Here is a 1,153,433-nt window from a genome sequence, read left to right as displayed (position 1 = left end):
GAGTGTTATGAGCTTTTCCTGCTGCAGAACAGCTGGAAACCTCCAAGTTGGAACTGTCCGCCAAGTTTATCCAGCACCGAAGCACGTGTGACTTTTAGGTGTGGTGTTTTCCTTACTTATCAGAGCACGGCTCCATCATATAGTCTCAGACAGAATAATCTTATTTTATATCGCAGTGAGTTCAAACAGCAATAGTTTTCCGGGGTGCCTTATCCTGTTCCATAACATCAGCTGCTTTGATGTCTATTTCCTGAATTGTCTCGGGAGGATAGCTCGGGGGCATCGCGCTCGCCTTGGAAGCAAGACTACGCGGAGCAGCACAGGTACGATCCCCGGGTCCGCACTTAGAAACCTCTGGGTATTAACCGCATTATAAATAACCAATTACAATTACATTTACAATTACAAACATCTCAAGAGTTGGGTGCAATGTCATTTCATCCCCTGGCATTTATTTTTTGTTTGGGGGGTTACACTCCCCATGCCCGCTCCCCCATTTATTTTGAGCTATTCCCTACCCCCCCAAACCCTTATCTGCCCTTTCCCACCCCCCCTAAAAAATTGTATGAGCTTATTCATTGTAATATGCACATTAAAATGTCAGGGGATGAAATTGCAGGCGATTAAAGGACGTCCTACCAAGAGTTGCTCCCGAAAGCTCCTCTTGGCTCCATCGATGACAAGATTGCAAATTCGCACAACAAGCGGTTTTAATAGACTCTATGGCACGATATCTGTCGCCCCACTTCCTCTTCAGAGCGTTGAATCTCTCTCCACTTTTTAATTCATCCTAGATAATACCAACGATAGAATAAGGGGCTTGATGTATTTTTCATATCTGCTGGGACGTCACCTGCTTCCATAGGAATAGAACTTCCCATTTTAGGGAAAGGAAACTTCCATTGCAGGCAGGCTGGTGAATCGAGGTTTCGGAGGGAGGGTACGTAAGCAGAGGAACAGGGTAAGGAGGCTGCACGGGATGCGGGTAGATGGAAAGCGGGACAGGGTGATCTATTTTCGCATTCGAAATAACAGAGCACGCAGATCCGTGACAAGAACTCCTTTTGTCAACCCAGCCTCCCTCCCCTACCTGAGCCGTCTTTCAATGGCGCTTCCCAACTCGGGCCACACCTGCTGTGGCTGGGGTGACTGACACATAGGGTGACCAGACGTCCCGGTTTTTTTCAGGGCTGTCCCGGAATTGGGTGCTCTGTCCCACTTGCTCGTGATTCTTATTCCATTGGTAAATGCAGTGGTCCGGGGTTTTGGTAGTAGGTCTTCATAGCTGGCAGGAATGCACAATTTAACGCAGACAAAATGCTGCGTTTTACGAATTCGGATAGTGGTAGTTTGTGATAAATTAATTATAATATGTGTTTATTTCACTTTCAAGCGTTAGACCTACTTTTATGTTAGTTGCCATGCCCCGTTTTGTTTACTTTTCAAATCTGGTCACCTGTCAAAACTCATTGTACGAAGTAAGCCTGCTCTTCCTGCCCCACTGCTCCCGCCATAACATGGGCAGTCGTGTACCACTCCCACCCCCCCCCCAACTTCCAACCGGTAAGCTACCTACCATCCTGTTGTAGCCCACTTTGTCTAAATAACTGAGACCAGACCAACTTCTCCATTTGTGGCATAATGAGACCGCGGAACAATGTGGCCGCGGTTTTACTATCACGTCTTTCACACTGTCACTGCAAACCAAACAATAACATATTCAATACATTATTACACCCCCACACGATCGGCAGCACCTTTCAGTTTTCACATTCCTTTGCACCCTGCTTTCACCTTCCTCTGTTCCTATATTTATTTCCAGCCAGCTCTCTTTTACTTGTCCATTCCTTTCCTGCATACTTAGGCCAACACTCCCAGAGCCTCTCAGTCAGGGCGACATTGGCAGCCGCCGCTGATGTTCTGCAGCGAGCACTGTTATGCTTTTATTTTTCCACCAGCCCAAGCTGGAAGCTGACGACCACGGGTGGTGCCCCTCCTCTTTATACCGCGCCAGCCCCCCGCCATGTTAGGATGCTGGGGAGGAGGTTAGTTCTAGGCACTGCTTGATCGCCTGAGTTACTACCACAGCAGAAAGGGGTTTCTGCCCCTTTGCCGTGCCTGCCGAAACTGGCCTCCTATTCACAACCTTTTCCTCTCGGGACGACCTCCAAGTTTAGCAAAAAAAGGTACCAGCCCATGTCCGAAAGGTGCACCCCATTCTCCTGATAATAGGCGGGCATGCCTAGATTTATGAGCCCGTGCTTGATTGTTAAGAAGCCGGCCCCCTTGTAAAATGTTGACACCGCCACATTCAGCTTTTTTTCTGGACTTTTCAACCACTGCAATTGATTTGGCATCACTCCATATTAACCTCAGAATCATTTCTGACCACATCAGTTCGCACGCCCCCAAGGTCTTAATCAACGCCCACATAGTGCAGCACATTTCGCACACCAGGATCCCTCTCCCCAATTGGGCCTGGTCATTTTCTCCTTGGTGGGTAAACGATGTGTCGTGGACGGTCCCTCTCCTCCAGTAATGCTGCCTCTGTTTCCTCCTGCTCCTCCCATCTCATTCCTCTCTTACCAAACCATAGAATGTCCGTATTGCTCAAGGCCTTGTATCTTCCATGCCTCCTGGTGTCCGACCACTCCGCCGCCCTCGATATGAACGAGTGGCCAATCACTGATACCACTTTTCCGTCTTGCATGGCATACCCTAGCATGGGCGAAGAGAAATTATAAACAGGCCATCAGTGGTTGGCGCTACATTCTGTCGGTTCTGATGTACTTTCTGTAAGCCCCTGATTTCCAACCACAATCTCTTTAATCCCCTGGACGCTGGCTCCTGCCCCCGCTGCCATGAATGTCGCTCCTATTCCGAAAAAGTGGGTGCTGTACTGTGGGTCCATGCCCACTCTCTTTAATACCATGCCCAACACTGCCCTGAACTGAAAGACTGTCAACGGCAGACCGTCCACGTGTATGAACAGATTTGTTGCAGACGTACAGTGTAGCAGCTGTTCTCGCTTATGCATCGCAGCCGGACCCATTGCCCTTTGCCAGCCTGGTCTGTCTTTGACCTCTTCAGCAACATGGCCACTCCTTGCTCCTGCAGCACCACATCAGCCTCCCTGAGGCCACCCTGGCCATCCCCTGCTTTGTTTGCCGCCGCCAGCTCGCTAACCCTAAAAGCCTCAAAGAATGGCGAGCTGAAAGCTGCCCTGGAGAGGCTGGCTTTATAAGCTCCATGGCCTCGCTCATAATGCCTGCCAGATCTAGGAAGGTGATGGGCCGCCTGTGATCCAGCTCCCTTCCTTCCTACCTCCCTCAGCCCTTCATGGCTGCCCTTATGACCTCGCTCTTAGTGGAGTCGGCCTCCCCTTCGGTCGTGGTGAAGAAAGTCCCTGCCGCCATGGTGGTGGCTGTCCATGACCTGCTTCTGCTGGCCATACGGGCCCCATTACGAACTTCAGCCCATCCTGCTCCCCAATGGGCTTAGCTATTTCCAGAAAGCTCCTCCAATGCCCCTTGTACTGTTGCAACGTACCTGGGTCACAGAATTGTCTGCACGTGTTCTTAGAACCTCTTCGCTATCCTCCAGAGCCACTCCGGTGCCACTGACCTCTGCTCTTCTACACCTGGCACACCTGAATCTCTGCCACTGTAAACGAGACAAAGCGTCAGTTATACTGTTATGCATGCCCGGGATATGCCTCGCCCTCACCTCTGTGTTCAGTCTCAGCAATGTCACTGTTAAAGACCTTAGCAGGGCATGCACCAACGGGCAGCTAGCTGCGCTGCTATTCACTATCTGCACCACTGCTTGGTTGTCGCACCACAATGTGACCTTATTGACCAACCTCTCCTGCCATATGTGGAAGCTGACTGTGATGGGGAACAGTTCCAGGAACGTTATGTTCTCTGTTAGCCCTACTTCAATCCATGCCCCTGGCCCTGCTCTGGTGCACCAGCTCCCTGCCAGAAATGCTCCAAACCCCACGCCCCCAGAGGCGTCTGTGAACAACTCCATTTCCAGGCTGGATGGCCATGGCTCCCTCCCTACTGACAGCACGTTGTACGATTCCAGGAGCTCTTCCACACTTGGGGGTCTCTCTTCACTCCTGCCCCCAGCCGCATGTGGTGGTGAGCCTGCACCAGCCCTATTGTCTTAAGGGCCAGTCTTCTTGCAAACACCCTGCCTGCTGGTATCACCCTGCCTGCACAGCTGAGCCGCCCCATCAGCTTCTGCAACTCGACTAGGGTTGCCTTCTATTTTTTTCCACCAATTCTCTGACAGCCTCCTTGAACTGTTCTATTTTCGCTGCTGGTAACCTGCAGAGTCCCTCGATGGTGTCGATCTCAATACCCAGGAAAGGCCGGTTTGTGGTTGGTCTAAGAGTTTTTTCCCCGACTAGCGGGACACTCAATTCCTCGGTCAGTTGCCCGAAAGCCCTTAGCGCAACCCCACAACCTTCCAAGCCTCTCCTTCCTACAAATAGGAAGTCATCCAGGTAATGAACCACTCTTTGCCCCTGCACACCTTCTTCTAGCTGCCCACTCGAGGAAAGTGCTGAACAGCTCGAAATAGTTGCACGAGATAGCGCAGCCCATTGGCATGCACTTGTCGAAGTAGAGCTGTTGAGGCGGCAGGCGCGGTGTAGCGTGCCCATGCCATCCGCCCTGTTATACCTCGCTGCTGCAAGCCCCTGTGGGGCTGCGCCTGGGTTTCTGTAAGTACTCGGGCGAGACAAAAACAACAAAGATGAGTGACTCGGGCAAACAGATTTACAGGAGACTCCTCGCCTGAGCAAACGGAGTGTGTTCTGAGACACAAAGCGGCGGAAGGAGACTAAACCAAATGCATTGCCTGGTTTACTTCCAGCAAATGCGAGGCTTGGGTATGCCTCTCAAACCTGCGGGAATAGAAAATGGAACCGAGTAGTGACTTCGAACTCAAGAAGGAGGAGGGAGGGAGACTTTTTTAACAATTTTATTTTAAGGGGTGCAAATGCAAGCGATTGGGTAGGCTTTTTGTGGTATTGCAAAGCTGTGAGTGAACAAAGACACAGGGAATTCTTTTTTTTTTTTTAGATTTTTGTAGAAAAATTTTACTAAAAAAATTGTAAAAAGTAAGGTATAAAAGAAAATGCAACAAAAACGGACTAAAATATGGAGACAGCCAAAAAGGAGCACATAAGGATAAAAAAGCACCGATTGGAACATGCTAGAAAACAACGCAGAGCTCCTTGGAAGCAGACATGAGTCGACCCTTTTCTCTTCTACTCTCACAGCTACGTAAATCCTACGCAAGGAACTTTATCATGAGCCGGGCCTTCTAATAGGACCACGGAATCTCCTTGGAGAGCCTAGGGCTCAGATAACCTGCCAAAATCTCTCCCCAGAGATCTAGCAGTTCCCATTGACCCAACCAAACTCTGAACCAACCACTTTACTAGCGCGTTAGTTCCCCTGGGGTTTTGAACTTCTGAGTGTGCTGTTTTTTCCAGCTACCGGATTCGTCCTGACTTGCAAATTAATAGGGGGTTCCAGATTTGAGGAGATGAGTCAAAGGAGGCTATTTCCTGGTTATTTCTTTGTGGGTGTGTTGGGTTTCTAGGAACATTGCAGCTAAGAGGAGGGTGGTGCATTTTTGTGCGTTTTGAGCAGCCGCTCTCCTCCCAGTTTCCCCCTTGATGCCCCTTGCGCCCCTCCAGCCAGCGCCCTATTGGCCGCCGACCGGCTCCAAAAGCTGCCTCCGCTAGTGGTCAGGAGGTGCTTTTTTTCTTAAGGAGGCCTCCATGTTGTTGTGGAGTGCTTTCAAGATGATGCAGAAGTACCTGAACTGTATTCCCTTTACAAGGGAGCAGCCATTTTGTTCTGTTTCCCCACTGCACTTACAATTGTGTCTGCCATTTTAGGTCCTTTTCCTCTACTCTGCCCTGCTCTACTCTTAATGACAAGGTTGAGATGTCCATCCTATTATTATTATAATGTCAGTTCCTGCTGTTTGAATGGATCTGGGTATTGCAGGCGCATGAATAGCCCTGATTCACCCCCTGCGATTCTTTGGCTGGACTCTAGGAATGTTGAGCGACACGTTCTTCTGGCCTTCTCTGGAACCGTACCCGCAACTCCATGAGCTCTACAAAAGCTGTATCATCTGCAGGTTGGCATCATCTCCTAACCAATCCACCTGCTCTGCTCTATTACTGAGTCACCTAGGATTATTCCCTGCACCCCTCGAGTGCTGGGCAGAAGGTGGACCCATGCCCAGCACAGTGTGTTCTCGCGCGGCTTCTTATCGCCGCATTACGGATATGTAGGCCAGATCCTCCGGAAAATGGCGCCTCCATGGGATTAATGGGGTTTCAGCCCTCCCCTGAGAAAGGAAGCCTGCATTCTGCTGCGGACGCGTGCGCCCTAGATCGCCCCGTCTTCAGGATATATCTCGACTCTTTCCACACAATGAGGGCAATGATTAATCAAGTTAGCCTGAATGTGAAGGTTGAGAGGAGCTCCCCATTGCCCGCTGTCTGACTGCTCTCGTGTACAATGCATAGCCCCATAGCGGCGTGCACACCGAGAGGAGGCTATGCATTGCAGTCTGATCGCTACCTGGTAGACCATAGATACCATTAATGTCCGTCCTTCATCACTTGTGGACACTATATATCCTCCTTCCGCCATGAAAGGTGGCGAAGCACTTGCATACTCTTATCTGCTCGCTTTGCTGCTGGGAGCCCCTGTGCAATGACTTGTGAACACCTCATTTACCCATATTGCTTGGGATGTTGGCGGCCACCTCGTGTACAGGTATCTCCCCGATTGGTATATAGAATCCCTTGGTAATTGCATATCAGGGACTTGTGAACACCACATTTACCCATATTGCTTGGGATGTTGGCGGCCACCTCGTGTACAGGTATCTCCCGGATTGGTATAGGGAACCCCTTGGTAATTGCATATCAGTGACTTGTGAACACCACATTTACCCATATTGCTAGAGATGTTGGCAGCCACCTCGTGTACAGGTATCTCCCGGATTGGTATAGGGAATCCCTTGGTAATTGCATATCAGTGACTTGTGAACACCACATTTACCCATATTGCTTGGGGTATTGGCGACCACCTCGTGTACATGTATCTCCCCGATTGGTATAGGGAATCCCTTGGTAATTGCATATCAGGGACTTGTGAACACCACATTTACCCATATTGCTTGGGGTATTGGCGACCACCTCGTGTACATGTATCTCCCCGATTGGTATAGGGAATCCCTTGGTAATTGCATATCAGTGACTTGTGAACACCACATTTACCCATATTGCTTGGGGTATTGGCGGCCACCTCGTGTACAGGTATCTCCCGGATTGGTATAGGGAATCCCTTGGTAATTGCATATCAGTGACTTGTGAACACCACATTTACCCATATTGCTTGGGGTATTGGCGACCACCTCGTGTACATGTATCTCCCCGATTGGTATATAGAATCCCTTGGTAATTGCATATCAGTGACTTGTGAACACCACATTTACCCATATTGCTTGGGGTATTGGTGACCACCTCGTGTACATGTATCTCCCCGATTGGTATAGGGAATCCCTTGGTAATTGCATATCAGTGACTTGTGAACACCACATTTACCCATATTGCTTGGGGTATTGGCGACCACCTCGTGTACATGTATCTCCCCGATTGGTATATAGAATCCCTTGGTAATTGCATATCAGTGACTTGTGAACACCACATTTACCCATATTGCTTGGGGTATTGGCGACCACCTCGTGTACATGTATCTCCCCGATTGGTATAGGGAATCCCTTGGTAATTGCATATCAGTGACTTGTGAACACCACATTTACCCATATTGCTTGGGGTATTGGCGACCACCTCGTGTACATGTATCTCCCCGATTGGTATAGGGAATCCCTTGGTAATTGCATATCAGTGACTTGTGAACACCACATTTACCCCATATTGCTAGGATTCTTGGCGGACACCTTGTATATACCTGTATCTCCTATTTCAGTGACTGATCAAGGCCACATATCCCCACATATTGCCCTGATTGTTGGAAGGCACCCGGTACATGGGGGGGGGGGGGTAGATCTCACCTCTGCCGGTGTCTCCCTCTGGAATGGCCTCCTTCCTCCTCTCAAACTTGAGCCGGACCACCTGAAGTTCCGGAAGCAGCCCAAGATATATATATCTCTCCCTCTCTCCCTCTCTCCCTCTCTCCCTGACCTATCTGTCTGCTGCACTGACTGGTTGCCTGTCGACCCTCTGAGCATAATGGGCACCAGGCTCCTCCATGATCAGTCTCCCCTGCACTGGCGCCGCACTTAGGGGCTGTAACTGTAACCTCTACAGCCCCCTGCCTCCTTGCTCTTACCCAGAGGCGCCACGCCCTGATCGCACCCCCCCCCCCTCCCTGGCACTTCCCACCTCTGCCTCCCCTCTGCACTTTGGCATTGTTGCACTCAGTGCCATCTTAACCACTTTGGGGCCCTGGGCATTGATATCTTTGGGTTCCCCTCAACCAAAGGAATTAAGTGATCAAGAATATCTGGTTGCACCCCTGACCCCCTCGTCGCAATCGCAACCTATAGGTTGATACGCTGCCTCGCCGCATTCAAAATAAACATGTTTACTCCCTTTACGTCCCCTTACTCTCTTCATTCTTGCTCTTATCAGAAAAACAAGTAGCATTTGAAGGTCAACATTAGCATTCTACGACCAGGTTACTTCTGTTCTAGTATAGATACAGGATACGTTTTATCAATAGCATCCAGGAAGGTATGCAGCCTCTAGTATTAATGCAGGACCATATGTAACCCAGAATAGACAGAGAACTCAATAGCTGCCGCACAGAATGCAAAAGTGATCATGCATGGATCGAGAAAACCAATTGGAAGGATGGAGAAACCTACACATACCATAGCATGGATAGTGGGTGCAGATTAGAAGCTACCAGGTAGCTGTCTGTATCCAGACAGAGCTACTTTCGTTCAACACAGTCCAGTTTCTTATTGGTTCTCCCCTCGACTAACCGGCTGTGATGAACCGCTTGGCTTTTCTTGTCTCTGGAGTCAAGGCCAGTACCATGGGGGCAAGTGTCTCTCCCCGGGTTTGGTTGTCAGCGGAGGAGGGCTCTGTGTACCGTTGACATTGACATCTGCTGCAACACGCGCTGGCTATTGTTTGCGGTCTTAAAATTCCTTTTGCAGAGGTTTCATGTGCCTTAGTCGGAAAGGGCAAGGTCGCTTCTCTCCTTGGCACTGTCTCGGTTTGCACAGTCTTTCTCTCCCTCTTGAACTGCCGTGCTGATTTAGCTCTCTCGCCGTGCGGTCTGCCTTGCTCGCATTGTGCTCTCATGCTCCAACATTTATCCCAGTAGGGAAGGGAAAGGACCGGTGGGTGTGTGTGATTCTGGTCAATTGCTTGACTTTGCCTGATCCTTGTGCTGGGACATGTCAGATAAACGTCTCTGGTGTTTTTCGATTGTCTTTTGTGGTGTGTGAAAGTGTTCATGTCGGAAAAGGGGAGGGGGGCATAAAGTATTAGAGTAATCCACGGGGCAAGATGGGGAAAAGGTGGTCTAAGAAGAGGGATACCGCGCCTCACCCGTTGGCATCCCACTTCCACTCCCCGAGGGCCCCCCATCCAGGTGATCTCCCACACTAGTCCACCCCCAGGAACTGGATCCAATAGCGATGGCCGTGTCCTGGCCACCTGGATGACTGATTTCCCCCGGGGACTATTAAGGGAGACACCTTCAGGTTTCTCACACCTCCCGCTGCATGGCGACTCGACTTCCATCTCACTTAAGACCGGTCCCCCGACTGTTGATCCATGAATAGGTCCCAGCAGCTGAAATTTGAATAAGAATAATAATAATAATTTGCATTTATATAGTGCTACAAACCCTCAGATCCTGTGTTGGCAGGCTCTGCACGGATGCCAAAGCGAGAACTCTACTGGCTGTGCTATCTGACCGGTTCACAGGACTGAGATACTTGCACCCTTTTTCTCCTCAGGATTTCTTTCCAGTATCCAATCGTTTGTTCCTCGTGTTTTGGTCTCGGCCTCCCGCTCTCCTGTCCCCAAGGTAAAAAGCTTGAGCATCAAAATTGAAACTGCACTGTCCCTGACCTCTCGGGAGGATAGCTCAGGAGCAACGCGCTCTCCTTGGAAGCAAGACGACTGGTTTGATCCCCGGGTTCGTGCTTAGAAACCTCCTGGGTATTAAGCACGTTATAAATAGCCAATTACAATCTTGCAAATCTGGTAGAAACCTGTACCCTCCATCTTCGGGCTCTACCTCGAGTCTTGCTCTTCTTTATTCATGTAGTCCTCCCACCCTCCACCAAGCAAGAGATGGGATATGAACCTCTTTATGTCAAGCAGCATGGCTGATTGCATTGCTCTCTTTCTTGGTCTCCCTAAATCATCCATGTACCGTCTCAAGCGATGAACGCCGCAGCACCACACTGCTCCTAAATCTTCTGAACTCTGATTACATCTCTCTCCCGCTGGAGAAACCCATCAAGTCGAAGGCTCTTCGCCCCGTCTTCAAGGTTCTTCATTTTTGAGGTCCATTATTATTGATGTAAAAAATGCGCCATTTTGTGGCTAGCCGGGGACTCACGATTAGCCAACATGCTTGTGGGTCTCTAGCAGCGACTGTGTGATCCAGTCCTTTTGCACTTCAGTCCACAATATTGTGGAATTCTCCCTCTTTCCCTCTCTCTAGCATCTCACTTCCTTTTCGGTTAACTTTTCCATGAATCCAGTAGTGCTGGTGCAGGATTAAACCCTGTGGAGGCCCCTTGGCAGTTGAAATTTCGGGGGCCCCCCCTCACACTGCTTTCCCGGGGCCCCTAAAAGGGGTGGGGCCCATAGGCCGGTGCCTAATTGGCCTAATGGATAATCCGGCTCTGATTAGTCCTCGTTGAGTGCCAAGAGGCCAGTGATGGTAGAAATCGACTTTTAGAAGTGGTAGTAAATAGAAATAAATACTGGGTGATAGAAGTGATTGTTCCCTATGTCTCGGGAATAGAAGTGATTGTTCCCTATGTCTCGGGAATAGAAGTGATTGTTTCCTATGTCTCAGGAAAGGGAAATTCCAATGCTTGAATGTTGATGGATGAGGTTTCGAAGTGGTGGTTTTTTCGAAGTGAGTGGAGAAAATGGGAGTCCATAAGCCGTAACGGCGTCGGGCCACTATAGGATAGGTTAGCGCGTGGATTACACTTAGACGAAATGTGCAGATAGCCCTGTACCGCACTCATTAGAACTGCAAAGGTTGGACCTTGTTCTGCTCCTGGTGGGTCTAGGCCGGGTGGCTGCGCTTTCACCCTCGGAGGTATTGTGAAGGTTATACCACGTATCACACTTAAAAGAACGGAGTAAAATGCACCCAGTGCATGTTTTCAAGGTCAGTGTAGACTAGATCGCGCAAAGGTCCGAGGTGAACGTTGAATGTAACTAGCTCACGGATGCATCCACTAAGTTATAACCATCGCTGTTTAAACCTGTTGCACTCCAGGCTTATGGAACTTTAGCCGAAGGCACGGCCGCAGACCCACACACGTCTGCCATCTTGCACCACTGCCATAAGAATGCAGCTATTGTTCACGACAAAACATTTGTTACATAGCTGCACATATAATCACTATCCCGCTCTCGCAATGCCCTCTAGACTGCCTCTCGCCACCTAGCCACATGCTGACTCGACGTGGGTGGCCGCCCCTTTATAGCTTTGTACTGCTGGCCGTTATGCACACACGCGTACTAGCACCTCTCGAATGTTTCCATACCTTGAGGTCGGTCCTCTGAGGGCGTACAACCTACAGCGTGTTGGGACCATACCAACGGTGAAAGGCGCTATTCAAATGTTACAATACAATACAAAGGCGAGGTACCATTTTTGCAAATGCTTAACTGTACACCTATTTTTCCGTGAAGTTTTTTGCTCTATATCATTTCTACCTTTTTAATAAGAGTTTTCTTGTTAATGTTGTCCTCCACTCAGTAAGTTCAATCCTTTACAGAGGAAGTGACATCAGAGGAGGCGGGGACGTGCAGTCTGCAGATCCTTTATAGCAGCAAAAGGGCAAATTAAAAGGGGGGCATCTTTAAATTGACACTAAACTGTTTACCTGACTCTATATCCTGCCCCACCAATAGTAGTGCTCTGGCTACTATTAGTAAAAGTACTACAGACAATAGTAGTACTGCTGCAACCAGTAGCAATTCAATGACTGCTTCAACCAGTAGTAATACTTTTAGAAATGTTAGTACTACCAATAGATGCAGCATTAGTACTATTATTATCAACAGCAACAGTAGTAGAAGTACTGCCACCACCAGTACTACACAACAAAAAACTTTTTTTTCCTTATATTGCGCTTCATGCCGGACTCCAGCCTCTAAACGTGGGACTGAGTATCGAACCTGTGTTGCTCGGTGTAGTCTTGTTTCCTAGACCAGCGCTTTGCCTCAGAGTTATCCTCCCGTCCCTACTGACAGTACTAGGTACAAAGCTTGCTATTCGCAGTAGGCGAGGCACTGGAGGCGTTTTCTTTTTCGATGCCCACATATCGCATTCTGAGATTTTTGGTCTTGTATTCTTCTTGGTGGGTCTCATATTTTAGTGATTTATTTATCGGCAGTTGCCTTTTTGGCCAGATACCAATCGGTGTACATTGGAGTAACGTTTATTTGCTTTAATATTGAAGAACTTGTCAGTGGAAGAAGTTTTATACTGTCTAATTTTGTTTATTAATTGTCATTGATGAATGTGTTTGTGCAAGACTTTTTATGCACATGTGGGTGAGGGCGCCTGGTCAATCAGGTGGCTGAGAATGTGGGCGGAGTCCATGTCGGCCTTTATGCCCACCTCCCCAGGTGTCTGCCATTTTATTCCTGTCCACCCAGACCGATTTCTCCCCCTCTCCTCCACCTGCCCACAAGGAATTGCACAATCTGGCCCCTACCCGTCCGGGACCACCCCACTTACCTGCTCACCCCCAGCAGCATTCGGCCCTGCGTAGGCTCGGCCGCGCACCTGCCAGAGATGGAAATAGTACAGAGCCATATCATATATCATATCCTAGCCAATATCTATTTCCATATTGACCATCTTGTTTTGGGTTACATGTCTTAATAACGACACATTTTATGTAGAATGCACTTAAACCGAACATTTTGCAATGAAAAACGTAACACATTTTATTTTCTGGCGGGGTGCCCCCCCAAAACCCCCATTTCCCACCCCTAAAACCCACCCCCCACATGCATGTTTTCTAGTTTCAGTAAATGTGCATGTCTCTATACAGCTTTCGTTACAAAGACTGGACACCCTTGTCTTGTAAATTTTTTGGCTGGGAAATTGGGCATGCATAATATGTGCAAAGCCATATCCACAAAAGGAAAATACTACAGTATCCTGGGGGTATAAACGGCATTCATCCCTGCATTTGCAGATGGACGGGGCCAATAATTGCCCCGAGCCCTCGCAGAGGGCCCTTTACCGGCTTTCTACGGCCCTGAATGCAAGGATCATTGCTATATTATGCAACTTGTGAAAGGTTTACTTTTAAGCCAAAACACAATATAAAATATTAGCAGTAATATAGTATTACTTGTGGTACAGGTAGTAATACTACTCCTTACAATATAGCTAGCGACCGTACTACCATCAGCCAAAGTAATGGTAGTAAGACTGCCTGTAGTAGTTCTTGTAACAGAACCACTACTGGTGCAGGAAGTAGCAGTGCTTCTTGTAAAGCTATTGTACTTGTACTACCACTAGTGGTGCTAGTAATTGCACTACTGCAGTCAATGGTAGTATCCCCTGTGGTATTATTGCTAATAGTACTATCAGTGGTATCCCCTGTGGTATTAGTACTATTGGTAGTATCCCCTTTGGTATTAGTCATAGAAGTACTATCCGTAGTATCCCCTGTGGCATTAGTGATAGTAGTACTATCAGTAGTATCCCCTGTGGTATTAGTACTAATAGTACTATCAGTGGTATCCCCTGTGGTATTAGTACTATTGGTAGTATCCCCTGTGGTATTAGTACTATTGGTAGTATCCACTGTGGTATTAGTCGTAGTAGTACTATCAGTAGTATCCCCTGTGGTATTATTGCTAATAGTACTATCAGTGGTATCCCCTGTGGTATTAGTACTATTGGTAGTATCCCCTGTGGTATTAGTCATAGAAGTACTATCCGTAGTATCCCCTGTGGCATTAGTGATAGTAGTACTATCAGTGGTATCCCCTGTGGTATTAGTACTATTGGTAGTATCCCCTGTGGTATTAGTACTATTGGTAGTATCCACTGTGGTATTAGTCGTAGTAGTACTATCAGTAGTATCCCCTGTGGCATTAGTGGTAGTAGTACTATCAGTAGTATCCCCTGTGGTAGTAGTACTACTGGTAGTATCCCCTGTGGTAATAGTGGTAGTAGTACTATCACTGTTGGTACAGTTAGTAGTACTACATAGTTTGGTGGTTGTAGTAGCATTGCCAGTCCTTGTGAAATGAGTACTGCTGTTGTTGGTAGTAGTATTGAAAGTTACTACTTAAACTCAATGTAATAGTGCTACTTCTCTTCATAGCCGGGTGGCCACTCCTACTCTTGGTACTGGTGGACCAGGATTACTGGCTATGGACATTGCTGCTGGAAAGCCATCACTTCCGTTGCCCCAATGCATTCACAATGGCTGTACAGACTGAACGTCCTTGTTGCACATGATGGCAGCCTTTACTTTTTAATGGATTGAACTCGGCTGAAATAAATGTTGGACAAAAGAAGTAAACCACCTTCAGAATTTGTGGAAGAATAATTGAAATAGATGATGGAAAATCCATCATGTGTAAATCAAAGAGGAAGGTACATACCCCCTTGCTTTCTTGACAAGGTGATCCATCGCAAGATTGGAAGCCTGACAATGCTCTGTCGCAACCTTATTCTTTGCTCATTTTCCTCTTCTGGTATCGAACCACTGAGCGTCTCCCAGTATGGGGATTCCCAAATCCAACCCTTCGACTAGTCAGACACACTATCAAGAAGAGCTGGAGGATTGGCCTTAAGAACTTATAGAACGTTTAATGTCCGCCCATGAGAAGTAGATCTCTCCTATCCAGTTTCACCTGAAGCAGTCCTCTGAAAGAAAAACCGAATCGAAACATGTTGCGGAATTCCAGCAAAGCATTGAATCTACTGTAGTGCAAACCTCAAATAACCGCGTATGTCTCTCAAATGCAGAAGCTGTGTTGGCCAATCAGCATGTTTGGTGGCTCGGCATGGTCATGGGAAACTGGTTCTAGCCATTGACGGTAGCGAAAGTTCAAAATCTGCTGTCTATCAGCCAGGAGGGGCATTGGTTCTTGTTTACTTCCAACAATATGGAAGTCGGTGCCAGGTCTGGCCATGTGGAAAGGTATTTCATGTTCTGCTCGGTTGCTGTTGGCATCAAGTCACACATGGAGAGCGGCCGATAGGCTATGCAAGATATTTTCTATTCCTTTGGAAAATATTTGGTTTCTAATATATGTTATGTCTGACGGCTGTGATGAATCTAGCGACATCATCACTGCCTCCCCGGGGGAAACGTTCCCCCCCCCCTATGGCCAGGGAAAGGCAGCCGCTACCTGATCATGACCCTGAGGGTGGCTATCCGAGGGAGGACCATATGCGGGGAGACCACCCTCATGGGAAGGAGGTGGTCTCGCTAGCTGGAACATGGTATCCCCCTTTCCACTCTGGGTATGCCACCAACCCCTTAATTTCCCAATCTCGTATGGCATACTGTAACATAAAACCAGAACCTCCAGTCCGGACTGACAACAATACTCTTTCATAACCTTGTAGTAGAATGACTGAGATGAAGAAGAGCACTAGAGCAATGTAGAGCTCTGAAGCCAGAAAGTTAAAGACTTGCTCTAGTTGTTGGAAGGATCAGATAGGTGATGGGACATTTTAAATCATCAAGAACAAACGTGGAGAACCACTACTCCCGACGCGGTTCTGGAAACCAAGAAGAAGCCAATTGCAGCGGGGAGCAAGGAAGTTCCTGGAGGCGTCACAAGAGGCTCAGAAGCTGGAGGTTCACTGCGTAGAGGCTAAGAGCAGAGGAAGCTGTGGAAAGAAGATCGAGGCATTGTGGGTGCCAGGGAGCCGACGAGACGCCTGCAAGAGGCGGAAGTGAGCTGCCAGGAGAATTGCAGACCACAGAGAATGCTGAAGCAGCCAGGAGAAACCGGTGAGCCCAGAAAGGGGAGTTGGGATGCCGGGGCACTTTGTGGCATACACCACACACCATTGAAGGAAAATGACATGGACTGGGTGAAGCCGAGCAGGGGAGCTGGGACGCCAAAGCAATTGTTGAATGAACAAGTGAAAGCGGGTCAAGGACCCAATGGTTGAGTGAAGAAAATATAAAAGCGTGGTACGGTTACACATTAAGAAAGTCCTGGCAGGAGAGTACACCAGGCAAACTGATTGCAAGTCTGGGACCCGCACCCAATTGTGTTAAGACAAGTGTTTTATCAGACTGACAGAGGACTCACTCTCGTGCTTTCCAAAAATATGCATATAAACTGAGGCGATAAGGAGGAGGGAGTCATCCTCTCAAGTGTGTTAAATCCAGGGGAAGGGAGTCCTTCCCCCTGGAGTTGGAACTTGGACATTGTGAGTAGGGGAAAGGGGGCATTCCCATAGTGATTGGAAGCTGTGTACTGTGAACATTGCAACCAGAGGAAGGGAGTCATTCCCCTTGTTATCATTGGAAAAACTCTGAGGAGCCAAGAGAAGAGAAATAACTTCTTGGCATTGTGAACGTGCGAAAGAGATCATACCAGTTGAAAGTGTGAATTGTTAAGAGCCTGAGAGACTGAGGGGAAGGGAATCTTCTGAGACTTGTGAAACGTTGTTTGTTTATTTCTTTTTGCACCTTTTAGAACTTTGGAAAAGAGATGCAGATGATTTGCCTTTTCACTTTATCTTGCGTTTAGCATGAAACGGTCAGGTCGGGTTAGGATTTGGACACAGGACGGAGAACTTTATTTTGGACGTTCGGACACAGACATTCTTTTGTTTTGTTGAGGCAGGGAAACCACTCTTAGAGTTGGGGCTAGAGGGGACTTCTCCAACCCTCTTTTTACTTTCATAAAAGTCTTCGCCAACCACCACAATGCCCTTGTGTCTGCGTCTTACTGCTGGTTCCTTACACAGCTTGTTGGAGGCACAGGTGACAACATGGCTGCCACTTGAGGCTAGAACACCAGTAAACCTAGCCATAAAATCACATGTGGTTGGTTAGACGTGCCAGAATGCGCCAGAAACCTGTTGCAACAGAGCTAATACATTTCAAATGTGCAAGTGTGGAGGCAGAGAAGGGGGAATCCTCTAGAAGGACACGTAGATCCGAAGCCCGGCAGCATGTCACATGTGCGAAGACGAGCATCACTGAATAGAATAGAATGCATTTGGGGAAACTGCTGCCTGGTAGGTCCGGGGCAGGGCCAATCACATGTGGGGCATGCCTAACGCGCGACTAGCTTTCCTGAAATCATAGTGGCCTTAAAGTTGTGCTGGAAATTCATGAATTCTTTTATATGCACGTGTGGGCCAGTGCACCTATGGAATCCACAGCACACACCGGGTACACTTGCCAAACAACACACATTTGCAACCCCAAAAACACTGGAAAGGGAAGTACTTATTGGCCAATGGCGGCAACTTTTTTGAAATGTCCAGGGTTGGATTAGAGCAAAATGTAGGCCCCGGGAACTCACAAATGTGGCCATAGACGCAGATCGATTCAGGACCTTTCGCACGAGAGTACTTTTTTGAACAATTTAACAGGCTTTTATAGTGCACCAAAACACCCCCTTAGTAGTTTCACAGGTTTGTCCCTGAGTGGAGTACTGGGATATATAGACCTTACTCTCCTGGAGGAAAGGAAATGAGCAAGAGGGTGATAAAAGGATGGGAAACTGGGAAATGGATGCTACTACAGAGCGAGGGAGGGATGCAGCGGAGAGGGGGTTATTTATGATCGCGTGGGTCCATATCACCCTTGCTAGGTCGGGAGTGTGCAACCCCTGGCTCTCCAGATGTTTTTGGACTACCACTCCCATCCGCCCTAACCAGCGTAGTCAGTGGTGAGAGATCATGGTTTTTGTAGTCCAAAACCAGTTGGCGAGCCACAGGTGGCCACCGTGGTTCTGTGAATGAAGAGGAGGGGGAGGAGGATATGTCCTAAAGTGCTGTGATAATTGGGTTGTGTTTCCAAGGCAGATTTGGAGGATTGTAAATGAGTCTGCAATGCAATGTTAGGGGCACGAGAGCGTGCTCAGGCAATCCAAGTAGTTTGGTGGCTATTTGTCGGGGCACCTGTGTAGGTTATACGCCAGGGTAAACTCCAGAACGTTAATCCTGGGGCTGTCAACGCGGGCTACGAGTGGCAACGTCGAGGGTGGACTGTGCATAATGGCGAATGTTGTGAGAAACGGAAGGTAAGGGAATGGAGTGGTCAAAACGTATCCAGTGAAATTGAAGGAGACTGACACACCTTAATGTCATGAATGGTATCATCAAGAGTTTGTTCTGTGTCCTGCCATGCTAGACTTTATTTGAGTTTGTGGTGAGACAGTCCCATGCTTTACTTGGGAGGAGATGAGCAAAGTATGGCAATATGTACCCGCGTATGTTTAGGACATCTGCCCTGAGCTGACTAGTGACGATCTATTCGTTAGACTGTGTGAAAGCCAGATGTGGATGCGCGACAGACAGATTGGGTGGGTAGGGAAGAGAGCAGATCGGTTGTTTCTCTTCGGTGTGCTGCGGCAACCAGGCATTCTTGTGTACAATCTATTGTAATGGTGCCAGCTTGTCTTTGGCTAAGGGTGGTGAGGCTTTTAAGCCTTCCACGATGCCCGTGCGTTATTGTGAGCCTGGGTGTGTTGAAACCATACACGAGGAAATATGTTGACAGCCGCCATTCGCCATGCCCCCTAGGCCCTGATCGGCCGTGAGTGGCCAGGTTCCATACACGGGAAAGCTGGGATGAAGTGCAGGCCCTCTTAAATGAGGGTGGGCGTTGAACTGTGGCTTAACTCAACAAACCCAACAACAAGGTGAGTGCTATCTCTTCGCACTCAATCCATCGTGTGCTTGTGCAGTACCATCTACCACTCCCCGGTCGCTTCCTACCTCCTATCAACGGCAACATACCCAGCGTGTACTGCGGTGAGCCCAAGGACCACCTTCCGTTAAGCTGCCTTGCCCGCGCTCCCACCCGTCATGCGTTCGCTCCCATGAATATCCCTACTCCCTCCCCTGCCCCAACCGCAAAGCCTCCCCTGACCCAACCGCAAAGCCTAACACTCAAAACACCCCTGCTATCGACCTGCCGCAAGCTATATCCCTCCTCCCAAGTCTACATCCCTCCCCACTCCATTCCTGCCACCCCTATCCTGCCCTAGTCTCAGCCCTCTTCTCACCAGCACTACCGCCACTGCTCATACCAAGGGCCACTACAAGGCTGGCAGGACGATCTGCCCCAGACAATCTTCATTCTCCCACCCACCCCCCCAACCCCCACTCCTATACTACCTAGCCTCCACGTCTCCTCCAGCATAGGACCATAATTCCGGTGCCTCCACAACCCTAGCAACGGGTACTACAGCCAGCAGGACCCCCCACTGATCAGTCATCCCCTCCCCCAAGCATTGCCGGTACGACGTTCATTCATTGCCCGTTTTTTTTTTGTTCGCAGCACTTTTTGACCTAAAAGTTTTGCCGGGAAAAAAAACAATGTAAACAATATTTTATGGGGGAGCATATAAGGGGTAGGATGGGGTGGTGTATACGGAATAAATAATAGGGGAGGGAGGTTTGGGGGGACCACCCCCCCCCAATAAAGTAAAAAAATTCAATGTTTTTTTTGGGCAAAAAGTGCAGAGGAAAAAAAACCAGGCGATGAATGAAGATAGAATCGCAGCGCCAACCTACTCCGACAAGCCGGCCCAAGCAACATGCCAAATGCCCGCGCAAACAACCCTTCCACACATGGCGCACGTCCCAACAGCTGTTGATTAACCATTCACCCTCCGGCCATTGCCCCAGCCAGAATTAAGCCCAGCACCCTCTCAGAGAGCTCTCTTGGTGCCCTAAGAGAAAGCTAGGCTCAGATCCCAGAATTCCAAGTGCCCTCTATCCTCGCCATCTTGGAGATGGAAAGAAACACCTGACTCGCAGCTCACACCCAGCACCACTCTTCCCACCCCACCGCTCCCCGCAGCAGGACCCTCTGAATGACTTACTGCCTCAGCCCAAACCCCAACAACACTCCCATTGGATAAGAATCTAGCTCTCTACAGAGCACTGATTAATGCTGGCTCTCTCTGCACACATGTTACCAATATCCACAACCTCATTGAAGAACACCACCTTGACTTCCTAGCAGTAAAGGAAACCTGGCTACACAGTGCAGCAGGTCCCTTACTCTCTCTAGCCTTACTTGCCAACTATCCCATCCTCAGAGCTGACAGAACAGACAAATTAGGAGGCACCGTCGTCCTCATCCGCAAAACCTCACTTGCCCCCCCACCCGGCTACGAACTCCTCCTCTCCAAGCTCCCGATCAACCCACAAACTACCTTCAACTTCCTAATTGTCTACCGCTAACCAAATCAACCAAACTGCCCAGAACTCAACATCCCCTCCTCCTGTCTTCCCTCATCAAACCAGCCACTAAATTTGTGTTACTAGGGGATTTTAACCTTGGCTATAACGACACTACAGACTCTAAAGCCAAAGACCTAATGAGAACACTCACTGAGCTAAATCTCTCCCAACTTGTCCACTCCCCAACCCACTCACAAGGTCACACTCTAGAATGGGTGCTCTCCTTGAACACCACTGTCTCCAACACTGCCATAATGCCTGTGCCCTGGTCTGATCACTCAGTCATCAACTTCTGCCTCACCCACGCCCAAACACCATGCAAACCAGATGCCAAGCTACCGCTTACCCTCTCTTGCAACACGTGCAGACTCGCTGAAGCCTGCCTAGCCCCCCACACTGGTGGAACACCTCTCTAAGAACACTCTCTCACGTGATGACCCACAAGCCCTTGCCTCCATGATCCTCAGAGCCCTGTCACAGACCATCAACAACATGCCAGTTCAAACCTAGAATCCCCAAACCAGGCAGAAAAGCCAACACTTGGTTCAAAGAAAGTCGCACCTCCCTACAACGACTAATGCGCGCCTAAGAGCACTCCTGGAGAAAATATCCCAAAACACTCAACCTCGAGTCATTCCTTCAGAAACACCCTTTTTTCTACAAAAGCCAACTCATTCAACACAAGGATCACCAAAGCCAGTTCCAGCTCCCGAGAGCTATTTCCCTACTCAAGGAACTAGAACACCCAGCCCCCACCCCCTCTCTTGTTCAGGCCGACAAAGCTTGGTGTTCACCATTCAAGCAGCCCTTGAAAATAAAATGAAAAACTGCCAGGCCCAATCCTCTCTAAGCAACAAATTCTCATCTCCAAACCCCTTCCCCAATTCCACTTCACAGCCATTTCTACAGAAGACATCACCACCGCGGTCCAATACTTCAAGCCTTCAAACTGCAGAGGGGATGCCTGCCCGGCCCACACAATCCAACTTTGTGCTACCGCTCTCGCTCCAGTCCTAGCCGACTTTGTCAATGCCTCCTTCCGCTCTGACATTTCAACCTGCCCCAAAACAGCATGGGTCTCCCCCCCTCATCAAAAAGCCATCCCTTCATCCTCCCCTCCCCACCAACTACCCACCCACCACCATCCCCTTCCTACTCAAAATCTGTGACCGTGTTGCGTATTTCCAAATTCAAAACGACCTCGAACAACACCAGCTTCTAGGCGCCAGACAATCCTGGATTCAGACCCAAACACATCACCGAAACTGCCCTCCTGGATCTTAAAATCCAACTAGATCTCACCCGCGACTCAGGCAATTTGGCTGTTCTTTTCCTCCTAGACCGTTCAGTGGTATTTGACCTTGTGGACAACTACAACCTCTGTCAACACATCCTCACAAACTTTGACTTCTCCCACCAGGTGGCACACTGGGTCAAATCATTCCTGAGGGAGCGCACATCCAAGGACTTCATAGGTGAATACTCTGCTGACCACATCCCCCATCCCATGCGGCGTCCCTCAAGGCTCTTGCATTTCTCATGCATTATACAACTCCTGCACCAAACCCCCTCCTTGATCACCTTGACGCCCTGGGGATCCCATGCACAAGCTTTGCAGATTCAGCGCAAGTCCTCCTGCCGATCACAGGGAACTACGCTCAGGACGTCGAAGTGATCAACCCGGCATACAGTGTTATACAGAATTGGATGGCAGCCCACAACCTATGCCTTTATGACGATAAGACAGAGCTTCTCATTGTAGTTCCCTCGACTCTTCCTACTCCTCCTTCACCATTGATGAAACCACCATCTAGGTCTCCGAGCGCGCCAAGACACTCGGCGTCCACCTTGATGCAGAACTTAACATGTCCTGCCAAATAAATACACTGGCCCCCTCAACAGCCTACACGGCTAGGCTCATCTCCTTGAGCGGGACATTTATCTCACCCTCCAATTGCCTCACCCTCGCTCGGGCCATCATTGGTAGCAAGCTCGACTACTGCAACGTGCTGTTTCCCGGCATTTCCTCCAGGACCTTGGCGAAGCTTCAGCTGTTATAGCATAAGGCACTAAGAGCAGCACCTAGGCCTGAAAGACTCTGACTACATCACGGCAGCAAGGAGGGGAGTTCATTGGCTTACCATAAAAGCTTGAATTGACTTCAAAACGCGTGTCCTAGCGCACCGATGTCTCCATCAGAACGCTCCCTCCTACCTCATCCCCAAACCAGTGACTCGATGCCTCTGGTCCTCATCCAGCCGATCATTACTCGCCCCCGGATTCAACCACATGTGAGCATGGGGCGCCAGCTTTGCTGTTACCACATCCACCCTCTGGAACACTCTCCCCGGCCACATCAGAAACTAACTTTCACTCTCGATGTTCAAAACACTTTTAAAAACCTGGCTTTTTAACCAATATGCTTAACTTAATGATTTTCACTGCTATTTACTGGGTCTGACTGTTTGTTCTTGCTGCAATTCCTGTGCAAGTGCTGTGATACCTCTGGCTCAGGGCGCTATACAAATGAAAAAATAAAAATAAATAAACTCTCAGCAGCGCCATGGACCAGTCTTCCTCCGAGTTTTTGAGGCCTGCTGGGAAAGGCGTGCCCATGGTTATGGGCACTGCGTGGGAGGGAGGGTTCCTCTTGCGCTGAGTCTGGGCTCTGTGGGAGTCAGTCTGCGTAATCCAGCCTTGTCAACCCTTCTCTGATGTGAGTGGGGGGCAGCCTTCGGATCTTGGGCCCAATAGGGGTGTATTGTGGTTACATGTCTTTATAACGAGATATTGTATTCCGAATGCCCATATATCGAAACGGTTTATAGTGACATTTTCAAACGTCACATTTTCTAAATGCCATTTTGTCGACACCAAAATGCCGATTCTTTTTTTTTTTCGAATGATTTAAAAAAATTTAAAAAAAAACAAACCTCTGTTTCTTTTTTGACACTTTTTTTTTTACTAACTAAACAAAAAGAAAACATATAAAATAATACATTCAGATTTTTTTTGTTGGCATTTTGGTGTCGACTAAATGGCATGTTGGAAATGTGTTTTCAAAAAATATAACTGGATACCTATCGAAACATATATCTTGAAAAAAATTAACCCTTTACCCCGCCCTAAATATATCCGATGTAAAGGTTTTCAAGAAGTTTAAATATATGTAGGATTCTATGTACATTTTTTTTTCGATATAAACACTGTATACCGTGTATTGTGTGCTTACATTTCCAGGTCTACTTCTGGTGTTGGGACCATGTTCCTCAACTGCGCGTCGCTCACGTGTATTTATGTGTCTGAGTGTTTAGTGGCGTGCTGCGTTCCACCTTATGGCTGCTTCATAGCGCTTGACAATAATGTGAAATGACCTAAAGAGACAGGACATAACATAGCCTGGCCTAACCAGCTAGTATTAAAAAAAAAAACTGCACCATACTCCAAAAATAAAATGAGGGGGTAAATACAAAAAATAGAGTAAATGAAAATGGAAAAACGCAAGGATTGCGCAGGGTTATGGTGTGTGGCTCATCGGGCCTCTACTGAAAATCAAAAGTAATTGTGATTGGTTGTTTATAACGCGCTTGATACCCAGTGGTTTCTAAGCACGGACCCGGGGATCGAACCCGTGTTGCTCCGTGTCGTCTTGCTTCCAAGGCGAGTGCAAAAAGGAAGGTGTACATCAAAAGCACAACCTCGTGTTAAGCTTTCTGGCAAAATGTAATTGGGAACAAAATCAATGGGCCTCATTACACGGTAGGCGGTGAGCCATGGCGCATGTCGGTAAAATACCGGCACCGCCTTGGTGGAAAGGGGATTTACCGCCCCATTCCAAGGTTGGAGGGGTGGTAAATCCCCCTTCCACCATTGCCCTTCCCCATTCCCATTTCTGCCCCATAGGGCTCTATGGGAATGGGGAAGGCGCTAATTAAGGCACCGCAATTTTGCGGTGTCGTAATTAGCTCCGAGGTCCCTTTGCGGGTTGGATTTTAACGCCTGCAAAAAGCAGGCGTTAAATCCCCCAACCCGCAAAGGGACCTCGTAGTAAGGCGGTAAGGATTTACCGGTACCGGTATTTTACCGGTACCGGTATTTTACCGGTACCAGTAAATCCTTACCGCCATCCGTGTAATGAGGCCCAATGGATCCTAACGGAACTCCATTGCACACGATGTCCCTGCAGCTTAAACATGACGTGGTGCTGCATAGCAGAGCACAGTGTAGCATAGCATTCCATAGCGTGACAGAGCATCGCACAGCTACCTAGCAAAAACGTGCCCGAGCGTAACATAACAAACGCATGACAATCTAGCCCCGCGCAACCGCACAATAAAGGTCGCTTGTCCGAAATAAAGTGGGCGACACACGTGCATGTGCACACCACATACACATCTGAGATCTAAAGCCGGTCTCTGCAACCTTTGGCTCACCAGATGTTTTGGACTACAACTCCCATCAGACCTAGCCAGTCTAGTCAACGTTGAGGGATTATGGGAGTTGTAGTCCAAAACATCTGAAGAGCTGCAGGTTACAGACCCCCTGATCTAAAGTCTACTTCTCCGGGGATTGATTGGTAAAATGGATATGAAGAGCTGTCTTGGGAGGGTGGGGGTCGGGGGGACGAGGCCCGGAGATCAAAGGCAAGAGGACATCACCTCTTCTTACCTTTCCCTTATAGCACCCAGAAGCAAGCTGCTGGCACAGGATGCAACATTTGGGCCCATTTTGGTAATTGAGGCAAGTCTCAAATTTGAAAGCAATGGTGGCTTCCATGATATGGTGCCAATTGCCTGTGTTGTGTTTTTCAATAGCGCTAACATGCTGGCTTATTTTCCTTCCAGGCACGTTTAGAAAAATGTAGCATGGTACCAAGCCTAGGAAAGAAAATATAGTGATTTAATAAAATTAAAAGTTCATGGGTGAGAAAGCTGCAACAAACTTGTTCACTCTGACCTGTAACCATAAGCCCTGTAACCAATCTCTTAAGCAAAAGCGCCTAGATGCCTCCGGGTTTGGTGCGCTATATTTAATAAATAAATAAACCGCAATATTGCCCCCACAAGGACTGTGCCTGGGCCCCAGAGTGCTTGGGGTTGTCCAACTCCAGCCCTTGAATATTCGAGATATGATATGATGTGGCAGTTATAACGCGCCCATACACAAGTGTTTCTAGGCGCCCCAAGACAAGGAGGGGGAAACGAGGGAGGACAAAATAGCTATTTTACTAGGCCTTGTGTCCTTCAGATTGCGCAAGTGCAGGGGGGAGAGGTGGGGTTACATTTGCATACGGGTCCTAAAGCAAAAAGCTGCAAAGGTAGCACAGCAGGCCGAGTTTACTAAATGTGTTCCGGCCGAGTTTACTAAATGTGATGTGTGTTCCGGCCGAGTTTACTAAATGTGGTGTGTGTTCCGGCCGAGTTTACTAAATGTGATGTGTGTTCCGGCCGAGTTTACTAAATGTGGTGTGTGTTTATGGCCGAGTTTACTAAATGTGGTGTGTGTTCCAGCGGCCTTTCAACCCTAGGGCTTTCAAATCCCTCTGAAAAAACCTGCTCTAACATGCACCTTTTTGGACATGGGAAATTTTCGGGCAGGAGAGTTTCTGCCCCCTGGCGAAAATCACAAGCTGGCTCCCATGCCCGGCCAAACCGGTTCTCCAGAGGCACCGGTCAAACCTTTCCGCTATTGGCTGGCATCCACCAGAACCTGCTTTACTGGAAGTTTGTTATAGGCGCCAAAACGAGATCCTTCCTGCTTCCTGGAAAGAAATGTGGAGGCGCACATGGCCCCTCCCCGCGCCATGGCCGAGAGAGGGTGCTGTGGCCCGGAGCCAGTTTGAAGCCGGAAGGTGGAGATGCCAAGTGGCTGGTGGGGCACTCTGTGCCCTTCCAGGGTGGACTCTAGAAGAAGAACTTCCGCCCGGGGCCAGATGGAAGACCATGATCCCTAGAGTTGGCCATCCAGTGACTCCAAGATCACCGCCAGCGCGCTTTACCCAATCCTGCTCCCCAACGGGAGGAAGGACCAGAATTCACATTTAATGGTCAATTTACCACATTTTCTGTGGCATTTTTCAGTGGTGTCGGCGGTAATGTTTTCATTTGGATTTTTTTAGTATGGTAGGGGAGGGGGTGGAGTATAGAAGGGGGTTTTGCGGGCTGCAGAAAGATGTGGTGACATCGCCACCGCAGTGCATTCTACCGGATCCCTGGGCATTATAGGGGCATCACTATGCAGCTCTCAGGGCTGCCAATGCTTTGGTTATTCACCCGCCTACCTACCCCGACGCACAATATATCGACCGGGCACCCCAGTTTTGGGGTACTCTCATTCAGCTCTCGGGGTGGGAAGTAGATTGGTAATTCCCAGACTGCACCCAGGATGTTATAGGTTCTGGTCCTTAAAGGCAGTATTAGCACGCAGTTCTTATGGTGGGTTACAATTCTGCAGCTCTTTGAGTGGGTAGTTGGCAGGACTTTAAGTGGGACAGGGCTAGCCCGGGCTCAGCCCCGGCAGTTTTCAAATATGGACATTTGAGCCAGGGCTATGCCAGGGCTCCCCGATCTGACTTCCCCCCTACAACATTTATTCCCTGCAGTAAGTCAGGTTAAACAGAGTGCTGTTACTGCTCAACAGTTGGTGTTGCTTTCAGCCACATTTAGAATCCTAACAAATGTTCTTGTTTTCAAAAACTGAATGTAAATTATACCAGAATAGATCGTTTTTTGTTTTTTTAAAGCATGTATTAAGAAATTGTCATTAGAATGATTTTAATTAGTAAGAATCCTGCATTACTTTCAAAAGAACTCTGGGATCGCATGATCCACTGACCTATTTTGAGTTCATTTTCTATTTGAATACATATATTTTTTTCAGCATTTGTGTACACAATTCTATTTTAATACATAGTTTAAAGTAAAATGTACACCTTTTCATTGCAATTATGAAAACTTTATTGACTCTGTTGGGTCACTCCTTACAGAGGCCCACCTCTTTTCAAGGTTTATTATCAACTTGGTGAGTGAAGCTGCACGAGGCCGTTTTAGGACCCGCCCCCAAATATTGCGCCGCAATGCGTTAGAGCCCCCCCCACCCTCCCTCTATTTCTTAGCCCACTTAAACCACTGGTGATTGGTTATTGAGAGACCTTCATCTACTTCCCAGAACCTTTTTTTAATTTTTTTATCTGGATGGTTAACCTTGGTGAAAACAGCGCTCCCGCCCTCCGGAAGGTCCACTCTCCTCCCTGTATCCGATTCCGCCCTAATGCGGTGCATTCACCTCCCGTGCCATTGATTTTTGTGGTGGCAGCGGGTATAAATAGTCCGGCCATGTCTGATGCGCTGCCGTTGTCCTCCCGGGCCGTGCTCCTGGGACCCGTATACTCTACCGCCGCGCTTCACTTTGGCAGGGTCAGGAGGATCGACTGTAGCTGAGAATGGCGGTGAGGAACCGGAGGCAGATCTTCAATGTGACCTCTTCATTGTTAACGTTACCTCTTGGCCCCTTTGAGACGCCATCTTAGGTACTTGATTTTCCTTTTTCTTTTCCTAATGCCCCTGCCTAGCTGGGGGCTGGGCGTGAGGGGCAGCCATCTCCGAGCTTTCTACTGTAGGCTATTCCAGGAACTATCCCTAAGCATGCACTCTTGAGGGGTGGGGCGATGGCATGAGTTGGCAAGGACCAACCACCCTCGCTGCCTGCCCTCATACAGACACAGTAATTTTAGGCTACCAAGGCAAAGAGACACTTCAAATTGGACTGGGTTTAAAATTGGCTGAAAATAGTCAATTGGCATTAGTGGGTCAAATTAATAGGGGAATAGATCTCCTTCCCCTAAAAGTCCCCTGGTACCAAGATGGATGCCCGGGGCTTTTTAACTAACAATTCTGCTTCGTGCTTCTGCCACCCTCGCCCTCCTGAGCCTCACCCGGCCTTCCCTTCTGGATCCCTCTTCTTTACTTAATAGTTAATTGGTACCCTTATGTGACACAAAAGGGGCCTTGCCAACCTACATAGGTTCTGCTTGGCTCTATGTGGCACAATAGGAGCTCATGGGTCCTGGATAATGTCATAACTTGACCACCAGGTTTTGGTAGCTCAGTGAGCCTTACCCTGGCAGAAGTTCAAATAAGCGCTCATTGACTCCGGAGAAATTGGTGTCAGCACGCGCCTCAACTAGTACCGCCAGGAGCCGGCAAGTCGTCGTCCCACTGGCCCTGTTATCATGTCCTGCCTCTTATCTGTTTACATCTGCAAATGTGCCTGTAAATATTCTCTGTACCGGTCTATATCTGTAACCAAGCTCTAAGTATTCTTGTCATGTTGTGCGCCCAGCTACCTAAGGGTTTAGGGCACCCTATTAATAAATAAACAAACACCACCCCACTACACAGAGAACCCTCTCTGTACTATCCTTCATGGTCAACGAATATATAAGACACTCCCAGCCATTAGGCCTTCCACATTCTGCTCAAAAGAGCTTCGTTCGTTCGTTCGTTCGTTCGTTTGTTCGCTACCGTGCCCCACAAATGGTGGCAAAATCGTACTGACACAAAATTTCAAAACTCTCTGTCAGAGTGGGAAGAATCTTGTGAATGACAACTTTTTTTTGGCCCCTTGTGGTGCCACACTTTACTGTGCTGCCACTTCAGACTGCTTCGAATTGCTCCTTGCTGCGGGGGAAACCCCCAAATTCACCTGCATTGCCCAGTTGGAGTTGAACATCTCCTCCAAGGAGACAGCTAATTTACTTGGACACCAGTAGAGGAATTATTTTCTGTGCTTAGGCTGGGAGGGAGCAAACCTATTCCTACCCATCGCCTTGCTTTACGATCCATTACTTTGCCCCATATCCGCCTGACCCAGCCTCTCTAAATGCTGCCCCAATGTGTCCATTCATTATCTAGGTCCAGTCCAATGCAACCCAACATCCAGTCCGCCGCCGACTTGATGATCCAGCTGCCCTTCTGGGCATCTGATTGGCACAGCCAAGCCACTATTTTCCAGCACGGGCGTGGTCTTCATGAACACACGTTATGCACCACAACCTCACTGATACGTGGTACACCACTGAAGCATCATTCAATCTGACCATCGCCACCATAAGCTCCGGATGGCTAGCATCTTGAGTACCTCATGGCTTACATACATAGTTGCCAGTCGAACGCCAGGATCTTCTCCTGTCGTGCAGTAAAGCCACTCTTAATTCCAATACTAGCCCTCTCCACATCAGGGTTCTAATAGACTTCCTAGAACCCACTAGCCCAGGGTTGTCCAACTCCAGGCCTCGAGGGCCAGAAACCTGATGGGTTTTCAGGCTATCCCTAATATTCATGAGCAAAAGGTGCATACAGTTAGAATAATTTATGCACATTTGTCTCATGAATATTAATTAGGGGGCATCCTGAAAATCTGACATGGATCTGGCGTTCAGGGCCTGGAGTTGGACAACCCTGCGACTAGCCTTTGCCTTTGAGATCGGCAAGAAAAGTTGCCATTCTTATCCCGGCCAGTAAAAAAGAGTGGGCCACCTCTGTGACCTCTTACTACCCGGAGAAGGTCTAGCTAAACCTGCAGTATCATCCATGGGATGCCAATATCCAAGGCTGCCGTCAAGGCACCTGACCCATGGGTGGTAAATGCTGGGGGCATTTCAGATACTGGTGCCACTACGTGTTCAACCTAGCTGTCCTTGCAGATCCCGGTTAGCTTTGTACCTTCTGCTACTCGGAGCTACTCTGTGACATCAATCCTGTTTGGGAGGGTACACCGGAGCATAAGAACACATCTGAAGGGCTTGCAAAGCGTGTTCTGCACTGGTGGTGCCTTAATCCCCAGAATTGGCTCCTACTTTCTTGGTGAGGCCGGATACCCAGAAACTGCTTCTAACTCCTGCTCCTCAAAATCTTTACTACGATGCACAGCTCTGATGCATTTATTTTATTTATTTAATTGTTTTTTTATAACGCGCAAATACCATACTCGAGTTCGGTTTCTAAGCACGGATCCGGGATAGAAACCTCTGGTGGTCTGCGTGGTCTTACTTCCAAGACCAGCGTGTTGCCCCTGTGCTATCCTCGGATATGGAATTCGAACCTCTGTTGCTCTGCGTGGTCTTGCTTCCAAGACCAGCGTGTTGCCCCTGTGCTATCCTCGGATATGGAATTCGAACCTCTGTTGCTCTGCGTGGTCTTGCTTCCAAGACCAGCGTGTTGCCCCTGTGCTATCCTCGGATATGGAATTCGAACGTCTGTTGCTCTGCGTGGTCTTGCTTCCAAGACCAGCGTGTTGCCCCTGTGCTATCCTCGGATATGGAATTCGAACCTCTGTTGCTCTGCGTGGTCTTGCTTCCAAGACCAGCGCGTTGCCCCTGTGCTATCCTCGGATATGGAATTCGAACCTCTGTTGCTCTGCGTGGTCTTGCTTCCAAGACCAGCGCGTTGCCCCTGTGCTATCCTCGGATATGGAATTCGAACCTCTGTTGCTCTGCGTGGTCTTGCTTCCAAGACCAGCGCGTTGCCCCTGTGCTATCCTCGGATATGGAATTCGAACCTCTGTTGCTCTGCGTGGTCTTGCTTCCAAGACCAGCGCGTTGCCCCTGTGCTATCCTCGGATATGGAATTCGAACCTCTGTTGCTCTGCGTGGTCTTGCTTCCAAGACCAGCGCGTTGCCCCTGTGCTATCCTCGGATATGGAATTCGAACCTCTGTTGCTCTGCGTGGTCTTGCTTCCAAGACCAGCGTGTTGCCCCTGTGCTATCCTCGGATATGGAATTCGAACCTCTGTTGCTCTGCGTGGTCTTGCTTCCAAGACCAGCGTGTTGCCCCTGTGCTATCCTCGGATATGGAATTCGAACCTCTGTTGCTCTGCGTGGTCTTGCTTCCAAGACCAGCGTGTTGCCCCTGTGCTATCCTCGGATATGGAATTCGAACCTCTGTTGCTCTGCGTGGTCTTGCTTCCAAGACCAGCGCGTTGCCCCTGTGCTATCCTCCATTCAGGGGAATTGCGCCAATAGCTAAATAACATTGTCTGTTGCTGGTTGAGCTGCTGTGTTTTTGGAGAAAGGCTTCAGTGTACCCTCCTACCATGCCTTTTCCAGAAAAACTGCTTATTCGCCTGTTTACTAAACTAATCTTCTTATTAAGGACTTTCCAGTGATGGGATTAGACCTGATTTTCTGGGATCTAGCTGAAAAATATCCCCCAGGGTCTCCGCTCCGGAAAGATCCATTTGCCCCCGTCAATTGGTTTAGGGTGTTCAGGCATCTTTAAAATGTGCCGAAACCGGGATTTGAACCCAGGTCGTAAGGACCAGGAATGAAGCAGTTACTCGCAAGACCCCTTGAGTGGCTCATTGGGGTGTCTTTGGAATAGCCTGTTAGGATTGTGCGCAGCAGTTAATCTTGAAATACAGATTTTTAGGTTCCGATGGTCTGCACCCTTTACACTTCGACCAGCAACATTATAGGAAACTCTCTGCTGAGTCTATTTTCCAGGTGTTCCTGATTAATCTTCTGAGAGCGGAATGCGTCCTGGGGGCGCAATGCTGCACCCCCTTGCTGCTAGTGGCATTCCAGAGTATGTCATTTTCATATCCAGCCCAGGTGGTCTCCCGGGCAACATGCGGCCGGGCGATCGTACACTCCCAAGTTAATAATCCACCTCAACCCTGGCACCGGGCCTGATGCCATGCTGTGGTTCACCCTGGCGGTACCGCGCGTCTATATCTACATCGCATGACCCATTCCGTGTATGACGGGTCACTCTAACTTCTGGTGGTGAAGGTGGCCCGGGGCCTGTATAAAATTCACTTCACATGCATTGTTCGTCATGTAACCTCTAACCCCATCACATGCATTCATTCACACTACTTGATGAGGCTCTCACAATCCAAGTTCTTCATCGTAGGTCCGTGGCGTAACATGAAATGTGGGGGCTTGCGTGCAAGCCCTGCAGAGGGCCCCCCCGCCACTGGGCACTGTCAGCTGGGCATGGGCAGCATGGGGGCCCCCGTTACGCCAGTGTCCTAGGTGGGCTTTGTTAGTAGCAGAATTACTGGTAACCCATTGCCAAGGTGCCGTGCGGAGTACCCTCTGCTGGGTCCCCACCCGGGAGCAAGGTTGCCGTCGCTCTTGGATGACCTGCAAAATGTCAATTGCTGCTGCAAAAGGAGAGGAAAGTTGGTTCCTTCCGGAGGGGATTGGGAATTAGAAATGGCCATAGAAATGTGTTTCTAAGTGGCCCCATGTTACACCATGTGAGCAAGCCCAATCCCTAGAAGTAGGGGTTCAGGGGTTCCCCTCCACAAGAAAATTCAGAAAAAATGTGTCCTACTATTGAATTGTAAAGCACAATTATCGATAAATGGAGATTAAAATGTTGATCATAGCAAAAAATGTGATATAACATCTAATCTAATCTAACAACATAATAAAAGACCAGATGTATGTTTGTCCGATGTAGTAGCTACGCCTGTTGTCACCACTAGAGGGAGCTGTTGCCTTAGGATATGTAGTTCTCCTATGTCAATGAAAACCTGCACTTTGACCCGTGTAGACGGGCTCTTACACTAGTTTGTTAATGTTGAGGAATAGCAAACTGGAAGGTTTATAACCAAGTATTTACTTCAAAGGGGTGTGTGGGGATTTGGAGAGATGGTAGGAAGGGCCAGGGCGCGCAGGAGCGAGGATGAGAAGAGTGCATAACCAGTGTACCCAGAGCCCACCAGCGAGTCGCCAGAGTCCCCTGAAGGCCAGTCCATCGCTGGTCCTGGTTGTGGCCCCTCTAGTCCTGCCGCGCCCGCTCAGTGCCCCAACCCGTTTACCGCAGTCTGCCAGAGTACACCTTGTCCCCACGGTGAGCTCTTTCTTGTACACTGGAATCTTATTCTAAGGCCCTCTGCCAGCAAAGGTAAGCATTCCTTTAGCATAAAGATAAAATGTTTTAAAAAAAAATAGATGGAACGTGGCGATAATCGTGAGGATAGCTCGGGGGCAACATGCTCGCCTTGGAAACAAGACAACCAGGGGCACCACAGGTTCGATCCCCGGGTCCGCGCTTAGAAACCTCTGGTTATTAAGCGCGTTATAAATAACCTATCGTATCACTCTAATAAATGCCACCTTGCTCTGCTCATAAATACATTATTCTGCAATTTAGGGCATCTACGAATGCAATATACACACAGTCGCAGGAACGCCATCAACCCGGTTTCTCCATAGCTCTGGTAAGCAAGTTTCAGCTTTGCCTTCATCAGGCATTTGTTCGTTTGTATCAATGCCACGGTATTGGGGCAGGGACGCAAACCACGTGCACAGGGTACCCCATATGTTCTTACCATTGAGGCTGTATGCGCTGGACTACCCTGCCCGGCCGATAATCGTGCTAAAATCGGACAGGATGTTGCCCCCCCCGCTCCCCATTTATGGGGCGAGTAATGAAGTGCCATCAAAGGAGCTCTTTTAGACCCTATGCCAGGGTTCTCCAGCGTGCAGCACTCCAGATGTTTTGGACTATGAATCCCATGATCCCTCACCATTGACTATGCTGGCTAGGACTGATGGGGAGTTGCAGTTGAAAACATCTGGAGATCCAAAGATTAGACACCTGCCATATGGGTTACAGTAAGCCCCGCCTTAGATTTAGGCGTATACCATCACATTGGCAATGCATCCTATTCTGTCCCTCCCATATTAAGGGGGGGCGTATATAGAAAAAGCAAAGTTAAAAGCTACCCTCGAAAAAATATTCATGCTAAGGACAGATGTCAGACTGCAGTCCCTTCCAGGGTCAGGCGGCCAAACTCTGGGACGCCACCCGGAAGATGTCCGTCCGCGGGATGGCGCATCCTGCTGAGCTCCTCGCCGTCTTGTGTTCTCTATGGTCTCTCAGCTCTCAGCTGAGCAGTCGGGACCTATTTGCGCTATACAAATGGGCACAATCAATAAGCATTGGCAGTGCCAACAGTTTGGGCTTTTATGTAGGCATTTTTCAGGCACTGCAGTGATGGTACTAACTGACAATGATATCAGCTGGAAACTAGAGCAGGAAGCTGGGCATCTACCAGCAGTGCCTGGCAAATGCCCAATACCTATACATAAGCCAAAACTGTTGGCTGTGCCAATGCTTGTTTTTAGTAGCACTTCACTGAAAGACAGGCATACTGCTTATAAATTTATTTTTATTGTATGTGGTTACAAAGTATAACCTTTCACAAGCGTACAAAATATTCATAGGCATTCAATTATTTAAGCTAACAATTTAAATCCAAGACAAATAAAACATTATTTAAACATTATGTGAAGAGAAAAGAAAGAGGAGAAAAAGGAAAAGAGTGAACAGAGTAAAAAAGGCTGAGGGGAAATAGAAGAAACTGCCACAGGAGATCAAATTAACCATGCTTTAATACTCCTAGTGGGCAACGTTTTATTTTTTTATTTTTATTAGTTTTTTTTTTCCTTTCTCCAGGACTCCAAACAGACATTTGCATAGATTTTACAGTTCTAACTTACAGTCCTCCAACATCTTAACTACAGCAATCGTCTTTTGTTGGGATTGACCATCAATCAGGCTTTCCCAAAAATGGTCATGTACCCAAAGCGTTGATTCAAAAATGAACCTGCTGAAAAAATGTAAATTGCTGAAAGCATACTTGGTTAATACATTTTTATTACACCAGTGGCACACTGAAAGCTACAATTAAGCCATCAACTGTCAGAAGACTGCTTTGAAATAATGCACGTAGGCTCTTAATGCACAAAGTTTGATGTTACTGCTTGAAAACGCTAGCTCAAAGGGATCTCGGGAGGATGTGTTTTGGGCGTGGAGGGTGAGAATGGCCACAGGGATTTGCATCTCCATGGCGTGTCAATGGGTGGGTAAATACACAAGCAACACCGACAAGCTGTGTGTCCCTCCTCATCGCCCATCTCCCTCCTAGCTGTGCTCCAATGCAATAGTTCCAGGATGTAGGAGGGGCTTTAGTGTAACCTAACAGCCAAAACTAACTAGATACCGCTGTGTGGCAACAGGACAGAATGTTTGCAAATGCTTTGCCTGGTAGCACTTTCCTGTCACACTTTCATTTCATTGACTCAATAATATGCAGCCAGTGTCCCCGCTTCCTACGGTAAGATGGTGCCCGAAGCTTGCCTGGATGCTGGGGGCCCTTCTGCCATCAGGTTGCTTCATCAATGCAAGCAGCAGTGCAGATAGCGGAAGGAAATGCTTCTGGTGCCCTATATGTTGCCCAGTGTAGGCTGCACCCAACTAACATACATGTGTTCTTAGGATTGAGAGGCCCACGTCTAGAGCACAGGTCCATCGTGAGGAGTTTTGGGGGCCACGGCCAACCACCGGAGGGTCCGGAGGCTCGCCGTTGGCGTGCTTCTCGATGGTATTTAGGACGTGTGTGTACACACATCCTAAGGGCCCACAAGGGGTTAATCAAATGGGCAGGTTCCACCGCACGGTCTCAGCCTATAGTTTTGTCTCGGCTCCAGCCTATAGTTTTGTCTCGGCTCCAGCCTATAGTTTTGTCTCGGCTCCAGCCTATAGTTTTGTCTCGGCTCCAGCCTATAGTTTTGTCTCGGCTCCAGCCTATAGTTTGGCTCGGCTCCAGCCTATAGTTTTACCTCCTGATTTTTTTTTAGCCTGAATTTGGGTATGTTCAGACAGAAGGTTTTAGCCACTTTGGAGGGATGGGTAGATGTTTTTCTAACCATTCTTTCCGTCAGGTATGGGCGGGGGCTGACGGAGCTGCTTGGCTCCGGCCTATAGTTTTGGCTTGGCTCCGGCCTATGGGTTTGGCTTGGCTCCAGCCTATGGGTTTGGCTTGGCTCCAGCCTATGGGTTTGGCTTGGCTCCAGCCTATGGGTTTGGCTTGGCTCCAGCCTATGGGTTTGGCTTGCCTCCAGCCTATAGTTTTGGCTTGGTTTCAGACAGACGTTGGGCTGATTCCGTGGGAAGTTCACCACTGGCAGCATGGTTGTCTATTATGAGCAAACTGGTGTCCTCCTATTACCCCAATATTTTACACACCCATAATGTGTCCTACTGTGGGGGAACGAAGTGACAAGCATCTAGTTTCTCCAGGGGGGAGAAATCTCCAGAGAGGCCTGTATTTCCGGTGCTGGGAAGGAAAAACCAATTGGGAAGCAGATTGTTGAGTCCCAGCCAATGGCTGGCCAATGAATGATTCCCTCTACCCAAGCCATGGCCAAAGTAACAATAACTTCAATAGGCACCTGATTTGCTGCCGGGCAATGGGAGCTGCTGAGCCAATCTGGGCCTGGCATGTCCGATTTAAGGATCCCTTGGCACGTGCTGTAGGAACCTGCCCTGGGTTCACCATCCTCTCCGTCGTGGATTGGTGGGCTCCACCTGTTCAACCGCAATGAAAGATGGAGGGAAAGCTTTGGGGATTCTGGGCTCTAGCAGTGGAGCGGTGCCAACCCGCCGCCCCTAAAGATCCCACTGAGCTTTGTCTCCTGGCCCTCTAATACTACTACTCTGGAGATTTGGTGCAGTATAAAACCATAGTAACATAACCAAACCGAACGACCACCGAGACGCGTGCTGAATGAGTTAAGATTGCCCCGTTGGACTCTGAGGGTTCTATGTTCTTAGATCGACAGGTTTATTCTTGCAGAGTTTTTTGCCGAATATTTTTGGCAGAAAAATGTTTTTTTATTTGGGCGGGGTTGCCCCTCGTCCCTATTTCCCAACCACCCGTAACCCCTTATATTCCCTCCCCGCCACTTTTTCCGATGAAGATTTTCGGCATACAACTCTAGAAGCCTGACGATGTACCGACGTCGTGCCACACAGTGAGCGTTGACTGTGGTTGCTTACCCTCGCCAAGTGTGCAATACCCTCTCTTCCCCTTTCAACTTCCCTCCCTGCCGTCTTCTCCCCTCTTTGTGAAACTACCACTTTAATGTCGCTTCCCCGCAGGGGTGTTGCTAGGTCAGGGGCTACGCTAATGTCGGGACTGGCGGGACTCTGGGCTAGCTAGCATTTTGTAGGCCCCTGAGCTTCTATCCGGGGCTACAACCAAAAGACCCGGGGCTATAGCCCCCAACGACTCTGCTTCCCCGTGATCTCGCCAGAATCCTGGAATCGCTCGTTTAGGATTTCACTGCTGGCCTCTGTATGCCTCTTGCTGACGGTTCAGAGGTTTCTGCGTTGGGACATATGTTGTGCTAGTACATTTTCCAGATGGGGCCGGTTTATGAGTTTGATGGCAGTGGTAAACGTATATCATCCAGTGTTTTCGTATATCAGATGTTTTGCCACTCCAACAGATTCCAAATTTAGTTTACGAAACCTTTCTTTTACACCTGCTTTTGTGTGGTGGTTATTACCACATGCGGTGATTATCAATCCCCATGGAGTCCTATGAGAATAACAGAAGGGTTAGTGCCTCCTCTACTTTTGCTCCTTAACCGTGGCACTGACCCCAGCAGGCATCCCTTTGCAGCAATCATCAGCCTTTCACCCAGGGTGATGATCCCTGCATCGCTTAATAAAAGGGAATGCTAGCGACGCTTGGCTTCTAGCAGCCTGTTTGTCTAGGGATACCAGCAGGCTTGGGCAGCTCTGAAACACTTTTTGAAGCCTGCCAGGACGCACACCTGGCTAGCCCTAGCCCACTTAAAGCTCTGTGTACTCCCCCTTCCATGCTACAACAGTGCACCATATTCTCTACTGTCACTGAAGGCAAGTCCCCCTCTTTTTTTTTCTTCTTTTTTTTCAATAACTGGCTTTATAATGGGAGATATCTGAGTTTGCCTCCTTTTTCCACCCTGTCATCCCTTTAGACCTTTTGTTATCTTGTACCATATTTTCTAAGATCGCATTATAGTTTCCAAACCGTCACCGCTCAACCGACATATTTCAGACTTGAATGTGCAGCCCAGCTGCTGTAGTGTGGTGCCGGTGGGGGAGGGTTTGCCCATGCGCTAAACCGGTTCTGTGGTTCCTGGAAGCGGACCAGGATGCGGTAGCCTGGCTCCAGCACCTCTCACCAGCACTGGCCTCCCAGCCTCGAGTTCCGGCCCTTTGAACACCCAGCGAAACTAAAGCAAACTGCAGAAACTTCCCTGAGACAATAGGACGACTGTGGCCCTGTGTGCAGAGGAGCTGTGGTTTCCCCCCAGGGAGAGCTTGGCACGGCCAGTGCCTGGCAGCTGGGAGGCGTCGGCGGGTGGTGGCCCCCGGCCATTGCTTACTGGACATGGCACACTTCAAGGCAGAAGGCCACGTCATCAACTAGCGCTTTACTAATGAACAGCAGTTTCTAGCGCCAACATGCCCATATGGGGAGAGCATTGCACTCTACAAATTCCTTATAAGAATAACAAAATAACCCGGGCCTGGAGGTCCGTGATGGGCATAACTGGGCGGATGTGGCATTTGTGTGCATTGTTAAGGAGAAGGTTTCTCTGATTCCCTTAGCTGTAAGCCACTTTGTATCTAGCAAGGGTGTGGGAGCCCCTCTACTGAGGACGGACATGGGTCAAATACCCTGTTCTATGGACTGTCTTCCACTCGGGAGGGTCTACAACCACGCTTTAGCTCACTGCGCCCTTCACAGCGGAGACCTATTGATCTACATATCAGTCTGGTCCCACCTGGGCAGTCCAGCACCGAAATGCCAGACAAGTCTCCTCTGAACAAGAGTACCATCAGCCACCTCAGACACGTGTTTCGGCCTAGTTGGGCCTCCTCAGTGAGGTGGAGCTGAGCCTCTCTAAAGCACATCGAACAAGGGGTCCACGTCTGCACTACCTTGGGTTACTTGGGGCGAAACCCCAAGTTTTACAAATTCAGCAAGGGCAATCAAGATTTGGTGGTCATTTGAAAAATACTGCTCCCTTTTACACCTAAAATTTCAATTTGCCACCCCAAAATGACACTCTTAATTTGGAGCTACTGGACAGATCCGGGTGTCTTATTTTCATTATTCAATTTAATACCTTTCGCTGTTCGTGGGCGGCGCATTGGCGGCTTTGCGCTTTACTTGATTAGACGGGGGTTGTAGTTTACGAATTAAAAATCCAGGCACAGATTTGCTGTATAAAGCAGTACTCTGGACTGGATTAAAAGTGGGTGGATGGGCCGAGAAAAAAAAATGAAAAACGATCATGCTTTTGCTCCTAATCTGGGATCTATCGAGAAATAATGTTCTGACCAAGAGGTGAGAGCACAAACAAAACTAGGCTGCCTCCAACACCACAGACTGGATCAAACCAATTTCTAAGGGCACACACCTTTTTATATTAGAGGGGCAATTAAAGGTTGCATTACATATTTTAGCTCACTAGTCTGAGAATCGTGGCTCACGCTGCCTTGAGTGAGCGAAGAAGTCATTCAACCATGTGATCTGTGGCATATAGCCTCTATCATTATTATTTCTGGCACACTGTGTTCTCTTAATTCACGTATGGGTTAGGCTTTTTTTTTTACAGAGCACAATAAACTAAATGTCTTGTAGATGGTCCCAATTTTGGGAGTTAAGGAAAATAAGACCCAGCAAGATCAAGGAATTTGCTGAGGATCAATCAATTTGGGGAACTGGAGAAGCTAAGATTTGCATTGTGTGCTGGTTACACTATTTGCCTTTTTTTTTAAACCAGGCGATCACAGCCCCACCATCCAATCTCTAGCTTTACCACACCAATGCATTTTGCACAGTTGTTTCAATACGTTCGCTAGCACTTTCTTCAGTGAGGCTCGCGTGCAAAGCCTCAAATCACAAGGTAAAGCAACCTGACGATATACAATGCATCTGTTCTGATTTCTGCACCCAAGAGGCCAAGTGCAATGCAAGGCATTGATATTTGCAAAGTGATTACAAGGCAATCCAGCAAACCTGTGAGTTGGCTGATAGAAGCATGTGCTTCCCTGGCCCCTTGGGGGTGAATATTCACATTATGAGTTGTCGCGGCTTGGTTTTCCCGCGCACTATACGGAGCAAGGGTCTGTAACCTTTGGTTTGCAAGCTATTCTGTATTACAACTGCCAGTAGCCCAAGCCATCCTAGTCAATGGTGAGGGGGGGGGATCATGGGTGTGGTAGGTCAAAACATCTGAAGAGGCCACATGTTGCAGACCCCTGCTATAGAGACGGCCCCAGAATGAAAACCACTGAAGGAAGTGTACCCGACTGATCTGTTTCCCATGCAAAAAAAATAATCAGAAGCTGCTAAGGGGCAGAAAAAGTGGGTCTACCTCTTCAGCTCAAGTTAAGAGCTAGAAGCTCTTTTCATTGAGCAGAAATGTTTGAATCTAGTGCGTACGTGAAAAAAGCACTTTCCCATTCAACATCATGGGAACCGGACCAAAATGTCGCCCTCCCAATTACGACGGCTGAAAATGCCTTATTTATTTATTTATTTATTTATTTTAACCCCCCTTACTTCACATATATATGTGGGGGGGGTATAGAATATAATATTAATATGGGGGGTTGCGGGGGTCTCTTCCCTCCCCCACCCCCCGCATATATATGTGGTGTAAAGGGGTTAAAAAAAAGTCTGCATTTTCGGCCGTCGCAATAATCACATAGATCCTCCTCTTGCAAATGTTGCAGCTGGTGGAAGTTTATGCAAATACCACAAGCCTGAGCAAGGAAGTTTCATAAGGTCATATGGGAGGGAAAGGAAACCATGAAGAGCCATGCATCAGAACCAACCGGGGCTGCCCTTTATCACTACAGCTTCCTGAGTCAGTGAAAGAGACAGAGAATGGGGCCTCCAGACAAGGGCAAATGCACAGCGAAGATCCCAGTTTGAAGTGCCTGCAGGCCTACAATGTAGGGTTGGAGATTGCTGGGAGCACTGCAGCTCTTGCTTGTCGCCTAGAAGAGCCTGGTTAGTATGACGCCATCGGCTACCCACAGCTACCTTTGACTCCCCATGCCAACTGGTGATACCTAACTAACATTAGCTCAGTATGTTTGCAATGTGTATCCAGGAACATTGAAACACATGCACTATTTTTAAAGCATGATCAGTGATCTATAATTAAAAACAAGTTATAGTGTGCCTCTTATGTGAAATAGTATGTTTGCAGCACACTGTCCACTAGCTCCTGGTTCCCCAGCGGTAGCTCCTGCTTGCTGAGTGATGCCCAGGACCTGCTTCCAGCTCTTGCTCATCGAATCCTTATTTCGAGGGGATTGGGTCCTCCGACGTATTCCATATCTATGACAGGTAATCACCGCAGCTGTGCTGCGGTGATTACCTGTCATAGATATGGAATACGTCGTCGGACCATCCCATCGAAAGAACGTTACCAGGTAAGAAAGTAACTTGTTCTTCGATCTCTGTGAAGGAGTTTTTAATTGAACGGGCTTATCTGAAGACTTTGAGGCCTGCCACCTGATCACCGAGACTTCCTCATCGAGGGCCTGCTTGCCTGCCTTCAGATCTTATCTTGGAACATCGAGGACATTTTAGACACCCTTTGGGTCTGCTCCCTGGCGATGTGCCCTCGCAACTTGCCCCCTGCATGGCATAGATTCTGGTAAGGGGTCTTTAAAAAGGGAGACCTGCACCAGCAAAGCTCTCCCATTGAAGAACAGTGAAGTGTTAACATTCTCAGCTCCCCATCCAGCTCGGCTGCCCGTCTAATTTCTCAGAAATCCTCAAAGCACTCCCAAGAAATAAGAAGAGCGGATTCTGGAATATGTTTGAGCTATGTTGTTAAAGAAGATACCGTCATAGAATAAGACGCTTCTCCTTTTGAGTTTCTGAACTTAAAGAGGGGTGCGTTCCTTTGGTATCTGCATTCACCCACCTCTGGGCCTTGAACGTTGGGGAGCATTCGTGGTAAGAGGTTGCAGAGCAAGTGAAAAAGCATTGAGGGTGATTTCAGGTCTGTTTTACTTCTTTCCTGAGGGTGGGGGGGGGTAACCATAGGCTAGGAAAACAAGTAGGGGGGAAATACAAAAATGGCTACCAAGAGATATCACTTTAGGGCCACTGCAGATGTCTCTGCCCCCCCCCAACCTCCAAACAGATCCATGGCAACCCACGTACTCTAGCCTAGCCAACAAATCCTTCAAACCTCCCAACCTTTGAAGAGTTGTGTCCTGTTAATGGGAACTACCGCTGCTGTGCCCAGTACTGCTCTCTTAAGTGCCAAGGACGAGTATACCCATCCTTTTTGCATAAACTTGATTAAAGCTCAGCAGTTAAGGGGTTAAAGGAATAGAACGCTTCCTGTTTTTCCAAGTTGTTTAACGTCGGATATTTTTAGCAGCAAAAATGGAAAAGGTTGTTCTTTTTGATAAACATGTTGGAAGTGTTCAAATTGGTTCCCCCTTTAGGTGCCAGGCTATTATGCAAGTCTATGCAAAAAGGACGAGCATACTCGTCCTTGGCACTTCGGAGCAATCGGCATTCAAGTATAAGGACCACTCCTTTTAGAGCACCGTTACCGGTGTGTGCTGGGTGACCACGTAAGACGCCGCCTAGAATCCACTGGGAGCAGGTGAATGGGTGCCCCTGTGGGTGAATGGGGTCGGAATGAAGGTTAGTGCGAATAATGGGGAGACTGGTTTTGGAGTGAGAATGTAGGGGTAGGTGAAGCTTCGGTGACCACTAACTAGGCAGATGGGAGTAAGCAGTTTCCCGGGAGGTCTCCATTTATTCATGTATTTTGTCATTTATAGAGCGCACTTAACCCAGAGGCATCTAGGCGACCGCACCTCTGCCACACGGTAGGAGCACCCTGGCATAGAAAAGCAATTCTGATGGCAGAGTATTTTCGGGCGCACAGGTTTTCAGGAGCTATTAAATGGCAAAGCCACTCATTTGATTTCCCAGCCACCACTCTGCTCCGACTTTGTTGAGCTACACACTGGCACACTCTGTAACCTTCATGCCAGGCGTCATAAACCACCCGCTGCATGGTGGGCTCATGCCATATCATGTTGTTAGAAGCACACGGTTTCGTTTCTGTGCCTCTCCAGTCAATGTTGAAAGTACCTTACGAGGATGGCACCTTGGCATCCAGCAGCCGCTCTGTCCCCTGCCAGACAGTTGTGTTTGCGCAGTTTCTTACTGGGTCATTTTATGATGAAATGGGGCATACTGCCCTATAATGGTGCAACCGTCAATACTTCTATTGCACGTTCTCTTATCTGATGGCCACATGCACAGTTTGCTGCTGGGCTGAATCCACTCCACACATCAGTAACATTACAGACTGTTGTTGAAGTTATTTTCATCCATTTGGGCACCTGCAGGATTTAGGTTCGAGGTCTTTGGTTTTGGTTTGGTTCAAAGGGTGGACAGTGGGCACATGCAAGTCTCCCAGCATGCACGACAGAAGGTCTTGTTGCTTGAAGACTGGGACTGGATGCTGGTTTTCCTGAGCCCACTCAACAAACTCTCAATGTAGCGTAGATTCCAAAGCCGCAAAACCGAATGGAGCTTCTCTCGGCCGCGGGATGGAGTATCTTGGAAAATCTTCAGAGGGCATCGCCCGTCAAGATGTTTCTAGTGGGTGCGTTCAGAATGCCGTTACTTTCAGAAACTCAACCGGGCAAGTGGTGTCGCTTCACGCCGAGCTGGCTGCCCAATGGCGAATGCGCGTAGCCTACGTCTATCCGTCATTTACTCATGTAGTGATCTGCCATCTTTTGATGAGGTTTCTTCAGGGCATCAATTCACGTACAACCAAATTGGCAATGTATACACTTCCTGAGAGAACCTATGCATTGCTGGAGAACTCCTGTTGATGGGATTCTGGGGGGGTCCAATGACCTGGCACCATCGGTCCAGTTGCCTCTTTGAGGGCTTGTGCCTGCATACCCAATGAAGCAGTCGTTATTCCTTGCTTACAAAGGTCCAACATTGCCCCAGTCAATTATTAGAGTCATTATCAAACACGAAGAGCCGAGGGGCCCGGATGTCTTGGACCTCATCGAATTCATAACCCACTATTTCAACAGTTCTACTGGTGTTCCATTGGTGCTAGCACTAAGCTGGGGTCGGCAGATGTTTTGGATTTCAACTGCTGTTGGTCCGAGCCGGCACAATCCATTGTGCGTGATCAGGGGGAGGCGTAGACCCAAACATCTGGAGAGCCATATGTTGCAGATCACTGCACTAGTACATGCCACCAGTAGACATTACATGTGGCCCGTGTGCTATGGGCACACAGTGCGGTATACGGCTGGGGGAGAACCCGGACTGCCACGCATGCGTCTGGTAATCCAGCTGTTAAGGACACTGGCCTAGCTTTCCCTAGATTTGCTTTTAGGATTTCTTTAGGTTTTTATTGTCGTTGGGAGTGATTTTGGGATCCAGGGTGTCCTTTTGAGGTGGCTTCTGCAGATCACCTGTTTGATAGAAGGTGGAATAGTTACTCCCCGCTCCGATGAGTCCTGTGGGCGTGGAGTCAATGGGCGAGATGTGGTTCTTGAAGATCCTGAAGGGGGCTTGGGAGGTAATATTTGGGTTGGGTGTAAATGAGAGTTTGGATTGATGGATGCTCGGCCTAGGTGGGGAAATTGGGAGGACTGTTGTTGGGCTTTGAGGGTGACGTGTTGGGGAACTTTGGTGATTTGGGAAAAAGACGCTAGTTAATTTGCTGCAGAATGCTTGGGATTGTATCTAGTGGAACAGACGGGTCTACACGGATGGGATTTGTAGCCTCTGCCATGGTTTTAAGCGTGTTAATCGGGCGCAGTATTGCTTTGAATAATGATTGCTTTGTGGCAGTCTGTTGTGGGTGTTTTTGTGTGGCTTGTGGTTGGAAGTTGTGGAACATTTTCTCCCAGTTGATTAAGCACTATAGTGGTAATGTAATGGTAATGTTTATTTATATAGCGCCGATACTGTACAGGCAAGTGTACCAAAGCGCTCAAGGAGGGAAGGAACATAAGGGGTGCGGGGGGGAAACAACAGTCGCTCAGAGCCCTTGAGAGCAGATTAAGTGACTATGATACATTTAACAGTTTAGATACAGCAAAATGGCCTGATGGCGATTTCTGCAGTTTTTTTCAAGTGCACATTAAGGGAGGAAGACAAGGGAGAACAGACAGAATGATCTTCAGGCAGAGCTGTACACAGATCATGCAAGTGCGGGAGGGTAAAGGAGGGGCAAGGGACCAAGTGCGCCCAGCAAGTGGAGACTGGTGAAGTGCGGAGAGAGAGAAGCTCAACAAGGTTTTGTTATTACAAGTGTAGTAGGGTGTAGGGCCTTGCGGCAAGTGCAGAAGGACTGGCAGGGGGGCCTGGGACCTGTGAGACTCTGAGGTACACCAGGCGGCCAGTCAATAAGCTGTGTGGAGGGAGGGAGGGAGGGAGGGAGAGAGGAAGTTACCAGGGTAGGGTGAGTGAGAAGGAAGAGGAAGGTCTTGAGGAGTGGAGAGGAAGGTCTGTGTTCCTTTTCATGAAACGACATATTCCGTGAGGCGACCAATGTTTCTGTCATGGTATTTTTGATATCTGGACGTTCCTATGGACGTTGAGTGTAAAATGTGGAGAGCTTCTACAGTGTGTGGCAGCAAGGAGGCAAGCAGTTTGTTTTGGATACTGATCTGTTGGAAGATGAGGCAGCCATGTTGCTCAGGTCTTGGATCCGCTGGTGAAGTCCCAGTAGATCTAGTCTGATGATGCACATTGAGACCCTGGGCTTTCAGGGTGATCTTCCCAAGTAGGGTCAGCCTGCATAGTTTGGCGTATGGTTGAAGAGGATATCCACGAATGAGGTTTTTATTTCTCTATAGTGGAAGTTGATAGAAGATCAGCATTTGCAGCACATCGCGGTAATTGATAGGAGCTAAAGGATGTGGTCTTTCGTTCGAAGTCAATGATCGGTGTAGAACTTAAGTCCGTGTCTAAGATAGCTTGATACCGGACAGTCGCTATATTCGTCAATCATATATAACCAATAAAAAATGCAACTTCCGTAAGAAACGGCTAGGTTAGCATCAGTTTGTCAAACCGACCTACAATTAGCAGAGAAAATGGCTGTAAAAAGCGTGGCTTATCAACAGACAGAATAATACTTGTGCAGAGGGGAGTACAGGGGAATTGGTTTATCGATCTGTCGGTCGATCGATGAACGGTTTCGGATAGTTGGAGACCGGACCCGATGACAAGCGACTGGGGGAGGAGTGGAAGGCAGCCATTCTTAAGCGGTCTCAGTTTACGGAAGTAACTGATCAGAATAAATGGATGACCGTTTGCTGAAGGAGATGAATTTTGCCATTACTAATTAGACAACTGGAAATGTTACCAGTCCTGAGGGGATAGAGTTATCCTTCACGTAACTGTCAATACACATTTTGCTTTAAGATGCTGACGGAAACCTTCCCAATTTAGAAAGAGCCTTTGCAGAAGTACTATGCAATTTTTTGCTCTTTCATAATGGTGGATTTGAACTTGCGTTTAATTTTATTATACATTTGTATGTAGCGCAAAACAAGGCACAATTGCATCTGGACGTGCACATGCTCTTTCCTGGGACATTTTTGGAGAAATTATTATTTTTGAATTTTTTTATCCTGATTGGTTAAACTCTTCCTTCCCTGCGGGATTGTGCCAGGGACCCTTATTAAAGGCAAAACGCATAATGGCGTTGCTGGAGCCCGTTGATTTTGGTCTAACCCAGCACGTTCCTCATGCACAAAGAATTAATTATTGATGCTAGACACAACCTTTCATACCTAGAACCAAAACTTAAATAGTCAAAATAGATCTTGAAACGAAGCGTAAATGCTTGAGAAAAGCAATTGTTTGCATGGTCTGTGACCCTTATGATGTAACATAAGTCTGGCACCTGCGGCTCTCCGGGTGTTTCGGACCACACTCCTGTGATCCCTCTTCATTGTCTAATTTGCTAATCCCAACTGTCTGGGAATCTCCTAGTAGCACTGCCTGCCGGGGATTCCAATAACACTCATGAGCTTGATCAAGGCTATGCAATTATGCACTATGCAATCAGTCCAAGAAGGGACGTGTCTGCTAATTCTACGCACCAGGAAATCCAAGAGCAGAACTTGGTGCTGGGGCCCGTCTAGCAGTTATTCTGCTAATCGCACATACCAGTGAATCCATATAGCAGAACTACCTGCCGGCAATATATCTAGCTGAACTGTCAAGCCAAGCACTAATGGCACTTATGAGCGTGATCATTGCCCTGCAATTATGCACTACGCAATCAGTCCAAGAAGGCACGTGCCTGCTAATTCTACGCACCTGGAAATCCCTGAGGAAAATGATATGATGTGAAATTCATAACATGCTTAACACCCAGAGGTTTCTAAGCGTGGACCCGGTGATGGAACCTGTGTTGCTCCATGTCCTCTTCTTCCAAGGCGAGCGCGTTGCCCCTGAATTATCCTCCCGAGATATAGCCAGGAACGTCCTAGCCCTTATTCTTTGCCAATCCCAACTTTCTGGGAACATTCCAGTAGAACTACCTGTCGGGGATTCCGTTTAGCAGAACCTCCGACTGAGGATGTCGCTAGCGCCTATACAGTAACAAGGTGAGTTTTGGGACAGATCTGCCTGTGGCCATTTGTCAGTCCTCAACCAAAACAATCTGATACAACAAGAAACAGGGGGATACCAGCCCCTTGACAGGCACCGGAAGCTCACCAGGAACAAGGTCCCCCTGGAAAACACATAGACACTCAAACACACCACAATGCTAACTCTTGCCTCTGCACCAACATACAAGAGAATACACCTAACCCCTCAATTAATTCAGCCTAGCTGCACACATACTTACACACCTCCACGTTCACCTCCACCATCTTCAGAACACCGCTATACCCCATGAAATCGGCCTAGCTGCACACATGACATCATTCTCAAACACCAGCGCCGCCAGAATGCACATACTGAAGTCCATTGGTCTTACTGCCCCCATTCTACTGATCTTGCATAGCCACTACATCACACCTAGCAGTAGTGTGCAGCTGCACACCACCTATTGCACACTGGCTGCAGACCTACTGCGTGCACCCAAGCAAGTTTTACTGCACTACTCTCTCCACTGACCTGGACAGCGGTCCCTGAGGGTGTTCAACCCACAGCGCTTTGGAATCCTACCAATGCTAAAAGGCGCTATACAAACGCTACATAACATAGAATAACATAACATTGACCGGAGCTGATGAGAGTTGTAGTCCAAAACATCTGGCAAGCCAAAGGTTGCAGAATTCTGAGCACGCCCAGCTCAATGTGTCTCGCCAGGGGAACGGATTCTGAGATTGTGACTGAACTTTCTGAGTTTTGCCAAAAGGTGGCCTGTGCAGTATTTTGTCTGTGGGCAATATTTCTTTCCTGGACACTGAATATTGAATTTCTGCCATTTGTTTAGGCACCTTCCACCCAACACACCTTGATAGTGCGGGTTTTGCGTAATCTAGATTGGTATACAGTGATATTAACCTGACTTTCCTGGTCCAAACCTTGGGTGCCAACAAACCAGTCTCCATGCTTCCTTTTGGCATTTGATGCTGACGAGCTTTTCATTATTGAAAAGAAGCACGTTTTGAAACGGTGCCTTTATTGTGCAATCTAATGGGCAATCTCCCTACATTATGTGCAGCCCGTCTCCATTGCTTGGGCAAACCGTGTGATCTCTTCCATGTGTAAGATCAGAAAAGAAACCAAATGTAGCGGTGCCACCCCCCCCCCCCTGCCACATCGTCTTTCTATATGGGACCATAGACGTTTGACATGGTTCATGGGAATGGAGGGCCTGCACCATGTAGATGAGGCTTTGCAGGTAATCCAGCATGCAACGTCCTCTCTGGAACACATGGATACTGAAAGGTAACAGAATGAGCCTGGGCAGCAGAGGAGGAGGTGAGATAAAGTGAGGAGGGGAGCATCCCAGAGCATGGATGGCAAGGGGAATGAGGGTGGCACCTGGGAGTGGTGGATGGTGGGAGGGGTGGAATGAAGGACATGGCAGTGTTTCCGAGGGTGTCCCCCTGGAGAGGAAGAGGTGGGTATGGAGATATAGCAGGAAAAGGAATCCTTTTTGCAACTCCCATTGGGCGATGGAGCCGCGTAATCGGAGCATTGGTGTGTGAAAAAGATTAATTTAGCAAAGAAAACATGGGACTGAGTAGAGGGCCATTATGTGCCGATTGTACTTTTTAGCTACACCTTCACGCCTGATGGTGAGTACATTTCATGTGTCCCTCCACGTTGCTCATGGTAGCTCGCGTGTTCGTTGCATCCATACGTTCACGGCACTTGCGGCGTCACCGCAAATCTGCCACCCACAACGCAGACCAGGGAATAACTCTGCCTTGGAAAATTACAAGTAGGATGCCACAATGGGCGTGCACACTGAAGAAATGTACCGTATGACCCTTATTGTCCTGTGCAAGGTGGTGAGGATCCAACCCTAGCGGTCCCCGTTGAGTGCCAGGTTTGGGCACACTCCAGTTAGTGGCTCGGCCTACAGCATGGGCAATACAGGCTGGAAGTGGACAGGTCAAAGGCCTCTATGCCCAGACCCTCCCAATGGCTCTTCCTGCAATACAAAGTCTAAAACTATACACATGGCCTTAATCAATACTTAATAAGCAAAAATGAAACATTTCACGAGGACTCATCCAAAGTGCGGCTAGAAGGTTAATCTGAACGCCCATCATTTGAGCCAGACTGCTTCCAACAGACAGCCAACTAAGCTCTTCAGAAACCTCAATCTAAATTAAAGGTACCTTTTTAATAAATTGTGTGATGAGCCAAACCTCTAGCAGAATATTCTATTGCAGCTAACTAGGCTCCTCGGAAGCCACAAACTAAATGAAAGGTACCTTTACTAAGTTGTGTGATGAGCCAACCTTCTAACGGAATATCCCATCACAGCCAACTAGTCTCCTCAGAAGATTCAGACTAAATTAAAGGTACATTTACTAAGTAAGGTGTGTGATGAACAAACCTTCTAGCAGAATATCCTGGATTGGCCAACTAGGCTCATCAGAAGCCTCAAACTAAATTAAAGGTACATTTACTAAGTTGTTTGATAAGACAACCTTCTAGCAAAATATCCTGTCATAGCCAACTAGGCTCCTCAGACGCCTCAAACTTCATTGAAGGTACCTTTACTAGGTTGTGCTATGAGCCAACCTTCTAGCAGAATGTCCTGTGATATTCCCATCTCACAGCATCAGCTCGGCGAGACACAGGCGGGGACAAATGGTGACCACAACTCACCAGTGTCTAGATTACATTCGGCAATCGGGGCTAGGGGGGGTTTAGATCTTCAGCTTTCTCCATCCATTGGCACTGTACTTCGGCACTGATCATGTTCAAAACTCTATCCATAGTGTAGTGTACTCCGCTCTGCACTATAACTCTAACACACATGCTTTGAATCCAGTAGCAAACCCATGCACATCTTGGTGGTCGCGTAAGCCTCAGTAGTCGATCTTCATTCGGTAGTCCCACTGGAAAACGGTTTCCACTAGACGTGCTTACTAGCCCCGTCCATTTCAGACGCATCCTGGGCTCTTTCTCATGGCCATGAAGCGATGTGAACCCCACGTCAGGGCTCATGAGTGGGCGGACGGGGTCTTCTAGTAGAATACAATGCCCTGGAGCAAGGGCTTCTCAAGGGGCCATTCACTTAATTTTTTTGAGATAGGTTGTTTAGGTGTAGGGTGGCAAGGTCCTTGGTGGCTGTTGATACCCCTTCCCTACTAACAGGCTTCTTTTTCGTAACCGAGGGGAAGGATGCGGCCAAGTATCGGGTGAGTGTATACGGCCAAGAGGGACATGGCACAATGTGTCAATTGGTAATACAGTGAAGGGGCACCACGGATGCCAATAGAGTCGGTGTGTGAGTGAATCTGGATATGGGTTCAGGGTCTTCTTGCTGAGTCAGTTTTTGGCAGACCCATTTTCCCCCAGTTGGAGTTTCGATGCAGACCTATTCGAACATTTCCAAGCAGACCCATGACCCTTCTGATTCTGTCACCGTCCTGTCTGCCACCCTTCAGCCCAGCCCCTGGGATTCAGCTGCATGTATCAGAGCTGTGTAGAACCCACCGTAAACACTGGGTGCGGAGCATAGGCTGCAGAATCGGCATCATAGCAAATTGACCGAGAACGTGGATCGACTCGGCCAACGGGTAAATTGCCAAGAGAAACGGAGTAGGGTGAGCAATCCATACTATGGTCAAAATAGTCAAAGAAGTTAGAGCGGAGGGACACGAGAATTTCCACGACTAAGTGATAGCTCGGCGATGAACAACATCTGCTAAACGTTGCCGGAGAGATGCAAGTCCCAATACTCCAAAATGAAACCAGCCAGGATCATTCAGAAAGTGGCTTAACCCTTTCAATACAATGCTCTAAAAATAATTAGACACGCGTAATGTGAAAAAACTGAAATGTGGTTACGCTATTAATGATGCGGAAATGTGGACGCTCGTCGCGTATGGATTTTCTACTGCGCCTTATGGGCCATGAGTGTGTAATTATGGGTCTGGTGCTTTTCATAGAAGGGTCACATTGTGACAGATCAGTTTCAGCCCATTGCCGGGAAGCTCACGGCTGTGAAAGGGAGACGGTGGCATGAATCAGGGCCTTCGCTGCAAAGTCTACTGTTGCATTCCATTTAGCAGCACCTCTTGGTTATACAATGTGGCTGGCCATGAGATTTGTAATCTGTTTCATCAATTTCTGGGGGGAGTCTGAGGTGTTTGGTTGCTTGGGCTGCCTGGTTGGGTTTCTTCAGTGGCTTGCTTCTAGTATCGGGTGCTGAGCCTTTTCTCGTATAGAGCTTGAACCCTCTCCTCACCATCCGAAACGAAATAAAGACTAGACTGGCCGGGACGGTGGAGAACATGATGGCTATAGAGCTACGTGGGTAGATACCCGCTATATTGAGTAATGATCATGCCGTGCAGTGCCGCTCACTCGTAACTCCCTGCTCACTTACGGCTTTGCTGTTGATAATACCCAGGCTCCCTCTGACCTATCTTCCTGGTACTGCCACACACCATTCGGTGGTCTGCTTTCGGCAATTTTCAGATCTACTCAGAGTTCTACTCCTTAAGATTCTGAAGAGTTGGCCCAGTCGCCACCGATAAGGATACACCAGCCATCCTGCTTTTCATTGGATGGTTGACGTACTGAGGTTTTGGTGCGATAAATGAGGACGGACAATGGATAGCAGCTCTAGTACAGGGTGAGGGTACAGGGTGCCACAGGCTTGGGTGACTTTACCTAACTGAGCAAAAGGAAGGGCATGGACAGCCAAGGGCAGGGTTACCGGTGGCTGGCAGGTTCCTTAGCTTGGCGACAAACCAGATAATTGAAATGGGACCAAGAGGGGCTAGAATAACCTGCATGACAGGCTGGAAAAACGGAAGCAAAAGAGATGGTCCAGAGGAAGAATTAGAGTCACAGCTCAGCTGCAGGACAAAGAGTAACTAAGATGGCGGTCTTACATAGGCATTGGCCCCTCGGATGCAGGCAATTGGCGATAATGGGGAATGGGTTGCCTAAAGGCGATGTGCGGAGGATGTCATAGTCTTCTCTTCTGAGGTTAGGTGGGAGGCTGCTCCTTATCAGAACATCTGTGGAGAGCGGGGCGGAGGAGAGGGGTGTCATGTTGGAATGAGCTTCCCTGGCAGCTCAGTCCTCTTCTTGTTCATCGCTCTGGGTGGTGCATGGAAGCAACACACGGGGCAAGAGAGGTCCATCAGCCCCTGAACCTTACCTCCTAGATTGGCTCCAGGATGTCTCGGGTTAGTCCTCTCTCAGCTACAGGCATGCACCAGTCTGCACATGCTCACATCTCGGAGTGTCAAATCGCTCCAGAGTAACAGGTTGCCTAGCTAGCAGCGCACCGCTTCATCCCTACAGGAGAGTGAGGTTGTAGGGTCTGGTGTGTGGATCATTGGGCAGGCATGCTGCTGTGCCTCGTGGCACAGACTTTGGCCGTGTATGGGAGCACTCCTCTAAACCGGACAGCCGAGGAGTCTGCATTGTGTATCGGTAAAGACTCAGCCGTAACGGGTGGTGGGGCACTGCCTGGCCACCTATTATGGAGGAGCCACAACTATTTATTTATTTAATTGTTTACAGCGCGAACCTGGCCCGTAGGCAGTGGAGTGCTTTACAGAGTTCAGGAGAAGCCCAGAGGCTAGCGTCGAGCTAGTGTTTTTAACAGTAACGCAGTACTGTGGGGGATTGTTAGGGTTTGTCAAGGGGAAGTTTTATCTTGGTATTACTCGAGGAATGTAGTTTCATTCTATGTGGCAGCCATGTTGCATTGCCCATGGACTTTGTGCTGCATGCGGCGGCCTGAATCGAGGTTTACCAAAACCTTGTTCTTCGCTTTCACCTCCAAGTGACCGGAGGAATGCCTGCATACCTTTTCAGGGGGCAACACCCGGTGAGCAGTAGCGGGCCATGTCGGCAACCATTGCCAGTTCACTCGTCAGCAGAAACTGGAAGCAGAAGAGCACATTGCCAGAGAACATAGCAGACGAGGCAGTGCAGACCAACGAAGGAACCAGAGAGGTCCACAACAGAAGTGGGACTCTGGAGCAGAACCATAGTTGCAATCCTTTGGCAGCTGTCCATAGTAACACCTTACTAACACAGATATCTAATCGGTTCCATGTAATAATGTCCACAAAAGAATGTCCCTTGACAAAAATGTTGCTGTTTTTTGCAGAGACATCACATTGAACATGCGGGGGGACACCTTCGCAACCCCCAGTTTTTAAATGGGAGCAGGGGACATCCCCCACAACCCATCCCCATACAGTCACCATATATAATGTCGCCAATGGCTTTTCCCGGCAACATTATGTATGGGGACATTATGTATGGGGACATTTATTACCTGACACCATCTAATTCTGATATTGCTCAGGGTTTCTTCTGGGTTCTCTTGCTGTGCATAACAATTGGGCTCATGCGGGGCTCTGCTCCTGGTAATCCCCGTGCGCACCCAGAACTTTACCTCTTTCACTTTACCAGACGTGTTGACCTGTTTGCCTTCTAGCATCTAGACTCCATATACCCACAACCGTTCAGAGTAATCTTTGCAGTGAAACTCACCCGGTGCTTTATCACACGTAATGCCAAAGCTCACTCCTAGCTCTGCTCAGGATGCATTGACGTGCACTGCGCGTGCCTTCTCCTTCCACCAACACTCCATCCAAGTACTGCTAGACCTAGGAGGAGTTCTGCCAACATAACACCAGGACCGATTTTTATTTTTAGGGGTCCTCACCCCAAGTCCCCTGTTTCCCTAGGTCTATAACCACACACAACCCCCCCTCCCTACCATTTTTAATCCCTTACCCCACCCGATAAATATTTTTACAAAAATGTGGTGTTTTTTCACAGTTTTGGTTTCGTTTGAATAGTTTTTCGTTGTTATGTATTCGATAATATCACTGGATACCGCGATTCACACCCACAAACTGCATATTCTTATCTGGTGTCCTTCAGAACCTTTTTCCTCACGTTAGGGAGGGACTTGGCCGAGAACCTCTGAACATTTCACTGCATGGCCTAGTTCACCTGAAGCCAGCCACATCGTATTGAAGCTCGGTGGACTTTGGTGGGTTCCTTCCTCTATCTTGGATCCGTCATATTCCCTGGTTCTGGGGTCATACTGTCACAGGTTTCTCCCCTTCTCACCTGTTTTTCCTTTCTTGTGACACTCTTGGACTTAGCTTCTTTTTTCCTTACTGTCCGGGACTTGTATAAACCTGGTCGCCGGTCTTCAGAGTCCAGCGTGAGGTTGCAGCCTTCCAAGCGGAAGTGTTCAGTCTCCGGGCGAGGAACCAGGATGCCGACGAGAGGGCTCGAAGGAGTCGGGCTCCGCGTTAGAGCGCAAGGAAATTCCAAGGAAGAGTCCACGAATACAGGTAATGGGAAAGGGTAATATGGATACCAGGAAGGAAGGAAGAAAAATAGGATAACTAGGAGAGTGAAGGGAACTTCAGAACGCACGTCTAGCTACACCAAGCAGTAGCGTTGAGACGCGCGGCGCTGCAGAGGCGTGGCCTTTTTCTAGGAAGTTGAACGTAGTAAGAAAGGACTGGCGCACAGCGCTTTGGAAACGCCAGCCATGTTGGTAGAACTGCGGAGTAAACACTGCGGCACATCATGGACCACGAATTCCAAAAAGGGCGTGCTCGGCGGATCATGACAGCATGCCTCCTCGTAAGCCCGGCACCACCGGGTTTGCCTGGGTGGATCCGATGATATCTTTGTAACAGGCGAGGGGCATTCATGTTTGAGACTGGTTCCCAGGTGCGCTCACTGGCAGGGCATCCCTTCCATTCAACCAGATACTGGAGTTGGCCGCATCTGTATCTGGAATCACATATCCTGGAGACCTCAAACTCCAGTTGTTTATTGACGAGTACTGGAGGGGGTCTAGGAGCAGTTCGGGTAGAATGCACAAACGGTTTCAGCAAGGAAGTGTGGAAGACTGGATGAATCCTTTTCCATGAATCCGGAAGTTGGAGTCGGTAGGCCACTGGATTAATGATTTCTTTTATGAAAACGGGTCCATAATACTTGGGGGCCAATTTATTTGGTTGTAGATGCCGGGGAAGAAGTTTCGAGGACAACCAAACCTTGTCTCCGACTGCGTAAGGAGGACTTGGTCTTCTTTTGGTGTCTGCATAACGTCTGACATCTTTCCTGGCCTTTTCCAGTAGTTCTTTGGCGTCTTTGTAGACATTGATTATCATTTCGATCCAGGAATTGACTGTAGGGAGCGGGGTTGGATAAGGCAGGATAGATGTTAGAACTGAAGGATGAAATCACTGGCTACTGAAGAATGGGCTGGTCTTGATGGCTGAATGATCCGAATTGTTGTAAGCAAACTCAGCTACAGGAATCGGAAGTGACCAATCATCCTGGACTTTGGTGGAAAAACAGCGAAGATACTGCTTTAAAGTCTGGTTGACTCATTCTGTTGCTCCGTTGGTTTGTGGGTGATATCCTGATGACAACGCACGCTGAATTCCCAATATTTGACATAGTTGTTTCCAAAATTGTATTGAGGTCCTCTATCAGAGATGGTTTTGGAAGGCAGTCCATGAAGTCTGAATATGTGTTCCAGGAAAATACCAGCCAATTCTGATGAAGATTGTAGATTGAGCAAGGGTGTAAAGTGAGCCATGTGATTAAACAGATCAATTGTAACCATTATGGTCGTGTATCCTCTGGATGGGGGTAATTCTACGATAAAGTCTGTCTTTGGCAATGATTTCCCAAGGCCATGTTGGCATTGCTGGTTGGTGTAAGAGACCTGTTGGTCTTCTGTTATCATTTTTGTTCTAGTTACACACTGCACAGGATTGGATATAGGTTCTTACATCATCTTTCATCCGTGGCCACCAGAACTGTCTTTGTAGAAGATGGAGGGTGGTGGTGATACCTCGATGTCCTGAATGGAAGGTATCGTGACATAGTCTTGTGATTTTTGTCTGAGTTCCTGTGTGGGTACTGCCAGCCAGTTTTCCTTGAAAAGATATATCTTTCTGCTGGAAGTTCCTAAGATTGTTCCTTTTGTATTCCTTTTAGAGTTCGGAAGAAGGTGTCGTAGCACAAATGTCCTCCAGGAAAGAAATGGCTTGGGCTACAGTTACTGTGTCAGGAAACATCTTGGGAAAGGAGCGTGCTTCGAGAGTCTCATAGTCGGGACGTCTGGACAGGGCATCAGCTATGATGTTATGTGTTCCAGGAAGGTGAAGAATTTGAAACTGATATTGGGCAAAAAAGAAGGCCTAACGGGCCTGTCTGCTGTTTCTGCACTCCAGGGACTGTAAGACTTGAAAATTCCGATGGTCCGTATGAACATGTACTGGGTGTTTGGCTCCCAGAAGGAGATGGCACCAGTCAGTGAAGGCTTGTCGGATGGCTAGCAACTCCTTCTCCAGGACGGAATAATGAGTTTCACTGGGAGTCAAAGTACGGGATAGATAGGCAATGGGATGTTCCATCTTGTCATCAAGTTCCTGTTTCAAGACTGCTCCGATGGCGTAATCGGATGCATCAGTCTCAACTAGGAAGGGTCGGTCTGTATCAGGTTGAGCTAGTATGGGAGCCCGAGTGAATTCCAATTTCAATCGTTGAAACGCCGACTCCAGAGCCGAGGTCCACTGAAACGGAGTGTCTTTCTTCAAAAGTGTTACAATAGAGTGTATAATGTCAGAAAACGCGGGTATGAATTTCCTGTAAAAGTTAGCAAGCCCCAGGAATGTTTGGATGTGTTTCACAGTAGTAGGAACAGGCCAAGACAGGATGGAATCAACCTTGGAAGTATCCATTCCGATGCCCTTGGAGCTAAGAACAAACCCAAGGTAGTGAACGATTGATACATGGAAAAGACATTTTTCGGGTTTGTCTAGGAGCTTATGTTCACGGAAACGTTGTAAAACTGCCTTAACGTGTTCTTGATGTTTCCGAGGTTCCTTGGAGTAAATCAGTATGTCGTCTTGGTATACAATGATGAAAAGGAACAACATGTCAGAAAAAACCTGATCCATGAAGCGTTGGAATACAGCGGGGGCATTAGCAAGACCAAAGGGCATTACCACATACTCAAAGTGGCCAAAGGGAGTTCTGAATGCTGTTTTCCACTCATCGCCGCCTTTTATACAAATGAGATGGTAGGCACCCCTGAGATCGAGCTTAGTGAAGATGACAGCACCCCTCACTGCTTCCAGGATGTCTGAAATAAGAGGGAGTGGGTAGCGGTCCTTGAGGGTGCACTGGTTGAGGCCACGGTAATCCAAACATGGTCTGAGCTCCTTGGAATCGTTTTTTGGGACGAAGAAGAGAGAAGTACCAGCTGGGGACTTGGAAGGTCGAATAGTTAGGTTTGTTAAATTGGTGTCCAAGTATTCTCGGAGGGCCTTTTTTTCCAGTTCAGAAAAAATGAACATTCTTCCAAAGGGAATCGCTGCTGAAGGCTCTGTATCAATGGCACAATCCTTAGGTCTGTGAGGTGGGAGAGATTGAACAATGGCTGTTGAAAACACATCGGAGTATGGTTGGTAAGTTTGGGGAATCTGGATGATGTTGGAGACAGTTACTGAGGGTTGCTGAGGTTCCTGGAGATCTTCTGAAGGGTTTGACAAGGTGGTAAGAGATAAACAATGAGACCTGCAATGTTCTGAACCGAGAAGCAAGGACCCTGCCGCCCAATTGATGTATGGAGTGTGCTTCTTTAACCACGGCATGCCTAAAACCAAGGGATAATGAGCCGATTTAATGATGTAAAATTTGAGAATTTCCTGATGATTATTTATTGACAACAGTAAGTCCTTGGTTTGGTGGGTTATGGGTCCAAAGGACAAGGGTCTGCCATCAATGGCTTCGACCGGTTGGATAACTTCTTTAGCTTTTCGTGGTATGTGATGCTCAACAACCCAATCATGGTCTATGAAAATGCCCATGGCACCACAGTCCATTAAAGCCAGGATGGGGTAGGAATCCTTTTTGGCAAAAGGATAGGATAGTTTGCAGGATCACAAGAGTGTTCTGTCCAGGAGATTTCAAGGAGGGAATAGACAAGGAGTTAAACGTCTTTCTCCCGAAGCTGTGCTCCGCCTAGGATCGGGAGCCGGCATTTCCCGAACGCCGAGGTGGTGCTATAGGACATTGCCTTACAAGGTGTTTGTCAGAGGTGCAATACATGCATAGCCCAGTGTTGATCCTATGGGTCCTTTCCTGGGGGGAAATAGGTCCTCGGAAGGCTCCTAATTGCATTGGCTCAGGTTCAGAGGTTTGAGTAATGGTTGCTTCTTTTGGACCAGGATAGTTCGTGGCTGGCTTAGGAGATGTTGATTTAGATTTCCTCTTCTCCGCCTTCTTTTCCTGGATCCGGAAATCAATCTGTAGAGAGAGATCCATGAGGGCTTGAAAGGAGCGGGGGTGAGCTACTCTGGCTAATTCGTCCTTTATCTCCTAATTTAAACCTCTTCGAAAGAGGGTAAAGCTGGCTTCCGGGGCCAATCAGCCTCTTTGACTAGCTGTTTGAAGCATGTCACATACGTGAGCATGTCCTGGGTCCCTTGTTGGAATTCGGGCAATCTTTCCTGAGCACTGTATACGAGCTCAGGGCGGTCAAACATGGCCTTAAGGGCTTCCACAAACCCATCGTAGTCATCCAGGAGAGCATCGCCAGCACTGACTAAGGGAGTAGCCCAGGTTAAGGCATTGCCCGTGAGATGAGATACCATGAAGCCAACCTTAGCTCGTGGAGTGGAGAAATAGTATGGTTTGAAAGTGAAGTGTACCAAACAGGAATCTAGGAAGGCACGTAGAGTCTTTGATCCGTCGTATTTGTCTACTACTCCCCCTAACAGGACACTTTCCTTGGCAGCAGAATCTCTGGACAAGACCAGCTGCTTTAATGCAGCATTCTCAGCCTTAAGGTTCTGAACTTTAGTGGTTAATTCTTGCATGCCTCTCATGAGGTCCTGGACTGCGGCTTCCATATCTGAATTTGTATCAGGTTTTAGGCGTCTCAATCTGTCACAAGTTTCTCCCCTTCTCACCTGTTTTTCCTTTCTTGTGATGCTCTTGGACTTAGCTTCTCTTTTCCTTACTGTCCGGGCCTTGTATAAACCTGGACGCGGGTCTTCGGAGTCCAGCGTGAGGTTGCAGCCTTCCAAGCAGAAGTGTTCAGTCTCCGGGCGAGGAACCAGGATGCCGACGAGAGGGCTCGAAGGAGTCGGGCTCTGCGTTAGAGCACAAGGAAATTCCAGGAATAGTCCACGAAAACAGGTAAGGGGAAAGGGTAAAATGGATACCAGGAAGGAAGGAAGAAAAATAGGATAACTAGGAGAGCGAAGCGAACTTCGGAACGCACGTCTAGCTACACCAAGCAGTAGCGTTGAGATGCGCGGCGCCGCGGAGGCGTGGCCTTTTTCTAGGAAGTTGAAAGTAGTCAAAAAGGACTGGCGCACACCGCTTCGGAAGCGCCGGCCATGTTGGTAGAACCACAGAGTAAATACAGTGGCGCATCATGGACCGTGAAGTTCAAAAAGGGCGTGCTCCGCGGATCCTGACACAAACGGGCCCAAACTTGACGGTGTGCTTTAGATCCGCCGGCCTCTATCTGGCTCTGTCCCATATAGCTGTGGGGGCACAACACTCCAACTTCCAGACAAGCTTTGGCACTTTGACCCCAGTGCAACAGTTATTTAGTGCAGTATTAAGACAATTCGGACATAACTTAACCAAGCCTCTTTCTCAACCCCATCCCATCTTCCCAAGTTGTTCTTTTCAAACGTACTCCCATGTCATCCATTCTCTTTCCTTTTCCCGTTTCTGTTCTGCTTCAGACTATGATATGTTATTTATAACGCGCTTAATACCCATAGGTTTCTAAGCACGGTCCCGGGGATCAAACCTGTGTTTTTTTTGTGTCGTCTTGCTTCCAAGGTGAGAACGTTGCCCCTGAGCTATCCTCCCTCTGCTCTGGATGCCCACAATGCAGTCACAAAACCCCAGCTTTTGGAAAAGCCTCGGTGCTCTGAGACCACTACGGTGCAGAGTAAGAGCGCAGCTACCTAGCATAATATCACACTTTGTACTCTGCCCCCTGCCCCAGTTCATTGTTCTCTTCCCTCCTTGGATCCAGGTGGACATCCCTTCTATCGTATCCCCTATATCGCCCTACTGTACTCGGCCCCCTGCCCTTGTTCATTGCTCTCTTCCCTCCTTGGATCCAGGAGGATATCCCTTCTACCGTCTCCCCTATATATCACCCTACTGTACTCTGCCCCCTGCCCTTGTTCATTGTTCACTTCCCTCCTTGGATCCAGGTGGAGATCCCTTCTATCATGTCCCCTATGTCGCCCTACTGTACTCTGCCCCCTGCCCTTGTTCATTGTGCTCTTCCCTCCTTGGATCCAGGTGGATATCTCTTCTATTTCCTCCCCAATATCACCCTACTGTACTCTGACCCCTGCCCTTGTTCATTGCTCTCTTCCCTCCTTGGATCCAGGGGGATATCCCGTCTACTGTCTCCCCTATATTACCCTACTGTACTCTGCTCCCTGCCCTTGTTCATAGTTCTCTTCCCTCCTTGGATCAAGGTGGATATCCCTTCTATCGTGTCCCCTATATCACACAACTGTACTCTGCCCCCTGCCCTCGTTCATTGTTCACGTCCCTCCTTGGATCCAGTTGGAGATCCCTTCTACCGTCTCCCCTATATCGCCCTACTGTACTCTGCCCCCTGCCCTTGTTTATAGTTCTCTTCCCTCCACCTTGGATCCAGGTGGATATCCCTTCTATCGTGTCCCCTATAGTGCCCTACCTACCTCTTGTCCTTTGCGCTCTTGCCTTTGAAAGAGAAGAAAGCAGACCATGGCCACCTCTTTCTCTTCCTGCTTTCCCTTTTTGCCCAATCACTGGACACCTTTCCAACCACTTTCTTCTTCTCTTTTAACTTTCTGATTGATGTATTCTTTCCTTCACCTCTAGTTCTTCCCCAATCCTTTATCTGTTCCTCCTGTCGCCACCCCTACGCCCCCATGGCTTTCCGAAGCTTTATCACTCATCGATTCCTTGATTTTCAAACTGTGTTCATTTGATTTTATGAACCGAGAACGCAGGCTGGAGGATGTGTGCTGGAGGAACCCTGCGGGGGCAGGATCAATAATTCATTTTACAACAACTAGACGGTCCTGCACACGCCCCTCTCCCGCCCTCCTCAGCCGCTCAAGCTGCCTCTGAAGATCAATCCAATTGAAGCATTCTGCGAAAACAGCCTTGCAAACAACCCAAGATGAGGCACCGAAAGCGGGCCACAATGCAGGTCTCTCTTGCACGGTGCAGTTGCTGACAGGGCTGGAAATGGAACAATGTACTTCGTGAACCCACCACCGGTGGCAGTATAGTGAGTCATTGCTGTGGAGCTAGGGATTGAATTATGGCAGACAAGTACATGGCTTGGGGCGGGGCTGCACAGAAGGGTCCACCAAATGTTCTAATGCATGGTGGCAAACAGGGACTTCCTTTACTGGGTTTACCATGAAATGATCGGAAATAAATACCAAATGAGAAATTACCAATTTGTTTAGGTCACATTTTCTTTTAATATTTTAATAATGCGCGGGAAGACCCTGCACAGATCCCCCCCACTTCCCCCTACCTTCACCTATACCCTTACCCCACCCCACATCTATATATTAAAAATTTACAAAAATATCTTACCAGTCGGCCAGATAAATTCGGTCATTTCATATTAGATATTTTTGGCTTCAATTATTTCGGTGGATACCCTTTACTGATGGGACCAGGGTGGGAAGTGAAGAGCAGACAATTTGGGGGGGCGGGGGGAGTGGGAAAGATGTACTGCATTGTATGATCAAGTTCAGATGAGTGTCCCCCCCCCCCCTTTTTTTCCATCAATCTGTTTATGGTTAGAATTGATCATTTTCATAGAAAACCAATAAGACTGAGCGCCGGAGCTCAAATTTCATAACACTGATGTCACCAGAACTCCTCAGCAGGGCTGCTAATGTGAGAACATTACTGAAACCATATGCTATTTAGGTAGAAGTACAAATAATACTGATACTGGTAAGGCTATTAATAAAACCTTAATTTCTAGGCACATTTGGGATTGCATATGGTCCCAATTCCAATTAAATTACAATTCCCCACGTTCAATTTTAATTTGTATAAATTCAGATTCAGTGTTTTGATCGCAGGACATATCCATGACTTTATTTTATGGACTGAATTTTGTATTGATCTTATGGCATTGATTCATTCTAACTGATTATTTGTTTGACAGCTTGTTTCAGCGCATTGAAGATGTTAAATATGGCGCTCTTGCAGTTTATAAATGAGCAGAACTGTGTACCCATGTAGAAGATGATCAAAGCCATAGCAAGAGTGGTGCAGAAGGATGCCATGCTGTATAGAACCTTCAACTCGAATAAAGATAACATTTGATGTAAAATAAAGAAAACCTTTTTTCTTAAGAAACTCTGGGCCTGAATCACAGAAGCGTTTTATAATGGCACAATCCCATTGAAAGGCACTCAGTGAATCAGGCCCATATATGTTTTAGAGCGCATGGGAGACGAGGAGTGATGGAAAGCAAAATGTCATGCTGGCAACACTTGTGGCATGCATTTTCCAAACCACGATTACTCTTTGTTTGTGTTTTCCGGCACAACAGCCAATGGGCGTGCGCTATTCTAGTTGTGCTAATCCAGAGGTAGGACATAACATGTAATCAAAAATAGGCGTCCCCAAATCCAGAGGTAGGAAGCAAGGGTGCCCAGCTCCCATGTCTTACCTCGCAGTGATCAGACTCGCTTCCTTTGTCCTTTTGGACCAACTGGCGCGCGACAGGAGAGCTGGGCCTGCCATTAGTGCTTGGAGAGAGTGTTTGCATTTGCCAGTGGCACGGGCCTCCCATTGCCTGGCATCCCCCAGATGCTTTTTGCATTCACGTGGAAGGCCTTGCCGCAGCATGAACTGGGCTGCTTGTAATGGTGCGCTGATGTGGCTACCGGCGGGCAAGGTACGAAGATTCATGTTGGGTGTGGCGCAGTGGGAGCGGGGGAGAGCAGTGCTGCTGAGGGCTGTCTGGTAGGGCACAGGCACCCAGCACTCAATTCTCACAGGCAGCTTGGTAGCCAGTGGGCCATGTGAGGAAGATGTTCTTGGGAGGCAAGGCAAGTAAAAGCGGCGCCATGCCTCACCCCTGCTGCCCAGCCTGCACTAGCTGAAGTTGTGACACAGCGCACTAATTGGAGGAAGACATGTTGAAGCGTATGATAAAGCTAATTTGTTACTGATAAGGCGGGAGGCTAACCTGATGAACTGCCATCTTCCTCTGTGGTAAGTCCTCTCCCTTTGTGATCATCCGCGTATGCCATCATTTCCCAGGAGTTCACATATTGCCCGGCCCTGCCGCAGAGAGTATGCCTGTTTGCAGGTTTAAAGCATCAAGGCCGTGCAGCTCATGAGACGATGAGTCTCACTCATGTCAAATGCTGGCCTTCAGTATGGTTGGTATTACTAGCTGTAATTAACGCCCATTGCTTGGAATCGCTGCATGAAATGGGGCCGCCAGGCCCAGTTCATGACCGTTCCATCTCTGCAGAGGACTCTGCACTCTGGCACCTGCATTTTGAAAGACGCCCACTTCTGCAGCTGGTGGGTACACAACTCTGAGCTCAGAGAGCTCGTTGAGGGGGTATGTGAAGGTGACTTGACCTGGGTGGGCGCCCCATCTAATTTTTAATTAAAGTGCTAGTGTTTGAACAGCACTTTGAGACGCGATGTGGCTGTCCCCGGGTGCCGCAGGACTTTTTCATGCTTAGACCACTCCATCTCCTTACCCTGCAGTTTGGGTGTAGTCACTTTGGCTGAAAGAATTGCCCCAAGGACTGGTGTCTGAGGCCCTGGCACTGTACCGGGATGGGTTAGGAGCAGGATTGGCGCCGTCATGGCGCTTACAATGCATGACGCAGAGGTTCCAGCAAGTGGGCCAGATGGGGTCTATAAAGCGATTGTATGGTGTACCTTCGCCAGTAGAGCAGCCTCTCTATGCCTTACCCCACAAAATAGAGGAGGGAGCACTCGTGGGCTAGAGAGGAAGGCAGATGCAAATTTTGTGGTGTTGGATGCGTGAAGGATGGAAGCGCGCGTTGGATTCTGGCATGGTTGTGGTGGAGACACTTGAGAATCCAGGTATAATCAGCTGAACTCGGCACAGTGAGGACTTGGTTAACCACTGGCAAGGGGAGGGGATAGAGGGGGGGTTATAGGGCAAGGGGATGCGCAGTGGCCTTGCTGCGTTAATGTAGTGTCATAGACGCACATACTAGAGTAACGCATTTTGGGGTTTCTCTTTTATTTCAACAGTAAATATATGGAAAAGACTTGGGGTAGTCCGGCTAAGGAAGTCTCAGTCTTCCTGTGGCATCTGTAAACCCTTGGTCAGGGGTCCCTAACCCCACAATGACGCCCGGTGTTGGCGCCTCCTGTAGGACTATGCCTTAGTGAAAGTAAATCATGTCGTTCCTGTCCTCTATGGCAGACGAGTGACACTGACCGTCGTAATTGACGACCAGCACAACCCCTGGCACCAGGGTCATCGGTGGCGTGGGCACGCATTGGGATATTGACAGCCAATCATGTTGATGCCCCCGCCCCCAGTGTTTCCCCTTTGTTTTCCATTCCTGCAACGCGTAAACCACTAAGTGGCAAACCAAGGGTTTGTTTTTATTAACAGACCACGTGATCCCAGACCAGAGTGACACCTTGCACTGGCGCTCAGAGCTCGGGATCTTTCGATGTAGGGTTGGCTGGGCCACCAACCTGTGGGTCCCTGGCCCTACCGCTCCAATCATGTAAGGGGGCAAGCCAGTCGGAGTGCACCCTCTCCCCTCACATTGAGTAAGGCCATTCTCAAGTTCTTTCGCAGCACGCTACTCCCCCTGGGAGCAGCTCTGCCAACTTCTCCAATGTGCTCCTGATCTCCATCTTATATGGCAAAAAACTCAGTGACCCATCGCAATGAGGAGCCCCCCCTTGAGTGATATTGAGGGTAACCGCAAGGAGGCATTGCTGCGAATCCACAGCACGTGGCGGGTCAAATCGCTCTGGATTCCAACATGAATTTATGCCGACTAATACTGGCATCCAAAAGAAATTGCTTAGGGAAACGTTTGTACCCAGATTAGATGTTGGCTTAATCATTTTTATTTATTTTATTTTATTGGTTTTTTATAACACGGTTAATTACCCGAGTTGGGTTTCTAAGCACGGATCCGGGATTCGAACCTCTGTTGCTCTGCGTTGTCTCACTTCCAAGACCAGCGCGTTGATCCTCCATTCACACTGAATTGTCCCTCAGTACGTTGATGAGATCGTGTGTGTGACTATATCCATTATCCTGTCGGGTCCGATTTATATTTTAATATTAATGCTTCTTAACTTGGAATATACTGGGGCGGATCAGAAGGAGGACACTGAGTCCTTGAGGACATTTGACTTGTGTATTTATTAAAGGATAAATAGAGCGCCTAGCTCTCCCCTTCTCTATGGGGTGTTCCCTGCCTATTAAACTAAGGTGCTCGTCAGTCGTCTTCTGAATGTCCAAAAGAAACGTGTCCATGGTCCAAACTAATCCGAACTGACCGTACCACTATTCCAACTAGTAAAGATGGGAGAGAATGCCTCCCTTTTCCTTGGGCTTCCTTCTGGCAGGTTTCCTCTTCTCGGGTCTCATTACTACGGTAGTTTCAAGTAGTCTCTTGTGACTTCTTTAAACAGGTGATATAGTCCCTTTAAGACTTCATTACACTCCTTTCCCTTCTCAGAGGATGGCTTCTTGAACTTTGTTTGCTCATATAGGGGTGCTTTCCTCTTTCCCAGGGTAGTGATACCCAGTCTCGGTAAATCTCTTTCTTTATATCCTCTTTTCCGTTCCTTAGGTCACAATACTTTTTTTTTATTTCTTTTTTTTATTGTGATTTTGGTTGCCAAAGCAACCTTACACAAAAGAGACATATATATTTATACAGAACTATACAAAATCAAAAAGAAAACACACAAGTCTCACTATATAAAACAGAAGCACATTTCACTGTATAAGAGCAGACATACTTAATAAAAATTGATGCAAAGATAAAATAAGGGAAACATTATGACCCCACATTAACCGAGACCAGAATAGGTCAATAGAGAAATCCTGTTCCCCTGGTGAATTTCGTTTGTCCTTACTTTCGGGAAAATAGCGAAAGAAGTTGCAGACAGTGACACCAATGCTTGAGGGTTTCCAGGTCACGCGTACTATCACGGAACCTGCAGCGGATGTTATCAAGTAGGGGCCGTTGACCTTTCCAATGCTAGATACCTTCCTTAGAGTGGAACTGGTTGAGGCAAAAGCATGGATAAACCTCACAAACTCTACTGTAGGGTAACCCTGTAGATATCAAGCGATACATTCAATTTTGTGTGCAAATTCAGGATACGTACTATGCAGATTATTTGCATCAACTGTTTCCACCCAGTTAGTTTGTACAATGTAGCCTTTAGATATCCAGGTCAATGTACTAATTCCTCTTCCGTTCCACCAAGGAGAATCAGAATATCCTGCATTCTTTTAATAAAGGAATTGACAGAGGGAACTGTGGCTTCTTTGGTTATACTGGGCAGATCCATGTACAGACTATTGGGCGATGGACAGAGTATCTTAGAGTAGGAAGCCAGCATACGCCAAGTAGAACAGGCCTTGAGCGAAATAAGGCAGAATACATGCCTAATGAAGCAGTTAGGAATAGCAATAGAAAGACCAAGGACCTGTTTCCAGAGTGTACCTTGTACAACATTAAGATAATCCCCCACGTCTAGTAGGTAGAAATCTATCACAGATTCAATCTTTGCCAAGTAGAAGCGCAGTACTGGTAAGACAGAAAACTTGCACACCCTTCTGTAGAGACATTTCATTTGAGAGGTCAAGGGAGATAGCCTGCTCTGGAAGACGGATTGCTCTGGAAGACGGATTGCTCGATTGTAACGATAGTACCGAAGGGAGTCCACATGATCCAGTCTCTTCCCACCTAGATTCCATGAAAAGTGTTTTATTATCTTTCGTCTCTTGGAGAAGATGACCATTTTAGATTTGCCCCCATTAGGGGATAAATGATTGATTGTAGGTACAAAACTGAGCAAATAGGTTTAACTTGTATTGAAGGCCCCTGGGTGTTCGATCGAAGAGGATAAAGTCATCAGCGAAGACTAACCAGTCAAGCCTAAAGCCACCCAAACTAGCCGATGACATCATCTCACCCCTCCACAAATATTCCACATCCCGCACATATAGATTCAACAGGACAGCCCTGCTTCAAACCCACCCAAGTTCGAATTTGGGTTCACGGAGAACCCTCACACGTAAGGCACACCGTCACAGACGTGCCTGAATTGGAGCAGCGCCAAGAGCTGAACCAACTTTTTTAGGGTACATCCCAGCTTCGGAGTTTATTCTGCAATTGGGGTCTTAACACACAGTCAAAGGCACGAGAGAGATCTAGGGATGCTGTATAGACCTCCCCCCACATCTTTATTATGTATATTATTTAAAAGATGCACAAGTATAGTGGCGTTAAGTGGCGTGCCTGTGTTTTTTCTAAACCCACCCTGGAATTTTGAAAAAAGACCCAGTTGCTAATCTTCTTTCTCATCTGTCTTTTGACAGATCTTCCAGTTTTCCCTTTTCCTGAGGCGCGGCTCTCCCGCTCTTAGTGTGCCTTAAAGTTCCTTTTGCATTCATGTTTCTTTCGTTAAACACTGTTAGTTTAGCGATACCTGGTGGAGCTTTTAAAAACTGTTGCTATGGTATGGTGGAATTCCTGTAAAGCGCAGAATCGCTGGGACCGGCTACTAATCGCTGAAAGCGCAATCGGTAGTAGTAGATGGCAAAAGTTTATGAATACACGCCGGCCTAGTTGGAAAGTTTTCGATGCTATGATCATAAACGCTCTCCGACTGCCTCCTGCTGGACTTCATTATACTTACTTCTAGGAACCAATCAATAGCACATCCTTGAAGCATCATTAGGTGGTTTTCTCTGTTTGACCACTTCCTTGCAAGAAGAGAGGTTTCCCGCTCTTTGTGCTTAACTTTCCTACAGCTAAAAACACTCTCTGGGCGGGGTCCAAGAGTGAATTTTAGTGATCCTTTTTGATGGAGCCCAGCGGCTGGGCCTCAGCCAGGACCACTTAGTAGTGCAGGTCCAGCTCGACTGACCCATTCCCTTGTGGGTACCCGTTAGGGGAGGGTCAACGCCGAGTGGTGGCTGACTGTTTCCTTTGGGCTGGTGATGGTACAGATCATGAAACAATTACAAAATGGCTGCAATGCTTACATTGATAATTATGGGGATTCAACACTCCCATTTATATAGTGCTTGGAAGACCTCAGTTTTGCATTGAACGCTCTTGGCAGTGGAGTAACTTTGCCGAAAATGTTGGGGGGGTAAAATGGGGGGTATGCCATCTAAATGAAAGGGGTTCCTGCCAAATGAGTGGGACCAAATGGTGTGCCACAAAAGATGGGCGGGGACAAACACCCTTAGCCCCCCTTAAAATGACACTGTGACTAATCAACTTCCGGGGCACCAGTGGTCCAGGGATGAATATCGGTTTCTAAACCTTCAATCAACCCCACACCTCTAGTACACCAGAAAGGATACGAACAGATTGCAATGCAAGTAAATTATAAGACGACCTTGTCCAATTTTGGTAACGTGGATGGAACGGCAGGCTTATCTCTGCATGGTTGTGGATCGTTGGTTAGTTGCAACACAGCAAAAATACAATTATTACCCGATGATAAAAGGGACTGTCCAGTTAAGTTGTATACAAATATCTACTTCCCTATTATTACAACAGACAGTTCTAGCACACTACAAAATACAACCCACCCTCTAAAAGAATGCAGAGGACAGACAGTTTCACAAAGGAAAGGGATGCACTCTGGATGCTGATAGGAGGGTAGATGTTAAAGCAATCAGTTTTACTGTTCAAGGTCATTTGGTTTCAACACCAAGTGGGAAAAGGGTCGTAATTGTCTCTATGGGCCTTCAGAGAAGGACCAGAACCACCATGTACCGGGTGCCGAAGAGGTTCTTGGTGCTCGACAGCGTCAAGGCGGTTCCAGGGTACTTTGCAGCCCGTGAGACACAGTTAGTGGTGGGAGACAGCTGCGGGTACCAGGCGGCAGGCAATTCGGCAAGCGAGGCTGGACGGACGTCTGCAAGCTGTCCGGCGCGGCGGCTCGGGGCCAAGAATCATTGTCTCTGTGCTGGTTGGTGGATCTGGAACGCTGGTCGAGGCATCTCTGACGGCTCTGGTGACTGCGGCATGACAGCAGTTGGAGGTGCTGCCGGATGCGGTTCGAGGACTCCACTGTCTCAAAACTGTCCTTAAAAGATGGACACTGGCTGATGCTTGTGTGGCACTCCTGCTAGCTTCTTTGCTGGCCTCAAGTCCTTTCAAGGCGGACGATCCAAAGCTAAGGAGGTTGATTGCAGGCAACGGCCTTGTCCTTTGTCCAGAGACTCCGGCACTTCCCACCTAGGAAGCTTGCTGGCAGAACCTAGCAGGGCATGCTGTATGCTGGCTGGGTACCGGTTCTGGAGCAGCTGGACAGGTCCTCTGAGTCTGGTATCTCCCTCTGTTCCCTGGGAGATCTTTAGAGGAGGGATCTTGCTTTCCTCTTGGAACTCCTGGCCTTCCTTCACTGGCAGAAGATGTAAGGTAGACTGTACCTTCAGCTTGGGTCCAAATGAGTCCTCCTTATTTTGATGTTCCCATAGCTGTCAGGTGTCAGATACATATGACAGCGGAGGGCGGCACTGGTAAGCTGTGTCCTCCCAGAGTACATGACTATTTTTCTGCTGTGCAGTGAGTGTGGAAAATATGTGCGGGAATAGCCCCACATATTTTCCGGAAGTTTATCTCCCATCATTCATTTTTTTAAATAAATAAAAAATCAAAAAGCCCAGGCGAGCGCACTCTCCCTGTGCAGATGGTCAAATTCCTCACATACACCCATGACTATTGGCTTACAGCTAGAAAACGCAAGCACATGGTTGCCCAGGGCGGTAGTCAGGGCTTTAAGTGGGCCGGGGCCTGCTGGGGCCAGGCCCCGGCAGTCTCCAAAAAGTGGGACTGAGCCGGGGCCCTGCCGGGGCCCCCGTCCCACTGCACGCAACGTTGGCGGCAGGGCTTTAAGTGGGGTAAGAAATCGAGGGGGGGCCCTCATTTGGGGGCGTGGCTTGTGGGAGGGGAGTGGCCTAAAAAGTACGCATATCGTAGGGTATACACACAAATATATATAAATGTTATATATTTGTGTGCGTACCTTACTATGCTTTGTGTACTATGCAAGCCATCTTTTCTAAACATAGAGATATGTAACATATTTCTACGTTTATAAAAAATGGCTTGCAAAGTACACACACCATAGTAAGGTACGCACACAAATATATAACATTTATATATATTAGTGTGTATACCCTATGGTTTGCCTAGTTTTCAGGCCATCTTTTTTTTTAAAAGATTTCGGGTTTATAAAAGATGGCTTTGAAAGTTCACAATTCAAGCCATCTTTTATAAAGCTTTGACTACGGACAAAATTGTCCGTCGAGAAAGCTTTATAAAAGATGGCTTGAATTGTGTACTTTTCAAGCCATCTTTCATAAACCTCGAAAAATGTCGAGGAATCCCCGGGTTCGCCGAGGGTTAAAGACGCCTCGGCGACCTGGGGAAACAAAGGGACAGTAACTGCCTCTGGTGACCTCTGGCGCGAGGGTTCACCAGACGCAGTTACTATGAATGACGGCAGTGGCAGCCAGTCATAGCGTCGCTGTGGTTGGCTGCCACTTCTGTCGGCTTGCCTGACTTCATGGCAGGCGCATCTCCCGTCGTGGCTGCGGCCGCGACCGGATAATGCATCCCGCCAATCAGTGCGTAGTACTGGATGTCCCCATCATGTCCCCATCATAGACCCCACCCCCCGGACTTCAATTCCCAGAATGCAACGTTAAAACTGGGACTGGACTAGCATTTCCAGATTGGGATATGGCATGTTTGCATGTATGAAAACAATAGCACTATAACGTTCATATAACTGTGGCGGTCTCCTGCGGTGGTCTCCGCTCACACCAACCCTGCATGAAGTGTGAAGGTCGCTGCCGCAGGGTGCACCGCACCCCTGGCAAGGCGAGCAAACCCGCCCACGTTAAACACTGCTTTCGGGTGTGGCAGGACCCCGGGGTGTGGGCCTTTCGCACGGTGCACAAACGGCATCTCATTAATTTGACTTGCGCAGGCACGTGACGACTTCCCAGATGTATTTTTTTTTTTTTTTGCAGACACGAAATTAAGTTGTTTTATTTTTACTAAGATTTAACTTTGCTGTTGAATAATGTCCTAGGTGTGCATGTTGCAGAAGATGGTCTGGGCTTTGTGTGGAATTGCCTGCCTGCTGTGCCCCCCTGTTCCCTGGTGATTAAGCATACTTTGGCCTTGGAATGAAAAAAAACGAGATTCAGCCTAGAGTAAAAAAAGCAGTTTGGAGTAGTTTCTTTTTGGTTTCTTTATCCAACAACCGGTTATCCCAGAGTACTGCATCATAGGTTATCCCGGAGGAATTGGGGACCGCCCTGTGTGTTATCCCAGAGGAATTGGGGCGTGTTATCCCAGAGGAATTGGGGGCTGCCCCGTGTGCTATCCCAGAGGAATTGGGGACCGCCCCGGCTGTTATCCCAGAGGACTGCCCCGTGTGTTATCCCAGAGCAATTGGGGACTGCCCCGTGTGTTATCCCAGAGCAATTGGGGACTGCCCCGTGTGTTATCCCAGAGGACTGCCCCGTGTGTTATCCCAGAGCAATTGGGGGCTGCCCCGTGTGTTATCCCAGAGCAATTGGGGGCTGCCCTGTGTGTTATCCAAGAGGAATTGGGGACCGCCCCGTGTGTTATCCCAGAGGAATTGGGGGCCGCCCCGTGTGTTATCCCAGTGGAATTGGGGACTGCCCCGTGTGTTATCCCAGTGGAATTGGGGACTGCCCCGTGTGTTATCCCAGTGGAATTGGGGACTGCCCCGTGTGTTATCCCAGAGGAATTGGAGGCTGCCCCGTGTGTTATCCCAGAGGAATTGGGGACCGCCCTGTGTGTTATCCCAAAGCAATTGGGGACTGCCCCGTGTGTTATCCCAGAGGAATTGGGGACTGCCCCGTGTGTTATCCCACAGCAATTTGAGACTGCCCCGTATGTTATCCCAGAGCAATGGGGGACTGCCCCGTGTGTTATCCCAGAGGAATTGGGGATCGCCCCGTGTGTTATCCCAGAGGAATTGGGGACCGCCCCGTGTGTTATCCCAGAGCAATGGGGGACTGCCCCGTGTGTTATCCCAGAGCAATTGGGGACTGCCCCGTGTGTTATCCCAGAGCAATGGGGGACTGCCCCGTGTGTTATCCCAGAGGAATTGGGGACTGCCCCGTGTGTTATCCCAGAGCAATGGGGGACTGCCCCGTGTGTTATCCCAGAGGAATTGGGGACTGCCCCGTGTGTTATCCCAGAGCAACGGGGGACTGCCCCGTGTGTTATCCCAGAGGAATTGGGGACCGCCCCGTGTGTTATCCCAGAGGAATTGGAGGCTGCCCCGTGTGTTATCCCATAGGAATTGGGGACCGCCCCGTGTGTTATCCCAGTGGAATGGGGGGCTGCCCCGTGTGTTATCCCAGTGGAATTGGGGACTGCCCCGTGTGTTATCCCAGAGGAATTGGGGACTGCCCCGTGTGTTATCCCAGAGGAATTGGGGACTGCCCCGTGTGTTATCCCAGTGGAATTGGGGGCTGCCCCGTGTGTTATCCCAGTGGAATTGGGGGCTGCCCCGTGTGTTATCCCAGAGGAATTGGGGGCTGCCCCGTGTGTTATCCCAGAGGAATTGGGGACCGCCCCGTGTGTTATCCCAGAGCAATTTGGGACCGCCCCGCGTGTTGTCCCAAGGGAATTGGGGACTGCCCCGTGTGCTATCCCAGAGGAATTGGGGACCGCCCCGTGTGTTATCCCAGAGGAATTGGTGACTGTCCCATGTGTTATCCCTGTTTGATTTCACCCCTAGATATTTCATTTGTGAATTGTAACCGTTTTTTAAATTCCAAGCACAGGGGAACCCTCGCAACCAACCATTAACTCCCAACCCCCACCCTGCACACCTAAAACAAAACTCCTTCTCAAACATACTCCCTACCTTTTTAAAATTATATATTGTAGGTTACATTTCTTGATGATGACTATGCTTCACAGAAAAATGTGGTGCTAAGTTTGTAAGAAGATAAGTGCCTGGGCCCAAATATTTTCTAGCACGCTTGTGACACTGGGACACTGGGGGGGGGGGGTTTGGGGGAAGGGGCAGTTCCCCACCATTGCTGCCGCCACCCACAGCTGCTCGACACATTTGGGTTTAAACTACAGCTGGCACCTGCTGATTGTGGCTGATGGATGCTCTGTCTATCATTACTTCATAATCAACCTGAGTCTGCGACAGTAAGTGCCGGGGCTCAGAAATAAGTGCCAGGGCTGAGCCCTGGCAAACACCCCCACAAATGACTCACTGGAAAAATACACGCGGTGAACATTCTGCAGTGACATCACTGGGGATCATTCGAGACAATAAAAGACATAGAAACCCCATAGGAAGTAGGGACGGTGGCAGCACCAGACAGTGCTTTGTGAATTTGGGCATTAGCAAGGCCGGTTGCTGAAGGTGTGTGCTTCACAAGGTACTCTGACGAAAGACTACCACGAAGTGCGGTATCCCTTGCTTCTCTATGGTTGGTCATAAAAGTCTACTATTTGCCTCGTCATGTATATAGTGCTACAAACCCTCAGGTATCTGAGCGCTGCTTATTACCCACTGTATGTGGTACTCCTTTATCGACCTTGGAAGAATGAAATGCTGAGTTTGGCCCTGCCGGGATTCGAACCTGCGTCCGCAGGATGTCAAAGCGAGCGCTCTACTTGCTGTGCTATCTGACAGGCTTTCCTATCGTTTCCCTATGGGTCACGTCTCCATCTGTATCTAGGGATTGAGGCCTTGTCTCAACCTGACCAAGCTGCCAGGTGGGTTAAACGCGATGCCTTTTGTATGTTCCGTTCTCGATCCCATTGAAGTATATGGGTCGGTGCAGGGCTTGCTGTGACGGTTGACACCCGCCAAATGTGGCTGAGTTGAGAGATATGGGTGGACGAGGAAACCAGAGGACAGTCAGGGCAGCCAGTCTAAGTGGATTTTGGGGCAGAGGAAGCTGAGAGCGTTGCCTAGGAGACTGGATGAGTAGTAAAGACTTGCCAAAGCCAAGGGAGATGACCAAGGGATTGGTGCAGGTAAGGCCCTGAAGGTCGTTGCATCCTTACTGGCGATGGGTGCTGGCTCATCATCTTAGGCTTTCAACGATGGTAGTTTAGCCGCAGAGAAGGAGTTTGGCACATAAAAGTGTAAGCTCACTTGAGACAAGTTGCGAGGCGGTACACGTGTAGGAGCAACGTTTCTAAACAGATAGGATCCCCCAGAACTTTCCGAAGCAAGTAGAGGGTGGTAACGACGGGTAGAAGAATACTCCAGCACCGAAATAGCATTGAACAGCGCACTTCCATCTACACAGGAGCCGCTGACGTATTCAACGGAAGCCAATGACGGAAGAAGCTGCCTCTATAGCCATGGTAACATGGAGAATTGTTGGTGCCCGGACCTTGAACACTTCCATCAAGAAACCACGAGAGGCAAGAGAGAGGCGTACTACACATTGGTAACGCTGGTCTCAGGCGGATAGCTCAGTGGCAACGTGCTCGCCTTGGAAGCAAGACAACATGGAGCAACACAGGTTCGATCCCCGGGTCCGCGCTTTGAAACCTCTGGGTATTAAGCACGTTGATAACCTATCATATATCATATCAATGCTTAACATAGGTAAAAACCACAATAGCAATGTGTGGGGACCCAGTATCCCCCAAACACTGCGTACTGATGCTACCCCTCTGTCCAATGTCTACAGAGGACGATGGGTACATTTTGATGCTGCACGTCATGCTGTCCCCTACTCCTTGGAGGCGAAGCTCGCACACATTGCCCAAAACACCAAGCGACCCCCACAATGTAAGACTCCTCAGTGTCTTGAAGGAAATCCCTCAACAAAACCTCATTCATAAGGAAATGGTCAAATCGTTAAAGGCTGGAAATTAACGAATGAGAATTTGTCCCGTGATCTGTCACTAGTGGGGTAACGGTTCCAAACACCGCCGACAGCCCAAAAAAAGCTGTGCATCAGAAATCTCTCAAATTTCCTCTGGCCAACCAACAGCGCCAACTCTGCGTGAGCCAAGCTTGAGAAACAGAATCCATACCATCGGCTTCTCTCGAGATGCATGAAACCTGGAATAGGTCATTCAATTGGAGGCGAGCTTGAGTAACCTATGGCTAAATGTCATGGTTCTATGTACCACGAAGAACCCCTCGGACGAACTCCTCTCCCATCGACAAGTCACCCGTCAAATCTCTCCCACTGACCCAATCTATCTGGGGCATCCTCAATTAACCGGGTTTACTGATTCAGGTCTCCCCCCACTCCCTGGCTAAATGGTGGGTCCGCCACATACCAAATTTTTCTCTGGCTTGTCCCTCACCGACCCCTTTTCCCTCCATTTCTGACCTTCTCTACCCTCATCCCATCACCAAAGCCACTCTATAGCACTGACCCTGTCTTACAGCCTCCCCCAGCCCCTCACAGCATTCCTTCCCTTCTTCCCTTCTTCCTCCTCTGCTTGCTCTCCCCAACACCACCTTGCCCTACTTCCGCACCCCAAAATCGTACAGCACCCAAGCCGCTGAAACAAATGGCCGCCTGCACTTAGTGCAGTGGGCCATAGTTCAGCTCCAAATTTGCCAGCCGCGGCTTGACCCTTCTCGATGCGATAAAGAGGAGGTCAATCCAAGAAGGTCAATCCAAATTTCACTGGTAAAGTGCAAGCTGGAATAAAGCATGACAATAATTGCATTTTATCCATCGCAGCATTTCCCACAACAGTAGTTTGTCAATTATTAGCTGTTCACTTAATTCCTTTTGAGAAATTCTTAGATGAACAGGTTTGATCTTGTTCTTGTAAAAAAGGAATGTGAAGGAGCACATTTATGCTGCAATCGCAGTACATGAGGAAAAACCTGCGGGTCCATATAGCATGAAAAATAGAAGGGGCTCATTGCAGAACACAGACTTAGTATAGTTGAAGAGCACTTTTAAAAGGAGCTCTTTCAATTCCTCTGAGTGGCATTTACAAAGCAATGCAAATATTGCTCCGTTGTCTGATTCACCCTTTCTGTCTGTGCATTAGTTTGAGGATGAAAGCCAGACAAGAAGGTCTCTACATGAAGAATACATGGGAAATAATGCCACCAGATCTGGAAATGCACTGGAAGCCCAATCATATGTGCCTTTTGTGAGGAAAGATCAAAGGACACCGCCAGAAAGGGAAGGGGGGGAAGTAGAGCAGATAAAACAAATACTGTTTCCTTCAGATAGGCAGAACAAAATGCTTGGGTGGAAACTGTGGGTGCTGCATGCATGGGAAGTGTGTACGCATAGTCAATTGTGCGTGGGGCGATGTGGATCATTTAAAATTGTTAAAATCTTTTCGAGGAGCTTTTTCATGCCCTGTCTGCCTGCATTGCAACAAATGTTTGGCCAATTGCGGAAAGGGAGAAAGTATGTAGAATGAAAGAGCAGCAACGTCCATTAACACAGGATACACTATAGAGAAATGCACTTTTACTCAGACAAATCCTAATGGACACTGAGTTTAGAAGGCAGCTGGAAGCTAGTTGGTGCATGGAAAATGTTAACCTCCATTTTTTTTTATCAGAGTTCAGCTATAATATTTTGTCAGAAATAAAACCTGTAAATACCCTGTTTCAATTTGTTTGCATATGGTTATGATATTGTTTGTGTTATGGTAGTTCCGTATAAATAAATAAATTTTAAAAAACCTGACTTAGCAGATCTGCCATAGGGCTTGGTGGTTGTGGTAGGCTCCGCGTTGCCGTCCATGCAGAGCAATATTTGTTTTGCCTGAATTTAAACCCATCATGTGGCCTGCAGGAGCCAGTGGATGCAAATACGGATTTAAAAGTAGAGAAGAAATGGCCAGTCTCCAGCAATGCTTCATTGGTCGCGGCCTGTGTAGAGGATTGAGGGGAAGCCTTTGTTGCGCTTGTTAAGATGGAGTTCTAAACTCTGACCTGGTGGGCAGAGGTTTAGGGGCTCACCCTCGGTTAAGTGAAACAGGGGAACCTTCTGGACAAGCCAGACCAATCTAGGCTGCTTGGCAGGCAGTCAAGACTAAGTCGCAGGAGGGGTGAGAGTGATTGGAAGCCCACAATGAGCACACACAGTAACAAGCCACAAATTACTCTTAGACAGGTGTATATGAAAAATATCTATACATTTGTTGTCAGCCGGACCAATAGACACAAGTAACTTTAGAAATGCGAAAACAGTTATCACACAAAATCCTTATACTATACAATATATATACATTGTGTTTCTTAATGCACTACAGTGGTAAAATCTAGCCACAACCTGTAAAGAGGGATGAGTAAACGCAGTTATAGCATAAGGCAATTCTTCACAGTTCGTTCCCTAACTTTCGAGTTCAACCCTAAGAAGAGGGGAGCCTTGTGCTCCACAGTACAGTTGTGTGTAAAAGCACACGATTGCGCAGGTGAAGCAAAAAGTGGGTCTTCTTGGGAGGGCTGCAGCAAGTCTGCAAGGGGCTTGAGGCAGTGAAGAATTGATTCCCACTATTCGAGTAGGCCCTGCCCTTGGCGGCAAAGCAGTGTTGAAATGGTGAGATTAGCTAGGGAGCACAGGCTAACCCAGCCAAGTTTGAGTACTTTTAAGGGATACTCATGCGTAAAAACACTCGGCTGTGCCAGGTGGCCACCGGTAAGTTATGCAAGTACTCATCGACCCTCGGCACAGTCTGGACCAAACTTCGCCAGTTTAGTCGCGGTCGCTAGTAGGTTTGAGTCCTGCATCTTCACAGACCTCCAGTTCTCAGTGGCTGTGGGGGAGAACGGTCGTCTGTGATGGGGCAGTTTCCTTTTCTCATCTGTCGAAGGAGGTATGAATACAATTCCTGTGCAGAAGGCTTCATGGCACAGGAGAGCAGAAAAGCAAGAGCTGTACAGTGACAGTCACCACCAGATAGGGACGCGGGAATCACTGATGTGGGCAGCGTTACGCACAGTCCTAATTTGGGACCCAGGGGAGCTAGGCCTGCAAAATTCAGCGGGAGAATGCACGGGGACCACAAGCAAGCGATGTCCCAAGTCTTGGGTTTGAACTGAAGACAGCGGCGGTTCTGCAGGATACCCTGAGGTAGAGCTGGACAGTTCACTGGATGGCCCAGGAACACTTCCGAAAGAGCTCATTCAGTGCGTAAGCAGGGGGCGCCGACAGTCGTTCTTCCCACTACTCTAAAGGGGCAAAGCGCCTTGGCAGGCCTTGTTGATCCAAGAAGAAAGCAGGGGTCCGATGGGACAGCAGAGGGTAAAGGGTGCCAAAACCTTCCAAAGCATCCCTTGCGGTTTCACAAATCTGTTTCTTCGTGCAGGAGGCTTGGCTTCTTCTGTAGTTTGATGAGAACTCAAGTGATTAATAATAATAATAATTTAGCATTTATATAGCGCTACAAACCCTCAGGTATCTGAGCGCTGCTTATTATTACCCACGGTGTGTGGTGCTCATTTATCGACCTCGGAAGGATGAAAGGCTGAGTTTGGCCCCGCCGGGATTCGAACCTGCGTTAGCAGGCTCTGCACGGATGTCAAAGCGAGCGCTCTACTCGCTGTGCCACTTGACCGGCTTAATTGACCTGGAATGGATGCAGAGCCCCTTCGCTTATCCAAGATTAGCTTTGTGCCAAAATCGAGGACTTCCAATCAAAGATCTGCTCTCTTGCAGGTATCCCAGTCGTGGACCAATCACGGCCCACAGTGGTCTGTCATTCAGGCACTCCAGACACCCTGGCACCAGCAGTGTGGATCGGGACCAGACAGTCCCAACCCACTTCCTGGGTGCAAACACATGACGGGCAGAAGCCTGCGAAAGAGATCAGTTTTCATGGTAGGCTGCATGCCCAAATAAGGAAAACCCGGGCTACTCGTCCTGGGTGAAGGCAAGGGACAAAAATGGCAATGGGACAGAACAAAAGGCTTTGTGGCTCGGCCATTTTCAGACCTGGCCACAGTCTTGAACCAAACGCGGTAAACCTGATATGATTCCGTAAAAAGAAGTAAAACATAAAAAGCAACTGCTGCCACCAGTTCATCGCAGGCACACTTGTACAATCACGAAAAAATCCTTTGAGGGTGTCTAGGGCCATAAAACAAAAAGGGACCCCCGCGCATAGTACTGGAAGGTACATTTGCACTGTTAAAAAGTGACCAAGAAGTGGCAACATAGTGCAAGACCAAGGGAAACATAGTTTCCCAGTACTGACAGTCTGAAGGACGTGTCAGTTTCCCCATGATAAGTGAGCGAAAGCCCAGAGGAGTTCAGCTGAAGACTGGGCTCCACTGGAAAAAGTCAGGATAGGAAAGCCAAACAAAAGCAAAAAGTTTGGGGGAGGTCCATAACTGGAGGGAAAATTGCACATAAATAACATCTTTCCTAGCAGCGCTTTCCTTCTCTCCTTAGATCTCTGACGTCTCTAATAAGTCACACTACCAGCTGCACCTCCTCAGAGGTATTCTTCCTTTCCTCTCCTTCCCCCCAGAAGCTCACTCTCTGCAGAGCTCTGGTTCTCTCTAGGCTGGACTATTGCAAGAGCCTCTTTCTAAATCTGCCTGCTTCTACTCTCCGCCCACTCCAACTCACCCAGAACAGGACTGCGAGACTTGTCCTTGGCACTCAAGCCCAGGGATTGTATCTCTCAGGACTGCAATCTCTGCATTGGCTCCCAGTGGCGGCGTGGTTTAAGTTCAAACCCCTCTGCATTGTCCACAAGGCCTCCTGGGCCTGGGGCCTCAATACCTTCAACTCTCTCTTCCTAAATATCTTCCTTCTCGAGCTCTTCGCTCATCTGCCTCCAACTCCCTCGGGGTCAGTCGATTCTCCAAGCAACAAGTTGGTGGTAGATCGCTTTCTTCAGCTGGGGCCTCCCTCTGGAACAGCCTCCCTGCCTCCCAGAAAATTGGGGAAAATCGTCTCTGGTTCCAGAAGCACCTCAAAACCTTTCTCTTTGCTTCTGCTTTTTTTCCTCCTCTCCCCTGCTGACTTCCTGGCTGAAACCGAAACTGCACTGGTTACCTGGCCACCCTCTGATCTCGAGCCAGGTCATCCTCCGCCGTCAGTCACACACCTGCACTGCCTTCGTGGCAACCCCCACACTTGGGGACTGTTTTCTGTATCCCTACAGTCCCACTACGAGCACTTGACACTTGTTGGCTGCACTTACGCCTGCTGGCCTTACTTTTACTTATTGTTTATTTATTCTTTTATCCCATGTACTGCACTGTCCCTTCTCCCCTTCCCACGCACTTGTGTGATCTGAATGACACCTGGCCTAGTAGGAGCGTTGTCTGTCTTCCCTCTGTTCCCCCTCCCTTGCCTCGTCGCGCCTTGAAACACTTGTGTATAGGCGCGTTATAAATACCATATCATATCTTTCTAGGTGAGTGAGGGGAAACAATTAAAAGCAGTTTAACATAACCTTGCATAACTTTGTTGACTCTTTAGCGGTCGGCTGATTTCCCCCCCCCCCCCCAAAAGGCCAGTCCTGGAGTGGCCCATCTTGATTTGATTCTTGCAATAGTGGTTGATGGTCAACAGTGTTCAAGAAATCGCAAGAGTGCAAAGCAGCTAGACCCCAACACTGCCGTTAGCCACCATCATACGTAGATCTTCCAGATGGCAACCCCGGAAGGCCCAAATTTATCCTGCAGGTAGAGTTCCTTGATCTGCAGGCTAGAGACTGCTGCCAACGGAAACACTTTTTTTTCTGGGAGCTTTTGCTAGTTCTCTCAAATTTGAGATGGGACATAAATTTAGAAAATTTGATTTATCCAAAATATTATGTTTTTAAAAGTGTGACCCATGCGTTTTCTTTTAGCCCATTGGTGTGGTTCTCGGCACTATAAGCAAATGATTAACATTAAGAATAAAAGCAACGCTAACTGCCATCAGGCACTTGATCATGGCAGTAGGTGGAAAGAACAGTGGAAAACCCTTGGCTCTAAAATGGCCTTCTCCCTGAGTCAACAGGAAGCCCATGCCAGACCTTTCTGGGGTCTGACCCCCACCAATATTCTCAAATGAGCAGGGATTAAGATGTGTATGCTCCGTGGGTGCTTCCGGTAAGGGACACAACGAAACCTACATTTTGGGGGCGGGGCTAACGGGTGATGGGAGGGGTCACTTCATAAACTGGACAGGGCAAACTTAGAGGCTCCACCCCCTCTGTTACTCACGCCCCCATTCACTGTGCAAATGCTCGTTCACACACGCGCCCAGTGCCCCATTCATCATGCACTCATGGCACCCATACATACATAATGAACTAGCTAACACGCAACAATGCTTCCCTCGCTTCTCTGCTTAACAAAAAGCAAGTGCGCACATCAGCCCTCTTCCCAGAGGATATGAAAGAGCCCACGCATTATATATTGGCCCGCATCCATGTGGTGGGGTCTGGCTGATGTCTGCATTTGAGAGAAGCCTTAAGCTTTAAGGTTTAGCTGCGTTTGTGCAAATGCTTTTTTCTGCATTAACACAGTAACACTTTAACGCTGCAAGTTTCAGGAAAGGCTTCCCTCACCGCTGCGCTTAACAAAAGGGAAGTGCACACATTAGCCCCCTGTAGGGGTGCCCCTAGGCTAACATTTTGGGATGGGGGGGGGTCAAACCCTTCAAATGTTGGGAGAGGCACTAACTTCAGAGAATGTGGGAGAGGGGCAAACCTACTTGTGTGGGGGCATCTAACGTCTTTACGTATTCTAATGAGACCAGTCTAGTGCTGCATCAATGTTACAAGCAGTTAATTCTCTCCTTCACATCTGAAAAAGGACTGCTGCAAGAATGAGCGTTTGCCTGCCCCCCGCCCCCAAATCCAATCACTCGCCTGGCATGCAAGTACTAATCCCACATCACGATTTCAATTGCCGAAAAAAGTAGACCTATGAATGCAGGTGCTATCAATGAAATGCTTTGATTGCAGGGCCTTTGTTAACAGCAAGCCCAGGCGCAGTTTAATGTCGGTGTCCTGTTCTGTCCAGCCACAGCTCTGTAGGTCAGCTAGGTCGAGTCAACGCAGCCCAAAATTTCAGGGGGCTCGGGGGGGGTCCTAGAGCCCATTCAGTTCAATGGTGTTGCGCGGTTATAGGTCATGGTTTCGAATCCTTTTGGTAGAATGCCAAAAGGATCGAGTCAATAGGACCGAAAAAAAGGGTCAACATTTTTTATTTTATTTTTTTGTTTTTTTGGGGGGGTTCCCCCCAAACGCCCGTTTTTCTTGTTAAAAACACCTTTTTCAGGTATACCGAAGCCAAAAAAATATATACATGTAAAAAAAGTTTTCGACCCTTTTGTTTTCGACCCTTTTGTTTTGGGGCCTATTGATTCGATCCTTTTGGCATTCGACCAAAAGGATTTGAAACTTTAACTGGACACCGTGTTGCGCCACTGCTTCCGGTGAACCCCTTTTAATTTCGGCTGCCCAGAGCCGTGCATAGACAGTTTCTGAATCGACCGGAACTTTGGCTAAAGGAGAGGAAGTGCCCCCCACTGCCGCCACTCCTATGGCATGAAGCGGAGGCATCACTAGGGGGCTATAGCCCTGGGTCTTTTGGTTGTACTCCGAGATAGATGCTCAGGGGGTACAACCGAAAGGCAGCTAGACCACGAGTGCCAAAATTAGCAGAGACCCAGATCTTTTCAAGACCTAGCAACATCCCTGGCATGGAGTGAACATGGTTTCTGTTCCACCACGTGATCCTGGGCTTACTGTATATTTTCAGCTCTTCTGTTATGATATGGTGGGTTATTTATAACACGCCTGATGCCGAGACGTTTCTAAGCGCGGACCCAGGGATCGAACCTGTGCTGCTCCGTGTCGTCTTGCTTCCACAGCGAGCACTTTGCCGCTGAGCTATCCTCCCAAGTTGTGGCCGAGTGCATGACCGGACCTCTTCTACCAATAAATTAATATTCGCAAATATTTCCAACTGTGATGACTTGTATATGTATATATATTTATATATATATTATATATTATTTTTTAAGGACCAGCCCCAATACTTTCTGAGAGCCTGTAAATCTCAATAGCGAGTCGTAATATCCACAGAATTTAGGGGCCTTCAAAATACCCAACCTTAGTCGATCTTCACCCCATGGCTCGGCGCCTCACATTGAGGTTCTTGCACCTCCGCTACGCTCTACAATCTATTTACCCTACCACTCTTTAACAACTTAGAGGAATTCGCACAACCTTCACCAATTATGCTGATGATGCACAAATTCTTCTCCCACTATCTGTTGATTACAAGCAAGACCTAAAAGCTTTACAAGACACCCATGCTATCATCCAGGCCTGGGTGGCAGCCATTGGCCTCTGTCTCAATGGGGACAAGACAGAGATCCTACTGGTGATCCCTAAAGAAACCCATAGAAAACTAGACAGCAAATCCTGCAATTTCCAAAGTGAGAACTCTGTAATTGCCGTCTCCTCTTCTGTAAAAACGCTGTGAGTGTACCTAGACTCAACCTTGTCCATGGATCGACAAGTGAGCTATATCTCCTCCGCAGCAGCACTCCCAACCAGAATAATCAATGCTGTTAAGCCCCACCTAGCCACTGAAAAAGGCCTCAACATTGCCAGGGCCACGATCAAAATTGGACTATTGCAACGTCCTCCTACTGGGCACCTCCGCAAAAAACATGAACAGATTACAAATTAAACAGAACGACGCGCTGAGAACGGCCCTCAGTATCTCCAAGAGGGAGCACATCTCCCAAGCAAGGCAAAAGGCCCACTGGCTCCCAGTCAAAGAGCGCACCTTGGTCAGGACTCTCACTATCAACCATAGATGCCTTTCCCAATCTGCTCCCAGCGATCGAACTGAACGAATACACCAAGCACACACACTCGGACCCAAAAGGGACATGTACATACTCTCAATTCCTACCTTCAACAGAGCCAGAGCCGGAGGGTCAAGTTTTGAAGTTCTAGCACCAAAATCCTAGAACTCACTGCCACCTAAATTGAGATCGGAAACATCCCTCATGGCCTTCAGAAAGGCACTGAAAACCACCTTATTCAAGTAAACATGCATCTGCCCCACTGTTCCCATGTAACCTTGGAACGCCAGCAATCCTGTAACCAATCTTTTACTGTATATTGTACCCACGCCACTGTTCCCATGTAACCTTGGAACACAAGCAATGTCTGTAACCAATCTTTCTAATGTGTCGTCATACTTTACCTATGTCAAGTGAGCTTTCTGTAACAGCGCCACGATGCCCGGTGGCAGTTGTGCGCTTTAAAAATGCAAATAAAGTCAAAATAAAATAAAATGGTGACCACAGCCAGATTGTGTGGTTTGTGATTCTATTCTCTTCACAAACCCTGGAGCAGCAACCAGTGGAGGGGAAACGTGAAGGGGTTGCACAATGAGCGCTTGGCGCCTCCACACGCGATGCTTATCGCCTGCCGATCAGCCCTTCCTGGGCTAATGGGGCTGAGAGGCTGGTGTCAGCAATGCAATTAGGGGAGTCGCTCTAAAATCAGCTGCCAAACCGTGTGTGTAATTGCAGGCGCGTCACAAAGCGAGGAACTCCAGTACTCTCTGTGCGTGGGAGGAAGTGCAGGGCGCGTGGAACAGGTCTTAAGCACTCCCCAGGCTTCCTGAACCGATAAAGAAAACAATACACAAACATGAATGGAACATAGAACTACATAAAAAAGCTGATGAAAATACAAAATATAGGGCCTTAAACTGCAATAAACCAGCGTATCTATAATACTAATAAATAGGCTACTGATTCCAAGAAGCAAGTGGTTTACAATTGTGATGGTTTATTAACAGGCCACCCTCAACGCAGGGAGTTCCTTCCTTCCCCATTCTAGGTGTCACACAATAAACTGTTTAATGTCAGTTCTTTGTTCTGCCCTATTTCCAATTCATCTCATACCCTTTGGATCCCTCCCCGTGAGCTACCAGGGAGCCAAGAACCAGGCCACTGTACAGGAAATATATATGCCTTTATTTAAATGATAGGTAATAGAAACTTCCACTAAACTACACACGCCACCTTCTCTGTGGCTCACAATTAAACTTCTTGTTACACAAATAAATCACACAAGTTGTTTGGGAAAAACACATCTCAATACTTTACTTAATCCGAATTAATTCAAGAAATGATCTCCACTGGTCAAGGAAAAAAATTAATTTACATATGCAATGCTGTGCAATTTCGATTTTCCTGCATGCTTAAAGAGCTAGCAGTTTGTTTTACAGATTTCTACAAATGCATATGGCAATTAATATTTCACCCACACTTTTGCTTTAAAATAACACAGGTTATTTAGCAGTTATGTATTCAGACCCTCCCACCCTGCCTTTGATCTGTGTTTGGGAAGTCAGACAGAAAAATTGGGATGATTTGAGAATTTTGTTTTTCTCACCCCCACCCCCTTTGGTCTGTGCTGGAGAAGCTGGGAAGAATAAAATTGGGATTTGAGATGTTTGATTTCAGACCCCTCTCCACTTAAAGGCCTGTGTTGGGGAAGATGGATGCTAAAATGGGGATGATTTTTTGAGTTTCAGTTTAGGAACAAAGACAACCCTCTAACTAAAAGAAGTCGGGGTTAACAGGCAAAATTGGATTACCCAATTACATTAGTCTATACTTTTCAGCGCACACTGGGAATGAGCTTTGTTAATTTCACATTTTAATAAAAATCACCCTGTGGTGTTCTGCCAAGGAAATTAATTAAATTAATATTTGTAGTTGAATAGGATAAGGATCTGCACAGTTTTGCCTCCCCGCCCCCCACCCACAATAAAAGGAAAGGATTTAAGGCCAACAGATTCCCCCACCTTTTGGTTTGAAAGGACTCAATTCTACTTGCATTGAAAACCTCTGTTTAAAGTTCACGAAAGCCAAATGGGAGGACAGGGCAGAGGTCTGGTCCTCCACTCTCAAGAATGTTCCCTGACTCTTCAGCATAGACCCAGTCAGCTTTTAGGCCTCTTCAGCAATAGGCAGCTCCACCCAGATGCATTTACAGCAAAACCTCCTTTTGGTGTTTTCCTTGCGGTTGTCTGATGATATTTAGCAGCTCTCCCATTCATCACAGGTATATAAAGTGGATGCACTATAAAGATTTCAATATTGGGCAGTGCCCTACAAGAGTTCTCACAACCAGGATTAGACAGTTACCCCTTCTCTCTCCTCCCAAGTCCACCATCTCTCTAAGGATTGGTTTAGGAGTCTGGAACAGACACATGGCAACTCTCATTTGTTTCCAAGTCCTTTTCTTGGCAAAAAGACGTTATGTTGAAAGATGTCATTATTTACAAGTAACTGCCATTATATTTATTTATTCTGCTTCAGCTAATCATGGGGAATTTAATAAAACGACAGCCAGGTCTGTACTATGTGGCTATTTTCCTGTGTTTATACAAAAAAGCACAAGCTATGAACATGCAATTTACTCCTCACATTCATAATTTTACCCTCAACCCGTCCGCTAACTCTTGAATTTGGGACATGTTCAGAGCAGCCAGGAATACCTTTTAGCTGCCCATCACAATTCCCTTAGTCACAGGTGGATGAATTTTATTTCAACAAATCACCTTGAAATTATCTAAAAACTGATAGATATGTGTATGCAGTGTGACGTGTGGTTGCTGAGAAAATGGATCAATTGTGATAGTCCATTTTAAACTAATGGGAAATCATCATGCTATGCAAATATGAGCTCCCCTTCCTCCAGGCCACTTCCCATTCCTGACCCGCATGTGACCAGCACTTCCTGGACTGTGTTTCTATTAGCCTCTTTGTCATTTGAAGTTGGCAGGCTGTAGGTCGTAAATACTTGGGATGCATCGGCCAAACACAGATCCCCCACGTCAGATATTGAGCTCGTCCAGCCCTGTGATGTCACAAGGCTCTGCTGCCATCTGGCATCCTGTTCTGTTGTCTGTAGTAGACCGTCATTTTGATCTGAAAAGCTTCTATTTTCTTTTTCTTTTTTTCAGAGTTGCAGCCTCCTTTGATTGTAGCCCCTCCCCACATTCCACTCACACATTGGCTTGGGCCATTTGTCCTGCACAGAGCCGGGGCTTCGGGACAACAAGTCAGGGGAAAGTTTGTTTTCAACACCGTTCAGGCAGGCCTCATTTTATTGCAGTTGTAAACAGTTGGGATGCACAAACCAGGCTTGCAGTGTGGGAAGCCATTTGCGAATTCTGGCCAGAGACCCACTGAGTGTCCTTGGCTGAAGGGAACTCGGATTGCATTTTTTTAACATCAGCCTTTATTCTTTGATATACGGTGTGTTTTACTGATCTGGGTTCACTTTACTTTTGCACTGAAAGTACAGGGCTGTTTCTTTCAGTCATTAATGAAATACACTTTTCATTATCCGCTGGTCATTTTTCTGCTGAAAAGTGGGTCTGAAGTGTCACAGTGCACCAGTGGGTGACGGTTTCAGTGAAAAATGCTGCATTTATTTCTCAGCCTGCAATATGATGCGCTTTTCCAATCTGCACTTGGATCACATTTTTGTTTTAGCTTTCTCTGGATTTACATTGCAGAAAGACACCCACATAGTCTGCCTAAATAGGCCAATTTTCAGCGTGATGGTTTTTTAATGCTGGCAGGTCATTTTCCTGCCGATTAACCCTCACAGTCTGAAGCTATTACATTATAGAATAAACCTGCACACTTGCAGGTCCTTTAGAAATCCATCACAATTTTCAGGACAAAAGAGGCGTTGGATAGAAAGTTATAGGTGCTCAAAGTCATCCACCGCAATACTCCATTTCGAGTTACCTGTCCCTTAGCCAACCGATTTATAAATACTCAAACACTGACAGGTTGCTTCTGCCCCAACGAACAACAATGCAGTACTTATTTTCAGCTGGAAACCATCCTTCAATTTGAGTTGTAAGAACCAATTTGAGATATTGCAGTCTTTGGCAACCAGGTCCTACATTTTGATGATGCCATGCTAGTGCCTTGTTCTTCAGAGCGCCTTTAGGCTCTCTACAGATGGCAAAATTCCTCTTGCCCCGTATCAGATTGTTTATACTTCCATTTGCAGGTGTGGGAAATTTTGCAACACAACTCTGTGAAGACATGAGAAGACATGCCATCGTATGGCTTTGTACTGTTATTAATGCTTGAAGATGGTATGGGCTGTAAACCTTTTCCTGAAGGGCCAGTGTGGTTACTCCTCCTTATATTCACACTCAATAAGTCTGGCAGACTTTATCCACAAATTCAGGACCCTCCTTGTCCCTCCTAACTGGGGGTGCGGGCCTACTACCACCAGTCGATTCTCCAGACGCCAGTGAGCCCGAGACAGCCCATGCCATCGGATACTGGTGTTTAGAATATTTCTCATTAGTCGGCAAGTTACCAGTTTCGATCTGAGTTGTTTGACAAGATATTCCTATCCTCTTGATTTTGAGCAGTTTGGTAGTTTTTATCAACTTTTTCAGGCCGGAGCTGTGGTACACATTTATCTAGCGAGACCACCCATGAACAGAAATCCGCGAAATGGGTACAGTGATTATGGCCGCGTATGATGTTCTGGACTTATTTGCTTACTCTGCACATAATCCATCCCGGGCTGTCCCAAAGGGGATTGTAACAGGGTCTCGCAGATAACACGCCCCATACTAGAATGATGATTGTAAGAAAGTGGAAGAAGGTGTAGCCATTGTATCCACCGTTTGCCAACCCACTATCCTACCCGTTGCATCCAGCTCTGCACTTATTACAGGTGCAATAGTACTTTGATCAGGTTCGGCTTCATCGTCAAAGACACCAGCTTTCCAATTTTGGAGTCGTTGCTTCCTGCCAGCGCTACGCGCTAGAATTTCAGACAGTCGATTAGATACTTAAGACAGTCGATTGCCATTGGGAACCGGCAAGGCACAGAGAGTATTCTACTCTGAGCGGGCCGGATCCAGTATATTAGAGTTAGATACTTCAGTTGATTGCCATTGGGTAATGGCGAGGCAGAGAGTATTATACGCGGAGCGGGCCGGATCCAGTATATTAGAGTTGGATACTTCAAGGGATAACCCTTTTCTTACCCCTGTGCCACAAAGATTTGTTTATTTCTAAAGGAATGTGGGCACGCTTCACTGACAAAAGTGAAACAAGTCGCAATTTCCTTGGAAAGAAAAACAAAACATGTGGAGAGCCCCCATCCTGAATGGAAAAGGCGATCGCCAAAGCAACCGGTAGGTAAAACGGTGTATGTATGTGTTTGTGTGTGTGTGCATGCAAGATTTTGAAAGTGTCTGCACACGTGCATCTGTTTGAGTGTGCGTGTATGTGTTTGGCCGCATAAGGATGTGACCGCGTCATACTTAGAGTGGCAATACAGTATTGTTTGATGTGCAACATCATCAAAATGCGGTATTGGGGATTTTGGCCACAACCTTTGTAAACTCATGAAGCTGCCCCCACAATATATGCCAGTATGCCACTGTAAATCCAAGTTATTTACAGTGATCATACTGGCATAGATTGTGAGTGCAGCTTCGTATATGAGTTACATTGATTGTGCTGGCATAGCTTGTGGCCACAGCTACATGAAAGTTATTTCTAGTGGCAGTATTAACATGGATTGTGTGCAAAACATCACCGTTATTTACGCTTGAAATGCTGGCATATATTAGGGCACAGCTTCATGAAGTGATTTACAGTTGCACTGTGGACCTATATAGTTGTTGCAGCTGCATGAAAGTGACTTACCCTGGCAATGATGGCATATGTTCTTCTACACATCCCTCTCCTTGTATTCTGTCATTTTTCAGTGCATCCAAAGAAGACTATGCCCCTGCTTTAAACTAACCATACTGGCATAGATTGTAGCAACCGCATCATTGAGTGTTTCGAGTGGCAATTTTCGCATTGGAATGTGGGCTCAACTGAAATGTGATTTATACAGGGAATTATGTCATATGTTAGGGCACACTTTCATGAAGTGATTTACAGTTTCCCTGCTGACCTGCATAGTTGGCTCAGCTGAACGAAAGTGGCTTACAATGGCAATGCTGGCATATGTTCTTATACTCCTCTCAGGATAAAAATGCTTTGCGACTGTGGTGAGCTGGGCAGTATAAGAAACCTAATTATAGTTCTGTGTTGTGGGTACAGGCATCATGAAAGATACAATGCTCCTGCATGCTGTTGGCGACATGGCATATACTGTTTTATTCATGTATCATCTTAGAAAAACTGTTGTAAATTGTATGGCTTTTTACACATTTTTTCTCAAACATCTTCAAAATGCACCATTTAAACTTATTATTTTGTATATTTCCTTCGGGGGGGACCCTCCGAAGTTCCCAAGCTCCCTCGCCAGTTTGTAGGAGAAGGGATTGCCCCTCCAGTGTGACCTTGGGCCTTTCACAATGCTCGTGGACGGCCTGCCTCCCTGGCACCACTGGAATACATAGAACAGTGATGCTGCTGGCAAATAATGGTGGCTGGTGCATTTGAGTGCCCGGTGCCACCTGCCCACACCCCCCTGAAAGATGTAAGCTTTGAATAAAAAACATACTTCAAACTTTCAGCTAGTGCGCCCCCTTGGGTGTATGTTCATCATAACATAACAGGCGTATTTGAAAAGCTCATGGTCACCCCCAGAGGGGCATCTTGGCGCTATGGACAGATAACAGATGTTTATTTTTGCCCAACTCTATGGTACTCATTTTATCGACCTCGGAAGGATGAAGGGCTGAGTGGACCTGCCGGGATTCGAACCTGTGACCATGAGGTAAAACGCAGGCCTCTGTAGTGAATGCATTAGTCCACTGAGCCACAGACCCGGCATTATGCGTTGTGTGCATGTGTGGAAGCCCAGCACGGCCGGGGGAGACTGTGACGCGGCCTGCACTTCTATGAAGAGCTTGGCAGCCCCCACAGAACGGCATGCAGGAGAGCCCCCACATTTTGTGTTAGCCACTGCGTCAAAGTCCAAATGGCCAGTGGTGTTGCGTGCCCGTGTAACACCCGCGTGACTAGTCGCTTCACCTATTATTTCCAGTTAGTGTCACGTGGTTTATCACCAGGAAGTGCATGCCAAGGAAGGCTACTGTCCGAACCCGCACGGATGCCCTCCCCCCTAACCTAGTCCCTCAGGGCGTGAAACCTGAGGCTGAAGGATAAATCCGGCCACATATCGATCACCACTTCACCCTCCCTTCTCCTCTCACTCATCAGCTGCCAGCTCAGCATCTTCACATCAGCATTTTCCCAGAGCTCCCCATCAGCAAAAGAGGGGGCTGGGGGTTTGAGATGATGGCCGTGAGAGGTAGGGGTGTTGCTAGCTCTGGAAAAGATCCGGGGCTACGCCAGTGTCTGGACTGTCGGGACTCGGGGCTAGCTAGCCTTTTGGTTGTAGTGTCTGAGCTTCTATCCGGGGCTACAACTAAAAGAACCGAGGCTATAGCGCCACCCCCCCCCCCAGCACCCCTTTAGCAACGCCTCTGGTAAGACGGACCAGAGGTGCTACAAAAGCCTCTTGGCATCCATCAGCCTGGTTCCAACTTCAGCTATAGGGCAATGCCCGCAGTGCAGGTCTGGCAGCCCAGTCTGGGCTGATTGCTAAGTGCACTGCCCAGCTGGCACTTTTGACCAACTTCACTGACCACCCCCTATGCTTTCATCTGCACCATTTGCCCCGCGTTTTCCTAGCAATGACCACCAAGGCCGCGTTACTAGCGTAGACCCCTGGGATTTGCGAATGACCGGGTGGCCATTTTTGTCCCAGTCTGACCCTCACAAGATGACCAGGAGGTACAGGGCATGGATATCGAGATCAGACGCTGGTGCAGGGGTCTTCCATCCTTATTTTATCTGTTGTGCCATTGCCTGTGGTAAGTGCTCGTGTACCCACCAAGGGCCTTTCTTTGTCGTTAACCAATGGGGTGAAAGAAGCTTGCCTCTTCGTAGTGCCTAAATGTATTGTGATGCGGGTGCCCGGAGCGCGGACTCACTCCGAGGAGTGGGTATTGGCGCGCATCTCGCTGGAGGTGAATGCGCCCCTTCTGCCCATACCCCCAATCCTTGCTGGAGGAACTGCAGCTCTAGGGTGAAGCGGTCTCCCTGGAGGCCCGGAAGAACGTGCCTAGGTCTGCGGTCTCCCCGGGCGTTCTCTCATGAACATCAAGTGGGTGGCGAGTGGTAGCTGCAGATGGAAACCAGCCTCCTTCTCATGTAGACGAAGTTTCTCTTGAGGGTTGGGTGTTGTGGCCTCAGGCTGGAGCCTCAGACCATTATGAGGGTTTGGTGGTGTGGTCATAAGAGGTGATGTATTCAAATCCTGGATATGTCGCAACATTTTCCACATATGAAAGTATACAAAAATAAAAAGCACGTTTAAATATTGTATAATCAGTCGTTCATAAGATGTACTAATATAAAAAAACTAAAATAAATCCGAAATAAAACCAAAATAGATCATTGTGGGGTTGAATCCATGCCTAGAGGGTTAACGTGCCTGCGGCAGAGCTGTGTCTCATGCCGGTGAAATGCTCAAGGAGTTGACGTGCCTGCTCCGAAGATCGCAGCAGGTAATTGCTATGGCAGTAAGATGTTGAAGGGGTTAACGCTCTTGCTGCGTAGATCCGTATGTGATGTGCAAGACACAACTTCTTCCAACAAAACAGCAGAAACCTGTGGTCCTGCGCCCATTGTTCCGGCCCACAAAAACAAAACAAAAATGTACTTTGAAATTTGATGAATACACACAGCAGTTGAAAAATAGCATTGCCTAGCATGAGGATGGATGCAGGGCTGTGCGTCGATCAGTGGCAGGGTGGGGGTATTTAACAGCGCCTCTGTCGAGGGAAACGGCGAGAACCCTCCAGGTCACATTTCAAACTTGGCCAGGGCCCCGGTCCACTTAAAGCCCTTGCGTTTCTGCGCACCTGCTCTCCGCGCGTCTTCTCGCGACGCGCCCTTGGCTGCGCGCCTTATTTACCGTTCCGCCGCGCGCCTGCCACCATCTGCCGGCGCTGGAGGTTGCCGGGAGCACCGATAGGAGGAGGCCTTGCTCCTTCACACACGGTCCTGCTCCTGTTGTCGAGAGACCCCGCATGCATTATTCATCTGCGCAGGAAGCCAGATGGGCCGATATCTGCGACATGTAAACAGGGAGCGCGGTGGGTGGGGGGCGCGGGGGGCCTGGGGATGGAGTGGAGCATCTGGGCTTTCTCTGTTTAATGAGAGTCTGGTACGAAGCCGCAGCTGCCCGATAGGACGCTTATTACAGTGCTACGAATTATTGTTTGTATAGTTCATTCAGCGGTTCTGTGGGGCAGAGTCTAAGGAGAGGAGGGCCTAAAGTGTGTGGGGGGAGGGCCTAAAGTGTGTGGGGGGTGGTTGAGTTACATATGGAGTAAGGAGTGAGCATGAGGGATTAACTGGGGGAGGTGTGATGGACATGCAATGATGGGGAGACCCGGTCATTCAATTGTAGGACACTGTCTAGTGCCCAGCAGCAGCTTGGACAAGGTGGGATAGCATGTTGGCGCTAGAATTGTGCAATCTGGCCTAGTCTAAGGGACGGGCACCAAATTGCCACTTTCTAAATCCTTGCACCGGCCCTAGCTTCAGTGGCGTAGTCGGGAATCAAATTTAGGGTGGCACAGACAAAACTAGGGGGGCCGCCTATGAAAGGTAATGTGTGCCGTCACAAGCACTCCTGCAGAGAGGCTTTTTGTGCACGCCAACTACCAAACCCCGCTGCATCTCTCCTCCCATCAGAATGTAGGCACAAAACCATTCAGCCTCTAACGACCCATCATTCACAGTTTTGTGCGCTACATTCTGATTGGAGGGGCTGGTCTTGATGGCGGAAGGAACTTAACAGCTCTCTGTTGTTGATTGCGGCCCTGTGCGTGTGCTGTGCGGGCGAACACAGCACAGAAGACGGTGCAGAGTGAGGAGCCCAGCTGACGTAGAGTGTGCCCAAGGAGTGGTCCAGGATTCCAGAGGAAGGGCCCAGCCCCCCCCCCCCCTCCCCTAGCGACGCCACTGGCTAGGTTGGGGAAAACCTGAGCAGGCTGCGTCCTAAAGCTCACTGAGGAATAAACCTCCAGCGCTCAGTATGTGTTTCTGTAAAGTGTCCTGAAGGAGGTGTGTGTATGTTTTAGACTTGGGATGAGCGGTGTTGAACCAACCTGCCATGGAAGGTATAGCCTACTTGCAGTGACTGAAAGTAAGGACGTACTTTGATTACACTTTAAACCTTGAGGAAGCACCATGCAGTGCGAAACACATATCGGCTGACGCATGTTATTCATGAATAATGGAACCCAAAAATAAACATTAGGCCTCAAAATGATAATTTAGGGAATGCCTATTCACAGGGCATAAAGGTATTGAAGAGAAAATGGCTTTTTGGTCTGCAGATTCATGCGCCTTGGAGGGGCTTCTTGGCACATGTGTTTGCACTTTCTGGCGTCGGCATGACCTTCACACATAGCAGAGGAACTGTGCTGCTCCAAGCGCATTGCCGAACAGTTATGCCATTGGCACAGTATTCTGCTCTTTCCTCTTGAAATATAAATCTCTCGGTGGTAAAAGTGTACCGAAAAAAGTAGTGGAACTGTGATCTCGGCAGGGGAGAGGGTAGGCGAAAGCATAGTGCAACATGTGACAAGGTGTTGCGGCCGCAGCATAACTAAGGCTCCTATTACAACTTACTTGCACAGGGACATGAACGGACAAATCCTCGGTAGAGAATGGTGAATATGGTCGTAAAAAGTAGAGGAATGGTAAACGGAAACAAAAGTAGTGGAACACCGCTCCCGACCGTTCCCGCTCACTTCGATCGCTGCTCTCTCTATAATACAGTAGGATAGTCCATTCAAGCCAAGTCACACATTCCACAACGCCACCTAGTAGCCATCGCTGGAAGTTCACCTCCAGTTCTGAGCCACAAAAGCAAGGCATTGTGGGTATGCAAATTATCCCAGGAAATTGTCTTTGTCTTAGAGGGCAGTGCTAATATATATATATATTATATTGTCCGGGGGAAATTCTGCCGGGGTCGGCCGGGCCGTCCGCAGACCTCCAGGCAGGGAGGCCCCAACTCCTCCCGTGTATATCCCAGATGAGATAGAGTATGAGACACACACAAGGAGCAAGGTGACTCTGCTGTTTATTAGACAAAACGGCAGGGATGGGTCAAGGAGCGTACGCGTCCGTCCTGACACACACACAATCGTGGGGCTCGCAGGCCCTTTTACTGTATTATGACGCGCTACTTGCGTCACTTCAGAAAGTTAACAAAAAACCTATCGCCACTCTTAATTGGTTGCTCGAGTGGTAGGGTTAGTATAGCACACATATAGAGAACGATGTTAGTGGACAGGTGGTATATCTGGGTTGTCCCTACAATTAGATACATGAGAATTGTTACATGAAGACTCCTGGGGATTGGTTAACATTACTGGCGTCCGTGATAAGAGCCCCATGTTCTGATTGGTGCGCCCGTGAGCTTCCCAGCCTGGGACCACCGCTGTTCCCAGCTCTCGGTTTACCTGCAAGTTGCAACAATGTTTCACTATGGGTACGTGCAGACAATGTGAGGATTTATTCATAGCTGGAAGGCTTACCGCTCCCACTGTCGCAGATGTCCATTGAGCCTTTCATGTGTATCTGCCTGTGTCTCGTAGCGAGAGATCCAGACGCCTCTTCTCTCCTGGGTTTGGCATCTCGTCAGGTTCGGCTTGGTCACGTGGGGAGGGACCGTGTTTGAGGCAGAATTCTGCACAATTAATATTGCTTTTCCACTGTGCGTCTGGTTTAATTTGCAGGTGTGACTTTAACGTTGGTGCGCGGAGTGCGAGGTTGCAACATCGTGCCTTTGATGATTTGTTCTTGGAATGTGGGTTTGCAACATTGCGACCTTGGCTGGTTGCTTCACCGGGCTCTTTCTGCAGGATCAGCAACCTGACTCTTGCTTTGTTAATGTCCACGGGAGCTCTTATTTGAGGCCTACTTGGGCCTGGTGCATAAGTGGTCCGTTTGGTGCATAGGTGCTTTAGGTTATAGTAGCATATAGTTCCATGACCATTATCGTGTCTTCATTATACCTCTCATGGTGGTAACGGGTTTCAAGAGAAGCGTGAGCAAGCTTTATAGATGAGTTCATGACGCGTCTTGCGTTTCTGCATTCTGAAAGCCTATGTAAAAATAATAAAGATGCACGTCCGTGAATATGCCTGTCGCCTACGTCATAGCACTGAGTATATTCTTCGTGTAGATCGGTGTGGGAATGTCCAGTGTGTATATTTGTACAGATGTGCTTCCCGTTGTCTAGGTCGTCATGGCATCTCTAACGACGTGTAGATTTTAGTCTAGTTGATCCGTGCCGCAGGTGTCGGCATGGCCAGTGCGGGCTGCTGGGCAGGCAGATGGACACATCCGTATGTTCCTGTACCAGGGTATCTGGTCGTCTGGTAAATGGACAAACTCTTCTCGTGGCGGGTGTCTGGGTCGTGACCCTCTAGGCCAAGCGCGAGAGGTGAAGGACGGGAGCCTGGTCTTCCATTCTCCCACTTCAATGTAATATATAATATATATGTGTGTGTGTGTGTGTTTGTATGTTCAGGGTTGGCTCCAGCGGCTGACATTTTGGCCCAAAATCAGCATACGAGTCCGAGGGATACTGGCGATAGTGAAATTTACCCAACCCGTTCTCCAGTCCTGTGCAGAGATAGACGATTTTGTGACTTTTCCAATAATAGGAAGTTAGTACACAAGGTTGTCGTACCAGTCTGGGGTTTACTGGCGATAATGAAATCTGACCAACCCCACCCATTCACCCTGCACAGGGCTGGAGCGGGGTACGGCCACGCGCTATCAGTATAGGCGATTTCGGGAGATTACCGATTTTGTGATTTTTCAAAAATAGGAAGTTATGGCACAATAAAACACACACAAGGCTATAGCAGACCCCCCTAGTGGATGTCGCTTCAGACCCCTGCAACGCTAGTGGTGCAGCTAACACATATATATATATATATACACACACACACACAAAAACCAGTTGTGCAATGCCAAACTCTCGCATACCAAAATATAGGCTCTGCCCATCTCCACAGTTCAGCCATTTGCATATATTCATGCACTGCATTCACCCATTAAAAGAACTACAGTGAAGGGAACGGGCAATATCGACACTGCATTTGGAATGGTGCAGCAGACCCGTATATATTTTAAAGCGCAAGCCTAGTTAGGATGGCTGTCGGCAGTTAGAGACTTGTACAAAGTAGAGTTGCACTTGGCTAATACTCCAGGGATTAAAGCTCCAGATGTCCCGACATATAACCCCCATAGACCCATTGGTACAATGTGTTGGCCTTATGCGTTTCCTTGAAACCCTGCCTTTTAAACGTTCCAATCCCACCGGCCGCCAATACCCAGGCTGCATCTCCAAACAGTGCTGAACCCTTTCCCCAGGCCCTCTGCAGAACCATCCGACCGTGGCAAGTACTGTGCCCCTGAGGCACATGCCGAGCGTGGTGAAGACCTTCATAACAAGGTTCCTGGGTGAATCTTTAATGAACAAGGGAGATTATCAGAAGACCCCCCCCGCCCCCACGGCGAACATCATCTCTCCAGATGGAAATCCCCAGCTCCCGCCCTTGAAGAGCCATCCCAAGAAGAAGACTTCCCTGTCCTAGAGATGCCGCCATCCCAAGAAGACCTCCCTGGCCTAAAGAAGCTGGCATCACAAGAAGAAGACCTCCCTGGCCTAGAGAAGCCGCCATCCCAAGAAGAAGACCTCCCTGGCCTAGAGAACCTGCCATCCCAAGAAGACCTCCCTGGCCTAAAGAAGCTGGCATCACAAGAAGACCTCCCTGGCCTAGAGAACCCGCCATCCCAAGAAGACCTCCCTGGCCTAGAGAAGCTGCCATCCCAATAAGACCTCCCTGGCCTAAAGAAGCTGGCATCACAAGAAGAAGACCTCCCTGGCCTAGAGAACCCGCCATCCCAAGAAGACCACCTCCCTGGCCTAGAGAAGCTGCCATCCCAAGAAGACCTCCCTGGCCTAAAGAAGCTGGCATCCCAAGAAGAAGACCTCCCTGGCCTAGAGAAGCCGCCATCCCAAGAAGACCTCCCTGGCCTCGAGAAGCCGCCATCCCAAGAAGACCTCCCTGGCCAAGAAAAGTCGCTATTGCAAGAAGAAGAATATGACCTCCTTGGCCTAGAGAAGCCGCCATCCCAAGAAGACCTCCCTGCCCTAGAGAAGTCGCTATTGCAAGAAGAAGAATATGACCTCCCTGGCCTAGAGAAGCCGCCATCCCAAGAAGACCTCCCTGCCCTAGAGAAGTCGCTATTGCAAGAAGAAGAATATGACCTCCTTGGCCTAGAGAAGCCGCCATCCCAAGAAGACCTCCCTGCCCTAGAGAAGTCGCTATTGCAAGAAGAATAATATGACCTCCCTGGCCTAGAGAAGCCGCCATCCCAAGGAGACCTCCCTGCCCTAGAGAAGTCGCTATTGCAAGAAGAAGAATATGACCTCCCTGGCCTAGAGAAGCCGCCATCCCAAGAAGAAGACCTCCCTGGCCTCGAGAAGCCGCCATCCCAAGAAGACCTCCCTGGCCAAGAAAAGTCGCTATTGCAAGAAGAAGAATATGACCTCCTTGGCCTAGAGAAGCCGCCATCCCAAGAAGACCTCCCTGCCCTAGAGAAGTCGCTATTGCAAGAAGAAGAATATGACCTCCCAGGCCTAGAGAAGCCGCCATCCCAAGAAGACCTCCCTGGCCTAGAGAAGCCGCCATCCCAAGAAGAAGACCTCCCTGCCCTAGAGAAGCCGCTATCCCAAGAAGAAGACCTCCCTGGCCTAGAGAAGCCGCCATCCCAAGAAGAAGCCCTCCCTGTCCTAGAGAAGTCACCATCGCAAAAAGAAGACCTGGCTGGCCGAGAGAAGCCGCCATCGCAAGAAGACCACCTCCCTGGCCTAGAGAAGCCATCGAAAGATACGCCAACCAACTGGCACCCCGCATTCACGTATTGGCCATCTTAAGAGGACTGCTCTTGGTCTGCACTCCAGCCCAGTGTTTCTCCCCCCCACCCACTTCGGGTAAGCATGTGATGGGCAGAGCTATTGAAGCCCATGGTCAAACTTGGAGTTTGGGATGGTCCAGGGTTATGAAAACTCTACTGCACCCGAGTGAAATAGGTAATGTACTAGTCAATATTACTACGGAAGGTACCATAATAGAGGTACCCCGGCGTCTATGCTTGCCCACAGTATGTATTGGGGTAACCACCCTGGGGTCAATCAAGGTGAAAAGGGAAATAGGGAGCAGTGAAGGAAGAGACTAGACATTGATCGCCTAAAGGGGGGCAATTTAGATCGAAAGATGTAGGGGAGTGCTGATTCCTGCTTGAATATCTGGCATCGACTGGGTGGCCAATTGGGCAAGAGGTGTGGGTGAGGAAATGGTTGGCAATGCTTTTATGCAGTTCTATGTACTTCATGAAGGTACAAGGGAAGAGTGAGGGATTGTGTGATGGCCTCAGCTGCGCTCAAGCCAAGACTTCATATATGGAAGAGGCTTTAAGGCGGGCCATTGTACGAGTTGTCCCTGGTCCAAAAAACCAGGCTGTTCAAGTGTGTGCCTTCTCTCACGTAAGATGTGAAAAACCGCAGAGTCAATGGTTCTGCATTAAAATATCGAAGCGGACAACAACGCAGCATTCTACGCCGAAGCTGAATGCTTCGTGTTTCGAAGATATCGACTGACATTTCAACGGTCAATTGTCCCCCCGCTTTCCATGTAATGGAAGGGGGGCCACACCTACAACACTGAACATATACTGCCGAACTAGGGAAGCGGGGCACACCCCTGCAACCCCCGCTCTGCTTGTTCGCCAGTTTGGGATTCTAAAGTTTTCGTCCATGCCGAATGCGCACTAAACGCACGTTCATTTTTCCCCTGCTTTGTTTCGGGGGATGCAGAGTCGATAGGTGGCAGGAGGTGGCAGTATCGGAGGGAGAACGAGGCATGGATTGGTCATGCCCCCACCCCCCAAGAGCTAATCCTGCTTGACAGGCTGCGGTGTATGATCCGAGTAATCGAGACAAGAATGACCAGGCAGTGATATAGTGGGAAGTCCGCAAAATGCCTAGGCCCAGACTGACAACTTGCAGAGTAGGTTCTGTGACCAAGAAGAAGGGGCATTCTGCAGGTAAAGAGATGCACGACCTCGGGTATGGGGGCCTCCAAGAAACCTGTGGACGTGGCTTTACTGGACTACAGACGTAAGATGACAGACCCATGGTCTTTAGACCGTCTTTCCCGGGTTCTATGTCCATTCATCGACAGTCATTTTTTCAATGTGTTTTTCTGATTTTTTAAAATTTTTATTCATCAAGTCATTTGTGTTTTTCTCCGATTTTTAAAATTATTTTTATTCGACAGTCATTTTTTCGATGTTTTTCTCAGATTTTTATTTTTTTGTTTTTTACTCATTGAAAGTTTTGTTTTTATTTTTGGGACGGTTCCCATCCAACCCCGCTTCTTGTAATTGTACACTGATCCTACCCCCATCCCTTATACCCTTGCCCAGCCCCCATATATTTATCGATGAGTTTAAAAAAAAAATTCGTGAAAGAAACATCGAAAACTCTCAAACACTTGTAGACCCTTCAAGTACACAAAAGAATTGCATCCCATCCACTCACCGGAGAAGCAACAAAACTTGCCAGAAGAAGGATGCATGGCCTTATAAACAGCTCCCTCACCAAAACCTGCCTGCAGAAGGATGCATAGCCTTATTAACCACACCCTCACCAAAACTTGCCAGCAGAAGGATGCATAGCCTTATTAACCGCTCCCTCGCCAAAACTTGCCAGCAGAAGGATGCATAGCCTTATTAACCGCACCCTCACCAAAACTTGCCAGCAGAAGGATGCATAGCCTTATTAACCGCACCCTCACCAAAACTTGCCAGCAGAAGGATGCATAGCCTTATTAACAGCTCCCTCACCAAAACTTGCCAGCAGAAGGATGCATAGCCTTATTAACAGCTCCCTCACAAAAACCTGCCAGCAGAAGGATGCATAGCCTTATAAACAGCGCCCTCACCAAAACCTGCCTGCAGAAGGATGCATAGCCTTATTAACTGCACCCTCACCAAAACCTGCCTGCAGAAGGATGCATAGCCTTATTAACTGCACCCTCACCAAAACCTGCCTGCAGAAGGATGCATAGCCTTATTAACCGCACCCCACAAAAACCTGCCTGCAGAAGGATGCATAGCCTTATTAACTGCACCCTCACCAAAACCTGCCAGCAGAAGGATGCATAGCCTTATTAACTGCACCCTCACCAAAACCTGCCAGCAGAAGGATGCATAGCCTTATTAACAGCTCCCTCACCAAAACCTGCCAGCAGAAGGATGCATAGCCTTATAAACAGCGCCCTCACCAAAACCTGCCTGCAGAAGGATGCATAGCCTTATTAACCGCACCCTCACCAAAACCTGCCTGCAGAAGGATGCATAGCCTTATTAACCGCACCCTCACCAAAACCTGCCAGCAGAAGGATGCATAGCCTTATTAACCGCACCCTCACCAAAACCTGCCTGCAGAAGGATGCATAGCCTTATTAACCGCACCCTCACCAAAACCTGCCTGCAGAAGGATGCATAGCCTTATTAACCGCACCCTCACCAAAACCTGCCAGCAGAAGGATGCATAGCCTTATTAACCGCACCCTCACCAAAACCTGCCAGCAGAAGGATGCATAGCCTTATTAACCGCACCCTCACCAAAACCTGCCAGCAGAAGGATGCATAGCCTTATTAACAGCTCCCTCACCAAAACCTGCCAGCAGAAGGATGCATAGCCTTATAAACAGCGCCCTCACCAAAACCTGCCTGCAGAAGGATGCATAGCCTTATTAACCGCACCCTCACCAAAACCTGCCTGCAGAAGGATGCATAGCCTTATTAACCGCACCCTCACCAAAACCTGCCTGCAGAAGGATGCATAGCCTTATTAACCGCACCCTCACCAAAACCTGCCAGCAGAAGGATGCATAGCCTTATTAACTGCACCCTCACCAAAACCTGCCAGCAGAAGGATGCATAGTCTTATTAACAGCTCCCTCACCAAAACCTGCCAGCAGAAGGATGCATAGCCTTATAAACAGCGCCCTCACCAAAACCTGCCTGCAGAAGGATGCATAGCCTTATTAACCGCACCCTCACCAAAACCTGCCTGCAGAAGGATGCATAGCCTTATTAACCGCACCCTCACCAAAACCTGCCAGCAGAAGGATGCATAGCCTTATAAACAGCTCCCTCACCAAAACCTGCCAGCAGAAGGATGCATAGCCTTATTAACAGCTCCCTCACCAAAACCTGCCTGCAGAAGGATGCATAGCCTTATTAACCGCACCCTCACCAAAACCTGCCTGCAGAAGGATGCATAGCCTTATTAACCGCACCCTCACCAAAACCTGCCAGCAGAAGGATGCATGGCCTTATTAACCGCACCCTCACCAAAACCTGCCTGCAGAAGGATGCATAGCCTTATTAACAGCTCCCTCACCAAAACCTGCCTGCAGAAGGATGCATAGCCTTATTAACAGCTCCCTCACCAAAACCTGCCTGCAGAAGGATGCATGGCCTTATTAACCGCACCCTCACCAAAACCTGCCTGCAGAAGGATGCATAGCCTTATAAACCGCGCCCTCACCAAAACCTGCCTGCAGAAGGATGCATGGCCTTATTAACCGCACCCTCACCAAAACCTGCCTGCAGAAGGATGCATGGCCTTATTAACCGCACCCTCACCAAAACCTGCCTGCAGAAGGATGCATAGCCTTATTAACCGCACCCTCACCAAAACCTGCCTGCAGAAGGATGCATAGCCTTATAAACAGCGCCCTCACCCATGCAGAGAAAGCTTTGTTCCGGCATAACAGGAGAGCAATGGCAAAAGAGCATTTAAACCCCCCACCTCCCTACTCCATGCACACTGGTCCATTCCCCAAAAACGCACTCCTTCCAGTTGAAAAGGGCCCCTTTGCATTGCTGGGTAAGTGTGTGGCTTATGGAACGTGATTGAAAGATATAGTTGCAATCAAGAGATGGCAGGACGGGGCGAAAGCGACGGAGCCATTGAGTTGTAACGGATGAGCCGTGATGAGACCCAATAGCGACAATGTAGGAGGCGCATTTTAGGCCTCTCAAGGAATGTCACATGCAGTGAGTGCGGAGTGCTCCATCCTGTTGCCTGATCTGTAGACTTGCCCCCTCATGGTTTTGCTGACCGGAGATGTGTAAGGTGCAGGGCCATCAAGAGCAAAGCAGCCACAGGTAGATGAGTCCCAACATTTTCAGAGGGAGCTTTTCATTTTGGATGATTGCCACTGTGAGAAAGAGAATAATACAAACTTCATAGGGTATACAAATATTATTTAAAACAATTATCCTGCACCTGGCAATTTATCAAAGCAATTGTAGGGGTTCTGTGTTTATCAAGGCCGTGCCTAACAAAGAATGACCAGATTGATACTTTTAAAATTCTCTACAATGGTCCCTTCCCAGAAGAGATTGTATGAGAGAAATCACATCTGTTACGGTCATGGATTTATAAGAAAGAAGTAGTTATAGATCATTTGAGGGATGGCCCCTTAAGTCCATCGCGCATGTTTGGTTGTAGTATAACATGTCATGGTAGGGCATCATATGAGATGATATGATAGGTTAATTATAACGCGCTTAATACCCAGAGGTTTCTAAGCGCAGACCCCGGGATTGAACCCATGGTGCTCCGTGTCATCTTGCTTCCAAGGCGAGCACGTTGCCCCAGAGCGGTCATCCCAAGACCATACTGAGCTAACACATGTTTATGGCACTCTAAACCCATAGACCACTCTACGTTCTTGACTTAAATCCAATATTTGTTGTTGGAATACTGTGCTAGACCTATTGAAAGGCAATGTTTTAGTAGTTTTTGAAAGTCAGCCAAGAAAGAAATGGTGCCTACAAAATGTGCACATTATTCCATAATCTGAGCCCCAGCACTGAGACCCCCCCCCTCCCATCTCCCATTATTATACACTGAGATTTGGGTATTGTCAAAAATGCCCCTCTCTCCACTAAACACCCCTCTTGGGGTGGGGGGATTGGACTGGAGTGGGGCATGGACCTCTCCCCTTGATATGTCTGGGAAGAAACCTATAGCTAATCTCCAGAAAGACTATTGCTGGTAAGTAACGTTTGTCATCTTTAAACCATATGCCTCTAGTAACTCTGATTGGATCCCTTTCCGACATCCTCTGATAGCCACAGGTGGTGCATTACAGTACATTGAGCTTATTGACGTAACTCTTAGAAAACCCTCTATAAAGGAAAATGCTATATAATATATATATATATATATATAATATATTCTCCTTGCTTCTTTGCGCTTATTTCTAAGTGTAACGGAAATGATTTATCTCATTGTCCTGATTAGAATATAATCCCCTCCCCTCCCCTCCACGACCGATTTGAATCCCCATGGTATGAAAGCACTTAATGAAATATCACTCCCATTACCTTTTGTAGTGACTGGTGGGCAGAGTACATTTTCTGAAAGTTGTCTGGTCCCCCTTGTTCAGCCTCACCTGTCCCTTTTTAATTCTTTTTAGGCCACCAAAGCAATGGCCTCGGTTTCAGAATTGTTTAGCTGCAACCTGCTTTGCCCACCCAATTCTGCAGATGTTAACTGTCTGGATTTGAAGGACTCTTTGTGAGGAATTGCCATCTGGCAAGGGTGCAAAGCCCTGGCTTTTAAAAAAAAAAAAATCATGTGTACATAAAATGATACAGGTGGTTTCTTCTCCAAAGGGGTAATCTGCTTAATTCCAAGCCAAAAGTATAGTGCACTTGTGCCCCTCTGCATCAGTAGCCTGATCTGTAGCACCCCTCCACTCATGGCACAGAGCAGGTTCAAAGGTCACAAGATACTCACTTGACCACTGCACCAACAGCAGAGTCACTGCAGCACCGGGGCAACATTTAAGATATGCCCCCTATACCCAAACTACGATGATCATGAGTACCCCATGCTGGTGGCAGGGTCATCTCTAGGAATAAGCTGTGCCAGAGTTTGGGCATAGTGCGTGGCAATACTTATGATCATGGCCACCACATCCCAATTGATATTGCACATGTCCGCTCCCGTGAGTCGGCTCTGCAGTGGAAGGGAATGTGTATTGGGGCCGATACTGCCACACGGCAGGACAGCAACCCAGAGTACCCGGCCTCTCTTTGATTATCTTTGTGGGGGCTGGTAACCGCCCACCGCAGAGACAGCCGCACAACAAGCAGCTCTTCTGGGCCCAGGATATCAAAGGAGCACACCCATTCCGGAGGATTAGCCTTGCACCCTGGTACTGCGTATCCAATGGTCTTTATTGTGAGTAGGAGTGAAGGGGGTGGGTGTCACAGTATCTATCAATAATCTGTAAAGGATACTGATTAGGACTATAAAAGGATACAAGTTGTATGGGCAACTTCCGGATCCCTTTACAACAGGAAACGGCTTTAAAGTAGTGAAGTAAAGAGTAGACCTTCCAAATGATGTCAGTCTATGACTGACCCTCACAGCCAGAGAGAGAAATCACTGGAAAGGGCGTGGAACAACAAATAGACATCAACCTGTGAGAAAATAATGTATCGTGAGTATATAAATCAATACTATGAGATCTCTTTCTCTGAATTAGGAATGCGGCTACCACTAACCTGTGGAAGTTGAATAGTTGGTCCAACCAAAACTATCCAAGTAAGAACCAACAAAAAGGAGGGAAGGTTAGTAAGGGAATCTAATACCGAACGGCAGGAGGGTCACGCTAGATACCGGGTTGGTGCACCACAGGATAGCGTCCAAAGACTTGTGCACTAATGTCCTTCCTTGTAAACAAAATAAAGTACTATATGGAAATAAATGACCCTTGCCCTTGAAGAGCCAGAGAGGAGCTTAAATAAAAAACGAATGTCTTCTTCAATGTATACACTGTTTTGGATTTGGTTTTATGAGTTGTGGCGGAAAGCAGTCTCCCAAGAAACGCTGTTAATCTGGAGCACATATGGTGAAATACACCCAGGGGGGCAGCTGCAAACCAACACACGCGGTATACAAATTTCAAGGAAACCGCTAGTGACATAAACACAAGCAGCAAAGAAAAAACACTCTCTTTGGATAACACATGAAGCAGGGAAAACAGTTCCAGGACGCCGCTCGTACACGCGGTGATGAAGTAACTTCCAGGAAGCCACTGCGTAGTTCGAATCACAGATGGCTCCCGGTGCCTGCTTGGAACAGGAATGAAGGCGGCGGGATAGATGTTCCAAACTCCATATGAAAACAGGGCTCAAGGAGACCAAGAACACAAGCCCTTCTGAAGTACATATGCGAGGATGCAGATATAGAGCTTCAGCCAAACAATTCAAAGAACATGATCAGAAGCAGCGATCGTGACTCCCATGCTAATGAACGTGGCTGGGGAATCATGTGGATGACGTTAATCACGTGACTTCTAACGGCTTGAGTAATGCAAACGCTGTTTTCCGGGTAGAGTATCAACCTCCATTTGGAATAGAATGGTTTGGACGTCCTGTAGGCAAAGCATGTCCTAGGAACAGGTGTAACCAGGTTGCCATGCATGACAGCGGGAGTAGAATAGGCAGGAGTGCTCTAAACACTGGAATAAGTCTTCCTCCATCTTGTTTCTCACTGTCTATCTTTTCCTTTTCTGTCTTCTTCACTTCCTCTGGAGCAAAGCACTTTGGGTGCAAGATCAACAGGGCATGGACCACTCCACTCCAGCAAGGAGCAGGGATTGGTCCCCCAAAGCAGGCTAGCTTTAGACCAATCACCAGAGGACTTATGCCCTTAAAAGGAGTCATGCTCCCCTTCATCAGAATTCCCTAAGGTATCCTTTAAGGCGAAAGAGACATTCTGAACATTCTCACCTGGATTTCCTTTGGGTCAGTTGCACTGTCCAAAGCCCTCCGCCGGAGGTGAAGAAGGAGCCGTCCAAGACGGAAGGAAGGTCTATCCCGTAACCACTCCCAGGGAACATTGGGAGTGGCCAGTGCTGTGGACCAGAAACAAACATTCTGCAGCGGATCTTCTGTGTCACAAGAGCAGGCCCTGGACTGAAGCATCCTGCCCTGAAGTCCTTTGCGAAGGCCTCACAGCAACTGGCGGGCAAGACCAGTCTAAGCTCCCTGTTCTCCCTCACCGAACCGGCCGCTCTGTGTTCCGTGCATTTTGGGTAATAGGGAAGGAGCTGCTGCTGGTATCTGCTTTCCTCCAACCAGCCGAACAATTGCACTGCATCTAAATCTGTTCGACGCTGCATCGTGTCCTAGCGAAGCACATGATCTGCTAGGCCTGAAGCGCCTGCTCAATGCCAGAACCCAAACCAAACCTCTGGAGGGTCACTCGCTGACAGGGGTTACAACCACAGCTCAGCCCAGCTAGCCAGAGAACCGCTGTCTTACTGACTGCACATCGACGCGCCGTCGATCAACATTTCAACGACTGTCGCCTGCCTACTCGAACCGCTGGAGTGTCACTCGTCAACCTCTCCAAGCAGCCAAAGCCACACTCGGCTTGGCCAACTGTGAAGCATTCTTGGATATGCCCCGACCTGCATCACTTGAATCACCGCTGTTCGACCGCACAGAGCACCCGCATCTCCACCCTACTCAACGACCGATTGCTGCCAGGGCCTTCACAATCCCACATGCCCGACTGAGCCTGATCAGCTTGCATCAACGTTCAAACCAGGGTTTGATGCGTCAGCCCACCAAGAACTGAATCCAGGTAATGTGACCCTGACCTGCCCTCACGGTTCACTAAGGCCCTAGAAACTGGTTAGGTCACGATTGCTCCTGCTTTCATCCCAGTATCCTTTTTATGATCGTACCTTGCCCATCAACCCTGGAACTACGCTCAGAGTGATACTTTCTCCATCCTGTCGCATCTTCTCTGCCTTTCCTTTGGGGTGGCTTTTTGTATAGTAATCTCTCTTTGTTCTACTTGCAGATGGAGTGTTTAAGTGTTTATATTTTTATAGACACCTTGATTGGACATTCGCTTTACTTTGGACTGTGATATTCTGTTGTTTGGGTCACTACTTGTTCACTTTCACACCCCTCTTATGAGTATTGTCTTCCCTCGGCCCGTGTTACCGCAAAAGGCGAAGGAGGTATATCTCGCGATTGATTGCGTTTTGCCTTGGTGGGAGGACCGAGTGGGCCATTTTGCCCCTGCTCATCCTTGTACTCCTGCGAGGCAGAATGCAATTCATCACACGTGTTACTAATCTTTGTCCAGATAGATGGATGGATGTATGTATGTATTTAATTTTTGTATAGCGCCGGTAGCCCACGGGCATCAGGGCGCTTGTACATATAACACTGATACTGCGTGACGGACGACAAATATGAATAGCTGCTGCCTTATGAGTGCCCCTGAAAAATAGCCATCACCCGAATTCTCATCTAAAGAGGTGTGTCTTCGGCAGCTTCCTAAAGGCGGAGTGATTAACTTCCGACCTCAGGGATTCAGGGACGCTGTTCCACAATTTAGGAGCCAGCCCAAGAAAAGATCTGCCCAGCCCGGTTTTTAACTTGAACTTGGGCACGATCAAGAGGCATTTTCCCCCCGAGCGTAGATTTCTACTGGGATTGTAGGGCACTACACTCGTTTTCAAGTAGGCAGGCGCTGTGCCAAAAAGGCACTTGTGTAGCAGGCAGAGAGCCTTGAGCTTTATGCGGTCCTCTACTCTAAGCCAGTGCAGAGAAAGCCTCTCTTCAGTCACATGGTCTTTCCTCTTCAGATTTTTCACTAACCTAACCGCGTTGTTCTGGATCACCTGACAGCTGGATAGATCCTTGGATGAGGCCCCCAGCAGCAGGGCATTCCCGTAGTCGAGCCGTGAGAGGATAATGATGGCTCACAAGTTCAGCATTGGTCTCCAACATACAACAAGCCTTTCCTTGCAAGTTCGAACCCGAGCACAGCTGACTCGGTCTTCCTTTCAAGTTTGATAAACTTGCGTACCGTTACATTGAATAATAATAGCGGTATTGGAGCTCTTAGAAACAGGAGGGATCAGTCACGAAGCGCTATATAACAACCCGCTCTCATTCATTGGAGAGATGCATGTGTGCATAGTTTGTAGGATATTAAATCGAGCCCATGTTCTTTTACCCGATTGGTGAATAGATGAGTCCTTGGGGTGACTCCAGTCCTGCCATCAGAGGGGTGTGACTGTCATGTACAAGAGACTGGTGTGAAGAGCATGGAAGGATGCCCGGTTGCAAGGCCTTTTCCATGTGTTCTTAAGAGTTCTAATGCTTTGCAATGACGTGCATGCCTTTTTGTGTGCCTTGCTATGTCATGTATGATCTGCTGTGTGTGGTTCCGGGACTGTCTGCCCTTTCAGGTCACTGACTGCCCCCTAGACCAATACAATTAAATTCGACCCCGAAGCACAGTATGCAGACCATCTAAGACACCTACGCGTGGAAATTGAAGAACCCGCCGAAATGACATGGGAATGAAGTCCCTTCATGACGTCCTTTCATCGAGAGTCTTTATTTCGATGTTTTTTTTTTAAAAAAATGTACGAGAATGCTTCTATGGAAGAACTCAAAGAAAAATATGGGGGGGGGTGCATATAAGGGGTGGGAGTGGTGGGGAATAGAGAAAAAAACAATAGGAGAAAGGGGCTGGGGGGGGGGATTCCCCCCAAAAAATCGATTTTGATGTTTTTTCATAGAAAAATATTCATTAAACTCGTCAAACAAAACTGTCGATGAAATGACATAGAACCCAGAGAGAAAACATCTGAACAATACACCTCTACAACCGACTTAGAACCCACACCCTGGCCCACTGCATCCTAGCACCACGGGCACAAGAGGCTCCCCATTGGACAAAAACACCTAGAAGCGATCGCACGCCGAGCTCCGGGTACTTCCAGGAGGCACGCTCAACGCAACAGCAAAGCAATCTTGCCTTTTTCCCCTCTCGCCCCACTGACCTCTGCCCATTCCGCTCTTGCTCAGATCTGCCAGAGCGCGTGGAGACCATGCAAATGGCCGCTGGGCGCAGCATGAATCCCAGTAGCGGAACCTGTCCTGTCATGTGACCTGTAAAGCCTGACCGCTGACTGCCGCTCTAGTTTTGGTAGAATATCATCTTTTGTGGCGGTGGGATGCAGTAGCGCGCGTGGTTAGGTTTGCGGACATTGTGTTAGGCCAGCATGCACTGTGATGGCTGAGGTGGGATGCCACACTTTACAGCAGTTCTATAGCACCCCACCCCCTAAAGGAAGGACAGCAAGCCTGCTGGTAGAGCACTTCCTGTTGTTGTCGTCGAGCATGCCTGGTAGGCACAATCATTCGTAACTGTAAAGAAGCCGGCGTGGGCCATGACTCTCCCGTAGGCTAAGCCACCATGAACATGGCCACTAAGACGCAACCAGCCACCACGCAACTCGTCACGCTCACCCTTCCCGCTTGACACTGGTATCCAGTCAAAATAGCTGAAACCAAACCGAGTGGTACATTTCAGAGTAGACAAAAACACAGAAAAACACAGCGACCATTCATTAAATAAAGGGTAGTGGGGTAAAGGGGTTAAAATGAGTCTGGATGGGGTAGGGGGGTGGCATTTTAAGGGTTACAAAACGGAGGGTTTGGAGTGGGAAAACCCCAAATTAAAAAAATGCCAAAATAAATCCGTTTTTGATGCTGAGACAAGGGAACACATGCATTGTCAGAATGGGATGCTGAGACAAGAGAACACATGCACTGTCAGAATGGGATGCTGAGACAAGAGAACACATGCACTGTCAGAATGAGATGCTGAGACAAGAGAACACATGCATTCTCTGAATGGGATGCTGAGACAAGGGAACGCATGCACTGTCAGAATGAGATGCTGAGACAAGAGAACACATGCATTGTCAGAATGGGATGCTGAGATAAGAGAACACATGCACTGTCAGAATGGGATGCTGAAACGAGAACACATGCATCGTCAGAATGGGATGCTGAGACATGGGATGCTGAGACAAGAGAACACATGCATTGTCTGAATGGGATATTGAGACAAGGGAACACATGCATTGTCAGAATGGGATGCTGAGACAAGAGAACACATGCACTGTCAGAATGGGATGCTGAGACAAGAGAACACATGCATTGTCTGAATGGGATGCTGAGACAAGAGAACACATGCATTGTCTGAATGGGATGCTGAGACAAGAGAACACATGCACTGTCAGAATGGGATGCTGAGACAAGAGAACACATGCACTGTCAGAATGAGATGCTGAGACAAGAGAACACATGCATTGTCAGAATGGGATGCTGAGATAAGAGAACACATGCACTGTCAGAATGGGATGCTGAGGCCAGAGAACACATGCATCGTCAGAATGGGATGTTGAGACAAGAGAACACATGCACTGTCAGAATGGGATGCTGAGACAAGAGAACACATGCACTGTCAGAATGAGATGCTGAGACAAGAGAACACATGCATTGTCTGAATGGGATGCTGAGACAAGAGAACACATGCATTGTCAGAATGGGATGTTGAGACAAGAGAACACATGCACTGTCAGAATGAGATGCTGAGACAAGAGAACACATGCATTGTCAGAATGGGATGCTGAGATAAGAGAACACATGCACTGTCAGAATGGGATGCTGAGGCCAGAGAACACATGCATCGTCAGAATGGGATGTTGAGACAAGAGAACACATGCATCGTCAGAATGGGATGCTGAGACATGGGATGCTGAGACAAGAGAACACATGCATCGTCAGAATGGGATGTTGAGACATGGGATGCTGAGACAAGAGAACACATGCATTGTCTGAATGGGATATTGAGACAAGGGAACACATGCATCGTCAAAATGGGATGTTGAAACAAGAGAACACCTGCATCGTCAGAATGGGATGTTGAGACAAGAGAACACATGCATCGTCAGAATGGGATGCTGAGACATGGGATGCTGAGACAAGAGAACACATGCATTGTCTGAATGGGATATTGAGACAAGGGAACACATGCATTGTCAGAATGGGATGCTGAGACAAGGGAACACATGCACTGTCAGAATGAGATGCTGAGACAAGAGAACACATGCATTGTCAGAATGAGATGCTGAGACAAGAGAACGCATGCACTGTCAGAATGGGATGTTGAGACAAGAGAACACATGCATCGTCAGAATGGGATGCTGAGGCCAGAGAACACGTGCATTGGCAGAATGGGATGTTGAGACAAGAGAACACATGCACTGTCAGAATGGGATGCTGAGGCCAGAGAACACGTGCATTGGCAGAATGGGATGTTGAGACAAGAGAACACATGCACTGTCAGAATGGGATGTTGAGAAAAGAGAACACATGCACTGTCAGAATGAGATGCTGAGACAAGAGAACACATGCACTGTCAGAATGGGATGTTGAGAAAAGAGAACACATGCATTGTCAGAATGGGATGCTGAGGCCAGAGAACACATGCATCGTCAGAATGGGATGCTGAGGCCAGAGAACACATGCATCGTCAGAATGGGATGCTGAGGCCAGAGAACACATGCATCGTCAGAATGGGATGCTGAGGCCAGAGAACACATGCATCGTCAGAATGGGATGCTGAGGCCAGAGAACACGTGCATCGTCAGAATGGGATGCTGAGACAAGAGAACACATGCATCGCCAGAATGGGATGCTGAGGCCAGAGAACACGTGCATCGCCAGAATGGGATGCTGAGACAAGAGAACACATGCATCGTCAGAATGGGATGTTGAGACAAGAGAACACATGCATCGTCAGAATGGGATGTTGAGACAAGAGAACACATGCATCGTCAGAATGGGATGCTGAGACAAGAGAACACATGCACTGTCAGAATGGGATGCTGAGACAGGAAAACACCTGCATTGTCAGAATGGGATGCTGAGACAAGAGAACACCTGCATTGTCAGAATGGGATGTTGAGACAAGAGAACACATGCATCGTCAGAATGGGATGCTGAGACAAGAGAACACATGCATCGTCAGAATGGGATGTTGAGACAAGAGAACACATGCATCGTCAGAATGGGATGCTGAAACGAGAACACATGCACTGTCAGAATGGGATGCTGAGACATGGGATGCTGAGACAAGAGAACACATGCATCGTCAGAATGGGATGCTGAGACAAGAGAACACATGCATCGTCAGAATGGGATGTTGAGACAAGAGAACACATGCCTCGTCGGAATGGGATGCTGAGACAAGAGAACACATGCACTGTCAGAATGGGATGCTGAGACAAGAGAACACATGCATTGTCAGAATGGGATGCTGAGACAAGAGAACACATGCATCGTCAGAATGGGATGCTGAGGCCAGAGAACGCATGCATCGTCAGAATGGGATGCTGAGGCCAGAGAACGCATGCATCGTCAAAATGGGATGCTGAGGCCAGAGAACACATGCATCGTCAGAATGGGATGCTGAGGCCAGAGAACGCATGCATCGTCAGAATGGGATGCTGAGGCCAGAGAACACATGTATCGTCAGAATGGGATGCTGAGACAAGAGAACACATGCATTGCCAGAATCAGGTTTTTTCGCCAGGATACCACACCTTGTTGGCGGATTCTGTTTTTTTTTGGGCATGATCGCGTATTGCTATCCAGTGATGTTACCGAAATGGCTTTACCGAAAAATGTTTTACTCAAAAAATATTACCGCGTTTTTTTTTCTCGGTATTTTCAAAAAATAGATGCGGTGGGTGAAGGGGTTCAAGGGTAGTTTGGGTAGGGTTACAACTAGAATAAAGCAGGGGGTTTTGGTGGGGACCACCCAAAAACAAAAAATACTGATTTGTTTTTCCGGTAAAATCTGCTCGGTTAAAAGGTTTTCTGTAAAACACATTTCGGTAAAACACATTTCGGTAACATCACATGGGACCTAGCGTTTTCGGTAAGGAAACTCCTTCTTTGCAATGATAGCATATTGTGCCAAAACTAACCCACATATTACTAGCAAAGCACATTGGGGCAGAATTGCACTCGTTTAACCAGCCTCTTATGTTGCATGTTACTACATGTTGTGGAAATATGGCCTGTTGCCACCATCGCCCATTGTTCTATAGTTGCACACATTGCCAGGAGTAGCCTACTGCACCAGGCTACAATACATTGCGCAAAGAGACACACAACTATCTGTACCAATGCGGGTGTATCCCCACCCACACCACCCTTCCTCTTCCATGTGCTTTTTTCAGCAACGCCCCCCCCACGTCCCCACAGGCAATGTATACAAATATATATCCTTTGCACCCATTATGACCTCATATGTACCTGATGTGGCTTCTCGCAACAAGAGGCGAAGCTTTTCATGTATGTATTCTCCTGCACTACCTAGGCCCAATGTATGCCTGCCTTTGGAGTAAAGCGCTATATAAACCTAATAAATACAAATGCAAATAATTATGGTAACTTTGTCTGCCTACTGCACTTATTATAACCATATTCTTAAGTTAAAGCGCCTAGATACCCCTGGACTTTGTGCGCTATACAAATAAAAAACCAAACCAAACCAATGGTGTGGATCCTGGAAGGGGCACAGCAGAATACTGCTCGCACACGCCTTGGCACTGGTACACCGCTAGGGTGGTGATCATTGTAATACAAAATATGATTAAAATTACCTTGCATGTTGCTAGCGCCTGCTTTATTCAGGGCGGAGTGTGTTGGCACATTGCCCCAATGCCATATCATTGAAATGGACCTCAGAATGCCCAATTGGCAGAGGGAATACGTGACGATCTTGGGGAAGGAGAGATGCGGGCAGTTCTTAACTGGGCATGTTATGTTATGTTAGCAAGACTTCTTAAGCGCGGCTATGGCCCAAGGGTATCTTCTTCTCGCAAACATGACTTCTGTGCCACAGATGCACCTGTGATCATGCCTTACTAAATGTCATCTCTGTCGTTCCACAGGTGCCACCACCAAAAGTGCCTCCGACCACGTGCCCTGCAGGACCTCTCCCGTCCCCTTGAATCGGCTCATCCAATCCTGGCGGAATGTGACCTGACTCTCCGTTGCCCAGAGTAGAATGCCAAGGCACGGATCTGCCCAGCTCGCACGCGGCTCAGGTACCGTACCATCCAGCATAGTCATCTCTGCACCAGTCTACCTTTGCACTCACACTCCAGTGAGTTGGAGATCAGAGACATTCTAGAGTACTAAGGCACCCATTGCCATCAGACACCCTCCCGGCAGGAGTGAAGAAACAAGCAACTCCCTTTTAGTAAAAACGTAAACGACCTAATTAACAACCGTACACAGTTAAAAACCGGCACAAGGGGTGTCGAATGTGAGTTTAATTATGCCAGGTTTTCAGAATGACCACTTACTACATAAATAATTCCCATTTAGAAGAATGGTGTAGCCCTTTTTCAGTAGCGGAAATCCTGAACAATCTGGAAGGATTGCATCGTCGAGAACTGGAGTTTAAGATTCACTATTTTTAGGTTTTTTTGGAAGGTCCAGTCTGAGACAAACTTTAGAAAGCCCACATTTAGTGTACTGGGCTCCACCCCTTAGGTTTAGACTGAACTACCCAAAGGTTTGGTAGCAATGGCTGAGCAGCCAGGCTTAGTCTATGAGGGAAGGCGAAACACGTGTTAGCTGCAAACAGTCACTTACCACGTTTTTCTTGATTAAATTATGTATTTGAGAAAACAGAGCTCTCATTGGATGAATTTACACACTAACCATTGGCTAGTATAACTCTCCATGGGAACATAATTTGTTTGCCCTCCGTGATTTACCAATCCAACACCAATTTGCACATTTCCCTATGGAAGACTTGGATAGGTCTTCTAGTCTTTGGTGACGCTGTGGGCTGGGTTAAAACACTGTATTACACATAACTATTTTGCGAGCCAGCGTGACCCTACTGGTGTTTCTATCCCACCAGTTCTAATACCTCCTTTTGTCCCACAGTATGCTACTACGTCAACCAGCTTTAGTGTAAGATGCACTGACAGCATTATACACAACCACAGTTCTGGTAGTTCTACTCAAACTTGATACTTTAGAATCGTTGGGTGTTTTAAAGACCAGACTCTTCGACCTCCACAGGTAGGCAAGTCACTCTTCTTTCATAGGCTTTAAGAAAAGGGGAGCTTCTTTGCCTCTTCGGTCTGTCTTACTGCCACCAATATAATCTGCCTTTGCTTCCAGACGGCCTCACTCTCAGGTTCAACAGTCTCAGCATTACAGATTGTTGACTTAATCATCTTACAAGCACCCAGCTCCCTCCCCCAGCTTTATTCCCACCTTCTTAGTTCCAGTAGCTACACTGAAGCTGTATTGCCACTCTTCCAGCTTTGGATAACTATGTCACACTGGTATCAGAGGACACTGGTACTTTAACAACCGCAGAATGCGGGTGGATAGATTTCAACAGGGCTGGTTTCACCTATAAGAAGGATTCACCTACTGGCTTGGGCAATGCTTGTTCTTGTCAGTTCAACAACTTCTACATTTAGAGAATATTAGTTCTGGATATTACAAGCTTCAATCTTTAAAAGCGAAAGATTTAGGTGCACGCGACCACTCTTTAAGGAGGATCTTTAGCGTTAAAGACCCATAAAGAATTGTAATCCCCTTTATCAACAAAGAGTTATAATCTGACTCTGGTCGGGAATCACAATTGTTCTCACGCGACCTCTTTTTGATGTAAAATGCCTTGTAACAATTTGTGAAAGTCAGGTTTAGTTTCCTGAGTGATTTGGAAAGCATTCTGCTTCTTAATTGTAGAGACGCGACCACTCCAGTAACGTTCAAACAGTTGAACTATGGAAAATTAAAGCTTTTCTTTATACGTGAGCACTCCAACTTGCAAAAGTATGCGTGATACATTTTCACTGTAGCAGTTCTCTTCTCAATGACGAACAGCTTCTTCTCGCTCCCACTCTTACACAAGTTAGTTCAGAGCTGGTAACTACCAGCAAGGTTTTCAGAGTGAACCTGAATACGGAGCTTCACTCACCGGCCCCAGGAACACTGCGGTTGCGGGCTGCTTCCACTTGCTGAGTTCTTCTGCTACTACTTTAGGCACTCTTGGGACCCACATCCCTCGGCAGCATGGGTGTCTCCAGTCCGGCCTTAACCACGGGGAGTCTCCTTCAGTCCTCTGTCCCTCGGCTTGCTTCTGTACACGGGACTCGCGTTTCAGCACAGTCACGGCTCTGCAATCACAGCCACTAGGCGCACCTGAGAAGACTTTCAACCTCGGCACGTCTCTCTCAGTGCAGCCACGACACAGCAGGGTTTGTGATCACATGACTTGCTCAGGACTTGCAGGTAAAATCTGCTTTCCTCTTGCCCCAGCGCCCCTTTAGTGAACACACTTCCTCCTCAACTGCCAGCCTTGTGCTCTTCTCCTTCTGCTACTACTGCCAGTGTTCCAGCTCCTGCTCCAGCACCATTCTCCTTCCCCCTCTTGCTGCAGACTTGTATGCTTCTTAGGTGGTGCAATTGATTTCAGGTGCAGGACCTTATTGTTAATTAGATAAGAAAGTGAGTGGGTTTGAATCGATACCTGTGCACTTAATGTCCACCTTTTGATATTATAAGGGTTTGACAGGCAACGTTCTCCCCACCACAAAGCCCCGCCCAAACCAGGGCCCTGATATTGTACAATTGCGAATAAGGATTGAAAGGGAGTATATTGCGCGCACTCTATAATTTCAAAAGATAATCCAAAGTAAATCTTTGATTATCATATTCTAAGAGAAAGTGCTGTAACTGATCAATGAGATTTATTCCAAGTTATTTAGCCGACACGTGTTTCGACCACAACGGTCATTGTCAAGGCAAAATCTCTGTTAGGTCATTAAGTACCGTCAAAAGTTGGCGTAGCGCGTAGATGGCAATGTCTTGGTAATATTATTAGACTTCAATATTATACAACAAGTCAAAGTGTATTCAACATCTTATATGACATGATAGGCTATCCAGCATACATCTCTTATAAATAACCTAAGTTGCTATGCTGTTAATGAAACGTTGTTTGTTTCTGAGCGATATGAATGTTGACTAATGCTCACCTCAAATTACTTGAAGTAGTAAAGGTATCCTATCTTTTGAACTTACAGAATCTTTTGAATTTACAGAAGGTGCACGCTCTACTCCCTTTCAATCCTTATTCGCAACCCTTATTGTTAATTGTCTGACCCTGGCAAGGACTGTTAGGTCTGCTTGCCTGTCCTTCACTTCTACATTCTTCTTCAGCCCTCTTCTTCGTCTCAGTCCCTGGGGGGTTCTGGGACATGTAGTTCACTTTAGTGAAATTCGGTTTTTCTGCTTTTTATAGAATTAAGGGTAGATTTAATTCCCTTGGTATTTTCAAAAGAGGGGATTGTAGGTTCAGCCTTATTAGAGGAAGACTGTGTACCTTAGGTATTGAGGAGGGCATTTGATTTTAAGGGATAACGAAGATTGATTATTTTCATGTAATAGGTTTGGATGTTACAACCTTAGGTTTTACCACCTCAGTTTTGCTAAGAGGCTGAGAGATGTTAAAATGACAATAAGCCATAAGCTCTTCTGGCATGTTGGTAGGAGTATCCATTTTAGAGGGAAAATACTGTGCCTTATCCCACGGATTCTCCTCACTATCCTGGGCCCCGTCTCCACCCAGGTGATCCGCCTGCAGTACACCACCCCCAGGGGTTGGGATCAGAAAGCGTCAGCCCTCCCCAGGCCACCTGGGAGGAGACTTTAAGCAGGGTTTTGGTGAGCGATCTGCAGGATTCTTCACACCTGGTACCATGTGTTAAGACATGTAAAATAAAAAGGGAAGCTCAAGGAGCTCCCAGCAACACTCCACAGAAAGTGCCGAGTGCTGCACTAATGCCAGAAAATATGGAGGAAAGCATAACTCCATTCAAAAGTATCAAAAAGAGATGAAAATGGTTGCCACTGTTAGAGTAAAAGAATGAGATAGTGTGGAAAAAGGTTCACACTCAGGAGAATCAGTCTGAAAATCCAAGAGTTCGGAAAAAATGCACAGTGGGGAGAATTTCCCTCAAAAAGGAAAATCTACCTAACAACTATGTTTGAAGGTAGAAGCAGATCACTTGGTAGTATTTTTTTCTCATTTTTATTAACATCTGTTCTTTGTGGATTGTAACGGGAGGATGGGCAAGTGGAAAGGAGAGTATCGTTTAAAGGTGACTGTTTCTGGGGCCTTCTTTGGAGTGATTCTGGGAAAGCATACATTTGACAGGCCAGTTGGAGCTATTTTCTGAAGAATGTATTCCAGACTTTTTCTGTATATTTTCCACCAGGATGTTCTATTTGTGTTGGCTAGGATTTGTTCTGCGTTTTCTCGCACACTGATGTGCACTGAATTCGATGAGTAGAGGTAAGGCCGACTCCTATTGGAAGCCACAATGCTCCCTGTGAGAAACCTGAGGGCGTCCTCACATACACTCCCTTTGGATCTTTTGCTCATGTGGCCAGGGAAAGGCCATCACTCTTGGATCCTGACCATGGGGGTGGAGAAGAGAGAGAGGATCACCTGGGTGGAGGGTCCTTTGGGATTGGGGAACAAGACGTCCTCAGGTGAGACAGTGTTCCGCATTTCTCTTTCATGAAGAATACTCTATCCCATGGGCAGTTATGGGGTATTAATACCCAGGTCCCATTAATCAATAAAATTACAGGCGGTATCACCAATCCAGAAGCATCAGAAAGAGGATGAAAAGGATTAAGGGTAACACAGGGAAGACATGGTATCCTCTTTTACCTATAGAAGACCAACCTAACCCTCCCCATCCTTTATGGACTATTGTAGAACCTCTCCCCTCATTTCCCACATTCAACTTTTGATAGTACTGGGACGAGGAAGAGGCAACTGAGAGTAATACACTGAACCGTCCTTTCACCAATTTAGTACTAGGACGGAGAAGATGCCTGCAGAGTACTTGTAAGAAGGTCAGGCATGTCCCTTTTAATCACAGTCAGGCAGCTCCAATTGGGAATCCACACCTGCAACCTGTCAATTGGTTGCAGGTGTATAAAGGGAGAGCAGTGCAACAAGGAAGAAGAGCAACAGGGAAACCAGCAGGGGACCCATGTCGTGAGGAGGCAGCCGTGGTGGGACTTGTGAAGGAGCCAGGATGCCAGCCGATATCCCAGAGAGCTTGTGGAGCCCAAGGCAAGTGGACCGTGCAGTTGACAGGTGTGGGAGCCTCCAGAGTGGAAAGCGAGCTTCCGGAGCTGCGAGCAAGTAAGGAGAGAGAGAGGACACTGTGTCTGTTCAGGAGCACTGAAAGTGCTACCAGCGTGCAGAAGGCATCACCTGGCATGCGAGCAGGGCTTGCGGAGAAGCAGAGAGCAGCTGGAGCCGACAGAAAGGAACACTAAGGTCCGGCGGGTATCAAAGGAAGACACTCACAAGCTGGAACGTTCCTAACGGACCGCATCGAGGTAAATTGAATACTGTACCAAGTACAAACTTGAATTAAAACTGAACTAAGCATGTTGATTAAGAGTTTACTCTGAACTCTGCATATTGAATACCGACCCGAACACAAACTTGAAACTAAGTTGAATTATACATATTGTACACTGAACTGAATGAAATTGAGTAACTAAGCGGGATTACGCATATTGAATATCAAACTGAATGAAATCTTGAAATGAAGCATTATGAACAATAAATGGAAATATAACTTTATGGGCAAAGCAAGCAACTGATGAAAGCTAAAACAGGGAAGTACCCACGTGAAAGTAGCCTACTGAAAAGAGCACAAGTGTGAACAAGTGTAACAAAGGTGGGGCACGAATTGGACCACCTGAAAGAGAACTTTATGAACAAATGCATTGTGGCAAGGGCAAAGACTGGCAAGAGGTGCGTTACATGCAGTGGCCAAGCTAAGGGGCTAACTGAGAGAAGCCATAGAAGTGTAAGCCTGCACATAAAGACAAGAGGCCAACAAAGAGGAGTAAAGTGAGTGTGACCCTGAACACAGGGGCAAGTACAGAAGAACTTGTGTGGGCCTGAGGAGCCTAGCGAGCATGGTTGTGCGACCTGTGACGGGTGGAAAGTGTGGTCTAATAACTGTGCCTAGACCGGTGAGCGTTACACAAGCCAAGAGTGGTGTTGAACCTTTTTGAAAAGACTAAAACAAATACCGCTTATTTATTTATTTAGTCATTTGTAGAGTGAGCCGAACCCTAGGGCAACTGGGCTTTGGTTACAGGGAAACATAATGTGATCCTACAGTGCTGTTACTTGAACACAGAGGGGTTTTACATACACAGTGGTACTATGGATCAGTGTGCAGTTTGGTAGTGTGGAGGTTTCCTTTCATAAGACAGTACATACACAGTAAAGTGTGGTTAAATAGGCTGATTGAGGTCTTGCTTGAATAGCCATGTTTTGAGGCTTTTACGGAACGACCAAAAGGATGATTCTGATCTTGCCGAAGGCGGGAGGGCATTCCAGTGTTTGGCAGCCACCACTGGGAAGTTACAGCCCCCTGCCTTTCCCAACTTGAGATGGATAGTAGGTTTGAGTGGTCAGCTGTGGTTGGTCTGTTTGATTGTGGTTTAGTGAATTTTCTGGAAAGTTATTTGGGGGCGGTATTTGACAGGCATTTGTGTGTTAATTTGAACACGATCGCGAACAGGCAACCAATGGCCGTTCTGTCTAGTGGTAGAGATATGCTCTTTTTTTGGGATGTTTAGAGCTGCTCTGCGTGCGTTACTTTGTATGATCGGAAGTTTATTAATGTTGCGGGCGGTCGGGCCTGCGAAAAGCGCATTGCAATAGTGTATGCTGGAGAGAATGAGCCCTGGCAATAGTGATGCAACTTTCCGAGGTCAGGAAGTGTCTACAGGCGTTGATGAGTTTAGATGTATAGGCTGCCACAGAGGCAATAGCGTTTGCATGTCTAGATAGCGAGAGCAAGGAATCCAGGTGGACCTCCAAAGTTTCTCCATCTTTACATACTGGGATAGCATTACCATCAATGCTGAAGGATTTGTAGTCTTGGTTTAGTTTATTTAGTCGTTATTGATTACCGAAACGGAGCAACTCGGTTTTCTCATCATTTAAACGTATGGCATTTAGAGCCGTCCAGGCCAGGATGATTTGATACATTTTACTTAACCCGCTAGAGTGGGTTTTGTAATTACCTGAGATAGGAAGGAGGATCTGGGTATCATTTGTGTAGTTAGTTTAGATACCCGAGTAGTCCAGGAGGTCGAATAGTGGTTTAGTAAATATGTTTTAAAGCATCGGGGAGACACAAGAGCCTTGGGGAACTCCACAGGTGACTGGGGCTAGAGGGGCAGCTGCAGTGGTAGAGATGACTCTCGTAGTTCGGTTGGGTGGGAAGGGCTCGATCCAGGCTATGGCTTTGGGAGAGACGTGGGCTGCTGTGGAGGGGTGTTGGCATAGGATTTTGTGATCCACTAAATCAAAGGCAGTGGAGAGGTCACACAAAAGGAGGAGGGCCAGATCACCTTTGTCTAGGATCTCATCCATTTGGATTTTTAGGTCGAGGAGAGCTGATTCCATTCGTGTTCAGGGCAAAACCCTGATTGGCGTAAGCCAAGGAGGTTGTTAGTTTCGAGAGATTTTTTGGATTTTCAGGTAAGCTGCTCTATCCAGTATTTTGAGTAGGATGGGGACTGTTGTTTTGGGGCGGTTGTTGGTAGGGATGTTAGGGTCCAATGTAGGCTTTTTAAGGAGTGGAAGAACCCAAGCATCTTTTAGGTTGTATGGTATATTACCGGAGGAGAAGGAGTTATTGATGAGAGAAGCGATGAAGGGGGCCAGCTCGGCCATGCAATCTTTAGTGGGTGGCACTGGACAGATGTCGCCTTGGCATCTGGAAGGCTTCAGGCCTTTGATGATTTCTATGACTTCTGGGATGGAGACATGTGTGAACTCAAATAGTTGAGAGGATGGAGGAAGTGGGGGTAGGATAAAGGTACTTCAGTTGGAGTTAGTTTGATTTTTGTCTGCCACAATTTTAGTTCGGAGTAAGGACATTTTGTCCAGTAAAGCCTTTTGAATGTGGGTGCACCAGGTGATGTCTTTGAGGCAGCCATCTTGTGGGGAGACTCGTGATTCGAGTTCTCGCAGGATGGCGAAGAGTTCTCCTGTGCTTGAGTTGGCCTTTTCTATTCGCTCATTGTAGGTTGAGCTTTTAGCTTGGAGGATGGCCTGTTTGTAGGATTTAGATGGTGAGTTGAAGTAACCATCGGTCTTCTCTATAGACCTCCTGGCCCCGTGTTATCCTTCAAGGAAGACATCATGCATATCCTTTCATGTGACCCCAAACCAACCTCCAAAATCATACTACTGGGTGATGCAACTCTAGGGTTTAATTACCCCTCTGACGATGATGCACTTGCCTTAACCAACTCTATCAAAGCCTCTGGCCTTAGCCAACTCTATCAAAGCCTCTGGCCTTAGCCAACTCTATCAAAGCCTCAGGCCTTAACCAACTCTATCAAATCCTTGGGCTTCACCCAACGCATCACAACCCCCACTCACGACAAGGTTTGCACGCTAGATTGGCAGACGCCAACTGCAATACCAATATAACGTCCAACACCCCATGTCCTTGGTCTGACCACAATGTCATTTTATTTACTATCCCTAAGTATAGCCAAACCTTTGCCGCTCCTCAACCTGCCCCAGCCTGTCTTTCAAGAAACTCTTGCAACATCACCTCAGCTAACATGGTCACCCTATTGCAACCTCTTACGGACTACCAACATTCAACTACTGATCCTAGTTCCACGCTAGAACTATATAACCAAACACTCCAACTAGCGATTGGCAAGGTGGGCAAGGGTGTGGAAAACCTTTCCCAATCAAGGTGGCACAATGCTGGAACAAATTGCCATTTACCCTGCGGCGGGAAGTGAATTATCTGAAATTCAGGAAACCACTGAAAACTCATTTTTTCCAATGATAATCATCCATCTTGGCCCCTTCCTTAAAAACACATAATAACATGCGTTTTGGATTACTCTGGACATTCCCGCGCCGTGATGCCTGCGGGCTATCGGCGCGTTACAAACATGCACATAAATATAAACATAAGGTAGCCCTCATGAGTACACGAAAACCAAAATCAATAGCTCACCTGAACTCTTGGTATACACCTAACCTCAAAGAACTTCGTTCCTCTAAGCAAGCAGCTGAAACTCTGTGGCAAAAGTCTCCCACAGATGCAAATAAGGATTACTGTGGCTGTGTCGGAGAGGGTCAGTTTGCTTGAGGGCAGCTCGCCTGCCTGGAAAGCTTGGTTGGGTATTTCTCTGGTGGCCAGTGGATTCTTGGCTATGATGGCAACTCCTCGCCCTTTGGGGAGTAATCTGTCCTTTCTGAGGATAGCGTAGTTGTTTGGGATGGCCAGGGAGAGTGAAGGTCCAGTGGCTGCATGTAGCCCCGTTTCTGTGAGGACTATTAGGTCTAGGTTGTTAGCAGTGATGAGGTCCTCTATATCAAGGGCATGGGATTTGGTATTGATAAGCGATCCCTTGAGATGTGTTATTATAATGTCTGTATTGGTGTCAGGGGCATTGTCCGTTACTTGCACTGTAGGCGAGGTGTTTATGGTGCCAGTAATTACAGGGGCAGCAGGCTTGGAAACACATGTGGCATCAACAGTTGCAGGGGTAATAAGTTTTGAGCTGCAAGTTAAATCGGCAAATACAGGGGCAGCAGGCTTTGAAATGCAGGCTACATCAGCAAATACAGGGGCAGCAGGCTTTCAAATGCTAGCGACATCCATAATTACAGGGGCCGTACGCTTTGAAATGCTAGCGACATCCATAATTACAGGGGCAGTAGGCTTTGAAATTCAAATTAAATCTGCAAATACTGGTGCAGCAGACTTTGAAATGCAGGTTACATCAGCAAGCACAGGGGCAGTATGCTTTGAAATGCATGTTACAACGTCAATGCAAGTTCCCCAAAACATGTGGCCCTAATAAAGGCCAGGGCGGCAGGCCTGTGAGTGCAGGTGGCAGCAGGGGTGACGGGATCCTCCGGCGTTGCGATACCTGTCGTGTAGGCAATGTCAAGGGTAGCGTGCTCAGGTGTACAAGTGGCATCACTCCATGCCGTGGAGGCATGTTTTAAAACATAGGCTGATATAGTGGTACTAGGTGCAGCGGGCTCCGTTGAGCCTGAGGCCTGCGATATTGCGTCATTAGGGCTTGCAGTATAGGACGGGGTTAAGGTACATGTGTTTACAGTAATCGCAGGTCTGTCTGACTTCAGCGAGGTCTTGGTAGTTGCAGTGGCTGAAGGTTTAGGTGCAGCCCTGGCCTTGAGTGCATTTGCGGCAGTGGAACTGTGCATGCCCATGAGTGGGGCGTTGCCTATTCTTGGTGGCACCCTGTTTGGGGGACCGGTACTGGGCCGCTGATGCGTACGGGTATCTGGAGGCTGTTGTGTGAAGGTCGCCGAGGACGTAGAGGTGCATGTTCTTTGCGCCCTGATCGGCGTGAGCATCTAAGGGCTAGTGCGGTGGTAGGGATAATGAGTCTTGGGCTAAGGAAGAAAGAAACCTTTCTCTTTGCTTCTGCTTTTTTCTCCTCCTCTCCTTTGCTGACTTCCTGGTTGACACTGATATTGCACTGGTTGCCGGGCCGCCCTCTGATCTCGGGCCCAGGTCCCCTACCCCACCAGTCGCACTCCTGAACTGCTTTCCTGGCAACCCCCGCACTTGGAGACTGTTTTCTGTATCTCTACAGTTCCACCACCAGCACTTGACACCTGATGTCTGCACTTACCCTTGCACTTGCCACCTGCTGGCCGTACTCAGTTATTTATTTTCGTATCCTATGTACTGCACTGCCCTCTCCCACTTGCCCCCGCACTTCTCTTCCCTCCCCATGCACTTGCGCAATCTGAATTAACCCTGGCCTAGTAGGAACGTTGACTGTCTTCCCTCTGTTCCCCTCCCTTGCCTCGTAGCGCCTTGAAACACTTGTGTATAGGAGTGTTATAAATGCCATATCATAAGGCATTTGTTTCTACTGTAGAGAGGAGGCGGAGCAGCCATTTGGTAAGGGTAGCTCGTGAGAGTGTGTGATGCTCTGCTCATGTCACTGTGCTTCCTGGAACAAGGAATGGAGTCCCAGGGCACCATACGGCAGTGGAGCTGTGATCTTGCTGAGGGTCAAAGGATGGGGCTGGGCATCGGGGAGAAAGTAGGTAGGCGGCACACTAGATTTTGGCAGAGTTTGCGACTTTTTAGAGTAATTGTATGTTTGGGCACATATATATGGAGCAGTACATACTGTGTAGGGCGGTCTCGCGTATGGCCTCCAGTGGCCTGACTGGACCAGACAGGACTCTGAGCAGTCCTTAAAGGGGGTCGATGGAGGGGGGCTGTTGCTGAATTAAAATCTTGTGGAAGGGAACCCTGAAACTTGAGGAATTGCAAGTGCTGTCTTGAGGACGCACTCTCTAGACCTATTTCTTTTGAACTGTGTTGCTTGGAACTTGGGGAAGGGAACCCCAAGGACTGTGTGGAACTTTATTGCCTTGAACTGGAGAAAGGTAATCTTGAGACTTTTGTGGAATTTTTTTGAACTTGGGGGAGGGGAGCTGAAGAAGAAGCTAGAGAGGGAAGTAGCTCAGAACTTTGGGTTGATCACTATTTCTTTGATTATTGACATACCTACACGTTGTTTAGCTTTAGTTGTGAGGCCAAGTATAGGTTTTGGACACAGGCAGACCTTTAATTTGAACTCTTTGACTCAGACTATCCTTAGTTTTGTTCAGGTAGGGACATCCCACCTTAGCATAGGGCAAGTTAGGCCTTCATCCATCCCGATATTTGATCTAATAAAGTATTTTAGTTTGAACTTTGAATCTGTTGTCTGTGTCTTGCTTCATGATGCCTTCACATCCCCAGCAGTTCAAGATGTGTTGAGCTCAGAGCAGTCACCACCCTGGGGTTACTGGTCCCTGGAGTAGCCGAAGGCAAGCAGGAGATGAGATGCAGGAAGAGCCGAAGGCAAGCAGGAGATGAGATGCAGGAGTATCCGAAGGCAAGCAGGAGATGAGATGCAGGAGTATCCGAAGGCAAGCAGGAGATGAGATGCAGGAGTATCCGAAGGCAAGCAGGAGATGAGATGCAGGGGTAGCCGAAGGCAAGCAAGAGATGAGATGCAGGAGTAGCCAAAGGCAAACCAGAGATGAGATGACGGAGTAGCCGCAGGCAAGCAGGAGATGAGATGCAGGGGTAGACGACGGCAAGCAGGAGATGAGATGCAGGAGTAGCCAAAGGCAAACCGGAGTAGCCAAAGGCAAACCGGAGATGAGATGCAGGAGTATCCGAAGGCAAGCAGGAGATGAGATGCAGGGGTAGCCGAAGGCAAGCAGGAGATGAGATGCAGGGGTAGACAACGGTAAGCAGGAGATGAGATGCAGGAGTAGCCAAAGGCAAACCGGAGTAGCCAAAGGCAAACCGGAGATGAGATGCAGGAGTATCAAAAGGCAAGCAGGAGATGAGATGCAGGGGTAGCTGAAGGCAAGCAGGAGATGAGATGCAGGAGTATCCGAAGGCAAGCAGGAGATGAGCTGCAGGAGTATCTGAAGGCAAGCAAGAGATAAGATGCAGGAGTAGGCGAAGGCGAGCAGGAAATACGATGCAGGAGTATCAGAAGGCAAGCAGGAGATGTGATGCAGGAGTATCAGAAGGCAAGCAGGAGATGTGATGCAGGAGTATCGGAAGGCAAGCAGGAGATCAGATGCAGGACTATCCGAAGGCAAGCAGGCGATGAGATGCAGGAGTATCAGAAGGCAAGCAGGAGATGAGATGCAGGAGTATCAGAAGGCAAGCGGGAGATGAGATGCAGGAGTATCAGAAGGCAAGCAGGAGATGTGATGCAGGCGTATCCGAAGGCAAGCGGGAGATGAGATGCAGGAGTATCCGAAGGCAAGCAGGAGATGAGATGCAGGAGTATCCGAAGGCAAGCGGGAGATGAGATGCAGGAGTATCAGAAGGCAAGCAGGAGATGAGATGCAGGAGTATCCGAAGGCAAGCAGGAGATGAGATGCAGGAGTATCCGAAGGCAAGCAGGAGATGAGATGCTGGAGTATCCGAAGGCAAGCAGGAGATGAGATGCAGGAGTATCAGAAGGCAAGCACGAGATGAGATGCAGGAGTATCAGAAGGCAAGCAGGAGATGAGATGCAGGAGTATCAGAAGGCAAGCAGGAGATGAGATGCAGGAGTATCCGAAGGCAAGCAGGAGATGAGATGCAGGAGTATCAGAAGGCAAGCAGGAGATGAGATGCAGGAGTATCCGAAGGCAAGCAGGAGATGAGATGCAGGAGTATCCGAAGGCAAGCAGGAGATGAGATGCTGGAGTATCCGAAGGCAAGCAGGAGATGAGATGCAGGAGTATCCGAAGGCAAGCAGGCGATGAGATGCAGGAGTATCAGAAGGCAAGCAGGAGATAAGATGAGATGCAGGATTATCAGAAGGCAAGCAGGAGATGAGATGCAGGAGTATCCGAAGGCAAGCAAGATATAAGATGCAGGAGTATCAGAAGGCAAGCAAGAGATGAGATGCAGGAGTATCAGAAGGCAAGCAAGAGATGAGATGCAGGAGTATCAGAAGGCAAGCAAGAGATGAGATGCTGGAGTATCAGAAGGCAAGCAGGAGATGAGATGCAGGACTATCCGAAGGCAAGCAGGAGATGAGATGCAGGAGTATCTGAAGGCAAGCGGGAGATGAGATGCAGGAGTATCCGAAGGCAAGCGGGAGATGAGATGCAGGAGTATCCGAAGGCAAGCAGGAGATGAGATGCAGGAGTATCCGAAGGCAAGCGGGAGATGAGATGCAGGAGTATCCGACGGCAAGCGGGAGATGAGATGCTGGAGTACCAGAAGGCAAGCAGGAGATGAGATGCAGGAGTATCCGAAGGCAAGCAGGAGATGAGATGCAGGAGTATCCGAAGGCAAGCAGGAGATGAGATGCAGGGGTATCCGAAGGCAAGCAGGAGATGAGATGCAGGGGTATCCGAAGGCAAGCAGGAGATGAGATGCAGGAGTATCCGAAGGCAAGCAGGAGATGAGATGCAGGGGTATCCGAAGGCAAGCAGGAGATGAGATGCAGGAGTATCAGACGGCAAGGAGGAGATGAGATGCAGGAGTATCAGACGGCAAGCAGGAGATGAGATGCAGGAGTATCAGAAGGCAAGCAGGAGATGAGATGCAGGAGTATCAGAAGGCAAGCAGGAGATGAGATGCAGGAGTATCCGAAGGCAAGCAGGAGATGAGATGCTGGAGTATCAGAAGGCAAGCAGAAGTTGAGATGCTGGAGTATCCGAAGGCAAGCAGGAGATGAGATGCAGGAGTATCCGAAGGCAAGCAGGAGATGAGATGCAGGAGTATCCGAAGGCAAGCAGGAGATGAGATGCTGGAGTATCAGAAGGCAAGCAGGAGTTGAGATGCTGGAGTATCAGAAGGCAAGCAGGAGATAAGATGAGATGCTGGAGTATCCGAAGGCAAGCAGGAGATAAGATGAGATGCAGGAGTATCCGAAGGCAAGCAGGAGATGAGATGCTGGAGTATCCGAAGGCAAGCAGGAGATGAGATGATGGAGTATCCGAAGGCAAGCAGGAGTTGAGATGCTGGAGTATCAGAAGGCAAGCAGGAGATGAGATGCTGGAGTATCAGAAGGCAAGCAGGAGATGAGATGCTGGAGTATCAGAAGGCAAGCAGGAGTTGAGATGCTGGAGTATCAGAAGGCAAGCAGGAGATAAGATGAGATGCAGGAGTATCCGAAGGCAAGCAGGAGATAAGATGAGATGCAGGAGTATCCGAAGGCAAGCAGGAGATAAGATGAGATGCAGGAGTATCCGAAGGCAAGCAGGAGATGAGATGAGATGCAGGAAGAGCTCCAGGGGCAGCAACAAATGGTCCCGCGGAAAAGGAACCACAACAAAAAAATCCTGGCAGAAGCTGGACTCACTGGGGCACGTAGGTTAGTCCGGAGACGACCAGGAATCGAACGTGATAACCGGATCATAGTGAAAGGGAGAAAAAACAGGGAGGCAAGGGCACAGTAAACACCAGGAGTGTCCCTGTCAACGTGCAGGAGGAGGCAGGATTCACCCACAGTGTTGCCACATGCAGCGTTGCGGTTCACAGCCCTTATGTCGCGGGAGGGATAGCTCAGGGGCACCGTGCTCACCTTGGAAGCAAGACGACACGGAGCACCACAGGTTCGATCCCCGGGTCCACGCTTCGAAACCTCTGGGTATTAAGCACGTTATAAATAACCTATCCTATCACATACGTAGACTCCGGAAATCGCCTGAAAGTCAGCCAGTAGAAAGACTAGACCGCAACCAAGCATTGCATGCAGGGAGTAACGGGCTGACGGGGAGGGGTGCGACGCCACTGTCTCCGCGCGGGTGACTCCTGACACATGCAGTCCCCATAGCTCACCGGTGAGTCCTTGCCAGCACTCAGGAGCACCCTCACCCCAGTGACAAGGACTTGCCTGCAAGCTTGAGTCACTAGCCATGTGCTAAGGTAATCTATACGGTTCCATGTGATCTTAACGAATACAACAATAACGAATACTTTTTTTTAATCAAATTTAAAATAACGAAAACATGTCTAATTGTTTTTGTTTTTTAATTTGGGGGGGTGCCTCCCCAGCCCCCGCTCCCCCAGCTTTCTTAGCTTTATTACTACACCCCAAACCCCTCACCACCTGTTTTAATCCTTACCCAACCCCCATATATACTTTTATCAAATAAAATAATTTGTCATTTTTTCCTTATTTTGGATTTGTTATTGTGATATGATGTGATAGGTTGTTTATAACGCGGACCCGGGGATCGAACCTGTGTTGCTCCGCGTCATCTTGCTTCCAAGGCGAGCACGTTGCCCCTGAGCTATCCTTCCTTGATAGTGAATAGGTTAATATCGCTGTATACCATCTATATGACCTCAAGGTGATAGGTTTCCATCTGGTGGTGGGGAAAGAGTGCCCGCCCCTTCGCCAGCTCCCATCCAAGCTGATGCCGCACAACACCCCAAGGAAACCCCTGCATACTGGCATCACTGCCTCTGTGGCAGTGTGATCCCTGGAATCGTAGTGTGCCAAGCGGGTGGCAAGCAAGTCTCTGCATGCGTAGAGCTGGCTCCTTTATATGGGAGTCCACTTCCGGTCACTAGGCCACCCACCTGCCGGGGAAGTGCCTCCCGCCCTCAACACCAAGGTATGCCCTGCAAGCCGGCATCATTAAACCCCTTGACCAAGCATCCCGACTGCCAAAGTGTGCTAGCCCACAGCTAAGATTCATAGTACCAACCTTCTCCAAGACCTCTGGGCAGACCTTGGCAAGGACACCCCTGTAGGCCTATAGCCCCTTGGCAAGGACACCCCTGTAGGCCCATAGCCTCAAGTCCACGCCAAGAATAGCTGTGCAAGCCTCCCTTATTGCCAGTACTGGAAACGGCGAAAATGTACACGTGGGTGGACTCCGCGCCCCCCCCCTACCCCCTCCACGGGTTAAATGAGAAACATTGAATTTCCTCTTTGAATTCATGAATTAAAGCTCGAACTACAGTAGTCCGGTTTGCAGGCCCGACACTTCACCATTAAACGGTATCACCTGAAGGAAGAGAACAATCGCCTAAAGGTGAAATGTGCCATTTCGGTGCCGCAAGATCCAGGGAAAACATCTGCATTGGTTCTTGGAGTTTAAACCATGCACACATGTTAACGTTTTCAAAAACACTATTACAAGAAAATATCCTTTTTGTTTGGGTGTTGACTTTATGAAAGGCAAATGTCATTCGTCCTGCGCAATTTGGTGGTTGGGCAAAGCCAATTTAATGAAATGTGCAAATTTCACCTTGATATGATAATTTCTGGCGATGTCAGTGTCCCTACTGTCCCACTACCAGCACTTGACACCTGATGTCTGCACTCACCTTTGCACTTGCCACCTTCTGGCCGTTATTTTCACATATTGTTATTATTCTATTCCCATGTACTGCACTGTCCCTTCTCCCCCACCCCCGCACTTTTCCCCCTTCCCACGCACTTGCGCGATCTGAATGACACCTGGCCTAGTAGGATCGTTGTCTGTCTTCCCTCTGTTCCCCCTCCCTTGCCTCATCGCGCCTTGAAACACTTGTGTATAGGCGCGTTATAAGTGCCATATCATTGTGTTTGTAGATGAGTCCCCCCCCCTCTTTAATTTTTAGGACTTGACTCGTGGTCCTTAACCCCCCACCTCCCGACTTCATGCAGGTGAGGTGGGAGGGTGGCCTCGAGCCTCACAGCGTACGGCAAGACACCCTTTGCTGGAGCTGCACCCGGTCTTGTTCCAGCCCAATTCCTCCCCTGCTTATTCCAGATAAAAGGGCCTGCATCCAAAGGGTGGCCACGAAAGCGCACAGGACCAACCCTGTGCCCAGGAGTCTCGCTACTGGTCTGTGCCCGAAAATCAAAGCGTTCTGTTACACCTCAAAACGTGGCCCACTCCCCGTGGATGTCTGCATCTCTGTGATATCAGTTATTTGGGAGTGGTCTAGAACTGCTTTGTTGAGAGAAACCTTCTCTCATTTGGTTTTTTAATTCCCTCCAAATTCAGGCTTGGCAGCCAACCGGAGTGCGAGGACTTTATTCCTGAGCCGTGTTTTGTGCCCTTCGGGTACATAACACGCAGTCTGGTCCCATTAGTTATTCATGAGAACAACTAGTCATTTGTGGCCTGTGACATGGGAGGGTGCGAGACTGAGGGAGGGAGGGAGGGAGGGAGGGAGGGAGAGAGGGAGAGAGGGAGCGAGAGGGAGGGAGTCTGAGCGAGGTATGGAGAGAGAGACACAGACTAATAGAGAGTGGGAGAAGGAGAGAAATGGGAGCAGAGAGACGGGGGCAGGGTCGTCATTTCACCAAAATGCCACTGGTTGCGGAAGTGACATCACATGACCCTTGACCTCTGATGACCTCACAGGAAGTGCTGTCATTTGACCCCCACCCTGAAGTGACACCACCGAAAACGACGGAACACAACCTTTCACCCCTTGACAAAACAGGAAGTGGCATCACATAGCATTGTTTCTAAGTACACTACGAAAAATATGGTTGTAAAGTGATATACATTTCATACAAGAATGGATCACCATATGTATCGTTGACATCAGTGCGTATAGGCCCGCATTACCAAATTACTGTGAATGCAAGCAGACGTCCAAGGCCAAACGATAATGGTGTGTTATTATACAGCACTTAGGCTAAAGCGCTTCATATAGAACAAATATACATACAATATCGCCCAACATGTATCGGTACTCATTTATCAACCTCAGCAGGATGAAAGGCTGAGTTGACCTTGCTGGGAGCCGAACCAGCAACCTGCAGATCACACGCACATTGCAGCAGTGAGCGCTCAACCCACTGAGCTATCTTGGCGGCTATAGCTATCAGAAAACCAGTCACTCCAGAAACAAAGAGCCACATGCTGCCAGCCACAGCACAGGACAGGATCCTCAATAAAAAAAAAAATCAGTAAAAAGGGGTAGCAAGGGAGATCTCTGGGGTCGCAGTTGCGACCCCTGGCGACCCCTAAATGACGTCTCTGGGGGGGCTGAGAGGGAGGGGACAGAGGAGGGCAGGCAGTCGGAGAAAGAGAGAGGAGCAGAGAAACGGGGGCAGAGAGGGAGAGAAGGACAGAGGGAGAGGAAGGGATTGAGAGAGGGGGGCAGTTGGAGGGAGAGCGAGTAGCAGAGAGACAGGAGGCAGAGAGGGAGAGAAGGAAAGGGGCAGAGATAGAGAGGGGGAGACTGAGCGAGAGAAAGAAAGAGGTTGAGGGGGGACTAAATGGGAGGCTGCGAGAAAGGGAGACATGGGGCCAGAGAGAGGGAGAGCCCAAAACCCAAAAAGAGACATAGTGGGGGGAAAAAGCTATCGTCAATGGAACGATTATTCGTCTACTCGTATAAATCACAATCGGGCATTCTGGCGTTTAATAACGTGCTGAAAATGTCATGGTTTGCCATTAACGTAAAGTGTGCCATTTCAGCGTCCCCAGAGGACACCATTACAGACGATTTCTAACACCACCATGCAAGTTGGTCCTAAAAAATAACATTCGGTCCCAGGCCAGGTGTGCAGTGTCTTGTTTTGCGGAGGCGATCCAGGCATGAGTAGTTGCACACTGTACCTTTGAAGCCTGGCCATCCTGCGGGCACATTGAAGGACAGTTGGCATAGCTTGTGTGCCCGTTCGTAAACACTGAGGCACCCTTCTGTGCCGAGGGTACGACGTAGTTACATCGCCAGGCTTTTTTTTTCTTCAGTTTTTTGCCAAAAATATTCGACCGAAAAAACCAACTAATAAAGAATGTGGGGGATGGGGCTTGGGTAGGTAAGGGGTGTGCGGAATAGGGACTAGATAATAGGGAAGAGGGGCTTGGGGTGGAAGCCCCCCCAAAAAAAACTATCAATGAGTTTTTTTCGGCCAAAAATATTCAGCAAAAAACTCTGCAGGAAAAAAAACAGCAAATCTAAGAGCATAGCACCGTGCCGAGAACTCAAAAGGAGAACTCTACGGCACATGTACGACTGCCGAGATCCTGGATAAGGTCCCTGTTAACCACAGAGAAGGCCAAAGTGTTTTCTCCTGAGACTGTGGCCACCCTTCCTAAGGCCTTTTAGAGTCCGCATCCTCTCCCAACCCAGGCCTTTGGTGCCCCTACCCGCCCCTTGGGCCCGGGTTCGACTCTCGCACCCAGATTGCTTCTGGGTTGTCTTCTAGTCTTTAATTCGTACGTCATTGGACAAGATGTCAAGAATTCATTAAAACTTTATTTGTGTCAAGGAACCTTAAAAAACACGCTTCAAATTACAAAAAACTTTTCATAAATACAATGTTAATATATGAATACAAAAATCGATTATTTTTTTAGCATTTGGTTAAAAAAAAACGTAAGCTTTTTAGAAAGTTTTAAACCAAGAAATAGAATTCTGATTAAAACACAAACGAACAGGAGAGTCCTAAAAAAATAAATAATCCAAATAGCATAGAAATTCTAAAATTCCAAAGCAAAATAACATCATCAACTTCAATTTTCAAAGTACAATCACGTTAAAAAAGCTGAAAAATCAAGAAAAAAGGGAGACTCCCCGCACTCTGCTCAAAATGTCAATATATGAATACAAAAATAGATATACAGCAATTCCTCGCAAATACATACATTATACTTTTAAAAGATGGTGTCACACAGCAGACATCGATCGACCACGGGACAGACCAGGGCATAGGATTAACAGAGGGTTTTATTACTAAACGTGTACAGGATTAGCCAAGATAAACAGATTGTGCCTTAATTACGCGGAAGGTTGTCGGGCTGGTGGTTCTTGTTCGCGGGGTAGTGCTGTGGGATCGGGTATCCTAGGCAAATGTCTCTCGTGAAAGTAAAGTGTTCCAACACATGTTCTGCTGGTGCTCCCCAAGTCCAGGGCCTGAATGCTCCCAGCAAATCCACACAATGCTTGTAAACTCACTGTCCTGGGTCCTAAGGGGTTCCCATGCCCTATCTTTTTGTACAGTTTTTGGGGGTCCCTTTTCCTTTTCTCTTGATGCCAGGCGCTAGCGCCATCTTTGTAGACCGTGGAAAGGTTCTTTAAGGGAGGCCATGAGGTCTGGGTCTTCCAGGATAAGCCGGTAACACAGGATCACAGGAGACTGCCCTAAGGTTGGGGCAGGCTTCTCGCTGCACCCCCCATGCCCTCCCTGTGTCAGGGTTTGGCTCCTCCAGGCACCTAGCCCAATCCCTCCCTCCTCCCCAGCATCTCGTCTCGAATCTCACCCCACAAATGCTTAGCGTTTGGATTTTGTCTTCTTGGATACACCCTTTTTGTCTATAGCTCCACCCTAACAATTCTCCACTCCCCCCCCCGTGCCCCAATAGCCCCCTTCTAATCCATTAAAAGCCCCCTTCACCTCCTGCGTTTCTCCTACTACCCCCCACACCCCCCTCTTCACCTCTTGGAGGATACCCATCGTGCTCCTTTCACTTATTTCCGTCACCCCCTTTTCTACTTTCCTGAGGTTTCTCCACTCCATCTCTTCCTTCAATACTTCCTGTGCCCCCTCTGATTCACTTCCCTCTATCGCTTGTTCTTTCCTGATCCATCGCTCATCAATAGTTTCTTGCAATCGCTGTTTATCCCCCACTCCTTCACCCCTTTGGGCCCCTCTCTCACACCACTTAAGTTAGTCCCAATTTCTTCCAATTCTCCTAACTCGTCATCCCTTTGGGCACTTTCCTCATAACCACGGCTGTTCTCGGCTTCTTCCCTGTTTCTGCAACTTTCTGGACTTCCCTGTCTCCTAGGTCCTCCTTCTTACCCCAGCCTTCTGGGTCTTTTAACTCCCCAGTTTGTGGGCCTGTGTTTACCCAGCCCCTAGGTCCTCCCTCCCTGCGTCTCCTTCTTACCCCAGCCTTCTGGGTCTTTTACCTCCCCAGCTTTTGGGCCTGTGTTTACCCAGCCCCTAGGTCCTCCCTCCCTGCGTCTCCTTCTTACCCCATCCTTCTGGGTCTTTTACCTCCCCAGCTTGTGTGCCTGTGTTTACCCAGCCCCTAGGCCCTTCCTCCCTGCGTCTCCTTCTTCCCCAGCCTTCTGGGTCTTTTACCTCCCCAGCTTTTGGGCCTTTGTTTACCCAGCCCCTAGCTCCTCCCTCCCTGCGTCTCCTTCTTACCCCAGCCTTCTGGGTCTTTTACCTCCCCAGCTTTTGGGTCTGTGTTTACCCAGCCCCTAGGTCCTCCCTCCCTGCGTCTCCTTCTTACCCCAGCCTTCTGGGTCTTTTACCTCCCCAGCTTTTGGGCCTGTGTTTACCCAGCCCCTAGGTCCTCCCTCCCTGCGTCTCCTTCTTACCCCAGCCTTCTGGGTCTTTTACCTCCCCAGCTTTTGGGCCTGTGTTTACCCAGCCCCTAGGCTCTCCCTGAAGCCTGGTGTCTCCTTCTTACCCAGCCCTCTGGGTCTTTTAACGCCCTGGTTTTTGTGCTTGTGTTTACCCAGCCTCTAGGTCCTCCCTGCAGCCTAGTATCTCCTGCTTACCCTAGCCATCTGGGGCTCTCCTCCAACAGTCTGCCCCCTGCTCTGGCCAGGGCCGAGGGGTTCTGCTCGCGTCTCCTGCCTTTACCTCCTTCCCCGGCGTCTTCTCTTCCTTTCTCCAGCCAGCACTGATGGCGCTCTTCCTCCTGCTGCCAGCAGTGATGCCGCTCTTCCTCCTGCTGCCAGCACTGATGCCGCTCTTCCTCCTGCTGCCAGCACTGATGCCGCTCTTCCTCCTGCTGCCAGCAGTGATGCCGCTCTTCCTCCTGCTGCCAGCACTGCTGCCGCTCTTCCTCCTGCTGCCAGCAGTGATGATGGCGCTCTTCCTCCTGCTGCCGGCAGTGATGGCGCTCTTCCTCCTGCTGCCGGCAGTGATGATGCCGCTCTTCCTCCTGCTGCCGGCACTGATGCCGCTCTTCCTCCTGCTGCCAGCAGTGATGCCGCTCTTCCTCCTGCTGCCAGCACTGATGCCGCTCTTCCTCCTGCTGCCGGCAGTGATGATGGCGCTCTTCCTCCTGCTGCCGGCAGTGATGGCGCTCTTCCTCCTGCTGCCGGCAGTGATGATGGCGCTCTTCCTCCTGCTGCCAGCACTGATGCCGCTCTTCCTCCTGCTGCCAGCAGTGATGCCGCTCTTCCTCCTGCTGCCAGCACTGATGCCGCTCTTCCTCCTGCTGCCAGCACTGATGCCGCTCTTCCTCCTGCTGCCAGCACTGATGCCGCTCTTCCTCCTGCTGCCGGCAGTGATGATGGCGCTCTTCCTCCTGCTGCCGGCAGTGATGGCGCTCTTCCTCCTGCTGCCGGCAGTGATGATGGCGCTCTTCCTCCTGCTGCCAGCACTGATGCCGCTCTTCCTCCTGCTGCCGGCAGTGATGGCGCTCTTCCTCCTGCTGCCGGCACTGATGCCGCTCTTCCTCCTGCTGCTGGCACTGATGATGCTGCTCTTCCGCTCTTCCTCTGCTGCTGGCACTGATGTCGCTCTTCCTCCTGCTGCCGGAACTGATGCCGCTCTTCCTCCTGCTGCCGGCAGTGATGCCGCTCTTCCTCCTGCTGCCGGCAGTGATGCCGCTCTTCCTCCCGCTGCTGGCACTGATGATGCCGCTCTTCCTCCTGCTGCGGGCACTGATGATGCCGCTCTTCCTCCTGCTGCCAGCAGTGATGCCGCTCTTCCTCCTGCTGCCGCTCTTCCTCCTGCTGCCGGCAGTGATGCCGCTCTTCCTCCTGCTGCCGGCAGTGATGCCGCTCTTCTTCCTGCTGCCGGCAGTGATGCCGCTCTTCCTCCTGCTGCCGCTCTTCCTCCTGCTGCCGGCAGTGATGCCGCTCTTCCTCCTGCTGCCGGCAGTGATGCCGCTCTTCTTCCTGCTGCCGGCAGTGATGTCGCTCTTCCTCCTGCTGCCGGCAGTGATGCCGCTCTTCCTCCTGCTGCCGCTCTTCCTCCTGCTGCCGGCAGTGATGCCGCTCTTCCTCCTGCTGCCGGCACTGATGCCGCTCTTCTTCATGCTGCCGGCACTGATGCCGCTCTTCCTCCTGCTGCCGGCACTGATGCCGCTCTTCTTCATGCTGCCGGCAATGATGCCGCTCTTCCTCCTGCTGCCGGCACCTGCTAACTGAGCCCTTGGATAGTGCACACTTTTGCCAAATGGCAACTTTACTGAATTCATTTTTGCCACTTTTATTTTTACAGGCAGATGGTAAGGTATATAGGAAGGAGGGGGTGGAGAGTGAGGGAGGCCTTTGGGAGGTCTCCCTCTGTTGCTTGTGGTAAAAATAAAGCGACAGAATTGACCCCAAAATCTTCAGCGAACTTACCATTCGGCCGAAAAAAATAAAATCACCAACCCTTCGTAGACCTGCACCCTTCGGCTTGTACAGGTCCCTGGCCCCTCCTTCCAGTGAATGGGGATCTTATGGGGAACTTGGGAATTGTGTGTCTGGGCCGCAGCTTTGGGAACCACGTCCACCATATTGGAGTTCCTAACTCCCTCTTGCTCTTTAAGTTGCTGGCTGACTATATTGGAGCCCCCCCCCCTTGATTTAAATGGATTCTAGAGCAGCCTCAGCAAGGGGAGCCGAGTGTGCTGCTACCATTTATCCTATGATGATGGGTTATTTATTATGCGCTTAATACCCAGAGGTTTCTAAGCGCGGACCCGGGGATTGAACCTATGTTACTCTGCCTCATCTTGATTCCAAGGCGAGCACGTTGCCCCTGAGCTATCCTCCCGAGACCAAGTGTCCTTTTTGCAACCCCACCATTCACCCCCTCAGTCACACAGGGCACTTTGTCACAATAGTTTAAAACCTCTAACAGAATTTAAAGGGGGCAGTGGCAGGGACGTCATTTAACCAAAATGCCAGGGGTAGCGGAAGTGACATCATATGACCCTTGACCCCCCTGATGACATCACATGAAGTGATGTCATTTGACCCCACCCCGAAGTGATTTCGCAGGAAGCGATGGAACATGACCTTTCACCGTTTGACAAAAGCGGAAGTGGCATCACATAGCATTATACACTATGAAAAATATGGTTACGATATCACTATAATGTGATGTACATTTCATACAAGAATGGATCGCCATATGTATTGTTAAGATCAGTGTGTATGGGCCCATATTACCAAATTACTGTGAATGCAAGCAGACGTTCATGACCAAATGATAATGATGTGTTATTATATAGCACTTACGCTTAAGCGCTTTACATAGAAGAAATATACACCCAATATCACCCAACCTGTGTTGGTACCCATTTATCGACCTCAGAAGGATGAAAGGCTGAGTTGAGGCATTTAAGAACAGACTAAATCAGTGACTCACCCCCTGAAGTGTGCCTGAAATAAACCTATGAGTCTAGCAATTATTGTACAGAATTCCAGAAAGACACATTTTTTGGCATTCCTATTCTTTCTTATTTAGGGTCAGTGCTGCAAGTGTTAGACTTGTGGCACTCCTGTTCTTATTTTTCTTCTTTTTTAAGGGGCCTGAACAAGAAAGCCAGCCAATCCAGAATTAAAGAGCCACAATCCAGGAGCTTGCATTACCAAAAAAAAAAAAAATCACATTTTTTTTTCATTTTTTTATTAGAGGTCGCAAGGGAGACCACAGAGGTCGCAAGGGAGACCACAGAGGTCGCACTTGCGACCCCTGGCGACCCCCAAATGACGTCCCTGGGCAGTGGTGGAGTAATCGATCAGTCTCGGCTTTTAGGCTCCCACTACTCTCTTGGAAACGTTCACACTCGGCAGTTATTTTGAGTGTTGACTGTTGCCGCAACCAGATGCGAAAACATTTACCTATCTTTTAAGTCTGCGACTCCTGTAACTCGAAACCTATCTAGTAAGGAACAGAGTGCTGTACAAACATTTATTGGGAAAGTGCTTTGGTTCGGCCTTTGCCCCGGACTGCCATCAGTGTTCCTACCTCCCATATGGTGGCAACAGCTGGCAAATGGCACGATTACCTATGTGCATGGTGGCAGTACTGCGTATCCGATAGTTGGACACAAACCAAACGTTTCGGCTTTGCCACTGCTTGCTTTGAACAGGACATCAGTACAAGAACTGAAGGCAGACTTGGTTAAGAACATTGTATTAATATATTAAGCTATTAACTCTCAGAAGACTGCTTAGTTATAATACTGGTAGGCCAAAGTTTGATGTTACTGCTTGCTTGAGCTGGCTCAAAGGTCTCCTTGGGGAATGGGGCGGGAATGGGTGTGAACGGTTTTGGGATTAGCAGGGCCCTGTTCAGTCAAAGGGTTTGTAAATACCCAAACTCCTATAAAGCTTTGTGTTCCTTCCTAGATGTGCTCCGTGCAATACTTTCAGCACTAGGTGGGGTTTGAGCGCCAGAACATAGGAGTTCCTAGAGGTGGGCAATTCCCCCACCCCATTTTCTGCTTTTCCCCCCAATTGGTGGCCTGCCCTCCCACCCCTCTTGCAAAGACCTCTTTCCAGGAGTCATAAAGATGCTCCTTCGTGTGTTTGCTTAGCCTGTATTTGTTTATTTATTTTAATTCTTAGTAACGCGCCACCTCGCCTGTAGGCCTCGAGGCCTATGGGCCTTGGGGTTCTTTCTTAGCACAGCAATCAATGGGCCATGTATAGCACTGGGGTGGGGGTTATCCCTGTTAAAAGCCGGCTTCCTACATGCTGGGCACACTACTGTTTTCCAAGTCTGCAGCTTCCACTCTCATTGGGAAAAAAACAAAAAAGACGTTTCCAAACTGAAACATGCTTCTTAAATGGGCATTTACCAGTTTTCTTTAAAGTGTGTTTAGTTTATTGTTTGACTCCCACACAAATACCCTGTGTGGTTTTTTTCCCCTTCCTTTGTGTTTTATCACACGACACATTGCTGAAGATGTTACATGCTTGTCACACTGCTTATTCACAAATCAATGCTTCTATTGTGCTGACAGCGATTATTAGGAAATTAAACTGTGGGCTGATGGGTGCCAACTTTTCATTTTCACTACGGGGGCAGAAATTCCCCAACCCGGCCCTAAATATAAGCAAGCGACCAGCCCAACCCGTCCCCTGGCCGGACACATTATATAGCACTTGTTTTTCATAAGGGAATTGCAAAGAGTCATGTGATTAACAGCCAGTTTTAAATATATAACATCTCGGCAGCAGTCACTCAACAAGCTGAGCAACCCCCTTCTTCAGTGGGGGGGAGGGGGTGCCTATGGATCCCTTGATCTGCTCAAAATAAATCCCTGCATTACCAGCAGTGCAGTTCATCTACATGACTTCCAAGTCCACAGTATTTCTTCTCCACTCTGACCCACTGAGGATGTACCAGCGGCGGCTCTTCCATAACGGGTCAAGGGGCCCCGATGCACTGGCACCCCCCCCCCCTCCTGCCCATTATGGGGGAGTCGAGGAGCCAACCCAGTGTAATCACGGAGCGCTCCCTCAGCTGCTTTTTGCACTCCTGGGCTGGCTTGAACACGGTTTCTCTTTGACAATTCTGTTCTCCAGCCGGCCGTGTCCAATGGCATTGCTTCCCCAGCCTTGCATGGCCCATTGGGGATGCTAGCTGGCGAACTGCATGTTTGTATGTGCGAGCGGCGGCTCCTGCACCTCCCCCCACACACCAACGGAGCATTGAGCTTCATCCTTGGCGCTCCGGCTCTTACGTGGATGTGCAAGAACAAGTAAGCGATCTTTGCTTCCTGGTTCCTTTTTTCGTGTTACACAGGAGCTGGACCGCTGAGAGGAAACTTGAAGACCGGGGCAGATGGTGAGTTAATCTGATGTGTGTACGCGTATGCTTGTGTTGTGTGTAAACAGTGAGTGTATGATGAGTGCGTGTCTGAATGAGCGAGTGCATGCTGCGTGTGAATGTGTGCGTGTGTGTTTGTGCTGGGCCAGGGAACTGATTCTGGCGGGTGAGAGGGAGGAGGGTTGTGCATCAAAAGCATTTTTAAAATGCCATTGTTGCAACCCACCATACCCCCAGTCACCCTACTGACTAAAATCAGCTCTCTCTATGCAAGGGGTTGGGGGCCTAGGGGCAGGCGTGATATTTTTGTACTGGGCATCTATGATAGATGCCCTGTAAAAAGACCTTGTCTGACCCCGGGCCCCCCAGTGCCTCGCATGCACACTATTGCATTGTGTGCATCTGAGGCACTGGGAGGCCTAGGGGCCCAGGGGTCAGGCACAGCATTTTTCTACTGGGCGTCTATGATAGATGCTGAGTTAAAAATACCATGGCTTACATTGATCGTGTGAGGCACGGGGGGCTATGGGTCAGGCATGGCATTTATTTTTACTGGGCATCTAATATAAAGCATGCCTGGTAACTGTTATTATGTTGCTAGACTGGCATTTTAATGCAGCCAGTCTCTCCATTTCACATGTGACCAGGAAGCCCATTTATTGGCCTTTTACAGGCCATACCCTTGCCTGGGCAGCCAGCAAAGGGCCACAGCGAAGGGCAGCTCCTCTTGGGCAGCCCATCCCTGTTTACCCCCTGCTGCGGAGATGTTATATATATATATATTCAAAACTGGCCGGTAATCACATGACTCTTTTAAAAACAAGTGCTATATAATGTGTTCGGCCAGGGGACGGGCTGGGCTGGTCGCTTGCTTATATTTAGGGCCAGGTTGGCGAAAGTCTGCCCCCGTAGTGAAAATCAAAAGTTGGCACCCATCAGCCCACAGTTTAATTTCCTAATAACCGCTGTCAGCACAATAGAAGCATTGATTTGTGACTAAGCAGTGTGACAAGCATGTAACATCTTTAGCTATGTGTCGTGTGATAAAACACAAAGGAAGATGCACAAAAATCGCAGGGTATTTGTGTGATGGTCAAAAAACGAAAACACGCTATAAAGAAAACGGGCGGATGTAAGTTTAAGAAGCATGTTTCAGTTTTGGAAACGTCTTTTTTTGTGTTTTTCAATGAAAGTGTAAGCTGCACACTTGGAAAACAATCGTGTATCCAGCATGTAGGAACAGCGATAGCCCAGGACGACTGACGCAGACAACCTACAGTGACAGAAAAGGCAAGTGTGGCATGGGCTGGGTGTACAGCCATTATTGTACTCCAATAAAACCCCACCACTCTCATGGCCTATTAACATATGCAGGCGAACATGTTTATGCCAGCCATGTCTTGTATCTAGCCTGTTTGTTAAAGGAAGTCCCCCCCCCCTGATAAAGCCTCCCACCCTCTGGCAGCCAGCCTTCCAGGTGTGCCCTCTTCTGCCTCCAACCTCACCCGCCCCTGCTTTCTGTGCTTCTCCCAGAACACTTACCCCCCTCCTCACTCCCGCCTACACAGTGGCAATTATTTTTACCGCCACTGGCTACCTCCCACCACCCCCCCCCGCCCCAACACCTGCACAATCTGTGCCCTAAGTGCGACCACGTGCCAAACCACTGCCCATGCCCTGATTGTTTCTGTTCACCTTCTGAACCCAGGTGTTTTGTCTCGCATTGTGGTTGCCCTGTGCACCTCTGAAGCTGCCGGCTTTAGCAAACAATCGTCCTGTTGGGATAATCTCTGCTATTTAGGTCCTGTGCGCTGTCTAATTCTAGGTGTTTTCAAACATTGTTCACTTTGTTATTGTGTCTGCATCTTAGGCTGTTCATATTGTGATTGTGCCCACATTTCGGGCCCGGTGCACATCTAAACCCCAGATCACATTAGTCATTGCACCCCTTAGCCCCTCCTTGCACGCCGCACCTACTCCTCCACCATGCCAAACAACTGAAGGGCCAGAGTTTTCCCTCTGGAGTATCAGAAACCAGAAGACCTTCCCTCTTCCACACTGTCCTCCTCTCCTTCCCCCCCCCCCACCATAGCAATCCTTGGTTGGCCCCCACCAGGCTCCTCACCCCATCTCCCACTCAAGTGCCCTCTTCTCTCAGCCCACCTCCCCTGATTCCCCCCCCCCTCCTCCATCCTTCGGCACTATCCCAACTTTGTCCAAATCCCTTTTCTCTCCCCTGGTAACTCCACTGTCCCCCCCCACTCCACTATCACTCCTGCCCCCTCCCCATCTCCCTGCCTGAACCCCTCTTACCTGACGCACAACTTTTACTTCCGTAAGCACAGCTCGCGCAGCCCGCACAGCCCAGGCTAAAACTCCCAATTTAGCAGGCCCTCAGCCAAACACCACTGACACCCGTCCATCAGCCCAGCCACAGAAGACCCTCTTTTCCCAGCCCCTGCCGCACTTCTCCCACCCTCCCCCACAACCCCATCTTTCTCCACTCTCCTACATCCCTACGCCCTCCCGCTCTGCCCAACCCTTTCCATCTTCTCTTCCTCTAACCTAGTAACTCCTCCTCCCTCCCGCACTCCTCCCCATGCTGCAAGCATCCATGCTCTTCCCTCCGCTTCATCTCCCCTCCGCCCCCCGCTTCTCCCTCTCCTACCCCTCCCCCGTCACCCCATGCCTAACCACAGCATCTCCTTCCACAAGCCCACTCCCCCCTCCTCAGAACACTGCCCTCCAAACCCTCTCTTGTGCATCCTCATCAACGCCAGATCAATCGTCGGAAACAAACCCATTATCTTTGACCTTCTCTCCGACGAAAACCCAGACATCTTCATCACCAAAACCTAGTACTCGGACGACTTCCACCCCCTGCACATGTGGCCTTCCCCCAGGCTACTCCCTGATCACACACAACAGTTGGTTGCTCCTCCCCCCCTGCTTGTTAGGCTGCTGTTTACAGAATTGAGTGTGTTGTAAAGAGAACCACATTCTTTGTAGAGAGTCAGGGATAGTCTCTCCTCCTATCCCTCTTAGATGGGCGTTGCACCATCCGCTGTCTAGGGATAGGCACCCCCCCTTGCAGGGATAGGGTGCCCTTCCTGAGGGCCAGAACAGCTCACCATCTTGGTTCTCATGTTTGGGGCTATTTTTCAGTCGCCACAACCACTCCCTTTTGCCTTCAACTGCAATCAGACCTTTGTACTCCCAGTGAACCGTTTTTTGTGTACCAGTACGTTTGTTCTACGGTTTGGGAAGGCAGTAGCATTCCCGGATTTTCAAGCCTAATTGACCCTGTTGTTTTTTCTTGATTTTCACACACAACAGAGCCAGACGAGCCGGTGGAATAGGCATCCTCCACAAACGACACCTCACACGTGGAGAAAAATCCCTGCTAGTCCAATTCCAACTGTCACCCACTTTCTCCCTCAGTTTCCTCCCCCTATACAGACCCCTGGCCTACAACAGAACTTTTGCAGGCTCTCTGAGTGATTTTGTAGCAGCCATCCCGATCTCATCGCATGCATACCGTCCTTGCTGACCTAAACATTTGGATCAACACCCCCGACAGCTCCATGACCAGTCATCTCCTTGACATCCTGGAAGCCCTCAATATGACCCAACTCATATCAGGCTCCCACACAGATTATAGGTCACACCCTAGATGTAGTGTTCAGCTCGTCCAACCTGATCACCTCCCCCCTCACCCACACCCTGATCTGGACTGATCACTCCTATCTTTTACTCGGCTCTATCTCCGAGTTCAAGACACCCCTCTGTGCCTCCTCTCCGCGCCCGTATCCTAAGCACTGTGCGACACCCTGTCTGACCACTCCTTCAACATAGCCGTTGAAAGGAACCTCGCCATCAGCACTTAATGATCCCCTCTTGCCCCTTGCCCCTTGCTCCTGCCCGCACCCCGTCCCATGCCCCTGACACGCACACTCTTCAGCTCCTTATCAGCAGTCTCCCATCCTGAGTTCTTAAGGCTTCCCTCTAATAGCCGCCGCTCAGGAGCCATGGGAGACCCTTGCCCCCTTCCCCTGGCCCTCCTAAAAAAACATTCTCTCCACCTGCGCAGGCGCCCTCGCCAGATCTATAATCAACCACTCATTAACATCTGGGAGATTCCCAGCAGCATACAAAACCTCTCGCTTCAAACTGCTACTAAAAAGCCCTGCTTTGACCCCCACCTCTCCTCCAATTATCGCCCCATTTCTAATAATCATTTCATAGCCAAACTGATAGATCACACAGCCTATTCCCAGCTCGGGCTCTTTGCAGAATCCCACGGCCTTCTTAATCTTCCCAGTCTGACTTCAGACCCCTCCAAGGAACTGATTCCTCCCATGTCTCGACCTGGGACGATGTGAAAAGAACAGCAGACTCTGGGGGCTGTGCCGATCTCATCCTCCTTAACCTCTCGGCAGCCTTTAACACGATCAACCACTGCATCCTCACAAACACTCTTCGACCTAGGCATCAGGGACTCCGCCCTCAGATGGATATCCTCTTTCCCTCGGACTGCTCCCAAATCACTGTTCTCCATCCTTTCTCCTCTGCCCCTGCCCAGTCCCCCACATAGTCCCGCAGCGAGCCTGCCTCTTCCCCCCTCCTCTTCAACCTCTTCCTTTCGCTCCTCCCCACGCTCATCCGCTCCCACAATCTCACCTGTTACAACTATGCCGATGACACTCCTCAAGATTCCCAACTACCCATCTTCACCATAACTCGATCTGGCATCTTGCCTCTCAGACATTGACCACTGGATGACGAACAACCACCTCCTCTTCAACACCAGAAAAACTGAAATCCTAATGTGCGGCAAAACTGCTCTTTCTCCAACCTACCCCTTGGACGCCTTCCTTAGGAACTGCACCCATTGCATCCCCCTAACTCAAAAACCTAAGATTCACTTTTAGCTCGGACATAACCCTCTCTCGCCCCTTCAATGCAGTCTCCAGATAATGCACCTTCCACCTCCAGATTCTCAAGCACATTTTTCCATATCTCTCGTACCCCCATAGAGTCTCTGCAATCATGGCCATCATCCTCTCTCGCCTCGACTATTCTAATACCCTCTATCTAGGCACGCCTGCAGCTCAACTCAGAAAGTTCCAACTGATCCAAAACTCTGCAGCAAGGCCCCTCCTGGCACTCTTCTTCCAGAGAACACATCTCTTCACTGGCTGCCCATCAGCCGACGGGCCTCTTTCAAAGCCATGTGCATTACCCACCGCTCTGTCCACAAGAAAGGCCCTGTATTCCTCCAAAACAAGCTCACACTACCACCCCACCCAAATCCTCAGATCAGGCTCTGCACACCTCCTGTAGTCCCCCCTTTCAAGTTCTCCAGACTAGGAGGTGCCTGCTTCTCCGTCCTTGCACCCACCTTCTGGAACTCCCTCCCGTCACTCAGTCTCCTAGAGGATCGCCTGGCCTTCACCCCCCTGCCACAACGCACGCATCCCGCCAAACACACCAGGTACATTGCAGCAGACAGACCCGCCCATGCACACTCCTACCTGTCCATCTTTCAGTTACTTTGCCTCGTCTCTCATTTATGGTCTGTGCACTGCCATCTCTATCCCCCCCACAACCCTCCCTTGAGCTCCAGCACCCCGTACTGAGGACTCAAGAAAGTATCCAGTAACTTGAACATGGTTAATTAGAACCCTGACAGTGGGCCGGGTATTGCACTCAAAAAGCTCTTAGTGAGAGTGGTCAACTGACAAACAACATTAAGTGCAGGCCTGTGAGATGGCACAGGCCAGTGGGGGCCAAACGGCAAGTGCTGGGAGTGGGGGGGGGGGGGGCTGAAGGCTATTGGGGTGGGGTGGGGGGACAGGACCCAGAAGGACACCTAAGGGCTCTGGTCACCATTATCAGCAATGCAGTCTCATGCCGAGTGCTTAGTGCATTTTTGCAACTGTCGAGAGTGAGTTAACTTTTTAGGATGTACATTCACGTGATGCAAAAATGCATTTTCTTAAACCTACTCTGAACATGTTTCATGTCACATTTGTGTAACCCGCTTGGTAAAATATAGATCTTTTTAACGCAGTTTGACCTGTTGGCCCTTATTTGATGCGACTCACTATCAATGTTTTTTGTCACTAATATTGAAACCATGAGGTTGAATGATTTGCTGGCTGCTCAGGCCATTGCACCAGTCAGCACAGCTCCGACAGGGGCTTTAGCTGTGTGCCCCCCCCCCCCCCAAATAGTCGTCATTCCCCCGATTTTCAGAGGAGACAATCAGCAGGTCAATAAATCAACTTAAATCGGCAGCTCTTTCAATCCGGTGCCCTTGTCTGTGCTGGAGGACGTTTCCCATGACCTATTGTCAGAGGTCACCCAGGCCATCAACGTGTCCCTTCAATATGGTCACATCCCCAGAGCCCTGAAACAATCCATAAAGAAACGCTCTCGACCCGTCAATCCCTTCAAATGTTCTCCCTATTTCTTTGCTGCCTTTTTTTTATGAGGCTGTTCGAGGCTTTGATTTCACAGCTTCTCTCGTCTTTTCTGGAAACTTCAGGATTCTTTTACCCTTTCAATCGGGATTCCGGCGAGCCAGAGCACGGAGAGTGTCCTGGTATCAGTGCTGGATGACATGGCCAGGTTGGTTGAGGGGGGTGGTGTGGGTGCCCTGATTTAGTTGGATCTATCAGCGGCATCTGATACCGTGGACCACCCCACCCTGCTGGCCGCCAGACCCATGCCGGCCTCTCTGGCCTGGTACTAGCTTGGTTTACATCATTCCTGGTGGAAAGGGGCCAAGTACTTTCACCCCCCCCCACCTTTCTCTTCACTCCCCTGCTCTCTTTCCTGTGGTGTCCCTCAGGGGTCTGTCTGTCTCCTACGCTTTTCAAGCATTCAGCCTCTTCTGTGTCTCGTCCGCTCCTTCGGCATTAGATGCTATGCCGACAACACCCAGATCCTTATCCGATTAGATCTTGATCAGGCCGGGATGTCGTCCTGCCTCTCTCGTTGCTTCGCAGCCGTGGGAGATTGGATGAACCACAATTGGCTGAAGCTTAATGGAGACAAGACAGAAGTTTTGGGGCTGGGTGCCCCGCCTGTTCCTTCACCCTGGGTGGCCTCTTTTTGGCCACCGTCAATGGGTTTGTCTTCCCACCCCTGTTACAGTTGTAAAAAATCTTGGTTTATTGTTCTCCTCCACTTTCTCTATGGCTCCTTGGGTCCCTTCAGTCTGTAATGCGGGGCACTTCCATTTGAAGATCCTGAGGGAAGTGCTTTCTCTCATACCACCTAATTTACGGCCACCGGCGGTAGCGGTCCAGGCCCTTAACCCCCTGGACTATTGTAATGCGCTATACGTGGCCCAGCCTAAGGGCTTAGTTCAGCGCCTGCAGCGCCTTCAAAATCTTGCGGCGCGACTCACTACTGGTTCCCCCCATGGCATGCTTATTACCACAATCCTGCGCTCTCTACATTGGCTGCCGGTGACTCTGCAAATTCACTTTAAATCTTTGTCTGGTTCACCGGCCGCTACAGGGTCACGGGGCTGAATACCTTCGTGACAATTGTGCGCGTTACCTCCCAAGCCTCGAGCTTCGCTCGCGGTCTGCTGGCTTGCTCTCGGTTCCCACTTTTTCGTCGTCCCAGAGTGGGCGGCCTAGCTCTGTAATGCTCTACCTCTACGAGGTATTACCCACCCCTTGGAGTTTCGACGCTCCCTGAAGACCTTTCTTGTGGAGCCTGTTGTTAATTGCCAGCCTTGTGACGTTCCACCACCATGATACCTCCTGGGTGAAAGTGCGCTTTATAAGCATTAACATAACCGGATACCACTGCGCCCGCCTTGTTTTATGTGTGCCCCCCTGGTTTGCCCCCCCCCCTTCCCAATACTGATTTCTAGTGACGCCAATGGCACCAGCTACTGACATTCAAAATTGGAGAGTACAGAAGGTGGGCGACTATAATGTTTTCTCTCTTGCTCCCCCTCGACCCTTGCCCTTTTTGTAACCTGCTGCTTCCTGCGGGCTTCTCGCGGTAACAGCGCCTAGGTGCCTTCGGGCTTGGTGCGCTATAGAAATGGCAAAATAAATAAACAATGGACCTCGTTAACTGTGTTCAGCAAAAATCGCCTTTCTCTCCGGCGCTGCTTCATACGGCAGGTGTTATCTGCGCCGTTATCGTCTCCCTCGAGGCTAATTGTTATCCAGTTACTGGAAGGCTGGGCCCAGCATTGAGCCGAGGACAGTCGTCGTGCACCTTTAATCCCAGGCTTTGCCCTCGAGCGCAGGAACACAGAGTTCCCAAACGGCTCAGCGCCGCCCGTGGGCGGCTGGAGGGGTTACCTTTGATTAATACCAGCTTTTTAGCATAATTGAAGCAGATGGCGATTTCACATTAATGGGAAACTGCCCATTTTGACAGTGCTGAGTAAGGCTGATATGGGAGTTGTAGTTCAAAATTACTTTAGGCCCAAAGTCGTTCTGGCCTTTTGATCAGCCGTCTGGGGCTTTCAGCCCCTGGGGGCTACTGCTGGGGAAAACCCAAGCAGCTGACTGGGCAAGATAATTGGTCTGTACACAGTGGAGTAACTTTTCTCAAAATGTTGGGGGGGGGGGCATGGCATCTGAAGAAAAGGTGCCCCAGCCAAAGGAATGCTGACAAAATGGTGTGCCATCAAAGTTGGGGGGGGGAACACCCCTGTCCCCCCCCCTAAAATTACGCCCATGTCTGTACAGCTATGTGGCCTAGCGTACACTGCGGGGAGAATGCACGATGCGGAGGCAGTCTCTGCATCACCTAACTGCACATTACCCCTGTCTCGGAGGGTCCTGCAAAGAGGGCCATTGTTTAACCCCTTCCTGCACTATATCCTCACTGTCCCCAAGAGCACATGCCTTCTTGCACCCGAGGATGGGGGGAAACCTAACACGGGCTGTTCAATATAAACTATAGGTTGTATCACCAAAGCAGAGGTTTCCAGTGGTTTTTAATCCTAAAGAAGGGGTCTGAAACCTTTGGCGCTCCAGATGTTTTGGACTAGAATTCCCATCAGCCCTAACCAGTGTGGTCGATTGGGAGGGATCAGGGGAGTTGTAGTCCAAAACATCTGGAGAGGCGCAAATGTCAAACCATGGCCTTAAGGCAAGGCCTATGCTTCGACGGTGTGTTCCTCTGTCCACCTCTTACTTGAATGCGTTTCACTTTTCTCCCCACACAGAATAGGGCCCCTGTGGCCCCGGCGGCCGTGGGATGGACGACAGCGAGTACTTCCAAGATGCAAACCTGGCCGGCCGCCCAGTCTCGCTGGACATCTTCACCACCCCAGATGGCTTGGGCAACAGCACGGAGGAGCAATGCTACAGCGTGCGGTCCCACAGCACCGTCCTGCAGGGGCTGCCCTTCGGGGGCGTCCCCACTGTGTTGGCTATCAACTTCGTCCTGTGGCTGGTAAGTGGGGTGCCATGACACCACCCAAGCTATGCCCCTTATATGCTTTCAGGACAAAGGTCTCACCACCCCAACTCAAAAAGCCCAACTCTACTGTGGTGATCTTTGGGGTTTCAAATGGATGGTCAATTCTAGCTTTGGTGTCCTAGCAGTTCCCTAGGGTAGAGAAATATTCCGAATCGTCAAAAAGGTATTTTACTTCTGCTTTACTGCGTGCCCAAATTAGGGCTGGAAATAATACAGAGGGCAGGCAAGTGGATCCCACTCCCAAGTCCCTGATTGTTAGATACCTGTTGATCAGGGCTCTGCAAACTTTGGTTCCCACGATATTTGGCACTACAACTCCCATCAGCCCTATCCAGCATAGTCAATGGTGGGGAATAATGGGAGTCGAAGTCACAGAAACCTTGAGAGCCGCAGGCTAAATACCTACCATGTACATGGAAGACCTTGATGAAGGGACTCAGACATGCATCCAAGTACAGGGGAAAACGGGAAATCATGCATTGGCTTCTTTACAACTGTTTCCACCAATGGGATGCAAGCATGAATTTCTCATTTGTTATACAGGTTATTTATTTACAACTTGCCAATAGTACAAAATGGAAATGTTCCTTCAAAGTGGGCATCGGGCAGAAGTGCAGTGCCACTACTTATGACTGCCTCTGCATGCATCTTCTGTGGTCTTAAGGGGGGGGCGGCGTAGAAGCAGCACCAGATGCCATGAGGGGACGTGGTTGACCCCATACCTTCATTGTTCAGACATTAATTTAAGCGCCAAGGTACCCCTGGGTTATGTGCGCTATATAAATGTTCAAATAAATAAATAACATAATTAGGCCACAAAAAAATCATATGTAAATGGTGCAGGAAAAGGGCAGCATTTCCCCAGATCAAGAATCCTGGGAACAGTATTTCTCTGGATGTAGGGAAAATGAAAACCCATGGACCAGCTTCTATACAATACCGCCCACTGGCATGAGCAGCTATTCCGACCCCAGTTTCTATGAGCGCGGTCATGTGAGATTACTCGATGGTGGCAGACACCTCAGTGTGCAGTTGGTGCTGGTGAGGGTCCATAGAATCCCCCCATTCTGAGTTGCCAAGGTTGGCTGATAGGAATGGCAAGGGATGCATGAAGTTGCAGGTAGTGTTAAACGATGACTAGAAGCAGGCGACTGTATCACGCATCTCCTTTCACTTAGTGGCTTGATGGCACATCTTAAAACGCAGAGATTTCCTCGAGTATCATTATTTTGTAAAGGAGTGTGAGAGCTCCTCTACTGGGGATGCACATGGGTCAAATATCCTGTTCTGTGGAATTTCTTCCATTCTGGAGGGTCTACAACCAGGTTTTAGCTCCCTGCACCCTTCACAGGGGAGACTTATCTAGTAATCGCAGGTGGCCATTGATACCAGGAAAGTACATCTACAATCGTGCTCTTTTCGTTTAACATCCTTTATATATATACACATCATTTTCGAAGGAAGTCTGAGCAATGAGGATTGCGCGCGCACCCGCGCGCGCAGTGGATTTTACCACATGGCTTCCTCTCCGACACTCCCCTTCTAAAATGCATCATGGGGACTGAAGGGTGCCCCCTGGATCCCAGTGGAGTGGATCCCAGGGCGCACGTTTTGTATTTACAATAATGCATGCATATGGAGGCCATAACTTCATCTAGTGCATGAGTTTCTGGAGGACAATAGGAACTAGGTCTTGCCCCGTAGGCTGGCGACTTGCTCGAGCCACTCTGAGTATTTCTGTCCATGTGAGCGGGAAGAGGTTAGATTCTGGGAGACATGGGGTTAATATCTGGATCTCTAGGCTTTCCGGGCCAATCGCGAGGCCCGTTCCTGGAGACGTGCGCTGTCTGTGTCCAATCGCAAATGGAAAAGCTGACGTTGTCTGCCGAAGTTAACCCTTTGTGCTCTCTTCCTCGCTGCAGATTCTCCTGCTGGTCTTTTCCTGCCTCAGGAAGGCCGCCTGGGACTATGGGCGCCTTGCCCTCCTCATGGACAATGACAGGTAAGAAAATCTCTGCCTTTGCCTCTCAGCTCCCATCCCCAGCCTGGTGGATTCTGGGAAGGGGAGGATTGGAGCTGAGGGAGTGACTTGGTGCGACTGCACTAATTTAGGGCAATGTTCTGGGATTGTGTTGTAAATATACCCGCCTTGTTCCCTCTAACACATCTACAGTGCCCCGCTGCCCCCAAGCGATATTGGCACCATAAAACACAATGCAAACCGAAATAAGTGCTGCACATTTTGAGGAGGGGACGATTTCATCTGAACTACAGACATCCCCCCAATCCTACACTTCAGAAAGGACCTGAAGACCCAGCTCTTTGCTCCCTTCAACCAACCCCCCCCTCCAACCCCCCCACAGGATTCTCACGTTCTTAATCCCCCTTGCCATTCCTGCCACATCTGCTCCCCACATTCCCTGCCCGTGGCCCCCCCCCCCTGGGTATGTGGCAACCGTACAGCACTCGGATGCTTCCCAGCTGGGTTCACACTTTATAAATCCCACATACGACCACTTTCAATGTCTGACCTCCACCTGACCGCAGACGTTCTCAAATACCAACGCACTGTTGGCAATGAGGGCCGCGCGGCCGCACAGAGGAGGGTCTGCAGAAGGATGGAGCGGGAACACAAGCTTGGGATATAAGCAAATGGGAAGGCGTGCTGGGAGGCTGCTGGGCGTGCTTGACCTGTCTGCTCGGCTTTGACACATCTACACACTCTCATACCCAGGTACCTGGCCAACTACGACACCTCTAGCCACTTCTGGTCTTGCAGAGATTGTGGAGTGGGTGGTAAAGCCCCACCACACTGAGGCACACCTCCCTCTTGCATTTCTCAATGTAATATTGTTTAATTAGGGGGTCAATAATGCAGTTGGTCAGATGTTTGTATGTCTTTTTGCGCCATTCTCCATTCTGGCCGGATACAGATTGGTAATACATTAAACGTATGGCCTGGTGACACCCTAATCACCAGTTCTCCAGGCGGAGGCCCACCTTAACGCCTGTATTTCCCCTCTTTCCATCCAGCCCGAGCCTGCGCAGGAGCCTGGATTCCTATGAGTAATGTTATCTTTGCTGCTGTTGGTGGATGGGCTGGGCAGTGGGACGGGGAGTCTAATCCACCACTTTCCGCAGGAGGAGCGATCACGTGATTGTAATCAGTGTGGTGGTCTTTGCACGCTTCCTCTCTGATTCCGCCTACGCTAGAATCCAGCAAAGGGGCGCGCGCCACATCTGGACACCCTCGGCACATGTCTCTGAACCTGGCCATTTTCTGTTGTGGGGGTGAGATCATGTCATGGCATGTTTCTGGCATCTACCATTCACTCTGCTGCCGTGTGCATGGTCTCCGGGGACTCTGGCGGATCTGATAGAGTGGGGACGGGGGGAGGGGGGGTGAAAGATAGCATTGACGCTGTGTTGATGCGCGCAGTTCAGCTAGTGTGTGGGGGTCTGTTTCTAGGGGACCTGTCTAAGGCATAGAGGCAGTAGTGCCCAGATGGGATCCAGGTGTGCCAGTGGTGCCCGGGTGCAATGGCCGGGGTGGTGATATGAAAGTTGGTTGTAGAGGTCTAGAGGTCTGTTGTTGGATGGCACAGTTGGTCAAAAGATGGTGTGTTTGGGCGTAAAGAAGAGAGTGTTCGAATTGGGACACTGGAAACTGGAAACTGGGGGACCAATCAAGAGACCCTGTCCTTTCAGAATCTGGGCGAAGGTGAAAAGAAAGACCCCTTATTACTCGGGGAGGAAGGATAGCTCAGGGGCAACGCGTTTGTCTTAGAAGCAAGACACGCGGCGCAACACAGATTTGAATCCCGATCCCGCGCTTAGAAACCACTCACTGGTATTAAGCATGTCATCAATGAACAATCAAATACTGACGAGAAATAACAAAACTCGATCCATGAGCTCGCACCAGATGACTACCTGACCTACACAGACCCTAAGGTCCAAGTATTTCAGCGCTTCCAAGAAGCCTAGATATGATTTTGAGCAATGAAATTGTGTCCTAAACCTCAGTCACTACCTCATCCATTGGTGGTGTTCTACTCCAAAGGTCCGACTCTGCGCACGACCCTAGCCTGCCATCCGAGCAGGAACTACACGCTGAGATCCGACTGCCCGTGCCCTGCCTGATCATCTTTTAGGTTAGGTGATCATCCCAAAATCCCCGCTTCAGAACCTGCCATTGTACGCTCTCACTGGCTTCCCCGCACATTGCGGGTATCCACCCGGGTGGGTGCGTACCCAGTGACCCTCACCATCCTTCTTATCTGATGGATTATTGGTGATTTTGATTTCTTATTCTAGGTTCTTTGCTGGGGTGGCAGACACGCGGCAGCCGCGGTTGTTGGCGATGCAGGTGTCGATCAGAGCTGTGCTTGCGCACCGATGAAAAATTGGCCCACTGTCTCTAATGGCAATTCTTTCCTTTTGTGACGGACTGTTGTAATAACATAACCGGTGCACTTGAGGGCGCACGTTCAGCCCTAGAGGGGCATCTTGGCACTTTTGACTGATAGTAGATGTTTATTATTACCCAACTCAATGGTACTCGGGAGGATAGCTCAGGGGCAATACGCTTGCCTTGGAAGCAAGACAACAGAGTAACACAGGTTTGATCCCCGGGTCTGTGCTTAGAAACCTCTGGGTATTAAGTGTGTTATAAATAACCAATCCTATCATACTCATTTTATCGACCTCGGAAGGATGGAAGGCTGAGTGGACTTTTTATCAAGTGGACCTAATATCAAGGAGGCAGAGGGCTGGTAAAATATCAAAAATGGTGCATTTTAAAGAATGTTTGTCCAGTATCAGTGGTCAACACTAGTAGCTGTAGCGTGAAGTAACTCATCGCACTACCCCACTTTGGCCAGATGATTGCCCTATCATCCAGGCCCGGCCTGGTGGCAGTAGAAGATAGGGGGCACTCTCCTGGGGCTTCTGGGGCAACCTCTGTATCACGATGCTCCACCCCACAGATGAATAGCCACGCGGCAGATGCCTCTGTAAGGCCGGCACCTGACCTTCAGCGTTGCTAGGTGCCTGAGTGCTCAGCTGGTACTGATCTGCAGTGCCGCTTCCAAAGCCAGCCAGCGAGGCCTTCACAATCCCCTCTTAGATACAAGGTTGCGCATGGAGCGACGCGCGCTAGGTTTCCATCCTCCCTCGTTGGTCGTCACGACTCTGCAAATACTTGGGCTCCTTCCTGTTGTGGCAGCGAACCCCACAAAGATGAAGGCCACAGAGGAAGACAAGCTGCTCTATCTCCGGGGTGATGGGGGCTAGTGTGCACAGTGATGGAAGGTGTAGGGGTGGGCTATCTAATCCCTCACGGATTTCAATAAATTGGGTATGTGGAGAAGTCTGGCTACATCATCAGAGAGGGTGCACTCAAGCCAAACAGACCGAGCATCAATTTCAGGTGATGGTAAACAGGGGTGATTAATTCATTGGCTTGAAAGCCGACGAAACTGCATCCTGTGCCTAACCTGGACCCCATTTAACTGACCAGACCTGCCTGCCAGACCCCTTACCTTTATATCTCACTGGTTACCTGACTAAAGAAAGTTTGAGAACGCTATGACTAGGCCTTCTGGCACACTCATTCCACCGCCTGCCAAACCAATGAGCCCATTAATAAATGAGTTGTCCGTCTTCCATTTCCATTTCTGGTTATGTTGTCACCTGACTCATTCCGGTCGTACATTCAGTTCCGAGGGGCATTGGGCCTCCACCTCACAATCATTTCCAGCCCGGAAGGAGCAGTTCCACTATCGGTACGTATTTGAACCAGTTATTCCAACCATATGGGCGCCGGCGGCCTTGGCACCAGTTTCTGCTGATCAGCACTTCTCAGTCTGTGTATTTGCACCTGCTCATGATGTCCACTGAGGCAACAAGCTATGGCAAAGCCAAAAGGAAACCATGAAAGCCTATTATGTGAGCTATGAGAAAGCCACAAGCGTATGTGGGTGATACGGCAAGTCGGCCTCTCGGCAGAGAAATTCCCGCCCCTCATTCTTTATCTGGAAAGGTCTTTATTTATTAAAATGATCTGCTCTCACCCCCCACCCCCAATCTTTAGGGAAGACCATCTACCACCTATGTAGACTGGTGGCCTCTGCGTTGGCTTTGGAGGAGCACCTACCAGAATTCGGCTCATGTTTTGGCAGCTCGTCGCTCCAGTACATTCAATGCCCGTAGGCCGGACTGACCGTCCATTGTGACCCGGTTTTGTGGGCCAGTTTGATGACCCAAGGATGCTAGCCCAGGGTGCTTTAACATACACCACTTGCTGCAAGAAATGTGCACAAGGTGCTACTTAAACAGTTTACCTGCAACCTTCTAAATCAGTGGGGGAAAAACAGGAGGCAAAACTTTGTGAGATCCAAAGCTCGAAAAAAGAACTGATTGAAAATCCAACAAAGATCCAAAAGAAAACAAATGAATAGGACTGCATCTCAACGTCTGACACAGCCGCAACATACAAACTGGTTGCCCACCTGCCACCACAGGCACGGAAACTTCACGAACCACAAGCCTTTGTGGTAAAATATCCAAATAGAAAGCTCAGAAACACATTCCTGAGAGCCCGTTTGAATCTCCTCCACGCTAACTAAATTCTAGCAATCAGATGTCTGTCGACATCTAACAAATGTAGATTCTGTAAAAACCAGAATGAGGTTGAAACAACAAGACATCTCTTATCATCATGCCCAGGGGTCGATCATATCCGGAAACCTTACGTGAGAAACATCCGAGCTTCAGCTCCTATCTTCAAAGAAGACATCTGGTGGACACGGCTGATCGGAGGAGAAAAGACAGCGTGGGTGACGGCTACGGCCAAAATCATGCAACTGATTTTAATAACTACGACGATCGACAAAGAAAACCAAAATGAGACCGGGGTCTGAACAAAAGTCTGTTTGATTTATCTTGTAAAAACCACGTTTGCGGTTAAACCAAGAATAATAATTAAAAAAAATATATATATATATAGTTTATTATGCAAGGTCACACATTGTGTTGGGCATATCTGGGCCTCTTTTTCCAGGTCTATTTCCTGTCCCGGTCCGAAAGTGGTAATGGGGGAGGCCTCTTGCCTACGTGCCATTGACGGTCACCCCTGTGCACAGGTAGGGTCTCCATTTGACCACTTGTGCTACATTGTTGCTTTCTGTAGGATCGTGGGGCCTCTAATGTCCCGGGCAGAATGTGCTCACTCGCCTCCCTAGGCACGGATTAGGATGAGGAGCACCGCTGGGATCCGCGTCAGATCCCCCCTTAGAGATTTGAATCCCGGCAAGGCCAGCTCAGCCCTTCATCCTTCCGAGGTGCATAAATTGAGTACTATTACATTGGATAATAAAATCACAATTTTCACAGCGCTTTGAAGCGAGAGGGACCTGCAAAGTGCTGCATAAAAAACATTGTCTCACCGACAGATTCTGTTGCTGTGCTATGGCAAAGTGGAGGCATTCACAAGCGTACTCGTCGCGCTACTCTCGCAAGCATTTAAAGAGGCGCCATGCCTTGAGTTTTACTCGGTAGTAAGAGGTGAGAACACCCTGCAGCAGGGATTGAAATTAAGGTTGGATAAGCAGGAGCTAAAAGCAGCTCCTTGGTATCCAGCACTAACCAATGACGAGGAGCTGCGGCTGGGGAACGAGGCGCTAGTACATAGGATTACGCAAGTCTAACTTCCACATAAGAGGCTAACATATCATTTTGTTCATTATTTAGAACCCCTTATGCTTTAAATATTGTATAGATGTACCCGTATGTTTATTTATGGATTGTACCAAACTCACAGTTCAGTTCACATAGGTGCATTTGTTCGGCATCATTTGGCTGAGGAGCCAAAGGTAGCTCCTCGTAGCTGTTGGTGCCAAGCTAACCAGGCTTTTCTAGGCTACAAGCATGAGCTGCATAGCTCCCAGCTCCCCTCAATGTCGAACCCTGCTGCAGAGACAGTGCTCCACCAACCCAAGCCCCCATTCGTCCTGCAAATCGGACCTTTGCCATTAATATTAACACAGGGAATTAGAATGGTCGAAATGTGTGTCTGTCTGTCTGTCTGTCTGTCTGTCCTTCCTCAAATCCGGTGTGTGGCAACGATTTTGGGGAATGGGGCAGGACCCTGAAACCTGAGGCAGCAAGGGAATGGCTGAAGATGGGCCAGAGTCTGTCTGTCTGTCTGGCAGCCATGAAGGTATTCCCTACAGCACTTATGTGAGGCTGGCATAAGGGAGAAGGAATGCCTTCCCCCCCCCCCCCCCCCCACAACTGAACCTTTGCTTATCAACTATAGGCTGAGTGAGGCGGCCATCTGTGGCACTGGGGAGGAACCCTGAAAACTGAGGCAATGAGGGATTGGCAGAGAGAGTGGCAAGAGTCTAGGCAGTACAGCTGTGAGGAGGGAGGCAGGGTGTTTGACTTTGGGTTTACCCCAAAAAATTTGAGAAGGAAGACTGAACGCACAATTATTGTGCATTCGATCTGGTATAATAAATTGAATCCCATAATACCAAATAAGGGGAGTGGGACTTGCGGGGGTGTCCCCTGCATACATCAGATACCCAGCGGGGGGGACACACAACTGAAATACAGTTTGAATTACAAAATGCAAACCAGTGGGCTTCGCAATTTTGTAATTCAGCATTTTGTATTCATTTTTTTACCCTAGATCCTTTGACTTCTGCATAGGGTGACCAGATGTGCCAGTTCTGCTGGGACGGTCCCGGTATTTTCACCTTGGTCCCAGCGTCCCAAGAGTCTTTTACATTTCAAAACCCCGTCCCGGGATTTGAGGGATGGATGGCTTCTGTTGCAGTTTTTGCCAGGAAGTGATTAACAAATTCTGATATCGGGCCCGGCACCACTCGCTTTTATGCCCCCATTTCTTCCCTGGCCCCTCTCCTCCAATGAGAGTGCTGTGCCTGCAACATATCCCATACTCTGCGTTGGAACAGGCCACCGACAAAGGAGTAGGACTACCGTTTTATCAGAGTCCTAGTTTTAGTCCATCTTTTGTGTTTGTCAACTAAAACGGTTGTCCCACCTCTATGTCTATCGCTTGTACCGTTTTTGGGGAGGTGGCGGAATTCTGGCCACCCTATTTCTGCAGAGTCTGTGTGTTTTAACCATGGAGGAATTAAAAGTAACCTATGACCTCAATGAGGCAGGATGTGTGGTTGGAGGGCGGGGGATACAGGGAAACCCAGAGTTTGAGGCAGACTGCCATTGGGGAATGCAGAGTGGCCTCCTGCAAAGCAGCCATGGGGGAGAGAGGGAGTCTCCAAAGGCTGTCACGCAGCCCTGGGTTCGAGATGAGATGGATAGTGAACGGCTGTAGCTGCTAGAGAGTGTGTGTGTGAGGGGATTCTGGGTGCATGGGGAGACCCTAGAGGATGTGGAAGGCAGGGGTGTTGCTAGGACTGGAAAAGATCCGGGGCTACGCTAATGTCAGGACTGTTGGGACTCGGGGCTAGCTAGACTTTTGGTTGTCGTCCCTGAGCTTCTATCTGGGGATACAGCCCCCCCTTATCAACGCCACTGGGGGGCTTTCATGGAAGATCAGGTGCAAGCATGCGTCTGTGTCGCAGAGCCTTTGAGAATAGAAAGGGCCCACAATAGATTTGAAGTGACGCGTGTGGGCTTCAGTCTGGCTTTCCTCTAAGCCAGACATTGATGCAGTAGAGGTTGTCTTCTAGGGGTGACGGTGGCTTTGCTGTGAGTGGGGGGTTGTGAATGCTGCTGTCTCCTATGTGTGTTCCTCTTACGTGACTAGCCTTGCTCCTCTCACTCCCGCCTCCACAAACACATTCTTGAGAAGGGTTGAGGAGAGCGACCGTCATCCCCAGCCCTTCAACCCATGTGCTGTGCATATTGAAGCCGACAGTGGCCAGGAGGCATGTGCCGGGGCGTGGGCGGGGATGTCGGGTGTGGTGACGGTGCTGTCTGGTTCACTTATTCTCCAATCACCTTCTGCCTGTCGATTCTCATTCGTCGAGGGCCGGCGATGGACGCGCCAACAGGAAGGCGGCGATTCTGTCTATGATTTGCCTTCACCCTTTGGAAGGGCTGGGGTGGTTACATGTCTTTATATCGAGGTAATATATAACAAATGCCCATATATCGAATTTTTTTATCTTGAAAACCTTTATAGTGAATGTATTTTTTTTTTGGTGTGGGGGTACCCCCCAAATCCCTGTTTCCCACCCCTAAAAACCCATCCCAGCCGTTTTCCCCTCAAAAATGTGACCCTTTACCTAACCACAAATGGATTCACTATAAAGGTTCTCAAGATGGAAGATCCGCTATATGGGCATTCAATATATAGGATTCGATATAAACACTGTATACGGCTTGGGTCCGCTGCGCAGCATGGAGTGTCACCTGAAATTCTGGGATTGCTTCGCGTTGCATCAAATTCTGCAAGATTTAGATGGGGTTGCATTCTCGCGCTCTCCTGTGCAGTTGTTTGTCCCTTCTCTCTTGCCTTCCTGTTTCTTTCACTCCTTCAATTCACAGTTCCCATCTTCTCCTCCCCTCCCCTTCGGTTGTCCTTTCTCCCCTCCCTTGCTTATTCCTCTTCTTCCTTTCTCTTCTCCCCTCTCCTTCCATTCTTCCCACTTCATCCTCTCCTCTCATTCCATTGTCTCTTCCCCCTCCCTCGTTTGCTTCTCATCACTCCTCCCTTTCTCCTCTCAGCCCACTGGCTTCCCACTCCCCTCCTCCCATTGATTTTTGTCACTCCATTCTCTTCTCTTCCTTGTCTTCCCTCTCCCGCCTTCTCTCCCAGTGTCCTTTCTGTGCTCCCTTCCTCTTCTTCCACTGTCTTCCTACTCCCTTCCTTCTCTCCTCCCATTGTCCTTTCTCCCTCCCTCTTCTTCCACTGTAATACCTCCCTTTCTTCTCTTCTCACATCCCTTCCTCCTCTCTTCTGTCACTCTCCCCTCCCTTCTCTCGTCCCATTATTCTTTCTGCCCTCCCTTCCCCAACTGTCTTCCTCCTCCCATCCTTTTCTCTACCCGTTGTCATTTCTCCCATCCTCCTCTAGTCTTCTACACACTTCGCTCGACCTTCCTTCCCTCCTCCCATTGTCCTGTATACCCCCTGCCTCTCCTTCAGTGTCTTTGCCATACCTTTCTTCTTCCTTCCCATTGTCCTTTCTCCCTCCCTCGCTTCTCCCTTCCTTCACTTATATTGCTCAGGATTCCATCCTTACATCTCTGCTCCCTTCCATTACTTGTCTCCTTCCCTCCCACTCCTCTACTCCCTTTCTAATTTCCTCCCCCTCCTTTGCACCTCCTTCCCCATTCATTCGCCCCTTACGTGTGTCCTCTTTGTACTGCACCTCCACACTCCCTTTCCCCCCCATCTCCTCTAATTTCCAGTGTGTTCCATTTTGTGCTCCTCTCTCGTAGCCTCACGTCTCTGTTCTACGGGGAACAGAGTGAGAAAGAAAAATCCCCTTCTGAAACCAGCCCATCGGATCTAGACAGCCGGGATGTGGTGAGTCCTCTCAACGCGAGATGTTTGGTTCGTCTAGTCCATAAAGCTCATGACCCAATAATGCTTCCTTCCTTTATAGGATGATGGGCTGGTTGTAGGACAATGCGTGTATGATACATCGGTAGAAGTTGAGTAATTTGACTTTAGAAGGGATAGATCGAACGTTGGATGATGGATTGTAGGGTATGTGGATTGAATGTTGGATGATGGGCCATTGCATTGGACAGATAAATTGAACATTGGTTGATTGATGGTAGGTTGGATAGATTGAATGTTGGATGATGAATAAACTCTTAGTAGGATGATGTGTTGGGTGTTCGACGTCTTGTAGAGTGGATAGGCTGCCTTGCGGTTCATTAATTGTTCCTGGACTGGGATGACTTTTGGATGGATTGTACGATGGGTGGTCTGTAGGATAAATGGGTTGACTGTTGGACAATGGACAATTGCATTGAACAGATAAATTGAACATTGTTTGAATGATGGTAGGTTGGATAGACTGAATGGTGGATGATGAATAAACTCTTAGTAGGATGATGTGTTGGGTGTTTGACGTCTTGTAGAATGGGTAGGCTGCCTTGCAATGAATTAATTTTTCCTGGACTGGGATGACTTTTGGATGGATTGTACGATGGGTGAACGGTAGGAATGATGGGTTGACTGTTGGACGATGGGCCATTGCATTGAACATCAAATCGTATTATGGTAAAGGCTTGCTTTGGTGCATTTGTTCTTAGCATACTTCATGGTAGGAGTCCCCACAAAGACCTCCAACCAATATTTAGTGAGTTTTTCTCTCTAGGTAGTGATTGTATCAACCTTTTTGAGAAGCTGAGACACTGGATCAGAACTGCAGAATACACTGGACTGTATCTGGAAGTGTTGTGATGGTATTCTGTGTAGGTACGACATCTGTAGTGTGCCCTCTGTTCTTACCACATGCGTTATGTCCCATACAGGGTAGGGAAGGTTCCAGCTTCCTCAAGCTTTTAATGGGGTTTAGTGTAAACCGCCCTCTGCCGTGAGAGGGAACCATTGGTGTCGGTTTATTGGAGTATGCAGTCCCGCCCACCTCATTTTAATATAATCTTCTTGATTCCTATTGGCTATTAGGTGGATAAAGATAATGATGGCGATATCGAATAGGCTTCCTTGCTGCATGTTCAGCTGAAGCACAAGAGGAGCCAGGGATATTCTTCTGTGCGACTGGTGCTCTAACAAAACTGTCCAAAACCCACTTGCGATCGCAGCCCTCACCCCACAGACAAGAACACAAGGAGTACAGCATGATAGACCCCTTCCCAAACAAAGCGAAGAAAGTCATTTTCCATGCGTTAATAACACAACGTGGAGCAGAACTACAACTGCCTCATTCATAAAACTCTCAAGCACCACAATATCTCACCTCAATGCCACCAGGATGGAATGAATGAAGAAAGAGAGTTGCCACAGTCCAGAACTAGCAGGGTAACCTTTACAGTGAACTAGATACTGAGAACCCACTCAAGGATTTTACTAAACCAAATCTTGGAAACTTTCAATTGCTCAAGGCAGTCCACCATTTCGAGAGCAGTCAAATTAAATTGTTGCCGAAGGGAACTGGCTTTGTCTTTCACGTGAGAAACCTGAAACACTGCCCCTCTAACCCCCCCCCCCCCCACCCTCAAACCTCCTAATAAGAAGGCAAAGCACCAATGGGTTAACAATGCACATATCCACCCAGAGCCAACAAAACCAGGGTCCTATTTCAACAGGTAGAAACTGGAAAGAAGCCATGAGGATAACCAAATCACCCACAGAATATTTCATACTCTATTTTATCTTCACATGCTTGTAAACGTGTAATCTCTAGGGACTAATGAGCAAGTCTATTACAGCCTCTGCAGAAAGCAGTCTGAAGCAGAAACCACTTCTGAAAAAATTCACGTGTGCAAAGCAAGTAAACTCTGCCATTGAAAGGAGCACTCTCCAATGTTATTTACATTTTATTTTTTAAAGGGGGAATATTGTTACCCTGTGTCGTTTACTCTCTCTGTTAATCCATTAGTTTGATGATGATAGAGGAAAGGGGCTTCTCTAGACCGTGTTCCTAAAACGTACCCTTTCCTAAAACCTAGAAATAAATTGTGTGTCCATCAGGAAAAAAGTCTCTAGGCCATCTACGAAGCCATAAAGTATACACCAAAAAAGTACTACAAGTAGGCAACTTCTCCAATGGATTAAAATGGATTAAAATATGCACCAACTCTCGGTAGCCTCCATACTAGGGGTATACAGACATTTTCCAGAGGGGCCAAATGTTTGGTTTGGTCTTTGGCCTTTGTCTGGGGGCTACATTTATCACTGGCCACTGCCAAAAACAGAAAGCCACTCAACACACTAATATTTCCATTGCAATGATAATATGAGTTCCAAGTCACGAGAAAAATAATGTGATATTCTTCCAGACAAATACAAGGAATTGTGGTTGCTTCTTGCACTAAATAGAGCATTAGAAAAGAGGCAAGTAACATTTTATATTAAATGGAAGGATGCACATTTTAATTTGTAGGAAGTTTGGGGGTTAAGGAATAATTGTGAAAAAAATAACATTGGGCACAAGTATATAGCACTTTGAGGAAGTATCACTGACCAAAAATGAGATGGGATTCAAACATATTTTAGAAAATAATTGTGACTTGAGACTTTGCTTGGCATAGGATGGTAAACTATGCACGTTATCAGGGTCCGGCTTGACTGAATTCCACAGGAGTTGATGCTGGCCCCACAGACCCCTCACCAGGAGTTCACCTCTCAACCCTAAAGTAAAAGCTGAGCTGAGAACCCCAAGAAAGGGAAATGGGAATTTGGATAAAATAACAACGGAAACATTGCAGCCCTGCAACCTTCTGGTAGGCTCTGGTATCTGTAGTAAACAAATACACTTGGTTACTTATACATTATCGTAAACCTTTTTCTCTATTTTTAAAAACAAACTCTAACTTTACCTCTTATACCTCTGTTTAAGACTTAGAGGTTAATTATCTTTATGGAATATCTTGTAAACTGTTGTAATGTTTTAGTGCATATTGTCACTAGCCATTCCAGTCTCTTTAATATCCTAAAGAAAAATGACTCTTGAAAACACCTTACAACCTTAGATATTCTTCTTTGACTTTTAAGTTCATTTAACTCCAGTAAGTTCGAATTTTCAAATACTCTTGAGAAATGCAGTCTTTCTTGAAGTATTGAATTCTCTTTTGTGTGAAAATTGTATTTAAGTAGGAACTCATAAACTTTCTTGAATGCTACTGCTTCTTCTGCGTGTGAATCTTTTCTTTGTTACACATATGAATATATAGTTACTTTCTTGAATAACTTATACACTCTCTGCAACCATGCGATTAACATGCGAAATTGCAAGACGTGAGAAATTGTCCTCGCGCTAAAAAATTACACGCGCACCTTATAAATACACGCGCACGTGAAACACGTGCACCTTAACAAATACACGCACATGTTAACAAGTTCACGTGTACGTGAAACACGCGCTCGCACTGAAAAACTATGCGCGATAGTTCCAATGGACCCACGCTCAGTTAATATGGGCTCGCGCTCTATCGCAATCCAACACGCGCTCTCATACGCACGCGCTCCCAACGACGTTGCTGAAGACACGAAGACTTGCGCGCACGTTAATCAGTCTTGAAACACATTTCACGCTATTAACAACTTTATAACTTGCGCGCACAGTCTTTTCAATTATTTTCCATATTGTATATAAACTGTAAACGTTTTCTCTTCTTATAGTAAACTGTAAACTTCTAAACTCTTTAAGTTTCTGATGTAAAATGGAAGTTCACTGTGAGAATCTTTAAGCTCACCTGATGTCTTCTTGATCACTCTGGCTCAGCAACGATTTTCTCACTTCTTTAGTAAATCTTCTGAACTCTGAAAGGCCTCACTTAAGGAGCTTAACTAATGTACAACCAGCCACTGAATTACTTTGGATGAGAGGCAGTTTAGAATCTTGCTCACCTCCCAAGAATCTAACCCATTATCCTATCCACCAATCAGAAAAACCAAACATACTTTTATTCCTTAAACCAATCAGATTAAGTTTCTTTCTCTCCATCTTGACTAGGGCAACCACAATGTTAATTCTATGTACATACTCTTCCTGATTACTACTCCAGCCAGGCCTGACACACGTGAGGCTGTACAGTACCTGGTGTGTGGCAACTATCCTTCGGGAGGGGGGGGGGGTAGGTCAGAAGTCCTAGCCTCTCATATGGGGCCAGTCTGTCCTTTGCTAATTTGAATCCTGAGCCAAGGCCGACTTAGCCTTTTGATCCTATAATAATAGTGGCTCTTTTGCAGCCCCCTGGCAGAATGCCAAATATAAGAAAATGAGAACACAGGTTATTGCACTCTGCCGGGGCTCCCTGGCTCCCAGGGCTTGGGGACGGTAGACACACATAGGAAACAAATGGCCAAGGCTGGTGACATCATCCCTAACCGTCCTGGAGTTCTGGCTGGGAGGGATGGGCAGCCTGCCAGGGGTCCCTGTGACCCCCGCTGCACTTGGGGACTGTCGTATAAGAACACTGGTTATTACACTCGGCCGGGACTCCCTGGGACTGCCGCTCGGGGCTTGGGGACAGTAGACCCACATGGGAAACGAATGGCCAAGGCCGGTGACATCACCCCTGACCATCGTGGAGTTCTGGCTGGGAGGGACGGCAGCCTGCCAGGGGTCCCTGTGACCCCCGCTGCACTTGGGGACTGTCATATAAGAGCACAGGTTATTACACTCTGCCGGGGCTCCCAGGGACTGCCGCTGGGCTTGGGGACAGTAGACCCACATGGGAAACGAATGGCCAAGGCCGGTGACATCACCCCTTACCATCCTGGAGTTCTGGCTGGGAGGGAGGCCAGCAACTAAACATACAAGGGCTGCAAATTGCATCAGGGAAGGATGCATATGAGACGTTAACGAACACAGGATGGCACCGGTGGGACATTTGAGGCTATGCTGTCATCTGGCGGCAACACAACACAACACATGCAGATGCAATTCTGCACCAATTCCAAATCCAAAACATATGGTTTGCCAATGCTCGGTATGTCATGCTTTTATCTGTCTTTTACGAGATATATCCATTTATATATTTAATTATTGTTAGCCGCTGGCACACATCACTTGTTACTGTGGAAGACTGGCCTTCTGCCTTGACCCGGAAGTTGATGGTAAAATAACACTTGAGAGGTTTAGCAGAGAAGCTGTAAACTTATCAATCCATCGGGCCTTTTGGCTTCATGGCTGCAGCGTTGCCTGGCTTTGCAGCAAAGGCCGCAATTGGCCCATGTGCTCCACAATGAGTCGCCATGTCCTAGTCCAAGCATTATCCTAACATTACATGTGCTGGCAATCTAGATGATGCAAAAGTCGTGCTGTGCATAAAATAACGCAGCCTGCCAGACATGCATCCATTCCAAAGCAGCGCATGCAAACAAATTGCGGGGGACAGTTTGAAATGTATAAAGAAAGTTAGCTCGCAGCAACAACTGCCTCTATGGCGGTTTTCCAACTCCAGGCCTCGAGGGCCGGATCCATGCCGGGTTTTCAGGATACCCCCCATGAATATTCATGAGCTACAGTTGCATACAATGATTCTAAATGCATGCAAACTTCTTCTCATGAATATTATTGAGAGATATCCAGAAAACCCATCAGGATTCCGGCCCTAGAGGTCCGGAGTTGGACATCCCATCTTTTTATGAAGGATTTCTTATTTTGCCACCTGTTCGCTGAAAACAGAGTCTTTAAATTGCTTTCTGCCAGAAGAAGCTGCTGCAGACGCTCCAGGCAATGAGCTCTCCCAGGGACTCTTTATTTTCTTTGAAAAGTTTCAAGAATGAAAGGCTCCGTTCTCTTCACCCCTGGACCAGTAAACCAACTCCACGAGAACGTCTAAAAAGGTTTGTTCAACTGGCAATACTCTGCAAATTCGGGTTGTATGGTGTTCGACCGAATAAGTTCTCTCAGGCCTAGTACTGGATGCATGCATACAGTTACTTTTGCTGGTCGTAGAATGGAGGTGTTGCTATTGCTGGCTGAATAAAGGGTTTGTAGGCCTAATAGGATGGTGGTTCACTGCGCGGATGTAATGGCAGCGCTCGTGCTATGTAGAGGCCAGTGGTTGGTTGTAAGCTAGTGGGTTGTCCCATGGATGCTTGAAAAGTAGAATGGTGGATGGTGCAACTTCAGTGATGGATATGTTACAAATTGTGGTGCTATGTGGATTGTGTGCTGGCTTTACAATGGTCTGTAGAACGTAAGAGTCAGCAGCGTGCTGTGAATTGGACATCTCCCTCCCCTCATCAACCCTCCTCTACCCCTCACGGCAAAGTATTTCTGACACAAACGTCTATGCATCATGCGCTCAACCTACTAAGCTATCTTTTTGTCTGGCCTGTAAATTATTGACCTGGCGCGTATGTCCCATTGCAGTATTTGAACCTCTGTTGTCTTGCAGGGCTTCTGCTCATGGCTGACTTCGATATACCAGATGAAGTGAGTATTATTTCGGGTGTTCCAACTGACCCTTCCCCCCTTCTCCCTTGCAAAGCATGTAAAAAAACATTTCCCCACACAAGAGTCCTCCCCAGATTCACAGCTTTCAAGTAGCCCCATGTCTGTCTTTTCCCATCGTTTGCTAGGACTTGTAGTTTAGTTTTTGCCACTAGAGGTCTGGGCCTACAAATCCCAGCATGCAAAGTGAAAATGCAGGACTGGCTCTTGGTGTCGTGCAGGACATGCGGTCACTTGGCAGCTATGCAGATTCCTAAACCTGGGTACCTGCAACAATGGAACATTGTTCCACTAATCCGAGAAAAAGGTTTGTGAGAATTCCTGAGGTGATGCTCTTGGGCAAAGGTCTGTCTACAAGGAAGCCATTTATTTTTTGGCACTATCGAAGCAGGGCCCTAGAATGCAAGGTTCTGGTGAGACTTGTTATTTAGGTCACTGGGTGAGGTACATTTGACCCGTCCGGAGGGTTTTGTGTCTCTTTTTCCCCCTTCAATATTTTTCACTTTCCAAGCAGATTTTTTCACTCAAATGTTCTTCCACTCCCCCCCTCTTCCCCCTCCCTGGTTAGGATGTTCTTCAACGTTTGGCTCGCCAGATGTTTTGAACAATAACCTCTGTTAGGAGAGACTTTCTTTTGCAACTTTGGGGTCTACTTCAATGGGACCCGAGCATTTGCGCTGAATGATTTGGACCCTAACCTGACTTTTTAGGGAGTGGGATCTGTTTTAACCTCCCTCCCCCTTTTAATGGTTTGGGGTGCACTTTTCAGTCCCCATGGTTACCAGTGCAGTACCTTTTGGGGCAATCCTCCTACCTTTCATCTGGTGAGTACTTCAAGGAAACCAGGTTTCTCCGTATTTTCTTTTAAGTGCATCTGTTGTACTTTCAAATGCAAGGTTTGGTGGCAGTGTTACCTCTTTTTAACATTTGTGGGTGCACTACACCCCCCCGTTATATTTTCACCACAAAGTGGGCATTTCTACCACAATGGTGGTCAAAAATGGCTACTGCTTCGTTTTTAATCCCTGGCTTGTCGTTTGGTATTAGTTGCCCATACAGACTAGGAGGAACATTTTATACAATTAATTTAGTTTGTATTGAGATGATCTGTGGAAATGCAGATTTAAATATTTGCTTTCATGATATTTGTACATTAATAAATTATTGTTTTTGATTGTCATTATGATTGTGCTTGTTTGGAACAAATTTGTGACGCCTGATCGAAATGTAATCAAGTAGCTGATCGAATGGTGATGGTTGGGTAAGTGAAATCTTCTGGTGCAAAATGTTTTGATACTATGTAGGATTTGAACCAGAAGTACACAGGTGCACATGAGAACGTTTCTTCTATTTTGGTTCCTTGGGGAAAATGCCTGGATCTTAAGAACAGGCCCACAGACAGTAAACCCAATCTACAACCTGAGCATTGGTGCTCCTCTCTTGCAGGGATGAGGAGATCCAAAGCAAGTGCGGAATCGACGCCACAACCTACCTCTCGTTCCAGCGGCACATTCTCGTGCTCCTGATGATCATGTGTGTCTTCTCCATTGCCGTCATCCTGCCCGTCAACTTCTCCGGAAATCTCCTGGGTATGCGATTCAGATACTTTGTTGTGAAATTGAAAGCATTCCTACAGGACGCCATTAGAGTAGTCTGTGGGTCTCTTTCCCTTTCTATAATTTTCTATGCATATACTATCCATAAACCCCCCAAAAAACAGTGTATCAGGACAATGCTTATCGCTAAATAGGCTGCTTCAATTTTTCAGAATTTTAGCATACAGTCGGCACTGAACTGGAAAAAGTGCAAGTCACGGAAATGTCAAAAATCACAACAGCCTATCTCGATGAATTCACTTTTTGAGAATTTTAAAAAAATCTATCTATAATTGGGCCTGCCAGGAGGTTGTGTGTGAAGAAATGTGCTGTGATTCTGTGGACCATTCCTGTGCATCTGCACACAGTCTGAATACCAATATTGCACTCAGAATACATGTTGGCACAAGACATACACACGTGAATACACACGAAATATGACCTGCGTATATGTTACGCTCAGAAGCACAATATACACATACACTAAGCAAAGAGGGTAAGTTTGGAGTATGCAAAAAGAATATGCGCAGACACAGGAACGTGAGGAACCACAGTATGTACACATATATAATGGACTACTATACTGCAACGAGGGGGGCCTGGTTCCCTGTAATACTCTGAGTTAACCAGGTAGCCAGTCAAGAGGAAGACAGGGACATTAGCAGGGGAAGGGGAGGGAGAAGGCAGAAGAGAAAAGGGAAGGTCTTGTGAAGCTTCGCGGAACTTAAGGAGATGCGGCTCAAGTCTGAGAGGGGCAGGGAGACGCCTGTGGAGGAGCGAGATCTACCCCTCACTCTCTGCCTGGAAAAGCATCTGATATGCAAAGAGTTGGAGCTAGAAGACTGAAGGGCTTTAGCAGGGAGGCATTAGGGAGAGAGTGGGGATATAGTGGGGTCCCACGCCCCGGAAGTCCTTGTGGATGATGCTGGGGGTCTTGAACTTGATCCATGCAGCAACCGGGAGCCAGTGGAGAGATTTTAAGGCTGGAGAGATACGGTCCCTGGGCTTCAGGCAGAGGATAAGTCTCGCAGTCCTGTTCTGGATTGGTTGAAGGGGGTGAAGGGTGGAGTTGGGAATATTGAGGAAGAAGCTGCTGCAGTAGCCTTGCCTGGAGAGGACCAGCGCTTTGGAGGCATTGGGTTTCTGGGGGAAGGTGAGGAAAGGGAGAATGCCCCTGAGGAGGTGCAGCTGAACGTGGGCCTTCTTGATAAGGTATGTGATGTGAGAGGAGAAGGAGAGAGAGGAGTCAAAGATGACTCGGAAGGTTTTTTGTCTAACAAGAGGGTGAGGGGCCCCATGGAGGGCGGCCAGAGTGTGGGAGGGAAAGAGGCAGCATTAAGCATCTTACTGGCATTACGGCAGAGATCGTTAGCAGTGCACCATGCCTGAATAGCAGACAGGCAGTCTGGAATGAGAGAGGAGGAGGCAGAGGAGAGCAGCTTGAAGGAGCGCTTTGTGTTGTCTGCATAACAATAGAAGTTAGGAGAGAAGGTAGAGCTCAAATGGGCTAGTGGGGCCAGCCCAGGTAGACTTTAAAAAGCCAAGGCGAGAGGATAGACCCCTGAGGGACACAGCAGGTGGAGAGAAAGATGGTGGCGAGAAAAGGGCCCAGTTGAACCTGGGAAGGTCTGTCCGAGTGGAAGGGGGTCAACTAGTCCAGAGTCAGGTCCGTGATGCCAAGGGTATCACGGAATCGATTTATCAGGATGGCATGATTGACCGTATCAAAGGCAGAGAAAAGAAGGGAAGGAGAGCTGGAATCGTGATTAGAGAGCAAGTCTTCCCGGGGGTTCAGGAGAGCAGTTTGCATGCTTCTGGCAGCTCTGAAGCCAGAAACAACCAAAAGATTCAGTGTGATGGATAAGCTTCTCCAAGAGTTTGCCCAGGAAGAGGGTAATGGAGATAGAGTGGTAGTTTGCCGGACAGGAAGGGTCAGATGAAGGCTTTTTAAGGGGAGGGTGCACAAGGGGGTGCTTGAGGAGTGAGGGGAAGGATCCATTGGCAAAGGAGCACTTGCAGAAATCAGCCAAGGCTGAAGCAAGGGAGACAATGTTGTGTTTGATCATTCTGGAGTAGCAGGGGATCACCTGTTTGGATGAGACTTTCATCGAGCAGACTTGTCAGGTTTTATGGGAGAAAAAGAGGATAGTAGGAAGGGAGAGGAGAGGGGGGCCAAGGAAGGCCTGAGAGCGGTTAAGGGACAAGGATGAAGAGTAGAGGAGAGTGAGGACAAGACGTCATTAGTTTTAGAAAGGAAGTGAGAGGTCAGAGAAGTACAGAGGGCCAGGGAAGGCAGAGGAGAATTGGAGACTGCAGCAGGATTGGCAGGGTTTCCTGCAGATTTTGAAAAGTTGCGCCTTTTTGTGAGGGGCTGCAAAGATGAAGGCTTGAATATAGGCCCTTTTCCTTGAACAGGTGGATAGTCTGTATTGCCTTTGGAGCAGACTGCAGGCCAGTTTCTCAGAGGATGTGCTCGAAGCCTGCCATTTCCGCTCAGCCGCCCTGCACTTACATTTCAGAACGGTTAAGTCAGAGTCACACCAAGAGTTGCACTTGGATGCAGGTTTAATGTTGATCCTCATGCCCGGGGCAAGGATGTATAGAGAGTTGGAGATGGAGAGTTGTAGATTAATAAGGGCCGTGTCGGGGTGAGAGTCCTTGGCAGGAGGAGAAGTAAAGGTGACGGCAAAAGCAGCAACTGATACTCGCTTCATACATCAAATGACGGAGAGGGAGGCTGACAGTGGAAGCGGGGGCTCAGTCGGGGAACCCAGGAGGTCCACGTGAGCGGACAGGAGAGCATGATCAGACCAGGAGAGAGGAGTAACGAGAGGGTTGGAGATGGGGATGCCTGAAGAGATGAGAGCCTCCAAGGTGTGTCTGTCTGAGTGCGTTGGACCGGAGGGATGAATGGTGAGGGAAATGGAGTCGCAGAGTTTGCGGAAGAGACCAGAGGCTGCATCAGAGGAATCGAGGTGAATATTGAAGTCTCAGAGGAGGAGGTGCTTCAAGGAGGAGGCCAGGAGAGAAGAGGTGAGGTCAGCCCATCTTGGAGGAAGTGGGAGACCTGTGCAGGGGCCTGTAGATGGTGGTCAGAGTTAGAGATAGGACAGGAGAGACACCAAGCTTGCAGACAAGGCATTCAAAAGAGAGTAGTGGTTATAATACTAGCACGGAATCACTCAAGGAAGATCAGGGCAACTCCGCCGCCGGGCCGTTTAGGGCTTGGCTTAGAGAGGGTCTTGTGCCCCTAAGGGAGGAGTGTGTCAAAACACGTGACGGAGCTGGCAGTGAACCACGACTCGGTAAGAGCGAAGACGTCAAGGTCTTCAAGGAGGTTGCAGATGTCAGAGGAGTGTTTGACGGCAGAGCAAGAGTTGAGGGTGGCTAACTGGAGCAGGTTACCACTTTTGAAGGACTTCCCAGGAGGGGTACAGGAGGGGTATAGGAGTGTGGTACAGGGGAGGAGGGGTAAAGGAGTGTGGTACACCCATCAGAGGTGGCAGAGGGGCAAGAGGGGTGGCAGAAAGAAGAGTGGCAGGAGAGGGGAGGAAGTTGATGAGAGACGGAAGACGTCTAGCGAGAAGGAGGAGGTTGGGCTGGGAACCCTGGACCAGGACAGTGCCATTAAGGTAGACATTAATGATGACACTGGAGGACAGGAATGATGCCAAGAGTACTTCCCAACAGGTACCACCATTAATGGGACAGGAAGAGAAAGGGGAGCGCACAGAGACCTTAAGGGGGATCCAAAGGTCCCGAGAAGGAGCGACAGAGGATGTCGGTGAAAGTCTGTCTGGAGGAAGCATTGACATGGGTGTCGGAGATGGGCAGGCCTGGATTGGAGACCAGGAGATCCTTCCTGAAACTTTTACGTCCTCCAAGTGATAGGATAGGAGATAGAATAGCAATTAGAGAAGATGGGGGAGATTGAGAGCACGATTGAGAGAGAGTGTGGAGAGGAGGAAGGAGAGAGGGAGGAACTGCAGATCACGGCGCCAACTCCGACCAACAGCAATGAAACAATCTAGAGTCCAGTTTCCAGGACGAGAAAGGGTTTAGGTTACATCCTATAAGAGAAAACAGGACACCTAGAAACAAGTTATCGGGACAGGGGGGAAGATCCTAGAAAGAGGGGAAGAGGGAAAGGCCTTGTTTCTATCACAGCAGTGAGCACAAGAACACACAGATTACACTCCTAGAAAAGGGGGGGGGCTAGTTATTCTTTTTTTGTTTTATTTATTTTGTGTTGAGAATTACACCCCTGCCAACCACATGACATAACCACCTCTCTGAATTCCAACATCCAGCTTTCTGCCCTTTGCCCCCTTGGTTCTCATACACCTGCCCCATTGGTGCCCTTGGTTCCCCACAATTCACAACTTAATTCCCCAGCACCAGACCCTCTAGTAATCCAGCCCCTGCCCTTAGCATTCCACGCTGCCCACATGCCCCACCCACGGGCTTTCATGGGAGTGTCGGGACAGGACGCCCAATTCTGCGTGGAAATGATTGCATTAGCCTGCCCCCCTGGGCCATGGATATAGAGTGGGGGGATCAGAAAAGCAATAGAAGGCCTGTCATGGGGAGATGGGGTTTGTGACACTGGGATCTCCAGCCCACATATCAATGCTTGTGAGCTCACGCTGACCTGTTCCCTTTTTTCTCTTGTGCAGGAGACAGCCCGGCTCACTTTGGTCGCACCACCATCGTCAACGTTCCTACACAGTACGTATACCAACCTTGCTGCTCTGGGCTGAGGGAGTGCATTGGGGGGAGAGGAAGAGAGAGACAGGGTTGAAATGGTCCCTAGTTGTTTGGCCTAGCTCCTACCTCTTGCCTCTCAAACCGATGATTTTTTGTGCGACGTTAGCCATGTGTCAACGCCTCCCTGGTCTGAAGGGTCGCTTGACAGTGGAATGGACTACGGTCTTATCCCACCCTCCTTTCCAGATGCCATTGCATTTCATGTCAAAGGTCTACGCAAGGTTGTCCAACTCCAGGCCTTTAGGACTGGAATCCTGATGGGTTTTCAGGATATCCCTCATTATTATTCATGAGAAAAAATGTGCATACATTCAGAATCATTGTATGCAAATTTTGCTCATGAATATTAATAAGGGAAATCCCGAAAATTTGACGTTTCCGGTCCTCGACGCCTGCAGCTGGATAACATTGGTACAGGTTTTGCAACCCAGTTTTTCCTGCACTCTGTTGATTGGAATACATTGCCCGTGGCACAGCCAGAGAGGATTAGAGAAGTGACGCTGTAGTCCCTGGTGTGACCCCCCCCAAGGCAGAGTTCTGCAAACTCTGCTCTCCAGCTGTTTTGGAATACAAATCCCATCACCCCCTAGCTTGCTGTATCAATGGTGATCGATCGGTATTAGGCAAGGGGCTGGGGCGAGCACCGCTCTTCTTATAAATACAAGAGTCCTATTATTAATGAAGAGTTCCAGGCTTCTCCCAGAAGCCTGATCACACCCAATCAGGACACAATGAAGCAAAATAACTTTCTGGTGGACCAATTCACCAGATCTGGGGACGCCAATTCTCTAGTAAACGCTGCTAATTGTATAGCCAACGATATCATGACCGAAGATTCTTCATGGGCATCGGTTTTATTGGTGCAATTTCAGCCGTCTTCACTGTACACCTGGAGAGCATTGCTGCACTTGACTTACTCGCCCACCACGATATGCGGATCTCAGGATATCTCCTTCATTTGTTGGGCCGAATCCATGAAAACCTGTGCACCGGGAACTGTGCCAACTCTAAACGGGGGGAAACTACCTACAACGCCCCAATGCACTTACTGCTCTTTTGGCCCTCGAGGGGCCTGTGCCTCTGAAGTAGGGTCCTTGACACTCAGAATGTTTTGGTGTTTTGGAAGGTCAGAGTCAGCCCTGAAGATGGACCACTTGGTCCGAAACACATAAGTTATCGTCTCTACTGCTGTATATTGATAAAGACTAAAATCGCACCTATTAAAACCGATGCACATGAATAACTTTCTCTCATGATATTCTGACTATACAATTAGCAATGTTTAATGGGCAGTAGTGTCCAGATCTGGTGAATTGATTCTCTTGATTGATCGGTATTACCCACTTTTGCCAATTGACAGTTTTGTCCAATTATTTTTGCGGCATTTGTTACCACATTTTTTGCCAAAAGATTAAAGATGGTACATTTGGGAAGGGTATATAAAAGGGGGGGGGTCGAAAGGGGAGATGTGGGGGAGGGTCACCCTACACTTTCTTGCAGTTAAAAATAAGTGTTAAAATTTAGCAAAAGTTTATTCGGCATATAAAGTTGGCAAACCTTCATAGATCCGATCGATAATGACAACCTTTGTTCAAAACCTCTGGAGAGCCACAGTTTGCGCACCCTTGCCCTTGAGTCCTAGCTGGACGTAGATGCCAGCCTGATTTCCACATGCAGTTGGGGGTGAGGGGAAGTTTTTTCCATGCAGGTTTTTCGTCTGGTTCCTGCTTCTAGGACATCTGCTGGTTGAACTGTTTGGACATGACTGTGGTGCCTGGTTGTGGAGCTTTTCCTGGCTGGTGATGGCATGTTGTCTGGTTTTTTTAGATTTTTATAGAGCTTTGCATGGTATGTTGCCGAGTTTAGGGACACTCTTTGCTCTGTAGTGCCAGCAAAGTGGGGTGCTGCCTTCTTTCCTGGAACTCCTCCTTGCTCTGCAGTGCTGGGAAAGATGTGTTGCCTCCGCCTAAGCCCCTCCTCAGTCTGATGAGTTAGTGAATTTGAGAAGTCAGAAAGGAGTCAGGCACAAGGCAGTCATAGTTTTGGTTAAACACTTTTATTAAAAAATATGGTGTTGGTGAAAGGCCTCTGTGTCCCTGCACTAATAGGACTTTGCCTACCTCAAACCAAAAACTATGTTGGGATATCAAAACAAAAACTGTCCAGTGTCCAAGCCTCTTTTCTGACCCTCACACTAAAACTAAACTCCAAGGTTAAAGCCATTTCCCTAATTTCACCTTAAGTAATTTCAAGAAAAGTATCCATAAAGGAGAAAGGACTCAAACAAAAGTAGTTTTTTCAATGTTGAAATTCTTGACTGCAGAGGGTAGTTCCCTTCCCTTGGATTCTTCTTTATTCCTTGAAGGGTTTTTTACACACAACTGTCCATTTGGGCCTCTCTTTTGGTGAGTGTAATGCTTGCACAAAAACTGTCTGGCTTCACAATCTTGGTTTTTCTTTTTTTAAAAAACGGTTCTTTGGCCCTCTTTTGACCAAACACAACGCTTGCACAGTGACCGTTTAATTTCACAATTGCATTTTCTCTTCAAACAATTCCTTGGCATTTCTTGTGCCAAAGATACCATTTACATAATGAACCTTGTTTGGGTGTTGTTTCTTTCAGAAGTGCTCCTTGGGGTCTCTTTTGACCAAATGCATTGCTTGCATGTCAAACTGTGTTGGCTTCTTTCCGAACAGTTCTTTATTTCACACAATCCTTTTCCCAATTGCCTGGTAGATTTACATACCAGGACTTTTGTTTCATACACTTAATACTGTCTTGTATATTCTCCTGCCAGGACTTCTGCTTTCTGCATTTTGATATTGCCTGGTGTACTCTCCTGCCAGGTCCCATGCTTACCACACTTTAAATTGCCTGGTATACTTCCCTGCCAGGACTTCTGCTTATTTAGGTTTTCCACCTGCTCCAATAGTTGTTCATATACATGGTGATGGTGAGGATTGCAAGTGAGTGGCCAGTCCGGGCAAGGTCGGTGAGGATGGTGATGGTGAGGATTTCTGAGCAGCCTGTCTGGGAAAGTTCGGTGATGATGGTGATGGTGAGGATTTCTGAGCAGCCTGTCTGGGAAAGTTCGGTCAGGATGGTGATGGTGAGGATTTCTGAGCAGCCTGTCTGGGAAAGTTCGGTCAGGATGGTGATGGTGAGAATTGTTAGTGAGCGGCCGGTCTGGGCAAGATAGGTGAGGATGGTGATGGTGAGGATTTCTGAGCAGCTGGTCTGCATAAGGTCAGTGAGGATGGTGATGGGCTGGATTGCTAGTGAGCGGCCTGTCTTGGCAAGGTCGGTGAGGATGGTGAGGACTGCTATAGTGAGCCGCCTGTCTGGGCAAGGTTGGTGAGGATGGTGAGGATTGCCAGTGAGAGGCCTGTCTGGCAAGGTCGGTCAGGATGGTGATGGTGAGGATTGCTAGTGAGCGGCCTGTCTGGGCAAAATCCGTGAGGATTGCTGAGCGGCCTGTCTGGTCAAGGTCGGTCAGGATGGTGATGGTGAGGATTGCAAGTGAGTGGCCTGTCCGGGCAAGGTCGGTGAGGATGGTGGTGGTGAGGATTGCTACTGAGCGTCCTGTGTGGGCAAGGTGAGTGAGGATGGTGATGGTTGCTGACGGCCTGTCTGGGCAAGGTCGGTGAGGATGGTGAGGACTGCTATAGTGAGCCGCCTGTCTGGGCAAGGTTGGTAAGGATGGTGAGGATTGCTAGTGAGAGGCCTGTCTGGCAACGTCGGTCAGGATGGTGATGGTGAGGATTGCTAGTGAGCGGCCTGTCTGGGCCATGTCAGTGAAGATAGTGAGGATTGCTGAGCGCCCTGTCTGGTCAAGGTCGGTCAGGATGGTGATGGTGAGGATTGCAAGTGAGTGGCCTGTCCGGGCAAGGTCGGTGAGGATGGCAGTGGTGAGGATTGCTACTGAGCGTCCTGTGTGGGCAAGGTGAGTGAGGATGGTGATGGTGAGGATTGCTGAGCAGCCTGTCGGGCAAGGTCGGTCAGGATGGTAATGGTGAGGATTGCTAGTGAGCGGCCTGTCTGGGCAAAGTCGCTGAGGATGGTGAGGATTGCTATTGAGCGGCCTTTCTGGGCAACGTTGGTGAGGATGGTGAGGATTGCTAGTAAGAGGCCTGTCTGGGCAAGGTCGGTGAGGATGGTGATGGTGAGGATTTCTGAGCAGCCTGTCTGGGAAAGTTCGGTCAGGATGGTGATGGTGAGGATTTCTGAGCAGCCTGTCTGGAAAAGTTCGGTCAGGATGGTGATGGTGAGGATTGCTAGTGAGCGGCCTGTCTGGGCAAGGTCGGTGAGGATGGTGATGATTGCTAGTGTGCGGCTTGTCTGGGCAAGGTCGGTGAGTATGGTGATGGCGAGGATTGCTGAGTAGCCCTGTCTGGGCAAGATCGGTGAGGATGGTGAGGATTGCTAGTGAACAGCCTCTCTGGGCAAGGTTGGCCAGGATGGTGAGGATTTCTAAGCAGCCTGTCTGGGCAAGTTTGGTGAGGATGGTGAGGATTGTTAGTGAGCGGCCTGTCTGGGCAAGGTTGGTGAGGATGGTGATGGTGAGGATTGCTAGTGAGCAAGGTCGGTGAGGATTGCTAGTGAACAGCCTGTCTGGGCAAGGTCGGTGAGGATGGTGATGATTGCTAGTGTGCGGCTTGTCTGGGCAAGGTCGGTGAGTATGGTGATGGCGAGGATTGCTGAGCAGCCCTGTCTGGGCAAGATTGGTGAGGATGGTGAGGATTGCTAGTGAACAGCCTCTCTGGGCAAGGTTGGTCAGGATGGTGAGGATTTCTAAGCAGCCTGTCTGGGCAAGGTCTGTGAGGATGGTGATGGTGAGGATTGCTAGTGAGCAAGGTCGGTGAGGATGGTGAGGATTGCTAGTGAGCAGCCTGTCTGGGCAAGGTCAGTGAGGATGGTGGTGGTGAGGATTGCTAATGAGTGCCCTGTCTGTGCAAGGTTGGTGAGGATGGTGATGGTGAGGATTTCTGAGCAGACTGTCTGGGAAAGTTCGGTCAGGATGGTGAGAATTGTTAGTGAGCGGCCGGTCTGGGCAAGATAGGTGAGGATGGTGATGGTGAGGATTTCTGAGCAGCTGGTCTGCACAAGGTCAGTGAGGATGGTGATGGTCTGGATTGCTAGTGAGCGGCCTGTCTGGGCAAGGTTGGTGAGGATGGTGAGGATTGCTAGTGAGAGGCCTGTCTGGCAAGGTCGGTCAGGATGGTGATGGTGAGGATTGCTAGTGAGCGGCCTGTCTGGGCAAGGTCAGTGAGGATTGTGAGGATTGATGAGCAGCCTGTCTGGTCAAGGTCGGTCAGGATGGTGATGGTGAGGATTGCAAGTGAGTGGCCTGTCCGGGCAAGGTCGGTGAGGATGGTGGTGGTGAGGATTACTACTGAGCGTCCTGTGTGGGCAAGGTCGGTGAGGATGGTGATGGGCTGGATTGCTAGTGAGCGGCCTGTCTGGGCAAGGTCGGTGAGGATGGTGAGGACTGCTATAGTGAGCAGCCTGTCGGGCAAGGTCGGTCAGGATGGTAATGGTGAGGATTGCTAGTGAGCAGCCTGTCTGGGAAAAGTCGCTGAGGATGGTGAGGATTGCTAGTAAGAGGGCTGTCTGGGCAAGGTCGGTGAGGATGGTGATGGTGAGGATTTCTGAGCAGCCTGTCTGGGAAAGTTCGGTCAGGATGGTGATGATGAGGATTTCTGAGCAGCCTGTCTGGGAAAGTTCGGTCAGGATGGTGATGGTGAGGATTGCTAGTGAGCGGCCTGTCTGGGCAAGGTCGGTGAGGATGGTGATGATTGCTAGTGTGCGGCTTGTCGGGGCAAGGTCGGTGAGTATGGTGATGGCGAGGATTGCTGAGCAGCCCTGTCTGGGCAAGATTGGTGAGGATGGTGAGGATTGCTAGTGAACAGCCTCTCTGGGCAAGGTTGGTCAGGATGGTGAGGATTTCTAAGCAGCCTGTCTGGGCAAGGTCTGTGAGGATGGTGATGGTGAGGATTGCTAGTGAGCAGCCTGACTGGGCAAGGTCGGTGAGGATGGTGGTGGTGAGGATTGCTAATGAGTGCCCTGTCTGTGCAAGGTTGGTGAGGATGGTGATGGTGAGGATTTCTGAGCAGACTGTCTGGGAAAGTTCGGTCACGATGGTGAGAATTGTTAGTGAGCGGCCGGTCTGGGCAAGATAGGTGAGGATGGTGATGGTGAGGATTTCTGAGCAGCCTGTCTGGGCAAGGTCAGTGAGGATGGTGATGGTCTGGATTGCTAGTGAGCGGCCTGTCTGGGCAAGGTCGGGGAGGATGGTGAGGACTGCTATAGTGAGCCGCCTGTCTGGGCAAGGTTGGTGAGGATGGTGAGGATTGCTAGTGAGAGGCCTGTCTGGCAAGGTCGGTCAGGATGGTGATGGTGAGGATTGCTAGTGAGCGGCCTGTCTGGGCAAGGTCAGTGAGGATTGTGAGGATTGCTGAGCGGCCTGTCTGGTCAAGGTCGGTCAGGATGGTGATGGTGAGGATTGCAAGTGAGTGGCCTGTCCGGGCAAGGTCGGTGAGGATGGTGGTGGTGAGGATTGCTACTGAGCGTCCTGTCTGGGCAAGGTGAGTGAGGATGGTGATGGTGAGGATTGCTGAGCAGCCTGTCGGGCAAGGTCGGTCAGGATGGTAATGGTGAGGATTGCTAGTGAGCGGCCTGTCTGGGCAAAGTCGCTGAGGATGGTGAGGATTGCTAGTGAGCGGCCTTTCTGGGCAACGTTGGTGAGGATGGTGAGGATTGCTAGTAAGAGGCCTGTCTGGGCAAGGTCGGTGAGGATGGTGATGGTGAGGATTTCTGAGCAGCCTGTCTGGGAAAGTTCGGTCAGGATGGTGATGGTGAGGATTGCTAGTGAGCGGCCTGTCTGGGCAAGGTCGGTGAGGATGGTGATGATTGCTAGTGTGCGGCTTGTCTGTGCAAGGTCGGTGAGGATGGGGAGGATTGCTAGTGAACAGCCTCTCTGGGCAAGGTTGGTCAGGATGGTGAGGATTGTTAGTGAGCGGTCTGTCTGGGCAAGGTCGGTGAGGATGGTGGTGGTGAGGATTGCTAGTGAGCAAGGTCGGTGAGCATGGTGAGGATTGCTAGTGAGCAGCCTGTCTGGGCAAGGTCGGTGAGGATGGTGGTGGTGAGGATTGCTAATGAGTGCCCTGTCTGTGCAAGGTTGGTGAGGATGCTGAGGACTGCTATAGTGAGCCGCCTGTCTGGGCAAGGTTGGTGAGGATGGTGAGGATTGCTAGTGAGAGGACTGTCTGGCAAGGTCGGTCAGGATGGTGATGGTGAGGATTGCAAGTGAGTGGCCTGTCCGGGCAAGGTCGGTGAGGATGGTGGTGGTGAGGATTGCTACTGAGCGTCCTGTGTGGGCAAGGTGAGTGAGGATGGTGATGGTGAGGATTGCTGACGGCCTGTCTGGGCAAGGACGGTGAGGATGATGAGGACTGCTATAGTGAGCCGCCTGTCTGGGCAAGGTTGGTGAGGATGGTGAGGATTGCTAGTGAGAGGACTGTCTGGCAAGGTCGGTCAGGATGGTGATGGTGAGGATTGCAAGTGAGTGGCCTGTCCGGGCAAGGTCGGTGAGGATGGTGGTGGTGAGGATTGCTACTGGGCGTCCTGTGTGGGCAAGGCGAGTGAGGATGGTGATGGTGAGGATTGCTGAGCAGCCTGTCAGGCAAGGTCAGTCAGGATGGTAATGGTGAGGATTGCTAGTGAGTGGCCTGTCTGGGCAAAGTCGCTGAGGATGGTGAGGATTGCTTGTAAGAGGCCTGTCTGGACAAGGTCGTCAGGATGGTAATGGTGAAGATTGCTAGGGAGCGGCCTGTCTGGGCAAGGTCGGTGAGGATGGTGATGGTGAGGATTGCTAGTGAGTGGCCTGTCTGGGCAAGGTCGGTGAGGATGGTGATGGTGAGGATTGCTAGTGAGCGGCCTGTCTGGGCACGGTTGGTGAGGATGGTGATGGTGAGGATTGCTAGTGAGTGCCCTGGCTGGGCAAGGTCGGTGAGGATGGTGGTGGTGAGGATTGCTACTGAGCGACCTGTGTGGGCAAGGTTGGTGAGGATGGTGAGGATTGCTATTGAGCGGCCTGTCTGGGCATGGTCGGTCAGGATGGTGACTGTGAGGATTGCTAGTGAGCGGCCTTTCTGGGCAAGGTCTGTCAGGATGGTGACTGTGAGGATTGGTAGTGAGCGGCCTTTCTGGGCAAGGTCTATCAGGATGGTTATGTTGAGGATTGCTGAGCAGCCTATCGGGCAAGTTTGGTGAGGATGGTGATGGTGAGGATTGCTAGTGAGCAAGGTCGTGAGGATGGTGAGGATTTCTAAGCAGCCTGTCCGGGCAAGTTTGGTGAGGATGGTGAGGATTGCTAGTGAGCGGCCTGTCTGGGCAAAGTTGGTCAGGATGGTGAGGATTTCTAAGCAGCCTGTCTGGGCAAGTTTGGTGAGGATTGCTAGTGAGTTGCCTGTATGGGCAAGGTTGCTCAGGATGGTGAGGTTTTTTAAGCAACCTGTCTGGGCAAGTTTGGTGAGGATTGTTAGTGAGCGGCATGTCTGGGCAAGGTCGGTCAAGATGGTGATGGTGAGGATTGCTAGTGGGCGGCCTGTCTGGGCAATGTCGTGAGGATGGAGATGGTGAGGATTGCTAGTGAGCGGCCTGTCTGGGCAAGGTTGGTGAGGATGGTGATGGTGAGGATTGCTAGTGAGTGCCTTGTCTGGGCAAGGTTGGTGAGAATGGGGATGGTGAGGATTGCTGAGTGGCCTGTCTGGTCAAGGTCAGTCAGGATGGTGATGGTGAGGATTGCAAATGAGTTGCCTGTCCGGGCAAGATCGGTGAAGATGGTGGTGGTGAGGATTGCTAGTGAGCGGCTTGTCTGGGCAAGGTCAGTGAGGATTGTGAGGATTGCTGAGTGGCCTGTCTGGTCAAGGTCGGTCAGGATGGTGACGGTGAGGATTGCAAGTGAGTGGCCTGTCCGGGCAAGGTCGGTGAGGATGGTGGTGGTGAGGATTGCTACTGAGCGTCCTGTGTGGGCAAGGTGAGTGAGGATGGTGATGGTGATGGTGAGGATTGCTGTCGGCCTTTCTGGGCAACGACGGTGAGGATGGTGAGGACTGCTATAGTGAGCCGCCTGTCTGGGCAAGGTTGGTGAGGATGGTGAGGATTGCTAGTGAGAGGACTGTCTGGCAAGGTCGGTCAGGATGGTGATGGTGAGGATTGCAAGTGAGTGGCCTGTCCGGGCAAGGTCGGTGAGGATGGTGGTGGTGAGGATTGCTACTGGGCGTCCTGTGTGGGCAAGGCGAGTGAGGATGGTGATGGTGAGGATTGCTAGTGAGCAAGGTCGTGAGGATGGTGAGGATTTCTAAGCAGCCTGTCTGGGCAAGTTTGGTGAGGATGGTGAGGATTGTTAGTGAGTGGCCTGTCTGGGCAAGGTCGGTGAGGATGGTGATGGTGAGGATTGCTAGTGAGCAAGGTCGTGAGGATTTCTAAGCAGCCTGTCTGGGCAAGTTTGGTGAGGATGGTGAGGATTGTTAGTGAGCGGCCTGTCTGGGCAAGGTCGGTGAGGATGGTGATGGTGAGGATTGCTAGTGAGCAAGGTCGGTGAGGATGGTGAGGATTGCTAGTGAGCGGCCTGTCTGTGCAAGGTCGATGTGGATGGTGAGGATTGCTAGTGAGCGTCCTGTCTGGGCAAGGTTGCTCAGGATGGTGATGGTGAGGATTGCTAGTGAGTGCCTTGTCTGGGCAAGGTTGGTCAGGATGGTGATGGTGAGGATTGCTAGTGAGCGGCCTGTCTGGGCAATGTCGTGAGGATGGAGATGGTGAGGATTGCTAGTGAGCGGCCTGTCTGGGCAAGGTTGGTGAGGATGGTGATGGTGAGGATTGCTAGTGAGTGCCTTGTCTGGGCAAGGTTGGTGAGAATGGGGATGGTGAGGATTGCTGAGTGGCCTGTCTGGTCAGGGTCAGCCAGGATGGTGATGGTGAGGATTGCAAATGAGTTGCCTGTCCGGGCAAGATCGGTGAGGATGGTGGTGGTGAGGATTGCTAGTGAGCGGCCTGTCTGGGCAAGGTTGGTGAGGATGGTGATGGTGAGGATTGCTACTGGGCGTCCTGTGTGGGCAAGTTCAGTTAGGATGGTGAGGATTGCTAGTGAGCGGCTGGTCTGGGAAAGGTTGGTAAGCATTGCTATTGAGCGGCCTGTCTGGGCAAGGTCTTTCAGGATGGTAACTGTGAGGATTGCTAGTGAGCGGCCTTTCTGGGCAAGGTCTGTCAGGATGGTGACTGTGAGGATTGCTAGTGAGCGGCCTGTGTGGGCAAGGTTGGTGAGGATGGTGAGGATTGCTATTGAGCGGCCTTCATGGGCAAGGTTGGTGAGGATGGTGATGGTGAGGATTGCAAGTGAGTGCTCTGTCTGGGCAAAGTCGATCAGGATAGTTATGTTGAGGATTGCTGAGCAGCCTATTGGGCAAGTTTGGTGAGGATGGTGATGGTGAGGATTGCTTGTGAGCGGCCTGTCTGGGCAAGGTCAGTGAGGATGGTGAGGATTGCTAGTGAGCGGCCTTCATGGGCAAGGTTGGTGAGGATGGTGATGGTGAGGATTGCTAGTGAGAGGCCAGTCCGGGCAAAGTTGGTCAGGATGGTGAGGATTTCTAAGCAGCCTGTCTGGGCAAGTTTGGTGAGGATTTCTAGTGAGCAGCCTGTATGGGCAAGGTCGATGTGGATGGTGAGGATTGCTAGTGACCGGCCTGTTTGGGCAAGGTTGGTAAGGATGGTAATGGTGAAGATTAATAGGGAGTGGCCTTTCTGGGCAAGGTCGGTGAGGATGCTGATGGTGAGGATTGCTAGTGAGTGGCCTGTCTGGTCAAGGTCGGTCAGGATGGTGATGGTGAGGATTGCAAGTGAGTGGCCTGTCTGGTCAAGGTTGGTGAGGATGGTGATGGTGAGGATTGCTAGTGAGTTCCCTGTCTGGGCAGAGTTAGTGAGGATGGTGAGGATTGCTAGTGAGCGGCCGTTCTGGGGAAGGTCGGTCAGGATGGTGATGGTGAGGATTGCTAGTGAGGGGCCTGTCTGTGGAAGGTCAGTGAGGATGGTGATGAGGATTGCTGAGCAGCTCTCTGGGCAAGGTCGGTCAGGATGGTGATGGTGAGGATTGCTAGTGAGCGGCTGGTCTGGGTAAGGTTGCTGAGGACGATGATTGTGAGGATTGCTAGTGAGCAGCCCGTCTGGGCGTGGTCAGTGAGGATGGTGATGGTGAGGATTGCTAGTGAGAGGCCTGTCTGGCAAGTTCGGTCAGGATGGTGATGGTGAGGGTTGCTAGTGCGCGGCCTGTCAGTGAGGATGGTGATGGTGAAGATTGCTAGGCTGCGGCCTGTCTGGGCGTGGTCAGTGAGGATGGTGATCGTGAGGATTGCTAGTGGGGGGCCTGTCTGGGCAAGGTCGGTGAAGATGGTGAGGATTGCAAATGAGCGGCCAGTCTGGGCAAGATCAGTGAGGATGGTGATAGTGAGGATTGCTGAGTAGCCTGTCTGGGCAAGTTCGGTCAGGATGGTGATGGTGAGGATTGCTAGTGAGCGGCCTGTCTGGGCAAGGTCAGTGAGGATGGTGATCGTGAGGATTGCTAGTGGGCTGCATGTCTGGGCAAGGCCGGAGAGGATGGTGAGGATTGCTAGTGAGCGGCCAGTCTGGGCAAGGTCGGTGAGGATGGTGATGGTGAGGATTGCTAGTGAGCAGCCTGTCCCGGCAAGGTCAGTGAGGATGGTGATGGTGAGGATTGCTAGTGAGCTGCCTGTCTGGGCAAGGTCGGTGAGGATGGTGAGGATTGCTAGTGGGCGGCCTGTCTGGGCAAGGTCGATCAGGATGGTTATGTTGAGGATTGCTGAGCAGCCTATCGGGCAAGTTTGGTGAGGATGGTGATGGTGAGGATTGCTTGTGAGCGGCCTGTCTGGGCAAGGTCAGTGAGGATGGTGAGGATTGCTAGTGAGCGGCCTGTCTGGGCAAGGTCAGTGAGGATGGTGAGGATTGCTAGTGAGAGGCCTGCCCGGGCAAAGTTGGTCAGGATTGTGAGGATTTCTAAGCAGCCTGTCTTGGCAAGTTTGGTGAGGATGGTGAGGATTTCTAGTGAGCGGCCTGTATGGGCAAGGTCGATGTGGATGGTGAGGATTGCTAGTGACCGGCCTGTTTGGGCAAGGTTGGTAAGGATGGTAATGGTGAAGATTAATAGGGAGCGGCCTTTCTGGGCAAGGTCGGTGAGGATGCTGATGGTGAGGATTGCTAGTGAGTGGCCTGTCTGGTCCAGGTTGGTGAGGATGGTGATGGTGAGGATTGCAAGTGAGTGGCCTGTCTGGTCAAGGTTGGTGAGGATGGTGATGGTGGGGATTGCTGAGCGGCCTGTCTGGTCAAGGTCGGTCAGGATGGTGATTGTGAGGATTGCAAGTGAGTGGCCTGTCTGGGCAAGGTCGGTGAGGATTGCAAATGAGCGGCCAGTCTGGGCAAGGTCAGTGAGGATGGTGATGGTGAGGATTGCTAGTGAGCGGCCTGTCTGGGCAAGGTCGGAGAGGATGGTGAGGATTGCTAGTGAGCGGCCAGTCTGGGCAAGGTCGGTGAGGATGGTGATGGTGAGGATTGCTAGTGAGCAGCCTGTCTGGGCAAGGTCGGTGAGGATGGTGAGTATTGCTAGTGGGCGGCCTGTCTGGGCAAGTTCAGTAAGGATGGTGATGGTGAGGATTGCTAGTGAGAGGCCTGTCTGGACAAGGTCAGTGAGGATGGTGATGGTGAAGATGGCTAGTGAGTGACCTGTCTGGGCAAGGCTGGTGAGGATGGTGAGGATTGCTAGTGAGCAACCTGTCTGGGCGAGGTTGGTGAGAATGGTGAGGATTGCTAGTGAGCGGCCGGTCTGGGGAAGGTCGGTCAGGATGGTGATGGTGAGGATTGCAAGTGAGTGGCGTGTCTGGTCAAGGTTGGTGAGGATGGTGAGGATTGCTAGTGAGTTCCCTGTCTGGGCAGAGTTAGTGAGGATGGTGAGGATTGCTAGTGAGCGGCCGCCCAGGTCGGTCAGGATGGTGATGGTGAGGATTGCTAGTGAGCGGCTGGTCTGGTGAAGGTTGCTGAGGATGGTGATTGTGAGGATTGCTAGTGAGCAGACTGTCTGGGCAAGTTCTGTCAGGATGGTGATGGTGAGGATTGCTAGCGCGCGGCCTGTCAGTGAGGATGGTGATGGTGAAGATTGCTAGGCTGCGGCCTGTCTGGGCGTGGTCAGTGAGGATGATGATCGTGAGGATTGCTAGTGGGCGGCCTGTCTGGGCAAGGTCGGTGAGGATTGCAAATGAGCGGCCAGTCTGGGCAAGGTCAGTGAGGATGGTGATGGTGAGGATTGCTGAGTAGCCTGTCTGGGCAAGTTCGGTCAGGATGGTGATCGTGAGGATTGCTAGTGGGCGGCCTGTCTGGGCAAGGTCGGTGAGGATTGCAAATGAGCGGCCAGTCTGGGCAAGGTCAGTGAGGATGGTGATGGTGAGGATTGCTGAGTAGCCTGTCTGGGCAAGTTCGGTCAGGATGGTGATCGTGAGGATTGCTAGTGGGTGGCCTGTCTGGGCAAGGTCGGTGAGGATTGCAAATGAGCGGCCAGTCTGGGCAAGGTCAGTGAGGATGGTGATGGTGAGGATTGCTGAGTAGCCTGTCTGGGCAAGTTCGATCAGTATGGTGATGGTGAGGATTGCTAGTGAGCGGCCTGTCTGGGCAAGGTCAGTGAGGATTGTGATCGTCAGGATTGCTAGTGGGCGGCATGTCTGGGCAAGGTCGGAGAGGATGGTGAGGATTGCTAGTGAGCGGCCAGTCTGGGCAAGGTCGGTGAGGATGGTGATGGTGAGGATTGCTAGTGAGCAGCCTGTCTGGGCAAGGTCGGTGAGGATGGTGAGTATTGCTAGTGGGCGGCCTGTCTGGGCAAGTTCAGTAAGGATGGTGATGGTGAGGATTGCTAGTGAGCGGCCTGTCTGGACAAGGTCAGTGAGGATGGTGATGGTGAAGATGGCTAGTGAGTGACCTGTCTGGGCAAGGCTGGTGAGGATGGTGAGGATTGCTAGTGAGCAGCCTGTCTGGGCGAGGTTGGTGAGAATGGTGAGGATTGCTAGTGAGCGGCCGGTCTGGGGAAGGTTGGTCAGGATGGTGATGGTGAGGATTGCTAGTGAGTGCCCTGTCTGGGCAAGGTTGGTTAGAATGGTGAGGATTGCTGAGCAGCCTGTCTGGGAAAGGTCAGTCAGGATGGTGACTGTGAGGATTGCTAGTGAGCTGCCAGTCCGGGCAAGGTCGCTGAGGATGGTGATGGTGAGGATTGCTAGTGAGTGGCCTGTCTGGGCAAGGTCGGTGAGGATGGTGATGGTGAGGATTGCTAGTGAGTGGCCTGTCTAGGCAAGGTCGGTGAGGATGGTGATGGTGAGGATTGCTAGTGAGCTGCCTGTCTGGGCAAGGTCAGTGAGGATGGTGATGGTGAGGATTGCTAGTGAGTGGCCTGTCTGGGCAAGGTCGGTGAGGATGGTGATGGTGAGGATTGCTAGTGAGTGGCCTGTCTGGGCAAGGTCGGTGAGGATGGTGATGGTGAGGATTGCTAGTGAGCTGTCTGTCTGGGCAAGGTCAGTGAGTATGGTGATCGTGAGGATTGCTAGTGGGCGGCCTGTCTGGGCAAGGTCGGTGAGGATGGTGAGGATTGCTATAGAGCGGCCAGTCTGGGCAAGGTCGGTGAGGATGGTGATGATGAGGATTGCTAGTGAGCTGCCTGTCTGGGCAAGGTCAGTGAGGATGGTGATGGTGAGGATTGCTAGTGAGTGGCTTGTCTGGGCAAGGTCGGTGAGGATGGTGATGGTGAGGATTGCTAGTGAGCTGCCTGTCTGGGCAAGGTCGGTGAGGATGGTGAGAATTGCTAGTGGGCGGCCTGTCTGGGCAAGTTCAGTAAGGATGGTGATGGTGAGGATTGCTAGTGAGCGGCCTGTCTGGGCAAGGTCAGTGAAGATGGTGATGGTGAAGATGGCTAGTGAGTGGCCTGTCTGGGCAAGGCTGGTGAGGATGGTGAGGATTGCTAGTGAGTAGCATGTCTGGGCAAGGTTGGTGAGAATGGTGAGGATTGCTAGTGAGCGGCCGGTCTGGGGAAGGTTGGTCAGGATGGTAACTGTGAGGATTGCTAGTGAGTTGCCAGTCCGGGCAAGGTCGGTGAGGATGGTGGTGGTGAGGATTGCTAGTGAGTGCCCTGTCTGGGCAAGGTCGCCGAGGATGGTGATGGTGAGGATTGCTAGTGAGCGGCCTGTCTGGGCAAGGTCGATCAGGATGGTTATGTTGAGGATTTCTTAGCAGCCTGTCGGGTAAGTTTGGTGGGGATGGTGATGAAGAGGATTGTTAGTGAGCTGCCTGTCTGAGCAAAGTCATTGAGGATGGTGAGGATTGCTAGTGAGCGGCCTTTCTGGGCAAGGTTGGTGAGGATGGTGATGGTGAGGATTACTAGTGAGTGGCCTGTCTGTGCAAGGTCAGTGAGGATTGCTGAGCAGCCTGTCGGGCAAGTTTGGTGGGGATGGTGATGAAGAGGATTGTTAGTGAGCTGCCTGTCTGAGCAAAGTCATTGAGGATGGTGAGGATTGCTAGTGAGCAGCCAGTCTGGGCAGGCTCGGTGAGGATGGTGATGGTGAGGATTGCTGAGCAGCCTGTCTGGGCAAGTTCGGTCAGGATGGTGTTGGTGAGGATTGCTAGTGAGCGGCCTGTCTGGGCAAGGTCGGTGAGGATGGTGATTGTGAGGATTGCTAGTGGGCTGCCTTTCTGGGCAACGTCGGTGAGGATGGTGAGGATTGCTAGTGAGCAGCCAGTGTGGGCAAATCGGTGAGGATGGTGATGGTGAGGATTGCTGAGCAGCCTGTCTGGGCGAGTTCGGTCAGGATGGTGTTGGTGAGGATTGCTAGTGAGCAGCCAGTCTGGGCAAGCTCGGTGAGGATGGTGATGGTGAGGATTGCTGAGCATCCAGTCTGTGCAAGGTCAGTGAGGATGGTGATGGTAGGCATTGCTAGTGAGCGGCCTGTCTGGGCAAGACTGGTGAGGATGGTGAGGATTGCTAGTGAGGAGCCTGTCTGGGCAGGTTCAGTAAGGATGGTGATGGTGAGGATTGCTGGTGAGTGGCCTGTCTGGGCAAGGTCAGTGAGTCGTGATGGTGAGCATTGCTAGTGCGCGGCCTGTCTGGGCAAGGTCGGTGAGGATGGTGATGGTGAGGATTACAAGTGTGTGGCCTGTCCGGGCAAGGTCGGTGAGGATCGTGGTGATGAGGATTGCTACTGAGCGACCTGTGTGGGCAAGGTCAGTTAGGATGGTGAGGATTGCTAGTGAGTGCCCTGTCTGGGCAAGGTTGGTGAAGATTGCTAGTGAGCGGCCGGTCTGGGGGAGGTTGATAAGGATTGCTATTGAGCGGCCTGTCTGGGCAAGGACGGTCAGGATGGTAATGGTGAGGATTTCTGAGCAGCCTGCCTGGGAAAATTCGGTCAGGATGGTGACGGTGAGGATTGCTAGTGAGCGGCCTGTCTGGGCACGGTCGGTGAGGATGGTGATGATTGCTAGTGAGTGGCCTGTCTAGGCAAGGTTGCTGAGTCATGATGATGAGGATTGCTAGTGAGCGGCCTGTCTGGGCAACGTCGGTGAGGATGGTGAGGATTGCTAGTGAGCAGCCAGTCTGGGCAGGCTCGGTGAGGATGGTGATGGTGAGGATTGCTGAGCAGCCTGTCTGGGCAAGTTCGGTCAGGATGGTGTTGGTGAGGATTGCTAGTGAGCGGCCTGTCTGGGCAAGGTCGGTGAGGATGGGGATCGTGAGGATTGCTAGTGGGCTGCCTGTCTGGGCAACGTCGGTGAGGATGGTGAGGATTGCTAGTGAGCAGCCAGTCTGGGCAAGCTCGGTGAGGATGGTGATGGTGAGGATTGCTGAGCAGCCTGTCTGGGCAAGTTCAGTCAGGATGGTGTTGGTGAGGATTGCTAGTGAGCGGCCTGTCTGGGCAAGGTCGGTGAGGATGGTGATCGTGAGGATTGCTAGTGGGCTGCCTGTCTGGGCAACGTCGGTGAGGATGGTGAGGATTGCTAGTGAGCAGCCAGTCTGGGCAGGCTCGGTGAGGATGGTGATGGTGAGGATTGCTGAGCAGCCTGTCTGGGCAAGTTCAGTCAGGATGGTGTTGGTGAGGATTGCTAGTGAGCGGCCTGTCTGGGCAAGGTCGGTGAGGATGGTGATTGTGAGGATTGCTAGTAAGTGGCCTGTCTGGGCAAGGCTGGTGAGGATGGTGAGGATTGCTAGTGGGCAGACTGTCTGGGCAACATCGGTGAGGATGGTGAGGATTGCTAGTGAGCGGCTGGTCTGGGCAAGGTCAGTGAGGATGGTGATCGTGAGGATTGCTAGTGGGCTGCCTGTCTGCACAACGTCGGTGAGGATGGTGAGGATTGCTAGTGAGCAGCCAGTCTGGGCAGGCTCGGTGAGGATGGTGATGGTGAGGATTGCTGAGCAGCCTGTCTGGGCAAGTTCGGTCAGGATGGTGTTGGTGAGGATTGCTAGTGAGCGGCCTGTCTGGGCAAGGTCGGTGAGGATGGGGATCGTGAGGATTGCTAGTGGGCTGCCTGTCTGGGCAACGTCGGTGAGGATGGTGAGGATTGCTAGTGAGCAGCCAGTCTGGGCAAGCTCGGTGAGGATGGTGATGGTGAGGATTGCTGAGCAGCCTGTCTGGGCAAGTTCAGTCAGGATGGTGATGGTGAGGATTGCTAGTGAGCGGCCTGTCTGGGCAAGGTCGGTGAGGATGGTGATCGTGAGGATTGCTAGTGGGCTGCCTGTCTGGGCAACGTCGGTGAGGATGGTGAGGATTGCTAGTGAGCAGCCAGTCTGGGCAGGCTCGGTGAGGATGGTGATGGTGAGGATTGCTGAGCAGCCTGTCTGGGCAAGTTCGGTCAGGATGGTGTTGGTGAGGATTGCTAGTGAGCGGCCTGTCTGGGCAAGGTCGGTGAGGATGGTGATTGTGAGGATTGCTAGTGGGCTGCCTGTCTGGGCAACGTCGGTGAGGATGGTGAGGATTGCTAGTGAGCAGCCAGTCTGGGCAAGCTCGGTGAGGATGGTGATGGTGAGGATTGCTGAGCAGCCTGTCTGGGCGAGTTCGGTCAGGATGGTGTTGGTGAGGATTGCTAGTTAGCAGCCAGTCTGGGCAAGCTCGGTGAGGATGGTGATGGTGAGGATTGCTGAGCATCCAGTCTGTGCAAGGTCAGTGAGGATGGTGATGGTAGGCATTGCTAGTGAGCGGCCTGTCTGGGCAAGACTGGTGAGGATGGTGAGGATTGCTAGTGAGGAGCCTGTCTGGGCAAGTTCAGTAAGGATGGTGATGGTGAGGATTGCTGGTGAGTGTCCTGTCTGGGGAAAGGTCAGTGAGTCGTGATGGTGAGCATTGCTAGTGCGCGGCCTGTCTGGGCAAGGTCGGTGAGGATGGTGATGGTGAGGATTACAAGTGTGTGGCCTGTCCGGGCAAGGTCGGTGAGGATGGTGGTGATGAGGATTGCTACTGAGCGACCTGTGTGGGCAAGGTCAGTTAGGATGGTGAGGATTGCTAGTGAGTGCCCTGTCTGGGCAAGGTTGGTGAAGATTGCTAGTGAGCGGCCGGTCTGGGGGAGGTTGATAAGGATTGCTATTGAGCGGCCTGTCTGGGCAAGGACGGTCAGGATGGTGATGGTGAGGATTTCTGAGCAGCCTGCCTGGGAAAATTCGGTCAGGATGGTGACGGTGAGGATTGCTAGTGAGCGGCCTGTCTGGGCACGGTCGGTGAGGATGGTGATGATTGCTAGTGAGTGGCCTGTCTAGGCAAGGTTGCTGAGTCATGATGATGAGGATTGCTAGTGAGCGGCCTGTCTGGGCAAGGTCGATCAGGATGGTTATGTTGAGGATTTCTTAGCAGCCTGTCGGGCAAGTTTGGTGGGGATGGTGATGGTGAGGATTGTTAGTGAGCTGCCTGTCTGGGCAAAGTCATTGAGGATGGTGAGGATTGCTAGTGAGCGGCCTTTCTGGGCAAGGTTGGTGAGGATGGTGATGGTGAGGATTACTAGTGAGTGGCCTGTCTGTGCAAGGTCAGTGAGGATTGCTGAGCAGCCTGTCTGGGCAAGGTCGATGAGGATGGTGAGGACTGCTATAGTGAGTGGCATGTCTGGGCAAAGTTGGTCAGGATGGTGAGGATTTCTAAGCAGGCTGTCTGGGCAAGTTTGGTGAGGATGGTGAGGATTGCTAGTGAGCGGCCTGTCTGGGCAAGGTCGGTGAGGATGTTAGTGGTGGGGATTGCAAGTGAGTGGCCTGTCTGGGCAATGTTGGTGAGGATGGTGAGGATTGCTAGTGAGCGGCCTGTCTGGGCAATGTTGGTGAGGATGGTGATGGTGAGGATTGCTAGTAAGTGGCCTGTCTGGGCAAGGCTGGTGAGGATGGTGAGGATTGCTAGTGGGCAGACTGTCTGGGCAACATCAGTGAGGATGGTGAGGATTGCTAGTGAGCGGCTGGTCTGGGCAAGGTCAGTGAGGATGGTGATCGTGAGGATTGCTAGTGGGCTGCCTGTCTGGGCAACGTCGGTGAGGATGGTGAGGATTGCTAGTGAGCAGCCAGTCTGGGCAGGCTCGGTGAGGATGGTGATGGTGAGGATTGCTGAGCAGCTTGTCTGGGCAAGTTCGGTCAGGATGGTGTTGGTGAGGATTGCTAGTGAGCGGCCTGTCTGGGCAAGGTCGGTGAGGATGGTGATCGTGAGGATTGCTAGTGGGCTGCCTGTCTGGGCAACGTCGGTGAGGATGGTGAGGATTGCTAGTGAGCAGCCAGTCTGGGCAAGCTCGGTGAGGATGGTGATGGTGAGGATTGCTGAGCAGCCTGTCTGGGCAAGTTCAGTCAGGATGGTGATGGTGAGGATTGCTAGTGAGCGGCCTGTCTGGGCAAGGTCGGTGAGGATGGTGATCGTGAGGATTGCTAGTGGGCTGCCTGTCTGGGCAACGTCGGTGAGGATGGTGAGGATTGCTAGTGAGCAGCCAGTCTGGGCAGGCTCGGTGAGGATGGTGATGGTGAGGATTGCTGAGCAGCCTGTCTGGGCAAGTTCGGTCAGGATGGTGTTGGTGAGGATTGCTAGTGAGCGGCCTGTCTGGGCAAGGTCGGTGAGGATGGTGATTGTGAGGATTGCTAGTGGGCTGCCTGTCTGGGCAACGTCGGTGAGGATGGTGAGGATTGCTAGTGAGCAGCCAGTCTGGGCAAATCGGTGAGGATGGTGAGGATTGCTGAGCAGCCTGTCTGGGCGAGTTCGGTCAGGATGGTGTTGGTGAGGATTGCTAGTGAGCAGCCAGTCTGGGCAAGCTCGGTGAGGATGGTGATGGTGAGGATTGCTGAGCATCCAGTCTGCAAGGTCAGTGAGGATGGTGATGGTAGGCATTGCTAGTGAGCGGCCTGTCTGGGCAAGACTGGTGAGGATGGTGAGGATTGCTAGTGAGGAGCCTGTCTGGGCAAGTTCAGTAAGGATGGTGATGGTGAGGATTGCTGGTGAGTGGCCTGTCTGGGCAAGGTCAGTGAGTCGTGATGGTGAGCATTGCTAGTGCGCGGCCTGTCTGGGCAAGGTCGGTGAGGATGGTGATGGTGAGGATTACAAGTGTGTGGCCTGTCCGGGCAAGGTCGGTGAGGATGGTGGTGATGAGGATTGCTACTGAGCGACCTGTGTGGGCAAGGTCAGTTAGGATGGTGAGGATTGCTAGTGAGTGCCCTGTCTGGGCAAGGTTGGTGAAGATTGCTATTGAGCGGCCTGTCTGGGCAAGGACGGTCAGGATGGTGATGGTGAGGATTTCTGAGCAGCCTGCCTGGGAAAATTCGGTCAGGATGGTGACGGTGAGGATTGCTAGTGAGCGGCCGGTCTGGGCACGGTCGGTGAGGATGGTGATGATTGCTAGTGAGTGGCCTGTCTAGGCAAGGTTGCTGAGTCATGATGATGAGGATTGCTAGTGAGCGGCCTGTCTGGGCAAGGTCGATCAGGATGGTTATGTTGAGGATTTCTTAGCAGCCTGTCGGGCAAGTTTGGTGGGGATGGTGATGGTGAGGATTGTTAGTGAGCTGCCTGTCTTGGCAAAGTCATTGAGGATGGTGAGGATTGCTAGTGAGCGGCCTGTCTGTGCAATGTTGGTGAGGATGGTGAGGATTGCTAGTGAGCGGCCTGTCTGGGCAATGTTGGTGAGGATGGTGATGGTGAGGATTGCTAGTAAGTGGCCTGTCTGGGCAAGGCTGGTGAGGGTGGTGAGGATTGCTAGTGGGCAGACTGTCTGGGCAACATCGGTGAGGATGGTGAGGATTGCTAGTGAGCGGCTGGTCTGGGCAAGGTCAGTGAGGATGGTGATCGTGAGGATTGCTAGTGGGCTGCCTGTCTGGGCAACGTCGGTGAGCATGGTGAGGATTGCTAGTGAGCAGCCAGTCTGGGCAGGCTCGGTGAGGATGGTGATGGTGAGGATTGCTGAGCAGCCTGTCTGGGCAAGTTCGGTCAGGATGGTGTTGGTGAGGATTGCTAGTGAGCGGCCTGTCTGGAAAAGGTCGGTGAGGATGGTGATCGTGAGGATTGCTAGTGGGCTGCCTGTCTGGGCAACGTCAGTGAGGTTGGTGAGGATTGCTAGTGAGCAGCCAGTCTGGGCAAGCTCGGTGAGGATGGTGATGGTGAGGATTGCTGAGCAGCCTGTCTGGGCAAGTTCAGTCAGGATGGTGATGGTGAGGATTGCTATCGAGCGGCCTGCCTGGGCAAGGTCGGTGAGGATGGTGATTGTGAGGATTGCTAGTGGGCTGCCTGTCTGGGCAACGTCGGTGAGGATGGTGAGGATTGCTAGTGAGCAGCCAGTCTGGGCAAGCTCGGTGAGGATGGTGAGGATTGCTAATGAGCAGCCAGTCTGGGCAAGCTCGGTGAGGATGGTGATGGTGAGGATTTCTGAGCAGCCTGTCTGGGCGAGTTCGGTCAGGATGGTGTTGGTGAGGATTGCTAGTGAGCAGCCAGTCTGGGCAAGCTCGGTGAGGATGGTGATGGTGAGCATTGCTAGTGAGCGGCCTGTCTGGGCAAGACTGGTGAGGATGGTGAGGATTGCTAGTGAGGAGCCTGTCTGGGCAAGCTCGGTCAGGATGGTGATGGTGAGGATCGCTAGTGAGCAGCCTGTCTGGGCAAGTTCAGTAAGGATGGTGATGGTGAGGATTGCTGGTGAGTGGCCTGTCTGGGCAAGGTCAGTGAGTCGTGATGGTGAGCATTGCTAGTGCGCGGCCTGTCTGGGCAAGGTCGGTGAGGATGGTGATGGTGAGGATTACAAGTGTGTGGCCTGTCCGGGCAAGGTCGGTGAGGATGGTGATGGTGAGGATTGCTACTGAGCGACCTGTGTGGGCAAGGTCGGTGAGGATGGTGAGGATTGCTAGTGAGTGCCCTGTCTGGGCAAGGTTGGTGAGGATTGCTAGTGAGCGGCCGGTCTGGGGGAGGTTGATAAGGATTGCTATTGAGCGGCCTTTCTGTACAAGGACGGTCAGGATGGTGATGGTGAGGATTTCTGAGCAGCCTGCCTGGGAAAATTCGGTCAGGATGGTGACGGTGAGGATTGCTAGTGAGCGGCCTGTCTGGGCACGGTCGGTGAGGATGGTGATGATTGCTAGTGAGTGGCCTGTCTAGGCAAGGTTGCTGAGTCATGATGATGAGGATTGCTAGTGAGCGGCCTGTCTGGGTAAGGTCGCTGAGGATGGTGATGGTGAGGATTGCTAGTGAGCGGCCTGTCTGGGCAAGGTCGATCAGGATGGTTATGTTGAGGATTGCTGAGCAGCTTGTCTGGGCAGGTTTGGTGTGGATGGTGATGGTGAGGATTGCTAGTGAGCGGCCTTTCTGTGCAAGGTCGGTCAGGAGGGTGATGGTGAGGATTGATAGTGAGCAGCTTTCTGAGGACGTTGATGGTGAGGATTGCTAGTGAGCAGCCTTTCTGGGCAAGGTTGGTGAGGATTGCTAGTGAGCGGCCGGTCTGGGGAAGCTTGATGAGGATGGTGATGGTGAGGATTGCTAGTGAGGGGTCTGTCTGTGGAAGGTCAGTGAGGATGGTGATGAGGATTGCTGAGCAGCTGGTCTATGCAAGGTCAGTCAGTCAGGATGGTGATGGTGAGGATTGCTAGCGAGCGGCCTGTCTGGGCTTGGTCGGTCAGGATGGTGATGGTGAGGATTTCTGAGCGGCCTGTCTGGGCTTGGTCGGTCAGGATGGTGATATTGAGGATTGCTAGTAAGTGGCCTTTCTGGGCAAGGCTGGTCAGGATAGTCATGGTGGGGATTGCTAGTGAGCAGCCTGTCTGGGCAAGGCTGGTGAGGATTGCTAATGAGCGGCCGGTCTGGGCAAGGTCGGTGAGGATGGTGGTGGTGAGGATTGCTGAGCAGCCTGTCTGGGTAAGGTCACTGAGGATGGTGATGGTGAGGATTGCTAGTGCGCGGCCTGTCTTGGCAAGGTCGCTGAGGATGGTGATGGTGAGGATTGCTAGTGAGCGGCCTGTCTGGGCAAGTTCAGTAAGAATGGTGATGGTGAGGATTGCTAGTGAGCGGCCTGTCTGGACAAGGTCGGTGAGGGTGGTAATGGTGAGGATTGCTAGTGAGTGGCCTGTCTGGGCAAGTTCAGTAAGAATGGTGCTGGTGAGGATTGCTAGTGAGTGGCCTGTCTGGGCAATTTTGGTCAGGATGGTGATGGTGAGGATTGCTAGTGAGCGACCTGTCTGGGCGTGGACATTGAGAACGGTGAGGACTGCTAGTGAGAAGCCTGTCTGGGCAAGGTTGGTGAGGATGGTAATGGTAAGGATTGCTAGTGAGCGGCCTGTCTAGGCAAGTTCAGTAAGGATGGCGATGGTGAGGATTGCTAGTGAGCGGCCTGTCTAGGCAAGTTCAGTAAGGATGGCGATGGTGAGGATTGCTAGTGAGCGGCCTGTCTGGGCAAGGTCGGTGAGGATGTTAGTGGTGGGGATTGCAAGTGAGTGGCCTGTCTGGGCAATGTTGGTGAGGATGGTGAGGATTGCTAGTGAGCAGCCTCTCTGGGCAAGGTTGGTGAGGATGGTGATGGTGAGGATTGCTAGTAAGTAGCCTGTCTGGGCAAGGCTGGTGAGGATGGTGAGGATTGCTAGTGAGCGGCTGGTCTGGGCAAGGTCAGTGAGGATGGTGATCGTAGTGGGCTGCCTGTCTGGGCAACGTCGGTGAGGATGGTGATCGTGAGGATTGCTAGTGGGCTGCCTGTCTGGGCAACGTCGGTGAGGATGGTGAGGATTGCTAGTGAGCAGCCAGTCTGGGCAGGCTCGGTGAGGATGGTGATGGTGAGGATTGCTGAGCAGCCTGTCTGGGCAAGTTCGGTCAGGATGGTGTTGGTGAGGATTGCTAGTGAGCGGCCTGTCTGGGCAAGGTCGGTGAGGATGGTGATCGTGAGGATTGCTAGTGGGCTGCCTGTCTGGGCAACGTCGGTGAGGATGGTGAGGATTGCTAGTGAGCAGCCAGTCTGGGCAAGCTCGGTGAGGATGGTGATGGTGAGGATTGCTGAGCAGCCTGTCTGGGCAAGTTCAGTCAGGATGGTGATGGTGAGGATTGCTAGTGAGCGGCCTGCCTGGGCAAGGTCGGTGAGGATGGTGATCGTGAGGATTGCTAGTGGGCTGCCTGTCTGGGCAACGTCGGTGAGGATGGTGAGGATTGCTAGTGAGCAGCCAGTCTGGGCAGGCTCGGTGAGGATGGTGATGGTGAGGATTGCTGAGCACCCTGTCTGGGCAAGTTCGGTCAGGATGGTGTTGGTGAGGATTGCTAGTGAGCGGCCTGTCTGGGCAAGGTCGGTGAGGATGGTGATTGTGAGGATTGCTAGTGGGCTGCCTGTCTGGGCAACGTCGGTGAGGATGGTGAGGATTGCTAGTGAGCAGCCAGTCTGGGCAAGCTCGGTGAGGATGGTGATGGTGAGGATTGCTGAGCAGCCTGTCTGGGCGAGTTCGGTCAGGATGGTGTTGGTGAGGATTGCTAGTGAGCAGCCAGTCTGGGCAAGCTCGGTGAGGATGGTGATGGTGAGCATTGCTAGTGAGCGGCCTGTCTGGGCAAGACTGGTGAGGATGGTGAGGATTGCTAGTGAGGAGCCTGTCTGGGCAAGCTCGGTCAGGATGGTGATGGTGAGGATCGCTAGTGAGCAGCCTGTCTGGGCAAGTTCAGTAAGGATGGTGATGGTGAGGATTGCTGGTGAGTGGCCTGTCTGGGCAAGGTCAGTGAGTCGTGATGGTGAGCATTGCTAGTGCGCGGCCTGTCTGGGCAAGGTCGGTGAGGATGGTGATGGTGAGGATTACAAGTGTGTGGCCTGTCCGGGCAAGGTCGGTGAGGATGGTGATGGTGAGGATTGCTACTGAGCGACCTGTGTGGGCAAGGTCGGTGAGGATGGTGAGGATTGCTAGTGAGTGCCCTGTCTGGGCAAGGTTGGTGAGGATTGCTAGTGAGCGGCCGGTCTGGGGGAGGTTGATAAGGATTGCTATTGAGCGGCCTTTCTGTACAAGGACGGTCAGGATGGTGATGGTGAGGATTTCTGAGCAGCCTGCCTGGGAAAATTCGGTCAGGATGGTAACGGTGAGGATTGCTAGTGAGCGGCCTGTCTGGGCACGGTCGGTGAGGATGGTGATGATTGCTAGTGAGTGGCCTGTCTAGGCAAGGTTGCTGAGTCATGATGATGAGGATTGCTAGTGAGCGGCCTGTCTGGGTAAGGTCGCTGAGGATGGTGATGGTGAGGATTGCTAGTGAGCGGCCTGTCTGGGCAAGGTCGATCAGGATGGTTATGTTGAGGATTGCTGAGCAGCTTGTCTGGGCAGGTTTGGTGTGGATGGTTATGTTGAGGATTGCTGAGCAGCCTGTCTGGGCAGGTTTGGTGAGGATGGTGATGGTGAGGATTGCTATTGAGCGGCCTGTCTGGGCAAGGTCAGTGAGGATGGTGAGGATTGCTAGTGAGCGGCCTCTCTGGGCAAGGTCGGTCAGGAGGGTGATGGTGAGGATTGATAGTGAGCAGCTTTCTGAGGACGTTGATGGTGAGGATTGCTAGTGAGCAGCCTTTCTGGGCAAGGTTGGTGAGGATTGCTAGTGAGCGGCCGGTCTGGGGAAGCTTGATGAGGATGGTGATGGTGAGGATTGCTAGTGAGGGGTCTGTCTGTGGAAGGTCAGTGAGGATGGTGATGAGGATTGCTGAGCAGCTGGTCTATGCAAGGTCAGTCAGTCAGGATGGTGATGGTGAGGATTGCTAGCGAGCGGCCTGTCTGGGCTTGGTCGGTCAGGATGGTGATGGTGAGGATTTCTGAGCGGCCTGTCTGGGCTTGGTCGGTCAGGATGGTGATATTGAGGATTGCTAGTAAGTGGCCTTTCTGGGCAAGGCTGGTCAGGATAGTCATGGTGGGGATTGCTAGTGAGCAGCCTGTCTGGGCAAGGCTGGTGAGGATTGCTAATGAGCGGCCGGTCTGGGCAAGGTCGGTGAGGATGGTGGTGGTGAGGATTGCTGAGCAGCCTGTCTGGGTAAGGTCACTGAGGATGGTGATGGTGAGGATTGCTAGTGCGCGGCCTGTCTTGGCAAGGTCGCTGAGGATGGTGATGGTGAGGATTGCTAGTGAGCGGCCTGTCTGGGCAAGTTCAGTAAGAATGGTGATGGTGAGGATTGCTAGTGAGCGGCCTGTCTGGACAAGGTCGGTGAGGGTGGTAATGGTGAGGATTGCTAGTGAGTGGCCTGTCTGGGCAAGTTCAGTAAGAATGGTGCTGGTGAGGATTGCTAGTGAGTGGCCTGTCTGGGCAATTTCGGTCAGGATGGTGATGGTGAGGATTGCTAGTGAGCGACCTGTCTGGGCGTGGACATTGAGAATGGTGAGGACTGCTAGTGAGAAGCCTGTCTGGGCAAGGTTGGTGAGGATGGTAATGGTAAGGATTGCTAGTGAGCGGCCTGTCTAGGCAAGTTCAGTAAGGATGGCGATGGTGAGGATTGCTAGTGAGCGGCCTGTCTAGGCAAGTTCAGTAAGGATGGCGATGGTGAGGATTGCTAGTGAGCGGCCTGTCTGGGCAAGGTCGGTGAGGATGTTAGTGGTGGGGATTGCAAGTGAGTGGCCTGTCTGGGCAATGTTGGTGAGGATGGTGAGGATTGCTAGTGAGCGGCCTCTCTGGGCAAGGTTGGTGAGGATGGTGATGGTGAGGATTGCTAGTAAGTAGCCTGTCTGGGCAAGGCTGGTGAGGATGGTGAGGATTGCTAGTGAGCGGCTGGTCTGGGCAAGGTCAGTGAGGATGGTGATCGTAGTGGGCTGCCTGTCTGGGCAACGTCGGTGAGGATGGTGAGGATTGCTAGTGAGCAGCCAGTCTGGGCAGGCTCGGTGAGGATGGTGATGGTGAGGATTGCTGAGCAGCCTGTCTGGGCAAGTTCGGTCAGGATGTTGTTGGTGAGGATTGCTAGTGAGCGGCCTGTCTGGGCAAGGTCGGTGAGGATGGTGATCGTGAGGATTGCTAGTGGGCTGCCTGTCTGGGCAACGTCGGTGAGGATGGTGAGGATTGCTAGTGAGCAGCCAGTCTGGGCAGGCTCGGTGAGGATGGTGATGGTGAGGATTGCTGAGCAGCCTGTCTGGGCAAGTTCGGTCAGGATGGTGTTGGTGAGGATTGCTAGTGAGCGGCCTGTCTGGGCAAGGTCGGTGAGGATGGTGATCGTGAGGATTGCTAGTGGGCTGCCTGTCTGGGCAACGTCGGTGAGGATGGTGAGGATTGCTAGTGAGCAGCCAGTCTGGGCAGGCTCGGTGAGGATGGTGATGGTGAGGATTGCTGAGCAGCCTGTCTGGGCAAGTTCGGTCAGGATGGTGTTGGTGAAGATTGCTAGTGAGCGGCCAGTCTGGGGGAGGTTGATAAGGATTGCTATTGAGCGGCCTGTCTGGGCAAGGACGGTCAGGATGGTGATGGTGAGGATTTCTGAGCAGCCTGCCTGGGAAAATTCGGTCAGGATGGTGACGGTGAGGATTGCTAGTGAGCGGCCTGTCTGGGCACGGTCGGTGAGGATGGTGATGATTGCTAGTGAGTGGCCTGTCTAGGCAAGGTTGCTGAGTCATGATGATGAGGATTGCTAGTGAGTGGCCTGTCTGGGCAAGGTCGATCAGGATGGTTATGTTGAGGATTTCTTAGCAGCCTGTCGGGCAAGTTTGGTGGGGATGGTGATGGTGAGGATTGTTAGTGAGCTGCCTGTCTTGGCAAAGTCATTGAGGATGGTGAGGATTGCTAGTGAGCGGCCTTTCTGGGCAAGGTTGGTGAGGATGGTGATGGTGAGGATTACTAGTGAGTGGCCTGTCTGTGCAAGGTCAGTGAGGATTGCTGAGCAGCCTGTCTGGGCAAGGTCGATGAGGATGGTGAGGACTGCTATAGTGAGTGGCCTGTCTGGGCAAAGTTGGTCAGGATGGTGAGGATTTCTAAGCAGGCTGTCTGGGCAAGTTTGGTGAGGATGGTGAGGATTACTAGTGAGCGGCCTGTCTGGGCAAGGTCGGTGAGGATGTTAGTGGTGGGGATTGCAAGTGAGTGGCCTGTCTGGGCAATGTTGGTGAGGATGGTGAGGATTGCTAGTGAGCGGCCTGTCTGGGCAATGTTGGTGAGGATGGTGATGGTGAGGATTGCTAGTAAGTGGCCTGTCTGGGCAAGGCTGGTGAGGATGGTGAGGATTGCTAGTGAGCGGCTGGTCTGGGCAAGGTCAGTGAGGATGGTGATCGTGAGGATTGCTAGTGGGCTGCCTGTCTGGGCAATGTCGGTGAGGATGGTGAGGATTGCTAGTGAGCAGCCAGTCTGGGCAGGCTCGGTGAGGATGGTGATGGTGAGGATTGCTGAGCAGCCTGTCTGGGCAAGTTCGGTCAGGATGGTGTTGGTGAGGATTGCTAGTGAGCGGCCTGTCTGGGCAAGGTCGGTGAGGATGGTGATCGTGAGGATTGCTAGTGGGCTGCCTGTCTGGGCAACGTCGGTGAGGATGGTGAGGATTGCTAGTGAGCAGCCAGTCTGGGCAAGCTCGGTGAGGATGGTGATGGTGAGGATTGCTGAGCAGCCTGTCTGGGCAAGTTCAGTCAGGATGGTTATGGTGAGGATTGCTAGTGAGCGGCCTGCCTGGGCAAGGTCGGTGAGGATGGTGATCGTGAGGATTGCTAGTGGGCTGCCTGTCTGGGCAACGTCGGTGAGGATGGTGAGGATTGCTAGTGAGCAGCCAGTCTGGGCAGGCTCGGTGAGGATGGTGATGGTGAGGATTGCTGAGCACCCTGTCTGGGCAAGTTCGGTCAGGATGGTGTTGGTGAGGATTGCTAGTGAGCGGCCTGTCTGGGCAAGGTCGGTGAGGATGGTGATTGTGAGGATTGCTAGTGGGCTGCCTGTCTGGGCAACGTCGGTGAGGATGGTGAGGATTGCTAGTGAGCAGCCAGTCTGGGCAAGCTCGGTGAGGATGGTGATGGTGAGGATTGCTGAGCAGCCTGTCTGGGCGAGTTCGGTCAGGATGGTGTTGGTGAGGATTGCTAGTGAGCAGCCAGTCTGGGCAAGCTCAGTGAGGATGGTGATGGTGAGCATTGCTAGTGAGCGGCCTGTCTGGGCAAGACTGGTGAGGATGGTGAGGATTGCTAGTGAGGAGCCTGTCTGGGCAAGCTCGGTCAGGATGGTGATGGTGAGGATCGCTAGTGAGCAGCCTGTCTGGGCAAGTTCAGTAAGGATGGTGATGGTGAGGATTGCTGGTGAGTGGCCTGTCTGGGCAAGGTCAGTGAGTCGTGATGGTGAGCATTGCTAGTGCGCGGCCTGTCTGGGCAAGGTCGGTGAGGATGGTGATGGTGAGGATTACAAGTGTGTGGCCTGTCCGGGCAAGGTCGGTGAGGATGGTGATGGTTAGGATTGCTACTGAGCGACCTGTGTGGGCAAGGTCGGTGAGGATGGTGAGGATTGCTAGTGAGTGCCCTGTCTGGGCAAGGTTGGTGAGGATTGCTAGTGAGCGGCCGGTCTGGGGGAGGTTGATAAGGATTGCTATTGAGCGGCCTGTCTGGACAAGGACGGTCAGGATGGTGATGGTGAGGATTTCTGAGCAGCCTGTCTGGGAAAATTCGGTCAGGATGGTGACGGTGAGGATTGCTAGTGAGCGGCCTGTCTGGGCACGGTCGGTGAGGATGGTGAGGATTGCTAGTGAGTGCCCTGTCTGGGCAAGGTTGGTGAGGATTGCTAGTGAGCGGCCGGTCTGGGGGAGGTTGATAAGGATTGCTATTGAGCGGCCTGTCTGGACAAGGACGGTCAGGATGGTGATGGTGAGGATTTCTGAGCGGCCTGTCTGGGCACGGTCGGTGAGGATGGTGATGATTGCTAGTGAGTGGCCTGTCTAGGCAAGGTCGATCAGGATGGTTATGTTGAGGATTGCTAGTGAGCGGCCTGTCTGGATAAGGTCGCTGAGGATGGTGATGGTGAGGATTGCTAGTGAGCGGCCTGTCTGGGCAAGGTCGATCAGGATGGTTATGTTGAGGATTGCTGAGCAGCCTCTCTGGGCAAGGTCGGTCAGGAGGGTGATGGTGAGGATTGATAGTGAGCAGCTTTCTGAGGACGTTGATGGTGAGGATTGCTAGTGAGCAGCCTTTCTGGGCAAGGTTGGTGAGGATTGCTAGTGAGCGGCCGGTCTGGGGAAGCTTGATGAGGATGGTGAGGATTGCTAGTGAGGGGTCTGTCTGTGGAAGGTCAGTGAGGATGGTGATGAGGATTGCTGAGCAGCTGGTCTATGCAAGGTCAGTCAGTCAGGATGGTGATGGTGAGGATTGCTAGCAAGCGGCCTGTCTGGGCTTGGTCGGTCAGGATGGTGATGGTGAGGATTTCTGAGCGGCCTGTCTGGGCTTGGTCGGTCAGGATGGTGATATTGAGGATTGCTAGTAAGTGGCCTTTCTGGGCAAGGCTGGTCAGGATAGTCATGGTGGGGATTGCTAGTGAGCAGCCTGTCTGGGCAAGGCTTGTGAGGATTGCTAATGAGCGGCCGGTCTGGGCAAGGTCGGTGAGGATGGTGGTGGTGAGGATTGCTGAGCAGCCTGTCTGGGTAAGGTCACTGAGGATGGTGATGGTGAGGATTGCTAGTGCGCGGCCTGTCTTGGCAAGTTCAGTAAGAATGGTGATGGTGAGGATTGCTAGTGAGCGGCCTGTCTGGGCAATTTCGGTCAGGATGGTGATGGTGAGGATTGCTAGTGAGCGACCTGTCTGGGCGTGGACATTGAGAATGGTGAGGACTGCTAGTGAGAAGCCTGTCTGGGCAAGATCAGTGAGGATGGTGATGGTGAGGATTGCTGAGGAGAAGCCTGTCTGGGCAAGGTTGGTGAGGATGGTAATGGTAAGGATTGCTAGTGAGCGGCCTGTCTGGGCAAGGTCATTGAGGAAGGTGATGGTGAGAATGGCTAGTGAGCGGCCTGTCTGGGGAAGGCTGGTGAGGATTGCTAGTGAGCAGCCTGTCTGGGCAAGTTCGGTCAGGATGGTGATGGTGAGGATTGCTAGTGAGCGGCCTGTTCGGGCAAGGTCGGTGAGGATTGCTAGTGAGCAGCCTGTCTGGGCAAGGTCGGTGAGGATGGTGATGGTGAGTATTGCTAGTGAGAGGCCTGTCTGGGCAAGGTCGGTGGGGATGGTGATGGTGAGGATTGCTAGTGAGCAGCCTGTCTTGGCAAGGTCGGTGAGGATTGTGATGGTGAGGATTGCTAGTGAGCAGCTCCCAAGGGGCGTGAATGAGTGAAGCTGAGCACACTCAGGGTAGTCTTGAGTTAATGGATTCTACTGTGAGTGACAGTGTCCCTCTTTTTTCTCCCTTCCTCCCTCATTCACATCCCCTCCCTATCTCACATTGATCTCCCTCTCTCATTCATCCTGTTATCACCTTGTCCTCCATCTTCCTAATTCGTTCTTTATTTCGCCCATTTTCCTCCTTTGCCATCTTTCTCCTTCCACCACTTCATTCCATTCACTTTTTCCCATGTATGTCTGTTTTTTGTTCTACTCTTTTGCTGCCTTCTTATCTTCCCTTTTTTCTTTCCCAACATTGCTTCCTCGTCCTCCTCCACTGTCCCACAATCTTCCTTAACTGCCCCCACTGGCTCTTCCCATCTTAATACCTTATTATGCACTACCCCCCATCCCCCCTTCCCCTTTGTCCCAAACACAAACCTTTGCTTTCCCGTCTTTTTTGGCCTTCCTTCCCTTTTTTTCCATGTTTCACCCTCCTCTTCTGTCCTCTCCTGCTCTTACTCTCCTATCCCCTCTGTCTACTCTCTCTCGCTCTCCTATCTCCTAACACTCTCACTTCTTGGTCACACTCACTCGTCTTCCTTTCCATGTCTTTTCCTTGCCCCTCCCTGTTCTCGTTGCCTTCTTCCCTTTCACCCATTTCCCCTGCTCCGCCTTTTCTCTCATAGAGACCGTCTCCTGTGGCTGCACAGCATTTTCTCGCTGCTCTACTTCATCCTCACGGTGCTGTGCATGACCCATCACTCCCTGCAGCTCGAGTACAAGGAGGACGAGAAGGTGAGTGTGGCCCTGCCTGATCTCCTTACCCTCCTACCCGCAACCTCCAGACCTCAAGCGTGCCCAGTGCTTCATTTGTGGGAGTGTTTGGCAGGGCTCAGCCCTGGAACTTATTTTTGAGCCCCAGCACTTATTGTCTTGCACTCTGATTATGAAGTAAGCTGTAGTTTAATCACGTGTGTGTCGACACAGTGGGGAGCAGCAATGGGTGGTGGCAGCCAGGGACGTAATTTCACCAAAATGCCTGGGGTAGCTGAAGTGACATCACATTACCCTTGACTTCTGATGACCTCACAGGAAATGATGTCATTTAACCCCTCCCACAAGTGCCATCACAGGAATCGATGGAACACAAGCTTTCACACCTTGACAAAACAGGAAGTGCCATCACATAGCATTGTTTCTAAGTACACTACGAAAAATATGGTTACAATATCACTGTACAATGATATACATTTCATACAAGAATGGATCACCATATGTATCGTTAATAACAATGCATATAGGCCCATATTACCAAATAACTTTGAATGCAAGCAGACGTCCAAGGCCAAGCGATAATGGTGTGTTATTATATAGTACCTATGCTTAAGCGCTTCATATATAACAAATATATATACAATATCACCCAACCTGTGTTGGTATGAAAAGCTGAGTTGACCTTGCTGGGAGTCCAACCAGAGCTCTAGAGACAGTGAGTTTCTGGGAAAGGTGAGGAAAGGGAAAATACCTCTAAGGAGGTGAAGCTGAAAGTGGGCCTTCTTGGCAAGGTCCAAGATGAGAGGAGTGGACGATGACTCTGAGGTTTTTGGCCTCACAGGGTCGTCTTCGAAGGTCAGAAATCTGTAAAAATGTAGATTATTAACTTTTTAAAGAAATGTATTGTTTTTTTTATTTGTGTTTAGCCAATTTAGGCTTTTACAAAAGGAGTACAAGAAGTCGAAAAGAAAAGGAAACCGTGGTGATTTTGTGGCTGTTTTCTTTTTTAGTTAGTCTCAGTGTTTGTCGGTTTCAGTTTTCTCATGGCGAATTTGAAAATTGTAGTCGCCGCAATGGTCCATCTATTATTTTCACCGGAGATGAGTCGGGACCACCAGGGCTCTTCTTCACGGAGATCACAGTCCAAAAAGAGTGGTGTAAGGTAAATCTTTCGGGCTGCTCGGGTGGCTGGACAGGACATCATCAGATGTTTTATGATTTCCGGTTGATTGTTAGCAGAGCAGAGTCTACATACATTCGTAATGGATTGCTACCTGATCTTCAAGATTTGCCTGGTCTGAAGGAGATTCAGCTTGGCTCTCAAAAATGTTCCTCTGAGAGCTTTGTCGGGGAATCTCTTCACATATGCCATCAGTTCTTTTCTTTTTCGTGGTGCCAGTGGGAGATGGATCAGGAGTTTATTTCTGGAAACTTGGTCTAACGTGGTGATCCAGTCTAATTCCTCCATTTTCGTTTTTATTCTTTGGGGATTTGTGATCAGCTCATTTTCTGTACAGGCTATGCTGATAAGTAAGGTTTTTCTCTTCTCCATCCAAGAGTTTAAGGGCCTACAGGTGCCTTCAGAGACCTCTTCGGCGATCACTTGTTAGACCCGTGGACTGTCGCCCATCAGGATCTTTCTGTAGAGTTGCATACTGCTATGCTCTACCATTACTAACAGCAAGAGAAGACCAAGCTCCCGCTGTATGGCTGCCATTTGAGTGGACTTTGGTACGTTCAAAACGGAACGCCAGAATAAACCTTCCAGTTTAGGCCATATCGATGAAGGTAAGGCCATGGTGGTGTCCTTCCCGTAGACCACTGATGGAATTACTTTTGATTTATAAAAATGTACAGCCGGCATCAATGAGAACCTTCCATACTGTCTGTCAATCGCTCTAGTTTGAGCTGTGAGGTTTCACATTTTTGACCACAGTACTTGTTCCATCTGTACATCCGATTTTGAGGAGTGGATTGTTATACCCAAGTATTTGAAATGGGTAATTCCAACTCGGCTTTGTCGTTCTCCTAGATGCTTTTTCAAGAATCAGGATTTTGGTCTTGCTTATATTAATTTCGAGGTTGTTTTGATTTGTGTATAACATCAAGTTATCCAACTGTCTTTGAAGCCCCACCGGCGGTTGATCTAGGAGTGTCACGTCGTCTGCATAAAGTAGGCGAGATAAAGCTGTTTTGCCGATTTTTGGGGGAAAAGCACGTACCGACTCCGCGGCTTCCTTGTAATCAGGTGATAAACAGTGCTGGGGCCAGAGGACAGCCCTGCTTGACGCCCCTAAATGATGGAATTTCAGCCGAGAGTAGGCCTTGTTGACTCAGGCATACCCGCATTCTAGTATCAGTGTGTAGTGCCATTATAGGTGCCAGCATGGATTCAGGGCACTTCCACGATGTGAGTTTCTCCCCAAACTTTCTCCGATCTACCCGGTCGAAGGCCTGGGTGAGGTCTACAAAAGCTACATACGCTCTTGGAGCTCCAGCTCTGACTTTGCTCTTGATGATGTTGAGGAGCATGATGTTTACAGAGGTGTTTGCGTTTTTTAGGAAACCCGTTAGAAATGGATCTGCGCATCAGGATGTCATTGCACATTTTTGGAATTTCGAGAGGAGGAGTGATGCGAAGACCTTGCCTATCGTGTCCAACAAAGCTATCGGACGGTGGTTGCACAGGTCTTCTCTTGGGTCTTTCTTAAAAATAGGGACGATGTCCATGAAGAGGGCATTGATTTTGTGACTTTACATCGGGTGAAGATTTCACCAATAAGGAGCTTCCATTCTTCCAGGTGGAGTTTTAAATCAAGGTTGGTTAGGCCGTCAGGGCCTGGCACTATTGATGATTTTAAATTCTTTATCACTCTAAGGATGTCATCTTTGTTGGAGAGGTCTTCCCAGATTGCTGCGACCTGATGTTTTTCTGTATGGGTACAACCTTTTACCGGAGCAAAGAGCTTTTGGAAGTGGTTTACCCATTTAGTTTCGCTGACCGCATTAGTTAAGGCTTTGTTTGTTTCAATACCGCTAGGTGCGATAAGTGCCCAGAAGTCTTTTGTTTTTTTAGAACCCACGATCTGGAGCATTTCTTCTGCATCTTGCTGGTAAAGGTTGATACGATAGGTCCTTAGCCATGAGCGGTAATTCCTTGTTGCAATCCGAAGGATTTCTTGCGCTTCCGGTGAGTTGTTCTTCACTGTTTGCCTTTTGAAGTTTTCTTAGATCTTTTTTTTGGTCGACCAAAACCTGGTTGTATGTGTGTTTGCTTTTTTCTGGTCTTTGCACACGATTGATCCTATATTTCATTAACAGTGGTTGATGGTTCACTGCCAGCGATGTTTCTGCCTCGTTTTTTGGTCGAGCTTTGTTGACTGTAGATGTTAGTTAATTCGGCAATATTTGAAGCCATGAGCCAGAGTCGACTTTGCTCCTGGTTTAGGTCTACACTCTGGTTCCATCTGGGATTTGGAGTTCGAAGACTGTTCCTGGACATGGCTAAGAGATTGTGATCACTTTCACTCGTTCTTTGTACCTCGAATGTAAGCACATTTGGTAGCATTTATGCAGAGACAAAGATGTAGTCAAGGTTCGCAAAAAGATGAGTCTCTCTCCCATGTTGGAATTGGTGAGGGTGTTTGGGAAATGGAGGCCGCATTGTGAAAGTTTCTTGAGGACATCAAATCGACCCTCCTCTGCGGATGATATCGGATTCTGCGGATTGACTGTTTCATTTGCGATAGAGCATTTTGCATTCAGATCGCCACATATAATGATGCTGGATACTTGGTAATCGACCATTAGCGTATCGATTGCTGCTGCAGTTGTTGTACAGAACTTTTCTATAGTGGTCCTCTGTGGGTTCCATTATAATGTAATTATGCCCAGCTGGATTTTCTTTGAAATACCAGTGGTAGTACTGTGGTTATTCCAGGAGAAAAACTGTAGATTTTTATTTTTTCTTCAGCGTTTCAGCTCTGCAACATTCTGAGCACAGTGTAAGAGTCACGGGCATTTAGCTCTTTGTTCTCCTCCTGAACTAACTGCACTTGAATTACAGTGCACAGCTGAAGGCAAGAGCGAGCTTAGATGCCTTGTGCTTTGCTTCAAACCTTTCTCTTTCTTCCAGGACCTCAAGGCACTCAAGACACTTCTAAGCAAGAGGAGTCCAAACAGGAATTCAGTGTGATTCCCTTCAGAGTTCTTAGAAGGTTCACATAGAGTTCGCTGTGCTGTCTTCTTCAAGCGTCTCTGGTACAGGCCAGTGGAGAACATCTTCTCCGGTCCCTTAACATGGAGGTCAAGTTGCATGAACAATGCCAGCAAGTTGCTGGACTCCAGCTTGGCCATTTATGCCTGATTGGGCTAAAGGGTTGGATATGATATGATAGGTTATTTATAACGCACTTAATACCCAGAGGTTTCTAAGCGCGGACCCGCGGATCCATCCTGTGTTGCTCTGTGTCCTCTTGCTTCCAAGGCGAGCGCATTGCCCCTGAGCTATCCTGCCAAGATAGCAATTAACGCTCCTTAAACCACAGATCCCCTAATAAGAGTCACCCCACTTTTACTGTATTGCGGAATGGCTAGAATTCAGCGACCATTGGGTGAGTGCCACGTGTCCTCTAAAATTGAACATTGACCCAAGGACCTCGCCCCTTATGGATCCCCAAACATCACTAGACTCTCACACTGCGCCCACTTGGCCTGAAGTCGAGTCTTTTTACTGTCGCCCTTGAACAAAAGGGCAGTTGATGGCTTCATGGCTGGAGATACATTGGCATTTTGTTTGCTCAGCTGTCGGGTGAGTGCATATGAACATTCAAGTACCAAAGAAAGACGATTGTTACTACACCAGAGCTCAGTTTTACAAAAAATGAGGAAACATTATCAATATTGAATGAGTGGATTTATTCAGCCACCTCCTATGCTGTGAAAAATGCCTCCATGGACTAGTGCCTCCAGGACCTTATTCTATTGGTTCCATGTAATAATGTCCCCGAAAAAATGTCTCCTGACAATAAAAGTCGCAGTGTTTTTGCAGAGACATTATTACACTGAACATACGGGGACACCCCCCAACCCTTGAATTTTGTGTTTGTTTAGAAGCGGAGCAGGGGACATCCCTGCAACCCGTCCCCATACATAATGTCACCATATATAATGTTGCCAATGGCTTTTCCCACCAACATTATGAATGGGGACATTATTACCTGATAGCATTCTAAGTGAGTCTGTTGATTTGCGAGAGGTGTGATTTTCGTCAAAGGCCTGCAGGCCTCGCTGCTCTGTCTGCTAGAAGGACACTCCTTATCGAGAGAAATGCTCCTGTCCAGAAGGGAAGGGCTGTCCTCTTCTCCAAGGGATGGACACAGGAAGCCTTGATCCTGTGTAAGAAAAAGGATAGCTTGACATGCTGATGTGTCCTTGGAAAAGGGAGACGTCCTTCCGATGTCACAGAAGTCTGGTCTGTGTTTATTTGTGTTTTATAAAACAGAGCTAGTTAGGAAACAGAGTACTGGTCCAGGGGGTAGTATTACAATAGCAGAGAGAAAAGGGGGGGCCAATAAATTAAGAGGGGTGTGTTGGTCATCGCCCATGGGGGGGTGAGGCAAACAACTCAGACTTTGGCAGACAAGAGTTCCTCACAGAGGTAAAGCTCTGTTTCTTTCATTACGAGAGTACAGCAATAAGGATATTTTGGAAAAGGAAAGCATTTTGTTATTTAAAAAAACACCACCGCCCGTCTGGGATTTAAATCATATATGGGAGGCAAAGAAAATCATTTGAACCTGGAATCTGACAGAAGAAATTGACCAGGATGACAGTGTGGTCCACCCTGTTCCCTGCCTGAGCTAGAAGAACTTACAGGCGCCCCAAAAGATGTTTTAGAGAGCTTAGTGAAACAGTAAAATATGTCCATAGTCCAGCAGAATCCATGTTTAATCTCCAGTGATCGATTCTTGGGGTGATCTCACCTGCCAGCACCTCCTTAGCAAAATGATATGATATGGTAGGTTATTTATAAGGCGAGCGGATCCGGGATTCGAACCTGTGCTGCTCAGTGTCATCTTTCTTCCAAGGCGAGCGTGTTGCCCCTAAGCTATCCTCCCGAGAGTCTAAACACATGCAGTTGCACTTGACCAGCTACTGGGACTATCTCGTCTTCCACAATCCTTTGCAAGGCTGACCAAGGAACTCTGTATACCCAGTTTTTTGGACCGGGAGGATAGCTCAAGGGCGATGCGCTCTCCTTGGAAGCAAGAAGACACTGAGCAACACAGGTTCGATCCCCAGGTCCGCGCTTCGAAACCTCTGGGTATTAAGCACGTTATAAATAACCAATTGTAATTATAGTACCCTTAAAATGTTTCTTTATCCTGATGTGATATATTCACCCTTCCTGTGCTGGGAGAGTGGTCTTATTTCCAACCTTTCACCAGGACCATCCCGTCGCCCAACGCTCGGTGACTCTGGGCTTCCCTGCATAGTTTCCTAACTCGGCGATCTCTCGAGGACCATCACCACCCTAGACCTAGATACAGTTGCACACACATATCCTCTTAACAAACCTGGGCTGAAGGTGTTCGGGGGCTGGCACTAGGACTATGGCCCCATGCAATGGCCACCAACCTAGACTAAAAGGTAATGGGGAGAATTGAAGGGTTTCTAATCCCCATGCCACGATCGTCCCGACGCCCAGCCCTATGACACGCCTCGACTCCCTACCAGAGTTTGCCATTCAGTGATCACACACGCAGTTAATCAGCGGCACATGGTTGCATAAATGGCAGAATGGCAGCGGTACGCTTTACGAATGCCACGTAACATAACATTTGTTTTTTTTTTCCCTACAGGTTGCCAGGACGCTTATGATCACCCAGATGCCAAAGGAGATTTCGGACCCCTCGTTGGTCATCAAACATTTTCAGTGAGTCGATCACTGTAGCTTGACTATTATCTATGGCGTTCCAGACACAGTCGACTTTTTAATTCTAGGCTAATTTAAACTGGCATAGACAAAACATAAGAAATCTTTGAAACCGCACAGTAAAGTCTATTGAAGAAGAAAACTGATTTGTATGGTTGTGAGTTGTTGGTGTGTGGCTGGGTCACGCACAGACGTCATGGCAGACTTGTACCTTTCAATACATGAAGGTATTGTCAGTGGTGTGGAATGGAAATTTGGCAAGTGTACCGGTTGCTGGGATTAGCTTGGTTGGGAACAAGTCGGAGGCAATGAGTAATTCCAGCTTGTGCTGAATGCACTGATCCATAGCAGACCTCAACCCTGTGTATGGCAAATGCTTGCAGAAGAACATGGCTGTGTGCCCAGACACCTTTAATTATCAAATCAGGTGTCTGTGAACTGGTCAGGGGGGAGTGATTGGAGTAAATATATTGTGTAAACATATTTTGTCCTGATGAAGGCCCGGTAAAAAACCTGCTGCAGAAACATGGTTGGGTGGCCGCATCCAAGCGTTGGGCCGAAACACATTGTGTCAACCTGGAAAGACCGGCATTGTCCGGTCCATATCTTTGTTGAAAAACGAAAGATCTATGAGATCAAATAATCCGGCAGTCCACTACTGTAGTATTGTTGTCGATCTGTGAATGTGTAGGTATCCATAGAACATTTCTGAAAAAAAAATGCATGGTATCATTGTTCGACCTTCGGCTGTACTAAAATTTCATACAGTGAAAATGTCCTACAATTATAATACCATACGTTCCCACTATAGCCAACAAGGGGAATGTGGGTTGCAGGGGTCTCCCCCACACTTTATTTGCTATAATGGGATCGGGGGTTTGCGGGTGTGTCCCACGCTTTCTATATAAAGGACCCTGAGGCGCCGGGTCCCATCCCTGTAAATGAACGGAACTGGCATTGCAGAGAGACATGGGAGTCGGCGGCTGTAAAGACTGGAGGGGGGTGTCTGTACCCCTGCTCTCTATATGGCAGAGTGGAAGCACAGAGTACCCTAGCCATGATTCTCTATAGGGTAGCTATGGACGAACAATCAAGGCTTAAGCTCTCAGGAAGTGATGTTGGCTGGTTGTTAAGTACAGTGTAGTCCCAAAGCACCCACAAAGGAATTTCCACACACTATTTAGTGAAAACACAATCTGTATATAAATAAGGTTCACATTATATACACAATCACAATAACACACTTTGTACTCTGGCAATACTAAAATGGCAAATGTATACAGGTCTACGTGGTACCACTCTTAACTATCGATTCCTTTAAAATGCGCCCACGGCTAACAGCCCCAATAACATATGAATCGGATGGTTAAGATGAATCAACGATAGACCACAGAAGGAATGCAAGTTAAATCAAGCAATGGCAGAGCAGTCCCCGGTCTACCTACAGACAGTTCTGTGCGAAGATCCCCCCCCCCCACCTGCGCAACCTGCAAATAAAACGTATTGACAAGCCCAGTCCAATTATGCTTAATATAGTCTTGATTCCTTCTAAAAGGTTCCACAACCCCAAATTACTTGGTTTCGTAGAGTTCTTCGGTGAGTCGGAGACGGGCCCTTCTTGAGTGAACTCCCTTTAAGGCAGGAGCCATGGGTCATCGAGAGTCGGGGAAGAAAAAGGGTGAACACTGTTGTTGCGACAGCAGCTTCGGTTCTTGTGGTGCTAGTTGATGATCGGTCGAAAATGTCCTGCAAGCTGAGGCGTGCGGTGCACCTTGATGACGAGCGTTCATTGCCGCAGAGAGGTAATGAAGAACTTTGGCCCAGCAATGGGCATCGAGTCATTGCTTCTCTGTGGTCTTCGGGTGGGCGGGAAACCCAAAGTCGTATTCTCCTCGGTCGTCGGCACCCTTGACTTTCTCTGGCAGGACGAAAGCGGTCGACCGTGATGAGCAAGGGAGTCCTTCATTCAAAGTGTTCTTAGGCAAAGGAGCACTGCGGCTCCGGTTGGCAACCGCAGTCGTCGACGGTGATGGACTTCAATGTCCGGGTGCTTCGCTTTGTTATTCCGCAGCGGTCCCCGACTTCGGTCGGCAGCCTTTTGAGGGTCTGATGTCCAGGGAGCTTTGACAAAGATCAGCTGGTGCACGATGGTCCCCCGTAGCTCGGGGAGAGGTCTCCTAGCCAGGTCCTCCCTTGGAGGCAGAGCAGCTTTCAGATTGGCAAAGGACAGCAGCAGCAATTCTTTTTCTTCCAGCGGGCTTCAAGGTTAAGCATCAAGTATCAACTTCAGCTTCTGAACGATTTGCATCAGTGAGAGGCCCCCAGATATACTGGTGATCTCCCATTCACTCTGCTGGGTCACACTCTGGCAACCAATCATTCAGAAGGGCATTCATGCAGGCAGGCAGCAAATCGGGCTCGCAGTGCCTTCAGGCCATTCTTCTCCATCCAGACACTCACAACACGGAATGTGGATTCGGACAAGCACTCTGCCATTCAGCACTCCACACTGCATTCATACCAGTTTCGGGCAGGGCTGTCTCAGTCATTGTGTCAAACACCAGATAATAGACATCCTGCATATTGGTCACTCCATTCACCCAGGTCCCACCCAACGGGCATACCCACAACATAGTCATTGGGAAGGCTCCAGCCAGTCTGGCCTGGACTTACCCACACTACCATATATGGAACTTCCACCCAACAGCCAATCAGGGGGAAGGGACAGAGTCAGGGCTTCCCAGGACTTCGGGAAAATAAGAGAACAGGTGATAGAAGCATGAGGCCACAGGGGCCATCTTGTTTCCCATCAGGAATCAACCGATTCCAATGGCAGGGCCTGGGTATCCCCAAAATGGAGGATACTCAGAGCACCTGTCAAACTCAGCATGGAGCTGCCACCAGCCCATACCCTGCTCCCGGGCCACACACAGGTGCCCAAAAACATACACTAGGAGTACAGGGTCGCACTCCCACCCATGGGTGGCATAGGTGTATCCCAAGGGTCTGTTCACCAAACCAAAAAGAGGAAGAGCCGCACCGCCAGGAGTCCCACATGAACTTCTGCACGGAAAACAAGACAGAACACACATGATAAAGCAATAAAGGACAAGGATATGGAGGCCCTGTCCCTCCAATGCATTTTCAGCATCACAGCGGCACACTGCATGATTATAACGTGGCAGGCATTCGTAATTTCACGCCACAGTATAATCACGTACATCCAATGTGTGACAAGTGAAAATTAAAAACTTGTTGTCGAGCAGGAATAGCCTGCTCGTTATGCGCAGTAGAGAGTTTGCCATATCGCCTCGTTCAAATCAAGCAACTGTCTTTATTGTATGAAATAATAGGCTTTTGCACTTTATACTAACCCCCAAATTGCACAATTTGCACATTTTGAAATATGTTGCACTTTTGCTATATTTGCACATTTGGTGTGAGAGGCATGAATTAGTTCATGTGTCGAGTTTTAAAATGTTAAAATAAAAATAAAGTTCGTTTTACACAACAGTTGTTTCAGGCTTAGATGAGTTGCAGTTGTAATTGTGTATGCATCAACCCACCGGTTCCATAATGTATGGTGTAAAAAGGGAGGGGGAGCTTGCTTCACACGTGCTTTTCTATGTTCAGGACACCAGACACCTCTAGGCCAACAATTCCACTAGTAATGCCTAGGGGTGCTCTGTACAGTGCTCTTTACTGTCATGACATCTTTAGGCACTTCATTGTGATGAACAAATGTAATTAGGCAAAAGGCAGTCCTCCAGCTGTGTCAGGGTGAAAGGATGAGCTGAGCTGCTGAAGTCAAACATTCAGGGCAAATAGGATGAGGGGGCATATAGTGCCAGGTGTGCCAAAGAAATGGTGAGTACAGGGTATGGTCAGATGTATACATAGAATGTGCGAGGCCGGCCTGTGCCTAGCCCATAGCAATCAAACACACATTTCTTAAAACTATTGTTCTCAAAGGTATAACTAGAGGCACGACCAACATATGCAGTAGGAGCAGGAGGGTGATTTTCTGAATCAGATTTTTTTTTCTAGCCAAGTGGTCTATGACTCTTTTTTTTTAAATGAAATTTTACATTTATTTACCAAGCCATACCACGCTTACCGCGTTTGGCTCATGACTGTGGCTAGTGTCCGTCACAGCCGTGCCAAGAAGTCTTTTGTCTTCTGCGTTGACCATTTTGTCTGTTGGCCTTCCTCCTGATACTTGTGACTCGCAGAGTCCCTATTTGCGCATGCATTCACCGGCTAAGGCATGTCCATGTGTGGGTACCCAGGAAGTGGGCTGGGACTGTCTGGCCTTTGGGATATGAGGAGAGGGCCTGAGTGCAGACCCACAGATCACCCTGAGGTCCAAATCGACATATATACAGAGCCAGGTATCCAGAGAAACAAAGCAGATCCAAGGACTATCCAAACTGCGCAGAGAAGGTTCGGCACCCTGAGCTTGCTGTTGTCCCGTTAGAGCGCTGCTTTGCACTCGCTTTGCACTCGCTTTCTGGAGGCATGCACTGGTGCTTCAACCCCTTGGAGTGGTGGGACCAATCGCTCTCAACGCTTCCTTGTTGCTCTGGAAACGAGCCTCCTCAGAAGTGTCCCTGGGCCCTACATTGGACTGACCAGCTTGTACCTCGGCACCCGTGCTGGATCGTTGCACCATCGAGTTTCGGCTCGAGCTTTGGGAAAACCCTAATTCACACTGCAAAGCCTTTTCTTGCCAAACCTTGACATCCCTACTGCTTTTGGCCACGAGTGGGAAGCATGCGCCAGTCCGCGAGACTTGGGTGCTCCTGCATCACTGTGCAACAGTGCCAGTCGCTGCTGGTGACTTTTCCACCTTTCTTCAAGTGTCCTGAGACCAGCTGCATCAGTGCTTTCTTTGTCCTGCATTTGTGATGAGAGATCCAGCTCCAGTTGTAAACCAGACTTGCATCTGCCCCCGCAGCGCCTGTGCACTTTGAAGCTTGACCAATGAGGGAATTTGGTACTCCACGCGACCATCTCCAAGCCTGCCAAGTTTGGACCTGGAGTGAGCTAAGGGCAGTGAGTAGTCATGCCACTTACCAGTGGCCCCTATTTCATCCAACCCGTTATTATGCACAAAGAATCCCTTATAGTCCTTGCTTTGGTTGGGTGGCTGTTGCTTCCTAAAGCCGCCCGAAACTTGGGGACAGCTTTGCTCTTCGCTGCAGATACTCCTCTGACTCTCAGAACGAATTTCCACACTCCAGAATCATCTTGCTAACGTTTTATTCCCATTGAATATTGTACGCATCACCAAGCATTTTCATGCACAAACTTGACACTGAGCACAAGGCCCAATCTTCGTAGGGCTTTTTAAGTGAGGGATATTCATGCCTGGAGTTGGCAAATGTATTATAGTTTGTCTTCCTTCCCTTCCGAAAGGTTTTGGCAGGAAACCGCACTTTACCGCATTGACTGGAAAGTGATTGTACATATATTTTACATACTGTGTGTTTAAGTAGTGATATTACTGAGTTTGCCATTATTTGCTTGAACTGGAGGCTTCCAGCCCTTTACGATGAGTAGCGGTACACAGGAGATGGATGGGGATGCAGATTTTATTCATACATCAATAATCAAGACGACACAAATAGTTAGGCAAAGTTTGTCTGTTTTAATGTCAAATATCTTAAAACAGAGAGTACAACGAACATCAGCAATCGCTCGATACACTGACTCTATCTACTTCATTAAAAATGTGGGCTTTTGTACCCAAAAGTGGTCATCACTGATGTGCTGACCTGCGTCATTACCAACATCATCCTACGTGGTAAACTACTAAAAGCTATCAGGAGGTGGGATTGGTTCTTAGTGAATAACTAAACATAGGTTCTATATCTGTATGGAGTAACGGAAAAAGATAATTGGATAGTTAACATCCGGTGCGGCGACTAAGCCCTCCCCTAAAAATTGCCACTATGAACATCACTAAATGTACGATGTCCCATTGGCTAAACACACTATAGGACCCCCAACTACGTGGTCCCCTACAATTGGTTGGCATCTAACCCCCGTCAGTACTTTTCCTACATACGTTAGCAGCATGCAGACTGAACAACCAAGTGCGGGTGAGCTCGTCTTTGCACCAGCTTCCCACCAATTAAAATATCCATCACCTCAATGGTCCAGTGTCAATTAGTACTTTGAAGTTGGCCTCGAGTTTGTACTGTTCTCTGAGAATTTTAAAGGAGTATGGGCACTAGCCGGCTTCCGTGCGTAGGTGTGATCATCTTGCTCGTCCAACTATCCTCTGTCACATGACTGGACACCATGAAATGTAGCCTTTTCGTGTCTTTGAATTTATTTTCAATAGTCCTCTGACATCTTTTGTTTTTGCTTGACCTGTCTGAACAGGAGCTTCTGTTCTTTCACATTAACTGTATCCAATGTCAGCCAATTCCAGTTTGATAAAACCTTGGCCTTCTTGGCTCAGTGAACTGCTTAGCTGCACTTTTACTCTGTTTAATTCAATGGCTTTTCTCAACTGCGACACTGAAATGAGGCCTTCTGGTTTGTTCAGTACTGCTTATATACATAGCAGGAACATTCATCCTTTACTTGTCCATATGTATCTATAGAGGTATATATGTATATGTTGGCGCTTGCCGCGGTCTAATATATTTAAAAGGATGTAGCTAGCTCCATGATTGCTTTGCTGCTTGCGTTTCATTGCATCTGTACACGTTTAAACTAACTAAGCTTCTTCATCAGGTCTGTGGCATAAGTCTTGTCATCTTGATCCCAAGATGTCACTTATCCTTGGCATCTTCTTGTACTTTATAAATCGTCGGCCTCTCTGGTCTGATTATCTTTTTATATGGGTGTCGATTCAACTTTATATGATATCACCATTCATCCTTGTCATTTAGTTTCTCTGCTTCTTCAGGAATCTCGTTCAAATGGCCATCACGTTGTCTTGTATGCAGGTATGGTTTCCTCAATGGGTACTTTACCTCCCCTATTCTCTTAGGTATAGGTATTCCTATGGGTACTGAACACAGCCCACGCTCTTCTCTTTGCTGGTTTATTTGTTCAGTATACGTCACATACTTTAGTTCATACGTTTCAGGTAATGTAAGCGGGGCAGTTGGAGCGGGGGTACTTGTCTCCTCCTCTACACACTTGTGTTTGTTCTGGGCCTAATAAACTGTATATGTTTGATACACTACTGTCCAAGGGTAATTTGTGTTGTCCTATTGTGTGTGCGCTCATGGAAGACCTCAGATCACCCCCACTACTCCGAAGACTTATTCTTGGCTGCTCTCCAAGCTACCTTGCATTGTCCTGGCTAACTTCACAGAAGTGTTCCCTGTTTCATTAACAAGGGAGGCCTCCTGAACATCTGTTCACCAGAGCAGAGTTTAGAAATCCATTCTAACAGTATGACAAGTGCAGTGTGTCTGGTGTAAGACTGATGCAGAGCCACACTAGTGGTCTGAGTGCCGGTGGCTGGCATGAGACTTCCACTGTCGGGGAGTGAAACGGGAACAAAGCCTGTTGCTCCAGCTGTCGTTTGGGAAGCATGCTCTGTGAAGACCAAAGTGAGACTGATCCGGTGTCACACGCGTGTCCCCAGCTCTGTTTCTCCGTACAGCAAATCTGTTATCACATGTGTCCTCTGTCATCACACAGTTGACTTCTCGAAGTCTTGGAGACTGGTATTTTATTGCACAGGTGAGTTTGGCTCCATGTCTCTCCGGTATAACTTCCTTTCATCGCCAGTAATTTAAAAGCCTGGCTTTTAAAGGTGCACAAAATTCCGAAAATGCTAAATAAAATTTTTAGGGAGGGGTGGGAAAGGGCAGATAAAGGGTGGGGGGGTAGGGAATGGGTAATAGGTGGGAGAGGGGGTTTGTGGGGGTTAACCCTCCCCCACCCCAAACAAAAATGTGATGAGCATTTTCGTAATTCTATACACGTTTTAAAAGCTAGGCGTTGAAATGACTGGCGATGAAATGACCTAGAACCGTCTCTCCGACACTGGTCTGTTGCCGCACAGATGACCGCAGCCCTGTCGCTGAGTTTGGTCTGTTATCACGGAGGTGATCCCAGCTTCACATCTCTCTGAGGGTGATCTTTTGACCCCAAGTGATTCTGCTTCCATTTTTGTTTCTAAGGCCGGTTGATGATTGCATGGAATGTGGCAGCTGTTGCTCGTACGAGGCTGGTTATGACACAGGAGGCTTGGACACTATTCACAGTATGAGACTGGTCCGGCATCATATGGGTCTTCTGGGCTCTTTTAGGATTCCATGTGATAATGTCCCCGCAAAAAGGCTGTGTGGCAAAAAAGTCGCTGCAAAACGTCAGTGGTTTGCGGTGACATTATCGCTGTGAGCCTGTGGGGCTCAACCCTGCAACCCCTGTTTTTACTTTTATTTTTTTTTCCTCCAAGGAGAGCAGGGGACAGCCCCGATCACCCCACAAATGGTCATCATACATAATGTTGCCACAGACTTTTCACAGCGACTTTATGTATGGCGACATTTCTGTGGGGGGTAATCTTACTGGATACCCTCTTTTAGCCACTGTATGAATGGCCGAATATAGCTCCACTCACTTGGGCTTTGTTGGCTGGCATGGAACTGGTCCAGTAGCATATGGAGTGCCAGCAGAGTAACGGTTACTATGAGACTGACCTAGCATTACAAAAGTGGCATAAGCGTTGATTTCAAATGGGGGGGAGGTGTGTGTGTGTGTGTGTGTGTGTGTGTGTGTGTGTGTGTGTGTGTGTGTGTGTGTGTGTGTGTGTGTGTGTGTGTGTGTGTGTGTGTGTGTGTGTGTGTGTGTGTGTGTGTGTGTGTGTGTGTGTGTGTGTGTGTGTGTGTGTGTGTGTGTGTGTGTGTGTGTGTGTGTGTGTGTGTGTGTGTGTGTGTGTGTGTGTGTGTGTGTGTGTGTGTGTGTGTGTGTGTGTGTGTGTGTGTGTGTGTGTGTGTGTGTGTGTGTGTGTGTGTGTGTGTGTGTGTGTGTGTGTGTGTGTGTGTGTGTGTGTGTGTGTGTGTGTGTGTGTGTGTGTGTGTGTGTGTGTGTGTGTGTGTGTGTGTGTGTGTGTGTGTGTGTGTGTGTGTGTGTGTGTGTGTGTGTGTGTGTGATGTCTTGCGCCAGTAGGACTTCCAGCCCTAGTGCTATTTTTTCCATTATATTTTAAATGTAAGACTACAAGTCCCAGAATGCAAAGAAAGAAACTGGACTGGTTGACCTACTCACGCATGGGATGGGGAAACTGGAGAGGTCTTCTGGAATCAGTGGCACGTGTGGGTCTGAAATGGCCACTATGCAACTGTTCCAGTATCAGACAGGTGGCTGGGTCTCAGTCGGCCACACTACAACATATCCAGTAGCAGAAAGGGCACTGTACTGGAGCTCTGTTCCCTTGTATGTGGCTGGTCCAATGCGATGCAAGTGTACCGGCATCTCCTGGGTGGTATGGAAGTGTTCCAGTATCTTACAGCTGGCCTTGCGCTTTCTTGGCAGGTGAGCGCGGTCTAGTGTCCTGCCGTTGGTGTGGGCTCTTTCGCCCTTTAGTAGACTGGACCCATGCATCAACATGGCATCCCGCAGTTGTCGAAGACTGTATTGGCTGGCGTGTTTCTGGTCTAGAAACAGAGGCGTCGCTAGCTGGGGGCGGAGGGGGCTATGGCTATGGCCCTGGGTCTTTTGGTTGTAGCCGTGGATAGAAGCTCAACCAAAAGGCTAGCTTGCCCCGAGTCCCAACATAGCTCTCAACTCACACGCTTTTGGCGGGTGTCACCCGCCTTGAAAACAGCTGACTCACCCGCCAAGCCTCCAGCATGCCCATTCGTTTCAATGGGCATCTCACCCGCCAAAACTAAAATCGGGTGTTTTCACCCGCCTTTGCAACACCAATGGTTGAGAGCTATGTCCCAATAGTCCCGACATTGGCGTAGCCCCGAGTCCCAACAGTTCAGACATTGGCATAGCCCCGGATCTTTTCCAGACCTAGCAACACCCCTGCCTAGAAACACACAAATGAGCTGTCCTTCCGGCAGCTGGCTTCCCTCCTGTTTTCTGATTGGCTGTCGAACTTGCCTCGCTACAAAGTCCTCGTATCCAAATGTTTGTGCTTTCCTTTGCTCCACAGTGAGGCGTACCCGAGCTGCACCGTCACCGACGTCCAGTTCTGCTTCGATGTACGCAGGCTCATGAAGTTGGATGCTGAAAGGTGAGTCTGGCCGCTCTCGTCACGACCCTGAAAGAATTGGGGGGGGGGGGATTTACATGAGAGAGTGTCTGACCAAGTGGCTGATATGGAGCGAGTGTTCAGTGGAGTCTGGGGTAGAGAGGTGCACAGTCTCCCTGGAGCGAGGAAGGTGGGGCAGAAATGGAGTCGGTGGGTGTGTGTGTAGTTCAGGGGTAGTGGTGGTGGTCTCCCTTCGCCAAGGAGAGAGTGGTAGAAGTGAACAAGTTAGAGGAGTGGGGGAAATTGTTAAAATCTGCTGTTTTCCTTTGGCACATTCGATTTTTGGGGGCAGCATATTTCTCCTATAGCGCTACACACCCATAGGTCTCAAAGCGTTGACACAACAGAAGACATTATTATCCCACAGAGTGGTACTCATTTTATCGACCTCCGAAGTGTGAAAGGCTGAGTTGACCCTGCTGGGATTCAAACCTGCCACCGCAGGCTGCGCACAGATATCTGGAGGGAGCGCTTAGCTCACTGTGCTATCTGACCAACTTGCACAAACATTGTGGCCAACTGGGGGTTTGCACAATATCTCACCCCGAGCCTGGTCAAAATATTTGTGCGCACGTAGCCAAACCTTGTATACCACGAAATTCACCAAAGAGTCGCCAAACAAGGATGAAATCCCCTCCATCAATGCAGCAGCATTGGATGCAAATTTCACCAATTTCTCTCCGCCGCTGGTAAGTTTGCCGCTCTGGCCGTCCGTAGTGAGTCTCGAGTTTGAAGGAAGGGGCAGGGGTCTTTCTGCACCAAGGGCAGGGTGCTGTAAGTGGCACTGACCGGATGTGAAGCAGGGCAGCCTGACTGCAGTTGTTAGTTGTGTTCCCTGAGTGTTTGCTCTGGCAATGCTTAGCTGACTTGTGCTGCCAATAAAGTTCCTTCTATTGTGCACCTGATTGAATGTATTGTGTCAAAGAGGAGGGAGTACCCGGAATCCCAGGGCACGATGACTTCCCTCCTCCATGAAACATGGCAGCATATGCCACTGGCACACTTCTTGCTGCTTGCTTCAGCATCCGCTTTGGAGAGCATGCGTTTCCTCACCCCTTGATGTGTGCGCATGTCAATCCTGGGTGCCCCCCCCCCCCCGGACCCGCCACTGCATGGAAATATCAATCCTGGGTCGATATGTCTGTGTCGCACCCAACTATTGCAACTTCTAATCCAAATACCTGGGTCCACCAGACCACAAAGGGGGAGGTTAAGGAAGAGACTATTGCAGTAGTCCAGCCTACACAGCACCAGGGCACTACAGACGTTGAGCTTCTGGGTAAAGGTGAGCAACAATACGATGAAGTCATTTATATGTCAAGCATTTGAGAATCAATAGGTAGCCAATTGAGCAGGGTCCAGATCAGAGAGATGCTTTTGAACTTCTAAGATAGGGGGAGGAACGAAGGGCGGATCATAGTGGCCACAGTCTCATCATGGCAGGGGGATTCAACCTTTGCCTTGATAGATGGTTTGGACCACATCTCCCATCAACTCTACCCAGCATAGTCATTGGTGATGGGTTATGGGAGTTGTAGTTCGAAGCATCTGGAGAGCCATTGGTTGTAGACTGCTGCCTTGGTGACTCCGAGCAGTAGAACATTTCCCATCAACATGCCAAAGCACCAAGGCCTAGAGCGTTGACCACAGTAGTGTGCTATGGAGAAGAGGTGTTTGCTTCTGCAGGAGATGTCATTGATATTGGACTAGCTAGTACTTCTTTCGGATATGGGACGCGAAGGACAGTTGGGGATCCAGTAATAATTCCAAAGATCGTAAAGAGCCAGGGACGAAGCGGGGGATACGGCAGAGCACCTTTAGTGGATTTCTCTGAGCCAATTAGAAGATATTCGCTCTTGGCGGAGTTACATTGCCTTCATCATCAGTGACGCGATGTTGGCTAAACCTCTCCCTAGTTGAAAGTCTTTCTCTACAGTTGATGTAGCAAGATGGAGCTGTGTGTCATCGGCATACTGATGGACAGTGATGTTGTACTCTTCCAGTGGGCTCTCCCAGTCGCACCACATAAAGATTGGGCAATGAAACCGTGGGGCACACTCCACGGGCAAGAAGTAGGGCCTGGAGGGAATCCTCTTAACCTTTTGAGATCTACCAGACAGAAAAGATCGAGGGCTAGTCAGCCAGTGCCCCACGCATGCAGAAAGAATCGGAAGTAGTACCCATGTTCCACTGTGTCGAAAACCACATAGAGATCCAACACCGCCATCAAAGCAATCCACCACTAGCCATTCTCCGGAGAACGGCGCCTACAACCTGTAAGGTGCCATCTCGGTACTGCACCAGGCCAGAAAGCCTGGCACATGCAATCTTAGAATACTGTTTTCCCCCATATGGGCCAGCTCCTGACAACTTGCACATGTTTCTATCAACTTTCCAAAGAAACAAGGATTTGTTGCTGCCAGAAACGACTCCAGACCATATTGTCGAGACCGGTTGGCTCAGGTTGAAGCCTTGCCATTGGCGTTGCAGCCCTCAAACCATACGTGTGTGCCGATTCAACCTTTATAATATCTCATTATTACTTGAGGGGTTGTTTGAAGCAATGTGGAAACATTCTCCCAAAGGGGGAAGAGTTTACAGTGGTTTGAATTTCTTTGCCCAAGATACTAGAAAATCACAGACTAGATTTAGCTGCCGTGATGTCATCTATATAGGTTGTTGGTTTTGAGGCACCAAGGATCATTTTTAAAAAACTAGATTTATTTTGAAAAGCGTCCCAAATGGAGAACTGTTATGGCAGAAAAAGCGGGACAGTATTGCCAACCAATAGAACTCTGCTTAAATAGGACTCATCTTCTGCATGGAAAATGAATTGATTTCAGTGCGGGTTTCAGGGGAAGGCGTTGGCGGAGCTGGCAATTTGGGCCAGAACAGTATTTCGTTGCTTTGAAATGCCAAACTGTATTCATTCATTTGTTTAGTGCAACACACAGGTTTGCCTGATGAATGGCTTGGCGGGCAAGCGTACCAGCTTCACGTAGCTGGCTACATGTTTCATCGTGCCAGGTTTTCCGCCAGCTCTTGATGATCAATTCTTGAGAGTACAAGGGGCGGTGGGTGGGTACCTGCTAACTGGACTGTAGCACTCATGGTAAGGTACTTGAAGCAAAGAGGTGCACCGTGGGGACCTTTGGACCGCCTCTCAAGTGGACCACAACAGTGATGAGTGAATGGAAGCAGCGGAGAGGGGAATCTCGATATACCTTAGCACTAAGGGCGAGGGAGAGAGGGAGGGAGAGAGGGAGAGGGAGAGATTGCATCTAATGCCATTGCATTGAAAGTTATCCATCTAAAAAATGTCAATCTAATGCATTTTTAATCTTTTTATTTATTTTGTTATTTTCTTTGGTGGGGGTCCCCCCAAACTCCGTTGTGTACCCTTTAAAATACACCTGAACAAAAATTAACCCTTTACACCCCAAAAACATGCATTAGATGGACATTTTTTTAAATGGAAACATTTCGATGGAAGGGTATTAGATGGAACGGTTTTAGATTAATTGACTAGATACCCCGTAACCCACCTTACCCTTGAATGCAGTAGACCACGACAAGGATGCTGCACCATGATGGGGACGCATCCCACCATGCACCCTGGCTCCGGTCTACACTTCCGGACAATGCACCAGTGTTAAAATGCCACACAACAGGAAGTTGTACACTGTACTGGAATTCTCAGTTCCATGGCCCCATTGGCATGGTCAGTTGAAAGGGGCTGCCCAGCCCGAACTGCTAGGTCACTCGCCTTCTACACAGGACCACCACAAGCAACCCCAGGCAGGTTTCGGCCTCATCGGGCCTCATCAGGGAGTTGTAGCTTTGGTCCTTAGGCATGGCAAGCTCAGCCAAAACAAGTCTGGAGTTACTTGTGTTTCCATGCGGGGAAGGCGGGGCCTAGCAGTTTAAGCTCAACTGCTCCCATTGGTGGCAGTTCCAGACTGATTTGCATACGGCTGCAGTGGCACAGACTGGATAAAAACCGGTGGTGTGGACGGGTGCCCAGGGCAGTGCTGAGGCTTAAGACTAATTCAAAACCTTCAATGCATCACGTTTATTGTTATAGGCACTGAGAGAAGACCTTCATCAAAGTGGGGGGTCATTTGGCCTTTTTTTTTTAACTAATAGTAACGACCTGCAGCACCTTTGAGGAGAGACTTCTTTTTGATTTGCTCCTTGTTTCTTTCCTCGCAGGCGGAAGGCGATGAAGGGTCGGCTTTACTTTGCAGCGAAGGCGCAGAACGAGGGCAAGATCATGATCAAAACCCACCCGTGTGCCCGCATCTTCTGCTGCGCCTCCTGTGGTTTCGAGCAGGTACTGCAGGTGGGGTGTGCATAGGAGGTCCCCGAAATGCGGGGCCTCCTCGTGCGCCTTTATGAATTGCCCACACCCTACGGGCCTAATTCACAGAAGCATTTTATAATGGCAAAACCCCATTGGAAAACACTCTGTGAATCAAGCCTTTGTCTATGCAAGTACAACTCTGAGAGCAAATTTGGGGCTTGCAAACAAAGTAAGGGCCTGTTTATATGTCCGACGGCTTTCCGCCGCAGATACTGCCATGTGGTATTTAAGGTTTACCACATGTGGCAGCTTAAATGGGTGGCATAGTTGTGAGCCACAAGGATCCTTTAGTTATTCCCCCCCCTTTCAGAGTCGCATAGGACTCCCTGGGGAAATAGTTCTGTGTGTAAATGTTGTCAGAAAAATGTTGTCATGTTAAATATTAGTGAACAAAACGATTTAAATATGTGGTCTTTCTAAATAAAAATAAAAAAGCAAAATGTTGCCAGTGAAAAGGTCACCAAAAAAGATATTTTCAAACGCGCAAAAGTACAAGGCAGTAACTTCAACAATGAACTATATCATTACTAAAACCAGGCAATCACCATATCGTTAACTCTTCCCATACCCTAAAGCCAACCGCAATGCTAATTCTAGCCCTAACCCACAGGCTTTCCCTAAACCTAGTCCTGCAGCAGTGGTAGAACTGTACTGAAAAAAGTAGTGGAACTGTGGTCTCGGCAAAGGAGATGTTAGGCGGAAGCAAAGTGTTACATGTGACGGGTGTTGCGGCCGGGGCATTGCAATAGTCTAAGTGACTAGTAATTAAGGCTCGTATTATAACTTTACACTTGCACAGGGACATAAATGGACAAATCCTCACTATAGAAGGATGAATATGGTCGTAAAAAACAGAAATTGATAAAATTAGTGGAACGCCGTTCCCGCTCACTTCGATCACTGACCTTCAGACATCCAAAGCATTTTATTTACATATGACAATGTGCAAAACACCAAAGAAACAAATGGAATATAAACAGTGACCCCAACCCCAGCCCTCCACAAATTCCATAGCCATCGCCCAAACTCATTTCCTTGCTATAATTACTCGAACCCCAATTCTAACTCTTTCCATAACCCTTACTTCTAGCTCTATCTTAACCCCTATACCACCCCAGCATCACTAACCCACCCCAAACTCCCTATTCATTTCTTGAACTCTAACCGAAACCTTTACTCTGGGGACCCTACCCAGACCATTCCCCCTACCCTAACACACTGACCCTTACTCTGTATAACTAAATCCCGAAATTGCCAGGCTTCCGCAAGCAACCGGACCCTTACCATAACTGTATCTAAAATGTTTGCTGTAACGCCAAATCCTCTACCCCCTCCATAGCCATAAGACATACCGTAACCGCGCTGCGTTTCTGGCTACATTACATTTTCCTTGGCAACTTTTTTTTCAGTGCTAAGATATTTTCACCAGGTATTTTTTTTTTTTTACCCACTCAATTTCAGTTGCCGAAACTTTTCCTGGCTACTGTGGAAATGCCACATTACTGTGCGCATCACTACCGTATGCAGTAATATCACAACTGATAACACTTTTGTGCAGCGGCGCTTACCTCCGCACAAAAGCTGGCAGAACTGTAGAGTTTATGCCCGTCATTTGCCAGCTCAGTAAAACATGCAGTGTTTGGGTTCCATGTTCATTCTGCCACAGTTTTTTTTTTTTTTTAACGCAGTGTTTTTTGACAACATTTTTTGCCCGAAAAAAAACTCGTTGAATTTTTGTATTTTTATTTGGGGCTTTTCCCCCTCCCCTATTATTTATTCCTTATTCCCTACTTACGGCCTGTATCTTCATCCCTACAGTCCCCCGACTCTCTGCACTTATGAGCCACCTCGCTGGCAGTGCTCCCTCCCCCCCTAGCAATTCTTGCCCTCCACTCTGGAGGATAGCTCAGCGGCAACGTGCTCGCCTTGGAAGCAAGACAACACGGAGCAACACAGGTTCGATACCCGGGTCCGCGCTTAGAAACCTCTGGGTATTAAGCACGTTATCTGTCGTCCCTTCCGTGCCTAGAAACACTTGTGTACAGGTGCATTATAAATGACTTATCATATCACCCCAACATACCCCTTATATGCCCTTGCCACCCCCCCCACACATTTTTCAATTTGTTTTTTCAGACAAACATTTTTGGCAAAACATTTTGCGGGGAAAAAACTGCCGATGAATGAACGTCCTACCAGTGTTTGGGAATAGTGCATGTGTTACCGTTACCACCAAACTCCTAATCAGGCCCTCAGTGTAATTAATGTCCATGTGGGTTTGGAAGGATAGCTGCGCCTTTTCATATGTTTCTCTACCAATTTCCCTCCCAGCCGTTGTACAGAGGCCATTTTCTTTTTAATTTGCTGTGTCGTCGTGGTTTCTGTCGCTTCTTTTTTTCAACACAAGAAATGTTATGTCGCAATACAGTATGTATTGCTTTGGTATCAACGGCGCCTTCATGACACTCAGTAAATTCTCCTGACACGATATGATTGTGTAAGTATTTGTCCTACTGGGAGGAGCTGCTTACTTTCCGCCCGATATAAATTGTGTTGAATTGTGGACTTTTGTACAGCAAATTTAATGTGTCCTCCTTTTATAGAGCCTCATTAAGAGTTTGCCAGTTTCCTGGTGGTAATACAGCCGGGATACCGGCAAATGGAATTACCGTTACAGGCACTGCCAAACTTGTACTTTGCTGGTGCAGTAACAGGCCGATATGTGTTAAAACCAGCACGTTATTACCACACCGGCAAAGTTGTAATGAGGTTGAATGATTGTTAAAATTCACGTGCTATGGTTCCTGAAAGGAAAATTACTTTTTATGGCCTGTTTGTTTTCCAGAACAGATGCCAGACAAAAATTCAGACCTTCTTGTGGGATTAAAATGTGCGCTCATTTTAATTACACCATGTGACAAAAGTAAACACTTTTCAGGGCTTTACATACATTTCCCCTGCCACATCAAATAACCGCTAGCAGCCATTTTGTTTTCTTAGCACAAGGTCAAAGTGCATGTCTCATTACACATTAGCTTGCTAATGGAGGACATGGTAGATATTGCCAAGGGGAATCCTAGCAACGTTTCCTGGTTTCAACTCCTTGGAGACTTGCAGCGCTGAGAGGTATCTGTCACCTGCTCAGTGTCGCGGCCAGAGGTGATGGTGAATAATGTAATAACCACTGAGTGTATGATCATACAATCATATTAAAAGATGTGTGTCAAGAGGGCCGCATTTAATACAACCTACGTCTTACTACAGCACCTGTGGGTTCTATCAATTACAGTGCTGATACCTTCCAATATTGAGTTCTGATCCTGAGTTGATAAGCAGCTGGTGGGTTGTTAGTTTATAGGCTTGTTTACCATGTTAAGCCCTGAGGAAGCTCTGAATAGCGAAACACCATTGACATGCATAATAAACATGGGCATTGAAACATATAACCTGTATGGATAGTGAGACTTGTTACCATTAACAATTGGATGTCCACTGATAATCTTTAGGCTCCTCTTTAACTCCTTGTATCCACCGGGGGCCATCACACCTCACAGAACATGTCCGTATTACACATATATTTCTTTATAGTGCTTTCATCCATGGCTTCTTGGAGGGTTTGAAGGAAAAATGCCTTGGTTCATGAGCAAACATCTCCTTGTGCACTATTGACACTTATGGGTTTCCCTTTTTGAAGAAATGTATTAAAGTGAACTGAAAAATGTCCAACATGGCTTTTCTAGTCGAAGTGAGTTTGAGTGCGAGTGTGATCTACCCTTGTCAGCCAATTGGTCCTTTTGCTGCAAGGTTGTTTAAAAATGTCAGCCTTTGTTTCTTGGTAGATTTCTTTTGGGCAAATTCTGCCTATCCAGCTGTTGCAGGCTCATCCTGCGCCCCCACAACACCTCAGGCACTCAGACACCAATAATACACAGGAGACCAGTAGTTGAGAGAAATGGGCTGTAATGCAGACGGACCAGTGCATGGGAGTGCTGCTTACTGCTCCGCCTCCTAAGGCCTGACTCATCCTTGTATACAATATCGGAGTGGCTAAATCCATTCTCCACTCTTAAAAGAGCATGTATAATATATAACTACCGTAACCATCATTCCTGTGTAACCCAGCTCCCAGTTACCTCCGGGTTAGGTGTGCTTTACAAATGTCTAAATAAATAAATAATGCGCTTATAATAACAAACAGATCCATGCCTGAGAAAGGGGGATGCAAAATAGTCTGCAGTAGCGAAATGCCTCTGGCCTTGCGGGTTTGAGCCAGCAGTGTCACCAGCTGTGTACTTCTCAGAAGGGGCTCTTGAACTGGCCTGGGCCTGAGGCATCTCACATTCCACAGCTCAGCTCGGCTCTGCGACCTCGCTTGGCATGGGTGTTCATCTGTAGGCCAGTCTCTGGGCTTGGGGATTTGAGCCAGCAGTGTCATCAGCTGTGTACTTCTCAGAAGGGGCTCTTGAACTGGCCTGGGCCTGAGGCATCTCACATTCCACAGCTCAGCTCGGCTCTGCGACCTCGCTTGGCATGGGTGTTCATCTGTAGGCCAGTCTCTGGGCTTGGGGATTTGAGCCAGCAGTGTCATCAGCTGTGTACTTCTCAGAAGGGGCTCTTGAACTGGCCTGGGCCTGAGGCATCTCACATTCCACAGCTCAGCTCGGCTCTGCGACCTCGCTTGGCATGGGTGTTCATCTGTAGGCCAGTCTCTGGCCTTGGGGATTTGAGCCAGCAGTGTCATCAGCTGTGTACTTCTCAGAAGGGGCTCTTGAACTGGCCTGGGCCTGAGGCATCTCACATTCCACAGCTCAGCTCGGCTCTGCAACCTCGTTTGGCATGGGTGTTCATCTGTAGGCCAGTCTCTGGGCTTGGGGATTTGAGCCAGCAGTGTCATCAGCTGTGTACTTCTCAGAAGGGGCTCCTGAACTGGCCTGGGCCTGAGGCATCTCGCATTCCACAGCTCAGCTCTGCTCTGCGACCTCGCTTGGCATGGGTGTTCATCTGTAGGCCAGTCTCTGGGCTTGGGGATTTGAGCCAGCAGTGTCATCAGCTGTGTACTTCTCAGAAGGGGCTCTTGAACTGGCCTGGGCCTGAGGCATCTCACATTCCACAGCTCAGCTCGGCTCTGCAACCTCGTTTGGCATGGGTGTTCATCTGTAGGCCAGTCTCTGGGCTTGGGGATTTGAGCCAGCAGTGTCATCAGCTGTGTACTTCTCAGAAGGGGCTCCTGAACTGGCCTGGGCCTGAGGCATCTCGCATTCCACAGCTCAGCTCTGCTCTGCGACCTCGCTTGGCATGGGTGTTCATCTGTAGGCCAGTCTCATTGCATCCGATGTGCCTCAAAGAAACCAAAAGAAAAGGCAGTATCAGAGTTGGTAGCACCGGCCGTACAAGCGTTTCACTTTCTTTGTCCCTTTTTTCCCCATTTTCCCTCCCTTTGTGCCCCATCCTTTGTGCATCAAGTTGATTGTGTGTCGCGGCCATTGATGCTCTCCCATCATGGCTCTGCCGTATTGTGGTTGCATCTAATGCATGGCTTTGTATGTGCAAAAGATGATGGGCGCATGGGTAGGGACTGGCTGCATCAAGGGAGCCATGTAGATCCTTCGATGAAGCATGTGCTATGGGGTTGTTCTGAGGCCCTCATGCTTCCTGTTCACTTTGTCCACTTCATACATGCCAACATTATCCATTCCATGTGGAAGACCCTGGTCCAGTCCTGATTTTAACGTAGCATTCTGGGATTGTAGTACTTGATTTATAAAGGGGGCATCCAGGACTACAAGTCCCAGAATGCAAATTTAAAACAAGACTGGACTAGCATCTCCCAAATGGAATGAAATTGATATTGTTGGCATGCAACGATAATCTCCTCCTTTGGGTTCTCGTACCAACTCTTTGCGGACCACACCCGAATCACTCTTTTCCTGAACTCTCCTCTGATCTCTCTATCAAAATGTCCAACTGTCTCTCTGCCATTAAATATTGGATGGCTTCTCACTCTCTGATGTTAAACTGTACCAAAACAAAGGTACTTTTTTTCCATGCCAAAAGCTCTCTCTCATCTCTTCCTCTGCCTATCCAGTTCCCAGCTCACACTATGCCCTACCCTAAACCTCAGCGTCATCTATGACCCTTCTCACACATTCTCTACTTTCATCTCCAAAACTGGAACAGCAGCTTGCCTCAGCCTCCTAAATATTGGGGAAATCGAGATCCTGCTTCCTTTCAACACAGCCAAGCATCTCCTAGCTACTGTTCTCTTCTCTAAACTGGACTACTGTGCCAACATCTTCTTTGGTCTCCCCAACTATGCTGTGTCCTCTCGTAATCTCTTTTCTGCCTCTTTGACTACCCTTGTGGCACCTCACCCTCCCTGTCCGTCCTCTCGCTTCCGCTCTTTCTCTATTCTTGTTCCACTTGCATGGAATTTTCTTCCCCCGGATATCCAAGAAACAGTCCGCACAGATTTGTTCAAAACCAAACTAAAAGCCTCCATCCTCGCCTCTGAGTTACCCTCTTAACCTACCTCACACCTGCCTGCTAGCTAACATGTTGCCCTGCCCTCTAACCTGCCTCTGTCTCCCACTGCCCCCAATCAAGCACTTCAACCATCCTTTCTCGTCCCGAGCACAGCTGGACGTACCGCCTACCTGCACTTAAAAATGTCTATGCATGTCCACTTATGTATTGTCCCCGGGGCCTGTTCAATTTACTCCCCTCCACAGTTTGGTCAGACTTTCCCTCAAACTCACCCCATTGTAAGAAGCTCACTGCTTTCCATCAAACTTCATTTCTTATCTACTGTATGATCTTTTGTGATCCAAAAAAAAAGCATTGTTCCTTCTGTAAATAAATAAATAAATGCCACTTCATCTGCACTCAGTAATGGTGGCTTTCTTAGTTCTGTGCAGCAGATCTGTGCCCCTGCCATGTCGGCTGTGTGCTGATCGTGCTGTACCAATCATGACCTTGTTGCAGCCCCGAGGCTCTGCTGGTTACTCTGGGACCAGTGCTCTCTCGTGCTTTATTATTCAGGCTGTAGGCCACCTGGGTCAGACCAAGACGCTTCAGAGGATGGCTGTTCTCCGTGCAGCCAACAAAGTGCACCCTGCCCTTGCCAACTATGTAAAATTTGGGTCTTTTCATGTTGGACTTAAGCCACAGGACTAATATACAAACACGATGCTTTTAAGACCATGGGGGAATGTATTTGTACTGGCTCAAAAAGTGAAAACGTAGAATGGTAGAAACAAAAGCCAAGATTTAATCACTACCAAACATAAACAGGAAATAACTCCAAATGTCTCCAGTTTGGGAGCAACTCAGAAAAGCTGTCCATGCGATTGCTATTTGTTGGGGTTGCTGCCTTCTCTCTTGGTGATAGGACAGTATGCGTGCTCCTGCGGACTGACAGGCGGCCATTTTGATGCGAGGATGTAGCCAAGAGAAATCCCCTCTGTGCATGTTCCAAGCATTGCACCCAGGGGCTCGTCACATTGCCTTGGGGTCTAGGACCCTACCTGGTCTGTCCCTCACTCACTTGGTTCTGTCTCTTAGCTGAGAAAGTCCCTATCTACTCGCCCCAGCTTCCTGCATAGCGCCCTGCAGAAGGAACGCTTCTCTCTGTCTAACAGACTAACATGTGCTCAGCTCTCAACACTCAGCAAAGGCAGTGGCCGACTTCCGCTTTGATTTGTAAACATGCTTTCTTGCGGAACAAACGCTGCTCCCTGGCCAGAGAGCAAGGGGCAAGAAAAATGGGTACTCCCTATTTTTTGTTATCGGGGGTCAGACTTGTAACACAGGAGGGAAATCTGATATGCAACAAACAACAAGAATGACTACCCCTTTCTTGGTCCCAGCTCTGTGATAGCGGGCAATGCACGTTCTACCGCTAATGATACTTCAAGCGGACAACCAAATCCACAAGACAGATGCTAGACTTTTACAAAAATTATAATCTATTTATTAATTCATGCGAACAAATATAAAAACACTTGTTATAATACACATACTAAAACAGAACACCAAGACCGGTCCTGTAACAACAAAGGGTAGATAGGTAACTCGCACTCATAGAGCAAATCAATATTTCAGGAAAACAGAGTAAATCATGAAAGCATTTGTGTTGGACAAAAATCTCAACATAATGACAGAACACAGATATTGCTGTCTATATATCCAGGTTGCGGCACTTGTGTGTCTCACACCTAGAGTGGGTCACACAAACGTTTTTTTGGAAGAACCTTAATTTGGGTTTCGAAGGGATTGTGTCCTCCGACGTATTCCACATCTATGACAGTTGTGTCCCACAGCTGTGCACTTCGGAAACTTTTCAGCAGAAGGCGTCCTGCGTCGATGCCGTCGAGCCGATGTCCCTCCAGGGCCTCTGTCGAGGGTTGACGTCACTGGATGTTATATATAGGACGCACGGCGCCCGTTGCCTCAGTTCTGTTTTTTCCGACAGCGAAAGTAAAACTCGGTGCGCCTCGTGGATTCCATTTCTTCGACCCCTCCGACTCCAAGGTCCAGGTTCAAGACTTGCTGGGACTGCAAGTCCAAGATGTCGTTGACCGAACCGCACCGTATTTGCTTATGGTGCCTGGGTTTGTCGGACGACACTGACGACTGCTCCAAATGCCAGTTTCTAACAGCCAAGGCCTTGCGTGAAAGGAAGGGGAAGCTCCGTGCAGATAAGCCATAGAAAAAGTCCCATAAGACCGGATCGAAGTCTCGAGGGGCGACTCTCCGCGTCAGTAGAAAACTCGAGGTTCTCGGTCCCGGAGTGTGTCCCACCATTCCTTGTCTTTGCGGCACACTCGGAAGCGCCGACACCGGCCGCCTTCCCTGTCCTCTTCCGAGGATGGTGCTGTGCATAAGGTTGCCTGTCCCACGAAGTCCTCGACGCTGGAGTAGTGGGCGTCGTTTAAAGAACAAATAATGGTGATTTTCCAGTCGCAAGGCATAGTTCCCGACGCGCCTTCTCACGAAGCCAGCAGAGAATGCTCTCGATCCGCGGTTTGCACACCTTCAGGCTCAGGCTCGCGCCACGACTCGCACCAGGAGCCCTCAAGGTTCCGTGCGGATAAAAGCAGTCACAAGAGACGTGCATCCAGGTCTCGGTCCTCGTCCCCAGCGAGACCGTTACAGCCTCGTTCAGCGCCGGGCCAGTCGGACTCAGACGATGCTATTCCGTCCCATTAGCCTATGCCTGTAGTGGCATCGACGCCAAAGGTCTCAGCGTTGACACCTCAGTGCCGATTCCGGCATCAAAGCCGTCAGCAGTCTCGACGTCTATGTTCTCAAGGCCTTTGGCATCGAAGCCCTCGGCGTCGAGGCTCTCGGTGCCCTCAGCGCTTTTTGGGCATAATATATCTGAGGAGTTTCCTGAGGCTTCCTCTAGGTCTGGGAGGCCGGTATTAGGCCACAGAGCCTCTTCTGCCCATTTGGCTGGGTTTTCCAAGCCTTTGCCTGACATTTTTGAGGAGGAGGAAAGATCAGACATTGAAGATCCTGTTTCTCATGATGAGGCTCTGGGATTGTGGGTGACAGTCCATTGGAGGAGTTGTGGCAGTCCCTGCATGACGCCAGTGGCCTGGATACTTCTCCGGAAGTTGAGTTTGTGTAGGCCTGAGCCCGGGGGCTCATGCACTTCGTCCTACAGGCGGCTCATGTCTAGGGTTTGCTAATACCTGAGGATTTTATTCAGGATGACCTTACTCACATCTTGGACCAAGGTCCCCCCTCTGATCTGGTATTGCCCTTCCATCTTATATTGCAATAAAGGGTCTCATCGGCTTGGCAGGCCCCGGAGTCGATTCCGGGGATCAAAAAGAATTTTTGCGAAGAAGTACCACCCATCTGTTAGTGACCCCAGCTATTTGTCTGGTCACCCCACTCCTGAGAGTTCAGTGGATCAGGCAGCTACGGCCACCTCGATGTAGCAGGCGTACCCTACCATCCCTCCGAATAGGGACGACAAACGCTTCGACGGATGGGCTCGGAAGGTCTTCTCGTCAGGGAGCATGGCACTGAAAGCTGTCAACGCCACATGTGTCCTGGCAAGATTTACACACACTCTGTGGACCTGTATATCCTACGCGGCTGAGCATATTCCTGAGGGGGAGGAAAGGGATGGCTTCCTTGCCATTGTGCGTGACGGCAAGGATGCTGTGTGTGAATCCCTTCAGTCGGGGTTGGACACGGCAGTCTGTGTCAGCCGGTCCATAGCTGCGAGCACTGTAGTACGCAGGTTTGCGTGGTTGTGGAAGTCGGGGTTTGCTCCTGATGTGCAATTCCGTCTTCTGAACATGCCCTTTGATGGTGTTCATTTATTTGGCATCAAGGCTGACGAGAGCCTTGAGAGGTTGCAGACCTCCAAAGCTGCAGCAAACTCTTTGAGTGCTGCAGTACGTCAACCTCTGCCTTTTTGTCCTAGGGGACAGCAATGGAGGGGAGGTTCCTTTCGGTTCTACTCTTCTTTTGGTAGATCGAGAGGAGCTGCCAGTCAAAGGGGCCACCGTAGGATTACCCGTGGTGGAAAACAGGGTACCCGGGGTGCCAAAGCCACTCAGGCAGTTGCCTCTTTGCCCTCAGTCACTGCCGCAGCCGCTCAAGCTCAGTCATGAGGCCATGTCCCATGGTTCGCCGGTTGGGGGCAGACTTGTGCAGCATCTTAGATAATGGATTGCCATTACTTCAGATGTGTGGGTTCTGGATATCATAGCCCATGGCTACTGCCTTCCCTTCCTTCAGCGGCCTCACGACAATCCACCGGGGAAGCTCTCTTTGAAGCGTCCGGATCCGCTCCTTGCACAGGAAATCCTATCCCTGCTGGAGAAAGGCACCATAGAACTGGTCCCTGTAGCGGAGAGGAACAACGGATGGTATTCCCCTCATTTTTTGATCGCAAAGAAAGATGGGGGATCGAGACCCATCCTGGACTTGCGTTGGTTGAACAAGCTTCGCTTCTCCGGAAGGACAAGTTCAAGATGGTCACTCTTTCTCAAGTCCTCCAGGCCCTTCAACTTCAGGATTGGTTGGTGTCTTTGGACCTCATGGATGCTTACTTTCATGTGCCGATTCATCCCAAGCACACGAAGTACCTGCGGTTCGCGGCTGGCGACTCACACTTTCAGTTTCGGTTCCTGCCGTTCGGATTGACCTCCACCCGAGGGTCTTCACCAAGCTGATGGTGGTGGTGGCAGCGTACCTCAGGAGAGGGGGGATTCACGTCTACCTCTACCTGGGTAATTGGTTGATCAGTGCGCACTCTCCAGAGCAAGCCCTGGATCATCTTTCCGTCACGTGCCACTCCCTTCACAAGCTGGGCTTCTCCCTCAATTTAAAGAAGTTGCATTTGACACCTTCCCAGCGGCTCCAATACATAGAGCAGTGCTCGACACGACCCTGGGGCAGTGTTTGCCTCCCCAGGTGAGGGCTCATCGCATTCTGCAGATGGTGGCCAAGTTTCGACGTGCCCAGAGTCTCCCGGCATTCGAATTCTTAAGGTTGCTCGGCCTCATGGCATTCTGCATTTTCCTGGTGCCAGAGGCCAGGCTGCGGATGAGATCCCTGCAGTGGGCTCTCAAGATGCAGTGGTTGCAGTTCTCCAGCAAGATGTCGGATCCCGTTCAGATTCCGCTCTCGGCTGCCCAGGATCTTCTATGGTGGGCCGACGAAGGCAATCTGATGAAGGGGGCACCGTTTTGGCAACCATGGCCGGAGGTGACAATCGTGATGGATGCCTCCCTTGCAGGATGGGGCGCTCATGCCAACGAGTTGATAGCCAGCGGCCGTTGGTCTCCGTCGGAGTCCAGACTCCACATCAATCTGTTAGAGCTGAAAGCCATCAAGCTAGCCCTGAAGGCTTTTCTGCTTTCTCTACGGGGGAAGAGTGTCCTGATTATGACGGTCAACACAGTGGCCATGCATTACCTCAACAGAAAGGGGGGGCAGGGTCACTCCCATTGTACAGGGAGGTGATGCAGCTCTGGTTCTGGGCCGTCAACAGGAAATTTCGATCTCAGCAGTTCATCTGGCAGGAGACGAAAACACGGCGGCGGACCCTCTGAGCAGGCAGAGCACAGTCTCTCACGAGTGGGAGTTGGCTCAGGAAGTCCTTTTGGAGATCTTCGCCCTTTGGGGACATCACAAGTGGATCTCTTCGCCACCAGTGTCAACCGGAAGTGCGACAGATTCTGCTCAAGGGAATTTCCTCCAAGAGGAGCCTTAGGAGACGCGTTTGTGGTGGATTGGTCATTCCCACGGCTGTACGCGTTTCCCCCAGTCCCTGTCATTCCTGAGGTGCTGCGGAGGTTACAGAGGTTTGGTACCCGAATGATCCTCATTGCTCCGGATTGGGCCAGGAGAGCGTGGTACCCGGACCTTCTCGACATGTCCATCTGCCCTCCACACCGTCTTCCCTTCCGAGATCTGCTCTCACAGGAGGGGGGTCAGTTTCTCCATCCAGAGGTCAGGTCTCTCAACCTTCAATATTGGTATCTGAAAGGTTGAGATACAAGGATTGGGACCTCCCGGATGACGTGATAGAGGTGTTGCTTTCGGCCAGGCGGCCCGCAACTATGTCCCTGTACCGTTGCCGTTGACGGAAGTTCCGCGACTGGTGCAGGGGTTAGAATGTGGATCCTTTCCAATGTTCCATTCCTATGGTGTTATCTTTTTTTACTTTCTTTAGCCCACAAGGGCCTTCAATTGGGTACCATTTAAGGGTTACCTGGCAGCATTGTCTATATTTAAGCGCTCATTTGAAGAGTGTTCTTACTTTAAGATTCCTTTGATTTCACAGTTTCTGAAAGGACTGTCTAATGTGTTTCCACCATCCCCTTTCCAGGTGCCGGGTTGGGATTTGAATTTGGTTTTAAAGTTCCCGATGGGAGCTCCATTTGAGCCCTTACAGTCTTGTCCACTGAGACTGTTTTCTTTTAAAACTGTGTTTTCAGTTGTGGTTACTTCCGCTCGCAGAGTGAGTGAATTGCAGGCACTTTCTGCTAAGCCACCCTTTACAGGTTTCCATAAGGACAGGGTTGTCCCTCGGGTGCAACCTTCTTTTCTTCCGACGGTTGTGTATGAATTTCATTTGAGCCAGAAGGTGGTTATTCCGGCTTTTTATCCTCCTCCGCATCCTGGTAAGGAAGAGGAGAGGCTCCATAGATTGGATCCTAGGAGAGCTTTTATCTTTCACGGATGTCCCGGGTCAGAGTGGCCGATCAGCTCTTTGTAGGTTATGCTGGACACGGCTTGGGTCAGGCTGTTTCCAAACAGACCTTGTCCAGATGGATTGTTTTGACTATCACTGAATGCTACCGTTTGGCGGGGAAGGACCCTCTGGTAGGCTTACGGCCTCACTCTACTTGGGGTGTCGCTGCCTCCACTGCTCTACAAAGGGGTGTTCCGATTCGCAATATTTGTGAAGCAGCCACATGGGCCTCTGTCCATTCCATACTTTTGTTAAACACTATTCCCTGGACTCCATCCATGGGCAGGATTTGGCCTTTGGTAAGGCAGTCCTCTATTCAGCCATTTGATTGGGTTCTCAAAATTTCACATTCTAAATTCTTTCCCTCCTCCACAGTGTGGTACTGATTGGGAGTCTGTCATAGATGTGGAATATGTCGGAGGACACAATCCCTTCGAAGAACAAGTTGCTTACCAAACTGGTAACGTTATTTCGATGGGATGTTCCTCTTACGTATTCCACATCGCCCTCCCAGTATGCCCCTCTGGAGAATTTCCCTTGTGATTACAGCTTCCATTTCCGCAAGGATGTAGGCAGTTATACTGGCAGGAGACTGGTGTCACACGTTCTGGGGGAAAAAAACTAAACTGAGGCAACGGACGCCGTGCATCCTATATATAACATCCACAACTGTCATAGATGAGGAATACGTCGGAGGAATATCCCATTGAAAGAACGTTACCAGTTTGGTAAGTAACTTGTTCTTTCCACGCACTCGAATACATGAAGCAAAAACTAAAGCTCCATAGACAGTCGACATATGTTTCGGCCTATACAATCCATACTGCACTATCCCTAGTGCTGTTGGTTCATAATGTTATAGAGGCCTTCTTCAGGACGAACAAATTGCTTCTATTCGGGAAGTTAATCCTAACCCAAAAGGTCAGATAATTGATTCTTCACTACAAAAAAGACATTAAAAAAGCTAGCATCAGAAAAACAAAACATCTAAATGAACAGACATAATACTCTTGTAGAAATGATTGACAGGGTCAGAAGATCCCTGATGCCCAACATGTGCACTGACCTGTAAAACAATTGCTGTGGGACTTGAGCTTATGAGGGGCAACCCTTTTATTGGTGTCTGATCTTTTAAGGGGCCTCAAGGGCTACCTGCCGATAAGGGAGATGAGTGTAACCCTTATTTTTGTATGATTCACTCTATCACATCATTCAACCGATAGCTTTTACTCACCTGCAGTGTTGCATCAGCAACACATGCAGTGATGTCACAACTGGATATTTGTCTTATTTGTGATGGGGGGGTCTAATTCTTGTTAAGAACACGCCACCTGTAATCAAATGGGATTTAATTAGGGCTTCAATGTTTATTTGTACAATTTCGTTATTTATCATAGGGTTCACCAAAAACCATCTAACTCGCCTGCCGTGTTGTGTCAGCAACTTGTGAGGCGATGCCACTTCTACATTTTCTTTCTATTCAGGATGTGACATCCACGTGCCCAGTGTGCAAGATACAACACGCTCTCTGTTGAAAAAGTGGCATATATTATACTCACAATCTCACACCGAGGAGACGACCTAAACCTGAGCATTGTTCCGCTCTCTTTGCTTGTCCGCTTGAAGTATTATTAGCGGTACAACGTGCATTGCACCCTCTATCACAGAGCTCAGACCAAGAGAGGAACGGAGAGCAAGGGGTATATTTGGATGTGGGTGGAAGACCGAGAGCGCGAGTGAGACGAGAGGCTGGAAGAAGCCCGGGGAAACCGACGTCACATCCGTTTACAGCTGTTCTGAGTTAACAACCTTTGGCTTAACCAAATGCATGTGATGCCAGACATAGCAGAACTAGTAAATTATAGATGTTTCGAACGTTGGAGGTTACGGCAAGGGAGTGCTACTCCTCGCGATTTTACAGCTGGGACTGTTACTCGTGCATCAATTAACAGCTGTGGATGGGATGTCCACGCCTGCAAACAGTGGTCCCACCTGAGTGTGAAGAGCTAAAGACCTGGCTGTGGGGGTCCCATTGAGCAGTTTCCGCAATCTTGTGTCACCCCTTGCGTTCATTAGAGCCATGCACTGGTTATTGAACACAGGTCCATGTCTGCAATGCGGAAATTGCTGCGCTGCACTTACTGCGCAGGTCCTTATCGCGGTATCACTTGCTAATGAATTCTTACTTGAGACTCCCAGCCCGTGGTTTGTTAAGGGGGGGGAGGAGGTTATTAAATTGTCGTGTTGTACCTTTAAGGTACACAGAACCATTTAAGTTATGGCCTTGGAGCAATAAAAGGAGCCACGCTCGGGGACGCACAGGCAGCATGAGCGGGAGACCCAAGGCAACCAGAAGCTGTCTCGGTGTCTTCCTTGCGGCTACCGTGTGCCATACATGCACATAGCACGGGGGATCCTCCAGCGAGAGGCACAACCTCACAATACTGGCGACGAAGGTGGTTGGGAGCGCTGTTCCGCGGGGACGCCACGCGCCTTCCCGGACTGACGCGGAGCAGTGCTCGCTGACCAGAAAGCCGGTTCAGCATAGGTGCGATCACCACAAGCTCGTCGACCGGGAAGCTGGTTTGGTGTGGGCGTACTTACTACTGGGTGCGAGGCCGACCTCTCGCGCTGCTGGTTAGACCTGTGCAATACTAAAAAGAAGAAAGACAACACAGCAGCGTTGCATAAAGACTGTGTTTCACTGTTTGAGCGAGTGCCCTGCCAAAGGACATGTTGGTGGGAGTTGTGGGCGTGTCGATTGTTTCGCTAAGGCATGCTGGGCACAAATGCCACCTCTGGTAGCACAGGTCAAAGACAAACAATGCCAACAGATCCCAAAGATGTGTAACCTACTCTAGGAGTCCCTGTCTCAGGAGGATAGCTCAGGGGCAATGTGCTCACCTTGGAAGCAAGACGGCATGGAGCACCACAGGTTCGATCCCCGGGGCCGTGCTTAGAAACCTCTGGGTATTAAGCGTATACAAATATCATATATCATATCATACAGGACAGGGATACTTGTAAGAAAACACACAGAAACACTGTATGGGTAGATTTAAGAGTTCCAGTGATCAGTTCTTACTTATTAGATATGAACTGGTACTACCGATACTTGTTGCCCTATATATGGCCTTCCTAGACGATGCATGCGTTTCCCCAATGAGGAATAGACTGAGGTGGATTTCTATACCTTTATTCTCATCATATGCTAGACAAAATCGAGAGTAATCAAGCACAATGGATTGCATACGGCCCACATTGGCGGTTACAGTGTCCAAGCACCCATGTGCTTTTATGATTTTAGAAAATGTTAGCACTGAATTTGTCATGTACTGTTACTAAGATATGTATTGTATGTACTGTAAAGAATGTATTTCTCTTTATTGTTATGAATGTTTGACACAGCAGCACAATTCTAGAGGTTAGTAAGAGTACATGACCAATTCATGGTTATGTCACACTAGAATAGCCTCTGAGATTAGACTTCCTTGACAGACACCAAAGTATGTATTTTTACGTTCCGTGGGGCTGCTCTGCCCCTTCTAAAAGGGCTGCTTATAGCCACTGTTGCTCATTGCCAGGTTTTGTGTCGCCACAGTGAGGTCACATTACTGGGTTGTGTGGTGGCAGAGGAACTCCAAATTTTGAACTTGGCTTTCCGGGGTGTATGTGGAGTACATGAATTCCCTCATCCAAAGGTTTGCATCGGTATTTGAAGGTGTCGGCTGTATGGAAGGTGACCCCATCCATGCACATTGGTAAAACAGTACAACCTGTTGTGTTAAAACTTAGCAGAGTGCCTTTTCACCTATGTGACAAAGTAGAGGAGGAAATGGATATGCTGGTTGGCCTGGATATCATTGAGAGTGCGGAAGACCCTACCCCTTGGGCTTCTCCAATCATGGTGGCCCACAAGCCCAACCAGCCAGATTCAGTCAGGATTTGTGTAGATATGAGGCTACCACATAACGACATTTGGAGGGAACGGCACATCATGCCCACGATCGACACAATAGTGTCTGACCTGCAAGGAGCAGCATTTTATTCCAAACTGGGTCTGAGGCTGGTTACCATCAGTTGATATTGCATCCCTTCTCACGTTAGAGCTTTGTTCACCCACATGGGGCTATTCAGGTATAAAATACTCAGTTTTAGTGTCTCCTACTGCACTGAGGTTTTCCAAAAAGCTACCAGGAGTGTTCTGGTGGGTATACAAGGGGCAGTCAACATCAGTGATGACCAACTGGTGTACGCCAAGACTGAGGTGGAACATTTGGAAAGCTTGGAGAAAGTCCTTGAAAGATTAAAGTCCCTAGGTCCAACTCTACGTAAAGAAAAATGTGAGTTTCTCCAGAGGCGGGTTGAGTTTCTTTAGATACATATTCCAGAAAGAGGGCCTCGCTGCAGACTCGCAGAAGGGTCAGGCTCCGGTGACTTGTCGGAAGTGTGGAGTTTTATAGGCATGGTCACATACTGTGGCCATTTCATCCAAGAATTGGCCACCCTGTCGGAACCATTAAAGAACTTAACCAAGAAAGACATTCCATGGCGGTGGGTGCCTTTAGAAGAAATGTGTTGGGTCCTGTCCAATCATGTCCGCGGAAGCTGCTGAACCCCACAAACCCCCTAGAATGTATGGTGAACAACTGATTTTTAAACAGCTGAAACCCAGACACCCAGAGGGAAAGGGGAAGTGGATAAAATAAAAAAGGCACAGGCATCTGTCTTCTTACTTGTACGTTTCTGCCGAGGATGAGAAAATGCACAAATATTATTTCCACTTTCTCACAACTCGCCCTCTACCCTACCCCCTGTCCTCTTTCAGTATCTGTGCTAAACTCCGCAACAACCTAGAGGTGTGTGTCACTTTTCAGATCCAAAGTCACTCAGCTACAGTGTAGGTACTTCCTTTTTTGAACTAGGAAAATGTCAAATTACTTCTTATTCCTAAAAATGAGTCTGTACATAAACTTTCCTGTGTTTCCTGTTGCTGGGTTCTTAAAGGACTGTTACTCTATGCAGATGTTCAAAGATTTGTATTCAGACTGTCAAAAGCATTTCCTCCAAAGAGTTCTACTGAATTTACTTTAGTTCAAAGTAGTTCAGATCCTTCATGGTAGTATTCAGAGAAAAAGGAATGTGTTTCTTGAAAGCACAGGACTTCTGTTTATGAATTCGTATGAAAGGCTTTCACCTCCAGGAAACATTGAAGAATGCTAACCTGCTACGTGCATGCTTGCACCGGGGTGAAAGACTTCTTCTTTGCGCATGTGGGCGTCTGGATAGAGAGGTACTCCTAAACGCATGCGTACTACTTAATAAAAGCACGCACTGAGAAATCAAGGTTTATTACTGGGCAAGAGCGTGTTATTAAACTACTCCATTCATGGAGTGCGAAATGTTGTAAGACGTTACGACTCCCTCGGAAGTGCGCATACTTCAAAATGACTTGTCTTGCTCTCGCTCATGCGCACTCCCAAAACTCCTGAAATCTTGACACACGCACTAGTCTCAGGAATTGTCCTTCAGAAGGCTAATGGCTGTGACTCCTATTGCTGCTTTACAAATGGAAGTAGGCTAATGGGCACGTTAGTACAATAAATGTTTAGTAGGTAGTCTCTCCCTCCCACAGCAATGATTCTTTACAGGACTAACTAAATACCTAAACTTGAACTTTCAAACTATTGAACATGAACGTTTCTTGAGTAGAACCAAAGTCTTAATTTCCTCTGAAACTGTAAACGCTGTGCTCCTACCACATAAATCGCTTGTCCTGTCCCATGCTGCCTTGAATGCTCTTCCTCTGGCGTTTCACATGAAATCAAACTATAATTTCAATGAAGGGCCTCATTTTCAGTGAAACAAAAAACAGAACTTTCTACGTAAAGATGGACAATGGATGGCAGTTTAAAATGTGGATTCCTGCTTCCAGTTGCCTAAAACCACCAATCACAAACTCGGATCAACCCTCACCAATCAGCTCCCAGAATCTTCACTGCCATGATGGTTTAGAAAGAACTCCTTCTGAAAAAGAATGGTCAAGGACCTAACCCAATGGATAAGGAAATAAACAACTGTACAAAAGTATGCGCTCATAACCTGACCCACCTCAGTAAGACGTGACAAAATGGCAGTTGAAGACATCAGACCAGCTCTGACGGATTTTGCCATTGCATTTTTTGATCCTGGTCGTCAGTCTGAATGTGCCGTAGATGGAAGTCTGTTCGGTCACTGATGGAGCTGTACACGTAGTGGCCTGTGCCAGCAGAGCACTGTCAGCCACTGAAAAGGGGTATTCACAACTAGAACGTGAGGCCCTGGCTGTGGTGTAGGGCTATCACCATTAGCACCTTTTCCTCTATAACAAGCCCATCACTGTCATTACAGACCATAAGTCTTTTCTCTCAAATATCTCGGGATCGTCCCTACAGCCCATGGCAAGAATTGAGAAATGTCTGCTGGAGCTTCAGGATTATGATGTCGCACTCTTCCATTGGCTGGTGGGAGATAATCTGGCAGACTATGTATCTAGACCTCCAATGTCTTCCAAGCAGGAGGTTCGGAGTTGCGAGATTCAAATGGAACATTACCTCTGTAATGTGACAGAAGGGGCAATCCTGAAATCCATGTTGGAAGACGCGATCGCACTTGCGTCAAAAAATGACTAGTGCTTCCAGATAATTGGACAGGCCCTTGTGACTTAAGATTGGAAGCAGGTTCTTCACCATATGAAAGAACACAGGATGCCAGGATCACGTTAGAACCATTCTGGAAGATATCAATGCCAGGGTTTTATTGTTCCGCGACTCAAGAATAGTGATACCTGCCAAGTGGATACCAAGAGTGATGGAACTTGCTCATCATGGCCACCAAGGAGGAGCCAAAACAAAGGAACACCTTCATCAGAAAGTGTGGTTACCGATGTGAGAGAACCAAGTGGAGCACTAGGGCAAAGCTTGTTTGTGGTGCCAAGCCGCTTCCCGGGAACTTAGGGCTCCGAAAATTCAGTCCATGCCTAGACGGTGCTAACCATGGTAGGTTGTAAATTTTGATTTTGGCTCAACTGATGCTGAGACACATCTCTTGGCAGCAAATGACCAGTGGTTGAGATATCCGGAAGTAGAGTTTATGTCTTCGAATGCAGCAGCGGTTGTTATGCCGACGTTGGGAAAGATCTTCACAACCCATGGGTACCCCAACTTGGTGTCCTATAACAAAAGCCCGCAGTTCGAAGGTCAACTTTTCCGGAGGTTTCTGGATGACCGGGAAATCATTCATAGGAAAATTACACCGCTGTGGCCAAGGGCGAATGGAGATGCTGAGCACTTTATGAGAACTCTGAATAAAGTCTTCTGGATAGTCCATGGCCAATGACCTGGCCAGACTGGAGCTCTGTATCAATTTCAGATTGAATATCGTACAGCACCCCCACTCCTCTCCAGGGGTGGCACCTGCAGAAGCTTTATTTGGCAGGTGCCCAAGAGGGCTCCTACCCCAACACAAATCCTATGTACCTGTTGGCATCGATAATGGATGAGTCAAAGCTGAAAGGGAGAAGGTAAATGCTAGAAGATCCAACCAGCGTAGACTCTTCCCTCGTGAAGAGCCTCCGCAGAAAGGGTTGACCAGTCAGTTTGATGGTTCATCTAAGGGAACCGATGAGACCTACCGATACCCTAAAATGCGACCAGTACATCTGGATGATTGTTGTCGAATCTGGTACTCATGTACACACTGGTATGTTTGGCTGGTGGACACTGGGCACTTATTGGGGCTCATCGCAGTATGTTGCTTAATTGTTATAGTTGTTACTGTTGGGTTTTTGTGTTCTTGCACCACTCCCTGCTAGATTAATGGCCAATGGTCACCTAACCTTTGGGGTCATTCTCAGATGACATAAGGGGAACTAGTTAAACAAGGCCCACACCGGCTGAGCTTCTCTGTACTGCCGGCACTCGGCCCTTACTTTGAGCAGAGAAAGTGCACAGTGCTGTGCTGGAATTGGGCCGGATTTCCCCGGAACCAGCATCTAATCGGATCCGAAGGAAACCAAAAGGAGCCACCATGTTGCACTGCACCCCCACTGGTCAGACGTTTCCAGCGTCTAAGCTCAAAAGAGCGCTGCTCGTGTTTTTAAATTTTTTATTGTTCTGCATTTAAGAAAATTAAAGTGCAATTTACTTTACATAGCTGCAGGCAGTGTGTTGAGTGGGTAATTTGGGGGAGCTGTGGTCTGTGGCCTGTCGCAAGGTGAAAATGCTGGGGGATTCGGAGTGGGAGGGGTGCATGAAGCGGCATGTTCTGGGAAACAGTTACTGCAAGAATGTGTCGTGCATTTTCGTTGATAGACCTTTGTTTAGGCTCCCTTAGTCTGCATGCTGGTAACTGTGCTAATCGGCAGGTGCGTTGTGAAGCTCTGATTGGACACCTTTTTGATCCTCATGTTACTTTAATGATTTATTGATGGCAGGTTTTATATGTATGTAAGATTCAAGTCGGTGCCTTTAGTGACACTAAAAAATGACCCGGGCCTCATGATGGGGGCGTGGCCTAATGTTTTGGGGTCCCCGGCCGGCTCGTTAGGTCACGCCCCCTTGACAAGCCCCAACTTAATGGGCTACAGGCACCCTTGCCAGGCAGCCCTTTGTAGAGATCAGCACCCTCTTTCCCCCCTGCAGGACATGGTGCTCATCTCTGCATCTATTTGCTAAAGGGTTGCCTGGCAGGGGGGACACCTTTTCAGCCTTAATAGTGGTGCTGCCCCTCGCCGGGCACCACAGTCTTTTTTTCCTAAAGCCTGAAGCTACCACGAATGAGCGGGAGCTTCTAGCTTTAGAAAATAAAAGGCCTGTGCTTCAAGTGGCCTCACCTTTCTTCCATAATGGTGGCGCCTGCCCACGGGCATCTCTTGCTTGTTCCAGCGCCACCATTATGGATTTATAGCATGAGCGAGAGTTTCAGGCTTTAGAAAAAAATGCCTTTTCCTCCAGCCACCGGGGCTGCCAGGGGACATTATTGAGCGCTGTCCTCAGAACGATATTCTGAGCCTGCCGGGGCTCAACCCTGCCTAGCCCTGGCCCACTTAAATCTGATTCAAGTCCTCTTTATAAAACCTTATCTTTTTTTACAAGCCAATCACTCGCCTGCCATGCCTCTGCCCCTAGCCTGCCTCCTCGCTCCAGCCACTCTTACCAATCCACAAGAGGTGGGTTGCAAGAGTTTTTTTTCTTTTTTAAGCCCTGTGCCTCCGAGCAGCCAAGACCAGGACTGTCGGCCACACAGAGTGACTGCAGAAAAAGAAGCCTGCCAAAGCTCCACACTAGCTAAGACTCCCCTCAAACATTCTTCTTCTCTCCTGCGCAGTCTCTTGTTTGCGCCCTCCCAAGGGCAGGGCACACTCGTCCCTCGCGCACTCACATACACACATTTATTCACTAAAAGCCTCTACAGCGGTAGATGGCAGATGTGTATGAATACCCATCTGCCCTTGTGTGCCATCATTCCCGCCTTTTGTTTGTTTCTGACCTTGTGATTTGCTGAAAGGTGAACGTTCTATGTGCACTTGGCTTGCAATCGGTAGCTTCTGACGTCACTTGTGATGGTGTGCGCACTTTATTGCTGTCCGATAATTCTGCCATGAAGTCTGGGGTGCTTGAAGCAGCACTTGACATACGTCAGCCGAGACCTACTGACTATATCATTTATAATTGGTTATTTATAACGCGCTTAATACCCAGAGGTTTCTAAGCACGGTCCCGGGGATCGAACCGCTGTTGCTCCACGTCGTCTTGCTTCCAAGGCGAGCTCATTGCCCCTGAGCTATCCTCCCGAGACTTTGACAATGATGGGTTTCTCTCTCTCTCCCATTGCACACTTTCTCTGTCTCCTGCGCTGCCTGGGAGGCAGGCCGGTTCCGTAACACTCTTGGGGGGGGCCTACCTCTCGTCTCCCAGTCTCCTCTCTGTGCTGGGTGTGCTGACTGGCACTCCTGCAACCGCGCGGAGGATCAGCGGCTTGAACATTGCTGTGTTAATGCTTTTCCTATAACACTCCTGGGGAGAATAGAGAAGGCTCACCCCTTCCTCCGAGTGTCTGTCTCCCTCTCCATAGGCTGAGCGGCCTGTACTAGTTACTGCTAGTTTCGTTCAGGGTCAGTCTGGCCTATAGGGCAATACCCGTAGTGCCAGCCCATGATTCTAGTATGAGCCAGTCCTATTCGCTGATGGAATCTTGTTTACAGACTGGGACTGGTCTATAGGGAATAGGGTAATGCCCGAAGTGCCAGCCCGTGATTAGAGTATGGGCCACTCATTTGGCTAGTGTGGACCGGTTTCATAAGTTACCGCTCTAGTTTTAACCAATGTTACTAAGCAAATATGTTTTTGAGCGCATTATTTGCAACATACTTTACCAAAAACAGCCCTTTGTTCTGGATAGTAGCAAATTGTAATGTGTGACTGTGGCCCACTTTTTCATTGGTGCCTTGTCTGATTCTAGGACCCGTCCGATCTTGGTTCCGTTCCACTATCTAGGCCCTAGGGTTCTGTTAGACACCCCCCGGCCCCCCGAAAGCCTGCTGCCTTGCTGTCACTGTTTTCATTTTACAGATTTTGAAATCCTGCATAAATTCAGAAATCACATGGGTGGACTGGCCATGAAAGACAGCGGGACAGGACCCGGCCGGCCTGCGGAACCAATCCCTCCCTCCCAGGCAGCACCCGCACATGTGATGATATAGGGCTGCGTCCTCCGCGTAATCATCCCCCTATAATCTATCTATTTATGTCGGGGGCAGCCTCAGCCAATGAAAACCGAAATACTAAACCTTTGCTAGCATAACATCAAACCCCCTCACCACCCCTCTATCCTGGTTTTACCACTCCCTCCTCTCCTCTTTCCTTGACCTCCCCGGTTCCCAGTTTCCCTCTCCTGCACTGCCAATCTCCTCCACCGTCTTGTGACCAATGAAGCGTGTGTCAGTTGTGGCCTTTGCCTCCTCCATCCCTCCCCTGTCCCCTTCTTGGGACTCTTCTCCCGAATCTGTCCTAACAAACCTCCATCTCTCTATCACTAACTCCCTAGACATCCTTGCCCCTGCCACGACCATTCACATGAAGCCTGCCACCAAATGCAACTCTTGGTGTGACTCTGACTTATCCACCTTGAAACGAAAGCTGCAGAGTGGAAGTGGCAGACATCTAGCGCATCCCCTGACAAACTGGCCTCCTGCCTACTCCAAAGGCAATACTGACTCCATCTGCTCCAAAAAAAGAGCTTGCATCTCTAGAGCCACAAACAACACGGCTGAACGCTTTAAAATCTGCAAGGAATTTGCCAATTCTAGTGCAGTTTCCTACTCCCCACACCCCTCCCCGGCAAGTGCTCTGTTCTGGCCTCCCACTTTTCCTCTAAATCTCTTGACATCCTGTCCTCTCTGTCACCCCTCCCCCATTCACCCTTTCTCAGACCCACCTGTGCCCCCTTCCTCTCTCCCATTGCACCATATGAGATATCTAGAGTTGTACACTCTATGAAAGTCTCCTCTGGACCGGTGTTTCCCTGCTCCTCCAGAACCATCAAGCACAATATCGACATTCTCACCCCTGTCTTGGCTGGCCTCTGCAACCACTCTTGTTCCACAGGCTCTTTCCCTCAACCTCTCAAGCACTCCCTCGTGCACCCTCTCCTAAAAAAAGCTGTCTGCTGACCCCTCTTGCCCGCTAACTATCGACAGGGTTGGATTGGCCCCTCAGCCTTTCGGTCCATGGCCGGGCCGAAATCGTCCCTGGGGAGTGGGGGCCAGTTTCTGGCCATGCCTGGGCCAGTTTGGAGAAAAATGTTTTTTTTAAAACAATTTTCTCTTTCAAATATTTTTTTTTTTTCAAAAAGTCTTTCATCCTTCTTAGGTCAATAAATGAATACCAACACAGGTTGGGTGATATTGTATGCATATTTGTTCTATAAAAAAAGTGCTTAAGCGTAAGTGGTAAACAATAACATTTAATTTGGCTTGGACGTCTGCTTGGATTCATAGTAATTTGACAATATGGATCTATACACACAGATATTAATGATACATAGGGTGATCTATTACTGTGTGAAATGTATATCACATTAGTGAAATCATAACCATATTTTTCATAGTGTACTTAGGAACAATGCTATTTGATGCCACTTCCTGTTTTGTCAAGGGTAGAAAGGTCGTGTTTCATCGCTTCCCAGGATGTCACTTTGGTGTGGGGTCAAATGACATCACTTCCAGTGATGTCATCAGAGGTCAAGGGTTGTGAGGGGTGGCCCACTTTTTTGAGGTGAGGGGTGGGCCACTTTCTTTGGGTGACCGGGCCTATTTCTTGTCGCAGTCCGACCCTGAGTCGATCGACCTTTCTCTATCACCCCCCCTTCTTTGCAAACTCATAGAAAAGCTGATCATCCCCCAACTGACCCTCCACACCGAATTGGCTGGCTGCCTCCATCACCGCCAGTCTGGGTTTCAGGGCAGCCAGAGGCACGAAAACCGCTCTCCTAAATACCCGAGAAGACCTACTCTCCAATCTAGACTCAAACTCTCCATCAGTGCTGATCCTCCTCGATCACCCCTCAGCCTTTGACACTGTCAACCACTCCATTCTCATAACTCGTCTCTGTGATACCCTGGGCATCACGGACAGGGCACTGGCATGGCTTACCTCTTTCCTCTGCAACAGACCCTCCCAAATGCAAGCGCGTCCGTTTCTGTCCTCCACCTCACTATCTACTGTGGCGTCCCTCAGGGCTCTATCCTATCACCATGGCTCTTCAACATCTACCTGGCCCCTTTGGCCCACCTGATCTCCATCTACTCTCCTCACTTCCAGGATTATGCAGAGGACGCAACTCTCCTTTCGGCTGCCTTCTCCTACCTCCGCCTCCTGCCTTATACCTGACTGCCTGAATACTATTCAGGCATGGTGCTCTGCCAATGATCTCTGTCTCAATGCCAACAAAACGGAGATCCTTCTAATTGGGAAGCCTGCTCTCAGCTTCCCGCTCACTCTCTGGCCTGACTCCTTGGGTCCCCTCCCCTCAACCACTTGTGAAGCAAAAAACCTTGGGATCACCTTTGACTGCTCTCTCCAGGGGTGGACTGGCCTACAGGAAACTCTGGAGATTTCCTGGTAGGCCTCTGAATCTTTTGTGTGATATTTCCAAATGTTCCCATATAGAAAGGGTTGGGGCTTGCTGAAAATGTGTAATACGGGGGGCCACTTTGAAAATTATTTCCAGGGCCTCTTTGGGTTCCCAGTCCACCCCTGCCTCTCTCTCCTTCTCTCCACACTTCGCGGACCTTGCCAGAAGTCCAACTTTCAGCTCCATCTCCTTTGGGGCATCCTACATTTCCTCACCTTCCCCCAGACCCTCAATGTCTGCAGAGGCCTGGTTCTCTCTAAACTTGCAACTGCAACAGCCTCTTCCTCAACCTTCCTCCTTCCTCCCTTCGCCCCCTCCAACTAATCCAGAAGAGTGCTGCGAGACTTATCCTTGGCCTCAAGCCCAGGGACTGCATCTCTCCTGCCCTAAAATCTCTCCACTGGCTCCCAGTGGCTGCAAGGATCAATTTCAAAACCCTCTGCATTATCTACAAGGTCGTCTGGGGCCTGGGGCCTCTTTACATCCTGCTCTCCAACCCTCAATACCGCCCAGCCCGAACCCTTCGGTCCTCTGACTCCAACTCTCTGCAGATCAGACGTTTCTCCAAGCAGAGAGTTGGAGGGAGATCCCTCTCCTCAGCTGGTGCCTCCCCCTGGAACAGCTTCCCTCTCCCCATCAGACTTGAGCCGGATCTCCTTACGTTCTGTAAACTTCTCAAGACCTTCCTTTTCTCCTCCGCCTTCCATCTCCCCTTCCCTTGCTATGGGGGCCTGGTCCCTTCTGAGTCTTACATGGACCAGACCGCCCCTCTACCAGTCCCTCCCAGCATCCTTCACAAGCACTTGCCCTTGGGCTCCCTTTCCCGGACTATCCCTACCCTGTACGCCTGCCCACACTGTACTTTGCCTCCCCTCCCCCTCTTTCCCCTGGCACTTAGTGCCCTGGCCTACGCAGCACGTGCCCCTGCCTGTGGAGTCACCCTGCTATTGCACCTCTCCCTGTACCCCTCCCTCCGGCACTTATCCTCTAGCACTGAGCGGTAGGATTGTCACAAGGTCAATACAACCATATCTCTTCCTTTTGATGCTTTTCATTTAATATCCCATGTTTGACCCCCCCCCCCCCCCGCCCTCCTCTGACCCTCACTTTGTTGTGGCGCCTGGAAACACCTGTGTGCAGGCAGAATACAAATGACCAATAAAAAAGAACTAAAGGGCCACAGCGACACTGACCGTGGTGTAAAGCGCTGCACATGCTAAGAAAGTCACGTGACATACTTTTTGGGACACCTGTGTCCTACAGTCATCATTTTAAACAAGTGACTCGTACCACTGGCCGTCCGCATCTGTGCTGCACATGCTCACCCTGCAGGTCAGATAACTCACTCGGGTATGATATGATATGGCATTTATAGCGTGTCTATACACAAGTGTTCCAAGGCGCGACAAGGCAAGGAAGGGGAAACGGAGCGATCTTACTAGGCCTAGTGACATTCAGATTGCACAAGTGTAGGGAAGCGGGGAGGGGAGAAGTGCCGGGGTGAGGTGGGTAGGATGGATAAGTGCAGCATAAGGAAAACAGGAAAACAACAAGTAGTGCAGCCAACGGGTGGCAAGTGCAAGTGTTCGGAGTGCAGACAACAAGTGTCTGATAAGTGCAGGAGAGGGGGCTGTAGGGTTACACATACAGACCACAAGTGCAGGGGGTGCCAAGAGGCAGTCCGGGTATGCAGCTGGACAGGCAGTGACCTGGGCCTGAGTTCAGAGGGTTGCCAGGTGACCAGTGCATGTAACATGCAGGAGATCAGCAGGGAGAGGAAGAGAGAAGGCAGAAGCAAAGAGGAAGGTCTTCAGGTGCTTCTGTAACCAGAGATGGTTCTGCTCAAGTTTCAGAGAGGCAGGGAGTCTGTTCTAGAGGGAGGCACCAGCCGTAGAAAGAGATCTGCCCCCAACCCGTTACTTGAAGAAGCGACTGACCATCAATGAGATGTAGGTGGAGGAGAGAAGATTTTCAGTAGAGAGAGTTGGAGGTATTGCAGTCCCAGGCCCCAGAAAGCCTTGTGGCCGATGCAGAGGGTCTTGATTGTGATCCTTGCTGCTACTGGGAGCCAATGGAGAGATTTCAGTGCTGGAGAGATACGATCCCTGGGCTTGAGGCCAAGGACAAGTGCCGCAGCCCTATTCTGGATGAGTTGTACAGGACGGAGAGTAGAGGTAAATAGATTTAGAAGGCTCCTAGTGATTGCATTGAATGCAAAAGCATCGAATGCAAAACCATTGAAAAGAAATGCATCAAAAAATGCATTTTTTTAATCGGGGGGGCCAACTGCTGTTTTTTTACCCCTTAAAACCCATTATAGTAAAAAAAAACTTTACGTACAAAAAAAATCATTTTTTCGATACTTTTTTTCGATGCTTTTGCATTCAATACTATGTATTCGATGCAATGCCTGGATACCATTTAGAAAGAGGCTTTTGCAGTAGTCCAGCCTAGAGAGAACCAGAGCTCGAGAGACAGTGAGCTTCTGGGGGAAAGTGAGGAAGGGAAGAATACCTCTGAGGAGGTGCAGCTGGCAGTGTGACTTTTTAGAGATGTGAGAAGAAACAGAGAGTGTGAGGTTCTTAGCCTTGCAGGTAGGAGTAGGAAGAGGGCCCAGAGAGTCAGAGGGAAGGAAGGTGCAGGTGTGCCGATCAGGAGGATCTCTGTCTTACTGGCATTAAGGCAGAGATTATTAGTGGGACACCACTCTTGGATTGCAGACAGACAATCCAGGATGAGAGAGGGAGAAGAGACGGCTGAGGGGAGCCTGAAAAAGAGCTGTGTGTTGTCCGCATAGCACTGAAAGTTGGAGCGGAGTGCAGCTATGTAGTGGGCGATAGGTGCCAGGTATTGGTTGACCAGCCAGGGAGAAAGATTAGACACCTGGGGAACCCCACAGGTAGGGCGAGAGAGATGGAGTAGAGGAAGGACCCAAGTTGGACCTGGGAGGGTTCATTCGAGAGGAAAGAAGTCAGCCAGGCCAGAGCCTGATCAGTGATACGCAGGTAATCGCGCAGCTGGTTGAGCAGGATGGCATGAGTGACTGTCTCAAAAGCAGAAGAAGGGTAAGCACCTGTTGCTGAGATCTCTGTTCACACTGCAGGTCAGATAGCTCACTAGAGTAAGCGCCTGTTGCTGAGATCTCTGTTCACACTGCAGGTCAGATAGCTCACTCGAGTAAGCGCCTGTTGCTGAGATCTTTGTTCACACTGCAGGTCAGATGGCTCAATCGAATAAGCGCCTGTTGCTGAGATCTCTGTTCACACTGCAGGTCAGATGCTTTGCCGGTGTGTGCCCAGAATTGCCTCCTTTCTAGGGTCGATACATTCAGTAATGCAAAACAGAAGAGTGATGGTTGGAAAGTTCTGAGCGAATCCAAAATTATTTGCCAAAATCTCGGTCAATTGAGTAATATTAAACCAGTGCTATGAATGGGGGGCCTGGCCTGCCCACAGGATGATCTTAAATGTTTTAGACTAGTATGATCTCTTTGAATGCGCTTCGTAGTGGAATAAATGAAGGCCTGCTGCCACCTACTGGCCAACTCTACGAACAGCACCTTTGGATTGAAACGGGTCTGTGGATCTGGTCAGTCATCCCACAAAAACATATTTTGGCCCACAATTGTAGCTTTTTTTGTACCAAGTTATTTAAAATGTGTTTATGTCGTTTTATAAAGCGTGAACCACACCCCAAATCGTGACACGGCGCTGCGGAAGAAATGAAAATCTATAGCCAAGAACCACTGTCCAAAGAGGCCTATTCATGGCTGGGGTAGTGCCATTGCTGGGTGTCCTCAAAGTCACGATGTATACTCGTTATTACTTTAAATTCTCTTCTGGTGGCGAAGGATCATGACACAGTAAATGGGGACAGAACAAGACCTACTTTAAAAAATAATACATTGGGTTCTTTTGCTCTGGGTTCTCTTGCTTCCAAGACAAGTGCGTTGCCCCTGAGCTATCCTCCTGGCGGCCATGACTACACAGTCCTTATTTGTCGATATATGCAAAATGCACAAACCATAGGTTGTTCTCATTTGGCCTGAATGCATGCTTATGACCCTTTGGCAATGAACTATTGAATAGGCCACTCACCCACACACATCTGCAACCATACTCCATTCCCAACGACACATTGCACAACACCTCTGCCGTTAGAATGCAGCCATCCCCGATGACAAAAATGTGGTCTCGCTGGACACATAATGAATGTACTCCCCTCACACGCTCTCTTGCCAACTTCAAAGCACCCATCCACTTGCCAGCTTGATATGGGCAGCAAGTAGTGACCCGCCCACCCATACCCAACTTCGCTTTGGCTAAAATGCACACAAACCTTCTAAAATCCTCTGTCGAATTCCCCATACATGCACTTCGGTCCTGCGAGGGCGTTCAACCTACAGCGCGTTGGGACCATACCAACGGTGAAAGGCGCGTTAGAAATGACGGATGATGATTATGATAAATAAATGCCAATCAAAACACACTGGATATGATTTTCCCTGGTGTGGCATGAGGAATGGCAGAAATATTTGCTTTGCTACCAGTGGGCGCTTTCATTTGATGTTGGTCTTGAAGGAACAACTTTGCAGAAAAGTCTTTGTAATCGGCGGTGCGTTCCTCTCTGGCTTGTTGGCCCCTTCCCTCATAGTGGGGCGGTGTTACGAACTGATGTTCAATTAGTGAGTTTTGGCAGCTGCCCTCTTTTAGTGGCTTTGAGTGGGCCTGAGGGCTTAAGCCCCCAACCGTGCAAACACTACTCTCAAGTCGGGCCCTAGTATGGCTCCATAAATGGGGGTTATCAAACTCTATGAAAAGATGTTGGGTGACAATACTGGTCTTGCCCTTTAGATGTCACTATTGCCACATGTTTAGAATCATAACATCTGTTTCAGATATTTGGAGTTAAAACATTTCTTTTAGTTAAGCCCTGAAAGGAAAATGATGTATAGAGAAAAAACATTGTTTGATTTTTGTAACCGTTCACTAAAGTGTTGCCATTAGAATGATTTTAATACAATTAATTAAAAACGAATGATGGATTTCCTTCAAAAGCACTGGAATCTGTATTGACCTGTTTTGATTTAATTTTCAAATATGTGTATCTCCTATTCTGACTGTGCTTAGTCATGTTCTACTTGGGAGACTCTCCATTAGTTGCCCCATACACAGGACGTAGCGTAAAGGCTCTGTAGCAGCTTGCATTTCTCAGGCCGCGCCAGACACATCTTTGGCTCACCCTCAAATACTGCTCTGTGACTTGTTAGGGCTCACCTAAATTGCTTACACTGCTTCAAGAACTGCCTCCATCCTTTGCCAAGTCTTTGCGCCCCAACAACAGGCTCACCCCACTGTAGCAAAGTTCCCCGACAGGCACGGGTCTTTTTGCAAGGTCCCCAAGTCTGAAACATGGGTATCTATGCTGCAAACCGATCATCCTGCCTGTGTTTTTTCCCATACACGGCTTCTCCCCCAACCTACGGTGCCCAAGCTTCTCTTTACGTGCTGCATCTTCTGACCCACCCGTTATTTCTCTTCACCCCCCCGCTTTAGGTGGACGCTGAGCAGTACTATGGAGAGCTGGAGGAAAAGCTGACGGATGAGTTCAACGCAGAGCGCAACCGCATCGGCCTCAAGCGCCTCGACATGGCCTTCGTCACCTTCCAGGACGACCGGATGACCGCTGTGTGAGTGCCAATGTCTCCTTAAGTTATCAGTCAGCCTGCTTGGGACTGTTCTCGCACTCTCAAATAAGGTCCTCTTTCTGTTACTAATGTTGTAAAGGGAGACCCCGTCCCCTTTCAGTTGTTGTGTTGTGTGAGGCAGCCCACGTGTTGGGATAGGCATAGCACCCGCCCCCCAGCGTGCTAGAACATTCACTGGGCGACTCCATGAAACATCCAGCAATCTGGCGCTCCATTTGAACTGGTCATAGCTTGTAATCCAGATGATATCGCTGATTAATGGGTTGGGACCAGCTGCAGTCTGTACAGCTGATATTTTGTGGGCAGGTCAGGATGCCTGGTTAAGTGGTTGGGACCAACTGCAGGTTGAACCAGCCGGGTTTTGTGTCCAGAATTGTAACAGTGGGTAATGGGTTGGCACTAGTTGAGGTTCGTATTTCAACAAGTATCGGATATGGATGGCAACGATTGTTCAATCCATTCCTTCTATAGGCAGGAGCACAAGTCGAATGTTGGGTGCCCGAAACAAATGGGCAGATTACGCAATAACCCGTTCCCCCATGCAAGAACCTCTTGTCCTGTGTAGAATGATGGCCGCCCATCCATGTCCCTCCAACAATTATGGGTTCGTACATGGATATCCGCAAGCCTTGAATGGTGGACAAAGCCATACATTCACTAATGTTTATTTTATTTTATTATTGCATCGTGTGACCTAAGTAAATAGGTCTTAACACAAAAATAATCAATTCCATTTTGGATTATTTTTCACACAAACAACCGTAAAAACATAATTCTGATTTATATTCAGCCGGAATAGATTCTCATATTAAGACAAATTCAATTTCAATTTCAATTTGAATACAAAGCCAACAATGTTGATCTAGAACAAAAATCCGAATGAACCGTTTCCCATAAGGACTCTCAAGGTTGTAGTCCAGAATAGTTAACCTGGTCCCTAAGAATATTCTTTCTAAGCGAGCTTAGAGCTGGACATTCATAAATCGAATGCTGTAGGAACTCAACCGGCCCAACACAATACCCGCATACCGCGTCATTTATACCCGTCCGTTTCCATCTAAACCCGATTTCTTTAGGTGGCAGTACACTCAGACGGAAGTGCAGCCCGGCATCTGGCAAACCCCCATGATGGGTATAAAAGTAAATGGGGGGGGGGGGGGCACAGCTTCCTTTTTTCCTGTCAATTTCCCCGAAATGTTTATTTAGCTTATGCGACCTGTCTCCGGTCTTAACCCAATCAAATTCTCTACTTTCCTTTCTGGCCACTGTGTTGTTCGTCACTAGTGCGTCTTGATGCAGCCTCAAGAAAATCACGGATTGACTGAACCAGGACGCTTTCTTTTAATGCCCTTGATAAGTCCATGTTCGCAAAAATTGAGTATTGTGGGCGTTGACAGCTTGTTGCACATAAAAGCGCTCTAACAAATGTTATAATTTAATGAGTTTAAGCCCTATCGTATAATTGATATAGGAACAGAGCTTGGTAAGCCAAGAATGTATTTCCACAAGAGACCCTCTACCTAATCAAAATCATACGTTGTCAGCTGGTAAGAAATGTCTAAGCTTTGGCATGCCATTGGCGCCACTTTTGCTTCATACATTTTAAGCAAAGGTTTAAGGGAAAATCTTCCAAGCTGACGTTGGAAAGATCTCATTTGGCACGCCATTTGCTTTGCTCTTTGAATTACTTGATCAATTAGCCGTATTTTGTGCCTCCCCTCCCCCACCATAAATATCGAATCCTAGATATTTTTTTAGGAAGCACACTTCTTCCAAATTCATCGAATAAAGGTGCCAACTAGAGGTCTGCTTTCTATGCCCTGCATGAATTACCAGCATTTTTGATTTTTCGGTGTTAATAGTCGGGGCATTTCTTGTGGCATAATGACCAAAGGTTAACAATAGGGGCTCTATTCCTACCCGAATGGATCTGGTAACAACCCCAAAGGTTCTGTATCCCATCACATTTAGTGGAATAAAAGATGACTGCCAGGTCTGCGCCTAGGTCCGACAAAAAAAGATTGAATAACATTGGTGCCAAGACGCATCCCTGATGCAGTCCGCTCTGTACTTGTAGAGGGGCTGTCATCTGACTGCACCGGCCCATTCTGACTTGTAAAGTTAGACCAGAGCGCAGATGCGCCCGTACTGCCAGCATATGTTATGGGATTCCCCAATTTTTTTGTTTTTTTTCACAGCAAGTTATGATCCACTTTGTCTAATTCCATTGACAAGTCGATCGAAACTGCGTATAAACTCGGGGGTTTGTTTTCTCCAAGCTCTCTGCTGAAGATGGCCGATGACAAAGCCTGCAGAAGTAGTCACCACCCTCTTATGAAACCGACTTGATTCGGCTTCAAAATACCAGAGGTATTTGCCCAGGTCATAAGCTCCGTTAGGGTCAATGAGACAAATACCTTTTTGCTGTGTGCCATCCGTCAGGAAACTATTTTCGCTCTAGTGCGGAATTAAACACTCTAAATAGAATACCGGACCAGAAGTCTGGATCACTCTTGAGGACCCAGTTACATAGTCCTCCCGGGCCTGGGGCTCTAGAGTGACTTAGTTTTCGAATTATATTTTCTATGTCTTCTGATTCAAAGAAAACATCCCCAGATGGCAAGACCTCCTCCTTCTCTACTGGCAACAGGCTCGGCCCATACAGATTAGAAAAGTCAAGTGACTAAATGGTTCTTCAGGATTGTCCTATCCCAGAATCTGATTTTGATCTTGATTGTTAATAATCAGCCAAACATTTTGTTCACTTTTATTTAAAATGGCAGACAAAATGTATTCACCTTCCATTCAGTGTTTCAACACCCGCATCCCCTTAGCCTTCCGTTTAAAATTTAGTTTTCCCTGTTTCATTTCTGCCATACGTTTAGTCATAGGCAGATTTGAGTTTTTGACGTAACAAATATTTTTTCTCATTTGTCGTGTTAAAGCCTGAATCTCTGGGATATAAACCCTTCGACTAGTAGTTAAATAACACCTTGGGCCTTTTACCCATGCAATACTTTCTTCCAAAATCTCAGTAAACACTATTTCATGGGATAGCCCCGGATCGAATGTTTCAAGGGATCTTTGTTCAGCATTAGAGAAAAAGGTCCTACGTTTCCCCAAAACTTTTATCATTCCATGTTAAATGATCTTTAGCCATATTAACTGTATGGTTAAAATGTTTGTTGTCATTTAACCCAAACTTTGTACGCTCCAAACTACCTCTCCGTAGCGAGTGATCACTGGGGCTTGCATCAATCACATGAAACTGTTCGATGCTTTGGAACGAACTTTGGGAAACGTACATAAAGTCAATTCTAGAGGAAGATCTATCTCAATGCCAAGTAGGACTACCCTCCAGGTGCCCCTTGACATTTAAATTTAGTAGAAACAAGTTCCTTTCCTTCAAAACCAATTCCCACTTTCTCCCCCTCCCTAGCAATGTTGACTTTGAGTTTGACCTTGTACACAGGCAGCCCGTGTTAAAATACACATCCAATATCAATTGGTCGTGCTTGTTCAAATTCTGACAGTACATACAAATTAGCCCCAGCCACACCCGGATGCAATTTTGGGTCAATTCCTTGTGATTTGCATATAAATTGACCATCAGAATTGACCCCAAGCTACATCAAACAGACTCGCAGCTTGATTGCAGGGTGGGAAAGAGAAAACGTGGTTCATAAAAATCCTCCATTGCTGGCTTATTGATTGCTACAATTAGACCCCCATGAGGACTCCGGTGGGCTTTTCCTATAGCCATTTGTTGACAAATTACCTACCCATCTACAATCACCTCCTTAGTCAAAAAAGACTATTGAATCATGAAAAGTTGGGCTTCTCCACATCTAGTAATGCCATTTTCATTGGAGAGTAAGTGACTAAAGCCTTGTGAGTTCCAACTAATAATACTAAAAACTTCCTCCAGCAGCAGGTACCACTGTGTCTCTTATTTTTTCAGACTCTGATACCCAGACCCAACCCATTCCAATGTTTTGCATCAGTTCAGTGGCTGTTTGTGTTGGTTTTATATATGACTGGGTTAGTTGAACACTTGATAAAGCTGATGTTACTGGTTTAATTTCAAAACCCCCTTAGTCTCAAGTCTTCCAAATAAGGGAAGAAGTATCCTTAAAAAAGTGTCAATGAAACATCGATTATTACGATATCTAAATTATAATCGTCAAAATGATCCACCCTTGTGATATCGCTTGAGGCGATTCCTCGTAGTGCTAGAATCTCATGTAGAATAGTCAAAACGGTCTTTCAGTTCAAAATAAGATCTGTCTCATCGTGGAACAAGTATTCAATTATGAAACGATTTTATCAACAAAGCCCGGTCATAGTTTGGTTTGCATAACTTATACCATACGATGATGGATAGCCTTTTTTCGACACATCGTTATACATTCCCATCGTGATATCGGTCAGCGGTTTCTTCGGGAACTGTGAGATTTGCTTGGGTAGATGCATTTATCTTTAGAAAAGGATGCTGTTTGCTATGGGTTGATTTGACTTAGTCCGAACAATTCGGTCTTGAGTTGCCACGACCCTAGCCATAGTATCTGTACTCGTAGTATTCTCCGTTTGAGGTTTGTTACCACCTATTTGATTGGTCTCCACTGGCACTCTTTCTGTTTGACATGCTATTTCAATCTGTCTCAAAGCATCTTTTTTCACTTCTATGTGAAAATACCTCTTTATTAAGGTCTCATGAGAAAAAGACAGATTTATATATTTTTTTTACAGTTCGGGGGATTTCACCCCCTGACTCCCACTTCTTTGCTCCTCACGCCACCCTGTCCTCATCCCCCACTTTCCCACACTATTACAGTGGCAGATCAACTTCCGGATCGGTTTCCAAACCATCAATCAACCCCCTACCTCTAGTACACCAGAAGGGATCCAAACAGATTGGGATACAAGTGAATTATAAGACCTCCTTGTCCAATTTTGGTAATGTGGACGGAACGGCAGGCTTAGCTCCGCAAGGTTGTGGATTGTTGATTACTTACAACACAGCCAGAATACAATTATTACCCAATGATAAAAGGGACTGTCCAGTCAAGGTGTATACAAATATCTACTTTATTATTACTACAAAAGACAGTTCTAGCACACTACTAAATACAAACCACCCTGTAAAGGAACACAGGGAACAGACATTTTCACAAAGAAAAGGGATGCTCCCTGGATACTCACAGGAGGATAGTTGGTAAAGTAATCTTACTGTTCAAGGTTACTTGGTTCCAGCACCAAGGGGACAAAGGGTCGTAACTGTCTCTAGGGGCCTTCAGAGAATGACTGGGGGGGGGGGCAGAACCACAATGTACCTGGTGCTGAAGAGGTTCTTGGTGCTTGACAGCGTCAAGGCGGTGCAAGGGTGCTTTACAGCCCTTGAGACAGAGTTAGTGGCGGGAGACAGCTGCCGGTATCAGACAGTAGGCAGTTTGGCAAGCAAGGCTGGATGGGCGTATGCAGGCTGGGTGGCTCAGGGCCAAGAATCGTTGTCTCTGTGCTTGTTGGTGCGTCTGGAATGCTGGTTGAGGTGGCTCAGAAGGCTCTGGTGACAGCGGCATGAGAACAGTCAGTGGTGCAGCCGGATGCGGTTTGAGGACTCGGCTGTCTCGGAAATGTCCTTAAAAGATGGACGCTGGATGATGCTTGTGTGGCACTCCTTCTAGCTTCTTCGCAGGTCTTGTGTCGCCCTTTCAAGGCGGGCGGCCCAAAGCTGAGGAGAGTGGTTGCAGGCAACAGCATTGTCCTTTCGTCAGAGACTCTCTGGCACTTCTCACCTAGGATGCTTGCTGGCAGAACCTAGCAGGGCACACTGTGTGCTAGTGGGGTACCGGTTCTGGAGCTGCTGGATGGGTTTTTGAGTCTGGTATCTCCCTCTGTTCCCTGGGAGATGTTTCTTGCTTCCCTCTTAGAACACCTGGCCTTCCCTCACTGGCGGAGGATGTAAGGTAAACTGTACTTTCAGCCCAGGTCCAAATGAGTCCATCTTCTTACTCCTTTCAAGGTCGTCGAAAGATCTGCTAAGTGAGGGGTTCAGCCCTCTCTTAAAGCCAAATGGGCCCCAGAAATTGGTGCAGGCTAAGCACACCTTAATGAAGCATTCCTGGGTCCCCACTAACAAATTTCTGTTATGCATGAGGGCAGGACCAGAGTGCTCTGTAACAGGACAGATGAGGGATGGCAACATATACCCAAGTCCCACCCATCTTCCTGTCTGTTGTAGATCAAAGTTTCTCTCTGGTAAATTGAGCCCTCTGTGACTCTTGATTAAAGTGCAGGTCTCCCTTGAAGTATGTGGCAAGAGCAGCCTTCCTGTCTCCCCCAAATCACATACTTCTCCCCTCTGAAAGGTATCAGCTCTACAGGGGTTTGCCTATGGTAAATAGTGGACCCAGACATGCATTTCACTGCCTTTCATATAGAGGGATGGGAACTAGCTTCAAGTTGACACATTGCATACCAAAGGGGAGTTAGCACCGCCTTTCCTGTTGTCTATTCCGGCAACCAAGCCACTTCAAGGCTTGCCTCAATTATTTCTCATTAGTATGCATTGCCAACCGCGGATTAGACAAAGGGAAAGCGGACGATGGAGCCTTTGATATTTATATTAGGCCACCCATGGCTGGAGGAAGGTGTGCCTTCCCCCTTCTTGAGATGCTTTGATGTACCCATGGCTGTCCCATTCCATCTGAATATGACAGGGGAAGACGGCGCCTGTAGGCTGCGTCTTCCTGGGGTACACATAGCTATGTGGTTCATGCGGCAAGCAGATAAAATCTGCGCGGAATGACCCCACATATTTTCCGGAGGCTGATCTCCCATCATTCATTTTCCTTATCAAAAAATCAAAAAGTCCAGGCGAGCACGTTCTCCCATGCAGATGGTCGAATCCCTCACAATTACCCCCCCGCCACCTCAACACTTCCCTAATCCAAAACACATACATACACACAACAGACAGACCAACACACATGCACCCACACACTTAACCCGTTCTCCTCATCCTGCCCTTCCAGGTCCTGCTGAGACTGTCAGCCACAGCGCACACTCGTGTGCGGCAGGGGCATGACAATTCCATTTAGAAAGACCGTTCGATATGGTCACGAAGCAGTCTTTCTAAATCCATTTTTTAAAAGACCCTAATAAAAAGATCTTTTCACCTAGAATGCTATCTTCTGATGGTCAAATGCCGCAGTTTCCTCCGTTGATGCATTTTGCAAAGTCTTTTTTTTCCTTTTTTCCCAAATAAAGATGCAACTTTTTGTGGCTATGCTCTCAAGTTTTGTAGAGGTTTCGGCTCTTATTGAAGGTGAACATCTCGGTCAGCCATATCATCATTTGTTTTGGTTGGGACATGTGCAGATTTCATTTTTGGCCCGTTCTTAATATTTTTAGTTTCTTCTGGTTTTTAGTGCCTGTTGGGCCCGGCCCCTTTGTTCATAACCATTCACCTCACAGCACTTCTGTTTCTTCTGTTTCCTACAGTTCCCAACCAATCTAGAGTGGGAGATTTTTTTTTTGAACAATTGGTTCCACAAGTACCACACTGGCATTGCTCTATGCTGCCTCTGCTGGTATCTGGGCCAGTCTTATGAATTCCTCCAGGGTGTATATTGAGAGTGGGCTATCATCAAGAGTGTTTGGAATGTTATCTGCCACCAGAGGGATTGTGCTTTTTGGTGCCAATGACATATTTGAGTTGTGCAAATTTGTAAGGATTAGCAAACTTGCCTCGATGTTCAACAAGTGATTATTCATAGTTGCAGATCTTTCAAATCACCCATTGACACCGCTTATACCTTAATTCTGATTTTATTTCACCCAGGCTATCAGTAAATATTGTACTAAATACTGATTTAAGGCCCACCAATGTCGAATCACAACATTATACCTCTTTGGTTGGTTCCATGAGGATGCCAGAATGTGTCTGTACCTCTCCCCTCCATAATTCAAAAACATTGACGAGCGAGTTTCGAACGAAATGTAATGCAGTCAAGGTTTCTTCCCTTGGGCCCTGTGGCTGAGCTGTTTGTTGAACCGAAGTCGGTGATGGAGGTTTGCAACTTTCAGCTGTGGCCAGGATTGCATTTGGCTTCTCCAGTATAGGCTGAGGGTCCATGCATGCTACGGGAGTTATAATGTGACTTAAATTTAATACCCTTCCTGTTCCTGTGCATCCTCAATTTGATTACCAAGAGTGGATAAATCTGTTTGTTGGCTTATCGCCAATACACTTGTTCTTCTGTCCACATTTTCATCCATTACATATCTTGAATTTTCTAGTTCGTAATTGGTTACATCACCCAAACTTCAGCTGCTCCCTCTTGAGAAGAAATCTGAGATTGTCCCTTCATGGATGAAGCCGACAGTCTATATTTGTTTCAATTTTCAAGAAGATGCTGTAGCTTTTTGTTGATTGGCATGGGGCTAGATGCAATGTTCTGTACGTAGGCTCGTTTCCTTCTAGTATCATAAAGTTGATCATTTGTCTATGGCATGTGGTCAAAACCCTCCCGTGCATCTACCTCCCCTGCTATTAAGTCAAATTCCATAGCTTTTGGGTCATCACACTTTCAAGATCCTAAATGGTGTTCATTTTGGCAATATATTCACATACTAAATCAGTATGCTCAAGTTTTTATTTATTTAATTGCATATAGTTTATAACAAATGTTTGCAATGACAATAATTTTTTGTTCCAATACAGACAAACAGATCAAGAAAAACAACATTATTAAAGCAGAGATTAGAAGATCAAAATATCTTTAAAAATCTACAGTTCATAGACAAAACTTTCCCCATCTAATCAATAATTTGTTTTAAGATCAGTTCCCAAAAATTAAAATTGCTATATTCAAAGAACTGTCAATACTATTTAAAATTATCGACCAAAACTGTTCTGTCTTTAAAAAACATAATCACAAACAAAGCTGCCAAAGAATTCATAGCGCAAATTCAATAAGAGCATCACAAACAATTATAAGGTGAAAAAGTGGCTCTGAATCCTCTGCACAAAACCGACAGGTACGATGATTCCTTAGGGTTTTCTCCATAGCCCCATTACCTCCCTAGTAGGAAATGCATTTAATTTAAAACGCAGCATATCGTAGCTGTACTTTCTAGATAAATGCTTTTCCTCAAGTTTTTAGTTTTTCTATCTTCACTATGACCATACACAAAATTGCGTAAATCAATTACCATGTAAATATTCTAACACTGCAAACAATGGTCAAGCCACCGACACACTCTCTGGGTTTTTACCTAGGCAGCCGCTTCCGGCACTCCCAATACGGCCGAACACCTGCAAACCGCTACAAATCTTTTTTAACTGCTTCCCTCCCCTTCAAGAGTAAAAGGCCCAGGATGGTGAGGCAAGCAGGAGCTAGAACACTCCACCAATCAGTGGTTCAAAGGGCGTAAGCCCAACAGTCGCCACTCCTATCCTTTATAATGCGTGGGCAATTCGAGCACAAGATTGTGGCTCAAAAGCTTAAGCACCCTGCACCCACAGACTACTTTGATGTTTTTTGTTTATTTTAAAAAACAAACTTACTATTTAGGCAGGTTTAGGGAAGCAACAAACGGCAGGTGGCAAGTCACAAGCTAAAAAGCTAGAAATGGTCTAAAGAAAAATAGCAAGTAGAAGGCTAAAGATGAAGCAGTTATCCAAGCTTCACATGGCTCACTTGGGTCCTAGTGTTGACAATACTCCCAACACCAACTCCTACTGTAAGCCTCTAATGTAGGCAGTGTAAATAGCACAGTAAATAGCTGTTGTACTGTCTAGCGACAGTCCGGGGGTCCACACAAAAAGCAGGCAGCCCAAAGCAACCACATCCTTACCGCATCTTGGCTCTCATCTTAGCTCTCAGCTCAACAACGGCGAACTACAGGCGTGCTGCTGTGGATGACTGGCGATTTCAAGAGGCTGTCCGGGTCTAATGCAAAAGAACAGCCGGCCGCATTAGCTGCCGTCCTAGCTGGAAAACCTGCTACAGACCCGCTCCTGTGTGGCAATGGCAACAGGATTGTAGTCGGCACACAGCACTCCAACGAAGCTGTTCCTGGCTGCTTTCAGTCCCGGTCTCTCTACACTCCCAGACGAAAAATCAAAGGAAAGAACCTCTGGACGCTCACAGCTCAGAACGTAAACTACTCGTCAAGCCGCACCTCAGGGATCAGTAACCTGGGATCAGTAAGAGAGGCCGCTTATGACACAATCCAAATCCAAATTACTCTATTGCTGCACGTTTGTTACTTTTGGACCAGAGCTGGAATAATTGGTTGGTGATGAGTGAAAAATGGTGAGCGGGAGCATTCATTTTCATCCATTGACCATTTTGTCTGAAAAACACAAACCTTTTTATTTGTTTTTGCTGTTACTCGTGAATTCCCTTCACATTTGTTGATCATTTTTTTTACTCTTTGTTTTATTATTTAAGAGGTTTTTAAAATCTTTATTTTACTTACATTGGTGATCTATGAATGATTATTTAACCATGGAATTTCATTGCAGAGAGAAATTGTTATCCTGTGTTTTGGTTGGCAATCCTAGATTCTCTGAATCCAAAATTAATTTTTGAAATTTAACAAAATATCTGAGCTTTTTCAAATATTTTTATATTAGACAGCGTGATTAATGGACTAGCCTGTTCAGTTTCCAAACACAATAACATTGCTCATGACCTCTTTGTCTATATCTTCTTCACCTCCCCCACAGGGTACAAATCACCTCTGTCCCAAAAAAGGCAGAACCTTACTTTTAAAATAATCTTCAAACCAAACAGATCCGGGGATCTGGGACTCGTCGGACAAGTGAAGTGTTGATCTCTTTAGGTATATGAAAAGTTGGGTTACCCGATCTTTGAGATGGACACTGATTTTTAAAACTCATAAATAAGGACACGAAAAAGGTGCACTTCGCAAGTTCCTATTTTAGATGTAGCGCTTAACCAACTAAATACATCCATCACAAGAATGGATTAAGTTGTACTACTCTGATGAGCTTTAATGAGGGCGAAACTTGTGTCAGAGAGACTTTGATGGTATATTAACAACCCAGAGGCTGTTAGACTTATCCTAGACTGGTAAATCCTTGGGTCCTATTCTCTTCGCGCGGAAGGCATGACACCAATCCAATGCTTACACCATTTGCCAAACACCTGTATTGAGCAGGGAGTATATTGAGTGCAGTTGGTGTGACAAATTCATTTAAGTAGGGATTCTGCGGGTCTAAGATGTGACGGTGTCCAGAGGTCCTTTTCCTGTTTTTATATAACTTTTGTCTCACTAATGCTTCAGAGGATTTTAGTTTATCAAACAATCCTCACCATATGAAACTGCTATGTAACTGGTTCACAGCAAGTCCAGCTTTTTGCACTTCAAAATTATTTCTGCAATTAGCAACTGCATTGTGAAATCTATTATTCTCTACATTGTCCCTTCTATTATTTTATTTTTGTACATTCTTAAGTGTGAAATTAAAGGGGAACTCAGATGTTTGCCAATTGGAGAAAAGTGGAGTTTTCCAGCTTTTCCAAAAAGTATCTTAAAAGTCTGTTCGCTATCAACTCATGTTCTCACTTTACCCTCCATGCCCTCTACTAAAGGAATGGAGGCCACACGCATCTTCATAAAATTGATGGGTTCTCGGGGCCCTCTCTATGTCCCCTAGAAACCACTGGAAGTCACTTTTTGTGTGCAACCTGCTGGGCAGCCATTTTGATTTTTCATCAGAATGCCCTAGCCAATAAAATAACTACACTTCAAATTGTCAAAAAAAAGCTTCATTACCCCCCTACTGAACCCCTCCTACCAGCCCTACTAAAGACACGACCGGACCAGCAGCATTCAAATTCACCAAAGTATCCATCCAGGAAACTGAAAAAATTATCGCATCTCTGAAGCCCTCTAATTGCAAGGGTGATAATTGCCCTGCCCAACTAATCAAGGATGCTGCAAGAGACTTCGCCCCCTTCATCGCAAAATTAATGAATGCCTCCTTCTCAACTAATACTCTCCGAAGCAACTTAAGAGTCATGGGTTTTACCTCTTCTCAAGAAACAAACTCTAGACCCGGCCATCCCGACCAACTACAGGCCTATTACTACGATACCCTTCCTCCTCAAGATAATAGATAGAGTAGCCTATCTACAAATTCAAAACTATCTTGAAGCCAACAGATTGTGGGCTCCCGACAATCCGGTTTTAGACCACAACATGGTACTGAGACGGCCTTAATTGACCTCAAGACACAAAATGACGAGATCAATGACAAAGGTAACACCGCTATCCTGCTCCTTCTCAACTTGTCGGCAGCCTTTGATCTAGTGGACTATGCAGTTTTATGCAAACACCTAGAATCGGCTGCCCACTTCTCAAGCGAGGCCGTAGCTTGGGTTCAGTCTTTCCTTGACAGTAGAACAATGAGAGTTTTCTCCACATCGGCATCGGCGGACCCAATCCAAACAGCACGTGGTGTCCCACAAGGCTCTTGTGTCTCACCAACTATGTATGATATATTTACCAAGCCCCTATTTGACAAACTGGACAGACTGGGTGTCACCTACACGAATTACGCAGATGACACCCAGATCCTCATTCAGCTTTCGGGCAACTTTGTCTCTGATACGGCCTTGGTAAATGAAATATACGTCCTCATTCAGGCATGGATGGCATTCCATGGCCTCTGCCTGAATGACGATAAAACAGAGATCCTGATTCTTGGTTCCGCCACAAACCTAAAAAAACTAGACGCCAACTACTCTGCTTTCAATCTCGTTGGCAACATAATCGCAGTAGCCAAAGAAGTGAAAACGTTAGGATTTTACTTGGACTCCACCCTAACCTTGAGAAAACTGGTAAACTCACTGGCACCATCTACCACCTATACCTGTAAACTTATTAGATCGTGCAGACCTTTTCTAACACAATCTAGCTGTATTATCCTCGCCAATGCCCCTAATACTATCAAAGCTAGACTATTGCAACGCCCTATACCTGGGAGCCAATAAATACATCACTAACAAGATCCAGACACTGCAAAATAACGCCCTGAGAACGGCCCTAAACTTTCCTACGAGAGAACATGTATCTGATACAAGAAGAGATCACCACTGACTAAAAATAAGTGACAGGATCACACTAAAAACAGTCTCGCTAACTTTCAAGTGCCTCAATAATGCAGTTCCCCCGTATCTTATGGAGAGAATAGTCAGAAGAACATTGGCCCGCCCCTCCAGAGCGGCTAACTCCCACTGCCTACAGATACCTAGATTCAGGTTAAAAAAATCAGGCGGACATAGTTTCCCAGTAAAAGCTGCCCAATATTGGAATGTACTCCCACTCGATCTTAGAACAGACCAGTCCTATACAGCTTTAGACGCAACACGCTTAACTGGCTACGATCCAACGACCAGCATGACTAACCAATATGCACTTGCCTCTGAATCTTTCTCCTGCACTTGGCTGTACCCTGATTCTATGTATGTATGTACTCTCCACTCTGTATGATTCGATGTATGTATGTACTCTCCACTCTTTATGATTCGATGTATGTATGTACTCTCCACTCTGTATGATTCGATGTATGTATGTACTCTCCACTCTGTATGATTCGATGTATGTATGTATTCTCCACTCTGTAACTAAGCCTCAACTATCCTTTGTATTCTGCTGCGTCCAGTTACCTAAGGGTTCGGTGTGCCCTACAAATTAATAAACAAACAAACCTTACCGAACGCTGTCAGTCTGCGAATCCCTAAGGTCTTGCAGTGTATGTTTGTATTTTTTTTTTCATGTGTTTGCCGCGCACACAACCCGTAGGTATCTAGGTGCTAGTTTCATTGTGGATGGGCAGGTTATTTATAATGCTTTGGTTTTTTTTTTTTTGCTTCCGAGACCTGCGCGTTGCTACAGAGCTATCCTACCATCCCACACGCAGTTTGATTCTCAGTTCCAAATCACCCCACTCCCTTCTGCAGGGACTCCTTTTGAAGCCGTTCATGTCATTATTCTACTTCACATTGGTGAAGCGGAGAGTTTCTTCTTTTGCTGAAGGTCTAGTCGTCAGGATACATGTTCTTGTTAGCCCTACTCATGGCTCTCCCATGTTTTAGGTTACGACTGCAACGTTGTCACCATTCACTGTGCTGGCTAGGTCTGAGGGGAGTTGCAGTCCGAAATATCTCAAAAACTGAAGGTTGCAGACCCCCATCCTATTGGGCGGTGGGTACCCTGCACATTCCGGTGCCACTAGTTCAACCACAGCCAATCTCAAAACTTGCAGGCCCATTCCCGGTGAACTGCAAGTTTTCAGACCTGTAAGTGCACCAGTCATGATGCTTGAAAGCCTTGCTTCTGTAACAATTGGTTTCACCTCTTCCTTGCAGGATCATCAAGGATTACAGCCAGACGCGCTGTCGGAGAAGCCCCCAGCAGTCTTCCGTGACCACCGTAGTGAAATCTCACACCTGGGGGGTCCAGTATGCTGCCTCACCAAATGACATCATCTGGTAAGTGCACTGGGAAGTCTGGTGTGCAAGCCGCTGCTGTAGCGTGCTAATCAGTGAGAATGAACATTACCTGGCAGGTTGGACATGGAAAGAAATGGTGACCTTTAGATACGGTCCCACCAGGAATGTCAATTGTGGATTTCAAGGCCTGAGAATCTTGAACTCGGGCCTGGCTGAAAAAGTGAATGTGAAATCTACAGGGGTTCCTGGTTTCACATAGATGAGCGTCTTTTGCTTCTCATGGTCCTACACGGGCTTCTGCAGCTCTATGATCGGACTATCCGTCAATTGGACAGGACTGGGGAGCAGGCGGTCGTGGCCTAGCTTTAATACCACCATGACTCACCTTGGAATTTTCTATCATTTAATGTTTAGTTGCCCCTTGGAGACCACGCTGCCCCATAAACCAACACTGCTTCTATATTAAAGCTTTTTTCCTTGTTTGAATTCAATTTTTTTCTTTTTCATAAACTTTTTTATGTTGATCATTTTCCAATTTTATTTGCTGTCCTGTAGTGATGGTATAGATCAACTTTTGTCACTTGTCGCAACCTATTCACTTAGATGGTGATTATAAATTTGTTAACACAAAATGTAAATTCCATTTAATCCAGTCTCCACTCACGCCGAGTGAGCCACACAGTAGCTAGAGTTTCAATTCTTCAAATTTTAAAACTTGATTGTTTCAAGGAACAATTTCCTTTCCGTCTCGTTAGTCTCTTGTTCATTTACAATTCACTTTACAACTAAGGATAAAACTTGAACTACAGTCTATGGCCATAACGACCTTGCTGCTTCCTCGTCAACTCTACGGCCTCTACTGCTTTAGTCAACCTTCCCCTAGACAAATGATTTTTAAATAGACCTCCTTGTTCAGAAGAGACTTGCCTGGCATTTCGGTGCTAGGTGCTTGTGGATGGTAACAGACTGATATGCTAATGTAAGTATCTCCTCTCTGAAAGGTACAGTAGGCTAAAACATGGTTAAAGATCCTACTGAGTGCACACCTTCCGACAGAAGAGACTATTTAAGGCCTGCTCATCCTTGGATAGATTCTCACATTTTCGACTAATGTTAAATTAGGTTTACTTGATATGTCAGCCCCAAGCTTTTCCTTCATTAGTCTTTCGGTGGTAAACTCTGTGCATTCACCAAAATCCTTTCAACTAAGTCTCCAACTTTTTACTGTTTCCGCAACAACACAAGACAGTCTCCTCTTTATGCTTTTTGATGAACCCTAAAAACAGACGTTTTAGACATGGTTTTCGGTGCTTACTTGGGCATGGCCATCAAATGTCGCAAACACTTTTGTACGAGCGCGATATAAAATATCAACTATCCAAAAAATTCCCATCATTGGTTTTTCACGTTAAATTGTCTTCTGCTGCCGCGCCCTCAGATTCTTCTTATTAGCTTTTAACTTTACTTTAAACAGTGGACATTTATGTAATGGTCTCTCTGCAAATTGTGCCTTACCAGGTCCCTAACTAGACACAACACCTCCTCCCACTTTGTCCCAATACTCTCTCCTTATAGATGTGTTATGCATGTCGTGGATATTCGTGCACATCCAGTGCTTCGCGCAGTCAGCCTCTACCTTCTGGTCTTGTTATATCTCCATGCCCACGCTTAGTTCCTGCTCTATAATTGTTCACTATTGATAGATTTTCTGGTTCTTGCTTCAAATGTGCTGTTAATCTGTCCTGGTTTAAAAGAAAAAGACTTGCTGAACATTCACCATTTTTGCCCACGTTCGCCTTCTGCTTATCTGCTGTCTAATATCCTAGCTTTCATCTTGCAAATTCCCGGGACCAAACCCCTTTATGATTTATTCAATCATTTCATTCACTTCTCTATTTTGGTTCCATTTGTTGTTGTTTTTGGCACAGTGGTTTATCCTGTTTTTTAGACTGGATTCTTTAATTTCTCAGTGAAAATCACTGACTTAATCATGAATCCAATATCATATTTCTGGGTGCACTTTGTTTCTGTTTCAAAGAAACTTTCTCCACTCCATGGTCTCGGCCTTTAGTGACCTGTACAATATTCATTGCCCAAACGTTGTTTACTCATCAATTTAAGTTATGGTGATTGAAGATTTACCACCATTTTAAATCTTATTTTAAATTGATTTTGAAGGTATTAACGTACATTTTGATGTACTCATGGATTTGAGTACTTGCATGATTTGCTTTTAAGAATAAGCTTGTAATTATATTAAATGAAATTGGTGTATTTCTGACTTCCCATCCCGGTCCCCCTCGCATTAGTCATTTCAGGATCTCTTTGACTGTCTTAAGGTTGTAGAAGTGAAGCAATCTAAAATAGAAATACCTTTTCCTTTCCCGGTCTTCATCTTTTTGACCAACCATGTGCCTGCACACGTAGGGATAATATGACTGTAACGCCCTACTACTGGATGGTGGTATATGCACCCATGTGATTTCAAACGGACCCAATTACTGGGAGAATGGCTTTTGCCATATCACCTCCACTTTTATAACTTGATAGGGCACATGCAATCTTGCAGTTATCTTTAATTCCTTACTTTAATTCCAGCAACGGTTTTCTTCACTGGTTAAGTCTGCGTGTCTTCAAAATTCAGAAAATGCCATTGCCCCATACTTTCCAATCTATTAAATTATTCAGGATTCGGTTTCATCACAATTTCCCTAGACTTTCTTTCGCTCTGTGAGCCTTCCACAATTGTGATTGGTTATTTATAATGTGCTTAATACCCAGAGGTTTATAAGTGCGGACCCGGGGATCGAACCTGTGTTGCTCCGTGTCGTCTTGCTTCCACTGCGAGCACGGTGCCCCTGAGCTATCCTCCCGAGACAATACACTCCATTATCCTTCCTTTCTTTTTTGTTCTGATTGCGTTCTGTTTTCTCCGTACTTTGTGAATCGCAATCCTCCAGATTTATTTTCGTGGTTTCCTGTAAACGTCTGCATCCTGTTTTATGCATCCTATTCAGAGCTGACCGTTCTCTTGCCTCATCACCAATCCACTCTTCCAAGCCTTCCATCTCTCATCTTCCCGCCCCCACTACCCCTCTGGGATCTTGGATGGTCCTCACTGTGCATGCAAATAGAATACAGTTTCTTTTTATCATCACCAATGAGGTTTAATATGAATTCAGTTTCACCTCATTCAAGATAGCCCTGGCACATTATTGTTAAGAAACAACACACAGAAAACCCTTCAATCTTCTAACATTTAAATAAATGGAATGCATAGGGTTTATTCTTATTGTGCAGACTGATTGATAAAAGCTTTCTTGCTATAAACAGATGGATAACAGATAAAGTGTTATTCCAAATAATAGCCTGGAGTGTACACTTCAAAGAAGATGGAAGGGAACAGTTGAAAGCTGCTGTTAATACAAGAACCCTATTTATGCATTCTTGACACTTTCTGCTCTCATTTTTGAAAATAAAAGGATTGCAAGGTTCAAGGCATGTTACAACTCACTTAAACCTCGCCGTGCAATTGGTCGAAATTTGTTGAAAGTATAGCTAGGCCAGACAACTAAACTGGAATGTATGGTTAACTGTGTGTGGTTTGATGCCCTCAATATAGCCAAAACAGATGTTCAAAATGGCCGCCTCGTTGTATACCTTTTTCTGGATGTCACTTCGTAATGTCGTCATTTTAGTGGTGGCGGCTGCAGGTCGCTTGAATAAAATAACATTTTTGGTCAATGAGGAGTATGCCTTTGTGGTTCCAAAGAAAAATTCTCTTTTATGTTTGTATAGCGATCATCTAACAAATACCCATATCAAGAACATGTCTGCTCTCTAACCTATATATTTTCCATCCATGTTTCTATCTGGTTTATTGGTCATTTAGGGAGAATTTGTCCTTGAGTGGCTCAGTCTGGTGGGCGCGCTTCATCGTCCTCAACATCTGCCTCTTCATCCTTCTCTTCTTCCTCACCACTCCTGCCATCATCGTGAATACCATGGACAAGTTCAACGTCACGCACCCCGTGGAAAGCCTGAAGGTGAATATATGAGTTGAACGTGTGCTGCCGCTCGGCGTAGACAGGGTAGGGCCTGAGCGGGCAAGGACCACACAAAATCTGTAAATGCCCACTCAGTAGCAGTGTGTGGGCATTTACAAATGTTCATGTCATTCCGGTAGGCCCCAACTACATTAGCTTCAGGCCTCAATTGTTAGAAAATCTTGGGTACGTGTGGTAGGGTCACAGTGCAGACTAGTTCAGTAGTTGACGAGCATCAACAAGGCTGAATTCCTATTTAAGAGTTATGGTAGCCAGTGGACAGTCTGAGTGCTGCATACATTGGGTCTCTATGACCTTGGCACAATTTCTGATAAACATTCTAATCATTGGGCTTGGAGATTAGTTCTGCACCTGGCCTTATCCATGATGTGATGTATACTGTACCTGGCCCAGATCATGATATGGTGTCTGCTCTGCGTGGCCCTCCCTACCCATGATGTGCTGTGGTACTGTACCTGTCTCTCTCTCTGTGATGTGCTGTGAACCACATCTGGCTCTGTACATTGTGTTGTGTACTGTAGAGCGCCAGGGGACCACTCCGGTGGTGATAGTGCGTGGTACAAATACCCTTTAACATAACATTAACACCTGGCCTTACCCATGATGTGCTGTATAATGTACCTGGCTCTATCCATGTTTTGCAATTTACTGTGTTTGCCTCTATGCATGACTTACTGTGTCCGTCCGTGTACTGCGGAGAGAAGGAAAGAATGGAGTCGAAGGTGACACCCAGGTTTTTTGCCTCACAGGAAGGCGTAGGAAGAGGGCCCAAGGAGGGCGACCAGAGTGAGAGTGGGAAAGAGGGGGAGCAGGGGTTCCAATGAGAAGGAGCTCCGTCTTACTGGCCTTAAGGCAGAGATCTTTGGAGGCACACCAATCCTGAATAGCAGATAGACAGTCGGGAATGAGCGAGAAAGGAGAGGAGGCTGAGGAGAGCCTGAAAGAGAGCAGAGTGTCATCCGCATAACACTGAAAGTTAGAGGGGAGGTAGAGATCAGGTGGGCCAAAGGGGCCTAGTGGACATTGGAAAATCAGGGTGAGAGGATGAACACCACATGTGGAGAGCGATGTGGCAGAGCGAAAGGAACCAAGTTGGACCTGGGAAGGTCGGTCCAGGAGAAAGGATGTCAACTACTCCCGGGCCTGATCTGTGATGCCCAGGTTCTCATGGAGTCGATTGATCAGGGTGGCGTAATTCACTGTATTGAAAGCAGAGGAAAGGTCAAGGAGGATGAGGACAGAAGGAAGGTGGAGTCAGGATTAGAGAGTAGATCGTCACATGTGTTCAGGAGAGCAGTTTCTGTGCCTCTGGCTGCGCTAAAGCCAGACTGATGGTCATGGAAGCAACCCACAGATTCAGTGTGGAGAGTAAGCTGGGAGATGGCCAGATTTATAGAGTGATGGAGATCGGGTGATAGTTTGCCAGACAGGTAGGATCGGCAGAAGACTTTTTGAGGAGGGGGTGCACAAGGGAGTGCTTGAGGAGAGAGGGGAAAGATCCAGTGGCAAAAGCGTGATTGCAGAAATCAGCCAAGGCTGGAGTAATGGTGACAATGTGGTCCTTGATGGTTCTGGAGGAGCAGAGAAGCACCTGTTTGGACAGCACTTTCATAGATCGGACTTGTCTGGAAACATCGCAGGTGTTATCAGAGAGAAAGAGGAGAAAGATGGAGAAGCGGCCAGAGACGGGTTGAGAGAGGTAGAGGGAGAGGAGGGAGAGCATGGACAGGATGTCCTGAGTTTTAGTGGTGAAGTGAGAAGCCAGAGCAGTACAGAGTGCCTGGGTGGGAACAGGAGAGGTGGAGACTGCAGAAGGGTTGGCCAGATCCTTGAAGATTTCAAAGAGTTGAACTGTGTTGTTAGAGGCCACAGAGACTCAGGCTTGGATGTTGACTCTCTTCTTGGTCATGACAGAGATTCTGTATAGCCTTTGGAGCAGGTGACAGGCCAGTTTGTCAGAGGATGGGCCGAAGCCCTCCACTTCCTCTCAACCAACCTGCACTTGCGTTTTCAGGGCGGCGAGGTCGGAGTCATACCAAGAGTTGCAGTTGGAGGTAGGCTTCAGATGGATGCTCATGACAGGGGCAAAGATGTCAATTGTGTTGGAGATAGAAAGGTACAGGTTTGAGAGGGCTGTGTCGGCAAAAGCATCCATTGATGCACGCTTCATGGATCGAAGGCTTTGCCTGAGGGATAGAGAATTTCAGGTCACAGGAAAGAAGAAAGTGGCCAGTCCAAGAGAGTGGTGAGAGGGTTAGAGAGGGGGATGTCTGAGGAGATGAGAACATCCAAGGTGTGTCCGGCGGAGTATGTCGGACAAGAAGGTAGAACGGAGAGAGAGTGTCAGAGGTTGCGGAAGAGCCCAGAGGAGGGATTAGAAGCATCCAGGTGGATGTTGAGGTCTCTGAGGAGGAGGAGTTTAGAGGTAGTGGAAAGGAGAAAGGAGGAGTATTCATCCCCCTCCGAGAGGAAAAGGGTACCCTGGCCCAGTGGCCTGTAGATGGTGGTCACAGTCAGAGAGAGGACAGGAGAGATCGAGAGCCTGCAGACCAGGCATTCAAAGGAGCAGTAGGCCTGCGTACAAATGATAGCAGCAGGGACCCACAGTGGAAAGATCAGAGCTACTCCACCTCCAGGGCGATTGGTTCTGGGCTCGGAGAAGAGCTTGTAGCCATCAGGGAGGAGAGTGTCAAAACTTGTGACAGAGCAGGCTGTGAACCATGTCTTGGTGAGAGTGAGGAGGACATCCAGGTCCAGTTGTTCGAGGAAGTGACAGATGTCAGAGGAGTGTTTGACAGCAGAGCAAGAGTTGAGAGTAGTGACGTGGAGCACGTTGCCACATTTGAAAGACTTCCGGGGTGGGCTATGGGCTTGAGGTACACCTAAAGGAAGTGGTAGCGAGGCCCCTGAGTGGGCGGAATTGTAGCGCGACGTGACATAGTAGCCGGAGAGGAGGGGGAAGGTGCCAGGGAGGCGGCGGAAGAAGAAGGCAGAGGAGCCAGAGAGGTGCTAGTAGGTGTAGCAGGGGCAGGGAGGAAGTTGATAAGATGCAGGAGACACCGATCGAAAGGGAGGAGATTGGGCTGAGAGCTCTGGACCACGACGGTGCCATTCATGACATTAATGATGGTCTTAGAGGAATGAAGGAGGGCAAGAGTACCCCCCACCAAGTGCCTCCATTGATGGGAGAGGAAGAGATGGGGAAGAGAGCCAAGACCATATGAAGGGTCCATAGGTCTGATGAGGGAACAACAAAGAGGATGTTGGTGAGAGTTTGTCTGGAGGAAGCACTGATGTAGGTATCAGTGATAGGGAGGCCTGGGTTGGAAACCAGGATGTCCCTCTTGAACGTCTTTCTTCCAGACTTAGTGAGGGGATAGGATAGGAGATGGAATAGCAGTTAGAGAAGATGGGGGGGGGGGGAGACGGAAAGCACCATAGAGGGTGCACAGAGGAAAGTAGGAAGAGGGAGCAAAAGAGAGAAGGCAAGGTGCACAGCTCAGTGCTGCGTGGAGGAGGGGTGGCAGGGTTCGCATAGAAGGGAACACACAGGAGGAGCAGAACAGGTGACACAATAGTACAACGGTACCCCCAGAGGGGTGGGAAACTGCATAGTGGGAGAGGAGCTGATGGGACACAGTTCACAGTATTACAGAACACAGATGAAAGGGGACCTAGAGAAGGGACAAAAATACTAAGTATGGCGAACCACTAAGCGGGGAGAGAGCCTAGGATTTTGCATAGACCGAGAACGGTAATTTAGACGATTAGGTGGAAGAACGCGCAAAGGGCGGAGAGTTTAGTAGAGCGCAGTAGTGGCTGCTCCCACTTCCCGCACCTTTTTTACCTTTTGGTCGCTGAAGGTCGACGGCTGCGCTGCATGCTCGCAATCTTCGTTCCAACCCCGTTGTCACCAAACACCTGCGGTGCATAAAACTGTGGCTTTGTCCTGCGAGGGCTTTTCCGCAGAGGGTCCGATCCTCGTTTTTTAAAGGTTTAGATGTGTGGACGTAGGCGCAATGTATTACGTGCCAACAGGCAGCGTCTCCTGTGCACCTGCATCGCACAACACTGCAGCCTTGGCCTGCGAGGGCTTTGCCACAGAGTGTCTGATCCTCGATTTTTAAAGGTCTACCTGGCTCTCTCCATGATGTGCTGTCTACTGTACCCAGCTCTGTCCACGATATGCTGTGTACTGTACCTGCCTCCACCTATGATGAGCTGAGTATTGTACCTGGCTCTACCCATGATGTGCTGTCCACTGTGCATGGTTCTATGCATGATATGCTGTCCACTTTACCTGACCCCACCCATGATGTGCTGTTCACTGTACCTGGCTCTACCCGTGATGTGATGTCTACTTTACCTGGCTCCACCCATGGTGTACTGTCTACTGTACCTGGCTCCACCCATGATGTGCTGTTCACTGTGCATGGTTCTATGCATGGTATGCTGTATACTGTACATGGCTCTACCTATGATGAGCTGTCTACTGTACCCGGCTCTGTCCATTATATGCTGTCTACTGTACCTAACTCTACACCTGGTATGCTGTCTACTGTACCTGGCTCTCTCCATGATGTGCTGTCTACTGTACCTGGCTCTACACCTGGTATGCTGTCTACTTTACCTGTCTCTCTCCATGATGCTTTGTTTATTGTACCTGGCTCTTTGTATGGTATCCTCTGCCCGGAAGTTGCCCAGGACCCCTCACTCACATGTTTCTCGTTCTTTTCCTCAGAACCCCATAGTGACTCAGTTTTTCCCGACGTTTCTACTCTGGTCCTTTTCCGTGTTCCTGCCATTTGTGGTGTACTATTCCGCCTTCTTAGAGTCCCACTGGACCAGGTAATTCTCACTTTACTATTCCTCGTTTAAGACTTGAATTGAGTGCTCTGGGGATAGGCCTGAGCTTTTCAAACCTTTTGAGAACCCACCGCGAATGGTGCCGACTTTTCTTCGACTTATGCCGTTTGAGACAAAGGTTTCGGTTGGCCGGGATCATTCGCGTTCTGAGTGGTCTGCAGAATTAGGATGTATTGTGTCGGATATTGAATGGGAAGGAGCAATTAAAGAAGCTGTCATACTGACCTTCCATCTGAATTTGCGACTTGTGAGGCAGAAGATTTTGGGCCGGTTATAATGAACTTTGGATAAAATGTACTCTTTAGGGCTTCAGCAGGATAATAATTGTTGGGGTTGTGACAGACCGGGTGGAACATTATTGCACATGTTGTGGAACTGCACTGGAATGGAGGTGTTTTGGAAGGAGGTTTTGGATCGCATGGAGCTGGTTGTAGGTGCGGGTGTTTCAAGATGCCCGAAACATACAATATTGTGTCTGAGTAGTTGTGGGAAGGGTGCTGCTTATTGTTTTTGTATTTTTTTTGTGTATTTTTATTTTATTTATATAGCGCACCAGGCCCGAGGGCATTCCGGGCGCATCACTTAGGTTACAACATAGTATAAGCATAGCAAGAAAGTACGCAGTACAAAAGGCAAGGTAACATTTACAAAATGTACAAAATGATATACAGATTCATATTAAAGGAACAGCTAATTACATATGTGCACTCAGAGTTAGGCCGTGGGCAGGATAATGAGAGGTAGCTAGCGAGCGGCCCGATACAGTGGCCGGTCTTGGGCAAGACAGCCAGGCCTGTTGTTGGCAAATGTGCCCGGTCAGAGCACTGGCGGTTGGGCAAAACCTAATGTTAAAGGCGTGGAAACGAGGGCAAAGCCTTGGGTAGATGCTGGTATAAAAGACTTAGTGGTGCTGTCTAAATGTGAGAAAGTGTTCTACAAAGATAAGGACTGCACAGATCTGTATGAAGAGGTGAGGTCAACCTGTAATGCGCTTCACGGGTGGTTTCTTAACTTGCCTGCTGCTAAGCTCTGGGTGGCATAGGTGATGGTGCATCATTATTCTTTCTATGTCTTTTATTTTATTTTTATTTTCTCTTTTCTTTTTCGTTCTTTGTCTCTTTATTTTCCTTGAATAATGTATCTAGCTCATTGTATTATTTTTCTAATTATGTTACTGTGAGTTAATTTTGTTCAATTTTGTGGTTTAATTTCATTTCATGGACTCTGCATTGTAATTCACCTAATTGCTAATTAATAATAATAAGTAATAACTTATTACTTGTTATGATGTTGTTAAAAATGTATAAATAAATATATATTTTTTTAAAACAGTCTAAACGTGTGGCTATGCTCTATCCTCCACCATCATTACCCTCGGGGCAGTAATAGTGACACAGAGGGCAGCAGGTCTTCTTCTCTCCTCCACTAACAATAATGACATTATCACGTGCCACTTTCCCTTGCATCGAGGGTAACTGTGCCTCACCGAACATTGAGGGACGTTGTGATTCGCTCCTTTTATGGCGCGGAGGGCAGCAGTGGTCCATTGCCTCCCTAGAACTGAAGGCAGTAGCGGCTCTTTTGGTCACTCACATCAAAGGCAGTAGCCTCTTCTCAACTAACACTGAGGGTGGTAAAGAGTCTCTGCTTCACTCACACTGAGGGCAACTTTACCTGTCATTCACTAATGCTAAGGGCAGTGAAGGACCTCTCCTGCACTCACACTGAGGGCAACTTTATCTGTCCTTCACTAATGCTAAGGGCAGTGAAGGACCTCTCCTGCACTCACACTGAGGGCAACTTTATCTTCTTTGCTAATGCCAAGGGTGGTAAAGATTCTCTCCTTCACTCACACTGAGGGGAACTTTATCTGTCCTTCACTAATGCTAAGGACAATGAAGGACCTCTCCTTCACTCACACTGAGGGGGAACTTGTATCTTCTTTGCTAATGCTAAGGGTGGTGAAGGGACTCTCCACTCACACTGAGGGCAACTTTATCTGTCCTTCACGAATGCTAAGGACGACGAAGTACCACTCCTTCCCTCACACTGAGGGGAACTTGTATCTTCTTTGCTAATGCTAAGGGTGGTAAAGAGTCTCTCCTTCACTCACACTGAGGGCAACTTTATCTGTCCTTCACGAATGCTAAGGACGACGAAGTACCTCTCCTTCCCTCACACTGAGGGGAACTTGTATCTTCTTTGCTAATGCTAAGGGTGGTAAAGAGTCTCTCCTTCACTCACACTGAGGGCAACTTTATCTGTCCTTCACGAATGCTAAGGACGACGAAGTACCACTCCTTCCCTCACACTGAGGGGAACTTGTATCTTCTTTGCTAATGCTAAGGGTGGTAAAGAGTCTCTCCTTCACTCACACTGAGGGGAACTTGTATCTTTCTATGTCATTAATGGTAGCTAAGGTAAAGTGTTCATGGAGTGACTTCCTCATTCACAATCTGAGGGTAATAGTATCTCTATCCTTCCTTACCCCAAGGGCAGAAGTGGCTTTCCTGTCCTCGAAAGCAGTAGAAACTCCCTTCTATAAAACGGAAGGCCTCAACAGTGTGTTCCTCATTTAAACGTGTGGGCAGCATTACCAGCCCCCTTCACTGACACTGAGGGTAATGGAGCCTTTACCCTTTCCAGTCAGGGTCCGCCATATCGTCCTGCAGACTAGTTGAGATCACACTGATGCGCTCCTGCCAGTTATTAATGGCCCGGTCGCTCTCCGCTAGGAGGCGTCTCACGTCGAAGTGGCCCTTAGATAGTTTCTGTTGCTGACCTTCGAATCCCAATTGACAGCCTGTAACCTGGATTGTTGCACCTCATCAGTAGCAAAGGGTGTCTTTGATAGTGTAGCTGCAATGGTTGCAAATGTGTGCCGAGATAAAGCAACCAGATCACGCGTGATCTGTTTCTGCATTGTCTTGCTTCCAAGACAAACGCGTTGCCCCTGAGCTATCCTCCCTCCCCTGTCTGGCAGAGATACTGGTCTCTCTGTCTAATTGCCCTCCTCAGTTCCCAGGTTACAGCACCATACCCTCTTATGGGCCCACCTTTCTTCTTTGAAACTTTTGGACATATAGTGCCCAGTGCCCCATCAGTGAAGCCGCACAGATGTAGTGCCAGCTCACTCTGCCTAGGGGTATAGTGCCATGCTTGCTCATGCTGCCATCTAGTTGGGTTGCCTTCTCGGGGAGCCCTCCTCTTCGGACATTCCCTCTGGAGACCCAGAGCTCTGCGATATCTCCATGTACTGGGAGAGCTCCAGCTCTCTCGAGCAGGCTTTTCCGAGTCTGCCTCCTCAGGACCCCATGGCTTGCTTTGCTCTGCCAGCTACTTTACTTTACTTCTTGTAGAGCGCCACATGCCCGCAGGCCTCGGGGTGCACACTACTACTATCTGGACTGAAAGAAACAATCAAAGAAGTTGCATGATACGATAAACTGCCTGAAGTCATTGTTTCACTTGTTTAGGCACTCCTGCATGTAATCGCACAACAACCACAGATGGCACGGAACACAGGTTCGATCCCCAGGTCCGTGCTTAGAAACCTCCGGGTATTAAGCATGTTATAAATAAGCAACTAAGAGACATATTCCTGTAACAGCGCCTCGATGCCCCCGAGCCGTGTGAGCGCTTTAAAAAAAAATGCAAATTCAAACCACACTAGTAGGACTATAGCCACTACCACGTCCTCACCCAGTGATGCCTGCAGCAATCTATCTTTTGAATCATACTTTAATGCTTGATATATTATATTTTATTTATAGCGCGCCCATAGACAAGCGTTTCAAGGTGCGACGAGGCAAGGGAGGGATACATGGGAGGACAAAACAACGATCTTACTAGGCCCAATGACATTGAGAACATGCAAGTGCAGAGGAGCGGGAAGGGGGAAAGTGCAAGGGGCAGGAGAGGAGTGGAAAGTACTGAACATGTGATCAAAGCAACAACAGGTAGTGCGGCCAGCAGGTGGCAAGTGCAAGAATTAAGCACAGACAATGGGTGTCTAATATAAGTGCAGGTAAGGGGACTCTAGGGTTGCAGATACAGACCCAAGTGCAGGGGTTGCCTGGAGGTAGTTCGGGTATGCAGTTGGGTGGGCAGGGATCTGGGCCCAAATTCAGAGAGTAGCCAGGTGCCCAGTGCTTCATTGCAAAACAAACATAAAAAGACAAAACCGAGCAGAGCACTTTTTACTAAGTGCTGATCACTGCAAGTGCTGTGTTCCATGGTGACTAGGGATGTGGGAATCCTCAGCCCAATTCTTAAACTGTTGCCTTTAGTATGAAGAAAAGGGGACCGTCTAGCAGTGTGCCCTACCTGCCACCGCATCATTTCCACTCCTATTCCTTAGTCCCATTTCTGCTTCACACCCCAAGCTCCACCCCCACAATAAGCACGGGTCTGAAAATGAATAATAAACATAGAGAAAATAGTTGACTTGTAGAGCTGGGATGTGCAGGAGTGGATCTATTCTCCATAGCACAGAACTTTCCATTCCCCCTGCCACCCCTGAAAAACCCTTCCTAGAATCTTAAAAGTGCTATCCAAAAATCCATAACCCCTGCCCTACCCAGATATCCGAGCGTGTAAGGCCAACTGGCAATATGGCAGCCATCGAATGCACACTAGGAGATATGTTCTGTTTCTATGTTGGCATTCTTCCTTTATTGCTAATTTCACCTTCAGGGCAGCTTCTATTTTGTATTTAGCATTATGACCTTTTAGTAATGGGGTGGGATCTCTTGGCCGCGGTGTCTCTTGTTTCAGACTCTTTCCGCGGAAGTCCTAGTCCTCAGTTTGAGAGCAGTATCTGGCTTCCTCTTTGTCCAATTGAATAATGTATTGCTCAGTAAAACTGGTGCTTCCTCATGTTGGAGCACAGTCTTTCCCCGTAACTATTTAACTCTCGCTCTAGCTCTCTATTCAGCCCACTCGGTTTCTCTCCCACCTCTCCTCGCGTCTTTATCACGGTTACTATTTCTTCTTTATTTCCATCAGCTCCTCTTTCTCTTTTTCCATCGACATCTCACTTCTTTCCACTTTTACCTTTTAGTGCTGTGCGGTGCTTAGTAGCTCCATCGCCATCTCCCTCACTCTTCTATCTCATTCTTTTTCTCCAAATCGCTCCTTTTCAGCCCTGTGGTTTTTTTCCCTCTCACTTCTTTGGTATTTGCTCCCCTACCATTCTCCCTTTTCTGCCTCCTCTCTCTTACATAGAGCTGGGTTAAGCCAAGCAAGATTTTGCACTGACCCGGGCCAAATGGCTGGCTTGGGCTCAATTGAGTTTTAGGGCAGTGTCGTTTAATGCTATAGCATTCTCCAGCATGGGGTCTGGCATGGATTCACATGCTCATGAATATTCCCCGTCGTCAGGCCGGGAATCCTCGGTATAGAAAAAATCAGTATCAGTTTCGTTTCTGATCTGTCTTTCTCAGTAGTAACCAATCACTGGTCTCTGGGTCATACTGCCCCCAGCCAATGACCGCCCTCTCCCTAAACCCCGCCCCTGGCAGCCATCCTCAGATTTTTACCGCACGTTCAAGTGTTGGGAGTCCTCATGCTCTAGCTCTCGAGCTTTTGCTGCGTTTTCGCACTTTTTTCAGGAGATTTTTCTAATTTTTTCAGTCAAATAGAGCTTAAAGCGCCACCGTTTCTACTTCCGATCAACAGGGATCCGTTTCGGAGTTTCTACGCTCCTCAAGGGTTAAGATTTCCTCGAGTTACGCTTTTGGAGGATTCCAGAAGTTCCGAGGCCTACCCCGGACATGGCCCAGGAGAAAGGGAGCTCAACACCCGGGATGCTGTTCAGGACCTGCCCTGGATGCCAGCTTCAGAACGTTTTCAAGGAGGACGAGCATTCGTTATGCCTCTACTGTCTCCATGAGGACAAGACGCACAAGGAAAAGGACTGCGTGTTTTGTGGGAACGTGTCGGAGCGGACCATGAAGGATCGCCACCTCCGTCTAGCCAACTGGCTGGATGGTAAGAGCCCGCCAGGCGAGAAGAAGAAAAAGTCAGAGCGGTGTTCTAAGTCCTGTGAGGGTGCCCCGGCGACGGGGGCCCAACAAAAGGCTAAGCACCGCGAGTCCACGGGCACCGGGAGCGCCGAACGGTCGGGCTCCTTGGCTGCCAGGCAGGGCGCATCCTCCCCGGCGCCATCGACCACAAGCCAACGCTCTGGCTCAGGTAAGAGGAGGTCCGAGAACCCGGCGAAGCTTCTGGAGAGGCCCCGGTCAATCGCGAAGATTTCGGCAGAGGGGGAGCGAGGCTCGGACCCTCCCCTCAAGGTGAAGGCCCCAGGCGTACAGAAGGTGACGTTAGCCTTAATTCACCCTGCTAAGACCTTGATCGAGGATGTCGCCGTGGCCCTGGCTCAGCCTGTGGAGGCTACACCAGTGGAGGCGCCCTCAGGTACCAGAGTCTCCCTGCCACCGCAGAGGGAGTCGTCTTTCAGGCCAATCAAGAAGACCCCCACAAAGTCCTCGTTGGAAAGGGGGGGGGCTGGTGGCCATCGTGGATACGGACAGGAGCTCATCCAAGCCGTGGAGGAGGCCCAGCCCATCGGGAGGGATCCCGACGAGGGCAACGACTAGGGCGATGGTGACACAGACGAGGCCATTTTGCCAGCCATCCAGTCCTTATGCTCGGAGATGAGGACTAGGTTGCCCCTTCCCCTGACGGAGGTACCTGAGCCAGACCTGACGGGGGAACCGGAGCCAGAACCTTCAGAGAGCCCACCACTTAAGAGGAGGAGGACGCATCCTAGGCCTCCTCTCCCGCCTCTGCGGCCTTCTCTGCCTTCCCCCCGGTCCACTACCCACGGGGATGAGACAGGCATGGACACGACTACGACGGGTATGTCCCCCGTCGCCCCCTGCCCGGGCGTCCCCGCCCGACGAGATTGGATCCTTCCATGCTATGATTTCCAGGGCATCCGAGCTCTGCCAGCTCTGCCCCGAAGAAAAGAAGGAAGGGTTCCTTTACCAACGGCGGGAGGCTAAAAGGAAGACGGTCCTTGCCGTACCGCTTCTTGATGACATCTGGATGAGGGGCTCGCCATCCTCAAGAACCCTGCCACGGCTCCTGCGAAGAGGGACCGGTACAAGAAGCAGTACCGGGTCCCAGACGCTGCCCCCTTGTGCCTTAGGGTGCAACCTACCCCGGATTCGGTCGTTTCGGCGGCGGCCAAGAAGAAAGCAGGGGGGGGCATCTGCCTCGACTTCAACCTCCCCGCCGGACGGCGAGGGTAGGAAGCTGGATGCGATGGGATGACGGGCATCTCATCTGCAGCGACGACCATCAAGGCGGCCAACACCCTGGCCATCGTAGCCCGCTACGACAGGGAGTTGTGGTTCAAGATCGCCCCTCTGTTGGACTTCCTTCCGGACGCCAAGAGGGCTGAGGCCCTGGAAATCTTACAGGAAGGTGAGATTGCCTCGGACCACTATAATACGGTGGCTACGGACATCGCCGACAACGGTTTCCGTCAGCTGGGCAACGGCGTTTGCCTGAGACAACGAGGATGGCTCAAGGCGACGAATTTCCGCCAGGACGTACAGACCAAGGTTTTGGACATGCCCTTCGATGGGAACAACCTTTTTGGCAAGGCGGTTGATGAGTCCCTTCAGGCAATCAAGATGGACACGGAGACGGCCCGTGCACTGGATGTGCTCCAACAGCGACGGCTGTCCTTTTCGGAGCTCCGGAGGCAGACAGGGTGCCTCCAAGGGAGCCGGCAGCAGCTCCTCTACGTACCGTCAAGCGGCAAGATCTTCGTCGCTGGAGGCCTACAGGGGACGCAGCAAGTCAGGTGGATCCTGCCGTCATTGCCAAGGTGGTCAAGGAGGCAAGGTGGCCTCCAAGCAAGATTGAACCAACCGTCGGGTCGGGCCTCCGCCGAAGCACCCCGGTGGGAGGCCGGCTGGCGAAGTACGTCGGTGTGTGGGAGTCCATCTCCACCGACTGTTGGGTGCTGGATGCCCTGGCCCTGAGGCACGCCCTCGAGTTCCACAAGAGGTGCCCCCGCATTCCTCCCGTGGCCAGGAAGGAAAATCACGTCCCTCAACTGCTGTTGGAAGTAAGGGCGATGCTCAGGAAAGGTGCCATCGAGCTCGTTCCAAAGAGGCTTCGGGGCTCCGGAGTTTACTCAATATACTTCCTCGTAAAGAAGAAGACAGGAGGATGACGTCCCATCCTGAACCTGCGACGAATGAACAAATACATCAAGGCACAGAAGTTCCGGATGGTCACCCTCCAGCACGTGCTGGGACAGCTGGAGGAGGGCGATTTCCTGTCGTCGTTGGACTTGGAGGATGCATACTTCCACATCCCTATTCTAAAGAGACACCGAAAGTTCCTCAGGTTTGTGGTCAAAGGGCGGCCCTACCAGTTCAAGGCCCTCCCGTTCGGATTAAAATCGGCGCCCAGGGTGTTCACCAAGTGCCTAGCACCGGTGGCGGCGTGGCTGCGCCTGCAGGGGATCCACGTCTACCCCTACCTGGACGACTGGCTCATAAGGGCAAGGACAAGGGAGCTCGCCGTGGAACACACTGCAAAGACCGTCCAGCTTCTCACGGACCTGGGGTTCTCCATCAACTTTCCAAAATCCCACCTGGTCCAGTCGCAAGTCACCCTGTTTCTGGGAGCACAGCTCGACACAGTGGCGCGGCGGGCCTCACCGTTGGAGGAAAGGATAAGGACCATCCTAATTTCGATGACTTTTTTCGGTAATAAAGTGTCAGGGAAAAATACCCATAGAAATTACAATCTTTTGAATTTTTTAAAAAAATCTTATCTTCTGAATGTGAATTATAGACATCTCCACGATCAGAAGACAGGCACACTGGCTACCTATTAAGGAAAGGGTTGTAAATGTATTCACGGCCTCGCCCCCAGATACCTTACGCAAAGGATCTCCAGACAAACAGCCTCCAGACCTGCAAGAACGCCATATGCTAACCGCATCACAGTACCCCATTCACGCAGAGTGCGTGCTGGAGGATCTAGCGTCCCAACTGTGGCCGTGACTCTCTGGAACAAACTCCCAGACCAGATTAGATCCATCGAGTCCCATGCTGCCTTCCGCAAGGCCCTAAAGACAAGGCTCTTTGTCTAAAGAGCCTTTCTGCTCTCTACTTTATGCCTCTACCAATGCCATAATCTGTACTCGACACACCCTGTACTGTAGAACATTGTACTCTGTAATTCAACTTTATAAGTAACTGTATGTTGTTCAGATTCACACATTGGGCCGCTTATTGTAACCCACAAGCAAGCCTCCTTAAGTATACTTATAGCGCCTCGTTGCCTAGAGGGCTGCAGTGCGCTTTACAAATCCAAAATAAATAAATAAATAAATAGGAAAAGGTAACTAATAACTTAAAAATCTGCTTATTTCCTGTATTTGTAAATGAAATAATAATGTTTTACTAGAACAAAATTGCTGGGTAATTGTTGCTGTGTAATTGTTGTGTAACTTGATGAATTGATGTTTTTCTTTTTTGACTGTGTAAAAGATTTTAACAATTTTTAACCAAATGCACAATAAAAAAAAATGTAATTGAGTTTTAGGCCAGTGTCTTTCCAAATCCTGTGGCCTGCCTCGTTTTATCAAATGTCCCGGGAGGATAGCTCAGTGGCAACGTGCTCGCCTTAGAAACAAGACGACACAAAGCAACACAGGTTCGATCCCCGGGTCCGCGCTTAGAAACCTCTGGGTATTAAGCGCTTTACAAATACGCAACTAAGACAAATTCCTGTAACAGCGCCTCTATGCCCCCGGGCTGTGTGAGCGCTTTAAAAATGCAAAAACAAAACAAAAAGTGTCTTTGATCTATATAGACTGTGCATTCTGTTTTCACCAACAATAACGATTGTCTTTTTCTCAGGACTCACGAGAATCAGCTGACCATGCACAAGTGTTACTTCTTCCTGGTCTTCATGGTGATCATACTGCCCTCTTTAGGCCTCACAAGGTATTGCACCCCAGGCGCTGCTCTGCATTCGCCCCTCTGCTTGCACCCCCCCTCCCCCTTGCTGCTACTTTGCCTGCATTGCCTGGTTAGGTTCTCTACCTGAAGCCTGGGCCCCCTGAATATCCATCCAAGCTTGCAGCTCTTTCTCTGCACCCTTTGCCTGCTGTTTTTGCCTGCACCCCATACCTGCATCTTTTTGGATGCCCCCTTGCCCAAGCCCTGGTGAAAGGATTCTCTGTTATTTCATCGATGGGTAAAATTTCAATGCGTTTTTTTCTAAGTATGTTTCATCGAAATTGACTTATTTGTGTTTTTTGGGGGGGTTCCACCCACAAGCCCGCCATCCCCTATTTTTGACCTATCCCTGACTTGCCCCGCCCCTTATATATACTTTTCCAACCCCCCCACCCCCTAAATTGAGTTTTTCGGAAAAATGTACTCAGAAAAAAAAATATCGAAATTTCACCCATCGATAAAAGAACACTATACTGGTGAAATAAGGCTACAACACCTGAAGACCTCTCACCAAAATACACAATTTCCTCTCCATTTGCATGTTTTTTAGATTGTAGCGAGAAGCGATGTTCACATTGCTTTGTTGAAGCACTGGACAATGATCAGCTTTCATTGAAGCACTAATATCCATGTGTGTATATAGCGCTTTATGCCAATTCCTCCCACTTCTTAGCATTGCAATAATAGATTGTAATGTTATGACCCAATTCAATGGTTCTCCATTCTTTGACCTGCAAGGAGGAAGGGGTGAGACATAGTTAGAGGTACTCGAAGCATTGCAGAATATATATGCTGGGAACCTAAAAGTCAAGTCTGTTTGTATATTCTGTCCAGTGGTTTGCAGTACTTTCAAAACAGGAAGGCTACCAAAGAGCCTGTGTCATAGTCACATGCTCGCAGTCATTGTTTGACCCAGGCATGCAGCTTGTTGTGCGTAGCCATCCCTCTGGTCCTTCTGTAAAGGCCTCGAGACTTGGCTCTTCACCCAAGAGCACAACTAACCGAAGATCTGATACATCTCAAGCAACTAACGGCTGAAACGTATGCAATTTCGCAGATAACTAATAGAAGTAATTTCTGTAACATATGCTTATGTGAGCTACTTATGGGTTGTCAGTTTCCTACTTCCTACTCAAATGACCAATAGCTATGTAACCTACCTATGCAACCTATTATCCTGCGAGATAATCATGCAGTGACTGCACCCACCTCTGTAAGTAACCTGTAAACTACTTGCAATTTATTATCCTGCGTGATAATCATGCAGTGACTGCACCCACCTCTGCAAGTAACCTGTAAGCTACTTGCAATTTATTATCCTGCGAGATAATCATGCAGTGACTGCTCCCACCTCTGTAAGTAACCTGTAAGCTACTTGCAATGTATTATCCAGCGTGATAATCATGCAGTGACTGCTCCCACCTCTGTAAGTAACCTGTAAGATAATTGCAATTTATTATCCTGCGAGATAATCATGCAGTGACTGCACCCACCTCTGTAAGTAACCTGTAAGCTGCTTGCAATTTATTATCCTGCGAGATAATCATGCAGTGACTGCACCCATCTCTGTAAGTAACCTGTAAGATGCTTGCAATTTATTATCCAGCGTGATAATCATGCAGTGACTGCACCCACCTCTGTAAGTAACCTGTAAGATACTTGCAATGTATTATCCAGCGTGATAATCATGCAGTGACTGCACCCACCTCTGTAAGTAACCTGTAAGCTGCTTGCAATTTATTATCCTGCGAGATAATCATGCAGTGACTGCACCCACCTCTGTAAGTAACCTGTAAGATGCTTGCAATTTATTATCCAGCGTGATAATCATGCAGTGACTGCACCCACCTCTGTAAGTAACCTGTAAGATACTTGCAATGTATTATCCAGCGTGATAATCATGCAGTGACTGCACCCACCTCTGTAAGTAACCTGTAAGCTACTTGCAATTTATTATCCTGCGAGATAATCATGCAGTGACTGCACCCACCTCTGTAAGTAACCTGTAAGCTACTTGCAATTTATTAACCAGCGTGATAATTATGCAACGTCTGTAATGACCTCTATACGCAACCATTGTAACCAACCTCCTTAAGCAAAAGCGCCTAGATGCCTTTGGGTTATGTGCGCTATATAAATGACATAAGTACATTTAAAAAAAATAACAGTTCCACAAGAAGGACTAACACATGTTTTGTGCCTCACACATGCAAGCATGCAACCACATTGTGTGTCGGGAACCGGTATCAGCACAGCTAGGCTGAGTCCAGTAGGGCAGGGTGGGCCTGGCGCAATGAGGATGAGTTTGGCCCCTCGTGACACACCCTTTCTGCGCCCTCCAATGTTTTTGGATGTGATTGCAACACTGAGTGGAAGTTTGTGGATGAAGAACCATTTGCTTCGATTGAAACGCAGAGTGGTCTTCGGGTGTGGCTAAAGGACCACGTGACGGTGCTATGAAACTTTTGCTGGGAGCTCTGTTTCCTTGAAGCTCCAACACTTGAGATTCTAGACTAGGGTGGTTAAGGGGGGGGTGCTGCTTCCCCCTCTCCTCTCACCTTTGACCCTTGGGGCTTCAGAGTGGTGTCTGACCTTGTTTTCTCTGCTTCCCTCCCCAGCTTGGATCTCTTTTTCCGTTGGTTGTTTGACATTCACTTTCTGGATGAAGCGGACATCAAGTTCCAGTAAGTAACTCCCTGTTGCACAACATTCCGGGGGGCTAATTAACCCGGGGGTGTGCTCTGTCTATTGCAATCTGTGCCAGGGATGTGGATGGTCAGTGTAAACTCTCTGCAGGTTCTAGACCACTCGTAAGTGATATGCAGGGTGACTTAAGTACCTTTAAATCCCTTTTAATGCCAGCCTGTTCAGGGCATCTTAGTGTCATGCATCTGCTGAACCGTGTGAGCTTGGCCTAAGGTGTTCTTCTGGTGTTCCTTTCACCAGAGGGTAGTGGAACATTACTAATTCTAGTAGACCCCATACTTGTGTTCATCTCATATGTCTCCCTGTTAAAAATCGTCTCCATTTTGCTCTTGTATGGCCTAGTATACTTACTGATCCCCTCTGGTTCATTTGCCTAAGATCACACAAGCAAGCAGTCAGGACTGAGCTTTAGATTTGTTTTCTCATTGTGCTGTCTGTATCTATTTCCTCCTCCTCCCTCGCCCAAATGTGCCACGAGCACCATTCTGTGCCATACGCAGAAAAAGGAAAAAAGACTCTGAGATAATTTTCTCTGCTGCCATCTTTAGGACAAGTTACCCCGCAGACTGTGGAATCCTGTGCCAGCCAGATGTGCCCGTTATCCAACAGCAGCGCACACAAGACAATGGCCGACTTCTCGCGAACTCATAAGGCACAAGCCACAGACCGCCATTTGCTTTCTCTATTAAGAAAACTAAATTATACTAACTAGTCTTGATATTCTGATTGAGCCCTGTTCACATTAACCCCACTCTGAGGGTGAACTTAGGCGGGCATTTATCCCGGGAGGATAGCTCAGCGGCAACATGCTCACCTTGGAAGCAAGACGACATGGAGCACCACAGGTTCGATCCCCAGTCCGCGCTTAGAAACCTCTGGGTATTTGGCGCATTATAAATAAACTATCATATCAAATTAATTTTCCATCGAAGCATTTTGAGCAGGGAAATGTCATGAACCGCTTCGCCTACTTTAGCAGTGCTGCGATGACTGTAGCAAGGGGTTAGGTAAAAAATTAAATGGGAGAAAAGGGCCCTGGAGGTACATTCTGGAAACTGTGACGAAAGTGCATTAGTGTCTAAAAGACATTCAGACACTGAGAACCCTGGGAAATGGCCGAGATAATCGAAAAACTTGCGATGACAAGATATTGCCTTCTGTCCGCATTCAAGAAATTAATTTTGGACAAACTTCAAAAATAAAGCCTGTGTGTTTTTGTTCATGTCCTGTTTCGGTCACTGGCAAATAAGGTTATGAGTGGTATAAATAATTGGTTATTTATAACACGCTTAATACTTAAGGTTTCTAAGCGCAAATCCGGGGATCAAACCTGTGTTGCTCCGCGTCGTCTTGCTTTCGAGACGAGCGCGTTGCCCCTGAACTATCCTCCCGAGGTATGCCCCAATATCTCAGTTTCCCTTGGAGAACTACACCGTGGGAGCTTTAAAGATTTGTATCTTTGCAAATACAGTCCTCCATCCAGAAGTCCTGTATGCACAGAGAACCTGAGATATATCCTCGCTAATTCTTTCCCTTCCATGTTTGCCTCCTTCCCGGACAGGTGCGTCTTTCTCCCGGATAACGGTGCCTTTTTCGTGAACTACGTCATCACTGCGAGCCTCATTGGGACCGCCATGGAGCTCCTGCGCATCCCAGGCCTCATTGTGTATGCCACACGACTCTGCTTTGCCAAGTCCGAACCCGAACGCCTTCATGTCAAGCGGGTAAGAAGAAGAAGAGTAGCCTCATGTTTGGGCAGCATCTGGGATAGGTAAAAGCCCTCGCTGTGGGGAGCCCAAGTGAGGTGGCCGATGACTCCTGCTGCTGTGCTCCAAACCCCAATATTAGAACATGCACCCCAAACATTGTAAATACTGAGGTATGGAAGCAGGCAAACTTGTCTGCCTGCTCTGCCAAGCACTGGCATGAGATGTTTCTCTGCTTGGGCATAGCTTCATCTTTTAATAACCATAACTGTATGTTCTGATGGGTCGGATTTAGGGGTAGTTGGCTAAAAGGGTGGAGGCTCTCCTGAATGTTGAGAATGGTGTTAGCGGGGGGATGGCAAGTGACTCTGACTGAATGAATAATACACTTGATGTAGAGAGAGATATGGTCTCCAGGGTCCTATGTCGCCCTTCCCATGAATTGCATGGGAACACTCAAAAAGACAGATTAAGGGCCACAAGGTGGACCGATTTTACCCAATTCCTTTGTTTGCGCAGTACAGTGGCTTCACACCCAGAGATATCTTTTGCATTCCCCAAATTCTTCCTGTGGCTGACGTGTGCTTTTTTAGTCGCTTCTATGTGATTCCAACGAGAATTTTTAATTGTGGGAGAAGTCATCAATTTTCGTGAAGGACCATGGGTACAGTGGACGTGACACTAGGGATAGTATTACTGGCACGCCCTGTCGATGTCCTTTACCGAGTTTCGAAAAAATACAACTGTAATACTCTGCAGCTTCCACTAGATGTCGGCCTAGGCAAAGCATGTGAATCTAAGTAGATCCAAGCATCAGCAATACGATTACAGTGAGTAATGTATCCTATATTGGAAATATTGCCACAAATGCATGCAGGGGAGACTCCTCACATTGCCCCCATACCTACCTTCATTATTACCCTAACCCACCCACCCCAGTTACATTTGCAGCAAAATGTGATGGAAAAGATTCGATGAATTCTACCACGATGGAAAATCTAGCGATGGAATCTTCCTACCCCTTCTAGTTAAGCCCTACCTGGCCTTCTACCCTGTGCCCCATCTAAAGGGGTACCCTACAAATGTGAATTTGAATCTCCGGTCTGGTAGCAGGCACCTGCCCTGTGAACAGGGCCGACTAGTGCAGAACAGCTGTGATAATACTGAGGTAACCAAACAAAAAACTTTCCTCAAAAAACCTTCAATGATACTATGTTTGTAGATCAATGCGTGGTTTGTGTGATTTCTCAGCCCTCCACTAGACCAGTCCAAGATACCAAAGAGGGAAAAAAGCAGGTGGAATAATACCCCTCTCGCCCCCGCTCCCATGTAACCCACATCCCTGTTTGGAATGTATCTTCTGCACCCATTCACTCTCCCAGTAAAGTAGTCCCATCCTTTGTCGGCTTCATTCACATGTATAATTCGCATGTTCATTATTGCATATCTTCTGCTCTTTAGACAGTCAGAAGGTGTAGAATATGCAGAAGCCTCCATTCCACGCTTCTCCAGTGCTTTTCCCACTGTTTCCAGCTCTCTAACCAATCGGCGAGCTTGGAACGGAGGCCGCAACCACCTATAAAGGCTGCATTTCAAGCTTCCATTTGTGATGTTTAGACAATGGGGCATGGAAAAACTCTGTCACAGGAGCCTGAAATGGGTCTTCCCAATGAAGCTGGGTGTATCCTATTGGAGTGTAATAATTTGTGAGGTTCAGCCATTGTGTAGTGCAGCTCTGGATGGGCCAGATCAGGAGAGGTTTGCGTCGTGTGTGAGCAGATTGTTCTCACCCTGCGTAACTGTCTTTCAGATCCAGGCCTATGAGTTCCAGTTCGGCTTGGAATATGCATGGACAACTTGCATCTTTGCAGTAGTCACAACCTACAGCATCACCTGCCCCATCATTGTGCCCTTCGGTAAGTCCCTGAGCTGAAAAGGTGAGTCCTGGGTAAGATTACTGGGTGCAGTGCGTATTCCCACTCTGCTCCTGCACCCTGCACTTGTCTGCACTGCATGTGGTGCTGACACACAAGCACACAGACACTTTGCATTCTGTTGTCACACATGTATCCATTGTTCTTCCATACACTGCACCCCGTGCTTTGCACTTTACTCTTTTCACAGATACACCACACATTCACATTTGCTTGACAGCGCCTCTTCTCTTGGAAGTCACCAAGAAATTCCTGGTGCTGTTTGCTATGGCTTTGTTATTCTGTTTCCTCTGAGACTTATGATTTTTTGTTTACTGCTGGTATTGCTGTGGCTTTTGCTGCTGGGGTCTTTCACCTGCACTGGAGTTAGCTGTTGGTGCATCTTCTCTTCTTTTGAGTCCGAACCATGAGAAAGGTCTGCTACTGTGGGTTTTGTCAATGCATGTCTTTGCCCTTTTCCTGTTTTCTGCCATGTGACACAGATGGCAAGAGTTGTCTACTACACCAACATTTGGATTCGTGCACCTGCCTCCACTGACAGTCTGATTAAACTTTGTTTTTACAGCTCACATAGTCCTCCATTGACCAATCAAAAAAATGATTTATCTTGCAAGTAACTTCACATCTATATATGTAAAACAAAGTCATGTTTGTTTGTGGGTTTGTATGTGGCTTTTGAAAGGGGCCCATAGGGGTCCCTCGCGATATGGAAACAAGGCAATAACCATACACGAAAGGATGCGCCAGACACGAGGTTCAAATTCCCAATGCTAGGGTTTATTGCAAGCAAAATAGTCCCAATTGGCCAACTGTGGTCTCACGCCCCGCTATGTGTATTCTCTAGACCTCGAGGGATGCAAGAGAGCGAATTACATACATCAGTTACATATATACAAAATGCATATCATACAATCAGCTATGACATGTTTAACACCCCCCTTTTATTGAGTTTCTTTGAACTCGGGATGATGATGGACATTTCCGACGAGTATGACAATTATGACACTTTCGATGTCTATGCTAGTAACAATGTGCAATTTAGAAAGTGCGGAGGCATCTTCTAGTTGTTGAACAGAACACGGTGCTTCTGTTGTTGGAAGCAAGCTGCACATGGGGGAAGAGTCACATTCCAAGCTTTGCTATCTATGAGGTGCTATTCGTGTCCTGGGAGCCGACATGCTCTAAAGGGTTTTGTGAAGGGGGGGCCGTAAGAAGAGCATAATTCAAGCTTTTAGCTGCTTTATTCTAACATATTCTACCACAGTACGAGACTGGCTGGCAGCTGTGAAATGATTAAATGCCCTGCAGCTCTCCATCAAGGCTACAGAGAGGGAGCTTGGGCATTCCTTTCTGGGCTGCTCATGAGGAGTTTCAACGAACTCCTCAGTCCCGTGGCCTTGCCCTTTCATATTCAGACAACAATGTTAACAGTTGAGCAGAGTAAGCAGAATTCGCAAGAATTGCAAGCTGCAAAGCAGTTTAGACAGAAAGCAATGAGCAATGGTTAACAAGCAAAATGGCGATTCTTGCAACGTTTAAAATGGCTGTTTGTTAGTCAAGCATAGCAGTCTGTATTTCTATAATTCTGTGCATAAGACGGTTGGCCTTCGGCCATCAAGATACGTCTATCATTCAAATGAAGGGTATTCATTTTTCCAGATTGACAAACCCTCCTTTTGGCCGTATGCCAAACGTCTTATTCATTCATTGTATCCTCCGCTGATGAGGTTAAGTCTGGGGTATCTATGTCTGAACCTTTCATGCTATCATAAGCATCATCTTCATCATTAATGTCTATAGCCATGAATTGTTTTACTGTTTTTGTTTCATCAGTGTCTCTGTTTTTTAGGCCATGCATTTGTTTTCCTCTCGATACCATGTGCATACATCCCTTAGTACATCCCTCAGTTATCTCAGTGCAAACTATTGGTAGGCATTGTATGCAACAGCAACATGTTATGAATATACCAAGTAACACCACTAGTATCGAAATTAGCTTCCATCCCCAGGACCGCAATAGTCCCCAAAACCAGGATCCTATCCCCCAACCCCCTTCTTCAGTAGAGTGTGGAACTTAGGACATGTAATTTCCGGATTGCTTTAAATATCGTAGGGGAGTAATCATCTATAAACACACAGCATGCAGTTTTTACGAGTTTGCAAACTCCCCCACGATCAACTAATATTATATCAAGAGCCATTCTGTTTTGTAGTGCCATTAGCCTAATTCCTTTTTCTTCCAACGTCATGTTGTATCAGATATCCGTTGTTGTATCTATTGTATTTTTTAGTATTGTGGACAGTTTCCTTATGTTATAGGAGTTTTCTATTTGGGCCAAGAATGGTATAAACGATTTGGCTACATCCATTGCTATCATTCCATCTTCGGGTTCTACCTTTTAATCGCCTCACTACTTCTGCAGTTTCTAAGAGAAACACTCCTGGGAATAGTAGACCCATGTAACACGTACCTCCCCAGTTTCTAGGTAACCATGGATATGCTTTTTCCCCACATATAAAGTAAACAGGGTCCCCTACATACACGGGTTCTATTTCGTGCTTTAAAACCACTGTGTTCAGGCAGCTGCTAAACGGTCCTACTTTATAGGAACCTTTTTTCTTTAAACATAGGGGAGCAGTTTTGGGGCTGTAATCCACTGTATAGGCAGGGGGCACAGCATCTTTATTACATTCATCCCTCATTCGAAATGTCATTACTGATGTTTCTTCTGCTGGCGGGGTCGGTCTATTCTGCCTATGTAATCTATCTAGTCTTGTTGTCTTTCGTGTATTTTTCCTCATGGGATCTGGTGAAAACACGCGAGTTTTGTGGAATATGGAACAACCCACAGGTCTCATGATCACTTCCTCAAATTCATTCATATTGGTCTCATCTAGCTGACCCGTATTACTCTTGTTCCATTTCCCAAAGAACATTGCACTCAACGATACTTCACATGAATAAACTAATGATAACGGTTGTACATACCAGCCTATCCCTTTCCCACCGTGCTGTGGTAAATGGGCACAAACCCAGCAATCTTTTTTTTTTTAAAACCGCATGGGTCATGTTCATGATGAGCAACAATGTATTGTTGCCATATCCTTCTCCATGTCTTTCTTCCATTGGGGACAAAGTACCAGTGATTACATGAACCGGGCTTTCAGTAGCTGCTTTTAGCAAAAGTGTTTCTAATGGGTGCGCGGACTCCAGGAACCATAGTGTAATAGCTATTATTGTTGGTACTACCATACTTGGAGAACACAGGACCAATGTCCAAATCAGTGCCTTATTCCTTTTACCATGCTTTTTTCCTAAATTTACAGTCTCTAAAACTATCATCTTTTCAGCAGGGGTGCAGGAGGAGGCTGAAACCGGTCTTGATTTGTTCTTCATCGTCCTTCTTCTTGCTGGCAAAGTTCCTCGCAAATGTCTCTCGTTCTTGATGCCAAAAGTTCAATGAAAATGTCACAGTTCAATTTTGCCAACCCTTTCACAGCCTAGATCACTTATCCCCTCCGAGCAAGATTAGTTGTTCTTTCTCCCACTGCTCAGATGATTTCTGAACAGTTCTTTATTGACAGAGTACTATGTGCATCCAGCTTGTCCCGCTCTGGCTTAGGACACATGTACTCTATCAGCCTTAGTACTTATGTGCGTCCAGCTTGTCCTGCTCTGGCTCCTGACACATGTACTTTATTATAAGCGCACCGAGGAGCCGTGAGTCTTGAAAGCAAGCGTCCCCAAACAGCACGATCCTCCCCACAATGAGAGACAATGAAGGACTCTCCCAAAATGGGAATAAGGCCAAGACAGAGTGCGGGTGAGCGTAAATGGGAGTTTATCAATCAGAATTGGGCATGCAAAGAACTCTGCAAACTCCGAGAGCGCTCTGTCCGACAATCGCAAAGACAGGCGTATATATTTACAAAAAACGTCATCAAAAACCTACATACTATAGGGGGCACAAGTTCATTGGGATTGGGTGGCGACGACTAACTATAGGTGTTGCTGCGGCGTGGTTGGTCTTGGCTGAAGGACGTCATTGGTCACCCTCGTGGGTTGGGCTGGGCCTGGCAGGTCGGCTTGAGTTCATCCGGGCGGTGTTGGTGTGCCACTGCTGCCTGTGGCAGAGATGAATGCCTTTTCTGACTTACTTGCCCTCGGCCATGCACACCGCAGTCATTCAGTCATTTACAGTGTTATTCTCTTTAGTAAATCTTCCAATAGGTTATTTTATAGGTTAATGCAACACAGGAGGAATGCACCTTGTGAGGGGTCTGGAGGTAATATATCGAGGCCTGGTTACCCGTGTCCTGTTGACCGGGGCCATAGGTCGAGGGGCTAAGCTTCGGGGCCTGGGGCGGGTGGTACAGGTCTTTCTGTCTTGTTAGAAGTGGTTATGGATGTTTCTCTGTGTGTTGTCAAAGTGTTGGGTGTCCTGATTGCACAGGGCCATAAGTCTGAGACAGTCCGGTGGGTTGTGGGGTTTACGAGGGGGCGCTTGAGTTTAGACAAAGGTTTACTGCTGTGCTGTAAATAATGCAGGTGGCTGGCCGCGGCCTTGGGTGCTGCAGTGGGGCTACAAATCTTTGAAGCGGCTCCAGTCGGGTCGGGGGAGGCGTGATAGCGCAGAGCGGGCCTCTGTTCTCATGTCTTGGCAGCCTTCGCAGGGTGGGAGGAGGATACATCGAGACCTTGTACGCATTCACAAAGGTATATCCCTCGTGTGTTGCTGAATATAGGTAAAGACATCGCAAACATTTGAATACTTTCTATAATACTTATTTAAAATCACTTCAAAACATGCATTTAACCTTTGCTGGATGCGTCTCGATTATACCCAGTCCGAGCACCATATTTGTACATTATATTCTAGCAGCTACAGTGTTTTAGTTGCATGCATATTCATTCGCAGTAAATGAGGTAGTAGTTAGATCAGTGGAGTACATAGAAAACGACCCGCCACTGTACGTGACGGTGGTGGCACATAAGGGGCTTAGACATACACACATGATAAGTGTATTCTCACGCATCCTTTACATGAGTTCATAGTATAGTTGCATTCGCTTTCTCGTGTACTCTAGCAGCATTAGCTTTAGTTATGGCGCAAAACCATGGGAGGTAGGCTGCCCAGTGATACACGCAACAAACAGATCCCTGGAGCGTTCCTTTATTATTAGCATCCACCTGCAATGGTGTGAGCTCGCCATTGCTTATATCATGGGAGCATGCTCTCTCATTTTAATACATTCTACAGGCGTTTGTAATATAGGAGATTTTGTGGAAGAAAGCATACTTCGCAAGAGGTCTTGACATTTATATATACATATATATAAAGACTGTCTACCATCAGATGACCATTTTGCCGTTCTTCTCATTGTTCAGGCCTGCTGGCCGGGTCATGCTGATAGTGACAGTACACTGCGGGAGGTGAACGGTTACAATGTTAGCGTATTGCGCTAGCTCATGTCCGTCTTGTTCGTGGGAACGTGCTCGCAGCGGATCTGCCAGGGTGCTGCGGCAACAGGGATGTTCTCCAAGGGTGGGGGCCGCGCTACAGTGCGCTGAGCTCACACCATCTTTACCGGGCAAAGAATGGTTTCTGGGCCTAGCTAAATTTGTGTGGCAATCAATACATGTGGGCACTCGATACGTGTGGGCAATGTCTCCAGTGGGTGAGCCCTCCACCACCTGGGCCCGGGTGGCATGAGGGAACGCCCAATGGGCCATAGCCCTCACCTGGGGAAGAAACGCAGGCGAGAGGGGTCTCCTGGACCAGTCCTCCCCTACATTTCCCCCTTTCGTTAAGTAACGAATTCTTTAAATCCTCTATCCTCCTACATTCTGCTTCGTCCATCACTGCCTCATCCCATGCAGGAGTTCCTTTGGTAGGCATCCATGCTCTGCACACCCCCCTTAAGCTCTCACCTCTCCTGGCGTATTCATCTGGAGTACACGTGAGATATATACACCCACCATCTCCCTCCAAATCTACCCAAACTTCCTCGTACCATTCTAGTATGCAGGGCTCTTTGATGGTGGTGTGCCACAGCTTATCTACAATATCCTTGTCGTGGTACATGGGCACCAGTTGGTACCTGGGTGTGTTGTCTACCCCTGTTTGTACTTGTGCTTCTTGCATCGTTTTTATTGTACCGTGTGAGTTGCCCATTGTCACAATCATCATTGCACCATTTGGTACTGCGTTAGCACAGACTCGAAGACCCACCTGGCACAGGCAGAAAATCAAAAGGAGGAACACCACAGCTGGCATCAAAAATTTCACCGTTGTTCCAAGCCATGAGGGGACCCAGGAGAAGATGTTATCGAACCATGTCTGCTCCGCCTTCCATCTTCATTTTTTCTCCTAGGTTGTGGACTGCTTCGATCACATGGGACAGGGAGCCGTTCTCTGCGTCTTCAGAAGGTACGAAAGTGCAGCAGGCACTTCCTATTTTTCGGCAAACACCGCCGTCCATCGCCGTCAACAGGTCCAGGACATACCTATTTTGCAGGGTCATCAGTCGCAAGGCTCTTAGTTCAACCTTTATTATGTTAAAACCTTCTTCAGTGTCGTTTGCCAGCTGAATTAATTCCCAACGGGTTATCTGGAGCCATTTTGCGTTAGCCCTTGCTTGGACACTTGATACGAGCGAGGCAAAAAATGTTTCTGCTGAGCTGAATAATCGATATTTGTCTGGGATCTGAGCCAATAGTTCTGATGATGCCTGTGAGATGTAATTTGATGCTCGTCTATGACGGGTTAACACCTCTCCCTTGCTTCCGGAAGACAGGACATAGATTTGTGACTCTGAAGTTGGTTGGGCCACACTCTGCTGCATGCGCTCCTGTGTCCTTTTGCTCCCATCGATGTGGCTTTCTGGTATTACCATTAGAGCTGAGTGCAGAGTGGCCATTGAGCAGCTGCCACTCCACGACGGGGGGAGGTGTAGGTATGCCTGGTTGCCACATACCCAGTACGTGTCCATAAGGGCCGCAGTCCTTTTTCTTAGGTCTGGGATAGTGGGGGTTTTGTTGCACTTCTTGTTCGTCCCCATGGACGTTCTCCCCTCTCCTTTGAAACATAGTTCATAGTCTATTTCACTCTGCAGCTTGAAAGGCTTTTCGATGGGCGTAACCCAGGTTAGTTTTGAAATGTGTTCCTTCTATACGGGTGTGCACGTTTCTTCTATCCATTGCAATTTCTCCGGTGCCACACCCCTCAGTGCTTCAGCTTTACACATTACTTCTTCGTTCTTCCACTTGTTATCAGAAAAAAGTGTCCCTTCGATTGCAAAAAATGGTTCTTTCAGACATACAACCCCTGACGGTTTTGGGTAGCACGTTTTCTCGTTCTGCAGCATTTGAAAAGTCACTTCGTGTGCCTGGAAGGTGTTCTTAATTCTGCACAACGTGAGATGAAGGAGACATTGGGCATCTATAATCGGCAACTCTTTGGGTAACAGTACTTTGGGTGTACCTGATGCGTGAGGGATGAGGGAGCAAACATAACAGCTCTCGTTTGTTGTTTGTTTAGCTGTGGCACTCATGTCTGCATACCACTTATTTGTTTGGTGGGGGTGTCGTGGGTCTTCCATCTTATCTAGACCTAGCCCATAGTACTCATCATACTTCCTCCTCCCTGCTTCCCTCTTCCGTCGGTTATTATTGTTCCTTTGGCGTTTCCCAACCTCCTGAACGAAGGGCAAAACAGACCCCCCTTTCCCTTTCCCGCCCCCCTTCACCCAGTCATCATATAGTATTTCATGTGTTGCTTTCATTCTTTGATTGTCTATGGCCATGGGGGCAGGTTGGCTGGTGGGGGTATTATACAACCAGGATATAGCAGAGGGGTTTCGGTCGTTTAAGCTGTGAGCATTGTAATTAGGCATCTCAGGTGGGGACAGTGTGTTATTTTGCCTTTTACCCTTTGACCCTCCATCTTGTGAGATGACAACATTGGATGACGTAGTATAGTAGCCCCACACAAGTTTAGTTCCGTCCCATATCAAAAAATCACCTTCCCTTGTAGTTGCATTGACACTTGCAGTTGTATTGGTCCCAGTAGTTGTGTTGCTCCCTCCCCCCTCGTTCATCTCGATAGAGATGAACGCTATGAACCAGTATGTAACCAGACCAAACATTAATGAAAAAAACAATATAATGCACGCAGATAGTCCACATTCATACAAATATATGCATTTCACAGTTAACCACTCTCTAATTCTAGTAAATCTATCCGTTGCAGGCCGCCCGTTAGATGCCATGGAAGCTCCTGTTTTAAGATATAAAAGTGCATTGAGTGCATACATGTAAACATTTTGTTAGCACCATCAGTGCCAATATACATGTGACGGGGAATGGAAAGGGGTGGGGAGACGGGGAGGGGTATTCACAGACAAGGGTGTATACAAGCTATAATTTGGCATTCCATTAACTATACATATATATATATTATTATTATTATTATTATTATTAATTATTCATATATACACTCAACCAGGTAAAAGTTAATATCTTTATCAGTTGTGCATTTATTCAAGTTTAGTACCAACACATACACATAAGTTCATATTCAGTCATTCTGCTCGGTTGCATCGTTTGCTGTTGTCTGTGCCTCCCCATCTACCTCCTCTTGTACGTTGCTATATGCTTTCCGTACGTCGGTCAAGTGCACCCAGTACCTCAATCCCTTGACCTTCACTGCCGTGGGCGTACAAAATATTACTTCGTATGGGCCATGGAATCGTGGTGCATTCCACCGACGCACAAAGCTTCTGACATAAATCCAGTCGCCTGGCAGTAGCTGTAGCTGTTGCCCTGGCTCCGTGACAGCGCCTGTTACATTTCCCTCTTCTCTAGTGAAGGGTGGGGAGAGTTGCTTTGATATCACGCGCGCTGCCTTTGTCAATTTCTTTAAATAATCTGTGAACTCATCTCCCAATATCGCAGGTGCTTCTGTGAGCGTCTGAGTGTTCGCGCAGTGGCGAGTGTGCTGTGTTCATCCGTCTCCCAGTCACGATCTCGTGCGGGGACAAATGGTGGTCTTTGCTTGGCTGATTTCGTAACTCAAATAGCGCAAGCGGTAGGCAGTAAATCCAATTCTTCTTTAATGAGAAGCATAGTTTTGATAGCCTGCCCTTCAACAGTCCGTTCATCTTTTCCACTACGCCATTACTTTGAGGATGATAAATTGAACATAATTTGTGTTTTATTCCCAATAATGTAGTGACTTCCTTAAAAAGCTCATTCACAAAATGAGTGCCGTTGTCTGAGCGAATCACGTCACAAATTCCCCAGCGTGGGAATACTTCTCTTACTAGGAACTTGGCGGCGCTCTTGGCATCAGGTCGTGCGCAAGGTCCTGCTTCCACCCACCTTGAAAATGGGCACACAACCACGATCATGTACCGTGCGCCATTACACCTTTCCCCCATGTCTGCGTAATCTATATGTAGTTCCTTGAATGGGCCAATGGGTTTAGGAATTGTTCCCCGTAGAGTGCGTAATGTCATCCCTGAATTGTATATTTGGCATGTTGTACATTCCATTGCCAATCGAGACACATGCTCCTGGAGACAGGGCACGAACCATTCTTCCTGTATTTCTGCTGCGATGTGTTGTTTGGTGTTATGTGCAGGGAAGTGTAGCTGTTGAAATGCAATTTCTAATAGCTGTATTGGCATTACCACTTTCCCCGAGTTATTTTGCCGCCACAGCAGGTCTGTTCCTGACTTGCTGCACCCTCGCTTTGTCCACAATAGTTTTTCCTCTGCACAGGCTCCTTCCTGCAATTCTATTATTTGTGGTATGGGCATCATATTATATCCCTCTGGGGGCTCTTCGTTTGTCTTGTCCTTAAGCATGTATTCACCTGTGTCATTTTTCTGAAAATAGGAAGCCTCCTTGGCGGCAGCGTCCGCTGCCGCGTTCCCTAAAGACACAACATCTGTGTTGGATGTATGTGCTTGGCACTTTACTATTGCTACTGCTGTAGGGTTTTGCAGGGCCTCAATTAACTCTTTCAATAATTCTGCATGCTGTACTGGTGTTCCGTCTGCCCGCCTAAATCCCCTACGCCCCCATCTTGCCAGTCCTCCATGTACTGTCGTTGTCATGTAAGCTGAGTCTGTGTATATCGTCACTGCACAACCCTTTGCTGCATGTAGTGCTTCTATGAGCGCAATCAGTTCTGCTGCCTGTGCGGAGTAATGTGATGGGAGGCGGTATTGTACCAGTGTTTCATACTCACCGTCTTCTAACCTCACCACTGCCATGCCAACGTGTTTTTCTCCCGTGTCCACGTCAATTGATGCGGACCCATCCACAAAGTACACTTCCCCCTCGCTTAGAGCGTTCTCACACACCACTGTCTCCTCCCCTCTTTCTCCTGTGTAGGTTGCGCAATCGTGGTTCTGCATGTCTTCGAGCGTGCACGCTTCTGTAATGAATGTGGCGGGGTTCACTGTCTTGCATCTCACTACATGGATGTTGGCACTGGACAGTATAATCTCGTAGGCGGTCGCCCGCTGTGTGGTCAGTGTGCTTTTTGATCTCTCGAGTATTGCAAATAATGAATGTTCCACAAACAATGTCACAGGGCAGCCCATTACTATTGTGGCACTTTTTTCAATCGCAAATGCGGCTGCAGCGAGTGATTGCTCGCACGCGAAATGGCCCTGCATCACGGCATCTAAAGTGCCACTATAGTAAGCCAATGGCTTGTGTCCCAAGGACGTTTTTTGTGTCAGGACTGCTGTCATCAGTGTTTCTTTGCAGTGTGAGAATAGGTAAAACTCGCGTCCATAATCAGGGTTTGCGAGTACTGGGGCGCTTGAAATCAAATCTTTTAATGTCTGGAAAGAGGAACTCATCTCTTCCGTCCATTCCATCTTCCTGTTCTCCTGTTGGGCCACCTTTAATGCTTGTAATAGGGGCCTGGTGTATGCCGCATAATCTAATATCCATGCTCGGCAGTAATTGCACATTCCCAAAAATGTCTGCATGTCTTTTACTGTTGTGAGTTCTCTTACTGATCTTATGGCTTCTACCCTGTCTGGTATTATTCTTTTCCCATCTCTTGAAATCAGCTGTCCTAGGTACAGGACCTCTGTCAGACAGTATTGTAGCTTTCCCTTGTCCACTTTGTACCCCTTGTTGGCCAGCAAAGTCAGTAATGTTATGGAATCTGTTCTGCATGTCTCTTCGTTTCGTGCGCAGACTAGTAAATCGTCTACGTACTCAATAATGGTGCTCTCAACTGATAGGTTTCCTAGGTCTTCATGTAATACGCGGTTGAAGATGCTTGGGCTCTCGCAGTAACCTTGTGGTAATCTGCAATGTTCATATCTTTTACCACCCAGTGTGAAGGCGGTAAGGTATCTACTCTCTTCAGCTAGGGGTATAGAGAAAAATGCGTTTTTCAAATCTACTACTGTGAAATGTGATGCCTCTTTTGGGATGCTGCATAGTATTGATGCAGGGTTCGGGACTAGAGGGAACTCCTTCTGAATTACATCATTGAGGGGGCGTAAGTCCTGTATCATCCTCCAAGACCCCCATTTTGCTTTTTTGATTGGATAAATACAAGTGTTACATGGGGAGTTTGAAGGCACTATTATCCCTTGTGCTAGTAGGGCATTTATTATCTCTTTTATCCCTTCTTCAGCTTCACGAGACAAAGGATACTGTTTAACTCGTGGTAAAATTGCGCCTTGCTTTAGCTTTATTACCACAGGCTGTACTCCATGCAACAGACCCACATCATGGGGGCCTGTTGTCCATAAGTTGTTTGGTACGAGCCTCATGTCATCATCAGAAAAGGACGGTGGTGCCCCTATCACTGTCATCAATTGGACGGGGGTCTCCCTTGCTTGTATTAAAATGTCACAGGGCATCGCTATTTCCATTACTATCTCACCATCCCCTTCCGTGTCTGAAAAGAGATCCTCATCTGTTACCTCTCGTAGGGCGATGTTGGCGTTTGTGCACAGCACTGTGCGCCACTCACACCCTTCCTCGTCCACTCCAATCACAGCGATTCTCTTTGTTGACACTTGCACAGCGTGCAAGTCTAATGATACCACTGATCCTGGTGCTGTGTTGGGGCATACTATGGGGCGGAAGAGGAACTCCGCCGGAATCCTCCAGTCCATGCTTCTCAGCTCGGGAATTATGAGGGCCAGAGTCTTCAGCCCTTTGATAAACATTTCCTCATTTTGTGGCAGCCCTCGTATTTCCTGCGTGGTTGTGTAGGCTTGCACTACCAACATCGCACGCAAGGGGCATATCCCGGGTGTGGAACACACTATCCCTCTCTCGGTAAATGACATGGTCATGTTGAGTTTACTCAGGAGATCCCTCCCTAGCAAGTTAATTGGGGAATGTTCGTAATACAATAAGGGTGCCTTCACAGTCTTACCCCCCACTGTTACATCCAAAGCTTCTGTGTAAGGAACTTCAACTACAGCCCCAGAGAACCCCTGCGTCTCTAACTTCCTGTTAGATAACGGGAATCGGCCCTCCCTGATACATGATTTCTCCGCTCCCGAATCAACCATGAATATAAACTGCTTGTCTCCTATCTGCGCCCCTACCAATGGTTCCTCAGCTGCATTGTAGGTGGTGGATAGAACTGGACACGCAAGTGTTCTCTGTGGGCTGTCCTATGCGGGGTATCTCGTCGCCCCTCCCTCACTAAAGACATTCCCTGAAACTACTGACATGCCGCTGTAAGGTGCTGGCGCGGGGGCCCCGTTTGCTGTTGTCGCGAAAGGGTTACCTGGCGTGTATTGCATACTGTCATTGTTTTGGGGGTGGTTCTGTGTCCTATACTGGTGTCCCTGTTGCTGGCCCGTGGTACCCTGGCCGGGGTTTCTTCGTTGCTGCTGTCCCATTGGGAGACCATATGGGCTTCCCGGGTGTGGATGACCATAATTCTCCTCCTCTTGGAACCCACTGTTTTGTCTACTTCTGCACTCCCTGGAGTAATGTCCCCATCGTCCACAGTTCCAGCAGCTCCCCTGGGGGCCCCTGGGACCCTGCCATCCATTTCCTCCCATTCCCCCATGCCCCTGTCCGCCTCCTCTCCGGCCCCTGTACCCACCTCGTCCCCCTCGAGGGGTCCACTCTAGCCACTGCGGACTTCCACCTTGCTCGTGCTCAGTCCACTGCCGCTGTGCTGTTCCTGCCCAATTAGTTGCCACCCTTCCTTGGAGTGCTATCAGCCCCTCCTCCTCATCATCTCCCTCTCTACTGTGTGGGAGCGCGGCTACTGCTGCTGCAACCTTCACTAGCTTTGACTGTACTAACTTCGCCTCGTCTGCCAATCTTTTCTGCGCCACCTCCTTCTCCCTCTCCTTTATTCGTTTACAATGGTGTACTATTATGCTCTGAATTTCTGGCCATCCCTTTGCTTCAATACCTGCTATCTTGTCAAGCGCCTTCTGCACTTCCTTTGGGAGCCCTCTCTTTATAATAAAATAAAATAAAGATGTCGATTGATACCAGGGCGTGCCCATTTCTGCTCTCCACATCTCTTGGACCCGAAAAATGTAATCCATAGCCTCCTCCCCGTCATTCATTGTACACTGCATCACTGACTGTAAGTCCGGTGTGTCTGGGAATGTTTCGCGTAAGGCATCCCACACCCTGGCACGCACTGTGTTAAAGGATGCCCCATCATGGCGGTCACAGTCTAACGTTGCTCCCGGGAAACCGGCCTTAACCCATACCCTTTCAGCCTGATCGCCCACTGCTGATACGAGTAGACTTTTTACATCTCCTATGGCTAGGGGTACCCCGGCAGTATGTTTCTCAAAGGCATATATCCACTTACTTGCCCCCCCTGACAACGGGGGCAATAGCTTTAATAAATTGGCTTTATCCATCTGCGCCCATGGGATATAGTTAGGCCTCCCTCCTCCCCTGTGTATCAACGGGAGCTGTAGCCTTCCCTTTGTCGTTCCGTCCGGACCCGTTTTGGCTGCTGATGTTCCCAGTGATGCCATTTTTCCCACTCTGTTCCTTAGTCGCCCCGACCACTCATCATCCAGGGTTCTCAGTGAACACGTACCTTCCTCCCCCTCGCTTCCCCCTCCCATCGCCATACTCAACCTGTCGCTTTCTTCTACTTCGTCCCTTATATCACACAGCAATTCCTCTCTAATTCCCCCAAGCCTTTCTTCGCTTACAACATCTCCCTCTCTGGGCCCTACTTCTATTATTCGAGTTGGTTCTTCCTCAATTCTGAACAGAATCTCGCCCTTTTTCCACCCCTCTTCGGGCTTTCTATTTTCACCTGGCGCTCCGGACGTACGCCCTGATCTAGTTGCATCTAGTGCTGTTCGGTCGCATATGTCTTTTATCCTCGAGAGCTCATTCTTTGCTATCGTCAGTCTTGATTCTAAATCATCTGTGAGCTTCTCTATATCTACCCTTTGTGCGCCTGCCTGGGCTCGCTCCCTCGTGCTTTCATATGGCGGAGGTGCCGTGGGCCGGTGGGGTGTAGTATCTTTAGGGGGAGGTATGTAAGTGGGGTCACTGTACCCCTCTGCGGGCACAGGCTTCTTTATTATCGGGTACAAACTTATTACCTCTACTGGTGGCGTTACACTTGAGCCTTCTTTGACATCTCTTTGTATTAGTAATGGATTGTCTGTGGTGGGCGGGAGATCAGCATTTAGTGCTGGTGTCTTAGGCGGTGGTATCTCTTCAAATAACCTCCAAAGATCCAATATTTCCCTCCTATTTTGCAGCTGCTTTCCTTTGTATTTTAGAAAAATGCATGTGGCCACCGTATCCAGGACACTTTTATCAAATGACCCTCCCTCGGGCCAAATCTGAGGTAACCCCTCCCCCTTTAGCTCGGTCACCCATTGGTCGTGATATTTTTTAATCCGCTCCACGTATCCCGGGAGATTCTTACAAATATGTGATAAGGGTGTTTCAGCCCCCATCTCTGTGCCCTCCTAGTGCTGGTGTGTCTCAGTGTGTTTGCAACTACAATGTAAATGTGGTATCAATATTATTCTTTATATTTTGCTTCACATTCAATGTTGGGTCCCTTTGGGCTCTTCCCCTCCCTGACTGCACAATACAAAAATGGCCGTACACAATGTCTATTCTGTTCTCTTTGAGGGGCACAGACAAGAACAACCCATCCTTTATTGTGACAATGTCAACCTGGAAATCAAAAAGGTACTCACTCACTTCACTATATCGACGTTGTCTAAAGAGGGACAAAAACATTTTTTTTTTTTTTCGACCACACTTATCATAACCATTTAACTATTATGCATTTATAACCGCTCACACATTCACAACATCAAAATCTCTTCTATCACATACGAGGTGCACACACCTCTTGGCACCATTCACCATTCAAGCTGCCCTCCCTTTCCTCCCTAGCCGGCTGTCCCTGTTCGTCTTATTTGAATATCTAGATGCGTATATATATATATGTAGATATTAACCTGTTTTTCCCCCCTTCTAATAGGACTCTTTTTCTCTTACTGTCTCCCTAAGTTTGTGCTAATCACAGTTCTTTATTCTCCCCCCCCTACCCTTAAGAAAGGAAAAAAGTAATAGCGGTCACTAATGTACTCTCAGTGTCCCCTTTTGCTGAACACTTTTATTTTATACTCCACTTCTTCATATATTCCCAGTACTAGTCAAGATAGCACTATGTGGCGCCGCCTTCCACCCCCTTTCGGAGCTAGGTTCCCGTCACTTTTATCTCTTATTCACCTCTTAATCCTAATGGCCATATGCAAAGAAAAAGCAAGGAAAATTTAAGATGATCCTTAGTAGATCTGCGTACCCCCTCTTCGTTTCCTGTCCTACACTTCACTCCCCGCTCCCTTTAAGATCGCTCGCACTCAGTACTCACGTGCCCGTCTTGAACCGATAGTCTCCGAAACTGGGTCCGTCCAGGCAGTGTCGCCGTCAGCTGAACAGTCAGCCCCGGCTCCGGCGAGCGGTACTCAAAGGGGATTTTTCAACCGGGATCCCGTACCCCCTCTCTATTGAGTGCGCACTTCTTAGTGTACCGGTCGCCGTTGGCGGGCAGCCTCCCGGAGCCGGCTCACCGTGCGTATCCCTTTTCGACCGGAGATTCTCGTGCCACAAGGGGACGGTTATAAGGAGTTAGGAAGAAATAAAAATCACGCTATCGGGGTCACCACTGAAAGCAAGCGTCCCCAAACAGCACGATCCTCCCCACAATGAGAGACAATGAAGGACTCTCCCAAAATGGGAATAAGGCCAAAACAGAGTGCGGGTGAGCGTAAATGGGAGTTTATCAATCAGAATTGGGCATGCAAAGAACTCTGCAAACTCCGAGAGTGCTCTGTCCGACAATCTCAAAGACAGGCGTATATATTTACAAAAAACGTCATCAAAAACCTACATACTGTAGGGGGCACAAGTTCATTGGGATTGGGTGGCGACGACTAACTATAGGTGTTGCTGCGGCGTGGTTGGTCTTGGCTGAAGGACGTCATTGGTCACCCTCGTGGGTTGGGCTGGGCCTGGCAGGTCGGCTTGAGTTCATCCGGGCGGTGTTGGTGTGCCACTGCTGCCTGTGGCAGAGATGAATGCCTTTTCTGACTTACTTGCCCTCGGCCATGCACACCGCAGTCATTCAGTCATTTACAGTGTTATTCTCTTTAGTAAATCTTCCAATAGGTTATTTTATAGGTTAATGCAACACAGGAGGAATGCACCTTGTGAGGGGTCTGGAGGTAATATATCGAGGCCTGGTTACCCGTGTCCTGTTGACCGGGGCCATAGGTCGAGGGGCTAAGCTTCGGGGCCTGGGGCGGGTGGTACAGGTCTTTCTGTCTTGTTAGAAGTGGTTATGGATGTTTCTCTGTGTGTTGTCAAAGTGTTGGGTGTCCTGATTGCACAGGGCCATAAGTCTGAGACAGTCCGGTGGGTTGTGGGGTTTACGAGGGGGCGCTTGAGTTTAGACAAAGGTTTACTGCTGTGCTGTAAATAATGCAGGTGGCTGGCCGCGGCCTTGGGTGCTGCAGTGGGGCTACAAATCTTTGAAGCGGCTCCAGTCGGGTCGGGGGAGGCGTGATAGCGCAGAGCGGGCCTCTGTTCTCATGTCTTGGCAGCCTTCGCAGGGTGGGAGGGGGATACATCGAGACCTTGTACGCATTCACAAAGGTATCTCCCTCGTGTGTTGCTGAATATAGGTAAAGACATCGCAAACATTTGAATACTTTCTATAATACTTATTTAAAATCGCTTCAAAACATGCATTTAACCTTTGCTGGATGCGTCTCGATTATACCCAGTCCGAGCACCATATTTGTACATTATATTCTAGCAGCTACAGTGTTTTAGTTGCATGCATATTCATTCGCAGTAAATGAGGTAGTAGTTAGATCAGTGGAGTACATAGAAAACGACCCGCCACTGTACGTGACGGTGGTGGCACATAAGGGGCTTAGACATACACACATGATAAGTGTATTCTCACGCATCCTTTACATGAGTTCATAGTATAGTTGCATTCGCTTTCTCGTGTACTCTAGCAGCATTAGCTTTAGTTATGGCGCAAAAACATGGGAGGTAGGCTGCCCAGTGATACACGCAACAAACAGATCCCTGGAGCGTTCCTTTATTATTAGCATCCACCTGCAATGGTGTGAGCTCGCCATTGCTTATATCATGGGAGCATGCTCTCTCATTTTAATACATTCTACAGGCGTTTGTAATATAGGAGATTTTGTGGAAGAAAGCATACTTCGCAAGAGGTCTTGACATTTATATATACATATATATAAAGACTGTCTACCATCAGATGACCATTTTGCCGTTCTTCTCATTGTTCAGGCCTGCTGGCCGGGTCATGCTGATAGTGACAGTACACTGCGGGAGGTGAACGGTTACAATGTTAGCGTATTGCGCTAGCTCATGTCCGTCTTGTTCGTGGGAACGTGCTCGCAGCGGATCTGCCAGGGTGCTGCGGCAACAGGGATGTTCTCCAAGGGTGGGGGCCGCGCTACAGTGCGCTGAGCTCACACCATCTTTACCGGGCAAAGAATGGTTTCTGGGCCTAGCTAAATTTGTGTGGCAATCAATACATGTGGGCACTCGATACGTGTGGGCAATGTCTCCAGTGGGTGAGCCCTCCACCACCTGGGCCCGGGTGGCATGAGGGAACGCCCAATGGGCCATAGCCCTCACCTGGGGAAGAAACGCAGGCGAGAGGGGTCTCCTGGACCAGTCCTCCCCTACATTTCCCCCCTTTCGTTACTTAAGTAACGAATTCTTTAAATCCTCTATCCTCCTACATTCTGCTTCGTCCATCACTGCCTCATCCCATGCAGGAGTTCCTTTGGTAGGCATCCATGCTCTGCACACCCCCCTTAAGCTCTCACCTCTCCTGGCGTATTCATCTGGAGTACATGTGAGATATATACACCCACCATCTCCCTCCAAATCTACCCAAACTTCCTCGTACCATTCTAGTATGCGGGGCTCTTTGATGGTGGTGTGCCACAGCTTATCTACAATATCCTTGTCGTGGTACATGGGCACCAATTGGTACCTGGGTGTGTTGTCTACCCCTGTTTGTACTTGTGCTTCTTGCATCGTTTTTATTGTACCGTGTGAGTTGCCCATTGTCACAATCATCATTGCACCATTTGGTACTGCGTTAGCACAGACTCGAAGACCCACCTGGCACAGGCAGAAAATCAAAAGGAGGAACACCACAGCTGGCATCAAAAATTTCACCGTTGTTCCAAGCCATGAGGGGACCCAGGAGAAGATGTTATCGAACCATGTCTGCTCCGCCTTCCATCTTCATTTTTTCTCCTAGGTTGTGGACTGCTTCGATCACATGGGACAGGGAGCCGTTCTCTGCGTCTTCAGAAGGTACGAAAGTGCAGCAGGCACTTCCTATTTTTCGGCAAACACCGCCGTCCATCGCCGTCAACAGGTCCAGGACATACCTATTTTGCAGGGTCATCAGTCGCAAGGCTCTTAGTTCGACCTTTATTATGTTAAAACCTTCTTCAGTGTCGTTTGCCAGCTGAATTAATTCCCAACGGGTTATCTGGAGCCATTTTGCGTTAGCCCTTGCTTGGACACTTGATACGAGCGAGGCAAAAAATGTTTCTGCTGAGCTGAATAATCGATATTTGTCTGGGATCTGAGCCAATAGTTCTGATGATGCCTGTGAGATGTAATTTGATGCTCGTCTATGACGGGTTAACACCTCTCCCTTGCTTCCGGAAGACAGGACATAGATTTGTGACTCTGAAGTTGGTTGGGCCACACTCTGCTGCATGCGCTCCTGTGTCCTTTTGCTCCCATCGATGTGGCTTTCTGGTATTACCATTAGAGCTGAGTGCAGAGTGGCCATTGAGCAGCTGCCACTCCACGACGGGGGGAGGTGTAGGTATGCCTGGTTGCCACATACCCAGTACGTGTCCATAAGGGCCGCAGTCCCTTTTCTTAGGTCTGGGATAGTGGGGGTTTTGTTGCACTTCTTGTTCGTCCCCATGGACGTTCTCCCCTCCCCTTTGAAACATAGTTCATAGTCTATTTCACTCTGCAGCTTGAAAGGCTTTTCGATGGGCGTAACCCAGGTTAGTTTTGAAATGTGTTCCTTCTATACGGGTGTGCACGTTTCTTCTATCCATTGCAATTTCTCCGGTGCCACACCCCTCAGTGCTTCAGCTTTACACATTACTTCTTCGTTCTTCCACTTGTTATCAGAAAAAAGTGTCCCTTCGATTGCAAAAAATGGTTCTTTCAGACATACAACCCCTGACGGTTTTGGGTAGCACGTTTTCTCGTTCTGCAGCATTTGAAAAGTCACTTTGTGTGCCTGGAAGGTGTTCTTAATTCTGCACAACGTGAGATGAAGGAGACATTGGGCATCTATAATCGGCAACTCTTTGGGTAACAGTACTTTGGGTGTACCTGATGCGTGAGGGATGAGGGAGCAAACATAACAGCTCTCGTTTGTTGTTTGTTTAGCTGTGGCACTCATGTCTGCATACCACTTATTTGTTTGGTGGGGGTGTCGTGGGTCTTCCATCTTATCTAGACCTAGCCCATAGTACTCATCATACTTCCTCCTCCCTGCTTCCCTCTTCCGTCGGTTATTATTGTTCCTTTGGCGTTTCCCAACCTCCTGAACGAAGGGCAAAACAGACCCCCCTTTCCCTTTCCCGCCCCCCTTCACCCAGTCATCATATAGTATTTCATGTGTTGCTTTCATTCTTTGATTGTCTATGGCCATGGGGGCAGGTTGGCTGGTGGGGGTATTATACAACCAGGATATAGCAGAGGGGTTTCGGTCGTTTAAGCTGTGAGCATTGTAATTAGGCATCTCAGGTGGGGACAGTGTGTTATTTTGCCTTTTACCCTTTGACCCTCCATCTTGTGAGATGACAACATTGGATGACGTAGTATAGTAGCCCCACACAAGTTTAGTTCCGTCCCATATCAAAAAATCACCTTCCCTTGTAGTTGCATTGACACTTGCAGTTGTATTGGTCCCAGTAGTTGTGTTGCTCCCTCCCCCCTCGTTCATCTCGATAGAGATGAACGCTATGAACCAGTATGTAACCAGACCAAACATTAATGAAAAAAACAATATAATGCACGCAGATAGTCCACATTCATACAAATATATGCATTTCACAGTTAACCACTCTCTAATTCTAGTAAATCTATCCGTTGCAGGCCGCCCGTTAGATGCCATGGAAGCTCCTGTTTTAAGATATAAAAGTGCATTGAGTGCATACATGTAAACATTTTGTTAGCACCATCAGTGCCAATATACATGTGACGGGGAATGGAAAGGGGTGGGGAGACGGGGAGGGGTATTCACAGACAAGGGTGTATACAAGCTATAATTTGGCATTCCATTAACTATACATATATATATATATTATTATTATTATTATTATTATTATTATTATTATTATTATTATTATTAATTATTCATATATACACTCAACCAGGTAAAAGTTAATATCTTTATCAGTTGTGCATTTATTCAAGTTTAGTACCAACACATACACATAAGTTCATATTCAGTCATTCTGCTCGGTTGCATCGTTTGCTGTTGTCTGTGCCTCCCCATCTACCTCCTCTTGTACTTTGCTATATGCTTTCCGTACGTCGGTCAAGTGCACCCAGTACCTCAATCCCTTGACCTTCACTGCCGTGGGCGTACAAAATATTACTTCGTATGGGCCATGGAATCGTGGTGCATTCCACCGACGCACAAAGCTTCTGACATAAATCCAGTCGCCTGGCAGTAGCTGTAGCTGTTGCCCTGGCTCCGTGACAGCGCCTGTTACATTTCCCTCTTCTCTAGTGAAGGGTGGGGAGAGTTGCTTTGATATCACGCGCGCTGCCTTTGTCAATTTCTTTAAATAATCTGTGAACTCATCTCCCAATATCGCAGGCGCTTCTGTGAGCGTCTGAGTGTTCGCGCAGTGGCGAGTGTGCTGTGTTCATCCGTCTCCCAGTCACGATCTCGTGCGGGGACAAATGGTGGTCTTTGCTTGGCTGATTTCGTAACTCAAATAGCGCAAGTGGTAGGCAGTAAATCCAATTCTTCTTTAATGAGAAGCATAGTTTTGATAGCCTGCCCTTCAACAGTCCGTTCATCTTTTCCACTACGCCATTACTTTGAGGATGATAAATTGAACATAATTTGTGTTTTATTCCCAATAATGTAGTGACTTCCTTAAAAAGCTCATTCACAAAAGGAGTGCCGTTGTCTGAGCGAATCACGTCACAAATTCCCCAGCGTGGGAATACTTCTCTTACTAGGAACTTGGCGGCGCTCTTGGCATCAGGTCGTGCGCAAGGTCCTGCTTCCACCCACCTTGAAAATGGGCACACAACCACGATCATGTACCGTGCGCCATTACACCTTTCCCCCATGTCTGCGTAATCTATATGTAGTTCCTTGAATGGGCCAATGGGTTTAGGAATTGTTCCCCGTAGAGTGCGTAATGTCATCCCTGAATTGTATATTTGGCATGTTGTACATTCCATTGCCAATCGAGACACATGCTCCTGGAGACAGGGCACGAACCATTCTTCCTGTATTTCTGCTGCGATGTGTTGTTTGGTGTTATGTGCAGGGAAGTGTAGCTGTTGAAATGCAATTTCTAATAGCTGTATTGGCATTACCACTTTCCCCGAGTTATTTTGCCGCCACAGCAGGTCTGTTCCTGACTTGCTGCACCCTCGCTTTGTCCACAATAGTTTTTCCTCTGCACTGGCTCCTTCCTGCAATTCTATTATTTGTGGTATGGGCATCATATTATATCCCTCTGGGGGCTCTTCGTTTGTCTTGTCCTTAAGCATGTATTCACCTGTGTCATTTTTCTGAAAATAGGAAGCCTCCTTGGCGGCAGCGTCCGCTGCCGCGTTCCCTAAAGACACAACATCTGTGTTGGATGTATGTGCTTGGCACTTTACTATTGCTACTGCTGTAGGGTTTTGCAGGGCCTCAATTAACTCTTTCAATAATTCTGCATGCTGTACTGGTGTTCCGTCTGCCCGCCTAAATCCCCTACGCCCCCATCTTGCCAGTCCTCCATGTACTGTCGTTGTCATGTAAGCTGAGTCTGTGTATATCGTCACTGCACAACCCTTTGCTGCATGTAGTGCTTCTATGAGCGCAATCAGTTCTGCTGCCTGTGCGGAGTAATGTGATGGGAGGCGGTATTGTACCAGTGTTTCATACTCACCGTCTTCTAACCTCACCACTGCCATGCCAACGTGTTTTTCTCCCGTGTCCACGTCAATTGATGCGGACCCATCCACAAAGTACACTTCCCCCTCGCTTAGAGCGTTCTCACACACCACTGTCTCCTCCCCTCTTTCTCCTGTGTAGGTTGCGCAATCGTGGTTCTGCATGTCTTCGAGCGTGCACGCTTCTGTAATGAATGTGGCGGGGTTCACTGTCTTGCATCTCACTACATGGATGTTGGCACTGGACAGTATAATCTCGTAGGCGGTCGCCCGCTGTGTGGTCAGTGTGCTTTTTGATCTCTCGAGTATTGCAAATAATGAATGTTCCACAAACAATGTCACAGGGCAGCCCATTACTATTGTGGCACTTTTTTCAATCGCAAATGCGGCTGCAGCGAGTGATTGCTCGCACGCGAAATGGCCCTGCATCACGGCATCTAAAGTGCCACTATAGTAAGCCAATGGCTTGTGTCCCAAGGACGTTTTTTGTGTCAGGACTGCTGTCATCAGTGTTTCTTTGCAGTGTGAGAATAGGTAAAACTCGCGTCCATAATCAGGGTTTGCGAGTACTGGGGCGCTTGAAATCAAATCTTTTAATGTCTGGAAAGAGGAACTCATCTCTTCCGTCCATTCCATCTTCCTGTTCGGCCACCTTTAATGCTTGTAATAGGGGCCTGGTGTATGCCGCATAATCTAATATCCATGCTCGGCAGTAATTGCACATTCCCAAAAATGTCTGCATGTCTTTTACTGTTGTGAGTTCTCTTACTGATCTTATGGCTTCTACCCTGTCTGGTATTATTCTTTTCCCATCTCTTGAAATCAGCTGTCCTAGGTACAGGACCTCTGTCAGACAGTATTGTAGCTTTCCCTTGTCCACTTTGTACCCCTTGTTGGCCAGCAAAGTCAGTAATGTTATGGAATCTGTTCTGCATGTCTCTTCGTTTCGTGCGCAGACTAGTAAATCGTCTACGTACTCAATAATGGTGCTCTCAACTGATAGGTTTCCTAGGTCTTCATGTAATACGCGGTTGAAGATGCTTGGGCTCTCGCAGTAACCTTGTGGTAATCTGCAATGTTCATATCTTTTACCACCCAGTGTGAAGGCGGTAAGGTATCTACTCTCTTCAGCTAGGGGTATAGAGAAAAATGCGTTTTTCAAATCTACTACTGTGAAATGTGATGCCTCTTTTGGGATGCTGCATAGTATTGATGCAGGGTTCGGGACTAGAGGGAACTCCTTCTGAATTACATCATTGAGGGGGCGTAAGTCCTGTATCATCCTCCAAGACCCCCATTTTGCTTTTTTGATTGGATAAATACAAGTGTTACATGGGGAGTTTGAAGGCACTATTATCCCTTGTGCTAGTAGGGCATTTATTATCTCTTTTATCCCTTCTTCAGCTTCACGAGACAAAGGATACTGTTTAACTCGTGGTAAAATTGCGCCTTGCTTTAGCTTTATTACCACAGGCTGTACTCCATGCAACAGACCCACATCATGGGGGCCTGTTGTCCATAAGTTGTTTGGTACGAGCCTCATGTCATCATCAGAAAAGGACGGTGGTGCCCCTATCACTGTCATCAATTGGACGGGGGTCTCCCTTGCTTGTATTAAAATGTCACAGGGCATCGCTATTTCCATTACTATCTCACCATCCCCTTCCGTGTCTGAAAAGAGATCCTCATCTGTTACCTCTCGTAGGGCGATGTTGGCGTTTGTGCACAGCACTGTGCGCCACTCACACCCTTCCTCGTCCACTCCAATCACAGCGATTCTCTTTGTTGACACTTGCACAGCGTGCAAGTCTAATGATACCACTGATCCTGGTGCTGTGTTGGGGCATACTATGGGGCGGAAGAGGAACTCCGCCGGAATCCTCCAGTCCATGCTTCTCAGCTCGGGAATTATGAGGGCCAGAGTCTTCAGCCCTTTGATAAACATTTCCTCATTTTGTGGCAGCCCTCGTATTTCCTGCGTGGTTGTGTAGGCTTGCACTACCAACATCGCACGCAAGGGGCATATCCCGGGTGTGGAACACACTATCCCTCTCTCGGTAAATGATATGGTCATGTTGAGTTTACTCAGGAGATCCCTCCCTAGCAAGTTAATTGGGGAATGTTCGTAATACAATAAGGGTGCCTTCACAGTCTTACCCCCCACTGTTACATCCAAAGCTTCTGTGTAAGGAACTTCAACTACAGCCCCAGAGAACCCCTGCGTCTCTAACTTCCTGTTAGATAACGGGAATCGGCCCTCCCTGATACATGATTTCTCCGCTCCCGAATCAACCATGAATATAAACTGCTTGTCTCCTATCTGCGCCCCTACCAATGGTTCCTCAGCTGCATTGTAGGTGGTGGATAGAACTGGACACGCAAGTGTTCTCTGTGGGCTGTCCTATGCGGGGTATCTCGTCGCCCCTCCCTCACTAAAGACATTCCCTGAAACTACTGACATGCCGCTGTAAGGTGCTGGCGCGGGGGCCCCGTTTGCTGTTGTCGCGAAAGGGTTACCTGGCGTGTATTGCATACTGTCATTGTTTTGGGGGTGGTTCTGTGTCCTATACTGGTGTCCCTGTTGCTGGCCCGTGGTACCCTGGCCGGGGTTTCTTCGTTGCTGCTGTCCCATTGGGAGACCATATGGGCTTCCCGGGTGTGGAAGACCATAATTCTCCTCCTCTTGGAACCCACTGTTTTGTCTACTTCTGCACTCCCTGGAGTAATGTCCCCATCGTCCACAGTTCCAGCAGCTCCCCTGGGGGCCCCTGGGACCCTGCCATCCATTTCCTCCCATTCCCCCATGCCCCTGTCCGCCTCCTCTCCGGCCCCTGTACCCACCTCGTCCCCCTCGAGGGGTCCACTCTAGCCACTGCGGACTTCCACCTTGCTCGTGCTCAGTCCACTGCCGCTGTGCTGTTCCTGCCCAATTAGTTGCCACCCTTCCTTGGAGTGCTATCAGCCCCTCCTCCTCATCATCTCCCTCTCTACTGTGTGGGAGCGCGGCTACTGCTGCTGCAACCTTCACTAGCTTTGACTGTACTAACTTCGCCTCGTCTGCCAATCTTTTCTGCGCCACCTCCTTCTCCCTCTCCTTTATTCGTTTACAATGGTGTACTATTATGCTCTGAATTTCTGGCCATCCCTTTGCTTCAATACCTGCTATCTTGTCAAGCGCCTTCTGCACTTCCTTTGGGAGCCCTCTCTTTATAATAAAATAAAATAAAGATGTCGATTGATACCAGGGCGTGCCCGTTTCTGCTCTCCACATCTCTTGGACCCGAAAAATGTAATCCATAGCCTCCTCCCCGTCATTCATTGTACACTGCATCACTGACTGTAAGTCCGGTGTGTCTGGGAATGTTTCGCGTAAGGCATCCCACACCCTGGCACGCACTGTGTTAAAGGATGCCCCATCATGGCGGTCACAGTCTAACGTTGCTCCCGGGAAACCGGCCTTAACCCATACCCTTTCAGCCTGATCGCCCACTGCTGATACGAGTAGACTTTTTACATCTCCTATGGCTAGGGGTACCCCGGCAGTATGTTTCTCAAAGGCATATATCCACTTACTTGCCCCCCCTGACAACGGGGGCAATAGCTTTAATAAATTGGCTTTATCCATCTGCGCCCATGGGATATAGTTAGGCCTCCCTCCTCCCCTGTGTATCAACGGGAGCTGTAGCCTTCCCTTTGTCGTTCCGTCCGGACCCGTTTTGGCTGCTGATGTTCCCAGTGATGCCATTTTTCCCACTCTGTTCCTTAGTCGCCCCGACCACTCATCATCCAGGGTTCTCAGTGAACACGTACCTTCCTCCCCCTCGCTTCCCCCTCCCATCGCCATACTCAACCTGTCGCTTTCTTCTACTTCGTCCCTTATATCACACAGCAATTCCTCTCTAATTCCCCCAAGCCTTTCTTCGCTTACAACATCTCCCTCTCTGGGCCCTACTTCTATTATTCGAGTTGGTTCTTCCTCAATTCTGAACAGAATCTCGCCCTTTTTCCACCCCTCTTCGGGCTTTCTATTTTCACCTGGCGCTCCGGACGTACGCCCTGATCTAGTTGCATCTAGTGCTGTTCGGTCGCATATGTCTTTTATCCTCGAGAGCTCATTCTTTGCTATCGTCAGTCTTGATTCTAAATCATCTGTGAGCTTCTCTATATCTACCCTTTGTGCGCCTGCCTGGGCTCGCTCCCTCGTGCTTTCATATGGCGGAGGTGCCGTGGGCCGGTGGGGTGTAGTATCTTTAGGGGGAGGTATGTAAGTGGGGTCACTGTACCCCTCTGCGGGCACAGGCTTCTTTATTATCGGGTACAAACTTATTACCTCTACTGGTGGCGTTACACTTGAGCCTTCTTTGACATCTCTTTGTATTAGTAATGGATTGTCTGTGGTGGGCGGGAGATCAGCATTTAGTGCTGGTGTCTTAGGCGGTGGTATCTCTTCAAATAACCTCCAAAGATCCAATATTTCCCTCCTATTTTGCAGCTGCTTTCCTTTGTATTTTAGAAAAATGCATGTGGCCACCGTATCCAGGACACTTTTATCAAATGACCCTCCCTCGGGCCAAATCTGAGGTAACCCCTCCCCCTTTAGCTCGGTCACCCATTGGTCGTGATATTTTTTAATCCGCTCCACGTATCCCGGGAGATTCTTACAAATATGTGATAAGGGTGTTTCAGCCCCCATCTCTGTGCCCTCCTAGTGCTGGTGTGTCTCAGTGTGTTTGCAACTACAATGTAAATGTGGTATCAATATTATTCTTTATATTTTGCTTCACATTCAATGTTGGGTCCCTTTGGGCTCTTCCCCTCCCTGACTGCACAATACAAAAATGGCCGTACACAATGTCTATTCTGTTCTCTTTGAGGGGCACAGACAAGAACAACCCATCCTTTATTGTGACAATGTCAACCTGGAAATCAAAAAGGTACTCACTCACTTCACTATATCGACGTTGTCTAAAGAGGGACAAAAACATTTTTTTTTTTTTTCGACCACACTTATCATAACCATTTAACTATTATGCATTTATAACCGCTCACACATTCACAACATCAAAATCTCTTCTATCACATACGAGGTGCACACACCTCTTGGCACCATTCACCATTCAAGCTGCCCTCCCTTTCCTCCCTAGCCGGCTGTCCCTGTTCGTCTTATTTGAATATCTAGATGCGTATATATATATATGTAGATATTAACCTGTTTTTCCCCCCTTCTAATAGGACTCTTTTTCTCTTACTGTCTCCCTAAGTTTGTGCTAATCACAGTTCTTTATTCTCCCCCCCCTACCCTTAAGAAAGGAAAAAAGTAATAGCGGTCACTAATGTACTCTCAGTGTCCCCTTTTGCTGAACACTTTTATTTTATACTCCACTTCTTCATATATTCCCAGTACTAGTCAAGATAGCACTATGCGGCGCCGCCTTCCACCCCCTTTCGGAGCTAGGTTCCCGTCACTTTTATCTCTTATTCACCTCTTAATCCTAATGGCCATATGCAAAGAAAAAGCAAGGAAAATTTAAGATGATCCTTAGTAGATCTGCGTACCCCCTCTTCGTTTCCTGTCCTACACTTCACTCCCCGCTCCCTTTAAGATCGCTCGCACTCAGTACTCACGTGCCCGTCTTGAACCGATAGTCTCCGAAACTGGGTCCGTCCAGGCAGTGTCGCCGTCAGCTGAACAGTCAGCCCCGGCTCCGGCGAGCGGTACTCAAAGGGGATTTTTCAACCGGGATCCCGTACCCCCTCTCTATTGAGTGCGCACTTCTTAGTGTACCGGTCGCCGTTGGCGGGCAGCCTCCCGGAGCCGGCTCACCGTGCGTATCCCTTTTCGACCGGAGATTCTCGTGCCACAAGGGGACGGTTATAAGGAGTTAGGAAGAAATAAAAATCACGCTATCGGGGTCACCACTGAAAGCAAGCGTCCCCAAACAGCACGATCCTCCCCACAATGAGAGACAATGAAGGACTCTCCCAAAATGGGAATAAGGCCAAGACAGAGTGCGGGTGAGCGTAAATGGGAGTTTATCAATCAGAATTGGGCATGCAAAGAACTCTGCAAACTCCGAGAGCGCTCTGTCCGACAATCGCAAAGACAGGCGTATATATTTACAAAAAACGTCATCAAAAACCTACATACTGTAGGGGGCACAAGTTCATTGGGATTGGGTGGCGACGACTAACTATAGGTGTTGCTGCGGCGTGGTTGGTCTTGGCTGAAGGACGTCATTGGTCACCCTCGTGGGTTGGGCTGGGCCTGGCAGGTCGGCTTGAGTTCATCCGGGCGGTGTTGGTGTGCCACTGCTGCCTGTGGCAGAGATGAATGCCTTTTCTGACTTACTTGCCCTCGGCCATGCACACCGCAGTCATTCAGTCATTTACAGTGTTATTCTCTTTAGTAAATCTTCCAATAGGTTATTTTATAGGTTAATGCAACACAGGAGGAATGCACCTTGTGAGGGGTCTGGAGGTAATATATCGAGGCCTGGTTACCCGTGTCCTGTTGACCGGGGCCATAGGTCGAGGGGCTAAGCTTCGGGGCCTGGGGCGGGTGGTACAGGTCTTTCTGTCTTGTTAGAAGTGGTTATGGATGTTTCTCTGTGTGTTGTCAAAGTGTTGGGTGTCCTGATTGCACAGGGCCATAAGTCTGAGACAGTCCGGTGGGTTGTGGGGTTTACGAGGGGGCGCTTGAGTTTAGACAAAGGTTTACTGCTGTGCTGTAAATAATGCAGGTGGCTGGCCGCGGCCTTGGGTGCTGCAGTGGGGCTACAAATCTTTGAAGCGGCTCCAGTCGGGTCGGGGGAGGCGTGATAGCGCAGAGCGGGCCTCTGTTCTCATGTCTTGGCAGCCTTCGCAGGGTGGGAGGGGGATACATCGAGACCTTGTACGCATTCACAAAGGTATCTCCCTCGTGTGTTGCTGAATATAGGTAAAGACATCGCAAACATTTGAATACTTTCTATAATACTTATTTAAAATCACTTCAAAACATGCATTTAACCTTTGCTGGATGCGTCTCGATTATACCCAGTCCGAGCACCATATTTGTACATTATATTCTAGCAGCTACAGTGTTTTAGTTGCATGCATATTCATTCGCAGTAAATGAGGTAGTAGTTAGATCAGTGGAGTACATAGAAAACGACCCGCCACTGTACGTGACGGTGGTGGCACATAAGGGGCTTAGACATACACACATGATAAGTGTATTCTCACGCATCCTTTACATGAGTTCATAGTATAGTTGCATTCGCTTTCTCGTGTACTCTAGCAGCATTAGCTTTAGTTATGGCGCAAAAACATGGGAGGTAGGCTGCCCAGTGATACACGCAACAAACAGATCCCTGGAGCGTTCCTTTATTATTAGCATCCACCTGCAATGGTGTGAGCTCGCCATTGCTTATATCATGGGAGCATGCTCTCTCATTTTAATACATTCTACAGGCGTTTGTAATATAGGAGATTTTGTGGAAGAAAGCATACTTCGCAAGAGGTCTTGACATTTATATATACATATATATAAAGACTGTCTACCATCAGATGACCATTTTGCCGTTCTTCTCATTGTTCAGGCCTGCTGGCCGGGTCATGCTGATAGTGACAGTACACTGCGGGAGGTGAACTGTTACAATGTTAGCGTATTGCGCTAGCTCATGTCCGTCTTGTTCGTGGGAACGTGCTCGCAGCGGATCTGCCAGGGTGCTGCGGCAACAGGGATGTTCTCCAAGGGTGGGGGCCGCGCTACAGTGCGCTGAGCTCACACCATCTTTACCGGGCAAAGAATGGTTTCTGGGCCTAGCTAAATTTGTGTGGCAATCAATACATGTGGGCACTCGATACGTGTGGGCAATGTCTCCAGTGGGTGAGCCCTCCACCACCTGGGCCCGGGTGGCATGAGGGAACGCCCAATGGGCCATAGCCCTCACCTGGGGAAGAAACGCAGGCGAGAGGGGTCTCCTGGACCAGTCCTCCCCTACAGTCTTGAATTGTCCTACTTGCACAACTCTCACACTTCTCTCCTCTAACCCCCTGGTTCCTACTCCGTCCGTGAGTGGAACCAAAGGCAAAAGAAAAGCACCACAGATCTGTGGATCACTTTGCCTGTCGAGGCCGCAAATTATACCGTTTCACTCCTGGTATTGTTTGATCCGTGAATAGTGCCGTTGTACTTCCAGTATCAGGCTCAGTGTCAGCCTGCGGCACAATGATGGGTAGCGATGAGCGCCGTGGCAATGATGTAGTTTCTTTCTCTGGCCTTGGTGCGTTTGCAGAAGCTGGTGAGCGCCAAAGGGGTACACGCGTTGTTTCTGCTCGTGTTTGTGTCGCTCGGCAGTGATGTTGTTTCTGCTGAGCAACGTTGGGGCACTTTTCGCCCTTTCTCCTTCCTGGCAGCCTCCTCAGGCTCTGTTTCGAGTTTCACTTCTCGCTTAGGCTTTGTTTCAACTTTCACTTCTCGCTCAGGCTGATGCTGTGGCTGTGGACTGGCAACAGTTTCTTTCGTTTCCGAGACTTTTTCCTTTCTCTGGTCGTCGGAAGTTGTCAGCAGTCCTGGGAATCTTTTGGCATGTGTCGCATGGATCCATGCCTTGCGACCGTCCACTCGAATGGCCGTCTGTGTCGCCAAAAGTACTTGGTAGGGGCCACGCCACCTGGGTGCTAATGACGTCTTCCGTTGAAAGTTTTTAATCAGGACCCAGCGTCCAGGCTCCAGCGCGTGCCCCGGTCCGGTGTATCGCACTGGTAACGCCTCCTGCACCTGCTGATGAATCAAACGCAACTTCTGCATTAAAAGGCCACAGTACGTGCTTAACACAGGATGCTCAACCTCACATAATCTTTTGGGCTGCGGTGCGCACCATACATTTGCCGGTCTCCCCATGATAATTTCATATGGAGAGAGCCCAGTTTTAGCGTGCACAGACGTGGGCAGGCACAATAGCGCCAGGGGTGTAATGCATCCACCCAACTCAACTTGCTCCCAGCACGGATTTTAGCTATCTTTGACTTTAAGATACCGTTATGTCTCTCAACAAGTCCGGCAGAACTCAGATGCCTGGAGCTGTGGAATGGCTTGTCAATCTGCAGACCTGCACAGATCTGTAGTACTACTGCGCCCACAAAGTGTGGGCCGTTATCTGACCACAGGACACGGGGCAGCCCGAACCAGGAAAAATACTCCTTCAACATTACTTTTGCTGTTGACATGGCAGTACTGTCTTTTAAAGGATATGCCTCCACCCACTTGCTAAATGCACAAATCACCACTAACACATATTTGTAGTTCCGGCACCTTTCCATTTCTATGAAATCAAAATGGATCACCTCGAATGGCATAGAGGGTAGGCCAAAACTACCTACTGGAGTCACGGTTCCCTTCCCTACATTGTGTTGCAGGCACGTAATACAATTCCGCACTAGCCTTTCTGCATTCTTTTTTATGTGCTCATTTTTCCATACTGTGGATAAATGCTGTACCATCTTCTTCACGCTAATGTGGGTAGGGCTATGCGCCATTGTAACCATTGCGGTTACGTAACAATTTGGCAACATCCAGTTCTTGGTATCTTTGTCCACCCAACATCCTTCCAAATCTAACTCAGCAGAGCCCTCAGCCCACCCCTGAATCTCTTCGGTCATGGCCTCAGCCTGCATTTCTTTGACTGTGGCAACTCCATTCTCTATCATACAAGGTACTTCCTCAGTCTGTACTGTCATCATTTTATTTCCCAAATCAGTGGCTGTTTTTTCGCGATCCTGTCTGCAAACGTGTTTCCCTCTCCCACTTTACATGTTACTTTTTTATGCGCCTCGCATTTTACTATAGCTAGGCGCTTTGGAAATGTGAGTGCAGACAACAATCGTACAATCAAAGGCCCATGCTGAATCCTGGCCCCATGTGATGTCAAGAAACCCCTCTCAGCCCAGAGTCGACCAAAGTTGTGAACCACCCCGAATGCGTACTGACTGTCAGTATAAATATTCACATTCAAATTCTCAGAGAGGTCACAGGCTCGGGTCAGTGCTATTATTTCTGCGGCTTGTGCCGAATTGTAGGGGATTCTTCTGCTTTCTACAACACTCTCTATGGTAGTAATTGCATATGCGGCCGTTGATGTGCCATCAGGTAATTTAAAACAAGAGCCGTCGCAAAACAACTCCCCATCCGGCTCTTTTTGTGGGGTGTCGCTCAAATCAACTCTTCCCTTTGTCTCTTCAGTGACCATTAAACAATCATGGGGTGGTGATTCGTTGTCACCAATTTCTGCTATGGGCTGTGGCATTAATTCTGCAGGATTCAATGCGCCACACCTCATAATTTGGATGTGGGTTGTGAACAAGATGAGCTCATATCTTGTTAGTCTAGCAGAGGTGAGGTGTTGCGTCTGTGTTCTGTTTAATAGAACGTCTATGGCATGTGGCACCATCAGAATTAAAGTATGTCCCAATACCATTCCTTCCGTTTGTTTCACTGACGCAGCCGCCGCCGCAACAGATCACAAACATCGTGGTAGTGCGCGCGCTACAGGGTCCAGCGCGGAAGAATAATAGCCGCACGGCCCATTTCTTCCACCTTGTTCCTGTGTCAAAACCGCCAATGCACATCCTTCACTCTCGCTCACAAATAGTCTAAATATTTTTTTGTAGTTTGGTGTGCCTAAAACTGGCACTGAACATAATGCAACTTTCAATTGTTCAAACGCTTTCTGACATTCCTCATCCCACTGTAAAGGCATCACTGCATCCTTTTTAGTTAATTTTATCATCGGCTTCACAATCAACGCAAAATTACTGATCCACTGCCGACAATAAGAGGCCATGCCTATTACAGCTCTCACTCCTTTTTGAGTTTTTGGAATAGGCATACTAGAAATACTTTCTATGCGTTCTGGTGTTAATCTTCTCCCTTCTTTCGAAAGTAGGTAACCCAAATAAGACACCTCCTTTTGATTATACTGGAATTTCTTCAAACTTGCCTTGTGACCATGGGTCGCTAGGTGCGTCAATAATAATATAGTACTTTCTTTGCAGATCTCTTTTGTGTCAGCAGCTAGTAACAAGTCATCTATGTACTGCAAGTGTGCGAAACCTGTTGGTAGTTCTAGCATATCTAGCTGTTCCTTTAGTGCCCTGCTGTAAATGCTCAGGCTTTCTGTATATCCTTGTGGAATGCGTGTGAATGTGAATGATCGACCTCCTAGAGTGAACGCGAACAGATATCTACTGCTTTTATCCACTGGAATGCTAAAGAACGCGTTCTTCAAATCAACTACACTAAAGTATTCTGCAGTGGCCTGTATCATTGTCAGTATTGTTGTGACATCTGGGACCAAAGGGAATTGTGGGTCTATCACTTTGTTCAATGCGCGCAGATCAATTATGAAACGATATGGTACTTCATTGCCTCCTTTCTTGTAAACTGGAAGAATCGGGCTGTTGCACGTGCTACCTGCAATTTCTTCAACCACCCCCAATCTCACCAGGTCAGTAACAATACTCTTTAATCCCTTCTCACCTTCAACAGAAATTTTATCCTGGGGAATTCGTGGTAATGTAACACCTTCTTTCAAAGTTATTTTTGCTGGCTCTATTTTCAAGCATCCTACATCGTTATCATGCATTGCCCACAGACAGGTTGGTACTCTACTTAGCTCTTCTGGTAACGCTTTTGACATAAATTCCGTCACCTGTGCATCGTGAGGCCAAATCGTGAGGAACACCCCATCTGCCGTACAATGTATAACTGCCCCCAATTTTCTCAACAAGTTTAATCCTAGCAAGTTCTCCCCACAATTTTCTGTCAGAAGAAATGGACACTGTTCCGTAAATGGTCCTATTGTAATTGGGACAGCTTCGGACACGGGGTTAATTACTGGTGTACCTGCGAACCCTACAGAAACACTCTTTTGCCCTGACAGTGGGATCTCCGGAACCAAGTGGTTGTCTATCGAACACTTTTGTGCCCCTGTATCTACAAGGAAACTGTGCTCCTTATTCCCGACTCTCATTTCTACGTAGGGTCCTCTCTGATTCACGGGAATAGACATTGGTTCCGACCCCTGCCGTGGGCTGTCCTATTGAGAAAATAACACATCGTCCGATGTGTAGTCACCACTGCTGCTATAATACGTGTTTGGCTGTGTATCAAAAATATTCCCATTTCCCCCTCGGTGTCCTCCACTCTGATCATTTCTCTGTTGGTCCTGCCCGCCCTGATTTTGGTTCGGAACACTTTGGTTCAATGCCTGGTTTTGTTGAGCTTGGTTTTGACCATAGGATTGGTTTTGATTACCTCCATTGGTATATCCCTGCTGCTGCTGCATGCTTTTTCTGCTTGGGCCATTTGACCCCTGATGTCCTCTATGAGGCCTTCTCTGGCCAAACCCACCTCTATTCTGTAAGTGCGGGCATTGCGCTCGCCAGTGTCTTTCCTCCATACAGTACGCACATTGATTTAATCCCAATGACACCCCGTGCATATTCAAATTTCCCCTGCCTTGTGCATTCCCTCTACCTCTATTGTATCCAATTACCTGCTGCAGTAACACCCCTACCATCGTTCGCAACGCTTCTTTTCTCATCTCCAATGGGTACCCATTACACATCTCACTTACTTCCTCCACTGACGTTCTTTTGTTCGACATCCATTGCATTGTTTCCACCACCCATGCCTGCAATCTTTGTTTATCACCTATTTGTCCCGGTGCCGGCAAATGCTTTGCACCACCTGGAAAAAATGTCGGCCACGATTTTTGCATATACAACCTCGACGCCTCCTTCCTGCCCTTCTTAATACACTCCTGACTATATTCAGGTGTAGCAAACATTTCAGCATATCTATCTTCCATTTCATTTTTCAGTTCAATGAGTTTGTACACATGTTCTCTTACATCCTCATCTCTTTGCTCACTGCGTGCTAACTTATTCAAATCTAACAATCGTTGTGGCAGTAAATTCCCAAGTAACTTTTTCCATTCTTCCACCAAAAATTTCCCCATGTATTCCAACACTACCTGTCTCTCGTTGCTTCTTCGGTACCCATATAAAGAGGCCAATGCTGCCATCCCATCATTTCCTTCTATGTACTTTTCTGCCTCTTGCTGTAATTCAACCTTTCCTTCTTTGCTGATCGTGCTGCGAGTTACCCGTCCAAATCCTGTTCCTTCAGCCCCGCCTCTCGCCTCCCCGGTCTCAATTTCGACTTTGGGAGGGGCAGATGGTGCTGAATCTGTCTCTGGAGCGGGAGGTGCGGATGGGACAAGTGACACAGGTGGCATCTGTGAAGGGCCTTGCTGGGTGCTGGGAAATTGCGCGTCTGCGGTCTGCGCTTGTGGGAGGGCTCAAGCTGTGGGTGGGGCGTGGGTTAATGCTTGCGTGAGGGGGAAGTGCTTGGGCTGCGGGAGGGGGTATGAGAGCTACTGGTTGGGCCTGCGCAGTCACTACTGGCGTGTTTGGTTTCGATCCTGGTTTTGGGCCTAGACCCGTATGGGTTAACAAATGTTCCATTAATTTGTCTATGTGTAGTTCCTGCTGCGGGTATATTCCTTCTATGTTCATTTGCTCACGTCTCCCTTCCCGTCTTAGACTTGCCGTCCACTCCTCCTCCTCCTTTTCTTCTGCTACCTCAAGCTTCGATTTGTGCCTACGCGCATGCTTCTCTCTACTCCTAAGTCGGAGCATTGCTTCCCTCCTCCAATCTTTGATAGTCTCAAAAGCTGCGGGTCGCGCTTTTTCCCTTATCAACACCCTTTCTAAGTTATCTATCCTCGCAGTCTCAAAGCTACCATTAATCGGCCACTGATGGTCCTGTTGCTTTCTACTTTGCCTATGCCAAATTTCACAAAATATTATCGCACCCACACCATATTTTGCATACATGTCATAAGCCGGCGTTCCCCCAGGCGGTGCACATTGGCCATTTTCCAAGGACTGTCTACCGCAGCGGAATAACCCCGCTAAAGTGGACAGTACTCCAGGCATGTTTTTAACCTTCTCCTTGGTTAACCAACCTTACTCTGGATGTTTGAATTTGCAAAATCAACACTCTACCAATAATCAGGCTTTCGTTTGAATCGGGGAATAACTCCCCTGATAAAACAAGTCGCCTGTGTCCTGACGCAACCCCTCCCAACGTCGTGTCTGCGTTTCTCTGGCTTCTGCCTCTTTTCGGGACCCTCGCCTCCTTTGCCCTCTGGCCCGGTACGTCGATCAGGGATCAGATGTGTGCAGATCTGTGAAGGAATCTCTCCTCACTTCTACAGGGCGCCCCGTACACCTCTTGATCCCGGCTAGATCGTCCCGTCCTCGCCGTTCTTCCGCCTCTACTCCGTTACAACGTCTACGAAGGGGCAAGTGGGGGAGGGTCCCTATTCGGGCGCCATCTTGAAAGGGGCCCTTAGGGGTCCCTCGCGATATGGAAACAAGGCAATAACCATACACGAAAGGATGCGCCAGACACAAGGTTCAAATTCCCAATGCTAGAGTTTATTGCAAGCAAAATAGTCCCAATTGGCCAACTGTGGTCTCGCGCCCCGCGACGTGTATTCTCCAGACCTCGAGGGATACAAGAGAGCGAATTGCCTACATCAGTTATATATATACACAAAATGCATATCATACAATCAGCTATGACATGTTTAACACCCCCCTTTTATTGAGTTTCTTTGAACTCGGGATGATGATGGACATTTCCGACGAGTATGACAATTATGACACTTTCGATGTCTATTCTAGTAACAATGTGCCATTTAGAAAGTGCAGAGGCATCTTCTAGTTGTTGAACAGAACACGGTGCTTCTGTTCTTGGAAGCAAGCTGCACACGGGGGGAAGAGTCACATTCCAAGCTTTGCTATCTATGAGGTGCTATTCGTGTCCTGGGAGCTGACATGCTCTAAAGGGTTTTGTGAAGGGGGGCCGTAAGAAGAGCATAATTCAAGCCTTTAGCTGCTTTATTCTAACATATTCTACCACAGTACGAGACTGGCTGGCAGCTGTGAAATGATTAAATGCCCTGCAGCTCTCCCTCAAGGCTACAGAGAGGGAGCGTGGGCGTTCCTTTCTGGGCTGCTCATGAGGAGTTTCAACGAACTCCTCAGTCCTGTGGCCTTGCCCTTTCATATTCAGACAACAATGTTAACAGTTGAGCAGAGTAAGCAGAATTCGCAAGAATTGCAAGCTGCAAAGCAGTTTAGACAGAAAGCAATGAGCACTGGTTAACAAGCAAAATGGCAATTCTTGCTACGTTTAAAATGGCTGCTTGTTGGTCAAGCATAGCAGTCTGTATTTCTATAATTCTGTGCATAAGACGGTTGGCCTTCGGCCATCAAGATACGTCTATCATCCATATGAAGGGTATTCATTTTTCGAGATTCTTGGGGACGTAATTCCTCATGAACGGTGAGGTCTGGCATCATGAATGTTGCACGGAATAGTCTTTATTTCATTGCCGGATTACATTTTCTGGTGTTCCGCGCACTATCTACAGGTCATTTGTAGAAAGTGCTCTTCATGGCGCTGTCTGTGCTGAACTGGTCTTATTTTTTTTTGTTTTCAATTTTTTAGTGCGAGTGCGTCTTTCTTTTCATTGATTTATTTTGCAATAAACTTGATGCATGTTAATTTCACTAATTAATTGAACACCAATTTTTATTTACCTCCAAATTAAATTCTCACATGAATATCATGTGTGTGCTTACTTTGATTTATTTATTTATTTTTATTTATTTCATTTGTTACACGCCCAGACCCTTGGGTATAACGGCGAGGTTACAGGCAGCTTATAAATTGGTTAAACATTGTTAAAATGATCGAGATAGAAAATAACATATGGCCCAAAGGCTCAAAACACAAGATAGGTACAGCTACAAGAGAGACTGTTAATTCTAAGGAGATCGTACCTGGTTTGTAAGTGTGGTGTAAATCTGAATTGGTTAGTTGCAGGTAGGATGTCTTAATCCCTCAATATTGGTTGAACAACCAAGTTTTCAATGATTTTTTGAAGCTTGCCATGGTTAGCTCGTTTTTAATTCTGAGTGGTAAAGAGTTCCATGAAGTCGGGGTGAGGACTCTGAAGCTGCTCCCTCATGCTTTGGTACTTTTGTGCTGCAAAATTTCTAATAGTGCCTTGCTGTTTGATCTGAGCGCTCTATAAGGTGATTTTTTCTTAATGGCATTAGTGAGGTAGCTAGGGGCTTTATTTGCGAGTCATTTATACACTACACATAGGGTTTTGAAAGTGATTCTGGCTTTGATTGGAAGCCAATGGTTTTCTGGCCTGATGTTAGAGATGTGATTCGATTTCTTAATGCCTAGAGCTGCTCTCAGTGCTTTATTTTGTAGCATTTGTAATTTATTTGTATTGGTATTAGAGGTTCTTAGTAGGAGGATGTTACAATAGTCGAGCTCGCTTAACATCAAGGCTCTGGCTAGCGTTCTGCAATTTGCAGGTGTCAGGAATTGGCGGCTTAAGGCAATGAGTTTAGCTTTGTATGCTGTGGATGAGGATAGGGCAGAGATATGTTTGCTCATAGTGAGATGGGCATCTAGATGGAGACCAAGGGTTTTAACTTGCTTAAGTACTGGTATTAGTGTGCCATCGATATCAATGTTAGTGTAATCTGGTTGAAGTGCACCTATTCTTGTTTGGGATCCTATAATAAGAATCTCCATCTTCTCTTCATTAAGACAGAGGCTGTTCATTGCCATCCAATTTTGAATAATGGCATAGATTTGATTTATGGTCTGAATATCATAGGCGTAGTCGCCAGTGATGGGAGTAAGGATCTGGGTGTCCTGCAAAATGTGTGTAGATGAAACCCATGTCATCAAGAGCTGAAAATAGGAGTTTGGTGTAGGCGCTGTACAGGGTACGGGAGAGACATGATCCTTGGGGTACTCCGATGGGGACTGCTATAGGGTCAGCCGCATCTTTACCAATGGCGACTCTGGATATACGTTCTGCTAGAAACAATTTAATCCAGAGAATGGCATCATTTGAAAAGCTGAAATCTTTACCTAATGTCTCGCAAAGTTTATCATGGTCTATCAGGTCGAATGCTGCTGAGATCTAATAGCAGCAATATGGCAATTTTTCCTGAGTCTCTAATGGTGTCTATTTGGATTTTCAAAGCTGTAAGGGCGGTTTTGGTGCTGTGGTTGGGCCTGAATCCGGATTGTCTAGAGCCTAGGAGATTGTGTTGTTCAAGGTGGGTTTATATTTGGTTATATGCTATTTTATCAATAATTTTGAGAAGAGATGGGACCGTGGTTATGGGCATGTAGTTGGTTGGAATTAGAGGGTCCAATGTAGGTTTTTTTGATAATGGTGTGACACAAGCTTGGTTGATACTGGCTGGGACTAAGTTGGTGTTGGAGGATGCATTGACAAAATTGGTGATGATAGGGGTAAGGTATTTGCCGTGTGTGTTTAGCAGCGACAACGGCCACCACTGCTCACAACACTGCAAATAATCAGAGTAAGCATACACATATGATATTCATGTGAAAATTTAAATCAGCGATAAATTGAATCTGGTGTTCAATTAATTAGTGGAATTAACATGTATCGCATTTTACCTTTGTGGCAAACAAGAATATTTGTTCATCGTTTTTGGTGGAATATTAAAGAAAATCTGAGAATGGACATTCCGGGCAAAGCCGGGTATTTAGGCTAGTAAAATCATAAATAAATTGCCACCATAAAGACCAGCTGAACATATTCTGCAGATGAAACTTCCTTTTTTTTGTTAAATACATTCTCGTGTGACCACCATGGATGTAGAAGTCTCCGGGATGTCAAAAGCTGTTGGAACTACCATCTCAGGTTAATAATTTTAGTTAGTCCAAAAAAAGGTACCTAAACCTGAATTTTGTTAAAATACATTGAAATCCTCAAATTCCCAGTGGCAAGGTGTCGTCCTAAAAGATGGAACACATTTAAAATATATGTCTCTTTCATCTCAGACCTATCACAGCAGCATTTCTTTCCACTGTTCATTAGGTTAATAATATCTGCAACTTTATTAAGCAATAAACCATTGATCCAGATTGACTCCCTTCTTCTAAAGATAAATGCATATTTCAAGAACATTTCTAATGCTATTCGACATTTAAATCGCAGCAATAACGAACAAACAAGCAAATTTGGTAACAATTAAGATTCAAATCTACTTTGTGTGTAAATTGCATTCATATTTGTAGATCATTATCCAGTGCTGATTACCCCATATTATAATAAACGTAGTTATTTTTTATTTATTGTACATTTGTATGGCACCTGTACACATGTTTTTAGACAGCCAACACTCTGATCTGGATGCACTGAATGTTATGTTGCAAGTGCTGTATTGCTGTTTTTCCCTACTTCTTTCTTCCTAACCTGGGTGTATTTTTTTTGTTATTTTTTTTACTTAAAATGATTTGTTTGATTTCACAAACTTTTCATTAGAATAAGAACAAGTCATTTAATTCAGACCCTTTCCGATTCTTTTGTAATCTCTCCAGAATTTAATTATTGTAATAAGCCACTGATCGTTTCCTAGTAGGAGATTAGACCATCTTTCTTCAGTCGTCTTTGCTTTTTACGAGATTTTAAAAAAATCTCTAAAGAGTTCCCTTTTTCCTTTCAGCATCGGACACTCCATGATTATGTGAAATAATGTTTCTGTTGTTTTCACTTCTTTGCAAAATCTACAATTCAAGGAAACGGTGTCAGATTTAACTATCATTGCTAGATAGTCTCTGGTCGGTAGTATGTTCAGGCGAAATCTTAGAAATAAGTTGCGTATATTTCTGTCCGGAAATTGACTGAAATAGTCGGGTAGTTCGTTTAGAGCTCTTGTCTCGGCGTCACATTTGAGGTAACGTTTGTAGGTTGTTTGGCTCTCTACTGTTTTTATCCAATCGTTGTTTTTTAGTTTTTGTTTCGCTTGCTGTTGCATTGTTAGCATTTCTTCTGATATTTCTTCAAGTTGCAATTTTCTTTTTATTGTTGTTGTCCATTTCGAAAGAGCTGTCATTTGAAAATCTTGTGTTTTTCTTTTTAGTATTTCCAGTGATGGAATCTGCTCATCCAAAATTATTTTTCTATACAGGTCCATCTGTTTCCATGAAACTATAGACTCGATAGACTGTAAGGCCAATTCAAATCTGATCCTTGCAATGGGAAACGATTTTGGGAGAGCTAGTGTTTTTCGCCAGTATAGTCCTTCTAGAAAAGACCAATTGATCACCTTCTGGTTGATTTAATGTTTCGCTTGCATAGGTTATTATTAGAACTACCTTTTGTCTGTATAATAGGGTTGTAGCCTTTACTGAATATGTGCCGTATTTCAGGTGAAAAAACCTTCCTTGTCTGGCTAAGGATCTTGTCTTTTCTTCGATGCATTCATACCATTCTTTTTCATTGGTAGAGGGATTAATCTGAGCGTCCAGATATTTTATTGTCTTTGTTGCCAGTATTTCTTCATTTTCAAGAAAGATTTTTACGGGATGTTGGATTTTCCGGTTTTGAGTGACAAGTTTCATGACCTTTGTTTTACTTGTGTTAATTTGCAGGTCATTTGTACACATATACATTTGTGTTTTATCCAAGGTTTCCTGAAGGCCTTTTGTTGTTTTGTCTAATATGATGATGTCGTCAGCATAGATTAGTGTTTGTTTTGACTCATTTTTAATCTTCGGTGGATTTGCTTTAGGATTTTGGATTTGTTCCTCAAAGTCATTGGTGTATAAGTTATATAAACAAGCGGCTAATGGACATCCTTGTTTCCGTCCATTCCAAGTGGGAATGGATTGTGTGACCATACCATCTTTTGTTAGGCGAACTCGAACAGATGTATTTGAGTAGAGCTGTATTATCGGATTGAGGTTGCAAGTAGGACAACCCCATGCTGATAGTTTTTCCCAGAGCTTATGTCTGTTTACAGAGTCAAACGCCATTTTCAGGTCTATGAATATAGCATAGACTTATTGCTTTCTGATGATTGCTTCCGTTTTTATCAAATTCAATATCAATGGATTTATATTGGTTCCAATTTTTGTCACAAATCCTGTTTGTCTTTTCGCTTGTTTTTCGTTATTTGCAGCCCAGTTGTTCAGTTGTTTTTGTAAATAGCTTGCAAATAGTTTTCCTAGCAGATCTAGGAAGGCTATTGGCCTATAATTATTCAGGTTCTTTCGGGCTCCAGTCTTGTAAATCGGAATCAGAATCGCAACTTTCCAAGTGTAAGGAATTTCTTTTCTTTTTCTATTAGATACAATGGATGGAAGAAGAATTTTGCCCAACTTTCCGGAGTAGCTTTGAGGATAGCATTTGAAAGCCCATCAGGGCCTGGAGCTCTGGATGTATTCAAGGCATTAATTTTGTTTGTTATGTCATCCACATCCCAATTAAATTTCCAAGTACTCGTATCGTTTTCTTTGCTTTTAGGCAAGTTTGCTGTATTGGTGTTGTATACTTCACGGAAGTGTTTAACCCAGATGTGGGCTTCCACTTCTTGTATCATAGTTTGTTGGATTGAATTATCATTCATCATTGACCATAGGTTTCTCATGTTTTTGTTTTGTAGAGCTCTTAAAATCACTTCGGCATCATGTTGTTTCATAGTAGCCTTATTTGCTTTTAAATAGTTAGAGTATTTTTGATTTTCTTTTTTTATTTGTTTTTCAAAGTCAGGATCTTTCTTTTTTTTCAATAGCCGTAGTCTCTTTTGATGCTCTTGTTTTTTTAGCTTAATTTCTGGATTGTATTGATGGCCATGAGTAGTCTTGATGTTCGTAGATTTAACCTGAGAATGTTTGTATTTCTCTAGGATCCATCCATAGTTCAACTTTTCCTGGTCATTCAAGGGTGCTTCTTGAAATGTGGAAAGTATTTCAGTGGCTTGATGTCTTTGAATTCTTAACTTCTTCAGTCCGTTCAAGACTTCGATTTCTGGTAAATGTATTCGCTCAGCGATAGTTTTTTGGGCTCTCCATGAAATTGAAATCTGATGGTGATCACTTGAACAGTGTGGAATGTTGTTAGTTACAATTACTGATTTCTGTAGGGTTTCGGAGGCAAATATATAGTCAATTATTGAAGTGTAGGTTTTGCTTGTCCAGGTCGAATATGGTATTCCTTTAGCATTCTTAGGTTGTTCGGCTAAAAATATATTACGAATTCTCATTTCTTTCATCCATTTCCTTGCACAGGGTGACATTTCTTCAAGAGTACAATTATTGCCTTCTTTATTGATTAAATGTATATTGAAATCGCCAGCTATGATGAATTTGTTTCCAGTGTTAGATCTTTCAATGGAGTCAATTTCCTCACATATGGAGCCGATTAATTTATTGTCACTAATCGCAGTAGTGTTCCAATATATGTTAAAGATTGAGATGCATTTGTTTTCCAAACACTGAGTCATATTGTTATCGTTATGTTCTGAGTTATAAGTTGGCATGCTGATACTAATATATTGTGCCCAGGAATTGATGTTCTTTCTTGCTAATATTGACCACGTTGCATTGATTTTCATTAGTATTAGCATCCCTGATGCCGGTCTGCCTAAACTCTACGCTATTGCAGGATTCAGCCAAGTTATATATCCATCACAAAGGACTTCCTCGGTCAACCAAGTTTCTTTTAAGCAGATTATTTCTGATTCTGCTAAGGTTATCGATGGGTTTTCTAAGAGATGTTTGTAACCCCTTGTATTCCAAGATGTTAGGGATATTGTGTTTGTGTCGTTAGTTTTATTCTTTGGTGGTTATAAGTATGTTTTTCTACTTGGTCGGGAAGTTTGATTCTCTCTTTCAGAAACATTTTTCGGCTTGGCGGTATATATATGGTCGCTCTGATTTTTGTTTTCTTTTATCTCCTTTCTTTGGTTATAGTTTTTTCTTTGATCAAATAGTGAAATATTCCTGGATTTTTTCCTAGCCATCATTCTGGATACAAAGATTTCTTCTACTTTAAATCCAAGTTTCTTAAGTTGATGATTTGCCGCTAGGACTCTCTGTATGGTTTCTTCTAAATAGAAGTCAATATGAGCTTCCACCATGTGATTTTTATTCGGGAAAATGATTACTTCAATGTCATCCGTTTCGATTTCGCTAAGATCTGGGATGGCGTTTAGTAAGCGTAAAGTGTTAGATCTGTTGAGTATCACTGCTGCTTCTGTAGTTGTCGTCGTTTTGAAACAGAGCTACTCTATGAGCATACATAGTACTCAAGGGGTTTTGAAACTTTGGTCTCGTAATAGGAGGACTTCTGCTAGACATCAGTGTGTCGTTTTCTTTTTCCCTCTTCTGCTTTTCTGCGGATGACCATTTTTCATCGTTTGATACCGATAAATATATAAAAGATATGTTATTTTTTTGGTTGTCTGATTCTTGGGATTTTGTTGAAGTTGCCAAGGATGTATCGTAGCACTCATCAATGACGATCAATATGTCGTTCTGAGGGTTTTTGGTGATTGAATAGTCGCCCGATGAATCCTCAATTGTTTGGATCTCTGCTACTGGGGCTTGGCTTGTTGTAGGATTTTGGGCATCATGATTGATTTCCGCTAACAGGTCATCCAATCCTTCATTTGGTACTTGTTTAACAATTTGTGATATTGATTTCAAGATGTTTACTATAGCCGAATTGGGGTTTGGACCTTTTTGAACATTACTTTGGTTAGCTGACTTTGTTTTATCACCTAGTGCTTTTTGCACACTTTGCATTTTTCTTAGGAACGCTTGAGATCTGGTTTGCGATTTCTTAATCGCTTTTTTGTGAATTGATTTATTCAGGGCAGCTTGTTCCACCATGCCTCGTTTGGAAAGATCAAATATATCAAATGGTGTGCACATTGGGGGTTCATTTGTGCCTTGAATTATCGGTGGTAAGTGGTTGTTTGTTTCAATCGTCAAAGGTTGCATTTCATACTGTGTTGTCTGATCAGTGTTAGTTCATTTATCGTAGCCTTTTTCCTCAGTTTGAGTTTCTTGATTTGATGATTGTGATTGAGTTGTCATAAGTGACTGTTTTTTCGCTTTTTCATCTGTTAATTTTTTTGTTATTATTGACACTGTCTCCAGTAAATTCCGTTTATCTATGCGGTCCACTCTTGCCATGTCCGCTAATCGTGATTGCCATGTCCTGGATGCTTCTGCTTTGTATTTCGTTCCCTCTTGTATGGTATTCGTAAATGATTCGAACTGAGTTTGTTTCGTCATGATCATCGCTAAAAGCGTCGCTTGATCTTTTGTAGCGTCGACCATGGATTCCTGTATTTTCAAAAATGGAATCATTGCTTGTGATAGTACTGCAATCAAGGTATTTTGCAAATCTAACATTGTGGTAGGTAATCTCTGAGGAGATTTAGGCAGGTCCCTCGTCGGGTCAGAATGATTACTTATGGATAAGGATTTAGTAGTCTCGTTTCTTTGTATCTTTACATGGTTATTTGGTTTTTCGGTACATCCTTTCGTTGTTGTATGGCTTTCTTTGTGGATTATCGGTGTAGAGGTGTTTATTTGATTCGTATGGGGAGTTGGATGGATCCCGTTGAATACTTCTTGTCTTTTTCCTTGAGAGTCCATTATTGTGTCTATTTCAGTAATGTCAAGTGACAGGCGTGCTATCCTGATAGGTAGAGTCTGCATATTATTATCGCAAACTGAGTTGGTCGGACGATATGTTGATTGCCAATGTTGTTTTGCAATCCTTGCTCTCTCTTGCAATGATGGTGTAAAGCAGAAGTCTTGCAATCTTGGTTGTTGTAGATTGTCACTCTTGATAATTCCTTGGCCTGGTGCTACTAAATCAGTATCCGTATCACTATTTGCTAAGATCTCTTTGGTTAGAAGTTCTGTTGCTGTTAGAAGTTCTGTTGCTGGTACGCTTGTCAGCTCCAAAGTACTTCCAATTGCAGACTGTGTCTGGGCTTCCATGTTATCCTCTGTGGTAGCCGCTGTCTTAGGTGCTGTTTCATAGATGTTGTTTTTAGTCTCTGTTTTTTGTGCATTAATCACTTTGTTTTTTGCTAATCTATGCTTCTCCTCCATGAATGTAGTAATGGGCTGATGTTTAATGGTGACCTGTGCCCTGACTCTGTTAGTCATCATTACAGATTCTTCTACTTTTTCTTGGAGTCTTGTACGAGATTTTACAATATCCATCTTTGGGTATTTATGGTTGTAAATAGTCAGTTTCTTACTATTCAGTCGATTTTATGAATAGAGTTAATTGGACACTTACCAGCAGTTTCCGCCGATTCAGCCGTAAACAGCAGTAACAGCGCGCCCTTTCCTCCTCGCGGGCTTCACCCCGCAAGGGTCGCGCTGTTATGGTTTTATGGGCTGGTCAGGGGGCGTGTCCGCTTGATAGCACGGGACACGAGTCACGTGGGAATGCAAATTTGTTCGCTCTCGCTTCCCGCTCTCCTCAACCGCTGTCAGCTGTCTGAAACTGACCGATTACGTGACTCGGAGCGGCAAGAGTGATTCAGCCGTTCAATCTCTGCTGGTCTCTGTAGATCACAGAAGATAGGGTAAGTCTCTCAGCTATTCAGCAGTTAACAGCGTGCCCTTTCCTCCTCGCGGGCTTCACCTGGGCGTATTTAACTTGCTTCCATCTAACGCTAGCATTTTATCTGTTTATCTGAACTCACATGAGGGTGTCTATATTCTACCTCCCTTGTCGAAGCTTGTTTAAAGTACCTTTGCTATAATCTAGGCCTTTTTCACCTTTTTCACCTTATTCCCACTCCTATCTCATTCATGTCATGTTACTACTGATTGCTGTAACTGTAGCCCTTTCCATTGACGTCTGACTTACTATTCTTCTGCTGCCTCTCCCCTGTATTGGCTGCCAGGCCACCTGGTGAATTGCCTCTTGCACAGTGCAGTCCCTCCTCCTGACCTGCCCCCCCATGTACTCATGGTGCTCGCTGTCTCCCCTATCTATTCTAACTGTTATTCTATCACCTATCCTACCTCTCTCACGAAGACTGGAAGGAAAAAGTTTAAGAAAGCGCTCCTGGCCTCTAACCCATGCCTCCCCATTACTGATACCTATATCAATGCTTCCTCCAGACAGACCATCACTGACCTCCTCTTCACTGCCAACTCTCCCCGGACCTTTGGTCTCCCCACATGGACTCTGTCCTGTCCCCGTTTTCCTCCTCGCCCGTTAATGGTGGCACCAGATGGAACATTCTGTTGGCATCCATCTCATCTACGTGCATCATTAATGTCTACCAAAATGGCACTATCATGGCCCAACCTTCTCCTGCTTGGTAGGCACCGCTTGTCTCTTATGGATTTCCTTCCCTCTCCTGCCACCCCTCTGACCTCTCCACCCCCTCCGATGGGTCTACCACGTCCCTGTACCCCACCTTGGAAGACCGTTTAAAGGTGCCAACCAGCTTCACCTAGCTACCCTCAATGCTCACTCTATCTTAAAGAAAGGGGAACAAAATAATGTTCCATGAGAGACAGAAAAAAAGGGATAACTATTAACCTTTTCCAGTATGTAAGATAGGTTGTACTGGGTCTGTGGTCAATGGTAACTTTTACATGTTCTGGGGACAGTAGTCAGTCCCAGAATATGGAGTTTTAGAGTGGGAAGTCTGAAAAAGACAACCCTGTGTCACTGCACTAAAGGTGCTGCGTAACACAGTAAAAAGATTATGCCTAAGGAGTAGTTGAAGCTCCGCAGTCTATGAACACAAAAATGTTAAACGCACACAGCAAAGCATATGTAAGAGTCTGAAAAAAGACTCGCACTCTTACCAGGTGAAAAAAAGAAATCCTAGAAATCCAGCAAAGCTGCTGAGGGACTCAGTAGGTAAGGGAAATTAGCCATTCTGGAGAATTCTCCCTAACAGATTGGTGTACCACGTCCCTGTACCCCACCTTAGAAGACCTTTTAAAGGTGGCAACCAGCTTCACTTAGCTACCCTCAATTCTCATCTGATGTTCAACACTCCTCTGACATCTGTCACTTCCGTGAAGACTTCGACCTAGGGGTCCTCACTCTCACCAAGACGTGGTTCAATGCCAGCTCTCTCCCTGCCTTTGACACTCTCCTTCCTGAAGGCTACAAGATCCTCTCCAAACACAGGACTAGCCGGTCTGGAGGTGGAGTTGCCCTCATCTTCCCTGAATGGATCCATCTCCAGCACTCTTGACATCCTTGCCCCAATCATGAGAATCTGCATGAAGCCTGCCTCCAAGTGCAACACTTGGTATGACTCTGGCTTGGCCACTCTGAAACACAAGTGCAAGGATGCTGAGCAGAAGGGGTAGGCCTCAAGCACATCCTCTGACAAACTGGCCTGCCGCCTGCTCCAAAGGCAATATCGTCTCTCCATCCGCTCCAAGAAGAGGGCTCATCTCCAAGCCTGCATTTCTAGGGTCTCCGAAAACACGGCTGAACTTTACAAAATCTGCAAGGAACTTGCCAGTCCTACTGCAGTCTCCTCTTTGCCCCTTCGCCCCAGGCCATCTCCAGTGCATTGGCCTCCCTACTTCTCCACCAAAACTCACAACATCCTGTCCCCCCTCTCCTCTACTCCCCTGACCACCCCCTCTTGGCTCTTTCCTCCCTTCTCCCCCATTCTGTCCTTCTTCTCTCCCATTGCACCGGATGAGGTCTCTAGAGTAACCCACTCTATGAAAGTCTCCTCCAACAGGTGCTCCCCTACTCTTCCAGAACTATAAAGGATAACATCACCTCTCTCGCCCCTGCCTTAGCCGACTTCTGCAACCATTCCTTTGCCACTGACTCTTTCCCCCAACCACTCAAGCACTCCCTTGTGCACCCGCTCCTAAAAAAGCCGTCTGCTGACCCTTCCTGCCCGGCTAACGTTCGTCCTATCTGTATTTTAGTTCTACCGGCTTGTTCAAAATTAGAAAGCAGTTTCCTACTTTAAAAGTAATTTATAAAATGCTTGCCATAAAATAACAGACCACTACCCTGTTCCAGGTAAAGTCCAGCTTCTAATTTGAATAAAATACCTTAAAAAGACGCTGAATGCTTTAGTCTTATTGGCATCTGAATCTGATACAAGCCACTCTGCATTGCTGGATACTATATCACTTCAGAAGGGCTTAGAGATATTTTTACCATAAGGTTTTAAAAATGTAGACAGAAAGAGAAGTCTGCGAACTGGACTCCATCGAGATCCAATTTCAACTGAAGGTTTGTTCTTCCCGTGGAATTGCTGCACATGGATGGTCATGGTTTCCCTTTGGCATACTCCTGAATCTGGTCTTCACTATCCAGTGTTTTATTGTGTGAAGTATGGCTTGATACATTAACTTTGTAGTAAGAGCACATAGCCTTTCCATGCTGATGAATTTATATTTTCCATGGTCATAAATTTAAATTTCTTATCAGGTATGTATACTAGAACTTAATAATGGTTCTTTAGCTTTTCTCTATCTGATTCTTGTATTTCCCAAAGGTTTCTCGATTCACAATCATAGAGAGCTTATGCTTTACTATCACAAGTAATGTTTAATTGAACCCCCTCCAAAGTGGTTCTGTATTCTGCAACATTTTATGGATCTATAGCGCACAGAGCAGGTCGATAAAGCCTGGTTAAGCAAGTCCACTCTATAGACTTCTTCCTGGTGACCCAGTATCTACCAAGATAGTTTGTTCTGCGGTGTTAACCTTGTTCTTCGGGTGAACGGTATTTTTAAACAAACACTCAGCGTGTCTCCTAAGGAATGCAAAATGTTGGTGTCTCCCAAGGGACATATAGCTTTAAGCCAATAGTGGCTTCTACCATTAGCTTTCCTATGACAACTTCTACTACTTCAACCTCGTCTTCGTTTGCTGTCTTTTTTCGAACGCAGAACTTGGTCACATGCTCAGTGTCATGGAAGACAGACTGGGTCTAAGTAAGTGTCTTCACCGCACAAGTCATCTCGACTCTGCTCTTTATGGTCAAAATCGGGAAGACAAGTGTAAAGTTAATGGGCAAGATGAAGAAGATACTGATCACTACAAAACTTCAAGATTTTGAAACTAGATAAATATCCTCCTATAAATCCGGCTCCCACCTCTCCAGGAGTCCAGAAACCACTCTGATATAAATCTGAGTGGAAATCATGAAAGCTCCAGATCCCAAACAATGTTGGGTTTGGATCCTTCTAGATATGTCAACTACCTGCGATAGTTGATCATAATATCCTGGACTGAATCCATCACACTGCAGGAAGATAAGAGGAGGGGACCCCTCAATTAGGAGACCCCTTCTCTTCAAAACAGGTCCACAGAAGTACAACCTTTTGCCGGTGGAGTTGCACAGGGTTCTACCCACTCACTCTGATGGGTCTATGTCCGCATATGATCTTTAGCTGACACTAACACAGCGTTTTTGACTTCTATTCAATTTCTTCTAAAAATGACCAGACAACACGCTTGAAAGGGAGAAGCTCAACACTAACTGCAAGTCAAGGCTGCTGTTTTCAGATTCGTTATGCCTCAAACTGGAAAAAATTGAAATAATTGTGGGTAATACTACAAAAATGATCTCATCCCTCTCAAATAGCCTCACCCACTGTGGCTATAAGCCAGTGAATAACTCCAATATTGGAATCACCTTTTATTCACTCTACCGCTTTATCTCCCAAATACCAACTTTTGCTTGTAAGAAAAGACCTCAACAAAAAGACAACATGAGCAAACAGAGGCCTTGATCATAACCAAATTCGATTATAGCAATGATGTTGCAATGGAGCAGAAGGAGGAGATGAACACACATGTGGCATGGTTGTTGGCATAAACCTTTATTTAATCAAAATAAAGGGGAAACCTATCTCGCCCCAACTTTGAGGGGTTTCCTTCCTAAACTAAGGAACCATGCATTCTATCAGAATGTCCAAGTAAATGAAGAGTCCTTCGCCGTCTGTCAAAATGCCTACTTCTGGCCTTCACACTTGTGTAACTAAACCTTAAGAAGTAGTATCTTGGTCCAGAAGAATGGATCCCTTCGTCTGAACAATGGGCCATAGTTCCAAAATTTCAGGTGGGAACTTCACCTCAGAGAATGACTCCCTTCTCCAGGTATCTTGCTCTCAGTACCATCACAGTACCAGGGGGAACGACTCCCTTCCCTGAGCCTTCCTCTGCTTTGTGTCACAATACACAACACCATAGGGTACGGTTTCCTTCCCCTGATCTCTCTTGGCTTACCGTTTCACTGTAGTAGGGGGGAATGTCTCCTTTCCCCGGGCCCTTCTCAGGCTTTTTATCCCATTTCACGAAGGCTGGGGGATTGATTCCCTTTCCCAGGCCCGTCTCGAGCTCTTTATCACAATTCACTAAGGTTGTGCATGGACTCCCTTCACCAGGCCCTCCTCGGGCTCTCTGAAGCACTTGGCAATGCCAGGGGGAATATTCCCTTACCCTGGCTTCGGTGTACCAAGAAAATCTCTCATTTCTCTTGGTACTGTATTCTCACAGTTATACTCCACCAGGGAGTATGCTTCTCCTCCCCTGGTCTTCCTTTCACCTTGTTTTACTGGCCTCTAGGTGTGCGTCCCAAACCCTTAGGATTCTGCTGCTTTCCTTTAGCAGACCTGGTTCACTTTCCTGCCAGGTTCTGCGCCGAAGAAGAGGATGTGTGATGATCTTCTCAATTGGGTGCAGATCCAAAACCTGTACTTCTCTCTCTGATTGCTCAGACTGTTCTAGCTCAGCTCACTGCCTGGCACTGTGCCAAAGAAGAGAATGTGTGATGCTCTTCTCAATTGGGTACAGGTTCCAAACCTGTGCCTTTCTTTCTTTTGCAGCCCCACCAACCATACTGGTCTCCCAGGTAGGGTGTTTGTCGGTCATCTCCGGTCGGTCTTGGGATTTCCCGGATTCTTCTCCATGGCTTCCTGTGGCTCTGTCGTGGCTGCAGTGACTCAGCATCATTCCGGTCCTGTGGGGCTTTGCAGCTTCCCTCGGCAGCATGCTTTCTCCACTTGCTTTCGCCTCGACACAGAGCTTCCCCGCTCACCGGTCAGGCCTTCCTCCCTGGACCAATTTAGAACCCCTATGGAGGTTCTCCTGGGTTCCAGCAAAGAACCGTGTTCCTTCTTCGCTCTGATCGGTGTCTGCACTTGAGGTTCCTCCAGGGCGGTTCTCTCTTCCTGCTTGGTTTTCCCTCTTCTATTTTGTATTGACTTTGGACATTCGGAACTACTTAAACACTAGACTGCTCCATAGTGTTTTGAAGATCGCTCTTCATGCCTGCGTACCTCCTACTCGTCCCAGTATTTCCCAGAGAGCTCTCTCTAAGGGTGACCGGACTCTTCTTAGTCACAGTACTTATACCATCGATCACTCTTGGGTCGACTGTTTATCGTCCCAGTAATGGTACTACTATGTACATGACACATGTACATGGGACGGCAAGGTAAAGCAGGGTTAGGTGAGGGGGATTGTGGGGGGGGAAGTATACAGCATTCTCCCTGGATAGACGTCCCTAGTCCCACAGGGGGAGGGTCCCTTCCCATGAGATCCTCTTGCTGAGTACCACCCCCAGGGGGGGCTATCGGGTAGCAGCCTCAACTCCCTGCCCTCCAAATCCAAGGATTCGTCACATAGTACTAACCAAGAATATTTCCCCCACCGCTTCAAATGGTTATGAGCATTGCAGTTAGATACCCCAGGACTATATGACACTGACACTGGAAACCCTAAAATGGCTACATATTGAACAGAGATTCACAGTAAAAGCTATTTACCTAACGCGCACATCAGCCTGGCCAGCAGGATCCAAGTACTTTTCAGACTCTACCACCAACAACCTACTGGCAAAAAGCCTCAGATCCTCATCAATAAAACTACACCCACAGGGAAGACCCAGATAAGCGAGAACAGGCTCATGTTGCCCCAAGCATCCTGACTATAGAACATGCTTTGCTGATTTTCACATTCTTTCTTGTGCATTTCTTTGTGTGTGTTTGTGTGTTTTAAACAGGTCCCTTGATTTACTTGCAACTAGTGTGTTGGTTGTGTTTACTTGTCAAGCATCATAAAATGGCAAGCAAGCTTTTGTTCACCCCCTAGAACAATGAAAGGCATATTACAGTAGCCAATAAATGGTAGTTTGATGTCTTTCTGGTTAATGAAAGGATGGAAACATGTGTTACCTCCCTCAAGTAACAAAGGACCCTTCTAGTCTTCAGTGACCAGAGAGGTAGAAAGAGTAACATCTTACTATCATCAAATATGCAAAAACATAACCCAGCTTTTGGAAAGCAACTTTGAGTTGAGGGTGTGTTTCCAGACAAAATGAGATATGATATGATATGGCATTTATAACGCGCCTATACACAAGTGTTTCAAGGCGCGACCGGGCAAGGGGGGGGGGGGGGACAAAAGGAGGACAGACAACGATCCTACTAGGCCAATCGTCATTCAGATCGTGCAAGTGCATGGGAAGGGGGGAAAAGGAAGAGTGTGCGGGGGAAGGGAGAGGGGAAAGTGCAGTACATGGGGGAAAAAGTGGAATAAATAAGAAAATAAATAAATGGCCAGCTTGTGAGCAGTTTCAGTCAGGAAATCAGCAGGGGAGAGAAAGCCGAGGCAAAGAGGAAGGTTTTGAGGTGCTTCCAGAACTGGAGATGGTTCTCCTCGAGTTTCAGGGAGGCAGGAATGCTGTTCCAGAGAGAGGCCCCAGCCGAAGAGAGTAGTCTGCCACCAACTCGTTGCTTGGAGAAGCGACTGACACTGAGGGAGTTGGAGGCGGATGAGCAAAGAGCTCGAGAAGGAAGATCTTTAGGAAGAGAGAGTTGAAGGTATTGTGGCCCCAGACCCCAGAAGGCCTTGTGTACAATGCAGAGAGTTTTTAACTTAATCCTCACAGCCACTGGGAGCCAGTGCAGAGCTTTCAGTCCTGGAGAGATACGATCCCTGGGCTTGAGGCCAGGGACAAGTCTCGCAGTCCTGTTCTGGATAAGTTGCAAAGGGCGGAGAGTAGAGGCAGGCAGATTTAGATAGAGGCTATTACAATAGTCCAGTTTAGAGAGGACCAGGGCTCTGGAGGCCGTGAGCTTCTGGGGGAAGGAGAGGAAAGGACGAATACCTCTAAGGAGGTGCAGCTGGTAGTGTGACTTCTTAGAGACGTCGGAGATGTGAGGGGAGAAGGCGAGAGCAGAGTCAAAGATGACCCTGAGGTTTTTAGCCTTGCAGCTGGGATACTTTCAGAAACTGCCATATGTGGTGTCGGGCTCATTCCCAAAAATCTGGTGCTTCTGAAAAGTAGCCCTTTGACAGACTTGACTCTGGCAATCTTTCAAAGGCACCAATTTTTGGAAAGTGCTCCCAGTTTCCCACTGAGCCAGTGTCCGGTCCCAGCTTCTGATCCCGCGGAAGCTGAAGATCAACCCGGCTAACCTCCTCGGAGTTGTGGACTCCACGAGTTTTAGTGACTACTGAGTCCACAACCTCTGGTGGAAAGGGAAAGCGGATAAAACAAATGAGAGGACCTTGCTATGATCTTCTTCCTCAAGTCTTCCAACCATGAGCTGTGGACCAAAAAATCGAATACAAGCATGACTTAGCTGTCTCACCTTCCGTTCTCTCAATTGCTCTTTTGTATCTATTTAATTTGATTACCCGTCTGCCTCCTCACAGAGCTAGAAGGCATCTTCTGACTCCTCCTTCAAACTTCTTAGACTTGACTGTTTGCAAAGTCCTTGTCTTTTTCTGCCAGAAGGATTCCCTGTACAGTATTCATGGCTTTATCTTTAATTTATTTTGTTTGTTTGTTTGTTCGCGCCGCCGCACCTCTGTATTAGGCTGTTTTTGTATTTTGATGTGGTCGCGCTTTGCTTGGGCTGAACTTGTTGATAGGGAACTATGGCCTACGTCTCTGTGCACACTCGTGCTTCAAGGTTCTCTTCTCTAATTCCTCGGCCTCATGCTAGCTCTGATCGCCGTCTCCTACAGCTGAAAGTAGATTGCGTGCCTGTAATCTTCCGAAAACATCTGCTTAGCCCCAAAATTACAGGAAACCTTAAGGAAATAATCTGTAACTAAAAACACTTAGATTATTTATTCTTGTCTGGCAAACAGAGATTTCTTCCTCACAGATTTCTTTGGAAACTTCTGCTTTTCACTACATATTCTGGAGTCAAGATTTTCCGGGACCTGCTATGATCATGTCCTGAATGAAAGGCATTTTAGAACCTTGCCAAACATTCCAAGCAGCCTTTCTAAGCCCAACATCAATCGGCCTATCGGGTACTCCCCACCATTTTGGAATGGGATAATCCCTGGCTCCTGATGAGAACTCTGTTAAGGAAAACATTCTTTGTCACATAAAAACACTAACACACATTCACAACATTTCACAAATGAGCAAAACATCCTCCAATCTTATGCACCACTTTCCCTTTCCTGGAGAACCTTCCCCTGACAGTACCCCTCCATGAGGCGCTGAACCCAGTGCCTGTTTATACTGGATTTCTGAGGAGAAAATTCTACACCACTCTAGAGGCGTGCACATCAACTGCCAATTCCCATGATCGAACCTCAAGACCATACACTCTCCAATCCACTAGATACTGTTACCTTCCTCAAACCTTTCTGGAATCCAGAATCACCTGCACCTCATACCCATTCCCAGACCCTCCGTCAGAACTGGCCCTGGACTTCCTTGTAATCTGGTTGTTTGTACACATGGCTTTAACAAACTAACGTGAAATGTTGGATGGATCTTTAGTGCCTGTGGTAAATGCAATTTCACTGTCACTGGAGAGTAAACCTAATCTATTTTAAAGGGCCCAATAGACCATGTAATAAACCTGTTTCTCCCCTTTAAGGCTATATTCTTGGCTGAGAGCCAAACTGAATTACCCACCTGATACTTAGGAGCAATCCTACGCTTTAAGCCTGCAAACCACTTGTTCCTCCCCTTGCTCTCCTGTAGAGCTTCCACTGTCCTTTTTAAATTCTCTCCCATTATCCTCAACCTGCACTCCACTTCAGGCACTTGACTCTCCTCTACCAAGATCTCCCTTAAAAAACATGGGTGGAAGCCTTGGTTAACAAAAAATGGCGACATAGTAGTTAAATCCTTTGTAGTGTTATAACACAATCAGCTAACCACAACAGCTCTACCCAATCATCCCCTGATTAAAAAATCAACCTAGATATTTCTCAAGTTCCTGGTTGACCGTCTCAGTCTGCCCAATACCCTCTGGATGATAACTTGTGGTTAGTCTGATGTTTATTCCCAACTCCTTTCAAAATGCTTTCCAAAACTTGGAAACACATTTGCGCACCTCTAGCCAAAATTACTTCACTATGCAACCCCTAAAGTTTCACAATGTTCTGCAAAAATGTGCCAAAGAAGATGCGGTAGCAGCACCCTTGATAGGAATAAAGTGCCCAGCCTTAGTTAGTAGATCTACTACTACCAAAATGGGCAAACAACCCTTATCTAAAGGTAAATCAACGATGTAATGCATAGAGACTGCATGTTGCAGTGGAATCGGTAAACTCTCTAAAAGACCTGCAGGTTTCTCATTCAGACTGAGCCCGAGCACAGACTTCACAAGACTTTGCATAGTTCAAGGCATCTTCCCTCATTCCTGACACCTGAAATCACGATGGAGTTCTAACATCTTACTATAACCAGGATGGCTAGCCAACATCGAGTTATGACATTATTTCAATGCCTCCTGCATTCAAGGAATCCGGGTAAGGAAGACCCTCCTTAATTTTTCTCACTGCATCCTTTCAGGCCCAATTTTCTAACTGTTCAGTCATCATCTGACCACAGAATTGTATGGCTAAATCAATTATCTTTCGAACTTCTCCAGCAATAACATTATTTTCCGCCAATGAGGGAAGTGGGGTTGTTTCATCCACCTTTTCACTACCTGACTGACATCTAGATAAAGCAGCTGCTTTGTCATTCTGATGGCCTGGTTTAAATTTAATGACAAAGTCATACTCTGCAAAAAAAAACAGACCAACAGAGTTGAAGCGATGTTAACATCTTATCAGATTGCAGAAATGTTAGATTTCTGTGATCAGTGAGCACCGTCACCTTATGTCGAGCTCCTAGAAGATAGAGGGGGTCATTACAACCCCGGCGCTAGCCGTGCCAGTAGAAATGGCAGGATGCCGCCAGATTTGTGCATTTTTTCCGGCACCAGGCTTTGAGGAATTACCGGGGCATTAGAGCCCCACCGGTCCCTGAAGCCAGGCGCTGGAAAATGTCACTCGCCATTCCCATTTGAGTCCCATAGGACTCAATGCGGAGGACGGATGCACCGGCACGGTGTGCAACAGTGCCGGTGCGCCCGTCAAAGTCTGCGGGCGGGTGCCATTCCGCTCACCAGGTCAGACCTGGCGGGCATGAGGGCATCCCATGCCCAAACTTGTACTTTGCCGGTCCGGTTACAACGGTGCTGGTAAGCCTACCGGCACCGTTGTTACTGGACCGGCAATGTTATAATGAGGCCCAATGTCTCCATTCTTCAAACGTTGCTTTGATAGCCAACAATTCTCGATCTGAAATGGTATAATTATTTTCCGCTGGTGAAAACGTCTTCAAGAAAAAGGCTACCGGATAAAGTTGCCCTGTAACTGGATGTCACTGCGACAATACTCCTCCCATAGCCACAACAGAAGGGCCCGCCTCCATGAAAAAGGGTTGCTCCACATCAGGATGTAACAAAATTAGCCCTGTAGTAAACTGTTCCTTAAGGTTTAGAAAAGCCTCTTTACTCCAATCGAACTTCACTCCTTTCTTCAGCAAGTGGCATAAATACCTGTGAAAAACCCGTTATGAATCTGCGATAAAAATGTGCAAATCCAATAAAACCTTGGATGTCTTTCACACTAATGTGTGACGGCCATTTAGCACTGCCTGAATTTTAGTTTTGTCCATCTCCAAACCCTATGGTGAAATTACAAACCCTAAGAACGCCGCCCTTTGTCAGGTCCTCCCTGGAGAGTTCCTCAGAAGCTGCTGAACCCCGCAGACCCATAAAGTGTCTCGCTCTCAACTGATAGGATTCACAGCTGAGCTCTTAACACCCCTAGGGGAAAGGGGAATGGGACACAATAAAAAGAAACTCATATACTGGTTCTTCCTCCTGTAGATTGATATCTGCATGGGCGAGAAAAGACAAAAGATGAGTGTGCCTATCTTTCAATATCTCCTCCCTCTCTCATCCCTCAGTACATCACTGTACCTGAGATTCCTCTGCTGAAAGCTAACACGAAATAATATAGATGTGAAAATGTGGCAATCTGTTCTGTTTCATCCTTTATCAAGTCTTTCTTGACAGTCTCGTAGATACTTAAACTCTCTTACTCAGCAAACTTTAATTTACTTCTTTAGGTGCTCCTCTATCTTTTCAAGAGAAAGAAAATAACTTCCTGGTTGCTCCTCAAAAGGCTTCTCTGAGGAAATGAATTCTCTGTGTTCATGAACTGGAGGTTCTTAATGTACAAAACTAAGAACTACTGAAAAAATGCTAACTTGCCTTTCTATACTCCTAAATCCAAATAAAAAATACTGAAATGGGGGTTTCAGTCCTATTTGATCTCAACTGCTGAAGGAATAGTTGAACCTTTTATCCAGTAATTAGGCAAGCTATATAATATTTTAACTCTCCCCAAGAAGGTCAGTAAACCAGAAAAGCACTACTGTAAATGTGTTGAAACCGAGCTAAAAAAGTTGCACAGGTCACAAAAAGAACTTGGTAAAAAACTGACACTGACTTCCTTGCTTTCCGCTGTGAAAGTCATTGCGCTTCAGTAGTAGCACGTAACTTCTGTCAACAGCCACCACGCTTCAGACGCTGCGCAGCTTACTGTGAGAACTCGCTTTGAAAACAAAAACCGCAGCACCTCTCTCTGCTGCCTCAATACAGCGCCACTGAAACCGAGCAGTCACCTCAAACCCTCGCCTGGAATATCTTCTGAGAGCCTCACAGGAACATGACGCACAGCCCCAGACTTAACCATGGAGCGTGACACAAGCACACAATAACAATTCCTCTACTTTTACTTTACCTATTTAGAATCTATTTAAATCCATTTTTAAAATGAACAGTTATATTTGCATTAACAGCATCAAATCTTAGCTGTGGTTGAATTGAAGAACTCAAATCTTTTCTGCTTCCAGATTCAGTCTTTATCTTCTTTCAGCATCTCACAGACAAAATTATTCTTCTCAGATAATAGGACAATTCTTGATGAAAGGCAATTTAGAATGTCCTGCCTAACCCTGTGTTCTACCTTCATCCAATCAGGAGTCCAGGTCCTTACCACCATTTTGGTTTGGGATAACCCCAGCACTCTGGATTGCGCATGTTAACACCCAAATACATGAAAACGTAAATACAACAATTGTGTATCAAATGATGATGTAAGTAAAGTAAACCAAATGAAAATGTACCTACTGTTCAGTGTGGAATTGGCTTTTCTCCAGTTTTGCAAACAAATTGGTTTCCTTTTTCCAAGACCTTTCGTTGTGTCAGATCTTTGGAGAATATCAAGATGTCATCGATATAAACAACTACGAAAATATCCAAGAACTCTCGAAGCATTTAATTTATAAAGAATTGGAAGGCAACCGGGGCATTAACTTACCCGAAAGGCATCACCTGATACTCAAAGAGATCGAATCTAGTTCTGAATGCCGTTTTGCACTTGTCTCCTTCCCGAATGATGGGCTCCCCTGAAATCAAATTTTGTAAAGATCTTTGCACCTTGAATCCTGTCTAGTATCACCGAAATCAGGCGGAGAGGGTAGCGATTCTTAATTGTGATCTTGTTTACGGCCCTATAGTCAATACAAATTTGCAACATCTTGTCCTTTTTGGGAACACAAAACAATGGTGAAGCTGCGGGAGCTTGCGAGTGTTGAATTGAATCCTTTAGCTAAATTGTCCTCCAAGTATTCTTTCAGATTTTCATTTTCCTTCTCAGTTAATGTGTAAATTCGACTTCACAGGATTGAGGCTCCATCCTCCAAATCAATCTTGCAGTCATAAGAATGATGTGGAGGCAATTCACATGCTTCTTGTTAATTAAAAACATAATCAAAAGACTCCCAACAATTGCCCCTACCGAATGTTGTTCAACTGCTCAACCTGCCAAACAAATCCCCATCTCACACATTCTTCTCTACCCTGCTTTTCCCCTCAGCTCATTCAGACAAACATTGTTTCAAACAATACTGTGAGATTAGCACCACTGTTTTTTACCCCAATGTATTTTAGGATTGTGTAAGATAGGCCATGGCATGCCCAGTATTACCTGCAATTGTGGTGTCTACTAACTCAAACACCATCTCCTCCCAATGCCCACCAACCAACTTCACTCCCAATAATTCTGTTTCTTCAGTAATGGGTCCTGATGATAACGGAGTGCCATCCATCACACTAAACTTTTCCCGGAACCTCTTTCTCAACTATTGGAACTTCAAGTTGAATGGCCAAGTTCTTATCCATCAAATTCCCTGTTGCTTCTGTGTCAATCGCACAAGGGCCACCACACTTTAACTTGTTTTCCCAATACAAAGATACATTTGACGTAATATGTGGCACCGCCATCTCAATTGTATTTGCCACCTGCTGTACCCTTGTTGGAAAATATGAAAGCGAGAATCTCCATGGTGTTCAGGGACATTTACACACAAAGTGGCCACTTTCTCCACAAAACAGGGTTTCCCAGCCCTATGTCTTTCCCTCTACTCCTTGGTTAAAGGGGACCTCAACTGACTCGCTCGTACTGGGCCATCCCTGAATTCTCTAGCAGGAATATCCTCCTTAGGTCTTTCACTTCTTACTGGGGTCCTACTCTCAGGTACACTTCTCCTCCACTCTTACCTTTGTTCATTAATTCTTCACAATATATGGGCCTTTTTGACAATAACTGTTAGAGCATCTTTCAACTCCTCCCATAAACCCCTGTAGAATAGAGATACCCTCTTCTCCTCGGCCAGCCACTCTCCAAAGTCAAGGCTTGATACTTGGGGTGATATAAGTCACTAAATCTCTGACCCCCCTGTCGTAACTCTTAACAATTTCCCATCCACACACTGAGACAGTGTTTCTGTCAAACATTTTACTAAAGTCAGAGTTAAATAAATTCCAATCCTGTAACTTTGCTGCTCCTCTACCAACCAGAGGAACTGATAAAGCCGCTGCTTCCCCCGACACACATGAAATTACAAACGCCACCCTAGTAGCTTCTGCAGGGAACGAATCTGGCCGACATAAAAGGTGCAGTTCACACTGCAATAAGAACGTTTTAAACTTCCGTTGTTCACCGGCAAACTTTTCTGGAGGAGCTAATAGTGTCGCTACAAATGTTTCCCCAAACCTACGGATGACTTACTGTTTTCTGGCTCTAATCTGCTCAAACGACCCTATTTCAGTTCTATGTGATTTTACTGAAGATGTTTCATTTTACCCCTTTAACTCCTACCCCGCCCATACATGTATATTTTAAAAATCTGTATTTTTTTGGTAAACCTTTTTCGGTAAAAAATGACTCGAATAAAACATATTTAGTAAAATCACTGGATACTATTATTTCTACCCCAGGGAATAACTCTGGGAGTTCCGTCCCAGAGACTGCCCCAGAGGTTGACGGTCCCAACTGTTCTGGTACCCAGCCTAACCTCAAACCCAGCTCCTCCATCTTTGCATTTAAAACGTGCATTTCCCTCTGAGATTCTTTAAACTCTTCCCTCATTTCAAACAACATCTTCCCCAACAAACTCAATGGTTGCTCTACACTGGGTCCCATCTTCACCTGGGCAGGAGAATCAACGTAGGCCTTTCATTCTGGCAGATCCCAGCTTCTGATCCCGTCAAAGCTGAAGATGAACCCCACTAATCCCTTCGGGGTTGTGGAATCCACGAGTTTTAGTGACTACTACTGAGCCCACAACTTCAGGGGGAAAGGAGAAGTGGATAAAACAACAAACAATAGGGTTATCCAATGATTTTACCGACAATCTTTTATTTGAGGCATTTTCTACCGAATAAATAACTAATTGTTTAAAAATATACATGTATGGGGTAAGGGATTAAAACAGATGGGGAGTGGGTTGGGGGGTTAAAAACATGGGGAAACGGGGGGCTTTGGTGGGTCAGCCCCCCCAAATGAAAACAAAATGTCATTAAAAAATGCCTCGAATAAAAAATGTTTGGTAAAATCACATAGAACCACGGCAGGACCTTGCTTATAATGTTCTTCCTCAACTCTGCCAACCATAAGCTGCAGACCTAAAAATCAAATACAAGCATTAACATAGTTTTCTCACCTTCCGTTCTCTCTACTGCTCCCTTTTATCTATTTACTGTGGTTACATGTCTGCCTCCTCTCAGAGCTACAAGGCACCTTCTGACTCCTTCTACAAACTTCTTAAACTGAACTGTTTGCAAAGTTCCTTTTCTATTTCGGCCAGAAGGAATCACTGATGTCTTGTAAAATCTTTTCTGATTGAACTGACTGTGAATGTCTATGTGCTTATTCTACTTTCCTTTTCTTTGTAGAGAATATTATTTTAATTTGTAGAATTATTCTGAGGTTAATGCTGCCTCTACTTGCAGATTTCGCTTAACAAACTTTCTTTAGCTCAATGTCTTGTCGTTTACTGGTTTAATCACAGGAATGACTTGCTTAACAAATTGTCTGTGACTTTTCTTGCTTTCTGCGCTGCCGCTTCTCCGTGCAGTCTTTTACTGACTAACTAAAGTCCCACACGCAGCTGCATATCGGTGCTGCTCTGAGCAAACCATTTTCTAGACTTGGTCAAGTTTATTGCGCTGCTGCCGCTCTCTGTACTGTATGCATGACTTTACTTTTAATTTATTTAGTTTGTTTATCATGACGCCATGACTCCCAAATGTATTAGGCTGTATTCGTTTTTCTATGCGTTGCTAAGGTAGTAGGGTATGCGTCTCTGCGCACACTCGTGCTTCAAGGTCCTCTTCTCTAATTCCTCAGCCTCTCGCTAGCTCAGTTTCCCGTCTTGTACAGCTGAAAGTCGATTGCATGCCAGTATTCTTCTGAAAACAGCTGCTTAGCACCAAAACTACACACGCTCAATGTCAAACACCTTTTTTTTTTAAATATTTACAATGGCCCTCATTACGACCTTGGCAGAGAACCATGGTGCTATTAGCACCATGGTCCATGGCGCTAAGTTGCCAACTCCGCCATGGTGGTTGGCGGACTTACCGCCCCATTCCGACCTTGGCGGGGCGGTAAGTCCCCAATCCCCATTTACCCTTCCCCATTCCCATTTTTGCCCCATGGGGCATAATGGGAGTGGGGAAGGCGTTAATTACGCCACCGTAAATTACGGTGGCGTAATTAACATCAAGGTCCCTTAGCGCCATGGATTTTACCGCCTGCAAAAAGCAGGCGTTAAAATCACCATGGCGCTACGGGAACTCGTACTCAGGCGGTAAGGGTCGGCGAAGTTTACGCCGGCGTAAACCCCTTACCGCCTGGGTCGTAATGAGGGCCAATGGCAACAGATTTAAACAAATCTCACCAACATTTTTGATTTCTACAGTAAACCTTAAGGAAATAGACTGAAACTAATTACACTTTGCTTATATATTCTTGTCTGACAAAAAGAGATTTCTTCCTCAGATTTTTTTTTGTAAACATCTGCTTTTCACTACTTATTCTGGGGTCCAGGTTCTCTGGGACCTGCTCTGATCATGTCCTGAATGAAAGGCAGTTTAGAACCTTGCCAAACATTCCAAGCTGCCTTTCTAAGCCCAACATCAATCGGCTTCTAGGGAAATCACCTCCATTTTGGAATGGGACAATGCCTGGCTCCTGATGAGAACTCTGTTAAGGAAATAATTCTTTGACACATAAAAACACTAACACACATTCACAACATTTTACAAATGAGCAAAACATCCTTCAATCCTATGCACCACCTTCCCTTTCCTGGAGAACCTTCCGTGTAAGACCCTGACAGCCATCACTGTCTGCCCTAGTCTCTCACTGCTCTTAATGGAAGGCTGCTGCAGTGTGAATACCTTTTGGGTGTGCACTCTCCCAGATTTAATCTATATTCTATCAACTTGCTATGTTTTCCTCCAAAAATGAAAATATGGTCTCATAATGTGGTTACAGGGAGTCGGAAAAGTGAATGAGTTCATGTTCTCCTCCTATTCCACAGTGGAGGCATCCCCTGTGCTTAAACTCACTCTAGCATGGTGGACAGTTATATTTCTGCTTGTCATGTGACCGTTTGACCCCCCCCCTTTTCTTCCAGGCTTACTCTACATGCTGCTGAAACACCTGGTGGACCGCTACAACATCTACTATGCATACATCCCCACCAAGCTGAGTCAACGCATCCATGCGGCGGCTGTCAGCCAGGTGATCGTGGCCCCCGTGCTCTGCCTGTTCTGGCTGCTCTTCTTCTCCGTCCTGAGACTGGGTAAGGAAGGCCTTCTGCATTCCATAGGGCCCACCAATGTCCCACATAAGGTGGTCCTCCAAGCAGGGTGGGTGGCGGCAAACAGTTGGTCAAACCCGTGAGCTGTATTGGTCAAAGTCCTGAAATCCACGCAGGTCCTTCAAGCCCTATGAACAAAGCCTGCCATCATGGCCCCTTTGCACCAGGCACAAGAGTGGAAAACCAGAGAACATAAGGAGGACATTCTCCTCTCTCTGATTACCAACAACCCAGTCATCACTCACTCATTAAGGTCAGAGCCTTTCAGTTGACTAAATTGATTGCAAATGCCTTTCAGGTAGGCCTCCATCAGCACTTGCTTCTAAAGAGAGCAGAGTGGTCTGCAGAGAAACCTAGAAAGTTAGGGCGTGTTAGAGGGGAAAAAGCACAGCAGGAGCTCTTAACAAGGATTATAAGTTGGACAGAAAACCAAGGTTGGAGCACTTACTGGGAGATAAAGGAGAATTGAGGCAAACAATGAGGATCATAAACCCCAAAATCCACAATTTAAAAATGAAAGGAAAAATGTGACTGCATGGTTCTACCTTCATTGGCTCCAATGTGATTGGACAGCATGAGAATATGCAGAAGTGCAGTCATGGGTGTGTCTAGACGCATGGGAGCATGCATAGAGTAATTGACCTGTATCCTTGAAGGAACGGTGTGTGTTAGGATGGCTATTAGGCGCTATTGGAGAAGGTCAACGCTACAATAGAGTTTCTGCCATTCGAAAGGAGGCTTTGTCATGAGATTTCTAGTTCCATGGGAGCTGGGTTCTCCCTATGGCAACAGTATGGAGGCAGATGAGTCTGCCGTCTCTAACTGCACAGAGTACTCAATTTTGAAGAAGATCCTTCTTGTCCGGCTAACTATCGCCCAATTTCCATTACTCCCTTTTTGAGTAAACTCCTGGAAAAGCTGGCCATCTCTCAGCTAAACCTTCATTCCAATTCTGTTGACTCTCTCCATGACCACCAATCTGGCTTCAGTGCTGCCAGAAGCATGGACACTGCTCTCCTGAACATCCGTGAAGATCTGCTCTCCAATCTTGACTCTAACATTCCCTCTGTCCTCATCCTACTTGATCTCTCCTCTGCCTTCGACACGGTCAACCATACCACCCTGCTCAACTGTCTCTGTGACAACCTGGGTATTACTGATCAGGCTTTGGGTTGGCTGACCTCTTTCCTCTCTGATCGACCGTCCCAGGTGCGACTTGGTTCCTTCCTTTCATCGATCTCCCTCTCTACCTGTGGTGTTTCCCAGGGGTCTAACCTCTCGCCCTGGCTTTTCAACCAATAACTGGCAGCTCTCGCCTACTGCATTTCCATTTTCTGCTCAAACTTCCAGTGCTATGCTGATGAGACTCCACTCATTTTCAGGCTGCCCTCGGCCACCTCCTCGCCTTCCCTCATTTCTGATTGCCTAATTTCCATTCAAAATTGGTGTACTGCCAATGATCTTTGTCTAAATGCCAACAAGACTGAGATCCTCCTCATCGGTAGACCTTCACCATCCTTTCCCTTCACTCTCTGGCCGGCCTCCCTTGGCCCTCCTCCTACCCCCACCTGTAAAGCCAAGAACCTTGGGGTCATCTTTGACTCCACACTTTCCTTCTCCGCACACATTTCTGACGTCTCTAAAAAGTCAAACTTCCTACTTCACCTCCGCAGAGGTACTCTGCCTTTCCTCTACTTCCCCCAGAAGCTCACTGTCTCCAGAGCTCTGGTTCTCTCTAGGCTTGACTACTGTAACAGCCTCTTTCTAAATCTACCTACCTCCACTCTCCACCCTCTACAACTAATCCAGAACAGGACTGCAAGACTTGTCCTTGGCCTCAAGCCCTGGGATCGTATCTCTCCAGCTCTGAAATCCCTTCATTGGCTCCCAGTGGATGCAAGGATTACATTTAAAACCTTCTGCATTGTCCACAAGACTTTCTGGGGCTTGGGTCCAAAATACCTTCAACTATCCCTCTGCAAATACCTCCCCTCTCGAGCCCTTTCGCTCCTCTACCTCGAACTCCCTCAGGGTCCGTTGTTTTTCAAAGAAACAAGCTGGAGGGCAGATATCTGTCTTCGGCTGGGGCTTCCCTTTGGAACAGCCTACCGGCCACCTTGAAACTTGAGGAGAACCATCTCCGGTTCTGGAAGCACCTCGAGACCTTCCTCTTCGCTTCCGCACTTGCCCCTCTTCTCCCCTGCTGACCTGTTTTTTCTCTTGGCACTGTGCACCTGGACACCCTCTCTCCTTCGGGCCCAGGTACCTGCTCACCCTGCCTCCCATTGCACTGGGTTCTGTATCTGTACCCATACAGTCCCCCACTCTTCTTCAGCACTTATCAGATATACCCTATCTGACTAATCTTGCACTTTCGACTTGTTGGCTGCACTACCACCTTTTCATTGCCTGTATGTATTTATTCATTTAAATTATTCTTTATTCTTTTCTCTCCTCTCATCTCTCCTGCACTTTCCACTTCTCCCCCTTCCATGCACTTCCCCCTTTTTCCCTTCTCCATGCACTTGTGCGTTCTTAATGTCACTTGGCCTACTAAGATTGTTCTTTTTATTTCTTTTCTCCCTTGTTCCCCTCCCTTTGCTTGGTTGTGCTCTGAAACACTTGTGTACGAGCGCGATATAAATAAAATATCATATATCAAAGTCTCTTCTATGGGAGTAGCTAAAAAAGGTCCTTGTAGGGTCACTTGCAGCGAAAAGGGGGTTCAAACATATTTAGCTCAATCTGAGCTGTGTGAAGAACGACTCTTGCAGCCAAGAGGGAAAGATGGAATAAGTCTTGCAACCATATTATGGTGCACTAAATAACTGTGCGACTGGAGATCTGTGCGGCCTGGGGTGGAGAGTCTCACTGCATAGTGTCGGGTATGCAGCCCTATAGAAATCATTGCAAGGATTCCCGTAGAAGCACTGGTCTCAGTCTTCTGGAAGATTCAACAATGTATCATAGATGGATTACCCTGGGAGCTATGCAAGGTGACCTGATGTCCCATTGAGCAGAGTCGCACATCCCTCATCTGTTGGATACCAAAGTTGGCCTTACTGGTCATTGTAACCAACCCTGCTGCTTCAGCAGCAGGAATCCTATTGGATATTGTATCCGAGACAGCACTGTTACAGAGTGACTTGGGGTTTCTAAGGAAGATCAGTTCAGGTTAGGTCTTTGCGTGCACCGGCAGCGCGGGAAATGTTGTACTAACTCCTGGGTTGTTGCTTTTCTCTTCTGTTTAGGTCCCACGCGCCCCGTCACGCTGTTCACCTTTGTGGTCCTACTCTGCTGCATTCTTTTCTCCCTGTTTGGCCTCTGTCTAAAGAAGCTGCAGCCAAAGAAGCCCTCCAGCTACCAGGTGAGTTGAACCTCCGGGGAGAGGGAAGGAACACCTTTTGTGCCACTCTCTCTGGAGGATACATTACGGGCAACGTGCTCGCCTTGGAAACAAGACGACATGGAGGAACACAGGTTCGAACCCCGGGTCCGCGCTTAGAAACCTCTGGATATTAAGCGCATTATAAATAACCTATAAATCATATCTCTGCTTTGCCTGAGCTCTCAGACTCCTCTGGAATCCCCACTCTACCTTGTGCCCTCATGCGTCGTCTGGGTTCAGAAAAACTAGGGAGCAACAACACATGATCAGCTCACATGCCTGTGAATCCACTGTCCCTACTATGTAACGTGCGCACCCATCAAATCAACCCCTCTGCCCAACCTTCAGGGAAAGGACACACTGGGTGGCACCATGCTCCCATAACTGCAATACTTGGACAAGAATACAAATCACGAAACCGCTCCACGGCACACTCCTGACCATGCCCCTGTAGACAACACAAATGCAAATTCCAACAAAACCCACCCTGGAGCCACCACAGTAGCCTGTGTGATGCCTCAATCTATGGTTTCCTTTATGGGAATATAATGCCCTGCTTTCTGCAGATTCGCGTTTGATTGGTGGTCTGTGGATGAGGACTCCTGGTCTCCAGCTGGTGAATCCCACTCAATTGATGGATGTTGCTGGATTGGGAATGTGTCTCTAAATTGTGGGATGTCTGTTTTCTGGACTCTGTGACGGCTCTGGAATGTAGGTTCCGGTCTATGCTGATTCCTAAAACATATTTAATTAGTGAAGGACAGGACAGCACATAACCAGTAAAAGAGATTTAAAAGAAAGTTCCTCGAACGAATTAGGAGGCTTCAGAATCCAATTAGAGTGTGGACAGGTACCCTCTTCTAAAGGCTGTGCATTACCCTGTGGTGCAAAGCTTCCCTTTCAGGGTAAAACCATGGGCCAACACCAAGCTGTGGAGGCTGGGAACGTTTTTACTGGATGAGATGATGGTTTGTGAATCCCTCATGGCAAACCTTTATCTGCCCAGATAATAAATGCTTTCAGATAAGGGGCCTCATCACGAGTTGGGCGATAGCCCTTAAATGCGGTGGTAACAGGGTTAACGCCGCATTTAAGGGTCCGACCAATCATGAGTACGGCGTGCTTACACCCAGCTCAGAGATTTTTGGTGCAATTACTGTGTGGTAATACCAACAGCGGTTATTGCGCCCAAAATTCCCCTTTGGGTCCAATGGGAATGGGGAATAACGTTTAGCGCCCAACCGGTGATCTGGCAGTAATACCGCCGGACGAGTGGGCGCTATCGCAAATAAAGTTGTGCGGTATCCCAGTCGGGATACCGTCCAACTCGTAATGAGGCCCTGTATGTTTTAGGAACAATAGTCCAGAAAAAAGTGCAGAGAGAGGCCAGTCTAGCCACATAATAATCACTCATCTTTGCTTTATCCTTGATGCCCAGTTACTGTGCATCAAGGGCAAAGGAAACATGAGTGTTTTTACGTGACCAGTCTCGCCTACATTTAATGCCCAGTAAGTGAGGGCAATGTCTCATCCCTAGCTCACTCTGATAGCCCGGGACCAGTGTGATGCCCAGACGATCCGTGCAGCAGCCAAGAGAGATACAGAGCCAAGAAATAAGTGATGGAAGCGCTATAAAAACCCCAGAGACTGTGAATTGCCATTTGTCTCTTATCCGGCTCATCTACCAGTAATCCAACTCACTGTGGCCGTTTTACAACATTTTTTTGCAGCATTTTCTATGGGGGTGTTTACACCCAGCTCAGAGCTGGAGGTAAACACGATTGAAAAATGCTGTTTTTGGCACAGTTACTGCGCGGTAATACCAACGGCGGGCCTCCACCCCTTCCCCAACTACCCTAAAATATAAAACCTAATCTAAGCCCGCCCGCCATATAAACTGTTATAACATATGTGTTAAAATGGTTGTTTCGCCAAATGTGGTGAAACGCAGACACTGAGTTGGGCATGTACCATTTGACTGGCCCGCTAGGTGTCATTGCACCAAGGAGAAAGGGAGAGAATGAGGGCCCGTGGTCATAGAGGGCCACTTCAGAACAATTCTACATCAGTGGCAGCCCAGAAAGAAGGCTAGTATTCGATATAGCAATTGGCCACCTGATCATGTATATGTAATCTGGTTAGCCACTGGAGGACCTCACTTCCCTGCTAATCTCCTAATTTCTTTTTCTTTGCTTTCTACTCTTTTTACTTGTTCCTTAAATGACATACTTTGTTTCAGAATTCCTTTCACCTTTACATTTGCCCCACTGTTTGATTACTTTACATAGTAGGAGAAAACTATTTTTGACAAAACCGAAAAGATGTATGTTTCCAGGTTGCGGATGTCACGGCAAGTCCACCCGGTTTGTCGCTGGCGATTCCCGCCTGGTCTCAGGGTGATTGCGAGTCTTGCTTGCTCTACGCATGAGTAATCCTGTTCACTCTATGGATGGTGAGCTCCGTCCTGCATGTAGGTGGTGTTTGCTGCTTGGAATGTGGGTGAGGATTCCAGGTCAACAACTGAACATTTGAAGTCTATAGGTCTGGATGGTGTGATATGAGTCATGGGCACTGGCACCTTTCCTCAATAAGGCACATTTGTGAGGGATGAAGGAAATGTTACCCTGAAAGCTTGATTATGGGGTATCGGGTAATATTATCCTCATCAATAATATTGCCATCTATATGGTTGTGGGGTAAGGCCATAGGCGATATTATTAGTGGGAATAATGTATAAGGTTAATGGGAATGGGGTGTGTGGGGGAGTCCCCTGCTCCATTAAAAAAAATATGGGGGTTGCAAGGGTGTCCCCCGCAGGTTCCATGGCTTAATATTGGCACCAAAATATGGCGATATTCTTGTATGGTGATATTTTTGCAGGGATATTAGCACATGGAACCCATTATGGTTAGTTGTGTGGCTGGCTGTCTGCGGTCTCGGACCGTGCTCGCAGCTACATGTCCGCTCTCCCGTGTTCACCCTGTGATGTCTGCCTTCTCGGCTTCTTTTTACAGCTCTCGGAACAGGCGGATGGGACTTACACTGACAACGAGAGGAGCAGTGTCTCCTCAACGCCAAATTCAAATGTAAGTCTCCTTGCAGCATCGTCCTCTTCAATCACCATTTTCACAAGGCCACCCTCATTAGCTGTGAATAGTGGTTGATGGCAGAAAGGGGTGAAGGTCAACAGAGGCGATAGGAGGTAGCTTAGTGTGTCATGATTGTTGGTCCTGTCTTTGATGCAAGTTTTCATGCATGCAGTCATTTACATTTGAAATGGACCTCTCCTCCAAGTACATATAAGTTCCATATAAAAGATGTACATTCATTCGGTGCATGTGTTCTCCACCTTCTATACATTTGTTCCCATTAAAAGTGAAGTCTGACTTCAGTGTGAGTTTTTCAACTCCTAGGTGTATAGGTGTTTCTCATTGTGTTCATATACACAGTGTACATCTCCTGTATGTCTCACATGCATGTGCAAACTTGCATCAAAGTCAGTTTTCATATGCATAGCAGTCTACATGTATGAAATGTACATCTCCTACACGTACATGTGCAGTTTGTATAGAAGTATATATAACAATAAAGAAGGAAACCCAGTAGACACTATATTAGCACCTGCTATTAGTGTCTGTTCTGTCTATTCTGGGAAGAATAAAGTATTATATGTAGGGAAAATGGAACTTAAAAGGACAGGTCAGTGAGTAAATATTTTCACAAAATAGTTTAATAGTACAAAAACATTCATAAAACCAAATTAGAATTTTCTAGCATCTAACCCTTCACCGGCTAGACCTCAATTAGGAGCATAGAAAAAAGGCAGAAGATGATAAATCATTTTTTACAATCATTAATACATTGACAAATGATGTCCCTGTGGCCACTCTGTTCTTTTACAGAGATAGATGATCGTTGTATAGAAGAACACAGGTAAATGTTAAAACTTCAATATCTCAAAATTGGCCATCTTGATATTTCAAAATTTCTTTTGGAACCCATGTGCATGCCAAATATCTCAACAATCGAAGTGGACAATTTTGAGAGATTTGGACTGGAGAAATAAAATGTTTTCTTATGGGAAACTGCCTATGTTAGAAAGTGATCAAAATACTATTAAAGCAACATTTAGTTAAAAAAAAGAAAAAAAGCAGTCAATCAACAATTCCTACTTTTTCCATGTAAGACCGGATGGCTCCAACATTTACTGTGTACATTTTCAAAAATGTAAGATAAATGGCGGAAGCTGGCACCACTGGTAGGTCTAAAGAAGTAATACTCTCACGTAAAGATACTCAATATGTCAATCAGTATTTGGTGTCTACCTGGAGTGCGCTACACCAGGAGAAAGCTCAAACAGATGAGACTATTCATCAGTCCTGGCGATGACCCTTGTGGTAAAAACTGCAGCCTTAGTCACACATGTATTAACATTTGAATAAAGGTCAAAGAAATTGAACAGAAAATTAAACAGAAAATAATCATAAATCTTCTTGGTGTCAATCTTTAATAGAAGACTTCTTCATAACTGAAGATGAAGAGACTGAGGCCGATGGTTTTTGGACAAGTCCATACTTTAGGGCTAGGTCTTCAAGTAATGCAAGAGTAAAAATGATGAATATTACATACACCTTTTACTAAGTATATATGCATACAATGTACTGTTTATAATGTAAATAATGTATTGTATCGAGAAAACTGAGATGGCTGCCTGTTCAAATCCGCTTCCGATTGCACCTTTATCACCTCTAGAAATGACCTAATGAGAAACAATAAAGTAATCAAAGAACAGTGAAACTGACAATAATATCAAAGTAGACTGAAAACATCTAACGCCTGAGAAAACTGAGCAAATGATACCTGTCTGTTGATGTGTGCATCTCACCACCACTTACAAGTCTATGTGAGAAGGTAATGAAAACATGTTCTCGTGATCTAAAGCATTCCAATTGAAAAAATATCTCATGCAAATTAAAAGAAAACTACCTTTGACATGAAGTTTCTGGAGTACTGGTAATCGGAAGAATTCTGAAAGAGTTGTAAACAATGTATATAGTACATATCTACCAGCTATAAGAATCTACAAAGGATTCATTAAAAATTTAAATAAGAGTTAACACTTGTTCTCATGGGCACAGGCTCACTTTGCTAGAATTGGCATTTCCTCCAGAATACAGACTCATAATATTGAGACGCGACAAAGGAATGCTGTTGCGAAGGCAATATTTGCTGTCAAAATGGCATCGAGGTGTGACGTCAATACGCGATGACGTCATCGCGCCAGATCGTCAGCGGGTCCTGGTGGCCTTGAAAACTGCTGTCAGGTACTGCCAGTGGCAGCCTGTATATAAAAAATCTTGCCACCCAAACAACAAATTGTGTATTGATAAAAAACAAAGAACATTGATGATAATGTAGTCTGGTGCTGCCACATGCAGTTTCTGTATTTGTTACCTTGTCACCCCAATAGAACAACAGAAAAATATACATTAAAAAATTGCTAATGTAAATAACCATGATCATGGTAGGCAACAAAAACACTCTTAATGAGAACTAAATACAGACATTCATTTATATGGCAATAATGTAAAATAATAGAAATGATAGGAAAAATAAATGAATTAAAATCAATGCATTTGCTTCAACCATCCATTCTAAATTCGAATGTAACATGCAGTTATGTTAACTATACTGATGTTTCTAATACAAAATATACATTCTGTAAAATGGCATAGAACGTTGAATAATCAAGGAAAGGTTAACATGAAGGCAAAGATTGTACCATGATATTAAAACAGTGTGGCAGTGACAGATGAACACTAAACTACAATGATAGAGTCAATGATGATCCATACCGTATATAACTTCAAATACGGTATCATACATGGCAACAAAATGTCAGACTACATCACTAAATGAATAAAAAAGCAACTCGTACATAGCTAATGTTAAATGGCACTCATGTATGTGACAAGATGTCGTCATGGCTTACATAAATGAATTTATAAAAAGCAATTTAAGCATAGCTCTTCATTCATGCTATTAGGATTGATAGAATTGAGTCTGTCTATCCAAAACTGTTCCCTTTGTTCTAATTTTATTGTAACATTCATCCTCAGATTCTTAGTATCCACAACTTTGAGGATCTGAAAACGTGCCTGTGAAATCTGATGTTTATACTGTTCAAAATGTCTCGCTACTGCGGAGCACGGATTACATAATCTGATAATGGAGTGATGCTCATTCCACCTTAGTTTAGCTTTACGGCTTGTCTGCCCAATGTAACAAAGGCCATTTAATGGAGTATAGCACATGTGCAGTGTTGCCTGTTTAATTATGTAATGTAATGTGTTCTATCATTTTAGGGTGTAACACTTTGTGACCTTTAATCACATTGTTGCATTTGTAAAGACTGAGACATGGATAGGTACCTGTTTTCTTTGGGGGTTTTGTGGTACAATAGCTGTGTGGGTGTTGACCAGTAGGTCTTGCAAATTATTGCTTCTCTGATGAGCAAAACCAGGTTTGTCGTCGCAGGCAGGATAGCTCAGAGGCAGCGTGTTTGTCTTGGAAACAAGACAACGCATAGCAACACAGGTTTGAATCCCGGGCTTGTGCTTAGAAACCGACTCCGGTATTAAGGGTGTTATAAAAGAACAATTATAATTATATAATTATAATGGGTCACGTAATTTGGTATTGCATGCTATTAATGACCAATGTTTGAGTAGTTCAACATTTTCAATGGAGGGGTGCAGAGGTTCTTTGGAAAAGTTCTTATCTGAAACCCTACAGGCAATTCTTCTTAACCTGAACTTGCTAGTGTTGTGCATAGAGCTTTGGCTTGGAGGTTATGGAAGCTCTAATTAGGTGCATGTATATAAACCTTACTGCCACAGATATGTGTTACTGAAGTGTTTATAAATGCCAGATATACTCAGAACTCTAGCCTTCATGCTAAGAGTAACTTAAATTCTAGTTCTACTCCATTTGTAGCTGTAATCTGCTGAAGTCCCTGCTTACACATCGTCCTAAATGTCATTGCAGATGTTTGTTGCCACAGTGCTTCAGGAACCTGAAATGGGGCTCACGCCAGCAGCCTCACCTGCTCACCAGACGTACGGAACTATGGGCAGCCGCTCAGAGCCCAACCCCAACAGCGAGGAGGAGGAGGAGGAGGAGGAGGAGGTTGGCCTGCAGAGTTTTGGGACCGGCCCAGAGAACAGGCAGTTTCAGTACATTGCGGGGCCGCTCATCGACACCGACAGCCATTACCACTAGGGCACTGGCGGCAGGGCTGGACCACACGCTGCCGAGTGGGCTAGAGTGATGAAATGGGCAACCATCTAATGAGCGATGGCCGCCGCTCCCAGAATGGCCCAGAGGTGCTGTACTGTTCTTGCTGCTGTGCATCATGAGCCGGCATGGGGTGCCGTTACCAGCCGGGGCATCCTGGTCAATCGCGCCCAAAGGGGCACAGAGCTTTAGAAGTTCTTGGATTTCCTCAGCCGGCACGCAGAGTGATTGGATATCATTGCCAAAGTTGGTACCACACTACTGGAAATGTTGAAAGCAAAATCCAGGGCCCCCTCCCCTTTTTGGCCCCACTTCGCCGTGTTTTGAGGACAGGTTGCATTTGAAGGTGCAGCCCGCTTCCTCCAAGCCACTTGCCTAGGTCTGCTCGCTATAACCAATCCAGCATTGTTTGAGCTTTCCCGCATTTCAGGTGCAGGCCAGGTGGACCCCATGCCTTTGCTGCTTGTTTCCTGGGGATGCCACTGCACTAGGATCATGAATGGGGGATATGTGCACTGCATACCCCTTCCTGAAGTGACTGTGATGACATTGGACTGCGGACATGGATTACCAGAACAGCCTTTAGTATTGCCTTTGAACTGTGACAGGGGAACTTTAAGTGAACACAAGTGAGCCTGCATGTATGTATGACCAGTTACCAGAAATAAGAGGGGTGTGTGTGCGTGTGTGTGTGTGTGTGTGTGACTAACCTACATAATACCTTGGTACTCTGTCAGTCTGCTCACCTTCCTTCCTAAGTGATTGGGATCCACTCCTTTCAGAAACATGACGCCATTTTAAGTCTTTGTGCAATCTGTCCTTGAGGTCCCTTCACACAGCAAACCCTCTGTGCCACTATTGTGTGACCTTGGTGCTGTTTTTTGCCTAAAGGTTTGGTCGGAAATTCCTTTTTGCTTCTGTTTATTTATCTTTTGTGGGAGAAAATATGCCAAGTGTTTACTTCTTTAAAATTGTTTTAATCCGTTTTTTGTTTCCTATGCCCTTGATTTTTTTTCTCCAAGTGGTTTCTCTTCGTTGTCATTTTTGTTGTATGCGACTCCCACTGCGCTACTGTGGATGTGCTTTTTGCAACTAGTTTCTGAGGCTGAGCCGCATATCGCTTTGGGACATTGGATCTTGTGGAATCCTGTCCTTGCCGGACTCGATACCGGTCCCTAGCGACCTCAAGGAATGGGGATAATCTTATCCATCAGTATTTGATGGGTGGTTATCTTGAACCAGAAGAATAGCCACCAAAGCAAGGGGGGCAAGTTATTGGTCATGGCACTACTGCTGGCGGAACGTCCCGTTGCCGTTCTCTACACCCGATTGATACCGTTCTCTACACCCGATCGATATCCTCCATTCCAAGACTTCTATTTTGGGCTGTGAGGCCTGCTCTTCTCTTCAGGAGACCTAATTAAACCTGAAGGGTACACGGATGGGATGACTGTCCAGTTCAGGCCAATCCCACACTGGAGTGGATTGGCATTATCTGAAACCCTCCCAAAAATGTTACATTGGTGGATCCGCCAGCTATATCTAATCAAAGGCTGTGTGAGGACCATGGAACTCTTGGCACTTCAATTATGTGGAAGGCTCCATAAATCAGTAAAGATATGTAGACCCTTTTGTGGGCAAAGGGCGACACGTTGTTTTGCCGAAGTAAACTACAACGTGCTAATTTACTTTGACAAAATGACATCGATTGGGGGGGATACATATGTATTTTAAGGGTAAGAGGTATAGGTCAGGTTGGGGGGTTTCGAGGTGGTAGTGTTGGGGGATGAGGAGTATGAGGGAGGGACCCCCAATTTTAAAAAAACAAATTCGAAAAAATGGGGAAGTAACTCAAAGTAATTTTGTGCAAATAAATTACCACGTTGCAATTTACTTGACCAAAGAGTCTAGAACCGGCCAAAGCTAAGGGAACGCTTGGGCTTAGCATGGAAAGGCAGCAGTTTTTAAAGTGTTTTTTAGGGTGCGACCTAAACCTTACTCTTTCCACTATGTGGTGAGCTATCCTCTTTTTATTAACTTCTGGAACGCTTGGAAGAAGCCTCAATTAAACCTTGCACTTCTAAGGAAGCCAAACCACAAATGCAAAATGCCTCTCGATGGACCCCTCCGCCCCCAGGTGCCTGTTAGCAGAGTTTTCTGCAGCCACGTGGAAAGGTGCGGTGCTGAAAATGTTGGCGTTCCCCAGTGTTGGCAGCATGGTGGTATGAATCCAGCTCCTAGGATGCCAAAGATCAAAAGATGAATTGGAACCCTGGCTTGGCCATTCCAAATGTATCTGCATCTACACACCTGACCGCCCTACTACGTTTGAATGCTAGGCCATGACTGGATCCACTGATAAATACTTCAAGGGGGGAATGTTAATAGGTACGAACTCATGCAATAAATGGGATGCAGCTAGTGAGCAGTCGTAACTGAACGCAGGTGTGATAGATGAAATTACTTGCGCTCTGACCCAAGGTGTGTCATTGCAGAGACGCCTGGTTTAGGGCAATGCCTCTGCCTCAGGACACCCCGACAAATTCATAGATTTCTTGTTGCAGCGGTAGTAGCCGCCAAGTCATAAAAGGCCATTTTAAGGTATCGTTTGACTCAAGCACAAGACAGCGGTATTGCAAAGCACCTTTGGGAAGCTAAGCTTGCTTCACACCATCCAAATGCATAGGTTTCGAAGCAGAAACAACTTCTCCAGGCTCTAGGATCTTCCATGGAAAAAAATATGCCTGAGTTATTAGAGGACATGCATCCATCGGCTTCTTTCTTTTTGGGGTTCACCTGTCAGTGGTAGTAAAAGTGGCTTGCTCTCGCCATCAGTGGACACTACTCTGCTAGAATTGTTAGGAACTGAATGCCAGAAAGACAGGCTTTTATGAGCTGTTGCAACACTTGAGTCAGTGCGACGTTCTTGCTATCGGCAAATGGCATTAGGCTTTAAAGAATACATTATTTTATAAATAGCCACTTCCTTTAGAAGCTATTGGGTACTTCTCGAACCCGCCAATGGGTTCCGTGATTCTCCCCATCATAAGACGACTGAAATCAAACTTAAACGCTTACCTAAACCTCTGCAATGTGAGCCAGCATCTAACATTAGAATCTTCAAATAGTTGGGGGAGGCCTTATATCATTTTGGAGGTGATATCACCAGGCACATGGGCAGTGTCCTTAAATCTGAGATAATTACACCCTAAGTCCCTTCCAGGAAATCCACCAGAAGGATCCCAGGTTTACAATGCGATGGCACCATCTTTTAGCCCTTGCATGTTCCTTTTGTGCACACCTCTGTGGCCATTGGGCTCCTCAAGAGTCACTTGTGTCGCTGCTTCGATGGCAGGTGGATCAGAGCGCCCTTAGGAAGCGGTCATGAATTTCGGTGTCAACTTCTTTTTAACACGCTGCCTAGTTGATGGAGAGATAGGATACAACATGGTGTTGGCGAATGAATTAAGCCTGCAGGGTTGTCCAACTCCAGGCCTCGAGGGCCGGATCCCTGTCAGGCTTTCAGGATATCCCTCATTAATATTCATGAGGAAAAATGTGCATACATTTAGACTCATTGCATGCAAATTTATCTCATGAATATTATTGAGGGGTATCTGGAAAATCCGACATGGATCCGGCCCTCAAGGCCTGGAGTTGACGACCCTGAATTAAGGTGTGGTCAGACTGTGCAGACTTTCGCTCTCCTTCAGAACCAGAAATGGATCTTCGGGTTCCTCAGTGTCTTTATGTTGCCCAGGCGGGATTCCATGCAATTCTCTCTTGACCATGACATTCCTCCAGCATGGAAAATGTCCGGGTTCCTGAGTTGGGTACGTTTCTGTTTCACAAATTGAGAATCTCCCTGTACCCATCTGCGGCTTCCAGTCATGCTTGAACCTTTCAGAGGTTCTGTATCTGCAGGAATGGCACAATGGCCGGGCTAACGGGATGTGGACCACTCTGTGTTTTGGCTGTACCAAAACTACAAGGGATCAAGGTTGGAGGCTGTGATTATGAGCTGAATCCCTGACCAGGGTTCTAGATCCTAAGACTCCAAGGCCGGGTCCCTGAGGATCTCACTTGATTACAGCGGAATGTTTCCAGTGAACCAAAGCTTTAAAGCAGCAACATCTTTTTGAAAACTATATTTTCAGGGTGTCCTGCCACAAAAACACAGTTCGTAAAAGGAAGAGCAACAGCGATCTAAACCGTAATTGGAGTTTATTTTCTGTCTAGCGAGAAGGTGTATATAGAACAAATGCATTACACGCTAGACCTAATTATAAGATTGCGCCTGCAGGCATGTAGAAGGTCTCTATCGGTCGTCAATATCTTTTTGGGAGATTGGAATTTGGCAAACTTTCCCTTTGGTGCCCGCATATCTGCTTTGGAAAACTTGCCTCCTCTGGCCAAGCATCATCACTTTAGATTTTGGAGTATTGCCTTCCAGGTGATTCGTGATGCGTTCCTGCTGGTTCGCTAGTTGCCGTTGGAGGGCTTTCTAAAATTGGGACTTTGAGGGGATACCTGGTGGAAACACCAGGTCATTCAATTCAACAGAGGTCCATGCCAAGTTTTAACCTGCTGTTTCTAGTTCTTTTCCCTGTTCAGTGCCCACCCAACCGGCACTTCTAGATCCAAGTCCTTGAATGAGGACCTATGAAATATTTAATGAGTCCCTCCTCAATTTCGTCTAGTCCGATGTTCTCCGTCGCGTTCCTCTATTGGCTACGTTTGATGGAGTTGGAAGTCAACATTGCTCATAAGTAGCCTAGTCGGATCGATGTGAAAATATCAAAACAAAACACTGAGAATCCAAAAATACTGAATTCATGGTTTTCTTTTACCCCATTTCACTGCACATATAGGTGGGAGGAGACCCCCTGCATCATCCCATATATATTATAAACCGAACCCCATCCCCCCACATATATATGCGGTGAAATGGTTTTTGGATTTGCAATGATGGTCTGCGATGTTGTGTAGTAATACAGGTATTACCCGAATTGTTTGAGTACAATTGACCGAATGACACAATTGACCGTATTACAGTGGTCCTATTTGACCTTCTGCACAATTGACCATATGGTTATTTTTATATATATATATATAATGGGTTGAGTTGGGGTAATAATACTATAGGGGGATTGGATGGGGGATTGAGGGGGTTTGGATTGGATGGGGATTGCGGGGGGTTTCCCCCTGCATATATATCCTAATTGACCTTTTAAATTTGGTCAATTGTCATTCGAACAATTCGTATACAACCGTAATACAACCTAGTCAACCCGCAGGCTACACAGGCACTAGCATACACTGGTCAACTCTACCCATCCCCAATTGAAATCCAACCCAACACAGGGAATCAAGTGGCCCAATTATACCCAGACTATAAAAGCATCCAATGTATTTTTCCAAATCGAATATTGAGACTTGCCGAGACTGATTATGTAGTTTGATTTGCATTGATTTATATTTTTATTTTGTCATGATCCATCTGAATAACTTATGACACCCTTCAATTGACTCTTGAAATTGACTGCTATGACAGAAATTAGATAAACAAAATTCTATGGGAGTGTGAAGGAGTGAGCAGCAGTACAAGGCCAAGAATTAAGGCACAAAGATGAATTTCGTCACAGAATGCTGCACGATCATTTGCTCAAATCCCTTCCCTATCATGTAAAGGTGTGCGCATGCGTGTGATGGAGAAAGCACAGTGTATGGGCACCTGGACAACTCATTCTCCTCGAATCTAAAATATATATGTGCTAGCAGAAAGATGGAGGAAGGTGTGGCTGTGTGCATGTGTCTGATGGAGAAAGACAGACACCCAAATACAAGTGTGAAACCACGCATGGCTACTCATTATGTGGCCTGCTTGATGTTGTGGACTGCAACTCCCATGATCCCAACTTTTCTGACTAGGAACCATGGGAGTTGAAGTCCAAATCATCCGGAGTGTCACATAATGAGTAACTATGAATTAGTGTGTTTGTGTGCGTGTGTGTGTGCGTAAATGCAACATGGATGGTTGTGTGTTCACTTGTGTAAGGAGGTTATTTGTCCCCCTTCCCACTTAAGTAACTGCACCAAACTGTATGCTGCTACTTTCCCCCCTGACCGGGCTGCCATTTTGCCTGCCTCATTACAGAATCTTGCCTTTTGTGGTGTGGAATTGTACCACCCAGTCCCTCCCAACAGCAAACCGAATTCCCTTCTGCATCTGTTTTTTACTCTTCTACCGCTCATCATTTTGCTCCTTCTCTATTTAACTTTCTTGCCATGGTACTCTTTTTCTCAATTTTTCTCTGTATATACATTTATAATTGTATGCAATGTTGGTGAGAATGACTTTGGCACAATAAATGGTGTTATTTGCACGTTTTTGGTGTCATTGAATACAATCTAATAACCGTGTGTGGATCAAAAAGCCCTTAACACTGCAGTGTATCTGTCAAGCCCCCTACTGGCTCTCAGGTGGACCGGTCAAGCTCATCGTTGGCGCCGCAGTGCATTGGTCAAATGAGTCAAACCCACTGTGTACACTGCAAGGTATCAGGTAATATTATCCCTATATATTTGGTCGCCGTATATAATGTTGCCGGGAAAAGGTTGTGGCGACATTATATAGGTGACCATATATATAGGGACAGGGGTTGCGGGGGTGTCCCCCCGCTCCCTTGGAAAAAAAAAAGGGTTTGAGGGTTGCGGGCGTGTCCCCCACATGTTCCATGTAATAATGTCCCTACAAAAAACGGCAATTTTTCAACTTTTTTTGCATGGCGATATTTTTAAGGGGACATTATTACATGGAACCCACTGCAGTACATCGGTCAAGCTACCATGTACATCCCGGTGCAGAGTTGAAATCCACCGTGAGCACAATCGTGTGTGTATTGGTCAAGTGCCCATTTCTAGCCATATTGATGCTAGAGATTTCAGTGAAGGTGGAATTCAGAGACTTGGGGGTCAACATCGTTGGTAGGTTCTGTGGGGCTCCTCCAACAGTGTTGTTGGGGTGGTCTACTTTCAGCTGGTCAAGCAGCTAGCCGGATAGTTTCTCCTGTATATTATGTTCGAGGGGATTAGGTCCTCCGATGTATTCCATATCTATGGCATGTAATCACCACAGTTGTGCTGCTTTGGTAGATTTCCTGCGTCAATGACGTCGATACGCTTTCCTCAAGGGCCTCCGTCAAGCCGACGTCACCGGATGTTATAAGTACGACGCACGACACCCGCAGCCTCAGTTCTGTTTTTTCCGTGAACGTGTTCGCTTCGGATATCTCGGCGCACCTCGGTTCTTCTGAGTTTTCTATCGGTTCTTCGAACTTGGTTTGTGAAGATTGTATCATGTCTTCCTCTTCTTCTGTTCCGCGGTCGGGTTTCAAGAAGTGTTGGGACTGCGGTTCCAAGATGTCCCTGATGGACCCGCACGACGCCTGCCTCTGGTGCCTCGGGGAGGACCACCTACAGACGATTGGGACGAATGCCAGTCGCTCATGTCGAAGGCCTTGCGGAAGCGGAATAAGAAGCTTTCAGTAGGTAGGGTTTCCAAACCCTGTAAGCCGAGGTCCACTGGACTTTCTACCGCCGATTCGAGGGGCGACTCTCTGCGTCGTCGGCGTAAGTCCAGGGGGGACTCAGTCCCGGAGTGGTTCCCAGCCTTCCTCTGTCTCGTCGAGGCACTCGCGGAAGCACCGTCACCGGTCGCCTTCCCCTTCCTCATCCGAGGACTCTGCCCGATGAAGTGTTGCTTTTCCCGGCAAGCATTCGACTCCTGTGGAATGGGAGGCATTCCATAAGAAAATGATGGTGATTTTTGAATCGCAGGGCTCCGGTCCGTCCGAGCCTTCCAAAGAAGCAGGCAGTGACCGTGCTAGAGCCACCACTTGCACGCCTTCGGGCTCGGGTGGTCGGCGCGATCATCGAGAACCTTCGAGGTCTCGATCAGACAAGGTGGATCACTCTAGCCATGCCTGCTCCAGGTCCCGGTCCTCGACGCCCTCGAGACCGTCGGAGCCTGTGAGGTCTTCTTCGAAGACGTCGATGCCATCGGCGCCATGTCCGTCGAGAGGTGCACTTGAGGCTCCGGCTCTGAGGAATCCCTCGACGCCATCGGTGCCGAGGCCGTCGAAGAACACGCTTGGGGCACTGCCCTCGAGGACTGTCAAAGCCGTCTGCGCCATGCTCAACGCCGATTCCATCGATGCCCTTGACGCCTTTCAAGGCGGTTTTGTCGGAGGTACCCGGTGGCACAGTGGAACCCCCTTAAAAGGCTCTGGCCAAGTTTAAGAATGTTTTTGTCCCTTTTTCTGTGCCCCCATTCCAACCTCTGGATTATATTTCTGAGGTGGAAGAAGGGTCTGAGGACGAAGGTTTTTTTCCTGATGAGGTGCCTGACGAAATATTGTCTGGTCATAGCCAGTTTGAAGACCTGCGTCAGTCGTTGCATGATGCCAGTGGTCTGGACACCTCCCCGGAGGTGGAGTTTGGTAGGCCTGAGCCTGGTACGCGCGCCGAGTCTTCGTACTGGCGGCTTATGTCAAGGGTGTCGGAATACTTGGGGTGGTCTACGCCCCCAGTGGATTTTCTGCAGGATGACCTGACAGCTATCCTGGACCTAGGTCCACCAATTGACCCGGTTCTGCCATTCCATATGGCCTTGCAAAGAAGGGTGGCGGCGGCTTGGACTGCGCCGGAGAGTCTCCCAGCAGTTGGAAAGTTGTTGCCGAAAAAATACCGCCCAACCAGTGGCGACCCCGGCTACTTGTCCGTGCACCCTACTCCGGAGGGTTTGGTGGTGCAGGCGGCTACGGCCCCGGCTAAACAGGCATCGTACCCTACCATCCCTCCTGATGGGGACGACAGGCGTTTTGACAGTTGGGCGAAGAAAGTGTTTTCTTCAGGGGGTATGGCTTTGAAAGCAGTCAACTGTGTGTGTGCCTTAGCCCGTTTCACTCATACTCTGTGGAATTGTGTCTCCTTGGTGGCTGAACATATTCCCGAAGGGGAGGAAGGGGATGGCTTTCTTGCTCTTGTACGGGATGGCAAGGATGCCATGTGTGAATCCGTTCAGTCGGGTCTGGATGTGGCAGATTGCGTTAGCCGGTCCATGGTGGCGAGCACCGTAATGTACAGATTTGCGTGGTTGAGGAAGTAAGGGTTTTCTCCGGATGTACAAGCCCGACTTCTCAACATGCCCTTTGATGGTGACCATCTTTTTAGCAGCAAGGCTGACGAGAGCCTTGAGAGGTTGCGGACCTCAAAGGCTGCAGTGAAATCGTTGAGCGCTGCAGTTCACCAACCTCTGCCTTTTCGTCCTAGGGGACAGCAATGGAGGGGTGGTTCCTTTCGATATTAATCAACCTTTGGTAAATCGAGGGGAGCTGCAAGTCAAAGAGGCCAACGTAGGAGTACCAAAGGTGGAAAACAGGGTACTCGAGGTGCCAAGGCCGCTCGAGCAGTTGCCTCTTTGCCCTCAGGCACTGCCGCAGCTGCTTCAGGTCAGTCATGAGGCCATGTCCCATGGTTTGCCGGTTGGGGAAGGCTGGCGCAGCATCTTGTAGAATGGCGTGCCATTACTTCGGATGTGTGGGTTCTGGAGATCATAGCCCACGGCTACTGTATTCCTTTCCGGCAGAGGCCTCACGACAATTCAAAAGGGTATCTCTCTTTGAAGAGTCCGGATCCACTCCTTGCGCAGGAAATCAAATCACTGCTGGAGAAAGGCACCATAGAACTGGTGCCTTTAGCAGAGAGGAACACGGGTTGGTATTCCCCTTATTTTTTGATTCCGAAAAAAGACTGGGGATTGAGACCCATCATGGACTTGCGTGGTTTGAACAAGCTCCTCAGGAAGGACAAGTTCAAGATGGTTACTCTCTCTCAAGTCCTCCAGGCCTTTCAACGTAAGGACTGGTTGGTGTCTCTCGACCTCAAGGACGCTTATTTTCATGTGCCGATCCATCCCAAGCACAAGAAGTACCTGAGGTTCGCGGTTGGCAACTCGCACTTGGTTTTGAGTCCTGCCGTTCAGATTGACCTCCACCCGAGGGTTTTCACCGAACTCATGGTGGTGGTGGTGGTGGCAGCGTATCTCAGGAAAGGGGGGATTCATGTCTACCCCTACCTGGACGATTGGTTGATCAGGGCGCGCTCTCCGGAGAAAGTCCTGGATCATCTGTCCGTCACCTGCCACTCCATTCACAGGCTGGGCCTCCCCCCTAACTTAAAGAAGTCCCACTTGACGCCAACACAGCGGCTCCAGTACATCGGAGCAGTGCTCGACAAGTCCCTGGGGCAGTGTTTCCCTCCCCAGGTGAGGGTTCATCACATTCTGCTGATGGTGCACAAGTTTCAACATGCCCGGAGTCTCCCGGCATTCGTGTTCTTGAGGTTGCTCGGCCTCGTGGCATCCTGCATTCTTCTGGTGCCAGAGGCCCGTCTGCGGATGAGATATCTGCAGTGGGCTCTCAAAATGCAGTGGTCACAGTCCCCCAGCAGGATGTCGGACCCCGTTCAGGTGCCGCCCTCGGTCCCCCAGGACCTTCTGTGGTGGGCGTCGAAGGCAATCTGATGAAGGGGGCTCCATTTTTGGCTACCTTGGCCGGAGGTGACGATCGTGACGGACGCATCTCTCACGGGATGGGGAGCTCATGCCAACGAGTTGACAGTCAGCGGTCGTTGGTCTCCGTCGGAATCCAGACTCCATATCAATCTGTTGGAGCTGAGGGCTGTCAGGCTTGCCCTGAAGGCTTTTCTGCCGACTGTGCGAGGAAAGAATGTCCCGATTCTGACGGACAACACAGTGGCGTGGCCATGCACTACCTCAACAAAAAGGGGGGCAGGGTCACTTCCTCTGTGCAGAGAGGTGATGCAGCTCTGGTTCTGGGCCATCTAGCTGGAAATTTCGATCTCAGCAGTTCATCTGGCCGGAGATGAAAACGAGACTACGGACGCTCTGAGCAGGCAGAGCACTATCTCTCATGAGTGGGAGCTGCTCAGGAGATTCTCCTGGAGATCTTCGCCCTTTGGGGGACCCCCCAAGTGGATCTCTTCACCACTAGTGTCAACCGGAAGTGCGAAAGGTTCTGCTCGCGGGACTTTCCTCCAAGAGGAGCCTTAGGGGGCGCGTTCGTGGTGGAGTGGTCCTTCCCACTGCTGTACGCGTTTCCTCCAGTCCACGTCAGTCTGCAAGTGCTGTGGAGGTTACGGAGGTTCGGTTCCCGGATGATCCTCATTGCTCCGGCATGGGCCGGAGAACGTGGTACCTGGACCTTCTCGACTGTCCATCTGCCCTCCACGCCGTCTTCCCTATCGAGAAGATCTGCTCTCACGGGGGGGGGTCAGGTTCTTCATCCAGAGGTCAGATCCCTCACCCTTCATGCTTGGCTTCTGAAAGGTTGAGGTATAGGGATTGGGACCTCCGTGAAGACGTGATGGGGGTGTTGCTTTCGGCCAGAAGGCCTGCAACAAAGTCCCTGTACCGTTGCTGTTGGAGAAAGTTCTGCGCCTGGTGCAGGGTTCAGAATGTGGATCCTTTTTCGTGTGACATTCCTGTGGTTCTGTCTTTTTTGCTTTCCTTAGCCCACAAGGGCCTGCAAGTGGGTACCATTAAAGGTTACCTGGCGGCGCTGTCCATATTTAAGCGCTCATCTGAGGAGTGTTCATATTTTAAAATTCCTTTAATTTCTCAGTTTCTGAAAGGGCTCACTAATGTGTTTCCTCCGTCACATTTCCAGGTGCCCGGTTGGGATTTGAACCTGGTTCTAAAATTCCTAATGGGAGCTCCATTTGAGCCTTTACATTCTTGTCCTTTGAGACTGTTAACCACATGGGCTTCGGTCCATACTTTTGTAAGACACTACTCCCTAGATTCTATCCATGGGCAGGATCTGGCCTTTGGCAAGGCCGTCCTCTACTCTGCAATTCAATTGGGCATTCTAAAATTCTAAATTCTTTTCCCTCCTCCATACGTTGGTACTGCTTTGGGAGTCTGTCATAGATATGGAATACGTCGGAGGACCCAATCCCCTCGAAGAACAAGTTGCTTTCTTACCTGGTAACGTTCTTTCGATGGGATGGTCCGACGACGTATTCCATATCGCTCCCTCCCAGCCTGCCCCGCTACAGAATTTCTTATGCTATTGCAGCTTACGTTTCCGCAAGGCTTTCTGTGGTTATACTGGCAGAAGATTAGTGCCACACGTTCTGGGAAAAAACTACAACTGAGGCTACGGGCGTCGTGCGTCCTACTCATAACATCCGGTGACGTCGGCTTGACGGAGGCCCTCGAGGACAGCGTATCGACGTCATCGACGCAGGACGCAGATGCCGAAGATTTTCCGAAGCAGCACAGCTGTGGTGATTAACTGTCATAGATATGGAATACGCTGTCGACCATCCCATCGAAAGAACGTTACCAGGTAAGAAAGTAACTTGTTCTTTCCCCTGCATTCCACTCCATCCCTTATGCCCTCTGCGCCCGAGCGATCCATACTTTGATGTAGGCTGCTCCCATAAGCTTTGTGAATGGGGGTTGCACTTGGAGGCTACTCCACACAAAAAAAGCTCATATGATGCATTCCTTTGTTCAGAGGTGGCTCATTGCCAACCCCCCTCCGCCCCAATCTGGAGGATAGCTCAGGGGCAACGTGCTCGTCTTGGAAGCAACATGACACGGAGCATCACAGGTTCGATCCCTGGGTCTGCACTTAGAAACCTCTGGGTATTAAGCACCTTATAAATCACCCATAACATTACATTATACTCAACCAATTCACTCCTACCTAGCTGCCATGGTCATTGTACACACTCCACCTGTCACCTTATGTGTCCCGTCCACCCAGCACTGCCCAGGCGCCGTGAGCCGGTACACTTGGACTTTACGATGTACAATTCTATGGGCAGTGCTGTTGCATATGGGGCAGACATCAGCTGGCTGGAGAACCTGACAATAATAGCTTCGTTTCATGGATGGTAAACTCCTCATTAGGGACATTAAGGGTCCTCTGCTCTGCTTCTTCCTGAGTGTCTTGCATCCTCTAGAGCAGGGTTGTCTTAACTACGGGCCCCGACGGCTGGAATCCTGATGGGTTTTCAGGCCATCCCTCATTAATATTCATGAGAGAAAATGTGCATACATTTAGAATCATTGTATGCAAACTTATCTCATGAATATTAATGAGGGGTGCCCTGAAAACCCGGCATGGATCCGGACCTTGAGGCCTGGAAATGGACAACCTCACCCCCATTTAAGGGTGCAAGAGTGTCCCACAAATGACGTTGCTTCCCAGGCATATTTTCTCCTTGCTTCAACGCTGGCCTCAACTTTTGCAAGTATTACATGAACATGAAAATGGTGCTCAGCTCGGCTCAGAGTAGCCGTGCTGTGCTTGCCTGAACACTAGATACTCGTGTGTCTGCCTACAAATCAGCTGCCACTATTTTAAAACAATAGGCTTTGGTACACTGGGGTAGATGGAAGCCCCTTCCCTTCTCCCCAAAGAAAACCTATTTCCCCTGTGGGGCTACCAGAGTCCAGTGGCACAGGGATTCATGTCACAAAGCATTCAGGGCAATACTTCATCTGCCTGTTTAGTGACTGCTGTGGGAAGGTGACTGCTATTGTATGGCCTCCATCCATGCTTTGGTACTGTCAGATGCTCAATCGCGTGTTCTTGTGTGGCATTATTTTGCGGAAGGTTATGGAAAGCCAACATGCCTAACCTGCACTTGCAAGGTCACCTGCTAACATTTTGTATCACGTAATTATGGTTCCATGTGTTAATATCCCTAAATAAGAATGGCGCCATATTTTTGTGGCAATATTAACCCATTAAACCTGCGGGGGACACCCCTGAAACCCCCATATTATTTTAAAGGGAGCAGGGGACACCACCGCAACCCCCGCTCCCATCTACCCAAAAAATTATCCCCACTAATATCGCCGATGGCCGTTACCGATGACCATATATATATGGCGATATTATTGGTCGGGATAATATCGGGGCTCACGTCGAGGGGTCATGATGCCTACACCCGGGCATCCAGACCAAGTCCATCAACCCCGGAAGCAGGCATCATGTTACCTGGAGCAAACCCAGCAACCCCTGTTAGGGGCTATCTGGGTACAGTCCTGGCGCCTATGGTGCCAGGCTCATATGGGACATCAGTCCTGGAGGCTCAAATGTTAAAACTTACCTGATGCAGACCATGCTGCAAGGAATCCAAGCATCCAAGCCCATGTGAGGCTTGAAGGGACTATTTTATCTTAGGGACTATTTTGTTACTCGGGTGTGGCTGTGGAGAAATACTTACCTGGGACTACTTTGAAGGCTATTTAAACCACACCCGAAGAGCAGCACATGCTTCACGTTATTCTGCATCCAGCAGCGTAATGCTCACCGTGTCTGCAGTCAGCATCCTGCCACGCCCGCCTCGAGTCCAGAGCGCCTAGAAAGAAGTGAAAGAAGAAGAAAGGTTAGAACAAGAACTTTACTGGATTTGTTACCTGATTTCGGATTCAGCGCATCTTCGAACCAGAAACAGACTTCATTTTAAACGCGTTGCATCGCCAGCAGCAGCGCCGCGCCATACTCGCCGTTCCTCGCAGCATCTCTACGATCCGGTGCTGTCTCCATCACCTGGTTGTCGCATTCCAGCGCCTATGGGGGACAAGAAAACAACAAAACAACAAGGTGAGCCAAGGGAACAAACAAGTGCAATCTCTTGCCACCATATGCTTACCTGATTTTACCGCAGGAGGTATTATCCACCAGCACGCCAAATCTTTCTACGCTGCACCTGCAAGAAAAGAGAAAGCAGCGAGCTAAACCTTGGCATCGTTTACCGGACAGTGTCACAAAACACAGACTCTTACCTGAACGCTTTCAGCTGCCACAAGACGATCATCTTTTGGGTCTAAGCTGCAAAAGAAACAAGGAATTGGACAAGAGTGATTGATCGGACATTTTGAACTCATTAGGACTATATACTTACGGCCTTTCGCCCCGGAGGTTTGGAGCAAAGATTTTTCCAGAACTCTTCCAATAGCCTCAAGCCAGTGAAGTAACTGGCCATCAACGCGCCCCTGCATTCTTCGCAGGATGGAGAGCTCATCATACAAAACTATAAGGTGAGCTTTGTGAAAGGGAATGTCAGAAGTGATAAGTGGGGACGCAGTGAGGTGTTAATACTCAAATCCACGGGTGGCTAATTCCCTTGCCCCGTCTTTAGGAGACTACTTCTACGGGTCAAGCAGACGAAGCTAGGTGGGCCAGTCCAGTCAGTCATCTCTGCACTACGCCTCACGTTGGTGGAGACCGTGGCTGTCCAGTTCTGCTTGACACCCCTGTGGGAGCCAGGTGAGCGTAACAGAACGCGAAGCCTTCCTACAAATTCTCAATCGGGTGTCATGGAGACCTCAGAAACTGACCAACTGGCCCAAATATTAGGGGAATTTAGGGCTGAAGTACATGCCGCTCGCCAAGAAACTAATACACTCAGGAGAGAGTTGATTGTTTCGAAGGAACGCACTGATGATCTTGCTAGACAATTACTGCAAAACCAAGCGGGGCAAACACCCCTACCGGGACTCGGGGTGGGGAGGGGGGGTCAGGGGGGGGATTCCAAACCCTGTTTCACCAAGCAACCCTGTGCAAGTGATTTTACCAGGCAATATCCCTTTAGCCCCACCAGAACGCTTTGCGGGGGACCCGAAAAGATTTGCCGTGTTCATGAACCAATGCCGTTTGCACTTTTTATGCAGACCTGGAGCCTTTCCAAATGATCAAGCCAAAGTAGCCTTCGTATTATCATATCTCAGCGGCAGTGCAGCGGATTGGTCAATCCCACTAGTCAATCAGGATGACCCTATTCGGGATTTTCAGGGTTTTGAAATGAGCATGGAAAGACTATTTGCCCGGCACTCTCAAGGGCAGGCCCTGGATAACAAACTTTTGTCCGTACGACAGGGTAACCAAGACCTTCTAACCTACATAGCAACCTTTAATAGATTGGTGGTGGAAACTGGATGGCCCGAGGAAAAACGGATTACGTTGTTTCATCGGGGGTTTCGAGGAGAACTCAAAGATGTTTTGGCTCAAGTTGTGAACCCACCTCAAGACTGTGCTGAATATATAGACTTAGTGGTCCAGTTAGATCACAGACTTCAGAATCGAAAGGCCGATAGAGCCAAGTTCGAGAACCGAGTGTTGGTTAAACCCAACGCTACCCCCAAAGGAACAGATGCTTCAGAACCCATGCAAATTGGAGGAGTTAAAGGACCCTTGACACAGAAGGAAAGAGAAAAAAGGTGGCAAATGCAATTATGTCTATACTGTGGAACTTCGGGACATTTTCTACGGGATTGCCCTGTAAACCACCCAAGAACGAGGTAGGAGCTGCTGATAAAAGCCATAGGGAGCCTGACTCAGGAAACAACCACACCCGACAAGCGTAGAGGTCCGCTTGCCGAGCTTGAAGAAGGATACTCAGACCTCGCATTTCATCATACCAATGGTCCTTATAGATCCAAGGCAGCCATCACATTTGCACGCAGTTAGGGCATACATTGATAGCGGGGCCATAGGAAACTATGTGGACCACGAATTGGCTTCTAGGATGAATCTACCTCTCTGCAGAAAGACCACTTCGGATGTCATCACCACAGTCGATGGAACTGAAATTGCCTCTGGGCCTGTAACTCATTCCACTGCAGACATGACATTATTGGGTTAGGATGGGCATCGAGAGACTATTGTGTTTGATTTAATCAAAGCCCCGCAGTTCCAAATAATACTGGGGATACCTTGGTTGGAAACACATAATCCTTGTATTGATTGGCGAGAGAAGAGAATAACCTTCCCGGATTGTGCACATACTTGTTACCCAATAAAAACCTTGAACAAGGACCTGGCCACAGTCGCTACTCCAGTTGTGCAGTTACCGCACGAATATCAAGAATTCCAGGATGTTTTTCAAAAAGAACAGGCAAACACCTTACCACCTCACAGATCATACGATTGTCAAATTGATCTCATACTTGGTGCACAACCTCCATGTAGTAGGATCTATGCACTTACGGAACCCGAGAACCTTCACCTACGACAATACTTGGACCAATACCTTGCCAATGGCTTCATTCTTCCATCCAACTCCCTTGCATCTTCAGCTTTGTTCTTCGTGCCAAAAAAGGAAGGTGACCTCAGAATGTGCATAGACTACCGCGCCTTAAATCAGATCACGGTTAAGAACCGATACCCATTGCCTCTGATCCCAGAATTACTAGACCAAGTAAAGGACGCTTGCATCTACACTAAATTAGATCTCCGAGGGGCATACCATCTGGTACGTGTAAAGAAAGGCGACGAATGGAAGACTGCTTTTCGCACGAAGTACGGGTTATTCGAATACCAGGTGATGCCCTTCGGGTTGTGCAATGCACCAGCAGCCTTCCAGTATTTTATGAACGATGCCCTGCGTGAACTCATTGACGTCTGTGTTGTCGTATACATAGACGATATTCTAGTGTACTCCTCTTCAGAATCTGACCATGTGAAGCACGTTTGTGCAGTCCTTGAGAAACTATGCCAGCACAATTTATATGCGAAATTGGAAAAATGCGTTTTCCATACTACAGAAGTTGAATTTCTTGGATTTATCCTGACTCCAAAAGGAGTTCGAATGGACTCTCGAAAGGTGGACGCAATTCTCAAATGGCCATCACCCAGTTCAGTTAAAGGAGTACAAAGCATGCTCGGATTTGCTAATTTCTATCGCAGATTCATTCCGGATTTCTCGCACGTTGTACACCCTATCACAGCGCTCTTGCAAAAAAACAAACGCTTCCTGTGGACTGAAGAAGCTGAGAATGCCTTCTGAGAACTGAAAGCAAATTTCACGTCTGCACCTGTATTAAAGCATCCCCGTCCTGAACTCCCATACATAGTTGAAACCGACGCATCCAGTTTAGCCATGGGAGCTGTCCTGTCCCAGAAGGATGCTGAAACCAGTCAACTTCACCCAGTAGCATTTTGGTCCAGAAAGTTCTCGGCACCCGAGTTAAACTATGCGGTTATCGATAAGGAGCTATTGGCTATCAAATCCCCCTTCAAGGCTTGGCGGCATTATCTTCTCGGTGCCAGGCATACCATTACTGTAATCACTGATCACCGGAACTTGCAGTATTTAAAGACCGCCAAAGCCCAATCATCACGCCAACTTCGATGGGCATTGTTCTTTGCCGAGTTCGATTTCGTGATCACTTAGCGACCAGGCTGTAAAAACGGCAAGGCAGATGCCTTATCCCGAATAGGAATGGAAGAAGCATATGCAAACCCGGAGCCGGTGCCTATAATTTCAGAACAAAGAATTCTTGGCATAACTACTTTACAAACCCTAGAAGATATTCAGGTAAAGATCCAACAACTCTTCGATCCAACAGCCCTGCAGGACTGGGTAAAGAAAGGCTCAGACTACTCTGTCATCAATGACCTACCTTATTATCAAGGGCGTCTATTTCTACCACATATGGAACTACAAGAACTAGTCATCTCCAATTATCATGACACCCTGATGGAAGGGCACTCAGGTATCACAAAAACTGAAGCTAAAATTAAGAGACAATTCTGGTGGCCCACCTGGCGAAAAGACGTAAAGTCATTTGTAATGTCCTGTGGCATTTGCGCCCAAAACAAAAGTCAGAAGAAAAAACTGGCTGGCCTTTTACAACCCTTGGATATTCCACCTACACCATGGCACACCTTATCGTTAGACTTTATTACAGACCTACCTCCATGTAATGGATTTAACACCATTCTCGTTATTGTGGATCTTTTTTTCCAAAATGGCCCACTTTATTCCTTTAAAGGGATTACCTTCTGCTTCAATTCTGGCCAAGGAGTTTCTCGAAAACATTGTTCGAATACACGGATTTCCTTCCGTATTGGTCTCTGACCGAGGTAGTCGATTAATTTCACATTTTTGGAAGAAATGTTGTCAATTGGCGTAAATCGACGTGAGGTTATCGACCAGTCACCATCCCCAGACCGATGGTGAAACGGAGAGGACCAACCAGACTCTTGAACAGTACCTGTGTTGTATGTTACACCAGACTGAAAGTAATTGGAAGGACATTCTATGGATCTCCGAATATGCATACAATAACTCCCCTTTTATACCATATACGGGCAGCACCCTCGAACCTCAGAACATGACTTGCCTCAACACTTAGAAATGCCCGCAGTGAACCATCTGCACGCTACTATTACACAAGCCTTTAAGGAAGCAACTGAACATTTGAAACATGCGAAAGAAAAGTACAAGAAAAACGCTGATCAGCATCGAAGTGATGCTCCACAATACCAAATTGGGGATCAAGTTTGGTTGGCCACAAAACACATACCTCTAAAAGGAAAGCGGACCTTTAACCCTAGATATTTGGGACCTTACCTTATTAAGGTCATTATCAACCCGGTGGCCGTCAAATTGGAATTACCTGCTAGTATGCAAATTCACCCCGTCTTCCATGTGTCACTTCTGAAGCCAGTACAACCTGGGACAAGACTATCCAAGCCACCTGACCCCATCCTTATAGATGGGGAACCCGAATTTGAAGTGAAAAGTATCCTGGACTCCAAAATGGTTAAGTCCAGACTTTTTTTTTATTTAATCGACTCGAAAGGGTTCGGACCACAAGAACGGTCATGGGAACCTAGTGACCACGTTCATGCACCTAGGTTGGTGGGAAGATTCCACCGGAATTTCCCAGACAAACCAAGGCCAAGGGGAGGAACGACTTTAGGAGGGGCCTTGGGGGGAGTGCTGTCATGATGCCTACCCCCGGGCATCCAGACCAAGTCCATCAACCCGGGAAGCAGGCATCCTGTTACCTGGAGCAAACCCAGCAACCCATGTTAGGGGCTATCTGGGTACAGTCCTGGCGCCTATGGCGCCAGGCTCATATGGGACATCAGTCCTGGCGCCATAGGCGCCATGCTCATATGTTAAAACTTACCTGATGCAGACCATGCTGCAAGGAATCCAAGCATCCAAGCCCATGTGAGGCTTGAAGGGACTATTTTATCTTACGGACTATTTTGTTACTCAGTTGTGGCTGTGGAGGAATACTTACCTGGGACTACGTTGAAGGCTATTTAAACCACGTCCGAAGAGCAGCACATGCTTCGCGTTATTCTGCATCCAGCAGCGTAACGCTCACCGTGTCTGCAGTCAGCATCCAGCATCCTGCCACGCCCGCCTCAAGTCCAGGGCGCCTAGAAAGAAGGGAAAGAAGAAGGGTTAGAACAAGAACTTTACTGAATTTCTTACCTGATTTCGGATTCAGCGCATCTTCGAACCAGAAACAGACTTCATTTTAAACGCGTTACATCGCCAGCATCAGCGCCGCGCCATACTCACCGTTCCTCACAGCATCTCTACGATCCGGTGCTGTCTCCATCACCTGGTTGCCGCATTCCAGCGCCTAAGGGGGACAAGAAAACAACAAGCTGAGCCAAGGGAAGAAACGAGGACAATCTCTTGCCACCATAGGCTTACCTGATTTTACCGCAGGAGGTATTATCCACCAGCACGCCAAATCTTCCTACGCTGCAACTGCAAGAAAACAGAAAGCAGCAAGTTAAACCTTGGCATCATTTACCGGACAGTGTCACAAAACACAGACTCTTACCTGAACGCTTTCAGCTGCCACAAGACGATCATTTTTTGGGTCTAAGCTGCAAAAGAAACAAGGAATTGGACAAGAGTGATTAATCGGACATTTTGAACTCATTAGAACTATATACTTATGGCCTTTCGCCCCGGAGGTTTGGAGCCAAGATTTGTCCAGAACTCTTCCAATATCCTCAAGCCAGTGAAGTAACTGGCCATCAACGCGCCCCTGCATTCTTCGCAGGATGGAGAGCTCATCATACAAAACTATAAGGTGAGCTTTGTGAAAGGGAATGTCAGAAGTGATAAGTGGGGACGCAGTGAGGTGTTAATATTCAAATCCACGGGTGGCTAATTCCCTTTCCCTGTCTTTAGGAGACTACTGCTACGGGTCAAGCAGACGAAGCTAGGTGGGCGAGTCCAGTCAGTCATCTCTGCACTATGCATCATGTTGGTGGAGACTGTGGCTGTCCAGTTCTTCTCGATACCCCTGTGGGAGCCAGGTGAGCGTAACATCTTGCGAGTGTACAGAGTACCCCCATTTTTTTCAGAAGTCCCCCCACTTTTTTCTGAGGGCTTCTTGATCTGCTAATTTCTGGTGACCACACATTCAATCGGTATGTTGATGAGTCCCCACCCCCCTCATTTTTTAGGACTTGACCTTATTATAGTCCAAATCCAGCATGAACACTTACGCAAAACCCTCCCTTTTGGTGCAATCAAACGCCTGGCCTTGCAAACCGAAAATATGTTGGTTTTGTAGAGCAAATGCCTTAGTAATCATATTATGCATTCTAAATCCATGCAGAGGTATCTCATGAATATTTGTAGAGGAGGTCCCAGACATGGCCTGCACCCCTGCCCCCCATTTGCTTCCTAAATTCACATTGACGCGCATGTAAATGTGTAAAAAACGGAAACGCATTCCCCTTCGTCTGTATGGAAATTTTTGCTGCTGTTGTGTATTTATTTAGTGTAAGAGCTGAGGTTTGAAATGCAGTAGGTTTGTGGTAGTATGTTAGCATAGGTGCAGCAGGTTTGCATCAAGGTAGCATGTTAGTTTAGGTGCAGCAGGTTTGCAACAGTGTTGGAAGTTGGCCTAGGTATAGCAGAATGGAATCAGTGCAGCAGGGTTCCATCAGTGCAGCATGGTAGCTTAGGTACAGCAGGATTGCATTAGTGCAGCATGTTACCTTAGGTGTAGCAGCAGGTTTGTGTCCATTTAGCGGGTTCGCAGGCACCTTATGTCTTCTTGAAGAGCCCTCCCACAGCAGTCCCCAGCAGGAGGCAGGATTGCTGAGCGAAGAAGACCCAGGTGTTCTGGGTCTGGCACTGCAGGTCCAGCAGAGTGGGCCCCAGGAAGGCGATGCAGAGGCCGAAGCTGAAGAAGATGCTCCAGTAGGTCAGGGTGGGCTGCAAGTTCTTCCAGAAGAGGCCGACAATGCGCTCGTCCAACCCCATCCTTGGCCCTCACGGGGTAACGTCCACTGCAAGAGGTTATCAAAAGCAGAGGCAGCCAATGTTTAGGCAGCAGTGGGAGCTGGAGGGTGGGAGGCTCAGGGTGGCAGCCCCCTTGCAGAATGTGATCTGTGTGCGTGTGTGTGTCCATGTGTACTGAGAGGAGAGCCTCTCTCCCAATCACTCTGCCTCCCTCCCATTCATTCAGTCAGCCCACCCCACCATCGGGGGGCTTCTTCCTTGGCGCACTCCTGTGACAGGGGGTGGTACAGGGAGACCCGAAACAGAAATTAGAAAACAATCGCAGCCCATGCGCCCAGAAGTCATCGGGCGCGCCTCCCGGGCAACTTCCTGATCTGAGCTCTTTCTCTAAACGTGTGTTAGTCTTCCAAGCAACAGTCTTTTCTAATGCATTGAATTCGAACCAATGTCAATGCCACAAAGATCAAGCAACAGTACTGCCCTCACAAGAAGTCAACCAAGACCTGTCCACGAAGAGATCCAAATTGCAGGACCACCCCGAGACAATCGGTTTACCAGGATCATGAAATCTACAGGCCGTACACCTTTAGTCGATTGGTTTCAGTCATGCTTGTATTCAGCCATTTAGCTTTACTATCCACGAGCTTGTGGACTTGCCACATTTACATATGAAGCCTACGTTTGTGAAATGGCAATTCTGTTTTGCTCTTGCTGTCTTGTCGGGGAAAAAAAAGGCAAATGAGGATGACGCTAACTGCATTGTGCAGTATTTACAAACACTGCATGCTTTACTTCACCACGTTTCAGAGGTAGGTACAGCACACAATCACCACAAACAGCAATGCAAAGTTTAATGCATGCGGCAAGTGCGACACTCCATGAGATAAACACTGCATGAGATAGTCCCGATACTGCCAAAAACGGCGTCAAAACCTGCACTAAAAGTGATCTGGGCTCTTTATTTTTAATGTGGTTCTGTGCTTTTTTTTAATCATTTCGGTTTGTTTTTGATCTGTTGAAAGCACCAACGGGAAAGGGTGAAGAAAGGAGCAGATCGGGTGGCCAAAAGGACGGCAGGGCTGATTTTCCAGGCTCTGCGAGCCTCCAAGGATCACTTTTGCAAACTTTTTCCACGTTAGCCGGAGAGGGGGTGAAGGAGATGTCCAATCCAGCGTGCACCTGGAGGGCATCATTTCGGACTTTGAAGATTTGTGGACTTTGAGTCTCTTTCTGTAAAAGGGCGAGAGGTAGCCATGTGGCTGGGGGAGTGGAGAAAGGGAGGAGGGAGGTGGGCATGGGTGGCACAGGAGGAGAGACAAGCCAGGGTGACACGAGAGGGCTTACCACGCAGTGCTTCCAGGTATTTTCCCTTGTGCTATTTGCAGCAGCCAATAAGCTAGCAGCTTACTGGCTGCTGCTGTTCTCCCACTGTCCTACCTTCTAGGATTGGCTACCGTCTCTCACACTGAGAGAAGATTGCCAATCATAGGAGGATGTTTTCAAAAATCATTCGGCCGAAGAATAAATGGTTTTCAGCCGAAATTCAGCCAAAGTCTTAATCGAAGCCGAAGTTCGGTACACCCCTAACTATTAGTGCCATGCCGCTATTGCCGACTTGAGGGGTTGCGTGCCCGCGTACTAGCCGCTATTAGTGGCACCGTTCTTAGCAGTGCCGCTAATAGCGGTTATTCGGGTCGTGATTGGCAAGGGAATTTAGCGATACCGGTAATCCCTTACCGGTATCGTTATTCCCTTAATGCCATCCGTGTAATGAGGCCCACAGTCATAGCAAACTACAGAGGAACGCTGAGAATCAAGAGAAGCCCGCATGAAGATAACATTGAACTTAACGATTACCTGGACAGCACAGCCCATCTCGGAAATAACATATGGTATCAGCACATGAAGGAAGTAGGACGAAGGCGATCAGAAGGAGAATGCTTTGTCTGTGCACTCCTACCGTACCGCATGGGAAAATCCAAGATCTTAGTGGCTGTAGAAATTGATGTCCCCACAGCACACTGTATGTCACACGTAGCAATGTGCAACACCAGAGGACAGTTCATGTGAAGAAACGCCTCGTTGATATCGGCCAACGAAAAGCATTAGCCCGATGAAGATGGCTACATCCAGGACATTGAAACAAGAAACAGGGCGCACACCAGGAATCACGTGATCCGATACGAGAACCCTGACGTCAAATGATCGGGAACAAGATGGGAAATAAACCCGAGACTGATTGTTCAAAGAAAAGCTGCAGAAGATCAAATCTGGAAGAAGAGAGGGCAAATGCAGATCTGGGGAACAGTAGTTCCCCAGATGGATGGGAAGAAGGAGTAGTACTCTGCTGAGCTTGGATGGTCCTTGGAGCCTGCCAAGAAGCAATAGAGAATTCACAAAGGTTGTGCAAACCTCTATGGCCAAAATTGGTATAGTTACTGACATGGGTCGAAAACAGAGGAGGACCCCTGCAAATAGTACCACTGGAAAGCCCGAAACTATGCTTCAGAAGTAACAGCACGAGAAAGATGGGGGAGAATCAAAATTGCAGATGAATTTATGAGGCCCCAGGAATGACACAAGAAACCGCAGAAATTATGGACCATTACTGGGCGTGTGGACCCAAAGCATATATAAGGCTACCGAAGAACTGGGGAGGCATATGCACTGGTGAATGTCCACGTTACCGTACTAGTGATCCCAAAAAATGACCTGAATTGGGGCAGTTTCCCGAGGGCAGATGCTCATCTAAGAAAAAGGAGATTTGTGGAACTGGTATCCAGGATGAAGAGAGACATGCGATCCCATATGAGCACAGGCTGTTCGGCCTCACCTCAACAGTATTCACAACACTACTCCTGCCGCACATTCAAGTTGGAGTGAATGCTAAGTTGTTGCAGATAACCAGATGGGAGTTATTGCAGACCATCAACTCTACCATAAAAGGGTCTAATGTGATCAAAGAGGAACTAAGAGCAATCCGACTGATGACCCTCCAGAACAGATATGTACTAGACATGATCACAGCGATGGATGGAGGTGTTTGTGCAAAAATTGGAGAATCGTTTTGCACATTTATACCATTGCACGATGAAGAAAATGGAACCTTAACAGAAGCCAGAAGTATGTTGACAAACCTAAAGAACCAGGTGATCGATGAAAGTGATGAAGTGGACGATGACAGCTGGTTTGGAGCCCTGTTCTCATGGGTCCCACAATGGATGGCAGATATATTCAAGTTCCTGGGAGCCTTACTAGCAATGATACTGCTAGGATTCTGTGTTATTAAAATAATCATCACACAGTTCCAGAAAACTGCGAAGAAAGCCATTGGGATGAAAATAATGGTCGATGTCGAGCCAGGATGGAAGCCCAGAGATCTGACTGATGAAGAAATAAGAGACTTTGTGAAAGCCAGTGAATTTGCGCCAGGAGGAACCAAGTTTACATATCCCAGGAAGCAGAGAAAGTATGAAGGGAAATTGATCTATTGCAGCCCAAATGGACAATGCCAGCTAATGACATGGAATAAAGATGAACATGTAAAGACCGCTGGAAAGTTGAAGAGTGTGATGAAAATATGGACCCCAAAAACGCACATGTTCACACCATTATGTACAAACCCTGAAAACGATGAACAAGACACTGAAGAATCTAAAGAAATAAATACAAAAGAAGAAGCAGAAGTGGTCGATGAACCGACCAGAGGGGGGAATGTAGAGGAGGTCCCAGACATGGCCTGCACCCCCGCCCTCCATTTTGAGGTACCAGGAGCATACTCACCAAGGTATGTGACGTATGAGGAGCAAATGACCCAACAGAGAGCTGCACTGGGACTCTGCCCAGTGAACATCAGAAGAGCCGTACCTGTTGAAGCGCCCATAACCAGACAGCCATGGGCTGCACGGTACCCTCTTGGACAACCATACCAGCAGCTGAGACGAAATTAAGAGTACCTAGAGACGGTCCACAAAGAGACCCAAAGAGCCTTAATGGATGGCCAGTGGAAATGACACAAGGGCCTGGACAGACTCGCAAATGAACGAAAACGGCTATCAAGGATAACACGCCAGTGCGAGCAGCTATGCAAAAAAAATGTAATGGGCACAGGAAAAGAGACAATATTGAAACGTAGGGAAACGTTGCTATGAGACAAGATGGAAGTAACCAACCAGTTAATGCGTGTAAATAGGCTTGGAACGCAAGAAGCTAAGAAAACGGTACTGCTTGCAATGCTTAGTAGAAGAACAGAGCGGCAAGCGCCAACCACATATCTACCTCAATAAGGCACGTTATACAGGTGCGACTCCATTTTGTTAAGCAGAAGTATGCCCAGGTGGCCAGAGGCCTACTAGGCCAGGTTTCATATTCCAGCTGAAGCCAGAAAGGAGAGCGGAATCGTAACTCAACAAAGAGCAGCTCATGCCTGAGAAGTCTAGGTCAACCCAAGGAAAGGGGGCGAGCGGCAACGCTGGAGAATCGAAACTTCAGAGCATACCAGCCTGCCCCGTGAAGGTCAAGATAAGAGGGGCCCAGGCAGGTGGCGAGGTTAAAGGAGAATCAAATGCACGAAAAGCTGGAAACTGAAGCAGATTCACGGCAAACAGACATGTGACCAGTCAAGCGCGAAGAATTACCAACGTCTGATGTCACCCAGATCCAAGGATGCCATAACTTCTCCAGATAAGAGGCTACAGTTTTGAGGCCATGCCCACTCAACTAATTGACACATAGCTCAAAAGCCCTAATTGAAGGAAGGGAGGCAGGGTGAATCTTGGGACACTAGGCACCTGGGTGTCCAGTCTGCATGCTGCTAATTAAAATGGAGATTTACGTCGAGGGGTGTAACCTGCCCAATCACAATGGACCAAGTTATCTAGGGTCCTATAGATAGTAGAACCAATGGGACGTCGTAGTTGTAGTGACGTCTATCACGCGTGATGCAGAGGGTTGGGCGTAGACGCCCACCCGATAAGAGTTATCCAATCCGCATGCTCTGTTACCATATACAGATATAGCACCTATACTTAAGTTACCTTTCCTAACCAATTATATTGCATGACGAATGTGGAGAGGTAGACGTCGGTGATGACGAGTTTTATGTATAAAGGTTGCTGTTCGACTGAAGTTCGAGGAAGTTGGAGCGAGACAGGTGATCGCAACGATGCTGATTTCCAATTGTTTCCCTGTTTGATGTGCTTGTCATTAAACCGACTTCCATTTGCCAAATTACTGAGTCCTCATTATTGAGTCGTGTTGGAGTAAGTGAATCCTGCACCCCCATCCCTCACATGGTGCAGCTATCTTGTCTTACAGGTAGTAGAGGGTGAGCACTGACCTATGGGCCCGTCAGTGAAACACCGCCCTTCTGTACATATTAATGAGGGATATCCCCCAACCCCTATTTATTTTTGCAACCAGCAAGGCATGGAGTTGGGCACCAGAGTGATCCATGGGGTCATATGGGTTTCCTTTAAACTCCAACATTTCACACGTTTTTCGACTCCATTCATTGCTCAGCCTCTGTTCACTATGCATTGTGTGTCCTCCTGTTTCATGCCCAATTCCTTTCGGACTGAAGATAAACCATGTTATTCTGCCCATGGCCACTGTTGAGAAGCAGCTAGCAGGACATGTCACCCACTGCACCTGCATATTGTGTAGCCCACTGTGCCTTGGGGTGAGGCATTCCAATTCTGCATTACCTGCTTGTACCTGCACTTGCCCCCCACTCTCCCTCTGACCTGCTTAATTGTGCAGCACGTGCACGCTCTACATGGCTCTTGGCCTAGTAGGAATGTTTTTGTTTTGTTCTCCTCACCCTTATCTCTCCCCCGGCCCCCTGCATTCTGTCTGGAGGCCTACTTGTTCTAGCAGTTGCACGATCCGAATGTCTCAAGGCCTAGTAGGAATGTTTGTTTTGTTTTTCCTCCCCTGCTCCCCCCCACTCCCTTTTTGTCTTGATGCGACTTGAAACACCATTTCGCTGTATAGGCACACGATACATGACCAATAAATAAATAAATTAACAAGGTCCTTCTTCCAGTGATTTCGATAGGCCCATTCTTTAAGGTGGTATACATATAGTTTTGATATATGATATGATATTTTAATCGCGCTCATACACAAGTGTTTCAGAGCGCAACGAGGCAAGGGAGAGGAACAAGAGGGGACAAAAACAATGATTTTACTGGGCCCAGTGACATTGGGAACGTGCAAGTGCAGGGGAGTGGAAAGGGGGAAAGTGGAAGAGTAAAAAGTGCTGAGCAAGGGATAAAACAACAACTGGTAGTGCAGCCATCAAGGTGGTAAGTGCAAGGTTAAGGCGCAGACAGGGGGTGTCTGATAAGTGCATGAAGGGTATGTAGGGTTACAGATACATACCCAAGTGCTGGGATGCCAGGAGGCAGTGTGGGTGGGTGAGCAGGTACCTGGGCCCGAAAACCAGAGGCTAACCAGGTGCGAAGTGCTGAAGCAAAGCAGAGTGAATGGCAGTGAAGGCATTCAGCCCAGCGGTGTACTAAAAGGAGAAGTCAAAAGATGGTAAGAACATGTACAATTATATAATTCATCATCAGTGATGTCATCAAAGATGAGGATCATGGCTTACATGTATTCTTGCTGCAGACTGGGATGTTTCGAAAGACATTTGACACTGGACCGAAAGACAAACCTTGATTTGTAAATCAATTGCCTTTGGGGAGGGGTTTATTGTCAAAGCACATTTTTCATCCAGCCTCTGACAGAGATCAAGTCTGAACTGTGGTGTTTAATTTCGTTTGAGTGGTACCCAGGATCTTTCCCAATAGATGTATTCTGTCACCAGCTCCCCTCCCTGTCCTCCTTCTGCCTCCCGCTGGTTTATAATTCACCTTTTCTCTTCTTGTCTGCTCTCTCCCCTCTTTGCCTCTGCACCAGTCCTTCGTTCTTTCTCTTACATCTTCTCCTCCAGCCTCTGTTGGTCGCTCTCTCTTCCCCTCTCGCCTTGTTCTCTTCCCTTCTCCTCTTCAGTTGCTCTCCTTTTATCATCCAGGCCTTGTTTGTTCTGGTCTTTTCTCACTTTTCTGCCTCCTCTTCCGCACCCTACCACATTTCTCCTCTGCCCTACCCCTCCTCCCTGCCTCGTTTTCTCCACCTCTCTGCTCTTTCTCACTTATCCTTCTCTCCCGCCTTCTCTCTTTTCTATCTCCTCCCCCACTGCCTCCAGAGGGCCTGCAAGATGCAAAGAAGCTGCACTCTGTTTGGAACTTACACATCAGTGCACATTATTACCTGAAGGTCTTCAGGGAAACGCCCACGTTTGTTGTCTATTAAGGCTGAAGATCCGTTTCACACTCATGTATTGCTCCTCTATAGTAGGTCTGGCTGGGTCTGTGTTGTCCTGATTGCTGCAAGATGCCATGATAGGGAACGGGGGTGGTGGGTTAGGAGTAGTAGTAGGAGGATGGGGTCCACTAGGTGAAGTAGGGCAAGGATTAGCAGACACAGGACTAGAACGAGGGGGAGTGAAGGTCTCGGACGAGGAGGTAGAAGACTAGAACTAGATGGATGATGAAGACTAGGAGGACAACGAGGAGTAGGACTAGGATGAGGACTAGGAAGGCTAGGACAAGGAGGAATAGGACCAGTTGGAGGATGACGATGAGGAGGAGTAGGACTAGAAGAAGGATGAGGACTAGAAGGGGTACTAGAACTAGGACAACTAGGACTAGAACGAGGAAGAGCAGGACTAGGACATGAGGGGGCTAGGACTAAGACAAGGTAGGCTAGAACAGAGACGAGGAGGGTTAAGTTGAGGAGGAGGACTAGGGCTAGGAGGTCTAAGACGAGGAGGGAGACTAGATGGAGGACGAAGATTAGGACTACTGGCATTAGATGAGGAGGGCTTGTTATAGAAGGAGGAGGGCTAGGACTAGGAGGAGCACTATGGCTAAAATGAGCACCAGGAGAAGGAAAGACTAGGAAGAGGAGTATGAGACCTAGGAGGAAGGGTACTAGGAATAGGATAAGGAGAAAAAGAATGATGATGATGATGAGGAGGAGGACGATTAGGACGAGAACTAGGACTAGAAGGGGGACCAGGTCTAGGATGAGGACAACTAGGAGGAGGAGGGCTAGACAAGGATGTGGAAGAAGACTAGAACAAGGAGAACAGAACTAGAAGGAAGAGGACTGGAAGGCGGAGGGTGAGGAGGAAGACAAAGGAGGACTACGAGAACTAGAACAATTAGGATGAGTAGGAAGACGAGAATGAGGAAAATAACTAGGACTAAGAGTAGGGGGAGCAGGAGAGCTAGAATGAGGAAGGCTAGGAGGATGTCAAAGAAGACTAGGACGAGGAGGAAGACTAGAACTTTGAGGAAGTCTAAGATGAGGAGGACTGCAAGGAGGAGGATTAGGAAGAAAAGGACTAGGAGTGGGGCTAGGGGGACAATTATGCCTAACAGGAGGAGCACTAGGTCTAGGAGGATAAGAAGTAGGAGGGACAAGGAAGGCTAGCACTGGGAGGACCAGTAGGAGGAATAGGACGAGGAGGACTGGGAAGAGGAGAACAAGGACTAAGATAACATGGATGAAGAGGACTACAAAGAGGACTAGGATGAGGATAAATAGTAGAAATAGGAGGTGGTCTATGATGCAGAGGATGATGATGAGGAGGAGGAAGTGGAGGACTAGAAGGAGAAGGCCTATGAGGAGAAGGGAGACTAGGATGACTAGTAGGAGGTGATCTATGATGCTGAGGAGGACGGAGGAGAACTAGATCTAGGAGGAGGACTAGGAGACGGAGGATTTGGATGAGGAGGATTTAGACTACGAGAAGAACTAGGTCTAGGAAGATGGCTAGGAGGAGGACTAGGACGGACAAAGAAGAGTAGGAATTGGAGGGCTAGGAGGAGGAAGAATAGGCCTATGAGGAGGGCAAGGAGTAGGAATAGGATGTGCAGGATTAGGACTAGGGCTAGGGGAGGGCAAGGACTAGGAGGAGGAGGGGCATAAGGATGACAATGTCTAGGAGGACTAACAAAACTAGCACTAGGAAGACTAAGAGGAGGAGGAGGAGGAGATCTTTAGGAAGAGGACTAGGATCTGGAGGACTAGAAAGTGGAGGGGGGCTAGGCCTAGGAAGAGGAGGACTAGGATGAGGTAGACTAGGAGGAGGAATAGGACTAGTAGGAAGATGAGGAGAACGATTAGGAGAAGGAGAACTCTGTCTAGGAGGGGGGAGACTTGTACAAGGAGGAGAAATGGGATGTGGAGGGTTGGGAGAAGGATTAGGATGAGAACTAGGAGGAGGTCTAGGAAAGAGGATGGCTAGGTGGAGGAGAAGGATGAGGAGTAAGACTAGGACTAGAAGGATGACATGGGCTAGAAGGAGTAGGACAAGGAAGAATAGGAGGAGGAGGACTAGGGCAAAGAGGAGGGTGACAATGAGGAGGAGGACGACTAGGAAAATGAGGACTAGGATGTGAAGGACTAGCACGAGGAGGATCAGCCTAGGAGGAGACCAAGGACTAGAACTTGGAGGAGGAGGAGCAAGAGCAGGACTAGAAGGTGGCAGAGGACTAAGAAAAGGATGAGGACTAGGATGAAGATTAGGTCTATGACTAGGAGGAGGACCGGGACTAGGAGGAGGCATATGAGGATAAGGATGAGGAGTAGGAAGACTAGCACTAGGAGGACTATGAGGAAGAGGAATATGATTAGGAGAACTAAATGGAGGAAGAGAACTCAGTCTGGGGAGGATGGGAATAGAAGGAGTAGATCTAGTAGGAGGACTACGATGTGAAGAGAGAGGAGGACAAGGAGGACTAGGAATAAGATTGGGACTATAACTAGGGGGACAAGAATGCATAGGACTAGGAGGAAGGGGAGGAGGACTAGGATGAACAAGAGTATGAAATGGCCTAGGATGAGGACTAGGGTGAGGACTAGGATACGGAGGAGGACACCGAGTAGGAGGGGATTGGGATTAAGCGACAGACCACTGGGAAGACCAGCACTAGGAGGACTACGACTAGGAGGACGGGGCTAAGAGGAGGTGGAATAGGACTAGGCGAAAAAGTAACAGGAGGATGAGGAGGGGTAGGAGGAGGAATGAGACTAGGAGGAGAAAAACTAGGAGGAGGACTAGGAGGCGCAAGAGTACTACTAGGAGGTGGCCTAGGATGAGGAGGCAGCAGTTGACTAGGAGGATGAAGATGAGGAGGAAAACTAGGAAGACTAGCACTAGGATAACTAGGAGGAGGGGTAGGTGTAGGAGAAATATGACTTGGAGGAGTAACAGGAGGACAAGGAGAAGGAGGACTAGGACAAGTGGAGGATAAGACTGTGAGTAGGAAGACTAAGAGGAGTAGGACTAGGGGTGGACTAGGAAGAGGAGGAGGAGGACTAGGAGCAGCAAGCGTTGAACTAGGAGGGGGCCTGGGACGAGGAAAAGGGTGAGGACTAGGATGAAGAGTAGGACTTGGATTATGACTAGGAGGAGGACCAGGACTAGGAGAATCATCAAATGAGAATTAGGTGGAGAACTAGGAAGACTAGCTTCAGGAGGACAATGACTAGAAGGAAGAGGACAAGGGGGGAGGAATAGGACAGGAGAAGGACTAGGAAAATAATTAGGAGGACTAGGAGGATCGGGATTAGGTGAAGGACAACCAGTAGGACCAGGAAGACTAGAACTATCAGGACTATGACTAGGAGAAAGAGGAGGGGGGCTAGGAGGAGGTGGAATAGGACTAGGAGGGGGAGTAACAGAAGGATTTGGAGGGGGAATATCAGGAGGACTTGGATGAGGTAGGAGGGGGACAAGGACTAGGAGGAGAGCTAGGAGGAGCATGAGTAGAACTATTAGGAGGCTAAGGATAAGGACTAGGATGAGGATTTGGGCTATGACTAGAAGGAGGAGTGGGAAGATGAAGATAAGCAGGAAAACTAGGAGGATCAGAAAGACAAGCACACTGAGGGGGACTGGAACTAGGAGGAAGAGGACTAGGAGGAGGTTGCTATGAGGAGGCATAGGACCAGGAGGAATAACAGGAAGACTGTGAGGAGTAAGAGGAGGAGCACTAGGAGGAGGAGGAGGAAGAATAAGAGGACTAGCACAAGGAGGAGGACTAGGGCATGGAGGAAGACTAGGAAGAGGAGACAGAGAGGATGAGGCGAACTCATCTGGGAAGAGTACTAGGACTAATAGGGCTACCATGTGGAGGAAGTGGGCAAAGAGGATGAGGACAATGGCAAGGAGGATGAGGAGGACTATCTTTAGGAGTAGGACTAGAAAGATGACTAGGAGGAGGAGCATGACTAAGAGGAATATGAGGAGGAAGACTAGGACAAAGATTAGGAGGAGGACAAGGAGGATGCCTAGGATGAGAAGAAGGAGGATTAAGACATGGATTAGGACTAGAAGGAAGAGGACTAGGATGCACAATAGGAGGAGGACTCTGAGGGATACATGGATTAGGACCTGGAGATGGCATAGGGCTAGGTCAAAGACTGCTAGGAGTCCACCTGGTGTTTAAGTGTTGGGACGTGGGTGCTTTGCAATGTATAATGCACAGCAAAATACATAAATCCAGAAAGAAATATGTTGCCACGTCACAAAATACACAAGCAAGAACAAAACTTGTGCTGTACCGCCCACATGCTCACAATCATTAGCACAATAGCATGTGTGGCTCTGCACAGATGACAATGGAATGCATACAATGTTTGTTTACTTTCGTTGTGAAGGTAACCGCATGTTCACATCTGCCTGGTTAAACAAAGGTGATTGATTACCTTAGTTCACAGCTGTTACCCGCATTAACCAGCTCATAATGTGCACTTCTGGACATATTATCATGGAAGCCAAGGAAATGCTAGATTATGCTTATTTCAAGTGACTGCCAGGTTAGAAAACCTTGGGTTGGATTGGTCAGGTTATATGAGCTCCTGAGGTTAGAAAACATTAGGTTGGATTGGTCAGGTTATATGAGCTCCTGAGTTTAGAAAACATTAGGTTGTATTGGTCAGGTTATATGAGCTCCTGATGTTAGAAAACATTGTTTTGGATTGGTCAGGTTATATGAGCTCCTGAGGTCAGAAAACATTAGGTTGGATTGGTCAGGTTATATGAGCTCCTGAGGTTAGAAAACATTGGGTTGGATTGGTCAGGTTATATGAGCTCCCGAGATTAGAAAACATTGGGTTGGATTGCTCAGGTTATATGAGCTCCTGAGATGAGAAAACATTGGTTTGGATTGGTCAGATTATATGAGCTCCCGAGGTTAGAAAACATTGGGTTGGATTGGTCAGTTCATATGAGCTCCTGAGGTTAGAAAACATTGGGTTGGATTGGTCAGGTTATATGAGCTCCTGAGGTTAGAAAACATTGGTTGGATTGGTCAGGTTATATTAGCTTCTGGGGTTAGAAAACATTGGCTTGGATTGGTCAGGTTATATGAGCTCCTGAGGTTAGAAAACATTTGGTTGGATTGGTCAGGTTATATGAGCTCCTGAGGTTAGAAAACATTGGGTTGGATTGGTCAGGTTATATGAGCTCCTGAGATTAGAAAACATTGGTTTGGATTGGTCAGGTTATATGAGCTCCTGAGGTTAGAAAACATTGGGTTGGATTGGTCAGGTTATATGAGCTCCCCTAGGTTAGAAAACATTGGGTTGGATTGGTCAAGTTATGAGCCCCTGAGGTTAGAAAACATTGGTTGGATTGGTCAGGTTTTATGAGCTGCTGGGGTTAGAAAACATTGGCTTGGATTGGTCAGGTTATATGAGCTACTGAGGGGATCCAAAGTTAAACAAAATGTACTGAAACTGAAGTCTTTGCTTAATTCATAAAATCCCTTAGTTATGTTATTAAGGAAAATGTGCTTATGGGATGTTTTTGTATTGCGGTTTTATTTAATCTGTACCAAAAAATAAATATGTAGGGCCTTCCTTCATTATGGCCCTTGTTATGGCCTCTGATGTAATCCCCAAAGGCCCATATCCTCCCAGTGGCAGATGGATGGATTTGGATGGCATTTTCCAAAAACTCTGAACAGGATGGACATTTCGGGTGGAAATTGTGGAACGGTTAAAAGGTTATTTGGAAATCAAAAAATTTGCTGTTTTCAGTCTACTCTCATTCTTTTTCCCCATACAGAAAAAGGACCTTTCATTGAAAACCTGTAGTGTGAAAACTGCTGAACGGATTTGCACCAAAATGAAACAACTTGGGCACAGATTTGGGGTAAAACTGTGCAGTAGTTTTTTGAATATTTTGATGGAAAAGGTGATGCTTCTGGTTCCACAAAACGTTCTCCCATGGTGCATTGCACCAGTGGGGCTTTTCTAAAATGGAAAGCTGCCATTGTTTCCTCTGAGGGAAGCCGGAAAAGAAAAGTGGTCAAATGTATATTTGAGGGGACGAGCAGTAGTGATTTTATATCAGGGCAAAGGTTGGGGGTCAGGGGAAGAGGAGCTCATCTCTACCGGGACAATTCTGCAGAAATTTGCAAGACATGCTCAGATAAAAAGGTCACATGAACTGCCAAGGTTTTTGTTTAAGAGGGTTTACCACAAAGGTACTTAACATTTTATGGTTTGGGTCTATTTGACCTAAACATTTGACCTAATCACATTGGATTGAATTTATTTGACCTTTTTTCGGTCTAAAATGTGCAGGGAGACCCCCGCAACCCCCAGGCCCACTTCCCCTCAACCAAAGCTATGCCCTTACCCACCCCCATATATATATTTAATTAAATTTGACTGAAAAAATATCCAATCAAATGTTTTAGGTCAAATGTTTTTAGGTCAATTATGCTAATATCTCATTTTATAGGTGAATATGTTATTGTGTTGTCCGACTCCAGGCCTCGAGGGCCGGATCCATGTCGGGTTTTCAGGATACCCCTCATTAATATTCATGAGAACATTTGCATACACTGACTCTAAATTTATGCCAATTTTTCCTCATGAATATTAATGATGGATAGCCTGAAAACATGTCTGGATCCCGGGCGTCGAGGCCTGGAGTTGGACAACCCAATGCATGCCTCTCTTAGTAAAATTATAAACCAGGTACACAGACGGGCGCAGGTAAACAAAAGTGAATTTCCAAGAGGGGCTATTTAAGCTTTAATGCGCTTATGTTTTCCAAATGCTTCATTTCATCCCTGCCAGAAGAAGGAGTGACATACTACAAAAGCTTGAAAATCGCAAATAAAGGACTTGACTTGTTTTCTTTTGGATCAAAACTCTATTCAACCCTTGGCAAACAAAGTACAAGCACACTGAAATAAGCGTGTGTGTGTGTATATATATATATATTTAAGACTGCATGCAAGTGGAGAATTTTAGATCATTTTCAGGAAGCAAAATTCACATAATTGTAACTGCATATGCGAATGCCTTTGCAAGGGCAGTTTGAGGCGTCTCTGAAAAACTGCAATTTGAGGCCGTGCCCGGGAAGGAGCAGTCCCTTCCTAGAACATATCCCCGATTCTGCAAAGGATGTTCACTGTGATAGGCCTGTGACCGTGGCAATATCTAGCATGCCTGGTTCCCCTGTTGCAAGCAAGACACTAGATAAAGCATACCTGACAAATGGTCTTCTGAATCCCCGCCCTGCATTGCTCTGCCATGATGGAGACGTCCCCCCGCCTGGGTAAAAGGCTGATGGCACACCTCCATGCACATGTGATTTTCAGGAGCACACCCAACTCTTGTATATGCATGGAGGGGTTTGATGGATTTCCTTGTGCTTGCAGCCCATCCATACCCTTGCAAGCAAGTCCACTTATCTAAACTGGGGCTTGCACCAGGAAATGATGGGAGCAACATGCCAGGGGCAATTTACTTCTGTAAATTCTGCTCCAAGCAGGTCTTGTGAAAGTAGGTCATGGGTAATGGATCGCTCTCTCAAGGGAAGTAAGCTTATTTAGTGTGTACAAATGCTGGATAACTGGATCAGAAAGCTACATTTAGGTTCAACACTTAGATACCGAATGCAGGAGCTAATAAATAACAGCCTACTTCAATAGTTCACACCACAAAATGAATTGTCTGTAGGTGCTTGTGTAAAAGGTGTTCTTACCTCAATGATACTATGCCCGACCTCAGAAGGATGGAAGGTTGGGTCTGCTCTGCTGAGACTCAAATCTGTGACCTCGATCTCATGTGGGCACTCAATCAGCAAGTTATTTTTTCACTGGTGTCAGAAGTGGGATCAGGCGCTGGGGTTCCGCACTAGCACCCCATAGTACTTTTGCTAGATGTCTTGCAAATGGTCAAAGACTGTCTACAGTGGTGCCAGTGTGGCTCTGAGCCACTACCTAGGAGTGGTTCTGGTGGATTCCTGAAAAGGATGTGAGTCGGTGTTCACAGCGGCTAATTTGGAATCTGACCAGCCCTTCCCTGATTACTGCTGTTAGCTTCCAGGGGAGTATTTGCCAGATACTCCCTCACGCTAGTCCCAGTGATAGAAGAAAGCGGATCCTGAGCCCAAGCCTCTCATCAACGCTGTTTATTTCTAGAAGAAACATGAACTGGATAAAGAAAGTTCCAGACTAGCTAGAGTATTACCAGATGTGTCACTTAAACCTGCATCCTTTATTAAGCTCCTGCATTAACGCTTAAACCTGCATCCTTTATTAAGCTCCTGCATTAACGCCAGGGAACCGAATGCTCCATCAGAGCTGGATTAAATGGTGTCGTTAGTGAGGTCTGACACTGACCCTCTTTCTAGCATTGCTAAATTCCTAAAGAAAGTATGAACCAAATAACTTTTTAGAACTCTTTTGCAAAATAAGTAAACTCTTAGAAGTTTTTCTTTACAGATACACTATGCAAGGCCCAAGATCCTCTCGGTTTGCCATTGTTGTTTTGCTCCTATAGCACAGAATTAGCTACCTGATTTGGTTACGTCTTTATATCAAAATAATGTATAACGAATGCCCATATCTCAAATCTTATATCTTAAAATCTTTTATAGTGAATGCATTTTTTTGGGAGGGGGCGCCCAAACCCCTGTTTCCCACCCCTAAAAACCCACCCTGACCGTTCCCCAAAAATATTTAACCCCTTACCCCACCCTAAATACATTCACTATAAAGGTTCTCAAGATAAAATATTTGCTATATGGGCATTCAATATATAGGATTCGATATAAACACTATATACCGCTTGATTTCTGTCAGACCATTGTATACGTTTATTTGAATTGTGTGTCATGAGAGATTAGAGGTATGTTTGTAAGGGAAGGAAAAGGGGTGGCGTAGGATGCAGTTAAGGTCATTCATGGCAGGGAGTCCAGGCTGTGTGGGGGCACACAGGGGGAGCTAGTAAACAATGGTGGGGAGCAGCTCCCTACTCGTGTAAAGATTGAACTGCAAGGCGAGACGAGATGTGCAACTTAAATTATATGGGGAGTTTTGTGAATTTGAATCTCACCATTATTTGCCCAAACTATTTCCTATTCGTTAAGAATGGGCGAATGCCCTATAATCGCTTTCCACCAGCAGTCCCAAGAAGGGGCAAGGCAATCTATGCTGGGTAACTGGCATTGCACTCTGTTTGCATTCACAAAATGTTTCTTTACATTTTGGAAATGGACAAATCAATGCAGGATTTGATACAAAAATAGAGGAGGCCAATGTTTCTTTTCTGATTGCTTCCTGCTGAGCGTTTGGATGGCAGCCCCCCTTTATATATTTGCACTTTTAAAGTGCTCATACAGGGGCTGTTACAGGAATATGTCCTAGTTGCATATTTATAACGCGCTTAAGCGCCGACCAGGGAATCGAACCTGTGTTGCTGTGTGTCGTCTTGGTTCCAAGGTGTGCTCCTTGCCGCTGAGCTATCCTCCCACACAATATATATGTGTCAGATTAACCTTCACATGTCTGCCCGCTTATTGCTCCCATGTCTTACCTATTCCTTCAATTGAACTGTTTCCCCAGAAGAACATTTTAAGCAAGAAAATGGAACATTGTGTCCATCTATCGCTCTCAAATACAGTAGTTCCACTTGGAGGCGGTTGATGGCTTCGAGAAGTGCTGTTCATCTCTGGCCCTGGACACTACACACCTCGGGATAAGCACTACATGTGTAAATGAATGTGTTCTCATGTGGATCTGCGGGATACAAATGGATGTGAGGAATAATCAAGGGGGCTGGTATACAGTCTTTTCACCTAAAAATTTTTCATCGAGAGCTTTTTCACCGATAAATGTTCATTGAAAGATTTTTTCATCGAATAAACAAAATTCTGCGAAACATTTTATCTAAAATAAATGTATGTATGTTTGGGTGGGGTAAAGGGTTACATTTTGAAAACAAGGGATTGGGGGGGGGACCCCCAATAAAAAAAAATATAAAAATGATTTGGGAATGTTGGGGTGTGTTTGTAAGGGTGGAAAATGGGAGCTTGAGGGGGACCCCTCCACACCCCAATTAAAACAATAAAAAATCGGTATACATGTTTTCGGCGAATAATGTTATTAATCAACATTAGGTGAAAAAGTTTTAGGTGAAAAAAATTTGATGAAAAAAATCTTTAGGTGAAAAGATTACGCGAAAAGACATGTGGCCATCCAGGCAATTCTTAAGCGGCAAGAGTAGTACAACCAGGTTTAAGCAGTAATGAACCCTTTTATTTTTGGGCACAGAGTTAATCCAAATGCCAGGTCCTCGCACTCTAGTTATCATTCACTACATGAGCATTCGGTACTTTTGATGATAAAGAGGGGTGTGGGTTCATTGCAGAGGTTGACCAGGAAGTCTGGATTCTGGGGATATGAAAGCTATCTTGTTTAAAAGGAGCCTGGTATTTACTTGGTGTTGGGTGATGTATTCGGTGTGAAGCGAGAAGGGAACATCCAAGAGATCAGGGCGTCGAACTCCGATTGGTCACTTTCGTAGTTCAGAATAATTGACCCTATGCTTTTGCCAGCCGCTTGAGTGCGTGTTCCACCATGGATGGCCGCAGAGAAAGGCAAGATTCACAAGTTCGATGGGCCCTGGCAACGGAGGATTGTTACAGTCCAAGTGCAAGACACTTTGGAAGATGCTGCTGTATGAGTGTGTGTGTTGGGTGGTACATTAGCCAGTGCAGTTGTCTAAGAATAAAGGTTCCTGACCTGCAGGTGAGCTGAATGGGCCTCCAGCTGATGCCTGGTGATGGGGTCTTTGGAGAATTGTTGATATGATTCCTACATTAAGGCCACCCTTTGTAATGTGTGGCCACGTTGACTTTGGTCAACGACTGTCCATCTCAAATTTCTCGTTTTCACGTCTGCACCGCGGCCAAATTCTCTCTCCGATCTGATGAGACGCTTTTGAAGCTAGTTATGGAATGCATTCTGCCGTTGAGGGGGGTGCCTCTGAATAGGCCGTGGTTCTGGTCAAGGTAAGTACTTACCATAGCACAAGTTGTGCACTCTTCCATAGTGTACCACCTGGCACCCAACCAGGAACCACAAAGGGGCAACTACTCGGACGCTCATGGCGAGAGTGACCTCACTGACAATATTGTAGCTACTATTTATTTGTTTGTTTTGAGATTGGTTATACAACAATGTGATTAGTTCCTGTCTCATTGGCAGATCAACAAAACTTACAAAATACTTTCATGTGTGGGCCTACATTCCCCACAGCAGTAGGGTCCGCCACCCCCCTTGCACATGCAGAGGTTGCAAACAGATCAAATGCAGAAGTGGTTGTGAGGGATATGCCAGCTGTCGTTCAAGAGAAGGAATTGAAGGGTGACCTAGAACATCAGTTCCTGCTGAGTAAGGCTGACCGCTTGATGCCCCTGTTTCTGCCCCCACCTTCTCAAAAGACAGAAGAGACGCTAATGGCATATGATGTGATGGGAAACGAGTGCCGGCAGTAGGAAGAGAGAGTGGGGAGCTCTCAAACATGCTGTGAGAATTTTGGGGTGAGTCAACACTAGCTACTTCCCCTCCCATTCCTCATATTGTCTCTCCGTCCACTTCTTTCTCCCACTAGCTAGTGGGACTTGACCCTTCATCCACACCGGACCAATCGTTGGTTGTTTTCTGGCTGCGTTCGCTGTGAGTGCATGCAGTGTGCGCCGGGTAGCGTAAGGCCCGGTTCGATTTTTGGGGGCTAGACGGTGGTTAATTCCCCGTTCTTGTCCAGCTGCCACCCGCGGCTCATGACGTTCACCACCACAGCGTAGAGGCGGGTCCATGCCACTCGTGTTTCTGAGGTGAAGGCTTCTCCTAGACCCTTCTCCAAGGCGTAGATCAGGGATTCGCCCACTGTCTGCAAATGTAACACACACAGGCATCCGGGTTAGAACAGGATGTGAGGATGCAATTGACAAAGCTGTGACCAAAGCACAGCCCGAGTACAGCCTTACAACAGCCTCCCGGCAGCCTTGGTAGACACGCCTTTCATTGATTGTGGGAGCATCAACACTGAGGGTCACAGGTTCATGACAGCCCACACCCTTCTACTGATGAGCATGTGAACATAACATGAGAGTACAGCCTCAGCAAATCTTGTGGGAACCTAAGTTTACCAAATGCGCGCGCGCGTGCGCACACCCACACACAACACACACACATGCGCGCTATTGAACAGCCTCATTTGAGATTACAAACCAATATTACAAAAGGTGTAGGACGCTTCAGAGTTTAGAGGAACGACAGCGATCCTCTAAACTCTCAACCGTCCTACACCTTTTGTAATATTGGTTTGTAATCTCGAATGAAGCTGTTCAATAGCGCGCGCGTGCGTGTGTATGTGTGCGCGCGCGCGTGCGCATTTGGTAAACTTAGGTTCCCACAAGATTTTCTGAGGCTGTACTCTCATGTTATCGCTATTGCTTTGTCTGGTCGAGTGATTAGTTGATTCCTGCAGCTTGACACATGGTTTGCTTGGGACAAAACTCTGAAGTTCCCAATCCAACGGTTAAGTATATACTGGTGGGTGGGTTGGCAAACCTTGTTGGTAATGGCGCTGGATTATGGTAACAGTCTGGATATTACAAAAGGTCTTTCCAAACATAATGTCCTGGGACAGCCTTAGAACAACTTGAAACCAGACAGTTTCCATAGAACAGTCAACACCTCAGAAGAGCCGCAGACCAGCCTCCATTCACACACCTACCAATGGGCATCCGAGTATTTTAGGAAAGGGCATAGCCTTGCGGCAGCTAAGGGTCCCCAAAGTTGGGACAGGAGCTTGCTGCTGTCACGTTGATGATCACAAATTGGTCGAACAACAAACAAGTAGGCGTGCTTTTTGCGTATTGTTTTCTCTACTTTTCGCTTACGTTAAAGGAGGCCATCTTGACGCCGATGGCTTTGTGCTTTCTGCCCAGTCCAGTGAGGTATTCCTCCAGGGAGGGTAGGTTCTCCAGGTTGGTCACCGCTGCGTCAATCACCGACATCACCTGCAGGTGGAAAAAGGGGGTGGTCCAGAGGGAGAGAAAGAGAGGGAGGAAGTCTCAGGGTTAATAGGTACAGCACATCTGGAGAGAGAGAGAGAGAGAGAGAGAGAGAGAGAGAGAGAGAGAGAGAGAGAGAGAGAGAGAGAGAGAGAGAGAGAGAGAGAGAGAGAGAGAGAGAGAGAGAGAGAGAGAGAGAGAGAGAGAGAGAGAGAGAGAGAGAGAGAGAGAGAGAGAGAGAGAGAGAGAGAGAGAGAGAGAGAGAGAGAGAGAGAGAGAGAGAGAGAGAGAGAGAGAGAGAGAGAGAGAGAGAGAGAGAGAGAGAGAGAGAGAGAGAGAGAGAGATATATATATATATATATATATATATATATATATCCCTTATTGCACTACTCTAACGTGGGGTGAAATAGCTATTTGCAAATGTGGCCTTCCAGCTTCCTGGCTTCATTGGGAGTATATTCAAGTGGGGTGTTTCTAAATGCTCCGGGTAGGTGTGCTTTTAATGGTCCCTATAGGGGAGCCGGTACCCCTTGGCCACGTTGTGGCTGAACCTTGAAATGTTCATGACACTGAAGTTAGAATAGTACATCAAAAATTATAGGGATATGCAAGTTGTTTCTCCATAAATATTTAAGAGGGGGTCATTTATTATTCTAGATCCAGCTCTAGAAATGTGGGGGAAGGTTTGTTGTTTTGGAGCATCTGTGGTGGGAATACTATGAATTCCCCAGGGGAATTTTGAAGGTACACTTGGGAAAGTGTGAAACTGGAAATTCCAATGACCTTAGGCGACGGAGAGACTTGTACACACGCTCCCTTCCCACCGGGCAAGGAAAGTGGCTCCAACTCAGGCTAGGGCCATTCAGCCCTGCAGGAGTCGGTGGCCCTGTCCTTCTCTTGCACCTCAATCCACACTGCTTCTTCTCACCTTACGGATGTGCTCCAGGAAGTCCGGGGAGGCCAGGCATTCTTCTGGGCTGGAGTAGCGCCGCCCATTGTACTGGAAGAGGGGCACAAGCTCGGGTTCTAGATCAAACAACCTGTGGGAAATGAGAAAACCATGAATGGGAAGCCAGCTGAGCACCCAGAACATCTGAACATGTGCCCTTCATTGGACCAGCCAGCTGAGCATGCAGAAAGTCTCAACAGATGCCCTCCATTGGAGCAGCCAGCTCAGCACGCAGAAACGTCTCAACAGGTGCCCTTCATTGGAGTAGCCAACTGAGCACGCAGAACATCTGAACAGGTGCCCTTCATTGGAGCAGCCAGCTGAGCACGCAGAACGTCTCAACAGATGCCCTTCATTGGAGCACCCAGCTGAGCACGCAGAACGTTTTAACAGATGCCCTTCATTGGAGCAGCCAGCTAAGCACGCAGAACATCTCAACAGGTGCCCTTCATTGGAGCAGCCAGCTGAGCACGCAGAACGTCTCAACAGGTGCCCTTCATGGGCAGGAACAGTTTGACAACTGAAACTCTATTTAGCTGTGTGGAAACCTCAAATCTCACCTCAAAGCGAGAAGAGTGCACAACTTCTCTGCCTGTGCACCACAGACACTGCTGTTAAGGGGGCGTGGTCATCATACACTCTGTACCTACGCATGACTGACATCAACCCTGGAGTGGCGGGACCTGCATAGACGAGCATCACTCACATCACACCGAGCCTGCACCCTAGCATCTTTTTTATCGTTGGAAGACTGATATCCCACCAGTTTGAGGGAGCCCGGCAACTGTGCCTATGAAACACTGCTATCCTCTAGAGCGTTTGGGGTCCTGTGCATGATTAATCTCAACCTCAGAATCTGGCCAGCTTACATCTCAGTACCAATAGCTCATTATTGCCCACAGAGTTTGCAATCGCCCCACCGCTGTACCTGTCCTTGACTGATATCACCCTCAGAATCTGGCCAGCTTACACCTCAGTAGCAATAGATCACTTTTGCCCACAGAGTTTGCGATCGTCTCCCCGCTGTACCTCCACTTGATTGATATCAACCTCAGAATCTGGCCGGCTTACACCTCAGTAGCAATAGATCACTATTGCCCACAGAGTTTGGATTCGTCCCACCGCTGTACCTCTACTTGACTGATATCAATCTCTGAATCTGGCAGGTTTACATCTCAGTACCAATAGATCACTATTGCCCACAGAGATAGCGATCGTCCCACCGCTGTACCTGTACTTGACTGATATCAACTTCAGAATCTGTCTGGCTTATACCTCAGTACCAATAGATCACTATTGCCCACAGAGATTGCGATCGCCCCACCTCTCTACCTGTACTTGCTGATATCATCCTCAGAATCTGGCAGGCGTACACCTCAGTACCAATAGATCACTATTGCCCACAGAGTTTGCGATCGTCCCACTGATGTAGCTGTACTTGACTGATGTCAACCTCAGAATCTGTCCGGCTTACACCTCTGTACCAATAGATCACTATTGCCCAAAGCGTTTGCGATTGCCCCACAGCTGTACCTGTACTTGACTGATATCAACCTCACAATCTGTCCGGTGTACAGCTCAGTGCCAATAGATCACTATTTCCCATAGAGTTTGCGATCGTCCCACCGCTGAACCTGTATTTGACTGATGTCAACCTCAGAAACTGGCCAGCTTACACCTCAGTGCCAACAGATCACTATTGCCCATTGAGTTTGCGATCGTCCCACTGCTGAACCTGTATTTGACTGATGTCAACCTCAGAATTCGGCCAGCTTACATCTCAGTACCAATTGATCACCATTGCCAAGAGAGTTTGCGATCGTTCCAACACTGTACCTGTACTTCGCCACTGGGGTCTTCCCATCCCCCCTGAAGCACTCCCTTGTGCACCCTCTTCTTAAGAAACCCTCTGCTGATCCCTCCTGCCCGGGCAACTTTCGTCCAATCTCCATCACTCCCTTCCTGGGCAAGCTACTGGAGAAACTGGCCATCTCCCAGCCTAATCTCCACACTGAATCTGTTGGTTGTCTTCATGACCATGAGTCGGGCTTCAGAGCTGCCAGAAGCACGGAAACTGCTCTCATGAACATCCGTGAAGACCTGCTCTCCAACCTTGTCTCTAACACCCCATGTGTCCTCATCTTGTTTGACCTCTCTTCTGCCTTTGACACTGTCCACCATGCCATCCTGCTAAAGTGTCTCTGCGATAACCTAGGTATCACCCGTCAGGCCCTGGTATGGCTGACTTCCTTCCTCTCTGACCGACCCTCCCAAGTCCAACTTGGGTCCTTCCTCTCCACTATCTTTTTCTCTACCTGCGGTGTCCCCCAGGGGTCTAACCTCTCTCCCCGGCTGTTCAACCAATACCTTGCACTCCTTGCCTACCGCATTGCCACTCTCTGCCCCAACTTTCAGTGCTATGTGGATGACACTCAACTCATCTTCAGGCTACCTTCAGCCACCTCTTCCCCCTCCCTCATCTCAGACTGTCTGTCTGCTATCCAGGAGTGGTATGCCACCAATGAGCTCTGCCTTAATGCCAGTAAGACTGAGATTCTCCTCATCGGCACACCTACTCCCTCCTTTCCTGCAGCTCTCTGGCCAGCCACTCTTGGCCCTCTTCCTGCTCCCACCTGCAAGGCTAAAAGCCTGGGTGTCATCTTCGACTCCACACTCTCTTTCTCCCCTCACATCTCGGACGTCTCTAAGAGGTCACACTTCCAGCTGCACCTCCTCAGAGGTATTCTTCCTTTCCTCTCCTTCCCCCAGAAGCTCACTGTCTCCAGAGCTCTGGTTCTCTCCAGGCTGGATTACAGAAACAGCCTCTTTCTAAATTTGCCTGCTTCTACTCTACGCCCTATGCAACTCATCCAGAAAAGGACTGTGAGACTTGTCCTTGGCCTCAAGTCCAGGGATCGTATGTCTCCAGGACTGAAATCTCTGCACTGGCTCCCTGTGGCTGCGAGGATTAAGTTCAAAACCCTCTGCATCGTCCACAAGGCCTTCTGGGGCCTGGGGCTTCAATACCTTCAACTCTCTCTTCCAAAATATCTTCCCTCTCAAGCCCTTCGCTCATCCGCCTCCAACTCCCTCAGGGTCAGTCGCTTCTCCATGCAACGAGTTGGTGGTAGATCCCTCTCTTCAGCTGGGGACTCCTTCTGGAACTTGAGGAGAACCACCTTCGGTTCCGGAAGCACCTTAAAACCTTCCTCTTTGCTTCTGCTTTCCCCCCCCCGCTGTCCCCTGCTGAAGTCCTGGCTGACAATGAGACTGCACGGGTTACCTGGCCCTAGCCCTGCCATCTGCACGCTTGCGCTGCCTCCCTGGCAACCCTGCACCGGGGGACTGTTTTCTGCATCCCTACAGTACCCAAACCAGCACTTATGTCTGCACTCTCCCTGCACTTGCCACCAGCTGGCTGTTCTTTATTTATTTTATGTGATTATTTATTATCCCATGTACTGCACTTTCCCTCCCCTCCCGCACTTTTCTTTCCCCCTTCCTTTGCACTTGCGCAATCTGAATGCCACCTGGCCTAGTAGAATCGTTGTCTGTCTTCCCTCTGTTCCCCCTCCCTTGCCTCGTCGCGCCTTGAAACACTTGTGTATAGGCGCGTTATAAATGTCATATCATATATCATATCATATCATACTTGACTGATATCAACCTCAGAATCAGGCCGGCTTACACCTCAGTACCAATAGATCACTATTGCCCACAGAGTTTGCAATCATCCCACCGCTGTACCTGTACTTCACAGATATCACTCAAGGAATTAGGAACTTCTGTACATCTGCATCACAGATGCCACCCGCGGGGCTGGACATCCTGACACTGGGTTAGGGATCCCTGCACCTCCGTACACGTGCTTTGCTGATAACAGCCACAGAGTAAGGGATGCTCGCGCCTCTGCACCTGTGCCCGCAGAGTTTGAGACCCTCTCACCTCTGCACTTGGACACTGCTGATAATTTACACTGATCATTTACATGTATAATTTACAGATCCTTGCACGTCTAGACCTGTGTACTGCAGAAGAGTTAGAGAAGCTTGCACCTTCCTACCTGTGCGTTTCTGATGTCACATTTGGGGATCCTCACATCACTTGCGGGTGCATTATAAATATCGCCGACACAGCCAATGACACGACATCCTTTGAATCTGTCTTTCTCACAGACGGTCCTCAGGGTGTGGGGAATAGACATGGGTTTCTTGGAGTCGCTCGACATTGTTCTGTTTGATTGTTTGTTTTATTACTTGTATTGCCCGCCAGACCCAAGGGTATCAGGGCACATTGCATACGACAACTTACAGCTTGGTTGCCCCCTAGTTCACTCTGCCCCTGGCTCTGTGCAGCTGGGCATCTCTACTTGGGAATCAGTCATTCCAGACATCCCAGAAGCTCTGCGGCAGGTCTCAAGAATGGAACTAAAGCCAAGTGGCAAACCGCTTCCACACCAGAAGGAGAATATTCCCATAAAAGAACTGAACTATGTGGAACATTTTTGTGAGGAATTGTCCTCTGGCAAGGGTGTAGTAGCCCTGGCTTTTACATTTTTAGTATCAATAAAATGATGCTTGTAATTCCATCCCGGGAAGTGAGATCTGCTAATCGGATCCTCCTTTTGTGAGCTCCATGCAGAAGCATAGGGTGGGCATCGGTACCCCGATTCACAGCGCCTGCTGCTCTTCCGGTGGCACAGATATAATAATAGTACTGAAGGGAGTACCCCTACTGACGTTGGCTGGGGTAAGTGCCAACCCGTAAACAGCATGGCAGTGCCAACGGCAGAACTTGGAACCGTGCTTGTTTCTTTCACATTACCTTATGGCCTCGTGGGGAGGGCTATAAGGTCAGTACTCAGGTCCTCATTCAATCACCTGTTTTAGAGCGTGCAATGAATTAATAGGGAACGCTCCGACGGCAAGAAGGTGCTCCTTTGAGAACTCAATGTCTGGACTTGTCAAGTCATTATACTTATAATTGTATTTTTTATAACGTGCTCAATACCGAAGAGGTTTAAAAGTGTGGACCGGGAGACCAGTGCTTTGCCCCTGAGCTACCCTCCCAGCCCAGATGGCCCAGAAGTTCCTTCCTATATTTGGGTCAAAGATAAATCAATATCTACCACAGGTAACTGTGATCGGGTAGATTCTGATATATAAAGATTTTGTGGCTAACGTATCTTATTTAATTTTTGAATTGTAAGTCACGTGGGGGAAGTGGTAGCTCTTCTCTTTTCTTAAGTCTTTTTTCTAAATTCTTTCTTTGCTTTGTTGAGCACCGATTGCTAATCCTTTTTACAACGTAAAAAAAAGAAACAATTATGTTATTTCAATTAATTGTTTTCACGCAAAATGTTTGCGTTGCAGTGTTAATTTCTCCTTGAAATAACGAAAAAACGCTCCCTCTTTCTTGATGTCTCCCTCAATGAGGGTCTGAGAACTGACATTATAGCACTTCCTATGGGGCCATAAGGTAATGTGAAAAAAAACAAGCACATTTTCAAGTTCTCCCTTTCCATGACGGCCTTGCAGACGTTGGAGCTGCGCCGGGAACACTACTGTTCCCAGCACAGCCAACAGACAAGGAAGCAGTAGGTAAGTGGGGAGGGGTGGGCGCCTCATTGTGTGGAAAAGGAGGCTGAGGGTGGGGGATGGGACGCGGGGGCGTAGGAACGTGGGGAAGCACACTTCCATCCAAAACCCAGCGTGGCAAGATGGCGGCCTCCCACTCTGACGAGGTTTCGGAGTGGGGGCTGTACTGTGTGGTAAAGCCCCCGCTCCAAGCCTCCTCATTGGCTGGGAGGATGCCACACCACCCCCTCCGGGGTACTAATATGTTCTCTTTGCCCCTTAGGGTTCTGGAACAGTAGCTGGCTGTTTTTCCCAGGGACTCTGGACCATATTTGTACCAAAACATAAACTCTCACTTTATGTACTATTATCTATGTAACTGTAATCTGACTACTCTGCCTATGTCTGTAACTATTTACTGTGTCCTAATTGTGCCCTGATACCGCAGGGTCAGGTGCGCTATACAAATAAAATAAACAAACAATAAACATTTTAATTGTGGATTTTGGAGCATTCTCATAATGGTCTAATATTCTTTCTAGATGGGGACTCCAGAACTTCCCACTGCAGAATTATGTAGGCGAGGATCATGGGACATTGCAGTGTAATTTGCAAACATGTGCCCTACAACAATGCCATACTATATTTGTATCATTTTAAATTGGGATCTCTGAGCATTGAAACAACCAAATGCCAAGGACAACTTTCCATTCCATAATTTGTAGCCTTTCTATGCTGCTAAGGTAGGGGAGAAATTGACCACAAACAATTCTTGCCCCCACCATCCTCGACTTCTACACAGGAACACGGTAATCCCACAATCCTGCATCATCAGTGGGGTGTATGATATGGCATTTATAACGTGCCTATACACAAGTGTTTCAAGGCGTGACGAGGCAAGGGGGGGAACAGAGGAAAAACTGACAACGATCTTACTAGGCTAGGTGACATTGAGATAGTGCAAGTGCAGGGGAGGGGGAGGGAAAAGGGCGAGGGGAAAGGGGAGGGGGAAGTGCAATACATAGGATAACAGTAGAATAAATAAAATTGAAAACAAACAAAATAAATAAATACAAAAAATAAGAAGTGCAGCCAATTGGTGGTAAGTGCAGGGGTAAGTGCAGACATCAGGTGCGAGCTGCTGATAGGGGGCTGTAGGGATACAAAACCGCCCCCGAGGGCAGGGGATCGCCAGGGGGGCAGTGCAGGTGTGCAACTGGCTGGGAGGGGACCTGGGCCCGAGAACAGAGGGTAGCCAGGTGGCCAGTGCAAATTCAGTTTCAGCCAGGAGTTCAGCAGGGGAGAGGAGGAGAAAAAGCAGAAGCAAAGGGGAAGGTCTTGAGGTGCTTCTGGAACCGGGGATGGTTCTCCTCAACTTTCAGGGAGGCAGGGAGGCTGTGTAGCTTGGACTCTGATGCACAAGGAGGTCAGGAGCTACATCTGAGATTCAAGGCTTTCCAAGCACCAGTGCATTGCTGTTTATCATGTACACGTGACTTCCGCTGCATTCCCACCACACAATAGCATCCTTTCTACTGAAGGTCTACGGGATGCTTCCGTAACAAGATATTATACATGTACGTGAGAACATTGGAGCGTAAGTGTGTTATGTTATGTAATGTTAATACGCTTCTATACTGAGCCACATCACCACTGTAGTTGTTTTGGAGTGTCTAGACTTACCTGTCGAGTGGCTTACTGTACCCCACTAGGTGTATCTCGATCCTGGTCTGCTGCACACTTGACTTGACGCAGCCGCGACAATGAAACTGGGCACCGAGAGAACCAACTTCAATCCAGTCCACTCTGGTGTCCCCCAGGGTTCTGCACTCCACCCTTGTTTTTTATATTCTGACTTCTGATTGACTGCATCGTTCTCCTTTGTCGGGTCTGTTCAAATACCTAGAACCAATTCCGGGCCTCTAAGGCTGGGATCCTTATGGGTTTTGAGGATATCCCTCATTAATATTCATGAGGGTACCCTGAAAGCCTGACATGGATCCGGCCCTCGATGCCTGGAGTTGGACAACACTGAGTCCTAGATCATCCTTAGTAATGCATCAACAAATTGGATCCACAGCAAACGTGATCCCTAAGCGGGACTTGCAATTGTTTCATTGAGACCTGCAGTGGATGAAGGGGGGATGAGAGGACGTCGCCATAAGGAGAAGTAGTTTAAAGCCTCGGGTTTATTTACCTTCTGGGACGAACTCAAAGCACTGCTCCTCTGGTGCGAGAGCGGGCATACTGTTATGAAGCCTCAACGAGGGGGCCGGGGGAGGGGGGCAAATGCACTCATGAGACTCAAACAGGGCTTTAAGTGGGGTAAGAAATCGAGGGGGGGCCATTTGAGGGCGGAGCTTGTGGTATGGGCGTGGCCTTCAAATGTACACAAACCATAGTAAGGTACGCAAACACATATAAATGCATGTAAGCATTTATGTATTTGTATGCGTACCTTACTATCGTTTGTGTACTTCAAGATGGCTTAAAATGTACACAAACCATAGTAAGGTGGGCACACAAATATATAACATTTATATATTTGTGTGCGTACCTTATGTTTTGCATACTTTAAGCCATCTTTTTTAAACGTTTCTATGTTTATAAAAGGTGGCTTGAAAAGTGCACAATTCAAGCCATCTTTTATAAACACAGAAATATGGCACTGAGTCTCAAGGTTCGCTGAGGGTCAAAGACGCCTCGGTGACCTGGGGAGGGGGCGGGGAAACAAAAGGACAGTAACTTCCTCTGGTTACCCCTCGCGTGAGGGTTCACAGCGTCACTGTGGCTGGCTGGCACTTCTGTGAGATTGCCTGAATTAATAGCGGGCTCATCTCGCCCCGGTGGGATAATGTGTCCTGCCAATGTTGCGGTGGGACCGTGGGGGGGCTCCGGCAGGGCCCCGGCTCAGCCCCACTTTTTGGAGACTGCCGGGTTCCGGACCCGGCTGGGCCCGGTCCACTTAAAGCACTGGACTCAAGGATCAAATGGTTGATTGCAAGATTCAGACATTGTGAAACAGAAAAGTTGAGCCCACGCCCTCTTAGCTTTGCCATCATTATATGTTTGCTGGCTCGGTCCAAGAGGGATTACGCTCCCTGTGGCTCCATGTGGCTAAAACATGCTTATGGAAAATGTGAAATGGGCAAGCCGGTTCGGAAATCGGCAGGTTTGGGAACAGGAAAGTGCAGGAGGGTTGTGTTTGTCCCGAGATGTGACTGACTCTATACCTGCCCTAGCGGCCTTTCAGAAGCAAAAGAACATGGGGACTCCTGCTGATGTCCCTGTAGGCCAGTCCACACCTGAACCTGGCAATCGGCTGGCTGAAGTTAAGGGTAAGGCTAATGTTGGCATTAGAGCAAGAATGTGGGTTTGGGCAAGGGCTGTGGACATTTTGAAGGGCTGGTGATGGTGGTTTTCTATTTATTCGGTGTTTTGTATCAAGTCACCTATATATACCTTGATTTGAGCATTGGAGCTTTAGGCCTAGGGGTAGAATAAGGAGCAGGGGCAGGGTTAGGCTGCAGAGTGCCTGGTTTCGTTAGCAGTGATTTTGAACACTGAAGCATTAGGCCTAGGGGTAGAATAAGGGGTAGGGGCAGGGTTAGGCTGCAGAGTGCCTGGTTTTATTAGCGGTGATTTCGAGCACTGAGGCATTAGGCCTAGGGGTAGAATAAGGAGCAGGGGCAGGGTTAGGCTGCAGAGTGCCTGGTTTCGTTAGCAGTGATTTCGAGCACTGAAGCATTAGGCCTAGAGGTAGAATAAGGGGTAGGGGCAGGGTTAGCCTGCAGAATGCGTGGTTTTATTAGCGGTGATTTCGAGCACTGAAGCATTAGGCCTAGGGGTAGAATAAGGGGCAGGGGCAGGGTTAGGCTGCAGAGTGCCTGGTTTCGTTAGCAGTGATTTCGAGCACTGAAGCATTAGGCCTAGAGGTAGAATAAGGGGTAGTGGCAGGGTTAGGCTGCGGTGTGCCTGGTTTCGTTCACAGTGATTTTGAGCACTGAAGCATTAGGCCTAGGGGTAGAATAAGGGGTAGGGGCAGGGCAGGCTGCAGAGTGCCTGGTTTTGTTAGCAGTGATTTCGAGCACTGAAGCATTAGGCCTAGGGGTAGAATAAGGGGTAGGGGCAGGGCAGGCTGCAGAGTGCCTGGTTTTGTTAGCAGTGATTTCGAGCACTGAAGCATTAGGCCTAGGGGTAGAATAAGGGGAAGGGGCAGGGTTAGGCTGCGGTGTGCCTGGTTTTATTAGCGGTGGTTTCGAGCACTGAAGCATTAGGCCTAGGGGTAGAATAAGGGGAAGGGGCAGGGTTAGGCTGCGGTGTGCCTGGTTTTATTAGCAGTGATTTCGAGCACTGAAGCATTAGGCCTAGGGGTAGAATAAGGGGAAGGGGCAGGGTTAGGCTGCGGTGTGCCTGGTTTCGTTAGCGGTGATTTCGAGCACTGAAGCATTAGGCCTAGAGGTAGAATAAGGGGTAGGGGCAGGGTTAGGCTGCGGTGTGCCTGGTTTCGTTAGCAGTGATTTCAAGCACTGAAGCATTAGGCCTAGGGGTAGAATAAGGGGTAGGGGCAGGGTTAGGCTGAGGTATGCCTGGTTTCGTTAGCAGTGATTTCGAGCACTGAAGCATTAGGCCTAGGGGTAGAATAACGGGTAGGGGCAGGGCTAGGCTGCAGAGTGCCTGGTTTTGTTAGCAGTGATTTCGAGCACTGAAGCATTAGGCCTAGGGGTAGAATAAGGGGTAGGGGCAGGGTTAGGCTGCAGAGTGCCTGGTTTCGTTAGCAGTGATTTCGAGCACTGAAGCATTAGGCCTAGAGGTAGAATAAGGGGTAGGGGCAGGGTTAGGCTGCAGAGTGCCTGGTTTTATTAGCGGTGATATCAGCACTGAAGCATTAGGCCTAGGGGTAGAATAAGTGGTTGGGGCAGGGTCAGGCTGCGGTGTGCCTGGTTTCGTTAGCGGTGATTTCGAACACTCAAGCATTAGGCCTAGGGGTAGAATAAAGGGTAGGGGCAGGGTTAGGCTGCAGAGTGCCTGGTTTTATTAGCAGTGGTTTCGAGCACTGAAGCATTAGGCCTAGGGGTAGAATAAGGGGTAGGGGCAGGGTTAGGCTGCGATGTGCCTGGTTTCGTTAGCAGTGATTTGAGCACTGAAGCATTAGGCCTAGGGGTAGAATAAGGGGAAGGGACAGGGTTAGGCTGCAGTGTGCCTGGTTTCGTTTGCAGTGATTTTGAGCACTGAATCATTAGGCCTAGGGGTAGAATAAGGGGTAGGGGCAGGGTTAGGCTGCGGTGTGCCTGGTTTTATTAGCGGTAGTTTCCAGCACTGAAGCATTAGGCCTAGGGGTAGAATAAGGGGTAGGGGCAGGGTTAGGCTGCGGTGTGCCTGGTTTTATTAGCGGTGGTTTCCAGCACTGAAGCATTAGGCCTAGGGGTAGAATAAGGGGTAGGGGTAGAGTTAAGCTGCGGTGTGCCTGGTTTTATTAGCAGTGATTTCGAGCACTGAAGCATTAGGCCTAGGGGTAGAATAAGGGGTTGGGGCAGGGTCAGGCTGCGGTGTGCCTGGTTTCGTTAGCGGTGATTTCGAACACTGAAGCATTAGGCCTAGGGGTAGAATAAAGGGTAGGGGCAGGGTTAGGCTGCAGAGTGCCTGGTTTTATTAGCAGTGGTTTCGAGCACTGACACATTGGGCCTAGGGGTAGAATAGGGGGTAGAGTTAGGTTGCGGTGTGCCTGGTTTTATTAGTGGTGTTTTTGAGCACTGAAGCATTAGGCCTAGGGGTAGAATAAGGGGAAGGGGCAGGGTTAGGCTGCAGTGTGCCTCGTTTCGTTCGCAGTGATTTTGAGCACTGAAGCATTAGGCCTAGGGGTAGAATAAGGGGTAGGGGCAGGGTTAGGCTGAGGTGTGCCTGGTTTTGTTAGCGGTGATTTCGAGCACTGAAGCATTGGGCCTAGAGGTAGAATAAGGGGAAGGGGCAGGGTTAGGCTACGGTGTGCCTGGTTTCGTTAGCAGTGATTTCGAGCACTGAAGCATTAGGCCTAGGGGTAGAATAAGGGGTAGGGGCAGGGTTAGGCTGAGGTATGCCTGGTTTCGTTAGCAGTGATTTGGAGCACTGAAGCATTAGGCCTAGGGGTAGAATAAGGGGTAGGGCCAGGGTTAGGCTGCAGAGTGCCTGGTTTCGTTAGCAGTGATTTCGAGCACTGAAGCATTAGGCCTAGAGGTAGAATAAGGGGTAGGGGCAGGGTTAGGCTGCGGTGTGCCTGGTTTTATTAGCGGTGATTTCGAGCACTGAAGCATTAGGCCTAGGTGTAGAATAAGGGGTAGGGGCAGGGTTTGGCTGCAGAGTGCCTGGTTTTATTAGCGGTGATATCAGCACTGAAGCATTAGGCCTAGGGGTAGAATAAGGGGTTGAGGCAGCGTCAGGCTGCGGTGTGCCTGGTTTCGTTAGCGGTGATTTCGAACACTCAAGCATTAGGCCTAGGGGTAGAATAAAGGGTAGGGGCAGGGTTAGGCTGCAGAGTGCCTGGTTTTATTAGCAGTGGTTTCGAGCACTGAAGCATTAGGCCTAGGGGTAGAATAAGGGGTAGGGGCAGGGTTAGGCTGCGGTGTGCCTGGTTTTATTAGCGGTGGTTTCCAGCACTGAAGCATTAGGCCTAGGGGTAGAATAAGGGGTAGGGGTAGAGTTAAGCTGCGATGTGCCTGGTTTTATTAGCAGTGATTTCGAGCACTGAAGCATTAGGCCTAGGGGTAGAATAAGGGGTTGGGGCAGGGTCAGGCTGCGGTGTGCCTGGTTTCGTTAGCGGTGATTTCGAACACTGAAGCATTAGGCCTAGGGGTAGAATAAAGGGTAGGGGCAGGGTTAGGCTGCAGAGTGCCTGGTTTTATTAGCAGTGGTTTCGAGCACTGACACATTGGGCCTAGGGGTAGAATAGGGGGTAGAGTTAGGTTGCGGTGTGCCTGGTTTTATTAGTGGTGTTTTTGAGCACTGAAGCATTAGGCCTAGGGGTAGAATAAGGGGAAGGGGCAGGGTTAGGCTGCAGTGTGCCTCGTTTCGTTCGCAGTGATTTTGAGCACTGAAGCATTAGGCCTAGGGGTAGAATAAGGGGAAGGGGCAGGGTTAGGCTGCAGTGTGCCTCGTTTCGTTCGCAGTGATTTTGAGCACTGAAGCATTAGGCCTAGGGGTAGAATAAGGGGTAGGGGCAGGGTTAGGCTGAGGTGTGCCTGGTTTTGTTAGCGGTGATTTCGAGCACTGAAGCATTGGGCCTAGAGGTAGAATAAGGGGAAGGGGCAGGGTTAGGCTACGGTGTGCCTGGTTTCGTTAGCAGTGATTTCGAGCACTGAAGCATTAGGCCTAGGGGTAGAATAAGGGGTAGGGGCAGGGTTAGGCTGAGGTATGCCTGGTTTCGTTAGCAGTGATTTGGAGCACTGAAGCATTAGGCCTAGGGGTAGAATAAGGGGTAGGGCCAGGGTTAGGCTGCAGAGTGCCTGGTTTCGTTAGCAGTGATTTCGAGCACTGAAGCATTAGGCCTAGAGGTAGAATAAGGGGTAGGGGCAGGGTTAGGCTGCGGTGTGCCTGGTTTTATTAGCGGTGATTTCGAGCACTGAAGCATTAGGCCTAGGTGTAGAATAAGGGGTAGGGGCAGGGTTTGGCTGCAGAGTGCCTGGTTTTATTAGCGGTGATATCAGCACTGAAGCATTAGGCCTAGGGGTAGAATAAGGGGTTGAGGCAGCGTCAGGCTGCGGTGTGCCTGGTTTCGTTAGCGGTGATTTCGAACACTCAAGCATTAGGCCTAGGGGTAGAATAAAGGGTAGGGGCAGGGTTAGGCTGCAGAGTGCCTGGTTTTATTAGCAGTGGTTTCGAGCACTGAAGCATTAGGCCTAGGGGTAGAATAAGGGGTAGGGGCAGGGTTAGGCTGCGGTGTGCCTGGTTTTATTAGCGGTGGTTTCCAGCACTGAAGCATTAGGCCTAGGGGTAGAATAAGGGGTAGGGGTAGAGTTAAGCTGCGATGTGCCTGGTTTTATTAGCAGTGATTTCGAGCACTGAAGCATTAGGCCTAGGGGTAGAATAAGGGGTTGGGGCAGGGTCAGGCTGCGGTGTGCCTGGTTTCGTTAGCGGTGATTTCGAACACTGAAGCATTAGGCCTAGGGGTAGAATAAAGGGTAGGGGCAGGGTTAGGCTGCAGAGTGCCTGGTTTTATTAGCAGTGGTTTCGAGCACTGACACATTGGGCCTAGGGGTAGAATAGGGGGTAGAGTTAGGTTGCGGTGTGCCTGGTTTTATTAGTGGTGTTTTTGAGCACTGAAGCATTAGGCCTAGGGGTAGAATAAGGGGAAGGGGCAGGGTTAGGCTGCAGTGTGCCTCGTTTCGTTCGCAGTGATTTTGAGCACTGAAGCATTAGGCCTAGGGGTAGAATAAGGGGTAGGGGCAGGGTTAGGCTGAGGTGTGCCTGGTTTTGTTAGCGGTGATTTCGAGCACTGAAGCATTGGGCCTAGAGGTAGAATAAGGGGAAGGGGCAGGGTTAGGCTACGGTGTGCCTGGTTTCGTTAGCAGTGATTTCGAGCACTGAAGCATTAGGCCTAGGGGTAGAATAAGGGGTAGGGGCAGGGTTAGGCTGAGGTATGCCTGGTTTCGTTAGCAGTGATTTGGAGCACTGAAGCATTAGGCCTAGGGGTAGAATAAGGGGTAGGGCCAGGGTTAGGCTGCAGAGTGCCTGGTTTCGTTAGCAGTGATTTCGAGCACTGAAGCATTAGGCCTAGAGGTAGAATAAGGGGTAGGGGCAGGGTTAGGCTGCGGTGTGCCTGGTTTTATTAGCGGTGATTTCGAGCACTGAAGCATTAGGCCTAGGTGTAGAATAAGGGGTAGGGGCAGGGTTTGGATGCAGAGTGCCTGGTTTTATTAGCGGTGATATCAGCACTGAAGCATTAGGCCTAGGGGTAGAATAAGGGGTTGAGGCAGCGTCAGGCTGCGGTGTGCCTGGTTTCGTTAGCGGTGATTTCGAACACTCAAGCATTAGGCCTAGGGGTAGAATAAAGGGTAGGGGCAGGGTTAGGCTGCAGAGTGCCTGGTTTTATTAGCAGTGGTTTCGAGCACTGAAGCATTAGGCCTAGGGGTAGAATAAGGGGTAGGGGCAGGGTTCGGCTGCGGTGTGCCTGGTTTTATTAGCGGTGATTTCGAGCACTGAAGCATTAGGCCTAGGGGTAGAATAAGTGGTAGGGGCAGGGTTAGGCTGCACAGTGCCTGGTTTTATTAGCAGTGATTTCGAGCTCTGAAGCATTAGGCCTAGGGGTAGAATAAGGGGTAGGGGCAGGGTTAGGCTGCAGAGTGCCTGGTTTCTTTAGCAGTGATTCGAGCACTGAAGCATTAGGCCTAGGGGGGAAATAGGGGGTAGGGGTAGGGTTAGGCTGCGGTGTGCCTAGTTTCGTTAGCGGTGATTTCGAGCACTGAAGCATTAGGCCTAGAGGTAGAATAAGGGGTAGGGGCAGGGTTAGGCTGTGGTGTGCCTGGTTTTATTAGCGGTGGTTTCCAGCACTGAAGCATTAGGCCTAGGGGTAGAATAGGGCAGGTTTAGGCTGCGGTGTGCCTGGTTTTATTAGCGGTGGTTTCCAGCACTGAAGCATTAGGCCTAGGGGTAGAATAAGGGGAAGGGGCAGGGTTAGGCTGCGGTGTGCCTGGTTTCGTTAGCGGTGATTTCGAGCACTGAAGAATTAGGCATAGAGGTAGAATAAGGGGTAGGGGCAGGGTTAGGCTGCGGTGTGCCTAGTTTCGTTAGCAGTGATTTCGAGCACTGAAGCATTAGGCCTAGGGGTAGAATAAGGGGTAGGGGCAGGGTTAGGCTGCAGAGTGCCTGGTTTCGTTAGCAGTGATTTCGAGCATTGAGGCATTAGGCCTAGGGGTAGAATAAGGGGTAGGGGCAGGGTTAGGCTGCAAAGTGCCTGGTTTCGTTAGCGGTGATTTTGAGCACTGAAGCATTAGGCCTAGGGGTAGAATAAGGGGTAGGGGCAGGATTAGGCTGCAGAGTGCCTGGTTTCGTTAGCAGTGATTTCGGGCACTGAAGCATTAGGCCTAGGGGTAGAATAAGGGGTAGGGGTAGAGTTAGGCTGCGGTGTGCCTGGTTTTATTAGCAGTGATTTCGAGCACTGAAGCATTAGGCCTAGGGGTAGAATAAGGGGTTGGGGCAGGGTCAGGCAGCGGTGTGCCTGGTTTTGTTAGCAGTGATTTCAAACACTCAAGCATTAGGCCTAGGGGTAGAATAAAGGGTAGGGGCAGGGTTAGGCTGCAGAGTGCCTGGTTTTATTAGCAGGGGTTTCGAGCACTGACACATTAGGCCTAGGGGTAGAATAAGGGGTAGGGGTAGAGTTAGGCTGCGGTGTGCCTGGTTTTATTAGTGGTGTTTTTGAGCACTGAGGTATTAGGCCTAGGGGTAGAATCAGGGGTAGGGGCAGGGTTAGGCTGCAGAGTGCCTGGTTTCGTTAGCAGGGATTTCGAGCACTGAAGCATTAGGCCTATGGGTAGAATAAGGGGTAGGGGCAGGGTTAGGCTGCAGAGTGCCTGGTTTCGTTAGCAGTGATTTCGAGCACTGAAGCATTAGGCCTAGGGGTAGAATAAGGGGTAGGGGTAGAGTTAAGCTGCGGTGTGCCTGGTTTTATTGGCAGTGATTTCGAGCACTGAAGCATTAGGCCTAGGGGTAGAATAAGGGGTTGGGGCAGGGTCAGGCTGCGGTGTGCCTGGTTTCGTTAGCGGTGATTTCGAACACTGAAGCATTAGGCCTAGGGGTAGAATAAACGTAGGGGCAGAGTTAGGCTGCAGAGTGCCTGGTTTTATTAGCAGTGGTTTCGAGCACTGACGCATTAGGCCTAGGGGTAGAATAAGGGGTAGGGGCAGGGTTAGGCTGCGGTGTGCCTGGTTTTATTAGCGGTGGTTTACAGCACTGAAGCATTAGGCCTAGGGGTAGAATAAGGGGAAGGGGCAGGGTTAGGCTGCGGTGTGCCTTGTTTTATTAGCAGTGTTTTTGAGCACTGAAGCATTAGGCCTAGGGGTAGAATAAGGGGAAGGGGCAGGGTTAGTCTGCAGTGTGCCTAGTTTCATTCGCAGTGATTTTGAGCACTGAAGCATTAGGCCTAGGGGTAGAATAAGGGGTAGGGGCAGGGTTAGGCTGAGGTGTGCCTAGTTTCGTTAGCAGTGATTTCGAGAACTGAAGCATTAGGCCTAGGGGTAGAATAAGGGGTAGGGGCAGGGTTAGGCTGTGGTGTGCCTGGTTTTATTAGCGGTGGTTTCCAGCACTGAAGCATTAGGCCTAGGGGTAGAATAAGGGGAAGGGGCAGGGTTAGGCTGCGGTGTGCCTTGTTTTATTAGCAGTGATTTCGAGCACTGAAGCATTAGGCCTAGGGGTAGAATAAGGGGTAGGGGCAGGGTTAGGCTGCACAGTGCCTGGTTTCGTTAGCAGTGATTTCGAGCACTGAAGCATTAGGCCTAGGGGTAGAATAAGGGGTAGGGGCAGGGTTCGGCTGCGGTGGGCCTGGTTTTATTAGCGGTGATTTCGAGCACTGAAGCATTAGGCCTAGGGGTAGAATAAGTGGTAGGGGCAGGGTTAGGCTGCACAGTGCCTGGTTTTATTAGCAGTGATTTCGAGCTCTGAAGCATTAGGCCTAGGGGTAGAATAAGGGGTAGGGGCAGGGTTAGGCTGCAGAGTGCCTGGTTTCTTTAGCAGTGATTCGAGCACTGAAGCATTAGGCCTAGGGGGGAAATAGGGGGTAGGGGCAGGGTTAGGCTGCGGTGTGCCTAGTTTCGTTAGCGGTGATTTCGAGCACTGAAGCATTAGGCCTAGAGGTAGAATAAGGGGTAGGGGCAGGGTTAGGCTGTGGTGTGCCTGGTTTTATTAGCGGTGGTTTCCAGCACTGAAGCATTAGGCCTAGGGGTAGAATAAGGGGTAGGGGCAGGTTTAGGCTGCGGTGTGCCTGGTTTTATTAGCGGTGGTTTCCAGCACTGAAGCATTAGGCCTAGGGGTAGAATAAGGGGAAGGGGCAGGGTTAGGCTGCGGTGTGCCTGGTTTCGTTAGCGGTGATTTCGAGCACTGAAGAATTAGGCCTAGAGGTAGAATAAGGGGTAGGAGCAGGGTTATGCTGCGGTGTGCCTAGTTTCGTTAGCAGTGATTTCGAGCACTGAAGCATTAGGCCTAGGGGTAGAATAAGGGGTAGGGGCAGGGTTAGGCTGCAGAGTGCCTGGTTTCGTTAGCAGTGATTTCGAGCATTGAGGCATTAGGCCTAGGGGTAGAATAAGGGGTAGGGGCAGGGTTAGGCTGCAAAGTGCCTGGTTTCGTTATCGGTGATTTTGAGCACTGAAGCATTAGGCCTAGGGGTAGAATAAGGGGTAGGGGCAGGATTAGGCTGCAGAGTGCCTGGTTTCGTTAGCAGTGATTTCGGGCACTGAAGCATTAGGCCTAGGGGTAGAATAAGGGGTAGGGGTAGAGTTAGGCTGCGGTGTGCCTGGTTTTATTAGCAGTGATTTCGAGCACTGAAGCATTAGGCCTAGGGGTAGAATAAGGGGTAGGGGTAGAGTTAGGCTGCGGTGTGCCTGGTTTTATTAGCAGTGATTTCGAGCACTGAAGCATTAGGCCTAGGGGTAGAATAAGGGGTTGGGGCAGGGTCAGGCAGCGGTGTGCCTGGTTTTGTTAGCAGTGATTTCAAACACTCAAGCATTAGGCCTAGGGGTAGAATAAAGTGTAGGGGCAGGGTTAGGCTGCAGAGTGCCTGGTTTTATTAGCAGGGGTTTCGAGCACTGACACATTAGGCCTAGGGGTAGAATAAGGGGTAGGGGTAGAGTTAGGCTGCGGTGTGCCTGGTTTTATTAGCGGTGTTTTTGAGCACTGAAGCATTAGGCCTAGGGGTAGAACAAATGGTAGGGGCAGGGTTAGGCTGCAGAGTGCCTGGTTTTATTAGCAGTGATTTCGAGCACTGAAGCATTAGGCCTAGGGGTAGAATATGGGGTAGGGGCAGGGTTAGGCTGCAGAGTGCCTGGTTTTGTTAGCAGTGATTTCGAGCACTGAGGTATTAGGCCTAGGGGTAGAATCAGGGGTAGGGGCAGGGTTAGGCTGCAGAGTGCCTGGTTTCGTTAGCAGTGATTTCGAGCACTGAAGCATTAGGCCTATGGGTAGAATAAGGGGTAGGGGCAGGGTTAGGCTGCAGAGTGCCTGGTTTCGTTAGCAGTGATTTTGAGCACTGAAGCATTAGGCCTATGGGTAGAATAAGGGGTAGGGGCAGGGTTAGGCTGCAGAGTGCCTGGTTTCGTTAGCAGTGATTTTGAGCACTGAAGCATTAGGCCTAGGGGTAGAATCAGGGGTAGGGGTAGAGTTAAGCTGCGGTGTGCCTGGTTTTATTGGCAGTGATTTCGAGCACTGAAGCATTAGGCCTAGGGGTAGAATAAGGGGTAGGGGCAGGGTTAGGCTGTGGTGTGCCTGGTTTTATTAGCGGTGGTTTCCAGCACTGAAGCATTAGGCCTAGGGGTAGAATAAGGGGTAGGGGCAGGGTTAGGCTGCGGTGTGCCTGGTTTTATTAGCGGTGGTTTCTAGCACTGAAGCATTAGGCCTAGAGGTAGCATAAGTGGTAGGGGCAGGGTTAGGCTGCGGTGTGCCTGGTTTCGTTAGCAGTGATTTCGAGCACTGAAGCATTAGGCCTAGGGGTAGAATAAGGGGTAGGGGCAGGGTTCGGCTGCGGTGTGCCTGGTTTTATTAGCGGTGATTTCGAGCACTGAAGCATTAGGCCTAGGGGTAGAATAAGTGGTAGGGGCAGGGTTAGGCTGCAGAGTGCCTGGTTTCTTTAGCAGTGATTCGAGCACTGAAGCATTAGGCCTAGGGGTAGAATAAGTGGTAGGGGCAGGGTTAGGCTGCAGAGTGCCTGGTTTCTTTAGCAGTGATTCGAGCACTGAAGCATTAGGCCTAGGGGGGAAATAGGGGGTAGGGGCAGGGTTAGGCTGCGGTGTGCCTAGTTTCGTTAGCGGTGATTTCGAGCACTGAAGCATTAGGCCTAGAGGTAGAATAAGGGGTAGGGGCAGGGTTAGGCTGTGGTGTGCCTGGTTTTATTAGCGGTGGTTTCCAGCACTGAAGCATTAGGCCTAGGGGTAGAATAAGGGGTAGGGGCAGGTTTAGGCTGCGGTGTGCCTGGTTTTATTAGCGGTGGTTTCCAGCACTGAAGCATTAGGCCTAGGGGTAGAATAAGGGGAAGGGGCAGGGTTAGGCTGCGGTGTGCCTGGTTTCGTTAGCGGTGATTTCGAGCACTGAAGAATTAGGCCTAGAGGTAGAATAAGGGGTAGGGGCAGGGTTAGGCTGCGGTGTGCCTAGTTTCGTTAGCAGTGATTTCGAGCACTGAAGCATTAGGCCTAGGGGTAGAATAAGGGGTAGGGGCAGGGTTAGGCTGCAGAGTGCCTGGTTTCGTTAGCAGTGATTTCGAGCATTGAGGCATTAGGCCTAGGGGTAGAATAAGGGGTAGGGGCAGGGTTAGGCTGCAAAGTGCCTGGTTTCGTTAGCGGTGATTTTGAGCACTGAAGCATTAGGCCTAGGGGTAGAATAAGGGGTAGGGGCAGGATTAGGCTGCAGAGTGCCTGGTTTCGTTAGCAGTGATTTCGGGCACTGAAGCATTAGGCCTAGGGGTAGAATAAGGGGTAGGGGTAGAGTTAGGCTGCGGTGTGCCTGGTTTTATTAGCAGTGATTTCGAGCACTGAAGCATTAGGCCTAGGGGTAGAATAAGGGGTTGGGGCAGGGTCAGGCAGCGGTGTGCCTGGTTTTGTTAGCAGTGATTTCAAACACTCAAGCATTAGGCCTAGGGGTAGAATAAAGTGTAGGGGCAGGGTTAGGCTGCAGAGTGCCTGGTTTTATTAGCAGGGGTTTCGAGCACTGACACATTAGGCCTAGGGGTAGAATAAGGGGTAGGGGTAGAGTTAGGCTGCGGTGTGCCTGGTTTTATTAGCGGTGTTTTTGAGCACTGAAGCATTAGGCCTAGGGGTAGAACAAATGGTAGGGGCAGGGTTAGGCTGCAGAGTGCCTGGTTTTATTAGCAGTGATTTCGAGCACTGAAGCATTAGGCCTAGGGGTAGAATATGGGGTAGGGGCAGGGTTAGGCTGCAGAGTGCCTGGTTTTGTTAGCAGTGATTTCGAGCACTGAGGTATTAGGCCTAGGGGTAGAATCAGGGGTAGGGGCAGGGTTAGGCTGCAGAGTGCCTGGTTTCGTTAGCAGTGATTTCGAGCACTGAAGCATTAGGCCTATGGGTAGAATAAGGGGTAGGGGCAGGGTTAGGCTGCAGAGTGCCTGGTTTCGTTAGCAGTGATTTTGAGCACTGAAGCATTAGGCCTATGGGTAGAATAAGGGGTAGGGGCAGGGTTAGGCTGCAGAGTGCCTGGTTTCGTTAGCAGTGATTTTGAGCACTGAAGCATTAGGCCTAGGGGTAGAATCAGGGGTAGGGGTAGAGTTAAGCTGCGGTGTGCCTGGTTTTATTGGCAGTGATTTCGAGCACTGAAGCATTAGGCCTAGGGGTAGAATAAGGGGTTGGGGCAGGGTCAGGCTGCGGTGTGCCTGGTTTCGTTAGCGGTGATTTCGAACACTGAAGCATTAGGCCTAGGGGTAGAATAAACGTAGGGGCAGAGTTAGGCTGCAGAGTGCCTGGTTTTATTAGCAGTGGTTTCGAGCACTGACGCATTAGGCCTAGGGGTAGAATAAGGGGTAGGGGCAGGGTTAGGCTGCGGTGTGCCTGGTTTTATTAGCGGTGGTTTACAGCACTGAAGCATTAGGCCTAGGGGTAGAATAAGGGGAAGGGGCAGGGTTAGGCTGCGGTGTGCCTTGTTTTATTAGCAGTGTTTTTGAGCACTGAAGCATTAGGCCTAGGGGTAGAATAAGGGGAAGGGGCAGGGTTAGTCTGCAGTGTGCCTAGTTTCATTCGCAGTGATTTTGAGCACTGAAGCATTAGGCCTAGGGGTAGAATAAGGGGTAGGGGCAGGGTTAGGCTGAGGTGTGCCTAGTTTCGTTAGCAGTGATTTCGAGAACTGAAGCATTAGGCCTAGGGGTAGAATAAGGGGTAGGGGCAGGGTTAGGCTGTGGTGTGCCTGGTTTTATTAGCGGTGGTTTCCAGCACTGAAGCATTAGGCCTAGGGGTAGAATAAGGGGAAGGGGCAGGGTTAGGCTGCGGTGTGCCTTGTTTTATTAGCAGTGATTTCGAGCACTGAAGCATTAGGCCTAGGGGTAGAATAAGGGGTAGGGGCAGGGTTAGGCTGCGGTGTGCCTGGTTTTATTAGCGGTGGTTTCCAGCACTGAAGCATTAGGCCTAGAGGTAGCATAAGTGGTAGGGGCAGGGTTAGGCTGCGGTGTGCCTGGTTTCGTTAGCAGTGATTTCGAGCACTGAAGCATTAGGCCTAGGGGTAGAATAAGGGGTAGGGGCAGGGTTCGGCTGCGGTGTGCCTGGTTTTATTAGCGGTGATTTCGAGCACTGAAGCATTAGGCCTAGGGGTAGAATAAGTGGTAGGGGCAGGGTTAGGCTGCACAGTGCCTGGTTTTATTAGCAGTGATTTCGAGCTCTGAAGCATTAGGCCTAGGGGTAGAATAAGGGGTAGGGGCAGGGTTAGGCTGCAGAGTGCCTGGTTTCTTTAGCAGTGATTCGAGCACTGAAGCATTAGGCCTAGGGGGGAAATAGGGGGTAGGGGCAGGGTTAGGCTGCGGTGTGCCTAGTTTCGTTAGCGGTGATTTCGAGCACTGAAGCATTAGGCCTAGAGGTAGAATAAGGGGTAGGGGCAGGGTTAGGCTGTGGTGTGCCTGGTTTTATTAGCGGTGGTTTCCAGCACTGAAGCATTAGGCCTAGGGGTAGAATAAGGGGTAGGGGCAGGTTTAGGCTGCGGTGTGCCTGGTTTTATTAGCGGTGGTTTCCAGCACTGAAGCATTAGGCCTAGGGGTAGGATAAGGGGAAGGGGCAGGGTTAGGCTGCGGTGTGCCTGGTTTCGTTAGTGGTGATTTCGAGCACTGAAGAATTAGGCCTAGAGGTAGAATAAGGGGTAGGGGCAGGGTTAGGCTGCGGTGTGCCTAGTTTCGTTAGCAGTGATTTCGAGCACTGAAGCATTAGGCCTAGGGGTAGAATAAGGGGTAGGGGCAGGGTTAGGCTGCAGAGTGCCTGGTTTCGTTAGCAGTGATTTCGAGCATTGAGGCATTAGGCCTAGGGGTAGAATAAGGGGTAGGGGCAGGGTTAGGCTGCAAAGTGCCTGGTTTCGTTAGCGGTGATTTTGAGCACTGAAGCATTAGGCCTAGGGGTAGAATAAGGGGTAGGGGCAGGATTAGGCTGCAGAGTGCCTGGTTTCGTTAGCAGTGATTTCGGGCACTGAAGCATTAGGCCTAGGGGTAGAATAAGGGGTAGGGGTAGAGTTAGGCTGCGGTGTGCCTGGTTTTATTAGCAGTGATTTCGAGCACTGAAGCATTAGGCCTAGGGGTAGAATTAGGGGTTGGGGCAGGGTCAGGCAGCGGTGTGCCTGGTTTTGTTAGCAGTGATTTCAAACACTCAAGCATTAGGCCTAGGGGTAGAATAAAGGGTAGGGGCAGGGTTAGGCTGCAGAGTGCCTGGTTTTATTAGCAGGGGTTTCGAGCACTGACACATTAGGCCTAGGGGTAGAATAAGGGGTAGGGGTAGAGTTAGGCTGCGGTGTGCCTGGTTTTATTAGTGGTGTTTTTGAGCACTGAAGCATTAGGCCTAGGGGTAGAACAAATGGTAGGGGCAGGGTTAGGCTGCAGAGTGCCTGGTTTTATTAGCAGTGATTTCGAGCACTGAAGCATTAGGCCTAGGGGTAGAATATGGGGTAGGGGCAGGGTTAGGCTGCAGAGTGCCTGGTTTTGTTAGCAGTGATTTCGAGCACTGAGGTATTAGGCCTAGGGGTAGAATCAGGGGTAGGGGCAGGGTTAGGCTGCAGAGTGCCTGGTTTCGTTAGCAGTGATTTCGAGCACTGAAGCATTAGGCCTATGGGTAGAATAAGGGGTAGGGGCAGGGTTAGGCTGCAGAGTGCCTGGTTTCGTTAGCAGTGATTTCGAGCACTGAAGCATTAGGCCTAGGGGTAGAATAAGGGGTAGGGGTAGAGTTAAGCTGCGGTGTGCCTGGTTTTATTGGCAGTGATTTCGAGCACTGAAGCATTAGGCCTAGGGGTAGAATAAGGGGTTGGGGCAGGGTCAGGCTGCGGTGTGCCTGGTTTCGTTAGCGGTGATTTCGAACACTGAAGCATTAGGCCTAGGGGTAGAATAAACGTAGGGGCAGAGTTAGGCTGCAGAGTGCCTGGTTTTATTAGCAGTGGTTTCGAGCACTGACGCATTAGGCCTAGGGGTAGAATAAGGGGTAGGGGCAGGGTTAGGCTGCGGTGTGCCTGGTTTTATTAGCGGTGGTTTACAGCACTGAAGCATTAGGCCTAGGGGTAGAATAAGGGGAAGGGCCAGGGTTAGGCTGCGGTGTGCCTTGTTTTATTAGCAGTGTTTTTGAGCACTGAAGCATTAGGCCTAGGGGTAGAATAAGGGGAAGGGGCAGGGTTAGTCTGCAGTGTGCCTAGTTTCATTCGCAGTGATTTTGAGCACTGAAGCATTAGGCCTAGGGGTAGAATAAGGGGAAGGGGCAGGGTTAGGCTGCGGTGTGCCTTGTTTTATTAGCAGTGATTTCGAGCACTGAAGCATTAGGCCTAGGGGTAGAATAAGGGGTAGGGGCAGGGTTAGGCTGCGGTGTGCCTGGTTTTATTAGCGGTGGTTTCCAGCACTGAAGCATTAGGCCTAGAGGTAGCATAAGTGGTAGGGGCAGGGTTAGGCTGCGGTGTGCCTGGTTTCGTTAGCAGTGATTTCGAGCACTGAAGCATTAGGCCTAGGGGTAGAATAAGGGGTAGGGGCAGGGTTAGGCTGAGGTATGTCTGGTTTCGTTAACAGTGATTTCGAGCACTGAAGCATTAGGCCTAGGGGTAGAATAACGGGTAGGGGCAGGGCTAGGCTGCAGAGTGCCTGGTTTTGTTAGCAGAGATTTCGAGCACGGAAGCATTAGGCCTAGGGGTAGAATAAGGGGTAGGGGTAGAGTTAGGCTGCGGTGTGCCTGGTTTTATTAGCAGTGATTTCGAGCACTGAAGCATTAGGCCTAGGGGTAGAATAAGGGGTTGGGGCAGGGTCAGGCAGCGGTGTGCCTGGTTTTGTTAGCAGTGATTTCAAACACTCAAGCATTAGGCCTAGGTGTAGAATAAAGGGTAGGGGCAGGGTTAGGCTGCAGAGTGCCTGGTTTTATTAGCAGGGGTTTCGAGCACTGACACATTAGGCCTAGGGGTAGAATAAGGGGTAGGGGTAGAGTTAGGCTGCGGTGTGCCTGGTTTTATTAGTGGTGTTTTTGAGCACTGAAGCATTAGGCCTAGGGGTAGAACAAATGGTAGGGGCAGGGTTAGGCTGCAGAGTGCCTGGTTTTATTAGCAGTGATTTCGAGCACTGAAGCATTAGGCCTAGGGGTAGAATATGGGGTAGGGGCAGGGTTAGGCTGCAGAGTGCCTGGTTTTGTTAGCAGTGATTTCTAGCACTGAGGTATTAGGCCTAGGGGTAGAATCAGGGGTAGGGACAGGGTTAGGCTGCAGAGTGCCTGGTTTCGTTAGCAGTGATTTCGAGCACTGAAGCATTAGGCCTATGGGTAGAATAAGGGGTAGGGGCAGGGTTAGGCTGCAGAGTGCCTGGTTTCGTTAGCAGTGATTTCGAGCACTGAAGCATTAGGCCTAGGGGTAGAATAAGGGGTAGGGGTAGAGTTAAGCTGCGGTGTGCCTGGTTTTATTAGCAGTGATTTCGAGCACTGAAGCATTAGGCCTAGGGGTAGAATAAGGGGTTGGGGCAGGGTCAGGCTGCGGTGTGCCTGGTTTCGTTAGCGGTGATTTCGAACACTGAAGCATTAGGCCTAGGGGTAGAATAAACGTAGGGGCAGGGTTAGGCTGCAGAGTGCCTGGTTTAATTAGCAGTGGTTTCGAGCACTGACGCATTAGGCCTAGGGGTAGAATAAGGGGTAGGGGCAGGGCTAGGCTGCGGTGTGCCTGGTTTTATTAGCTGTGGTTTCCAGCACTGAAGCATTAGGCCTAGGGGTAGAATAAGGGGAAGGGGCAGGGTTAGGCTGCAAAGTGCCTGGTTTCGTTAGCGGTGATTTTGAGCACTGAAGCATTAGGCCTAGGGGTAGAATAAGGGGTAGGGGCAGGATTAGGCTGCAGAGTGCCTGGTTTCGTTAGCAGTGATTTCGGGCACTGAAGCATTAGGCCTAGGGGTAGAATAAGGGGTAGGGGTAGAGTTAGGCTGCGGTGTGCCTGGTTTTATTAGCAGTGATTTCGAGCACTGAAGCATTAGGCCTAGGGGTAGAATAAGGGGTTGGGGCAGGGTCAGGCAGCGGTGTGCCTGGTTTTGTTAGCAGTGATTTCAAACACTCAAGCATTAGGCCTAGGGGTAGAATAAAGTGTAGGGGCAGGGTTAGGCTGCAGAGTGCCTGGTTTTATTAGCAGGGGTTTCGAGCACTGACACATTAGGCCTAGGGGTAGAATAAGGGGTAGGGGTAGAGTTAGGCTGCGGTGTGCCTGGTTTTATTAGCGGTGTTTTTGAGCACTGAAGCATTAGGCCTAGGGGTAGAACAAATGGTAGGGGCAGGGTTAGGCTGCAGAGTGCCTGGTTTTATTAGCAGTGATGTCGAGCACTGAAGCATTAGGCCTAGGGGTAGAATATGGGGTAGGGGCAGGGTTAGGCTGCAGAGTGCCTGGTTTTGTTAGCAGTGATTTCGAGCACTGAGGTATTAGGCCTAGGGGTAGAATCAGGGGTAGGGGCAGGGTTAGGCTGCAGAGTGCCTGGTTTCGTTAGCAGTGATTTCGAGCACTGAAGCATTAGGCCTATGGGTAGAATAAGGGGTAGGGGCAGGGTTAGGCTGCAGAGTGCCTGGTTTCGTTAGCAGTGATTTTGAGCACTGAAGCATTAGGCCTAGGGGTAGAATCAGGGGTAGGGGTAGAGTTAAGCTGCGGTGTGCCTGGTTTTATTGGCAGTGATTTCGAGCACTGAAGCATTAGGCCTAGGGGTAGAATAAGGGGTTGGGGCAGGGTCAGGCTGCGGTGTGCCTGGTTTCGTTAGCGGTGATTTCGAACACTGAAGCATTAGGCCTAGGGGTAGAATAAACGTAGGGGCAGAGTTAGGCTGCAGAGTGCCTGGTTTTATTAGCAGTGGTTTCGAGCACTGACGCATTAGGCCTAGGGGTAGAATAAGGGGTAGGGGCAGGGTTAGGCTGCGGTGTGCCTGGTTTTATTAGCGGTGGTTTACAGCACTGAAGCATTAGGCCTAGGGGTAGAATAAGGGGAAGGGGCAGGGTTAGGCTGCGGTGTGCCTTGTTTTATTAGCAGTGTTTTTGAGCACTGAAGCATTAGGCCTAGGGGTAGAATAAGGGGAAGGGGCAGGGTTAGTCTGCAGTGTGCCTAGTTTCATTCGCAGTGATTTTGAGCACTGAAGCATTAGGCCTAGGGGTAGAATAAGGGGTAGGGGCAGGGTTAGGCTGAGGTGTGCCTAGTTTCGTTAGCAGTGATTTCGAGAACTGAAGCATTAGGCCTAGGGGTAGAATAAGGGGTAGGGGCAGGGTTAGGCTGTGGTGTGCCTGGTTTTATTAGCGGTGGTTTCCAGCACTGAAGCATTAGGCCTAGGGGTAGAATAAGGGGAAGGGGCAGGGTTAGGCTGCGGTGTGCCTTGTTTTATTAGCAGTGATTTCGAGCACTGAAGCATTAGGCCTAGGGGTAGAATAAGGGGTAGGGGCAGGGTTAGGCTGCGGTGTGCCTGGTTTTATTAGCGGTGGTTTCCAGCACTGAAGCATTAGGCCTAGAGGTAGCATAAGTGGTAGGGGCAGGGTTAGGCTGCAGTGTGCCTGGTTTCGTTAGCAGTGATTTCGAGCACTGAAGCATTAGGCCTAGGGGTAGAATAAGGGGTAGGGGCAGGGTTCGGCTGCGGTGTGCCTGGTTTTATTAGCGGTGATTTCGAGCACTGAAGCATTAGGCCTAGGGGTAGAATAAGTGGTAGGGGCAGGGTTAGGCTGCACAGTGCCTGGTTTTATTAGCAGTGATTTCGAGCTCTGAAGCATTAGGCCTAGGGGTAGAATAAGGGGTAGGGGCAGGGTTAGGCTGCAGAGTGCCTGGTTTCTTTAGCAGTGATTCGAGCACTGAAGCATTAGGCCTAGGGGGGAAATAGGGGGTAGGGGCAGGGTTAGGCTGCGGTGTGCCTAGTTTCGTTAGCGGTGATTTCGAGCACTGAAGCATTAGGCCTAGAGGTAGAATAAGGGGTAGGGGCAGGGTTAGGCTGTGGTGTGCCTGGTTTTATTAGCGGTGGTTTCCAGCACTGAAGCATTAGGCCTAGGGGTAGAATAAGGGGTAGGGGCAGGTTTAGGCTGCGGTGTGCCTGGTTTTATTAGCGGTGGTTTCCAGCACTGAAGCATTAGGCCTAGGGGTAGAATAAGGGGAAGGGGCAGGGTTAGGCTGCGGTGTGCCTGGTTTTGTTAGCGGTGATTTCGAGCACTGAAGAATTAGGCCTAGAGGTAGAATAAGGGGTAGGGGCAGGGTTAGGCTGCGGTGTGCCTAGTTTCGTTAGCAGTGATTTCGAGCACTGAAGCATTAGGCCTAGGGGTAGAATAAGGGGTAGGGGCAGGGTTAGGCTGCAGAGTGCCTGGTTTCGTTAGCAGTGATTTCGAGCATTGAGGCATTAGGCCTAGGGGTAGAATAAGGGGTAGGGGCAGGGTTAGGCTGCAAAGTGCCTGGTTTCGTTAGCGGTGATTTTGAGCACTGAAGCATTAGGCCTAGGGGTAGAATAAGGGGTAGGGGCAGGATTAGGCTGCAGAGTGCCTGGTTTCGTTAGCAGTGATTTCGGGCACTGAAGCATTAGGCCTAGGGGTAGAATAAGGGGTAGGGGTAGAGTTAGGCTGCGGTGTGCCTGGTTTTATTAGCAGTGATTTCGAGCACTGAAGCATTAGGCCTAGGGGTAGAATTAGGGGTTGGGGCAGGGTCAGGCAGCGGTGTGCCTGGTTTTGTTAGCAGTGATTTCAAACACTCAAGCATTAGGCCTAGGGGTAGAATAAAGGGTAGGGGCAGGGTTAGGCTGCAGAGTGCCTGGTTTTATTAGCAGGGGTTTCGAGCACTGACACATTAGGCCTAGGGGTAGAATAAGGGGTAGGGGTAGAGTTAGGCTGCGGTGTGCCTGGTTTTATTAGTGGTGTTTTTGAGCACTGAAGCATTAGGCCTAGGGGTAGAACAAATGGTAGGGGCAGGGTTAGGCTGCAGAGTGCCTGGTTTTATTAGCAGTGATTTCGAGCACTGAAGCATTAGGCCTAGGGGTAGAATATGGGGTAGGGGCAGGGTTAGGCTGCAGAGTGCCTGGTTTTGTTAGCAGTGATTTCGAGCACTGAGGTATTAGGCCTAGGGGTAGAATCAGGGGTAGGGGCAGGGTTAGGCTGCAGAGTGCCTGGTTTCGTTAGCAGTGATTTAGAGCACTGAAGCATTAGGCCTATGGGTAGAATAAGGGGTAGGGGCAGGGTTAGGCTGCAGAGTGCCTGGTTTCGTTAGCAGTGATTTCGAGCACTGAAGCATTAGGCCTAGGGGTAGAATAAGGGGTAGGGGTAGAGTTAAGCTGCGGTGTGCCTGGTTTTATTGGCAGTGATTTCGAGCACTGAAGCATTAGGCCTAGGGGTAGAATAAGGGGTTGGGGCAGGGTCAGGCTGCGGTGTGCCTGGTTTCGTTAGCGGTGATTTCGAACACTGAAGCATTAGGCCTAGGGGTAGAATAAACGTAGGGGCAGAGTTAGGCTGCAGAGTGCCTGGTTTTATTAGCAGTGGTTTCGAGCACTGACGCATTAGGCCTAGGGGTAGAATAAGGGGTAGGGGCAGGGTTAGGCTGCGGTGTGCCTGGTTTTATTAGCGGTGGTTTACAGCACTGAAGCATTAGGCCTAGGGGTAGAATAAGGGGAAGGGGCAGGGTTAGGCTGCGGTGTGCCTTGTTTTATTAGCAGTGTTTTTGAGCACTGAAGCATTAGGCCTAGGGGTAGAATAAGGGGAAGGGGCAGGGTTAGTCTGCAGTGTGCCTAGTTTCATTCGCAGTGATTTTGAGCACTGAAGCATTAGGCCTAGGGGTAGAATAAGGGGAAGGGGCAGGGTTAGGCTGCGGTGTGCCTTGTTTTATTAGCAGTGATTTCGAGCACTGAAGCATTAGGCCTAGGGGTAGAATAAGGGGTAGGGGCAGGGTTAGGCTGCGGTGTGCCTGGTTTTATTAGCGGTGGTTTCCAGCACTGAAGCATTAGGCCTAGAGGTAGCATAAGTGGTAGGGGCAGGGTTAGGCTGCGGTGTGCCTGGTTTCGTTAGCAGTGATTTCGAGCACTGAAGCATTAGGCCTAGGGGTAGAATAAGGGGTAGGGGCAGGGTTAGGCTGAGGTATGTCTGGTTTCGTTAACAGTGATTTCGAGCACTGAAGCATTAGGCCTAGGGGTAGAATAACGGGTAGGGGCAGGGCTAGGCTGCAGAGTGCCTGGTTTTGTTAGCAGAGATTTCGAGCACGGAAGCATTAGGCCTAGGGGTAGAATAAGGGGTAGGGGTAGAGTTAGGCTGCGGTGTGCCTGGTTTTATTAGCAGTGATTTCGAGCACTGAAGCATTAGGCCTAGGGGTAGAATAAGGGGTTGGGGCAGGGTCAGGCAGCGGTGTGCCTGGTTTTGTTAGCAGTGATTTCAAACACTCAAGCATTAGGCCTAGGGGTAGAATAAAGGGTAGGGGCAGGGTTAGGCTGCAGAGTGCCTGGTTTTATTAGCAGGGGTTTCGAGCACTGACACATTAGGCCTAGGGGTAGAATAAGGGGTAGGGGTAGAGTTAGGCTGCGGTGTGCCTGGTTTTATTAGTGGTGTTTTTGAGCACTGAAGCATTAGGCCTAGGGGTAGAATATGGGGTAGGGGCAGGGTTAGGCTGCAGAGTGCCTGGTTTTGTTAGCAGTGATTTCTAGCACTGAGGTATTAGGCCTAGGGGTAGAATCAGGGGTAGGGACAGGGTTAGGCTGCAGAGTGCCTGGTTTCGTTAGCAGTGATTTCGAGCACTGAAGCATTAGGCCTATGGGTAGAATAAGGGGTAGGGGCAGGGTTAGGCTGCAGAGTGCCTGGTTTCGTTAGCAGTGATTTCGAGCACTGAAGCATTAGGCCTAGGGGTAGAATAAGGGGTAGGGGTAGAGTTAAGCTGCGGTGTGCCTGATTTTATTAGCAGTGATTTCGAGCACTGAAGCATTAGGCCTAGGGGTAGAATAAGGGGTTGGGGCAGGGTCAGGCTGCGGTGTGCCTGGTTTCGTTAGCGGTGATTTCGAACACTGAAGCATTAGGCCTAGGGGTAGAATAAACGTAGGGGCAGGGTTAGGCTGCAGAGTGCCTGGTTTAATTAGCAGTGGTTTCGAGCACTGACGCATTAGGCCTAGGGGTAGAATAAGGGGTAGGGGCAGGGTTAGGCTGCGGTGTGCCTGGTTTTATTAGCTGTGGTTTCCAGCACTGAAGCATTAGGCCTAGGGGTAGAATAAGGGGAAGGGGCAGGGTTAGGCTGCGGTGTGCCTTGTTTTATTAGCAGTGTTTTTGAGCACTGAAGCATTAGGCCTAGGGGTAGAATAAGGGGAAGGGGAAGGGTTAGTCTGCAGTGTGCCTAGTTTCGTTCGCAGTGATTTTGAGCACTGAAGCATTAGGCCTAGGGGTAGAATAAGGGGTAGGGGCAGGGTTAGGCTGAGGTGTGCCTAGTTTCGTTAGCAGTGATTTCGAGAACTGAAGCATTAGGCCTAGGGGTAGAATAAGGGGTAGGGGCAGGGTTAGGCTGTGGTGTGCCTGGTTACATTAGCGGTGGTTTCCAGCACTGAAGCATTAGGCCTAGGGGTAGAATAAGGGGAAGGGGCAGGGTTAGGCTGCGGTGTGCCTTGTTTTATTAGCAGTGATTTCGAGCACTGTAGCATTAGGCCTAGGGGTAGGGGCAGGGTTAGGCTGCGGTGTGCCTGGTTTTATTAGCGGTGGTTTCCAGCACTGAAGCATTAGGCCTAGAGGTAGCATAAGTGGTAGGGGCAGGGTTAGGCTGCGGTGTGCCTGGTTTCGTTAGCAGTGATTTCGAGCACTGAAGCATTAGGCCTAGGGGTAGAATAAGGGGTAGGGGCAGGGTTAGGCTGAGGTATGTCTGGATTCGTTAACAGTGATTTCGAGCACTGAAGCATTAGGCCTAGGGGTAGAATAACGGGTAGGGGCAGGGCTAGGCTGCAGAGTGCCTGGTTTTGTTAGCAGAGATTTCGAGCACTGAAGCATTAGGCCTAGGGGTAGAATAAGGGGTAGGGGCAGGGCTAGGCTGCAGAGTGCCTGGTTTCGTTAGCAGTGATTTCGAGCACTGAAGCATTAGGCCTAGAGGTAGAATAAGGGGTAGGGGCAGGGTTAGGCTGCGGTGTGCCTGGTTTTATTAGCGGTGATTTCGAGCACTGAAGCATTAGGCCTAGGGGTAGAATAAGGGGTAGGGGCAGGGTTAGGCTGCGGTGTGCCTGGTTTTATTAGCAGTGATTTCGAGCACTGAAGCATTAGGCCTAAGGGTAGAATAAGGGGTAGGGGCAGGGTTAGGCTGCAGAGTGCCTGGTTTTATTAGAGGTGATATCAGCACTGAAGCATTAGGCCTAGGGGTAGAATAAGGGGTTGGGGCAGGGTCAGGCTGCGGTGTGCCTGGTTTTGTTAGAGGTGATTTCGAACACTCAAGCATTAGGCCTAAGGGTAGAATAAAGGGTAGGGGCAGGGTTAGGCTGCAGAGTGCCTGGTCTTATTAGCAGTGGTTTCGAGCACTGAAGCATTAGGCCTAGGGGTAGAATAAGGGGTAGGGGCAGGGTTAGGCTGCAGAGTGCCTGGTTTTATTAGTGGTGTTTTCGAGCACTGAAGCATTAGGCCTAGGGGTAGAATAAGTGGTAGGGGCAGGGTTAGGCTGCAGAGTGCCTGGTTTTATTAGCAGTGATTTCGAGCACTGAAGCATTAGGCCTAGGGGTAAAATAAGGGGTAGGGGCAGGGTTAGGCTGCAGAGTGGCTGGTTTTATTAGCAGTGATTTCAAGCAGTGGAGCATTAGGCCTAGGGGTAGAATAAGTGGTAGGGGCAGGGTTAGGCTGCGGTGTGCCTAGTTTCGTTAGCGGTGATTTCGAGCACTGAAGAATTAGGCCTAGAGGTAGAATAAGGGGTAGGGGCAGGGTTAGGCTGAGGTGTTCCTGGTTTCATGAGCAGTGATTCGAGCACTGAAGCATCAGGCCTAGGAGTAGAATAAGGGGCAGGGTTAGGCTGCAGAGTGCCTGGTTTTATTAGCGGTGATTTTGAGAACTGAAGCATTAGGCCTAGGGGTAGAATAAGGGGTAGGGGCAGGGTTAGGCTGCGGTGTGCCTGGTTTTGTTAGCAGAGATTTCGAGCACTGAAGCATTAGGCCTAAGGGTAGAATAAGGGGTAGGGGCAGGGTTAGGCTGCAGAGTGCCTGGTTTCGTTAGCAGTGATTTTGAGCACTGAAGCATTAGGCCTAGAGGTAGAATATGGGATAGGGGCAGGGTTAGGCTGCGGTGTGCGTGGTTTTATTAGCAATGATTTCGAGCACTGAAGCATTAGGCCTAGGGGTAGAATAAGGGGTAGGGGCAGGGTTAGGCTGTGGTGTGCCTGGTTTTATTAGCGGTGATTTCGAGCACTGAAGCATTAGGCCTAGGGGTAGAATAAGGGGTAGGGGCAGGGTTAGGCTGCAGAGTGCCTGGTTTTATTAGCGGTGATATCAGCACTGAAGCATTAGGCCTAGGGGTAGAATAAGGGGTTGGGGCAGGGTCAGGCTGCGGTGTGCCTGGTTTCGTTAGAGGTGATTTCGAACACTCAAGCATTAGGCCTAGGGGTAGAATAAGGGGTAGGGGCAGGGTTAGGCTGAAGTGTTCCTGGTTTCATGAGCAGTGATTTCGAGCACTGAAGCATCAGGCCTAGGAGTAGAATAAGGGGTAGGGGCAGGGTTAGGCTGCAGAGTGCCTGGTTTTATTAGCGGTGATTTTGAGCACTGAAGCATTAGGCCTAGGGGTAGAATAAGGGGTAGGGGCAGGGTTAGGCTGCGGTGTGCCTGGTTGCGTTAGCAGTGATTTCGAGCACTGAAGCATTAGGCCTAGAGGTAGAATAAGGGGTAGTGGCAGGGTTAGGCTGCGGTGTGCCTGGTTTTATTAGCGGTGATTTCGAGCACTGAAGCATTAGGCCTAGGGGTAGAATAAAGGGTAGGGGTAGGGTTAGTCTGCAGAGTGCCTGGTTTTATTAGCATTGGTTTCGAGCACTGAAGCATTAGGCCTAGGGGTAGAATTAGGGGTAGGGGTACAGTTAGGCTGTGGTGTGCCTGGTTTTATTAGTGGTGTTTTAGAGCACTGAAGCATTAGGCCTAGGGGTAGAACAAGGGGTAAGGGCTGGGTCAGGCTGTGGTGTGCCTGGTTTCGTTAGCAGTGATTTCGAGCACAGATCATTAGGCCTAGGGGTAGAATAAGGGGTAGGGGCAGGGTTAGGTTGCAGAGTGCCTGGTTTTGTTAGCAGTGATTTCGAGCACTGAAGCATTAGGCCTAGGGGTAGAATAGGGGGTAGGGGCAGAGTTAGGCTGCAGAGTGCCAAGTTTTATTAGCAGTGAAGCATTAGGCCTAGGGGTAGAATAAGTGGTAGGGGCAGGGTTAGGCTGCGTTGTGCCTAGTTTCGTTAGCGGTGATTTCGAGCACTGAAGCATTAGGCCTAGGGGTAGAATAAGGGGTAGGGGCAGGGTTAGGCTGCGGTGTGCCTGGTTTTATTAGCAGTGATTTCGAGCACTGAAGCATTAGGCCTAAGGGTAGAATAAGGGGTAGGGGCAGGGTTAGGCTGGAGAGTGCCTGGTTTTATTAGCGGTGATATCAGCACTGAAGCATTAGGCCTAGGGGTAGAATAAGGGGTTGGGGCAGGGTCAGGCTGCGGTGTGCCTGGTTTCGTTAGAGGTGATTTCGAACACTCAAGCATTAGGCCTAGGGGTAGAATAAAGGGTAGGGGCAGGGTTAGGCTGCAGAGTGCCTGGTTTTATTAGCAGTGGTTTTCGAGCACTGAAGCATTAGGCCTAGGGGTAGAATAAGGGGTAGGGGCAGGGTTAGGCTGCAGAGTGCCTGGTTTTATTAGTGGTGTTTTCGAGCACTGAAGCATTAGGCCTAGGGGTAGAATAAGTGGTAGGGGCAGGGTTAGGCTGCAGAGTGCCTGGTTTTATTAGCAGTGATTTCAAGCAGTGGAGCATTAGGCCTAGGGGTAGAATAAGGGGTAGGGGCAGGGTTAGGCTGCAGAGTGCCTGGTTTTATTAGTGGTGTTTTCGAGCACTGAAGCATTAGGCCTAGGGGTAGAATAGGGGGTAGGGGCAGAGTTAAGCTGCAGAGTGCCTGGTTTTATTAGCAGTGATTTCAAGCAGTGGAGCATTAGGCTTAGGGGTAGAATAAGTGGTAGGGGCAGGGTTAGGCTGCGGTGTGCCTAGTTTCGTTAGCGGTGATTTCGAGCACTGAAGAATTAGGCCTAGAGGTAGAATAAGGGGTAGGGGCAGGGTTAGGCTGCGGTGTGCCTAGTTTCGTTAGCAGTGATTTCGAGCACTGAAGCATTAGGCCTAGGGGTAGAATAAGGGGTAGGGGCAGGGTTAGGCTGAGGTGTTCCTGGTTTCATGAGCAGTGATTCGAGCACTGAAGCATCAGGCCTAGGAGTAGAATAAGGGGCAGGGTTAGGCTGCAGAGTGCCTGGCTTTATTAGCGGTGATTTTGTGAACTGAAGCATTAGGCCTAGGGGTAGAATAAGGGGTAGGGGCAGGGTTAGGCTGCGGTGTGCCTGGTTTCGTTAGCGGTGATTTCGAGCACTGAAGCATTAGGCCTAGGGGTAGAATAAGGGGTAGCGGCGGGGCTAGGCTGCAGAGTACCTGGTTTTGTTAGCAGAGATTTCGAGCACTGAAGCATTAGGTCTAAGGGTAGAATAAGGGGTAGGGGCAGGGTTAGGCTGCAAAGTGCCTGGTTTCGTTAGCAGTGATTTCGAGCACTGAAGCATTAGGCCTAGAGGTAGAATATGGGATAGGGGCAGGGTTAGGCTGCGGTGTGCCTGGTTTTATTAGCAATGATTTTGAGCACTGAAGCATTACGCCTAGGGGTAGAATAAGGGGTAGGGGCAGGGTTAGGCTGCGGTGTGCCTAGTTTTATTAGCGGTGATTTCGAGCACTGAAGCATTAGGCCTAGGGGTAGAATAAGGGGTAGGGGCAGGGTTAGGCTGCGGTGTGCCTGGTTTTATTAGCAGTGATTTCGAGCACTGAAGCATTAGGCCTAAGGGTAGAATAAGGGGTAGGGGCAGGGTTAGGCTGCAGAGTGCCTGGTTTTATTAGCAGTGGTTTCGAGCACTGAAGCATTAGGCCTAGGGGTAGAATAAGGGGTAGGGGCAGGGTTAGGCTGCAGAGTGCCTGGTTTTATTAGTGGTGTTTTCGAGCACTGAAGCATTAGGCCTAGGGGTAGAATAAGTGGTAGGGGCAGGGTTAGGCTGCAGAGTGCCTGGTTTTATTAGCAGTGATTTCGAGCACTGAAGCATTAGGCCTAGGGGTAAAATAAGGGGTAGGGGCAGGGTTAGGCTGCAGAGTGCCTGGTTTCGTTAGCAGTGATTCGAGCACTGAAGCATTAGGCGTAGGGGTAGAATAGGGGGTAGGGGCAGAGTTAAGCTGCAGAGTGCCTGGTTTTATTAGCAGTGATTTCAAGCAGTGGAGCATTAGGCCTAGGGGTAGAATAAGTGGTAGGGGCAGGGTTAGGCTGCGGTGTGCCTAGTTTCGTTAGCGGTGATTTCGAGCACTGAAGAATTAGGCCTAGAGGTAGAATAAGGGGTAGGGGCAGGGTTAGGCTGCGGTGTGCCTAGTTTCGTTAGCAGTGATTTCGAGCACTGAAGCATTAGGCCTAGGGGTAGAATAAGGGGTAGGGGCAGGGTTAGGCTGAGGTATTCCTGGTTTCATGAGCAGTGATTCGAGCACTGAAGCATCAGGCCTAGGAGTAGAATAAGGGGCAGGGTTAGGCTGCAGAGTGCCTGGTTTTATTAGCGGTGATTTTGAGAACTGAAGCATTAGGCCTAGGGGTAGAATAAGGGGTAGGGGCAGGGTTAGGCTGCGGTGTGCCTGGTTTCGTTAGCGGTGATTTCGAGCACTGAAGCATTAGGCCTAGGGGTAGAATAAGGGGTAGGGGCAGGGTTAGGCTGCAGAGTGCCTGGTTTCGTTAGCAGTGATTTCGAGCACTGAAGCATTAGGCTTAGAGGTAGAATATGGGATAGGGGCAGGGTTAGGCTGCGGTGTGCCTGGTTTTATTAGCAATGATTTCGAGCACTGAAGCATTAGGCCTAGGGGTAGAATAAGGGGTAGGGGCAGGGTTAGGCTGCGGTGTGCCTGGTTTTATTAGCGGTGATTTCGAGCACTGAAGCATTAGGCCTAGGGGTAGAATAAGGGGTAGGGGCAGGGTTAGGCTGCAGAGCGCCTGGTTTTATTAGCGGTGATATCAGCACTGAAGCATTAGGCCTAGGGGTAGAATAAGGGGTTGGGGCAGGGTCAGGCTGCGGTGTGCCTGGTTTCGTTAGAGGTGATTTCGAACACTCAAGCATTAGGCCTAGGGGTAGAATAAGGGGTAGGGGCAGGGTTAGGCTGCAGAGTGCCTGGTTTCGTTAGCAGTGATTTCGAGCACTGAAGCATTAGGCCTAGAGGTAGAATATGGGATAGGGGCAGGGTTAGGCTGCGGTGTGCCTGGTTTTATTAGCAATGATTTCGAGCACTGAAGCATTAGGCCTAGGGGTAGAATAAGGGGTAGGGGCAGGGTTAGGCTGCGGTGTGCCTGGTTTTATTAGCGGTGATTTCGAGCACTGAAGCATTAGGCCTAGGGGTAGAATAAGGGGTAGGGGCAGGGTTAGGCTGCAGAGCGCCTGGTTTTATTAGCGGTGATATCAGCACTGAAGCATTAGGCCTAGGGGTAGAATAAGGGGTTGGGGCAGGGTCAGGCTGCCGTGTGCCTGGTTTCGTTAGAGGTGATTTCGAACACTCAAGCATTAGGCCTAGGGGTAGAATAAGGGGTAGGGGCAGGGTTAGGCTGAAGTGTTCCTGGTTTCATGAGCAGTGATTTCGAGCACTGAAGCATCAGGCCTAGGAGTAGAATAAGGGGTAGGGGCAGGGTTAGGCAGCAGAGTGCCTGGTTTTATTAGCGGTGATTTTGAGCACTGAAGCATTAGGCCTAGGGGTAGAATAAGGGGTAGGGGCAGGGTTAGGCTGCGGTGTGCCTGGTTTCGTTAGCAGTGATTTCGAGCACTGAAGCATTAGGCCTAGAGGTAGAATAAGGGGTAGTGGCAGGGTTAGGCTGCGGTGTGCCTGGTTTTATTGCGGTGATTTCGAGCACTGAAGCATTAGGCCTAGGGGTAGAATAAAGGGTAGGGGTAGGGGTAGTCTGCAGAGTGCCTGGTTTTATTAGCATTGGTTTCGAGCACTGAAGCATTAGGCCTAGGGGTAGAATAAGGGGTAGGGGTACAGTTAGGCTGTGGTGTGCCTGGTTTTATTAGTGGTGTTTTAGAGCACTGAAGCATTAGGCCTAGGGGTAGAACAAGGGGTTGGGGCTGGGTCAGGCTGTGGTGTGCCTGGTTTCGTTAGCAGTGATTTCGAGCACGGATCATTAGGCCCAGGGGTAGAATAAGGGGTAGGGGCAGGGTTAGGCTGCTGTGTGCCTGGTTTTATTAGCGGTGGATTCCAGCACTGAAGCATTAGGCCTAGGGGTAGCATAAGGGGAAGGGGCAGGGTTAGGCTGCGGTGTGCCTGGTTTCGTTAGCGGTGATTTCGAGCACTGAAGAATTAGGCCTAGAGGTAGAATAAGGGGTAGGGGCAGGGTTAGGCTGCAGAGTGCCTGGTTTTATTAGCGGTGAGTTTGAGCACTGAAGCATTAGGCCTAGGGGTAGAATAAGGGGTAGGGGCAGGGTTAGGCTGCGGTGTGCCTGGTTTCGTTAGCGGTGATTTCGAGCACTGAAGCATTAGGCCTAGAGGTAGAATAAGGGGTAGGGGCAGGGTTAGGCTGCGGTGTGCCTGGTTTTATTAGCGGTGATTTCGAGCACTGAAGCATTAGGCCTAGGGGTAGAATAAAGGGTAGGGGTTAGGGTTAGGCTGCAGAGTGCCTGGTTTTATTAGCATTGGTTTCGAGCACTGAAGCATTAGGCGTAGGGGTAGAATAAGGGGTAGGGGTAGAGTTAGGCTGTGGTGTGCCTGGTTTTATTAGTGGTGTTTTAGAGCACTGAAGCATTAGGCCTAGGGGTAGGACAAGGGGTAGGGGCTGGGTCAGGCTGTGGTGTGCCTGGTTTCGTTAGCGGTGATTTCGAGCACGGATCATTAGGTCTAGTGGTAGAATAAGGGGTAGTGGCAGGGTTAGGCTTCAGAGTGCCTGGTTTTATTAGCAGTGATTTCGAGCACTGCAGCATTAGGCCTAGGGGTAGAATAAGGGGTAGGGGCAGGGTTAGGCTGCAGAGTGCCTGGTTTCGTTAGCAGTGATTTCGAGCACTGAGGCATTAGGCCTAGGGGTAGAATAAGGGGTAGGGGCAGGATTAGGCTGCAAAGTGCCTGGTTTGGTTTCGTTAGCGGTGATTTTGAGCACTGAAGCATTAGGTCTAGGGGTAGAATAAGGGGTAGGGGCAGGATTAGGCTGCAGAGTGCCTGGTTTCGTTAGCAGTGATTTCGGGCACTGAAGCATTAGGCCTAGGGGTAGAATAAGGGGTAGGGGTAGAGTTAGGCTGCGGTGTGCCTGGTTTTATTAGCAGTGATTTCGAGCACTGAAGCATTAGGCCTAGGGGTAGAATAAGGGGTTGGGGCAGGGTCAGGCAGCGGTGTGCCTGGTTTTGTTAGCAGTGATTTCAAACACTCAAGCATTAGGCCTAGGGGTAGAATAAAGGGTAGGGGCAGGGTTAGGCTGCAGAGTGCCTGGTTTTATTAGCAGGGGTTTCGAGCACTGACACATTAGGCCTAGGGGTAGAATAAGGGGTAGGGGTAGAGTTAGGCTGCGGTGTGCCTGGTTTTGTTAGTGGTGTTTTTGAGCACTGAAGCATTAGGCCTAGGGGTAGAACAAATGGTAGGGGCAGGGTTAGGCTGCAGAGTGCCTGGTTTTATTAGCAGTGATTTCGAGCACTGAAGCATTAGGCCTAGGGGTAGAATATGGGGTAGGGGCAGGGTTAGGCTGCAGAGTGCCTGGTTTTGTTAGCAGTGATTTCGAGCACTGAGGTATTAGGCCTAGGGGTAGAATCAGGGGTAGGGGCAGGGTTAGGCTGCAGAGTGCCTGGTTTCGTTAGCAGTGATTTCGAGCACTGAAGCATTAGGCCTATGGGTAGAACAAGGGGTAGGGGCAGGGTTAGGCTGCAGAGTGCCTGGTTTCGTTAGCAGTGATTTCGAGCACTGAAGCATTAGGCCTAGGGGTAGAATAAGGGGTAGGGGTAGAGTTAAGCTGCGGTGTGCCTGGTTTTATTGGCAGTGATTTCGAGCACTGAAGCATTAGGCCTAGGGGTAGAATAAGGGGTTGGGGCAGGGTCAGGCTGCGGTGTGCCTGGTTTCGTTAGCGGTGATTTCGAACACTGAAGCATTAGGCCTAGGGGTAGAATAAACGTAGGGGCAGAGTTAGGCTGCAGAGTGCCTGGTTTTATTAGCAGTGGTTTCGAGCACTGACGCATTAGGCCTAGGGGTAGAATAAGGGGTAGGGGCAGGGTTAGGCTGCGGTGTGCCTGGTTTTATTAGCGGTGGTTTACAGCACTGAAGCATTAGGCCTAGGGGTAGAATAAGGGGAAGGGGCAGGGTTAGGCTGCGGTGTGCCTTGTTTTATTAGCAGTGTTTTTGAGCACTGAAGCATTAGGCCTAGGGGTAGAATAAGGGGAAGGGGCAGGGTTAGTCTGCAGTGTGCCTAGTTTCATTCGCAGTGATTTTGAGCACTGAAGCATTAGGCCTAGGGGTAGAATAAGGGGAAGGGGCAGGGTTAGGCTGCGGTGTGCCTTGTTTTATTAGCAGTGATTTCGAGCACTGAAGCATTAGGCCTAGGGGTAGAATAAGGGGTAGGGGCAGGGTTAGGCTGCGGTGTGCCTGGTTTTATTAGCGGTGGTTTCCAGCACTGAAGCATTAGGCCTAGAGGTAGCATAAGTGGTAGGGGCAGGGTTAGGCTGCGGTGTGCCTGGTTTCGTTAGCAGTGATTTCGAGCACTGAAGCATTAGGCCTAGGGGTAGAATAAGGGGTAGGGGCAGGGTTAGGCTGAGGTATGTCTGGTTTCGTTAACAGTGATTTCGAGCACTGAAGCATTAGGCCTAGGGGTAGAATAACGGGTAGGGGCAGGGCTAGGCTGCAGAGTGCCTGGTTTTGTTAGCAGAGATTTCGAGCACGGAAGCATTAGGCCTAGGGGTAGAATAAGGGGTAGGGGTAGAGTTAGGCTGCGGTGTGCCTGGTTTTATTAGCAGTGATTTCGAGCACTGAAGCATTAGGCCTAGGGGTAGAATAAGGGGTTGGGGCAGGGTCAGGCAGCGGTGTGCCTGGTTTTGTTAGCAGTGATTTCAAACACTCAAGCATTAGGCCTAGGGGTAGAATAAAGGGTAGGGGCAGGGTTAGGCTGCAGAGTGCCTGGTTTTATTAGCAGGGGTTTCGAGCACTGACACATTAGGCCTAGGGGTAGAATAAGGGGTAGGGGTAGAGGTAGGCTGCGGTGTGCCTGGTTTTATTAGTGGTGTTTTTGAGCACTGAAGCATTAGGCCTAGGGGTAGAACAAATGGTAGGGGCAGGGTTAGGCTGCAGAGTGCCTGGTTTTATTAGCAGTGATTTCGAGCACTGAAGCATTAGGCCTAGGGGTAGAATATGGGGTAGGGGCAGGGTTAGGCTGCAGAGTGCCTGGTTTTGTTAGCAGTGATTTCTAGCACTGAGGTATTAGGCCTAGGGGTAGAATCAGGGGTAGGGACAGGGTTAGGCTGCAGAGTGCCTGGTTTCGTTAGCAGTGATTTCGAGCACTGAAGCATTAGGCCTATGGGTAGAATAAGGGGTAGGGGCAGGGTTAGGCTGCAGAGTGCCTGGTTTCGTTAGCAGTGATTTCGAGCACTGAAGCATTAGGCCTAGGGGTAGAATAAGGGGTAGGGGTAGAGTTAAGCTGCGGTGTGCCTGGTTTTATTAGCAGTGATTTCGAGCACTGAAGCATTAGGCCTAGGGGTAGAATAAGGGGTTGGGGCAGGGTCAGGCTGCGGTGTGCCTGGTTTCGTTAGCGGTGATTTCGAACACTGAAGCATTAGGCCTAGGGGTAGAATAAACGTAGGGGCAGGGTTAGGCTGCAGAGTGCCTGGTTTAATTAGCAGTGGTTTCGAGCACTGACGCATTAGGCCTAGGGGTAGAATAAGGGGTAGGGGCAGGGTTAGGCTGCGGTGTGCCTGGTTTTATTAGCTGTGGTTTCCAGCACTGAAGCATTAGGCCTAGGGGTAGAATAAGGGGAAGGGGCAGGGTTAGGCTGCAAAGTGCCTGGTTTCGTTAGCGGTGATTTTGAGCACTGAAGCATTAGGCCTAGGGGTAGAATAAGGGGTAGGGGCAGGATTAGGCTGCAGAGTGCCTGGTTTCGTTAGCAGTGATTTCGGGCACTGAAGCATTAGGCCTAGGGGTAGAATAAGGGGTAGGGGTAGAGTTAGGCTGCGGTGTGCCTGGTTTTATTAGCAGTGATTTCGAGCACTGAAGCATTAGGCCTAGGGGTAGAATAAGGGGTTGGGGCAGGGTCAGGCAGCGGTGTGCCTGGTTTTGTTAGCAGTGATTTCAAACACTCAAGCATTAGGCCTAGGGGTAGAATAAAGTGTAGGGGCAGGGTTAGGCTGCAGAGTGCCTGGTTTTATTAGCAGGGGTTTCGAGCACTGACACATTAGGCCTAGGGGTAGAATAAGGGGTAGGGGTAGAGTTAGGCTGCGGTGTGCCTGGTTTTATTAGCGGTGTTTTTGAGCACTGAAGCATTAGGCCTAGGGGTAGAACAAATGGTAGGGGCAGGGTTAGGCTGCAGAGTGCCTGGTTTTATTAGCAGTGATTTCGAGCACTGAAGCATTAGGCCTAGGGGTAGAATATGGGGTAGGGGCAGGGTTAGGCTGCAGAGTGCCTGGTTTTGTTAGCAGTGATTTCGAGCACTGAGGTATTAGGCCTAGGGGTAGAATCAGGGGTAGGGGCAGGGTTAGGCTGCAGAGTGCCTGGTTTCGTTAGCAGTGATTTCGAGCACTGAAGCATTAGGCCTATGGGTAGAATAAGGGGTAGGGGCAGGGTTAGGCTGCAGAGTGCCTGGTTTCGTTAGCAGTGATTTTGAGCACTGAAGCATTAGGCCTAGGGGTAGAATCAGGGGTAGGGGTAGAGTTAAGCTGCGGTGTGCCTGGTTTTATTGGCAGTGATTTCGAGCACTGAAGCATTAGGCCTAGGGGTAGAATAAGGGGTTGGGGCAGGGTCAGGCTGCGGTGTGCCTGGTTTCGTTAGCGGTGATTTCGAACACTGAAGCATTAGGCCTAGGGGTAGAATAAACGTAGGGGCAGAGTTAGGCTGCAGAGTGCCTGGTTTTATTAGCAGTGGTTTCGAGCACTGACGCATTAGGCCTAGGGGTAGAATAAGGGGTAGGGGCAGGGTTAGGCTGCGGTGTGCCTGGTTTTATTAGCGGTGGTTTACAGCACTGAAGCATTAGGCCTAGGGGTAGAATAAGGGGAAGGGGCAGGGTTAGGCTGCGGTGTGCCTTGTTTTATTAGCAGTGTTTTTGAGCACTGAAGCATTAGGCCTAGGGGTAGAATAAGGGGAAGGGGCAGGGTTAGTCTGCAGTGTGCCTAGTTTCATTCGCAGTGATTTTGAGCACTGAAGCATTAGCCCTAGGGGTAGAATAAGGGGTAGGGGCAGGGTTAGGCTGAGGTGTGCCTAGTTTCGTTAGCAGTGATTTCGAGAACTGAAGCATTAGGCCTAGGGGTAGAATAAGGGGTAGGGGCAGGGTTAGGCTGTGGTGTGCCTGGTTTTATTAGCGGTGGTTTCCAGCACTGAAGCATTAGGCCTAGGGGTAGAATAAGGGGAAGGGGCAGGGTTAGGCTGCGGTGTGCCTTGTTTTATTAGCAGTGATTTCGAGCACTGAAGCATTAGGCCTAGGGGTAGAATAAGGGGTAGGGGCAGGGTTAGGCTGCGGTGTGCCTGGTTTTATTAGCGGTGGTTTCCAGCACTGAAGCATTAGGCCTAGAGGTAGCATAAGTGGTAGGGGCAGGGTTAGGCTGCGGTGTGCCTGGTTTCGTTAGCAGTGATTTCGAGCACTGAAGCATTAGGCCTAGGGGTAGAATAAGGGGTAGGGGCAGGGTTCGGCTGCGGTGTGCCTGGTTTTATTAGCGGTGATTTCGAGCACTGAAGCATTAGGCCTAGGGGTAGAATAAGTGGTAGGGGCAGGGTTAGGCTGCACAGTGCCTGGTTTTATTAGCAGTGATTTCGAGCTCTGAAGCATTAGGCCTAGGGGTAGAATAAGGGGTAGGGGCAGGGTTAGGCTGCAGAGTGCCTGGTTTCTTTAGCAGTGATTCGAGCACTGAAGCATTAGGCCTAGGGGGGAAATAGGGGGTTGGGGCAGGGTTAGGCTGCGGTGTGCCTAGTTTCGTTAGCGGTGATTTCGAGCACTGAAGCATTAGGCCTAGAGGTAGAATAAGGGGTAGGGGCAGGGTTAGGCTGTGGTGTGCCTGGTTTTATTAGCGGTGGTTTCCAGCACTGAAGCATTAGGCCTAGGGGTAGAATAAGGGGTAGGGGCAGGTTTAGGCTGCGGTGTGCCTGGTTTTATTAGCGGTGGTTTCCAGCACTGAAGCATTAGGCCTAGGGGTAGAATAAGGGGAAGGGGCAGGGTTAGGCTGCGGTGTGCCTGGTTTTGTTAGCGGTGATTTCGAGCACTGAAGAATTAGGCCTAGAGGTAGAATAAGGGGTAGGGGCAGGGTTAGGCTGCGGTGTGCCTAGTTTCGTTAGCAGTGATTTCGAGCACTGAAGCATTAGGCCTAGGGGTAGAATAAGGGGTAGGGGCAGGGTTAGGCTGCAGAGTGCCTGGTTTCGTTAGCAGTGATTTCGAGCATTGAGGCATTAGGCCTAGGGGTAGAATAAGGGGTAGGGGCAGGGTTAGGCTGCAAAGTGCCTGGTTTCGTTAGCGGTGATTTTGAGCACTGAAGCATTAGGCCTAGGGGTAGAATAAGGGGTAGGGGCAGGATTAGGCTGCAGAGTGCCTGGTTTCGTTAGCAGTGATTTCGGGCACTGAAGCATTAGGCCTAGGGGTAGAATAAGGGGTAGGGGTAGAGTTAGGCTGCGGTGTGCCTGGTTTTATTAGCAGTGATTTCGAGCACTGAAGCATTAGGCCTAGGGGTAGAATTAGGGGTTGGGGCAGGGTCAGGCAGCGGTGTGCCTGGTTTTGTTAGCAGTGATTTCAAACACTCAAGCATTAGGCCTAGGGGTAGAATAAAGGGTAGGGGCAGGGTTAGGCTGCAGAGTGCCTGGTTTTATTAGCAGGGGTTTCGAGCACTGACACATTAGGCCTAGGGGTAGAATAAGGGGTAGGGGTAGAGTTAGGCTGCGGTGTGCCTGGTTTTATTAGTGGTGTTTTTGAGCACTGAAGCATTAGGCCTAGGGGTAGAACAAATGGTAGGGGCAGGGTTAGGCTGCAGAGTGCCTGGTTTTATTAGCAGTGATTTCGAGCACTGAAGCATTAGGCCTAGGGGTAGAATATGGGGTAGGGGCAGGGTTAGGCTGCAGAGTGCCTGGTTTTGTTAGCAGTGATTTCGAGCACTGAGGTATTAGGCCTAGGGGTAGAATCAGGGGTAGGGGCAGGGTTAGGCTGCAGAGTGCCTGGTTTCGTTAGCAGTGATTTCGAGCACTGAAGCATTAGGCCTATGGGTAGAATAAGGGGTAGGGGCAGGGTTAGGCTGCAGAGTGCCTGGTTTCGTTAGCAGTGATTTCGAGCACTGAAGCATTAGGCCTAGGGGTAGAATAAGGGGTAGGGGTAGAGTTAAGCTGCGGTGTGCCTGGTTTTATTGGCAGTGATTTCGAGCACTGAAGCATTAGGCCTAGGGGTAGAATAAGGGGTTGGGGCAGGGTCAGGCTGCGGTGTGCCTGGTTTCGTTAGCGGTGATTTCGAACACTGAAGCATTAGGCCTAGGGGTAGAATAAACGTAGGGGCAGAGTTAGGCTGCAGAGTGCCTGGTTTTATTAGCAGTGGTTTCGAGCACTGACGCATTAGGCCTAGGGGTAGAATAAGGGGTAGGGGCAGGGTTAGGCTGCGGTGTGCCTGGTTTTATTAGCGGTGGTTTACAGCACTGAAGCATTAGGCCTAGGGGTAGAATAAGGGGAAGGGGCAGGGTTAGGCTGCGGTGTGCCTTGTTTTATTAGCAGTGTTTTTGAGCACTGAAGCATTAGGCCTAGGGGTAGAATAAGGGGAAGGGGCAGGGTTAGTCTGCAGTGTGCCTAGTTTCATTCGCAGTGATTTTGAGCACTGAAGCATTAGGCCTAGGGGTAGAATAAGGGGAAGGGGCAGGGTTAGGCTGCGGTGTGCCTTGTTTTATTAGCAGTGATTTCGAGCACTGAAGCATTAGGCCTAGGGGTAGAATAAGGGGTAGGGGCAGGGTTAGGCTGCGGTGTGCCTGGTTTTATTAGCGGTGGTTTCCAGCACTGAAGCATTAGGCCTAGAGGTAGCATAAGTGGTAGGGGCAGGGTTAGGCTGCGGTGTGCCTGGTTTCGTTAGCAGTGATTTCGAGCACTGAAGCATTAGGCCTAGGGGTAGAATAAGGGGTAGGGGCAGGGTTAGGCTGAGGTATGTCTGGTTTCGTTAACAGTGATTTCGAGCACTGAAGCATTAGGCCTAGGGGTAGAATAACGGGTAGGGGCAGGGCTAGGCTGCAGAGTGCCTGGTTTTGTTAGCAGAGATTTCGAGCACGGAAGCATTAGGCCTAGGGGTAGAATAAGGGGTAGGGGTAGAGTTAGGCTGCGGTGTGCCTGGTTTTATTAGCAGTGATTTCGAGCACTGAAGCATTAGGCCTAGGGGTAGAATAAGGGGTTGGGGCAGGGTCAGGCAGCGGTGTGCCTGGTTTTGTTAGCAGTGATTTCAAACACTCAAGCATTAGGCCTAGGGGTAGAATAAAGGGTAGGGGCAGGGTTAGGCTGCAGAGTGCCTGGTTTTATTAGCAGGGGTTTCGAGCACTGACACATTAGGCCTAGGGGTAGAATAAGGGGTAGGGGTAGAGTTAGGCTGCGGTGTGCCTGGTTTTATTAGTGGTGTTTTTGAGCACTGAAGCATTAGGCCTAGGGATAGAACAAATGGTAGGGGCAGGGTTAGGCTGCAGAGTGCCTGGTTTTATTAGCAGTGATTTCGAGCACTGAAGCATTAGGCCTAGGGGTAGAATATGGGGTAGGGGCAGGGTTAGGCTGCAGAGTGCCTGGTTTTGTTAGCAGTGATTTCTAGCACTGAGGTATTAGGCCTAGGGGTAGAATCAGGGGTAGGGACAGGGTTAGGCTGCAGAGTGCCTGGTTTCGTTAGCAGTGATTTCGAGCACTGAAGCATTAGGCCTATGGGTAGAATAAGGGGTAGGGGCAGGGTTAGGCTGCAGAGTGCCTGGTTTCGTTAGCAGTGATTTCGAGCACTGAAGCATTAGGCCTAGGGGTAGAATAAGGGGTAGGGGTAGAGTTAAGCTGCGGTGTGCCTGGTTTTATTAGCAGTGATTTCGAGCACTGAAGCATTAGGCCTAGGGGTAGAATAAGGGGTTGGGGCAGGGTCAGGCTGCGGTGTGCCTGGTTTCGTTAGCGGTGATTTCGAACACTGAAGCATTAGGCCTAGGGGTAGAATAAACGTAGGGGCAGGGTTAGGCTGCAGAGTGCCTGGTTTAATTAGCAGTGGTTTCGAGCACTGACGCATTAGGCCTAGGGGTAGAATAAGGGGTAGGGGCAGGGTTAGGCTGCGGTGTGCCTGGTTTTATTAGCTGTGGTTTCCAGCACTGAAGCATTAGGCCTAGGGGTAGAATAAGGGGAAGGGGCAGGGTTAGGCTGCGGTGTGCCTTGTTTTATTAGCAGTGTTTTTGAGCACTGAAGCATTAGGCCTAGGGGTAGAATAAGGGGAAGGGGAAGGGTTAGTCTGCAGTGTGCCTAGTTTCGTTCGCAGTGATTTTGAGCACTGAAGCATTAGGCCTAGGGGTAGAATAAGGGGTAGGGGCAGGGTTAGGCTGAGGTGTGCCTAGTTTCGTTAGCAGTGATTTCGAGAACTAAAGCATTAGGCCTAGGGGTAGAATAAGGGGTAGGGGCAGGGTTAGGCTGTGGTGTGCCTGGTTACATTAGCGGTGGTTTCCAGCACTGAAGCATTAGGCCTAGGGGTAGAATAAGGGGAAGGGGCAGGGTTAGGCTGCGGTGTGCCTTGTTTTATTAGCAGTGATTTCGAGCACTGTAGCATTAGGCCTAGGGGTAGGGGCAGGGTTAGGCTGCGGTGTGCCTGGTTTTATTAGCGGTGGTTTCCAGCACTGAAGCATTAGGCCTAGAGGTAGCATAAGTGGTAGGGGCAGGGTTAGGCTGCGGTGTGCCTGGTTTCGTTAGCAGTGATTTCGAGCACTGAAGCATTAGGCCTAGGGGTAGAATAAGGGGTAGGGGCAGGGTTAGGCTGAGGTATGTCTGGATTCGTTAACAGTGATTTCGAGCACTGAAGCATTAGGCCTAGGGGTAGAATAACGGGTAGGGGCAGGGCTAGGCTGCAGAGTGCCTGGTTTTGTTAGCAGAGATTTCGAGCACTGAAGCATTAGGCCTAGGGGTAGAATAAGGGGTAGGGGCAGGGCTAGGCTGCAGAGTGCCTGGTTTCGTTAGCAGTGATTTCGAGCACTGAAGCATTAGGCCTAGAGGTAGAATAAGGGGTAGGGGCAGGGTTAGGCTGCGGTGTGCCTGGTTTTATTAGCGGCGATTTCGAGCACTGAAGCATTAGGCCTAGGGGTAGAATAAGGGGTAGGGGCAGGGTTAGGCTGCGGTGTGCCTGGTTTTATTAGCAGTGATTTCGAGCACTGAAGCATTAGGCCTAAGGGTAGAATAAGGGGTAGGGGCAGGGTTAGGCTGCAGAGTGCCTGGTTTTATTAGAGGTGATATCAGCACTGAAGCATTAGGCCTAGGGGTAGAATAAGGGGTTGGGGCAGGGTCAGGCTGCGGTGTGCCTGGTTTCGTTAGAGGTGATTTCGAACACTCAAGCATTAGGCCTAAGGGTAGAATAAAGGGTAGGGGCAGGGTTAGGCTGCAGAGTGCCTGGTCTTATTAGCAGTGGTTTCGAGCACTGAAGCATTAGGCCTAGGGGTAGAATAAGGGGTAGGGGCAGGGTTAGGCTGCAGAGTGCCTGGTTTTATTAGTGGTGTTTTCGAGCACTGAAGCATTAGGCCTAGGGGTAGAATAAGTGGTAGGGGCAGGGTTAGGCTGCAGAGTGCCTGGTTTTATTAGCAGTGATTTCGAGCACTGAAGCATTAGGCCTAGGGGTAAAATAAGGGGTAGGGGCAGGGTTAGGCTGCAGAGTGCCTGGTTTTATTAGCAGTGATTTCAAGCAGTGGAGCATTAGGCCTAGGGGTAGAATAAGTGGTAGGGGCAGGGTTAGGCTGCGGTGTGCCTAGTTTCGTTAGCGGTGATTTCGAGCACTGAAGAATTAGGCCTAGAGGTAGAATAAGGGGTAGGGGCAGGGTTAGGCTGCGGTGTGCCTAGTTTCGTTAGCAGTGATTTTGAGCACTGAAGCATTAGGCCTAGGGGTAGAATAAGGGGTAGGGGCAGGGTTAGGCTGAGGTGTTCCTGGTTTCATGAGCAGTGATTCGAGCACTGAAGCATCAGGCCTAGGAGTAGAATAAGGGGCAGGGTTAGGCTGCAGAGTGCCTGGTTTTATTAGTGGTGATTTTGAGAACTGAAGCATTAGGCCTAGGGGTAGAATAAGGGGTAGGGGCAGGGTTAGGCTGCGGTGTGCCTGGTTTTGTTAGCAGAGATTTCGAGCACTGAAGCATTAGGCCTAAGGGTAGAATAAGGGGTAGGGGCAGGGTTAGGCTGCAGAGTGCCTGGTTTCGTTAGCAGTGATTTCGAGCACTGAAGCATTAGGCCTAGAGGTAGAATATGGGATAGGGGCAGGGTTAGGCTGCGGTGTGCGTGGTTTTATTAGCAATGATTTCGAGCACTGAAGCATTAGGCCTAGGGGTAGAATAAGGGGTAGGGGCAGGGTTAGGCTGTGGTGTGCCTGGTTTTATTAGCGGTGATTTCGAGCACTGAAGCATTAGGCCTAGGGGTAGAATAAGGGGTAGGGGCAGGGTTAGGCTGCAGAGTGCCTGGTTTTATTAGCGGTGATATCAGCACTGAAGCATTAGGCCTAGGGGTAGAATAAGGGGTTGGGGCAGGGTCAGGCTGCGGTGTGCCTGGTTTCGTTAGAGGTGATTTCGAACACTCAAGCATTAGGCCTAGGGGTAGAATAAGGGGTAGGGGCAGGGTTAGGCTGAAGTGTTCCTGGTTTCATGAGCAGTGATTTCGAGCACTGAAGCATCAGGCCTAGGAGTAGAATAAGGGGTAGGGGCAGGGTTAGGCTGCAGAGTGCCTGGTTTTATTAGCGGTGATTTTGAGCACTGAAGCATTAGGCCTAGGGGTAGAATAAGGGGTAGGGGCAGGGTTAGGCTGCGGTGTGCCTGGTTGCGTTAGCAGTGATTTCGAGCACTGAAGCATTAGGCCTAGAGGTAGAATAAGGGGTAGTGGCAGGGTTAGGCTGCGGTGTGCCTGGTTTTATTAGCGGTGATTTCGAGCACTGAAGCATTAGGCCTAGGGGTAGAATAAAGGGTAGGGGTAGGGTTAGTCTGCAGAGTGCCTAGTTTTATTAGCATTGGTTTTGAGCACTGAAGCATTAGGCCTAGGGGTAGAATTAGGGGTAGGGGTACAGTTAGGCTGTGGTGTGCCTGGTTTTATTAGTGGTGTTTTAGAGCACTGAAGCATTAGGCCTAGGGGTAGAACAAGGGGTAAGGGCTGGGTCAGGCTGTGGTGTGCCTGGTTTCGTTAGCAGTGATTTCGAGCACAGATCATTAGGCCTAGGGGTAGAATAAGGGGTAGGGGCAGGGTTAGGTTGCAGAGTGCCTGGTTTTGTTAGCAGTGATTTCGAGCACTGAAGCATTAGGCCTAGGGGTAGAATAGGGGGTAGGGGCAGAGTTAGGCTGCAGAGTGCCAAGTTTTATTAGCAGTGAAGCATTAGGCCTAGGGGTAGAATAAGTGGTAGGGGCAGGGTTAGGCTGCGTTGTGCCTAGTTTCGTTAGCGGTGATTTCGAGCACTGAAGCATTAGGCCTAGGGGTAGAATAAGGGGTAGGGGCAGGGTTAGGCTGCGGTGTGCCTGGTTTTATTAGCAGTGATTTCGAGCACTGAAGCATTAGGCCTAAGGGTAGAATAAGGGGTAGGGGCAGGGTTAGGCTGGAGAGTGCCTGGTTTTATTAGCGGTGATATCAGCACTGAAGCATTAGGCCTAGGGGTAGAATAAGGGGTTGGGGCAGGGTCAGGCTGCGGTGTGCCTGGTTTCGTTAGAGGTGATTTCGAACACTCAAGCATTAGGCCTAGGGGTAGAATAAAGGGTAGGGGCAGGGTTAGGCTGCAGAGTGCCTGGTTTTATTAGCAGTGGTTTTCGAGCACTGAAGCATTAGGCCTAGGGGTAGAATAAGGGGTAGGGGCAGGGTTAGGCTGCAGAGTGCCTTGTTTTATTAGTGGTGTTTTCGAGCACTGAAGCATTAGGCCTAGGGGTAGAATAAGTGGTAGGGGCAGGGTTAGGCTGCAGAGTGCCTGGTTTTATTAGCAGTGATTTCAAGCAGTGGAGCATTAGGCCTAGGGGTAGAATAAGGGGTAGGGGCAGGGTTAGGCTGCAGAGTGCCTGGTTTTATTAGTGGTGTTTTCGAGCACTGAAGCATTAGGCCTAGGGGTAGAATAGGGGGTAGGGGCAGAGTTAAGCTGCAGAGTGCCTGGTTTTATTAGCAGTGATTTCAAGGAGTGGAGCATTAGGCCTAGGGGTAGAATAAGTGGTAGGGGCAGGGTTAGGCTGCGGTGTGCCTAGTTTCGTTAGCGGTGATTTCGAGCACTGAAGAATTAGGCCTAGAGGTAGAATAAGGGGTAGGGGCAGGGTTAGGCTGCGGTGTGCCTAGTTTCGTTAGCAGTGATTTCGAGCACTGAAGCATTAGGCCTAGGGGTAGAATAAGGGGTAGGGGCAGGGTTAGGCTGAGGTGTTCCTGGTTTCATGAGCAGTGATTCGAGCACTGAAGCATCAGGCCTAGGAGTAGAATAAGGGGCAGGGTTAGGCTGCAGAGTGCCTGGTTTTATTAGCGGTGATTTTGTGAACTGAAGCATTAGGCCTAGGGGTAGAATAAGGGGTAGGGGCAGGGTTAGGCTGCGGTGTGCCTGGTTTCGTTAGCGGTGATTTCGAGCACTGAAGCATTAGGCCTAGGGGTAGAATAAGGGGTAGCGGCGGGGCTAGGCTGCAGAGTACCTGGTTTTGTTAGCAGAGATTTCGAGCACTGAAGCATTAGGTCTAAGGGTAGAATAAGGGGTAGGGGCAGGGTTAGGCTGCAAAGTGCCTGGTTTCGTTAGCAGTGATTTCGAGCACTGAAGCATTAGGCCTAGAGGTAGAATATGGGATAGGGGCAGGGTTAGGCTGCGGTGTGCCTGGTTTTATTAGCAATGATTTTGAGCACTGAAGCATTACGCCTAGGGGTAGAATAAGGGGTAGGGGCAGGGTTAGGCTGCGGTGTGCCTAGTTTTATTAGCGGTGATTTCGAGCACTGAAGCATTAGGCCTAGGGGTAGAATAAGGGGTAGGGGCAGGGTTAGGCTGCGGTGTGCCTGGTTTTATTAGCAGTGATTTCGAGCACTGAAGCATTAGGCCTAAGGGTAGAATAAGGGGTAGGGGCAGGGTTAGGCTGCAGAGTGCCTGGTTTTATTAGCAGTGGTTTCGAGCACTGAAGCATTAGGCCTAGGGGTAGAATAAGGGGTAGGGGCAGGGTTAGGCTGCAGAGTGCCTGGTTTTATTAGTGGTGTTTTCGAGCACTGAAGCATTAGGCCTAGGGGTAGAATAAGTGGTAGGGGCAGGGTTAGGCTGCAGAGTGCCTGGTTTTATTAGCAGTGATTTCGAGCACTGAAGCATTAGGCCTAGGGGTAAAATAAGGGGTAGGGGCAGGGTTAGGCTGCAGAGTGCCTGGTTTCGTTAGCAGTGATTCGAGCACTGAAGCATTAGGCGTAGGGGTAGAATAGGGGGTAGGGGCAGAGTTAAGCTGCAGAGTGCCTGGTTTTATTAGCAGTGATTTCAAGCAGTGGAGCATTAGGCCTAGGGGTAGAATAAGTGGTAGGGGCAGGGTTAGGCTGCGGTGTGCCTAGTTTCGTTAGCGGTGATTTCGAGCACTGAAGAATTAGGCCTAGAGGTAGAATAAGGGGTAGGGGCAGGGTTAGGCTGCGGTGTGCCTAGTTTCGTTAGCAGTGATTTCGAGCACTGAAGCATTAGGCCTAGGGGTAGAATAAGGGGTAGGGGCAGGGTTAGGCTGAGGTATTCCTGGTTTCATGAGCAGTGATTCGAGCACTGAAGCATCAGGCCTAGGAGTAGAATAAGGGGCAGGGTTAGGCTGCAGAGTGCCTGGTTTTATTAGCGGTGATTTTGAGAACTGAAGCATTAGGCCTAGGGGTAGAATAAGGGGTAGGGGCAGGGTTAGGCTGCGGTGTGCCTGGTTTCGTTAGCGGTGATTTCGAGCACTGAAGCATTAGGCCTAGGGGTAGAATAAGGGGTAGGGGCAGGGTTAGGCTGCAGAGTGCCTGGTTTCGTTAGCAGTGATTTCGAGCACTGAAGCATTAGGCTTAGAGGTAGAATATGGGATAGGGGCAGGGTTAGGCTGCGGTGTGCCTGGTTTTATTAGCAATGATTTCGAGCACTGAAGCATTAGGCCTAGGGGTAGAATAAGGGGTAGGGGCAGGGTTAGGCTGCGGTGTGCCTGGTTTTATTAGCGGTGATTTCGAGCACTGAAGCATTAGGCCTAGGGGTAGAATAAGGGGTAGGGGCAGGGTTAGGCTGCAGAGCGCCTGGTTTTATTAGCGGTGATATCAGCACTGAAGCATTAGGCCTAGGGGTAGAATAAGGGGTTGGGGCAGGGTCAGGCTGCGGTGTGCCTGGTTTCGTTAGAGGTGATTTCGAACACTCAAGCATTAGGCCTAGGGGTAGAATAAGGGGTAGGGGCAGGGTTAGGCTGCAGAGTGCCTGGTTTCGTTAGCAGTGATTTCGAGCACTGAAGCATTAGGCCTAGAGGTAGAATATGGGATAGGGGCAGGGTTAGGCTGCGGTGTGCCTGGTTTTATTAGCAATGATTTCGAGCACTGAAGCATTAGGCCTAGGGGTAGAATAAGGGGTAGGGGCAGGGTTAGGCTGCGGTGTGCCTGGTTTTATTAGCGGTGATTTCGAGCACTGAAGCATTAGGCCTAGGGGTAGAATAAGGGGTAGGGGCAGGGTTAGGCTGCAGAGCGCCTGGTTTTATTAGCGGTGATATCAGCACTGAAGCATTAGGCCTAGGGGTAGAATAAGGGGTTGGGGCAGGGTCAGGCTGCCGTGTGCCTGGTTTCGTTAGAGGTGATTTCGAACACTCAAGCATTAGGCCTAGGGGTAGAATAAGGGGTAGGGGCAGGGTTAGGCTGAAGTGTTCCTGGTTTCATGAGCAGTGATTTCGAGCACTGAAGCATCAGGCCTAGGAGTAGAATAAGGCGTAGGGGCAGGGTTAGGCAGCAGAGTGCCTGGTTTTATTAGCGGTGATTTTGAGCACTGAAGCATTAGGCCTAGGGGTAGAATAAGGGGTAGGGGCAGGGTTAGGCTGCGGTGTGCCTGGTTTCGTTAGCAGTGATTTCGAGCACTGAAGCATTAGGCCTAGAGGTAGAATAAGGGGTAGTGGCAGGGTTAGGCTGCGGTGTGCCTGGTTTTATTAGCGGTGATTTCGAGCACTGAAGCATTAGGCCTAGGGGTAGAATAAAGGGTAGGGGTAGGGGTAGTCTGCAGAGTGCCTGGTTTTATTAGCATTGGTTTCGAGCACTGAAGCATTAGGCCTAGGGGTAGAATAAGGGGTAGGGGTACAGTTAGGCTGTGGTGTGCCTGGTTTTATTAGTGGTGTTTTAGAGCACTGAAGCATTAGGCCTAGGGGTAGAACAAGGGGTTGGGGCTGGGTCAGGCTGTGGTGTGCCTGGTTTCGTTAGCAGTGATTTCGAGCACGGATCATTAGGCCCAGGGGTAGAATAAGGGGTAGGGGCAGGGTTAGGCTGCAGAGTGCCTGGTTTTGTTAGCAGTGATTTCGAGCACTGAAGCATTAGGCCTAGGGGTAGAATAGGGGGTAGGGGCAGAGTTAGGCTGCAGAGTGCCAAGTTTTATTAGCAGTGAAGCATTAGGCCTAGGGGTAGAATAAGTGGTAGGGGCAGGGTTAGGCTGCGTTTGACCTAGTTTCGTTAGCGGTGATTTTGAGCACTGAAGCATTAGGCCTAGGGGTAGAATAGGGGGTAGGGGCAGAGTTAGGCTGCAGAGTGCCAAGTTTTATTAGCAGTGAAGCATTAGGCCTAGAGGTAGAATAAGGGGTAGGGGCAGGGTTAGGCTGTGGTGTGCCTGGTTTTATTAGCGGTGGTTTCCAGCACTGAAGCATTAGGCCTAGGGGTAGAATAAGGGGTAGGGGCAGGGTTAGGCTGCTGTGTGCCTGGTTTTATTAGCGGTGGATTCCAGCACTGAAGCATTAGGCCTAGGGGTAGCATAAGGGGAAGGGGCAGGGTTAGGCTGCGGTGTGCCTGGTTTCGTTAGCGGTGATTTCGAGCACTGAAGAATTAGGCCTAGAGGTAGAATAAGGGGTAGGGGCAGGGTTAGGCTGCAGAGTGCCTGGTTTTATTAGCGGTGAGTTTGAGCACTGAAGCATTAGGCCTAGGGGTAGAATAAGGGGTAGGGGCAGGGTTAGGCTGCGGTGTGCCTGGTTTCGTTAGCGGTGATTTCGAGCACTGAAGCATTAGGCCTAGAGGTAGAATAAGGGGTAGGGGCAGGGTTAGGCTGCGGTGTGCCTGGTTTTATTAGCGGTGATTTCGAGCACTGAAGCATTAGGCCTAGGGGTAGAATAAAGGGTAGGGGTTAGGGTTAGGCTGCAGAGTGCCTGGTTTTATTAGCATTGGTTTCGAGCACTGAAGCATTAGGCGTAGGGGTAGAATAAGGGGTAGGGGTAGAGTTAGGCTGTGGTGTGCCTGGTTTTATTAGTGGTGTTTTAGAGAACTGAAGCATTAGGCCTAGGGGTAGGACAAGGGGTAGGGGCTGGGTCAGGCTGTGGTGTGCCTGGTTTCGTTAGCGGTGATTTCGAGCACGGATCATTAGGTCTAGTGTTAGAATAAGGGGTAGTGGCAGGGTTAGGCTTCAGAGTGCCTGGTTTTATTAGCAGTGATTTCGAGCACTGCAGCATTAGGCCTAGGGGTAGAATAAGGGGTAGGGGCAGGGTTAGGCTGCAGAGTGCCTGGTTTCGTTAGCAGTGATTTCGAGCACTGAGGCATTAGGCCTAGGGGTAGAATAAGGGGTAGGGGCAGGATTAGGCTGCAAAGTGCCTGGTTTCGTTAGCGGTGATTTTGAGCACTGAAGCATTAGGCCTAGGGGTAGAATAAAGGGTAGGGGCAGGATTAGGCTGCAGAGTGCCTGGTTTCGTTAGCAGTGATTTCGGGCACTGAAGCATTAGGCCTAGGGGTAGAATAAGGGGTAGGGGTAGAGTTAGGCTGCGGTGTGCCTGGTTTTATTAGCAGTGATTTCGAGCACTGAAGCATTAGGCCTAGGGGTAGAATAAGGGGTTGGGGCAGGGTCAGGCAGCGGTGTGCCTGGTTTTGTTAGCAGTGATTTCAAACACTCAAGCATTAGGCCTAGGGGTAGAATAAAGGGTAGGGGCAGGGTTAGGCTGCAGAGTGCCTGGTTTTATTAGCAGGGGTTTCGAGCACTGACACATTAGGCCTAGGGGTAGAATAAGGGGTAGGGGTAGAGTTAGGCTGCAGTGTGCCTGGTTTTGTTAGTGGTGTTTTTGAGCACTGAAGCATTAGGCCTAGGGGTAGAACAAATGGTAGGGGCAGGGTTAGGCTGCAGAGTGCCTGGTTTTATTAGCAGTGATTTCGAGCACTGAAGCATTAGGCCTAGGGGTAGAATAAGGGGTAGGGGCAGGGTTAGGCTGCAGAGTGCCTGGTTTTGTTAGCAGTGATTTCGAGCACTGAGGTATTAGGCCTAGGGGTAGAATCAGGGGTAGGGGCAGGGTTAGGCTGCAGAGTGCCTGGTTTCGTTAGCAGTGATTTCGAGCACTGAAGCATTAGGCCTATGGGTAGAATAACGGGTAGGGGCAGGGTTAGGCTGCAGAGTGCCTGGTTTCGTTAGCAGTGATTTCGAGCACTGAAGCATTAGGCCTAGGGGTAGAATAAGGGGTAGGGGTAGAGTTAAGCTGCGGTGTGCCTGGTTTTATTAGCAGTGATTTCGGGCACTGAAGCATTAGGCCTAGGGGTAGAATAAGGGGTTGGGGCAGGGTCAGGCTGCGGTGTGCCTGGTTTCGTTAGCGGTGATTTTGAACACTGAAGCATTAGGCCTAGGGGTAGAATAAAGGGTAGGGGCAGGGTTAGGCTGCAGAGTGCCTGGTTTTATTAGCAGTGGTTTCGAGCACTGACACATTGGGCCTAGGGGTAGAATAAGGGGTAGAGTTAGGTTGCGGTGTGCCTGGTTTTATTAGAGGTGTTTTTGAGCACTGAAGCATTAGGCCTAGGGGTAGAATAAGGGGAAGGGGCAGGGTTAGGCTGCAGTGTGCCTCGTTTCGTTCGCAGTGATTTTGAGCACTGAAGCATTAGGCCTAGGGGTAGAATAAGGGGTAGGGGCAGGGTTAGGCTGAGGTGTGCCTGGTTTCGTTAGCAGTGATTTCGAGAACTGAAGCATTAGGCCTAGGGGTAGAATAAGGGGTAGGGGCAGGGTTAGGCTGCGGTGTGCCTGGTTTTATTAGCGCTGGTTTCCAGCACTGAAGCATTAGGCCTAGGGGTAGAATAAGGGGAAGGGGCAGGGTTAGGCTGCGGTGTGCCTTGTTTTATTAGCAGTGATTTCGAGCACTGAAGCATTAGGCCTAGGGGTAGAATAAGGGGTAGGGGCAGGGTTAGGCTGCGGTGTGCCTGGTTTTATTAGCGGTGGTTTCCAGCACTGAAGCATTAGGCCTAGAGGTAGAATAAGGGGTGGGGGCAGGGTTAGGCTGCGGTGTGCCTGGTTTCGTTAGCAGTGATTTCGAGCACTGAAGCATTAGGCCTAGGGGTAGAATAAGGGGTTGGGGCAGGGTCAGGCTGCGGTGTGCCTGGTTTCGTTAGAGGTGATTTCGAACACTCAAGCATAGGCCTAGGGGTAGAATAAAGGGTAGGGGCAGGGTTAGGCTGCAGAGTGCCTGGTTTTATTAGCAGTGGTTTCGAGCACTGAAGCATTAGGCCTAGGGGTAGAATAAGGGGTAGGGGCAGGGTTAGGCTGTAGTGTGCCTGGTTTTATTAGCGGTGATTTCGAGCACTGAAGCATTAGGCCTAGGGGTAGAATAAGTGGTAGGGGCAGGGTTAGGCTGCAGAGTGCCTGGTTTTATTAGCAGTGATTTCGAGCACTGAAGCATTAGGCCTAGGGGTAAAATAAGGGGCAGGGGCAGGGTTAGGCTGCAGAATGCCTGGTTTCGTTAGCAGTGATTCGAGCACTGAAGCATTAGGTCTAGGGGTAGAATAGGGGGTAGGGGCAGAGTTGGGCTGCAGAGTGCCTGGTTTTATTAGCAGTGATTTCAAGCAGTGGAGCATTAGGCCTAGGGGTAGAATAAGTGGTAGAGGCAGGGTTAGGCTGCGGTGTGCCTAGTTTCGTTAGCAGTGATTTCGAGCACTGAAGAATTAGGCCTAGAGGTAGAATAAGGGGTAGGGGCAGGGTTAGGCTGCGGTGTGCCTAGTTTCGTTAGCAGTGATTTCGAGCACTGAAGCATTAGGCCTAGGGGTAGAATAAGGGGTAGGGGCAGGGTTAGGCTGAGGTGTTCCTGGTTTCATGAGCAGTGATTTCGAGCACTGAAGCATCAGGCCTAGGATTAGAATAAGGGGTAGGGGCAGGGTTAGGCTGCAGAGTGCCTGGTTTTATTAGCGGTGATTTTGAGAACTGAAGCATTAGGCCTAGGGGTAGAATAAGGGGTAGGGGCAGGGTTAGGCTGCGGTGTGCCTGGTTTCGTTAGCAGTGATTTCGAGCACTGAAGCATTAGGCCTAGGGGTAGAATAAGGGGTAGGGGCAGGGCTAGGCTGCAGAGTACCTGGTTTTGTTAGCAGAGATTTCGAGCACTGAAGCATTAGGCCTAGGGGTAGAATAAGGGGTAGGGGCAGGGTTAGGCTGCAGAGTGCCTGGTTTCGTTAGCAGTGATTTCGAGCACTGAAGCATTAGGCCTAGAGGTAGAATATGGGGTAGGGGCAGGGTTAGGCTGCGGTGTGCCTGGTTTTATTAGCAGTGATTTCGAGCACTGAAGCATTAGGCCTAGGGGTAGAATAAGGGGTAGGGGCAGGGTTAGGCTGCGGTGTGCCTGGTTTTATTAGCGGTGATTTTGAGCACTGAAGCATTAGGCCTAGGGGTAGAATAAGGGGTAGGGGCAGGGTTAGGCTGCAGAGTGCCTGGTTTTATTAGCGGTGACATCAGCACTGAAGCATTAGGCCTAGGGGTAGAATAAGGGGTTGGGGCAGGGTCAGGCTGCGGTGTGCCTGGTTTCGTTAGAGGTGTTTTCGAACACTCAAGCATTAGGCCTAGAGGTAGAATAAAGGGTAGGGGCAGGGTTAGGCTGCAGAGTGCCTGGTTTTATTAGCAGTGGTTTTGAGCACTGAAGCATTAGGCCTATGGGTAGAATAAGGGGTAGGGGCAGGGTTAGGCTGTAGTGTGCCTGGTTTTATTAGCGGTGATTTCGAGCACTGAAGCATTAGGCCTAGGGGTAGAATAAGGGGCAGGGGCAGGGTTAGGCTGCAGAATGCCTGGTTTCGTTAGCAGTGATTCGAGCACTGAAGCATTAGGTCTAGGGGTAGAATAAGGGGTAGGGGCAGGGTTAGGCTGCAGAGTGCCTGGTTTCGTTAGCAGTGATTCGAGCACTGAAGCATTAGGCCTAGGGGTAGAATAAGTGGTAGGGGCAGGGTTAGGCTGCAGAGTGCCTGGTTTTATTAGCAGTGATTTCGAGCACTGAAGCATTAGGCCTAGGGGTAAAATAAGGGGCAGGGGCAGGGTTAGGCTGCAGAATGCCTGGTTTCGTTAGCAGTGATTCGAGCACTGAAGCATTAGGTCTAGGGGTAGAATAGGGGGTAGGGGCAGAGTTAGGCTGCAGAGTGCCTGGTTTTATTAGCAGTGATTTCAAGCAGTGGAGCATTAGGCCTAGGGGTAGAATAAGTGGTAGGGGCAGGGTTAGGCTGCGGTGTGCCTAGTTTCGTTAGCGGTGATTTCGAGCACTGAAGAATTAGGCCTAGAGGTAGAATAAGGGGTAGGGGCAGGGTTAGGCTGCGGTGTGCCTAGTTTCGTTAGCAGTGATTTCGAGCACTGAAGCATTAGGCCTAGGGGTAGAATAAGGGGTAGGGGCAGGGTTAGGCTGAGGTGTTCCTGGTTTCATGAGCAGTGATTTCGAGCACTGAAGCATCAGGCCTAGGAGTGGAATAAGGGGTAGGGGCAGGGTTAGGCTGCAGAGTGCCTGGTTTTATTAGCAGTGATTTTGAGCACTGAAGCATTAGGCCTAGGGGTAGAATAAGGGGTAGGGGCAGGGTTAGGCTGCGGTGTGCCTGGTTTCGTTAGCGGTGATTTCGAGCACTGAAGCATTAGGCCTAGAGGTAGAATAAGGGGTAGTGGCAGGGTTAGGCTGCGGTGTGCCTGGTTTTATTAGCTGTGATTTCGAGCACTGAAGCATTAGGCCTAGGGGTAGAATAAAGGGTAGGGGTAGGGTTAGTCTGCAGAGTGCCTGGTTTTATTAGCATTGGTTTCGAGCACTGAAGCATTAGGCCTAGGGGTAGAATAAGGGGTAGGGGTACAGTTAGGCTGTGGTGTGCCTGGTTTTATTAGTGGTGTTTTAGAGCACTGAAGCATTAGGCCTAGGGGTAGAACAAGGGGTAGGGGCTGGGTCAGGCTGTGGTGTGCCTGGTTTCGTTAGCAGTGATTTCGAGCATGTATCATTAGGCCCAGGGGTAGAATAAGGGGTAGGGGCAGGGTTAGGCTGCAGAGTGCCTGGTTTTGTTAGCAGTGATTTTGAGCATTGAAGCATTAGGCTTAGGGGTAGAATAGGGGTAGGGGCAGGGTTAGGCTGCAGAGTGCCTGGTTTCGTTAGCAGTGATTTCGAGCACTGAGGGCATTAGGCCTAGGGGTAGAATAAGGGGTAGGGGCATGGTTAGGCTGCAGAGTGCCTGGTTTCGTTAGCGGTGATTTTGAGCACTGAAGCATTAGGCCTAGGGGTAGAATAAGGGGTAGGGGCAGGATTAGGCTGCAGAGTGCCTGGTTTCGTTAGCAGTGATTTCGAGCACTGAAGCATTAGGCCTAGGGGTAGAATGAGGGGTAGGGGTAGAGTTAGTCTGCGGTGTGCCTGGTTTTATTAGCGGTGATTACGAGCACTGAAGCATTAGGCCTAGGGGTAGAATAAGGGGTTGGGGCAGGGTCAGGCTGCGGTGTGCCTGGTTTTGTTAGCGGTGATTTCGAACACTCAAGCATTAGGCCTAGGGGTAGAATAAACGGTAGGGGCAGGGTTAGGCTGCAGAGTGCCTGGTTTTATTAGCAGTGGTTTTGAGATCTGACGCATTAGGCCTAGGGGTAGAATAAGGGGTAGGGGTAGAGTTAGGCTGCGGTGTGCCTGGTTTTATTAGTGGTGTTTTTGAGCACTGAAGCATTAGTCCTAGGGGTAGAACAAATGGTAGGGGCAGGGTTAGGCTGCAGAGTGCCTGGTTTTATTAGCAGTGATTTCGAGCACTGACGCATTAGGCCTAGGGGTAGAATAAGGGGTAGGGGCAGGGTTAGGCTGCAGAGTGCCTGGTTTTGTTAGCAGTGATTTCGAGCACTGAGGCATTAGGCCTAGGGGTAGAATAAGGGGTAGGGGCAGGGTTAGGCTGCAGAGTGCCTGGTTTCGTTAGCGGTGATTTCGAGCACTGAAGCATTAGGCCTAGGGGTAGAATAAGGGGTAGGGGCAGGGTTAGGCTGCAGAGTGCCTGGTTTCGTTAGCAGTGATTTCGAGCACTGAAGCATTAGGCCTAGGGGTAGAAAAAGGGGTAGGGGTAGAGTTAAGCTGCGGTGTGCCTGGTTATATTAGCAGTGATTTCGAGCACTGAAGCATTAGGCCTAGGGGTAGAATAAGGGGTTGGGGCAGGGTCAGGCTGCGGTGTGCCTGGTTTCGTTAGCGGTGATTTCGAACACTGAAGCATTAGGCCTAGGGGTAGAATAAAGGGTAGGGGCAGGGTTAGGCTGCAGAGTGCCTGGTTTTATTAGCAGTGGTTTCGAGCACTGACGCATTAGGCCTAGGGGTAGAATAAGGGGTAGGGGTAGAGTTAGGCTGCGGTGTGCCTGGTTTTATTAGTGGTGTTTTTGAGCACTGAGGCATTAGGCCTAGGGGTAGAAAAAGGGGTAGGGGTAGAGTTAAGCTGCGGTGTGCCTGGTTATATTAGCAGTGATTTCGAGCACTGAAGCATTAGGCCTAGGGGTAGAACAAGGGGTAGGGGCAGGGTCACGCTGCAGTGTGCCTGGTTTCGTTAGCAGTGATTTCGAGCACGGATCATTAGGCCTAGGGGTAGAAAAATTGGTAGGGGGTATGGTTAGGCTGTGGAGTACCTGGTTTTATTAGCAGTGATTTTGAGCACTGAAGCATTAGGCCTAGGGGTAGAATAAGGGGAAGGGGCAGGGTTAGGCTGCGGTGTGCCTGGTTTCGTTAGCAGTGATTTCGAGCACTGAAGCATTAGGCCTTGGGTAGAATAAGGGGTAGGGGCAGGGTTAGACTGCGAAGTGCCTGGTTTCGTTAGCAGTGATTTCAAGCACTGCAGCATTAGGCCTAGGGGTAGAATAAGGGGTAGGGGCAGGGTTAGGCTGAAGTGTTCCTGGTTTCATGAGCAGTGATTTCGAGCACTGAAGCATCAGGCCTAGGAGTAGAATAAGGGGTAGGGGCAGGGTTAGGCTGCAGAGTGCCTGGTTTTATTAGCAGTGATTTTGAGCACTGAAGCATTAGGCCTAGGGGTAGAATAAGGGGTAGGGGCAGGGTTAGGCTGCGGTGTGCCTGGTTTCGTTAGCGGTGATTTCGAGCACTGAAGCATTAGGCCTAGAGGTAGAATAAGGGGTAGTGGCAGGGTTAGGCTGCGGTGTGCCTGGTTTTATTAGCTGTGATTTCGAGCACTGAAGCATTAGGCCTAGGGGTAGAATAAAGGGTAGGGGTAGGGTTAGTCTGCAGAGTGCCTGGTTTTATTAGCATTGGTTTCGAGCACTGAAGCATTAGGCCTAGGGGTAGAATAAGGGGTAGGGGTACAGTTAGGCTGTGGTGTGCCTGGTTTTATTAGTGGTGTTTTAGAGCACTGAAGCATTAGGCCTAGGGGTAGAACAAGGGGTAGGGGCTGGGTCAGGCTGTGGTGTGCCTGGTTTCGTTAGCAGTGATTTCGAGCATGTATCATTAGGCCCAGGGGTAGAATAAGGGGTAGGGGCAGGGTTAGGCTGCAGAGTGCCTGGTTTTGTTAGCAGTGATTTTGAGCATTGAAGCATTAGGCTTAGGGGTAGAATAGGGGTAGGGGCAGGGTTAGGCTGCAGAGTGCCTGGTTTCGTTAGCAGTGATTTCGAGCACTGAGGGCATTAGGCCTAGGGGTAGAATAAGGGGTAGGGGCATGGTTAGGCTGCAGAGTGCCTGGTTTCGTTAGCGGTGATTTTGAGCACTGAAGCATTAGGCCTAGGGGTAGAATAAGGGGTAGGGGCAGGATTAGGCTGCAGAGTGCCTGGTTTCGTTAGCAGTGATTTCGAGCACTGAAGCATTAGGCCTAGGGGTAGAATGAGGGGTAGGGGTAGAGTTAGTCTGCGGTGTGCCTGGTTTTATTAGCGGTGATTACGAGCACTGAAGCATTAGGCCTAGGGGTAGAATAAGGGGTTGGGGCAGGGTCAGGCTGCGGTGTGCCTGGTTTTGTTAGCGGTGATTTCGAACACTCAAGCATTAGGCCTAGGGGTAGAATAAACGGTAGGGGCAGGGTTAGGCTGCAGAGTGCCTGGTTTTATTAGCAGTGGTTTTGAGCACTGACGCATTAGGCCTAGGGGTAGAATAAGGGGTAGGGGTAGAGTTAGGCTGCGGTGTGCCTGGTTTTATTAGTGGTGTTTTTGAGCACTGAAGCATTAGTCCTAGGGGTAGAACAAATGGTAGGGGCAGGGTTAGGCTGCAGAGTGCCTGGTTTTATTAGCAGTGATTTCGAGCACTGAAGCATTAGGCCTAGGGGTAGAATAAGGGGTAGGGGCAGGGTTAGGCTGCAGAGTGCCTGGTTTTGTTAGCAGTGATTTCGAGCACTGAGGCATTAGGCCTAGGGGTAGAATAAGGGGTAGGGGCAGGGTTAGGCTGCAGAGTGCCTGGTTTCGTTAGCGGTGATTTCGAGCACTGAAGCATTAGGCCTAGGGGTAGAATAAGGGGTAGGGGCAGGGTTAGGCTGCAGAGTGCCTGGTTTCGTTAGCAGTGATTTTGAGCACTGAAGCATTAGGCCTAGGGGTAGAAAAAGGGGTAGGGGTAGAGTTAAGCTGCGGTGTGCCTGGTTATATTAGCAGTGATTTCGAGCACTGAAGCATTAGGCCTAGGGGTAGAATAAGGGGTTGGGGCAGGGTCAGGCTGCGGTGTGCCTGGTTTCGTTAGCGGTGATTTCGAACACTGAAGCATTAGGCCTAGGGGTAGAATAAAGGGTAGGGGCAGGGTTAGGCTGCAGAGTGCCTGGTTTTATTAGCAGTGGTTTCGAGCACTGACGCATTAGGCCTAGGGGTAGAATAAGGGGTAGGGGTAGAGTTAGGCTGCGGTGTGCCTGGTTTTATTAGTGGTGTTTTTGAGCACTGAGGCATTAGGCCTAGGGGTAGAAAAAGGGGTAGGGGTAGAGTTAAGCTGCGGTGTGCCTGGTTATATTAGCAGTGATTTCGAGCACTGAAGCATTAGGCCTAGGGGTAGAACAAGGGGTAGGGGCAGGGTCACGCTGCAGTGTGCCTGGTTTCGTTAGCAGTGATTTCGAGCACGGATCATTAGGCCTAGGGGTAGAAAAATTGGTAGGGGGTATGGTTAGGCTGCGGAGTACCTGGTTTTATTAGCAGTGATTTTGAGCACTGAAGCATTAGGCCTAGGGGTAGAATAAGGGGAAGGGGCAGGGTTAGGCTGTGGTGTGCCTGGTTTCGTTAGCAGTGATTTCGAGCACTGAAGCATTAGGCCTTGGGTAGAATAAGGGGTAGGGGCAGGGTTAGACTGCGAAGTGCCTGGTTTCGTTAGCAGTGATTTCAAGCACTGCAGCATTAGGCCTAGGGGTAAAACAAGGGGTAGGGGCAGGGTTAGGCTGCGGAGTGCCTGGTTTTGTTAGCGGTGATTTCGAACACTGAAGCATTAGGCCTAGGGGTAGAATAAAGGGTAGGGGCAGGGTTAGGCTGCAGAGTGCCTGGTTTTATTAGCATTGGTTTCGAGCACTGAAGCATTAGGCCTAGGGGTAGAATAAGGGGTAGGGGTAGAGTTAGGCTGCGGTGTGCCTGGTTTTATTAGTGGTGTTTTCGAGCACTGAAGCATTAGGCCTAGGGGTAGAACAAGGGGCAGGGTCAGGCTGCGGTGTGCCTGGTTTCGTTAGCGGTGATTTCGAGCACAGATCATTAGGCCTAGGGGTAGAATAAGGGGTAGGGGCAGGGTTAGGCTGCAGAGTGCCTGGTTTTATTAGCAGTGATTTCGAGCATTGAAGCATTAGGCCTAGGGGTAGAATAAGGGGCAGGGGCAGGGTTAGGCTGCAGAGTGCCTGGTTTCGTTAGCAGTGATTTCGAGCACTGAGGCATTAGGCCTAGGGGTAGAATAAGGGGTAGGGGCAGGGTTAGGCTGCAGAGTGCCTGGTTTCGTTAGCGGTGATTTCCAGCACTGAAGCATTAGGCCTATGGGTAGAATAAGGGGTAGGGGCAGGGTTAGGCTGCGGTGTGCCTGGTTTTGTTATCAGTGATTTCGAGCACTAAATCATTAGGCCTAGAGGTAGAATAAGGGGTAGGGGCAGGGTTAGGCTGCGGTGTGCCTGGTTTTATTAGCGGTGATTTCGAGCACTGAATCATTAGGCCTAGGGGTAGAATAAGGGGTTGGGGCAGGGTCAGGCTGCGGTGTGCCTGGTTTCGTTAGCGGTGATTTCGAACACTGAAGCATTAGGCCTGGGGGTAGAATAAAGGGTAGGGGAAGGGTTAGGCTGCAGAGTGCCTGGTTTTATTAGTGGTGTTTTCGAGCACTGAAGCATTAGGCCTAGGGGTAGAACAAGGGGTAGGGGCAGGGTCAGGCTGCGGTGTGCCTGGTTTCGTTAGCTGTGATTTTGAGCACGGATCATTAGGCCTAGGGGTAGAAAAAGGGTAGGGGTTAGGGTTAGGCTGCGGAGTACCTAGTTTTATTAGCAGTGATTTTGAGCACTGAAGCATTAGGCCTAGGAGGAGAATAAGGGGTAGGGGCAGGGTTAGGCTGCGGTGTGCCTGGTTTCGTTAGCAGTGATTTCGAGCACTGAAGCATTAGGCCTAGGGGTAGAATAAGGGGTAGGGGCAGGGTTAGGCTGCGAAGTGCCTGGTTTCGTTAGCGGTGATTTCGAGCACTGGAGCATTAGGCCTAGGGGTAGAACAAGGGGTAGGGGCAGGGTTAGGCTGCAGAGTGCCTGGTTTTGTTAGCAGTGATTTCGAGCACTGAAGCATTAGGCCTAGGGGTAGAATAAGGGGTAGGGGAAGGGTTAGGCTGCAGAGTGCCTGATTTTATTGGCGGTGGTTTCCAGCACTGAAGCATTAGGCCTAGGGGTAGAATAAGGGGTAGGGGCAGGGTTAGGCTGCAGAGTGCCTGGTTTCGTTAGCAGTGATTTCGAGCACTGAAGCATTAGGCCTAGGGGTAGAATAAGGGGTAGGGGCAGGGTTAGGCTGCAGAGTGCCCGGTTTCGTTAGCGGTGATTTCGAGCACTGAGGCATTAGGCCTAGGGGTAGAATAAGGGGTAGGGGCAGGGTTAGGCTGCAGAGTGCCTGGTTTCGTTAGCGGTGATTTTGAGCACTGAAGCATTAGGCCTAGGGGTAGAATAAGGGGTAGGGGCAGGGTTAGGCTGCAGAGTGCCTGGTTTCGTTAGCAGTGATTTCGAGCACTGAGGCATTAGGCCTAGGGGTAGAATAAGGGGTAGGGGCAGGGTTAGGCTGCAGAGTGCCTGGTTTCGTTAGCGGTGATTTTGAGCACTCAAGCATTAGGCCTAGGGGTAGAATAAGGGGTAGGGGCAGGGTTAGGCTGCAGAGTGCCTGGTTTCGTTAGCAGTGATTTCGAGCACTGAAGCATTAGGCCTAGGGGTAGAATAAGGGGTAGGGGCAGAGTTGGGCTGCAGAGTGCCTGGTTTTATTAGCAGTGATTTCGAGCACTGAAGCATTAGGCCTAGGGGTAGAATAAGGGGTAGGGGCAGGGTTAGGCTGCAGAGTGCCTGGTTTTATTGGCGGTGGTTTCCAGCACTGAAGCATTAGGCCTAGGGGTAGAATAAGGGGTAGGGGCAGGGTTAGGCTGCAGAGTGCCTGGTTTTATTAGCAGTGATTTCGAGCACTGAAGCATTAGGCCTATGGGTAGAATAAGGGGTAGGGGCAGGGTTAGGCTGCAGAGTGCCTGGTTTTGTTAGCAGTGATTTCGAGCACTGAAGCATTAGGCCTAGGGGTAGAATAAAGGGTAGGGGCAGGGTTAGGCTGCAGAGTGCCTGGTTTTGTTAGCAGTGATTTCGAGCACTGAAGCATTAGGCCTAGGGGTAGAATAAGGGGTAGGGGCAGGGTTAGGCTGCAGAGTGCCTGGTTTTATTGGCGGTGGTTTCGAGCACTGAAGCATTAGGCCTAGGGGTAGAATAAGGGGTAGGGGCAGGGTTAGGCTACAGAGTGCCTGGTTTTGTTAGCAGTGATTTCGAGCACTGAAGCATTAGGCCTAGGGGTAGAATAAGGGGTAGGGGCAGGGTTAGGCTGCAGAGTGCCTGGTTTTATTAGCAGTGATTTCGAGCACTGAAGCATTAGGCCTAGGGGTAGAATAAGGGGTAGGGGCAGGGTTAGGCTGCAGAGTGCCTGGTTTTGTTAGCAGTGATTTCGAGCACTGAAGCATTAGGCCTAGGGGTAGAATAAGGGGTAGGGGCAGGGTTAGGCTGCAGACAGCCTGGTTTTATTGGCGGTGGTTTCCAGCACTGAAGCATTAGGCCTAGGGGTAGAATAAGGGGTAGGGGCAGGGTTAGGCTGCAGAGTGCCTGGTTTTATTGTCGGTGGTTTCCAGCACTGAAGCATTAGGCCTAGGGGTAGAATAAGGGGTAGGGGCAGGGTTAGGCTGCAGAGTGCCTGGTTTTATTGGCGGTGGTTTCCAGCACTGAAGCATTAGGCCTAGGGGTAGAATAAGGGGTAGGGGCAGGGTTAGGCTGCAGAGTGCCTGGTTTTGTTAGCAGTGATTTCGAGCACTGAAGCATTAGGCCTAGGGGTAGAATAAGGGGTAGGGGCAGGGTTAGGCTGCAGAGTGCCTGGTTTTGTTAGCGGTGATTTCGAGCACGGATCATTAGGCCTAGGGGTAGAATAAGGGGTAGGGGCAGGGTTCGGCTGCAGAGTGCCTGGTTTTATTGGCGGTGGTTTCCAGCACTGAAGCATTAGGCCTAGGGGTAGAATAAGGGGTAGGGGCAGGGTTAGGCTGCAGAGTGCCTGGTTTTATTGGCGGTGGTTTCCAGCACTGAAGCATTAGGCCTAGGGGTAGAATAAGGGGAAGGGGCAGGGTTAGGCTGCAGAGTGCCTGGTTTTATTGGCGGTGGTTTCCAGCACTGAAGCATTAGGCCTAGGGGTAGAATAAGGGGTAGGGGCAGGGTTAGGCTGCAGAGTGCCTGGTTTTATTGGCTGTGCTTTCCAGCACTGAAGCATTAGGCCTAGGGGTAGAATAAGGGGTAGGGGCAGGGTTAGGCTGCAGAGTGCCTGGTTTTATTGGCGGTGCTTTCCAGCACTGAAGCATTAGGCCTAGGGGTAGAATAAGGGGTAGGGGCAGGGTTAGGCTGCAGAGTGCCTGGTTTTATTGGCGGTGCTTTCCAGCACTGAAGCATTAGGCCTAGGGGTAGAATAAGGGGTAGGGGCAGGGTTAGGCTGCAGAGTGCCTGGTTTTATTGGCGGTGCTTTCCAGCACTGAAGCATTAGGCCTAGGGGTAGAATAAGGGGTAGGGGCAGGGTTAGGCTGCAGAGTGCCTGGTTTTATTGGCGGTGCTTTCCAGCACTGAAGCATTAGGCCTAGGGGTAGAATAAGGGGTAGGGGCAGGGTTAGGCTGCAGAGTGCCTGGTTTTATTGGCGGTGCTTTCCAGCACTGAAGCATTAGGCCTAGGGGTAGAATAAGGGGTAGGGGCAGGGTTAGGCTGCAGAGTGCCTGGTTTTATTGGCGGTGCTTTCCAGCACTGAAGCATTAGGCCTAGGGGTAGAATAAGGGGTAGGGGCAGGGTTAGGCTGCAGAGTGCCTGGTTTTATTGGCGGTGGTTTCCAGCACTGTAGCATTAGGCCTAGAGGAATGGGTAGGGGTTAGGGTTAGGCTGCGGAGTTTGGCCACTGTTGGGGAGTCCCAGTTTTGCTTTTTTGTGTTGATAATTGTTGTCTTTTCGTTGGCAAACTTGATTTATTTCCTGCATGTACACCCTTCAGTTTGCTGGTAAAGAATGGCTGCATTGTGGAAACTCCTTTTATGCGGACTTCTTGTGCACATGGCTGCATTTTCCTGGCGGCATTTTCACCCTCAAAGCCGGCGACGGAGCACGCCAGGCGGCTGCACTTGTAACGTTCTCCCACCTGGCTTTTAAAAAGCTTTGCTGGCTCCTCGCCAGCCGTCGGCTCCTACTGAAGCGTGCGCCTCGAAGGGCCTCTGCCCTCCCCACCCAGGCTCTGCACAGTGTCTGAAAAGGAGACCGCTGTCCTCGCGTCGCCCTCCACGCATTCCCGCGCCCTGCCAGCTGCACCCACCCACACGGGCCATGGCATCTCTCTCCAGCGACAGTTCTCCTGAATGCAGCGCCTAGAGGTCGTCCCTCCACGCATTCCTGCGTCCTGCCAGCTGCACCCGCCCACTCTCTCCAGGACAGTTCTCCTGAATGCAGCGCCTAGATGTCCGCCCTACACGTATCCCTGCACCCTGCCAGCTACAGCGGCCACGCGGGCTCTGGCACCTCTCTCCAGAGATACTTCTGCTGAATGCAGCGCCTAGAGGTCGTCCCTCCACGCATTCCTGCGTCCTGCCAGCTGCACCCGCCCACTCTCTCCAGCGACACTTCTCCTGAATGCAGCGCCTAGATGTCCGCCCTACACGTATCCCTGCACCCTGCCAGCTACACCGGCCACGCGGGCTCTGGCCCCTCGCTCCAGAGATACTTCTCCTGAATGCAGCGCCTAGAGGTCCGCTCTGCATGCATTTCTGCACACCGCATGCCCACCTACGGATGCCCAGTGCAGCCATGCCGAAACACTTGTATTTTTGCCTTTGTTGGTAGGGGATGTCCATTTTGATCAGAAATTACTTATAATGACATATTTACAGATAGTGGAGTCCTTCCCAGGGGTATAGCCTTCTTTCATCGAAGGGTGTAATTTCCATGGGTTTTATAGGGTACATTTTCACGAAAAAACTAAATGAAATATATTGGGGAGGCGGGGCGGGAGGGGAGGGGAGGGTTGGAAAAGTATATATAATGGGTGGCCGTGGTCAGGAATAGGTAAAAAAAAAGGGGGGCTGGCGGGATTAGGTGGGCACCCCCCAAATAAAAAAAATCAATTTTGATGAGTTTTTTCGGTAAAAACTACTCTGAAAAAAACCCATCGAAAGTACACCTGTCGACATGACAGACTTCGGCGGTAACCCTTAAATCCGGCGGTAGCGCTATTACCGCCGGATTTAAGGGTCTGCCGAATCAAGGCTTCGGCGGATTTCGCCCCAGCTCTGAGCTGGGGGGAAATCCGCCGAAAATTCGCGCTATTGCCGCCGCCGGGAAATCCGCCGGCGGTATTAGCGCGAAGATTCCCCATTGAGCCCAATGGGGGAATGGGGACTTACATTACCGCCAAACTCGTGATCCGGCGCTATTAGCGCCGGGGAGTTCGGCGGTAGGGCTAATACCGCCCGCGCTAATAGCGTTACCGTTACCGCCCAAGTCGTGATGAGGCCCATAGTCTGCAATGGTACAGTTTAGAACAAGTGGTGAGCCCGTTTATGAGGTTGGGGACATAGTGGGACACGGAACAAGGACAAAATAAAAAAAAAATAAAAGGAAGGCTTACAAAGCATACACATATTTCATGAAGACAACCCTTTTTTCACTGCCCCCCCGTCCCCTGTACAGCAGGTTTATGTTTCATAAGCCAGACAGATGGCCCCATGGGATAAAACACGTCTGACATACAACCTGGAGTTTGCAAATTCCTATGTAGTACCTAAAATTACTATAACCATGTTTGGGCATAATCAAAACTGAATGTACAGCAATTAAAGCTGTATAAATGCGCAGAAAGCACTATCACAATGTAAATTAAACAAGTTATTATGCTACAAATATTTAATAGTCCATATGAACATCCGGTGGATGAATAGCTTAAGAGTTAAGCGCTCGCCTCTGACATGGGACCAGTCTGCACTTGTCAAGTGCGTGCCCCGCTGCGTAGCTGGCGTGGCTCTCCAGCCTTCTGAGATTCATAAAATGTGTACCATTAGTTGGGCAGTATCAGTACATTTTTTATTTTATTTATTTGATATATTTATTTTTATTGCGCTTTCATCCACAGGGCTGTAGCAAACTGAAAAACAGTACACAGTGCATGTGGAAAAAAGTGCACAAAATATGTGACAACACACCAACCACAGATCAGGATGACCTACGAGGTGGGAAAGCTATATTCAATCAATATTCTTTTGCAAGGGTTAAACAGCGATAATGTGGTACACAGACGTGTATCTATAGGTGAAGTGTCCTTTAATGTAGGTGCCAGTAATTGAAATGAACGGAAACGAGATGACGCACAAGGCGGTCGTTTTACATACAGTAATCCTGCGCGGCAGAACATAAGTGCCCAGACGGCGTGACAGGGCCTACTTTCAAACCCGGTCAGGTGGTGGGACTGGAGGGGGGTGCCCGAACCCTGCCCCGGGACGGTGCCTGAGCGCTGGACCCCACCCAGCCCCTTCCTCCCTGAAGATGCTGGCGGCAGGCCCGTGGGTGACCCCGGCCGCAGACAGGTGGAGGAGGCGCAGCGAGTCCCACCGGAAATCCTAGCAATCCGGCCTAGCGCAACAGCCTCCAGCAGGACGCCACAGCAGGATGCACCGCCACAGAGGGCCGGAGGGGGCGGAGCCGGCACCCGAGGAGAACGCCAGCAGACCATCGCCACTATCCTACAACCCGGTATAATAATGTATTTCTTATATAGCGCTACACACCCATAGGTCTCAGAGCGCTCAAATCACAGAAGACATTATTATCCCACAGAGTGGTACTCATTTTATCAACCTCGGAAGGATGAAAGGCTATGTTGACCCTGCCAGGATTCGAACCTGCCCCAACAGGCTGCACACAGATATCAGGGCAAGCGCTTAGCTCGCTGTGCTTTCTGACCAGCATAACGATGCAGCGGCCATGACAACGCCAGCCGCTGCAGAGGGAGTAAAGCCACCCGGGAAAAGGCTTTACAAAGAAAGACCCTTGTTACAATAAAACTAGGCCCGTCCTCAGACCTAGGAAAAGGGGAACAGAAGTTTCCTTCCGGCCACGGTAATGAATTGAGGCAAAAGGGAGTGGGGCTCACCGCTTCTTATCCGTTCCCCCTGACCCTCCCACATCACACACCCTCAGGGAAGGTAAGTGATTCGCCAGGGAAAGTAAGCAATCCTGGGGGAGTATTTAAGAAGGTGTGTGTGAATGGGTTAGTGTGGGTTAGTTGGGTGAGGACAGGAGGTTGTGCAGGACATCCGAGAGGCAAGGGGATGCGAGTGCGAAAGGAGTGCAGAAGTTATTGTAGAGCGGGAGGCTGTGGAGTGTTTGTGTGTGAGAGTAAGGAGTGAGTGAACTAGCGGTAGAGAAGGAGAGAGGAGGTAGTGGGAGTAGTGGTAGTGACAGTGGTGGAGTAGCAGAGGTAGGGACAGGTAGTAAGTAGTCGTAGCGCTAGTAGCGGTTGTGAAGAGCAAGACTAGAGGGGTAGTAATGAAGTAGCAGTAGAGTGGGAGTAGAAGTGAGGGGTAGTAGCAAGAGGAGGTAAGGGAATAGGAGTGGTGTTAAGAACGGAGAAGTGTTAGTAGTAGCAGCGGAGAAGTAGTAGAAGCAAGAAGGTAACATAGGAGGGAGAAGAAGATACCATCAGAGGTAGTAGGCGGGGGTGACAGCGAGTGGAGGAACAGAGAAGTGAGATCAAAGGGCGGGGGTAGGAAGATGGAGTGTGAGACCATGATAGATAATGGACTGGTTCGAGGAGAACAGCTTGCGAGCCACTGTAGGAGAGGGTCAGGAGAGATTGTGCGTGTGAATAGAGAGAGACACGCCTGGCAAAAGGAGCTACCATCCTTAACTCCCTAAGAACACTAAGCAGGGCTTGGTCAGGGACAACTGCAAGACCCTAGGGAGGTAGCCAGCCACCATCTTGTAGCCTAAGGAGCTATCAAATAGTAGGGCTCACCTATCAGTATAATTAGCTTCCCTCTTACGGACGCCTGGGCTAGGGAGGAGGGAAAGGGCGGGGTCGGTGAGTTGGAGAGGGACGGCCCTGGCTAGCGCCAACTTCCTAAAGAACCTGCTCGCCTGGAAGGTCTCCCATTGGATCCAGAGCCAAATCTGTCTGTATTTTTACATGGACTGACAGATCACGCCATAGTGGTTATTTGGGGCGGGTCCCCCCGACCCGCAGTTGAGGCAGTGAAATCCAATCGGAAAGAGAAGTTGGTGTTAAGAAAGAACACATTTAAAGATGAGACATACAAAATGAAAATCAAATATAGAAGTAATCAGAAGTAATCGTAATCGGGCAAGTTCCGCCCAATATGTGTGAATTAAAATCTAAATTAAAAAAATAATACGACAATCATAATGAAGCATATTTAGGTTAACCTACAAAGAGAGACCAACAGTGAGTCAAGACTAGAGTTTGAATGAGCAGCTCTGGCCTGGTCTCGTTTCAGTAACTGGTTTTAGAGTACCAAGATGCCGTAGGAGTCGGGTATGAAGTGCTATATAAGAAAAATGGGGTTTGCCCAGGATACTCGCGATTGGTTTTTGGATTGAAACATTTTTTGATTTTCCAAGCGGTTTTTGCATTTTGTGCTGGTGCAAGATTTTTAATTTGTCTTGCATCTTTTCCAAGGCTATGGTGTTTGAGTTCTTGCCCCTTGTGGGGTCCTGTTTGGCTTGGTGCGGCTTGTCCTGTAGTTTTACAGCTGGGCTCTTGATGGGCCCTGTATAATGTTGGTGGCGGCGTGGATACGTCCTGCTCCCGTGGCCAATCGACAAGCCGCACCAACCCAAACAGGACCCCGCAGGGGGCAAGAAATCAAACACTGTGGCCTTGAAAAAGACCCACGGGTCGAAACACGTGTCGGCTGACCTTATCTGAGACTAAGAGTTCACACTATAAATACAAGACAAATTAAAAATATTGCACCAGCAGCACAAAAACGCAAAAAACGTGTGGAAAATCAAATAAAATTTCATCCAAAAACCAATCGCGAGGTATCCAGGGCAAACCCCATTTTTGCAACCAACAAACGATGTGTGGGCTTCACCTCAACAACCTACCCTGTGACCTTGCAAGAAAATAACAGAAACGGTAGAATAAAAAAAACAGAGCTCAGCACGGACGGTTCCAAAGCTAGGGCCCCAGTACAATTCTTCCATATAAGAAAACTTGTTATTATGATGAACGGAGTCGATAACTCTCAAGAGACTGAAAGCCGGGGATCCCATCGATCTGTGCAGATGGCATGGCCGCTGACAACAGAAATAGTCCCTAATGAGGGGGCTGAAGCTTTTTCATACAAAAATCTAAAAACAAATGTTTGTGAAGCGGTTCAAGAATTAATAGCGGAATGATTCATTAGTAGTTCATAAATTAATAATGGAAGAGTTTTTGTGTTGACATCGTTTCAGTGTCAAGACAGTGCGTACAATCTCTAATCTGAACTAAGTGAATTGATTAATGTCCAAGGAAAACACACTCACGCTTTAAAGGACAAATCAATATATGTTAATGTTAAAGGATATTTATAGTGTGCATTATCACCAGCTGAGTCGTCCCTTGGCGCTCTGGCAGATCTGAAATAAAGGGGGTCGGTTGGGGTACATTAGTAGAACAAAGTTTGGAGAAAGAGCAAGGGAGCTGTGATGTGCTGTTGGCAGCTTCAGTTCAGTTAACACCGTTCGCTGAGCTTTTGCTGTGGTATCTTTCGTGCGCTGTTGTGTAAGGCTATGTGTGGTTTGTTTGTTGTTGCAGTGTAGTGAAGAGTGTGCAGGTTGCTGTGGTTTTTGAAGCATGGTTGTGTTTAGTTAGGGTTTGAGAGGTGTATGCAGAGGGGTGACATTTTAGTGGGGTTGGTTATTAGCATATATGAAACGACTTGCTACTTGTATGCTGTCGTGTCAACAATATCAAAATAAATACCCAATGAATGTTACTTTGCAAGGACAAGTTTCGACTTCACCTGGTATATTTCTGTCAGTCTTCTTCAGGGGACGAAAATGATTGGATTGGGAAACTGTAGTATTTGTAAAATATATGTTTTTGTCTGAGCACGTTGAAACCTATTTCAGACAAAGTCAAGATTAATCACGGAGCAGATGCTCCAGATCCTAGTGGCACAGCAATTGCCCCTTTATCAAGTAGATTGCCCAAATTCTCATGCCTAATGGCTTTTCAGCTTGAGAATTGGGATCACTTTAAACCAGGGTTCTCCAAATCTGGGCCTCGAGGGCCGGAATCCTGATGGGTTTTCAGGATATCCCTCATTAATATTCATGAGAAGAAACGTGCATACATTTAGAATCCTTGTAAGCAAATTTATCTCATGAATATTAATGATGGATATCGTGAAAAGCCGAAATGTTTCCAGCCCTCGAGGCCTGGAGTTGGACAACCCTGCAATATGATTGGTCATTTATTTACCCCCAGGGTGACAGGATTTCACACATTATTCAGATGCACCAATCAGAGCAGAAGGGGGTGTAATGCACCCCGGGTTGTTCTCTAAAAGGCAAGAGGTGATGTTCTAGTGCTTTGTTCATTATATAGGTGGCCGATGCTGAATGACAACTCCACTTGCCTTTTTGGGATTCTGGCATGAAGTATGAAGCTCACGTGCACTGGACGTTAGGCCAACACATAAACATGTGGGAGCCCTGAGCATAGGCCCCCTCTCCTCTTCCACGCAACACGTAACTCCCAAAGAGAGTAGGCTCGCTTATCCTACACTCTCCAAATACTGCACTCAATAGAAGTTTTATTAAAACCAGATGCGCAAATCATGCAATGTTTGAATGGTTATGTACAGTGCTCCAGATAAGATTTCGAATTGGGAGTATTTTACTCCCGATCTTTAAAAGTTGGAAGTAAAAATGAATTTTTAGGGAGTAAAAATCTAAGTCCAATTCCCAATGTGAGTTTTTTTTATAAGCAAGTAAAAATGTTGTAACTGGAAAATGTAAATGTTTTTGTAATTGTTATTCCTTTGCACCTAGTTATTCATACACACCAAAAGATACAGGTTTACTTCTTCCAATCATGCAGTAATAATAGCAGTTTCTCACTGTGGTACTACGTGCACTGCTGGTCCAAATGTATCCATGTATCTGTGTGGGTGAAAGCAGGGGCACAAGGTCCTACGTGTCTGTTGTCTATTGTTTGTTGGGAGTATTTTTACTGCCTATTTTTATTTTTTGGGAGTATTTGCCTATTTATTAGGGAGTAAAAATGGCCGGTACACCCCTTATCTGTAGGGCTGCTTATGTGCTAAAACGTAACAAAATCAGAATATCCTGTTATCATGCTGAAGTATTAGACTGAACTTTGATACATTACAATGTCACTATATTAGAGCAGAATAGATTTAAATGTAAAGTTTTGTTGGAGGTATGCTGAAAATGTATGCACCTCAGTGTATGATATGATATAAGTCATTTATAACACGTCTGTAAGCAAGTGTTTCTAGGCGCGACAACAGGAGACAAACGAGGACAAAACAATGATCTTACTAGGCCTTGTGTCATTCAGATCGCGCAAGTGCCGGGGGAGGGAGGGATAGAAGTGCCAGGGGGGAGGGAAGAGTGCTAAGCGATTCATAAGTGCTGCCAGGGAGGTGGCTCATAAGAGAAGATAGTCAGGGGACTGTAAGGTTGCAGATACAGTCCCTAAGTGGTTGGGAGGCCTGGAGGCAGTGCAAGGGCAAATGGTCGTGCAGGAGCCTGGTCCCGTAGGTTCAGTGGGTGGCCAGGTAACCAGAGTGCGCAGCAGACAGGGACATCAGCAAGGGAGCGGGAGAGAGAAAGCGGAAGTGAAAAGGAAGGTCTTGAGTTGCTTCCTGAACCGTAGGTGGTCTTGCTCAAGTTTGAGAGAGGCAGTGAGGCTGTACCAGAGTGAGGCCCCAGCTGAGGAAAGAGATCTACCCCGCACGCCCTGCCTGGTGAAGCATCTGACCCTCAGAGAGCTGGAGGTGCATGAGAAGAGGGCTCGAGAAGGAAGATGCTTAGGAAGAGAAAGTTGGATGTAGTGTGGTCCCCGGGCCCAGAATGCCTTGTGGACGATGCAGAGGGTCTTGAACTTGATCCTCGCAGCCACTGGGAGCCAGTTGAGAGATTTCAGGGCTGCAGAGATACGATCCCTGGCCTTGAGACCAAGGACAAGTCTTGCAGTCCTGTTCTGGATTAGATGTAGAGGGCGAAGAGTAGAAGCAGGCAGATTTAGAAAGGGGCTGCAGCAGTAGTTCAGCCTAGAAAGGACCAGAGTTCTGGAGACAGTGAGCTTCTGGGGGAAAGTGATAAAAGCAAGAATACCTCTAAGGTGCAGCTGATAGTTTGACTTAGAGATGTCAGAGATGTGAGGAGAGAAGGAGAGTGTGGAGTCGAAGATGACAACAAGGTTCTTAGCCTCACAGGTAGGATCAAGAAGAGGGCGCAAACTGGGCGCCAGAGAGAGAGACAGGAAAGGGAGATTGTAGTCAAGATTAGAGAGCAAGTCTTCACAGGTGTTCAGGAGAGCAGTTTCCATGCTTCTGGCTAATCGGAAGCCAGACTGGTGGTCATGTAGTCAACCAAAATATTCAGTATGTAGATTACGCTGGGAGATGGACAGCTTTTCCAGGAGTTTACCCAGGAAAGGAGTGATGGAGATCAGGCGGTAGTTTACTGGAGAGGAAGGATCGGCAAAGGGCTTCTTAAAGGGGGTGTACAAGGGAGTGCTTAAGGGGGGAAGGGAAGGTTCCAGTGGCAAAAGAGTGATTGTAGAAATTGGCGAAGTCTGGGGCAAGGGTGTCGATGTGGTCCTTGATGGTTCTGGAGGAGCAGTGGAGCACCAGCTTTGACAAGACTTTCATAGATCGGACTTGTCTAGAAACCTTATTGAGAGTTGAACAGGGAGAAGGAGGAGAAAGGAAGAGGAGATGCGGCCAGAGAGGGGACTGGAATGGAAGAGGGAGAGGAGGAAGAGGAGAGAGTGGTCAGGATGTTCTGAGTTTTTCTGGTGAAATGAGCTGCCAGAGCCATGGAAAAGGCATGGGAGGAAACAGGCAAGTTGGAGACTGCGGCGGGATTGGCCAGCTCCTTGCAGATTTTGAAAAGTTTGGCCGAGTTGTAAGAGACCACAGAGATGCAGGCTTGAATTTGTGCTCTCTTCCTAGTAAGGATAGCAGGTCTGTATTGCCTTTGGAGCAGGTGGCATGCCAGTTTGTCCGAGGATGAGCCTGATGCCCTCCACTTCCTCTCAGCCGCCCTGCACTTGCGCTTAAGGGTGGCGAGGTGGGAATCGTACCAAGAGCTGCACTTGGCTGCAGGCTTCAAATGGATCCTCGTGACAGGGGCAAAGAAATCCAGTGTGTTAGAGATTGAGAGATGAAGGTTGGAGAGCCCTGTGTCAGAGTGTGAGTCGCCAAAGGTGTGGGAGGAGCAGAGAAAGTAGCAGCAAAAGCCTCCACTGACACACGCTTCATGGATCGGATTCCAGAGAACATGGGTGGCAGTGCTGGGGTCAGCTTATCCTGAGAGGCAGAGAGCGACAGGTGAGAGGAGAGAAGAAAGGAGTCAGTCCAAGAGAGAGGAGTGGTGAGAGGCTTGGAGAGGGGGAGGTCTAACCAGAACAGAACATCCAGGGTGTGCCCTGCAGAGTGAGTCGGGCCAGAGGGAAGAATAGAGAGAGAGAGACGCAGAGGTTGCGAAAGAGCCCAGAGGAGGGGCTAGTAGCATCCAAGTTGATGTTAAGGTCTCTGAGGAGAAGTTGGGAGGTAGAGGCAAGGAGGGAGGAGGAGAGATCAGCTCACTCAGAGAGGAAGAGGGCGACCTGGCCAGGCGGACTGTAGATGGTGGCCACAGTGAGAGAGAGGCAATGAGAAATAGAGAGCCTGCAGACTAAGCATTCCTAGGAGGAGTAGGCCTGCATAGGAATGACAGAAGCAGGGATCCACTCCGGGAAGATCAGGGCTACTCCCCCTCCAGGACGGCTGGTTCTGGGTTCAGAAAGGATCTTGTAGCCAACAGGGAGTAGAGTGTCAAAACTCGTGACAGAGCTGGCCGTGAACCAAGTCCTGGTGAGACCAAGTACATCCAAATCAAGCTCTTTGAGGAGACGCCAGATGTCCGAGGAGTGTTTAACAGTAGAGCGAGAGTTAAGAGTAGCGACGTGGATCAGGTTGCCACCTTTGCAAGACTTCAATGGAGGGGTACAGGCATGAGATACGCCCTGCGGAGGTGTTAGAGGTGCCGAAGAATGGGCAGTGGAGGAAGGAGGAGATGGCAGAGAGGAAGAAGAGGGTGCCGGAGAGGTGGCAGAGGAAGGAGGAGGCAGAGTGGCCAGAGAAGCAGCAGAGGGTGCCAGAGAGGTGGTGGAGGAAGTAGGCGGCAGAGGAGCCAGAGAGGTGTAGGTAGGAGTAGCATGAGAAGGGCGGAAATTGATAAAATGTGGGAAGCATCTATTGAAACACTTGTGTACGAGCACAATAGAAATAAAATATCAATATCAATATCAACTGAAAAGGAGGAGATTGTCCTGAGGGCCCTGGACCAAGACTTGGGGGAGTGGAAGGGGGACAGGAGAACCTCCCACCGGGTGCCACCATTAATGGGAGAGGAGGAGAGAGAACAGAGACCATATCTGGAGTCTCTTGGCCTGGAGAGGGAACGACAAAGAGGATGTCTGGAGGGAGCACTGCGTGTCGTGCCGTAGAACAACGCAGAATGGTATGGCCCCTGCATGGGGCCACAGTGAGGCCCCAAACGTGTTTGAGTTTGTTTACCACCCAAATATACACACATCAGGGTGCCTTAATGAGAGTTTCTTCATTTTAAATACAATCGATATTTAAATGAATGCCTGTATTTATGACGCTCAATGCACAAACATATATTAAAACTAATACCATTAAAATGACAACCCACATTTGTTTGTCAAACAGAGCCAGAAATGAAGAGTGAATACACTGGGCTTCCTGGGGTTGGACAGGACCTGCATTTAGTGATGGAGGGCGGGCGGACGGGCAACGCCTTTGAGAGAAGCAGCTTTCTAAAAGAATCAAGGTCGGTTACGTCTCTTAAACATTGTCTGCGGCGGTTCATGAACATCGTCCAAATTAGTGTGAGTGATTGTCCGTAGCGAGGGAGCCTATACTAATGTAGAGAGTCTTGCGGGAGTTTCCCCCTGAGAAAAATGTTTAAACAATGGGTTAAAATGGTGCATTTTACTGCACAATTCTTGTGGAAAAAAATGAATAAAAATCCACACCATTTCAATCAGTTATCTACAATCACGCAAGAAAAACACTCTCTAGATACCAGGTCAATAACAGTACGTAGTGTCATTTTGCATATTTCCCAGATGCCTGTATCTATAATATATGCCCACATTGCCACTGTATATTAATTTCATGCTGCTGCGCTTACAATATATTTCAGCATTGCCTCTGTAAGTCACTTTCATGATGCTGTGTCATGATGTGTGCCAGCATTGTCACTGTAAATTGCTTCCATAAAGCTGTGCCCATAATAAATGCTAGAGTAAATCACTTTGAAGAAGCAGGGCCCACCCTGCAAAGCAAGCAGGCATAATGTACTTTGCTTTCATGATGTTATCCCCAGAGGGATTCTAGAAAGACCAGGGTAAATCACTTTCAAGAAGCTACGCCTAGAGCATATGCTACGAATTGCAGGGTAAATAGCTTACATGATGGCTGCACCTACAAGATACGCCAGCATTAATGCAGGGGTAAATCACTTTCGTGTAACTGCGCCCATTCTTTTCAAATTAACAAATGTGTGCCAGCAGGCAGTGGCAGGGGAGGTAATGTCCCCTAGTAAGTCCCCTGGATACCGGGGCTGAAAAACAATGATTTTGACTGTATCTGATGTATGATTGGCCCCTATGCGTTTGTTCTCAACAAGACAATTACAATTTAACAGTTGGACGGTAAATATGATAGGTTATTTGTAACACGCTTAATACCCAGAGGTTTCTAAGCGGGGATCGAACCTGTGTTGCTCCGTGTCATCCTGCTTCCAAGACGAGCACGTTGCCCCTGAGCTATCCTCCCGAGTAAATGTTTCAAGGGCCGCAGCTACACAGTCCACCTCGGGTGGCAGATCTTGCAATGAGCACCCTGACTGCCCCTAGTGGCTGGGGCTCTTCTGTGAGTGGTAATTAGTTCCCCAATTCCAGGGTCTATGTTAGGTATGTCTGATTGTTCATATAGCGCTTAACATGACTCAGAGGGGATCAAAGCACAATGGACGAAGAAGGGCAGGTGTAAGGAGAATAGAAAAGGCTGGCAGTGCAAGTTGCTTCCAGTGGGTTCTGCAGTTGTCTAGCGCACAATATTGCTCTGAAGCGACTTCAAAGCACTTTTAGTTAAGGGGAAAGATGTAGGGGGGTTATAGTGGGGGAAGAGCAGGAGCATAGGGAAATAGGAGTACTGGGGTGCAAACCAAGCTGAAAGCATCTCAGACAATTAACATCACCCTGAGCAGAGTGCTCAATGCACCAGGGGCTGCAAGTCTCCCATTATGACTGTGCTGAGGGCAATGGTCTTGCAGGTGGGGGCAGAATAGGGGTAATCAATGCTTTAAATGGAAAAAGAAGAAGCAAGGGTACTCACCAAGCTGTGAAGCTGGCCACTCCAGCACAGCACCTCTGGCGCAGGTCTATTTTAGGCACACCCTGTTTGCAGGCAATGCCCAGTGAGATGAATTGATGTGCCAAGGAGCACACACTTTGGTAAAGCAGTGATCCGAGATCCTTTCACGCAAACTTCCAGTTTGTTGGTATGCATTGGGTTAAGAAAGTTTGAATATCTCTATTAAATGAGACTTTCTTTTTTGCATATCAAACTAGCAGATATCATAGCTGTACATTTCGCTTTAGAAGGGGAGTTTTATTATCACTCGCTTTCATTGCCTTATAAGGAATTCGGTAGGTGTCTCGAGCTGTGTGAGCGTTTTCAGTTGAAAACCTTCCACCACACCTCCAATTACTTAAACATGTACATATTAGAATAGGCACTGCTAAAAACAAAGAAACAGCGTAATTTATTTATTTAGTCATCTGTATAGCACACCAAGCCTCTAGGCGCTTTTCTTAAGAAGGTTGGTTGCAATGGTTGTTTGCAGTGGTGATAGATTACAAACGTTGCACATAAACCTACATGGGTGTTCAGTTACTTACATTAAAAAAGTAATTTCCCAGGCTTTCCAAATGAATCGCTGCTCCATCAAACGACACCAATGGTGACAGGTGAGGCAGTGTTCCTTGGCTAGTGTGCTAAAAGCACAGTACATGCATGTTTCTCGCCCCATTTGTTCTGCAGGATGGGCCCTGGAGGAGACATTATGGCCACTGTGGGTGGTGTGGAGAGGGAGAGGGCGCTGCTTTTCCCAGCAAAGGCTGCAGAAGCTCAGTTCCTTCATTGTGATAAAGTCAAATGAAAAGCTTTCATTTGTACCTCGCAACATAGTTGAGTACCGGTACTCTCTTTCAGGCGTTAAAAAGTGCAAGTACTCAAGAGAAGTGCAGGTACTGAGGGCTGGGTAGGACCGGCCCATTTAAACACTGGGGGTAATGGAGAGCGGATATATGTGTGTGAGGTCCCCTGGCGATGGTGCAGAAGAGGGCCTGATACCCAATTCTCCCAATCCTGCCCCAATCGTAGCCAATTCCTGCCGGTGCAATTGTGGCTTCTGCAGTTTCCTTGTTTCTGAAGGGCACCTCTTGGGCACGGATTTCAGCATCCCGTAATTCACCAAATGTGTGCCCATTACAGCAGGCGGCCATGTGTGCAGGCCCAACAATGCCCGCTGGCATCCTTAATGAGGCTAATGGCGCCAGAACACGTCCCCACCCCCTCTATGCTGCCAGATCTCACAGAGGCGCCATCTAATTTAATCAAGGGAATTAGACAGGCTGGTTGCGCATGTAGACCGGTACACACAAAGGCCCATGTTTAAGTGCACAAACATAGGACTTTTCTCCACACCATTAACACTGAGCCAGGCAGGGTTCACAGGGGGACGCTAAGTTACTAGGGGAATCCAGACGCGGAACCCTTGCTCACTGTTCTTGGAGAGGCACAGCTCCACCTCACTGACGAGGCCCAACCAGGCCGAAACACGTGTCTTGGGTTGCTGTTGGTACTCTTGTTCAGAAAAGAATTGCCTGGCATTTCAGTGCCGGACTGCCTTTGGGCAAGACAAAGACTGATATGTAGTGGAAATGTCTCTTCTCTGAAAGGGTGGTGAGCTAAAGACTCTGGTTGAGACTCTAATCCAGGGTATTGGCAAGTAGAGAGACCAGGACCCCCATTGTTTGTGCAGCTTAACTAAACGAGCATTGGCAAGTTCAACATTTTTTACCTTTGTGTAGGCATGGGAAAGGCATTTGCCAGGCACTGCCATAGTAGTATTAACTGACCATTGATGGTAGCAGGTGCAACATGGTGCGAGTACTTGGGCATATACTAGCAGAGCCTGGCAAATGCCTAATACTAACACACACGCCAAAACTACTGGTGTTGCCAATGCTTGTTTTCAACAGGGCTTTAGTGGGGGACACGCAATAGTGCTTATAAATCGGAATGGCTGAAGGCAGACTTGGTTAAGACATTTCTATTACACCAGTAGCACGCTTACAACTCCAATTAAGTCATTAACTATCTGAAGGCTGCTTTGAAAAATCACTGCCGGCCACTTCGAGCTCAAAGTTTGATTGTAAGGCTTGACAAACCTAGCTCAAAGACATCCAAGGAGGAAGTGTTTTGGGCAGGAAGGGGCAGGAACTGGGTGGGAATTGCCATAGGGATTAGCATGGCCGTGGGCAGTCAAAGGGTGAGCGAATAACTAACAACGCCACACCATTTTCTTAATCAAACAATCTTAACGGATGGGGATTGTGAGAACGGCACTGAGATGGTGAGCCTCCTACTTTCAAGCATGAACGGCACATTTAGCCAATTCCTAATATCTATGCACAGATCCTCATGTGGAGTCCCCCAAGGCCCTGCCCTACCTCCATGGCTGTTCAATGTGCACACAAGGTCATTGACATGAATCACTGAGAGATGCACTGTCATTTCAACTGTAGGCTGATCTATGAACAAGCACCAGCGACAACCGCATTCAATTCTGCCTCGACATAGAAACAGGACTGGTCATCGGAACTCGGAAGAAGCTGTCTCCCTGGAACACAATTGTGGGAACGAAAAGCTCCTATCCGAACCACCTCACAGTGAGGAGCAGTTCCCAAAGCCTGCAGATGAACTTCCCAGGTTCAAAGAGTTTTGCTACGGTTTGTATTTGTTCTGCATTTAACATCATTGCATTGCTATTAACTGAGACGGCTGCAGTCACAGCAACAAACAAGTGATTGGGAGTGGCTATTGTTCCTTAAAAAGCACACAGAAAGGAGAGGGGTTCTTAGAGCTGCATGCTCCATGAAATAATGACAACAAGCAAGTGATCTCATCATGCATTTTTTTGTGTGTGTTTCTTTGATATGATATATTTTATTTATATCGCGCCCATACACAAGTGTTTCAGGGTGCGAGAGTAGTAGAGTTTAAAACCCAAGCTTATATTACTTTGCATGCTGGTAAGTGTCGGCTGCCACTCAGAATTGGGAAAATAAGGTTACAATCACTCACCTTACTCAGCATACTACCATACTGATTTAACTATTGTCAGATTGCTTTATTATGTGTGTTGTGCACCTTTCATGTCATTTTTATAAAACAGTATTATTATTTGAGCCCTTTGTTTTTTATACTATGTACCAATCTCTCCCTTGCCTGCTATCACTCCACGCCCCGCACTAGCATTCCGCTCTGCCCCTATCCATGTTGAATCGCAAAGTATTTATTTTCACTATTTAGCACTGCACTTGATAATTTGTAGGCAGCTTCACACATTCCCTCTCTAACATACACACACACACACAGACACACATGCACACACACCCACACACCGGCACGCACCCACCTACAGGTGCGCAATCTGATCGCTTCTTTTCTTCCAGCTCCCTGGCATGCATCCCACAAACTCGATTAGAATGCCTGGGTTCTAACCATGCTCCCCGGGGATTCCCAGCTGACAAATGAATCTGCCACCATTCATTTGGGTCCCCGCGAGCTGAAATGGCAAGGATTGGCTGCCGCGTCGAGAGCGGAGAGCTCCAGGGCCGAGTCTTTTGTCTTCATCAAACACAAGCGAGTGAGATGAATTGCCTGTTTGTGAGCTGTCAATGGGCACTTTTGGATTGGCTTCTGAGATGGGCTCCCTTGCGGGGGCATGTTTCGCAAAACCGCCTGATTTCCCGGATGGGCCGGTGCCCCTCTAGGGTGCTAGGGGGCGGGTATACGGGGGAAATCACATAATACGGTTTGCATGGGTATGGCTTTGCCTCAGCCCTCTGGTGAAGTTGCATCCCTTTACCAGGGTTGTCCAACTCCGGGCCTTGAGGGCTGGAATCCAGACGGGTTTTCAGGATCTCCCTCATTAATATTCATGAGGAAAAATGTGCATACATTTAGAATCATCGTATGTAAATGTGTCTCATGAATAGAAATGAGGGTATTACCCAAATTGACCTTTTGTCCTAATTGACCTATTTATAGTGGTCCTAATTGACCTCCTGCACAATTGACCTTTATATTATTTTAGTTATTTTATATATGTATAGGGTAGGTTTTGGATCATAAATAATATAAGGGGATTCGGTGGGGGCATCGGGAGGTTTTTCATTGGATGGGGGGCTGTGGGGGATTTCCCTCTGCATACATGTCCTAATTGACCTTTTAAATCAGGTAAATTCTCCCGAGGTCAATTCTCCCGAGGTCAATTGTGAAAAGGTCAATTAGTATACATCCGTAATAAGGGGTATCCTGAAAACCCAACATGGATATGGCACTCAATGCCTGGAGTTGGACAACCCTAGCCCCTTAGCTGCTGGGCTAGAATGCATGTCTATGCAAAAAGGACGAACATACTCGTTCTCGGCACTTAACAGGTGGTTTTAGTTTTGGGTTCAGTGTCCCCTTTGGCGCCGCCGGATGGCAGCTATTGCATCGTAGCTGAGTTATTTCCTTAGGTATTTATTAGGAGGTTTTTTATTGCTTCAAATGCAAACGGAGTCTCTTCAGAGCACCAAGAATGAAACGGGATAGGAAACGGGAAAGAGTCGGGGGAGGAAGAGGAGGAAAAAGAGTAGGAATAGTAATACTACCACATGTGTTCATTGGCAAGATGCAGCCTAGCAGTGCGCCAGGCACTCCGCTATGTTATGAGATTTCTGGTTTTCGTTCAATAACATCAACATGAGAAGACGCTTTGGGTGGTCCTGTGGAAGTCTGAGCTGTCGTGGAAACAGGTTCCATTATTTTTTTTGATTTTTTTTTTATACTTTGTTTAACCCAAAGGGTTCCATTATTTCAGGCTTCTTCTACAGATTATCTTTCACCAGTACTAGCACTTAAGCTGGCCAGATAGAGCTGTTTGAGGATCCTGTTTACCAAACACCATCAATGTTATGGTGGGTTTTAAAAAAATACAAGAAAAAAACTTAAACTTGTAACCCATGACCAGAATAGGCAATTTTAGTTAACAAGTCACACCTGCCACAGTAGCCACCGCTGGACGTTCGCCACTAGTTAGGAGCCACAGACAATGTATTGTGGGTATGCAAATTAGCTGAAAAGCATGCATTCCTGACTCCATGTGAGATTATCACATGGGGGGGAGAGTGGTTGTACGCTTTTTAGAGTATTTGTATGCCCACTATGCATTGCTTTGGAACTCTCCGATGCAGGTGAACATCAGGAGATGGGTACTAAATGGCGCTGCAGCACATTTGGCTTGTTAACTGAAAAGGTATGTTTGGGGGGGAAGAGTAAAGGTTTGTTGGAAGAGGCTCAACCCTATCCCTACGCATCACCCTCTTGGATCACATGAGATATATATATACCAAACACCAACTATGATATGGTGAGTTTAAAAATACAAGAAAACTATTGTACCCGCAATGTAACAGTAAAAAAGGCAATTTTATTTAACATTCCCCACATGCCACAGCGCCACCTAGTAACCAACACTAGAACTTCACCTCAAGTAGTTCACAGCCAGAAAGCAGTGCATTCTGGGTATGCAAATGAGCTGAAAATCTTGCATTATTAGCTGCATGTGAGATCATTCTCTCTTCCTTATAGGTCAGTTCAAAATTATGAAAGGCTTCATGAACCCAAGAGAAGAGAGCTCTCAAAGATTCAGACAACCACATACATGTTTCACCCTGATTAGGGAGCATCAGTGTGATGCAGTCTGACAACCTTCTCCATATTATGATTATTAATTCTTACCGTCATGGGTAGTAGAGTAGGTTGACCAGATTTTCAAGTTGAAAAACCGGGACGGCCACCGACATAAAGGAAGGACTGCCCCCCTAACCGCACCCCCCTCAATATATTATCCTCCCCAAACCATCACCCCCCATCCCACAGTATTTCCAACACTACTACTAACTATAAATGGCCAAACCAAATAAAGAATATATTAAAGTTTGGCTAAATACGCAGATGGCCAAATTGTTAAACCAATTGCGTAGAATTGATGCTAGGTACAGTACGTTTTCCCTGATCCCTGTTATGACATTTTATGAGGGGAAAATTGTCGCCAAAATTCTATATGGGCTGAAAATTCAGGCCATTTGGGTGTTGGACTTCCTACCGACTCTGGAAAGTTTTATTTGGAAAAAGCTGCTGCGGCCAACAAACTGTACGCCTCTTGCTCTGACTCGGTGTGAGCTGGGGAACTGTTTTCTTAAAGCTGGGGCCATTTTTATTATACAATTTTGTATCTTGCCAAGGATTCCCTCAAAGTAGATTTACGTCATATTTTAGATAATAAGGGTGATTGCTTTGCTCATAATTTTTTGTAATTTCTGCAGCAATCTTTTTGGACAAATTGGATCATCTGTTGTTGAATTGGCCGTAAATCCGGGGAAAGTTAAATTACAGTTATTTCATCATGACTGAGTTCTTACCCTGGATGAGATGCATGCATACAAGTCCTCGATTCACTTAAGTGGAGATTACAAATAAGCCGCCATTCTTGCTCCATTTTGATCAATTTATCCCCACATAAGAACCAGGAGAAATATTCTGCGCTTCCTTGGAGTTTGCTACCAACTAGGGAGGTTTTAATTCACTCTGAGTTAAGTGTGTGTAGGAGGGGAAAGAAATTGAAACACTGAGGCATTCAACTACACCTTGCCCTGCACTAGCAGCCAAAAGACTCCTCTATTCCTAGATATGTCCATTAATTTGGCTTGTGTGATCGTGAGTCTGTCTGGCAGCTCTGTCTTTCGGGTAGAACTGCTGCCATTGTGATTGCGGTGACTGACTACCTAGGTTCTTGGTTGTTAGACTCTTCGGCACAAGCGTAATGCACTTTCGTCACTTTATCTTTCATGAATCAGGCCTAGTGCCATAGTCGCTTGTCTGTCTCATCCCTGTGGGATGATGCAAGCCCTCTCGTTTCCTTTTAACTGCGGTAGTCTGTTGTTTATGTCTGTTGATCACATGACCAGCCGTCCCCTGTTCCTTTTACATATTCTAGTATTGTTTGCTTCTCACCTTCCCAGGGGCTGCTAACACATCCTTTACTGAATGGACCCTTCTTCCAATGCTCTTCATTGTAGCTTTCAGAAGCTCTGGCTGTACCTCCTAATTTGTATACAGCATTATATAATGATCTGCTGTTTCTGTATTGTTGCCTGTGTCACCGTTTCTATAGTCTTTCTCCTACTTTGTACAGCCAGTCATTTAAACATGTGTGCCCCACCCTCGTTCTGCTATTGTCTCACTCTTCTCCTCATTTAGGAGTGTTCTCTTTCGGTGTGTCGCAGAAAGTGCATGGGTGTTTTCAGTTCTCTCCTTCATCTCATCCACTTTGCCATTTCCTCTTCATTTGCCTTTTAACCGGGGACTTTGTATCCCCCCGTACACCGTGCGATTTTTAGATCTGTTTGATAGATTTGTGTTGCCTCTTCCATTTCTTCTTTCCTAGCATTCCACTGTGGCTGGTTATCCAGGAGGTCTCAAGAGGATAGCTCAGCGGCAACGTGCTCGCCTTGGACGCAAGACGACACAGAGCACCACAGGTTCGGTCCGCGCTTAGAAACCTCTGGGTATTAAGCGCGTTATAAATAATACAGATTTTGCAAAAAAACAGAGATGGTGGAAACTATAAGACATCTCCTGCTAAATTGTTTAGGGGTCACGGGCCCCCGTTTGACACACCTGGGGCACTTGTTCAAAAACTTGCATGTCTATGATGAAGAGGAATGGTGGTGTCGGCTTCTGAGTGGGGAAAAGACCACCTGGCTTATGGCGGTGGTGGGCTTCTTCCGAGATATCGACCTACTTGGTGGGCTTCTTCCGAGATATCGACCTACTTACTTGACTGTCGTTATGGTCGGGCAGGGCCGAAAGAGGGTGTTCTCATCTTAACATCTCCTAGGGGGACGTCGACTCCGACTCCGTCTCTGAATGTGAATTTGAAACTGAGCTGAACTGTCTGACTGGGATCTTTCTTTTTCTTCTTGTTCTTGTTCTCTTTTTTTCTCTCCCTCCTTCTCCTTTTCTGTTCCTCGCTTTTTCATTTTCATTTTCAAAGTGAGATTAGGTTTGTTTAGAGCTGAGAGACTATTTGGACATTGGATGAGGAGTGAACGTGTTGGGGATCTGGAACAGCTAATGTGGGGATTATTATTCATTTTGTAAAAATTGTTTTATACAATTAAATCAAATAAAAAAATAAAAAAATAACAATACAAACATGTGCCATGTTTCCTCCCTCGGGCAAGTTTCTCTGGATCTATGTCAGGGTTGTCCAACTCCAGGCCCCCGAGGGCCGGAAACATGTCAAATGTTCAGGATTCCCCTCATTAATATTCATTGGATAAATTTGCATACAATCATGCACATGTCTGCTCATGAATATTAATGAGGTATATCCTGAAAACCAGACAGGATTCCAGCCCTTCAGGCCTGGAGTTGTACAAGCCTGATCTATGTCCACATGCATGCTCGGAACAAAAGCTTGCATTTCCCGCTCCATGTGCGACAAGTGTCTTTAACTTACAGGGTAGCACTATTTTATCCATAGCACATTATTAGAGACAGAAAGCAGAGATGACGAGGAAGGTCTTGAGCTGCTTCCGGAACTTCAGGTCATCCAGCTCAAGTTTGAGAGGGGAAAGGAGACTGTTCCAGAGGTAGGCACCTGCAGAGGAGAGAGATCTACCCCACACTCTCTGCCTGGACAAGCATCTGTCCCTCTGAGAGTTGGAGGTGGCTGAGAGAAGAGCTTGAGAAGTAAGGTGTTTTGGAAGAGAGCGTTGGATCTTGTTCGGGCCCCGGCCCCAGAAAGTCTTGTGGGCGATGCAGAGGGTCTTGAACTTGATCCTTACAGTCCCCGGGAGCCAGTGGCGAGATTTCAGGGCTTTACAGATACGATCCCTGGGCTTGATGCCAAGGACAAGTCTTGCAGTCCCGTTTTGGATGAGTTGCAGAGGGCGCAGAGTAGAGGCAGGCAGACTGAGAAAGAGGCTCTTGCAGTAGTCCAGCCTCGAGAGGACCAGGGCTCTGGAGATCACACATGAACTACTCCTGTAGTTGCTGTATCACCAAAAGTACACTGGCTGGGGCCTTTCACAAAATCCTGAGGCCGTTCTAAACAATATATGCCAGCATTGCCACCGTAAAACACATGTTCATGCTGCGTCTTACCGCGGTTTGCTCCACCTGACCTATGCTGCCAAGTTTTATCATGTGGCTCTTCTTAGCCCAGTTCTTCCCCCATGGCACTCTGACTTCCTCAGGGCTCTCCCAGCCACAGCTAAGCCCCAGTGTCACTCTCAATCCCCAGTTTTGTCTGAATGCCACTCTCCTGTTGGGCCTCACTGCCCAAATTCTCCCATGTGACCCCCACTGCCTGAGTTCTACCAATTCTTTCTCTTTATTTCTTGTTCTGTCCTCACTCTTCGTCTCTATTTCTGTCTGTCTCACGGCGACAAAGTTATGCCCCAATGTGCCACTAAGCACTGCCCGCTGTGGCACCCACTGCCATGGTTCTACCCCAACACCCCTCTCTCTCTGTCACCTGATAATGCCTCAATGTGACTCCCAGAACCTACGATCTGACCTCTGTAGCCCTCACTGCCAGAGTTCTGCCCCAGTGTCGCTCTGTATGCCCCAACCTGGCACTCTGAGCCTGAGCGCTGCCCCAACATGGCCCTCAATGTCACAGGTCTGCCCTCAAACCTCTGCCCAAATGCTGCCACGCTATAGCTCTGGCCCCAGTGCCCCTCAGTGCATCCATCTGTATTCCCCTGCCCACTTGGTTACAACTTTAAATCCTTCCACTGCCTCCCCCCTTGCCCCATTTATGTGCCTTGGACATCTCTTCCCATCTAATCTCATGGAGCGCTCTCTTACTCATTGGCTAGGCCTGCGCTATATTAAGCTATATACCAATGAGTGGGTGAATGAATGAATAAACCTAGGAGCAGCACACTAGGTGGATGTTGATCTCTGTATGCCTCAATGCAGAAACAGACCACAACTCCCATGATCCCACCCCACTGACTATGCTGGCTAAGGATGATGGGAGTTTTAGTCCAAACCCATCTGCAGAGCCAATGGTTGCCGCCCCTGCCTTAATGGGTGGCCAGCCTTATAAATAACCCTGTGTGCATACACAGACCTCTTTTTTATTTTGCCCAAAAGGGGAATAATCCAAATACGTCCGCTGGTGTCCCAGGGGTCGGTTACACGTGCAGTTAATTACAGAGACCGGCCTGACTCCTTGTCTAAACTCCCGCGCTTATTAATAGCGCTGGCGACTGGGAAGGAGCAGGCGGCCCACAGAGAAGTGCCTCATTCTCTCCAGGACCAGTGTGCTCCTCCCTTTTGCATAAACTTGCATAATAGCCTGGCACTTAAGGGGTTGTAAAATAATATGGTTTGTGAAAGACAGCCTTTTTAGTTCTAATGCTTGGCGCGTGAAGGTTCTGCTGCTAGCACCCGTGTGTTTCAAATGAGGGCAGAGATGTAGGTCCTCAGTTCAGCCCGCCTCTCCATCCACGGAAAGCTGGCATGTACAATCTTTCATCTTGAACTGCTTCTATGTATTGCCCATTGGGGGCCCAACGCACATGGCAGTGCTACAGATAGGAATGCACAGTAAAAGGCGCTGAAGAGAACCATGTCAAATATTGCAGATAGCCCTGGGCATCGAGGGCGGACCAGGCTATATGTCTTAGGCAACCATGGGCAATGATGGCGGACCATGATATGTGTCTTAGGCAACCATGGGCAATGATGGTGGACCGTGATATATGACTTAGGCAACCATGGGCATCGATGGTGGACCAGGATAAAAGTCTTGGGCAACCATGGGCAATGATGTTGGACAATGATATATGTCTTAGGCAACCATGGGCAATGATGGTGGACAATGATATATGTCTTAGGCAACCATGGGCATCGATGGTGGACCAGGATATATGTCTTGGGCAACCATGGGCAATGATGGTGGACAATGATATATGTCTTAGGCAACCATGGGCATCGATGGTGGGCCAGGCTATATGTCTTAGGCAACCATGGGCAGTGATGGCGGACCATGATATGTGTCTTAGGCAACCATGGGCATTGGTGGCAGACCGTGATATATGACTTAGGCAACCATGGGCATCGATGGTGGACCAGGATAAAAGTCTTGGGCAACCATGGGCAATGATGGTGGACAATGATATATGTCTTAGGCAACCATGGGCAATGATGGTGGACCAGGATATATGTCTTAGGCAACCATGGGCAATGATGGTGGACAATGATATATGTCTTAGGCAACCATGGGCAATGATGGTGGACCAGGATATATGTCTTAGGTAACCATGGGCAATGATGGTGGACCAGGATATATGTCTTAGGCAACCATGGGCCTCAATGGCGGACCATGATATGCATCATAGGCAAAAATGGGCCATGATGGCAGACCATGTCATAGGCAAACATGGGCATCGATCAGGGACCATGTCATAGGCAACCATGGGCATCGCTGGGGGATTGTAATATATGTCATGGGCAACCATGGGCATCGATGGTGGACCAGGATATATGTCTTAGGCAACCATGGGCATCGATGGTGGACCGTGATATATATCTTAGGCAACCATGGGCCTCAATGGCGGACCATGATATGCATCATAGGCAAAAATGGGCCATGATGGCAGACCATGTCATAGGCAAACATGGGCATCGCTGGGGGATTGTAATATATGTCATGGGCATTGATGGCGGACCATGATATATATCATAGGCAACTATGGACATTGGTGGCACACCATGGCATATGTCATAGGCAACCATGAGCAATGATGGCTGACCATGGTACATCTCATAGGCAACCATCGGCAATCATGGCGGATCATGTCATAGGCAACCGTGGGCATCGATGGCAGGCCAGGATATATGTCATAGGCAACCATGGGCCTCAATGGCGGATCATGATAGGTGTCGTAGGCAACCATGGGCAGTGATGGCGGATCATGATAGGTGTCGTAGGCAACCATGGGCAGTGATGGCGGACCATGGTACATGTCACAGGCAACAATGGGCAATGATGGCGGATCATATCATAGGCAACCGTGGGCATCGATGGCAGACCAGGATATATGTCATAGGTAACCATGGCCATTGGTGGCAGACCATGGTACATGTCATAGGCAACCATGGGCGTCAATGGCGGTTCATGATATGTGTCTTAGGCAACCATGGGCATCGATGGCGGACCATGACATGTGTCTTAGGCAACCATGGGCATCGATGGCGGACCATGATATGTGTCTTAGGCAACCATGGGCATCGATGGTGGACCAGGATAAAAGTCTTGGGCAACCATGGCCAATGATGGTGGACCAGGATATATGTCTTGGGCAACCATGGGCAATGATGGTGGACCAGGATATATGTCTTGGGCAACCATGGGCAATGATGGTGGACCAGGATATATGTCATAGGCAACCTGGGGCATTGATGGTGGACCATGGTCCATGTCATAGGAAACCATGGGCATCGATGGCAGATCATGATGTGTGTCTTAGAAGGGGCAGAGGCTATTCCACAAGACGGCAGAGCAGCGGAGCAAGGAGGAATAATCAGGGCCGTTTTTTATACCAGGCCCAGAACAGAAACACCTGGGACGACGGATCGAAACAAACCCAAAGCGGGAGTCGCTTCTGATCAACCTTTCTGACTACATGCTCACTGAAATGGAACAACAAGTCCTCAACAAGGGACTTGGATACGTCATGACTAAACAACATGATCCTTTTGAATTCCGAATTGAATTAAAAAAATTGATGAGGAAAATTCATCTCAAAGAATTTTTCTCTCTCGAAACTGACAACATTTATGAAGGACCTTCCAATTGTACGGGTTTGCGCAACCCCTCCACATTTTATCCTCCTCCGCAGAGTTTTTCACCGGAATCTTTGGTTTTCGAAAAGAAAGTGACGGCGGCTGTTACCGCCCTCGAGAATAAACATCAGAGACCCTTTCAAAATCTCTCTAAGGCTGAATCTAAAGCCCTGGACTCTCTATCTAAAAATCCTCTTATTATCATCAAGAAGGCTGATAAAGGTAGGGGTATTGTGATCCTTAATCGTAACGATTATATTAAAGAATGCGAAAGACAACTTGGCAATACTCATTATTATCGCGTTCTCACACAGGACCCTACCCCGGAATTATTAATACTTATCTCTGACAAAGTTTCTAAGGCTAAAGATCGAGAATGGATTTCGAAACAGGAAGCAGATTTTCTCATCAACAAAAAACCTTGTGTCCCGACGTTTTACACCCTACCTAAGGTTCACAAAACCCTTATCAACCCCCCTGGCAGGCCTATTGTGGCAGGGATTAACTCTGTCCTTGAACCCCTCTCCACTTTTGCTGACCATTACTTGAAAGGATATGTTCAAGCTATGCAATCCTATTTGAAAGATTCTAGAGATGTCATCAATAGCTATAAAAACCTTGATTTCGACCCTATTACACAGTTGCTATTGGGCCTTGATATTGTTTCTCTCTACACTAATATCCCACAACAAGCCTCTCTGGATGCGATTGAAGAAACACTTCTATCCCGCACAGATGACGATCCGGTGCCTACATCGTTTATTCTGTGGTGTGTGGAACTTGCACTCAAACGAAACTACTTCGAGTTTAACGGTAAATTCTACCAACAAACCAAGGGAACAGCTATGGGGGCGACCATGGCTCCGAGTGTGGCCAATCTTTATGTTGAGACCTTTGAGAAATCCCACATTTACAATGATCTAAATCCATTCAATACCAACATTGTAAAATGGAGTCGTTATATTGATGACATTTTGGTACTCTGGAAAGGCACTGTGGATGAGGCCAATCATTTCTTCACGTGGCTTAACAGTCTTAATACACATCTTCAGTTCACCATGACTTTGAGCAATATATCTACTAATTTTCTAGACCTCACCATTTTTTATCTAACGGGGTTCTTAAAATCAAACCTTACCACAAACCAACTGATAAGAATTCCTTGTTAGACTATTCGAGCCATCACATAAAACATTTACGTGATAACCTCCCATTTGGCCAATTTTTACGCCTCAAAAGGAATAGCTCGGATAAAGAAACATATGAGACCGAGGCTGTGAGTCTCAGTAAAAAACTTAGACAAAGAGGCTACCCCAAAAAATTGGTGAAAAAATCAGCAAAAAGGGCTTTTAATAACAATCGTGAAGCATTACTTGAACCAAAACCTGCTAAACCCAAAGATGATCGTATTGTTTGTATTAACACTTTTACAGATCAGAGTTTTGAAATTACCAACATCATCAAGAAAAATTGGAAAATCTTTGAAACCACTCCTCTAGCTATGCCATTGCCTATCTTTGCATATAAAAGAAGCACCACTATCGGCAACAGAGTTAGCAACAGCAAACTTAAATGTCCCAATATTCCTGTACCTAGACTTACCACTTTATGGGGTTTTCCCGATGCCATCGGGCACTACCCCTGTGGCTCATGTGGTGTCTGTAAATTGACTTCTAAAACTCAAATGATAGATGTTGGCCTTTCAAAACTCTGGACCCAAAAGAATTTAACAAATTGTAACACTGAGTTTGTGGTGTATATTATCACCTGTACATGTGGATTACACTATGTGGGCAAGACCACTCGTAAAGTTAAAACCAGAATCATGGAACATCGAAGCTGTCTGAAGAACAGAACTGAAAATGCTCCTATGGTGAAACACTTCAACTTGCTAAAGCACAGTCATGAAGACTTTAAATGGACTGTACTCATAGCCCTTAAAGGAACTAATTTCTCAGCTCGTGAAAAGAAACTGTTGAGGATGGAGCAAAAAATGATATATACATTACATAGTGATGTGATTGGTCTTAATGAATCTATTGATTGGCAGAATATTTAGCCACTTTTACGCTTTAGTCTTTCTCTATCACAGTAAGGTTGGCACGCTTCTCCATCTAGACCTATATATGTCGAGTACACCTCCGTATAGACCTTCTGTTCACACTTTAGGCCACTGGTTCACAGGCACTCACTCTACTTCTTAAGATGGCCGCCGCCGTGCTCTTTGTTTTCCCAGGTTCTGGCAAGATTCCACTGAACATAGAGGTAGGACTACCAAGTTACTATGACTACCTGTTAGCATCGGCGGCGGCGAGCCTCCTGAGTCACTCGGGGATTTGTTCCCGTTGAGTACAGAGCACTTACCCTCTAGCGGTTATTTTGTACAGGGTAAGCGATATTTAATTATTTTAATAGCGCTCATTTACGAGTTTAAGTGAGATGGGCTACGAGCGAATATTTATGCTAGCACCGCTTGTTTCTCTTTATCCTCTTCTAGTGCCGAATGAAGGATTCCTGCGGAACTGTTGCCTCCTTGGGCTCTCCGAAGGTATATCTGTGTTGCTTTATACCTCACACTAGCACGTCCCTGGGTGTCATCTTTGGGCTCGGGACTTAATTGACTTCCACATTCTTCTTTACCTTTTGGAGCGTTGCATGGCCCTCATAATAATCTTGAGCTATGTTGGGCGTCTGTATCTTACACTGTGAACGTAGCATCTTTCTAACTTACATTACTCTATCAGTTACGAAATGATTTCACCATTTGTTTACTTAGTGATCTACCCTTATGTACCCTCGTATTTCTGATGTACCCTTGTGACGTCTGCCTTACAGTACTTGGCATTTGTATTTTGGTCTCCCATTCTGCTGTGTGTTATACACAATTTCTGCTTTTCGGTAAGCGATTAATTACGCTTACAAGGTATTTATTATCTCTTGTAGGATTGACCATATGATCTTCTACCTCCTACTATTCAGAGTAGCGAGCACCCACAGGCGGCATTTGAGGTATTTGTTTCCTCTTTTTGTATGCCTCTGTTCATTGATTTTGAACTTTTCATAGTATCTTGCTACTCATGAGCTGACTATATGTTTGTTTGTTTTATCCCCACAGATGCTAGAGAGTGTTCACTGTTATGTGCTATTTCAACTGTTACTGGGTTGCGTTAATATCTTCCTCCTGATGAATGTTCCACACTTGTTTTAGGAACAGAAACATGACGAGATACATCTCTGTATTGTAACCAGAGACTTAAACGTATTACACAATTATTCCAAACTGAAGTAGGGTTCTATACAATTTGTTTAATAGGTACCCCCTTGTGCTCTTTTAACACACTGGTTTTGTCACTAGCCGAACTAGTTTGTTCACGTAACTTCTGTTCTAGTTTAGTTTGGTTTTATATTGAATACTGTATGTTTTGTACTGTGGACCACCTCATTTAATTGGTTGTTTTAACTTTTATGATTTATCATTAAAATTTGATCTTAATTGTGATTGGTCCCTGATGTGATAAATCGTTTTCATGTACCTCTAGCATCTACACTTTAGCTTTGTCTCTCTTTATATATACAGGTGTGTGTCTTAGACAACCATGGGCATCGATGGCGGACTATGATATAGGCAACCAGGGGCAATTATGGAAGACCATGATATATGTCACAGGCACCCATGGGCAATGACGGCGGACCATGATATATGTCAGAGGCAACCTGGGCCTTGATGGCGGACCATGATATATGTCACAGGCAACCATGGGCATTGATGGCGTACCATGGTACACGTCATAGGTAACCATGAGCATCGGTGTTGGACGATAATACTTATACCAGACCACCATGGGCACTGATGGAGGGTATGGCACAGACAACCCTGATATTGTCCTCCTCTGATGGACCACGGTCCATGTCACCAAAAGATTTAATTGTAGACCATCGTACATATCACAGATTGCCCCGTGCATGCATTGCAGACCATGGCACTTATCGGTGACACGCATGCGCACTGATGGCAGTCCATGTTACATATCACTGACAACCATGGGCATCGAGGGTGGACCACGGCACTTATTCCGGACAACCATGGACATGTATGACGGTGCATGGTACATATGACAGACAACCACAGGCAATGATGGCAATCCATAGTACATATCACAGGCAGGGATGGTGGTGCATGGCACATATCACAGAAACCCATGGGCATCAATGCCAGTCCAGGGTTAGCATGAGAAGCAACCCGGGGCTGAGATGGTGGGCCAGGGCTGGGCTGTGGCAAACTGGGGTTTCTCAAGGACCATGAAAGTAGGGTGTGTTCCTGTATCCCTTCTGTGTGACTTCTGAGCTGCGGTCCTACTTTCCTGGGCCACCCTCCCCCCCGTCCTACACATGTTGCATCGGGCGCACAACAACAAAAAGGAACTATGACTAAGGTTGTTAAGCACTTTCTGAAATGCTGCTAAAAGACACACGGTTCTGTGTGCACTGCACCTGGCCCTCATCTGGGTGACGCCCATGGGCAAACCAATGACGGCTTTGGAACCCAAAGGGGGCGGGGGGCGATGGGCTTCTTAGCAAGAGGCCACCCTCAGCACAGCCTCACCGCGAGGCCGTGTGCCTAATGCTATTGTACTTGTCAAGAATGCAAGATGTGTGTCGTTCGATCTCCCTTTGCCTGGCATGTGACATTGAATCACTCCCGCCCTGTCCTGGGATTCTCGGTGGCTGCTGTGATCACACACCTGCACTAGTTGCTGTGGGTTTTATTGCACATGACTCCGAGGGAAGCCCCGCCCACGCCCCCCCCCACCCCCCATATAAATAGGCTCCCTGCGAAGTTACTAAATACTCACTCACCTGCTCCTTCAAATCACAATTAATCACTTCACCTTCCCTGGTAGAGCTTACGGAGGACGCAAACTGTCACCCACCCTGGTGGACCCCGGGGCGCTTCACTCCCTCGCATGCCCAGGAAGTTCCTAGGGCAATCACTCCCTCACATGTCCTGATAGACTCTAGGCACTCACTTTCTCATCGGCCCTAGAAGCGCCGGTGGCGTTCATGTCGTAACTGCCCTGGTGGAGCCCAAGGCACTGAGTCCATCGCCTGCCCAGGTGGACCCTAGGGCGCTCAATCCCTCCCCTGCCTAGGTGGACCCTAGCGCACTCACTCCCACACCTGTCCTATTGGTTCCTAAGGGACTCACTCATCACATGCCCAGGTGGACCCTAGGGCACTCACTCCCACACCTGCCCTGGTGTATCCTAAGGTACTCACTCCATCACATGCCCAGGTGGACCCTAGGGCACACACTCCCACACCTGCCCTGGTGTACCCTAAGGGAGTCACTCCATCACATGCCCAAGTGGACCCTAGGGCACTCACTCCCACACCAGCCCTGGTGTATCCTAAGGGACTCACTCCATCACATGCCCAGGTGGACCCTAGGGCACACACTCCCACACCTGCCCTGGTGTACCCTAAGGGAGTCACACCATCACATGCCCAGGTGGACCCTAGGGCACACACTCCCACACCTGCCCTGGTGTACCCTAAGGGAGTCACACCATCACATGCCCAGGTGGACCCTAGGGCACTCACTCCCACACCAGCCCTGGTGTATCCTAAGGGACTCACTCCATCACATGCCCAGGTGGACCCTAGGGCACTCAATCCCTCCCCTGCCTAGGTGGACCCTAGCGCACTCACTCCCACACCTGTCCTATTGGTTCCTAAGGGACTCACTCATCACATGCCCAGGTGGACCCTAGGGCACTCACTCACACACCTGCCCTGGTGTACCCTAAGGGAGTCACTCCATCACATGCCCAAGTGGACCCTAGGGCACTCACTCCCACACCAGCCCTGGTGTATCCTAAGGGACTCACTCCATCACATGCCCAGGTGGACCCTAGGGCACACACTCCCACACCTGCCCTGGTGTACCCTAAGGGAGTCACACCATCACATGCCCAGGGGGACCCTAGGGCACACACTCCCACACCTGCCCTGGTGTACCCTAAGGGAGTCACACCATCACATGCCCAGGTGGACCCTAGGGCACTCACTCCCACACCAGCCCTGGTGTATCCTAAGGGACTCACTCCATCACATGCCCAGGTGGACCCTAGGGCACTCAATCCCTCCCCTGCCTAGGTGGACCCTAGCGCACTCACTCCCACACCTGTCCTATTGGTTCCTAAGGGACTCACTCATCACATGCCCAGGTGGACCCTAGGGCACTCACTCACACACCTGCCCTGGTGTATCCTAAGGGACTCACTCATCACATGCCCAGGTGGATCCTGGGGCACTCACTCCCACACCTGCCCTGGTGGATCCTAAAGGGGCTCACTCCATCACATGCTCAGGTGGATCCTGGGGCACTCACCCCCACACCTGCCCCGGTGTATCCTAAGGGACTCACTCCATCACAAGCCCAGGTGAACCCTAGGGCACTCACTCCCACACCAGCCCCGGTGTATCCTAAGGGACTCACTCCATCACATGCCCAGGTGGACCTTAGGGCACTCACTCCCACACCTGCCCTGGTGTATCCTAAGGGACTCACTCCATCACATGCCCAGGTGGACCCTAGGGCACACACTCCCACACCTGCCCTGGTGTACCCTAAGGGAGTCACTCCATCACATGCCCAAGTGGACCCTAGGGCACTCACTCCCACACCAGCCCTGGTGTATCCTAAGGGACTCACTCCATCACATGCCCAGGTGGACCCTAGGGCACGCACTCCCACACCTGCCATGGTGTATCCTAAGGGACTCACGCCATCACATGCCCAGGTGGACCCTAGGGCACGCACTCCCACACCTGCCCCGGTGTATCCTAAGGGACTCACTCCATCACATGCCCAGGTGGACCCTAGGGCACGCACTCCCTCGCCTACCCATGTAGACCCTGGGCCACTCAGTCTCTCCTCTGTCCTGGTGGGTGTCGTATCTCTCCTTCCCTTTGCCACATGGGTCCTAAAACACTCACTTCAGTGCCCAGGGAGACCTCAGACACTCACTCGCCTGGCCCGACCGATGTGGGAGGCCAGTAGCCTGTCTGGGTCAATGCGCTGGAGTCCATCACTAAGAACTAAGGCACTGATTTCCCTCACTTTATCCATATGATACATTCCCTCCCATTCCTGGGGCGTTCCGGAGACACTCACTCACCTGCCTCGCTAGACTTGGGACCCTAACATATTGGTATCTCCTGAGGCACTCTCCCCTCCAGATCTGAGGCGCGCATAGACCTTCCTAGAAAGAGGCCAATGCACTCACTTATTTTCGCCTGTGGCCAAGCCCCTCATAACGAGGGTGATGATGGAGATAGAAAATGCATTGTGGAGCTACACACATTGTACAACTCCAGGCCGCGAGGGCCCGATCCATGACGGGTTTTCAGGATACCCCTAGTTAATATTCATGAGACGAATTTGCATTCTAAAAGTATGCACATTTCTCCTCATGAATATTAATGAGGGATATCCTGAAAACCCGTCAGGACTCTGGCCCTCGAAGCCCGGACTTGGGCATGTGAAGAGTGTACTGCACTAAGTTGCTCTTGTTTGGGTCTTGCAGTACAGGGGCTGTTAGAGGACCATCACACCTTGTCATGAGTTCCCCTCTGCCAATGCCTCCCAGCATATACTATCCTGGCAAAAAGCTTGCGTGGCCGGCGGGTCCAAGTGGCCTGCAGTCACACAGTGAGCAACATAACGGGGCTGATGAGATGGACCTTGTGCCATACACTCAACTCATGAGACGTCACAAGTATATGTGAGTGAATTCAAATGGCATGAACTCACCTGGTGACAGAAAGCAAGATGCGTCTGGGGGAGTCTGGGTACCCCACAACCACCTGGTAAACAAGACCATGCTGTGAGTAGGGGAGTCTGTGGGGCATTGACTAACCTGGCAGGCAAGGCCGTGCTGTGAGTAGGGGAGCCTGTCAGGCATTGACTAACCTGGCGGGCAAGGCTATGCTGTGAGTAGGAGAGTCTGTCGGGCATTCGCTAACATGGCGGGAGAGGCCATACTGTGAGTAGGAGAGTCTGTGGGGAATTCACTAACCTAGCGAGCAAGGTCATGGTGCATGTAGGAGAGTCTGTGGGGCATTCACTAACCTTGGCGGGCAAGGCTGTGCTGTGAGTATGAGAGTCTGTGGGGCATTCGCTAACCTGGCGGGCACGGCCGTGCTGTGAGTAACTAACCTGGTGGGCAAGGCTGTGCTGTGAGTAGGAGAGTCTGTGGGGCATTCGCTAACCTGGCGGGCATGGCGGTGCTGTGTGTAGGAGAGTCTGTGGGGCATTCGCTAACGTGGCAGGCACGGCCGTGCTGTGAGTAGGAGAGTCTGTGGGGCATTCGCTAAACTGGCGGGCAAGGCCCTGCTGTGAGTAGGAGAGTCTGAGTGGCATTCGCTAACCTGGCGGGATAGGCCATGCTGTGAGTAGGAGAGTCTGTGGGGCATTCGCTAACTTGGCGGGCACGGCCGTGCTGTGAGTAGGAGAGTCTGTGGGGCATTCGTTAACCTGGAGGGCAAGGCCATGCTGTGAGTAGGAGAGTCTGTGGAGCATTCGCTAACCTGGCGGGCAAGGCCATGCTGTGAGTAGGAGAGTCTGTGGGGCATTTGCTAACCTGGCGGGCACAGCTATGCTGTGAGAGTGAGTAGGAGAGTCTGTGGGGCATTCCCTAACATGGCGGGCAAGGCCATACTGCGAGTAGGAGAGTCTGTGGGGAATTCACTAACCTAGCGGGCAAGGCCATGGTGCTTGTAGGAGAGTCTGTGGGGCATTCGTTAACCTGGCGGGATAGGCCATGCTGTGAGTAGGAGAGTCTGTGGGGCTTTCACTAACCTGGTGGTAAGGCCGTGCTGTGAGCAGGAGAGTCTGTGTGGCATTCGCTAACCTGGCGGGATAGGCCATGCTGTGAGTAGGAGAGTCTGTGGGGCATTCGCTAACCTAGCGGGCAAGGTCATGGTGCCTATAGGAGAGTCTGTGGGGCATTCACTAACCTGGCGGGCAAGGCTGTGCTGTGAGTAGGAGAGTCTGTGGGGCATTCGCTAACCTGGCGGGCATGGCGGTGCTGTGTGTAGGAAAGTCTGTGGGGCATTCGCTAACCTGGCAGGCACGGCCGTGCTGTGACTAGGAGAGTCTGTGGGGCATTCGCTAACCTGGTGGGCAAGGCCATGCTGTGAGTAGGAGAGTCTGTGGGGCATTTGCTAACCTGGCGGGCACGGCCGTGCTGTGAGTAACTACCCTGGTGGGCAAGGCAGTGCTGTGTGTAGGAGAGTCTGTGGGGTATTTGCTAACCTGGCGGGCAAGGCCGTGCTTTGAGTAGGAGAGGCTGTGGGGCATTCGCTAACCTGGCGGGCACGGCGGTGCTGTGTGTAGGAGAGGCTGTGGGGCATTCGCTAACCTGGCGGGCACAGCTGTGCTGTGAGTAGGAGAGTCTGTGGGGCATTCGCTAACCTGGCAAGCACAGCCGTGCTGTGAGTAGGAGATTCTGTGGGGCATTCGCTAGGATGGTGGGCAAGGCCGTGCTGTGATTAGGAGAGTCTGTGGGCATTCGATAACCTGGCGGGCACGGCCGTGCTGTGAGTAACTAATCTGGCGGGCAAGGCAGTGCTGTGTGTAGGAGAGTCTGTGGGGCATTTGCTAACCTGCCTGGCAAAGCCATGCTTTGAGTAGGAGAGTCTGTGGGGTACTCGCTAACCTGGCGGGCAAGGCCGTGCTGTGAGTAGGAGAGTATGTGGGGCATTCGCTAACCTGGAGGGCAAGGCCATGCTGTGAGTGGGTGAGTCTGTAGGGTATTCGCTAACCTGGCGTGCACGGCCGTGCTGTGAGTAGAAGAGTCTGTGGGGTATTCGCTAACCTGGTGGGCAAGGCTGTGCTGTGAGTAGGAGAGTCTGTGGGGTATTCGCTAACCTGGCGTGCACGGCCGTGCTGTGAGTAGGAAAGTCTGTGGGGCATTGACTGACCTGCCGGGCAAGGCAATGCTGTGAGTAGGAGAGTCTGTGGGGCATTCGCTGATCTGGCGGGCACGGCCATGCTTTGTGTAGGAGAGTCTGTGGGGCATTCGCTAACCTGGCGTGCACGGCCATGCTGTTAGTAGGCAGTCTGTGGGGTATGAGCTTACCTGGTGGGCAAGGCCGTGCTGTGTGTAGTAGAGTCTGTGGGGCATTTGCTGACATGGCGGGCAAGGCCGTGCTGTGAGTAGGGGAGTCTGTGGGGCATTTGCTGACCTGGCGGGCACGGCCGTGCTTCGTGTAGGTGAGTCTGTGGGGCATTCACTAACCTGGCGGGCAAGGCCATGCTGTGAATAGGAGAGTCTGTGGGACATCCGCTGACCTGGCGAGCACGGCCGTGCTGTGAATAGAAGAGTCTGTGGTGCATTCACTCACCTGGAAAACAAGGCCATGCTGTGAGAAGGAGAGTCTGTGGTGCATTCACTCACCTGGAAAACAAGGCCATGCTGTGAGTAGGAGAGTCTGCATGGCATTCACTGACCTGACATGCACGGCCATGCTGTGAGTGGGAGAGTCTGTGGGGCATTTACCAACCTGGCGGGCAATCACTAACCAGGCGGGGAAGGCCGTGCTGTGAGTAGGAGAGTCTGTGGGGCATTCACTAACCTGGCGGGCAAGGCCATGCTGTGAGTAGGAGCGTCTGTGGGGCATTCACTCACCTGGAAAACAAGGCCATGCTGTGAGTGGAAGAGTCTGTGGGGCATTCACTAACCTGGCGGGCACGGCCATGGTGCGAGTTTGAGAGTCTCTGGGGCATTCACTAACCTGGCGGGCAAGTCTGTGCTGTGAGTAGGAGAGTCTGTAGGGCATTTGCTAACCTGGCGGGCACAGCCGTGCTGTGGGTAACTAACCTGGCGGGCAAGGCCATGCTGTGAGTAGGAGAGTCTGTGGGGCATTCACTAACCTGGTGGGCAAGGCCGTGCTGTGAGTAGGAGAGTCTGTGAGGCATTCGCTAACCTGGCGGTCAAGGCTGTGCTATGTGTACGAGAGTCTGTGGGGCATTTGCTAACCTGGTGGGCAAGGCCGTGCTGTGAGTAGGAGAGTCTGTGGGGCATTTGCAAACCTGGCAGGCACGGCCGTGCTGAGAGTAGGAGAGTCTGTGGGGCATTCGCTTACCTGGCGCGCAAGGCCGTGCTGTGTGTAGGAGAGTCTGTGGGGCATTCGCTGACATTGCAGGCAAGGCCGTGCTGTGTGTAGGAAGGTCTGCGGGGAATTTGCTGACCTGGCAGGCAAGGCCGTGCTGTGAGTAGGAGAGTCTGTGGGGCATTCGCTAACCTGGCGGGCAAGGCCGTGCTGTGAGTAGGAGAGTCTGTGGGACATTCGCTAACCTGGCGGGCAAGGCCGTGCTGTGAGTAGGAAAGTCTGTGGGGCATTGACTGACCTGCCGGGCACGGCCGTGCTGTTAGTAGGACAGTCTGTGGGGCATTCGCTTACGTGGCGGGCAAGGCCGTGCTGTGTGTAGTAGAGTCTGTGGGGCATCCGCTGACCTGGCGGGCACGGCCGTGCTGCGTGTAGCAGAGTCTGAGGGGCATTCACTAACCTGGCGGGCACGGCCATGCTGTGAATAGAAGAGTCTGTGGGGCATTCACTCACCTGGAAAACAAGGCCATGCTGTGAGTAGGAAAGTCTGTGGGGCATTCACTCACCTGGAAAACAAGGCCATGCTGTGAGTAGGAGAGTCTGCATGGCATTCACTGACCTGACATGCACGGCCATGCTGTGAGTGGGAGAGTCTGTGGGGCATTCACTAACCTGGCAGTCAATCAATAACCTGGCGCGCAAGGCCGTGCTGTGAGTAGGAGAGTCTGTGGGGCATTCACTAACCTGGCGGGCAAGGCCATGCTGGGAGTAGGAGAGTCTGTGGGGCATTCACTAACCTGGCGGGCAAGGCCATGCTGTGAGTAGGAGAGTCTGTGGGGCATTCACCCACCTGGAAAACAAGGCCATGCTGTGAGTAGGAGAGTCTGCATATCATTCACTAACCTGACAGGCACGGCCATGCTGTGAGTGGGAGAGTCTGTGGGGCATTCACTAACTTGGCTGGCAAGGCCATGGTGCGAGTAGGAGAGTCTGTGGGGCATTCACTAACCTGGCAGGCAAGGCCGTGCTGCGTGTAGGTGAGTCTGTGGGGCATTCACTAACCTGGCGGGCAAGGCCATGCTGTGAATAGGAGAGTCTGTGGGACATTCGCTGACCTGGCGAGCACGGCCGTGCTGTGAATAGAAGAGTCTGTGGTGCATTCACTCACCTGGAAAACAAGGCCATGCTGTGAGAAGGAGAGTCTGTGGTGCATTCACTCACCTGGAAAACAAGGCCATGCTGTGAGTAGGAGAGTCTGCATGGCATTCACTGACCTGACATGCACGGCCATGCTGTGAGTAGGAGAGTCTGTGGGGCATTCACTAACCTGGTGGGCAAGGCCATGCTGTAAGTAGGAGCGTCTGTGGGGCATTCACTCACCTGGAAAACAAGGCCATGCTGTGAGTGGGAGAGTCTGTGGGGCATTCACTAACCTGGCGGGCACGGCCATGGTGCGAGTTTGAGAGTCTCTGGGGCATTCACTAACCTGGCGGGCAAGTCTGTGCTGTGAGTAGGAGAGTCTGTAGGGCATTTGCTAACCTGGCGGGCACAGCCGTGCTGTGGGTAACTAACCTGGCGGGCAAGGCCATGCTGTGTGTAGGAGAGTCTGTGGGGCATTTGCTAACCTGGTGGGCAAGGCCATGCTGTGAGTAGGAGAGTCTGTGGGGCATTCACTAACCTGGTGGGCAAGGCCGTGCTGTGAGTAGGAGAGTCTGTGAGGCATTCGCTAACCTGGCGGTCAAGGCTGTGCTATGTGTACGAGAGTCTGTGGGGCATTTGCTAACCTGGTGGGCAAGGCCGTGCTGTGAGTAGGAGAGTCTGTGGGGCATTTGCAAACCTGGCAGGCACGGCCGTGCTGTGAGTAGGAGAGTCTGTGGGGCATTCTCTTACCTGGCGGGCAAGACCGTTCTGTGAGTAGGAGAGTCTGTGGGGTATTCACTAACCTGGCAGGCAATCACTAACCTGGCGGGCAAGGCTGTGCTGTGAATAGGAGAGTCTGTGTGGCATTCACTAACCTGGCGGGCAAGGCCATGCTGGGAGTAGGAGAGTCTGTGGGGAATTCACTAACCTAGCGGGCAAGGTCATGGTGCATGCAGAGGAGTCTGTGGGGCATTCACTAACCTGGCAGGCAAGGCCGTGCTGTGAGTAGGAGAGTCTGTGTGGCATTCACTAACCTGGCGGGCAAGACCATGCTGGGAGTAGGAGAGTCTGTGGGGCATTCACTCACCTGGAAAACAAGGCCATGCTGTGAGTAGGAGAGCCAGTGGGGAATTCACTAACCTGGCGGGCAATCACTAACCTGGCGGGCAATACTGTGCTGTGAGTAGGAGAATCTGTGGGGTATTCACTAACCTGGCAGGCAATCACTAACCTGGCGGGCAAAGCCGTGCTGTGAGTAGGAGAGTCTGTGGGGCATTCACTAACCTGGTGGGCAAGGCCATGCTGGGAGTAGGAGAGTCTGTGGGGCATTTGCTAACCTGGCGGGCAAGGCCATGCTGTGAGTAGGAGAGTCTGTTGGGCATTCACTAACCTGGTGGCCAAGGCCATACTGTGAGTAGGAAAGTCTGTGGGGAATTCACTAACCTAGCGGGCAAGGTCATGGTGCATGTAGGAGAGTCTGTGGGGCATTCACTAACCTGGCGGGCAAGGCCGTGCTGTGAGTAGGAGACTCTGTGGGGCATTCACTAACATGGCGGGCAATCACTAACCTGTCGGGCAAGGCTGTGCTGTGAGTAGGAGAGTCTGTGGGACATTCACTAACCTGGCGGGCAAGGCCATGCAGGGAGTAGGAGAGTCTGTGGGGCATTCACTAAGCTGGCGGGCAAGGACATGCTGTGAGTAGGAGTGAGTAGGAGAGACTGTGGGGCATTCACTAACCTGGCTGGCAAGGCCATATTGCGAGTAGGAGAGTCTGTGGGGAATTCACTAACCTAGCGGGCAAGGTAATGGTGCATGCAGGAGAGTCTGTGGGGCATTCGCTAACCTGGCGGGCACGGTGGTGCAGTGTGTAGGAGAGTCTGCGGGGCATTTGCTAACCTGGCGGGCAAGGCCGTGCTGTGAGTAGGAGAGTCTGTGGGGCATTCGCTAACCTGGCGGGCTAGGCCATGCTGTGAGTAGGAGAGTCTGTGGGCATTCACTAACCTTGTGGGCACGGCCGTGCTGTGAGTAGGAGAGTCTGTGGGGCATTCGCTAGCCTGGTGGGCAAGGCCGTGCTGTGATTAGGAGAGTCTGTGGGGCATTCGCTAACCTGGCGGGCACGGCCATGCTGAGAGTAGGAGTGAGTAGGAGAGTCTGTGGGGCATTCACTAACTTGGCAGGCAAGGCCATACTGCGAGTAGGAGAGTCTGTGGGGAATTCACTAACCTAGCAGCCAAGGTCATGGTGCATGTAGGAGAGTCTGTGGGGCATTCACTAACCTGGCGTGCAAGGCTGTGCTGTGAGTATGAGAGTCTGTGGGGCATTCACTCACCTGGCCGGCATGGCCGTGCTGTGAGTGGGAGAGTCTGTGGGGCATTCGCTAACCTGGCGGCCACGGCCGTGCTATAAGTAACTAACCTGGCAGGCAAGGCAGTGCTGTGTGTAGGAGAGTCTGTGGGGTACTCGCTAACCTGGCGGGCAAAGCAATGCTGTGAGTAGGAGAGTCTGTGGGGCATTCGCTAACCTGGCAGGCAAGGCCGTGCTTTGAGTAGGAGAGTCTGTGGGGCATTTGCTAACCTGGCGGACACGGCTGTGCTGTGAGTAGGAGAGTCTGTGGGGCATTCACTAACCTGGCGGGCAAGGCCGTGCTGTGAGTAGGAGAGTCTGTGGGACATTCGCTAACCTGGGGGGGGGCAAGGCCGTGTTGTGAGTAGGAAAGTCTGTGGGGCATTCACTGACCTGCCGGGCAAGGCCGGGCTGTGAGTAGGAGAGTCTGTGGGGGATTCGCTGATCTGGCGGGCACGACCGTGCTGTGTGTAGGAGAGTCTGTGGGGCATTCGCTAAACTGGCGGGCAAGGCCGTGCTGTGTGTAGGAGAGTCTGTGGGACATTCGCTGACATGGCGGGCAAAACCGTGCTGTGTGTTGGAGAGTCTGCGGGGAATTCGCTGACCTGGCGGCAAAGCCGTGCTGTGAGTAGGAGAGTCTGTGGGACATTCGCTGAGATGGCGGGCAAGGCTGTGCTGTGTGTTGGAGAGTCTGCGGGGAATTCGCTGACCTGGCGGCAAAGCCGTGCTGTGAGTAGGAGAGTCTGTGGGACATTCGCTGACATGGCGGGCAAGGCCGTGCTGTGTGTTGGAGAGTCTTCGGGGAATTCGCTGACCTGGCGGCAAAGCCGTGCTGTGAGTAGGAGAGTCTGTGGGGCATTTGCTGACCTGGCAGGCACGGCCTTGCTTCATGTAGGAGAGTCTGTGGGGCATTGACTAACCTGGCGGGCAAGGCCATGCTGTGTATAGGAGAGTCTGTGGTGCATTCGCTGACCTGGCGGGCACGGCCGTGCTGCGAGTAGAAGAGTCTGTGGGGCATTCACTCACCTGGAAAACAAGGCCATGCTGTGAGTAGGAGAGTCTGTGGGGCATTCACTCACCTGGAAAATAAGGCCATGCTGTGAGTAGGAGAGTCTGCATGGCATCCACTAACCTGACAGGCACGGCCATGCTGTGAGTGGGAGAGTCTAGGGGGCATTCACTAACCTAGCGGTCAATCACTAACCTGGCAGGCAAGGCCGTGCTGTGAGTAGGAGAGTCTGTGGGGCATTCACTAACCTGGCAGGCAATCACTAACCTGGCGGGCAAGGCCATGCTGGGAGTAGGAGAGTCTGTGGGGCATTCACTAACCTGGCGGGCAATCACTAACCTGGCTGGCAAGGCTGTGCTGTGAGCAGGAGAGTCTCTGGGGCATTCACTAACCTGGCGGGCAAGGCCATGGTGCGAGTAGGAGAGTCTCTGGGGCATTCACTAATCTAGCGGGCAAGGCCGTGCTGTGAGTAGGAGAGTCTGTGGGGCATTCGCTAACCTGGCGGGCACGGCCGTGCTGTGAGTAACTAGCCTGGCAGGCAAGGCCATGCTGTGTGTAGGAGAGTCTGTGGGGCATTTGCTAACATAGTGTGCAAGGCCATGCTGTGAGTAGGAGAGTCTGTGGGGCATTTGCTAACCTGGTGGGCAAGTCCGTGCTGTGAGTAGGAGAGTCTGTGGGGCATACGCTAACCTGGCGGGCACGGCCGTGCTGTGAGTAGGAGAGTCTGTGGGGCATTCGCTGACCTGGCGGGCACGGCAGTAGAAGAATAGAAGAATATGTGGGGCATTCACTCACCTGGAAAACAAGGCCATGCTATGAGTAGGAGAGTCTGTGGGCATTCACTCACCTGGCAGGCAATCACTAACCTGGCGGGCAAGGCCATGCTAGGAGGAGAGTCTGTGGGGCATTCACTAGCCTGGCGGGCAATCACTAACCTGGCAGGCAAGGCTGCGCTGTGAGTAGGGGAGTCTCTGGGGCATTCACTAACCTGGCGGGCAAGGCCATGGTGCGAGAAGGAGAGTCTATGGGGCATTCACTTACCTGGTGGGCAAGGCCGTGCTGTGAGTAACTAACCTGGCGGGCAAGGCCATGCTGTGTGTAGAAGAGTCTGTGGGGCATTCCTTAACCTGGCGGGCAAGACTATGCTGCGAGTAGCAGAGTCTGTGGGGCATTCACTAACTTGGCGGGCAAGGCCATGATGCGAGTAGGAGAGTCTGTAGGGCATTCACTAACCTGGCGAGCAAGGCCATGCTGCGAGTAGCAAAGTCTGTAGGGCATTCCTTAGCGTGGCGGGCAAGGCCATGCTGCGAGTAGCAGAGTCTGAGGGGCATTCGCTGACCTGGCAGGCAAGGCCATGCTGCGAGTAGAAGAGTCTGTGGGGCATTCACTAACATGGCGAGCAAGGCCGTGCTGTGAGTAGGAGAGTCTGTGGGGGCATTCACTCACCTGGCGGGCAAGGCCGTGCGGTGAGTAGGAGAGTCTGTGAGGCATTCACTAACCTGGCGAGCGAGACCATGCTGTGAGTAGGAGAGTCTGTGGGGCATTCCTTAACCTGGTGGGCAAGGCCGTGCTGCGAGTAGCAGAGTCTGTGGGGCATTCACTAACTTGGCGGACAAGGCCATGCTGCGAGTAGGAGAGTCTGTGGGGCATTCACTAACCTGGTGAGAAGGCCATGCTGCGAGTAGCAGAGTCTGTGGGGGCCTTCTTTAACCTGGCGGGCAAGGCCATGCTACGAGTAGCAGAGTCTGTGGGGCATTCACTAACTTGGCGGGCAAGGCCATGCTGCGAGTAGGAGAGTCTGTGGGGCATTCACTGACCTGGCGGGTAAGGCTGCATTGTGAGTAGGGGAGTCTCTGGGGCATTCACTAACCTGGCGGGCACGGCCGTGCTGTGAGTAGGAGAGTCTGTGGGGCATTCGCTGACCTGGCGGGCAAGGCCATGCTGTGGACCAAAGAGTCTGCGTGGCACACACTCAATGTCGTAATGAGTATGCGCGAGTATTTGTGGCATGTACCCAATCAGTGAATACATTAAAGATGTGGTTGAGGGTGTCTGGGTTTCCCAAAATCACCTTGTGAAGAAAACCATGCCGTGGACGAGGGAGTCTGTGTTCCTGCCAGATAAAGCCAGGCTGTGAGTGATGGAGTGTGTGTAGCCTGGAAGATGTGGTTCAAGGAGTTTAGGTCCCCCACACTCACCTAGCGATTATTGTGGGTAAGAGAGTCTGTGGGGCAATCACTAACCTGGTGGGCAAGCTGAAGATCAGGTTAAGGGTGACTGGGGAATCCAAAATCAGCTGTTGAAGAAGGCCATGCTGAGGGTGAGGGATGTTGGTGTGTGGGTGCTCATGGCACACACCCAACTGGCGAACATGGCCTGCTGTAGACGAGGGAGTCTGTGTGGCAAACACTCAGCTACGAACAAGGCCATGCTCTGGGCTAGGGAGTCTGTGTGGCACACACCCAGCTATGAACAAGGCCATGCTCTGGGCTAGGGAGTCTGTGTGGCACACACCCAGCTATGAACAAGGCCATGCTCTGGGCTAGGGAGTCTGTGTGGCACACACCCAGCTATGAACAAGGCCATGCTCTGGGCGAGGGAGTCTGTGTGGCACACACTCAGCTATGAACAAGCATGCTCTGGGCGAGGGAGTCTGTGTGGCAGGCACGCACATGGGGCTGAGGGATCCTGGGTACCCTACATTCACCTGAATAACAAGGCGATGCCGCGGGCGAGTGGGTGCTCGTGGTACACACTCACCTGGTGAGCAATGCGGTGCCGTGGGTGAGTGGGTGTTCGTGGTACACACTCACCTGGTGAACAAGGCGATGCCGCGGGCGAGTGGCTGCTCGTGGTACACACTCACCTGGTGGTGAGTGGGTGCTCGTGGTACACACTCACCTGGTGAGCAATGCGGTGCCGTGGGCGAGTGGGTGCTCGTGGTGCACACTCACCTGGTGGTGTGTGGGTGCTCGTGGTGAGTGGCTGCTCGTTGTACACACTCACCTGGTGAACAGGGCGATGCCGTGGGCGAGTGGGTGCTCGTGGTACACACTCACCTGGTGGTGAGTGGGTGCTCGTGGTATACACTCACCTGGTGAACAGGGCGATGCCGTGGGCGAGTGGGTGCTCGTGGTACACACTCACCTGGTGGTGAGTGGGTGCTCGTGGTATACACTCACCTGGTGAACAGGGCGATGCCGTGGGCGAGTGGGTGCTCGTGGTACACACTCACCTGGTGGTGAGTGGGTGCTCGTGGTACACACTCACCTGGTGAACAGGGCGATGCCGTGGGCCAGAAGGTCCACGTTTGCCAGGCGCCAGCTTTCTCGGATCAGTTCCTTCTCTGTTTGGGATAAGGCACCCCCCGCCATCGTCCTAGAGGGGTGTCTGGTCTCTCGGTGAAAGTTCAGATATGCAGCGACTCTACAGAAGAGTGTCCAGATGTGCAGTGCCAGTAGGGTCCAGATGTTGACTGACTCAGCAGAGTAGCCAGAAGCTCGGCGACCCGCGGGGACAAGAGAGGACCCGAATGTCTAGCGATAGCGATGAAAGCGTCCAGATGTGCGAACGCTTCTGGGGACAGCGTCCAGATGTGCAGGGGGGGGGCACGAAAAGCGAGCCGGGATTGGGTCGACCCCCAGGGTATTGCCCTGCTGTGCCGCAAATTAAAGGGGTGTGAGGGTCGAGGTGTGCAGCGAAAGCTAAAAACACGGTCCAGATCTGGAGCGATGCAGGGGTGGGGGCAGAAGAGAAATAACCAAAGAGGAAAGGATCCAGATGTGTGGCAGCAGCTCTGGGGAGGGTCCGACCGGGCGACACCAGCTGCGGAGGTCCGGGTGGGTAGCAGTTGAGAAGGGCGTCCAGGTGTGTGCCAGGCAGTCGGTGGGGTGTGGTCCCGGCGCGCAACAAGTCACCCCGAAAAAGCGGCTCAAGGTGTGGCGTGGCTGGAGTCCGCCCGCGCTGGATGCATGCAGTGGTGGTTCAGGATGCGCCTGGCGTCTGGCAGGCAGCGGCTGCGATTGCCCAGCTGCGACTGGGCAGCTGAGTAGACCCTCCCCTCCTACACACGCGCTCCCCGGGGCAGCCCCTGTGCGCCTGCACGCGCTGCCGATCGCCAGGTCTCCGTGTTCTGCGATGCCTTCCAGCGCCGTGTGGGTCTTGAAAGTAGGAGTTTATTTCTGCTCAGACACGGATGGGTGCGATGCCACCACTAGGGAGGTACCCCGTGCATGTGAGATAGGCAGACGCCGGGCACCCCTGGCACCTGCCCTGCGCCGATCCCACGTGCTGCACAACAACGTCTACACGCCTCCTGCGCCTACCACAGGAGTGCAAAATCCAGCGCTACTCCTCCCCAAGTGTCCTGGATTAAAACAAGCACTATCCACTCACTACCCGCACCCATCCAAGCTATGTCGGATACCAAGTACTTCCAAATCCCGGCCTGCGCCAATGACAAGTGTCCAGGATACCAAGTACTTCCAAATCCCGGCCTGCGCCAATGACAAGTGTCCAGGATACCAAGTACTTCCAAATCCCGGCCTGCGCCAGTGACAAGTGTCCTGGATTCCAGGTGCTGCTGGGTCATTACCTACACATACCCCAAGTGTCCAGGATTCCTGGCGCTGCTGGGTCCCTACCTGCACATACCCCAAGTGTCCAGGATTCCAGGTGCTGCTGGGTCCCTACCTGCACATACCCAAGTGTCCATGATTCCAGGTGCTGCTGGGTCCCTACCTGCACATACCCCAAGTGTCCAGGATTCCAGGGGCTAATGGGTCCCTACCTGCACATACCCCTAGTGTCCAGGATTCCAGGTGCTGCTGGGTCCCTACCTGCACATACCCCAAGTGTCCAGGATTCCAGGGGCTAATGGGTCCCTACCTGCACATACCCCAAGTGTCCAGGATTCCTGGCGCTGCTGGGTCCCTACCTGCACATACCCCAAGTGTCCAGGATTCCAGGTGCTGCTGGGTCCCTACCTGCACATACCCAAGTGTCCATGATTCCAGGTGCTGCTGGGTCCCTACCTGCACATACCCCAAGTGTCCAGGATTCCAGGGGCTAATGGGTCCCTACCTGCACATACCCCAAGTGTCCAGGATTCCTGGCGCTGCTGGGTCCCTACCTGCACATACCCTAAGTGTCCAGGATTCTAGGTGCTGATGGGTCCCTACCTGCACATACCCCAAGTGTCCAGGATTCCTGGCGCTGCTGGGTACCTACCTGCACATACCCTAAGTGTCCAGGATTCTAGGTGCTGATGGGTCCCTACCTGCACATACCCTAAGTGTCCAGGATTCCAGGGGCTAATGGGTCCCTACCTGCACATACCCCAAGTGTCCAGAATTCCAGGGGTTGCTGGGTCCCTACCTACACATAACCAAGAGTCTAGGATTCCTGGCGCTGCTGGGTCCCTACCTGCACATACCCAAGTGTCCAGGATTCCTGGCGCTGCTGGGTCCCTACCTGCACATACCCTAAGTGTCCAGGATTCTAGGTACTGATGGGTCCCTACCTGCACATACCCCAAGTGTCCAGGATTCCTGGTGCTGCTGGGTCCCTACCTGCACATACCCTAAGTGTCCAGGATTCCAGGGGCTAATGGGTCCCTACCTGCACATACCCTAAGTGTCCAGGATTCTAAGTACTGATGGGTCCCTACCTGCACATACGCCAAGTGTCCAGGATTCCAGGGGCTAATGGGTCCCTACCTGCACATACCCCAAGTGTCCAGGATTCCTGGTGAGGATGGGTCCCTACCTTCACATACCCCAAGTGTCCAGGATTCCTGGCGCTGCTGAGTCCCTACCTTCACATACCCTAAGTGTCCAGGATTCCTGGTGCTGATGGGTCCCTACCTGCACATACCCTAAGTGTCCAGGATTATAGGAGCTAATGGGTCCCTACCTGCACATACCCTAAGTGTCCAGGATTCTAGGTACTGATGGGTCCCTACCTGCACATACCCCAAGTGTCCAGGATTACTGGTGCTGCTGGGTCCCTACCTGCACATACCCTAAGTGTCCAGGATTCTAGGTGCTGATGGGTCCCTACCTGCACATACCCTAAGTGTCCAGAATTCCAGGGGCTATTGGGTCCCTACCTGCACATACCCCAAGTGTCCAGGATTCCAGGGGCTGACGGGTCCCTACCTGCACATACCCCAAGTGTCCAGGATTCCTGGTGCTGCTGGGTCCCTACCTGCACATACCCTAAGTGTCCAGGATTCTAGGTGCTGATGGGTCCCTACCTGCACATACCCTAAGTGTCCAGAATTCCAGGGGCTATTGGGTCCCTACCTGCACATACCCCAAGTGTCCAGGATTCCAGGAGCTTATGGGTCCTTACCTGCACATTCCCCAAGTGTCCAGGATTCCAGGTGCTGATGGGTCCTTACTGCACATTCCCCAAGTGTCCAGGATTCCAGGTGCTGATGGGTCCTTACCTGCACATTCCCCAAGTGTCCAGGATTCCAGGTGCTGATGGGTCCTTACCTGCACATTCCCCAAGTGTCCAGGATTCCAGGTGCTAATGGGTCCTTACCTGCACATGCCCCAAGTGTCCAGGATTCCAGGAGCTGATGGGTCCTTACCTGCACATTCCCCAAGTGTCCAGGATTCCAGGTGCTGATGGGTCCTTACCTGCACATACCCCAAGTGTCCAGGATTCCAGGTGCTGATGGGTCCTTACCTGCACATTCCCCAAGTGTCCAGGATTCCAGGTGCTGATGGGTCCTTACCTGCACATACCCAAGTGTCCAGGATTCCAGGTGATGCTGGGTTCCTACCTGCACATACCCCAAGTGTCCAGGATTCCAGGGGCTGATGGGTCCTTACCTGCACATTCGCCAAGTGTCCAGGATTCCAGGTGCTGATGGGTCCTTACCTGCACATTCCCCAAGTGTCCAGGATTCCAGGTGCTGATAGGTCCTTACCTGCACACACCCAAGTGTCCAGGATTCCAGGTGATGCTGGGTCTCTACCTGCACATACCCCAAGTGTCCAGGATTCCAGGAGCTGCTGGGTGCCTACCTGCACATACCCCCAAGTATCAAGGATTCCAGGTGCTGCTGGGTCCTTACTGTACATACCCTGAGTGTCCAGGATTCCAGGTGCTGCCGGATCCCTACCTGCACATACCCCAGGTGTCAGGATACCAAGTGCTAATGGGTCGCTACCTGCACATACACCAAGTGTCCAGGATACCAGGTGCTGATGAGTCCCTACCTGCACATACCCCAAGTGTCCAGGATTCCAGGTGCTGCTGCGACCCCACCTGCACATTCTCCAAGTGTCCAGGATACCAAGAGGTCCCAAATACCGATCTGCGCTTAGCCCCCGACCCCCACCCCCACTCACTCTATTATTCTGTGGTAGTGTAATTTATAGCCGAATGAAATCCAGTCAGAAGCATCGATCAAAGGCAGTCAATTTCATTGTGTTTCACTGTCTTTCAATGGTTCTGCCTCAGTCTATATGTCCATGTCTGACGTTGACGTTCACTCTCTCTCTCCCTCCCTCCCTGGCACTATCATTCTCTCTCTAGTTTCTCTCTCTCTGTCTCTCGCTTTCTCTCTGGTTCTCTCTCACACACCTTGCTCTCTGGTTCTCTCGCGTCTCTCTCTCTGATCTCTCTCTCTCTCTCTCTCTCCCCCTCGGTTTCTCTCTGTTCTCTCTCATCTGTCTCTTTCACTTTCTTGCTTTCACTCTGGTTCTCTCTGATCTGTCTCTCTTGCTGTATCCCTGGTTCTCTCACACGCTTCGCTCTCTGGTTCTCTCTCGTCTCTCTCTCTCTCTCTCTCTGATCTCTCTCTCTCCTGTTACGTAGCGTACCACTGGTTGTACGCACGTGCGAGCCTCAATCCAGCTCGCGCAGGCGGGTTATAATAAAGAAGGACCAGCAGACGAGATTCGCCGCCGGGACCCCAAACTGAGCAGACGTGTCAGTGCCTTATTCAGACAAGTGCGTGTGTGATGCGAGGGGTGGCCTGGGGCGGACCTGTATGGCAACATTGGTGATGAGGGAAGTACAGCGTGAGAGTGATCGGAACTCTTGAGAGCTTTCTCAACATCGGATGAGGCGTTCCGACACGCTCCACAGTACCGAATCCTACGCAGCAAGTTGCCGCCATATTGGCAGATTGTACGCGACGGTTGCGGCCCGAAAGGGTGCTTGTGCACCGCTCGTGATACATATTTAAACAATCTTTGGAACTTTCATGGCCATCAGTCTCACGATGGCCGTGATTTATTGACTTTGCATGAGGTTTGGAAACCTCAGCCTACTCCATTCCAGCAATCAAGAGGAGAGGAGCTGTGTATGCTGATCCTGCCAAGGGGAGGCACCCCAAAGGAAGAGACCGCCTGCAGGTGCTTTGAAGTTTGTGCCTGGTGCAAGAGGAGGGTGACTGTGTAGGTCACGCCCATACATTCCTGCAACTGGGAAACATCTACATCTGAGCTCCATCCTGTCTGTGAGAAGAACACCAACAGGAGGTGCCCTCAAAGCTGAATAACCAAGTGAGAGGAGAGTGCACTCTCCGAGGACAGGAGACAGACTTGCAGCCTCAAACAATAGAGTGAGGTGCTCATGCAGTCTGTAAGCATGGGAGAACAGGATGGTGCCACTGTGGCTCCAGCGCACATGCCACACAGACAACAAGGTACTTTGTCGCCCATGCCGGAGTTTGACCTTTCGGGCCCCCCTTCGAAGCTTGGACCCAAATGGTTGTCATGGGTGAAGAAGCTGGAAATGTTCTTTAGAGCCACGGGGGAGACAGAGGATGATGCAAAATTGGCAACAATGCTTTATTCGGCTGGCGCAGAGGTGCACAGAATTTTTGACTCTTTAACTCGCAGGCGACCACCTGTGCGGCCATGAAATTGGCCCTACAAAATCGCTTCCTACCTCTAGCAAACATGGATTATGACAGGTTTGTCATGTGCGCAGAGAAGCAGATGAGTGGCGAATCACTGGACCAGTTCTGCGGTAGGTTAAGACAGTTGGCCAGCACATGTAGGTGGGAAAATGAGGAAGGCATGGTACGCAATCCGCTGATTCAGGGGTGCAGCTCGGGAAAGCTGAGAAGACAGATCCTCCGGGAGCCGGGCCTCATGCTAGCGCAAATTCTGGACATTGGACGTGCATATGAGTTAGCGGAGAGCAGGGGTGCTCGGATGAACACAGACGTCCGCCCGGGGAAGAGCGAAGAAGCATTCGCCATTGGCTGGTCAACTTCCGCGAAGACACAGTAGGGCCAGAAAAAACCTGATGGTCCTCCAAACTCCAATAGCCCACACTCATGCCAATACTGTGGGTATGATCTACCTCACATGGGCGAGTGCCCAGCAAAGACAAGAGTATGTGGCAGGTGTAGCACGCCCGGACATTATGCAAGAGTGTGTAGAGCTGCGACACAGGTGGCCACTTCAAGGGGACCTGCGAGAGTCGGCAGCAGTGGCCCCAGAATATTTAAGAATGTAGCGGCGATTGAACAGGGCGTACAGGAGCTGGACATAGCCGAGGAGGATGAGGAGGAAGTATTCTTCATTTCTTACCTAGCGACGGGTGCAAAGAAACGGAGGCAATCTACGTGCCTGGTCAACATAGGAGACACCTCAATGCCTTTATTGATTGGCACAGGGGCGTCAGTCTCTGTTCTGGCGGCAGAGCATTATGAGGCACTCCCAGGCCCCCCAGGGCTGGAGGTAACAAAAGCAAGGATATACACATTTGGGGGAGACACACCTTTACCCATACAAGGAGTTTTTGTGGCACCCGTTACACACGGACAGAATACGATAAAGGCCAGATTCTTTGTCAAAGCTGTGAGCCCTCATTCTTTACTGAGCTGTGCTGCCTCAGAGGTGCTAGACATTGTACACTTCACCATATCAGTATACCAAACAGACATTGATCGCCTCCTAGTACGATATGCAAACATCTTCTGTGGAGTGGGTAAGCTGAAAGGGGACCCGATTAGGCTCCACATCGACGAGTCAGTGAGGCTGATGGCTCTGAAGCACAGGAGAATACCGTTTCACCTCAGGGCGCAGTTCGAGAAGGAATTACAGACATTGATCGATATGGACATCATCGAAAGGGTGGAAGGCCCTGCCCCCTGGGTGTCCCCAATTGTGGTGGCGCCTAAACAAAAACAGCCCGGTGCCGTACGAATCTGACTCGACATGCGACTGCCCACTGCGGCGATTAAACAGGACACATCACGCCGCCATTGGACGATATAATAGGCGAGCTGCAAGGGGCCAGAGTATTCTCTAAATTGGACCTCTGTTCTGGCTATCATCAATTGGAACTCCACCCAGAGTCCCGTTACATTACGACGTTCACCACCCACGAAGGATTGTGCCAATTTAAAAGGTTGAGTTTTGGCGTATCGTCAGCGGGAGACATTTTTCAAAATGTCATTCGCGGTGCCCTAGCAGGACTGAAAGGGGTCATCAACCTGAGCGATGACATCTTGGCTTTTGCCTCATCGGAAGCTGACCATATGATAAGACTGGAAAAGACTTTGGACAGGATTAAAAGCGTGGGTCTCACGCTACACAAAGAAAAGTGCGAGTTCCTCAAGGACCGCATTGAGTTCTTTGGGTTCGTATTCCACGCAGGGGGTATATCCCCGGACCTGGAGAAAGTGCATGACATACAAGAGGCGGCTGCCCCAGAGACACCCTCGGAGGTCAGAAGCTTCTTAGGCATGGTGAACTACTGTGGCCGATTCATTCGGGACCTGGCATCTCTATCCGAGCCATTGAGGGCACTGACCAAGAACGATGTGGTCTGGGCATGGACCTCCAAAGAACAGAAAGCTTTCACTGACATTAAGAGGGGGCTAACGGGCAAGGAAATGATGGCATACTTTAATCCAGAGAGGGAGTCCAATATTGTGGTAGACGCCAGCCCGGTAGGACTAGGCGCAGTGCTCCTACAAGCGGATGCCCAAGGGCAAAAGCACCCCATCGCGTATGCCAGCAAAGCCTTGTCGGATACAGAAAGGAGGTATTTGCAAATTGAAAGGGAGGCACTGGCCATCCTGTGGGGGATGTAAACACTTTAGGCTATACATCCTAGGGAAACCGGTGGTAGTTATCACAGACCACAAACCACTGATACCCATCATGGCAGGTGGGCCCTCGAAACCACCCCCGCGAATCGAGCGGTGGATGTTGTCTCTGATTGAATGTGAGGTGAAACTGCAATACCAGCCAGGCACCAACAACCCTGCGGACTACTTGTCTCGCCACCCAGGGGCTGGCTGCACGCAAGAAAACCCTGAGGTGATTGACTGCATCGAAATGGTTCACAACGTTGTAGAAGCAGCCATGCCCGTGGCACTCACACTTAAAGAGATAGTAGCAGCTTCAGACACTGATGAGGTATTTCGGATCATTTGGACTGCCATGGACAGCTGGGAGTGGAAAGACGTGCTAGCTAATGGCACCAGACGAGAGTCGGGGGCACAACAAGACTTGCAGGTACTGTGGAAGGCCCGAAACAAACTCTCTATGTCTGAGGAAGGACTAATGTTGAGGGGACGGCAAATTGTCACCCCTCGCGCCCTGGTGGCGAAGGTGCTGGAGCTAGCCCATAAGGGACATCAATGTGCGGCGAAAACCAAAGCAAGGTTGAGGGCCAGGGTATGGTTTACGGACCTAGAGAAGCGTGTAGACAAATTTGTGCCCATATGCATTCCATGCCAAGCCGCCAACCCAGTTGAGAGGGGGCTCACAATAAAATCTATGGAGAGAAGAGAGCAACCATGGGGAACCGTGCACGCAGACTTTGGGTCCACTGGAAGGGGGATGTACTTTCTAGCAGTGGTGGATCAGTGGTCCAGATACCCAGAGAATGAGCTAGTGGAGTCGACGGCATGTGACCACACTATATTGGCGCTGGAGAAAATCTTCGCCACACATGTTCCCATACGAACACTGCTCGGACAATGGCCCACCATTCCATGGGCAGCAATTTGCCAAATAACTGGAGGACCGCGGCATTAAACATTGAAGAGTGACACCCCTCTGGCCAAGAGCAAATGGGGAAGCAGAAAGGTTCATTCGGACATTGTACAAAATTTTCTGTATTTCACTAAATGGTGGAGGGGAGTTACGCCAGAACTTGTTCGAGTTCCTGAGAGAGTATAGGGCGAACCCACACCAATCCACGGGGGTAGCACCAGCGGAAGCTTTGTTCAAGCGCTGTCCCAGAGGCCTGATACCCGAGGTAGAGGGGAGAGAACCTGGGGTAATTGACAATGATCACGTCCGACAGGAGCGGCAGGCCAAGAACGAGAGAGAAAGCAGTCGGAGAAATCTACAAGACAACATAATCGTAGGGGACATTGTGCTGATAAGAAACCAACATCCTGAAGGGAAACTGTCCCTCACGTATGAACATCAGCCCTTGTGGGTGACACATGTGAAAGGTTCAATGGTAACCGCTGCTAACGAGAGAGGAACTGTGACCCGGAATGTGTCCTACTTCAAAAAGATCGAAGTGAACCCGCCAGAAGGAGCTCAAGAGACACTCGAGCCGGAGAGCCTGGAGGCTACCCCGACAACTCAGGCACAAGAAGAGAGTGGAGACTCGCCATCAAGAGAATCGCCAAGCACAGCCCATGCCGACAGCCGGAGATACCCGAGCCGAGAAGCATGGCGGCATCCAGCTCGATTCCAGGACTACATTATGGACACTTGTGCCTAGACAGCTGCAGTGGTAACACAAGTTAACTCAGGTTGAGTTGTTGCATTGTTCATATATTGCTGTTCTGTTTGTTTAAAGAAAAGGAGGGATGTTACGTAGCGTACCACTGGTTGTATGCATGCGCGAGCCTTGTTCCAGCTCGCGCATGCGGGTTATAATAAAGAATGACCGGCAGACGAGATTCGCTGCCGCGACACCAAACTGAGCAGACGTGTCAGTGCCTTATTCAGATAGGTGCGTGTGATGCTAGGGGCGGCCTGGGCCAGACCTATATGGCAACATCTCCCTTGCGCTTTCTCTCTGTTCTCTCTCATCTGTCTCTTTCACTTTCTCGCTTTCTCTCTGGTTCTCTCTCATTTGTCTCTCTCGCTTTCTCTCTGGTTCTCTCACATACTTTGCTCTCTGGTTCCCGCTCGTCTCTCTCTCGCTTGCTCTCCGATCTCTATCTCTCTCTCCCTCTCGTGTTCTCTCTCATCTGTCTCTTTCACTTTCTCTCTGGTTCTCCCTCACCTGTCTCTCGCGTTCTCTCTGGTTCTCTCCGATCTCTCTCTCTCCCTCTCGCTTTCTCACCTGTCTCTTTTGCTTTCACTCTGGTTCTCCCACATCTGTCTCTCGCTTTCTCTCTGGTTCTCTCTCATCTGTCTCTCGCGTTCTCTCTGGTTCTCTCTCTCCCTCTCCCCCCACTGGTCTCTGCTCCCACCCCCTGGTGGTTCCCTGCCGCTGACAACGCAGGATCCTGGAAGCTGCCCCACCCCCCTGCTCCCGCACAGGCGCCTCTTCCTCCTCTTCTTACAGCAGTGAAAGAACCCCTGTTACTCTGCCCACACCCATCCCCTCAAGCTGCCACAGGCTTGAGCCTTGTGTGTCTTGGTGGAAGAAGAGCAGACACGTGAGGCATCCTATCAGGACGAACCAGCAGAACTTTCAACAAAGACACTCTGTGTTGTGGGTGACCCTCCTACGTGCATTGCCCCTTTAAGGGGATGTGTCCCTCCCACGTGTATTGCCCCTTTAAGATGGGCCATGACTGTGTCATGGCCCTTGTGAATAAAAGGAGCTCCTGCAGGCACGTGAAACAGAACGGCTGCAGACTCCGTGGAAGGTTGGTCTGAGTCCGTGTCTCATTAATGATGTAGGCCGCAGGCCTACCTGTGGGAGGTACAGGCCTGCAGGCCCTGTTGCCATGGGACCCTCGTGCCAGGACGGTGGCCGAGGTCCGCATGGTCAGGACCCTGGCAGGCTGTGCCCCCACCCCGATGGCGCTGCTGTCCCCTGGTGCCACGGGGCCTGCCGGATGGACATGACAGGCCCCAAACTCCCACAGGCGCTGGGCCTGTTTGGTGCTGTGAGGAAGCAGCACCCCGGGGGCGCCTGCCCGATGGCCATGGCAGGCGAGCCCCAACACTCTGTTATAGTAGTTTCACATAGTACGTAATGCAAGCTTCATGGAATTCATATGTAACATGGTTCGAGAATGTAGCCATTCTCTAACCATTCTGAAGTGTGTTGTTTGCCCGGCGGCGTGAGGCTCCGGGGGCTCATAGAATAAACCTCCTCTTGTATACACATGCTTCGATAGCGATTTAATGACATTTGGCGACGAGGTACATCTACACGCCGAACCCCCAGAGATTTGTCCAGCGCCGCAGCTGAACATGAGAAGCTGTGCAGCCCGATGAAAACAAGTGGGCGTCCAATGACAACAACAAAACGAAAAGGGACTGCCGTCGGAGCAGCAAGGGGCACCTGACATTCTACGGATCCTCGGGAAGAAAGCACAGGGTGAGCCGCAAAAAAAATAAAAAAAATGAAGCCAGTATTATGGGATCCATTAAGGCGCGAGCGCACAGCATTTTATGAATCCGAAGAAACTCCTGCAACAGCAACGTCCATTGGAGGAAAGGACCTAAAAGCGTGCCATAATGTGGCGGCCATCTCAAAAACAATGTTGTTTATGGACATGTAACCGTGGCAACCATGTTACAGAGCGGATAGAGACAAATAAGCTTACGGACCAAACGAAAATGCATACAAACTATACAATAATCCTTTGGGAGAGAGTAAATAAACAGTAAGCCACATAAGAAAACTTGTGACAACGAATGGCACATTATAAAAAAGGACTTAAGCAAGGGATTTCATTTACATCTATAAGAAAGCTGTGACAAGTGTGGAATACACACAAGTAAACTAAGAACAATGGATGGCATATTATAAAAAGGATGTAAGCAGGAGATTACATTTGCATCTACAGTAAACTGTGACATTAGTAGGACTCCTTACGGAGGATTTAAAGAAAGGGAAAAGTAAATAATAGAACTGCAGCCGCACCATATATCAAATACTAATAAAGACATTAAAAAAAAGAAAAAAGATAAGTGAATAAGCGACACAAAGACATTTAAACTTAACTGCTCTCACAATGCAACATGATATAGCGCCTGTACAATTCATCCCACTCCCTGGAAATCCTACATGTCCTTGGGAGCAGTGGATCGACAGCTTCCAGGTATACCTGAGGGCTGTTGGCGGCAGCAAATATAATGACGATCTCAAAGAGGCCACCTTACTAAACTGCATTGGGGCGGAGGCTTTAAGGATTTGGACGGCGCAGAGGGTGGCTCCGGTGACAACAATCGCAAGTTTGAGTATGCGCTGGGAAAGTTAGCCAAACATTTTGGCAACAAAACCAATGTGGTGCTGGAAAGGTACAGATTCTTTTCGAGGCGACAACTGAAAGGTGAATCAATAGAAGCTTATATGGCATCTCTGAGGGGACTTATGTCCACATGCAACTTCACTGGCATTGGCGAAGAATACCTAAGGGATCAACTCGCGTTGAATGTAGCTGACTCACACATACAACAAAGACTGTGGCAAACCAAAAATCCATCACTGGAACAAGCGATGGAAATAGCCAGGAGTATGGAAGTTCTTATATACATCCATATAAACGGGGGATGGGCGAGGGTGGGTGGGAGTGTAAGAAAAAGGCTCCGTTTTCCTCCAATCTCATTAATCAAAAGAAGGTCATGTGACCTAATATCATTTCATATATTGCCCTCTTCCATAGCTCTCAACTCACACGCATTTGGCGGGTGTCCCCCGCCTTGTAAAGGGCTGACTCACCCGCCAAGCCTCCTGCACGCCCATTCATTTCAATGGGCGTCTCACTGTCATGATGCCTACCTCTAAGGAGCCAGGCCGGGCCCAGCAACCCCAGAGGCAGACATCATTCACTCCAGGGAAGTCTCAGCGGGCCCAAGTCGGGGCCCCTTGGACTCAGTCCTGGCGCCGTAGGCGCCAGGCTCATAGTGGACCCCCGTCCTGGCGCCTTAGGCGCCAAGCTCATAAAGGAGGATTTATGTGTAAGTGCTTGGGTGCACACTTACCTGATGCAGACCTTGCTGCTTCATCCAGGCCCTCTTGAGGCCTGGATGGGACTACTTTACCTGTGGGACTACTTTCCACCCGGGTGTGGTTGGGGAAGGATACATACCTGATCGGTGGAAGGATACATACCTGGAACTTCTTCCAAAGCTATTTAAACCCCACCCGAACAGCCACACGTGCTTCGCGTTGTTCTGCACCTAGCAGCTGGACGCTCACCGTGTCTGCTCCTGCATCCTGACTTCTGCCACGCCTGCCAGCACCCTGGATCACCTGCAAAGGGAGAAAGGAGGAGAATTGGGGAAGGAAAGACCTTACCTGCTAAATCTGCATCCCGGAATCATTTCACCGACGATCCTGAAAAGGAAGACATCATTTTAAAAGCATTTCACTACGATCGCTGCAGCGCTGCATTTTACTCACCTTTTCCAGGCGCCTCCATCTTCAGCGGCGATCATCCGGATTTCGCCACGTCCCGGCGCCTAGGGGAAAAAAGACAAGAACAAAGGTGAGAGGGAGAAAAGGAATAAGGAAAGCTCAATTTCCACTTAATTTCGGGTCCTGCCGCTTCCGGACCCCGGCCCCTAAGGGGAAAAAAGGCTAAGACATTGAATGAGCGAATGCAAAGACATTACCTGAGCGCTCATCCCGAACTTACCTGTCATTTACTGAAGCTGCACGTTTCACTTCGGGTCGGCGCCATATCTCCGGCATACCGAACCCCGGCCCCTATGGGGAAAAAGACATAAGAATTAACGCTTGCTGCAATAAGACTACGAACATTATTAAGGCTTGAACTTTTGGACAGAACTTATACTGCGTCTTACCTGAACAGTCAAGCTTACCTGAACACCAATCCTCAATCCAGTGAAGTAACTGGGTTTCCACGCGCCCCTGCATCAGAAGCAGGATGGAGAGCTCTTCCTTCCAGATCCTAAGGTGAGGCTTCACAGGGGAATCGTGGAAGTGGTATCGTGGAGGGTTGAAAGGGAGTGGGAGGCTTGAGCACCATTCCGTCAGTGGGTAACACTCCCTTTTCATGCACAGGAGGATATTCCTGCGAGCCTGAGAAGCTAGAGTTGAGGGGCCCATCCTGTTCATCTTTGGAGTCCGGCGCCCCACCTTAAGGAAGCATCAGCACCCGAAGCCGCGCCTCCGTGGGAATCAGGTGAGCGTTACACTCACCCGCCAAAAACACAATCGGTGATTTCACCCGCCTTTGAGTCACAAATGGTTGAGAGCTATGCCTCTTCAGTGGACAATACGACAGGTCCTGGTCAATATTGTGCAGACAAGCAAAACAAAAGGGGTAATGACTGGAAGGCTTATAATTCATCTTAATCTCTGGGTTAGATATCCAAGCTATACCTCACTGATGAGGCCCAATAATGCCTGGGGATGCTTGTGGTCTCGTGCAGAGGGGATGTGGCCTAGCAGTTTGGGCTGGACCGACCCCTTTTGGGTGGGACCAAGCCTGATTTGCATATGGTCTTTCCCCTTCTGCAATGGCTTGGCAGTAGAAGAACGACAGTCTGGGGGTTGCCCAGAGCAAGGCCAGAGGTTAAGATTCATTCTAAACCTTCCAGCCATCACCTCTCTGTTTTTGCTTTGTCACCACAAGTGGGACGGGTATGCCCAGACGTGGGGCCCATGCCTGCCGGGCTTAGAGACCCAAGCTACTCCTCACTGATGAGGCTCAACAAGCCTGAAACATGTCTGGGGATGCTTGTGGGTTCATGCAGAAGGGATGTGACCTAGCAGTTCAGGCTGGACTGCCCCTTTTGGGGTGGGACCAAGTCAGCCTGATTTGGATATGGTCTTTCCCCTTCTGTATTGGCCTGGTAGGCTTTAAAACGATGGTCTGGAGGGTTACAGCAATTCTACAGGTTAAGATTCATTCCAAACAGTCCAGCCATCCCCTATTTTGTTTTGCTTTAATACTGCGCACACAACAGCACTATTTTCTAAAGCAGCACCATAAACAACATCGGCCAAATTGCGCCAGCTACTATTCCCCGAACTGCACACAAGCCAACCAAGAAGACTCAGCACACATTGCGCAGCGGCGATAAAACACACAAGTGCAGCAATCTCCTCGCACCTACTGGCCAAAAAATATGTCACTTATGCAGAAACGGCCAGCGCTACAGGTCCTACCTGCAGACGAGAAGCACCCCCGTCGCACCAGACGTGCCTGCCATTTCAAGGGATGCCTATCTCATTTATTTATTTTATTTGTACATTTATAGCAGCGCACAAAGCTCGACACCTTGGCACGTCTCAATGCCAGAACACAGACTCTCACGTTTGACAGAACAGGATTTGCACAAAATAGCCTTCACCAATGCCCCCGGCATTGTGAATCTATGTGCAGCGCCAACAGGACATGGCCAGCACAGCCTTTTGCACACTGACAGCATTCATTGCAGTGCCCCCTGCGGAGGGCCGACACCCACGATCCATTGGAACTATGCCAGGAGCACGGCCTTGGCCATACCTCACCAGTGGCGCAACAAGGTTCTAGCTCCCCCCAGCTCCCCTTCCTGAAATGTTGGGCTATTTTGACTCGACCCGGCTGACCTACAGAGGACAGAACAGGACACCGACATTAAAGGCGCCTGGACTTCACTGTTAGCAAAGGCTCAGCAATTACTAACATAAAGCATTTCACTGTCAGCACCTGTGGTCATATGCATACATTTATAGGCAATTGAAATCATGATGTGGGGTTAGTACTTGCATGCCAGGGAAGTGATTGGAAGGGTAGAGAGGGGACAGGACACCACTCATTCTCACAGCAGTCCTTAAGTGGGAGCTTTCAGAGGTAAAGGGCAGGGTTTGCTGCTTTTAACACCGAAGCTTCGCCAAAATAGTCTCCTTGGAATGTGTAAAGAAGTTAGATGCCCCGACACAAGTAAGTTTGCCACTCCCCCACATTATCTGCAGTTAGGGCCTACCCCAACATTTGAAGGGTTAGCCCCCCTCCACCCCTGAAATGTTAACCTAGATGCACCCCTGCTATTGGCAGAGAGGTGAGGAGGGGGAGCCTTTCCTGAAACTGGCGACATTGAAGTTTTACTGCGTTTGTGCAGAATCAGAAAAATGTACTTGCACAAACGCAGTGAAACTTTAAAGCTGCTACTTTCAAGACTTCCATCGCCCCTCTGCCTCAGCAAAATCAAATGTTCACATCAGCCCCTTCCCCACGGATGTGAGCCAACAAATAACCACATTATCTGCACTTGCACAACCGAGGGTAGTGGGCGTATATCCGTACTTTCTTTTTCTTCGGCATATGTGTTATGCGGCTAGAATAGCATTTTGGTGCAGTCAGTCTAGTCTCTTATAACTGTAGCATAACCTTGTATATTCTGTAACTTTTTTTATGGGCATCTATAATAAAGTAGGCATGGCATCTGTTATAACAAGGCTACACTGGCATTTTGGTGCAGCCAGTATAGCCATGTATTACTGTGGCATGGCCTTATATGTACAAGCGTTATGGTGTACAATCTGCTTTTTTTCTCAAGAATATTTTAAGTGCTGTCCATGGCACTTACAAATTTGTAAAACTAAATGTGCATGTTCTCTTGAAATCCAATAAGATTTTGATTCTTACTGGCATATTGCGCTGTAAAATGTACCATTTGATATTTCCCGCACCAGACGACCCTTGGGGGAAGAACCGAGGGGGTGGAGCCTTCAAGTTAGCCTCACCTAGTTTTTTGAAGTGGCCCCTCTCATCAACAGTTAGGCCCCCCTCCCCCCGAAATGTAGGTTTCGTTGTGCCTCTGTACCTCACATGCAGGAATCCTATCCAGTATGCCCAAAATGGCAGCCCACTGTGGGGTCCATTCCACCCTCCACTGGGCACCCTTTTTTCCCTACTCAATGCCCCCTTTCCCCACGTTAGGACCCTCCCTTACACACCCGACCCTCCACAATTCCAGGCACTCTTCCCCCATGACACGCTCCCCAGGTCTGACTTATTCTCTAATTCCCCAGGGCCCACTTTATCCTACATCCACATGCCCCTCTACACTTACCCCCACTCACCCAGCCCCATCTCCTATACACAGAGACCCATTTGTCCGCCCCTACCTCCCCCTTTAGCCCGCCCCGCCTCCACCTTTACGCTGCACTTCCTCGCCTCCACAGTTCCGCCTCTCTGCTTTCTTCCACCCTCCCTTTACCAGGAAACCTACTCCATTGTTACGCTCACCTGGTCTCTGCGGAGGCGTTGGGGCACAGTCACAGCCCTCCCGGGGGTGAGGTCGCTCGTGACCGACTTCGCTCTCTGCGCTTATGTGCTCACTGGTGGTAATAGGTGATGCTGCTCGGGACTGCTCCTGCGTGGAGAATAGGGGGAGTGAGTATGCCAGCTTGTGCGCCTGATCCCTTCCAGACCCCTTCTCCCAAACCGTAGTACCCGTGGGATGCGCTGTCCCTGGAAAGCTCACCTGTTGATTAGTTTTGGCGAGCACTCCGTCCTGCTGCTTCTGGCAGGGGAGCTTGTATGATCTGGACCGAGTTCCTTCACTGGTCCCTTGCACGTGGTAGTCCAGTCCTGTTGTGACTTAGACACTATACTTCAGGTAAGTGTTCCTGTTTGCCTTTGTCTTTCCTCGTCTGTTTTTGTTGTATTGTAAAGTTTGTTGTCTTCTATTGCTGTCCGTTCCAGTTTTGATGTTTGCTCTTTTGCTTTCTTCCCTTGCAGGTGATGTTGCCGGCCCGACAGAAGCTGCAGAGCTCAAGGTGGCAGCCAGAGGGAATGAGGAACAAAGCTGCAGTGGTAGAGTAGCTGGTAAGTTGTTAACTATGGGGCGCGCGGGGTTCAAATGCGACGCGGCCCTAGGGCAGGTGTTCTAACCTTGTCTTTCTTCTTCTTCACAGGGTCCGAGTTCGTGGATGCGGAGTGCGATGCGGCAGGCGTCGGGATCAAGATCACTGGATGTCAGGAGATGAGTCTGCAGATGAAACACCAGTTTCCTGGAAGTGAGTATGCAGGAGAACGCATGGTTTCATAGGTAAGTAAACTGGTCCAAGCGGCGGTGAGCGTCACATCCACGCAAGTGCACAGTAACGCGAAGCACCGGCCTTAAGGATGGAGCAGCTTATATAGCTGAGCTTCTGAATCCACGGCCACCAGGTTCAGCCTGCCTGCCATATCCTGCCACACCCGATGATTCAGCACATGAGGATGTTCTCTGGAATAAAGGCTTTCAGCTCCTGGAAAGTTCTTGTAAAGTAAAAGCACTCCTGCACTGAAATCAAGTGTTTCTGCTCACATCTCTATATGAGCCTGGCGCCAAAGCCGCCAGGACTGAGTCCATCCAGGGCCCCTGTGTTTATGAGTCCCAAAGGGACATAAGTGAGTCAAGTGATCCATTGCCCTCATCACTAGATGGTGTGGTTTTTGTGTTCTGGGGCCGGTGGCCATGACATCCATTCCCCTCTAGACCTACCCCCACTCACCCAATCCCTCCTCCTCTCCACAGGCACCCATTCGACCAGCCCTGCCTCCCCTTTTAGCCTGCCTCGCCTCCTCCTTTACCCTGCACTTCCTCGCCTCCACAGTCCCGCCTCTATGCTTTCTTCCACCCTCCTTTTACCAGGAAACTCTTTTCATAAGCACTGAACCTTTTAGAAGGGGTGTGGGTACCTTCAACTGTACAAGGAGATTACCCAACTATTTTGTTTATGTGCCGAGAGCAGGACTCAAACCCAGGCCCCCAGCGCTGTAACACAAGCACTTAACCTCTAGGCCAATGCAGTTCGCTGGTATTTGGTGGAGCGGGGGGGCAGATATTCTATCCTCGTTGGCTTTAGTGAACATGTTTCACAATGCAAGTGGGTATGCTCACATGGGCACGCAGAAGAAAGATATACACACCCAAAAGCTACTCTCAGAAACGCAGCCACCAATGGCTCAAATGGTAAGTGCTTGGGCTTGGATTGCTGAATACCTGAGTTCTAATCCAATGTCCGGTATCTCCTGGGGCTGTTTTAAAAAATGTTTTTTATTGAAAATGGGTATGCATTGCCCTGCGCGATCAGCCAACAGCTAATGCCCCTTCAATACCTGCAGTCTCACTAACAGTTGTTCCTTTGTTTTCTGCACTCTGGCCTTGGTAACACCCATATAAAAGCTTGTCTCTCTGGCCCAAACTGACTGGAAAAAATGAGTGGAAAAAGTGTAATCCACGGGTCATGGTTGATAAGATAATTGCACTGGGACTCAAACAGGACACTTTCTCGAGGTGCTGTGAGGTGACAACCGGCCACTGCATAGCAAGCAAACCTGTATTAGCATCTCACCAGCAACTGAATGTGTTGCCTGCAGGCGACACATAGGAGGCTGGAGTAGGTGCATTAACCCATTGGGCTGTCGACCCTGCTTCCTCTGAGAGCAGGAAACTGAATTTCCATGTTGCCTTCCTTTGGCACATTAGATCTATCTTTCACCCCAATTCAGAGGATGGTTTGTTTCACGGAGAGATGATAATCATTGTGAGGTGTGAGCCACGAATAGCTAAGCAGGTCAGTTAAATCTTTGACTTTGTCATTGGGGGTGTATTGATATGCGCAGGGCAGTCTTCTATCCTCTGCTACTGTATGCTTTCTTATTGCTGCTTGTTCATGATTTTTAAATGTAAACACTCTGCTCTCAAAAGTGAAAGAGTTGAAAGACTCTTGCTGTAGCAAGCATTTCCCAATCTTTGCCCTGGGGGTGAGTGGGCAGCGTTCTGCCTTCAACTTCCTCAATTTTGAAGTTGCCAGCTCCACCACTGACAAGCAGGGACTAATACTGGAGGGAAATGGGCAGAGGTCTGCACCCTGCATCCTCCACGCGTCTCTGACGCTCCCAAAAGTGACCACAGCCCTTACGGGCAGAGCCCTATGTCCCATCCAGCCCCTCTGGTTGTAAAAGCAAGAAAATATCGAGGCTGAGTACCACAAAAGGAAATACACCAAACACGGGCTATAAAGATTCACAGATCTTTAATACTGCACAGTTACAAAGAAACACAGATCTGATACAGATAGCTATCTGGCTCTTAACACCCCACAATGAGTACCAGCCCGTCAGAGTAAGGAGGGAGAGTGCTGGACATCTAAACATTCGGGTTTTTATACATTTCAAACAATATTGTCCAGACCCTCTACATGTTAATAATCTGCAGTCTAGAGTTCTTGCTGAGTTCACATACAGCTCATACAATAATATGCAGAAGGATTACATGGGTTTGCATTTCCATCAAGTTACAATGGCGAAGCATGTTCTTGGATTCAGCAGTAAGCCTTAGTCTATATCTCTTCACAATGTAGTGCTGCCAGTGTCCACGCTTGACGTTTACATAACATTGTCATCAATGTGTATTCGTGGCTGAGGCTTGTTAGCGCAGACAATCCTAGGACAACAAGTCATACTCAGTACAGGGTCTCATTACCTAGTCTAAACAGTCAGCCCTCGGACAGAACTCAAAGGTCGGGAAGGCTTGGTTGCAAGTTGGAAACACAGTCCACCATTTTAGAACAGAGATCGTTCAAACAGAAATCAAAATGGCGGATGATTCTAAAATGGCGGCGAAGTCAATCTAAAATCGGAACTTTGCAACGTGGATTTCTTCGCAGAGCGACTAGGCTTAGGCCAATATAGATCAAAAGGAGGCACAATATGATTTCCCGTTTAACATGGTGCAGCCACCCACACAGCTTAGGGTTAGGATCTGTGCTCGTCCATGTAGGCCCAGACCCCAGAAAGTGTCACAGCCTGCTTGGTAAACCTAAGTGACAGTGGCCTAGATGACGATGATCTTGCTGGAATACTGATGCTTTTTTTTTCCCAGAAGCCACCCGATAGCATAGTAAAATGAAGGGGTCTGCCTGCTCAGTGCCCTCTGTTTACACTCTGCCTAAGTGACATTCGTTCTGTGCTCTCCAGACAAATTTATCCATTTGGGAAGAGAGCTAGGAATAGGACGTCTCTTTCTGCAGGCACAGTGGGGAAGACTCAGAGAGCTGCATGCCTGAGACATCTTTCCTTGTCCCTCACTCATTGTTGTGTTCCCTAACTTCTAACTCTCTGCCAGCCCAGGCCCTGTTTCTTTTACTGCCGACCCCCCTGACCCTGCATCTTCCACCTACTTCCCGCTCTATTATGCCTGCTCCTTTTTTGCTTTCTTCTACTGCCCTTTGAAAAGGAATGCAGACCTAGCTAAGCCACATGAAGGAAATCTACCAACAAAAGATGCATTCCTCACTTATCAGAGGTGCTGTGAGATGAGTAAGAAGGACGGAAGGGGTGATTGGGTTGTTGAGTCCCAGAACACAGGGTCTGTGGCCATGCCTTGTGGTTGCTGTCTCCAGGGCACGCTAAACATTCCTGCAGTGGCCAAACGGTTCTGCTTTGGCAATGTTGTGTGGCTAATGTGCCCAGGTTACAGCCTTCACTGGGCACTGTGAACCTACCTGCAGCCCTGTGTCACTTACCTGCAGCCCTATGCCGTTGCCTGTGGTCACTGTGCCCTGCGCTGGTTCTTCAACCATGTGTGGGGGTGGGGGCACAGTAAAGCAACTGTGTAGGCAGTGTATGTCCTTTAGCTGCACACTTGGGCGTTGCAACTGCACACACAGAATGATTTCAAGGAAAGGAATTGTTTCTATGTTTATACAAAAATATGGGCTGTTTCTTTAGGTTTCAAGTAAACTCTTAGCACCTAATTCGTGGAATTTATTGCGCGGTGCAAAGTGACTTTTCACAGGTGCAAAGTTACTTTGCGATACCAACAAACATCCTGGTTTGTGGAGCAGTGCAATGGCTTTGGACTGCTCCATGAATCAGGGTGGAGCAGTGCAAAGGCTTTGGACTGCACCATGAATCAGGGTGTAGCAGTGCAAAGTGTATTTTTTGCAGTGCAAAGTCACTTTACACTGTGCCGATACTCTAGATTTCAAAGAAGTATGAAATATGCACTAGATTTCTCATACATTCTGGCTGGTAAGCTAGCTCAGTGGATTGGGTGCTTGCGACAGAGATATTTGTGTGGTCTGCAGTTCGCAGACTCTCGGCCAGGTCAATTCATCCTTTCAGCCTTCTGTGGTCGATAAATGAATTCCAGCTTCGGTTGGATAATAATAATTGTATATAAACAAAATTCCATGTGCAGTGCTTTGGCGAAAACCGCTAAATAACACATTATTCGCATCCTTTCCACCTTTGCTAGACAGACTCGATAAAAGCAGGTGCTTCATGAAAGGAACCACCTAAACTGGACTTTACCATGGAAACACTTCAAATAGAAACCATTCCGAATGTGCAGTGTGCCCATAGCCCGGCCTTCAGCCATGCCTGAGGCTCACAGCACCACCATGCCTCCGGAAGTCATGCGTGCGGGCAGTGCACATAACACAAAGCCTTCAGACATACTGCATCTTCCTGCAGTACCCACAGTACACAGCAAAAGGCCATGGGTACACAGCAAAAGGCCATGGTCACACAGCTGTCCTACTTCAGGCCTCGAGAGCCGGATCCATGTCGGATTTTCACGATACCCCTCGTTAATATTTATGAGATAAATTTGCATACAATGATTCCAAAAATCTGCACGTGTTTACTCATTAATGAGAGATATCATGCAAACACATCAGGTTTCCAACCCTCGAGGACTGGATTTGGACAACCCCGGGTCTAGCCCATGCGCTGCAGCCACTGCAGGTAGAGTGGCTGTGCATGCGGCTTAGTCCAGAGGGCTTGCAGGGCATGGCTGCAGGCACTGCCCTACAGGCACCATAGGAAGTCACTGTGGGTGGGACATGGTTGCAGGTCATTTCCTGTGGGTCACATTGAGCCAACCTGCTGTGCCCATAGGCATTGCTACCTTTTATTTTATTGGGCATTTGTATGGCGCCTATACACAAGTGTTTCCAGGCGCCACGAGACAAGTGGGGGGTTGGGACATAGGAAAGTGAGTAGAACAACAAAACAGTTATATTCGCCTGGTGACAATCCTACCGTGTAAGTGCAAGACAATGTGGTATGTGCGGGGGTGAGGCGTTAGTACGGGAGTGGGGTGCCCAAAGGCAAGAAGGGAGCAAGTGCTGGGGGCCAAGACGCTAAGTGACAGGGGAAAGAGCGGGGAAAGGGAGGATAAGTGCGGTGGACAGGCTGGACCAGGTTCGAGCTAGTCCGGGGGAGGGTGCCCGAGGGCAAGTGCTGGCAGGGATGTTGGGGGGACTACAAAGGGAGTGGTCTGGCCCCTGTATGACTCTGAAGGAACCAGGCTCCAGTGGCAGAGGGAACGTTAACACGGGAGGGTGAAAGGGAAGGAGGAGGAGAAAAGTGCTGGGCTAAGAGACTATGCACTGTCCGCACTGTACACCTGGTGAATGGCCATCAGCCAAGTCCTGGGTGTCACAGGCATACACTACCGCAGGGGTGCTGTGCTCCACCAGTCCCCCGAAGTTCTCTTATCACATTTACTCCAGTATCATATCCATGCACAGAGAGCCTCCGCAAAAAGGGGTGAACGGCAGCACCTGCAGAAGGAGCGCTATTTCCCCACAGGCCGCTTTGTTCGAACCGTGGCCTGTCAGGATTACCGCATGTGCTTATCGCGCATTACCATAGAGAGGCAGGAAGAGAGGGTGCTGGAGCTGCAAGGGGGGGCAGGTTTAAAGGGATGGCCCTTAGTGGGAGATTGGGAGCTGGGTGTCCCCGTACAAGGGAAGGGGGGTGGGGAGAAAAATGTATTCCCTGAAGCACCAAAGTCAAACCTGGGAGACCAGGCGCCAGCATAAGTGGCCTGCAGCCATTTTACATGGAAACTGCTCAAACAATATACTTTTTGCAATTTCCTAGCTCTGAGGTCTTTTCAATTTTTTGTATTCCCCTTTGCAAACTTCAATTCACTTAGCAAACCACTTAGCAAAACTCCTTGAATGTCTTATTGGGGGGTTCCAACTAAGTGTAAGAGAACTTTCTACAGAAATAGAGTAGGTTTTTTCCTTAAGTTTACTTATATTACACGATTAACAACGCCTCTTTGCTTATGGTAACCACATTCTGTGCTTTTGTGACAGCGCCTCTTTGTTTATGGAAAAAAAGAGGCTGACGAGGCGCACACTCCAGATCCCAGTCAAATTAAACCTTATAAAAAATAACTGGGTTAGACCCCAAAAACAACTTAGTAAGTATTAACAGGGTTGAATCCCAAAACAATGAAAAAGTATTAATAGGGTTGGATACCTTCTGCTGTTCTGTTGCTCTGTTTTTGTTCTCCTCCTAGCGCTTTCCTGTCACAAACATTCATCAGGGAGGCTGTGCTGGTATGCAGGTGGATCTAATTAGTAGCTCTAATAGTCTCTAGGGATTCTGGTAGCTGTAGTTGTCTCATGTTGCCAATCAGGTGACCAGGAACGGACACCCCTCCTAATACACAAGTCTTTCCCAAATTTGGGGGAGGGGGGAAAACCATTAATATGGTTCTCTAAAGTGGGGCACAGTAACTCCAGTGCTGGAGAACAGCAGTGCAAGAAGGGAATCAACCCTGTGAACAATTGGGTAGCAATTGGGATTTAAGCCTGTGTAATGAACTGGGCACTTTGGGATTTAACCCAGTAACTTTTTTTCAGGTAATATATTGGCCAGGAACTGGAGTGTGCGCCCCGCCCCTTCTTGTTTTACCATGTACTTTTTGGAGATCTGGACTCCAGAGGCTGCAGCACCAGGGTCATTATGCCCTACATTGGAGAGCCATAATTATGTTTTCCCCCTCCCCCTGTTAAGGGTAAGATGTGTGTTTTTGGAGGGGAGTCTTTTCCTGGTCACCTGAATTGTTAAAATGGTTTGACTACAGCTACCACAATTCCTAGAGACTACAACAGCAATTATATTGGATTCACCTGAACAGAAAGGCAACTCAGTCTCCCTGATGAGTGTTGGTGACCCGAAAGCGCTAGGAGGAGAACAGCAGTGCAAGAAGGGAATCAACGCAGTGAACAATTGGGATTTAACCCTGTGAATGAACTGGAGACTTTGGGATTCCACCCAGTAACTTTTTTCAGGTAATATATTGGCCAGGAACTGGAGTGCGCGCCTCGCCTCTTCTTGTTTTACCTCTTTGTTTATGGTAACCACATTCTGTGCTTTTGTGACAGTGCCTCTTTGCTTATGGTATCCACATTGTGTGCTTTTGTGACAGTGCCTCTTTGCTTATGGTATCCACATTGTGCGCTTTTGTGACAGCGCCTCTTTGCTTATGGTATTCTGTGCTTTCGTGACAACGCCTCTTTGCTTATGGTAAGCACATTGTGTGCTTTTGTGACAGCGCCTCTTTACCTATGGTAACCCCATTCTGTGCTTTTGTGACAGTGCCTCTTTACCTATGGTAACCCCATTCTGTGCTTTTGTGACAGCGCCTCTTTGCTTATGGTATTCTGTGCTTTCGTGACAACACCTCTTTGCTTATGGTATCCACATTGCGTGCTTTTGTGACAGCGCCTCTTTGCTTATGGTATTCTGTGCTTTCGTGACAACGCCTCTTTGCTTATGGTAAGCACATTGCGTGCTTTTGTGACAGCGCCTCTTTACCTATGGTAACCCCATTCTGTGCTTTTGTGACAGTGCCTCTTTACCTATGGTAACCCCATTCTGTGCTTTTGTGACAGCGCCTCTTTTCTTATGGTATTCTGTGCTTTTCTGACAGCGCCTCTTTGCTTATGGTATTCTGTGCTTTCGTGACAACGCCTCTTTGCTTATGGTAAGCACATTGTGTGCTTTTGTGACAGCGCCTCTTTACCTATGGTAACCCCATTCTGTGCTTTTGTGACAGCGCCTCTTTTCTTATGGTATTCTGTGCTTTTCTGACAGCGCCTCTTTGCTTATGGTATTCTGTGCTTTCGTGACAACGCCTCTTTGCTTATGGTAAGCACATTGTGTGCTTTTGTGACAGCGCCTCTTTACCTATGGTAACCCCATTCTGTGCTTTTGTGACAGTGCCTCTTTACCTATGGTAACCCCATTCTGTGCTTTTGTGACAGCGCCTCTTTTCTTATGGTATTCTGTGCTTTTCTGACAGCGCCTCTTTGCTTATGGTATTCTGTGCTTTCGTGACAGCGCCTCTTTGATTATGGTAACCACATTCTGTGCTTTTGTGACAGCGCCTCTTTGCTTATAGTATTCTGTGCTTTCGTGACAGCGCCTCTTTGCTTTTGGTTACCACATTGTGTGCTTCGTGACAGCGCCTCTTTGCTTATGGTAACCCCATTCTGTGATTTCGTGACAGCACCTCTTTGCTTATGGTAACCCCATTATGAGCTTTCGTGACAGCGCCTCTTTGCTTATGGTAACCACATTGTGTGCTTTCTTGACAGCGCCTCTTTGCTTATGGTAACCACATTGTGTGCTTTCGTGACAGCGCCTCTTTGCTTATGGTAACCCCATTCTGTGCTTTCGTGACAGCAGGGTAACCACATTCTGTGCTTTCGTGACAGCGCCTCTTTGCTTATGGTAACCCCATTCTGTGCTTTCGTGACAGCAGGGTAACCACATTGTGTGCTCTCGTGACAGCGCCTCTTTGATTATGGTAACCACATTTTGTGCTTTTGTGACAGCGCCTTTTTGCTTATGGTAACCACATTGTGTGCTTTCGTGACAGTGCCTCTTTGCTTATGGTATTCTGTGCTTTCGTGACAGCGCCTCTTTGCTTATGGTAACCCCATTCTGTGCTATTTGTGACAGCAGGGTAACCACATTCTGTGCTTTTGTGACAGCGCCTCTTTGTTTATGGTATTCTGTGCTTTCGTGACATCGCCTCATTGCTTATGGTTACCACATTGTGTGCTTTTGTGACAGCGCCTCTTTGCTTATGGTAACCCCATTCTGTGCTTTTGTGACAGCAGGGTAACCACATCGTGTGCTTTCGTGACAGCGCCTCTTTGCTTATGGTAACCCCATTCTGTGCTTTTGTGACAGCGCCTCTTTGCTTATGGTAACCCCATTCTGTGCTTTTGTGACAGCGCCTCTTTGCTTATGGTAACCCCATTCTGTGCTTTTGTGACAGCGCCTCTTTGCTTATGGTAACCCCATTCTGTGCTATTTGTGAGAAGCAACACATTCTTCTCTTAACATGACTTCCAATGAACTATCCCTAAGTGGGAAGGCTCTCCAGTCTGGGGATCCCACTGCCGTGCTTCCTGGTACCTCCCAATACCTAGTAGCATTTATTTTTATAACAAGCGCGGGACCGGGATTCGGACCTGTGTGGCACCACGTTTTTTTGCTTCCAAGACGAACGTGTTGCCCCTGGGCTATCCTTCCTCACCTTGCTGCCACTAATTTACGTGTGCATTGATAGTGTCTCGGTTCATTTTATGAATACCCATGAGCTGAAGCCCCAAAATCCACAGGCACTGTGATTTCTGAATCTCAGCTCTGTGGAGTTGGACAGATATTACCATTCACTCCTCCCGACAGGGCCTAATCGAACAGCCCGCCATCTTCTTTGAGTGGTGTTCCATACATGCCAACCCTCCCGATTTTTTTGTGAAAAATACTGCTATTTTTCACGTTCTCCCACCTAAAATAATAATTTCCCCAATGCATTCCTATGGGGAAATTGTTGTCTCCGGATTTCTCTGCAGAAATCTCCCTCCCAAGCGCGTCAGAATGTTGGCATGTATGGTGTTCCGCCATCTTGAATGCAGGGAGACTCGTCCATAATGGGCGCGGGGTCGTCGACCTGCTAGAACCCTTGCCCATTATGGACGAGCTGTGCCAGCCCAGTTTAATCACTGGCCGCTCCCCCAGCTGCGTGCTGCAGCTGAGGGAGAGCTCCTGGGCTAGCTAAACTGTCAAAGCAACACGTGGTTTCCTTTTGACAGTTTAGTTCCCAGCGCTCACGTGTGTATGTGCGAGGGGGCGCTCTTGCCCCTCTCCACACATACCAATGAAAATGGGTCTCAGCCCGGCTCATGTGCGCATGCGCAGGACCCAGGAAGTAGGACAACGCTTCCTGGTTTCTGTTCTTGTGCATGTGAGCTGGACCTGGGCTACAGTAAGTCTAAACTATTAGTTGGTATGTGTATGTTATGTGTTATGTATGGGTGTGTGAATGAGCGATTATTTGTTGTATGGTTGGTTGGGTGCGTGTGCATGTGAAGGTGTGTTAAGGAGCGAGTGAATCAGCCAACATTCTGAAGCACCTGGGAGGGAGAGTGTACCACGGGGGGCGGCAGAATACATTTTTCCATAGGCTTGCATCAGCGTTAGAATTATTTTATGTGGGAGAAAGTTATAAATATATATATTTTTTTAATGACAAATCGGGTTGTCCCACCTAATTCGGGAGAGACGGCATGTATGGTGAATGCTGTTTTCCACAGAATGCTGAATGTTGTGGAAATGAGTGAGTCAGCATGAATCTGTCTGCTTTTCTTAAATGAATGCTAGCCGAATTTGTGTTTGAATGAGTGATTAAATGTGGGTGTTCAGCTTGTGTTGTTGTGCCAGCCTGGGAGTCTGATTTGCTCGTGGAGATGTGGATGTGGGGAGGAAGGTGTCATAGAGATCTTTTACTGGGCATCTTTGATGCTGTATCATAGATGCCCAGAAAAAAAAAATGTTATGCCACAGTAAGAAATGGCTAGACTGGCTGCACCAAAATGCCAGTTTAGGGACGTTATATCAAATATATGCTTGTTTCAAAAGCATGATAAAGCCAGCATGATAAGTGTTATTGCGGTGCTAGACTTGTGTTTTGATGCAATCAGGAGCGGGGCGTAAATATTGCCATGCCTTACTGTATAATAGATATCTTACTGTGGCCTGGCATATTTTACTGGGAATCAGTCATACAGTATGCCATGGCAATATTTGCGCCACGCAAATTAATACATTCACCAGCCACCACTGTGGCATTATTCAACAGCTGACTTCCCAGAATAATAAATTCAAAACTCTAATGAGATTTACCAATGAGCCCTATTAAACGAATTAAAGAACATAATATGTTTTCCCTCCACACTTGTGTTTTCCTTGGCCCTAATCCTACCCACTCTTCCCCGCTCTAAATTCAGTCATCACAGGTTCTCGAGATATCTCTAATGAGCCCTCTCCTCTCTATTAGTTTCCTGACAGGGGGCTGGCTCACCTTGCTTGCATGCAGACCCAGAAAGTCCTGGATGCTACCCATAAGAAATGTCCTCTTTGTCTGCTTTGTAACTTGTAACGTCTGTAACCAAGCTGTAAACCTCCTGGTCTCTTGCGCCCTGCTACCTCAGGGTCCGGTGCGCACAATAAATAAACAAACAAACAACAAACATCCCCCAGACACAGCGCCTCCTGCTGGAATCGCGGAGACCTGCAAGTACTAGGACATAGATTCCTCCTGCAAGGTGAATTACCCTTCATTATACCTGTGCTGTGAACCCAACTGCAGTGCCCACTGGGAATTAGCTGCAACTGTTCCTTCCATGCAGTGCACCGTGACTGCCATACAGTGCACTGTGACTTCCATCCTGTGAACCTACCTGCAGTGCCCACTGGAAATTAACTGCAACTGTGCCTTCCATGCAGTGCACTGTGTCTTTCACACAGTGCACGGCGACTTCCATGCAGTGCACTGTACCTTTCATCAAGTGCACTGTGACTTTCATACAGTGCACTGTGCCTTCCACGCAGTGTTGTGCCTTCCACGCAGTATACTGTGACTTTCATACAGTGCACTGTGACTTCCATGCAGTGCACCGTGCCTTCCATGCAGTGTACTGTACCTTCCATGCAGTGTGTTGTGCCTTCCACGCAGTATACTGTGACTTCCATGCAGTGCACTGTACCTTTCATGCAGTGCACTGTGCCTTCCATGTAGTGCACTGTGCCGTCCATGCAGTTTCTCTGCAGCCATGTCCAGAGGGAACTGTCTCTAGGGCCTGGCCCATTGCCGTGTTCCCCGACTAAGGCTGTACTGCCAGACGATATGACTTGCACGCTAACCCAGAAAGGGGGCGTGGGCACATGCCTAAAGGAGGGGCAGGCCACTTATGGTTTGCGTGCCATATGTTGTATAGCCAGGCACACTGCCATATTTAATAACACACATACACACTTAAAGCCTGATATACAAAGCGTTTTCCAATGGGATTGTGCCAGTGTAAAGCCCTTTTGTAAATCGGGCCATTACTATCGCGTTTTTTAGAGTTATTTGTAGCGTTTTTTTCTCTCTACTGAGCTGTTCCAAGAGGAGCATTAAGCTTTGATTCCATTTCACAGCTTCCCATGTTGTAAATATGCCTGCTGCTACTTGCCTAAATCAGACACGCTCACCTACCCGATGGCACAGCGAGAAGAGTTGCACCAAGCAGAACGCTCTGCCCAAGATGCCAGGAAGTCCAGTTTAAAATGCTCTGCGCTCTGCCCACAAGGGCAGATTTCAAATAGTATTAAACATGTTGTATTTAAATCACTAGGCCACGCATGCTTCAAAAAATCAAAAAACGAAAACAATGATTGTGGCCTTTGTATCCTGCTAATGGTTGCCAATTATACCCCCACCCCACCGCTTCCCTCCTTGTTCTAAGCAAAATGTGCGCGTGAATCCATGCAATACCGTAGAAGTGCCCGAATCCAATATTTCTGAGGAAGAAGGGACCAAATAGTTTTTTTTTATTTTTTATCCAAAAAAAACTTTACAAATAAAATATATGTGGGGGTGGCGTAAGGGATATTAATAAAGGTTAGGGGAAGGAGGGAGGGCTGCGCAAGCTCTCTCCCCACAATAAAACAAAATGTGGTCACTTCACTCTTTCGAAAACATGGATTCGGTCAAATCGCCTACATGCGGATCAATACTGAAACTAGATGACTATAAGGAAGAAATGCTGCCTAAATCTAGAAAGACACACAATATGAGTGCACGTTTCTCTCCCGACAACAATGCCAATAATCAACCCTGCTAAACCCTCACCCCTCTTCACACACCTCTCAAACGCTAACTAAACACAACCACACCTCTTAAACCACAGCAACCCGCACGCACTTCACCACACCGCAACAACAAACACACCACACCGAGCCTTACACAACAGTGTACGATGTATTCCGACCGCAAACCACACCAAAAAGCTCTGCAAACGGTGTTACCCGAACTGTAGCTGCCAACAGCACCTCACAGCTCCCTTGCTCTTTCTCCAAACGTTATCCTACTAACGCGCCTTAACCTACCCCCCCCTTTTTTTCAGATCCGCCAGGGGACCACTCCGGTGCTGATAGTGCGCGGTATAAATATCCTTTAACATTAACATTAATTTACATTACCTACAGTCCCCACAGTTGAGAGACGCCATCGCCCGGCGCAGAGACATCTTATTTTGGTAGCTTCAGGGCACAGATTGTGGCAGTGTTTTGTGGGGATTGTGACCCTGCCTACAGCGCCTGCGATTGAAGGCCCTCAAACACGCCCACTACTTTGTAACCCTACATTAAAAGTGTCAAGGACGAGTATGCTCGTCCTTTTTGCATAGACTTGCATAATATCCTGGCAGTTAAGAGGTTAAATGCTAACACAAACTGGTCTGCAGCATGGCTTTGGAACCTGCGCCTGGACCATGGTCTTCAGACATGCCCCCTGCACTGCAACACTAGAGTGGCACAGAGCAGTGACTGGTTGCGTGCCCTTGGCGCAGAGATCTTTCAGTGCCCACAGAGTGTGTCCAGCAGAAATGCCCTGGGGGCACTGATCCCGCCTGCACTGCTCAACAAGCATGACCAACAGCCATGGCATCGGATCACAAGCACTACCTGCAGAGCTTGCAGACACTGGGGTGCCAATGGGGCAGCTTCCATGCCATCCGGGCCCTGGGCCAGGGGCATGGCCTTCGGTTATGCCCTCTGGTATGGCCACCATACCTACTGTGCAGAGTAACCCCTTCCGTGGACCAAAGCCAGTGGCCATGGCCTGAGGGCAATATTAGGTGGGCCAAAGAGCATAGGGCTTAGCCTGAGGCTATGCCCTGCAGGTATAGCAAGCAGTGTGCCCACAGGCCATGTTCCCTGTGCCTGTGGCATGCCCTGGGCCCTGTGACTATATCTAGTATCTACACTACTTGCATTCCTTGCAAATCAGAGCCAGTGGCCAAGACCTGAAGGTTACCTGCCCATGTCATGGCATTTAGCCACAAGCACAGTGGCCCTACCCAGTGTCTCTACATGGCATGGCCTGTGGGCATTCCACGGGGCACAGTGACCATACTAACAGTGCCAACAGGGAATGACATGTGGTCATGCCCTATGGAGACTGGCAGACTACCTGAAGGTTACCTGCCCATGTTATGGCATTTAGCCACAAGCACAGTGGCCCCACCCGGTGTCTCTACATGGCATGGCCTGTGGGCATTCCACGGGGCACAGTGACCATACTAACAGTGCCAACAGGGAATGACATGTGGTCATGCCCTATGGAGACTGGCAGACTACCTGAAGGTTACCTGCCCATGTTATGGCATTTAGCCACAAGCACTGTAGCCCTACCTGGTGTCTCTACATGGCATGGACTATGGGCATTCCACAGGGCACAGTGACCATACTAACAGTGCCAATAGGGAGTGGCACGTGGCCATGGTCTATGGAGACTGGCAGACTACCTGAAGGTTACCTGCTCATGTCATAGCATTTAGGCACAAGCACAGGGGCCCTACCTGGTGTCTCTACATGGCATGGTCATTGGGCATTCCACAGGGCACAGTGACCATACTAACAGTGCCAACAGGGAATGGCACGTGGCCATGCCCTATGGAGACTGGCAGACTACCTGAAGGTTACCTGCTCATGTCATAGCATTTAGGCACAAGCACAGGGGCCCTACCTGGTGTCTCTACATTGCATGGACTATGGGCATTCCACAGGGCACAGTGACCATACTAGCAGTGCCAACAGGGAATGGCATGTGGCCATGCTTTGAGGGCATTGTCACCCTACATTCAGTAACTGCAGGACATGGCCTATGCCCATCCCACAGGGTAGAGTGACCCTAGTAACAGTACCAACAGGGAATGGCCGGTGACCATGCCCTATGGAGACTGTCAGACTGCTTGAGGGTTATGGGCGTACCAAGAGCACGACTCTACCCCTGGCACTGTTCCTCCGGGGTATGGGTGTTGGACATGCCCTGAAGGGAATGCCGGTGGCATCCTTTTGCGCGTGGCACTGGCAAGGTCAAATGCCATGCCCTGCACTTTGCATGGGTATTGTCCAAGCCTTGCAGGTGTGGCAGGATGGCTCTCTGTGGCTGTCGGCCTGTCCAAAGGACATGACCAGCGGCCATAGCCAGCACAGATGTGTAGACAGGGAAGGGCGTGAGCGCCAAGGCCCACCCAGAATCTGTGATTGCATTTACAGATGTTAATGTCACTGCGGTGGGCCCAACTACATTAGCTTCAGGCCCCACTTGTTAGACAATCCTGGCTACGCCTCTGAGCCCCAAGGCACTATGACTATGTCACAGTGTCTGGGGAGTGGTTGAAGGTGACCTTAACTGCACTGCTTGCAGGACACTGACTGTGACCGTACCCACACTGCACGGTGTTAGTGGCCTACAGCCAGGCACCAAGGGCACTGTTTTGTGGCATGCTACAGAAATAGTGCCCAAATAACGGTGACCCTACCTACAGGCCCACAGAGTTTACTGTGAAAACAACTGCGATTTTAGTGCAATATTTAGATACACACAATATAAAAATACAGGATTAAAAAAATCCCACATACTAATTGGAAATTACACACCCATTAAAATCAGAAAAAGGGTTAAGGCATGTTTGACCGAAAAGTAATTGGTCGCGGGTAATCGATCGGAAAAAAAGCTGACCACATGCAACATCAGATCATATGATGTACGGCACGGCTTTGCGGAATTACAAATAAAAAAAGTTTTGTTCCACACCCCCCTGCCCCCAATCCCCACTTACCTGTTTGCTCGCCGCCTGGTCCACTTCAGCCCTGCGGCATCAGATCCATCCCTCTAACGCAGGTCGGATCTGAATCTGCAGGGTCCCTTTTTCTACTTATTTTTTTTCCGGTCCCCCGCCTCCAATATTGAAGAAGCGGGGTACACCCCTGCTCCCCACGTTCAGTATGTATTAGCCTAAATGTTTGGGTTTTTTCGATTGAATGGTAGCCAAATTCGGTCAAATGTATCATTCGATCAAAAAAAACGAACAATTATGCTAATACCAGCAAAAGAGAGTTCCCCAAATAGAAATTGTGAAAACTTGCAGTGAGAAGACCAAAGGGCAGGGCATCTCAAGTGAGTGAGATCTAACCCACTGCGCACCATTCCTCAATATCACAGTAATTCTGCTTTAGCGGTGCAGACATGGTCCCCATAAGAAGGAGAAGCAAACACTGCCCCTGCATGTCTTCCCATCACCTCCTGAAACCAATTTGCGTTCCTGATGGATCAAACTACATAGGCTCACTCATGGGCCGCGCTAGGCAATATGCTAGCATAGACGTGGCATCTAGCATGTCCTTATTTTTAACAGGAATTGGCAAACGCCAACATTTTGGGCTTTTGTAAAGACACTTGCCAAGCAGTCTTAAGGGCAAGGACCAGCATTTTGGCAGTACCTGGCAACTCTCTATCCCATGCCTACACGAAAGCCCGAACTTTTTGGCTTTGCCAATGCTTGTTCTATCAGAACTACAGAGTAAGGAACCAATAAAAATCAAGCGGATGATAGCATACTTGTTGAAGACGTTTTTATTACACCAGTTGCATATTTACAGCTGTGAATAAGCCGTTCACTCTCAAGAGGAATAAAATGGGCAGGCCAAAGTTCGATATTACTGCTCGAAAGAGCTAGCAATAACAAAACCCCTGAAGATGTGTTTTGGGCGAGAAGAGGCATGTAGGGAGTGGGAATGACCGTAGGGATTACATTGGCCATGAGCAGTCAATGGGAGGGTAAATAACCAAACAACACCCACAAGCTCTCTGTCCCTCATATCCCATCTCCCTCCCAGCGGGACTCCATGGCAATAGATTCAGCTTATATGCGCCACCTAATAGCCGAAACCAAAATAGGGATAATGAGGGTGTGAAGCTAACCAGGGCCAGGAATAGTGGTGTCAAGCCGGCAACTGTGGTGGCTCCAGAATCCCACATGCGCATTTGCTGTCTCTCTAGTGAGATGCCTCAGAGATGTGGGAGAGCGGCAAGGACATATCAAGCGCCTCTAGGGCCAGCAGTGCTGCTGTGGGACAGTCATAGAGGGTTTTAATAGAGGACCTTACATAACATTCCAGGATCTGGCACCAACTCAAGATGGTACCAACACTGCCATGGCAATGTGTGAGGCATTTGAGGCTGAAGGAGGTCCACAGCTTACGCTTGGGCGGACTACTGGAAGATCCAAGATGGAGCTTACGCTTGGGCGGATTACTGGAAAATCCAAGGTGGAGCTTATGCTTGGGCAAACTACTGGAAGATCCAAGGTGGAGCTTACGCTTGGGCGGACTACTGGAAAATCCAAGGTGGAGCTTATGCTTGGGCAGACTACTGGAAGATCCAAGATGGAGCTTACGCTTGGGAGGACTACTGGAAAATCCAAGGTGGAGCTTATGCTTGGGCAGACTACTGGAAGATCCAAGATGGAGCTTACGCTTGGGCTGACTACTGGAAGATCCAAGATGGAGCTTACGCTTGGGCGGACTACTGGAAAATCCAAGGTGGAGTTTATGCTTGGGCAGACTACTGGAAGATCCAAGATGGAGCTTACGCTTGGGCGGACTACTGGAGAATCCAAGGTGGAGTTTATGCTTGGGCAGACTACTGGAAGATCCAAGATGGAGCTTACGCTTGGGCGGATGCAGAGAGGCAGTCAACCTGGCGTGGAGAGTTCTAGAGCAGGACAGCAGAGGCAAGCTGAGGGGGGCAGTGGAGAGCAAGCAGTGATGCAGACAGCAGGGGCACAGGAGGCAATGCTATTCTGAGAGGAATACCATGGTGGCTGCTTCTAAAAGTTCCAGTGGAGGGACATCAAGATTTTTCTTGCATTTGCATGAGTAGAGTGAGCTAGACAACATCACTGATAGGAGTTCGAGGTGGGGTGTCCCCAATTCTTTTTTTCTTTACAGAATTGGTTTAAATGGTGCATTATACATCAAACAGTTTTGAAAAAATGGTTAAAAAAAGCCATGACCTTCACAATTGATTCTCTAGAGAAACTGTAAGGAACTCATGGTGGCAACAGTAAAGACAGACACAAGTTATCACAGTTCAAGGGTGTGTATTAAACTGTACATGCGGGTTGGAAAAATGCCTAATGTAAGCCTAAATCTAAGATGGGAGCAAGCGTCAACCATCAAATGAAAATAAGGCAGTCCTAGTGGTGTCTCGTCAAATAAAAGGGGCCTATACTAAAAAACCTATTGCCAATCCTTACAGCTAATTTCACAAAGAGTGTGGGATTATGTTCACAAGGAAAGAAAGACGTGTTCAAAAATGATAAATCAGGATGGTATAGCCAGGGGTCTCCCTTCCCCACGTTTTTAGCACAGGGCAAGGCAGGACCTTGGAGCACAGCATACTCTTGAATGAACGACACTTTCATAGATCAGACTTGTCCAGAAACATCATCAGGTATTGTCCGAGAGAAGGAGGACAAAAGGAAGAGGCGAGGTAGAGATGGCCAGAGGGAGGTAGAGGAAGAAGAAGAGAAAAGTGAGGACACAATGTCCTGATTTTTTCGGGTGAAATTATAAGCCAGTGCCAAGCAGAGGGCCTCTGATGACACAGTAAAAGTAGAGACTGGAGTAGGATTGGCCAGCTCCTTGCACATTTTAAATAGTTTGGCCACGTTGTTAGATGCCGCAGAGATGCGGGCATGCATATGGACTCTCTTCGTGGAGAGGACAGAGAGTCTGTATTGCCGTTGGAGAAGGCAGCAGGTCAGTTTGTCACATGATGCACCCGAAGCCCTCCACTTCCCCTCAACCCACTGCACTTGCGTGTCAGGGTGGCGAGGTCGAAGTCATACAAGAGTTGCACTTGGAGGTAGGCTTCAGGCGGATTCTCATGAATGGGGCAAGGATGTTAAGAGTGTTGGAGATAGAAAGATGCAGGTTAGAGAGGGCTGTGTCAGCGTGTGAGTCAGCCACAGGAGTAGGAGGGGCAGAGAAAGTAGAGGCAAAGGCTTCCACTGACACTCGCTTCATGGGCCGAATTACTGAAAAGGAAGGCGGCAGTGCTCGGGTAGGCTTTGTCTGCAGGACAAGATGTTTCAGGTGGGAGGAGAGCAGAAAGTGGTCAGTCCAAGCGAGAGGAGTGGTGAGAGTGTTGGAGAGAGGGATGTCTGGGGAGATGAGACCCTCCAAGTTGTGACCAGAGGAATGTGTAGGACCAGAGGGTAGGATGGAAAGGGAGAGAGAGTTGCAGAAAAGCCCTGTGGAGTCACACAGGGATCTTGCCTTTCACCGCTGCTGTTTAATGTGTATATAAAACCTGTGTCACCTTCTTTCCTCTCCAGGTGTGAACAATGCAGACAACACCCGGATATTGATTGAGCTTTCAGGCCACTACAGTAAAGACCTCGAAATGATTAACATCATCTTCAACAGTATTCAATCCTGGATGGTTAGAAACTCTCTAGCTCTGAATAACAAGAGAACAGAGCTACTCATTCTGGGTACACACATGAAACTTAAAAGGCTTGATCCATCCTACGGTAGCTTTTTAATTGCAGATAACCAGATCAAGGTCTCTGAGCTCATGAAAACTTTGGGGATTTATTTTGACCCTCATCTTTCTTTCGCAAAACACAAGCTCCATCTCAAATCTTCCTGTTCCTTTTACATCCTCCTTCTATGGCAACTCTGTCCTTACCTCTCAGGAGCAAACAGAGCTATAATTGCAGCTGCTATTATCAATACTAAGCTAGGCTATTGCAACAGCTTACTGATTGGCTCATCCCAGGCAAATATAAGAAGTCTCAGAGTGTTTCAGAATGGAGTAGTGCAGGTTTTCTGTGGCATTGGCCGACGCACCCATATCAGCGCCCACAGGAAATTGCATTGGCTATGAGTCAATCAGCAAATTAGATTCAAAGGCATTATTATTACTCATAACTGCTCAACAGGGAAAGCCCCCCGCTACCTTTCAACAAAAATGTCCAAAATCCTGTTGCATCGTACCTTCCGATCCAATAAAGGGACACTCTTACAACAACCTTGTGTCTTGTTGAAAAAACTGGGCAACACAAGCTTCAATGCCAGGGGCCCCTCTCTCTCGAACCAGTTACCGTCAGCACTTAAAAGCAACAATTCTACTGCTCAATTTAGAAAACAATTGAAGACATATCTGTTTGACGCAGGTCCAGATTAATTTCCAGTCTCAGCCTTTCCCTTTACGGCCTATCCGTTCTGACCTTCATGTTTTATGTTCTATGTCCATTGAGTGCTTAGAGGCCCATGGGTGTAAAGTGTTATATAAAAAGTGAATAGATAGATAGATAGATAGATAGATAGATAGATAGATAGATAGATAGATAGATAGATAGATAGATAGATAGATAGGATTAAAGACATTGGGCCTCATTATAAGAATTGCGGAATGGGTTAACGGGTGCCGCTAATGGTGGCGAACCCGTTAAACCCATTCCGCAATATTACGAGGTTCCCTCGCGTGACCCGATGTGGACGTCTGGTTTTACCAGACATCCTTACCGGGTCCCGTGAGGGGCCAGGGAGCTAACAACGTGCCGGTCGTAATCGGCCCGTTGTTAGCTCCCGCGCCCATTCCCATTGAGCCCTATGGGGGCTCAAATGGGAATGGGGAAGGTCCGGGCCCAGGTTCCCTGAGGGAGGAATTACCGGGCCCTCCAAACTCGGAACGGCCCGGTAATTCCCCATTCAGGGAACCCAGACACGGTTTTGGAGACAGCCGTGCCCTTATTAAGGGCATGGCTACCTCCAAAGTCGTAATGAGGCCCATTATGTTGGATGTTTAGATCTCTGCAGAGAAGTCGAGAGGTAGAGGCTAGGAGAAAAGTGGAGAGGTCAGCGTCAGCCCATTCTGAGAAGAAGAGGGTGACATGGCCAGGTGGCCTGTAGTGGCCACAGTCAAAGAGAGAGCCTACAGACCAGGCATTCAAGGGAGGAAATGCCTTCATGGGAATGACAGATGCAGCAACCCATTCAGGAAAGATCAGGGCCACTCGAGCCGCAGTGGTTCTAGGCTCAGAGGGGATCTTGTAGCCATCAGGGAGTAGAGTGTCAAAACTCATGACAGAGCTGGCCGTGAACCGTCTTGTGAGAGCGATGACATCCAGGTCAAGGTCTTCGAGGAGGTGGCAGATGTCAGAGGAGTGCTTGACAGCAGAGCAAGAGTTTAGAGTAGCGACGTGGAGCAGGTTGCCACATTTGAAAGACTTCCGGGGTGCTGTACAGGAGTGCGGTACACCCATCAGAAGAGGTTGAGGTTCCCGCGAGTGGCCAGGGGCAGAGGCAGAAGTCGGAGGTTGCATAGGGGCCAGTGAGGAGGAAGAGGTAGGTGCCAGAGAGGCGACAGAGGAAGGACGAGTCAGAGGAGCCAGAGAAGTGTTAGAGGGAGTAGCAGGACGACTTTCTAGGCGCCATATCACATAGGCGATTTTGACAATTCTGCGAGGTTTCGGTCTCTTTATTTAATCGATATTCCACCTTATGGGCTAATCCTGCCAAAACACATGTTTTGGTTTGGAACATCGCTATCATAGTTGCTTGATCTTGTAATGCTCCGTAGAGTTTCATAAATGGAATTAGGGACATTGATACTGCAGATAGAATGACTCGCTGCAGTTCCCCTGGGTCTAACCCATGTCTTCCACTAGAATCATTTTGATAATTCCAGCTTGTATTCACACTGCTTGACGTCAAGGAATCATTCAATGCTTTGGATCTGGACACTGGCGGGTCCTCTTCAAACACCGAGTTGGGGGTCAGACAAGAGATACCATTTGTTTGGGCATTATATTCCCCAGTTGTCCCAACCTAAGGCGTGTTTGATTGATCCACTTTTTCTTTAGAGATCATTTCATTGTTGTCTGGCCTGTTAGATGACAGCTTCAGTTCCAGTGCCAAGAGTCCATCCTGTATGGATGCCAACCTTTTTCTTTTTTGGGTGTAGATTTTGGCAGTCAACTGTTAGATCTCGCGACAGCTGAGCAGCCAAGTCAGAGTTTTTAAACAATTTACCCGGTGGCACGGTCGAGTCCAGCGCTTGTGAATTCGTCAGCTCCATAGCCCCCTCCGTGTTCTCCTTTGAAGACGATGATCTCTGCTTCTCAAGATCTATGATCTCATCTTGCTCAGATGATCCAGAGCAGGCAATTTTCTGAAGAGTCTTGGGGCAAGCATTCATCCGAGATACTGGGAGGACCATTGCCCTTCACCAGAGAGCTTACCCCGGGCATTTCTTCTCTAGTCTCTGGCATGATCTTCTGGGGTGAGCCACTCTGTTGGGGTTAAATATTGGTTGGTTTCCACCCAGCCTTTTCTCTTCCCTTACAAGTAGCTGACCACTGCCCCTGCATTCATTGGGCTGTTTCATTTCTATAGGACCTGCCTCTTCACTCAAGAACAGTAGTGGTGAGCCCCTATTTCCTGCTGACTGCTGGGATTGCAGTCTTGTTCGAATTCTTGTTTGGTTGGTAATTGGATGCCACGCTCTTAGCAGCTGGCATCTGCGTATCAGTAAACAACTAATTTCCACAGCACTAGGTGACAATGTGCTGCAGACTGGTGACAAATGATTTTAATTTGTTTTCTTCTTTTTTCCGTGCCCCTCTATCGAACCACCTCTATCCAAGGCTTATGAGTCAATTATGCTCTAGAATCACTCAGAACATCAAATGGTATAATGAATCACTGAGCTTAAGTTCTTAGCGCACCAATCTAGAGGCTGACTATTTCACTCCTCCACTTCTGACTTCAGTATATGGACTAATCGGCCCATTGGTTGTCCAGAGATTTAGTTCATAAGCAATGAACAATACTTCTTAGTAGTATTAAACAAAAGAAAAGCCAAACGCATCAGGCTCACCTTTATATCCACGTCAGTGAGTAAATTGGCCATAAATCAACACTGCCAGCGGCAGTTCACCAGCCACCGAACACCAATCCATCAAACGCTTTGCGAATGCACTTCGCGCAAGCGCTTCGCGTGGGTGCTGGGTTGATATAGCACTGCCTCCCAGTGATGTTGAAGGTGCAGTCGTGCTTCCAGCAGTGGGTTCAAGCTGTTTTTGCTTTCCTCCTCGTTGGTACTTGGAACCTCAATGTTCATGCACAGCTAACAGAATGCGGCGATCCTCCTCCACGAGTAAAAAGCAGAACAGGTATTTCCACAGTTCTGCGTAGACGGGACCCAATGTATCACAGCCTTTCAGATCAGCAAACATTTTGCGAATGCACTTTGTAGATCATTAGCCTATTTAACAAAAAATATTAATTACATTAATTCCCCTTAGCAAAACACCACGGGGGGATTTTTGTTAAAATTCTAAATTAACAAAGCTCATTCCCAGAGTGCGCTGAAAACTATAGACTGTAATGTAATTGGGTAATCCTGTTTTGCCTGTTAAACCGTTCTTCTTTTAGGAAGAGGGGTGTCTTTGTCCCCGAGTGGAGGAGGTCTTGTGAGGAATTCGACCATCCACACGGTTAGTGTGCACTCCCATGGGCTTTTATGAAGTTTTGTGATTAAAATGAATGATGGGAGACCAACCTCAGAAAATGTGTGGGGCTAATCCGCACACATTTTCCTATGCTCGCCACACAACAAACACATAGCCAAGTGTACTGCCGGGGCACACATCCTAAAGGCACAGTCCTCCCTGTCACATTTAGTTGGAATGTGACAACCATGGGTACATCAAAGCATCTCTGAAGGGGGAAGGCAACACCTTCCTCCGGCCATAGCCAGCCTAATTAAAATATCAAAGGCATGGATCTGCCCTGTTCTACTGTCAACGTTCTGTGTGGTGGCAGCGCATACTGATGCGAGTTAAATGAAAACAGACCTGCGAAGAGGCGTGGTCACAGAACTAACACAAGGGACAGGAAACACCAACACCTCTTTGATATGCAATGTGTCAGATTGAAGCTAGCTCCCACCCCTCTGTATGAAGGGCAGTGAATGTCATGTCTGGGACAACTGTTTCAGAGGGAAGAAGTATGTGATTTGATGGAGCAAAAACAAAGAGGTGATGGCTGGAAGGTTTAGAATTAATCTTAACCACTGGCAATGCTCTGGGCAACCCTCCAGACCACCGTTCTTCGCCTGCCAAGCCATTACAGAAGGGGAAAGACCATATGCAAATCAGGCTTGGCCCCACCCCAAAAGGGGCAGTCCAGCCCGAACTGCTAGGCCACATCCCATCTGCACGAGACCACAAGCATCCCCAAACATGTTTCACCCTTGTTGGGGCTCATCAGTGAGCAGTAGCTTGGGTCTCTAGGCCCAGCAGGCACGGGACCCACGTCTGGGCATACCCGTCCCACTCGGGGTGACAAAGCAAAAACAAAGAGGTGATGGCTGGAAGGTTTAGAATTAATCTTAACCACTGGCAATGCTCTGGGCAACCCTCCAGACCGCCGTTCTTCGCCTGCCAAGCCATTACAGAAGGGGAAAGACCATATGCAAATCAGGCTTGGCCCCACCCCAAGTTACTAGGGGAATCCAGACGTGGACCCCTTGCTCACTATTCTTAGAGAGGCACAGCTCCTCCCTACTGATGAGGTCCACCCAGACCGAAACACGTGTCTGGGGATGCTGTTGGTACTCTTGTTCAGAGGAGAATTGCCTAGCATTTCGGTGCTGGACTGCCCCAGGGCAGGACAAAGACTGATATGTTTGGGATATTTCTTCTCTGTGAAAGATGGTGAGCTAAAGACTCTGGGTAAGTCTCTCGTAACCAGGACTAATGTCTGGCAGAGGGACTCCCAGGACCCCCCTTGTTAATTTGCATATTCAAGTAACTTTGGGTCTCACCCTAAGTTACTAGGGGAATCCAGACGTGGACCCCTTGCTCACTATTCTTAGAGAGGCACAGCTCCTCCCTACTGATGAGGTCCAACCAGACCGAAACACGTGTCTGGGGATGCTGTTGGTACTCTTGTTCAGAGGAGAATTGCCTAGCATTTCGGTGCTGGACTGCCCCAGGGCAGGACAAAGACTGATATGTTTGGGATATTTCTTCTCTGTGAAAGATGGTGAGCTAAAGACTCTGGGTAAGTCTCTCGTAACCAGGACTAATGTCTGGCAGAGGGACTCCCAGGACCCCCCTTGTTAATTTGATGGAGACAGAAAGTCTGTTCGCACCACAAACTTCAAGTCAGACCTGCGCTTTGATCAGGAGTCACAGAGAGCTCAACTAACCAGAGACAATTTGATCCACAACAGACAGAAAGATGGGTGGGATTAAGTAGTACATGTTGTCACCCTTTACCTTTCCGGTTGCAAAGCACTCTGGTTATGGCCTCACACATAACAGACAATTGTTGGTGGGGACCCAGGATTGGTTCATTAAGGTAGGCTTAGCCTGTACCAATCACTGAGGCCCATCGGGCTTTAAAAGAGGGCCGAGCCCCTCACTTAGCAGACCATCCGACGCCTTTGAAACGAGTAAGAAGGACTCATTTTGGACAAATTTTGGACTCTGGCTGAAGGTACAGTCTGCCTTACAGCTTTTGACAGTGAAGGAAGGCCAGTATTTCCAAGAGGGAAGCACGATCCCTCAACTAAACATCTCCATGGGAACAGAGGGAGATACCGGACTCAGAGGGCCTGTCCTTCTAGTTTCTGCCAGCTAGCTTCCTAGATGGGAAGAGCCAGAGAGTCTCTGAACAAAGGACAAGACTGTTGCCTGCAAACACTCTCCTCAGCTTTGCAAAGAAGCTAGGAGGAGTGCCACAACAAGCATCAACCAGCGTCCATCTTTTAAGGACATTTTCGAGACAGTCGATCCCTCGAACGGCAACCGGCCCACCACTGACTGTTGTCATGCTGCAGTCACTAAAGCTGTCTGAGACACCTCGACCGGTGTTCCAGATCTGCCAACCAGCACAGAGACGATTCTCAACCCTGAGCGGCCTTGCAGCTGTTCGTCCATCCTTGCTTGCTGAACTGCCTGCCGCCTGATACCCGCAGCTGTCTCCCGTCTTGAACTCTAGTCGCCATTTTTGTTTTCGACTGTATTCCTGTTGCCATGGGGATAGCACAACGCTCACCTGGATCTTCAAGCCCGCCCCTCTGCAGAGCATCGTGAGACACAGGGGACGGGCCACTCACCTTAACGCAGGCCGCTCCGCTGGGCAGCCCAGGACTTTCTTCACCCGGCCCACTCAACGGAGCAGCCTGGGACTTCACTGCCTCCTCCCCTCACCCGAGTTGGCCATTGAGACCAACCCAGGACTTATTTCTTCACCGCTCCCAGGCTTCGGTGCAACACTCCGATTCCCCTCCCGAGCTGCTCAGGGCATATGCAGCTCGGGAGGACTTTAATGATGATGGGCCTGTCTCGCCAGGCCGCCTCCCACACGCAGGGCTGTTCTTAATGGGCCCTGGCAGCTACCACCACGCTGCATGGGCAACAAATGTCCCTGGACCCATCTGGTCTGGTCCCTGGGTGGGCCTACAGGCACCACGGCCCACGGGTGGCTGAGCTACCCCTGGCATAGCAGCTCAACCCCCAGGCAAGCAGTGTCTGGAGGGCTCCCCCATGTGCCACCCGACACTGCTAGATGGATTAAGGCCCGTGGGGGCCGCTTGAGGCAGCGGCCCCCACAGGTAAGTCTCCTTTCTCCTTTCCTTTTCTTTCACTCCAAAGTGGCTTAACTGTCTTTTCTTTTTGTTTTATCCTGAGGATTCTACTCTCCCCTGCCCAGCCCATTCTTGGGCAGGGGAGTTATTTTCTATTGTTCCTTTCCTTTTTCTTTTCTCCTGACATTCCATCCAGCCCCATGTTGGGCTGGATGGTTTCTCCCAAACAAAGGCACACTCACAGAACACAAACACCCACTACACGTTAATAAAATCTTTTTCTACACTGATGTCTGTGTCTTCCTGTTCTGTGTGTGTATCCCCTCAAAGGGCTAGCACGTGGCCTCACCAGCCGGGCCCCATTGGGCCACAGGCTACAGTACGGCATTGTAAGAAATAGGTCAGCAAAGGGCCTTAACCTCTGTTAAAAGAACTTTGGTTTCTCTCCCTTCATCCTTCATCAATACTCAGTGTCTCCCTTAGTGGACATTCCAAAACACTCCTCACTCCAAGCTTCCAAGCATGTTTGCATAGTCTTTTCTTTTTAACCTGACAAAATGGCGTACTCACAAATACAAAACTACCTGGAGACACACCATTTGCTAGGAGCTTGCCAGTCTGGCTTTTGCCCTCAGCACGCGACGGAAACAGCCTTAATTGACCTAAAGGTCCAAATTGACGAGCTCAGGGACCTAGGAAAGTCAGCACTACTCCTCCTAGTGGACTTATCAGCGGGATTCGACCTTGTGGGCGACAAGGTCCTCTGTAGTCACCTGGTCTCGGCTGCCCATTTCTCTGACAAAGCTGTGGTGTGGATCCAATCCTTTCTCAATAATAGGACTATGAGAATCTTTTCCCCACACAGCTGCTGCTGACCCCATCCCTATCACTTGTGGAGTGCCCCAAGGCTCATGTGTTTCTCCCATGTTATACAACATTTTCACAAAGCCCCTTTTCAATGATCTGAACCATCTTGGTATCATCTACACCAACTATGCAGATGATACCCAGATTCTCCTACCACCTCCTGGGGATTATGAAAAGGATTTGGCCTTGGTGAACAGTGTGTATCTCATCATTCAGGCATGGATGGCCACTCATGGGCTATGCCAGAATGATGACAAGACGGAGATTATCATCTTGGGCACTACCTCCAACCTTAAGAAATCGGGACCTAGATACTCATCTTTCAACATAGATAACAACCTTGTCACTACTGCTAACGAGGTGAAAACATTGGGGGTCCACCTGGGCCCTCTCATTCAATATGCAAGTCAATGCAATGGCCTCCACTACCGCATATACTTGCAAATTAATTGGAGCAGGTAAACCCTTCCTTTCCAACTACAGCTGTATCACCTTGGCAAGAGCGCTCATCCTGTCGAAGCTGGATTATTGTAACGCTCTTTACATTGGAGCAAACAAAGCAACTATCAAAAGAATCCAGATGCTACAGAATAACGCCTTGAGAGCAGCTCTTGGAATTTCCAGAAAAGAGCACATATCTGAAACCAGAAAACTAAACAACTGGCTCTCTACGCATGAAAAAAATCCAGCTAAAAGTTGCCTCACTGAAAATCAAATGTTTAAATAATGCCACAGCATGCTATCTCGCAGAGAGATTCGCCAAAATGATCCCCATCAGACACACTAGATCGTCCAGTACTAATAGCCTTCTAGTCCCAAGATTCAAACTTTCCAGAGTAGGGGGATGTTGCTTTCAGGTCAAAGCCGCCTCACTCTGGAATTCATTACCTCCACTTCTGAGAGAGGATCAAACATATTCTAAATTCCGCTTGAACATGATAGCATGGCTCAAGGATTCAGATAAACTGCCTTGCCTTGATTCCCCCCACGTGTGACTAATCATGAACCAATTCTGTATATATTTATATGATCTCTTTTACTTAGTAACCATCTTGTAATCGTAATTCTGCCATATTAGAATGGTATTGCAGCCCTGGGAGGATAGCTCAGCGGGAATGTGTTTGTCTTGGAAGCAAGGAAGCGCAGAGCATCAAGGTCCCCGCGCTTTGAGGCTGGTCTCCGGCAGGAAGCTTAATATAAAAACATAATTCTATGTTTTGTTTCATCAGCTGTCAGGAGTCCCTCTCAACACAGCTAAGCACTGGCCAGAAAGGAAGGTTTGGCTTTTGGGAACTGTGGGTGGGCTTTGCCCCTCATGAGTGTTACTGGTGTTAAATAGATGGAAATAGATGTGCCAAGAGTCCCCTCACCCACAGAGTGTTCAAGGGGCACAACGCCCAGTAGGCCCTGGGGGAAGCAGAGTGGGCGGGCGGGCGAGGGACTGACATCCTCTCATATCCCAATAATTGGAAAGGGTGCCCTGGGGGCTAGGAGGAGGAAGTTGGAATTCGAGCTGTCACATCTGATCAGTCTTGCACGAGCTCTGCCTTCCTTCAGCAAAATGAAAAATTGATTTTCATGAAAGTCATTTCCTCGAGGCGCGTCCTGATCCCAGACACCTGCTAGGAAGCAGCGAGAAGCGTCTAATGATCTCCGTCAACGGAAGGGGCGGGGCGGTGAACAGAGCGCATGCGCAGGGATCATTTCCGGTATCTGCGTAACAAGAACGTACATTTAGCAGCTGTGCATAGCCATACGTAGGGTGCTTTTTTGTAACCTTCCCTCTATTACTTGTAAGGCACTGCATTGCTACCCTAGTAATAATAATGAACTCAGCAGGATTTAAGGAGGAACCAGCTATTCTGGTTTCAAACCTTTCAACTTTAAAGTGTACACAGAATGTTGCCATGGACACATTAACCCATTGAGCAATCTTACCATGCAACAAAGGGCCAATTCCATGCAGCACCCTTGTATTAAAGTGCTGCGAAACAGAAACCATTGGCTGCAGCGCTTGTTTTCAGTAAAAGCATATTACTCTATTGCGGAGATATTTTCATCATCTCAATGTCACGTGTTCAAATCCCGGTGAGGCCGACACAGGCTTTCATCCTCCTGTGGGCGATAAAATGAGTGCCATTGCATGGCATTTAGAATGCTATGAAGCTTCATGACTAGCTAAAAGTGCTATGTAAAGCTGTGGTGTTAGTCGTTATTAGGCTGTGGCTGTGGTGTCACGTGATCCTGCGTGCGCAGGCACGTGACGCCGGGGAAAGGAGAAATAAAGGAAGCACCGGAACTGACAGAGGGTCAGTCCGGGTTTAAGCATCAGTGCCGCGAGTCGCGTGTTTTGTTACGCGCGGCTGCCCCCGCGCTGCGCTTTGGAATCGCCCGCATCGGCGGAGGCGGTAACAGAACCCTTGGGGCCCTGACTCACACTATCACACTGGCGACGAGGGGAGCTACGACCCCGACACGGAGCTGTGCACCGTCCGCATCAAGAGGAAGAAAAAAAAAAAATAAAAATAAATACATGAAAACAAACAACCTGCAGCCAGGAATAACACCGTGATTGAGGTGGTTGAAGCCCCACTTTCTGATCTGGATAGGGGCTCCCACACACAGCTGCAATGAATCCACCGGACACTCCTGGAGGAGTCCAGCGGCCCTGACCAGGTACTGCGCAGCAGCATACAAGCACCCTATGCCCACACTCCAACACTAAGGAGTACACCCACAAAGTAACATGTCGAGCCCAAGCACCAGCCCTGGGAGGGCCGGCACGAGTCCTTCTTCCAGGAGGAGCATCTCCTACGAACACCCCGATCCAACACAAACATCATTTATGCCGCCATTCGACCCTTTCACCTCTGGCGCCGCCATCAGATGGGAAATCTGGCTCCAACAATTCGAGATGCACCTCGAGGCCAGAGACATCACCGTGCCCAAGAAAATGCGCACTTTCCTCCTACTGAACATTGGTGCTGCGGCCCTGCGTCTCTTTAATGCAACACCCAACCGCGGCAGCGCCGACAATTATGACGCAACGAGATCTGCACTCACGAATATGTTCAAGCCCGACCTCAACCCGGACTACGAACGCTTCCACTTTTGCATGGCGAGGCAGCGAGAGAAAGAGACGGTGGACAAATTTCACGCCCGCCTTCGTGAAATGGCGGTAGGCTGTGAGTTCCCAGACGAAGAATTCGCCATCCGTCTCCAGATCATTAACGGAATATCCTCTGAGAAACTGAGACGAGCTATACTTTCAGAACGTAACATACGCCTCTCACGGATCCTTGAAATGGCGCGCCTCCGTGAACAGACGGAGGACCAGGTAGCAGTCATGGAAGCAGCAATCCAGAAACTACCACTAGACAGCCCCGGGCCTACGGAAGATGTAGCAGCCATTTCCAGGCGCCAGAACACTCGCACGAGACAAGATTGGAAGCCCCACCCACCACAAGGGCGGGACAAAAGCTGCAAATGGTGCGGAGGTCCATGGCACAAAGGTGAATCCTGCCCCGCATGGGGTTCCACGTGCAGGAAATGCAACCGCCTTAACCACTTTGCCGCGGTCTGTCTAAACCCACCGGACAAAGACTCGACCCCGCGCCAGACACATGAACGCCGGAAAAAGTTTGCGCCCAGAGAAACCTCACACCTCCAGACACGAAAAGGAAAAGCCAGAGCCGTCGATGAGTCCCAGAGGTCCCCAGACTCGAGCGACAGCGGCGACAGCGACAGCAGCACGTCCCCCGAAAGAGGAGACAAGAGTAGATGGAGAAAAGGAAGCAGACGGATACACCGAATACATCTCATATCGGCAGTGGAACCACATCGGTCACGGCAGAGGAAGAGACCGGCATGCACCGTCTTCTCCAATGGAGAACCACTGAAGGTGGTCATCGACACCGGCGCAACAGTGAACGTCATGCCGGTGGCTGCATTCAACAAACTTCACCCAAAGCCCGATCTCCAACAAAAAAGAGTCAGGCTATACGCCTACGGTTGCAAGAAACCCCTCCCTGTGCGAGGGTCATTCAAATCAAACTTTGCCCACGAGAACACCAACTGCCGCGCACGCATATATGTAGTGGACGCCGGCTGCGAGACGCTACTGAGCTGCAGGACAGCAGAGAAGCTGAAACTGATACAGTTCGCGTTCAGCCTCCAACAAGACGAACTCAACAACTTACTAAAACGACACAGCAAACTATTCCAGGGCATCGGGTGCCTCAAGGGGAGGACCATCAAACTCCACATAGACACCACAATTGAACCGAAAGCAGTTCGGCACAGACGGATCCCGTTCCACCTACGAAGTGCGGTAGAAAAAGAACTGACCAAGCTTGTAGAAGAAGGGATCTTTGAAAAAACATCTGGACCAACCCCGTGGGTCTCTCCCATGGTCGTGGCGCAAAAACCCAAACAGCCGAATGCAGTAAGAATTTGCATCGATATGAGACTTCCCAACGTCGCGATCGGGAGAGAACGCCACGTGACCCCCACGATCGACGAACTCATCGTAGACCTCACAGGAGCTACCGTCTTCAGCAAACTCGACCTCAGATCAGGCTATCACCAGCTACGCCTATCGAAAGAATCAAGGTACATTACTACCTTCTCATCTCACCTCAGCCTGATGAGATACAAACGGTTAAACTTTGGAATATCCTCTGCGGCAGAAGTGTTCCAACATGAAATCCGCAAAGTTATCGCAGGCCTGGAAGGAACCACCAACATCAGTGACGACATCCTCGTATATGCCCCAAATAAATAAGAACACCATCAACGCCTAGCAGCAGTCCTGAAAAGGCTCGAAGACGCGGGCCTGACACTCAACGCAGAGAAGTGTGAATTCAACAGGAGTGAGCTGTGCTTCTTTGGCTACATATTCAGCGCGGAGGGGGTATCCCCCGACGCGTCAAAAGTGCAGGACATCAAGGACTCCAAAGCTCCACAATCTGCCTCCGAGGTGAGGAGCTTCATGGGGATGGCTACCTACTGCGCACGTTTTATCCCTGACCTTGCAAGCGTCGCAAGTCCACTCAGAGAATTAACAAAGAAAGACCAGAAGTGGGAGTGGACAGCAACTCACCAACAAGCGTTCCAACAAATCAAGGACACTCTATCTACCTCCACCACCATGGCATTCTTCGACATAAGAAAACAGACCGAGCTTCTCGTGGATGCCAGCCCTTGTGGCCTAGGAGCAGTGTTAACCCAAACTGACAATGAAGGCAGAGTGTACCCCATAGCATTTGCCAGCAGAGCCCTCACGAAACCCGAACAAAACTATGCGCACATTGAAAAGGAAGCGCTGGCCATTTTGTGGGGTTGCCGACACTTCAAGGTCTACCTGCTGGGGAAGCAAGCTAAAGTTTTTACAGACCACAAACCACTAATCCCGATCTTCCGAGGCTCAGCCCCCCACCCACCTGCACGCATAGAAAAATGGATGCTGCAGCTACAACCGTACAACATTGAGGTGGAGTACCGCCCAGGTTCGGACAACCCAGCAGACTACCTGTCTCGTCACCCAAGACCAGCTACCGACAGTGAGCAGCACCACTCGAAAGAGACCAATGAGCATGTTTGTCAGATAGTCGCCTGCGCAAGACCGAGAGCCCTGACTCTACAAGAAGTCATACATGAGACAGAAGAAGATACCGTCTTACAACACACGGCAGCAGCCATCCAGTCTGGCAATTGGAAAACTTATCTTACGTCAATTGCCCACCGCACAACACCAGCCCAAACCAAGCTCAGAGCACTGTTTGGGATCAGGCACAAACTCTCAATAGCTCCAGAAGGAGTGCTGCTGAAAGGGCACCGCATTATATTGCCCGAGTCCCTAGAGGAAAGAGCTCTCAGACTAGCACACAGCGGACACCAAGTATTCGTAAAGTCCACAGCCTACCTCAAATCCAGGATGTGGATGCCGAACATGCAGCAAAGAGTAATAGAGCTAGTCGAATCCTGCGCGGCCTGCCAAGCATCCAGGAGGCCCGAACACCCCGAACCAATCAGCAGTACCCCTAGGAGCTGCACACGCTGGGTTGCGGTCAGCATGGACCCCCACCCCATCGCGGGAGAAGGATATCTACTCATAGTCATCAACGAGTTTAGTAGGTATCCAAAAGTTGAACATGTAACCTCGACCAACGCCGCAACCACCATCCTCACATTGGAGAAGATATTCGCCACCCACGGAATCCCGAGGAAAGTGAAGAGCGACAACGGGCCCTCTTTCACCAGTCAAGAACTACGAGACTACTTCAAGGAAGTGAACGTCAAGCACCAGCGAATCACCCCGAGATGGCCCCAAGCAAATGGAGACGCTGAAAGATTCATGGGATCACTTAACAAGGTCATCAGGATCGCCAAAGAACAAAGACACTCGTGGCTGACGGCCGTGTACCGGTTTCTGAGGACACACAGACAGACCCCGCACTCAGCCACAGGGATCAGCCCCGCCGCCCTCATGTTCGGGGTACCTATACAAGCGGAACTCCCTATACACCCCCACTGGACAGCCCCAGAACCTGACATCCCCGCGATAGACGCCAGGCGACTAAGGAGAAACGAACAGGAGAGCATCGCCAGGCGAGCCAGCCACCCAGAACTAATCCCAGGGGACACTGTCATTGTCAAGAACCGGGCACCGCCCAAGAAGATGTCCCTAAACTTTGAAACACGACCGTGGACAGTCAGTAAACCAACCACAGCATGGTCACCGCCACCCGGGGGGGAGAAACCGTGACACGCAACGTATCACACTTCAGGAAAGTACCTCCGGAGATGTGGGAAGAACCATCAACACCACCAAGGGAAGACGGCAGAAGAACACCGCAGACTCCTCGAGGACCAGCTCCAACGGAGAGTCTAGCCACACCAGGAGATGCAGGCGAATCACACTCGCCCAACGGGGAAACCGAAGCAGAAATCACAGGAAAAGACAGGCCTACAGAAAGGAACACCCGCTATCGCCTGAGAGAAAAGCCCAAACCGTCATGCCGCCTCCAAGGATACATAGTAGACGGAATCTACAGGCGAACGCCCAAGCCAAGATGAACCCCGAGAAGGACAGCAGAGACAGTTAAGTTGCATGTTACTCTGCCAGTCAAAACTGTCTACAAGATCCCGTGTTAATTACCATGTTATTAAGTGTAATGCATAAATATCTCCAAGTTGGGGAGGAATGTGGTGTCACGTGATCCTGCGTGCGCAGGCAGGTGACGCCGGGGAAAGGAGAAATAAAGGAAGCACCGGAACTGACGGAGGGTCAGTCCGGGTTTAAGCATCAGTGCCGCGAGTCGTGTGTTTTGTTACGCGCGGCTGCCCCCGCGCTGCGCTTTGGAATCGCCCGCCCCCGCGCATCGGCGGAGGCGGTAACAGAACCCTTGGGGCCCTGACTCACACTATCACAGTGGCCATGGGCACACGGGCATCGCTGCTGGCACAGCTAGAAGGGCAACCATTCCCTCCAGGCACTGAAAGTAGGGTCACAATGCCCTGGGCCTGGCTGAAGCCTGGGCTTCACACCCATGGCAATGGGGTATGGCTGTAGGCCATGCCCCGGCGTGTCCAGTCTCTTTTGACTGCGGTGGCCCAAGTGGGGCACTGACTTCTGCAGGGGTGGCATAAAATACGAGCACACACACAATTATCATAGTTTAGGATAATGGGGTGGCCCCTGGGGTGGTCAATCAGATTCCAGAGGTTGCACGCGCCGCCCCAGGTCACAGCCTGGACACGCCCTGGCCCCTGTGTGCATGGATAGGGTCACTGTGCCAAGGACGGGCACAGTGCATCCAGGGCATGCCTGCGCGTCATGCCTTGAATGCACTGCAGCTAGGATTGATGTGCCAATCTGGTATGCCACTGCAGCAGGGTATAAACTGAACCATGCACTCAGCTTCCACACTGGAGGCTCTCACTTACCTTACATTGCACTTCACCTGTTGCTCACCCATGAGCACCCCCTTGTTAGGGAGAATGTCTAATCCCCCACACTAGCGTGAGATGGGGGTTTAGATTCTATAAAAGACAAGGAGGCGAGTATTATGCATGTCAATCTTTACTCTGAACCACAGCAGCAAAGAATAAAAAACTTTGTAAAACGAAATTTTTTCCAATAAACATAACGTTATAACAATGCAATGGGAAACATCCCAGTCCAACATGGTGGGCAGGTCATGCCCTGGGGTAGCCAATAGGGAGCGAGCCAGTCCCCATATAGATCCATTCCTTTAATAACTCCCCCTCTTTCTGACGCTGATCTGTCTCACACGACCACCGAACACCTTCTCCACGTAGAACGAAGAACAAACTCCCATGGAGACGCCGGGGCTGAAACCTTCTGCAACCTGGAGCTCAATCTCCCGCTTCCTCATGCATCGAAGTCATCAACTGCCCTCTGAAACAACAACCGACACCAGTAAGGGTGGGTGGGTGGGTGGGATAATACTCGCCTCCTTGTCTTTTATAGAATCTAAACCCCCATCTCACGCTAGTGTGGGGGATTAGACATTCTATGGCAAGACAGGAGGCTCATATTATGCAAGTTCAAAGCCCTTGCATTACATTCACCGCTACATGGGCAATACGCTTATGGTAAAATGTCTTAAAAGTTGATTCCCTTGACCAGTCAGCTGCTTTTAGGATCTGTTCCAAACTACCCCCCAGAAAGGCTGCTTTAGAGGCCATAGCGCCTCGGACTGAGTGGGGACCAAAAGAGGATGTGTCAACCCCCGCCTCCCGCATAACCCATTTGATCCATCTGGCCAAAGTAGAAGGGGAGACCGGCTTATGGGGTTTCCTGTAGGAAATCAGCAGCTGAGAGGTATTGGGAGCTCTAAAACCGTCAGTTATAATCTCAAAACATTTCAAACAGTTGACCACACATAGTTTACAATCTTCAGGAAAAGCTGGATAGGATATCGATGAAGTCATGCATTTAGTCCTTCGTGAGATAAAGAAAGTAACCCCTTGAGGGGTGAACATCTTATTATCCACATCAAGAGCTCTGATATCAGAGACCCTTTTAATAGACACCAGACATAGTAACATAGCAGGTTTGGCAAATAACTGCTGCAGGGACAGTTCTTCATTAAGAGGCCAGGACCTGAAGAGCTGCAGCACCACATTAACATCCCAAAGAACCGAATACTTCGGCTGTGGCGGAATCTTAATACGGATAGATTTGAGGGCCCTTCGCACTAAAAAGTGCCTACCCACTGGTTCCCCTTTAACCAAAAGGTGACCGGCTGAAATAGCTGAACGAAAACCATTAACAGTCCTGTAGGCTTTCCCTTCCTTAAACAATTCTACAAGAAAATTAACCACCTCTACAGGAGGGGCAGAAACGGGATTGAGGTGCCTAGCCACACACCAGCTAACCCATCTGTTCCATGCTGTGGAATACCCTGCCTTAGTAGAGGGCGCCCAGGAGTCCCTGATGACCGCCATAGAGTCTTGCGAAAGGCCTCTGAAGCACCAGGAAGAGCTGAAATCTTCCAAGCCATAAGGGCAAGGTGTCCCTGCGAGACCAACTTGTGAGGGAGACCCTCCGGATCCACTAGCAACAGGGGATCGCGAGGGAGAAGACAGGGAATATCTATTGCCAATTCTAGAAGGGCCGGGAACCAAACTTGAGAAGGCCAAAAGGGGGTAACCAGAACCAGAGACACCGCCTGAGTGCGAACCTGGACCAGAACCCGGGCTATCATTGCAAAGGGAGGAAAGGCATACCCCAACTGACCCGACCAATCCTGGAGGAAGGCGTCGGTGGCTAGAGCTAACGGATCTGGTCTCCAACTGTAAAACCTGGGAACTTGACAATTCAGTCTGGAGGCAAACAAGTCTATCATCAGAGGACCCCAGAGGGACTCTATGCGGGCGAAAAGAGACCTGTTCAGCATCCAATCGCTCCTGTCCTGCAGGTGCCTGGAGTTCAAATCTGCAACTTCGTTGGTGACTCCTGGGAGGTATTCCGCTTTCAAGAGAATATCCCTGTCGAGGCAAAAATGCCAAAACTCTCTCGCCAAATCCGCCAAGACTTTGGACCTGGTACCCCCCAGGTGATTGATGTACCTCACCGCAGATATGTTGTCCATGCGGAGGAGAACACAACAATTCCCCTGATCCTTGAGGAGACTCTGAACAGCAAAAGACCCCGCTAACAACTCTAGGCAATGATATGGAGTAGTTTCTCTGACTCCGACCATTTCCCTCCTGTGGAGACCTGACCCAATCTGGCTCCCCAACCCGATCTGCTCGCATCTGACTCCAGAACGGCATCCGGCGATGGGCCAAATATTGCCTTGCCATTCCAGGCCTCCATGTGCCTGAGCCACCACAGAAGTTCCAACCTGGCCTCTGGCGGCAATTCCACCATTTGGGAGTAAGAGAGACACTTGCGCAAATGCTTGGCCTTTAAGCGTTGCAGTGCTCTGTAATGTAGGGGAGCAGTGAAGATAGCCTGAATGGATGCCGACAACATCCCTACAACCCTGGCCAACTGCCTGAGGGAGATCCTCCCTCTCCTGAGGAGTAGACGAATTTCCTTCTTTATCTTGGACAGTATGCTGTCTGGGAGAAGAAGGATGCAAAGCTTTGAATCTATATTGAAGCCCAGAAATTGGATACATTGCGTAGGCTTCAATATGGATTTTTTTACATTTATCACAAAACCTAGATCCTGTAAGAGGGTCACAGTAAATTTCAGATGAGAACACAGAGTTTGATAATTCTGGGCTAGGAGCAACATGTCGTCCAGATAAACTATGATCCGAATCCCCCTGGATCTGAGAAGAGCCATCACAGGGCGCATGAGCTTGGTGAAACACCATGGGGCCGAGGACAGGCCAAACGGAAGGGATGCAAACTGCCACACCCGACCCCCCCACTGAAACTGAAGATACCCCTGATGTGGGGGAAAGACGGGAACCACTAGGTAAGCGTCTTTGAGGTCCAATTTGACCATCCAGTCTGCAGGGAGAAGAGTATCCCTGAGTAAATGAATTCCCTCCATCTTGAAGTGGTGATAAACCACAAAAGAGTTGAGAGCTTTCAGGTTGATTACTGGGCGAAACCCCTGGTCCGGTTTCGGAACTAGAAAAATGGTACTCAGGAACTGAGAGGCCCTGTAAGAGGCCGGGACTACCGCCCCTTTGGAGATGAGATCCCGTACCTCCCCATCTATAAGGGATTGTTTGACTTCGTTCAACACCAAAGGAAGGGGAAAGGACAACTGGCAAGGAGAGGCATAGAACTCTATCTGATAACCCTGAATCGTTTGTAGCACCCAAGGATCCGAAGTGAGAGCTTCCCACTGTGGAAGGAACCTGGCTAGTCTGCCACCTAAACTTTTGAGGGAAAAAACTTTTAGCACCTCGGAAATTACCTGATGGCCCTCTTGATCTTCCGGCTCCCCTGCCGGCACGTCCTCTCCAACTGGAGTTTTGTTGAGGGTAGAACTGATTATGTGCTCCTCGAGCAGAGGAGGTATGGTATGCGCCACGGGGCGCAAATTGGCGGGGGCGGGATGAGCCCTGGGAAAAACGGCTGGAGGAGCGGGCCCTACCTCGTCCAGCCTTGTTAAAAACCTTTGGGGCAAAAACCTTTTTTATATTAACCTGCGCTTTGTCCAGCGCTGTAAATGTGTGAACATAAGCTGACAAATCTTTCAGGAAAGAATCCCCAAACAAATTACCCTGAGCTGCAGGACCACCTTCCCTCTCTGACATGTCTGCCAGTTTGGAATCCAACCTCATTAATAATGATTTTCTCCTCTCCCTACATATGGAGGCATTAGCATTGCCGAGCAGGCATACCGTACGTTGGATCCAACCCCTTAATGCGTCAACATCTATCGGGGTATTAGAGGACGCCGCCTCTTCTGCCATTTCAAAAATCTGCGTGACTGGACCCAGGATGTCCAATAGTCTGTCTTGACAACTACCCCACGCTTTATCGACCCCCTTCTTGGGGTCCTTCCCTTTCTGGGAAAGAAAAGCCGCCAAAGACTGGTCTATTTCTGGTGCTAGAGCTACCTTGTCGGCGAGCAACGGTCTAGGACATTCCGCCCGTAATTTATTACGATCCTCTTTGGCCATAGGGCGCCGGATCCAGAACTTGAGGAAAGAGGAAACCTCCTCAGAGGATTGCCACTCAGCAGACCTGGGGTGTTGTATCAGGGCAGGATCAAAGAAAGGTACACCACTACCATCCAGCAGGGGACCCCCTTGAGGGGCTACCGAGGTCACCTTCCTTTTTTGCCTCTTAGGGGGCGAATCAGAATCATCTGCACTGTCAGAGGATGAGACATCAATAGGGGGCTCCACCGGTGCGAAAGGCGCGGGGGCCGGCCAGGGGGTGGAAGAGATAGGTCGAGATTCTTCCCACCCACGCTTTAAATTACCCTTAGGGGATGCAATAGGAGATATGGCCACTAGGGGACTGAGTTGTCCCTGGGTATGTTTAGTTTTAACCTTACATTTTTTGGGTGCCTGGGACGCCACAGATGGGACAGCGTCCTGGGAGGGATGAAAATCCGCAATGCGGGTAATTAATCTGTCAAAGGCTGACGCCAAAGTATTATTCAAATCAGTTAAAGCGGAGTCCAAAGAGGACTGAATAGCTTGTGCCACTAAAGGCTGGGAATGACAGGCTTGATCCCCAATGTTTTCAAGTACCTTCTTTTTTTTGGCAGTGCGCACTTGAGTGCTGGCATCTGCAGAGGAGGGAAGCACTCCTTTGTCCATGACAGCACCAATTTCTTTGGTAAAATAGATATATATATATATATATATACCGTTATTTAAACACAGCCGGGTCAAAGCTGCACTCACACAAGCCGAGCAGGCTGTAAGGTCTCAAGTTAATAGTGTGTGCCACAAACCTCAGGTAAGGGCCACCAAGGCAGAACATGGACAGTGTCTGAATTCCCACAGACAAACACGCGAGCAGCGTGTGAGGGCAAAGAAGCAAACATTTTTAACATACAAAACAACTGTAAAACTATTACCAATTTATAACAGAAAATGGAACATATTACGAAAAAAATAAAAATATATAAAAAATTTTTGTGGCGGAGAGCAGGCACGAACTGCTAAACCTGCCTTTCACTAGCAGCACGCTTACCGCGCGTGCCACAGAGCTCCCTAGGCTACGCGCATCGTCCGTCAGAATGTAACTGTTCTGAGCCGGTCGACGCGCGCAACAAACCAAGCAAATGCTCGCGGCCTCACAACAGGCGCACGAGTAAATAGAACGCAGCAGCGTTCCCCAAGGAAAGGTCACGAAGAGTGTAACAACAATGCGAGCGAACGCCACGCTCGAATAAATCACCTCAGGCGAACGCGGGCGAGATAAACAAACGCTCCGCTTGCCTGCTTGAGGAAAAGTCACAGCATATACAATGTAACAAGAAAAAAGAAACGCGTTCTCCCAAACGCTGCTTTCTGAAACCAAGTGATACAAGTAACACTTTGAACACACAGTCTAAGAGAAAACCAGAGGTGTGACTTAGCTGTGGGTCAGCAGCAAAGAAAGAGGGGGAGTTATTAAAGGAATGGACCTATATGGGGACTGGCTCGCTCCCTATTGGCTACCCCAGGGCATGACCTGCCCACCATGTTGGACTGGGATGTTTCCCATTGCATTTTTATAACGTTATGTTTATTGGAAAAAATTTCGTTTTACAAAGTTTTTTATTCTTTGCTGCTGTGGTTCAGAGTAAAGATTGAAATGCATAATATGAGCCTCCTGTCTTGCCATAGAATTTTCATTTCAGTGCTAAATTCCTCCCACCTTAGAGACCCGAGCTCTTTTGCTGGATTTAGGACTTATCAATTTTAACCTTGTGCGTTTTGACCAGATTTGGATTATGTGCGGTTACTGTTTTTGGAGTCTGGCAAACTCCATAGGCATCTACTTTTTGTATGGTGACACACAGCACCTTCAGTGCAGTGTCACTGCGGTTTAAATACCTTTTCTTGGGTGAACAACAGTTCCCAAGAATAGTAAAGTGAAATTGACTTTACTTACCTTTTCTCTTTGTAGGTCCAGCACACCCCATCTTTTGTGGAGTGCTGGGCGGTTACCTAGTAGCCCCTTATCCTACTTCTAATGTAACATGTGTATGTTACCCTCACTGCTTTAAATGGCTGGTGGCAGTGGTTAATGTTTCCTACCATTGTGCTTTTATACCGCAGGCTGAACCCTCAGCTGCAGTACAGCACCCGTGGGTGACCATTTTGTCAAAATGCCCGTCTTCTTTTTTCACCATTTTCTGTTTGTGAGGTCTTTCATGAGTTTTACTCTGTGCATTGAGACATGTTTGAGCTCTTTGTTTGTCTTAGCCTTTGGTGGGCTTCAGCCCTGAAGCCCGCCCCTGCCTCCAGTGTATCTGGAAGGACAGGGTGTGAGGGAGGGCCTCGTAACTCCCCTGTCCTTTGTCTCTAGGAATGCCTGAATGCAACTAGTCCTGATTGGCTGGCTGGCTGTGTGATTGACAGCCTAGGCTGTGCATGAAGGGAGAAACCTGCTTAAAAGGCAAGGGTTTTGGGACTACAGGCGGAGTCGACCCCTGGGAGAAACACCCGATGAAGAAACTGTGAGCGAAGCTTGCTGCAACACCCTGGACCTTTGAATTGCCCGGTGAAGCCATGCTGCTGTGCTGAACTCCTTTTTCACCTCGACAGAGAAACTCTGAATGGGTCGACTTCTCCCCTTGGGTTAGTGGGACTAACTAACACCGAGATTAACTCCAATGGATCACCATCCCCGACTGGCTGTGCTTCTTCATTGCTGTAAGAACCCAATGCCAGTGGTTGAGTCTCCGTAGTCGAGTGCAATGTTGCCACGGTACGAATCCGGCTAGAAGCTCCTGGAGACTCCTAAGGAATATCCCAAAGCAGGACATCCAGATCCAGAGTCCTCTCAACAGAGTGCAGGACCGAGGGAGCAAATAGAGTCCAACCGGTATCCAAGATCCACAACGGTGCTGTTTGCTAAGCGCTGAAAGCACAAAGTGCTGCTGAACCGAAAAGAGCCCATAGCTGCTGACGACCTCCCAAGTACTGCCGCAGGAGCCCTCCAATGTCCTCCATCTTGTCCCCACGACTCGGGGTCAGGAACAAGGGTCTGCACCGCTGTAGCACGACATAATCCAGCTGGACCACGCTTCTTCTAACCAGAGGTACTGTTTAGGCTTGGGGTACTTACCTTATTGCCTTTTAGCCGTGCTCTTCTCAGTTGGGCTTTGCATTGGCTCACCTTTTAGAGTTGTGTCCAACTCTCTTCTCACAGGCTTAACAGCCTGTGACCCTACAAGTGATTTTCTACAAACTCTCTAACTTTGAGCAAGACTGTTTCTGATCTAAGAAGTGCCCCAGCTCTATAGACTGTGCTCCAATTAACTTTGGCTGTCCTGGCTCCCTGAAGACTCTTCTAGTCCATTGACTTTGATACTGTTTCTCCCTCATAGGTGGTAGCTTGTTGTATACTGTTACTGCTGGGAAAGGCTTATATAAATTTGATTGGAAGATTTAGTTGTCCTCACATATACTGATAACCTATTTAACCTTATTCCTTCCCTAACCTTTCATTTCTGCGACCTTAGAATCTACAAAATATAACTAGTGTGATATAGAAATGCCATTACTGTCCTTGTGATTGAAGTGACCTCAGGGTGTAGGAATTGTGTAAGAAGCATATCCAAAGATTATCCACTAATTTATTTTGATTGTGAAAAGTAATTTAAAGGTATATTTACATTGTTACATGACTTGCCTTTGTAAAGAATGTGTATTTAAAAATTGATGTTAAATAAATATTTATAACAGAAACCTTGAGTGTAAGTGTTATATTTACGAATTTCATTTGTACAGCTCTACAGCTCACATTTACCCCTCTTGAGATAGGCCTGGCTGCTCACTCACACTACCAACTTGTTTAGTACAGACCTATACCAGAAGGTGGGTTACCTAATACCAAGCAGATAAGTGTTGTGTAGTCTCACACAGTATGACTGCATCAATTCTTACCCAACACCCCCCTTCTGCACTTGCACGTTCTGAACACTAGTAGATTCACCCCCCCCCACCCGCTGTATTAAATATTTCTTCATGTATTGTATTTGTTTTACATCCCGTTGTCCCCTCCCTGTTTCCCTGCGGGCGCTTTGAAGCAGAATGTACTTCCTGTATAAGCGCCTAACAAGCGAACAATAAATAAAATAAATGAACTGTGGTGATTGTGGACCGAGCCGCATTGCCAGTATGGCATGGCCTGTTTTTATAGGTAGGGCCACTGCCACAGGGGCGCAGGGCATGCACAGTGGGAAGGGTACGAAGGTTAAGGGAACCTGAGGCATGGCAACATGCAGTGCTTAATTTGTGGGGATGTTTGCCAGGGGTCAGCCCTGGCACTTATGGTTTTAGACTCTGTTTGATGTTTGATTATGATGTGGGGTTTTGGCAACTATATTATTGTACTAGCCAATCACATAATAAACACCTATAGAATCAGAGCAAAATCTAAATGATGATTGTGTTTAAAGACACACTTAAACATGTGTCTCATGTCAAGACCCGATGAGTATGTTATTTTATGTGTATGTTCATTGGAATGTGTAAATCACATATCGGCTGAAGTGATTGCGTACATTTGTCAACCACACTAAGTTGGTGGTGCTTGTAGCTTTCACCCCATATATGTTGTCAGCATGGGGAGCAGTAGTGGGGGGTGGCAACAGTGGCCAGGCAACTGCCCATCCTGACGTATCATGAGTGTGTTAGAAAATATTTGAGGCCTGGCACTTATTTATTTTACAAATGAAGCACTGGCAACCTGGCATGTCTTCTGCGCACTGCCTGTGGGGACATTGGGCACTGAATGAAATGTTTATTTCACAGGGCCACAGGCTAGAGGACGCCAAATGCATGCTATGGATAGGGTCGTGGTGCCCTTAAATTATGCCCAAAGCAAAGCCTATGGCTACTCCCTACACCACTCGAGGTAGCTCCGCTGAGCTCGGGTATGGCCCCTGGTGGCAGTAACCGTGGGGCATGAAGACAGACTTTGCTCCGTAGGCTCAGTGCCCACAAGTAATGGCCGTCTTGGAAGGATCTGGGTGTATGACCTCAAGTGTCTTGGAAGGAGCTGGGTGCATGACCTCAAGTGTCTTGGAAGGAGCTGGGTGCATGACCTCAAGTGTCTTGGGAGGAGTAGGGTGCATGACCTCCTGTGTCTTGGAAGGAGCTGGGTGCATGACCTCAAGTGTCTTGGATGGATCTGGGTGCATGACCTCAAGTGTCTTGGAAGGATCTGGGTGCATGACCTCAAGTGTCTTGGAAGGAGCCGGGTGCATGACCTCAAGTGTCTTGGAAGGAGCTGGGTGCATGACCTCAAGTGTCTTGGAAGGAGCTGGGTGCATGACCTCAAGTGTCTTGGAAGGAGCTGGGTGTTTGGCCAGTGGATGTGTTTGCAAGTTCCTTTGAGAGCTGTAGCGTTGGGCTTGCTTTGATGTGGTGGAGGGGGTCGTTTAGCCGTTTGCGTTGGCATGTTTGGTGAGCATGCAATGAGTTGAGGTGGCTGGAAATTGAGGTTTTTCGTGGGTCATGTTCTTTGCACGTTCTTTGTGAGCGGAGTGAGTTTTGATGCCCTTGTCTCTTAGTCCTCGGTCTTAGTGATGCAGAACCTTTTTGGGGGGCGGGGGGGTTAGGTTTTTACCTTTGTTCTGGTTTGGGGGCATGTTTCAGAGAATATTGGTTGATTAGTTTAGTTTTCATGGTGTGCTGGTCCAAAGCAGCCATGGGTAAGCTCCATGTGAGTATTGCTGCAGGGTTGCTCCTGCTTGTTAGTTTGCACCTTGTGGCTTTTTCTTGTTGGGTGGGTGTCAGGTTTTCTGATGGCACTGATGCTAAATGGGCGCAGCCTGTATGGCATGTGGCAGTGATGCTAAGTGGGCGGGGTCTGTATGGCAAGTGGAAGTGATGCTAAATGGGCGGGGCCTGTATGGCATGTGAAAATGATGTTAAATGGGCGGGACCTGTGGCATGTGGCAGTGAGGCTAAATGGGCGGAGCCTGCATGTTATGTGGCAGTGATGCTAAATCCGCCTGTATGGCATGTGGCAGTGATGCTAAATGGGCAGATCCTGTATGGCATGTGGCAGTGATGCTAAATCCGCCTGTATGGCATGTGGCAGTGATGCTAAATGGGCAGAGCCTGTATGGCATGTGGCAGTGATGCTAAATCCGCCTGTATGTCACGTGGCAGTGATGCTAAATGGGCGGAGCCTGTATGGCATGTGGCAGTGATGATAAATCCGCCTGTATGGCATGTGGCAGTGATGCTATATGGGCGGAGCCTGTATGGCATGTGGCAGTGATGCTAAATCCGCCTGTATGGCATGTGGCAGTGATGCTAAGTGGGCGGGGTCTGTATGGCATGTGGAAGTGATGCTAAATGGGCGGGGCCTGTATGGCATGTGAAAATGATGTTAAATGGGCGGGACCTGTGGCATGTGGCAGTGAGGCTAAATGGGCGGAGCCTGCATGTTATGTGGCAGTGATGCTAAATCCGCCTGTATGGCATGTGGCAGTGATGCTAAATGGGCAGATCCTGTATGGCATGTGGCAGTGATGCTAAATCCGCCTGTATGGCATGTGGCAGTGATGCTAAATGGGCAGAGCCTGTATGGCATGTGGCAGTGATGCTAAATCCGCCTGTATGTCACGTGGCAGTGATGCTAAATGGGCGGAGCCTGTATGGCATGTGGCAGTGATGCTAAATCCGCCTGTATGGCATGTGGCAGTGATGCTAAATGAGCGGAGCCTGTATGGCCTGTGGCAGTGATGCTAAATGGGCAGGGCCTGTATGGCATGTGGCAGTGATGCTAAATGGGCAGGGCCTGTATGGCATGTGGCAGTGATGCTATATGGGCGGAGCCTGTATGGCATGTGGCAGTAATGCTAAAGGGGCGGAGCCTGTATGGCATGTGGCAATGATGCTAAATGAGCGGAGCCTGTATGGCCTGTGGCAGTGATGCTAAATGGGCAGGGCCTGTATGGCATGTGGCAGTGATGCTATATGGGTGGAGCCTGTATGGCATGTGGCAGAGATAAATGGGCGGAGCCTGTATGGTATGTGGCAGTAATGCTAAAGGGGCAGAGCCTGTATGGCATGTGGCAGTGATGCTAAATGGGCGGAGCCTGTATGGCATGTGGCAGTGATGCTAAATCCGCCTGTATGTCACGTGGCAGTGATGCTAAATGGGCGGAGCCTGTATGGCATGTGGCAGTGATACTAAATCCGCCTGTATGGTATGTGGCAGTGATGCTAAATGGGCGGGGCCTTATAGCATGTGGCAGTGATGCTATATGGGCGGAGCCTGTATGGCATGTGGCAGTAATGCTAAATGAGCGGAGCCTGTATGGCATGTGGCAGTAATGCTTAATGGGCGGAGACTGTATGGCATGTGGCAGGGATGCTAAATCCGCCTGTATGGCATGTGGCAGTGATGCTAAATGGGCGGGGCCTTATAGCATGTGGCAGTGATGCTATATGGGCGGAGCCTGTATGGCATGTGGCAGGGATGCTAAATCCGCCTGTATGGCATGTGGCAGTGATGCTAAATGGGCGGGGCCTTATAGCATGTGGCAGTGATGCTATATGGGCGGAGCCTGTATGGCATGTGGCAGTGATGCTAAATGGGCGCAGCCTGTATGGCATGTGGCGGTGATGCTAAATGGGCGGAGCAGGTATGGCATGTGGCAGTGATGCTTAATGGGCGGAGCCTGTATGGCATGCTGTCCCAAGATGGTTAGAGTTAAAGGAGTTTTCATTTTATTTGCAGTTTAGCTACGTTGTCATTGTAGGAGGACCTTAGGTGTGCATGCGTCTAAGTTGTCATGATGTGGCAGAAACATATGTGTCTACCGTCTTTCCGGCGTTTCTTTCGGGCATACAATTCACTGATTGGCTCATATAGGATTTGCAGTGGCAAAATGTTCTTGGTACTTTTGCAGACCAGCCGTACATGATCTCAAGGAGTCCCCTTGGGAAGGGAATGCACATTCCTGCCCCTTTAATTCGATTTCTCTCAGAAATGGCCCTACAAAACACACTTGTAAAAGCACTTGCCAAAGCCTTCCCTTTTACCCCACCTCTCCTTCAAGGGACGTGGTACAGAGATGGTGGTAGAGGGGGATTGGGGCGGGGGGGTAACCGCCTGCAAAAAATACAGCAATGCAGTGGCTACCGTTTCTACTGCCAGAATGGACATGGTGACATGTGTGTGACATTCAAGGACAAGGGGAGAAATAATCAAGCCCTGAAAAACATGGGGTGAATCCTGGATTTGAGTTCCAGATTCTTTGGGTTCCTGTGACTTTTCCCATGGCACTTTTATCAAGTGGAATATTGAATGATGCAGCGGTCATAGGATTGGCTCAGCTGCCAATCGGCCCGATGTCTGTATGGACGTAGCTACCTGAATCGCAGGTTCCTCTCAATGTTAGACAGTAGAAAAAATAAATCCCCCACAATTCTCTAATCGGCCCTAACCTCCAAGGCCTCTCTTTAACGAGGGAGTTCTTCTTAGAGATTATGCAGCCTGTTTTCTGAAAACATTTCAAGGAGGATTAATCAATGACAACTGACAGGAGGCCTCCCCAGTATTATTGATTAATTTGCGAATATTAACAATGAAACAACTAAATAACTTATCCCGCTGCTGACATACTTGCCCTAAGCTTGGAAGTATGCTTCCCACTTGAAATGATTTCCAAATGTTTTTGATCTATTACCCATTATTTATTTATTTAAGATTTATAAAGCACTACTAAGTCCCAAAAGGACGCCTATGTGCTGACAGGAGCGAGTAGGGCAGGCTCAGTGAACTAAATGCCAACAGATAAGCAGGAAGAGAAGAAACGGTTAAACAAGTGCGTTTTGAAGACTCTCCTAAAAAAAAAAAAAAAAAAAGAGTAGTCAGATTGAGTTCTTAGGTCAACAGGGATAGCATTCCACAGGCTGGGTGCCAACACAGAAAAAGATCGACCGCCCAGCCGTTTCCGGCAGAATTTGGGGACCTTAATGAGCTGATGCGAATTTGAGCGCACATTTCTTGCTGGACAGTATTTTTCCAGTTTATTTTTCAAAAAGTGGGGGCTGGCCTCAGACGGTTCGATGTACTACACATAGAGTCTTAAACTTGTTGCGGGCGGCCACAGGAAGCCAATGTAGACGGGATAGCAGAGGCAAGGACGGAATCAGCCGGGGAGCCCCAAGTGCCAAACTGGCTGCTGCATTCTGTAGAACTTGCATCCGCTGAATCTGATGCTTGGGCTGACCCAGGTAGATGCCACTACAATAATCTAATGAACTGATTACAGTGGACGTCACCAGGGCGATCCGATTATCGGAGGGGAGCAGGGGAAGAATTTTCCTGAGAGCCTTTCGTCTCGCAAACCCTGCACTGCAGATCGCAGAAATCTGGGCTTCTCGACAATCCGTTGGGGAGAGGTTTGACTCCAAGACTTGACAGAGGCACAGGGGGAGGGACAGGGACAAGGGAGTCCAGCCAATAAAGAGAGGTCCAAACATGGTCTCTCTCCTGGGGGCGCACCACCAGCTCCTCCGTCTTACTGCCATTCAATTGCAGCCAGTTGGCAGCCATCCAGATTCCCACTTTCTCAGGGCATTCTCGTAGCCTTTTAGGGGGAGCAGTCTGCGGGGAGTCAAGACGAAATATAAGCTGTGTATCATCTGCATAGGAGTAAAAATGTCCTCCAATTGCAGTGATAAGATCAGCCAAAAGCCACACAAACAAATTGAAAAGAAGGGGGGAGAGAGCCGACCCCTGCGGGACTCCACAAAGTAGCTCTACCCGAGAAGAGTAACAGGTCTGAAAAGAAATGGTTTGAGAGCGGTCTGTCAAAAATTAACAAAACCAAGCAAGAATAGATCCCGAAATGCCTGCCTACTCAAGCCTGGACAGAAGAATCTCATTCTCCACATTATCAAAGGCTGCGGAAGAGATCAAGGAGAATAAGGACTCCAGTCTCTCTGCGGTCCTGGAGCAGCGCAAGGTCATCGAGCAAGGAAATCATCACGGATTCCGTCCCCATCTTTTTTGGGCAGAATCCGGTTTTAAACGGGTGAAGACAGTTATTTGCCTGCAGGAACAGAGAGACCTGAGGGTCAATCACAGCCTCCATCAGCTTCATCATGACAGGAAGCAAGGCAATGGGCCTGTAATTTTCCGGTACTTTGGAGTCCAAATTGGCTTTCTTCAGTAGGGGGAGAACCACAGCATGCTTCAACTCTGGAGGAACCACCCCCATAGAAAAAGAATAATGAACTGCTTCAGATAACATACTCATAACTCGATGGGGCAGAACTTTAAGGGTGTGTAAGGGAACAGCATCCGATGGGGAGGCAGATTTCAAACTAAAAAGAGCCTTCCTAATACCCTCATCTCTGATGGGGAGCAATTCAAAACTAGCCATCGGGTGTTGGGGGGCCACGGCCAAGAGGTCGCTGTTATCCTGAGTCCGAACGGCCGTCGCCTCCAATTGGCGCTTGCCGATAGCAGTGCGAATGTCAGCAATCTTTTCCTGAAAAAAGCTACTGATCTCGAGGCACAAGGGGCCTCAGTGATCCTAGTAGCATAATATTTAGATTTTGCCATGTGAGTCAGCTGATGGTAGCAGAGAACAGCTTGTTTATAAGATTTGCAAGAAGCTACAGCATAAGTCAGACGCCATTTTCTTTCCAGACGTCTACAGGTTTGACCCTGGGCTCTCAGCTCTGGGCCATACCATGGCTCAGAGGGTTTAGTACGACAAAAACAAGAGCGCTTTGGAGCCACTTTGAGGGCCACAGTTTCCAAAGCAGACAATAAGGATGAACAAGAATCCTGGCCTCTCTTCCTTAGTAGCTGATGTTCCTCACAAAAAGCCTCAGGCATACTTGTCAAATCAACTTTATGCCATTTCCTGCGAAGCTGTAGCCCATGAGAGGGCTTAGAACGGCGGGGAGTGGATATGGGCGAATTAGTTTCATAAGTAGCTTTAGCCTTACAACTCCAGTATTTCTACATCACAATTTATACCGTTTTTCTTACATCACAGACATCCTGTTGCATAGTGCAGCCCAGTTTACATGAATCAGCTTTTTTTATCTACACTATCCAACTTGGACCTGCCCTGAAGAAGGCCTTTCTGAATAACGTAGGGGTTGAAACATTGTCAACACTCTAGCAAAGCTTGGTAGGCATGAGAATACTTTTTTTCGCCTGACTGATCTGAGTGTTAAAGCAATGTCACGTGGGGCCCCTGGCTTTAAGCTTCATGCATACAGTAGCCCTAATGGATGTATTTTTCTATCGGTTTGTGATAGACAAAAGTTTTCTTGTTGCTGATGAATACATCTGTATTAGAAAAATACCATCAAAAGGGGGGAGCTAATAAATTGAAGAGCATAACCCACTTGCATGCCTTTGACTCAGAAGTGATGAGAAGAAGGGCTTATTATAGAGCAGATAGACGCTACGAACTAAAACTTGAGGCAATTGCAGACCAAGTATAAAAATTGGGTCAGAGCAAGAAAAGCCAAAATGTACCAACAAGAATCACAAAATATATTCAGTGCTTTAGCTTCGAAAAGCTCTGCCCCAATTTGTTTTATTTTTTTTAAATCAAGCCCAGTACTTAAAGCCAGCTAGGAGCTCAGATTAATGCAGTTCCCGAAGAGGCGTGGGTGTCACATTATAAATCATTGTATGCTGAAATTAACCTCTCCTCCTTTATCTATGCAGGGATAGCATAGGAGCAATTCAATGTTAATTTTGATAGGGATGATATTTTGTACCACATAAGTAGATTGAGTACATCTCGGGCCCTGGGCCCGGATTGCCTATTTAACTTATTGATGAAAACTCATCCCGAATCATAGGGCCTCCATCTTCTTAATAATATTCAGGCAAGTAATTCAACTGGGAGAGTGCCATTATCCTAGCTAAAATCAATAGTGGTACCCCTGTACAAAAAAGGGGGCCCGACAAGTGCCTGAAAATTATCGTCATGTCACCTTTATGGATGTCCCAGGGAAGTTGTTCGCACGGATACTCCTCAAACACTTTACAACTTGGGTGAAAACATCAAATATAGCTGATCCCTATCAGACAGGGTTTGTGGCGGGAATGGGGACGAGTATAAATCGTATGGCCCTGCATGCAATCAAGTTACAGGAGAAAGAGAGGCAACAGGCCCTGTATATGGCCTTCATAGACTTTAAGGCTGCCTTCGATTCAGTTTCGAGAGAGCTGCTATGGGCTAAGCTACAGAAAGCATCATGTCCAGCTTCCCTATTATATTGAATCAAACAATTACATACAAACACCTCTATCGAAGTTTGTTTGTCCTTGAATGGGAACCTGTCTGCTTCTATAGCCACCCACCGAGGATTGAAGCAGGGGTGCATTCTCGCTTCTGCAATTTTTAATTTCTTTGTGTCAGATATGCAGCATTCGTTTGTAGGAATTACACCTTATCCTCCAAGACTGGACGGCCATTGCATGCCCTGGTTGTTTTACGCCGATGACTTGGTGTTATTGGTGCCGACTCCCAGAGGATTACAAATGATGTTGAATCAGCTGGGCGAATATGCAGAAAAAAACATTTTGTAACCAATAAAGAAAAATGCAAACTCTTGGTGAATTCCAATTCTCGATCAAAACTAAAGCATTATCCTCGATGGGTCCTTCAAGGCAATATTTTGTACATTGTCCATGAATATAAATACCTGTGACTCATCTCAAATAACTACCCTTCAGATGCACCATATTATAGAGACTTAAGGAAAAAAACTTAAGACAGCTCCATCTCAGGCCTGTAAATAATGGCTAAATATGGAAAGTTCTTTTTGTTGCCTGCTTTGAACTTCTATAAGCAGAAGATAGTACCCACACTATTATAGGGTGCTGAGACAAGAGCTTGGATGGATGACTCTTATTGGTCCAGGTTAGAGGGATTTTATTGGAGAAAGGAGCTGCAACTACCTCAAAGTCAATCCATGGCGAGTGTCCGACATGAACTTTGTTTGGTTCCTCCGAGCATGGGATACAAATGGAAAATGGTTGCATTTTACAAGAAATGTTTATTAGCGGTCAATAAAAATTCAATCATGTGTGTTATTGCAAACTATGTACTGAATACATCAAGTAAACAAATGTATCAATGGTTAACAAAGGTTCGGCAGCTCTTACTAGATGTAGATGTTTCCAACACTGTTTTAGAATCCACCGAGATAGAGTAAAAATCAAATTATATCAATGGGATTGGATGCTCAACATAGAACGTTGCATGAAATTACAACTGTTCAAACAACATTGTTTTTTGTGTAAGAAATTGAATGTTGTAGAAACCTATCTAATGAAATTTCCGAGTGCAAAGGCAAGGAACCAATATCTACGATTCCGAATGAAACCTTTGGCATACGAAAGAAATAATGCCTAAGTGGCGACATGATGGTAGGGGTAATAATACCTGCAGATTTTGTGAGCAATCAGCTCTCCCTGAGTCACTGAAACACTTATTAACGGAGTGTAATCAATTGATTGATTTGAGAAGAAAGTACTTTTACCATCTACTGAGTTCTTACTGTTATGTAACATCGAACCTACTGTGGGATTTACCCCTTCATAGTAGTCAAGCGGTTCTAAGACTAGCAATTATACATTTCTTGAATGCATTGAATCTAGAAGAACATAGATAAAATCAGCTAACTGGGCAATTGGTAGTGCCATATGTATGTCTGCATTTGTCACTTCTTATTGTACTCTTTCAAATTAAGTGCCTTACACAGTATAATTGTTGCGATGAGTAGTTCAATGTTATTTGAATGTAGTACGCTCGAAGGAAATGTATTAATATGTTGTATTATGTTTGAAGGAAATGTATTAATATGATGATCTTAACTGTATTCATGGAAATTCAATTGTGTATTTTGTATACATTTTTATTTTTGAAAGGTTGATTTAATCAGCTAATTTAATAATAGAAAAATGTTAAAAAATGAATACATGTGTAATTTGTAATATGAAATGATCTGCACATTCTGCTTCTGCGTTGACCTTTCCATGGTGAAATGCAAAGCACATAACCGTGAATTGCAAGTGCCAGCAGAACAGTTGAGGGCTTTATTGCTGTTGGCAAACTTTATTGCATTCCAATCACTTCTTTGAAAATCCTGTGCCCATTTACACCACCGCCACCCACCCAGTAAACTATTTGGCATTTGTGAGGACAAACATCATCTCACAAATGGGTTTTCAAGGGACCTGTGCCATCCCAAAGGTGGAGCCAGAGCTCTGGGCCAGACCCATTTTGCTGCCATTTTGATCATTGTAATTATCATGATTGTCCGAACTGTGGAGGTTTGACTGTGGTGTCCCTCCCCCCCCCATCAGTGGTGAACCTGCAGGCATAGGAACACAAAGCTGGCAGACCCACAGTAAGGAGAACCAGCCAACACGGTCTTTCCTCTGACTCTGCCTCTATTAGAACGAGGCTGAACGTGTTGCAGTCTTCACAGCACTTCTTCAGGGCAGCCTCCTTGAATGTTAACATTGGCAAAATCGAGTTTCTTCTTAATTTAAGTTACACATTTAAAATACTGATATTTTCACACTCCCACTGACACAAGTTCCATGAACCACTCATAAATAAAACATTTGATTTTTCACACAAATCCTTTTTGAAGCATAGGACCCTATTCACAAAATGCACATGACAGCAAGATGCCAATTCATGCAAGCATGCACTTGTGTGATCCGGCTTCCAATTGTGATTGACAAGCCGAGGTCTTCATTTGCATGCAATGCAGCCTTGTGTGATGGATCATTAATATGCGTACATGATGTCTTTGTACAGACGGTGTGTGAACAATTAATGCATCTACAAGATGTGTTAGAATCTGACCCATTAGGGGCTGTTACATGAGAGACCTGTGCATGCAGTAAATATCCATACTTTTTTTCGCAGAGTTTTTTTGCAGAACATGTGTGGCCAAAAAATCTCATCGGAAAATATGGGGGGGTGAGGGGATAAAAGTGGTAGGAGTGTGGGGAATAGGGACTAAGCAAAAACAAAGCGGTCATGGCTGAAAGGTTTAGAATGAATCTTAACCTCTGGCATTGCTCTGGGCAACCCTCCAGATCATCGTTCTACAACTGCCAAGCCATTACAGAAGGCGAAAGACCATATGCAAATCAGGCTTGTCCCGCCCCAAAAGGGGCAGTCCAGCCCGAACTGTTAGGTCACATCCCTTCTGCACGAGACCACAAGCATCCCCAGACATGTTTCAGCCTTGTTGGGCCTCATCAGCGAGGAGTAGCTTGGGTCTCAAGGCACGGTACCCACGTCTGGGCATACCCGTCCCAGGGAGTAGACAATAGCGAAGAGGGTGCTTGGGGAGAACCCTCACAAATATAAAAATAAATATAATTTTTTTCAGCTGAACACCTTCGGCAAAAAACTCTGGGTGGACATAGCTTGCAGACGGAGTCCTCCCTGTCACATTTAGTTGGAATGTGACACCAAGGAGTACATCAAGGCATCTCAAAAGGGGGAGGGCAAAACCTTCCTCCTGCCATGGCCAGCCTAATTAAATAACAAAGGCTGCATGGATCCGCCCTGTCCTTTGTAGGCCCTGCTGGTGGCAGCTACGCATACTGATGAGAGTTAATTTAAGCAGGCCCACGAGAGGCCTGGTCGCAGGGCTAACAAAAGACAGGAAACCCCAACACCTTTGATATGCATCTTTGTCAACCTGAAGCCAGCTCACGCCTCTCAGTATGAAGGGCAGTGACCTGTCATGTCTGGTACATGTGTTTATAATGGACAACCCCCTCAGGGGAACACATTCAGAGGATAGGAGTATGTGATTTGATGAAGAAAGAAAGTCTGTTCTCGACTCAGATTCAAGGGAGACCTGCTGCTTTAATCAGGAACCACAGAGAGGTTATTTTATTTTATTTTTTATTGTATATGGTTTTCATAAGAAACCTTTACAATTACATTTAATAAGAAGAAAAAGCAATAGGTGTATATATACATACACTAGAATAAATTGAAAATACATCACAGCCCTAAAATCCTTTTTTTAAGAGAAATAAGCCAAGCCAAAAAGAATCAGTGCATAGTAAAAAGTCGTACAATACATTCATTTAAGCAAACAATTAATATAAATAGGTTGATAAATGTCATCATACAAATAGTTAATCAGACAGGTGCATATAGGTCTAGTGATTTAATGAATCCTGCAACCGCAAGTCCATCTGTAGTACTGGTAATAGAGAGACAGACCAAATAAAATCTTCTGCCCCCAGAAGTCCCAGTGTATTGAATCTGCCTAAATAGAGAGCCCTAAGATCTTTCAGTGCTACACAGTCCAAAAAGAGGTGGCAGGCAGATTCAATAACCCCTGGATTATGACAGAAGCGGCAAGAGAGATCCAAGTCACTGATCGCCTTTATTCTATGTAAAACCTCCTTAGTAGGCAGAATGCTCCATCTGAGTTTCAGGAGGAGGGAACGATAATAGCAGTTAGGGAATTGTGTCAAGATAAAAGACAGGCAGCCTCTCTTCTTGTGTAATCAAATTGTAAGTCACAGAGAGATTGGTAGGAGTGGAATTCCTCCAAGGTATCATTCTAGTGATAACAGAAGAGACGATCTTTCACTTTATTCGGATTGGTCAGCAGAGTATCCCTATCGGTAGACAGACCTAGTCAGTGGTCGAAGTGTACGAAAAGGAGTAGTGGAACTAAGTTCCCTGCTGGCCTGCAACGCTCCCCATAGACACCATCGCCGCGCCCCCTCCCACACTCAGTAGAAACTCCCAAACAATTGCACCTGCTGTTTAAGGGAACGTTCAGTGCAGTGCACTGAAAGTGCAAGTTTCAACTTCTTCCTACACTTTTATTTTAAAACAAAACCATTCTGGAACAGTTTCTTTTTCAAATAAAAGTATAGGAGCTGTAAAAGGTAATTAGAGCACCGCTCCCGACCGCTCCCGCTCACGTCGACCACTGGATCTAGCAGAGTCTTATCACAGAGATCTCTGAACTTTAGAAGGAATAAGTTTCAATCTAGGGATCCCTGTGAGAAGAGAGTCTTACCCACATCATCATATAGCGTACCGGGGAAGAGAAGAGTGCCAGAACTCTCCAAAGGATTCTGGATCGAAGGGATGCTAGTCCCAATTCGAAACTTATTGCCACTATCAGGACACAACTGCAAAGTTTCATGACCTTTCGCCAATAGATAACCTCAAGGATATCCGAAAAAGTTCGGATATCCATATAGTGTAGGTCCATTCCGTATATTAATTTCGGAATGACCTTTCCCTTGAAGAAATCTACCACTGGCTTAAAGGAGAACCTGCCATACTTATTATCTAGCTTGATAGACTGTGAAATAAGCGGGAGTGCTTTATATCTGAGTGATCGTCTTAATTCAGCTGCCGATGGTTGGGCCAAAATAAGGAATCCCAGATAGACAATTTTATGTGCATTCGTGATATTTTCAGCGCCAATTTTCCACACTTGTTTATTCCCTTTTTTCCCCTTGGAGAAGACCATTGTGCGGGTTTTACTCGGGTTGATTTTTAGCCCATCAAGTGTAGAATATTCTTCAAACTTGCATATAAGTCTTTGCAAGCCTACTTTGGACTGATCGAAGAGAAGAAAATCATCAGCATATGCCAACCACGAGAGCCTGAGATCCCCCAATTTTGCGTTCACCAAACCTGCATCTCCGAGAAACTCCCCTACATCTGCCAAATAGAAAATAAAGAGGCATGGAGCTAAGGAACAGCCCTGTATAACCCCAATGTGTGTCCTTATTCTTCTAGAGAGGGTTCCCTCTAAGTCAATCCATATATGAACCCCTGAGTTCTCGTACATTGCCATAACAAGGTTAAGAAGGTCTGCCGGGATCCCCCACCTTGATAATTTTGCCCAGAGGCGAGACCTGATATCCAAATCAAATGCATTTGACAGATCGATTGAGGCGGCATAGAGAGTACCGCCAAATTTTCCCCAGGATGAGTTTTGTAAGGCAGTTAGAATAAAGCGATTTAGGTTGGTTGAATGGCCGGCCCTAAAGCCTGTTTGTTGTTTCGGAAGAATATGGTTCTCCTTGATCCAAGCATTGAGATGAGAAAGAAGCATAGAAGCAAAAAGCTTAAAGTCTGCATCAATAAGAGACATTGGTCTGTAGTTCTTGACCAAAGACCGTTGACCTCTCTTAAAGATGGGGACAATATGGGCAGTCTGCCAGCTAGTTGGAAAATTGCCAGTATTTACTATATCTTGGAATAGCATGCAGATAAGCTTTGCCCAAATTACTGGTTCTGCTTTCAGTGTATTATTCGTTAGGCCGTTAGGGCCAGGAGCCCTGGATTTCTTAGCTTTGGCGATTAGCCCAACTATTGTCTCGTAATCAATGGCGGATTCCAACCTAATATTAAGTATATCCTCCCCAGTTGTACAAACTTCTAGCCCCTCTTCCCCTTTACCAAAAAGTTCAGTGTAGTGATCTACCCATTGGACCTCCATGATGGCAGTCAGTTGGTCAATAACCGCATCGGGATCTTGGGCTGAGAAAATAGCCCAAAAAGCCCTAAGATCCCGTTTAGCCAAGACTCTTAACATTAGCTCTGCATCATTTTGCAGCAAACTAGATTTTCTTGATTTGCAATAGTTTTTATATTTCTGATGTATGGATTTAATTTTAGCTTTTTTATTGTCCAGGTCAGTGTCAAACAATTGAACTTGTCTGATAAGTTTGCGTGTTTTGACCTTTTCATTAGCCAGCTCCTGATCAAACCTATCGACAAACTCTTTTGGAGTTACCCTTCTTGAGTGAATCATAAATGCTACTTTGAAGAGCGTTCAGGAAAGCGTCAAAGTGTATGGTGTTAAAAAACACTTGTTTCCACAGAAACGAGGTATGGTTAAATGAGGTGATAAATTGACAGTTGAGGAGATTAATATTAGCCGGCGACCAACGTACCCCAGTCCCTTGGCCCAGAGTTTGTAGATGTTGTGGTCCCCCAGAGGACAACATCTTCGTTGAAAAGAAGAAAGAGACAGATAGAGACCCATGATCGCTCCAGGGGTTGAAAGAGACCAGGACCTCAGACGAGAGAGAAGACAGGAAATGATCTACGAAGACATAGTCTATAGTAGATGATGACAAACCTCTATGCCAAGTGGGGCGAAGAGGGAAAGTAGGCATCATAGGAACCATTCAAGAATATTAGACCCACCGATTCCATAGAGAGATTCCACAGTCTGCCCCAAGCAAATTTCTGACCTCTCTGATTATCATCCTCGAGATCCTGTCCCAGGTCGCCATAGTTGGCCTCGGATGATATGGAGCAGTCAGAATTGAGATCTCCAGCCAGGATCACTTTCCCCCTGGTATGCTGAGAATCATGTCCAAGCGAGAATCATATCAGTTAGACTTTCCAAAAAAGGCTCGATGGCACCAAGGCTTTTATGCCAATAGATGTTAATCATAAGGATATTAACCGGGCCCTCCACAGAAACAGATTCTAATGCTAATAAACCAAAAGACGTGTCCAAAAGAACCCCAATCCTAAGGCCAAGGGAAGCTCTTATCCCAATGAGAAGACCCCCTGAAGCCCTCCCTCCTAGACTGGGTTTAGCATTTTGGGAATAAATCTCAAAGCCATCAATAATAGGGGGAGAGAGCAGCCAGGTTTCCTGTAAATAGAAGCAATCATAACCATTAATTATAGCTGCTGTGTCAGTATTATTTAGAAGATGTAGATTACCCCTGGAGTTCCAAGACAAAAAAGTTAATTTGTCAGGGGCCATAATGTTAGTTACTGGATCCACACTCATGGGGGATTGCTCATTTCCACAGGCCAGAGGTAACTTGAGCCCAGTTTCTGGCATCACCCTTATTCCTGGCCGTAAATTGCCTCCGTTGAGGCTGCAAGACCTTTTCCGGGTAATAGACAATAGTAAGATTTCCCCTGTACTCTTCAGATCCATCATGCTTAACGGGGAACTGACTGGATTTTAACAGTCTTATTTCAAAACCAAGCTGCATTTGGCCCTCTTTTGGACCCATTATTAAGTCCAACACCACTCTTGATTTCAAAACAATATTGCTTAGATCCACAGGATCCTTGAGGGGAAAAAGATCCTTTCCATATCATAACTAGAGATAAGAGAAAGAGGTGTCAGTTGATGGAACAATTCTCAGGATATTCCCACAGTTCAAACAAATAGGCATATCCTGACCCCATAGACTAATACGTTGCAGAGTCTCTAATGGATCTTTATCCCCCAATGGTTGGGGAAGTAAGTCAACAATATGTTTAGTGAATTGGCTTAGAGAGTCAACTTCCAAATCAGGATTCCTTGCACCCCTTAAAATGGTCCTATTTTGGAATACATGAGCACCCACGGGGAATATTTCCTGTCCATTGAACTGTACCCCATTTGATGGTTTTAATTGAGCAGGGTTTAAGATATTAGGAACATAGAGTTCCCCCACAGTCCTAAATCCCATAACACGTTCCCCTAAAACCGAGTCTGTAGATACCATATGACCCTCAGGAGAGAGGGATGATTGGCCATCGATAGTAAAAGAGCTAGTAGTTACGACAGTGGCCTGAGCTAAACCTAAAGTTGGGTTAGCGTCCAGCAGGGAGGGGGGCTTTGTTCTATAGAGATCCTGTAGTAGTTGTTTCGTCATATCAAGATTAACCAGGGTTGCAGATACAGGAGTTGTTATAGCCAGAGGATGAGAAGAATTTAAACAGGGTAACAAGTTACCAGGAATAACAAGGGACTCTGTAGCCAGAGAGGAAGCCACAGAATGACATTCTATTTGAGCATTTGAAGTGACTGGAGCACTGTTATTTATAGGCTCAGAAAGTGCAGGGATTACTTTAGGATTAGAGATGATATGGGTGACCTCAACCAAAACAGCATTCCCTGCCACCAGAGGAGCAATATTGTCACTCGACCAGGGGCGTAGGAGACACATAAAATTTGGGGGGGACAGAGGACACCTTGGGGGCTTTGCTTTTTAAAATTTATTTATTGTATTTTAGTCAAAGAACTCGACTTTTCACAACATTCAAATTAAAATAGCAGTACGTATTAAATTACAAATATCATCACTGTATAAAAGAAAAGAAGAAAAGAAAACAGCAGAAAATTAAAGGATGCAGCAGCAAAGAACATGTCTTTATATGTTGCATTTCTGGATTTGTCATCGGACTATGAGCTCATGGTAAGAGAGAGGAAATAACAATTACTTCCAGTGGGCCACAGCTAGGACGCCAGCTCATTAAGAGGCAGATCACCTGTAAGTGGATTCCTGCCAAATAAAGGAGTTGCAGCTTTTTCTACCAACTGCAAGTTGCTACTTTTTTTGTGTGGGCTATGGAGACGTGTGTGTCTCTTGGAATGGAAGGATGGGGGTTTCAAAGAAAGAGGAAATCTTGCTTGTACCTCTGAGTAAGCCCCTTTATGGGAGTAGAGGGACCAGGTGTGTGATGTTGCTGCTTTGACTGTCCTTCAAGGGATGGGTGGTACAGCAAACAAGGAGGATGAGTGATCGTAAGCCCACCCCTTATAAGCACTCTCCAGGTCCGCGGCCAGATGTGCCGGACCCGGGAGATGCCTAGTAGGTGGGGTGTATGTGGACCCAGGGAGGTGGCCCGCTATGTGGGCTGCCCCTCTAGCGCTCCTGTGAGGGCCGGGCCAGCCTCTCACGATGAGTCTGGTCCCTCTTATTCCCTCTCATGCTGGCTTTAGAGGCTAGCCTTTCTTTGCCTTTGTTATTCTGAATGCAGAGCTAGACTCTGTTCCTTTCTCATTTAACATTTGCTGCAAAGTGATCTATTTGATTCTCTCATATATTACTAGGACGGCAGAGCATGGGTCCTCTGCCCTGTTACACTATTCAAAGAGCCCCTCTGCACTTCTTTGCCTCTTCCTTGTCTCACTGCTTGCTTGCTTAATGCATACCTCCTTGCTTGAACACTCAACATATTCTCCCTAACACAGCAAAGGCAGCTGCAGGCTGTCTTAACTGCTATTTGTTCTGTGTCTTGAATTGGCCTCTTATTTCCGCTTTACGGTCTGCTGGGGAAAGGCATTTGCCAGTCACTTCCATACTGGTTCTACCTGGCCATAAGAGGGCAACAGCTAGCCAATATTGGAAAACATGGGCATGTTATGCTAGTGGCTGGCAACTGCCTTCCTAATGCCTACACAAGAGACACAACTCTTGCCTTTGTTTCTAACTAATTCAGTGGATGAAGAAACGGAGAACACACATATTGCTTATAAATGAAGGGGATGATGTCACACTTGGTTAAGACATTTTGATCACGCCAGGAGATAATTTTCAGCTGCAATTAAGCGATTACCTTTAGGCTTCTGGCTTTAAATAATGTTAGTATCACCTGGAAAGCACAAAGGTTGCTCAACAGGGTTCCTGGAGCACTAGGGGTACCCTACTTGTGGGCATGGATGATTGGAGGACATTCTTGCCCTGGTTTGGAGTCTGCCCCTTACAGCCATGATGGGGGTGGAGGGGCCTATTACTTTTGGTAATACGTACCCTTTGAGGGTGGGCAGACATTGCCTCCTGCTTTAGCTCACTAACAGCTCTGCTTTGCAATTTTATCACACATACCTGTCAGATGGCATGTAACTCAATTCTACTAATGTTATCAGCCTCGGAAGTCTGGAATCCTTTGCCACATCAACTAGGGTACAGTCTTGCCACCTGAAACTTACCCATGCCTGAGTCGCCATCTGTCGCCCTGTGGGGAAGACACACACACAGAAAAAGCAGGGTACGGTGTCCTTGTGGGTTTTTCACACTTCTTCCTCAGGGTGAGCACAATTCACTCCGCAGAGAAAGTGGCACATTCTGGGCAACATTCTCCCACTTTGACAATGTCCCCCAAAGAGCTAAATTGGCCATTTGAAATACCTCTGTCGACTTATTATTGTGCAATCCACACTGAAGGGTTTAAGTACCTGTTTAATGTGAGATGGCAATTAAGGGCATTTGCCAACACACTCAAGCAGCACAGGACACCCTCTTACCAGCGACATGCCATGTTCACTCATTCTGATCACAAATTGCCATTTATCTGGGGTCATGTTAAATTTATTTATTACATGTGTAGCATCACGCAAACCCCCAAGCATCAAGGCGCAAATTAAACTGCATGAGTGGACCACTTCCATTGGCCCACGTTTTTACTTTTCCGCCACAAAATGGAAGATTTTAGCGTAAAAGGCAGGTGAAATCACATTGCTTTGTCACTCTGGAAGAGTGTAAATACCTTGCGCAATAAGCGATTGCTGGCGGAATGGACAATGGCTTCCTCTGGACTGCGCCCGCTTTTACCAGGTTTAATTTCCAAGGAGATCCCAGAGGAATCCCTTTCCTTATTTCCAGCATGAGAATCCATGCTAGCAGTAAAGGCTGCATTTGTCTGGTGGAGCGGGAAATACAGGGGGTCATGGCGTGTCCACTCGGCTCCCGAACTCCACCCAGAAAATGCATGAAAATCCAGCCAATTAGAAAACGCGACAGCTATAGTGTTTTCCACCACTTTTTCTGAACCAATTGACCTGGAAAATGCTATGTTGCATCGGAAAATGAATGCATTCACTCTGCATATTATCCCACCGGAAGATTAAGCCAGGTGCTGAACACAGGTGTTACACATTCCTTTGCATAATCTGCATTTGGAGCATTAACTCACTGAGCTACCTTACAAATTATCTCTCTTCTGGGGCTTTACCCTCTTAACCCCTTAACTGCCATGGGTATTTCTCCCAAGGCCCTTTTTGGTGATTTCGGTAGGTCGCCATTCAATCCCTTGTAATTATTTTGTTACATAAGATATCTCAGCCAGATTTGGCCCCTTATTTTCCCCAAATGTAGGCGATCGTAACGTTTTAGACTTTGTCAGGGATTGTGGGTAATAAATTCTGGGGCAATTTGCGCAAGTCAGACCTCTGTGGATTCCCAAGGGTGTCCTCTTTTCGGAAATGCATGAGGTTCCCCGTTTCCTTGGTGGCTTCGACACCCTAGGCCCAAATCTGTATGTTGTCCACATGTGCAAAATCTGCTCTGCCGAAAGGCTTGGGGTTACCAGTGGGTTAGCCTTTTCCTGTTGCGCCCAGGTAGGTGCACCCACACATGTGATGTACTGTTTTCGTTGGGACACCTGTGGGAACGCACATTGCCAACAACAGATGTCCTACCTTCCCGCATTCCCACAGGTGTCCTGACGAAAACAGTACCTCATATGTGTGGGTGCTCCTACCTGGGCGCAAAGGGAAAAGGCTAACCCACTGATGACCCCAATGTAGCAATCTGCCCCCAGGGAGGGCTACATGAGATGCCCCCCATCCATTTGGGGTTGGGGGGGAGAGGGCCACCCCCTTTCCACTAATAACATCCACACCCACCCAAAACAAGTTATAATTTGTTTTATTTTTGTTTTGCCCCTTTCCTAGGGGCAGATGGGCACATGTGTGTGGCCATCTGCACCCAGGGAGGGCAAAACGTACTGCCGCAGGCTTGGGGGCTGGATCTGCCAATATTTGCAGTGGCCTCTCCCCCCCCCACCCCAAATGGGTGGGGGCATCTCATGTACCCCTTCCTAGGGGCAGAAATCTGCCCCCAGGGAGTGCTACATAAGGTGCCCCATCCACTCAGGGTGGGGGGAGAGGGACACCCCCCCTTTCAAACACAAAAAATCCTGGTGGTCTAGTGGGTCCCCTCGGCCCCCCACCCAAAACAAAATATAATATATTTTTTGTTTTGTCCCTTCCCTAGGGGCAGATGGGCATGTGTATGGCCATCTGCCCCCAGTGGGGGCAAAATGTACTGCCCCAGGCTTGGGGGGGTCGCTCTGCCAATATTTGCAGTGGCCTCTCCCCCACCACATATGGATGGGGCATCTCATGTACCCCTTCCTCAGGGCAGAAATCTGCCCCAAGGGAGGGCTACATAAGGTGCCCCCCATCCACTTAGGCTGGGGGAGAGGGCCCCCTTTCAAACACAAAAAATCCCAGTGGTCTAGTGGGCCCCCCACACCCCCACCCAAAACAAGTTATAATAATTTTTGTTTTTTTGTTTTTCCCCCTTCTTTAGGGGCAAATGGGCACATGTGTGTGGCCATCTGCCGCCGGGGGAGGGCTCAAAACGTACTGCCCCAATCCTGGTGGGGGGTTCTGCCAATATTTACAGTGGCCTCTCCCCCCCACCCCAAATGGATGGGGGCATCTCATGTACCCCTTCCTAGGGGCAGAAATCTGCCCCCAGGGAGGGTTACATAAGGTTCCCCCATCCACTTAGGGTGGGGGGAGAGGGCCACCGCCTTGCAAAAATCCCTGGTGGCTAGTGGCCCCATCAGCACTCAACCCCACCAAAAACTGAGTTAAAAAATATATATTTTTTTTGTTTGCCCCCTTCCCTGGGGGCAGATGATCACCCATCTGCCCCCAGGGTATTGCCCCCATGCTTTGGGGGTTGGGGGAAGAGGGCTGCTTACATAGTAAGCAGCCCCTCCCCCACTTCAAAAACAGATCCCTGCACGACACCAAACATATTCTGGGGGGGGATAAATGACAGTACATCCCCCCCACTTATAATTGTGGGGGGGGATTTGTCTCCCCGCCATGTCCTACACCCATGCACTCGGCATAGAACTAATTGCCAGTGAATCTGACTGCCTACAGCTATATTAGTAGGCATTAAGATAGACACAGCGGGAGCAGGGGCAGCATTAGGAATAGCAGTAGGGGGTACTACTCCTTCCACTGAAATACAAGCCCCCTTAAGAGGGGTGACTGTGATTAAAGTGAGGGAAGCAGTTGTCAAAACTAGATTTTTTAAAAATTGATTAGTAAATGAGTTTATTTTTTTCATATTTTTCTGATTTGTAGTTTTTTTAATTTGAATAGTCTTTTTTACCCAAAGGAACAAAGCCCTTTAAGTGTACTACTTGTTTAGTGAGATCAATGAAATCAGAGGATTTCTCCAGATTAGGGTGGGGTTTAGGATCTAAGGTAGGGACACCATTATCTTCCTTGTGTGGTTTATCATTTTCTAATATATTGGAATCACAGGCAAGCATGGGAGAAGAAGGACCAGGGGAATAAACAACCAACCCATCTAGAACTTCTCCCGATGGTGTATTAGAGGTCACCTTTTCCGGGTTAGTTAGTAATTTGACACCTGAGACGCAATCCGAGAAACCTCCATCATTCTTCAGAGAGACAGTAGGCACGATTTGAACATATTCTCTTCACTGGAGAGAGTGGGGTGGTTGAGACAGAAATCTTATTTGAATCTTCCGCAGAAGCACTAGCCCTTTCCACATTAGGGGCCCTATTTATTAACAGCCCTTCCGTAATTAATTGGCTTGGCACAGCAGATTCAGGGCATAATTTGGATATAAATTGGTTATCTTCCTTAATAATCTTTACCAGCTCTTCAAACCTATCAAGTCCATCTAGCCTGGCGTAAATTTCGGAAAGAAGCAGAGAATGGGATCTAACCTCTGTCCAGATATTGTCATAGAGACTGACAAAGGAGCTTAGCACCATATTCAGGGCGGAGACTGTAGGTTGAGTCAGTCTTATCCTATCATCGGTCTCTTTAAGAGTATGGTGCAGTATACAATAACTCGCATGTTCCTTTTTCATGTCTGGCGGTAGACCTGAAGAGGGAAAATCGACATCAAACTCCTGCCCCTCACCCCAGGCACATCGACAGACAGGACAGCAGGAAGAATAAGGAGCGCACTTATCATTTGAACTAGGCCCCAGCGCACCCATGGGTGACAAATATGCTGAAATACACTCATTTCACCAACATTGCAACCTACATGCTACATTAGCCAATGCAGCAATACCAGAATCTACAAAACACAAGAATCCCCGTTTAAAGGCTTGCAGATACCTATATGAACTAACATGATCTAACTGCACAGTGTAAAGCCACGTTTCAGGAAAATTACAGCCAAGTGCATTTGTCTCAGTGAACACCAGCCGCAGTGGGGATTCGTGCTGACTTCAGCAATGCTCCTCGCAAACCCAGGAGCAGCCAACGTCTTACAGTAAGATAAGATTCTTTTCTTTGAACGATAGTGAACTCTGACAGACAAGCATTTTAATTCTTCACAAATACGAGTAAGCCATGGCAGAACATCCACAGCCCAGTGTTTTTCCCTGGGAACGAAAGACATTTTCGCAAGACCCACACATCATCTGAAACATAATTGTAACAAGAATGGCTCAGCTCTGGCCAATGAACGCTGAGGGCCCAGGGGCGAAAAGCCTGTTTCAGCTAAAACTAATGGGAACAAATTCATAATGCAACAATTTTAGAATTAGGTAATGAGGGTGGCGCAGCTAAACCAACCCATTGACGCAAAAGTCCTAATGTCCAATTATCAGGATTCCTATAAGGGCTACATAGGTAACCTATCACTTAGCAGCCAATAGCAGGATGAGATAGGTTTCTGGGAGCTGCTCCAATCATGTGATGTCAGCCTGCAGTGTGTTACAAAGCTGGCTTGCAAGCCAGCCCCGGGGGAGACAGTGTCACCACCCTCGCCCAAAACCCCCTCTGGCAAACCCATTGGCCAGGTGGAGTCAGGACTCGGGCCTCTAGAGCCTGGCATCCTCTTCAAAAGCCCTCATGGGACCAGTCCTGGCGCCTATGGCGCCAGGCTCAAACACCATGAAAGACAATGTGCTTGGGAACTACTTTATTGTATTGTCAGCCAACATGGAGGCATCCACATAGCTTGGTTCTTAAGAACCAAGCTATGCGGTCTAGTGTTTTGGGTGTGGTAGCCTAGGGACTACTTTACCTGCACTATTTTGTTGGGGCTATTTAAACCACACCCAAGCAAGACAACACGCTTCACGTTACTTTGCAGCTTGCAACGTGACGCTCACCGTGTCCAGCTATTACCTCGGAGAAGCAGAACCTGCAAGGAGACAAAAGGAACATCATTAGCAGCAGCATCTTACCTGCAGTCTTCATCTTTAACCACTCGCAGCTACTGAGAACAGCTTCCTCGAATCTGCACGCCTCCCGGACAGAACGACCTGAAAGAGGAAGATAGAGGCAACATTAAAGAAAGCAGTAGAGACATTTACAAATTACGAACTGCTCAAAAGGCTTACCTGGCTGGTCGCCTCTGGGCTGCCACCACTCCGGATATTCCACTCGTGCTGAAGAACACTGCAACCTACAAGGAAGGAAAACACATTTTAGCAAAGGCAAGACTTTGCAGCGCTGCGCATAGCGCTTACTTACCGAATCATAGCGCTCTTAATGCGCCATCATTTACCAGCGGGGCTCAACCAAGCCAGTTCGCCGCGCTGAAGCTCGGCATACCTAAGGGAGAAAAAAAGAGACCTTTTTAAACAAAGAAAGGCATGCAGGATAGCAACAAAACTAAAGAACAGCAATAAGACCTACCTGAACAATATCAAACGGACCGGCGTCAGTGAAGTAACTAGACCGCACTCGCCCAAGAAAGACAATGCGCCCTTGCAAAAAAGGCAGGACGGAGAGCACACCTAATTCTACCAGAAGGTGAGGAGAGGGCGCCAGAGGGACTGAAATCATACAGGGGTGGAGGGAGGATACTTACCCCAGTCGGTCAGTCTTGAACACAGTCCTCCTGTATTTTCAGGCAGAACCTTCCCCGCAGACCACATCAGGGCAAAGCTGAGAAGCATACCAGCGAGTAACCCGGCTGGGTGGCGTCTCTGTGGATACCAGGTGAGCGTAACAGACGGTGCCCGGGTTTTCGCTGTGCACGAAGCCCTCTGTGTGTTTTTCTTTTTTTTTTTTTTTTGCTGCCCAGAAATAAACGCAGTTTGGAACATGTTGCTGCCTGCTTGGGACTCTGCTGCATTTCTTTGGGCAAAATGGAACGTGTTGGGGTCTCCCATAGCTGACCCCCAGAAGCCTTGGTGGGGGTCCAACTTCTCCCCAACAAGTTGGTGCCCTCTGTGAGGCTCATTGCTCATTGGAAGAATGGGCACTGCCTGCACAAGCCCTGCGTTAAACTGCCCTCCCTGTCGCCGACCCAAGAAGCTGTGGGACCCTCGCCTGCACCTGAAGACCACCGGAAGACGCATTCACCGAGTAAAGGCCTCATGGGCCACTTGGAAATACCCCGCTTAAGGGCAGGTGAGAGCCCTGCAGAAGAAGGGTTCCGGTGAAGCGCCTTGATGGGGAGTTCAGTAGCAGAGCAAGTGCCAGTGCAGCATACAAGTACAAGTTCAAGCAACCAGCAACATGGGCTTTGAGGGGAGGGTGTGATTGTGTGGGGTAACAATGGGCAAATGTTTTAAGTATTAGGAAGTATTGTGAACAGTATGTTGTAGAAATGTTAAATTGTATTGTCTGGGTAGGGACTGGAGCTTTTGTGTGTAGGGAGTGTTCGGTCTTTGAGGTAAAAGGTTCTGGTGAATAACTAGGACTATAGACTTGACAGGCTTGGACTGCAGAAGTATGTAAATAGAGGTTTACCTGTGAGTTGGGCGTTGTAGTCTGGGTCATGGATGATGTATTCCCGTAGTGGTTGGTTAGCTGGAGCTATCCTAGATTGCGGAAGGTGTTTGACTGGTTAAGTTTCTTGGAGAGCGGCGTTTCATCTGTGAGGCGACGCCACGGGTACAGTTGAAAACAAACACAAGTTAAGACAGCTGTGGGGGGAGGTATTGTAAATAGGGTGGCGGGTAATTGTACACTGTCGCAAAATTTGGCATATTGGTGGTGATCGGCACGTGAATTGTAGTTGGGACTGGAGCGGTGGCAGTGGTTCCTTCTTGTGTTTATGAGGTTATTGGGTGGGGTAGTGACTCTCCACATATCGGACGGAGTGCCGCGCTGGTTGGTCTGGATGGCGATTACGTGTACGGGGGTGTGGATTTCCTATGAATTGACGTTGTAGATCAATGAGTAGATGAGGTTACCTGCTGATTGAGCGTTGTAGTTCAGTGAGTGGATGATGTTTCCCCGCAGGAGGTAGCTAGATTGTTCCCGAGTGCGGAAGATAATTGGCTGGTTAAGCTCCCCAGGTGAGGGGCGTATCACATGCAAGGCGACGCAGCGTGCGCAGTCCGATTATAAGAGTTTATTGTGGATTACCTTGCTCAGTTGTAGCGGGAAACTGTGGGGATTGTGGGGTTTTATTTTGGGATATTTGTGGGTTTGGAAGAAATGGGTTATTGTTCTGTGTGTGCACATTTGTCTGTCCATTTGTACTGTGTTTTTATTTTGGTGACGTCACCTGTAGATTGATGCATAGGATACAGATTTTTGACGGTGAGGAGCTAGTGGTGTGGTTTTGGAGAAGAAGGAGAGGTGACCCAGAGGCGGTGTGTGGAAGACACATGCGCAAGATTGTGGGGGTGTGCCGGAGAAGGCAATGGTTTGGTGAAGATGAGCTGCACGTGGAGTGCACTGGCTAAGGTGCAGAGCCAAGAAGGATGATAGAAATTTAAGGGGAAAAAAAAAAAAAGAGAAGAGATATGTTACACTATTTTCTAACTTTTGCTCCCTGAACAGTGGACTATCGAAATTTTCAACTTGAGGTGAGGTAAAAGGTATCACACAATAGAGGAATGACGCCCCTTCAACTGTTATGTAGGACACAGCCCCATGCCAAGATAAATTAGTAAAAAACACAGTGTGCAAAGATTCAAAAGTACTGAAGGTAGATAAATAAGACCATGGCTGCCATAGGCGGCTTCTCCAGAGGCGTGCAGCAATTGCTACTGACACACATGCACAGCACTTACACGGGAAGAGGCTGAAAAAGCACCTGCCTACAGTTGAACTGTGGCGCGTGAAGGAAAGGAAAGTGGCGAGGCGTCAGCAGATGCTGAACCAGCACGAGCAGAGGGAAGAGGGGACTCACCCTTCTGCACCTCCAGGAGTGTAATATTTGATAACAGATGGTAAGCAAGGAATGCATTCCATGAGAGAAATGAAAGCAGCAGCAAGGACAGATACAGGGATCATTTCAACAGACACCACAAGCACCAACACATGCACTGTCACCACTACATGTACAGACACAGAAACAACAAAAGACAGCACCACCACCCCAGGACTTACAAGCATTACAACCCAGGGGCACTGCACAGCAGTCGGCGCCCATACCGAACACTGACACAATAGCAACAGTACCGCTTACATGACCGGGAGGGGTCATCTTGGTGGGGAACAACCCTTTTAAAGAAAATAGATTGACATTATACTCCTAATAAGACAGTCCCAGACAAACTTGATTTGTCTCACTCTGCCACACACTCTCACGCACACTCAATACTGCAGAAGACAATTGCATAGGGGTGGTGATAGCTAACAAAACATTTTCCTTTCTGGATGACAGTGGAGCGACTAGGCCATCCATTAGGGAAGGGACATTTGTGATATCACGAGTAGACTGGATATGACCATTTTATTCACAAAGTAATAACTGTTTCAACACCAGGCATACACATGCTGAATGTAAGGAGGATTGTTTAGGTATGTTGGGGGTACACGGTACAGAGGGGGGTGCGTTGAAAGAGTAAATTGGGCTACATTATGAGCACACATCTTTCAGCGAGGAGACTGGGCTCATGCATAAACAAATAAAACAGAGCAATTAAATGAGACACACAAGGTGGAGGAAGGTGCACTTGAGGGGGGAGGTGTACATTTCATTGACGGTTCACCACGGGAGGAGAGAAATAGGGGTAAAGGGTGGATGATCCATGTTCCCAACGGACATCTTTTGGAGACAAAATAACACAGTGCAAGTAGTAATGCCACTAGCGATTTTGAACACAGCACTGGCACAAATGCATTAGCCAACACACATAGGAAAAGGGGTCATTGTTGCACGAACTGGAGAATAATGGTTGTATTAAAATTTGGGAGTAGATAATGGGAGGAGAAATATATTGTTTAAATTTAACAGTAATGGAAGTAGTGGAGTAATACAATGCTAGGCTTAAATACATGAGTAGTTAATAGACTAGGGTTTAACAAGTGGAAATGTAGCGGGATACAGGACATGGGAGTAAATTGTGACGGTTGCGATTGAAAGAAAAAGAGGACATAAATAAATAAATAAATAAATAAAAAGAGGGAGGAGGTAGCGAATACCTGGTAGCAAATTTAATTAGTACCAGTTTAAAGTGCCTGCAGTTCACTGCAGGGCACACCCTGAGAAGTTGTGAGAGGAGCCATAGAAAAAAGATTTTAAAACCCTGCGATTATCTTAACTAAGGAACATGATCCTTTTAATTTAGATACACAGCCACCCTATATGACAGATTTACCACCCTGATGTTTTCCCTGTTTAGCTTGTCAGTGCCTAATGCCCCCCCCACCCTCCCTCCCGGGACAAAGGCGCACACTATAAATAGCTTAAAACAAAAGTACAGTAAATATAAAGATTCAAAGGCCCATTTGTACACTAGCACCTAAATTGCGTATATATGATCCAAGTGTGTCATGAGTATATTAACCTAAATAAAGTGCATATGATCCAGATGTGTTAAGGATACAGCTACAGGATAGTGGTCGTCTACCCATTTTACAGGTAAATTTCAAATTGTGTAACAATTTACGGTCAGACCGCCATTGAGCACCCACCAGGTGGTGACAGGTTGGTGCATAAATTTAGAGAGGCTAGGGTCAAGAAATTAAAGAATATGTAAATTCTCAGGTCTCAAGCGCTTATTTTTCATTTCTCGCCAGATACAAAGGACCCAGGGCAGGCCTGAAGACAACGGACCACTAAAACCCAATGGCTAGGGACTAGAGTGGGACATTTTGCCCTCCTGACAGACTTTGTTAGATGTGTAAGGCGTCAAGCCCTACAAAGCTGTGGCCACCCTGGCAACGAGGGAGCAACGATCAACAGGGCCAACGCAAAAGATTTTCATGAACTGCAAGCACGAACACTCTCGAGTTAGGGAAACATGGGCATCCTATGGTCCAACGCACACAAGCAGCTAGAATAGGGACCAGCACCCCAGTGTGCATAGCATGCTGAAAAAGGATTTAAATTATATTTTGTGCACCCGACAGTTGTAACACTGTTTTGTTCTTTCTCTTTTCCTCGCACATGCAGGTTGTTGTGTATGTATGCTGTTAGAATTGCGTAGGAAATTTCCTCAATGTTATCTCCTATTAATCACCCTGAGGCCTACTCATTCAACCATTCTGAAGCATTTCCCACTCAATTGCCCACTATGTCAGGAACCTCAGACCCCTTAGAGCATGTTTCCCTGAAGTATATTCCCTTGCTTCCATTGAATACAAATCCCAAACTTTTCCCCAACTTGAATACAGTGCATATACTGTCCGACACACATTGAGAAACCCTCAACAAGAGAGGTCCGGGAGGCAGTTTCATTTTTGCCCTTAGTGATTGTTTAGTTCGCGGAGCTTGAGGTTACTAGCCGGTACTAACGTATTAACGCCTTTCTTGCGATTTTCAGGCGGGTAACTTTATCATCTCATCAGCTGCAAGGACCCAGCAGCGTAAGTGGTTATGGGCAAGCAAATAAGGACTTTTTATTGTCATGATGGGACTCTTAATGATGAACGAACTAATGGGGGGTGGTCATTTAAAAATTATATGTAATAGTGAGCATTACCACTGTACCCCCTACTAACATTCCCTAACCCAAGCAGGAAGACTTACGGTGTCAGTGGGTGAGGGAAAAGCTGCTGCCAAAGTAAGTAAATAACACCCAATCACTTACCATCCGCTTAGTCTACAGACCTCCTGGCCCTCTTGGGACCTTCGAAGAGGCTCTGCATAGCTTATTAACCAATAATGCCAAAACCACATCGCAAATGCTATTACTAGGCGATTTTAACCTCGGTCTTAATGACCCTACAGACTCACATGCACTAACAATAGCTAATACTATTACCTCCTTAGGACTATCCCAAAAAGTTAACTCTCCCACCCACTTGAAGGGAAGAACCTTAGACTGGGTTGCCGATGCCAACTGTTCAGCGGTCATCTCGTCCATCTCTCCTCTACCTTGGACTGACCACTCTCTGATCTCCTTTAATATATTGACCTCCAGACCACTCACTATAGCCGTGACTCTAACACCACCTTGCCTAACAAGAAATAAGAAAAATATAACAGTGCAAAAGATTATTCCAGCCATCCTCCCAACTCTTCGTGCACTGCCAGACAATCTAGACCCTAACATCTTGGTTCATGAATATAACAAAATCATGTTGGACACCATGGACAAAATAGCTCCACTAAAACTCTGCACTAGTAATCCCAAAACTCATCTAAACAAATGGTTTACACCCGAACTTAAGGCCCTCCGCTTAAAAAAGAGAAAATGTGAATCCGCCTGGAAATCATGCCCACCCAACGAAAAGATGGATAAGAAAGCTACTCTCACCATCATCTCACGACAGTATAAAAATGAAATCTGCCTAGCTAAACGGAATTCCTACAATGACCGCATTGCCAATTCCAACTCAAGCATGAAGGAACTCTTCTCCATATTGAAGGAACTTGAGTCTCCCATTGACACACCTGATACCTGTTCTAAGGATCAAACTAGCAAATAAAATAAACACCCTACAAAACAAAATCCAACTAAAAAAAAGATTCCTTGAATCTTCCCAGTCCACCTAAACCCCTCCCTGATGCTATACCTAGCGCACATACCAACAAATTCTCCTTTACGAAAACCACCACCCTGGAAGTTGAGAAAATTATACTATCACTCAAACCTTCTAACTGCAAAGGTGACATCTGTCCTGCACACATAATCAAAGACGCAGCCAGAGATTTATCACCATTTATCGCCAAACTTATAAACGCTTCTTTCTCCTCAGGCAATATCCCGTCCAACCTAAAACAATCTTGGGTGCACCCCCTCCTCAAGAAGCAGACATTAGACCCTCTCATCCCCACCAACTTTTGACCCATCACCACGGTAACTTTTCTACTGAAGATCTTGGACAAAATGGCATACGTCCAGATCCAAAAACACCTAGAACTCCATAAACTACTAGGATCTAGACAATCAGGTTTCCGCCACCTACACAGGACGAAAACAGCCCTTATCGATCTAAAGACCCAAATAGATGAATTGAGGGATAAGGGAAAGACAGCTCTCCTCCTCTTACTCGACCTCTCCGCAGCATTCGACCTTGTGGATCACAAGGTCTTATGCAGACACTTGGATTCAGCAGCCCATTTCTCAAGCGAAGCAATCAGATGGATTGAATCCTTCCTGAGTGAGAGAACGATGAGTCTTCTCCCCCTCAGCAGCAGCTGAGCCCTCTCCTATTACCTGTGGAGTCCCTCAGGGTTCCTGCGTCTCCCCAACTCTATACAACATCTTCACCAAACCTCTGTTCAACGATCTGGACCTTCTGGGTATCACCTACACCAACTTGCAGATGATACTCAGATTCTCCTCCCACTTTCAGGGGATCATAGCAAGGACAGAGAGTTGGTGAACAGGGTGTATCTCATCATTCAGGCATGGATGGCATCACATGTCCTATGCCTGAATGATGATAAGATGGAGCTAATCATCCTGGGTACGCATGCCAATATTAACAAACTAGGTTCTGAATACACCTCGTTCAACATAGATGGCAACATCATCAAAGTTTCAAGCGAGGTAAAAACTCTCGGCTTCTATCTGGATTCCACTATGTCATTCAATAAACAGGTCAACTCACTAGCATCCACTACCGCGTACACCTGCAAACTAATCCGAGCAGGCAGGCCATTCCTATCCAATGATAGCTGCCTGATCCTAGCGAGAGCCCTCATACTCTCCAGACTCGATTACTGCAATGCTCTCCATAGTGGCGCTAACAAATCAATTACCCAAAGGCTGCAAATCCTACAAAATAATGCCCTTAGAGCCGCGCTCGGCATAAATAAAAGAGAACACATCACTGCTACCAGACACCAACACAAATGGCTCTCCACTGAACAAAATCCAACTAAAAATGGCCTCCCTAACACACAAAGCCCTCAATAATACTGCACCCAGCTATTTGATGGACAAACTCAAGAGGAAACTATCCATCAGACAGACTAGAACCGTGAATTCTAACTGCCTGATAATTCCAAGTTTTAAACTCTCCACTATTGGAGGCAACAGCTTCCCCGTGAAAGCTGCTACCCTTTGGAATTCCTTACCACATAATCTGAGAGCTGACCAACCCTACTCAGACTTTAGAAGGAACCTCATCAAACACCTGAATGGCAATAACCCCTAGCCCTCCTACTTAAGTATAGGACAATGAACAATTACTGTATTTGACACCCTATCTATTCATAGTAATCCACACATCTGCATACATTGACACACATAGATCTTTGTTGTATATATATATATCACTGTATTTTGCCACTGCATCAACTATCATATTGTATAGGATGCTGCATATTGTATATTTCTGTAATTTTTGTACATGCATATTTATGCATAAGTGTATATTTTTGTAACATTGTAAGCTTTGCATCTTCTTTCATGCTGCGCCCTGCTGCCTCTGGGTATGGAGCGCATTACAAATAAAGAAACAAACAAGGAGAGGTAAGCACAGACACAAAGGGAGTAAACCATACACATCACACACATAGCAGAAGTAACAAACAACATGCACACATGTACAAAATTGGTAGGGACACCACTGGGGAGAGCTGTCCTGACTGCTCTTTAATAACCTATGCCTTGAGAGAATTGATTACAAAAGAAACTACTACAACAGAGCATGACACCCATGTATCTCAAAGTGTCCCAAACGTGAAGAAGATTGCAAGGGAAGACAGCAACATTGAGATTGATATAAAAATAAAAATTAAAATTAAAAAAAGAGGCAATCCCCCATGAAAGAAGAGTACATCAAGACACTACCCATGATGAACAACTACTGGCAGCTCATTGAAGAACAACTGTATGTAGCAAGTGGCCAGAGAGAGAAGAAAAATATAGCAAATGCACCAGTGAGCAAGCAGCAAAAAAAAAAAGACAAAAAAAGAGAAGAAAAAAAATAAAGAAAGAAAAATATGATAAGTGCCTAACGGAGTGAGACAAAAGTGCAAAGATCGAGACTTGGGTGGAGAATGAAGAAGGACCTATTACTGTGAAGGCACCAGCCTTATGTTACCAGCACAAAAGTGAAAAGAATTTGACAATCATGCTGGATGCAAGAAGATTGAGGCAAGTAGGGAGATGAGAGCAGGAACATCAGTGCTTATGGACTACTATTGAGCATATGCATCTAAAGCTCAAGAGAAACTACCAGCAAATTGGGGAGGCGACTGATCGTTGGTGCGCATCAGCATGCCCTTGTTGGTGATGCCCAAGCAAGATGTGAAGAATGACACATTCGTCGAGATGGAAAACAACGGAAGGAAGAGGAAGTGACTGAACAAAGAACCAAAAGCCCAAACAACGGAAGAAGAGAAACAGACAGAGAAGTGAAAAGAGGGGGGAATTACTTCTCGAGCGAGACAGAAGCAACATTGGATGAAGTACCAGCACACAAAAGACTGTTCAGCAGAAAACACATGTGAACAGAGAAAGACAAGAACTGGCTAGCGTTTCCATGGTAATGGATGCCATCATGACTGGCTGGTCGATTGAAGGTGATAACTGAAGCACTAGTACCGAGCGCACCATCATTGTGCAAGATAAAGATACATTGCAAGATGCGAGAGAACAGCAGAAGAAGAGATCGGAATGCAAATAAGAGACATGGTGAAAGGAAGAGCCGGACTAAGGGAGAAGATAGGGGTGTGCGACATGGTTCCAGCAGTAATAAATGTGGACACTACCTGTGATCCGAGAAGGTACAAAGGGAAGTCAGTGTGGTGGAACGCAGGAGAACACTCCGACATGTACTGTTCATCGACAATAATGTGAACAATTATGGACACTTCAGAAAATTGACAAAGATATGAAGACAGGAAGGAGGTGAATGTTGCTTGGTGGTGTGGTCGACAAGTCGACCAGAGGGGGGACTGAAGAGGGAAAATCGAGATCAAACTCCTGCCCCCTCATTCCCAGGCACATCAACAGACAGAACAGCAGGAAGAATAAGGAGCGCACTCATCATTTGCACCAGGATCCAGTACGCCCATGGGTGACAAATATGCTGAAAGACACGCACTTCACCAACATTGCAACCTACATGCTATGAATGCAGCAATACCAGAATCTACAAAACACAAGAATCCCTTTTTAAAGGCTTGCAGATGCCTATATGAACTAACCTGATCTAATTGCGCAGTGTAAAGCCATGTTTCAGGAAAATTACAGCCAAGTGCATTTGTCTCACTGAACACCAGCCGCAGTGGGGATTCGTGCTGACTTCAGCAATTCTCCTCGCAAACCGAGGAGCAGCCAAGGTCTTACAGTAAGATAAGATTCCTTTCTTTGAACGATAGTGAACTCTGACAGACAAGCATTTTAATTCTTCACAAATACGAGTAAGCCACGGCAGAACATCCACAGCCCAGTGTTTTTCCCTGGGAACGAAAGACATTTTCGCAAGACCCACACATCATTTGAAACATAATTGTAACAAGAATGGCTCAGCTCTGGCCAATGAACGCTGAGGGCCCAGGGGCGAAAAGCCTGTTTCAGCTAAAACTAATGGGAACAAATTCATACTGCAACAATTTTAGAATTAGGTAATGGGGGTGGCGCAGCTAAACCAACCCAATGATGCAAAAGTCCTAATGTCCAATTATCAGGCTTCCTATAAGGGCTACATAGGTAACCTATCACTTAGCAGCCAATAGCAGGATGAGATAGGTTTCTGGGAGCTGGTCCAATCATGTGATGTCAGCCTGCAGTGTGTTACAAAGCTGGCTTGCAAGCCAGCCCCGGGGGAGACGGAACCTGGGTTTTCGCTGTGCACAAAGCTCTCTGTGTATTTTTCTTTTTTTTTTTGCTGCACAGAAATAAACGCAGTTTGGAACATGTTGCTGCCTGCTTGGGACTCTGCTGAATTTCTTTGGGCAAAATGGGAGGTGTTGGGGTCTCCCATGCTGACCCCCAGAAGCCCTGGTGGGGGTCCAACTTCTCCCCAACAGACCCCTTTCTCTAAGCCAGTTTTGCTTCTCTGTATACTCATTGATAAAATGAGTGCGTTCGGAAGGAGAACCCACGAGAGAAGCATCACAAGCTTGTTGGGTTACATTGTTGGTCTCGGAAGGATTGGGTTCTAACTCACTCTCAGCTATTGCCTTGTCTGCACATTCAATAATACTGATATCATCAATATCACTGTGTGCAGGATCATCAGTCTTAAGTTTCTTTACTACATCTGCCAAATGCAGATGATCGAGGGTAGCCACTGTCAGAGCTGAGTGAGGAGGTTTAATCAGGTTACTGGTTGCTGTTCTCTTCCCAAAATAATTGGAATTTTTTTTCCCCTGAATTGGTTCACCTAAATGTACCCATTTTAGATTTTATTTTAGGAGTATTAAACAACGGTTTCATTAGGGGAGTTTTGAAAACCGTAGATTTCATAGTAGGAGTGACAGCGTTGCCAACAGAAGTAATAGAGAGGTTCACCTAAATGGAAGAAGTATGATTATCCACCGCACCAGAAGAGGGGACCTCCACAGATGAATTAGCAAGAGAAATAGTGCGATTATTGCTACCCTATAATAAGAAGGGTTGCGGGGGAGTAGCGTCATTAGGGGCAGCAGATGGTATTATAGAATTAGGGCCAGAACCATCACCCTGGAGCCAGACAAACGCAGTTTTGATTGTGGCAAAATAGGAGTCAGGTGGATAGTATTCACCATATTATTGTTCGAATAATCAGAACAAGGCCTCGCCCTTAATGAACTGCCCCATCATCTAAATTTAAGGCTATAGTGGCTGCTAGACGATCTTCTTGAGTATCAATGGAGATATCCTGTTTGCCACTGAAGATGCAGCTATTGTGGTCTAGAGTACGTGGAGTAATTCCCATGATGTTAAATACTTCACTCCTATCTTCAGAATGGATTTGAACTTGGGCCGTGCTTTTCAAAACAGTAGAGTCCAAAGGATCAAGCACTTGTGTATAGGGGGGCTTACTCGTAGAGGTAAGACAAGAATTCAAGGAAAGGACAGCTTCTTTGGGATCAGGTGAGAGGACCTCCATGGCAGGTTGCATGGAGTCCAAAGAAGCCTCCATAACTGACTGACTGACTCCTGAGGCCCTTACGTGTCATCCAAAAACAGGGACTGTGTCAAAAAATTCAGGAGCCAAAAAGAGAGAAGTAGCAACTCCCTAAGTAGCAGGGGCAGAGTCTCACTGCTAGATAGATGAAATCAATATCGCAAACAGATAAAAACAGTTTGTGAATATTTAAGAGAGGGGGAAAAAATAAAAAATGCACTGAATTGAATTAAAAACTGAGGTGAATCAGTAGATACAAATCAGTATAAGCTACCACTAAAATACATTGGAACACACAAATATGAATCTTACAGTATAAACAGGAAGTACATAGGGAGAGGTGTATTATTAAATATCAATAAAATAGTGGTATATAGAAGTTATGAAGGAGCAAGAGTCCCACGGATCTGCAAATGTCCAAGTAGATCCAAAGTCACAGGATAAGGAACGCCCGACTACTTAAGGAGCTGCCAGAGTCCGACTCTCCCTCCTCACCCTGATGACTGATTTGAGTCGGAGTGACTAAGGGGGCAAACCCTAGCTTATGATACTCACTGGATCACTGTTGGTGGAAGGAATGTCCGTTAGACAGGGCAACAGGGCACAGCCAAACAGCAAAACAGAATCTCCAGCCCTTACTGCCTCCAGGGCTTAATGCCGCAAGGGTGGTTGGGCCAGCAATTTGTGTTGGAAATAGGTCACGTGATCCGTCACGTGTCTGCAAATGGCACCGCCCCTCCAGGAAGCAGGTGGAGCAACAAGAGCTCTGCTCGCAGTGCTGCTGTGAAAAGAGTAATTGCAGGCAGGAGTAAACGTTCTCAGGACAAGGCGCTCCTTCAAAGATTCAAAATACACCTGCAACCAGAGATTGACATGGCAGCAAGGCACAACCTTCTCATTCCGCATCCCAGCGTCCCCAACCACAGAGACTTTAATAACCAGAGAGACCATTTGATCCACAACAGACAGGAAGATGGGTGGGAATTAGTATTACATGTTTTCACCCCTTTACCTTTCCTGTTGCAAAACACTCTGGTTAGCTCATGTATACAGAAGATTGTTGGTGGGGACCCAGGATTGGTTCATTACGGTAGGCTTAGCCTACACCAATCACTATGGCCCATTTTGCTTGCTTTAAAAGAAGGCTGAGCCCCTCTTTTGGGCAGATCATCTGAAGACTTCTCAAGGACTTTCCAAGGAGTAACAAGAAGAAATCATTTGGACCCTGGCTGAAGGTACAGTCTGCCTTAATGCTTCTGGCAGTGCAGGAAGGCCAGGATATCCAAAGAGGGAAGGAAGATCCCTCCCCTAAACATCTCCCAGGGAACAGAGCGAGATACAGAATCCAGAGGACCCCCCAGCAGCTCCAGAACGGGTACCCAGCCAGCACACAGGGTGCTCTGCTAAACTCTGCAGCAGGCTTCATAGGTGGGAAGTGCTAGAGAGTCTCTGAACCAAACCAAGGACAAGACCATTGCCTGCAACACTATCCTCAGCTTTGGCCCATCCGCATTAAAGGACGACACAAGCCTAGCGAACAAGCTAGGAGTGCATTGACAAGTATCTACCAGCATCCTTTGAAAGGACATTTCTGAGACAGTCGAGCCCCTCGAGCAGTAACCGACTGCACCACTGACTGTTGTCACGCTGCAGTCGTTCACGCCATCCGAGACGCCTCAACCAGTGCTTCAGACCTGCCAAACCGTACTGAGACGATTCCTGACCCAGAGCCGCTGTGTAGGCCAGCCTGCAGCCGTTCATCCAGCCTTGCTCGCCAAACTGCCTGCCCGTCTGATACCTGCAGCTGTCGCCCATCTTAAACTCTGTCGCAGAAGCTGCAAAGAGCCCTGAAACTGAGTCTACACTATCGAGCACCAAGAACTTCTACAAGCACAAGGTACATTGTGGTTCCGGCCCCCTGGTCCTTCTCCGAAGGCCACTAGTGACATTCTTTACGACCCATTGCTCCCTTTGTGCTGAAAACAAGTATCCTTGAACTATTGCGATTAATTACTTTACCGCCTACCCTCCTGCCGTATCCAGGGTGCACCCCCTTTCCTTCTTGAAACTGTCTGTCCTCTGCATTCCTTTACAGGGTGGGTTGTATTTTGTAGTGTGCTAGAGCTGTCTGTTGTGATAATAATAGAGTAGATATTTGTATACAACCTTGACTGGACAGTGCCTTTTATCATTGGGTAATAATTGTATTTTTGCTGTGTTGCAACTAACCAACAATCCACAACCTTGCGGAAATGAGCATGCCGTTCCGTCCACATTACCAAAATTGGACAAGGAGGTTTATAATTTGCTTGTGTTTTCAATCTGTTTGAAGTCCCTTCTGGTGTACTAGAGGTGTGGGACTTATTGATGGTTTAGAAACCGATATTCATCCCTGGACACTCGTGCCCCAGAAGTTAATTTGTCACATTGGTGGCAGAGTGGGATCAGTTGGAGCCTTGCGCACAGCTAGTCACCCAATGATGAAAGCACTGTTGCAGGCAAATTACATTTCATAGATGGACCTAACCTGTAAAACCAGTGGTAGAAATGTACCGAAAAAAGTAGTGGAACTGTAGTCTCGGCAGGGAAGAGGGTTAGCGGAAGCATAGTGCAACACATGACAAGGTCTTGCAGCTAGGGCATTGCAATAGTTGATGTGACTAGTAACTAAGGCTCCCAATACAACTTTACACTTGCACAAGGACATGAATGGAAAAATCCCCTGTATAGAATGGTGAATAAGGTTGTAAAAAGTATAGGAATGGTAAACAGAAAAAAATTAAAGTAATAGAACACCGTTCCCGGTTCCTGCTTAATTTGATCACTCTTTAAGACCCATTCCTTCTGTGCAAGTGCACTTTTCCTCTTCCAAAACTGTGCAATACAGCTCCTGGCTGCCATTAGTAGAATGTGTATGTGCCCCCACTATCATTCTCTTTTTACACTCCAAACAGTAACCACCACAACGAAAGCACCCCGTTAATCCTGTGAACCCCCTTAACCCAAGAGAGAACCTCCTTCCAGTAAGCCGAGAAATGCCATTTACATTGCCTGCTGCCTGATGTGCTTCAGGTTGCCAGCTTGAGCCCAAGAGAACGTAATCACTTAATTCATGGTGCATGTTCATAAGCGTGCTTTGAGTACCAGCTCCAGCCGCAAAGACTGCAGCAAAACATGTATATAACTTGCTGGTAAATGTGTTATAATGTAGCAGCTTAAGTCGAAAGGCATTTCAGGACGTCCTCTACGATACCTGTTGGTAAATGTGGTTTAACGTCACGGCTCAAGCTGAAAGGAACGTATGCAAGTCTTTTATGTTGCATGATGGTAAATACTATTGCTGCCCGGCTTGGTTCGTGCTATATAAAACCCAACATATACCGCCCAAAAGCACCCCTCCACCCCCACACTGTCCTTTCCGTGGCCCGCGAGGTAATACACCAGCCCTTTCCCTCATCCCAGCCAGGCCAGCCTATTTTCCGACCCCTCTTCCACGCTAATGAAAAGATTAGAAAGATACAATATTTAATTACACATCTACATCCCACTGCTAACGCAATTTCCGCCCCTTTGTTCGGCGGAGGCAGGTCTGCAGCAGAGCCCATCTTGAGCCAGCTCCTTCCTGCCTGCAGAGGCCACGCTGCCCTCCTGACACTCTCACAGTTTCCATGGTAACGGGCTCCCATTTTACGATACATGTGCAGGCGAGAGAGAGAGACCTGTGCTCTTAAACGTCAAGATTGGCCAAACAAAGGCAATTCATGGGGTTTATGTTTCAAAATAAAAGCGCTGCCTGGCTCATGCCTGTTGGCAACACAGGAGGCAAGTGTTATAAACTGGCTAAATGTTAAATTATGTTAAGAAATATTTACACTGCGCCCATCAGTGGTCTTTCGGCGCCACACCTGGCCTTGGTATCGGCATTTTGGGACCCCGCTAGGGTGTGTACAGAACCTAGCGGGGCTCATTACGAGTATGGCGATGCAGGAAAAATTGGCGGTAATGCTGCCATAATCAGAGTATGGCTCTGGAGAGGGGTAATTTACCTCCAGCATCATGCTGAAGGTAAACCCTCGCACTTCCCAATGAAAATCGGCAAAATCGGTGGAATTACTGCAGCGGTAATTGCAACAAAAATACCCCATAGAGTCCAATGGATTTTTAAAAATGTACATTAGCTCCGCCACTTGTAATCCGGCCGTAAATCAACCAGACCAAGTGGCGGTAACGGTAATTCCACTGGCCGGTATTCAGGTGGATATACCGCCGGAATACAGCCCAACTCGTAAATGATCCCCATAGTCTGTTGGATATGCGAGGAACAGATGTGAGGAAGACATAGAAGAAGTACAATCATTTTACCCAGGGGTAATGGGAATGTTTGTGGTAGTATGGATGCGTGCCTTTATTCTGTACTACATAAGGCAGTGTGAAAGCAACTACAATGGGTGTGCAGCTTGTAGAAAAATATAGCTTTATCGTTAAGTAAATCTGCCACTGGCGGACTCCCCAGGAAAATCGTAGTTACAGTTTAAAAGCATGTAAGGGAGTGAAACTGTCTCTTACTCCCTCAAATGCAGGGATTTATTTGGGAGTCGCCAGGGGTCGCAGATGTCTGCCTTGCTACCCCAAAAAAATGTTTTAAAAAAAATATTTGACATTGAAACTCCTGGGTTGTGGCCAGTGCCATGCGGCTGTTTGTTTCTACAGTGCCTGGAATTTTGATTAAGGCCTCTTAAAAAATAATTTCTCTTTCTGGAATTCTGTACAATAATTGCTAGACTCGTTAAAGCGATGAACGTTTGTGTTCTATCGCTTCCCGTGATCTCACTTCGGGTTGGGGTCAAATGACATCACTTCCTGCGAGGTCAAGGGTCATGTGTGGTCACTTCCGCAACCTCTAGCATTTTGGTGAAATGACACCCCTGCTCAAATCAGGCCAATATCCCAACAAATACAAAATAGAGAGTAGCAGGTAACTGTGTCTGACTCTTCATGCCACCTACACTGCTCAGGTGATGCGCTCAGGCTAGTGGCATGAGCAGCGCCTTCCGCTAAGTGGACGTCTGCTAAAGTGCTGCCGGACGTCAAGAAACTACACGATGAGCAGTCTTTTTTTTCCATTTACATGAATTTCTAGCTTCATTTAAAAAAATGCTTAGATTACAAGAAAACTACCTACTTTTCAAAATTCAAATTAGGTTTATTTTTATTTGCCTAAAAACGTGAAAGTTGGTAAGCAGAAATACGTTTTCACTAACAATTGTATTAGTCTCACTTTCCCAAACAGGGAGTAAAATACACTTACACCAATTCTTATCTGGGTCTAGGCTGGACCCATCCAATTTTAAAGCATGCTCCTTGCTAGAGACCAGCACGGTCTCCAGCTTTACCCCCGCTTTCTCAGCACTATTGCTCCCATCTGACTTTTTCTCAAGGCAGGGTTTAGCGACCTTTGGCTCTCCGGATGGGATTCAACTCCCATTAGCCCTAGCCATAATAGTCAATGGTGAGGGATCATGGGAGCTGTAGTCCAAAACATCTGGAGAGCTACAGGTTGCAGAACCTTGTCTTAAGGGATGTCCTTTTCTCCAGATGTATTTGTACATTCTCGATGGCAACTTTGCCCCACTTCTGCCTCATAGAGAAGTTTCTACAGTCTCCATCGTCCGCTATTTCTGCCACGTGCCCTGCTTCTGTAAAAAAATTCTCTACCTGGTCTCTCGCTTTGCCCATTCTTACTACTCGCAAAAGTCTTTTTGTTTATCTCCAACAAATGTACAGCATAGCTCAGTGCCGGATTAAACCCAGTGGAGGCCCCTAGGCAGTCAAATTGTCAGGGCCCCCCTCGCAAATTATCTCCTAATACATTTTTAATTTTCTGCACCGCTTTATTTTGATCCATTGTTGTGGGGCCCCTAAAAGAAGAAGGTTTGATGCTGAAAGGAGTTTTAAGTAAAGTGGCCCGTTGACCATTAACCAAGAAACCACGCAAAACGAGGCATGGTCTGGCTTGGCATCCCAAATAGAGTGGCCAGGATACCAGTGCATGGCTTGCTTCCACAGAGGGCTTCTAGTAGCACTGATCTATTGCAAACTAATTTCCAGCCAAAGCCCAGTCTTAAATCAATTCAAGGGGACCATGAGAATGGGACCCGGAGTCAAGCCTTGTAGCTCTGTTCTTCGCCATTGGGTCTGAGACAGCAAGGCTAAACGTAGGATTAAATTCAAGGAGGAGTCTGGCTCCTTACTTTGATGACATGAGGACCTCTCTCCTGTCGGTCACGTCTATTCGTGCTCTTCCATTAACCGCGCTCTTTCTGACTTTCATTACACACGTATGACTCCCTTGAACCAACACTAACTTCCACACACAATCACGCACCTTCCCGTCCCTCGCCTCACTCCTAGATCCCCCTCTAAGATCCAAACCCTCAAAACAAACATGCTCTGTGACCTACAATGCCGGGGCAAATCCTGGACTGCTCCTACTCTAGAACATTTCCGTGCTTCTCGCTCTCCCCCTGCACTGGAGATTGCCAAACCCTCCTGATTCACACAGCTAATCTCCTCCCTTGCCAATCACCCCCACAAACGTTCACCTACCATTCAAGCTTTGCCATACTCCTCCTACTTTCGACTACTTCTTCCCTACCAAATTGGCACCCAACTTTCATAATACCAACCCATCAAATGCTCCTATTGAGGCATTTCCTATTGAGCCATTTGCTCCTCAAATTGACAAATCACCTGCCCTCATCTCTCTGACCCCTTAAACTCTCTCCCGCAATGGATTCTTCCTTGCCTCATCCAAATATGCAAGTGCCATCAACACCCTTCCCGATCTTCTGGTCGCATGACCTTCTTGCTCCCTCACCCAAAGCTTGCTTCGATAGTGACCTCCGACTGCAACAATTAATTATTACCTCTGCTTCTACTGTTCATGATAATTTTTCCAGTATTCATAAAATGGATCAATTTCTTAGTCCCCTTCTACGAAAACTAATCTCCACCCTTGTGCTCAGCAAACGTAACTACTGTTCCTGCCTACACCTTGGTCTTCCTCTACTCCTTCCTACATCTTGACAAAGTCTTCAACGTTGCTATCCGCACTATACAACCTAGACATATCCTCCACCCCTTCTACCTACCAACACTGTGCTGGCCGGCTCTTCATGCACAACCACTCCCTTTCAAAGCTTGTTGCCCAGTCTACACATATATCAATAGTATTACTCCTGAGTAACTGGCTGGTGGTATCTTGGACTAGTCATTGTCTTGTTCTCTCTGCTCTTCCTCTGTACTCAACCTCACTGCCCCATGCCCCGCTCTTTCTGCCTACTCAACTGGAAACTGCAGCCTGCCACAATCAAAGCCAATCTGTCCGTGGGTTTCTTCAAAGCACAGCTTAAACATCATCTACTAGACAAGGTACAGAAAAGTGGGTGGTAGGAGGGTGTGTCTGTGAGCCCGGTCATGGGGGCCAAGGACTGAGGTGGGGGTGCTGCCCAATAAGGGCCAATGGTGCGGGTTCTTTCCATGACTATGTTGTGGAAGTGGTCAGAGAGCGCATCACAGAGTACTTGGGTGTGGGGTAGGGGAGAGGATGTGAAGAGGGACCTTGAATTATGAAATGATTGTGTGGTGTTCCCTGCTGGTGTTAGGGGCATTGGAGATTCTGTTCCAGTAGAAGGATTTTTTGGCCTTTGTAATTTCAGCCCTCTAGGCTTTGGTCTGTTGGGTGGGCGCAGTTCTGTTCTGAGGTGAAGGGTCTTCCTGCCATCTGCATTTCAATGGGCTCAGGCCGGAAGGCCCCCCTGGCGTGCTGGCAAAGGAATGCAGGCCCCCTTAGACTTCAGCTGGCCTGGGGGATGGTCAACCCACCTGCAAGGAAGGTGCCCAAGGGAGGGGCCAGCGCCTCCAGCGGTCCTGGATCTCTGGCTGGGGAACAATAGAGATTTTCTCCCCAGGGAGGGAACCCCACTGGGGCTTTTCTCTCCAGGGAAGGAACCCCACTGGGGCACCGTGGGTCCGCCGCTGGGCAGGCTGACAGTCAACCCACGTACGGGGCAGGCTCCCAAGAGACCCCGGCTGTCCTGGAGCTCTGGCCGGGGAGTGTAAGAGATTTTCCCTCCAGGGAGGGACGGAGACCGAGCTGGGGCGCCCGGGGTCAGCAACTGGACAGGCGGACGATCAGCTCACGTGCAAGGCAGGCTCCCAAGGAAGGGTGCAGCACCCCGGCTGGCCTGGAGCTCTGGCTGGGACGCGTTAAGAGTTTTTCCCTCCGGGAGACGGAAGACCAGTCATATTTTAAGCGTGCTCGCCTGCTGCAGACCGTGTGTGAACCTCGGAGTATATTCAGCCCAACTAAATGTATAATTTTATTCTGTCCTTCCTGCTAACACTGTCTTACATGTAAGAGAGCAGCTGGTATCAAAGAATTGTATGGAGGGTCTTTGTTCCCTGCTTGTAGCATCTCTTCCGTAGGATTCCTTGCCCTGTCTGAGCCTCCCCTTCATTGAAATGCATGTGCTCCTTTGGGTATAAGCGAAGGGTGCATGGAGAGGGGCGTCTCACTTGCCTCAAAGTCTCGTATGGTCGTTGGTTTGATCTTGTCCTATTGCTTGCTTTTTACTAATAAAGTGCTCACCAATGCACCCGAATAGTCAGTGGTGATTCTTTCCACAACATAATCATGCTGTATACATGGTAAATAATCATTTTAAATACACCAATATCACATCACGTGTGACTCCGTTTAAAAGCTGTTCCGTTTGTTGAAATGCCTAGTATGAGGAGACCCACAGCGGCGGCCAGCGAGACAGACTCCTCGGAGACTGCACTGCGAGACTACCCTTCGGGTCTTCACAGGCTTATAGCTTGTGACAATTGACAGGAAGTCTTATTGAACTTCGTGCTTGCGCCTGCTTCGCCAGAGGGAGAGCTCAGCCGTCGCATTGAGAAATGCCTATTCCATCTTGTCTCAGGAACAGCTATTGCCGTCGCAAACGCTGCGTGAAGAAATGCTTGGGGGAAAGGATGTCCGTGATTTCACCTAAAATAGAAATCTTCCAATTTTGTATCTTCCATTTTTTTTTCTTCACATTTGTTTTTTAATTATGCGGGGGGGGGGGGATCCCCCCACTTCCATCTATGTTTTAAAATTTGCCCACTTACCTAACCAATTCGAAGAAGAAACAAATCGAAGATTTCTGAGTAGGTGAAATTGGATTCGGTGAAAGACTGCCAAAGGAAAGGGTTCTACTGTGACTCAAAATGGTTGCTGAGGTGTGTGTGTGTGTGTGGGGGGGGGGAGAGGGAGGGGGCAGGGCAGTGCACTCTTCCCAGGGACAGGGGTGAATGTATGGACTACTGGGTTCGTGTTTGTGAGCAGGGCCGGACTGGCCACTACCAGGCATTCGCCTGGTGGTCCTGCAGCAACAAAGCCTCCATGGGTGGTTTAGAGTTGCCTCCCGCACTGCATGTGGGCACCAGTCTCCTTTCCTCTCAAGGCAAGGGCTGGCTCCAAATAAGAGAAAACACATTTAAAAAAAATACACTAGCATAACTAAAGGACCTGTGAGACTTTCTGTGGCACCTCCCTCCTAGAATCTGTGTCAACAGAGGGCTGGTCACTAGTCATCCAATTGTGCACAGCTCATGTTCACCCGCAGGAGCGATAGCTCAGTGTGTTATGTCCATGCTGCTAAGGTCTGTGCCCAAGCTTAAAGCTCAGGAGGGCCAAATATGCTTATACATGCATATTAATGAGCCCCAGTGCTGTGAAGCACGGTAAAAGGGACTATATAGAACAAACTATTAACAGTCATGGTTATTTTGGCCATTACCTGTGCACACTGCAGTTGCACGCCATTTCAGAGGAAAGTGTTTTACAGACATCAATTCATTAACTGATGACACAGCCATGTTAGCAATGTGTTTAGAAGTGTTTATTTGCCATGCTTCCGAGCATAAAGGTGTTCACAGGGTGCGCCATGGAGGAACAATTCATTGTATTTGAGGCACTCTGCCATGAGTGGACTGGGAGGCCGCCAGCAGCCCGGGGCAGTATGGGACACCAGTCCAGTCCAGTGGACTGGGAGGCCGCCAGCAGCCCGGGGCAGTATGGGACACGGGCACCAGTCCAGTTCAGTGGACTGGGAGGCTGCCAGCATCCCGGCCAGTATGGGACACCAGTGCAGTTCAGTGGACTGGGAGGCCGCCAGCAGCCCGGGCAGTATGGGACACCAGTGCAGTTCAGTGGACTGGGAGGCCGCCAGCAGTCCGGGCCAGTATGGGACACCAGTCCAGTCCAGTGGACTGGGAGGCCGCCAGCAGTCCGGGCCAGTATGGGACACCAGTCCAGTCCAGTGGGCTGGGAGGCCGCCAGCAGCCCGGGCCAGTATGGGACACGGGCACCAGTCCAGTTCAGTGGACTGGGGGGCCGCCAGCAGCCCAGGCAGTATGGGACACCAGTCCAGTCGACTGGGAGGCCGCCAGAAGCCCGGGGCAGTATGGGACACCAGTCCAGTTCAGTGGACTGGGAGGCCGCCAGCAGCCCGGGAAGTATGGGACACCAGTGAAGTTCAGTGGACTGGGAGGCCGTCAGCAGCCCGGGCAGTATGGGGCACCAGTCCAGTTCAGTCGACTGGGAGGCAGCCAGCTGTCCGGGCCAGTATGGGACACCAGTCCAGTCCAGTCGACTGGGAGGCCGCCAGCAGTCCGGGCAGTATGGGACACCAGTCCAGTTCAGTCGACTGGGAGGCAGCCAGCTGTCCGGGCCAGTATGGGACACCAGTCCAGTCCAGTGGACTGGGAGGCCGCCAGAAGCCCGGGGCAGTATGGGACACCAGTCCAGTCCAGTGGACTGGGAGGCCGCCAGCAGTCCGGGCCAGTATGGGACACCAGTCCAGTCCAGTGGACTGGGAGGCCGCCAGCAGTCCGGGCCAGTATGGGACACCAGTCCAGTTCAGTGGGCTGGGAGGCCGCCAGCAGCCCGGGCAGTATGGGACACCAGTCCAGTTCAGTGGACTGGGAGGCCGCCAGCAGCCCGGGCAGTATGGGACACCAGTCCAGTTCAGTGGACTGGGAGGCCGCCAGCAGCCCGGGCAGTATGGGACACCAGTGCAGTTCAGTGGACTGCGAGGCCGCCAGCAGCTCGGGGCAGTATGGGACACCAGTGGAGTTCAGCGGTGCAGTTCAGTGGACTGGGAGGCTACCAGCAACCCGGGCAGTATGGGACACCAGTGCAGTTCAAAATATTATATATTTTTTAACACATTTTGAACTGGACAGGTAAATGAATTGTGCCTCCGTGGCTGAAACGTAACAATGTGCCTCAGAGTCCCTCTGAATGACGGCCCTATGTTCAAAGCGACATCTGCCAACACACAACACAGGAAAATTCCAGTACTCTACGGGTAAGCCATCTTGGACTTTTCAACGGTGGCAATGCATACTGCTGCAGCCCCTCGGGGGGTTTGGACTACAACTCCCATCACCTCTAGCAAGCATAGTCAAATTTGAGGCAGCGTGGGCTGCTGCAAGGGGCTGATGCGTGACACACTCAAATGTCCAACACATGCTAATCAGGAGGGACACAGCTCGTGAATTATGCATGCCCCCAGGACTTGGCGCCGCCCACCTGGGATGCGCATTGCAACGCTGACTGTGGCTGTCCGCATTATTCACACGGGAGGTTTCCCTCGTGGCATCCTAGTCTGAAAACAACATCGACGTAGAGCCACACAGCTTCGATCCCTGGGTCCGCGCTTTAGCTCGTTATAAACAACATATCATACCCTGGTTTGCCCATAGGGCAATGCCAATGGCCAAGGCGGGCACTTAAGCGACTATGCCGCTGGCAGCATTAAATGTTAAATGTATTTGTACCGCACACCGTCACCAATGGAATTGGTCCCCAGGCGCTCTGGCGGATCTGTAAACGATAAGGTGGGATGTGTTAGTGAGGTGAAGCGGGAGTAGGATAGTGAGAGGAGTGGTGTTCTGTTGGCAGCTTCAGCTCGGTATACACCAGATACTGAGCTTTGGTGCAGGTATTGGATCGGTGTCAGTCAGCGTGTGCTGTTGCTCCGGCTTATGTGTTGTTGCAGTGTTGTGAAGTGCGTGCGACTTGTGGTGCGAGAGATGTCTGTGTGAGTTTTTGAGTGAGATAAGTATGCAGAGTTTGAGGTTATATTGGTTAGTGGGTTACCTGACCTTTAGCATGTTGGCCTTCACAGTCTTATCTAGAAGCGGCTGAGGCCAACGTTCAGAGTTCTATCTAGGTGTCTCCATTGTAGTTCTGACGTGTATTTAATATCACGTCAGGCGCGTAAACGCCGGTGCGTAGGGGCCGGTTTGCTCCGGTTCGCTACAGGTGAGTGCATAGCATAGCAATATCCCTTTTCTTTTTCTTTTTTCTTTTATTTTATCGTACGCATATAGCCACTATAGCACTTAGACCAGGCACCAGTCATGCCTATAAAAGAATACACACAAATTGAACTCGTATCTAAGATTCAAATAAATCGTAGATTACGGATTCAGGTGGAAGCCAAATGCCCTTTCAAAAAAGAAAGCTCCTCGCACACCATACCTTGTAGAGCAAGTTATCATGCTCTTTCCTGCCCAACATATGAACACCATACCACTGTCTCAGATGACTGTGCTAACACAATCACACCAAAAGAGGAACCTACTTTAACTAGTGTAAACAAACAACACTCCTCACCTCACATTAATGACAACACTCTCAAGTGCGGTCTTTTGAACACACGCTCCATGGTGCTACACGCAACTGAGATCGCTGATAATATCATGGCTAATAATTATGACCTCTTTGTCCTAACCGAGACATGGCTTCATGATACGGCCTTGCATGCTATAACTCTTGCCACTCCAGTAGGATACAAGTGTCTACATGCTGATCGTAAATCCGGACGTGGAGGAGGGGTTGCAATTATCTTTAAATCCTCTTTAGATTTCTACATATCGTCTTCACCTGAACTTGAATTATGCGAAGCTATTCAACTCAAACTCAACACAGACACAACTCACTCTTTAAGTCTAATAATTATTTACAGACCCCCAAAAGAAACTCCCCTCTTTGAGGAACAATTGCTAGCTCTCATAGGGAGTATATGTAAAACTAATACTGCAGCTCTTATCTTAGGAGATTTTAACTTATGGGCAAATAACCTTCAAGATATAGAAGTTCAATCCTTCCTTCAGACACTCTCCTCTATAGGGTTTGTACAGTCAGTGGATAAGCCAACCCACAAAGCTGGAAACACCCTTGATTGGATTCTTACTAGGAATATTATACCTACTATAACTAATATAGATCCGTGCCCTTGGTCTGATCATCTATTGGTACATTTTGCACTAGCATTGAAATTTAATCCTATCCCGGAAAAAACTAGTAGTATAAGTGAATCACGTAATATAAAAAATATTACAGCTGATACTTTTAAATCTACCATACAGCCCATGTTACCACTCCTAGGAGGTAACTTATCTCTGGAAGACTTTACTACTGCCTTTAGAAACGCAACTAACAAGGCGTTTGATATTCTTGCCCCCCTCCGTCAGGAAAAAAGGAAGAATAAGCAAAGCTTCAAACTTCAACTCACCCCCAATATAATCACTGACAAACAGAGATGTGAACGCCAGTGGCGCAACCACCCATCCCCCCTCACCCTACTGACCTATCAAGTCACAGCTAGAGAATACAAAAGTCTTGTGCTTGAGGCTAAACAACTATCTCTTAACAACAGAATTGAAAAAGCCGCAATAAAATCTAAAGAACTTTTTACAGTTCTTAACAAACTCAAAAATCCCAATACTGATCATAGGATCACTATAAACAATGAATGGTGTCAAAACATACTTGATAGTTTTACTCAGAAAACTGAACTCCATCAAGGACGCATTAGGTATAAAATTGAGTCTCAATGTTTAACGGAATCATCACTTCCATCTCTGCCAGAATCTTCGCATCACGGCATAACACCTTTTTCCTTTACTAGCATGACAGAATTAGAGGTCCTAGCGATTATTGAGGGCCTAAAACTGACATCATGCAAAGGAGACATCTTTCCCACTTCACTTTTTAAGGAATTCGCCAGCTCCCTTACCCCATGGGTAACAGAACTTGTCAATCGCTCCTTTCAGGAAGCTGCTGTTCCTGTTGGCATAAAGGAGGCATGGATCACCCCTCTACTTAAGAAGGACAATCTTGATCCTTTGCTACCTGAGAACTATCGTCCCATCACAAATGTTCCCTTTATACTTAAAATACTGGACAAAATAGCCTACATCCAGCTGGAGAAATTTGTCGAAAATTATAACATTCTTGCCAGAGAACAGTCTGGTTTTAGAGCCAACCATGGAACTGAGACGGCGTTATTGGATCTTAAGGCCAATATAACGGAGATACTTGAGGAGGGTAACTCTGCTTTACTGCTCCCGCTGGATCTCTCCTCTGCGTTCGACCTAGTCGACCATGAATTACTTGCTGATAGACTCCAAAAAACCGGCCTATGCTCTCCCGAAGCGGTACAGTGGCTAAAATCCTTCCTGGGTCCTAGGAATGCTTGTGTCGCGAAGGGATCTTTTAAATCTCAAAAAATTCCTGTGACTTGTGGTGTCCCACAGGGATCTTGCTTATCCCCACTACTTTTTAATATCTAAATCAAATGCCTATGTGATTTGCTGAAATCAATGGGCATACAATTTGCTAACTACGCCGACGACACGCAGATAGTGATTAAACTATCTGGTGTCTACAAGGATGATTTGGCTACTGTAAATGAAATTTATGATACCATTCAAAAATGGATGGCTCTTAACTCTCTCGCACTCAATGATAAAAAAACAGAGTTGCTGATTATCAGTACACCTTTTAGGCACAAAAACATGGATACAGACTACACAGCCTTCGTAATTGGCGGTAACAACATTCATGTATCAGATTCTGTAAAACGCTGGGAGTATATTCATTTCAAAAGCACGTATCCTACCTCAAGTCATCTTGCAGCTTTTTCACACACCTCTTATGGCAAATAAGACCATATCTGTCCGTAGGTAATAGAGCATCCATTGCAGCAGCCATAATTAACACCAAGCTGGACTACTGCAACAGCCTCCTGATAGGCACCTCAAAAAGAAACATTAGGAGTCTCCAAACTATACAGAACGGAGCTGTATGTGGCCTAAGTCGCCAAACGCACATCTCAGAACATCGAAGAAAGTTACACTGGCTCTCTATAGAGCAACGGCTTAAATTCAAAGGACTAGTTATAGTTTTTAAATGTCTTTCAGGCAAAGCCCCGGAATATCTAAAAACTAGGCTACAGACAGCGATTCCAAAGCGCACGCTACGCTCAAACAGTCTCTTGCTATTGGCACAACCACGTACCCTTCTGAAGAAAGTGGGTGAAGCAAGCTTTGGGGTCTGGGGCCCTAAGAATTGGAACATAATCCCTCTCCACCTTAAACAGCCACCACATTGCAACAATTCAGAAAACGTCTTAATACCTTTCTTTTTGATATCTAATCGACACCGTTTGCCCTAAAGATCTCTGGCTATCTCTCAGGATGTGTTAATCGCCATCGCGGCCATTTCTTTTTTCCGCTTATTTTTCCAATTTATGTTATCTGTTTGTGTTGTTATGTAAGCGCCCTGAGACCTTTGGGTGAGTGATTGCGCTCTATAAGAAACTCTTTAGTTAGTTAGTTAGGTGTGGGCATGTTAACATTCACAATCTTATCCAGGAGCGGCGCAGGCTGGTGTTCACAGTTCTAAGTGTGGCAAATGCTAATCTTCAAGTTTCATCTGGGCGCGGGCATGCTATCCTTCAATCAAAACCTATCTAGATGCGATGCAGGCCGACGTTCACAATTCTAGCTAAGTGTAGACATGCTAATATTCACAATTCCATCTAGATGCAACGCAGGCTAATGTTCACAATTCTATCCAAGTGTAGACATGTTAATATTTACAATTCTAGCTAAGTGTGGACATGCTAATATTTACCAATCTGTCTAAGTGTGGACATGCTAATATTCACAATTCTAGCTAAGTGGGGACATGCTAATATTCACAATTCTAGCTAAGTGGGGACATGCCAATATTCACAATTCCCTCTAGATGTGACGCAGGCTAATATTCACAATTCTAGCTAAGTGTGGACATGCTAATATTCACAGTTCTATCTAAGTGTGGACATGCTAATATTCACAATTTTAGCTAAGTGTGAACATGCTAATATTTACCAATGTGTCTAAGTGGGGACATGCTTATAATTACAGTTCCATCTAGATGCGACGCAGGCTAATATTCACCATTCTAGCTAAGTGTCGACATGCTAATATTCACAATTCTAGCTAAGTGCGGACATGCTAATATTATGGAACTCTATGTCATTGGGATTTAAGATAGAGTGGCAGTGGTTTTCTGGAGTAGAGTGATTGCTCCACTCCCCACCCATGCCACACTCACAGTTTTTGTTGGTGTCCGTTGACTGCTGGCTTCCCCTGCGGACACCTGCAGACACATCTTGGAGCCGCCAATGTAGAAGCCGTCCTTGGCCTTGGGGCCCTTCGCTACAGGGGCTGCCGGGCAGAGGGCTGCCCTGGGATGGTTTATGATATGCAGCCAAGAGACCAATCAGGTTGCCGGGGGAGGGTTGGGAGGCGGGTTTGGGCTGGGGAAGGAGGGTGGAAGGGGACTGGAGCGCCGAGCGCGCTAAAAGCCATTTTCAAACACTTTTACAGTGTTTGAAATGGTTGTGGGGCCATCTGGGGGCAAAACTCGCCGTGGGCAGCATCTTCCAGTGTGATGGAGGTGACGAGGATGCCACGCTCGTTTTGTTACTGGGGTAATGTGCTTGATATGCACCATTTTGCCACACAAGCACCAGGTACCCGCTGAAGCGGTTTTGTGAAAAGTTACATATTGGAATTCATGGGTATCGGCCCATTTTTGTCAGTGCCCAGGATTCCTTGCCCCAGTCCGACCTTGGTTAACATGGTGATGTTATGACTGCCTTGTCACCCCCAGATTGCCCGTGGCTCCAGCTACACTCTGGAACATTCTCCCTCTCCCACTCCCCACAGAACCTGATCCTACCCTCTGTTCAGGAAAAAACGTAGCTCTCTCCTGTTCAAGTAAACTGGGCTTGCTATGTGTCTGCCCTCTCCTAATGATTTCCCTGCCTTCTAACTGGTACCCAATGCCTTCTGCTCACAACTAGCCCTCAGGCTTTGTGCACTGCTACAAATGCTCAATAAAATAAACACTTACAAAATACCCCCCCCAAGTATGTGCGCATTTATTAATGTTTCTTTTAGTGCTGCATGTTACCTGGCTATGGAGAGGAGTGGTAGGCCCCTGATAAAAGCAGCGGAGGTCTCCCTAGTAGCTCCTCTTGACTCACCTCTTGGTAGCAGTGGCAGAGCAAATAAAGACAATCCTTTAGAAACGGAGCGAGGCAGATGATATCATGTATCCCCTCATCAGCCTGCAGGCTCTTCGCTGATCTCCCTTCCCACAAGGCAGCCAGACTTGGTCCCAGAGGCCATGTGGTATATTGTAGTTTGTTGGGACAGGCGATTCATCTCAAGATCAATGCAGCCACTGGACAGTCTACCCCTCCTAATCCCTTTCTGTATAGCCACAATGCTAGAGTTCCATCTTTCACATAGACTCAAACTTTCCGTCCCTAGGCATCTCTTGCATCTGCTTGGTAGCTAAGCTTCTCAGGCGACTAGGCCAACCTTCAGCGATTCAGGTTGCTGGCCCATGAGCATCTGCAGGAAAGCAAGAACAAATACCCAAAGCCAGCGAGAGGCAGACAGCGGGTATCTCAGGGGGCGACTATAAACCAGAAAACAACTGGTTGGATTCACTGAAGAGGCGTTTTGGCAAATATCCTGGCCAAAGAGGAGAGGGGAGGTGCCATAACATCCATGAGAAGAAAGAACAAGGAATACAAAAGTGGGTACTTGTAAATCTATTCTCCATCATGGATAGCTGCACTAGAATCACATACTGCTGAAAGTCAAGGAGCATAGGCAAAATCACTGAGATCTTGTATAAAGAGAAATAGGTTTTATTTTAATGTGTTTTAGTTCAAAGATCTTTTCACATATTACTGTAAGATCTTGTTTAACGTTTTTCAATATTACACATTACAGATTATTAATACATTAACATGTCAATGGTGATCTTAAAATTGTACAACATCGTTCATTTAAACGAGCATATTAAACATACAAAATATAGATGAATTAAGTCACATTAAAAAGACACATTAATACAATTGATCACTTTCCGGATTAAACTACCAATGAATACTTAGAGTAACTTTATCCAATTCATAACACTTACCCTTTAAATTATTAGAGGTGGAAGTGCTCATCCTCAAAAACACTTACTTGTAAGGCCACAAAGCAGCAAAGAAAATCAACCACGAAGCTCTCAGCAGATTTAATTTCGAAGAACAAATAAAAACGTGTTTTTATAGCAAGTGGGCACTGCCATCCTTAACAGCCAGCTCCATGCAAGAACCAGGGATGCACTGCTCTGCCAGCTGGTGCCAGATCTCCTTTGATGCCAATACAGAGTAAGACCCCTAATTTGATATCTCTGGAAATTGGCAGGGTGGGAAAAATCAAACATTCATCAATATAAATATGTCCAAGATTGAGAATTAGATCATAAGTAGTAACTATTCCTTTGCTCTCAAATACCTGCCCCATGAGTAAATATCAGCTGAACGGAATAGCAAGCCACAGTCCTCATTTATTCGGCGTGAAGTTAATTACAAACTTTTTACCAATCAAATCACAAGCATCTTCTTTCCTCCAGGTCTTATATTACCGATATTTCTTTTAAACAATTTCCAAATATGTTACCAGTGTCTACAACCACTTGACATTTCCACCCGTATATAGGGCTTCCCACCATCTCTCAGCATCCAGTTCATATTTTGGGTACAAGTGGTCATATACACTTCTCAGGTGTCGTAGTTCCGTGCCGGACAGAGTCAGGTGTTGCAAAGACTCCATGTCTACAGTTTCTGTTGTTGGAACCTATTCCGTATCTACATAATGTCGTATTGTTTTGTAGGATGTTCAATCAGGATCTTAAGTCCCTGTGTTTAGGGTTCGGAAATTGAGTCAAGTAGGATGGTATCACATTGAGGGAGCCCGTTACAGTTTTTGAGAGGGAGTGAATCTTGGAGCCTGATCTTTCCATTTCTGTAATTCTCCAGTCGTCTGCCCAAAAGATTTGTTTCACATACGACGGGTTACAGCAGAGTATCGGCAGTGACTCCCGCTTCAGATAGTAGGGCGAGGCAGGATCTCTTCCACGGGTCCAATGTCCAATCTGCAGAAATATTCAGCCTTTTGAATTGAATCGGACATTCCGATGTTTGCGTTTTACTGAAGAGTAATGTAGATTTCCATTGTATTTTCACATAGAGGGAAAGGGGCCCAATCTCGTGTCTAATAATGGCTATGGGGACAGCATTCAGTAGGTGTAGAACAGTGTGCCAACATTTTCCTTCAAGCCAGTCCCACGTCTTCCACTGTAGCCCAAGGCAGGCTTCTGCTGCATATGTGATGCTGGACAGAGACTATTTTTCTTCGAAAGATTTGGTGTTCAGGGTGCACTCATATCAGGGGCTGTCGTTTTTGTACAGGGCTTCCCTTCAATGGAGATACTTGTTTCTCATTTTGCACGAACACCTAATCGTATTCCTTTTCTCCCAAGCGCTCTCTGTCACTACTACCGGGTAGTGCGACTTCAACTGCGAGCAGCCGCAAATTTTGTATGAAGCTCAGCGAACACGTGGTTTTAGCAGAGTTACGTGGCATTGGTGTGTTTTTGGTCTTCTTTACTGGGATTTGTTTAGAAGTTTACTTTGATTTTTCCATGGATCCTTGTGTTTTAGTGGTGAATATAGAGTAAGTCGTGGAGCCACTCACAGGTCGGTCTCTGATACCAGAACGGTCTCAGTCGTTTCACTACCCTTCGATGGATTTTCTATTACTACTTGCTTGTTCAGGGATGTCAGTTTGAATGGAGGTTCTTGTTTGCGGGTTTGCCTTTACCCCGAATGTCCTGCTACTTCTGCATCTACCTGTAGGATCCCCTGAAATGTACTCTGATTGTATAGAGTTTCATTGTCCTGCATGTTTATTTGGTTTTGGTCTGAGTTTTCTTTCTCAGAGGTTTACGTTATCACTGATTCATGTAGTGATTTCCATAAGCTCTTGTTTATGGTGATGCCAAGGGCTTCTTCGTGCTGGGCCGATTGGTCGGCTCTTGCGTCTTTCACTAACTCGACCAGGGACTTTAATACTGCGCCGTCGAGTTCTTTGTCTTTTAATCTCCTTTCTCTGGTTGCTTCAATGAAAGACTATGTGAATACAATTTGAGTTCATCAGAGCAATCGGGGTTGGCTGGTCTTTTTATTTGTCTGATAGATTTTCATAGAGTTTTAGGTATGGCGCCAGCGTGGTGGTGACTGCAGAGATTATATTTGCTTGTAGTTGAGCAAATTGGCTACACTGGGGTATTTCTTTTGGTTCATTTACTATATCAATGGGACGTTTTGGCAAACAGCTCTTCTTACGCAATTTCTTGGAGGTTCTCTCAAGCAAAGCTCTTTTTTCTAAGGTAGCCTCCGGTCCTTCATCAGTTTCAGCACTTGAACCAGACAGAGATGAGCCAGAGGAAGATGCATCAGCACTTTGAGCAACAATCCATGTCCTTTTGAGGCAGGTTGCTCTCGCAGGTGGATGACTCTTTAGCCTGTCCTTGTTCACACTTTAGTCGAGGCCATTATTTCAGTGGTCAAGGTGCTATCATTGTGTTTTAACTTCTATCCGGAATGAACAATTTTTGGGGTCCATGGGTCAGAGACATCGGGGCTGCCACACTTATTACTCGTCTCTTTGGATACTATGCTGAATAGTGGAACATCAGAGTCTTTCAGTAGACGGCCGGCCACTGGTGAGTTAGTCTGATTGTTGTTGGGCTCAACTCAATTAGGTTCGGTTTGCTTTTCTCTGTTTTTAGGTCTTGTGTCAAGGGTAATTTATCGGGCGACTTGTAATGGAAGCGACTTTTGAGACCCCACCTCGAGTGCAGGAGGAGGCATGTGGGATTCAATAATTACATTCAAAGGTGAAGAACGAGGTAATCCAGTGGGGGACCCAGTTTTATTTAGGGGCCCAGAGATGCTGTTTGTATTGGATATCATGCGACTTGCTATGCACTCTAGAGCGGTGCTGGACAGGCACAGCATTTGTTTACATGGGGCCAGCCAGCTTTCGCTTACTTTAGCACTGGTGTCGGAGGATTCTATCCATCAGTTTTTCTCTTCAGGTGTGCGTTATCCCGGGTTTTATTATTGTTTATGAGGGTGCTGTCGACACTATTCAGAATCTCTGCATCTGTTGGGGCGTTCCAGCTTGTGTTCATTAAGTGGTCCTTGTTCATAGAACAATGATCAGGTTGGGTGGTTTCTGTAATTTGGTTTTGGATCTGCTTTGTTTGGGGCAGCAGTGTAGATCCCCTTTGAATAATTCATAGAATTCAGCACAGAAGTAGCACACGCGGGCAGCTCAGAGATTGAGCATGCGCCAGCCGTGTGCGCTAAACAGCATTCTGGCGCACCGCGTATTCATGGATTTCCCAAGCCATTTGCAACCGTGGCACAGCAAACATCCCGCAGCGCCAGTTACGTCCCAAGAACGCCCCTTGCATAAGGAAAAGCCATAGAAATCCCCAATACGGCGCAAAGGGCCGTGCTAACCCTGGACCAGCTTACAGGTCCCCAACACTGTAATCGTGTGAAAAACTGTGCGTAACCCGCTCACGGCAGACAAAACGTGTGAAAATGTACTTGTGCACCCCCTTGAATATGCGTACCCCACTCTCGGCAGCCAAAAGCCATGAAAATCTCCCACGCACCCCCCTTCAATACGCGTACCGCGCTCGCGGCAGCCAAAACGCATGAAAATCAATTCCTGCACCCCCTTGAATCCACATACTCTACTTGCGCCAGGAAAATTGTGTGGAAAAGGTTCCCCGCCATGGTGTGGGCTGCCTGCGGGTCATGTTCAGGGTTGATGGTGGTCCCCCATGGTGTGGGCTGCCTGCAGGGCATGGTCATGGTGGATGGGCTGCCTGCGGGGCATGCCCAGGGGTATACGGTGGTCCCCCATGGTGTGGGCTGCCTGCAGGGCATGGTCAGGGTGGATGGGCTGCCTGTGGGGCATGGCCAGGGGTGTAGGGTGGTCCACCCGGGGCATGCCCCGCAGGCACGCCACACCACAGGGGACCACCATACACCCCTGGGCATGCCAACAGGCAGCCCATCCACCCTGACCATGACCTGCAGGCAGCCCATCCACCCTGACTATGCCCCGCAGGCAGCCCATCCACCCTGGTCATGCCCCAAAGGCACCCCACACCACAGGAGACCACCCTACACCCCTGACCATGCCCCACATGCAGCCCATCCACCCTGGTCATGCCCCGCAGGCACCCCACACCACAGGGGGGACCCCTGCAAACCCTGACCATGCCCTGCAGGCAGGCCACATGGCACCATGCACTTGTGAGCCCCAACACAAGTCCCCCCCCACTAGTGACAGGCATCTGCCCGCAGGTAACGACACATGACCCTCCACCTCACCACCATTGACGGGCACCTGCCAGCAGGCCCCGACACATGTCCCTCCACCCCACCCCCATTGACTGGCACCCGCTAGCAGGCCCCGACTCATGTCCCCCCAAACACCACGTCATAACAATACAGACCCATGACCCTAACGCCAACCCAAATTCCACCCCCCAATACAAACGCCCACCCATCCACTGCACCCACTCCCTAGTAAATTACCCATGCCATGAGAGTCTGAAAAGAACCACCATGCCCATGATTAAATGTCCTACAGAGCCACACAGTGGCAACACATGACTGAGCCAATGTTCATAGAGACATGCACGAAACCAATGAGAGTAGACCACACCAATAATGAAGATTGATGAAATGTATTAAAAAGAAAACAAAATGACAAAATGAAAACCACACATGCAAATGATGAAATTAATGCAATATGAAAAAGAAAGTAAAATCCAAGGAAAAAATAAAATCCAAGACATGAAAAATGAAAAGTGGTCCATCGCCAAAGTCCATAGAAATGATTCCAAAATTGAAAAGCATAAAAAACCATTACTCCATGGGATGACAAAAAAAAGTATGCACATGTCCAAAACTACTTACAATAAAAGTCTGAAGGGTCCATGATCCCAAAACAAAACAAAACCTACAGAAAACCCTATGTAAAATACAACTATATACAAAAATGGGAGCCAAGTCTGTACTCCAAATCATAAAAAAACTAAATGAAACCTAAACCTAAATAACTATATACAAAGGCAGCGGGCTAGTCCGACGGCTCACTTTTTGATGTCCCGGCCAGGTCATCATCAAACTCCATGTCGATGTTCCAGAGGCGGGCCTGTTCCCTGGTCTAGAGGTCTCGCAGGGATGCAGCCATGGCATCCTCCAACTCCCTACGAGTTGCCTCAAGGCACTCAACCCATCTCAAAGCCTGGTGCATGGAGTTCTCCGCCCTGACCATTGTGACCCGTGCCCTCTCCACCCGCTGCCGCTCTCCATCTATTTGCTGGCCCAACCGCTGCCACACAGAAGACACTCCCAATCCTGGGTCCTCCTGCCCGCCGGTCGAGGCCTGCCCCCGGGATGTTGATGGCCCGAGCCATGATGGCTCCCACGCTGAGCCTGCTGCTGCCTCCAATGCAACTACCTCTGGCACCACGACGGCATCCAGGCTGATGGAATCCTCTGGTGCCTCTGCGCACGTAGCCTGCTTGTTGATGCCTGCACGTCCTCCATTTGCTGGGGTCCAGTTGGTGGGGTGGCCACCCCTGCTGAACCTCCGACTGTGGCAGGGATGTGTCCTCTACCAGCCTCGCTGCTGGCTATGGCGAAGCTCCACAGGGGGCCCAGGTGATACATGGGCAGGAAGATGGCACAGAGGATGACTGGCGCATAGGGGGTTCAGTTGAGGAGGGGGTCGAAAGAAGATCCAGCACACGGAGCAACCAAGTGCCGACGACCTGTCCTAGTAGTGCAACGTGCCCAAACAGGTATTCGAAATGACATGCATTGCCCTCACAAGAACCCTGCACGTCATCCCGAATACCACTTTGGCGCAACGCCACAACAGCTAGGACAAGCTCAATCCGGTCACGGATTACCACGTCCGCAGGGAGAGGAAGGCCATTTGTTGTTTGCGCATCCCCTCCCTGAAAACTGGTCTGGACAAAGGCGTCCCTGCTGGTGCCGGATGATGCAGTCACAGGATCGGGGACAGGATTACACAGAGGCACCTCCTCGGCGGCCTTTGCTGCCTCCTGTCCCTGCCTCTGGACTGCACCACTAGCACCAGTGGAATTCCCCCCCCCCCCCTTCCAGGCCCTGTGTGTGGGGCTGCCACGGCCTCCTCCTCAACCAAACCCCCCACCAACCGTGAGGACTCCATGCAGCTGCAGCCATGGACGCGACACCAGACTCCTCACTCCCGGAAGATATGATTACCTCGGAGGGGAGCTGGGCCTTGTGTCCCCGGCTGGTGGTGGCATCCCTGCCGCTGTGCTCCACAGCACCGTCTCCGCCCTCTTCATCAGTCGCAGCTGCAGACAGGGAGAGATAGAACACAGGCATCAGGGCACTGTACAATGGTCTGATACACACATGACGGTTGTACATGAGTGGCAGTGTCAAACTTTACAGATGGCATCACACTCCCCAACACTCATATCATTTGAACCCCCACACCTGCACAAATGAACAGGAATCAGGCAGCCGGCAGCAGCATGCATATACACACACAACTGCATGAACATCCAAAGGTTGGCATGATGTCACAAGCAACATGGGGAGTGCCAAATATATTCACACACGCCACCAGACAGACATGCATCTGTACATCTCCACCACCTGTCACCGTGCAATCATCAGCAACTATGTCACATCTGCCAATCGGGTACCTACATGGCTGTGTCACATGCATCCATGGCGTCTCACAGTCACCCCCCCACCAAACAGACAAACAAATGTACACCGTGCATGTACATGAAGGTGTGACGAGCATCCATGCGTCAGACCCCAAACATGGCTGAGTACATACACAGGCATGCAAACATGTGTGCATCTTCACATGCAATTGCGCATCCTGCTTTGGAACACATACACCATTGATGTGCATCACACATGACTGGACTCACATGCAGCACGGTCATGTCCCTGCACATATTCATCCATACATGAGCCATGTCAGACCTATGTCCAAGCTGCACACTCCTGAACACCTCAACATACATTGTGTCCAGCGAGTACGCATGGACACTTACCGCTCGACTCCAGACGGGTCTGCCTCTCGAGGACCTGAAGGTGAAGCGCTGGGCTAATGTGTTCCAGGACCCTTATCTGGTCGGTGGTAAGACGGACCCGGCACCCCACTACATCCGCTGCGTCCAAGAGGCGCCAGGCCTTCCTGAGGGTCCTGGACCTGAAGTCCTTCCAGCGCTTATGGGCGTGTTTCAGGTCGCAAGTTGCCACCCCCTCCACGTTGATGGCACCCACGATGTCCAACCAGATCCTCTTCCATCCATCCTTGTCGGCGCGTGGTCGTCCGACGAGGGCATCATAATGCACCAGGACTTGCTCCACCAGGATGCCAACTTCTGCAGTGAAGCTGGCAGCCCTCTGCCTCTCTGCCGAGGGGTCGCCACTGGTCCCAGATTGAGTTTGGCCCGACATGGCAACCCCCGACACAGGTGTGGGTGGGCAACTGGGTCCTGGTGCTGGGTTGTGGAGTGATGGAACAGCAGTCGGGAGTCTTCTGTTCCAGCAGGGGTGGTCGCAGCAACTGGACCCCTACAGATGGCTGTTGTGCAGGCACCAAATAGCACGGCACGTGGCCAGCAGGCAGGCAGCAGCAGATGGCTCGTGGGAGGCAGCTCGGGGCTCTGGGGGGCAGGAAAATGGCCTTCTGGGCAGGAGCGTGGTCTTCCGTGTGTTGTCGCGTGGCCAGCTTGATGCAGAGTGAATCCGCACGTGAAAAAAACAGCACGCCCAGGTGTGAATGCGTGTAATTCGAGGAAAGGCCCTCAGCGTGTAAGCGCATAAGTGACATGGCACGTGTAGGCGTTGCTGTGGGCAGAGGTTAAAGGTCCGCGTAGGACACCATTTCCTTGTACGTGCTTTCTGTGGAGAGTGAGCGGGTGATTCTTGTACTTCTTGTCGGTTCACACGAGATTACTTCACAACGGTTGCAGTGCGTACTCCTTGTTTACTGAGGCATACCTCAATTCTTCTTTTGGCGGGGGTGTTGCCAACGCGCACACGCACATCTTTTTCACATTCATTTTCCAGGCAGACGGTGAGTCGCGAACGTATTTTTCCCCTGTGTGTTGCGTACCCATTCGGAGGTCATTTTAGCCAGCGTGTACCAAGCGTACGCATTTTTTGTGTTTCTGGGTGCCACAGTGTACTGCGGGTCCTTCATTCCACGCATGTGGGTTACTGAGGGGTCGCATGTACATTTGTTTTTGGGGTGCCTGAGCGTTGCGTGACCCGTCATTTTCCCCCAGGGGTCACAGATGGCTTTGCAAGAGCACAGGGGTATGTATTCCATCGAGTATCCTGCCCCCTTAACCCCAATTGCCAGGACAATTGTTTTCTGCACCTCCCATTCGCACAAGAACATCAGTGCCATGGTTGGGAGGCAACCAAGTAGTAAGGGAGGCAAAGGTGGCCGACCTCCAAGAGGTGGCCGCGGTAGGGGACGTGGCCAGGATGAGCAGGGTGGCCATGGTGGCAGTGGTGGCCAACGTGGGCAGGGGGGCCCAAGAGGGCAGTGTGTCCAGGACCATTCAGGGACACCTATGCCCCCCCCCAGTGGGTCAGGGAGATGAAGCTGACACCATCCCAGCTCAGGCCCTGCTAACCTGGCCCGGATTGGTCACCGAACTGGCACGGGATGACTCACAGGCCGACTTCCATGTCTCAAAGTCCAAGCCACGTGTGGCGGTGAAAGTTGCTGTCACCAGGCCACATGGATCTGGGGCAGCAATGTCATCTGCTGCCCTGAGTAGCCAGGGTGAGGAGGCTGCAGGGGCAGCTGCAGCTCACTCCACCCCGGCTCTGAGTCACCCAGCCGGGACAGTGTTGGTCCCGGACCCTCACACCAAGGCAGTTGTGCCGCTTGGTCCTGGCAACAGCACCCAGCAGCCAATGCCTGCAGTGAGAACTTTGGTCATCGTGCCATTGCCTGCTTCCAGTGACCAGTCCACCTGTACTTGAGCCCCTACAGACCAGAGTGGCATAAGCCACTCAGGGTCCGCACCACTTCTCAAGAGGAAGCATCCTGCTCTTGCGGAACAGGCTGGGACCCCAGATACGGCTCGCTCCTCCGGCACGTCAAGGAAGCCGAGTTTCAATGATGTGGAACTAGACGCACATGTGGGCTACGTGTCGGCACATGGCCGCGACATGCTGTTGACGGCAGGGTGCAAGACTACGACTGCTCAGCGTAGGGTCCACTGGCAGTGCATCGCTGACCAGATTAGTTCACTTGGATTTGTGAAGCGCACAGCTGATGATTGCTCAAAGCATTGGAATGACCTCAAAACGCAGAGCAAAAAACAAGCTGGCTTCCAATTACGCCTCTAGTCTGGTGACTGGCATTGGGTCACCACCAGAGGAGGATGAACTTGCAGAACATCGCTGGAGGGTTCATCGCAGAGGATCAGATCCAAGGCATGGGAGACCTACCAGATCTTGAGACAATGTCCAGTGAGTGCCCACGCGCGTGAATCCAGACCATGTGTATGTTGCTTGGGTGATGTGTTCCGATTGAGTGCCAGGTCAGGCTGTGTAGTCATAACTGCTATATGTGACCCATGTAGTGCCTCCAACCCATCCCCCAGCCTTTGGATTTGGGGTTCACTATATCCCTACTGACCGCTGCAAACACTCTGCACATGATGACTGCACTTGCCCTTAAACTGCCATCATGCCACGACATTTTTAATTCCGTTTTTCTCTTTATTCTGCCTGATTGATGGAATCATTTGCATGATAAACGCACATTTGTGTGCCGTTCTGCCCCAAAATCACCATACTTCAGACAGGGATTTTCTGCCACAAAGCCCCACATATGTTCACTTTTTACGCAAATGATTTCATCAATCAGGCTGATTGACTCCTGTGCACCTACACATACACTGCCCCCGATCAATTCTGAGCCCTGTTTGAATGTTCAACATGACAATTGACTTGTGTCACATCCAAGTGACCTACCATTGATGTATCCATGTGCCTCCCATCACTGTATTTGAACACACTGGCGTTGTTGCAGCGTGTGTGTGACACGTGTGTTTTGTCTCACTCTGTTGTATGTTCTGTTTGATGATATGTGTTTGACATGGATGGGGGACAATAGTGATTAACTCCCATCTGGGTATCCTTGTCAGTTCTGGCATGGCTATGCTACGTGCCATCTGTGTGCTGGCATGTGTCATGTTTGTGGATGGTCCATGCCACTCACAGGCTAATGTGTGATGCAGGTGCTATGCACCATGCAGCACATGTGTTGCTTTTCCATTTTGGAGTCATCAGTGTCTGCTTTCAGGGTCCTCTTTCACTTCAATGCCACTGCATGCATGGCTGAGTTTGTTGCATGTGTGACATGTCTGATTAAATGTATTGGATGTGTACATTGTGATGCCTGTGTGTGTCGGCTATGCTGTTCATGCGTGTCTTCATTACTTTTCTTTTCATTTTGGGCAGGTGATGAGGCACTAGATGCTGTGGAGGAGGAGATGGCACAGGGGCAGCCATACTCAGAGCCCCAACCAAGCACCACTGGAGGATGTGGGGTGGTTGTGCATGAAAATCCATTGGTCCTACAGACCACCCTGTCAACGGGTGTCTCTGGGTACACCTCTGATGATCTCTGTAGATCAGGTGCTGAATCAGACATTGAGACAAATGTCCCGACGTAGGTGAGTGTTTCTGGCAGGGATGCTATTCCGTCCAACGCACGTGCAATGGGGGTAGACCCCTCAATGGCCCATTCAGTGTTAGAATGTCTGCCTGTGGCGGCTACGGATGCAGGGTCACACTCCACAATATGTGCTCCTGTTCCTGGGGCAGCAGATCAAAGGAGGAATGCAGTTCTGCAGCCTCAGGCAGTGCCAGCACAGCAAGGTGCACATCACCTTGGGGCCAACAGGTGTCGTGTCCGGCAACGCGGTGGCCGTGTGCCACCGGGCAATACGGTGTGGGAGAACTCCATTTATGCAATTGCAGCACGACAGGGGGCATCATGTGAGATGATTGGTCAGGCTGTGGATAGGATGGCCACTTCCATTCTCCCCCCCGAAAGGCAGGTGGAGCTCCAGCAGCAGTCCACGTGCTGCTCACACAGGGAGGACATGTTGGCCGCCAACAGGGACTGACTGGCTGAACTGGAGGCTCTGCGCACAGCCATATCTGCAGAGGCAGGGCCCACAGGGATGCCCTGAGGGAAGAAAACAGCTCCCCCAGAGCTACTCTGGGTGCACTTGAGGTGTCCCAGAGTACAAGATCAGAACAGCAGCTGGAGAAGCCAACACGTACAATCTCAGCTGAGCTCCAGGCAACCCGTGAGGAGATCCGGGCATCACGTGAGGCCTTGCAGGCAGAAGTCCGTGCTACCCGTGAGGTGCTTCATAGGGATCTCTGGACCATCATCCTGCAAAACCAAACCTTTCAAACCCGCATGCTTGTTGCCATGGAGGAGCATGCCAGGTCTTTGCGTGGTCTGCCTCCCATACCACGCACACATTCTAATGTAGCACCAGAGGGTGACGACAGCGACTGCAGTTCTCCCACTATCGGGTAGCTGTGCAGGCCATGAGCCCATGGAGGGCATTTATTTTTTCTCAACATCCCCGCATGTGGGTGTTTGGGTGCACCTTGCACATCCTCCCTCCTGGGTGCCCTCCCCCCGGTCGACCGATGGCCATTTTTGATTTTTCTTTTTTTTGTCTATTGTGCATTCATGTTACAGTGTGTTGCTTTGTGTGGCACCCGTAGGCATCCACTTTGTGTTCCAGCTGGGCCCATGCAGGCTTGCCTTGTGTTTGAAGCTTGGGGTCCAGACACATATGCCACTCCTGCTTCCACTTTCCATGGGCTCGCAAGGATGGCACTGTGTGACAGTAACATACACAGAGGTATTGGGCTTCCATCAGTTGTGTGGCCAGTCTGTAGTCCAAACTGTGTATACACACCTAGTGGGGATTACTGATTATTTCTCCACTGCATGGTTGATTTGTATATTGTATTCCATATTGCTCATTATGCATATTTGCATGTACCTTCTTCATGTCTTACCTTGCCTGTCTCCATTGCAGATGCAGTTCAAGTTGTATGCAGTACCCTACCACATTTACCTACCAGCAACACACTGGAGATGGAAGGGGTCGATGTGCTGCCTTTGTCAGGTTGTGACACTTGCACTACTATGATTGGTTACTGTCAGACGTTGCCACTGTTGGGTCCTGTATTCATGTTTTGTCGTGCTGGTAAGTATATGCTCATGTGTGCTGTTTCTTTTTCATAGGTGAGAGGGAATTGTCTGTGGCCCGTTTCCATTTGGGACGGTGCACTTTGTGACAGTTGTGTCATGTGTTATGCATTCATTTGGTTGCTTTCACATTGCCATGGTGTTTTGGGTGGGTGAGATGGGATTTTGGAGGGGTTGGGTGACATACCAGTATTTGGGTGTGCTGTTTTGCAAGGGGGTAGTCCTTCATGCAGCATGAATGTGTGCCTTTTACTGACACAGCATTGGGTCTGTTTAAGTAGCTAGGGATGCACACAATGTAACACGTCGAGGGAAAAAATCTCAGGGTGGTATGGTTGTGACAGTTGACTGTCCCTTTGTCACCATCAGTTGTCAGCTGGTATGTGCCAGGCCTTTGTGCACTCCGCAGGGGTGGGAATTTAGGTGAAAAATGTTGCCACAAGCTGGGTACGGGCTGCCTCGCCATGTGCCCTTTCCCCTCCCATGTGCAGCGGCCGTACATGTGATCCAGGATGTGGGGGCACCACCATGTCCACCGGCACGCCCCGCGGGTTGCAACGTTGTGCAGGACACATGCTGCCACTATAATCCTGCACACTACTGGGGGCGTATATAGCACCTGGCCGCCAGAGCGGTCAAGGGAATGGAAACGTGACTTCAGCACTCCGAATGTGCACTCCACTTTGCACCGGGTTGCGCGTTGTAGCTTACCTGGGGTGGGGTGGTGGGGTTTCATATTGGCGTCATCATGTAGATGCTCAGAGGGTAGGCACTGTCCCCTGGGGAGGTGAAAACGGTTGTCATTAGTTGGGTTTTGCCATTTCTCTGTGTCTGACATGCATGCATGTGCACAGGCATTTGTACTCACCAATGAGCCATGTGTCGTCATGCCTTCCAGCTTCCAGGTCCCGGTTTAGGGGTGACATTCTGAAGATGAAACTATCATGGCTGGACCCTGGATAGTTAGCATATACAGAGGTGACGATTCCCTTGGTATCACATACAACCTGCGTGTTGATGGAATGTCAGTGCTTGCGGTTGCGATAGATGTGCTCAGTGGCCCTAGGAGGACATAGAGCCACATGGGTGCAATCAATGGCACCTAGCACTTTGGGGAAGTGTGCCACCCTGTAATAGTCCTGGACCACGGCCTGCCTTTCTGCGGGTGTTCTGGGCATGTAAATGCACTTGCGAACTGAGGGGCGTGCAGTCATGATCGCCAACACCTGGTGTAGGCAGTGTGACTGCCTGGCCTGTGAGACGCCCCCAACTATGGCACTTGTCCACTGAAATGATTCAGTAGCCAAGAAATGCAGTACATTGAGCACCTTTTCCAAGGGGCTCAGTGCTTGGGAGCACAGGGTGGGTGAAGTGAGGTCATCCTCCCACTCAGCAACCAGTTCTAGGATGATATTGGGTGGAAACCTGTACCTGCCATAGACCTGGTCATCAGGCATCCCAAAAAGGCTGGTCCTGGGTAAATAAATGTGGGGCCCGACTATCCTCCTCCTCTTCCTCCTCCTCCTCCTCCTTCGGTGTTCCACGACCACTGCTGCGAGGAACGGTATATTCATCGTTGAGTATGAGCTTGTTTTTTGTTTGCACGCACTTTTATGCTGTGTGGGGCTGCTTACACCCGCTTTCACCAGGTGTACGTGTTTCCAGATTAGCGCGTCCTTTTTGGCACCCGGGTTTCCCCTGTTCGATTCCATGAATACATGTTGTTAGCACGCATGTGGGCGTTGCAAGGATTTAGCAGCGGTACTTTCCCCGTAACGCCCACATTTTTACGTGTTCCCCATTCCGCGTGTTCCGCCCCCTTTTTAGGCGTGTGCGCTGCCCTGTGCACGCCTTCACTGGCCGTCTTGCGCACAGCCTTCGGGTTGTTGCAATGAAGAGTGCGCCACATGCGGATTCAGCGCAGATCTCAGGTAAGCCACGCGCAACACCTTCCATGAATCGACAAAAAGCTGCGTGCGCGGATTTTTCACATGTGCGCTGCGATTTTCATGCTTGCGCCCCCGTTTTCAGCGAACATTAATTCCATGAATTACCCTGTAAAGTGCCATCTCAAATTTGATAAATCAGCTACTGAATTGCTCCTTTATTTGGCAGAAGCCCCTTACAAATGCTGGGCATTCAGATTCTGGAACAACACAGTTTTTATTAATTGTATAGCCTTTTCCGTACTCTGTGGTTCTCTTGTTTCACTTAGTAGGTTTTGGTCTGGTGAGATGGAGCTGTGGGCTAGGGCTTAAGGATAATTGCACGCTCGCCGCGGTTGGAATCAGTGGAGGATCAATCGGATCTACAATGTTCTCTGGGAGATGTAGGGAAGAAGTGTAGTGTAGGGGGCCAGGCGTCTGGCCAGGTGCATGGGGGGGGTCAGAAGCGGCTGACACTGACTCGAAAGTTCCTGTGATCGGAGAGCCGCCTCTCTGCTTATCGTGGGTCTGCAGCACATTGAGTTGCCAAAGTCAAGTGTTGCTTTGTGTGTTTAAAGGGCGGTTTCCAGACAAGTGTGGTTCCATTGCTTGCCCTGTGCGCTTTTGTGCTGCAGTTGGAGCAATGTAAGGATATAGGTAGGTACAGGCCTTTGGGACCTTTGGATTAGACGGGAACTCCTGATCTCTGCTTCGCAACCGCTGTATAGGCTTAAGTGACTCAGTGTTCATGGTTGCTCAAGGTCAAAGGAGGGAAGCAGTCTGTCGTGCCGGTCTTGTAGGCTTTCGCTGGGATTTGCCTTTTCCCTCAATCTGGGGACCTGTGGGAAGCCATTTTGCTTCGCAGCTTACTTTGCCTATTTGGATGCTAGGTCAAAGGGAGAGAATTTAATTCCGAATGTTAATTCCGAGGCGGTGTCTCTCGCCGACTGACACCTTAACAGAATTCGCTGCCGCAATAAAGTTGTTGTTATATTGTTGGGACCTAGATCAAATGGAGAGAGCTTCCCACAGTCTCTAGACAGTCTCCGATATGATATTTTATTTGTATTGTGCTCATACACACGTGATTTAGAGCGCGACAAGGCAAGGGAGGACAAAACCAGCAATCTAACTAGGCCCAGTGACATTGAGAACGCGCAAGTGCAGGGCAGAGGGAAGGGGGAAAGTGCAAGGGAGAGGTGGGAAGTGCTGAGCAAGGGATAAAACCAACAACTGGTAGTGCAGCCAGCAAGGTGGCAAGTGAAAGGTTTAAGGCGCAGACAAGGGGTGTCTGATAAGTGCAGGTAAGGGGACTGTAGGGTTACAGATACAGACCCAAGTGCAAGGGTTGCCAGGAGTTGTTTTTAAGAGAATAGCACTTTGACAGCATGCAGTGTAGCAGGTACAGAGTGGCAAGCAGTCTTACTGTGTAAGGAGGAGGTTAAAGCAAAGTGAGGAGTCAAATGTTATTCATGGGTTGTCACGGCGAGGTCTTCTTGAAGCTGGCAGCAGGCACAAAACACCAAACACACTGCAATACTCCTGAAGAGGGAAAATGGGACGATCCCCACCCCCCCCCCCCGATTCCCGTCCAGACCATGGCCTATGACGTCATGACCCAAGCACCCCTGCGGGATGAGTTCAGCCCTCCAACTGCTGCCTCGGAAGTCAAGATCCACCGCGGCCACGCCTCACAGGCCAACTGCGCGCCATCTAAAGCACGTGGTGGGACCTCAGGTGGAGCGGAGACCCACCATATGGACCAACTCGATTAGACATCACCCACCAATATCGCCATCATTAGAGATGACATGACGACATAGCCAACGGACAAGAATACACGTGCCACCAAGCACCTGGATCAGACACACCAGCCCACACAAAGAACATACTCAGTGCTATGACATAGAGGACCACTCACAGATATGCATCGTTGTTATTTTTCACATAGGCTAACTACTGCACCGCAGAAACACAAGACGCCGGAGGAGCTTGTGTTTACGCTTGTAGATGCTTTTGCTACTAAAACTCTGAAGATGTCACCCTGTAGATGGACTAATGTATAAGGACCCAAGTCACACCTCGTGACCTCTGTGTTATGAAATATATGCAGCCACCCACAGACTAGGCCAAAGTAGGCCGCAAACTAGAGCCCCTAGGCCCGAAGCAGCTCAGACGAAACTGTAAAGTGTTCATCATGCAAAACAAACCCCGACGGGAGCCCCACAGCCAAGGCCACGAAGTTGCAATATGCACACCGTACTCTCAGCGCCAAGGTTACACCTGCCACTGCTAAACACTCCTCAGAGCAGAAATACAAATAAAATCCCCGTAATTCTGCTTCAGCCACGGTCTCTCAACACGTGACCAGGCCGATCTGACATGATGCCAAGCTCCAAGGACCAGAGAAGCTCTGGGGTCTCACGTCTGGGACCCATGCTGCAACAACAAAGTTACAAGTTGGACACTGGCAGCGATGGGAAAGGGACACCCAACAGGCGCTAGTAAGGCCTGGCCATTGTCCGCCACTGACACAGTCATACATTGTTGCCAATAACGGGTACATCCTGAGCTGGGAACGACGATGGTCCCAGGCTTGGGGGCTCGCAAATGAACCAATCATAATATGAGGCGCTAACCACGGACGACAACATAATTAAACCAATCACTAACTTTCTCCATATAACACATCTCATGTAACCATTCTTAGGGACGACCCAAGCGTACCACCTGACCTCTTCACCACTAAAATTCTCCCCTATTCTGATCAATACTTACTCTACCACTCGGGGAACCAACCCGGAGTAGCGTTAGGTTTAGGGGCTAGTTTTCCCGGGTGACGCACGTAGTAGTGTCATCCTGCTAGAAAAAGGGCTTGCAAGCCCATCACTGCTGAGAAGTTCCTTGGGTACCTATGCTCTGAGAACCTGTCCCTGTCGGTTTTGTGCAATAAACAGCACTAACTCTTGGCTCTTGTGTGTGCCTCATACTCCTTTGGGACGCGGGAGGAGTTGGGGCCTCCCCAACCCCGGAGGTCCGCGGACGGCCCTGCCAACCCCCGGGAAATCACTCCGACACTCCTCTGCCAGGAAACCAGTTTTTAAGTGCTCCACCTCTCGCACTGTAGACAGGGACAACAGACTCCAGACAAGTTTGTTATCGCAGCTGTTACCAAATACTCTGCGATACATCACTATTGTATAGGCTTAAGAATTTTGACTACGTGTGTGTCACGACCCTCGCCCAAAACCCCCTCTGGCAAACCCATTGCCCAGGAGGAGTCAGGACTCGGGCCTCTAGAACCTGGCATTCTTTTCCAAAATCCTCTTGGGGCCACTCCTGGCGCCTATAGCGCCAGGCTTATACACCATGAAAAACATGTGCTTGGGAACTACTTTTAATGTGTTATCAGCCAACATGGAGGCTTCCACATAGCTTGGTTCCAAGGAACCAAGCTATGCGGTCTAGTGTTTTGGGTGTGGTAGCCTAGGGACTACTTTACCTGGACTATTTTGTTGGGGCTATTTAAACCACACCCGAGCAAGACAACACGCTTCGTGTTACTTTGCAGCTTGCAACATGACGCTCACCATGTCCAGCTATTCCCTCGAACCTCGGAGAAGCAGAACCTGCAATTAGACAAAAGGAACATCATTAGCAGCAGCATCTTACCTGCAGTCTTCATCTTTAGCCACTCGCAGCTCTTGAGAACAGCTTCCTCGAATCTGCACGCCTCCCGGACAGAACGACCTGAAAGAGGAAGATAGAGGCAACATTAAAGAAAGCAGTAGAGACATTTGCAAGTTATGAACTGCTCAAAAGGCTTACCTGGCTGGTCGTCTCTCGGCTGGCACCACTCCGGACATTCCACTCACGCTGAAGAACACTGCGAACTACAAGGAAGGAAAACACAGGTTAGCAAAGGCAAGACTTCGCAGCGCGGCACATAGCGCTTACTTACCGCATCATAGCGTTCTTAATACACCATCATTTACCAATGGGGCTCAACCAAGCCAGTTCGCCGCGCTGAAGCTCTGCATACCTAAGGGAGAAAAAAAGAGACATTTTAAACAAAGAAAGGCAGCAGGATAGCAACAAAACTAAAGAACAGCAATAAGACCTACCTGAACAATATCAAACGGGCCAGCGTCAGGGAAGTAACTGGACCGCACTCGCCCATGAAAGACAACGCGCCCCTGCAAAGAAGGCAGGACGGAGAGTTTGCCTAACTCTAGCACAAGGTGAGGAGAGGGCGCCAGAGGGGCTGAAAGCATACGGGGATGGAGGGAGGATACTTACCCCGGTCGGTCAGCCTTGAACACAGTCCTCCTGTATTTTCAGGCAGAACCTTCCCCGCAGACCACATATGGGCAAAGCTGAGAAGCATACCAGCGAGTAACCCGGCTGGGTGGCGTCCCTGTGGATACCAGGCGAGCGCAACAGTGTGCAGGTAATGTAGAAGCACTCGCACAGCTAAACTCACACATTTTGCAGAGGCTTGCGTAACTCTGGTTGTTATTCTGGAATGAGACTATGTAGCAGTCCCTTGTAAACACAATGTCAGATCGCCATGTGGCCGGTCTTCCAAAAGGAACAATGGACCTGTTCTAAGCAGTGCAACTGTAGCTTCTTTTTCCTTGTGATCTTGCCCATTGGTTTTCCAGATATTGGCGTACCCTTCTTTTGTTAGCAAGTCATGGCTCACAAGACTGTATCTCACAATGACTAGTTTATAAGCAATGGTTCAGTGAAGACGCTGCTGAATGCCAGTGAATCAGGCTGTGTTCAGTAGAGGTGGTTGAGGTAGGAGATGGACTCCTTAGATCACTGTTAACTGCATTATTTGTTGATGTTGCTTGCTTGTTCTTGGTCTTTCTTAGATAACGTTTGCTTTGACTGTCAGTTTCCAACACTCCTGGCTCTTCATGTCAGGTCCAGGAAGGGACAAGCTGTAGGGTTTTCACTGAAGAAGGTGAGTACCGAGAGCTGTGATGAACTCCTCAGTCTGACCCTTTTGTGGGTGGTGTGGTAGCCAAGGTGTTTGCATATTACCACCCATAGTGCGAAGCTGTGAATGGATGATGACATGGGTAGGATATCCTGGTTACCCTCCCAGCACCACAGGCAGAGGGACAGCGAATTGTCACATGTGTGTGACAATCCTAGCTGGCCATTTCAATGAAATGTAGAATATGACGGAAAATTCTGACAACATTAAAGGTTCATGGATACTTTAACGCGGAACCTGCAGTTTCTGAATTTGTGTAGCACGCTCCCTGTTGGGAATCAACCAGTGGCAGATTCCTGCTGCAACAGCAAGAGTGGTCCGCGATCCCGCAGCCACAGAAGCCACGCTGGCTTTGATCACCGAGACCGCTGCTCGTGCTCCAGCATCCATGCGCAGAATTTCACAAAGCAGGATGGCTGACAGGTCCTTTAGAGGCTTGATCCATTCAACAGAAGGAAACTGCTCGACAGAAATTCAAACACCCAAGTTAAACTAACTTAAAGGGCACCCAAACCCCAATAAGCACAGGCTATCTAAGATGCATACCCTTTAGACTAGCCCAGCCCAGGCGGGGCGACGGGGACCAATAAAAGCAGACCCAGGGAAGCTATTAGATGCAGTTTGGAAACAGACCACGAAAGCATTTGGTGCGAGTTGGAGCATAGCAGAGTGGAGACAGAATGCTGAAAGGTGGAGCCTGCAGAAGTAATGGAGGATCATCAAGGAGGTTGAACACAGGGTGGGGGGTTGGAACATCAGTAGTGAGTGAGGGAGGTACAGAACATGCAAGTTGAGGAGAGAAGTCAAGAAGGAGGTTGTGAGAAGTAGTGGGGCGGGATGGTGGATCGAGGTAGAAACACAGTTGGAGGTTGGCGAGCATGTCAAATCAGGTCATGGAGATGCAGTGGGGAGAAAGGAGTGATTTCCTGTGCCAAGAAAGGGTGAACCTGGGATGGGTGGAGGTATATACACATGAGGAGTTGAGGAGGTGCAGGAGACTAGGTGTAAGGAGGCAGCAGTTCAGACAATATAGAGGTGGTCCTCTTAGGAATTAATATGTTGCGAAGTGTTGGCGGGGAGTGTGGGCTGTGGGGAGAAGTGGCAGAACGCTGAAACAGGGAGTGGTCAGTGCTCTTGACAAACAATGGAAGTTGCAAGGTGGCCCTCTTCTTCTGGAAGCCCTGGGCCAACTTGCAAAGACCTTTTGTGTTGGACAATTAGTCCGTGGAGCCTGCCAGGTGGAGAGCAAGAATTCTCGAACTCATTCTACTGCTGCATTCAACTTCTGTCGACTTCTTCACAGGCTCTCTCAGGTGTGGATTCAGGTACTGAATCCAGACACCTTTCAGAAATGGGTCAGATCTGGTTGCGGCAACTGAAGCGCTCACACGCAAAGGGTGTTAGTAGCCATGACCATATATGGTAATAATGCATCCCACTTACTCTCTCATAGTAAACATCTAGCTGATGGGAGGTGATTGCAGAGCGGGCAGAGGGCCATCGGGCCCCCCTTACCCTGTGAGGCTTAGAGGTTTTCAGGGGCACACAATTCGGAATTGCAGCCCTGATGAGTGCTCATCAGGGAAGCATGGGGATACCATGTCAGGGTAAATCAAAAGTACTCGGGGCCACACATCAGATATTCGGGGTGGAATTTCCCTTGCACAAGTGCACTCCTGTCTCAGTTTCTTAAAGGAAATAGAAGTCCTGTGCCGCCTAAACAGCAGGAAAACACAAGCACTGGCATAATCACATCATTAAGAACAATGCTCACTGGGAATCAATGCCGGTGGTGTCAAAAAGCAACGGACGTGGCCGGCACGCAGGAAGTGGAGATGTAAACTAGACTGACAGCATAGGGACAGCCAACTCTTAGATAATTAGGGAGGGGGACCACATAGTGAGGCAGATCGAAGAATTACATCCAGATGCAAAGGGTTCAGTGCGAGAGATCTGCTAAGCAGGAGCAGAGGGGAGGAGTAAAAACCTACAATGAAAGGGGGAAAAATGGGCAATGCACGAGGGGCACACCGCACTAGCATTTGGACGTAAAAAGTAGTACAGCATGAATTCCACTGACAAAGTTCTTGAACCACAATAATTGGGTGAGCCTCAGCGATAACGTGATAATCCTCAAATACTTATGGGAAAGGCTGTACATGGAAGGGGTTAAGGCTCTCTGTAGCAAAATCTGCAAGAAAATAAATCTGTTTATGAAGAAAGGCACAAATTAAATAATGATCTGCGCACACCAAGATCAGAGTTTATTACCAAGTGTTTATTTTCTCACTTTCAAGATCCAAATTAAAATGCTCAGCATAGTGAATCTTAATTTGCAGTGGATACCACTTGACTAGCGCTAAAGACAGCAAGTAGGGCTGTTGCGGTTGTCGCACAACTCGCAACCCAAGTTTATTCAACCTTAATTTACAGCTGATAACACCAACAGGCCTGGTTGTGTTTTCGCTCTGGAGCGGGTAGTCAAGATACATTGAAAGCAGTGGACCATCATCAAATGTAAAAACGTGCCACCTCATCGAGGCGATATCCTGTGAAAGGGATACAGGAGGATAGCTCTTGAGGGTTTCCTGCCTCTCATCTGGCATGACAACTTCTTAAACTCCTTACTAGTGCATTATTTACTGCCAAGAGGGGCCAATTGGGGACTGGAGCCCTGAAAAATGTACAAAGTGTGAAACACTGACACAAGCAGCGAGGGGACACTGGGCTCCACAGAGAGCCTGCTCCATGGTCCCGATTGAGTTCCAACACTGAATGTGAGGTCTTCATAGTCCTTCTGGTGTAGTGGCATTGCCCCAGGTTTACATAGAATCCTGTAGTTCACTGGCTTTAGTGTTGCTTCATTTCACAGAAACCAATAGTACTGTAGTGTCCTTTATAATTAAGCAATATCAGGGAAACAGGGCGTTCCTGTAGTGTTTGAAGGCATATCACGAATCCAGAGACGCTCAGGCTGACATCCGTTCTAGATTTCTGAAGCTACGCTTATGCCGGGATTCCATAATCCCAGCATAAACATTTAGAAAATCCTGCACTATGGTCCGGCAAGATTTCCATGGAAGCCCTGCATTCTTGTAGTGTTTTCAGGAGTGGAATGTGATTTACTGGACTTGGGCCTCATTCACATTGCTGCAGATGCAAACAGTGTAAGGCGGGTAGGACAGGAAACTGGGCAACAGCGTTAAAAGAAGATTTGGGGCTAAGGACAACTTCTACCACCTCAGCCTCCCTCCTCGCTCATCCTCACAGTGTGCCCACCTCAGGAACCACACGTCATGCGGATGTCTGGAACAATCTACACAGTATATACAGAGGGATGCCATGCAGGGGCCACAATAGAGGAGGCGCGCACAGTCGCTTAGTACAGCCATTGAGCTTTAATCACTCCCATGTGGCAGAGGTTCAGTGTCTCCTACGACCAGTTCTGCCCCCCAATAAGGAATGGAGAACATTTCTGGTGGCCCTATCACAGAGATATGTTACGTCATATTTTGAGAATTCCAAAACTAAGGAGAGATCAAGATATAAAGGGGCGACTCGTGTTCGTTCCTGGAGGCAAGTTAGTCCTGTCTTCTGAATGAACATCATTACGCGCAGCGTTGATGGTGGAAACGAGTCATCCACTGAAAATCTCGCCATGGAAAATGATGCCAGAGGATATTTACCCACATTAGCACCAAGCACTTCCCCAAAAGTTCTAGGACTGGAGTTTAGAATAGTAAATAACTGCAGTCCTTAAATATGTGGCAGTGGCTTTTTAGAGAGAATTGCTTCCCTGTGGACATTTCCCAGGTGAGATTTTCACATAGAAGCGCCCAAGCGCTCCCGGGGCTAGAGCCATAGAGAACGACTGCACTCAATCACATCAATGCTACTGCCAGCCTAGACCAAGCGCTCACGGGGCTAGAGCCATAGAGAACAACTGCATTCCATCACATCAAGGCCAGCGCCAGCCTAGACCAAGCGCTCATGGGGCCACGGCCATAGAGAATGACTGCACTCGATCACATCAAGGCGACCGCCAGCCATGACCAAGCGCTCATGGGGCCAGAGCCATAGAGAACGACTGCACTCGATCACATCAAGGCCACCGCCAGCCTAGACCTTCTCGGGGAGAGAAGTTTGTCAACTATCAACATGCGTATGGAAGACTTAGATGATCTTTCCTTTCACTTAAGAAAAAAGCAAACCGCATCCAGGAGGTTGGGGGGGTTGGGGGGGGGGGGTAATCGGGGGTTCGAAGATTGTGAGACTCAGGATCACTGACCCCTAAGAAAGTATCTCACGAGATTTTCTTCAAAATATTGAGGGGTCAGAAGAAACAAAAGCTATTTCTCTACCAAGGAATCCTGCCAGATCCAAGCCCAAAGATGAATAACCCGACTAATGGTTATATGTGATTTTACCAAAGTAAAATTCAGAGTGGTAAGCTTCACTGAGGTACAAAATACCGAAAAAATACTGAAATATTTAAATGTATTAAAATGTGGGTGTCCCCCTCAAGCCCTGTTTTCATACACTTTTAACCACACCCGACCCATTTTAACCCCTAATCCCACTACCATATTTATTTATTTACAATTTTCTGTATTATTTTTTTTAGGTATTTTGTATCTCGGTGAAACTTACCACTCTTAATTTTCTTTGGTAAAATGACTGGATACCCTCACTAACCAATTGAGAGGAGGTGGCATGCTGTTTGAATGCACAGCTTTCTTGATACATTGCCAGTTGGAAGACATTTAGGCCGACGTCTTGTAACCTACCTGCTAGGCAGAGAGACAGGTTGCATGTAGAATTATTCTTGCTTTTCAGATAGGGAGTGTATGTCTGGCACAAGTGGACGAGCCGGTGGGATCTTGTGAGTACAGAGCAAACATGGGTTGTGATACCAGTAAGTGCTGCAACTAGGATGGCATCCATCTTGCATTAGCTAAGGCCGTTACTTTCACCAAACAGGCAGCTTTAAAACTGTACTTTGATTTCAGGAGGTATATTGCAAATCACAGATGATTATTCATTGAGTGCAGGAATGAGCCTCGTGCTGCCATAGCTGCAGAATCATTAGAAAGCTGCATCTTCCACCCCCCCTCCTTGCCTGCCTGCCTGCCTGCCTGCCTGCCCGCCCACCTCAGTTTAAGACGGAAAGGAACATGCTATAGGAGTACTGATGTGGCAAGCCCGGCAGAGGCACTAGACTGCTGGCGAACGAGGAGTCGACTCTGGCAAAGCATCACGATAGCTTGAGCCAGAGCTTGTGGGGAAAAGGAAGTGAAGCCAGAACTGCAGCATTCTTGAAAGAATTGCAAAGCAGTTCATGAAAGCCAAATCAGTGCCTGAGTGAAACTGTTAACCCGAGGTTGCAGGAGGCGGGATTTCTATTGAACAGGGCCCTCTGAGAAGGTTGGGACCCTATGGCTCAGGATATCTGAAATTCTCTGGGACTCAAAGTTTGGTTTCACCCCGGGAGAATGCACTAAAACACCCGCTGGTTCTTCAGAGGTTGTCAAAGGCAGATTCTACCAGCCCTAGCCAGCACAGTCAACTGTGAGGTATCACAGGAGTCTTAGTCCAAAACATCTGGAATGTCGCAGGTTATAGAGTTCAGCACTAAGGCCAGAAGGAAAAATGCTGATTCTTGCTTCTCAGGAGCTCTTTGGCCTGCAGGGAGTGATCAGAAATGTTAATGGCTGCAGTGCAGCCAAAGGAGCGATGTGCAGCTCCTCTTGCTGACAGCATAAAGTACACCAGAGCTACTGCGGAAAAGCAAAAGCAATGGCCTCTATTATAAGCCAAAATGGAGCCCTTAAATGCAGACGCAGAGCGGTCACCCCTGGTTCATGCTGCTATTCAAAGAAAAAATAATTTCAGGATTTGGGTCAGCGCATGAGTCGATTTGAAGGAAACTGAATGGTTCTTGTTGATATAGTGAAATAACGGAGGGATTTCTATAGGAATCAGAAGTCCATCATCTCACACGGCTAGCAATTGGAATCAAAATAGCAGATCAGTGGAAACCGATTTGACGCAAGGGTTCTAGTGAAGACTGATCAACCTACGGTGCTAGAGTATTATTGAGGCACCTATCAGTGTCTGGCCTGAATAGGGTGCCCAGCAAAGACGGCAGAGGTATTCACTCAGGACATGGTCTGGAACCTCGGGTTGTATGTACCCTTACATACCGGTAATTCCCGTCTGGATTCTGCAACGTACCAAGCAATGATTAATCTATTGAACAAAAGTGCAAGCATCCACAATCTGCAGAGAAAACTTGAGACAAAAAGGCCTGCGGGGTTACGTTGTCCAAATAGTTGACCACATTGGATATGCAAGTTCACATTAGCCGGCGGAAAAAAGCAGGGGTTGTGCAAATTGGTAGAGGCCAGGTAATGGGTCGATTTGTGTAAGAGGGACATGTGAATGCATGGTCATCTGGACTCTTTTTTTTTAAAGCTGTTGGTCAGTTTCCTCTCCAGACCACCTTTCACGGGTTTCCCTCCAGTTACATGTCTAGAGTTCTGCTCAGACAGCGTAGGCCAGGTCACGCTTATCTTTCTGTGGTGTTATTCTTTAGTGGTATTCTGTAATTCGTGCATTCATGTATATCTCCGGCTGTAATATTTTCTGCGACATGTGTTTTAGCATGTCATAATTGGTGTAGGAGCTTTCATCGCAGCGATGTCTAGGATTATTAGAGTTAGTGCGGGGCATTTCCGGCATTGCCAAGGACCTCTTCTTTTGCTGTCCCCTCTTTGGGAAGTTCCTCTCCTGTCCTGAAGAAAGAGGGGAGACGATGCATTAAGGCAAAGGCAACAGCTCTGGTCCGTGATTTTGTTTTACTTTTCATCCCCCATACAGATCCGTTCCCGAACGGGCCAGTGCCTTATTTTCAGAAATCCCAAGATTCCATCCAACGGAGCCCGGCCATGGGGCTGCTTGGGTCCGGAGTCAAAGGACCCACCATTCCATATGCCAGAGGGTGGAAGAGGTAGAAGCTGTTAAAGAGAAGAGGAGTCGTAGTTTAGTTTTACAGACATATCTCTGGGCTGCCTCAAACCAAGATCACACATTAAACATTAGCCATCTTCTCGGCGTGATTGCTATAGTGACTATCACACAACTTTAAACACACAATTGCTCAAAATACTTCTTCCCAGGGCTTAAGTGTGCAACTAACAGCCCAAATCAGAGAAGACAATCACGCATGTCCTATGAATACATTTATAAGTGTTTCATTCTGAAGTGGGACATTTCAACCAAACCCCTGTGGCATGTTGAATCAGCAACATTTAATACGCACTGATCAATGAAAGTCACTGCCACTGGAAGGCCTTCCTTCGTTTGTGAGATCACTGCGTCACTTCCTCTGATCAGCAAGGCGTGGCCAGAGGGCATCAGACAGTTGCTCACTGGTCCACAAGACTAATACCAAGGAAACAGAGCTAGAAACCCCTTCTAGAGAAGGGAAAGGAGCCCTTAAGAGGTTTACCTACAGGAGCAGGAAGAGCCAATGGGATGGGCCAAGCGTAAGATGGTGAGGAGGTGGGGCTGCTCTAGCAGCGCTGTACAGTTGGCTCGGAGGGCCAGTGCTAAGCCAAGGAAAATGGGTGCGTCCACAGAAGGCTACTCACAAGAGCTTCACCGAGGCATTCATTCAAAATTACTGCCACGAGCAGATACTTCGCACTATTACAAGGATTCTTTTCCAGTCTAAAGGGAGGAAGGAAACAGCTGAAGGACCTGTATCATGGTCTCAACATTATAAAACACACACTTATATGTCTGTAATGCTTGTGAAGGCCAGACCTATTCCCTGACCCAATGTTTATTAAAAGAAACAGAGAAGTAAATAGCCACAGTGGCTTGAGGACTTCAGTAGTATTACAAACAGCCTTCCTTAGGATTCAGGCAGGAGAAAGCTAAAAGCAAAGTTGTACTGAAAAACAAACAAGTGGGTACTTGCATGTTCCTGTGGCGAAGAAAGGGCAGCTACTTATCTGAGGAGTCAGAGGGACCCACACAAGATTCCTATGCCAATGCTACAAAGAAAAGGCATAGGATGGCGGCAGGCAAGAACTTTATGCCCTACGAGAATTACATTGCCCTATGTAGCAAGCATGACCAGGTGCCCAAAGAGGAAGGCCAGTGACTCCATATATGTTAGAAGAATTGGGGGCAATACTCAAGCCATGGGTTTTAGTGAAGGCAGCCCGGGGTTGTGGGTGTAGAAGTTCAGTTGTCTGGATTGGGTCTTGCTGGTGGCAGTTCCAGTGTTCGCTTAAGGACTTCATCACAAAGATGCCTGGAACTGCACTTGAAAATCCTGATGAAATAGGACCTCTGCTTGGGATCCCACAATCTTGGAGAAAAACAGAAGATGTAGCTAGCAGTCTCGGGTTTACCCAAAAAGGGTCTGCTGGCAGCACTGCAAGACAAAGGGGTTCAGGTAACACATGCTAATTCACCACCAGGCAGGGCCAAGATGACTCTCCCCTCCCCCGGTGAGGGAGCAGCACTGAAGGCAGGCATACTTTGTTTCCAAAGGAGCAGCCCCCTCATTTAAAATATGCAGACCTTCCACGACTGAAGAGATATGCAGCTTCACAAACTTCTTGAAGGTGCCAAAGGAGATGGTGAACCCGCTATGCCCACTAGTTCATACGAAGGAGGCACATGGGTAGGGTCCTTCTCGTCGAGAGAAGCAGAGCTTCACATTACAGGGGTTGACTTTGGCAATGGCGGTTGCAGTTGCAACACAACATATCCCTTGTTAGTCTAGGTTTGGGATCCAGTGGCAGACTGGATGAGGACTGCAAAACCTCCCTACATATATACAATGCTCGGATGAGCTGGGTACATCTATAGATGGCCAGCATTCAACCTCTGGGAGGTTATCCAATCCTGGACATCAGCTCAATAGGCATCCTTGGCATCGCTCAGGATGTAGATAAGGGTGCCCGGGCGACCCATGAACAGTCAAACCGAATTCCAAGATTACAGGTGCCCTTCCTGGGCTCTGGGGAGAGCCCACAAAGCGGCATCACAATATGCATCTATTGTGACCTCTGAACAGGAGGACGACTGACAAAGCCACTGGATCACAAAGGCATTGCTTAACCGACGAGGCGGCCATTTTGGCCAATATGCTTGACAAAAGGCAACTTCGCTGTAAAAACACAAAAGTGCACAGTGGTGCATCTACAATATGTATAAGTATAAGGGCAACACTTCCGCCAACCTGTCAGAATTAGAACAGGGATGGAAAATCTATCCCGGGTAAAAGGAATGACGGACAGGGTCCCACTGTACTAGTGGGCTCCCCTGCACTGAAAGCCACAAGGGCTAGTTAGTATTGTCCTAAAGTAATACGTTGCACTGGCAAGTGGAAAAAGCACTACACTCAACAAGAAAAGGCAGACAAACTAAACAATTCATAAAATATTCTGGGGGTCTTAAAGTATCGGGCTATGAATGCAGCAAAAAGATAAATCCTTTCTAAAACCTACATCAAACGCAACTTGACAAAACCCAAATACACCTGACGAACATCCCTGCCAACCCTCACATACACATGTGGGTTTTGTGGAAAGTCCTTCTACTGTTGCAGTGACAGAATCCAGTCATTCATAGCTCTCATCACCAGAAAGTCGCCAGTCTTGGTATCGGGTATAATGTTGCAACAGAATTTGACATTGGAGCTGACATTTCGAGGGTGGTAGCAGCTACCTTGCCAGCATTCCAGATACCACCATGTAACCCAACCTGCACATAGCTCCCTACAGAAAATAAGGCTAAGGAAAACATAATCCAATCACCTACATCCTGATCAACCAACATTGGCTGCCACTGCACACCTGAATCAACGAGAAGACCTTCAGCCTAACCAATAAAACAGGGACAGACAATTAACAGGGCCCTCTTCCTGCTCCCACCTACAAGGCTAAAAACCTTGGGGTAATCTTCGACTCCACACTCTCCTTCTCTCCTCACATCTCTGACGTCTCTAAGAAATCACACTACCAGCTGCACCTCCTCAGAGGTATTCTTCCTCTCCTCTCCTTCCCCCAGAAGCTCACCGTCTCCAGAGCCCTGGTTCTCTCTAAGTTGGACTATTGCAGCAGCCTCTATCTAAATCTGCCTGCCTCTACTCTCTGCAACTTATCCAAAACAGGACTGCGAGACTTGTCCTTGGCCTCAAGCCCAGGGATCGCATCTCTCCAGCACCGAAATCTCTGCACTGGGTCCCAGTGGCTGCAAGGATTAAGTTCAAAACCTTCTGCATTATCCACAAGGCCTTATGGGGCCTCTGGCCGCATTACCTTCAACTCTCTCTTCCTAAATACCTTCCTTCTCGGGCTCTTCGCTCATCTGCCTCCAACTCCCTCAGGGTTAGCCGCTTCTCCAAGCAACGAGTTGGTGGTCGATCTCACTCCTCGGCTGGGGCCTCCCTCTGGAACAGCCTTCTTGCCTCCCTGAAACTTGAGGAGAACCATCTCCAGTTCCGGAAACACCTCAAAACCTTCCTCTTTGCTTCTGCTTTCTCTGCCTCTCTCCCCTGCTGAAATTCCCGCCGATTCTGCACTGGTTACCTGGCCACCCTTTCTGATCTTTGGCCAGTTCCCGCCTTTGCACACCTCCCTGGCAACCCCCTGCACCTGGGGACTGGTTCTGTATCCCTTCAGTCCCCTTCCAGCACTTATGTCTGCTCTTACCTTGCATTTGCCACCATCAGGCTGTTTTATTTATCGTATTTATTCTTCTTTCCCATGTACTGCACTTTCCCTTCCCCTGGCACTCTTCCCGTTGTCCCTACCCTCGCACTTGCGCGATCTGAATGACACCTGGCCTAGTAGGATCGTTGTCTGTCTTCCACTGTTTTCCCCTCCCTTGCCTCTTTGTGCCTTGAAACACTTATAGGCGCGTTATAAATGCCATATCATATCTAGTAGAGAAGGTACCCATCCTGAGCAACAACAGAAGCACCATCATTGACCGGTTTGAGGTTTACAAAACTACAGATTGAAAAGAGCCAGGATGTGAGCCACATCATGCTATGTTCTAAAGCTTGTCTCACCCAAACACTCTTGCAATGCAGAACACAGTTCATATCTCTTTACAGAGCACCTCTATCTTTGCTCCTAACACATTCCAGGCAATGCCTGGTCTACTCCTCTAGCTGAAACAGGATGGTGATGCCTCATCCAATGTAATTCTGACACCCGCCTTCACTCAAACTCCCCCTTAGCACCCCCTCGATCAAGAGGCAATTTACAATCCATCTCAGAATTACACAACCACTTGTCTTGTGTAGAATTGGTGTCTGTTATGACATGCATTACTCACCGTAATAGAATTTCTGATGATTGTATCTCCTTAGATTCACACGCTGTGCATATAGTCTGACATCCAGTGGTAACCGCAGAATATTGCATCTTATCTTTCGAGGATCGAAAGGGGACGTCAACATGGGCCTGCCTGTAACACTATTCCTAATGTGAAGTGTAGTGTACCCAAGATCCCTCATGCGTTGAGATCCCTTCCGATTGTATTTTCTCTGCCACAAGGGAGCCCAATTACTATTTTGAGTACATAAAAGAGAGAAAGCAGTAAGACGTCTATGTTCCAGGGTGGGCACATGTGAATCTAAGCAGATACAATCCTCAGAAATGCTATTACGATGAGTAATGCATGTCTTCTGATGCTTGTTAATCTGCTTAGAATCACATGCTCTGCATAGACTAGCGAGCAGTACCCGGAGTTGGAGGTGGGTTGTGAGAAGGAACAGTAGTGAAAAGATGTCTTATTGTCCCACCTGAGAATCAGACCTAGAATGAGTGTCTAGGCAAAAGTGTTTTGTAAAGGTGTTACAGAACTCCAGGTTGCCGCTTTGCAAATGGACTCTTGCAGAACATTTCTAATGAATGCTATGGAAGCCCCGGTGCCTCAAGTAGAATGTGCTTGTCGGGGAGAATTCTCATTCTATGGCTTATTTCCCTTACCTATAGAGTGCCCCAGCAGCTTTGCTGGATTTTAAGGGTTTGTTTCTTTTCCTGCTAAGAGTGAGGCTCTTTTTCCCACTCTTAGGCATTTTTTCCATGTGTGTTCTAGGCTATGTTTGTGTTTAATGTCTATGGGCTTTTCTCACCCCCATAGAAACCATCTTTACTCGCATGTGTTACACAGCACCCTCTGTGCAGCGACACAGGGGTGCCGTAGCGACCCCCAAACAGACTCCATACCCTGGCACTGACTACTGTCTCCCAGGGCATGTAAAGTCCCAATTGACTTTACTAGTCAATTGTTATGAACTAAACCAGTACAAACCATCTTACTATGGAGGTACTGGAAAGGGTCAATAGTTTTTCCCTTATGTTCATTTTCGAGAGGGTACCGTACAGTCTCTCTCCCAAAAGTTTCTGGCTGGTGGCAGTGGTTACTACCATAAATATTCAACCGTAAATATTTTTCTATGGGATTTTCCCATTGTTCAAGGCTACCACTTTTTCTGACAGCCTCTTTCATACCGCCGGTGTATTTTAATATTAACTTTACTCCGGTAGGTTTTTATTGCCAGAACTTTTAATATAACTTCTTTCTCGTGTCTTTCTCTAAACTCCTAACCCAGGTCGGGGATCCTTTGTTCGTCCTTTTGGTGGGCTTCTGCCGAGAAGCCCTCGTTTTGGCGCCACCGAGTCTGGGGTGGGTCCATTGTGTGGGAGGGGGAGTAGGACCCCTGGACAGGGTTGCCTCAGCAACCCATGTCGCACTCTATCCTGATAGGCTGGAGGGTCTCCCGCCAAGATGATCACTTCACTGTGTGAGTGACAGCTAGGCTGTATGAATGGGGATCTTTTTGCATAAAAGCAGGGTCCTGCGGACTGGAAGAGCAAGACGTTGCCACTGGAACGAAGAAGCCGAAGAGGAGAGAAGCCAAAGACATCTGCAACGACTGAACCAACGGTGAAGCCCTGCTGCAGCGTCTCACCACTTTTCTCCACACAACGAGAGAAGATCTTCCTCTGCAAGAGCCTTCTTCCCTTGAGCTGGTGGGGCCAACCAGTTTGCCAATCGCCTTCCCGGACCTGCCTTGGTCGAATCTCGCATACCCTGTACTCGGAGGCCGGATAGCCAGGCACCAGTCCACCCGGACCGCGATTTAAAGGAGCATTACTTTTATTCGTCAGGCAGCACCGCGGCTGGTCTCATCTCTGGGTAGTGCAGTAACTCTAACCTTCCTCCACGACGAGAGCCTCTCTTCCTCTGCTGGACCACCTGAACTGCAGGAACTACCAGGAACAACCGCCACCGCAGGAGCCACTTCTTCATTTAAAGGTACATTGTTCCGCCAGGCCGCCCTTTATTCGCGGTAGCACTAAAGGTGTTTTAAATTCTTTACCTACCTGTTGGGTTGGCCGCCCCTCTCTCTTAACATTGTCTTTTCAACTTCTGCATCCACCTTTTCAAAATCGTTAACCAAAGACTGGACTGCAGCTATGAGAACATTTTGCTCCTGGGCCCTCCCTTGCCCTGTACCAACTGACTTTGGCACAGGCCTACTGACTCTGGTTACATTTGTTAGACCTCCCTTCTCTAGATTGATTTTCATCTAGAACTGTGTGTTGCACCCAATTCTTACAACTACCCTTTCCTTCCCATTTTTAAACCTTGCGAAATGCCATTTTGCTCAGTTTTCATTTAAGTATTGTCTATACTGATGGACTGTCTTGCTTAAACTGGTCCACAAACTTATGGGAAGTGTTGCTAGGGTGTGTAGGAAACTATTTCTAAATAACGTGTGCTTTCCCTCCCTTGTAAGGAATTGTTAGAGTATCCCTTGTGTGTAGTTTTCACTGTGCCTTTTTGCTCAGTTTTCACTCTGGTTCACTTGGTCTACAATTTAACTTGGGAGTGTGTATATTTGTCCTTTGACTTAATTTAACTTGCTTGATGACTGATACATGTGTTTTATTAGAAGTGTAGAAGATAAATATAGAACTACTTTTTAATACAAAGCTTTGGTCAGTGTTTCCTTGTGCCATAGTACTATAGGCCGATTGTGTAAACCCTGAATACTGCTCATCTCCCTCTTGAGATAAGTCTGACAAATTTCCCTGACCATGCAATCCAGAGACTGTTCCCTTTTGATCGGTTCTGGGGGCATTGAGCATTCTCCAGAGTTGCGAACCGGTTGATTTCTGGGAAGTCCCATAGTGCGAAAACATTGGGAGACAATGTCTTCGGGTAATCGCCATTCGTACTCTACGGGCATTGGGAAGTCTCTGCTGAGCACGTCCGCCAGAAGATTGAGTTCCCCTGGAATGTGTCGGGACAACAGGAACATCCTGTGTTTGAGAGCCCATTTCCAAATGTTCTGGGACAGCTTGGATAGCCCTGGAGTGTGTATGCCCCCTTGCTTGTTCAGGTAGTACATGGCTGTGGTACTGTGTCAGGATCAGGACTGTCTTCCCCAGTAACTGTGTTTGAAAGGCTTTCAGGGCTTTGAATACAGCTAATAGCTCAAACAGATTTATGTGGTTGGATGCTACTTCTGAGGACCACACGCTGTGCGCCGTCTGCTGAAGCAGGTGAGCTCCCCACCCAGTGAGAGATGCGTCTGTTGTGAGAATGGCTTCTAATGCGGGGGTGGTGAAAGATTTCCCCTTCAAGAGGTTTTCCCTTGACCATCACTGCAGAGAGAGCATGAGGGCTGGCGAGACAACTACCAGATCTTCCCATTGTCCGCTGGCCTGACACCACTGGCTGTTGAGTGAGTGGTCCCTCACCCGCAAGCCACTTACTCACCAATCCTCCGCTTCTGATTTCAGGAGCTTGCTCCACTCTTCCCTCGGCTTCTACCAGACAAACAGGTGAATGTGCAAGATTTCTCTCTGCAGCAGGTAACCATTCACAGGATGGGCAGCTGTTGATCCGCTCTACAATGTGTCCAGCCTGCTTAGACTTACCTTCCCTCCATTTCACTTGCATACCTCCCCTATTCTTCTTGTACTACAGTTACGGACTCCATTTGGGATACGCTATGTTTCCTACCCACCAGGTTCTGAACCAGTTTCCCTCCCATCCCAGAGGGCCCAGACCCAGGGACTTGCATTCAAGGTCAGTGAGGCATTGCACGTGTGCACGCCACATGTAATTTTATTATGCTGTATCCTTCGTTTCATAGCACACATGTACCCACTGCCATGTACCCTAGCAAATCACAGTTCATCCTACTAATCTACCCCCCTTATTTACATGTCCCTCATTTAGGGAGACCTGTTCCTGGCCCTGGAAGAAGGCTTCTATCTCCTCAAGCAGAAACGTCACACGGCGCTGCACCACCAGTGCCCTTACAGTCCGATGATTTAAAATCCAGACGTCACCTACCAATAGGTCACCCTTCTGCCTGGCATTGGTAGACCTTTTTTCAAGGTTGCCACTTAGGAGTCTGATACTACACACACACTCCATGGGACTCTGAATATATGTGCAACTGTATTAAACTTATAGGGCTCTGTCTTTCTTCCAAGCCCAGTTTTGTCCCAAATCTTCAAACATGGTGTCTGCTTTGAACCAGTATTGTATGTCAAAGAAAGAATAATTTGCCACATACAAGACTTATTCGTGTGCTTAGTGAAGTTGCCAATCACCTGTTGAAATATTGTTTCACAGTATTCTATTATTGTGGTTTTATTTGCACATTGTATTTGATTGTCTAAATCACATATTATCTGTTTGTGGACCCTAAAAAGTCCCTTTCAATTGAATCTGTACCTTTTAACTTTCTTACTGACTAGCAGTCTAATAACTACAACTGCTTACATATAAGAACGTTTCTAATACTAAAAAATCTACATAAAAACAGCAGCGAAATTATAAAAGGTGTTCAAACACTACTCAGTTCGAGTGTGCTTTTGTATGTGATGCTTTGGCTATTAGGGAGACAAAGAGGTTCTTGCAATTTTTGAAATTTGGTGGTAGGATACCCCCCCCCCCGGTTTCAACCCACTGGCTGTTGAGCCACTCTTGCATGGGACGCATGCGCAGACGCCATCATTCCTAACAGTCGCATGGCTTTGCGTACCCTCACTTCTCGACTGGCTACATACTGAGGGATCTGAAACAGCATGTTCTGAACCCTCTCGTTGGAGGGGAAGACGAGGCCGTCTTCTGTCCAAATTAGAGCCCCTAGAAACTGTTTGACTTGACAGGGGCCTAGGCTGGATTTCCTCTCGTTGACGGAGAATCCCAAGCTAAGAGGTCTATCGTCTTTTGAGTGTTCAACAGGCATGTTCCGTAGGAGTCCCCTGTTATGAGCCAGTTGTCGAGGTAAGGGTAAACTGGGATGGATTCTCTATGCCGGTCCGCTGCTGCCACTGCCAGTACCTTCGTAAACACCCTTGGTGCCGAGGCAATGCTGAAGGGGAGTACTTTGAACTGATAGTGCTTGTCCGCTATCATGAACCTTAGGTATTTTCTGTGCGCAGGCAAAATTGAAATCTGAAAGAATGCATCTTTGATAACCAATTTTGCCATGTAATCCCCCCGTTTCACAGCGGGATTACTTCCTGTAATGTGACCATGCAAAACATTAGAGGTTTGACAAATTTGTTCGCTGGGCGCAAGTCTAGCATAGGGCGCATGGTGAGATCCTTTTTGGGTACAAGGAAGTACACTGAATAAATACCCTTGTTTACCTGTAGAATAGGGACGACTTCCAGGGCGTCCTTTTCTTGCAGGATCTCGACCTCTTGCGATAGGATGCGTAGGTGTTCCGGCGTCTTGATTTTGGCAGTTTCAATTGAGGTGGTCAGAAAAATTCTATGCAGTACCCGTGGGCGACGGTCTTCAGTACCCACTGGTCTGTTATCTCCTCCCATGCATGAAGGAATGATTTTGCACGCTCCCCGACCGGGGTGGCATGGGAGGAGACCCTGATCGGAGGGTCATTTCTGACCTGAGGCCGGGGAGCCTCTGGGGGTGGAACGCCGGCCTCTACCCTTTCCATGCCGCTGTCCTCTAGGGGGATATGTGGTGGTGGTGGTGTTAGATCCCTGTCCTGAATTCCAGTTGTTTCCTGAACCATACTGGTTTTGAGGGGAGCGAGTTTGCCCACGAAAGGAACAACGAGAGCCGCCCCCTCTCTGTTGTGAAGGCTTCTGGGTAATTTGTTGCAGGGAGACCCATGTTCTTTTTTTGGCGGTCTCAAGTGCTTCGTCCACTGCCTTGCCGAACAAGTTGGTTTCTTCAATGGGCTTGTTTATTAGGTCTGCCTGGGTCTCTGGCTTAAACCCAGACTTTCGCAGCCAGGCATGTCCCTTTAGCAAGATACCCTGTGCGAAGGTTCTTACCGCGGTTTCAGCAGCGGCCAAAGTGTCTTAAGCACATTCTGATTCAATTGCTTGACTTCCGATACTATTGCAAGCAACTTGGCCAGCATTGGTTCAGGTACCTCTTGAAGGCCTTCTTGCAGCAGGTTCCAGTGGACGTCTGCATAGCTAGCCAACAGAGTGGTGTTATTGGCTATTCGGGTGGAGATTGCAGCAGCTGCCGTGACCCTCTTCCCCAGTGCATACAGACTCTTACATGGGAAGCTTTGAACTTAAACATGCTTGGCTGCATAAAGCATTTACCGAAGATAACTTCGTATTTTGGGGCAGGTACATTGATGATATTCTGGTAATATGGAATGGAAACCAAGCAACCTTGCTAGATTATCACAAATATCTCAATAATAACAAATACAATCTAAAACTCACAATGGAAGAAAGCATCAATCGGATCCATTTCCTTGATCTGGAACTCTATATCGAAAACACTAAAATCCAAACAACACTCTATACAAAACCAACTGCAGGAAATAGTATTCTTCATTCCCTCAGTAACCACCCACCACATAAAATCAAGAATATACCATATGGAGAATTCATCAGAATAAAACGCAACTGTACTCAAGATAAAGAAATGCACAAGCATATGGAGACAGCAACTCTCAAATTTCTAAAAAGAGGATACAATAATAAGCAATTGAAACAAGCCCAAGCCAAAGCCAAACAATGTAATTGAAAAGACCGTTTTCAGAACAAATCCAATAATGGGAAAACAGAGAAACGAGAAAACAAAATAAGATTTGTAACTACTTATAGTACAGACAACAAGATCTTGAGGAAGATTTTACTTAAACATTGGAACATACTTACATTGGACATTGACCTCGAGAAATATGTTGAAGTATATTTATACCCCCTGATCACCTACCGGAAAGCCAAAAATCTAAAACAAATCTTATGCCCATCACACTTTACACAAGGTGTATCGTCTAAAGGCAAAACTCAACTATGGTCACAAGACAAATTCAAAGGACAATGTAACTACTGTAAATTCGCAGAAAACAGTAAAAAAAGAAATCAAATTCCCGAATGGCAAAATATACAAAATCATGGACTTCATGACTTGTAACACGAATTACATAATATATGCTATCACATGCTTATGTTCAAAGATATACATAGGCAGCACAGTAAGGCCACAAAAAATTTGAATCTCATTGCGCACCATCAGAAATAGACACACAAGGTATCCACTTGGAAAACACTTTGCACTTGAACACCCAGCAAATGACATAAATGGGTTAAGATTTTTTGGCATTGAACAGGTTAATATTGGCCAAAGAGGAGGCAACAGGGAGAAAATACTCCGGCAACATGAAACCAAATGGATTTGTATCCTAGACTGCTGCAATCACGGATTAAATTTCGACACAGAAATGGGCCATTTTATTTAGACCAAATGCGCAATCTAGAGCTTCTTATGAATTTACGAATTTGAATGTCTATTTGCATATTGACTTACAAAATAATTACCTGGTACTATGATTTGTAAACTGTATACCAGCAGACATTACTGCTCAGCAAAAGCATGGTAAATAACACAGCATCATGACCCCCCCCTTTTTGGTAAAATTCAATGTAAAAAGTGAAGACACAAATCGGGGTAAATTAGAGCCCAATGTTCCACAGAACCTTTACACAATGGAAACTCAGCGAATTCTCCGATATGAGCTAGCACAGTATCTTTCCCGAACCAAAATGGCGACCGGGACACTCGCACTGTGTCTGGAGCGTCGTGACGTCATCACGTTACGTCGCAACGCTCCTGACGCATTATTTAGAGCGCCCATTTTGAGAGATGCATCGGACAATCGTATCCGATGCATCTCTCAAAAATGGAGCCGCAAACGAAGAATAAACAAGCACATTACAAATCAGGTGAGCCTCACAATGCCAGTGCATGGTATACTTTAGTTAAATATGAAAATGGAATACTTTAAGAAATCTTTTATCCGTGAAAAGGGTCCTGTTACTTTGTCAGATTCTGTAATATACTGAAAAACCAGTGACACCTACCATGCAGACACTAAAGCACGGCATATTCTAGTCATATAACAGGACGATGTGATATTGAAAAGGTCGGTCATTTATTCAAAACGGTCTTGTTACTTTATAGAGACCCTATGGTACACCGCTAAATCAGTGACACCTGGCTATGCAGACATCCAAGAAATGAATTCAAGAAGTACAAATATATAAGGAAGCATAGCACAAGTAAGTGATAATGCTAATCTTAAGTAACAGCATTTGGCACTAGGTGTATTAAGGGCAAACTAAATTTAAGGTTATTTTTCTTGTCCCCCCCCTTTTTCTTTCTAGCTTAACTACAGAATTGGCAATACAAACAATGTCTTTTACAGACATAAGCAATTCCCTCCTGAAGAACCATGCTAAACAAAGTATGGGGAAACACATGTAGAGGGTGCTAGGTCAAACAATCAGCAATAAAATTGCATGCAAACTGATACATTATCAGCAACAGAATTCTATGCAAACATCTTTTTCTACTCCAAGAGCAAAAAAATGGGAATGAAAATGAATCTTTAATTTTCAAGAATCTGCTAATGGAAAAAAGTGTAAAAAAGAAATGAAGTAATTCTGAAAAACTCTTTTCTTGAATACAATTTATATTTGGAGCGCAAAAGTTGAGTCTCTGTGGTTTTTTTCCTTCTACATACAGACTCTTGGATACTTTATCAGGTGGTGCATCGCCTGTAGACAGGGGTACAACTGCCCTCTTTCTGGTGGTGGTGGTGACTATCAGTGAATCCAGAGTGGCATGGCGTTTGATGTAAGCAGGGTCGGAAGGAGAAGGGCAAAGCAACTTCTCTACCCTAGGGTGAACCGCTCTGGTTTGAGCTGGTGTCAACAATGAAGGCGCCAGTCTCCTCTTGATAGAATTCAACAAAGGAATGGCCTGGCTGGCAGGAGGCTTTTCGTTCAGTATGTCCTCTACAAAATCCGAATCCGGCAAAGCCTCCTGTGTGGCGATCTGCCGCCTTTTTCAAGATGGCGTTAAACGCCATCTGATCATCCACAGGTGAGGCTTGGCGGACTGGAGTGGAGGGGGGGGGGGTCCATACCCAGGGCATCCTGCGTCCGGGGTAGGAGGAGGGGACGCCCAGCGTTGACAATCAACCTGATGGCTGTCTTCCCAATTGTCCATAGGATCCATGGGATCATCAATATTGTCCCCGAAAGGGGCATCATCTTGTACATTTGTGTCCATAGGGACCTCGTCATCAGTGAGGTCATAAGTATATTCCTCATGAGGATCGTCAAAGGTCCTCTGAAATTTGGCCATAGATGTAAAAGGAAGGTCCTCAGGAGGCCTTTTGGCAGCAAACCTCTCAGGAAAAAAAAGAGAGACTTCTCTAGTCTGTCCATACACCCCTCAAACTTCTCCCTGTTGCATGACGATGAACCAGAGGAGTCCAGTGGAGGAAAGGGGTCATTTCAAACCACTTCTTCTGTAGAGAGTCAAGATTTGTCTCCTAAAGGCAAAGGGCTCTCAGAGTAGTCCTTGCGAGGTTCCGGGCGTTGTGACGTGTCTTTCGGCGCATCTCTAGGCCGTTCCTTCTGTTTCACCGTCTCTTTCGACCGTTCTTTATGTTTAACCACCGAGGTGATCCTAGCGATAATATCGCTGATGGTCGGGGAAGTAGGGAGATGTGCCGGTTGAACCGGTGGCTGCGCAGTGGATTTCAGCATCACCGGGGCCGTAAGCAGTGTCAGCGCTTTCTTCTGTAGCGTCTGGACAGACACGTGTGTTTTGGTGCTAGCGCCCTTTACTTCATATTGCCCAGACCCATGCCGCTGCTGCGGTTGCAGGAAGGCTGCTGATCATAAAGATCAGCGGACCCGGTCGAAGTATTCGACAAGCCTGTTGGCGCTCTGGAACACTTGGACTGCACCGCCGAAGCAGAACCTTGGGTTGTGTATTTAGTATGGGAACTTTGTGCGTCCCTGTCGCCGGGTGTTTTCCACATAGCATGACTGGCATCGTGCTCATCGAGGTCGGGGACAGACGTTGGGGAACGAGAACTGTACACCGTTAGGTCAATGGCCTCCGAAACAGAGCCTTGGTCATCGCTAGTCCCTTCATCACACTCGGCGGCTGAGGCGGCGTGGGAATTACTCACGGCCTGCAACATACCGTTGGCCGCCCGTTGCTTCAAACGGCGCCCCTAAAGAGTCTTTGGAGGGGGCGTGGCCAGCACGCATGCTGTGAAGTCGCACCTCAGCGAAGCTCCTGTCCACGATCCTTATCGCCGCCTGAATTAAGCTGTTAAAGCCAAGCAATCATCACGGAAGCAACACTTGCTGAAAGGAGAACCTCCGCTCACTGAAACGTCCCAACTCCCGGTTAAAAACGGAGTTGGCAGAGCCAGAAACAAGCCAGGAGAGGAAGCGCCCGTATGCTCCCAAGATGGCGGAGTCCCGTGTGGCTGCCCGCGCTTTCAGGTGAACGTGAACTCAGCTCCCACACTGTGCAATAACCGGGCAGTTAACACCTGCGGGGAGAGGGTCCGCAACATTGGAAACGAATGAAACGAAGAAGCGCCTCTACGCACCAAGATGGCGGCGGCCTGCGGGGCTCCCTGCGCCTTCAAGTGAGAGGCATGTACTCGGCTCCCAACCCAAGCAGTAATTGCGCTACTACGCCTGCTGGGAGGGAGCCCCTTTTCCTGTGGCCGCGACCCGACCTCTGGGGGAAATCGGGGTCCGCAACATCGGAAGCGAGCGAGATAAGGGAGCGCCCCTGCACACCCAAGATGGCGGACTCTAACGCGACCTACGGCCCCACTTTGTGAGTGACGAGACTGCGGGAAACTGTCTCCGCTTGCTCCTCCTGCAAGTCCCGGTCACCGCTACTAACCCCGATCCCGGCCACACTTGGATCGGCGCTGCAGATCCCGACAACCGATCGAGAGACGAGACTGGAGAGGTATAGGTGAGCACCCCTCTCCCTCCCGAACCCACCAAGCCTGTTGCTCCCCTGGTCCTGGGAGTGAGCGGGGAACCCGGAACACGGAGACATAAGCACCGGCCGCATACGAAAGACTGGGCGCAGGAGACGGTACTCCACCGCGGCGCTCCTTCGCAAGTCCCATATCTGGGTTGAATTGGCTGGACCACACAACAGGCAGGTCGGGAGCGGCGGCTGGGACGGGTCCTCAGCTCCTCATGCATGAAACGGCGAGTGGCACAACAGATCCGATCATCTTCACCATCCGCACGGATCGACAGAATTGCTGAAGGGGGGTGAAGCTACACTTGCACCCCCATCTTCCCTGAACCACTGCGGGCCACACAGCTCCCCACTACCTAAAATAACCCGACACTAAAGCCTAGGGATGCCTGGCTAGGCACAACCTAACGTTTATCGGACAGGAGACCAGTCCAGGGAGTGCAACGCAGAGCCGCCGCAACCACACAGGTGCCCCTTCGGACACTGAAAGCCGCATGCTGCACCTAAGGAAAGTGATGTCGCCACCCAAGCCCAAATCCAAAACAACAACAATGGACTCTTTCACGACGGTAAGGCCCAAGCAGCTGCCGCAATCTGACCCCGCGGCCGACACCGGACCTACGAACCCAGAAGCAACGCCCGACAACACACAGGTCCTCCGGGCCATAGCAGAGCTCCGCACCTCCATCGAAAACAGGATTGATGAAGTAAAATCGGACATCCAGCTCATGCGGCAGGACAGAGAGTGAACACTAATGAAGCTGTCCTACAAGCTGTCCTACAAGAAAATGTAGAAAACACTACAGAACTGAAAGCGCAAGTCCGCGATCTAGAACAAAAAGTAGCGAGGCTGGAAGCACGCTCCGAGGATGCAGAAGGACGCGCTCGGCGCAACAATATCAGGATCCTAGGTGTTCCCGAAGACATGGAAGACCCGGACCCGACAAACTTCATAGAGACAATGCTGCAGCAGGAGATTGGTGCAGGGAAACTCTCACAAGGTTTCTCGGTAGAGCGGGCCCACAGATCTCTTCAAAAGCGCCCACCACCAGGTTCGCACCCGCGACCGATTATAGCCAAGATCCTCAACTTCCGGGACAGGGAAATAATATTGAGGTATTCCCGGGAAGGCGGAGTGATTAGAAAGCAAGGCTCCACAATAGTCATGTATCCTGACTATACCCCTGCAGTGCAGCCTGCCAGGAACTCCTTTATTCCAGTGAAGGCGAGATTGCGGGCACTCAATCTTAAATATATGTTGCTCTACCCATCTCGCCTCAAAATCCTTTATAAAGGTAAAGCAGTTTTTTTAGAATCCCCAGCGGCAGCAAACATGTGGCTCGAGCACAACAACCTGGCGGATGACGACGAGGAACCTCCTAAAACGGACGACAGATGATCAAGAAACCGGACTCACAAATACTGGCGTCAGACCCCACACTAAAGCACAAGACAGATTTCTAACTTGCACTTGGGGTCACAATACACAGATAGCTGTATTGGACAGGAGCACCGGACACCACAAGCGAACATGTTAATGGCCCACCCCTACGAGACATGTGCAGGTCATATTCCCGCACAACGCCCACGCTGGAAAGCCTGGAGAGGCTCAGAAAGCTTGGGAGCCCCTGAGCACTGCACGTTCATCGCAACTGCTGGGGGCAGTTTGCAACTACACAGTCCGAACTGTTTGTTTGTTGGACTGCCAGTTCACAAAGTTGACTGTTTAAGCTGTGTTTGTTGCCGCAGCGGTTTTGGTTTGACACTACGGTCTCCATGCAGAACGAGGAACAGGGAACGGTGGCCAATGGATCGAAAACGCAAGAAACGAGGTGAGAGGGCGAGAGACAAACGGAGCCCCCCGGGGTGGGCGCCCTATGCATGGCAATGCAATTTAGAATACTAACTTGGAATGTGAGAGGGCTGGGGTCCTACCTGCGCCGGAACAGGGTCAGGTCCTATCTTCGCAGGAAGAAAGTAGACATTGCAATGCTCCAAGAGACCCACCTCATAGTGGAGGACCAGTCAAGGCTACAGGAGCACTGGGGAGGTCAAGGACAGGGGGGGGCCCATATTCCAAATTTGCTAGGGGAGTGTATACTTGGATTAACCCTGAGGTGCCCTTTCAGGTGTTAGGGACTGAAGCAGACACGGAGGGGAGATATTTGATACTGTGGGGAGTGCTTGTGCAAGTAGAAATCTGTCTAGTCAACACATACTTTCCAAACCATGGTATTCCGTCCTACCTTACTAGGCTGCAGATGAAACTGGCGAGACACAGAGACAGTCTTTACATATGGGGCGGGGATCTCAATTGTGTGAGGGATGGGAACCTAGATAGGTCCGAACCCCCGCTGGTGCAAACGGATAAGACCTCAAAGGTGCTGAACAACCTGCTGGAACAACTAGACCTTGCAGATGTCTGGAGGGAACACCACCCCACAGACAGGGGATACTCATATTACTCCTCCCCACACAACCTCCACACGAGAATCGACTACATGTTCATAGACAAAACGCACCTAGCTCAGGTAGAATCGGTACAATACATGGGCAGATCGATCTCGGACCACTCTCCCCTGTTAATGCACTGGGCTCTGAAGGGCCCTAGACCCCCTATCCCGCTATGGCGAATGCCCACGGAGGCTCTGAAGGGCCCAATATTTAAAGAGGAGCTCGGAGAAAAACTGGTAGAGTATGTCACCAATAACAGTGGCAGTGTGGAGCGCTGGAGCACGGTATGGGAGGCCCTGAAGGTGGTAACGAGGGGAGAAGTTATTGCCGGGACAGCGGGAGTCAGGAAAATGCTGAGGAGGGAACTGGAGGAGAGGGAGGAGGAAATAAGGCTGGGAGAAGCTAATAGCGCCGGAACTAGAGAGGAGGAGGAGCTTTTGCAGGAGGCACGGGCGAATTGTACCCAGGCGTGGGGACGGCTAGCAAAATTCGATTACGCAACACGCACCACTAGAGCACACATAAATGGGGACAAACCAGGTAGGCTACTGGCCTGGCTGTGTAGACGAGAGCACCCAAAACACCCAGTGACCGCGATCAGAGACAAGAAGGGAGAAATAAGAACAACCCAACACTCAATAAACACCACATTTGCTGACTTCTACTCCACACTGTATGCACACGACACCCAAGTACCGCTGACAGACATACAAGACACCCTAGAAGAGATAGGGCTCCCCAGGCTGAATGACCAACAACGAGACTCTTTAGAAGAGGCTCTTACGCCTGAGGACATTACAGACGCTATTAGATCCCTATCCACATGCAAGACCCCAGGAACGGACGGGCTCCCCCCGGAGTTCTACAAAGCATACGAGACGACACTAACCCCACTACTACACGAGGTATTCCAGGAAGCCTATGAGACGGGAACCCTACCCAAGACCATGAGAAAGACGCTAATAGTCCCGATACCCAAACCACACAAACCAACTGATGAATGCGACTCTTACCGACCGATAGCTATGCTAAATTATGACAGTAAGATACTGACCACTATCCTGGCCAAGAAATTATCCAAAGTGATGGGAAGTCTGGTCCATGGGGATCAGAATGGTTTTGTCCCTGGTCGCAACACAACTGCCAACCTGAGGAGACTACAGCACATTATAGCACACACAGAAGGAGGCCAGGAGCACATGGCAGTATTGTCACTAGACGCCATAAAGGCATTCGACTCCATCTACTGGGAGTGGCTGATAGAGGTGCCAAGGGAGTTCGGGTTCGGGGAAGGATTTGTGCGCTGGATCAAGATACTGTACAATGATCCAACAGCCAGAGTAAAGACGGGCAAATGGGTATCAAGAGACTGGAACTTACATAGGGGCACTAGACAGGGCTGTCCCCTTTCGCCCATGCTCTATATTTTGGGGCTGGAGCCAATCGCAATTTATATAAGGAAGCAATTCTGGGACGCTGGAATACGAGTGGGAAAAGGGCACCACGTTATCTCACTATATGCAGATGATGTCCTGATCTACCTGACAGACCCAAAAAACAATGCCCCTACAATCTTGGAAGTGCTAGACAACTTTGCTCGTTACTCGGGGATACACTTCAGCAGACAAAAATCCTGCATGTTTCCACTAGCGGGCTTGAGGGGGGTAGGAGTAGACGACCTACCACAGGTTGGGGTGAAGTGGCAGCCGGATATGTTCAAATACTTGGGGGTCAAGATCAGACATACACCTGAACTCATGCACGAATAGAACACACTGTCGGTAACTCAAGGGCTACACAACTCGATGAAATTCTGGTCCAGGCTACCACTCTCAATGATGGGCAGGGCATCAATGACAAAAATGATCATACTGCCGCGATACCTATACTTCTTCCAGACCATTTGTCACTACATCAGACCACCTTTTTTCCGAAAATTAGAAGCCCAGATTAGAAACTTCATATGGGGAAAGGCACGTCACAGACTGGCACTGAATATTTTGACCCTTCTGTATGATGCAGGGGGCATTCAGCTCCCGGACTTCGAAAGATACTATCTGGCTGCCCAACTTAGCCACGTTACCAAATGGCTGTCGGATGAGGTCACCAACGAAACCGGCCTACTGAGGGATCTCGTCAAACCCATATACCTCAAGGAAATAATATGGGCGCCTCGGGATCGAGCCGATAGGGCCCCTACACTAGCCAAACTGGGCAGACAAGTATGGGAAAGAGCCAAAACCATCACACACACGAGGAACCCTTACTCCCCGAAGATTCCATTGCTGGCAGACATGAGAACGACACCAGCTGATGTTAATACACTTAGGCAATGGGAGGGTCTGGGTATATACGCATGGGGGGACATGTACGAGGATGGGGAATTTAGAGAGTTGGAATCACTGCATGAGATAGAGGGCCTACCTATGGGGCAATTTTTATGGTACCAGAAACTTAAACACGAGGCTAGGGTGAGATGGAACGACTGGCCAGAGGAACCAACAATGACCCACCTAGTGACGGAGATGTATAACCTGAGCGACGGGTGGAGGCCAGTGTCGAGAATCTACGTGCAGCTAAATGATAGGCCCAACCCCCGCGGTGCCACACTAAGGGCCAAATGGGAAACGGACACTGGCGAGGAGATCTCAGACAACGATTGGGGGAGAGCACTGCAATACCCAAAGGCAGTGTCCAGAAATGCCAGGTTCAGGCTAATCCAAATAAACGTCCTATATAGAACATATATGACCCCAAAAAGGGTACCAAGCTTCAAACGGCAAGCGGAGACGCACTGCCCATGGTGCACTAACGACGAAGCAGGTCTAATACACATGTTCTGGGGGTGTGCAAAAGTAGGCACCCTTTGGGCCAACATCAAACAGACATGCATGAAGGGCGGAGTAAGCAGATATGAGTGGACAATGAAGGAATGTCTGCTGGGCATGTATCCCAGGTTAAGCAAAATAAAACACATTGTACGGGTGATGGACATGGCATGCATACTGGCAAAAAGGGAGATAGCGATGTCGTGGAAGTCAAAAAAAGGCCCACAATACATGAGATGGAAGAGGGAAATGGAGCGATGGACGGCCGCAGAAACAGAAGCATGGGGTATAGGGATCGCTGGGGATGAGGGCGATACTAACGCTAAATTTGATGCATGGAAGGCCGTGGTGAGAGACATGTTCCTACCCTCCGATGACATGACCCCGTGAACCAATTGGCGTGACAAGTAGCACACAGCCACAGGAAGCGTGAGGCTCATAATGAAGGAAAAAAGGGAGACGCGACACGAAGGGGAAGAGAGTCAACCCCACTCGCCCCCCACCGAAAAGACATGGACAGGCCACCAAGTAGATTCTGGTTAAGGCAGTCACTACAACCGTTCAGCATGAAGACGGTTCAAGTTGGTGAAATGTTGTTGTTTTGTTTACTTTGTTGTTACTTTTCAGGAACTAATCAAATACGTTTTGGAATCGTAAAATGGCGCAAGAGATCAGTGAGAGGGGGAGATTGACACTGGTGTAATGCTAATTTCAAAATGCCAATACAAATATTTTAAAATAAATAAAGAGTCTTTGGATGCAGGAGTTTACAGGTCGCACAGGCTGCCTCATTGTGGTTAAGAGGGAGACAATTATTGCACCGATGGTGCTCATCTTTCCACGAATATTTGGCCTTGCACGAAGGACAAAATCTAAATGGAGTCTTGTCCATAGCGCAGGATTGATCTAGCGACGACAAAACCCAGGGAACAAAGAGAGGGGGAAAAGGACAGACATTCTTGAAAGAATATGACCACCTGACCCCACTCTCCCTGCTGTACTGGCCAGCCAGAAGGCCCAGCCACGTGGTCGGCAGCGCCGGCCGGATCAACAGTAGTCGAAATTCCCAGCAGTCTTCGGCAGTGCACAGTATTCAACCGTCAAAGGGACTGAACGAGAATAAACAACCAAAGGTCGATAATATAACAAAAACGCAATCTCTTATGAAGAGCTTCACATTAGGGCGACCAGATAACTGGGCGGAAAAAAAACTATCTGAGGGACCTCGATGTGTGAGGGATCTTGGGTACACTACATGTCACGTTAGGGATAGTGTCACAGGCACGCCCATGTCGACGTCCCCCTTCGATGCTTGAAAGACAAGAAGCAATACTGGGGTTACCATTGGATGTCAGACTATATGCACATCGTGTGAATCTAAGTAGATACAATCATCAGAAATACTATTACAGTGAGTAATGCATGTCATAACAGACACCAATTCTACACAGGACAAGTGGTTGTGTAATTCTGAGATGGATTTTAAGTTGCCTCTCGATCGAGGGGGAGTAAGGGAAAGTTTGAGTGAAGGCGGGTGTCAAAATGACATTGGATGAGGCATCACCATCCTGTTTCAGCTAGAGGAGTAGACCAGGCATTGCCTGGAATTTGTTAGGAGCAAAGATAGAGGTGCACTTTAAAGAGATATGAACTGTGTTCTGCACTGCAAGTGTGTTTGGGTGAGTCAAGCTTTAGAACATGGCATGACGTGGCTCACATCCTGGCTCTTTTCCACCAGTGAAAAGGTCCGCAATTCTAAACACAAAGGTTTCAAAATAATTTATCGATATTACAGATTCAACTGGCTCTGCAACACATTTATTTGATTGATTTCCCTTCCTCGAGAATGGTAATGGCATACATGCTCTCTCACAACTGAATATTCTGCAAATGAGAAAAGGTCACACCTACTCTGGCCCTTTCCATTATACATCATTTATAAGAGTCCTTTCACTTGAGCGCTGCCTTGTAGGTGGCATAGGAAGCAACATACCCCTTCTGTAGATCCATAGCTATCTCTGCAGAACCTACATAGCATGCCCTCCCTTCTGCCTCCAAGACCACCTTCATTGGGCCCTCATCTGGGATCATAGCCATCTCTGCAGAACCTACATAGCATGCCCTCCCTTCTGCCTCCAAGACCACCTTCATTGGGCCCTCATCTGGGATCATAGCCATCTCTGCAGAACCTACATAGCATGCCCTCCCTTCTGCCTCCAAGACCACCTTCATTGGGCCCTCATCTGGGATCATAGCCATCTCTGCAGAACCTACATAGCATGCCCTCCCTTCTGCCTCCAAGACCACCTTCATTGGGCCCTCATCTGGGATCATAGCCATCTCTGCAGAACCTACATAGCATGCCCTCCCTTCTGCCTCCAAGACCACCTTCATTGGGCCTTCATCTGGGATCATAGCCATCTCTGCAGAACCTACATAGCATGCCCTCCCTTCTGCCTCCAAGACCACCTTCATTGGGCCCTCATCTGGGATCATAGCCATCTCTGCAGAACTTGTATAGCATGCCCTAACGTCGACCTCCAAGACAACCTTCTTTGCAACTTCCTCTAGGATCCAAGCTATCTCTGCAGAACCTGCAAAGCCTGCCATCTCTTTTGCCTCCAAGACAACATTCTTTGGGTCCTCATCTAGGATCATAGCTATCTCTGAAGAACCTGCATAGCACACCCTCCCATCTGCCTCCAAGAAGAACTTCACTGATATTTCTATACACTTCTGCTAGGGAGCTATGACCAAGAGAACTATAAGAATATATATAGAGCCTGAATATTGGTTCCTTGACGCACTTGGCTGCTTTATGTTTTAATTGACTTCATTTCACACTACTCAGCTTTGTCCATAACAATGCACTCAGGTTTTAGCTCATCCGTATTTAATACTCTGCAAGCCACTTTTGAAATGTTTGCTCTTTTTATGCCAATTGAAAATTCTTACTATTGCTTTTCCCAGGCCATGTATATTAAAACACGCTCCTCTCCGAGATTCACAGTGGTGCATAGTGATTGGCATGTCACTACGAGTTCTTACAATAAATATGTTTACTGATGCTGTTCAAATGAGTTTTTCATAACCCACAACAAAAAAAAAAAAATCTAAGTCCTCTTTCCTGCATGGCATTTTTAGTCATACAGTTGTAGTGCTCCATCGTTTTAATAAATAAAAACCTACTTACATCTTTTTGTCGGTATGGCTCAATTCAACCAAGCTGTACTTCGACAGCGATCTCTTCACTTACGTGGTTGTTGCCTCATCCAAATTATCCAATATATGGAACTTTAAAAAGGTACCCCTGGCCAGCCCTTGGCAAAGGAACAGAGAACACCAAACTGGTGTTCATTTTGTACTGCTGCCTTACACACTACTTTTGCTTCAGTTCGTATTTGTTAGAAAGTACACATGGTAGTTGTTCGGGAGAATTCTCATAAATGTGCCAATTCCGCTCTACCTTAGAGACCCAAGCTCTTTTTCTGGACTCTAGGACATTTTTAATTTTTAACCTGGAGAGAGTGAGACCTTTCCCCCCCCACTCTCTCATGTATTTTTCTGTGATTTAAACTCTGTTTCTTTTGGTTTTTGGAGTCTGACAAACTCCATAGGCATCTTTTTGCATTGCGTCACACAGCACCTGTAGTGCAGTGCCACAGGGAAGTCTTTTAGAATTCCCAAGGTTTAGATACCTTACTCCTGGATTAACTACTGTTTTCAAGAGCAGTAAAGTGAAATTGACTTTACTTACATTGTAACTTACTAGACCCAGCACACACTATCTTACACTAGGGTGCTGAGAGGTTACTTAGTAGCCCCTTTGTCTAGCTTCTCATGTAACATCTTTTCTGTTACCCTTTACACAATGAATGGCTGGTGGCAGTGGTTACTTTTTACTACTGTGTTGGTTTTTACCGCGGGCTGCCTTCGCAGCCACAGTAAAGCACACATGGGTGCCATTTTTGATAAAATGGCCCCGGTCTCCTTTTTTTCAAAATTTCTTGTTGTTTTGGTCCTTCTAGAGATTTACTCTGCGCGCCAAACCAGGTTTGGTCCCTTTGTTCATTTTGTCTTAACGGGCTTCACGAGTGAAACCCGCCTCCGGCTCCAGAATGTCTGGTGGGAGCAGGAAGTGAGGGAGGTGACCGAAACTCCCTGTGCTTAGTATCCTAGGAGACAGGAATGCACTCCAAGGTGATTGGCCGGCTGGCTGTCTGGCAAGGACAGCCACCCTGCTGAGTGACTGACAGCCAGGCTGGAATGAGTGGGAGCGAGCAGGATAAAAGGCAAGGCTTTTTGGCTTGGAAGGCAGAGTCGACCACTGGACGAAGGAATCCGAAGAAGAACTTGAAGAGGTTGCCTGCTGCAACTCCTGGACCGTTGGTTTGTCCGGTGAAGCCTTGCTGCTGTGCTGAAACTCTGAACTCGCATCGACAGAGAAGCCCTGCGAAGAAGACTTCTCCACTTGAGTTGGTGGGACCAATCAACTCCAAATCAAGCCACCTGGACATCCTTCTCGGAGCTGGTTGAATTTCCATTGTAGTCGCTGCTGGAACTGAATAACCAGGGAGAGGAACACCAGTTTGTGTGCGTTGCTTTTAAGTTGGCCAAGAGCTCCAGGAAGATTATCCGGACTCCCAGGAAGCAGGACTGACCAAGCCTGAGCCCCCTCAACAGAGTGCGGGACCCCAGAAGCAAGGGAAGCCCACCTCGACAGCCAGAAACGCAGTGGTGCGGTTTGTGGTAGACGAGAGGAGCTGAGACACCAAAGGGCCACTTGTTTGAAGATTGCCGGTTGCCATCGGTGACCATCCCGTTGTGGTGCAGGAGTCTCCAGAAGTCCTCCCTCTTGTCCCCACGACTGAGGCCCAGGAACAACAGGATCTGCAGAGCTGCACAGGAACAGAAGTCATCTGCTGCATTTTTCTTCAACCTAAAGGTACTGTAAAGTCTGAGAGAACTTATCTCCCACTGTAGATGTGCTTGTAGCTTCTACTTGACAAATCTCCCGGCTTATGGCCCTACATTTGACTCTTCTTTTTTTCACCAAAGACTTCTAGAAACATAGTGCAGATACTTTTACTCACATTCATGAAGTGTCTCAGCTACACAGACCTTTGCCCATTGACATTGGCTTAGCCTGGTTCCCTGAATGACTTCTCTCCTCTGCTATTGTGTTGCACCTATCCTTCGAGGAAGGGGTTAACTTACTCTACATGGGGGGGGGGTTCCAAAGTATTTGCCTGCTTAAAGAATATTTGTGATCTCTTGTTTGTTCTAATAACCCTTTTCATTTGACACTCTCAAAGCCTACTCTGAATGCAACAGTAATATATTGTCCACGGTGCCTAGTTATTTAAGTCACCTGAGGGTGTAGGAATTGTCTGTGTGCCATCCCCAATGGGTAGTTACTGATTCTGAGAAATCTAAGTGTGTGTATTTGTAAGGTGTATTTGAGTGTTGCTTGTGTATTGCTCCCTTCTGAAGAAGGCTTGTTTAAATGACTGGTAAATAAATTAATAATTGTTATATCAAGAAACCTTCAGTATCGGTGTTTATTTGAATACTTGTCACTGTGAATGTCTGTATAACTCCACTACTGCTCACATTGACCCCTCATGAGATGAGCCTGGCTGCTCAGAGACACTACCAACCTGTGTAGTTCAGACTTATACCAAAGGTTGGGTCCCTATTGCCAGGGGACTGAGGTTGTTGCAGTGCACCCAAAGGGTACTACCCCAAACCTCAACCGAACAGTAGTACATCAATAAGAAAATGTGGCACGTGAAGCAAACTGGCATGGTAGTACAGGGATCAAAGCACAATATTGCGTTCTTCCAGTTAGATGACAAGCACCAGAAGAATAATAGTGATTTAAAAAAAAGAATGCTCTGCCCTTGTTTGCATTATAGTCTGTGCATACCAAAACATCACCATAGCAGTAGACATGTAACCTGTAAATTAGAAATAGTTTGCATTAAGTTCAGCCTTCTATTTTACCTCAGGAGGAGTCATTCTTCAGATAAAGGCCCAACAACTGAGATGCGTGACAAATCCAGGGTATTTGTTCTTTCTTCCCAAGGGGAAGCCACCCCCACTGGAGGTAGGGAGGTGAGCCCGCTCTGCAAGACCCTACCTAGGGGTTTTGGCAAGCGGGAATCCTCATTTGCAGACAATGACTCCCGGGGGGCAGAGACCCTATACAATTGGTCCTCCAAGCCTATATGGGGACAGAAGTTGTAAAGATGATAAAGCCCTTTTGCTTGACTGACACCACTGCCGAACCCCCCCTTAGACTTGACATATAATGAAAAGCTGGTTACCTCCCGTTTTAGAGAGGACTATAAAAGCACTGAAGTCCTCACCTGAAGGAGGGGACTCCCTGACGCAGAGCTGAATGGCAGGGGTGAGGAGAGGCGCAGAACAGAGACTGGCTGCAGGTGGAACTGCACAGAGGACGTGGTGGGCCCTGAGCCTGCAAGACGCAGCCAAATCCAGAAACGCTGGGAATGAAAGCTCCTCAAACTTTGTGCGTAGAGTTTGAGCAAGAGAGAGAACCAAGAGAACTGGTGACCCTTTCCCCCTGAGAAGGCCGTCACAACGAGAAGCAACTGAAAGGCAGGTGGAGATTAAGCCCACAGAAGCATCACTGACCCTCTCTGGTGGAAGAGCCTCAATAAAGCAGGTACGTGGGCCGCTCAGGAAGAGGGGAAGTGGGAGGTTGATCGCTATGAGGGGGATCCAAACTTCGAAACCTTCAAACGGCTATAAAGCCAGAAAGCAGGCTAAATCAGGACCGGGGATTCCTAAGGGACACAAAACAAGATAAGAATATGGAAGACCAAGAGAATCCGATTGCCAAGTCCCAACAAGAGAAAGGGACACAATCCTCAGTAGGAGATTCCAGAAGGAATTACCTTTTTAGTCTTATTCTTCTCAAAGTCCCAGACAGCTCCATCATCATAGAACCGCAAGACCCCCTTCACCCGCAGCAGGTGAGCCTTCTACATAAGGCCCTATGAGAGAGACTATCATCGGTGCCACACATCCTTTGCCCGTAAGCAAATTAAGCATAAGTTGTATGGGATGGCAAAGGAAAAGCACTGTGGACAACCCACACACCGCCGGGAAGCCATTGGGCATAGGCAGGGACCACTGAAATCCGTAAAATCGGTAATAACAGGTCTTATTCTCGTTGAAGCAGCGAACGGGGCACATGGTTGGTCGTGCATGTGTGGGAGGACCCAAGCGGGGCGTAACCCATTTGCACAGCCATTGTGTGTGAAAGGCAAAGGAAGTCCCAGAAATTTAATTTAACTGCTGCTAAGCAACAGGCTCCAGCCCTGTACCGATTCCATGGGACAGCCGAAAACTATGGCAAAAAAGCAAATATATACAGAGGTAACTTGTATTTACGTAAGAGCCTAGAATTTACACAAAGGGGCATCAGGAAGCCTTGCACTATTATTTAGCTTATTTACTGAGCGCTCATATTTTCAGCAGGGATAGCTCTGATGGTCATTCAAGGAAACATCTAATCCCTGCGTATCTTTCATGGACTGTCTATTCAACGTGGAAATGGGTTATGGACTGTATCTGCAATACATTTAATCCTATTTCCAGAACCACAGTTTAAGATTTCTGTTAAAGCTGTAGAAGATGTAAATGGTACTTAGATCTAAGGGCCTTTTATTCCATACATTGGGGGCATCATGTGGCATACATCCATACATGCTCTTCTTTCTGGGAGTTCTTGAATTTATCAGGGGTCCGGGTGTTTCCTCCTGAACATGTTCATGTTTTTTGAGGTTGATAGACTTTTATGCTGAGGTTGGGATTTCTAGGAGCTTGTACCCATAAACATTCCTAGAGGCCATGCATAATGTTTTGTATATGGTCTTGGATTCGATGGGAAGCCAGCTGGGTGCTTTTAAGCCTGCTGATATATAGTCCCATGCTTGGTCTGGCCGCTCTGTTTTGGATGACTTATAATAGGTGGGTGACTCGTTCCGCCCGATTTAAAAGCTATTGCAGGATTCCAAATTGGCAAGGACAAGAGCTCCCGTCAGGTCAATTTTTTGTAGGCATGGACTGATTTTCCTTATGTGAAGTTTGATGCAGGGTTTTCTACAGATCTTGCCGATTTGCAGAATGAAGGATTAATAGGTGGGTTGAAGTTGTCCTCTGTTAAGGCATCATGAAGTAAGACACAGACAGATTCACTTTTCTAAAATCAATGTTTTATTTCTTAGGTGTCAGGGTGGAGTAAGGCCTAACTCGCCCTATGCTAAGGTGGGAACTCCCTAACTGAAGAAACCAAGGATAGTCTGTGGCATAAAGTTCAACTCAAAGGTCTGCCTGTGTCCAAAACCTATTCTTGCCCTCACAACTGAAGCTATACAATGTGTAGGGATTTCAGCAACTCAAGAAACACTGTTCAAAATAAGGTTCTGAGCTTCTTCCAGCTCCCGGCTCGCTTTCAGCTTCCCCAAGTTCAAAACAGTTCCAGAAAAGACCTTGGGGCCCTGTTCCCCAAGTTCAACACAGTTCACAGTTAATTCAACGTTCTCAGCTTTCAGGATTCATTCAAAATCCACTTTGTAACCTTTCCGGCTTTTCAACCATTCACTTGACTTATTCTTCTCTTTAGTCACTTTACCTCTTGATAGGCAAAATTAGTTTAGCCTCTTGATTTTCCTTGGTTCACTCCAAGTAGGGGTTCCTCGGTCTAGGCGCAGTTGCCGGACCCCACAGTCCACCCATCACAGGTCACGCAACCGATAACCCTTGGCACTTTGTAATATTCATTAATTCTCATTGGACTTCCTTGCCACCATAGGTTTGCTCTCTGCACCGGTGACATTAGTCCATCTGTACTCCTGTTTCTCCTTGGCAGTCGCTTGACTCTGCCAACAGGTGACTTGCACACAATTCACTTTGTGGTGTTTATCCCCTTTCACCACCTTGCTTTCACACTATCCAATAGTGCTCATCTTTCGCTTTTCACTTACTTCACAAACTCTCATTACTGGTTTTCACTTGGATTTGTAATTTCACATTGTTCATAACTGCTTCTTCCTTATTGTGCAGTATTTTCATATATTTTGCATATATTTTCTTTAGTTCAGTATTCAATAACTCATTAAGTGCTTTGCAGCTTTTTAGGTATTCTATACAGTGCATCTGGTCTCCAGACCCATTCATTACATGCTTTCACTTGATCGGCATCTTACTTTGCCCACAACAAGCCCCTGGCGCGCCCCGGCATGAGTGCACCCTCCGTCATTCACTGGTGTACGGCCACTCCTCCGCGTGCTTTCGCGTTAGTCTGATTTTGCTCGCTCCCATCTCTCTCGTCGGGAGCACCAGCGAGCAGCGCTCACCTCATCCGAACCACCTTGCTGCTTCCTGCAAAGTTGTGGATATTTCTGTGTCCCCCAGAACGAGCTGGGGACACAGGTCAGGGCTCTGCAGTGCCCTCGACCGTCTCACGGCCGCTCTGGCCACAAAGTCTTTATTGCTTTCCTGCAGTGGTCAGCGTCCTTTCCACCGGCCCCTCTCAAGGCTGCTCACATCGTCCTGGCTTCCCAGGCGGTTTCTCTTCTTCAGGTGGGTCTCTCCTTTTTATATGCACCTGTAGCCTCGCAAGTGGCTGCAGGTGCAAGTCCTTTGCCTGACCACAATTACTTCTGCCAATGGGACATGCCTGATCATTATAGTGGTGTTCCCCAGTCATATTCCTCGTCCCAGTTCCAAAGTGGTGTGCACAGATGGAAGTGAGCATTACTCCTAGTTGCTCCTTCCTCGTCCCAGTCTTAAAGGGATATGAATGTGGGACAGTTGGAGTGTTGACACTGGGGAAGATGGTAATAACCTAGAAAGGTCGGGGGAGGGTAGGATGTATTCTGACAATTTCTTGATTTAACCAGAGGAGGTAAATGTGGGTCTAGCCTGCCCATATAAGGAGGTGTTCTCATTATGGTCCTCTTCCCGTCCCTCTATACAGATGATTTACCTGAGGGTTATTTTGCAAGGAAGAACAGGAGGGGTTCGACAGTACCATACAAAGGCTTCAGGGATTGAAAGTTTGTTGTGAAATGGAAACAGGGGATACTGTGTCTCACCTAAGGACACCCTTCTTCTATTCCCCCAAATCTCCTCCACCGAGGTGACCCTCCCTCGCATATCCCACACCCAGGGTCGGGGTGCAAAAGTGATGGCCTTTCCCTGACCACCTGAGCAGAGAATATTGGGGAGAAGGAAGTGAGGATGCCTTCAGATTTCTCACATCACCAAATGTTTTGCTTTCCCAGCACGAGTACGATAAGGATCCACGAAGCCTGAGGAAAAAGAGGTTAATGGGAGTGGGAACTCTGAAGAACAGGATCGGTACCACTTAGTGGCAGAGGTCATTTGCCACTGTCCACTCCTGAATGCTTGAAAAGCATTTGGTGATGGCAGCGCTGTCCGAACCGTTTACATTAGAAGGGAAGCAAAATGTTAGGTGGGTCTTCAGCATTCATTTAAACATTGCAAACCAACCATTTTGCGCAATGGTAATGTCCACGTGAACCAGATAGTCTGGGAACAAAATTATAGAGAGTACGGCAGGGGGTGCCTAGGAATCTATGTCTGCTCAAACCAGAGTCAGTCTCCCAAAGGAATGAATGAGGGAGATGAAACGGCTTCTGACAGGCTGCGCCGAATACTGCCTCGATGATGTAGAACCTACAACGTTAATTATGGACCCCAACAGTAAATATAAGGCAGAATGTCATAGGCCTGCTCTTATGATCAGACAAATGTCATTAGTCTGGACCGCTGGCTGTGAACACTTAGAAACTTCGTAAAATCAAAGCCTACAGTGACAGTTTGGGTCTCTGGGTATGCAGACACTGTCCCCATGGTGACAAACCACTTTAGGTAAGCAGGGCGAGTGAAGACCCACTGGAGATTTGTGGCATTTCTTCAGAGAATACAAACCACTGAAGCTGTGGTATGGTACAGCTGTGCCGTTTGTCAGTGGTACCTTTCCGGTATCAGGGAGGTGCAGTTGGTTCCCTGGAGTTACAGTTCAGATAATACTTGGACTCTGAAATCCCAAAGATACTTTCAGAGAACATGCTAGTGTCTTGAGTTTATTAACAGACCTCTTGAACTGGCCATGATCTCACTCCGGGAAGCAGGTGCTAGTCACATCATGCTGTGTCTTTGCAGGAACGAGCAGCAAGTCTTCTCTGCAAATAGCCTAGCCACCTCACTGTGCACTTGACGTTAGGAAAAGGGAGAGTCAGTTAGTCGGTTCACTCTGCTGGGGTTAGGGCAGAAAAGCATTGGTTTGACAGACCATTCTGTTCTCCTAAGCACATCCACATACACTGGCATACACTGGCAGAACCTTACCGTCAGACCAGTCTTAGCACGATGAAGCTGCCGAGCTTTGTCAGTCTTTTTCATGTTGGCATTATCGTAGAAGACTTTGGGTATTGTCTCAAGGTTAGACAAGGTAAGTGTGCAACTATTCACAGGTGGTCGCCACAGTACAACATTGCTTGGCTACTTTGCAGGCTTTCACTGAAGATGTGAATTCCTCTCAAGGTGCCAAGCATCCATTTGTTATCTGTCCATATTTGGTCTTGGCACTGCTGCCCTTGCTCTTCCAAGGCAGGCAAAAGCCATGAACATATATGGCACCATTACATCTTATAATTTTTAGCGGTGTGACTCAGTGTCAGGGACAATTCAGAGAATTGAGGCAAGGTGAAGAGTAGGTACTAGGATACCAGGCGTGGGAGAGTACAGGCCGTGGCTGAGAGTTGGGGAATTTATAAAATACTTTCTATTTTTATGAATGGTACTTCTCAGATATCTGCAGACTTTGGTGCCCAAAACTGACGATTGGGCTCTAACCCAGGCTAAAACGGTGGAGTGATTGAATTTGGAATGTTGAGGGCAGATTGAAAGTTCTGGCTGTTTCAACTGCCTTTCATCAATTAAGCTTGAAGAGTCAGGACATGCACTTTGGATTCCTACATTGAGGGCCAATCCGTGAAGCTACTGAAAAACCATGAAGCAGGGAAAGATGTGTGAAGGAGAGATTTGGCAGCTTTATTTATTGCGCTAAAACCACTCATCTAGTTCAGAGCTGTATTTGAGGATTCATATTGTGGCACCGTGGGCAGAGTTAAAGTGCAGCGTAATGGGAATGTGCAAGTGATTTCAGAGTCCACTGAAGCACTCCGATGTTATCGTCTTATTTTTACCCAACAACATAGAAGAGTGGAGAACGAGCACGTAGGAGTGCTGTCGGCCATTTTGTTTCTCTTAACTGGGATTTGTAGTACAGTGGTGCGCACCAATGGGCAGTTAGGGCAGGATTTCAATTTATATTTAATTTGTTGGTACCAAGTTCAGCAAGTCGTTTTTGAAGCAAAAGGAATCAATACTGTTTAGCAACTTTGAAAAAGAAAAGGACTAAACTACTATGAAAAAATAAACTGGACTCTCTAGTAATTCTATGCTTCTTCAATGAAGAATGGACTAAGTAAAATCCAAGAACACAGCTGAAAATGTTGACAAGTGAAGAGTTGAAAGTAAAATAAATTCAAGTGCAAAAAGAACAACTAGGTTCAAGTGTCTGTAACATAATTCAGTTCCCAAGCTCCTCAGCAAGGGTCTGCGAGGAGCTCATTCCTCTGAGCTGGTGACAGACACAGTCGCAGGTAAAGACAAGCATAGCAAGGTGAACTTTTGATAAAGGATCTTTGCATGCAATGAAATGTTCTAACTCAATTCAATTCCTGTGCAGGACGCAAAGACAAGAAGCTTGAAGAGCTCCTTTGTTGTTTATTTTTTCCACTTCCCCTTTTGCCTCAGGCTTTGTAACACACAGTGTATTAAGTCTGTGGGTGCAGAAAGGTGAGAGAGGGGCTGTGGGGTTCAGCAGCTCCCATGGAAGATGCAAGATTTGGACCATGCCACTCAGTACTGGAGTTTAACACAGGGGTGCCATCCACATGCAGCAAGCCGACTCCTACTTGTTTTCCAAGTAAATCCCTGCCACTAACAAGTGGCGCATACACACCTAACTGGGCAAGCTTACTCGCAGAAGAGACTGATGTCTTTGTCACACCACAACCCTGGGGCTTCTCAGGTACCACATCACAGTCGCATTGCAGATATGCATTTGGGCTTCCCATAGAAAAAGTTTGGCAAACCAGTAAGGACAAAGCAAAAGCTTTAGGGCCTCTTGCCAGAAGTACCATTCAGATAATCAGGAAAATATCATTGGGTCAGTGTTGCACTTTACATTTTTAGCTTTAAAATTAGTTATTTAAATATGTTGCATGCATCTTTAAAGTTTTTATATCCCACCTACTTGCTTTGTCAACCCTCTATATTGGTCAGTGCCAGCATTGTGGCAGTGGGGTTAGCAGACACACAGGGTAATAAGTGCAATGTCCTACTGCATGCAGAATGGCAGCCTATGTGGTTGTTCTCACCTGTAAAGAATGATCAGAATCAGAGCAGACATTCCTGCCAGGTAAGTGCTCCGTGCCGAGCCTGGGGACAGAAAGTCTGCACAGGTCTGTAGAAGAATGTCACACGTGACTCCTAAAAGGGAAAATAAACGAGGAAGATAAAGTAACAGGCTTTTAACTGGGGTTTGTTGGCATTTGAATCTTCTGCAGAGAAAGATCCTATTGCAAACTGTCCCTCAACATAGCCGACACTGTGGAATATATCAATATCGCACACAATATCTTATGAAGAGATACTTACCTTAGTAACTACTGGACCCACCGTGCATGGCCATCCCCTGGCGGACAGTACGAGAGCTTTTTTGCAGAGTAAAAATCTATTTTGTGAAACCAGGGCAATAACTCTGCCACCACCCTCTGGCTTCACCCACTAATCCCCTTCCATCTATCATGGCTAGTCCCAGTGGAAAGGTAAGATTCAGCAGAGATAAAGAGAGGGTCAGATGGAGGAAAGAACTACAGACTAGAAGCAAGCAGTCACTACGGCGAATACATTTTCCTTACTCCTTCATCCGACCCCTTTCTTCTGTACCCATAGGAGATTACAAAGCAAGCCCTTCCAGAGGGGGATTGGACTGAAGCCCCAATCTAATCAAATCAGTGCATTGGAATCAAATAAGCAAACTGTATCAGCATTAGAACTGAAGTCCTGCGCCGAATGTCTGCAGAATATCCAGAGTGTTAGTGTTCATGGCTGCCCTACAACTAATGTCAAGAGGAACATGTCTCTGAAAAATATGGATGGTACAGTGGCCCTTGCAGTATAAACACAAGGCCCTTTGAGTGCACAGCTCCCTGAATCAAATAAAATTCCAGAATACCCCAACGAACATTGCGACGAAAGTCGAAGAGTCCGGTTTGCTAGGAGAAGGTCAACCATTGGCGACATATTCCATGTCTAAGGATCTAAACATATTTTGTTCTGTGACAAAAGGCATGCAGTACATCGAGGCTGTACTATGACGCAAGACATAACAGGAAAAAACAGAGAAAATTATATCCTGACTTGGGTGGCAGTCAGAAAATAACTTTGGGAGAAAGGATAGATGGGTGTGGGTCTCTGTTAAACACAGTAGATGGCTCGGATGCCAAAATAGCCTAAAGCACACCGATTCTACAGGTTGATGTAATGGCAGCCAGGAATGCCCTCTTGCATGAAACCAAAACGTAACTCAGTAGTAGTCAGGGGCTTGAAGGGCCTATGTGCCAAAGCTGTGAGAACAATATTAAGATCCCAAAGAGGGTGAGGTGTGCTCAATGGAGCCCAGGTGGCCACAGATGAAGAAATGTTCTTCCATTATATGGTGCCTTAGGAAGCTAGACTCCCACCTCCATGAGACTCACTTCACTGTGTATGCTCACCCTGAGCCTTTGAAGTGGTTGGTGGATATTAAGGGAGAGAATCAAAGTGGCTCGGGTGGTTCATGAGTCTACAGGCCTTGAACTTCACTATTGGGGCTAGGCCAGATCCCAACTTTAGCAGTGCTAATGGGCTGTCCAACTGGGATAACCGGCTGGAACAGAGGACCCATCCAGGGGTGGATTTGTTTCCCCTGACCCTAGTCTAGGGGGGGGGGGGTGACTTCTCTTTACAGCAACCTTTCCCTCCATGTTTATGGATGGACCCCCAAACCTGTTGCTTTTATTTTTTTAATAGGACCTGCTCTTTCTGCAGTGCAGTGAAGCCTTCAGCTTTACTACACTGGCTTTTGCTCATCTCTCATGGGGAAACACCCATGTCATTCAGGCTGTCTGTACTGGGAAACATTGGTTCCCTTAGTTTTGGTAACTTGTTAATGTTGGGCAAGATTTTCATATCAATGATACATCTTCCTGAACTGTGTCAACCCCAGAAATGTTTCTTTGACTAGGTGACTATTTCACCTTGTCCCTAGGTGAGTGGGAATCTTTTTCCCCTCTCTTTTAAGGGTGACCTTTTTATGTCTCTGCATAAAGCATGGTTAGAGTTATAGTTTCCTATAACTTTTGGGTTTAGGCTGGGTTGCCCTTTTGGGCTCCCCTGTTAATTTCTCTTTCATAAATTTGGGTAACTACAGGTCCCAAATAGTAAAGAGGGATTTTCACCCCTTTTACATTCTATATAGTGAGTAAGCACACCCCACCTTATGTGGAGTGCTGGGGGGATACAATGTATCCCCTTTCTTACTTACCTGGTAACATTTTGTAACTGCGAGTTTACATGAATGGCTGCTGGCAGTGTTTTTATCTTCATGACGTCTAGTCTTTATTACTCGCAGGCTGTTAATTCAGACTCAGTAAAGCACATAATAGCCACCATTTTTCTAAAATGTTGGGCTTCTTTTTTTGTCATTTCTTGTATGCTTGCGGTTTCTGCTGTCTTCCCCTGCCATTCTAGGTGGCTGTTTTGTCTTCGGCGGGAATCCTGTAGATTTCCCGCTCAGGCGCCAGTGTGTCTGGAAAGGCAGGAAGTGAGGGAGGGGTCAAAAACTACACAGCCCTTTGTCTTCCACCTTGCAACTCCCAGTGGGGGGCTGGCTGTCCTGATTGGACAGCCAGACCACTCCTTTCTGTAAAATGCAGGGAGATAATGCATAAGTTGTGCTGTAGTTTCTGATAATTACTCTGAACCTGAAGCTTCTGACAAGTCGACCACTGGAGCTGAAACCGAATAGGAAGATGAAGAAACAAAGGCTGTAGCGATTTCTGCCGACCAGAGAGCCTGCTGTGTAACCAGAGCAAGCAGTAACCCTTCCTTCCAATCGACCCGAGGATCCCGAAACGGACGACCCAGAGCCTGGTGACATCCACTAGATTCAAGAAGACCTGCATTTCGAGACATCCCACGTTGTGCTGCGACCTTGGGGGGCTGCAATACCCAAATAGCCTGGGACCTCGAGCCATTGCGTGGTGCATGGGCTTCCGAATTCCGAACCGAGCTGAAATTTCGGTGGCATCCTGCTGGAACTCCAGACACAATGAAAGTCCTAAAAGTCCCCTCATCAGAGTGCAGGACCTTGCAAACGACGAGAATCCGACCAGTGATATTCAGTCTTCTTCTGGGCCACTGAAAAGGGTGCCAAAACCACAGAGACACATCCAGCCGCAAAGAAACTCTTGCATGGAGCCTTCTCCATTGATCCCTGCTGCAAATTCCGTTCCAAAGTCCTGTCTTCCATCTTCATGACAAAGGAATATATCGACTGGGTTTTTGGCTGCAGATCCTGCAATCTTCCTGCTGCAACTCTTCTTCTGTGCCAAGGTACTCGGTTGGCTGGGGTCTTTATTTACCTTAAGCCTGAGTGATTTCGGTATAGTTTTCTGAGTGTTTTATGTGATTGGGAGTCCTCTTGTCCAGTTCACCCAGGCCCACTGCTGCAATCCTCCTAGGATGGCTTCTCCGAAGTCAATGAACCCCACCTAACTTTAAAGTAAATTACTAACTTGTTTGACCAGTCTTCCACAGGAACTATAACTTTTGCTGCAACAGAAGCCTATCTCACCCTGCCTACAGCTGGCACCTAGACCACTAGGGTCCCTCTTCTGCCTCCAAGAGAACTCATGCAATAGACTAGGGAAGGACTGGATAAGAAAAGGATTCTGTCTTGAAAAGTATAACAAGTGTTTAAAAGTACGTACTTATAAATGAGTTGGTTGGTAACTAACTAACTCGGAGAGTGCACAATAACAAACGTTCTTACTTACCATGAATGTGTGTTGTGCCATTCTGAAAAGTATATATAAGGTTAATTTACTCATCTGTGAATTGGTTGTGCCCCTTACCCATAAGTAATGCTGTTGGCTTCACCAACTATTTTTTTCAGAGAATAGGTCTATATGTTGCCCAACTGGGTCTTGCTTCCCCTGACTTGCTGTTAGCCTGTTTAGAATAAGTCTGCCTGAGGTTTTACCTACCTAGAATAACAATGAGTCATTCATAAAGTGTAACATTGGGCTTTGCTTTCCCCGGTCTGTTTTATACAGATGTTAAAACAGTCTTGGGTCTATACATACTTTAAGTTGCTGATAGCTCCTTTTAAAAGTATATAGGTTTTACTTACCTTGAGTTCGTTGTGTGCCATCCTAAAATAAGTTAAATAGTTATTGACTACCTCAATATGTGTTCCACTGATATGAAAAGCAACTGTAATAGTATATTACAACATTAGGTTTTACCAGCCTAGAAAATCTGTCCCATTCTTGAAAAGTGTTCTTTAGGTGTAGCGGACCTTGGTCTGTCTGGTGCATCCTAAATTAGTGTAAAGCGTTACTGCTCATCTTAGACTGTGTTCCACTGAGCTGAAAAGCAACTGTAATTGTAGATTACACCCAAAGGTCTTACTCGCCTAGTATAACCGTGTGTTATCATAAACGTAGTTATAGGTACATACTGTTCCTCGAATGAGTGTTCCGCTATTCAGAAAAGTATCCTGGTAACAGGGTTGGTTGATTATGTGATTTCTTTTCCGAGTGTCACAGCATAACTGATAGGGTCTACTACCCTTACCCTTGTATTACAGAAAGCAATCTAAAAGTAACAAATGGTTTTTACTCTGCATGAATAGACGTGCCCTAAACACAATTGTTTGATAAGGTCTGACTTACCTAGAAATACTATTAGTTTTCTAAATAAAGTCTGTGCTTTAGTATGTGTACTTTAAAGCAGAAAGCATAATGTTGTGTTTTTATAATTTGTTTATATGATCTGTGATAGTACTTATTTCCCACAAGATTTATCTGGGCCATCTGGTATTTAAATAAACCATTTATTTTTTTCCATACATAGTGTTTCCTTGGACCATATGTGTACTACAATTTCTTTGCACTGATTCTACAGCCTTCTTTCCCTCCTAAGATAAGCCTAGCTGCTTGGTCTACTCTACCATATACTCTGGTAATACAGCCTTATACTAAGAGTGGAGTCTTGTACTGGCTCAGTTGAATGGTTTTGCTAAGCCCTTAGGACAGTTTTTTCTGAAGTCCAACTAACAGTTAACACTTTTGGTAACTTATTATGATCTTACAATGCAGTACAATAGGGTACACATTTTAAATTTGCCCTAGATTAACACTCAGAGAATGTTTGGTTACTTTAGGTGTGCCTAATGACAAGCTGGTGGCAGCAGCTAATTTTTAGAGTTTTTTTTGTTTTTGCCTTACGTCGTTTGGTTGCCAACTGTGGCTAGTGTCCAAACATGGCCGTGCCACAAGGTTTTTCTTTTGTTTCTTGGCCATCTTTTCACTAACCCTTCTTCCTGACCTGCAAGGACTGGAAAATCCTTATATGGACTTCCAATGCCTGTGAAGCCGAGGCTTTTTTCGCGGGCTACTGCAGGGCCATGTGTGTTTGCTGCCAGGAAGTGGGTTGGGACTGTCTGGTCCCGATCCACAAACAGATTTCAGTGTGTCTGAATGGTATGCATGAGCAGTGCCACCAGTGGTCCCGATTGGACCACTGCTGGGGTGTTTGTGTGTGGGCCAGATTTTTGATTACCTAGTGGGAGTTTTCGGCTCTTACCTGCCTTTTCAGAAAAGAAGAGGGCCCCTGCACCCGATCCGCAGACATAATGGAAGAAACCTAAAGGAGGTAAGTATCCTGTCCAGCTGAAAGATGTGTAAGGAGACCAGGGACCCGTTGGAAGAAGGCCTGGCAACCAACTTCTGCCGCTGTCCTGGAAGAGCCCCGTCTTGTAGGTGATCTTCAGAAGCCCTGTAAAGGAGCTTCGACCCTTGGAGTGGAGGGAACATCCCTTCTCGACATCAGCTCAGAGTCCTGCGAAGAAGAGCCCTCGGTAGTGGCTGCCCAGCAGAGAGTTTGGCCTAATACATCTTACGGATGGACTTCTAAAATTAGTGTTGTATCCCTGTGGACCTGTACTGCTGCATAATCATTTTGCCCAACTCCAATGATTGTATATGTGCATCTTTTATTTAGTCTTGTGTGATAATATTACATGCTTGCTAATAGTCATTTTTCATAGTGTTATAAGGCCATACATAAATACATATTTTTGTAACATGGTCTAGGTGTGACCCTTGACACTGTGTGTGCTCATTGAGGAGCCCTTACCAGGCTCAACCCTCCCGAGACTTGGCCTTGACCACTCGACTTGCTACCTTGAACTGGTTTGGCTGCAGCTCCCAGAGCTGTTCCTGTCACTAAACTAGGTTGGCCTTCTATACATCTGTCCACCAGGGCAGAGTATAGAAAATCAGTCGCAACAGCGGGAACAAATCAAAAATGGCTTTAAAGTGACCTCAGAGGATGAAATTCCTTTTGTAAAATTCAAATAAACCCTGAGGGCTGCCAAGTATGTTCCACAGGAGCTCACAAACAAAAGGTAGTGGCCAAAATGGATCCAAACAAAACATTGTTAAGAGAGCAAGTTAATGGATGAATGTTTTGTTCCGGAAACCAGTGTCAATGCCATTTGCAGTGGTAAGGTTCCCTGGCCAGGAACCATGCAGCCAAGTTCAGCAGCAGGGGAGGATTGAAGAGACATGCCCCCTTGTGGATCGGTAGATCCGCGCACCACTGCAGCTAAAGGGGAAGGGGTTGTGACAGTTACATCCGGTCTGAAAAGGTATCGAGAACTACTAAGAAGTTCCAACTCGCCCTTAACTGCAGGAGGAATGTGGAAAAGGCATATGCAAATTGTTCCTGCAAGGGAACAGGTAAAGTGACACCCAGCTATTGAAGTCATAGAACACTTCTGGTGGCCAAACTGAGATACTTTTTGATCTTGCAGGTTGCAGATAGAAACTATTTAAGGTAGGCCCTAGGGGACAAAGGGGATGGATCACCACTGGGTGGAGCTCTTGCATTTGGCTTGAGTGTTCCGCTCTCCTCAGGGAGGCTGCAGTCTAGTTTAATGCCCTGATGACCTAGGCCTCTTCATGATAGATGTCCTGAGTAATCACCCTGTCCTAAGGCTCAGTTGTCAGAAGACGCATTGTACTGCCTTGGTCGGGAAGTAAGCATATTGCTGCAGTATAATCAGTGAAGGTCAATGCATGGGACGTTTTAAGAGAAGGAAGTAAAGATTTCAGTACTAGACAGTTTGGCTTAAGCATGAGCAATGATATGGTATTGATTGATATGAGAAGCCTGATCCGCCCAACACCAAAGATCTGCACATGCTGATCCCAAGTTGTACGTGGAAGCATCCCTCATGATGGCCTCTGAAGGAGTAAATTCCTTCCAATCCAAACAGTCTTCTGGGACTGGATAGCGCCTATGGTTGTGAGGAACAGAAAGTCGAAACAAGAGTGGTGAGCCATGCTACCATAGGCAGCAGGGCTTGCCTCATCCTGAGCCTCCCAAGAGGAAGCACCGGCACACACTAGTCCAAAAATGTTAGGGAGATTTATCAGTTTTATACTAAATCCCCTCGCTTAGTTAGGCCCGCAACACTTTTTGCTGGACTTCTGGACTTTTTTCCTTTCACCATGAATGAGGGGAGCCCTCCCACCCCCCATTCATTCTTGTTTGCTCTGACTTTTGGGAACTCTATTCTTTCTGTTTTACCTTTTCTATGAAGTCTGCTTTCCTCCATATCTCTGTAAAGACATTTGTGTTTAACCTTTGCAGCACATAACTCCTTATATGAGGTGTAGCTGGGAAACCAAAGGGTTTATTTTGAGATGATTTAAACTACTGTACTTAAGGACAGACGGATACTTTGTATCCTTCCTAAATCTTTAACCTATGAGAGATTAGCACACACCACCTTATGTGGAGTGCTAAGAGGACACCTAGTAACCCCCTTCTCTCTGCTCCTGTGACTTTCTAGTCACATTGACAACCTTACAGTTATGGCTGGTGGCAGTAGACATGCTCTACCAACTATTGTGCTATTTTTATTACCGCAGACTGTATTCACAGTCCCAGTTCTGCACAATAGGGTCACCTATGTTCTAACATGGTGGCTCCTTTCTTTTATTCACAATTTCGTGTAAGGTTGTCCTTTGGTAGCCCTTCTTCCATTCTGGGGGGAGGAGGTCTGTGTGTGTATTCTGTCTTTGGCGGGAATCCTTGGGTGTTCATGCCTAGGGTCCAGTGTGCCTGTGAAGGCAGGAAGTTGGGGAGGAGTTTTATACTCCCCTGCCCTTTGGCTGCTCGAGTGCCTGAATGGAACCAGTTCCAACTGGGGGGCTGGCTGTCCCGATTGGACAGCCACCCGCACCTTTCTGTAAAATGCTGAGAGAATTTGCAGAGGAGGGAGTGGGAAAACCAAACATAAAGGTGAGGTTCCTGAGGTAGAAGGCAAGTCGACCACTGGAACAGAAGATCTGAAGCTGAAGACTACCAGAGACGCCTGCAGACTCTCCCAGTAACGGTGAAGCGACCACTGCTGACCTGACCCCATTTTCTTATCGACAGAGGAGCTCTGAACAGGAGGACACCTTCCCTGTAGCTGGTGGGACCGACCAGCCTCAACACCTACTACAAATCGTGCCGTCTCCCGAGGTGCTGCGACACTCCAGGACTGCAGACCGCAAATACCAGGAGACCTCTAACCAATTTGCAGTACAATGTCTTGGCGAGGCCGAATCCATCCAGAACATTGGTGAGCCCCAGTTGGACCTCCAGAGGCACACTGCCACTCATCTAAGTCCCCTCACTAGAGTGCAGGACTTCTGAATAGAAGATGATCGACCAGGCAATAACCGTCCTTTGTTGGAGCTGATAAAAAGGCACCAAAACCGCAGACCGTCCAGGGAGACCGAGGAAATCTGTGCTGAGGGTCCTCTCTCGACTGCTGCTATGACATCCCATTCAACATCCTTCCTTTCGTCACCAGGCCGAGGAATCAGGAGACCGGTTCTGTCGCTGATGCACAGGAGAGGATCCAGCTTTATTTATTTCTTCTAACCTAAGGTACTGTGGGGCTAAAGCTAGAACTTGCCTTAAGCTGAAGAGCCGCTCCAGTGTGACTGGAGTGAGTTACAAGGTGTTTGGGTGACACCCATATCTCTGGCCCAGGCTTTGCAGCTTGTGTCCTTTAGGGTGTCCTTTGCAGGGCCCCTATAGTTTGTGATATCTTACTAAGCGTTTTTGATTCTAGTGACTAAAGTATCCTGAGGAACCTTTTTCTTTCCAGCCGCTACATACGACTATTTATCCACTCCTACACTGACTTTGTGCTAGTTAGGGATTGGACTTACAAAGCATTAGACACCTTAAAGAAAGTGTTACTAGAACATCTAAACTGCTCAAGAGTGTATAACCATCCCTTTCCTTCCCACAGACTTTATGATCTGAATGCCATTACTATTGATCTATAATCTATGCAAGTGCATGTCTTTACTAGTAATACGCTAGAACTGTCAGTGTCATTCTCTGTAACAATTCTAACTGTGAGCAACTACAATTGAAGCAGTCATCATTGAAAAGTATTGTTGATATTTCCTATGTGTTTTCCTTATCGAAAAAAAGTATTTACCTACCAGCCATGTGTATATAAAATACAAATATTTTGATATAACTTAATGTGTAAGAGTTTCTTTGGACTATTGTATTGACGGGGTACAGTGTGCTTATGTACAGCTCACACCTTCCTCCCACGATAAGCCTGACTGCTCTGCCATTCTACCAGATCCTCTGGGTAGTACAGACTGATACAACAAGTTGGGGAACTGCATACCAAGGGATCGTTTTTATAGAGTATTGCCTCAAGAGGACTTAAGAAAAACTCCCTTAACAAAGAGATCCAAATGTTCTTGGGACCAGAAGTCTGAAATCTCCAGACAAAGTCAAGAGCCACTCATTTGATGTGCCTGATCCGAAGACTTTGCCCGACCACATGTCCCAGGTAAACCCAATGAAGATCAGAGTCTGTGAAATGGCGGCTGGGGGGAAAATGACTGCACTTTGTTGACTGTGAGGTCAAACCAAGAAAGCGGGTCCAAAGTGAGCAAAGAACTAGAGGCGCTTGCTTTAGCTACTGGGATGGACCAGGCAAATGTCCAGGTAGATATATAATGGCTGTACACCAGTTTCAAATGCGAAGCCAGAGATGCCAAGACATTGGTAAACATTCTGGGAGGCCTGCCGATGCCAAACGATAGGACTCTATATTGATATGTCTGTATCTGGGGGAGAAACAGAGGACCTTTCTGGGGTAAGCCAATATAGAAATACAGTGGTGCATATAGTGTTGGGTCTAATTTGAGATTTTCAAATCATTGAATAAAGTGAAGATCGGGAGAAAAATCTCCTCTCTGATATTCCACCCAAGGTGGAGGAATCAGGTTTTAGCCATTGGCCATCAGAAAAGTGTTACCTTGTGTTGATTTTTTGACTTGAGCATATGAACATTTCTGCCAACAAGGTGGCCAACATTTTTATGGACTCTTATTGCCCAAAATGTCAGCCACTTCAGCCCATCTGAGAACACAATTTAAATACTGGTTTCCTTACCAAATTGTTCAAATGCAAAATTCATCAAAAAAGCAACAAAAACAAGTTTTCAACCAGCATCAGTGGATTAACTAGGAACTGCCCTCCGAGTGAAATTGTGGGCAGAATCCATCAATTCTGCTCTATCGAAATTTTTGCCCAGTATTAGGCATACCCAATATGTCTATGTAGCCCTATAGAGACCACAAAGGCTTCTTGGCTTCAATGGATTAACGTTTAGACTGGCAAAGGGCTTTCTAGACCCCCAATTCCCATCTGTGCTGAAGGTCCTGAGTGGATGCAGTTTCAGCATTTGGAGTTTGCATGGCCAATCCTAATAGGATGGCCACCAAAACTTTCAAAAAGGTGCATAGTTGTGTCCTCATAGATTCCACTGGGCTTAAAGTAGGCAACTCCTTGCTTTCTGGCTGGACTTGGAATGGCCTGGAACTGCTCAGTTACATTTCTGCTCTGTCACAAGACAGCAAAGTTGCACTCTAGCAGCTATTTTCCACAACGGGACAGTCCTTGGTGCCCTGTGCTGTGCTTTTGTCTTCACACGAGTGGTCAGTCACCTGCTGTTTAGGGTTATCCATATGGTTCAAATCGCTACTACTCAGCGGTTCTTGTTATGGATCACCCGAAAGAGGTCCTTCTTCATCCTCAATCCTGTGGTTCCGCTACCTTCTGGGACTCTGCAATAGGTCATTAAATCACTGGAAAAAAAGATTTCGGGATAAATACCACCACATCCCGACATCCAAGGTAAACTTTCCTCCCAGCTCCTCACAGCAATCTTCATTCTGGGTAGCCCTCACGGATCGTCTGACCCCCATCCTATCGGTGGATGTCTTCTGGCCGATCTCTTGGCTGTGTATGCAGTCCACCTTCACGGCCATTGACTCCAATGCAATGCTCCAATAGGCTTGTGTTGCACTCTACAGCCATCCAATCCCATGCCTATTGTTCGTAAATCTGGTCTGAATCTCTTTTGGTGGAGTGCCCAAGACTCCCCAGCCCGGTGGTTGCCTCGTTGTTCACTTCTGGGACCGGTCACTAAAACGTGCTTCATTTTCAACAACTACAGAAAGTGAACATTTGGAATTGCCCCGTTCAATCCAATGAACACGTTTCAAGTCTTGAAACGCCCTAAAAGTACCAGTGACGTTAGTCCTGTGTAAGCTATATATGCTGTTGTGACTCTTTGGTTCCTTGAGTTTCTGAAGCATTCACTGAATTAATACTTACCTCTACTTTTAGATGTCCTATCCAATGATAAATCATTGCAACTCGCTCATCCAAAGCACTACAAGGTGGATAACAATCTACTAATCTGTGCCTGTCTTTCTATTGGTTTTGGTTGTGCTTAGGGTTAATTCTAGACTCTTTACCGTTGTTTTTAGGTACACTGTAATAGAACTGCAAGTAATTAACTTAATGTGTCTCCTTCACTAAAAGACTTTGTAATACAGAGTATACTTTTTTTAATCTATTTTGCATCTATTATTTAGTTGTATGCTTATGTGAAACTAACTATATCTTGAAACCAATCCCATCTCCTCTCGCCCTCAAGATTGAAGCCGGGCTGCTCCGTTACCATCGAGAAAGTTTGGACAAACTTGGTGGACACCCTGTACACACACTACTGGATTAGTCTTCTTAAATGCCTCACCAAAGGGCTTCAGAAAATTCTCCCCAACATTCATGCTGGAGAAGAAAAGATGGTGGGGTGATCACAGATCCTGCATGAGAAGATAACAGGGGAGAGGACGTACCTGTGAGCATGCTGGAGAAGAGCATGGCGGGGAAGTAGTGGTGGAAGTACAGCACTCGCCCCATGATGAAGAACGGGCAGTAATGGAGAAGCCAGCCTAGCATCACCTGGCCCCCACCCCGAAGTAGGACCTGGCAGCGCCCTAAAAATACATGGGAGAAGAAAAATGTTATTTAACAGTGAAACGTCACCTGCATCAATCGTTTTCACATGCTCTAGTTTAAATTGCACCTCTCACAAGCATCAGTGCATTTTACCAAACCCTTGAAGGGACCTACATGTCTCAAGAAGAACAAACTCTTAGGGTGTACATCCAAGTGTAAAGACTCTCCTGCTCTCATAGCCATTTATCCATATGGTGTCATCACGGGATACATGACTTTCACCACTATACCTGACTGAGCACTGAGTGTGAATCTCATATTAGGGCCAAGCTACCGGGTCTCTGCCCAATGGTACAAAATACATATTTGGGAACACATCACTCATAATAGAAACCTCAGAAACATGGAAACTCCTTCAGGAATCAAGGGCCTCTTTCATTTAGCAAGCAAGAGTTTGGTTCCCTACTAGGAATCCCTGAAAAAACATGGAGTATTAAATGTTTTTTTTGTTTAATGGCAAAGTGTTTGTGTGTTGACCACGAGAATCGATTCTGGATGTACTGGCGGGGACAGAAGCAAGTAGAAGTGATCGGCACAAAGACAGCCAGCCAGGCAACTGGTCTGACAAGAGGCTCTGAGATTATTCCTAGAAACTTTAATCTCACAAAAGACAGGTACAGGTATGTATGTATGTATGTATGTATGTATGTATGTATGTATGTATGTATGTATGTATGTATGTATGTATGTATGTATGCATGCATGCCCCACTTCCCAGATGTCTGTATAACCTACTAAAGCAATAGAAACTGGGAAGGGTGAGGGGCATTACCAGTTGGGTAAGGCCCACGGGGCGACAGTTACAGGTCCGAGCAAAACGAGGGCTTAAACATAGCCCTGGGGCATTACCAGACCAGTAAGGCAGCCACTGCACACTGTTGCAGCCATTCTCTGATCAAGGAACAAAGGCATGTCCCATTCAGGTTTCCATTAAAATGATGACCATATGTTTAGAAGTTCAATGAGGCTCCATAACAAGGTTGCGTTTACCTAGCAAGCACAGAGCCAAGTGTGTGCTATGTATGGGCATAGTCTTCCTGAGATTTCAGGGTGGAAGTTCACGACAGCGCCATGACCAGGTCTGGCAGGATGTCTGAATGGATGTTTGGGTTTACGTCTTAATCCACATCTTGTTTGTTTGATTGGGAAGGAACCTAGGAAGGTTTGAATGTACAGACCACTCCTTATTGGGTGGCGGCCAAATGTTCAAATGGGGCAGTGGGCTTGACCGGAAAATGGATGTGCATCCAGCCCCCAATTTCCCTAAGAGATTGTGGGCACCTGCACCATGCCTTTGCCAAACGTGGGGCATCATCCCGCAGCTGCTGGAAGGTCCCACTCCAGGATGACTAAGGATCTGCTCCTGCACTCAACAACTTGAGAGTGACGTACTGCTGGAAGCTGCATGCCTCAGCCCACAATACTGGGCGAAAGGGAACTACAACAAAGCTCCATTCCATTGAACAGGGGAAAACAGTGAAGTTACGTACTTCATGACTTCAAGTCTCATCAGAATAGCATCTGTACCACCTTGATAGGGAGTCTGACTCTCCTGGAAGGCACCAGCAGTAGGGAGTGTATTAGAACTACATGCTGAAGCATCAGCTATCACATATGGCCCCAAGAACACATCACCTCACAGTGACAGTTCAGGTTTTTTATCAAATACGTTGAGACTTAGGTCTGCTCCTCCCTCGCTCTTGTTTGTCGCTCGCTCCCTGTACAATCTGGGGGAGTCCCACCTTAGGTCTCACAATGAGAATCTTATCCAGGAAAGGTGCCTTTCACCAACCCGGGTCTCACTCTGCCCCTTCCTTGCATGCTCTTTTATGCATCGCCCTGGTGCTTTATCCTTCCTGTCTCTTACATCCTTCCCCTTGCTTCCTCCCGCTCTCCTCCACTCTTCTCTCTCACTGTACCTCCGATGTTCTCCTATCTATCCCTACTCGGCTCTCTGCCACTACACTCACCTGTCTGCACTACTACTCTGTACTCCACCCACAGCTTGTCCTAGAGTCACTCTGCCAGTCACCTTCTCATTCACCACCTAGCCTCCCCTCTGTTAGTCTCCCTCATTTCTCCTCACACCCAATTACTTCTTTCTCCCCCCAACCAGTGCCTCACCTTTCACACACTTTCAAGTGCTCCTCTTCCACGATCCTTCCTCCGCGTCCTCCTCCTCCCCCGATCAAACATCACTGCCTGGACTCCCCAGTGCCCTCTTATCCTACCCCCCTCCCATTGGTTCTTTACCTCAGCTGGGCACCCGGCTGTCTCCCTTTACCCCAAGGGTTGGGTTACATGTAGGCAAACACTTATTCAAATGCGGATCTGCCAGCAGTTTGTAAAAGCAGTCCACTTGGAGTAAAGTCAAGGTCAAACGTTCGTACCAGCACCAAACGGAGCATCTGCAGTGCTGGTTTGATATGGGGATGCTCCGTGGACCTGCTGAAGGTAGGAACAATGTCACAGTTCGTGTTACGCAGAGCGTAGGACTGCTGGCCTGATATGCATATTGGTCTGCAGACCGGCTAAAGGTAAGATCATTATTACAGTCCACGTCGCATGGAGCACAGTGATAGCCTGTCTGGTGTGTGGCATGCTCAGCAGCCTTGCAGTTCCTCGCTGCCTCTCTCCCAGTTGGGTTGCTCCCTCTCACCTCCACTGTGTGACGAGTGCTATGATGTTGTCCCTTCTCCCCGAGGCGGAGACAATTTCCGTGAGGCCACTACCCGATAGTCCCCCTGAGGGTGGTCCTCAGCAGGAAGATCATGTGGGGAGGTATTTGCCCTCTGGGATACAGGCAGGATATCATGTGCAGACGTGGTATTTTCCCTGTTCACCTACCTCTTTCACACCTCCTTCCTCATCTCCCTCTATTCCTACCAACTTCACTATGTACTTATGCCAGACAAATAGTACCCATAGTACGTGGACGAGGAAGAATAGGGTTGACTCCACTGAACGGTCATCTCAACATACTGGGACTAGGAAGAGGCTTGGCGCCCTGAAGAACCCTCGAGACAACCATAATGAACACTACTACTTTTGTGAGAAGAGAGAAACATGGAAGAGGCACTAACCATGTTGTCAGTCCCTCCCTGGAGGCACAGCGACGGAAGTTCGAATACCGCAGACGGCGGAGCTGATCCTGCAGCTGCTGACCGGGACGTGGCTGGAGAAGCTACAGCGGCACGTAAACAGGAACCAACTCCCAAAGAACCGTCAAAAGACGCATAGAAGCCTGAGGTTGAAGTGAGCAAACGGGAGCCCATACGGAAGGTACAGGGGTCGCCCCGGAACCTTGAGGGGGCAAGAAAAGCCAATGTGAAGGGATCTGGGACCAGAGAGCGAAAAGCCAATATAAAAAGGGGTTTGAGGCCAGTGATGAATCCGATGGTGCCACGACTTGTTTCCCAGCTGTGACCTCTTCCCATGTGGCCATGGGACAGCAGCCGCTACCTGATCCTGACCCTGACCCTGGGGGTGGCTATGTGAGGGAGGATCACATTGTGGAGGTAAACCCCAAGGGAGTGACACGACATCATCGGACGAGACATGGTATCCCCTTAATGGCATATTGTCATACCTCCCCTCACCCACCTAGGAAAGTTACTGAAAACACTTTCCTATACTCTGTACACAAGTCATCAAAACTGACTTGCCTTTAAAAACGCCACAAAAAACAGCTCCCACCTACATACGTACTAGGTGTGTTTAGTTGCAACAAGTGGTATCATTCATGTCAGTCAATAAAGACAGGAAAAATAGAGATAAACATATTTTAATTTGTAAATGTAAAAACACTCAATTTTTTTTTAAAAGACAAAAATGCATTTTGTTTACACATATCACATAAAAAACATTTAGTGAAAGTCAATATTTTCAACCAACCAAAACAAACACAATCATCATGTTTTAACGATGTTGTGAGGTTAGTAAGGGTATGAGGTGAACATATTGCTATTTCATATATCCTCGACTAATCATTAACTTGTCTTCGACTTGTTTTGGTTGGTTGAATATATTGACTTTCACTAAAAAATTTTTTATGTGATGTTATGTGTAAACAAAATGCATTTTTGTCTTTTAAAATTTTTTTGGGAGTTTTTACATTTACAAATTAAAATATGTTATCTATTTTTCCTGTCTTTATCTATTGACTGACATGAATGATAGCACTTGTTGCAACTAAACACACCTAGTATGTGTGTAGGTGGGTAGCTGTTTTTTGTGGCATTTTCTTTATATATATATGTTTGTATCTGGCCCTCTGCCACACAGCCCCCTAAAAAAGAGGACTTCATAGCTCTAATTGCTTAGTTAACTTGCCTTTAAAAACTACTGAAAACACTTTTTCCAGAATTTTCATACAAGCCATCAAGAAAGGACTTCCTAAAGTCTACTAAATATGAAAATACTGGGATGAAGAAGATGAGCAAAGTAATGAAGATCAATGGAGGCCAAGAGCACAAGCTGCACTCTAGTCGTTGCAAGAAAAGGCAAGCTGCTGGGAGATTTAAATTTGCAGACCAGCTCACAGAGAGAAGCTGGCTGGAGAACTGTAGTCTGCTCATGTCGACCAAGGCACTGCAGGGCTGGTGAGAGGTCCGTGGTGCCAACCGGCTCACCAAAGGAACCAAAAAGAGTGCTGACTGCAGGGAATGGTATGCTGCGAGAACTTCAGACGTTGACGAGAAGCTTCAGAGCATTAGCAGGTACCGAAAGGCAGCCTCCACACCGCCCGAGCCCGGAGAGATGCCGTATGAAGAGAGCGGGAGCCACCAGAGAGACAGAAGCCTTGACGCAGAGGTGGTGAGATGAAACGTAACGCCGAAGAGCCACAGGAGAACTTATACACACCATCACAAGCTGGTGAGTCATCCAAGGGAACATCCACACGCGGACACCAGGGCCTATTGGCAACCCGTCCAAAAGCAAATCAAATTGAAGTGTATGAGAAAGAGCTTGCAAGTGAATATTACTTAAAGAGACAGAACAAAGGAAATATAAGATTATGAAGTTTGTAAATGTGTGCAGTACACATGAGAAAAGCCCTGGCAGAAGAGTATACCAGGCAGATTCAAGTTACAAGAGAAAATCCCTTGCAAGCGAGTATTCCGGGCAGATTCAAGTCCCAAGAGAAAAGCCCTGGCAAGAGAGTATACCAGGCAGATTCAAGTTACAAGAGAAAAGCCCTGGCTGGCAAGAGAGTATACCAGGCAGATTCAAGTTATAAGAGAAAAGCCCTAGCAGGAGAGTATGCCAGTCAGATGCAGATTGCAAGTGTGTTCATATAGAAAAGCCCTGGCAAGGAAGCATATCTTCCAGTCCTTTCAATATGCTCTCTCTTGCTCTTAATTATTGAATCAGGAGAAAGACAACTGGTCCCCACAGGCTTAATCCTGGCCCCACCCCCAAAGGCACATATATTAGGCTAGTATCCAAGTCAGGGCTGGCGTGGAAACATGGCTTATGAGTAATGGCAGGGGAGATGGACCTGCACTAGAGTGGATATTAACGTCCTGATACAAAACAGCAAACCGGCTTACCAAGTAAAACCTGTGGAAAAGATTGCTCAGGGGATCTTAGAAAAAGCGCTGTTCCCAAAACACCTAGAATTTCCGGATACTGATCCCACCAATCAGGAACCAAAGGTTTTGGTGAAGCCGATATATACCCAGAACTTCACTTAAACTTCCCAAAACCGATTCACGAGGAAGAAGGCCTAGAAATAGTTCCAGACTTAGCGTTTGCCCAACGCAATGACCCTGTGTTAGCGGAAACCTTCCTAAAAGTAATCTCGGAGGAAGGCGGCAGAAAGAGGGCTGGTTCTTCCTAAAACACAGGTTATTGTATAGAGGGGATACCAGTTCTCAGGGTACTTCTGGTTCCCAAATAGTCACGCATGCCCACCTCACTGCTGGTCCCTTAGGAACAACAAAAACCCAAGGGCAAGTAGTGAATAGGTTCTATTGGCTGGAGTGTATGCAGATGTCAAAACATTTGTAGCCACATGCCTGATGTGTCAGAAGACATTGTTACATCACTGCCCACTTGCACCTCTGCAAGCCGTGCCTATAACAGAGGTCCCCGTTTCCTGAATAAAGATGGATATCGTGGGACCATTGGAACCTCTAGGATTGGGAATGGATACATTCTGATAGTGCTATATTATGCTACTCGCTACTCTGAGGCCTTCCACATGCGAAGTAATACATTGCAACATATTCTGAAGCACTTGATGCCCTGTATCAAGAGTAGGCTTCCCAAAAGAAATCTCGACAGACCAGGGAAAGACTTATGAGTAACATAATTCAGGGGTAAAACAAATCTTGCAGATAAAGACCTTGCAAACCTCGGTCTATAATCCTCAGACGGATGGTCTTGTTGAGCGTTTTAACAAGACCCTGAAACATATACTCAAGAAACTAGTGGGAGCTGATGGTAAGAACTAGGACATGATGATTCCTTGGGCCCTGTTCGCCATCAGGAAGCCCCCCCTCCAAGATTCCCTAGGATTTTCACCTTTTGAATTGTTTTATGGGCGAGACCCTAGGGACGTGTTAGACATGTTCCGAGAAACTTGGGAGAAAAGGAAAAAAGACACCCTACCACTGTCCCAAACTGCACAATGGATTAAAGAACATATGCATGTGGTGAGGGACATAGTGCACTCCTATCTGACTGTATAGTAGCAAAGCTATTACTAGATATTTTTCCATTGGACAAAAAGTCCTAGTGCTACTCCCAGCTTCTGAGCACTTACTCCCAGCTTCTGAGCACTAAATGTTATCAAAGTGTCATGGACCGTATGAGCTCAGAGTAAACTGGTCCCTGTAATTACTACATTAGCCAACCTGATCGGAGACATAATGCACACGTTTTTTACCATGTTAATCTCTTAAAAGAGTGGAAAGAAGATCCGGTAGAGTCTTCCTCCGTGGTAATGGCTAGTCTCCTAGCAAAAGGAACAGGTACATTCAAGCTAGTACCAGCTGGCCTTCCAGCAAACCAACAACAGGACATCCAAGATATTTTGTATCAATTTCCCAATGTCTTCAGCTGTGAACCTGTTAGAGAGAAGGGGGTATTTAATTACATACGCACTCCCCCCTGGGACAACCATTAACCTTAACCCTTCCACAATTCCCAAGGCTACAAAAGAAATAGGAGGTAGAGAAGATGTTGGAGGCAAACACTATCGAGCCATCCTAGAGTCCTTGGTCCTCACCAATAGTCCTAGTGGCAAAACCTGAGCAATCGTGGATGTTTTGTATAGATTTCAGAAAATGTAATGCAGTTTCACAATTCAATAACTACCCTATGCCCCAGATCGATGATCTAATTGACCAGCTAGGCAGAGCAGTATACCTCTCCACGATTAATCTCACTAAGGACTATTGGCAAGTGCTGTTAAATCCAAGGGACAAAGAGAAAACAGCCATATCTATCCCTAGAGGACTATTCCAGTTTAAGGTACTACCGTTCAGGCTACATTGCACGCCCGCACATTTTCAGAGATTGATGGATCAGGTCTTATGCCCATACTCTAGTTTCAGTGGCGCTTATCTCAACCATATCGCCATATATAGTAAGACCTGGAAAGAACATATGTTCCATCTATATGAAAATACTCGAGCCCCGAGACAAGCCAGCCTGATTGCCAACCCCAAGAAGTGTTATCTAGCCCACTCTGCGTTACAGTAGTTGGGTTTCTTTGTGGGTAATGGCCTGGTTCAGCCACAAACAGAAAAAGTCTGAGCTGTTCAAGAAACTCCTGTCTCCAAAACAACGGGACTTGAGAGCTTTCCTAGGACTTGTTGGTTATTACAGGAGATTTATCACCAACTACTCTTCCATTACCTCCTGTTTAACCGACAAACTGAAAAAATACAAAACCGCAAAAATCGCAATGGCAGAAGGAAGATCATGGCTGTTTTGATACTCCAAAGACTATCTTATGCAGTGAGCCCATACTAAAAGTGCCCAGCTTTAAAAATGAATTTGTGCTCCAAACCGCCGTTTCTAATATAGGTGCTGTCCTATCCCAAATATATGACGGAATAGAACACCCCAAAGGGGAGACATTCCCCCAACTTTGTTGAACTGCCAATTATATGGAACTGTGCCTGTCCAGAAGAAGGGAGTCATTCTTCTGGACCAACAGGACACTAAACTACTTTGGCAATGGAAGGTTAGTTCTAATTATTGGCGCTAGCCTCAGTGAAAATTATGATTACATTCATCGTATATTTGATCATCACAAAGCTTGGTTTATTGTTGTACACTTGATGGAATGCTTCAGCCAACACGTGTTTCGACACTGGGTCTTTGTCAAGGCAATGCTGGCGTCTTAGAAGGACCCTGATGGTCACAGATAGTGTTCAGGTTCTGCCAGTAATTAGTTGGCAAGTATATTGCAATCCTGAGAGGAAGCACTTGATCTTGTCAGATTTCTGCAAATTGGCAGTATTTCTCCGCAAAAATTGCTGCTTTCTATTATAAATTCCTAGTTCCTTGTGGAAGAGGGGTATCCTGTGAGGAATCCTCCTTCGTGTCTCGCGTTTAAGGGACTACTTTAGTTTGCTTTCAAGTTTAAGGGACAGAAGTAGGACTTTGACAATGGACGATGGACTCTTTATTTTCGGACATTCAGACATTTTCCTTAGTGTTAAATTGAAGCAGGGAACCCTGTTAAGGCTTCGGGAAAAATGGGGTTTTCTCTTCATTTCTTTAAGAATGAAAGTATTTACCCAAAAACATGGCACCTGTGTGTCGGTCTCCTCCTTCTACAGCCTTACAACTGCCAGACCCAACTGGTGATAAAGTCCTATCGGAGAAACAGAAAGAAACTTGCGCCTGCATGGTGCATAACAGGTATGGGCTAAGAAAAGGTGGTCTTGAGTTCACTCATCTGAGCATAGGTAGAAGGGACAGACGGGAGCCCTCCTCACTCCCGCACCCCGCTTCTTGGGCAGATCTGCTCTGCATAAGACCTGGTAGGGCTCCGACCTAGTAGGCCTCTGACCCAGAGTTGAGAGACGTCCCAATCCTCTTTAAACAGGATCAGATTTGTAACCCTGTTCCGCAACTTACAGTCTTCAGAACTATTGTACCTCTTGCTGCGCGATGTCCAGTGAGGCTGCAATCTCTACATCGGAAGTAGCACCACCGAGTACCTGGGTCATCTTTCTTCAATCCACATACCTCAACTAGAGGCCTCCTACCTGCTTCCTTCCACACAACCACGCCTTAAACAGCCCCTTTTGACACGAATAAGGAGGCTTCCTGGCTAGCCTTCTCACATAGATTAGCATAACACCCACAGGAAAGCCTTGTGCACAAGTTCTGGCTCATTACTGTGTGTGATGAATCTCATCATGATGTTGCCCCTTCTCCCCAAAGGGGAGACCCTTTCCATGAGGACAGGGAGGTGAGGCCACTTACCGATAGTCTCCCTGGGGGGTGGTACTCAGCGGGTGGATCTCACGAGGAGGGATTCCCCTCTGGGAGATGGGGAGGACATCAGGAGCAAATGCAGTACAACACACATTCACTCACCTTTCTTTCCTCATCTTCTTTGACTTCCGCTGATCCTATAGGCTCCTCTATGTATCTGTTATAGCAGTGATATTACAACTGGGAGGAGGAAGAGTAAGGCTGACTCCACTCAGCTTTCCTCTCAAAGTACTGGGACGAAGAAGATACACAGAGTCCTAACTAACCTCTCAGAAACCAGAGTGAACGGTCTAGCTATCCAGTCACAAGTAGTTTAAAGATGGAAGACAGACTAACATTGTGCAAGGGTGTAGGAGTAAGACACGGACATAAGGGTGGTATGTTTATTTATTTATTTATTTGGATTTGTATAGCGCACATCTGCCCAGGGGCATCATGGCGCTGAAAGTAGGCTTACTGGTACATAGCAAAACATGTTTTTGAGGTTACAACAGGCAGATGGTAGACAGTGTTACATTGAGGCATTGCAATAGGTACAGTACTTTTGTGAGGTCAACTCCTAGATACATACAATTGTAGCATTCAGTGGTAGGGGTGGTGGGTTGCAGGGGTTAGTTGATTAGGGTGGTTTTGAGTAGTCTGTGGAATGCATGGTATGATTTTTCGTTCCTTAGTGTAGTGGGGAGTGCGTTCCAATTTTTGGGTGCTGGGTGTTGGAAGCTGGATCCTCCGGCTTTAGTTCTTTTGAATGTGGGGACGTATGTCTGATTGGTAAGGTGCGACCTGGTGGGTCTGGTGGATGTACTGCGGGTGAGCCTTTCGGGGATTGGTAAGGTGCGACCTGGTGGGTATGGTGGGTGTACTGCAGGTGAGCGTTTCGGAGAGGTAGGGCGGAGCGTCAAAGGAGTTATCAATATTGAATGATTTGTATCTCAGCAGGAGTTTGTTTAGCCTTTCTTTGGTGCCAACTAGGAGGATCTCTGGTTTGTCTCCGTTTAGGCAGAGGCCGTTGGCTGCCATCCAGGTTTGAATTGCTGTGTAAATCTTGGTTAGTGCTGCGGCATCTTGTTCATAGAGGCCTGTGACGGGTAATAGGACTTGCGTATCGTCAGCATAGTTGGTGTATGCTATGTGACGACGATCCAGATAATTGAATAGTGGGAGAGTGAAGATGTTGTATAGAGTTGGGGCAGTGCAGTGACTTGCAGCGTATGGTAGGGGACAGTCATATTGCCCTCATCTATGCCCCCCCCCCCAACAAAGAGTGGAGTGCCTTTAACCTTTGTAGGCAGACTGAAATATCCAGTAAGGTGAAACAAACACCATCATTCACCTGTGTCCTTTTCATTCACATGCGGTCACCACTGGCTGGTCTGATACTGGTACAACTTACACCTGGGTACAGGTACAAGTTACACCCGGCAGTAGGAACGGCTGCCTCAGTGAGGCCCTCCGTGACCTCTCGAGACCCATGTTTGATTCAAGGTTTCCTTTTTTTGGCTCTCTGATCACTGGTTTCTCCTCAAGTGACCTCGATAGACTTGAACCTGAAACAATGGTGCTGGAAGGAGGTAGCCCCAAGGGGAGAACATGACTTGGAGATGGTAACAGCAGGTGGTGAAGGCAGCGCAGACAAGGTGGTGATAGCGAGAGAGTAAAGCATGGTGTAACATAATATGGGAACGGCAGAACTGAAAAGTAGGAGATTAGCTCCAATAGACAGACAGGGTAGCAAGGCTCCCCAGGTCAGGTCGCCCCTAGGTAGGTCCAAACAGTGTAAGGAGGAATGGCAGTTGGGCCAGAAAGAGAATGCAGAGATCAGAGAGACAAGTGGAGAAGGAGCAAGGAGCGGGGTCAGGATGACCTCAACAGTTTTCTTTCCAGCTCTCAATGCCAGCTACTCCTGCTGACCCGTCTCCTGGCAAGACTAAACGCCAGAATGTACGTTTTGGGGTATTGGACCCCAGAGAGCCTGTTATTCAGTATCATGGGCAAAAAGTCTCAAAAACACTGTATGCCATTTGAATCAGGCAACACTCACATGGCAGCCTCCAGCTCCCTGCTTCAAGGGGGAATGCATGCTCTTGTTGGCAACTGTACTGCACAGCATGAGCAAGACTTTATTTTGTCCATGTCCGTGAGCACCCACTTTCCTTTAGGCTCCATTATGGGACCTGTGACGAAAAGCGGGATTCAGTCACTTCTCCCTGTTAGGAAGAATTCTCATTGCTGTGCTAATTCCCTTCAACCTTAGAGACCCCCAGCTCTTTTGCTGGACTTTAGGACTCTTTAATTTTAACCCTGGAGCGAGTGAGCCCTTTTCCTCACGCTCTCATGTAGTTTGATCTGATTTGGATTATGTGTTTCCTTTGTTTTTGGAGTCTGACCATCTCCATGGGCATCTACTTATTGTATGCTGACACACAGCAGTGCAGGGTATGAAGGTTCCCCAGGTTAGGTCACAAGAAAATCCTTTAGATTTCACTTCAGGTACCTTTTCTTGGGTGAACTACAGTTCCCAAGAATTGTAAAGTGAAATTGACTTTACTTACCATTTCTCTTTGTAGGTCCAGCACACCCCATCTTATGTTATGTTACTTGGCATTTATATAGCGCTCTATATATCATTGGTATGACCTCAAAGCGCTAGTAGGTTGAACACCCTCGGGAACCGTAGTTCTTGTCAGTAGAGGGAGATAGTGTCGTAGGGTGCGTGGGTGCACCAGATGTGTGCAGCTGATGTAATTGCCGGTTGGTAGCTGCATCCTAGTGGTAGGTGTGGTGCTGGAGATATCAGTTGGATGTGTGCAGTCTGATGGGTGGACACCCAGACTGGGCTCTTTGGAGTGCTGGGGATGGAGGGGTTACTTAGTAGCCCCTTTTCCTACTTACTCATGTAAACATTTTTATGTTACCCTCACTACTTTACTTGGCTGGTGGCAGTGGTTTAATTTTCCTACCATTGTACTTTTCTACCGCAGGCTGAACCTTCAGCTGTAGTATAGCACCCATCGGTGACCATGTGTCAAAATGGCCCCGGTCTTTTTTCGCCATTTTCTGTTTGTGAGGTATTTCTTGGGTTTTACTCTGCTTGCCAAACCAGGTTTGACTACTTTGTTGGTTTTTCCTTTGGCGGGCCTCATTACTGGAACCCACCTCTGACTCCAGTGTGTCTGGCAGGGCAGGAAGTGAGGGAGGTGCCCGTAACTCCCCTGTCCTTATAGTCTCCAGGGTAACCTGAATGTACCCAGTCCTGATTGGCTGGTGTTCCAGGACAGCCACCTTGCTGTGGGATTGACAGCTAGGCTGTGCATGAATGGGATAAACCTGCTTAAAAGGCAAGGGTTTTGGGACTGAAGGCAGAGTCGACCACTGGGAAGAACAACCCAACGAAGAAACCAGTAACAAAGCTTGCTGCATCCTCCTGGATCGTTGAACTGCCCGGTGAAGCCCTGGTGCTGTGCTGAAACTCCTTTTTCCACTTGACAAGAGAATCTCCGGAGAACGACTTCTTCCCTTGGGTTAGTGGGACCAACTAACCAGAGACGAACTTTGGTGGAAGACCTTCCGCAACTAGTTGTACTTCTTTGCTGCTGCAGGAACCGAGTGCCACGGGTCGAGAAAACTATAGTCGAGTGCAACGTCTGTAAGCCGGCTAAAAGCTCCAGAGGACCCCCCCAGAAGCAGGACGACCTGAACTCGAGTCACCTCACCAGAGTGCATGACTTAGGAGTGAAGGAAGCCCAACCGGTGACCAAGATCTGCAGTGGTGCCATTTACCAAGCACTGAAACCGCGAAGTGCTGCTGATCTGAAAAGAGTCTGTAGTTGCTGCAGGAGTCCGTAGATGTCCTCCCTCTTGTCCCCACGATTGAGGCCCAGGAACACAGGATCTGCATCGCTGCGACGAGGAGCCAGCTGGACCCTCTTCTTCTAACCAAAGGTACTGTTCTGACTTGGGTTACTTACCTCAGTGTCTGTAGCTTGCTCTTCTCAGACGAGACTTGTAGTAGCTGCTTTTCTAGAGTTGATCTCAGCTCCAACTTTCACAAGTGTAAGAGCTTGTGGCCCTACAGTGATTTTTCTGCAACAAACTCGCTAACTTTGTGCAAGACTTTGACTATCCAAGAAGTGCCTCAGCTCCATAGACTTTGCTCCAATTGACTTTGGCTGTCCTGGCTCCCTGCAGACTCTTCTATTCCATTGACTGATTCTTACTCTCACTCATAGGTGATACATTGGTTTTAAACAAAAGGTTTTTATCTAGACTTCATTGGAAGATTTAAAGTGCTCACATGCTTCGAGAACCTGTTTAACCCTTTTCCTTCCTTCAACCTTTCCTTTCTACCAAACCTCAGAAGTTGCAAAGTATAAAAGTGATCAATACATGCCAGTACTGTCCCAGCTAGTGAAGTCACCTCAGGGTGTATGAAGTGCGTATGAAGCATCTCTAAAAAGAGTATCTACTTGCTTTGTGTCAAGTCTGAGAAAGTATTTTGAAGTGTATTTGATTGCTACATATATTGCCCTTTTTAAAGAATGCTTATTTAAAACTGACTGTTAAATAAATATTTTACTAGAAAAACTTGTGTAAATGTTATTTGGATACTTGTATTGTTGGATTTCATGGCTACAGCTCACATTTACCCCTCTTGAGATAAGTCTGGCTGCTCAGTCACACTACCAACTTGTGTAGTACAGACCTATACCAATAGGTGGGTTACCTAATACCAAGAGGACAAGGCTGGTGTAGTCTCCCCCAGGGTTACTACATCAATTCTTGCCTAACACTCCCCAGGTGGGGAGCCTTTCACTGTGAGGCTCGGGAGGTGAGCCTGCTATGCAATATCCTCCCTAGGGGTAGAGGGACCTTGCCGGGAGATACTCCCCCCTTGGGGACAACGACTCCCATTCCGTAGAGGAACTCACTAAGTCACTCATCTGCAATTCACTAGCAACACCAACCCGAAGAAAACATGAAGAGCAAGCCGATGTTTGTTATTGTCATGTAGAAACCTTCAGTAAACATGAAAAGAAATTCCTGACTAATATAGAGATGAAAAAGAGCAGGCAAGTAATACAGAGTACTCATCTTACATAGAAGAAGGACTTTGACGCTGTACCGGGAAGTCCCACGACTGCGTCAGAAAATCAGAGGGTAGGAGACCTAAGGAGGAAAGAAGTCCGGAAGTTTGGCAGCTGTGCGAGGAAGGCTGAAGGAGACAGGGAAGCGCAGTTTCCAAACCTGGAGGAAAGCTGGCGTGTGAACCCTACTGAAGAAACCCAAAGCGGTTGAAACTGAAGGACGGAAGTTTCAGACAAGCAACCGGGTCCACAGTGGTGGCATGACTGAGAGTCGTTGGACTGAGTCCAATAATGACGCTGGGACCACTTGCTCAACAACAGCACAAAGTATGCACAACGAAGAAGAGAAGGAAGCCGAGAGTCGAGAAGCCAACCTGAAAAAAAGAGACGAGAATCACGCCCTGAATGTAGGCCAAGTGACGCTAACCCTGAGAGCTAAAGGTTACCAGGGAAGGTGGGAGACCCGGGAGGGATACTGAAAGTAACAAAGGGAAGAATCATCCTCGTCCCAGTGGGGATCGAATGTTAAGGTTATCAGAGAAGAGTGGGAATCTTTATGAGAACAATCATACACGTCCCAATAAAGACGAATAACAGAGAAAGTTAAAAATTGTTGCGGGAACACCGATAGTCATCCCAATAATACGAAAGTGGTGGAGAAGAGTGAGAATGATTACTGAACACTCATATTTGTCCCAGTGACACTAAAGAACAAGTTACTTACCAAACTGGTAACGTTCTTGTTAGGACAGTTTTCTGAAGTCCAATTAAGGGCCTAGCAAAACCATTCTACTGAGGCAGTACAAGACTCCACTCTTAGTATAAGGCTGTACCACCTGAGTTCGGGGTGGCGTAGACAGAGCAGCCAGGCTTATCTTAGGAGGGAGAGAGGGCAGTAGATACAGTACAAGTGAAATTGTAATACAAATGATCCAAAGAAACACTGAAACACTATGTATTGTAACAATAAAGGATTTATTTAAATACAAGTAGGCCCAGATAAATCTAGGGGTTAAGTAAGTACTAACACATTATATAAAATCAAAATATAAAAACACTATACTTGAAAGTACAAAGACCCAAGTATAGACCTTATTTGGAACACCTAACAGTAGTTCTAGGGAAGTCAAAACCTTGTTATACACATTTAGTACAGGTCCAACCTGTTCTTTGGGAGTAAAAGACCAATGGTTACTTTTAGATTACTTTTGGTAATACAAGGACAGTAGGCCCTTCCAGTTGTACAGTGACTCTTGGAACAAATCACATAAACAGTCAACTGGACAATATACTTTGGTGAATAGTGAAACACTTATTCTAGGTGCAGTAAAAACCTTTAACTACTTTTGTCATAACACACAGTTATACCAGGTGAGTAAAACCTAAGGATGTAATATACAATTACAGATGCTTTGGAAATCAGGGAACCCCAGATTGAGGTAAGCAATAACTCTGGTAACTTGTTTTGGATGGCAAACAGCTAACACAAGGTAAGTAAAACCCACATACTTTAACTTCACAATGAAGGGGAAAGTAAACCCAATGTCACACTTTACTGAATACTTATTCTAGGTAGGCAACAACCTAATGTAGACTTAAGGACAGGCTAGCAGCAAGTCAGGGGAAGCAAGACCCAGTTGGGGGACACTCATACAGTTATCCTAACAGGACTAACCTAGTGATACCAATAGTTGGAGGACACTCATACAATTACCCTACAGGAATAATCTGGTGAAACCAACACATTACTTTTGTAAAGAGGCACAACCTAATCACAGGAGAGTAAAATACCTTCACATCTACTTTCTTTTAGACTGGTAAAACAGTGGCTAAGGAAGAAAAGATGTTAACCATACTTTTAAGAATAGTGCATCACACATTCAATATCAGTAAGAACTTTTGTAACTGTTCACTCTTAGAATTACAGTTACCAACCAACCAACTCTTTACAAGTAAGTAAAACACTGGATTTCTTTTCTAGGCAGAAGTCCCAATCCCTTCAAAGTCTTTCCCTTAGAGCATGAGTGTTCTCAGTAGCAGAAGGGGGTTCACTAGGACTAGTGACCAACAGGCAGTGTTAGAATAAGTTCTTTAGTAGCAAAAGTTCCTTAGGAAAACTGGCAAACAAGTGAGTACTTTACTTCTAGGGTTAGAAGAGGGTCCAGGGGCTTCACAGAAGACACCCCAGCAGGATTCTAGCAGTGGGACTGGGTGCACTGGATGAGGGACCTCCCAATCACAGAAAACACCCCAGGACTACACAGAAATCCCAACAGACTTAAGGTAAGTATATACCCAAGCCAACACAGTACCTCAGCAATGAAGAAGAGATTGCAGCAGGAGAACTTCAGGGATTGCAGCCAAATACCCGGTCAGTGGATTCCTTGTCCTGGAGACTGATCACAAGACCTCAAAAGGGACTTTGCAGCAGGGATCGATGAAGGCTCTAGGCAAGATTTCTCTCGCGGCTGAATGCGGTTCTGCGGGTTTGGCGCCTTTTCAAGGAGCACAGAAGAAGACAGAAAATGGCGGTTGAATTCTCGCCGTTTAAAAAGGTCCTGCACTCTTGTGAGGGGACTTTTTGGACTCGATTCGTGTCTCTGGAGATCCACCAGGATGCCCACGAAGTTTCAGCAAGATTCGGAATTCAGAAGACCGTGCACCGCACAGTGGCTGGAGGTCCCAGGGTATTGGGGTATTGCAAGAACGCAAGGTCACAGCAACCCGTGGGATGGCTCAAAATGCAGGTCCTCTTGAGTCTAGTGGGTCTCACCAGGCTCTGGGTTCGGGTCGTCGTTTTCGGAGACCCCAGGTCGATCGGAAGGAAGGGCTGCAGCAGGCTCCGGTTACACAGCAGGCTCTCCGGCCGCTGGAAATCATTCCCGCCGCTTTTCCTTCGTCATCCTCTTCGGTTATCTGTTCCAGTGGTCGACATGACTTCAGCTTCCAGGTTTCCAGTATTTATCAGGAACTGCAACACAACCTCTGCATTCTCTCCCCGCATTTTACAAGAAAGGGGCATTTGGCTGTCCAATCAGGACAGCCAACCCCCCCACTGGGATTTGGCCCAGTTGAAGGAAGGCCTAAAACAAAGGAGGGGGACGTTTTGGACTCCTCCCCCACTTCCTGTGCTTACAGACTGACTGGAGCCTGGGCGGGGTGTCCAGGGGACTCCCGCCAAAGACAAACCTCAAACAAAGGAATTTCCCGCCCTGGATGTCAGGGAAAGGAACAAGAAACGACAAGAAACAGTAAAATGGCAGAAAAAGAAGACCGGGCCATTTTGGTAAAATGAGCACCCTTAGGTGCCTTTACTGCAGCTGTGATTACAGACCGCGGTAAAGGTGCACCAAATTAGTAAAAGGTATCAGTGCCACCAGCCATTCAAGGTAAGCTTGTCACTGTAACATAATTGTTACAGTTTTAATGTGAAAGGGGATACCTTGTATCTCCCCAGCACTCCACATAAGGAGGGGTGTGCTGGTTTCACAGAATAAAATGTAAAAGGGATTCAAAGATCCTTTCTACCCTTGGGAACTGTAGTTCACTCAAGGTTAGCACAAGAAAGTTAAATGGGGAGCCCCTAGGGCAACCCAGCAACAACAGGCACTTATTGCCAATAAGTTGTTAGACATGATAACTTTAAAAAGACACTATGGAGAGTCTTAAAAATGACACCCATAAAAAGAGTTAAAGATTTAGGTAAGTGTGGAAAAAGGTTCCCACTCACTGAGGTATCAATGAAAAATATCCCACTAGAAAAGCAAAAAGTTCTGGAGTTGAACCAGGAAAGGAAGATTTACCAGCTCTGTGGAAATCTTACCTAACAGTTCTTTCGACTGGATGTTCCTCCGACGTATTCCTCATCTAGGACATATGATGTCCACAGCTGTGCTGCTTCGGAATTTTTTTTGGCAGAGGGCACCCTTGCGTCGGGTCGATGTCCCTCAAAGGCCTCCGTCGAGGGTGACGTCATCAGATGTTATAAGTAGCACGCACGGGGCCCATAGCCCCAGTTCATGTTTTTCCCCCTCACAGCGTGTGGCATAGATGCCCAGAACACAGCATCGACTACACTTAGCCTTGGGGGATGGAAGCTGTAATGGCGTGGGACATTTCTTGAGAGGGGTAGCCTGGGAGGGCGATCAGGAATACGTTGGAGGAACATCCAGTCGCAAGAACGTTACCAGTTTGGTAAGTAACTTGTTCTTCAAATGGATTGTGTCATCCAACGTATTCCTCATCTATGACAGACTCCCAAAGCAGTAATCCTGATTGGAGGAGGGAAAAGAATTTAGAAATACCCAATTAAATGGCAGAGTAAAGCACTGCCTTACCAAAGGCAACATCCTGAGCATGGGAAGCATCCAAGGAGTAATGCTTAACAAACGTGTGTATAAAAGACTACGTTGCAGCGTCACAGATATTTTTCACCAGCAAACTCCTCTGCAGGCTGTCGAAGTAGCAATACCCCTGGTGGAATGAGCCCACAAACCTTCAGGAGGGTCCTTACCAGCCAACCGGTAGCATTCCGAAATAGTGAGGATAATCCACCTAGACAAGGTCTGCTTAGAAACAGCCAGTCCTAATAGGTGACCTGTATTCCCCACAAAGAGCTGGTCGTCCACTCGAGTTTGGTCCTTCTAGAAAGATAAAAGCTCATGGCCCTTCTAGGATGCAGCTGTCACGATGCCTGCCCCCAGACATCCGGAACAGGTCCATCTATCCAGGGAACAGGCACCCAAGAAGACACAGGAATTCCCAAAACCCTGCCTAGGGGCTATATGGGTTCAGTCCTGGCGCCGTAGACGCCAGGCTCATATTGTCAACTTTAAACTATGCAGGTCATCCTGCAAAGAACTCATGTACAGGCCATCATGAGGCCATGAAGGGACTACTTTCCTTTAAGAACTATTTTGCTGCTTGGGTGTGGTACTGGAACTTCTTGCATTGGAACTACTTTTTTGATGCCATTTAAACCACGCCCGAAGAGCAGAACACGCTTCGCATTATTCTGCATCTTCGCAGCGTAACGCTCACCGTGTCTGCAGTCCAGCATCCAGTCTACAGCCACACCCTTCTTGTGTACGGAGCCGATCCTAGAGAAAAGGAAAGAAGAAGAAGAGAAGGTTAGAACAAGGAGATTTCCATTTGGTCATCATCTTTTCCTGGAGCAGCCGCACCTGTGGATAAAGGAAAAAGACATTAAAATAAACCGCGTCGCATTGCCAGCTGCAGCGCCGCGCCATACTCACCTTTCTTCGGAGCATCTCCACGACCCGGCACAACACCCGTTGAATCGCCGCCCGAAACATCAGCATCTGAAAAGACAAGAACAAACAAAAGGTGAGCGGGGTTCCGCCAAAGACATTCTTTTACTTACCGCAAGATACTTACTTGGAATGTTACCGCTCGAGGCAACGCTGATCACCATCCTACATTAGACATTTTCGGCAAGGCGCCGCACCTGCAAAGAAGATAGAGAACTATTGGTTAATTACATTTGGAACAATATTACATGCTAGAAAGTGCTTGGTACTAACTGACTCTTACCTAAGCGCTACCTTCATCCATCGAGGCGAACTCACTCCTTGGATCACGCTGCAAGGGAAAATGTATGAAAGGAGCAAGAGTGAATTAACAGACATTTGAACTCTAAAAGAACTATACATTCGGTTTACACACTACTTACCTCGAAGTCATTGTTGTCTGGGACTCTGCCAAATACCTTCGGATCAGTGAAGTAACTGAACTTCTACGCGCCCCTGTCCTCCACGCAGGATGGAGAGTTCATCCTTCCAAACAATGTGAGACTTTATGAAGGGGAATACTGGAAGTTTTCAGGGAAAATAGTGTTAGTGTAACCTCTCTACCATGGGTGGCTAATCCCCTTTACTGCTTTTAGGAAAATATTCTTGCGGGCCAGGCAGACGAAACTGAGTGGGCAAGTGCAGTCGATCATCACTTCGCTACGAGTCACACTGGTGGAGACCGCAGCAGTCCAGCTTTGTTCGACGCCCCTTTGGAATCCAGGTGAGCGTAACACCAACCCATGGAGCGGTTCCTCTTCCTAACTAGGATGAGGAGGAGGATAGAATGCGGGAAGTACCACCTTCTGACTCAAATGAAATACTGACACTACCGTAGGTAGAAAGGACGGACATACTCTCAATACAACTCAGTCCTTGTAGAACAAAGTAAAGGGTGGCTCAGAAGGAAGTGCCTTCAACTCGCTCACTCTTCTAGCAGAAGTAACTGCAACTAAGAAAACAGTTTTAAATGTCAACCATCTTAACGGGCAAGAGTGCAAAGGTTCAAACAGAGCACCCATCAAATATTTCAGAACCAAATTAAGATCCCAGACCGGCACCTGAAACGGCGACGGCGGGAACACACTTGTGAGCCCTTTCAAAAACTGAGTAATCAGAGGAATTTTAAAATAAGAGCGTTCCTCTGAAGAGCGCTTAAAGATAGACAGCGCTCCCAGATAACCTTTATTGGTGCCCGTCTGAGGACCCCTGTGGGCCAAAGAAAGCAAGAAGGAGAGAACCTCTGAAATCAAGCACTGAAAAGGATCAACATTCTTTCCCCTGCACCAGTCGCAAAACTTACGCCAACGGCAATGGTACAGGGACTTTGTTGCCGGCCGCCTATCCCAAAGTAACACCTCCATCACATCATCCGGGAGGTCCCAATCCTGATTTATCAACCTCTCAGATACCAAGCGTGAAGGCCGAGAGTCTTGACCTCTGGATGGAGAACCCGGCCTTCCTCTTGCGAGAGTAGATCCACTCTCAGGAGCAGACGCATTGGAGGACAGATGGACATGTCTAGAAGGTACAGGTACCACATTCTCCTGGTCCAATCCGGGGCGATGAGGATCATGCAGGTCTGAACCTTCGCAACCTCCTGAAAACTTGAGGGATGACGGGGATCGGAGGAAATGCATACAGTAGCGGGAAGAGCCACTCCGCGACGAACGCATCTCCTAGAGCTCCTCTCAGAGGAAATTCCCTCGAACAGTACCTTTCGCACTTCCGGTTGGCACCGGTTGCGAACAGGTCCACCTGTGAGGTTCCCCAAAGGGTGAAGATCTCTTGAAGGACTTCCTGAGCCAGTTCCCACTTGTGGGAAACTGCGCTCTGCCTGCTCAGAACGTCCGCTGCCATGTTCTCTTCTCCGGCGAGATGCACCGCCGATAGAAAGATTCCCTTGTGAATTGCCCAGAACCAGAGCTGCATTGCCTCCCTGCACAGAGGTAGTGACCCTACACCTCCTCTCCTGTTGAGGTAATGCATCACCACTGTGTTGTCCATCATTATCAGAACATTCTTTCCCCATACAGACGGCAGGAAAGCCTTCAGCGCCAGTCTGATGGCGCTCAGCTCCAAAAGATTGATGTGAAGTCTGGACTCCGACGGAGACCAGGGACCGCTGATGGACAGATAGTTGGCATGAGCTCCCCACCCTGTCAGGGAAGCGTCCGTCACTACTGTGACCTCCGGCCATGGTTGCCAACAAGGCTCTCCTTTCAGGAGATTTGGCTCGTCGGCCCACCACAGAAGCTCCTCCGAGACCAAGATCGGAACATGATGGAGATCCGACATCCGGCCCGAGAACTGGGACCATTGAGTCCAGAGTCTCCACTGAAGGGATCTCTTTCTCAATCGAGCCTCTGGCACCAGAAAAATGCAGGATGCCATGAGGCTGAGCAACCTTAAGAATTTGAAAGCCAGAAGACGCTGGGCTTGTTCAAACTTTGTGACCACCTGAATAATGTGATGAGCCCTCACCTTGGGTGGTGAGCACTGCCCCAAGAACATGTCCAAAACCACTCCTCTGTACCGAAGCTGTTGGGAAGGTGTCATATGCGACTTCTTGAAGTTGAGGGAGAATCCCAGCTTGTGAAGGGAGTGGCAGGCTCCACCGAGATGTTCGTGAGAACACGCCCTGATCAGATAATCGTCCAGGTAGGGATAGACGTGAATCCCCCCTCTCCTGCGATGCGCTGCCACAACCACCATGAGCTTGGTGAAGACACTTAGGGCGGAGGTGAGCACGAATGGCAGAACCTGAAACTGATAGTGCGCACCGCCCACTGCGAACCGCAGGTTTTTCCTGTGCTTGCGATGGATCGGCACATGAAAATAAGCCAACCAATCCTCAAGCTGGAGGGCCTGAAGGATCTGAAAAAAGAGTAACCATCTTGAACTTGTCCTTCTTGAGGAACTTGCTCAAGTAACTTAAGTCCAAGATGGGTCTCAGCCCCCCGTCCTTCTTGGGAATCAAGAAATAAGGGGAATACCAACCCTTGTTCCTCTCTGCCACAGGCACTGGTTCTATAGCACCTTTCTCCAGCAGGGTTAAAATCTCCTGCACAAGGAGCGGATCCGGAACCTTTAAAGAGTGTTTCCCCGGTGGATTGTCGTGAGGCCTGCGGAGAAACGGGAGGCAGTAACCGTGGGCTATGGTATCCAAAGCCCACCCATCTGAATTAATGGCTCGCCACTCTTCGAGATTCTGCGACAGCCTGCCCCCCCCCCCACACCCCTCACCGGTGAACAATGACTCAAGGCCTCAGAGTGGTTTAGAAGTGGCGGCGGCAGTGACCGATGGCAAAGAGGCAGCTGTTTGAGTGGTTTGGCACCCCTACGTTGTCCATCACAAGGGAACTTATGTTGGCCCCTTTGACCGGCCATTCCTCTCGCCTTTCCAAATGAGGAGTAATAGCCAAAGGAACCACCCCTCGATTGCTGTCCCCTGGGATGAAAAAAACGGAGGTTGTCGAACAGCTACACCCAGAGATTTGGCAGCTGCTTTGGAGGTCTGCAACCTCTCATGGCTCTCGTCAGACTTGTTGCCAAAACGATGCAACCCGTCAAAGGGCGTGTTGAGAAGACGGGCCTGCACATCGGGTGCAAAACCGGACTTCCGCAACCACACAAATCTGCGCATCATGGTGCTCGTAGCCATGGACCTAGCGACACATGTCCATAGTGTTCAACCCAGACTGAAGGGATTCACACATGGCATCCTTGCCATCGCAAAATAGCAAGAAAGCCATCCCTTTCCTCCCCTTTGGGAATATGCTCAGCCGCCAGCGAAATGCAATTCCACAGAGTGTGGGAAAAATTTGCCAAAGCACAGGTGGAGTTGGCTGATTTTAGTGCCATATTCCCAGCGGAAAAGACCTTGCGTGCCCATCCATCCATGCGTTTATCGTCCCAATCAGGAGGGATGGTAGGTATGCTGCCTGCTTTGAGGTGGCCATAGCCGCCCGAACCACCAAACTCTCGGGAGTGGGGTGTGTGGACAGGTAGCCGGGGTCGCTACTGGATGGGTGGTATTTCCTAGATAACGACTTGTTAATTGCCGGAAAAGTCTCCCGGGCAGTCCAAGTAGCAGCCACCATCTTTTGTAAGGTCACATGAAATGGCAACACCGGGTCAGTGGACGGACCCTGATCCAAGATGTCTGTAAGATCATCTTGATCAAATTCTACTAGATGCCTGGACCAACCGAGGTACTCAACAACCCTCAACATCAATCTCTGATAAGAGTCGGCATGATCATCAGGCACTGGCCTACCAAACTCCATCTCAGGAGAAGTGTCAAGTCCACTGGCATCATGCAAAGACTGAAGCAGATCCTCAGACTTTCCTCGGAAATGAGAAATTCATGAACATTAGAAGTCCCATATGGAAGACCAAAAGGACCAACCTCCTCCTCAGACCTCTCTTCATCCTCATAGATATTCTGGAGGAACTGAAAAAACTCCCTTCCTGGGGAGAGGAGCACACCTCTTATCAGGAACAGGCTTAACAGTCTTGGAAGAAGCATTCCTTAGAGGATCCACAGCCACAGGGGCTTCCACCGGTAAAACATGCCCAGGAGGGAGATGGCGTCGACAACTCAGACATTGTTGACGTCAACCAAGGCTCTGATGGCTTCGAGGGCCTGACCCGGGGTAAAGACGCGACAGACAACTTCAACGACTTCACAGGCTTCGACGATTTCGGTGGAGACGAAGACCTCGACCTGAACCTGGCACATCTCTGGCGATCCCCCGATGCCTTGTCCGAACGGGACCTCGACTGCTCCCGATGCTCATTGCGCTGACTACCTGGGCCCGAGGGTGCACGAGTATCCGATCAAGACCATTCCTTGCCAGCTTCTACCGAAGGCGCGGTTGGAACTGTGCCTTGAGATTGGAAAATCTGCAACACTTGCTCACAAAATGACTCCCATTCCTCAGGGGTGGAGGATTTAGGGCAGGCCACCTTTTTCGAGCAATCATCCAAGGACGGGGAAGGCGAACAGTGATGCTGCTTCCTGGACCGCCTCCACGAAGAGGAAGAGTGGCGCGAACTACTCCGGGACGGAGATCTCCTGGACTTCTTCCGACAAGGAGAGTCCCCTCTCGAGTCGGTCGACAGAATAGTAGACTTCGATTTATGGGGTTTGGAAACATGGCCTACCTTCAATTTCCCTTATGCTCCCGCAAGGCCTTGGCAGTCAACGACTGGCACTTCGAGCAGTAGTCTGTAGCGTGGTCCTCGGTCAGGCACTACAAGCAAATCCGATGTGGGTCCGTGATGGACATGTTGTACCCACAGTCCCGACACTTCTTGAAGCCAGACCGCAGGGTCGTCGGGGAAGACAAAGAAGACATAATACTGAATACAATAGGAAACACGAGGCGCACCAAGTTCTTGAAGCAAACACGTTTGCAGAAGAAATGGAACTGAGGCTACGGGCGCCGTGCGTGCTACTTATAACATCCGATGATATCACCCTCGACGAAGGCCTCCGAGGGACATCGACCCGACGCCATTGACGCAAGGGCGCACTCTGCCGAAAAATGTTCTGAAGCCGCACAGCTTGGACATCATATGTCATAGATGAGGAATACGTTGGAGGACACAATCCATTCGAGACATGTTTTTTTTTATTGTTCATTTGTTATGCGCCTATACATGTGTGGGTCTCATGGCGCAACAAGGCAAAGGGTGGGGGAGGGAGAAACGATCCTACTAGGCCTTGTACATTCGGATCGTGCAAGTGCAGGTATGTATAACACGCTTAATACCTGACACGCTTAATACCTGAAGTGTTGGAAAAAAGTGAGAACCAATACTAGAACCTTCATACTTGTGGTGGAGAAAAGTGAGAATCACTATGGGATCAGTCCTACTTGGCCCAGCCAGGGAAAAGAGTGGACACTGAGTAGAGAAAAAGTTTCAAGTTTAAGGAACAAGAAAAGAGACGGACCATATCGAAAGGGGGAACCAAAGCGTAAAGGACATAGTTGAGAAATTGAAGAACCCTATATCTGAACTATAGAACTTGATCAAAGGACTACCTTTGAATAGGTTACTAAAGCGAACTTGCTGAAAAGCTCCACAGGAGAATGGAGTCATTCTCCTGTGCCTTAGTTGTTTTGATAGTGGCAGAGACATATTAGAGTAGTTTGGGACAGAGGACAGCTCTTCCTTTTGGACTCACTGACAACTGACAAGCATTCTAGTTAGTTTGTGATAGGTAGGCAAAACACATAGTTTAGATAAGGATTAGGAGTTTTTACTTGTTCTATAATAAACAATATTCCAAAATGGAAGAATTGCGTCCTTGTACTTCAGACTCGCCACAGACCCCTCTATCTTTGGGCTCCACAGCAATGAATGTGCTTGCCCAATAAGCAGGTTCTCATATTGACTCAAATGAGAGCAGCAGACCTGCTGCATTTACTACTGTGCTCACCAACCTTTCCCTGGGCTGGGGAGGTGCAGGGTCCTACACCTCTTCCCCCAGGAACCACGGCCCCCATGATACGCCCTAATGGGGCCTCACCCCACTTCCAATGTAGTGCATCTCCTGAGGCATAATAATAGGATGGGTTCCTCTGCTGGGGTGGTCACGGGGCATGCTGCAGGTGGGTGGAGGGAACAATAGAAGAGCTCTTGGGGATCTCCCATTTACCACTTCCTGGGGTTGGGGGGTTGCATCATACAGCAGGTTGCTTCTTCTGGCCCTAGAATCTTCCAGACCCCCCCCCCCCACCCTTTTTCCCCAGACATTATTCCATTGCATCCCCTGTCTAATTTTCCTCAGGCGTCCCCTGTACTGCATAAAAAGACTTGAAATTGCAGTGTGCACCATTAAGCTACACCTAAAATATTTTGGGAGTACTCTGTTCCAGGACGGCAGAATTGGGCCAGTAATGGGGTCACTGTGAAATGCCTTAATCCTTTAACTCCTAACAATGCACTGGGATATACTATCAAGTGCCGGGAGGTACCTGTGGTCACTTGGAAATGCAGCATTTTAAAAATGCACTTGGAGGATTTTAGCAGTTGCACAACTCTCCTCCTACTCCAAACCTGGTACACGTACACACACACACACACCTTTTATTTTATTTAATGTTCTGTAGTATTTAGGCCGCTCCCAATTGCGACCTTGGGCCTATGGTCTTCCCTTTTGGCTTTACTCCGCCATGGTCTGGCTCCTGGGCGGGATCCCATTGTGGTTTTACTCTTGGGTTTGCCCAGTTTGTGGTTGTGCACCAGTGTGGTTTACCACCATCACTGTGATTTTGCTCCCGGGTTACATCCCACTGTCTTTATTTTCCTTGTTTTTCTTAACACCAGGTCTTGTCCCTTGACGATTCTGCCTGCTTACTGTATCCCCTCCCCAACTCATTTAGCTAGGGTTCGACTAATGAATAGGATATGAACCAGAGTTAACAGTATTCTGGTTTATGATGCAAAAAGTTTAAAACTATTAAAATCCAGTCACCAAGCAGTTGTTTACATACGAATATGTAACCCAGATATTTATCATTTGTTTCTGGCAGTTAATAGCTCCTGCAGCAATGTAAAGTATTAGCCCGTGCCAGTCATTCCCTCGGATGATACTTACTCATATTACCATGCATTCACTGCACACAGGCTCAGAATTCTACCCCATCCCTTCTCTGCTCATCCTTAATGTTACCTCCCACATTTTCCTTTGTACAGTCTACTCTTGACTCTGCTACTCTTTAGGTTTGTTTTCGGGTCATTAATCACAGGCCAGAGCACATGAGCTTACACGCTGCGAGTGTCCTCTTGAGCACATCACAAGTTCATCACACATCCAACACAGCACTTCTAGCAGAATGACATTATCACTCTAAAAAGCCTTCATGAAAGCCATCTCACTAGCACAGCCATACTCTCTCCTAATTCTGCACCCTCTCCAATCAACATGGATCCAAAGGTACCGTCGTCCCTGCTGGTCTTTCTCGAGCACACTTGGTTACCCACTTTTTCACTCTCTAGCCCCATTTCCTTTTTATCCATAGACCAAGGTGTAGATACCCATGGCAGGGGAACAATATGCTAATACACAGACAAGCCATGTGTGATGAATCCGGACCATTTGTCCCTTCTTTCCAGAGGGGAGCCACCCCCTTTGAGGCAAGGGGAGGTCGTCCTGCTAACAGGAACCTCCCTAGGGATCTGGGAATGTGGGACATCACTGGGCGGGACTCCCCTCTCAGGGACAGGGACTCCCATTCCTATGGGGAACTCGCTGTCCGGTACACAATGTCTGCCACATGGGAATCGAAAAGACTTACTTCTATTTTGGATTCTCCTGGTAATGACATTTTTTCAATCTCTTTGTCTTCAGGTAATGCTAGATTTTGCCTGAACTCCACAGTCATAGAGGAATTACACACCCCTTTTGTTTATTAGAAAGTACATAAAACAACAAGGAACTTGGAATGGAAGAGAGAGAATCCTACGCAGAAGCAAGCCTCTGACGGGAGGACATCCTGGAGGGGAGGAGCCAGTGGTAGCGTGGAGAGCGAGCCGATCACTAGCCAGATGCGGGAAGGCTGGCAAACTGACTGGCAAAGAAGCAAATGTCGAGAAACAGATGAAGATATGTTATGATCTATTTTATTTATATCACGCTCGTACACAAGTGTTTCAGAGCGCAAACAGGCAAAAGGGAAGGGAACAGGGGAGAACAAAAAAAAACAACGATCTTACTAGGCCCAGTGGCATTAAGAGCACGAAAGTGCATGGTAAAGCAACCATCTCGGCTGGTGGTGTAGAGCAGCAGGTACATGCCTCTGCAGGAAATTCCGCCCCTCTACCTCCTATTTGTTGGAAGCCTGAGACTGTGCCATCCTGAACACCAGCAGTTGAGACCATACCACGGCAAATATTCGAAAGAAGGTACCCCACTGAAAAAAACGTATCAAATGTATCCCCAAAGAGACGACAATCTGAGGGAGGAACTCCCTGAAGGAATATGAAAAAGAGTGAAAGAGAAGCTGGTGATGTCACAAGAGAAGAGTGTGACGCACTAAAAATATTGGTTGACGAGAATGTATGGATCTTACAGAAACTGATGACGAAGTTAAGAATAACCTTACATATGCGAAAAGAAGATTGCACGTGTGCGAAGCACTGCAGAAAATGCAAGACATTCACTAACTGTACAGATGCTGTAACGCAAGTAGATTAAGTAATCTAAGAAGCTGGCTAGATGTAGTGAATAGACTGCAGGCGAAGCCGCCATTGTACAGAAACTGGACATCAGTGTCATGAATTCAGTAAGCCAGGACCCATAGAGAGAAAAGGCGAGAACTGTCTTGCAGCAAGAATAAGCTGAGATTGTGGAAACGAATGGCAAAGCTGTTTGGCCTGGTATCAAAGCTGAAGCAGCCAAGATCGGTTACCTATTCTTGAAGGCAGTGAATGTGTGAAGCTGAATCATCCCTTGTTAAGGTGCAAAGGAAGAACACCAAGCATGCCAAGTTTTATTCATTCAAGAGATTTAAATGCTGCAAAATGGACCAAATCGTGGCCTCCTGTCAAGTGAGCCAAGGATGGAAATAGAGTTGAGCGTGGAGTCCTAGGACAACGCTAGTGAGTACTCGCACTCCCATATATTCCCAGAGACAAGAATACTTTGTAAGGCCAAGTTAAAAGACAATCTTCATGGTGCAAGGCATGGGTGGAGAGATGTTGGGCTAATTGGGTGGGGAGGTAAAGTCAAGACCACCTCCTGGCACCTGGATCTGAGGTTACGAGCTGCTAAATGAACCGAATGTTCCAGAAATGGTACGAGCGTGTCAACCAATTATAGAGGGCCATATAACAAAGGGCCTTATAGTCTGAGAGCCAATGATATACCGTGTACTTAATAGTGTTGAAGATGACATGTTAGAGGTAGGCATAAATTGTCCACCTGATGATAGATAGCCAATCACAAACCCAGCCCTTATAGAAAGTATACTTAGATGTTCCCCTTGAACATATCACTATCGCTCATAGGTTTGTCTTATTTGCCACGTTGTAGGACGTCACGTCCGACGTATTCTTTGCATTCAAGGATGTTTTTATGAAAAATGCACTGAGAGCTCGAGCAAATGTCTGTTGGAACTCCCTGTTTTAGATAATTCTTAATAAAACAGCACCTTTGCCGTCTTCCTGAGTTAGTTTGATTATTTTGTGTTTTGGTGTCAGGTATTCTGCATCCCCAACCATTACATGTACAATACCCAAGGCCATATTCTCAATGGTGCAACCACACAGAAGTGGTGGTGGTGGGCCTGTTAACTGACGCAGAGACCAGACTGCAGTGGAGAGACTGGATCCCCGATCTCCGCATGAGATGCGCATTAGCTGCCGAGCCGGGTAACAGAAGGGAAGTGAACGCTCCCGAAGAGTTAACACTGCTGAGAGGGGTGAACAGAGGTATCAGAGGCTGGGAAAGCCACAAGGGTTACAGGAGCTAAACAAAACATGAACGGGCAGACGCTAAACCAAGCCTATCAAAGGACCAGAGGGCTTTGGAGAGCCTTGAAAAACCAAAACACATGAATATTCGAGGCTGGAGAAGCTACAAGCATTACAAGGACCAAGAAACCCCAAACGGGAAGCCGTCCCGCTAAAGTAAGCCTGCCAGAGGGCCAGAGGACTTCAGGAGCCCAGGAAACACAAAACCGAATGAGCTGAACTGGGGAGAGAGCCTGGAGAGCTCCAGTACTTAGAAATCAAGGACACTATCAAGTACTAAGTCAGAAATGGTGGAATTGAGTTAAGAAAACCCTTTCTTCATGGAAAGAGGGAACTGTATGGAATACTTAATATTTGGTATACAGAACCTAAGTGAGGCTGAGGACTGTACTGTGAGAAATTGATGAACTTTAAAAAAAACAAGCCTTCTTGGAAAAGGGATCCAAGTAATTGGGCCAGTCAGTTAATTCTCCAAACTCTTTTTTGTTATGTTTTTCTAAGTGGTAGGGCCAGTTAGCTAATAGGATTAGGACTAATGACTATTTATTTTTGGACTTGTGACAAGCACCCTTACTTTTAGTTTGTTAGGCAGGGAATCCCCCTGATAGCAGCAGGGCTAGATGGGCATTTTTCTTATTTAAATAAAAACCATTGAAAATGTCACAGCTTAGTCTGACGCCTTCTTCTGGTTCGCCACACATGGCCGTTTGAAAACAAAATGTTGATGATTTGGTATATCATAAATGCTTTCCAACATAACCTTGTATGTAGTTGAATGATATTGTCATTGGTCTGATTTTGTAATGACTCGCCATGTGAAAGCAGTTAATAATTACAGTCGGAATAAATAACATAACAATACTAAACATTTTGTTTAATTCACACATTACGAAAAACATGTCAAGCCAATACGACATAGTGGGATAACAGAGTAATATCATTGGTAGAAATACGACGTAGAAATCAAGCAATTACAGCACAAACAAAACGGTAGGTTTTGCAAAGCAATCAATATGAGACTTGGTCCTAACTTTCTTTTAAGCTGCTGTAGGCGCTTGTAAATTCTTGGAGGTTAAACATTCTGCACTGCACAGATTGACATGTTCTTCTGAGAGACGTACAGATATTTCAAGATTTGTGAAAATAGATGAGGACATTTAATGAAATACTCATATAAAAGTAGTAATGGAAATAAGAAACTGGTCTTGCTCATCAAGAATTACCTTTAACCTTTTCCGTCATTTGAACACCCCGCTGTAGGGAGAAGGCAGCTACAGAGCCCATGAAGAGGTACATGCCAATGCAACCCAGATTTAGCCACCAGATCACCTGCCGAGGAAGAAGAGACATGTTGCACAAGGTGCTAGTTCATTCCGCATCTCGCACCTGTACGCAGAATTCACAGACTGCAGCACACACTCTTCAAAAGCAGCACCATCCAAAAACAAAACGTCACATTTGTCATGCACTGACCGGATAAACTTTGCGGAAATAAATGTGCACAATACCAAAAGGCGCAGAGTGGCTTTGAGTGCTGTCCTATTGTAGGGTGACTGTGGATGCCCTGCAGATGAGCCTATCGAGGTGTCCATCTAGTGACTATTTGCAATAAGGGCTGCTGATGCCCAACACCTGTAGCGCTCCTCCCCTTGGCTGCTGATGTTCCAAAAAGTAGAGCCTCTCTCTGTGGCATAAGGCTGCGATGCCCAACAGTAGCGCACCTCCTCACGGAATGGCGCTTCTGATGCCCAAAAACATTAGTGCTCATACCTGTAGTAGAAGGCTGCTGATGCCCATCAGCACAGCTCTTCCCTGTGAAACAGGGCTGCTGATGCCCAACAGTAGCATGCTATTATGAATCCAATGGAGTCATCACAGATTCCCCAGCGGTGACCTTCTCCCATGTGGCCAGTGGATAGCAGCTGCTACCAGATCCTGACTCTGGGGGCCGTTATATGAGGGAGGATCACATGGGAGGAGACAACCACCGGGGAGATGTCATGGTGGCTTCATTGGATGAGACTTGGCATCCCCCCATTTGCCCATGGAAAAGACCCCCTAATACACAATACCCTAATGGTTTAGTGCCATGCATCTGTTCCCCCCTTTAGGGAAAGTAGAAAAACCTTTTTCCAATACCCTATCGACCAACCTCCCATCCCTCGTCTAAAAAGTAAAAGCTCCAAGAATACCCTTTTCAGTTCTAATTCCCCTTCATAAAGAACTGGATTTTCATATGGAACCATTGAGAGAGACTTTCCAAGTACTATTCATTACATTTTTTGGCTCCAATTTCCACAACCACCTAAGTAATGGTACGAGGAGGCTGGAGGAAATGATGCAGAGCAGAAGGAACCTCAAGCTCAATGTGTGCTAGTTTTCAGAACACACCCATGCGTGGGACATTTAAACATGGCAACCAAGCTATTGGTAGAAGGTGTACGGGAGAATATGTTGCATCTCCATCAGAGGACTGTGGAAGCTGGAGGCACGAGACGGTGAGGCAGAGCTAAGGGGTTCATCAGCAGGGAGAGAAAGTAACATTGTGTGAGCACAACATGCTGCAGAGACGTCAGGAACCACAGGAAGATTCCCGGGGATTCGGCAGCTGGAATAAGCAGCATTACCCTCACCGGGACCTGAAGGAAAGCAGGCGTGCAGGAGCGGAGCCGCGAAAGCCACCGTACAAACAGTCAAAGCAGTCCAGAGTGGGAAGCAAGCGGCAAAGCTACACTGCGTAAGTGCCAACGGGACCAGACACCTCACAGAGCCGGTGAGCCAGCCCAGGCGAAGTGGGGACCCCCGGACATCTCGGCAACAATGCAAAAGACAGTTTGAACATTATAAAGCTGCAGAGACACAAACAATATGAAGATTGTACTCTGCCCTTTTGACTCGCAAACAAACACGACCCCCAACAATATATACAAGTGCATGGAATGCAGATTATGGGGAAAACTTAAAGCCAACATTGAAACAACTAGATATACTGAATCAAGGAAGATATATGCAGTTTTGGATGTAAAGAGAAACTGTTGTATGGAAATAAGAAGTCCTGGCAGGCGAGTAAACCAGGCAGTTGCGAGTGCATAAGAATTCTTGGAAGGGGAGTATACCAGGCAGTTGGAAGTGCATAGGAAGTCCTGACATGGGAGTATACCAGGCGATTGCAAAGGTAACAAGAAGTCCCAAGAAAGGACAGTGTTTGCTGAACAAAGAAGGAACTTTGTAAAAAAAGGAATCACCAGGCTAAGCAGATTTGTAACTAACAGGATTGTTGCGGGCCAAGAAAGACATAAGGAACTGTTAGTCCAAGACACCTTGACATACCATTGACTACTCCAGGGGAAGTCTGTTACCTTGGATAACTTATGTTGGAGCTGTTCTAGTTTTCATTTATGAACACTTTTTGCAAACACCAGGTTAAAAACATGTCCCTTCTCACTTTATTATTTTGTTTTAGTGTGAGTGTCAGGATAGAACGTTTGGACACCAGGACAGTTGATTTCTGACCTCCTGACAGACAGATCCATAGTTTTTGGTTTTAGGTAGGGACTTCCTCGTACAGCATGGTCAGAGAGGCATTTTCCCAACCTGTTTATGGTAATAAAAGTATTAAACCAAAAACATGACCACTTTGTGTCTGGCTTTTATTTCGGACACTTCACAACACCTTCCCATGGCCTGGTACTGCAGATGCTCAACAAGAGTAGAGCTCCTCCCTGTGGCATAGGGCTGCCGATGCCCAAAAGTAGAGCTCCTCCCAGTGGTACAGGGTGCTGATGTCCAATAACAGTATTATGCCTCCCCTGTGGCACAGTGGTGCTGATGCCACTGGTCTGAACAGGACCATAGAGTAGAATGGGTGGAAGTAAACATATGCTGCAAATACTCTGGTGACGTATTGCTCCGATTTGAGGGTGCCTACTGCGATGTTACTCCGCTTATCTGAACAAAAATACTGATTATGCAGAACATCCACAAAGACGTCAATACTTTCAACCACTGGGCACACAACAACCACCCCTTCATGAAAATTACACAAGCTAGGAAGGACACATCATCAATTCTGTATTTTTAAATGACAAACCAAGTAAAAACACCAATAGAAAAGATGCTTACTGGATTTCCAAGCAGGTATACACGATAATCAGTAGTGTTGACGCCAGAGAACCGAAGCCCCTGTGGGATAGAAGCATAGTTATTGGTTCGAGCTGGACATCTGATGCCACCGCAATGTAATTCTGAAAGCTCACGCAAGATGCATGGCATGATAAAGAGCATACCAATTGTGCAGGGAAAGCATTCCATTGGTGGACCAGTCAATATTTTTAGGTACATGCCTAAAACGGAATAGGACAAAATGACCAATGGCAAAAACTCTGACCCCCATTTTTCCGCAGATATATATGTGGGGGGGGGGTAAAGTTCATAAAAATGTATAGGGGTAAGGTGGGGGGAGGTTCTCCCCCCACATATATATTTGCGGAAAAATGAAGAAAAAAAAACAGAAAAAAAAAAAATCAGACTTTTGGTAGTCGGACTTTTGCATTCAGTCATTTCACACAGATCCGCCTAAAACATAGGCACTCAAACACTGCAGTTTAGAGAACACTTATTAAGTATAAGGAGGCTAATTCTAGCATGTTCATGAGCAGGGAAGTCATCAGTGGGAGGTCAGAACACACATGCAGTCTGCCGGGGTGGACCGACTCTCACCTGATAGTTGATAGGCCAGTGCCAGGGCTTGGAAGTCACTTCGTTCTCTTTGGGCTTCAAGCCGCTGTTTGCCTGCAAGAAGCAGCAGAGGCAGATTGTCATTTCACAGCGACATGCTCAATGCTTCAGCAAAGACCTCATGTTACAGAGTAAGAGAGGCCATTTTAGGAAAGCATTAATTACTGAGATATACTTCGATACTTGACATGTTCCTATATTCGCTTTTAAAATTATGTGTCATTCACGCTTTTGAAAAAATATACATTACACACACATGCAGGAAACACCCTGCTGGATAGAGGTTTCAAAAAAGATGTTACGCCAGGGGGTGGTGACAATATAGCGGGTTGAGTATAAAGAAAAGGTGCATATATTTGCCTCTCGAAATGTAGAAATAATGGATGATTTGACAAGCTTTTGCTTTGAATCTCATATTGTCTTGCAATTACCTTCTTTGCTAGAGTTTCATGTTTACAGTACTTCTGGTTCACCTTTACCTTGCATCTTTTAGGATTCTTCTTTTGTCCTTTTTTCCCCTTGTATTCCATTCAGTTGTTTAACTTGTCCCATAACTTTGACTCTACCAATTCATTAATTTACTTACAGCGGTTAGGTGTAAGCGCATTAAAATAAAATAAACAAACCCTCTTTTAAGAGAGGAACAATGGGAGCCAACATAAGAATGAGCTGGTAATACTATAATTATTAGTGGATATAAAAGATGGTGAGACGGAATGTTTTTGCTCCTTCATACCGTCTTGCTTATAGCCCTGACTCCTTGCAGCGTTGACCTCTACCCAAGTATCCTATGGAACAAGTTACTTACCTGTAACTGTTGGTTCACCAGCATGAGTCTGGCATGGATTCACATGCTTATGAATATTCCCCGTCGTCAGGCTGGGAATCCTCAGTAAAGAAAAAATCAGTTTCAGTTTTGTTTCAGAAATGTCTTTCTCCTAATAACCAATCACTGGTCTCTGGGTCATACTGCCCCCAGCCAATGGCTGCCCTCTACCTAAGCCCCATCTTGTGCAGCCATCTTCAGATTTGGTAGCACGTAAAGTGGCAGTAGGACCAAGAGAAGAGCCGCAGAGGGGTAGGAGGGAGGGTTTGCATGTGAATCCATGCCAGACCCATGCTGGAGAACAACAGTTAGAGGTAAGTAACTTGTTCCTTCTCCAGCATGGGGTCTGGCATGGATTCACCTGCTCATGAATACAAGAATACATAGCAGTACACACATGCACAATCACGGGAGGTGGCAAAGCTCAACATTAAGCATTTCATCAACTCGACATTAAGCATCTTTTACCTTCTCACCAGGCCCACCTTCAGGCGAACAGGTTGCGCAGCACTGCCTGCCCGACTCTGGCCTCCTCCCTGGAATTCCGGCCGACACAGTAGAATCTCGTGAAGGTGTGTCGACCTCCACGTAGCAGCCCTACAGATGTCCAGCAGGGGCACACCAGACAGGAATGCTGTGGTAGCAGCGATCGCTCTGGTAGAATGGGCTCTCGGACGGCCGGGCAAGGGTCGGTTTGCCAACGGTGACGGTGCATAATGCAGCGGAGAGCCATCTGGAAATGGAAGCCTTCGAGAGGGCCTTCCCTTGATTCACAGGTCCAAAGTTCGCAAACAGCTGTGATGTCTTCCGTAGGCTCTGTGTGCGGTCCACGTAGAACCAGCGCTCTAGCCACATCTAGCGAGTGCAAAGTCCTCTTGGCCGGCAACAAAGGCGACAGGAAGAAAACAGGTAACACCAAGGGCTCGTTGAGATGGAAGTCCGACGGCACCTTGGGCATAAAGGAGGGGTGCGTCCTCAGCACCATCCTCGTCTCGTGGAATGTCAGGTATGGAGGTTAACAGGAAAGGGCCTGGATCTCTTCCACTCGTTGTGATGGCCACAAGAAACGCCATCTTCCACGACAGGAACTTCAACGGTGCCGAATGCAGCGGCTCGAATCGCGGCCCCCATGAGCCTGGTCAGCACCACGTTGAGTTCCCATGCCAGGGCCTTTACCGGCGGGAACGATCGGAACAGTCATCTCATGAACTCTTTCATAGGGCGATGGGACCACAGAGATGATTGCCCCGGAGTTCTGGTGTAGCGGGAGATAGCCGCCAGACGGATCTTGATGGAGGCATGAGCCAGCCCCGCCTTAGCCAGTGATAGCAAGTACGGCAGCACTTGAGGGGCCATAATCTGCAGAGGGTTAATCTTCTGTACGCGGCACCAGACAGAGAACCTCTTCCATTTGTGTCGATAGCACTTGAGAGTCGTGGACGGCCTGGCCTTTGCAAGCACCTCCTTGCAGTCTGCCGGGATATCGTACCCTCCGAACTCTAGTGCTGCAGGAGCCAGGCCTGCAGGTTCAGCGACCCCGGGTCGTGGTGGAGGATGGCGCGTCCTTCTCTGGCGAGAAGATCCGCGTCCGTCGGCAGTTTGACTGGGGGTGGGGGGGACGCTGACATGTGTAGAATGTCCGGGAACCAAATCTGCCTCGGCTACGCCGGTGCGACGAGTATCATCCTGCACCAGGACCGTCTGAGTTGACTGATGAGTCGCAGTAGCAAAGGCAACGGTGGGAACGCATACAGGAACAGGCCGTCCCAGGGGAATGAGAAGGCATTGCCCATACTCCCCGGCTGGGGAAACCTCCTGGTGAACCTCTGGCATTTGGCGTTCATCGCCGTCAGGAATAGGTCGATCTGGGGATTGCCCCATCGTCGGAATAGGAGATCCACTTGATCCTGCTGTAGCTCCCACTCGTCGTCACCGTTTCCTGATGTACCGGAGTCTGGAAGTCCAAGCCCGCCGCAAGATCCAGTGGTGGGGCACCCACGCACATCGCTTGGCGGAAAGTCTTGTTGAGTGAGATCCTGTTTTCAAAACTGCCCGCCGCTTGCATCCAACAGGTGTCGAGGAACTCTTGCAGTGGTCGCATCTGCAGCCTGCACAGGCGCACGAGGTAGATGCACAAGGACATCATGCTGAGTAGGGACTTGATGGACCTCACCCTGGCCGCATCCAGGGTCAACAGCCATTGTACCTTGCCCAGGATGGCCTTCGTCCTTTCCTCCGACGGTGAAGCCAATAGTGCCACTGTGTCGAGTCTGGCTCCCAGGAACAGGGCGACTTGCAACGGTACCAAGTGGGATTTCGCGAAGTTGATCGAGAATCCCAGATCCGTGAGCAGTTGGACGGTCTTCGCTGTGTGATCGACGGCGAGTTCCCTTGACTTTGCTCAGATGAGCCAATTGTCCAGGTAGCGGTAGACATGGATCCCCTGCAGGCGCAGCCGTGCCGCCACTGGTGCCAGGCACTTGGTGAACAACCTGGGCGCCGACTTCAATCCGAAGGGAAGGGCCTTGAACTGATAGTGCCGCCCCTGGACCACGAATCGTAGGAATTTGCGATGTCCTTTTAGAATGGAGATGTGAAAGTAGGCCTCCTCAAAGTCCAGCGACGATAGGAGATCGCCTTCCTCCAGCTGTCTCAGCACGTGCTGGAGGGTGACCATCCGGAATTTCAGAGACTTGATGTACTTGTTTAGACGACGAAGGTCCAGGATGGGTCGCCAACTGCCGGTCTTCTTCCGGAAGAGGAAGTACCACAAGTACACTCCGGAGCCCCGGAGCCTTTTTGGGACGAGTTCTATGGCTCCCTTTCTTAGCATCGCTCATACCTCCAGAAGTAGTTGTGGGACGTGGTTTTCCTTCCTGGCCACGGGTCGTATACGGGGCACCTTCTCTGAAATTCCAGAGTGTGCCCGCGAGCCAGGGCATCCAGCACCCAACGGTCGGTGGAGATGGACTCCCACACGCTGACGAATTTCGCCAGCCGGCCTCCCACCGCGGTGCTCGGGTGGGTGCCCGACGCCATGGCCGGTTCAGTCCTGTTTCGTCGCAGCCATGCTGCCTTGGCCTCCCTGTCTTGCCGCGTCCTCTGTAGGCTTCCTGCGACGAGGAGCGGGCGCTGAATCCTTTGGAGGCACCTTGCTTGCCTCTGGATTTCCGAAAGTATGGCCGTCTTTATTGAAGAACACCCAAGGCCCGAGCCGTCTCGGTGTCTGCCTTGATGGCCTGCAGTGACTCGTCCACTGTCTTGCCAAACAGGTTGTTTCCGTTGAAGGGCATGTCCAGAACCCTGGTCTGCACGTCCTGGCGGAAGTCGGTGGCCCTGAGCCAACCGCGCCGGCGAAGGCAAACGCTGTGGCCCATCTGACGAAAGCTGGTGTCGGCGATGTCCGTGGTCACCGTTATGGCGTGGTCCGAAGCCACCTCGCCTTCCTGTTAGATTTCCAGGGCCTTAGCCCTCTTGTCATCCGGGAGGAAGTCCAGCGGGGAGCGATCTTGAACCACAGCTCCCTGTCGTAGCGTGCCACGATCGCGAGGGCGTTGGCCGCTTTAATAGTCATCGCCGCTGACGAGATGACCCGTCGTCCCATGGCGTCCAGCTTCTACCCCTCTCCTTCCGGCGGGGATGTTGAAGTTGAAGCCGTCACCTCAGCCGCTTTCTTCTTGGCCGCCGCGGAGACCACTGATTCTGGGGACGGCTGCGCCCTGAGGCACATAGGGGCGGAGTCCGGGACCCAGTACTTCTTCTCGTACCGGTCTCTTAGCAGGAGCCGTGGACGGGTTCTTCAGGAGCGCAAGCCCCTCGTCCCAGATGTCGTCCAGTAACGGGACTGCGAGGACAGTCTTCCTCTTGGCCTCCCGCCGTTGGTATAGGAAACCCTCTTTCTGTTCTTCGGGGCAGATCTGGAAGAGCTCAGATGCCCTGGCGATCATGGCGTGGAAGGAGCCAATTTCATTGGGAGGGTGGGAGGGGGGGGATTGGCCCGAGCAGGTGGTGATGGGAGGTCCATTCCGTCGTCACCACCGTTGTTGTCCGTCGCCGTCTCCGTTCCCGTCTCACCCCTCAGTGGAGGTGAAGGAGGTGAAGGCTGAGAAGGCTGGAAAGGAGGAGGGGGATGGATTCGCCTCCGCTTGCTCAGTGGGCTTTTTGACGGTCAATGCTCAGCTGGATCGTCCGCTGGGGGCAAGGGCAACCTTGTCCTTATCTCCGTACACAAGGCCTGAATAGCCATCAAGATCGCTCCTGAGTTGTCTTGTGGCACAGACACCGGTTGTGACGGGAGCGACGGTTGGGGAGTAGGATCCTCCGTCTCCTCCACGGCCTGCGGCTCCTCGTCGGCACCACTGTCGCTTTCTTTGTCCGCCGATCCCTCCTGTAGGACCGGACCTCCTCAAACTTCTTGTCGCGGATCTTTGCAACGCCAGCCAGCTCATCTTCAGAGGAGGTATCTGTGTCCGTAATGTCTACCGTGCCCCCCTCTTTCTCCGCCCAGGGTTTCACGGGGGGTCTTAACGATAGGCTGAAAAGAGGATTCCCTCTGTGGTGGCAGGGAAACACTAGGCCCGAGGTACTCTCCACTGGGATAGCCTCCGCAGGCTTCGCCAGGGCTGCCAGGACTCCCTCGATTGAGGCCTTAGCAGGGTGAATCAGGGCCTTTGCGACTTTGGGCGTGCCTGAGGCCTTCACCTTGGGGGGGATGTCGAAGCTTACCCGGGTTCTCCGACTTCCTTTTCCCCGAGCCAAAGCGTTGGCTCATGGTTGATGGCGTCAGTGACATCGCGCCCTGCCTGGCAGCCAAAGAGCCCGACCCATCTGTGCTCCCGGTGCCCGCGGACTCGCAGTGCTTTGCCTTCTGTTGGGGCCCCCGTCGCCGGAGCACCCTCAAAAGGTCTTAGAAGACCGCTCGACTACTACTTCTCCCCTGCTGCTGGGCTTTGCCCTCCAGCCAGTTGGTGAGTCGAGTACGACGATCCTTCATTGTCCGTTCGGACATATTCTTACAAAACGCACAGTCCTTCTCCACGTGCAATTTGTTGTCGTGAAGGCAGTAGAGGCACCGAGAGTGCTCATCTTCCTTGAAGACATTTTGTAATCTGCATCCAGGGCAGCTCCTGAAAAGCTTGGATCGGGGCGTCGTGTTTCCTTTGTCCTCTGCCATGTCCACGCGGGTTAGGCCTCAAAGATTTTCCGGAAACCTCCAAGAAGCGAAACTCGACGAAAACTCGCCCTTGAGGGGCGTAGAAAATTATGAAACGGGTCCCCGTTAATCGGAAGTAGAATCGGTGGAGCTTGAGGTTCGATTGACTGAACAAATGATAGTAAACTCTTTGAAAAATCGCAAAACGCAGTAAAAGCTCAAGAGCTATAGCACGAGGACTCCAACACTTGAAGGTGCAGTAAAAATCTGAAGATGGCTGCCAGAGAAGGGGCTTAGGTAGAGGGCAGTCATTGGCTGGGGGCAGTATGACCCAGAGACCAGTGATTGGTTATTAGGAGAAAGACAGTTCAGAAACGAAACAAACTGATTTTTTCTTTACTGAGGATTCCCAGCCTGACAACGGGGAATATTCATGAGCATGTGAATCCATGCCAGACCCCATGCTGGAAAAATCCATTATCCCTATAGCAAGGTATCTGCCGACCAACAGCCCCCCCCCCCCCCTTTTCAGGTGTAGCCTTCCCTACACCTGTGGAGTAGGGTCCTGGGCACAGGGGAGTGTGCGCCTGGAGGAACACAGTCATTAACAGGGCATAGATCCGACTACTTCCATGGAAGTAGTGACTGAGCACATGATGCAGCGGAAAGGCGGGAAAGCAACATTCTATGAGTGAAATTGATGGAAACAGAAATAAAGTATGAACAAGAAAAGAAGTGAGTGGCAACGGAATGTGTGCCACTTGCCAGTGCCAACAAGTTTCAAAAACTTTGTAAATCAATGGCGACATTAATGGGCGTGCTGTGTGGCTATTTGTACATCACTTTCTTTGGTGGCCAGTGAAATTGTTGCTGGAAAAATAAATGAGTAAAGAAAAGCCAATTAAAACATACCAATCTCCTTTATTAACATTTAGCTCCTTCATTGACAATGAAACGCAGAGTACCTAGTTATGTAGAACTCGAACGTTTAACAATCGTTCATTTAAGGTTAAACAAACAAAACACTAGAGCGCAACAGTGGTTTAACAGAGGCTCCAATTGCGGAAGAACGTCGCAAACAAAACACTAGAGCGCGCCATGGCTCTTTCACCTAGCCGGAAGTTCATGAAAAACTATGCAAGGCTGCCATTTGATAATCTTTGGAGTAATTGGAGGTTTTGAAATTGAGAGTTTTTGTTCAAGAGGGTCAGTTACGGTGCGGAACACGCAAACCCTACAGTGCATGTGTTTAAACTGTAGTAACAATGCAAGGCATCTTACTTCAGAGGACTTGCCTCAGGCTCCTTTGGCATATTTAATGTAAACATCTAGGCACGCTCTCGTTTTCGGTTGAACTGTGCGTTTCTATAGACTTAAAATGTTTCTTGTTACTTGCATCAAAGACTTTAAAAAGTAAACAATTTTTAATATCTGCGTGTCTGGTGTGTCGATAGCTGTGTTAATATCAATATTTTCTTAAGCACTTGTCGCTCTAGACATGGTCAACGCCTTTGATTCAGTGCAGTGGGAATGGCTCTTCCGGGTGCTTGAACAAAATGGCCTTGGGCCGAATATACTGCAATGGATTTGCTTGCTAGATCAAGAACCGTTGGCCAGGGTGAGGACGGGTAAGGTGGTCTGACAGCTCGACAAGGGGCCCCCAGCAGGGTTGCCCACCATCTCCGATCCTTTTTTTGCTGGCTAGAATTTTTCGCTCTGAATTCTGAGATGCTGATATAGAAGTGAGGGGGGCAACACCACGTCATACCTTTGTACACGGACGACGCTCTGCTGTATGTGTAAAATACCATAGTTCATGTCCCATACATGATACATGTTAGAAGTGCTGAACCATTTGGAAGCCTTCACAGGTAATAAGGAGAGCCAGGATAAGTCGCTGGTGTTCCCGCTGGGTGCATTGAAGGGGAATGTGGCAAAGGACCTTCCCGAGGTGGGGTTATAGTGGGAGGTGGAATCTTTCCGCTATCTAGGTATCCAGATCCACCATTCGGTTGCAGACACATTTCAATATAATGTGGAGAGGGCACTCACAGGAATAGATGACAGGATGACATTTTGGAACAGGCATCTTCTATTCCTAATGGGCAAGATCCTCCCCTGGTTACTCGATTTCTTTGAAAACATCCAGTATATAGCCAGACCGCCCTTCTTTAAATCACTGGATCACAGAATAGCTGAAATTATATGGGGCAGGAAGCGGCACAGTGTGGCGTTACCTACGCTGCGTATAGGGCAACAGGAGGGGGGATTGGCTCGATCGGATTACGAATTGTACTTCTGGCATCCCAGCTACAGCACGCCACTAAATGAGAGAGGTGGGTAAGGGGGAATAAACAGGCAGTTAATGGGAGAACCCAGGAATCACCACTCGGGACTCGAGATGCTATGGAGAACAGCAAGGAAAGCGGAAGAATCATGCTTAAATACAGTGGTCAGGCAGGCCTGGAAGAGGACCCAGATCAAGTTGCAGATGAGGGTGGGATATAGTCCCCAACATAATCCTGAAAGCAGAGATGATAGGGGACATAAAGGATGCCAAATGCGCTGTAGGGGGGGTGTCTGACCCTGGGGGGCCCATTCGAGGGGATGACTCTGCTGCCCTTCAGCGTTTGGGCAGAAAGGTACCGGATGCCGACAGGACAGTTGCTAAATTATGCCAGACTGACCAGCGCCTTGGCGACCAAGAGGGATACGATACCAGAGGAACCCCCAACCGCCCCCATTCTTCAGGCGATCCTAACCACGGGGAGCGAGGGACATGCTATATCCGGGCTATATTTCGCACTGCAGGACAGTAGGACTCTCCCGCAGCTTAAGGTGAAGGAAAAGTGGGAGAGTGATATGGGAGTTACGTTTCAGGAACCGGCTTGGCGTAGAATATGTGGGAATGTGGAGAAGGTCTCAAGAAACGCCAGATTCAAACAAACACGATGCAATAGCTTACAACCGGTATATCCAACCACACAAAAACTGCACATGATGAACCCAATCACCCGCACTAATGCTTGAGGTGTGGGCAACACGCAGCAGGTTTCTGGCATATGGTCTGGGCGTGCCCGGTTATAGCGGAATACTAGTAAAGGGTAATGGCAAAGATTAATGCACTGTTGGTGGATTAGTCTCCCAAGGCATGCCTGCTGGGGGTGGTTCGCAGGGGGAGAGGGGCGACGGAGTCAACGAAAAAAGAATGGCAGCCTTAGTGGTACAGCACTGGGGAGGAGAGAGGGATCAGAGGGAGAATAACTGGCCTGGAACATCCTTCAATCGTGGGGGGCAGGGAGTTGGGTGGGGAAAAGGGCTGTAATGTTCCCGTTATTACAACTGAAAAGCTTAGGCCCTTTTGTTTTGATATGAGCCCTTTATATTACTACTCATCATTTTCAGAACAGTTTTTTGTCACATTGATATTTTCACAATGATGATATCATATACAAGCACCCCCTTTCAACACAGGTTTTTGTGAAGGTTAAAAGCTTTGTTTCCATAAATGCTTTTCCTATCTGGACATATATAGGATACTAGTATGTGTACCACAAGATGAAGGTGCACTCCAGTTCTCAGTATACCTGGCAACTCAGGCTGTGTTCTCCTCCAAGCACTTTCGTGCCTCATGCTCTCTTCAGGAAGACAGTCCCAGGTGTTGATTATTTCATCCCCATCAGTGCAGGGAATTCTGAGAACTGGAGTGCGCTCTTCATCTTGTGGTACACAGGATAATAGTATGTATTTGGCTATTCGCTTATTGTGAAGCAAACGTGTTGCAGTGGCCCATGTGACTAGAATGTTGAGATGGTTGTACAGGAATATAGGACTTAGTTATGCAATGTGAGAATGCCTACTCAGTCATGTAACGCCCCCCAAATAATGTCAATTATGCCAGTGACTTGAGAACAGCCCTTGTGGTTGCAGGTTTCCTTCCTCGAACAGTACACATGGATTCTTCTCAGTGAATAAACTTCCCAGCACAAGTAGCAGCCTGCACCAGAAAGCACCATTCCCATCTTAGAAATATCCTCCCTGCCTATGCAAGTGCTTAAAGCCCAGAGCGGAGCTTCCTCTACCAAACAGCTAACTGCTGGCCCAAGAAACATGGCTTTCACCAGAGAGGAATTCTTCCCATTGCCCACCAACTGAATGAGGACTCCTGGCCAGATCCCCCCCCCCGGCCCATTCCATAACGTATGAACAGTATCCACTTCCCTTACCCGGATCATAACGATGTGCGACTCCATCAGGATCTCAAGGAATGTTGGCTTCAGAACAGCAAGGCTGATGTTGGGCACTAAAGGGGAGAAACAAAGGGAGGCGCATCAACCTGGTATCACACATTCAAATGCATAAGCAAACTTTAAGACTTAATATAGCAGGATCAGCTGCTTCTTCCCTTTCAGGAGAAACAAAAACAGGGGGTATGTGGGTTCCTTGCTTCCTGTTTTTGTACTGTGCTGTACATTGGATCTGTTGATCTTTAGACAATTGCAGCTCTCTACATTCCTACGCCCTATCCCTCTGTATTCTAATACTTAATTGGTTATTTATAATGTTCTTAATACCCAGAGGTTTCTAAGCGCGGACCTGGGGATCGAACCTGTGTTGATCCGTGTCGTCTTGCTTCCAAGGCTAGCATGTTGCCCCTGAGCTATCCTCCCGAGAGGGATGGATAGCTCATGGGCCGGTAGCATCAGACTTAGATTATCGCACCCCAACCTCCCCAGGAGCCCAGAGTGCTCAGGTGTGACCTCAAAAGCAGGATGGATTGGACTGCAGGCAAAATAATGGGCCAGAACAATCTCCCTTGAGTGGAAGGCTTAGATATTTAAAAGGAAACGAGTCTTGCATTGCTTTATATGTTCCACCCAAACCCCAGACTCCTTCCACGTGAGCTGAAGCTCGGGCCACCTCCACGCTCCTTGCAGCCCATTTACATTTTAGATTCATGTGATCCTCCACGTTCCAGAGGGTGCTCGGCGTCTCCTTCGGGTAGGGACTGCAGGTCACTTCGCCTTGCTCCCAGCCCCTGTGGAGAACGTTTTAAGAATTAGCATCTCAAACAGAATGACAATGGGACAAATGACATCAGCAACAGTTTTGGAGGGGTATAATAATAATTAAAGAATGCTTGGTGTTGTAAGACATGTTCAGCTTCTTTGTATTGAGATTAATAAACACAGGCTTCCAATCCTAGTTGACGGAAGAGCCTCTTGCATAATAACCATGACCCCTGGTGTACCGCCACTGACCATTCATGGTCAGTCTGTCTTCTCATGTAGCTTCTTTTCTATATGTCAATTTGAACAGATTCGCCCCCCTCTTTCCTTCCATTCTCTTTATCTACCTCCCATTCTAGGAGACCATTTTGATACTAGAGCAGGCAAGCTGTAGGCAGTACTGCACTACTGTTGAAAGAAACCGCCAGCCCAAATGTTGGCTACCCACACCCTGTACAGCACTCCCACAGCTCCCGAGCTAGGCCCACACTTTAATTATAAAATAAAAAGCTGCAATTGGGCCTAATTTCATTTGTATTTCAAGAGGCCTACCTAGTTTCTGTGCCGGGCATCTTTACCATGAGAGCGACAGGGGAGCAGCGAGAAAGTTGCAAAGCACTTCTTGAAATCTCAGAACAGACAAGGTGTTCGGGCCCTTTACCTTACTGTTGATTTTATCAGCCATTTGATCTGCTCTCAAACCTGGGATCTAAAATATAACATGAGTTTTAAAGGTCCAGCCAATGGGTTATTGGAGAGTCATACTGGATGCATGACGTCTGCTTGCATAGCTACATCCAGACACAGGACAAATGGTCTACAAGTACCATTTTAGGGAAAGAAGAGTCTTTGACAATATGCGTGAAGTCTCTTGGTTTGACCATGTCCAGACTTGGTTCAGGGAACGGGAGAGGGGTGAACTGTGATTGTGCTCAAACTGTATTGTGCAGCTAGACGGATCCAGCATATTGAATTTGTTCTGGGAATTCCAGGAGACAACAATGGTTTGAAAAGTAGATAACCCAAGGCACATTGTAAACCTCTTCATTAAAGCACAAGAGGCTCCGAGGCCTATCTGGAGAATGTACCCAGATTCACTATAAGAAGGCTGTACACAGAGTTCCACCTTGAGCTCTTGTCTTCAAAGGTGGTCTCTAGCAGATGTCCTAATACAGACATCAGCGACTGATACTGCCAACATGAGAAAACCATCATCCACTTTGTATGCTTGCGTCCAGAGTACCATCATTTACAGATACTTGGCTAATACCTCTATTGCATGCCTGGTGTGCAGCAAGCGCGAACCTTGGATATTTATTTTGGCAAGTTCTGAAACAGTGACCTTTTGGGCTGGTGACCTTCATAGTTAGAGCTTGGAGAGCCAGAAGAAAACTTAACCAAGAGGATATGGTACACATTTGACATGGGGGTGCAGGAGTTGTAAGAGAATGTGTTAATATGGAGATGGGCCCTTCCCACCTGTTTATTAATTAGTTCTCTTCTTTTATAGTGGCACTTACACACCACATTACCTCTCCCTGTTAAAATGATTATTCTACAAGGCAACATATTCCCCTAGGAATTCAGCAACGCTTTCATCGATCCTGTAGATAATTGGTTTCTATACCAATAAGTTTTACTATTACATAATATATCACTAATCAAGTCCTTTTTTATTATTAAATACAAATTAAAAAAGTTATAAATGCCATATCATATTATAAATGTCTTGCTTTTACTAGAGAGAAACCATACATTTGTTTAATTATGTACATATTCAAGAGCACTTAGTGCTGAACAAATAATTTAGACATTTGAGTATTGTTTAGCCCATACTGTATTTTCTTTCTCACCCCACAAACAGAACACACTCAAGAATCCCCAGAGCACTTGGAGACCATGCAAATGGAAGCAGGTAACAGTATAAATCACAGTAACAGTAACGCAAGGTAACACACACACACCTCATAACTATTTGTGCTAGAGGGATAGCGTCTGTAGAGCAACAACAGAAACACAACTAATTATCTTCCTCATCGTTTGGTGCTGGAACCTGCCACTGCACCCTTATAGGCAAGAAAAAGTGTGTTACACGTGACAGCCACTGTGTACAGAAGCAGGTGAAGCTAAAATATACTTGCCACAAAATTCAAACAAAGAGCAACGTTCATTGTCATTAGCCATTCATCAGGAAGAGTCAACATGAGAAGCCACCAACAAATAAAATCCATACCAGCAGTCGTGCAGCAAGAACGACAAATATGAACCACCTCACGCAAGCAGATACAGCCAAGCACGCATAGGATCCCATCTCAGCTGACAAGACTTCGACATGGTCCAATGCCAACATACAGAAGAACGCCATGTTTAGCAAGAGGTCTATGGCCAAAACATGAGGTGGGCCTTAAGTGGTCACCATTGCTCTAGTTCTTCCTTCAGAGGACTCAACTGAACCAAGCAAAAAAGCAGACAGTTGTTCTGTATAGAACGCACACAAGGAATGGCAGGGCATGAAGAGGGTTCTAATAGGACGAATTAAAAAGACGCAAAGCAATGGATAGCAGATACATCTACAATGAGAGAACTCCAGAGGACGTCACCATTTGGGCAGTGGCTTCCCGGAAGACCCCAGAACACAGCCAGTAGTGAGATGGGCAAGACGGATTTTGCTACGTAGGACTTTGATGCGGCTTCCTTCTTTGGAACCCACCACGTCAATCCTCCAGAAATCGTTTGAGTCACCTGTTCCGTTCTGTGATTTAAAGATAAAGGGACGAAGTTAGAAAACAAAATGTAAATTAAAAAGTCATGGTGATTGAAGTTAGCTTCATCCTTGCTATACTTCCTCTACAACTTGCTGGGATTCCTGCTTTTCTGTGTTTCTGACGAGAAACATCCCACTGTTTAAACGAGGCTGTAGCTCTATTTCTACATGGTTAATATGTGCCCCTCTGCATGCTAGGAGAACCGCCACAATTATTTGACATTTCACTGTCATTTCTCATAGAAAGCATTAACAAAGTATTCATCATAATTGACTGCAGAGTTAGTGTTGTGGAGAAAGCAGAGCAAGGAATAATAGTTATCAGGAGGCCGTTCAGAACCACTACAGGTGTAGGGCTCTGGGAAGCCAAGCTCACTGGACCTGCAAATATTTTCACATATATATCTTAACAAAATCCCACTTGATAATGAGACTTAGATTAAGGCGAGCAGGCGTTTGGAGGAAAGTACAATTGATATACAAAAAGGACATGGCAAGCTATAGATTGATTGTCCATACAGGTAATAAAATTACTCTATGCATTAAGTGAAATACACTTAAAGGTACGTGAAACAATATGTAGACATACACATGCAGTTTGGTGTCCAAAACAGGTGTCATACCATGCTTTACATTCATGAAGCTTCAAAAAGAACACTGTTACAATAGCCTACAAAGGGGGGGAATGTTAGACACTAGATCATACGACATTACAATACTACAAGGAACCACCAACACTCAATTCTAATCTTATCAGGTCCATGGCAATTCAAAGATCAGAGTTCACCTACTAAGTTACCAGGTTTTGGCTACTTAGGGTAATTTGCAAAGTTACTCATAGTTCTAACTTAGGAAGCAATGTGACTAATGCAGTACATACTACTAGAGGCAGTATAGAGGTTTCTTATGTCAGGTTTCCCTTCTTGGGAAACGGCATCTATATATTCCAAATGTCCAGGGAGGGGCAGGTTAGGAAAGTATCCCCATTCCAATGACTGAGGTACAGGGTGGCTTTGAAACTGGTATGCAAGCTAGCCCCTCCAACCCCAATCAAGACAAACAACCACCCAGGGTACCTTGGGGCTGCTGAGGACAACCGTATCTCGCTGTCGGTTTCGGTGTTGCACGTTCAGGGGTCACAAGTGCAGTGTACTTTGTATGGCAACTATAACGGCCGGGTCCGGCAATTCAGCTGTTCAGGTCTCAGAGATCTCACAAAACAGGCACCACCAGGCTGCAGCCAATGGAAAAACTTTGCAACAACTCAAAGAAAGTTGGCAGATTCCCAGAACACCTTGAATGTGATGAGCAGGTGTAGTGACCCAAACAGGTTTGCATGATTCACAGCACCAGGCTGCACAATTCACAGTAACAGGAGAATACTGTGGCTCCAGATACAGAACCTCAACGATGCCGGGCTCAGAAATGATTTGGCCCACCAGTGCAAGGGAAGGAGGCAACATGAAAGATCTCCCCTGTCAACTGAAGAGTAGAGTTTAGCCTTGCGGTGGATGGTGGAGCCGGCAGTAGTCCCTCAGGGTTCCTCTGTGGTGTCTTTTGGATATTTGGCTGCAGTGCTCCAGTGAAGAATGCTGACTGCCGAAGAGCACCACTGAAGAATGCTGCCTGCTGAAGTGCTCCACTGAAGAATGCCGCCTGCTGAAGTGCCTCCACTGAAGAATGCGGCCTGCTGAAGAGCTCCACTGAAGAATGCTCCCTGCTGAAGTGCACCACTGAAGAATGCTCCCTGCTGCAGGGCCTCCAACCCACCCATCAAGGCAACTGCTACACTGCAACGTTTAGCGGCCAGCTCTTGTACAGTCATGACCTCACATAAGGTTTGGAACGGGCTCTTCTGCAGCCCCATAATTGGTCCAAACCAGTTCCTTGCACGATAAGAGGCTGCTTCCCAGGCTCTGGCCATAGCCTGCAAAGCATATGCCTATGTATTGCCACCTCTGGCCTCATCTCAGGAGGAAGACAGTCAAAAGGAAAGTGAAGCTCATAGAAAGGGCTCAAAACAACCTGGCAAGCCATCTTGAGCATTGTAACGGATAATATTGCTGCGAATGCGGTAAAAAAGAAAAAAAAAAAAAAAAAGATACAGTGTATAATAAAAGTTACAAATAAAAGGCAAAACCAACACCAGCCTGTCTTGGCTTCACTTAAGGGCCTCATGAGGAGTCTGGCTGTATCCCGGCGGTAAAACCGCAGGGATAGCGCCAGCGCAAATAGCATTGCCGCTGCTCGGTCCGACGCCATTAGCGCTGGATCACAAGTAGCGAATAGGGGTAAGTTCCCATTCCCCAATGGGTCCACCAATGGGGTTTGGGGCGCCATTACCGCCGGCAGTAATTGCGCCAGTGGCAATCGTGCCAAAAAGGGCCGAAAACGGGCAGTAAGAGGACATTTTTACCTCCAGCAAAAAGCTGGTGGTAAAACTCATTTACTGCCCGTCTCATCACTATGTCAACCCTTAAATGCAGCAGTAATAGCGTTGAAGGTCTAAGGCCCAACTCATGATGAGGCACTTAGTATGGGAAAATACACATATACAAAAAAGAATGGGAAAAAGAAAAATAAATAGAGGACAGGCTCCCCCTGCACTGTTAACCGGAAGGACAGACTAGTGCCTTCCTAATAAAATGAGTTAAGCCAGAGAGTGAAGATTAAATCCTCACTCACAAAAATCAGGTCAGGGTCACAAAATAGTCTGCAAATATGCTGGGGGTTCCATAGACGTGGATGGGAATCCTGGAAAGAACCTGTTTTCCTAATAAGAGTCTCTTTATTCATCAAGAAGGGGACACTTCATTAATAGGATGTCCATGCTCTGCCCCTCCTTCCAAGTTAATATAATGGCAAATAAAAGGGCAACCTTCTGAGAAACAGGTCCGAGATCTACTGCTTCACGCTCAAATCTCAGAACATATAAAAGGGAAATTTGGGGATACGCGAGTCCCCGTTCGAAATGTTCAGCATACTTCCCAACATGCTTGCTTTGGAAGTCCCAATGCAACAAAGGTAGGAAAGGAAGAAGTGAAATTTCAAGCATCTTGGAGGGATTGGAACATTTAAAAGTTGGTAACGGTTTCCTTATCAAAAGGGAAAGGGGAAACCCAGACAGAGATTTGTTAATTTTCCAAAATAAAAAGCTGTGAAACAATCTGCAAGAACTGTGAGACTGAGAAGTCGCATACCAATGAGCCAGGCAAACGCCCATATCGAGGCTATTATCCAAGCCTCCCTTTTGAGTTCGATCTTTTCCTAAATTGGTAGGGCCAGGTAGGTACTTGGGATTCAAACAGAACACTTTGTTTGGACTGGACATGCATCCTTAGTTTTACTTTTGATAGGTAGGAAACTTCCTTCATAGCAATAGGGCAAGTTAGGAGTTTGCTTTTAAATTGAAATCAAACTCTTTGAACATGTCACTAAGTTGTCCAACTCCTCCTTCAGGTTCACCACAGGGCAGACACTAGCATATGAAGAGCTAATTAAGATCGGTTTCCACATAATTTGTATGCTTCCATCGGGTCAGTAGCTCCTAGTAGAATAACTTTGGGCTGAATGAGAGGGATGTAGGGAAATCCGTGTGGAGACGAGCCAGTGTTGGCACCCACTGGAGCAAGTCTTTTATATTATTAGAAATGCGGGTACTAAAAGAAGATTTGACCTTCCTCAACCAAATATTAACTGAGGTAGTTTTATTCAAGAAAGGCCGGAAATCCGTACCCCATCGTGACATAAGGATCCCTGAAGTCCCGCTTTTGATACTGAACATAAAATATAGCAAATAAATGTAGGTTTTTTGTATGGTTTCTAAAAACAACTTCTCTACTTCAATTGGACTGCAAAACCCTGCTGCTCCGATAGAGAGTTGGGATTACCAGTCACAGAGCAGAATATACCCGGACTGCTTCATGAGGACATTCACAGTTTCTATTTCCTAGCGGTACCTGCTCCCTCTGGATACTTCACAATCATGTTTTCAGGAATTTCTGTAAGGTTCAGTAAGTAGTCCTCCAAGAGGAACCTGGGTAATTTATGTTGTTGAAAGTAACCACATCTCCAGTGTTCGCTGTGAAGCCAGAGATTGAATCTCCACCACAAAACCGGTTTCTCAAACAGTGTGAGGTAGCCAAAGTTATAAGATGATCAGGTTTGATCATGCAATACTACTTGGAAGAAAAGTAAAAACTGTAAGGAGATCGTCCCCAAGTAAATTTAGGTAAGCAATCTAACAATTTAGTTCCCCTTCCCCCCCCCCCCCCCCAATCACTTCACTGATTCAATATGCTAGTAAACGTCTTGCTGGCTCTAAGGCAACGCATTCATATGTGGCCATGTATATGAATTCTGGGCCAATGGGGACTTTGTGCGAGCCTAGGTTAGCTTAAAGCATGATTTACCGACTTCGCAAAAAAAAGGCCCGAAACCCAAATGCCCCATTTGACTAAGTTATACAATGCTGTGTTGGCTAGCACCATGGTTCCAGGGTCTTGTACTGGGGCTGAAATAGTCCCAAAACATAAAAAAAGGATGCGCGCAATGACCCGGTCTACTTTAGACGGACCTCCTTGCTGGGCGCTGGGAGGGGAAAGACATTTGCCAGGACACTTTTATTCCATTTGGATGAGTGGGTATTGAGCTCCAGTGTAATTGATCGTCCGGTGGGATTTTGTGAGGGCCTGAGCACGATAGACCAAAGTCTTCAGCTGCGCTTGATCTGTGAAAAGTATTTTGTGGAAGGTCCTAGAGGAGATTGGGATCCCTATGGCTCTGCTTTCAGCAATTCAGTCTTTACATAGAGAACTCGGCGGTGGTCCGCTGGAGCCAAGAGGGAAGCACTTCCCGTAGTATTGCTATACAGAGTCTGCCAGGAATGTGTGTTGGCGCCGAGGCTGTTCTGCATTTTCATTAATAAAGTTTTGAAGAGGTTGTTGGCCGCCCCGACTAACACCCCTTTGCTAGCAGGCGACAAGTTCCCCGCATTATTGTTTGCCGCTGATGCTGTGCTCCTCTCTCTCACGCCGGCTGGTGTGTACAAACAGCTGGAGATGTTTGTGTTTTTTGCAAAGAAGAATGGGCTTGCCTTGAATATCACAAAAACCAAGGCTACGATCGTCAATGCCAATTCCAAGAAGAAGCACAAGCCCTTATCTCTCTTTGTAGAGTGGGGTGCAATGGAGCAGGTCCAGTCCTATGATTATCTAGGTCTGAGAGTTATGGCATCATGCAGTTGGAAAATGCAGGTTAAGGAGGCCAACCACACCATGACTAGATGTAGCAGGACCCTCACTAGATTCACCAACGAACAAAGGAATGGGGCAGTGTGGGTCTCGCTGGAGGCCTACAGAGCACAAGTACGCCAGGCAGCATTGTTTGGGGCGGAACTGGGGGCAGGTGGAGACCAGTCCCTTGCAGTGGCTGAGAAAAATATTTGAATAATATCCTTGGGTTGCCCACTGTGGGCCTGAACATCCCAGTGCTTTTGGAAACTGGATTGGAGGGGTTTGAGATGATCTGCATTTTACGCCCGGTCCTTTACTGGGCTCGCCTCTGGTCTAATCCTCACCTTCATAAATACAAAGAGGCCGTTACAGAGTTTGTCCTAGCAGAGGGGCAGCTCCTTAAAGTGGGCTGCCCATGTGAAAGGATATCTGGGTTTACTGGGTCTGGAGGATTACTCGTCAAATCCTTCAATCATCACACTGGTTGCAAAGGAAGCAATCAAGAGCGCAGCAGGGGCAAAGGCCCGGGAGGGCATTCAAGGAAGATCCAGGGCTTCTGAGCAGCTGGCTGATTATCTTTCAATAAAGACACGGGCAGGCTGCGAAGAATATACCTGGACAATGTCTCGCCCGGGTGAGAAAGAGCATTATATTTAAAGTTCCAGATTGGAATCTTGCCGACTGCTGTATTTCGACATAGATGGAATGTTGCAGTTTCTGCATCATGTTTCCTTTGTGGTGAGTCTAAAGAGACGGTACAACACCATTTGTTACTCTGTCCGGCCACCATGCCTCTGAGGAAACGCTCCCTGAAGCCTCTGTTCTTAAGCCGTGGATGTAGGTCCCTAGCTGGTGCTATGGCAATTTGCCTGGATGCCACTGAGACAGAGGCTGTGCTTTCCACTACAAGTTATCTGAGCTGGGCAAGAAAAATGTATATGAGGAATGCTAAGTTGCTGAACAGTGCTATGGGGTAAAGACAACTTTCTGTACAAGCTGCTATTGTCTGTATAATGCTGATTTGTTTTTATTTGGTTTTAAGGTAAAGCACTGATTGTGCAATTTTAATGGAGTAATTATGAGTGAAGCGATTGCGACGATGTAACTAATGTGTTTTTTTTTACTTTTCTGTGAACTGCTTTTAAGACTATTCTGTCGAAATAAAGCAATACAAGTAAAGTATGTGAATTCTGGTTCAATGGGCACTTAGTGAGAGCCTAGGTAGCGCAAAGCACGATTTACAGACTTCGGAAAAAGGCCCAAAACACAAATGTAACAGCATTCGCCAATTAACAATGAAACAGGTCTAAAAACCTTGGTGTAGTCAAATCAAAGTACAGCTGCCACTAGCCTTCTCTCCAATACACTTACAGGTTGCTAGATCACCTGCAGAGCAAAATGGTATGCTTAAAAAGCACTCGTACCCCAAAGGCCATTTGGACAGCTAAGGGAGCACATCAGGATGAGGGGGTTGCAGTAGTAAGAGGACTTCAGTACAAGTCCAGCAGACTACAAAAAGAAAGTGCAAATAAAAACACAGAAGCGAGAAAAACGTTTATGGGACCCACTCAGAGAGACAAGCCAACTCTGAAAATAACATTCTACCCTAACAAAGAACTTGTATTTGGCTTCAAACTCATCTTCAGTGGCTACTAATTCATAACATACATACATACTTGTTCATCAGAGATCCTACCTACAAGGATTACGCAGCTTCATTAAAGTATCATCACTGCTTTCCAGAGGCCTTAGGGAAGCAGCAACTTTATACAAATAATATTAAACATTAGATTCTAAGCTACATCAACCTTTTGCATTTTAGAACATAAGAAATGTCTCAATGCTTTCAAAAGACATGGCAACCAAGGAAGTGCGCTTATGGGACGGGTACACACATGGTACATCTGGATGTGCCCCAAACATGCACATACGCACCCAGTTCTACAATGCAAACCACTTACCATTCCATAGGCCGTGACCTGAAGGTGTTTCCTGGTCAGCGGTGCTTCCCGCTTGTGGCTGTGAAGATTCTGCAAAGTCCTGCAAGCAAAAGGATCACTCCTTAGTCCTATAGATGTAGATCTCTGTGGGTCCGATAATAAAATGCGCTGCCCAACAAAGCCCCAACATCATCAGTGACTAAACTGTCCCTTTCACCTAGTCCTTCAGCATTTAGTCTGCTTCAGTCCATTAAAACCTCAGCCAATGTGTTGTTCTCCTCAAACATAACATTCCAAATGAACATTATTATAAAGCAACTTCCCAAGAGGATACCTCCTCAGTGGGTTATTGAATCAGTTCACAATCCTGGTGGAATATGATATGGCATTTATAACGCGCCTGTACACAATAGTCTCAGCTGTCAGGGGAGGATGGCCAGAATAAATAATATTCGAAAGGTCCACACCTGCAAGGCAACACAATACATCCCTTTCATAGGACTAAGTCTATGCTCTCTCTATCCCACTTATGAATCATTTTCTATAGCATTTCTGATCTTTCTAACACAAATCCTCTCACTCATATATACATATATATTATAGGGCAGCTATAGCCAACCTCTAGTTAAGGTGAAGCCTGTGTACATAGACTTTCCCAAAATATTATTACTAGAGACCTTTGCCTCACTGGACGATCTGGATGAAATGTTCCCAAACTGGAAATTTTGGGGAAACAGTGTTAAAAGATGAAAGGTATCAAGAAAACCAAAAACTGCTAGTTTGGGCCTTGTCCGATTAATTTTCCGATAGAGATAGAGCATGGATTGATCCTATGTAGGCTGAATAAATAAATAACTTGGGCAAAAAGTGTCACAGTCATTTCTTTTGCTGTTTTGGGGTAAATCTGCCCAGTAGATTTTAAAATATGCGAAAGAGAAGAGCGTGTCCTGCTCCCAAACAACTTTTATTTATCTCCCATCATGCTTTGCCGCAGAGATCTTGCGAGGTTTTTCAGAAAGGCAAATTCGCCATTCGTTTTGTCCGATGCAAGCTATTCCTGAGATGATGGGCGAGGAGAGCCAAAAATCAAAAGTACTCAAAGTGCTATTTGTAAGCAAAAAAGTATACGATCAAATCAGGCACCAGTAGGGTTGGGGTCAGCAGTTGGGGGTGGACTGGGGAGCCAGTTATGGGTAGAACAATTTTGGCTTATTGGAGGAATCTCACGAGATTACAGCAGCAATGTCACAAGGTGCGATCGGAAAAGAATCTGCCCAACATGAACTGAAGGGTAATAGGCGGTAGTGGGAGAGGTTCAGGGAGGAAAAAAGCAATTGAGGAGAGTGGCGGAATGAAGAAAAGAGGAGGAGGAACACATGGTGAGTGGGTGTGAGGACAGGAAAGACTTATTTTCAAGGTTTTTTGCTTATTGGAGGAATACTGGGGGAGCCTTGCAAGATTATCTTGGCAAGAGTGCAAGACGCGATAGGAAATGAAACTGCGTCATGTGAACCGAAGAATGATGGGGCAAATGGAGAAGCTCAGGGAGGGGAAAAAACAATTGAGGCGAGTGGGGTGAAGAAGAAAAGAGATGAATGCATACAAGGACCAGGAAGACAATTTGACTTTTTTTTAACATTATCGCAGGAATCAGCACACTGTCATGCTCCCGCAGGAATCAGAAATGATCTCTGGGAAATTATCGCAGGACTAGGGTGCGTAAAAAAAATAGTTTTACATCTGCAGAGATCATATTACTAGGCCGGGGCAATGGGTCTTTGGGAACAAACCATTGGTACAACATGTACGTGGACATTATTTTTGCGTATGTGGGAGGTGATAACCATCTTAACTCAGCGTCCTTGTTATGAATCGCTGCCGCGTTCCCCGTTTTCAAGCATCTCCAGTTTGGCAACGCTGGAGGTTACCATGGAGACGTGGCTTTTCTGCTGCCCGTGTTTCGGGTAGTCTTATGACACAGCGATTACGCGCACTACGCGTAAGGTAACGCCTTCTCCTTTAAATACGATTGCTAAAGGTTTAACGCTACTTCTAATTAGTGTTTGTCATACCATTACTTTGATCCAGAATTCTTCCACTTTTTGAACAAGGAACGTTTCTCGACCTATCGGATTACCCTTGGATTCAAGTTGGACCGTTGCTAGCCGTCCCGTCGGCTTGCCGCACTTGCAGCGGCTCCTCAGCAGTAGTTCCGGCTGCTTGCCGAGCCTCCACGCTGCCTCGGTTCTTTCCAGCCAGCCATCCTGCCAGCGCGCTGCACCTTGCAGCGGCTTCCTCAATAGCGATTCTGGCTACCTGCTGAGCCTCTACGCTAGCTTTGTTCCTTAAGGTAAGCCTGTCTGCCTACCTGCCTCTCCGGCTGTCAAGTGTCTGTGCTGCTCAACAAATTCATACCGAAACCCCTGTGTTTGGAAGTTATCAGAACTACCCGGGGAACTATTGTGTGAACTACTGTGTTTGGGACACTTTTCTCCAGCAACCGTGCACTTTCTGAACGCTCTCCTGTAGTACATCATCCCGGACCTAGTTTGCGACCCTCGTTCCGTTCGGGCTAGTCCTCCTATACTAACCTTCCTGTTTGTTATTTTTTCCTACCGTTGATTAGTACATTCCTCCCTGAAAACACCTATTGGGTAAGCCTGGGGTCGTTGGTGTTTGTTTTCCTGAAAATCAATAGGTTATCATTCTTACCTATCCTTTCTTTGTTTCCAGTATTCTTGATCCCAGTATAACCACCTGTAGTTGCCATAGAGCCCTATCAAACCCTTCCTTTCAGGTACCGTTTGGTCTGATCTTGAATTTATGCAGTGATGTCCAAAGTCAGTGACGTATAATTGTGCTTTTGTTTATTTCTTACAGCCTGGGTTTGGTGGTGTGGATATCCCCGCTCTTTTGGGTAATTGATTCCTCTGACTGTTTTTGTTATACAGCAAAGGGGTATGTTGCCTTAAAGAGGTCCTCGAGTTGATGTCCGATTCTGGATCGTACCATTGTACACTCCAGCTTAGACTGAATACTTACCGGAGCTGCTCCCTCTTCGGTGTTATCCCAAGGTTGAGCAACGCCCCGACCAGTCCAGCAACTGGTGAGTAACAGTCCTGCCATTTGAAAGCCCATGGCACATACATAATATAACCGAAGGGGTTTTCAATGACATACAAACTTACATCATGGGGTACATCTACGGTGGGGTGCCAAGTTAAGATGGTCCTCACTTCCCACATCGGCTGGATTTCGAGGGTTGTGTTTCGTTAAATCCGATCACCTGAACTCTCTCGACTAAAGCTTTGTCACTGATAGGATATATATATTTTAATATTTCTGATACTTGTGGATTTAGAATCACATGCTTTGCATAGGCCGCCATCTAGTGGTATGTGCAGAGTGTTGCGGAACTTCTTTTCAAAAGTCAAAAAGGGACATCGACTGGGCTGTATGTAATACTATCCCCCTAGTGTGACGTCCCTAGTACCCATGGTCCCTAGCGCCTTGAAACACTTGTGTATAGGCACATTAGAAATGCATATCATATCATGCCTCAGATTGTTTTTTACCCCGTCAGTGGATGGTCGCAAGTTGCAGAGCTCATGGCATGTAGCCTTTATTACTTATTGTTATTACTTAAAAAGACCAACACAGTTCTTTCTTTTTGGCCGTGCTTTCAACGGACGAAGATCATCGTCGACAGACTCCTCGTCGACTGCCACCGCAGCTTCGGTCTACCTCAGGCCTTCCCCTCTTTTCTACTTACACTTTTACAAGTTTCCTTTATCATGGAGAACACTTTTAAATTCTGCCCCTCTCATCATAAAAAGTATTGCTAGAAAGACACCCATAAGGTGCGCAATCAGTGCCTTCCTTGAGATCACCCTGAAAAATGCTGTACTGCCTGCCAACTTTTTTCGACCAGAGACTCTAAAGGACCAGCGTACTAAACGTTAGGTGGCCCACGCCATGCAGGCTGAGGCTGCTATAGAGGTGCCAGCAGTCGCTGAAGAGTTAAAGGAGGAGGAAGAGGAAGCATTTAACGCAAAAAGTGACGCCGAACAGGAAACGGGAGCAGCAGTTTCCCAAGCGCCACTCCCCCCCCCGTCCTCCGAAAGGCATGCCGGTGGCATCGTTATGGAGACCACAGCCGGCGCGTCTGCGTCTCTCTCCCCCCCCCCCCAAGCCTTTCAAAAAAAAACATTAGTCGAAGCATGGGCACGCAGAACAGAATCGCTCCTTCAGCGATTCTGTCTCAATGCAGTCCTCTGCACCCAGACCTCATGCGTGCCATGAAAGCCCAAAAAAACTATTGTCGAGCGAAAGATAATCCATCTGCGCATATAAAATACAGACTGCAAGTTTCCATACACACTCATCAAAATGTATGCCGAAACAGACTCCCATTCCCAGTACTACTCACAGCACCGAGCATGCTTCGACAGACAAAAAACCGGCAAAACAACTGCATTCCTAGATTTCGTGCAAGACCATACATCGCCAAAAACCTCATATTACATAGAAGCCTCTTCTCCTTTGTCACATGCTTTGGGTTATAGCCCACATCATACCCTGAAGATGCTACATTCCCTTTTAAAGAAACACCTTCAGGCCCTTGGACAACGGAGAAATTCCAACAAACCATACACAAGGTTTCTTTCTTCAAATCCTTTATGGAAAAATGAGACAAATATAAAGATTTCAAGGAGCGCCTCCCTCTAAATCCTCCAGATTACAGGTGGATGCCCTTTGGCAGCCCCATATAACCACTCTTACACAAGACAAAGTCATTGATGTGGATCAGGACAATACTGACTGTTAGGGAGAATTTTCATTTCTTGTGCAAAATCCCCTCCACCTGAGAGACTCCCAGCACTTTTGCTGGACATCTGGGATTTTTTGCTTTACTCTCCCAAGCGAGTGGAACTTTTTACCACTCACTGTTTTTTTTTGCTCCGAGATGAAAACCCTAGTTTTTATGACAATGTATTCTTTTTACTAGTAATGGAGTCATGCATTCCTCTGTGTATTTCACTACAGGCATCTGTAATAAATTGTTGCAGCTCACAGCACCCTCTGTCCAGTGTTGCTGGGAGTCCCTTGGGCTTCCCTTCCTATTTCTATTACTTGTTCCTAAGAACTACTGTTCTAAAGAATGGTAGGATCATTTTAATCTTACTTACCTTTCTTTTTGTGGATCAGCACACCCCACCTTATGTGGAGTGCTTAGGGGCTACACTGTAAATCCTTCCCCACTGCTCCCGTAACATTTATAGTTACAGTAAAAGACAAATCTAAATGACTGGTGGCAGTGGATACCTTTTGACCATTTTTGTGTTACTCACTGTGCTGCCTCCACAGATGCCGTACAGCACCCATGTGGGACCATTTTCCCACAATGGCCCCAGTCTTCTTTTATCACCTTTCGTTTGTGTGTTCCTTCTTGGCTCTTCTTCTACCATTCTAGGTGGGGGTGGCTCCTGAGCTTTGCCTTCGGCAGGATCCCTTTGTGAAGTCCTCCAAGGCTCCAATGTGCCTGCTGAGGCAGGAAGTGAGGGAGGAGCCAGAAACTTCCCTGGTCTTTGTCTTACGGTATGCCTGGCTGGAACCAGTTTTAACTGGACAGCTGGCTGTCCCGCAAGGACAGCCACCCACACCTCCACCCCCATCCCCACCCCCAACCCCACCCCCCAAAGGCACCGAATGAAGGAGCCAGGGAGTGACACACTGATCTCTCCAAACCAGTGACTTTCTTATTTGAAAAAAGAAAAGGCCAACAACTAAAAGGACCCTATAATTGTGTTCTTAAAAATCATATAGACACCCTTTCGAATGAACAAATTTTCATGCCAGATCTACTTAAAGTAAACAAAATTGCTAAAATCTCTCCTGATGATCTCTTGTGACACAAACAAGGGTGAAACACGTGTAGAGATTTCACTTATTCAAGAGCCAACAAGAATAAGGGATTGAGCACCCAGATCAAAAAATAAAAAGACTAACTCTTAAAAGAAACTTGGAAAGTGTGATGAGTATTAATTTGGCACACGCAATAAAACTGAAAATACAAATTTGGAATGTTGCCAGTGCATATGTATACATTCAAAAAAATACCCCACCCCCAAATGATTGACAGGTCCATAGGACCAAATTAATGTGTTCCTGCATAAAAGGCGAGGCTTTTGGGACAGAAGGCTAAATCCACCACTGGAACTGAAGCTCAGAAGAAGAAAATGGCCAGAGATGGCTGCAGCACCTCCAGTAACCACATAAGCACCACTGAAGTACTGCTGCTGCCCTGTCTCAATTTTTGAATCGACAGGGAAGCTCTGCCAAAGACTACTTCCTCCTCTGGGCTGGTGGGCATAACCAGTCCTAAGACACTCTTCAATTTGAGCCATCCCCGACGTCCTGCAACCTTCCTGGGCTGCAGAATCCCTATACCTGGGGTACCTCGACCACTATGAAGTGCCTTGCATTTGACGAATCTCGCTGGAACTTCGGTTGCATCCGTGTGGACATCCAGAAGCACAAATCCTCTCCTCAGAGTCCCCTCGCCAGAGTGCAGGACCAAGAAACAAGAAGATTCCAACCTGCAGTGATGGTTAGCTACTGGTGTTGAGAAAAAGGCGCAAAAACCACGAACCGACGCAGGAGTACGAACAATTATTTGCTGGCGAGTCCCTCTCTTAACTACTGCTGCAGGAGCCCATCCAGGGTACCCCCTTTCATCACCATGACCAAGGATTGGGAGACCAGGTTTTCAGACGTGCATCCAGAAGGCGTCCAGCTGCATCAGCTTCTTCACTCTCAAGGTACTGTGTGGCTCTTGGTAAACTTAGCTGAAGCCGTTTGTGTCGCTGCTTTGCTTTTGGAGCACTGTTTCAGCTGTTTGGGTGTTAACCCATTTTCAGTCGCCCAGGCCTAACAGCTTGTGTCCCCTCCTCCCCCCCCAGGGAGGCTCCTCCTAAACCCCTGAGCTTTTACAAAGACCAACTAACTTATTACTTACTTGTGCTAAGAAGATTTGCATCAGAACTGTCACATTCCTATTGGCTTGGGCAATGCTGATTTCCTGACAGTAAATCCTCTGAACCTCTTAGCATGGGCATTGCTTGTTCCCCTCCAAAAACCTGAGTTTAAAAACTCCTTTCTTGCTAAGGAAAAGACTGCTAAAACATTCTAAGAGTTGCTACTAGTATTGATTACCTGTCATTGTTGCTCTTTGCATTCTTGAACTTACCTAAACTTGAATACTGCAGAGTTCATTTAAAATAAGTAGTTTTACTGACCTTAATTGAAGTCACTTTGTGTGTGGATAAGAAAAGTATATAACAATGTACTCACCTGCTTTATTTCCTTACTATTCTAAATGTGTGTTTGATGTTGCTAGTTGATACAATATTCCTTTAGTTTCTAAATGGCTTGTGTATATATAAAAGAAATCGCTACTTTTGATTTAACTACAAGTGTGTACGTTTTTCTTTGGCTGTATACATGTTCTGGTCTCTTTGTACTGATTTAGAGCTCATAATCCTCCGCCTAACATAAGCCAGGCGACTCTGCAACTCTACCAGCCTTGGGTAGTACAGGCCTATATTAGAAGTTGGGGCCCTAAAAACAAGGGATAAGTCTTGTAGAGTCCAATATCAATTGGACTGTAGACATACTTACCTAGCACTGACTGTTATGGTGATCACTTTGGTGATGAGAATACTTGTGATGATCAATTATTGATCCCCTCACCTCCAGATGTTGATCAGCCAGTGGCTGGTGCAGATCACTTTAAAATACAAACGTAAGATGTTCCCCACAATCTACATTTCGGAGATTAAATGCTCGAAGAAAAATCTGCAGTAGGTCAGCTGATACCTTTACTACAGTCAATAAAGGATACAACCCTATTTAGTTACACTATCACTTACCAGGGATGTTAACCCCAGAATAGGAAAGACTGTTTGCCCTGCACCTTCTGACCCTTTGTACATCAAGGGTCACGTAAAACCTGACTCCTTAGTGGTTACCACCACCTGCAAAAGAGTATTTATATATTTAAATTTTTAAAGCGCTCACACAGCCCGCGGGGATCCAGGCGCTGTTACAGGAATTGTTTTTTTTAATTGCGTAATTGTTTTTGTTGCGTATTTGTAACGCGCTTAAACACTCAGAGGTTTCTAAGCGCGGAAGGGGGATCGAACCTGTGTTGCTTCGTGTCGTCTTGCTTCCAAGGCGCGCACGTTGCCGCTGAGCTATCCTCTCGGGCCAAGACGAGTAGGTACACCATTAGCTTCTGCTGAGACACCCCCAGAGAAAGAGCAAAAAGCTTTTCGCATTAGGAAAAAAATGTAGCAACATCAGCCGCATAGCAGGTGTGAATTGCTAACACAACTAGATTCTGTCCCAGACCCTATTCGTACAGAAATTTTAAAAACTGTCAATGAAGGTAGACAGGTGGCGAATAACATTAAAGGCAACATCTATGCAGCACATAATGCAGTCAGAATTGTTGCAGAGGGAACCTTACAAAAACGCCATCCCTAGCTACGTCGTCAGGATTTAAATTGGAAACACATGCAACTGTGTTAAATATGCCCACTGAAAGCAATGTGCTCTTCGGGAAGGCAGTAGAGGACCATTGAAAGCAATGTGCTGTTTGGGAAGGCAGAAGAGGACCATTGAAAGCGATGTGCTCTTTGGGAAGGCAGTAGAGGATGCCCTTGAAACAGCCAAGAAAGAACACAAGACTATAAAATCTCTAGGACAAATTTCAGACAAACCATACGTTCAAAGAGGCCTCTTTAATACACACAGGTTTTTTCGAGGCCAAGTTTACCCAAGAGCCTCTAAACCTCCATTCAGCCAAAATAAATATCACAATGCAATACACCCCTTTCGGCCTACCTATCAAGGAGGGTTTAGACAGGGTAGAGGTAGATCTCAGCCGGCAGCCTGTAAAGGCACAACTGCCCAAAAACAATGACGATCCAGCTCGGGTCCCCCTCCCACGTTACCACGGTAGGGGCTTGAATATCACAATCCACCCACGCATGGGAGAGGATCACGTCAGGCAAGTGGGTGCTTTCCACATAACAAAAGGGTACTCCATAGAGTTCCTATCAAAACAACATCATCATCATCATCCAAAACAGCGCTAGATGTCGCATGAACATTAACAGATTCTTCAAGAAGAACTCCAAACACTTCCTCAAAAAAGAGCGGTAGAACTGGTCCCTCCTCACGAGGTAAAGAAGGGTATTTATTCCACTTACTTCCTTGTTCCTGAAAATTATTCAACTATGTGCCCTGTGTTAGTTCTTCATCCAGGAAACACGTATGTCAAACCACAAAGGTTTCAAATGACTAGCCACCAGGAAGTAATCCCGCTATTAAAACAAGGGGATTACATTGCGACATTGGATATGAAAGATGCATTCTTTCAGATTTCAATATTGCCAGCTCACAAAAAATCCCAGGTTCAAAGTCGGCACAACTCATTACCAGTTCAAAGTATTTCCCTTTGACATATCTTCAGCACCAAGGGTATTTCACCAAGTACTGGCAGTGGCAGCTACCCACCAGCGCAAACAGTAGATTACAGTGTACCCTTATCTCGACGATGAGCTTATAACAGGAAATACACGTCAAGAGGGTCATCAGCACACCCAAGAGACGATCAACCTGCTGTTCAAACTAGACTTCTTAATCAACGAGAACAAAAATCAAGTCCTGTTCCCAGTCAAACAATACAGTTTCTTGGGACCCAAATACAGACAAAAGGCGATTTAGTCTTCCCATCCAACGAGAGGGTACAAAATATCCTTTTTCAAATTTCACATTATGTAACTGGTCGTTGGATAACCGTACAGAAGGACATGCACCTACTAGGGATGATGACCTCCTGCATTTGCATAGTACCTCACGCCCGGCTGTGCATGCATCTTATGCAATCCGTGCCCTCAAACACTGAACCTGACCGCTTGGATCCTGCAGTCACAGACCTTAGTCATCTAAACTTACCACAAAGATGTATAGACATCTTCCAGGGTGAATGGAAACCAAATACAGACATTGCTACTACAATAAATGGAAATAGATTTGTTATCTGGTGCAAAACTCAAGACATCAATGCAATTGATTGTTCTCCTTCACCTATTGTTCTGTATTTGCTTTTCCTTTTGGACAGAGGGTTCGTTTCAACTCTCTTAAAGTACACTTAGTTGCACTGTCTGCATAGACCACCTCTATAACAAAGGTTTCTAGGTGGAAAGTGCCAGCAGTTAAAGCCTTCATGGAAGGGGTTAAAAGATTACACCCACCTATTTCAAACCCAACTCCCAGATGGGATTGAAAGGTTGTACTTACAAAGCTCATGGGTTCCCCTTTTGTGCCAATGCACAGAATCAGTCTTGAACATCTCACTTGCAAGACTGCTTTTCTTGTTGCCATTACATCCATCAGCAGGGTTAGTAAACTACAAGCACTCTCAGCTCAAGATCTCTTTCTAACCATTCAAAAAGACAAAGTGGTCCTAAAAACACACCCACGTTTTTCACCTACATATATTTCAAAGTTCCATGTCAACCAGTCCACAGAACTTCAAACTTTCTTCCAAAACGCAACCAATTTAACAGAAAAAAGCCTCCATACGTTAGATTTTAGGAGGGCTGTTGTGTATTACCTTAACAAAGCAAAGCCAATCAGGAAGACTGGTCAGTTCTGTGTGTCCATAGCTACTGGAAGAGAAGGGGATTCTGTCTCCAAGTCATCTATCTCAAAGTGGATAGTTAAATGCATTCAAATGTGCTACTCCCATTCTAACAAAACTCTGTCTTTCACACCCAGAGCACACTCTACACGTGGCACAGGGGCTACCTTAGCTTTTATTGCAAATGTCCCTGTAGATGCCACTTGCAAAGCAGCTATTTTGAATTCCATACATACCTTACACAGCATTACTGTCTAGATATTCATTCCAAACAAGATTTGCTGGTGGGACAAGCAGTATTAAAACATCAATTTGCTGCTGTACCTTCAAACCTCCAACCACCTTCTCCAGGAACTGCTCACTAGTCCATGTAAAGCATGTGATTCCAAGTAGATCCACAAGATTCAGAAGGCATACATTACTCACCGTAATTGTATTTCTGATGCTTATATCTGCTTAAATTCACATGCGCCCACCCTTCCTTCCCTTTTGGAGTTGAAGGTACATAGACATCAAATACCTTACACCTCCTCTTATGTACTCACACAAACACTTCATGCTCCCTCATGTCAGAAACAAACCAATCTGAAGGACTTCGAAGTGTGAAGGATCATGGGTTCTAGGTACGTCACACTAGGGATAGTATTACAAACATGCCCAGTCAACAACCCTTTTCGACTTTAGAAAAGAAGTCATGCAATATTCTACACCTACCACTAAATGGCCTATGCAAAGCATCTAAATCTAAGCAGATAAAAGCATCAGACATACGATTATGGTGAGTAATGTATGCCATATATATGTTAACTTGTTTAACACTGGATTAAAACTACTTGACAATGCGTTGTGAGGGAGGCGTGGCTACAGGGCCATGCAGTAGGACGCATCTCACCAGAGGCTCCTGATGATCCGACATAATCCGACGAAATGCAGCATTAATACGGATTACTGGTGCACACGAACGAAGCAAAATATCCAGGAAGTAATGGTGCAGCCCTGCAAGCAAGTTACAATCTGCACATGCTGGCACGGAATGAAAACAAACTAGAAGAAGTTTGTAGAAGAAACGAGACGGGTGAAACAAAATGGCCGGCGCCACCAAACAAAGGATTGTGAAACACTAGATAAGCGCTGAGGATGCTTGATGAGATGGCTGAAGGGGACCTGGAATTGGATTCATGTTGGCGAGCAGGCCCGCGGCAGGAGTGAACAAAGCGAAATAGATAAAAGGAGAGATCCGCAGGGAGCTTTGTGGAACGAGCGCCCAGGGCGGAATTGCCAATGGACGTGCCATTAAGCAATCCTGGCGAAGAGGAGGGGCGCCTTGTAACAAAAGCCAAATGAAGCGCAGGAAAGGTAATGATCGATGAAGCTCGGGGATGCGAAGCTATTCGCTGGAGGAGGTTTGCAGCGGCAAAAGAAATACTTTGCAACTCTGGGAACTGCGAGGGAGCAACTAAAGGCCATTGAGCTCGAGCACTCCTGTACAGCCCAGGACAAGGGGCTACATAATTGCAGACCGACATCAAAATAGCTCGCAACAACAAACAGGTGCCACGGGCTTTGAAGGTGCTCTGTGCAGCGCGGCGCTGCTTATAGGGACTGTAAGGAACGAACACGAGACGCGTCACGGCGAACAAAGATTATGGTAGCCTGGTCTTGGGGCACACGGATGGGGAAGAGGCACACTCCCTGAGAAGGGCTGCTGCCCTGCTGAAACCACAAACGCTGAGGCGCCGCACATGCGGGGTCCTCTGGAGGATGCCCATTGGCGTTATAAACACCACACACATTTGCCACTTGAAGCGTGGAAGGGCCCACAAAGAAGAGCAGCACCAAACATGAGAGGAACTTGGGGAATATAACCGGACAACACCTGACTCCCACAACTCTGAGTAAACTGTGCCTGTGTGAACGAGCACCGTTGTGCTATGTAGAAAGGTGCCACAGGCAGCTGGGAGAAAAACAGCAGGGGAGTGGGGAGGACTACGAAGCCACGGCGCTGAAAGACCCCCGCCTTGGCACAAAGGCGGGAGGGGCAAGCAGCGGAATAGTAGAGCAAGTGAGCACCGTCGCGCATTGGAGAACAGCCGCGTGGGCCACAATTGCATAACAGAACTGCCCCGGCTGCGCCGCCTGCTTGCCCTTTCTACCTCAGCGGTCCCCCACCAAGTGAAGGGGGAATAAAAACGGCAGCTTCACAGGGCACACCGCAAAAACGTAGTGGACAGTGGACAGAGCCTTGTAGTCCAGCACTAAATAAACACTGGCCCGGAGGAAATTGCAACAGGGACACCGGACTCACCCATCCAGATGCGTGGTGATCCGGAAGGACATTAAAGAATGCCTGAAATTCGGCGCAAGCGGACTGGGAAGAGCAAGGCCACACAGGTACCAAAATGCGGGCAGAGTGACTGGAAGCCCTGAGAAGTACCGGAGACTGCACAAAAATACAGCTAGAAGGTCTGGGCCCTGGCGCCTTAACCCACACCATTACGGGGGAGAAGAGGGCAGCAGGAAAGTAGGCCCATTCTACTGTCGGAATAGAAATTATATCATGCCTCCTATTGTAATAAATATATTAATATTGGCCTACGCCAAGCTGCTTGAAAGTCGCATGCGAAAGAAATCTGTGTTGCAAGGTCCTGACCTTAAATCTTTGTAAGCCGCCATTTTAGGGCAAACCGCCATATTAGGATTCGTTGCACAAAAGTCACCCTGTGAGCTAAAATGGTGGACGATGTCATTGCAGAATACAACATGGCCGTCTTGACCTCTGTACATAGCTAATGTGTAATTTGCCTGCAGGCTACTTGTTGAAGTCATGAACCGAGACCTTGTCCTTCGTTGACCTATGTGTAAAGAGATAACTCGTGCAATGAAACTAATCCACGAGCATAAGTTGAGACAATGTATTTACATACTGAACAAAGAACATCTGTCTTACTACTTTGTATTAATGTTTAAGAAGGCCTGCATGGAAAACTTTAGAATACACAGTTAATGCATACGCTTGTTGTTACATGTATTAAAGACAAACCAGTTATATGCTGTTATTTGAGACTCGGCACAAACCCTAGAATTGGTGATGTATAAAGTAGAACATTAACCCGAAGTGGGGCTGGACATAGTGCCCACAATGTGTATAAAAAGCGAATGCATTCTAATGTACAGCATCTCTCACTGAACACACACTGAACCACGCTGGAGTTCGTTGTGTTGTACTGAGGGCCGATAGCTATCTGATTAAGCTCTGCTTTTGTATCTGGATTCAGTATAAAATAAAGTACTTTGTATGTTCCTTTGTAACCCGTGTTCGGTGTATTTCCTTGTGGGGTTCTAAGCCTCGATATTTTATTTCTGTTTTCACAGGTGGCACCCGAATAGGGACCCTCAAGATTGATGCCGGATTGTTGAAGGTTGACACACGCTATCGGACCGGGATCGGACAGTGTGACAAAAAGAAAGGGGCCCCTGGATGAGACGCGACACCTCAGCAGCGCTGCACGACCCGATCCCTGGACTATTAGCTTGTGGTCCGAGACGGCATCTTGACGAGGGTCCACTTATCGAGGCGGCCAGATTTGCCGAAATCACCATATACGAGGTAAAATTAGTTAGGTAAGGTTCTTAGAAGTACCGATCGGTCCTCCTTAGGTTTGGTCAGGTGAGGCGTGACCCGATTCTTAATTCAACCCTGACAATTTGAATTTTGGCGCATTGTATCTGCAAACACAATTATTGACCAGGTAACACCAAGAATTTGAGATATGCCTGGGAAATTGTCTACCTGCTTTAGGGCATTAATCTGCAGTGATAGACAATCTTTGGCCATCCAGCAACACAGGAGGGGTCGCCGGCATGTACCATGTACTGTAAGCATGGCATTGGAAGTATAGTATTTAATGATATTTGGCACAGACAAACCAGACATGCCTCCGAACTTCAGTGGCCAGTCAATGGTAGTTTTGAGATCCCTCGTATTGAATATTTGGAGTCAGTCTTGTTAAAGAAAAAGGCTAGACCTGCAGCATTTGATGTTTTGCAGAATTGGAAAAAAGAAGCGTTACAACAGCTTAAGGGTAGAGAGAAACATGCGCGCCGTCATAAAACTAATGCCGAAAAAGCGTTGTTATATGACCAGGATAAACAGTCTGAGTCGGTTAGAAATATGGATAGGGCTTTCTCACTCGGTATTCAGAAAATCTATCCTTCCAAAGATCTTCATGTTTCTAATGAGTTTATTGATAAATTGCTAAATGAACGAAGGCCTGGTGCCTCTGCACCGCCTCTGTATGTTCCTCTTCCCGCTGCTGTACCTCTTCCTGCTGTTATTCCTGTTCTTCCTGCTCAATCTGTTGCTCCTATTCCTCCAGTATTTGTCTCTCCACCTGCTCCTCTGCCTCTTTTTAATCGCACCAGTTATAGTACCTCCATCGAATTTGCCTGCTCCCTCTCTTCCAAGTGGTCCTGAGCCGCTTGTAATGGATCGAGGTGCAGGGTCAAAGGTTGTCACTCGCAGTACTGTACCAGCGGAGAAGAAACGTGAGTTGATTGCATGGGCTAAGCATTGTGTGGAGAAGGATGATCAAGCTAGAGTTTTTTCCACACTTTTTAATACGGATACTTTTCCTGAGAAAAATGTTTTTATTGAAGGTTTAGGGATTCAGTTATGTATAATGTGGGGAAGAATAATGCAGATGTTCCGCAAGGGTTAAGGGATCTAAATACTCTAGCGCTTTCTAGAGACACTGTGGAGAAGGTAAATGAGCATATTGAGAGGTTATTTGTGTATAGAAAGGAGTTAGAAAAGTTACAGAATGAGAATGATGAAGAGGAAAATATGTATGCACAGAAACTGTTCCTTCCGTGTCGCAAACAGATATCGGAGGAAATGCGAATTTGTAAGAGACGCGATTAGATGGATTTCAGACATATCGATAACTCCAGTTGAGGTATATGACACATACAGTCAATATACGTTAGAAATGCAGAGGAAGGTAATACAGGTAATGGTAGAGTGAATGTGTAAAGAGAAAGATTAGTTGTCCCACAGAGTTACTGGTTATTTATAAGAGGGCTTTTTCGCTTGACACTTCTTCGACTGCTTTAGCGCTCGATTTAGCTCTGTTGCTTAGTAAGCGTTCAGAGTTGTCTACTTCTCAGTTGCCTATGAGAGAGGTACCTCCGACATTTGTCCCGAAGGTTGAGATTCCCGCTAATGTTGCAGCAGGTACACCTGCTGTAGACATTCCTGCACATTATGTATCACAGTTCGTTCACGTCCCGTTTTCACGACAGGAAGTGAACACCATTAGACAGTCTATTCCTGATATTAGGAAAAATCCAACAGGGTTCTATAAAGAAATAGAGTCCGTCTTGCAGTCCTCAGTATTCACCCTAGGCGACATTGATTTTTTATGTCCTGTACTCCTGCACGTAGGTTTATGGAACTATAGACGACATACCCGAGTTGGGGGATACATGGGCGAATATAATTAGACTTGATGGGGAAAGGCCAGCTGGCGAAAGACCGCCTCAGGTGATATTAACTTTGCCTGATAGAATCGTTGCTAAATTAAAAACCATAATTCCCGAAAAGAGAATTATTTGGGACAAGCTTACGGCCTGTGTCCAAGGAAAGTCTGAGAGTGCTACGGAGTTCTTTAATCGGTTCGAGCAGGTATTCTCGGATTTCAGTGGACAGGACTTAGGCACAGAGTCTGGGAAAAGATTATTTGTGGACAAATTTGTGCGTGGATTTCTGCCTGACATCCAGTCACAAATTATGTCTTCCGAGAGCGCTTGGCAGACGAAATCGCAATCAGAAGCACTGCATATGGCTCAGTACTACGAGAACCGTGTCAATAATGAAAAAGATAGAGTCGAGAAGAGAAAAGGTGATTTAAAGACTAAAGTATTTACAACAAATTGTTAGAGGCCCCAGAGGGGGTAGTTCTCAGGTTAGAGGGCAGTATGTCCCACAGGGGAATGTGCCCTTGGGTCCTGTGAACATTAACCAATGTGCTTATTGTCGCCAGGAGGGTCATTGGCGTGCACAATGCCCCGCCCTTCGACAGAGGATGAATAATACATTTGGTAATATGAGTAGGCGATCCAGAGGTCCCCCGGGCGTAGGGGGCCCTGGAAGAAGTCAGTTTACACAGGACCCTCAGCAACCTTTTTCGCAGGACAATCAGACTCCGAGTGTGGACACTAGGAACATATTTAATCATCCTTCCGCTGCATATTTATCTGGGGAGCTTCCTTTTGATGATATTTTGTTTCGTTAGGATTGCCCGAAGCAGGGTTTGGAACCTACACCTATTCCCGTTAATCAGTAAGGTCCCTACGTTGAAATGGTAGTGGGAAATAGGAAACATCCGTTGTTGATAGACACTGGAGCACAGAAGTGTTCCATTGATTATTCTAGGGTTCCAAACATTCCACCGTCAGGGCAAACCAATGTTTCTGTAGGGTTTTCTGGCACACCAGTTGCTTGTCCGGTTTCTTCGCCAGTACCTATCTCTTTAGGGCCCTTTACGGACCACTGTCCATTTCTTTTGACTTCGAATTGTGGAGAGAATTTGTTGGGGTTCAATCTGTTGAAGGAATTAAATGCGGTAATTCATTGTTCATCTGATGGAGTACGTTTGACGATTTCTGTCTCTCAATTCTTGACTAGACCTTTGCCGCCAGAATTCATTGATGTACCAGAGTGTTTATGGGCAATTGACGACAATGATGTCGGTGTTCTACAGATTGAGCCTTTTAAAGTAGTCTTGAAACATGGAATTAAGCTGTCACGCATTCCACAGTATAAGATCTCAGTTGAGGGCGAACAAGCTTTGAAATGCATGGTTTCCGATTTTGTGCATCGCGGGGTGATTGAGGAAATTGCAGGTAGTGTGTGCAATAGTCCAATTTTACCTGTGTACAAGAAAGGCGATAATGCAATTCCATTCCGTTTCATAATTGATTAACGTGCCATTAATAAAGTTGTGGCACCGCAATTTCCCATTGTGCCTGATGTAATGACAATATTGACTACGATTCCAGCTACGGCTACTTACTTTATTGTTGTGGACCTGAAGAATGCTTTCTTCAGTATTCCTATACACAAGGATAGTAGATATTTGTTCGCGTTCACCTTAGGGGGACGCTCGTTCACATTCACCCATGCACCTCAAGGTTACACCGAGAGTCCTACCATTTATAGTAGGGCTCTGAAAGAACAGCTTGATACTCTTGAATTATCCTCTACTTGTACGCTGCTCCAGTACGTTGATGACTTGCTTTTAGCTGCAGATTCTGAGAGCTTTTGTAAAGAGGGCACTATATTGTTGCTTATCCATCTAGCTAAGCATGGTCACAAAGCTTCGCTTAAAAAGTTTCAATATTGTTGCCAGGAGGTCGCCTATTTAGGCTACCTCCTGTCAAAGGAGGGAAGAAGATTGACACTTGAAAGAATAAAACACATTTCTGGCATGTCTGTCCCAAATACGCAGAAGGAAGTTAGAGCCTTGATAGGTATGGCTTCTTACTGTAGGTTGTGGATCCCAAATTTTTCACTAGTGATAAAACCGATGCTGGCCTTGACGAAGAAGGGCATTTCTTCGCCGTTGCCATGGACCTCGGAACACCAGCAATCGTTTGACTGGCTGTGAGGGTGGACGCCGGGGAGCGGGACGCCCGGCCAGAGGAGCCCGCTGTACCGCGGGCGTGTGCGGCGCTGAGGGCGGGCACCGGGGAGGCGTCCCTGTTAAAGGGAGAGCCTTGTCGGCATCCCGCGACAGTGCCGGCGTTGCAGCCGCAGCGCCGCGTGTGCCCACAGCCGCAGCGCCGCGTGTGCCCACAAGGACCCGGGCCACTAGCGCTGCGGCTGAGAGACCCGCGAACACGGCGTACCTCGGCGGCGAGCCTCGGGAATTAGAGAGCCCGGCTCGTGCCGACCGCTCGGCATCGGAGGTGCGACAGACACATGGTCAGGAACCAGACAGGGGGGACAAATCAGAACCCCCTCCTTACCTCGAGCAGGGCAGACCCCTAGCAGCAGCATGGGGCCTCGAGCAGGACGGGCCTCCGGGAAGCATACCTCAAGGGAGACACCATGTTGGGGGGCGGGGCCTGTGGAGAGGGCGTGGCTGACAACAGGGAGGGGGAGCCGGAACCAGGCAGCCAAGGTAAAGGAGGAGGAGGGGAGGTGGCAGCTCTATTCATAGAGGGTGGGTGCCTAGAGTCCCCACCAATCGGAAAGGGGGGGAGGGAAGTTGTCCCTGATTGGCCCTTTTTCCCTCCAAACACAGGGTATAAAAGGGACTGGCCTAATGGCATTTTTGTTGCTTTTTGCAGGGAGAAGGAGAGGAGAGTGAGAGCAACTGGTGGGCCTATCCGGGTCCGTGAGAATAGGAGACACTTCAAGGGAAGAGGAACTCCTGGTGCCTTTTACTCACAGTGAAGTAACTGTGGGGTCAACCTGGAGTCCAACTACCGTGGTTAAGACATTACATTTAACCAGTGTGTAATAAAGGTCTACAAAAAACTCCACATCGGCTACTGTCCTGATTTCCACACTGGCTTAAGACTGCATTATGCTCTGCACCAGTTTTGGGCACACCAAGCTATGAAAAGGCCTTTGTGTTGTTTGTGCATGAATGTGATGGATGTGCTTTGGCTGTATTAAAGCAGGAACATGGAGGGAAGAGTAGGCCGTGCGGTTACTATTCTTCCCCCCTCGATCCTGTAGCATGCGCTTTGCCAAGATGTTTGCACGCTGTCGCTGCTGCGACTGTTAGAGTGAGGGCATGGTCCTAGGCCATGATCTAACCCTGATGGTGCCTCACTTTGTAGATGTTCTATTGAACCGAACTCAAACGCAACACCTCACTTCCGCACGGTTGACGAGATACGAATTGATCTTGTTTGCCCCTCACATTCAAATTAAGAGGTGTTGTGTTCTTAATCCGGCAGAACTCCTACCTTTCCCGCAAAATACTGTTTGCAGTGACGAAGAGTCACATGACTGTTTGTATGCTACCGAACAAGAAACAAAAGATAGAATTGATCTAAAGGACACTCCTTTGGTTAATGCACAAGGGGAGCGGTTTTGTGATGGCTCCTGTTTCAAACTTCCGGATGGTACATCCACAGCTGCTTATGCAATCACCACATTGAGCATGATTGTGGAAACCAAGAGAAACACGCATAACTGTGCGCAGGCCGCAGAGATTATAGCATTGACCCGAGCTTGTGAACTTTCCAAGGGGCTTACAGTAAATATATATACTGATAGTCAGTATGCCTTTGGGGTGGCTCACAACTTTGGGAGACTTTGGTCAGAAAGAGGGTTTTTAACTTCGCATGGCACCAAGATTCAACATGGCTCCCTGTTAGTACACCTACTCTCAGGGCTTGTGCTCCCTACTCAGTTAGCAGTTGTAAAATGTGCAGCACATCGAAAGATTGTAGATAATATTGGAAAAGGGAATGCTTTCGCTGATCAAATAGCTAGACAAACTGCCACTGATCTCTTTACGGAGATATATGTTTCAAGGGAGACTATAGATGCCTATGTAATGGATGAGGGCGTTGTGTCTGTACGGGATATCCAAGCCGATGCCACATTAGAAGAATCCAAGAGGTGGGCTGAGGGCTTGGGGAAACTCGATGACGATGGGTGTTGGGTGGACACGGTTGATGGAAAATGGCTACTTCCTGATGCTTATGTCATGATGATGGTTATCATGGCACATGGTCCTACGCATGTGTGTGCCCAGCATATAACAAAAATGTTAGAGAAAGTTTGGGTAAACAACAAAATTTCGAACATTTCTCAGCATTACGTCCAGAACTGCATGATTTGCCTACAACATAATGTGGGAAAGGGGACAGCAACTCCAAGGGGAAGTTTTGGGCCACCCTCTGTCCCATTCGAAGTAATCCACTTTGATTTTATTGAAATGGAACGATGCAACAATCTAAAATATGTCCTTGTGGTCATTTGTGCTTTTAGTAAGTGGGTCGAGGCTTTCCCTGTCAAAGATGCTACGGCCATGACCACTGCAAAGACCATGTTAAAGGAATTCTTTCCACGGTTCGGTTTGCCGAGAGTTATCTGGTCGGATAATGGTCCACATTTTATTGCTGCTGTGATCCTGCAGATATGTGCGGCCTTGCAAATTGACAAACGATTCCATTTGACCAGACATGCTCAGAGCGTCGGACTAGTGGAGAGACACAATGGTATTATCAAGAACAAGCTCGCCAAGACGTGTGCCGGCACCAAACTAAAATGGCCGGCACCAACCTAAAATGGCAGGACGCCTTACCGATCGTGTTACTAGCCATGCGTACGACCCCTCAAACTAAGAATGGGCTCTCTCCCTTTGAGGTGGTAATTGGGAGACCTGCTAATATCTGGAACCTTCCAAAATGTCGAAGTTTAAAAAACATTGAAAATGTATTACTTTCAGACTATTGTAGTCAGTTGACTAAAAACTTCTATTTGATTTATCACCAGGTACGAGAGGCTTTACCTGTACGATACGAGGTCCCGGGTCACAGCATACGGCCCGGGGAGTGGGTACTCGTGAAGTCCTTCGAACGCTCCACTTGCCTTGCACCTCGGTGGCGGGGCCCATTCCAGGTCCTGCTGGTCACCCAGACAGCGGTGCGCGTTGCAGGCCAGAAGCATTGGATCCACGGGTCGCATGTCAAGAAACTTCCTCACACAGTGCCACACGTTACAGAAGAAACAGAACCCCTCGCTAACGCTGCAACCAATGATCCCAAAGCAGTGAGTAGCACTGAGAGTGTGTCGGAGAATATCTCTGAGCCCGTGAGGCCTGGGGAAGCTGCCATTTTGTCTCCGCACTCTCCAAGAATTTTGCTCCCGGAAATTGCTGTTCCAACTTCGCTTACCTCGGATACGTTGCTTCCAACGGGAAGTGATGACACATTGTTTCCGGATCAATCAGTACCAGGAACAGCCAGGTACCATTTGCATTCGAGAAAATAGACCTATGGCACGGTTCGGCTGTACATTCAAGGAAGGAAAGGATCATCGAGGGCTCGCCTTTGCCCGAATTCGAGGAGGGGGATTCTGTTGGCTAGGGTTGTGGAAGGACTAAAAAGAAGTCGCGCGACCGGGGGAGGGCAGGTGAGGAGGGGGGGAGCCAGCAACGAACATTGGGGTTTCCATCCGAAGACTACAATGTCTGCTACCGCCACCGCTTGTATTGGACTTGTAAATGATCGAGTGACCAGCCAGTACAATGGACAGAAAATCTGGGCCCCCGAAAAAGTATTGCTGTGTTTTTATGATAATATTTGGTTTTATAATAGTCACTGTTTTAGGCCTTTGGTATTTTGAAGAAACTCATCCTTTAGAGTTTTTGCTACCGACTGAAAATGTACCCACTGTCCCCACACCTTTTGTACATTCGCGTACTTGGTCTCCTAGAGATTTCCAGCATAGGAAGAGATATCATAATAATACCTTGCTACTTATCATGAATGCTACACATGCCATTTTTAATAAATCCAACTGCCGGGTCTGTTCACATTTACCGCAACACAGGGATAAGGGGCTAGGGTGGTATATTCATCCTTTACCGTTGACAACTGCCTGCTATGCTTCTCCTAGAGCACTGTTCTTTGGCCGATGGAATGATAGCGTCTCAGGGAACTTTGATGGCACCAATTTGAATAGTTTTGAGAAAGGGATGCTCGCTTTTTGCAAATAGGAGTAAACCGAATGTTGATTCTATTAGGCCTTCTGATAAACTGTCTCGTCATTTCCATTCTTTGATTTCCTTTAAAATGGCTCTGATAGGCAATAAGGTGCCATGCCTCCTTCCTACACTGTTGACCATAGCCCCGATTCAGTTTCTTTCTGCATACAGAGGAATGGCACTCAGTCAATGGGAGATTGTAAAGGTTGTGCCAACGTTGCAAATTTGACTGGTGAGGGTAGGCGAACCTGTCTATTTCGTTTGCGGTAATGTTGCCCAGAGATTGGCAGGGAACTTGTTATTTAGGGATCCTGTTACCTGGGGTGTTCATAGCAAGTACTATAGAAATGTCAAAGGCTCGTCCACGGCGGGACGAGAATGGTGACACCCCAGCACAAGTCTTGGGAGATATAGCAAAATCAGTTGTGCCATTTTGGGGGCAGATCGTGAATTCAGAAGATCAGGAGACTAGCGAGAGTACTGAAGAGAACCATCAACCGGACCACGGATATACTCTACAACATGACATTAGAGCACAAAGCAATAAGATTAGTAGCACTTCAGAACCGGATGGCATTAGATGTCATTCTGGCTGAACGTGGTGGAGTATGTAAATTAGTGGGGTCCACTTGCTGCGTTTTCGCACCAGATTCCTCCCCAACTATCTTCAAGGCAATACAGAATCTGCACGTCCTTAGTTCCGAAGTGCATGTTCCCGAGGGAAATTGGGATCTTAGCGCTTGGTTCTGGGACTTCTTGCGATCTTCAGGTTGGAAGGTACTTTCGGTCTTATTAATTATTTTGGGAATTCTGTTGTTTCTTTGTTGCTGTATTGAGTGTCTGCCTGGTATGTGTTCGATGCTAGGGGGATGTTGCGCACAAGCGATAGATTTGATAGGACAAAGTGTATGCCTCAGATAAAAAAAGAATATGTGTTAAAGGATATTTTAGCAAAAGACCTAATGGCAATAGATATTTCGGATAGTGATTCAGGATGCATGGATAATGATGCATGGAGTTATTTGCAAGGAGACCCAAAGTAGTTTTTAGCACTTGGCATATGCCAAAAGGAGGGTTTGTCGGAATAGAAAGTATATTGTGCCTCCTATTGTAATAAATATATTAATTAATGGCCTACACCAAGCAGCTCGAAAGTCGCTTGCGAAAGAAATCTGTGTTGCAAGGTCCTGACCTTAAATCTATGTAAGCCGCCATTTTAAGCAAACCGCCATATAAGGATTCGTTGCACAAAAGTCACCCTGTGAGCTAAAATGGTGGACGATGTCATTGCAGAATACAACATAGCCGTCTTGACCTCTGTACATAGCTAATGTGTAATTTGCCTGCAGGCCACTTGTTGAAGTCATGAACTGAGACCTTGTCCTTCGTTGACCTATGTGTAAAGGGATTACTCGTACAATGAAACTAATCCACGAGCATATGTTGAGACAATATATTTACATACTGAACAAAGAACATCTGTCTTACTACATTGTATTAATGTTTAAGAAGGCCTGCATGGAAAACTTTAGAATACACAGTTAATGCATACGCTTGTTGTTACAAGTATTAAAGACAAACCAGTTATATGCGGTTATTTGAGACTCGGCAAGAATCCTAGAATTGGTGATGTATAAAGTAGAACATTAACCCGAAGTGGGGCTCGACATAGTGCCCACAATGTGTATAAAAAGCAAATGCATTCTAATGTACAGCGTCTCTCACTGAACCACGCTGGAGTTCGTTGTGTTGTACTGAGGGCCGATAGCTATCTGATTAAGCTCTGCTTTTGTAACTGGATTCAGTATAAAATAAAGTACTTTGTATGTTCCTTTGTAACCCGTGTTCGGTGTATTTCCTTTTGGGGTTCTCAGCCTCGATATTTAATTTCTGTTTTCACACTACCACTAGATTGAAAGGCTATATGGTGCGCACAAACACAAGCTCAAACAGGACGCAGCCATCCTGGGCGCTGGAGGATTGTACTGATCACTGAGCAGGGCTAAACTCCACAAAGAACACATGAGACGTGGAATCTTGAGTGGCCAGTATCACCCTGCACCTTAGCGACAGAAGCAGGCAAGTTGGGGTTTCCCCAGAGGGCGCACTGTAAGATATGACGAATAGTGCGACGGAGCGGACACATGGAATGCCACAACCATAGAAAAGATAACAGGCACACACAATAAGCCGAGGACTGAGCATTCGAAGCGCCTAAGCTCCTCTGCGAGACGCAAGAATACACAGCTTCTAAGTACAAAAGGCGCACAACTGGTCCCTGTGAGGGGCGGACCCACGCTTCAGGCAAAAGCATAATAATGGGCATCGTCACTAGGAGCCCAAGGCGGAGCAATCGGGACGGCGGTCCACCACAAGAACCTACACGCCAAGTACACGGGGACACCCAAGCAATGGGCCAAAAAGGGAGTAAAAGCAAAGAGAAGCAGCCAACAATGGACATATTCACCAAAGCACAGCAGCCCCCCAACCACGCCAGCACAGGCCATGACCATGACGCCAGAGAACGGAAGCTCGTCACGAGACGACCAACGGATCCTCGCAGCCATCACGGAACTAAAATCCTTGTGCGGAACGACAATGGCTGAGCCGAAAGAAGCACTGGAACTCAAGATAGACGCAGTGGGAATAGACAACAACCTGCTGAGACAAGATGTGAGGGCTTTGGCAGACCGGACAAGTGGCTTAGAGAGTGCCGTTAAGACAAATACAGAGGCCAGTGCCACCAACGCAAGAAAGATCCATGTATTGAAACAAGTGGCTAATCTGGAAAGCCGAGCAGAAGAAGCGGAAGGACGCGCAAGGCGCATTAATATACGAGCGGTGGGCCTACCGGAAGGAGAAGAGGGCACAGACCCCACGAACTATGTTGAGAGCATGATACTCCATGAAATCGGATCGGAGCTGGTAAATTCTCTCAAGGGTTCGTGGTCGAACGGGCACACAGAGCCCAGACAAGGAGATCTCAACCGGGGGCTCCGCCACCCGCTGTCATAGCGAAAATATTGAATTATAGAGATCGAGAAAAGACCCTAGAATTTTTTCACAAAGGCGGAAGAATAACCCGAGCGTCGGCAACGATCACGGCTTACCCGGATTACACCATGCTGGTACAAAGGCAGCGATACAACTATGTGGCGGTTAAAAGGAGATTGCGCAAAGCTGGAATGAAATATATGCTCCTATACCCGGCAAAACTAAAGGTCTTGCACAAAGGCAAGGCACACTTTTTCGAGACCTCGGAAGAAGTGGCGAGCTGGCTGGATGCGCAAGGGTGCCCAGAGACGAAGGAGGACCAGGATTGGGAAGGACAGGCCAAATGATCCGGCGACATGTGGGCCAATTATGGGGTCGAGAGACATTATAGCTATAGAGGCGAAGGGATTGCTAAGGCCGGGTTGCGAAAGGGTGGGGACTACCTGCCATATGTACTCGCCAAATGGATATTGTGAACTGGAATATAGAGGCGAGAAGATTAGACATGTGAAGTTAAGCGCTGCGACCTATAGTTACATTGGAGCCACGAGACATATGCGTTCTATCCCCATTAGGTGAAATAGTAGGTGCGCCGATAGGGCAGCATCTCTCCACTGGGTCCCAAGTAAAGGCAGCGCCGAGAAAGGGGATAGATGTGGGGGAGCCTGAGATCCAGGGATGGAGCTGGGCAACAGTTGGAGGGAGGGTGGGGGGGAGTTATGTTTGGGCGGGAGGAGGGGGGGGAGTTTGAGAAGGGAGGTGGGACCTTGGATGGGGCAATGTGGGATGGGAGGTTGGAGGAGTTGAAGTGTTTATAGTTAGGAGAAGTTTTAGTTGGGGAAAGGGCCTACACGCAAAGGGGAAAAGTCTAGACAGGAACGGTGCTTGCAGAGGGGGGAGCGAGATATTGACAGATTATGGGGGACCTTAAAGTTATTACGTGGAATGCTAGAGGGCTCAATAGCTACCTAAAGAGGAACAAGGTTATGATGTATCTGCGTAGACAGAAAATAGAAAGGTTAGAGGTGATCCGGAAGAAGTGGAGGGGGACTGTTGTAGGCGCCACATACTCCGCTTATGCTAGAGGTGTGATTACCTGGGTAGCAGCGCATGTCCAATTTCAGCTATTACAATCCACAGTGGAAGCAGATGGGAGGATGGTTATAGTAAGAGGGCTGGTGGAAAACAAAGAAATAAGCATTATTAATACATATGCTCCGAACCAGGATACAGCGGCATATTTTAAGACTCTGTACAGCAAACTCGGCTGGTGCTTGGGGGGGGGGGCAGTGCTCTGGGGAGGAGACTAACTGCACACTAAATCTGAAAGTTGACAGATCAGATAGCAAAACAGACAGACCCACCCCAGCGGCCAGAGCGTTGCAGACGCTGCTGACGGATTTCGGGTTTAAGGATGCGTGGAGGGCGCGCCACCTGCAGGATAGACAATATTCGCATTACTTGGCCCCACAAAATTTGCATACTAGGCTGGATTATATGTTTGCCACACAAGAATTAATGGTAGAAATAGCGCAGACGGAATACAAAGCGAGGGTCCTATCGGACCACTCACCGTAGGTTCTGAAATGGCAGTACCGCCTCCCAAGAGCAAGGATACCAACGTGGCGCCTCAGAGCTGAGGCGTTGAAAGATACAATTTTCAGGGACGATTTGAGAGAAGAAATAATAAGTTACTTTGAGATCAATACTGGCAGTGTGGAGACAGCTGGTACCCTATGGGAAGCCTTTAAAGTGGTGGTGAGGGGGTAGCTGTAGATAAATCGAAGGGACTGCAAGGCGGGATATTAATTGAACTACAGTAAGCAGAAAAAGAACTAGAAACAGCGCTAAGAAAGGGAGGTACTGCCAAAGAAGATAATGAAACAATACTCAGGTTGCAACAAAAATGTGGAGGACACTGGGAGAGATTGTGTAATCCAAACTATAAAAAGTACATAGAGAGACAGCATGCCGGGGGTGATAAGCCAGGGAGGGCATTGGCATGGTTATATAAAAGTGAGACCGCCAGGCTTACAATCAGAACAATAACGAAGGAAGATGGGCGCATAGTGGACACCCAAGAAGGCGTTAATAGGGAATTTGCAGATTATTTTCAACTCCTGTACGGAGATAAAGAGGGAAGCGATTGCAAGAAAATAAGTGAAACACTGGGAGACATAGGTTTGCTGCAAATTAGTGCAGAAGAGCGAGAGGAGCTGGATGCCCCGATTACCCTAGAGGAACTAGAAGAAGTAGTAGTGCAACTACCCACCAGAAGGACTCCGGGGCCGATGGACTCCCTAGCGAATTCTATAAAATGTATAGAAATGAGGTGCTCCCCCCGCTCTTAGCGATGCTCAATGAGGCATCCAAAACGGGAAGGCTGCCAGAGACCCTAAGAGAGGCGATTATCATACCGCTCCTGAAACCTAATAAACCTGGCAATGATTGCGGATCATTTAGACCGCTGTCAATGCTAAATCAGGATAGCAAAATGCTCACAGCGGTCCTAGCAAACAGGATGAGGAAGGTTATTAATAAATTAATACACCCCGACCATACCGGGTATGTTCCAAACAGGAATATATCCAACAACCTTAGACGACTTCACCGAGTTATTGAACATGCTAATGGGGACGTGGGCGAAATGGCAATTGTATCGCTGGACGCAATAAAGGCCTTTGACTCAGTAAAATGGCCTTGGCTGATTGCAGCCTTGACCAATTACAGGATAGGGCCGGGGTATCTTAAATGGGTTCGACTATTATGTAGCGCACCGCTGGCCAGGGTTAAAACGGGGGCAATAATATCTGAGAGATGGCAACTCAGTAGGGGTACTAGACAGGATGCCAGTGGTCCCCTATGCTGTACATTTGAGCCCTAGAGCCCCTGGCGATATACCTAAAGCAGCAATACGACATAATAGGGATCACCATAAAAGGGGAACCGCACTTCGTCTCCTTGTATGCAGACGATATGCTACTGTATTTACATTACCCCGAAGAAAACCTCCAATATGTTCTGGAAGTGATGGAGCAATTTGCGTTACTGTCCGGCATAGCAGTGAACCCCCAAAAGATTATGTATATTTCCGCTGGGTAGATACAAAGGGATTCCGCTAGAACAATTACCCGTTTTACAGATACCATGTGAAGTTAATACGTTTAGATATCCTGGAATAGATATTTACCACGCGGTGGAGGCAGAGCACCAGCCTAATACCGAGAAAGCGATCAAGAGCATCGAAAATAGCATGAAGTTCTGGGTAAAGCTCTCCCTGGCGATGATGGGGAGAGGGGCAAGCTGAAAATGGTTGTCTTGCTAAGACTACTGCATTATTTTGGTAACATACCATACTTGATGCCAAGGCGATTCTTTTCTAGGTTACATAGCATATGTAAGGAATTCCTTTGGTATGGCACGAGGAGAAGAATTGCCCTTTGGAAGCTACAAAATTCACTTGAGAGTGGGGATAAAACTGCCAAACTACGAAATTTACTATTTAGCAAGTCAACTACAATACGTGGAAAAATGGTTATTTGAAGATCCAACCTCAGAATCTAGGCTGTTTAGACTGGAATGTGCCCCATACTTCGTAAAAGAAATGATGGGGCTGCCCAAAACAGATATGAAAGCGCGCCCGAAGATGATGATATTGGATGGGAAATATGGCATAGGGCCTGTCAGGTAATGGAGAACCCAACCCCGTGTTCCCCACAAGTGCCACTATTTGCACTGGCAGGAAAAGGAAGCCAATTAATGATGATGATTAGGAAGCATTTGGAACCGGTAGGGGTAGCAACAGGTTAAGAAACAGGTAGTAACCAAGCCACAGGGGGACACCTCGCCTTCCGCTCCTCCTGAGGAAGAACAAGAAGAAGGGTCTATGGGGACACCTTCCCCGTACCAGCCAACATACGCTGATTTGAGGAAGGTGGTGAGTGCAATGCTAGAGGCAGAGTCAAGTCACACTCATTCGAAATTTGACTAGGGCTACGGCCAAGCTCCGGCAGCGCCTGCTCGCATAAAAGTTGATAGGCAGCCCCATGTTAATGTTAAGATTTTTTGGGGGCCAGGAAATACGCAGGGGGTGCGAGCATTGATAGACACTGGGGCAGAGGCCTTTCTAATTCATGGCTATCCAGCACGATTCAAAGGCAGACAATTTACTATTACAGGTCTCGGGGGGGGGGGGGGGGAAGGAGACCCCCGCAGTACAAATGAAAGTGGAGATGAAAATAGGCAATTTGAATAGGCAGAAATACCAAGTGTTGAGTGTCCCGATACCTGAGTATATAATTGGCTTTGACATTCTGGAAGGGTTTGACTTTGGGACTTGGAGGTAAAACGTACCAGTTTGGGGTGAGTGCATTGACCTGCACACCCATTACCGTAGGCAAATTGAAGATGCCCCCAGTGCAAGTGGCTGTGGCAACCAAGCGGGTAGCAATGAAGCAATACCGCATTCCTGGGGGGCACAAGGAAATTTCAGACACCATCAAAGAGTATGTGGAGGCGGGTGTGTTACGCCCTATCACCACCGCATGGAACAATCCTCTCTGGCCTATTAAAAAGGGGATGGGTCTTGGAGGATGATGGTGGATTACCGTGAGTTGAATAAACACACTCCTCCCTTAGTGCCCGCGGTCCCAGATGCCATTACCTTGATTGAGAATGTCCAAAAGTTTGAGGGGATTTGGTATGCAGTGGTAGATTTAGCCAATGCATTTTTCTCTGTGCCAATTGCTGAAGAGTGTCAAGAGCAGTTTGCATTTTCTTGGAGCGGGCGTCAGTACACCTTTACAAGGTTACCTATGGGGTACATACATAGCCCGACTATCTGTCACCGGCTGGTGACAGAGCACTTCGACAAGATACCGTGTAAACCTGACATACAAATCTCTCACTACATTGATGATATTTTGATTCAGGGCAAGGATGAGCACAGTGTGCAAAACCAGTTAGATGTCATTATGGAAGGATTGAAGAAGGAAGGGTGGGAGATTAACCCAAATAAAATTCAAGGCCCAGCTGAAACAGTGATATTCCTAGGGATTCAGTGGCAAAATGGGCATCGAAAAATGGTGCCGAAGGCCTGACAGAAAATACTTGAATTCACCACACCAATGAACAAAAAGCAAGCTCAGCAGTTTATAGGGCTGTTTGGGTTCTGGAGACAGCACATTCCCCATTTAGGGCAGATATTGGCCCCCCTCTACAAAGTGACATGAAAGAAATATGAGTTTCAGTGGGGGGGGGGGGGGAGCAGCAGAAAGCATTTGATTTGGCGAAAGACACCGTGCAGCAGGTGCTTGATTTATGGCCATTGAAGGAAGGCGAAGTGGAATTGAATGTGTCTTTACAAGACAATTATGCTAACTGGAGTGTGTGGCAGAAACAGGACAGGAAACGTGCGCCATTGGGGTTCTGGAGTCGTAAGTTACCCGATGCTGGTAACTCATACACTCCGTTTGAGAAGCAGTTGCTAGCATGTTATTGGGCCCTTGTTGATACCGAGCAAATGACGGTGGGCCATGATGTATTGATGAGGCCAGAAATACCAATTATGCAATGGGTACTGAGCTCTCCTAAAACACATAGAATAGGACATGCTCAAGAAGCCAGCATAATTAAATGGAAATGATACATTCAGGACAGAGCCAAATCAGGGACGGGTGGAGTTGCAAAATTACATGAGCAAGTAGCCAACATACCGCCCTCAGATTACATACCACCGGAAGAGCCTGAAAAACGCGAGTCTCCCGTGAAATGGGGAGTACCGCATGGCGATTTGACCCTGGAGCAGACAGAGCATGCCTGGTTCACGGATGGCTCAGCCCGATATGTGGGAACTGAGCGATACTGTAAAGCAGTGTCGTACAATCCCAAGACTAAAGATTTTGACGTTGTCAGGGAAAGGGAAGAGCAGTCAGTTTGCAGAGCTTTACGCAGTTTACCAGGCATTGAAACAAGAGACCCCTGGTCGAGGTTTGTTTTGTTTGTTTGCTTATTTATTTATATGGCGCACCGGACCAGAAGGTATGAGGGCGCAAGCATTACAAGAATATTCTCAACTTAGTTACAATACTGTACATTATTTACATTATTATGCATAGTGAGTAGATGCAGTTACGTTGAGTAGAAACAGTTACAAGGATACATAGTAACATTTCGACATAGTTATAAGTTGAACAAATGTGTAGTAGTTGCGGGGTGTCATTACTGGCTATCATTATTGGTCTTTGTTCTTAAGCCACTGGAGGTAATTACGCCTAAATTGGTGGTAGGTTTGAGGTGCTCTGACGGAGGGTGGTAGTGAGTTCCAGTGTTGGGCTGCTTTTACCTGGAAGGTGTTGCCGCCCATTTTCGTGTGCTTGAATCTGGGAACAGGGAGCAGGTTAACATTGCCATTTCTGGTGTGTCTGTTCGGCGTGTATCTGGTTATTCTGTCTGAGAGATAACGGGGAGCTGCGTTGTTAAGGCATTTGTGGGTGAGGGAGGCTACCTTAAGCAGAATTTTGTCCGAGGTAGTTTATTTATTTATTGTGCGCACCGGACCCTGAGGTAGCAGGGCGCAAGAGAACAAGGAGGTTTACAGCTTAGTTAGAGACGGTACAAGTTACAAGGTAAGCATGGTGGACATTTTTTGAGTCTGCAGGGTAAGGCAAGTGCAAGTGCAGATAAAGCGCAACCAAACAATCAAAACTATAGCGAGCGAACAGTATAGCAAGTCTGAACGAGCATTATAACAGGACATTACGTATCAAATGAAATACAAATGGACGTGCGAGGGGTGAATAGTTATTATGTCGCATTCTCAGTGAACCATTTTATGGTGTTCTTTCTGAAACTGTTGAAGGTTTGGTCAGATCTAAGTGCAAGAGGTAGGGAGTTCCATAACTGCGCTGCCTTGACTGGGAAGCTAGAACCTCCAATAGTGGCTAGTTTAAATCTGGGCACTAGGAGGCAGTCGGGGCTGACTGTCCTTGTAAGTCTAGTGGGATTTTTTCTAGTGAAGCGTTCTGAGAGGTATCGGGGGGCTTTGTTGTTTAGGCATTTGTGGATAAGGGAAGCAGATTTAAGGTTGATTTTTTCTTGGGTGGAGAGCCATTTGTGTTTTCGTCTTATTTCTGAAATATGTGCTCTTCTAGGGATACTTAGGGCCGCTCTGAGTGTGTTGTTTTGGAGCACTTGGATTCTATTGATGATTTGTTTAGTAGTCCCTATGTAAATGGCATTACAATAGTCTAATTTTGATAAAATGAGGGCTCTAGCTAGGATAAGACAGCTGTCATCTGAAAGGAATGGTTTCCCAGCTCGTATTAACTTGCATGTATAGGCCGTGGATGAGGCCAGTGAGTTCACCTGTTTGGTTAAAGATAGTGTAGCATCAAGGTAAAAACCTAGGGTTTTTACTTCTCTGGCGACCTTGATAGTGTTACCATCGATGATGAAGGATGAGTAGTTTTGGTTACGTTTGGAAATGCGGGCTGCTGTGCCCAGGATAATGAGCTCTGTTTTATCATCGTTCAAGCATAGGCCATGGTTGGCCATCCATGCGTGAACGATGCTCTAGACTATTCACCAAAGCAAGATCTTCAACGTAATTCCCAGTAAGTGGTAAGAGAATCTGGGTATCGTCTGCGTAGTTGGTATAGGTGATACCCAGATTATCAAGATCGTCAAAGAGTGGCTTGGTGAAGATGTTATAGAGTGTCGGCGAGACACAGGATCCCTGGGGCACTCCACAAGTGATTGGGATAGGGTCTGCTGCCGCTGCAGGGGAGAACACCCTCATGGTCCTGTCACTAAGGAATGACTGAATCCAGACTATAGCCTCCCCTGAGAAGTGGGCCGCCGAGTCCAAGTGATTACAAAGGACTTTTTGGTCCACCAGATCAAAGGCAGCTGAGAGGTCTAGAAGGAGGAGAGCAGCTAATTTTCCCTCGTCTCTGAGTGAGTCTATTTGGGCCTTTAAGTCGAGAAGGGCAGTCTCTGTGCCGTGTTGCAGACAGAAACCGAATTGGCGGGTGCCAAGGAGATGGTTCATCTCAAGGAATTTCTGGATTTGGGTGTACGCTACCTTATCTAATATTTTTAGTAGGAAGGGAACCGTGGTGATGGGTCTGTAGTTTGTGGGAATGTTGGGGTCCAATGTTTGCTTTTTTAGAAGGGGGAGTACCCAAGATTCCTTTAGATTGCGGGGGATGGTGCCCGTAGTGAAGGAGGCATTGATAAGTTTTGTCATAAAAGGGGGCTAGATCTCTAGCCGCATCCTTGATCAATTGTGCGGAGCATTGGTCGCCTTTGCAATTAGAAGGTTTAAGAGTCAGAATGGTCTTCTCTACCTCAATTACTGAGACCTTGGAGAAACAGAATTGGGTGGATTCTTTAGGTTTGGATGTGGGAATTTTGTCTGGCGGAAGTTGAGTTGGTAGTGAAGCTTTCTTTAGGGCAATTTTAGTTTGGAGGTTGGCCACTTTGTTGGTTAGTGCCAGTTGTATGTCTGTACACCAGGTTTTGTCTTTGATGGAGTCATCCTGTACTGCGATAGGAGTTTCCAATTCCTTTAGGATGGAGAATAGCTCCTTCATACTGGAGTTGGATTGGGTGATCCTATTATTATAGGTTTCTTGTTTGGCCAGGATAATATCTTTTTTGTATTGCGAAGAGATGTTTATTAGGTTGGTTTTATTTTCAGCAGTCGGATGCCGGTTCCAAGCCGTTTTGCATTTTCTCTTCTGTAGTCTTAAGTTATTTAGGTGGGGTGTAAACCAGGAGTTCAAATGCTTTTTTGGTTTACTGTTCCGAAGTTTGAATGGAGCAACTCTGTCAAGAGCAGAGGACATGGCCTCGTTGAATTCATCCACTAGGATGCCTGGGTCAGTGTGGTCAGGTAGAGAATTTAGTTTGGGTTGGATGTGGGGCAGAATATTATCAGCTGTAATATTTTTCTTATTTCTGGTTAAAGTAGGTATGGCTGGCGTGGGTGTTAAAACTAAGGGTTTTTTAGTGTTGAGGGTATAGGAGATAAGGTGATGGTCAGACCATATTTGGGGGGCAATGGCTGTTATAGAAGGGATGCAGTTGTGACTGGCAATCCAGTCAAGAGTTCTTCCCTTGGTGTGTGTGGGAGTATTCACGATCTGCGTGAAACCTAGTACTGACAGAGTATTGGCTACGGCAGTAGAATGGTGGTCGTTGATATCGTTGAGCCCTAAGTTGAAGTCTCCTAACACTAGTGTTTGGGAGGAATTTAACTTCTCAGAGATAACGGTGGTGATATCTTCAGTGAAGGTGCCGACAGTGCCAGGGGGTCTATAGAGAAGGTAGATGTTTAGTGTTTGAGAGTTAGCGGTGGGTAGTTTGATAGAGAGAAGCTCACAGGATTTAAGGGAGGGTGTGGGGTTGATTCTCAGAGAGATCAGATTTGGCGATAATTGCTATTCCTCCACCACGCGCGTCTGTAGTGAGCCAGTTGTGGGTTCTCCTAGTATTCGAGATGTGTTCTCTTTTAGGGAAGCTAAGCGCTGCTCTAAGGGCATTGTTCTGTAGGATCTGGATTTTATTGGTAATCTATTTGTTGGCGCCTACATAGAGGGAGTTACAATAGTCCAGTTTAGATAGTATGAGAGCTCTGGCTAGAGTAATGCAACTTTGGGTGGAGAGGAAGGGTTTGGCAGAGCGTATAAGCTTGCATGTGTAGGCTGTAGTGGATGCCATGGAGCTGACCTGTTTATGGAAGGAGAGGGTGGAATCGAGATAGATGCCAAGGGTTTTTACTTCCTTAGCTACCTTTATAGGGTTGCCGTCAATGGTGAAGCTGGAGTAGTTGAGGTCCAGTTTGTTTAGGTTCGTGGCTGATCCCAGGATGATGAGTTCGGTCTTGTCATCATTCAGGCATAGACTATGGGAGGCCATCCATGCCTGGATGATGAGGTACACCCTGTTCACCAAGGCCAAATCCGTGTTGTAGTCTCCCGTCAACGGGATGAGGATTTGGGTATCATCAGCATAGTTAGTGTAGGTGATACCCAAACTGTCGAGATCATTAAACAGGGGCTTAGTCAACATGTTGTACAGTGTGGGGGAGACACATGACCCCTGAGGGACCCCGCATGTGATGGGAATGGGGTCAGCGGAGGCCGTGGTGGAGAAGACGCACATGGATCTGTTGCTTAGGAATGATGTGATCCAGTCTATAGCTTCGTGAGAAAAGTGGGCCGCCGAGCCTAAGTGGCTACATAGGATTTTATGATCAACAAGATCAAAGGCTGCCGAGATGTCTAAGAGGAGCAATAAGGCAGTTTTCCCATTATCTCTCAGAGTGTCAATTTGGGCCTTGAGGTCGATGAGTGTGGTTTCTGTGCCGTGTAGGGGTCTAAATCCTGATTGCCGGACTCATAGGAGGTGGTTTTGTTCAAGGAATTTTTGAATTTGAAGGTAGGCTGTCTTGTCGAGGATTTTTAGTAGGAAGGGGACGGTGGTGATCGGTCTATAATTAGTGGGTATGGCTGGGTCGAGTGTGTTTTTTTTTTTAGTAGGGGCAGGACTCAGGATTCTTTGAGGTTGTTGGGGATGGTACCAGAAGAGAAGGAGGCGTTGATGAGTTTGGTGATAAATGGAGATCGGTCTCTGGCCGCGTCTTTGATGATTTGAGGTGGGCATAGGTCGCCTTGGCAGTTAGAAGGCTTGAGGCCGAGTATGATTTTTTCCACTTCTAGCGTGGAGACTTTGGAGAAACTGAAGCGAGTGGGGGGGTTGGAGGGAGGGTGTTGAGGGATGGTGCGTGTGGGGGTGTTGTTAGGTTTGGCCTTGGATAGGATCTGTTTCTTGTTGTTAATTTTGATTTGGAAGCCTGCGACTTTATTGCAAAGGGCATTTTGGATGCTGGTGCACCATTGTTTGTCTTTCTTGCAGGTGTCTGGGACCGGGATGGGAGTCTCCAGCTCTTTAAGGATGGTGAACAATTCTTTAGTGCTAGATTTGGCATGCAGTATTCTCAGATTGTAGGATTCTTGTTTGGCGAGGAGGATTTCTTTTTTATAGGTAGAGACTATTTTGTTGAGGATCAGCTTGTTGCTGTCATTGGGATTTTGTCTCCAAATGTGTTCCTTTTTTTGTTTCTCTAGTCCGAGGGCTTTTAGGTGGGCCGTGAACCAAGTATTCAGGTGTTTTATTGGCTTGGGTTTTCTCAGTTTTAATGGTGCGATGGCATCTAGGGCTAGGCGCATGCTGTTGTTGTAACTTTCAACCAGATGGTGGGGGTTGGAGTTAGCAGGGAGTTGGTTCAGTGTAGGTAGAATGAGAGGGATGAGTTTTTCTGCAGTTATGTTTTTCTTGCTTCTAGTCGGGATGGCTGAGGCTAGGGAGATATTAGCGATAGGGCTGGCCGCTTCGAGTGTGAAGGAGAGGAGGTGGTGGACAGACCAAGGTTGCGGGGTGATGGCAGTGATGGAGAACGCGCAGTTGTGGTCTGCTATGCAGTCAAGAGTTCTTCCTTTGTTATCAGTGGGGGTGGATACTCTTTGGGTGAAGCCTAGTTCTGATAGTGAGTGATTAATGGCTGACGCTTGGGTGTCTTTAGGGTCATTGTAGCCAAGGTTAAAGTCTCCTAAGAGAAGGCATTGAGAGGTATTTTTTAAGTTGTTAGAGAGGATGGAGTTAAGGTCTTCCTCAAAGGAGCCTAGAGGTCCTGGGGGTCTGTATAGTAGGTGGATGGTGATGGTTTGGGAGTTGGTGGTGGGGAGTTTGGCTGTGAGCAATTCACAGGATGAGTAGTGATCGGTATTGTCAGGTTTAAGGTTGAGGTGGGTTTTGGCGATTATAGCCAGGCCCCCGCCTCTGGAGTCAGTTCTGTCTGCTCAGAGGATGGAGAAATTCTCAGGGATGGCTAGCGCAAGGGCTGGGCCAGCTGCTGCATGAAGCCAGGTCTCTGAGATAGCTAAGAAGTCCGGTTCTTCCATTAGGATGAGGTCTGCTATGTCTGTCGCGTGGGCTACTATAGATCTCGCATTGATTAAAGCCCCTCTTAAGGGAGTAGTGGTATGTTTACTTGTGGTAGTTGTAGCGGTTGATGATCGAGACTTATGTTTGGTAGAAGTATTAGTTTGGGTAGGCTTAGGCAAGTTTGTGCCTTTGTTGGACGGGATGGTCAGGATGTGGGGCTGGGGTACGGGTGGAATCCCTAGCTCTGGGCTCGTGTATTTTGGGGAGTCTGGCGTGTAGTTTGGAGTTTCTAGCAGAGAGGTTGCACGGTGTAAAGAGGTGCATGGTGAGTGGGGGGTGGTAACCATGCTGGTCAGGCCTGGTAAGGGGGGGGGGGGCTGAGAAGACTAGTTGCGTGGATAAGGTGGATGATGACTCTCAGCAGTGCTGAGTATATACTTGGTAGGTACATTTTAGTGGGAGGAGGTGCGAACAGTGGGCATGCGTTTAATATCAGCAGGTTCCCGAGTTGTTACGGTTAGCCTTACCTAGGATCTGAATCAGGTAGATAGCTAAAGCACATTAAATTGCAATGACTGAATGGGCCAGGGATACACCTAGATTCAAGAGTCACGTAGACAGCTAAAACACAATGGAATGCATTAACTAAGGGGGGGGCAAAGATTCACCTAGATTCAAGAGTCACGTAGACAGCTAAAACACAATGGAATGCATTGACTAAGGGGGGTGAGGATTCACCTAGATTCAAAGTAAGGTAGAAGGCTGACATCCGATTGTCTAAATTGACAGCGATTGAAATGGATGCAGCAGAAAGCACCTAGATTTTCTGAGCTAAGTCTGGGATACTGGCAGTAGTGAGAGCATTCAGGCCGAATCAGGTGTACAAGTCACTAATGTGCATTAATCAGGACATTAGCAAACAAACTGAATGCATTTTGGTCAGTAGGCATTCAAGTGGCAGTTTTAGCAAAACATGAAGAGGCATACAATAGGGCACATGTCCGCACACGTGGAATGATTGAGAGGACATTCGGACTGCTGAAGGCCCGGTTCCGCTGTTTGAGCAGATCTGGCGGATCACTACTGTACAGCCCAGTGAAGACGGGTAAAATCATGCTCGTATGTGCCATGCTGCACAATCTGTGCCTGCGCAGGAACATCCCAATGCCCCCAGGCGCAGATGAAAAAGATGGGGATGGAGATGGAGATGGGGATGGGATGGGATGGCACCACCTCCCCCTGGGGGTCCACTTGATGGCCAAAGAGCACGGGATGAGCTGATTCGCATTTACTTTTGAGACACAGCACATTCACAGCAATGCATGGACATGGTGATGACAATAAATGATTTGTTGTACTGCAAATGAAATGATAGATGTCCACACATGTATGTTTTGATTTCAAATGATGATATATTGATGAATTAACCACAGGGAAGGAGGTGCAATGGTTAGGGAAGCTGTACACCCGTGCCCGCCCACCACCCAAACGTACCCACCCCCACCCAGGCCCCAATGTTCAAACACCCAAAACAACCTCCACCACCGCCCAAACGTACCCACCCCTCACACCCTTCAAGTCCACGTGTGTCCTGCAGTGCCCCACACACATGCCATCACTTCCGTGTGTGCTTCTGTGCCTGTGCATCCTTGCCCAAGAGCCCCGTTAGCCGACTCGAGCGCCTCCTTGGACTGGCAGTAGTGGAGCTGGATGGGGTGGTGGTATTGGATGGCACAGAATCAGGTATAGATGGCATACATGCAATATTTGCCTGTTGCCCAATCAACATGGCCTCAATGAGCCTGGAGGTGTTGTCGTTACCCTCCCGCACATGGCGCGCCAGGGTGACTATTGTGCTTGCAAAGCGTCCAATAGATCTTGATAGGCGACGCACTGACATGCTGTAGCACTCCCTCTGCAGCCTAGGTTCCTCGAGCTGCCTCTCCACCAGCTGGGTGAGGGTTGCCTGCTGCTCCTTCATCCGCTGCATGCGGGAATTCAGCTCTGCCATGGATGGGGTGGGTGACCTCATGGGACTTCTGAGTGAAGTGGGGCTAAACTCCAGCTGATGGAAGGAACCCAGGTCATCATATGTGGGCGTCTCCCCCTGTGGCCCAGTATCAGAGTGCTCTACCGGGGCACTGTTGTCACTACAGGCCGCCTCCTCTGCAGTGCAGCTGCCTTCTGTGTTGGTTTGGGTGGGCATGGTGGGTTCCCGTGGCACCTGTCTTGCCTCAGGCAGCGTGGAGACGGTGGGGATGTCGGTGGTGGTGGCCGGCACATCTGTTGCAGTTGGTAGTGGGGGCTGAGATGCCGAACTACTGGCAGCATCCTCTTGTGTGGGGGCGGTGGCTTGGGCACGTGCCGGTGCTGATTGCCTGGCCTGTTGTGCAGTGTCACTGTCACTGGATAGGGCTGTGGGGACACAGAGGACATGCAATTAGTGTTGTGGTGGTGGCTGATGGGTGCATCACATGCATCATACAGGTTGGTCATTGTATAGTGTTCGTTACACGCATCTGATTGCTGGGGGTATGCATTGTTGTGATATTGGGTGCCATACGGATCTTGATGGGTCCTTTGGGCCAGTCATGCACTGCCTGGGGGGGGGGGGGGTTTATTAATGGGTCCTTTGCGCTAGTCATGCACTGCCTGGGGAGGATGGGGGGGCGGTTATTAACGGGTCCTTTGGGCCAGTCATGCACTGCCTGGGGGGAGGGGGGGTGGTTAACGGGTCCTTTGGGCCAGTCATGCACTGCCGGGGGGGGGGGGGGGGTTATTAACGGGTCCTTTGGGCCAGTCATGCACTGCCTGGGGGGGGGTTTATTAATGGGTCCTTTGGGCCAGTCATGCACTGCCTGGGGTTGGGGGGGGGGGGTTATTAATGGGTCCTTTGGGCCAGTCATGCACTGCCTGGGGGGGGGTTATTAATGGGTCCTTTGGGCCATTCATGCACTGCCTGGGGGTGGGGGGGGGGGGGGGTCATTAATGGGTCCTTTGGGCCAGTCATGCACTGCCTGGGGGCGGGGGGGGTTATTAATGGGTCCTTTGGGCCAGTCATGCACTGCCTGGGGGCGGGGGGGTTATTAATGGGTCCTTTGGGCCAGTCATGCACTGCCTGGGGGCGGGGGTTATTAACGGGTCCTTTGGGCCAGTCATGCACTGCCTGGGGGGTATGGGGGGGTTTATTAACGGGTCCTTTGGGCCAGTCATGCACTGCCTGGGGGGGGGGGGGGGGGTTATTAATGGGTCCTTTGGGCCAGTCATGCACTGCCGGGGGGGGGGGGGGGGGAGGGGGTTATTAATGGGTCCTCTGGGCCAGTCATGCACTGTCTGGGGGGGGTGGAGGGGGATTGGGTTTAATGGGTCCTTTGGCACTGTAATGCCATCAACATATTCTCATATGGCATTCATGTTTGACCACTTACCAGCATCTGCAGGTGGGCTCACTCCTGCCTCAGCCTCCCCGATCGCATGAATGCCCTCAAGGTGGAGGACACTGCTGCAACGCTCCTCCCATACTTGCAGCCTCAGTGGGGAAGGGGGTCCTCCACCTGTCCCACTGCTGCGTTGGCAGTGTGTGGAGATGAGGTTACTAACCCTCAGCCTGAGGTCGTCCCACCGCTTGCGGCAGTCCTTGATGCTCCTCACTGTCACGCCCACAGCGGTGCACTTGCGTGCTGCTTCTGCCCACACTTCCTTCCTCTGCTGCTGCTGCGTGGCACGCCGTTGATCGGCACTGAACAGCATCTCTGCATGCTCCACTATGTGCTCCACGAGCACAGTTAGCTCCTCCTCACTGAAGCGCTGTTTGCGCTGCCTCTGCGCTGGAATCCTGGCAGACATGCTGATGGTCCCTTTTGCCTTCTCACAGTATGGATCGTACTTGTGCTGACTCTGGATGCAATGGATTGTGCTTTATATGATGGCGGCCTCTCTGTTTCCGGTTTTTGGCGATCATGGTATTTCCGTTTCCGTGGCGACGGAGGCACACACGGGTTTTGCGCTACTTGTGGCAGCGCTATGTCCATTTCTGTGGCTTTTTCCATGACGGCGGTAACAACGTTTCCGCGTCCGTGTGACCGACAGTACGTAATCTGATGGTCTTGCGCAACCTTGCGGACACAGAAACTTTATTACCGCCGTCACGGAATCACTGCGATCCGAAGCTGCCAGGTTGTAATGAGGCCCTATGTCTTGTAATCATACAGTGATAGCTGCCAGTCATCTAAATCATGTGAAACTTCCAACAGGATGGCTCTTTTCATGTGGCAACATCACATACACTTATATTCCAGCTAACATTTCCGGAGGTCCATGTGCCTTAACTCGATTAGGACTAATGATGTTCCCTTTACACCCAGTGATTTCTTGAGGCAAAAGGTCAACTTTTGAGTCTGTGGGTGTATCCCCAGATTGTGATTCACATGGGCATTTGCTATCAGAAGCTGAGGTTCTAGCATTAACCCTTTCATTAGTGGGAGTTTGGGGTTTAGCTGCAGTGGGGTTTACACATCTTTGATAAAATTAGCATGTTTAGTAGTCAAAGGACTTAATCATACTTCTCAAGCATTAGAAGAGTTACTCCTTGATAGCAAAGTTATTAGAAAAGCAACTTTGCAAAACAGGGCTGCTGTTGATTATCTATTGCTAAAGCATAATTTAGGGTGTAACGCAATTGAAGGTATGTGTTGTTTCAATCTAAGTGACCATTCACGATCCATTGAAAGTCATATTCGAGGTTTGAGGGATCTCATTTCTCAAGTGTCCCAAGATCATACTGGGAATTGGTGGGATTGGTTATTTTCATGGATTCCTGATGTTGGGGGTACACTGCGTTACGCTTTTGCTTGTATTTGCATTATATTAGCTATCATAATAGCTTGTTGTTGTATTCAATGCATTTCCAACTTAGTTTTAATATTTCGTCGGTTTCAGAGACCGGCTCCTCTGCCACTGGGATATGGAAGATAAATATCCAAGGGTGGAATTGTTATGCTTGAGCTAAAACATGGCGCTGGTGCGCAGTGTATTCTGGGAGCACTTAGAGCCATGATGGATATTTACTTCATGCCGCAGTGAAAAGCTGTACTCATTTTGCTGAGAGCTAGATTCACGATGCTGAAGAAAACATGCTTTCCAAACCTGGTATGCAGTCAAGGACATTTCTGCTGGGAAAGCTAGCTTTGTTATGTCTTGTTATGAGTTACGGGACTGTTTTCCGTGGTGCTTGTTTTTAGAGGAGGGAAGCACTTTGCTCCTTGAGGTTACTGTCGGTTGACCCAGCTGGCAACCAACGGCTGTTCATCAATGCGCAAGTGCGTTGCCAGAAGGTTCGAGAAATTGTCACCCCTTTTTGAGGAGTGCATATATGCGGAACCCCTTAGCGGTCAGGTGAGACCTCAGCCGGAGGGAGGATGCTTTCGTCCGGCATACCTGTGGGCTGTTGTGCTCTCGGCCTGGCTGTCAATGGGGTCTTCCAGCCGCTTCTGGCGAGATGAGGGATCCAGTTACGCCCACGGTGATGTATTTTCTTTTGAACTCTCTGTTTCTTCTGTGATTTATTTCTAGGTTATCACTTGTTTGCTTCCAAGCTTTGAATAAATAGCTGTATAAGTGCTCATTATTTTCTAAGAGTGTGTGTGGTTGCAAGTTATTGCGTCTACCTGCGTTTAAAGTATTGGCTCCGTAATTGCACTGGTGATTAATGACTGTCCGTGCACTCTGGGCAAGCAATACAGCGATAGAAATAAAATATCAATATCAATAGTTTCTTTACCACTCATACTGGGGCTGTGGAGGATGACGCGAGCAGCTGCAGGCCCACTTGAGTTACTAAATTCGGGCTGTCAAGTTCTCCTACACAAAAGGTGCAGTACAGCAAGCACAATTGAGCTGTCCAGCTACCCGCAGATCTTGCGGTCCAATGTCTTTCTGAATGTATAGGTCTACAGAACCCATCTATGATCCAATTGCAAATAATGTCAGTTAGATTAAGGCAATGTTTTAGGCCTTATTTCATGATGGATCACTGCACCCATGCTGTCCGGCAACAATAATGCTGATAATCTGATCCGGTCCAATAAACCCACCCTGGGTAGAAGGGAAAGCGATGCGGGCGGACGCGTCACACAAGCGTCACACACACACCCCACACCCCCCCCAGGCCTCCCAAGAGAAAAGCTAATACAGTCGCTGTGTGTACAGTGTGTTGTGTCGCTGAAGGCATAAAAAGAACTCAATAGACATGGCAGAAACAAGACAGACACAAGCTGTGGGATGCTTGCCTTTCTGCTCTTTAAGCAACAGTGCTTGCAGCGCATGAGCACAGACACCACTTTCATACATGTAGGCACGAAGTCTAATGTAGCTTTCATGCCCTGGCTGGACACGGTGTTTAACGGCCCACCAGCTCATGCTTTGGTCGGCCCGAGCGAAGCGAGGGCCTCAGCTCGGGCTGCAGGCTGTTTAAACGCCATGTCCACACCCCAGCCAGGCCGTGAAATCCATTTGCACCCCAGGATTTCCCAGGGTGCGTATAGTTTATTTCTTGTTCATTCCGACGGGAGATGTGCTCAGCGTGAGCACATCTTCCTTTGGAATGAAAAAAATGTCTAAAAAAAATGGCCGCCGCCATTAAAATAGATAAGGGACTAGGTCCCTTTTCAGATGACGGCAGTGATGTCCTAGTCCCTTTATTTTATGGCGGCTTTTTTTATTGACGGTGAATGCAAAGGCAGATTGTGATTGGTCAATCTGGTTTTCCTGTGTGCGAATGGCAGTTTAAGCTCTATGGGGCAGTTCTAGGCCTTCTGTTTCAGCAGCTCAACCCTTTCAACTATTGGGACTTGAGTGACTTTGTATGGGAATTAGGGCCTTCGTATATATGTCCCCATGTATATATGTTCCACAGGCAGTGTAAGGGTTACAGAAAATAGTCCACAAAAGCGGAAAGGAATGTGAAAATACAGTTTACAAAATACAATCGGGGTTCGGCCATCCACACTCCAAAAACAGTGGTATGACAATTTACCAACATTCTTTCGCAAAACCACACACATGGTTAAAAGAACTTACATTTTATGCTCCAGCCGGATAACATCCCCCGTTTTCACAAACTCCACAGGTGCAGCAGAATCTAACGGGTGAAATCATACAAGTGGAACACTTAAACCTGAGATGTTCGAATAAAAGAAATCGGAGTGGCGTACACATTTAACAATAGGTCATGGGTTGCTCAAAGTAAGGCTCCCCCAAAAATAAAACTTTATCAAAATGTCAACTGAAGGATGCCAAAACACATTTTCAAATTCAAGATATCTAACTGTAAAATAGTTCATTTTGCATTGTCCACATATGTTAGTTTTTCCTTTATTTAAAAATTGACATTTTTTAAGCATTGGCATCAACGGGTACATTGAGTTTTTTGATGGGGCCATTCTCAATGTCTCGCCAACAACACATGCTCCATACCTCCGTTTGCCAGCCATTTCACTGCACCCCACTTTTCACCCTCCTACAGGAACCTGCTCTCTACCTTTTAAGTCTCTTACTAGTTTCCTCTTCCAGAACCCTGGGACTTGCGCTGTTGCCTCTTAAGCAGGGGGCAGCAACCCATGGCGATCCAGATGTGTTGGACTACATCTCTCATCATCCCTAGTGAGCATAATCAATGCTAAGGGATCACGGGGAAAGTAGCCCATAACACCTGGTGGGCTAAATGTTGCAGATTCCTGCTCTATAGGCTTCTGGTGGCATAATCTGGATAATGGAAGCTTAAAAGGGCAAGGCCGTAGCTATGATTCATTCAATGATTTACATCAAACAATGGTAGGAAATATACCTATCAATGGATGGGCCTAGGAAATAATGATAATAATTTGGCATTTATATAGCGCTACGAACCCTCAGGTATCTGAGCGCTGCTGGTGTGTGGTGCTCATTTACCGACCTCGGAAGGATGAAAGGCTGAGTTTGGCCACGCCGGGATTCGAACCTGCGATAACAGGCTCTGCACGGATGTCAAAGCGAGCGCTCTACTCGCTGCGCCACTTGACCGGCATATCAAGCTACATTTCACCGATGAGGCCAAACGGGGCCTAAACATGTCTGCATGTCTATTGCTTGCATTCGCAGGGAACGTGGCGGAACATTTCTGGCAGGACGGCTCAAACTAATGGCAGGACCAACAATGATTTGCATATGGTTGGTCTCCTTCTGTAATAGCACAAAAGGGTTAATAAACGGAGTAGACGTTACCTAGAGCAATGACTGTGGTAGGGTTTTAATCAACGTATCCATTTGTCACATTTGTGGTCTGGTATGACACTGCTCTGCTGCACCCTACAACTCAATATGAGGCTATGTACCAAACAATATTCCTAATGATTTTCCTTTAAAACTGCTTTGCATAAAACAATGGAACCCCATATGCGGCTCCTTAGGGAATTTGTTTTTTTTTGGCTAGGGTTTATTTAAAATATTTTTCACAGTTATGGCGAGTCAGACACCTAGGTTTGGTGGTTTCTGAAAGTCAATATTTCATGTGTTTTTAGATTTGTTGCATTTAGGATTTTTTTTTAATTGGATGCACAAACCTCTTCCCTACATACTACCTACCATGTTAAGATATTCCAAAATGCAGATGGAGAGCACAGGTGTTGGCTTGCTGAGACTACAAAATCAAACTAGACCAGTCCATTGATGGAGTTATTGATCAATTGACATGGGGTGGCCAAAGGAAAGGGCAATCTATTGCAGGGAAGGTGTCCCGGGAAGAAAGCGTGTTGAATTATGCAATGCACGGCATTAGCTCGGCCTTCACAAATGGAAGCCGAATGGGAAGCTTTATAGGAACTAGTACACCCCCCTGCCCATCCAAATTTAAAGAATGAAGAGTCTTTGAAAAAGTCCAACTGCCGCGCAGTAGGAACAAACGCCTTATGCAATGAAACTGGTGCTGGTTATGCATTTTAGCAAGAATAGAAGAAAGATTTATGCAGGCTAGCGGGCAATGAGCAGTTGTGTGATTTAAGATGACTCCACCCCCAAACGTTCCGACAGCAGCAGCTTGTTTGGGTTTAGTAACTGACAAGGTAGGACGTGTCATGAATAGCTTTACAAGCCAGGAGTACCGTAAACGCTCTACTCACCAGCGTTGGCGTCGTGCTTCTTCAGGACCCACAGGTTGTTGAGGTCTTTGTGTGAATAGGTTGTGACCTGAAAATACAAATAGAGTGTGGTGTCCAGCATGAATATACTGGCTTAATTCATTTTCAGCACAGGCTATTTCCACATTCATTGAACGACAACAGACCTTCTCACAGAGGAAAAGCAGGACTTTAGAAGAAAAGGAAAGAACGAAAGAAAGTTATAGGTAGAGCAATGAAGTTGGCCAAGAGAACCTACATTTTTAGCCCCAACGTAAAAGAAAAAAACGCTGATAGTGCTTCTCTTTACCGATAATGAAATAGCAGAGAAGCAATTAGAAAAAAAGAGAGTAAACAAGCGAAGGTAAGGTGCGTTTAGGCAGTGCCTAGAGGTCACAACTGACACTGAACTCTCCTGGTCAACCTAATTTACCTGGGTCATACTTTTAAAACCAACTATCCTTTCCACAAAAGGTGCATACTCGTAATACTGCATTGCATTAAAAGAGATAAAGATGTATTAAGTGCTATATTTTTCGCACATTGCCATCTTGCAGGTTATAAAGTGTGAACTATGTTATTAATCTCCCGGTTTAACTCCTGAGAGATTAGTTTTGCCCGTTCTGTCCCGTTTACTAGAGAGAAAGTCAAGTGGGCATGAGGGTAGTGTTGATGCCTAGTTGTGGGCCGACTCCTCTCATGCCTTGAAACAAGGGCAAAAAATGGCGCACCAAAGGAAGATGTTTAGCACTCTGAAACCCATCAGCACCAGCCGACTGTTGTGAGCAAACCTAGTAATATGTATTAACAAATGACAAGAGAATGGTTAGTGACTCAATGCAAGAACCAGACAGTCGACTATCATACATTTAAAAAAGGAGGGCACCTGTGGTGGCAGCCTGGCCAGTGGCAAAAGCATCAAATGAAGGCGGCACTGAACTTCACAAACAGAATATGCAATGTTGGATTAGATTTTCCCTCCACTGTGAGACCCCAAGCACTTTTTGCTGGACTTGTGGATTCTTTGTCCATGTTCCTGGGAGTGGAAAAGTGTGGGTTTTGGTGGCTGGACATAGAGTTGCTATGACCAGTCCTGAGGCCAGATTTGACTTTTATAGTGCATTCTACAACATGTTTATGGGAGGGATGAGCCCAACATTATTGCCTTGCATTGTCCTTCAATTTAGGTACCTACTGTCAAGTGACAAATGACTATCTTTTTAAAGAAAGGAAGAAGAGGAAGAAAAAGAGGAAGAGGCAGGAGAAGAAGAGGAGGCAGAAGAAGAAGCAGGGAGAATCCTGGAGAGTCTGGGGGAGGACGGAGTGCCAGGACACTGACCCTGTGTGTAAAGAGGGGGGGGGGGGCTGCAGTGTGGCGAGGGAGCCATGTCTCCAAGGAGCCAGAAAAAGGGCAGCCTCAGTTGGCAGGGCCCAAACCAGTGCTTGTTCCCTGAATGAGCCACAGAAGCCCAGGTGGCTGAGGGGCAGATGATGAGACCCTGACCTCAGAGACTGATCTCATTGAAGGACCCGTCCGAGTCAAGCTACTCGGGGTGAGAGGTGGAGGCCCAGTGGTGTGCATGTGGCTGAAGCGGGATAAGCACTTTTGAGCATTATGAACTGTTTAGCAGAATGAATCTCCCAATATCGCCAGAATGCTGCCACAGGGAGCTAGTGAAGTGGGAGCAAAACGAACATGTTGCATTCTGGGACTTGTAGTGTGAGAATGGCAAGATTGGAATTTAATGCAACAGGAAGGTAGAGAAAGATCCAAGAAATGTGCAGAGGCAAGATCGGGGAGAGCGGAACCAGAGGGGCAACCAGTCGGCGTGGTCGTGCAGGGAAAAAGAAGGAACCCCAACGTTCTCTAAAGTCTCTGACAAAGCCCAGGTACAGACTTTGTTTTTGTGCATTTAGTGAGTACTACCTTGAGACATGAAGCACAGGGGTGGCTTCCAGGCAGTGGACAGACCCACGAGGGCCACAGAGACATCACACCAAAGTTGAGAGTACTTTGTGAACATTGCCAAGACAGGCCTAAGCTTGGGGAAGGGAACCTTGAGAGGCCTATTACCAGTTGTGTTACAAGAGAGAACCAGGTGAGGGACGCCCGAGGAGTCTGGTGTGAAATATTGTTGTACCAGGACTGTAGGAAGAATTGTGAGTCAAGGGACTGTTGTGAAAATTGGTCAAAGTGGTCATGCATAGTTAGAAGCCAAATCTTTGCAGTTTCGAAGGTCTTTGACTTGAAACTTGAAAGTCAAGAGAGACCCGGACTTGGGTGAGGGAAACCTGAGGTTTTTTGTGAAGGCTCTATATGTGCACCTTTTTGAAACCAGTGAAGTGACTTTGAAACCAAGGCCAGGGGAGCCTAAGAACATAATCGGAGCTCATGAATTGGGTGCTATTCTGTGTAATTCAGCCAAACTGAAGAACTTTCCAAACCACCCAAGTGCATTGAACTGGGGGAGGACGTGGAGTGCCACTTCCATTCTGACATCCTTTTTGATACACTTGTTTTTGCATACATTTTCCCACACATAGTTTTTGTAGAGTGTGAGGTCAAGTATAGATTTATGACACAGACATCTCTTTTGGTTTGACTGACTTGGACTATTTGGTTTACTTTGATAGTCGAGACTACTCCCGTTATAGAGTTTGTGCCAGATAGGAAGTCTCCAACCCCAGTTAAGTTTAATACAGGTTTTTGAAACTTGGACATCTTGTGTCTGTGTCTTCACCTATGATCCCATGCCCTTCTCACAAAATGCTGTGGGAGAATACAAGGGGCAATGTAGGCCTCTAGTCTTATAAAGGAAAGGCGACAGAGGTCCACTGTAGAAGATGACATCTATTGTTAGCAATTTAAATAAAGGCATTCTATGAAGTTTCAATTGTTTTAAGACACTCCGATTTGGCTTATTGGGACTGCTCATGCTGGTGGCAGCACCAAGACCGATTGCCATACGGATGGTAGCCTTGGTCATGGCTCACACAAGCTAAAGAGTGATGTACTGGAAGCTGCCTGGAGCAATGCCAGGGGTGAAGGTAAAGTCAAAGATTTCCCTTGATCACTTTTTGGCATCTGATGTGGCATAGTTCATCCTCTACAATCCATCGCCATAGTTACCGATTAGAAACTGTAAAATGGATCTCATCAAAATAAGGCCTCAGTGATCACATAATACAAACCTGCTGCTGGCGCGCACCCACTCCTTCTGGGTATAAGTGCCAGTGGGAGTGGAGGTACCCAGATGCTGTTCGCAAGTTCTTCAGTGTGATCACAGAACCGTACGCCAGATCTGAAAGAGGACAAAACAAGTGTTAACCAGGAGGACACGCGTGGCGCAAACATAATATGTACAGGGATCTGGTGTGAATGGTGGAAGGGTGGGCTGTTAGCGTGGTTTCATACAGAGTAATGTGCTGAGTAGAGGTAATGACTACATTCTAAAGGAGAGCGTTTTTAGGATGATTTGATACGCGGTGACATGCAGCACCTCCAAACAGCCTACAATATAATACAAACTAATCAAGACCCATAGGTGATAGATAGAACAGATCATATTACTTCCTAACCTCAGAGCTTCATATGTAATGGATACATAAGTTTATTACAAAAATATATAAAAATTACCATCTTCAAAATGTCATTTACATATCACAATGACTATATGTTCCACTGTGTCACGGCTACATCATATCACGCTAGTCATGCATCCTCTTTTTCTCTCAGTCTCACCCCACCATCATTTTTAAATAGTATGGAAATAAATGCCCTTTTTATTTCATAGGGCTTTACAATAACCATGCGTTTCTTATATCCCATTGCACCTCATGCACGTGTCTATTGCTTAACAAAGAGAAAAAGTCATCGATACGTGTTTCAGCTAGAATATATGAGCCATTTATTGTGGCCTTTTGGGGATCCCGCTTTCTTCAGGACAATAGTGGACTCTGAACTGTGTTCTACTGTTTAAACTCTTGTGTAATCGGGACTATCTCAACAGATTGAGCCCTGGACCTTGTCTACTGTAATTTGTCATGCTCACTTGAAAATGACCCCACATTACACTGAAACTTAATTTTGCATTGTGCATGTGCTGCTTCCCAGTCAATGATGGAGCTTGCCGTTTGATTTAACATTTTCTCTCTATTTGTGTGCTCTAACACCTAAACTCCTGGTAATCTGCGCTCAACATAGCCTTCCTTTTCTTCTCTTTTGCGACGCAGTTTCCTGCTAACCACCACGCCTTAGCATGTGTACTGCCTCAGGATTCCTTGCACGCATAGGCACTCCGTGGGTCTACGCACATAGGACTGCTCCCATCAGGTAATGCATGCAGACCCTGCTCCTACCTGAGTGAGTGCATAGAATGCAGAGCTTGCAAGGGGCTGCCAAACTGCAGCATCCAAAGCCATTCAGACCCCGCAGCATACACAACATACTCACACTCTGGCATGGAAGCATTGTGTAAGTTGTTCCCCAGCAATCGTGACTGGAAAGCAGAGCTGAAGAACCCATCGCCTGGACCACTGGAGGGAACAGCAAGACAATGGAAGGGAAAAGCATAAATTAACGGGGCAACAACCTGGTTAAATTCTTATCTAAACTCCCTTGTAAAGTAATAAGGTGGGGCTGCGAGCAGAACAAATAATTCTGCAAATGCTACATTATACAGTCAATGCAATAGAATATCTGGAATATGCATGAAATAACTCCCCAATTATAGCAGCATGCATGCACTGGGCCTATACTGCAATTAAGATATTCACCCAACTCAGTGTGAGTGCAAACTAACAAGGGCACGCTGCCTGTTCACCTAAGGCAAAGTCAAGTAATGCCAGATATAGATGTCGGAGTAACCCACCCGAAATTCATACGAGATTGGGCACAGAAGCAAATGTCAAGAAGGCCTGGTTATTGTAGACCTTTACTTTGTCATGGAATACCTGCCTCTACTATGGGCCAGTGAGTGGAAGCTCTGCGATAATCTAGAAGAATCCATGGTCTCTTCCTTAATGTCAGGCTCCCTCTGCTCAAAGTGAAATGAAAGACGTTGTCTGAGCCCACAACCTTGCCCTCTTCGCTACCCACCACAATAACATTCAGTGGAAAAACTGGAGGATGATAGAACTGTGATCCCAGACCTGGGCCAAGGATGTTGTTCACCCCCCTCCTCCCTTATCTTTCTTAGGAGAAGCAGAAGTGCTCTTTCAAAGCAAAAGAAGAATTACATGGATTAGCTTTCAGAATGATTTCGACCAATATTCTACCCATTCTTAAGACAGGTATACAATATATCCAATGTCTTTGTCATATGATTTTGCTCAGCTCTGTCATTTGCCTGGTGTTTTGGGTTTCTATCTCGATTGGTTTCACTTACTGGGCTCCTTTGCTTTACTGAAAGAGACAGTAAACCCTAGATAGCATCCTGTTAAACCAAGACCATCATTCCAACCACATGAAACGGATGAGCTGTATACCAGCTCGCTACAAAGTGCAGACACAAACAAGCAGAAGCAAAGTGTGAACACGAAATACTGCTTCAGGCGTACCTCCGATTCAGCACAGCGAAGTGAACGGCAAAGAGCGCAGCATAAATGACGAGTGGTAGCACTATCAGGCCAAGCATGCGCGACAGCAAGTGTTTCCCCACAGTGACCTGCAGAAGAAACAACACGGGTTACCATCATAGGCTCCGGAACTTAATATTGATCATCTCCTTGGATCTCAGTCTAGCTCTCAAAAATAGAATTATTTAAAATAAGACGGTGGGATGCTGGCTAAAGATATTTGCAGAACTTCCATGACATGCTTGGGGGATGTTACTGGAGCAAATCTGAAGTCTGAGATTTCCATTTCGCAGACCCCTTCAGCTTTTGCAAGTAGGAAAAGCTCCACATCTGCTCATCTGGGTTCTTGAGCGAGATTTGATTTTTGGATTTCATGATTTTATTGAGAATTGTTAATCCAAATATCAAATAACAATTTAAACATATACTTGACACAAGGGGATACAAAAGAGAAAAAAGCATTTCTACAGTAAATCTCATAAACATAAGGCGTACATATAGCAAAAAAGGATTAGACAATAAAATGAATATGCCAAAAGGTTGTTAGGTATGCCCCATGTATGACAATCCCAAAGTCCCTAGGTGAGAATGTTCAGCACATTCGTAAATGTAACTAGCTTGGTACAGACCAAATTGAATCAACCATCTTTAGGATACAATATGGTCTTGCCAGAAGTTCAAATAGTTTGACTCTGTAAAAAGGTAGTGGATTAGGAGGGAGCAGAGCTATTAAGCAAAAATGCTAATACATTGTGGGCAAGAGATTGCAAGAGGAGAACATCGAGCAGGAGGGGAGAGGACAGAGGCTGGAGGAGAACAATCAAGCAAGTGGGGAGAGGCAGTGTTTGGAGGAAAGCATTTGAGAGCAAAGGAGGAAACAGGAGTTGGAGGAAATCAGGGAGAAGGGGAAGAGGAGATTGCAGAATTGGCTGGAGGTGGGCCCTGCCATATAACGAGGAAGCTGCTGGAATAGAAGGAAAAGCAGACAGGAGAAGCAGGGAGGTTTTATAGGCATACGGTCAGCGGATCTATGTGATTTTTTCGTCGCGGACTGAAATGTACGCACTACAAATGTTTGTACATTTCCCATGCAAACATCCAACAGAAAACCATCCATGCATACACCCCCACCACCCTACTTACCTTTCCTTCCTTCACGCTGTGTCGCTGCAGTGCCAGTTCCCTTTCACTTCCATGATCGAGAACCAGCGCCGCAGGGTCCTTTTCTTTTTTCTTTGTCCAGCTGCAGGGGTGTCCCCCGCAACTCCCACTCACTATACTGTATAGTAAGCAGGGTGTTGCGGGAGACACCCTCGCAGCCCGCAGCTTTTTTTTTCCGCTCGGTGAGCTGCGGGGGGTGTCCACTGCAACACCCCGTTCCCTATACTGTATATATGGGGACACCCCCCAGCCCCATACCGACCCCACCAAAACACCTCAACACATAACATGAAAAGTTCGAACTTTTGGTAGTAACTTGTCATGGTGTGTGTGTTTTAGGTATTTTGGTGGGGTCGGTAATTTTTATTCTGACATTTCGTCCGAAACCCGGTCAGCCACAGTCAGACTGTGAGACAGCAGCTATCTAACCATCTATAGGAGGAGAACAGAGATGGGCTGCCAGAGAGCGTTTATTCAATTAGAAGATACATGGGGCCTAGGTGACAGGATCAGTTTGAGGGGAAAGAGCAGCACAGCTCGCATAGATCAACTCTGGGAGATCCTGTATACCACGAGAAGGGTTACCACGCATTGGTGAGTAAGGAACTTTACCTTTGGGTTAACTACATTCCATTTAGGGATTGAATAACTAAAGTAGTGATTCAACCCTCCGATGTTTTTGTCTTTTCAGTAGTACATGCTACATTTGTTGACACTTACAGAGACCAGTCTTGACTCTGCACTGACCGTTGAGTCACTGATTCGTACCTTTAAAAAAAGTAAGAAGAATTTCTTTCGACTTATACATGCCTAGGACTTTAGATTCATATTTAGCTATATTACTGACATTTAGTTTTTTGATTGTACAGATCAGTCTCATTGACTCAGACTTTCTCAACGAGAAGACAACAGTATTTATCTCTGCCTATTATCTTTAGGTAAGATGGCAATTTACTGATCTATTGACACAGTTGAGCCTCTTGCTTCTAATTATTTAACCATGGGAATTAAGCAGTTACTTTAGGACTCCACCTAGCCATATTGGTTTTTCTACTTTTCCACAGATTGGGCCAGATTGTGATGTGGAGATTGAGGTGAAGAGCAATTTTGCCCACTAGGATTGCTTTTTGTTCACTAAAATTGTCCTCTACTGGAATCCAGGTGAATGGGGATCCTAAACATGGGAGTTCGATCTTTCAATGATCGTCAAATCTATTTTCTTGCAAAGCAAGTTGGGCATTTAAGTACATAATTGGTTAATCTACTGCATTTACCTTGTAGTAATGGAAGACTGAACCTGCTGAATTGATGACTTAATTCTGCTCCTGATGAAGGGGGATACCCAAAACACAGAGTTCTTTATTTTGTTTGACTACACTATTAAACGAACCACTTGAGAGTATATATGAATTACTGTTTTGACTATAAATGAGTCAATTTATAAACTTTGATCTACATCTTGAAGAATTTTGACTGGCCTCAGTCTAGTGGTTGTGCGGGGGACGCAAGGGTCCTCAGGGCTCTTTCCTTCCTTTTGTTAGATCCTGTGAGCACTACTGCAACCAAGCTTGGCTTTGCAGTTGGAGCGCTTGGCATCTCTCAACAAGGCGACCAATCCTTTCACCCTGGGGAGAAACCAGTCAGAATGGGGGGTACAATCCAAAAACAAACTTGTGCGAAGAGACGAGTGATGCCAGGGAGACTGTTCGGGAACAGAATCTTAGAACAAGGAATTTTGTTTGGATTTATTTGCCCCTCTTCTACTTATGTTGACCCACTTTTCTGGTAAACACCCCAAGAAACCTTTTGTTGCACTGTATCCTCGATTAGTGTCCTCTCTGGAGTCTACTTGGCTTGATGGCATGGTCTCTCTCTAAACTTCTGCCACCGACATTCATTTTCTGAAAAGGAGCCATGTTGACTACAGTGCCCTTCGCCAAGTCCTTGCCAAGCACACAGGAAGAGGCATGGCTCCTCCCCACGCCAAACCTAGGCCCTGCATCACGTAGCAGGTGGCCCAGGTGGTCACCATACCCTGACCTTTAGAGAAAGGCAAATAATAATCACTTTGCCACAGGTGGCACAAACAACAAATTCATTGACACGTATTACTAGAAACAATTATCCCACCCGACCTTAAGGGTAACTGAACCTAATGCACGCACTCAGATAGATGCTAAATAATCAAAACACTCCAGAAATGCACTTGGACTTACCAACGTGAGGCTCAGATCGCCCACCAACTTCCAGAGGTCATTTACTGTGTTCAGTCCAACCAGCAGGACCACGAAGACCCCAACAAACTTCACTCCCAAGGCACCAGCGAGATTCACACCCGTCAGAAGCAGCCAGTACCACCAAGACTTGGAGAACGGACTGGGGAACACAGAGAAAGGGCAAAACTAGTGACAGGATGCATTAGCCTGAAATTAATCCTTTAAAAACTATCTCATAGGAATGGTGTGGTTGTCCTGCATTTAAATAAGACATGAGGGCTGTACGAAGAATTGGAGGTTGTGGACATTTTCCTTCCAGGAGATGAGAGGCCTTATGTGCAGAAAACATTTGACAAGATTATTTTAAATATTTGCTTTTTGTAGTTCATGTTTTAGATGTCACTGCAGCCCACCTCGTGTCTTTAGAGTGTTTAAAACCACTCGTCTTCCTGCATCAGAATCTACAGGTCGCACAACCTCACTTCTCCACCACAGATATTGATGAAATCAAAGCTTCCTGGAGGAAATAACTGAACCATTACAGAAAAGCGACTCATTTATCATAATGGGTTTCTTCAGAAAACTCACACTGAATAGCTCCGCTTATGGGCAGGTTCTCAGAACATTTTCCTTAAAATAAAGATGAATCACTCTTGCAGGTTCAAAACTACATGCCTGGCATTTTTTTAAAATAAAAAAAAAACAAGGCCTCTGAAATATTCATATTTGTGCCGTTTTACATCGCACCCTCAAAAAAAGGAAAACAAGTAACTAGACAGACAAGCCATGATAGAGAAAAATACTGTCACCCGAAGGCGGTCCATCTGCTCGATTACTCATCATGCAGTCTACTGCCAGTTCCGGTCAGATTATTTTTCAGTGAAAGCGAGTAAGGATTCTACCCTCTCCTCCCTTCCCCTCGCCCCTTTTCAAAGATCCCTGTGTCTGAGAACTAGAGTTACAAGCAATAGAGCACACCAAAAGAACACATGGCATGCAACAAATATTTGAAATACTGTATTCGTTCCACAATAAGTAATGGGATGAATAAGCGTACATCCCAGGGCTTATGTGCGAAGAAAACTAGGAGTTGTTCTCTCTGAACACATGCAGGGAAAGGATAAACTATAGAGCATCAAGGTTCCCACTCTGGCAGCAATACTGGTCCCCCTCTGCTGCTCTGTTAAGACAGCTTTTCTGAAGTCCAACTAAGGGCTTAGTAAAACCATACAACTGAGACAGTACAAAACTCCACTCTTAGCATAAGGCTGTACCACCCGAGTATTTGGTAGCGTAGACAGAGCAGCTGGGTGAATCTTAGGGGGGGCGAGGGCTGTAGGAAGGTACAAATGACTTGTAGTATACCAAGGGTTCAACAGAAACACAACCAAGTATTATACAAAATAAAGGCTTATTATAAATACAGGTTAGGCCAAGTTAAGTCTTGAGGGTAAGTACTGTGTCATAGAGTCACAAACACATTAGAACACAACACAATGCTTTAAAGTACACAGACCAAACCATATACCCAGTTCAGAAAACAAATAGTCTTTCTAGGGAAGTCACACTGTATCAAAACTATTTAGTATAGGACACACCTATTCATGGAGAGTAAAACCACTGGTTACTTTTAGATTACTTTACAGTAAGTCAAGGGTAGTAGACCCCATCAGTCATGCAGTGACAGTCAGCTATGGAATCACTTAGTAAACCAACCCTGTTACCAGGATACTTTTTGGAATGGAGGAACACAAATTCATCGAACAGTATAAACCTATAACGACCTTCAGGGCAGCACACGTTATACCAGGTGAGCAAGGCCTTATGGTGTAATCTATAATTACAATTGCTTTCCAGATCAGTACAACAAAGACTAAGGTAAGTAATAACTTTCTACACTAACTTAGGATTGCACCAGGCAGACCAAAGTCAGCTACACCTACAGGACACTTTTTAAGAATTGCACACAGCTATTCTAGGCAGGTAAAACCTATGGGGGACTTATTCTAAGTGGCAGGTCAGGGGAAGCAAGACCCAGTTGCTATACTGTGCTATTTCTTTTAGAATATAAATGTAAAAGTGAAGCCAACAGCATTACCTTTGGGAAGAGGCACACCCAATTCACAGGTGAGTAAAAACATATATATATATATATATATACACACACACACACACACATACTTATACATATACACACACACACCACACTTTTCAGAATGGCAAACCTCATTCAAGGTAAGTAAGAACTTTTGTAACTGCTCACTCTCAGAGGGGAAGTTACCAACCACCTCTTTCACAAGTTAAGTAACTTAGCCAGTCCTTCCCTTGTCTGTCGCACGAGTTCTCTCAGAGGCAGAAGAGGGACCCTAGTGGTCCCGGTGCCAGCTGTAGGCAGGGTGATATAGGGTTCAGTTGCAGGGAAAGTCAGAGTTCCTGAGGAAGTCTCTTCAAACAAGTAAGTATTTCACTTTAGAGTTAGAGTCCAGGGACGTCCGAGAAGACACCTTAGGAGGATTCCAGGAGTGGGCCTGGGTGAAAGGCCTCCCAATCACAGGAAACACCCAAAGTCTACACAGGAATCACAAAAGCTGGTAAATACCCCATCCAACATAGTACCTCAGCACAGAAGAAGAGTTTGTAGCAGGAAGACTTCAGGATCTGCAGCCAAAAACCCGGTCAATGAAATCCTCGTCATGAAGACTGAAAACAGGACCCTGGAAAGGACTTTGCAGCAGGGATCAACAGAGGCTCCAGGCAAGAGTTACTTTGCGGCTGGATGCGGCTCTGTGGGTTTGGCGCCATTTTCAGGAGCCAGGAGAAGACTAATATTGCTGGTCGGATTCGTCTCTAATCTGGTGCAAAACTCTAGTGAGGTGACTTCAAGGACTCAAATTGTGTCTCTGGAGGCCCAGCAGGATGCCACCAAAATGTTAGCTTGATTTGGATTTCAGAAGACTGTGCACCGCAGATGGCTCGAGGTCCAAGGGTATTGCAGCCCAGCAAGGACACAGTATGTCATGCGATAGCTCAAAATGCAGGTCTTCTTGATTCTAGTGGACCTCACCAGGCTCTGGGACACAGTTGTCGTTTTCGGAGTCCCCAGGTCGCTTGGAAGGGAGTGCTACAGCAGGCTCTAGTTACACAGCAGGCTCTCCAGTCGCTGGAAATCACCTCAGCCATGTTTTCTTCATCTTCCTCTTTGGATTCAGGTCCAGTGGTCGACTTGTCAGCAGCTTGCAGACTCGGAGTAATTAACAGGAACTACAGCACTACTTCTGCAATCTATCCCTGCATTTTACAGAAAGGGGCGGTCTGGGTGTTCAATCAGGACAGCCAGCCCCGCATTGAGACTGGGCTCCTTTTAGGAAAGGTGAAAGACAAAGGGGTGCAGAGTTTTGGACTCCTCCCTCACTTTCTGCGTTCTCAGACACTCTGGAGCCTTGCCAGGGAACGCAAGGGATTCCTGCCGAGAACAAAACTCCCACTGAGGTCATTCCCACCTAGAATGGCAGGGGAAGACCTCAGAAACTACAAACAAGCAAGAAATGGCAAAAAACAGAAGGAGCCCACCATTTTAGAAAAATGGTGCCCCTTCTGTGCATTACCAAGGCTGAATTAACGCCTGCTAGTAAAAATGACTTTTAGTCAAAAAGGTAAAACCACTGCCACCAGCCATTCAAGCAAACTTGCAAATGTAACAAAAATAAAAATGTTAGAGTTAACTAAGAAAGGGGATACATTGTATCCCCTAGCACTCACCATAAGGTGGGGTGTGCTGGCTCACTATATAAAATGTAAAGGGGGTTGAAACTGTAGTTCTCACAAGCTTAGCTATAGAAAATTTAAAAAGGGGAGCCCCAAAGGGAAACCCAGCAACTATAGGCTATATATGCCAAAAAGTTGGATCAAAGAAACTATGGAAAGTCTTAAAAAGGAACACCCATAAAAAGAGTAAAAGGATGCCACTGACTGAGGTAGAAGGAAAAATATTCCACAAGTCTAGCAAAAGGTTGTAGGTGTCTCACAAGTTGGGGAGATTTCGCACTAACCTTAAAATCTTACCTAAAATTCTCCATCTAGGGTCTCCTCAGAGACATGGGGCTATTGCGCCCAACTCTATTCAAGACTTCCTGCCACATCCTCATGGTTATTGCGGCCGGCACACTACTTGGACTCTCATCAAACACAGTCTCCTTGAAAGAGCATCGCTGTTTATAAGCTTCCAGGAGCATATTGCCCAGTTTAGCTCAGAGTTTCAATGGCCAGCTTACTTGGCACCTCGGGCTACCGTGCACTGCTTGCTCAGTCACCCTCTGAGCAATCGCCACCTTTGTGGTCTGGCCTCAGTCTAGCAGGCCTCGTTATTTACAGGCCTCTGCTTTCTCAGGCCTCTCCACTCTTGCAGATCAGTGTACTTTCTCAGGCCCCTTATTCATCTTAGGCATACCTCAAATGGATTATCTTCGTACTGTTCTCCCGGTTCTGAATGCTTAGGGTAACTGCCTCCTTCACACTTTTATATTCCTTTACCCGAATTAGGATCTTGGTATTGGTGGTACTGTGGTACTTCTTCTCTTAGACCCCCCTCCCCCCCCAGTTGGTTTACAAGCCCCAGTAAGTAACTGGAATAACCTGCTGGCTTGGCATTTCTCTTTAAGGCATCAAAATACGGCAGCCATCTTGGAACCAAACAAAGGTTCTGCATTCCGCCCAGGGCTACACATCTACTCCACACAGACTACTGGCTCCTCCAGCGCAAACTTCCCCTGCAATGACCCATGCAGGTAAGCTGAATTCAATGAGGAAGGGTGGACCTGTGCTGCGAGTGCTCGTGCATCACATTCACAGAGCTTGAATTTCACGGCAGGGACAGGGATGGCTCCGATTCTGCAAATTTTTGTATTTTGTTTATTTGTATAGCGCACAAGGCCGAGCGCAACCAGGCGCATTATTTAGTTACAGTCAGCTTACATTGAAGTATTTACATTTAGAATATACAAAATATACACCTGACATAATCAAAGGTATACAATTTACAATATACAAGTGACAAACAAAGGTATCCAATTTACAGGATAGGGCAGAATGCAATGGCAGAGACATAAAAATAGCCTGTGGTGTCATAGAATATTGTTACAGTCAATAGTCATCCTTAGTCGAGGGTGGACAGCCAAGCTTTGGCATTATGCTTGAAGGCAGTGAAGGAAGGTTCAGCTCCGAGTGGGTTGGATAGTGTGTTCAACAGCTTGGCTGCTAGGACAGGGAAACTGCGGCCTCCAGATTTTTGGAGGTTGAACCGTGGGATGACAAGGCAATTAGTGTGTGCGCTTCTGAGAGGTCTCGCAGCTGAGTGCGAGGTGAACCTGTTGGAAAGGTAGCTGGGGGCTAGGTTAGCGATACTTTTATATGTGAGTGCCAAGGCTTTAAGAGAGACTCTTTCGGTAACTGAGAGCCAGCGAAGGCTCCGTCTGTATTCAGAGATATGTGCCATTCTAGGGATGTTCAGGGCCGCTCTAATAGCGTTGTTTTGGATGATTTGAAGTTTTCTGATATTGCATTGGTTAGTGCCCAGATAGAGGGAATTGCAGTAATGGATTTCGGAGAGGACAAGAGTCCTGGCTAGAGTTGTGCAATTGGCAGGAGACAGAAAAGGGCGGCAAGCTGTGATAAGCTTGCATGTGTAAGATGCGTCGGAGGAGACTGCATTCGTTTGTCTGGATAGGGAGAGGGTGGAATCAAGATAAATACCTAATGTCTTGGTGTCCTTGGCCACTTTGATGGAGTTACTATCGATGCTGAAGGACTTGAATTAGGAGTCAAGTTTACTGAGTTTTTTGGGTGAACCTAAGATGAGGAGGTCAGACTTCTCGTCATTTAAACACAGTTCATGCTGCGCCGTCCAGGCCTGGATGACTTGATAAATGGTGTTGATAGCTAGGGAGTAATTTTGTTGTCACCCGTGATGGGAATACGTATTTGGGTATCGTCAGCGTAGTTGGTGTACGTGACGCCCATACGGTCCAGTATGTCAAAAAGAGATTTTGTGAAAACGTTGTAGAGTGTCGGGGACACACATGACCCTTAGGGGACACCACATGTGACAGGGGAAGGTTCAGCAGTGACAGAGGGGGAGAAGATTCTCATAGATCTATTGTCCAGCAATGATGTAATCCAAGCTGTGGCTTTCTCCGAGAAGTTAGCCTCTGATTTAATCATATAATCATATAAGCTCTGATTGGGACCCTCCCGCTCAGGATTCAGAGCCTCTATCACTGGCATCATGCATAACTGGGAACTGGACACATGGAGTAGGAAGAAGTACTGTTACTTTGGGTTGCAGCTTTAGGGCCTGTGCTGCACTGTTCATGTGGTATAGATCAGGAGGACGACACTGGATACCACCCTTGTTTGCCTATAGGTAGTTCACTGTACTGGCCCACAGGTCAACATAGGCTCGTTTCCTCGTTCGCAGAATACCCAAGGCTTTTGGGGTGGGGTTAGGACACTCAATTTGTTACAGTAAGTAGCCTTTCCATCCTCATGGGATCGTCATTGCAGGAGAAAGAGGAGGAGTGTCAATTCAGTGAGACCAACAAGTTAAAAAGAAACTTTCCCAGGTTAAAGTGTCATGGATGGGAGGATGCCATGAATCGGTCACCGTGATTTGTGGTCTAATAGGATCTGCTTTCTGGGACAACATCAGCTTTCTTTTATTAACAATCAAATCTTTAACACCACACTTCCTTGACTAAGGCAATACACCTTAATAAAGAGCAGAACCAAACAATGGTTATTGCCTCAATGAACAGACCTTCACATAGCACGATTTTCTTTTTCTAAAAGAGAATAACTACCAGGGCAGTGGGCTGGCCCGGACTGTAACTAGCCACCACTCAAGGCCCGAGCAAAGCAAGGGCACTTAATGCAGGTTTCGCAGTGATGTTACAGAAGAGTCAGCAAACTGGCCGGTTCATGGGCATTAAGACCTGCAAGTGATAAAACAACAGTTCTTGAATAGTTTTAAGAAGGCTTTTTTAAAATCCCTTTACTACTTCGACACACACCATGACCGTTTAAACTACGCATTTGGGCACGGGAGCACCCTGGGATTTGTTGTTTTCTGAATTTAAGTCCTGCTCACTGTGAGGTCAGTGGGATAAAAGACCAAGTTAGTATAATTACTGTAAAGGGATTTGTGGGTCATGGGAGCAGGAGGGAAGCAGTTTCTTCAATTTAAGGCACTGCAGTAACTTGACAGCACAGTGACAGAAGGGTAGAAGGTTTAGCAAGTGAGAGGAACCCACCTCAAGTTGATTTACAGTAAAGCCTCACACATGTACCAGCTGACCGGTGGGACGCAGAAGCTGCACTTGCCACACAGTCTTACCTTTCTGCACATGAGTTGAATTTGACCATACACAAGACTGCGCCCATGATGAAGAAGAGGAGAATGGGATCAAGCAAGATGTACTGCGACAAAGTGATGCAACCTGTGTCTGGAAAAACAAGGCAACAAGAAGGATTGGCTACCATCAAAAAAACAATCCAAAACTAACAGCAGGCCATCAAAGGAATAAAGATTCACAAGCAACAGGAGTCAACAGGATAGACAGAACTAACCTTGTCTCCTCCACATAGAGTGTGTATGTTGACAACAGGTAGGTCAGTTGAGGCCAGCAAAGCTCCTTGAAATTCATAATTTATCTCACATTCAACTTGAAAACCACGCTAAGGTTAAAAAGTTTGATTAAGTTAGTTAACTTTAAATATGGCTGGTGACTAAACATGTTCTAACAGGCACCCTCTGAATTAAAATGTCTGGGATAGTGACTCTGCCTTCATGAGTAAGCTAACCTGGATTTCCCACAGGAAGAATGCTAAATGGTTATAACTTTTGAGCTGTTCAATGAACCTGCATTGGCTGCAACAGGTGGTGTGGAGGGGCCAGGGCTATGTCCAAAATGTCTTGGCCCATGCAACGTGGCCACTGCACATGGCCACAGGCCATGCCCATTGGCCAGATCGGGTAAATGGTCGGTCCCCGTGCCCAGTGGCGACATGGGTAGATGGTCGGTCCCAGTGGCCACATCAGGTAGATGGCCGGTGCCCAGGCATGGTACTGCTGTTTGAGGCATTCCAGAATTACTTCTAGTATTTCAAGGGCGTCTTGATTCACGATATGCTTTTGAGGTTCACTGTGGTTGTATTTATGAGAGGCCTCAGGTGCAGTTCATTTGAAAAACTCAGTGAAGGCAAGCGAAGGATAATGCACTGAAAAACTGGATTTAAAGACGTATATAATCAGGCTTTCTCCTGCCTCTTACACCTTCAGTTCTTCTTACACATTCCATTCACTTGTATTCTGGATTCTCTCCATCGTGTATTTAATGAATTCTCCTTATTTCCACTCTCCCTCTGTTAAGACGGATTTCTGAACTCTGTCCTGGAGGGCCAGAGGTTCAGAAGGCCAGCCTAGATTCTTGGAACAGGGTAACCTCTGGACAAGCCAGACCAATCAGGGTAGCGATCGTGGCGGTCAAGACTAGGTCTCAAGAGGGGTGAGGGTGACTGAAAGCCTGCAATGAGCACACAAAGCAAGGACACTCACAAATTACTCCAAGCAGGTGTTATATTAAAAATATATACACATTACAAGGCCTTTGTAACATTGACCGTAGCGGGAAATCACAATAAAACTCCAGTAAACCAACACATACCAAACCAATACAATATATATACAAATACAAACAAGTCTAACGAGTTAGACGCACGAAATGTGTAGACCACCTAGATGGGGAGGAAAACAGGCAGTGCGAATAATAATTAGGCCCAGTCCGCCTTCAGAGGCACCTAACTAAAAGGAAGTCCAAGCCCTACGAAGAGTGGAGCCTTGTGCTCAAAAGTACGAGCACACGCTGGTGCCAATGGGCAAAAAGGGGAGTCTCTTCGAGGGAATCAGGCAGTTTAGTTCAGTGAACAAATGAAGATGGACAGAGCTCTGCGACTCAAGCGCAGCCTCCACTGTGGGCAGAAGCAGAGCGCGAGTACGGAAAGGCGTGCTGTTAGACACAGCGGGGAAAAGCTATGGGCTCCTGCAGGAGGGCGACCAGTTCCTAGCGTTGCTACTCACCGGTCCCCGATACAAGTAGACCCAGGCTTCTACGCGTCAGTTTCAGTGCGGGCAGGTTCAGATAGGAGCAGGGGACGTCTCGTCGTCGTGTAGATTCCGCAGCAGCAGAAGTTGAGGACGTCCCAAACGCAGTGAACCCGCACAGTTTATTACCACAGCAGGGCAACGGAGCGGTCGTGTGTATTTCAGCCAAATCTACACTACTCACTTCAGACCTGGGAATGCCAAGTGTACAAATCGTGTGAGAGTGACAAGGACTCGTAATAGAACACAACCTGATGGCGGTTACAGAGCAAGACTCCTGGGTAGGCTGGTCAGTCTGCTGGATGGCCCAGAGACACTTCCGAAGGCTTACGTGCAGGAGATGGTGAAGATGCCGAGAATAGCTGTCCCCACTATTCCAAGGGTCGAAGTACCAGTACAGGCCTTCTCGTTCGATCCGGGGTAGAAAAGGTTTCACAAGGCGACAGCAGTGCAGAGGAGCAGTCCTTCAGCGGGTCACCAGCGATTCCTCGGTTCAGCCTCGTGGTTGCAGGATACTTGGCTCCTGTATTCCTTTGTTCGTGAGAACTCAGGAGATCGACATGGTAGTGGCGTTTCCAGCCCCCTCTAATCCACGGTTCCCTTTGCGCCAAAACGGAGGGGACCCAATGGGAGATCCGCTCATAAAACACTCACACCATATGTGGACCTCATCACGGACCACAGGGGTCCCAGGCATTCACACCACCCTAGACTCTCTGGCGCCCAGGATGTGTATTGGGACCAGACATCCCAGCCCCCATCCTGGAGGCACACACCATCTGTGTTTCGCGGGAAAGTAAATGCCCAAATAAGGAAGGCCCCAGGTCGGCTCGACCTGGGGGAGGTGAAGGGGGCAAGACGGTCAGCGGACAGGACAAAGAGCCTCGTGGTCTGGCCATTTCGGAAGCCAGGCCACCATTTTGGGCTAAGCGTGAGAAACGCGCTTAAAACGCCAAAAGGAGCTCAAAAACACAAGAAACGATTGCTGCCACCAATCCCGTCCGTGATTCACTTGCACCGTTCATTTACAATCCAAAGAGTATCTAGGGCCTGTAGAAGACTAGAGACCCAAGAGAGCAGTAACTTCACTTACAGTGCCCTCTTGTGCCATGTTGCGCGCAAGCTGCAACACGATAAAGAAACTACGGAAAACAACGTTTCCCGGTACTGACTGTCTTAAGGGCATGTCAGTTTCCCCGTAAGAATGGAGCGAAAGCCCAGAGGAGTGCGCCAGAAGGCTGCACTTCTCTGGCAAAGTCTAGATCATGGTGAAAACAACAGCAAAAAGTTTAGGGGTTGCCACATGGAAGGAAAATGACCCACAATTAAGAAATCTTTCCTAACACCCTCTCTAGCATACATTTTCCTTTCCTAGTATACCTTTCTTTCATAAAAGGAAATATCCTTTGATTTATATTGTGTGCCCTGCGCCGCCACACAAACAGCTGCCATAGACTGCCTGGAAGCCGGCCCAACTTCACGTTAAATATTCTCTCTGCCAGCATCTCCACGGCGAGCACAAGGGACGCTCTCTTCGGGACAGCTTCTTCATTGTAGAATCACTGCCTCCAGGTGCCTCTGACCCCATAACCAACACAACAACGGAGAGCTGCTGCCAGTATCCCATGCAGCCTCCAATTTGTAAGGCAACTTCGCAACCTGAGGCTCTACTGCGCATAGTTATGGACTTCCGGACATCCACAAACACTTCAAAGGCACTACCTTTCTCTGATACGCGAGCCCTCGACCCGCAACCGGCCATTGTGCACAAGGCCACCCAAATAGCCACCAGCTCTGCAACTCCCACCAGTGCGTTGGCTGATGCATTAAATACAGCGCATCCTTTAAGTTCTGTCTGTACCAATGTTTTTGCACTGTCTGATGCTGCTGATGTTACACTGCTTGCTGCCCCCCATTAATGTTGGTCAATGATGCTGCTGATTTTACACTGCCTGCTGCCCCCGCCCCCATTAATGTTGGTCAATGATGCTGCTGATGTTACACTGCCTGCTGCCCCCGCCCCCATTAATGTTGGTCAATGATGCTGCTTATGTTACACTGCCTGCTGCCCCCCCATTAATGTTGGTCAAATATGCTGCCGATGTTACACTGCCTGCTGCCCCCCCATTAATGTTGGCCAATGATGCTGCTGATGTTACACTGCCTGCTGCCCCCTATTAATACTGGTCAAAGATGCTGCTGATGTTACACTGCCTGATGCCCCCCACCCCCATTAATGTTGGTCAAAGATGTTGCTGATGTTCCACTGCCAATTTCCCCACCTCCTATGACCATTGACTATGGGACCGCACAATCTTCCACCTTGGCCACCCATCTATCCTCTCCTCTACCCAGCTTAAATGTGCCCTGGTTATCTCCCGCTCAATCCCAGCTCGCACACTTCATGTGCATGACCTGATCATTGAGAATAAGCTCGATCTTCTCTTTCTCTGTGAAACCTGGCTACAAGACACCTTGGGCCCTGCCCTCTCCATTGCCGTCCCTACTACTTACACCATCGTTATGCAGGATCGGGTGGGCCAAAGGGGGGGGGGGGGGTGAAGCCATCATTGCGAAGGACACACTTGAAATTAGAAGAATTCAAGGTGAACTAGGACACAACACAGAATACCTAATCAAACTCAAGATCTTGCCCAATCCCACCATTGCCTTCCATCTTGTGTACCGCCCGCCGGGCCCATCCACTGACTTCCAAGAGGTCCTCATCCACACACTATCAGACAACCTTAAAAAAACAACCAAAGTAGTATTTCTGGGTGACCTCAATCTTGGGCTAGATGACACCAACGATGCTAACGCCCCCGCCCTACAAAAAGCACTAGCCACACTAGGGTTTATCCAAGTCATTACCAAGCCAACACATTAAAGGACGTACCCTTGACTGGGTTGCACAACATAATTGCCCCATTCTCCCCCCCCCTTGACATTTCCCCTATCCCTTGGTCCGACCACTTCTGTATTAACTTTCACATCGACACCTCCACGGGACCATCTAAGCCTACCATCATTCTCCCTGCCACGCTCTCAAGGAGCTTGAAGAAGTTGACTAAAGATAATCTCCTAACCCACCTACTTGTACCTGCTCCCCAGCCCCCGTCCCCCAATGATCCTGTCCTCCTAGCCAGTATTTTTAACACGATCATAACCCTTGCAGTGGACACCATCACTCCCCTCACCTATAAAAAAGCGAAGAAAACCAAGCATTCCAATGCCTGGTTTTCACAAGAACTCATGGACCTCCACACCAAAAAGAGGGTGTTGCTTGCCACCTGGAAGAGAAACCCCAATGAAGTCTCCAAACCAGCCTTTAAGGCCATTGCTAGAGAATATAAAACAGCCATCACACAGGCTAAAGCTGCATCATTCAACACTAGGATTAACAACGACAACACTGGGACAAAGGAAATCTTCGCTATATTCAGGGAACCGGAGTCTCCCTCAGCCTCTCCATCCACCCTCAAAAAGGACGAGGCATGGTGCAACTAAATTCAAGCTGCCATGCTTGACAAACTTGACTCCTTGCATACCAAAATCCTAGCTCACCAAAAGGCCCGATCCTCTCTACTCGCCTCCTGTCCTGCAGCACCCCCAGCTGTCACTACCTCCAGCCAGATGCCAAAGTTTGAATTCTCTGACATGAGCGAATCTGAAGTCATCACCCTCAAAGTCTATCATGCCGTCCAACTGTAAAGGTGACACCTGCCCGGCACACATCATCAAGGACTGTGCCCCAGCCCTCGCCCCCTTCATCAATTCTTCCCTCCAGTCGTCCCATGTACCGACTTCCCTCAAGGAAGCCTGGGTTCGACCGCTCCTAAAAATAATTTTTAAAAAACATCTCTTGACCCATTGGTCCCAGGGAACTACAGACCCATCACCACTGCCCCCTTCTTGCTAAAGATTTTGGACAAAGCAGCCTACCTGTAAGTTCAAAGATTCATTGAGGACAACCACCTTCTTGGATTACGCCAGTCTGGCTTTCGACCACGACATGGCAATGAAACGGCACTACTTGACCTAAAAAAATCAAATTGATGACCTGAGAGACGCAGGCAAACCTGTGCTCCTCCTCCTCCTCTTAGACCTCTCAGCGGCCTTTGATCTGGTAGATCATAAAACCTTATGCCACCATCTTTCCTCCACAGCCAACGTCTCCCAGAAGCCATGTGAATGGATAACCTCCTTCCTTCAGGAGAGAGTGATGAAGGTTTTCTCGGACTCTTCCACTGCCATCCCCAGTCCTATCAAATGTGGCATCCCACAGGGCTCCTGCATAGCCTCTACTCTGTATAACCTCTTCACCAGTCCCTGTTAGGCAGAATCCTGTGCAGTTTCCATAGGGACCACTACACACAATTAAGACAACAGGTGGCAATACAAGTTTTACCTTTGGTACAAGCCTGTACTACTATGTCAGAGTGGTAGCAGTGGCAGAGCAGCCAGGCTTATCTCAAGAGTATATGAGCAGTAGCAGAGATTACACAAAGGGACCACAATTACTGTGACTCAAGCAAACACTGATTCAAGGTTTCAGGTAGAAAAATATAAGTACATTTATTTTTAAACCATTCATTATAAACACAACACTTCTATTAAACTCAAATAAAAACCACAGGTTAAATATACTACAACTAACCAATTCACTTTGTACAGTAAGTCTCAAGGTCAGTAAGTCTCAAGGTAAGCACCCTGTGTTTGAATGAACTGGTGTTACGAACAAAACATGTTACCGCGAATACTATTGCGATCACTTTTTGACAGTTCGGTCTACTAAACAAACGCGTATCCGTGACATGAAATGCTACCGGGGCAAAAACACCCTTACCACCTGAGATACCCAGAGGGAGTTGGCGGCAAGAATCACAGGCAATATTTTGGTTATGCAGGCAGAATCAAGAAACACGAGTTCAAAAGTCAAAGGGCCAGAGCCAGGGTCAAAAGACACCGGGGCCAGTTGCCGAAGATCACACGGTCAGACAGTTCACGATTCATCATAGCCAAAAGTATTTCGATATTGTCAATGTTCGGAAGCAAAAGTTATAAGAAGGAGGGAAGACAAGGGCAAGCCTTGGAAATGAAGAAAAAGGGATTCACCCAATTTCCTCAACAGAACACAGTACCTTGTTCCAATGGTGCAGCTGGTGCCCTGGCAGTTGTTCCTGTTGGTTTCCCGTAGACCCACGATTCCTGGAGCTTTGTTGTAAAGGATGACGTCTGAAAGGGGTCTGCACCAAACAGGGATGAAGCCGGCAGCAGCGACAAGGAATAAAAGGTGCGCTCCTTAAAAACAGGAGAGGCTCTTCAGGTGGCTATCCGGACCACTACAGCAGTGTGCAGCGATTTCGACCACGGAGGAGGATCCTCTGGCTGTAGAAGATGAGCTGGTTATCCCCACCAAGCTCAAGGGAAGAGGACTCAGGACTCGATCTTCTCTGAGTCGTTGAAGGGCAGATAGCTCAGGACTGCAGCAGGGCTTCACCGGGACGGGGTAGTTGCAGCAGCCGTCGTTCTCTCCGCTTCTCTTCGGTTCCTTGTAGTTCCAGTGGCGACTCTCTGCCTTCTAGCCCAAGAGACCTGCCTTTTATGCGAAAACCCCCCATTCACGCAGCCTGGCTGTCAATCACCTAGCAGGGGGGTTGTCCAGCCCGGACAACTACCGTGGCCAATCATGACAAAGTGCGACTTGGGTTTCCTAGGATACCCTGTGCAGGGGGTGACTACACCCCTCCCTCACATTCAGCCCACCTAGACACCCAGGCGCCTTGAGGAGGGCTTCTGGGCAGAAGCCCGCCAAAAGACAGTGAACAAAGAAGGCGAACCTAGTTTGCCGCGCAAAGTAAAACACAAGGAGGACTTTAACAAAAAGAAATGGCGAATAAACCAGACCGGAGCCAAAGGAAAGATGATTTGATCAAGCGGGTTTATGTTCGAGGCCAATATAATAGCCAAGAACAGTACCACGTTTATCTAATATAATCATGATAGAAAAGTTAGGGTAGATACCACTGCCATCAGCCAAGTCTAAATGTTAAAAGAGCAAAACAATGCTTTAGGAGGTACAGATAAAAAGGGATAAGAGTTAACCCTTTCCAGTACTCCATGGAAGATGGGGTGTACTGGATCTGTGGTAGATTGACTAAGTAAAGTTAATGGTAACTTTACCCTTTTCTGCGGGACAGTAGTCGCCTCAGAAATGGAGTCGAGGGAAGGCTCAAAGACAACGCTGTGCCACGTCACTGAAGGTGCTGTGCGACACCCAAAAAGAAGGGGGCTACTGAAGTGGTGTACTTTAGAGTACACAATCACAAAAACAGGTAGAAACACATACCAAAACATAAGAGTGGGGGAAAAGCTCTTACTCTTACCAAGTGGAAATAAATAAACTCCAGAAGTCCAGCTAAATGCCGGGGGACTCACTAGGTGAGGGAAATTAGCCATAACTGAGAATTCTCCCTAACAGGCCCCTGTTCAGAATCCTTGACGCCCTGGGCATCTCATATACCAACTATGCAGATGACACCCAGGTGCTCATCCCACTCTCGGGTGACTATCCAACGGATATGAACACTCCCAACTTCATTTACTCCACAATTCAATCATGGATGGCAGATAACTGGCTTTGCCTCAATAGTGAGAAAACAGAACTTCTGCTCAGTGGATCCCCCTCCACACAGGGTAAACTTGACAAGGAGTATTGTTCATTCACCATTGGCAACATCTCCATCACAGTGTCTCAAGCAATCAAGACACTGGGCGTGTATCTTGAACCAAGCCTTAGCATGGATAGGCAGGTCAATGCTATTGCCTCCTCGGCAGCCTATCACTCTAAATTGATCAATGCTGTTAGGCCATTCCTGTCCCAACAGAACTGCATCACCATAGCCAGGGCCATCATTGGCTCAAGGTTGGACTAGTGCAATGCCCGCTTTGTTGGAACCTCCCAAAAAAGTCTGGCTAAACTCCATATAGCACAGAATAATGCCTTAAGGGCCGCAACAGGCATCTCACACAGGGAACACATTTTCGGGGGTCAGGAAGCAGGTACACTGGCTACCCATTAAGGAAAGGATTGTCTTCAAAACACTTGCCCTTACACATAAATGTCTTCATGGCCTGGCACCCATGTACCTAGCTCAGAGGATCACCAAACAGATAGCATCAAGACCCTCGAAGTCTGCATATGCTAACCGTATTACTGTTCCTCACACACGCAGAGTGCGTGCTGGAGGCTCCAGCTTCCCAACCATGGCTGCTACCTTCTGGAACACCCTCCCAGCCCAGATCAGGTCGATCGACTCTCATGCAGTCTTCAGCAAGGCCATAAAAACTAGGCTGTTTGTCTAAAGGACCCATCTCAAAGAGCTATGTATTGCATATGTAACCATCCCCTCACCCATCTACTGTATTGTGAATGGGTTGGTCACACTATGCTATGCACTCACTGTACTATGTAATGTAACCTATGAGCAACTGTAAACTATCAAACTGTCTTTAAGCATCTGTCCATGGGCCGCTTCCTATAACCCTCAAGCAAGCCTTCGTAAATGTCCTTACAGCACCTCGATGCCTGTGGGCTGTATGCGCTCTACAAATCCAAAAATAAAATATATTAAGTCTCCTGTCCCCCATGGACCCTTTCATGTATGATGCATCTACTCTCTCATGCGCGTTCTATCACTTCCATGTCTTACTCTCCTTGCACCAATTGTTCATGGTTGTACCTTTTTCCATCTCTATCCATCTTACGCATCCCTCTCTTCCAGCACTGCCCATCACTTCTCTATTTGCTGGCCTCACTGCCTTTATATTTATATTTTCTTTTTTTGTAATGCCTTGAAATAGCGGACCTCCTAACCACAATAAAAAAAAGGTTTGTTTAAACCAACAGGCCTTCCGTGGCCCGCACACAGTATTAGTACAGCTCTGATAAGAATATGGATTTACAGCCTATTTTTAAAAAACAGCCTATTCGGCTCCTTTCAGGGATACTGTTGGAACATGATTTGTAAAAACGTGACTTGCTCTCCCACCCGCAAAACTAGGATGTCTGGTCATCCTAGATCAGGACTCTGCAAGCTGTGGGTTTCCATATGTTTGGACTACAAATCCCATGATCCCTCACCATTGACTACACTGATGCAAGTTGTTGTACAAACACGAGGACAGGCAAAAGTTGCAGATTCCCCTGCTGTAGCTAGAAGAGCTATGCCAGTCGGGCTTAAAGTACACACCCACCTAACCAGAAAATCTTTTACTTTTTTGGTATGGTTCTCTCTAGGCTCGACTACTGCAACAGCCTCTTACTCAACCTGCCTCTTTCCTCCCTTCAACTAATCCAGAATAGGACTGCAAGACTTATCCTTGGCCTCAAGCCAAGGGACTGCATCTCTCCAGCCCTAAAAATCTCTCCACTGACTCCAGGTGACCACAAGGATCAAATTCAAGACCCTTTGCATCATCCACAAGGATGCTTGGGGCTTGGGACCTCTTTACATCCAGCTTTCCCTCCCTAAATACATCCCGGCCAGAGTTCTTCGGTCCTCTGGTTGCAACTCTTTGCAGGTCAAACGTTTCTCCAAGCAGAGAGTGGGAGGTAGATCCCTTTTGATGGCCAGCTCCTGCCTCTGGAAGTGCCCCCCCCTCAGGCTTGAACCTGATCTCTGTAAATTGCGGAACCTTCTCAAGACTTTCCTTTTCTCCTCTTCTTTCCCTCACCCCTCCCGTGCTAATTCTCCATCTGCCACTGCGACCTGGTCCCTTCAGAGTAATGCAAGGGCCAGACCACCCCGTACCAATCCCTCCAGCATCCCTTCTCAGCACTTGCCCTAAGACCCCCTTTTCCAGACTAGCCCAACTGGTCCTCCCAGTCCACTGCACCCATCCTCCCCTTCCACACTCTCACTTGGCACTTGCCACCTTGGCCCGCACAGCACTTCTCTGGCACACCACCCTTGGTGGCACCCCACTCCTGCACTTCTCCCCCTCCCCGCACTTACCACCTTTTCATGCACTTGCATGGTAGGATTGTCACAAGGCCAATATAATAGTTTTTGTTTTTTTACTTTTTGATTCCCATGTCCCATGTCCCCCCACCCTCCATCTTGTCTTGTGGCGCCTGGAAACACATGTGTATAGGTGCCATATAAATGTCCAATAAATAAAATAAATAAATAGCTGGAAATACATCAATGCGTAAACTTGAAGTCCCCCTGTCATGTTGTCCATGCAATCACCACGGGATCTACTTTTTCACATTCATTTGCTTTCTGATCCTAGAAAGGAGAAACTCTGCATTGGTCCGCTGCCAACGGCCCCCTCAGGTCGCCCTGTCGTGCCATTCTGTCTGAAGCTGCTTTTTGTTAAAGATATGCAAGAGGGCCGTGTCAGTGGATCGTCCTGATCCCATTCCCTCACCCATAGCTACCTTTTAATTGCAGCAGAGTGGATCAGCTGAATGGCACAGCAGAGGTCCCCCAGATGCCAGAGGAGAACCTCCATAGGCAGCCAGATGCCTACTTCAATGTATGGTTCTCTCCTCCAAGGCCAGATTATGAGGGATCAGGAGGATGAACCTGGAGAGACAATAGTAGAGTTTGTCTTCTTGTTTAACCTCACTAGTGATACAGCAATTCCCTCTGGAGTGAGCGAAGGATGTGAAGTATCACACCCCCTTTGCATTCCATAAAGAAAGCCAAGGAAGTTCATGTTCTTTGCACTATAAGGGATAAGCTATGACATTTTGTTTTGCAAGCATTCAGGATGTTATCGGACGCTTATCAGGCAGTTCTCAGCACATCTCCTTTGTGCAAGCTAAAGGGGCATTATGGGGCTTCATTGCTGGAGTAAAAGAGCACTGAACTTTTTAATCTGTCAGTAACAGTAAAAGTAAAAAGACTTACTATTTAGCATCATTAGAACATTGACTACCATCATCACCTTGCTACCTTTCTACAGAAAGAAAGGGTAATTGGTAGTGACAGAGGGATAAAGAGTAGGGGTGGCACATAAGGCAAGGCCGGGGAAAAGACACATGGGTGTAAAAGAAGGAGGGGTACAGTGCAGAACATAGGCTGGCATGGAGACAAGGAGGTAGGCACAAGAGAGAAAGTACGGCAGAGAAGGAGCAAGGAGAAGCAACCATATTCTAGTGACAGACTTACCCAAAATCAGGATGGCAGCAGTGAGGAGTGCTGCAGGGAGGGAACCAGAAAGTTCAAGCACTATGAGGTAAGCAAAGGGGGGAAGCCAAGACCCCAGAAAGGCGCAGAACTACAGAAAAGAAAGAAAACAAGGAAAGCATGTTGGTTCAGAGATTGGACTTCTGATGTATGACCCAAACGACATCAACAAAAGGAAGACTTTTGACACTTTAAGGAGACATTCCACAAACACATGGAATTACACAAACTCTTACAGTGCATCTTTGACTTTAAAGAAACATATGCATCTCGAAGACCAGAGCCCGCTTGATTACATTAAAATGGGAATACATCAAACTAATCCGCCACATGGACCAACAAATCAAGTACTTGTGTTGAAGAACGCATTACCTTGAGAACATTTCAATTTCCTGGTAGGAGTATTCAGACAGAAATGAATGAAAGGAACTATGACAAATTGCTTTAATAAGTTAGGATTTTAGTAGTGTGAAAGGAGATGGCATATTTTTCCTGTCACATGAGCGAAGAGGAAATGCGTTTTTATATTCGGTGTCCCTTTCCTAAAAAGGAAGACATATTTTCTGTTTTGGTCCAACAAAGAAATATGCGTTACTGTAACCCAAGCCTGTACCCCCCTCCTCCTTTCCGCTCCTCTGTAGGACAATACAAGGCAAGCCAAGATTTTGAAAAGATCCCTTTCAATAATGTCCATTAGGTTAAGGAGAGTTATCCATACTGGCAATTGAAAGGACTACATCTGTTGCAGGGCTTGTTATGAGAGGTAAAGGTTTTTAAGGAAGGCCACTGCCGGTCTCATAAAGGAGGAATGCCAGGAACAGGTCAGAGCTTCTAATCTCTATCGAGGGGAAATACTCGTAGGATAGGTCAAGACCAATGCTCCCACCTTGGCAACAGGAGAATGCCGTGTGCTGTCAGTTCAATACCCCGGTCAGGCCAACTCAGTGCTTCAACCCCCAACCTCCCCCCAGGCCGAGTGGGTACAAATAGTGTCAGCACTTATAAGAGTGGTGGGCAACCTTTTTTGCCCTACAACTCCCACCAGTCCTAGCTAGCATACTCAAAATCATGACACTGGTCAAAACATCTGGGGGTCTACCGGCCGCCCACCACTGTTTTAGAAGCTAGAGAGGGATGGCATGAAGAACTACATAACTCACTAAATTATAATCATTGCTATATGCCCCAAGGCTATTCCTTAGACTGCATGAGCAACACCTTGACCCAGATAGGGCGCCTCCTCCCACCCTCATAGGAGAGTACTAGGGAGAAGAGCTGAACGCTGCAGCTATCAAAGCGATGCGCAGTACCCACCGCTCTCATTCCAACATAGTTGTGCGTTCCATAATTATCTCCAGGCCTCGTGAATGGGAAGGAGCCGTTGTAGCCACTCAAATAACCAGAAAGTGCGATCAACATCTGGAGGAACAGAGACAAAGAACAGAGAAGCAGTGAGATTTGAGGTAGCATTGGCAAAATACATTCAACAGAACAAACTTTCAATGTCATCAAAACAGGACAAGCATTGAGATATGGGACACAGGCCATAAAATCACCACACCATCGGAAACGAGATATGAAGGAGGCCGACAATAAGAGTGTTTCTTTAGGCATTTTAGAATGAAAAGGCCTCATTTTATTAAAGTATTATAGTAAAAGACAAAGTGCTTGATAAGTGTGCTGGTCCGGAAACACTGCTGGTAATTCCGGCTCTGGCATTTTTTCCGACCGGCACACTTCAAGTTTGCCGGTGGGGGCCACGGATCTCCCGCAGGCCTGACCTGCCAGGAGTTCAGGCCCCTACCGGCACATAAATGCCTGAATCACTGGCACTGTGGCAATCCGATCCCATAAAGTCCCAACGGGCTCCATGGGAATGGGACCTTACCGGCTTTCCACCACTCGTAACATCCCGGTAATACCGGGCTATCGGGCGACGGTAAGGCAGGTTTGCTGCAAAGTCTGCTTCTTTATGGGACACTATAGCAGCAAGGTAAACTAACGCTGTTCCTAGCATCGCACATTTCAAGCTCAGATTAAAAACTGTGACTCCCTCACACTTATAGCCCACCAATACTCAATTCTAGAACACTCTTTCATGAAACTTCATCACAAAACTCAAAATGATAATACATGCCCGTTAAAGATCACACATGACTCTGTACATACCACCTCTTCCCTCCATTTTCCACAGGAAAGGACACTTTACATCCAAGATGAAATATTCCCCCAGGCACAGCTGCCTGCTCTTAGGCAAACAAACCGACCCGGACAGGTCCGCACGGGAGACCTAATGGAAAGGTTTTCTCACAGTCCCCATAAATTGAGATTTACATATGCTTATATCCTAGCGTTACGCCACAATACTGGGTTTGCTAGGTAGAAAAGGAAATGTGGGGCCAAAAAAAAAAATAATAATAATTACAAAATACAAAAAACAAACAAAAAACACATCATTAAAAAAACATTACTGACAAAAAAAAAGTTAAATTAACAGTGACCTGCCAAGAACCTCTAAATTCTGTTACATTTGGTGTGTTGAGTAGCAAGTAACTTCATGCCTCCAAATGTACCCCTTTTGCCATCCACAAACCTGTCAATGACCTCCAACAGTGTAAAACGCCACCCCTCTTAAAATGCTCACGGAGCTCGGTGCTCCTGGACACCCCCCAGAATAAGAATAAACAGAATAACATTGCCAAATCAGCTGGTTGGATCTTCAGAAGGAGGCTGTTTGCTCATGGCGGGTGTCTAAAGTGCCTGGTCCTGGGAAAACTGTACAACTAGCCAGTTAATCTATCCCCAGCTCTTTCTGTCAGATTAATCATGCCTGTGTGAGCCTGCAATTAAATGTCATTTTTAACCAAGCTTCCAGTCTCCTTACCAGAGGTAACACGCAGTGAATCATGGTAAAAGCATGAAATGCATGATCCAGGAAACCTGCATAGTGGCCAAATGAGGACATCTACTGCCAGGGCCTCCCAATCCGGGCTTTAAACAAAGGACAGAGGGCGCTGAAAATGGAGTCGCTGGCACATTGCTCTAACACCAAAGTTTCAACAATTTTGTGGTTCTCACAAAACTGTCCAAGGATGCTTTGAGATCATTCCTGGAATACACCCATCACCTCTAGATAAAAATGACAAACATTACTTTCCTACTCTGCCAATCTCTTTGACCTCGCCCTACCCAATTTGTTTAGAGCTGTTGCCGCTGAAATGTCCATCCTCAAATAAGCCCATCAGTTCATCTTGTCCTTCAGAAAGCTATTCAGAGTAAAATGCCCGGCTTACAGTTCTAGAGAAATGATGTGCATCGACCTATCCTCGATGGTCCATTCAGGCTCATTTCCAGCTTATCCAACTGGGCTCAAGATGTGCTCGCCAACCGATTCAGGAGTCGAATCGAAAATGTAATTGCCATCCAAAAAACAGCCTGTAATTTACCCACTGCAAAGATTCTCCTTTGTTTCCAGTTGCAACAATCAGTACTGAATACTTAACACAACTAACTAGGCGCAAAGCGTTCAAAGTTTGCTAACCCTTGTAATGTAGGAGGCCTGAAAGAATTGCATGCCGTGATCTGGCATCCATCAGTATATCCGTACAGATGTTGCCACCTCTGGCACGGATTTCCTCTGCACATACAATGCCTTCCTGTAAATTAGCTGCAACTTGCAGGTCATCTGTGCAGTCAATAAAAAGCCTACAAGCTGTGACCATTAAGACAGGATCAAAATGAACAGCAAGACACATTTCTCAAGTCTAAGGCTTTTCATCATTATTCTGCATTTTGGCTCAATCATGGAAAATACTGGTTTTCCGACATTGGTTAAACAGCCTGGGGCTAACTTCAGTAGGTAATGTGAGCATCCGAACATCAATTTCTTGCTTTACCACAGCTACAAGACACCAATGGTGACCACCTGCTTATAGGTGCTGTCAAGCATGCATCCCTCAAGCCTAACCTACTCAATCTCCTCCTTCTGTAGAATCCCTGGTACGTTTATACTAATCACTGAATATATCTCACATTTTTGGCTCATTCCCTGTCGATAGTTATCAGGGAGTAAAATAAATATAGCTTTTGTACTTTTGGAAAATTAACCAATCCACTAACAATTTCACCCCTCTGCATACACCTCTCAAACTCTAACCGAACACAACCACAACCCAACAACCCGCACAAACTTCACTTCAAACAAAATAAACCACACAGACTCGCACAACAGAACACGGCAGCTACCGACCGACCAGAAAACACCCCAAGCCCAGCAAACGGTGTTAACCGGGTTGAGGCTGCCAACAGCACATCACTGTTCCCTTGCCCTTTTCCTGCTTATTCCAACTAACTCACCACCCTCCCTTTCCCTTTTCAGGAGGTGCCAAAGTGCCAGGGGACCACTCCAGTGGCATTAGTGTGTGTTACAAATATCCTTTAACATTAACATACAAAGTGCAAACGTGGGTGAGCATCCATCTGACCTCCTGCTAATTATGGCAATTCTCAAGCTTTGTTAGGGCAGGGTTCTAAATCACGATTTGATGAGCAAGAGCTAAAACCAGCTCCTGGGCGTTACTTCCACGAGACGCAAACTTTACCTTTTTTGCAATTATGTATGATACAATGTGTCTAGATGTGTCTCAATTCTTCTTTATTAACATTCTCCAAGTTAAAGTAACATATGCATGTTTGAAAGGCCCCAGTTGGCCTGGGGAGCCAAGTACCCCCTGGCAGCTCTTGGTTTTAAGCTAACCAGGCACTCCTAAGCTAGATGCAGTAATTATGAGCTCTGTAGGGTATTTATATTTAGCAGCAATATAGTGAATGCTTGCACCCGTTATCCTTGTGCTGGATTTCAGGATTATTCAGAAACTTCCCTTTTAAGCAAAATTTTGCACCTGTTGACTACAAGGGGTGGGATTACTCTGGACAATGGCTCCTTGATCGGTCCTATAGTCTGGGCCCCATCTTTTGCTTCCAAAGGTACTGATCCCGACGACGTTCCTCCTTGACGTCAGAGGACACGCCAAAGGTGTGAACACTGCAGCATAGCTCCATTCAGGGCTGAAGTTCATGTTGGGAGTTCCTGTTGCTGTTTTGATAGCTTTCATGTTTTTTAGACTTTTTCTCAGTCAGAGCAGCTTCTACTGAAGTTGCCATACAGATGCAACTCTTTTGCCATGCAGCCCTCAGCAACCCATAAGGCTGCCAGGGCAGGAGTGCTCCTTGACCACTCAATTTTGTCACAGGCGGGTTTATCGCACCAGAAAGTGTTGGGAGTAGGCTAATAGCAGATATGTAGTTTGTCTCCCATGCGGCAGACACTTTATGCATTGCCTCTTGTGCCCCCAGTTTACTTTAAAAGTTTTACACTGTGTCCCCTTTGTTTTGTAGTTTTGTTTCGACCATGAAAAGTGGGCAAAACGGCATTCTGCATACATCTACTCAGGAGGGAGCCTACCCAGACACCCTTTGTTTGACTGCTATCTATTTGAGCCGAATGAATTTCTCCCAGAGACCATAATACACATTTGTGTGGATGTGTCGAAGTACATTCAAGTTTGGCTGGCCGCCAGGACTTTGAATGCAGAATGGTTTTGAATTGTTGGGCAGGGTTACCTCTGCCCATGTACAAACGCGTGTATCTGGGCAGACCCTGTGCCATTCTAGAGGTCAGTTTTGGAACTTACTTGGAAGACTGCTTCTAAGGTGAACTTCTCTTGAGGATCATGTAGCCTGCTGGCTTGCCCTTGTCCTTTTGCAGTTGCACATCGGTTGCACAGCAAAAGAAAGAGTTGCTGGCTGGAAAGTTTAGAATTCATCTTAAACCTCTGGCAAGTTCTGTGGGCAACCCTCCAGATCATCGTTCTTCGCTTGCCAAGCCAATACAGAAAGAGGAAAGAGCATATGCAAATCAGGCCTGGTCGCACCCGAAAAGGGGGAGGCCAGCCCGCACTGCGAGTTCACATCCCTTCTGCATGAGACCACAAGCATCCCCAGACATGTTTCAGCCTTTTGTGGTTGCATATTTGTCTTGGCGGCTGTATTGGAAGAATCCCTGCTGGGCTCCTCTTCCACTTCCCCCTGGCAGTGTGTGTTGAAACTCCAAACCCTCCAGCCTTCAATGCTCTCTTCAAGGCTTTCCATCACTGTTGCATACGCTGGACCAAAGAGGAGAATCTCTCTGCTGCCTTTTTGGAACTCTCAGCAGATTACTGCTACTCAGCCTCATCTCCGACTATTGTGGAACATTTTATAATGCACTGTGCAGCTAGAAGGATTGTTCCTGATGCCGGGTTGATGTCAGTCACCCTTTGAGGAAGAAGTGGCTTGCTTGCTGCATCCCTTTCGAACGTCTAATGACCCTCCTTCATTGGTCATCTGTAGAAAGTCATTCCTCTTCCGGATCCTGGAGTTCTGGTCCTGACATCTCCTGGGTCTCAATTCTCCAGAACCAGATATCCAAACCAGCCTCTAAGCCAGATGCAATCCAGACTTGGAAATGTACCTATATACCAAAGCTTCTTGGGCCTTTTCTGCCTCAACCTTCACTCTGAGGTGTCGGTTCTTGGCTATTTAAGCCATGCTTGCCCCAAAGAGAGGTCATTTCAAAGGTTTCCCTAATTTTTAAAGACTTGATCTCTGAGCCTCTTGACACAGATTCACTCCACTGATGACTCGACAAGCCGGAAACATGTGCCGGGGGGGTGCAGAAGAGAGTTGCCTAGCATTTCAATGCTGGAACGTCTTTGTGGGCAAGACAAACAAATATATATTTCTCCTCTGTTGAAGTACAGTGGGCTAAAATACGATTGCTGAACCTCCTTTAAGCCATTTTCATAAGGGGTGTGAGGGGGGTCTCACATTTTAAGATAGTGTGGTCCCAGTGCCTCTCAGTCCCAATTCGGTTTTTGGCCCCATCCTCCAGAGCCTCCTAGCTCAGAGTATTATTTTCAATGCCCCCCCATTACCAAGACCGTAATACGTTCACTCAGCGATCACGGTTCTCAGGGTTCCTGGTAAACAAACCATGGCCTGGAAATCTTCTGGTGGGGCCCTTCGGACTCCGCAGCCTGGTGGTTGCCAAACCCATGCAACTGTGACTAAGTGCCATATACTTCTCTTACTTCCAATCACTGCAAGAGAACTGTTGGATTTATGGACAGAAACTTTGGATACAAATAAAAAAGCTGGAAGACCATGTCTGCACAGTCTCCCACCTTCTTTCGAGTGAACTTCACAGTAAACACCAGTCGTCAATCTAAGGAAAACACACAGGCCAATAAGTACATTCTAGTACAACAAAGGTAAAGTCAATTAAATCACTTTTTATCATTGAAACTAAACTGGGTGCACATGCTGTCCCCCTACGATACCATAATCATAGTCATTCATTGTAATGAATGAATCACTACTCTGACAATACATTGTTAGGTAAGTTTTTCATAAATGTGAATAATCTTCCCGACCTAGGTTCACCCCAGAACATTATGCTGGACTTGGTGATTATTTTTCTCTTGTCCCTAGGTGAGTGGGAATGTTTTTCCCTTCTCACCTAGTCTTTATTTTTTCATGGGTGACCTTTTTAGGTTTCTCCATAGTCTGTATGGATTTATAGTGTCCTATAACATTTGGGTTTAGTCTGGGCTGCCCATTTTGGCTTCCCGTTGTAATTTCTCTTATTATCTCTGGGCTGAACTACTGTTCCCAAGTAGTAAAGTGGGATTCCCATCCCCTTTACATTTTAAATAGTGAGCCAACACACCCCACCTTATGTGGAGTGTGGGGGAGATGCACTGTATCCCCTTTCTTACTTACCTGGTAACATTTTTGTTACAATTGCAAGTTAACTCGAATGGCTGTTGGCAGTGAAACTACTTTTATGACGTTTAGTCATTATTACTCGCAGGCTGTCAAATCATCCGCAGTAATGCACAGGAGGCTCACCATTCTGCTAGAATGGTGGGCTCCTTTTTTTGCCATTTCTCGTTTGCTTGTTGTTTCTTAGGTCTTTTTCTGCTGTCCTAGGCGGGAAAGATCTTGTGTCAAGTTTTGTCTTCAGCGGGAATCCTTTGCATTCCCCGCCAAGGCTCCAGAGTGTCTATGTAGCCAAGAAACGAGGGAGGAGTCCAAAACTCAACAGCCCTTTGTCTTCCAGCTTGCCTGAAAGGAACCAGTTCCCACTGGGGGCTGGCTGTCCTGATTGGAGAGCCCACCAGCCCTTTCTGTAAACTGCAGGGAGAGTTTGCAGAAGTTATGCTGTAGTTCCTGATAAATAGTCTGATCCTGGAAGCTGCTGACAAGTCGACCACTGGAACCACACCCGAAAAGGAAGATGAAGAAAGGCCTCCTGTGTAATCAGAGCCTATTTTAACCATTCTTCCAAGCGACATGGGCGTCCCAGAAATGACGACTCCTACCAAGAGGCTGGTGAAACCTACTAGTCTGAAGAAGACCTGCTATTTGTACCATTTCCTGTGTGGTTGTCCTTTTTTAGCCCTTCTTCTACCATTCTGGGAGCGGGAGGTCTCTGTGTGTGTTTTGCTTTTAGCTGGAACTCTTGTGCATCCCCGTCTAGGCTCCAGTGTGTCTGTGAAGGCAGGAAGTGGGGGAGGAGGTTAACACACCCCCACCCTTTGTCTGCCAGAGTGCCTGAATGCAACCAGTGTTATATTTTATTTATTTATAAAGGCGCCTATACAACAAGACAGTTTTTCAAAGTGCCACAAGGCAAAAGGGAAGGGAATAAGGGAGTAAGGGAGTGACTAAACAAATAAATGACAATAAATAATAAAACAAACAATTCAAAACATGCAAGTGCAGCGAGAAAGAAAACAAAAATAGGGGAGGGTGGAGAGTATGGGGGGGGTATGTGCTATTAGGGTCCCCCGGGGGGGGGGGAGGAGTGCATAAGGTGCCTGTGAAGGGGGCAACAGGTTACTGCATGGACAGAGACGTCCCAAGTGAAGAGGAAGGTCAACAGGCCAATGTAAGTGCAGGGCGGAGACAACCCGGTGTGGCCCCATAGGGCAGTGCAGGCGGGTGCTGGTGACGACTGGGCAGATGGCCAGGACCCTATAGGACTCTTGAGGGTCAAGGTCGACAAGTCTCAGTGACAGTGGGGTTCCCACTAGGTAGCTGGCTGTCCTGATTGGAAAGCCATCCGCCCCTTTCTGTAAAATGCAGAGAGAGTTTGCAGAGGAGTGAGTGGGAAAACCGAATACAAGGTGAGGTTCTGGAGGTAGAAAGCAAGTCAACCACTGGAACAGAAGATCCGAAAGCTGAAGACGACAAAAGACGCCGGCGCCTGCAGACCCTTCCAATAACCATGAAGAGACCACCGCTGTCCTGATCCTGTTTTCTAATCGACAGAGGAGTTCTGAAGAGGATGACTCCTTCCCTTTGGCAGGAGAAACGAACCAGCCCCAAGACGAACTACAAATCGAGCCATCGCTGGAGGTGCTGTGACCTTCCAGGGCTGCAAACCGTGAATACCAGGAGACCTCCGACCCAATTGCAGTGTAACGTCTTTGCGAGGCCAAATCTGTCCAGAACTTTGGTGAGCTCCAGAGGCACAATCCCACTCATCTAAGTCCCCCTCACCAGAGTGCAGAACTACAGAATCGAAGAGGATCCACCGGGCGTTAACCACCCTTTGTCGGTGCCAAAACTGCATATTGACCAAGGAGACCGAAGAAATATAAGCCAAGGATCTTCGCTCACGACTGCTGCTGTAAATGTATGCCAAGGATCCTCTCTCACGACTGCTGCTGTGACATCCCATTGGGAGTCCTTCCTTTCATCACCAGACCGAAGAATCCAGAGACCCGGTCCGTCACTGCTGCACAAGAGAGAATCCAGCTACAATTGCTTCTTCTAACCTAAGGTACTGTGGGGCTAAAGTTAGAACTTACCTCAAGCCGAAGAATCGCTCCAGTGTGACTGGGGCGAGTTACAAGGTGTTTGGGTGTCCACCCACACTCCTGGTTCAGGCTTTGCAGCGTGTGTCCTTTAGGGTGTCCCTTGCAAGGTCCCTATAATTTGTGTTATCTTGCTAAGCATTTTGATTCTAGTGACTAAAGTAAGTATCCTGAAGGAACTTTGCCTTTCCAGCTGCTACGCAAGTCTTTTTATTCACTCCTACACTGCCATTTGTGCTAGTTAGGGATTGGCCTTACAAAGCATTAGAAGCATTAAAAAGGGTTACTAGAACATCTAAAACTGCTCAAGTGTGTCTAACCATCCTTTTCCTTCCCACAGAATTTGGCAATTGAAGCACTCACCATTGAAAAGTATTGTTGATATTTCCTATGTGTTTTGGTTATCTAAAAAGAGTATTTACTTACCTGCCTGTTTATGTAAAATTATATTTTGATATTACTTGTTTCTTTGGACTATTTTATCGACTGGGTTCAGTGTACCTACCTACATCTCACATCTTCCTCCTATGATAGGCCTGGTTGCTCTGCCATTCTACCAGATCCTCTGGTTAGTACAGACTTATACAAAGAGTTGGGGGCCTGTATACCAAGGGATAGTTTTAGAGTCTTACCTCAAGGGGACTTTAGGAAAACTCCACTAACATGCACTTTTTTACAACAACATCCAGTTTTAAGAACGGATTTTGAATAATTTCACTGGATTGTTCACATAAGCTGTCTCCTAGAAATCATTCAAAAGCATATTACCTGAAATGTACATTTTATGTTAAGAATAAAGAAATGTACTTGTGTCCCCATTGAAGTTGAATTAGTGCACCTCCTTTGTTCAATGAAGTAGCGCCTCAACATCAATCAAGTTTAAGTGCTCTGGAGCTTATTTGGGGATTTGCCTGTGAAGTAGAAAGCCTATTTTGCTTGATGCAATAGCTCTGTGTAGATATTACTTGCTTCTCTGTGTTTTTTTATTTAATCCAAAGCCTGACACTGTGTCTCGGTTTTGGTGCTCTACCATAATAATATCATCTATTTCTTATATAGCGCTACACACCCGTGGGTCTCAGCGCTGAAATAACAGATGACCAGTGGTCGAAGTGGGCAGTAGCGGTTGGGGACAGTTCTCCTTTACTTTTTTATTTGTTTACGTTTCACTGTTCCTATACTTTTATTTTAAAAAGAAACTCTGACGGAATGTTTTAGTTTTAAAATAAAAGTGTAGGAAGAAGTTGAAACTTGCACTTCAGTGCACCGTACATTCCCTTGAACAACAGGTGTGTTTGTTTAGGGCTTTGGATACCACGTGGGAGGGGAAATGGCGATGGGGTTTGTCAGGAACAGAGGCAGGCAAGCAGGGAACATAGTTCCACTACTTCTTTTTGTACATTGTACACTTGACCACTGCAGATGACATTACTATCCCATAGAGTGATACTCAGTTTATCGGCCTCTGAAGAATGAAAGGCTGAGTTGACCTTGCCGGGATTCAAACCTGCCACTACAGGCTGTGCACAGATATCGAGGGCGAGTGTTCAGCTCTCTGTGCTATCTGACCAGCTATCATAAGACTCTCAAGACAATGTCCCAGAGAGGGTACTTCATTCTGTAACTCATGTGGCTAGACCAGTGGCAGCTTTTCTTAGTTTAAAGGGGCTTCGACTTTGTGGAAACCATTTTACCTTGCTGAGGTCCTTTTTGATCCATGCATCAGTTCACAAAATGGAGAAGGTCGGTGTTTGCCTATAAAAACGGAGAGATCACTTGACGTGTGTGTGGTCAGCCATTTGTGGAGCCCCTCTCTGAACATTGTACAGCATGTGATTGGGTGCTCTGTTCATGCACTGCTTCCTAAGAGAGAGAAAAGCAGACACCACTACCACCCTTTTCTTAACCACTCATCACATCGACCGTTTAACTCTGAACCTGCATTCCTGTAAAGCCTGCTGCTACAGGGAAAGACCAAAGCTCTGCACCAGCACTTTTGACACTTTACAAATCCAACAAAGAAGCTCTGCCTTTGCTGACAATCGAAAGGAATAGTCTGCTGTCCTCCTTCCCTCTGATCAGGGGCACTGAATCACCTCTCCTGATCAAAGACCACATCACCTGAAACTTCTGACCATGCCTGCAGCGACGGACCCAGAAGTGAGATTCTCTTTAGAACTTGTAACACTTGTGTATGAGCGCGATAGAAATAAAATATCAATATCAACTGGAGCCCTGAAGATTCTCTGCTCCACCTGCACCAGAGATGCTTCATCCAAGGCCATCAGGCACGCTGTTACGCTCACCTGGTATTCGCAGGGACGCCACCCAGCCGGGTTACTCGCTGGTATGCTTCTCAGCTTTGCCCTGATGTGGTCTGCGGGGAAGGTTCTGACTGAAATTATAGGAGGACTGTGTTCAAGACTGACCGACTGGGGTAACTATCCTCCCTCCACCCCCGTATGATTTCAATCCCTCTGGCACCCTCTCCTCACCTTGTGATAGAATTAGGCGTGCTCTCCGTCCTGCCTTCCTTGCAGGGGCGCGTTGTCTTTCATGGGCGAGTGCGGTCCAGTTACTTCACTGACGCCGGACCGTTTGATATTGTTCAGGTAGGTCTTATTGATGTGCTTTAGTTTTGTTGCTATCCTACATGCCTTTCTTTGTTTAAAATGTCTCTTTTCTCCCTTTAAAATGTCTCTTTTCTCCCTTAGATATGCGGAGCTTCAGCGCGGCGAACTGGCTTGGTTGAGCCCCGTTGGTAAACGATGGCGCATTAAGAGCGCTATGATGCAGTAAGTAAGCGCTATGCACAGCGCTGCAAAGTCTTGCCTTTGCTAACCTGTGTTTTCCTTCCTTGTAGGTTGCGGTGTTCTTCAGCGCGAGTGGAATATCCGGAGTGGTGCCAGCCGAGAGGCGACCAGCCAGGTAAGCCTTTTGAGCAGTTCGTAATTTCTAAATGTCTCTACTGCTTTCTTTAATTTTGCCTCCATCTTCCTCTTTCAGGTCGTTCTGTCTGGGAGGTGTGCAGATTCGAGAAAGCTGTTCTCAGTAGCTGCAAGTGTTTAGAGATGAAGACTGCAGGTAAGATGCTGCTGCTAATGATGTTCCTTTTGTCTCCTTGCAGGTTCTGCTTCTCCGAGGTTCGAGGGAATAGCTGGACACGGTGAGCGTCATGTTGCAAGCTGCAAAGTAACGCGAAGCGCCTTGTCTTTCTCGGGTGTGGTTTAAATAGCCCCGACAAAATAGTCCAGGAAAAGTAGTCCCTAGCTACCACACCCAAAACATTAGACCGCATAGCTTGGTTCTTAGGAACCAAGCTATGTGGATGCCTCCATGTTGGCTGACAATACAATAAAGTAGTTCCCAAGCACATGGTTTTTTCATGGTGTATGCGCCTGGCGCCATAGGCCCCAGGACTGTCCCCATGAGGGCTTTTGTAGAGGATGCCAGGCTCTAGAAGCCCGAGTCCTGAACTCCACCTGGCCAATGGGATACCTTGGATTAGGAAAGCTGCTGAGGCTGATACTGCCCTTTGCCCTTCATCTGACAAACGAGTTTGCAAGCTAGGCTTTCTTCCACGGCAGTCCCGTCTGTGGCGAGTCTCATTGTTCAAGATGTGCCCAATCCTCCTTCCACAAGGGCTTGGCAAGCCAACCCCATCCTCAGAAGTAGAATTTTGAGTAAAAGGACGACCAAGAACCTTGTATCATAGACTATCGCTGACCACAACTTCCTCATCTTTCTGCAACTCTGGCTCAGAGCATCGACCTGTGGAACGCTGAATCTTCAATATTTGGTCATTACCGCCAATGATCTTGAGAACTCTCCTGGTCAGGTGCAATGTCAGATGTAACTTTTGGTGGCCACCGAACAATGTGCACAATGGCCACTCATAGAACCCTCAAAACTGCTTCTCGGAAATAAGGTATTGCTCTCCTTACTGCTGATGCTGCTAGCAAACCTTTCGTCAGCTTAATCTCCATCTGTGGGGTGCGGGGGGGGGAGGTCTCAACTTCAATACCAAAGATCTTCTGTGGCCTAAACTCTACTGAAGCACAAATATATTGGTATGTTCGACATTTTTCAGCAAAAGCTACATTTTTCCATAGAAGCCTGTCCAAAAGTGCCCAAAATTGTTGCCACTGGCCGCTCAAACACTCTTCACATTCCCACATATGAAAAGCATTTTTTGCCTTAAAGTGGACTTTTCCTTCTAAGAAAGACCTTTTACTGAACTCTGTATAACTTTGGAAATCTTGATACTTACCTGTTACTGTGTTGCACATTTGTTTTGCAAGGTTTACTTACCTGTTAAAAGTACTACATTATCACTGACCTTTACCATATAAGAAATGTGGACAATCTCTCATTGAGTGTTTATGAAAAGTGTGCACTGCACCACCCCTCTCACCTGCTAAGAGTTACGCTTGGGCTGCTCTGCCATACTACCACTCAGAGAGCCTAGTAAAACCTACGGGAAAGCCTAGTACCTAAGGAAAGAAGACACACCTAAAGACTCTGATCACCGGGCGCAACGAAAATCTCCCTAACATTGCCCGACTACTCCTTATTCCAAGTTTTGTTTCATACTGCCAGTGAATGACAACAACTCAAGAAACATGAAATCTGCTCACCTTTCCCAAAGGCGGATGAACGTCGAAGAAAAAGGTGCGGTTAATATAATAACTCCCCATCTTTCCAAAATGAGTCTCATCCCAGCTGCAAGAAATAAACAAACATGAGACACATAACATGAACAGCTGTTATTAGCATAAACAGACTTTTTAGAAGATTTAATAAAATTGCTGGCTATATAAATTAGCAAGGCTGCATATAGTACTTGCGTTTTGGTTTTATAAAACAAAGGAGTGCTGTAAAAAAGAGCGGCATAGAGAACAAATCTATTTTGGCGGGGAATAATGTCTGCACACATAAGGATATTTCTCCCTATGTCTCTTCTCCCAGTCGCATGCTTAGTTCCTCTGCCCTTTTTTCTGGATTTTCTTCCCGCCCTGAGTCAAACACCATTCATATTTTCTTGTTCCTAAAATGTGGAACGCCCTTACTTTCAGTACGTTCTGCACCGCCCTCACTTTCAGTACTTTCTGCATCCAATCGCACCTCTAGTTGCTTTACTTTGAAAGAACTATCCTTCATCTTCGTCTTAATATTAACATCCAGCTACGTATTGAGGGCCCTCCGCTATCATGATTTCTTACTACTGGTTTATTTCAAATTGTACAATGCTTTGAGAAAAGTGCTTTATGAATCCAAATAACGAATAAGCAGCACGGGTTGGGTTTCCACCGTAATCAGACGGTGCTTCATATGCCCAAAATATTACATTTCTGCTCATCTGATAATATTGCGATTCATTTGGCTGTTCACTGTGTTAATGGGATAGACGTTGAATGGGTTAGGCTTGATCAGATAACTTAATAATATACTTCGTGACAGGGGGCAGCAATGGCATTCCTAAATGAATACCAGCATTGATTATTAGTGAACAAGCAGGTCTCTTAAGGAGGAGATTTACAAAGCCTGATCCTTCTCAAACGGTTGGGATAATTGTCAGATTATAAACTTCCAGTGTTTCATCTTGCTTTCTTGTGATAGTCAGCAGCCTAGATCAGAGAGCTAAACACTGCCTGATTTAAAGTCCAGGTTAACGTTTAGAATCCCAAAATAGAAACTCAGCCTTTCACCCTTTCAAGGATGATAAAGAGTACCACCAGGAACACCGGTTTCTTTACAATCCTGCACAACGCTGGTAGCAAGAGGTATATAAATACCAAGACATCGAACTGTTCAGCTCTCTGGGGAAATGACAGAACAGAGAAGGACATCCAGGTGGCAGTGGGAAATTAAATGGCTCCTTAAGGGTGCCACTGGAGAGACCGGGAAAAGAACCTCAAATCTGCTTCTTCGACCAAGCAGGAACTTGAGACAGAGGTGCTAGCAGTCAGTTGCATCCTTTAGAAACTCTCACTGGGAGGTTAAGAATGGGCGCTCTCAACTTCTGTGCCAACCTGGGAGACCTTCCTAAACCTCGTTCTAAGTCGACTACTCATTGCTTATACTGCACTCCCAATATTTTCAATAGGTTCATTTAACATTTTGCTTCAATATGCTCATGTTTGACACAAGAAGGGGGCATGTAGTTCTGAACTCTTTCTGTAGGTTACCAAATCTGCCAACAATTCTCAATAGCGCCTTTACAGTGCGCTTGGCTAAACATGAACAAAGTGGTGCCATCCAGGGAACGGATGTTGCCATCAGAAGCAAGGAAGAGAGGGATAGAAAACCAAGCACAGCCATAAGACTTTGCAACAAAGCTTTGATTGTTTGGAGGATTTAGGCGCTGGTCTGGATTTCAGTGAAACCTACCAAAACCCTGCAATGGACCCATTCTAATATATGTAGACAAGCGGCAAAGATGTGGAGGGCAATCAAAAAGCAAGAAGGGGAGACCACCAGGGGGCGCAGGCGAAATAGCTGCCCGAGTGCTCGGCTCTGCCGGTACCCCCGGAAAACTGCATGGATCTGCCGCTTGCCCAGCCCATAAGCGATCCCAGTGAAGTGTGGGGAAAGGAGAAGCCGGCGGCTACAATCGAGCCGACTCTTGAAGAAAATTGTAGCCGGCAAAGCTGAATTCGGGGCAAGAGAAGTGAATGCCCTGTCCTGCATCCCTCGCAGCAGTAGTCGCTGCCACGTGGGCCACGTGGGAGGGAAGAGACGACCGTGTCAGTGTCAATAAGTGAGGAGCGACATAGGGGAAGAGATCCCCCACGGTCCCAGAGAGAAGTGGAGCAGCGCCATAAGAAGAGTCCCCTGTGAGGCGGCCTGTGGAAGCACTGTGGTGAGATCTGGCCTTGGTGGCGGCGTTGCCGAGCGGGACAGACGCGGCCCCGGCGGGGTGAGGCAGGCGGCTCCCTCCGCGGGCGCGCCCACTTGCAGAGGTCCAGAGAGACCCGTACGGCCGCCCACGAGACTGCTGCGCCAGGATCAGGTGAGGAGGAGGGGGGCGGCTGATAGAGCCGAGGTGAAATATCTGTCTGCAGCCCTTCCCCCGCGACCTTCGCAGGGAACTGCATACGCTCCCCCTCCTCGCCCGCCCACGTAACTTTGTCAGCTCAGGACAAGGGTGTCTGGTGCGGTCTTCTGCAGCCCATAAAGCAGAGGCCAACACATGCGACAGTAGACATGGTGCACCCGCTGTGAACATTTATAATTACTACGCACACAGGCAGTTAAGGCGAGACATTAAAGAGAAGTGGGAAACCCAGCACCATAAAACAATGATGACCCGAAAATAGGAGGTTGGGGGGACAACGAAGCCCCCCACACCAGGAAACAGCTGGGATTGGGAAGAGGGGTGGCCGGCCTTCTTACAGGTCCGACCTTCCAAGGATTGCAGGTCCGCCCACCTCCTCCCCAAGTGCAGAGAGTATCCAGCCGCGCTGCAACTGCAGCCCAGCCCCAAGGGGGATAGAGCCTAGCCTCCAGAGACACTGATAAGGGGAGGGTCTCCCCCCCCCCCCCAGCTACCGGTGCGCGACAGAAAGTAAACGCACAGCGCCACTGGAGCCTTCTGCACAAGATAACGCCCGGTCCACTACTAGCAGCACATTGCAGTTGGAGGAGGAGATCAGAACCAGATTCCGCCCCTCCTCGCACTCACGAACAGGGGGAGATAATCATTGCGCTCCGCAGCAATAGATTACCAGAGACTTACTCCCACTGCAAGCAGAGTAAGACCACAACACAACGTGGCAAGCAATCCAACTCACCTCCCTCAGCTTAACAGAATCACTCCCCCCATCCCCTCCCCCACACCCCCAAGGCCACCCACGATCAGAAACTCTGGTCACAATTCAGGGCCAGTTGGAGGCACTTAAAAGACTCCCCCTGTCAAGGAGCGAGGGAGCCGGAGGAAGCCCCAACGACACTAGACGACGTGGTCAACATCCTTACAGCGGAGACTCCCTGGAGCAGCCACAAAGAGGGATAAACGCATGCAAAGCGAGGTTGACCCTTCCACAATCCAAAAGTTGCAAGAATTCAGACGAGACCACACAAACATGGACGCTACTCAATCGCAGGACACCTCTCTCATTCCAGGGGGAGACCACGAGACGTCCACGAAAGCAGACATACGGCTACTGCTTGAAGAAAATGTGTCCTCTATCAGCAATCAGCAGACATCATAGAACTAAGGACAGAAGGCAGACTCCAAGACCTCGAGCAAAGAAACCAAGGACTGGAAACCAAAATAGACGATTTAGAAAACAGAGAAAGGAGAGCAAACATACGGATCCAAGGCCTACATTTTTTATTTTTTAAAACAGCGAGACACCTGGGGCCTGGAAAGAAGAGTCAAGGCCTTATACCTGCTCTCCTCCCTACCCCCCTCATTCCAGAGCTGGCATTTGAAAGGGAGACATTTGAAAGGGTGCACCGAGCTGGCGGCCCCCGGGAGGCCCTCACTCGGTTCTGGAGAAATGCCATCATTACAGACACAAGGAGGAAATCATTAAACAAGCCAGAGAAAGGGGAACCATAGATTTCGAAGACTCGAGAGTCCAAATCTAGCAAGACTTTTTAGCCGAAACGCTAGTTCGTAGAAGGGTGTGTCGCCCTCAGACTACATGGCTGAGAGAACGAAACACGAGATATAGATAGCGCTACCCCTTTGTGCTCACGTTCTCATATGCTGAAGAAGAATACAGAGTAATCTCAGGAGAAGAAGCAGCCAACATCCGGAGAGGACTGCAAAATAAAGATGACCTAATGGAAAGCAAAGAAATGCCATCCTCGTCGGAGGTGACCAGGAAACCAACAGGTCCCGGGCCACACAGAGGCCGCTCCAAGGGAAAAAGGAAATTTACAAGAATGAACACGCCGTGAGCAAGAAATGTGGTCCTGCAAAGACCTAACAGCCTGCGGGGCCCTGGGAGAGGACTGCCTGATCTGAACCTGCAGCAATGTCGATTTTGTGCAACACATGCAGCAAGTAGCAGAGAATGGGATGCCTAACTCCCGAACTTCAAAATGCAAGCCGCACAACCCTCCTGCGCCTCCCCGCAGCGCTAATACAATCTGGGCTGGGCAAACATGTACGCAACCATCGCGCTGTCGTGCTAAGTTCATAATGTTTAAAGTATACGGGGGGATAAAAGGTGCCAGGGACTTCACCCGTTGTGTGGCCCTATGTTGACATCTAGGGCATCTCCGAAACTAGGAGAAGGCCTTTTCCTCTTCTCTTTATATCTTCTTTATCTTTCATCTGTTCATTTGGGGGGGAGGAGGGGTTTGGGGGGGTCCGTCAGAGTCATAAAGGATTCAAAAGGGAAACCAGAGACACAGGTCCATGAAAAAAATTAAGAAGGGCCTAAGCGAACACGACAGGAGGGACATCAAGCATTGCAGATGCAAATCAGGTTCTCATTAGCACTCCAGAGACGAAAAGACGGAGGACAGAGATATCGAAGCTGGCCTGCTGGGGCCGGTGGAATCAGCAAAACATCTAGCTTCTATGGCGGGGGATAGCGCACGAGTAGGCACCCTCAACGTTAAAGGTCTCAACTCACCGCAGTAAAGGGTTATGCTAGTTAGGTTATTCCACCAGGCCAAGCTAGACATCCTCTTCTTACAGGAGATGAAATACAGGCATAACAAGGAGTTCGCCCTGAAAGGGAGAAATCTGGGAGGTATAGTTTGAGCTTCAGGGCCAGAAAAGAAGGGGGGTGGGAATCCTATATCACTCCTCTCTTGAGTTTCATATAACACAGACACGCAAAGACCCTGGGGGAAGATTTCTTATAGTTCAAGGGCTTATTAGGTCGAAAGCGGTCACCCTGTGCTCAGTCTACGCCCCTATCTCCCAGCAATTATCTTTCAGTAGAGACCTTTTTAAACAATTAGACAGAGAAAGAACAGGCTCATTAGTATGTGGGGGAGATTTTAACCTCATCATGGATCCACACCAACATTGGAAGTCCTATAGAGAAGGAACCGTCCCACCACCGCACAGAGAGGCCTTTCAAAACCTGATCAGGGATCACTCACTGGTTGACGCATGGCGGTCCCAGCACCCATCAAACAGAGAATACACATTCTACTCCACCCCACACCAAACCCACTCCCGCACAGACTACCTCTTTCTAGAGGGAGACCTTGAATACTTAATGAAAAAAGCCACAATAGAGGTAGTGGGATGGTCAGACCACTACATGGTCACTGTTGACCTAGATCTGGGCCCGGGCAGGTTGATAGACCGGCGCTGGATGCGCAATGATACGCTTTTTAAAGATAGGCTGTTTAGGGAATCCCTAGATGAGCAGACTCGCGTTTCTTCAAAAGGAACGAGTCTGAGGACATCCCTCGCATCACGGTCTGAGAGGCAGCGGAATAAGAGGCTTACTAATAGCGCAGGGCGCCTCAGTTAAAAGACAAACTCTTAAGGGAAACCCAAATTAAGAACGTAATAAAAGATAAGGAGGCAACTCTAAGAGGGGAAAACGGCAACCCCACAGAACTTGGGGAAGATATAAGAACCCTTAAGCAGGAGCTGAAAGAGGTCTGGCAAGAGAAAGCTCTGACTCACTTAAGATACGTGAAACAGACATACTTTGAAAAAGGTGACAAAGCACACACCTTGCTTGCTGCCAGATTACGAAAGCAAAGAGCAGACAGGGCCGTCCTCAAAATAAACTCCCCCACAGGCAACACCCTGACAGAACCAAAAGAAATTACAGCTCGGTTTGTGCAATACTGTGAACAGCTTTACACTAAAGACTGCAACCCCACGCCGCAAGCACAGGCAGAGTATATGGCCGAAGTCTCATTCCCTCCGATACCATCTTCCGCAATAGATTAAATGAAAGCTCCACTAACACCAGAAGACGTTAACCATGCCATTTCCCGCTTAAAAAACAAGTTCAGCACCGGACTCGGACATCTACAATCCAGCCTTTTATAAGAGACTGAAAGGTCCCCTCGCCCCGTTCCTAGCTCGCCTGTTTAATGACATCATGGCCACAGGAGAAGACCCACCATCATTCACGGATGCTAGGATTATTGTAATACCAAAGGAAGGGGAGGATATGTTAGGATGTGCTTCATACAGGCCGATTTTGTTGCTAAACATGGACGCAAAAATATATGCAAGTATATTAGCTAACAGGTTGAGCCGTAGTCCTCCCCCAGCTGGTCCATAATGACCAAGTGGGGTACGTGAAAGATAGACATGGCGCCGATAACATTCAGAAGACCCTGGACCTAATAGCATCTATTGGTGCGCAAGACATCAATCCCACACTGATCTCGGTCGACGCCGAAAAGGCCTTCGACCGGGTGGAATGGCGCTTTATGACACAAATCCTACAAAAAGCAGGGTTAGGCCCAGAGTGGATAAGAGGCGCACTAGCTCTTTACAACAACACCCAAGCAAGAGTAGTGGTCAATGGAGTTGCATCGCCTCAGTTTACCCTTACAAGAGGGACCAGCAAGGATGCCCCCTCTTGCCGCTGGTCTACGTCTTGGTTATGGAGCCTTTAGCCCAGAGTATAAGAGGCGACGACAGGATACAGGGCCTCAAAAAATATGGCAGACACTATAAACGTGCCTTGTTTACAGATGATGTACTAGCCTACGTCACTCACCGCGCACTGTCGATCCCTGCCCTCCTAGAGCGGGTAGAGAACTACGGAGCCCACTCAGGATTCTGCATAAACCGCACAAAACAGTGGCCCTCCCCCTGATAGTGGACGCCACACCGGCAGCAGCAAACCCAGCAAACTGGGGCCTCAAAGTAGCACGAGAAGGCTTACGCTACATCTGGTTAACGCTAACCAGACAACTGCAGGAATTATTTCACACCAACAACAAACCACTCTGTGCTGCTATACAACAGAATCTACTAAATTGGGGGAAGCTCAAACTCTCATTTGTGGGTAAATTAACAGCTATTAAAATGAACGTACAGCAACTGCTCCTTTTCCCGCTTCAATCCCTTCCAGTGATTCTTCCAGAGCCCTTCCTTTCTACGGCCAACAGCGCGTTGTTAGCATTCCTTTGGGATTGGAAAAAACCAAGAATCGCATACAATACACTGAATCGCCCAAAAGAGAAGGGGGGCTTAGCATACCCCCATCTCCTGGTATATAATAGAGCAGCACAATTACGCATATGGTAGACCACATTCGAGAGTTAACAACCAAACAGTGGGTCCATCTGGAAAACGGCCTCTTCACCGTGGTGAACCTGGGAAGAGTGGATTTGGGCCCCTGCCAGATCGATCTCACAAAAAGCTCGAGAACACCCGGTCTTGAAGGTGCTATGGTCCATATGGTGCCTGAAAAACCCAAACTTGGCAGGAGTCACAACTTGGCCTTCCCCCCCTTAGTTGTATCTGGGCTGCCCCAGAGACGTTTTTATGGGAGGGCAAAAGGGGCACTTGCCCAGGGCCCCCACCTTGGAGGGGGCCCCACAATGCTAGCTGATATGTAGAAGTAAGATTCCATTGTTCAGCAGTCTTAATTAAATAGCACACATCAGGATATTTCATGGGGTGCGGCTGAGGCTCTAAACCATTGCCTTTCTGTTTTGGAAAGTGCATTCTGCCTTGATCAATTCATCATGTATTGCTTTCTGTGTTCACTGTGGTATACATAGTTTGTGTGTTCCTTATGGCACAACTCTGTAGCATTCTTTCCTTCCTGTGGGAAATATGTTGATCATGTGCAATAGGCAATGGTGAAATGCATATTGATAAATTGAGTGCCACGATGGTTCAGAAGGTAGCTCAGTGTGTGAAGCACCCATTGCAGAGATATGTGTTCATATGCAAAATTAGAATATCACATTCCATCAAGGCTGGCTGAGCCTTTCCTATGCCTGAAGTTTATAAACCTGCATGCATATGTACTTGGTTTTGCAGAACAACATCTGATATTATCAGCAATGTATCTGTACCAGATAGGTGTCGCTATAAAAACTAACATGTCATCTGTATGGTGAAGGTCTAGAATTTGGTTTATTCACATGGGGTGTTGAAAAACCTAGGCAATCGCCTCCAACGATGGCATAAACTGTTAGTCTAAGAGACTCTGGAACAACAGCGTTCATGCTTGTATCCTGGATTTGCCAACAGTGGATACAGTGATCCTGGTCAAATAATCTAATATATCTTGCATTACTGTGCTGTCTTCTGTGAGGTTTGCCTTCTTGCATGCTGCTGGTATCGTTTAGCCCATTACTTTATCTTTCTTCTTATGTAGGCCATTTAGGTGGAAGGGTTGGTAGACAGAAGAGAGCAAACCAAATGTTGCAGGCCTCAGGCAAGCATATTTTAAGGTCTGCTCGTATGACACAAAAAATGGTTTGCTTTTTGATAAAAGGCAAAGGGTTGTATGCATGTTTATAAATGAAAATGTCACGAGCCATTGTTTTGGAAGTATTTAAAGCTTTAAAATACAAAATACAAACCCAAATTAAATGTGTTAAACCACATCGATTGGTATGCTGGTTCTTATATACCTCCCTTGACGATGGAGAGAAGGAAGCTAGAATCCTTCCCATTTTGCATAACACCTTCTATAATATTTTGTTTAAAAATTGTCATGTTTGGTAATGTGATTGGTGTACTTTCCAAGTCTGTTTCTTGATAAAATGAGATTGTTTTAGTTCATGGTAAGAACTGGAAAAGTAAGTGTTCAAATGCAGAAATTGCAGAGTTGGCACAAATCCCAACTTCACCCCTTAACCAATGTGTGATCCTGGGCATCTCATTTAATCTTGTATTGCCTAACCTCTCAATATTGCCAGTCCCTAAACCTTTCAAAATTGTCAGTCCTTCCGAGTGATTTCCTTCTCATGGTATGATCTTCATAAAAGCCTTATTCATGGTTTCACTGTGTTAACAGTGAGCATATTTATATCGCATTTGTTCCTTTGATATCTAATGGCAACACTATTTGAAAACCATATCCCACTTCTAATCTCTGACTGTCTGGATAAAGACACCTTCCTGGTAGCTTTTACTCTGCCTCCACTATCCATGCTATGGTATGTGTTGCGTTCTCCTTCCTTCCAATTGTTTACTAGAACCGAAACCCCTTTGTAGACTGTTAATGTTGGTCTTCAAATGCTACCTGTTTATCATTCTGATTAGAGCAAGAATGCAGATGGTAAGGGGACTTAAAGGGAGTAAACGTGCTTATTATGTTATTATGCTGCGAGACAGCATATCAACCTATAGGTTGCGAGCGCGACGGGTGGGGGACGTGACCAGTATTCTTGATCCCTTAATTCCTTTGATTTGGTGGAGGGTGGCCCCAAAGATGTCTGTGCCCAGGGCCCCAAAAGTGCTTAAGATGGCCCTGGGCTGCCCCCATTAGAGACCTCATAGTGGACCCGAATCGCTTCCAAGCACAATATGGACAAGGGCTGGTGCGGGCCAGTCAGATGTGGAGGGAGGGGGTTTTCCTGACCAAAGAGGAGGTAGAGACGGCACAGCAGGGCCAAACCATTAGACCCCCCCATTCCTGCAACTGAAAGGAGTCCTCACGGATGGGAGATGGAAGGGACAACTACAGCGCCAACTCACCCCCTTCCAGAATATATTAAACACCCAATTAAGCACGAAAGGCCTCATATCGAGAATGTACCTAGCGCTACTAGACAGAGGACATCTGCCTCCACCACGCGCAAAGGCAGGGTGGGAGGATCATCATGAGGGCTGGAAAGCCATATACAGGGCAGTCTGGAAATCAACCATTGCAAGACTATATAAAAAAAAGCGCAATTGCAGGATCCTGACACAATGGCACCTAATCTCCCACCCCCCAACGCCTAGCCCAAATGTTTGATGGCATCTCCCCGTATTGTTGGAGAGGGTGTACCGTAGTCAGTACTTATTGGCATCAGTGGTGGGAATGTCCTAGCATCCAATTGTTTTGGAAAGAGATCCTTGGGTGGATTCACCAGATAGAGGGTATTCAAAGAGAGCTTACCCCCTACAAAGTTCTTTTCAGGGTTGAGAAGGACGAAGAACAGCATCAAGTCCTCCCTCACATGCCCAGGAACCTCCTCTTAGCGGCTCGTGTCTGCATGACTATAAAAAGGAAGGCAAACACCCTACCTACTAAAGCAGACTGGCTGCGAAAAGCCAAAGAAATCTATGATATGGAGAGTCTTACGACCTTGATTTTGGAATCCCATGCACACATAGATGCCCAATGGATACCTTTCCTTGAATTTCTGAGGCAAACATCCCCAGCGTCATGAACTGCCACCCAGCTGGACGCAACTCCACTGATGCCTGTCCATATAGGCTCCGTCTCTCTTGGCTCCACTTTCTAATTTCACTCTGTTGCTCCCTCTCAGACGTTGGAACTGTTCTGCTGCAGACCTGCTTGTGGTAGAGACAATGAAACAGTCCGTAGCCCTGAGCTTTGTTTCCCGATCATATGAACTGAATGGACATAGGGGACGGGGGGAACCAGGGCGGGAGAGGGTAGGTGTTTGGGTGTTTATGAAACAGTTAAAATCTTTCTCAGTTGATCCCGCTCAGTAATAATGTTATGAGGCATTACTGCTCTGGAATTGTTCTTTACCCAATGATCACAATAAAAATATATTTAAAAAAATAATAATAACAAGAAGGCAGTGGAAGAAAAAGGCATTGGAAAGATTAAAATACCATAACCGTGTGTATCTAAACATATTTCAATAGTTTGAACATAAAGGAACAGGATAGCTTTCAAAACTTATAATGTTGTTGTCCTAACTTCCAGGGAGTTCAGAAAATCATGTAACGGCATATTTCTTGGACTATATCACAGCTTATTAATTGAATTATCAGTTTATAAAACATTGTGGAACTTGGAAAATCTCGAGCAAAGCCTTTAGGGTCAAGTGTGTGGAATGCCGGTGAAAGTCATGCACAGTAGAAGCCCGGTTATCCGGCACCCTACTAACCACTGACAGTAATAGTAGCACTCCTGTTAAGACAATACTGGACAGCCAAGGCTCCAGATAACAGAGAAGGCCGGGAAGCTAAATTAGCTGGACTGTTGGCTCTTTTTTCCACCTCCATGCCGACCGGATAACAAACATTTTGTTAGCCACCATGTCCGATACTCTGTCCTCACTGAGTTCCCATTCAAGACAGATAATTAGGCGTTTGCTGTATTTTTTACTTGATTTCATATGTGGGGAGAAGAGTGCTTGTACCAGAAACACTTAATAGAAGTAGTAATACAGGGCACTCAGGTAAAAGGGTGCTTTAAAATAGTAGAGGTACAGTACAGATGTAACGGTAAGGCGACCAATTGTGGCGGGAGGGGGTAGAGGGGGACATGGGACAATGCATAGAGAAGATAGAGGCTTGCGCTAAATAATTAGCATACATCCACAGCTGCCAACTAGTATCTATAGAAATAAAACACCCAAAGGAGAGTGGCGGGGGTGCAGAGCTGCAGGTTGCACAGCCCTCCCTTCTGACATATTGAATTAAATGTCGTAATGGCCATAGAAAGAAATGCACACTGAGGCATAAGCCACAGTACATCTAGAGTGTGTGTCCAATTGTACGTCTAACAGGTTGGAATGTCATGAAAAAGAATGCAATGGAATATGTAGGACAATTTCAAATATAATACATGCCACCCTGAATTGACATAACAAAATATCTTGGCTGTTCTAACATATTACCGACTGGTCACGGCACTGAATGTTGTTAAAAAAAACATCTAGAGCGCCATGGAACATATGGCATAATAAATACTGTAGAGTAGACAATGGCACCACTTAATCACACAGCTCGAACCAATTCTGTATGCAGATGTGCGATATATTTCAAGTATGATTACCGTCACGGGAAGACATTACACATCTGCAATATTTTTGAATAGCTGTAATGGCATGTAAGCAGTGCTTTAAGTGGCATAAGAAATCGAGGGGGGCTCTAATGTGTCGTGATGTAAAATTTGGGGGTAGCGACTAAAAGGGAGCTTGCGCAGTTGCAAACCCCAAGTAGCTTATAAAGCTTTAGAAGAGGTGTGGCCTGTGTAATTAAAGGAGTGAACGAACAGAGCCAATCGAGTTTACATCTGTGAAATGAAAAAGCAAAGGTTCTACTTTAAAAGATGTATTTAAACATGGTTGTGTGTAAAAATGTTGACCAAAATAAACATATTCAAATATGAAACAGAACAGAAAATCAAAAAAGAGTCAGTACAACCAAGGCATAAAATAAACAGTGTCGCATAGCAATTTGCTATGCAGTTCTGTAGGTTTGTTAATCAAATAGACACTGTTGTGTAGCAGAGTTAGCCATTTAAGTTGCCCTCTTCAATGAAGGCACAGCTCACCCTGCATTCCTCTCTCGCCCTCGGTGCTCTCTTCAGCCTATTTTCTCTGTTCACTTCAAGTGCAAATGGAGAGGAAGTGCAGCAGTAATCATCTCCTTCACTCTTAAGTGCCAAAGGCATCTGTGGGAGTGCTAGGCAAGAATTTCTTTTTGAAATTGGGAACCAGAAGTACATCGAGATGATACTTTTATTAAGCTTTCTGTATCGTGTCTGGCAAAGACCAGTATGTGTCAACTTTATATTTTTTGTAAGACAGTCCTGCAATTGCATTACTAAAATGTAAGTTGTTATTGTATTAATACTATAAAACACTGCATTATCTCATGCTTTACAGTAAAGTTTAGGTTAGTTTATCTAAATGTCTAGTGTCAACTATATTTCATTTTGTTGAGGAAGATGCATCATATTGACGAGTGAACACTTTTGGAAATGTACATGATAAAATGCTTTTGATGGCAAACCTAGGTCTGTAACCTGCAGGTTGCATACATCTTGCAACTGGTGTGCGACCCATGAGCAAAGCCATACTCCTTGACATGCTGTATTACCACCATCTTGCTTTATACCATGTACCCTGAAAGTGAGATGACCACAAACTACAATATTCCACCTAGTTTGTCAAGTTCTCGGCCTGCTACACAATCCACTCTGCTTAGTCTTTATTTCCTCTTACATGATGAATCCTCAAAGCGAACTAGATGCTTATGCAAAGTAGCGACCAATCGTTCCATCCAGTCTATACATCTACAGATTTACTGCAATACCAAATTAGCCTCCAGAGCTCACTTTGCTTTATGATTATATTATATATTACCACACGCAGGAGACAGCTGGCCAAACTGTTTTCTGAGCCTTATTATCATAACTATTTAATTACATGCGCTTTTGTACGATGGGACCAAAAAAAAAATGTCCGACCGTACAAAACGACCTGAAAAATGCTACCACCAAAGGTTCAAACACCAAAAGTTCGAACCTTTGGTGGTAGCATTGCAGGTAAGTAAAAAAATAAATAAATAATAAAAGACTACAGGGGTGTCCCCCGCAAAACCCCGCTCACCATACTGTGTGGCATAGTGAGCGGGGTGTTGTGGGGGACACCCCTGCAGCACTCTCGCAAAAATATAAAGGGGCTGCAGAGTTGTCCCCCGCAACACCCTGCTCACTATACTTTACAGTATAGTGAGCGGGGGAAACCCCTGCAGCCCCCGTAGTATGTAAGTGTGTTCGCATGAGAAAGGTGCAAACTTTTGGTTGTTCGCACCTTTCTGATGCGAACATTCCGGCCGCGGCAAAATCAGTCGCGGTCGGATCACTTCGAATCATTCATGCAGCCAACATTTTACAGACACTAATCTACGGCTCACAAAGTCTTTTTGCCCACTCGCATAGTTGGGTAGATTTTATGAAGGGTGAGTAGCATTTACAAGACATGTTGAAACTTTTATTTAACATTTACTTTGTTTGCATTAAAATGTCAAATAAATGTTTCTTTGTGTATGGCTGGCCTCCGAGTGACAGCAGTGTCCCGAACAGAGTGGGTTTATATTGACATGCATAATTTTACAGAAATCAAATTTTAAATGTGTTGTCCTCTGTTGCTATGGGTCGAGTGCATTTATCTTATGTGGAATAGGTAAACTACGTTACCCGACCTGCAGGTCTAGCTGAAGTTTAAAGAATTTGCAAGACTAAGGTCTTATTTCAGCAGTATGCAAAACGGCTGTATTATTGCTCATTTCCTGTCTTGGGTACAAATAACTTCTGGTGACATATATTAGTACAAATTTGCTAATCAAATGGTTCGGTTTGCTAATCAAACTTTTATTAATTGCCAAACTCTACTAATCATTTTTTTTTAACTAATGTATGCCTTGACAACATACAATCCCACAGTTCTTCTGAAAGAAACCCACTATTCCTGCATACTTATGGCATTCTAATGATAATACAATGTGTGGCAAAAAAAAAATCAAACAATGTATTATCTTATAATTTCCCTCTCTTGGTTGAAAACTTCCTAATTTCACACTTCTTTAACTGATGTTGTCAATTTCAGTAATGTTTAGAATCATATCGACTGTCAAAGAGCAGTATAGCCACTTATATTTTTAAAGACATTTGGTGGGCGATGTCAGTTCAGGGAGCCTTGGCTCAAGGGTAGGTCATATTTGGAGACAGCCAGGGCTGAGCCCTGGCACACTTAAAGCCCTGATTATAAGAGTATCAGAAACGTCCTAACCCAGAATGCGAGAGAATGTTATGACAATAAGGAAAGGTATCTGACCAACTACTACGAGGGGGAGAGATGCACTAAAACATCTTAAATTACATTACGAACAGTTTTGAACACAGATTGCTGAGTTGCTCTCCAATGTTGTGGAGCATATGCAAGAACCCACTCCCCCACCCCCCCACTCACCAGACGTGGGCTGGCTCGGGCAGGCGGTGGAAGCGGCTGAGCAGCGAGAGCAGAATGACCAGGGCCAACGGGGTCAGCCCGTGGTGGAGATACGACTCCCCCGTCGTGCACCGAGGCCCCTCGCGGCGGCCCATCGGACAGGTTCCCGTCTGGGCCGAGCAGCCCGCCGTTTCCATGGAGACCACCTTGCACGGGTCGAAATGGGCACCAGAGGCCTAGCCTCCGCCAGGCTGCTTCTGAAACACTCAAACCGTTCCAAGATGGCCGCCGCGTCTCAAAGAAGCCTAATAGAGAGCAGTCACCTGAAATGTGAGCAAAGTGTACGCGTTTCCAGTTTAGTCCGTCCTCTAAGACCATAGCCCTGCCCCGTGAGTCTTTCTTTTGTTTCCACAGTGGGTTGGGATTATTTCCCGTACATATCCCAATATTCTTCTTTATACCGCAGGGTCATGTCTGTGTTGCTGAAGGTATGCGGGGAGGCGTGGGATCTTGCTGCCCTGCTAGAGGCTGCATTGTGCACCATGTGTCACGTTCGTGTGCACGGGCGAGCTGTAGAAGCAGCTTTCCTTTGTTCCCTGCATATACGCCAGTAGATACTTGCTAAGGGGCTCGAGCGTCATTAATGGAGCGACCCGCTTCCCAGCGCCATGCCACGCCCCCTAAAACTTTGAATATTTAAAAATTCTTTGATTCTTTACATTCTGGCACAATCCAAGTTAGAAGCACTTAACCTTTTCCCTGCCTAATTTCATATGGCATTCCTCACATGTATCTCCAAAAATATTTTTCTAGTCCAACTGAATTTATTAGGAATTTCCCACCAGGGCACCAATTTATTTATTTATTTATTCGTATTTGTTAAGCGCGCAGCAGCCCGAGGGCAGTTGTTGGAGGGCGGTCAATGGGCACACAGGCGGTCCGCATCAGTGCTGGGGGCACCCAGCACAATGTTCAGTTGCCATTGTTGCGGCCTGCCTCATGGGCCCACAGGTCAGCCAGATCATTGTTGGGGTCACCCAGCATACACTTACAGTTGCCGTGGTCACACGGCGGACATTAATTGGCCGGGGGCTCTCGGGCTCGCAGCTGGGCTGTGATCACATAGCTGGACCGTGGCATGGGGGCACCTAGGTTACACATACTGATCTGGGGGCACCCAGACCAGTGGGGCTGCCGTACCGTGGTCCCTCAGCGTCAACCAGCAGGCCAGGGTAGCAGGGCCGTGATCACAGAGCATCAGCCTGCAGGCCCAATAATGTGACGTGAGACGGAAGTGCCATTCATTGAGTCTGCCGCCGCTCTAGCGCACGTGCCACCTGAGGCTCCTTTTATTGACAGTCAGTCATGACACACATTCTTAAAGGGCGCAACACCACACCAGTGGCGCAAGCCATCTGATGATCCAAATTTCTACTTCGAAAGTTTTACAGCTGTATGTGTGTGCAAGACCATGGCCAGGACATTTGAAAGGTCATCTTTGCTACCCTACTATTTAACCTTTTTTTTCTCCCCCCACATGACAATACAATGCATGATTTTTTAAATCAAGTGCCTCAGAGCAAAAACTAAATGTGGAGGTAAATTGAGTGGTTGTGCAAAGAGAAAGTGACCAGAAATGTTGTGCTTGCTTACCGGTAATCTCCATTACACCTAGTTCTGCTGTGATGGATTGCCATCTGTGAGGGTGTGAAAGCCCTAGCTTTTTTTTATTTTTATTAGTATAAAGCAGGTAATTATGTTTTTTAAATGGAGTCTGCTAATCAGACCACCCCCCTTCATAAGCGCTCCATGCCAAAATGATAGTGTGCACATGTGTCTTAGCTGGGACAGCCTATAGGCAATTTCAGCACCAGCCCTTCCGTAGCACAGGACTTGTTAAAAGGTTGGATTCATGTTTATGAGTTGCTGGAATCCAACGTTCATGCAGGAAGAGGTGGTTTTTAAATCTTTTGCGCCTCTGTTTCAAAATGTAATGTTTTATTTAATTTCATTTTAGCTTTATTTTCACCACCGCCATCAAAGCATACAAATATACAATTCAATATTTATGAGAGTACAATAGTGGGGCAAGTCCAATAAAATGCTAAGTATCACGAGGAAAGAGCATCCAATCCAACTCTGTATAATACAAATATCATGTGTCCTTTTTAAGATATTTGGTTCTTCTGTGCCAAGCATATAAAATATATGACGCAATGACAAGTCTACAATCTGCTGTGGACATTGCCTAGCAAGAGGAAAGAGCACAAGATAAGTATATAATTCCATTGTTCCTCTGGCAACGTCTTAAATAGGACCTAAGAATGTCATTGAAAACTGGACACAAAAACAAGGCATTTTGAAGAGTTTCAACCGTTGCCATACATGCCGAACAAATATCTGTGCATTCATGGCTCTACTTTTTCTTAAGACTTGCGACTGGTAGTACACCTATCCACAGTATCATTAGAAGAACAAGTCTAGTATAGAAATCCGCTACAAGGTCAAGCCCAAAATGTAATGAGTATTTAACAGATAAATAACTCAAAAAGATTGGGCAAATACAGCGATTTCTCCCAGTACTGGCGTGCACATTTTTCTTTTACTAGAGAAATAGTTTTCTTATTAACGATATGAGGTTTGCCCATAGTGCTGATGCACCAATTTCATTCAGGATATTGTTTACATGTCTGAATCATGGGACTTTCTCACATCAATCGTAGATTCTTTGTAAACCGCTAACACCACTAAAGCAACCAATACAGAACCTGTCTCAATGTGACCAAATAATCTTTGGGCGTACATCCTCTTTCACAGTAGACAGGCATTTTAGGGGCATACAAAGGGAGTCCCAGTAATTGTTTTAGAAATGTATTTTCACTCCTAACCAAGAAATTATGTAAGGAACTCATGGTGGCAACAGTAAAGATAGACGCAATTGATCACACTTCAAGGGTGTTTATTAAACTGTATATGCGGGTTGGAAAAACGCCTAATCTAAACCTAAATCTAAGATGGGAGCAAGCTACAACTATCAAATATACATGACAGTCCTAGTGGCGTCTTGTCAAATAAAAAGGCCTATACTAAGAAAAACCTATTGCTAATCCTTACGCTAAATACAAAGAGTGTGGGATAGGATTCACAGGAAAGAAAGTGTTCACAAATAATAAGTCAGGATGCGGTTAGCCGGGGTTCTCCCTTCCCCACGTTTTGAGCACTGGACAAGGCAGGACTCCGGATCACAGCACACGCTTGAGCTTTCCCAGCACAAGCTAACAGTTCCGCTCTAAGCTATCAGGGCCTTCGGTGGTTAAGTCTCTTTTCTACAAAAAAGTCTCTTGCCTCCGAGGACCTGATGTATCCAATATAATAAACAAAAGTTCCTTTCTGCTTGTACCTTGGGTGATATCTTTTCACCCCTGTATCCCCATCTTCCGGTTTCAGATCTTCAAACAGTTCCTTTTTACAAAAACACAAACACAAGTTCTGGTTCTGTTTGCACTTGGATGATGCTTTCTCACCCCTGGGTCCCCCTCTTCCAGGCTCAGACCCCTTTCGAATATCAGCCACCCTCTGCCGGGTTCACTCTGGCTCATATTCACAAGATTCCTCTGTTGCATTCATATGTCCGGGGGTGATGATTTTTCACCCCTGGATCCTCCTCTTCCAGGCTCAGATCCTTCTCAACTGTTTGCCTCCCTCCATCGGTTTCACTACAGCTTTTAACGCAATCTCATCTGTGGCATTTACAAATCTTAATGTCGTTTTAAACAGTTCACTGTGGACATCCTTCTTCTGGGTTCACTCTGTCAACACACCATTTATCAGGATTTTTGGCTTCGCCCCCTCTTTATCGGCATACCTCAGTCGGGTTCACTCTTGCCAACTTTGTCAATCACACAATTCATTGAACAATTCTTTACGATGCAGGATTTCCTTCCCTTAGCTTCAGGATCATCTGCCAGTCAAAGACTTTCGACTGTACAGAGGATTTCACTAGACTACTGTATGAACACTTTGACCCCTTTCTCACCTTTCCCAAGGCCTCCTGGTAACAGTAGTTTCAACAATTGGGTAATCGGCCAGAGGTTCCTGAGTTAGCACCCACGTGGTGCATGACTCCTCTGTAGCTGGTTTCCCCCTCTCATTTTAACTGTTCTTTGTACTTTGTTCAATTACCTGTTTGCTACTTTTGTTCAACACAATTCAGTTTCTTATCGGCTCTCCCCTCAACTCATCGGCTGTGACAAACTGCTTGGCTTGTCTCTGTAGTCAAGTATCAAATCTGACACTGTGATCTACAGGGTCTGCGAGAGGATCAGTAATATCTTCAAACTCACTGGCCTTACTGTGTTCCCCAGACTTCCCTTCCTCCTCCTCTTCACCTGAAGACGTGGAATAGTCCGACTTATTTCTGCGGGAAAGTCTGACGTATGGCTTCTTCTTTTTTAGAAGGAAGGGTCTGCCTCGGAAAGAAGCCACCGTGGTCTCTGTGAAAGAGAGACCTACCGAGGCTCCCCTCCGCGACAGCCAGAAAAGGGGAAAAACCGTAGAACGGAAAAAAAACCTGGGTCCAGAGCAGTGGCAGGTGATGGAAGTCCGCTGTATCCGAAGCGACGACTGGAGTCTCCTCAGCCGGGGAGATGGGAACAGCGACCAAGCCTGGATCCAAACCGGAGGTACACTGCCGGAGCACAAGTAAACTTCCTCAGCCGAGGATACGAAAACAGAAAGGTCAAAGCATCCGACAGACAGGTAGGTGAAACTGAATGAAGGAGAAACCAATGTACAGATCGAAGGATTTGCGAGAATAGGGAAGTCCGAGCGGACCAGAGAGCAGAAGGGGGAGAGGCAAGCAAACCAGTGTGAAAACGGGAGGCAGGAAAGCAGTAGCGAATCCGGGGAATCCAAAAATGAGGAGAGAAGCGGAAACCCGGGGACGCTGAGCAGAAGGCAACAAGGGGGAAACTAGAAGGAATAACTAGCGCACACAACAGAACAGAGAAAAACTCAGTTGCAACGCGCAGAATGCTGACTGCTGAATGTTGATAAACGATCGGCGGCCACCATCTTGAAAACAACTAGACCGAGGCCGGCAGAAGGGAGAAAACGTGATGGCACAATCTAATGGCGTCCACGTTTCCACCTTCTCCACAGGCTCCAGCCGCTTGCGGCCGTGACAGGATGCCCCCTCCGGAGCCTTCTCCCTCCCGGCCTTCCAGGACGAAGTTGATGGAACCTGCGTAACAATCGGGGAGAATGGATGTGAAAATGAGGTTCCCAGGTATCCTCTGAGGAAGGATAACCCTTCCAATGTACAAGGTACTCAAGACATCCCCGATTATACCTGGAGTCTCGTATCTGAGACACTTCATATTCCTCAGAGGCAGGATCAGGCAAAGTCCATATCTTGGGGGGTGCTTGCTTCCGGGTATCGGACAAAAAGGGGCGCAGTAGGGATGAATGAAATACCGGATGAATCCGCTTAAGTTCCCTTGGTAACTTAAGACGGTAAGCCACCGGATTAATCTTTGATGAGATCTCAAATGGTCCAATATATCGAGGTGACAGTTTTGAAGGGCGAACCCAACGAGGCAGGAACATAGTAGATAACATGACTTTAGACCCTATATCCCAGGCTGGTACTTGTTTCCTGTGTTTATCCGACTGCTCCTTGTAGCGTTGGCTAGCCTTTTGCAAACATTGACGGGCCGAGTTGTGGGCTTCCTTGATCTGACCAAGAGTGGTCTCCAACGAAGGAATGTTAGATTGGTCCCAAAAGTCTGGGATGATGGATTGTGGATTGAACCCGTTGGTACAGAAGAACGGACTGACCCCAGTGGCAGAATGAACTGCGTTATTTTATGCAAACTCTGTGGTTGGGAGTAGGTCCACCCGGTTGTCCTGTTGCTGATTGGAGAAACACCTCAGGTACTGTTCTAAAGTTGCATTCAGTCTTTCGGTCTGCCCGTTAGTCTGGGGATGGAATCCCGACGAGAGAGCTCTTTCGATGCCCAATATCTCACACAGGGCAGTCCAGAATCTGGATGTATATTGGCTTCCCCTATTGGAGACTATCTTTTGAGGAAAACCATGCAACCTAAAAATGTCCTTGAGGAAGACTTCGGCCATAACTGAAGCTGACAGAATCTTAGCCAATGGAGAGAAATGGGCGAGTTTAGAGAAGGTGTCCACCGTAACCATTATGCATGTACAGCCTCGGGAGGCAGGCAACTCAACAATAAAGTCCGTAGAGATGCATTTCCAGGGGCCCTGAGGGACCGGTTCCTGTTGTAGTAAACCCAAGGGTTTCAAGGTGGAATTCTTACTCTGAAGACATACCATGCAAGATTGAACAAAGGCCTGGGTATCAGCCTTCATGTTGAGCCAAAAGAATGATCTCTGTAGAAGATCTAGAGTACCTCGCACCCCGCGATGACCGGCGGTCTTGGTGTCAAGATTTCAGAGATTATAGGCATGGGGTAGCGATCTTTAATAGTCACCCTGTTTAATAGTCACCCTGTTTAATCCCCTGTAATCGATACAGGGTCGCAGTTCCTTTGTGTCTCGTTTGGGTATAAAGAACAGAGACTCCCCTGCAGGGGATTTGGAGGGTCTAATAAAACCGTTGGCTAGGTTGTCATCCAGGTAGTCTCTGAGCACAGCCTTCTCGGACACAGATAGTGGATACATCCTTCCAAAGGGAAATAATGCCTGTGGAATTAGGTCTATGCCACAATCCTCGGGTCTGTTTGGAGGGACTCTGATGGGAATTTGTTCCTTGAAGACTTCCGAGAACTCAGAAAGGGGCTCAGGTATGCAATGTATCGAGCTCTTCTCTATAGCAGACATGGTCTTTACGATTTCAAACATGGGCTCCGGAAGGCATTTTCTTTGACAGTATTCAGAGTGAAAACTTAGTAGATTCCTAGACCAATCCACAGAAGGATTGTGTTTCCTGAGCCAGCCGATCCCCAGAATAACAGGGAAATGGGCTGCGCGGATGATATCAAACTTGATGGTCTCGATATGCTTGTGAATGCACACCTTTATCTCCTCAGTGGTGTGAGTGATAAGTCCAGAACATAAAGGAGTTGCATCCACTCCTTCAACCTTTTGGTCCTCTTTCTTCTCTATCCTGATCAAGCCAACCTTATCTGCCGATAAGGTGTCTATGGGAAGTTTCCCGCGGCTCCACAATCCAAAAGAGCCTGCGTTTCTACTTCCCTTTTGCGAAAACAGAGTTTGATGGCGATGACCATCAGACGCGAATCCTCCGAGGTCTGAGAGGATGAGACAGAAAGAGAGGTATAGGAACAAGGCAAAGCCCCTCGATAGTCTGTCCCTCTGACTATCGAGGGCGGTCGTTTCCCAACCTCCTGGGAGGCACATCAGGACAATCTCTTAGCAGATGATTCGCGGCACCACAATACAAACACAAGTTCCCATCACGTCTCCTCTTCTTTTCTTCTGCTGTTAATGGTGCTCTGGTGGTTCCAATCTGCATGGGTTCATCCCGGACAAGTCTGGTAGTAGGTGAGGAGGATGCTGGGAGGGTATCCAAGAAAGGAGTAGGGCCTCGATTCTTCTTCTTCTCATTCTTCCGTTCAGTAAGGCGGAAATCTATTCGTAACACCGGTTTGAAGATCAGAAAAAGTCGCTGGACTAGGGATCCGGGCGAGTTCGTCTTTCAGCTCTTCCCGCAATCCTCTTCGGAAGATGGTATACTGCGCCTGCTCTTGCCAGCCGGCTTCAGCAGCGAGTTTCTTGAAGGTCGAGATGTATAATAGTAAATCAGAACTCCCTTGGCTCACATCCAGGAGGTCTTCGCTGGCTACGTGAGTGCATTCTGTTCGCAAAAAGGTGTTCTTCAAGAGATCCTTGAAGGCTGCATAATCCTGTAGAACAGGATCGGAAAGGGATACCAAAGGAGTGGCCCATGCCAAGGTGTTTCCAGTCATATGTGTGATCATGAATCCCACCTTTGCATGGTCAGAAGAAAAGGTGTTCTTGCGAAAAGTGAAGTGAATGTTACAGGCTTCCAAAAATTCTTTCACCCTCCTTTCTGAGCCGTCAAATTTCCCGGATACCAGGGGAAGCAGGGGCAAATCCGAGGTCTGTTGGTCCCTGGCCGCTACCCTTTGCTGGAGGGCTGCGTTATCTGCCTTGAGGGCTTGTACTTCTACATTGAGGGTTTGAACAGCTGCTACTAACTCCTGCAGCTGCTGTTGCGTAGCCATGGTTTCTTCTTGGCGTTGCAAGTATCAAATCTGACGCTGTGATCTACAGGGTCTGCGAGAGGATCAGTAACATCTTCAAAATCACTGGCCTTACTGTGTTTCCCAGACTTCCCTTCCTCCTCCTCCTCACCTGAAGATGTGGAATAGTCCGACTTCTTTCTGCAGGAAAGTCTGACGTATGGCTTCTTCTTTTTTAGAAGGAAGGGTCGGCCTCGGAAAGAAGCCACCGTGGTCTCTGTGAAAGAGAGACCTACCGAGGCTCCCTTCCGCGACAGCCAGAAAAGGGGAAAAACCGTAGAACGGAAAAAAACCCTGTGTCCAGAGCAGTGGCAGGTGATGGAAGTCCGCTGTATCCGAAGCGACGACTGGAGTCTCCTCAGCCGGGGAGATGGGAACAGCGACCAAGCCTGGATCCAAACCAGAGGTACACTGCCGGAGCACAAGTAAACTTCCTCAGCCGAGGATACGAAAACAGAAAGGTCAAAGCATCCGACAGACATGTAGGTGAAACTGAATGAAGGAGAAGCCAATGTACAGATCGAAGGATTTGCGAGAATAGGGAAGTCCGAGCGGACCAGAGAGCAGAAGGGGGAGAGGCAAGCGAACCAGTGTGAAAACGGGAGGCAAGGAAGCAGTAGCGAATCCGGGGAATCCCAAAATGAGGAGAGAAGGGGAAACCCGGGGACACTGAGCAGAAGGCAACAAGGGGGCAACTAGAAGGAAAAACTAGCGCACGCAACAGAACAGAGAAAAACTCAGTTGCAACGCGCGGAACGCTGACTGCCGAATGTTGATAAACGATCAGCGGCCGCCATCTTGAAAACAACTAGACCGAGGCCGGCAGAAGGGAGAAAACGTGACGGCACAATCTAATGGCGTCCACGTTTCCACCTTCTCCACAGGCTCCAGCCGCTTGCGGCCGTGACAGGATGCCCCCTCCGGAGACTTCTCCCTCCCGGCCTTCCAGGACGAAGTTGCTGGAACCTGCTTAACAATCGGGGAGAATGGATGTGAAAATGAGGTTCCCAGGTATCCTCTGAGGAAGGATAACCCTTCCAATGTACAAGGTACTCAAGACATCCCCGATTATACCTGGAGTCTCGTATCTGAGACACTTCATATTCCACAGAGGCAGGATCAGGCAAAGTCCATATCCTGGGGGGTGGCAGAAGGGAGAAAACGTGACGACACAATCTAATGGCGTCCACGTTTCCACCTTCTCCACAGGCTCCAGCCGTCTGCGGCCGTGACATCAAGTCCGGTACCACAGTGGCAAGCGTCCCTCACCGGCTTAGTCATCAGCGGAGGAGGGCCCTGTGTACCGTTGACCTCTGCTGCAACACACGCTGGCTACTATTTGTGGTCTTACGATGTGGTCTTACGATTTCTTCCATGGAGGTTTCACAGGCCTTGGTCAGAAAGGGCAAGGGCACTTCTCTCCTTGCAACCCTCTTGGTTCGCGCCGTCTTTCTCCTCTTCTTGAACTGCAGTGCAGTTAGCTCTCTTGTAATGCGGTTTGCCTTGCTCGCATTGCGCTCTCGTGCTCCGCCTTTTATCCCTGTGGGAAAGGGACAGGGCCGTCAGGTGTGTTATTCTGGTCGATTGCCTGACCGTTGTGTTGGGACATGTCAGGTGAACGGCTCTGGTGTTTTTCCGTCGTATCTAGTGCTGAGCGAAAGTGTTTGTGTCGGGAAAGGGGGGTGTCATGAGACCTTATATTCTTCATCCTAGGGGGGTTCGTAAGTTCCAGAGGGTGAGGTTGGTAGGGTTTGTGAAACAAATGGGAATGACCAGGATTATTATCCTGAAATGAACAAGGGGGGGTTGTGGGACCGGTAGTGTTTTGTTTGATCAAATTGGGAGTTCAAGAAATAATAATCAGAGGGACAGGGAAATAAATCATTGGGATTATTCGGGGAGGACACTGGAAAACAGGGATTCTGGGAGGGATAGTTTTTGGGTGTAACAGAGTTTGTGATCCTAGGGGACTTGTTAGTTACGGAGCGGTCATTGGATCTGGGTCCGAGAGATTCAATGGAAGGAAGTGAGGCAGATGTAATACATTCTACAAAAGCCTTCAGGATCTCTTGCTCTTCTTTGTCTTCCCTGGTACAATACTATGTCTCACTTGGGGTACCTCCACGAGCACCACCCCGGGTTCCCCAACCCAGGTGATCCTTCCCTGCTCGTCTACTACTAGGGTTTGGATAAGAGAGGGTCAGTCCTTCTTTGACCACCTGAATAAGAGATTCCCGGGATTTATTTTTGGATAGTAGGGATTCCCGGGATTTATTTGGGGGAATACCCTCAGGTTTCTCACAATTACAGCCTGAGTAGCCCCAGATTTCAGGTCCATAGATGACTGCCAACTTTTGTCTAGCCTTATAGACATCAAATGCTGGCTTAATCAGCCTTCCTACTTCGTTGTTCATATATCAAGACTGCTTCATTATTGGTAGATAATATTAGGTCTGATATATTTTTATTTCTTTTAATTTTTTTATTTGGTCATTCCATGTCTCCTTCCTATTTAGCCTAATGCTCAAGTAATTGTAAAATATTACTTCTTCAAAAGGCAATATTTAGGTTTATGCTTTTTACCTTTCTTTTATTCCCACAGCATATCATGGAATTAGTTTTAGAATAACGTATTTCAAAACCTTTGGTTTTGCACAAAACAGCAAATAACTGTGCTTAATTTTTTTAGTCCTGATCCCAATTTTGACACAAGTCATCATCAGCGAAGAGCAGAATGCCTGTGGTGGTTCCATTGGAAAAAGGGGGCTTCAGCTGCAAAATTAGAAATCTCTACCCCAATATCACTGATGAAACGGTTGAACAAGGGGGTCATAACACACCCCTATTTTTCTCATTTTTCAGTTAAAAGACCTGTTTCTCCCCAACCCGTAGCAAATATTTGCTGTGTTTTCCTTGTATACGTGTTTAATGGCCATCAGGAAATTGGATGGTAGATTTTGCCTTCTGAGGCTTGACCACAAGGCTTGTCTTGGAACTGAACCAGCTGCAGTTTTTAGATCCATGAAACATAAATATAAATTTACCTTTTCTAGAATGACACATTTTATAATTAACAAGAACAACCGAAACGTTTGGTTGATTGTACGAACTACTTTTTTATTTTTTTTATTTACTTGTATATAATAATAATAATATCTTTAATGTGATATAGTTTAAAAATTCAAACTTTACACATATACATCTTAATTACTTTCAGTACAAAATTCAAAACACCATAAACATAAAATTAAAATTAAATGAAAATTCTTCGTGAAATAGCACACCATAGTTACACATGGGCATAGTTTTGATTATTTCTTATCATGTCGACAGTTAAAATACATATACTGGTCTGTATTATCCCATAGTTCTATCCAGTACGATGGCTAGCTCTCCTCATATGGATATACCCAGCTCATCTTCCACTCTTAACCAAATGGAATAGAGTGCAGTTAACAGACGCATACTGTTAGTGTTTACACAATGATTCCAGAACAACATGTCTCCAGTAGTCTCCCAATTATACACAAACATACTTAAGTGTAATTTTATGTCAACCATCATACCCTGGCATTCGGTTAGTACATGTTTAGCTGTCTCTAGAGCTTCCTGATTCTTACACAGGCGACAATAGCGTTGTTCTCTGGGTATCTTTTCCATAATACCAGTGGTCATCTTAATGGGAAGATATTCCATTCTTAATAGAAGTATGAACCTCCTTAATCTTGGGGACGGGCATAGCATCAGGTATTTCTGTGGTTTCTTGAAAGTATATAATCTAGTTTCCATGAACCTATACCTTTTTAATTTGCGCAGATGTTCGTAATTCTCTAGCCAATCCCATAACTCAACTCGTCTCCCCATACAGGATTGCATAGCCTCCGTATAAGTCCCTACACGATGATTCCAACAAATTTCTTTAAGCAATTGTTCCATTTGTTTTTTGAATTCACTGAGGGTGTTTTCATTATTATTATTCAGGGCAAATGTCGTTAGCAGAGCATTACCCGCGCCATTCACCATTTTTAAGTAGAATCCGGCTCTTTTCTTTATTATCTGTGCTTTTAATGATATCAGACCCAACTCGAGTCTAAGGAGAGCCATAGGGATGCATACCGGGAGTCCTAGTATCTTCCTCCAGTATTTTCCCTCAATAATTTGTAGCCAATTTAGATCCATATTAATTAGTGATTCCAATCCATACACCATCATGGGCGCTAGAACCTGTATATAGAGGTGTCTAGATCCCCATAATGTGTAACCACCCTGTTTAATTGTAAAGCTTTTAAATAGGGCAGTCATTTGGGAAGCTCTTATTTTCCGATTGCGTTTACAATTCGTGTAGTCACCTCTGGGTTCAAATTCAATCCCGAGGTATTTATATTCAGGGACATAAGAAATTACAACTCTATCAATGCATAAAGAGACACGAGCGGACCTTTTACATGTGTATCTCATCACATGTGTTTTTTCAACATTAATTGTAAGCCCATTTTGTTCAGAATATCCCCAGAGAGCTATGGCTGAACGACGTATACCACTGATTGTGTGGTCGAAGATCACTAAGTCATCTGCATATGCGAGTACCAAACATGGAGTTTTACCAATATTGGGAGGACAGTTTTTTGCCAAGGCTAAAGATGTCGGTATGTCATGCACATACAGATTGTATACTAGGGGAGCGGTCACACAACCTTGTTTAACTCCTCTATTTTGTATGACTTCCTCCGTCATATGACCTGCTCGATCTAAATTCAATTTAACCTTGGTATTCTGGTGTAGTAATCTTAGGTAGTATAGTAGATCAGCCGGACAGCCAAGCTTTTGTAACTTCAGCCATAGTTTTTCTCGGGGGATAGAATCGAAGGCCGCTTTAAAATCTATGTAAAGTGCATAGAGGGGTGGTTGTCCGCTTTGCAAGGCTCTAGTTCGTAAATAGTCCATAACAAAAATGTTATGGCTAGTTGAGTAGTCTTGCCTAAAGCCACATTGAAATTTACTTAAGATTTTAGCCCGGTCAACCCATATCTGTAGTTTTTTCAGCAGGAGTGACGCAAATATTTTGCTTGTGCTGTCTAACATGGAAAGTAATCTATAGTTATTAGGGTCTATTCGATTACCTTTTTTAAATATTGGTATTAGTATGGCTGATTGCCATGAGCTCGGGAGTACCCCTGCCCTCAAAATCTTGGAGAACAGTACATTCATTAGGGTGGCCCAAAAAATTGGACTACTTTTTATTACAATATTAGGGAGCCCATCGGGACCAGGTGCCCTAGATGACTTCAACAGTTTAATCATAGAGAGGATGGAGTCATGGGAAATGTCAATATCAGGGTCCGTTGGTATATTACCCAAGGGGATTATCTCCTCGACTCTGATCGCTATGTTGCGTTTTTCCAGAAACGCAGTCCATTCCACACTGGAAATAGGATTAACTAATTGCCGTGTCCTATTCCCTCTTGCTTCATTAAGGAGAGCCCATATACTGCTAGTTTTACGGGATATAATCAATAAGATTTTTACAAGAGCAATTCCAATCAACAAAATTCACGACGACATCACAAGCTAACTCCTTTTTGAAATGTTGCTTGCAAGTTAAAGTACTAATTGAGGGCACCTAGTTCTCTAGGCGATATAAGAAGGTTTATTTTTCCAGCTGTGTCCAAGAGGGTGATTGGAAGATAGTGTCCAGAATTCTCTCTTCCACCCTTTTGATAACTAGGAATTATTCCCATAGACAGCCAAGAAGATGGGACTCTGTTGAGGTCTATTATGGCATTGAACAATTTGTCCGGATACGGGCCCAGATTACCTCATCATTCTTGGGATGCCGTCTGGGCCAAATGTTTTTCCTGATTTTTCTTCTAAAGAGATCACTAGGCATGATTTTGCAATTGATCTTTCCAAACCGGGTTCTATGCCTCTGTCTTCATGATATAGCTTTGAAAAATAGTCATTCCACGCAGACTTGTGAGTGCACGACTCGTGCAGCAACACGTTTAAATCATCTATTCACCATGTCCCAGAACACCTTAAAGTCTTTGCTTTCAAATGAGGATGATCACACTTCTCAATTTTTGTCCTTCTGAACCCTTTCAGCAATGAGTTCATTATATTCATGTCTTACTGCCACCAGCTCTGTAGTCTTCCTCGAGCTGTTCTCTTTAACTAACACTAAAAGCCTTTGTTAACAGTGTCTAAAATCATCATCCTACCATGAATCTCGATTATACATCTGATGCTTAATTCAAGATGGAGGTTTCGAAGTACAGAGAAAGGTGTGATGCTTGGTATCTTAGTTACAGAGTAGATCACTAATAATTGCATGCCTTTGCTATGCCCTATGGTGGCAACTAAGAGCCAGGCACAAGTCGAGGGAACACGCAGGTGGATGGCGTCCACCCACTTTTTTCAGGGGATTTAGAAGAGAGGACATTGTGGTAAAGTTGTGAAAAACACTTTACTTGTGATTCCAGAGGGGTTTACTGGCACTGCTTGTGTTTTGTTTTTGCATTTGTTTAGCGCTACGAACCCTCAGGCATGTGAGCGCTGCTTACTATTGCCCACAGTGTATGGTGCTCATGAGCACTGCTTACTATTACCCACGGTGAATGGTGCTCATTTATCGACCTCGGAAGGATGAAAGGCTGCATTTGGCATTGCCAGGATTCAAACCTGCGTCAGCAGGCTCTGCACGGATGTCAAAGGGAGCGCTCTACACGTCGTGCTATCGGACTGGCTTACTTGCCCTCTAATGTACTCTGCCGTTCCCTGGGTGCTGTGGGCTCTTGTACTGTTTTTATTTTATTTTCACAACAGCCAACGTCAGATAATCCGATTGGATAATAAAATGATCTCTGTCATCAGTCAAGTTTCGATGCCACATGCAGGTTTAAAGGAACTCGCCACTAGGGTGAATCACCTTTCCGTTGAGGGTTGGCCACATGAGTCATGCGCCATAAGGCACCCCTGAGAACACCGGATCCATGTAAAAACGTTAATGTGAAAGTGTTTATTAGGGACTGTGACAGGTTGGCTGACTCTGCCAACCTAACTCTGGAATACTGTGCATATATGCTGGGACAGCGTTCCTAACCTGACCCTGTCAAGAGGGGATGGGGACCTACCAAGGTACTTACCCAAGCAAGTACTGTCCACAAATGGCGGGTGTGGGAGTTGAGAGGGATATAGTCCCTGCACCTATGAACTGTGTGTGGCTGAAAGATCAAAGTACTACCCATATCTGTTTTGCACAACGCTGGCCAGTGTTCTTTCTCTTTTTCCATAGGACCACAAATACCTAGATTCCTAGCTGTGGAAACCCGAACTGGTAGCTCACCGGAGAGAGAGGTGGTGTCGCGCAGAACAGCAGAGGAACGCTGCACACATCAAAGTGCAATCCAGTCGCTCCGCTTCAGTCAGATACAAACTTTGAAGTTGGCAATTCAGTGAGCGAGCCGTTATTACCAAAGGCCAGCAGATCTGCGGATGAAAAGGGGTTAAGCTTAAAGCTTGGTATTTTTTCTGATACCTGTAACATGGCTCCTGTGGAAAAGGAAGCTAGCAGTTGGCCTGGGAACCACCTGAAGTGGGGAACAAATGGAAGGATAAAAAAAAAGCATACAGATCAAGCTAGTGTGGGTTGTTCGGGGGAGGTCAAGGTAGGAGAAGGCAGACCAGATCGTGGAAGGATGGTGCAGAAGAGCGTGAAAGAGGATTACAGAAAGTGTGGGTAAGGTATTAGTGAGAGAAAGTGATACTTGGGTATACAAGTGTGTGCAAGGTGAGTGAGTGAGAATTGGGGTGTGAGTGGCATTTAGTGACGGGTGGAGAATGGAAGGAGGATGACTGAGAAGGGTAGAGGGGAGCGTAGTAGAGAGGAAGTAGAGTAGAGGGGAGCGTGGTCGAGGGGAGAGTAGTAGATTGGATAGGGGGAAGTAGATGGGAGAGTTGAGCGGAGAGGGTAAAGTAGCAGAGCACAGGACAGAAGTAAGGACTGAAGCTATGTTTAAAACTGCCTGAAAGTCCTTAGTCTTTTGCTGCACTACTAAAAATAAAAGCCTAAGGCACATCAACACCATGTCGATGTACCAACCCATTTCAAAAGCCCTCTTTGATGCTGGACTGCGATATCTTGTGGGTTGACCACGACCTCGGCTGGTACATTGATGCCCATCCCTTGCATAGGTTATGGGTGCTTTAATGGTATCTTCAGCACCTGGTTCCCATTACTGTCTGCTTTAAAAAAAAAAGAAAACTGGAGATGGACAATGTTTCGACCTTGCAGAGAATCATTAGGTTAAAGGGCCTTCATCAGGAAACTGATGAGAATGATGGTCTGGTAACTAACCTCCTATCCCAGTTGAGAGGCCGGGGTGAGAGAATAGCTCTAGTTTCGAGATGTTATTGTTACAAGAGTCATATTTATAGAGGGCAGGTTACATTACACGGTTGCTTTATTTACACATTTATCTTACAAAGTTACCTGTAACTTTACTTTAGATGTTTCTATTTTTGCCTTATCTATATAAACATTATATTTCTCAAAGAATACGTTGTGCGGATATTTTTGTTGTGAGCTGTCTGTTAGTTTTTACTGTACTTTCTGGATACCTGGCTCGCCACCTGAGAGTTCGGCCTATGCTGCTCTGCACCCCCCAGCCTTAGAGTGCCTGGTATGCTCCAAGGACACTGCTGACCCAAGTGAGGTGGATGCACCTCGGCCATGGAAACGGTGCCTAAGGAAAATCCTCCTAAAGCAAATAAAAAAGGACCTGCTTGAAGTCTGTCCATGCTGTAGAAATCTTTGTACTACAGGTTTCGGTGAACAAACACAGCGTGGCACCCTCACACACTCAGTACCTTTTGTGCATGTGATGCTTCATAACATGCCCCCGGAAGCCCCGTTGTCAGGCCTTGGCCTCCCATACCTTAAAGAATACGCAGGACACAGGTCTTGATGGTTTGGGTTCCCGGCACGCTCTGACGATCTCCGGCACGCCCACTTTATTATATGCGTGATGGCGGACATCGTCGTCGCACTCACGTGACTTTGTCACAGTCCTCCTTTTTCATAATGAAAACATAAACCAAACGTTATGCATAACTTACTCTCAACGTTACAAACAGACATGTGGAGGTATATCAAACCATGTAGGGGCCCAAACGTGGGCAAGTACAGATAACAGCAGATTTGGTTCAGCTCGGGTCCATGATGTAGTCCTTGAACCTTGTCGGGCACCTCGGCCTTCCCGGCGGGGTTATCTCTCTCCTGTCGTCTCATCGCTTCGCTCTCTTCCTGGATCATGTCCTCCCGCTTTGGGATCCCCAGTTTCTTCTTCTGGGGCTTGCTCTCTGTCCCTCGCTCGGGCCGGGGACGTTTGCATTGCCGACTCACGCTGTTCTTATCTGGCAATCTTCTTGAAGAAGCATGAGTTCCTTGTTAATGACCCTCGCTGGTCGGCACCAGTCACCGTGGACCCTTTTACGTGGATCATTCCCATGGGAGTAGGTTCATAGTTGAGGGAGAGCGACCCTTCTGGATGTCGGTTTCTCACCAGGACCGTGTCGCCCACTTCAATGTTAGGAGGCTTCAGCCTACGTCTGGCATTTTCGTTTTCATTGTGCGTCCGCCTATCATGGGAAGTCTTCTCGTCGTCGATTACACTCGGTGGTCGGTCATCCGTCTCGGGAATGAGCCCTCTCGGGCATCTGTTGAACAAAGCTTCAGCTGGGGGCACAACTGTGTATTGGTGGGGGGGTCGACCGATACTCTCTGAGGAACTGGTATACATTTCTTTTCAATTCGCCACCTTGTCCCTGTGAGATGCAAAATATTTTATTGAGCGTACGCATGAAGTGGTCGGCCTCTCCATTTGCTCTCGGCCATCCAGGCATCACTTTTCTCTGCGTGAAGCCGCAGTCACTCATGAATTCCAAAAAAGGTCTCCCTTGAAATGGTGGCCCATTGTCTGGGCATATGACTCAGGGAAATCCATAGGTCGCGAATACTTTTTCCATTGCCTGGATGGTTTGTTCGCATGACGTGGAATCGACTAGTTCTACCTCCGGGTATCTTGACCATTGGTCCATCAGTACCAAAAAGTAAATTCCTCTCCCCGTCCACCCAAAATCCATATGTACTATGTCCCATGGGCTGTTGCTTTGCTCCATTGACTCAATGCAGGGTTCCTTATTAACAGGGGTGACCGCCTGGCACCAGATGCACTTGCTCACATATTCATCAACCTTTTTCCTCAAGCCCTGGGAACCACACCTTGGAGCGCAGCCTAGCCTTGGTCTTTGCTGAGTCCTGGTGGCTGCAGTCGGCCAATTCTATCACTCTCGCGACCAGCCTTCTCGGTACCACAATCTGTCGTCCTCGTAGTATCAGACCTTCTGCCGACCTCGAGAGTTTGTGTGGACTTGCCACATTTGCTGGATTTTGCGTTGAGTATCTTTGTCTATGTAAGACATGCCAGCCAAAGTCGACCACCAGTCACTGCTAACAACGGCATTCTGAATGAGTCGGAAGCACTCATCCTCACTTGAGGCCTCTGCCACCTCCTCCAATGTCAGGGCTACTGGTATGGCTGCGTCCACTACTAGGCAAACATGGTCTTCACAGTCCAAGATTGTCTTTGTGCCCTGATCACTGCCACCCCTGGGATGACGCGAAAGGTAGTCCGCCGGATTGTGTGTTCCCGGTCGCTATTGTAATTTCACCCCATATTCCATGAGAGCTAGCATCCATCTCTCTATCCTCCGTGGTGGTTTGGAGGATGAACCTGCCAGGATTGGGATTAATGGCTTGTGGGTACGGACACCGGTTTTCCCCGAATATAGATGAGAAGGTGCCTACACCCCCACAATACAGCCAGCTCCTCTCTCTCAATTTGGGAGTATCTTTGTTTGGTCGCAGTAAGTGCCTTGCTGGCATAGGCAATGGGTCTCATTTGTCCGTGGACGTTTGACTGAAGGAGCACGGACCCAACCCCACAGGGTTTGCATCCACAGTTAGTTCGGATTCCTTCCCTGGATCGAAGAATGCCATGGTTTCTCCCCCCCCACCCTCTTGTGAGGGCTGCTTTTATGGTGTCAGAAGCCTTCTGTTCAGCGTCTGACCAAGTCCATGCAGTGTCTTTCTTCGTCAGGATCCAGAGAGGTTCCCAGACAGTTGCCAAGTTCGGAATAAACCTCCTGCAATAGGTTACCATGTGGAGGAAGCTTCTAACCTCTGAGGCGTTCTCCGGGGGTTTTGCCTCTTGAATGTCCTTCACCTTTTGTGGGTCTGGAGAGATTGCTTTTGAATGGAATATTAAACCAAAAAATTCTATGCTGTCTTTGAGAAATTCACTCTTCACCCGCTGTAGTGTTAGGCCTAGGTTTCTGATCCTTTCAAGCGTGTTCTCCAGCCTGGACATGTGCTCAGTCTCTGATGCTGCACATACCAGTATATCATCACTCAAGTTTATTATGCCTTCTAAGATGGCGAGGGCGCCTCTAATGACATTTTGGAAGACTTGCGCTGCCGAGGAGACCTCGAAGCTCAGGCGCTTGTATTGGCATAGTCCATTGTGAGTTGTGAATGTCGTTATATAATGTGAGTCTGGGTGCAATTCTAGCTGATAATATCCGGATAGCAGATAGTTTGGAAAACACTTTGGTTCCCTGTAGCTCCCCCACGATGTTGTCTAGTTTTGGTGTGAGGTGTCTTTCACGTTTTATGGCGAGGTTAGGTAACCTCATGTCCACGTAGATGCGAATAGATCCTGGCTGTTTGGGTTTGGCCACAACTACAATGGGGGACACCCACAGGGTTGGGCCATCTATATTCTCAATTATATCTGAGTCCACTAGGTTTTGCAGCTCTTTTTCCACTTGCGCTTTCAGGTGGAAAGGTATGCGCCGATGTTTTAGCGCCGTTGGGTGCACTATTTCGTCAATATGCAATTTGATGGGCTCCCCTTTTAGCTTCCCAACACCTCAGAAAATGTTAGCAAACCTTTCAATTATGTCTCTGATGTCTGCCTCATATACCGAGAGCGCCAAGTGTACAATGCCAAGCGCCTCCGATGCGCCACAGCTCAGGAGTGAGTGGGGGCTGAAGTCCGTCACGAAGAATCTCGCTGTGATGGTATTGTTAGCATGAGTTACTTGAGCTACAAATACACCCCAAGAGGAAGTGGTCAGCCCCCCCGAATGAATATATTTTGGCACTTGTTTTCCCTAGCACTGGTGGTCCTTGGAGTGCCTCATAATTCCATGTCGCAAGTACGCATAATGATGTGCCTGTGTCTATTAGCACCGGAGTCAGTGTCCCACAGACTGTCACTGTGCACGTGGGTTGCCTCCTTTTCTTTTTCACTGAGTCGATGGTGATATGAAGACCTCCTCATCCTCTTCTTCTTCCTCCGCAATCTCCATGTCTTGGAGCTCTTGTTCCACCATGGCTAGGTTCCTCTGTCTGCGTGGTGCTGCACTGGCCGCTCTACTCTGTCCCCTTGGAATTGCGGCTGGGGCGGCAGGCCGGCACATTCTCGCAAAATGTCCTGCAGCCCCACAGCGCCCACACACTCTCCCGTTTGCTGGACAGTCACTCGCATGGGGAGATCGTAGCCACATTTTGGACATGGCTGTGATGTGTCTATCTTCTTCTGGGGCCAACAGGGTCATGACGGACCAGCGTTCACCGCCCACCCAATAGCGCCTACCTCTTCACCTTTCACCGATTGGACTGCGGCATCCATCTTGGTGGCGCGGTTGTCAGCAAACTCTTAGGACCTCCCCATGTCAAGGATGTGTGCTAGTGTGAGCCCCGGTTCACGGAAGACCTGTCGACGTAGTTGCCCTGAACTACAGCCTTGTAATAGCTGGTTGCCGACCATGCCTTCTTCATTTTCCCAGTGGCACGTGCTAGCCAACTGACGTAGCTTCCCGCAAAATTGGTCCAGTGACTCTTCTTCACGTTGCTTTTCGCTGCACATCACAAAGCGCTCAAAGTCTTGGTTCGCTAGCGGTATGAATTGCTCCTTGAGCGAGTCCTTCACAGCCTGATATGAGCCGACGGTGGGAGTGAGAGATTTGAATATGTGATGTACCTCAGATCCTGCAGCGTAGAGGAGTGTCGCCACCTTTGCTTTATCAGCCGTCTCAAACGTGGCCTTAAAATACATCTCGAGTTCATCGACCCACAGCAGCCATTTTGGACCTAACGTCGAAGGAGTGCACGATGTGTCAAACTCTGGCATGAGGGCCAGTGTATCTTGTTGTGTGGGGGTGTACCAGCTCATTGTCATCTCCAGTGTCGCTCATGTTCCACGGACTGCACAGGCGCCCATCACTTGTATGAAGGCCGCAAATCCGCTGATTTGATGGATTATTGAGGTGTGTAACTCGCATAGGCACCCACATCTGGGCTGCGGTGTGTGTCTTGGTGGTGTATGGTGGTGCTGCTTCAGGTAGACACAGAAGGTCCTATGAAAAGCCCTCCTCTTCCTTGACAGCACTAAGAAGAAAAAAAATTCCTCTGTACCAGGGAGTTCAAACAGATAGTTCCCCTTAACATGCACTGTTTGTATGTATTAAAAACATTTTTTTTAAATATATGGGGCCCCACAGACTCCTCCCGGAGGGCCCCTTAGGCCTTCTTAGCACAATTTAGCACTGATGGGCTCCAAAAATGTAATGGATGGCGCACGAGCACCCCACGGGTGTGGAGCCTTGACCAACAATAGCACAAAATGGTGGTTAGAATGTTCCTGCGCGGGTAGCGCTCCTGGTAGGAATCGGAACAATGATGCGGACGCTGAATCAGGTGTCGGATCATTCGCCCCCTAACCCAGTAGCAGCCTCATCGCCAGTGTGAGGCTTCATAACATGCCCCGGGGACCCCTGTTGTCAGGCCTTGGCCTCCCGTACTTTAAAGAATACGCAGGGCACAGGTCTTGATGGTTCGGGTTCCCGGCACGCTCTGACTGTTGGATCTGGCCCCTAGGCCCACGCAGGCACACGCACACAGACACGGACCAAAAGAACATGCGGGACGCGATGCTGCTTGCTCCGCGTCCCGGCGGCAACTGCCGAACAGACGCACTTTATTCAACCACGCATGCGCGGGACCATAACGACGTCACATCCCTTTTTAACTTTAACCAAAACAAATTAAACAGCTAGGCGTGCCTCCCCCCGCACGCCGGGTACCCGGGTGGGCGGACATATGACCACCTGAGAGTCTCACCTTGCATCGCTCAGCTCAGTCACATGAGTCCAGGACATAGTCCTTGAGATGCCCGGGCAATCGCCGCTCGCGGCGGATCGGGTACCTTGGTGATGCGGGAGGTGGAGTCGAATCCTCACGTTCAGGTCTCGGGGAGTCCCTGCCCTGCTCGCCCTCCTGATCTCCTGGCGGACCATCCTGCCCTACGCCTTCCTCTGATGTCCCATTTTCAGTCGGTCTTTCAATGCGTTTGAAGAACGACCGGTTGTGCGTGACTGTTCCTCGGTCGCAGGCTGCCGTCACCATGGTGCCCTTAACATGCGTTACCTTCCAAGGGCGCGGCTCGAAGGGCAGGGACAACTTCCCCTCGGGGTGCCTGTTCCTGACCAACACTGTGTCCCCCACTCGCACCTCCTTTTCTTGCAGACCCCTTCTTTCACTTTCTTTGTCGTTGCGCCTGGCCCGTTCTTCCCTGACACCATCATTGTCTATTACTCCGGGCAGACGGCCGTCCTCTTCCGGTAGCATTCCCCTCGGGCATCGCCCAAATAGTGCCTCGGCTGGAGCCACTCTCGTGGACTGGTGGGGCGTCGTGCGGTATTCTCTCAGAAACTCCACGAGCTTCCTCTCCAGGTCTTCACCGCCGCAGGCGGAGATCCTCAGGACCTTGTTAAGAGTCCGCATCATTCTCTCGGCCTCGCCGTTGGCCCGCGGCCAGAGCGGGGACACCCTGCGATGCCGGATTCCCCTTTCTCGGAGGTAAGTTGCAAATTGGCTGCCTGTGAACGGTGGCCCATTGTCCGAGCACAGGAGGTCTGGGAACCCATGGGTGGCAAACATTTTATCTAATGCCTTCGTTGCGAACTCTGTCGCCATCGACTGTACCACCTCCACCTCGGGGTACCTGGACCATTGGTCCACTGCCACCAGAAAGTACATTCCCCGACCAGTCGAGCCAAAATCCACATGGACAGTTTCCCATGGTCTGCAGCTACGCTCCATCGACCTTATCGGCGGAGCTCTGTCTCCCGGGGCCGCTGCTTGACATGCGATACACCTCCTCACGAAACTCTCCACTCGCCCCTCCAAGTCCGGGATCCATACTTTGTGTCTCAGCCGAGCCTTCATTTTGACAATCCCCTGATGGCCGATGTGGGCTAGTTCGAGGACCCTTGACCTCAGTGCCCGTGGGATGACGATTTGCCGCCCTCGAAGTATAAGGCCATCGTCCGCGACCGAGAGTTCATCCTTCACCTTCCAGAGCGCTCGGAGGTCGCTCTGAGCCTCCGCTTGACGGCGGGAGTTGTCGTGAAGCACTTCCCTCCACTCGCCGCTCCTCACGGCATTCTTGACAATGGTAAACACCTCGTCCTTGGAGCATTCCGTTGCCATCTCAAGTCTCGATATGGCCATCGGAAGAGACCCTTCCACCACCTGACACAAAAGCCCATGGCACTCATTCGCCCCAATGTCGGTGACAGAGTTCTCCTTGCTGGGGTGGCGCGACAGGTAGTCGGCCGGGTTATTCGTGCCTGGTCGGTATACGAGTTTCACCCCGTACTCCATCAGGGCTAGCATCCACCTTTCGATCCTGGGGGGCGGCTTGGACGACCCCCCAGCCAGTATGGGCAGGAGCGGCTTGTGGTCAGTTACCACCACAACAGGTTTGCCCAGTATGTACAACCGGAAATGGCGACAGCCCCACAGGATGGCTAACGCTTCCCGTTCAATCTGTGAGTATCTCATTTCTGTGTCCGAAAAGGCCTTACTCGCATAGGCGATGGGGCGCATGTCCCCACGTTCGTCAGGTTGCAGTAGCACCGCCCCTACTCCCACTGGACTCGCGTCAACCACCACCTCTGATTCCACTTTGGGGTTGAAGTATGCCATGGTGTCCCCATCGGATAGGGCATTTTTCAGAGTCTGGAATGCCTCCTGCTCACTGGCTCCCCATTTCCACACAGCGTCGTTCCTCGTTAGCACTCTGAGTGGTTCCGCCAGCGACGCTAGCCCCTTGATGAAACGCCCACAATAGGTCACCATCCCCAGGAAGCTCCTCACTTCCGTAGGGGACTGCGGGGGGGCGGCTTCCTTAATATCCTTCACTTTGGCTGGGTCGGGCGACACACCGGCTGCGTGGAAGATGAACCCAAAGAAACCAATACGGTCCTTGAAGAACTCGCATTTTTGTCGATGAAGGGTGAGCCCTAAGTTCTTCAACCTCAGGAGCGTGTCCTCCAACCTCTTCATGTGCTCCCTTTCGGAGTCCGCAAAGACTATAATGTCGTCGCTCATGTTCAGCACCCCTTTTAGGCCAGCCAAAGCCCCTCTAATGGTGTTCTGGAAAACTTCGGCGGCCGAGGAGATGCCGAAGCTCAGTCGTTTGAATTGGAAGAGGCCGTCATGCGTCGTAAAAGTAGTTATGAACCTGGAGTCCGGGTGCAGTTCGAGCTGATGGTAGCCCGCTCGTAGGTCCAACTTCGAGAATACTCTCGCCCCCTGAAGCTCTCCGATAATGTAATCTAATGTGGGTGTAATGTGCCTCTCCCTCTTAATTGCAGTGTTTGGGAGGCGCATGTCTACGCAGATCCTCACTGCCCCAGGCTGTTTTGGCTTGGGGGCCACCACTATTGGGGACACCCAGGGCATCGGCCCCTCCACTCTCTCAATGATGTCCATCTCTACTAGTGACCGGAGTTCCTCCTCCACCTTTTCCCTTAGGTGGAACGGGATCCTGCGGTGCTTGAAGGCTGTCGGTCTGATGGACTCGTCGATATGCAGGCGCACCGGGGGTGCTTTAAGTTTCCCTATGCCCTCGAAGATGCCCGAGAACCTGTCCAATAGTGTCTCAATGTCTATCTGGTATACACCATACGCAAAATGAACCAAATTGAGGGCCTCCGACGCCGCGCAACTGAGAAGCGAGTGAGGGCTCACGTCTGTGACAAAGAACTTTGCCTTGATGGTACTATCCCCCTTCGACACAGGTGACACGAACACACCCTTGAGTGGCAGTGAGGTGTCTCCTCCAAAAGTAAATATCTCCGCCATGGACTTGTCCAGTGCCGGCGGGCCTGGAAGTTGCAGGTAATCTTCCTCTGCCAGCACGCACACAGAGGCTCCTGTGTCTATGAGTATCTGAGTCGGCACACCCAACATGTCCACCAAACACCTGGGTTGCCTCCTCCGTTTGTCTTTCGAGGCAATGTTAGAGATGAAGAACACCTCTTCTTCGTCCTCCTCCTCTTCTTCCTCTTCCTCCGCGAGTTGTAGCCTCCGTATCTCCTGTTCGAGGGCTGCAATGCTGCGTTGTCTTCTGAACCCGCCGCCTCTCATTCTCGCGGGGCCTCTCTGGGTGGGTACAGGGGCCGATGCGCGGCACATGCGAGCATAGTGCCCTAGTCCATTGCACCGTCCGCACGACCTCGTCTTGGCGGGGCACTCCTCTGCATGTGGCAGGTCATATCCGCAATCTGGACAAATCGACCCAGGCGTGGACGGATGCCTGTTCTCTGATGCCTTCGGGGCCCACTTCTCCTTCAGCTTTGTTCTTCTGGAAACGGCAAAAGCCTCCTCCCTTGCATTCGGCCTGACCGCCGCGTCCATGCTAGCACCTCTGGATTCCGCTAGCTCATATGTCTTTCCACTGTCTAGTATCTGCTGCAGTGACCACCCCGGCTCCCTCAGCACTTGCCGCCGCAATTTGCCCGAGCTGCAGCCCTGGAGCACCTGGTTCCTTATCATCAGCTCGTCGTTGTCCCAGCGACACGTGCTGGCTACCAATCGCAGTCTGGCACAGAATTGATCGAGAGATTCTTCTTCCCTTTGCTTCTCTCTGCAGAATAGGAACCTTTCGTAGTCGACATTTGACTGTGGGATGAAATGGTTTTCAAGCGCGGTCTTGACAGTGTCATACGTTACCACTGGTAGGGCGAGTGATTCATAGATGCGCATAATGTCCAGGCCAGCTGAATATAGAAGGGTCGCCCTTTTTGCGTCGTCATTCGAAGTCCCAGTCGCAGTAAAGTACATTTCCAACTTCTTGACCCATAGGAGCCACCTGGGTCCCAGCTTGGACGGGGGCCCTGACATGTCAAACTCCTGCATGGGCAGCAGCGATCCCTGTTGTGTCCTCACCACTCTTGTCGCCACTTCCGTTTCATCCTCGCTGCTTGTCATCTTCACAGGTCGCACAGGCACCTCTCGGGGTGGTAGAGGCCGCAAACCTGGCTGGTGTGCTCTTCGACGTACCTTCTGCTGTGGTCAGCCGCTCTAGCCTTGTGTCCGGCTTTTTTTTTTTTTTTTTTTTTGGATTGTCCCCAGGTTGCTGGGGACAATCAAGAGTTCCAAAAATTTTCTTCGTGGCAGAGCACGAGCACTTTTGCAGGTCGCTACTGCCTCGAGGTGAAAAAAACGTTCGCACTCGATCCGCGTCGTGCACTCGCGTGCCGACGATGTGTATAGTGCGCCCACATCTGTTGGGCAAACGCTGTGGCAACGATCCCGCCTCGTCGACAGTTGTTGTATCTGGCCCCTAGGCCCACGCAGGCACACGCACACAGACACGGACCAAAAGAACATGCGGGACGCGATGCTGCTTGCTCCGCGTCCCGGCGGCAACTGCCGCATGGACGCACTTTATTCAACCACGCATGCGCGGGACCATAACGAGGCCCGCGCATGCGCACCAACAAACTGGGACGTCACACTGACGAGCTCCGGGCCTCCGGCACGCCCACTTTATTATATGCGCGATTGCGGACCTTGCCGTTGCGCTCACGTATATTTGTCACAGCGCATGCGTGGGAAACAAATCCAAGATGGCAGAAAAACTATTTGTCAGCATGGTCAATAGAGGCATGAGCAAAGGGGGCGTAGCAAAGTAGGCGGCAAGAGGATCAGGAAAGAAGTCGCCCCTGAATCCGGTAGACCAAAGGTCCTAGGAGGGTGTGTGAGGCCCATATACATGGGAAGGAGGTCTGGTCAAATATAAGTAGTTCATTACAGCAGTGCTTTAAGTTGGATACGAAATCGAGGGGGGACTCTAAAACATAGTGATGCAATGATTGGGGGCGGGGCCTAAACATGGTCTTCTGCAGCCTCAAATCCCAAGTAGCTAATAAAGCTTTGAAAGAGAAGGGGCCTGTGAAATTAAAGGAGGTACCTAACAGAGCCAATGGAGTTTACATATGTGCATTGACAGGGCAACAATTCTGGTTTAAAAGATGTATTTAAACATGGTTAATGCGTGTAAAATGTTGGCCAAAATAAATCTATTCAAATATGAATCGGAACATCAAATCAAAGGGGGTCAATACACCATGCAATTCTAGAGTTCTTCTGAAATAAATCCATTATTCGTACCTACCAATTAAAGGCGTTCTAATGAAATTACTGTAATACATGTGGCAAACATCAAACGATGTATTCTCTTATAATTCCCCTTTCCTGTTTGAAAAGTACCTAATTTCTTTGTGATTCTGGACGTTAGTGAAGGTGACATCTACTGGCAAAGAGCAGTTTTGCCACTCATATTTTTAAAGACGTTTGGTAAGGGTTGTCAGTTTGGAGAGCCCTGGCTCAAAGACAATATTTGGAGACTGCCAGCGCTGAGCCTTGGCTAGCCCTGGCCCACTTAAAGCCTGCATTACAGTCAAACATTATCAGAGGATTTGCAATGTCGATGTATTCATTTAAACAAAAAGTTCATAATTTTATTAAAGTGGAACAGGATTTGTTAGGAAAAGAAAAAATAAATTAAAATTCACTTAAGAATGTTTTTTGCCATTCAATTCATTTTGAAAAATTATTGGAGTTTAAGAAATAGGGTATTTATTGGTGATACATGTTTGGAATTGTCTCTATGATGGTTTATGTGATAAGCCCAACTTTTTCAAGAACATTATTGCAGATTCTGCAAAAAAAGGGGGGGGGAGTCCCATTGGCTGTTCCAGACATTTTGCTACTGTTTTCCTGCCCCCTCTCTGTCATGTTCAGGTCTGGGGCTGAGAGGCGGGGCAGCAGCACTGTTTCCCATTGGTTGGCAGAGATTACCCCACAAACCCCCTCCCTCAGCCTCATTCCCAGTTCCTCTCTCGCTAGCTGCAGGCAGTAGACTTTCACCCCAGCCAGGGACGGACTGAAGCATGCAGCAGTCGGCGAAGGTAAGCAGCCTGCCCCAGGGAGAGTTCCTAGCAGGGGACGCCGGGCTGGGGCAGGGTCAGTCACATCTCTGCGTCATTGCTTCTAAAAGGCCAGCAGTGCGGCCTGCACCAGAGAGAACTCTTACTGGAAAGTCTGCAGATCACCCATGTGGTGTTTGGTGTAAAAACGGAGGCAACAGTGTTGATTAAAGCGACCGAAGCTAATTTTTTAACGAAATAGAATTGTCTAACACGTCTTTCTCTGCTTCTTGCAGCCCGTTTTGTACTCCTATTTCCGGAGCTCCTGTTCCTGGAGGGTTCGCATAGGTGAGGAGGCGTTATGCGATAATTAATTCTCGTTCCCACCTTATTCTGCATATATGTGACTGGTGCAGGCAGACAGCCTATAGGGAACAGGGGGAAACTTCCCGTCTGGCCAAAGAGGCCAGTGCCAAGCTGTCGGCCCTGGTGCCTCGCAGAAGAGGGGACTGGGGCATGGCTGTTTGGGGCTCTAGGCTGGTCTGCATGTGTGTGCAGAGGCCCTTAGTGACCCCCACCCGTTCCCCTTTTAGGTCTGTTTCCCCGCCTTCGGATACCATCAAATAACCCATCTGGAAGACATTATCCCCAGAGAATCCTGACTTCCAGTCCTTGGAATTCCTCTCCGCGCAGCACATTACTGAAGTGTCCAGCTTAAAAAAAGGCTAGTTCTGTTGACTGCGTGCTTCCCGGGTCATGGAGGCTTCCTAGCGCTTGCACTGTCCTTCAAGGAGCCTTAAATCAAGTGTGTGTGTGTATAGCTCATGCAGTGCTTTAAGTGGGATATGAAATCGAGTGGGGCCTACTGCAAAGGGAGGGTGGCAACTCGTGGCCTAAAGGAGGGCCAGATGGTGTAGGCAAACCACAAAGCATGCATCACGAGGCCCTGCATACATCTACTTTCGACATGTGTTTGCATTTATTTCGCATACTGCAAATAACACCCCCCCTTGTTGTTTATAAATAAACTGCTTTCTGTAAATAAACCCCTTTCTGAATGGTGATATAAACAATTCAGTTGGTGAGCAAATCACCCTAATTCTTTAGGACCATGGATCGGTGTGCTTAATAGCTCTTCTTAAGTGCTCATCTGGGGGATTTAGCTCCCCTCTGTCTGCCTGCACCGTGATAATCTGCGGCTATTAAACAGCTGCAAGGAAAGGAAAATACTATGCACATGTTCCCAAGGGAGGCACCAGCCTTCTCAAACTAAAGGCCATATTACTTGCTGGTCGCACACAGACCTCAAGGTGGGAATTTATTATCCCTGACGTCTTCCACTGGCTCCGAAATCACCCAGGAGAGCCTCTCTGCCCCATGAAAAAGTGGAGGAGAACAAATAGCACCAATGTAGGCTATGTGATGCTTTGCATAAAATCAAAGAACATTTTGGAAACATTGTCAGATGACATCTGTGACATTGAGTGAAACCTGCAGTGTTTCTGAGCACACAACGCACACTAGCCTTCCTGCTCATTTCATTTATGACACTGCCCTGCCAGTAAAGTGGCGGCAAACTACGAGTCCTAAACACACAAATGGAGACAGTCAGCCTGGTGGAGTCAGGTGCTGCCTGCCCTGCTTTAACAGGAATACTACTTTCCTGCCCATAGTGCTTCCACTGCATGTTAATTTCCGTGTCCCTACTGGGATTCAGCCGAATCTCACAGGGTGCTCACTCATGGTGGACTGAGGGAACCCTAGCAGTGCCCCTGGTTCAAGGACAGTTTTTGCAGAGCGGGACTCTGTCCCAGTGAGCCCTGGCCCACTTAAAGCCCAGGCCCACTGGTTTTCCTTGGCATCTGCTATCTTGCCAAGCCAGTTCTTTGCAAGTTCGAATCCCTTACATTTTTTAAACCCCTTTTATTTCAGCAATCGAATGGGAGGAATCCAGAATAAACCACTTAATCAAATCATATCAGTATTCATTTATGTTTCAAGATGGAAATGGCACTGACACCAGTTACTTTCTGTCACTCGAGCATACACCTGCATCTCTTGTGAAACTGAAAGACTGAATGTGGCATTTTATTACCTTCATACCACAGTTTTTAAAGCAGATCAGTTTTAGCAGTCACCCAGAGGTCAGCCTGTGTCCCCTAGGTAGACAAAAAGGGGGAATCCCTGTTCACCTTCTTACTAATCGCCTTCTCTCCCCCGCAGCACTGGCCCTGAAGGGAATCGAGTATGACCTCGCCCCGGTGAGCCTGATCAAAGATGGCGGTGAGCAGGTAAGATCTCTCCAGACTAACCTTAAATACCCCTTTCCTATCCAGCTTCGTCAAAGCCAACAGTTTTGGCTTTTGTGTAGGCATGGGAAAGGAATTTGCCAGGCACTGATATAATGGTACTACCTGGTGTGGCGAACAAGAAGGATTCGGGTGTGCCATGTTTTATTTAAATATAAAGAGAACGCCTATCCATCCCTGCTGCTATGAGGGAAGCGCCCTGCCTAACAAACTAAAAGTAAGGGTTGTTGTCAAATTCCAAATAGTGATAGTCCATAGCCCAAATCCTATTATCTAACTAGTCCCTACCACTTAAGAAAATTAACAAAAGAAGGAGGCCGGAGCAATGGCATCTGTACTTGGCTTCTGCCTGGCCCAATCACTTTGATCTCTTTCTCCAGTGCACTCTTTAAAAGTGCACCAATAGTTCACAATGCAGTTCGCAACCCGCTTCCGTTTTTGTTTTGTGCCAAGTCTTAATTCCACACGGTTCCCTCTTTCCAGAAAAAAAACGTTTTCTTAATTCAATACCACCATTTCCTAGCTGGTGCTTTGTAATGTTCTTGTTTAGTGGTTAATGACTGAAACCTTCCAGGGTCTCTCTCTTTCCAGTTCTGCTCTTTCTCGTTTGTGTTTCGTAGACTCCCCAAGGTCCTCTGGCCCTCAGCCTAGCCTACTTCAGTGGCCCCTCAGTGAGGCGTCTGCCAATTATCTCCCATAATCCTTGTGTCTTTCCCAGACTTGAATATTACTCTCCCTCGATTTCTCAGGGTTCTCCATGGTCCTCTGGCCCTGAGACTGGCTTATGTCAGCGGCGCCTCAGTGGGGCGTCTGCCCATTCAGGTTTTCTTGGTTCCTATAATCCTTGTGTCTTTCCCAGACTGGAGTATTACTCTTTCTCGATTTCTCAGGGCTCTCCTATGGCCCTCTGATAGGCCTGCTTTATCTCTATTCAGGCTGTAAGGGATCAAGAGCAAGACTCGGGCACAGTGGCATTATGGTGATTGTTAAAGACTTTTATTGATAAAATTAAAGAGAGGGTTTGGGAAATCCTACCTAACCCTAACTTTAGGATGGGGTTCCCTGCCTCAACAAAAATAAGGAACGTCCATGTCAGGATGTCGAAAACAACAAGTTCTCCGTCCACTGTCCAAAATCCTTACCTGACCCTCACACGCTAAACTCAAGATAATGTGATGGGGAAAATGTCTTTTGGCTGATCACCTGCAGCTCCTTTCCAAGTTCCAACATAAAGTTCCAAAGTGTAAAAGAAACCAACAGAATTCTACCAGTCAAAGGGGGTCTTCCCTTCCCCTGGAATTCTCTGTTTTCACTGTTCTTCCCTTTCACATTACCATACTCCACAATCTCAAGGGGGATGACTCTTCCCCTGAGTTTCCTCCAGTTTACAAAGTTCTTCAACTCAATATATACAATTTCTCTCTTGATATCCTTTGGGGGTATTCCTTTCCACAATCCAAAGGGGTATGACCCTTCCCTTGATATGTGCACAGTTCCAAAATTACCAGGCTCAAAGAGTGTGCCTCTGCCCCTGAGCTTTCTTGGCTTTTACACATTTCACAAATTTTACAATTCACAGACTCAAGGGATGTGCTTCTCGCCCTGAGCTTTCTTGATTTTCCTACAATTGATAGACTTCACAGTTTAACAATTCACAGGCTCAAGGTGTATGCTTCTTCACCTGAGCTCTCTTAACTTTCCCACAGCAAAAACTCTGTTCACCCTAGATTCCACACATTTGGGAAGCTGCTTACCCCCTTTGACAAGTTTAGGAATCTTGATTGGGTGCGGGTTCCAGACTTGCTGTATACCTGGTTTACTCTCCTGCCAGGACTTTCTTAACTGGTTCAGTATTTGGGTGCAGGTCTGTGACAGCATCATGAAGTAGACACAGACAACTGAACTGAAGTTTGAGCTATAAACCTTTATTATATCAGAAAGAGGGGTGGAAAAAGGCTTAGCTTGCCCTGTGCTGAGGTGGGATTTCCCTACCTAAATTAAACTAAGGATACTCTGTCAGGAGGTCCAAAGTAAAAGTCGGTCTGTCTCCAAAACCTATACTTGCCCTCACATATATTTGTATACAATGTGTAGGGATGTCAGCATCAAAATGTGTTCAAATAACAGTTCAGAGCTTCTTCCAGCTCTTGGTTGCAAAGGGTTTCCCTTCCCCAAAGTTTGAAATAGTTTACAGTGCAAAGGGGATCCCTTCCCCAAATTTTCAAGTCTTTCAATCTTTTCCAAAAAGCAAAATTCTTTGTGATACTTCCCAGCTCTTCTGGTTTGGTTGCCTTTCACCAATTTCAAAAAGTTAATTTCCTTAATTTCAATTCACACAAGACTTCCTTTATATTCAATCACAAGCTTGTGGGTGACTTCAGTGGCTTTTCCTTAGATGGGTGTTCTCGGTCTTGGCACAGCCGTCAGACCACACAGTCCAGCCATTACAGGTCACGCGACTGACACACCTGACTTGCATCTTTTTCATATGCACGTTGCCACTGTTTCAACTCTACAGTGCTATTTGGGATATTCTCATTTCGCATCCTCATGATGTTTTACCGTTGCTTGTTTTGCCACTATGCACGTGTTGCACTTTCTTGTGGCTCTTGCCAGTGGTTGTTCTCTCAAGGCTACACAATTCCTTTATAGTCTTAAGATTCCACAAAACTGCTTTCATTCAGATCGGTATTCAAAAATGCTTGCTTTCAATTATATCGACATTCATTAAAGTTCTCACAGGTCTGAAATGCCCGCCTACCACCCCGGTGTCCTCTGCCCAGGCTGACTCACTGGTCGATGCTTATGGCGTTCCAGCAAGGCTTCCGGCTACCACAAGCTCTATCTCTTGTGGCGCCTCGCTCTGGCTCTCTGTGGCTTCGCTCCCACCACCGATGCGTCTCTGGCAACTCGGGCCTCACTCTGCAGCTTTGCCTGGTCACGCCAGTTCCCTCCCCATAGTCCGGCACAGGCCTTCAGCTTCCTTCAGTCTTGCTTGCCGCTGCATACACTCTGTATCTAACCGGGGTTCTCGAGCACTGCGTCTGCCACGCCGCCTTCCAGGAGAGGTCTGCTCAGATCCGGCAGTCTGTAGATCTGCTTCCACAGCTGACTCCATTTTCACCATTTCACTTTAAACTTCCCGCCAGGTTGATTCATCCAAAAAGGACTAGACCGCTCATTGTCGGCTTGGGAGTTCTGCATTGCTCTTGCGTGCCTTCTCTTTGTCCCAGTACCTGCATTGTGTATGTGTGAGTCAATAAACAGAGGATGTTTTGCTCTGGTTTGACTGTTCCTCATTCCAGTACCTAACTGGTATCAATTTGGGCATGTTTTACTCGAGAAATGGGGAAGGGGCTGGCAATAGCCTATGAAGGCTTGGGCGATGTCGCACTTCTTATGAAATGGAAATGGGTGATACTGCATCTCACCCAAGGGTGCCTCACCTCCACTCCCCAATTCTCCTCCACCCATGTAGTCCTCCCTCGCATATCCACCCCCAGGGTTAGGATCCGATAGCGACAGCCTTTCCCTGGCCACCTGGGAGGAGGATATCTGGGGAAAAGAAGTGAGGACACCCTCAGAATCCTAACGGGTCCCAGACATTCACTTCTCATCAGTAATCACCTCTCTTTTATATAGTTCCAAGATGCTTTAATTATATTTTTCATATATTGGTTCAGCAATTCCTTGTCATCTGTCTTAGTATCTGCTCAATTGGTGCAGTATCCCAGCTCCCTTGTTTGGGCTTACCAGGTTCATCAACAGTATGCAGCACCCGCCATGAAGTGCCCCGGCTTTCCCAACCTTGCTCTCTGGACTCACGGGTTTCCTTCAGCTGCTTTGGCATCCTTCGCTTCTCAACGTTCTCGCTTCGGCCTGCTTGCCAGCTGGGAGAGCGTCACGTCTGCTCTCCGGTTCTCGCTTTGCCTCTTTATCTGACAGCTCCGGCACAAGCGCAGCAAACCGTCTGCTTCCAGACTTGCCCGGACGGCACCTCCAGCACCTTCTTCATGCCACACTGCAGTGTAAATGTCCCGGCACCTGTTAACCTTTTCCAACTACTAGAGCGCAGCGTTTGCTTTTCCAGGTCTAGTGATCTACATTACTCCAGTCCTGTTCCTCGTCTCAGTGTTATCAAGCAAAGGGGAATGTCAATACAGTTGGTGATTGGTCATGACTGGAGGCTCTGCACCCACACTACAGTATGCCATGCAGGAATAGGGAGGCAAGTGGCTTTTACCAGAAGCTAAAGAAACAGGGAAATGCATGCCTTGAGCTAGCGAGTCTACTCTGCCTCCCCGAGGGTTGTCTTCCCTCATTTGGTCCTCCCACACATAGCCACTTCAAGGACAGAGTCCGACAGCTTCTGTCTTTCCCTGGCCACATGAGTGGAGGTTCTCCCCAGGAAAGTAGTGACGGAATTGCCAGATTCGTCACAGGGTTTAACTGGCTCCTGTAACCCTTGTGGCTTTCCCAGCCTTGATTCTCACTATTCACCCCTCTCATCAGTGCTACCTCTTTGGGAGCTTTCGCCTCCCCATGCCACTTGACTCAGCAGATAATGCACTTCTTGTGCGAAGCTTGGGGATCGGGTCTCTCTGCCACAGTCTGGTCTCTGCATCGGTTAAAGGGCACCAGGCCCACCACCACTTTTGAGTGGCCGTGCTACCAGGCAAGACAATCGCTTTACCGTCCCCTTCTCCTTCTTGACCTAGGCTTCATTGCCGGTCAGGACGCCAACCTTCTGGCGTCTTGTGAGAGTCTTATTCGCCCCTCCATGGCGTTGTCCCGTCAGAGGCTCACCTCTGCCTAGGATTCCCTCTCCTCGCTTCCACGTTCCTTGTGGTTTTATGTATGTCATTACCAACAATGGGGTGTGTCATTCCTCTTTGACTGCGGCTTTCAGGCGGGATCGAGCATTACCTGCAGTCAAAGAAATTGAAGAAATGTCACTATTGGGGGAGTCCGTAAAAGGATCAACTGCAGTCTTTCCGATTTCAATGTAGGCGGATAATGTACTCTGGACCGGGAGCTCTTTGTTGCAATGGGAGTCCTTGTCCCGGAGAGGGCAGTCACTCCCACTGAGGTCCCACTTTCCCAGATTCCTAGGGGGGAGTCTTGCTTAGCGGGCTTAACTCCCTAGACTCAAAGTCCAGATTTGTCACACTGGCCATAAAATGGCAACTGGTATCCAATGGAATGAGTACCTGGGCATATGATGGCAGTGCCTGGCAAATGCCTAGCCATTGTCTATAAAAGAGACATGACTGTTGGCTTTTCCAGTGCTTGGTAGCTTTAGCCATTATGTGTGCTGTAAGGTATATTTGTATAGCACCATTTGGCCCGTAGGCAAGACTAATCCGAATGTATAGCAGGTTATAGGCTAGCAGGAAAATGAGAAAACTATAATTTTAAATCCATTTAATCCCATAGCCTCCCCCGCATTATTCCATACAGTCAGTTGCATACTCATGAGGCCATGACGGGGTCAGTCAATGCCGGCCATGATGGGGTCAGTCAATGCAGGCCAGATGGCTATACGCACCCTTGGAAGCAGAGGTACCTGTGGTTGCAATAGCAAGGCTGAGCGGCCACAGAGCAGCAAAGGAGAAAAGAAAGTATAGAGCCCTCATCAAGTCCAGGAGGCATGGACCCAACTGCTAATGCTTCTCTTTTACCAACATTTTTCTCCGGCTCTGCATGCATCGGACCAGTGCGATCAAGGAGCAGGTGTGTCTTGGGCCTGCTGAAGCAGCACCCTGGGAGCAAAAGTAAGAAAAACATTGCTTAATATCACGGTTTAACTGTACCCTGTGCCCAATCTTGGTTGGAGTCAGGAACAAAACAGACTGAAGGTGAAGTCGGCTCAGGCCTTAAGGGATGGGTAGCCAGGCTTGTTAATCTTATTGGTTACTACGGTGCCTGACTGCCAGGCGAACGACCTTACATTTCTAGAACTCCAATGAGGAAGATGTCCAGTGTGGGAATGACAGCTACTCCATCGAATTGTGGTGCCAATTGATGTGAGAATAAGAGAGGCTCCATTGAAGTGCATGTGGCCAGGTGATTTAGAGAGACACGGCTGAAGAGTGAGAAGCCAGTGTTGGTGGAAATCGGTACGATTCTACATGCAGCCAGCAATATGGTAACGAGTGAGACTTAATTGAGGCATGTGGGGCCACTGAGGAGAGAAATAAGAGGCTCCATTGAATGACAACTGGCTAGTGACATGAGAACAAGATTGACTCAGTTGATGTCTACGGGACCAACAATCCAACTGTGAAAGGGAACTCTAGATTTAAGTTGCAGTGCGATTCTCTCTAGTGTCTTTTCCACCTTTCTGCATGCTTAGTGTTCCAAAGCAAGGGCTGTAGTCTAAACTGGAGCAAGCTCAGCAGATTGGGTGCCTTGTACTGTTCATGTTCCTTTTACCTCTTACTTCAGCTCACTGGTGAATTCTGTGCGGTAAATCCGATGAAGCAAGTCCCCGCATTGACCATTGACGGCATCACCCTGAGCCAGTCGGTGAGTGAGCAAAGATTTCTGTGGTTTTTCATTAATCATCAACGGTGGTCACATTAACTGTTGTAATTGCTACTGTCCAGTATTTTATTTTGGTTTGCAGATGCTGAAAATGACTCGTTTTTGTCGGGCTAGGGGTTTGTCTCTGGAGTGTTTTCATTTTGATCAGGGATGCGCAGCGGGAAATGTAGACATAGATTTTAATAGACAAGAAAGAAAAAGAGAAAGAATATGCCTATTCCATAGGACAACCGGATACATAGAACAAGAATTGTAAGGACGAAGAGACATATAACCCACTAACCCCAAAGCTGACATTTCTGCATACTTAACTCACACAAAAATCCACAGAACCACCTTCTCGCACAGCAAACCACACACACACATCGCAACAACAAACAAATAAAACATAAGTCGCACCAACAGCACACAAGGACTCGCATCGATCAGATATTCACACCCAAGATCAGCACACGCGAAAAAAACGGAACTGAAGCTGCTAACAAGTGACGGTGCACAGGACAAATACCTTTTAACATTAACAGTGTTGAGTGGTCACAAGTACTGGACCCTCAAAAACAGTCTGTCGTCTGGTTTATGCATACATTGCCTATATTCAACAGGACATCCAACTACCCTCCTTGTACTATAATTACAACTCCATTTGTAATGCTTATGTCCAATGGAGAATCTGTTCCCAAACGCACTTATGATCTACACAGGCGACATTAGAAATCAAACCTTCCGTTAGGGACCTCAAGTAACTGTGGACCCCGTTTTACTTACTTCGAAGTGTGCAGAGTAATCTGAAACATTGCACAAAAAGCAACTCTGACCCAGAGAACAAGAGAGGCAGAAAAAGAAACAATCACTTGCAGGTTAATCTCCTCCCCATCCTAAACCAACATGACGAAAAACATAGCTTTAAGTACTGGGAGATTGTGAACACGGGCCCGAGACAATTAGCAATACCACATTTTGCCTTTCATCGCATGCAGAATCGGACAAAGATTGGTATACCAATGACTCCCACCAGTGATTATGATGACCAGCAACGGCTCTAGAATCAAATATACTAGCAGGGTTTAGAGGGTGGGTGTTCAGTCTAATCGTTTATTACACATTTGTGTAAAAAGAAAAAGGGCATTCCGAGAATCAAGACTCTGCTAGAAACCGTATCATAATTTCTCTGAATCACACCATGAATGCCCTAATATTTTAGACTAAGGCCTGTGCTAAGTTGGATTGTGTCTGCACCCATCCCAACCATATCCTAAAGGCTATTCACAGCAGCACAGATATCCCCCTGCCCCCAGGAATAACTGAGTAGGGGTGCACCAGAGCACCCATCCCCATCATATCCTAAAGGCTATTCACAGCAGCACAGTTACCCCCCCTCCCCCCAGGAATAACTGAGTAGGGGTGCACCAGAACGACCCAAGAACAAAAGGATTAAAAAAAGAGAAGCCACAAGCAAGACGTGAAACAGAGTGTACTAGAATAAACCACAAGCACACTAGAAAAGGACACTAGGTAACAGTCATGGGTGGTACTAGATTAAAAATTAACCCAGGAGGCAGGCCTAGAACAGATCACAAACAAAGAGATGATTGAACTAGAACACATCACCCAAAACCGAGATGTTACATTTGTGAGAAACCTGAGGGTAGCCTCACTCCTACTCCCCCCTGGATCCGCTTCTCAGGTGGCTAGGGAAAGGCCATCGCTTTTGGATCCTGACCCTGGGGGTGGAGAAGCATGGGAGGATCACCTGGGTGGAGGGTCCTTGGGTAGGGATTGGGAATGGGGCGCCGACGGGTGAGGCATGGTATTCCCTTTCCCTATTGATGACCAACCTAACCCTCCCTCGGCCTTTATGGGCTATTGTCAAACATCTCCCTTTAATTTCCCTATGACAGTACTGGGACGAGGAAGAGGCAACTGAGTAATGAGCACAAAAAACGAATTTCGCCACTCTAGTACTGGGATGAGGAAGATGCCTGCAGATTACTAACTATAGTCAGGCAAGTCCAATTGGGAGCTCACACCTGCAATCTGTCAAGTGGTTGCGGGTGTATAAGAGGAGACCAAAGGAGCAACATGGGGGCCTGTGTGGGGAAAGACCAGCAGGGGACCCCTGTCGTGAGGAGGCAACCTTGGGGGGGGGGGGTCCGGAGAGGAAGCCAGGGTGCCAGCAGATGTCGCAGAAGACCTGTGGAGCCCAGGGCGAGTTGGGCCGTTTGACTTCCACAGGTGTCGGAGACTTTGTGGTTGAGAGAGAGAGCAGCTGGAGCTGTGGACAAGGAAGAAAAATGAAAGGACAATGTCCGTATCTGTGGAAGAGAAGCTGAGCTGCCAGCATGTGCAGGGAAGCACCCAGAGTACAAGCGGGGCTCGCAGTAACCGGCCGCAAGTCGGCGTAGCAGAAGGGAAGCTGCAGAGGTGCAGAGAGGACCGCCAAAGACCGGTGAGTGCAGGGAAATGTCAGTTGAGGCCGGAGCGCTCTTAGGGGCTACGTAACAAAGTGCCAAATTAAACAAATTGAATACCCAACAGAATTAAAACTTGAAGCAAAGTTCAATCACGCATATTGAATACCCAACAGAATGAAAACATTGTGGGCAAAGCCATTAGCTGATGAAAGTTAAAAGGGAGAATGCCCATTTCAAAGAAACCTACGAAATAAGAGCGCATGTATGCAACAGCATGACAGAAAAGTGGGGAATAAATAAGACCAACAGAGAGTGAACTTTATGAATGGAAACAGTGCGGCAAGGCCAAAGACTAGCATAAGATGTGTGACACGTTATGGCAAAGTCAAGAGGCTACTAGGAGAGTGTGAACCTGCACATAATGCCAAGAGGCCGACCAGGGGAAGCCAAGTGAAGGTGAATCTGTACACAGGGGTAAATACAGAAGAACCTGTGTGGGCTGAAGAGCCTAGGGTTCCTGGTTGCGCGACCTGTGATGGGTCAGACCATGTGGTCTGACAACTGCGCCTAGACCAGAGAGCGCTAAATTGTGAAAGCCAAAGACATTGTGAAACAAACCAAGAAGGAGCACTGTGAGTGAACTGTCAATACAATTGGGCTCCCCTTTTACTTTCTCTGACTAACCTTGTGAGAGCTACACTTCCCAAAGGTAGAAAGGATATTCATATCCCGTCTACATTTTGTTAGGTAAAACCAGCACACCCCACCTTATGTGGAGTACAGGGGGGATACAATTGCACTGTAAAAATTATGTTACAGGGACAAGTTTACCCTAAATGGCTGGTGGCAGTGTACCTTTTTACTGATTAGGTGCACCTTTACAGTGGGCTGTTTCCGCAGCCCGGGGAAAAGGCACCCATGGGTGCCCATTTTACCAAAATGGCCCCTGTCTTCTTTTTTCGCCATTTTAGTGTTCCTTGTCCTTTCTTGTTCCTTCCCCTGACCTCCACGGTGGGAAAATCCTTTGTGTCAATTTTATTTCTGGCGGGAGACCTTGGTCAAGCCTGTCCAGGCTCCTGAGTGTCTGTGAAGTCAAGGTCTGTGAAGTCAGGAAGCGAGGGAAGAGTCCAAAACTCTGCAGCCCTTTATCTTCCAGCCTGCCTGCAAGAATCCAGTTCTAACTGGGAGGCTGGCTGTCCTGAAAGGACTGGCAACACCTAAAATTTGAATGTTGCACGTCTGTTTGACTGGCTGGGTTCCTGCATAAAAGCCTGACCCTGGAAGCTGACGAAGTAGTCGACCACTGGACCTGAATCCGAAGCTGAAGATGAAGGTTAAGAAAACAGCTGAGATGAGTTCCAGCGACCGCAGAGCCTGCTGTGTAACCAGAGCCTGCTACTACCCTTCCTTCCAAGCGACCTGGGGACGCCGAAAACGACGACTCGACCCTGAGCCCGGTGAGATCCACTAGACTCGAGAAGACCTGATTTTGAGCCATCCCACGTCGTGCTGCAACCTTGCAGGCTGCAATGCCCCAATACCCTGGGACCTCGAGCCATCATGCGTTGCATGGTCTTCTGAATTCCAAATCTAGCTGAAACTTTGGTGGCATTCTGCTGGACCTCCAGGGACGTGATTCCAGTCCTTGAAGTCCCCTCACCATAGTGCTGGACCAAATTAGTGATGCAAATCCAATTCTGTCTTCTTGTGGTTCCTGAAAAGGGCACCAAAACCACAGAGCCGCATCCAGCAACAAAGAAAATCTTGTCTGGAGCCTTCCCTGTTGAACCCTGCTGCAGAAACCCTTCCAGTGTCCTGCCTTCAGTCTTCATGATAAGGAATTCAGCAACCAGATTTTTGGCTGCAGATCCTGAAGTCTTCTTGCTGCAAACCCTTCTTCCATGCTAAGGTACTGTGTTGGCTGGGGTATTTACTTACCTCAAGCCTTTGTGATTTCTGTAAAGCTTTGGGGTGTTTCTTGTGACTGCGAGTCATCTCATTAAGTTCACCCAGGCCCACTGCTGGAATCCTCTTAGGGTGTCTTCTCAGAAGTCCCTGGACCCTAACTAACTCTTAAATGAAATACTTACTTGTTTGAACAGTCCTCCACAGGAACACTGTCTTTTTCTGCAACTGAACCCTAGCCCACCCTGCCTACAGCTTGCACCTAGACCACCAGGGTCCGTCTTCTGCTTCTGAGTGAACTCAAGCAATAGACTAGGGAAGGACTGGATAAGTAAAGGATTATGTCTTGAAAAGTATAACACGTGTTTGAAAAGTACTTACTTGTAAAAGAGTTAGTTGCTATCTGAAATTCTGAGAGTGAACAGTTACAAAAGTTCTTACTTACCTTGAATGCGTGTTGCACTATTCTGAAAAGTAGATATAAAGTTATTGTACTGACCTGTGAAGTGGTTGTGCCTCTTCCCCAAAAGTAATGCTGTTGGCTTCACTTTACTATTCCTGTTAGGATATAAATGTATGAGTGCCTCAATTGGGTCTTGCTTCCCCCGACTTGTTGTTAGCCTGTATAGAATAAGTCTGCCTTAGGTTATACTTACCTTTAAGTTGCTGATAACTCCTTTAAAAAATATATAGGTTTTACTTACCTTGAGGTAGCTGTGTGTCATCTAGAGTTCTTGCTTACCACAGTCTGTGTTCCACTGATCTGAAAAGCAACTGTTATAGTATATTACAACATTGGGTTTTACCTGCCTAGAATAGCTGTGAACTACAACATTGGGTTTTACCTGCCTAGAATAGCTGTGCACAGGTATTACCCAAATTGTTCGTTTACAATTGTTCGAATGAACAATTGACCGAATTTAAAGGGTCACAATTGACCTTTTCACAATTGACATATATATATATATATATCTGTTTGGTAATATATATTTATATATATATATATAGGGGTTTTGGCGTTAGGTGGGGAGTTTCCCCCCACATATATGTTACAATTGACCTTCACAATTCGGTCAATTGTGAAAAGGTCAATTGTAATTCGAGCAATTGTCAAACGAACAATTCGTATACATCCGTGCACCATTCTTAAAAAGTATTCTTTAGGTGTACCTGACCTTGGTCTTCCTGGTGGTATCCTAAATTAGTGTAAAGAGTTATTTCTTATCTTAGTCTGTTTTCCAACGGTCCTACTCACCTAGTTTAACTAGTTCACCTAGCCTAAATAATAGTTATAGGTATATACTGTTCCTTGAATCTGTGTTCCAATAGTTAGTAAACCAACCCTGTTGCCAGGATACTTTTCTATGTGATTTCGTAACTGAGTGTCACTGCTTAACTGACAGGGTCTACTACCCTTTAATTACTGTAAGTAATCTAAAGGTTACTTGTGGTTTTACTCCCCATGAATAGGTGTAGTTGTCATGATCTCTGCTTCCAAAAGATCAGGACTTGCCCGACTCCCTTGGAAGCAGACCCATAACCCCGGTTCCGAGTGCCAGCCAGTCCCAATTGGGACCTTTTGGACCCTGTCCTGGCGCCAGTGGCACCAGGCTCATAAAGATGCCCAGTCCCAGCGCTGGTAGCGCCGGGCTCATAATGCTTGGGTGGACTTACCTGCAGCAGACCATGCTGCTTACCTACCTGCCAGTTGAGCCCCTGATCCTCTTCTGTTTGGGACTACTTTTCCTGTTGGGTGGGGCAGGAGCCACTCCCTAGGTTCAGAACATTGGAACTCTTCTGGAAAGCAGGAACTCTTTTCTTACCTAGGCGAGGCTGTCGAAGGAGACACCTAAGCACTACAGGAGGCTATTTAAACCACACCCGATGGATGAATCTTGCTTTGCGTTATTCTGCATTCTCTGCAGCAGAACGCTCATTGTGTCTTCTGCTTCTGATCCTGGGCCTAAGGAAACAAAGGCTTACCATCCTGGAATCCAGCCTTCAGCAGCACCTGTAAAGACAAAGAAAGAACAGGTTAGCATTACGGTCTTCAGTGGCAGCGCATCTCTTACCTGGTCCATCGGCTGTCACCAACGCCTCGCGCTGCATTCCGGCATCTGAAAGACAAAGGCTTACCTACTCTTCGCATGCTCCGGAGGTCTTCGCACTGCATTCCGGCATCTGAAAGACAAAAGCTTACCAGCTCTTCGCACGCTCCGGAGGCCTTCGGCGCTGCATCCCGCATCTGAAAGACAAAAGAAGGTGCGTTTAAAGACATTGGGCAACTTTATTACTCACGTGCCATTACTCCTTCCCACGCCGAATCCAGTGGGTATTCCAGCACCCTTCAGCTTCTCTAAAGCTCCGAACTTGTACCTGCAAGATAAAAGGGACAGTTAGTGCGCATTGTGAAGCAGGCTACAAGCGCTTACTTACGTGCTTCCAGGCGCTTCTATTCCTCATGCGGGTTCGATCCTCAACTCTCATCAGCCCGCCATCCGCCATCGCCGGAACCCTGCAAAACAAGAGATATCATTACAAAAGACTTTTAAGACATTTGAAGTGCCCAGAACTTACAGTTCGTGCAGTTAACGACGGACAGCAGTCCTCTGAGGTCAAGAGGCCTGCACCCTTATCCAGTGAAGGAACTGGTTACGGCACCCTGCCCGAGGCAGATGGAGAGCTCGGCGTTCACTTACCTAAGGTGAGGGCGTTAACCTTTGGGGTTCTACAGGAGAAGAGAAAGGGAAGAGGAGAGAGGCACCCAATAACCCCAGTTCATTAATCCCATATTTTCTATCTGCAGACATCTTACTCTTCGAGTCAGACATACAGTGCACAGAGGTCCAGCCCAAAGAGTCAACCGTGTGTTACACATCACCTTTGAAGATACGGCATTCACCCAGTCAAGACCGGCGCCTCTGCGGGAATCAGGTGAGCGTTACAGTAGTCTATACCAAATGTGTATGGTAAGGTCTGACTTCCCTAGAATTACTGTTAGGCTCGCACGAAGTAAGCTGGAAGTAAGTTGCTGTTGGGCTGGAAACGCTTCCCAGGACTTTGTTTGGACTCTTTCTGCCAGCGCCTTTGCAATCTGGGACATGTAAGGAGGAGAGGAAGTGCGGGCTGCCTCTAGCAGCGCAACATTTGCTGGACTTTTTGCTCGCCTGGACTTCATTAACTATCTTGGTTACAGGGAGCTTTTTATTTTTGTTTTTTTTTAATGTCCTCACCTGCTTTCTTCACTGGTAGTGTGTGGTTTGGCCTTTGCTCTTGTGGGTTGGGCTCTACTCTGTGGGTTGGACTTCGGAACAAAGTGAAGGAACTGTGCTGCCGGGGTTCTAACAAGGCCTTCCTTTGTTTTTGTTACTCTAGATCCTGTGCGCACTCTGGCCACGCCCCAGGCTCCCTGCTTCCCGCGTTCTGCTTACTAAAGCAGGGGGTTTCGCGCACAAAGTAAGCTGGAAGTAAGGTGCTGTTGGGCTGTTAGGCTGAGAGGGTGAGTGGGAGTGGAGGTAGTGAGCTCTGATAAAATTATTCATGAGTCGGTTTGGGTAGCCCATTTACCTATTGAACTACAGTTAATTCATTAAGGCAATTGCACCTCTTGTTTGCTCTTTGTTTTCTTTTTTCCCTTTTCGCCATTTAGAGTACTCCCGCTAGGTTGGGGGTGCCAGGTTGGTAGACCTGAAAGAAATACTGCTTGGACCCCTGTGTCTGAGAAGAATGGCAACTGTGTTGAGGAACGGAAAAATATGCCACGCATCTACCAGTCTAGCCAAGACTCCCGGTGATGCTCTTATTGTGGATCCCCAACTCCCCAGTTCCAACAGAGGGAGTGAGGTGCAAGCATTCAGGGAATATCCAAAAAGTAAACGTTCTTCTCCAAAGTATTGTGGATGAAGGAGAAAGGATTTGGGATGTGAACACTGATAAATATAAAAATAAAAAAAACAGAAATTAAACAGGAGGTGGAGCTCTCATACATGCACTCACAGATACACACAAAGATGGGGGGCCAGTTGTCGGGGGAGGAAGACATCTTGTTTACGCCGGCCGGCCTATCATTTGACTCTCGGGTCCCTATACAGTCTAGCTTCCTGAGTATAAGAGAGCCACGAAACCAACAGGTCACTGAGGAGGCAAATAGTGAGGTAAATGACATAAATCTAGATGTCTCTATGATGTCCCAAACAGTGAAGATGGAACTGCGTAAGCGTATTAGACTTTCTCGTGGCCCATCGACGCCGGTAAATGCTGCACGGAATGGAATAGACAATGTACATCTTTTCAACACTCTGCCTCGAATAGGGACTTTAACACCACATAGAGTTCTAAGCTAATGCGACATTTCCTCTTCCATCGGCCTCACTCTTCTCTGATGCAAAAAGAAGTTGGGGAGGTGATGTGAAAAGTGATTTGGCTGACCAGGAGGGGCAGATGATGTCCGAGTTACAGGACAGTATTGCTCTCCCCTTGCACATCATTCACCCTCCGATTCCGGTGGTCTCTCTTACGAGCTCCCCTATTCCTGAAAATAACGATCATTTTGAGGAATCACTTCTGGTGATTTCCAGGATACTAAATCTCCTGGACAAGGGGCATGAGTTTACCCACTGGGAAGTGAGAGACCTCAAACGGATCGTTTTGGACTCTCAATCGAAACTCAATAGAGTGGAAGGCTTTCTAATGGGCAAGTCAGAAGGCAAGGATTCCCAGGAGAATAAGGCACCAGCTCCACTCTATCTGAAATGCAAATCCCAAGGATCTCAAACTATGGAAGCTGGAAGTGAGGTTCCTAGTTTTTCTGCTGCCTTATCTTCCCAAAATAGTTTGAATAGGAGTGAAGATCTAATCGGAAACAGTGGTCTGAAATTAGAAGCAGAAGGGGAAAAGAGGATTCTTGAGCTCTCTTTGAAAATTACCAATTTGGAACATGATATATCAACTTTGGTTGGGAACACCACCCCAATAACAACTTTGGGGGCGGTGATGCTGGCCAGAGAAAAGGAAACCTGCATTCATGAGCCCCTTGATAGCCCACCCGCTGTAACTGACATTATAGAAAATGGCATAAGTGCAGTGGGACCTGGAACTAATACTACAAGTCAGGAGGATGAGCAAAGCTCGGGTGGTGAGGGCTATTCACTCTTTAGACGACAAAAAACGCTTGGCTTTGAAAGCAAAAAAGAGGCTGCTAAAGAAAAGTTTGAAGCCTAATAAGATAGAAAGGAGGATAAAGGAATCTAAGGTTTTATCAAATGAAGTGGCCCTGTCAGATCTAATACAATTTAATGAGGAAAGCAGGATGGCTTTGCAGCTTCACAATATTAATGTTGCTATCCCTCCATCTGGGTCAACCTTGGTAAACAAAAAAATAAAAAACTCTAAAAAAAACAAAAAATACAAATAAAAAGCAGGCGGGTCCCTTGATGTCTGCCGGTGGCAGGGTAGGTGTAGGGACCGAAAATGGTACACTATCTACACATATGATGGGGGGAAGGGGGGAGAATAAGGAAGTGAAGCAACTCCAATTATCAAACTTCTATAGGGTACTAGAGAAATCGACCTCTAGACAAATAATGCCACGGGATGTATCAAAGCAGATAGTGGAAGCCCCTATGACATTTGCTGTATCTAACAGATTAGGCTTCCCCTCACAACCTCATGATGCAAACCATGCTCCCCTCTCCACAGGGGTACTAAATCTCCTAGATCCTGTTAGAATAGAGGGGAAAATGCAATCAAAACCAGGAGAGACCACTAATGAGGACGATGTGGCTGAGGAATCAGCATCTTCGTTAAACCTATCACACCAGCCTTCTGATGAAATTGATCAAAACAAATTGGATCTGTCAAAAACGATCAAATAATTCATACTGGTTATATTGCCAGATCTAGCCCGGCTCAGAAACCTGGAGCCCTCGGATAGCCACCGTGAAACAAATGGAAATCCTTCAAGGGAGCAAAATGAGGGCTCGAGTAATGTTAATATGCTGGGAGGGGGGACGCAAAGACAGAATATATGTGTAGGCCAGTTGGGCCTCGGGGATAAATCTGAAAGGGAACCGGAGACTATCTCCACCCAGCCCATTCACTCCTGAGTACCTATCCAAATGAAGGAACCTCTGGAATGTGGGGGGACCGGATACCATATGAACCTACAATGCGCACTCATATTAAGGACAGCGATTTACGCAACATAATGTGGCGGAAAATATCTTATCCCGATTATCCGAGTATTTTACTCTATAATCTGTGTGACATTAGAGGTCCATCCTCCCTTCATAGACCACGTGTTCTGTCGCTGATTAATGAGGTTCCTCGACTGAGGTTGATTTCCTCGGCAGATATCTGTTTGGTGGATTTTATTCAACCTACGCATCTGGATCATGTGTGAATTGTTCCGAACTCTCAAAAGATCTTTGATCTGATTCTACAGGAGAGTGAGCAATTCAACAGGATGGGGTATGATATACTCATCAACAGTAATGAGTGGGAAAACAGAAGGGATTCTCTGCACCAGAAGCCTAATCCTAATCCAGCAAGGGAGGAAGTGCATCAACCCAAGGAAGCTAGCCTGCTAACTAAGGGGGGATGATCAGGAATGGAGATGGCTTGCTCTATCCTTAAGAGAGTCCATCTCACAAATTCAAAATATGCATCAAAAGCTTTAGTCGCCCAAAAAACAATCCATTACTGGTGACCTTTATCGTGGAATTCCAGGGGACACTCGAATTTGTTGGCCTCTAAGACACCATGTACCAAATTTAAATCTTTGGACCTGATATGCATTCAGGAATCAAGGTTTACTGTCCCCCTACAACTAGACGGTTTTGAATGAAGACACCTTAAAGCCGTGACGGGGCCCCGGGGAAGGCCTGCAGAAGGCCTCCTTATCACTGTGAAAGTAGCAGTTGGTACGCAAATTCTGGAATCTATTTCAATTTCAGGTGGGGTTGTGGCTGTTGTATTGGAATATGTGAACATTCACCACTCGCGTTTCATCCTTGTGTTGAACATTTATTGGAATCCCCAAAAATTGTTGGGCAATGTTATTATGTCCTTAAACAACTGCCTATCGACCATGTTGCTTAAATACAGGGGATTAAATATAGTAGTAGGGGACCTCAATTCGGAAATTAAATATGGAGAAGGGATGAATAAAAAGATGGGCTCCACCGTGGTAAGATCCATGGGGAACTCTGGGACCTTGAGAGGGCACCCTTTGCAGTCACAAGTAAAACAACTCATGGGCAGATTTGGCGAAAGCTTTTTGATTCTTGGGGTCTGACCCACATGAACGTTCTTTTTAATTTCTCTGTAAATGAGTTTACATGGTCGAACGGGATTTATAAATCAAATATTGATCACATATTTATGTCAAATGGTATCTCGGCCTCGTGTTGAATTTTCGGTGAATTATTTGAATATGAGCGACCACAGTTTCCTTGAGTGAAACTGGTATGGAATATAGGCATATCCAACCAGGGTGCCATTCAGATGACCTCGACCGTCTCCTGTGGTGGCAATCGAATTATAATGCATGAAGGAAACCTAAGCAAATTTAATGCCGTTTTTGTACATGAAAACAACTGTATGCCTTTGTCTATTAAATCGCTCCTTTTTTTGGTGCCTCACTTCTCGGAGTATGTTAACGGTATAATGGAAAGGTCTGTGAAATGCACCAATTATAGGATCCCTAGACACGTGCATGCTTATGACCCAATGGTAAGGGCAAAAAAAAAATCGAACAAATCGCAGTATCCGAGCAATTATGAAATCTAACTTAGAGCAGACAAATAAAACAAAGCAAATTCATTCAATCAAACAAGCAAAAAAAATTGGTTAAAGAACCATAAGATGGCCATTCTGGAAAAAGACAACATCACTATGTTGGAAGCCCTAAGAGACGTATCTGGTTGAGAGTTTTGGTCTCTAATAAATGCTATGGACAACCCCCAGGTGATGGTACAATCAGTTAGTGTAAAGGAGGATGTTTGGGTAAACTATTTTTCCTCCTTATACAAGGGGAAATTTGAGATGACAAATGTATTGGTGGCACTTAAAAAGGGGCCCTGGAAATGTAACTTTAACACAGCATGCATTGAAAACCAGATTAAAGGAGCTAATAACTCAAGGGCCGCGGCCCGAATATGCTTAGTAACACTACATTAAAAAGAAACCCCGAACATTGGGCTAAAGCGCTTTACATCCTATTCTCTGACATCCTACTGACCTGCTCTATCCCGTGTTCCTGAAGGATATCCTATGTCGTCCCAATTTACAAAAAAGGGGATAGAAAGTGTCCGCACAATTATCGTCCGATTTCCATCATGGATGCGGATTCTAAGATATTTGCGGGTCTGGTATTGCGGAGAATAGTGGATTGGGCTGAAACCAATAAGATTCTTTCCACTCAACAGTTTGGCTTCCGAAAGGGCATGGGCACGGAAATAGGAGGATTAATCTTTTGTCTACTTCTTGAAAAGGCCTGTAGGAAAACAGCAAGTCCTATCTATCTTGCGTCGATTGATCTCTCCCTTGCCTTTGATAAGGTGGATAGGGTGAGACTGTGGACAAAGTTGGCATCAATGGGTATACCATCAGGACTTCTGGCTATTCCCATCTCCATGAGGAATCAGCCATTCAGATCTGACTAAACATGTCTGGTGCTCTTTCCCCAACTAATTCAAACAGGCAATGGTCTAAGACAAGGGTGCTTATTTGCACCTACACTCTTCAACCTTTACATTTCAGATGTGGATGGCCCATTGACAACCTTCACTCTGATCGCACCCAAGATAGAGGGGATAAAAATATGTTAGTCTGCCTATGCAGATGATCTTCTCTTGGTCGATAGTTCTCCGATCGGTCTGCAGCGGAAATTGGTGGCCTTATCCGTATATGTAGAGGAAAACGCCCTAGTCATAAATGAAAAGAAATCGGTGGTAATCGGTCTGACAAATGGAAAGAAAACGACTAACTTTAAGTGGAAAATCAATGCCTGTACTTTAACAAAGGTAAGATCTTTATGGTACCTAGGCTTTCCAGTGTTCTGTGGTGCCACAATCCATATGTATTGGAATTTTTATTTGGACAAGGTGGATAAACACATCTTCCAAATGAAAGAGGTATCTACAAAATACTGTAAATACTCCATATCAGTCCATTAATCAGGTTTTATAACCTTAAAGTAGTCCCGAAACGTCTATATGGTTTCGAAATTCTACCATTTGCAACATCTCGACTGGCTGAGAAGCTGGAGTCGAAAATATGGCGAAAAACTCTATTTTACCTATCGAAGGGTGTCCCTATGAGTGCGATACGTTTTGAACTGGGCCTCCTCTCCCTGAATAGTAGAATCTGTTGGAGAAGAATGGCACTTTATCGAAACCTAATCATGTCGAGACAACACTCCCTTTATGCCCAGATGGGATATAGATTAAGAAACGGTATTACTGAGTCTAGGTGGCTGCTCAGACTACAGATGGAATGTGTGAACCCACTTGAAACTATTAGCCATACGCATAAAACCCTGATTTCCAACCCTATGAGCGTCAAAAACATGCTGCAAGCTATGGATTGGATGAAATCTATGGAAACTATTGGGGCTTTTATGATCTATAATCGGCTTCTCTATGAGGGAAAAAAACTGGGTACCCCGGAATCATATCTGACTATATTTCTTGACCCTGTCAGGAGAGTGGTATACCTGAGATTTCGTTTTAACGTCCTCCTGACGGCGGACATATTAGAAATTCGATCATGAATACCTCTGCCAATCCCTCGTCGTTTCTGTCAATGTAGAAAAACCCCATAGTCATTAAAGCACCTACTCTTGGGGTGTGAAGTGCTAGTACCACAACGCTTAGCAGCCTTTGGTAGATTTGTCAATGATCCATCCAGGATTCTCATCGAGGATCTCTGGTGGAACATGTAATATGGCAAACTAAATGCACTAAAACTGGCTGTGGCTAACTTTTTATCAGAAGTGTGTGGTTTTGTAGTAACACGTTAAAAACAACAATGATGATTCCGGATAGGATGTGTGTCAGAATGGTGGGATTAAGGGCTCTCTGAATATATATATATATATATATATATATATATATATATATATATATGCTAAATCCTATGCTGGGGCTTTACCACACGATCCTTGTCTACTCCATCTATTGATAATCTACCATGTCTGGGAGGGATATACAAATAAGGAAAATTGACCTAATTCTTCTTTTTTATGTAGCTCTGCAAATATTGTATGTGAACTAGGTTTTATGTAATGCTTGTTCCCTTTTTTCCCCATCTTTTAGTATTTATGAATGTTATATGCTTCTTTTAATGTAACAATGTGTTTTTTTAGTTTTTGTAAAGGTTTATTTTGTGTAAACCAAATACAATAAAAAAATAAATCTGAAGAAAGTTTATGCTTTGGTCTGTGCACCTTCAAGCATTGTGGTGTGTTCTTATAATGTGTTTATGAGTATGACCAGTACTTACCTCAAGACGTAACTTGGCCTACTTGTATTTATAATAAACCTTTTATTTTTTATAATACTTCTGGTTGTTAGTGTTTCGATTGAATCCTTGGTATACTACAGGTTCTGCGTACTTTCCTACAGCACTCTCTCCCTCCCAGGATAAGCCTGGCTGCTCCGTCTACGCTACCACATACTCGGGCTTGTGCTGTCTCAGTTGAATGGTTTTACTCAGCCCTTAGTTGGACTTCAGAAAAACTGTCCTAACATTTTATTTATTTTAGGTGTTGCTAATCCGGACAGGGCACAAGTTATTTTTGGCAGGGGTAGTTTCGTCCATGGTGGTCAGAATCCTATTTGTGGTGGGCAATTCCTCGGTGCGGCCAATAAAAACACTGGTGTGGAACCACACGCTTCTTAAAATTTGTTTTATTTTTATTGTTCATTTATAACACTCTTAATATCAGCGAGTGGTTTCTAAGTTATGCTATGTTATTTGGCATTTTTATAGCTCTCTATATATCATTGGTATGACCTCAAAGCGCTGGTAGGTTGAATGCCCTCGGGGACCGTAGTCCGGGTCAGTTGAAGAAGTAGGGTGTCAAAAGGTGATTGGGTGCACCAATTAAGTGTGCAGCTGATGTTGTTTGATGGTAGCTGCATTCTTGCGTTAGGTGTGGTGGTAGTGATATCCGTTCAATGTGTGCAGTCTGGCGGGTGGACACCAAGACTGGGTACTGCCTGCCTTAGGCCTGTTGGATGCTTATGTGTGCACCTAGGCCGGTTTGTCATGGGATGTAGCTGCGTTTTATTAGAATGATGAGGTGTTCATGGGGTAATGTTCATATGTGAGCAACTAGACCGAATTGATCGAGGGGTGTAGCTGCACTCTAATTGTGTGATGGTGTAGAGTAGAGAGTAAGCATAGTGATATATGGTTCATCCACACAGCGGCTGCACACGATGCGCTTCAAGGCGCTTAACGACAAGGGATGGAACAAGGGAGTACATGGGCCATGAACAGCAAGAATGCGAAGACTAGCCACTGCACTTGGTTCAGTGACAAGTGCAAGTGTCAAGACACAGACAGGCGTGAACGGTACACGAGGACCGGAGGGGCTGGGGGCACACAGTGACAAGGCGGGAGATCATGGGCTATGGGGAGCATACAGCAACAGCATCTTGGGGCTAGAGGGAGCTGGTGGCAGAGAGAGACATCACTGGACTGGGATACTCCGTGACATCAAGGGGGACCAGAGGTGGTTGGGGCACACAGCGACAACACAGGGACCAAAGGAGGCTGGGAGGGACACAGGGCACACAGTGACATCACCCGGATTAGAGGGGCTGGGTATTCAACGGCAACACAGGGGACTAGAGGGTACACAGCGATATCACGGGGAGTCATAGGGTAGGGGTATACAGTGACAACACAGGGGACCGAGGGGGCTGGGGACAGAGAGGCATCACAGGGAGTCATAGGGTAGGGGTATACAGCAACAACACAGGGAACCAAAGGGGTCTGGGGGAGAGAGGGGCATCATGGGAACTAGTGAGGGCTTAGGTGCATACAGTGATAACACAGGGACATCACAGGGACTAAAGGGGGCTCGGCATACAGCGACAACACGGGGGACCAGAGGGCGGGGAAACACAGCAACAGCATGGGGGACCAAAGGAGCACATAGTGACATCACGGGAACTGAAGGGGGTTGGGCCTACAGCAACAGCACGGGGGATGAAGGGTACACAGCGACAAAACACGGTGACAACACAGGGGACCAGAAGAGGCTGGGGGGGGCACACAGTGACATCACAGGGCCTAGAGGGGTTGGGTATACAACGACAGCACGGGGGACCAGAGGGATGAGGGGTACACAGCGACAAAACAGGGTGAAAGTGAACACAGGGTGCACTTTGACAACACAGGGACCAGAAGAGACTGGGGGGGGGCACACAGTGACATCACAGAGACTAGAGGGGTTGGGTAAACAGTGACAGCATGGGGGGCCATTACAGCGACAGCACAGGTGTCCAAGGGCAGGAGGTACACAGCGACAACATGATGGACCAAACGGGCACATAGCGACATCACAGGGACTAGTGGGGGCTGTGCCTATAGCGACAGCACAGGGGTGACAACGGGCAGGGGGCACATAGTGACAACATGGGGGACCAGAAGAGGATGGGGGCACACAGTGACATCACAGGGACTAGGGTGGCTGGGTATACAGTGACAGCACTGGGAACGAGAGGGGTACACAGCAACATCACGTGGGACTGAGAGGGCATGGGTGCACAGTGAAAACAGGAGACCAAAGGGGCTGGGGGGACACAGCAGCATCACAGGAACCAGAGGGGGCAAGGGTGTACACCGTGATAACACAGGGGGCCGGAGGTGCTGCAGCATATAGTGACATCACAAGGAACTTGAGGGGGAGTGGGGGTACCTAGTGATAACATGGGAAACAGAGGGGCAGGGCGGTACATAGCAACATCATGGGTGAAGGGAGTGTGCCTGAAGCGGACAGGGAGTTGACTGAGGCTTTGTTGTGGGTCTAGTAAGGTGAAGAGGCCGCAGGGATACTGGCAAGGATATGTGAGTATTAGCAAGGAAAGGGAATTGCGAGGAGTTGTGATCTAAGGAGATCATTATTCTGCATTTCAGGCATACGTTGTTTAATAGCCAAAATTAATGAGCGTATTCATTGGTGACATGGTTGGCGTTTCGTTGAGCATTTAGTCATCGGGTTGCAAGGGTTTCAATCGCTTCAGAAGGTCATGGTTATTGGGACCAAAGTATTCCTGCTAACTATAGGCCGATAACTAACACTCCCTTTCTTCTCAAAATCCTGGATCGAGTGACATACTCAAAGATTGCTCAACACCATAATCTCTTTCCTATCTTAAACCCTCTGCAATCGGGTCTTAGAAAGGGTTTTGGCACCGAAACTCATTAATAGATCTTAAGTTATTAAAGAGAATGGACAAATGTCTTGCCTCCTTGCTTATCTCTTTGGATCAATCCGGGGCCTTTGACCTTGTCGATCATATCATCCTGGCCGAGCGGCTGAAGGAAGTCGCACATTTTTCATCGGCAGCAATTCAATGGATGCTATCCTTCCTGTCCAATAGACAGTAGGGTTAGTGCAGATGATGCGCTGGCTCTGCCTATCTCCGTGCTTTTTGGAGTACTGCAGGGTGCTTGCACCTTGCCGTGTATCTATAACATCTTTATGGCCCCTTTCTTCGCTCATCTTTAACAGGAAGGGGTCTTATTCTCCAACTATGCGGATGACGCACAATGTGTCATTCCGCTCATAGGGTGTCACCGTCAGGATGAAATGGAACTGAATAGAATCTTTGCGATTATTGTGCTCTGGATGATCCAGAACAATTTGGCGCTCAATCGTGGCAAAACAGAACTTATGCTTGTGGGTTTAGTAGGCACTCTTGCCAAACTGGACCCAGCTTATAAGCAATTTCAGTTGGGGGATCTAGACATCTCCACACTCCCTAAGGTTAAAATCTTGGGAGCTGTTCTTGACCAGGTACTGAATATGAAACCTTATGTAGGATATACCCTTTCTTCGGCAACATACTATATCAAAGTGTTAGCTCATCTGAGACCATACATCTCTCAAGACAATGCAGAAGCGATTGCGCGAGCAATAATAGGTTCATAAATCGACTACCGTTGTAATTTTCTGGCCGGATCCAGAAAGGCAACCATCAATAGACTCCCAAGTGGCCCAAAATGGTGCCATGAGAGTTGTCGCAGGGCTTACATTACGCTCCCACGTAACAGAGTCGTGACGCGCGCTTCACTGGCTCCCTGTGGAGGCACAAATTACTTTCAGCCTACTGGCCATCACATTCAAGTGTCGAATGGGGACCATGCCGACCTACCTACAAGAACACATTAGGGAAAAACCTAACTACAGAGGTTTGAGATCGAGCAACCAAAACTTCTTATTCCTCCTCCCTAAATGTAAAACTAAGAAGGCTCCGGGAGGAGCGTTTTTTTGGCGCAGCTCCTATATTATGGAATGCCTTACTGGCATCGTTGAGAGGTTCTTCGTCTCTGAACCTGTTTAAAAAAGAGCTCAAGACTTGGCTGTTTCGATAAGTAGCCTTTCCTTTCTTTCTCTATACCTGGTGGGGGGATGCCCCCCGATCTCCTGGATCCCACATGTTAATTGTCTTGTTTGTCCTGTCCGCACCCTCACACCCATGGGTTTATGGATGTGCGTTACAAATAAAGTTAAAGTAAATGGTTGAAATTACGGAAAGAGCCACGTTTTTAGAGCTTTGCGGAATGTCATATAGTCTTGGGTGTGACGGATATGTGAGGGAAGCGAGTGCCACAGGGTCAGGGCCAAGGCTGAGAAGGGGGATCCTCCGATCCTGACAGTTAGAGGTTGGAATCACTAAAAGGAGGGCAGTGATTGATATTAGGGTGCGGGATGGGAGGTATGGTTTTATCATTCCTTGCAGGTATAATGGGCCGGTCTTGGGCACTGTACGGTGATGCACAGGGTCTTTAAAGTGGCCCTTCGTCCGACTGGGAGCCAGTGGAGTGTTTGAAGATCTGGAGAGAAGTGGTCTCCTGGACCCAGGGCAAGGAGTAGTTTAGCAGTGGCGTTTTGCGCTCTTTGGAGTTTGTTAAGATGGTATGCCGGGGCTCCTAGGTATAGGAAGTTGGCATAGTCCATTCTCAACATCACAATAGACATAACTGCGGCAAGTCTGCTCGGGAACGAGAGGTAGGGAAAGATGCGTCACTGGTCATCCCAATTGCGAGCCGGGAGCTTGGCTGCTGTGCCACATGGAGCTGCTTGCAATTTCCCTGACACATGTCAGTATCACGTTCTGCTTCTGCAAGCCGCCTGTAGTACCAGAGTTGGCCTTGTGCGCCCCCAACGCTGTCTTGCTTAAGCAAGTTGCTCTTGTTTGCCAGAGATGTCAGAGGGGTTGGGGCAGGATCAGGATCATTGTGACCACGCAATGAAAATATCACAGTAGCACTGCTGTTTGCCTGGAAGTGTTCAAAATAATATTTAAAAAATGGTGCAATTTCTTTCATGTGGCTTCTTTCCAAACTCCACACTTTACATTTCCACTTTAAATCACTTCCGTGACACAGGTACACCCACTTTTAGTACATTAAGCGATCCATAGACACGCTGTACAGTAGAAGTCTACGAGGGTAGCTCAGCAGGTTGACAGACCGATGCTGAGATGTTATATATTCAAAACTAAATGCTGTATCATATCATATCATGTGTTTCAAAGCGCAACGAGGCAAGGGAGGGGGAACAGAGAGAAGACAGACAATGATCCTACTAGGCCAGGTGTCATTCAGATCGTGCAAGTGTATGCGAAGGGGGAAGGAGGAAAGTGCGGGGGTGAGGGGAAGGGGACAGTGCAGTACATGGGATAATAAATAACAATCAGTAGCGTCCGGCCAGCTGGTGGCAAGTGCAAGTGGTGGAACTGTAGGGGTACAGAACAGTCCCTAAGGGCGGGTGGTTGCCAAGAAGGCAGTGCAGGTGTGCTACTGGAGTGTGGGGGGCTGGGCTTGAGAGCAGGGGAGGTTGCCATGTGACCAGTGCAGATGACCAGTGCAGTTTCAGTATCGACCAGGAAGTCAGCAGGGGAGAGGAGGAGAAAAGGGAGAAGCAAAGAGAAAGGTTTTGAGGTGCTTCCAGAACCGGAGATGATTCTCCTCAAATTTCAGGGAGACAGGGAGGCTGTTCCAGTGGGAGGTCCCATCCGAGGAAAGAGATCTACCACCAAATCGTTGCTTGGAGAAGCGACTGACCCTGAGGGAGTTGGAGGCGGATGAGCGAAGAGCTCGAGAAGGAAGATATTTTGAAAGAGAGAGCTGAAGGTATTGAGGCCCCAGGCCCCAGAAGGCCTTGTGGACCATACAGAGGGTTTTGAACTTAATCCTCGCAGCCACTGGGAGCCAGTGCAGAGATTTCAGTCCTGGAGAGATACGATCCCTGGGCTTGAGGCCAAGGACAAGTCTCGCAGTCCTGTTCTGGATGAGTTGCAGAGGGCGGAGAGTAGAAGCAGGCAGATTTAGAAAGAGGCTGTTGCAATAGTCCAGCCTAGAGAGAACCAGGGCTCTGGAGACATTGAGCTTCTGGGGGAAGGAGAGGAAAGGAAGAATGTCTCTGAGGAGGTGCAACTGGGAGTGTGACTTCTTAGAGATGTGAGGAGAGAAGGAGAGTGTGGAGTCAAAGATGACCCCAAGGTTTTTAGTCTCACAGGTGGGAGCAGGAGGAGGGCCGAGGGAGGCCGGCCAGAGAGTGACAGGAAAGGAGGGAGCAGGTGTTCCACTGAGGAGAATCCCGGTCTTACTGGCATAGATCATTGGCAGCACACTACTCCTGGGTGGCGGACAGGCAGTCGGAGATGAAGGAGGGAGAAGAGGTGGCTGAGGGTAGCCTGAAAATGAGCTGAGTGTTGTCCGCATAGGACTGGAATCATAGAAAAAGTGCTATAAAATGTGTTTGGCCAGGGTATGGGTTGGGCTGGCTGCTTGCTTATATTCAGGATGGAGGTGGGGATATTTCTGCCCCTGTAGTGAAAATCAAAAGTTGGCACCCATGAACCCACAGTTTAATTTCTTAAAAACTGCTGTCAGCACAACAGAAGCATTTATTTGTGATTAACCAGTTTGACAAGCATATACCATCTTTATAAATATAACCTGTGCTAAAACACAGAGGGGCACACAAATTATGTGTGGTGTCTGACAAAAAAACATTTCAACGAAAACTAGGGAACGCAAGCAGCATTTTTCAATTTGGAAATTACTTTTGTTTTTTTTTGTGGAAGTATGAAATGCACATTTGGAAAACAATAGTGTGCCTAGCATGTAAAAAGCCTGCATAAAACGCAAAGGACGGGTACAAAAATTACAGGATATTTGTATGGTAGACCAACAAATATCTGTCTTTTTGAGACAGCTACTAATAAATAATAATGCAACAAAGAGGTTTTTGAAGTTCTTAATATAATCGTGAAGGAATATGTTATTCCATCTGTTTATAGAGAGGAAATAATTGGCCCAAAAAAATATTCGTCAAAATTCAGAGGTTTATAAATATCCCCACCCCGATATCGCCCGCTAATAGCTCTCCACTGTTGGCCTCCACTGCAAGTAGCTCTAGCTAACATAAAGGTTGGAGACCCCTTATTTAGACTCATGGTTGATCTGACAGGAGAGGTATAGGCCAGAGTCCATAGTGCAGCCTATGTTTTTTACTGTGTGTGAGAGGTTTGAGTGGGGTTGGCCCAGGGACGGGGGCCATGGGAGTGGATGAGTTAGAAGGGCACTGTTGCCGCACGCCATGATTTCGGTTTTAGTGGGGTTTAAGAGGAGGTGGTTTATTGTCATCCATCGGGATTCGAACATGTGTTGCGCCGCATTGTCTTGCTTCCAAGACAAACACGTTGCCCCAGAGCTATCCTTCCTTGAGCAAGCCGAATGGAGACAATACAACTTCTAAGGCTACAACAGGACACCACTTGACCCAGCATACTGGCGCTAACACAACATTGAAGAGGAGATGGTAAACCTTGAACGAAGACCCAGTGGTAATGAGGGCAGCTGCAGGGTCAGCTAAACCTGCAGAGAAGGCCAAAAGTAGGGAAATGGACAGCCCAAGACTTACCAAGAGACGATTTAAGTATTGACTAGGAAAGGGTCCCTCTATAACGTGCTCATCTTCTCAAGCACCCTATAGCATTGCGCTTCACTTTGAACTCTGGAGACGTAATGCATGTAGCCGCAGATAAAAGCACCCTCTCGGATCAATTGAACCAGTTAAATATTTTTGCTCTGTTAAAGCAGCAGACTGCTCGAATGGCACAAGGACAGCAGGAAATTCAAATGAGATTGGTAGGGGACAGGTGAAGGTTGACGGGAACTTCTATTCTCTAAATGAGAAGATAGACCTGGTGACCCAATGCTTTTCTGTCATACAAACATGTATCTCGGGAGGATAGCTCAGGGGCCACGTGCTCGCCTTGGAAGCAAAACGACACGGAGCACCACAGGTACGATCCCCGGGTCCGCGCTTAGAAACCTCTGGGTATTAGGCACGTTATAAATAACCTATCATATCATTTCATCATATAGATGAGTTTGAAGAGCTGGAGTCCAAGTTCAGGATTGGCAAGAAAATCGCAGGAGGAGAGAGAAAGAACATACAAGAAACTAATAACTTTGTGAAGCTCGAGAAGTTGGATCTTAAAGACTGAGATAGATGATCAAACTTAAAAATGTTTTGGATACCGAAAGGTAGAAAGGAGGGAGACCTCGAACATTCATGGTCAAATTATGATCAGACGCACTACATCTGCTATAGGAATCTAGGAGAGTGATTCCTGCTCTACCCATGTTCCTCTTCCTGGCTGTTTATCATCCTATGAAATGGTTTGCTCAGATAATACATTTATATAGGCCAAACGATCCTTGGATGTGCAAGGCATACAGAATGTTGGCCCGTACGACATCAGACGAGGCACAGCTGACCTGTCATTACTGTGAAGCCTTTCTTTGCATAATTTCTGAACCCAAGATAAAAGCTAGCTATTAAAAAAAAATCTCAAATGTAGTTTTGTTTCAGTCCGAGTGGCAGAGAAACGTCTTCAGAAGTTAAATGACCAGGAAGGATAGCTCAATGGCAACGCTCTGGTCTTGTAAACAAGACTACACTGAGCAGCACATGTTCTGTACTCCATGCCAGTACTGCGGTTAGAGGCTGGGATCCGAATGAAGCGCAATATAAGAAACCAATGACATTTTTTTTAATGCAGAAAAAGACACTGAATCTGAGCTGTATCAAAACAGGCAAATCAAGCAAAAAATAACTCTGTAACATAGCTAATAAACTATTTAATAAAGCCGTAGGTAGGCCGGCTTTACACTGTGGCAAACCCACAGAGGGTTGGTGGAGATCAAACAAATAGGTTCAAGATTTGGGGCCTAATACAACATGGAGAGGCGGTGGACCGAACGATCATTAGTTGTAGAATGTGCAGCCTAGGTAGGTACATGAGGCCTCGGGGAGGGTAGGGATAGGTGGAGGGGCTGACCAAGTAAGGATGGGGTTAGGCTCTGTGAGGACAGGGTGGGTAAGGGTGAAGTGCAAGATGGAGTTGGGGGGCGGGGGTGCAGTCCACAAGCTAGATGAATAAACAGCCTCAGGCAGGGTTTGGAGAGGCAGATCAATTGGGGATGGGCGTTACACTTGGGAGGGGTGGAGAGATGAGTAGTGAGGGAGAGCGGGGAATCAAAAACTTCCCTTTCCACCTGGATTGTTGTTGGAGTGCAGTGGTGTCTACTGCACATGCATGATAGGAGTTCTAAGTAGACAGTAGGCCTCTGATGAAGATTCAGTTGCAAATGCAATCTGGATTATTGACGGATGACCCTTAAAAAATGCAGAAACGTCTGTGGCAAGGAATTTGGGAGATTCAAGCCACCACCGTGGGAGTTGGTGCCCATTCTCTTTAACCTCAGATGAAGGTACTGCAAGTTAAATCCGAAGTCGGCGGCGGGTGGGGAATAGCCACTGTACAAATACACAAAGGTCAGATGCTTACGATGGTTGGGATAGATCTTTCCAAACATAGATGATCCAGGTATCTTCGATAATCTTGAAATTGAAAGGGCAAATTGTCAGGACTGATTTTTTGAGTGGGGTGGTTTAAACTGTGTGTCTCAACCTGGAGTAGATGCAGGGGCCTTACGGGGCTACCAACTGCATGTTTCCATGTGTTTTTACCCCTGAAATATTAATTCCCAAATGTTTACTTTTTTTTAATTTTCACAGTTTTTAAATTCTGAGCTTTAGGAGAGTCCCATGCCCGCCCTTAAAGAAACATGATCACCTCCCCCCCCATACTTACCATATGTAACTGTTTTAAATGATATAGTGTATTTGAAGTTCTTGGCAAGGAGTAATCTGCTCTAAGAAATGAGTGGTGAACATTCTCCAATGCAACGACTGACTACCTGCTGCAGGATGGCTGGCATAAACACACGTATGTTAAGCTATGTTTTGTTGAAACGCTTTTATACTGAGCCCATCACCACCATAGTAGTCTTATAGCGCAGAGGCTTTTCTGGACAGTGGCGTTTTATCTGTGTGAATTTTGATGTTCTTCCTCGGGACACCCACAATTTTCCCAAAGATGTTTAGTATATGTGTATATGTCTTAGGGAGCCTTTTTACACAAGCAAAACGCAAACATGAAGCTGCGGTGTCATCAGATCATAGTGTACCGGCAATACAATATAGATGGTTAATCCCAACCGAAGGAAACTGAGACTCTGGACCTTTGACCATAAATCCCCTGAAATGGAGGGGTTCAGGCTGTGCGGTAACAGGCCTAGGTTTGCAGTAGGGAAACACCTAAAGGCTTATAGGATGTGTTGCCTCCTTCACCATAAGCAACAGCAGGGGGTGAACAAATAAAAATAGAACATGTGGGAGTTGGAGGTCACCCAAACCAGCAGCCAGTGGGAGATATACACAGGGACATTGCTTTAGGCAGCAGCACAGACAGTTTCAGGTAGGGTGGTGAAAACACAAATAAAAAAAAGAAATAGTATAAGCCATGTAAATACCTTTCTCTGTTTAGATAAAGGAGATGGCTCTAAAAAAAACAGTGTATCTCAAATCTGGGAAATACACACTCAACTATTAGCCAACATTATCCAGCATGTATAAGGATGACAGAACAGCTGATATAGATGGGTCCAGCTTATAAAAACAATATATAAAATACCATGCATGATTAACTCTGAAAAAGCAGTTTTTTCTCCCAAACTACCAGGGACAAAGCTATCCACAGCACGATATGGGCCCTGCAAGGGGGAACAGATGCAGGAATTAATGGAAACCCGGACTAAGGATGATGGTGCCAGCCTTAACTCTGTCTGCACTTATGGAGAGGAAGCACTGCTCCGATGATCATATAGAGGATCAATATGGTGATCGTTCCTTAAAAGGTTATGGACCTGCAGCACTGCTGCTTCTAGAGGACCCATAGAGCTTTAATACAAGTGAATAAAACATGGTTCACTAAAATTCTACTGGTAAAAAAGGGTTTGGAACCTCAGGCCCTGGATCATTTGGAGCAGCATGGGTTTGTGCCTGGGTGGAATACCAATGAACGTACTTGATTGGTGGATTTGGCCGTCACTCAAAAAGTGCTACTACATTTTCCCGGTTGCTGGAAAGGCATTCGACAGGGTCACATGGAGGACTGTTTTTGACAGGTCATGGAAATGTTCGAGTTTCTGGAGGATTTTTACGAGGCAATGGAGTGTGTACAAACATTCAGGTTTGGATGGGAAGGGGGCTCCACAAATATTTTTTCAAACAGAATAAGATATATGTGAGGGATTCTATTTGCCCTGTAAATAGACTCTTTGGTGTGTGCAATATGGCATCTATGCAGCTACAGTGCTTTGCGTGAAAGGGCAATAAAATGCTCCCGGTTGCCACATACATGGACGAGCCCATGATTGTAACGAGATATCCTGCTTAGACTGATGCTGATGAAGTTTGTTTGTTTATTGATTTGTAAATGCGCACCAGACATAAGGGTATCATGGCGCAGGAAATATACAGAAATATGATTAGGTGGGACGACAGACCTGCGGATGACGAAAGGCACTGGGGGGATTCAATAGTGCAAGAATTTAGCAAGTTTGCCTAGGTTTTGGTTCATGGTCAGGTCAGAGGAGCCTTATTAGTGCTTGTAACTTTTTTACTTTATTATTGTTTTTGAAAATTCACAAAAGCAAATAAGAAACAATACAGTGGCAGATAATGCCAGTTGTTCAAGATTGGTGTGAGCAAACAGCCGACGCGCGTTTCGACCCAAGTCTTTTTCAGGGCCAATTGAGTAGGATGGTGTGCTCTGAATAGAGCTGATAGCTGGTCCTCCCATGTCCGGGTGCCAGAAAGGCTAATTAGCATGTTCTAGTGCCGGAATCAGCTCTATTGAGAGCATACCATCCTACTCAATTGGCCCTGAAAAAGACTTGGGTTGAAACGCGCGTCGGCTGTTTGCTCACACCAATGTTGAACAACTGGCATTATCTGCCACTGTGCTGTTTCTTATTTGCTTTTGTGACTTTTTTAATAATAAAGTAAAAAGTTACAAGCACCAATATGACTCCTCTGACCGGACCATGAACCAAAACCTAAGCAAACTTGCTAAATTCTTGGACTCTTGAATCCCCCCAGCGCCTTTCATCATCCGCAGATCTGTCGTCCCACCTAATCATTCAGCTAATTGGGAACCCTGCAGTTGGTCCCCAGACAAACCAGGAGCCAGGCTGCAGGCTGACTCACTAATTGTCCCTAAAGAAAGGTACGCGGTGGGTAAGGAGTCCCGACCCAGACAACTCCAACCAACTGTAACCCAATATACAGAAATAGGTTACACAAAAAATATACAGAAATACAAGTAAGGGTATACAATCATAAAATGTACAGTTAGTAGTAGGTGCATAAATACTGAGGAACAACATTATACAGTAAAACAAAATTTCAAGACATAGAGAGCTATTTATAGTAGAGAAGATTTTGGATATTTATTGTAATAAAAGTGGAATGCCCAAGGGTGGTTATTGTCTGAAACACCTCAGACTTCAGTGGCCTAGGACTCTTTACTAGGACAGCAACTTACCTAATGCCTGAGATTTCCTTAACGCTTGTGACCCTGGCACTTTTAATACCTTTAAAGTTATGACTAGTGCTAAACAACTAATAGACCATTTGGCAAGACTCCAATGTGCTCCCCCAATCATAATTAATGCTGTTTTGTATCCTGCACATTAAAATGTTTTTTTCTCTAACGTATACTAGCCCATGCATTCCTGCTTCATTCCAGAGACCTGTCACTGTAATACTCCTCATGTGTTCTTCTGTGCTGCGTGCCTTTGTCCATGATTTACTCTGTTGCATACCCCATGTTGCCATGTTTTTTTGTAGTGCCAGACCACTTATGTTTGGGATTCATTTTAATGCACTTGTATTTCAAGCTTCTCTCCTTGCCACCATGTTCACACTTTCTTTAAAACAAACCCCTCTGCATTTCCCGGTTTATTCCAGCTTGCAATCATCCATTACCTAGATGAGACAAGACCGTCCCCAAGGCTCCTGCCGGAGGACCCCAAAAAAAGAGCATTGGTTCGGATGATCTCATCTTGCATTGTATCTGGGATCCAGCCCCTACAGGTACTTTGCATGGACGCATTGTCTTGTGATGAAATCAAAGTGGCATATGTGAGAGGTCAGAAATGCGAGGCTGATAACTTGATGGTTTTTCACAAGTAGCCACTTTATTAACTCAAAAGGGTGTGATAAATACCTTGGTATCCCTACCCTGGAGAGGATTTCCCTCCCTATCAAAAACAAGACGAAAGGAAATCACTCTAATGAAAGGAATCTGCCCCTCCCACTTATACATTCATAAAGGTACAATATGCCAATTCAAATTTAAAAGAAATAACAGTTCTGTTCAACATGAACCTGATAATTTTGTATCCTTATATCCTGGGTCAATTCCCCTTCCCCAGGTTTAAAAACAGGATTTCCCATTAAGGTTCCAAACAAGAAAGTTCCTCCTTTGTGTAGCCAATCTATTCTTAATTAGAATGGCCCAGTTTTGTAAGCATCTGCTGCGCCATCTTGGAATTCCTAGATTAAACTTGGAGGCTTTGCAGAGCTCTCGATCTCTTGTGCCGGGTGTACAGTTTTCCCCTCAGTGTGGGTCCTGGAATACCCCGCTGTTAATTTCTATTTTCCAGTCCTCATGCTGGTCCACTCTCTTGTAGTGTATTATAGAAAATGGAGTCCCCGGGTGTCAGAATGCATAGGGCTGTTGTCCCTCTGGAGACTCCTGGTGAGTGTGCCCGATCTTATGCTCAGCACACCAGGTAAGGACACCACCTCTCTCCAGCCAATGGGCTGCTGGGCAATGTAGTCCACTGAAGTTGTGGCAGCAACATTAGGCACTTTGACTCCTGGAAAGGACTTGGCACCCTTTCTTTGAGTAGGAGCCAAGGCTCAATTTAGAAGCGAGTCACCCTCTGTTGCCACATAAGGTAGTTGCCAGGCGACCCCGGTCCTTAGTGGCTCCCTTCCAACACAAGTCAAATCGTTATCATTGTGTTAAAATGTGGAGTTCAGGCAACTCGCTACAACTGGCAAACCTAGTGGGCTTCGAACAACCCCAGTGTACTGATGGTGTTCGACACCAAGAGTACATTCGCCTTTAGCACAGTGCCAATATATTTGTTTGGACAATGCCTGGATACTCCCAGTTCTCGTTTAAAAGATCATTCTAAAAAGGCCTGCTCATCAAGGGGAAGGATTTAAGCTATTAATGTCTGAATTGTTAAGCAAATAAGTATGTTCCGGCTAGCCGCTTCTTTACACAGGTTGTAGGTTTATCTTTAAACCTCCATCTTGGGTTTTTCTTTTTTAATACAATCGAGTTATATTGTTACGGTGCTTTTATGTTAGGTACCGGACTACCTTACCACAAGCCGTTTTTCTGTGGTCTTCATAGTGCGTAGAGCAAAGGGCATGCGGGGTGGTAAGATAGAAGGCGGGTTGGGAGGACAGAGAGACATATAAGGCGGGGTGGGGATATGGGGCCACTGCTGCAAAGTTTGCATTGGAGACCAGCCCATAGGAAGCAGTGGAGATATGGGGCCACTGCTGCAAAGTTTGCATTGGAGACCAGCCCATAGGAAGCAGCGTGTAGGCCAAGTGACGGAGACAAGAAAGGCAGACAGTTGTAGTACGATGTCGCCAATGCACGTGCTCCCCCTAATCCAGCTCGATGTTTACCTCTCTGTATGATTTATATCATCATAACTTTATTTCGATCCGACAGATCATAAAAGTCACATAAATAAATTATATGTATGAGGGGCTGTTTAATTGAGCCATTGAATATAGGAGGGTATATGGCAATTATTTTAAATTTGTTTGTAGGGTTTAAAACCCTGATTTTTGACTACATTATGTACAATTTTGGGTCTTCGCTGAAGACATAGGGAGGTTTCAGTTGGCATCATGGGGACTCTGAATGAGAGTGACTGCAGTGTTTGAGTGGTGCTAATTACTTTAAATGGTCAAGTACTAGGATCAAGGTGAAATTTCCGAGGCGGAACAACCCGCAATGGAAATGTTTGCATGGGAAATGTACACACTACAAAATGTTTGTACATTTCCCATGCGAACATCCATTTCAAAACCCTACAAACTTACACCCCCACCCACACAACACCTCCCCACCCACACCCCGAAAGTACCCCCACCCAAACCCTACTTCCCTTTTAAGAAGCGCTATTCCCTTTCACTTCTGTGATCAGGAACTGGAGCTGCAGGGTCCTTTTTTGATTTTTTAATTTGTTTTCTTTTTTTTTTCGGGCAGCTGCAGGGGTTAGCCCCGCTCACTATACTGTTTAGTATAGTGAGCAGGGTGTTATTTTGTCGCGGGTGTCCCCCGCAAGCCCCACTCACTATACTATACTGTACAGTGTAGTGAGCAGGGTGTTGCGGGGGACACCCCCGCAGCCCCACGCCTTTTAAATTTTTTATTTACCTATCCACCAAAACACATACCACAAAATGTTCGAACTTTTGGTGGTATGTGTTTATAGGTCTTTTTGTATGGTCGGTACATTTTATTCAGACATTTCGTCCGTACCCAAGTACTAGCCTCTGGCATGCGCTGACAAACATGCAATGTCTCCAAAATATCAAGCACTGCAGTGTAATCTAAATGTGCATTTGCACAGAATTCTGCCATTTGCACAGAATTTTGCGTTTAGCACCAAACTTTGAATACCCTAAACGTTACAGCAGACGGCAAGGACGACTGCACAAATTAAATCATGCTCATATCGGACACCGTTACCTTTTATATACTGCCCCAAATCACCACCATAGTAGTATCTGAGGCCCTAAGCTTGCCCATGGAGTGGCGTGCCGCCACCAAGGCTATACAGAATGCTGCTGGTAATACATTGGTGTTGCGGACCCTAAACGGCCACGATTTAGGAACCAGTTTTTATCTGAGCAATGTTGCTTTAGAGTATGTATTCAAGCCATAAACCAAGCAGTACGTTGGCACATAAGTTATTTACTCGTGAGAACAAGTCTCTTTAAATTGTAATCCCCGAAGGAGGACCATCACTGGTCGAAACACATATCGGCTGACACATCAAGAAAAAAAAAATTCTTTCCATAAACACTTTTGATTAAGTCTTTATTTGAAGGCGGTCAATTTGAAAAAGAAACCCGTGTGCAGGTTGAGAGTGAGAAGCATACACTTAACCTATACAGACCATAGCCTGATGTGAGAAAGAAAAATGAGTGAGGGGCTAGTAAGAAGATGGGAAAGCAGGCAATAGAAGCTACAAACACAAGGTGGGATGCAGCGGGTGAAGAATGTTTTTTGATTGGATGGTTGTGTGTCAGTCCACGGTTCCGCAAAAGAGAGGCGGCGACTATGCCCTGAATTGTTTCCAGGGCAAATTTGGAGAATTGTGAATTAGTGCACAATGTAATGAGTAATGAGGGGCTTGACAGTGTGCTTGGTCAATCCTGGAAGTTTAGTGACTCATTTGCACGGCCGTCTCTGTACATTGAACCCCTGGTCAAAGTCCAGAATGTAAATTCTAGGACTCCAAGCCTGAGCCAAGGGTGGCGTAGTTTACAATAGACTGTATATAAAGGTGAATGTTGCAAAGCGCCCTCCTTCCATCGTCAAGAGGAAAATTAGGGTATCTTGTAACTGGCCATTTACCAAGCAGAGGCATCACTGTGACTAATGAACCTGCCTGTTGCAATGTTTCTGAGTAATGTACTTTAATTCTGCTTTCTGTAGCAAAGCATCTGCCATTATGGCACCTTGTGGCCTGAGAAATGCAGGCTACTGGCACCCTCAGGCAGATGTATCTAGGGGTCTATCCATATTCGGAGAAGATGGTCTCGTCAAACCCATTCACGCCAAATATGGATCCCCCAGGCTGGCCCGCACAGCAAAGACTGAATGTACATAAGCACGGTCTGCTTTCTTTATCCAGTGTTGGCTGCGCAGAGGCAGGAATGGGAGCTGGGTTTACTGAGAGAGAGCAGGTATGGAGATGGGGTGTGAGGGGAAGGAATAGGGGAAACTGAGGGGTTGGGGTATCATTGCGTGGGGGTGGTGTTTGGGGGAGTGTGGTCAAGGGAAGGCGTCTGGGTTTTAGGGTGATGGGCATGGGAGCAAGAACTCCCAATTTGTCAAACAGGAGGGTGGTGGGTGGCTGTGGAGGAATGGGTGGGGGTGAAGCACTTCAATTAGCAAGGATCGCAGTAGACATGGGGTAGGGGTTTTGAGGAAAGAGGAATCAGCAGGTGGGAACATGGGAGAGGGGTTCGGTGAGTGGGCCTTCGAGGGAGGAGCAGTGGTGATTCTGGAATAGCAGGCGAGAATACACAAACCCTGCCTGCTGTTTCAGCCACCCGAGGCCCATCTCTGGGTGGTGCTTTTTCCCCCCTAACATGGGGAGGGAACAGAGACGCTCTCCCTGTTGCCTCCCCACATTAGAAAAACCCAATTCCCCTTCCCCCACCCCAGTTTACCTGGGGGGCCTGATCCTTTCGCTCTGGTCCCTGATGCTTCTCCCATCTGTCCGCCACCATTAAAATAAAAAAGGGACTAAGTCCCTTTTCGTTTGATGGCGGCTATTTTGGAACAAGTTTTCGATGGCCGCAGTCATCCGAAAAGTGACCTAGTCCCTTTTTCTATTTAAATTTCCTCTAACAGGAGATGAGCATATTTCCTGGCAAACGGAGAAAAAAAAGAAAGCTATCCACACCCCAGGATATCCCAGGGTGCAAATAACGTACACGCCCCGGCTGGGGGCGGACATGGGGTTTAACGGCCCACAGCTCAGGACTACAAAAGCTCTGGCTGGTGGGCTGTTAAACCCCATGTCCGCCCCCCCATCTGGGGCGTGAAAACTATAGAATTCTAAGGGTTTCCTACATGTCTGATATTCACTAAGGATTTTATTCTGACTCATAATGAGGCTGTGGAAGGGTGTTGGGAAGGTATTGTGATATGAGTGCTGCCATCTGATTCCAACTGTGCTGATCTCTATAGAACTTGGCCGTCCTAAACAAAGTAGGAGCGGAGAAGCAGCAGTGGGCTCAGCATTTCATCGCAAGCGGATTCCAAGGTAGGTCTAGAATGGAATTTACTATGTGCTACGAGTGTTGTGTGTTTGGAGAAACCGGTACATTCTAATTGCACCGTGAACATGGCATTTTATGGTTTTTCCCTCTACTTATGGCTTTAAGGCGCCATTCCCAAACTGCTAGAATTGTGATATTATTTTCCATACTTAACCATTCTCTTAACAAGTCTCAGATTCAATCTTTTTAAGATAGATTTTATCTATATTTAGCATTAGACATAAGGGTGGAAACCCAATGTAACCAGAAATGTGGTAACTCTACCTTTTATCGGGATAGATATATCTAGTACAACAGAGGTAGATGGTAACATATCAACAGTCACAGTACTCAAAACATTAAACTAATACTGTCTCTTTATCACAAATATATATTTTTAGTCAATAATATCAGTTCAAAAAGTAAGAAATTTAATAGCTGTAGATACAAAATAATTAACCGTGATAAAATTACTGTCTTAAAAACAACAATTCAATTAGTGACACATAAACCTAAGACTATTTAGGTATAGAATGTTATCTAAACATTTGTAAGTATTCAAGACTATAAATTAGCATATGTCTATTTTTTATAGTCTGCACCCTTAAATTGGAATAAGTATTCAAACCTAGTTATTTCTAGCTAGGGTAAGGGGACTCAACATGTTTCGGTTCTGGTTCGCGACTCTTGGAACCTTCTTCAGGAGATATGCCACTGTAATTTATACAATTAAAAAACACACAAACAGGTAGAGCTGTCTTGATATCCATTGGAACGAATTACGACTCTTGTTGACAGTAACTGAGGTGTTATTCCTCTATTTGTTGTGACTGTTGATAAGAAAAGAGAGGGTAAACTATCAATGTTTAAATGATTCTCTTGTTATGAATTTAATTATGCTGGGCCTTGGATAAGAAATGTTATACCTGGTCCAGAGGGTGGAGAAAGTCTTGAGAGGTAGGGTCCTGATTGTAGCAGGAGTGGTCCTCTAGGTCAAATAGCTGCACTCTTTTTTTAATCAGCTAGACCTAAAATTTGAATATTTATATTCTGTTAAAACCCGCTGTCCATAAGGGTCAATCCACAGAAACACATCTACATGAAGCAGCCTTATGTAGGTAAATTTAACATACCTCCCTGTGGTGGATAGTTAATAGTAGGTAGGTCTCTTGTATATGTTCTCCAGTAGTATTCCACTTTAGCTCTATAAATAGCAGTCGGTTGTTATAATACAGCTGGAATGGAATCATACAGAGTTTTCATTAGAGGGGACGTCTAAATGTTAAATAATTCCTATAATTCAGTTATGAGGTCGCATCTAGTAACGCCAGGTTATTTTAACTTGGCTTACCTTTTCTACGGTGCTATGGCCTGTAGTAATTTCAAATTTATTCAGGATTGTAAAACGTCCTCCCTTGCTGTTTATTCAAACATCTGATGCTTGGGAAAGCCACATGTGTTGGTTCGTTGTATTTGTCTATGAGAGACAGGAAGTAAAATGGAATTCTTATAGAATGGGGTACTCCAGTATATATTATTATATGTAGTCTCTCCGCATTGTACATGTAGGAATCTACCTATTTATGCACTAGTAAAAAATGTACCTCTGCTTGTGCGATCTGTGGGCTCTCAGTGCCTGTTTGTATCGACCTCTCGCTCGTAGCATGTGTAGTAGGACGCCGTGTGCGGTTTTCTTCAATTTGCAGGCGCCATCTTTAGTGTGTGTGTGTGTGTATATATATATATATATATATATATATATATATATATATATATTACTCCTGAGTTCTTTTTTAGTTTCTACATGTGCTCTCAGTGCCTGTTGAAATCAAAGGGACTCTCGCTCATAGCGTATGTACTTAGACGCTGTGTATTGTTTGTTTCAATGGCAGGCGGCATCTTTAGTGTGTATATTTATGTTAATCCTTAGTCCTTTGTTAGTCTCTACCTGCGCTATGGATCTCGTAGCTTACCAAGAATCGTCATGCTTATAGTGAAGGGTACTAGGTTCAAGTCAGATGACTAACTTACATCTAGATGATATATCCATTGGGAAAAAGATTCAGATCTAGATAATTAAGTATTTAAAATGTATAGTCTATATAGTAGGCTTATCATTCAGCGTTGGAATTTTTGCGGATTTATTTCCTGATTAGCTCTATCTATAGTACTACATGAGTCTAGTTACATATATTAGACTGAGTCCTAGTACCCTAGTTCCTGGGTCTATTTTATAATACTGATATAGCGGTTCCTAGGAAAAACTTGACAGGTGTCTTCTTGTTGGTAGCCTAACGTTGCATCGCTCTCAAGGTAAATTAGTCTCTACTCTTTAGATTTTAGGCCATTCTATGGCTTCATTAAGCCCTTCCTTATCGCTCTTGGTGAGGAAGATGAGCCTTTGTTCTTTCTCGAGGAGGATTTTTTCTTTTTATTCATATCATTCCCGTTTATTGTCTGGAGGATGGTCCATTTAGGTCTTCATTCATGTGGTTATGTTCTACAAAACGTTTTACCATAGGTGCCATAATGGTTTTATTCTTTGTGCAACTTCTGTGTTCTATGATTCTTGTTTTTATTTTTCTTATAGTTTTGCCTATGTAGTTCTTCTGGCACGGACAAGTTATCATATAGATGACAAAATCAGAATTGCAATTTGTGAATTCGGTTTGCTGCCAAGGTGTCTCCAGTCCTACATCTACTTCTTTAGATTTAGTTGTAAATTTACAAACAGAACATTTCCCACATGGGTGGTGCCCTATAATTGGATTTAGACCCCAGCCTTTTATAAGGGTCTCTGTTTGGGGTAGTTTCCCCTTCAATTTACTACTACTGACAGGATTACCTATAGTAGTCGATTTTCTATAGGCAAAGAGGGGGCATTGTAACTGATTCGATGATTTATCAAAAATGTTCCATTGTTTTCGGACTATGTTTGTAATCGTCAGACTTAGATAGTGTACGTGTTAACAATCACTATTCTGTCATCTTTAGGTTTTTTAACCTTGTCCTCTAAGAAAGATTCCCTATTGTTATTAAATGCTCGTTTTGCAGCTTGAGTTTTTTGGGGTATTCTCTTTCTTTTAATTTTATGGATAGGCGTCTTGCTTCTTCTTCATATGCCTCTTTTGTGCTGCTATTTCTTTTTAACCGTAAAAATTTCCCATAGGGAAGATTGTCCTTCAGATGTTTCACATGATGACTATGGTAGTGTAATAAGGAATTTTGATCAGTCTTTTTGTGGTAGGGTTTTACTTGTAGCTTCCCTTCTTGATGGAAAATAGTTAAATCAAGGATGTTGATTTTGTCTTTGTTGATGGTCATTGTAAATTGTGAATGCCTGTTACATTGATTTAACCATGTCAGGAAGTCATTAGCTTCACTTTCACTGCCCTGCCATATTACGAGAATGGCATCAATGTATCTAGCCCATGCCAAAAGGTTAGGTTCAAAGGGGCGAGTAGTGTAAATGTGCCTTTTTTGAAAAATTCTATGTAGAGGTTAGCGACACTAGGAGCCATGGTAGCTCCCATAGCCGTCCCTTCTACTTGTTGGTAAAAATGGCCTTCGAATTCGAAATTTCTTTTGGTTAGGGAGACCTCTATACACCATAATATGAACGACGTTGGTACAGGGTCGTCATCTAGACGTGTTAGTAGAACTTCCTCAATAGTTTCTATGGTTTCTTGTTGAGGTATGTTAGTGTAAAGAGACACTATATCGAAGCTTATCATGAACTGAGTGTTCGCATTGTAGGGATGGTTTTCAAACCATTTTATGACATCCTTTTTGTCTTTGAGATAGGTTTTCACCCGTGTTACATAATTCTTTAAGTAATGGTCCGCAAATTTCGAAAGGGGCTCAAGAATAGAATTAATACCGGCTACTATGGGTCTGCCTGGGGGATTAACACTGTTTTATGTATCGTACGTAGACCATAAAAAGTAGGGGTGGACGGGTCAGTGTTGATTAGGAAATCTCGTTCTTGTCTCCTTATCCATCCTTGCTCTTCCGCTTTTGTTACTTTGAGGTCTATCATTTGTTGTAGTTCTTTAGTTGGATTGTGTCACGCTTTCTCCCGCACACCCTCTCCCTGCTCCCTCCGCACGCCAGGTCTCTGCCAGAATCCATCAGGGGATCCCGTTTATGCACTCTGGCAGTCGGAGACTGCATCATCTTACCCGCAATACCAGGACACTGTTTGGAACAGGGGTTTACCGGCCATCCCAGCGCTGGAAAGCACAATGGAGACTCCCACTGGCAGCCCGTAACAATCCACATCGTTTGCAACGATCCTCGCGTCACGTGAGAGGGCCAACACGATCACGCATCACGTGAGGGGGCAAGCACTACCAGGAGTCACGTGGAGACAACGCTTCCGCATCACGTGACACGCATCACGTGGTTCCTCTCAAGGATTCAAATATGGCCAGGAACACGGAAGCGTTGCTTCACAGCTGAACTCTTTCAGTACTGTACGGCTCTTGTTCCTTGTTCCTTACTTTGAACCTTGCTCCTACGATTCTGTCACGACCTCGGATTTTGTCTACTGGATTGCCTTTGTCTAACCCTTGGCATTGTGAACTTTGGCTTTGCATATTTCTACGACCTCGGACTTGGATTTGGATTGCCTCACGGATTTCGTTGTGTTTTGGTATTCTTGGCCACCGGCCTCTGCAAGGCGTTCGCCTGGCTGCATAACCTGGATTGCCTCAAACCTCGGTGTGCGCCCATCCACAGAGTCTCGCACACCAAGCCCCGTCCAGGGCCCCACTATCCATCTGGGTGTCATTTCCTATACACTAGGTAAGCGGTGCTCTTTTCCTTGCTGGATATTATTGTACTACACGCACATTGTTTTGATAGTCACTTATTGCCTTGCAGTGCTCCAGGGGTCCTTCTGGCTGTTCCCGGTTCCAGACCTGACGGCTCACAACAAATCCTGTGGCCTCAAAGACTGCACAGACACTGAATATCTCGTTGTCTGTGTGGTACTTGGGGACGGAGGCTTACTAATCTACACGACCATCAAGACCAAGTCCGTAACAGATTGTCTGCCAATTTTTTATAGTATGTGTTGTTATTCAACTGGTTGTGACATTCTTTTACATAGTCAACTTTGTCCAATGCTACTATGCCTCCCCCTTATCTGCTCTTTTTATAATGATTTCTTCATTTTTTGAGAGGGAGTTAATGTCATGATGCCTACCCCGGGCATCAGGACCAAGGCCCTCAGCTCTGGGAGCAGGCATCCAGACATTTGTTTAAACCTCAGCAGCCCCGGCTAGGGGCTGTCTGGGTTCAGTCCTGGCGCCTAAGGTGCCAGGCTCATCATAAAAATCAGTCCTGGAGCCAGGCTCATAGACTTTACTTACCTGATGCAGACCATGCTGCGAAAGAGTCCAAGCCTACATCAGGCCTGGATGGGACTATTTTGTTACAGGGACTATTTTTTACTCGGGCGTGGCTCTAGGGAACTTCTTACCTGGAACTACTTTGGAGGCTATTTAAACCACACCCGAACAGCAGCACATGCTTCGCGTTATTCTGCATCCAGCAGCGTGACGCTCACCGTGCCTGCAGCCAGCATCCAGTCTTCTGCCACGCCCTCGTGCCTGCAGCCAGCATCCAGTCTTCTGCCACGCCCGCCTCGATTCCGGAGCTCCTAGAATAAAGAAGAAGAAAAGGACAAGGTTATAAAACGAACTTATTTCAAATTCCTCACCTAATTCCGGAACAATTTCATCTCCGGACCTGGAAAGTACATCAGTCCTGCACGCGTCGCTTCGCCAGCTCCAGCACAGCGCCATACTTGCCAGTTCTCACAGCATCTTTCGATCTGGCACTGTCTCCATCATTTCTTTGCCGTAATCCGGCACCTAGGGGACAAAAGAAAAAAACAAGGCGAGCCAAGGGAAACAAATACAACCTCTTACCACCATAGACTTACCACCGGCGGTATTATTCCATATCTCTCCACATTTTCATATGCCGCATCTGTAAAGAGGGAGAAAAACAACACATTAACGCATGCAATAGTTACCGGACAGCGTTGGGTAACACATACTCTTACCTGAACGCCAGCAGCAGCTACGAGACCTTCTTCTCACGAACTCAGTTGCAACTTAAGGAAGGAAGGGGACAAGAGTGAACATCGGGCACATTGAACTCTTTGAACTTGATACTTACCAATCCCGCCAGGGACTTCAGAGTCAATACTTACCGCAACTCTCCCAACGCCTTCAAACCAGTGAAGTAACTGGTATCTACGCGCCCCTGCAAGACACGCAGGATGGAGAGCTCCTCTTTTACGAACATAATGTGAGGTTACTAAGGGGATATCGGAGGTGATTAGTGGGGGAGAGCGAGAACAGTTGGGAGGCCATCACTAAAACCCACAGGTGGTTAATCCCTGTCTCCACTTGCGGGAAAATACTTCTTCGGGTCCAGCAGACAAGACTAGCGGGCCAGTCCAGACAGTCATCTCTGCACTACGCATCACGTTGAAGGAGACCGCAGCTGTCCGGGTCCGATCGACACCCCTGTGGGGTTCGGGTGAGCGTAACAGTTAAGAGCTAGTGTTTCTAGATGACTAAGATTATGAAAGAACAAACTATTGTTATTTTCCAGTTTTTTATTTCGATTAGAACTTGTTTTTCAAAAATGATAAATTCTGCTGAATGTGAGAAGCTAGAAGGTTAAAAAATCCTTCCCATTTCTGCCCCTGTGTGGTTTTTATCAACGGACTGGGATATCTCGGTGGTATTCGTAAAATATTCTTTTAGATGTATCTTTCGCATAAGTTTGTAAAAATCGTTGCGAAAGAGAAATGGATCATGTTTTTTGGAGATGACATAACCTAGACCTTTATTAAGCACTCGTTCTTCATCTTTAGTAGGTTGGTATTTGGACAGTATAAAGAACTACAACAAATGATAGACCTCAAAGTAACAAAAGCGGAAGAGCGAGGATGGATAAGCAGACAAGAACGAGATTTCCTAATCAACACCGACCCGTCTACCCCTACTTTTTATTGTCTACCTAAGATACATAAAACCGTGTTAATCCCCCAGGCAGACCCATAGTAGCCGGTATTAATGCTATTCTTGAGCCCCTTTTGAAATTTGCAGACCATTACTTAAAGAATTATGTAACGCGGACGAAATCCTATCTCAAAGACACAAAGGGTGTCATAAAACGGTTTAAAACCTTCCCTACAATGTGAACACTCAGTTCATGATAAGCTTCGATATAGTGTCTCTTTACAATAAAATACCTCAACAAGAAACCATAAAAACTATTGAGGAAGTTCTACTAACACGTCTAGATGACGACCATGTACCAACGTCATTCATATTATGGTGTATAGAGGTCTCCCTAACCAAAAATCTTTTCGAATTCGAAGGCCATTTTTACCAACAAATAGAAGAGACAGCTATGGGAGTTACTATGGCTGCTAGTGTCGCTAACCTCTCCATAGAAGTTTTTGAAAAAAGGCACATTTACACTACTCGCCCCTTTGAACCTAACCTTTTGGCATGGGCTAGATACATTGATGACATTATCGTAATATGGCTTCCTGACATGGTTAAATCAATGTAACTGTCACCGGGGTCGGTGATATCTTCGTCCGAAAGTGTAGTTTCTGAAATCTCCCCCTCCCCCGACTCCTCACCTTCTTCTTCCTTCCAAGAACCCTTCTTTTCTTTTCTTCGAGCTGACGCCTTTTTTTTAATGAAGATAGGGACGACCCCGGAAGGAAGCCACCCTGCCCCCCCGAAGAAGGGAGACCAGGGGGCCCCAACCCCCGGGATCGACCAAGCGGGGAAAAAGCCCTTAGGCACAAAAAACCCCTGTATTATAGTTGGGTGTCTTGTAGGCGAGGAACCAGGAATACTTGAATGGTAAGAGCTGGTGGAAAGTATCTGGAGGCAACACGTGGAGAGAATACTCAGAACTCAGGCAGTCCAGTAAGCGGTCCGAGGATCTGGTACACAGGCTAGGAGTGGAAGTGACTAATACAGCAAGCAAAGGCAGTCCAGGGGAACAGGCCGGAGACTGGTACAAGGGAGGTCACAGCAAGCAATACTGAAGGTAGGAGAAGGAAGAGCGGAATGAGCTGAACAGACAAGAGGAGAAAAAAGCGGTAAGCGAAGATGGGAAGGAGGGAGGGTAAGCAAGTTGGAAGGAGGGCAAGGGAGAAGGGTGAATGAAAGCAAAACCAAGGGAGTGAGAGAAAGGCAGATAGGAGGAACAGAAGGGGCCGGACAGGGTACGAGGACCCGACCAGCAGACAAGCGAGAGACTCGGAAGAAAGCCACAGGCAGCAAGCAACTCAACTAACGGACGAAACCGGAAGCGTTGCGACTCCTCCATGACCCGGAAGTGGCCGGTTAAAACACCGGGCCGTGGAGCGCCCAACCAATCAGAATCAGAGGAAGGGAAACCAGGAAACAGGGGGCGTGGCCGAAGCGAACAGAGCTAAGTTCCGCGTCGCCAGCGGCTCCATAGACGCCAGGAACTCGGCGGTATGACAGTATGCCCCCTCCTACAAGCTCCTCCCCCTGGTTTCCCTGGATGAAAGAAGTAGTACTTGCGAAGTAGGACAGGAGCATTAATGTGTGTGATGGGTTCCCAAGAGTTTTCCGAGGAAGGGTAGCCCTTCCACTTAACCAAATATTCCAACCTGTCCTTATGATACCTGGAGTCACAGAGTTGGGCGACCTCATATTCAGCTCGAGTGGAACCGTGAGGAATCGGGGCCTGTCTAACCTGTCGTGCCCATGTGTCTGCATGAAATGACTTGAGTTGGGAAGCATGGAAAACAGGGTGGACCCTTTTTAGGTTGTTGGGTAGCTTTAAGCGAAAAGCCACAGGATTGATTTTCTGTATGATCTCATATGCCCCTAGATACCTTGGAGATAACTTGGAGGGATGTACCCAACGAGGTAAATATCTAGTGGAGAGCATGACTTGGGTACCCACATCCCATCCTGGTACAGGTCTACGATGTTTGTTGGCTTGAATGCAATACCGGGCTTGGGCTGACTTAAGGCCTTCCTCTACCTTCTTGTGTGTCTCTCTAAGGAGGGAGAGGGAAGAATCTACTGATGGTACGTTAGTAGAGAGGCCCGAGACAGGAAGAATGGAGTGAGGGTGAAAACCATAAGTACCAAAAAAAGGACTGAACCCCAGAGCGGCATGTGTGGAGTTATTGTAAGAGAATTCAGCTAGAGGGAGTAGCGTGCACCAGTTGTCTTGTTGGGAGTTGATAAAGCACCTTAAGTACTGTTCCAGGGTTCCGTTCAAACGTTCAGTTTGCCCATTGGATTGTGGATGGAATCCAGAGGTGAGAGCTCTTTCGATACCTAGTCTGATACACAGGGCCTTCCAGAACCGGGAGGTGTACTGACTACCCCGGTCTGAAATTATCTTGTTAGGTAGACCATGTAACCGGTATATGTCTTGGAGAAACACTTCCGCCATCTTGGCTGCAGTAGGGACGCCAGGCAATGGGGAGAAGTGAGCCAATTTGGTAAATTAATCCACTACTACCATGACACAGGTGCATCCTTCAGACGGGGGTAAATCTACTATGAAATCAGTAGAAATCGTGCTCCAGGGACCCTTGGGTACAGCATTTGGTTCCAGTAGACCAATCGGTCGTTTACGGGATGACTTACTCCTCAGACAGACGATACATGACTGAACGTACTGCTCTACATCCCTTCTCATTGTAGGCCAGTAGAAATGTCTTTGAAGATAGTCGTGAGTGCCAGTCACACCCCTGTGTCCTCCTAGTTTGGAATCATGACACCAGACAAGTGCGGTCTTACGAAAAGCCGGAGTGAGTAGTTAAAGTTTTCCTCCTACAAGGTAAAGGCCGTTCCTGATTTCATAGGCCAGATCTTCAGAGTGTATTTCAACTTCAAAACGACCTCCAGAATCCTCCTGTACCTGCTGAAGGAATTTAGAAATAATTCCAATAGTCCTGGACTGGGGAAACATCCGTTCAAGATGCGTCTCTGACTCTGGCAGGTAATCACTCCGGCGGGAAAGAGAGTCGGCTACAACATTCGTTTTGCCAGGGATGTAGGTTATGTGGAATTCGAATTGGGCGAAGAAGTGAGCCCATCGGGCCTGTCGAGTATTGTAGCACTCGAACTGTTTGAGAACCTGTAAATTCTTATGATCGGTCCTTATGGTGAACGGGAACCTTCCTCCTTGAAGCAGATGGCGCCATTCTACACAGGCCGCTTTCATGGCTAGAAGCTCTCTCTCAATGACCGAGTAGTTCCTTTGACTGGAGTTTAGGGTCTTCGAGAAATAAGCCACTGGATGTTCTGTACCCTGGATCTCTTGAAGAAGCACCACCCCTATTGTGGCTGAAGAAGCGTCCGTCTCTAGAACGAAGGGTAGATGTTGATTTGGTTGTTGTAAAATGGGTGCTGAACAGAAGGCTTCCTTAAGATTTCCAAAGCTGTCTTCCGCCTCCGCTGTCCATTTGAATGGAGTTGCGAGGTGATGGGTAGTATCTTTTGAGAGAAATTAGGGATGAATCTCCGGTAGAAGTTTGCTAACCCCAGGAATTTCTGTATCTCTTTGACTGAGATGGGTGAGGGCCATTCAATGATGGAAGATACCTTGTTAGGATCCATGGAGATACCGTGGTCTGACAGAATGTATCCTAAATAAGGAATGGAGGAGGCTGAAAACACACATTTGGCGAGCTTAACAGACAACTGATTTCTCTGTAGCCTTCTGAATACTTCCCTGACATGTTCCACATGGTCTTCAGGTGTATGAGAGTATATCAGAATGTCATCTAAATAAACCAATGGGGTTTGGCACAGGAGATCGGAGAATAGTCTGTCCATAAATCGTTGGAATACCGACGGGGCGTTTACCAACCCGAACGGCATTACCTGGTATTCAAAAAGTCCGAAAGGAGTCCGGAATGCTGTCTTCCATTCGTCTCCTTTCTGCACCCGGAGTAAGTGGTAAGCATTCCTCAGGTCGAGTTTGGTAAAGATGGTAGCACCCTGTACAGCTTGTAGGATGTCGGTTATCAATGGCATGGGATACCGGTCTTTTATGGTAACCTTGTTTAGACCGCGATAATCTATACACGGCCTCAACTCCTTTGAATCCTTTTTTGAGATGAAGAACAGGGATGCCCCTGCAGGGGACTTTGAAGGCCTTATGAGCCCGTTCTCCATGTTGCTGTCCAGGTACGTTCGGAGGTATTGTTTTTCTTCTAATGACAGTGGAAACATCCTACCGAAGGGTACCAATGCACCTGGGGTGAGATCAATGCAACAGTCTTCAGGCCGGTGTGGAGGGAGCTCGACGGGTATATTTTCAGTTGCCACTTCATTGAACTCCTTCAGGTAGAGTGGGAGACACTGCACCGTTCTGACTTCGCAGCTATTTGTGGTCTTGACGGTCTTGAATCTTGGTTCTGGCAAGCATTCCGATTTGCATAGTGAGGACTGAAAACTAAGTAAGTTTCTAGACCAGTCAATACTGGGGTTGTGTCTACATAGCCAACAGATACCCAGGATAAGAGGGAAGTGAGCAGCCCTGATGATATCGAATGTGATACTTTCGGTGTGTTGTTGGATGGACAAAGTAAGTGCTTCAGTGGTGTGAGTGATCAAACCCGAGCTCAAAGGTTTGCCATCAACTCCTTCCACTTTTTGATCTTCTCGTTTGGCTATCCTCTTGACTCCATGTCGTTCTGCCCAATGGGTATCCATGAAGTTCCCTGCTGCTCCACAGTCGAGTAGGGCTAAAGCGGTTACTTCCTTGGGGCCAACTCTGAGAGAAACTGTGAGCACCATCAACCGGGAGTCCTCAGATGTTTCTGTAGAGGATACAGAAAGAGGCGCGTAGGGACAAAGAGCAGCCCCTCGGTAATGCGTCCCAATGTTTACCGAGGGCGAGCGTTTCCCGACCTTCTGGGTGGTACTTCCGGACAATCTCTTAATAAATGTAATGAAGATCCGCAGTACATACACAAGGAACCCTCCCTGCGCCGTTTCCTTTCTTCTGGTGTGAGCGGGGCTCTGGTGGTTCCAATCTGCATGGGTTCTTCTTTAGTTGTCCGTTGGAAGGGTACAGATGCAGGTGAGTGAGTCTCCACGAGAGGGGGTACACTTAGCCTGGTCTTCTTCTTTTCTTGACATCTTTCCGTCATTCTGAAGTCAATTCGGAGGGTAGCTGTCAGAAGTTCAGCGAAAGACACCGGTCTTTCTATTCTGGCTAGTTCGTCCTTCAATTCCTCCCTTAAACCTCGCCGGAATATGGCATACTGAGCCTGTTCCTGCCAACCTGCCTCAGCTGCCACCTGTTTGAAAGTGGTGATGTATGTCAGTAGATCAGAATTCCCCTGACGGATGTCAAGGAGGTCCTCCGAGGCCAAGTATGTACTTTCTGTTCGCAAAAAGGTTTGTTGAATCAGGGCCTTAAAGGCATTGTAGTCCTGTAAAACCGGGTCTGGCTGGTTTACTAGAGGGGTAGCCCAAGCCAGGGCATTCCCGGGCATGTGGGTGATCATAAACCCCACCTTGGCGTGGTCTGAGGCAAAGGTCTGAGGGCGAAAGGAAAAATGAAGATTGCATGCGTCCAGAAACTCCTTAACCTTCTTTGGGGATCCATCGAACTTCCCTGATACTAGGGGAAGTGGAGGTAAATCGGTTAAAGGTCTTTCTCTGTCTGTCAGATGCTGTTGAAGGGTGGCGTTAGCTGTCTTAAGGTTCTGCATCTCCAGACTTAGACTTTGTACAGCAGCTACGAGTTCTTGTACCTGCTGTGGGGTGGCCATCTCTTTTTGGCATCGCAAACTGTCACCAGGGTCGGTGATATCTTCGTCCGAAAGTGTAGTTTCTGAAATCTCCCCCTCCCCCGACTCCTCACCTTCTTCTTCCTTCCAAGAACCCTTCTTTTCTTTTCTTCGAGCTGACACCTTTTTTTTATGAAGATAGGGGCGACCCCGGAAGGAAGCCACCCTGCCCCCCCGAAGAAGGGAGACCAGGGGGCCCCACCCCCGGGATCGACCAAGAGGGGAAAAAGCCCTTAGGCACAAAAAAACCCTGTATTATAGTTGGGTGTCTTGTAGGCGTGGAACCAGGAATACTTGAATGGTAAGAGCTGGTGGAAAGTATCTGGAGGCAACACGTGGAGAGAATACTCAGAACTCAGGCAGTCCAGTAAGCGGTCCGAGGATCTGGTACACAGGCTAGGAGTGGAAGTGACTAATACAGCAAGCAAAGGCAGTCCAGGGGAACAGGCCGGAGACTGGTACACGGGAGGTCACAGCAAGCAATACTGAAGGTAGGAGAGGGTAGAGCGGAATGAGCTGAACAGACAAGAGGAGAAAAAAGCGGTAAGCGAAGATGGGAAGGAGGGAGGGTAAGCAAGTTGGAAGGAGGGCAAGGGAGACGGGTGAATGAAAGCAAAACCAAGGGAGTGAGAGAAAGGCAGATAGGAGGAACAGAAGGGGCCGGACAGGGTACGAGGACCCGACAAGCGAGAGACTCGGAAGAAAGCCACAGGCAGCAAGCAACTCAGCTAACGGACGAAACCGGAAGCGTTGCGACGCCTCCGTGACCCGGAAGTGGCCGGTTAAAACACCGGGCCGCGGAGCGCCCAACCAATCAGAATCAGAGGAAGGGAAACCAGGAAACAGGGGGCGTGGCCGAAGTGAACGGAGCTAAGTTCCGCGTCGCCAGCGGCTCCATAGACGCCAGGAACTCGGCGGTATGACAGTAACAGACATTTACAATTTACAATGAACATCAACAAAGACGAAATCAACTTCCTTGATTTAACTATTCTCCATCAAGAAGGGAAGCTACAAGTAAAACCCTACCACAAAAAGACTGATCAAAATTCCTTATTACACTACCATAGTCATCATGTGAAACATCTGAAGAACAATCTTCCCTATGGACAATTTTTACGGTTAAAAAGAAATAGCAGCACAAAAGAGGCATATGAAGAAGAAGCAAGAAGCCTATCCATAAATTAAAAGAAAGAGAATACCCCAAAAAGCTCATAAAAAAGCTGCAAAACGAGCATTTAATAACAATAGGGAATCTCTCTTACAGGACAAGGTTAAAAAACCGAAAGATGACAGAATAGTGAGCGTTAACAAGTTCACTAATCTAAGTCTGACGATTACAAACATAGTCCGAAAACAATGGAAAATTTTCGATAAATCATTGAATCAGTTACAGTGCCGCCTCTTTGCCTATAAAAAAATCGACTACTATAGGTAATAGTGTCAGTAGTAGTAAATTGAAGGGGAAACTACCCCAAATAGAAACCCTTACAAAAAGCTGGGGTCTAAATCCAATTATAGGGCACCACCCATGTGGGAAATGTTCTGTTTGTAAATTTACAACTAAATCTAAAGAAGTAGATGTAGGACTGGAGACACCTTGGCAGCAAACCGAATTCACAAATTGCAATTCTGATTTTGTCATCTATATGATAACTTGTCCGTGCCAGAAGAACTACATAGGCAAAACTATAAGAAAAGTAAAAAAAAGAATCTTAGAACACAGAAGTTGCATAAAGAATAAAACCATTATGGCACCTATGGTAAAACATTTTGTAGAACATAACCACACGAGTGAAGACCTAAAATGGACCATCCTCCAGACAATAAAAGGGAATGATATGAATAAAAAGAAAAAAATCCTTCTCGAGAAAGAACAAAGGCTCATCTTCCTCACCAAGAGCGATAAGGAAGGGCTTAATGAAGCCATAGAATGGCATAAAATCTAAAGAGCAGAGACTAATTTACCTTGAGAGCAATGCAACGTTAGGCTTCCAACAAGAAGACACTAGTCAAGTTTTTCCTAGCAAACGCTATATCAGTATTATAAAGGGCCTGACACCATCGTATTAACAATTTAAGATATACCTTAGTTTTGTAGACAGCTCTCCTAAACACCTTCAACCATATAGACCCAGGAACTAGGGTACTAGGACTCAGTCTAATATATGTAACTAGACTCATGTAGTACTATAGATAGAGCTAATCAGGAAATAAATCCGCAAAAATTCCAACACCGAAGGATAAACCTAGTATATAGACTGTACATTTTAAATACTTAATTATCTAGATCTGAATCTTTTTCCCAATGGATATATCATCTAGATGTAAGTTAGTCATCTGACTGGAACCTAGTACCCTTCACTATAAGCATGACGATGCTCTGTAAACTACGAGATCCATAGCGCAGGTAGAGACTAACAAAGGACTAAGGATTAACATAAATATACACACTAAAGATGGCGCCTGCCATTGAAACAAACAACACACGGCCTCCAAGTACATACGCTATGAGCGAGAGTCCCTTTGATTTAAACAGGCACTGAGAGCGCATGTAGAAACTGAAAAAGGACTCGGGAGTAATGCATATAAAATTATAAACACACTAAAGATGGCACCCGCAAATTGAAGAAAACCGCACACGGCGTCCTACTACACACGCTACGATCGAGAGGTCGATGCAAACAGGCACTGAGAGCCCACAGTTCGCACGAGCAAAGGTAAACTTTTTACTAGTGCATAAATAGGTAGATTCCTATATGTACAATGCGGAGAGACTACATATAATAATATACTCGAGTACCCCATTCTATAAGAATTCCCTTTTACTTCCTGTCTCGTACAGACAAATGCAACAAACCAACACATGTGGCTTTCCTGAGCATCTGATGTTTGAATAAACAGCAAGGGAGGACGTTTTACAATCCTGAATAAATGTGAATTTACTCCGGGCCATAGCACCGTAGAAAAGGTAAGCCAAGTTAAAATAACCTCGAGTCTACTAGATGCGACCTCATAACTGAATTATAGGACTTAATTAACATTTAGACGTCCCCTCTAATGAAAACTCTGTATGATACCATTACAGCTGTATTATAACGACCGACTGCTATTTATAGAGCTAAAGTGGAATACTACTGGAGAACCTATACAAGAGACCTACCTACTATTAACTATCCACCACAGGGAGGTATGTTAAATGTACCTACATAAGGCTGCTTCATGTAGATGTGTTTACATGGATTGACCCTTATGGACAGCGGGTTTTAACAGAATATAAATATTCAAATTTTAGGTCTAGCTGATTAAAACTAAGAGTGCAGCTATTCGACCTAGAGGACCACTCCTGCTACAATCAGGACCCTACCTCTCAAGACTTTCTCCACCCTCTGGACCAGGTATAACATTTCTTATCCAAGGCCCAGTATAATTAAATATATAACAAGAGAATCATTTAAACATTGATAGTTTACCCTCTCTTTTCTTGTTTTTTCTTATCAGCAGTCACAACAAATAGAGGAATAACGCCTCAGTTACTGTCAACAAGAGTTGTAATTGGTTCCAACGGTTATCAAGACAGCTCTACCTGTTTGTGTGTTTTTTAATTGTATAAATTACAGTGGCATATCTCCTGAGGAAGGTTCCAAGAGTCACGAACGAGAACCAAAACATGTTGAGTCCCCTTACCCTAGCTAGAAATAACTAGCTTTGAATACTTATTCCAACCTAAGGGTGCAGACTATAATAGACATATGCTAATTTTATAGTCTTGAATACTTACAACTGTTTAGATAACATTCTATACCTAAATAGTCTTAGGTTTGTGTGTCACTAATTGAATTGTTGTTTTTAGACCGTGATTTTATCACGGTTAATTATGTGCATCTACAGCTATTAAATGTCTTACTTTTTAAACTGATATTATTGAATACAAATATATATTTGTGATAAAGAAACAGTATTAGTTTAATATTTTGAGTACTGTGACTTTTAAGTTGCTATGTACCTCTGTTGTTCTAGATTTATATTTAGCAGTTTATTTTCCCTGTACCCACTGACTATTTATTTAATGTTTAAGATCACTTTTTTGCTCTTTTCTGTTTTTATTACAGATTGTAGCATCTTAGCCTATTCTTTTCTGTTGGCCCAAAAAAGGCACAACACAAGCGGATTTTTGTAATTCATAATTTTATGCAAGGTGAAACCAAGCCTTTTGTCTGCAGGGCATTTACTTAGAGTAGATCAACCCGTTGGAGTGAGGGTTGGAAGGGAATGTTGCTGTGGGAGATCTTGAAGCTTTGTCTGCAGGGCATTTACTTGGAGTAGATCACCCCCTTGGCAGAGTTGGAGGGAGGGTGAACGGGAATGTTGCTGTGTGAGATCTTGAAGCTTTACAGAAGAAGAGGGTGGCTGGGGTGACAGAGTCTGCTTCATAAAAGAGTGGGTGGACTGTGCTGTTCTGGAACCTCTCCAGAAGGATGCAGACCGAACTTTCAGAGAATATGGTTATTAAACCCCCCAGGTGATCTGCAGGTTTATTTTGTATTGTTTTTTATGTTAAGATTGTGTATGTCCTAGCACTGGAGCGTAGTGCCAAAAATGTGGCCAGTTACTGGATTGCATAGATGCTGCAGCAATTAGTTATTTGGGCAGATATGCATGTGTGGGATTAATGAAAGGCACATGCAGTGGAAAGCATGCGAGGAAGGCCACTGAGCGGGGGAATGCACCTCATTTTATTTTTAGGGCTCTTGGCTCGAGTTAAGTGTTGCATTTATTTTCTCTCCTGCAGCTCTGGAGCAGATTTTGGAGGGCACAGCGGGACAGTATTGCGTTGACGACGAGGTAATCGGCACAACATTCAGCAGTTTGGCGCTTCCGCAGGGTCACGCGTGGGTCTTTCCCCAAGGATTTTACATGCATTTCTCAGGGGTCCTTCGGAGCGAGTGACCAAGCGGCCAGAAGAACATTCATGCCTGGCTTGAAGCGCTTGGAACACAGAGTAATGTTTAATATTTCTTCCTTCCTTTCTTTCCAGCTTTCCATGGCAGATCTCTGCTTGGTCCCTCAGGTGTACAACGCAGAGAGGTAAGGGATGCAGACTCAATGTATAGTACGCAGGCTCCTTTACCATCTGTGGTTTAATTTGCCAATTATTCACTGAAGATGTTTGGCCAATTATTAGTGAGAATGCATTGCCACCAAGTTCTCTTTTCTCCCCTGGAATTCATGGCTGAAGTTGTATCTTTACTTCCCAAGAATGCATTGCTGCTATTTTCATTCTGTATTCCTAAAAAGACCTTCTGGGGGTCTTCTCTAATAAACAGAAATGCTGTGTTACCGCCTTCTCTCGGAGTGAAGAAATTGCCTAACCTCAGTCTCTCCTCTCGTTGGAGGAGCCAGACCGCACAGTGGCCTGCTCATCTCAATCTGCCGAAACTATGTCCCGTCTTCTCCCAGAACATACTTCTGGCTCTTGCTCACCTTCCCAGAATGAAATGCTTCTGCCTCCTATCCCATTCCCTCTGAACCGACAGGAATGCCTTGCTGGAGTTGTAACTCACTCCCTGGAATCATTATTCCACCACCCGCTGTTTTTTCACCCCCCAGTTGCGTTGCTGCGGTCTTGCAGCAGAATGCAATGTTGCCAGCTCCTGGTCAGTTTCATCAGAACAGATTGCTTTGACACAATGCACGGCAGCCGCCTGACTCCCCAGAATTGCTCTTTACAGAAGTCCTGGATTTTCTGAATGCTGCTTAAGGAGCCCCTTGCTCTTTCAGCTTTCGCCACCCACTCCACTCTTGCCAGGCTGCAAGTGGTTGGGCTGAAGGCATTAGAAAAGAGCTGCAGTAATACGAGGTGACCTGAGCTGAAGCGTGCCTGCTGCTGGCATCAAATTGATAATTGTGGCATGCCTCCATGCCCTACTCGGGTGTCTTGGGCCACTCTAAACCCAGCCACCACAGCACAATTCAGTTTCCATTTCAGAGAAGTTGGCTTGCTCTTCACAGCAAAGTAGAATGTTCACCCACATGTTTTAATTGAAATATTCACCGGAGCTAGAATTTGCAGGTGGCGATTTCACTGAAGAATTTGGATTGTTCGCTGGCACATTCCAACCGGGATGTCCATCAGCTGCATTATTCCACCTGGGGCGTTACCTAGCAACAGAATATGTATTTGGATATCCCAGTTAGATTAGGATTCATTCTAGTGCTGGGCAATTAGTGGATATTGGGGTGCTTTGCCACAGCATGATATCCCCACATATCATGCTGTAGCCTTTATGGACTCTCCGAACGGGTTACAATCTTCCCTCAGCGCATGCCAATTGAAAACAAACTGCAGGAATTGCCTCTTTTCAAGGTACTTAGTGGACTTCTGGGCTTGGCATGGCAAATTCTGCCAGTAGGCGGTGCAAATCTTAACACATTGACCAGAAATCAGGGTTTTCATGTTCTTACATCAGTCCCAATAGGTGTTGCCTGAAGCGAAGAGGTGGTAGGCAAAGTTCAAAGTGAGCGGAAACTACAGGAGCCGAGTCCCGCTACCATTATTCTTTTACTGTTAATTGTTTGTCTACTTTTTAATAACCATTGTCCTCGTCAGAAGTGTACCCTTTGTAGTTAAAAACACATCTCTTAATTTAACTTGTCAAAAGCCTTTATTTTTTAAAGCTAAACACTTATTTTGGGCTCCTGCTGAGCTGTAAAATAAACAAAATAAAACATTAGTAATTTTTTTTTTTTTTTTACCAATTCCTCTTGTTCCCCACTCCCTCCACATCTCTGGCACCAAACTCCCATCCGTTCCCCTTCCCGCTGAGGTTGCAGTTACACTAATACTTCTTTTGTTACACTTGAACTGGATGAAGGCAGCGACCGCCTGTGCTTCCAGTGGAGGGGTGGAGGACTAGATCACTACCACCCACCCCGTACCCTTGCAGGGAAACATGCAGCCCAAAGAGTCGTGTAGTCTCTGCACCTGTTAGTAATGGATGCCAAGGGGGTCCTGCTAACCAGAGGGTCAGAATTATGGGCAGGTCCTTTTCTTTATGTCGCTCCTCTCCCATTACGCAATGTTTCCTCCTCTAACAATGACCAGGGGGGGAGGGGTGCCACTTCACCTGCTCAGTATCTTTTTTTGCTTGCGTTGTCTGCATTCATGTTCTAATTGAATGCATCAGAACTTGAGCTTAAAGGCCTGTAGAATTATGTACAATATATAAAGGATAGGAGAAGTGTGCCTCAAACAGCCTGTGGCGTACTTACAAGGCCAAGCCTGCAGATCACTGGGAATTGCAAGACACTTTTCTGAGCAGTGATGCCCATCCTGGATATGTAATCATTTGGCAGATAAGTAGGGCGGGTTGGGTTAGATGGTACCAGGAACCAACAGTGTGATATTGTGCAAAGAGTAGCAAGCCAATACAGCTCCAATGGCATACCCAAGAATCGCATAGAAACCAGTGCACGTCCCAAAGAATTGCACAGGGGGTGACCACACCTCCACAATAGAGCCAGAGGCGTAGCCAGGCTCGGCCCACCCAACAGCGCTGTGTGGGCATTTACAGATGTTAATGTCACTGCGGTGTGGCCAAATACATTAGCTTCAGGCCCCACTTGCCAGACCATCCTGGTGACGCCTCTGCGTCATGAGATGCACAGTGTTCTGTAATCCAAATGCTAGAAACCCACCATGGCTTGGACAGGGAAGAAGCTTATGCAGTCTACAAATTGAATTCAAATACTACAGACAGCCTTCAATGGGCCCATGTACGCTCTGAGGCTGCACAGCTCCAGCGTGGGGGTCGTTGGAACTCATTTCTTGACAGGGGCTTGGAAGAAACCCCACTATCCTTGATATACAGTTGTGAGCTCCCTCCCAACAAGGATGGGTAGCTGCCAGTTTTGTCCCATCCACTGACATTAGGCAGTGAAAATTAGCAGGTTTTTCAGACCCATTAAAAGAAAGAAACTGCCCAGGAAGATTTGCCACCCCTTTGTACGTGCCCAGCACCTATGCCGCCCTTTTCCCCCCCAAGGGTCTTCGACCCGGAAGCAGGGCATAAAGTGTGTTTGTGTCTGGGCATGGTCACTGAGGAATTGGTACAGTCACGCTGGCATGTTTCTGAATCTGCTTCATTAAGGCCTGGATGGGGGTGTGTCTTGTATGATCACAGCAAACATGTCTTATTTTCTGCAACTGTGTTGACATGTTGTTCACTTTTTTATTACTCTGTGAAATGAAACATTTTGTGCCATATTTCCCATATCACTGTTATATCCCGCTGATTCTGTAATGGCATCCTACTTTTGTGTGTGCTTTGGGGCTGGCTATGTGTGACTGTAGAGTACCCAGTGAGCCTCCCACCCACAGTCTCTGTGCTTGTGTTGCAGGTTTAAAGTGGACCTCTCGCCCTATCCAACCATCGTCCGGCTCAATGGTGCCCTACTGAAGCTGGAGGCGTTCAAGCAGAGCCATCCCTCCCGGCAGCCTGACACCCCTCCGGATATGCGAGCCTAGCAGCATTCCTGCATCTCAGGGGGCAGCCTGCAACTCTAGATCACCCCTGCATCACAAACACCAATCTAGGACTCTACCACCATTGCAGAATCCTTCGGACCAGATCACTGCCATACGAGAGACCAGCGAGCAAGCGTAGCACCATCTCTGAGCTAACACCGCTAGTCTAGCACTACTGCATAATAGATGCAAGTTTACTATTATTCCTGAGTCCTGGAAGCCAACTGTTTAATCAAGAACCGTCCCAAAGCCCATCCTTCAAGTGTAGAAACTCCCAGGATGCCATCATGTGAGTCAACGAACATGCATCACAGAGCCCACCCTTCAACTTCAATAGCATTCAAGAAGCCAACATAGGACTCCAGCATTTAACAGAGGTCATCTGGCAAGTCCAGCACCCTCCATGCATCCCAGTCATCAGCCTGCAGTCCCAATGCCGTCTCTGCATCGAAGAAAGCAGACAGTGGCCTTATGATATCCCTGTGCCCTAGAAGCCGATTCATGAGAGTTGCACCTTAGCCGCATCCCACAGGTCCATCGGACTGTAGCATCATCTCAAAGACCAAACTGCTGCGCTACCTCCATTCTTGCATCCCAGAGTTTAGACAGCAAATCTAGCACACTGCTAGTTTTACAACAACTTGCCAGATTCATCCGCTTTCTAAAGTAGGGAAGAAAAGCATTCCCACTAGGCAATGGATTTTCTATTGCAGAAGAATTGCCAAAGACACCCTGGTTTCACCTGAGCAATAAAGCCTATCAATCCTATGGGATTATTGTTGCATCCTGGGAAGTGCAGTCTCTTTTGTTCAGGACTACATGAAGAAGCCACATTCACTTACAGGACTGTAGGCCTGCTGCTGTGTTTAAGATTCGTGAGGCTTCATTTCCCAGGAAATCTGGAATCCAGCGAGATCTCGCCTATTAAAATAGACGGAACCCACCAGATGCAGTGGTCGCCTTAATCTTTTCTGGATTTCATTGAAAGGTCATTGAAGGATCCAGAACTCATTGGAGACTTTGTGTGAACTGTAGGTTGCTGACCCAAGCAGTACATGCTATCAGAGTGTATGGTCTTCAATGCTGAAACACAATCCCATCTCATTTCACAGCCGCTCAATCATTGCTGTAATAAATGCTCACTCTTTGGTTTTTCTTGTCAAATTATGTAAAAATGCAAGTTATTCTGCACCATTCTCACTAAAATCCTTCAAAAGGACCATGAAAGGTCCTCTATTCGCAACTCCTGCGTCAATAATGCATTATGTTTTTTCATTGTTGAAAGGGGCGGCATGCAGGGCCTGCAAAAGCATGCACGCCCACAAGGACGCATCCCTCAAACATGCCAATAGAGATGGGCACTGAAATCGTATGATGCAATTTCAGGAACATTACCTGGGCAGGATCCAACTCAAACCTGCATTATGCAACTGTTTTATATCCATATAATTCTGAAGATCAACTCCAAGTGATTTCCCCTTTGGATCAACGGCGATGCCTGGCAGGCATGGATCCATGGGTGGCCAGGTGTGTGCCCATGCATGGGTGCTTCCTAGATTTGCACGGCCACCTCTATTGAACATATATGCAGGGCCTCCTGGTGCGATCATTGGAATGCTAGCCTAGGTCTTCCATATGTTCTAGATTACTATATTTCCCAATGGTCGCTCGCAGGAAAGAGGTCAGACAATAAAGAGGCAGCGTCCCTACACTTGAGAGCCGAGAGCCCAAGCATGTCCTAAATATTATGTGAAATTATCACTGACCGTAATGTATTAGGTATCTCCCAGAAAGCTGTACCACCGATTAGCTGCTTAGGCGGTAAATGCTACAACCTTTGTTTTTCTGCTTGCAGACTGATGTAATATTTAGGATTTCCTGCTAAACAAAGTGCAGTTGCAGCACAGAAAAATAACCATTAGGAGTAGCCAGCCACTTTGGAGAATTGTCCATTGGATATTCCTAAAAGACGGGCAGTCAGTTTGTGAAAGGAACAATGAAGTACTAGTATCCAGGACTTCCATCAACAGCAGTAGGAAGAGGCTGTAGGGAAGGATGCGATCTTAATGTGGCTAAACCCACTGAAGACTATAAGGGGACTGGGATCACCACACCATTGGGAATGCATCCAGATGCAAGTAACAAAACAGAAATTAAGGCACAATAACCAGCACAAGCAAAGCAAATAGACCGCTGTTGTAAATCAATGTGGAACTAAGCTGATAACGTTACATCTTCAGACCATCCAGTCAGCAGAGAAAGACACTGCTATACACATTATGATATAAGGATGTGCAGATATAACAAGCTATCAGAGGCATGCCCACAAAGTGGAGGGGGGAATAGTGCACAAGAGAAAGGAGTCCTGCAGACAAGGAAGGGTAGGCAATAACTACAGACAGGCAACAAAAGCAATGAACAGGGAATACAACCAAGACAAGCACGTTAGGTCTCCACTATGGGTATATGCAGAATTGGGTGTGGGGGGTGGGGTGAGTTTCCCACAGCCCATGGAAAGGAGCAGCAACAGTGGACTTCTTGTCTGGACCCTAAGGGACGAACAATGAAACCGGCCCAGCAGGAACAAAACAGTGACTGCCCCCTGAAACAGGATCCAGCACACTGTTCACAGATGTGGCGCAATGGACAAGACAGATGTGACAAATGAAATGGGCAGAGATTACCTCCATGGAAACTCAGCAGCCAAACTCTATACGAAGGAATTAAACACAAGTGAGGACAAGGAGGTTAACAGAAATATCCAGGGAAAGAAAAGGAAGTCAAAGCCAGCAAAATTCAGGACAGAGAACATATCAGGTCCCAGCACCGAAATCCTGCAGGAGCAGATGACAGCCCACCAGATCCTCCAAACTGGTTTACCCAACAGTTAATTGAACAACTGCTCTTTTGACCAGATCAAGGGAAAAGGGGAAGTGGAGAAAATAATAAACGGTCAGGATTCCTCCAGTCACCTTCAGTTCTTGGAACACAGGGAAACCTGCAAATAACACATTTTCCAGTTAACATGCACTAATTACTCCTGCACTTAAATTATTTATTTTCCCCTCTTTAAACCCAAAATTACTTGACTGTGTCTGCCTTTTGCTTAGAGACTTAATTGGTAACTTGAGAGCTCTGGACTTGCTACCACTAAGCAATCTGTCCTACAAAGCTGTGTTCACTGTGGCTTCTTCATCTTATTCTCTTGAAGATTGCTCTCTCGTAACCTATGTATGAATTTATTCTAATTTACTGTTGTATTCGGGATTGCTTTCTCTGCTCTCTTAATTGAGCCATAAATGCAGTCTATAGTTCCCTTTTTCTAACATTTCTAAAACCACACAAATCATGTTGCTCTATCTTCTGTGCTACATCAGTCTGTAAATAACTTTTAAAGTTCCAAACTGAATTCTGTTCACACGTAGCTTGCCACGCTTCCTCCTGCTGCCTTGAAAGGTTTTTGATACGTTGCTTATCTACGCTATTTGTTTTGCTTATAACACTGTCCGCATGCTCTCCAAACACTCTTTCACTACCTTTACCATTAAATGAGTTCACTTGCGCGCGTACCTTTTAACTGTCATGCCGCTTGAAAAATACTTCTTGGAAAGCTTTTCCCTTATCCGTGCACTCTACTTGCCGAACGTGGCTGCCACCCCAGCCGATTCCTCGACCCATAATAACTACACCACATAGCTGACAAATTCACCCGACGCTGCTCCCATCGTCACACAAGGCATGCTGCTGGGCCCTTTCCTCGAACGCGAGGGTGCTCACAACACACAGTGAAGCGAAACGCCAAGCTCTCCATGCAATCTCTCACGCACAACTTACAGCTCATTCAAACATTCGCTTTAGATGCCAGTGCACGCGCGCTACTGATTCTCTGTAGATGGTTAACCTATTTACAACTTAAAGAACTAAAACTAACAATTCATGCGTTACAGAATGCGGACAATGTCTCCAAACTTCTTTTGAGTTGAAAAGTTAACACTGTACATTCAGCTTGCCATCTTTCTTTTGAGTTTAAAACATTTTCATTTAACAAACTCCGATTTCTCTTCTGTCACTTATCGAGTTTAGTCTCTGGCTCTTTCAGATAAAAGACTTCTATGAGATGTGCTTTCTTTCCGCTGGGTTCTTTAGTTTACTCTGGGGCTCTTGAGCGCCGTGACCACTCCTAATCAGATCTTAATGAAAGGCAGTTTAGAACCTCTCCTGAGATTCCAAACTGCATCACAGTAGTCATAGGCCAATCACTGCTGAACAGGAAGTACTCCATTATGAGTTGGGACAATAGTTGCTGGCTGATATGATGATTAGGTTAAGGAAATGCCTTTTCACGGCAATGGACCTTCCTTAGCTACTACAACCACTATTGGCAATTAGAGGCAGGTCTGCGTAAATGACATTTCTTGACTAACATTGGAGAATGTACATCTTGCATTGCCACCTGCAAACATTACTCAGGGCTATACCCCTTCCAGTCTATCAAATTCTGCAGTGTACCTCGAGCCACCCTAGAATACAGAATGTCCTTAACCTCATACTCCTCTCCTGAGCCTTCCACACAAACTGGACCCTGTGCCCGAGTTAATCTAGTTCCTTTAGTACAAAGTTTCAAGAGATTGACGTGGAAAGTGGGATGAACCTTCAGATTAGATGGCAACTTCCGTTTAATAGTTACTGGAGAAAGAACTTTATCAATTTAAAATGGCCCCAAAAAGCATGGACTAAACGTGTCTTTACCCTTCAGAGCTATGTTCTTGCTGGACAGCCAAACCAGATCACTTGATCAATAAATTGGAGCTGCCCTACACTTACGATCAGCAAATCTCTTATAATCTGACTTACTCTTTTGTAAAGCCTATATAGCATTTTTGACATTCTCAACCCTGGCTCTCAATCTACCTTCAATTGGGAACTTCCAAATTCACATCCTTGAGAAATCTGGGATGAACCCCCTGGTTTAAATAAAATGGCGACATGGTAGTTGAATCTTTTGCCATGTTATTATAACAAAACTCTGCCAACCAGATTTCCACCCATCTAACTCCTGATTCACCCTCTCGGTTTGACCATTTGCCTCTGGGTGAAAACTGGTAGTTAGACTAATGTCATAATCGCGTGCAGGGTGTTGGGCGCTTGTCTGATTGGAATGCAGGTGATTGTGATGTCATGGGGCTGGAGCGGGATAAGCGAGTGGTGACAGTTGAAGCTGAGTGAGTGGAGGTGGCTTCAGGGGTGTGGGGAGCCGGTGTCTTGACTTGTCGTCCCATTGTGTCTTGTGTTAACTTTGTATGTTAACTGAACCCAAGACAATAAACGTAACTCATATAGTACCGGGTCCGAGAGTACTTCAATTACGTCAACTAACCTCCATTTCAACTCCTGACAGAATGCATGGAAGAATTTGGACACAAACGGAGACCCCCGGTCTGAAATTACTTGTGTAGAAGTACATATAATCTTACCACATTTTGCAGGAAAGCTTGTGCTAAATTAGTGGCTGTAGCTGAACCTTTAATAGGAACAAAATGACTGGCCTTGGAGAGAACATCAACCACCACCAAAATCATTATGCAACCCTGATCAAGAGGCAACTCCACTATGTAATCTAAAGAGATTGTGTGCCATGGACAGGGAGGAATGGGTAGAGAAGTCAACAATCCTGCTGGTCTTTCATTTTTCTGACTTCTCTATCGCACATATTTCACATGTTCTAACACAAGTGTCCATACACATCCCTTCCCACCAATACTCTTTATGTAATAGTTCTAAGGTTTTTCTAAAACCTGGATGTCCAGCAAGCCAAAAATCGGGACACTGTTGAAGAGCCTCCTCTTGCATCTTTTCAGAAGGCAAAAATAACCATCCACAAATGGCAAACCATTCTTAATCACTCATGCCGGATCCTCCCTTGCCCAATCTATAATTTGCTCCACAGTCATTACTTTCAACACCTGTTCACTCAAACTCACCACCTTTTGTATCTCTGCAATCACAAAGTTACTATCTTGAAGCAATGGCATTGGGGTTAAAGGCTCTTCCTTGGAACTTCCAGAATTACATCTGGATAAGGCATTGCCTTACAATTTTGTCGACCTGGCTTAAAGGTAATCACAAAGTCATAATCTGCAAAGAAAAGAGACCATCTCAACATTGACGTGGCGTTAAGGTTTTTGCTGAATGCAGAAAGGTTACATTTTGATCTGTAAGCATTGTCACTTTATGTCAAGGCCCAAGCAAATAGTGTCTCCACTCTCCAAATGATGCTTTAATTACACAAAGTTCTCTGTCAGAAATGGTGTAATTTCTTTCGGCGCTTGAAAACATCTTTGAATCGAATGCTACAGGGTGTAATTGTCCCGTACTCTGATCTCTTTGTGAAAGAACTGCTCCTAGGACCAGATCTGAGGCAACAAAAAATGGTTGTTCAATATCAGGATGCAACAGTATCGGACTAGAAGTGAACTTATTCTTTAAAAAACGGAATGCCTCCTCTGCTTCCTTCTCCCAAATAAATGTGACACTCTTCTTAAGCAACCAAGTTGGTGTCACCACTGACGATAAATCTTGAATGAACCGCCGATAGACGTTGGCAAATCCAATGAAACTCTGAACATCTTTCACGCAAGTGGGTGCAGGCCAGTCTAGAACCGCCTTAATCTTACTAGAATACATCTCCAAACCAGCCCATGACATTACAAAACCCAGAAATTCTACTCTGGTCGTGCGAAATGGACTCTTTTCCATCTTGGCAAATAAATGGTTAGCTCGCAGCATCAACAGCACCTTTCATACATGTTCCCGATGTTGATTCTCTTCCCGAGAATATATAAGAATATTGTCGATGTAGACAACTACGAAAACATCTAAGTACTCTCGCAACACCTCATTGATAAAATATTGGATCGCTGCTGGCGCATTACAAAGGCCGAAAGGCATCACTTGGCACTGGAACAATCCGAAGCGAGTTCGAAACGCTGTCTTTCACTCGTCACCTTCTCTGATTCTTACCAAGTGATAAGCTCCACGAGATCTAACTTAGCGAATACCTTAGCACCTTGAATGGCATCTAACATGACTGAAATCAGTGGAAGCGGGTAACAGTTCTTAATTGTTATTTTGTTGAGATCCCTATATTCTATGCAAGTTCTTAAGCTCTTATCCTTCTTGTGCATGAAGAACAATGGCGATGCCGCTGGCGATTGCGAATGACAGATAACATCTTTTTCAAGGTTTTCCTGCAGATAGGTCTTCGTGCTTGGAAACACTTGTGTACGAGCGCAATAGAAATAAAATATCAATAAATGTTTGCTTCCATCTCTCAGTTAACGCATATATTCTGCCACAAGGAATTGGAGCCCCTACCTCCAAATCGATTTTACAATCATATGGGCGATGTCGTGGTAACTCATTTCGCCTCACACTCAGTAAAGACATCCACAAACTCCTAATAGCATTCAGGCAAAATTCTTACCACTGCCCCGATCACATGCTCCTCAGCTACTCCACCTGCCAGAAGCTCTCCCAGACTCTCTTCTTCTCCAACATCACACACCTTCCAAGCTTTTATACAATGTTCCGAACAATACTCGGATCTAAATTCCACTGTCCTCCTAGCCCATTCAATTAAGGGGGTTATGCAAGGTCAACCAAGGTATACCTAAGATAATTTGCAATTGAGGAGCGTCAATTCAAACATGATCTGAGCTGTGTCCCATCACTGCTCTGACCTGTTCTGGAACCTCCCTAGCCACCACTGGTACTCCTAAATTGGATGGCTAAATTCTTGTCCATGAAATTGCCAGTTGCCCCTGAATCTAAAACACAAGGACCCCACATTTCAAACCTCCCTTCCAAAACAAGGATACATTTTATGGTAATGTGCAGTACCGATGCCTGAATTGTGTTCGCCACCACCAGACCTGTTACAAAAGATGTGAAGATTCTTCGAGGGGTTCTGGGGCAATTCCCTACAATGTGACCACTACCCCCAAAATAAAGACAAAGATTTTCCTTCCACCTCTTCTCCTTTTCTTCCTTCGTTAATGGAGGCCTAAACTGTCTTTCCCTTTCCAGACCCTTCACATCTCTTTGAACTGCGTCGACCTTAGGTCACTCACTTTGCACCCAAAGCCTACCCTCTGGAACTAAATCTCCTGCCGCCTCTCACTTATTCTTGCGTCTAATTTCAACACTAATGTGATAAACTCCTCACAAGAGGCTGGTCTCTACTATTGTCGTCAAAGCATCCTTTAATTCTTCACGCAAACCTCTATAATAAAAAAAAAAAAAGAGAGGACCTTTCCCCCTCCGGTCAAGCACTTTCTAATGCTCGAAACTGGGTGTTATAAACTGATACATCCTTACTTCCTTGTTTCAGTTCCAATAACTCACAATTAACACTATCAAAACAGTCAACATACATCTATCGAACATCTTTGAACTCGACTTTGAATAACTCCATTCTCGAACGCTCTTGCCTCTCCTGCTACCAAAGGCACAGACCAGGCAGCCGCCTCACCAGACAAATGCGAAATCAGAAAAGCCACCTTGGCCCTTTTATTGGGAAATTACTCTGGTCTACATAAGTAATGCAATTCACATTGTATTAGGAATGACAAACTTGTGTTGATTTCCAGAGAATGCTCCGGTGGAGCCAATGGGGTTGTCACCACAGAAAACGCTGGCACACCCCCTTCTCGCCTCTCCACCCCTCTAACCTTTTCCACAGCTACTCCTTCCACTTCTGGATATAACACTGGGGGTTCTCTTTTTTGATTCCAACCTGATACACTTGGTTTAATGACCTCCACACCTTCCTTGCTCACCAAAAGACTTAAGTTTATCACTTAACTCTGTAGTCTCCTCCCTAGACTTCGACATTTCCTCATCTTAGAAAACATCTTAGCTAAGGAACCTAAAGATACACCTGCTTCGGACTCCATCCCTGCTCGGGCAGGTATTTTAATATGGGCCTTTCATTCTTTCAGGTCCCAGCACCGACATCCTGCAGGAGCAGATGACAGCCCACCAGATCCTCTAAATTGGTTCACCCAACAGTTAAGTGAACAACTGCTCAGTTGACCAGATCAGGGGAAAAGGGGAAGAGGAGAAAATAAACAGTCAGGATTCCTCCGGTCACCTTCAATTCTTGGAACACAGGGAAAACCGGCAAATAACATTTCAGATTAACATCCAATAATTACTCCTGCACTTAAATTATTTATTTTCCCTCTTTAAACCCACAAATTACCTGACTGTCTCTGCCTTTTGCTTAGAGACTTAATTGGTAACTTGAGAGCTCTGGACTTGCTACCACTAAGCAATCTGTCCTACAAAGCTGTGTTCACGGTGGCTTCTTCATCTTATTCTCTTGAAGATTGCTCTCTAGTAACCCATGTATGAATTTATTCTAATTCACTGTTGTATTTGGGATTGCTTTCTCTGCCCTCTTAATTGAGTCATATATGCAGTCTCCAGTTCCATTTTACTAGTATTTCTAAAATCCCTTTTTAAAACCACACAAATCATGTTGCTCTATCTTCTGTGCTACATCAGTCTGATAATAACTTTTAAAGTTCCAAACTGAATTCTGTTCACACGTAGCTTGCCACGCTTCCTCCTGCTGCCTTGAAAGGTTTTTGATGCATTGCTTATCTACACTATTTGTTCTGCTTATAACTCTGTCCACTTGCTCTCTAAACACTTTCACTCTCTTTACCATTAAATGAGTTCTTTCACGCCGCCTGGAAAATGCTTCTTGGAAAGCTTTTCCCTTATCCGCGCACTCGACTTGCCGAACGCGGCCGTCACCTCAGCCGATTCCTCGCTTCCTTGACCCAGAACAACAACGCCACACCGCTGACTGAAGGTTGCCCGACACAGACTGGAAGCTAAGTCAGTTATCACAGACTATGGGCACAGAGCAGGAACTGCGGGCAGGGAGCAAGAGTGTTAGTGGTAGAGAACAAGGGGCTGCGGACAGGGAACAGAGGGCTGCAAGCAGGGGTACAGGCCTGCAGAGTAGAAGGCAGGGTGTACTGAAAGAGTAGCATGGCAGGGAGAACTGGGCACAGGAACAGACAGCCACTTAAATACTGACTCGTGCTGTACGGAAGCAGGCTAGTTACCAGCACACCTGAGGGTAATCTGCCTCCTCTCTCTCTGGATATGGGAAAGTGAAAGCAGCACTGATCTCTTCTGAGGATTAATCCCCCCCCCCCATTTATAAAAGCATGAAATAAGATCTAGGCCAGCACAGGTTTTACTCAACTGTGGTTCCTTGAGGCTGTGCTTGCTGTATAGAGGTTTAGTCGCTAGATGAATAATTGTACAATTGAGTCATTCTAGTTTAGCTGTTTTAGCCTCAATTACAAGCAAGGCAACAAAGAATTCCTCGGTGTGCAGCAATCCAGATAAATCATGCATTCACAGTATCGCATGAAATAAGCATCTCCCCTTAGTTTTCTATGAAATTGCCATAGGATTGGAACGTATAGGTGGTTCCTGTGGTTAAACTTGTGCAGTACACGGATCAAAAGTGGCTCATCAGTTCCTCTATGTCAAACTAATCCTTTATCAACCTCCTCCTGGGTACCTTCTACCCAGACATACCAGCGCCACATGGGCAGATCATACTCCTGAGAATTCCCTTTCTGAGAATGTGTACACACTAATCCCACTCCACTGTCCAACAGGCATGACATGTGCAGTTGAACATGCCGCTTCCCATTTGCAAAAAAACATGTACACAGTAAAACACAAAAATTAAACCTTCAACTTGTTCGGGGAGGCACCCCTTTCTGGCTCATTACATTGCTCCTGGCTGCTAAATTAAAGTAAGTTTAAAAACAGTGCAGTGCCTTTCAAAGTACTTTGGGGCGTACCTGGGAGCTTCCACCACCCCATCTTGTTTAAAAGACAGCCCTTCACAAACCCAGGGTCAGATTGGCCCCTTGGCCTTTCGTCGCTGGGGATTGGGGGCCAGTTTCTGGCCATGCCTGGGCCGGTTTTTGAAGGGAAAAAAAAAACTTTTTGTTCCAAAAAAGCCTTTCATCCTTCTTAGGTCGATAACACAGGTTGGATGATATTGTATGCATATCTATTCTATTATAAAGTAAGTGCTATACAATAACATTATCATTTGCCTTGGACGTCTACTGGATTCACTGTAGTTTAGTGTACTTAGGGGCAATGCTATTTGATGCCACTTCCCGTTTTGTCAAGGGACGAAAGGTTGGGTTTCACCGCTTCCTGGGATGTCACTTTGGGGTGGGGTCAAATGACATCACTTCCGGTTGTCAAGGGTCGTGGGCCACTTGTTTTTGGGTGACCAGGCCTATTTCTCGTCCTAATCCAACCCCGCACACCCACCCAGTGTCTCCGGTCTGAGAAGCAATTTTGTTGTAGGGGTGCCAAGACCAAATGCAGAACCAGCGGGGACCAGAAATGTGGGGTCCATGGCCCCCAAAGCCGTTGCTACTCAAAACAATTCATGGATATGCTCTAATCCCATCTCTTTCGTAATAAGTTAAAGACCTTTTTGTTCGGTTGCACTTTTGTGTTCAAACTCTGTACTTGCACACAATGGGTCCTTTTTTTCTCCATACCTAGAGTTAGGTCTGCAGGGCTGCATGTTCCAAGGGCAATCAAATGGCATTAAAAGAAAATCACACTAGCAACAGATTCATAATAATGATCTCCTTCAACTGCCTATGCCTCTTCCCCCCAAAAAAATGTGAGGCCATAGTTTAAGTTGGGGGTGCCATCACGGAAGTTACTCCTCAAGATGCAAATCTTCCCCCCCCTAAGACACAGGTTAGAGTAGCAAACATTGTGGGGCAAACACCATAGAAATATTGAACTTGACGTTCTCATGTTGACACCCTCACCCCCAGTCAGAATGTTGCTGCCACCCTGTACCCCCATCCCCACCCTCCCCCGAGGACAGATTTCCAAAAGAAACATTGTTTTTGGTTTCTCAACTTGGAAGAAAAAAACGTGCATATGTTTGTTTTGGAGCTCTGTAATTGGTTTGCAGAGAAAATTCCTCCCTTTCGGTTTATTCCGCATGATGCATAGAAACAGACATTCCATAAGCAAAAGGAAGAGCAGAGAATTAAAGTGAAGGAATAAGTCAATATAGAAAGTTGCATTAATGTCATACCACCTATATGAAAAAAGATGACCCATCGTGCAAATAAATGCAATGCCTTTCCAATGGCCCACCATTCAGGTTTGTGTATGCTGCCATCGCAACGTCACCCAATAACCTTGAGGGGTTTAATATTCTTGTACAATTTTATAGGATCTTTCAAATATCTTTGTATTGCATCAAATATGAAATTTGTTGACTTTAACTAAGCTGATCTCCTGTCCGCCGTGCCACAATTTTAGAATGTTTTTAAATAGTGCTGTATCATTGCAGTCTCGTTTTCTAATCCACTCACCCTAAAGTGCCAGCTGTACATTAAATATATGGTGAAATCAATTCTAGATTTTTAGAACGCAACTGAAAAAGAGCTGGAAGGGATATGCTTCTATGGCCTGGAGCATATTGAAAGCTAGTTTTTTTTTTTGCTTCTCCAGAATGCTTAATTTCTTCCTGTGACAACGTTAACAGCTTTTTGGATTAAGCCATGTAAAAATAAAAAAACACCTACTTGCTCAAACCTCGGCAAGAGGAAGGACCACCTAGTCGGGTGAAGTATGTTATCAGCATTGTTGGGAATGCGTACACAGCACTTGCGAGGTGAGGGCACAGGGGTGGTCTTAAAATGAACGTAGACAAGCACAAGCCTTTATCCCGCTGAACCTCAAAGTACTGAAAAAACAGATTGGGGCTTTCACCAAAGTTGGAAGAGCTCAGCCTTTAAAATGCCCTTTTGAAGTGATATTCCCGATACAGAAGGATAGGTCTTGACCCCCAGAGAAATTAACAACCAGTTAATATTTTGGTTGTAAGCATAAAGCATCAAAAATTGACATTTCACCAAAAATGAAAAAAGTGTTTACCTCCCCACTGTGAAAGTTAAGAACATAAAATGTTCAGTATGCAAGAGAGTGACCCTCTGTGTGGTAGAAACACCCACAGCATCCAAGATAGGAAACAGCACACACACAGTGGGCACCACTGCTGCAGCGAGGCTCGCGAGGAGTGGACCTTCATGGAAATAAAGGTCTTACATGTTGGCAGCTCAGAAAGTCCATTAAGCAGGGTCACTAAGATATCGGACTATTAGGTTTTACATGCCTACAAATTGGCAGTTTTATCTCCCATCAACTATCCAGACCCTTTGGAAAGCCGGTACAAGCTTGACGTAGTCCAGGGTAGTCGCAAAGCTTGAAGTGCCTGAGCAAGTTGAGTTGCATGGGCCGAGATCTGAGCAATCCATTTTCAGCTGTCCAATCATCACTTGAATGCAAGAAATCAATGTAGCAATTGACACTGGGCAGAACGATCCAACCGTAAAAAAAGGACAATTTAGTCTAACTAACTCAGCATTTGATATTAAAAGATTTGCCTTTAAACTATAATCTGCATTCCATAGGAGCACACACTACCAAAAGCATTGCTTTATGTGAGGCTTCGATAGCACGTCGGACATCTTGAAAATCTGGGACCACTATCTCCCTACTGTGACTTTAGAAAAGGATCATCAAATTCCAAGCATCGCGTCCCGGGTTTTCAGGATATCCCTCAGTAATATCCATAAGATACAGTTACATACAGATTGTAAATGCAGGCAAGTTCATCTCATGGATAACCTGAAATATATTCGGTCCAGAAGGCATGGAGTATTTAATACCCTGCGTTGCAGAGGTCTAGTTTCTCAACAGTGCTTAATGTAAATTGCAGTGTTACTTTATCCCAGAGACTGGGGGAAGAACCAGAAGATTGAGATTTAAGAATTGTAATGGGTTTATTTGGCAATGTGGGGAAAGTGCTAATATTTAAAAGTGCATGTGCTCCTGCAATGGACTATTGGCAAACAGTTGTGGGATCAAGCATTTGGTAGAATTTAGCTTTAGTTTATGGGCTCATAATTTGACCAGGAGAATATAAATTAACTACCCGCTTTACAAGTCAACGGTCAACAGGTGCTATTGGTTTAATGCTATGTCGAATAGCCCAGCAGAGCGTCACCTGAAAAGCCACAGGCTCCCAAACATAGAACAGTACTGGCCAACACTGATTTTAACAGCAATTGCCTTTTCTCTTTACCACCACAGCTGTGGTCATTGTACCCACAAACAACCTTCGACGTGCAGAGGTGGTCCTCCCCCTCTGTAGTCCTCTTGTACCCTATGGTGCGGGGATGGATTCTGGGCCTTGCCTGGTTTTAGGGACTCATGTTGACCCACCACATTGGTCACTCCCCCCATCACTTTCTGTTCCCACAAAATATCTGATAGCCTTTTCCGAACACCTTGTTCTTGTGGCCAAAGATGAAAAACGCCTTTCGAACCCCACCAATAGAAGCCCCCATTTCTTTTGAGCCATTGCCATTTCAAAAGTCCAATAACTGGCATGGTGGATCTTCAGTGGCCTCGGTTGCAGTCTTTATTCAAATCAACGTGGATCCGGACGGTGTCCTTGTAAAACGTCCCGGCGCAGTCAGACCCACCAAAGACCAGCACGCTGCAAAGGCCACTGCGCCCTTCGGTCTCTTTGTCCGAATCCATCAAGTTGGTAGAGCAGAGGTTGAGCATGGAATGTCCGGCACGTGGGACCCCATTCAGGCTGCTGGCGGGGATGCTGCTCCAGGATGTGGTATCTGGGACAAGAAAAAACAAAAACAGTCACATTTTGAAAACCTAAATCTCCTACCATTATGCCAGGTGAGGGAAGTGAACATAGTGTGGTGTGTTTATTCATACCCACTATAAAGAGATTCTGCTAAAGGCGTAGGCATAGAAGAACTAGAGCACAAAGAGCAGAACAGGGAGCCAAGGATTACCAAGATACCGGGAGCAATGTAAAGAAATGAATTTGTGAGGATAAAGTGAGATAGAAGTTGTACAATTATTTTATTAAAAAGGTGCAGTTTCCAATTTTGCACTCTGGCGCCCATTCCCACAGTCTCGCAGCCGCTCTCTCCAGACCTTGCTCGTTTCCAATTTTGCACTCTGGCGCCCATTCCCACAGTCTCGCAGCCGCTCTCTCCAGACCCTAGTTCTCTTGCTCCCTTTGTAAAGAAACTTTGGGCTTTGTGCAGAGCAGAATCTGGAGTATCTGATCAAATGGGAGCGCGTGCTGCTTGGGACTCTCCTTGAAGTATTGGGGCATCTCTTCCCATGGTGCCGCATCACAGCCCCAGCCCGCTCCTTGCATGGGATGCGGGGAGCAGATTGGAAGCTTTATCGTGCATCACCGGGTCTTGCACAGGCACAATGCCCAGCTCAGCCATCTTTGTCCTTCCCTAGTTAGTCCGGGTACACATTTACCAGATGGTTTTTAGTGGCTCCTGAACCCCTTCCTTCCTGGACTCTATATTCTGCCTAGAGGCCTGTTCGGATGAAAGGCAACATTTCCTTGCTCCCCTATAGGTGGTGGCCTGCAGCTTCCACTAGGACAAGACCCAAAAGCACCCAAGGCAAGAAGAAAGTTTAAAAAAGATGGAACGTTTCTGGAGCTTGGGCCTAGCTGGAGCGGCAGAGGCGAGAGGGCGCGACTAGCCAGATGCATTTTCTTCATGTCAAATATCGCACACATACAGGAATACAGGGCCATGGGTGTTCTCTACTGAGCATTGTTCCTCGCTCAACTGGCGTTCCAGATACAGAACGCAAGCTAGAAGGGGTTCTCACCTACGTCAAAGATGAAAGCATCCATGAGAGATCCGGCAGTGCCACAGCCTCCACTGATCAACATCTTGTGGTCGGACACCGGCATGGCAGCGTGGAAGCTGTGAAGAAGAATTGCGTGCAATTAACCGTTGCTGAATAATAAATTCCAGCCAAGTGCTCCACACACAGACTAGCCCTTTGGCAATCAAAGAAGAGATTCCTACCCAATTCATCAATACTCTGGGCCTCATTACAAGTGTGGCGGTCTGCCTACCGGCCGTTTCCTGACCGCCACACTCTAGTCTGCCTGCCAGGCCCCGGTAGGCAGACTCATCATGGAAGCACCGGCAGCGTTAGTAATGGTTCCAGTGCTTCTGTTAACCCATTCCCACTCCACGAGAATGGGGATTAACATTTTCCGGCACCTAGCTTCCCGGTGCGCCGGGACTTGTCCCAGTGGCACTGGGAAGCAGCCAGCAAGATGTCACGAGACCGGCGGCAACCAGCCAGAAGCACTGGGGAGGGTTACCGCCGGACTCCTAATGAGGCCCTCTGATTTGAGCTCCGAAAAAAATGGGAATCATAACAGGCAGTTTTGTTGCACACAGCAAAGACACAATCTAGCTTTACCAAAACATCCCTAAAATTTGACAGTAGTGGTTTGCATTCACACCCAGGAAGTCTCAAAAAAGGAAGGGTGAACTTGCTTTTGGGCCCACCAAAGTTCAGAGCCAAGTGCTGATCCAGCTCCCTGCAGAAAATCAAGGTTATAAGCCCCTTCGTTAGTTGGGCAACACAAGCCCTAATTCAAATGGTCGTCAGGAGTGTCCTTTTTAAGCCAAACATCCACTGTGGAAAATGCAGGCTCTGAACTCACTCTCCCCTTTGCCCGATCCCCTTCGGGTCGTCTACGCCCTACACCCACTGCTTACCCTTTCCCAGTGTGGAGGTCACTGGTATAAACCCCCACTGCTTGTATGCTAGTCTAAGCGCTACACCCGCCACTTCCATATCAGATTGTTAATACTTTGAAGCCCATCCATCCTTGTTGGGCCATCAAAGCCCCATCACTGCACTGCAAGATCAAGGCTTTAAAATCCCATCCCTGCCCATCCCTTCACAAATACATGCATCTTACCACCGTGGGGAGGGTTGCCCAGAGCTGGTCGGCATACGCACAGATGTGTACTCCATGAAACCTGGAGGAGACAAAGAAAGAACTGTCATATGTATATCCTGTTGCAGATCTCCACATGTGGGGCCTTTCCTAGAATGCAGGTATCTGCACCTATTCGGTAAGTGGGGTCAACCCCCCCTCACCCAACATGGCCACAGACTTGTTCCGACTTTTGAAATGTTCCGAAACAAAAAATCTATGTGACAGGTTCTCTCTGCTACAAAGCTCAAAGAGGCGAGAACACAAAGTATTTTGAATTAAATCTTGGAACAGGAAGAGGAAGCCTGCAGTTGGTCAAGAAAGTCACAAAGCTGGAAGACTTGGTTGTCGAATAAAACAAAGTCAATTTTCCCAAAGTGTGTGCAATGGGGTGCGAGGGCGATTTGTTCTAGAATTCTATAGAAAAAAACAGTATGGAATAAACCAAAAAATGGTTAAAGGGGACAAAGTCCATGTCTGGTTCACCTGTCTATATGATCACAGTAAAAGGTTTCACTACCGGTCACTCGTCAGTTTAAAGCACCCCAAATGTTTCTTTCTGGGTCCACTTGTTCTTTGACCCAGGTGTAATCTGAGGGACACCTTGCACAGGGCTTTACACCCCACAGAGCAGTTTGGTTCTTATCTTCCAGTGTACTCCACAACCAGCCCCTATTCTACTCGGGTAGAGCCAACAACAGGCTTTAGTTTACTTCCCGGTTCTGGGGTTCTTTGCCAGGGTCTGACTAGCTCGCCCCAACAGGCGGACACCACTCCCCAACAGCCTTTGAGCAGAAGTGGTCTCCAGCACCACTGTTAGTCTGTCACTCAGGTTTAGTCTTTTCTTTGGATCTCACTCCCTCTCCACCTTCCCCAGGGCCTGGCTCTCCCCGGGGCTCTCACTGAAGGTATAGGGTTCCCTTCTTGGCACCCTGGACTCTTCGGTTTCCCCAGGTCCCTCAGCTCCATGTCTAGATCGTCCTTAGGCTCTACTCTTACAACCATGCAAAGCACGCCTTACCCTCAGAGAAACGGGGCCTCTTTTATACTGGCCGGACCTTGCATCTTCCTCATTGACGGGGGCAGTCGGGAGTTTCACTGCAGTGATACGATGGGCATTGAGGCTTTTCGATTCAGAACCTCAGAGTGGTGGGCGAGGTGGTGTCTTTGAAAGGGTTTGCCCCCCCATCTTCGAAATGTTCCATGTGCCATGAGTTTGTTTGGGTAGGAGAGGATTTCAGTATCCTAGGTTTGGCTGCTTTCCTTCCATGTGAAATGGTTTAGGCCTGGGCGAATGTCCAACTGATGGCACCTGCTTACTTCCCTTTCCCCAGAGATTTCAACATGGTGTTGACTGTATGGGCATAGGGGAAAATAAGTGCTTTGCGCATTGGCAAACCCAGCTGGGCAATGAAGAGGGGGAGTTTTTTTTACTACGCATGAATGGGGAGGAAATCTTTGTGCATGAAGAAAATGTCAATGCATTTTCTTCCATCTCTACTTGACCTCTGTTCTCTGGGGAGAAATTCTGGTGGTTCCAATTAATCAGCCTGGCTCCCTGCTAGATATTACAGTCATTGGTGGCACAGGAGGGGGTGCTTCTCCTGCTCCCCCAGGGGGTCTTGGCAACACCCAGAGCCCCTCCTGTCTGGAGGTTGCTCACCTGTTGCCTAGAATGAGAAGTGGGGATTCACTGTAGGTGTAATTTGTATTTATGTGAATAACAGATGTCAATTCCGATAAGAAAAATCTTGTAATAAACCATTTAAAGGCATCACCCCTATATAATAACAAAGAGGAGAACAATTTGTGAGCCCGTTTGAGGGTGTGAACAAAGCAGGACAAAGGCCAGGGGCAAAACAAAAATATGTAAGAAATAGTTACCTTGGGGGACAAGTGCTTCAAACTATAGAGGAGTGCTGTACAAACGTATAAAATTACATTACGCGGCACTGGGGGGAGTTTGGGCCAGGTAGGGAGGATGAAAACAGTGGAATAGTCTTTGTTGGACATTGGAGTTGTGCGTTAAAGAATTCTCCCGTAAACTGGTCTGGATCTTGAGAAGCATAGAAGGACTCTGGGGGCAACAAGCCCCATATACTGCCTACAAGGGTTGCATTGCACAGTGGGCAGCTTCCTCTGGTCGCAGTCTGGGGCTCACGGTGGCGAGTTGTGTGATGAGTCCTCACAAAGACCCTGCCTAAAGTCTCCCAAGTGGCCAGGGAAAGGCAGCCGCTCCCGGATCCCGACACTGGGGGTGGTATTAGCCGGGAGGATCACCTGGGAAGAGAAGGACCCGAAGGGAAAAGGAGGACTCCGTTGGGAGAGACCCGGTATCCGTCTTCCTCAGAGGAAGAGATTTCAGTGATGCCAGAATATGTAATGGCTTCTCATTGGAGGTTTCCTTTCCCAAAGCCATCCATCTTGGCGGTTGTGAAGACTCAATCATTTATCATGAGTAATTCTCCCCTTCATAAAGTTGCCCACATTTATAGTGGTGAAAACTCCTGTAGAATGGTAAATGTGAACATCAGAACATTAACATCTTGAGTCCCGAAAAAGGCAACTCTCCTTTAAATCTGAACTAATCATTGAGTCCTTTTAAAATGCCTTTTGAAGATGTAATTAATGATAGAAGTGAAAAGATAAATCTGAAAACAATAGTCAGAATAAAAGATAATTTGGGACCAGGGAAAGTGAAGCAGATACGCTAGACTGCGAGGTGCAGTCTAGTGGTTCTAATGACCCACACCTGAGAGGAACTGTTAAGTAGAAAGGGCCCCCTCAGGTGCGGGCCATTAGGAGGAGTGTTAGTAGCAGCAGGAGGAGAGGTAGAAGGTGGAGTGCCTGCAGAGACTCCACCTTAACTTATGCTCCTGTGGCAGGAGAGCACTGCAGTGTCCCTGGAGCGAAGAACGCTCCTTTCCCGACCAGCGCGGGCCACAGGAACTAAAGCGAAGAGTGCCGCACAGAAAGAAGCTGGGGAAGCAGAAGGCACTGTGGCAGCGGAGCAAGCAGACACATGCAGCCACCCGTAAATTCACTACTATTGTGTAACCCAGAACGCTCCGTAATTACCCGCTGGCCATTAATGATAACTTTGAATACCAAAATGATTTAAAGATGCTAAAGTGGCAGAATATGGGTTACTTTGAATACTGAACTGATACAAAGAAGCTAAAGTGTCAGAAAAAGAACTTTGAGAATAGACAAGTAGGTTATAATTGTACTTATAACGGCCAAAATAATTGCCAAAGACACATTTTTAAAGAAGTTACAACCATTATTGTCAATGCCAAGAGGGCAATTCAGAAGCAAGCCAATTATAAACCCTATTGCCAAAGAGAGAAAGAGGCAATAGTTGGAAAAGAACCACGCATTGCCTAAGCCAAAGAGGAGCAAGTGTGATAGAAAGCCATTATCAGCATTTGGTTGATGTAAGAGTGGGAACGTGGCAAGAGAGAAGATCTCCTGATAGAAAGTATTTGGGAGGAGAGGAGTATAACCTGCACTGCATGTGGCAATCACAAGTGTGGAACAAACAGCACCAATGTGTCTCTTGTTTTGCCAGAAAGGAAAAAAAAATACTGATGTTGTTGAAAGTCAAAAGACTTTGCCAAGTTGTTTGAAGTAAAACTTTACCACTTATAGTAGTGCTAGGAGCTTTTAGTCCAGGCAGGCGAGAATACCAGGGCAAGGACTTTGTAGTGGTAGACCCGGCAGGTGAGTGGACCAGGAAGAAGTCATTGGAGTACTGTGTTGTGGTTAAAGGTTGTGAAGAAGTGTCAAATCCACTAAAAGTATTTTGTGAACTGTTGTGGAATCATCCCGATAATACATTGTTGTTGATACAGATGAATTGTGGAAGTGTTTTGTGTCTCAAGAAGAAGTTGTGTTGACCACTCTGCTACAAGTGGAGAGATACAAACTTGTCGTCTAGTTGAACTGTTGCTCAAAGTCCAAGTGTGAGACTTTTGGAGCAAGAAGAACTTTGTACAAGATGGAACGTTCCTATTTTGAACTGTTGATTGAAAATCCTGCTTTGAATCTGGGGAAGGGCATCTGCCAGGTTACAAGGAGGAACAGTCTTCCATTGGAATAAGCATTTAATTTTGCGCTCGGCTGGGCCACAGCTCACGGAGAACCGTGGCCAATACTGCCTTGACTGTCCACAATGCTGACAGCCCAAGTTGAATGCATTGGGTGCGAAAAGTGGAGAATGTCACACCATAGTGCTTATACTTTAAAAAAATATATATCTGGGTCAATTTTTCCAAACACTTGTTTCGTGCACTCTCCAGCACTTTATCAAGGTGCGTCCTTCCATCCAGTGTTCACATAATACTTACAGCCTCAGCTACTCTACCTAGCAGAAATACTTCCCGAAGCTCTCGACACTGCGAGCATTCGGCATAGTTTGGGAATCATGCGCCTTGAACACAGAGCTGTGATCACTTGGGGGTGGGGCTTGGGGGGGTTAGGGGTAAGGCATTTGCATGTCTAGGTTGACAGGCCAGCCTCTGCCACCCCACATCATCAAATATCAAGTACTTGTAATGCACAATGAAGATATGTAGATGAAACTAACCATCGGACGATGTCACATTTGTTTCCATACAACTGCAGAGATAGCAAGGCCTAATGGGTGCCCCCGGGATTGTGGCGCATGACGTGGAAACCATACTTGAAGGCTAAATAAGTTTGACTCACCAAGATCCAGGATGTGTACATCATTCAGGTATACCGGTGGCCTCCGACCTCCAAATATCAGCACCTGGTTCCGGAGCAGTGTGGCTGAATGTCTGCGAGAAGAGAAGGTCAAGAAATCGGAGTGATAAACACCAGAGACTGCCTCGGCCTAAAAACATCTCACTATTGGAATGACAACCATGTATGGTCAACCACAAATTAGCCTTGCTCAAAGATTGAGTTACCCGACATGAGCGGAATTTCATGAATTAGTGTCCCTTGGGGTGCAGGTGGGGGGGGGGGGGGGGAGGGCTGCAAGCATTACACACTTGCAAGCCATGCAGCGACACACTCCAGATCAACCTACTGTCTGTGCCTGCTTGGTGCCTTAAGCACCCGTCCCATTTCTTAGTAACCTTGTTCTCACATCCCAAGGTAGGTGTTTTCAATTACAACTCTGATCATCCCTCTCACCCTTGAATAAACTGCCTAGGTCTGGTAGGTGTTGTATTCCTGGACATCCGGAGAGCCCACATTTCCAGACCCCCGCCCCAACGGCACATCACTGGTCAGGAAATGCCTGCTAACCGACCCAGCAAGAGATTTGTTCATGGTGTGCCATGGTAACTCTACCCAGGCTGTGCACGCAACACCTTAAACTCAAAGCTCACAATTTAAGCTGCACTTTTCTCAGTCATCTATGGTTCTGTGGATTCTGCAGTTCTTAAACAAACCAATTGCCACCAGTGGCACACTACATGGGTTTGGGGGTCTAAAACTGCATACAAAAGGCCGGCTTTGCAGAAGGTAGATGCAAAGGACACCCCTCACAAGGTCAGTCTTTTGCCTGCCCCCTGTCAATTTCAGGGAAGAGGTACCACCCTGCACTCCCCTCCTACTACGAGGCCCCACTGTCATCCCTCCCCCACTTACCTACAGCAGACACTTCCTGCAGCGCCCCCCCGCCCCCTAAAGACCTACGGACAGGAGGCAGCCTTCTGTGTGCAAACTTCCCTACGTAGGTCTTTAGGCAGCGCGGCCTAGAGAAGGCAACCGGCTCCTCCACGTTATTACATCTCTCTAGGAATGAAGTTCCTAAATATCAGATGCCCCCACTTGCTCAAGCACCAGAATGTCTTGTTTGGCGTTGATTACAGGGAAGAAGCACCCAGAGCATATTGAGGCAAACAGTTGTGTTGGCTTACGAGGAGAACTCTGCCTTTTCCTTAGATTATTCAAGGATCAAGGAATCTTAGCCGGTGGCTTGGCAGACTCTGGAACGGAGTGGGGGGGGGGGGGGGTCCAATGGCAGAAATCTGCAGAACCGCCACCAGGTCGGCCCCTTCCATGTTGTATTTGATGGCAGACTGCCTTCGTCTGAGCAGCCTGAATTTGTGCTCCATTGAGCTCAGATCAGCTTCTGTAAAAATTGATTACATTTTTAAATATATGTCATCAACTCCTTAAAACACGTGGTTGGTTTGTGGTCACGATGCCTCATATGTTAAAGACTAGGACGAGAGTCAACTGGGTAACGTTTCGATTACTTATTGGTAATCCATACAGCAGAGTCATATCCTTACTATGTACTGGCCTCTACCCCACCCTTGATATCGGGCAGAATTAAGATCAAAAACGTTACAGGGCATACTGTGATTCTGTGTCAATGTATCATTTTTAGTTTGGACTATGTTGCTTGTGACACCTATTTTTTTTATTTTATTTATTGAACATTTGTATGGCGCCTATTGTTTCCAGATGCCAAAAGACAAAGGGGGGCGGGGGATACAGAGGAGAAAATAATAACGGTCCTACTAGGCCTTGTGACATTCAGATTTTGCAAGTGCAATAAAAGGAAGGGAAGGGTGAGATGTTCAGGAGGCAGGGGGAACCAAGCGGCAGGGCAAGTGCTAAGGGAGGCCCAGAAGGGCAAGTGCTCAGGGAACAAAGGGGGTTCAGGGCGGGGGGGCAGACTGAAGGCTATTCTGGGAAGTGCCCCCAATGGCAAGTGCTGGTAGAGGCGTGAGGGGGTCGGGGGGAGAAGACTGGTCGAGGGAGAGCCTAGCCCCAGTAAGGCTCATGAGGGGAACAGGCAGCGGCAGGTGGAACTAGCGGGGGGAGGGAAAAGGAGGACGCTAAAAGGATGGTCTTGAGGAGCTTCCGGAATTTAAGGAGATCCGGCTCAAGACAGAGAGGTGATGGACAAACGTCTGACCTGCAGAGAGTTGAGCTAGAGGACTGGAGGACTCTAGCAAGAAGGTATTTAGGGAGTGAAAGTTAGATGTAGCGGAATCCCAGGCCCCAGAAAGCCTTGTGGATGAAGTGTGTCTTGAATTTGATCCGTTCAGCCACAGGGAGCCAGTGAGGAGAATTTAGGGCTGGAGAGATGCAAGCCCTGGGCTTGAGGCCAAGGAGAAGTATTGCAGCCCTATTGTGGATTAGTTGAAGAGGGCGGAGGGAGGAAAAAGTCAGATTAAGGAGGAGGCTGTTACAGTAGTCCAGCCTGGAGAGAACCAGGGCTCTGGAGACGTTGAGTTTCGGGGGAAAGGGAGTGTGCCTCAGAGGAGGTGAAGCTGAAAGTGATATTTCTTGACAAGGTCAACGATGTGAGGTGAGATTGAGAGGAGTCGAAAATGACACCCAGATTTTCTGCCTCACAAGAGGGTGAGGGGGCCCAAGGAGGACAGCCAGTGAGTTGGAGGGAAGGAGGGGGCAGGAGTCCCAATGAGAAGAATCTCCATCTTAAAGGCTTTAAGGCAGAGATCGTTAGAAGCACACCATGCCTGAACAGCGGCCAGACAGTTGGGAATGAGAGAGGAAGGAGAGGAGGCAAGCTTAAATGAGAGCTGTGTGTTGTCATCGTAGTGTTGAAAATGAGGAGAGAAGGTTGCGATCAGGTGGGCGAGATGGGCAAGGTAAATGTAAAAAAGCCATGGTGAGAGGAGAGAGCCCGGATGGACACCTCAGGTGGAGAGTGATAGAGAGAAACGGATACAGATGCACTTGGGAGGGCCTATTCGAGAGGGAGGTCAACCAATCCAGTGCCCAGTCAGTGATGATTGACCACGTTTAAGGCAAACGACAGATCAAGGATGATAACAAGAGGGAGAATTGGAATCAAGGTTTGAGAGCAGGTCATCACGGGTGTTCAGGAGAGCAGTTTGTGCCGCTGGCTGCTCTGAAGCCAGACTGGTGGTCGTGGAGACAGCAAACAGATTCAGTGTGATGGATTAGTTGGGAGATGACCAACGTCTCCGAGTTTGTCCAAGAAGTGGGTAGTGGCGCTGCGACTGTAGTTAGCCGGGAATGAAAGGTCAGCAGATGGCTTTTTAGGAGGGGGATGCACAAGGGAGTGTTTGAGGGGAAGATGTAAAGGAGCCAGTGGCAAAAGAATTGTTACAGAACTCAGCCAGGGAGGGAGCGACAGAGGCAATGTTGTTTGTGGCCCAGAGATGCAGCCTTGGATATGGGCCCCGATTCTTGCAGCGGATGGAGAAACGGTATTGCCTTTGGAGCAGGCGACAGGCCAGTTTGTCATAGGATCTACTAGAAGCCAACCATTTCTATTCAGCGACTTTGCACTTGCGTTTAAGCAAGGGTAGGTCAGAATTATACCAACTATTGCACTTGGGAGGCAGGTTTCACATGGATCCTCATGGCAGGGGGCAAGGATATCAAGAGTGTTAGAGATGGAGAGGGGATGGCTAGCAAGTGAAGAGTCAGTGTAGGAGTCAATAGCAGGAGTGGGGGGGGAGATGAAGGAGGCGGCAAAGGCTGCTACTGACACTTGCTTTAAGCCCAAACGATTGCATCAGAGTACAGATGGGGAGGAACAGCATACGAGTAGGAGCACACAGCCTCTAGGTGTTGTTTTTATAGCGCCTAAAGTTGGGCAGCGAGGAGCTTCATATGTGCATGCAAGATAGGAGATTTGTAATGAAGAAACTACTGCGAGGACGCAGTGGTGTTGGAACATCTATACATAGACATACATACATGGGTTCTTTAGGGACATGTGTTTGGGGTACATGATGAAAACACAAATCTGTATGACGCAAGTCCTCTCATAGCTACGGATTGCGCAGGCCCAGAAGCCGGGATTGGCGAAATGAACTCTGACTGGGAAACTGGTTGAGCAAGGTTGAAGGTTGAGGAAAGGCAAGGCAGCGGGCAGCTGTGAGAATATCAGATGGTCAGCTATGGCCAGGCTCTGGTTTTTACGACTTGGTACTATTGTGCAGAGAAGATAGAATCTTTTTAAGTACATGGAGTCTGTTATTCATGGTCCAGGAAGTCCGGCCATCTGGTAGAGTTCATTTGGTACCGAGTAATAAACCCAGTGCAACGACTGCTTAATGGTAGAAGGAACAATTGGTTTATGGGTTTCGATCAGGTTCTCAGGATGTGCACAGAGGCCATGCGTGCTGAATTGGTAGATGTGTAAAATAAGTAAGCCAGCAAGTCTGGGCAGATAAGATATTTATCCCCAGTTCAAAGGGAATCTGTTTGGGTCGCTTTCACCTCAAATTGTTGTAGTGTCCTTGCAAATACCATGTGCATCACTTTCGGGCTTACAGGGCACCGGACAGTTGGAACTCCTAATATTATGTTTTTTTGTGTGAATGTGTAACGGTGGGACGACGTCATGACCTACCACGGAAAGAACCCAAAAAGGGGTGCGCTATGAATATAAGCTGATGCAAAGATAGGTTATAAGGGGATGTAGTTAAATAAATGTGTCCAATGAGAGCGTGGGAATTAATTTCTTTGTATAGGTTTGACCAATCGTGTGGGGGGTGGATGATTGCATTAAAATGTGTGGGAGTGTTTTAACTGTTGCAAAATGCATAAAATGTGTAAACTTGTGTGGTTCGAGGAGACTTTGGTTAGTTTGACTCCTTGGCACCATCTAGTGCCTCCCGGCCATTTGTACAATGAACTTGCTTTACAGACAAACGTGCACTTTAAGAGGTGGGCCCACTTTGGATCAGGGTGATCAGGTGTCTGTCCACACGCTGGCAAGTGCCTTTCCCATACTTGCACAAAAGCCACAACTGTGGGCATTGCCAATGCATGTTTCATTATGGGGAAGGAGTTTAGTTTTGATAAATTTAAATGGGTCTGTGACGGGATTGTCTCATATGATAAGATTGCAAAAACGAAAAGTAATCCAAGATTACCAATAAAGAAACAGCATTATACTGGAGTGTGCTAGATGCGACAGTGTAAGAACAAGATGGGGGTTACAGAGAGAGCATGGAGACTGGCCAAGCAAATCCAAGGAGAGCATTTACTTAGGCTTTGGGGATAATTTTGCATATACATCAGTTTGCCAGTTACTTGGATCAGAGTAATCCCAAGCGCTCCAGTTTCTTTCAGACATTATTCAATTACAAGGGAATAACATCCATCAGTTACACTACAGCATGCAATACATTCCCTAGACGCATGGCTTATGCCATAAATAATAAGTGTCAAGTGAACTTGTGCGGACTGGCTGGCTCTGGCTCATCTCCATTTCTGAATGGCTAGCCAAACTAAAGCATCACCTTCATTCACCAGTTGGCGCTTGTCCTGTAGATCGTTGAAAGAAATGTATGAAATCATCCACTCGGGACTAATTATTCTTTCCTCAACCATAGGACAAGTGAGTTTTAATGTTACACATATTCCTAATCTGTGGCAACGAGTGTGGTTCTTAATATGTAAGCTATGCTTCCTTGCACAAGTAAGAACAGAGCCTGGGGAGTCCAGAGGCCAGGTATGCATCAAGCCAGACCTAGTAGACTACCATGCATTCTCTGGCTACCCAATCTCTTGTAATAGGTGCTGGTATACAAGGATTACAGCATAGATCACGCCATCCACATGACCAGCTCTTTCAGCCCTAGAAGTCGATGAAAGGCTAGGCCAGAGTCAGAGGTCAGTGACCGACTACTCTGGGTACAACAAGGATTGACAAAGCACTGAAATCCACTATCAAGACTGCTTTGCTCAGCTCCAAGAACTTCCCCTTCCACCCCCCACCCCTTGGGATAGTGGACGCTATACAAATGCATCTGTCCTTTTGGTGATCCTCCAGATTTCACAACAGGCCACACTTGTGCATGGGTGTAGCGTTGCCATCAGCGAGGACCTTCAGGAGCCTCACCCGAACCTTGGCAGGGGCCTCTCACCCTCCACAATGGGCTGGTACCAGATGCTGTACTCTGGGTTGAAGATGTAGAGCAGGTTACTGCAGGGACCATGGTCCGAGGCCGCTTGTGGTGGGAACATCCCACCGAAGACATACAGTTCTTTGTGGTAGATGGTGGCACTGTGGTGGGCGAGGGTGGGCACCTTCCCCACTGCCTGCGGAGGAAGAGCGTTGATGGCATCAGTACAAGAACAGAAACGGGACAGGAAAAAAGTATATGGCAGGAGGCAGGGGTTGGACCGGTCATCAATGGAATGGAATCACTTTTCACAGATGCAATAACTGATGTGTTCATGGAATGTAATTGTAATTGGTTATTTATAACGTGCTTAATACCGAGAGGTTTCTAAGCGCAAACCCGGGCATTGAACCTGAGTTGCTCCATGTCGTCTTGCTTCCAAGGGGAGCGCGTTGCCCCCAAGCCATCCTCCAGAGACTGTTCGTGGAATGCACTGGACAAACACAAAGGTCTTCAAATGTCCGTTATTGATTGTCAAAATGATAGGTTGTGGATGTCTGCATCAATGTTTGTGTTTGTTACCCCACTTGTTGGACCGTCATATTTACAAAAATCGGTCAACTGCATGTTATTTGTATTTGTCATGTTATTTGAAACACTTGTGGATAGGCGCGTTATAAATGCCATATCATATCATGGAACTGCCTTAGAAGTGTTGGTGCATATAGATGGTGGCCACTTCCGCAAACTTACCTGCTAAAAAAATATGTGAATGTTAGTTCACGATTTTGGAAAGTTCAAAGTACTGGGCTGGGAGTATAGCTCAGGGGCAAAGCATTTAGCTTAGAAGCAAGACAATGCAGAGCAACACAGGTTTGAATCCCGGTCCCGTGCTTAGAGACTGGTCTCTGGTGTTAAACTGGTTATAAAAGATCAATTACTCACCACCCCTTTGCGGTAATACTCATCATCCAGACTATCACCTTTTGAGCATCCCGGCGATAGTTACCTGCTTAATAATGTGATGGGCTGCTTAAAATGCAAGGGGGTCAGGGGAATAAAGAGGGAGTCTATACATTGTGCAATATTCCTGAGGTAAAGTCCTCTGGCCTAAAATCTCACTACTCTATGTCCTTCATAAGCATTTGAATGCGTAATGGGCCACAGGAGCTACTGTGCAGTTGCGTCATGTGATATATTGTGCTGTGATGGATTGGATGCGCTCTAACAGTTTACCATCAATACCTATCATGAGGGCCCCTCCGATGGCCAAGAACTCACCTTCACAGACATCCACTTCCAGGTCAAGGTGTCCAGGATGTGTACGCTGCTGAATCGGGTACCTTCCCTCATACCTCCAAAGATGTAGATGCGTTTTGATTCCGGGTCATAGGTGGCGGAGTGGCCAATGGAGCACTGCGGCGTGGGCCCAGATGAGAGAGTCTCCATTGGGAACCAGAAGTCACTGTCTGTGAAGTCAAGAGTGGTACACATTATGGAATTCCTATAAGATTAGCAGGAGGCATCTGGCCTAAAAGATCAGCCAGAGTCTAGACTGTTAACGCAAGTCTATTTTTCCTAGACGTTTCTGTATTTTCGTAATGTTCCTACCTTCCTCCTATGGCTGGAGCACCGGCCTGCAACCAGAGGCTCTCCAGATGTTTTGGACCAAGACTATCGCGATCTCTCACTATGGACAATGCTGGTTAGGGATGATGGGTGAGGTTGTTCAAAAGAGCTTGAGCGCCAAATGTTGTAGGCCCCTGAGCTGGAGGGTAGGGGTGCTACGTGTCAACGTTTTAATCACAACTTCTACGGGTTAGAAATCTTTTAATGCACCTAGTCATTGCCTTTTTTGGGGTATAGCTGCGTTAACACTTAAAATAGCTTTATGTATTTAACATTTCAAACATTACACCAGTCATTTTAAAAATGGAACTTCAGTTATGGTGTGATCCCTCATTGACCTTCACTGGCTCCCACTGCACTCACAAATCACCTTCAACTCTTGCTGCATGATCTATAAGGCAGTCGCCCTCAAGTCACCCAGCTACCTTGCAGAAAAACTCAGCATCTCCAGCGCACCACCAGAAGTGAAGACACCTGCAGCTGCAAAATGGAAATGACCAGAAAACAAGCCTTCTCTGCCTACGCCCCAAGACTATGGAACCTCCTCCCAGTCAGCACGACTCGCCTCCACGCTCCTACAATTTAGAAAAGAACTCAAGACCCACCTCTTGAAGGAATCTCTTCGGCGCAATACCTAGGCCATCACATCTCCCCTCGCGGCAACTGACTCGCTAGACGCTGCCTGCCCATCTCCCCCCCACCACCCAGTACAGCTCTACCCCACCTCTATACCCCACGCCAGGTATATCCGTTAACTCTGAATGGTGCTTTGTTATGCATCTGTATTGTTGTATACCTCTGTAAAGCGCTCCGTTATGCATCTGTATTGTTGTATACCTCTAAAGCGCTCCGTTATGCATCTGTATTGTTGTATACCTCTGTAAAGCGCTCCGTTATGCATCTGTATTATTGTATACCTCTGTAAAGTGCTCTGTTGCTTATCGAAACGAGGTCAGCGCTCAATAAATACAATAATAATAAAAGTGAACCACTTTTGATGGATTAGATACCTGCTCAGCCTAATCTAATCCAGACTCTGGCTGCATTGTTGAAGACTCAAATTGAAACCTGGGTGCTGGGCAAAGGCAACAAAAGAGAAATAAAGACATATTTGGAAGTAGTTGGTCAACCTCCAATTGTTCTGGTGAGGTGATGAAACTTGCCATCATCTTTTGATGAGGGGAGCCGAGCAACTGCTGAATGAGTTCATCGAGCCGCTAACAAATGTGCCTCCCGGAGAGTGGATGAAGCAGGATTCTCTAGGCTCACCCCTCCACAAACTCCACCCCACACAAAAGGGTTCCCTTAATCCAGAAGGAGCCATGTTGGCCAAAAAAGATGGTCTGGGACTGCAAGTCCCAACATGCCCCAGGACAGTCAGACCCAACAGTAAAGGAGGTAAAAATTGTGAATGTTGCCTAAACTCGAATAATGCAATAGCATTAAAAGACCAGAATGCAGGGAATGCTTACTATGAAGCAAAGCCTAACTGCATCAAATCTTGCTGTTTTTGCTAGAAAGTCAAATCTTCTGCCCATTGCTAAATTCTCTGCATTTTGCTTGTATACTGTTGCTTCTCTGTAACTTGCCAGCCCAGTTACCTCACCACTCTCTTTTGTCCCACACCTACCTGCCTTAGAACCCCCCCAGCTTCTCCCTCCTCTCCTAGCTTCCACACCCATGGCTCTTTCCGTTTCTCCCATCTTTTCCAACTGCTTCTCCATGGACTATCCTTCCCTTCTCACTAAGTCTGGCAGAAACAAGTTCAAGGCCTGGTCTTCCTGTCACCTACACCTACTCCAATGCTTCCTCCAGACAGACCCTCACGGACATCCTCTTTGTCGTTCTTTTGCCAGATCCATGGACTCTCTTCATATGATCTCTGTGCTCTGTCCCATCTCCTCTCCCATTAATGGTAGCACTCGCTGGAAGTTCTCATGGCTTCCTTCGACTCCTCTAAAGTCATCATTAATGTCTACCCTAATGTCACTGTCATGGTCCAAGGCCCTCAGGCCAATTTCCTCCTCTTTGATAGGCGCTTCCCTCACCTCATCAATTTCCCCTCATCTCCTGCTGTCCCCTCCTCTCCTCTCCCCTCCCCTCCCCTCCCCTCCCCTCCCCCCTTGGCTACCTTGCCCCCTCCCTCCTCCTCCTCCTGCTCCTCCTCCTCCGCAGAGCGTACCTCTGATCTGTACCCCTCCCCGGAAGGTCTTGAAGGCTGGCAACCTTCATATTGCCACTCTCAAATCTCGCTCTGCTGTCAAACATTCCTCTGACATCTGCCACCTTCTTGAAGAACTAGACCTTGATGTCCTTAGTCTTACTGAGACATGGTTCACGGCCAGCTCTGTCTGTCACAAGCTTCAACACTCTCCTCTCTGATGGCTACACAATCCTCTCCACAGCCAGATCATCCCGCTCTGGTGGGGGGTAGCCCTGATCTTTCCTGAGTGGATTCCTGCCTTTATCATTCCCACTCAGACCTACTCCTCTTTTGAATGCCTGGTCTGTAGGCACTCTCTCTCTCCTACCCATTCTCTTACTGTGGCTACCATGTACCGGCCTCCTGGTCAAATCATCTCATTTCTCTCCGACTGGTCCTCCTCCTGGTCCTCCTCAATATCCATTTAGACTCTCCTTGTCTTCCTCTGTACTCTTCTGTGACCTCTACGACTCCCTCTCCCTGTCCATCCTCCCCTCTGGCCCGGCTCACTCTGCAGGGCACACACTCTATGTCTTGATCTCCTCTGACCTCCCCCTCTCCATCCCTCTGACCACTCCTCTCTCCTGGAGTGATCATTCCTTCCTCTGCTCTCATCTCTCCCTCTCTTCCCTCCCAAGCCAAGCCTACCCCAACATTGCCACCTACCTTCTCGGACATCCGGCCCTTGAAGCGTGGGTCAGTTGACTCGCCGCCACCTTCTCTCGCCCCCCCCCCCACCTCTGGCTGTCTCACATCCAGACACAGCCCTGTCACAGCTCTATTCTTCAATTTCTGATACTCTTGATGCTCTTGCCCCTGACATAAGGATCCATTTGAAGTCCGAAGCCAAGTGCAATTCCTGGTAGGACTCCGACCTAGCTACACCTAAACATAAGTGTAGGGCAGCTGAGAGGAAATGGAAGGCTTCTTGTTCATCCTCCGACAAACTGGCACATCGCCTGCTCCAAAGGCAATACCGACTCTCTGCCCTCACCAAGAAAAGAGTCCACATTCAAGCCTGTGTCTCTGCGGCATCTAACAACTCGACCGAATTCTTTAAAATCTGAAAGGAGCTGGCCAACCTTGCTACAGTCTCTACCCCTCCTGTTGCCTCCCAGGCTCTTTACAATGTCCTTGCCTCTCACTTTATCTCAAAAACCCAGAACATCCTGTTCAACCTCTCCTCCCCTGCCCCTGGTCTCCCCTCCGTCTTTGCTTGCTGAGCCTTCTCCAGCCACCCCCTCACCCTCCTCATCCTTCCCTCCACTGATGAGGTCGCTAGACGAGTCTGATCTATGAAAGCCTTGTCAAAACAGGTTAATCCCTGTTCCTCTAAAGCCATCATGGACCACATTGACACCCTCGCTCCAGCCCTTGCCAATTTCTGAAACCACTCCTTTGCCTTAGGATCTTTCTCCTCCCCCCTGAAGCACTCCCTTGTGCATCCTCTTCTCAAGAAACCCACAGCTGATCCTTCTTGTCTGGCTAACTATCGCTCAATTTCCATTACTCCCTTTCTGTGCTAACTCCTGGAAAAGCTGGCCATCTCAGCTTAACCTTCATTCCGATTCGGTTGCCTGTCTCCATGGCCACCAGTCTGGCTTCAGAGCTGCCAGAAGCATACTGCTATCCAACCTTGATTCCAACATTCCCTCAGTCCTCATCCTACTCGATCTCTCTTCTGCCTTCAACACGGTTAACCATACCATCCTGCTCAACGTCTCTGTGATAACCTGGGTATCACTGATCAGGCTCTGGCCTGGCTGACCTCTTTCCTCTCCAATTGACACTCCCAGGTCCAACTTGGGTCCTTCCTATCATCTATCTCCCTCTCTACCTGTGACGTTACCCAGGGGTCTAACCTCTCGGCCTGGCTTTTCAAACAATGCCTGGCAACTCTCGCCCACTGCATTGCTATTTTCTGCTCAAATTTCCAGTGCTACGCTGACAACACTCCTCATTTTCAGGCTGCCCTAGGCCATCTCCTCTCCCTCATCTCTGATTGCCTAACTGCCATTCAAGATTGGTGTTCCGCCAATGGTCTTTGTCTGAATGCCAGCAAGACGGAGATCCTCCTCATCAGCACACCTTCACCATCCTTTCCCCCCACTCTCTGGGCGGCCTCCCTTGGCCCTCCTCCTACCACCACCACCTGCGAGGCTAAGAACGTCGGGGTCATCTTTGACTCCACACTTTCCTTCTCCGCCCACATCTCTGATGTCTCTAAAAAGTCAAACTTCCTACTGCACCTCCTCAGAGGTACTCTGCCTTTCCTCTCCTTCCCCCAGAAGCTCATGGTATCCCAAGCTCTGGTTCTCTCTAGGTTGGACTATTGTAACAGCCTCTTTCTAAATCTACCTGCCTCTACTCTCCGCCCTCTGCAACTAATCCAGAACAGGACTTCCGAGACGTGTCCTTGGCCTCAAGCCCTGGGATCGTATCTCTACAGCTCTGAAATCTCTCCATTGGCTCCCAGTGGATGCAAGGATTAAATTCAAAACCCTCTGCATTGTACCCAAGGATTTCTGGGGCCTGGGTCCAAAATACATTCAGCTATACCTCCGCAAATACCTCCCCCTCTCACAAGCTCTTCGCTCCTCTACCTCCAACTCCCTCAGGGTCCGTCGTTTCTCAACTAAACGAGCTGGGGGTAGATCTCAGTCTTTGGCTGGGGCCTCCCTACCACTCTAAAACTTGAGGAGAACCATCTCCAGTTCCAGAAGGACCTCAAGACCTTCCTCTTTGCTTCTGCCTTCGCTCCCCCTCTCCCCTGCTGATCGGTTCTCTCTTGGCACCGGACACCTGGCCACCCTCTGTCCTCCGGGCCCAGGTACCTGCTCTCCCTGCCACAGGGCCACCCCTTGCACTGGGGTCTGTATTTGTACCCATACAGCCCCCCCTCCTTTTTCTTCCTGCACTTATCATACCCACCCTGTCTGCCGTCTTAAACCCAGCACCTGCAACTTGCTGGCTGCACTACCACCGTTTGTTGCCTTTATTATCGATTATTAATCGGTTTCTCCTTTGCTACGCACTTTCCACTTCTCCCCCCCTTCCATGCACTTTTCCCCTCCCCCTCTCCCTTGCGCGTTCTCAAGGTCACTGGGCCTAGTAAGGGCGTTGTTTTGTTCTCCCCTGTTGCCCTCCCTTGACGCACTCTGAAACACTTCTGTACGAGCGCGACAGAAATAAAATATCAATTCAACAGATTGGAAGGTCGAACAAAGGGTTAACCGCGAGGTTTGCAGAATGCAGACAGAAATGTATCTGTGAGAACAGCAGTGAAGCACAGTAGTGAAGCACAGTATCTTAAGAGCAAGGGGCAGGCTACTCAAATGAAACAGCAAGCCTCTCTTGCTGCGAGTACGCCAAACACGGTGGATCAACGTCCAAACTGGATTGCAGATCCAAAATGGCGCCGATAGCCCAAGTCTGTACATCCATTAAGACCCAACAAATACCAGAAGGGGAATGTTAGGACAACTTTTCAAATGAAATTTCATGAGAGGCAATCAGAAAACGTGAAACGCTGTCGCTAAATGGAACGACCGGTCTTAGACAATCTTAGAAAACCAGCCCCTGTCCAGCCCTACAGGAGAGGATGTGAAATGCCAGAGAGGGGTGAAGGCTTCGAACAAGATGTTTCATCCGCTCCCTGCATGCACAGGAGCACCGCTACCTCGGAAGCAGTAGTTCACTTACTACTGTGCAGCAGTTGCTCTGGCAAAGGCCCTACCTCCCAGGCGCTGGTTCTACTCACTACATCTGGTATCAGAAGAAAGCCTCGGGAGGGAAGCTTTCCTTGCAGAAACAAAGAACCATCAATGGCAGGAGGGAAAAAGAAATATGCCTGCCTTAATAGGACCCTGAATTAAGGGGCGGGGATTGTTACCATTAAGAGCAGTATATATGAACCAAAGGGTATGGAGAGGTCTCAAATAATCCTAAAAGAACCAGAGGTCATGACAGACCCAAGAAAACAGAGTAAACCAGCGGTCATGTAGAGACCCAAGAACATAGTACACCAGAGGTCGCCTAGAGACCCAAGAACATTGTGAGTACACCAGAGGTCACCCAAGAATATTGTGAGTAAACCAGAGGTTGTGGGAGACCCAACAACACCAAGTACACCAGCGGTCATTTAGAGACCCAAGAACATAGTACACCAGAGGTCGCCTAGAGACCCAAGAACATTGTGAGTACACCAGAGGTCACCCAAGAATATTGTGAGTAAACCAGAGGTTGTGGGAGACCCAACACCACCAAGTAAACCAGCGGTCATTTAGAGACCCAAGAACATTTTGAGTACACCAGAGGTCGTCTAGAGACCCAAGAACATTGCGAGTAAACTAGAGGTGGGAGACCCAATAACACCAAGTAAACCAGGGGTCGTGTAAAGACCCAAGAACATTGTGAGTAAACCAGAGGTCGTTAGAGACCCAGAACACCCAGAGATCGTGAAGAGACCTAAAGAGAAATTATGAAAGAAACAGAGGTCCTGGAGATGCCAGAGAGAACCATGTGAGGGACCAGAGGTCATAAGCTACAAGAGAACTGCAAGAGAACCCAAGTCCATAGAAAGAGCAGGGAGAAATCGAAACTCATGAAAAGACCTAAAAGGCTGGGGTAGAGAAAGAATCTGAAAAGATACTTAAAGCAGCTCAAATATTTTTTAACTGGAAAAGAGAACCCAATGTCTTGACCAACCAAAGAAGAGGTCAGCTGAGAAAGCCATTGCACCAAGACCAAAAAAAGATTAAGAATAGATGTTGTGAAAGGAAGAGAGTTACATGCCAAATTTATGGTCAATGAAGAATTCACGGAAAGTATAGTGAAAATCTTTGCCCGCGAGTGGCCTATATGATCGATAGTGAGAACCTGCAGTGCTATGAGAAGGACGTAAAGCCCCGAAGAGAACAGAGTAAACTCCTGGAGGAATGCATCCATGGGAACGTCTCATGCCCAAGCTGCAGTGCTTGGAAAGAGGTCAATATCAGATATTATGGACTGCATTCAGATTGGCTTAGAGTGGGTCTGTAATGGAATAGGCACGTTAACATAACATTACATCAGGCAAACAGTGACCGTTATCACATTGTAATTGGTGACGGCTCTTACCAATCTCCAGTTTCCAAAGAGAATCTGTACATGGCTGTTGATTGGGCCCTTCTCCCCCCATCAGAATGGCCGTTTCAGGGTCACTGAGGCAAAGGGCTTGGCCCCACCGTGGACTTGGACAGACTAAAAAAATAGAAGCATAAAACATCAGGAAACAGAAGTAGACCAATGTTGTGGTAGGGGGTAAAGAGGGAGACACACTTGGGAGAGGGAATGGAGGGAGACCAACTTGGGGGCAAGAAAGAGAACACCTTTGAAGAGGGAGAACACCTTTGAAGAGAGACAGAGGGAGACTAAGCAGCAAGTATAATTGCCAGCTAAGGAGAAACTAGGTGTGGGGTGCTGTCGCCATCAGTGTAGCCCCTCATTTGGTGTTTCGGTTGTGTGGTGGCTATCGGGCGGCCAACATTGCAGCGTGGAGTGGTACCAGAGGGTTGGCAGGAACCAAGCATCCTGGTTGGCTGCTAAAAGTACAAAACATGACCACCTTGAGAGGGGACTACCATCAGATGGTATGGGTCTTTTAAGCGTGATATGGCGTATTAATGATTGTGCATAAGGGCCGCTATGGGAGATTGCAAGCTAAGGGTAACAAACTCAGGATGCCCAAACCAAAGTTTTCCGGTCAGGAACTTCCAACTTTTGGATTGCCCCAGGTTTTGCGCTCAAGAGCTCAATTTTGTTACCTGTTGCCAACTGTGGGCCTGGTGGTCTCCGACCACCAAACTGCAGCTTCCTGGGGGCCCTCTGTGGAGGCAAAGTCTTTCTAAGGTCCCTGTTCCTTGTGGCCTCTTCCCATCTCTTGCAAACATCCGCTTCATGGCTTGCATTGGCGAGTGCCGGCCTGGCGAGTGCCTGCCTCTTTGCAGGCGGTGGAGAAGTTTCCATGACCACAGCCTTCGGTATCCGTTGAGTGGCCTCCGATGTCTGCTGCTGGCCCTGCTTCAGAAAAAGGTGCCATTGAGTTTTGCAAGTGCTTGGCAATACGGTATTCAAGTTCAAATTTGACATGGATCACCACCAAACAAGTCTCGACTCCATTTACTGAGCCAGGCACCCATCACCTCCATCACTATGCACCTGGACCGATGCAACACCCTTTCATTACCCATCTGAGGTGCCATAGTTACCTCCTTAGAGCTCTCCAACTCTTCAATGGTGGGATATTCTTGCTTCATGGTTAAAAAGAAAACAAAACATGAAATACAATATAGGTTAATATTTCACCCAAGGGTAAAGAGTACCCCCAGGCATGCATTGCAATCAGTGCCATGCGCCATGCCACAAACAGATGTTGGGTTAAATGCTCTTACAATTTTGAGTCCACTGCAGAAAAACACCAAAGACTGCATGCCAACCATATGGGATGGAGGATAGAAAATTAGGATGAGCAAGGGGTGTGCTCACCTCCAGCGGCATCTCCGGGCGGACCAGCGGGATGGTGCTTTCCGAGAGCAGGTGACTTTGCGGTGGCTCAGTGGCCGAACGTTTTCTGGCTGGAGTGCTGCTGCTAAAGCCACCACCCTTCGTCAGCTGAAAAAAATAAATAAGGGCACATATCGAACAGATTACCCTATTAAGAAGTGACTGGGAAACTCGAGAAACCCTTGAGAAGATCTGTAGGTCAATTGGACAGACCTGCCCAGAAGGCCATGGTCAACTGGTTTGGGTCCATTTGACCCAAAATATTTGACCTTATCACATTTGATCAAATTTATTTGACCTTTTTTCAGTTATTTTCTGGGGCAAAGAAGATAGCCACACAAATAAGCCTTTTGGCCTTATACAAGTAGTAGGGGTCTGCAAACTTTGGCTCTCCAGGTGTTCTGGGCCATAACTCCCATCAGCTCTATGTAGCATGGTCAATGTATACAAACCCCACAGTAGCAATATGCGTAAGGCCTACCGCTGGTGCCATGTGGCAGGCTGCGGTGGTCAAGGGGGAGGGTAGAATCTTACCTGTCCACTCACAGTGAGGATGAGTTTCGCAGGAACGCCCCGGTCCGCCTGACTCCTGGAATCCATGAGGAAGTCCAGCCGCCAGTCTCCTTCCCACACCAGCGACCTGCTGACACATGCAGATGCGAGACATGTCAGGTACTGTCAGTTCAGTTCAACTCATCGGCTGTTCTGTACACAGCCTCTTACTAGCCTTTCAGCACTAGCCAATGACAGACCACTTTACAGAAAGAGACTGGTCCAAGATGGCACAGCCCATAGGCAAGAACCAGGTCATGGGCACCCACACTGCGTTCAAGAGCTGAACTGGAATCTCCCAACTAACTATTACATACATAAAAGCAGCAATTCACTAGTTGGTGCCAAATCATTTAATCCTTAAACTGAGAGCTTTGCCATAAAAGGCCAGCATTTTCCAGTATCAGTTAATATTATCCCCACCAAAAACATCGCCGTATATATGGTCGAAGGGATAATATTAGGGATTAGGGTTTTTTGGTTGCGGGGGTGTCCCCCGCTCCTTTTATAATAATACAGGGTGTCCCCCGCAGGTTCCATGCCTTAATATCGCCGCAAAAATATGGCGATATTTTTGTATGGCGATATTTTCCCCTGTGAGGACACCAGTGATCTCTATGCCCAAACAGGACGGTGCTTGTCCCTCCAAGGGTACACCTATGATGGACTGCCCCAACGCCCCACCACTTGCCCCCGTAAGGACTCACCTGTGATGGCGTTGCACCAACACGCCAGCATTTGGCCATGTACAAATATGCAAATTATGTCAAACATGGAGATAATAGAAATACTTATGTTCACCGTGGTGAAGGGAAGTCTTCTATGGTTATGCTTAGCGTTATAGTGTGCAAACTCACATTTTTTAGATCGAAGCACCATTATGCAATGTATTTGGGCACTGGAAGCTGACCACTTAGCTCTTGTGCAATACAAACTGAGGGCAGAAGGCTCTGCAACAACCACCTTGTGAAATGCCAGGCCTGTAACCTGCAGGCATATGTTAATGGTCTTGTACCATGCACTGTTGCCATTTGCGTGGTCCTTTGTTGCACTGGCGTGTCTGCAAAGGAACGGGCTGTTGCTGGGTTTGCTAGTGGGATTTAGAGGTAGAAGAGCAAGAGAGCTTTGATGTGCTGTTGGCAGCTTCAGTTCAGGGAAACTGGTCACTGAGCATAGGTTCCGCTTTAGGTCAGTAGCCATCATGCGGTATTGAGGTGCGTTCGTGTGTGGTTTGTTTCATGTCTGGTGTTGTGAAGTGCATGCGAAGTTTGAGGGTGCATATGCAGAAAGGTGGGTTTTTAGTACGGCTCGTTAGCGGCAAGACATTTGCTACCCCCGACAATCCCTCCGAATGCGATACATTTTCCACCCCCAACAGTTCATACAAGTGTGATGCCTTTCCCACCACCGGCAATGCATCCAAGTGAGATGCTTAATTGATCCACTGAGCCATCTTTCTTACTTACCCATACTTCCTTGGGGGTTTGGGATGCACTCAGAGTCCTGGATGAACATATGTGGAAAATATCACGGCCTAGTTTTCCTAGGTTACAGATGGTTAAAGCATGCTTATGTAGATCATTTAAAGGACTTGTATCCACTACTGCCCGGAGGTGGTAGGCATGGGAGCCAATATCTACCAGGCAACATTGCAAGTGTTATTCCCGATCGAAGCAGGGACCATCACTGAGGAAAGATGGTACCCAGACATCCCGCATCGCCGCAATTCCCTCGCCTCCGTCCAAGCATGGATGAAGATCTCAATCCCACAAAGACGGAACGTGTCCCTCTCAGTCATCCTTATAAGACGGATATCATTCAAGGTTGGCTAAACTACAGGCGTAACTACTTTGCACCACACATGGCCCTTACTGCGCACTCTCTCCTTCAGACATTTCAACACAAAGACCCAAACTACCTGGTACCTCCTTTCACCTGAAGACCAAAGAACCACAATCTAGGGCCTGGTCATCTTCCACATCTGTGAAGGTAATCCTCATCAGCGTTGCCGTGATGCACCTAGCCCCAATTAGGGCCAGCCAACACTCTGACACAATAGGAAACTAGAAATTAGACCACATTTCTTCCACCCTAAGGGAGCTGCACTGAGTTACCATCCCATCCAGAATACTCTTTTAGGCTGCCTGGATTACCTTAAAGGCCACCAACGCGTCCACCCCTGTCTCCATTGCTACAAAACTATACCTCAAATGTGTCTAGACAAAAAACAGGCCGCGAAGGCAAAAACCAGGAAACAAACCTTCGCTTACTACTCCCATGCCTACGGTCACGCAAGCCAGGCTGTGCCAATGCTCTTGCAGTTCAGGAAGGAACTCAAACGCTACTCTAGGGTCAATTCCTAGGCGGACTCCAGGTTCCTTGCAATCCTGCATCATGTCCAACATGCATGACCCTGACATGCTTTGCCAACTTTTGCAACTGCACTCCTTACCTCCAGTTACCCTTCATGATATGTAGAGCGCTCCGTTGCTTCTTAGCAAAGTTCACGCTATAAAAACCCAAAGAGAGATTTGGAAGGAGTCTGCTTCTTCCACCGCACTCCAAGGCAGAGGGCACATTTGAGACCCACGCAAAGTGAGATAAGCATCCAACAATAGGGACAAGAGAGGGGCAAACAAACACAGAGGATATTAATGAGGAATTGAAGCAGAACCTATGCAAATGAGGGCTGAGGTGGGGGGATTTCCATTGGTGGGTCATCAGGCCAATCAAGAGCCCTACCTCAGCCAAAGGAAGCAACTGTCAGGGCTCCAGTCCTGGAAGTGTGAGCTGCAGCGATGGAGGCAAGAAGAGTTAAAGCGGCAAGCCTGCTGAGGGCATTACCTTAAACCCTAGCAGGACCCAGAGACAGGGAGACCACCACAAAAAACGACCTTCTTCAGGACTGAAGTCTGGGCAATCCAAGGCTGCAGGCGAATAGCACAGCCACAGAAAAAAAAAAAAAAACACATACTGGTAAGAGTGTCACAGCAAAGGGGGGGGGGGGACATGCTTGCGGGTCAGGGAAGTCAAGAAGCACGTTGGTCCCCAAGTCCTTGGCAATAGGTGTTGGGAGTAAAGAAAACACAACACAGAGGGGTAGTCCTTTAAGGGGGTCCTTTCACTATACGAGTAAGCGCATCTCATCCGGAAGCTTCTAGGACATTTATGCATTAGGATTTATTTTTTAAAACCACTGGGCCTTTAGGAGTTGTATTCTTACCCACCCTGGTGCGTGGCAATAAAAAGGTGCACTGGTGCTGTGCTTTTGTTTTGCGCCTTCCTTCATCACAGACGTTATAGCTGCCCATTTCCCTACCTGTGCCACCAATCGCCCACCATGGCCTCCAGATGTACTTTGCCGGTCAACACAATTTCATTGATTAAAATAATCCCAGCACCATTGTGTTGGCTCATTTGGGCAGGCCAGTAGTTGGGGGGCTATGGCCAGAAGAGGTATAGAAAGAGAACCACTTCTATAGTAAGTTGTAAGTTGAGGAACGCATTGTTGGCACCTGCCATGGGATTTTTTTTGGTTGGTCTTGACTCCACAATATAGAATATCATGAAAGCTTTCCGTAAAGTAGAGCGTCTCGTCACCCGAGTAACATGGTGCTACATGTTTTGTGTTTCAATAATGTCTGGGTAGCCTACCTGTCGAAGGTTTGTATACCATTCGGTACAGGATTCAACTCTTCATCCTTCGGAGGTCGAATCAACGAGTAACAATACTTTTGGTAATGGCACTTTCCCCATCGTATGTATTTGTATAAACATTTCATAGAGATGTGAATCTTATGTTTAAGTTGTATAGTTAGGGATTGATACCTCGCTGTTTGTTTTCTTTTCCACACCGTTTGTCATTTGGTGATAAGTGTAAAGAGAAATGTTATTCATCAGTTTGTTTGTTACGTGGGCTATTGGCCCAAGTTATGGTCAGCCGACACGTGTTTCGACCCGTGGGTCTTTATCAAGGCTAGTGGTGTTTCAAGGTTGCCCCCTCTGGGGTCCTGGGGTGATAGTCCGGATCATTAACAGAGGACGCACTGACGCCACCTATACCTAGAATCCAGGGCCTATGAGGAGCCCAGCTGTGCCTGGCAAGTCTGACCACGGACTATCACCCCAGGACCCCACAGGGGGCAACCTTGAAACACCACTAGCCTTGATAAAGACCCACGGGTCGAAACACGTGTCGGCTGACCATAACTTGGGCCAATAGCCCACGTAACAAACTGATGAATAACATTTCGCTTTACACTTATCACCAAATGACAAACGGTGTGGAAAAGAAAACAAACGGCGAGGTATCCAGGATAATCCCATACCATACAACAAAGGAGTTGTGGGCTTCACCTCAAAATAAAACATTCTGTGACCTTGCATTAAACAAAGGACACCATAACAAGTAACAGAGTTTAGCAAGGACGGTTCCATACCTAGGGCCCCTACATAGATATTATGTTCCAAGTTGTAAAAGTTTCATTTAAACTAAATGCAACTAAATAAATGGCACTTCCCTCCATTATGCTATGATGCTCATTGTGTTGCTTTCACCATTATCCAATTCCAATGCCTCAAAATATGTATTCATTGTACCCGTATGTAGCCAAAAACATTGCAGTACATACAAATTTAAGCCACAAATTAAGCCACATGTTGACTACAAGAATGCAAATGTGCACAAACTTTCAAAAAAGTACTAACTTTTGCAATTCAGTGCTACACACTTCACAAAAACAGGCCACCGCCATTTCACAACTATATAATAAGCAACAGTTGGCTTTGCCCATGCTGGTTTGCCGTTCCACCGCACTGAGCATCTTCCAATTTTCGTTCGCTACAGTTTCACTTCTCCAGCCAATAATCTTGCCAAAAATTATTGTAATGTGAAGGTGTGAGATATCAGTGTTTGAAACTTTCAGACAAAAAAATAATCCAGATAAGAGGACCACACAGCTAACACAGTAACAGTGCCGTCAATGCAGCTAGCAAGAAACTGGTGTCGTGAACGTGGTGAGGGTAGCTCCCATGCCATCCCCCTTACTGTACACCCCATACCAATAGTTTATGCACGGAAGGTAGCACTAACGCACTGCACAAGAGCCAAAACTAAAAATTATGTTCAGTGATAAAGTAAATGGGTGTTTGTCAGAAACTGCTATGCCCCAACATCTTGAGGCAGCAACTTTGGGTTTTAGACCAGCTTATACCGGACACCACCAATTTTTAGGTTCAACAACAGACCCCGCTGTCTGCCTTCCCTTGGGAGAGAAGACTCTCACCCTATGGATCAGCCTGTGCCCCCGCCCCCACCCCCCCACAGGGTGCTGGAACAATGGATTGTGGGCTTTGCACGCCATCAATTACCTGGAGTCTGTGGAGAGCTTCCCTATTCTCTGAGACTGCTTGTCAGGGGACAGACACACTTCCGCCGTCACTTCCGTCTCATGGGAGTACGCACTCCAGTCCCCCAGGCCAAAAATCACCAGAAGCTTCGGCAAGGGCAGAGGCAGCGGAGTCTGGAAGCGCATGCGCCCGCACTTGCTGAAAGAGACACAGAGGGAGTGTGTGAGGCGAGGAAGAGAAGCATATGGAGCGACTGCACGAGGAAGGGAAAGCGACAGCAGTAGGGGAGAGGATTGGAGAGCATGAGGAGGATAGAACTCCCTGAAAAAGGAGGGAACTACATGAGGCCGAGAGAAAGCATTGGCATGCACAAGTAGCACAGAACTTCAAACATGAAGTACTTCCTCCCTGACCATTGCCTCCATCTACAGGCCACCTGGCCCTATAACCCTGTTCCTTTCAGAATGGGCCGACTTCTCTCTCCTCACATTTAGCTCTAAACTCCTTCTGCTGGGCGACTTCAACATCCACCTTGAGGCCTCAATCACGGTGTCAACTCTCTTCCGTGACCTCTGCACCTCGCTCTCCCTCTCCATTCTCTCAACTTGTCCTACCCACTTGGCTGGACACACTCTTGATTCCTTTATCCACACTGATCTTCTGCTCTCCGCCCCACTCACCACCACGCTCTCTTGGTCAGACCACTCCCTCCTCTCACCTGGGTCCTCTCGGCCCTGTGAACGCACCTCCCCCACTCTATCAACCTCGTTCACAAACATCCACCTGATGAAACTAGTGTCAGCTGCTGCCTTCACATCCACCTTCATCGCCAGTCTCCTCCCACCGAAGAGACTACCTCCGACTCTGTTCTCAGAAACCTCCATCTTACCATCACCAACATTCTCGACATTCTTGCCCCAGTCATGTGGATCCGCCTGAAACATGCCACCAAGCAACACCTTGCATGATTCTGATCTTGCAGCCCTGAAACGCAAGTATAGAGCTGTGGAACGGAAGTTGCAGACCTCAGGCTCATCTTTCAACAATCTGGCCCGACGCCTTCTCTAAAGGCAATACCAACTCTCCATTTGTTCCAAGAAGAGGGGCCACATACAGACCTGGAGCATCCAACAACACAGCTGAACTCTTTAAAATCGGCAAGGAATTAGCCAACACCTCCACAGTCTCCACCTTGCCTCTTGACTCTCAGGCCCTCTGCAATGCATTTGCCCACTCCCTTAACTGCAAAAACTCAGGACATCCTGAGTTCTTCCTCCCTTGTTGGATTAAAAACATTGTTGATATGAATACCATGATCGACAGCCGAACATTACATTTCTATGACATCAAAGCCTTGGTTAAAGAGGGGGCGTGGCTATCTGGCCATGGAATAGGACGGGCTGCGTGAGGAGCTCCTGATCCGACTTTATTTTTGCCAAAGTTACCTGTTGAAACTGCAACGAGCGCCTAGAACTTTGGGGATCAGGCGTCGGAAGCCGCACGCCAAGTGAAGTTCGTTGGAGAAGTTCATAGTCCCGGGGAATCGTGAGATATACATGTTTTTGTTGGTACGGCTGTGTGGCCGCTTCGGTACCAAGATGGCGGCTAACAAAGGAGAGGCCTCCGAGGAGAAACAAAACCGATTTCCCAGAACTGCGGGACATGGATGCGGTAAATTGCCTGGAGGAATAGTACAATAGGGAAATATGGCAGAGTGTTCGAACTAGCACCATGAGAGCGCCGGGCCTGGCATACGCTAATGGAGCCTCGGCGATCTGACTGCAGGAGGAGATAACATTGGATGCTTGGGCGACGAGGCCTACGGAAGTTGAATGGGGAGTGTGAGGCCATAGCCCACCCGTAAGACAATGCGAAGTGCCATCTCAAATGTGAGTTAGGAGACCTGGGAGCCAGACCATTGTCGGACCAAGCTGCACTAAGGAGGAGGCGTACAGGAGTGGAGGGCAGCGCCATGTCGGCGAAAGGGTTCAGAGTCAAGACTAAGCAACCCACGATGGAGGCTTTCACGAAAACGCAACGGACCCCCTCAACATCGGTGCAGAGCATGGTCGTGACCCCTGCGGAAGACGCCCCCAAAGGGGACAAGCACCAGATCCTGGAGGCTATAACGGGACGGAGTGCTAAAATGGACTTGGCAATGACGGACCTACGCACAGCTCTAGAGAATATGATTGATGCTGTAGGTACGGAACTCACCCTGCTATGTCAAGATGTCAGGGCGCTTGCAGAAAGGACCAGCGGTCTGGAAAGTGGGGTGAAGATTAACACGATGTTAGCACGAGCAATGCGAAAGAGATTCATGTCTTAAAACAGGTCGCCAACCTGGAAAATCGTGTGGAAGAGGCGGAAGGAAGGGCGAGGAGGAACAACATTCGCGTAGTAGGCCTTCCGGAGGGGGAAGAAGGCCAAGACCCCACAAACTATGTTGAAAACATGATCCTACAAGGGATCGGAGCAGGGAATCTTTCGCAGGGATTTACGGTGGAGTGGGCGCACCGCGCCCTAATGAGGAAACCCCGGCCGGGGGCCCCGCCAAGACCGAGGATCCTGAATTACAGGGACAGAGAAAAGATCCTCGAATATTTTCTTAAGGGCGGCACGATAGAGAGAGCATCCACCAACATCACAGCATACCTGGACTATACAATACTGGTGCAAAGGCAGAGGTATAGTTACGTCGCCGTCAAAAGAAGGCTGAGGGCGGCGGGAGTCAAATATATGCTGCTGTATCCGGCACGATTGAAGGTGCTACATAAGAACAAAGCGCTATTTTTCGATACCCAGGAGGATGTTGTCACATGGCTGGACCTGCAGGGCTGCCCGGAACAAGAAGCGGATCGTGATCGGCAGGATCATACCGAATGAAGATTTTGTAATATGGACATTGTGAGGGTGAGCAGGAGGAGGACCCTGATTGTACAGAGAAACTGTAACTGGCTGAACTTTGAACACAATCTGAGCCTGGTACTCGATTTTGGACTGGAATATAGTGAGTGTAACTGTAATTGGTAACTGTTTAGCATCTGTATGCGTAATGTTTTTTTGAAAGGAGCAACAGAACGTGGACGACCTACCCCAATAGATTATTAGTTTCAGCGGCCATTAGGGCGGCTTTACCCTACTGAGCCCTGAGTAGAAGCTTGTGCTAGGCAGGGCTAGATGTGGGGGGTGCCTGAGATCCAGGAATGGAGCTGGGCAACGGTTGGGGAGGGTATTGTTGGGGGGAAGTTGAGTGTGTGTGTGGTTATGGGGAGTTTAAGTTTTGTTTCGAGCCTATTTGGAGGAATCAGCATGTTGTACTTGCGGTGCATGAAGGGGCGGAATCGGCGGAGGATCGGGAGGGTGCTTACTAACGACCTATGGGGGACCTCAGGATAATAACGTGGAACATCAGGGGCCTTAACAGTTATCTGAAAAGAAACAAAATCATGATGTATCTGAAAAGGCAGAAAATAGATATCGCACTACTACATGAGACGTACTTGACGCGAGAGAAGTTGGACCTGGTTAAGAGAAAGTGGAGAGGGACTGTAGTGGGCTCGCCATACTCTGCATACGCCCGGGGGGTGTTAATCTGGGTGGCACCGCATGTCCCGTTCAAATCAATACAAGAGGTAGTTGAAACTGATGGAAGGATGGCTATATTGCGAGGGCTGGTGGAGAGCAGGGAGGTATGCATAGTAAACACGTATGCCCCCAACCAAAACACAGCAGCATACTTCAGAGCCATGTGTACCAATCTTAGTACGTGTATAGGGAGCACGGTGATCTGGGGTGGGGACTTTGTGTGTTGGATCCTGTGGTGGACAGATCTGATGGCAGGGTGGGTAAGCCTAGCCCAGCGGCAAGAGCGTTGCAGACACTGCTAACTGATTTTGGCTTTACAGATGCGTGGAGGATGAAACATCCGACTGAGAGGCAATACTCGCACTATTCAGCCCCGCACCAACTGCACACCAGGCTCGATTACGTCTTTGCTACAGCAGATGTGATGTCTGTGATTACTCAAATCGAATATAAGGCTAGGGTCCTCTCAGATCACTCGCCCTTCATCCTCGGATGGCAATATTGCCCCCCCGAGGGCGAAGATCCCTACATGGCGCCTCCGAGCGGAGGCGCTTAAAGATCCAGTCTTTAGAGAAGATATAAGGGAAGAGATTACTAACTTCTTTGAGGAGAATACTGGGAGTGTTGATTCCGTGGGCACATTATGGGAAGCTTTTAAGGTGGTGATGCGGGGGGCGGTCATTGCTAAGTCAAGAGGGTTACAGGGTGGGGTCTTGGCTGACCTGCAGAGGATGGAAACTGAGCTAGAAACAGCATTGAAGAGCGGTGACGTAGACACGGATCTGGTACTCCAACTACAGCAACAATGTGCAGGGCATTGGGAAAGACTTCTCAATTATAGGAAATATGTTGAGAGGCAGCACGCGGGGGGAGACAAGACAGGCCGCCTTTTGGCCTGGCTATACAAAAGCGAGACCCCTAGGCCTCTGATTAGGACCATCATTAGAGAGGACGGGGATGAGGTGGCCATGCAAGAGGGGGTTAACAAAGAATTCGTGGAATATTACAGGGTGCTGTACGGAGATGATGAGATGGGTGACCCACGCAAGATAATCGAAACGTTATAAGACATGGGGCTGCCCAAGATAAGTGAAGAAGAGAGGGAGGAGTTAGATGAGCCAATCACGTTGGAGGAGTTAGAAGAGGTTGTGAAGCAGTTGCCTACCTGCAAGACCCCGGGAGCAGATGGGTTCCCCAGCAAATTCAATAAAGTATACAGAGAGGAAATCCTCCCCCCAATGCTGGACATGCTTAATGAAGCGTTTGAGATAGGACGGTTGCCTGAGTCATTCAGAGAGGCGATCATATTACCGCTGCCCAAGCCCAATAAACCGGAGCATAGATGTGGTTCCTACAGGCCTTTGTCAATGCTAAATCAGGACAGCAAGATTCTTACGGCTTTCCTAGCAAATCGATTGCAGAAAGTGATTGGTAGACTCATACATCCTGATCAAACGGGTTATGTCCCGAACAGGAACATAACACAAACCATAGGAGACTTCACCGGGTGGTCGAATGGGGTAGTAAGAACGAGGGTGAGATGGAGATAGTGTCTCTAGATGCAGTTAAAGCTTTTGATTCGGTCAAGTGGTCATGGCTATTGGCTGCTTTGGAAGGGTATGGAATGGGGCCGGGCTATATCAGGTGGGCTAAGATGTTGTATAGTGAGCCGCTTGCCTGGGTCCGAACTGGAGCGGTGATATCCGAGAGATTGCAACTTGGCAGAGGCACCAGACAAGGGTACCCCTGGTCCCCGATGCTTTACATCTTAGCCCTGGAGCCTCTGGAAATATGCCTTAGGGCACAGTATGATGTGATTGGCATTGAGGTAGGAGGGGAACTACACTTGATATTCTTGTACGCGGAGGATTTGTTACTGTACTTGCAATACCCAGAAGAAAATCTCTTATACATACTTGAAGTGATGGAAAGGTATGCAGAGTTATCGGGCATATCGGTGAACCCCCAAAATTCTGTCACATTCCCACTAGGTAGCTATAAGGGGACCCCTGTAGATAGACTACCGGTGCTACAGGTACCATAGGCAACTAGCTCTTTTCGTTATCTGGGCGTAGATGTATATCACACGGTGGAAGAAGAACACAGACACAATACGGAAGTAGCCATCGAGAAAATTAGGAACAGCATGCAGTTCTGGTCAAGGTTGCCCTTGGCGATGATGGGCCGGGGGGCTATGCTTAAGATGGTAGTTCTGCCCAGGCTCCTGCATTACTTTAGTAATATCCCATACATAATACCCAAGAAGTTTTTCAGTAAATTGAACAGCATGTGTAGGGATTTCCTGTGGCATGGTACCCGAAATAGAGTGGCGTTTTGGAAACTGCAGAACTTTTATGAAAAAGGAGGTATCAGACTGCCTCATTTTGAAGTTTATTTGGCAGGACAGTTACAATATGTGGCTAAGTGGCTTTCTGATGAAGTGACCCCTGAGCACAGGGTGCTTGGACAGGACTGCGCCCCGTTTTATTTGAAAGAAATGATTTGGCTGTCCGAAACTGAAATGAGGGGGCGTCCTGCGATGTTGAGGCTTGGATGGAAAATTTGGCGTAGGGCTTGTCGTTTGATGGAAGTCCCATGCCTGTGCCTCCCGCAGATACCGTTGGTTGCTTTGACAGGAGAGGATGATCAGCTGAGTGCGATTGTTAAGACCTACTGGGAATCAGTGGGGCTGGCAACGCTAGGCGATGTTTGGCAAGAGGGATCCATTAAGGAGTTTATAGAACTCAACGAAGAGGCGGGGCTACACACGGGCCAATATGTCACGTACATAAGATTGGTGCAGATGATTAAGAACACCTGGCCAGAGACAGTTTTGATAGAAGAACCAGATGCAGTTTTGGGAGCAATATATGATATATCAGAAGGAGGTCATGAGATCTCGAGACTGTATGAGATGGTGATGGCTAAGGCGGGAAAAATTTGACACATCTGAGACTGGACTGGGAGGTGGAAGTGGGGCCCCGATGGAGGATGGGGTGTGGGAGCGTGCCCTGGGCTACCACAAAAAAGTGTCTAGAAATGCCAGATTAAAACAAATACAGCTGTATGTAATGCATAGGGCATACACGACCCCCTTGAGGATATCTAAGTTCCGAAACGCTGGAAGACAAGTGTGTCCTAAATGTAACCTGGAAAACGCTGACATGACATGTTTTGGTCGTGCCCGATCATTAGGTGTTTTTGGGGAGAAGTGGTGCAGAAACTGGCTGATAAAGGGGTTACTCTTGTCACAGACACGGCCTGGGCCTGCTTACTGGGCGGGTTCCCTAGGCCACGGAAACTCAAGCATATTGAGAAACTGAGAAATCTGGCCTATGTGCTTGCGAAACGTAGGATCGCCATGGGGTGGAAGAAATGCCACAAACCTAAGGTGGAAGGACTTGCCATGCCACCGTTTCAGCCTCCGCCCATTTCTGAAAGAAGCGAGTAGCCGGGCTGATGAAGGGGAGGCGGGCACCCTGTTGGCTTGGAAAACGCTAATAGCAGAATTGTTTGGAGTAATATCAGATCCAACAGACTCCGAAGAGAACGAAACCCGGCCGCATGTGCCAAACATTGAATGAGATTGACAAATAGGCTCACGGGGGGAGGGAGGGGTAGTGGGAGCAGCGATTAAGATAACTTGATGTGTAATGGAACTATCATGATTATGCTGCTTGTTTGGTTTTTGTTGTTTTGTTTGCATAAAATCAATAAAAGAAATTAAAAAAAAAGGCTTAGTTAAAGACTAACAAAATCTTCTGTGGCATAATTTCATCCTTGACATTAACCTTTATGTTGCATGGTGGTAAAGGAGCAGTGGTGAATCAGGACAACGTTTTACAAAATTAAGATCTCGAGTTGGCACGCAAAAAGAGAAATGTGTCAGTTATTAGGTAAACCTCAAAAGCAGGAGGGCACGCACTTGACTACTGGGGTGACCCTTCCTGGAAGACTGCGTAAGAAACATTTTCCAAAGCAGTGTACATTTTATAAGTAACAAGAAGCAAATTCTAACTGGCAGCAAATTCAATGGATAGAAAGGACAAGCGATTGTTGGTCGATGATACACAAGGTATATCATTCTGCTGCAACTTCCTCAATACGCCAATCTCACACCCCATATGGGCTTCCTTTGGCAAAACGGCATTTTATAATCTCAACGTACACTCCTTAAAGTCGACGTATCGACTCTAGCCAATTCAAAGGTTTTGTTCTAGTAAGACAATAAATTAAAGAGGACAACAAATGTTAAGGCGTCTAGAGCACCGGGACCGGACAAACTGGCACATCTGATTTAGAGTCTCCTCAATGAATGGTCCAAGATTTCTGCTAATGTATTTAAGACTTACCAGTACCCCCACTTTTCCTCCCTCTTGGGCGAACTCTCTAATATTTCCTAAATGGCAATAGAAAGTATCCCAGAAATGTTAGGCTTGTAGGACGCAGGCATCTCAGGCAAGTTGTGCCTCTCCTGTTGCAAAAATGAAACGCTTGGGCGGCAGAAAATATTTCATCCAAATTGCAAACAGGTTTTAAAAGCAGACTTAGCCCCAGGGGAAACGGGCTAATAGGGAGCCTACTTCCTAACCAGGTACAGAAGAAAGATCACCCACATTTCTCTATGGCTTGCCTAGACTTCATTGGCGATCAACTGTGTAATAAGTGAGATTATGGAATAGAGTGTGCGCTTGGGGCTTTAGACCCAGGTTTATTGAAATCATTGATACCATTTATTGAAATCATTGATACCATTTCACAAGGAAACCTCAAAGTAGGATAAGGACGCATCCAGGTTTGGGCTTTTAACTAGGAGATGAAGACCAAGATTGGGCTCATACATGGTAGAATACTTGCGCCTTTTTGTTTTTTAATCTATTCAGTGTATACTTTTTCAACCTTTTCCAGAAGGTTCACAGTTTTCCTCCTAAGCTTGGTAGTTTGCACATTAATGTCCTTGCATATGTAGACGACATGACTGTATTTGATGCTACGCTGCACACTATTTGCGGACACAGTTAAACTGCTAATGCGTCAATTATGAAAGGAAAAGATGCAACAAATCCTTTATTTAGAAAATGGGACCCAAACCCTTTGAGGTAGTTACAGATGTTTGTTACCTAGGTTAGGATATTACCAGATCCAAAATAGTGCCCAGGCCATCAATAAAATTGACAAGATTTGCTCTATAATGTCGCTGGAAGACAACAGGATGGACTTCTTAAAGACCAGATAATTAAGGTCCCCGGAGAGAAGGTGGTACTGCCTTTGCTGTATGGCCCAGAAATCACGTTGGACGTGCACAAACTAAAGCTTCTTTGGCTAAAGAGCAAATATGGAAATCGATACTTGATCTTTCTGAATCCGCCTTTATGCGGACTAGAAGGTCTGAACCGGTGAACTGGGGTTAAACTTCCCAAGTGACACTGAACAAGTATAGAGCGGTCTGTATATGGTTGAACAATCAAGAAAGCAGACACATTCCTCATTGGATCTTTCTATTTGGGCATTGAGTGTAGGACAATATAAACTGCTACAGAAGATTGGTGAAGGAGTGCAAGATAATTTTGATGAAGCCAAAAATAGAGATACATAGTTGCTTTCTGCAGAGGTGCTAAATAAGAAAAACAAATGTATTGTGGGATTGGTATTGAATTCTCTTTACCTGGAAGTAAAAGAGATAAGCTACGAGTTCATTCATATTTCCCTTATCAAGCTACCCAAACCTACATTTTTAAGATTCCCAAATAGTGATCAAATAAGGTTCTTTTAATGCAGTTTAGTTGAAATTTGTTGAGTGCTAGAAATAAAAGGAGAGAAAAGTGGGCAGATTTTGTAGATAGTTGATCAGGCAAATCAGGCAATATAGAAACTTGAAGACATGCATTTATAAATTGTAGTTCAATGTCATCTTTAAGATGCAACTTTCTGGTTAATGTTGTGCCGGATGCAGAAACACGGTTACAGTTTCTGGCATTCATTTTTGCTGGAGTGCATATTTATTCAAGATTAACTTGGGACAAACTAAAAATTGAGTTAAGGGGGCGGAAGTTTGGGAAATGAATTCATTGTATTTACTCTGCTTGCCCATTACCTCATTATAATATTGGGCAGATGCTGAAAACTGCCATGTTTAAACAACTTACTTTCTAAGGCGGGGCTTTAGACTTTACTGTGCATGTTTTGCAATGAAGGCTTTTTGCTTAGCGTGTAGCTATGCTCGCCTTCACATCTCAGTTCTGACATGTTTTGCTTTTGGAATATGTAAGCGTGTTTTAGGCTCCCGTTTTCTTAGGAAAAGCGGCATTAGCAGACGGAAGTCATCATGTTACAAGTGTTCTCGCCTAGCTCAGAGTGTCTATTAATCTTTGAGTATATTCACCTTCACTAAAAGTATTAAGATATGCTATCCCGTCCCTGATGACACTTATTAACAAGAAAGGTTGCAGCTGGTATCAAAGACTTGTATAGTGGGGCTTTGTTCCCTGCGAGCAACATTGTTTCAGTGCCATTGCTTGCCCTGTTTGGACCCCCCCCCCCATGCATTGAAATACAGGTGTTCATTTGGTGAAATGAAAACGGTGCACTGAGGGACGGGATTCTCACTTAGGCCTAAGTGTCTCTTGCTGCTGTTGGTTTAGTTCTGGTTATCGCTTTACGCTAGTAAATTATTCACCAATCCACCGGAATCGCGACTGGTCTTTTCCCGCCACAGAATGTATGACAACTGTTTGTTAAATTACCTTGATAGTAGAAGATTTGGACATAGCATTGCATGTTGATAAAGTTTTTTATATTAAGTAAGTTTTCTGTAAACCCCATGTTAATAAAAAATAAACCTATTTTTCACACCTAGCAGTGTGTGTATTCTGCAATCTAGACAAAAGTGTTATCTAGCCAGAACGCCTGGCCGTCCCACACTTAATTTGGGGAGAATGGGCCTTGGACTGCCAGGAGGAGTGGAAGGGTACACCTCAGCAGGACTCACTGCAACCCTGTGTGTCGCTGTAGCCAAGACCGCCAGGCCAGACAACACAACCTTTAGCGGCACAGCTGAAACGCCAGCGGGCCTTACAACTCAGGAATTCTTACTAGGAATTCGATGTGGAATGCTAATAGTTTCACAATATTTGTACCTAGGTCAGCAATGCATTAGCCCATTTAAAGAAATATATGGTACATGTTATATATAGCCTGCAAGAAAGGGATTACCCAACTTGATCTAAAATCACCTAGCTATGGACTTCAAACTTTCGAGTACAAAGTTTGGAAAGTGCCATATCGGTTTGCTCCCTTACAACAAAGCTAGCACGAGTGCTGGTAAGGGCTGAGGCGCCTCTACGGGCAGGTCTTGTGACCCAGTCGAAAGGAGAACTTGAACCTGCCCTCAGCTTCTTTTGGGTTGTGATCATAACTGTCTGCAGAGGGTGCTAAGCAACAGCTCTTGGGGAACGTGGCTGCGATTTTCTTAATATGACCACTCTCCCTGGGCATGAGTGGGTGAAGTTTATCCCAGTGGCCAGGTGAACGCCCCGTTTACTACCATCCAGCATTGGGGGCCTGAGGCAAGTTGTGGTAGAGATTGTGCAGTGGCCAGGTGAACACCCCCACTTACTACTGCCCAGCATTGGGGGTTCAGGCGTCATGTCCCAGTGGAACCCCCATCCCATGCCATTGATGGATGAATGGGCTGGTAAAACCGTGGTAAGAACCATCGTCCTTCAACCCTGGGCGCGAACTTGTAGCGCCCACATGGAGTCCAGCCGGAGAACTCTGCTCGTCCTAGAATAACCGCTGCAGCATCGCCCACCACCCCAGAAATGTTAATCGCACCCCAAAAATGACCAGAACAGACACCCAAGAAACAGCCGCTTCATGGACTTACCCGAGGTGCAACCCGAGATCTTAATCATTACAGGGGGGCAGGAGGGGGGGGCTGGCAGGGGATTCCATTATCACAACAGGGGGTGACCCTCATCACAGGATGGGGCTGGGGGGGGGGGATCCATCATATTACACGGGGTGGGGACCATCATTAGCGGGGTGTCCATCATTACACCAGGAAGTGGGGGGGGGGGAATCAGGGCGGCAGGGGGGTCCTCAGTTAGACCTCATTTTTACCGCTGCTTGAGCCGGTCATGGTTCTACTTTACATGTGTAAACATTTAGTGCTTACTTTACAATGGGACCGGAAACACGAACCCCAATAACGCGAAAAGGAGCCAGGGCTGGACAGGCCTGGGAAAGCGCGAGCTCTGAATAGCTACACCAAAAGGAGGGTCATCATTACAGAAGAGCTGCGGGGGGTTATCAGTGAAGGTGGGGTCTTGAGGACACACTGGAGTATTCATTACACCGGAAGTGACGGCGCCACTATTAGACAGTGGGCGCCATTACACTTGATAATGCGAGGAGAGCGCTGTACCCATTCAAGGGTGCTCCATTACCCAGAAGAATAAACGGGGGGGGCCAGGGTTCAGGGGAGTGAATTATTTTATTACCAGTTCAATGAGGGTGATCAGCGTTACACCAGTGGAAATGTGGGGTTCTCACCCGCACGATAGGATAGCGTGCCACATCTAATTAGTGGGGTACATCAGGCGATGAAAATGAGCCAGTTTCATCCTCATTGAACCAGGAGGCAGCAGGGTGTGTAGGGGGGGGGGGATAGCACACATCAATACAGGCATGAGGGGGCTTATCACACCAGTTCATTAGATTGGTTAATATTGCAGCAAGGGATGAGGCATCGTTGCATAGGAATAACGTGTCATCCAATTAGCGGGGTACACTGAGTGATGAAGATGAGTCAGTTTCATCCTCATTGAACCAGGAGGCTGCAGGGGCCAGGCGGGGGGGCTAGCACACATCAATACAGACGTGAGGGGGCTCATCACACCAGGTCATTAGCTTGGTTAATATTGCAGTGATGGGGCGTCGTTGCATAGGAGGAGATTGAGGGGGCCGGGGGACGCCCCTGCTTCCTCCATCCTCACCTGAGCAGCTGCCGGGGCGGTTCCTCCACTGACCACAGAGTGAAGAACTCCAGCCGGGCCATGGCCGAGACCTCAAGGCTTTCAAAACTTTCACCGGTGGCCACCAATTAGCATATTCTATTACTTTCCTGGAAGTGACCGGTCATGACCCCTGACCCGGATACTACTGTCACAGAAGCCTACCTTACTGGTCTTTCTAAAAACCGACTGGCTTCGCAGGAAGTTGATCGCTTAACAAAACGTTTTACATACAAATCCGACGTTTAATGTAGTTGCCTAAAATTTTCAACAGGGAGAATGGCTCTTTAAAGCTGGACGGTTTGTTCTCTTTACAAATTAATGTTCTCAGGGGCATTGGTCTAATTTGGTAAAGCGAAGCAAGCAAAGACTACGTATCCCAAAATGCACTGAAATGATAAGTGAAAGCAAAGGACTGGATTCGTGGTTGCCCGGTGACCTGGAGTCCTCTGGTCACCCTACCCCTGTCACCCCCTCTAATTACAGATGCTATCTGATATTTGTATAGCGCCTACTGCCACAGCGCTGTGGTGGATGCAGGCCCTTCGGAAGACTGTACTCTGTGCAAACATGACAATAACAAGAGCACTACATTGCATGTGAATAGTAATTACAATTCAGGGATTATTCAATTACTAGCTGTGATGACTAATTTACAACATTATAAAAATCGTGCAGCGCATTGTGTTCAGGCGCAGCTGGACTGAATTGCTCGTGGGACTCAGCTGTAATCTATGGGTTGTAGCACAAGATGGGGAATGGGTATTATAGATAGTCTATCAACCCCTACTGGAACTGACTACAGTTGTGGGATCTGCTATACTTCACATGCACACTTGATAACATAATAACATGCAGTCACATATACAATTGTCAGATATGTCAAAAATACATACAAAGCATGTCATCTTATCCTGGGAGGATGGCTCAGCGGCAACATGTTCGCCATGGAAACAAGACGACATGAAGCAACACAGGTTCAATCCCTGGGTCTGCAGCTTAGAAACCCCTGGGCGTGTTATAAATACGCAACTAAGATAAAAAAAAAAAAAGAATTATGCAAAAAATAATTCCTGTAACAGCGCCTCGATCCCCGTGGGTTGTGTGAGCACTATAAAAATGCAAATAAAGATATATATTTTGTCTGTACCATCAGCTTATTGAAGTACAAATGCGTGACGTTGTGCTGGAGATGAGATGAGGCACAGGGAACCAACCTGGTCATGTGACCATCAGGGGGGAGGGAGGGATGTAAAATAATAAATGGCAGTTGAAGCCAAATGTAAACCTGTGTGGCTGTGTTTATATGAGGCATGTGTGACCCTCCCATGTTAAATGTTAAAGGTATTTGTACCACGCACAGAATTGGTCCCCAGGCGCTCTGGTGGATCTGTAAACGATAAGGTGGGATGGTGTTGGGGTTTAGGAGGCCCCACATAAAACACAGAGCGCCAGCGTTGGATGTACAACCATCTTTTAATCGCTTACAGGAGGAAGTGCCCCCAAAACAGCGATCTTCCTTTTTCCCACGTCACATCCACACGTGACGTTTCCCTGACAAGTGAGCTGCCTTAAAGGGGCACTCACCCATAACAACACCCCCGAACAAATGTCCTTTCAAGTAGTGTTCGCAACTGGCCTTTTGCAGAACATAAACTTGGCCTTATGACAAAACAGTTAACACTCCTCCACTAACCTGGGAGGTCTCCTCACAATCCTCTGGGGTCTTCCTCGCGACTCTGGGACAGAGCCACCGCCAGTGTCTGCCTCGGGGTAGACATGGCGTTGGACTTGCGGTCCGATAGGAGTCCATGTTTCATCCTGACTGTCTCTGTCTTCTAGGTCGCGTTATTCTTGTGGTGGTCTCTCCTCTGACCCTTTCATGACATGTTTGAACCTTGAGCTGTTGCGGGTCACTTCCTGTTCTCCATTGACTGCCGTTACCATTGTCCTTTGACTGCAATCACCTAAAGGGGTTCAGGTTGAAACTGCGAATCTGTTTTTTTTGTTACAGCTCTTTGTACCCATACTTCATCCCCAATTTGGAAGTCCTTGGGTCGGGCTCCCCTTCTTTTGTCGGTTTGTTCACAAGCTTTCTCTTTCACCGCTCCATCTCTTCCGATGATTTCCTGGTCTACTTTCGGCTTCCTTGCGGGGTTGTTGATGACCCTGGTTCTCACTTGATATTTCATCATGAGCTCTGCTGGGGTTCGATTGGTGGCTTCGTGAGGGGTGTTGTGATAATCACACAACATTCTACATAGTGCTTGATGAGGATCAGTTCCTTCCAGGCGTGCTCTTTGCATGGTTTTCTTAATAGACGGCATGAACCTTTCCGCCATGCCATTGGCTTGCGGCCATCTTGGTGTTACTCTTTGATGACGAAATCCCATGTGTTTGGCAAACACCCCAAATTCATGACCACTGAACGGAGCTCCGTTGTCTGACTTTAGCGCATCAGGTATGCCCCACTCACTGAATACTTTGTCGAATGTTGCTGCAACATGGGCAGATGCTGTTGACTTGACGCTTTTCACAATGGGGAACCGAGAGTGTTCATCAATGAACAATAATAGGTAATCTCCTTCTTCACGCGGTCCATAGAAGTCAACTGCCACTCTTTCCCAAGGATGTTCTGGGATTGACGTTATTCTGAGCGGTACCGGTGATTCAGGTTCTGCTGTGCACTGACATGCTGTGCAGTTCTTTACCCACCGATCAACCATGTCATCCATGAAAGGGAACCATACATTGCATCTTAACTGACGTTTCGTGTTCTCCGCTCCCCTATGATCTTCATGCGCCGTCTTGATGACCTCTATGCGCAATGTGGCGGGAATCACTATTTTACACCCTCGAAGCAGGATGGACTTGTCTTGCACAGCCAGCTCCGTATGTATTCTCACCAGGCGCTCCATTTCATCCCGGGATGCTCCTGGGTGGTTTTCGACTGCTCTTCAAAAATCCTTCCATTTGTTATTTTCGGTCAAACTAATCGCTAATGCCAGCGACGGGTCTGCAGCTGACGCAACAGCAACGGTTTCAATGGATATGGCGGGTGGTAGTGCATTGGCAGTGATGTAATTTATGTATTCTGCGTCACCCTTTCTCGGAGTGTGGTTTCCTGCCGGGTGCCTCGAGAGATAGTCTTGTAGGCGAATGCCCCATCTCTCAATCCTGGGGGGCATTTTAGTACGAGGATTTCCAAATAGCCATAGCAAAGCTTGATGGTCCGTGATGAGTGTGAATTTTTTTCCGATGATGAAATTATGGAAATGTTTGCACGCCCATACGGCAGCCGGACTCTCTTTTTCTGCCGGTGAGTATGCAGATTCTGGCGGAGCTAGGGCCCTACTGGCGTATGCCACGATGTGTCTCGAGTGAGTGTCCTGGCCACTGGTTTGCGCCAGAATTACACCCAGGCCGACCGGACTGGCGTCTACAACTATCTCGGTGTGCCATTCAGGATCAAAGTATGCCAGCTTCCTAGCCTCCGTCAGAGAGTGTTTGATGGTATCAAATGCGGCCTGGCACTCCTCAGACCATGCGAACGGAACATCTTTTTGGAGCAAACGCCTGAGGGGTTCCGTGATTGAAGCAAAATGCGGGATGTATCGAGCACAGTATCCGGCCATCCCTAGAAATGACCTGACATCGGCGATCTGGGAAGGTTTGTTGAGGTAGAAAATGGTGGATACTTTGTGAGGGTCCGGGGTCATGCCATCCGCTGAAAAGATGTGGCCAAAAAACTTGAGTTTAGTTTTGCTGAATCGACATTTGTCGATGTTGAGGGTCAGTCCTGCATCCTGTACTGCCCGGCATGTCGCACGGAGTGCGTCATCATGTTCCCTGCAAGACTTCCCAAAGACCAAAATGTCATCACTGTAGTTGAGTGTTCCTTTTATGGGACGTATGACTTGTCGGATAGTTTCGTGAAAGATTTCGGCTGCCGAGGAGATGCCGAAGTTTAGTCTCTTGTAGCGGAACAATCCGTCATGCGATGCAAACGTAGTAATTGGTCGTGATTCAGGGTGGAGTACCAATTGAGGGTACCCTTGGTTTAGGTCCAGTTTGGAAAAGAGAATTGATTTGTTTAGTTGGACTATCATGTCCTCAATCTTGGGTCCAGGATGTCGCTGTTGTTGTATGGCGGTGTTGGCTACTCGCATGTCTACACATATTCTTAGGCGGCCGCCTTCTTTTGGTACAATGACAAGGGGGGATACCCATGGCGTCGGCCCTGTGGCAGGCTCAATAATGTCATCCTTCAGTAGTTGGTTTAGCTCTTTAGACACTGCCTCTTGTAAGTGAAATCCTAATCTGCGTGGGTGTTGTGGGACCGGTTGTATTGCCGCGTCTATGTGTAGCTTTATTGATGGGCCTTTAAGTTTTGCTAAACCTTGACACAGTTGTGGATATTCTTGGACAATGACATCTTTGGTAATGGGTGAGGTGTGCTGAGACATCACAGCTCGAACCTGTCCTTGTTGTGTGACTTGACTATCCGAGGACTTAACGATGTCTCCTTCACGAACTAGTATGTTGATTAGTCCTAAGCAAGATGCCGTCTTGTAACTTAGCAAGCACCGTCCTTTGGTGGGGCTTCTGATGACATGGATCATAGTATTGGTGGATTTGTCGCCAAACGTAAGTCTTCTTTTGAAAGATCCTATGCTCTGTAGTGGAGTGTCTGCACCCCATTGATATATTTACGACATCGATGAGTTTAACGTCGGTTTCTGGTAGAGTGTCTGAAACTCTTTTTCTCCCATGACATTTACGGTCGCTCCTGAGTCGATCAGAAAACAGAATTGTTTGTCGCAAATGTGTATGGTTATTCTAGGCGCCTCCTGGGCTTCCTGTTCATCCATTATGAGATTGACAAACTCATCGTGGGCATATGGGTCATTTGCGTTGTCATAGTCATAATCTCTCTGGGGGTCAATTGTCGATTCGCGGTGAGTCCCTGGTGGTCCATCATATTCATCAATTACATGGGCGATTTGTCCTTGCGGCATGTATTCTTGACAGTCATCTTCCGGGTATATTTCCTCTACCATCCGCACATATCTCCTTGGACTCTGTTGGTAGTACCTTGACTGTTGAGGTGGGCTCGTGTATGACCTTTGGGCTGGCCTAACTTGAAAACTGGCACCCCCACGTGGGGTGGGAAATGGTTTTCCTTCCCTGCAGACAGACTGGAAATGGCCTTCCCTGCCACAGTTGCCACATTTTTGAGAGAGAGCTGGGCAGGACCCTGCATGTGGGAATGCCATCCCACACCTGTAGCATTGTCTCTGCATGCGTGGGATCATCATGTTATTTGAGTTCATGTTTCTATTTCCAGCGTGAATGGCAGCTATTGTGTCACTTTTATCTTGTTTTCCAGTGGCATTGCTAGCTATGTGTGTAGCTTGTTTTTCCACTCTTTCGAGTATACGTGCCATTTCACTCACTTCTTCAATGGACACTGGTTTCTTAAGAAGTTGTTTCTGTAGTGCCGCTGACACACAACCCTTAATTACTCTGAGACGGAGCGCTTCATCAAGCGAAAATGTATCAAATTGGCAATGGGCGCCTTTGACGCGGAGTCTCGTGGGATATTCGTCCACTGTTTCATCGCTGCGCTGTGAGCATTGGTTGAAAACGTATCTTTCATAGTCTCTGTTGGGCGCGATGACGAGGCATTTGTTTAGAGCAACTATGAGGGCATCGAAATTATTAACTTCCTTTGGCGGAATGGTTTTTATTAATGTTTTTATTTCTCCACCCGCCGTGTTTATGAACATACTGCATAGGCGAGGGGAGTTTTCTTCCCCCGCAGCTTCAATGAAGTTGTTGAAGTCCTCCAGCCATTCCACCCACCTCGCTCCTTTGTCTGCTTGAGGTGTCATGGAGAACGGTGGTGGCATGCGCCATGCTGTGGCAGTAGATCTTGTGATGGCTGGTGCTGGTGGTTGTGATGAGCTGGACGTTGCCTGATCATCTGCCATGCTCATGATGGCTTTTAATGCTTGTCCACTGGCTCCTAAATACTGGTTATTATATTTAAAGCTGTTTTGGCTCTTATCCAAATTGGTACTGGGACGAGGAAGATGGTCTCAGCAGTGAGGATCGGCCGTAGAAGAGGGAGAAAAAAGGACTCCCAAAAAAAAAAATTTTTTTTTTTTCCTTATTAATTAGTAGGCCCTTGATGATGTCTGGAAGTACCTGCGAGCGTTATTTTCCACATTGGGTGGCTGATGGTGTCGTGCGCAGCAGTTCTTTAGACGAGCGTAGCAACACACGTGTCTTTCTTTTTTTTTCTTTTAGGCCACGTGGGCACAGCGGGATCGCTTGTGCTCGGAGATACGGAGCGAAACAGCTGAATCAATGGAACACCGCGGGATCGCGTGTGTGAAGGAGGAGGAGAGGACCGAAGGCTGGCGCGTGTCCGTTCGCGCCTCCCTCGTTGCAGCGGGGATCCGCTTACCAGTGGGATCACCGGCGTGGTTGCCTGGACACGCTCGGGGGAATCCCTTGCGTGATAACAAGGAGGACCGCTGACATGTGGATGATCCTCGTCGCCAAATGTTGGGGTTTAGGAGACCCCACATAAAACACAGGACGCCAGCGTTGGATGTACAACCATCTTTTAATCGCTTACAGGAGGAAGTGCCCCCAAAACGGCGATCTTCCTTTTTCCCACGTCACATCCGCACGTGACGTTTCCCTGACAAGTGAGCTGCCTTAAAGGGGCACTCACCCATAACAGATGGGTTAGTAAGGTGAAGAGGGAGTAAGATAGTGAGAGGAGTGGTGTTCTGTTGGCAGCTTCAACTTGGTATACACCGGGTGCTGAGCTTTGGTGCGGTATTGGATTGGTGTCAGTCCGCGTGTGCTGTTGGTGCGGCTTATGTGTTGTTGCAGTGTTGTGAAGTGCATGCGGCTTGTTGTGCAAGAGAGGGTTCTGTGAGTTTTTGAGTGAGATAGGTATGCAGGGAGTTTGAGCTTATATTGGTTAGTGGGTTACCTGACATTTAGCATGCTAACATTCACAGTTTTGTCTATGTGTAGCACTTGCTAACCTTCACAATCCTATCTAGATGCAACGCGGGTTAATGTTCAGAATTCTATCTAGGTGTGGGCATGCTAACATTCACAATCTTATCTAGATGTTATGCAGGCTAATGTTCAGAATTCTCTCTAATTGTGGTACATGCTAACATTCGAGTTTCATCTAAGTGCGGGCATGCTATCATTCAATCAAAATCCTATCTGGATGCGACGCGGGCTAATGTTCAGAATTCTATCTAGGTGTGGGCATACCAACATTCACAATCCTATCCAGATGCCACGCAGGCCAATGTTCACAATTCTAAGTGTGGCACATGCTAACATTCAAGTGTCACCTAAGTGCGGGCATGCTAACATTCACAATCTTATTTAGATGCTAAGCAGGTTAATGTTCACAATTCTATCTAAGTGTGGGCATGCTGACATTCAAGTTTCAACTAAGTGCGGGCATGCTAACATTTAAAATCCTATCCAGATGCGACGCAGGCCAACGTTCACAACTCTATCCAGGTGTGGGCATGCCAACATTCACAATCCTATCCAGATGCCACGCAGGCCAATGTTCACAATTCTAAGTGTGGCACATGCTAACATTCAATTGTCACCTAAGTGCAGGCATGCTAACATTCACAATCTTATCTAGATGCTAAGCAGGTTAATGTTCACAATTCTATCTAAGTGTGGGCATGCTGACATTCAAGTTTCACCTAAGTGCGGGCATGCTAACATTTAAAATCCTATCCAGATTCGACGCAGGCCAACGTTCACAACTCTATCCAGGCATGTGTATTGCCCTTTTAAGATGGGCCATGACTGTGTGATCACAATCCTGCAGGTCCCACAGCCTCACAGGGTCCTGCCCTGCAACTAAGTAAGTCTGGGTGACCCCATCACACCAACATGGTGCTAGGGCCCCCCAGCACCAGTGAGGCCAGCCACATGAACACCGCCGGCCCCGCAATAATGGCAACAAAGAGGAGGAAGAGCCTCTACGATGTGCCCTTCCCTGCTGTCCCTCATTTCTTTCCTTTTTAAAGTTGGGAAGGAAGGTGAGAGAAAGGAGGAGGAGTGGCATCCATTGCCATGGGGTTGGTGAGGATATGTCATGATCGGACCCCTGCCAGCAGAACCTCCCTGGCTGCGGCCTCTGAGAAGAGGGTGCTTGTGTGGCCAGGGTGAGGGGCAGCCTGCAGCCCCCTGCAGCATCTGCCGCAAGAAGAAAAACAAGAATTGTGCGGCCCCTGCCCTGCGTCACATGGTGGATGAAACACCATCTGCCCCAGAAAGAAGGAGCTGTGCCCCGACAGAGAGCTGAAGCCCGCTGGGCATCTGCATCCGCAGCCAAGGAAAGATCAGCCCTGCTGTGAGGTCCCACCTCGCGGGTATGGTGCACAATGTCATGTTGAAGTTTCCAGGACAATGGGGGCGGGAGGGACAGGGAGCGGGAAGGAACGGGAAGAGACGTGGCGGGGCAGGGCAGTTCATGTTGGGAATTCAATAAAGTTAAACGTATTGTGCAGAGCTCCGTATCCACCTATTCCCTGCCGCGCCACGCCCCCAGGCCTCGAGTGAGGACCCTAAAATGGCGACGAGGATGGGATGCAGGGCAGCGTGCCTCTCGTGGTGAGAGAGACCCGATCCACCTGCCAACCCACAAAGATGAGAAGAGCGCACGGAGGAGCAGGGAGCCCTGCCCGCACACTACGCCTCGCACGGGCCACGGAGGTGAGCAGGCTACGACGAAGACCACCTGCATAAGAGCCGGGAGCCCCGCCTGAGCTGGGAAGGCCAACACGAGGTACGGCTCAACCGCAGGGTACGTGTTTTCAACAAAAAAAGCACTGATGCCGCTCAGGACCCTCTGAGGGAGGTGATCTGGGCACCAGCACCACGTGCTGAGGGAGCAGTGATCCCACGTGGCACCCCAGGCCCACACAGGATAAGGAAGGAGGGCAGCAGCAAACACTGTGCACGCACACCAGAGAAGGGCATAGGGGGGCGCCGAGGACACAAAATCACAGCAGGTGGTGCTGTAAACAACCTAAGGCGAGGACAAGCTGATGGTGCTCGTGCCCTACTAGGCGGCCATCCAACACCAGTGAATACCAGTGAGGGAGGATACCACTGGCAACTCGAACCCCGGAAGCAGACACACGTCCGGCAGAATGTCAGGGCAAGACGACGGACAAGGAGCACAAGCTCAGGGGAATGGGACCCCAGCGCCAGCAGTTCCAACGCCCGATCATGTGCCATACCAATTACCAGACACACTGGCAGCCCAAATGCCGGGTGCATTTGACATAACCGACACAAGCAACATGGGTCCCAGATGGAACAAGTGGATCAGGGACTTTGATCTCTACATGGGAGCCACGGGACCAGTTGCAGATGCAAGGCAAGTGTGCCTCCTGAAATTGGCTGTAGGCTCTGCCACACGCAACATCATTGATGAGATGCCCCAGGACTCCATAGACTCAATACAAGATCTAAAAGACGCGCTGGCAGCCTATTTTGCGCCGCACACTAACGTTGACTACGAGAGGCACCTGTTTCACAGCACAAAGCAGGCGAAAGGGGAGACCATGGATGCGTATGTGATGCGATTACGCACTAAGCTGAAATACTGCAATTTTGCAAACTATTCGAATACTGAGGCCCTCAGGTCACAAATTATATCTGGATGCGAGTCTCAAGGGTTCCGCAGGAAACTGCTCCAGAAGTCCTGCACACTCGAAGAAATCCTAGCGCTGGCCAGGGTTGAAAGGGCAATTGACTCTCGTAGAAAGCTTCGGAAACGCCACCGCCGGAGAGAACCTCAACAGACTGCAGCTGGAAAAGAAATCAGAGAAACTCCTCTGTTACAAGTGCGGATTCGAATATCCACATGAAGGAACATGCCACGCAGTCGGGCAACGCTGCACGTCTTACGGCGAAGAAGGACACTTCAAGGCAGTGTGTAGGCTATTCCGAGACCGAGGGAGAGAGCGACCCAAAGACAAGGCATCTCGCACCAGAAGCCGATACGGGGGGGCCGTCCAACATCAACCCAGCCCCAAGCACCTCCAACATCCAGCATCAGCCTCCGGGTGACCAAAAGGACAGAGACTCTGGAGAAGACCGGCAGAGAAGGAGAGAGAGAAGGAGGTTTGTGATGCGTGCCCGACCTGAACGGAGATCAAGACGACATGTACGCTTCTTGGTAGAACAATCCCCTACCGAGTCAGATCCCAGCTCATCGGGGAGTGAGCAGAAAAAGAAGGCATACGTCTACGCCTTGGGCAATCCCACGGCAACTGCTCACAGCCCGACACTCATCATTAAACTACAAGAACGACCAATGGAGTTCCTCATAGACACCGGCGCCACCGTCAACGTGGTGAGTGAAAGAATATACTCTGAATTAACCCAGAAACCCAAACTCCAGCCGGCCATGGTCGACATATACGCTTATGGAGCCAAGACCCCATTGAAGTGCCTGGGACAATTCAGTGGGCTCTGCCGCTATAAAGGGAAGGAAATGAGGGTTCCAATACACGTTCTGGCCACAGAGACAGACAGCGGCTGTGTTCTGAGCTTCAAAGCGGCCGCTGACATGGGCCTGATACACATACTCTACAATATAATGGTCCACAAATACATAGACCCGGCGGAAATGATAAATAACTTGTACCCTAAGATATTCAAAGGTATCGAAAGACTCAAGAACAGGCAGCTCAAACTGCACATGGACAACTCCATACGCCCTGTAGCCCAGCCATATCACGGAATCCCGGTCAACATTCAAAAGAAGGTGGAGGACGAGCTAAGAAAATTGCTAGAACAGGACATCACCGAGAAGGCCACTGGACCCACCGCATGGGTTTCTCCGATTGTCCCTGTCCCGAAGAAAGGATCTGAAGCCATTAGACTATGCGTAGACATGCGGCGCCCAAACCAAGCCATCAAAAGAGAGAGATACCCGGCGCCCCGAATCGCTGATATGATTCACTTATTCAATGGGGCTAAAGTCTTCTCCAAACTGGACTTACAAAAGGCATACCACCAGCTGGTATTGCATCCTGAGAGCCGCAACATAACTACTTTTGTCACTCACATCAGCCTTTTCATGTACAAAAGACTATGTTTCGGGGTGTCCTCGGCAGCAGAGACATTCCAAGCAGAAGTCCACAACATAATCAAACACATCCCAAACTGCCTCAACTATTCAGATGACATTTTGGTCTTCCGAACCGACGTGAACAAACACGACAAGACTCTCATGAAAGTTTGCAAGGCCCTACATGATGCCAATCTCACGCTAAATAAGGACAAATGCGAGTTCCGGAAGAACACCCTAAAATTCTTTGGCCATTTCTTTTCTGAAACAGGGATGACCCCAGACCCAGACAAAGTGTCAGCCCTAAACAACACCTCGGCTCCAACCAACGTGTCCGAGCTCTGGTCTTTTCTGGGCCTCGCCAGTTACTGCAACAGATATATTTGTCACTTCGCCTCAGTCTGCGAGCCGTTAAGGAAACTCACCCATCAGGATGAAAAGTTTGAGTGGTCCAGCGACTGTCAAAAGGCCTTCGAGACAATAAGGGAGAGAGTCGTGAAGGCAGAAAACATGTCATATTACGACCCCAACAGAAGCACGGAATTGACAGTTGACGCCAGCCCCGTAGGGCTGGGAGCCATTCTTGCACAACTCGACCCACGAGACCCCTCGCTGAAACACATAGTGGCCTATGCCAGCCACAGCCTGTCAACCACCGAACAGGCATACTCCCAAGCAGAGAAGGAGGGCCTAGCCGTCGTTTGGGCGTGCAAGCATTTCCATCTGTCTCTGTACGGGAAACCATTTCAAGTCATCACGGATCACCAAGCTCTGCTATTTCTATACGGCAACGCACAAGCCAAAATGCCTCCGCGGATCGCCCGATGGGGGCTAAGACTTCAAGACTACGCATTTGACGTCATCCACAGGCCAGGGAAAGGCGAGTACCCAGCCGACTTCCTGTCGAGAAGACCAAGGGGAGAGAGCACACCAGAACCATCGGTGGCTGACCGATACTTAAGATACCTAGTCCATCAGACCACACCGGAGGGTGTCAACTCGGAGGAACTCGCCAGGGAGACGGAGAATGACCCAGCCTACCGCATCATCTGCGAAGGTCTAGAGTCTGGACAGTGGCGAAGAGCCAGAGAAAGAGGGAAAGCAGCGGGAGGCCAAGTATGGGACGACGTGGAACGGCTCCTGCTAGTGAAAGAAGAGCTGGCAGTGTGGGACGATCATCTGCTACTCAAAGACTGCAGACTAGTGATCCCTGAGGCCATGAGAGCGAAAGTCATCAAATTAGCGCATGAGACTCACAGGGGCATAGTCTCCACCAAGCGCATGCTCCATCAAAAGGTGTGATTCCCTAACATGGACGCCCGGGTAGAGGTGTTCTCGGCATATGGAGTCCCCAAGTTGTTCAAGACTGACAATGGGGCCCTGTTCTGCGGACATCAATTCGCCCAATTTGCAGAGTACCTAGGCTTTCATCACAGAAAGATTACTCCTTTGTGGCCCCAAGCCAATGGAATGATCGAACGATTCATGGCCAATCTGAAGCGAACCCTGCAAGATGCTCGCCTAACAGAACAGCCGTATGAACAGGTGTTGAATCAGCTGTTGTGGGACTACCGAGGAACGCCTCATAGCACGACAGGAAAGACCCCTGCTGAACTCATATTCGGGCGAAATACACAAACACGTATTCCCCAAGCCAAAGTGATCAGCCCACGGCCGGCATTAGACCTGGAGGTCCGAGAATGAGATGAAGCAGCCAAGGCCTGGATGAAAGAGTACGCTGACGGCTGTCGGCGAGCGCAGCCATCTCCAATTGAAGTAGGCGATGTGGTAGCAGTTCCCCAACCAGTGACTCACAAACACACGGCAGCCTTTAGAGAGGAGCCCCTTCTCGTCACACAAAAGAAAGGGTCGATGATAACGGCCCAAGGGTCAGCAGGATCTGTCACCCGCAACTTGTCCCACTTCAAGGAACTTCCATCACCTGAGACAAGACGTCTGAGTGGGAGAGCGCAAGCTCCTCTGGACTATAAGTCCGATGACCCATACACTTAGGCGACCAGTGGGACTCGGACGAATCTGAGCTGGACGGGGGACAAGGAACCGCCATGAGTGGAACGTCACCGAAGCCAGGACTGGCACGACCGCAGCGAGCTCGGAACAGACCTCGTCGGTGGATTGAGGAAATGGCTCACCAGACCGCCGCCTGTTGCGAAGAGTTTGGTAACTGTTTAAAAACGGGAGAGATGTCATGTTGACGTTTCCAGGACAACAGGGGCGGGAGGGACAGGGAGCGGGAAGGAACGGGAAGTGACGTGGGGGTGCGGGGACAATGCAGTTCATGTTGGGAATTCAATAAAGTTAAACGTATGGTGCAGAGCTCCGTGTCCTCCTATTCCTTGCTGTGCCACGCGTGCAGGCCTCGAGCGAGGACCCTACACACGCATAGCCTCATAGCCACCCCACAGGCCGGGCCTGCACGCGGCCGCCCGCCGCAACTCTCGCAGGGCCATGGTCTATTGGGGTGGCAGCAAAGAAAGTGCTTCCCGAGGTGCAATAATTATGCGGCATCCGCTGCCCGGAAAGAGAAGCTTGCTGCTGTGCCCAAACCAGCACTCTGTCTAGGGCATACCCAGGGCGCTGGCAGTGAAATTAAAGCAGCTACATGTCAGATCGATTACAGTCAACAATGCGGCTGTCGTGTTCATGGGGAGGCTGGGGCAGCACATCTCTGCACTCTCGCCGTGCCACCAGCCCCACAGTGAATCCCAGACCCCTAACGGTGAGTGGAATGAAGCGCAGTGTGTCCGTGCAAAGAAAACATGCAAAGCAGGCTGCAAGGAAGATCTTGAGCCTCGGCGGTGAAAACTAAAGTGCTCCATGTCGGCGCTATGAAAACAGGCAGGCAGAGCCCTGCAGCGTTCCCGGGCCCGGCGGTGAAGTGAAAGTGCTCCAGACATCATAGCGGCAGGAAAAGGGAGAAGCCCTCCCAACAATATTCCAGGCTAGCAGGAGGAGTCTTTCATTTTGCTCAATGCCGGAGCTCCCTGTCAAGAGGGAAGCACTCCAGGATGGGGCAATGGCCCCCTGCAGACCCTGGGCCATAAAGGTGGTGAATAAGTGCAGCACTCCACGTTGGCAGACCAAGTCCACAGTAAAACAACCCGGGCCGCCCAGCGGTGAATTTTAATACGCTCCTCGTTGGAGCCGGAAGGCGAGAAGAGTGGATGGTGCCACTCCATTAAGGCACTACTCCTGCCTGGGGAAGCAAAAGGAGCATCAAGTGGCCCCAGTGACACCCTGCAACTGGTGTGCGTCCTCTACTGCTGGCCCTGCGATGCCAACTACTCCTGCCTGGGAGAGCTGAATAAAGAAGTGGCCCAGACACCCTGTCATCTGTGTCCGGCCAACCAATGTCTTGCAGCCCTCAAACTAGGGTGACCAGATTTATAAAGTAAAAAATCGGGACAGGACAACTAACATAAAAGTAGGACTAACTCTTGAAAGTAGCTGTTAAGGCACTACACTTCAGTAACGTTTGGAGAAGACAGGGGTTTAAGTGTTGCTGTTTAAATTAACACATATTATAATAACTTTATCACAAACGAACACTATCTTAAGTTGTAAAATGCAGCATTTCTTCTGTGCGAGATTGTGCATTCCTGCCTGCCAACTATGAAGGCCTAATACAAAAAACCGGGACCACTGCAGTTTCCAATGGGAACATGATCTCGAGAAAGGGGGACAGAGCAGCAAAAACCGGGACAGTCCCGGCAAAACTGGGACGTCTGGTCACCCTACCTCAAACCCACCACACAGAAGAAGTGCTATGAGGAAGCGAGGGATGAAGCTCTGTACGAGTGCTAGTGCGCCCTCCTGTGCCAGTACAGCTAAGAGACACACCTGACTGGGAGAGAGTGGGCAAGAAGAGGGGGTGAGTAACATGCTGCCACCCATGCCCTGTCACATCACCTGGCACAGCCTAGATGCCCTGCTATGTGCATCTCGCTGCCTGCCTCAACATCAAAGGACTGACTAAGCCTGAATGTGATGCAGCCCTCGACGCCCTGCTAGGCACGTCTCGCTGGCTGCCCCAACATGAAGGGACTAAGCCGATGTGGCCCCTGTACCGCAAGGTGCGGCTTTGCCAGCCTTTGAACTGTACCATAGATGGACCTGGACCAGTGGTAATGACTATCCTGAACGGACACTGATGCAAGGTAAACTGGTCTCCTGCAGTCCTGCACGTGCTCGGAAGAGACTCAGCAAACGTGTGTTTAGATGCTGTGAGCCTGCCTGTAGATTATATGCTTAAAGCGGTACCAGTTAAATGGATGTGATGCTGTGCTCCCATAGTTTGTAGGCATGATCCAAATGGTGCCAGCAGCTAGCGATGATGTCATTCAGTGGTTGAAGTTCCACTTACCCCAGGTTAATAAAGGGACTTGTAAAATGTGGTAGAACTGCCAACATTCCACTGACGGTTCACCAACCACGGCTGTCATCCGCTGAGTATGTTTAGAGTGTGTTAATATGGTTTATCTCTGCAACAACCTGAGTCGCTTTGTATGTATTAGTGGCATCTGGGCCGTGCAGGTGAGTGGGTGAGCCCCCCAGCCTCCTTAGACCTTGAATCCACTGCCTGTTACCCATTTAGAGCCCCCAGCCCCTCCATACCCCCAGCGCAGGCCGCGTCTTTCCCCGCGTCTTTCCTGCCTCCCCTTGTGCCCGCCCTCGCTCCCTCCCACCAGCCCTGATAGGCTGCCTTGATTTCCGTGGTTTCCAGACATTTCGTCGAAAAAAATTGGTCGACCAGACAAATGGTCGAACCAATTTGGTCGAAAACCAAATGGTCGAAATTTTTTTTTTTTTATTTTAACCCTTTTTTTTTTTTTTTGGGGGGGGGTCCCCCCCCAACCCCCTTTTTTTCTCTAAAAACCCCTTTTTTAACTAAACGAAAACCCGAAAAATAAATATATAAATAAAAAAAAAAATTCGACCATTTGGTTTTCGACCAAATTGCGTCGACCAAATTGCAGTCGACCAGTTTTTTTTCGACGAGTTGACTGGACACCGATTTCCGTGTGTTGCTCACACCTCGACCTGCACGCCACTTCCATCTGGGCTGTGCAGGTGAGTGGGTGAGCCCCCCAGCCTCCTTAGACCTTGAATCCACTGCCTGTTATCCCTTTAGAGCCCCCAGCCCCTCCATACCCCCCAGCGCAGGCCGCGTCTTTCCCCGCATCTTTCCTGCCTCCCCTTGTGCCCGCCCTCGCTCCCTCCGACCAGCCCTGATAGGCTGCCTTGATTTCCGTGTGTTGCTCCCACCTCGACCTGCACGCCACTTCCATCCGGGCCATGCAGGTGAGTGGGTGAGCCCCCCAGCCTCCTTAGGCCTTGAATCTACTGCCTGTTACCCCTTTAGAGCCCCCAGCCCCTCCATACCCCCCAGCGCAGGCCGTGTCTTTCCCCGCGTCTTTCCTGCCTCCCCTTGTGGCCGCCCTCACTCCCTCCCACCAGCCCTGATAGGCTGCCTTGATTTCCGTGTGTTGCCCCCACCTCGACCTGCACGCCACTTCCATCCGGGCCGTGCAGGTGAGTGGGTGAGCCCCCCCAGCCTCCTTAGGCCTTGAATCCACTGCCTGTTACCCCTTTAGAGACCCCAGCCCCTCCATACCCCCCAGCGCAGGCCGCGTCTTTCCCCGCGTCTTTCCTGCCTCCCCTTGTGCCCACCCTCGCTCCCTCCCACCAGCCCTGATAGGCTGCCTTGATTTCCGTGTGTTGCTCCCATCTCGACCTGCACGCCACTTCCATCCGGGCCGTGCAGGTGAGTGGGTGAGCCCCCCAGCCTCCTTAGGCCTTGAATCCACTGCCTGTTACCCCTTTAGAACCCCCAGCCCCTCCATACCCCCCAGCGCAGGCCGCGTCTCTCCTCGCGTCTTTCCTGCCTCCCCTTGCGCCCGCCCTCGCTCCCTCCCACCATCCCTGATAGGCTGCCTTGATTTCTGTGTGTTGCTCCCACCTCGACCTGCACCCCACTTCCTTCCGGGCCGTGCAGGTGAGTGGGTGAGCCCCCCAGCCTCCTCAGGCCTTGAATCCACTGCCTGTTACCCCTTTAGAGCCCCCAGCCCCTCCATACCCCCAGCGCAGGCCGCGTCTTTCCCCGCGTCTTTCCTGCCTCCCCTTGTGCCCGCCCTCGCTCCCTCCCACCAGCCCTGATAGACTGCCTTGATTTCCGTGTGTTGCTCCCACCTCGACCTGCACTCCACTTCCATCCGGGCCGTGCAGGTGAGTGCGTGAGCCCCCCCAGCCTTCTTAGGCCTTGAATCCACTGCCTGTTACCCCTTTAGAGCCCCCAGCCCCTCTATACCCCCCAGCGCAGGCCGCGTCTTTCCCCGCGTCTTTCCTGCCTCCCATTGTGCCCGCCCTCGCTCCCTCCCACCAGCCCTGATAGGCTGCCTTGATTTCCGTGTGTTGCTCCCACCTCGACCTGCACGCCACTTCCATCCGGGCCGTGCAGGTGAGTGGGTGAGCCCCCCAGCCTCCTTAGGCCTTGAATCCACTGCCTGTTACCCCTTTAGAGCCCCCAGCCCCTCCATACCCCCCAGCACAGGCCGCGTCTTTCCCTGCGTCTTTCCTGCCTCCCCTTGTGCCCGCCCTCGCTCCCTCCCACCAGCCCTGATAGGCTGCCTTGATTTCCGTGTGTTGCTCCCACCTCGACCTGCACGCCACTTCCATCCGGGCCGTGCAGGTGAGTGGGTGAGCCTCCTTAGGCCTTGAATCCACTGCCTGTTACCACTTTAGAGCCCCCAGCCCCTCCATATCCCACAGTGCAGCCCGCGTCTTTCCCCGCGTCTTTCCTGCCTCCCCTTGTGCCCGCCCTCGCTCCCTCCCACCAGCCCTGATAGGCTGCCTTGATTTCCGTGTGTTGCTCACACCTCGACCTGCACGCCACTTCCATCTGGGCCGTGCAGGTGAGTGGGTGAGCCCCCCAGCCTCCTTAGGCCTTGAATCCACTGCCTGTTACCCCTTTAGAGCCCCCAGCCCCTCCATACCCCCCAGCGCAAGCCGCGTCTTTCCCCGCGTCTTTCCTGCCTCCCCTTGTGCCTGCCCTCGCTCCCTCCCACCATCCCTGATAGGCTGCCTTGATCCCGACCAGCTTTCGGATTGTTATTTTCCCACCCCCCACCGTGATTGGCCACTTGACAGACAAATCCGAAATCCCAAGGGCAGCCCTCTGCCCGGCAGCCCCCTGCGGCTAAGGGCCCGAAGGCCAAGGGCGGCTCCTACATTGGCGGCTCCAAGATGTGTCTGCAGGTGTCCGCAGGGGACGCCAAGGAAGCCAACAGACACCAACAAAAACCGTGAGTGTGGCATGGGTGGGGAATAGAGCAATCACTCTACTCCAGAAAACCTCTGTCACTCTATCTTACCTACCAATAACATAGAGTGCCATAATACTAGCATGTCCACACTTAGATGGAATTATGAATGTTAGCATGTCCACACTTAGATAGAATTGTGAATGTCAGCATGTCCACTCTTTGATAGAATTGTGAATGTTAGCATGTCCACACTTAGATAGAATTGTGAATGTCAGCATGTCCACTCTTTGATAGAATTGTGAATGTTAGCATGTCCACTCTTAGATGGAATTGTGAATGTTAGCATGTCCACTCCTAGATAGAATTATGAATATTGGCCTGCGTCGGATCTAGATGGAATTGTGAATGTTAACATGTCCACACTTAGATAGAATTGTGAATGTCAGCATGTCCACTCTTAGATAGAATTGTGAATGTCAGCATGTCCGCTCTTAGATGGAATTGTGAATGTTATCATGTCCACTCTAAGATAGAATTGTGAATGTCAGCATGTCCACTCTTAGATAGAATTATGAATATTGGCCTGCGTCGGATCTAGATGGAATTGTGAATGTTAGCATGTCCACTCTTAGATAGAATTATGAATATTGGCCTGCGTCGGATCTAGATGGAATTGTGAATGTTAGCATGTCCACTCTTAGATAGAATTGTGAATGTTAGCATGTCCACTCTTAGATGGAATTGTGAATGTTAGCATGTCCACTCTTAGATAGAATTATGAATATTGGCCTGCGTCGGATCTAGATGGAATTGTGAATGTTAGCATGTCCGCTCTTAGATGGAATTGTGAATGTTATCATGTCCGCTCTTAGATGGAATTGTGAATGTTATCATGTCCACTCTTAGATAGAATTGTGAATGTCAGCATGTCCGCTCTTAGATGGAATTGTGAATGTTATCATGTCCACTCTAAGATAGATTGTGAATGTTAGCATGTCCACTCTTAGATGGAATTGTGAATGTTAGCATGTCCACTCTTAGATGGAATTGTGAATGTTAGCATGTCCACACTTAGATGGAATTATGAATGTTAGCATGTCCACTCTTAGATGGAATTGTGAATATTGGCCTGCGTCGCATCTAGATGGAACTATGAATGTTAGCATGTCCACTCTTAGATGGAATTGTGAATATTGGCCTGCGTCGCATCTAGATGGAACTATGAATGTTAGCATGTCCACTCTTAGATGGAATTGTGAATGTTAGCATGTCCACTCTTAGATGGAATTGTGAATATTGGCCTGCGTCGCATCTAGATGGAACTATGAATGTTAGCATGTCCACTCTTAGATGGAATTGTGAATGTTATCATGTCCGCTCTTAGATGGAATTGTGAATGTTATCATGTCCGCTCTTAGATAGAATTGTGAATGTCAGCATGTCCGCTCTTAGATGGAATTGTGAATGTTATCATGTCCACTCTAAGATAGATTGTGAATGTTAGCATGTCCACTCTTAGATGGAATTATGAATATTGGCCTGCGTCGGATCTAGATGGAATTGTGAATGTTAGCATGTCCATTCTTAGATGGAATTGTGAATGTTAGCATGTCCACACTTAGATGGAATTATGAATGTTAGCATGTCCACTCTTAGATGGAATTGTGAATATTGGCCTGCGTCGCATCTAGATGGAACTATGAATGTTAGCATGTCCACTCTTAGATGGAATTGTGAATGTTAGCATGTCCACACTTAGATGGAATTATGAATGTTAGCATGTCCACTCTTAGATGGAATTGTGAATATTGGCCTGCGTCGCATCTAGATGGAACTGTGATTGTTAGCACGTGAAAGTTGCATTTAGAAAGTGTGCCCTATAGCCTCTCCGTGAATTTAGAAATGTGCCCAACAGCCTCGCTGGTAAATCGAATTTAGAAGTGTGCCCAAGACCCTCTGTGAAAGTTGCATTTAGAAGTATGCCCAATACACACTCTGGAAAGTTCATTTAGAAGTGTGCCCAATAACCTCGCTGTGAATTTAGTAGTGTTCCCAATAGCCACTTTGTGAAAGTTGCATTTAGAAGTGTGCCCAATAGACACTCTGGAAAGTTGCATTTAGAAGTGTGCCCAATAACCTCACTGTGAATTCAGAAGTGTGCCCAATAGCCTCTCTGGTAAATTGAATTTAGAAGTCTTCTCAATAGCCTCTCTGGAAAATTGATTTTAATAGTGCGCCCAGTAGCCTGTCTGTGGAAAATTTGAATTTAGAAATGTGCCCAATAGCCTCGCTATGAAAGTGGCATTTAGAAGTGTGCCCAATGCCCTCTGTGAAAGTTGATTATAGAAGTGTATCCAATAGACGCTCTGTAAAAAAATGCATTTAGAAGTGTGCCCAATAGCCTCTGGAGAAAATTGAATTTAGAGCTGCTCCCTATAGCCTTTTGAAAATTGATTATACAAGTGCGCCCAGTAGCCTCTCTGTGAAAAATTGAATTTAAAAGTGTGCCCAATATCCTCTATGAAAGCTGCTTTAGAAGTGTGCCCAATAGCCACGCTGTGAAAGTTGCATTTAGAAGTGTTCCCAATAGCATCGGTGAAAGTTGATTATAGAAGTGTATCCAATAGACACTCTGGAAAGCTGCATTTAGAAGTGTGCCCAATAGCCTCTCTAGAAAATTGAATTTAGAAGTGTGCCCAATAGCCTCTCTGGAAAATTGAATTTAGAAGTATGCCCAGTAGACGCTCTGTGAAAATTGCATTTAGAAGTGTACCCAATAGCCCTCTGCCCAATAGCCTCTCTGGTAAATTGAATTTAGAAGTGTGCCCAATAAACCTCTCTGTGGAAAATTGTATTTAGAAGTTCGCCCAGTAGCCTTGCTATGGAAAATTGAATTTAGAAGTTCGCCCAGTACCCTCTCTGGGAGAGTTGCGTTTAGAAGTGTGCTCATTGAAAGAGCATATAACCCATCATATCACACCACCACGCTTACTCTCTCCTTACATCACCACTCAACTAGAACACAGAGATACTATGACACCATTCGGTATAACTGTTCTCATACCAACATCCGCCGCTTACTCCACATCATTCTATGTAAACACTGCTGGTATCACACCCCCAGCCAGGCGTTTTCCTCAGGCCTAACAGAGCCACATCCGTTCCGGATAAATCCTGCCAGAACGAACACATTCTCCTGATCTCTAAACCACCACATCTACCGCTAAGAAGCAGCTATTACACGAGTACCGCACGAGCTGCACACATACCCGGTGCTCACACGCACCTTTTTGACTCTCCGTTCTCTCTCTACTGACCTGAACTTCGGTTCCCAAGGGCGTTCAACCTACCAGCGCCTTCAGACCATACCAATGGTATATAAGGCGCTATATAAGTGCAAAATAACATAACATAACATAACATATCCTTTTATCTGTCTACCCCAAAATTCCCAAGTGGTATAAATATTGTTGTTCTGTAACAGGCGGAATCTTGTATGTTTCAGCAACAATTGTTTTGTTCATTATGGAAAAAGAGGCATGTGATGTGTGACCCACCCATGTATATTGCCCTTGTAAGATGTGGGTCCTTCCCAATGTGTAATGCCCTTTTAAGATGGGCCATGACTAATAAAAGGAGCAACTGCAGGCACGTGCATCAGAATGGCTGCAGACTCCAACCCTGGAACATCTGTTGTCCACGTCTCTCATTCTGGGCCTGCAAGCCTACACTGTGTGATCACGGTCCTGCAGCCCTGGCCTGCAGGCTCTCGCCGTACAGTCACAGCCCTGCAGGTACCTGCTGGTAAGGGCCCCCCAGACCAGCCTGGTGCCCTGGGTCCAGCCCAGGCACCCACCATCCAGGATGCTGCCGGCATCCGAGATGCTCTGGCCCCCAAGCTGTGTCCCCACAGCCTCACAGGGCCCTGCCCTGCAACAGTTATATGCCCGGGTGATCCTGGCACACCAACATGGTGCTGGGCCTCCCAGCACCATTGAGGCCGGCTGCTTGACCGCCACTGTCCTCACAATAGCACCCACACTGCATGGAATGCCACCAGCTGCGATTGAACATTGGCAACTAAAGGGTTTTTGCGAAGCACTCAAGTAGGTGCTCGCTCGCAGTGGTAATCCGCCAGACCAGCTTGACAGGAAGGATTCAATCTGCCTCCGCTCCAACGTGAGGGAGGCCAGTGCTGCCACCACCGAGCCCGCCTTCCCTGCACGGCATCCACCGATACTGTGCGGCTCCGGCGAGGTCACGCCACGCCCGCAATGGGTGCGCACTGCCAGTGAGTGACAAGCCCCCGGGAAGACTAGGTGTCGGCGCACGCATACAGGCCCTGCTGCTCACCAGGTGGGTGCTGAAGACTACCATAGGGACACATACCTTATTTACTGCATCAGGCTGCATAATTCAAGAGAGCCTCATTAATAGCTACGAATGCCATGCCTGAGAGGACATAGATATGTGCCTTCTGCACCACAATAGTGTTAATAGATGACGTCACGCTGCTGCCACACAAGGAGACACTGAAGGGGCGCAGAGAGCCCACCACACTCTACCCAGCGGAACCAACAAGAGGAATCACGCTCGCAGCCAGGCCCACGACTACACATTTGACCAGCCAATATCAAGGAGACTATAAGATGGGGGATCAGCATCCGGTCCCAGCTCCTGTACCGCTGGCACAGCAGGTGAGGGACTCCTTCCCAGTACTCACACTTTTCCCGTTCAACACTACGGACACCAAGAATCTAGGCCCCAGGTGGTGCAGCTGGATTAACGAGTTCGACGTATACCTAGCCACCCTTGGTTCACAGGAAGACAAACGCATCACAGAGCTGCTCACACTGACTGCAGGCCCTGAAATCAGAGATATCATATTCGAATTACTGGAAGACGTCGAGTACACCTACTTAGACTCGAAATGCATTCTGAATGAACATTTCATCATTCACAAAAACATTGACTATAATGAGTGTCACGTGTTCGACACCACCAGGCAGCTGCCAGGGGAGACAATGGACACATTTGTGACTCGGCTGAGGGAAAAAGTGAAACATTGCAAATTACATTTGTACTCCAACGAGGAATGCATTAACGCACAGGTAATCGCGGGATGCAAATTTGTGGCTCTCAAGAAGACATTTCTGCAAAAACTGCACATCCTGGCCAAAATTCTGCTCCTGGTCAGGACGAGAACAGCCCTTGAACTCCAAGTATCAACCATGACCAACCTACACATTGGACCCATGGTTGCCATCAAGGAGGAGACCCTGCACAAGGTAGCAACCCAGCCTATAACGCCAAAAGACGAAAGACACTGCTGCTTCCGGTGTGGATATGAGTTCCCACAAAAGGGCACATGCCCGGCCACATGCAGAGGTGAAGATCACTTCAAGTCCATGTGCCGCGCACCAAGAATACCCCAATCAGGAGACGTAGAACACAGGACACCCCGATACAAGTCCCCCCGGTCCGGCAAGGGAGGATAGACACAGGCAGACTGACAAAAAATACCATGACGGAGAAAGACGCAGTGCCAGGTCCCGGCGCTCACCGTCACCAGAGGTAAGACGCAAAGGGAGAAGACGCATACACCACCTGCATACAGCCTACCCCTCAACAAGCGAATCTGAATCGCCATCGATCTTGGAAATCGAGAGTACTGAGGATTACCTGCACGAAACACACTGAGAAATAAAAGAAAGACTGCCATCTACTACCATTAGGTTGTCCCGTTAATAGAGTCAGGCAGGGTCAGGCATTTCACACCTCACTACACTTGACTGTTGCTGGAAGTATAAAAGGCGTGGTTTTGCACAATCAAGAGAGCAGCAGTGGGGAGAGCAGAAGGGAGGCTGTGTGGCTGAGTCCAGCAGGGTATCCCTTCTCAGTCACAGTCCAATTTTTGTCAGAAGCAGAGAGTGAGCCGAGGATGCTGTCTGGACCAGAGAAGCCAAGGAGCAGAGAGTGGCAGGAGCTGAAGGCTGGAGGAGAACGGTGTGCTGAATACGTTGGCCCGGTGTCTGTGAGGGGCTGCAGCATGGCGAGGGAGCTGTGTCTTCAAGGAGCCAGAGTAAGGCTGCCTGCATTCTGCTGGCGGCTTTCAGTGGAATGCTCATACCCTTGGGACCTGTGCCGGCCCCAAGGGTGTGTGAGGGGCAGGTGGGGAGACCCTGAACTCAACCCTGTGTATCCTGAATAGACTGCCGGTCGACGCAACGCTGCCTGGTGAATTTTGTGAAAGTCAATGAGAGACAAACTCAGGAGCATGCGTGTGACTGCAGCGAAGCGGAAGAAAGGCACAAACAGTAAAGTGGCATGGAATGAAAAGCAAGCGACAGATTGCAAAGAGGCAAGAAACAGAAAGCAAGTGAAAAGAGTGTAAAGCGACATGAAGCAGGAAAGCGAAAGAAAATAATACTTTTGTGAACTTAAAGTCCACTATTGTCCATAGGAAGAGGGGCATTGTGGAACTAGTAGTGAACAGCCAAGTTATATAAAAAAATCCAAAGTGGTCTGGTACCCGCATATATGACAAAGTTAATTGGGTTTGAGACCCATGTAATAAAGAAAAAGAAATACTTGAAACACGAGCATTGCCTCAGCCAAAAGGAAGCCAGCATTGTTTCAAGTAAAGGGAAGGTGCAAGGGCAAAATACATGTCCAAGAAGCACGATAAGGATAAGGACAGGCGCAAGTGTGCAAAGTAAAGTGAATCAAAGGAAGGCGCTAGGAGCACACAGTGATAGAAGAGGAAGCCAAAGAAGGTGCCAGTGGGGACAATGAAGTGAAAGATAACAATGGGGTGCAAACAGCACCTGAAGATCAAAGGATAGAAGAAAAGCAAGTACAGGAAATGCAGAGAGGGGCCAAAGATCAGAGTGGTCGCGTTTAGGAGTAGCAAAGGAAGCTGGCATTTTCGAAAGTCTCTGATTCTACCCGAAGAGAAGGTCATTTGCGAAAGGAACTGTATATAGAGGAAAAGGTACATCCTGACAAGTGGAATTTTGTGTTTGAAACTGAAGCGGCCTAAGCTTGGGGAAGGGATCCCTAGGAGGCCTAAGAGAAACTGTGTTCTTAAACTGAACTTGTGTTTGAAACTGAAGGGGCCTCAGCTTGGGGAAAGGAACCCCGAGAGTCCTAACCCTTCTTGATACTTAAGGAATTGAAGCTCGGGGAAGGGAACCCAGAGAAGGCGAAAGAGGAACTTTGCTATATTTCTTTTGTTGTGTTTGAACTTGGACAAGTTAAAGCTTGGGGAAGGGAATCCCAAGGAACCAAATACATATGAGAATATTGCAAGGGCCCTGTGGAGAAGGTCTAACCAACATCCCTTTTTGATTGAACTCATTTTTGTGACATTGACCAACCTACACCTGGTGAGAAGACCACCTGAAACCAATCTTGGTTTCCTATTTTCTGTTGAACCCCTATCCTTCCTTTTTAAAGACTTCCTAACACATTTTTGTAGAGTGAGGGCAAACATAGGTTTAGACACAGACAGATTATTGTTTTGGACTTTCAGACATCGACGGCCCTTAGAAACATCAGATAAGGGAACCATCCATTTAGAGTTAAGGCCAGTTAGGCATTATACCAACCCAGGATCCTTAGTAAATAAAGGTTTTGAAACTAACCTCTTTGAGTCTGTGTGTCTCTTGATACCATGCCTGTCTCACAACTTCCTGTCCTGACATCCTCTAACATGCACCCGACCAACCATTGATCACACAGATGGGTACATAAACTATGTAGTAAACCATGCAATTCCACCAACCATCTCTCTGATGGAACTACAACAAAAGACAGCTGAGGACCCAACTTTGGAGCTAGCAGCATCCTGCATCCAAGATGGAAGATGGGAGGCAGCGCAACACACAGTGGTGTCCAATCCATTCGTTGGTTGTAGGATGTGGAAGACGCTCCTGAGAGTGAAGGACGAACTATCCATCACACCGTCCAATATGATACCTAAGGGAGTCAGGATGATGGCACCAGCACCACCACAACAGCGGGCAGTTGACGTTGTGCATAAGGGCCACTGCAGAATTGTGTCAACCAAAAGACAGCTAAGAAAGAAGTATGGTTCCCCGCAGCATGATCGAGAACACACTGAAGTCATGCCACGTATGCCTCAGCTTGCAACCGCACAATGTTCCTGAGCCGCTGCAGACGGCGCTGATGTTGGACCAGGTCTGGGAGGAGATAGCCATTGATTTCTTCGGGCCCCTCCGTTTGTGCAAAAACATCCTAGTGGCCCTGGATGAACACTCGTGGTTTCCGAAAGTGGAAATCCTGCAATCAATCGCAGCCACTATAGTGATACCAGCGCTGGACAGGACTGTTTTTAGCATACGGCATACCGAAAGTGGTAAAATCGGATGATGGACACCCCTTCACCAGCTCCCACTTCAAAGACTTTTCCCAATACATGGGTATTCACCTCAGGAAGGTCATCCCACTTTAGCCCCAGGCAAATGGCACTGTTGAACGCTTCATGGCCAATGTCAAGAGGGCGGCAAGTGTGGCCAACATCACGCACAAAGCACTGGAACAACACTCTACCAGATTTTGCGGGACTATTGCAGTATGCCGCATGGCTCCACAGGAGCATGCCCCGTCTAACTGATGTTCGGCCGCCCTGTACGCACAAGGCTTCCCTATGATACAGGCCATTGGGCCAGGAGTGCGCAGGACCAAGAAATCAGAGTGTGATACGAAACGGCAAAGTCAAGGATTAGAGAGTAGCGGAACTCTGCCGTATGGCCCATATCTCAGACTTTTAACTGGTAGAGTGTGTCATTGTAAAACAAACAGTTACACACAAGGACATGCCACTGTTTGACCCAGGACCACTGGTGATAACGGACAGGAATGGATCCATGATCACAGCCACCCGGGCTGGCTCTTTCTTCCAGAGTGTGAAGGAGGAAGCCCATGAAGAGCTGAAAGAGGGGAGTGAGTACGAGAGTGAAGAGAAAGATGAGTCTGGGTACACGGGAGATGAAGAGGAGTTGGCAACAGAAGGAAGAGTCGAGTAAAGCGAAGAACACCCGCAAGTCGAGTAGTGAAAGAAATGGGGTATGTGAGGAATCTGATGGCGTCCTCAATTCTTTCCCCAATATATCCTCCTCTGAGGTGGCCAGGGAAAGGCTGTCGCCTTCAGATTCTGACCCTGGGGGTGGATATGCAAGGGAGAATCACCTCGGTGGAGGAGACTTGGGGAGTGGGGATGAGGCACTCTTAGTTGAGATATGGTATCCCCCATTCCCCTTTCACAATGTGTCCACTGTCCTCCATCCTTTATAGGCTAATGTCTATCCTTTCCCTATGATTCCCCCAAAACATTCCCCAATAGACACCAGTTTGGTACTGGGACAAGGAAAAGGCCAACTAGAGAAACACATCCTTTCTTTATTGACACACACATGCAAAAACCAGTTATGTACTGGGACGAGGAGGCCAACAAGAGTAATGCAGGACTGCCGATTCAGCACTGAGTGGTTAGTCCTTTTTGGAACAATCAACCTGGCAGCAGGTTTAACAGCAGGAAGTACGGCGAACATGGAGCTAGCTCTGGAAGCAGGTCCACGGACTGCTGCACGAGAGCAGACCTCTCCTGGAAAAGCGGCGTGCCAAGCAAAGTGCTCAAGACCATCTGGAAAATGCTGAGTGTATGCTGCGGGAAGCGAGGCTGAAGGAAGCTGGAGGCCAGTGACTGTCGTAAAGGCAAACACTAATGAAGGAAAGTATAAAGTTTCTGCCGGAACAGGTATGGGTAAGCCATTAAGCAAATGTCATTTGTGTCCAGGTTGCAGATGTGCTTTGTGTGATAGCAGGACAGTTAGAAGCAAGAAGAGGCTCGCAGCAGGACTTCAAATCCCAGCAGCCTCCGGGCATAGGACCACAGCCCCAGCTGCCCAGACGACTCTCTGGAACAAGCCAGGCACACGGGGCCTGCAAATGGCCCAGGCAACGCCCAAGCCCACGCCCAAGGCATTGCGCATGCGCAAGAGAGCTATCGCGCATGCGCAACCCGCGAACGCTTGTTCGCGCTTGAGATTGCATCGGACAGGACGCATTCAGTGGAGCTCCGGCAAAACCTCTCGCGGGGCTCGTCCTCGCCGGAAAACACCTTCCTTGACCCCGCGCTTCATAAAATAAGTGCCGCTCTAGTGTTAATGCTACGGAAGTTTTCTGGAGCGTGTTTCTGACCAGTTTTGAAATACTAACTTCTGGGAAGCGACCACGAGAGAATAGCGGAATGCTTCAACATACTAACTCCTAACTGCATGCTACGTTATGCTCGCCAATTGCGGGCATTGTTTGGGCTGATTGGGAGACAGGATCCACACACTTCTAGGGGGCACGCACTAACAATTTTCTTTTTGTGTGTCAGGAACGAAAACGCCTCAGTCCTTGCAGCCTACAGAATCCGCCCAAACCGCAAGGGAGCAGGACGCTTGACGAAGCCAGAGCTAAGTGCCTATAAGTTATTTGCCTATGCATGAAAGCAGTCTGTCTTGTTTGTGCACTGCGGGGCACTCGCTGGAGTGCTCGTTCCAATCCAGTATTTTTTTCCCTGAACAACTGGAAACACTGAATAGAATACTGTTACGTTATTGTCTTTAACCTGCAATTCAAATTCCACCTCTGTGCTGATTATAACGGAGTGTGGGGCTACAACACAAAGTGGGTAATGCATGCATGAATGTTGAATGCATGTTTTGACCTCAGAAAGGGTAACGCATGTATGAGGTAATGCATGTGATGTGGAAAAAACCGTGAAGGCTTCGATACCTCTGCCTATTGTAACAGCTAGCCGAGAACAGAGCCAAGGAGCATGCCTTTCCTAGAAATCCCCTGCCTATCCATAACCGCTCCCTAACCCTCAACCCGGTGTACCTAACGACCCTCTACCCATCCAATCCAAGGACCCCAACCCTCTTTCCCCGTGGGGGTCGCGGTGACCTGCGTTTGCCTAATCCAGGCACCAAGACCGCCAAGGGGAGGTAGGAGTTTGTGCTGCTTCTGCGTGGAACGGTACTCGCCTTGACAGAAGCGCGAACCCACGTATTACTCATACGCCCAAGTAGCACAAACTCAGAAACAAGAAATGGAGGACATAGCTCGTGTCTTAAACGAACTGCAGGCTGCTCTAGAACTTACTAGGCAGGATTATGCTACTTTGACCACTCGAGTGCAGGAGCTTACCGCTCAGGGTAGGCCACTCCCAGGGGGGCCCCCTCCAACCCTGGTGCAGGTCCAAGTGACTACTGAGCCACCTATGCCCTTGGCTGCCCCAGAAAGGTACGGGGGGGACCCACACAAATACTCAGTATTCATGACACAATGCCAGTTGCACTTCCTCACAAAACCAACTATTTTCCGTACCGCACAATCCCGGACCGTTTTTCTTATTTCTTATCTTACGGGAGATGCCGCAGCCTGGGCAACCCCGTTAGTGCAAAAAGATGATGCCGTTTTGTATGATTGGGGGGAGTTCCAAGAAGAATTTGGGAAAATATTCAATAGGAAAGCAGCCTTTTTGGTACGGGATCGGGAACTCCTCACTTTGCGACAAGGAAGCAAGGATTTGATTTCATATGTGACCACCTTCAATAGTCTGGTAGTGGAAGCCGAGTGGCCACACGAGAAGAGAATGGCCCTCTTCTATCAGGGGCTTCGGGAGGAGCTAAAAGACTTGATAGCACAAGTAGATCCCCAACCAACCACGTGTACAGCAATGATAGATCTGGCCTTACGCTTAGATCATCGTCAAAACGAAAGAAGGCAAGATAGAAGGAGATGGGAGAATAAACCAAACTCGGCTAGGCTGGACTATCAGAAAGGCCCGATCAGTTCCGGTAAGGCAGAAAGAACTCCAGAGTCAGAGCCCATGCAGATAGGGTCAATTGGAGGACCGATTTCCAGAGAAGAAAGGGAGAAGCGGCGGCGAGAAAAGCTTTGCTTGTATTGTGGCAAAGCAGGACATTTCGTAAAGGAATGTGGAGTAAAACCAAATAAAATGTCAACACAGGGAAGTTCCGGCACGCATTCGGGAAACGCCGGTGCTCTCCAGTGAGTAGGGCAAACCTGTCGAGCCAAAACCATCACAACGCCCCAAAGCACACATTGGGTAATGTAACTTACAGCAGTAAAATACACATTACCGTCACAGGGATTCTACAGACACGTCAAGCTGATCAGCCCGTCACTCTCGTGGTGGATTCGGGAGCCACGGGCAATTTTGTGGTTGCTGCTTATGTTCAAAAGATGGGTTTACCAGTACAACTTAAAGATATACAAGAAGCGGTCTGTTCAGTCGATGTATCTCCATTGAAGTTCAGGCCTGTGACGGAGCAAACGGGTGAGATGGTATTGGACATTCGAGGTCATAAGGAACTAATCAGATTTGATGTTATTGCGGCCCCCCAATTTGGATTCATCCTTGGTCTGCCTTGACTCATGTTACACAATCCGGTTATTAACTGGAGTTGTGGCACGGTTCGCTTTTCCTCAGAATATTGCAATACGCATTGCACCAAGAATGTAAGACACGTGGTGCAAGTGTTGGGGGCCACAAAAGAAGATGACCGTAGCCTGTTAGGGGATTTGCCTCAAGAATATGAAGACTTCCGTGATGTTTTCAGCAAGGCAGCCGCCGAGACTTTACCACCACATAGATCCTTTGATTGTAGGATAGATTTGGAACCCGGAGCCACCCTACAATGCAGTCGGATATACGCCCTCACAGAAGCAGAAAACCGGCATCTTAAGGAGTACATAGACACCAACTTGCGAAATGGTTTCATCCACCATTCTACTTCCCCAGTCTCCTCGCCATTATTCTTTGTCCCGAAGAAGACCGGGGACCTGAGGACGTGCATCGATTATAGGGCGATAAATCGGATCACGATCAAGAATCGATACCCACTCCCCCTGATACCAGTCTTATTGGACCAAGTACGTGGAGCGACAAACTACACAAAACTGGATCTACGCGGGGCCTACCATCTGGGGCGGGTGCGTCAAGGAGATGAATGGAAGACCGCCTTTAGGGCGAAGTTCGGACTCTACGAATATCAGGTCATGCCATTCGGTCTCTGTAACGCACCCGCCGCCTTTCAACATTTTCTGGATGAGGTTCTGCGAGGATTCCTGGATGTCTTCGTCGTGGTCTACATCGACGATGTACTGATTTACTCCCGTAACAAACAGGAACACATAGACCATGTTAAATCTGTATTACAACGTTTGCGTGAGCACCATCTATACGCCAAATTGGAAAAATGTACTTTTCATTGTACTACGGTGGAGTTTCTCGGATTCATTCTATCACCCGACGGAGTCAAGATGGATTCGCACAAAGTACAAGCCATTCTGGATTGGCCGGCCCCACGAAAAGTCAAAGAAGTGCAATCCGTACTGGGGTTCGCAAACTTTTATCGAAGATTTATCCAGGGATTTGCGCAAAAAAGCTTAGCCATCACTCGAGTGCTGAGAAAAGGAAAACCATTTGTGTGGGGGCCTGAGGCGAAACATAGTTTTCAACAACTGAAGGAAGCATTTACTTCAGCGCCTGTTCTTCTCCATCTAGATCCCACATTGCCTTTTTTGGTGGAAACAGACGCTTCTAGTTACGCATTGGGGGCTATATTGTCACAACGGGACCAGTCTGGACAATTACATCCGGTAGCCTACTATTCGAGAAAACTCAATACTGCAGAACAGAACTACACCATCGCTGACCCTGAACTACTTGCTATCAAAGCCGCCTTTGCGGAATGGAGACACTACTTGTTAGGGGCAAGGCACACAATAACCGTACTAACGGATCATCGTAACCTTCAATTCTTAAAATCCGCACGTGCCCTTACCCCACGTCAACTATGGTGGGCCATGTACTTCGCGGACTTTGATTTCGTGGTAACATACCGTCCAGGTCAAGAGAATAAGAAAGCTGACCTGTTATCCAGGTATCCAGAGCCACCAAGCTGCCCTAACACTGATGAGGAAGCAAAACCTATAGTACCCTCAACTAAAATCATAGGAGGTACAACCAATACCTTATTGGAACAAATTGGTGATGCAATGACGGCACAGGAATTGCTCCAGTGGGAAGATCCAACACAGGAGCGACGATTAAAAGAAGGGATACCGTATCAGGGTAAGGTCGTGTATTTACCAACGCAAACACTGCGAACCCAAGCACTCAAATGGTGCCATGATTCGCCATTAGCGGGACATCCAGGCATTAATAAAACTCAGGAGTTGATTCAATGACATTACTGGTGGCCGAACCTTCATAAGGAAGTTCGAGAATATGTAACACAATGCGAAGTGTGTGCTCGGAACAAGACAGATCACAAGAAACCCATGGGTCTGCTTAGACCCTTGCCAACACCATGTCAGCCGTGGCATACCGTGTCACTGGACTTTATTGTGGAATTACCTCCGGACCGGAATTACACAACCATATTAGTGGTAATAGACTCATTCACTAAGCTCGCTCACTTTGTTCCTTGTCAAGGCCTACCGACTGCGGGTGAATTTGCGGTCTTGTTCTTGCAGCACATAGTCCGATTGCATGGAGTACCACAACACATCATCTCAGATCGGGGGTCTCAGTTTACGTCCCAATTCTGGCGTCTCTTCTGTAAAAAGATCGGTATACAGTTACAATTGTCCAGCAGTTACCATCCCGAAACAGACGGACAGACCGATCGCTTGAATCAAACTCTCGAACAGTATATTCGTTGTTTTACACATGGGGCAGAAGAAAGCTGGCTGGACACCCTGTGGCTTGCAGAACTAGCATACAACAACTCACAACATACTGCCACTGGGTACTCACCGTTCTTCGCAACATATGGGTATAATCCACATGTGCAACCATCTACCGCAGTACTTCCAGATACTTTACCATCAGTGCAGACAAGAATAAACTTGTTAACAGAAACTTGTAAAAAGGCTCATCAAAATTTGATAAAAGCTAAAATCAGGAACAAAAAATATGCTGATAAAAAGCGTCAAGCCAACCCAGACTATCAAATAGGTGATAAGGTGTGGCTTTCAACCAAGAATTTACGTATATCAGGCCCTCAGAAGCTAAAACCACGTTTTCTTGGCCCGTTCTGTATCACACAAGTTATAAACCCAGTGGCCATGCGACTGGGTTTGCCTTCCCACATGAAGGTCCACCCTGTTTTTCATGTGGCTCTCTTGAAGCCTGCAGCCCCTCACATACAAATGCAAAGACCACCACCCATTGTAGTCGAGGGGTTTCCGTAATATGAGGTAAAGGCAATACTTAATTCACGAATACGGGGAGGCCAGTTATTTTACTTCATAGATTGGGTGGGTTTTGGCCCCGAAGATAGATCATGGGAACCCGCCTCTAATGTGCATGCTCCTCGGCTCATGCGCCTGTTCCATCGCAGCCACCCCTCTAAGCCAGGCCCTTCGGTGGGGAGGGGGTGTACTGTCATAAAGGCAAACACTAATGAAGGAAAGTATAAAGTTGCTGCCGGAACAGGTATGGGTAAGCCATTAAGCAGATGTCATTTGTGTCCAGGTTGCAGATGTGCTTTGTGTGATAGCAGGAGAGTTAGAAGCAAGAAGATGGTCGCAGCAGGACTTCAAATCCCATCAGCCTCCGGGCATAGGACCACAGCCCCAGCTACCCAGACGACTCTCTGGAACAAGCCAGGCACACGGGGCCTGCAAATGGCCCAGGCAACGCCCAAGCCCACGCCCAAGGCATCGCGCATGCGCAAGAGAGCTATCGCGCATGCGCAACCCGCGAACGCTTGTTCGCGCTTGAGATTGCATCGGACAGGACGCATTCAGTGGAGCTCCGGCAAAACCTCTCGCGGGGCCCGTCCTCGCCGGAAAACACCTTCCTTGGCCCCGCGCTTCATAAGATAAGTGCCGCTCTAGTGTTAATGCTACGGAAGTTTTCTGGAGCGTGTTTCTGACCAGTTTTGAAATACTAACTTCTGGGAAGCGACCACGAGAGAATAGCGGAATGCTTCAACATACTAACTCCTAACTGCATGCTACGTTATGCTCGCCAGTTGCAGGCATTGTTTGGGCTGATTGGGAGACAGGATCCACACACTTCTAGGGGGCACGCACTAACAATTTTCTTTTTGTGTGTCAGGAACGAAAACGCCTCAGTCCTTGCAGCCTACAGAATCCGCCCAAACCGCAAGGGAGCAGGACGCTTGACGAAGCCAGAGCTAAGTGCCTATAAGTTATTTGCCTATGAATGAAAGCAGTCTGTCTTGTTTGTGCACTGCGGGGCACTCACTGGAGTGCTCGTTCCAATCCAGTATTTTTTTCCCTGAACAACTGGAAACACTGAATAGAATACTGTTACGTTATTGTCTTTAACCTGCAATTCAAATTCCACCTCTGTGCTGATTATAACGGAGTGTGGGGCTACAACACAAAGTGGGTAACGCATGCATGAATGTTGAATGCATGTTTTGACCTCAGAAAGGGTAACGCATGTATGAGGGAATGCATGTGATGTGGAAAAAACCGTGAAGGCTTCGATACCTCTGCCTATTGTAACAGCTAGCCGAGAACAGAGCCAAGGAGCATGCCTTTCCTAGAAATCCCCTGCCTATACATAACCGCTCCCTAACCCTCAACCCGGTGTACCTAACGACCCTCTACCCATCCAATCCAAGGACCCCAACCCTCTTTCCCCGTGGGGGTCGCGGTGACCTGCGTTTGCCTAATCCAGGCACCAAGACCGCCAAGGGGAGGTAGGAGTTCGTGCTGCTTCTGCGTGGAACGGTACTCGCCTTGACAGTGGCAGACCACGGAATGGAAACCGGCGTGACAAGGCGAAGATGCAGTACGAGACCCGAGCTGCAAGAGAAGCATCGGTGGGGTGAGCAAAGCCACAGAGAGCTGCTGGGGAGACGTAGCAAGGCACTGCACGAGAGAGAGAGAGAGAGAGAGAGAGAGAAAGAGAGAGAGAGAGAGAGCTTGTGGTGTCTGGAGGCTTCGCTGGGATGCTGTAAGATCCGACTGGTGAGGCAACCGAGGAAGGGGGACACAGGGATGGCAGGCAAGCATGCAAAGCCATTAATTAATGCTGATTTGAATGAAAGCAAGTACTTTTTGAAAACCTATCCGAATGAAAATGAAAGTAAGCACTGCTGATGGAGGCATATGATTTCCATAATCTCCATGAAATCAAAATAAACTAACACCAACTATACCTTGGGAGAGAAAAGGAATGGGACTTATGTTAGACCATACGTGTGTCTCAAGAGATCTGTTGGCCCTCATAGAAAAGTTTGAGGTAATAAGGACAACGAACAGTGACCATAATATATTGGTCGCCCACTGGAAAGTTACAAGACCTCACAGGACATTCATGTCAGCAGATCTAGAGGCCTGTAATGGGAACACACGCCTCAGATTAAATCAAAAAGCTGTCACCTCTCTGACCGAGGCGTATCATCAGGCAAAAAAAAAAAGAGTGTGAAAGGAGATAAAGAAGTAATTGACTACTTGGCTTTGTTGAAGGTTGTTAGGAAAGATTTCTTAATTGTGGGTAATTTTCCTTCCATGTGGAAACCCCTAAACTTTTTGCTGTTGTTTTCACCATGATCTAGACTTTGCCAGAGAAGTACAGCCTTCTGCCGCACTCCCCTGGGCTTTCGCTCCATTCTTACGGGGAAACTGACATGCCCTTAAGACAGTCAGTACCGGGAAACGTTGTTTTCCGTAGTTTCTTTATCATGTTGCAGCTTTCGCGCAACATGGCACAAGAGGGCACTGTAAGCTAAGTTACTGCTCTCTTGGGTCTCTAGTCTTCTACAGGCCCTAGATACTCTCTTTGGATTGTAAATGAACGGTACAAGTGAATCACGGACGGGATTGGTGACAGCAATAGTTTCTTGTGTTTTTGAGCTCCTTTTGGCGTTTTAAGCGTGTTTCTCGCACTTAGCCCAAAATGGTGGCCTGGCTCCCAAAATGGCCAGACCACAAGGCTCTTTGTGTTGTCCGCTGACCGTCTTGCCCCCTTCACCTCGCCCAGGTCGAGCCGACCTGGGGCCTTCCTTATTTGGGCATGTACTTTCCCGCGAAACACAGATGCTTTCGCGGGCTTCTACAGGCCTCATGTGTGCCTCCAGGATGGGGGCTGGGATGTCTGGTCCCAATACACATCCTGGGCGCCAGAGAGTCTAGGATGGTGTGAATGCCTGGGACCCCCGTGGTCCGTGATAGGTCCACATATGGTGTGAGTGTTTTATGAGCGGATCTCCCGTTGGGTCCCCTCTGTTTTGGCGCAAAGGGAACTGTGGATAAGAGGGGGCTGGAAACGCCACTACCATGTTGATTTCCTGAGTTCTCATGAACAAAGGAATACAGGAGCCAAGTATCCTGCAACCACGAGACTGAACCGAGGAATCGCTGGTGACCCGCTGAAGGACTGCTCCTCTGCACTGCTGTCGCTTTGTGAAACCCTTTCTACCTCGGATCGAACGAGAAGGCCTGTACTGGTACTTTGACCCTTGGAATAGTGGGAATAACTATTCTCAGCATCTTCACCATCTCCTGCACATAAGCCTTCGGAAGTGTCTCTGGGCCATTCAGCAGACTGACCAGCCTACCCAGGAGTCTTGCTCTGTAACCGCCGTCAGGTTGTGTTGTATTACGAGTCCTTGTCACTCTCACACGATTCGTACACTTGACATTCTCAGGTCAGAAGTGAGTAGTGTACATTTGGCTGAAATACACCCGGCCGCTCCGTTGCCCTGCTGTGGTAACAAACTGTGCGGGTTCACTGCGTTTGGGACATCCTCAACTCAACTTCTGCTGCTGCGGAATCTACACGACGCCGAGACGTCCCCTGCTCGTATCTGAACCTGCCAGCACTGAAACTGACGCGGAGAAGCCTGGGTCTGCTTGCATCGAGGACCGGTGAGTAGCATCGCTAGGAACTGGTCGTCCTCCTGCAGGAGCCCATAGCTTTTCCCCGCTGTGTCTAACAGCACGCCTTTCCGTACTCGCGCTCTGCTTCTGCCCACAGTGGAGGCTGCGCTTGAGTCGCGGAGCTCTGTTCATCTTCATTTGTTCACCGAACTAAACTGCCTGATTCCCTCGAAGAGACTCCCCTTTTTGCCCGTTGGCACCAGCGTGTGCAGGTACTTTTGAGCACAAGGCTCCACTCTTCGTAGGGCTTGGACTTCCTTTTAGTTAGGTGCCTCTGAAGGCGGACTGCGTCTAATTATTATTCACACTGCCTGTTTTCCTCCCCATCTAGGTGGTCTACACATTTTGTGCGTCTAACTCATTAGACTAGTTGGTATTTGTATATATATTGTATTAGATTTGTATGTGTTGGTTTACTTGAGTTTTATTGTGATTTCCCGCAACGGTCAATGTTACAAAGGCCTTGTAATAAATGTGTATATATTTTTAATATACGACCTGCTTGGAGTAATTTGTAAGTGTCCTTGCTTTGTGTGCTCATTGCGGGCTTTCAGTCACCCTCACCCCTCTTGAGACCTAGTCTTGACCGCCGCAATCGCTACCCTGATTGGTCTGGCTTGTCCAGAGGTTACCCTGTTCCAAGAAACTAGGCTGGCCTCTGGCCTTCTGAACCTCTGCCCCTCCAGGACAGAGTTCAGAAATCTGTCTTAACAAAGGTACACAAAGTGAGTAAGAAACCAGGCTATGGCAACCAAAAACCAACCACTCATGTTAATAACAAATTGGTAGTAGCCAAGAGGAGAGCATTAAGACAAATTAAACGCATGGCCAATAAAATCACGCAATCCAGCGTTGATAATTAAAGCAAAGGAGGAAGAAAAAATATATAAATCTTGGATACTGCACCAAAGATATAAACTATACCCAGTAGATTCCGAACACATGCTACGCACCATAAGTGGTAAGAACTCTAGGGACTTCTGGGGCTTGATGAGATCAGGGACAAAAGAATCAACAACATCCCTTGGCAATAACGCGGCAGAACACGTGTGGGTATCCCATTTCTCTGACCTATATAAAAATCCAGCAAACAAGAATCATCAACCACGATTGGCTAAGAAATCAATTTGGAAAATTCCCAGCGATAAGAAGTCAATCGAAGATAAGATCAGAAAACTGAACAGTTCCCGGGCGGTGGGACCTGATGCGATATCCAACAACAACAGAATCCGGAAGCATGGGCCTCCTTTATTAGTGCCATTTTCCAAGACTGTGTAGAATGCAGTGCAGTGCCTTCTTCATGGAAAAAAGCAAATGTGGTACCAATTTTTAAAGGAGGCGATAAATCCGACGTACAGCAGTACCGACCGATTGCCCTATTAGATACCATTGGTAAAGTCTTTTGATCTCTGCCCTAGAAGGTTTCCAGAAGTGAACAATCAAACCGATAATTACGATCCACTATAGACAGGCTTTGTACGAGGCAGCGGCCCTTCGGTGAACATCCTGCTAATAAGTTCCTTGAAAGCCAAAGTTCTAGAACGTAGATCACGGCTGTACCTAGTCTTTGTAGACCTGGCGCAAGCTTTTGACAAGGTAAACAGAGACAACTTGTGGCAGAAGTTGGCGTATCGGAAGTGCCCAGGTCCGATCCTGGAACTAATTAAGGCTTTGTACTCAAAGACGGCAATGAGAGCCAGATTGAATAGAGCCGGATTATTATCAATGGAGATCTTGACAGCACGCGGGGTAAAACAGGGCTGCCCCCTAGCACCAGCATTGTACAACTCCTACATAGCTGACTATAAGGAATCCCAAGAAAAAATTAGAGTGTTCCCGTCGGCACTTGGGAAAGAAAAAATCCCTAGAATACTCTATGCAGACGACATAATAAAACCCCAGTGGGTTTGCAAAGGCAGATGGACAATCTAAAGGCCTACTTGAGTCAAAATGATCTGGAACTCAATAATACAAAAACAAAAGTTATGTCGTTTGATCATAGAGGGAATACACTCTAAATATCTGGGAATCATACTAAGTAATAGCCGAATGGAAGCACCGATGCACGAACATCTAAGAGCAAAGACAGGAGATTTAATAGTCCAAACAAAAATAGTCAACAGAAAGTATGGTCGCTTCTCAACACAACCTATCTTGAAATTCTTTAAGTCAAAAGTGATCCCAAGCCTAGTATTTGGTGTAGAAGCGATGCCACTCTTGCCGGACTCATTATGGAACAAATTAGAGGGCCTCTTTTGGGGTCAAGTTCTAGCACTGCCGCAATCGACTCCAGTGGTTCTGATTAGACGTGAACTCAGCCTTACATCTATGAAAGCAATAGTAGAAAGAAATGGTTTAATGTTATACAGGAAGATAATCCAGCCTTCAGCGAAATTTACTCTGGAAACAATCAGAAGAGAAATGTTGAGCCAAGAAAACCAAATGCCTACATCATGGAGAAGCAAGAACAGGCAGCTTTTGGAAAAAATTGGAAGTTCAGAAGAAGAACTGATTGGCAATCCATTGAAAGTAAACAAAAAGTTGGTAGAACTAGACTGGATTGAGACTCAGTTGGCTGCTGAGCAATGTATCCTGACAAAAGAGCTACCGATAAATCCCCAAAAAATAAATGAGGTGCTTCCGTACCTCGTAAAATTTCCAGATAAAGCAATGAGGAAAAGTTTCATGAGAATCCCCCTAAATCTGAATTGCACAAACGAAATACTAGCAATGAGACGTGAAGGAGAATCAAACAATTGTCGCTTTTGCTCTCAAGATAACCAGACTGAGTCTATAAAACACCTTCTGCTATCATGTACAGGAGTGAAAAATGAAAGAACCCTCTGGTTGGGACCCTTGTTTAAAGACATCCAGGTCTACGACAAACAAGAATGGTGGGCCCGCCTGATAAGCGGTGAAAAGACGCTCTGGGTGATAGCAGTCGTGGGACTCTTTAGAAAGATCGGCCAGGACTCTCTAACAAAGGATGAAAATAGTTGAGATAAGAAAATATTAGAGAGAGTGACTAGCTGTATGCTTGGGCTGACGTTATGATACTTCGAATTGAAAGAACTATAGAAGTTTAATGAGATAGAGTCATGTCCGCACGACTTTGTAAAAATTGTTTTATACAATTAAAATCAAATACATTTAAAAAAAAAGAAAGTAAGCACTTTTTGAATATCGATCTGATTGAAAGCAAGTTTGTGGAACTTCCTGATATAAGGAACTGTGTAATTTGAGAAAGCAAGCATTGGCAAATAAGCATTGGCAAGAGCCATGAGAATATAAGGAACTGTGTAATTTGAGAAACAAGTATTGGCAAACAAGCATTGGCAAGAGCCATGAGAATCTAAGGAACTGTGTAATTTGAGATAGCAAGCATTGGCAAACACGCACTGGCAAAAGCTATGAGAATATAAGGAACTGTGTAATTTGAGAAAACAAGCATTGGCAAACGAGCATTGGTAAGAGCCATAAGAGTATAAGAAACTGTGTAACTTGAGTGAACAAGCATTGGCAAACAAGCATTGGCAAGAGCCATGAGAATATAAGGAACTGTGTAATTTGAGAAAACAAGCATTGGCAAAAAAGCATTGGCAAGAGCCATGAGAATATAAGGAAACGTGTAATTTGAGAAAGCAAGCATTGGCAAACAAGCATTGGCAAGAGCCATGAGAATATAAGGAACTGTGTAATTTGAGATAGCAAGCATTGGCAAGCAAGCATTGGCAAAAGATATGAGAATATAAGGAAGTGTGTAATTTGAGAAAACAAGCATTGGCAAACGAGCATTGGCAAGAGCCATAAGAGTATAAGGAACTGTGTAACTTGAGTGAACAAGCATTGGCAAACAAGCATTGGCAAGAGCCATGAGAATATAAGGAACTGTGTAATTTGAGCAAACAAGCATTGGCAAAAAAGCATTGGCAAGAGCCATGAGAATATAAGGAAATGTGTAATTTGAGAAAGCAAGCATTGGCAAACAAGCATTGGCAAGAGCCATGAGAATATAAGGAACTGTGTAATTTGAGAAAACAAGCATTGGCAAGAGCCATGAGAATATAAGGAACTGTGTAATTTGAGAAAACAAGCATTCACAAACAAGCATTGGCAAGAGCCATGAGAATATAAGGAACTGTGTAATTTGAGTGAACAAGCATTGGCAAACAAGCATTGGCAAGAGCCATAAGAGTATAAGGAACTGTGTAACTTTAGTGAACAAGCATTGGCAAGAGCCAGGAGAGTATGTGAAAGTGCAACAAGTGAATGTGACAAACAAGCAGTGAAAGCATCATGAGGATGCGAAATGAGAATGAATCAAGCACCACTGTAAAGCTTAAGCAGTGGTAACGTTCATATGAAGAAGAAGAAAGAAAGGTGTGTTGGATGCGTGACCTGTAATGGGTGGACCGTGTGGTCTGACAACTGCACCTAGACCGAGTACACCCATCAGTGGAAAAGCCACGGAAAGCACCCATGAAAAAGCTTGTGTTTGAATAGCAAGGAACTTGTGTGTGATCTGAAATTAAGGAACTGAACTATATGAAATTGGAGAAAGGTAAGCAACTCACAAGAGCTGGGAAGTGTGCCTTTGAAATGTGTTGTTTTGGAAAGTTGAAAGACTTGAAAGCTTGGGGAAGGGAACCCCTGTGCATTGTAAACTATTTTGAACTTGAGGAAGGGAAACCCTTTTACAAACCAAGAGCTGGGAGAAGCTGTGCACTTGTATAGGAACACTGCTTATTTTGATGTTGACATCCCTACACATTGTAGACAATTAGATGTGAGGGCAAGTATAGGATTTGGACACAGACAGACATTTGCTTTGGACTTTGCAAGGGTATCATGAAGCAAGACACAGACAACAGGCTTAAGGTACAAAGTAAAATAGTTTATTACATCAAATGTCAGCATGGTAGAAGGCCTAACCTGCCCTATACTAAGGTGGGCTTTCCCTACCCAAATGAAACTAAGGAAAGTCTGTGTCAAAGAGTTCAACTTAAAAGTCTGTCTGTGGCCAAAACATATCATTGCCCTCACAACTAAAGCTAACCAAAGTGTAGGGATATCAAAGTCAAAAGCCATAGTGTTCAACTCAAAGTTCCCAGCTTCTTCCATCTTTCAGCTCCCCCTCCCCAAGTATAAGCCTTAAGATTAACTTTCTCCAGTTCAATATAGTTCAAAACAAGTCCTCTGGGTTCCCTTCCCCAAGTTTCAAGCACCACAGTTCACAAAGAAACAAAAAGGTCTTGATGCTTTGTTCTCACAACCACACAATGTAGCTCCTCAAGTCTCAGGGTTCCCTTCCCCAAGACTTTCACTTCATCACCATAATATCTTTGGATTTTCAACATTGAGGGCTCACTGGTCTAGGCCCAGTTGTCAGACCAAACTGTCCACACATTACAGGCCATATAGCCAAGATCCCTGACTTTATGCCTCTTGCCTTTGATGTGTAGCTTTACAATCCTTTTGCTTTTCCTTCTCAGCCTCTTGGTTCGGCCATCACTTGTCACAAATCCTTTCCAGACTTTTAGGCCTTGTCGCCCTGCATCCATTCATAAAAGTTCAGTTGAGGGTGTTTTACTCACAGCCCCCTTCTTATGCTTCTCTATCACCCGTGTGCCCTCTTCTGTAACTGTTTTCACCTGGGCATTTGGGTTATTCACTTTAATTGCTTGCATTTATCCCATTTCACACTTAGAATGCTTAAATGCAGTAGTTCATTCAATTCAGGGTCTGATAAACATTCATGCTGCTCAATTATAAAGTTCCCTTTTGTTCGGTATTCAATATGCATTGGATTCACTGTATTTTAAAGTTTCATTCTTTTCAGTATTTAAAAAGCATTTGCTTGACTTAGTTTTAAAGTTTCATTGTTTTCGGTATTCAATAAGCATTGCTTCGCTTAACTTTCAAAGTTCCATTTAGTTCGGTATTCAATAAGCATTGTTTCGTGTAATTTTTAAAGTGCAATTCAGTTCGGTATTCAAAAACCTTGTAGGAGTGCCCCGGCATTGACGCTACTTACCCTGACCCTCACCGGCTTGTGGCAACTCCTTCTGTCACGCTCTGCTTGCCTACCGTGTGTCTTTCTCTGCACACCGGCTCCCAGTATACCGCTTTCTGGGCACGGTGGGCATCCCTTCTTCTTGGTGCTTTCCCGCAGCAACCTGCAGCTGAGCACGGTTCACAGATGCTCCCAGGCCGCAAATACTTACACAGCTCCCTGGCTACGGGCTGTGTAAGTCTTCTAGGATGTTTTCCGGCGTACTGGCTCAACCTCTGGTCCCACCACGGCTGCCTCCTCCGAAGCACTGTCCCCTGCTGGCTTCCTCCACACAGGCCTCCTAATTGCTTACTGCTTTGCTGCACTTGTCTCTTTTTATACACCTGCAGCCCCACGACAGGCTGCTGGTGTGGATCTCTAATGAGGCCCAATCAAAAGATGTCAGTGCCTTACAAATGCCTTTACACTACTTACACCAAAGCCTAAATTATAGCCTTCGCTGGTTCTTGTTTTTAACTGGATGTAAGTGCAAGAAACTCATTGACATGCACTATTTTGTTTTAGTATTTTTTAAAAATTTTATTTTATTGTGGTATAAACCAAACCTGTTTTTTTTCACAAGTACAAAAAGAAAAAAAAAGAACTTACTAAAAAGAAAAGAAGATAACTTTACATTTTTTGCAACTCATTAAAAGACAATTGATAAAAGATTCAGCATTTTCCTCCACATTTTCTTGTCTTCCCTATTTCAGTCTAGATACTTTGAGAACTTTTAATTTCCAGTGAAGCCTAATTGTTGTAGGACTCTGACCACGTTTATAGTCAATGCCGTTTCGTGACCTGAAGTCATTCTCACCCAAAAGTCTTCTGATAACAACCAGTCATTAGAGCAAACAAAACGTTCCAAACGTTTCTTTCGCACCTCCCATGTTCCTTCGCAGAATCTTAAAAGATGCTCCAATGACTTGTCTTTTGGGTCTCGACATTTGGCACATAAATGATTGCTCCTCTCCCCCCAACCCCATCTCGCAAGAACAGCTCCTGTACGTGTCAAACCCAGACGAAGTCTGAGAAAATTTTGTCTCACTTCTGCATCCGGGAATTTCAACAAATAATTTGCTAAAGAACTGAGGCTCTTGTCCGCTGGTGAAAGTGAGGGAGCCACTGTCGACGATCGTGTACTATCTATTGTCATTATCCAATCTGATGATAGTAGCTCCCTCTTGATCTTCATGGGGTTTGTGGTTAAAGTATCTATCTCACTCTCACTATTACATCTGGCTAGGATTTCTTGGGATCTTTTTTTTTTAAATCACACAGTAGCCCCACTAATGCATGGCTCAAATGGACTCTTAAGTCTTCATATAATGTGTTACGCTTTGGGTTGGTTATCAGATTGAAAAGAGATAGAAGTTTCCAATCTGCTTGGACCCCTAATGATGAGAGACCCAACTCAAAGCGCAAACTACTGGCCATTGGCAAGCTGTTTGGAAGACGTAAGGCTTTTTTCCAGATCTTCGCTTCTAATGTCTGCCAGTCCATTGACCAAGCTAGTGGTTTTGCCTCTAAACCATATAGGAGAACAGGGACGATCTTTGCTCGATAAAAGCGGATAGCAGGGAGGAGAGAGAACCTACAATATTGCTTGATGATTTTTTGCAGTTGAGCCGTCAATTGGGGGCATTTTTGTAGCATCTCTGCCCGTATCGTGCAAACTCTGGGTGTAGCATACAGGATATAACCCAAATAAATGACCTCCTCCGTTACAGGTATTCGTTTGCCCCCCACTGCCCGGCAGTATTTACCTTCTTTACCACCTTTCTTTCCAAAAATTACTATTTTCTATTTTTCCGGATTTACCTTGAGGTCGTTATCTTTCATGTATTGATCCAGGGCATTTAGTAGCCTCTGGAGCCCCACGGTGTGTTGTCCAGGAGGACAATGTCGTCATCATACATCAGCCACTTAATTACATTTGTGCCTAACTTGCCACTGCTCAGTGCTGCTGTCTCTACCTCCTGTCCAAAATCGGCTGCATAGAAGTTGAACAAAAAGGGAGCGACCATACACCCCTGTCTCACCCCCCTCTTCACGGGGATGTGTGTTGATAAAAGTCCATCTTCGCTAAGTTTTACTTGGACCGTGATGCCTTCATGGAGGGCGACCAATATGTCGATGAGATGGGTCGGAGCTCCTCTATCTTTTAATATGGACCATAGTCGATTCACGAGATCAAAGGCACTTGATAAATCTATGAAAGCACCATAGAGTCGTGATTCTTGCCCCCCGGTCTTACTATTACAGAGGGTGGCAAGTACTATACCATTAAGCGAAGTGGAGTGCCCCTTTCGGAAGCCTGTCTGTTGTTTTGGCAAGATCTTATTTTGTTCAGCCCAAGTTTCCAAGTCTCTCAGTATTAAACTGGTAAACAGCTTACTTTCCACATCAAGGAGGGTAATTGGTCTATAATTTAAGGGGTCTCTTCGATCCCCCTTTTTAAATATAGGGACGATGACTCCCGATTTCCAAGATGAGGGAATCTTTTTAGACCTCAGAATTCCATGAAACAGTGTGTTTAGCAAGTAGGACCACCTTTTGGGGTTTCCCTTCAGGACTTGATATGTTAAGCCGCTGGGGCCTGCTGCCCTTGAAGCTGAAGATTTCATTATAAGGGTGTAAATCTCCTCTTCTGTTGTGTCCAAAATCCACTGGCCCCCAAAAGTGGGAAAAGACGGCTCCCCCTTAGTTTGAGCATATTTCTTTGATAGAAATTCTACCCACTCTGTTTCAGTAACCATGTTTGATAAGGCTCCAACTTGATCTATAGATTGTTGGTTGATGAGAGACCAAAAATTCTGTGAGTTCTTATTTAGGACGGCCTTGAGCATGGTTTCCCCATCTTTCTGGGCACGGGCCATACGTTGTTGCTTCGACCATTGTTTATATTTGTTTTTGATGGACTTTATTTTGGTCTCTCTAATAGATTTAAGCCATTCCTCCCTTTTAATAGCATTTATGGCCCACTGCATCTCACGCTTCTGCTCCCATGTGTGTTCATCAAATGTGTGCTTATACGTTTTTTTCATTTGGCCCACCGCTGGACTGGGGGCCTCAACCGACCACAAAAAATCGTGGAAAACATGAGGATCGCACATATCTTTCAATTTTCTGTTGCCGGTTTCAAGACTGTATTTATCCAGGGCTTTATTCAGTTTCACTCCTTCTCTGTGATATTTCACTAAATTATTTTTTTGGTTGTTCACTATGAAGTGCTCTTTCAGCCTCTTTTCAAACCTTACATCTTGCCATTTGACTGCTATCTCTAATCGTTTGTGGTCACTTGTACCACCCTCTTTTATTCTCATGGTTTCACATTGATATGACATGCTAGGGGACATAAACATATAGTCCAAAGTGGATTCTGATGCTCCCCGGGACCATGTGCTTGCTGGCGGGATGTCTCCTTCTAATGATACATTTCCCATTCTCAGGTCCCATTCTTTAAAGAAGGACCCCCAAATATTTCCATTAGGGGAGATGGCCTTGTATTTCGGTACTCCTTTCTTTTTACCACTTTCAACACATTGAGAATTTAAGTCCCCCGCCACCAAAACATATGTATCTGGATGAGTTAATTTTATTTTAGTCAGCATACTGGACAAAACATCCAGGAAAGTGGCAAGCTTTACGGATTCCAGATTCCAGTACAAATTTACTGCTATTATCTGTTTCGATCCTTTAGGAGTTGCGCCCACACATTTTACTGCCAAGATCCCCTCTTGTTCGTCTGAGATTATTATCACATACTTGAAACGAGTGGCATTGCAGGCAACTAGCATACCTCCCTTTGGTCTTCCTTTCCCCCTTGTTGTTGCGGCTTGGGTGGTTATTATAAAGCCTTCTAATTCTGGTGCGTTAACTAACCATGTCTCCTGTAGGAGGATTATATCGTTCTTACCAAATACTTCTGATCTCATATTGAGGTTCTTAAAAGAACCGGAACCTCCCGTATTCCAGCTTACCACCCTCATACTCTCCCAGCTAAAGACATGTCTCGCCTACACCAATTTTTTGGCACACCTGTGTTATAATCTCTGGTAGGAGCGCCCACATTGTCAATTTCTCTCCCTCAATTTTACCCTGTGCTACAGCTGACATTTCCTTTACTTGATATTTTTTAATTTGTCCCCCTTCCATTGTTCCATCCTCCTTTCCTTCCCCAGCCCTGATGTCTGAGGGCATATCTTCATATATAGTTATACCTTGTTTTTGTAAAAGGTCTGCAGCGTCCTGGATTGCCCTTGCCCCTATATTAGATGTGAACCCAACTTCCACTAAATGAGTCAGCTGGTGGTCCGGGAATCTAACATACTCAATCTCTTTTGATGAAAAAAGATATAAATCTGGTATATTTTTAAAAAGCATCAGGAGTGACCCTCTATTCAAATATTTGCAATTCATTTTATCTTTATGACCTTTGAGCCAAAGCCGCAGGACTGCAAAAGGATTTTTCCCAAGTGATGATTCCCTTTCTATCCTTTTGTTTTACACCTCCTCCTTTCTTGATCCAGCGTCATTAGGGTTGGCTTGTTCTGCAGGAATAGTCTGTCTTGAGTCTTCTTCTCTTATAGGCAGTGATGTCAACTCTTCTTGACTTTGGTTTGGTGGTGGGCTTCCGCTTGTTATTTCATGTCTTTTCTCCTGGGTTTCTACTGATTTTGTTAATGTTTTTTTTTGTTCTTGAATGAAGATTGGGGCTATTTTTAGAGCCGGGGCTTTAGACTGGGGCAAGTTTGTTGGAGCCAATTTGGCTCTAGGGAGAAAAATTGGGGCCCACTTTATTGATTTCCCCACTATCAGTGGTGGGAGGATTCCCCCCACTGGGCCTCTTGTGTTTTCCAGATTTTTATTTGTATTCCTACTGTTTTATTAGGGGCATTTTTAATAGCGGGCCTCAATGTAGCGTTTAGTTCTTTCTTGTTCTTCTCTGAGTCCTGATCATCAGGGGACTCCCTCTCTTTTTCTGGGCAAGGTTTCTCTCCTTTATTTTTCTTATCTTTATTTGAAGTTTTCGATAGGTTAGCTAGGCTATTAATGAACTTATTTGCATCACCATGAGTTGATTTTTTTGCTTTCATATTTTTGGATTTCTTTTCTTGTCTGATGGGCTGTTGTGATTTATGTCTTGCATTTTTTTGTTTCTTTTTTCTCCTCCTCCTCCTCCTTTGAGGTATTTGACCTGCCCTTTCCTCTACGGGATTCTCTTCCTCCTCAGCAGTACTTTGTTTCTGAGACGAGTCTTCTTCTATACAAATCACCTCATCTTGTATATCGGTGTCCGCCAAATGTGCTAAGCGGCAAAACTCTTCCATCACTGATGAGGATAGTGGCGTGTCGTCCCAGGTGGAGAGGGATCGAACTTTTAGGGAATCAGCCCGTGGCAGCTGCTCAAGCCCCTTGCAATTCCCCTGGGTCTGAATAAAATTTTGTAGCATTAAATTGGTTTCCTTTCTTTCTGAACTTATGTTCTGAAGCATAGTCTTAATTTCCGCTTTCTCCATTTTTTGTGATGCTAAAACGTCTGCAAGTGATGTTATTGATGGTAGAATTGCACTATTTATGGCGTTGGAAAGCCCCACTATGGTTGGCTTCTCAGAGGGATCTGCTCATATGGGTTTTGTGGTAGGCTCGAAGCCGAATGATCCCTCAATTCGCTTCTGGTGTTTTCTGTTACATTCAGATGAGGATCAGGATCTGGTGCCCCCTGTGGTAGAATAGCAGACAGGTTGCTGCCTTCTGAGAGGTCTAGGTTTGCAATTGGAGAGGTAGTGTTTCCTATCTCTTCTGCTGATTTAGCTTTATATAGCGTAGGAGTTTGCAAACCTTCTCTGCCATCAGGCAGATTTCTATGCCCTCTTGTCTTAAAGTATTGTTCTATGGTCCCCTTGATGTTTGTAGTTGTAAGTGTGTAATCCTTTCCTCGTTTAAGTGTAGAAACTAATGAGGAGACCGTATTACTAGGGTCATCTCTCCCAGTATAGTTGGCAGTAGCAGGGTTATGGATTTGTACGTGTGTAAACCCTGTCTGGCCCGCCGGGATACTCATTTGCAACTCATACATAGTATCATCCTGTCGTAGAGCATTATGACTCAATGAGCTTTCCACCTCCTGGTCACTTTGTGTCTCTACCAATGGGCCACTTCTCAAATTATACCATGTTGACATGGTAGTTTTCACCAGAGTTTTTAATTGCAAAATGTCAAATATACGTACCTCACGGGATGAAAGAGGACAAAGCCTCAACAGTCTCCCGTAATTTATCGGATACGAGCCAAACAAGGAATTTCCAACACTTGCAAAAATAATGCCTTTTTCCTCCCTATCTCGGGCATGGAGCAATGTCTGTTTCCTTGGCCCCACCTTTATCAAGTGCGCTTGGTAATATTATCAGTGCAGTATCATTATCAGTGCATGAATCCACTTAGAACTTACTTGTAATCTTTGTGTAGTCTTCGTGGCCCCAGACCCAGCCAGACAGCCTAACAGCATCAGCCCTTCTGCCGCAAGGGTGCTCTACAGCTGTTTAAATGGTTCGTCTGATGTCACGTGACAAGTCACGTGATGGTGTCCCACACGGCCTCCTCCAGGAAGCTGCGTGTATACAGCAAGAGCTGCTCGGAGCTCGCAGTGCTGTCGCCGATAAACGAAGTGTTCAGTAATAAAAGCGCAACTTCAAAGTCATCCAATAACTGAAATGACATGCACTATTAAGGCATACACTTTCAGAAGACTGCTGAAAAATAACACTGGCAGGTCCTATACAACAGCAACTTATATGCTACGATACGCTATGTTTTACACCTATGAGCCCTTCACCCAGATATCCACATTTATATGGTAGACTTTGATGATTGTAAGTAAGGGATGGTTTTCATATGATATGTTTCAGAATTATATTTCAGGATACTGTTACTTAGTCATTCCAGCCAATATGTTGCCATTTATACAAATCCTCACAGGAAAATGTGGTTTGTCCATTGAGTATACCTGAGGGTCCACCCGATGGGAGGACGTGCGATGCAATGTGTCACGGATGTGACTGCCAAGCGTGCATGTTGATTTTGTGTTGCCATTGTGCTTGTGGTTTAGCATTAGCCTTGTGGTGGTGTAAGGGGGGCAGTAGGATTCACACTAGCCCAAGGTCAGGCAAACGGTACTCCTGCAGGCAGGGAAACGCATATTCAAGAGGCCTCATTACACGGAAGGCGGTAATGGTTAACGGCCACCGTTAATGGTAACGGTGACCGTTAACCATTACTGCCTTACTACGAGGTCCCTTAGCGGGTTGGTGTTTTAACGCCTGCTTTTTGCAGGCGTTAAAAACCAACCTGCTAAGGGACCTCGGAGCTAATTACGGCACCGCAAAATTGCGGTGCCGTAATTAGCGCCTTCCCCATTCCCATAGAGCCCTATGGGGCAGAAATGGGAATGGGGAAGGGCAATGGCGGAAGGGGGATTTACCGCCCCACCAACCTTGGAATGGGGCGGTAAATCCCCTTTCCGCCAAGGCGGTGCCGGTAATTTACCGGCATGGTCCAGGGTGCTAATAGCACCCTGGATCACCGCCTTCCGTGTAATGAGGCCCAAGGACTCAGGTGACTTCAGTGTGGTTTCTCTAGGGCACCATGATTCCTGGAGATTAGTGATGTCATGAAGAACACGGCGTTATTTTTCTTTATAGATGGTTATTTATCACTGCCATCACGTTTTAATCCAATATGAAACATTTTGTTCAATCCCAGCTGGTGGCGCACTGTGCAGTGTGGGTGCCTCATATAAACACAGCCACACAGGTTTATATTTGGCTTCACTACTGTTCATTATTTTACGCCCCCCTACCCCTGATGGTCCGTGTGCCCCCTCATTACATGTCCACGCGACGATCTCCAGCAAGACCTCACACCCCCCCCAAAATAACAATGTCCTACCTGTGAAGGCATCATGAAGTAGACACAGACAACTGAAAAAAGTTTGGGCTATAAACCTTTACTAAATTAAAGGAGGGGGCGGAGAAAGGCCTAGCATGCCCTATACTCAGATGGGATTTCCCTAAGGATCGTCTGTGTCAGGAAGTTGTGAGAAACCAGAGGGCATCCTCACATATAATTCCCTTGGGTGTTCTTCTCAGGTGGCCAGGGAAAGGCATCACTCTTGGATGCTGACCCTGGGTGTGGAGAAGCGAGGGAGGATCACCTGGGTGGAGGGTCCCTGGGAATTGGGGATGAGATATCCTCAGGTGCGACACAGTATTCTGCACTCCCCTTAACATGAAGAGTCCTCTGTTCCAGAGTCAGTCATCGGATGGTATTATGTTATGTAATGTAATGTAAGTGGTCTTGGATAGCGCCTATCTGGCACAATGGTGGCCTCACTACACTTGGCTCTGTAAGAAAAAAGGGGGGTGATTAGAGGGACAATGGGAAAGGCAGATGCGAAACTTGTGGTGTTGATGGGTGCAGCTCGGATGTTCCCGGTTCTTGAGTGCCAATCTGCTTTAGATGTGTTTGGCGGCGATGCTTGGGAGTATGTTATCCATAGGGAAGATCCCAAGATTCGATAGACTATAACGCTTTGGGTCTGGGTATCACTGATGTGGAAGCATGCAACAGGGTTAAAAAGGCGAGCTAAGTCATTGCTCAGTTAGTGTTGATGTGCTCACAGCTAGGCCTGTGGTGGTCGTCCGTGGGGGGTTTGTGTGTGTAGTTTAAGGTGCTAGGAGATCCTAAAGGGGAAAGGTTTAGTCAGGGGAGCTGGGAAGTGAGTCTTACAAGGTAAAAAAACCTACAGGAGCTGTGTGACTCTCTGTCTCAGTTGTTCGTCACAAAAATCGACACTATTCAGTCTAACATCTCGCTGGCCATTCAGGCTTCTGCCCCAGTTAGTACAGCCCCAGGCGTTGCCAGGGCTGTATGTTCTCCGGAGTGGTCATCCTGGCAATCTCAGGCTTCTTTGACCCCTTCCAGTCTGGATTTCGTCCAGGCCGAAGCACAGAGAGTGTCCTGGTGTCAGTACAGGACGATCTGGCCAGGCTGGTCGACGGGGGAGGGTGCCCAGATTCTGCTTAACCTATCAGCAACATTTGATACAGTCGACCACCCAACCCTGTGGGCCCGCCTGACCCATGCCGGCATCACCGGCCAGGTGCTGGCCTGGTTCACTTCATTTCTGGCTGAGAGGGGCCAAGTACTTTCACTTCCTGCCTTCTCTTCACTTCCATGTTCTCTTTCCTGTGGGGTCCCCCAAGGCTCGCCCTGTCTCCCACACTCTTTAACCTCTGTATTCAGCCACTTGTGTGTCTCATCAGCTCCTTCGGCACCAGATGCCACTCCTATGCCGATAACACTCAGATCCCGATCTGGCTAGATCTCGAGCAGGCTGAGATGTCGTCCCGCCTCTTCCAGTGTCTGGCTGCTGTGGGAGACTGGATGAACCACAACTGGCTGAAACTTAACAGACAGAAGATGGAGGTTCTGGTGGTGGGCGCCCCCCCTGATCCTTCTCTCTGGGTGTGCTCTTTCTGGCCGCCATCACTCAGGGTCTTCCTGTTCCAGTCACGACTGTAAAAAACCTTGGGGTGATGGTCTCCTCCACTCTCTCCATGGATCATCAGGTCTCTGCCGTGTGTAAGGCTGGACATTTCCATCTCAAAATCCTGCGGTAAGTCCTCCCGCTCGTACTCCCTCAGCTCCGGCCCACGGTCATGGCTGTCCTTGTTCTTAGTCGTTGGGATTATTATAACAAGCTCTATCTTGCCCATCCTAAAGGCCTAGTCTGGCGACTTCAGCGCCTTTACAATCTTGCAGCCCGAGTTGCCACTGGGTGCCCTTACGGGGCTCACATTACTCTTGTCCTGGGGGCACTGCATTGGCTGCCTGTAATCCAGTGTGTCAAATTCAAATCACTTTGCTTGGTTCAACGGGCTCTCCAGGGATGTGGGGCTGAATATCTTCGGGACAAATGTGTCCGTTACCTCCCTAAACGTGAGCTCCGCTCTAGGTCTGCTGGCCTGATCTGTGTTCCCACTTTTCAACGCACTAGAGTGGGTGGCCGGGCTTTTTTGGTGGCTGCCACCCAACTTTGGAACACCTTACCGCCCCCGCTTAGAAATTCGACTAACCACCTGCAATGTAGGCAATCTTTGAAGACTCTTCTTTTTTAGGTCAGAGTGTATCGCTTGTCCTGTGATATTCCAGCTCAAGCCTCAAACTCCTCTACCACAGTCAAAAATGAAAATGTGTGTCTGGAAAGAGGGGTTCTATGTGGAACTGTTCCCAGGAAAATGTAGTAATGTGAAAAAGTAGTCAGCGAAAAATGTACTCATTTAATACAAGCAATACAAAGTGTGAAAATGTTGCCAGTAACAAGGTCGCCAAAAAAAACAATTTTTCTATACAGAAAAGTGCATGTCGGTAACCCTAACAATGACCCAAACCAATAATAAAACCTCCACAATCACTCTAACTACATTCCTAAACCTTACCCCTACTCTACTTAAAACCTTATTCTTAACTTACCTAACCTCAACCCTTCAGTGCGGTAAGTATTTTATTAGTAATTCCATAGCCCTTGCCCTAACCCACAACCTTGCTCTAATCATAACCTTAGCCTTACCCTAACCACAACTCAAAAAACGTACCCTTAGCGTAGTAGGAAAGCTCAGCAGGTTAAAAACTGCTGCTGCTATCTGTAGGTCGCACGTTCAAATCCCAGCATGGTCGAGACAGTCTTTTAACTGCCCAAGGTCAATATAATGGCCCTCATTATGAGTTGTAAGGAACTCATGATGGCCACAGTAAAGGCAGACACAAGTGATCACAGTTCAAGGGTGTTTATTAAACTGTATTATGGATGAGGTAAACGCCTAATCTAAACCTAAATCTAAGATGGGTGTTGTGTATGTTCTTGATAGTATAGTAATAGGTGGGGAGAACCCTTCCTTGTGACTTGTGCTTGGCTATGTTATGATGTCAGATTCTTCTAGAACTTGGAACCCTGGAGCTTATGTTGCTGTTCAATTATGGGCAGTGGGTGATGGTCTGTGGGACTGGTTGGGGGTCTTTTGCAGATGTCTTCTCAAGCACAATAAACCACCTAAAAGTACTGAGCCTGTGTGGTTTATGTCTCTTCAATGGGAGCAAGCTACGACCATCAAATGATAATAACACCATCCAAGTAGAGTCTAGTCAAATAAAAAGGGCCTATACTAAGAAAACCTATTGCCAATCCTTAACGCTATGCTACAAAAATAGTGTAGGATAATATTCACAATAAAAGAAAGAAGTGTTCACAAATGGTAAGTCAGGATGGTATAGCAAGAGTCTCCCTTCCTCACTTTTTTAGCACGGGTCAAGGCGGGACTCTTGGGCACAGCACACTCCTGTGCTTCTCTAGCACAAGTTTACAGTTTGTTTCCAAGTCTCTTTCACACAAAGTCTCTTGCCTCAGAGGACCTGATGTGCCATAAACAACAAAAACCAAAAAGTTCCTTCAATAAATCTTCATGGGCCGATGTACTCTTCGCCTTAGGATCCCCCTCTGCCGGGCTCTGATCCTTCTTGCAATGTGGGCCTCCCTCAGTCGGGTGCACTACAGCCTTTCATTCAAAATATCAGCAGCTTGTAACATTCAAGAGTCTCAATGGGCCTCAAAAAAGCAGTGCCGGTCGCTCCATACCGGCACCTTTTTCCAAACTGGCATACTCTGAGTCGCAATGCTGCAAACTCCATCACTGCAAGTGACCTATCGTATCCGGCAGCACCGTGAACGGAATCTGTGGAATGACGCATCGGCTGTGCCTGAAACACCAGCACAGCGGTACTATGTGCACATTTCGAGTACCAACTTCACAGAACCACAGGCATAAAAGTGGTGGTGGCACCGTGATGACCGTGTCGGAAACACTGGCATCGTGGACCAGGCGTTAAACAGTGTCAGGTGTGCAGGAACAGGCCACAGGTGGCCAAAATCAGCCCAGATGCCCACCATGAGCACTATAAAAGCACAAAAAGACCACTTCCACACCCTACATCCCTTCCAACACAACCATGCCAGTAGCTGTAATGGAGCTGGAGGCCCTGTATGCAGGGGTACAACTGGAATAGGCAGAGAAGGCAGAGGATGCGGCAGAGACACAAGAGGAGAGGAGGTACATCATGGCCATGCAAAATAACAATGGCCAGCAGGTAGCACCCCGCAGGCAGCCACCCGTACCCTGAATAAGGGCCACACCATTGAACCTCAGCCAAACACAGATGCACACTCTGTACCGGATAGACAGGGACACCATCACCTCCATAGTGGACCTGATCCACAATGACCTTGTCAACCTCATCCAAATCCGTGGCGCCCCATTCCCCTTGCTCAAGGTAGTGTCTGTGCTACATTTCCTTACCACTGGCACCTATCAACACACTGTCGGTGAACTGCATGAGCTATCACAACCCTGTTTCTCAAGGGTCCTTTTTCGGGTTCTGGATGCCCTTCTGCGGCACGTGTCTGATCACATAGCCCTACCCAGAACACTTGACAAGGTTCATGCCATCAAAGTCGCATTCCATGCCCTAGCCGGCATGCCCAATGTGATTGTTGCATTGGACTGCACACATGTGGAGCTGGTGGCCCGGCATGCCATTGAGGCAGTCTACAGAAACCATAAACTTTACCACTCCCTCAATGTGCAGATGGTGTGTGATGCACACCACCTCATCACCCATTGCTGTGCAAGCTTTCCGGGATCAACACACGATTCTATGGTGCTGAGGAACTTCACACTGCCAGGGTACATGGCACGTCACAGCAGAGAGCGGACCTGTCTGTTGGGTGAGTGTGATTACCAAAGAATGTGCACTGTGGAATTGGGTGTGGGGCTGGGGGTGATAACTGTCACCAGTGCATGTGTAAAATGCAATGTCATACCCATAATTTGCATGCATGATTTGAAGGGCATGATTCGCGTGTGTGAAATAGCCAGATGGAGCATGCAGAAGCATAATAACAGCAAAGCTGGACTGGCACATAAAATGCACTACAGGTACCAGAATGCATCACACCAAATACCCACACTGAGCACAACCCTCACCGCCTGCAGCACAGACAAGTCATACTAATGAAGTCCACCACCCTACCTCCCCACAGCATGTAGCCAGTTCACCTGCCTGTTACAAGTGCACATACCCATATGCATGTGACATAAATGGCAACAAATTAGTTGGACATATGAATGGATGGGTGATATGGACATCGTATGACATGCAAATGGAACCCAAATTGGCACACATATTGGGCAAAGTTGAAGGTGGCGTAGGCATAAGGGTGTAGGTCAAGGTGGGTGTGAATGGGCCATGGGAAAGTGATAGCAAACCAGCCATCCACCTTGCATTTCCCTTAACTTCTCAATAATCTATTGGTCAAAGATGTTCGACAGTACAGTGGATTTTACAAGACCCATGTATGACCCTTTGATCTCTTCTCGTCTTATCCCAAAGCCTTCTGTTTACAGTAGTTTCTACCATCGGGTAATCACCCACAGTTTCCTGAGTGAGCACCCACGTGGTGCTGGATTTCTCTGTTGCTGGTTTTCCCCCTCTTTTACCATTTGTATCTTTTGCCTTTCAAAGTTCAAACTAGCCGCTGGCTGCTTTTTGAAAACAATCGCAGTTCAGTTTCTTATTGTTATTCCCCACGACTGACTGGCTGTGATGAATTGCTTTGCTTTCTTCTCCTTCGAGTCAAGGTTGGTACCACAGAGACCCGTGTCTATCCGTGGCTTGGTTATCAGTGGAGGAGGGCCTCATGTACCGTAGACATCTGCTGCAACACATGCTGGCTATTGTTCGTGTTCTTAGTTTTCCATCTGCAGAGGTTTCACTGGCCTTTTTCGGAAACGGCAAGGTCGCTTCTCTCCTTGTCACCCCCTTGGTATGTGCCGTATTTTACCTCCTTTTGAACTGCTGTGCTGAGTTAGCTCTCACGTTGTGCGGTCTGCCTTGCTTGTATTGTGCTTTCTTGCTCCACCTTTTATCCCTATGGGGAAAGGAAAGGGCCGTCAGGTGTGTGTGAGTCTGGTCAATTGCCTTACTTTGCCTGACCCCTGTATTGAGACATGTTCAGTAAACAGCTCTGGTGTTAGTCCTTTGTCTTTCGTGTTGTGTGAAGGTGTTCGTATGGGAAAGGGGGGGCAGCGTTTTAGAATATCCTACGTGGTAGGATGGGAAAAAGGTGTTGAAAGAAGGGGAATACCACATCGCACCCGTTGGTGTCCCACTCTCACTCCCCAAGGACCCCCATCCAGGTGATCATCCCTCACTGGTCTACCCCCAGGAACTGGATCCAATAGCGATGGCTGTGTCCTGGCCACCTGGATGACAGATCCCCGGGAACTAGCAAGGGAGACACATTCAGGTTTCTAACATACCCTTCCCCTATGCAAGGTGGATATACCTGTTTCTTGGTTAGGTTTCCTATTGTTAAGCCTGGCCAAAGAACATGGGTGAGAGATGTCCAGGCACTCTTGCATATTCCACTGATCTGTTTTAATTGATGTCGGTGAAGTGATCTCGTCTGTCTCTCTACAATAACCTATGAGTTGGGTTTTCGAAGGCTGTCTTGGGTTTCATTGGTTTTGAGTTTTCCCAATCCCATATCTTGTGGGGATTTTCTTTTTTATTTTCTTATTTTAATTGAAAATGGGTATGCATTGCCCTGCACGATCAGCCAACAACTAATGTCCCGTCAATACCTGCATTTCCACTAACAGTTGTGCCTTTGTTTTCTGCACTCTGGCCTTGGTAACACCCATACAAAAGCTTGTCTCTCTGGCCCCAAATGACTGGAAAAATGAGGGGAAATGTCTAATTTACGGGCCATGGTTGATAAGATAATTGCATGGGACTCAAACAGGACACCTTCTCGAGGTGCTGTGAGGTGACCACCAGCCCCTGCATAGCAAGAAAACCTGTATCAACATCTCACCAGCAACTGAATGTGTCACCTGCAGACAACACATAGGAGGCTGCAGTAGGCACATTAACCCATTGGGTTGTCGACCCTCATTTCACTTGTCGGGGTAATTCCCTGGAGGTCGGCAGGGACGTCCGCAGATCCCCAGAGGTGGGGAGGCCCCAACTCCTCCCGCGTCCCAAAGGAGTATGAGGCACACACAAGAGCAAAGAGTTACTGCTCTTTATTGCATAGAAACAGACAGGGACAGGTTTTTGGAGTGTAGGTACCCAGGAACTTCTTGTTCGAAATAGGCTTGCATGCCCTTTTTCTTGCTGTATGACGCCACAATGTGCGTCACCTGTGAGGACTCGTCCCCAAACCTAACGCTACTCCGGGTTAGTTCCCCGAGTGCTAGGGTCAGTATAGAACAGTATAGAAGGAAATAATATTGGTAGAGAAGGGTTCAGGTTGTACGCTTGTGTCGTCCCTATGAATTTTGACATGAAAATAGTTACATGAAGAGAGTTAGTGATTGGTTGTGTTATGGTGTCGTCAGTGGTTAGCCTCTTGTGTTTTGATTGGTCCATCCACGAGCCCCCAAGCCTGGGACCATTGTTGTTCCCAGCTCGCGATGTAGCTGGTGCTGGTAACAATGTGTGACTATGCGTGTCATTACGAGGTCGGAGGTAGCCATGGTCCTATTAGCGCCATGGCTACCCCCTTCCCGCATACCGGGTCCAGGTTCCCTGAATGGGGAATTACTGGGCCATTCCAACCTTGGAGGACCCGGTATTTCACCATTCAGGTAACCCATCGCCATTCCCATTCGAGCCCCCATAGGGCTCAATGGGAATGGGGACCATGCTAACAAAGGGCCTGTTGTTGCATGCTAGTCCTTTAGCGGCTCCCACTAAGGGCGCCTGGTCAAACCAGCTGCCCTTAGCAGGGACCTGCTAAAGGACCTCGTAATGCAGCGGTAAGGGGTTAACGGCACCGTTAACCCCTTACCTCCAACCTCGTAATGACCCCCTATGTGTCAGTGGCGGACAATGGACAGGTGTTGCTACTGGCCGTTAGAGTGCTCCTTTCCCATCGCTGTCGGTGTCCAACTTGTTACTTCGTTATTGCAGGCTGGGTCCCAGACATGAGACCCCAGAGCTTCTTAGTCCTTGGAGCCTGGCATCGTATCAGGTCGGCCTGGTCACGTGTTTAGAGACTGTGGCTGAGGCAGAATTATGAGGATTTGATTTGTATTTCGGCTCTGAGAAGTCTTTAGCAGTGGCAGGTGTAACCTTGGCGTCGAGAGCATGGCATGTTGATTGCAACTTCGCGACCTTGGCTGTGGGGCTACTGTCAGGGTTGTTCTGCATGATCAGCACCTTGTAGCTCCGTCTGAGCTGCTCTGGGTCTGGGGACTCTGGTTTGCAGCCTACCTTGGCATAGTTATGGGTGGCGGTATAAAGTCAATAAGGTGAGGGTCATGTGGTGCGAATTATGTCCTTATACATTAGTCCATCTACAGGGTGTTATCTTCAGGGTTTTAGTAGCATGAAGCGTCTGCAAGTATGTACACAAGCTCTTCTGGCATCTTGCGTTTCTGCAATGCGGTAGTCGGCCTATTTGAAAAATAACAACGATGCATGTCTGTGAGTGTGCGCGGTCCTCTAAATCATAGCACTGAGCGTGTTCTTCATGTGGGTTGGTGTGTGTCTGTTCCAGGTGCTTGGCAGCACGTGTGTTTCTGTCCGTCGTGGCTATGTCGTCATGTCATCTCTAATGATGGTGGTATTGGTTTGTGGCGTTTAGTCAAGTTGGTCCATATGGTCGGCCTCAGCTCCACCGGATTTCCCACCACGTGCTTTGGATGGGGTGCGGCTGGCTTGTGGAGGTGGGGCGTGGTCACGGTGGATCTTGACGTCCGGGGCAGCAGTCAGAGGGTCAAACTCATCCTGCTGTAGGTGCTTAGGTCATGACGTCATTGGCCATAATTTGTATGGGGATGGGGGAAGAGATCGTCCCATTTTCCCTCTTCAGTCCCCCTTCTGGTCGACTTGTCGACCACAAAATATCCACTCTGTTATCTCCTCGTTCTCACCATACCTTAGTTATTCCTGCCAGGTGTCCGTACCGGTCCACGTGATTTTCAAATGACCAGTACATATGTACACACTCACCAACAGGCTTACAATAAACCCATTTTCCAACATAGCTCTTTGGGTTTCGTGGATTTACGACTTTTATTGATGGCGGGTACAGGTCTGCTTCCACTATCTGTTGGCGCTGTCGTTCGCGTTCCTTGATGATGATGTCTGTGTGTTTGTTGTCTTCAGCGGGCATTAGGATGTGCATGCCGATCATTTCCTCAGCAGTACGCTTTGACCTTGCCATCCATAGTTTTATTCCCATCAGTGAAGCCATTCCCAGGATCATGCATCCTGCCAAAACCTTGAGTCTGTCCGCCAACCATGACAGCATCCAGGACCAGAGGTATGAAAACCAGCTACCATCCTTTTTCAACCCCTTAACTTCTTCTTCCATCTTGGCATGCATCTTGGCCAGTTGTGATACTGCTATAGTTAGAGTGCCGTTGTCCTCGCTGTTCGCAGGAATGAACGTACAGCAGGAACTTCCGATTTCGGTGCAAACACCTCCTTCCATTGCAGCTAGAAGGTCTAGCACATACTTATTCTGTAGGGCCACCATCCTTATTGCTCTTAGTTCTTTTATTGCGTTAAATCCATTTACTGTGGAGTTAATCGTCATCATCAGCTCCCATCTGGTTATCTGTAGCCATTTTGCATTTGCATACGCCTGCACTCCTGGATGTATTACGGAGGAAAACAATATTGCTGCTATACTGAAGAGCCTGTGCGCTGGTGGAATCTCACTCAATGCTGTTTCTGACCTTCCCCAAAGGTAATTTCCTGTGAGTGGTTCTCCTTGTCTTTTTATTCTGGACATTGGTTTTTCTTGATTGCTGTCACTCTTTGAAGAGCTGTCTGCTTGCCCTAGGGAACTTCTTTTCCTTTTGTTTCCTTCGTCCATCTTAGGGAAGTTCTCCATGTTGATGTGTTTCTGCGGCACTACGTGGGAGGGTACGTTGATGTGTACCATAGTACATACCCCATTCCATGATTGTGGTAGGCTGTTGTAAGCTTTTGCTCTGCAGGCTAAATAGTGGTCCATCAGTACTGCTGTCCCTGCTCCCCCCTCAGGAAGCTTTATTGTTCTTTTACACCCTTCATTTACCCCAACATCAACTTCGCCATCGTGCTGGTAACAGAGTGTGGGTGTTGCAATAGGAATTATCGTTATGGGTTCCTCCTCTTTGTCCAACCATGTTAGTAGTGCCGCACTCTTTGCCCACTCCTTGTAGCATTTGTCGTTTTCTTTTTGTACCATCATTACTGATGATTTTGCCAATGTCACTATCTTGCTTCCTACAACTCCATCCGCCCATCGTTTCTTTGTATATACCTTGCCATAGATCAGATTAGTGGTCTTTCCCAGCATCCTGGTTCACCTCCAATCTCTCTTGCGTTCCATTTACATGGCAGGTAGTTCAGTGTTACTTCTTTTGTTTCCCCTTTGTCGGGTCCGTCGCTTACGTATTGCAGCACTTCAGTCAGCTGCCAATAGTTGTCAAACATCGGTAGTGTTTTGATGAAGTTGTCTTCGTATGGGTATCTTGACCTTGATTTCCATCTTAGTGTTGCCATTTTCCCTTGAAATCGTCCTCGTGTTTGAAATGCTAAATATATGAGGCATTCTGCTGTTCTTGCTGGCACTTCAGTTGCCACAAATGTTCTCGAGGCACTTATGGCGTATGGGATCAATGAGCACATATATCAGTTGTCCTTTGTCGTGTCCTTTCCAATTTTAAACATGTGTTTGTACCACATGTTGTTAGAAACGTGCGCGGATTCTGTAACATATGTGTCCACCCCATGTACATCGATGGAAACACTACATTTACCTCTTTTTACGTTTAGTTCCCTGCTACTTGTACCACCTGACAAAGTGCTCTTTGCAGCTGGGGTAGGGGAAATGTTAGTATTGGAGTTTGCAGTTACACGTAAAGCGTAGTAGGCCTGCCAGACAGCAGCAGTTATCAGACCAGTGGTCAAAAATATCCCCAACATTTTTATTACAGTTGCTATAAGCACTGGCATGTTTATCTTACCTGTGCTGCCGTCCTGCAGCTTCTTTACTTTAGATGATATAGGTGCCTGTCTGAAAATCTCTAGAAGTTTGCGTTATTTTCGTTAGTATTGGTTATTCAAGCCCTGCGTATCAAATGATCATTCAATGCCCAGGTGAAAAGCTCCTCCCATGCCTTCCTTACCGTCCTATCTCTCAGGGCAGGTAAGGCTGCGTGGAGGTGTGGAAATGAACATAATATTAGTAGGAGAAATGTGCTATAGTAAATGTGTATTCTTCTGGGCCTTAAGTACTTTGGCCTTTTAATTATATATACAAATTGGTGTGACAATGCTTCTGGGATATCGTTGGTGGGTAACATTTGACCCTGGGCAGTGGCGTATGTTTTTTATCAGATATTTGCATACAACAATTATAATACACGATACCTGCATGTGCGAGACAAAAAGGAGAAGAGAGCATGCACATGTTTGCACAGTGTTGTGTATATTACAGATGTTCTCATCAGAAATCTTCTTTTTCTGTTGGTAGGTGCCCTTAGTTTAAACTTAATTTCCTAATTCCAATAGCATCATCGTAGCTAAATGTTTTATGGTACTGCCGTGGGGACATTTTTAGTCTGGGACCTCGTAACCATGGTGTGGGCTATGGGTGGTTGTCCGTTTATGTCCTTTGGTGTGGCTAGCTTTTGCGTGGTGTCCTGGTCATCGTCAGTTGTTGCTGAAGCGCTGGCCCCGTCGCTTTAATGGTGGGGCAAGGTCTGTGCTTTGTAGGGCTTGATGTCGTGGATGTGTGTACAAACGTCCTTTTCGGACAATTTAACGGCCCTGGGGGCCTCCTGTTTGACAGTGTGGGGTCCTGTAAATCTAGGGGCGTTCCACTTTCTCCAATAGTTTCTAAGGAGAACGGTGTCTCCTTCTTTCACTGCCCACTGTCCAGTCTGCTCTTAGTTGTTGGTTGATTCTTGTTGGCTGTTCTCTGACCCGCCCTGCGTCCGTTGAATCTGTTGAGAGATAAGAGTGGCACTGGTAACCAGGGAAGAGGCATACTCATACATTTCTTCACCAAAAACAGTATTTGTAGCTTCACAGTCATACATTGCTCTCATTGGTGGGGTGAGTGGGAGGTGCATTTGGCATCCAGTCACCACCTCATGGGGTGTGAGGTGGTGGTCCGACCCGAGCTTATTTCTCAATTCAAACAGAGCCAGAGGAAGGCAGTAGAGCCAACTCTTTTTGGTTGTTTGCTGTGTCTTGGTTATTGCTTTTTTCAAGAGGCCGTTGAGGTGTTCACAAACGCCGTTGACTTGTGGGTGGTACGCACAGGCAAATTTATGTTTAATCCCAAGCAAGGCAGTTATGTGCTAAAATAGTTCATTGTCAAAATGAGGTCCATTATCTGATCTCAATACTTCTGAAACCCCCCACCTCGGGAACACTTCCCTTACTAAAAATGTTGCTGCCCTGAATGCGTCTGCATGGAAGCATGGGCCAGCCTCAGTCCACCTTGAAAAGGGGCATACTACTACAATCATGTATCTGTATCCTTGACATACGTTGATCATGTCGACGTAGTCAATGTGCAGGTGCAGCAAGGGTCCTTCAGGCTGGGGTATTGTACCTTTGATCACTAGCAGCGTGTGACTGGCCGTAAATTGTTGGCAAGTGAGACAATTGCTAATTAAGTTTGCAACGTGTGTGTTTAGCTCGGGACAGAACCATGATTCTTTTATTCATACTGCAATTACTTCCTTTCCTCTATGAGTGGTATGTGTAGTTGGGCCAGCGCTGTTTAGAGTAGGGGCAGGGGCATCACAACTTTCCCTGTGTTATTCTGTCTGTGGGGGATATAGTGCATCTTCTTTTTACCCACAATTCCTTTTCTGCCATTGGAGATGCCGCCTGCAGTTCCATAATCTGTGTCTCTGGGATGTGTGTGTACCCATCTTTCATTATCATCTGTCTTGCCCTCCCCTTATCTTTTTGTTTTTCTTGGAGGTCCCATATTTCACCAAAGTACGCAGCATATTTTGCATGTGCGTCTGCTGTTTCATGATATTGGGTCTCCGCCATTCGTATGTGCTTGGAACTTCACCAGTGCCACCTCGTCTGGGTATGTTATTACTTCTATTAGTTCACCCAGGAGGAGAGCATGTTGCACTGGGGTACCATCTGCTCTCCTAAATCCTCTTCTGAGCCATTTTATTAAGCCTGAGTGTACCGTCAAAGTGACATATACACTATCAGAATATATTGCAACTCTTTTTCCGTTGCTCTCTTCTGAAGGCAAATTACTAATTCTGCTGCTTGTGCTGAATATTGTTGGGATGGTTTAACACATTTTACTGGTACATATGTCCAATCCTCCCTCAATCGCACTGCAGCTGCTCCTGTCCTCCTAATACCATCACTTTGATCAATTGTTGATGATCCATCAATGTATAGCACCTCACCACCCTCTAGGGAATTTTCTTCTACCTTTCGGTTGGATGAGAAATATTCAATTGCATGTGTACAGTCGTGTGCATAGTCTCCTTCAGCCACTTCCTCTGCTATGAACTGCGCTGGATTGACATTACTACACCGTACTATTTTCCACTCAGGTCTAGACAAACTAATTTCATACCCTGTTGCTCTCTGTGTAGTCAGTGTGGATTTTGGTTTGTGCAGGATTGCGAAGAGGGCGTGTTGCACGTATAGGGTGGTAGAGCAGCCCATGGTTATTGAAGCTGATTTCTCTACTACGAAAGCTGCAGCCGCCAAGTGTTGTTTGCACAGGAAGTGTCCCATCATTACTGGGGCTAAGTGTCCGCTGTAAAATGCTATTGGTTTGTGCCCCATGCATGTCTTTTGTGTAAGCACTGCCTTCATTACTGCACCATCGCAATGTGAGAATATGTAAAATTAATTTTCATAGTTAGGGGTACCCAGAACTGGTGCCGTTGAAATGGCCTCTTTAAGTTCATTGAATGCATCAGTCATTGCTCTTGTCCACTCCAACTTTCTCGCCCTCCTCTGTGCCTCTCTGAGAGACATCAGTAGGGGCCCTATGTATGTACTGTAGTCAAAAACCCATGCTCTGCAGGAGTTGCATAGGCCAAGAAATTGTTGCAATTCCCTGATCGTTTGTGGCTGTGGAGTGTTCCTTATTCCTTGCGCCCTTTGTGGTGCGATGTTCCTTCCTTTCTGTGAGATAATCTGTCCTATATATAGGACTTGTTTCTGACAGTACTGTAGTTTTTCCTTGTCAACCTTGTCCCTCCTGCACTTTTCCTCAGTGGTGCTGCAGATGAGAATATCATCCACATACTGCAACACTGTGCTTTCAATGTCGATATTCCCTAGGTCCATCTGTATAACTCTGTTAAAGATAGATGGTGACTCGCAGTATCCTTGGGGTAAACTAGTGTGTTTCCACTTTGTGTTGTGGTATGTGAAACTTGTCAAATCTTACGAGTCAGGGTGCAGTGGTATAGAGAAGAAAGCATTCTTGAGGTCGATCATGGTGAACCGTGATGCCTCTGCTGGTATTCCACACAATATTGTGGCTGGGTTAGTGCTATCCGGTACTCCGCCTCTACAATGTTGTTAAGTGGTCTCAAGTTTTGTATGAAACGCCAGGACCCTCCCTTAGCCTTGCGCACGGGGTATACCACAGTGTTACAAGGTGACTTTGATGGTACTAATATTCCTCTTTCCACTAGGGCACTTATTGTCTCATAAATCCCTTCATCAGCTTCCTTGGATAATGGGTACTGCTTCACTCTGGGTAGCATTGCTCCCGTTTTTAGCTTTATTTTTACCCCTCCAATACTCTTTATGCATCCCTCATCATAGGGACAAGTAGTCCATAGTGAGGCAGGTACAGCGGCCAAATCTTCCTCGCATAAGTCTGATTGTGCGGGGAAGGGCGTTTCTAGTGCCATTGCTATTTTCTGGGCCACCTCCTTGTATGTCACCCTTAACCAAACATAGACGTTCATCTGGAACACCATCTCTCCATCTCCTACTTCGTCTGAGAACAGTTCTTCGTCCGATACCTGTGTCAGCCTGCATCCTTCTGCCAGCGCTATCACCACCCTCCATGCCTTTCCTTCCCATCCTGGGCGTGGACTGCAATCCATTCTTTGTTTGCTACAATACTTTCGATGTCTACTGATATTATTGCCCATTCCTCCTCACTTGTGGGCGTTTCTGGCCTGAAAAGGTATGCTAATGGCCTACTCCATACTTTACCCTCAATCCCCGGTAGCCATGCTATTGCCATGTCTGTTCCGTATTGGAAGACCTCCCCATCCACTGGTTCTGCCCTCGCCACTGTCTTGCCACAGTAAGCCTGAAGTGTGTGTTGTGCTGTGAACATGTGTATGCCTGGTATCGAGCATACTATTCCTTTGTCAGAGAAAAATATGGTCATATTCAACCTGCTCATGATGTCCCTCCCTAGTATATTTACTGGTGATTGTTTTGAGTATAGCATGGGTAGGGATAGGTCGTGATCTCCAACAGATAAGGAAATATTATCAGTAAAAGGAACCACCCCACGAGCCCCAGAGAATCCTTGAGTGTGCATGGCATCACCTGACAAGTTGAACTTTCCTTCCCTAATACAGGATCTGGTGGCCCCTGGGTCAACTAGGAAAGAAAATGTTTTGTCAACTATCGCCACCTTTATGCGTGGTTCCTCCGCAGGGTTAGGTGTTACCGACAGGATAGGACACAACAAGGATGTCTGTGGGCTGTCCTATTAGGGGTATAATGATTGTCCGTTCCCTGTGTAGGGGTTCTGACCCAGTATTGTTACTTTCCCCATTTGTGTTTGTGGTATCGGCGTGTCCATGGGTTGTTGTGTGTTGTCTTGTACTTGTGTGAGCTGCTGTACCGTTTGGATGTGTTGTTGTTGTGCCGCTGTCATCTGTTGTTGTGCTTGGTGTTGTGCTGGTTGGTATTGTATCTGCTGTGCGGTGGTTGGCACGTGCGTTTGCTGCTGTAGTTGTGGCAGTGGTTGTGTTAGTCCTCCTTGCTGTTCCATGTGTATGTAACTTGTCTGTCGTAGTTGAGGTTGCTGGTAATTATTTGGTCCCCCGTTGTAACCCTGTGGCCCTTGCTCGCCCCATCCTGCTTGTGTCGGCCTTGCCCTGCATGTGCATGATACGTGTCCTACTAATCCACAAGTCCAGCACGTGGGTGGCTCCCGTGCTTGCCATGGGTATCCTCCTGTGCTGTCCAAATACCCCTGCTGCCCGTATTGGTAATACCCTTGGTACCCTCCCGCTGGCTGGTGTGCTGCTGGACCAAACCCCCTCCCTCTTGTTAACCCTTCCCTACCTCTGTAGTTGTTTGTGTAACTAATGTTTTGGGACAAAACATGGCTAATGTTTTGTCACGTGGCTCCCGCGTTTCCAGGCGCCACTTCTCCTGAATTTCCTGGATGTAATTAACAGGGTCCTAGTTCTCACGTATTTTATGTGATGTTATTGCCCCTATGTCTGAAGTGTCAGGGTATTGTACAGTCAGTGCTTGCCATAGCACGCGTCTGCAATTTGCAAAGGGCGGCCCGTAGTGCGGTGTGTCGCTGATGATCACCCCTGGGAACCCCGCCCTCTTCCAAATGTCATCCACAGCGTCACTCAAAATTGAAATTAGTAACCCTTTGACATCCCCAACTGCTAACCTGTGCCCTGCAGTTAGTTTCTCCATTTCATATATCCATTTTCCTGCCCCTCCGCTTAAAGATGGTAGTCTACATTTAATGTTCTCTTTGCATGTTTCCATGGGACGTATTGTGGCCTCGTCCCCCCTCTCTCCAATAGTGGCATCTGTGTGTATTAGGTTATTTCCTCTGGTGTGCGTCTGTGTGGTGTAATGTGTATGCTGTCACTCTCCTCCTCCATATCAGATAACTCATTGAGAATGTCAGTAATGCGTTGTGTAATCTGTGTGTCCCCTATGCCCCTGTGGCCCCCCTGTCGACCCGCCTGGCCCTTGTTGTGTGCTGTGGTTGAGCCCTCCATTCTGCGTCCCGGGAGGTCTCTAAGTCTGTTGACATATGGCGTGTGCTGGGCTGGTTGCGATACTGTTTGTAGCTTCCCTTCCCTCTGTGTGCTTCTGCACCCTCGTCCTGTTGTGTCTCCTTCTTGTGTCCTACATTCCCATGACGACACAGTGCCTGTGCATGTGATGTACAGTTTGCTGAGCCCTTCTCCGCTCCCATCACTCTGTCCTCCGCAAAATCCTTCCTCCTCCTCATCACTACAACTTCCTTCCGAAAATGTCAAGTTTGTGAGTGGGCGCGTGTATCCTACTGGTACTGTTTCTAAATCTAAGTCTGTGTACTTACCTGTATCTCTGTGCCTGCCCCCACTTTTGGTGTTGTGGCTGCTTTGCCACTGTGTGTGTTGGTCTTACTTCTGGTTGCTTTGTTGCTTCCTCTTAGCTCTTTGTTGCTTGGTTGTTCATCCTCACTTCCTAACTCCGCTCTTGCTCTGCGAAGTTCTTTAATTATTGCATCGCTTACCTGTTCTAACACCCTTGCATCTCTATCCTTGTCACTCCTTGTCCCGCCCTCTTTTGTCAGTATACTCTCTATTATTCTCCCTTCCTTGTACTTACGTGCGCTTTCTGAGAGGATCTTTTTCTTCACGAGCGTCATTTCCCTGTCATTCTCTTCTCGTTCCTCTTCTTTCCTCCTAATCTCCAGTTGCTCCATGCGTGCTACTCTTTCTGCAACCCCCTGTATGCGGTCCTCCTCCCTCTTCCTTTTCTCTTCCTCCTGCTGTTGTAATTCCGTTTGCGCTTCCCTCTCTGCTCGCAGCTTCAACTTCCTCTCCAGTTCCTTTTGCTCAAGTTGTTTAATTAGTACGCTTCGCGCCTCCCTCAACTCGTCTAGTTTTTCCTCCAGTCCCGCCACTTCTTCCTTCGTCATGTTCCCTCCTTCCCTGCTACTTACCTCACTCTCCCTCTGTGTGTGTCCTGCCCCCTCCTTGTCTACTTTCTGCATTACCTCCTCTTTTCCTGTCTCCGTCCCCAGTAGTTTCAATAACACCTGTGCTGCTATCCATTCGTCTGATCCTATACTCGCTAAATCTAGCTGTGTCTTCTTTAAGCCATCAGAACTAACCTGTGTCTCCTTGGTGTGCACTATACCCCCTGCACCCAACCCCTTCTGGTAGTGGTCTTCTTGTGTGTATGGGGGTGGGCTGTTTGCACGGTTTGAGTACCCCTCAGCGGCTGTTAACTGGGGTCGTGCAGCTTCTCTCAATTCTTTCATTGGGTACAGGCCTTCAGTCTCTTTCTTTACTTCTTTGATTGGGGGTGCATTTCCCTCGCTCTCCTTTTTTACTTCTTTGATAGGGTATGATCCCTCTGCCTCTTCCTTGCTCCCCTCAGCACTGGGAGGGGGAGGGGCCTGGGGCGCACTACACCCCTCCCCTTCGCACACCTCCTCTTTCTTTACCTCCTGCAAGCTCATCATCCCCGGCTATACCCCTGAAACATTCTCCAGAGGTCGAAGGCTTCTAAGTGGCCTGGTAACTTCTTCCCCTTGTATGTGTTGTGTAGATACCCTAGCAGTGAATGTTTGGTTGTCATGTCAAAACTACCATTGGACGGCCACAGTATCCTGATCCTTTTATCTGTCCCTTTGGTCCATTCAATACTGTACTTTACTATTTTGTCTCTGTGCGGCGGTAGTGTTGCGCTGGAGAGGTGTTGTTAATGTGCGGAACCTGTTGATGGCCCCTACCCCATAATATGATGACATTTTAAAATATGCAGATTTATATACCACCGTTACCTTGTCCCTTAATTGGGGACGTCTGAATTTCCGCTGTAAAGGAAAGAAGTTTTAACGTTACAATACTCTCGGGCTGTTCACTACCACACTCCTGTCCTTCAATGTGGTGTCGCCCCTTTGACACACCTCCCTTTGGAGCTAGGGTCCTCTCCCCTTTGACCCGTGGTACGCGAGGTCCCTTGCGTCCTCGCACCCAGCGCGGCGTACTTTTAAGACGCCCCACTTGTTAGTGCAGCCGCTAATCGGCGTGCCTGTGTTACTCTCCTAACCCCCTCCTCCTTTCTGCTCTCCCACTGCCTCCGCAGTATATGTCCATATCTTCCCACTCCGACTGATCGCCCTGCTGTTCAGCGCAACCCCTTTGATCGAGGACGTGCCGGCGTTCTCTGTGCACAGCCACCTGTCCCCCTTCACCCCGCCCTAGTCGCGCGTCGCCGCTCCCGTTTCGCTGAAGAAACCTGCGATGTCCTATGCAAGCCCTATGGGTGATGTCACCATCTAGTACAATGCACTAGCGATACACACAGTTGCAACAGTTTCACCAATATCATTCCCCACAATCCCCGCAGCTGTCTTCCCACCACACCCGGAGTAGAGTATTCATTAATCACTTTTGTTATTATAATTGTGCTGCACCCGCTGCATTGCCTCGTGTGTGATACGCCCCCTTGCCAGGGGAGCTTAACCAGCCAATTATCTTCCGCACTGAGAAACAATCTAGCTACCTCCTGCGGGAATATGTCATCTATTCACCGAGCTAAAACACTCAATTAATAGGAATCCTCATCTACTCATCGAACTACAACGCTGACTTATAGGAATGCCACAACCCCCATACATGTGTTCGCGATCTAAACCAATCAGCGCAACATCCAGTCAACACGTGGGAGCTCGATGCCCCACCCAGTATGCTCAATAACACAAGTTGGGCCAGTCTCCATTCCGTGCCCTACTACACTTCACTTATCGATCACTGCTAATTGACCAAATCTTTGCCACACTGTTAAACCACTTGTCGCCCTATTCATACTTCCGCCTGCACAACATTATACTGATTATACTGCTGGTTGCGTGTGCCATACTCACTCGCCTGCCGGTGCCGCTTGGCTGCGGGCACCCCTCCCAATCAGCTCGCCGCCTGGACACTCGCCAACCGCGGGTGGGAAATTTCTGAAGTCGGCTCCCGACGGCCAATCTCCGGATTGCGCTGTCCGGTCGTCTCGCAGTTCCGCGATGGTCCTGCAGTCCTCCAAAGGGGGCAAAGGCAGAGGTGGCCGTGTTACCGGGCCACCTTGATGCAAATGGTCTTGCTGTGATCCATCTCAGCAGTGCCTTTAACTTGTCGGGGTAATTCCCTAGAGGTTGGCAGGGCCGTCCGCGGACCCCCAGAGGTGGGGAGGCCCCAACTCCTCCCGCGTCCCAAAGGAGTATGAGGCACACAAAAGAGCAAAGAGTTACTGCTGTTTATTGCATAGAAACAGACAGGGGCAGGTTCTTGGAGTGTAGGTATCCAGGAACTTCTCGTGTGAAATGGGCTCGCAGGTCCTTTTTCTAGCTGTATGACGCCACAATGTGCGTCACCTGTGAGGACTCGTCCCCAAACCTAACGCTACTCTGGGTTGGTTCCCCGAGTGGTAGGGTCAGTATAGAACAGTATAGAAGGAAATATTATTGGTAGAGAAGGGGTCAGGTGGTACGCTTGGGTTGTCCCCAAGAATTGTTACATGAAAATAGTTACATGAAAAGAGTTCGTGATTGGTTCTGTTATGGTGTCGTCAGTGGCCCATCATTGTTCCCAGCTCGTGATGTACCTGGTACTGGCAACAATGTGTGACTATGTGTCAGTGGCGGACAGGTCTTGCTACTGGCCGTTAGAGTGCTCCTTTCCCATCGCTGTCAGTGTCCAACTTGTTACTTCTTTGTTGCAGGCTGGGTCCCAGACCTAAGACCCCAGAGCTTCTTTAGTCCTTGGAGCCTGGCAGCGTATCAGGTCGGCCTGGTCACGTGTTGAGAGACCGTGGCTGAGGCAGAATTATGAGGATTTGATTTGTATTTCGGATCAGAGAAGTCTTTAGCAGTGGCAGGTGTAACCTTGGCATCGAAAGCGCGGCATGTTGATTGCAACATCGCGACCTTGGCTGTGGGGCTCCCGTCAGGGTTGTTCTGCATGATCAGCACCTTGTAGCTCCGTCTGAGCTGCTCTCGGCCTGGTAACTCTGATTTGCGGCCTTCCTTGGCCTAGTTATGGGTGGTGGTATAAAGTCCATAAGGCGAGGGTTGTGGGGTGCGAATTGGGTCCTTATACATTAGTCCATCTACAGGGTGTTATCTTCAGGGTTTTAGTAGCATGAAGTGTCTGCAAGCATGTACACAAGCTCTTCTGGCGTCTTGCGTTTCTGCGGTGCGGTAGTCGGCCTATGTGAAAAATAACAACGATGCATGTCTGTGAGTGTGCGCGGTCCTCTAAGTCATAGCACTGAGCGTGTTCTTCGTGTTGGTTGGTGTGTGTCTGATTTAGGTGCTTGGCAGCACGTGTGTTTCTGTCCGTCGTGGCTATGTCATCATGTCATCTCTAATGATGGCGGCATTGGTTTGTGATGTTTAGTCGAGTTGGTCCATATGGTCGGCCTCAGCTTCTCTGGGTTTCCCACCATGTGCTTTGGATGGGGTGCGGCTGGCTTGCGGAGGTGGGGCGTGGCCACGGTGGATCTTGACGTCCGGGGTGGCAGTCAGAGGATCAAACTCATCCCGCTGTGGGTGCTTAGGTCGTGAAGTCATTGACCATAGTTTGTATGGGGATTGGGGGAAGGGATCGTCCCATTTTCCCTCTTCACTCTGGGAGCAGGAAACTGAATTTCCATGTTGCCTTCTTTCGGCATATAAGATCTATCTATTTCACCCCAATTCAGAGGATGTTTTATTTCACGGACAGATGATAATCATTGTGAGGTGTGAGCCACTAATAGCTAAGCAGGTCAGTTAAATCTTTGACTTTGTCAATGGACATGCGCAGGGCAGTCTTCTGTCCTCTGCTACTGTATGCTTTCTTATTGCTGCCTGTTCATGATTTTTAAATGTAAACACTCTGCTCTCAAAAGTGAAAGATTTGAAAGACTCTTGCTGTAGCAAGCCTTTCCCACTCTTTGCCCTGGGGGCGAGAGGGCTGCTTTCTGCCTTCAACTTGCTCAATGTTGGAGTGGCTGGCTCCACCACTGACAATCAGGGCCCAATCCTGGAGGGAAATGGTTACAGGCAGAGGTCAGCACCTTGCTTCCTCCACGCGTGCCTAATGCTCCCAAACGCGACCACAGCCCTTATGGGCACAGCCCCTATGTTCCATGCAGCCCCTCTGGTGCAGCCACCCACACAGCTTAGGGTTAGGATCTGTGCTCTTCGATGTAGGCCTGGCCACCAAGGCCCAGAAAGTGTCACAGCCTGCTTTGTAAACGTTAGTGACAGTGGCTTGGGTGAAGATGATCTTGCTGGAATACTGATGCCCTTTTCCTCCCAGAAGCTACCTGGGGGCATAGTAAAATCAAGGGGTGTGCCTGCTCAATGTCCTCTGTTTACCCTCTGCCTACGTGACATTAGTTCTGGGCTCTCCAGGCAAATGTATCCATTCGTAAGAGAGCTAGGAATAGGACGTCTATTTCTGCAGGCACAGTGGGGAAGACTCAGAGAGCTGCATGCCTGAGACATCTTTCCTTGTCCTTCCCTCATTGTTGTGTTCCCTAACTTCTAACTCTCTGCAAGCCCAGGCTCTGTTTCTTTTACTGCCAACCCCCTGACCCATCGTCTTCCACACATTTCCCGCTCTATTATGCCTTATTCTTTTTTGCTTTCTCCTATGCCCCTTTGAAAAGGAATGCACGCCTAGCTAAGCCTAATGAAGGAAATTTACCAACAAAAGATGCATTCCTCACTCATGGGAGGTGCTGTGAGACAAGTAAGAAGGTCTGAAGGGGTGATTGGGTTGTTGAGAAACACACGCTAAACATGGATTAAAAAAAAATGTCAGCCCATTGTGGGGTCCATTCCCCCTTCCACCGGGCACCCTTTTTTCCCTCCTCAATGTCCCCTTTCCCCACATTCGGAACCTCCCTTACACACCCCATCCTCCACAATTCAGGGCCCTCTTCCACCATGACACCCTCCACATGGCCGACATATTCCCTGTCTCCGCAGGGCCCACTTTATCCTACATCCCCATGCCCCTCTAGATCTGCTCCCACTCACCCAGCCCCTCCTCCTCTCTACAGGGACCCATTCATCCGGCCCTACCTCCTCCTTTAGCCTGCCTGCCTCCTCCTTTAGCCTGCACTTCCTCGTCTCCACAGTCCCGCCTCTGCTTTCTTCCACCCTCCCTTTACCAGGGAACTCTTTTCATAACCACTGAACCTTTTAGCAGGAGTGTGGGTACCTGCAACTATACAAGGAGATTACCCAACTATTCAATTTATGTGCCGATAGCAGGACTCGAATCCAGGCACCCAGTGATGCAACGCAATCACTTAACCCGAAGGCCACTGCAGTTAGCTGGTATTTGGCGGAGCAGGGGGGCTAATGTTCTATCCTCGTTCGCTAAAGTGAACATGTTCACAATGCAAATGGGTATGCTCACAGGGGCATGCAGGAGAAAGATATGCACGCCCAAAATCTACTCTTGGCAACACAGCCATCAGTGGCTCAAGTGGTAAATGCTTGGGCCTGGTATCTTGGAGACCTGAGTTTGTTTGTTTGTTTGTTTGTTTGTTTTATTTGTATAGCGCAGACCAGGCCCAAAGGCAACCGGGCGCATATCTTAGTAGAACATTACATTACAGGTAGTGGAACATTACATTACATTACAGTAGTAGACATATTATCACAATAGTTCCAACAGGTTGTACACAGAGTATACAAATGACGTTACAAATCAAGGCAACAAACAGAACGGAGCAGAACAGAACTAGGTCCCAGATGGCCAGTCCAAAAGCAGAAGAGTGGTTGTTAGTGGGATGTTGCTAACCAAAGCTTGGCTTTGTGTTTAAATTGGATAAAAGAAGGTAGCGTTCTGATCATGAGTGGTACAGTGTTCCAGAGCTTGGCTGCCAGGACAGGGAAGCTAGTGCCCCCAGCAGAATGAAGCTTGAATCTAGGGATCGCAAGACCTTGGGTTTGTGCAGATCTGAGTGCTCGTGCTGGAGTATATTGAGTGAATCGCGAGGCTAGGTATGAGGGGGCCTGGTGGTTAACACATTTCTATGTGAGGGCCAGTGCTTTCAGGGAGATCCTTTGGGCAACTGAGAGCCAATTGAGGTTCTTCCTGGTTTCTGAGATGTGGGCTGATCGTGGGATGTTAAGGGCTGCTCTAATGGCATTGTTTTGGGTCGTCTGAAGTTTGTTGAGATTACCCTGGTTAGTGCCTTGGTACAGTGCATTGCAGTAGTCCAATTTGGACATAACCAAGGTCCTGGCCAGGGTAAGGCAATTCTGGGCAGTAAGGAATGGACGACAGGCCGAGATCAATTTGCAGATGTATGCAGACGCAGCAGCAACTGCATTGGCTTGTCTGGTGAGTGTCAAGGAGGCGTCCAGGTATATACTCAGAGTTTTGGTGTCTTTAGATACTTTAATCAGATTACCGTCAATGTTAAAGGAGCTGAACAGGGGACTCAGTTTGTTAAGTCTCTGTTGCGTGCCTAAGATGAGAAGCTCAGTCTTTTCATCATTGAGGCACAGTTCGTACTGGGCCATCCAGGCTTGTATGATAAGGTAAATGTCATTAAGGGCTTTAGAGTCAGCAATGTAGTCACCAGTGATGGGTATGAGTATCTGGGTGTCATCAGCGTAATTCGTGTAGGTGACACCCAGATAGTCAAGCACATCAAATAGTGGTTTGGTGAAGACATTGTAGAGGGTTGGGGAGACACAGGATCCTTGCGGGACTCCACAAGGGACTGGTGTGGGATCAGCCGATGCCGTAGGGGAGATAACTCTCATGTGCCTGTTGTCAAGGAATGACCTAATCCAGTTGGAAGCGTTGTCAGAGGAGTGGGCCCCTGACTTCAGGTGCCGCAAAGTATTTGGTGATTGACCAAATCAAAGGCAGCTGACAGGTCCAGTAGTAGTAGAAGGTCCAGTTTACCGTTGTCTTTAAGGTCCTCAATTTGGGTTTTGAGATCAAGTAATGCTGTTTCGGTCCCGTGCTTAGGTCTGAAGCCAGATTGTCTTGAGCCGAGGAGGTTATTGGTCTCTAAGTAGTTCTGAATCTGCAGGTATGCTGCTCTGTCAAGTATTTTGAGTAGGAACAGTACGGTGGTAATCGGTCTGTAGTTAGTTGGTGTTTCAGGGTCTAGAGTTGGTTTATTTAGGAGAGGGATAACCCACGCGTCCTTTAAGTTGTTGGGTACCGTTCCAGTTAGGAATGAAGAGTTAATGAAGGTGGTTATAAAAGGAGCAAGGTCATGTGTTGCTTCCTTAATGATAGAAGCTGGGCAGAGGTCACCTTGGCAGGTAGAGGGTTTTAAATTGCAAATGATGTTTTCGACCTCAAGGATGGTGAGTGGGGTGAAGCTAAAGGGGGTGTGAGTAAAGGAGGCCGTCGGAGTATTGGAGGGTTTAGTAGGGGGGTTGGTGAGTAAGGTAGTTTGTTTGACATTAATTTTCGATTGCAAGGTGGTGATTTTGTTGAGGAGAGCGTTTTTGGATGTTGTTACACCATTTACTGTCTTTAATGTAGGTGTCAGGCGCAGGGGATGGGGATTCCAATTCTTTAAGGATTTTAAATAACTCCTTAGTGTTAGATTCCGCTTGAAAGATGCATTGGTTGTAGCTCTTCTTTTTGCCTTGAAGAATCGCTTCCTTGTAATTGTGGGTGGTGATGATGAGGCGATCTTTGTTAGAGTCACATGGGTGGCTCTTCCAGAGTGATTCAGCCTTACGTTTTTCTTTGCATAAAGTTCTTAACTGCAGGATGAACCAGGAGTTCAAGTGGGCTTGTTGTTTGGCTTTCCGTAATTTGAGCGATGCTATATTGTCAATGGCTTTAAGCAGTGTTTGATTGAAGATATCTACTAAGATTGTGAGTTATAATCCAATGTTCGGTATCTCGTGGGGACGTTTCTTCATTCTTTTTTTAAAATTGAAAATGGGTATGCATTGCCCTGCGTGATCAGCCAACAACTAATTCCCCTTCAATACCTGCGTTCCCACTAACAGTTGTGCCTTTGTTTTCTGCACTGTGGCCTTGGTAAAACCCATACAAAAGCTTGTCTCTCTGGCCCCAACTGACTGGAAAAAACTAGGGGAAAAGTGTAATCTACGGGCCATGGTTATTAAGATAATTGCATGGGGCTCAAACAGCACACCTTCTCGAGGTGCTGTGAGGGGACCACCGGCCCCTGCATAGCAAGCAAACCTGTATCAGCATCTCACCAGCAAATGAATGTTTTGCCTGCAGGCTACACATAGGAGGTTGCAGTAGGTGCATTAACCCATTGGGCTGTCGACCCTCCTTCCGCTGAGAGCAAGAAACTGAATTTCCATGTTGCCTTCCTTTGGCACATTAGATCTATCTTTCATTTCAGAGGATGTTTTGTTTTATGGAGACATGATAATCGTTGTGAGGTGTGAGCCACTAATAGCTAAGCAGGTCAGTTAAATCTTTGACTTTGTCATTGGGGTGCATTGATATGCACAGGGCAGTCTTCTGTCCTCTGCTACTGTATGCTTACTTATTGCTGCCTTTTCATGATTTTTAAATGTAAACACTTTGCTCTCAAAAGTGAAAGATTTGAAAGACTCTTGCTGTAGCAAGCCTTTCCCACTCTTTGCCCTGGCGGTGAGAGGGCGGCATTCTCCCTTCTACTTCTGCAATTTTGGAGTGGCTGGCTCCACCACTGACAATCAGGGCCTAATCCTGGAGGGGAACGGGCAGAGGTCTGCGCCCTGAGTCCTCCACGCGTCCCTCAAAGGTGACCGCAGCTCTTACAGGCACAGCCTAGGTCCTATGCAGCCCCTCTGGTGCAGCCACCCACACAGCCTAGGGTTAGGATCAGTGCTCTTCCACATAGGTCTGGCCACCTAGGCCCCAGAAAGTTTTGCAGCCTGCTTTTTAAACCTTAGTGACGGTGGCCTAGATGAAGATGATCTTGCTGGAATACTGATGCCTTTTTCCTCCCAGAAGCCCCCTGGGAGCATAGTAAAATGAAGGGGTGTGCCTGCTGAGTCCCCTCGTATTACCCTCTGCCTAAGTGACATTAGTTCTGGGCTCTCCAGGCAAATGTATCCATTCGGGAGAGAGCTAGGAATTGGACGTCTCTTTCTCCAGGCACAGTGGAGAAGACTCAGAGAGCTGCATGCCTGAGACATCTTTCCTTGTCCCTCGCTCATTGTTGTGTTCCCTAGCTTCTAACTCTCTGCCAGACCAGGCCCCGTTTCTTTTACTGCCAACCCTCTGACCCCCTCGTCTTCCACCTACTTTCCGCTCTATTATGTCTTCTCCTTTTTTGCTTTCTTCTATGGCCCTTTGAAAAGGAATGCAGGCCTAGCTAAGCCTCATGAAGGAAATCTACCAATAAAATAAGCATTCCTCACTTATGGGAGGTGCTGTGAGACAAGTAAGAAGGGCTGAAGGGGTGATTGTGTTGTTGAGTTTGGAAGCAGTGCTTCCCGAACCTCTCTGTACCCTGAATATGCTTCTCTCTAGGGATCACCTCTGCCAGTGGTTGTGGCGTTAAGACAAAAATCAGGGGTCGAAAGAGGGCATCTCTGCCTTGTTCCCAATTCAGTGGAAACCTCTCTGAAGAGATCCCATTCACCATCACCTGTGTGACAGGGTTCTTGTATAATGCCATGACTCATGTGAACCAACGTGACACAAACCCTGCCTTTTGCAAGACCGCTTTCATGAAGTGCCATTCAACCAAGTCAAAGGCCTTTGAGTCTAAGGACACCAGTAGTGGGTCTCTATCAGTAACTCCTATACTGGCCACTAGATCTAGGGTTTTCTGGATACTGTCTGAACCCTGCCTGCCCCTGATAAAGCCAACCTGGTCTGGGTGTATTAATTTTGGCAAGAACATACCTTGCCTCCCCACTAATACACTTGTATAGATTTTAGTGTCCACGTATTACTTAATATTTGTACAAGTTCGTCGTTAAAATCTGAAATTAAAGATGGTAGCCTGTATAGTGCAATAATATTGATGCAACTGTTCTTTGTTGGTGTGGGTTTAAGAAGGAGAGTTTCGCATCCTTGACAACAAATAGGCGAAGAGAATACATGTACGTTGTTCCTGACTATTATGGCTACTCCTCCACCCATTCCTGATTCTCTGTTCTTGTAGAACATGCTAAAACCATGGGGTACCGCAAGATCAACGGTAGGGCCTAAAGGGTCCAACTCTTCCTGCATTATGTAGTCGTGGATGCACAGGCATGATTATTTAACAACCTTGTATTTAATAGGCCCATTTTTACATCAAGAGGGAGTGTTGGATTTAATAAAGAAGACTCCTTAATCAGGGACTTTCTCTGCTTCTTGTTTAGGCTAGAGCTGTCCGATTCAATTCCTAACAGAGTTCTCTGCCCTGTGCATTCATTTATTTCTGTTGCAGCCGTCTGCAACTGTTCTGTTAATTTGGTACATGACCTATGGGTTGTTAATACCGGCAGTTGACCTATGGTATTTCCATGGGTTACATTGGGTGGTGTCATGTCGATTTCCTCCCTCCTGGTGTTTACATAATGCTGCACCTTGTTCAAGCGGTACAAACTCTCTGCTTGTGTCAGGAGTTCAATGCCTTTCAAGTAACCCATGATTCACTTGGGCTTACGAATCTGCGCGTAAGAAGGAGAGCGATTCTTGGCCTAGGACGCAGTGGGACGGCGAGGACCAGCGCAGACCGGCTTACTGCAGAAGCGCAGGTGCTGAAGCGCCTGATGTTTCGCTGGGAGATGTAGTTTCCCTTTAGACTGTCTGCACAGTTTCCAGGGCGTGCAAGCGTTCCATCATAATGCCCTCGCCGGCAGTAGAAGTGTGCCTTACCGTGACTGAGATAAATTGGTAAGTTTTATAAGAAGATAGCAAAACAGTTATTTTAGATTACCACAGCGTGTTTCTGTAATCAAAAATTCACTTGTGCCCCTAACGTGTTAGTTGCACGGAAAATACTGGGTTTAAATCTCCCCCAGTAATACACAGGCCCAAAGAGTGGAATTGCAACAAATAGCAGCTTGAAAACTCAATCAATTCCAAACAGTAGTAGATCTCAAAATTCAGTAATGGCGCAACAGCGTAACATCGCCATATCTATGCAGTTAATCTACCCTTTCTACTGCGCAAGCAGGCATTGCACAGTAGAACAGACAGCAGTGTTCAGATGTATTATTTATGCCCCCTCACTGCAACCAAGGCCTCCCCCACCTTCCAGCATTTGGCTGTGGTACATCACAACAGCGACGAAGGAGAGCCAAACCCTTGTGTAAGTAGGGTCTGCGCCCGCCCAGGGTGTACAGCTAGCAGAGAGGCGACGTGGTCCCAGGCACCTGGCCTATCACTCACTCACAGAAGCCGGCATAATGAAGCAGCACACAGCACCGAAGCTCAAAGCTTCTCAGAGGTAAGGGGTGCCCCTCCCTCCTCATTCCAAGCTCACAGGCGACACAAGCGAACACCTGATCCAGCCCACACAGTGCTCCCGACACAGACGGGAGGAAGTGGAGCACCTCCCCAGGGCCCTTGCCGACAATACACGTGCCCTGCATGAGCGCACGGCACAGGCCAAAGAAATCACATTTTCAAACTCTATCATTCGCCCAGTGGAGATGAGATAAATGGAGCACAGCTAATGTTAACAGAGGCATAAGCATATAATAAAGAAGAGACTGAACATTTCTACACGTGCCTGTGAGAAACCTGAAGGTGTCTCCCTAGCTAGTCCCCGGGGACCTGTCATCCATTAGGCCCGGTGTCCTTCGCTATTGGATCCAGTTACTGGGGGTGGACCAGTGTGGTAGGATCACCTGGATGGGGGGTCCTTGGGGAGTGAGAGACAGAGGGGTAAGACATGGTATCCGCCTTGTTCTGACACCTTTTCCCCATCCTACCACGTAGATATTCTAAGCTGAGGAAAACAAATCCTGCACGGTGAAATCAGTATATGAACAGTGTGTTGGAAAGGTTGGCAAAAGTGAACCCGGCAGAGGGATGCTAACAAAAAGCGGCGAGGCCTGAAGTCCCTATGAAGAGTGTGATGACCGAAGTGAACCCGACCAAGGAGTGTCCACAGTGAACTGTCTGTAAAAGTTTGTGAGAGTAAACCCGGCAGAGAGAAGCAGACAACCAGGGAAGAAGCCCGAATAACTGTTTAGGAAGACATTAAGATTTGTGAATACAAGAAGTATTGGAAGACCAGCGAAAGTGAATTGTCCCCCTTTTCAGTCGGGTCCGAGCCTGGCCGAGGGAAATCCAGGGGTGAAAAGCTATCCCCCAAAGGTTCATTGAGAAAGCAACTGTTTAGTTGATTTTGTTGAATACGACGTGTGAGGGGTCTACGCCCAGAAGAGGGGGACCTAGAGGTGAAGCCTTCACCCAAAATATACGTGGGACAGAACTTTGTGTTTTTGTACTGTGCTCAGGGGGTCCACCTTGTCCCATGGTCAAAACGTGGGGAAGGAAGAACCCACACACTCACATCCTAACTTATTATTTGTGAACACTTCTTTCTTTATTGAAAACCCTATCACACACTCTTTTAAAATTAGTTGTTAGGATTTGGCATTTTTATTAGTTTTCAACAAAACAACACATTTAACAACATTCCCCACCCCTCTTCCCCTCTTCCTCTCCCCCCCGAGTCGGCCGCCCTCCGGCATCTTGTCCTTTCCACTCCTGACGACATAACCAAATCCACCCTTTACCCTGTGCAAGTCCAAACTACTTGACTCCTACAAAGACAACATGGTCCCCTATATTAGGTTCAGTAGTCTCATTCTCTTCGGGCACCAAGCCATTCTTGCCCCCTGTTGGAGGTGGCCCATCACCCTTGACCAGTCTGCGAGGAACCCTTGGTGATTACCTTGTAGTGAATATGTCACCCATTCAAGAGCTGCGGAATTCCACATCTTACCCACCCACTCGTGTTCCTGGGTGGGGGTCTTTCAATTTCCAATTTTGCTCCAAGGTGAGTGCCCCTTCAATAGCATTATCATATAGGCTTTCCGTTCAGCTTTGGTGGCTAGTTCCTCTAGGTGAGCTCCCATCGCCAGCAATACCAGACCTCTGTTCCCCATGACTTTTATCCCAGGGTTGTCTCAAGTGCTTCGTGGATTGTGCCCCAGAACTTCTCGATCTTCGAACATTCCCACCAAATGTGGCCCCACGTTTCCTCTCTGCCACACCCCCTCCAACACATCTTCGAGACCGACCCATAGCTCTTGCACAGCCTCACTGGGGTCAGGTGCCAATGGACCATCAATTTCACCCACATTTCCTGCGTTTGAAGGCATCTAGTCAACCTAGGGATATCTCTGCAGAGTTGAGCCACTCTGCCTCCTCAATCGTCTGCGCTGTTGACTTCTCCCATTTGCACATATATGATCTTGCCCCCATCACCTCCCCCTGTTTGGCCTGAGAGTAGATGGCCCCCACTATGTGGGAGTTCCCTGTTTCAGTTAAGTACTTTTCAAATTGAGTCAGAGCCCTAACCGCCCCTCCCCACACTGCGGCCTGCATCACCCAATGCCGTTTTTGGATATACATGTACCTTTCCTTTTCACCCAGCCTGAAATCCTTTTTGCATTGGCTAAAGGATTTGATTTTGTCTCCTTCGAACATATCCTGAATTTTATGGCACCCTCCCTCTTGCCAGGTGTAAAATCCTTTGTCTCCCATCCCTGGTGAGAACTGTGGGTTATCGAATATGGGGGTACACAGGGGCGGGAATGTTGTGAATCAGGCTTTCTCAACGAGCTCATCCCATGCTTCCCCCCACTCCCGCCGCTATACCGCTCCGGTACATACTAGTCGGTCTATGAATCTTGAGTTGCCATAGGACCTCCTTTAGTTTACCTCCTACCACTGCTTCGCCCATTGTCCTCCAAAACTTTCCCCGGTCGTCCCTCAGCCAATCCCTCAGGACCCTTATCTGCACAGCCAAGTAGTAAACCCTGAAGTCAGATTGCCCCATTCCCCCTCTGCTTCGGGGCATCATAGTTTTTCTTTATTTTCAAGTTTGTTTATTGGCATTTTTAAGCAATACAAATACAGCAAAATAAATGTTAATACATTTGTTCCAAACATATTTGAGCTTACAGTCAACACCATCTGCCAGCACTCTAAACAACTAAACCGGGTCTAACAACAAAACAACATTCTCCACGCATGTGAACTAGGTCTTAGCCTTAGTTAATGCTATAGTCAGGCCGGGAGCATGAGGACCAGCAAGGGACCGACCTTACTTGCCTGGGCTGGAGCCCGTGCCCGTACTTACATTAATGGTGTTGGGAGCACTAGGGAGGAGAACGGAAAGCAGAGGGCCCAGTTAACAGTGCAACACATTAGTCAGTAGCAGGGTGCTCATGGCGGTTTATCGTCCGAGGGGTGGAACATGTCCCAAACTATCATTCTCCAGGACTCATATGCTCCCCCAGATGACGCATCCAGGTTCTGTGCTGACCTGAGTAATACCCAGGACTCCACCTCAGCCCAAGTCTCAAAGTCCCTGTGCAAGCGTAAGTATTGCGGTCCCCCAGTTGACTTCCAGGACATAGCAAAGCACTGTTTAGCAAGGATGCATGCTATGTCCATAAACTTAATAACATGTTTATGCTTGCTATTTCTCTGGCATGCTCCCAATAGGCAATCCTTTGTACTCCAGTGGTATCTTGTGACCCCTGCTCATCTACATGCTCGCTGAATGCGGAACCAGAAGTCCTGCACCGTTGTGCAACCCCAAAACATATGAACCAGATCAACGTCATCACCACCACACCAGGGACATGTCGGCTGTTTGCCTCTGTTGAATTTGGCCACCTTGCTAGGTGTCATAGGTATGGTGCAATACATTGAGCCGGATCCATTTGAAACAAGGGTTCCTATACACCTCCCTGGGGAAACTAAATATACATTCCCACTCTCACTCTACTAATGTCTACCCAGAGATCAGCCTCCCAGCTCAATTTCAACTTGGAGCTCTGTGGATTAGGTCTATTAGCTAGACTACCATACAGTCTGGACACTGGGTTCCAGCCATCCTCTAGGGAATACATTAAAGCCAATAGAGGAGTCGCTTCGGGTACTTCAGGCCACCCAGACCATTTTCACTTAGCCACTCCCGCTATTCTCAAACATCGCAAGAATTGCCCGCTGGGCAGCCCTGTCTGCTCAACTATGGCATTTATTTCTTAAAATTTACTGTTTTCGCACATGTCGCCCCATGTGGAGACACCCCAGCCCTCCCAGCATCGTGCCGCTGCAAGATCGTCTCTGTTCCTACATACATCTGCCATTATCGGGACCTCAGGCGAGAAAGGGCAATCCATTTTCAATAGTTTCAGCACTCTAAACCACACCTTCTTGCCCAGGCTAAATATAAAGGTGTAGAGCCCAGGCAGCACAGCGGTAGCCACATCACATCCTTAAGGTGGGCAGGGGCCACCAACTGCTACAGCAGTAGGGACTCAGACGCAGCGTCACCCGACAGCCATTTTGCAATGAAACTAAGTTGCTCCACCAGTAGTAACATTCTAAATTCCCAAATTGTATGCCTCCCTCCTTGTAAGGTAGGCACAGTGTTGTGAGGGTGATCCTGTGGCGGGCTGCACCCCACAAGAATCCTCTGACCACCAAATCCAATAATTAAAAGGAGACGTTAATATAGTGATGGATGTTAGTAAAGAAATACAAAAATCTGGGTAGAACGATCATTTTTATTATCGCAACCTTACCCATCAATGATAATGGGAGCCTAGACCAAAATGCTATTGATCTCCTCAGCCCTTTCACAAACCCAACTGTATTTTGTGTGTGCATGTCTACAGGAGTGTGCATGATGTGTACCCCTAGATATTTAAAACAACCCACATTCCACGAGAGCCTCAATTCCGGTAGTGCATCAGTCTCGACCGCACGGAGCCCTGCCAGGGGAAATAGGCAAGATTTCTCCCTAGTGAAAAATATCCTGACAGTTTGGCAAAGTTGTCCAGTACCTCCATAACCATCGGTTGATTGTCCTCCGGCTCCCAAACATACACCAGGACCTCGTCAGCATAGAACGATATTAAGTGTGTAGTACCACCAACCCGAATACCTGCCTCTAGGAATTCTTGGCGTAGATAGACTACTAAGGGCTACAGCGCCAATACATACAACAGGAGCGATAGCAGACATCCCTTTTGCGTTCCCCTTTGTATATCCCATGTCGCCGACAATGGTCTCACTCTTGCAGTCAGCGATGAATATTGGATCTTCACCCACAGTGTGAACTGCTCGCCAAATCCAAATTCCTGCAGTACTGCAAACAGCCATTCTCAATAGAGCAAATCAAAAGCTTTAATCGAATGAAGCAACACCACTGTGCACCGCTCAGAGCACTAATTGGTCTATGCAATAATGTGTTGCAGCCATCGCAGGTTCAGTGCAATGCTTTGGCCAGGGATAAAAACCAATCTGATCAGTATGTATCAGACCCACAATCACTTTGTGTAGCCGCCCCGCCAATATCATAGTCAGTATTTTCATGTCTTAGTTTAGCATGGCCAGGGGCTGATAAGATTTGCATTTATCCATTGGTTTCGCTGGCTTGGGAATCGAGAGCACCAAAGTTTCCTGCATGCTTGCCAGGAGTACGCCTTTGGACTAGGCTTCCTCAAAAACATTGAGCAACACCGGGGCCACTGTCGAATTATATGCTTTATAAAATTCAGGTGGAAGTCTATTGCTACCTGCCGTTTTATTAGTGACGAGCGAAGCAATCTCCTCACGGACTTCCTCAACCGTGATGGGCTGGCCAAGTACGGCCTGCTGTGCACCATCTAGGTTGGGGAGCCCTATTAATGACAGGGTCCCCATCACCTCCTCAAGGGGGACCTGCGCCTCGCGACTGTATAATATGGGAGTAGTACTTGGCGAAGAAATTATTAATCTCGAGCTGTGTCCTGCATATGTTCCCATTCTCCTCCCACAGCCCGGTGGTCAAATGCCTAGGGTGTTTCCTCTTACAGAGCCACGACAGAAGCCTACCCGGTCTATCTCAGTCAGCATGTGCTCTGGTAGTTCGTGCCATGTAATCGAATTTGGAAAACCTTTCACACGACTCAAGGCAGCAGTGTAGAGTTTCGGCCAACCTCTCTTCGCTTGGTTGCTGTCCCGCATTCCGAGCCTCCATACCTCAGATTTCATCCTCTAACTTTTCCAGTTCAGCCCTCAACGTTCTGGGATACCCCCAGCACTGGCAATAACATCTCACCCTAACCACCACTTTCAGGGTTTCCCACACCGTACCCCACTCCTCTACACTACCCACGTAATGTTCTAAGAATTGCAGTGTCGTCTGCAGCTTATCTCTGAAAATCTGATCCGTCAAGGAATCCGTGGGCATATGCCACATTGGAATGGGGGGCCTAGGGCCTCTTAGGTTCCACGTCACCATTAGCGGGGAGTGGTCTGATATTGTTTGGCTCAGGTACTCTGCATCACCTATATTAGCCATCTGACTCCTCCTAACAAAGATGTAGTCATCCTGGTGAACAGGACATGGGCGAAGAGTAAAACAGTAACCCCTGTCCTTAGAATGCAATTGCCCCCAGGCATCAACTAAGTCAAGGTTGGTCAGCACCCAATTGTGGGCCACAGACACTGGTGATGGACCTCCCTGTGGGGGAGAGGATCTGTCCAACAAAGTATCTTTAGTACAATTGAAGTCACCTCCCCAAAGGAAAAAGAACTCCTGTTGTGGCACAACACGTGCGCAAATGTGAGATGGGATACCCTGATTCGGGAAATATGAGTTAACTATACACACCTATGGAACGGCACAGAGTCATCTATCCACGTGAACACTCCTCTGGTGTATTTAGAGTAAGCCGCCCTGTACCCCCTCCCCGTCACCCCCAACACTCCTGCACCACTTTCAGTTCTTCGGCAGCCAGGTGGGTTTCCTGAAGTAGAGCAATAGATATCTTCTTGTGTTTTAAGAACTATTTCACTCTATTCCTACGTAGGTACGTGCCCAGCCCCCGCACGTTCCAGGTCAGCACTTTAATGGAAGACATATTGCAGTTGTCTACAAGCCAGTCTGTGCCTCAGATCCGCCATCCCGCCAACTCTCCATGGATGACACCAGATCTTGCACCCCTCTTTGGGGCCCATTCCCACATCCCCCTCCCGACCAGAGAAACCATATGTGCAACATGTGTACCAGAATGCGTGGAGAACGTAAAACCAATAACATAACAAACCAAGCAATATGTATTCACCCAGAAACTGCACGGTGTGTACAGCGCTCAGACATACCCGTACCGCTAAGGCCCATCCATGCCATTGTGTATCGAGTAGTGGGGGTCAGCAACAGGCCAACACCAGCCTATGCACAGAACCGACCAGTAAGGCCAGTGGTGGGTGATCAAACTTTGCTCTCATTTTATGCAAGAGCAGTATGTTCAGGCGGAAGTAGACTTTGCGTGTCCCATTCAGCACAGTAGGAGGCTCACAATCTGCTATACCAACTGCACCATAACATCAGCAAAGACAACCCGCCTCAGTGATGGCGATCTTTGAATCAGGTGTTAGGTTCCTCTCCTCCAGCCAAATTGTTGTGTTTCAACCACATGTTGGCCGCCGCAGGATTCTCAAGGAAATGTGCTCTGCCCTTATAAATAATTTTGAGCCTGGATGGGCACATGAGCATATATTTGACATTGAGGTGCCGGAGTCTTGCCTTGACCGGTACAAAAGAGTTCCTGGCCCTCTGGACCAGTGATGTGTAATCTGGATAAATGGCAATTTTAGAGTTGTCTTGCTGAATCTTACCACCTTTCCTGGAGTGTTTCAGAATCACCTCTCTATCTTGAAAATTCAAGATCTTCCCAATAACAGGCCTGGGGTGAGACCCCGGCGGGGGCCTCTTCTGTAGTGAGCGGTGAGCGAGCTTAACAGCAAACCCTTGAAATAAGTTCCCAGGACCTATTTCTTGCAGTATTATGTTCTTGAGATACTGAGTGGGGTTTGAGCCCTCTAGACCTTCCGGAAGCCCAAGCAACCTGATATTATTTCAGCGGGCCCTCCTCTCACCATCCTCAGCTCGCAGATACGAAGAGGTGTTCCTTCTCTCCAGATCTCGGACTCGAGTTTCCAGGTCCTTCGTAGACTCCTCTCAAGATGCCTGTCGCCGGAAAGCCAGACCAGGCCCAGCAACCCCGGGAGCAGGCATCATGCCACTTGAAGCATGCCCAAAAACCCCAGTTAGGGGCTCTTTGGCTACAGTCCTGGCGCCATAGGCGCCAGGCTCATTACAGAAATTTTACCTGTTGCAGACCATGCTGCATACCTACCTGATGCAGACCATGCTGCACGAAGCCACAAGCCAAATGAGGCTTAAAGGGACTACTTTACCTCAGGGACTCCTTTCCTCTCGGGTGGGGCTGTGGAAGAATACTTACCTGGGACTTCTTCCAAGGCTATTTAAGCCACACCCGGACAGCCACACGTGCTTCGCGTTATTCTGCTTGCTGCAGCGTAACGCTCACCATGTCTTCAGCAGCTCCAGTCTTCAGCCACGCCCACTCTGGAAGAGAGAAGCCTTCTCAGGTGCATTGCCACGCACCTCGCAGAGCCGCGCTGAACTCACCAACCGAGGCTGCATTCCTTTACACCTTCGCGAATCCAGCATCTCCGGGCCATTCTTCAACACCAGTGGAAGACAAGAACAGATAGGTGAGCAAGGGCAATACGAACCACCCCAAAGACTTACCCGATTACCACAGAGGGGGTACTCACCTCATCTCGGTGAGGCGCAGTCAAATCCGCATCACCGCCGCACCCCGGCCCCTAAGGGGAAAAAACAAAGACAATACAAATCACCCCCAAAGATTTATCTGATTTACCACAGGGGGGAACTCACCTCATTTCGGGTCGGCGCAGTTAATTCTGCATCATCGCTGTACCCTGGCCCCAAAGGGGAGAACCACAATAGACTTACCAGGATCTTACCAATTGCCACTTGGAACTCTTCTGGTGGTTTAAATCCGCAACCTGCAAAGAATCTGGCAGAGTGAAGATCAGACTTTTGAACTCTTACGAACAATTGGACTTAGAGTCAATACTGGAACTCACCAATTCCTCCACGCCAGTGAAGTAACTGGTTGTCTACGCGCCCCTGCGCTCGACGCAGGATGGAGAGCTCATCTTTCCAAATCTTCAGGTGAGATTAAGAGGGAACTTCAGGAGTGTTCAGTGGGCAGACAAGGGGAGTGGGAAGGCGGGTTAACGCTCAGATTACGGGAGGTTAATTCCCTTTCTCCATTGCAGAAAGATATTCGTACGAGTCCAACAAACGAATCTCAGTGGGTCTGTCCAGTCTGTCATCTCGGCTCTACGTGTTACTTTGGTGGAAGCAACAGTGGGCCAGATCGATGCCCCCTTGGGAATCAGGTGAGCGTAACAGAATGCAAAGCCTACCCACAAATACCCACCTGGGCGTCATGGAGACCTCGGAAACCGATCAGTTGGCCCAATTATTAGGGGAACTAAGGGCCGAAGTGCATTCCGCCCGCCAGGAAACCAATGCCCTCAGGAGGGAATTGATAGTGTCAAAAGAACGAACTGATGATTTGGCCAGACAGCTATTACAAAGCCTTGCTGGACAAACACCTCTACCTGGACTCGGGGCCAGCCCAGCTCCGGTGCCACCGAGTAACCCTGTGCACATAAACCTTCCTGGAGCCGTTCCCTTGGCTCCGCCTGAACGCTTTGCCGGAGACCCTAAAAGGTTTGCTATATTCATGAATCAATGCCGCTACACTTTTTATGTAGACCTGGAGCTTTCCCTAACGATCAAGCCAAGGTAGCTTTTGTATGGTCATATCTCAGCGGCAGTGCAGCGGACTGGTCCATTCCGCTAGTAAATCAGGATGACCCGATTCTTCGAGATTTCCAAGGTTTTCCAACAAGCATGGAAAGACTGTTCGCTTGACATTCCCAAGGACATGCTTTGGATAATGAACTTTTATCCTTACGGCAAGGTAATCAGGATCTTTTATCTTACATTGCAACTTTCAATAGATTAGTTGTGGAAACCGAATGGCCTGAAGCCAAGCGAATTACATTATTCCATCGAGGGCTTCGGGGAGAACTCAAGGATGTTTTAGCCCAAGTCGTGAACCCGCCTTTAGACTGTGCAGAATATATAGATTTTGTGGTCCAGTTAGATCACGGACTTCAAACCAGAAAGGCTGAACGAACCAAGTTTGAAAACAAGGTCTTGGTTAAAACCTACGTACCCTCGAAGGGGGTAGATGCCTCAGAACCCATGCAAATCGGGGGGGGGGGTTAAGAGGACCCTTAACCCAGAAGGAAAGGGCAACAGCAATTATGTTTATATTGCGGAGCTACTGGTCATTTCCTTCGGAACTGCCCTGTAAAACCACCCAAGAAAACTATAGGAGCAGCAGACGAAAACCACTTGAAACCTGACTCAGGAAACAATCACGCCCGGCAAGCATAGAGGTCAGCTTGCCGAGCTTAAAGAAGGACACTCTGACCTCGCATTTCACCATACCCATGGTCCTTATAGATCCAGAGCAGCCATCACGCATGCACACGGTAAAGGCGTACGTAGATAGTGGAGCCATAGGAAACTATTTGGACTACGGATTGGCTTCCAGAATGAATCTACCTCTCCCCCAAAAGACCACTACCGATGTCGTCACCACTGTTGATGGAACTGAAATTGCCTCTGGGCCCGTAACTCATTCCACTGCAGAGATGACTTTGCTGGGTCAGGATGGACACCGAGAGGTTATGGTGTTTGATTTAATCAAGGCTCCACAGTTTCAACTGATACTGGGAATCCCTTGGTTGGAAAAACACAATCCCTGTATTGATTGGCAAGAGAAGAGACTAACCTTCCCAGAATGTGCTAGCACCTGTTACCCAAAGAGAACTCTAAATTCAGTACTGGCCCCAATAATCCCAGCTGCCTTACAATTACCTGCTGAATACCAAGACTTTCAGGATGTCTTTCAAAAGGAGCAGGCAAACACCTTACCACCGCACAGATCGTATGATTGTCAAATAGATCTCATACCAGGAGCACAACCACCTTGCAGCAGAATCTATGCCCTCACGGAACCTGAAAATCTCCACTGGCGCCAGTACCTAGACCAGTATCTTGCTAATGGTTTCATCCGCCCGTCCAAGTCCCCTGCATCTTCCGCTTTGTTCTTCGTGCCAAAAAAGGAAGGCGACCTTAGAACATGCATTGACTACCGCCGCCCTGAATCAGATAACTATCAAGAATCGGTACCCATTGCCTTTGATCCCTGAACTACTAGACCAGGTAAAGAACGCTTGTATATACACAAAACTAGACCTTCGGGGGGCATATCATCTGGTACGCCTCAAATAGGGTGACGAATGGAAGACTGCTTTTCGCACCAAGTACGGATTATTTGAGTACCAGGTGATGCCTTTCGGACTGTGTAACGCACCAGCAGCCTTCCAGTTCTTCATGAACGATGTCTTCCGAGAGCTCATCAATGTTTGTGTAGTCGTTTACATCGACGATATCTTAGTATACTCCCTATCAGAATCCGATCATGTAAAGCATGTCCGAGCAGTCCTAGAAAAGTTCCGCCAGTATAAATTATACGCTAAACTGGAAAAGTGCATCTTTCACACTACGGAAGTAGAGTTTCTTGGATTTATTCTGACCCCGAAAGGAATCCGGATGGATACACGGAAGGTGGACGCAATTCTTAATTGGCCTTCGCCAAGCTCAGTCAAAGGAGTGCAAAGCATGCTCGGCTTTGCCAATTTCTACCGTAGGTTTATCCCGGACTTCTCACACATTGTACATCCCATTACAACACTATTGCGAAAGAATAAACGCTTTGCATGGACAGAAGAAGCCGAGAACGCCTTCCAAGAGTTAAAAAAGAAATTCACGTCCGCTCCTGTATTACGACACCCGCGCCCAGAGCTTCCCTACATTGTGGAAACAGATGCATCCAGCTCAGCTATGGGAGCAGTGCTCTCCCAAAAAGATCCCGAAACTAACCAGCTGAACCCAGTGGCGTTTTGGTCAAGAAGGTTTTCGGCTCCTGAATTAAATTATGCTATAACCGACAAGGAACTGTTGGCCAACAAGTCTGCCTTCAAGGCTTGGCGGCACTATCTGCTGGGCGCCAGGCATACCATTACGGTCATCACTGATCACCGCAACTTACAACACCTAAAGGTAGCCAAGGCACAATCTTCACACCAACTCCGTTGGACATTGTTCTTCGCCGAGTTTGATTTTGTAATAACCTATCGACCAGGTTGTAAAAATGGAAAAGCTGATGCCCTGTCCTGAATAGGAATGGGAGAAACAGAAAGTGCTTTAGAACCTGTACCCATAATTCCTGAACATATGATTCTTGGTCTGACATCCATACACTCCCTGGAGGACATTCAAGAAAAGGTCCATCAACTCTTTGATTCCGATGCCTTACAGGGCTGGGCAAGGAAAGGTCCAGAATATTCTGTCACCAACAATCTACCTTATTACCAAGGCCGGCTATTTTGCCACTAGAGGAAATACAGAAACTTGTCATTTCTCATTACCACGACACCTTGACGGAAGGACATCCTGGCATTAATAAAACTGAAGCCAAAATCAAGAAACAGTTTTGGTGGCCCACCTGGCGAAAAGATGTCAAGTTATTTGTCATGTCTTGTGGCATTTGCGCTCAAAATAAAGGGGAAAAGAAAAAACCCGCTGGATTAATACAACCGTTAGACATACCACCTACTCCTTGGCATATCTTGTCATTAGACTTTATCACGGATTTACCCCCATGCAAAGGTTATAACACCATTCTAGTTATTGTAGATCTTTTTTCTAAAATGGCCCATTTCATTCCTTTGAAAGGAATACCTTCAGCTTCAATCCTGGCCAAGGAGTTCCTTGAAAATGTTGTCCATCTACATGGTTTTCCTTCCGTGTTAATTTCAGACCGGGGAAGTCAATTTATTTCACATTTTTGGGGGAAGTGTTGCCAGCTGGCACAAATTGATGTTAGGCTTTCAACCAGCCACCATCCCCAGACCGACGGTCAAACTGAGACAACCAACCAGACTCTTGAGCAATACCTACGTTGTATGCTACATCAATCTGAGGAGGATTGGAAAGACATTCTGTGGATCGCCGAGTATGCATACAATAATTCTGTGCACTCAGGAACTAAACAAAGCCCTTTTTTTACCATATATGGTCACCATCCTCGAACCTCAGACTTAGATTCTCCCCAGCATTTTGAGATGCCTGCGGTGGACCATCTCCACGCTGTTATCACACAAGCCTTTAAAGAAGCGACTGCACATTTACAAAAGGCCAAGGATAAATACAAGAAGGATGCTGATCAACACAGGAGTGAAGCACTGCAATACCAAGTAGGGGACCAAGTATGGTTAGCCACCAAGTACTTACCACTCAAGGGAACACAGACTTTTAACCCCAGGTACTTGGGACCTTATTCTATTAAGGCTATTATTAACCCAGTGGCCGTCAAGTTGGACCTGCCTGGTCATATGCGTGTTCATCCTGTTTTTCACGTGTCTCTTTTGAAGCCTGTGCAACCAGGAACTAGACTAACTACCCCACCTGAACCTATCCTCATAGACGGGGAACCCAAATTCGAAGTCAAGAATATTTTGGACTCTAAAAGGGTGAGATCAAAACTCTTCTATCTCATTGATTGGAAAGGGTATGGTCCACAAGAAAGATCTTGGGAGCCTAGTGACCATGTGCATGCACCTCAATTAGTAAAAAGGTTCCACCAAGAATTTCCAGACAAACCAAGGCCGAGAGGGAGAACAGCTTTAGGAGGGGCCTTGAGGGGGAGTGCTGTCACGATGCCTGCCCCCGGAAAGCCAGACCAGGCCCAGCAACCCCAGAAGCAGGCATCATGCCACTTGAAGCATGCCCAAAAACCCCAGTTAGGGGCTCTTTGGCTACAGTCCTGGCGCCATGGGCGCCAGGCTCATTACAGAAATCTTACCTGTTGCAGACCATGCTGCATACCTACCTGATGCAGACCATGCTGCACGAAGCCACAAGCCAAATGAGGCTTAAAGGGACTACTTTACCTCAGGGACTCCTTTCCTCTCGGGTGGGGCTGTGGAAGAATACTTACCTGGGACTTCTTCCAAGGCTATTTAAGCCACACCCGGACAGCCACACGTGCTTCGCGTTATTCTGCTTGCTGCAGCGTAACGCTCACCGTGTCTTCAGCAGCTCCAGTCTTCAGCCACGCCCGCTTCAGTCCTGGAACACCTGGAACAAGAAAAGGAGAAGAGGTCAGAACAAAACCCTTACCTGAATCCTTGATCCAGCACATCGTCGATCTGGAAGAGAGAAGCCTTCTCAGGTGCATTGCCACGCTGAACTCACCAACCAAGGCTGCATTCCTTTACTCCTTCGCGAATCCAGCATCTCCAGACCATTCTTCAACACCTGGGGAAGACAAGAACAGATAGGTGAGCAAGGACAATACAAATCACCCCCAAAGACTTATCTGATTACCAAAGGGGGGTACTCACCTCATCTCGGGTCGGCACAGTCAATTCTGCATCACCGCCGCACCGCGGCCCCTAAGGGGAAAAAACAAGGACAATACAAATCACCCCCAAAGACTTATCTGATTACCAAAGGGGGGTACTCACCTAATTTCGGGTCGGCGCAGTTAATTCTGCATCATCGCTGTACCCCGGCCCCAAAGGGGAGAACCACAATAGACTTACCAGGATCTTACCAATTGCCACTTTAAATCCGCAACCTGCAAGGAATCTGGCAGAGTGAAGATCAGACTTTTGAACTCTTACGAACAATTGGACTTAAAGTCAATACTGGAACTCACCAATTCCTCCACGCCAGTGAAGTAACTGGTCGTCTACGCGCCCCTGCGCTTGACGCAGGATGGAGAGCTCATCTTTCCAAATCTTCAGGTGAGATTAAGAGGGAACTTCAGGAGTGTTCAGTGGGCAGACAAGGGGAGTGGGAAGGCGGGTTAACGCTCAGATTACGGGAGGTTAATTCCCTTTCTCCATTGCAGAAAGATATTCGTACGAGTCCAACAAACGAAGCTCAGTGGATCTGTCCAGTCTGTCATCTCGGCTCTACGTGTTACTTTGGTGGAAGCAACAGCGGGCCAGTCCAGATCGACGCCCCCGTGGGAATCAGGTGAGCGTAACAACTCCTGCGTTTCCATCTCAGCCGATGTAACTCTCTCAGCTAGATTACGGACATCTTGTCGCAGCAGTTGAACATCTACCTTGACCTGGTCTATTTTCATCTCCACAAAGATCTCAGTGCCACTATTGTAGCCAGCACCGGGTCTTTTTGGGAGCATGTGCCAGGAGCACATTACTCTGTCTGCGGCGCTGGCTCACTCTGAGAAGAGTCATGGGGCCTACCTACGTTGTTAAATGAATCCATGATTGTGGATTTGCTTTTGCCCTTGGTAGGGGACATGCTGCAGATGAGGCAAAGTAGGCCGCAACCAAAATCCCTGTATACACCCAAGCGCACCACTGGGCCAAGGTGTCCCTGCACCCCCTGGTAGAGTTGTGAGTCCTGTGTGCACCTGTGCCTCAGTGGGCCCATTTAGCCATCAGCAATCAGCACCCAACAATCTCCGTAGCAACCGGACAGCAAGTGGTACTTGTTAGGCAGAATCACATGCAGTGCCCTTTGGGAACGATACATGCAATTAAGACTACAAGTGTCAGTACAATTTCACCTTTGGTACAAGCCTGTACTACACAGTTATGTGGTAGCAGTGGCTGAGCAGCCAGACTTATCTCAAGAGTTCAGTGAGCAGTAGAACAAGTTACATAAAGGGCCAACAAATATAGTGATTCAAACAAACACTTTACTCAAGGTTTCTTGGTAAAATAATATACTTTTATTTACACAGTCAGTTTGAAAACATTACACTAGCAAGAGCAGCTCAATATCATATACTAATATAGTACAAATAAATAACCAATAAGTTACTGAACAAGTTCAGCTCCCCTGAAGTGGGAGCAAATTGGCACTTCAGTTACTTTAAAATGGGGTAAAAAGACAAGGTTATAAGAATCAATAGCACAAATACTTTTATAGGCAGGGAAAAGGGTCTCAGTAAACTACAACCAGCAATTCAGTTCATAGGCCTAGGCCAAAGTCAATGGTTCAGAGTGTTTGTATAGGATGGCACAGTTCTGGTAGTAAACGGTTAAGTCTTTGCCACGATCTTAGGAGAATTTGGCTAGGCAAAAAGTTTGACGAATGTTTAGGGAAGGACAAGCCTTCAAAGTCAGGAAAGTTTCACAAACTTTCACCGTGGCCGAAAAGATTTCCGGACCACGTTTGCACATTACCTTTAAAGTGAAGAAGAGCTGTAGCCGAGGCAGTTGTTCCTGGCAGTTTGAGCAGATCTTGCTGTTCCTGAGCTTCAGTCGTGGGAACAAGAAGGAGGATGTCGGGAGGTTCCTGCACTGCCCAGGGAAGAGGCCACAAGCTTTGCAAAACATTGGTTTAAGGTGTGAGTGCCTTAAAGTCCACGTGCTGGTTTCCTTCCCCCTGGATATCCATTTTTCAACAGCACTCGACCAGGATGCTGACAGTGTCCGGGTGGCTTGCGAGTTGGTTGTTCCCACCAAACTCAAGGGAAGAAGTTATCCTTGAAGGGCTTCTCTGTCGATAGAGTTTCAGGCAATTCGGACCTGCAGCAGGGCTTCATCGGTCATCCAGGAGTTGCAGCAGTCCTCTTCCTTCAGCTCATCTTCGGTTCTTTCATTCCAGTGGTCGACTCTGCTTTGCAAGTCCCAGAGTCCTGTTTTTAAACAGTTTTCCCCCATTCATTCCAGCCTGGTTGTCACTCACACAGCAGGGTGACTGTCCTTGCCGGACAGCCAGCCGGCCAATCACGCCAGAGTGCATTCAGGTCTCCTAGGAGACTAAGCACAGGGAGTTTCGGGCACCACTCTCACATCCTGTCCATCCCAGACACTCAGGCGCCAGAGGGGGCTTCAGCACTGAAGCCCGCCAAAGGCCAATGAACAAAATGACCACACCTGATTTGGCGCGCAGACACAAACACAAGAAGGACCTTTCCTAAAAGAAATGGCAAAAAAAGTTGACCGGTGTCTGTTTTTACAGATAGGTCTTGGGCGCCATATTGAAAAACATGGCTGACCCGATTTTTAGCTACCGTTGTTCGAGGTCAGGCAAAATCATGGTAGTTTGATCTAAACCACTGCCACCAGCCATTTAAAGTAGGAAAGGGTAACATTTGACTGTTATATGAGTGTTTTGACTCAGGGGATGCTAGGCAACCCCTCCAGCACTCTATAGGAAGATAGTGTGTGCTGGGTCTGTAATTTTAAAGAGACTAGTAAAGTCAAATTAACTTGACATGCTCTGTTAGACAATAGTCAATCCCAGAGAAGGTATTTAAACCTTCGGAAGTCTGAAAGACGTCCCTGTGCCACTGCACTGAAGGTGCTGTGTGACACACAGAAAAAGATGATACCTATGGAGTTGCGTTAAAACTCCATAACCAAAGAACACAAAAGTAAAACACATCAAAATACATGGAAGAGTGGGAAAAAAGGCTCACACTCTTCCCAGGTAAAAAATAAAATCCTATAAATCCAGCAAAGTTGCTGGGGTCTCAAAAGGCAAGGGAAATTAGCACACTTTGAGAATTCTCCCTAACAGTACTCAGTGCCATCCCAACTTCCTGCAATGATTATTTGAAACAAACCCAATATTCGCCAAGATGCGTGCCGCCAACAGGGGAGTTAAGCCCCATCCAGTCACCACTCCCCAGCCAGCACAGGGAGCCAACTACCCCCTCAGGGTATAGGAGATCCAAAGTTGGGTCAGGGACTTCACAGTCGCACACTGCTGTGTGCCAGCTCCAATGCAGCGCTGCACCTCCTTCTCCATTCACAGGGTGCAGCACAGGGGAGAGTCAGCAGTACAATGTTTAGGAATTCAATGCTCGGCTCCAGACATACCACTAGGAATAAGTAAGAGCGGGGCCAGCCCCTCCAGCGTCCAGGATGCCACTGACTTCAAGTGCCCAGGTCCTGAGAGCCCAAGATTCCAGTAATTACCAGCCACTCAGTATTATGACTGCTCCCCCACCTACCACTCTCCCTGTATGTCCCAGTTCCAAGAGATGCAGAAAAAGTTCAAACTGTCCCACAGCGTGCACTCCACCTTCCTGCACTTGCACGCCCAACCGCTATATTAGCAACAGCTTCCATTTTATATCAGTCTCAGACGACTGGCACACACAGTCGAGGCCCAAATGTCTGCAGAGTCAATGCCTGCTGCTGACACGCTCTCAGTGAATACTCTTCCAGGGGGCCCTGTCTGCACACCAGAGGAGAGCGAGCAATTGGATCTCCCTCCTACCTCTCATGTCCTCTATGCAGCTGCAATGTCAAGGAGCGTTGCCGCTTGGCACCGTTGCAGCCTGGGGCCTGCTGTCTCTCAGAACAATGTTCTCACCCCCCACAATCTTGGTGCAAGGGAGTTATAGCGTGTGCCGCGTCGTCAGATGCCAGGTCTACCCAGCCAGGATGTAGCGCTCACTCAACGTAGCAACAGCAGCAGCGGGACCCCTATTGGGTTACCGCACATCCCTGCCACCCTAGGTTAGCTCAGATTATGTGAGCCAGGATCCACACAAGGCGAGGACCGCAACTGTCTTCCTGCTGCTCAACAGCTTAGCAATTTCATCCCGGCCCCCAGGTCCTGCAATCTAAGCTGCTGGCCCATCTCTGCTCTTAACCGATGTCGCTCTCAGGCACCGGGTGTCCAGCAGCTCCACCTCTGGTACGATCCCGGTTCTCTCACCCCTCCTCGTATAGGTGGAAGTGCACAGCCCCTCAGTTTTGGCACCAGCAAGCGACGAACCGCTCGTTCCGTTGTCTGACTAGTGCACCTTCAAGGTCATGGAGTGTGCCCTGATACGGTTTGCGTTCCTCAACAGCCAGGAGGCTAGAGAGCCAGGCAGGCCCAGTTATGCACACCTCCAGTGGATCTGACACACAAGCTATACGAGAACTTCACAGTCGCAGCTCCGCCCCTCCTTCTCCTCTTCACTGCAGCGCGGCCCGTCTGCCATCTTCCTCAACATGGTGCCGGGTTACGGGCCGCCTACACTCCCTTATAGTGGTCCAATTTTTGGTTCAGGGCAACGTTGCTTAGCACGGCGCTGGTGTCCCCCACAGTATGCTGGTTTAATGTGTGGCCAAGGTTGCCCACAACCTCCGAACTTCACGATCACAATGGGAGCTGTACGAATTCACAGCCTCATCACATGGGCCCAGGCCACGCCCCTCGGGGCATCATCATAACTTGACTTGCCACATTTGGTTTCTTTTGGTTCCACAAGAATCTCCCTGTTTGCTTTTGTAGGGCACGTAAAAAGTGCTGGGAGCCCTGTATTGGGAGAGTCGTAAAGTAGTATAGGAGCCGGGGTAGTACCACCATCTTGAGTACATTGATTCTGCCCAGCCACGTGACATTGAGCGGGCCCCAATCCACTCATTTGTTTTTAATGCTCTCCAGGAGAGGCAGATAATTAGCTCCTGCCATCGTGTCCAAGGAGTTGGTGAGGTATACCCCCAGATATTTTAGCCCCTTTAGCACCCATCTATACAGATGATCCTTCCCGATAGCAGATTCTATATGTGGCGGGGTTGTCAGATTTAGTATTTCCGACTTATGGGTGTTAATATTCAGGCCTGCCACTGCCCAGAATTCCTGCAGCTCACGTTCCAAGGCTCTAAGAGACTTTTTGGGATCCTGTAAAGCTAGAAGCATGTCATCCACGAACTTTTTGCGATCCTGTAAAGCTAGAAGCATGTCATCCACGAAGGCGGCTACTTTGTGCTTCATGCCCCCGAAGGTTCTTCCCTTTATCTCACTATTTGACCTGAATGTTTCTAGTAACGGCTCAAGGTGGATTGTGTATAGGTGTAACGCTCACCTGATTCCCGCAGAGGCGCCGGTCTTGACTGGGTGAATGCCGTATCTTCAAAGGTGATGTGTAACACACGGTTGGCTCTTTGGGCTGGACCTATGTGCACTGTATGTCTGACTCGAAGAGTAAGATGTCTTAGGTAAGTGAACGCTGAGCTCTCCATCTGCCTCGGGGCAGGGTGCTGTAACCAGTTCCTTCACTGGATAAGGGTGCAGGCCTCTTGACCTCAGAGGACTGCTGTCCGTCGTTAACTGCACGAACGGTAAGTTCTGGGCGCTTCAAATGTCTTAAAAGTCTTTTGTAATGATATCTCTTGTTTTGCAGAGTACCGGCGATGGCGGATGGCGGGCTGATGAGAGTTGAGGATCGAACCCGCGTGAGGAATAGAAGCGCCTGGAAGCACGTAGGTAAGCGCTTGTAGCCTGCTTCACGATGCGCACTAACTGTCCCTTTTATCTTGCAGGTACAAGTTCGGAGCTTTAGAGAAGCTGAAGGATGCTGAAATACCCACTGGATTCGGCATGGGAAGGAGTAATGGCACGTGAGTAATAAAGTTGCCCAATGTCTTTAAACGCACCTTCTTTTGTCTTTCAGATGCGGGATGCAGCGCCGAAGGCCTCCGGAGCGTGCGAAGAGCTGGTAAGCTTTTGTCTTTCAGATGCCGGAATGCAGTGCGAAGACCTCCGGAACATGCGAAGAGTAGGTAAGCCTTTGTCTTTCAGATGCCGGAATGCAGCGCGAGGCCTTGGTGACAGCCGATGGACCAGGTAAGAGATGTGCTGCCACTGAAGACCTTAGTGCTAACCTGTTCTTTCTTTGTCTTTACAGGTGCTGCTGAAGACTGGATTCCAGGATGGTAAGCCTTTGTTTCCTTAGGCCCAGGATCAGAAGCAGAAGACACGATGAGCGTTCTGCTGCAGAGAATGCAGAATAACACAAAGCAAGATTCATCCATCGGGTGTGGTTTAAATAGCCTCCTGTAGTGCTTAGGTGTCTCCTTCCACAGCCACGCCTAGGTAAGAAAAGAGTTCCTGCTTTCCAGAAGAGTTCCAGTGTTCTGAACCTAGAGAGTGGCTCCTGCCCCACCCAACAGGAAAAGTAGTCCCAAACAGAAGAGGATCCGGGGTTCAACTGGCAGGTAAGTAAGCAGCATGCTCTGCTGCAGGTAAGTCCACCCAAGCATTATGAGCCTGGCGCTTCCAGCGCTGGGACTGGGCATCTTTATGAGCCTGGTGCCACTGGCGCCAGGACAGGGTCCAAAAGGTCCCAATTGGGACTGGCTGGCACTCGGAACCGGGGTTATGGGTCTGCTTCCAAGGGAGTCGGGCAAGTCCTGATCTTTTGGAAGCAGAGATCATGACAATAGGAGAGGCAATAGGGAGCAGCCCTGCTTCGTACTGCGTTGGACCTTAATGGCGGGCGACAGCTGACCGTTGATAGCTAAGCGTATGGATGGATTTTTGTAATTGGCCTTAATTCTGGACATGAACCTCCCCCCAAAATCCATCTTCTGCATCGTGAGAAACAAGAATTGCCACTCAACCCTGTTGAAAGCCTTTTCGGCATCCAGGGCAATCAGCAAGGCAGGTGCTCTCCTTTTATTGGCCTTGTCTATAAAATGGGCTACCCTCCTAGTGTTATCGTTCGTTTGCCTTCCCTTTATGAAACCAGATTGGTCCAGGGAGATCAGCCGGGCGAGAATATCTTCTAGGCGGGTCAACAACATTTTGGTATAGACCTTTGCATCCACGTTAATCAGAGCAATCAGTCTGTAGGAGGCACATACCAAAATATCTTTATCATGTTTAGGCAGCAAGACTAGCTTCAACTCCTCCATTGAAGGTGTGATGGTCTCTGTTCTTCCTATTTCGTTGTAGACGGATAACATATGCAGGACTAACGAATCCTTAAAGGCCTTGTAAAATTCTGTAGTAAATCCATCTGGGCCTGGGGACTAGTTAATGGGTTAAGATAGAACACCCTTCCTCACCTCCTCCCCTGTTATCTCCTGCTCTAGTTTCCACCTTTTCTGGGCGGTGATTTGTCTAAACGGGCACCTACTGGCTAGGTACTCTTCCTGCTCTTCCTCTGGTGCCCCCTTGGAGGTGTATAGATTTGAGTAAAACTTCCCAAATTCCCTAGTGATGTCGTCTATGTCTGTGCCCGTCCCTCCTCCCTCTACCTGGATTTTCAAAATGGTCTTTGCTTTTTCCTAGCCTTTCATCATCCTCGCCAATAACCTATCTGCCTTGTTCGCTTTGACATAGTACTTCTGTTTGAGGGACAGCAGGAGTGCTCCATCGCTCACGCCTGGATCATCTCCAGCTGACCCCACACTGCCCTGTATTCCCACCCAATTTCTCTGCTCGCTCCCGTCCCCATTCGGGACATCACTTGTTTCAGCCTCTCTTTGAGGTCTTGTTCAACGCGCTGTATCTCCGTCTCTCCTTGCTTTCATCGCTATAATCCTCCCCCTGATGGTTGCCTTGAATGCATACCACCTTATCTGTGGAGAGGTGTCCCCTTACTTGTTATCCCCAAAGTATTCTTCTATGCCCGCCCTTACTTCTTCCCTTAGCGTGTAATCTTTCAGTAGCTGAGCTGGGTATCCCCAGGCCCATGTTCCCGGTGATCCCCCTTTCCTCCTGATCTTTAGTATAATGGGTGCGTGGTCTAAGAGCACCAGGGGACCCACTTCCATCCCTGTGACCCGGCTCAGATGAGGATGAGATGTCCAGGCATTGTCAATCCTGGATGATGAACGGTGTACGTGTGAGTAGTGGGCAAATCTCTCTCTCTCTCTCTCTCTCTCTCTCTCTCTCTCTCTCTCTCTCTCTCTCTCTCTGTCCAAAAGTCCACCATCCCCTGCCTTTCCATTTTCGCCACCAGATCCTTTGAGAGCGCTCCCTGTCCCCCTTGCATCCTCTTACTTCTTTCCTTCCCTGGGTCCCATGCTATGTTGAAGTCCCCAGTAAGTATTATTGGTCCCTTTGCACATTTTCCCAACCTATTCAGGGTCACCTGGAGGTAGTGATCTTGGCCTTGGTTGGGGGCGTATACAGTGGCTATCATGTACCCTTCACCATGTGCCTTTCGATTGAGTGCTATGTACCTCCCCAGGGGGTCCCTCTCCATCCCTTCTATTACTCTTTTACTACATCTAAGTTGTTCTGGAGGGCTATCAGTACTCCTCCTCTTTTAGTCTTGGCATACCTGCTGAAATCCCCTTAGTCACACCATGCCCCTGTTCCAAACCTGGACATGCCTCTCCTGAAGGGTCAAGATGTCTGACTTTTCACAGTTTAGATATCTCTCCAGTTTTCCCCTTTTTGTTGGGGAATCTATGCCATTTATATTTAAGCAGATAATCTTGAGCCTCCTATCCTTCTCCATCATCCCTCTAGTTGACTGTCTTGTGCTTTATTTGTGACCGCCCATCTGAACCCCCGCTCCCTACCTGACCCCTTCCCCCATCTGTACCCCTCCCCCTTCAGGGGTGCTCAACCGGCCTCTAGACCCCCTCTCCCTCTCAAATTGAACACCTTCCTGTCCTCGGCGAACACACCTGCAGGTATCTCCATACCCCTTCCAAGAAATTCCCCCCTCTCTTCCCCCCCCCCAGACCTCTTCGTGCTCTCACAATCAAGGCCTTCCCCAGACTTTCCCCTTTCGTTAGTTGCCCCCATGGATCCTTATTGACTTTAGAATGACTTTGAACTTCCCCTCCCACCCCAGTACTGCTCTTGCTGGTTTGTGTCGCCCTCTTCTACTCTTTTAGGACTTCGGGCCTTTTAATTGGGGCTGGAAGCCCCCTTCCTTGCCCTTCTTTCCCTTGGCCGATGACCATTCACAGCTCCTGTGTGCCTCCTTGCCCTTGCTCGTATGCCCCCTCGAGTCAGTTTCCCTTATTCGATGCCCAACTATCTTGCTCCTTTCTTGTAGGATCCTATCCTCTTCTGCTTGCCCTGCCAATCATAGACCACTCGGAACGGGAAAGTCCACCTGTAATTTATGTCCTTGTCTCTCAGGGCTAGAATTGGGGGACATCCGCCTTCTCTTAATCAGCGTCACCTGGGCAAGGTCCTGAAATGGAAGGATGACTGACCCATTAGATGATATTTTATTAGCTTTCTTTGATGCCAGCAGAATCCTCTCCTTGGTTGAGTAATCGTGGAGCGCCACTAGCACATCTCTCAGTCTGGCTCTGGATTCCATTCTCCGCGGCCCAACTCGGTGCAGCTTATCGATTCAGACCTCCACCTGGCCGTCTGGGTCTAGGAGATCTGTGAAGATGCTAAAGACCGCTGCTCTCAGGTCCTTGCCTGGTACCTTTTCAGGTAGGGCTTAAATATGAATATTTGATCTTCTGGACCTGTTCTTCCACTTGAAGTTCGAGATTGTGGGTCACCGTAAACACTTGCTCTACAAGTGTGTCTACCTTCCTGACATCATCGGCCAGGTCCTGGATCGCCCTTTCGTTTGTGTCCACCCATTCTTCGATCTTACTAATATATCTTTTGTTGTCTTGAAGGGTCTCCGCTATATCCTCCCTCATCTTTTCCATCTGCCTTTGAACTGTGTCTGTTATTTTGTCGCCAAAGTCTGTAAAAAACTGCTTGAGGAGCATTGTGGTAACCACCTCGCCCCAGGCCTCTTGTATTTGGGGGACCCTTTTTCTGGCTGGTCATACTCTGCTTGCCCCTGCCGAGGGGATACTGTGTTGCGCCCCCACAACTTTTGCAGGCTAGAGTCTTGGGGCTTCCTGGCCCCCTTTAATGCTGAGGTGGGGTTTTTCCCCTTTTCCTTGGACATTGTACCCTAGGTCTCTGTGTTTGAGACCTGTTGACCTGGTGGTTTCCTTGAGCCTGCAGTCCAGGCCCCTCCCTTGCTTCAGTTAGGTGTCCCCTTCGCATAGGGGTCCAGTTCTTTTTAAGCACTTTTTGTTTGGGCCTTGGCTACTCTTCGGGCCCCCTACCTTTACTCTCCCACTCCCGTTACTTGGGTCGTTTTATCCTTACGCATAGGCACAAGCCTGTTGAGACGCTTGGCCTGATCCTTAGTGGCTTCGCCCCTAGCTTTTGGCCCCCAGTAAATTAGTATAGTTGCCTTGTTTGGGCATTGGGCAGTGTCTCCTTTGGGCCCACTTCACTTGGCCCAGCAGCTTCATGGGCCTCTTGCCGTAGTGTTCGGTGAGGTGTTAATGTATATTGATTGATGTGATCTTCTTTTAGCCCCAGGCGACGTTGCCTGCCAAGGCGAGGCCCACCAAGATCGGGCCCCGGGCCCGGTGTCCAGTGAGGGGAGCTGGCGCTCCCCCCCTTCCCCTGCTTGGTGTCCCACCACACTTCTCTCGCTAACGCCCCTCCTTTCTTGCGTGCAGCTTCCGCGGGCTCGAACGCAGACCCAAAGGGGGAGCGCCTGTGAACTCGCTGATCATCCGGGGAGAGGGGTCCAATCTGCAGAGTTCTGGTTTCCTTTTCGTTGGAGATGTCCCTCTCAAGTCTGGCATCACTCGGAGCCCGGGCTGGCCCCCTCCCGCGTGACCTCACCGCTCTCCTGGGACTTCCTTATCCTGCTTGTTGGCCGGCCGCGAGAAGGGCTCCAGGGAACTCAGCTCCCGCTGCTCACCTCCTTCCCCAGGGGGGGTGGGGCATGCGCTGCCTCTTCAGTCCTCGCTGTGAAGGGGAGCAACGTGTGCCTTCACCTTTTTCCCAGTCACGGATAGCCAGAGCTTCCGCACTCCTCCGCTTGGAGCACCTTCAATGCCAGGGGGGTCCGGTCCATTCCCCCCGAGCGAGGGACGCCTCTAACCTGTTGCTCCACTGGCCGCCGCCTCCACGGGATCTTATTTAGCCAGCTGCGTGTAGCGTGCTCTGTCCACCAATACCGTGCTGATTTTCCATGGAACAACGCTCTCCGTTTCTTGTACCTGAGCTGGGCTAAAGTGTACTTTTTGACCTTATTACGGTCCCGAGGTTTGGAGGAGCATCAGCAACCATCTTGGAATCCGTTTTTTTTATTTCTTTTTTTAGTGTAGGCCTTTTTACTTTGACGAGATGCCACAAGGACTGCATGATTTTTTCATTTGATGGTCAAAGCTTGCTCCCATCTTAGATTTAGGTTTAGATTAGGCGTTTTTCCACACTGCATTTACTGTTTAATGAACACCCTTGAACTGCGATCACTTGTGTTGTCTTTACTGTTGCCACCCTGAGTTCCTTATAGTGCCACACCACTGACACTAGAACTAAAAGATCCAGAGCTAACTCAGCAAGAGCGCAGAACATAACGATGTGAACATTTCTACATGGGCCACAGCACACCGACACACCTACTGAGCCACCAACCCAACCCCCGACACCAGCAAACCATGAAAAGCCTGTCAGGAAGCAACACTGTAGGACAGAAGTTCAGAAACACAAGGAGGACTGATGCTAATCAAGAGGGGCCTATTCCAAACCCTGAGTCCACAGGTGGAGCATTTGTGCGTCTGTTTGATGCAACTGCGGCAGTTCTGAGATGGGGATATGGATCCAACAATTTGAACTCCACATTAAAGCAAAAGAAATCCTGGAAGCAGAAGAACAGCGAACGTTACTCATGCTCAACGTGGGCACCGTCCCCCAGAACCACAACCAACTGGCAAAGCAAAAGGAAAGCTTGTGTCGTGGCAGAAAGCCAAGAGGCGATCAGTGGAAGTGATGACGAAGATGCCTCTGAAAAAGATTCATCTCAAGACCGGCAAGGAAGGCGGCCCAGGAGAAGGAGTGAGCAAGTTAACCTATTCTCTGCAGTCAACCCAAGGGAAAGTTCCACACACAGAAAGAAGACCGTCCAACCCACGTGCCTAGTCGTAGCGGACGGAAGCCCCACAAAGGTTGTAATTGACATGGGGGCAATGGTGAATGTGATGCTATTACCGAGGTTCAAGGAACTGAAGCCATGCCATCAACGGAACAAGAAAGTACAACTCTTCGCATATGGGTGCAAGAAGGCGTTACCCGTAGTAGGCCTGTTAAAATCCGACCTGACACACAATGGCACGTCATCCAGAACACGCATCTAAGTAGTTGATGTTGGGATATAAGCTTTGCTGAGCTGCAAAACAGCTGAGAAGCTCAAGCTCATACACTTCGCATTCAGTGTCAACCCCCCGGAAATCGACAGGCTTCTGGAAAAACACAGCAAACTGTTTCAGGGAATCGGATGCTTAAAAGGGCAAATTGTTAAGCTACACATTGACCTCACTGTTGAACCGAGGGCGGTGCGGCATGGAAGAGTACCATTCCACCTGCGAGAAGCCATCAAAGCAGAGCTAGAAAAGCTCGAACAACTAGGAATCATTGAGACAACCTCAGGACCCACTCCATGGGTGTCCCCCCATGGTGGTGACTCAGAAACCAAAACAACTGAATGCCGTACGAATCTACATCGACATGAGAGTACTGAATGCCACCATAAGCCGCGAAAAGCACATCACGCCAACAATCGACAAGCTCATTGTAGACCTCACTGGTGCCAAAGTCTTCAGCAAGCTCCATCTGCGCTCATGCTACCATCAGATACGCCTGGCGCGAGAATCCGGGTACATCACAACATTCTCTTCACACCTTGGCCTCTAACGTTATCGCAGGCTCAACTGTGGAATATCTTCAGCGGCCGAAGTATTCCAAGATGAAATCCAGAGGGTCCCACAAAGACTGCAAGGCACCACGATTGTCAGTGATGACATCCTTGTGTATGGAATGACCCAACAAGAACACAACAGCCGTCTCAGTGCCATTTTACAGTAACTAGAGGAAGCTGGCCTCACTCTGCATGCTGAAAAATGTGAATTTGGCAGAAACAAACTAGTATTCTTCAGTTATGTTTCAAATGCCAAAGGCGTGTCGCTAGACCTCGCAAAAGTCGACATGAAGACTGCCAGAGCTCCGACCTCAGTCTAAGAAATCAGGAGCTTCTTAGGGATGACCACATACTGTGCCAGATTCATCCCTAGCCACTGTATCAGCCCCACTACGAAGTGTTACCAAGAAAGACACCCCGTGGGAATTGAGTGAAAAACAAGAAGAAGCATTCCAACAAATCAAACATTACTCGCCAAAGAAGCAAAAATGTAATTTTTGATGTCAAGCGGAGCAACAAACTGCTAGTTGATGCCAGCCCGGTCGGTCTTGGAGCAGTGCTGACCCAAGTGGACGCAAACAGAAACACACATCCCATTGCCTTCGCTAGCAGGGCACTCACAAAGACTGAACAAAATGACGCCCACATTGAGAAGGAGGCCTTAGCGATCCTATGGGGATGCCCCCATTTCCAAGTCTATATCCCCAGCCAACCCAGCAAAGTGTTTACAGGCCACAAATCACTAGTACCCATCTTCTGAGGATTAGCACCACACCCGCCAGTCCGGCTGGAAAAATGGATGTTGCAACTACAACCATTCAACATAGACGTCATGTACTGGGCGGGAGCAGAAAACCCGGCTGATTACTTGTTGCGACACCCGCATCCAGTGACACATCAAGAGTAAGAACACGCAAAGGCGACTGAGGAGCATGTATGCCAAGTAGTAGCATGGGCGCAACTGAAGGCAATGACGATAGAAGAGATAACAAACGAAACAAGACTAGACCCATGCCTTCAATGAGTGAAAGCGACCATACAATCAGGAGACAGGAAACATATCCTGATGGGAGTAGCGGGTCGAATAGCAGCGGCCCAGGAGAAACTTCAGGCCCTATTTGGAATTTGCACCAAACTAACCATCGCACAAGAAGGAATCATTCTGAAAGGCCACCGAATTGTCCTGCAGGTTATGTTGGAAGAACGAGCTCTGCGACTCGCTCATGAGGGACACCCGAGTGTGGTGAAGACTCAGGCCTACCTGAAGTTGTGGGTCTAGATGCCCCGCATACAACAGAAAGTACTTGACATGGTGGAAACCTGCATAGCTTGCCAAGCCACGCGCTGTCAATCAGCTCCAGAACCTATTGCCATAGAGACATTTCTTAATTACAGATTTCTAGTGATTCTTCAGAAGTCATTGGTAAAATCTTTAAATAAAATAAAAAATGTACCACCGATAAAATCTACTATTGTGTCGTCTCTCTCTGTCTTGTCTGCTAGTGTTCTTCCCGCCCCACACCCTTTCTCTTCTCTCCTCTCTCTACCTACTCTATGGTGCAATCTGTCTCTCCTATATTTTCTAGCTACTTTCTATTGACTATCCTGCTCTCCTCACTAAATCTGGTAGCAAGAAGCTTAAAAAGGACACCCTAGTCTCCAACCCAGGCCTCACTACCTCTGAAACCAATACCAGTGCTTCCTCCAGGCCAACCCTCACCGACATCCTCTTTGTCGTTCCCTCGCCAGACCTATGGACTCTACATATGGTCTCTGTGCTGTCTCCTTTCTCCTTTTCTCCCATTAATGGTGGCACCCAGTGGAAGGCCCTCCAGGCCTCCTTCCACTCCTCTAAGGTCATCATTAATGTTAACTTGAATGGTACCGTCTTGGTCCAAGGCCCCCAATCCAACCTTCTCCTCTTTGATAGACGCTTCCGCGCCTAATCAACTTCCTTTCTTCTCCTGCTGTCCCCTCTCTCCCCTCTACGGCTTCCTCGCCTCCCCCTGCTGTCTCCTCCTGGGCTACCTTGCCCTCTCCTCCTTCCTCTTCGGCACCCCCCTCGGGCTTCTTCTACACCTCCGCAGGGCGTACCTCTGATTTGTACCCCTCCTTGGAAGTCTTTCAAGGATGGCAACCTTCTCCATACTGCCATTCTAAACTCTCGCTCAGCTGTCAAACACTCCTCTGACATCTGCCGCCTCCTGGAGGAACTTGACCTCGATGTCCTCGTTCTCACCGAGACATGGTTCACTGCCAGTTCTGTCACAAGCTTTGACACTATCCTCCCTGATGGCTACAAGATCCTCTCTGTGCCCAGATCCAACCATTCCGTAGGGGGTGTAGCTCTGATCGTCCCTGAGTGGATTCCTGCCTCTGTCATTCCTACGCAAGCCTACTCATCTTTCGAATGCCTCGGCTGCAGACTCGCTCTCTCCTGGCGATTCCCTTACTGTGGCTACCATCTATCGGCCACCTGGTCAGATCACCTCCTTCCTCTCTGAGTGGGCAGACCCCGCCTCTTTCCTCCTGGTCTCGACCACTCAACTATTTCTTCTGGGAGACAAACATCCACCTGGATGCTTCCTGTCCTTCCTCTGGACTCTTTCACAACCTCTGCGACTCTCTCTCACTCTCTATTCTCCCCTCTGGCCCAACTCACTCCGCAGGGCACACTCTGGAGGTTCTGATCTCTTCAGACCTTCCCCCTTCGATCCCTCTCAACACTCCTCTCTCCTGGAATGATCACTTTCTGCTTTTCTCCCAGCTCACCCTCTCTACCCCTCAGGCCAAGCCAACTCCAGCATTGCCACCTACCTTCTTGGTTATCCGACCCATGAAGCGTGTGTCAGTTGAGGCTTTTGCCTTCACCTTCTCACCCCCCCACCTTTGGCCGACATAGCCCTTTCCATGCTCCACTCTGCTATATGATATGATATATAATATGGCATTTGTAACGCGCCTATACACGAGTGTTTCAAGGCGAGACGAGTCAGGGGGGCATGGGGAACAAAGTGAGACAGACAACGATCCTACTAGGCCAGGTGTCATTCAGATCGCGCAAGTGCAAGGCTAGGGGGACTGGGAAAAGTGCAGGGGAGAGGGGAAGTGCAGTACATGGTTAGTAGAATACAAGATGAATAATAGGGCCAGCTGGTGGCAAGTGCAAAGGTAAGTGCCGGGAGAAGGGGCTGTAGGATACAGAGACAGTCCCGTAGTGCATGTAGGCAGTGCAAGGAAGAGTGGCTGGGCCAGGACATGAGATCGGTAAGTGGTCCAGTTGCAGATTCAGTGCAGGTTCAATGATTTTAGCAGGGGAGAGAGGGAGAGAAAGCGGAGGCAAAGAGGAAGGTTTTGAGGTGCTTCCGGAACCGGAGATGGTTCTCCTCAAGTTTCAGGGAGGCAGGAAGGCTGTCCCAGAGGGAGGCCCCTGCTGCGGCGAGAGATCTACCACCAGCTCGTTGCTTGGAGAAGCGGCTGACCCTGAGGTAGTTGGAGGTGGATGAGCAAAGGGCTCAAGAAGGAAGATATTTAGGAAGAGAGAGTTGCAGGTATTTTGGCCCAAGGCCCCAGAAGGCCTTGTGGACAATGCAGAGGGTTTTGAACTTAATCCTTGCAGCCACTGGGAGCCAGTGTAGTGATTTCAGTCCTGGAGAGATACGGTCCCCGGGCTTGAGGCCAAGGACAAGTCTTGCAGTCCTGTTCTGGATGAGTTGCAAAGGGCGGATAGTAGTGGCAGGAAGATTTAGATAGAGTACAGTAGTCCAGCCTAGCGAGAACCAGAGCTCTGGAGACAGTGAGCTTCTGGGGGAAGGAGAGAAAAGGAAGGATACCTCTGAGGAGGTGTAGCTGGTAGTGTGACTTCTTAGAGACGTCAGAGATGTGAGGAGAGAAGGAGAGAGTGGAGTCGAAGATGACCCCAAGGTTTTTTGCCGTGCAGGTAGGAGCAGGAAGAGGGCCAAGGGAGGCCCTCTTCCTGCTATATCTGATACTCTCAATTTTCTTGCCCCTGTCATGAGGATCTGCCTGAAGCCCAAAGCCAGGTGCAACTCTTGGTACGACTCAGACCTCCTCACCCTTAAACGCAAGTGCAGGGTGGTTGAGAGGAAATGGTGCGCTTCCGATACACCCTCTGACAAACTGCCCTGCTACCTACTCCAAAGGCAATATCAGCTCTCTCTCCGCACCAGGAAAAGAGCCCACATCCAAGCATGCATCTCTGCAGCATCTAGCAACTTGGCCAAACACTTTAAAATCTGCAAGGAGCTGGCCAATCCTGCTGCAGTCTCTACCTCTCCTGTCCCCGCCCAGGCCCTCTGCACGGCCATGGCTTCTCATTTCATCTCTAAAACTCAGGACATCCTGTCCTCCTCTCTCTTCCTCTCCTCCTCCCTCCTTCTCTGCCTTTTCCCTGTTCTCCCCAGACGAGGTGCCTAGACAAGTTCGATCTATGAAGGTCTTGTCAAAACAGGTTCACCCTTGTTCCTCCAAAACCATCAAGGACCACATTGATACCCTGGCTCCTGCTCTGACTGATTTCTGCAACCACTCCTTTGCCACTGGAGTCTTCCCCTCCCCCCTGAAGCACTACCTTGTGCACCCTCTTCTTAAGAAACCCTCTGCTGACCCTTCCTGCCCTGCTTACTATCGCCCAATCTCCATCACACCTTTCCTAGGCAAACTCCTGAAAAAGCAGGCCATCTCTCAGCTTAATCTTCACACTGAATCTGTTGGTTGTCTCCATGACATCAGTCTGGCTTCAAAGCTGCCAGAAGCACAGAAACTGCTCTGCTGAACATCCGTGGAGACCTGCTCTCCAACCTTGATTCCAACACCCTGTGTGCTCATCTTACTTGATCTCTCTTCTGCCTTTGACATGGTGAACTAGCCATCCTGCTCAACCGTCTCTGTGATAACCTGGGTATCACTGATCAGGACCTGGCTTGGCTGACTTCTTTCCTCTCTGATCGACCCACCCAGGTCCAACTTGGGTCCTTCCTCTCCTCTATCTCTACCTGTGGTGTTCTCCAGGGGTATAACCTCTCTCCCTGGCTGTTCAACCAATACCTGGCACTTTTTGCCCACCACATTGCCGCTCTCTGCTCAAACTTTCAGTGCTATGCGGATGACACTCAACTCATTTGCAGGCTCCCTTTTGCCAGCTCCTAACCTTCTCTCATATCTGACTGTCTGCTATCCAGAAGTGGTGTGCCGCCAATGATCTCTGCCTTAATGCCAGTAAGACTGAGATTCTCCTCATCAGCACACCTGCTCCCTCTTTTCCTGTCACCCTCTGGCCGGCCCTCTTCCTGCTCCCACCTGTGAGGCTAAAAACCTCGGGGTCATCTTCGACTTCACACTCTCCGTCTCTCCTCACATCTCTGATGTCTCTAAGAAGTCACACAGATGTAGTCTTCCTTTCCTCTCCTACCCCACGAAGCTCACTGGGCCTCATTATGACTCTGGCGGCCGCCGGAGTCATTTTTTTTACCGGCACCCGGCAATGGGGAATTACCTGGCCTTACAGCCCCGGCCCACCCAGTAATTCCCCATTGCTGGGTGCCAGTAAAAACTACTCCCCATTCCCATCTGAGTCCCATAGGACTCAATGGGAATGGGTAGGACGGATGCACCAGCACCATTCATGAATGGTGCCGGTGCATCCGTCAAGGTCTGCGAGAGGGTGCCGTTTCACCCATCAGATCAGGCCTGGCAGGCTGACAGGCACCCACTCGCAGACTCATAGTTTGCCAGTCCATTAACAACGGTAGTTTACCAGCATCGTTGTTACCGGACCAGCAAACTTGTAATGAGGCCCACTGTCTCCAGAGCTCTGGTTCTCTCTAGGCTGGACTACTGCAACAGCCTCTTTCTAAATCTGCCTGCCTCTACTCTCCACTCTCTGCAACTCATCCAAAACAGGACTTCGAGACTTGTCCTTGGCTTCAAACCCAGGTATCATATCTCTCCAGGACTGAAAGCTCTGCACTGGCTCCCAGTGGCGGTGAGGATTACGTTCAAAACCCTCTGCATTGTCCACAAGGCCTTCTGGGGCGTAGGGCCTCAATACCTTCAACTCTCTCTTCCTAAATATCTTCCTTCTCGAGCTCTTCGCTCATCCGCCTCCAACTCCCTCAGGGTCAGTCGATTCTCCAAGCAACAAGTTGGTAGGAGATCTCTTTCTTCTGCTGGGGACTCCCTCTGGAACAGCCTCCCTGCCTCTCTGAAACTTGAGAACCATCTCCAGTTCCGGAAGCACCTCAAGACCTTCCTCTTTGCTTCTGCTTTCTCTCCTCCTCTCCCCTGCTGATCTCCTGGCTGAAACTGAAAACTCTACCCTCTGATCTCAGGCCCAGGTGCCCTCCGCGCCAGTTTCACACCTGCACTTCCCCCCTGGCAACCCTTTCACTCAGGGACTGTTTCTGTATTCCTACAGCCCACTACCAGCACTTGACACCTGATGTCTGCACTTACCCTCGCACTTGCTACTAGCTGGCCGCACTTCTATTTATTGTCTTTATTTATTTATTTCACTGTTTATCCTATGCACTGCACTGCAGTCCCCCTCCCCCTGCACTTTTCCCGTTCCCCCCCCCCTCCCCTGCACTTGCACGATCTCAATGTCGCCTGGCCTAGTAAGATCTCTGTCTTCCCTCCGTTTCCCCTCCTTTGCCTCGTCGTACCTTGAAACACTTGTGTATAAGCGCGTTATAAATGCCATATCATATAAAAGAAATATGTTCACAATTAAAAATTCTATTCCAAAGTTCATCTTCTGTTAATCTAAAATCTCTAAAATATAGATACAAAAATAATTTCCTCTGAGATAAATGTTTCAGTCAGAGTTTTACAATGCGCCTCAATGTTTCCATTTAATTAGTATCATGACAAAATATACATCATCTCTGCTCAATAGACCAATTTAAACGAGTACCCAAAACTTCCCTAGTTAGCCGCAGATTAAAACAAAACCTTTAAAACAACATGTGTAGCAGGGACATTTTTGTATGCACAAAGGATAAATGGTTCATTGATTTAATTACAAAATATCTAGTTTTAAACAATTTATATTATTCCCAAATCCTTCTACAGTCATAGCACCGAAGTTTCACTTTTGCACGTTCTGGGTTTGTCATTAGTAATTGTAACATAATATAGGCAGCTGTCATCGCCCATAGACGGTCCTTCTTCCAAGTTTCCAATGTCGTATCCATTTGTTCTCCTAACACATAGGCAATTAGTAGTAATAAGGACATTCTGGCTTGCTGACGTAAAATACATTTTCTAAATAATGCCAAAATGCGCCAGGTAGTCATGATGTTTAAAATAATAAACCCAATTCAAAATGAATAATCTGGATTAGTAGGTTTGGAGGTAGGGATAATACCCTCTTCCAATATAAACTCTCCAGTCTATTCCAATCAGGCCTATGTTCGACATTATTTGTCTCAGCTCCTTAGATAACCGTAGGGACTACTTTCTGCTTATAAAATGCAATAACAGGCAAGCAAGAGAATTTTCCATATTTCCTATGAGTAATGGAAGCTTGGGCCGCTATCTCCATTTTACGCCTTCTGTCCAATTTATAAGGGATTCATGTATGTTGGCATTCGTGTTCACTCCCAAAGTATCTATACTCATTAAGAACAAGAGGCAGTTTATATATGAACCATTTTAATGATGTTCTCTTGAGGACTTTATTTTAGTAAAAATCAAAACATTAGACTTTTCCACACTGATAACTAAAGAATGTTGCAATGCATACTGTTACTGTTCCAGAGCCGCCAATTTCCTCTGGAGACCTACAGGTATCTTGTCGAGTAAAACTAAATCATCAGCATATAAAAGCCACGAGTTTGGGGTATGCCCGAGTTTCAGAGGGAAAGAATTAACATTATTCAGGTAATCCCCAATATCTGAAATAGATTAAAACATACTGGGGCCAAAATACAGCCCTGCTTCAGGCCTCAATGCGTATACATTGATTTAGATAAAAGACTGTCTTGATTTAATTTCACCTGTGTAGATGTATCTGAGTACAACTGCGAGATAAAACCTAGGATATACCTCAAGCAACCTGCATCTCTCATCTTTTTCCAAAATAAATATTTTGGGATTGACTCGAAAGCCAATTTAAAATCAATGAAGGCTAAATATACTAGCTGACCCACTTGAGTCCCCGTTTTTATTTTATTGAGGACAATATTAACAAATGTTTTGCCATCCCCATTCCTGGCACAAACCCTGATTGACACGTATAAAAATAAGCTTTGTCCTTAACCGAAACCATCAAATCTTTCAGTAATAAGCGTGCGAAAATCTTACCCGGGGCATTCAAGAGTGCTATGGGTCAATAGTTTTGGGGGTTCTCTATGTTCCCCTTTTTAAAAATCGGAATAATCACTGATTTTTTCCAAGTTAGAGGTATTTTTTTCAAAGTCAATACCTGCTTAAAAATGGAGAACAGTATTTTGGCCCATGCCTCCAGATGAGATGTTAACATTAGATTAGTCAGCCCATCTGGCAACTTTTGTATTTCGACCAGGATATTATCTTGATCAAAGTTCATATAGTCCAGGTTGTCCCAATCATCCCCTACCTGGGGATCCTTTAGACTCAAACCAGTATACACATTTATGAAATAAGCCTAAATGTCTCTTGAATTGGATTTATCACCAGGGGCATTTGGAGATCATTAGTCCCACTTTTTAGCAGTGAACAGATTTGTGCACCAGTCTTAGATGCTATAGCATGTAACATCGCTTCCCATCTTTTTTGGAATATCATGACTTTATGTGTTCTCATCCAGTTCTTGTATTTTTGTTTAACTTAAAAAAAAAAAAAGCTTTTAATTATGGGCTCCCTGGACGTTAATGCTCTTATGTCTTTCCTGCATTGATTTTTCTTATTTCTCACCTCCAAGTCAAAAACATGTTTATGCTTAAATAAGGGACAGGCTTCCAGCTGGGTGATTTGGACAAATAACTAAAGGCAGCTGCATAATTAACTTCATCACTATCATTACCCCTTCGAATCACTGCCTCTAGACTAGCATTCTGGCTTTCCAATTTTAGATCCGACCATTTAAATCCATTTCTGCCCCCTCCAGTCTTTAGTTTATGATGATAGTATGATCCCAGAGGTGGAATCAAAGCTGGTTCCCAAGTTAGTAATAAAAGATCGTGATCACTACTATGTTGGGTTGTCACCATAAAGTCATTCACTGCAGGGAAAATGTTTCTTAATACAAAAAAGTAATCTATATTGGCAGCCTGGGATAATCGTCTCCATGTTGACCGAGTAGGGATATCACCTTTTAGAGATCCATTTAACATTATAAATCCTCTATCTTCCATTAAACTTAGCGATCTTGTAGCTCTTGTGGTTAGTGTTATCCTTTGTTTGTATGCATTTAATGTTCAGATCACCTACAATAAATACTGTAGTAGTATTAGCATCACTCAGGCATATCTTCTACAGCCTTCAAAAAGCCATCATCAGTAATAGCTAAGGAATTCTAGTATACATTTAAAATGGCATACCGCCCTAACAGTTGACCCTTCATCATGAGGCCTGTAAATTTTATTAGTTGAACATATGGATTAGGGGAAGCCAATGGCGTCAACGTAAGCCCTGTATCAAATGTACAGGCCATCAACATGTCCACAGATGGCCTCCCCTTTGAAGCTTTAATAGCCGGTATCCGGCATATGGCATGTCCCTCCCATATTCAAGGATGGAGAAGACACGTCTCCTGCAATAACACGATATCAATTGATGCTAATGGGTTATTGCTTTATATCAGTAAATGCTTAAAGCCCCGGTTATTCCAGGAGGTCATCGTCAGCTCTCTAGCTTTCTTATAAATTGGTTAATTTTGATGGCAGTTTCTACCCCCTGTATCCATGACCAGTCAGAATTCTCCTCACTCCTATGGGGCTCCAGAAACTCAACTTTCCGAACCAACTTGCCTCGTCAACCGTGGCAAGAAATTCTTAAAGGGAGCAAGGTAGATAATTTTGCCACCTCCA

General features: G+C 47.9%; 6 protein-coding genes and 1 pseudogene across 13 annotated transcripts in view; 4 read left to right on the top strand and 3 right to left on the bottom strand.

The window, feature by feature from the left end:
• The window catches only part of TMEM63C (transmembrane protein 63C), a 398,663-nt gene extending 12,562 nt beyond the window's left edge, over window positions 1–386,101 (top strand). The window contains exons 2-25 of one of the 2 annotated variants that reach the window (XM_069638011.1): window positions 116,598–116,753; window positions 153,191–153,420; window positions 155,370–155,449; window positions 156,481–156,513; window positions 164,886–164,973; window positions 171,492–171,529; window positions 172,994–173,136; window positions 177,819–177,870; window positions 210,333–210,441; window positions 217,284–217,357; window positions 227,496–227,576; window positions 231,807–231,927; window positions 263,908–264,041; window positions 278,468–278,590; window positions 282,444–282,597; window positions 287,360–287,466; window positions 297,381–297,467; window positions 300,101–300,166; window positions 301,750–301,912; window positions 303,705–303,810; window positions 368,846–369,013; window positions 372,283–372,398; window positions 375,434–375,505; window positions 379,467–386,101. In XM_069638011.1, the coding sequence (XP_069494112.1) occupies window positions 153,223–153,420; window positions 155,370–155,449; window positions 156,481–156,513; window positions 164,886–164,973; window positions 171,492–171,529; window positions 172,994–173,136; window positions 177,819–177,870; window positions 210,333–210,441; window positions 217,284–217,357; window positions 227,496–227,576; window positions 231,807–231,927; window positions 263,908–264,041; window positions 278,468–278,590; window positions 282,444–282,597; window positions 287,360–287,466; window positions 297,381–297,467; window positions 300,101–300,166; window positions 301,750–301,912; window positions 303,705–303,810; window positions 368,846–369,013; window positions 372,283–372,398; window positions 375,434–375,505; window positions 379,467–379,700 (2,547 nt within the window). In that variant the 5' untranslated portion in view covers window positions 116,598–116,753; window positions 153,191–153,222 and the 3' untranslated portion in view covers window positions 379,701–386,101. The remainder of the gene's footprint in view (window positions 1–116,597; window positions 116,754–153,190; window positions 153,421–155,369; window positions 155,450–156,480; window positions 156,514–164,885; window positions 164,974–171,491; window positions 171,530–172,993; window positions 173,137–177,818; window positions 177,871–210,332; window positions 210,442–217,283; window positions 217,358–227,495; window positions 227,577–231,806; window positions 231,928–263,907; window positions 264,042–278,467; window positions 278,591–282,443; window positions 282,598–287,359; window positions 287,467–297,380; window positions 297,468–300,100; window positions 300,167–301,749; window positions 301,913–303,704; window positions 303,811–368,845; window positions 369,014–372,282; window positions 372,399–375,433; window positions 375,506–379,466) is intronic. The other variant, XM_069638012.1, reaches the window with a different exon arrangement.
• Window positions 60,724–100,585, top strand: LOC138527225 (fibrous sheath CABYR-binding protein-like). Its single transcript, XM_069638342.1, has 3 exons — window positions 60,724–60,789; window positions 99,500–99,923; window positions 100,011–100,585. Exons 1-3 carry the CDS (start codon window positions 60,724–60,726, stop codon window positions 100,583–100,585), a joined length of 1,065 nt encoding a protein of 354 aa, XP_069494443.1.
• Window positions 139,894–140,229, top strand: LOC138527224 (keratin-associated protein 4-3-like; annotated as a pseudogene).
• A 34,249-nt stretch (window positions 386,102–420,350) lies between the features above and the next one.
• NGB (neuroglobin) lies at window positions 420,351–538,040 on the bottom strand. The gene is made up of 4 exons (XM_069638010.1): window positions 537,057–538,040; window positions 423,170–423,281; window positions 422,125–422,244; window positions 420,351–421,109 (listed from the first exon to the last, which is right to left on the bottom strand). Exons 1-4 carry the CDS (start codon window positions 537,158–537,160, stop codon window positions 420,951–420,953), a joined length of 495 nt encoding a protein of 164 aa, XP_069494111.1. The 5' UTR covers window positions 537,161–538,040; the 3' UTR covers window positions 420,351–420,950.
• Window positions 538,041–590,661: 52,621 nt separating this feature from the next.
• POMT2 (protein O-mannosyltransferase 2) lies at window positions 590,662–886,937 on the bottom strand. 2 transcript variants are annotated; one of them, XM_069638005.1, is made up of 21 exons: window positions 886,613–886,937; window positions 871,450–871,534; window positions 858,204–858,308; window positions 856,872–856,980; window positions 844,924–845,032; window positions 837,537–837,696; window positions 834,142–834,248; window positions 833,036–833,118; window positions 831,775–831,884; window positions 828,586–828,652; window positions 826,511–826,571; window positions 782,069–782,147; window positions 774,710–774,861; window positions 772,047–772,138; window positions 771,327–771,403; window positions 761,105–761,176; window positions 760,508–760,567; window positions 757,609–757,714; window positions 725,880–726,020; window positions 713,685–713,796; window positions 590,662–590,984 (listed from the first exon to the last, which is right to left on the bottom strand). In XM_069638005.1, the coding sequence occupies exons 1-21, from the start codon at window positions 886,786–886,788 to the stop codon at window positions 590,942–590,944; spliced, it is 2,106 nt and encodes a 701-aa protein (XP_069494106.1). In that variant the 5' UTR covers window positions 886,789–886,937; the 3' UTR covers window positions 590,662–590,941. The 2 variants fall into 2 exon arrangements, with proteins under 2 accessions (XP_069494106.1, XP_069494105.1); XM_069638004.1 differs by lacking the exon at window positions 590,662–590,984 and adding an exon at window positions 674,772–679,530.
• A 58-nt stretch (window positions 886,938–886,995) lies between these two features.
• Window positions 886,996–979,660, top strand: GSTZ1 (glutathione S-transferase zeta 1). 3 transcript variants are annotated; one of them, XM_069638008.1, is made up of 9 exons: window positions 886,996–887,079; window positions 915,492–915,543; window positions 917,419–917,486; window positions 923,952–924,032; window positions 951,999–952,124; window positions 957,055–957,130; window positions 974,762–974,814; window positions 975,008–975,057; window positions 978,370–979,660. In XM_069638008.1, the coding sequence occupies exons 1-9, from the start codon at window positions 887,062–887,064 to the stop codon at window positions 978,494–978,496; spliced, it is 651 nt and encodes a 216-aa protein (XP_069494109.1). In that variant the 5' UTR covers window positions 886,996–887,061; the 3' UTR covers window positions 978,497–979,660. The 3 variants fall into 3 exon arrangements, with proteins under 3 accessions (XP_069494109.1, XP_069494110.1, XP_069494107.1); XM_069638006.1 differs by lacking the exon at window positions 886,996–887,079 and adding an exon at window positions 915,103–915,237; XM_069638009.1 differs by lacking the exons at window positions 886,996–887,079; window positions 951,999–952,124 and adding an exon at window positions 915,097–915,237.
• A 12,751-nt stretch (window positions 979,661–992,411) lies between these two features.
• LOC138527017 (rab9 effector protein with kelch motifs-like) lies at window positions 992,412–1,085,131 on the bottom strand. 4 transcript variants are annotated; one of them, XM_069638003.1, is made up of 13 exons: window positions 1,085,086–1,085,131; window positions 1,022,592–1,022,768; window positions 1,017,204–1,017,312; window positions 1,016,652–1,016,777; window positions 1,016,375–1,016,416; window positions 1,015,931–1,016,186; window positions 1,015,245–1,015,367; window positions 1,007,576–1,007,763; window positions 1,006,291–1,006,490; window positions 1,000,161–1,000,252; window positions 995,433–995,493; window positions 994,316–994,413; window positions 992,412–993,282 (listed from the first exon to the last, which is right to left on the bottom strand). In XM_069638003.1, the coding sequence occupies exons 2-13, from the start codon at window positions 1,022,753–1,022,755 to the stop codon at window positions 993,047–993,049; spliced, it is 1,695 nt and encodes a 564-aa protein (XP_069494104.1). In that variant the 5' UTR covers window positions 1,022,756–1,022,768; window positions 1,085,086–1,085,131; the 3' UTR covers window positions 992,412–993,046. The 4 variants fall into 4 exon arrangements, with proteins under 4 accessions (XP_069494104.1, XP_069494101.1, XP_069494102.1 ...); XM_069638000.1 differs by lacking the exon at window positions 1,085,086–1,085,131 and adding an exon at window positions 1,035,155–1,035,324; XM_069638001.1 differs by lacking the exon at window positions 1,085,086–1,085,131 and adding an exon at window positions 1,035,155–1,035,297 and having other exon boundaries at window positions 1,017,204–1,017,309.
• Between the last annotated feature and the right edge of the window lie 68,302 nt (window positions 1,085,132–1,153,433).

Source organism: Ambystoma mexicanum, chromosome 14, assembly GCF_040938575.1.
Source record: "Ambystoma mexicanum isolate Mex_15411 chromosome 14, UKY_AmexF1_1, whole genome shotgun sequence".
Classification (NCBI taxonomy): Eukaryota; Metazoa; Chordata; class Amphibia; order Caudata; family Ambystomatidae; genus Ambystoma; species Ambystoma mexicanum.
Note: the sequence above shows the minus strand (reverse complement) of the source record. Positions and strands in the feature narration are given on the sequence as shown.

What these genes read in the sequence shown, in the direction of transcription:
- GSTZ1 (XM_069638008.1), top strand. An exon ending in CATCGCAAGCGGATTCCAAG is followed by an intron (nt 957,131 to 974,761) that starts GTAGGTCTAGAA and finishes TCTCTCCTGCAG; the next exon opens with CTCTGGAGCAGATTTTGGAG. An exon ending in AGTATTGCGTTGACGACGAG is followed by an intron (nt 974,815 to 975,007) that starts GTAATCGGCACA and finishes CTTTCTTTCCAG; the next exon opens with CTTTCCATGGCAGATCTCTG.
- POMT2 (XM_069638004.1), bottom strand. Translation starts at nt 886,788, where the DNA reads ATGGAAACGGCGGGCTGCTCGGCCCAGACGGGAACCTGTCCGATGGGC. An exon ending in TTCAACTCATGTGCAGAAAG is followed by an intron (nt 837,697 to 844,923) that starts GTAAGACTGTGT and finishes TGTGTTCCCCAG; the next exon opens with TCCGTTCTCCAAGTCTTGGT. An exon ending in GGGAAGCCACTGCCCAAATG is followed by an intron (nt 772,139 to 774,709) that starts GTGACGTCCTCT and finishes CGTTCTCCACAG; the next exon opens with GGGCTGGGAGCAAGGCGAAG.
- LOC138527017 (XM_069638000.1), bottom strand. Translation starts at nt 1,035,216, where the DNA reads ATGGCCCGGCTGGAGTTCTTCACTCTGTGGTCAGTGGAGGAACCGCCC. An exon ending in TCTTTGGAAACTGGAGATTG is followed by an intron (nt 1,007,764 to 1,015,244) that starts GTAAGAGCCGTC and finishes TTGACTTCACAG; the next exon opens with ACAGTGACTTCTGGTTCCCA. An exon ending in AGGCCCCTGCCAAGGTTCGG is followed by an intron (nt 1,000,253 to 1,006,290) that starts GTGAGGCTCCTG and finishes CTCTTCTCGCAG; the next exon opens with ACATTCAGCCACACTGCTCC.
- LOC138527225 (XM_069638342.1), top strand. Translation starts at nt 60,724, where the DNA reads ATGGACCGTGAAGTTCAAAAAGGGCGTGCTCCGCGGATCCTGACACAA. An exon ending in AAACGGGCCCAAACTTGACG is followed by an intron (nt 60,790 to 99,499) that starts GTGTGCTTTAGA and finishes CCTGGCCTAAAG; the next exon opens with AAGCTGGCATCACAAGAAGA. An exon ending in AGAAGAATATGACCTCCTTG is followed by an intron (nt 99,924 to 100,010) that starts GCCTAGAGAAGC and finishes TCCCTGGCCTAG; the next exon opens with AGAAGCCGCCATCCCAAGGA.
- NGB (XM_069638010.1), bottom strand. Translation starts at nt 537,160, where the DNA reads ATGGCGGGGGGTGCCTTATCCCAAACAGAGAAGGAACTGATCCGAGAA. An exon ending in TCCTGGAGCACATCCGTAAG is followed by an intron (nt 422,245 to 423,169) that starts GTGAGAAGAAGC and finishes TTCCACCTGCAG; the next exon opens with GTGATGTCGGTGATTGACGC. An exon ending in TCAAGATGGCCTCCTTTAAC is followed by an intron (nt 421,110 to 422,124) that starts GTAAGCGAAAAG and finishes TTACATTTGCAG; the next exon opens with ACAGTGGGCGAATCCCTGAT.